The sequence below is a fragment of the Pteronotus mesoamericanus genome, unplaced genomic scaffold (assembly GCF_021234165.1).
Source record: "Pteronotus mesoamericanus isolate MK-2021 breed Mesoamerican mustached bat unplaced genomic scaffold, CSHL_Meso_final contig_169, whole genome shotgun sequence".
Taxonomy (NCBI): Eukaryota; Metazoa; Chordata; class Mammalia; order Chiroptera; family Mormoopidae; genus Pteronotus; species Pteronotus mesoamericanus.
In genome coordinates, this window is record NW_026555068.1 from 2,580,164 (window position 1) to 3,495,361 (window position 915,198).

The 915,198-nt window shown below is 40.5% G+C and overlaps 6 protein-coding genes and 2 long non-coding RNA genes across 24 annotated transcripts; 7 read left to right on the forward strand and 1 right to left on the reverse strand.

The window, feature by feature from the left end:
• Window positions 1-1,261: 1,261 nt before the first annotated feature.
• On the forward strand, window positions 1,262-22,592 carry CFAP97D2 (CFAP97 domain containing 2). The gene is made up of 5 exons (XM_054565763.1): window positions 1,262-1,303; window positions 12,706-12,786; window positions 13,747-13,865; window positions 20,420-20,569; window positions 22,403-22,592. Exons 1-5 carry the CDS (start codon window positions 1,262-1,264, stop codon window positions 22,590-22,592), a joined length of 582 nt encoding a protein of 193 aa, XP_054421738.1.
• Window positions 22,593-45,149: 22,557 nt separating this feature from the next.
• CDC16 (cell division cycle 16) lies at window positions 45,150-82,058 on the forward strand. Its single transcript, XM_054565901.1, has 18 exons — window positions 45,150-45,333; window positions 48,592-48,646; window positions 48,748-48,845; window positions 50,002-50,040; window positions 50,576-50,716; window positions 52,474-52,633; window positions 53,656-53,747; window positions 54,465-54,598; window positions 55,490-55,569; window positions 56,613-56,662; window positions 57,583-57,656; window positions 59,274-59,399; window positions 70,773-70,925; window positions 72,398-72,461; window positions 74,930-74,991; window positions 76,004-76,139; window positions 77,759-77,849; window positions 81,566-82,058. Exons 1-18 carry the CDS (start codon window positions 45,286-45,288, stop codon window positions 81,823-81,825), a joined length of 1,863 nt encoding a protein of 620 aa, XP_054421876.1. The 5' UTR covers window positions 45,150-45,285; the 3' UTR covers window positions 81,826-82,058.
• Window positions 82,059-92,705: 10,647 nt separating this feature from the next.
• UPF3A (UPF3A regulator of nonsense mediated mRNA decay) lies at window positions 92,706-113,232 on the forward strand. 7 transcript variants are annotated; one of them, XM_054565902.1, is made up of 12 exons: window positions 92,706-92,931; window positions 94,191-94,297; window positions 96,373-96,479; window positions 98,017-98,115; window positions 98,230-98,340; window positions 102,712-102,767; window positions 102,858-103,016; window positions 105,572-105,615; window positions 106,644-106,713; window positions 107,643-107,803; window positions 109,571-109,865; window positions 112,206-113,232. In XM_054565902.1, exons 1-12 carry the CDS (start codon window positions 92,731-92,733, stop codon window positions 112,356-112,358), a joined length of 1,563 nt encoding a protein of 520 aa, XP_054421877.1. In that variant the 5' UTR covers window positions 92,706-92,730; the 3' UTR covers window positions 112,359-113,232. The 7 variants fall into 7 exon arrangements, with proteins under 7 accessions (XP_054421877.1, XP_054421880.1, XP_054421878.1 ...); XM_054565905.1 differs by lacking the exon at window positions 109,571-109,865 and having other exon boundaries at window positions 112,206-112,385; XM_054565903.1 differs by lacking the exons at window positions 105,572-105,615; window positions 106,644-106,713.
• A 2,684-nt stretch (window positions 113,233-115,916) lies between these two features.
• CHAMP1 (chromosome alignment maintaining phosphoprotein 1) lies at window positions 115,917-129,256 on the forward strand. 3 transcript variants are annotated; one of them, XM_054565909.1, is made up of 3 exons: window positions 115,917-116,059; window positions 119,369-119,484; window positions 125,758-129,256. In XM_054565909.1, exon 3 carries the CDS (start codon window positions 125,810-125,812, stop codon window positions 128,276-128,278), a length of 2,469 nt encoding a protein of 822 aa, XP_054421884.1. In that variant the 5' UTR covers window positions 115,917-116,059; window positions 119,369-119,484; window positions 125,758-125,809; the 3' UTR covers window positions 128,279-129,256. The 3 variants fall into 3 exon arrangements, with proteins under 3 accessions (XP_054421884.1, XP_054421885.1, XP_054421886.1); XM_054565910.1 differs by having other exon boundaries at window positions 119,401-119,484; XM_054565911.1 differs by lacking the exon at window positions 119,369-119,484.
• A 100,857-nt stretch (window positions 129,257-230,113) lies between these two features.
• On the forward strand, window positions 230,114-241,029 carry LOC129064672 (arylamine N-acetyltransferase 1-like). The gene is made up of 2 exons (XM_054565781.1): window positions 230,114-230,189; window positions 238,646-241,029. The coding sequence occupies exon 2, from the start codon at window positions 238,652-238,654 to the stop codon at window positions 239,522-239,524; it is 873 nt and encodes a 290-aa protein (XP_054421756.1). The 5' UTR covers window positions 230,114-230,189; window positions 238,646-238,651; the 3' UTR covers window positions 239,525-241,029.
• An 82,573-nt stretch (window positions 241,030-323,602) lies between these two features.
• On the reverse strand, window positions 323,603-817,225 carry PSD3 (pleckstrin and Sec7 domain containing 3). 8 transcript variants are annotated; one of them, XM_054565912.1, is made up of 16 exons: window positions 775,892-776,440; window positions 656,969-657,077; window positions 607,068-608,133; window positions 603,983-604,378; window positions 546,689-546,892; window positions 546,489-546,569; window positions 544,084-544,196; window positions 541,091-541,149; window positions 527,261-527,350; window positions 415,476-415,519; window positions 396,752-396,945; window positions 373,690-373,760; window positions 356,327-356,484; window positions 353,679-353,823; window positions 342,263-342,406; window positions 323,603-324,449 (listed from the first exon to the last, which is right to left on the reverse strand). In XM_054565912.1, the coding sequence occupies exons 1-16, from the start codon at window positions 776,216-776,218 to the stop codon at window positions 324,234-324,236; spliced, it is 3,417 nt and encodes a 1,138-aa protein (XP_054421887.1). In that variant the 5' UTR covers window positions 776,219-776,440; the 3' UTR covers window positions 323,603-324,233. The 8 variants fall into 8 exon arrangements, with proteins under 8 accessions (XP_054421887.1, XP_054421889.1, XP_054421890.1 ...); XM_054565914.1 differs by lacking the exon at window positions 775,892-776,440 and adding an exon at window positions 715,118-715,218; XM_054565915.1 differs by lacking the exons at window positions 656,969-657,077; window positions 775,892-776,440 and adding an exon at window positions 622,184-622,287.
• Window positions 599,016-600,301, forward strand: LOC129064773 (uncharacterized). The gene is made up of 3 exons (XR_008528520.1): window positions 599,016-599,131; window positions 599,318-599,413; window positions 600,063-600,301. It is a non-coding gene; the product is annotated as an uncharacterized LOC129064773 (long non-coding RNA).
• On the forward strand, window positions 786,739-797,225 carry LOC129064772 (uncharacterized). 2 transcript variants are annotated; one of them, XR_008528519.1, is made up of 4 exons: window positions 786,739-786,858; window positions 787,023-787,092; window positions 794,657-794,911; window positions 796,972-797,225. It is a non-coding gene; the product is annotated as an uncharacterized LOC129064772 (long non-coding RNA). The 2 variants fall into 2 exon arrangements; XR_008528518.1 differs by lacking the exon at window positions 796,972-797,225 and having other exon boundaries at window positions 794,657-796,140.
• Window positions 817,226-915,198: the final 97,973 nt, after the last annotated feature.

Here is a 915,198-nt window from a genome sequence, read left to right on the forward strand (position 1 = left end):
GCCTCTTGGTGCCGCTTCTCTGCCTGCCTCTTGACGCCTCTCAGTCTTCTCCCCTCTGAAGGCCGTTTCTGCCTGCTCCTGTGTCTACTGGATGGAAGACGGCTCCCTTGTCTCCCAAGGTTTTGTGGGTGTCTTGGTGCCAGAACGTGCCCAGATGAACTAGCTGAATTAAAAAATTCTAATTCCAATTTCTAAAGAGATCACTTTATTGATTCAATCAACTGGAGCCCAGGTCAAGGGCAGGGGTAGGGGCATCGTATGGTAAAAACATGGCAGCTAGGGACCTAGAGGGCCAGGCTGTCATGGGAGCGAGGCAGGCACCCCAAAGGGCACCTGCAACACCATTTATAATAAGAATGTAATTGGAAGAGAGCAGAGATGATGAGATCTCGTCACAATTGGGGGACTTTATAAAAACAGAAGTTAAGAACTGTATATCTTAACAATCTCAGGCCTGGGGAGCTGTGTTCCCCAGGCAGGCCCCATCAACCTCCCTGAGACACAGTTTCCTTATTGAAAATATGAGACCGGACTAGGACAATATATCCAGGCTACTTGACCATTTTTTTCTTGCACCCCACATGACCAACCACTTCCACTGATAGGCATGTTCTTTCCATACTGACAGGGGTGAATTCCAAATGGCCATGTGGGGAAAGGGAGATGAGAGATGGCACTTAGAGGGAACCACCAGGGTGAAGAGGGTTTATCAGCATCTTCTGGGGCAGGGGTCGGGTGCACGGTCTGAACTCTACCCACCAGATTCTGTTCCACACAGGGGACTTCTCCATACCCTCCACTCTCGCCTGTGAATAGCTGTTCTGAGGAATCCTCATTCATTGTTTAAAGAATAATTAATGGAATTGAAAAAGCTTAGCCTAAGGAAGGGGTATAGAGGGGAGAGGGATACATATTACAGACACTTCAAATACTGAAAGGACTGTCATATACAGGAGGACATCTGTTTCTTCAATGTGACTTCTATTGGCAGAATTAGAATCAAAAGTTAAAGGTTATGAAAAGACAAGTTTCAGACCATTTCAATTATTTTCTCTGAATTCACATTGTCCTAAATTGAATGTGTTTCTCCTGGAAGTCTGAGTTCCCCATCCCTGTGGTTATTCCTGCATCAAAAATCTGTAAATTGAGGAAGATCGAAGTAGAGAACACAAAGTTCAACCCTGAGATTTGGGGAGCATTTTTTTTTCAAAGTGTTTCTATCTGTGGTCTTACTTTCCTCTTATATCAAGTCTAAGGTATCATGTCCCTGTGTCTCACTTTTAAGGACATTGAGGACAAGAAGGTGAGTGACATGCCTAAAAACAGCATCAAGATAGCAGACTTGGGATTCGACTCTATGTTTTGGACTCCTGGCCCAGGGCTTCTGCCACTTGTCTTGTTTCTAGAACATAAGTTCTTAATTGCTATCAGGGGTGCACTCCTCAGCACACACTTTGCTTCCACACATGCTTACTGGCCCAAATTTCCAAAAGCACAGTTTCTGTGAACTATTACTCTTTCCATGATTTCTGTCCTATCTTCCTACCTCCAGGGCCCTTCATCTCTGCTGCTGTGTCCATAAATGCTTCCTCTGTTTGGTCTTGAACTAGCAGGCACACACTGTGATTTCCCACAAAGAAATTCACTCGCATTTTTGTTTTGAGAGCTTAGTGACTTTACTGAGGACTTGACGGTTGTGGGGAGAAATTGCACTTCGTACCACACAACTGCCTACCAGCCTCCTGGCTTACGCCTCCTGTTCTCCGTCTCCCGTAACTCCACCCATCCTCACAACCCCTCGCAAGACCCCTCACGAGAAGCACAGACCCTTCTGAAGGGCGGGCAGCATTTCACTCTACCTGCCTGTCTCATGAGTCCACACTCTTCAGGCCAGTCTGTCCTTCCTGCTTGCCTGCAATTAATAATAATCCATTAACAGATTCCCTTTTAGCACACATGAAAGGCAACTCTCTGTTCTGATTTCACGGATCTCCCTCAAAATTAACCTAGTTACCATGCCTGAAGCCTCACAGATTAGACCTATTAATGGTTCTCCGCTGGGGGAGGCTAGCCCTCAGCTCTCCCCCAGGGTATAGCTGGCAACATCTGGAGACAATTTTGGTGTCACTCTGGCAGGGAGGGGTTACCGCTGGCATTGAGAATCTTTCGGCCACAAAGACCCGTTCAGCCCGAAATGTCAATAGTGCTGACGTTAAGAAACCCTGAATTAGACCATTTTTCTAGTTGCCTTGCTTGAAGTTCTTCCAATTAGGCAACAGGCAATCTTATTAAAGCGTGGGAAGGGGTGGGGAGCATAACTCTAATCAGATTGCTTTCCACCCAAAGCCCCAAGTGGAAGTCACTGTCTCCGAAATAATAGGAATTCTGATGGGCAATTGTGGGGAAGGAAGAGAAAGAGAAGGGGTGGAGGAGGTTGTGGTGGGACAGGCTCAGGAGCCACAGGGACTAGCTTTGCCAGAGAGAAGGCTCCACAGTCATCAAGCTGGACGGAGATGAAGCCTCCCATTCACGGCGTCCTCCTGGTCCCTTGAAAATGTGCCAGAACAGCACCCCGCAGTCACCAGTCACAGGTGAGACACAAAACCACAGGAGCAATTCCTGTCCAGAACTGCTATCCCGCTGGAAGGTCGGGGCACTTCATTACTATTTGGGTGGATATTAAACTCTTCTCACATTTTATTTTCCTTCTAAATCGGAGGAGAGGGGGTAGTTTGTTTTTCAGTTTCATTTTCTCCTTTTTCTTGAAGGGAAGGCTACGTTGCCAAAAATACTTATGAACTACTTCCTTGTTTTTACGACGAGAAAATGGTTTATTTATTTTACAGTTACATCTGCATTAAAATGGCAGCCAGGGACAGTGGGGTTGAGAGCCTGGGGCCCTGTTCCCTCCCTGGGTGCCTGAAGTGCTCACGGGCATCTGGAGTGTCGGACCTACAAGGCCCCCCGGGGGCTAAGAACACACACATCCTGTTTAGTTTGTGCCCCTGCAGAGCCCAAACTTCAAGAGCAATGAAGACAGTGTCCAATCAAAGGCGGCTCCCAGCAGCCTTCCTGGCAGGCAGGGCCTGTGGGTTCCCCTCCAGGAACTGGCTGCTCCGCGGACTCCTCTGTTCCACCAGCAGCCGCTTCCCTGCCCCCTCACCCCCAGGGAGCCACCCTCCTCTGCTGATGGCTTGAGCTTCATTCACCAAAGGCCAGACTTGAGGACCAGTAACTGGTGACCAAAAACAGCTGCTTTAAGGCTCTGAAGGTCTCACTGCCTTCTATAGCCAGACAAAAACCCCCCAAAAAACTTGGGGTGGAGATCCTGGGAAAGAGCTCCCCAGCTCTGCACCCATTCTGATCATGGTGGGTCCTGTGCCCTTGCTTTCTTCACACTGGGAGCCCTTGGCAAGACTGCCAGTGGGGTCAGCTTTGCCCTGGTTTCCCAGTAAAAGCAGACTGAAAATTCAAATCAGCTCTCCACTCAGGCTGGCTTGGAAGAGGAGGAAGGAAAAAGGAGGAATAGTGCCCTTAAAATCCCTTCCAGATGTCCTTTTCAGGAATATTTTGTGGCCCTGAAACGTTCACTGTTTAGTGTTTTCTCGATACATAGTCTCCCCTCGGCAGATGCCCTAGGACAGTCAGACGCCATGAAAACGGCGTGGGGCTGATTAAGCAAAGATGCATTCACTGACCGCATGACCAGAAAATGTGAGGACCCAGGAATGCACTGTTTCGACATCAGAGGCCAAGGAGATTCTTGTTTGCTTTAGAAGAGACTTGGTCTTGTGAGGGGGTGAGTGGGGGTTTTAAGGGGCGTGTTATGTGTTAGTTGAATTCTCAAAGCTCTTTGGATAAGAGAAGTGGTGTCAGGGAGAAGGGGGTGGGTTGTAAATGGTGTGATCAAGGCCTAATTTGCACATCAAATAAATTTTTAAAAAATCAACCACACAAAGAAGATAAAACCTATTTTCAAAATTAAAATCTTTTCATTCCTATCTTTAACAAAGTAACTTTGTTTTCTAGGCCCTGTGAACACTCTGGAATCTTATATAAGAGAAACAACTTGTTTTTTGTTTTATTGAGTTTATAATCTTTCCAATTGTAATAGTATCAGCTGCACTATATGCCATCATGTTAATATACACAGGTGTCCCCTGTAGCAGTAAATAAATGACACTGGAATCCATTGTTTGTGTAGATAGTTTTTTCTCTCTTGTGGATTAATTCCCTAGACATCCTCAGTGTAGGATTAATAGACTTCACTGAATCTTTTCAGGACTAACATTTTTTTTTTTCTTTTTAAGTGTATTTTATTGATTATGCTGTTACAGTTGTCCTAATTTTTTTCCCTTTGTCCCCCTCTGCCTGGTACCCCCTTCCCTCCAGCAATCCCCCTGCCTTCTGTTAGTTCATGTGGGACACCCCTATCATGTTCTTGACCTTAAAACGGCATCGTTTCATCTCCAAATACATGGGATTCCAAGTTATCATTTGCTGTTAATTCCTAGCTCAATCCCACTGCCAACATTATCTGTGTGATTGCAGGCCTTTGAAACTTGACTTTACTGCTCAGCATATGGCTAAATTTTGTAAATGTTCCTCCTGTATTAAAATTTTTGTGATTTCCTGTACCCTGTAGGTATTTCCAACATCATCATTTTTTTTTTCTCCTTAAAACACAGCAAGTATAGTTGTCCTATAATCTGTGTCTTGTGTTTTCAGTATCTGTTATCTCAAGGAGTCTGTTCTGAGGTCTCTGCTGGTTCTGGTTGTGGTTGATGTTCGTGCCACACAGGCACTGGGTAAGTCTGACGCTCTGGAGGCAGCGCTATCACTGCCCGCCCCACCCCCCAGCCCCGCCCCTGGCACCTTGGACAACCATCGGGCCAGAGCTACTTTAGCCACTTTCACTATCTGAGGGTGTTTTGGCTGTCTAGGCATTGCACATATGGGCTGCAGGAACTTTCCCCCATTTTGCCCTTGCTCTGCAATAACCTGGCAGTTGCTTTTAGGGAGAGAATTATTTCTGATTCCCTTCCTCCTGAGTGTGCAGCCTTTGTCCCCTATTAGTCTCCCCACCTGTCTTTCTCACCTGCCAAGACTCCAACTCTCAGGACCACAAGCACCCCCAGGAAGAGCCCTCTGTGTGCCGGCTCAGGGCTCTGATTTCCTTGACCATAGCTTGTAAATTCCTGACACTTCTGCCAGCTCCTTAATGCACTTAAGACAACGTCCAGGATTTTCAGTTGTTTTCAGTGGAAGGAAAGTAGCTTGGCCCATCCTACTGGAAGTAGGCATCCTGGTTCTTTAGTTAAGGTTCTTGAGTTAGTTACCCATACAACAGAGCGCACTGGACACACAATTTTTTTTCCTGTGATACAATACTATGAGCGCATTTGCCCTCCAAAAGTTGAATGAATCTTAAGTAATTTGAGTTTGTTTTTAAACTACTCTGTCCTGTGGAAAAAGAATGAAGCCTGAGCCTGGGCTGGACAGCTCAGTTGGTTGGAGCATCATCCCAATACACCAAGGTTGTTGGATTCAATCTCTGGTCAGGTCACATACAAGAATCAACCACTAAGTGCATAAACAAGTGGAACAAGAAATTGATGTTTTTTTCTCTCTCGTCTTCTCTCTCTTAAAACAAATCCATTAAAAAAGTAAAAGAATGAAGTCTGTTGCTTTGTTTTGATTTCATTGTTCATGTGGGAGAGTAGGGGGACATAAAAACCGAAGCTCGAGCATGAAGTTATAGTTGTGGGACACATAAAAAGAATTATGAACACTAAGGATTTAATTAATATATCACAAAGCCTTTATGCAATATATTTTATTATAAACAATACAATAATCAATTGTATGCAATGGCATTCACATATTCAGGATACGTATCACTTGGCAACATTTCAAGGCATTTTTAATAAAGTCAATTCAAGTCAAAACTAGGCCAAAGCACCGATGAAGGCCAAAGCCAAACATACAGTTATTATCTGAATAATCAAATTAAAGATAGGCTTTTGTGTTTATTTCCTGCAGGGCGTGAATAGAAACTGTGTGATAGTAAATATTCAAACCAAGCTCAATATTAAAAAAAAGTAGTTTCTACTTAAAAACTTACAAAATGCAAAGTGGTGTCAGGGATTAGATCTTAGAACAAGAACATTAGTGGAAACTAACATTGATACTTTCTATTAATTAAACTCCAGACATTTCAATTTTCCACTTTTATGAATAATTCTTTAATGTGTATGAATCTGTATCAGTGTCTCAGATTATTTCCTCAGGATAGATTCCAAGGAGCTACTGGTTAACTGACTTTTCTGGTCTGATCTTGTTAAGACATGGTAAGGACCAATATTTAGTGTGAGCCTGTGTGGGTGGGTGCACTGAAATGCGGATCACGCGATTGATGGGAGGCATGTTGAATACCCCAGGTCCTTTGTGTTGTGCTGTACCATTGAGTCTAATCAAATAGCAAATGTTAATTGAGTGGTTAGTCAGTTAAGAATAAACATACATGGCTTGGACTCTTACTTGAGGGCTCTCATTTGAAAGGGGGCATTGAAAACAATATGTGTATCAAAACATTATGAGTGCTCCCATTATTAAAAACCCCCTCCAATTTCTACTTTGCCCTCAATCCGTGATCTGTCCACACGAATGTGAACAAACTAGACAGAACACGGCCTCCACCCTGCAATTGACTGGCAGCAACACTAAGTATTGTTAGAAATTTCTCAGCATGTGTGGCATAAAGGCTTCAGGAAAAGGGAAAGATAAGAATCATGCAGAACCAGCCCTACAGTCTGAACAACAACAACAAAAAACTCAGATGGGGAATCATTCATTAATATTATCATTATTTCCATCGCCATTAATAGCAGATATTTATTGAACAAGTATTAATATTGGGCTTGACCAAAGACAATTATTCGGTAAAGGAAATTATTTTAATAGAATTCCTCTGAATATGACATAGAGATTCTTTAGGCTAAGAAATCCTAATGAAGTCTTATGTCTTAAAGTGTTGGCTGTATTTTTTAAACAGTAATTCTTACATCTATCTTCTTGTAGTTTTTTTCCTTTTTTAAAAAAGATTTATTTTTCAGAGAGAGGGTGAAGGAGAAAGAGAAGGAGAGAGACATTGATGTGCTAGAGAAACATCAATTGGTTACTTTTCACACACCCCCTACTGGGGATCTGACCCACAGCCCAGGCATGTGTCCTGACCAGGAATCAAACCGGCGACCTTTCAGATTGCAGGTCAGCATTCAATCTATTGACTCACACCAGCCAGGGCATAGTTTTCTAAAGTTAATACTTATGGGCAGTTCTGAACTAAAAAGATAAGAAAGTTCTATGAAAAACCCAGACAACTTTTTAACTGTCAGCACAGAAACCATTTTACCAGTCTGCAAAATTTTTACCATAATTTTGAAGATCATAAGAACCAGCACAATACATGTAACTCAGCTGTGTAAAGCAAGAAAAAGGACAATCATATTCTGATTTTATCCACATCTTATTTTTCCCAAATCTGACTCAATTTAAGCTTGGTTAATTCTCTTTCAGACTGACAGGCACTGAATCATGCTAATAGGCAGAACATGATTTCTCATAAAATGCCCCTTTTCTTTATTTACACACAGCTGAACAATGAGTTCCCATTCACTAATTTGGCACTACAACATTTTCTGTAATGCATACTGTAATGTCATGAAGACTAGAATTCTGAAATGAAAATAATATTGCTATTTTGTTGTTAACCAATTCTAATCATGTCATCTCCAAAATGATATATATGACTTCAACAAAGATGAACATATGACTCAACAGATATGCCAATATGACTTCTGCTTCATTTGTCTCATGGAAAAAGCCATTCCAACCACATAAAAGCCACTGAGCAGGAAACGGCTTAAAATAGCTAAAACTTTCTATAACTAATCCTCAAATAAATTGAAAACAAAATTTAATGAAGATATGCCACCTAAATAGCAAATAAAAATTAGAAATTATTATAAATTATTAAAAGATAAGAAAGAAAGAAGATGAGAAAGGGAGGAAGGAAGGAGAAAACATGAGAAAGAAGGGAAGGAAAAGACCAGGGGAGAGGGAAAGAAGAAAGAAAGGAAAGAGGGATGGAGAGAAAGGAGAAAAACTTAGTTGGAGGAAAAATTCTTTGACCTAGTCGTGAGTATGGGGGAGGCTAGGGGCAGTCAGCACTAAGCCATTCAAGAGCTCCTGCGAAAATACTCATTGGAATGGAAGATTATTCAATTCTTTGTTAAGCACACACAGGCGATTCTCCAGCCCTCTCTCTTTTCTGCTTAGCTTGGATGCCATGACGACTGTCACGTGACCTAGCAAACACAGCCCTCTCCAGGGTTGCACCTCAGCCTGAGCCAGTCTCTCTCCGAAGGGAGCAGGTTGGTGGTGGTGTCTGAGATGCGCAGTGCACCCAGACTGATGCTTCCGTGCAGAAGTGCCTGCCTGCAGAGCACATGGGAGAAAGCCTACCAGGATCACAGGAAAAAGGTAGGAAAGGCCGATGCCAGGCCCTGATAGCTCACGGTGAGGCCCCCAAAACAGTAACCATGAAATGCCAGGGCTCTCCCTGGAAACCAAAAGCTAATTTTCTTTTCAGAGATGGAATGGTTGAAATGACATTTCCTTAAAAAGTTGGTCATGTATGTTGCTATGCAATAAACATTCCATTAAACAGGTTATGTTTTTCATGTGTCATGTTTTAGGACCACCCTTTTCTCAATTAAGGCATATGATTATAAAGTACTTAATTTTTCATAAATTACTCAAAAGTATGTTAAGACAAAAAGATCTGAAGGACCCTTTCCCCTATGAAAACAGCATACTCCAGCAGGGACAAAAAGCCAACTTTCATCTCTGTGAAGAGATTCATTATAATTTCCATTTTATTTGATGCCAGTGTGGATGTCTTTTGAGAAGGTCACCATGTGGTTTGAAAATGGCCTACCATGGTCTTCTGCCTGTGAGATCTCAACGGAGCCATCCAGCTGCTTAGTGCTTGGCTGGTCATGCTTCTACATCTGTGTTCATCCAGGCTGAGAAATGCTCTAAGGGGATATTCTGGAAAAGGCTGTTGCTCTCTGATCCTCTGGAACGATCCCTCTGAAGTGATCCCCCTAGGCAGCAGACCAAGGTTTTGCAGGATGACCAGACCCAGGCGAGCTTATCAATTCCTTGAAGGTTCTGCCTGTCTGGCTTAAGATGTGACACGGTGGCCTCAGAGAGGCTCAGGTGGCATCTGCTGCAAGGCTGGCCCGGTGCCTACATGCACAACTGGGCCCTGAACCCACTGACCTCTTGAGAGTCCCAGTGAGTACTCTTTGGCCAGCTGTTCCAGGGTTCATCTCACTTCCTTTTAGGGAGGCCTCTGGTCTCCTACAGTCTTGTCTGTGCCCTCTCTAAGAAGCACACCTCCTCATCACTCTGTAGTCCCTTGTTCTGCCGTCTCCTGTCTCTTCATGATTGATGTAACACCACTCAGCCTGTGAGGGTGGTGGCTATTTCCTGTCACCAAGATATTCTCAGCACCTAGAGCACACAGCATGCTCTTAGTAAATAGTTGTTGCTAGGGGAAGACTAAAAAGAGTACGCATGATAGTAACAAGTATAAATCAATTAGCACCGCCTCTTTGAATTGTCCCTGATAAGGGGTAGATGGTCAATAAGCACTCCAAGTTTAAGGAAGATTCAAAACAGTCACTGTAGAAAGTGAAGAGATGATGGAATCAGTGTACTGACAGTGGGCACGGGCCCCAGGTGTGGTTGGGGAGCCTAATTCACACAGCACCGATGCATGCAGTTGTGCGACGTCCCAGAAACACCTGGTTGCTGGGTCTAACAATGGAGTGCTGGCACACCCCAATCTGGCTTGTGGCCAGCAGCAGGGCCTGGGGCCAGGAAACCAATGATTCTGGCACAAGGTGTTAAAAGGAGGGCCACAGATCTTACCTGGAAAGGGATGAAGTAAAGACAGAGAGCCAGTCAGGAGAGATGCTGGGAGCCACATAAGGTCAAGGAGTCACTCTTGGGCAGTCAACTAAGAAACTGAAAAGAAAGGGACTGAAAGATGAGGAATGGGACAACTGAAGCACAGCTTCCCAAAGGGCCGGTTCCATGTGAGCACGATGCCTGGAGTCCTGACACAGCTGTCTCCCTGGTGCAGAACTCACTTAGGGGAAGACAAAACTGTGGTCCGGATGCTAAAGGCTCCAGTGAATGAGAAACATGGGCTTGCAGCAGAAAGAAGGGCGAGGAGGAGCAAGGGCTTCGGGTGTGGGAGCCACCCTGCTCTCCTGGAAGCAGCAGTAAAGAAGCAGCAAGACTCCCCTGCCACTCCAAACCTCACCTGTTCGCATTAAAACTTGGCTTAGAAGAAATTTCTTTCATATGAACAGTAGGGGAAATTCGGGTCTTAAGAGTAAGTTTGTTTCTTATTGCTTGGCTGGGAACCCTGGGAATATAAGAAACATTGACACAGGAGAGGGGAGAAAACAGACTTGAAGGAGACTGTTGTGTCCGAAGTCATCTCTAGAATCCAGCACGTCATCCTCAGCCTGGCATCTCAACAGGGCCTTCTACCTTACACTTGAACACATATTTATGCTGAAATAAAATCAAAATAACCTTATTAAAATACAAATTGTTATTGATATTTCTCTAACCTAATAGAACATAAGTGTCTCATCCTTAAGCCAGTATCTTAATAGAGAAGCATTAAAAGTGTTCCTTATAAAGTAAGAAATAAGACAAGGATACCTACAATCTCTTAAATGCTTTTAAATTGTGTTGGAGGTATTAGCCAATGCAAGTAGACAAAATAAATCCATTAGGCAAGAAAATTGATATTTTTTCCTACTTGGGGATGAAATGATTAAATTAACTGATTAACCCAAAAGAATTAGTGGGAAAAAATATATAAATTGGGCAAAATAATTACAACTCATATCACAGACAAAGCGTTAATATCCTTATATAAAGAACTTCTAAAAAGAAAAAGAAAAATATAAATAAGCCCACATGAAAATAGGCAAGTGGTATGAACAGAAGTTCACATAAAAAGAATTGCAAATAGCTCTTAACCTATAAAACGATTATCAACTTCACTTATAACAGAGAAATGCAAATTAACCTTGCACTCTAATACCATTTCTCAACTATCAGATTGGCAAATATCTCCAAACTTGTTGGCAGGGCTCTGGTGGGCAAAAGGGCACAGCCCTGTGCCTGTGTTCAGGGGCAGGGGGTGGTTTAGCAATGTTTAACAGAATGATACACGCTTTTTTCCTTTACCCAGAAATCCCATTTCTAAGTATCCAATCCAGATGCACATTGGCAAAGAAACAAACAAACAAAAAATTGCAAAAGATTCTAATTGCAGCATTATTTGTAATAGCAAAAGTGGAACTAACCAAAATGACCATCAAAAGTGAGCTGGGTGAATAAATTAGGATGCTTTCACACAGCAAAGTACTATGCAGCTATAAAAATGAATGAGAAACATCTGTATGTATTACTATAAAGTTATCTCAAGACTGTATTTTGAAATGAAAAAAAAACAATGGGGTGAAAATGTGTAAAATGTGATGCTTACCTAAAAAAGAGGTGGTAAAAAAGTATATATTTATACGTACACATGCATAGATATATTTACACATATACACATATTATATATCTTTATATTTTCAGAAATGAAAGGAGTAACTGTAAAGTTAGATTTGTCAATAAGGAATAGGGCAAAAATGACAGGTATGGGGCTTAGGCCACTTTGAAAAAGTTTCACAGATTTGACTTCGGAGCCATGTAAACATTTCTGCACATTATAAAACAAAATAAAATTTTAAAAGCATTCCAAAGTGAGTGTGTTACTCAAACCTTTTCATCATCTAGCCCTTTCCCCATCTCCTGGCTCTCCCGACACGTGCGCTGTTGCATGAGCACACACTCCGTGGGTCTGATTCCTAGAATGCATGATGCTCACGCTAGCATTTTAGACAGACTCAGCTGGTGGAGCTTCCCACTGCTGTAGCTTTCAGATTACCAGCTAATAGGTCCCACTAGTTAGTGAAATCTATAAGGAAGTATCTATATAGAATCTGGGGGGGGATTCCTTTTTATTGCAAATGGTAAAAGTCCTCGTGCATGTAGTCCATCACATTTTAAAATAAAAATTTTTCCTCATTTGTACATTTTTTCTGACAGGTTACTCTGCAGGGATCATTTTGCATTAATCAATGTTTAAGGTGCTCATCCTGAAAATACTGCTGGAGGCTCAGAGATTAGAATGAGGTGGATACAGGGACATGATTCACTGCCTTAAAGGCCTTTGGCAGGACAGTGCAGGACAGAAATGTCAGCTGGGGGTATGGTTAATGAATCCTCACTCTGTACCTATTTAATTCTCCACTTGAATATGACATTATAGGCTCATTTTTGAGGGCAGCCTGGTTCTTTCAGGGGATAGTCGGATTCTGAATCAAGTCCTGAGCCTCATTCAGAACTTTCTGCCACAGGCTGACCTGGAAGCTTTGGTGGCAAGAATAATGATCTATACACATCCCTAGTGCCAGCAACCCAGAAACTGCGCAATCTAAGTCCACATTAATGATTTACTACAAGTGTGCCTGGGGTCACACCACTCCTTCTGTGCCGCAGGTCCAGGATGCCCAGCCACTCGTGGACACCCGTGCCCCACTGTCTCTCAGCCACCACCACCTGAACCTCAAGAAGCTCAAGGTGTGTTTCAGTTTTACCTCTCAGCTACCGTCATAGTTAACTGGAAAATGTTGGCTTTAAGACCCAAGAAAATGGAAAAGGCAGGCTCAGTGAGAAATAAACAAGTTATTATCAAAGTAAAATGCCATTTAGGCAACCAATTAACTTTGTCACTGCTCCAAATGGAGCTGCTGGGTAATTGCACCAGAGATCTTTCTCTTGTCTTCCTGTTGATCCATCGTGTCTTGAGGAAAAGAGGGAGAGGGAGGAGAGGAAATTCACAGTGGTAATTTCTTTAATGCAGTTCTATAGCAATTGATTAATCGGTATCATTTATTTATATCAGGCCATTTCATGGCCATCTCAGAATATTTATTTCTTGAAGCTTAAACCATCTAATGAAAATAAGAATCACACGATTATGCTAACAGTAATGTCTCCAAAGGCAAAATGCTGTGGGGGTTTTTTGTGTGCCTAGTAAGTAATAATAGCCTAAGTGAGCAGAACAAAAACTAAGTAACCAGTTCTGAGCCAATCAGAGTATCAATCAATTTAAAAACCTAAAGCCGGAAAATTATTGTTTCCTCTTGGCTTAAATCTTTTTTTCTTCTGAACAGTATAAAATATCTTTCTTAAAATGCAGTGACTTCCTCATTATCGTCACTGTCACAGTCAGAGTTTTAGAGGATGATCTAATTTTACAAAGAATCATGTCATCCTTGCTGTTATTTTCACTCCAGCTTAGGAGATTTGGCTCCATCCTAATGTCTTCCAATTCATAGACAAAGGAGTCCACGCACATCGCACTCATTGCTAAAGCTCACCACAGCTGCATTTGCTGATATCTGGGGAAGCAAGGAAAAACCCACAGGGCACTCGAGGCAAAGTGTGGGGTGGAAAGATTCCTCTGAAGAAATCAGTGCACAGTAGAGCACAGATGCAGCGGGTGCTTCTAAAGGTTCCTTGTGTGTCTCTCCACAGCTGGAGGAGGAAAGGCTTTCTGTCATAGACAGGGACAATCGCCTGCTGCTGCAGAAGCTATCCTGCATCATGAGGACCAGGGGACAGACTGACAGTAGAAACAACTACACACACAGGAGGTAACAGGGGTGCCAGCACCAAACTTGGAGGGACACTGAGCGCTTGGCTCCTGGGCCTGAGCAGGGGCATTGCCCATGAGCCAGAGTGAAGCATTTCTGTCCTCTCTCAAGACAGCCATATGCCAGGGAATTGCATTTTTCTCTGTGGTCCATGAATTAAAGTTTTACCTGAGACTCGGCTTCACTCTGGAGGGTTTGGGGCAGGTGGAGTTGGCCTGGGTGTCAGGAACATCCTGGGCTTCCTGGCTGCACTCACTGTCTAATCACAGTCATTAAAACCTGGAGTTATGGTTCAACCTCCATTTTCCTGGGACAGCTTACATTAAACCTAGCATCGCTTTCTGCTTTAAAGACAGATATTTAACCTGATTATAAAATCGTTTTTCAGTGTTGCTTACCTTAAAGCTGCAATGAAGGGGCCTAGGATAACAGTTAATCCAAAGTGTCACTTGGAGAGAAGCTTACCATCATCCCCACTCCCAGCTCCAGAGCTCCGGGGCAGTTTTACCCGCAAGGACAGGCAGACCATAAAACAGACTGCTGCTGATCTCTCCTCAAGAGGAACTGACTTCATTTTCATCAGAGGGTGGGGAAGTCCAAGTCTCACTGGACGTGAAATAAAAGGCATCCAAATTGGGAGGAAAGAAGTTAAGCAGTCTCTACTCACAGATGATATGATCTTGCATATGAAAAATCCTAAGGAAACTCTAAAAAAAAGCTATTTGTACTAATACACAAGTTCAACAATGCAGCAAGACACAAGATCAATATACGAAAGTTAACTAATTGTATTTTCATATATTTGCAATGAACAATCTGAAAATGAAATTATTAAAAGTAATTCTCTTCACAAAAATATCAAAGTGCCCATCGGTAGATGGATAGATGAAAAAACTGTGGTACATTTACACAATGGAGTACTACACAGCAGAAAGAAAGAAGGAACTCCTACCTTTTGTGACAGCATCGTTGGAACTGGAGACTATTATGCTAAGTGAAACAAGCCAGTCCATGAAAGACAAATACCATGTGATCTCATTTATAAGAGGAATCTAATGAACAAAGTTAGTTAATGACCGAAACAAAACTTAGAGACACGGAAACATGGAACAGACCGGCAGCTGCCAAAGGGGAGGCAGGGGAGGGTAATGGTGGGAATAAGGGGAAGGGACTAGTTAAAGAGTATGTATGAATGGCTTGTGGACATGGACAACAGGGTGGGCATGGGGGCGGGCTGGGCGAAGGGGGGCCAAGTGGGGAAAGATGAGCAACGGTAATAGAATAAACAAGAATGATTAAAAAATAAAAAAGGAACAAATTATCAAAAGGAATAAAATACTTGTGAATAAGTTTAACAAAGTGAATGCAAAACATTCTGAAAACTACAAAACACTGTTGAAATAATTTAAAGAAGACCTAAATAAATGGGAAAAAAATCCAATGTTCATGGTTTAGAAGACTTTCTGTTAAGATACCAATATTCCCCAAACTGATCTACAGATTCAGTGCAACACCTATCAGAATCCCAGCTATATCTTTGTAGAAATTGACAAGCTGGTTCTAATGATATGGAATTGAAAGAGACACCAAGTAATCAAAACAATCCTGAAAATTAAGAAGAATAAAGAAGGATGACTCATATGTCCTGATTTCAAAACTTATTACAAAGCAATGGTAATCAAAACAATGTGGTGCTTGCATAAGGGCAGATATTTAGGTCAATTGAATAGAATTAAGTGCAGAAATAAGCCCATTTGTCTATAGTCCATTTATTTTCAACAAAGGTGCCATGACCACTCAGTAGGGTAAAGAATAACATTCTCAACAAATGGGGCTGAGACAACTCTATATTCACATGTAAAAGAGTAAAGTTGGACTCTTACCTCCTACCATATGCATGAATTAACTCAAAATAGATCAAAGACCTACATGTAAAAGGTGAAACTATAAAACTTTTAGAAAAAAACATAGAGGTTAATCTTCCTGACCTCATATTTGGCAATAATATTAGATATGACACCAAAAGCATGAACAACAAAAGAGAAGATATTTAAACTTAATCAAAATTTAAAACTTTTGTTCTTCAGAGAACACTATCAAGAAAGTGAAAAGACAACTCACAAAATGGAAGAAAATATTTGCAAATCATGTGTCTGATAAAAGAATTGTATCTAGAATATATGAAGAACTGTTACAGGCTATGATAAAAAGATAAATACCCCACTTTTAAAAACTGGTAAAGTGCTCTGGCTGATGTGGTCCAGTGGACTGAGGGCTGGCCTGTGAACTCTAAAGTTGCTGGTTCGATTCCCAGTCAGGGCACATGCCTGGGTTGTGGGCCAGGTCCCTGGCTGCAGCTGTGCAAGAGACAGCAGACTGATGTTTCTCTTACACCATGATGTTTCTCTCCCTCTCTGTTTCTCTCCCTTATCCTCTCTCTAAAAATAAATAAATAAAATCTTTTTAAAAATGGGTAAAGGATATCAATAGATATTTCCTCAAGGAAGATATACAGAAGACCAATAAGCGCATGCAAAAATGCTCAATATCATTAGTCATCAGGAAAATGCAAGTCAAAACCACAATGTGATACCAATTTACACCCATTGGGTTGGCTAGAATCAAAAAGGCAGATAATAGCAAGTGTTGGTTAAGATGTGGAGAAATCAAAACCCTCGTCTATTGGTGGTGGGAATATAAAATGGTACAGTCACTTTGGAAAGCAGTCTAGAAGTTCTTCAAATGATTAAACATAGAGTTGCCATATGATTCAGCAATTCCACTCCTAGTTACATACACAAGAGAAATGAAAACATGGTCACAAGTACATAAATGTTTATAGTATGAAGGGCTACTGGGTTAATAGTTAAAGGGTACAGGGCTTCTTTTTGAGGGTGATGAAAATGTTCTCATTGTGCTGATGGTTGCACCTATCCAAGACACTTGTATGAGATCAGGAAAGAGTTTTCATCTTAAAAGAACAGGTCTTAAAAGGGTAATTAAGGTTCCCTGCTGGGAAGATTTTGGAGTAGGAAGCACCGGCAATATCTGTCTTTCCACTTAGACTACAATTGACAGCAGACTCTGTATGAAGTAACTATTATGGAACTCTGGAGTCTGTTAAGATTTGGATGGCAAATTCTGGTTAATTTCAGTCAATTTCCGCTCTTAGCAAAGTAACAAATACCCACCCCCTACTTCCAGCCTTGGGACAAGCAGCTGTGCACCTGATCCTAGAGCAGCTTGTGGGAGCCAAAGCAGAGAAAAAAGGACCAATTTCCAAATATCAGGTCAGTTCTGCGATCATGGATTGCTGTTTCTAATCCTCAACATGCCGGTGAAAAGGTGGCAGCCCTTCTTGTTGTACCCACCCTCATTGCTGCAAGACCATTGTAACTCCAGCTGAAGTGACTTGACATCCAGGGAATTAAAAGGATTGGTGTCCTTTCCCTACCCTACCTTCATTTTTCTTTCTCCCCTTTTGAGAGTCAGATATTAAAGACTAGGATATTCAAGCAGAACTTCATCTGCATGGAAAATTAGAAAGTTACTGCGCATGACCAAGGAAAGGCTCAGAAAAGAAATAAGACATAAAGTTTATATGTCAGGTTGATCTTTGGCACAGAGACAGCTTACAGCAATCAAAAAAAAAAACAACAAAACAACAAAAAACCAAACCAACAACAAACAAACAAACCAGCAGACCTTAAGACGGGGGAGAATCTGGTTTCCAGAGTTACCGTATTATTAGATTCAAATGTCCAGTTTTCAACCCCAAATCACAAAGCATGCAAAGAAACAGGACAATAAGGCTCACTCAAAGGAACATCAACAAGAAAATGAATAAACATAAACTGTCCCTAAAAATGCCAGATTTACTAGACTAAGACTTTCAAACAACCCTCTTAAAGATGCTCAAAAACCGAAAGGAAGATGTGGAGAAAGTCAAGAAAATGATGTGTGAACAAAATGGAAGTTATCAATAAAGGCATGGAAATCCTAAATAGGAATGAAAAAGAAATTATGGAGCTGAAAGGTATAATGACGGAAATGAAAAAAATTTCACTAGAGGTATTCAAAGACAGATTTGAGTAGGCAGAAGATGACAGTGTCTTGATGACAGATCAATGCATATTATCAAATCTGAGGAACAGAATTAAAAAGGTTGAAAAAAAAGAGAGCAAAAACTAAGGGACCTATGGGACACCATAAAATGGACCAACGTACACACTGTGGGAGCCCTGGAAGGAGAAGAGAGAGAAGGAGCAGAGAGAATATTTGAAGAAACAATGTCTGAAAACCCCCCAAGGTTGATCCAAGAAGCATAATGAACTTCAAAAAACATAAACTCAAAGATACACATGCCAAGACACATTATAATCATGCTTTGCAAAGAAAAAGAATTTTGAAGGCAGCAAGAAAGAAACAAAATTATCACATATAGGAATCATCAGTAAGATAATGAGCAGATTTCTCATCAGAAACTTTGGAGGCTACAGGCAGTGGTCTGATACATTTAGAATGCTAATAGAAAAAAGCTGTCAACCAAGAATCCTGTATCTGGCAAACCTGTCCTTCAAAATGAGAGAAATTAAGATACTTCCGTGTGAACAAAAGTTGAGAAGGTTTATAACCATTAGAACTTCCATGCAGGAAATGTTCAAGGGAGCCCTGTAGGGCAAAATGAAAGGACATTATACAATACTTCAAGCCATATGGAGAAATAAAGATCTCAGTAAAGGTAAATACATGGGCAGATATCAAAGCTTGTATTATTGGAACTTTGGTTTGTAATTTCAAATCTTGTTTTCTGTATAATTTAGAGACTAACTCATTTAAAAGAATTATCATTTTATGTTTTGGGGCACATGAAGTATAAAGATATAATTTAGTGACACCAATAACCAAAAAAAAAAGAAGACAGCTGTAAAGGAACAGTTTTTGTATATGAATGAAGTTAAGTTGGTATAAATTCAGTTAAGAGTGTTATAACTTTAGGGTGTTAATTGAAATCCCCATGGCAAACACAAATCAAATAGCTATAGAATATACACAAAAGGAAATAAAGAACTTAAATGTCTCACTACAAAAAAAAAAAAATCCATTAAACACAAAAGCAGCCAGTAATACAGGAAATGAGGAACAAAAAACTATAGATCATATGAAAAATGTCAAAAAGTTCCTCCCTATCAGTAAATGCTGGTGCCCCTTCCCTACCCCTGCCTTCCCTCCAACACACTCTGATGCTGCAGATTTCTTCATACATCTGCATCTTTAGCTCTGTTGTTACCACAAACATCAGCTAAACAGGTGATTTCACAATGACTCAAATCCACATGAAGCCATGTGCTCAAGTTCCAGCTCCTCCACTAATTCATTCTGCAACTTTGGGCAAGTTTTAACGTCATTAAGGCTAGTAATAACCTCTAAGGATTAAATGAGATAATTCTATTTCCTAGATTCTAAGATATACCCCCTTCTAAAACATGCACGCGCACGAGCGCACACATGCACTTTAATGGCTCTGAAGTGGAAATGCATCCTACCACGCATGGTGTGGTGTGGTTTTGCTGGCAGCAATTTTTCTTTCTTGGTGGTATATCAAACAATGGATGGCAATCTGTTATCAATGAAGGAGAGAATGTATAAAGTATTTAGAACGGTGCTCAATAAATGTTCTGATGGTGGATGATGCTCCATTGTTATTCCCTATTTCAGCAACTCTCCCAATATTCACCCAGTCACTTGACCCTAAAACCTGTGCTTCATTTTTCTCTCCTTGTTCCTTTGAGCTCCCACAGCTGATGGAGAGACAGCTGTTCTCGGATATTCCTCTCTCACAGTTCCCTTCCTCATTTGAATGCAGCCACCTACCTCAGGCTTTCGTCACCTCTCACCTGGATCACTGCAGAGGACTCCTAATCGATACCCCATCCAGCCTCATGCTCTCCGATCCTTTCTCCACATTGATCAAAAATACACATTTGAATGTGGTTTAAAGCCATTCGATGACTCCTCATTGCCTTCAAGATAAGTCAGAACTCCCTGAGCTGCACACAGGCCTCTGTCGACCTCCCACTGCATGCTTCCCAGATGTGCCATGCCATCAGGGATGTCCTTCCTCTCCTTGCTTGCCTGGTGACATCCACTAATCTTTCAAGCCTCTGTCGCAGCATTACTTCCCCTGATTGCCACATCTAACTGCCCTCAGGAAGCCCTGAGTATTACCAACTCTATGTCCCCACTTGCATCTACAACACTGCATCACATTTTCTCCTCTACATGCCATCTTCTCTAATTGGGCCATAAGGTCCCTGAGTTCAGGGCTGTGTTCACCTCTGAGGCCCAGCACCCCCAATTGGGGCACCTGGAGACGCATGGGCTACTAATTGTGAAACAAGTGAACGAGAGCAAACACTGCCTCTCTGGGAGCCCTTCTTGTCCTGCTGGCACTCAGGCGCTTTCTCTTGAATGCAGAACGGGAACTCTGTCACTGGCTTTAACTTTCTCAGTACTTCAAGAAATATCTATGGTGTTTTTGTTTTGTTTTTTAGTCTAAACAGGGGGAAACGAGAACAGGAACTTCGCAGAATTCAAAGGAAAAGTAATGTGCCGCAAAGAGAAAACAAAATCATTCCGGGAAGGATCACAGACTCAGAACCATTTTATAGAACGCAAAGGTGGCAGGAAGACTCATGCCAAAGGTGGGCAAGGACTGAGAAGTACCAGCATGCCCTTGCAAAGTATCCTGGGAGTTGGCAGACAAGCCAAGGGAAAAAGTACCTGTGGTTTCTTTTTCATTTTAAATCCATAGCTATCTCAAATTTCCATTTACTTTCTCAGATTTATCAAACATAAGGGCTCACTGATTCTTAGCTATTTTAGGGTATTCTATCATCAACAAACATATGCCAAATGGTCATACCCTAATAATAGAAGACACAGAACAATGACTCAACTGATAAATTCATCCACATACACATAAAAAACCACCAAAAAAAAAAAAAAAAAAACCTATGAGGAGATAAAATGAGCTCAGTTGATTGATTATAGGTTGTGGGAGAAAGATTTGGTGAAAAATAATAACTTAGCAGGATATTATGCATAAAACCTCATTGGGAAATCATGTGACAATTCTGAATTAGCTGCCACACTGCATCCAGAAAAGCAAAGAAACTCAGTGATTGAAAGTTTGCCAGATAATTTAAACTCTAAACTCTAAACTCTCCTTCTTCAACTTAACCTCTTGGCTAGCACAACCATAATCCTGAATGAAGAAAAATGAAATTTGGTCATTAATTATTCTGCTTATGAATGTCCCAGTAAATTAACTGAAAGAGTTGTAAAATCTTCACTCACTCTCTTTACCTGAATATATAGCCATTATGTGGTGGAACATTTTGACACACTGCTTTCCCTCAAAATCTAGTCCATCAGAGAGAAAAATGCATGATAGCAAAGTTTAAATAAACACTCCTGTCCCCAAGACCTACCTCCCTGAGCATACTCTGGGACGCATCCCCACAGGCTCCCATCCTGTGCTCCTCCTCTCCCAAAGGGTCCTGCTCCTTGAGGTCCTTGATGACCCCAAAGGCACTGGAGTTGACGTTGGCTCTACTAGCCCTCTTTCCCTTACCTTGTAGGCACATTAAAAGTCCCCAGCCTTCCTGGCTGCTTGCCTTGGACATTTCTTACAAAATCTTGAGGCACGGAGAAAACTAATATCTTTTGCAAAGATGCTTAACTAACAAGCAATTACTAATTACAAAGGCATTTGGAAAATTTAGTTTGTTTTGCAATTTACATTTAAAATGAACATTTTGTTTCAAATCTTTATTTTTAATTATAAAACTAATATTTATTGTAAAAAATAAAATATCAAACAGTACAGAATGTCTAAGTAAAAGGTAGGGCTTCTCTTGACCTGTAAGTAACCACTATTAACAACTTGTTTATGAACACTGACTTCATTATTATTTATTTGATTAGACAAAAAAGGAATCATTATATGTAGTTTTCTGTAAATTGCTTCTTTCATTCAATAACACAGCAATTTTCAACCTTTTTTCATATCATAGCACTCCTAATTACTAAAATTCTGCAGCACACCAAAAAATATATTTGTTGCCAATCTGACAAAAACAAAGACGTATAATTTTGACAGCAAACAGCTGTTGTGTTGGCTGTTGTAGGTTGTTTGTTTTTTTTTTGACAATCTAAGGGAAAAGAGGTCAATGCCCCTGACTAAATAACCAGGTACTGAATGTTTTAAGAATTCTTGCAGCACACCAGCGTGCCTCTTGCTGCACACCTGTTGAAAATGGCTGCAATAACATATCCTAGAAATAGTTTCATGTCAGTACAAAAAGATCTTCTCCATTCTTTTTGAGATGTTAGAAATTATTTTTGTACAGATGTGCCCTAACTTAAATTATTTCCCTAACTATGGAAATTTACATTGTTTCCAGTTTTTCACTATTCCAATGAAACTATGACAATCATCCTACCTTCATGTGTATCTTTACTCTATGTTACAGGAGAAACTCCCAGAAACTCAGTTCTTCTCACCGATGCAGTAAAGAATTACAGATCAGCAAGTCCATCAGTGTGCAAGCTGGGTTGATTGGTGATGGGTTCTCAGGGAAGAGAATGGGCCTTGCTGGGGTGGGGGCGAACAGCAAGAGCAAGGGTAGCAAGGGCAAGAGAGGGCAAGGTCCTTTGTTCTGAGGACTTAGGTAGTTGGCAGGACGGGGATGAAGAAGTTACATATTGATTGACAGGTAAAGGTGGTGCCAGCCTTGGTGAGGGGCATGAGTACCCAAAATGTGTTAATGGGCTTCCCCCTTTGGGGGCTATGGGCCCTTTTTGGCCTTTCAGGCCTTGGAATGAAAGCAGTTTGAAAAGCTTTCTCTCCCAGATAGCAGAGAAGATTCATAGAATTTCAAGCAGTGCCCTCCTCCTGTGTTAGCATGTTGTTTTCTATGATGTTGGAACACTTGGCAAGATTATTGGACTAGGCTCAGGACTGCTGTCAGTGGGTGAGACATGCTCCCTCCTTCTCCTTGCCTTGGTTTGCTATTTAGCCTACCTAACAACAAAATATTTCTGTAATTTATATTCCTAGAAGTAAAACTGTTAAACTAAAAGGTAGGCACATTTAATTTTCTGATACTGCCAAACTGCTCTCCAAAAGCTCAAGCAATCTGCACGTCCATGTGCAGTGGCAACAAATTGTCTGCGTTCTTACAGTCTTCCCAACCCCGGGTATTGTACATATTTTAGAATTTCATCCCATCTGATTTCTTCTTCTATGGATTGTCTGTTCATACCCTTTGATCATTTTCCTACTGAACGTGTCTTTTGTTATTAGTAAGTAGTAACTATTTACCAGTAATGACTTTTTCTATTAACACTGTCATAAATGTTTTCCCCACATTATTACTTATCATTTCACCTATATTAGGTAGTCATATCTGTCACTATTTTTCTGTATGGCACTGGGTTCTTGTGCCATACACAGACAGGGCTCTCTCAAGCTAAGAGTGGAAAAACATTCTCCTAATGCTTTTACAGTTTTCTTGATTAACTTTAAATCTTTAATTAATATAGAATTAAATAAATGTGGAATTTTTATACATTGTGTCAGAGATCAAAATTCATTTTTTACAAATTCAGTGCAAGTTAAAGTTTGCATTATCAGAAACTTTTCATATTCTTCATACTTCATACAAACTGGTTTCCAGAGGTTTCCAGGGGCTCACCAGACCCCAGGAGGACACAGGGCATTTCCTGGGTCCCGACTGGCATAGAAGCAGGAATGGCCGCCTTGATTGCCAGGGAAGCTGTCTCCTCGAGAGAGTTCTCTGAGTCCTGGGGCCCTATTCCATTGGGATCTTGGTCTTATTTGTATGGCTACCTCTGTTGCCCTCCTTTGGTTTATATCTGTCTAATTTGGTTTTTGATATCATTTTCTTTTGAAGTATTTGTGTCACTTTATTTAAGGTTTGTGTCTTCTAAGCCGAACACTGGTTTTGCTTTTTGTTCTGATCTAAGAGGCTTTTATCCCCTCCATTTTATCGCTCATTTCTGATTTTTTTTTGTTTTCATTTCCTTAGTTTTTTCCCCATTTACATTTTCTTTAGTATATGTCAAAAAAAAAAAAAAAACAAAACCCAACAAACCCCACTTGGAATCTGTGCTTCAAATCTATCCTTCATTCATTTACTTTGACTCTCTTGAAACTCTCCTTTTACAAAACAGGAAACAGATAAGGCCCAAGAGATGTTAAGATAAAGCAAAACAAAGAAAGGGAAAACAGAAGCCTCTAGAAACTGGGTTTCCTGCAGCCAGCCCCGAGACTGCACTTTATTTGACGTGTCACCGGCCTTGCTGGGTGTCTTAGGCTCGACCCCTGTGATGCAGCTGAGGAATGGGGCCTTGACAAAGAGCAGTGGAGAAGCACTCCGCTCTGACAAAGGCCAGAGGCAGGCAGCCGGCGGGGCGGGGGCAGGCGTCCCAGTGCAGGCCTCCTGGTGAGATTATCACTGCTCTGCCTTTCCTTCCTCGTGAGAAGACAAGCATGGAAAGCATAAGGAAACAACTGCCAACTCACTGCCTCTGGATCCAAGTCTGAATTGTGATCTGAGTGTCCCAGATCCACAGGCAGCTCTGTCACGAGGGGCTGTCACACCCTATTTACAAGTTTCCGGGGCCTTCTGCTTCAGTGTGTCCCTGAGGGAGGAAGGTGGTGACAGGCACCAAGGCATGGGGGGCGGGCTAAGGAATCCTCCGTAGAAAACCCACTTCCCTGCCGTCAGGTCTGAGGGCTTTGGACTATAGCAGGGCTTGTTCTTTTCCTCCAGGAGTCTCCTGCATCCCAGCCTTGCAAACTTCAGGGACTCAGTCACCACTGAGTGGGGAGAGGGGAACAGGACGTTTTTGGTAGCGCTGTTCCCTTTAGAAAGAAAAACAAAATCAGCTATTTGAAAACTGCAGGTTTAGGGAGGAAAGAACTCGGTTTTACAGGATAAGAAAGTTAGAAAGTGGCCTAAAAAAATCCCCTTGACCGGCTATCTGAAGACCAGATGCCACCTCCCAGGTGTCTAGTTGGCTGGGTCTGGGACCTTTGCTGGTCTAGTACAGAGAGGGTCTACCAAAGTTACCTTAAAATTTCCAGAAAATATGCCTCTTTCATTGACTTGCCCTTCTTCCCTAGAGCCCAGATTCCTTCTCCCCTCCCCAAGAGGTATCTCCCATGGGAACCCTGTAAATGTCTTAATTTGCTGAAGGGCTTAATTTGCCAGCTCCCCTGAATGTCTCCTAGAAATCCTTTTCTTTTTCTTTCTAGTTTACATGTTTTTAAAAGAGTATTGTACATTTTATTATCATTTGTAAATTATGTGCTATGTAACCTTTATATGCATAAAATTTATAATAAACAAAGACAAGTGCAAACTTTTTTTCTCAAATAGCAGGTTGTTCAAGCTTTAACAGCACATTGCTAGTGATCATCCATGGCATGGTATAAAAATAAATATTGTGTTTTGCTTTTTAAAAAATTTTTATTGTTGACACTATACAGATGTCCTGCATTCCCTCCCTCCTTTGCCCACCTCCACTCAGCCCCTATGCCATGCTAGTTTAAATATTAACTTGAAAAATATGTTACATATTTTAAAGGAAGAATTTCAATTTTCTATCACCCTCACCCTTTTCAAATCATCCTAATTTACCCCTAATTCCAAAGTAAGAAATTACTTAATTTGGTAACTGTGTTTACCAAGGGAAGATGAGATTTCTACAAAATCATCCAATAAAATCCATTAGCCATCCTGGAATTTACTAGAGCCCTCAGTTAACTGGAAGTATGTATTACTCTAATCTAGTGACTTAACTCCAAATATCTCACATACATGAGAAGGAAACAAAAATAAAACACAAGTGATCTTGAGGAGCAACAGTTAAATGTTTACATGATCAATGCAGAGTGGCATGGTGGAGATGCAGGGGACCTGACGTTGACTCCAAGCTCACTCAGCCCCTTTGAAATCCTTTTCTAGTGTGTAAAGAAAGGATTCGAACCCCATCCCAGAACTCCTGTCAGGGTTAAATAAGTAGCATATTAAAAAAATGCTATAAAATTGCCTGGTATTTACTTGGCAAGCAATGAACTTCTTTTTTTCCTCCTTTACTGTATACATTGGCCACACAGTAAAAAACATGAATTAAAAAAACACTAACTCAAAAGGATATCTGCACCCCATGTTGACTGCAGCACTATGTACAACAGCCAAGACATGAAAACAACCTAGCTCTCCATTGAGGATAAATAGATAAAGAAATTATGATGTATATCATATACATAGTGGAATATTTTCAGCCATAAAAAGAATGAAGTCTTGCCATTTGAGACAATATGTATGGACCACGACGGCATTATGCTTAACAAAATAATTCAGACAGAGAAAGACAAATACAGTCACTTCTCTCATATATGTTAAACTTAAAGACAAACAAACAAACAAGCTCATAGATACAAAAAATATATTAGTGATTGCCAATAAAAGAGGGTGGGTGGGTGAAATAGGTGAAGAAGTTCAAAAAGTTAAAATAAAAATGTAAGGGCAGAGCCTTTAACATGTATGCAAATCCTAAATTCTATTTATCAAAATCATTTATTAAGAACATGTGGGCAAGTGGTATCTTAAGACATTTAGCTACCTCAAGGATTTAGTGTATATGGGGGTGTGTGTGTGTGTGTGTGTGTGTGTACTGAAGAATTGAGTGTGGAAATGAATGGAATAATGAAAAAGTAGAGATTGCTGTTAAAGTTATTTCAATTATTTTATGAGAGTACAGAACTAGGAATAAGGTGACATTTTTACATAGGTAGTTGAAATAAAAAATTTAATTTTTAAAATATTCCTGTATCATCAGTCAACAAATGCTCACTGAGAGCCTACCTAATATCAATTACTCAGCACAGCTCCCAGCAGGGATTTGTTGTTTTAGACTTATAGTTAGAGCTAAAGAGAACCCAATTGATTCTATTAAAAGGTTTTAACCATTTAAGATAATAGAAAAAAAACTTTAATGTGGCTAATTTTAAGCCACAGGAATTCATCACTGTGTCTATTAAAGTGGCTTTTCAATTTATCCCTTGAGTTATTTATAAGCTTTGGGAATATTTTGTGATTCTATTGACCAGACCTTGATGGGTTGTTTGCCCAATTATATCTTAACTATGTTGTGCAAATAAAAGAAACCTCTAAGAATTCAACTAGAATTTTAGATGAAACACTGATATGTGCATTGTAGCTCCACACACTACAGAAGGTCAGGGTAAGTGAACACTCTCCAGTGGAGGAGATGGTACTGAGCCTTAGGTTCCCCCTTTTCCAAGTCCAAATGATTCCACAGCAGAGAAAGAAACCCTGTTCTACCTCTTTCCCTGAGAAGGCTGCACAACCAGTTCCCACTACTCTAGGCTTTATGCACAGACGGTTCCCACAACAGCCTTTAGAGAGGAATGAGGGAAAATAAAAGAAAGAAACACTCTGGGGTTTGGACAGAATCCTGAAGGCCCTGTACATCCAACACCTATAGGCAGACAATGTTCAAAATGTAATAAGAGTAGTAAAACTGGTTTAGTGTAAAAGTACTTCGATGCATTTTAGAAAGATTTTCAACAACAAAATTGTAATAATAAGGGATTATCTGATTATTTAAATAAACATTTCTCCAGATAAGATGTATAAATGGTCAATAAGCCAAGGAGAAGATGCCCAATATTATCAGGGAAATGTAACTCAAAACCATAAGACCTTACTTTACACCCACTAGTTGACTTGAATCAAAAGACAGAAAATAACAAGTGTTGATGAGAGATGTGGAGAAACTGGAACTCTCATCCTCTGCTGGTGGGAATGTAAAATGATGCAGCCACTTTGTAAAACAGTCTAGCTGCTCCTCAAAAAGTTAAACATAAAGTTACCATAAATCCTAACAATTCCACTCCTAGGTATATATCCAAGAGAACTAAAAACATATGACCACTCGCAAATTTGTACAAGAATGTGTATAGCAGCATTATATATAATAATCACATAGTAGGAACAACCCAAATATCCATCAACTGAATAAAAAAAACAGTATGTGATATAACCATGTCATGCAATATTATGAAACCAAAAAAAGGAATAAAATTTGGACATAGCCCTAGCTGGTGTGGCTCAGTGGATTGAGTGCTGGCCTGAGAACCAAGGTGTCACCGGTTCGATTCCCAGGGTAGGGCACATGCCTGGGTTGCAGACCAGGTCCCCAGCAGGAGGCATGTGAAATGCAGCCACACATTGATGTTTCTCTCCCTCTCTCTCTCTTCCTCTCTCTAAAAATAAATAAAAATTTTTTTTTTTTAAATTTGGACATAGGCTGTATTGGGTAAAATAAACCTTGAAGACATTATGCTGAGTGAAAGAAACTGGATATGAAAGGCCACATATTGTGTGATTCCATATACATGAAATGCCCAGAACAGGCAAATCCACAGAGACACAAAGTAGATTAGTGGTTGCCAGGGGCAATGGGAAGGAAAACTGGGGAATGATAGCTACGGAGAATGGGTTTTTTTGGGGGGAGGGGTGATAAAATTCATCTAAAAGTGGATTTGGTGATGATTCACAATGCTGAATATACCAAAACCACTGAAATATTCACTTTAAAGGGGACAATTTTATGGTACAGAATTATTTCTCAATGAAGCTGTTATTTAAGAAAAAAAGATTATACAGTTAATTCTAAAGTAGAATTGTCAATGAATTGAAATACTCCATTTCCCATGCATTACACTATGGTGGTATTTTACTGTTTTTGCCTAAGGAAGGTGTTTAATTGCAATACGTACTTTTTAAAGTATTTTATTTATTTATTTTTAGAGAGAGGGGAAGGGAAGGAGAGAGGGAGAGAAACATCAATGTGTGGTTGCCTCTCGCACGCCCTTCACTGGGGACTTGGCCCGCAACCCAGGCACGTGCCCTGACTGTGAACCGATCCAGTGACTCTTTTGTTTGGAGGTTGCTGCTCAGTCCACTGAGCCACACCCACCAGGGCCCCAATATGTATTTTTAATCCAGTAGGAACTGAAACTAAACTTGAAGCAATGCTACATCCAAGCCTGTACCCAAAATGTGAAGTAGAAAGGGAGGACTCAGACACAAATTGGGAAGACAAGTATGAGAAGTGGTGGTGGGGAAATAGCAAGGCCGCCCTGGACTTCCGAATTCCCAAGCCACCACTGGTCCTCCGTGGGGCTGACCAGGTCCTCTCCACTGTTATCACACCAAGGACAGCTGTAAATATGCATGAGGCAGCACTCTAAAATGGTGTGCATTTACACAATATACTTGACCAGATGATGCAGCAAAACTATTTTTTGTGCTTCTTAGACTGATAGCTGAAAACAAATTATGCAGACTAATATTGAGAATTCAAGGGTTTTGAATTAGATTTTTTTTTCTCTAACTATTAATACTTTCTCTGGTACCATATTTTGTGCTGTTGTATATCTGTTTATGATTCCCAGGTGAATGTGTATAACTTATCTTAAAAACCTGTGATTGTCAACTTAACAAATATTTAAATAAATCAGATGAAAACTCAATGTGATGAAACTGCAACATGACTCCAGAATTCATAACCTCATGAAAAGGGAACTGGTGGGCCTTGGTTAGAGTAATAAAGCATAGCTGAGAGTGTCTCAGAAACTGGTTTTTTTTGTCATGCCCAGGTAAGATCATGCTTCAACTGTTCCACAACAAAGAATATCTATCTTATAGTAAGTGCTTCAAAAAAGCACATGATTAAGACTCATACCCACATGCATTCATTTATTCAAACTCTGTGTATGTACCAGGCACTAGGGCAGTTTGGGACTCAAGGTGAAGAAGACAGATGTGGTCCCCACCTCACAGAGCTAGACCCCTAGTTACCTAGTCATAGTACCTAGTTACTTTTTGCTATATTTAATTTGGGTTGAATCATCTACTTAAAACAAAAAAAAAAAAAGGAGAACAAGAAGGTCCTTTCATTCCTTTATGCACAAACCCTTTAAAGCATACCTGATGATCATAGCGAGCCTTGTTTCAGGTTTCTGTACGCAAATGGAATCATCACAGGTCCTGTACTGTTCCTTGCAGGCAGGCCTGTCAATCACTGGTGTTTAAAATCATGGACCTGGAGTCAGAAAGGCCTGGACGTGAATTTTGACTTCATCTCACTTACTGAGTGACTTTGAACAGATTACTCAATCTCTCTGAATCTCTCACCCGAAGAGCAAAGTTCTGTTAGAAAGTGGCTCACAACTCTGCGCTTGTGCTTCAGTGCGTAGTAGGGGCCATCTTCAAAACCTCTCCTGGTTGTCCAAGCCCTTTCTGTTGTGAAACCTGAAACTAGGCACAATACTGTGTTAAAAGTCTAGATCAGTGCCAAATTTGGTCAAGAAATGGCCTTTGAGTAGTGGCTGCATACTTGATTTACAAGCCCTCATATTTGCCCCCCTCCCTTTTTAATGGTAGCAATTTAGGGCTGACATCAGCAGCACTTTCTGATGACAGTCAGTGTTTTTCATGCTTCGATCCTTACCCCAATGAGCACATTACTCCCAGAGCTGTGTTTTAGTAGCTTGGTCTCTGCAGCCTTGTTCTGAAAAAACCCCAATACTATGAAATTTTAAAAATCTATCACAGAACTGAAAATGTTACTATTTAATCATGAGAACATAATCCTTGTTTTCTATCTGCCACTTCCCAGAAAGCTGATAGTTTATATAGACTGTCAAATTACTCCATAGGGTCAAGAAGTGGCTCTCTCTAGTGGAAAACAGACTTTGTACAAGTCTTCCAGATACAGGGTGACTTCAGCACTTTCCTCTCTGAACCTTGCTCAGAGAGTCTTTCATTGGCAAATGGGCCTGTCTTACTCCATACGCCACCCCTTAGGGTGAAAACTGGTCACCCAGGAGCTCTGATTTTGAAAATAACCTGAAAACGTAAAGTACATATTGGATATGTTTTCAGGTGAGGAAATGTGTTTGTCCCACATTACACTGTGCATCGAATCATTTTAAATGTGCAGAATCTCAAAATACTTTTAAATCACCATAAATATAACAAACAGAAAGAGTGAGAGGGATAGGAGGAGAAACGGGGAAGAGAAGGAGGTGGGGGAGGAAAAGGGGGAGCCATGCCTGGAAGAGCCATGCCCAAGGCAGGCATGAGTGAGGGAAGGAGAGGCCTCGTGCAGAATGGAGAAGGCACTCCCCTAAGGGTATACAGCACCTGACCCTACTCTTGGGGGCCTGAGCATGAGCGCCCTTTCCATCTTGACCCCGGGCCCCTCCTCTGTACCACCCAGCCCCCAAAGAGAGCTCCACAATGCAGTGGCCACTCTCCCTTTTCTCAAGGACGGTGAGATATGGACCTATTTTGTCAAGTTTTACATTACTCACCCTCTTGCTTGCTCTTAAATCAGCTAAAGTTGCCTGAAAGGACCAAATCAGGCTGCCCTTGGGGCTCCTATATCTCCAGCATCCCAAACAGAGAAGAAGGAGCTCACTAACAAAGGGCTGTCTCCCTTCTTTTGGCTGTGGAGTCTTCAACACGAAGACTACTCTAGTTGCCAAGTAGATAGAGCCTGGAGTATGAGAGAATATTCTGGAAATGCAGCTGTGGGTGGCTGGAGAGATGATGCAGGCCCTTCCTGTGCTGAAGGTCTCTAACTTCTTTCTTCCAGAAATGGTTGTCTGCCCTGAAGGTCAGACTTGCGCAGCAGACAAAGCAAATTCCTGGGAGCTAAAGTGGGCTCTACAAATCGAGTTGTGTAGAACAGCAAGGGTAAGTGCAGAACCAGAATTGAAACTGGAAATTGTAACATGGGCTTAATCCACCAGGAAATGAGGGCAGCCAATTTTGAAGATAACTTGGAAAAAAACGGCAAATTGCACTGTTACCAGGTTCACAGATGAGCCTGTCCTGGGTCACACTGAGTTTGATCAGTGAGGCCTCATTTTCCTCAAAAAACTGCCCATAGCTCCTAGTATTTATCAACTTGGTCTGTTGTATAGCATCTTCTCCCCTCAACATTCATTATCATGTCCTAAAACACTGTGGACAATAATACATTTTTAAGGACCACATCAACTTTTATGTAACCCTTAGTAAATTAGGGAAAACCACAGATAGGACCGACGCTGAAAACAGTGGCTAATACAGCAAGGACCCTGTGTGTTTCATGTCATTGAGTCATCTCTGGCTCCTAGAGACCATATGAATGTGATGTCCGTCATGCTCTGTCTTCAACAGCTCCTGGAGACTCATGCCTGTGGCTTTTTCTACAGAGTCCATTCATCTCAAATTTGGTCTCCCTCTTATCCTACTGTCTTCTGTTTTTCCCAGCATTATTGTCTTTTCCCAAGAACCCTACTTTCTTATAATGTGCCCAAAGTAGGTTAGCTTCAGTTTTGTCTTTTTTTTTTTTTCCTCCAGAGAGGTTTCCAGCTTAATTTGCTCCAGGACTCACTTGTTCATCATTCTGATGGTCCAGGTCTCCGCAGAACTCTCCTCTAACACCAAATTTCATATGAATCAATTTTTTTCCCATCAGCTTTCTTCATTGTCCAACTTTTGCATCCCTATATAGTAACTGGGAATAGGAAGACGGGCGTGATCTTTGTCCTGTTCTCTAATAGACATGTCTGTACTCCTGGCAATCTTTCTAATTCTTTCATTGCTGCCCTTCTGAGTCTCAGCCTTCTCTTGATTTCTTGGCTGCAGTTTCCATTGCAACTGATGACTGAACCAAGTTCATCAAAATATTTAATAATTTTGATTCAAATTCAAAAGAACCCTAGAAGTCCTCATTGATTCTCAGGCAATGTTCCTATCCTGACCAAGCACCTGTCTGGCCAGGGACTTGCACAAAAATTAAATGCCCCAGACCAGCCACGGTCCCCTACAGACCTTAGGGAAAAGCCAATGGATGTATGGACAAGTGGTGCCCACTAGTGGTGTTTTCTGAAACTGCAGCTCCAACTTGAAGGAAGATGCCAAGATTGGTATGAGAGGCAAACCATGAAGCACTTCCAAATTACTCAAGGACAATTTAAAGTTTTCTCATTTTCTACAAGTTTGATGAGAAATTTTAAGGAGCCCATGCTTCAACTCCCCTAATTAAAATTTTTCTCATATTTTCTCAATATCTTCATGAACTTGTAAATTGTAGCAACAAAATCAATTATTCTCAACCAATCTGTTAAGTAGCCCAGACGACTGAGAACTGATCAAGACTGTATCCAATCACCAAGTGCTATTTTCATCGAACTCAGCAATTCTTCAGCACTTTTATGTGCTGTTGTTTTATAATAAGATTCTTCAAATTATGAAATTCAATTTGGAAAAAATATCAGATGCCTCAAGAATCTTAAAATTGTGTTTAAGAAGCAGTAGGAGGAAGAAGAGGGTAACACTTCCTTTTACCCTGCTAGATTCTGTGGCTGGTCTAAGTGTTCAGCTGACATAAAACAGATTAACAGGAGAAAAGTATACACATTTATTTAGTATTTTCATGTGCACATGGCAGTCTTCAAAAGGAAAAATGAAAATGTGAGGAAACCATTAGCCCAAAGGGTTATACACATTTTTGAACAAAGAACAATAAATCATGGGGATGTGACAAGAAAGACAAAGGGGCCCGAGTTAGAGTCAGTAAACTGTGGGACATTGACTAGGAAATGTATGTGGAAAATTAATGGAAGTAAGGATTATTTGAGGAGGGGTGTTTGTAGAGATTCACTTTGCATTGCCTCCCCTATCTGGTGATAATAATTTCTTCTTGGTGCAAGGAAGGCACCTTTCTCATGGGAATTTATGCCCATACCTCCCTTCTCCTCACAGTCCATGGCCCTTCCAGACACACTGGGCCTAGTTGTCAGGGCCCACTGTGATTCCTTTATGAGGCTCAATGCTAAGGTGCTTCTTTCACTGCCTCTTTCTGCTGGTTTTGCAGCTCCATCTCTCTCTTTGAGATCCCACTTCCTGGCACAATAGCCAGCACATGAGACTAAAATATATATGTGATCGAATCAATGAGAAAAATACTTTCTATTAAAAGGTGCTTTCCTGAATTTGAAATTCAACCTGAGACTGATGACCACTCCTCAGCATATGAGGTTCGTGTTTGCTTAACACATTGGAGCTTTATTCACCTAATTTAATACATTTAGGCAGATAATCGGGTAACCAGCTAGAGAAGACATTTGTGAATTGGATATTTATCCTGATGAAAAGGCCTATCAGGCTTACCTCCTTTGCATGACCAGCTGCCCGTGTTCACAGACTGCAAAGCTGCAGTGGGGCACTGGTCTTTGTTAAGTTCTGCAGACAGTGTGGCAGTATGTGCTGGTTGCTAGGAAGAACTAGATGCTATGCCCACGTGACATGACTTTCTGCAGGCATATTAATGCTGCACGCTCAGGAGGTGAGAGTTGGAACACAGAGACATGGCAAAGCCTCTCCAGGCATCCCTTTACCTAGCTGAACTTTACCTGAAGGTACAGTAAGATCACTCCCCACCCCGACCCGTGGGCATTTCCCCTGGAGAAACTGCCCCTGCACAGAGCAAACACCATGCTGATGCATCAGGGTGCTCATTTTCCCAAGCCTCAAACCCAGTTCCCCTGCAAGATGACTCCCCGGCAAGAGACTTGGTAACTCTCAGTGTGGAAGAAGGAGCCAAATACTAAACCTGAAAAGCCCGGAGAAGGCCTGCACGGCCAGCCTTACAAACTCAGAAACTGAAAGTAACCACACAGGATGGTCTGAACACAAAAATTTATAACTAATATATGTGGGATATAAAACGGAAACTCATAAACACAGACCACAGTATGGTGGTTACTGTTGGGGATGCAGGAATTATAAAGGGTAAAGGGGCCAAATATATGGTGATGGAAGATGATTTAATTTTGGGTGTGGGCACACAATGCAATATACGGTTCATGTATCATAGAAATGTATACTTGAAAACCTATTGATCCTATTAACCAATGTCACCCCAATAAATTTAATTTTTAAAAAATTTCTAACTAAAATGTAGGTCATGGTGGGTAGTCATGTCCTAGGCCTATAGCTTCCTCAACAAAAGTCAATCTTTACTTTAAGTGAGCCGGTCTATTGTCTTTTTGTGTCTAAGATATCTCTGAAATGTCAGACAATAATCTTTTCCAGACCTCTCAAGCCACAACTACTAGCACCAGAGTACAGATCGCAGAACCCCTCATTGTTACCTTGCCCTTGCATATCGTCTCTATGTGCTGTAAATGTTAACTATCCTGGATCCACCAACATAAAAGCTGTAGGCCTTTACTATTTTGCTGTGTATCCAATCCCAGAGATCCTCCGCCCCACTTTGCTTTCTCCCATTCCCTTAATCTACCACCAATGAATTTCATGCAATCGTCTCCACATCTCCTCCTTTGATTGTAATGTATAAAATACGCTGCAAAACTGCCATTCTCTGGAGCATTTTCTCAATCCATTGAGATTTTGCTCCCCAGCAATTGTCATCAATTCAGCTCAAATAAACTCATAAAAATCCTTTACAGGTTTGGATATTTCCTGACATTAATGCTGGTGTTTCTATAAAGTCCCACAGGAATGCATCAACTATGACTCCGACTGACATGGAAGTGCCCCCAATCACATGCCTACCTTTGACCAACTGAATAAATCAATAAAGAAACCAACAGTATTCCATAATGGAAATATGCTCAAAACGATATACCAGTTACACCCAACTGTGAGAGGCCAGGCAAAACAAAGAAGTAATCCATTTTCCAGTACTCTAGTGAACACAGGATCACAGGAGCAAGCAATTGGCAATGCTCTGAAGATTCAGAGATGATCATTTGCCCCAAAATATCTCCCCCAGAACTTGCACTTGCCTTAAAACCCCACAGTTAGAGTCGCTAATGAGTAAGACAACAGAAGTCATTGTTGGTTTAACATCCACGTTTCAGCTGTGTTTGGTATTGATTGGCTCTGACACTGCCCAGGTAAGTTATCCTTGGAGGGTCTCATTGTCCATAAGAGTAAGTATCACAAGCTACACATTTATAAACCAACAGACAGCTCCCATTTAAATTAACAAACACTTATTTATCAAACATTATTTACCTGGTTAGAGGTTAATTCGGAGGAGAGTTATTAATCAAGGAGATACTGTTTTCTCCTTAAGGGCCTCCGTTTCTTGCATTATCAGAGCCTTCTTGCAGTGCTGGTGTCCAAACAGGTTGAAGGGCTTGCACACTGAGCTTCCACTGCCTGCCTCTCCTGGAGACACTGATAGCCCATGAGAGCCCATAGGGATCCAGCTGACCAGTTTTTAGGTAGGTCTTTGGTTCAGACCCTTAGTCGCATGCCTACAGCAAGCACATCAAGACATGGAGAAATGCACAGTAAACCGAAGTTTAATGTTTGGATAGAAGTTATTGCCAAATGTGTAGAATTGTCATTGTTAAATGACAACAGACATGTTGGCAAATCACTGACTTCTTAATAATTATTTCAAAGCCTCAATATTTTTTCAATTTCAGCCAACAGGAGTCTATCAATTCTTAAATTATACTCCCGTGGTAACAATATCACATTCTCAATTCAATGAGCAACAGTATTGTTCTCTCTTCATTTTGAAGTTTAAATTCTTGAGAAACTACTTGATGTTTAATATTCTGGTCATATTAAAAATCTATGCCTTGTTTTCCAGACTATATTTCATGGACTAGTTTAAGGAAGGAATAACTTTTTTAAAAAACAGAAAAACAGAGATTTAGACATATGCAATTTCACAAAATTTAGTATTGGGTAAGAATATCTATTTGCAGCTGTTTTTTAGTATTTGGCTGACTTCAGACTTGTTAACACACTGAAAAAATCATGGGTAAGAGTTTAGAACTCCTTGGATGATAATTTATTATTGTCTAATATAAATTGTGACATGACTGATATCAGTGTCCTATTCTTTTTCTATAAATGATTCTTCATTGTTCCATTTTGAAGGCAGTGGAAATTTCTCCTGCAGAAAAACAGGAAATTTAAGCATAAAGTAGGCCACCTTGCCCATTGCCCCACGTCACCCTGCTGGGCCTTGCAAGCGGTCTCTAGCAGACACCTGAGTGGTGGCATCTCATTGGTATATTCAGATCAGGAGTATAGGTGCAAGGGAGCAAGAAGAAGGGATGTCACGCCCCCCCCCCCCATACCCACCATGGCTGTACATCGTAAATTCATGCTGCCTAAAAAATGCAACTATCCCTGCACCTGGTGAATCTGATGAGCTTCATGGGCACTAGCTATTGTTTTACTTCACGTTCTTGGTTAGAACCCTGAAGATGAATGTGCAGCTAGGTACACGGATGGTGACCACATGAACCGTGAAAGGCAGGGGAAGAATTCATATCCAGATTAAGTTGTTATTCCAGAAAGGTAAATGCACTGCTCCTTCCATAGTAGGAGTCCAATGTAGTCAACTGGCCAAGCAGTAGCTGGATGGCCTTCATACTCAGGACCTGTGAAGGCTCAGGACTGCATGGCTGGCTGCGAAGCAATGCAGCATCCGAGGTAAGAGGAGGTCATGCCACCCTCTCACCGCCACCATGGCCATTGAAGAAGAAGGAGTGACTCTGGATAGACGACAAGTTGGCTGTTTGGCCTGGCTGAGGCTGGCCTGGAGTTGCTGGGCAAACAACAGGTCATCTCCCAGAGGGCACGTCAGGAGCAGGCATTAGTAATATCTAATTCTTTGTTAGGCTCCAACATATGAATTTGGGAGGGGGGAGCACAAACATTCAGTGCATAGCAGCCACCTAATTTATTCTTGTGCTTTTCCCCCTTTCTATATCTCTATAACCTACTGCCACATCATCACCACTAATCTTAGAATCATGCTCCTCAGATTAAACCTCCTCATTATTATATTTCTTCCACCACACTTACTAACTCGTTAAAGTAAACCGATGTAGCTTATAAATATTTCCAGCCACAACATTTGAAACAAGAAGTGATTATTAACTAGAACATTCTAGGATCCATTAATAGAAATTTTACTATAGCCAAGGACGCTGCACACCCCTTCAGTGGGGTGACCTGAAAAAATACAAGATTCAGAGTGATTCAGGCCCCAGGTGCTGTGTCTCAGTAAATCTCTGAGACTGAGGCCCATCCCACCCAATACAGCTCATGCCACCACAACACAGGAAAATGTGAGGTGTGTGACGTGTGACATGGGGAGGTACTTTGAAAAGGGGAAGTCTTACATGGATATTGGTTACTACTTAAAGATTCTTGGGACTTTGAAATAAAACATTTCAAGGTTTAGACTCTTCAGAGAGCCAAATGTCACGGCAATCGTCTTGATTTGAGTGCAGTGGAGATGATAATGGAGCTGCCATCGAGAGCAGAATAGAACAAACTGAAAAAAAGTGATAAATTGTGCCCTCAAGGGTATGTGTTTATTAAATCCTTTTGCAACAAAGCTTTTAAGACATGAAGGCATTTGGAGAGCTTGGCTGCACAGAACAAAATAAAAGATGTATGAACTTCAAAACAGCTGGGTAATGTCAACACGATTCAGTTACTAAGGGCTTGTAATTCAAACAAAATTCACTACTTCATTTTGCCTTTCAAAAAGTGAGTTTGATGGAAAGAAAATTTTAGGCTATTATTTGTGATTTCACTAATTACTTATCTGATATACATAATATAACTCTAACTAGGACATACAGGTTAGTAAAAAAAATGTTCAGTAAAAACTCTAAGCATGAAATCGGGTATCACAGATTGCCTGGCAAGCCTTACTACTATAGAAACTCCAGGCCTATCTCAAGTCCCAGAAACTTTGTCTGGCAACCTGCTTTTTAGTCTCATAGAGTTGAGCAGGCCAGAAAGTAAATAAGAACTTTCTTGGCACAGATACCTCAAATGGAACTGGTACAAACTGTAACTTTGAGACAGACTCTGAGGTATAGCTAAGACAGATTTCCATGTTGCTAGTTTGTGTCTCTCAGACTTGTTATCAAAACTTCTAGCACTACTATCACTGCTAATAAATGCCATTAATACTGTAATGTAGGGACTTCTGGTCAAGCTGGCCTCATATGTAGGGGGCTGCTTTGAGTGGTATTGGGGACTGTAGTCCCGTGCAAGCTGGGGCCTGGGAGAGGACCCGTTAAGACTTGGCCAGAACACAGGTAATGCGGTTGATAGGCAGGACCTGATATAACTCTGAGGGCGCCCAGGTGAAATCAGGCCTAGAAGTAAATTACACTCCTTGAAGCATGCTTTGTTTCTCCCGCAAGCTCTGTTAATCTTACACCAGATAACCAGCTCAAGGCTGGGAAAGAAATTTATAAAATTCCTGGACCCGGACCCAAATCCCACCTGGCACCATAATGTTTGCTTATCTTGGACCCAAGCAATTCGGTGTGTTCTGCCACTGAACACACCTATTCTCTGTAAGCTCAAGTTACTGATGTAACTAGATTACCTATACATTCCTGCTACCTATCCCCCGCTTGTAACCCTCTCAATAAAAGCTATTGAGCACGTGGGCTTGGGGCATTCTCCTTTAGAGAGAATCACCTTCCCCTTTCCTTGACAGGCAAACGGTGTTTGGAACGACTCTTTCTTTCATCCATGGCAAATCGGGGGACTCCGCAGGCTGGAGTCTGCCGTACTCATAGGTAAATGTGGTACTCACATCCTCCCACAACCACATCAGAATTATAACTAAACTACAGAACAATCATCATTCAGAACCACCTGAAATGTAGCTGAATGGAAGTCCCATACTAAGGATTTAAAGAAGTCATAACAAGACCGGTAGGAAGGGCTGATATGCAGAACAGACTGGTCCCACACCCATGTGTGGTGTATGAAAAATCGGGTGGGATATCTCAGCTGTGGAGGTTTCCCCTGAGAAGCAGGGAGTACTTGCCCCACACCAGGATGCCCAGCACAGGGTTCCAGTGCCAGGAAAAGGATTTCCTATAACTTCTGTCTGTAAAAACCAGCAGGGATTGTGGCTGCATGAGGTGGAGGACTTCTGGATTCCCAAGCAGTTCCTCCTGAAGGACCTGAGCACAAACTTACTTGGACTTACTCCCTCTGAGCTCTAGAGCTGGGACAGCATCTTGAAAGGCACCAGGGACATGTGGGGAAGTGAATTGTCTGGCATCAGGGCAAGAGCTGTGTTTGGGCAGTTTTCTTCCAGACAAAAGTGCTGGCAGAGGCCATTGTTCCTTTTCTGAGGCCCGATTCCACAGAGCTAGCAAGGCTCTGAGTCTCCTTCAACATGGCTCACACTTTATTCTCTTGCTGATTCCCTGAGGCCCTCCCACCCAACCTGCAGGCTGACCCAAGCTGTTTCCAGTGGTTTTTCCATACAAATGGCTTGTCTTGGCTCATGCTTCAGACTCTCTTAAAATCTCTCAAACAAGCAGCATCTGGCCTTAGTATGTCCTGTACCTCATGATAGGTGGCTTCAGGCCTGGCATTATCAGGAGCCAGCCTTGGTTCACAGCTTGGCCTTACCTGAGCACTCCCAAGAAGCAGACATCTGCAGAGTGCTTTGTAGCGCATGCCAGCTGGCCCTGGGCAGAACATAGGTGGTGGCTGACCTTGGCCTGTACCTCCCAGGAGGCCCCAGAGCCAGCACACCCAGTGGACAGCTTCAAGCCTCATCCAAGCACCACCCAACCACCTTCACAAGTGACACACTCAAGAGGTAGACTGAGCAGGCACCAGAGTTCTGCTGAAGTCCTGTTCTGTGGGGTGGGCCCCTGCATAGCTGATCCTCCACAGTGGTCATTGGTTGCAGCCAGTCCTTACTAATGATCAACCTGAGGGTAAAACCCTCCCATTGACATACCAACAACAGTCAAGGCTCAACTGCAACAAGAGGGGTGTACACAGCCTACATGTGTTCAGGGGTGCACCTGGAATGCCTAGCTTGGATGATTGGAGAAACTGTACCACTGGACCCTACAGAACACCTGCTACATTAGGCCACTCTACCAAGCCCAGGAGATGCAGCAGTTCTACTTAATACATGAAAACAAAAACAGGCTTCCTAATGAAGAAACAAAAAAATATGTCCCAAATGAAAGAACAGAACAAAACTCTAGAAAAAGAACTAAACAAAATGGAGACAAGCAATCTACCAGATGCAGAGTTCAAAACACTGGTTATAAGGATGTTCAATGAACTTAGTGAGAATTTCAACAGCATAAAATAGAACATGGAAACCATAACAAAGAACCAGTCAGAAATGAAGGCTACACTAACTTAAATAAAGAATAACTTATAGAGATTCAATATTACAGTAGATGAAGCTGAGAATCAAATCAGTGATCTGGAATATAAGGAAGCAAAAAACATCCTATCAGAAAAGAAGAAAGAATCCAAAAAAATGAGGACAGTGTAAGGAGCCTCTGGGACAACTTCAAGTGTACCAACAGTCACATCATGGGGTGCCAGAAGGAGAAGAGAGAGAGCAAGAATCCTATTTGAAAAAATAATGACAGAAAACTTCCTTAACCTGGTGAAAGAAATAGACATACAGGAAGTGTGGAAAGTCCCAAACAAGACTAACCTAAAGAGACCCACATCAAAACACATCATAATTAAATTGCAAAAGGTTAAAGACAAAGAGAGAATCTTTAAAGCAGCAAGAAAAAAGCAGTTAACTACAAGGGGGCTCCCAAAAGACTGTCAGCTGATTTCTCAACAGAAATTTTGCAGGCCTAAGGGATAGGCAAGAAATATTCAAAGTGATGAAAAGCAAGGACCTACAACTAAGATTACTCTACCCAACAAAGTTATCATTTAGAATCAAAGGACATACAAAGAGCTTCCTAAACAAGAAAGAGCTAAAGGAGTTCATCACTACCAAACCAGAATTACATAAAATACTAAAGGGTCTGCTTTAAGAAGAAAAATTTAAAAAAAGAGAAAAAATATAAATGATAAAATGACCATAAATACACATCTATCAACAATTGAATCTGAAAAACAAAGTGAGTGAACAAGTAGAACAGAAGCAGCCTCATAGATACATAGAACATTTTGGTAGTTGCCAGATAGAAGGGGGGTATAGGGGGATGGGTGAAAAAGGTGAGGGGGTTAAGAAGTACAAATTGGTTGCTACAAAACAGTCATGGGATGCAAAGTATAACTAGGGAATACAGTCAATAATATTTTAATAACTATGTTGTCTGGTGGGTATGAGATTTATCAGGATGATCACTTAGTAAGTAATATAATGTCTAATTGTACACCTGAAACTAATATAATATTGTATGTCAACTATAATTGAAAAATAGAAATGATTTAAATTGAAAATATAATGTAATGCAATTCAGTATCTACTGATATACATAGTGTGGAACAAAAGTAGGTTTATAGTTGTTCATATAAAAAATAATACAATAATTAAATAGTAATATAACAAGCTCTCTTTCATGTACTCACAACTGTAAACCTACTTTTGCCCCACCCTGTATTATATATAATTATAAAAATATGTTCAGCATTATTCTGAGCACTTTACATGAATTATTTCACTGAATCCTTACACACATGAACCCTATGGTGTATGGGCTATTATCATTCCCATTTTACAGATGAGGAAAATGACACACAGAGAGGTTGAAAAACTTCCCCCAAATTGGGACCAAGTCAGTCTAACTCCAGTGCCCCACTTCTCACCCAACAGCGCACTTGTCTCTCCACAATGTGCTCCTGCAAGATGGTTCTGAGTTTTTTCCTAGGGCTTCCTTGGCCTTCACTTTCATTACTCTTCTGCCACTGGCCGCATGTTAGAGGTCTGCCCGCCTTCCCCATGCCTACCCTCCAATAAGGAGTGGGTAAATCACTTATCTACAGTGTTGGAAAGAAGAGATAGCCTTGGAAAAGGTAGTCCATGTCAATGTACTTTGAGTAGGTTTCCAGTAGGAAGGGTGAATTTTCTCTGAGCCATCTATATTTTTTTACCTTGTCATAGTAAAAGCAGATTTTGGGTGGCTGACTTGGTTAGGTAATGTGGTAGGCAGATTAATAGCCCTCAAGGTACCTAAGCCTAATTCCTGAATTTATGAATATGTTACTTCAAATGGCAAAAAGGACTTTGCTGATGTGATTAAGTTAACGATTTTATTTTTTTTAATTTCTATTTTGCAATTTATTCATGGCTCCACAAGTTGGTAGATTCTAGTTTTTGGTTAAGTTAACCTTTTTCTGGGTTAAGCGAATTCCATTGGTTATTTTCGAAGGATAAAACAAATTTTTCTGTTCATTCTCTCACATTTAATAAATTTTTCCTGCCAGAAAAGAGAAGAATATATGGTTTTATTATGTTTAATCGGGGGTTTTTTTTTTGTATTTTTTTCTATTATCATTTATCTCTCTTACATCCTCTTCTACCTTCTTATTATTTTTTTATCCTCATCCAAGGATATTTTTTCATTGCTTTTAGAGAGAGGAAGGGATAGAGAGAAACACTGATTTGAAAGAGAAATACTGATTGGTTGCCTCCTATACATACCCTGGACCGGGGATCCAATTCATGGACTACACAAATGTCCTCACTGAGAATTGAACCTGCAACCCTTGGTTACTGTAAGACACTCCAACCAATTGAGCCACACTGGCCAGGGCAAAAGAGGTACATAGTTTTAGAAAGGGCATATAGATAATACTTTTTTAGAAAACTAAAGTCAGGATTTAAAAAATTTTTTTGACTTCATGTAAAGTCCTAGAATCTCGGTTTCCCTAATACCTAATCAGAACTATGCAGGTGGTAATAAGGGACAGATGAATCCATGAGCCATAAAAAGTCCTGTTATCAGATCCCAAAAGCTATGTACAAAAATGTTTCAAGATCAGACGCTAGAAAAGATTTGTAGTCACAAGGCCCTTATAAGTGAAAGAGAGAGGCAGGAGGGAGAGTCAGAGAGAGATTTGAAGATGCTACTGGCACTGAAGATGAAGAAGCCATGAGCCAAGGAATGCTGGTGGCCTCTAGAAGCTGGAAAAGACAAGGAATTGTATTCTTCCCTAGAACCTCTAGAAGGAAAACAGCCCTGCCAACACCTTGACATGAGCCTGGTGAGACCCATTTTAGGTAGTGATTGGAGAGTAGGACACAAAATTAAAACTCTGCCAAATGTTTACAAACTCAAATGTGATTTGACTGATAGAGGAAATTCTATGTTTTCTTCTTCTCACATTCTCCCCCAGTATTTGCTCTCAGATTCTGTCTGCCAGGCCAAGATGATCAGACATCTCCTAGCAGATGATTGGGGATGAGGAATTAGATCATATATGGGAGACGGAATGTGGCTAAACTGACAGAATTCTTCTAAAATTGGACAACATACAAAGGAACATGAAGTCCAAAAGTAAGGCCTAGTTGAAAAAAAGAGTTCAGCACTTTTCCTGATTAGGGAGCCTGAGTAGGGTTTGGTGGATGAGAGAGCCTTTGTCAGTGGAGTCATACAATATGTGGTCATTTGTGACTGGCTTCTTTCACTAAGCATATTGCATGTGGCGGCAGGTGTCAACATTTAATTCAGTTTTATTGCTGAATAATATTCCATTGTATGGATTCAAAGTTTTACAAGATCAGTTTTTTTGGTTTTCTTAAAACGTATTCTTGTTCAGCATTCTTTACCTCAGGTTGAGGAATGAGCCTTTTGGGTTTGCTTGCAAAAAGACAACCTGAGACACTGGGTATGATTACAATGGTAAAAGTTTATACATCCCGTGCCAAGACTTGGCATGTGTGCCCTTTTAACACTCACAACCTGCCTCTGAGGCGGGTATTGTTATTTTTACACATGAGAAAATAAGAGGGACATTTGGAAGCAAGGAACTCACCCAAAACGAGGTACATGGGGCTGAACTAGAACCAGGCCCGGACTCTGGGTGCCTGCGCCCTGCCGAGAACAAGTTAATAAGTAAGTGAACGATGCAAGGACAGTAAATGGGTTACGCGTAGTAGGCGAAAAGAAAAAGGAACCCAGCCCTCCAATTTATCCCGCCCACCGAAGAGCATAGACTGCGCCTCGGAACCAATGGCGCAACGCCCATTTCCGGCGCCGGAGGGGACACGTTTGCGGAGGACTTCCGGGGCGAGGCGTGGCCGGGAGCGGAAGAACCCCGGCGGCTGCAGCACGGCACGGACAGTTCTGCTGGGCTCGGGGCGTTTGCAGTGCGGCGTTGGTTGGAGCTACGGTCCGCTCCGCAGGCAGCGGGAAGGAGGGTACGCGTCGGGACGGCGGAGGGCGCTCGGCCGGACTCCTGGCCACTTGGCCATGAACCTGGAGCGGTTGCGGAAGCGCGTCCGGCAGTACCTGGACCAGGTGGGCGGCCCGCGTCGGGGAGCGCGGGCCCCGAGACTGCTGAGGGGAGCCCGCCCTGAGCTTTTCGCGGGGGTGACTGCGGTCTGGGGTTTGGTGGTGCATGGCCGGGCCTGGGCTTCTAGGGTAAAACACCCGAAGGGTGGGATCCAGTGCCCCAGCCCTCTTTGCAGCTGAGAGGACGAGTAACACTGAAGATGAAAGCCATCTAAACTCAGTGTGAGCCTTGCAGGTGCTTAACTTAAGGTCCTGCTCTGCAGCCGGCCTAACTCCTGGCCCACAGTAGGTGTTGAGTACAGACTTGCCGCTAAGTGAAAGTTGAAGAATTATTTTAGGAGGAAAGTTGTAGGGTGGCCTTTGAATTTAGTTAGCTAATAGAAAATTTTCGAAAATTTGTAATTGTCATTTAGCCGAATTTAAGTGGTCTCAATCAGTATTTTAAACTACATCTGTGTTCCTGCACTGCCCTTCAGTGAACAGCAGTGTTTAAAGGAAGAAGTCTCTCCAAAATTAGCATCAATCTACGATGTCACTTAAGTTTTTTTTTTTAAAGATTTTTATTTTTAGGGAGAGGGGAAAGGAGGGAGAAAGGGAGAGAAACGTTGTGTGAGAAACACCGATGGATCGATTGCTTCTCGCATGCACTCTGGGAACCGGTGGCAACCCAAGCGTGTTCCTCTGACCGGAATCAACCTGTGACCCTTAGCTTTGCGGTACCACGCTCAACCAACGCTGGTCAGGGCTGATGTCACTTAAGTTTTACTAAAATGTATGCTCTCCCAATAAATTGGAAACCAAGGAAGGGAGAGAAAAGCATGTTCAATGTGAGATGTTTGGAATCGGTTGTGAAATGATGTTACCAAATGTTTCCAGTACTTTGCCAGGCTGTATTTTGTTTTACCATTAAGTCCGTTTCTTTGGCACTAAGGATGCAGTGAGGAATGACACAGGCCTTGTTTCCACCCTTTGGACACTTATTACATTGAACTTATTTGTAACCATCTCATAAACACTTCTCCGCTCAGATTGACAACTGAGTTCCTAGTTTGCATCCAGGAGGATTGAAGCAAAGATTGTAGAAAAATTGAGAACCATTGCTAAAGACTGAATATTGCAAAATAATCATTTAAGTTATCTACTGTTGTAGATACCCACAGATAAATTTTTTTCTGTTTTTGGAACTTCTTTCCTATCTCCTCACTCCTTTGGCAGCTGTCAGCTTGTTCTGTGTATCTGTGGGTCTGTTTCTGTTTTGTTTATTCATTTTTTAGACTCCTTTTATAAGTAAAATAATCTGGTATTTCCCCGTCTCTGTCTGACTTATTTCACCTAGCATCGTACGCTGTAGGTCCATACATTTTGCAAATGGTGAGATTTCATTCTTTTTTATTGCTGAGTTATATTATAAACACACACACACCCCGTATCTTATTTGTTCATTCATCTACTGAGGGACACTGGGTTGCTTCTGTATCTTGGCTCTTGTAAGTAATCCTGAAGTGATTATAGGGGTGCAACTATCTTTTTGAATTAGAGTTTTGGCTTTCTTCAGATAAAGACTCAGAAGTGGAATGCCTGGGTAATAAGGTAGTTCTATTTTTAATCTTTTTGGGAAAACTCCATAGTGTTTTTCACAGTGACTGCACCAATTCGCAATCCCACCAACAGTGTATGAGCGTTCCCCGTCTTTTCCACATTCTTACCAGCACTTCTTTGTTAATTTATTGATGATAACCTTTCTGACAGGTGGGAGGTGATATCTCATTTTGATTTTAATTTGCATTCCCCTGATGATTAGTTATGCTGCGCATCTTTTCCTACATCTTTTCCTATGTGTATTGGGCATCTGTATGTCCTCTTTGGAGAAGTGTCTATTCAACTCCTTTGACCATTTTTTGAATTGGGTTGTTGATGTTTTTGGTGTTAAGCTGTATGAGTTCCTTAGATTTATTTTGGATATTAACCCCTTATCAGATGTTTTGGGTTGGCAAAAAAGTCCATATGGTTTTTTTCTGTAAAGTAAAAGACAGGTTTTTCATTTTCATCAATAACTTTATTGATTTGTATACTTTGAGTATGTCAGCTCTCACCCGCATGTTGTAATGTTGATCTCAATTAGCGTCTTGATTTGAGCACTATCAACTTCAACTGATCTATCGGATATGGGTCATTGTCGCGCAAGAAATTGCCAGGACGAAACTTCGTAAACCCCTTGACACATTCACTCAGTCACAGCACGTTTTCCATTTACTGCACAAATCTTTTGGTGTTTCAGTTGTGTTTTTACTCTTGAAATAATAGAGCATAATATGCTGAAAGTGTTGCTTATTTTCTCTCATCTTCAGTATTAAAATTGCTACATAAGAGTTCACCAATTGTGATAAGTTTTTGGTAAATGCACTGCTGATATGACAGCTGTCACAATACAACCTAACAAAATTGTTTCGAGTGAAGTTAAAGACAACTAAGTGCTACTAGAGCTATCTTATGGGGAAAAAAACCAAATGATCTTTTTGACCAACCCAGTAACATTTGTGAATATCTTATGCTATTCAGTAGGTTGTCTTTTTGTTTTTGTTGGTTTCCTTCGTTGTGCAAAATCTTTATTTTGTTGTAGCCTTATTTTATTTTTCCTTTTTTGCCCTTGTCCAAGACATATCCAAAAAAAAAAAAAAAAAAATACTGCTAAGAGTGATATCAAAGAGTTTACTGACTACGTTTTCTTCTAGGAATTTCATGGTTTTAGGTCTTACATTTAAGTTTTCAATCCATTTTGAGTTTATTTTTGTATATGGTCTGATTTCATTATTTTTGCACATATCTGTTCATTTTTCCAAGTACTACTTATTGAAGAGACCATCTTTACCCCACTGTACATCCTTGCCTCTCTTGTCATAGGTTAATTGACCATATAAGTGAGGATTTATTTCTAGGTTCTATATTTCCATTGATCTATATCTCTGTTTTTATGCTAGTACCTGCTGATAAATTTTGCAGTGTATAAGTTTATTTTTTTAAAAACCGCCTTTTTCAATTATATATGTCAATGATCATACAATAGTTTTTTTTATTGTATCATTGAACTAAAAGTCACTTAACTGAGATGTGAAATAAAGATTTGATTAATAGACCGTCTACTACATGTAAAAAGATTGTACTGAGGTGTCAACCTATTATACAGCATTCTAATATTAGATATCCGTTTAAAAGTTGCAGTTACAGGGCAATCACTTTTTTTTTTTTTTTTTTTTTTTAATACAGCAACAGTATCAAAGTGCTCTGTTTTGGGCAGACAAAGTAGCTTCACTCTCTCATGGTAAGTGACAGATTCTAATTTTTTTTCTTGATTTCTCTGTCTTTAAACATCATTCTATTTTACCTTGCACCTCTGACCATTTATGTAATTTTTCCCTCCAGAGGAACCCCAGGACATTTATTGGTTGGCTCAATGTCTTTACCTGACAGCACAGTATCATAGAGCAGCTCATGCGCTTCGGTCACGAAAACTGGACAAAGTAAGTGATTGTGTGAACTTTAAAGCTTTTCAGAGCTTTAAAAAAATGTCATTAGTATTGTAGGTGTATGTTTTATTTGTGTCAAAATTATTTCAAAGGATTCAAGTTTTCTATTCCTAATTTCAGTCACCTTGTTTTTTCCTATACCTGTAGTTATCAAGTTTAGAAAATTCTGTTTTCTAAATAGCTCTGAAATTATGGATAGTACTTTGTATCTCATCACCACTTATACATGTCAGGCCTTTAATTTGTCTGTTTTGTTGTTTTTTTCCCTCTCTTCCTGTCTCTTTTCTCCAGTAACATCTTTCCCACTTCTCATTTCCTACCTTCCCTGACTCCAGTTCATCATTTAAACAATCACAGGGGTGGTCTTCCTAAAACACAGATCTGATTTTGTCACTCATAATTTCACTCAGTGATTTCCCATTTCCTATAGGATAGAATCAGATGCATTAGCATTAATAGACTCCCAGGGTCCTGTACAATTTCTCGCCAGTCTAATTCTAACCTTCCACTATTATCAGTACATGTAGCAAGTACTCCAGTCACACTGACTACTTATATGTCTTTAGACTCGTGGCAGTTATTCAGGCTCATTTCCTGGAATGCTGACCTGCTCTCATTTACCCTCTTCCCCTACAGATATTTCTTTTGTCATGTGGCTGGTACTTTTTATGCCCTTCTTTCATAGTTTGTGAAAGAAACTATGTGCTGTGTTTGTCTCTCTTGCTGTAACCTCCTAGAAGGCAGGTCCTTACTCCTTTTTGAATCCTCAGTGTCTAGTAAAGCATTAGGTTTATGATGACACTGGGTTAAAAAGACTGGGTTTGGCCCTGGCTGCTATGGCTCAGTGGATTGAGCACTGGCTTGTGAACCAAAGGGCTGGCTTGCGGGCCAAATGCCCAGTAGGGGGTGCGCAAGAGGCAACCATACATTGATGTTTCTCTCCCTCTTTTCCCCCTCCCTTACCCTCTCTCTAAAAAGAAAGAAATAAAATGATAAAACAAAAAAAAAAGAGAGAGACTGGGTTTTTTTCTCTGCCAGAGTAAAAGGAGAAATTATGAAAACAGCTTTATTTCATCCTCATACTTTTCTTGTTAGAGGAAAGATGCATATTATCTTGATCACTATTTTAATAGATTAATTTCTTTCCTAGTTTTATGAATCATGCCGTTACCTTGCAGCTAGATGCCATGTAAGTATGCTGTCAGTTTCCTTTTTTATGTGCTAAAAGTTTATATGTATGTTGTTATATATCCCTCACATATGTGTGAGAATTCTAACAGTGGAATTTTGCAAATTAATATTTTGTGAGGGAATATTCTTTTCTTTAATATTATTTGCTATAAAATATTGATTCTCAGATTACATGCGTGAATTCTGCTTTAGACATTTTAAATTTAAGTAATGATGCTGTGACTGGTGTGGCTCAGTAGATTGAGGGCCAGCCTGCGAACCAAAGGGTCTCTGGTTCAATTCCCAGTCAGGGCACATGCCTAGGTTGTGGGCCAGGTCCCCAGTTGGGGGCGTGTGAGAGGCAACCACACATTGATGTTTTTCTCCCTTTCTCCTACCCTTCCCCTCTCTCTCAAAAAAAAAAAAAAGTAAATAAAATCTTTAAGTAATGAATGGGTATAACATTTATTATCCTTTTAAAATCTACAGTATTTATGTGTATATCTAGTGTTAGAAGTCATCGCTGATGAACAGTGTTTCTGTTTTTTACATAGTATGCTGCGAAAGAACATCAGCAGGCTCTTGATATTCTTGACATGGAGGAGCCAATCAACAAACGATTATTTGAGAAGTACTCAAAGGATGAAAGTGGCTTGAAAGACCCCTCCAATGACTGGGAAATGTCACAGTCCTCAGTAAGTAATACTGTAATAAGCATGCTTCAGTACCATCAGTAATAATTATCCACACGGTATAGCAAGCATAAATCATTTTTTTCTGTTTGAGTATAACCATGTTAAAATAGTTTGGTTGCCAACTTATTTAATTTGCCCATCGAAACCCAAAAGATTCTGAGACATTTCTGAGCTGTCAGTTGGAAGCTATAATTATGTTCTCAGATGCTTAAATCTGAATTAGGCTGACTTGAGATCTTCCTTTTTATATTTGATGCCTTAAACTACTCTCCACAAGTGGAATAATTTTTATCCTTCCTGTGATTCAGCAGTGTTTATACCTGCCTCCAAGAAACTTTGATTACCTTAGATTGTTACTTTCTAGAGAGTGGTTTGGTGTTTCTTTATATGGTAGTTTGTATATTTAGGTTTGTATACTTCCTGTGTGCATGAAATTGCAAATTCCCTCCTGGCAGAGATTATATAATAATAAGTGACATCGCAGTCAGATTACTAATCTGGACTGTTAATCTTTTTTTTTTTTTTTTTTCTTTTTTAACAGCTTTCCTGAGAAATAATCCATATACCATGCAATTCATTCACTTAGAATGTCCAATTGCTTGGCTTTTGGTATATTCCCAGAGCTGTACAACCCTCACCACAGTCAGTTTTAGAACACTGTTGTTACTGTACTTCAGAAAGAAACCTTGGACTCTAGCTGTTACCCATCAATTCTCCCATTTTTCCAGTTATTTTTTAATATCATTAACAAAGTTGGTTACTATTCGCCTGAAAAATATAGGAACACTATACTTTTTAGGTGTTTTCTTTTTCTCTTACCTTTTTTTTTGGACTGTTTATTTATGTTCTAGGAAGTGCACATTCATTTTTCTGCAATGAAAAGCATTTATGAGAGAGCTTGGTATTACTATTTTTTGGACCTCTTATCCATTAATTTATCTGCTAAGAAATCCATGATTTATTTGTAATGTATTATTATTTATTTTATAAAATTTTTTTTATAGCTCAGTGGATATTGCATAGGTCTATAATTCTCTTACAAGATACTCCAGTATTTTTTAAATTTTGATTTTATGATGAATCTTCTTCATCCTTTACCAATTTTAGCTTCCCCTCTCTGGATCATCATTATGCTCAGTTATGTGTTTCTTGAGGTTCAGAGTCTGGAACATCAATCAGATTTCTGCTCTCTCTGGTTAATGATTATAGTGAGGTAACCTTACCATATGCTAGCTCTATGGAGGGTATTACCTCTACTCCTCACAGAGCCCTGTAAGTTAGATGAGAAAAGGAAACTGAGGCCAAGGGTGGTTATATCACTTATCCAAGGTCACTAGTATGTGCTGAAGCTGGGATTTGTACTCAATTCCAGAAAGTCATGCTCCTAAACACTATGCTATATTGCTGTCAGATCCTTTATTGAGATCTACCTATCAAATTGTACTAAAGTTTGATTTAATATATTTGTGCTGTTTGCTGTCTCTAAATCATTACCCCATTTGAGACAGAACAAGTAATGAAGAAAGTAGCAGTGACATGTACAGTACAAAGATGGGTTGAAGTGAGGAGACCCTAGGGACGATAAATTAGAGAAGCTTTATTTGCCTTCATGTTTCTGTTTATACTATGTCTGATAGTGTGTTGGAAAAATCCTTTTAGGTATAAAAAAGTCTTAGCCTTCAGATTGTATAAAATTTTTGATAAATTCAGTTTAAAAGTATTGACTTAGTATGTGACTCATCATATTTTTCCAACAGATAAAGAGTTCTATTTGTCTTTTACGAGGGAAAATCTATGACGCTCTAGATAACCGAACCCTAGCCACCTATAGCTATAAAGAAGCTTTGAAGCTCGATGTCTACTGTTTTGAAGCATTTGATCTTTTGACGTCACACCACATGTTGACAGCCCAAGAAGGTTTGGAAACTCAGGTGTTTTTATAATTAGCACAATTGATTTTTTTTTTTATTTTTTATTTTTTTCCTCTGAAATCTGTAGAATCAAAAGCAGGCTCTGTACAGATTTAGATTTAATAGACCTATTAACTTCCTTAATGTCTTCAAATATGAAGCGCATTACGGAATACAATATTGTGCAGTGCCTGTTGTAGTCAGAATTTGTAGGGATTGTGATGTGACGAGGCCACGTTTTTGAGAAGTGATTTGAAGTCATGTAAACCAAGATTTGAATGTCTGATTACGTGGTTCTTAACCTGACTGCACTTTAAACCCCCAAGGACCTTTAACAACATCAGTGTGCAGGTCCCATCTCCAGACCAGTTGAATCAGAATCTGGTTGGGAGACTCTGGCATGGTTTAAAGCCCCCAGATTATCCTAAGGTACAAAAAATGGCTGAGAACCATTGACCTAGAGCATCAGCAGTGATGTGAGGTGGATAAACAAGAGAAACAGAAAATGGAGATGTTATTTTAATGGAATTCAAACGTATTTTAGCCTAGTACAGTTGTTCTCAAACGGGGATTTTACCTCCCAGTAGACATTGAGCAATATCTGTAGACATTTTTGATTGACATAACTTGGGGATAGGGTGAGAGGGTAGGACTGATTGCTAGCAGGTAGAGGCCAAAGATCCTGCTAAATACCCTGTAGTGCCTAGGATAGCTGACACACAGCAGAGAATTATTCACACGAGATGCAACAGTGCTGAGGCTGGGGAGCTGGCCTGGTGGTCCACCAGTCTGGTGCTGACCAGAGTCATCTGGGAGGCTTCGTGGCAGGACCCTCCAGGGAGTTCTCATCACCAGGGCCTGGAACCACTGTTCTGGCTTTCTCTAGTGCATTTCGGTCTTGTCATTTTATCTTTTGGGTTTGGTTTACATAGACCAAGAACTATAGAAGAATATTTTTCAATGCTGCCTTTTTTTTCCTCCATCAATATTGTGAAGACATTCTTTTTTTTTTTCCTCAATATTTTTAAGAAAAAGAACTTCTTGAATCACTACCTCTTAGCAAGCTCTGTACCGAAGAACAAGAATTGCTGCGCTTTCTATTTGAGAACAAATTAAAAAAGGTAAGTAAAACACAGTATTTGCATTAGGTAAGGATCTTACTTCACTCAATTTGGCCTCTATTCTTTTACTAGTTTAATTTTTAGAAATTAATTTTTATTAATTTAGCACTTTTGGAACAATAGATTTATATTATTTAAAACATATGTTATGGCCCTGGCCAGGTAGCTCAGTGGGTTGGAGCATTGTCCTGACATGTCAAAGTTGCTGGTTTGATCCCTAGTCCAGGCACATAGAAGAAGCAACCAATGAATGCATAAAATGAATGGAGTAACAAATCGATGTTTCTTTCTCTCTCTCTCTCTCTCTCCCTCCCCCCTTCTCCCCCCCCTTCTCTAAAATCTAAATAAAAATTCAGAAAAAGAAATAGGATACGATTCCTTACAAACTTCCCAAAAATATCTGTCTTCCTCCCAGGGACTGCTTATACTAAAATACTGAACTGTGAGATAAATGGAATGACAGTGCATGAAAGTGAGGATTTTTGTCTTGTGTGTCCTGAACTTCTGTTTAGTAAAATACTTCCTACTGTGGAATTCTGTGATAAAATAGAGAAGCGAATTAAGTTCATTAAGAGGAATACTGATGAGTCTTGAAGTTGAAAATGTTTCCAGAGGCTCACCTAGGTCCTTATGTGAATCCTTTAAACACTTGGGTCAAATTGAGTCTGCCTTTTGATTTGGTATAACTGAGTTTATGTTTACTTTCCTCTATTTCAGTATAATAAACCGAGTGAAACTGTCATCCCTGAGTCTGTAGATGGTTTACAAGAGAATCTGGATGTGGTAGTATCTTTAGCTGAAAGACATTATTATAACTGTGACTTTAAAATGTGCTACAAGCTTACTTCTGTGTAAGTATGCCTGCTTATTTTTGTGTAGAAACATAGAGTTCAACTCATTTTACCTAAGAAATGCATGGGACATGCTTTCTGAGTAAACTGGAACTAATTGGTGATAATTTAAGTTGCCTTTACTACTTTGCAGAGTACCAAAGGGGGTGCTGTTTTAAAAGAGCATTTAGAGACATAGGTTTATACACATTTGTAGGGTTATTCCATTAATTTGGGAGTATACATGTCTTACTTTAGTCTGATAATTTGCAAATTTGAAAATACCATTCAGGCACATAGTTTTATAAAACCCCTTCTTTGTTAGAGACTAATAAAATCCCGTAGATACTGGTGCTGAGTCACTGGCTAGCCAGGTCATCCTACCCCACACCAATTTTCCAGTGTATGTAGCTCACACCTGTCCTTTAGCTAAATTACGTATATTATTTTAAAAAATCTTTTGGGTTGCTTAAATCCTTGAACTCACAAAAATATTAATTGATACATATTTGTAATCTCTTTTACATATTACACATTGTTTTTGACCCTTTTAAATAATTGGACTACTTTTATGTTACAGTTCTATTGATTTAAAGTAAACGTATGTGATTTTTTAAAATTTATTTTTTATTGTATTTTTTCCAATCCCATTTATGTCCCATATACCCTCCTATCACCATGATGTTTATTTTTATTCCTTCCAAATTAACGAGAATTTTCCTTTTATTTATAACCTAATCATGGCCTTAACTGAACCAACCTGAAGATAGTGGCGTTAAGAAAGTAAACAAGTATTACAACCCACAATATTGTTCACAGTGCCTACTGTAATGACTACTTAAATGTAGCTAATTATAATGAGTGCTGTTATGTACTGACTCTGGGGTAGTAATGTGTTGCTTTAACTTTCAGTGTAATGGAGAAAGACCCTTTCCATGCAAATTGTTTACCTGTACATATAGGGACACTTGTGGAGCTGAATAAAGCAAATGGTAAGAATTTTTCTGTTAACTTTTGAAATTTTGTCTCACAAGTCCTGGATAATTGAGATTGTAGGTAACAACATAATGAAGTTCTACAATAAAAGTAACAACTGGGAGAAGAAATGCTTATCAGAGTGACCAATGATCTATTCTGTTATCTCAACAAAACACTATATTTCCTCATCCCTGCTTCCTTGTCTCAAATGTAATTTGAGGTCTAAGTGTTGGGTGGCAGTTTTGCTTTCTTTCTCTTTTTCTGTAATCTCCTAAAGCAAACTGATATGATAGAAGTCGGTAACTTTTTAGAAGTTGGAAGGGGGCAAATTTTTTGCTCATGTTTTCTATATTTTAACATTTTAGAAACAGTTGTGTTTGGACCGTATTCACCCTTAAATCTTTAAAACTGTATAGTGAGTTCTGTCAAATGGAAAAAAAGCCTGCCACTACTCCAGATGCAGAGCTCTGCTGTTCAGAGTGTGGTCCATGACCAGCAGCATCATCTCTCCTGGCAGCTTGTTGGAGATTCAGAGTTTCCAGCTGCCTTGGTCTAATGAATTTGAGCCTGCATGTAGTCACATGCCTAGGACTCACACAGTACTTAAGAGGAAATCATCTGGCTGACTTGATAAACTTGAGAGTTTGGTCAATCGAATTGTTGTGGGTGACTGTGATGGTCCATATAGGCCCCTGGAGTAAAAGACATGAGTTTTTAAGATACGTGAGGTGCTTAGAAATAATCTCCTAAGAACCGTAAAGTGCTTTATCTCCAGTCACTCAGCAAGTGCTCTGTGCCCATTTACAGGGTTGGGCACTGGGTAAGAAATTGATTTTTGGGAGCGGGGGGATTTGAGTGATTCAGCTACAGTATCTGCCTTCTGGAGTTTCTGTATTTCATTAGGTAAATGAATTTTGTATCTAGAAAGAAAGAAAAGAATGCAATCATTGCTGTGAGAACACCATTTTACATGATTGTGAAGAGTTATAACTGGGGGAAAGTCATATCTTAAAATTCATTTCATGTGAATAATTTTATTCTTTTTTTCCTAATGTAGAACTTTTCTATCTTTCTCATAAATTGGTGGATTTATATCCTAGCAACCCTGTAAGTAAATATAAACTGTTTTTTTCTTACGGTGTCTTTTTTCTTACTTGAACCTAAAGAAAATGCTTAACTAGTATTTAGATAGCTTATATTTAAGTTTAAGCAAATATGTTCTGTTTTAGGGTGTTGGAGCAGAATCTCCTAGTGCTTATGATAATTAGAAGCAGCATTAACTTTCTCGTTCATGAAGGTATTTTTTAGTGTATTGAAACATAACTTAAAATTTTTCATTTTTTTCTGATTATAGAAATTCTATATACTTATTGTTAAAAATACTTAATATACAGAAAAATGAAATACTGAAAGTCAAACTCACATTCCCACTTCTTATAAGTAATGCTAATAATTGCTTGGTAGCTTTCTCACATTGCATATATAAGGTAACTTACTGGTTTGTGCACTGATATTTCCAAACTTCCATGGATCAGAACTAAGACCTAGAAATTGAAAATGGAATCAGAAACTGTGTCCTTAAAGACAGAAATCAGGAATCAGAGTCTGAGTTTCATGTGAGAATCTACACCCTAGAGCAGTGTGAAAATAATTTTTAAAGAGGTGAAACTAGTGCAAGGGACAACAGCTAGTGACGTAGAACCTGGCAGAATCAGGGTCAAGCCAGGGAAGACTCACAGTGCACGTGGGAGGCCAGGATTTAGGCTGGATTTGAAATAGGATGTGTTCAGGAGCTTGGTCTTGCGTTCAGTGCTGTAGGGAAGTGGGTGTAGGCACCTTGAGGAAATGCTGTAGAGATTTGGTTGTCCTTTCATCTAGAACCCATAGTAGACCGCCTGTCTCAGAGAAGTTTTTAACTTGAACTAGAATGTGGGATGAAACACCTAGTCTACCCTCTGGCCTAATTTGTTAGATATTATTAACTCAAAGTTCAGATCTTTGGTCATAGTAAATTTTGAACTTTGTAGGTGTCTTGGTTTGCAGTGGGATGCTATTATCTCATGGTTGGTCATAAGAATGAACATGCCAGAAGATATCTCAGGTATGAATTTATTGTCTTCCTCACTCTCTAGTGAACCTGTAGGAAGAGATTTCTTGCTCATCTGCTTTAATGCAATAAATAGTTTTTTAAAAGCAGTGTAAAAGAACACATGTTTTATTTGGCAGATTCAGTTCAGCTGCATCAGTTATGCACCTTGCTTTTTATGAGATGTCATGAAGAAGAGAAAGATAATCAGTGGTGTAGACCTTGTTCTCAAGGCAGTTACATTTAAGTTTTTATTTATAAATGAGTAATATGAAATTATAAAGAACAATATAGTTTGAAAGGTTCTTTTATTTATAGAGATGCTATTAACTGCTTACTTTTAGGACTTCTTTTGTTAATAGTGGTGAAATTTAGATAAAACTTTATATGAGATTAGGGTCATTAAATGTGACTGTAAAATAGAATTCTTGACATAGTGAACTAGCTTATACAAGGATCTGCTGTGGTTTTGGTTTAAGGAATTCAGTGCAGCCCAATCAAGCTACTTAACCAGTATTGTTCAGTTATTCAAGTATAGGAAAATGTCAATATGTGAAGAATTAATTACTAAAGATTTAAAATATAATAATACTTGTGATTTACTCCATGTGAACAAAATAGAAAATGAGTCTAAAGGAAAGTGCATCAACTTTGAACACAAACTTGAATTCCAATCCAAGTTTTGCTGCTTACTTTTACTAGCTATAATTTCTTGGGAAAGTTAATTTCTCTATAATTTTTTCTAAAAATGGGAATTACATAATATTTGTATACCAGGGTTGTTAGGAAAATTGATAAGATGACAAAAGGATCCCACATGGGAAGAAAATAGGTAGAGTCTCTGGTTAGTTGTGTTAAGCATTTTACAAAACCTAGTTTGTGCTTTTCCTGGAGAAGGAAGATGATGTGTGTTTTAATTGTTTTTTGAGCTGTGTTTCTTTGAGTTAGTATGCTTATTCACTGATGGATTCCAGGTGGAACAGGGAACATTTGGGTGAAAGAAAACTTAGAAAATAAAATCCTAGGAAGTGTGAATTTCACCCTTTATATTTTCCATGTTGTCTTTATTTTCTGTTGCGGGTCACCGGCGGGCCACTGATTGAAGACTGACTACTTCAGCCTATGTAGTCCCGTTCATGGAACCAGAGCGAATCTCTCACCACGTTTTGTAGGATGTCAGTCTTTCCAGCCTCAGTATACTTATCTTTAAAATATAAATAATAATTTATCTTGCAAGTTATTAGGATTAGATAGTGCATATAAGGCATCTAACATGGTGCCTGGCACAAAACAGGCCCTAAATGGTTGCTGCTACCACCATTTACCTACTAAGTTGTGAAATGAAGCTCCTGGACTAAAGTAAAATTTGTAAATTCTATACGGAATGCTAACGGGTTGAACTAAAGTGCCTAAAAAGTTGTGGAGCTCTCCTAAAATATCTTGACATTTTGCTTATACCATTAAATATTCTTTTTATTTCAAATGAATTAACACAAATATTATATTAGTTAACACAATTGTTTAATATATTGACAGCTCATTTATTTAATTTTAATGTGTTCAAAACCATCAGCTTACATAAAATTAATAATTTAAGATTAACTATTAATTGAATGAAATTTCTTTTTTTAGTAAAGCCACAACGCTTGAGAAGACCTACGGGCCTGCGTGGATAGCGTACGGCCATTCATTTGCGGTTGAGAGTGAACATGACCAGGCGATGGCTGCTTACTTCACAGCAGCACAGCTCATGAAAGGGTACGGCAGAGTAAACTGGTTAAACTCCGTAAAAGGGTTTTTTGGGTTTTTTTTTTTGGCTAACAAAATGAAATTCGTATTATTATTATTGCTGTCGTTTGGTTGGTTAAACTAAAGAAAAATATCTTACTTGTATGTTGTTACTAGCTTATGATTATCAAATAGCTAGGGAAATTTAGTGAGAAAGAACTGGTATAGTGATTTTTGCCTTGCAGTTTATCTTAACCACTACACAAGGGAACTAGGAAATTAGGCTAAGAGAACAAATGAGGATGGAAGCTCTCTTTCACATGCTCATCTAAGAGCGAAAGTAATTCATAAGTAAAATTATTTATATGATGTTTATGTCCAGAGGTATTTGATGTGGCTTAATGGTAGTACAGGACTGTATCTGCCAATGTTCTAGATTGATAAAAATATTAAGTTTATTTTATTTTGAGAGCTTCTTAAGAGTTGTGAAATTACATAAAACTTTACATGAGCCCTGGCTATGTGGCTCAGTGGAATGGGTGCCGGCCTGAGAACCAAAGGGTCGCCAGTTCAATTCCCAGTCAGGGCTCATGCCTGGGTTGTGGGCCAGATCCCCAGTAGGGGGCACACTAGAGGCAACCACGCGTTGATATTTCTCTCCCTCTTTCTCCTTCCCTTCCCCTCTCTCTAAAAATAAATAAATAAAATCTTACAAAAAAACCACATGAGTTAGGGTCACTAAATAAGTATACTCCTTTGGAGAAAGAGGGTTGCTGTTATTTCTCCTGACTCTTTGGACTCAGCATTAGTTACACTTTGCAGTGTTCTTTCTGGGGGGCTGCTGCCACTGACTGCTGCTTCCATCTCTGTGGAGGTAATGGGAGTGCAGTAGTTCAGAGGACTGCTCTGGAGTCAGACTGCTTGGGGGTCTTGGCAAATTATGTACCCTCTTGAAAAATAGGACTAATAGCAGTATTTACTCTTACATTTACAGTGAGGAGTACTTGAGATAACACCAGTTAAAGACTTTGAACAATGTCTGCCCTGTAGAGAGCACTCAGTAAAAGTTAGCTATCTTAATTTGTTTGCTTGTAGCTTTCAGGAGTAGGATCACACATTTATCTGTGTTGAATTTCATCTTGTTAGGTTTGATTTTCCTTTTCAGGCTATCAGGTTCATTTGGCATCCAGTTCTGTATCAGAACTATTTATGATCTCAGTTTTGTTTTGTTTTTTAAATTACATTAAATTTAATACATGACTTTTTAAGTAGTCATTCATAAAAAAAAGTGTAAAAGATATAGCTCCCTAATCGTATTAGTTTGCTCAGGCTGTCAAAACAATATATCATAGACTGGGTGATCTAAACAGCAGAAATTTATTTTCTCACAGTTCTGGAGGCTGGGAAATATAAGGGCAAAGTGCTTGTAAGAGTTCTTTTCCTAATTTGTAGATGGTCACCATCTCACTATACTTTGACATAGTGGAGAGAGCTTTGGTGTCTTTTCCTTTTGTAAGGATGCCAGCATTATGATCTTATTTAACCTTTATTATTTCCTCACAGGATCTCCAAGTGCAGTCACATTGGGGAGGTTTGGTCTTAATGTATGAATTTTGGGAGGAACATGTATATTCAGTCCATAATACTAATTTATTACTAGAAATAATCCCTCAGGTTAAAATTGTTATTTATTGATCCACCTAAATGGGCCTGATACCTAGTCCAAGTTGCTCCATCCTACCCACCAAGATAAGTGAGTCCTTTTCCTATGCTTTGCTGAAGCTGGGCTCCAGTGTCTGCATATACCCCTAATCTATCAATATGTTACACTGTGAGAAAAAAATATCTCAGTAATTTATTGGGAGTTGTTTCTTACCAGCACATGCTAGGTCCTGCTGAGTTGTTACTTGCTAGCTACCAATAAAAACTAATGATAACTAATGACATGATTAATACTTAAAGTGTTCCCAATCTTTATTTAATTAAATTTCCAAGTCAGCTTATCAAGCAAGGTAAACATTCCTTTCAGTTTTACTTCCCTATCAGAACAGCTTTGCATTTTCTTAACTTGCCCTGAGCTTAGGTAAATTGTGTGAATATTTTAAAATTTCCTTTATAATTTCTTCTTTGAGCCATTAGTTATTTAAGGGTGTGGTGTTTAATTTCCACATATTTGCAAATTTCTTAAGTTTCCTTCTGTTGTGATTTCTAATTTAATTTCATTGTGGTTGGAGAACATACTTTATGTGATTTCATTCCTTTTAAATTTATTGAGGCTTGTGTCATGACCTAACACCTAGAGAATGTTTTAGGTGCACTTGAAACTTTTGTCGTTGTTGGGTGCAGTGTTCTGTAGCTATCCCTTAGGTCTGATTGGGTTATAGTGTTGTTCAGATCTTCAGCTTCCATGTTGATTGTCTGCTTCATTATTCTGTCCAGCATTGCAAGGAATTGTATATTTCCCCCTCCAATTCTTGCAGTTTTTGCTCCATGTTTATTGGGTCTTTGTTAGAACTTTGATGCATTGAGCTTTTTATCATTATTAAAATGTACTCCATTGTCTCTATTAACAAATTTTGTTTTAAGTCTATTTTGATGTTAGTATAGTCACGTCAGCTCTCCTTTGTTACTGTTTGCATGGTATATTTCTTTGCATCTTCTTCCTTTTACCTTGTTTGTATCTTTGAACATAAATTTTGTCTCTCGTGAGCAACATATACTTGGATTGTGGTTTTTATTATCTATTTTGCAAATTTGTCTTGATGGAGTTTTATCCATTTATGTATGATATAACTACCAATAAGATTGGATTTGTTTACCATTTTGCTATTTTTTTAATGTCTTGTCTTTTTTTCTTCTGTTCTTCGCTTTTGCCTTCTTTTGTGTTAGATATTTTGTAATGTACCCTTTTAATTCCATGGTTTTTTCCATGTAGTATATTTTTTAGGGGGCGTGTGTGTGTGTGTGTGTGTGTGTGTGTGTGTGTATGAGATTATCTTTGAGATTATAATTAACATTTTAGACTTCCAGCCAAGATGGAGGCATAGGAAGGTACGCTTTGCCTCCTTGCACAACCAAAAGAAGGGCAACAACAAATTTAAAAACAAAAAGTAACCAGAACTGCCAGAAAATCAAACTGTATGGAAGTCAGACAACCAAGGAGCTAAAGAAGAAACATTCATCCAGACCAGAAGGAGGGGTGGAGACGGGCATCTGGGGTGGAGACGATGCGCAGCAAGGCGGTGGCTGGAGGACCAGGTGGCTGAGGCAGCAGCTGGAGAACTGGAAGGTCCCACATTTGCATGCAGATAAACTGTGAAGAACAGCTGGGGAGCAAGACAGACCATGCAGTCCAGGGTTCTAGTGTGGGAAAAGAACGTCTCAAAACGTCTGGGTGTAAAAATCTGTGGGGGTTGCAGCGGCAGGAGAAACTCCTAGCCTCACAGGAGAGTCCATTGGAGAGATCCACGGGGTCCTAGAACGTACACAAACCCACCCACGTGGGAATCAGCACTAGAAGGGCCCAACTGGATGGCAGGGGAAGTGACTGAAAGCTTCTGAGAGACAAGCAAGTGGCATTGTTCCCTCTTGGATCCCTCCCCAACATACAGCTTCACAACTCAGTGACCTGGGTTGCCCCTCCCTGGCGAACACCTAAGGCTCTGCCCTTCCCAACGTAACAGGCACACTGAGACAAAGAAATGCCCATATGAAAGAACAGATCAAAGCCCACAAAACAGAATTAAGCGATGAACAAATAACTAACCTATCAGATGCACAATTCAAAACACTGGTAATCTGGATGCTCACTGAATTGGTTGAATATGGTCGCAAAATGGAGGAAAAAGTGAAAGCCACACAAAGTGAAATGAAAAATATACAGGGAACCAACAGTAAAGGGAAGGAAACCAAAGGGAAGGACTCAAATCAATGATTGGGAGCAGAAGGAAGAGGTAAACATTCAACTAGAACAGAATGACGAAACAAGAATTCAAGAAAATGAGGGGAAGCTTAGGAACGTCTGTGATAACTTTAAATGTTCCAGTATCCAAATCATAGTGGTGCCAGAAAGAGAAGAGGAAGAGCAAGAAATTGAAAACTTACTTGAAAAAATAATGAAGGAGAACTTCCCCAATCTGGTGAGGGAAATAGATTTCCAGGAGATCCAGGAAGCTCAGAGAGTCCCACAGAAGTTGGACCCAAGGAAGCACACACCAAGGCACATCATCATTGTATTACCCAAGATTAAAGATAAGAGGAGAATCTTAAAAGCAGCAAGAGAAGAAAGTTACCTGCAAAGGAGTTCCCATAAGACTATCAGCTGATTTCTCAAAAGAAACCCTGCAGGAAAGAAGGGGCTGGAAAGAAGTATTCAAAGTGATGAAAAGCAAGGACCTACATCCAGCTACAAGATTCCTCTATCAAGCAAAGCTATCCATTAGAATGGAAGGGCAGATAAAGTGCTTCCCAGATAACATAAAGTTAAAGAGTTCACCATTACCAAGCCCTTATTATATGAAATGTTAAAGGGCTTATTTAAGAAAAAGATAAAAAATAACAGTAAAATGATGACAAACTCACAACTATCAACAACTGAACCTAAAAACAAAAACAAACTAAGCAAACGACTAGAATAGAAACACAATCATAGGAATGGAGATCAGAAGGGAAGGGGAGGGGGAAGAATGGGGGGAAGGTACAGGGAATAAACAGCATAAATAGTAGGTACAAAATAGGCAGGGGGAGGTCAGGAATAGTATAGGAAATTGAGATGCCAAAGAACTTATATGTACGACCCACGGACATGAACTAAGGGAGAAGGGATACTGGGGGGAGGGATGGTGCAGGGTGGAGGGGAATAACGAGGAGGAAAAAAAAGAAAAAAGATTATAATTAACATTTTAAAGAATCTAGTTTGGATTAATACCAACTAGGGTGCTTTCCAACACCAACAATCAATCTTCTGATTCTCCAGACACCAACTGGATCCTACAAGTCAATTCATTTCTCAACTGACTAACTGAAGATATTGCAGACTGCCCCTCCCCACTTCAGATGCCAACCACAAGTCCCAGACCTTTGGTACTTCTGACTGACTGGCTATAAATCAAACACATATCTCAGTATGTTCCCCTACAGACATCTCATTCCCAGATATTCTTTATAGTTTTTGGCCAGCCCCTTGTCTGTCTGAAGTGGTATAGCTACCTCAGGTTGGTATTAAACAGTTACCACTGATTGTTTTCAACAAATGCACTGGGGAAAGAGCTTATCTCACTACGTGAGCTGTGAGTAAGGTAAAGGAAAATCAAAGTATGAATGGGGATTTGCCAGATACGTCAAATAGAGACGTATTCACTCTTGGGTGTCTCAGGATATCCAGTGGTGCTGGGCTGCTGATTTTCTTTTTTATTGTATTTTTCCCCACTAATTTTTTTTATATTTAAATTAAATTTAATTAAACACAAACACCACTACTTCCACCTTCCCAGAAATGGTCACTTCATTTTAATTAAGGAAATGGGAACTATTATGACTTAAATCTTCATTCTGTGATAACTCTGTTTGGGCAAGTTTAGGCAAACAGCAAAGATTTAGAATTCCTACCACCAAACCAACATCATTTTGCAAATGCTAAAATTAACTTGATTCTCTGTCTGGCAGTTCAGTATGAGTTGCCAAAATTTAGTCCAATTAGGCCTTCAACTCTGGATAATCTAGGTTCCTTGTTGTCTATGACCTTGGGGTCATTACAGCCTTCCCTTGAGAGCTGTCTGGGATACACGAGCTCTTCCTTCCGAGTCCTTCAGTTAGCTTGGACACCTCTACTTACAGGAATCATTTAGCCCCCTTATATACTCCTCCCCTGCAATTACCACACTGTTGTCCATGTGCATGAGTCCCTTTTCTTTTTTGCTGTATACCTCAACCCCCAAACCTCTACTCCCCCTTTGCTGTTATCCTGCTCTCCATCTATGAGTCTGTCTCTGTTTTGCTTGTTAGCTCAGTTTGTTCATTAGAGTCCACTATGAGTGGAATCATACGGTATTTGTCTTTTTCTGACTGGCTTATTTCACTTAACGTAATGTTCTCCAGGTCCATACATAGTGTTGCAAAGGGTAAAATTTTCTTCTTCTTCTTCTTCTTTTTTTTTTACGGCTGAGTAGCATTCCATTGTATAAATGTCCAACAGTTGTTTTATCCAGTCATCCACTGATGGACACTTAGACTGCTAACATATCTTGGCAATTGTAAGTGATACTATAATGAACATAGGGGTGCTTATGTTTTCTCTAATTAGTGTTTTAGGTTTCTTTGGACATATTCCCAAAAGTGGGATCACTGGGTCAGAGCCAGATCCATTTTTTTAAAAGATTTTATTTATTTTTAGGGAGAGGGGAAGGGAGGGAGAAACAGGGAGAGAAACATCAATGTGTGGTTGCCCCCTACTGGGGACCTGGCTGGCAACACAGGCATGTACCTAACTGGGAACTGAACCAGCGATCCTTCGGTTCACAGGCTGGCACTCATTCCACTGAGCCACACCAGCCAGGGCTGAATTTTTTGCAGTAGTTTGAGAAGGAGAGATAATAGTTCCTATCAGAATGATTGGTAAAATTCATCTGTGAAGCTATCCAGTCCAGGGCTTTTTGTTTGTTGGGAGTTTTTTTTATTATTGCTTCAGCTTCATTAGTATAACCCGACTATTCTGATTTCTTCCTGATTTAGTTTTGGAAGGCTGTATGTTTCTAGGACTTTATCCATTTCATCCACATTGCCCAATTCATTGGCATATACTTGTTCATATCTTACAATCCTTTGTATTTCTTTGGTGTCAGTTGTTATTTCTCATCTTTATTTCTGATTTTATTTGGGTCCTCTCTATTTTTCTCTTGATGAGTCTGGTTAAAGGTTTCTCAATCTTATTTATCTTTTCAAAAAACTAGCTCTTGGATTCATTGATCTTTTGTATTATTATTATTTTTTACTCTATTTCATTTATTTCTGCTCTGATCTTTATTGTTTCCTTCCTTCTACTCACTTTGGACTTTGTTCTTTTCCAGCTTCCTTTAAGTATAAAGTTAGATTGTTTATTTGATCATCTTCTTGTTTTTTTGAGATAGACCTGTAATGCTATGAATTTCCCTCTTAGGATTGCTTTTCCCCGTCCCACAGATTTTTGTATTGTTGTGTTTTCATTTTCATTTGTTTCAAGGTATCTTTTGATTTCTTCCTTGATCTTGTTGTTTACCCATTCATTGTTTAATAACATGTTATTTAGTTTCTGTGTCTTTGTACATTTTTCATTGTTCTTCTTGTGATTGATTTCTGGTTTCATAGCATTGTGGTCACAGAAGATGCTTGGCATGATTTCAGTCCTCTTAAATTTACTGAGACTTTGTTTCATGTCATAATATGTGGTCTTTCCTAGAAAATGTTCTGTGTGCACTTGAAAAGTATGTGTATTCTGCAGATTTGGGGTGAAATTCTCTGAAGAGATCAATTAAATCTATTTGATCTACTGTGTTGTTTAAGTTCGCTATCTCCTTGTTGATCTTATGTCTGGAAGATGTATCCATTGAAATCAGTGGGGTATTAAAATCCCATATTGTGACTGTAATTTTGTCAATCTCTCCCTTTAAGTCCATCAAGATTTGCTTTATATACTCAGGCGCTCCTATGTTGGGTGCATCAATGTGTAATAGGGTTATATACTCTTGTCGGGTTATTCCCTTTGTCATTATGTAGTGCCCTTTTTTGTCTCTTACTATAGCCTTGTTTTTAAAGTATTTTGTCGAATATAATTATTGTTACTCCAGCTTTTTTTCCCTTTTCTATTTGCATGAAATATCTTTTTCCATCCCTTTACTTTTAGTCTTAGTGTATCTTTCAATCTGAGGTGGGTCTCTTGGAGACAGCATATATATGTGTCTTGTTTTTTTATCCATTTAGCTACCCTATGTCTTTTGGTTAGAGCATTTAGGCCGTTTACATTTAAGGTGATTATTGATAGATACATAGTTATTGCCTTTTTTAAAAACTATTTTCTTCTGTTTTTCTCATTTTCTTTTTCTTCTTCTGCTTACAACAAACTCTTTAACATTTGTTGTAGCACTGGTTTGGTGTTAAAACTCCTTTAGCTTTTTCTAGTCTGGGAAGCTCTTTATTTGTTCTTCGGTTTTAAATGATAACCTTGCTGGGTAAAGTACCCTTGGTTGTAGGTCCTTGCTTTTCATCACCTTGAATATTTCATGCCAATCCCTTTGGCCTGAAGTGTCCTGTTTACCCATGTCCTGTCCTGTTGAGAAATTAGATGACAGTCTATTTGGTGTTCCCTTGTAGGTAACTCCCTGCTTTTCTCTTGCGGCTTTTAGGATTTTGTCCTTGTCTTTAAGCCTTGCCATTTGCTATGTGTCTGGTATAGGCCTCTTTGGGCCCTACTTGTTTGGGATTCTTTGAGCTTCCTGGACTTCTATGTCTTTTTCCTTCACCACTCTAGGGAGGTTTTCCGTCAATATTTCTTCAAATAGGTTATTGATCCCTTGGCCACTTTTCTCTTTCTGGTATTCACATGATGCAGATGTTGTTATGCTTCATGTTATCCCAAAGGTTCCCTAGGCCCTCCTCAGTTTTTAAATTTTTTTTTTCTTTTTGCTGCTAGCTTTGGTGTTTTTTTCTACTTTGTCTTCCAAATTGCTGATTTTTATCTTCTACTTCATTTAACCATTTATTTTTTCCAGTGTATTCTTTATTTCAGATATTGCAATCTTTATTTCTGACTGGTCTTTTTTTTATTGTTTCTCTATGTTTTTTCATGCTCTTGAGTATCCTTATAATCATTATTCTAAACTCTGTATCTCATAAATTGTTTGCCTCCATTTCATTTAGTTCTTCTTCTGGAGAATTCTCTTGTTTCATTTGGGGCCTATTTCTTTACTTTCCCATTTTGGCTGCTTCTTTGTATTTGTTTCTGTGTATTAGTTAGATCTGCAGAGTCTCTAGAGCAGACCTATGTCAGACACTGCCTATGGCAGGCCCTGGGCAACCTGTTAGGAGCCATCAGCAATCCACAGCTTGTGGCTCCCTCTGCTGGGTCTAGGTGTGTGCCGAAAGAATGAGGCTGCACACCACAGCTGTCTTTTACCAGCACTGGGTCTAGGGAGGGGTGTTACTATCTCAGAGCTCTCAGTGATCTGCCTTTTTTGTTATAGTTAATCACTGAGATAGCCTCCATCTGTACCCAGTAGCCTGGCTTGAGCTCCATAAGGTGGGGCAAGTGTGATTGCTGTAGGTGGGGCTATTGCTTCTATAGCTTCATGCCTTTAGGAGGGGAGTGCTCTGCTGAGAAAGATGGTTTCTGTAGTATGGGAAATGATCAGCACAGGGATCCTGAGGGCTGTTTCTTCAGATCTCTCCCCAGAGTCACTGGCCTCAGGCTCTCCTCAAGCATCTAGTCAACTCTGCTCTCCCCCCACCAGAGCCCAGAGTAAGTGGCTGCAAACTAGATTTTGTTCGTTGGCCCGTTAAGAGGCTCTCTGCATCTGTAGCCATCTCCCCCTGGTAGACAGTAGACCTGCTGCTTTTCACAGCTAGATGTTATTTGGGTTGCTTTTCTGGCTCTGGTGCTATAGGCTGGGGAGCCCAGCTTGGGATTTAGACCCCCACACTTCTCAGGTGGAATCCCTTGGCCACTGAAATACCCCTCCAGAAATTCGTATGCTGCCTGTTGGAGCCCAGTCAGCCCTCTTGCACCTGTTCCCTACTTACTACCAGTCTTGTGGTGGTGATGTGGTTTCTTCTGTCTGTCCTTGATTATCAAAGCTTCTCTACATGTAATGTTCAGTTGGTTATTCAGGATTTTTCTTTAATTTAGTTGTAATTCCAGTGTGGGGTTAGTTCCAGTGTGGGGTCCTGGGAGGGGTTAGCGTAGTTTCCACTTACTTCTCCGCCATCTTATAAAATCTGTGGCTGCTGATTTTCCAGGCTAGTGTGGAGCTGGGAAAGGGCTATGGGAATGGGACAAGTTAAAACATCACAAAATGTTCTTGCCGGGGCTGTGCTGTTTTTCTAGAATAAACACTCCTCCCATTGTTGTAAGTCTTGGGTTAACTTCCAAAGTTCTGAAAAATTTTATTTTGATAATTTTGACAATGCTCTTGTTGCTTTATGGAGGAGTGGATTTTACTCTACCATTTCTGAAATACTTCTCCCAGGTAAACACTTTTAAGAGCAGCTCTGCATGTAGCTAATTAAATTGGTTGGAGTGTTGTCTGATGTGTCAAGGTTGCAGGTTCAGTTCTCAGTTGGCGCAAATACAGGAGTCAACCAGTGGCCCTGACTAGTGTGACTCAGTGGATTGGGTGTTGTCCTGCAAAACATAAGGTCTCTGGTTTGATTCCCAGTCACAGCACATGCCTGCCTGGCAAACTAGTTCCCTTGTTGGGGGTGTGCAGAGGGAGTGGATCGGTGTTTCTCTCACACATGGATGTTTCTCTCGTTCTCTTTCTCCCTCCCTTCCCCTCTCTCTGAAAATAAATTTAATACAATCTTTAAAACAAAACAAAATAAAATATTGCCTCTGTTCTTAAAAAAAGAGAGTCAACCTGCGAATGCATAGATGGGTGGAGCAACAAATCAATATTTCTTTCCCTCTCACTTTTTCCCTCTCAAATCAATATCTAAAATTTTTTTAAAAAGCATTATTTGTGACCTCTCTGTAGAGCATGAGAATGTAAAGTCACAATTCTAGACTAGAACCAAAGCACATACCAACCAGTCATTATGTATTGACATTCTTAGATCCATCTTCAAAGAAAAATTGTATTTGCTTTCATTTTATCACTGGTCTGACATAGTGCTTACTTTGTGTCTAAAACTGTCTCAGAGGTTATGAAAATGGAATAAAAGTGACATAATTCAGAACGCTTTGGTGTGGAACTGATACAATGGGAGTCCACACAAGGGAGAGCCATTTAAGTTAGAAAGTCAGAATCTGCTTCATAAAGGGAAGTGGAACTTAAACACCATCATAAAGGATTCATGGTACTGAATCTGTAAAGGAGAACGAGGAGGGTGGTCCAGAATGGGGCTGTGCCTTTAGCATAGTGGAGGCAAACAGGCAGCATATACCTGCTTTTCTGCTTTACCGGATTTTTGGATTTTACTGTAGAATAATGAAAAACAAAGGGTAGGTTTCTGCTAGGTTCTAGAAGTAGAAGCTGATTTAGTCTAAAAAACCCATTTGACAGTCATTAAATATAAGTATATGAAGTTTTAGAAAAGCAACTCTGTTTTTTGGCTATGTTTAAATTATTTTGCAGACAGGATTTAAAGTAAAAAATAATTTCTTCTGAGTTACAAAGATTTTTGTGTTGAATATGTGAAATTTTCCAATATTTTTAGGTGTCATTTGCCAATGCTCTATATTGGATTAGAATATGGATTGACCAATAACTCAAAATTGGCTGAAAGATTCTTTGGCCAAGCTCTAAGCATCGCCCCAGAAGATCCTTTTGTTATGCATGAAGTTGGTGTGGTTGCATTTCAAAATGGAGAGTAAGTACTGACGGGCCCAAAGCCCTTCTTGCTTCCTTTTTATAAATATAATAAAACCTCAATCACTAGAGTTTAACTGATCAGAATTACTCTTTAGTAGATTTTTGTTTTTAAATGTGTACTCTTTTAGGAAAAGGAGGTAGACAATTAAAAAGAAAAAAAGAAAGTGTTATCTTGGATTTCTTTAAATATGCTCGACCTTGGGTTTTGGTCCCCTTTGATGTGGGCTCTCACAAGCTCTTAAGTTCCCAGACTGGACAATTGTTGCTAACCTTGCCAAGTCACCAAGCCCCACAGGTTGGCTCGGGGTACTGCAGAATGCTCAGTCACCTACCCCCTTGTTGATTAGGAGTTGGATTCATGCATTTGAGAAAGATTTTTGACAATTTTGAAATGAAAATGTTTTCTGTTTAGTTACCAGTTAATCCAAAAATTAAACTAATTATAATGGCCTAATCTGAGTTTCCTGGTCAATTGAGCTGCTACTGCTGTAGTCTTGGATGTTTAAAGAATAAGTAATGCAATGTCATACTTAAAGAGAAAAATATCTGTAGCCCTTTGTGCTAAATTACACATGAATTTAAAACAGTAAGTTAGTACTGCTGTAGTGGTTTGTTGTGGCATGTGTGTGTATTCTAAAAGCTGGGTTATCTAGTATTTATAAAAGAAAGTTTGGAGCTCTTAAAATAATGTATAGTAATAATTTAATATACAGTTAAGTTATTTTTAACCCCAAAGTCAATCAGGGTGCTTTCCCATATGCAGACATGTGGCTGTGTCCCAGCTTAGGTCAAACAAATGATGTTCTGCCTTTTTATTTTTACTTTCCTACTGTAAACATGTTCTGTTTTACATTCTATTTTGTGCCACATTTTTATGCTTTTTACTGATAAGTTCACTGTTTAAAAGGGACCCCCAGTGCAGAGCTGAAATGCTGTCTACTGTTTCTCAGCACAAGAAGGCTATGTTATGTCCAGAGAAAGTTTGTGAGATAAACTTTGTTAAGGCATGAATTACAGTGCCTTGTGTTCAGTGTTAATGAATCAACAATATATGTTAAATTAGGCACCACTAAACACAAGTTGCTATAAAGCAGATTATGGGTTGAACAGGTAGGTGATGAAGAATATGAGCAGGGATAATAGGAACCTAAGCCCTGTATGTTCACTGGGAGCAGTGGTTCAGTATATAGTCACTGTGTACACTAAAGCAGTGTTACATAGCAGTATAGAACATAGTTACTGAGAATAACCAGAATTGACTATATCGCCTAAAATCTTGAACTTCTGTGATATTAGTGCCATAAACTGATCATTGATCATCCGACTTAAAAGTTGAATTGTAATAAGCTATCTACAGAGGTTTACCTCACTTCTTTTTCATATTACTAGAAAGAGATATTCAAATTTTTCTTAAAATGTTTCTAGTTCCTAACTTGGATCAACCTGCAATCTTTTTTCCTTCTATTTTAGATGGAAAACAGCAGAAAAATGGTTTCTCGATGCTTTGGAAAAAATTAAAGCAATTGGGAATGAGGTATTTTATGTAATATCTGTAAATACACACATACTCCTAAATATGTTTACTATTGAATGAGGAAAATAGTACAGACAAGCTGTCTTGCTTAAAAAAAAGTAACCTAATATTTATCATAACAATGTCAGGCACTTAAATCTTTTGCCACGTGGTACAAAATAAGTTTGTTTCTAGTTGAGAAGAGAGCAGATATTGGCTGTTTGCTTCTTAAGAGGCTATAGTTTTGATATATGGGAATAATCAAAATATATTTGATACGGGGAGTGAGTGATGGGTTAGTGGAAACTGATGAGTACTGTAGCATGTAACATAGTACGCCCTTCTGTAGCACCCCAAGGGGCCTCCCCTTTGATTAATGGGCAGATATAGCAGCTGACACCCCGTTTGCTGAAATAGGGCGATGTGTCATTCAAATTTAGACCTATTGTTTTTCTTTACCTTGTACTTAGTATATATTTAAACTGTTCAGTGTTTGGAAAATTTGCTAGGTTTTATCATATGAAAGATGTACCCCATGATTTTGTACTTATGAATTACACTTCCAGCTAGCATGGATATATATGCACTATATTATTTTAAAATCATAATAGTTATAGATATTATAAACTTCTGTAGGTAAAGGATTTGCATGTTGCTACTCTTTTGGTTCCTGATTCTTATTTATACCTATTTGGTTTTATTCTGTTCTGATTATCACTTACCAGTTACATTCTGTTTCTGTGTAGGCATATTTGCGCACAGCCCACATTTTCTTTGGCTGTAGTTCTTCTTTACTGAGACAGACACAGCTCCCTTGGGCTTCCTTCCAGGTGGCATTTTGCCTTTCCCTTTAGACACAGCTTTGCTTATTTTGGTCTCTTCTTACTTGCCATATGAAGTTAAAAACACTATATTTCTGTGTGCTTGCACATGTATGTGTATAAACAGGTTCTTTTACAGCTCAGTCTTGGGTGGTTTGGGTAATACATGTGTTTTTGTTAATGAAGGGCTGCTACTTAGCACCTTGCCAATTTACCGTAGGACCTTGCCACTCAAACTGGACCAGCCGCATCAGCATTACCTGGGAGCTCTTTAGAAGGGCAGAATCTCAGATCTCCTGAATCAATATCTGCAGTTTTAGCCAGATCCCCATGTGATTCTCATGCACAGAAAAGCTTGACATGCACTGTCATAAATGACACTTAAAATTGAAACTATTCTTTGATGATCAGAAGGTGCTTTGAGTATCATATAGAAATTTAAAGTAATGATTTTAAGTATAAAAGCACAATGCTATTAAACTGTCAGAATGTCCATTAAAAAGTTATATGAATAGGGGAAAATACTGTTTGGCTTTAGTTATTAACTGCAGAAAATGTCAAAATAACCATGGGAAAGCAGTCATGCCTAAAAATCATAAAGGGTTTGTTTTTCACCTGGGCTGTGCCTCCCAGAGCCGGGCTCAGGAGAGTTAGACAGTGTAGCTCAGGTCTGCTTATTCATTTAGTTAAGAATTATTTAATGCATGTTGGCTGTGTCCTGATCTCTGAGCTAGGCATTGGGAGTCAGTAGGGAATTGGTTTGATATTTCCTGCCCTCAGATCTGTCAAGGAATGCAGATACATAAATTGGCAATAATATAGTGTACAAAAAGGGCTGTAATTGAGGAAGTAAAGGAACCCACATCGAGGGGCAGCTAACCCAGACTTGGGAGTGGTTCAAGAAGGTCTGGATACAGCATCATGAACCACAGCCCTAAAGAATGATTGATGTTAACCAGGCAGAAGTGAGGGAAAGGATATTTTAGCTATAGGGAATGGTGTGTGCAAAGTTGGAGCTGTTCAGTATGGCTTGGATTTTGGGTTCAGAGAATGTCATGAAATGGAGCAGGAGCTTTTAAGGGCCTTGAAGGTGATCTTAAAGTCTGCACCTTACCCTGAAGGAGCAGAACAACAAAGGGTTTAAGAAGATCAGAATGGTCAGACCAGTTGGATTGGGGCCTAGACAAGACTTGTTAATGGGCAGTTGTAGTTTTACCAGGGAAGCTGATAAACAAGCCTTGGTGATTCCTGGAGGTGTCAGGGATGACATGGGTGCCGTGTACTGATGACAGGAGGAGGAGAGGTTAGGGAGCGGGTGGCAGGAGAGAGAAGATGAGTTTAGCCTGTGGCATGGTGAATTCGAAGTGCCTGTGAGATCTCTAAGCAGAAATATTTAGTAGGTAGAATAAAAACTCTGGGCCATAGACAAACAGAATTTGAACTTCAACGTAGATGCACTCTTTGACGAAATTGTGCTAATAAAATAATGTCCTCAAGAAGTCTCATTAGTAGTAAAGAAAGATGGAAGAACCAACAAACACTCCTGCTTAGTGCTGTGCAAGCTTCAGCAGAGTCAAGTTTGCACAGATATGTGAAATAATGCAGTGCAAACAAGCCAAGCTGAAAAATTACGTCTGGATTCACGGGTTTGATGTTGCTGTGTTTCAGGTAACTGTTGACAAATGGGAGCCTTTGTTGAACAACTTGGGACATGTTTGCAGAAAACTGAAGTAAGTGAAATAGAGCATTTTCAGAAATATTCTTTGTAACTAAAAGTTTACTTAATTTTGTGTAACCTTTTCCATATTTTTACTTTATGAGACCCTCCATCTCTCTTGTATTTGGCTGCTCAGATAGAACAAGCATTAAAATAGTTAGTATTATTTTTGTTGGTATAATTTTTTAGTAATATATTGAGGATTATAGTAACTTATTTTTTTTTAGTTGGAAAAAAATTTAGTGTTTGAAATTAATTTAGAAGAATTAGAACAGTAGGATCTAATTAAAACCCAATCTATATTTTAACTCACTGTTTTCCTCTTGATAACACTTTTGTGGTATGAGAAACAGATGGCAGTTGAAAAATAGATTCTTTGGGTGAGTGAGTTCGGTAAACTCCAGGTTACTCAAAGTTTTTAACAGGCTTTTCTATTTCTGGATTCCTTGAAGTTTTTAGCAGGCATATGAGCTACAGCATATTCCAAACTTTATTAAGCACAAAACCTTTTTTTCACAAAAGATTTTTCAAGGAAAGTATTCCAGAGAACTTTGGGAAATGCTGTTCCAAGTAACTCCTTTGGACCTTAAAGCAAACTCTTTAGTTGTTTTTCATCACCCCTGCTGTGAGAGGTTTGACTTCCTTGACATAAAGAGGCCTTGCCATGTGATAGATAGAGCACAGGCCCAAGAGTCAAGTGTTAGGTTCCAGTTCCAATCTCCTGCTAAGCATCCAAAGGAATGCAGCTGATATCCCTGCAGGAGTACCCTCAGCTGGCCCAGTGAGCAAGGCAGGGAAGTACCTGTCAAGGAGGTGTTAAGATATATTAAGATACACAAAAGTGAATATGAAGTACTGTTGCCAGTCTAGAATGTTATTCTGATATAGGATAAAGTTGATGTTTTAAATACTCTTTTTAAACTTTGGAATTTAGTACTGTTACTGTACCCACTAATTGTTTTCTCTCTCTCTCCCGTTCTCTCTCCCTCCCCCTCACCCGATCCCTTCTCTCTCTTCTCTCACAGAAAGTATGCTGAGGCATTGGATTATCACCGTCAGGCATTGGTGTTAATTCCACAAAATGCATCCACCTATTCTGCCATAGGGTATATCCATAGTCTGATGGGCAACTTTGAAAATGCTGTGGACTATTTCCATACAGTACGTCTGCTGTTTGTACCTAACTTTAAATCTGGTTGACATTTGCCACTGTAATTAAAAAAAAAAAACACCCTGATCTTTTCCAGGCAATGTTTTGTTACTTTACAATTTTAAAATTCATTAGGCAACCTTGTATTTTATTGTTCTCTTTGCAGAGAAAACCATGTGCATGCTGTGCAATATTGATCAAATTAGAAACAAACGTGAGACTCGTTTTATGTGCGCAGTAAGACATAGCAGTGTCCAGTGATGTCTGTCAGCCCGGTCTGAGTTGGGCGTTAGTCTAGGCAGGGAGTACAGAAATTCATGTTGCACAGTGAGAGCCTTTTGGGAATTCTAGTGTCTTTATTTATGACTTATAGTTCCCTTAGATCACTTTCATAGATGAACAAAACAATCTGCATTTATTACAAGGAAAGAATCTCTCCCTGATCCATATGCTATATTTCATCAAATGTAAGACACCATCAATAAGCAAGATGACCACAGAAAACAAACAAACAAGGAAAACCACTGTCACTTAAATTTTAACATAATTCTTTCCTTTAACTTACTTTTTTGTCCTTAGAAAAACATGCTGCATTGGAAATATTAGGAAAGATATCAGCAATCACACTAGTACCTTCATAAAAATATACAAGTGAAATCAATAGTTAAGATATTCAGTTCTTCACATTCAGAGTTTTGTTCTTCTAAATCACTTTGGTACCAGGTGATCAATACCTTGGTTTTCCCAAAGTGGTGTCCTGGGGCCAGCACAACCTGTTGTTGACTCAGGTTCCTTCTAGCCAAAGACATTGGCTCTGCAAATGTTATGCTGCCAGAAAGTGTCAACAGAAAGTTTTTAGACAGCAACCACAAATCATGAACCTTCTGTGGCTCTCTCACATGATTTGTAGCCTGGTCTGTGCCATTAGCGTGGCCACCGAGTCTGTGCTGCTGTCACAGGACACCCTCCTCACAGCTGTGGCCAGTCAGCAACAGTAGTGAGAAACAGCAGGTGTAGCAAATCCCACGTTCAGGAAAGCTAGAATTTGAAAAAATGTGGGTCTTAGAATTGGTGAAATAATCCTATTTAAAGAATGAGAAAATGTAGTATTTCAAAGATAAATTCATGAGGGATAGATTTATAACTGATTTTAAAGGGTTGGTTAAAGATTTTCAGTTGAGATGATGTCCTGAAGGTGCCACTGTAATGACCAGAATACTGCGCTCTCAGAAGCGGGGACTAAGCAAGTTTTCTTGTTTGCGTGATTTTCAAATATGTATATTTGAATGTTACATAATTATTTTTCTGTGATTTAAATAACACAGAGGGTTGGAGGGTTCTATCTATATGGAGAGAGTTTTTAAAATCTTTCTGGAGGAGGGGGGTTTTAAATATAAAAATTAGAATAGAATAGTGTAATGACCCTCCATGTACCCATCACACAACTTCCACAGTCATTAATTCATGGCTTTTCTTGTTTCAGCTGTATCCCCAATAACAGCCTCCCTCTTTGCACCTTAGATTCCATGGAGTATATTGAATTGAGTTGAGGAGGAATCTTTTGAAACAAAAAAGAAGTAAATACATTTTCTTGTAATAACCATCTTTTCTGCTGAATCTTTTCTGGCAGGCCCTTGGTCTTAGGCGAGATGATACATTTTCTGTTACAATGCTTGGTCATTGCATTGAAATGTACATTGGTGATTCTGAAGCTTATATTGGTAAGATTATAATTCTCATTAATACTATATTCTATTTTTAGATTGCTTTATATCTCTATTTAGGTTTCTCAAATTTTTGTGTTAAGGTCCTAAGTTTATCTTTTTAAGCATTCTAGCCAGATTAATATCAAGAAACTGCGTTTATTTTGTTGGAACAATGCTATGAGAATTAATGACTCATTAACTATTCAGTTTAAAGTTGGGTATTTGCAATACGCAAAATACTATTATAGAACATAGGCAGAACATTGTGATATACAAAAAATAATTTAATTGCATTATGGAAAAATCTTGGAGATATTTTACTAATAAATAAAGTGCTCCAGCCTTAATATTTTTTAATGCAGGGTATAGCATATTAATTTACATTTCAGTGGAATATTAAGTTGGCTTATATTCACATTACAGTGCTCTATAATTCTTTAAATTATTTAATATCAAGTAAGTCATAAGTGTGGATGGAATTGGTATATTTAGACACTCATTTAGTTATAAACATTGTAAGATAAAAAGGATACAGTGAGGTTAAATCTTGGGATGTGGACTTTGGAGTAGACAAAGATTTCTTTCATGGGACATAAATTCATAGGGGGGGGAAAGTGTTTTATTAGGAGTCAAAAATTAAGAACTGTTAATCAAAAACACTAATATTAAGAGAGTAAAAAGGCACATGGTACACTGGGAGAAGTTACGCATACTACATAGATGTGTCTAGAATACAAAAAAAAAAAAAAAAATCCTACAAATCAGCAAGAAAAAGTTCAATAAAAAATGAGTCAAGCTCTGGCCGGGTAGCTTAGTTGGTTAGTGTGTCTTCCCGATACGCCAAGGTTGCAGGTTTGAACTCTGGTCAGGACACACACAAAAATCAATCAATGAATGCATAAATAAGGGGAACAACAAATCAATGTCTCTGTCTCTCTCAAATTAAAAAAAAAAAGTTAAAAACAGGCAAAACACTTGAACAGGAGCTTCACCAAAGAGGATATCCATATAGTAACAAAGCAACTGAAGGTGCTAATATTGTTACTTATTAGGGAAATGAAATTAAAACCATAATGAGATACCACTGCACACTTGCCAGAATGGCTAAAATTTAGAAATACTGGTATTACCTAGTCTTGGTGATGATATGGAGCAACTGAATTGCTTGTACATAGTCGATTATCAGTAGGGCTATGAAAAAATCAGTGATCAGTTGCTGCTTAACAAACCACTGCAACAAATATATACTATTTCTCAAAGATCTTTGGGTTGATTGTTGGCTCTTGATGGTCTCATTCAGTTATGCATCTGTGGTCAGCAGGCAGTTGACAGGGTTTGTAATCTGAGATGGCCTCACACATAGGTGGGGACCTCAGTTGACACAGATGGGCCTCTCCATGGGTCTTTTATCCCAGGGTTCTAAAGGACAAGAAGTAAAGTTCAAGACTTCTTGAAAGCTCAAAGTTACACTAAATCACTTCCACCACATTTTATTCATCAAAATAAGTCATGTGAGTAAGTGCAAAGTCAACCTGGAAAGGGGTTATCCAAAAGTGGCAGAGGTGCCAGTGACTCATTGAGAGGGAGCAGTTCTTAGGGTAGTGATCTACCGTACTGACTTTATGATGTAGCAGTTTTACTCCTAAGTATATGCCCAACAGAAACAAGGGCCTCAGTAAGCCGAAGTTCCCACGCAAGATTGTTCATAGCAGCTTTATTTTTTTAAAGATTTTATTTATTTATTTTTAGAGAGAGGGAAAGGGAGGGAGAAAGAGAGGGAGAGAAACATCAGTGTTTGGTTGCCTCTCAGGTGCCCCCCTAATGGGGACCTGGCCTGCAACCCAGGCATGTGCCCGGTCTGGGAATTGAACCGGCAACCCTTTGGTTCACACACTGGCACTCAATCCACTGAGCCACACCAGCCAGGGTGTAGCTCTATTCTTAATAGCATCTAACTGGAAATAACCAAAGGTCCACCAATAGGAGAATGGAGAAATACATTTTGGTATACTCATACAATAGAATACTACACAATTAAAGTTAAAAGGACTAACTACTGAATCGTGTTGTAACATAATGAAGCTCACAAATTTTGACCCCAAAAAAGAATATATACTGATTAATTTCATATATATGCACATTAATAATAAGCAAAACTAATTAATAGTAATAGAAAAATCAGAGCAGTGATTAGCTCTGGCTTGGAAAAGGAAAGTATTCACTAGAAGCAGCATGATGTGGTTTTCTGGGAGCTGGAAGAATTCTGTTTTGGTTTGGTGGTGGTTGTGTGGGTTTATACATGCATGAGAATTCATCCAGCTGTGCACACTTTATGGTTTGTAGGTTATGACTCAGCTTTTTAAAGTTAAGAAATGAAAAAAGAAGCTTAAGCTCTGGCATCCTGAAGACCCTAGGTTGAAATCTCAGCTCTGCCACTCAGTAGCCCTGTGGCTTTAGGGGCACGTCTGAGCCTCAGTTTCCTGATTTGGTTGGGTTGTGGGGCTTAAACGCAAAATTTCTCTACAGCTATGTAAGGTGTGGAGATACAATACTGAGTAAGACATTTTTCCTGTCCTCACAGAGGTGATGCTTTTACAGAGAAGGTTCCCAAGTGTGTCAGTCACTACACATGATCTATGATTTTATGTTCTGTACTACTTTTTATTGAGGCATAACTGACATAACATATAAGTTACACCAATACAACATAATGATCTGATATTTGTATATATTGCAAAATGAGCACCACAGTAAGTCTGGTTAATATTTGTCACCATACTGTTACAGGTTTTTTTTAATGTTGAAACTTTTAAGATCTACTTTCTTAGCAACTTTCAAATGTGTGATATAGTATTAACTGTAGTCACTCTGTGTACTATTTTTATTTTTAGAACGCTTGTATGTCGTTGTCTGTCAAAACACCTGTTAGTTTGAACTGTGTAAAATTGTCATTTTGTTTGTGTCAGAAATGTTTGAACCTAATATATCTGTTGAAAATCTTTTTTTCCATTCGAAAGATTTTGATATGTGGAAAATACATACCTTCACTGTGGTTTTTATATGCATAAGACTTGTGACTATACCAATGCCAAAAGGCCAACAGTTCTTGTCTGTAACAGCCGAGAAAGTTTCTCACAGGTTCCTATCAGTATTACAGGGGCTTTTGGAAAGGGGTGGCAATTGAGAATTTGAAACTGCACGCACTGTATTTTGCCGTGTATAACGTGCTCTCGTGTATAACACACACCCAGGTTTCTGGCCCAAACTTTGAGGGAAAAAAAATTCTTGTTTGAAATTTTTAATTCAATTTTTTAATTAATTTATATTTTGATACCTGTCTTTTGTATTATAGTTTTAGCATTTATTTTTGAACATATTACAGTACAAGAAATTTTATGTAACAAATAATTATAAAACACAAGAACAGATACAAGGTATTTCATATATTACCCATATGTAATTTACATCCTTATTTTTCCCTCAAAAATCTGGGCAAAAATGTGCACATTATACACAGCAAAATACAATACTTCTAGAAGTCTTCCCAATTGTCTTCGTAGATAATAAAAAGAGGAGGAGGAAAATGATGGGAACATTTTTTTCCTTCTGAGCTATACGTGTGCTTTTAAAAGTACCATTTGACTTAAATGATCGAGGCAGTATTATGTAATAATGGAAATGACAGTGAAATAATGGAATTTCTTATTCTTATTATGGTGTTTCTTTTTTAGGAGCAGACATTAAAGACAAATTGAAATGTTATGACTTTGATGTACATACAATGAAGACACTAAAAAACATTATTTCACCTCCGTGGGATTTCAGGGAATTTGAAGTAGAAAAACAGACTACAGAAGAAACGGGGCTTACACCACTGGAAACCTCAAGGAAAACTCCAGATTCCAGACCTTCTTTGGAAGAAACCTTTGAAATAGAAATGAATGAAAGTGACATGATGTTAGAGACATCTATGTCAGACCACAGTACGTGATTCCCAAATGGGTCCTGATTTTGTTTTGTCCTAGAGTAGAGTAGGTCAGTGTTCCTCATATTCTTGTCATGTCTTAAGAATTTCCCATTTCTTCACATGAATCCAGACTATACCTCTACATTTAGGAACGGAGACCTGCCTTAAGAGACTGAACAAACAGCACACCTTTGCAACAGGTATTTTCTGATCCCACAAAATAGTTATATGTAGTAGAATAAAGAAAGTAAAGCATCTATTATGTCTTTTTTCTTTTTCAGTAAACATATATTTTGGACTGATTTTTCATTTACAGAAAAACTGAGAGTTTCTATATACCCCTCAGTAGTTTCCTCCCATTGTTAACATCTTAATTACCATGAAACCTTTGTCATAACTAAGAAACCTACATTTTTTATGTTACTAGTAACTAAACTCCAGACGTTACGTGGATTTCACTAGTTTTTGCATTATTGTCCCCCTTCTGCCCTAGCATCCCATCCAGGGGCCACACTGCACTTAGCTGTCCTGTCTCATTAGCTTCCTCTTGGCTGAGGCACTATTTCAGACTTCTCGTGTCTTTCCTGATGCGGATGGTGTGAGGAGGACTGGTCAGATACTTTGTAGAATATCCCTCAGTTTGAGTTTGTGTCATACATTTCTCATGATTTGACTGGAGTTGTGAGTACTTCAGGGTTTTGGGGAAAAAAAAATACTTCAAATATGAAGTACCTCTCTCATCCCATCATGTCAGAGCACAGGATGGCAGCTTATCACAGGTGATGCTACCCTTGATCACTGGGTTACGGTGCTGTCTGCCAAGTTTCTCCACTGTAAAGTGACTGTGTTTTCCCTGTCCATATTCTGTCCTTTAGAAGGAATCGCTAAGCCCAGGTGGCCTTAAGTGGGACCAGGGGGTTTCAGTTCCACCACCTGAAAGAGGGTCTATCTGCACATATTATTTGGAGTTCTCCTGTGATGGAAATTTGTCTCTTCTCATTTATTCAGTCCTTTATTATTATAGACTCATGTATGTTTTATAGTTTAGGTTATAAATCCTATGCAATATTACTTATTATGCGGCTTTAATTATTTCAACTTTGGCCATTGGGAGCTCTTTCAGCTAGGCTCCTGTAACATGGCCAACCCATTTTTTTTTGTTTTGTTTTGTTTTTCCTTTACTGTAGTAAGTAAATAAATATATATACCACACCAGTTCAAGATGGGGCTGTGGGAGAAGTAGGGAGGCAGACAGTATATGGGAACTTTGTGCTTTCTATTCATTTTTCTGTAAGCCTTAAGTGCTCTGAGAGAGAAGGTGTGAGTATGTGTGAATATGGCTATAGCTAGATAGACCTTTTAAACAGTTTCAGGTGTGCAAGTCAGTGGCATTTATTTTCAATTCTTTTTCATCATTCCCAAACAGAAACATTGTACTCATTAAGCAGTAAATCTCCGCTGATACGTCCTCTGAGCCCCTGGTGACCTCTAACCTCCTTTCTGTTTCTCTGAATTTGCCCATTCTAGGTAATTTCATGTAACTGGAATCACAGTATTGGTTGTTTTTTGTCTGGTTTATTTTACTTAGCATAATATTTATAAGGTGAGGATAATACAAAAATAAAAAAGAACTTCCTTTTTGTGGCTGAATTATATTCCATTTGTACTAGGTGGAAGTGGTATCACATATTGGGTAAATTTATCTTTTCCAAATGACTAGTGATGTTGAGCATCTTATCCCTGTGCTTACTGATCATTTGTATATCTTCTTTGGAGAAATACCTGTTTTAGTCCTTTGCCCATTTTAAAATTGGGTGGTTTATTTTTTTTGTTGTTGTAGGTGTTCATTACAGATTTTGGATATTAAACTCTTACCAGATATATGACTTACACTTATTTTCTCCCATTCTTTAGATTGTCTTTTCATGCTCTTGATAGTGCTCTTTGATACACAAAAGTGTTTTATTCATTGAAGTCCAATTTTTTTTTCTTGTTTGTGCTTTCGTGTCATGTTTAAGAAACTATTGCCAAATCCAAGGTTATGCACATTTTCAGTTATGTTTTCTTCTAAGGTTTTAATAGTTTTAGCTCTTAGATATAGGTCCTTGACCCATTTTAAGTTACATTTTGTAAATGTTGTAAGTTAAGGATCCACCATTTTCTTGTTGATCTCCCTACTTACTCCATCTATGATTTAAAGTGGATGTTGAAGTTTTCAACTACTATTGTAAAACTACCTATTTCTCCATTCAATTCTGTCCATTTTTTGCTTCATAAATTTTGGGGTTTTCTCCATGGATGCATATATGTTTATGCTTATTATAGTTACTTGATCAATTGACTCTTTTATCTGTATATGATATCCTTTATTGCCAGTTTAATAGTTTTGACTTTTTAATTTGATTATTAGTATAGCCAGCCAAGCTCTTTGTTACTGTTTACATGGAATATTTATTCTATCATTTTGCACTCACCTCTTTGTGTCTTTATATCTAAATAAAGCAAGTCTCTTCTAGACAGCATACAAGTAGATCATATTTTTATTAACTGGAGAATTTAATACATTTACATTTAAAGTAATTACTGGTAAGGAAAGACCTACTTCTGCAATTTTGCTATTAGCTTTTTATAGGTATTGCATGTTTTTTGTTCTTCATCTCCTCTTCTACTGCATTATTTTGTATTTAGTTAATTTTTTGTGTATGCTGTGCCATTTTAATACTCTACTTTAATACTCTACGATGTGAGAGAGAAACATCGATTGGCTGCCTCTCATACATGCCCCAACTGGGGACTAAACCCACAATGAGGCATGTGCCCTGATTGGAAATTGACCCTGCAACCTTTCAGTTTACTGGATGACGCTCCAACCATCTAAGCGACACCAAATGGAGCTGCATTCAGTTTTAATAGTGTAAAAACTGATGCTGTACACCTGCGCCCCTCTCCCTTTAATATTGTTATTGTCACATTGTATTCCCAATAACATTTATTTATAATTATTGTTTTACTCATTTGAATTTGAAATCATAGGAAAAGAGGAGTTACAACCAAAAATATACCAATACTGGCTGTCATACTTACCTGTGTAGTTATCTTTACAATTTTTCTTTATATGATTTCAAGTTACTGTTAAACATCTTTTCACTTCAGCCTCAAGGGCTCCCTCTGACATTTATTGTAGGGCATGTCTACCAGTATCAGACTTCCTTAATTTCTGTTTATTGAGAGTGTCTTAATTTCTCTCTCATTCTTGAAGGATAGTTTTACCAGATATGAATTGTTGGTTGACAGTGTTTTTTTTCAAAGCTTTAACTATGTGCTCCTACTGCCTTCTGATACCCATTGTTTCTGATGAAAAATCAACTCTGAATTATCTTGAGGCTCACTTGTACCTGATGAGTAGCTTCTTTAGCTACTTTCAAGATCTATCTTTGTCTTTTGACAATTTAACTATTTTTTTTAAAGATTTTATTTATTTATATTTAGAGAAGGGAAGAGAGGGAGAAGGAGAGGGAAAGAAACATCAGTGTGTGGTTGCAATTTGTGCACCCCCTGCTGGGGACCTGGCCTGCAACACAGGCATGTGTCCTGACTGGGAATCGAACCAGCAATCCTTTGGTTTGCAGGCTGGCGCTCAATCTACTGAGCCACACCAGCTAGGGTGACAATTTAACTATAATGTACCTTAGTGTAAATCTCTTTTGATTTTCTTGGATGTGTAGTAGATTCATGTCTTTCATCAGATTTGGGGATTTCCAGTCATTATTTATTCAAATATTCTTTTCTGCCACTTTCTCCTCTCTTTCAATTATTATAATATGTGTTTTGGTATGTTTGATGACTTGCTGTGGGTCTTTTAGGTTCTGTTCATTTTTCTTCATTCTTTTTTCACTGAGTTTTTTCTTCTGCTTTCCCGTCTGTTTTTGAACTTCTCTAGTGAATTCTTTTATTTTAGCTGTTGTACTTTCTAGTTCGAGAATTTCTATTTGGTCCCTTTTTATAATTTCCACTTCTTCATTGTTATTTTCTACCTACTCATAATTTCCATCTCATTATTGATATTTTCTTTATTGATATTTCTGTTTGGTTCCTTTTTATAATTTCCATCTCTATTGATATTTTCTACCATTGTCCTAGCTCCTTTAGTTCATTACCCATGGGTCTTTTAGCCCTGTGAACATATTTAATATGGATGATTAACATCTTTGATTAATAATTTCAATACCTGGGCTTTCTCTGAGATAATTTCTGTCAATTATTTTTCTTTTACTGTGAAAGAGCCATTTTTTTCTAGTTTATTTGTATGCTTTGTAGTTTTTGTTGAGAACAAGACATTTTGAGTATCATAACAACTCTGGAATTCAGATTTTACCCTCTCTAGGGATTGGTTTTGTTGTTGAGGGTTTCAGTTGTCCATTTGTCTAGTGAGTTTTCCAAAGTCTGTCTTCCTTGCTCTGTGCAATTACTGAAGTTCCTTTTCTGTTGTCTCTAGTTAGCCTATGGCTGACAGATTTTTTAAAAATGTCTTTATCTTTTTTTAAAAAAAGCATGTATGTGTCTAAATTTTCTGATTGATGCTGCCAAGGAAACTACTGCAGCCTGAGGGGGTCAAAGCAAGATCAAATCAAGTCAAGCATTTATGCTGATCCCTTAGAACCAATAGACAACCATATATACAACTCCAAATTCTTAGAGGATTCAAGCTCCTTTCTGTGAGCCTTTGAAACAAGCTCTTCTCCCATGGCAGGGAACAGTTGGTGGTCCATAAAGGACTGTTATCTAATAGCCAGTTTCTTTGTTTTTTGTTTTCTTGTCATGAGATATTTCTCTGGTACCCGTAGTACCTGATCAGTTTCGAAAAATTAGCTCTGATAATTTTTCTTGTTTTAATGGTTTTGGTGGGGGGACAGACCCCTGGAGCTTCCTCCTCTACCATTCTCTTGATGTCACTCCAATGTCTTAAAACTGTAACTAGATCTTTTCCTATTACTGTGATAAATGTTGGGAGTCATATAAAATTGTTTACAGCACGTATATGAAATTAAAACAAAGGTCATAATTGTATTCAAGAGAATTCAACTAACTAGTTAGCACATTTTTGTGACACTTTAAAAAAGCCAAAAGAATTGAACAGATTTTGTCACTAATAATTTTGTTTTACAAAATAAATGTGACTCACTGTTCTTTATAATTGTCTACATCCTTTTGTGTGGAAGATGAGATTTTTATGTACTTTCTCTCATACTACCTTGATGGTATTCCTCTTAACTGTCAGTAAATGTGAGCTCTCTTAGCCTGTTTTTATTCAACTGTTTTAGCATCATTTGTACTTTTCACACATAGGGATAAGACTGAAAACTGATTTCATGTCAAGTAAGTAGGGTGGTGGTCACTAATGACATGTAATTTTTAATACATCATAGCTAGGTAACTAGTGAAAGCCATCTGGAGTCAGCTATGGTTGAGCTGATTGAAATCATATGCCCCATTGGGGTGAAGAAAGGAAAGTTCTCATATAGTTTTGCACATTTGCAAGTGATTTATTTTGTGAAAAATGTGTTAAATTTTTTTAGAAAATTTACATTCTTCAAAGTCTTAGTAAATTATGTAAAAAATTTACTAAGTCTTTGATCTTTACATATTTTTTTTACCTCTTTACTGAGATCAGCACAAGAAACAAAGATCTTGCTGTGATTTCATAGATAACTGCATAAGCAAACATCTCTTTCATTAGCCATTTTAATAAGTATGTATGCTTCATTTATAGAAATTCTTTCAAGCTCTAATCCTGACTTATCAGGAATATTCTAGTTTTTCATAGAACATGCTGTATTCTAAAACATTTATTCACAGCTTCGTTAATAAATAAGGTATTGCACAGAAATTAATTTTTCAGGCACCTGAAATGCTCTTTTAAACACCAAAACTTATCTTAACCTAAAGTGCATCCTAGATATTTCTACCTTCTTAATGTAGAAATAAAATGGCTAAGGTGGAAAAAATGTATATACTGGTAATAAACAAAGCAGAAAAATAGTAGCTGTTATGTAGAGCTCCTGTTAGTAAGGCTTTCTACAGATGAGGAATCAGCACTGCTAATGAGGCAGCCAGCTCCTATTCCCCGTCTTAGCTTATCACCGGGAATGTCAGTTTCAGGCAATGATGCACTTAGAGATGATGACCTACCTACTATTTAGACTCAAATAGTATGTTTTGAGTGTTTTTCTTTTAAATGGTTTTTCTATCTCTTCTGTCATCATTTTTTTAATTCTTACCTGAGAACATGTGTATTGACTTAGGAGAGTGGGGAAGGGAAGGAGAGAGAGAGAAGCATCGATGTGGGAAACACTGATTGCTTCCTACATGTGCCCTGACCAGGGACTGAACCTGTTACCCAGGTATGAGCCCTGTCTGGTTTGAACCTGTGACCTTCCAGTTTTTGGGACAATGCTCTATCCAACTGAGCCACACCAGCCAGGATATATTTGCCTCATCTTATGCCTCCCCTTCTTTTTAGCTGGGACTAGAAATTCAAATGACTGAATTTAAAATTTCATTTTAAAAATAAAAAGGGATGTACCTTTTTAACATTATGCCTACCATAATATTTCTTCATTTAGTTTCTTCATTGATTATCTGATTTTTTTAGGTTTCTGGAAAAGCAAACTCCTGATAGAGAGCCATTACCTTATTGACAGTACTTTAAGACAGAAGGCAAAATCTTCAAGGCATTTGACTAAGCTTCTTTTCAGATCAGCAGTTTTAATACCAATGTTTAGACTTCAGGGTGTATCAAGAGGGTAATGTGTAATACTGCCAAGTATTTTTTTGTTACTACCAATTTCTCTAGTACCTCCTAATGATGTATAGTTTTCTAAAAGTATCCTTTTGCCCACTTTAAAGTGAACGTGCTGTGCTGTCATCTGCAAAGGAAAATGGGAGTGTTGTGTTCACCAGCTGATTTTAAGTCACTGTCACCTACCAATTAGACCTATGCTCTCAAGTAAAACATCGCCTTTCCTATGACTCACATTTAGCCCAGGGCCACATTTATGTGTGGAGTGTTAAGCAAAAGCAGAGTTACTGTATTCACGCTGACGTTTCAAGATGATTTATTACTGGTTTGTTTTGGCTGTAGTTTTATATGTATATAAAATAGAACATTTTAACAGGCTGGGTGATGTATAGGAAGCTACATTTTTCTAATGATATATTTATTTTTTCATATAAAATCATAAGCTACTTTGCTTGTGTATTTCATTTACTATATCTTGACATTTGCATTATATGATTTTATTTAAAGAATTATTTCAGCAGACAAACCTGAATTCTAAAATTCTGTCATTTTTGAGAATCTGTTACTCTCAACTTTATTTATGATAACAGGCAGTACAGAATCAGAGAGTCTTTAAAAATATACAGTGGTGTCTGTTACTTAGGGAGAAAAACATTTAGACATTTTGCTGGTTGATTGTCAAGAAATACAAGGTCTGTCCAGAAAAAATCCAGCCACTGTTAATATGAGAACAGTTTGCATGGTATCAATGTAACCTGGCAGCTAAGGAAAGTGGACTGGAACACACATGTGTGAACAATGACAACTTCACTGCACTAGTCAGTGGGGGTGGTAGATGCCATTGAGTGAGCATGTGTATCGTGTGGCTGTCACATTCAAAATGACTGCGCAGGTGGAGCAACAAATATGCATCAAATTTTGCATTATGCTTGCACATCCCTCCACAGAAACTGTTCAGATGATTCTGAAGGCTTAGGGGGTCAACGCAATGAGTGGAGCACAAATACGAGTATGGCACAAACGCTTCAAAAATGGTTGAGAACCTGTTGAAAGTGACCCATGTCTTGGAAGGCCTGCAACAAGCAGAATAACACCTGAGAATGTTGAAGTGCACGGGCTGCAGTCAACAAAGATCAGCAACTGAGAGTGCAAGAACTAGAAGCTGATCTGGGAGTTCCAAAAACTGGGATTTTGACATAGAATCTTGGCATGAAACTTGGCAAAATTCATCCCACAAATTCTGCTACCAGAGCAAAAGGAACATTGTGCTGCAGTTGCTAATGACTTGATTCAAACTACTACCAATGAACCAGATTTCCTCAAGAATGTCACAACCAGAGATAAATGGTGGGTCTACAGCTATGACCCGGAAACCAAGGCCCGGTCATACCAATGGAAGTCACCTGGTTCTCCGTGACCAAAGGCGGCTTGGCAAAGTCGCAGCAAGATTAAGACCATGTTAACTGTTTTTTGATTGGGAAAGTGTTGTCCAGAGTACACCCCTCCAGCTCACATAATTAATGAGTGTTCGGTGTTCTTCATTGGTTGAGCAATGCAACATGACGAAAACCGCCACAGCTATGGGCAACTGGTTATTGGCAGCTTCATCACGGCAATGTGCCCACCTACACGTCACGTCTCATGCAGAGTTTTTTGGTGAAACATCAAATCACCCTGGTGACTCAGCTCCCTTACACCCCAGTTGCAGGTGCCCTGCAACTTCTGGCTTTTCCCAAAACTAAAATTACCTTTAAAGGGGAAGAGATTTCAGACTGTCAGTGAGATTCAGGAAAATATGATAGGGCAGTTGATGTGATTCCAACAAAAGATTTTGCTGACTGTTTTGAATGGTGGAAGAGATGCTGGGAGAACTCTGTGAGGTCCCAAGGTGCCTACTTTGAAGGAGCCTGAGGTGTCATTGTCCTATGTACAATGTTTCTTCTATATTGTATCTTCTTCAATAAATGTCTATTTTCATAGTACATAGCTGGATACTTTCTGGACAGGCCCGTACACATCCAACAAACACACGAGTGCCTGAAAGTGCCAGCTGCAGGCCTGAGCTGGGCACACCAAGTTGAATAATGACATACTTCCTGCTTAAGTGAAGGCACAGTTTTGGGTTGTAGGGCACATCTTTCAAACACTGAGGACGATGTAGTAACTAGTTAATGGAGGTGTGCTCAAGATTTTGGGGCATCTCAAATGAAGCCACCTTGTATAAAAGGTGTTTGGATGGGCTGACAGGGCTTCGTAGCATAAGCCTTGGCTTCATAGTGCTGGGGTTAAAATATGGACGTGAGAAACATCATGAGGCATTGCGTATGATTGGGTTTATTGAGAAGCTCAGGACAGGAGTTAATTTTCTCTGTTTGATAATTTTGGTGTTAACTGGTTGAGTAATAATAAAAGGCTTTTGGAGCAAGAGTGCTTTGATAAGAAATGAGGTGTGAGACTTAGGATCCTTTTTATTACCCTTATCTAGAAACATCACTAAAGAGCTAAAATAAGGTACTGTTAGATTATTGTTTAATCTGAATTATATTTAGAAATTAGAGCGAAGACCTAAAAATATATGGAGAGCAGTTTTTTATAAAGTCCAAATATATGCTCTGTATTCCAAGACTGCTGAAATACATTTTTCAAATGACTGGTTTTCATATTTTTCACCATCAGCCCATTTTGTCCTACTTCTCACTCACTATGTATCAAAAGATTTTTGTCCGGCAACCACATTTTCCTTCTTTTTATCACAGATAAGACCATGAGAGCTTAGGATTAGCATAACTAGGCTTACTATACCGACCTTATTTGAGACAAAAAAAGGACACTGGATCTACTATAGTTTGTGCCACTTTATCGCAAGGCATGTTTGTAGTAGGACACCTTCAGACTTACGGTGTGTTCACAGATATTTGGTGGTTCAAGGATAAAGGACTGGATTGTGGTAAGCCTAGGTTTACGTCCATTATCAGCCAGTGGCTCTTGTGATCTCTTAATGCCTCAGTTCTCTATTCTCTAGTTTCCATTCTCTAGTTTCTTTTTTTGTTTGTACTTGAAGTTCGTGGGAAAAGGTGCTATGAATGAAAAGTATCCCAATGTACATAAAGAAAAAATATGAAATTATGAAAAAACATGACTTTAAAAGATGAAGAACTTCTGTATGTAAATTATACTAACCTACAGCGTTACTGCCTGTATATTTGTAAACGAAAAATAAATGTGAACCTGGGTTGGTTGCTGCCCCTTTGAGAGTCCCCCAAAAGTTGAGTAAAAATGACATTTGAAAACCTTAAGTCCTATTTTGTGAATGTGGTGGGTCTGAGCTTCTAGTTACACTAATTCAGCCTGAACCACTATCCAGACTGTAGTCAACGTTCACAAGTGAATTCCTAAGGACAACAAAAATGGACCTTCTATATCAGCCAATTTATGCTCTCAACACTGGTGCATTTATTTTATTCAAGGGAGTCGATTTGTACTGTTTGTCCGTCACTTGACTTTTCGTAAATGGAATTGCTATTGTCTGGAGAAACGTTCAGATTTCCTTGAAAAAGAATAAATAGCTGTAAATAATTTATTAAGCACAGGTATGTAACTAGCCAAAGGGCTTGCTTTCCTCCGTGGGAAACAGATCCAGCCCTCCAGAGCCTTATTAAAGGTTCCTGCTGGAGCCAAACCTCCTCTAGTCCTGTATTTCCTTGTGACTGTTGACAAGTAGGGAGGGGCCTTCGATGCCTTTTCTACCCCGAAACCCGAAGTCCGGGCAACAGGAGGGTGTGAGCAGTCTGACATCTCACGCCCTCCTCCCCTGCCCCAGACCGCTGCCTCCCGGTGACCGTACGTCTCGGCAGTGGCGGGATCAGGCGCCGGTGGAGGTGTGGATGTCCAGGCCGCGGGGCTCCCAGACTCTGCGCTCCTGGTCCCGGCCCCGCCGCAAGCCTACTAACCTCCGGTGTCTCCAACCCGATGTGCAAGTGCGGCTTCGGAGGTCTTGAACCCAGAGTGGGAGGGCGGCGGGCAGCGTCTGAACCGAGGGGGCGGGAGCGAATGTGGGGGCGTCGGCGTTCCAGTTCTCGCGAAGTTTAGGCCCAGGCGAGAGGCGCTGGTGGATCCGCAGCGGGTGGGGAATGCGCTCGGAAAAGGAGGGGCCCGGAGGCCCCAGGGCGGCAGTTGCTATGCGGGGCCAGAGCGGGAGGGAGAGGACGTCAGCTGTGGGGACTCCACAGGAGTCTCCACGGAGAGAGGCAGGAGCACCGCCAGCCTTGTCCTCCAGCTGTGGGGGCAGCGCAGGCAAACCTCGCGAGGAGAAGAGGACTGTCCTGAGCAAGGTGGGTGTGAGACCAGAAACGGGGCGGGGTAAGGCCGGAGCGACGCCGGCAAAATTCGCGAGAGGAAGAAGGTCCTTCCCGGAGTGGAGCGGGGCGAAAACGGGTGGTGCCTGCAAACTCCAGAGGATGGTAAAAGTCCGGAACATGGAAGGACGCCAGGTGGGCGGAGCAGTGCAGGCAACCCTCACTAGAGGAGGAGGAGAAGAGCTAGATAGGGTGGTGCGAGCCAGCAGCCAGAGGACTTATCAAGGCGGAGGCGGAGCGAGGAAAGAGGGCGGGGTGAGTATAGGAGATGCTCGCCTACGTCTCAAGGAAGATGATCCAGACCAAGGTGGAGGCGGGGCGAGGCGAAGGGGTGGCTAGGAGATGGAGGGGCGGGCCTCAGTGATGCAAGCACGGGCCAGTGGGCGCGGCCGAGGAGCTGCACTGGTGGACGGGAGCGGGGGCGGGGCCACTAGCGGCGGGGCCGTATCAGCACCGCGGACAGTGGCCTGGCAGCGCTGTCCTAAGCACCTCATGACGCCAGAGACAGTTTCTGGCGCACTCTGACATTTTCTTTTCGGATTTGGGGAGAAAGAAAATTCTTTTTAGCCTCCAGAGGTGGACTTTGGGGCAGAAACGCTAGGCTTACCAGCTAGGGGTAGTAGTTGTCCACACTGTCGAGGACCTGGACCTGAGGGTGCACGAAAGGGAGGTGGTGCGGTTAGGCGAAGATCCTTTAAGGTCCAGAGAAGCTGGGAAGGTAGAGAGCCTAGAAAGCCTGATGGTGCAGTGGGACAGAGCCAGCAGTGCAGACGCTGTGGACTTGAGGCGAAAGGTGTCCACCGCAGGCGGAGTTACTCTTGGCAGTAAGAACAAATGCTGTTGGTTTGTTTGGTAAAAACACTCCAACACACACACATTCCTTGCATGGGTCTTAACCTTCTAATGTGGCCTAACATGCAGAGAGTTATTTTTCAACTGGAGCACAGACATGCTAACAGTTGTCTGGTAGTAATGAAATGCTTACATGAAAAAGAGCTGCTATGCACAGGCTTTTGTGACCTCAAAGAACCCTTTTCAATTATTCAGCCTTCATGATCCGTTTGACAGCCATGTTCTCATGTATGTTTTTCTGAACCTTTTCTAAAATGTGTGTTTCTGCTGGACTCCTGGTTTAAGTTTTCCTCTCAGTATAAATACAGGTCACCAAGCATTGAAATAAGTAAAGCTTAACATAGCAATAGTGAAACAAAACCCAGCCAGCGTCCTTTCTCCAGGTGGTTATCCGGCGCCTTCCTCCCAGCCTCACCAAGGAGCAGCTGGAAGAGCACCTGCACCCGCTACCTGCACATGATTACTTTGAGTTCTTTACTGCGGATCTCAGGTGAGAAGTTGTTTACCAACACTAAGAATCTGAGAGGTGTTGTCACTTTCTGGCAAAGTATTATAGATAATAGAAGGTATCTCTATTTCCATCTTCTTTCCCACATGTTCCCAGAAATCAGTGCAGTCCTTTATTTCTGCAAGTTGTTTCTAAGTAGGCAGATCATTAAATCCCTCTAAAATAGATTCTAAATATGCTTCTACTGACACCACCATAGTCTAAGAAAAAAAAAAAACAACTCACTAGATCAACTGACAACCTACTACTTAATTTTTGTTTTTGGATATCAACAAACCATATCTCATGTAGCTTTTTAATGTAAATTGTATTAAGTATAACAGAATAAATTGAATAAATAATACATGTGTAGCCTGATGAATTTTCACAACTGAACATGCCCATGTAACTAACAACAGATAAAGAAACAGAATATTCCAGACCCCAGAAGTGGTCTTGTGGTCCCTTCTATCACTAGCACCCAGTCCCCACCCCACCCCTCTCAAATTGTATCTTTTTCAATTCCTTGTACAACTTGGGTACATAGTTGACTCTGACAACACTTTTTACTTTCAAATCTCCCTTTTATTAACAAAGAGAGCACTGACTTTGGGTGACATCTTCAACTGGTGACAGTTCAGCTGTGATTTAGTGATTTTTCACTATTTTTTATGATTATCTTCATTATTACCCTTTTTATCTTCAATTTCATAAGTTCCCAATATGGTAGCCATAAAACTTTCCTTTTGAATAAATGCATTGAAGTAAAAAATGTTAATCTATTCAACAAAAATACCACTAATAGGTAAATGTAGGTATGGTTAAAAAAAATAAAGATGATTTTCAAATGATTAAAATTAATAGGTAAATGTAGGTATGGTTAAAAAAATAAAGATGATTTTCAAATAGTTAAAAAAATAAAGATGATTTTCAAATGATTAAAAAAAAAGATGATTTTCAAATTATTAAAATTTCAAATGATTAAAACTCTGCCCCCTCTGGTGGGCTGCGGACCTCTCCTTCCGGGAGTCCAGGGACCTGGAAGGCCTGGTTGTCAGAGGGCAACTTGGAGGAGCTCCTTACCAGGGTGGGCTCCACTTGGTCTGGCATCCCATGCCAGTTCTCATTGGCGTCCTTTGCACTCGCCATGAAGTTGGAGTTGCTGTCTCCTTGGACCTCAGGCGGACACACTCCAGGAGACGGGCCTCCCAGGAATTGGCCCCCCTCAGCTACCCCCGGCTGGATGGCGAACATGGCCTGGAGGCGCCCGCCCCAGCGGTGGCTCCACGGGCCTCACGCCGGGACCTCGGCCCTCGGGGATGAGTGAGGGGTCCCTTGGCCTGGGTGTCCGCGCGGGTCCTGGCATGGGATGCATGGACCCCGAGCTGATCGCCAGCCCCGGTACAGTTGAAGGAAGATTGACACTGGACCCAGAGTGACTCAGCTGGGAATCCTAGTCCCACCTTTTCACTAACTGCACCCTTTGCAATTATGTAGTTTCTCTGAGCCTCAGTGTTCTCATCTGTGAAATGGGGTTAAAAAAAAAGTCCATACCTGTGAAGGAAATTGGTAGCTGTGAGATAGCAGAGAAAGGCTTAGCTTTTCTATAGACTCTATACAATGTGCTACAATAAATACTTGTCTTTACAGTTAATACTTTTCTAAGTGTTCTCTAAATCAATAATATTTTTTACAATATAACATTTTCTACTATGAAGGAATTATAATTAGCTGTATTGCAGCCATGATACATGAGGAGGCATGACATTTGAATAACCTTGCCTTTGGTTTTCAACCCCTGAGAACCAATGTTGTAACTCTGGCTCCATGCAACAGAGAAACTAACCTACAGGATCTCTCCCAAGTCATTAAAGAGATTTTAGTTAATGCTTTGTTTGTTTCTTGTCTGTTTGTCTTTGCTAAAGAATATGCAGATTGTTGTTACTTACTGAGAGAGAAATCTTTGCCATAGAGGTTTTATCTGAAGTAGTTTGTTGTATCCAGGCAAGGGGAAAAAAGGCAAAATTAAAGAAGTCATATATTTTACTAACCGCTTTCACTGTTATTTCTTATTTCAGTCTTTATCCTCATCTCTACTCAAGAGCATACATTAATTTTAGAAATCCTGACGACATTCTTCTTTTTAGAGATCGTTTTGATGGATATATCTTCATTGACAATAAAGGTTGGGTTATTAGCTTTTTAAACTCCTTGTTACATTCTTATGTACATTAAGCTTTGCTGGAATATTTGAGAGTTTAAGCTTTCATATACTAATCTACAGCGATGTGTAAATTTACATCATGTTGTTATGATTGTATTGTGTGCTTTTGTTAAAAATTAAAATTATATATAAATGAAAGAATCCTAGCAATTATGTGATAGTGACAACCTATTTATATATTATCATTGGAGATTGAAATATTTTATATAAATGAGTAAATGAGTTTTCTAGATAAGTGAACTTTACTTTTTTATGTCTCCAAACTAAATTATTTTACCCATGGTTAATAAAAATTGTATTATTAACCATGGGTTAATAGTATGAATATGAATAATATGAAAATATTACTCATTTATATTATTGTTTCCCTAAACAGAGTATTATTCAAAATTATATCATTTCTGGATAATGTCATGGGAGTAGGTGATTATAATATTAAACATCAGTTTTTGACCATGTTTAATATCGTTGTCTACTGATACCAGGTAATTTACCTCTATCTAAATGGTTCCAATCCTCTGCACATTTTGGGTCCTGCTTTTGATATTCTTTTTTCCTTTTCCTCCTTTCCTGTCAGACTGTTAGCCATTGTGTTTGCTGCTATCATGTCTGTACATTTTTAACAGCATATTGTTTTCTATACATTCCTCATCAACCAGCTTCTTTCCACTTCACCTCACTCCCATACTGACAGGCGTTTTTTTCCCCTCCACTGAGGGGTCACAAACTGGAAAAGATGGTTAAAGGGTGACTAGGCTGGGGCCACGAGATTTTTGCTCAAGCAAAACAAGCAAATTTAATTCTTGAACCATTTGATATTTGTGTTAAGTGCTCATTTATGCAGTAATTCATTCATTAGCCTTTTTTCTTTTCTTTTTAAAAATTGTGGTAAAATACACATTACATGATTTTACCGTCCTATTTTTTAAGTGTACAGTTCAGTAGTGTTAAGTATGTTTGTATTGTTGTACAGCCAGTTTCCAGAACTTTTTTCATCTTGCAGATGAAAAAATTCTGTACTCATTAAACAACAACTTTCACCATTTCTCCCTGTCCATAGCCCTTGGCAACCATGCTTCTAATTTCTGTTTCTATGAATTTAAATAATCTGGATTCCTCATAGAATTGGAATCATACAGTATTTGCCTTTTTCTGACTGGATTATTACACTTAGCAAAATGTTTCATGGTCCACTAATGTTTTAGCATGTGTCTTCCAGGTAATGGGGGAATAACAATATCATAGTCACCTGGTCATTCCTGGCAAGTATAAAAGTGATTATTTGGTGGGTTTAGCACTACAGAGGTAGAGTGTTCCATTTGTTGATTAAGCATATAGCAGATTCTCTTAGTGATCATTTCTTTTTTATGTTTCCTCCACCCCACATAACAACAAAACAAATTTCTAATGACTTTCATTCTGAACACTAGATAATTCTTTTCTAAAATGAATATAGTAGAATTTTAGAGTGATTTTTGGAATTTGTTTCTGGTTAAAGGCCTAGAGTATCCTGCAGTGGTAGAGTTTGCTCCATTCCAGAAGATAGCCAAAAAGAAGCTAAAGAAAAAAGATGCCAAAACTGGAAGCATTGACAATGGTGAGTCCTTTTTCAAAGACTGGATGATGAAACTACCCAATTAAATACACTGATCAAATATAATTTCTTTCCTTTATATGAAGGAGTGTATTTATTTTCTTTTTCAATTTACAGATCCAGAATATAAGAAGTTTTTAGAAACTTATTTCTTGGAGGAAGAGAAAGTTAGTGCCAATCCTGAAACTCTTCTGGGAGACATAGAGGCAAAGACAAGAGAACTTATTGGTCTGTTTTGCTAATTTCTTCCCTTTACTTTACTGAGATATGTATTTATAGGGTATGTACTTATTTCTTGTTTTTCATGATTTTCATAAAAAATTGGCACTTGTGACAGGTTTGGTAGAAACAAAGAATATTTCCTAGTTTTGATAAAATAATAACAAGACGGCAGCTTAGGGAAATACTCAGAGTCTGTGGATGGGGGAGCCTGAGTTTTCAGGTACACTCATCTTCCTTCAAAGTTGTGATGAATTAACAGTAGAAAAGACATTCGAGTGTTCTGTTCTTGGCTGTATTGGGGAAAGAGTGTTATATCTCAGGGTTGAGGTCAGTATCTTTTCAAAGACCAATCACAGAAATAAGATACTTGGCTTCCGTATGAGGTCATCTTGCTGCTGTTTAAAAACATATCAAGTCTCCTGAACAAGCCAAACAAATGAGTGGATAAACCCAGCCAGAGAATTGAATCTGGTTTGAATCAGACCTTCTGCTCTTCGCCTGCAAGTGGTGTCTTTTAGAAGTGGTTATCTCCAAGGAGCAGTCCCAAAAAACTCAAGAGTAGACACGAAACACCTTTTACTGTGATCTGGCACTCTGCTTGTAGCTCCCAAACATGCCTAATGTGTTCCCTTTTCTGCCTGTCTCTCTAATCAGTTCCAGGCTGCCCCTCAAGGCCCAGCTCCCCATCCTCCCCCTCCCCATGTCTACCTCCTGCCCACTCACTAAGAATTGCAGAATAGGATATTATGCTGCTTATAATTTACCTTCTTCTTCTTTCTAAAATATATTTCATTGTTTATTATATTATAGTTGTCTCAATTTTTCCCTCTTTGCCCCCCTCCACCCAATATTGCCCTTCCCTCCAGCTATCTCCCCTTAGTTCATGTCCATGGGTCATGCATATAAGTTCTTTGGCTTCTCATTTCCTATACTATACTTAACATCCCCCTGTCTATTTTGTACCTACCAATTATGCTTCTTAATCCCTGCACCTTTCCCCCATGCTCTCCCTTCCCTCACCCAGCTGATAAACCTCCATGTGATCTCCATATTTATGATTCTGTTCCTGTTCTGGTAGTTTGTTTAGTTTGTTTTTTTAGATTTCAGTTGTTGATAGTTGTGAATTTGTTGCCATTTTAATGTTCATAGTTTTGATCTTCTTTTTTTTCTTAAATAAGTTCCTTTAACATTTCTTGTAATAATGGCTTGGTGATGATGAGCTCTTTTAGCTTTTCCTTGCCTGGGAAGCACTTTATCTGCCCTTCCACTCTACATGACAGCTTTGCTAGATAGAGTAATCTAGGTTTTAGGCCCTTGTTTTTCATCATTTTGAATACTTCTTGCCAGTCCCTTCTTGCCTGCAAAGTTTCTTTTGAGAAATCAGCTGATAGTCTTATGGGAACTCCTTTGAAGGTAACTCTCTGCTTTTCTGTTGCTGCTTTTAAGATTCTCTCTTTATCTTTAACTTCTGGCATTTTAGTTATGATATGTCTTGGTGTGTTCCTCTTTGGGTCCAACTTGTTTGGGACTCTTAGTGCTTCCTGGCCTTGTGTGTCTATTTCCTTTGCCAAATCAAGGAAGTTTTCTTTCATTATTTTTTTCAAATAAGTTTTCAATTTCTTGCTCTTCCTCTTCTCCTTCTGGCACCCCTATGATTTGGATATTGGTACATTTGGAGATGTCCCAGAGGCTCCTTGTACTGTCCTTGTTTTTTTAAATTCCTGTTTTTTCTTGCCTAGAACCATTGTGTAGAGAGCCAGTTGAATGTTTATTTCTTTCTTATGTTCCGAATAGTTGATTTGAATCCTGGCTTCCTCCCCTCCACTGATAGTTCCCTATAAATTTTTTTTTCACTTAGTGTAACCTTCATTTCTTCCTTTTTGTTGTTGTCATACTCAGTGAATTCTTTGAGCATCCTGACCAGTGTTTTGAACTCTGTATCAGATAGGTTGGTTATGTCTATTTCATTTAGTTCTTTTTCTGTGGTTTTGTTCTGTTCTTTCATTTGGCAGTATTTCTTTATCTCCTCAATTTGGCAGTCTCCCTGTGTTTGTTTCTGTGTATTAGATAGAGCTCCTTTGACTCCATGTCTTAGTAGGATGGCCTATTTTAGAAAAGGCACCTGTAAATTGTGTGGGGCGGAGATTTAGGTAATCACCAGAGCAGGGAAACCTGCTTCACCACTTTGTGGCTCTGTGTAGGGAGAGGGCTCAGAGAGTGGACAATGCCTCTGCCGGGCTTCTGAAGGTTTGTCCGTTACCCCATTTCTAGTCACTTCAATGACTTCTTGTGTGCAACTGGCCCCCTTCCATCTGTTACCCTGGTGCTGAATCACAGAGTGGATGGGTTTGCATGTGTTCTGAGTCCATGAGGATCCTGTAAATGGAGTCTCCTGAAAATCCAGCCATTTCTTCCGCCACCCCAACCCCCACTGCTTTTTATAACCAGAAGTTATGGGGTTTTATCTTCCTGGTGCTGGAACCCTAGGCTGTGCCATCTGGCCTGGGGCTGGGGTTGCTTGCTCCCAAGGTATTCCTCCCAATTTTTTAAAAAAGATTTTACTATTTATTTTTAGAGAGAGGGGAAAGGAGGGAGAAAGAAACTTCAACATGTGAGAGATACGTTGATTGGCTGCCTCTCACATGCCCCCAACTTGGGTCCTGGTCTGCAAAGACTATGGTGATGGTGTCTTCTGTGCATTGGCTGTCTGTAGGTGGTAACAGTTATACTATTGGTTAAATTAGTATATTACATGGTCATATATATATCCTCTATTTAATAAATAATACACTTCTGTGGTTTGCAAAGTACTTTCTTGTACATGGTCTCATTTTCCTTTCACATTGATTCTTCAGGGGTAACATGGCAGGTATTTTGTTGGAGAAGAAGGAAGGCAGGTACGGTCTCAGTTCAGCTCTTTCATGCACCAAAGTAGGTCTTGGCCCTTGCCTTGGCAAAACTTCCATGGCACAGAGCAGAGTCCTCCCTAATTTGGGGTAACCTGCTTATTATGAAGTGCATCAGCTGTGCTAACTAATCTTAGACCAGAGTTTGTTGTGAAAACCGGGGCCTCACAGGGGGTGGGGTTCTCTTCTTGGCTCCCCTTGCCTGTGATGAAAGGTGAGCATGTGCACCGTGTCAGCTCTTTACTGTGGCCGGGAACCTGCCACAGTAAGTTTGATAGGTAACGTCAGGATATTCAGGAGTCCTCAATTCCAAGTTAGGAACCCCTGGCCAGGGGCTCTCTAATAATTTCTGATTCATTCCCCATCCTCAAATTCTGGAAATGTCATGTCAGTCTTCAAGTGCATCCAAGGATTCTTCCTTCCTTCCTTCATTTAATCTGAGGTCTCAAAGACTTTTACTATAGACCCAAGCTGTCTTCCACCCCTCACCTAAGTCTTCAACCACTGCCACAGGGAGCACATACCTCTTGGAGCCAGTCCCTCGGGGGTAGCACCTGGAGGTCTGCCACATGTTTGGGCACCCAACATCTAGGTCAGGTCAGACAGGTCAGGGGCATGAAAGTTGAGGATCCACTGAGAATTTGTGGAGACCTTTATTCCTGAGTACTTAGTAATTTTTAGGTCAGCAGTGCCATATGGAATTATTTTCTAAGCTTTTACTTCTGGTTATTCTGATTTATGGAGCATATATTGTAAGAAAGTATAAGAGCCCTAAGAGCCTACCTGGTGTGACTCAGTGGACTGAGTGCCAGCCTGCAAACTGAAAGGTCGCTGGTTCAATTCACTGTCAGAGCACATGCCTGGGTTGCGGGCCAGGTCCCTAGGTGGGGGCATGTGAGAGGCAACCAATCGATGTTTCTCTCACACATTGCCATTTCTCTCCTCCCTTTCCCTTTTTCTCTTAAAAAAGTAATTAAATAAAATCTCTAAAACACACCTATCCTTTAAAAAAAAAGAAGAAGAAAATATAAAAATTCACAATGCCTAGAACCATTGTGTAGAGAGCCGAAAAAGAAGAAATTGCCAGAATATGTGTTGAATCAAAGTGAATATATATATGTGTTATGTAATGATTTAAAATATCTGCAAAATTGTGCATATATAACATTTGGGAAGTTTAATGCATTGTACTCATTTTGCTTTTTTGCTTTTATACCATCTCTGTGAGTAACCTATGACTCCTTTAACAATCAGGAATTAAATGCCTACTATCTGTGAAATTGTCAGTGCTTCCAAATTACTTGACTTTATAGTGATGGAATAAGAACCCACCACAATCCAATGTCAAACTGTAAAAATGATAATATTCTTACCTTAATTATCTTAAGTATTATATTAAAAACAAGTATTTAAGACAAAGAAAAATTTTATTTTTGAGCTAAATACTCCATTACAATTTTTTAAATTTTAGCTAGAAGAACCACACCTCTTTTGGAATACATTAAAAATAGAAAATTAGAAAAGCAGGTATGTCTCATCTTTTACTTGATGAATATCCTGCCTGTTTCTACCACATCCATGCAGATAATTCATACACATGCTTTTCCACCTCATTAGAGAATTCGAGAAGAGAAGCGAGAAGAGCGAAGACGAAGGGAGTTGGAAAAGAAACGCATACGAGAAGAAGAAAAAAGAAAGAGAAGAGAAGAAGAAAAATGTAAGAGAAAAGAAATAGACAAACAAAAGAAAATTGCTGAGAAAGAAGTAAGGATTAAGGTAATTTGGAGGAGACTTTTTATTTTTTTTTTTCCAAAAATAGTTCTGTTTTCCTAATTATGTCTTCTAAGTATTTTAGCTCTCTAGAAGTAAAAGAATATTTTCAGTTTGTCTGGTCTTTTTTTTTTTTTAATTTAGTTCCCTTTTTCTATTCTACAGTAGTAGTTCTCAAACTGTGTTCTCTGAGCCCTCATGTTTCCTTGGGCTTTCTGTGTTTGGGAGGACTGGGCGGATAGAAGGGTGGAGGAGGACCAGCCTTCTGGGTCTGAGGGGAGCACTTCACCCCAAGGAGCCCCACATTTAAGTACTGATATTATAGTTTGGGCTCCTGCTTACATTTTCCTCTAACAAAAAGATTTCCTGACGAAAAAATACATATTTGAAAACCACTGGCTAGTGCCTTGCTATGTGAAGGCTGACTCATAGAACTGGGTTTCTCATAGAGATGGTGTCTGCATCTCTTGCCCAATTTCTCCTTTGCCTGATGCAGTAGTTTAGGGGGATGGTTTCATTCATTGAGGAACTTTTCTCCATGTAAAATATTGTTGCCCCAAATTGGAGTCAGCCCTTGCCTTCTTAGTATTTTGCTCAAATGACCTTATTAAACATAGGTTTCAACCTAATGTGCTTCTTACCTCATTCCATAAAGGGCATAAAGTGCCCTATTGGGATTCATTAAAATTGTGTGATATAAAGGAAAAAAAATCAAAGGTCAGTACTTGGGGGAAGATAGAGAATAGAAAGGGAAAAGATGGGGAAGAGATCATAGTTGCCATCCTTGTGCCATAGATTAGTTTCTGATATTTTTGGTAGTCAGACACCTTAGATTATGCTGCAGTAACAAATAGTCTCAAAATCTTACTGGCTTTGTAAAATTCAAGTTCTATCCTTGTTCACGTCACTTGTCCATTACTTGTCATAGCCATCTAATGACCCAGGCAGGCTCAGAGGCTCCATTTTAGCATTTGTTTCTAAAATATTTATGACAGGGAAGGGAATGTGTAATATGGCAAATTGCACACTAGTTCTTAAACCTTCCACATAGAAGTGACTGACCTCTCTGCCCACATTTCACTGGCCAAAGCCACATGACCCCACCTAACCTCAAATAACAAATAAAATGAAACCTTAGTATTATAGGAAATATCTTTGTACATTGTAGAAATTCAGCTCTGTCATGACCAGAGACAATGTAGGTATACATTTAATGCAAATTTTATGGTCACAGATGTGTGAATATTGCCTAACATTTTCATTTTACTTTTTAGACAAAGAGCGTAGCTCTCTCCGTGCCTAATGCTCTTACATTCTCAAAAGCACTTTCATCAACAGCTTTGAAAGTTTTTTTGGGAAGAATAGCACTGAAACTTGTAACTTACAATTTCAACCATAATTTTAAGTAAGACCTCAAGTGTTTGGAGTATAGCATTTTACTTTTTCAGTTTGGAGAATGAAATTAAAATCCAAAATAAGTCAAAGAAATAAAAATAAATTTAAGTCAGTAAAGGTAGGATCCTTCATATAGAAAAAAAGAAATTAAAACTTAAACACAACAAGAGAAAGAGTCTTGTCCAAATCTGGTGGAACCAAATCTTGGTGGCAGGTCAGACCCCGGGGAGTGAGAAGTCCATAGCTTCTGTCCTTAGCAGTGTCTGGTGTTCTGACCTGCCAATACACATCTGACCCAAGTTTAAAGAGTAGCCTTTAATAAGCACCTTTGCTCAGTTTGGGGATCTCTGACTTATGAATCATCTCTGACTTTGGATAATTTAAATTTAAGAAAAAAACCCCTGAAAAACAAAGTCTGTGAAGAAATGCCAAAAGAATTTGTATTAATGGCCTAAAAATAGAAAGTCAGAGAGATTTCCTCACAGCTATTTTTAGCAAAAAAGACAAATGTGATACAACAGCGTGAAACAGGAGAGCAACCCAGCAGTTTTTTATTTTCCTGTTAGGACTAAAACTAAGCAGTAAGCTTAAGTTGAAGGAGGAACTTAGGCTACCAAAGTTACAAATAAAATTCCAGAATATATAATTTATATAGTATGGATTATATTATCTACAAAATGTTGTGTGATATTTTTCATGAAACTCTTTAAAAACAGATGTGTGTCTCTGACAGCTGGTTACAGGCAGGTAGAAGGAGCGCAGACGAGGGCTGGACAGAACCACACCAGAATGGGCATCTGCTTCTACCGCCTCCTGTGTCATGTGCCCCTGGCTTGCCCCTCACTCCCTTCCTTTCTTCCTTCTTTCCTTCCTTCCTTTCTTCCACCCTTTGCCAGGCTAATTGTACCTGAGGCCTCTGCTTGCTTTTTCTCCATGGTGAGCTCTTCCCCAAGGCGTATGCCTTCTCATAAGTGACTCCTTCTCATCATCTGGTCCCTGTTCACGTCTTATTTTCACAGGGAGGCCTTCCCTAACCCTTTTGAGAAACCATTCCTCCTCCTCCTCTCACCTGATATCTTTCTGTCCTTTTATTCTGTTTGTAGCATTTCATACCACCTGAGGTTATCTTGTTCACGGTATTCTGTTTTTGTCATTGCATATGCCAGTCTTCCACCCCACGGCCACCACTGTCACAGCTAGAGTATCAAGGGTGAGTTCACTAATGGTGGGCACTTGTCTCTTATTCACAGCTATATTCTTAGCATGTAGCACAGGGTCTTTTTCCCTGGTTCCTGGCACATACCCTTACAACCCTTGTAATCTCTGGAGTGATGAGATGTCTTCTTTATAATAATGTGGTGATGGTGGCTGATACCCTGGATAGCTTCAGGGTAGGAGCTGGTCACCAGAAGGACAAGACATGATTAGAGGGTTGGAACTTGCAGCTCTACCCCCTGACCTCCAGAGAGGGGAGTGGTGCTGAGAACAAGTTCAGTCTCCAATGGCCAGTGACTTACTCAGTCCTGTGTAGTGGAACCTCTGTGAAAGCCTGTTCTATGGGGTTTGGAGAGTATCCAATCTGGTAAACAGATTTAGGTGCCAGGAAGGTGGTATCCCTGCAAAGGGAGTGGAAACTCTGAACCATTCACTGTACCTTGCCCTATGCATTTCTCCCATTTGGCTGTTCTGGAGTTGAATTCTTTATAACAGACCAGTAATAGTGAGTGAAACACTCCTGAGTTCCATGAGTCAGTCTCATTCAAGAACCCCCTGAATTTATAGCTATTCAGTCAGGAGTACCAGTGGCATCTGAAGTGGGGACAGTCTTGTGGGATCTGACATTAATTCCAGATAGATAGGGTCAGAACTGAATTGAATCGTAGGACACCAGCCTGTGTTGGAAGTTGCGGAAGTGGTGTTTGAAACAATACCACACACTTGGTTTCAGAAGTATTGCGAGTGAAAACAGTGCACAGGTGCACAAATTATTTGTTGGATGGATGGATGGATGGATGGAGGGATGGATGGATGGAGACACATGCTACTGTACTTCCAGACCTCCTTCAATTGCATTTATTAGAAGCATGTGTTATTTTTGTAATTAAAAAAAGGTTGATAATTATCTGAAAGAAATGTTTAAATTCACATATCCCACATAGGCAGAATGAGAGCATATACACAGGTAACATAATGCATACCTTTGATGAGAAGTGGCTTCAGTGTTTTGCCTTACATCAGGGGTTCCCAGCCTCCGCGTCATGAACCAGTACCAATCCTGGCCTGTAGGAACCGGGCCGCACAGCAGGAGGTGAGCTTGAATGCAACGTGCTTCAATCATCCTGAAACCATCCCCCACCCCCGCCCCCATCTGTGGAAAAATTATCTTCCACGAAACCAGCTCCTGGTGCCAAAAAGATTGGGGATCATTGCCTTACATTATATCTGTTTCTTTTTTAAATGGGCTAATTTAGTCTAAATGTACCTGTTTATAATTTTGCTATACTTTGCAATTTAAAATACGTTTACTTTTGTGAGTGAAAACAAAATTCTCAGAAGTAGATCTTCCATTTATGTTCTGCAAGCTGACTACCTGTGGTACTTAAACTTTGAAGAGTAGGAAGTTCTATGGGGAACTAACATGGCGGAAGGCCCAAAGAAAGGAGCACTAATGTGTCATAGCAACCTGCTAAGTCTGTTTTAAGAAGGGGAATGATAAGGGTTTTGAAAACTCTAAAACTGTCCTAAAAGTCATTAATATAAAGCAACCATTTTAAAAATGTCTTTTTCCTTATTACAAAAGTAATAGTTTTTTATTTTAGAAAAACTAGAACCTGTAGGTGAAAGGAAAGAAAATTGTTTCAGTTCTGCCACTTAAAAATAATCACTATTAACACAGTGTTGCAAGACTTCTAGACATTTTTCTGTGTGTGTATCAGCAGAAATAGAAATAGGAATCAAATCATTCTTTTTTTTGTAACATTCCTACATTCATTAATACAAGCATTGAGTCATCACATTAACTATCCTAAATCATTTTTCATAAATACAGAATGTTTCATTGACTGAATGTTGCCCTAAGTGTTGAACTGAAAACCTGTTCATTGGACCTTTATCTTACATTTTTTGCTGTTCAAACATTTGGGCTCAATATTGGTATATATTTGTAATTATTTATTAAGTGACCTCTTTTATAATATACTCTTAAAGTGGTATTTTACTAACATCATAATTTCTTAGCTTCTTAAGAAACCAGAAAAGGGAGAGGAAGCAGCCACCGAGAAACCAAAAGAACCAGGAGAGGAAATTGATACTGGAGATGGACAATGGGAAGCCTGTCCTGGCTGTGCTGTCGTGAAGGCCAAGCCCTGGGACAACCTGCCAGAGGAGCGCAGGGAAAAGTGAGCCCCGCACTTCTATTTCTTTGACCACATTAAGCCTCATAGGATTGTCATCAAGTCGTAGTCGTATATCCTTTGTCAGTTTGAGTGCATATATTTCATAACATTCTTGGAATTCTTGAATGCTTGTCCACATTTTTGTTTCTCTTTGGTTGTTCTAGAAACTTGGTAAGCCCATTAGTCTGCAGCCGCAAGCCTATCTTTGAACAAAGGAAATGTCCTTCTCTTATTCCCTTTGGGTTTCTGTTATTGCACTCTATGTCTTCAGGGTCTTCTTCTCAGTCTCTTTTCCTTGTAATTTTTATCAGTTTGTGATTTTCCTGTGTGTTTTGAGATATTTTGCCTATTTGATATTCCGGACCTCCTTCCATTTGTCTGTGGAATTATAAATTTGAGAACTTAGTCTTTAGGCGCTGAAAGTCTTTTGTGCTAAAGAGAATTCTAAGTGCTCTAATTCCTTTGCTGGAGTTGTTTCCCCTCTGGTCCCACGAAATTTGACCCATAGCTCTAGATCCTGGTGTTCTCCCATCCCTGCCTCCCTCCCTCTGGGGGTCCTTTGGTACATAGGCATTTGCGTGCTTATGACAGGAGGCTATTGAAAGGAGCTTGGGCAGGACTTCTCTGGGGACAAGACAGACATAGCACTCTCAGCACATGGTCCAGGGAAAGTCCAGTGAGATGTCTGTCAAAAGGTAGACCCCTCATCTTGTCCCTGGCCCTGGGTTTGGTCATCTCCTCCCAGTCAGTGGGGCCACATGCAGCTGGGTTTCTTGCCCCCTGACCCAGGGCTCCTACTCATGCACTGCATTTGGACACTCGCAGAACTTCCCCGAGGCTAGAGTTGCTCTGCTCACAGGAGTGGCTGGAAGTGGATTCGAGTTCAGAGGGCAAGGTTGTGGGTTAGGCTGCTGTTTGCCCAGGACCACAGTAATCTGGAAGACTTAGTACTGCCTTCTTTGCACACTAAGTTATGTAGACCTTCCTTTTCCTCTTTTTGGGGGTTCTGGTTTATTGGTTTGCATATAAAGTTAACTTATACATGATATCAGTTCTGATTTGTTAGCATTGTGGTTTGTGTTGCAGATATTTGTATTATTGCTTGTGATACAACAATGCCTTTTGTCACGTTTCTGGCACCAATTCACACTTGACTTATAGATCTTTTCATCCCCACCAGTCCTGCTCCTTCTGTATGTACAGCATCCAGAGATGGTATATGAGGACTTTTGCTTGTGGTTCATGAGGGAAAGACTTTTAAGAACCATATAAGTTAACCAGCCACTTACTTGTTTACTATTGATTTAATAGTTTGACATATACAAAAGTATTGTTAAATTTCAGTTATAGTTAGAGCAGAAACTAAGCTGTCAGTATCAGCTCTCATGATTGATATGCATTTGGGCTACTGGGAAAGTCTCTTGACCATGTGAAGTCTCATTTACTTTACAGGGGGAATAAGGGGGAAATGTATTTACTCTGGGGGGTTACTAAGAATTTAAAAAATATGTGTATCTGGTACATTAGCATAGGACTTAATACATACGTGTTACTCAAGTGTAACAGTGAATAGTGTTAACACAATATTCATCTTTTCAATAGCATTTTAATTTAATGCCTGTGGAATGCCCATCATGTGCAAACTGGGCATAAAGCAATGGGCAGGCTGACATATTCCCTGCCTTTTCTGGAACTTTTACCCTGGAAGGAAAGATAGGTAATTGACAAGCAGTTTACATAAGGTTACTGATAATTTGTATTAAATCATAGGTCACACAATGACAGTGATAAAGAGCAAAAGGAAATGGAGAGGAAATTTCGAGAAAAAGAACTTGAAACACAAAAATACCACTTGGATGACAGCAGAAAGCTTAGAGCTCACTATGAGTTTGACAAGTTCTCCAGAAGAAACGAAGAGATGAACTTGGGGAAAGCATTCACCCCAGACAGAGGGAAGGCAGGGAGCCAGGACCGTGGCATCCCTGTGGAAGCAACAGAGAGACCAGGGAGGGAACAGAAGAGTGAGGATGGCCTGGCACCCAGAAAGGCGAACGTGCGAAACAAGGTTCTTTTCTTTATTTGGCATAATCCCTTATTCATGTGTTTGTGCTAAAGTATGAACTGTACTTCTGCAGGCTTAGGACTGCTTTTCCAAACAGAAATTCTTTCATTTCACCAGAAAAGGAAAATCTACATAGGGTCTGAGGGACAGGATCGCACCCTCCGACCCTGAGAGGCCCGTCTACACTGGATCCTGCGTTATCTTAGGGATGCACTGCCCTGAGGGTCTCTATTTGCTAGAGCAGTGATTCTTGTCCACTTAGTGGGTGCCAAGTGCTGAATGACAGATTGACAAATAGAACTAGCTATCATCTTTTCACCAGGGAAAAAATAGGCTTTTATTTAGTATAAAACTATCCCATTCATACCATTTGATTGAGAATAAATAAGAGTATTTTATGATATTTACCTCTAATACAGAAAAGAAAATATTAATGATATTTAATGGAGCTTTCTTTTTCATTATTAACAATGTCTGATGGTTAATGGACAATCAAATGGCTCATAAACACCCAGAAGTTAGATCTGCAGTATCAGCAGAGGATTGAGATTACCCACTTCGTCAAACAAACAGGTTTTCTTCTAGAAATTTGAGGTTAATTTGTATTCAAATCACATTGTCACAGAGAAGCACTATAAATAGGGTGATCTCCCTTCCAGGGCCAGGCCCCATGATGCTGTCCGTCCCGCCCCCCAAAGCCCGCCCTCGGGGAGAGCAAATGGGACTGCGGCTGCCCAGGCTGCAGGGCACACCCACCTCCAGCTCTTTCCTGACCCTGGCGGCCACTCTCTGTGCTCTGTCTCTGACTTTGTCATTTCAGGAACTCTATATAAATGGAAAGAAACATAAGAATATGCAACCTTTTGAGATTGGCTTTTTCACTCAGTATGGCTCCCGTCAGATCCATCCAAGTTCTATGTGGTATTAGTGATATCGATTTTCTAAATGTTTCCAGTAAAAGGCAAGGGAGATCTTCAGAAAAGCCTGACCCTTCTAGCTTCACCCTTGACTGATCAAGCCTGTATTGGAAAGGGTTTCTAAAGTTGCCCTAACCTTGGGTACACCGAGTACAGGCATGGGTCTCATTGGTGGGGGTTATTCCTATGAACACTTGTTTTTCAACTGCCTTTTTATTTAACAGGAGTGAGTGGTTTCGGCATTTGCACAGCTATAGGTGTGGGAACTCATGATGACTCCTTTCAATTAAGTCTCCAGTGCCGTAGCAGTGATAACGTGCTTTATGTGTAATAGCTCCTTTCTTATCAGGCCTGGCAGGGTATGACATGCTTTTACAATCAGTTTTGAACTCTATACACAATCGATGTTACCCTGGTGGAAAGCAGAGCCATGCATGTTGGCCTGAGATGGTGGTCTGTGAAGCCTGCATCTTGGCCTCCGCAGGGATTCAGATCCATGGGGCCTACTGAGCCCTTTCCCATCTTCTCATTGGCCAGGCTTATATTCAGAACAATCTGATAAACCCAGGTGGTGACTGTGAGGCCTCCGCCAGGAACGGGTAAGGGTGCAAGAAACAGCAGTGGGACATGCCCACTCTAGTTGCACTGTCCTTGCGCTCCAGGTGGCTGTGGAAAGGCTGAGGCTGCTGCTGCTCCATCATACACGAAGGCGAGGAAGGAGCACTGAGGACAGGTGTGTCCTCCCTGGGCTCTAAGCTCCGCTGAGCTGGGATGGGATTGCTCCCTCCCTGTCCTTGAGTGCTGGCTTCCCTGAGAGGAGCAATTGTTCCCACTGGGATTACCAGTCCCAACCTTCAGAACTGTACTGTCCTTCTCTAGTTTCATGGTCCTCATGCCTGGAAACTATTTGATTGCATTTTGTGTACTTTATTCAGTCTTTGTTTCTATTCCACTACATCTACAAGTTTAATAAGATGATGGGTTAGTATTTTCTATAAAGGGGACAGTTCAGAAATAATCCACTCAGAAACTGCTTATTATGAATGTTGTTAACTGTTTAGCACTCTAAAAGCCCTCCCTGTAAGGGGCCATGCCTCATTTTGCTTCAGACCTCAGGTTCACTGCCTGGCAAATTTGAGGCACTGAGCTGTGTGTGAGACCTGTCAGCTCTCAAACTGGGAGGAGAATGCCATGTTATACAATTTCCACAGTGTTCTATGTTTGAGCAATAACACATTAACTCTATTTTCATGGCTTTTTTTTTTTTCCTCGAAATGCTTCATTTTTGAAATAGTGCTGTGAAAAAGGCTGATTTGTAGCTGCAAGAGTATCATAATTAAGATTCTCAGTCCCTAAAAATAATAGACGTTGTTCGCTCCTGAACTGCCAGCTCTTGGAACAGTGACCCATCCTTTTGTCCTGGCAGGACCGGCCGTCCTTGCCGCTGTACCAGCCAGGAGCTCGCATGAGAGCACGTGAATGTGGTGGAAGATTCTCTGAGGAGGGCCGTGCTGGGCGGAGGGCTGAGGCAGAAGATTCAACAGGGGCTGGTTCCAGGAAGAGCAAAGAGGCAGAATGAGTCAACACGCATGCCACAGTTGTGACAAGGGTGAGCTCGCATTCCAAATTCCATGGATTAGAAATGTGTAAAATTAGTCTGGAATATAACCTGCAAGGTGAATTGACTCCTTAAAAAGAAACTAGAAACTGGTGGCATAGAAACAATCTTTTTAAAAACTCAACAGAGTTTTCTTTGATTTTACCATTTCTAGTGTAAATTACCATGTATCATTTAGCCAAAACAGAGAAAATGATCTCCTTTGGAAAGTAGAAAATATGACCAAAACAGTATTAATTCTGAAGCACTTTAAACGTATTGTCGGAATAATTTACACTTTGCATTTTACACATTTGTGAGCAAATAATCTATTGGGATCTGTACCTCATTATGCTCCTTGTTGGTTTTCAGGGAGCCATAGTCGCTGGGAAGTGAGCAGCTCTCATTCCAGTACAGCCTTGTTAATTCACTTATGCACCTTGTCATGAGATTCCAGGAAGTCTGTTGTGCAGTAGCCCCTCTGATAGGAACCTCAACACTGTGTAAAGCCCAACTTTAATTATGGCCCTTTTAACAATTTGGCCACTGACTTGATGAAAATGGTTTGTCTTTGTATGGATGTGCTTGTGGTTTATAACCATGAAGGTTTAAGAATTGCTAACATAAATGGTGTTATTTTGGGACATGGACAACAACCTACGTACACTATGTAGGATTTTTTTTTGCAGTCTAATTTTAAAGTGACTTTTTATAGCTTTCTGCAACTATGCATTCTATAGTATCTTTTCCTTTTAGTGAAATTTAAAATGTCCGTGTATTTTTGGCACTGTGATTTGAACCATAAAAATTAGTTGCTATAGGTTTGAAGTTGTTACTGTACTTTTCCTATATAGAATTTTACACAATAAAATTTTGCTTTTAAAAATGTTGCCTTACCTGAATATTTTGTTGATTATATCCCTTAATAAATATGAAATGTTTGTCAAAAAACTACGATTTAGTCACTTATCCTTAAAAACATCTATAACTTTTGGACAGTTTTATAGCATTGCTCTTCCTTGCTCTTTACTCCTGAGCTCCCAGAATTTGGGGACAGGCTTTGCTGTGGACTCAGCAAGGTCCATGTGATCCAGAGGAGCACTTTGTAGGCTTTATGGGCTCTGTCTCATCTACTAAACTGCTGTGGTGGTGAGAAAGCAGCCTTAGACAATACACAAATGAATGGACAGGGCTGTGGTTCCAGTAAAACTTTATAAAAGCAGGCAGCAGGCCATATTTAACTTGTGGCCCCTGCTTAGAGGATGGATCAAATTGGATCTCCTGAACAGTGAGCAGCCATGGTCCTTGCTGTTCATTTGTGCTCTGATCTGGAGATTTCCAGACCTGAAATCCAGGACATGGTAAATCTCATTTCTAAGGCCCCCATCTTGCTGGCTTGTTTGTATTTGGTGACCAAAGACCTAGAGGTTTTTGATGCTCATTTCAAAATTTTTGGTTTAAAACAATGAACAATAACTAAACTGGAAATTTCAGCAGAGGGGGTTTTAATAGCAGACTACAAAAAGTGGAAGGATGGATCGGCAAACACAAGGGCATGGCAGTAGAATTCATTCAATCAGAGGAGCAAGAAGAAAAAAGAATGCGAAAAGAATGAAGATAGCTTATGGGACTTAGAGAACAGGATCAAGTGGGTCAATGTATACATTGTGGGGGTCCCAGAAGGAGAAGAGAGAGGCAAAGGGGCAGATTTTCCATTCAAAATAATGGCAGAGGGTGCTACGGTTTTTTAAAATTTATTGATAGAGAAAACAATGAAAAAGACCCAGAGTTTGTTCCCCATCACAATCTAGATTTCGGCCTCCAAGAATTGTCCTATGCTAGAGGTTTGTTGAAAATTCAGTTGGGATAATCAGCTCAATCTAACACATAACAACAAAAAAAACCAAAACAAGTAAAGCAGCCTTACAAATGATGGCTTGCAGTCACAATGAACCTTGTTTCTAAAAGTGGATCTCACAACAGAATGTAAAAAGGCTCCAAAGAAGCTCCTTAAAGAAAAGAAAGCTAGAACTCCAATGCTCCAGAAGCTCCCCTCTCTCCACAACCACTCCTAGACCCAAGGGATTCCTTCTGCAGACAACAAAGCACAAAACACTGGCGGGATGAGTACCCATCTGCATATTGATATTTCATTTACAAATCACCCCAGGACAGCTCAACTTCACCAACTGCAGGAAAACTGATGTATGGCTACTAGTCTCTGGGCTCCAACCAGCTAACTGGAAACTAGGTGATATGAATGACAAATTAAAACTACCTTCCATGAGGTGGTTTTAAGAGTAACAACTACAATAATAAAGGGTTGCAAGTTATTTTGGTAATGCTGCTATAGCAGCAACACTTCCACTAAGACTATTACAAGACTTTTACAATATAGACTTAAAATAAGAAAACATGCTGTATATCCCTATACTGAATTTTACAACATATTAAAGATAAACACAAAAGTTAATATGTAGAACTTGATGTTCAGAGAAAACATTCTCTTGTTTCTGCATTTAAAATTTGCAGCTTCTAAAGTGTTTATTTGCCCTTTATTATTAAGGCTGAAGATTATTTTTACTATTTATTGGACATTTGTCTCTTTGGTAAATAAGCTGTGTCTTCTGCCTGTATTTTCTAGTGAGGTGTTCAACTTTTCCTTCTTATAAAGAATTTTTTGTTAGGAGATTAGTGTTCATTTTAAAGTTGCCCCTTGAAGGATGGGAAGGGTGTAAATGATGTTCAATTTTCTGAGGTCCCCCGACCCCCTCCCAGCAGATTAAATCTAATCAAAATGAATAGATCACTCTGGTGCAAAAACAAAAATCTGAAAACTTCCTAAAATGCACCCCAAGTTACTGTATAAATATTAAAAGTCTGACTATATCCAGAAATTAAAGAACGCAGGATCTTAAATTCGGCATGGGAGACTAAAACAAAGAACAGTAGAACAGACTGGAGATGCCAGGAATTGAGGTCCAGTGGATGCCTTTTGCTCACATAAGTGCACCTTGCGGGGTGTCCTTTGGTCGCACTGGCGAACCCGGCGGCGATGCATTTGCTCACACAGGTCAATCTGGGCAACGACGCCGTTTGCTCCCACAGGGGAACCCGCTCTGACCCGAGGGGCGGGAACCGCGGGTGAGGATCAGTTTGTTTTACCCTAACAGGTTCTACCCCCGCCTTCGGCGAGCGATTCTGAAACGCCAGGCCTCTTCCTTGCACAGCACCTTCTCGGTTGGATGTCCCCAGGCCAGGGCTCGATGTCTCGACCTAACACGGAGGACGATCGTCAGCGTGGCCTGCCTGAGTCACGACAGCGAAGACCCTCCCCGATCCCCCGCCAACTTGCGGGAACTTCCAGAGGCTTGGCAGGGTACGTCATTTCCGATATCTGGGCGGGCCGTTCCACGCGCCCGAGGGCTCTCGGGGAAGACGCGACCCGCGATCAGCGCTGTGATTGGTCCGCGCGGAAGGGCGCGCGTCGCCAAACTCGATTCCCGTCAGCCCTAGTCTACACGCCCCACGGCCGCGCGCACGCTCGCGCGTCTGGAGCCCGCGACTGCGCCTCGCCGCCATTCGGAAGGCCGCCGCTTTGCAGGGCCTCGCGGTGCAACCCGAGACCGCAAGCCCGGCCTCCCATCGACATTTGCCTACTTGGACGCCGCCGCGGCCCAGCGGTGAGAAGCGGGGCGGGCAGGGAGGGGCGTCGTCCGAACCCGCACACCCCGAGGCCTGCACCCCGAGGAAGCCTGGGGCGTCCCCCGAGGAGGGGCCTGCACCCCTTCCGTTCCCGCCCGCCTGGCGGAAGGACCCGCTTTCCAGAAGCCGGGGGCGGGGTGGACTTGACGGGACTTAAGGGGGGGAGTCAGGTAACGTTTTATTTAAAACCCGGCTGGGAAGTCGGTTCTGGCTCTCAAGGAATGCATTCTTTTCGCTTCAGTCCCAGATGCAGTTTTCTCCATCGGGCACTGCGTGGGCTTTTGTCATTGTTTCAAAATCAGCTAGGCATCCCACAGAATGAGAGTAAAGTATCAGATAAGCGATTAGTGTGCGGACAATGTAAAGAACTCCCGTTACTCAGCAACACAAAGCAGTCCAGTTCAAAAAAGGGGAAAGGACATAAGTAGGTATTTCTCCAAAGAAAATATACAGATGGCCAATGAACACATCAAAGGATGCTCGTGAGGCATCAAAGTTATGAAAATGAAAACCAGGATGAAATAAAATATCACACCCATTGGGATGGCTATACAATAAAAACCACAAGCGATGGTGAGGATGTGGAGAAACTGGAACACTTGTGCATCGCTGGCGGGGATGTAAAATGGTGCAGCCAGGAGCTGTGGCAAAGGATTTAGCAGTGGTTCCCCAGAAACTTAAACACAGAGTTATTACATGATCCAGCAATTTCACCCCAAGGTATAAACTCCGAAGAATTGAAAGCAGGGACGCAAATAGAAGTGTTACACCAGTGTTGATTTAAATAAGCAGCCTTATTTAAAATAGCCCAAAGAGGAGACAATCCAGTGTCTACCAACAGATGAATGCTATTTATCCCTTTTTTTGAATTTGTTGATTTTAGAGAGAGACACATCGGGTTTTTGTTTTTTCTTTTTGTTCCACTTTATATATTCAATGATTGATTCTTGTGTCCAGACTAGGTATTGAACCCTCAACCTTGTCATATGGGATGACGCTCTAACCAAATGAGCACCCGGCCAGGGCTATTTATCCTTAAAAAGGACTAAAATCCTGTTACATGCTATAGTATAGATGTGCTGAGGGAACTAAGCCAGACACAAAAGGATAAAGATTGTATGATTTCACTCAGAGACAGAAAATGGAAGGGAGATTTTCCCGGGTGGGGGTGGGGTGGGGGTGGGAAGCTGGCCTTCAGTGGGGACAGAGTTTCTGTGGGCCGTGATGAAAATTCTGGGAATGAATAATTGTGGTGGTTTTTCAATATTGTGAATGTACTTAATGCCATTGTACTCTTAAAATAGTATGGTAAGTTTTATATTTACCAGAGTCTTTAAAGATGGGACTCCAGTCCTCTGAGGATTCTTCCACTCCAGTCCTGATCATTCATTTCGTTATAGAGGGCTCCTGCCTGACAAAGTAACTTATTCAGGTCTGAGTAGGTCATAAAACTTTGTATGTTGAGCTGACATCTGTTTTCCTGCTGGCTTCCACTTGTTGCTTCAGGGACAACTGACATATTATCCATAATTCTTCTCTTTTTGAAGATAAGTGCCTGTACTCAAAAATGACATGTTTTCAAAGACTGCTGGCAGTCTTGGTTGCTTTCTTTTGCAAGTTCCTCTTGTTAGGGAACTGCCCACAGCTGGAAATAGGGATAGTTTGTCCAATGCGGAAGATGCAATGCAGTTCTCTATAATGCTATATTCTGCAATTGATAGTTGGATTCTAAATGTTTGATAAATTTCATCTTGTTGATTTTAGCCCATTTTTTAGCTTTTCAAGATCTTACTAATTCTACTGTATTTGGTTGGTCAGGATATACTAGAAAGTACCTGGATGGATAGCAGAACTTTATCCTGGTCACACGCTGATTGTTTACATGATCTGGAGCAAGTTAATGTTTAGCTTTGAGTTTCCTTAAATATAAATTGAAGTTTTAAAGTAGATGGTTCCTGAGGTCTTCTCTTATCCTAAAATCTAGTGGCTCCAAGACTAGGTGGTAGCTCAGGTCTTTTCTAGTTTTAAAATCCTGTGAATCTAAGATTAGGTCTCTAGTCTTTATGAGAGAATGTTTGAGATTGAACAGATACTTTTTGAGCATATATCACGTGCCAGGGATGTGCAGTGGTTACAGAGGTGAACGGGCAGCCCCTGCCTTCCGAGAGCCCACGGCCTGTCATGGAATCAGGCGGTAGTGCGAGAGGATGACCGCCACTTTAGTAGAGATGTATATACAGCAGGGTTCAAGGAAGATTGGAGAGGGTGAGGAATTGGCCAGTATTTAAGAAGCAGTCCTGCCTGAAGTATGGAGTAACTTGCCTGATAACTGGGTGTCAAGATGTGGAGTGTAAATGAGAGGAGATACCTTGTGCCAAGGACCAGGAGCTTGAGCTCTCAGGGAATCACAGGTGAGTCAGTATTTTGAGAATGCAGCATAGTCAGGGGGCAGATTATGAAGAACTTTATATGCCAGGCTCAGATTTTGTACCATAGGTGTTGGAATTACCTTGAGAAATTGGGAGCAGGTAAATCACATTAGTTTTTTATGTTTGGAAGATGACCGCTAGCAGTACGAGGAGTGGATTGGAAGGAAGTGAGACCAGTGGCAGGGAGATAAGATAGCAGAATTAAAGCAGTTGACAAGGCGTAGGGAATAGAGGGAATGGTAGATAAATGTGCTGGAACTTAATCAGAAGAGTATTGTGAGCTGTTATCTAGCTTGTTCACAGCCAGTTCATCCCATTCTGTTCAAGTCAACAACTCGCCAGGATCTTGTTTTCTCTTTGAAATTAGTGCAGGAAAAAGCAGTCACTAAAGCACCACCCTTCTTCCTTTCCCCAGAGGCCTCCTCTTTGCCTCTCGGTCCTGTTGATTATGTTGTTCCTTCCTCACTGCCTGTTAACTTGCTGTCCTGCTGTGGAGTAGGAAATGGACAAAATGCCAGCTGCACCTGTAGTCACTGGAGCAGTCAGTCTCCCCAGTGCTTGTCAGAGCTGAAGTTAGATGGTAGGTTTGAGAAAGGTTTGGTTCTGTACGTGGACAGTAGTTCCATAGTGGGTTATTAAAGTGGAATTAGACAGTGATGATGTCATGGATAGTATCTACTGTATTCGGTGTCATTTCATTAAAGTAAGTGTCCAGGCTGATTGGATTGGACCCCTCTCACTGTTGGGGATGGGGCAGGATAGTGAGAGAAATAGGCAGAATTCTATTTTAGGGGTTACAAGATATCACAGAAGTAGAATTTTGATTGCCCTTTTTTATCATTATTATTATTTTTTTAGGTTCAACTTCTTTGTCCTTCTTCATACTCCAGGCTATTTTCTGTGGTTTAGTCAAAAAGCCATGTGAACTTGCTGCCCTTTGAGGACTACTTTTAAGACTTCTAGTAAGACAGCTGGTAAGTCTACTAGGGAAAAGCATGTTGGTCTTTTCTTTCCCACTGAAAAAGTACTCCTCTTGGATTTATAAAGTGTTACACTACCAGCATTTCTTTATATTTTTTAAAATTTTATTTTGCTTTTAACATTTTTTGCTTTTTAATGTGTATGAGAATATTTTGTGATAAGAATATTTTTGAAAAGTTCATGAAGTTCTTAAGGTAAAAGTATAAAATATTCGTAGCCATATATATATATATAATATGTATGAATATGTGATGATGTTCATAGATATGCTAGAATCTAGGATTTGAGAGGTAAATTCTGTAATATTCTTTTAAAGAGGTTATTGGAGTATGATAACGAGGCTTAATAGTAGGCAGGTATGGGTAATAGAAACTTTGAGATTGGCCACTCAAAGACTGAAACTGAGTTTTTGGTAGGAAGAGGAAAGAGGAAGGATCATTTGGGAGAGAGAGGGAATGATTCAGAAGTCTAAGGAGCCACCCGCGTTTCAGACAGACAGAAAGGGAATGGATGATGTATTTACTGAGTGGCTCTACATGAAGGGTGGGCGGGCTGGTGAATGGACAGATTTGGTAGGCAGCAGTTGAAGACAAAAGTAGTCAGTCCGTTCCAAGACGCTGCGGTGTCTGGGGACTCCTTAAGGCAAGAGCAGTGGGAATTAGGCTAAGTGGTATTCATTAAAAAGAGGGACTAAATCCTTGGCTATGTGGCTCAGTTGGCAGGAACATTGTCCCATACACCAAAAGGCTGCAGGTTCCATTGGTCAGGACACATACCTAGGTTGAGGGTTCAATCTACAGTCAGGGCTGGGAGGCAAACGATTGATGTTTCTCTCTTACATCAATGTCTGTCTGTCTCTCAAGTCAATAAATGTATCCTTGGGTGAGGATTAAAAAAAGCAAAACAGAGACTATATTACAGGAGCAGCTGTAAAATGTAGGGTTAGTATAAAATTTCGAAAGAGGCAAGAAAGGGAGAAATCTAGTCAATGGAAAATATTGGGTTGGCCAAAAAGACCATACGATTTTTTTCATAAAATACAAGAAACATTTTTTTATTTTCACCAGTAACTATTGATTTGGATATTTTGAGTATGCCAGCTATCACCTGTGTGGTGTAATGTTGATTGCTCTCAATGAGTGTCTCGATTTGATAGCTCTAAACTTCAACTGGCCTACCCCACTGTGGAGCACTGTCCAGCGAGAAATCTTCAGCACAAAACTTCGCAAACCGCTTTTGACGCGTTTGATCAGTCACAGCACCTTCTCCATTCATTCCATACACTGCACAAACCTTTTTTTGTGTTTCTTACTTCTCTTGAAATAATAAAGCATAATATGCCAAAAATGTTGCTTATTTTCTTCCATCTTCAGTACTAAAATAGCTACACAAATGTAAACCAATTTTGATACGTTTTTAAAAAATGCATGCTGGTATGACAGCTGTCACAATAAAATCTAACAAAATTATTTTAAATGAAGTTAAAAACAACTGAGCTCTACTAGAGCCATCTTATGGAAAAAACTGAACAAACTTTTGACCAACCCAATAGAAATAAGGAAAAGAGGTTGTAGAGCTTTGCCTACTGTAAGGGACCAGAAGACTGGGGTAGCAGTTGGGAAAGAGTGTGTGGCTAAAATGGGAACCATATTTCTACTGTGGTATTGTGTTAGAGATGTCCAGTGTTGAGGTGTGGTTTTGTTTCATTCTGTTTTTCATTTGGTAAGTTTGCAAGCCTTTCTAAAAATCTTCCTGACTATAGAATAGTGTGCTCAGACATGTCTGTGGGAATAGAAGAAAAAAATGCTTTACCCTTAAAGTTTATAATCAAATTCCTGTATTATATTCTTACTGGGTTTTTTGATGACCTCTGTTCTGTGAGTTATAATTGGTATCTGTCATGAGGCAGTGTATGGGAAAGGAAGGAAATTGTTTTGTTAATGCAGAGGGGTGTGGCTAAGTGTGTGCTACATTGAAATGAGAAAACAGAAGCTCTCATACTGTGTATGAATTACTGCTTGAGAAGGTGGGAAAAGTTTCTGTTGTTAAGTTTATTTAATTAAGCTTAAGAAACTTGGACAAAAAAATCAAGCAAGTAATGCCTTTCTTTGTTATAAGCAGGACTTGAGTATCTTTTGGATGAGCCACTGCCTGTTGGTCAGCCATATCTTTACCAAATTGACTTGGGACTATTTAATTACCAGAAACTGAAGGATTACATATTTTAGAGACTACTTTGTAGTTTCTAATATTACAATAATAGCTAACACTGAGTGCTGGCTATGCATCAGATACTGTTCTGAACATGCTATAAAATATTACATCCATTTTACAGTCAGGGAAATTGAAGCATAGAAGTGTTTAGTCACTTGATAAAAACCACATAGTGGATCCAGGACTCAAACCAAGCAAACCTGAGCTTTTAACCTCTATGTCATAATATATATATGGTGTATGGCATGATATATCATAAAGATATTTTTTACACAAACACACACATACCCCAACCCTTTAATATGAGCATCCCTTTACTATTGCCATTTTATTATTTTTATTGCCATTTATGGCCAGATGGGGTTATTGATATAATGTAGTCTTTTTACATGTTTTATTTTGTTATATTAAGTTAAAAATTCTTTTCAGAGATTTTTTCCAGAACTAAGTGGTTATATATTTTTTTGTAGTCCTTGTAGCCCTAAAAACAATTTTCTAAAAGACAGGATAATTGCTAATACTTTCTGTAGCACTGGTTTGTTTCCTCAGTTATCACTTTTCTAACTTCAGACACCCCTAAAAAATGCAAGTGATATACCACTGATATAGGTGATAGAAAACAATATTGTCAGTAATAACATTTTAAAAGCAAGTTATCAAAATCAGAAATATTAAAGTTTTAAATTGTTTTTTAAGTTAATAAAGGGAGATCCTGTGATTATCAGTAAGTGTTTCTAATCTGTACTGGCTTTTTGAGGAGCAGTAACATAGAAAAAGTATATTTTGACCCTGTTTATCATTAACACAGAGCTCACTTTATACTCTTAGTAGTGGCTGGTACTTTTGGTAAATGATGGGGCATAATTAAATGAGAAGAGATTTTTTAGGCCACTTGGTGAATAAATGAATTGTATATGTAAGTTATAGAATCTGTTTTAGCAGTTGGATTCCCGTGCTGAGAAGAGCATACCAGATGGAACTGGTTGGAGAACAGAATAGAGTCCAGAATAGAATCATATGCATGAAATTTAGTAAATACTAAGTGGAAAATTACACATAAATGAGGAAAAGGGTTGTGTAATCAATGTTGTTGACATAACTGGACTATTCATTTGGGGTGAAAAAATAAGCTGATTCCCTAGTCCACATCCTTATTAAAGACACAAATGTAAAAAAGAACTAAATTATCACCATCACTGGTGTGGCTTATTTAGTGGGGCATAGTCCTGCAAAGTGAAAGACTGTCAGTTCAGTTCTCAGTGAGGGCACATGTCTGGGTTGTGGGTTCAGTCCTTAGTTGGGGCGGAAGCAACCAATCAATGTTTCTCTCCTTCTCTTCCCCTCTCTCTAAAAATAAATAAATAAAAATTAAAAAACATTAAAGTGTCAAAATCATAGGAAAAATATTGATAAAAATAATGAAATGGGAAAGCATGATTTAAAACAGTCATAAAGGAAAAGACTTTAATTTTTATATAAATCGTGTGTGGTTAAAAAAAAGTCCTAATAAAGTTAAGAAATTGAATGATAAACAAATATTTTCATTATAAGAGTTGATTTCTTTTATGTATAAGGATGATTTACAGATAACTAAGAAAATGGACAAAGCATATCCTAGAAAAAGAAATACACATGGCTAAGAAGCAAGGAAAAATGTTCAGTTTCTCATTAAAGAAAAACACATTAATTTAATGAATGGAAAATTGTTGGCTATTTTGAATTAGACTAGATTATCCCACATTATTTGAAAAATGAAATAGGCTAATCTTCCTCCTACCCTAATAGTATGCATTAGTATATAGAAGAAAATAAGGGGGAGTAAACAAATGTTTATTTATTGCCTAATGTGTTTGACTTACCTTATTATATGTCATTTGACTCCAATAACTCTATTGTTAATAACAACTTTATAGAATAGGATATTGAGAGTGGGAGTTTTAATGTAACTTATGGTCCCACCCTGGAAGTACTAGACTGTCTTAACCCTTGTTTTTTTTCCCATTTGATTTAATAGACCATAGAATTTTTAAAAAATAATTTGGTATATTTTCCAAAATTGGTGTCAGTACATGTGTAATTCCTCTGATAGTCAGGAAGATGCAATATTGACTTTAAAGGCTGTGGCGAGGGGCAGAGGGAGAGAATCTATTTACCCATTGATTAGAAAGGCACTGTTGCTGTTTCTGTGACATTACGGCTAATATATTCTTTGAGAAAGAGAAGAAACAACCTAACATTTCTTGTAAAAAAAATTCTGTTGTGACAGTTCAATCAAGCAAGCATTAAAATTAATACCACAATTTTTTATAGGTTGTTTTGATTTTTGACTTTATGAGAAAACTAATGTTATAATGAGTTTAGATGTTACATTTTCAAGTGAGTAAAGGCTTTTATTTACAAGTACATCTTTGCCAAATGTTATGATCTTGAAAATACAATCATAGTTATCAAAAAGTATTGCTATTGCTTCATGTGAACTAGAAATAAAGATTGTTTTCTGTTTTGGACACTCAAAAGAAAAGAAAAGGACATTAAAGCAATAGTGAGATAGTAGTTTTTGTGTAAGAAATAGCAAAGATTAGAAATTTAATGACACTCAGTGTTGATGAGGAATTTGGGGAATTGTTCCTCATGTGATAGTGCTGTAGCTTCTTGAGAGTTTGGTAAAATGTATCAATTTTAATTACAAATAGCCAGATAGTAACATTTCTAGGAATTCTCCCTTCAGAAATACCCTCACATTCAAAGATATGAACAAAGAAATTCTGTGCTTACTCTGTATGTAAAAATGTCCTAGAAAATGCCCTCTAATTTAGCAGAGCTCCTGAGCCTAATACCTGCCCTTTCCATAGAAACTCAGGAAATGGGTGCAGTTTTGTTTCCAGAATCATAAAACCTATTCCTCTTTCTTCTGTGGAGCCTCAGAAGCCTGGCCCCGTTATTTCTCTTGAGCCAGAGAGACACCTCCTTTTCCTTAAGTGAAAACAGATTGCAGAACAATATGTTAATACCCAGTTTGTGTAGAATGTGTGTATGTATTTGTGTATACATAGAACATTTCGTCAGTGACATGTAAGGACAGGGTGACCCCTGGGGAATGATGCTGTGTGAGTATCTTCTACTGCATGAATATGTACTTAACCGGGCTTCTGTTACTTTTACCACCTAAGAAGACTCACTTAAAATTTTAAAAAATTACATTTTCTGGCAAGAAGTACCTACCTCAAGGCTGCCCTCTATCTAAACTGCCCTTTGCTTGGCAATGGCATTGTCTCTGTTCAAGTAATAATCTTAAGCTTAGGATGGCATGTCATTCAAAACCTCTGCTGGCGTGTCTCCCCGACAGCTTTCTCTATGTTGCCCTCCACACTTACTCCCTGTCAGTGTAAGCATCATAGTGCAAGACACCCCTTAAATCCTGAGGGCTTAGAAAAGCAAGGTACACAAAATAATTTATTAACTAAATTAATAAAATACATTAGGATGATAAAATACAAGATATGGGTTTGTTGTTGTTTTTTTTTAACACGTTTTCATAGTTAGACTTAATATAACAAGTGTTTTCTGAAATGGATTTAAAGTTTTTTTGCTCAGCCTTAAGTAGCCTAGCTTGAATTTTGGTATTTAGCTTTGTGCACTGACAGCGTTTTGCTGTTTGGGGTTCTAAAGTCAAGGTGTAAGGCGCATGCAGTAGATAATTCTGGGGTCAGACTTGGGTCACTGATAGTTTCATAACCTGGTTAAGTCACTTCTCTGAACCTCAGGGTTTTTGTTTTGTTTTTTTTTAATGTGTAAATGAGAAAAATAATACTTGATTCTTATTGTTAGGAAGATTAGAGGAGGTGATGTGTGTGAACCTACCAGAGTTCCTGGAACTTAGTTAAAAGTTAGTTCCATTTCTTCTTTCTCTTCAAAATCTTTTATAGAAATATTTTTGAATAATATGCATGTGCCATCCTAGGCTTAAAATTATGCAGTTTTAGAATGAGCTAGAATGGCACTTCATTCAAGATTATTTTCCCTGAAAATAATTTATTTTTACTTTATTGCAGCACTGTTGAAAGTTTTTAAAGAATATAATTGTGTGTTGTAACAGAAAGAAAAATGGAAGTATTTCAGGAACTTCGTAAACCATCAGTACGTTTGGAGTGTGACCACTGCAATTTCAGAGGCACAGATTATGAAAATGTACAAATCCACATGGGCACCATCCATCCAGAATTTTGTGATGAAATGGATGCTGGTGGACTAGGTAAAATGATATTTTACCAGAAAAGTGCAAAGCTATTTCATTGCCATAAATGCTTCTTCACCAGCAAGATGTACTCTAATGTGTACTATCATATCACATCCAAACATGCAGCCCCAGAGAAATGGAATGACAAACCAAAAAATCAGTCAAACAAAGAAACAGATTCCGTGAAAAGCCCTCCTCTTCCTGAACACCAGAAAATGCCCTCTAATTCAGCAGAACTCCAGAAACCTGTACCTGCCCTTTCCATTGAAACACAGAAACTTGGCTCAGTTTTGTCTCCAGAGTCACCCAAACCTACTCTTACTTCCCTGGAGCCTCAGAAGCCTGGCCCTGTTGTTTCTCCTGAGCCACAGACACCTTCTCTTCCTTCTCCTGAGCCACTAAAAACTACCCCTATTTCTTCTCCTGAACTTCCAAAACCAGTCCCTATTGTTTCTGAATCTCAGAAACCAGCCTCAATTCCTTCTCCAGAACCACAGAAACTTGCTTCTGTATCTCCTGAGCCAGTAAAACCTACTCTTACTAATCCCAAACCTCAGAAACACTCCCATTTCCCAGAAACATTGGGGCCACCTTCAGCCTCCTCTCCAGAGTCACCAGTTCTAGCCGCTTCCCCTGAACCTTGGGGGCCATCCCCTACTGCGTCTCCAGAGTCTCGGAAGCCAGCACGGACAGTGTCCCCTGAGCCAAGGAAGCCATCCCCGTCAGAATCTCCTGAACCTTGGAAGCCATTCCCTGCTGTCTCTCCAGAGCCTAGGAGACCAGCTCCAGCTGTGTCGCCAGGTTCTTGGAAGCCAGGGCCACCCGGGTCCCCCAGGTCTTGGAAATCCAGTCCTTCAGCATCAGGACCCTGGAAGCCAGCTAAACCTGCTCCATCTGTGTCTCCTGGACCTTGGAAACCAATTCCTTCTATATCACCTGGACCTTGGAAACCAACTCCATCTGTGTCCCCTGCATCCTGGAAGTCTTCATCAGTCTCACCTGGTTCCTGGAAAACTCCTCCTGCATCTCCTGAGTCGTGGAAGGCAGGTCCACCAGAACTTCGAAAGACAACTCCTACTTTGTCACCTGAACATTGGAAGGCAGTTCCCCCAGTGTCTCCTGAGCTCCGTAAAGCAGGGCCTCCCTTGTCTCCTGAGCTTCGCAAACCAGGCCCACCATTGTCTCCAGACATTCGTAGTCCAGCGGGATCTCCAGAGCTCAGAAAACCCTCAGGGTCTCCAGAGCTTTGGAAGCTTTCTCCCGATCAGCGGAAGACTCCTCCTGCTTCACTTGATTTTCCTGAGTTCCAGAAAAGTTCCCGTGCTGGTTCCCCTGATCTCTGGAAATCTTCCTTTTTTATTGAACCTCAGAAACCTGTCTTCCCTGAGACCCGGAAAACTTCTGGGCCACCTGAGTCCCCTAAAGCGGCCTCTGATATCTGGAAGCCTGTTCTCTCTATTGATACAGAGCCTAGAAAGCCTGCCCTCTTTTCTGAGCCTATCAAATCAGCCCTTCCTGCTTCCCCTGAACCACGGAAACGTGCTCTTTTTCCAGAGCCGCGGAAACATGCCCTTTTCCCTGAACTTTCTAAATCTGCTGCGTTCTCAGAATCTCAAAAGGCAGTTGAACTAGGTGATGAACTACAGACAGATGCCATAGATGATCAAAAGTGTGATATTTTAGGTCAGGAAGAACTGCTAGCTACACCTAAGAAACTCTTAGAAGACACTTTATTTCCTGCCTCAAAGAAGTTCAAGAAAGACAACCAAGAGAACTCTGATGCTGAGCTTAGTAGTAGTGAGTACATAAAAACAGATTTGGAAGCAATAGATAGTAAGGGCCAAGAATCAAGCAGTGATCAAGAGCAGGTTGATGTGGAATCTATTGATTTTAGTAAAGAGAACAAAATGGACATGACTAGTCCAGAGCAGTCCAAAAATGTACTCCAATTTACTGAAGAAAAAGAGGCTTTCATCTCTGAAGAAGAGATTGCAAAATATATGAAGCGTGGAAAAGGAAAGTATTACTGCAAAATTTGTTGCTGTCGTGCTATGAAGAAAGGTGCTGTTTTGCATCATTTGGTTAATAAGCATAATGTCCATAGCCCTTACAAATGCACAATTTGTGGAAAGGCTTTTCTCTTGGAATCTCTCCTTAAAAATCATGTAGCTGCCCATGGGCAAAGTTTACTTAAGTGTCCACGTTGTAATTTTGAATCGAATTTCCCAAGAGGCTTTAAGAAACATTTAACTCATTGTCAAAGCCGGCATAATGAAGAGGCAAATAAAAAGCTAATGGAAGCTCTTGAGCCGCCACTGGAGGAGCAACAGATTTGATTTTTAAAAACTGTGGATATGTGCTCTACAAAGGTGTTGGTTGAAACCTTTTGTTGAAAATATAGTTAAATAGCTTAGTTGGATCAGTAGATGTTGATGTGTATGGTGTACTGTGTTTAGTTGTCTCAGTAGTGTTACACAGAATAGGCATTTGGTTATTTTTTCATGGTCTCCGTTTATGTCACTATCACGTAAGGCAATTCAGACTGTATATTCCAGATGGATAAAATATCTAATTTCTTTTAAGTATATTTGAATAATATGAAATGTAGGCGTTCATTTAACAAGCAAGAGCAAGTTGTACTCAATTTAAAATATCTAGTTAAAGTGTATCTTTTTTGTGAAACTAATTTCAGACAATGGAAATTGGTTGGAATGCTTAAGAATTAGGCATGAAAATTTTGAGAAATGTTCTTTTTTTAAAAGTATTTTTCAGATCATAAAGGTTATTTTGAAGTTTCTATTTGATCATTTTTATAAATCTTGAACAGTTTCTAGATGTTTATTAACTTTTATGTCATGGAAACTTGGAGTCTCAGGGTTGCTGATTTTGTGCTAAAAGTGGGGAAATTGAGTAAGTATAAAAAATTGTTTGCAGCCATGTCCTATAGGAAACTGAGAAAGGTGAGTATGATTTTAGATTTTGTCCTTAGTTGCTTGCTTTGGAGTCTTCCATTCTGTATCTTATCCGAAGATCTGTCCCTTCATTTTCCCGTGAGCTCACACCAATAGATGATCCTTAATTGCCAAATGTTAGAGATGTACCTCCTACTCCTGGGCCTTGTGTGTCACCTGTTGGGGTTTCAGATTAGATGGATGAGTAGGAACTGAAAGTCTTCCAGATTGACCATAGTAAATTTTATAAGCAGATATTTCTGTTTGAGAATGTGTCATTTTTTTGTTCTAAAGTTGTTAACTGTAAATACCTTGAGCCCATTCATGGATTATTTTATTCTAAAATATTTTGTCAAATGTGTATCAACCAAATTAAAAACAAAAGGCTTTCATGTCACCAACATCTTCATGTGTGTGTTTTATTTTTCATTGTTTGATATCCAGTATCTGGTGTTCTTTCCTATTTTGCCTTGTTTTCAGCATACTAATTTTTTCATATCTGGAACAGTATTTTTTCAGCTCTGTTTTCTCAAAGCTCTGTGGTCAGGTAAGTTAGGGCATTGCTATACTAGGTGCTTCTACTGAAAAATCTCACCAGTGCACATTACCTTATTAAAGGTGGTTTAGTTCCAGCAGTTAACAATCCTGGCTGCTTCATTTAAACAATGTGAAACATTTAATGCTATCAGGATTCTGATGTATAGCCAGGATTGAGATATCCTCCTGGCTTTAATTAAGGTGTTCCTGGACATTTATGAACAAAGAGTGCTTTTTTTTTTTTTTTTAAATGGTATCCAAATTAATATTCCAGTTGGGAAGACAGTGTTTAGATAATACTGGTAAGGTCTTAAAGCTTCACATCTGTAATTTTGGTGAGCACAATCAGACAGGGAAAGCACTGAGTATTTATCAGTTTACAGCAGACACCTCCAGAACAAGCTTGCAAGTTCTGGAGTTCTCTTCTAGGCATGATGCCAACAAGTAGGATATGTAAGATATTTTGGATACAATTGTGTATTTCGCAAGGCATCAGTAGGGTTGCATTCTTTCCTGGAGGCTCTAGAAGAGACTCCATTCTCTTTTTCAGCTTCTAGAAGCCACCTGCACTGTCTTGGCTTATGGTTCCCTTCCTGCATCTTTGAGCAAGTGCGTAGTACCTGTTTTGAGCCTGCTTCTGTTGTCAGGTCTCTTTTCACTGACTATGTTTCCCTCTTTTACTTATGGACCCTTGTGATTACATTAGGCCATCCAGATAATCTAGGATGATCTCCCTATTTTAAAGTTAGCTAATTAGCAACCTTAAATCTCCTTTGCTATAAATTACCATATTCACAGGGTCTGGCAGTTGGGACTTGGACATCTTTGGGAGCCGTTCCACCTACTACACATGGGCTGGTTTGATTGCTTTTCCTATATATCTGTTTCTAGGGCTTCACTGGTAGAGACCCTTGTTGTGTGCAGATTGGTGTGGTAGAGACTGTTCATAGTCTGGAGCCTCCCAACCCAGCAAAAAATTAAAGGTCTCTACAAGACTGATTTTATGCTGCATTCTCAATACAAAATGATCCCTAAAGATTTAGTTACTTAAGGCTTTGGCAAGTGAGATGCCCTAAAGAACCTTCCCATCACACCTTACTCATCGCCTTTTCTTCCCTGACCGATAATGCTTACTCTTTTTTCCCCTAAAAGTTCTACCCTCGCTAAGCCTGGCACAGTACTCTCCACCTGCCAAGACTGCTCTTGCTAAACTGCCTTTTATGAGCTGGGGGGAAAAAATCCTATAGGACCGAATTAGGCCTCATTTACTTTTGATTCAGTGCAAGAATGCTACTTTTTTCCTTAGAAATTCCCCAGACTGGACACTATGTTCAATCCTAAAACAAAATACTGTTGGAAAAAAATGATGTTTTAACACCTTTGATTCTGATCAATTAGTGGCTAGCTTAGCTGGCTCGAACCTAATGTCAATTAACTTTAGATTCTACCACCAGCCAGTCTCTTGCCATAGGCCACAAGGAGGATTAGATGAAATATATGGGAAGCTCACTAAATTCTTAGTTGATTTATTTGAACACAAGAGTTTTAGGTCAAGTGAACAAAAATCTAATTTACAAAAAGTCATGGCCCCTCAGCGAGTTCACAGTATTGAACCAGCTTACAGACCCAAAGCCCCTTGAATGAAAGGGAATCTAGGCCCCCTTTAGCAAGGACTCCAGTACACGGCCAGAAATGTCTATGCTGTTAACTGTTTCCCAGCCTTCCACAAAGGGAACTATGGCCATTTATCTGAGTGACTCTACTTTGGGGAAAAGGAAATAATGAGGCCCAGTAGGAATGCCTGGATTCTGGCTCTGAACTGACCTGACTACAGGAGACCTCAAGCATCCTGTGGCCCTACAATCAGAGTAGGGTATGGAGGTCAGGTAATTAACAGTTTCAGCTTATACCCATATCACAGTGGGTTCTGTGGGCCCCCACACCATTCAGTGGTTATTCCCCCAGTTATACAAGGCATAATTAGTAGATGCACTCAGCAACTGATGACATCCTGCAGTTGGTTCCCTGTTCTGTGGGGTGAGGGCCATTGTGGGAAGGGCTGGTTGGAAGCCACTAGAATTGCCTCTTAGGTTGGAAAATTGTAAATCAAAAATAATCAGGTGGCAAGAATTCTGGAAAGGTGGTGGAGGAGGAGACAGGAATCTGTCCCCCAACCTAGACAATTCAGTGGCAGAATCGATGTAATTGTTTTGGAACTCTGGAGTCAGTTGAAGGTTTGCAACTTCCAGGAGAAGGCTTGTACAGAAAGGTGTTGAATTTTCAGCTTCACACAGTGGCAGCTACCCATCCCCCACCCCCAGCCACATAAGCATCTTGCATACAACTTGTGGGAGTTAGGGTGGCTGTCTTCCAAATAGTGGGGATCTGGCCTCTGACTGCTAATTTCTGATCTCGATCACGGTTGCAAAGAGGCAGGCAGCCGTTCTTACTGCACCTCCCCCCATTGCTGAAACGCCTTACCCCTCAGCAGAAGTGACCTTCACGACAGTTAATGATCAATGGAAATTATCAAGGCTAAGGAATGGGATTAAAAATGATTGAAAATAAGGGAGCAGAACCTAAGGGAACTGTGGGACATCATAAAGTGGACCATAATGTGTATTGTGGGAGTCCCAGAAAGAAGATAGGGGCAGAGAGAACATTTAAAGAAACAATCGCTGAAAATATTCCGAATTTGCTCTATGTTCTACATGGTATAAGGTATACAGAAAACAAATGGCATAATGTCTCATCTAGTGGCTGAAGCAGAGGCTTTCCAGTTCAGCAAAACCAGGTGACCAACCATGGCCTAAGGACCACTCATGAATCCATATAAGAAGGAGCAGGGCCTTTGCTGGAGAGAATGGGTCTCTTTCTCTGCTACCAGGCAGAACTGGCTCTGCTGAATGACCACCTAATGTCCACACAGCTGGCCATGTTGACGCAGGTGGGAGCTGACAGGATCTACTGACTTCCCAGTGCCTGGTACATTGTAGGCACTCAATAAATAGACACAAGTGTATGAGCTTTTCCCACATGTGCCAGTGAAAGGCTACCAGGAACTTGATGCCGGCCAGGTGAATTACTCTGTACAACCAATATATTGTGATGGTGCGAAGCCAAGTCTCTTTTAAACGGTCTTGTTCCTGTGAAAAGGGGTGGCAGAGGGCACTTTGCTTCAAGCAGGCTGCCCCAACGGCGAAGGTCACCTGCTCTTGCTGGTGAGAAACAACAGGAGCAGTGAGCACAGAAACTGGCCAGGCTTTGGGTGCTGTTTGAGGCTGCTGGATACCGGAGCTGCACCAGGAGCAGCCCCTGTTTTCTCTCCTGCCCGATGTTCTTCATGAGATTGGACGCCAGCCCCCTCTCTGAGCAAGGACTTCCATCACCTGGTCATCACCAAAAGGGAGGTAAGGCACTGACAAAGCTAAGGACATGCTTTCTTGGATGTTACAGCTTTGATGCTTGACAAGCACACTTGCTCTCATGCTGGAAATAACAAGCACAGTGGTTGAGAGCTTGGGGGGTGAAGCCAGACAAACCGATGTGTGAGCCTGCCTTCTCCACTTAGTGTGTGGGGTGGTGGTGAAGGTGAACTTGGGTGAGGTAGTATCCTCCTATGCAAAAAGGGGTAGGCTTCTAGGACCTACCTAGTCATGGTTGTTACAGCCTAAGACAGCATGAAGCACTCAGAACGCTTAGTAGAGTACCTGATACACTGAATGCACTTGATAAATGCTAGATAACATTGCAAGAGCATGGGCCACAGGTAGGGAAAATAAGTTCATGTTGAAAATTCAGGTTTTTAATGGCTATTTCTTTTCCTGGCAATGAATTAGGGTCTTTGGGAATTTCATACTGTCAAACATCGGAGTTATGAATAGCCAACTTGTAACCCTAGAAGTCCTAGAAGTATCCATGGTGGACTCCCACCCTGCTGTTGGAGCTCCAGTGGGCAAGAAGTCCTATTTGATTTCCCATGCACCCTTCCTGCTGTCACTGCAGAAGGGAGGCCTCAGGTCCTGGGTAAAATAGCATAGGCGCCACTTCCTCACCCAGACTTTGCTGCCTCCTGGGCTGGCTAAGGCACTCAGACACTTAGCACTGTATTATTACTGACTTATTGGAGTGTCCCTCCCTCCTTGAATGCAGAGACCTGCGTGCCTTATTCCTGGGACATAGGATTGCTCAAATATTTGTTGAATGAGAAGAGGATGGAGCATTCTTTGCTACCCAGCATTTCCCCATAGTCACAATGTTACCTATCTGGAGATTGCATCCCTGGCTACACGTTAGAATCATCTAGAAAGCTTAAAAACCGGTTCCTGAGTCCCACCCCAGACCAGTGACATCTTTCTGGGGGCCAAGCACAGGCCTAGGTGTTTTCTAGAGTCTCACATGCTTCCAAACAGCCAAGGTGGAGAGCCATGGTTATAGACCATACTGTGGTAAGAAAAACTCCCCGTGTGGGAAGGAGACCTGCCTGCAAGTAAGGGGGTAATTTATCTCTCTTTACCTCAGTTGTCATTGAAAAGAATTTGACATCTACTTCATGGGGCTGTTAGAAACAAAGTGATTAAGAGAAAGTGGCTGTGCATATTGTAACCTCATTGAGTCACATTTGTGACTGAAGCAGCAACGTCCTATTACACTGTATTTGTAGTTATAAAACTCAATATTCAAGTAAACAGCAGAGAGGCCAAATGAGTTCAGTTTTTCTGTTATGATCTCTCCACACTCGGGAGGAAAAAGAGTAGAAACAAAGCCAGACAGTCATGTGGGTGCCAAGTACGGTTAATAGGTTGGTTCCCCTTCAAGCTAATAGTGTTTAAATATTTGTTCAACATTCATTCAGAAGAGGCTCAGTGCCAGCTTGACGAGGACACAGGCTCTCTGCTGTCCCAAGCAATTCAGCTCTAGTCTCTCAAACTCTCAGAAGGCAGAGTTTGTTTAGTGACCAATCACTGGTCCTGTGGGAAGCCCACAGGGAATCTCACCCTCCCCAAGCGTTTCTGCCAAGTATTTCCTTCTACCACATGGTGTTCTCTCCTCCAGAGGAGTTCTAGTGAATAGAATTTTTACTATGTTGGTGCATCTCAAGTATAGCCAGTACTTATCTTTATCTAGCTTTGCAAAGTGGAGGCCTGGTGGTCTCCTTGGGGGCTAATGAGAGGTTGCTTGCTCAAAAAATTCGTGTTTGTTCCCAGTGGGAATCTACTGCCCTTGTCTCACTTGTGGGGTTTCTGTCATTTGTGAAGCCACGCTCCTTGCAAGAGAAGCACAGACGTGGGAACGGGCCTGCCTGGGGCTCCCAGTTTGGTGGGAAGGTGGCGGCCTCCAGTCTCCTCACCTCCCTCCAAAGAGAGAGTGGTGGAATTCACACTAGACAGAATTCAAAGCAGGCAGAAACTATCATGAGACTATGGATCTATCCAAATGGTTTAGACATTTTTTGTTTTTAAGGAGTCTAAATTTTCCTCTATTATTGCTTTAAATAGTAAGCTGGGGGTGGGATGGCATTTAAGGCTTGGGGGTATATAAACAAATGGGAAGGAAAAGCAAAGCCTTTGATGCAAAGCAATGATTAGGAACAACAAGGCCTGGGGGAGATGTTTACTTACAAGTCTGCTGGTATTTGACATTAACTGGTTTGTCACTAACACGTACCTGAGGTGATAATCCCTGCTTCATAAATTGAATTTGAGTACAATTTGAGTACACAATAGGAATAAGATTTGAGGATGGAAAATAGTTAAGGGTGTGAACTTGAGGTCAAAGTATGATTTCCGGAAAGCGAAACCAGAATGGATACCTTTCAGAGTTAATCAGCTTGTGTGTGCCGATTGGGCAAATGAGCTAGTTCAAAGAAGAATCTGGGTAACAGTGGTTTATATGGCTTAGGAAGGCAAGCCGAAATACCTGCTAAGTTACAGAAAACTGGTTAATGGGACTACAGTCCTGCATGGCATAAAAACATTTCAGTCAACAATGGACCACATAAACAAGGGTGGCCCCATAAGATTATAATGGAGCTGAAAAATTCCTATCAACTAGGGACATCATAGCTGTCATAACATCAAAGCATAACACATTGCTCGTGTTTGTCATGATGCTGGTGTAACCAAACCTGCTGTACCGCCATTATGTATAGCAGTACAATTATGTACAGTACATAATACTTGATAATAAATATCTATGTTTATCACATTTTTTACTGGTTTATGCATTTACTATACTATGACTTTTATCCTTATTTTAGAGTGCACTGATTCTACTTATTTAAAAAACAAGTTTGCTGTGTAACATGGTGAAACACTGTACCATGTTACATATGGCAGCCTCACCTATCTTGTGTTTACCGTTCCTCTTGATTGCATCATTTTCTCTTGTGCTTGATTTAATCTCATGTTGTTTTTAAAATTTAGTGTAGCCTAAGTGTACAGTGTTGATCAAGTCCACAGTAGTGTACTGTAATGTCTTAGGCCTTTAAATTCACTCACTACTCACTCACTGACTCCCCCAGAGCAATTTTCAGTCTTGCAGGTTCCATTCATGGTAAGTACACTATATAGGTGTACCATTCCTTTTTTATGTTTTATACCATATTTTTACGGTACCTTTTCTATATTCAGCTATGTTTAGATACACAAATATCATTGCGTTGTGGTTGCCTACAGTATTCAGTACAGCAACATGCTGTACAGGTCTATAGCCTGGGAGCAATAGCCTGTACCATCTAGCCCAGGTGTGTAGCGGACTAGACTATTTAGATTTATGTAAGTGGACTTAATGATGTTCACACAAAGAGGAAATCACCTAACAATGTGTTTCTCAAAACATATCCCCGTTGTTAAGCAGAGCATAACAGTATTTCCAAAATACATTTTATAAAACCTATAGTATAAAAGGTATGCAATAATCTTTAAGATAGTTAAAACTGGTTTTTTGTAAAGTATACTTCCTAATTATAGTCCTTCTATATCCAATTAAATATTTTTTATTTCTACCTCCTATTAACTTAAAAATACTTATATATGCTAGTTGCCAAACAGAATAGTTTTTAGCAGTATATATATATATTACTGTTATATTAAATACATATAAAATGTTTGATAATGGTATAAAACAAAATTAAAGGATTTATTTATGAGTTTTAAAGTAAATTCTAATTATTCCCACAAGCCCAAAAACTAGATTTAATATACTCATGTACACATATTTACTGAAGAAATAGAATTCCCATTGGCACATTATTTTTGCTTCATAGTTTCAGTATTACTTTGTTTTAAATTAAGTAATAAACAGATTATTAACTCTATATAACTTTAATCTTGACTTTAGTAATATCCTGCATTTAGTAATCTCTTACAAGATGTATTTCTAATTTTTTAGAATAAGTCCTCATTTTGAGATATAAACTTCACATTTATTTGAACTGAAAAATGAAGTTCTCTCCTGAGAAAATAAGACTGAATTATCTGATTGATTTGATAATAAGGACTACTAATTGGCAAAGTTTACCTGGTTACTATTTTCCATAAATTGGATTAATTATATCAGCAATCCAAGGGTTAGCAAACTCTGTAAAAATATTGTATGGGTAAAAATGTACTGAAATTACTGCCTTGCTTTTTAATTTCTCAAGCCTGTTTGATTACATCAGATTGAACTCTTTGCCTCCAAGAATAAAAGCAGTGGGTATCAAATAACTATAATTAATAGTCATTTGATAAGTCTTGGAAAAGCCTTTTCTGCTGACTTCCCAGAAATTGAGAACTAAGTAACTCTCATGCCTGAATAGCAAATCCTTTTAAAAGTCAGATGATTTCTAATTCCATAAAATTGAAAGAATTATTAGATTGTAGACTATTAGTAGTAATTTTTGATTATAGATAACTGAACATTTGGCATATTACTTGAAAAATTTTTTTAACAAATTAAGTGGTATTACTATAACAAAACTCCTCCGCTCCTATTTCAACTAGGTTTCTCAGCAATTAGATCACTAAAAAGGAAAAACTGGAATAGAATCGTCAAACATTGCCTTATTCTATTAGTAAAAAGTATGTTTTCAATTCATCTGTCGATATGTGAACCAACTGGAAAAAAATATCCATCTATCTGAGATGAATTTTTTTAACACTTTATTATTGAAAAATTTAAACGTAAACTAAAATAGTGTAGTAAAATGCACCCTCACCAGCTCCAACCATTACCAATAGCCTGCTGTTTCTAATTTAAGGAAGAGTATTTCTGACCTATATTATACTTTTATGATTATGTTTTAGTTTAGGCTGCTCTAGCAAACTACCATAGACTGGGTGGCTTATAAATTACAGGAATTTTTTTCTTATAATTCTTGAGGTTAGGAAGTCCAAGATCAAGGGGCAGCAGATTTGGTGACGGGTGAGAGCCTGTTTTCTGGTTCATAGATGGACTTCTCTGTGTTTTCACAAGGTGGAAGGGGTGTGGGAACTCTCTGGGGTCTCTCTCGTAATGGCACTGATCCTGTGCTTGAGAGCTGCCCCCTCATGACCTAAGCAGCTTCCAAAGGCCCTGCCTCCAAATACCATCACATTGGGGGTTAGGTTTCAACATAGGAATTTGGGGGATGTGCAGGCACAAACATTCAGATTATAGCAGTTTATATATCAACTATTTTAATATTGAAATAGATATTTTTAATACTTATGTCTTTATGATAGGAAATCCAGACTTTTAGTGCATATTTTTATTGCAGGGAATTATATCCTCATTAGCATAAAATGTGAAACAAATATGAAAATTCTTTTAGAAAATATAGGAGCAAAAGTTTTGTGGATCACTTGTTAAGGAAAAAAACAGTTGTCTAAAGTGTAAAAATTTACAAGTTTCAAACTGGGACAAGTCTTCCCCAGTTCCTCAGCCTTGTTTTGTGCTTTTCTGGGGCATGCAAACCCTACACGTTGTTTATCAGCCAGTCTGGTAGGGACAGGAGAAGGTGAGAGAGTCTGACATAGCTTATAAAGTATCCCTTGGGTATCCAGTAACTGCAGACTGTGATTCAGCAGGCATGGGGTGGAGCCCAGCAGCTTTACTTGTTGGTTAATCCTGATGAAAAGGTGCCAGCGCAGATGACTGATCCACCTCAGACAAACCCTTCCCAGGCTGGAGCCCCAAGAGTCAACACTTACGCTGGCCAGAGGGGATGGCCAGATCCTGTCTTTATTTAAAACATTTATACAATATGTACAAAATCATCATGGATTTTTCACATTAACTTAGATTTTAAAAAATACTGCACTGAAATAATACTTAGATCAACTACTGAGGGTGTTTTCTCTTTCTCTTTTTTATTTTGAATGCCTCGCTCCCCTCACCAGTTTCTGAACTTGCTTTGAGAGCTATTTCTAAAAAACCTCCCTGGTAGGCAGCACCTATGCCAGACTGTGTGTGTGTGCTTCCTGCTTTTGGTAGGTTATCTGGAAGTCATGGATGGTTTCTCTCCCTCCGAAATGAGAAAAACCCTCCCAAGAATGGTGAGGAAGCCCCACGAGATTTCGTGCTGAACAAATGGCTGCACGGTAAGTATCAGGCTGCAGCAGAGGGGTGCTGTGATGCCGTGCCCTGCCTCCCTCATGTCCCCCACCCAGACCCCCCGCCCCACAACTTCAAGTTGTCCTGGGCATACCTGGCCGTCCCTTCTTCCCTCATTAAAGAAGCCCTTTGTTCCTGGCACTAGAGGGGCTGCCCCAGCTTGGCTGAACTGCAGGTAGGCAGATGAGGTTTGCAGCAGCTCAGGGCAGAGCTGAAGTGCAGCCCACAGAGCCCGTCTGGTGGCTGCCCAGGGGTCTTCCATAGAGCACATGGTCAGCTGCTCTCGTTCTATTCAGGGAGTGTCACATGAGTGGGACCAATGAAGGGCACACTGATTATTTACTCAGTAGGCATTTTTAAGTGCCTACTAGGTGTCAGGAACAGCTAGCTTTTAGCTCTAGGGCATGAAATGAATGAAGCAGCCTCCTGTGATGCTCAGAGGCAGAGAAGAGTGGTACTAGAAAAACCAGTGCCTCTGTTACCGCACAGCTACTGGCCTGGAGCAGGTCTGCCTCAGGCCAGACTGCAGTGTGTTTTTGACTTCATGCAGGAAAGATTTCACAGCATGAGTCCAGGTGATTTTGAGATGTCTATTAAGGCTGGGGACAGTGAGACAAAGGAAGGACTAAGGGTGCAAGAAGTAACAGGAGAGAGAGAAAGCCTGCGCGGTGCTCTACTTTGGCTCCTAGAAAAGTTACAGGGACCGAGTGAGCCAACGCGCGGCTGCTGTCCGCTCCCCAGGAAGTCAGAGAAACAGGGCCCTGGAGACAGGGTCAGGGGAAGCCCAGGCGGAGCTGCCACTGCCCACTGCTCCCCTGGCTGCAAGTCTCCTCATGACCCTGAGAGCTTAGGAGGAAATAAAAGGTTCATGCCTGGGAAGAGGCATGGGAATGCTCTCAATCGGTGGTCCCCGGCCTTTTTGGTACCAGGGATTGGTTTTGTGGAAGACAGTTTTTCCACAGACAGGCAGGGGCGGGGGAAGGGGGAGGTATGCAGACAAGAGCCTTAGAGTTTAGGAGGAAATAAAAAGTTGGTGTCTGTGAAGGAGCATGCGCATGCTCTAGGCTAGAATGAGCCCACCCTGAGTCTTTGTCCTGAGAGTTTTTAATCTTTTTATCTGCAGGTGAGAATCTTAGGGAGTTTAGAGCAGAATATTCATCAGCTTTCCAGGTACATTTTTAATATGCTGATGCATCAAAATGAGTGTGTGGGGGTGGGGGCTGGGAATATTCTTTGGTCTGCTATACAGTTTTATTTTGGGTCTGTCAGGCTTTTAATGGGGTTTTTGTTATTTGTTCCCCTGACTTCATCGGTCCTTGGGTTTAGCTGGCACAAATGGCATTAATTGGATCTCTGTTCTCTGTCTCCCGACCAGGGAGATTTAAACTATGTATTCTCTGGTTAGGGAGGAGAGGTATAAACCATTCATTCTCAAGTGTCCTCGGTTAGGGGTTGGTCTTGTGATCAACCAGCTGGCTGTAAGTTGCTCAAATAGTTTGGCCTTGTTTAAATTCTTATCTCAGTTTCCCCATTCCATCTGTTCAGGAGTTTTCTCAGCTTCTTACTATCCTGTCACACTATGAGGGGCAATGGGACACTGAACTGAGTCTACAATGAGTAGTGTTTCCCACTAAGTCCTGGGCCCTGGGGGCAGTGAGAAGGCTGTGGTCCAGAGCCTCCTGCTCACACCCACAGGTGCACATGAGGCTGCAGAGCCTTTTGGGGTCAGGAAGTCTGGACGGGGCTCAAGATGCTGCACCTCAAATAAGCTCTTGCGTGAGGAGGCAAGGGAGGGACATCTCAGGAGCTGTGAGGACGGCCAGATCAGTAGAAGATGAGAGCACAAAGAGGCGGAGGCGGAGGTTGAGGTGGAGTCAGCCTCCACGTGTTGGGTGCAGAAAGGGCGGGGGGAGCACCAAGGAAACATCGAATGTTTCCAAGGCACAGATCATCTCAGAGCCCAACTCTCCTAGTTCATAGCAGTGCCATCCCTAAACTGGCCCCTCCTGTTGCCTCCCATGCTGGTCCTCATGCCCTTTACTTGAGAAAGTCTACTCCACAGTTGCTTACAAGGTGTCAGTGAACTGAGGTCCTGGCCTGCATTCTTGTCTCTGCATCTCTCCAATGGAGGCACAGCCTTGCCAGCATAGTATATTGTCAAGCTTACGGATTTTTGCTAATCTGAGATAAATATCCACAGGAAGAAAAGTCATAGAACAAACTTGTAAGTTCTTACGAGTTTCTTCAAGTGTAGCTATCTCTGTCAATAGCTGAGGACCTCTGGGTCTGTGAATTTATTCTAGTCTAGAAGCTGGTTGAAGGGCTCTATCTTCATGGTTACTCAAGTCAGACCCACGTCCACATGATCTGAAATAGGTTTCAGCTCTGCAAACCAGGCAGAAGTATAGTGGGCAGTTCATCCATTTCAGCCTAGGCACTCCATAATCACTTGCCCACGGAGTTAGGGTCAGGGTCATTCTGATGTTATGACCATCTTCCTCGCTTTGACTCTAAACTCCTTTCCCTTTAATTCGGGGAGCCTGTATTAGTTTCCTGTTGCTGTTGTAACAAATTACCACAAGTTTAGTGACTCAAAAGAACAGAAATTTATTCTCTCACAGTTCTGGCGGTCAGAAGTCTGAAATCAATGTTGGGGGCACACTCCCTCGGGAAGCTCTGGGGGAGAACCTGTTCCCTTGCCTCCTGCAGCTTCTTTGTATGAAATCTTTCCTTTTCTTCTTTTTAAAAAAATCCTCACCTGAGGATAGGTTTCCATTGATTTTTTTTTTCTTTTTAAGAAAGAGAGAGAAACATCAATTGGTTGCCTCCCTACATGCCTGGACCAGGGATCAAACAGCAACCTAGTCATGGGCCCTGCCTGGAAATTGAACTGGCAACCTTTCGGTGCTTGGAATGATGCTCCAATCCACTGAGCTACATGGCTAGGTTTAAAGAGGAATATTTTAATAATATTAACCTTTCTCATGAATTTACTCAACAAACATTTATGAATACCTAAACTTGTCCAAGCAACATACTATGTGCTGGTCTACAAAGACAAAAATGCAGTTCCGCTGGGAGGGGGGATGGAGAGACAAATGAGAGTTTATGTGGAAGGAAATGGGCAAATAAGAAGATAAATTACAAGCAGTGTAATATCCTATTTTGTAATTCTTAGTGAGTGAGCAGGAGGTAGACATGGGGAGGGGGAGTGTAGAAGAGGTGAGAGAAGAGAGCTGGGCCTTGGGGTGAGGCCTGCCACTGAAAGTAGACAGACAGGGAGGCAGACGCTACAAGTGTTTCGGAGCAAACTCAGAGTGCTTGATGACAGAGAAAGGGGTTTGGGGACCTGCTACTAGGAGAGAACCACCTCGAAAATACACCACTGTGGGTTTAGGACCGAAGGTTTATCCAGACTGGATTCAGCGCTCTGGCTGGATTTATCCACCTGCTTGTTTGGCTTGCTCAGGGGGCTTAATATTTTTTTGAACAGCAGCATAATGACCTCATAATGAAGCCAGGCATCTCATTTGTGTGACAGTCCTTGGCAAAGATGACTGACTTAAACTTGGAGATATAACACTTTTTCCCTGGTGAAGCCAGACACAGAGAAGTCAGTCTTCTCTACTGTTCATTCATCGTAACTCTAAAACAAACTAACTGTAACTGAAAACTCAGGTTATCTCCATCAACAGGTGCTTCAAACATTTTCCCAAGCTGCCATATAGCTATTTATTCTTTTGTTGAAACTGGGAAATACTATACATTTCTGCCAAGACTGTCACAAGTGTCAATTTTTTTTATATCATGAAAAACAAGGAACAAATATATAGGCTATAAATACATACTCAATAAAGAGAAGAAATGAGCAAAACAGAGTAAGTTCTGTCTTTGCTTCGATGCCTCCCAGAAGAGGATTAGCACTAGTTTTCCTCCATGCAGTAAGTTCCTAAAAACTTCTTATATTCTAGATCTTTAAATTTAAAAGGGAAAAAAAGTAATCCTATCCACATGTAGAAGAAAAATTATATTTGACCAGTGTATTTAATCCAGCTTTTGAAAAAGAACTCACCATTGCCAATGCTTTTAGTTTTGGCATCTTTTTCCTTTGTTTCTTTAGTTCCCTTTTGGCTATCTTCTGGAATGAAGCAGATTCTACCACTGCAGGATATTCAAGGCCTTTACCTGGAAACAAATTCCAAAAATCATTCTGAAATTCTATTATATTCATTTTGAAAAATAATGATCTAGTTTCCTTAAGGATTGAACTTATCAATGAAAATGTCATTGCTTACCCTGGCTGGTGTGGTAGTGCATTGAGTGCCAGCATGCCAGCCAAAGGGTCACTGGTTCAATTCCCAGTTAGGTCCCCAGTGTGAGGAACACAAGAGGAAACCACATGTTGATGTTTCTCTCCCTCTTTCTCCTTCCCTTCCCCCTCTTTAAAAATATTTGGAAGAAAATAAAATGTTATTGTTTAAACTATAATTATACTTTCAAGTAACTGCATCTTAGCATGTCAAACTCCAGATTTATTTTTATTTTTTAAAAAATTTTATTTATTTTTAGAGAGAGAAAAAGAGGGAGAGAAAGATCGATGTGTGAGAGAAACATCAATCGGTTGCCTCTTGCATGGCCCAGTTGGGAACCTGGCCTACAACCCAAGCATGTGCCCTGACAGGGAATCGAACGGCCAACCTTTCACTTTTGCAGGATGATGCCCAACCCACTGAGCCATACCAGTCAGGGCAAACTCCAGATTTAAAAAGGAGGAGGAGCAATTATCTATTAAACAGAATGATTCCTCATGTTGTAGTGGTGGTTACATGACTGAATACATTCAAAATTCATCAAACTATATGCCTTAAAATGGTGAATTTTACCATATGCAACTTATACCTCAATAAACCAGATATCTCCCAACCAAAGAGTTTATGATGGAATATCTTTAAATAGATGTCTTGGTCAAATTTAAAATTTTTAAATTTTTAAAGGTTAATTCAATTTTCCATCTGTTATATATAAGTTCAAGGAAATTACTTGGCTAAAAATTGTACATAGTATTCATATAAGATTTACTTCAAATATAAAAGTTAGAATGAAAGTCTCTAGAAACTCATTTTGTTGTTGTTGTTGTGTGTGTGTGTGTTTGTGAGAATATACATACAGTGACATTCACTAAGAAAGTCTTCTATATGCTTAACCAACAAATGGAACACTCTGCCCACTGAATAATCTCTTATGGCCTTGTCAGGAATGACTATGTGACTATATCACAACTCTCATTTACTTGGAAAACACATTCTACAATATTGTTGAACCCTGAGAACACCATGCTCAGTGAAATAAGTAAGTCACGAAATGACAAATAGCATATGATTGTACTTCTTTGAGGTATTTAGAGCATTCAAATTCATAGAAACAGAAATTAGAAGGGTAGTGGCCAGGGTCTGGGGAGAGGGAGAAATGGGGAGTTGTTTAGTGAGTACAGTTTCAGTTTTGTAACATGAGAAGAGCTCTGGAGATTGTTTCCACAATAATGTGATTATACTTCACACTGCTGAACTATACGCTGAAAAGGGAATAAGACAGTCATTTTATGTTATGTCTATTTTACCACATTTTTAAAAAAAGGAATGAAAAACACTTGAATGAATTACTGAAAAAAAAATGAGCATTCAATACAGTAGTTTAAGCATTCAAACAGTTCAAGCATTAAACTTGCTTTTACTCACAGCAAAAACCTCGTGGTTTCAGCCTAGTCAGCCTTTATCCATCTTTTTTGTGACCTCTCAACAGAGGAGGAGAGACTTATCAGTAGTAGGAGGTGGGGTGGAGTGGGAAGAGGTTGTGTAAAGGAAACAATATGCCGTTAAAAGTGTACAGACATAACAGCTGAACACACTGACAGTCTGATAGGAAAGGAGGAAAAAGATATCAAAAGCAGATCCCCCAGAATACAGCAAACTGGAAACATTTAGAGGTAAATTACATTGTCACAGTAGACAGCACTGTTAAATAGGGTCAAAAACTGATGTTCAGTATTGCAATCCTCTCCCCCCATGACATCATCCAGAAATGGTATACTTATGAGGACTACTCTGTGTAGGAAGACACTGATATAAGTGAATAATATATTTTAGAAATTTTTAATGAAACATTGGTAAAATTATTTAGTTTTGGGACATAAAAAATTAAAGTTCACTTACCCAGAAAACTCATTTATATGAAAAACTTTAATCTCCAATGATAATATATGAAGTTTTTCACTATATACAGAATTGCTGGAATTCTTTGGTTTATATACTATTTTTAACATAAGCACACAAATCTAAATTTACAAAATTATTTTAGATTAGTATCTGAGAATTTCTTAATTAAAGCGAACAAGTACAGGGTCTGGCACAAATAACACCCCTTTTTTCTTACGAAATCTTTTATTATAAAATCATAAGCATGTAGTTCTGTAACTATCAATCAAGCGCTCCATATGACATTTTGGGTGAAATGTTCAAATTAAAACTATAAATTATTACATCCATATTATTACCCTACCAACTATGCTCAAGAAGGCCTTACTTCTGACAGACATTGTACTCCAGCAAAACTCAATGGATGTACTTAGAGATTGTAAAAAGGAGTTTAAAAAGCCAGTGACCTAACATTTACTGTCAACGAAGATGTATTCATGAAAACAATCTCTAAAAAGAAGGATGTCCAAAGGATTTCTGAAATTAATGTAGATGAGCATGAAGACTGAAATAAGAGATAACAGTAAAAGTGGTTAGTAAAAAATGACTTCTTTAATTTTGTCATTTTCCCCCTGTCTGGATACAGCAAACTACTTCAGTTAAAATGTTAATGCCAAAGAATTCTCTCTCAGTAAATTACAGCAAATTCTGGATATTCTTTAGCAAAACAAAACAAAACAACCAAAACCCAACAACACAAAAACCCCCAAAATAAACAAAAACATGAACTGAGATCTTTTTAATGACTTGAGAAAAACACTTTAGGTTCATTTCTCTACTGCACAAGTCAGAGTTAAAATATTGGTTCTCAGGGGTTGAAAACCAAAGGCAAGGTTATTCAAAGATCATGCCTCTTCATGCATCATGGCTGCAATACAACCTAGTTATAATTCCTTCGTAGAAGAAAATACTATATTGTAAAAAAGATTCTTTTACTGATTTAGAAACATTTTTAGGTATTAAAAAAGTACCAGAGCACATTGCACACCCATGTACAGAAGAACTAAGCCATTCTCTGCTTTATCACAGCTATCACTTTCCTTTATAGGCAGGAACTTTCAACCCCATTTTGTAGATGAGAACACTGAGGCTCATAGAAAATAGGTATTTGCAAAAGGTGGGACTAGGATTTCCCTATGAGCCACTCTGGGTCCATTGTCAGTCCTCCTTTAACTTATCAGTTTTCCTAAATTTTATTCATTTGAAAATCATCTTTTAAAAAAACTATATTTACCTGTTAGTGGTATTTTTCATTGAATGGACTGACATTTTTAACAAATATTATTTAACTAAAAATAAGCATTATATGGCTACCATAATTGAGAACCCATAATATTTAAGGTAAAAAGGATAGAAATGATAATAAATGTAATATATAGTAAAAATCACTAAATCACAGCTGAACTGTCACCTCTTGAAGGTCTAACCTGAGGTCAGCTTTCTCTTTTTTAATAAGATGGAGATTTAGAAGTAAAAAGTGTTGTCAGAGTCATCTTTTTCAACTTGTAAAATGAAATTGAAAAAGATACAACTTAAGAGGGACAGGGTAGCAGTGTTAGTATGGGAAGCAAGCACAGGGCAGCTTCTGGGGTCTGGAATATTCTGTTTCTTTTCCTGTTAATTACATGGGGTGTTCACTTGTGAAAATTCATCAGGTTATATACACCTATCATTTATTCACTTTTCCTGTTATATCTTACTTTAAAACTATAGGAAATAAGATTATTGTCAGCCAATGATCGTGGGCACCAATTCAATGCCAACAGGAATCCCCAATTTGGGATGTAGTGAAGGAAGGTTTGTTTATTCAGTGCTGAACAGCTCAGTTGTGATACAAAACAGATGTAAAAGAAGCCCAGCTGTCAGGCAGCCCCGGGGCCAGGCCCATTTCAAAGGAAACGGTTCTGCTCTGCTTTGCTGTGTTCCGCTCTGAGCCAGCCTGCCTTGTCCTTCGCGGGTCTGCTTTGCTTGGTGCCTATCTGCTCTGACCTGCACTGGTCTGCTTCACTCTGCACGGGGGAAACTCAGCTCAACTGGGTAACCAAAGTAATCCAGACGCGGAAGGCGTATTCTCAGTGCCAGAAGGGATCTGGCTGGTATGGACGGAAGTCCCTGCCGCTGGTCCCTGATTGGTCGTACTCATGCAAATGAGGACTTCCAAATCTTCGCAGTTCGATTGGTCCGAAAGGCATGCCTTGAAGCGCAGTTTACCTGAGAGGCCTCTGTGTAGAAATGGCTGTTAGCCCTCTTTCTAAAAACTTTAGCCCAATTTGCTATCAGGAGCCCTTCTTCGTAGATGTTTTCTCTCTCAGGGTTCACCGTTTTTTGTTATCCAAAATATAAAAATTAGTAATATGTTAATTGCTGGCGCTAGTAGAGGCGTATTTCAAATCTATTTTAGAGGCATTTAATGATCTGCCTACTTAGAAATAACTTGCAGAGATAAAGGTCTGTGTCTGTTCTTATTGCCAAGAGGAACTCGGCCCGCGGTGGACACCTTTTGCCTCCAGTCCAGTGTCCGCACCGCGGGTCCTCTCCCACCACGCCAGCAAGTTTTCCAGGCTCTCTATCTTCCAGACTTCCCTGGGCCTGATCTGACTTTCGCTGAGGAGCCGCCCCCATCTCGTGTTGCCTCACGCCCCGGCCCTCGGCACTGTTGGCAGCTACTACCCAACGATGGTGAGCCCAGCGTCTGTGCCCCAACTGGACATCTCCACCTCCAGAGGCTGAAAAGATTTTTCTTCCTCTCCCAACGAGGAAAGAACTCCGAGCACTGCTCCGGGAAGCTCTTCGCGCGACTAGCACCTCCCACCCCTGGGACGCTGTCCTTGGTGCTGAAAGCAATCGCCCTCCTGTGCCCACTACCCCCCGGCCCCGAGATCGCACCACTGTTAGCCCCGCCCCTCCTATCTCCGTCCCACCCCTTGGCCCTGCCCCACTCTCCCATCCGCCCACCGCGCCCAGCTGAGGGCGATCCACTTCGGGTGCGTCTTGACTGAACCACCCCCCACCTGCTGAGGACCCTCCTCCTCTATCCAGGTTTGCCAGCACAGCTCCGCCCACCCCACCTCCGGCTGGCTCAGGGGCTTCCGCTTCCTCTCGCGAGGTTTGCCTGCGGAGCCAAGATGCGCTTGCGGCAGATATCCCGGCGGAACTTGATTGGCAGAGACCACGGTTACTCCCTCTCCTATGGTCCCGCGTGCAGTATCCGCCACCCGGTGGCCTCCGGTCCCCTCCTCTGAGTACGTCCAGTACCCGCGCGGCCGGGCACCTCCCTCCCGAGCCTAAATTTCGCGAGAAGTTGGCCCCCCTCTCCTGCCGTCACGCCCGCCATGCTCGCCCCTCCTCTTTGTTCACTCACTGCTCCTCTTGGTCAGTGGTGCTCCAAGACCTGCGCACCCCTCTCCATCCTGCGACCTCACATGCTGCCCCTTTTCACGGCGCGGGTGACACGCGAGGTCAGGGTGTTTGCAGCGGGGCCCGCAGCCTTTAGAGGCCGGGGACCCGGCTGCCCGGGCTGGGCTGCGGACCTGCATGTCCGACCAGCGCCCACTTGCGCGGTCAGGGTAGCTGAAATGTCGATGGTGCCTGCACTTTATGTAGCACGGATTTTGGAGGGTTTAAGGGCGGACAAGGGGTCGAAGGACTCTCCCTTTAAAGGGTCAGGGGTCAGCGGGAAATTCCGGACCACAAGACGTTTGGATCCAGCGGGGCTGAATCTTTTTCCCGTGAAGAGCGGGCGGGCTCTTTGGCTAAACATTGCTGAGAGTTACATACATGTGCTTAATAAACTTTAGTTACTTTATTCTTGTCTAGAGGTATCTGAAAATTTCAACAGAGAATAGCAGCTGTATTTAAGAAAAAAAAAATCAAGGGATCACAAATAGGTACATGGCTTTCCTAAATGGAATAGAATAAATGCAGCGCAGTTAGCGTAAATTGGCTGATATATAAGGTTTATTTCGGCTACCCTTAGGAGCTCAGGTGTGAATGCTGACCTCTATCTGGAAGGTGGTTCAAGCTGGAGTAGAGTAAGTAATAGCTCGGACCCACGACATTCACAAAACAGGACTTAAGGTTTTCAAATGTAGTTTTTAACTCAACTTTTGGGGGTCTCAATAGAACAGCAACCAAGCCAGGTTCACATTTTTATATTTTTCTCTTACAAACACAGGCAGTAACACTTTTGATTAGAATAATTTATATATGGAAGTTCTTTATTTTTAAATGCCACGTTTTAAAATATTTCCTCATATTTTCCTTTATCCATGTTGGCTATACTTTCACTCACAGCAGCTTTTCCCAAGAATGTCAAATACAAACAAAAGAGGAAACTAGAGAATGGAGTAACTGAGGCTGTTAGGAATTGATGGTAGATGCTGGAAGTAAATCTAAACTTAACTCAATCCAGTACTTTATCCTTGAGCCACTAAATATCTGGGAACACAATGGAAATGTGACATTAATGGACAAAAGGATTCCAAAGGAAGTCTGAAAACTGAGTTCTCTAAACCCCTGCAAAGGGGCCAGAAGCTCTTTTCAATCTATCATAAAATCTAAAGGAATCCTATTAGGAACACACCGATGATAAAGTTGCACGCACTAGACCTACAGTTTCCTTTTTTGTCTTGAAATGAACTCAGTATAGAAAGTTATGCTAATCAGAAGCTCTGATGGTCTTATCTGAGGTAAAAAGAAGGAAACTGGTTGTCAGAGAAAATCTTCATACATGGAGTAGGAGGTGGGGCAGAGTGGGCTGATGGTGAAAAACATGGAAACCATTCATTTGAAAAACTTGAATGTTTCAGCAGTCTTTAAATAGAGTATATATTTGGACTATCTTAAAAAATAACTTCTCAGTCTATTTACAGTTCTTCTCTATTTCCTAAATATTCAGGTTAAACAGTCATCTGACTTAGTATATAATATAAGCTCTTTAGTGATCTCTTTAGATAGGGGTAATAAAAAGGATTCTAAATTTAACACCTCACATCTATTCTTCTGAAGCAGCCTTGCTCCAAGGGAAGTCTTTTATTACACAACCGAAAAACACCAAAATTACCAAGTGAAGAGAAAATATATTGTCCTCAGTTTCTCAATAGGGCCAATCATATACAATGCCTTGTGATATTTCTTGTATCCACATTCTGCCCCAACACTACGAAGCTACGGCTTATGCTACAAAGCCCTCTTGGTCCAACCAAACACCCTCCCAGCCAAGGCAGCTTCATTTGAGATGCCCCAGAACCTGGAGCACACCTCGTTACTACTTACATTTACTAGTTCCTACTACTTACATTGTACTCGGTGCTCAATGACATGCCCTACAACCCTAAACTGTACCCTCACTTAAGCAGGAAGTATGTCTTTATCCAACTCTGTGTGCCCAGCCCAGGCCTGCACCTGGTACTTAACAGGCACTCACGTGTTTGTTGGATGTGTATTGTCAATCCAGTCAGCAAAATGTCCGAATGCTTTTCCTCCAAGTAACAGACACTGTTGTCAATTTTATTTTTTAAAGAAGCAACTAAAGTTTATTAGTGGGGGGAAAACATACATATGTTCCAGTTCCATTGTGTTGACTATATAATAGTGTGAGTTTGTGGAATGGAGCCTATTAAATTTCAGCTTCTAAGTGGATGAGTTCAGGATTAGACTACACGTCAGCATTTAAGACAGTAGTTTTTGGAAGCAGACACACCTTGATTCAGTCTTGACCCTGCCTCTCATATAAAGACTATATCCTTGGACAAGTCACTTTATTTCTCTAAGCCTATATGCCTCATCTGAAGCAATAATAGCTAACTCATAGGGATATTGTGTAGACTAAATTAAGTGAAATATTACATGTAAATAACAGCACAGTGATGGTACTTTAGTTTGGACTTTCCTTTTTATAAAAAAATAATCATTTTAATCACAGTAATATAGCACACAGCTTAAAAAGTCAAATAGCAACAAAATGCATATATACCAAAAACCAGTAGCCCCTTTCCCCTCTCCATACTCTTGCCAGCCTATCCAGCATCAACCACTTGCAACCTGCCTTATTATGTCTCCTGGCATTCATCTCCACATTACATACATTTTATGTGTACAGCTTTCTCCTGATACATCAAATTTAGATGTTACCTATTTACTTATTATGTAGATGATAATATAGTCAAATTCAGTGTGACCCCCAAATTAAAACACCAGGATCGTTATAAAATGATGTCTGTTAAAATCATACATTGGGAAGAACATGCAGAAGAAACAGTCTCTCTCTTAGGAACCAATGTATATAATCCAAATCAGTTGGAACCTGTTGATTCTGGGGTCTCTACTCCTCAGAGTATAAATATGAAATGATTTAATTTTTTCCAATAACTATGCTTAATTCTCCTGTGTGGAATCTCCTTTTCCACCTGGTAAATGTGGCAGACTGATTGCATTAATGACCCTGATTTTTCACCCTTCCCTGTACCCTTGCCCTCTGGTAGTATCTTCCCACACTGGCTCTGAGCTTGGCCCCCAAGAAAACCTCAAGTGGAGGTCCAAAACAGTGCCTGAGTGTTTCTACTTTCTTCTCTTGGACCCTTAGTGCCACCATGAGAACAAGCGCAGGCTAGCCTGTTGGAACGTGGCACCAAGCTAAATCATCCTGAGGGCATCTTAGTTGAGCCAGCGCCCCGATGATACTGAGCTGAAGTCAAAACAGTTGATCTGAAAAGCAGGTTAGTCAAATATATTAAAGCTTTTGCCTTTTAAAGTACTGTCAATAAGGTAATGGCTCGCTATCAGGAGTTTGCTGTTCCAGAAACCTAAAAGAATCACAGGTGATCAATGAAGAAACTAAATGAAGAAATATTTTGGTCTGGTGGGCAAAATAAATGCAAAAAAAAATTAATACAATACCTTCATTTTTATTTATTTTAAAAATGATTAGAGTTCAGTCATTTGATTTTCTAGCCTCAGCTAAAGAGAAAGGGAGGCATAAACAAGGCAGATGTGGTGACTGACAGAGGAGAGATGGGAAAGCCATTTAAAAAGAAAAAGGAGACTAAAAACTCACTGCTTGGATCCAAATAGCAGTACGCAGCGCGTGCTCTCTACGTGCATCATTGCATCAAACTGACATTCTCTGTGAAGAGCTGAAATAGAGAATTGGGGCCTGGATGCTTGATTAGTGGTGCTCAGATTCCTCATCTGTAGAAAGCTTTACGATCGGGGGCCTCACAAAAATAGATCTAGCATTTTCCTGCTCTGTGTGTGTGTGTGTGTGTGTGTGTGTGTGTGTGTGTTCTGTCACAGGTTTTATAGGTAGAAATATACAGGATACATTTTAGGTTAGCATAATAAGTTTTTGTGTTTTAAAGAACATTTCAGGTGTGTGGAAAGTTCACTTCTGTACAATACCTTATATGGTAATGATGCTGTGAAATAAAATATGTTGGCATACAGCATTTTCTAAGAAAAAGTAGCAGTATGGGCCTGCTGAAGTCAGGATGGTTCATGATGGAAAAAGAAGATTTCAGCAAATGAAGCATGTAATGCTGTATACTTATTAGGATGACTAAGAAAAGAGGCGTTCTTTCCTTTGGCAGTTATTGCCTATGAATCACAGCAAGATTCTTTCTTGTGCCAATTTCAGTGATGAGGTTAAAAAATTTTTAAATATCAGAGATTTAATACAACTTCTGTATAAACTTTGAACAATATAAACCTTTTTAAGACAAAAATTTGACATGTCTTTCACAAAATATATCACTTGCCAATACTGTATGAGCACTTTTCTTTCGTTACCCCAATAAATGTGGCATATCATTTCAATCAGTTCTGCCATGGCTGATTCCAGATAGTTCCCTAGCTATGACATATTAAAAATTACATGTCATTAATGATCATCACCAACTTATTTCCCATGAAATCAGTTTTCAATCTCATCCTTATGTGAGAAAAGTGCAAATGATGCTAGAGTGATTGAATAAAAGCAGCCAAGAGAGCTTATAGCATTTACCAAGTTAAAAAGATATATCAAGTTAGTATGTGAAAAGCGAGGTAAAACCCAACTTACTTCATGTGCTCCACACAAGGATGTAGACATTATAGAGAATAGTGGTTCACATTAATTTTATAGGACAAAATTACAAGCTGGTGCCAAAATCTGTTAAATTTTTTTAACTCTTTTAAAATGTCATAAAATGTACTTTCTAGTCAGTTGAGTTTGTTAGCTTAAGTACTATTATGAACTTTGAATGTTTTAACTAGTTTTGATAAATGCTGTAGACAATTTTATATGACTGCCAACATTTATCACAATATTAACCAAAGATCTAGCTATCGTTTTAAGACATAGGAGTGACATCACAGAAAATGGCAAAAGAAGGTAGCTCCAGAGGAACAGTTTACCCAAGGTCACTAACACTGAGCAACCATGTCGCAAATGGCCTTGTGGAGAGGCCTGTGTGGGAAAGAATCGAAGTGTCCTGCGAAGGGCCACAAGGGTGAGCTTGGAAGCAGCGCTTCCAGGCCATGCCTTCTGAGACTGCTACCCTGGCTGACGACTTGCCTGCAGCCTCAAGGAGAACTGAACAAGATTCTGGACACTAAAAAGATGTATGAGATAATAAACATTTATTGTTTTAATCTGAAAAAAAAGCACATTTAATTAAAATGTTTCCCAAAAGCTACTTGAAACATGCATTCAAAATAGTGTTATTTTACTGTTGGTGGGAATGCAGACTGGTGCAGCCACTGTGGAAAGCAGTGTGGAATTTCCTCAAAAAGCTGAAAAGGGAACTGCCTTTTGATCCAGTGATTCCCTTGCTGGGACTATACCCTAAGAACACCAAAACGCCAATACAAAAGAACCTATGCACCCCAATGTTCATAGCAGCACAATTTACAATAGCCAAGTGTTGGAAGCAACCTAAATGCCCATCAGTAGATGACTGGATCAAAAAATTATGGTACATTTACACAATGGAATACTACGCACAGAAAGGAAAAAAGAACTACTAAACTTCGCGACAGCATGGATGGAACTGGAGAGCATTATGCTAAGCGAAATAAGCCAGGGGGCGAAAGACAAATGCCATACGATCTCACCTATAAGCGGAACCTAACCAACAATACAAAGATGCAAGGAAAATAAGACCAGCAACACTGAAAGGAAAAGAAATCAACAGAGTCAAGAGGGAAGGAAGGAGGGGGGGGCGCGGGGAAAAGGAAGGGAAGGGGAAAGTCAAGGAACGTATAGCAAGGACTCATGGACAAAACCAAAGGGGAAGAGCTGAGGGAGGGAAGGAGGGAGGGGGTAAGGGAAAGTGGTGGGGGGGAGGCAGAGACAAATGTATTTGAAAAAATAAATTAAAATAAAATTAAAAAAAACAAAAAACAAAAACAAAAGTGTTATTTTAATTGTTTTAATCCTCACCTGAGGATATGTTTATTGATTTTTAAAGAGAGGAAGAGGGGAGGGATGGAGGGGGAGAGAGAGAGAGAGAGAAACAGACATCAAAGTGAGAGAGAAACACCAATAGTTTGCCTCAGGTACATGCCCTGACCGGTAATCCAACCTGCAGCCTTTCAATGCAATGATACTCCAATCAACTGAGCTGGCTGGCCAGGGCAAAGCAGTGCTATTTTATTGAATGAAAGTGACACTCTTTAATACATGTAGTAATGCATTAAGCATACATTTTATAAAGATGTTTAAAAAATACATTTGCAAGATGCATTCAGAACAGTGTTATTTGAGTGAAGGGAAGTAATAGCTACTCTGCAATGCTGATAATAAAGTATTTAAGAACACATTTAGTATAAATGTTTCTAATAAGCTACCAGCAAGTGGTGTTCAGCATACTGTTATTTCAGGGAGTGGAAGTATTACAAACTCATCAATGTAGGTAGTAAAGTGGTTAATAACACATCTAATAAGGTGTTTCTAACAATGTACTTGGAGGAGGGGTTCAGCACATAATTATTTCAGTGAATGAAAGTGATACCCATCTGTAATGCGTGTAGTGAATTTTTAAAGAACATTTAACATGTTTCTAACAATCTACTTCACAATGCATTTAACAGTTATTTCAGTGAATTGATGTAACAGACATTCTGTAAGGCATGTAGTGAAATGGTTAAGCACACTTTTTATGAAAGTGTTTTTTTTAAGCAGTCTGTTTGCAGTATGTATTTGGTACAGAAATTTTCAGTGAATGGAAGCATATAAGTGAAGTGTTTCAAAAGACTTCTTGTAATGATGTTTCTAACAATCTACTTACAGGGGCATCCACAATATTATTAATTTGATGAATAAAAGTGATACTCATTTTATATGCATGTAGTACATTAAGAACATATTTAATTAAGATATTTCTAACAAATTACTTGCAAGATGTGTCAAAAAGCCTGTTATTTTATGAATGGAAGTGATAAACACTGTGTAACGCATGCAATAAAATGTTTAAGCATACATTTACTAAAGAGATTTCTAATATGCTGCTTAAGAGATGCATTCACCACATTGTTATCTAAGTGATGGGAATAGATACCCATTCCAAGAGAAATGTAGTGAATTGTTTAATAATATTTCTTGCGAGATGTTTTTAACAAGCTACTTGAAAGATGCATTCAGGAAAGTGTTATTTCAATGAATAAACCTGATACCCATCTGTAATGCACTTACTGAGTGTTTAAGAACCTTTTTTGTATAGGTATTCCTAGAAACTACTTGCAAGATGCATTCAGCACAATGTTATTTTGGCATATGAAAGTGACCCACTCTCTAAAGCATGTAGTGAACTTTTTAAGAGCTTATTTAAGATGTTTTAATGAGCTAGTTGAAAGATACATTAGGTACAAAGCTATTTCTTTGACTGGAAGTTTGCAATACATATAGTGATATGTTTAAGAACGCATTTATAAAGCTGTTTCTAACAAGGGACTTGGAGTTGCATTTTGAAGTGTTACTTAGAGAATGAAAGTGGTACCCTCTCTGTAGTACATGTAGTGAGGTTTTTAAATGACACTTGTTATTAAGATGTATCTACCAAGCTGTGTAGAGATGCATTCAGCATGGTTTTATTTCAGTGTCTATAATGTATGACAGGAAGTGTTTAAGAACAATTCCTATTAAGTTGTTTCTAACAAGGAACTTAAAAGATGTAATCAGCGAGTGTTATTTCAGTGAGTGGAAATACCATAAAGTTTTTTTTCTTAATCCTTACCAGAGGATATATATTTATTGATGAGAGAGAGAGAGAGAAACATTGATGTATTTATGTGAGAGAGAAACATCAATCAGTTGCCTCCCATGCATGCCCCAGCCGGGGGGTGAAACCTGCAACCTAGGTATGTGCCCTGATTGGGAATCAAACCTGTGACCTTTTGGTGTATGGGACAATGTTCAAACCAACTGAATCATCCTTCCAGGGTGCCATGAAGTTTTTAAGAACACATTTAATAAAGATGTTTCAGAGGCGTTCAGCAGAGTGTTAAGTCAGTGAATCCAAGTAATAAGATATTCAGTAATTCATCTAATGAGGTGTTTAAGGACACATTTAATAAGGGTGTTTAACAAGTTATTTGCAAGATAAATTCAGCATAGTGTTATTTCAGGGAATGGAAGTGATATCCACTTTGTAATACTTGCAGTGAAATGTTTAACAACACATTTAATAAAGATGTTTCTAATAAGATACTCAATAGGTCCATTCAGCAGAGAGTTATTTCGGAGAATGGAAGTCATATTTACTCTATAGTGTATATAGTGAAGTGTTGAAGAATGCATTTAATAAAGTTTTTTTTAACAAACTACTTGAAAGTTGCATTCAGCACAGTGTTCTTTCACTGAATTGAGGAGACGAGCTTTCTGTAGTGTATGTATTAACGTTTTAAGAACACGTAAAAATGCCCTTGAGAATGAATTCAGCACAGTGCAAATTCAGGATATATAAATGATACCCATTCTGTAATGCATGTAGTAAACTATTTAAAAAAATAATTAAGATGTTTCTAACAAGTGACTTGCAAAATGCATTCAAAACTATTTTAGTGAATGAAAGTGATACCCACTCTTTAATGTGTATAGTGAAGTGTTTAAGAACACTTCTTTTAAAGATATTTTTAAAAGCTATTTGCAAGATTGGTTCAGCGCACGCCATTTCAGTGAGTGAAAGTAGTGTCACTCTGAATACATGTGATAAAGTGTTTACAAACACATTCATAAAGGAGTTTTTAATTACCTGCTTGCAAGATGCGTTTAGCGTTACTTCCGTGAGAGGACATGATACCCATCCTGCAATACGTAGTGAAGTTCCCCCCGCCCCCTTTTGCTCTAGAACCCCAATTAATTCTAATCGTGTTTTTTTTCCTGATCAAATCCAAGAGTTCTCATAGGCTTTCTTCACTCTTTTAAAACCTTAGGCCCCCCTCTTCCTTCAAGTGTGTCTTTTCTATTTTCCCGCCCCCCAGATCATGAACTCCTCCTTCCACCTGGTCTTCCCTGCCACAGCTGCTCTCTGTGGCAGACTCCATCTCACTCATCGAGCGCTGCAGCTCCAGACTATCTGTTGGATTCTTTTTAATCATCTTATTCTCTTGGGCAAAGAACTCCCTTCTGTTCACCAGTTTTATTAAATTTGTTGAGTACATTAAATTTCATTTCTGAATTTTCTTGTAGCTCACTGAATTTGTTCATAACAGCTATTCTGAATTCTTTATTATTTAGATTTCAGTTTTCTGTGCCTTTTAGTCTGATTGCTGAAGAATTGCCATTTTAAAAAACTATATTTTATTGATTTTTTTTAATACTGTTTGCAGCTAAGTGCTCTGCTTTCACATTTAGTAGCATACACCACCTTAACTGAGTTTTTTTGTGTCTTTGGTTCTTAAAATTTACCAGGCTGGCGATTAGAAACTTTCTTATATATTCCAGCAGGTGGCACTATAGCTCCAGTGCATGCTTTTCCCTTTGCCCACTGGCCTTGGACAATTTCCTGGCACACTCCCTTCCTCCTTGGGCATGTCCCGGAGCTTGCTTTTACTTACACAGTAGAGTCGCGTGCATGCACAAGTAGTCAACCTCAGAGGAGGGGAAGGCTGGGTTTAGCACTTGGGGCTTGGGCCAAGTGGGTAGATCCTCCAGTGGGATACTCCCAGAGGCCTGTGGGCAGACTTCCTGCTGAAGTTCTGAAGCAAACATTTGAAGTTCTGAAGCACATTCTTTAATATTTAATATTTTTATCTGCCTCCTTTCCTCCCTCCCCTCCTCCCCCACCTCCCGTCATGGAGGTCCCTCCTCAGAAATTCAGGCACTGCCTGAGAAAAATAGGTTTCTCTACTTGCAACCTGAATACATGGAAGCAGGGCAGTCTCTCACAATTTCACTTTCCACCTGTTCAGAACAAGGGGTTGCCGCTGTTGCCACCAAACAGCTTAGCCTGTTGCAGTGTTTCCCTGGGGTGGGTGCAGCTCTGGCAAGTTTCCCCTCACCTCCATCTCCAAACTGCTCTGTACCGCACTCGGATGGCAAGCTCGAATCTCCCCTCAGGCAAACTGCACTTCTAAAAATTCTCTCTCACCTCTGGTATCTGCACAGGTTTGCGCGCTCCAGGTATTCCCCTCATCACAGCACGTGGGGGCAGAGAGGTGCATGACTCCCTTGGATCCTCAGCCCTTACTGGATCTTGGTTATTATTTTCTGATGCACAGATGTACAGCAATCCTTCCAGGTCCCTCAGGGTAAGGTGTGATAAGCACTTTTGTTTGGTTATTGATATCTAATTAGTGGTTTTTAAAAATATTCTGTTTAGTAATTTTTAGAGAGAAGGGAAGGGAGGGAGAGAAACATCAATCAGTTGGCTCTTGCATGCCCCCAACTAGGGATCTCGTCTGGAACCCAGACATGTGCCCTGACCAGGAATTAAACTGGTGACCTTTTGGTTTTCAGGACAGCGCTCAATCCACTGAGCCACACCAGTCAGGGTTATATAGTGATTTTAAAAAAAAATGAAGAAAAAATGAGGAAGGGCTTATGCCTCCATGATGCTGATATCACTTTTTTATTTTATTTTTTATTGATTTTAAGAAAGAGGAAGGGAGAAAGGTGAGAGAGAAACACTGATTTGTGTTCCATTTATTTATTGTGCTCCATTGGTTGATTCTTCTGTGTGTCCTGACTGAGGAGCAGACCTACAATTTTGTCATCTCTGGATGATGTCCTAACCCACTGAGCTACCTGGCCAGGGTTTCTTTTTTTTTTTCCCCTTAATGTAGGCATTAATATCTATAAACTTAGAATTTAAATATTAGAACTGCTTTTGCTGCATCCAATAAGTTTTGGTTAGCTGTGTTTCCACTTTCTTTTTGTAAAGATGTTTTTGATTTTGCTTTTGCTTCCTTTTTTGACCCATTGGTTATTCAGGAATATGGTTAATTGTCATGCATTTGTGCATTTTCCAGCTTTTGTCCTATTATTGATATCTAGTTTTATACAGTTGTGGTAAAAAAAAAGTGGTAAAAATTTATCAAGACAATATGCTATAAACTGGATAAGACTTGTTTTGTGGCCCAACATGTGATCTATCATGGAGAATGATTTGTGTGTGCTTGAGAGGAATGTATACTCTGCTGCTTTTGGATGGAATGGTGTGTACACGAGGTCTGTCAGGAAAAAGTGCAGCCATTGTTAATACAACAAGAACAGTATGTGTGACATCAGTGTAACCTGGCAGCCAAGGAGAGGGGACTAGAATGCACATATGTGAACAACGACAACTTCACTGAACTAGTCAGTGGGGGCAATAGAAGATGCTGAGCGAGCATGTGCACTGTGTGGCCTCAAACTCAAAATGAGTGAGTAGAGCAATGACTCTGCATCAAATTTTGTGTTAAGCTTGAACATTCCTCCACAGAAACTAGTCAGATAATTCAGAAGGCCGCAGCTATGGGTGACTGGTGATTGCCAGCTTCATCACCACAATGCACCTGCTCATGCATCACGTCTTGTGCAGTGTTTTTTTTTGTGAAACATCAAATCACCCAGGTGACTCAGCCTCTCTGCAGCCCAGATTTGGTTCCCTGCTACTTCCAGCTTTTTCCAAAACTAAAATCACCTTTGAAAGGGAAGAGATTTAAGGCCACTGATGACATTCAGGAAAATATGGCGGGGCAGCTGATGGTGACTGAGAGAACTGTGTGAGGTCCCAAGGTGCCTAATATGAAGGGGACTGAGGTGTCACTGTCCTATGTACAATGTTTCTTGTATCTTCTATCTTCTTCAATAAATGTCTCTCTTTTTCATGTTACATGGCTGGATACCTTCTGGACAGATCTCATATATATCTTTTTTAGGTCTAGTTGGTGGGGAGTATTATATATAATATATAATATTTATATATTATATGTATTTGCAGTATTATGTAAGACTTGTGTATGCTTACTGAGTTTCTGTTTTAATAATCTATCCATTGCTCAAAGAGGGGTATTGAAGGCCCCTACTATTTTTGTATTGCTGTCTATTTTCCTTTGGTTTTGTTAATATTTGTTTTATATATTTAGGTGCTCCAATTTGGTAATGATACTTTGCTTTTGCAGGATCACTGGAATATAACAGACAAATAGTAGCCACCCTCTCATCCCTCCTACATGCACACAAACATGCATAAAAGGAAGATGAGCTGATTGATTGTACTCTTAAATAAGTCAGTCCCAAATGGCATCATCTAATGCCATTTTCTGTTGCCCAAGATGAGAATTTATGAAAATCCAGCATTTCAACTGCTGTTCCTGTCTGGTTCTAAATTATAGATGCATTGAGAGCTAAAGTACCTTACTACTTTCAGGAGAACAAATGAAAATGTTTCCTGTTCCATAATTTTTTAAGAACCAGGGTTCCAGGTTGTGTGCTCTGGTTGTGGTTGGAGTGGTTATTTTTTCTTTGCTTGTTTGTTTCAAAATGTCAGCTCTGCTGTGCTTAGTCATATTTCCTTATGTAAGGCCAAGTAGCTTTTGTGTTCTAGCTAAAATTGTTCTCCATAAACCTTGGAGACTTAGCTCTTTAGTTTTGCATTAATCTTCCTTCATGAAATCCTCATCAGTTTGACCATTGCCTAGCTTTGTGTCCACCTGTCCAGACAGCCCAGCATTCCAGGTCTAGTTCAAGGTCTTGGTGGTGTTTGGGAAGACACAACTCTCTGAAGCCACCTTAAGTCTCACTTCTGAACACCTATAACATTTATCCTCTATACTTCTCATTGGAGAAGTTTCATTTTCAGCCTTTTATTACTACATGTCCATGTCTTACATTTCAACTAGACTGAAAGTTCCTTAAGAGTAAGAATCACAGCTTATATTTACTTCTCTGCATCCTCCACAGTACTCACTTACTGTAGAATCATTATCAGTCTGTGTTATTTATTGTCTAATTGCATAGCTTATGAAACTGACAGCCTTGTGGGAACCTTCTTCCCAACTTTAAGGCTCTCAAATGTCCACCAATTAAATTACTTGATTAACACTAGAAAAATGGATTTGGTTAGAGCCTTGGGAGATGCAGTATTGCTAAATGGGCAATGGGTCCTTAGAGTGAAAGGAGAGATAACCACCAAATCAATCTTTACCAATTTCATGATTGTGTTGATTCCCCACTTCTTACCTGTGCCTCAGAACTTGGAATGGCAAAGGCCATAATGAACTTGTTCCAGAAATATTATAGATGCCTGCTTTAAATTGTAAGCCTCTCTTGGTCACTCAACTACCTAATCCAAATGAGATTATACACATGAAAAATACAAATTATAAAGGACCATGTGAGTAAATCCCAGTGTTTTTAATTCCTTTGGCTTTGCAACCATCAGCCCATGAAGAAAGGTCCTCACCCAATCTCCTGAAACATCTTGATTCTTAATTAAGATTTCATAGGAAATGGTGAGCTGTCATTCAATTGATCTTATTGATATTTAGAGAATATAGCTTTTCCTTTTGATCTGGGTTTGAGGAGTAGAAGACCAGAGAAAGAAAAATACAATGAAAACCTTAATGTTATTTAGAACCCTGAAGTCTCAAACCTAGAAGAATTGGGCAGTTTTCCACATGGTGTTTTGGCTTCTGTTAACACTCAAAAAATTGAATATTGCCAGGAAAAAAAATGCCAGAGCATAAATATAGATATAACAAAAGCTTGAGCAGCAGAATAAAAAAATTAAGAACACATTGCTAACTCTGGGGCTGATGCACTTACCAGTGATATTTCAAGGGCTCCTCTAATTACTTCCTGTGGGTAATGAACAACATGCCAATTAATTGTTCCTTAGTTATATTGCCTCAGGACTATTTGTGGTAAGGCTTGTCATGTGGTGGTACGTTAGATGTGAGTTCAAGAGCACTATGTGATTCTCAGCTTGTTATGTTGCTCTTTTAATCACAGTGCTCATTTTACCCAAGGGCACCATTTCACAGGAAAGATGCAGAGTCAGGAATAAACTTGTCACAGGTCACAAGTAGGTTAGAAGCAGAGAAGAACTTGCACTAGATCTTCTTTTGATGCTTAATTCAGTCAGGAGTCATTGTTTCATTTCAATTCAGTAAAAATCAATAGACATTTGTTTAAGTCTACAGTGTGCAAGGTATAGAGCTAGGTATCAGGTGATTCAAAGATGAAAGAGACATTCTCACTCACACGTGCACATGGTCTATCTGCCGTCCCTCCCTATCCTCAGCCTAATTTACAACGACCGCCACCCTCAGTCTGGCCATGTTCTCCCCTCCATCTTCCACTCTTCCCTTTTTTCTCTTGCTGCTGGAAATCCAGCTCCAGTGATGCACCTCCATCTTCTCTTAATTTTAATTCACTCTTCAAGTCTTATTTCCATTTTCATCTCTTTGAAACCTTCCCAGCCCATCCCTGTCACCACTGAGTTCCCAATTCTCTTACTCTAAATGAGGCTCACTGCACTTACAACACACTGTCTTATAAGTTTGCCCAACTTTTCCTTCATATGACGCCTATCCACCTCACCTAGTGCTATGAAGTGCCCACAGTATGATGGGCATTGCCAAGGGCTGATCCCAAAAGATGCAATGCTAAATGCCGAAGCTCTGGATGGGCAAGTTTGGTACTCCAGTGAGTAGCAGAAAGTAGTGTCTCTTTAATTTTCTGCCATCCTTCTGTTGGTTTACTCTGGGTGTCTTAGTTTCTAAAATGAGGATTAAAGACATAAAAGTTGGGCTTTCTTTCATCATCAAAGGAAGGAAAGGTATAAAGGAGGGATGGTGATTAGTCTTACTTTGGTCTTATATGGTCAGTACTTCCAGTTTGAGTGTTAATTTCTCTGCTTCATGAGTGATATTACACAGTAATTTCTTTACTCATTCCAAGAAAAAGAGCTTTCCCCCCCTAAAACAAACCTGTCCAATTTGAAGGAAAAGGGGCACAAATAGTTGCTTCCCTTTTTAATGAGATTAGACACTGAAGGAACATAGGAATACATTTTGCCTGTTGTGAATGTTGGTTTTTTTTTTTTTTTTTTTTTTTTTTTTTTTGCCGGATGTGAATTATTGTAGGCAGGAGGGCGAACTGTTGTAGGTAGCCTTCTAAAATATCCTCCTGTGATCCTTGCCTCCTGAAATCCATACGCCTCCTCTTGAGTGTGGGCTGGACCTAGTGTATTGCTTCTAATGAATAGAATACAAGCAAAAATGATGGAACATTCCGTCCAAGATTAGATTATAAAAGACTGACTGTCTTGCTCTGTCCTCTCTTGCCCTCTTGCCTGTTCACACTGATGAAGCCTGCTGTCAGGTGTGAGCTGCTCTGTGCACAGGCTCATATGGTAAGGAATTGAGGGAAGCCTCCAGGCAAAGGTCCTCCAGAACTGGGGTCCTCGCTTCAACCACCTGCCAGGAACTCAGTATTGACAACAGCCACAGGTCTGAGTGTGGGAGCGGGTCCTTCCCCAGTTGAGCCTGTGATGACGGCAGCAACAGCCGACTCTTAGGTTGCAGACTGTGAGAGACCCTGCAGGGGACCCAGCCACATCTGAATTCCTGATACACAGTTAGTTGGGAGATAGTACTTTGTTATTTTAAGCCACTAAGTTTTGGGGTAATTGGTTAAACAGCAAAACATATCTAAAACACCATGAAGGACATGCTTTTCCTATGCACAGAAATTGAATGGGAAGACTCCATTTTTTCACAGCCTGATATTTTCACTTTAATAATCAACAATCTTAAAAGTAAAAGGCGTGATTTAGATATGTTTTTAGAATCTGCACAAAACCCCTTCTGCCTAAGCAGCCATGGACTGCACTGCAAGGATACAGCCCCTCCCTGGATTCCCTTGCCAAGGGTGCCTGCAGCTTGACTTGAAAAGATAATCCTGATTTCTTGTATTTTTATCATGGACATTTGGACTTGGTAAACAAAAACACACAGGATCAATTCACTGTAGAAACTAAAGCGAAGAGATTATGATATGAGAAAGGGAGAGAGGAGGTGAGAGGGAGGGAGGGGAGAGAGAGGCAATAAACATCTACAGTCATTATAAAGTAGAGGCAGTAAAATTTAAGGATAAACAGAAGAAACCAGCTGGTATATACATAGAAGAATGCAGCAGATGAACAAAGAGAAGCATATGGTCTGTGAGAGAGAAAAGTTGAAATGCTAAACTGCCTTGGTTTCTGATGGCTATCGATTAGATCAGCTGTACAATTGTTTGTTATCAATGGGCTCACCTTTATGTTTAAGTCTGTCTCTGTTACTTGCGATCCAGAGAACAGTGATTATGATAGGTAGCTGCCCACATACAAAAATTCCTATTCTCCTTTGGGATTTTAAATCTCTATTAAGATGCGCAAACATTAAATAAGTAAATTTAAATCTCTGTTAAAATGAACAGATAGCTAGTGAGTTGATCATCCAGAATTCAAACTTAAGCTAGGCCTAAAATGACAAGGATTTAATGCTAAGTCCTGTGTTAGTAAGAGGGCCCTGGTTCAGGACCAAGGAGTGCCTGCATCCTGCCATCCACCCGGCTTCTCTAGCAAAGTTCCGAGGGAGCTCTGTGTAAAGAATAGCGGAGTGGGAACCAAAGTATTTTTCTATTAATAACTGGATAAGGGGCTGGTATAAGCGTTATGGCAAAAGCTGAAAATACAATAAAAATAAAATTTAAAAACCTGGAAAGACAACAACAACAAAAACCCACAGAGTTTATTCTCAAGCCCTAATAGCTATAATTTTCTCCCAAAGAACCTAAATGATGGATTCAGCATAAATAACGTTGGTAAGGAAGAAGAGAGAAATAAATGACCAGACCTCCATGGCATCCTTGAGTCACTGCTTGGACTGGCACAGGAGAAATGGCCCACGGGTCCAAGAAGCAGGTCTGGCCCAGGTTTGCTCACCTATGGGTGCAGGTAGTGCGAAACTGGGGGCAAGGAGTGGTCAGCATTATGGGAGCATAAACCATCTCTCATTTTGGCCCCCTTTGAACAACTGAAATCTGACATCCATCCACAAAGTGCCTCGGTGGAAGTTGTAGAACCCAGCACTGAATGCCAAGGGGCATGGGAGGAGTCCTGCTCACCTCTGCAGCAGGTGATAGGCGGACAGACATTAATCCGGGAGGTGGAAAGGAAGGAGCCTGGGGCCCCAGCCTCGCCCCTGTGCACTGCAGTCTGGGAGCACCCAGAGAGCGCGGAGTTGGGCAGCGCCCACAGGAAAGAGAGCCTCTGTAGAAGTCCAGGCTTCCCGAGGAGAGTCCAACGTTTTGTTGGAGAACAGAACAAAACAAAAAACCAAACAGGTTTGGATGCATTGGAGACGATAAGAGCAACATCACCCACATCACACTCTGCCAAGGCAGCAGACGTGCGGCTGACCCAGCTGAGGGAAGCCTCTGAGCGCGAGGCTTTGCCCGTGCTCAGATGTTGCAAAGAAACCCATCTCTCTCCTGCAGCGGTCAGGTGTCGAGGCAGGAATTCTTAGGCTAGGGGTGAGGCAGAACTTAATAAAAGTCCAGTTAGCTTGAGGGGAGACTCCAGTAGCCATTGGAACATGCAAGTGCTCAGTTTGGGTGCTGAGGAAGGGGAGGAGCTCCACCAGGCCACCCCCCCCACCCAAGCCGACAGTGCACAGGGCCAAGGTGTCCAGCAGCAGCGACCTCTCCTGCAGAGGAGGTGGAATGCTGCGACCTCTCCTTCGGGGATAGAAAGCAGTGGGTGAATGCCTGACTACTCCAGCTGTGCACATCATGGCTGGAGACACCGTCAGGTATCACCCTGAGGAGTGAGGTGGGACCTCCAGGGACTTGGGCGGGGGGGCAGGGCGGTTGTAGCGGGACAGGGGTTGTAGGGCGGAGAAAATGAAGGAAGCAGATAAGAAAATCAAATGCAGTGCCTGCTGTGTGCTGCAGGACTTTGGCTCGAGGTCCGCACACAAGGCTCTGGGGGTAGCCACTACAGGATCTCCCCACTGGGCCCTTGGCACCCTCAACACCTGCGTAAATGCTCAACTCTCACCTCCCGCCCTCTGCAGCCAGCTCCAGTGCTCATTCCTGGGCACGGCGGTGGGAGGAGGCCAGGCCATAGAAAAGCCACAAACTGGAGCCACAGCGTCAGCTTCTGGAAAACAAAAGAAGTTCCTAGCATCCAGCCTAGAGAGGTATAACAAGAGAACATACAAAAGCTTAAAAATTCTGCCACAAGAGGGCACAAAAAGAATGAAGCACGCCTATCCAAAGTAAACCTAGGAAACGCCAAAGAAACAACACCACGTCACAGTACCCCATGTCAAGATCACCACCAAAGACACCTCAACTGTGGTGTGGGCTGGGTAGCTCAGGTGGTTAGCTCCTTGTCCCTCTACACCAAGGTTGAGGGTCTGATCCCCCATCAGGGCTCATAGAAGAAGCAACCAATGAATGGATAAATAAGTTGAACAACAAATCCATGTTTCTTTCCCTCTCAAATGAATGAATTAAAAAAAAAAACAACCCTGCATATATGAATGCAGTAACAACACAAAAATTCAAGCTTAAAGTATCAAGGAAATATGCCATCTCCAAATTATAGCAATAATCCTCCAACAGCTGGCTCAACCCATAAAATACAACAATCTGCCATGGCTGGTGTGACTCAGTGGATTGAACACTGGCCTGAGAACCAGGAGGTCACTGTTCTGATTCCCAGTCTGGGCATATGCCTGGGTTGTGGGCCAGGTCTCCAGTTGCGGGTGTATGAGAGGCAACTGATCAATGTTTCTCTCCCTCCTTTTCTCCTTCCCTTCCCCTCTCTCTGAAAGTAAATAAAGTCTTTTAAAAAACACGGCAATCTAACTGATAAAGAATTCAAAATAGCTGTATTGAAGAAACTCAACGAGCTCTAAATAAATTCAGAAGAACAGTTCAATGATATTAGGAAAAAGATGAATGAACAAAATAAAACTGTTTACAAAAGAGACAAACCATAAAAAAGAGCACAACAGAAATTTTAGAACTGAAGAGTTTAAAGAATGAGATGGAGACTACAACGAGAGCCCTGTAGAAGGGTATAGCAGATGGAAGAGAGAGGTGATGTAGAGAATAACAATTTTGAAATAAACCAGAAAAGAACAAAATGAAAATGAAAATGACAAAGGGAGCCTACATGATCTATGGGATTCAATTAAAAAAAATCAGAATAATCAGGATTCCAGAAGAAGACGAGAGGGAGAAGGAGGCAGAAAATTTAGTTAAAGAGATACTGTCTAAAAATTCCCAAGCCTTGAGGAAAGACTTGGGCATCCATGTTCAAGAATCTATTAGGTCACTTTATTTATTATTTCAAAGCCAAAAGTCCTTTTAGAAACACAGTATAATAAAACTATCAAAAAATCAAAGATAAGGAAAAGAATGATAAAGAAAGCCAGGGGAAAAATAAGTGTGACCTGCAAAAGAACCTCCATTAAGCTCTTGGCAAATTTCTTAGCAGAAACTCTACAGGCTTAAAGAGAATGAAGTGACATATCCAAGCGCTGAAATATACAAATTATCTAAGAATACTCTGGCAAATTTACCCTTCAGCTATGAAGAAAAAATAGAGCCTTCCTGACAAACAACAGCTGAGGGAGCCCGTCACCACTAGACCTGCCTTGCAAGAAATGTTGAAAGGAGCCCTTAAAAAATGAATAACCTAAAATGAGGCAGGGTGATGTCAGCATCGTAGCAGCACAAGTCCTTCTTCTTTTCCCTTCCCTTTGATCAACAGCTAGTGGGCCATCCATAACTGAACAAAAGTGCCCTGCACATTACACCAGGATACTGGGAGTTTCTTAACCATCTGTGCACCTGAAAGTGGGTGGATAGGACCTCAGTCAGAGCTGCAAATCCAAGGCTACTCTGTGAGCCTGACCCCCTGCCCACAGAAACCAAAAGAGAGCAGGGGTAGCTCTACCTATATCAGATAAGACAGACTTTAAGACAAATGATAACAACATATAAAGAAGATCATTATATAATGATAAATGGGTCAACAAATCAAGAAGACAGAGGAATTGTAAGTATACACAACCCAAAATGGGAGCACCTATATATATTAAGCAAGTACTAACAGATCTAAAGGGAAAAACCGATGAGACAATAATAGTAGGGGTCCTCAATATCCCACTGTCAATAGTGAATAGTTCAACCAGGCAGAAAACCAGCAAGGAAAGTTTGAATTGAACTGTACCTTTGCCCTCGTGAACTTCACAGACATATATTGTATAAGACATTGCATCCAACAATAGCAGAATGCATATTCTTCTCAAGGGTACAGGGAATATTCTCCAGAATAGAGCATATCATGGGGCAAAAAATAAATTTTAGCAAATTTAACAAGAGAGAAATTATACCAACTATCTTTTCTGTACATAATTGAGTAAAACTAGAAATCAACAACCGAGGAGAGCTGGAAAATCCACAAGTGTGTGGCAACTAAACAACACACTTCTGACTGATCATTGGGTCATAAAAGAGATTAAAGACAAATTTAAAATTTGTCACAAGTTACTCAACTCACTGAGCTTCCTTCTCTTGCACAAGAAGGAGCAAATGATAACATGTTATGGAGGATGCTATGTGGTTTAAATGAATTAATAAATGCAAAGTTCTAAAAACAGTAACTAAGCAAATTGGAAGCACTTAATACATTTTAGTGCTGTTAGAGGATAGCATGTGAGACATACCTCATACCTTTTAATACAAAGTGACTCTGATCACTTCTTAAAATTCTGCTAATATGACTAGTCATAAACAATTAGGAAAAAAGGCGACAGATGTGGTCTGACAGGAGTGCCATGACCGCCACGGGCTGACGTAGGGCGATGTGCTGGCTCAGAAGGCAGTGAGTGGCTGCGGCAATAAAGGGGAAGAGGAGAAGGGAACTCATGGTACCAAACCCAAAGGGAGTCTTCAAATGCATTCTAGACCTGCTGGGAAATGATGATCCTCAATAAGTCCCCAAAAGGACCTCGATCCTTTTCTTGTAGGTGAACAAAAAAAAAAAATAAATAAAAAAAAATAACCCCCCCTCCAAAAAAAAGAAAAGAGGCTGCTGAGAAACTCAGAGAAATGTTCTAAAGCAAAAATAACATTTAAGAATTTTAAACAAATCTTGTCTCTAAAGAGAACCTTCTTTATAAATAACAGCTGTCCTTTTCCAAAGCATCCTATACATCAAAACAGCATGCACATTAAAGAGAACATCATCTTCTGGGTAAAAATATGCCCCACCCCCCACATTTCTCTTATTTGGGAGTGAGTGGGAAGGTCCGTTCTGGAAGAAAATGCAAAAAGAAAAACAAATCCACTTTCCTTCTTAAACACACAAAGCTACCCAAACAGGCAGAATTACAGTAGCCCCTATTTTACTACATTCTCATGACTTGGTAGAAGTGGTAAGCAAGAATTAACCAAAAAAAAAAAAAAAAAAAAAAAAGGAAACCCTACATTCTGTTATACAAAAGTATGGCACGGTTAATATCAGTTAAGATAAAATTTCTAAGTGAAGGAATTAACAGCTTACTCTGATATTCCTCTCTTCAGTTGCCATATCCCTTAGTTATGTTTCACTAAACACATTTCTAACCACGAGAGAGGGAGGGAGGGGTGTGTGTGTGTTCATTCTTTGGGCTGGATCTGCCTCTTTCTTTGAGAATCACGGTCTGGGATGCCAAGGAGCTATCCCGCTATTGATTTTTTGCAAGAATGTTGGGGTGAGCAATGACTCAGACCAGTCTTTTTAAATAAATTGATATTACAGGGTGTTTGTTTCTGTTTTAGTTGTTTGCCATTGAGTTGGATTAAGGATCAGGCCAGTCCCCTAAAATCCTAATCTAATCTATGATATACTTTTAAAAATCACTAGAAATATGTTAAAAATGAAGAAAACTACATTTACCCAAACTCCTCTCAGGGAAAAAAATATGTAATTGGAAGAGATAGTTTGACATTCAAGAGGAGGGAGGGAGTTTGGGGTGAATGTTGAAAAACCTCAAAGGGCAAATCGCTTCTAAGACAGTGGTCTGGGTAATTCCAGGGCTTTTCCTGACGCAGGACAGGACATGGGTGGGAGGCACTGCCACTCCATAGAGCAGCTTCTCAGATCAGAGACTGAGCGCCCCCCCCCCAGGCTTCTCCTTTCCACCCTTCTCCCAAGTCTGTCTTCTAATAAATCATCAATAAACATTTGAAGGCATCCAAAAATTATTAGCCTGCTCAGTTGCCTATGTCTCAACTGTCCTAAAACATCTCCATCATTTTCAAGGGGTGTAGAAAAATGCCTCACAGGTCCAAAACATCAGGTTAAATTTACTAATTAAAACAAAAACATGTGTTCTTTCACAGTGCTTTTAGGAGAAGAGAGAAAATTATGAAATTTGACAAGCCATATGAATCTCCCGGGAAGTGGGCTGGGTAAGAATACAAGCTGACCTTTTCAACCTTAACAATAGAGAGAAATCTTTGCCTCCCACACATCTGTTTTCTAGAGCGTGTGGATGTGTCTTCAATCAACACTGTAGAAAGCCAGCTTTTCGGGTGGGCACTCTCCAGAGAACTCAACTGTGGATTCAGGCTGAGCCAGCCCTTCCCAAAGGCTTGCTCGACACATCAGTATGTCAGAGAGGCAGTAGCACTGGCATTCACTGTCTGTTCCTGAACGCTAACCTTTTCCTTTATAGTAAAATATCAGGAAGCAACACAGCAACATCAATAGACTTCATGTAGAATTTGATTATGGAAAGTTTGTTAAAAATATCAAAAGGTTTTAAAATATTGGTCAAATAAGATTGTAGTCACTGTGAAACAATACTTAGTTAACTCCTTAACCCCAGTGAAGACTTTACAGGCAAATACAGAAAGTTAAATAGTTGTTAGTAAAACTTAGCTCTTTTAATGTTAGTACACTCAATTTTAAGCAATCAAAGACCTGATGAAGACAGCATGAAGCACAGTTGTTAAGATATCTTTGTTTCCTAGGAAGATTAATTCAAAAGGTAAAGATATACCTTTTACAATCCATTATCAAAAGCAGACCAAAGTACAAGGAAACTGGTATTTTAGCAGATAAGAGAAAATTAAATTTTAGTTTTACATTAGTATACCATTTGTATAAAAGCTTATTTTTAAAACCCTTATAATAAATTCTATCTAGCTTGATCACACATAAAATTTCTTTCTTAGGATTTTTTTTTTTCTCCTGCGACCTGGGAGTCATCCCTTTGACATGTCCCCATCAAGGAAGCGAGCCCCTTTGCCTTCCCGTTCCGTGGGAGAGGAGGAGTCTGACTTAGTGGATGCCTTGCTCCAAGTTGTGAAAGTGCCTCCTGTTGCAGAAAGGACATGAGTTTGTTTTTTCTCTGGATAGAGCCAATGAGCTAACACAGGTGGCTACCCCAATTACCAGGTGAATCGGAGATGAGCTATGTGTGACAAATGGTGCCGCCAAGTCCTCTTACTTGAGAGCTAGTTGCTGTTTATCTTGGAAATGTGTGGAAGAGGGTGCATCTTCTTTGCTATATTGAAGGGTAAGATTTCTTCCTGCCTTTTCAACCTCTTAGCAGGATGCCTGTGATGTAACCAAGTCTCCCTCCTGACTCCAAAACACCCATAAACAGAACATCCAATGTTATGAGCACATTTTTCTCAATCAAAACTTATATGTCCTAATCTCAAAAAGTGTTTACTTGACTCATGGCACACTGATAAACTGTTTCTCAACATGGTGTTAGAAGTAGTTAAGTCTGATGTGCTGGTGTGAGAAGCTGTGTAACCCTAAAGCCGTGTTTATAATCACTTAAACAAGAGCCATATGACTTACCACTGTATGTTCCATGGAGTTGAATAAAATACTCTAACGCCATACTAAAGCCTTAGTGACACTTATCCTTACCAAATACCTCAGCCTGAGTATCATCAAATTAGTAGGATATCCTTTTCATCGATAATAGGAGCATTTCATGGAGGGCTTTCTAGGCACAACTTGAAATTATTTGTTTTTAGTGCATTTCTGCCATTGGCAACCAAATATCTGATACCTGCCAGTTCAATGTTATTATTTCCAAAACTATAAATACTGTGGTACTTATTTATTGTCACCTCCTGAAATTCATAGGAAGATACAGATAAAAGAGCCTGTTTAATAGTAGGACCCAACAAGCAATGCTCCAATCTGGAATGTGTCCTTGACGCAAAGTCACAGGGGGAACACAGGTTTAGTGGGGGTGGGGCTGCTCTAAGGAGGGCGAGGCAAGAATCCAGAAAGAGACTTGACCTCTGTTAACTAAAGGAGTTTGTCATCACCTAGCCACTATTATGTGAAATGTTAAAAGGACTTACATAAGAAAAAGAAGATCAAAACTATGAACAGTAAAATGGCAATAAATATATATCCATCAACAATTAAATCTAAAAACAAACTAAGCAAACAAGAACAGAGACAGAATCATGGATTCAGAGAGTGTTTTGATGGTTGCCAGATGGGAAGGGGGTGTGGGGAGTAGATGAAGAGGTGAGAGGATTAAGAAGTACAAATAGGTAGTTACAGAATGGCCATGGGGATGTAAAGTATAGGAAATGGACTAGCCAAAGAACTTATACACAGGACCCATGGACATAAACAATGGTGGGGGGATTGCCATCAACAATGGTGGGAGAGAGTGAGGGGTGCTGGGTGGAGGGGGCCAAAGGGGGAACATTAGGACAACTGTAATAGCATCATCAATAAAATACAATAAAAAAAACCAAGGAGTTTTATTGATAAATCACAAAAATAAAAAGAACCCAGAAAGGGACTTAACCTCTGTTTCTTTCCTTTACATTATAATTATGCCACATTTTGAGTAATGTCCATACAGCCGCATATGCAAAACTTAATTATAAGCCAGATGTATGGGAATAACAGCTTAATTGGAGTTAAATATTTGCATGTAATTAGACTTCTACAAAGCAAACTGTGATATTTCTGGCATGACATCATTGGCTGTTGCAAGAACACATGACTGATCTTCCCAAATAAAGCTGACAGGTGGGTATGATCTAGCTCTAAACTGAGGATCATTAATCTGGAGTCTATGAGCCCTAGGATTCTATGGATAATCATCAAGAAATCTATGGTTGTTATTCTAAGGGAAAGACCCATAATTTCATCAGATTATGAAGCAAACCGAGACACAATAAAACCTTAAAATCATTTCCTAGGTGTTATACAGACACAGAGTAGGAGACTTACTCTCTACAGTGATTTAAAGGCCATTGTATTCATCTAAATTCTCCAGAGAAACTGAACCAATAGAAGATAGAGATTTAGATCTCAAGAGATTTATTTAAGTATATTTTATTGATTATGCTATTACAGTTGTCCCATTTTTCCTCCCCTTTATCGCCCCCTGCCTTGTACCCTCTTTCCCTTCAGTATGCTCCCCACCTTAGTTCATGTCTATGGGTTGTACATATAAGTTCTTTAGCTTTTCCATTTCCTATATTATTCTTAATCTTCTCCTGTCTAATTTGTACCTATCAATTATGTTTCTTATTCCCTGTACACTTCCCCCCACTCTCTCCCCTCCCTGCTGATATCTTTCCATGTGATCTCCATTTCTGTGATTCTGTTCCCGTTCTAGTGGTTTGCTTTTGCTTTTGTTTTTTTTTAGGTTAGTTTTGATAGTTGTGAATTTGTAGAGAATTTGGCTTCTCTATTTTCCTATACTATTCTTAACTGCCCCTTGCCTATTTTGTACCTACTATTTATGCTGCTTATTCCTTGTACCTTTTCCCCCATTCTTCCCCCTTTCCTTCCCCTCTATTTTACTGTTCATCGTTTTGATCTTTTTCTTAGATAAGTTCCTTTAACATTTCATATAATAAGGGCTTGGTCATGGTGAACTCTTTAACTTTACCTTATCTGGGAAGCACTTTATCTGTCCTTCCATTCTAATCGATAGCTTTGCTGGATAGAAGAATCTTGAATGTAGGTCCTTGCTTTTCACCACTTTGAATACTTCTTTCCAGCCCCTTCTTTCCTGCAGGGTTTCTTTTGAGAAATCAGCTGATAGTCTTATGGGAACTCTTTGGTAGGTAACTCTCTTCTTTTCTCTTGCTGCTTTTAAGATTCTCTCCTTATCTTTAATCTTTGGGAACTTAATTATGATGTGTCTTGGTGTGGCTTTCTTTGGGTCCAACTTGTTTGGGGCTCTCTGAGCTTCCTAGATTTGTATGTCTATTTCCTCCCCCAGATTAGGGAAGCTTTGTTTCTTTATTTTTTCAAATAAGTTTTCAATTTCTTGCTCCTCCTCTTCTCCTTCTGGCACCTCTATGATTTGGATGTTGGAACATTTAAAGTTGTCCCAGAGGTTCCTAAGCCCCTCTTGTGTGTGTGTGTGTGATTTTTAAATTCTTTTTTCTTCATTCTGTTCTGGTTGAATGCTTATTTCTTCCTTTTGTTCCAAATCATTGATTTCAGCCCCTGTTTCCTTCCCTTCACAGTTGGTTCCCTGTGTATTTTTCTTTATTTCACTTTGTACAGACTTCACTTATTCCTTTATTTTGCACCCATACGTGATCATTTCTGTGAGCATCCTCATTACCAGTGTCTTGAATTCTGCATCTAATATGTTGATTATCTCCTTGTTGCTTAGTTCTTTTTCTAGAGTTTTGATCTGTTCTTTCATTTGGGCCATATTTCTTTGTCTCGGAGCACCTGTTACACTGTAAGAGGCAGAGCCTTAGGTATTTGCCAGGGTAGGGCAACCCACTTCACCATGTTGTGGTGCTGTATATGGGGGAGGGGTCAGAGAGGGAACAATGCTGCATGCTCAGCTCTCACTCCACTTTCAGTCACTTCCCCCAATACCCACAAGCGAATTGTGTCCTTCTGGTGCTGGTTCCCAGGTGGGTGGACTTGTGTATGTTCTAGGACCCCACGGGCCCCTCCAACAGACTCTCCTGGGAGACTTGCAGTTTTTCTTGCTGCCACAACTCCCACAGGATTTTACAGCCTGAGGTTTGATGCTTTCTTATCCTGTGCTGGAACCCTGGGTTGTGCAATCTGTCTTGCTCCCCAGTTGTTCCTCCTGGTTTATCTGACTCAAATGTGGGACTACCCAGTCTTCCAGCCACCTCCTTGCCCACCTGGTCCACCAGCCAGCACCTTGCTATGTGTCCTCTCCAACTTAGCTGTCCATATCTACCCTCTCCTACCAGTCTGGATGGATGTTTTTCTTGGTTGTTGGACTTCCATACAGTTTTACTTTCTGGCAGTTCCGATTTTTTTTTAATTGGTTGTTATCCTTCTTTTAGTTGTGTGAAGAAGTGTATCTACCCATGTCTTCATCTTGGCTGGAAGCCCCCTCAAGAGATTTATTAAAGGAGAATTGGCTCATATGACTACAGAGACTGAGAAGTCTCAATATTTGTAGTTGGAAAGCCAGACACCCATGAGAGCTGATAGTATAGTTCTAGTCTGAGTCAATAGGCCTGAGAACTAGGATAGCCAGTCCAAGTCCAAGTAAATTCCAGTCCAAGCCCACAGCAGAAGAGTGATATCCAAGCTCAAAGAAGAGAGAAAATTCTCTCACTCTCCTGCTTTATTTTTAGGCCAACAATGGATTGGATGAGACCCACTCACATTGGGGCAGCTCTTCTTAGCTCACCAATTCAAATGTTAATCTCATCCTGAAACACCCTCAAAGACACACCCATAATAATATATGGGCACCCCATGATCCAGTCAAGTTGACACATGAAATTAACCATCACAGGTCCACTCCTTGTCAACTAGGCAGCCATACTCCTCTCCTGAAACCATGCTTAATCCCAAATAATGACAATAACAAAGTCATAATTCCACCTGACATAATAAAAGTTTTCTGGGTACAGAATAAAAAGAAATAACACCTTCCTCAGACAAGAAGGTAAAATCCTTGAGTGATGTTTACTCTTCTCTTTAATATCCCATAACTTAAATACTATGATGTAAAATTAATGATACTTAAATACCATGGTATAACATCAATACCTCTTATGAACATGACAAGGGAATATGAGAAGAAAATAAATATATTTACCTAATATGTATACACATATGTTCATAAGAAAATAAAGAGGACTATTTGTGACAAATACAATTCTCATTTTTATAACTGGTCGGACGGTCAAATGGATATTTGTAACTACTTTCTTTCACTATCCATACTACATTACCTTTGCCCTAAGCAAGCATCTCAGCTGATCATGGTTCTTCACCTACGGGGAGGCCAAATCTTCATTCCTGAAGGATCTGGGCCAATAGTAGCCCTGTTTGGATTGGTTTATTGTAGTTTCCCATTGACCTTCATCACAGAGCATAGTAATACTAAAAGAAGCCCTAAGGAATCTCATGTATTTAAGACATATTTTTTCTTATCTCCACTGTGTAGTAGCAGCCCACTTTTCCTGTAGAAGTCAGGATCAATCACCCCACCTAGCACCACAGCTCTCTTCTTTGCCCAGTGTTCTATACGCATGAGGAGTCCAAAGTAGTTGAGCTGCAGTTTTTAACTGCTCATTCATTAATTGGATTATTGTTGTAGCTCCTGGTGGAAGAATTCCTCACTTTGTACCTAAGATTTCTAGGCTAGCAGAGCCAAAGGTCATGGGAACAGAAAGCAAACATTTTGCTACTGGGTCACAAGTAATAATAGTGAGGGGTGCAACTCCCATTTTCACCCTTTGATTCCTGGACCCATACATCTTGGTTTTGGTAGAAAAAGCATCATATGATGAACACTGATTCAGAGAATATGCAGCCTGTTAGACCTTTGGCCAGTCCTGCAAGGTACTGCCTCCAGATGGCACTGTAACGAAATCTTCAAAAGCCCAACCTACCATCTTACCAAACCAGCTGATTAGAATGATGGAGAACATGGTAATAACAGTGAGTTTTCATAAGTATAGGTCTACTGCCACACTTTTTTTTTTTTTTTTTTGCAGTGAAATCCCTTAATCAGAAGCAATGTTACCATGATGGTAGATGCAGGATTTTGTAAGTTTACAGATGGTAGTTTTGACAGAAGCATTGTGTGCAGGGAAAGCAAACCCATATGCAGAGTAAGCATCTATTCCAGTAAGAACAAAATGCTGCCACTTCCAGGATGGCAGCTGTCCAGTGTAATCAACCTGCCACCAGGCAGCTGGCTAATCACACTGGGGAATGGTGTGCTATTTGTAACTCAAGTGTTGGTCTTGGTTGCAGGCAAATTGGACACTGAATAATGGCCCTAGATGGGTCAGCCTTTGTGAGTGGAAGTCCATGTTGCTGAACTCATATATAATCTCTAACCCTGCTGCCATGGCTGCTTTGTTCAGTAGCCCAGTGGGCAATGACACGGGTGGCTAGGAAAAGACTGACTGGTATCCACAGAATGGCTCATTCTATCCCCTTGATTATTAAAATCCTGCTCTGCTTGGGTCACTCTTTGGTGAACATTCACATGGCACATAAATATAGTATTTACATTTTTTTTGCCTTCTCAGAAAGTCCTACCCACATACTTCTCCCCCAGACCTCCTTGTCACCAATTTTCCAGTTATGTTCCTTCCATTTCCCTGACCATCCAGCCAAGCCATTGATCACAGCCAATGATTCTGTGTCTAAATTGTACATCTGGCCATTTTTTCCTTTCAAGCCAGTGAATAGCATGGTGTATTGATTGAAGTTCCACCCACTGGGAGAATTTCCCTTTACCACTGCCCCTTGGAGATGTCACAGAAGGGGTGGTGGTGCTGCAGCTTTCCACTTTGGAGCTGTCATCTGAAAACCAGGTACAAGGCTCCTCTTTCTCTCCCAACTGATCCTAGGGTGCCCCCACTGGTGCAGTCGAGAAGAGATTTGGGCCACTTCACATAACTTACTTGTTACTTCAGGACTAGTTCAGGCCTGATCATGGACGTGTTACTTCCTCTGGATGATGGAGTACACAGCCAACTTCATGGGTTGGTGGGTCACATAACACCCAGTTCATCATGGATGGCTCAGTTCACATAGCAACTTGGTCATTCACGATTAAGCCTCAGTCTCCTTTAAGGCCCAGTAGCAGGCCAAGAGATGTTAATCAAAAGCTGAGTAGTTATCCTCAGAGGATGTCGGGGCTCTGCTCCAAACCCTAGGGGACTTTGCTGTGATTTGCCCACAGGGGCTGCCAAAGTTACAGGCAGCACCCTACCTGCCTCTGACACTTCAGGCACCAGTGAATCTACTGGATTATATGGCCCAAGTGACAGAGCAGCTTGCCCAGTAATGCAAACTGTTGCAGAGTCTTCTCTTGTTGTGGACACTGCTCAATGCCAGCAGCTTCAGATCACTCAATAAGTGGGTCAGAGTAGAACAACAAAATGAGAAATATATTGCCTCCATAATTCAGGGAAGCATGCTAGATATTATGTCTCTTTATGGTAATATTAGGGGACAGATGCGACAACTTATCCTGAACCTTAGAAGGGATTTTGCAACATTCCCCTCATCACTCAAACCCTAGAAATTTCACTGAGATCACAGGTCCCTAAATTTTTGTCAGATTTATCTCACGACATTTTACATGCAAATATCTTACCGATAAGTCGGGAAGAGTTGCTCCTTCTTGCTCACAAGTTTAAATCAGCATAATGCCATCAATTCAATGTAGCAGTGTAATATCTTGTGGAAGGGAAAGGATGTCAAGATTCCTGGACATTGAATTATGACAGAGAGTGGGAGAGTTGATATATTCCTAAGGTAGAATAGTGAAGATACATTTCTGGTCTTGCCACATTAAATAAAACTGCTTCTGGTGGTAAGAATCAAGAAAACTCATAATTAAAGTTCTGTTCTCCTGGGTATATATTCATGCAATTATGAAGACAGAAAAGTCCTAAGATCTGTAGTCAGCAAGCTGGAGACCTAGGTGAGCCAATGGTATCATTCTAGTCCAGGTCCAAAGACTCAATATCAGGAAGGTTGATGGTAGAAGTTCCAGTTCAAGGCTGAGTTCAAAGGCAGGAGAAGACCAATATCCAGTCAGGCAGAGAGAAAATGATCTCTCGCTCTGCCTTTTTTGTTCTATGCAGGTTTACATAAATGGGATGAGACCGATCCACCTTGGAAAGGACCACCACTTTCCTCAGTCTGCCAATTCAAATGTTTATCTTCTTCAGAAGCACCCTCACAGAAACACCTAGGATAATGTTTAACCAAACATCTGGGAACCATGTGGCCCAGTCAAGTTGGCACATAAAATTAACATCACAGGCACCAACAGAGTGGCCTGACCAAGTCCTCTCCTTGACCAAGGGGCCTGGCACTGCCTGCTCCTACCTCAGGTCTTAGAATTCTTACCACTGGAATAATTCTTTTTTGGTTAATAATAGATGACACAATCTTGCATCTTGAAATATATATGGGATGAAGTAATTTTAGTAATTTAGTAATTTTCTAGGACTACTGTAAAAAAAAGTTCCACAAACTAGGTGGCTTAAACAGCAAAAATTTACTGTCCCACGGTTCTGGAGGCTGGATGTCCTCTGAAATGAAGGTGTCAGCAGGACTGGCTCTTTCTGAGGCTGTGAGAAAGAATCCGTTCCATGCCCCTTTCCTGGCTTCTGGGGGTTGGCTGGTGGCTTACCCAAGCATCACCCAGATCTCTGCCTTTGTCTTCACATGGTGTTCTCCCTGTGTCTGTCTCTAACTCTCCTATTTTTATAAGGACACCAGACATATAGAATTACATCTTTAAAGGCACTCTTTCCAAATAAGGTCACCTTCTAAGGTACTAGGGATTAGCACATCGATACATAAATGGGTGTAGGGCGCAATGCAATCCATGACAAGGTCTCAGTCATTTTTGAATGTTAGATGGTGTGTATGGGACTGTGAGTGTGTGTGTGTATGTGTGTGTTTCAGATCTCTCAGTGTGATAGGAATTTGGTGTAGCACAGAGGACACACTAGTTTAAAATCCCTGCCAGAGGGTCCAGAGGGCGAATTTGAAAACTAATGTTAAAGCAGCAACAAATCCAGAAAACTCTAGTCATACTAGTCTGAAAATATCCTTGGCAGCCATTGCCCACTGTTGAGAGATTTTGCTTCTTTTGCCTATAGGGAAGTTCAGCTCTATTCTGCCTGGATACTACCACTGATTTTAAAGGCCCATCACTCACTTTAACAGGACTGCCTGGGTGTTGCAGAGATGGCCAGAGATGGATTAAGGGGGTCATAGTGATATTTCAGATGCCTCAAGGTTCAATAGTTGCTCACTATTACTGTTTCTCCAAGGTTACGCTTTGGTCATATGATAAGAATGGAGTATGAGAAAGCCATACTTCTTATATAGTCTTCATTGAGCAGACATTGGGTACGGATTTGTGTACTTTAAACTGATGCTGAATTTAAGATGATGTCTGTCTGCCAGCCAGTTCTCACATAGAAAAAAAACAAATGAAAGTCTGGTAATCAAGGGAGACATGGGTAAAATCCCAAGAGACCTTATACATATTATTTTTCTTTTTTGTATTTGGTAGGTTGAATTCTACCAAATACAATAAGGAAATAATAATCTTATATTTAATAATATAAGCAAAAATAATCTTATAAGAGTACTTTTCTTTAGGAAGAAAGAGAGAATGATCAAGAAAGATTTTTTTCCCCAGAAATTAATACTTGGTGTTCTCTCAAGATCTGCAAATATTAGAGCCCTGAAGGATTAAAAGTGTTGAAGTAGTTTTCATTTCATTACTCTAAGGTAGTATTTCTCCCATCTGGTTTAGGATATTTTTTATTATCATTATTTTCCAGTAAAAGATGTTGTGAGACAGTTTGCAGCCTTTGAAATCACAGAAACAACCGTTCAGGATATTTTGCTGCATTTAATATTGGTTAAGCATCTTTTTTATAAAATTCTGTTTTTCGTCCTTAAAAAAACCCCTTAGATCTCTTTCCCATCTGCTTCTACAGAAGGAGGCAGAGTTTTTATGAGTATAGTCGTTGACTGCAGCTCAAGTGGAAGAAATTAAGTGCTCCGAATTTCATTTGCTTTTGCAGAGTTATACTTTGCTTAGCAACCTGTCTTCAGTGCTGTGCTCCAGGATTCTCGCATAAAGGAATCAAGTTGCCACAATGATTTAGTGCTTCTAAGAGGCAGAGGCACTGAGGATCCAGATCAGACCAGATTAACTACCCTACCTTTGGCCAATCTTGGGCTGCTATATTACACAAGGAAAAGAAGTTCAATGAGGTTTTGCACACTCATGGAATCAAGGAAGGAGAATTTGGATTTATAAGCAAGAGCATTGGACTGTGATGTGAGGGTCCCTGGAACAACCCACAGCTGAGATTATCTACATCTTAATTTCCCTGTGAGTAGACAGGGAGAGTGTCGACTTCTAAACATCGACTTACACATGAAGTGCTTTGAGCATCATTTATCTTGATTATTCTAGGGATTATTTTTCAACTTGTTGTACACAGACCAACTGAATAAACATCTCCTGGGGTGCTGATTAAAAGTGCAGACTTGAGGCCCCTCTCCAACACCTACTGGGTCAGAGTCTCTGGAGAGTGTATGACTTTTAACAAAAATCTCAGTGGTTTTAAACACACTGAAGTTTATAAGCCACTGACCCAGGGCCTCTCTTCTCATTGGCCAGGTCCTGGGACAAGACTTGATGCAAAAGCATTTAGGTAATTGCTGCTGTCAACCCTGGACCCTGGACACGCCAGCTCTCCTAGAGCCAGGACATCACCGCTACCTCATAACCAACAGGAGAGGCAGCTCCATTTCCTTGCCTGTTAGCCTGAGACTCTTTCTAGCCAGCTCTCCTGTCTTTTCCCTTTGCTTTCATAGGGGTCAGCCCTGCGTCATGGTCTGAAGGCTTTCCCTGCTTTCTCCTGCTTCTTCTCCTCCTTTCTTTTCAAAGATATTTCCTTCCAATCTGCCTTAAAAGTGGATTTGACCACTGTACCAGTAGCAGCTACCATGTGACTCTGAAAAAAAATGACAAGATTAGCCAAGATACTTAATCTGTTGAGTTACTGGACCAATGCCAGAAACTGCCTACTGTCAGATGCCCTATGACATGGATGAAGTGCTAGAGTAAGTAAGGTCAGGAGATATCCCTGGCACACACATTCCATGGGATGGAAAAGTGCTTGTGGTCAAAGATCAAAGAGACCAGTACATAGGAGCCCTGGGCAAGGGATGATTACCAAAAGAAAGTGGAGTCAGACAAGAGAAAGACAGAGCATCAGATTACATGTGACTTTATCACTCACAGTGAGAACTCTGAATTTCCATGTAAACATAATGGGAAGCCAATGGAAAAAAATGAATAGATGAGTGACATATTTGGAAATGTGGGGACTTGATTCCAGGGGAGCTAGAAGTGAAGTAATTTGAAGTAAGGAGGTAAGACATACCCCAGATGAATGGTAACTCTCTGAGATGATGGAAGTGTTAATTAACCTGATCATGGCAATCATTTCAAAATATGTAGGTAAATCAAATCATCTTGTTGTACACTATATATATGACATTATTTGTCAATTATACCTCACAAAAATTGGAGGGGAAAAGCTAATGATTTTAAAATTCTAAATGTTTATGTTAATTTAATTTGATCAAGTTCTTGTTTTTTAAAAAAAAATTATGCTGGAATAATAGGGGTTGTGAAATACTTAAATTGTTTTCTTTTTGTAAATGATTTTGAAGTTATATAGATGCTGTAATTTACTTTTATTATTCATGTTAGCATTCTGGAGGATTTTCACCCCTCTAAAACAGTGATTTTTGATTCTGCAGCACACCAAAAAAAGATATTTTTGATGATCTGACAGAAAAAGTATAATTTTGATTCATTCAAGTTGGGCGGCTATTGCTGTGTTGGCTATTGTCATTTTTTCTTTTGAAAATCTAAGGGAAAAAGAGGTCAGTGCCCCTGACTAAGCAGTCAGGTATGGCATGTTTTAAAAATTCTTGTGGCACACGAGTTAAAAATTGCTGCTCTTATAGCATACAGATTTTACCTTAGCCATTATTTCCAGAAAGTGATGGATTAACTGGTTTAATGTAATCTTAATTATCCAAAGATCATGAATTTGACATGAACCAATTAGTTTATTTTGTTTTACTTTTTGCCATATCAGATTAAAAAATAATTTACAAATTAAAAAGGTAATAGTGTTCATTATATAAAACTGAGAGAATTCAGAGACATAGGTAGATAAATCACAATTCTATACCTATTAGAGACAGTTAAGGTTAACATTGTGGGCATATCAATGGTCTGCTAATAAATATTAACAACCATGTTGTGATTCCAATGTGAATTCCAATTTGTAACATGAGTGTTGGTTGGTATTTTTGTTTATATTCATGAATAAAATGAAAGCAAAATAACTGGAACACATGTTAGAGTTTCTACTCATTTGTCAATGACACAAGCAACTTCTTTGTTGATTCAGATAATAGTTTTCAAATAATGGAAGAACATTTCCCTAGTTTTTTGTGCTATTCATAATGTAAGAGTTATAAGCACAACAAACTCTTAAGTTGAATCTGCATAATTAACATATTTTCTTCATCACTTTCTTTAATCTAGACAATCAATAAAACAATAATTTCAAAGAAAGGACGTAACTCAGATGAGGCAAGATCAGGATATGCGTGCTGGCCCAGTAGCTCAGTTGGCTAGAGTGTCAAACCAATACGCCAAGGTTGTGGGTTTGATCCCCTACCAGGGCACATACAAGAATCAACCAGTGAATGCATTGGTAAGTGGAACAACAAATTGGTGTGTTTTTTTCCTCTCTCTCTTTCTCAAATCAATTTAAAAAAAAAAAAGGTGTTTTTTTTTTTTCTTTTTTTTAAGATCTGGATGTAAAAACAAGAAAGTGTTCCAAGTCTGGATATAATTTGAAGGTAAAGCCTATATGGTTTACTAATGGTGTATAAGTGGGATGTGAGAGAGAAAGAAGTGAAAATGATTCCCCAGGTTTTTGGTGCAAGCAGCTGAGTATATGGTGATATGAAGATAGGTAACACTGGAAAAGGAGCCAATTTGAGGGAGGAAAACAACATGTGCTGCTTTTAGACACACTTAGTTGAAATTTCCAAGATGAGGTGATTGGCAGGCCATTGACTGTGTCTGCAGTTCATAGGAGGGTGTAGGGCTGCAGATAGAATTTTGGGAGTAATCAGTTACGAAGGGCACTGGAGGCCATGAGGTTGGATGAGAGCAACAAGAGAGTAAGTATAATTAGAAACAAGAAGAGATCCTAGAACTGAGATAGGGGAGATGAGGATGAATCAGCAAAGGAGACTGGGAAGAAGGTGCTACTGAGGCAGGAGGAGAACCAGGAGAGTGAGTTATCCCCGCAGCCAAGTGGGAGGGTGCTTGTGAAGGAGAGAATATTTGGAGCAGACCCACTTTCCCTCAGCTCTCATAAGCAAAGAAGGCACAAAAATAAATAGATGCTTGGAAAGAACACAATACTACTGACATGGCAATGGTCGCAAGGATATTATGAGAGTGTAGTGAAAAATAATGCCAATAAATTTGAAAACTCCTTAATAAAGTGCATATGTTCTGAAAATATAAATTAACAAAATTAAAGCAAAAAGTTTGGGAAGTTTGACAGTTCCTATAACTATAACATTGTAGTCATTAGTTGAAATCTTCTCTCGCATATAAAGCAAAGAAAAAGGCCCAGATGGTTCAGCCTGCCAGGACTAATAAACTTCCCACCACCAGATACTTTCAATCTTAAAAAAGTTTTCCAGAGAACAGAAGAAAGAAAATATTCCTCATTCTATAAAGGTAGTGGCTCTTTCTTCCCAAAAATCAAATGAGGAGAGTATAAGAAAGGGGAATTGTAAGAGGAGAAGGAATCACTGTCAGAGGGTTAAGCATGAAAACATCGTTGTCTTGGAAGGCATTTATGAAAGCCTGGGTTACTTGTACTTGGTCCCCTATCACCTGCTGGGGTGGCCATCAATGAAAAGACAAGAGATTAGTGTTGGAGAAGACATGGAGAAAAGGGAACGCTGGTGTACCGCAAGATGGGGAGCTAGAGGAGAAGAGCTGGTTATGGTATAACTCAGTCTAAGTCTGAAGGCCCAAGGATCAGGAGCTCGCACGTGTTAGGGCAGGAAAACATGGATATGCCAGCTTAGAAAAAGAGAGAGAAAGAGAGAGAGAGACTCCACCCTTCCTTTGCCTTTTTTGGTCCACTGGGGCCCTCAGTGAACTGGATTATGATGCCTCACCTTGATGAGGGCAGTTCCCTTAACTCATTCTACTGAATCAAATGCTAATTGATCTCTTCCAAAAACAACCTGGGAGACACCCTTGGAAATCATGTTTTACCAGCTAACTGGGCGCTCAGTCAAGGTGACAAATTCAGTTAACTACCACATGTCTGAACCATTTATTTGGCAATTAGTCACATACTTTCTAGTGAAATTTTTTTTTTTAATACACATATAAATTAAAAGTTAGAAAATAAACCTACTGCTACCTTCTGTAAATGTTTGTTGGACAATCACACTGTTTCTTTATGATTCTCCCACAATGCCTTGTATTGTGCTTTATTCTCAAGAAATGGTAGATTTAGTGATTATAAAAATTATTAAGCAGATTCAAATTTAATGATAGAAATTGTCAGAAGAATTATTTAAAGAATGACAACTGACCAGTTCTTCAGAGGACTACATAACATAAATGTGTGTACCTTTATGCATATATGTGTGTATGTATATAAATAGATATGTATATATACTTGTATGTATATATAACTGAACTAAGTTTTGGAGTAGCAGATTATCTTCTATTAGTATACTGAATTTCATACCCATATAACATTCTTCATTCTCTTTGCCTTTTAAAGAAAAATTACTTTCCATTGTGAACCAAACGGAATCTTGGTTCTAACTGAGTGGCCCAGTCCAGGCTGGTCACTCACTCCTTTCTGACCTGAAGCAGATGCTCCGTGACTGCTCACTTACGGCCAAGGTTGCTCTGGGAGGGATTTTCCACCCTCTCTTTGGCAGGCTGTTGAACACAATGGCTTTCATTTCCTGTGCTTTTTATATTTTTTCAAACATCTTCATGCCTTTTGGTTTCATTTTTGACAAGGGTAAGACATTGTTAATTTACTGGACTTTTGCTTATTTCTTAGAAATCCTTATTCAAATTCCTATCAATGGCTGCATGACCAGCTTTAAAGAAAAGAAGGTTTTTTTCAACCTACTAGTTGGATTAAAAAATACAAGCTGCTACCAGTGTATTTCTTAGAGGACCTTCGTGTAATTTCACAGACAGAAGCTCTCATGTCAGAAAAACTACTTAGGTTTTCAAACTCTTAGAAATACTTCTTATACTGATGCTAAGCTCATGTAGAGAGGCAAATATAATATGCAAATGTGACCACATATAATTTTAAAGGTCCTTAATGATCACTCTATCTACTTCTTGAAATACTCTTCTTTAATATTCATTGTAAGTCATGACAGGTAATACCCAGACTATTTATCAACACTCTCAGTGTCCATTTATTTACCCTTCCCTGAAGTCTGAGAAAAGAATAAAGAGGCTTGTTCTACAATAATTCCTACATTGTTCTATAAATGTACTGTCTCATCCTGCTCTTTTTCCCCAACTCAGTTGGGAGCAACTCAACATCAAGGGCTGTGCCTCTTTCCTGGAGGTCTCCTCAGGTAGAGCAGCGTCCCTGCAAAGCTTCTAACTGACTGAAGAGAGGAAGCACCGAGGCGGCCTGGGACAGAGTGCTGTTTGTGATTCAGTAAGACAGAAGGTTTAGCCTGGTGCACAGCACATATTTTGAAGCATTTTCTCAGATGGACCTGGGTAAGAAATATCTATGCAGTACAAAGGCACATTTAATATGTTTCCAAAACTTCTGTTTTCTCCCATGCAAGCAGATGTCCACGATGCCTGGGGCACATGGCTTGAACTTCCCCAAACCTCCAAGCTGCTTTGTGGCATCCAAATCACAAAATGCTCACCTGCCCTACCAGGAAGTTGAGAGGGGAGTTCAGGGAGTACTTTTAAGATTAGATTCTTTCCAGAGCCATGGAGAATGTATCTCGCTGATGCTGTGAATTGATTTACTTGTCTTACTTTGGGCTAGTGATAGAATTAATTCTAGTGATAGAATTAAAATTTCCCAAGACCTGCGTAATGAATTTGCTGCGAGCAAGGGACTTGTGCACGGTTCCTGTGAGAACTCGGCCTGGGCAGTGATTATTTTTGCTTTATTCATTTATTGCGCTTTGGTCCAGAGTCCATTTTCCTTATTGGTGTTTGAAAAATATGAAGCTTACATTGTAATCTCTTAATAGCTATGGGATGGCTTCTTTCCTTTATGAACCATAGCTTGAGATCTGGCCAGTCCTGGGGAATACAGAGAAGTGGGCAAAGTTGTCTGTAGTGTGAAGCCTCCGCATTTTTCCCTCCACTGTGTAAAATATTCACCAGTGAAGGAAACCACGGTTTTCATACACGCCTCCCTTATAAAGCTTAGTGCCAAGAAAGGATCCAGTATGTTAATTCTCCCAGGGGGCAAGTAAACACTTGGTAGAGTAGAAAGCACATTGGCTGATGGAGTTAGGCCGCCATTGCTCCAAACCCGGCTGCAGTATTTGTGAGCTGGGTTAGCTGGGGCCTGTTACTAAACTTGCCCCAGATGACTGCCTGAGCAAACTTGTTAAGGTTTCTGATCTGAATCAATTTAGATGACAAATTAGGATGCAGAAAAAAAGAGTGTCATGATTCAACTCAAAACGACCTCTGTAGATTTTAGATACTGACCTGAAAAGATGTATTATGCTATGTGGGGGAAAAAAGCATGCTGCAGAATAACATGTATAGTGTAATCAAATTTGTATAAGGAAGGAGGGAAGGGAGGAGAAAAGAAGGAAGAAGGTAAGTTAGGAAAGAATGAAACTTTAACTTTCTACTTTGTTTTTAGAAAGTCCAAATAACATAGAAGTGTATAAATAGCATATGTTGCTGTTTTTTTTTAAAACTTCCCAGAGCAATGGTAAATAAACTATTTCTTGCAGTTATGTGTTCCACTTACAGGATGCATTACCCCATAATCAGTATTGGTTTGGTGTGAACGCACTTGTATTTATGTGGCCATATCCGTTCCAGAGGAAACCTATATTTTCCTGTGCAAGAGTCTAGGGCGGCTTCGTGATTCAATTTTTTGGGTCTACTATTCATAGCATTTCATCTACTGTACTCACATCTATCCAGCTACAACATAACTCTATAGTTTAAGTGAAGTTAATCTTTGTTTTGCCTGATTGTCCTGCTTTAAACCACCCCTTCTTGGGAATAATTTCCTACCACCTCTCCATTGATTTCTCTCCATCAAAACTATCTTTCTAGGCCGCATGTAGGTCTATTTTCTTAAATATTAATTAGAAAATATATTTATTGAGAATATTCAGAAAATAGGGTCTAAAGAAAAAAATTAAAATAACTTGTTACCTTTTTCCACTAACATTTTAGTATGATCATCAGTCTTTTATCCATTTTTCCCATAATATTTCATTAAGAAACTTTGGGATGTAACTTAACAGACTTTGTGTAAGCTGTCTTAAACTTAAAATAACCTGGGAATTGTTTGGAAATTCCTGGATTCAAATACAGACCCTCTGTTCCATAGCTTTGCAGAGGTCAGGAATATTGGTTGGGGTCCTTAATTTTCATAACAAAATGTTAAACTTGTCATCTGATACCAGAGATTAAACTTAAGGAGATGACTTTAATCAGCAGGAGAGGTCATCTACCTACCAAGCCCTCATCAGATAGTACAGCCTCAAACATTGTTCTGCCACTCATGCTGAAGGACCAGCTGAAGAAATTTATTACCAAGGATACTGCTTTAAGGAACACACTATTTATCCCCTTCGGGAAGAGTTCTAAGTTCTATCCTTGTGTGCATCAGTACAATATAAAAAAATTCCATTCCTCAAGTATGTTGCATTTGAGCCTGAAAATTAGACCTTGTTGGATTATGTTTTAATGCTATACCCTCACATTTTAAGGCTAATCACAACAAATGAAGACCTGATCAATTTTAAATCCCTAATGTGTTGGTAAACAGAGTTTGAGGCTATAGTCCAATGTCCCATCTGCAGTGCGTGATGTGAGTGAGAGGGACAGAGCAGATGTAATTATGTTCATTTTCCAGATGATAAAATCACTCAGGCCCACAGCCAGAGAGACCGGGGTTATAAGTGAGATCTGAATCCTTCCCGGGGGTGTTGTCTAATGCCATATTATTACTTCCTCTCTTCCCCTTCTTTCCGTTAAATCCCATCTGAGGACTAATTGAACATTTTAGCACATTTATGGTGTTTTCTATAAAAATAAGAGATAATGGAATCTGAGTTTTATTGGCGACGATCTCATAGACTCATTCCAGACAATATATGCCGACTATAATTTAGGGTTAGCAATTCACACATCATCCCGTTTTGCTCCTTTCCCTGCTCTTACCCATCTTTCTAAACCACATGCACTAGACTTGGTGAAGACTCCGCAAACGGTCCCCTGTTCAGATCCTTTCTTTCTGGTTGCCCACAAAGCCTCAGCATGGACTAGCAGGAAGAGATCAGGATACTAGCAGACCCCGCACAGAAGACATAGTCTCACGACCCAGTGGCCATTAGCCAGGCAGACCTGGAGCGATGTAGAAGCTGTGGAACACGGATGGGGGGGCCCCGAACCCAGAAAACAGCATTCTCATGCAGCCAGCTTTGTCTTTACATTATTTAGCCAGCATTCTAAACCTCAAAGCTATGATTTTCACAGTAAATAACTGTGGTCTCTTTCCTGGGTACAACCGGGAAACTACTGTTTTATTGGTAAGTGCTGCTTCTCTGGATTGCCAACAATAAGCCAATTGAAGGATGAAAGTAGAGGGGGAGGCAGCAGACCAATGGGAAGAGGCCTTGTTTGTGGCACAGACTGTGAACAACAGGGTGAATCAGAAGTGCATTTAAGAAATGGTGAAGTTTTCCTGAAAGTCAAGTGTTATCAACAGGTATATAATTTTGCTTCTATCCTTGGCTGCCCTCCAGTATGTTGATTCTGGTTTAGGGATATAGTAGAATCAACTAAATAATGTATTGAAATCATAAACTGAATTAGCATTGAACCACATATCATTTATGGTGTCTTTGTTTGCATGTGAAAAAATTCAACCCAATTGGCTCAAATGATAAGGAAAATGTATTATCTTATATAATAAGTCCAATGTTGTTTAATTCAGTAGTTCAACAAAATAAGGAACCCATTTTCTTTCCATCTTTTTGTTTTTCCTTCCTTGGCAGGTTTGTCCTGAACTCTACAGGTTAGGTTTATCTTCAGATGGTCCCTTTTCATGACTAGAAGACAATGTAGCAGTTCCAGATACTACAGCCAGAATGATGTCCAGGAGGTCAGCAAGGCGATCTCTCTTTTTTTTTGTTTAATCTTCACTGAGGATATGTTTATTGATTTGAGAGAGAGAGAGACAGAGAGAAAGGGTTGGGGAGGGAGGGAGGGATAGAGAGAGAGGAGCATTGATGTGAGAGAGAAACACGGATTGGTTCCCTCCCTTGCACTCCCTGGCCAAGGATCAAACCCGCAATCTTTTGGTGAACAGGATGACATTTGAACCAACTGAGCCATCTGGCCAGTGTACCAGGGCATCTCTTTAAGTATGTGTGTGTGTCTCTCTTTTTTACTGGACATCTCTCATCTTGCATTGGCCAAAATTTATGTCATGCTTATGCCTGAGCTAGGCACTGGTAAGAGGAATGAGTCCCCCATGGTTAGCTTAGAAAAAACACGATTCACCCCCCTGAGACTGACGATATGACCAGCTTCCTCTCAAAAGCCCAATTCCACAGAGGGGAGTGGATACTGAAACAAAATTGGGGTCCTGAAAGAAAGAAATAATCAGTGTAGTGACAAAAGGAGAAGATGAACTTTGGTTGGTCAATCAAGAGTGTCTGTTATAAAAAACATTCATATTACCTGTAAATGATTATAGTTTGAGAGGGAGAGGAGGAACTTCCAGAGCTATGTAAAGTTTTAGATGTCAAAGAAAATGGCAGGTCTGGATTCACAAAGCAGTAGATACCAGCCCCATTTCAACTCAGTGCCCTGGAAAGAAGAATCTCTCTCTGCAAAGGTTGAGAGTAAATCTAATATTAGTGTTGGAAGCTCAGTCCTGTTTGCTTGCTCAATCTAACCTTGGAGAGCTACAGATGACCAAGACAGATCACATTGCCTTTGGACAAGTACTTGCCGCGACTTTGAGAATATGCCTCAATTCAGCTGCAAGGACTGAAATTGACCAAGGGCCCCAGTTGCTGCACTCTGAAATCTACCTAAAATCCATTATGTTTTCACTGAGGTCACACTTCCCTTGGGATACCGCAAGCCCTTGACTGCACAAGGGAGGGCTATGGAGGCAACCCCATTCCTAGGGACATCAAACTCCCTTCCAGCAACTTTCTTGAGGACTCCCTGAAGGCTTGGCTACGTTTTCCTTCACACAGTCTCGGACACTTCTACACAGACTTCTTTTTCATTTTCCCTCACCTGGGGCCAGATTTGCATTGTGGTATGACAGCTTTTTGTGTCTTCCCAGATTTCCTCCTATTCTTTCTCCCTGGCTTTTCTCCTAATAAAATCCCTGTGCATTTAACCTCTTCTTGGCACTTGTATTAACAAAGAACCTGAGTTAACACAAGTGGTATCAGTAGTCAGAGAACCAAATGGTAAAATAAGGATTTGGTCACAGCTCACGCACTGCCAGTGAAGAAAATGCTTTCTTAGAGGTAGATGGGCCACAGATAATCCCTGGCACCCAGCGGAGGATAAGGTGTTAAGGATGTCCCTGGTGATGATCTTGGAAAACATGGAAGGTGCGATGACCCAGACATTTGGAACATATAGGGGGAGTGATGCTTACAAAGAGAGGGGAGTTGGCTGGTGTGTTTCAGATACAAGCATAGGCATCAAGGAAAATGAATAATCAGGAAAATATGTTCCAAACAAAGGAATAAGATAAACCTCCAGAACTGACCCTAATAGAACAGAATAGTATGACTTACTAGATGGAAAATTCAAAATAACTCAAAGATTTTCACCAAGATCAAGAGAACAATGCATAAACAAAGTGAGAATTTCAACAGAGATAGAAAAGTATTTTAAAAGTACCAGAAAAGAAATTATGACAATGAAAAACATAATAATGGAACTAAAAAATTCACTAAAGAGTTCAACAGCAGAAGAGAGTAAGCAGAAGCATCAGTAAACTTTAAGAAAGGTCATTATAATTCAGTCAGAGAGCAAAGAAGAAAAAAAGGATGAAAATAGAGAAGAACGACCAAGGAATCTATGGGGCACAATAAAATGAACCATTGCATGCATTATGAAATCTCAGAAGAAGAGAGAGAGAAAAGATAGAAAGCTTACTCAAAGAGATAAAAAAATAAAATAAAAATTAAAAAAAACAATACAACTCTTAATTAAGGGTTGGTTTTTTAAAAGAATACAAAGTTGACAGATGTTTAACTAACTATTAAAAAAAGAAAGAAGACTCAAATAAATAAAATCAGAAATAAAAGATCTTTAGTACAATGGACACTGCAGGGGGAGAAAGGAGGACAGTGAAAGACTACTATGAACAACCGCACACCAACAGACCGGGTGGCCTTGGAGAAAAGGGTGAATTCCTAGAAACACAAGACCTGTCATGACTAAATCATGAAGAAATATAAAGTCTGAAAAGGCTTAAAAATAGTATGGAAATTGAATTATTAATCAAAAATCTCCCCAAAAAGAAAAGTTTAGGATCAGATGGCTCACTTGTGAATTCCGCCAAACACTTAAAGAAGAATTAATATTAATCTTACTCAAACTATCCTAAAAAAATTGAATAGGAGAGACATTTCCAAACTCATTTTATGAAGCCAGCATTACCCTGACACCAGAGCCCAGCAAAGACACCACCGGTAAAGAAAACAACAGGCCAATATTCCTGATAAATAATAGATGTAAAATTCCCTAGCAAAGTAAATCCAATATCACATTAAAAGGAACATAAACCATGATCAAGTGAGCTATATCTCTGGGATCTCAGGGCAAATGCTCTTACAATAGTAATAATAATAAAATCCCAAATCTTGGCACATCAGTATGCCCTGGAGAGACCTGGACACTTGATATCAGGTGACCATATACTGCATTCCCTATCGTCCACAAAGTTACACAATTGCATGAGCTAAGCAGCTGTCATGGCAAAGTGGTATATTTTGGATGGAGCCCCAGGAGGACAAGAAGACATGTATAAGTAGCATGAGCAGGTAGCCTGGATCTTTATGCTGCGCACCACAAATGCACCCCTGCCTCTCTTGGCCTGGAAATGGGTCTGAGCTTGTTCTACCAATCATTCTTCTCAGCACACTGGTGCAGGTGGAAATGAGAATGGCTGTATTAGAGGTTTATTCATGGGAGGCCTTGAAAGAGTGTAGAGGGGAAAATCTTCCTAAAGCGGGGAGTTGCAAGGAATGCATGTGGTCGTTTACTTGATGTTGACAGAGAAGTGGCCTGAAGTGAGAGCAGACGGAGATTCCTGGGCAGTGGCAAATGGCCTGGATGTCTGGTCAGGGGCCTGAAGAAAAAGGATTGAAAAATTAGAGACAAGAAGGTCAGGGTAAAGCATGTGGATGAGCATATGAGAGTGAGCATGGAGCATGAAAATTTTGGTATCGCATGTTAAAATCTACCAGAAAGCATCTGCTATCTACAGAAAAACCAAGGTGACGAAATTACTTCAACCTCTTAGAAGACCCAGATTAACACATGAAGGGTTTTGTACGAGAACAACAACAATAACAACAAACGACAAAGAATTAGCTCTGGTTAACCTAAGCAGAAAAAAAAATTAATTTGAAGGCTAACAGGAAAGTTAAAGAACCAGTTTCAGAAAAATGGCAGGAACAACAGAAAGTCTGGGCAGAAAGCTATTCCCCGCAAGGTGGGCCTTGGAAGCCCTGCCGGCCCCGGGTGCTGCACCTGGCCACCTCCTCCACCACCAGAACAATTTCTAAACTGCTCCGGATTCTTTGTGTTTCTAACTCCTAACTTAACTTCCTGGGCTAGAACATTCAGTAGGCCAAACTTAGGTGATACTGCAGGGTCATTTCCCCAGAAAGCCACTCCACAATTGATATCAGCATGCAGGGGGCTTATTAGGCAGAGCTTTGGGGATCAATGCCTGTAAAAAGAAAGTAGAGAAATGAGAATTGGGCAGAAGGGAAATTGAGCTGAGAAGCAGTTCCAACAGAAGAGTTAGCCAAACCTGTGGGGCGTTCTGAGGCTGGGATAGCCCTTGAGAACTATCCAGGTAAGGATGAGAGGGCCAGACATTTACACCCGTGTCTTGATCATTCACTGGCTATGTAGTCACCCAGAACAGGGAGCATGACCTTGGCCAAGGCAGCTCTGTTCAGTTATATCCTTGAGGGAGACTGACAGCCAAGGGCTGTCTGCTGGCAGCACCCTCAGTAGCTACGGTAATGTCTTTATTCCTGAGGAGGGACTTGGAACACGCGCCACAGAGGTCACCACGGGGAAAGTATTCTTGCCTCAGCTGCCATGAGTCAAGAGACAAAGCATCTGAACTTTTTGGATTTTGAGGAAGAGATGAGATTCTACTCCCACCAAGACTTGCACAGAGATGAATCCCTAAAACAGAAGGGAGTTCAGGGGCCAGACAGGTAGAAACAGTACATGTCCACTGCACCCTTGGACACGGTGGTAGGAAGGTCTACCAACCTGCAGAGAACAGGCCTGACTTTGAGCTAGAGTAGTGAGGTGGTAGCAACCAGGATCACCTTGCACCCCACCAATGGGAAGAGCATCTTTCATTTGCAAGAGCTTTAGCTGCCTTTAACTTTGGTGCCAGGCCTAATGAAGATGCAGTTGAAGAATTTTGAGGAATCCACTGGTTCTGTGGGGGAAATCTTAGTTTCAGCTGCAGGAGCAAGATAGAGGTGACCAGAACTGACCTGGATTTGAGTTGCTATCTGGTGACTTGGGAGTTTTTAGAATTATCTGGGGAAAATTGATCCCCAGAATGAATGAATACACTTTCAAGATTCATCTCGATTCAAGTTTTAATTTGAATAAATTGAAAAAATGACTTGGTATCACAAGTGGTTGTTTGAACTGCAGGTATATTTTTAAACACACCATGAGACCCAATCATTGTCTGTATCTGTAGAATGGAAGTCAGTATAAGATAATCCATGTCGAACTCCACTTTAAGAGAATGCGTCTAAATTTTTAAAATTTCATCATAAAGCCATTTATTTGTAGTAGGCTCCTGTGACAAGCACAATATGCAGTGATCCTTTAAGTTCTACCTGTGACTCCCTGACGCCATCTTCCCTGCTGCTCTTTTCCCTTTGCCCACAGAATCCACTGTGTCTCACTGTGTTTATATTGAACTACTGTTTTACAGTTTACATCCTCTGCAGCCCTTCTGACGCCTTGTTGCATGCCTCTCCCTTCTGCTGGACTGAGCCTCCTTGAAAGATAGTCGTATTTATATTTGCTTATTTGCTTCTCATAAATGCTGGCCTAAGATAGGTGAGTACGCATGAATTCAGAGGTTTGAGGACAGCATTATAGGGCAACAATTACTTCAACCATCAATGTCTTTCCAGAAGCCCAGTTTTCTTTCTTTGGTACCTAAGCTGATGGTTTGTGCATGTTTTGGTACGATGGAGTCTAAAGCTTGGTTAGATTAGGCAGACTTCAGAGACACCCGTCACAGTGAGCCTGAGGCTAGATAATGAGCAGGAGGCCACTGGGGGAGGCTAGAGGTCATTGTCCCAGGAGGACAGCATGAAGTGGAAATGACAAGTCACGGTCATGACTATGGAAAAGAGGGCAGCAGAAGCTGAGACTGGGGTCTGAGACAAGCTAGACTTGCTTCCATGGGCTCTGGGGGCCCATTCGAAGCCTGTCTTCTCCCCCTAAAACTCCCTCAGGAGGTCACCGTCCCCTCGGAGCACAGCCTGGCCCATCAGGGGCGGGGGTGCAATGCCCCAATGGATTGCGGTGGCAGCGCTGAATCAGAAGGTGGGGTTAGCCTGCCTTATCACAGAGGGGGCTCCCCCTCATTTCAGGAAACATTGACATCATTTATTGACTCATAGTCATTCATTCAATTCATTTAGCAAACTATACCCAAAACCCAGATCTGAACATTTTCCAACTGGAGAGTAAATAAACTAAAATCTGTAAGTACCTACCCATTCCTCACCCAGTATCTTCTCTCCTTGTATCTCTGAATCCCCTCCACACGGAAGGACATTCATTCGTGCAATGCTCTGCATGGTCTTCTATTCTGAGTGTGTATGAAAGGCCTGCCTCAATGGGAGACAACGAGTGACCCCCTGAGTAAAGCTTTCTAAAGGTGGGGTGCAGTAGTAGAAATGATTTGCTACCAGTATACATCACAATTTCCTTTCTCAGCTTACCCTTTGTAAAGCTGATAATTTGGTCTCCTCTAAAACCTAACACTATTGTTTTGTTTTTCAGTTGATTTCTAAAACTGGATGGGGAATATGAATACTATACACTGAGCCCTATCGACCAACCAACAGCAGTCATTGTATCAACCCTATGTGTTTTTAGACTTTTAGTCGTCCTCGATCCCTCTCTTCAACAACTACCAGATCAGAGATCATATTGGGTTTTCACCCTTTCTTTAGCAATCTGAAAGGTACATTTATATTTTGTTGTGGAAAAGTTGGCAAGTAGTTTTTTCCCACAACTTCACATTACTTACAAACCAGAGACGTCTTGTTATACTCCCAAAGTTATTAAATCTGAAAAACATGTGTCAACATGTTCCTAGAGACACTTTAAACTTCAGAAAAGCATGTAAACTTCATTCATTTCAAAGCATTTGAATATACTATGCTGCACTTTATTTTTGTTTTGGATTGCAAAATTTTCTTTATAGCTTAAGCAAATGATAAAATAATTATTTTAAAAAATAATTTATGACAATGAGAAACATTATTATGTTTAAGTATCCATCAAATTAGACATATCATTTACATTAAACCATGCTCATTTGTATGTATTAAAGTAGATTGGACTTTCTGAAGATAGCAATCAACTTTATCAGCAGAAAAACTTCATGTTGTACTATCGATTTGACTGACCTCCTCTTTGATTAGTTTGAATTACTGAGGTTTAGTTTAGTATTTCAATTCTGAAAACTGTAATGATGTTCCAGAAAGATCACCATATAAACATAAATTCACATTCTACTTAAGCGTTATGTGCCAAGTACAATGATTGACATTTTCTCAAAGTTTTACTCTGAAGACTCAAGTCTATTTTTTATTTATTGTTGTTCAGGTACAGTTGTCCCTCCTTTTTCCCCATAGCTTAACCCTACCCTGACCCCCCAACTCTCACAGTCAATCTCCCCCACTCCATTATCTGTGCCCATGAATCCGAATCTATTTTTTTTTAGGACATAACTCTAGTAATTAAACCTGATTGGCAGCTAGCAGTAGTAGGGGGAGGCGAGGTGGTGGAGGGATGGAGCAAAGAGGAAAAAGGACTCATGGACAACACTGTGGTGACTGCTGGCGGGAAGGGAGGATAAGGGGACTAAAAGGCAATGTAAAAAAATACGATAAAGATTAAATTTAAAAAAAGAAAAATAATTCACTCTGCCACATATTCTGGGTTACTGAAAATAACATCTTTTTCTTAGAAGTAGTAGAAAGAGCCTCAGAAAATAAAAAGGATCTAGAATATTGAGCTCCAAATTCATTTAATAAAACTTGAGAAAAAATTGCTGAGAAAAATGCTGACAAGTAAATAAAATACAAAGAAAACTTTTCTTTGAATAAAGCATAAGTTACTACAGTTCATGGGTCAAATGTGACCGCCACCTGTTCTTGTGTACATGTCAAGCTAACAACGGCTTTTACATTTTTAGATTTAAAAAAGTAAGATGCCTAATAGTTCATGGTACATGAAAATTATATGAAGTTCAAAGTTCAGTGTTTGTGAATTTTTATTGGAAAACAGCCGTGATCACTCATTTAATGCAATGTCTCTGCAGAGTTAAGTGGTTGCAAAAGGGACTATATGGATCTGAAAACCAAAGTATTTACTATGTAGCTTTTTATAGAAAAGTTTGTCTACCTTGTTATAGAGCATAATGGGAAAGAAATCTCATTATGTAATCCTACTGCTCCTACAACAGGTGGCTAAGTAATTTGAAACTGCATGATTCTAATGTGACATATCCTTTATTTAAACAGTTTCTGATCTTCCAAAATTAGTGAGCCCCTCTATGACACTGAGGCAGGGAAACAAAGACACATGCAGTGAGCTCTACAGTGAAATATTAGAGAATATGCTGTGACAATATGTTTGCTGTTGTATATTATTTCTTTGTTCTAAATTTAAAAAAATGAGAATGCAGTATATGTGGTCAAGAAAAAGGGAAAAATAAATTCTAGCTTTAAGAAGACTACTGGCAAAATTATCTGTACATTCTGGAATTAAATATAGGAAACTCATGCTCCAAAATTACTTTCACTCTCCTTGTTTAAAACAATAAATAAATAACTTATTTCCCTATATCTTTGTGTTTCTTTCTCTCTTTTTCATGCTTATACTCTCCCTCATATAATTGTCATAATTTTGTTTTTTATCACACTCATAATTTCTTCTAAAAAGGGAGACAGGATGCTGTTCTTCTTACTCTATAGATGTGACTTCTACATCCTCATTTTTCTTGTTCTTTTTTAGCCCGTTTAAGTATCATCTACCACTTCCATATTCCACATTTAGACCTTCTGCTTTTCGGACTTTCTATCAGTTCTTTTGTACCCTCCCCAGTCCCATTCCACCTCCACAATTTTCATTTTCTGGTGGATTTCCTTCTCCATGACTCAGTCTAATTTCCCTTCTTTTAGCATTGAACCTCACTAGCACCTGCTCATCTGATCTCTAGTTTCCGCCCTCAGATCTAGGATCCTATCCAAATGCAAATTTTTCTCCCACACCCAAACACACCTGCCAACTGCTCATCCCCACTTCACGCCATCAGAACGCCTCTCCACTGTCCCTGCTCCAATTAAGCCACCATCACTTCTGTGAGCATATGGTTCTACACTGTGCCCTGCTCCTTGTATCCGGGAAGACATGTCCTGCCAAGGACACATGATGATCAGACCTGGAAACTCTCACATACTGGCACTGCTACTTTGTTTTATTTTATGTGAAACCACAATATATTAGAAGGCAATTTAAAGAGATTCTTTTGCTTATTATTAGATTCAACCTGCTGTAGAGCAGACAAAACTTGCCAAAAAAAGTCAGATTAGTAATTGAGTCTGAAAGGCAAAGAAAAAAAGCAAGGAAGAGAATAGAAGAAGTAAACATATATAGGGTGGGGCAAAAGTAGGTTTTTAGTTGTGAGTACACAAAACAGAATTTATTCTTTTATTAACTATTGTGTTATTTTCCATATGGGCAACTGTAAACCTACTTTTGCCCATTTCTATATATCACACATACACAAACACATACATCTGTGCTTATTAATACAAATATTTGTATTTCCTTTATCATATAATGTTTGGCATAGCCATCCTTTTTTTAAAAACAAGATTTTATTTATTTTTAGAGAGAGGGGAAGGGAGGGAGAGAAGCATCAATGTGTGAGAGAAACATCGATCATTGGTTGATTCTCACACACCCCTAGTTGGGGACCCAGCCCATAACCCAGGCATGTGCCCTCAAGGCAGGAGAGAGAATAGAAATGAGGAAATCCTGAAACAGTCCAGCTGTTGTCAGCGGACATCCTGATTTCTAAGAATCGCCTCGTAACACCTGCTAAGGAACCATGCTTGTGTACTAGAGTTTCAGTTGCACTTTTTCCTCATTAATAAATTAGCATTGAGATTTCCTTCCCAAGGGGGCAATCAAGGAGGATTGTGGGAAATCGCATGCACAGAAACTGAAGTAAAAAGCCTATAGAGCCTGTAACTGTTCAATAGAAGGGGTCCATTCTCTGGTCAGAAATGGTCCACTCCCATATCTTGGGCTTAGTAAATCTCACTTTGCTTCTTCAGTTCTCTTTCTTTGTCTAGTCTGTTCAATTCTTTGTTCGTGACCACCAAGACCCTGGATGCAGTCTCCATCTGTAACACCCTGACCGGGAATTTGAACCAGCAGCCTTTCATTCTGCTGGATGACGTCAAATCCACTGAGCCACGCCATCAGGCATAGCCATCCTTTTCTAGTTACCCCAGTCTTATGATTCCTACTTATATCTACCTATCTGGTCTTCACAGAAATTCAGCTAAAAATGTGGTTGGTCTGTACTTCACTAGATCAATATTATTCCATTCATATGTGGTTATCACTGTATATTTTTCAAGTTTCTTTCATAAAAATATCTCATTTAATCATTACCATTGTTAGTTACCAGCAGCCTAGGACCTACCTCATTTAGTATTTGTGGCTCATTTGTTGTTATCAACAGAATACACTTTAAAGTCAGACAAATCTAACTTGCAAGATCTCAGGTAACTTCACTGCCCTTGGGAAGCTTGTCCTTATAGGAGACCTCGGTGTAATATCTGAGCCCAACTCAAAGTCACCAACCACCTCAAAAGGTGATAGTTGTTAAACATGATGTACAAAAATTAATTCAAAATGGATCAAAGACCTAAATGTAAAACCTGTTACTGTAAAACTATTAGGAGAAAATGTAGAGGAAAAGCTTCATGACAGTGGATCTGGAAGTACAATATTTTTTAGATTTTATATGACACCAAGAACACAGGTAACAAAAGTAAAAATTGATGAATTGGACTTCATCAAAATGAAAAACTTTTGTGCATTGAAGGACAATCAACAGAGTGAGAATGAGTCTTAGGAAATGGGAGAAAAATATTTGCAAATACTGTATCCAATAAAGATTAATATTCAAATATATAAAGAATTTCCACATCAACAGTAATAAAAATATATACCAAATTAAAAGCTGAATGAAAAATTTGAACGTATATCTCTGCAGAGATTATATACAAATGGCCAAGAAGCATGTGAAAAGATGCTCAACATCACTAATCATTAGGGAAATAAAAATGAAAACTACAAGAATATTGTCATCTTATACCCATTAGGATGACTATTACAAAAAATAACTATTAGAGTTCTGGTCAGGATGGCAGCGTAGGCAGACATGGCTCACCTCTTTGCACAACCACAACAAAATTACAACTAAAATAAAGAACCATCACTCAGTAATGTCAAAAATTGAGCTGAATGGATGTCTGAAAACTACGAAATCAAGTTGAATGGAAGTCTAACAACTATGGGATTAAAGAAACCACATCCATCCAGACTGGTAGGAGGGGCACAGGTGCAGAATAGGTTGGTCCCGCACCCACATGGATAAAAGTTTGGGAGGGATATCTTGGAAGTGAGGATTCCCAGACCCACACCAGGCCCTCCAGTTCAGGATTCCAGTGCCAGGAAGATAAGTCCCCACAATTTCTGGCTGCACAAACCAGCAGGGATTGAGTTGGTGGAAGAAACTGTTAGAGCCCCAAGCAGATCCCCTTAAAGAACCCGCACATGGACTTACCTACTCAGACTCACTCCTTCTGAGCTCCAGCACCGGGGCAGCAGCTTGAAAGGCATCAGTAGTTTATAGGAAGAGTCTGGCATCAAGGTGAGGAGAGACCAGTGTCCCTTTGCTAAACCCTGCAAGCTGGTGCCATATCTGAGAATCCATCAGCCTGGCTAACACTGTTTGACCCATCTTGGAGATCCACAAACACTCTGACCCACCCAACTTATGGGCCTACCCACACTGCTTTTTCATAAGAATGGCTGGTCTTGGCTCCAAAATCCTACCAAAAAAGCAACAGCTGGTTTCAGTGAGCTTTAGAGGCAGCCAGATTAGATTCACAGATTGGCTTCACCTGGGAATCTCCAAGCCCAGCACAAGTAACAGCCATCTCACATTACTTTACAGCTCAGGCAGGGTGCCCTGGGCAAAACACAGGTTGGGGCTGACCTTGGCCTTCACCACCCAGGAAACCTCAGGGCCAGCACACCAGGTGGACAGCTACAGACCATGTCAGAGAACCATGATCCTGCCCCTGCACAGCTGATCCTCCACAGAGGGCAGAGATTGGTGGTCAGTGGTCACATCCAGTCCTTGCAGCTGACTGGCCTGTGTAAATTTCTCCCATAGATCTGCCAACAGCAATCAAAGCTCAACTACAAGAGGAGGGTGTACTCAGCCCACACACAGGGTGCACCTCAAATACCCAGGTTGGGTGATAGGGGAGGCTGTGCCACTGGACCCTACAGGACACCTACTACATTAGGCCACCCTTCCAAGACACGGAGTCACAGCAGCTCTACCTAATACATAGAAACAAACACAGGGTGGCTGCCAAAATGAGGAGACAAAGAACCATGGCCCAAATGAAAGAACAGATCAAAACTCCAGAAAAAGAGCTAAACAAAATGGAGATGATCAATCTATCAGATGCAGAGTTCAAAACTTTATAAGGATGCTCAAGGAATTTACTAAGGAACTCAGCAGCATAAAAAAGACCCAGTCATAAAAGGATACACTAATTGAAATAAAGAACAATTTATAGGGAAACAATAGTAGAGTGGATGAAGCTGAGAATCAAATAAATGATTTTGAATATAAGGAAGCAAAAAACCACCGATCAGAACAAGAAGAAAAAAAGAATCCAAAAAAATGAGGATAGCATATGCAGCCTCTGGGACAACTTCAACAGGTTCAATATTTGCATCATAGAGGTACCAGAAGGAGAAGAGAAAGAGGAAGAAATTGAAAATCTGTTTGAAGAAATAGGGGAAGAAAACTTCTCTAATTTGGTGAGGGAAATAAAAATGCAAGTCCAGGAAGCTCAGAGAGTCCCAATTATGATGGATGCAAAGGGGCCCACTCCAAAACACATTATAATTAAAAGGCCAAAGGTTAAAGATAAAGAGAGACTCTTAACAGCAACTGGAGAAAAGAAGTTAGTTACCAGATGGTTGCCAGGTGGGAGGCCAGAGGGGGAGAATGGGTGACGAGGTGAGTGGATTAAGAAGTACAAATAGGTAGCTACAGAACAGCCATGGGATGTAAGTTTTATGTGTATTTTAGCATATTTTTAAAAAGTTTATAGAGGCTAAGACCCTCTGATTTTGTACAGTATAGGAAATGGAGTAGTCAAAGAACTTATACGCATGACCCATGGACATGAACAATGGTGGGGGGACTGCTGGAGGGAGCGAGGGGTACTGGGTGGAGGGGACAAACTGGGAAAAATCAGGACAACTGTAATAGCATAATCAATAAAATATAATAAAAATAAGTAAAAACATGGCAAAAGAGTTGGCAAAAACATGGAGAAATTGGAAGTCTTGTGCATTGTTGGTGGGGATGTAAATAGATCTGCTAAGGATAACAATATGGAGGCTCCTCAATAAATGAGAAATAAAATAGAATATGATCTAGCAATTCCACTTCTGGGTATATACTCAAAAAGAATTGAAAGCAGGGCCTAGAAGACGTAGTTGCATACCCACGTTTATAACAGAAGTATTCTAAGTGTCTATCACTGGATGAATGGATAAACAAAATAAGTCATATACATAGAATGAAATATTAATCAGCCTCGAGAAGGAATGAAATTCTGACACATGCTAGCTCATGGACAAACTTTGAAGTGAAATAAGTTGCTCACATATGCAAGTGCGCACGCGCACGCACACACACAAACCAAACACTTGTATGATTCTCCTTAAATGAAGTATCTGAAGTAGTAAAATTTATAACAATAGAAGGTAGGATGGCAGTTACATGGGTTTGGAGGTGAAGGAAATGGGGAGTTTTTTTGTTCAATGTGTATCATCTTTCAGTTTTGTAAGATGCAAAACTTCTGGAGATTTGTGGTACAACAATGTGAATATATTTAACACTACTGAACTGTACACTTAAAATAGTTAAGATGGTAAACTTTAAGTTTTATGTGTATTTTAAGTTTTATGTGTATTTTAGCATATTTTTAGAAAGTTTATAGAGGCTAAGACCCTCTGATTTTGTAACACATTTTACATTCTGCTCCCATGCAGAACCCTTCCTTACCTTAATACCCCTCATCCTTTTATAACAAGTAGAGAGCAATCTTCATGAAAGGGAGCACAGTGGGCTTTGGTGTTTGGCTGCAGAGCTTATCCAGTGATCTCGAGAGCCCTTGGCTGGATAAAGTGTGCAGTAAGGTCCAATCTCAATGGCCCAGAGCCATAACTAGCCCTGAAATATAGAGATTATAAAAATTCCATATGAGCATATTTAGGAAAGGTGTAGGACCCAGTTCTAATTATATTCTAGTCAAAGAGAAACGGTGAAACTTTCAAAAGTTCAGTCCAGAATGCACGCTGTCATTTGGTGGAGTATGCCCATCCACAAAAGCACTTCACATCAGTAGTAAAAGTCTTAGCAACAAAAAGAAAATGAATAACTTCCATGTCCACTGCCAGACCTTTGCCCATGGAACTGAAGACTCATATAAGCTCCTAAATGTGTCTGAATGTGTCCCCTCCTAACCTCATCTCCTGTTAGTCCCCACAACAACAATTTTCCTATGTTACTACTACATGAGCAAATATAGTACTAAGTTCAAGGTCAACTAGTTATTGTCAGAGCCAGGACTGAAGGTCCACAGACTTGGGAAGGGTGAATGACACCACCTGGAGGGCCTTGAACAAATTCCTTCCAATCATCGTCCCATGGAAGGTATACACGGCAACCACCTACCCTCAGAAGAACGCCTTGTCAGACACGAGAATAGAGAATTAATATAGTGGGCACGAGAACTGTGCAGAATTGATGCTCACTTTGAAGAACCAGTTTGTGACCATGAAAACTACAGCAGCTGCTACAGTGAAAAATGCTGGAAACTGGAACCATGCATGAGCAACTTCAGAGAGTCACTGGAAACTTCAAATGGTGGTGAGGGGTAGGTAAGTAAATACAATGGTATGAGACCAATGTCCTGAAGCGTCTATGTCCAACATTTCTACTCTGGAGTAACTGATTATCTTAACATTTGGGGGACAGTTTGATGCTTGCTTTTTTTCATTTTGATTTGTGGGGTCTTTAAGTTTTTTTTTTTTGTTTGTTTTACTTTGTTTTGCACAGACCAAAACCAGAGTTTAATGATAACATTGAAATCAAGACACTTGGGACACGTGTCTTACTTATTTTTTATTATATTTTATTGATTATGCTATTACAGTTGTCCTTGAACATATCTAAGGCCTTAAACATATGACTTGCCCTGAGCTGCCTGTGACACACTCAATGAGAGACAACCTAAGTGTCAGCCATGGTGACGCTGTTCAGACACAGCCAAGAAGGGCTGTGAGAAAACCCATCCAGGGCACACCGATCATGCAAAGGTCCAGGCATTCGGGCTGCATTTTAGTCAAATCACACAGCGGCCAGGAGGTTTCCGCCTTGCCCTGGGATCTTCAAAGGGATGAAGGGAAGCTTGCCCTCTGGCTGGGATGCTGATGTGATGCACCTTGGCCCTGGATGCACAGAGGTCTTTCAGGACTTTTCCAATTGCTCCTCTTAGTTCCCTCCAGTCCAGCCACAGAAGGAAGGGTGCCAATGCAGCTACTTGCCCAAACGTTCACACTCTCTCTGCCCTTCTACAGCCATGAGCCTCAAGTCTGGCTGTGTATTAAGACTTTTGAGGAGCATTGAAAATATATCAGTGCCACCTGAAAGCAAGAGGGTGGCAACAGAGCCATCATTTTTGAGTCTGTCTGAATCCCCTCACGCTCCCTCAAGAAAAAAGAAAACTAGAACAAACAACTAGGATAGCAAAAAAATTTTTTTTAATTCATCAACAACATCTTTAACAAAGTGACAAGATATTCCAAATAACCCAAAATATGAGTACATGGGGTCAAACAACTGGCAGCAACAACATCCACATAGCATAAGTAACAGTGCAGCAGGAAGAAAAGGCAAAAGAAATTCAGACAGCTCTGAGAACTTGGAAAACAAGAGATTAATAATAAGCATTTACCCCCAAAAAGACGGGGTCCAAATCAGAATACAAGGTTGACAGCCAATTTAAAAACAACAGCCAAATTTGAGAGGGAGCCTAACTGGCTTGAATTATGGGATAGGTGCAAGGGGACTTCAGGAAGGTTGGATGGAGTGAGTTGAGTCATGAGAATTCTCAAACACCATTGTCCGGGGAACAGCTGGTCGCCTGGTGACAAATTGGCTACGATAGAATGGGCAGCACTTTGTTCTCACTGGAATAGACACTTACTCTGAATATGGATTTCTCTTCCCTACCTGCAAAGTTTCTGCTCAAACCACCATCCATTGACTGCCTTATACATCTTTATGCTATTATACATAGAATTACTTCTTACCAAGAAACTCTTTTTACAACAAATAAAGTGCAGTTATTGGCTCATGCTCACAGAATTTACTGATCTTATCAAGTTCTCTGTTGTCCTGAAGCATATGACCTGATGGGTTTGTAGAATAGACCTTTAAAGCTATAGCACCAACTGAGGGAATCACCTTCATGGTTGTGGTATATCCTCTAAATCAACAACCAATACGTGGTGCTACTTTTATTACTAGGATTCACAGATCCAAGAACCAAGAGATGGCTTCCACGACAGTGGCTCCTCTCACTACCATCTCTAAAATCCATTAGCATCTTTCCCGACTCCATGACCTTGGGCTATGCATGCTGACAAATTAATTCACAGGGGAGAAGTGCTTCCTGCAGGGGACACAGAGGTGGCAGTTGAGACTACCAGAAGCTCCAGGGTTTGAAATGGACAGAAAACAGATAATTACAAACAGAAGAGTTATAAAAAGAAAAGTATCAAGTATTTAATTAGATCACGTAATTCCATATCTGATGGAGGCTTGGGTCCTGAAGGGAGAGAAGCATGATGGAGAATACTGAACTGTCCCTATCCAGGGGGCAGACTAGGGGAGGGGCTTGCCACGGGGACCAGATGGATTTTAGGGATTGATTACTGGAACTGTGGCAAGATGGAGGAAGTTAAAACAACTAGAACTCCTTGAGGGAGCTGAAAAGAATCACTTGATAAACTGCTTAGGATGGGCACCAGGCTGGAAACCTCCAAGGGGAATGCTCAGAAATGCCAACTTCTATTTAAGGAGGGTGGCTCTGATTAACAGCAGGCATCTTGTTTGCTGGATAGGTGTCCATGTTGGGGGCCAGAGGAGAACAGTGAGGGACAGCAGACGAGAGGCTGGTGGGACCCCGATGGCTCTCCTCTACCCTTCCCCTGCAGCACAGTAGGGCTCTCTGATAGATGAACATCGGACGACTACCCCCCACCATGTAAACACACTCGCGTGGTGCACGCATGCTTTAAAGTGTCCGAAATTATTGGTCTGGTCTGGATATGAACTTGTCTCAATCTGATTCTATCTGGAAAACAGGGACATCCAAAGAGAGAAGGTATAGACAGGGAAGTGAGGTGGGTCAATAATTTCAATGACTAACAGTGCCCCCAATTTTTGCATAAAGCAGTTATGGGTCAGTGGAATTTTCAGAGGAACCAACAATCTTCCTGATCAGTAATTGTACGGAAATCCCTGGGGGACTAAATTTGAAGATAATTTTTCAATAAATGTGTGAATGACTAAACAGGTGGAATATCCTCACTGAAGAAATGCCAATGCTGATACGGAAAACAAGTTGTAAATTTCAGAAACTTATTCCATTAATCGCAAAGAAAATTTAAAGAGTTTTTAGAAAAGTGTAAATAGCACTTAAGGGAACACAAAAGGATAAACAAAACATACAACAAGCAACTTACATTCTTTGGTAATTGCTCAATATAAAGAAATTATAAGTTTGCTCTGATAAGATCTTGGGCAAGTGACCTAACACCTCCAGGCCTCCCCTGCAGGAGTGAAATGAAGTGTGGATTCCTGGAGTCAGCGTTGGCTGTGAAATCCATGGAGCTGTGATTGTTTCATTAGTTAAAGGTCAATTTTAAATTCACTGTTCACATTCTTTTTTTCTCTTTGATACTGTTTATGCTCTTTCCTGCTGTGGGTCATTTCAGCAAGGAATAGGAAATTTTGCCATCCTCATGACCTTCTCTTCTTTTCCATGTTCCAGACGGTCCTGCAATTCAGTCCCAGGCTTCCAGCCCAGACTCGCTCCTGCCCCCGGGGCCCTGTCTCGGCCTCCCACTCTCAGACACCTGGCCTCCATCCTGACTACCCTCCCTCCCTCCCTTGTCACCCAATCAGGACGTTTTGTAGATGTTTTCAAACTGGCTCCCTATATCAACAGCCACTACATACAAAACATGATTATCATCAAAGAAAAAAAGTATAAACAATTTTGGGAAAAATTTTACTTTCATTGCAAGGGAGCCAAACTTTCAGAAAAAGTGGCTTCCTGAGTAGAGAAAAGAAGCTGTATTCGCAGCTCAGTTCTTGTATGGTAGTCTACAATTCTGTTTGTATAACAATTGTGCGAGTTTTAATAAAATTTGCCTTGAGATGTAGAAATTGTAAGCTACGACGCATGGTGTTCATTACCCAAAGTGGTGAAGGAGGTTAGTCTAAGGGCAAGTTGTCAGTTTTTCTTTTATCATAACTTTTTACTCGGGTGATTATAATGGTCTCCTGACTGGATTCCCAGCATCCATTTTGGTCTCTTGCAATCTGTTCTCCATTCTCCGGGCAGAATAAGCTGGATAACATTGTGCACCAGGCCATATAATGGTCCCAGAATGCCCTCTGCCTAGAACACTCCGCCCTCATCCCATTTCATCTTTAAACACCATTTATTCTTTTCCGGGAAGCAGCTTAGTCATTTCTCCATCCACCCTCCCCCCCAAGCCTTCCCTGACCTCTGCCCTCCCATCCACCCACATACACTTAGAGCCCCTCTTCCAGCTTCAGTCACATCCTCTTATTTAACCCTTTTGTAGTTCATACTTGTTTACTTCAGTTTTTCTTCCTTGCTTCTTGTCTTTCCCACTAAACTGTGAGTCCCGTGGGAGCAAGGATTAGGTCTGTCTTATTCATCGCTGTGTTCCTAGCAACTAGCACGGTCTCTGCCTGTCTCCAACGGAGATGCTGCTGCTGAAAGTGATGGACGTGGAATGACGCTGAGAACTGTCCTCACAGCCCTCCCACAGTCCCCTGTTCCTTCCACCCCCAGGAAGCTCAGGCTCCTTCTGTCTCTCATCCCACAAGGGGCTTCTGGGTGCAACAGCATTCATGTCTGGGTATTGATCATTCTTTCCTTGATGAAGGCTTCTCTTCCTCTGACACCCACTCAGCAATTTTAATCACCCCTCCAGGCTGCTTTCTCCCTGTGACCGGGTGTCCCCACCTTCCAGTACTGGGCTCACCGTCTTCCCATAGAACAGTCCGGGGCAGCTAAGCGCTGCCAAGGGAGATTGGACCTCAATGAACTGCATTCCTTCTTTTCACATGTTGTTGTTTCTGTTTTTCATTATTAATAGAGTAATTTCTACTCATCAATATTTCAGAGATTTCATTTACCTGGTACCTGAAGACAGAGATGAGGCAGGGGACCTTCCTCCAGGGCAATTACGGACCTGTTGCAGAGAGTGGCTTTTATACATATGGCTCAGTGCAGGCCCCAGAAGACTGAGGAGGGCAGAACTTGGGAGCACTGGGAAATACGCAACCCACTCCTCCCACCCCAGTGTCAACAACCTGATTTAGATTGGCTGAAAATCTAGGTAAGTGTTTACAAAGCCATTTCCCACAAGTGTCAGGGGACCACACAAATAAAAACTACCTACCTCCACCTTATCCTTATTCCTTAATAATCTTTAAAGCTTCTCAATCAAATACATTTGACATTTACTTTTGCTCAGTATGGAATTTTTAATGTTCCTCCTGGCAAAGAGAAACCAGAGGTGGACAGTATTAAAGCAGTAAAAACAGATTTCATTCAGGACTATTGCAATAGGAGAAAGAGATGTCAGTACAGAACCAAGCGCAGTCCTGAGTACAGCCTGAGTAAGTGGGAATTTGCAGTGGGGGAGCAGGGTGGGGATTAGAAAATAGGCAAGCACTGAGAGGGGATATCAAGGGTAAGGGAGATCCCGGCTAAGCTGGCCTCACGGTGTCTCTGCTGAAGACAGGCAAGGGTGACCCCACTTCCCCTGCGAGGTGGTGAAGGATGAAGAGCCCGGTTAGACACTGAGGGTGATCAGATATGGATGGGAGATTGGCTAAACCGACATAGCAGGGTTCTGGCTAAAGCTGAATTTTACAAGGCAGCACACAGACCGGCCTGGGAGGAGGTCCAGGAACCTGACTATGGCTTGGTCAAGCAACAAAGAACATTTTGTCATGCTCTACCCTCTTCTGCCCATTCCAGGCAAGATCTTTGAATGCCTATTAATGACTCACGTGCTATTCCTCCTCCTGGCCTCCTGGGTCATTGTGGACAGAGTGACGCTGCCTCACTTGTCCCTCTTGCCCACTATTTGCACTTTACAGGATAGTATATGAAATTACCTGTGTGTATAACTGACTGAAAGTCAGCAGGCGGTACCCACGATGTTTACTTACCTTGTGTCCATACCCACAGTGCATGGCACATAGGGAGTGCTTAGTAAGTGTCAATAAGTTGGATTTCATTGAACTCGTTTAGATTTGTGGACCAGGAGTTTATGGTGCCCAAAACTTATTCTGGACCTGGCTTTCTGCTTCCTAATTCTTTACGATTTACCCATTACCCTGCCTTTCCCTGAGAACCTGGAGTCTGTAGAGAGGTATATCTTCCTTGTTGAAAATGAGAGTACCAGAATATGTATGTTTCCAGCATAAGTATCAGTGTCTATTTTATTTTAATTATTATTTTTTATGTTGCCCCAGAGGTCCCCCCATTTTTAAATTTATTTTTATTGTATTTTTTCCCATTACCATTTATCTCCCTTATACCAGTGTCTATTTTAAAGGATAGTTGTGTGTGTGTGTGTGTGTGTGTGTGTGTGTGTGTGTGTGTGTGTTTAAAGGATTGTGCCCAGAGATGAGATTTAAAACTTGCAGCTACAGAAACTCTGTTTACAAATCATTTTGAAGTGAATCTTTTCATTTGGAACAAATAACCTTTCCTAAAATAATTCCTCTTGTTGCTAATTCCCCAAAGTCTTCTATTTGTAGGAAGAGCGAAGTGAAGGCTCGCCAATGTGTGTCCCATTAGCAGAGGGACTTGCACACCGTTAAGTGATGGCAGCTTTATATCCGTGCCATCAGATGCTTCAAAGAGAAAATCAGCTAAGTTAATTCCAGTGTAATTCAGATTGTTCATCCATATCAAAGGAACCAACGTAAAAGTTTATTCCTTCAAAGGTTAAACATCTGACATTGTTATGAATTCTGTAAATTCAATTAAAATTTTAAGACTGAAAACAAAATTGCGTGCTTATGTATTTCTGTTGATTGTATTAGTTTCTGTTTCAGTGGCACAAAATCTTAGAAAAAATATTCTTACTAAATTAAATAATCTATGGAGCTGATTTATACTTACAATTGGTTATGATGCACATATATTTCATAGCTGTGTTCAGGTAAGCTATGATATTTTATTAATCAAAAGAGAAGTTATACTTTCCAATTATTTACATAAATTTGCCCAGAGTTAGAATTACTGAACTACAAAATTATGATCGAAAACTGATGTTGGATGAAGGAAACAAAAACCAGCTGCACGGAACTATGCACTTTCTCTCTTGGCTTTCCTCCAGCATCCACATTTTAGAAATAATGAGCCTCCAAAGAACAATTTTTTTTTTGTTTGAAATCAGTTGGAAATTTTAAATTAAATGTAATTCAACAAATAAAGCACCCCTAGAACTTTTAGCTTTTAAAGCACTTCATCAATTTCAATTTTTGAAAACAAAAACCAATAAAAGGAAGATATTGAAATGTATCTTTACAAAAGACAGAAAAAATTAAACAAATTAAATGAGAACTAAAAGAACAAGATTTAATTTAAAATTTCTGTAATTGTAATTTTAATATCATAACTTGTAGAAAAAAATCTTAATGAATATTCTATTTTAATTGAATAAATTTACATTCTATACCAGAATTGAGTGAAATTGAGAAGGCCTATGATTTTCCAGCATCTAAATTTGGCAAAACATTCAATAGAGTTCACTTAAATAAACTTAAATAAAAATATTTAAATAAAAAGCATGAGGAATCAAGATGGCGGAGGAGTGAGTGGAAGTCACACTGACCTCCTCCCAGGACCAACCTGGAATTACAACTAAACTGTGGGGAAATCACCTGGAACAAACAACTGAACAATAACGGGAGAGGAGCCTTGTAACCTAGGAGACAGAAGAATCGGCTTTAGCGCAATCTTCCTGGTAACGAGTGTGGTACAGACCTGAGAAGGTGGGCGGGGTGCCCATGGGCAGCAGCACCAGAAGGATATTGAATCGACCAGCTGGATCCCCGTGAGAAGAGCAGGGTCTAAACCAAAAGCAGGGGTCTCTAGTCCACAGCACCAGAGCCCAAAAAGTACACAGAAAACAGCCAGCTGCGAAAAGCGGCAGGGCTGCTCTCTGCCAGAGACAGGCGGATGGAGATGTAAAGAACCTTCTATAGGGCCAACGCAAAATTTTTATTTGCAGCCACTTACCCTGGTCTCCGGCAAAGGCAGGGCAGAGTGGGCTAGAGATGCCTGAGGAGAGACTGGGGAAGGAGGCTTTGGGGAGAGAACTAAGAGAGTAGCCGGTGGGATCTCGATGCTGACTCATCCCTCATGTGGCAGCAGTGGCCATCTTGGTCAGGAAGAGACCACTCCCTCTGAGCAGCAGCAGCGTCAGAGTTCATGCAAACTATATCAGCATGAAAAAGGACATAGAAACTACCAATAAGACACAGAGTACAATTTCTGAATTGAAGAACACAGTAGAAAGAATCAAAAGCAGGCTAGATGAAGCTGAGGACCAAATCGGCGAGCTGGAGGACAAGGTAGGAAAAAGCTCCCAGAAAGAGCAAGAAAATGAAAAAAGACTCAAAAAGAATGAAGAGGCATTTAGGGAAATGCAGGACAACCTGAAACATAATAATATCCGTATAATAGGGATACCAGAAGGAGAAGAGGATGAGGAAGGGATAGAGAACCTGTTTGAAAAAGTCATGATGGAAAACTTCCGTAATTGGAGGAGAGAAAAAGTCACACAAGTCTAGGAAGCACAGAGGGTCGCATTCAAGAGGAACCCAATGAGGCCCACTCCAAGACACACAGACACATCATCATTAAAATGGCAAATAGCAAAGACAAACAGGGGATCCTAAGGGAAGCAAGGGAGAAAGAAGTAGTAACATATAAGGGAGCCCCAATACAGCTAGCATCTGACTTCTCAACAGAAACACTGCAAGCTAGAAGAGAATGGCAAGAAATATTCCAAGTCATGAACAGCAAAGGCCTGCAACCAAGACTGCTCTACCCAGCAAGGCTCTCAATTAAAATGGAAGGTAAAATAAGGAGTTTCCCAGACAAAAGAAGGCTAAAAGAATACACCTCCACCAAACCAGCACTGCAAAATATGCTAATGGAACTGCTTTAAGATGAAGAACAAGTTTCTATGAATACCCAGTTCTTTTCAGAGTTGCCAATACTTGATATTACCAGTATTTTTAATACTCATTAATCTGATTGTGACAATGATGTTATTTTAATTGTTTCTTACTATTTGTTGAAACTAAACCTGTTTTAGTATATTTCTTGCCTATTTCTATTATTTTTTTTAAAAAAGCTTTAAATGACTTTTTGGTATTCTTTATCCATTTATTGATTAAAGGTTTGTAGAACTTTTTTTCTTAAAAAGAAACAAAAAAACAAGAAACAAAAAACCTATTAACTATGTTTTAGATGTGTTGCAAATACTTCTCTATTCCTTGTCCTTTAACTTTTTTTATATGTATATTACTATATAGTTAAATGTTTAATATAGTCATATTGTCAATATTTACTTTATAGCTTCTGGGGTTGAATATTTTACTTCAGGTCATGAAAAATATTAGTTCTATTTTCTTCTAAAACTCCTTAGATTCTACCTATTGATTTTTAACTCACCTGAGGATTTCTTGTATGTGTGAAATAGGGCTCTATATTTGTTTTATTTCAAGTAATAGTGGTCCATGCACCTTATTTGTTGAATAAGCCTTATTTTCCCCATTGATTTGAAATATCAACTTAATCATACATATATTAATCAGATATATGTTTGTCTCTAGAATGTTCATTATATTTCATTGATCTACTTGATTATTTCTGTGCTGGTGCCATGTTGGTTTAATTGCTGAGACTTTATAATGGTTTTAAATTTTTTAAATATTTTAACAGTAACTTTGACATTTAAAAAAATAAATAAAATCAACCTACATTTAAGAAAGAAAGAAAGAGAGATGGAACTCTTACTTTTTGCGACAACATGGATGGAAGTGGAGAATATTAAGCTAAGTGAAATAAGCCAGTTGATGAAAGACAGTTACCATATGATCTCACCTATAAGTGGACTTTATTCAACAAAATAACCTAATGAACAAAATATACCACAGGCACGGAAACATGGAGCAGATTGAAAGTGACCAGAGGGGATGGAGAAGGAGGACAATGGTGGAAAGAAGGGGAAGGGATTAGACAAAGAACATGTATGAATGACCCATGGACATGGACAACAGAGTGGGAATCGACTGTGGGAGCGGGGAATGGTGGTGGGAGGGGTGGAGGGGAGTAAAGGGGGAAAAATTGAGTCAACTGTAATAGAATTAACCGGATTTATAAATAAAAAATAATAATAAAAAACAAAACACAACTAGGGTACATATTTAAGTTTTATTTCATGAAATTATTAAAAATTACTCTGAGTGAAGGTGAAATTACAAGACCTATAAAAATATTTGAACCAAAATATTTATGCACTGAGAGAGAGAGAGAGAGAGAGAATATCTTCTACTCAGCAACATACCAGCTTGACTTACAACTTTTATCATTTATGTATAACAGACTATAGCATGTTCCAGCATCCCCAACCCCGACTTCTTGCCCCAGCTCCTGCAAATGTTACAAATACTCTGTCATCAATCCAGAGAACAAGCTACAACAGATTTCCTGAAAGGCTGAGTTGTTTGGCCTCTAGTGGCTGCTTCAACTGAATTCCACTTCTATATTACGCCATACTCTTACATGGAATGATAGAAGATGGAGCTCTATGAAGGAGAGGGTTGTAATTACTGGGCAGCATTAGGAAGGCTCCGGGTCACTCTGTTACGAACTAGCCATTGAGTGCTAGTTTATGGGAGGAGTTCTTACAGCCCACTAGCAACAAGAGCTACGTATCACCTGATTTTGTGCTAATAGGTATCTTATGGCCTCTAAGAGACATGACACTGATTTTTGCATTGGCTGCCAGAGGGTTAGAGCCTCATATGTTGCCCACTTCTCCAAAATATGCTAGAGCTCAATATGCTATGTGTCCGAGTGTCTGACTTTCTCTTCTCTTTCTTAGTCTCGTTTTGCTTTTGTCCTCTTCCTTCTCCACTCATTATTTTATTTTATTTTATTTTACTTTATTTTATTTTATTTTATTTTATTTTATTTTATTTTATTTTATTTCATGTGTATTTATATAAAGCAAATTGAAACTTTTTGGAACAAAGTTAATGTATAAGTAAATAAATAAATATAATAAACAATCTCAATTTTTTAGTGGCAAAAAAAATATCATAGACTCTCGTATATTCACCAAATGTTGAAAGTAGCTGTCCTGAATAGTGAGATTATGGGTCATTATATTTTCTATATTTTTTTCTACATTGTCTACAACAGGAAGGACATTAACTTTATAATTAAAAAAAACCTTTACACCAGTTTAATAAGGAATTTAGACAATTCCTTAGCATGATATATAAATAAGATTAGCAGGAATAAATATCAGCATTGTGGCAGAATAAGATGTCCCTTCCTCCCTCCCTCTCCTCAACGCTATAATCTGGTATCCTACCACAGACAAAGTGCCTTGCGGGAGCCATATGCCAAGGGGCCCAGAAAGACCCTGATGAACTGGTGAGAATTTATTTGGAATATATCTCACCCGCCTGTGCGTCAGGTGATATGCAGACCTGGGTCCCGGTGGTGGCCTGGAAACCAGCTCCAATGCCTCTTGGCTGCAGTGCAGGAGCCCTGGGAAAGGCTGTTGTGGACAATCACCCTGGGCTTTGTGGAAGTCTGGGTTTTCAGGGAAGTTTAACACACTGTTGGGAGGTGGTGGGGGGAGAGAGAGAGAACGTTAGGCCCGTTAGAGGGTAAAAAGACCGGCTCAATGTTACCCACATCATCTCTCCCTCAAAGCAGCACAGCTCACGGTCAAGAACCTACATTTATCACATTGTTAGGAATACTGATTGCAAACACACATTATAAGAAGAATTATGGCACTCTGAACACTTTATTGGTGTTTGAAAATTTTAACAGTAATTTCTTAAAAATTACATAATTAGAAAAAAGATTTGTGAAATGCTGATTCTGGAGGTCTTCCCCTGGAAATGCCGTAACCTATTCTGTGTTCTTTAGAATTAGTGTGGTAACGTGGTACCGTAGCCAATTCTGTAAGCATTGTATGCATAGTGGTAGAGAGACCCTGTGTTGCCCGCATGCCGAGGGAACAGATACTCCCTTTCTCTCTTTTGATTCTCATCTGTCTGGACAGGTTGACACAGACACCTTGAAAACAGAAATGCAAGACCAGCTTCTCACCTCAGACCAGTAAACAGAGCTGTTCCTGGCCGCTCCCTTCCCCCAAGACTGGGCTGCACCGAGACTCCTCCCAGGAGACTGAGAGAATGCAGGCACCTCTGAGGCCAAGCGCTCAGAAGCTCTCTTTTGAAATTAAAAAGCTCTCCTTCCACATGTCTAGAAAACTAGAAATAAAATTATACTGTTAGTGTGTGCGCATGTCTTTTAAACTTACATAAATGGACCTCATTCTGTTTCATGCTCTTTCACGTCACAATAGTTTTTTGAATTCTACTCTGTATGCCTTCTGGACATTTACTGTTACTGCTAACTCTGTGGTATGCAGGCATCGATTTTATCCACCTACTCTCCTTGGTTGCTTCCAACTCTGTCACTGCAAGCATTACTGTAAATGAATGTCTTCAGAATCCTTTATGGACCTGGTGAGAATTTATTTGGAATACATCTCAGAAGCAGCATCTATATCCATTATAATTTGATACACTGCTCAGAAGTTTGCTTCTGAAATATATTGGAAATGAATTCTCACCCAGGCCCGTGCATGTGTGTATGTGCACACACACATAAATATATTTGATCAGTACCTCCAGCTCACTTTCCAGAACAGTTGCCCAATCGAGCTGCCCACATTTATCTAAAGATAAGTAGATAATGGCTCTTATGACTTTATCCACCTTCTTAGTATCTTGCCAGTCTTATAGCTATGAATATCTTACTGCTGTTGTAATGAGCAATTCTCTGATTACTGATGAATTAGAGCATCTCTTTATTTGCTTGTGCTATTTGGAATTTCTCTTCAGTAAACTGTCGTTCATATTCTTGCCATTTTCTATTAAGACTCCTGTCTTATTCTTGGTGACGTGAAGGAGCATCTTACATATTACACAAAACAGTCCCCTATCAGTTTTGGATATTGTAGGTATTACCTCCTATTCCATCATTTCTCTGTCATCTTTGTCCATGATGTCCTTAACGAAACAGGTATCCAGATATCTTTAGTTTTAAAGAAACCAAATTCTTCAAGTGTTCTGCTTTGTGTTGTAGGGTGAGGACATCATGGGTTTTGATCTGGAGCTAAATCTCCTTTAAGAGGATGTTGCCGCGAAGCTCAAGAGGCTTGCCCCAGATCTTCCAACTAGTCAAGGCGTCTCCATTCCCTGTGGCCCAGTGAGTGAAGGCGAAGAAGGTGGGGTAGGACTAGGTGCCTGCTACCAAAGGCAGTCTGAGACAATGCTCTCTAGAAGACTGTGCGTGTACTTGCGGGGAGAAAGTCCCACCATGAACAAAGAGGTAGCTGTCTGAGAGCAGTTGAAATCGTAACCCTGTGGTTCTTATTCTTTTATTCTATGATTTCATTTTCTCCTGTCTTGATTCAGGTACTTCATTGCTCCTTCCCTTTGTCTCTCCCATTTCCCCCCTTTTCTGTTTTTTTAAAAAAATTCCCCCTTCAACATTATTCTGGAAGTTCTGGGTAATGCAAAACCTGGGGAAAAGAAAAATAAAGACAGAGGTATAAACATCACAATTCCCCTCCAGTGAGAGACACATTTATATACATGGAGCTGTGGACAAAGCGGGGGCCCTGTAATAAGTCTCCTGGAAAGTAACATCACAGAGCGATCTGATCATAGGCTCCTAACCAGGCAGGCCATGGTGGGTAGTCAACACCCCAGGCCTATAACTTCTTCAGTGAAAGTTTTGATCTTTGCTTTAAACAAACCCTGCACACTCTTTCTGTGCCTCTAGGTTAATACACCTTGGAAATGGCTCTTTTCAGACCCCTCCGAAGTGAAAATACCCTCAGGAGAACACATAATCCCTACCCCCATTTCTCCCACCTTCATGCAATCTTCTTTATGTTCCTCCTTAATTCTAAATGCGTACACGGAGCTGCAAACTGCCATTCCGAGAAGCATTTTCTCAGTCTGTTGAGATCTTGCTTCCAGGCACATCCTCTGTTTGGCTCAAATAAATTCCTATAAAAACTCTCTACAGGTTTGGATGGTCTTACTTTGACAGAATACAGTTAATTTTTATTACCTATCCTCTAAAGGGAGAAATAAAAGGATTTTGTATAATAAACATCTGACAGGAAACTTTCTAAATATCCATTTTAGACATTGTTTCCTGTCCCCAATGTTCCACGCTCAAGGTAGCTAATAAAAATTTCCCCTGCTCTGTCGTCTGCTGATGTTCTGCCCCAGCTCGCCGCTCTCCTCACTGAGCTCCTCTTTCATCTGTGCATCCTCTGTCTGTTGATGCGACCACATCTGTTGCCGCCTCCCAGGCAGAAGTGAGCCCTGACTTCCACTCCTATCTACTGGGTGCACCAAATTCCCTAAAGTGGTTGAGGCCCATGAGACTCCTTTTCACAAAGAAACTTTTGGAAAGAGTAGTTCTTTTCTCACCCTGAAATCACCTACAGGATGAAACTATCAGTAAAGATTCATTTCTCACATTTATTAAAATTAACTGTTAGAAACTAATTTGGCATTTATTACTATATTTCTTGGTATTTTTTCCATTTTTTTTTTTACCTTCACTTGAGGACATTTTTTCATTGCTTTTAGAGAGACAGGAAGGGAGAAAGAAAGGGAGAGAGAGAAACATTGATGTGAGAGAAAAGTATCAATTGGTTGCCTCCCATACATGTCTGGATCAAAGATCATACTCAACACTGACTAGGAATCAAACCTGCAACCTTTGGTTACAGGATGATGCTCCAACCAACTGAGCCACACCAGCCAAAGCTATATTTATTGATATTCTAATAGGTGCTTAGAGACATAAACATGCTGGCTCTTTCACATACCAGCACACACAGCTTCTGCGTGAACTGCCAGCATCCGTTGTTTCTTGGTTAATAGCATGAGAGCCGCTATGCAGGTACACAGGACTGAGACTGTAGATACACTCAACTATCCAAATCGGACAGGATAGGCTTATGAATCACTTCCTCCAAACATTTAACCATCAGTGCTCTGAGATTTAGGGAGGAAAGAATGTGAAATAATACCATCATCCCTTGAAGTTGTGTGTGTCTGTGGGCATATACATTCTTTTTTTAAAAAAAATCCTCACCTGAGGATATGTTTATTGATGAGAGAGAGGGGGGATGGGGTTGGGGCCTCCCCTACGTGCCCCAACTGGGAATCAAACCTACAAAATTTTGGTGGATGGGATGATGCTCCAAAAAACTGAGCCACCCAGCCTGGGCACATGTACATTCTGACACATGTGTTCTATGTCCTTCTGAATGAAATATAATGATGAGAATTGACTACTCATGTGGAAAGTTAATTTACAATACCCCCAAGTATGTCCCTTTATCTCATATAATTTTCCAAATAATGAATGTTAATTTCTTCCCCTTTAAAATAGCTTTTACATTTTAAACTAAAGACATTAATTTTGAAACCCCACTGTATGACAGACATTGGGCCTGGTGTTTTAGCTTTGTCTTTTCCAGGACACAAGAAAAGTCCATGAAATGAAGCAAATAATTCAAAGGACATTACAGTATGGCTTATGTAATATTTAGGGCTGATTTCTATGGTCTATAATTCTATCTAACTCAGATTGGAAAAAAATAGGTGATTTTATTTGACTCCCTATGTAAAACTGAAAAGCTCAAATATATGAAAAAGGGAAGAACTATTTCAGAATCCATAAATCTATTCTCTTTATGACTGAGAGCCCACTTATCAAATATCCAGATGGATCTCAACTATTGATCAGTTAAAAAGAAGACCTTCATTTTATAAAACCAATGAATACAGACTAGAATACAAACATCTATCCTTACTGGGTTTGAAAAAATATATGAAATCACTTTTCCTTTAAAATGATATATGCTATCTACATGTCCCATTGGTTTCTTAAAATTTTTATTAGTTTTAGAATACCTTAAATCATTCATTCCCAGATGCTATGGTTATAGTGGGTTACATAATAGTGGGTTACATAATAGTGGGTTATTATGTCAAAATGTTTTATAATTAATACTTAAATACTGAGTGATTAAATTGTTGGTTAAAGAATACAAGATGAGACAAAATTGTTGGTAAACTAAAAAACAATTATTTTTGAAAAATGGGTATTTGAAAATAACCTGGTGAGCACTTCTTGAACTTGATCCTCTAGTTTAATGTTTGCTATTCACCATTTTAGTCTCACAATGATGATCTTCCTTTAACATTCTAAGCCGATAATCCAGACCCAAGAATTAATAAAATATGTAAAGCAAAACTAAAGGTATATTCTTCAGTTTAACAGAAAAAATAACCTTTGATGAAGATCAATTTCATCACGAATAAAAGGGTAACATCAGCCAAAAGCCCAGCGGGGAGGGAACCACAGCCTGACTGCGGTGACAAGGCTCACGAGCCCTTCGCCTCGCTGGGGGCGCCCGCCCTCGCGTCCTGTTTGTGAGGCAGTGTGTGTAGGGGCCAGGACATGGGATGTGTTTGAGATAATGTATGTGTAAATAGAATTCTCTCTCACCATATGGGAGAAACACCTTTCTCAATTTAAATATCAAAAAGGTAACATGTTCCATTAGCTAATTCTTCCAAACCAGCAAGCTCCAGTCTACTCAGGTTTTAACAGCAGTCCCCACATGCAAGAGTTTGCCGTTGAACTGATTTAGAGTGATTTATTATCACAGTTCTGTTAATTCCCAAGTGATCCATAGGTTATCAGTCTAAGCAAGGATAATAATTTGAATCGTAAGTGCTGGCAATGTCCATATTGAGGCTAAGATTATTCCTACTACCAGAAATACATGTAAACATGTCTCCTACTGTCTTGCTCAATTGGATGAGTTTGTTGGCCTCCCTTTGGGTATTGCTTAGTGAACCCTCTGATTTCATCCTAGAAGTCCTACAGGGTTCAGAAAGTCCACTTGTTCAAAACATAAATCAAAACTAGCCTGCCACATATTAAAACTTGTTATAAAGCTAAATAACTAAGATAACATGGTGCTGGGGCAGGAAGAGAAGTATATCAATGAAATACAAGAAAAATATACCCAAACACATGTGAGAATTTACAACAGAATAAAAACCACATTTCAGTTCAATGGGGAGAAGACAGATGATGCAATAAATGGTCTTGGGCAACTGACTAACTATTTGGGAAGTGGGATGAGATGGATCTCTAACAAGAGCCGAAATAAATTCCCAGATAGATTAAAAAATTACTTGCAAAAATGAAATCATAAAGGAATTTTTAAAATATATAAATGAATATGTTGACAATCATAAGATAAAGGAAACAATCAAAGATCTTATAAACATCATTGATCTGTGGAAAACGTCATTGGTGATCTCTGGTCAAGATGGACGTATAGATAAACACACTTTGCCTCCTTATACAACTACAGCAAAAATTACAACTGGACTACAAAACAAACATCACCCAGAACTGTCAAAAAATTGAGCTATATGGAAGTCCAACAACCAAGGATTTAAAGAAGCCACATTCATCCAGGAGGGTAGGAGGGGCAGAGACACGGAGATACAGAGAGAGGTAGAGAGGTGGAGAGGTGGAGAGGTGTGGAGACATGGAACTGGTGATCCTACATCTGCCTGTGGTAGATAAAAATTGGCAGGGATACCTTGTGAGTGAGGGATCCCAGCCCCAGACCAGACCACCCAGCCCAGGGTTCCAGCGCCAGGAAGATAAGTCCCCATAACTTCTGGCTGTAGAAACCAGTGGGGGTTGGGGTGGTGAAAGGAACTGTGGGATTCTCAAGAAACTCCTCTTAAAGGGCCCACAACAGACTTAGGACTCACAGAAACCCAACCCCTCTGGGATTCAGCATCAGGACACCAGCTGGAAGGGCACCAGTGGCATATGGGAGAAAGTGAAGTGACTGGCCACAGGCCGAGTGCTGGAGACACCTTCTTTCTGGGCAAAACTCCGGAGGCCAGGCAGCAAGCATTGTCCCCTCTCTGAGCCTTCCCCCACAGAGAGCCACAGAGGGGTGACATGGGTTGCCCCACCCTGGAGATTCCCTAAGGCTCTACCCCACATAACTTACATGTGTGCTGTTCTACAATAGGCCACACTACTAAGACAGGGAGTCAGAGAATTTATACTTAATACTCAGAAACAAACACAGGGAGCCTGCCAAAATGAGACAAAGAAATATGCCCCAAATGAAAGAAAAGATCAAAACTCTAGAAAAAGAACTAAATGGAATAGACATAAGCAACCAATCAGATGCAGAGTTCAAAACACTGGTTATCAGGATGCTCCAGACACTTACTGGGTACTTCAAAAGCATAAAAAAGACCCAGCCAGAAATGAAGGTTACATTAAGTGAAATAAGGAAAAATCTGTAGGGAACTAACAGTGGAAGAGATGAAGCCCTGAGTCAAATCAACAATTTGTAACACAAGGAAGAAAAAAGCATTCAATCAGAACAGCAAGAAGAAAAAGGAATTCAAAAATAACCAGGATAGGCTAAGAAAGCCTCTGGGACATCTCTAAATGTACTAACATCTGAATCATAGGGCTGCCAGAAGGAGAAAAGGGAGAGCAAGAAACTGAAAACTTATTTGAAAAAATAATGAAAGGAAACTTCCCTAACCTGATGAGGGAAATAGACATATAAGCTCAGGAAGCACAGAGGGTCCCAAACAGGATGGACCCAAGGAGGAACACACCAAGGCACATCATAATTAAATGCCAAAGATTAAAGATAAAGAGAACATCTTTATGGCAGAAAACAGAAAGACAATAGCAGATAGTTACCTACAAAGGAGTTCCCATAAGACTGTCAGCTGATTTCTCAAAAAAAACTTTGCAGGCTAGAAGGGGCTGGCAAGAAGTATTCAAAGTGATGAAAAGCAAGAACCTACAACCTAGATTACTCTATCCAGGAAATCTACCGTTTAGAATTGAGGGGCAGATAAAGTGCTTCTCAGACAAGGTAAAACTAAAGGAGTTCATCATCACCAAGCCATTATTATATGAAATGCTAAAGGGAATTATATAACAGAAAGAAGACAAAAACAGTGAACATTAAAATGGCAATAAATTCACAACAATCAATAATTGAATCTAAATAACAAACTAAGCAAACAACCAGGACAGGAACAGAATCATAGATATGGAGATCATTTGGAGGGTTATCAGTGGGAGGGGGTAGGGGGAGAATGGGAAAAAGGTATAGGGATTAAAAAGCGTAATTGGTAGGTACAACAAAGACAGGGGGATGTTAAGATTAGTATAGGAAATGGAGTAGCCAAAGAATTTAATGCATGACCCATGGACATGAACGAAGGGGGGCTACTGCTGGAGTGAATGGGGTACAGGGTGGAGAGGGGTAAAGGGGGAAAAATTGGGGAACTGTAATAGTATAATCAATAAAATTTATTTAAAAAAGAAAATGCCATTAGTATTTTGATAGGGATTGCACTGAACCTGTAGGTTGCTTTGAGTAATATGGACATTTTCACATTTCACTTGTGAAGCCATCTTGGTCCAGAACTTTTGTTTGTTGGCAGTTTTTTGATTACTGATACAATTTCCTTTCTAGTAATTGGTGTGTTCAGATTTTTTGTTTCTTTCTTATTCAGTCTTGGAAGATTGCATGTCTTTTAATTAGCATAGTTATACCATTCACATTTAAGTGATTATTCATATTGTTGAGTTAATATCTGCTATATTTTTAACTGTTTTGTTTGTTGCATTTGTTTTTTTAATTATTATCTTCCTGTCTTTTCTGCCTTCTTAGTTTAATAGAACATCTTATAGGATTCCACGTCTCTCCTCTCTTAGCATATCAATTATCCTTATTATAAAAATAAGTATACTTGATCAAAGGTTTGCAGCATACATTCACAACTAATCTGCGTCCACTTTCAATAGTCCCGTAGTGCTTCCTATGTAATGCAGGTGCTTCATAATGTAGTATTCCAATTCTTCCCTCACATCCATCGGCATGTTTTTCATTCATTACCCATAAGCCATAATCACACAATACATTGTTGCTATTATTATTTTGAACAAACTATTATCTAGTAGATAAATTAAAAAATAAGAAAAGTGAAAGCCTTTTACACCTTCTTTTATTTTTTTAAGTAAAAGCCTTTTTAACTTTATTTTTTCCTTTCTTTATGTACATTCGAGTTTCTGACCCATGTCGTCCTTTTCTTTGAAGAACTTCTTTTAATATTTCTTGAAAAACATGTCTACTGGTGACAAATATATTAGGTTTTGGTTTGTCTGGAAACATCTTTATTTTCCTCCACCTTTGAAGGATAATTTTGTTGGATACAGAATTCTAGATTGGTTCATTCCTTCAACATTTCAATATTTCACTCCTTGCTTGCATGGTTTCTGAAAAGAAACTTAATATATTACTTGTTGTTCCTCTTTATGAAAGATGTCTTTTTTCCTCTAGATTCTTTCTACATTTTCTCTTTGATTTTGCTTGTCTGCAATTTTAATATGATATTCCTAGGTGTCTCTTTTTGGATATTTATCCAGTGTTCTGGTGTTCTCTGAGATACCCAGATCTGTAGTTTAGTGTCTGTCATTAATTTTGGAAAATAAATATTCAGCCGTTATTAATTTAAATTTTTTATGATTTTTTCCTCTCTTTTCCTTATGGTATCCCATGACATGTATTTTATACCTTTTATAATTGTCCCAAAGTTCATGCATATTTTCTCTTTTGTTTTATTTTCTCTTTGCATTTCAGTTTCTTGTTGACATATCTTCAAGCACAGTGCATCATTCTTTAGCCACGTTCAAGCTAATGAGGAGATGTCAAAACATTCTTTATTCTTGTTACGGTACTTATTGCTAACATTTCCTTTTGATTATTTCTTAGAGTTTTAAGCTCTATGCTTACAATGCTTACAATACCCATCTATTTTAATACGTAATCTACATTTTCATCAGAGATCTTAGCATATTAATAAATGACAGATCTTTTAAATTCCCAGTCAGGAAACTCCAAAATCTCTGCCATATATGAATCTTACCCTGATGCTTGGTTTGTATCTTCAGACCGTGTTTCTTCATATGTTACCATCCCTTACAATTATCATGGTGGAAGCTAGACATGATCATTGAGGTGGGTAATATGAACTGAGGTATGGAGGCCTTTAGTGTGAGGGCTTATGTTTGTCTGGCTAGGAGTCTGCTGCATTTACTGTTTTCTGTAGTTTTGGATGTCCAAGGTTTCAATTTCTTTTAGAGTTCTTGTTTTTGTCTCCCCTTTTATTTCTAGGATTGCCTAGAAATTCCCCATTAAATAGAAATGGAAACTTGTAGTTCTTCAGCTGAAATTCTCTGTTACATACAGTAGACTTATTGTTGTGGTTATAAGGCATGACGACAAGAGAAGTGTTCTACAGTCCTACAGGATTAGTCTCAAACTTTAAGTAAGGCTGGGCTGTGTACCAAAGTGTCACCTTCAGAAGCACTTCTCAACTTTTTCTCCCTTAAGTAAGAAAGGGAAGCTACAGAATGTTGGATCAGGGTATGCTCCTTTCCTCATTTTAACTAGGCTCTTATAATTTTCCTTGAGGGAAAAAGGAGAACAGGATGCTCAGGACTTACTTCACAATGATTACATGTCCTCTTTCTGTCAAAAGCACAAGGAGATTTCTCTGTGATCTTCACAGGGAACACCTGGTGGGTTTCTGGAGGTGATGCTCAAAAAAGGGAGGAGGCCTCCCTGAGACTGAGCCCCTAGATTTCTAACTTTCACACTAGTCTACACTGAGTCTCCAGGGATTAATCAAATGACATTTTTAAGTGTTCCAGGGATTAATCAAATGACATTTTTAAGTGAATTACAAGCTTCAGCCGGTAATCCTGCGCATCAGTTAGTTGCCAGTAATTTGTGGTTCTATATATGCACCAGTCTTTCCGCTTTAACAGTTTGCTTCAGGACCTTGACACTCTGACGGATATGTTTTATTTCCATGAGTTGTTGATTTTCTGCGAAACAGGGAGAGTTGACTCCAAACATTTTGCCTGTTAGAACAGAAACCAGAAGTCTTGGTAACCGATGTTAAAAGCAATGTACTAAACATCAACAACAAAAATATCTTGAATTAGGGGCCAGCGTCTTCCATGGATTCCCAAATCAAAAGGAGAGATTTTACTTCAATCTTTCTATGTAAAAATAAAAGTCTCCTAAAAGATTTTTTGGCAAGAAAATAAAAATGATCTTGCATGTTTTAATATTTAAAATAAAAAGAGCACACATTAGAATTAAACTAAACTGATAGAACTAAAGTATAACATTAGAAGTGTTATACTTTATTAACTAATTTGATTATTTTTTTAAAAAGCATCTATGCTTATGAATTTTACAACTTCCACATATTGGAACTGAGAGAGATGACCTCCATATCATCACTATTCCTCCTCCCACTTCTCTCTCTCTGTCCCTCCTGTGGTGAGGAGGGTGCTCTGTGGCAGTTCCAGAGTCCCCAGTTCTGCTCTCCTCCCACAGGAAGCAGTCAGCTTTTAGCCGGAACGTCAAAGGGACATTCTGCTGCAGACTGTAGTCCTCAAGCCCACTGAAATCCCAGCCGTATGATCTCAGCTTCTATAGCCCCCAGACGCCAGGATCCATGACTCAGGTCTGACTCTCCCTTAACCTTAAGACACATGATCTCAGATTCCTGTGACAGTTTTTTTCCTGGAGATTCTTGCGGGCCTCTCTTCCTTGAGCGAAAACAATAGTAGTATTCTCAAAATCATGAATTTGTCATAGATTTTATTGCCAAGCATGACATTGCCATGAATCAAGAGGACAATGCCCATATTCCATTGAACAATTCCATTCCCATAGTTTGCTCCAAAATGGTCCAGCCCCAAAGCTGCATCCTGGGATTATCTCCCCGGCAATGTTTTTCTAGCAAGATCTGCTCTGCCATCCAAGCTTGATCCCGGCTGTGTCCGGGTGACTGTGGCAGCGGAGTGCCTCCTCAGCGCCTTGTCGTTTCCTTCACAAACAAGAAACTGAAAGGGTCAATGGGAATGTGAGCAGCTGCTCAAAGTTACTGGTGATTCAAGAAGTGAAAATTAAAACAGCACTGAGCCATCGCCTTAGACACACGAGGTGGGGGTACATCTGAAGGATGCTAACAGAGTGTCAATCAGGATACGAGGAAAACGGGAATCTTTCCACACAAGAGGACAGTGAGGCTCAGTGAAATTGAGCACCCCCGAGCCCTGTCCCCCAGCATGTCCCGCTTCTGGTGTGCGTGCACGTGAAGTTCTCATGTCCATGCACAGGGCACCTGCAGGAAAGTGTTCATCACATCGATGTGTGTAGTAACCGGCAGCTCAGGGCACTTAAGTGTCCTTCACCAGTGGTTCTGGTAAGTGGAATGGTCCCAGGTTGGTTTCCTCTCGAAGCCTGAGATGAGGATTTGCCATTGTGTAAGCAGCTTATTTGGGACGTGATTAAGAAAGCCCAGCACGGGAGTGGGAAAGGCAGAGGCGGGGAAGGCTCGAGAGTCAATAAAGGGCTCCTAGGGGCAGGTGACCTCAGTGGGTCTGGGGGCCAAATCCCACTGGAGGACACCGGCAGGCAGTGTCGTCCGTGGCACAAGGGAGTCCCCCCTGATCTTTCACCTCCCATCACACTGGGCTGGTTCGGCGTCACAGGGCCTAGCCTGCCCTAAAACAGGCCAAGAGAAAGCACCCCCATATTCCTGCAGCAGGGCCCCAGAGGTGCGAACCAGAACAGTCGGTGTCAAAGGGAGAGTACGGCTGTGTAATGGAGATAGATTTTAAACATGTGGTGTAGAGGGAAATGCATAAGAAACAGCAAGAGTTACAAAGCAACATCGTTAACGTGAATTAAAAACACAAGCAGAAACAGCACACATTTCTCTAGAACATGTCACATTCATCCCATATATGGGGAGTCATGGCACCAACATTACACAGGGGCTCTGGGGAGGGTGGGTGGTGAGTGGTCTGACGTGGGGCATAAAAGGGAAAGACGAGACCGAGGGGCCTCGCAGAAACAGATGAAGGAGGAATGTTACAATCTGGAGTGAGTTATTTTAAACATCCATCTTCTGCCTCCCCTTGCTTAGGGGATGTGCTTTTCCTGGACCCCCTCAGAAGTCCCACCTCCATGTTATGCATAGGACATCTGGCTTCAGGCCCCCTAAGGCAAGGACTGTGTCAAATACTGTGCCATACCACTCACAGCCTGTGACGTGGGCTCTTCAGATAACAGAGTTCTCCACTTTGCACCATGGAATAGATTTGAGTAGGAGAAGCACAAGGACAACCTTGGGCCCCACAACTACATTTCCCAGAGATCCCTGGGCGATTTTAAGTAGACTTCTGGGAAGTGCGGTTTGGAAAGCCAGAGAGGACACTTCCTGTGTTGGTCTTGATGGGGAGGAGTGAAGTCAGTCTAGTTCCTGGTGTGAGTCCCAGCTGAACTTGGTAAGTGACTCTTTTAGGCTTTGAAATTGGGCTTATTCCTACCTCAGATGTGAGTCCAGGAGGCTAGATACTTCACTGTGTGTGAGTTGCAAGTCCAAAGGCGGTTCAGAAAGTTTGTCTGCCACCTGCTTTGAATCCTTAGCTGTAAAGGCTGTACAGTGTAATGTGAACACAATGGACCCTCGATTCAAACTGCCTGGGTCTGAGTGTCAGCCACACCACACCCGAGCTATGAGGACCTAGGCAGGCCACTCGGCTTCTCTAATGGTCAGTCTCTCTGTCAGTGAAATGGAGCTAATTAGAGAGCCTCCTTAAAAGGGTTGGAGTGAGGATTACAGAGGTGTCTACAAAACAGCTATGTGCATAATGTGTGTTTCAGGGACCTGGGTTTCCTTGTGGGACAATTGAAACAGCAATGTCCACTTCCTCTGTCCCCCAGTGAGCATGTCTCAAGGGCCCGGTTCGTCCTGGCGGCAACAGGTTCATCACCATCCCTGCGCCCCCTGTATCAGCTGCTCGCAGCTTCTTCAATAACCCCAAACGGAGGCTGGGGCCCGTGGTCTGCACCATCTGAGGGAATTCCTGCGGGAAGCGCCTGTAGGTGCCATCAGTGACCAGAATCAACGGCTTTACTGTCAGTCAGGCCAAGGACGCCAGTCCCTGAGCAGAGCTGTGCGCAATTCCCCAGGGGAAGACACCCAGCAGCAAGGGCCCAGGGACGCTATATTCTTGGCCTTGCTCCCAAGGGCCAACAGGTGCCCGCAACAGCCCCCTGGTGGGCTCTTTTTTGAGAAACCGCTCTTTCCTTTCCCCAGGCCTCTGAATTTAGTTTTATGCTCACAAAACAGCTGACTGCATCCTCTCTCGCTTAAAAGAAATTAACAACTTCCTGTCAACTACCTAGTTCATCTTGCCCGGAGACGTACTTTGTTAGCCCTTCATGGGTTTTAAAAGTTCAGAGCCAACCTTAAATATGCTCACAAATCACCTGCACATCTGCGCTTGTCTCAGTTTCTGCTTCTCTTGAAGGGGGGAAAAATTAAGTTTCCAGAAACAAAAACCACTCGGAAGTCCTCTGCAGCTGTAACAGCAGATTTCCATGCTAGGGGCTTTCTGGGCCGGCTCCACAGGCCTTCAGGGCACGAAGCACTGTTGACAGGGTCTATGGGTGAGGCCTGCCTGACAACCTCTTTCCCATCCAGAAGATGGCCGGGCTGACCACTTGTCCCTGTGACTGAGCTTACTGTGGGCCACAAAGCCAAAAATAAAGGAAAGAGATGGGAAGGAAAGGGGACAGGAGGGAAGGGGAGAGGAGAAGAAAATAACAGCACACAGAAAGCAAAGCCACTCAGAAACACTCCTGAAAGTTCTTCTATTCAACTCAGCACTTCTCTTCCTAGGTATAAATGAAAAATAATTGGAAACATAGAGTGAAGTATATTTAACACAAATGTTCACAGCAGCACTATTCCCAACAGACGGAGGTGAAACAACCTAGATGCCATCAAGGAAGGCAGAGAGAAACAGAAATGGTGTTCGTGCCATGGAGTGTTACTCATTCATAAAAGAAATGAAATACTGATACGTGTTACATAACAAATGAACCTTGAACACATCATGGTAAATGAAAGAGAGCCAGCCACAAAAGGCCCATGTCCTATGGTTATGTTTATATTAAATGTCCACAATAGATAAACCTGCAGAGAGAAGTAGAGTGGTGGTGGCCAGGGGCTGACGGGAACAGGGAGTAACTGCTTTATGGGTATGAGGTTATAATTCATGCTAGTGAGATGTTTTGGAACTAGATAGAAGCCGTGATGCACAGGATCGTGAATGTACTACATAGCACTGAATTGTTCACTTAAACATGGTTAGCGTTATGTTATGTGAATTTCACATCAGTTATTTAAAAATCTATTCAGGAATGCCAGAAATCCCAGAAGGAGGGGTTGACAATTTCACCTCAGGCCAGAGTGTACTTGTGGTGCTTGTCCCCTGGGGGTGACAGCAGCATTTCACTCCCTTCCCCAGAGCCCTCATTTTAGATCCTCAAGCACAAAACAGGGACTCCACTCTCCCCTCAAGAGGAAGTTTTCAGCTGCCAGCTGCCTCTTGTCCTAGGGTCTTGTTTTGCCTGGCCTTGGCCACCGTCAGCTGAGCTGCTGTTTCCCTAGGCTGGCTCCTGGGCCTGCGCGTGGGCCGGCCCAACCTCTGCGGGACTTTGCTCCCGGCGGGGCTCACATCAGGCCTTCTCCACGCTAAGGCCCGCAGAACAATTGCCTTAGAGCAGGGCTCACCTACCAGCTTCCTTTGCATCCAGAAAGTCAAACAGCTGGCCACCTGTCCCTGGAGAGGGGCTAGGTTGTAGTGTCAATCCAGTGGAATGCCATGGCTTTCGCTAGGACAGAGAAGAGAAAAGGAAAATGATTAAAAAGAGAAAAAGCACTCACAGAGAAAGCCACTCACAACCACTCCTCAAAATCCTTCTACTCCGCAATGCCAGAAATTGGGCAATAGGTATAGAAGATTCCATTCCAGTCCATGACTGTTCTTGTGCTGCCTGTAGCCTTGAGGCATGAGAGCACCATCTCAGGAGCTGACTAGCTCTGGATCAATATGTTTTTAATTCCTTTATTTTAGGCTCTTGCCAACACTTTCATTTGGGGAAGGATTACAGGTTTCCTTAGGGGGAAAGAAAATGGAAGCCACTGTTGTCCATGAAAGATGTAGAGATCCTAGAGGACTGGGAGCTGATCAATGAATTCGACCTATTTCCCAAGGCTTCGTTCAAAGAGGTAGTTTTAATTGAAGTTCCACATTGCTAAGGACAAATTAACAGCAGTTGGTTCAACAAATGAATATTGACCATTCGACAAAACACCAAGGATACACTTGACCCACAGAAAAAGGCAAGTCTTTTTCATCTGATATTCCAGGCCTTCTGGAAATTGCCTGTGCTTCTTACCTTCATTTTGCACAGCCCTCCAGAAGACCACCAATAGGTCGTAAGTGAGGCTCCTCAGAATCTGACACTGAGACACAGATGCAGATCCATGTGCAAGTGATTTATGAAGGCAGTGTCCCTGGAAGGTACCCAGTTTCAGCCTGGTTGTGAACTCTAACTCAAAGTGCCTCCAGACTCCAGGCGTAGCAGCTGGACTTCCAAAACCTCCCAAAAGGCAGTCATTGACTCAAAGCCGCCCTGGCAGGAAATGAGTTCCCTGGCTTGCCCAGCTCTCTGCAGAGGAAGGCAAAGCAGCTCTAGGAGCCCTCAAGGGGTCCTCCAAAGAGAGTCGAGGGTACAGGTCCTTAAGCATAAGAACATAGAATCCAGGCCAGGAACATGGCAGATCTCATATTTGCATTCTGTATTTTCATTATATTCCATAGCCAACTGGTAAAAGACATCTAAAGGGATCTGGGTGGTATAGACAGTGTTCTCCCCATAGTAGCCTCTGTCCGGAGTCCTCACCAGTTCCACGCACCCTCTCTGGGTACACTGAGCATGCTCTATTCCGTACCTCTCTGTTCTTATGGTAGAGGCCAGTAGGTCTAATGGGTTTCATTTGAGTCGCTCTTTTTTTAACTTTTAAAAAAATTTACTTTGTTATTCTCATAAGCTTTCTACTCTTTCTTCTATAATAAAAGGAGCCAGTGTTGACCATGAATCCTTTTTGTGGCCTCTCTCTCTCATCTTTTTTTCACTTTGGTTTACATATTGACTGTCCAGTTAGGAGGTAACACTTTATCAGGGTCGCTCATCGTTTACGCATTCCTCAAGTTCTTCCATGTTTGAGATTATATTTATGATGCCTTTGTGATTAAATTAAATGCTAGGTGAGAATAGCATTTGGAGATTAGACTTCCCTCTTAACCTAGTAGACATATTACTGTGGAGCACTCTCCTTTTCTCCCTTATGAAGTGTTTGCTTTTCTGCCAAATACACAACTAGTTTTCTTCAATTTTGAATTTCAATAATTTGACCAGAATATATTTCAGTGTTGAATACTGAATCACACTTTTCCAGAATCTTGCTGTTTTTTAGATTTAATTTTTGCTTCAGTTCAGGAATGTTTTCGTTATTTTTATGTACATTTTCTATTGCATTTTTTGAGTTTTCTTCTTTGGAAGCACGAATTGTTTTCCTATAGGCCTCTGTCTGATTGTTTAATGGCTTTATCTTTTCATTAACTTTTACTATGTGTATCAAATTTTTCTTCTACATATGTAATTTGATATTATGCTGTATCTATGTTGTCTGTCTCCATTTATAATTAATTACATATTAGCTTTGTTTTTGTTCTTAGTTTCCTAAGTTCTAAGATAAAATAATAAAACTATTATTATATCACTTCATTGTTCGGCTCTTTGTTATTGATCCATTGTGAATGTTCTTTTACTCCAAGTACCTGTGAAGAATTTCTTTCCATTGCTCAGTTTAGTTTTCTTCTTGAGCTGGTTGTCTTTTTCTTTTTTTTAAATCTGTCTTTTGCACGCTATGTCCCTTAATTCCCAATCTCATATTTGCATCCTGCATTTTCATTATATTCCAGCATGTACAGCATTGTCTCTACCTTTTCCTTGTTTCTTGAATCTAATGTGACTTGTGAGATGTCTGGCTGGAGTGGGGCTTGGACTCCTTAATCTTTCCAGTGGAGATGAAGGAAGATGAATATAACAGGAAATCCTTTGATGGCTGATCTTCCCTATGTGGATGGTTCTTCCTTTCTGGTGACATTATACATGGATAATATTGTGCCTTATTTTTTTTTGTCCCAATATCCCCAATTATACTTTATACCTAAAGGAAGAACAGCTGCTAGTATTACATACTGGTCTTTGCTGTGTTTGTTAAATCCCTTTCTTTCTTCTTTTTTTTAAAAGATTTCATTTATTTATTTTTAGAGAAAGGGAGGGAGAAAGAGAGAGAGAGAAACATCAATGTGTGGTTGCCTCTCATGCGCCCCTACAGGGGACCTGGCCCGCTATCCAGGCACGTGTCCTGACTGGGAATCGAACCCGCGACCCTCTGATTCGCAGGCTGGGGCTCAATCCACTGAGCCACACAAGGCAGGATTGTGTTTGTTCAATCCTGTAGTAATACTTGGGGGAAAGAACGAGGCTCACCCCTCCTTGCTGATTCCGTGGCAACTGGTCATCTGGTTGTTGGCTTCTAAGGCCCCTCCTGGGGGCTCCACACCCTCCAGCCCCACCAGCGCTGCTCCCGTCTCCTGTGGCTGCACGTTCTACACATCCCCCAGCCCCACCCCATGCAACTCAGATGTTCATGTTACTCCTCAGCCCTGTCATTTTGTTTTGTGATTTTTAGCGGTTTTTCATAATTCATGGTCCACCAAACTACCTTTTTGTTTTTGCAGGAGGTCACATTGTGTATTTTACTGTCTTTTCCATTATTTTTAGAGTTTGGGCCAGATAGGAGAAATTTCTGAGTCTTCTGAATTAAAACTGAAAATCGCCCAACTTCCAGTTTACTTAGAAAGGTATTAGTGCCTTTCTCTGAGTTCTCAGTAGGCTCTCAGAGTGTGTTCACTCTGTCTCCCTTAAGTCTTTTCTAATATTTATCATCCACCTGAAATGAGAGGGTATTCCCTGCACAGAAATGCTACGAGTCAGTATATAAAGTTAGTAATGTTTTCAGTCATCTCCTTCCCTGGCGGCTGCTTTCTAAGCGCTTCCAGCATTTTGCCTGGAATCACAGCTTGAGTAAATCACAGCCTCTTACGTGTAGTCACAGAATACTCAAGGCCTATTTGCTTATGACATGTTGCATCTGGACCCATAACAGAAATGCGCTGCTTTTGGATGGACCTGTAGTTACTAACTTCTAACTCAACATTGTATCTTTAAAAAAAAAAAAAAAAGGGAAGAAGAGAAAGAAAAAGAAGAGGAAAACACTTGAAAACAAATTATAACATTTAAAACACACTAATTTTTTTTTTCTAGTAGAGGAAATAATGGTTTAACCTAGAATATAATAGCCAGATTATAAACCACCTGATTCATTTTTTCAGGCTTCACCTCTTTTTCCTACACACTCATGGCAATATCTGGATTAGAGGCCAGAACCTGTGCAGGGCAGTCAGGCTAAATACCAGCTGTTCTCTCTGTGCTTACAGAGGAGGGTATTAGAGCGCATCCAAATGTTGAGAAAGATGCTGGTGAAATGAGAGGAAATGCAATGAATCTAATAGGTTTAAGGAACAGAACATTAACAGAGGAAATGAGGAAAATGAGGAAAAGAAAATTTGGAAGCACTGACAAAATGTAAATGATGGCTGGGTGAAAAGAGAGAGAGTAGAAGAATCTGAAAGAAATAATATGAGGAGAGAAAAGAGAGATGCTTAGCCTATCAACATGAAACCTATGGATCAGGGCCCTTTGTATTGCACCGTGTCGCCTCGGGCTGTGCCACATCCCAGAGCGGTTAGTTTTGATGTCTGTGTACTCCTGTTGCAACCAAAGTCTCAGCAGGTTCAGACTGTTTGGTAGCAGGAGGAAAAAAACACTTTCTGAAAAGGTCAGGTATGTCTAAACCCTCTTCCTCTGGTTCCACATCACCTGCCTCTCTTACTTAATATTGCTTCTGGCAGTATTGGCAGGAGAGGGTTTGGGATGACCTGGTTAAATGAGTTGTTCTCTCCGTATCTTAGTGGTTGAGTTTTAGAGCACGTGCAGGTGTTGAGAAAGGATACCAATGCAAGTTAAGATGAAAGGAAATAAAGCGAAGTTCAAAGATTTGTGGGAAAGAATTTTACAGACATCAAGAATAGAGAAAGCTGAAACACTGGCAGAATGGGTGTTCTGCTAGTACAGAATGATCGAGAAAGACGAAAAGGAGAATCCAGAAGAAAGGAGGTTATGAAGGGCAATAGAAACACACAGTTTAATGCCATTAATCAGGGTTAGGGCGCCTTGTCCCATGTCACCTCAGGCCATGTCATATCACCAGTGCATGCGGCACTGGTATAATCAGGGTACATACTGGGTTAGGCCACTTAGAAGCAGGGGACGGAAACCTTTTCTACATGGGATTTAATAAAATAGGGGCTTCCTTTTTTCTTTTCTTTTTCCTTTTGGCTTACTTTACCAGAAAGTCAAGAGGTAACTTGAGATGAGATGTAGGTCTCTTTTTTTTTTGTCTTCCCTCCTCTGTTTCATTCCTCAGCTAATAAATTTTTGTTGATATTACTCTTCAGCAAGTAGTCCCCATGGCTTTGCCCCAATATCCTACCAGCTGCTAGCCCTGCAGCAGAAAGTGTCTGCTTAGGTTTCAGCAAAAGTCCCTCATAAGGTCTCATTGACCTGAGTTGGGTCATGTGTCATCCACCAGCAACGCAATGGTCTTGGGGCATGTATGCTGTGAATCAGTCCAACCTGGATCAGGGTCTATTTGTTCAACTTAGAAAGAATGAGGAGTATGGCTCATTCTCCATACAATAGCCAGAAATACCAATTTGGTCATTGTACACTTTGCCCAAACTGCAACCTTTTCATAATGATTTCTTATCCCAGAGTAAAAGCCAACAGAATATGTTTGAAGACCACCATTACCTGATTTCATCTCAGCCCACACTCCGTCTCCCTCACTCTGCTCTGATCACTGGTTTCCTCCTTAAGGCTTTTTGAACTTCACATAGTTTCTGCCTGAACGGTCTTTCCCTCATGCGCGGGCATGGTGCATTTCCCCTGACCCTTCAGGTGCTAGTGAGGGCTCTTTGGACCGCTTTATTTGAAATTAAATTTCACTGTGTGCACATCTTCTTTCTTTGCTGTCGTCTTCTCCAGGGCACTTACCTCAATCTAAGAAATAGCAGGTTTATTTCTCTATTCAATTGGCAATTTGTGCCATCCCAGCCCACACTAAAATGTAAGGTTTCTGAGGGCAAGCAAGTATTAGATCATTAGTAAATACATAATAGATTTTCAGAAGCTCTTTATTGAATGAATCAATAAATCAGTGTGGGGATGAATATAAATTTTGAGTGTGGAACTTTGAGCAATTTCAGCTAAAGGTGAAATTGAGTGTGTCAGGTACCCAGAATACAATGTACTCTATAATCTGTTTGTGCTGGAACTATTTGTAAACCCTATTTTAATTGGTGCCAATTTGAACCTCTTTTAATTTATTATCAACAAAACTACATACAAGCTGTTTATCATTGCACTCATCACTTAATCTGGATTTACAACTTCTCATGTTTAAAGCCAGGAACCAGTGATATTACTTGTCTTACGGGGACACTGAGGCTATCAAGTGAACTTAAGCATGTGAGAGCAATTAATACAGTGACAGTAGTAAACAAAAGGCTTATGATTGCAGATATCCATAACCACTGTTTGTATTTACATATTTAAAATTATAAATAATGAATTATATAGAAATCCAAGTGCAAAAGTAACACGACGTGCTCTTGCTTTATGTTCCTTGCCTTAGGGGATCATGGACATTGAAGCATATTTTGAAAGAATTGGATATAAGAACTTTAGGAACAAGTTGGACCTGGAAACGTTAACTGACGTCCTTCAGCACCAGATCTGGACCGTTCCCTTTGAGAACCTTAACATCCATTGCGGGAAGCCCATGGAACTGGGCCTGGAGGCCGTTTTTGATCAAGTTGTGAGGAGGAACCGGGGTGGGTGGTGCCTCCAGGTCAATCACCTTCTGTACTGGGCTCTGACCACCATGGGTTTCGAGACCACAATGTTGGGAGGCTATGTGTACAACTCTGTAGCCAACAAGTACAGCGGTGCTATGATTCACCTTCTGCTGAAGGTGACCATGGGTGGCAGGAACTACATAGTTGATGCTGGGTTTGGACGCTCTTACCAGATGTGGCAGCCTCTGGAATTAATTTCTGGGAAGGATCAGCCTCAGGTGCCTTGCATCTTCCGCTTGACTGAAGAGAGAGGAGTCTGGCACCTGGACCAAATCAGAAGAGAGCAGCACATCCCAAACCAAGAGTTTCTTAATTCGGATCTCCTGGAGAAGAGGAAGTACCGAAAGATCTATTCCTTTACTCTTGAACCTCAAACGATTGAAGATTTTGAGTCTGTTAATGAACACCTTCAAACGTCTCCAGAATCTCTGTTTACAAGCAAGTCGTTTTGTTCCTTGCAGACCCCAGATGGGGTTTACTGTTTAGTGGGCTTCACCCTCACGTTTAGAAAATTCAATTATAAGGACAATATGGATTTGGTGGAGTTTAAGACACTGAATGAAGAAGAAATAGGAGAGGAGCTGAAAAATATATTTAATATTTCCTTGGAGGGAAAGCTTATGCCCAAACACGGTGAAAAATTTTTTACCATTTAGAGTAAGCACTAGACATGGTCTTCAGTAATATTGTATTATTATAGTTAGTATTATATACTGAAACTTTCTATTATAAAAAACCAAATATATATATAAGTAGAGAGTAAAATAATAAACCTCTATTTATCACTCATTTTACCAACTATCAACTGGCAGCCTATATCTTATATTTCCTCAATGACCCCATAAGTATTAAAGAAAATTCTAGGCATGAAATCATTTCAACCTTAAAAAAGTCAGTATTTGTATTTAGATAACTTTTTTTTCTTTTTTTCTGAGAACAACTCTCTTCCATGACTTGCAGGTCAAGTTTAGAGACAAATTTATTGATGATCAATGTATGAAGTCTAAAATCCTCTGTATATTTAAGAGGTATTCTCTGATTTTTAGTTAGATACTATTAAAAAAAGCAGAACCACATGTCTTTTCAAAATTAATAATAGTAAAGGTATTTTAAAGATTGCCTATGGGGTTTTTTCTTTTTGAAGAAAATAGTGATTTTTGCTAGAAAAATTTCCATACTGGCTTAATGTTGAATTCATAAAAAAAAATGTTTACCTGTGGATCAGTAAATGGAAAACTGAGGAAACAGTTTTTATTAAATTCAGCCAGCATGCGTCTAATGTCCATTATCCCATTTTTACAAAAAGCGCACATGTACAATTAAGGACTAGAATTCAACAAGGAAGAATGAGACATGACATTGCTTCCTAATAGTTCTCAAGACAAGGCTTAACCCAGCAGATAGGAACATGTGATTAAGTACCAAGAGAATTACACAGCTAATCATTTGTTGCGCGGTTCATTTTGCAACCACAGTTTTTTATGTAGCATTTCCTTAATATAGAAATGCTGGTATTTAGAGTTTTTGAAATTCCAGAAATAAGTCATTTTGTCTAAAAGTAATAATTCTTGTGAATTTTAAAATACTTATTATTTATAAAAATTTTCATGCCTAAAATGCATGTTAAAACATATTTGGCTAATACAATGTCAGTCACAAAGTATTTGTTCAGCAGAGTTAGGATATTATGGGGCTAGGTCTTCCTCACATCCTCTTTCTTATCTCCAAGTTCTTTTCTTTTACTTCCTCTCATACTTGTCCTAAGAGAAGGAGAACGAGCTTCAAAGTGTGCAGGTCTGAGTTCAAATCCTGTGGACATGGGGCGAATTCCTGGATCCATCTGTGGCTCTGATTTCGCAGAGGTAAAACGGGGATAATACTTATAGAATTAGATGCCAGACCAGGAGTAAATTCTCAATAAATATTTGTTATATGGATGAACGAATAATGTCCATAATGTTTTTGATACTGAGTCAGCATTTGATGAAAGTTCTTCCATCTTGCTTCATTTCCCTAGCTGAAATGTGGTCCTAAATCTGCCTGATTCTCCCTTGGTTAAATATGACTTTGATATCAGACGGTCCAGATCTACTGCGGCTTTGTGCTTCAGAATTGGAATCTTTGCTTATCTATAGCTCACATTTTCTGTCGGTGAATGCCAGAAACAGGGCTGTAATTTCAACTGCAGACTTGTTCTTACATTACTCTCCCTCTTCAACTTGTGAGGATCATAATGATAATGCAAAAATAAAATAAAATGGTATCAGCATTGCTAAAGAGGCCCTTAAAATAGAGGCAGGAGGCTGTTAAGGAAGTGGGGCCTTTGTGGCCTGTGCACATCTTTTCTTTTGTGTATTTTTCCATTGCCATTCAGCCCTCTAGCCCCCCTGCCCCACCCCGCACTCACCACACTGTTGTCCATGTCTGTGAGTCCTCTTTCTTTATTTCTCAATCCCTCCACCCCTCACCTTCCCCCACCCCTACCCCATAGCTGTCATCCTGCTCTCTGTCCGTGAGTCTCTCTATTTTGCTCCTTGGTTCAGGTTGTTCATTAGATTCTACATATGAGTGAAATCATATGGTATTTGTCTTTCTCTGACTGGTTTATTTCACTTAGCAGTTCTCAGAGCTGCTGTTAAGCTGCTATCATGTTGCTGAACTCAGGTCAAGGCTGAGCCATAGACATCCTGGAACAGCTGCTCTATGGACACGTGCGGACTTGAGTTCCTTCTCGTAGTTTGTGTCTCCCCCCTTTGCATATTGGTGCTAATCAGTCCCTGATAACCTCGTCAGCAATCAATCCTTCATTTACTTGAAAGAATTACACTTTTTGGGTTTTGCCTTTATAAACCCTGTCTTTCTCTATTCTCCCTGGGGTACAGTTTGGGTTGCTTCCTGAATTTGCATCTCTTCTATTGGAATCCTTTTTGCTTAAATAAATGTCTTCCTCCCTCCCTCCCTCCCTCCCTCTTCCTTCCTTCCTTCCTCCCTCCCTCCCTCCCTCTTCCTTCCTTCCCTTCCCGTCCCTTCCCTTCCCTTCCCGTCCCTTCCCTTCCCTTTCTTTTCTTTTCCTTCCTTCCTTCCTTTCCTTTCTCTCTCTCTTTCTCTTTTTCTCCCTTTCTCTCTCTCTTTCTCTCTTTCAGTTAGCAATACATGTAAGAGAAGAACAGTGGCTAGAATGGAGAAACATTACTTAAAAGAATGAGTTACTTTGGATGATGAGTACTTCATGCAGTGATGGAACAGGTAGGAGGTACAGCTCAGGGTGGAAATCCTTGGGAGATGTGGACGGAGACCTGGCCTGCGTGGGAAGGAAGGATGAAGGGTACATTTGAGTGAGTATTTGACAGCTTGCTATCTTCCTTCCCTTACGTGATTGGCTTTGTTCGGCTCTGCTGCTGTCTCGCAGGAATGTCTGGCCCCCTCTGGTACTCTTGGGCAGACGGTATTCTCACAGTCTGACAAAGATCATGTCAATGGAAGAGATGCTGTCAAGAGATGGGAACCAGATTGAAAGGTGGCTCAAGGAAAGACAGAACCAGAGGCATAGAAACTTGGAATAGACATCTGTAAGGGGAGGGAGGAGAGGAGCTGGTTGACAGAAGGGGATAGGATTACCCACGGGACATGAATGCAGGACCCATGGACATGGACAAGGGCGTGGGGACTGCCGGCGGGGGTGGGGGGCTGGATGAAGTAGGGCAGAGAGGGAGAAATTGGAACAACTGCAATAGCATAACCAATAAAATACAATTTAAAATAAAAAGTTACCTTAAATAAAAGTAAACAATGTAAATATACTTATAACTACTAAACTGTACACTTAAAATGGTTAAGATGGTAAATTTTATTTATGTTTTTTTACCACAATTAATAAAAATAAATAAATAAATATGATTCAAGGAGGAAGGTGCAGCTTTGTACAAATGAGCTAAGGAAATCTTAGTGTATGATGAGTATTTTGAAGCCCAGTGCAATTGTTTTTCTCTAAATGCATCTACCATTTATAGAAAAAAGGCCAAAATATGTTGAAAGACTCAGGGATATACAATTTAGATGCCAGATTGAAGTGTTGTGCCTCACTGTGCAATGCTAACTTTTCTCCAATAAAATCTAAATGAGCGGTCTCTGTGGGTGAATGACAATTTATCCAGTTACTGCATCTGCTTAACAAATTGCCGTGAACCTTAGTAGTTTAAAACAACTCTTTTGTTGTGCTCACAGATCCTGTGGGTCTGCAGTTTAGGAAGGACACTGTAGAATGTCCGTTTTCTCCTGTCCAATGCCCAGCCTCACCCGGAGGACTCGGTGAGTGGCAGTTATTAGTAGTCCCTAGCTTTTTCAACTCTTGGAGGCAAGAAGCAGAAAACTGTTTTGGCTTTGGGTTTGTTCCTTATTCGCTTTCTGTGCTTTCTGCCATGACCAGGACAGGGAGCCAAACAACCTTTCTGAGGAACCGGGAGCAGCTGTATTTGTGGCAGCAGAGCGTTAGCATTATCGCCCTGTTGGTGCCAATCCTGAAGAAGGGGACGGGAGAGCAACCTGCCAGCGCGGCCACTCTGGTTGATGCTGCCGAGGCCAGGAAGGGAGTTGTCCTGGGCAGGAGGAAAGGCCACACAGACACCAGCAGGCAGGTATTAGCAGCACCCTGGCCTTCAGGAGGTCGCAGCAGCCGTGGCCCAGGGGAAGCCAGGGTGACCTCGGCCACAGGGCACCGAGAGCTCAGGTCCGACCACACTGACTGTCCTGGGGTCCTCTCCTCCCCCTCCTCCAACCCAGCGCCCAGCGGGCAGACCTTCTCTTTCGCTTGTTTGTCTGCACCACTGAACTACGAGGTCCTGTAGGAAAAAATATCCAGGCGCTTAATACATGTATCCCAGTATGTAAATAGTTTTGGTAATTAGACAAATAAATAACATTTTAATTGTGCATTAATGCTTCGTGGTGGTTTAGTACACAAGCCAAGTCCTAACTTCTGGGATCACTCATTCTGGTTGGAGGTGAATTTCAATCGCCACGAAGAAAGCTTATTATCCAACACTTTCTAAGAGTGAAAGGATATTGTGCAGCCCAGATGGGTGTAATAATAATAACAATAATAATAATAATAATAATAACCTTTGATCTACCAATTTTTGTCCTAGTCTAATACTCAAGTTTCGTTTCCAAGTGACGTTAACACTCAGCATTCCCTTTGCACCAGGATTTAAGGTATGTTAATAAATGTCTTCTAAAAAATTCAATTCTTATTTTGCCCTCACCCAGGCAGGATTTTAGAAATGAAGTGAGTAGTTGTGGCTCCTTGGCTCTTGTTATTTTCTTTCTTCCTGACTCTAGTTCTGACCTCCATCAATCTGCTGACACCAATGTCCACCTGAAAACTGAGCTCTCAGCAAGGAATCCATTTACATGCAGGGTAGGTCTAGTGCCTTTCCCCAGCTCTTGTCCTTCCGTCACCCTCCCCGCTTACGGGCAGGGAAACCATTCCCTCTGCCTCCATCCAAAACTGACATACGTGCTGGAAATTCATGTTGTTTGGGAAAAGGACACATTAAACCAGTTAGAATCAAGATGGAGCAGGCTTTACATACTTTAATCCTCTTTCCCCTTAGCTGTGCTTTCCTTCTGAGAGGTAGATATTCTGCTCTGCCCTTATTCTTAGATAAAGATAATCTTTGGCTGAGTTTTCGCCAGACAGGTCTCTGAGCAGGACTCACCTCGTGCCCCTCTGCCTGGCTCACACCCAGCCCTTGGCTCAGCTTTGGGTGTGGTATAGCCAGAAAGGGAATCATCTGGGTCTCTAACAATGGGCTGAATTTAGTTATAAACACTGTCACTAATTTTCCTGCAAATTCTGCAAAACATGTTTCATTATCTCTATTTATAGTGAGCATATTGAGACTCATAGATACTAAATGTGCCTAAGGTTAAACAGCCACTAAATATCACAGTCTCTTTTGTCAGCTGGTGTCATGAGTTCAGGCCAGGGTTAGGCTTAGGCCTAGGTTGAGGGCCTGCACTCCTAGGCTCACCTGCAGCTAGTCCCTCCAGCCATGCATGCACCTGGATGACTCCCTTCCCTGGCCTAAACTGCCATGCATGCCCCTGTGGGGACACCCTGTAGCCACAGGAGTGCATGCCAACAGCCAGGGCCTCTGCAGGTGCAGGCGTTCCCACAGTGGTCCCTGGCCCTTGTGCTGGCCCAGGCCCCTAGCGTTACGTATGTATCCGTACCAGCCCCTGTAAAGAGCCCACTACAGAGGCACCTGCAGCTAGGTGTGTGCACACTACTGGCTCTGGTCAACACTTTTGCCTGCAAAAATGGAAAGTACCACTAAGGACTCCAGTAGTCCTGGCAGTCATTACAGACTACTGGGCAATGCTTACCAATGCCCCTGCAGTGATTGGCCCAGGGCACCTCAGCGGCCAGAGCCAACAAGACATCACAACACGCCCAGACACGGAGCTGCCACATCCTTGTGCACTTGGCACCCTCTCTACTAGATATGGGATCACAACACATCCCAGCACCACCCCTACCCCACCAGCAGATGAAGGTATTTCCTTATCAAAGTCAGTCCATAAATTCTGGAAGAGGTGAATACTTCTTCAAATGCACAGGCACCTGTGCAAGCCTGCAGGAATCACAGAGAACTGGGGAAACATGACACCCTGAAGGGACACAATAAATTTTTACACTGAACAACAAAGAAGTGGAGATACATGTGTTGCTTGGCAAAAAATAAAAATAACTTTTCAAAAGATGCTCAGAGAGCTATGAGAACACGTAAACAATTTAATGAAATCTGACAGACAATACAAGAACAAACTGAGAAGTTCAACAAAGAGATTCTACAAAACATAAGGGACCCCAGGAATTTTGGAGATGAAGAATACAAAAGTGAACTAGAGAGTTCAATAGAGAGCTTCAACAGCAGACTAAAACAACATAAGACAGAATCAATGGGCTCAACAATAAATCATTTGAAATTATTTCTTCAGAAAAGCAAAGAGAAAAAAGGAATGAGGAAAGCCCATGGGACATACTGGGCACCATCAAAAGAGATAATCTACACTTCACTGGAGTCCCAGAAAGAAAAAGAGGAGGGAAAGAGGCAGAAACTTTACTTGAAGAAATAATGGTAGAGAATGTCCCACACCTGAAAAGGAACTTGAACATCCAAGTTCATGAAGTTAATGGGTCACCCAATTTCAATCCCAAACAATTTTCTCCAAGATTCATTATAATAAAATGGTCAAAAATCAAAAACAAAGAGAATTTTTAAAGGAGCAAGAGAATAAAAACTTATACAAAGGGACCCTCATAAAGTAATCAATAGATTTGTTGGCAGAAACCTTGCAGGCCAGGAGAGAATGGGGTGATACATTTAAAGCACTGAAAGCAGAAATGATGCCAGCAAATAACCCTTTAACCAGAAATGTTGTCCTTCAGAAATGGAGAGAGGGAAACTTTCCCAGAAAAACAAAAGTGAAGAGGGTTTATCATCACTAGACTTGCCTTACAAGAAATGTTGAAAAGAGCTTTACAAGCTGAAAAGAAACATGAAAACATATAAAGATATTCAACACATCAATACAGGTAAGTATGTAATTAGATTCATAGTACTTTAAGACCATTACATGGTAGTGTGTTAACCACTTAACTCTAGTATAAAGGTTAAAGAACAAAAGTATTAAAAATAGCTATAGCCACATGATTGGTTAGTAGATACACAAGATAAAAAGATGTACATCGTGACATCAAAAACACAGAATGTGTGTGTGGGTAGAAGAATAGTATGTGATCAAGTTATACTGTCATTATTTTAAAACTGACTGTTATAAGATGCTTTAAGTAAACCTCAGGTTAACCACAAATAAAAACATATAGTAGTTACAAGATCAAAAGAAGGAAATTAAAGTATATCTAAATGGAAAATCATCAATTCACAAATGGCAGAAGAAAGAAACTATGAACAATTAGAAAACAACAAAATGGCAATAATAAATAATTATCTCTCAATAATTACTTAAATGTAGTGAATTAAATTCTCCAAACAAAAGATATAGAATGTCTGGATGGATATAAAAATCAAGACTCAACTATGATATACTGCTTACAAGAGACTCACTTCAGGTTTAAGGACACATATGGGCTTAAAGTAAAGGGATAGAAAAAGATATTTTATACCAAGAGGAACCAAAAGAGGACAAGAGTAATTATACTTATATCAGACAAAACAGACTTTAGGCCAAATGGTAACAAGAGATAAAAAGTCATTATATAATAATGAAAGATTTAATTCATCAAGAGGATATAACAATTGTAAATACATATGCTCCCAACATCATAGTACCTAAATATGTTAAACAAATATTAACAGATCTGGCAGGAGAAATAGACACTATACAATAATAATAGGGGATTTCTATAACCTATTCAATAGTGGACAGGTCATCAAACAGAAAATTAATAAGGAAACCTTGAACTTCAACTATACTTTAGAACAAATAAACCTAACAGACATATGCAGAACAATCCTTCCAACAGCAGCAGAACATACATTCTTCTCATGTGCATATCTAATAGAATATATCATACATTATGTCACAAAACATATCCTATATAATTTAAAAAGATTGAAAGTATACCAACTGTCTTTTCCAACTATCCTGGTATAAAAAAGAAAGATCTTGAATAAACAACGTAGTTTTACACCTCAGGAAGTAGAAAAAGAATAAGTTAAACCCAAAGTTAACAGAGGGAAGGAAATAATTAAGATCAGAGCAGAAAAATGAAATAAAGAATAGAAAAAATAGAAAATATCAACAAAACTAAGAGTTGGTTTTCTTAAAAGATAAACAAAATTGACAAACATTTAGCTACACTTACCAGAAAACAGTGAGTACTCTAATATATAAAAATATAAATAAGAGACATTACAACACATGTCATGGATTACAAAGGATCATGAGACTACTATGAACAATTATTCAGCAACATATTGAACAACCTAGAAAAAAATGAATATTTCTAGGAAAAAAACCTACAAAGACTAAATCATTAAGAAATAAAAACTCTGGACAAGTCAATAACAAGTAAGGAGATTAGGTCAGAAATCCAAAACCTTCCAAATAAGAAAAACCCAGGACCAGATGGCTTCCTTGTGAATTCTACCAAATATTTACTTGAAGAGGAGAGAATACCTCCAAGATCATTTTACAAGGCCAGCATTGTCCTGAAATGAAAGCCAGATAGGAATACTATAAGAAGAGAAAACTATGGATCAATATAACTGATGAATATAGATGTAAAAATTCTCAACAAAATATTAGCACACCAAATTCAGCACTATATTAAAAGGATCATACCCTATGACCAAGTGGGGTTTATCCCTGAGATACAAAGATGATTCAGCACATACAAATCAATTAATGTGGTACACCACATTCATGGAATCAAAGACAAAAATCATATCATCTCAAGAGATGCAGGAAAAATGTCAAAATTCAACATTTTTTAATGATACAAATGCTCAACAGATTGAGTATATAAAGAAGATACTTCAACATAATGAAGGCTATATATGACAAATCCACAGCTAACATCATGCTTAATGGTGGAAATTGGAAAGCTTTGTCTTTAAATTCAGGAAATAGGCAAGAATGCCCACTCTCACCCCTCCTATTCAACATAGTACTAGAAGTCCTAACCAGAGCAATGAAAAAATAAAAATAAAAGGCATCCAAGTTGAAAAAGAAGTGAAATTGTCTGTTATCAACATGATTTTATACATAGAATTTCTAAAGACTTCACAAAAAACTGTTAGCACCAATAAACATATTCAATAACAACGGAATATCTGAAAAAGAATTTCACAGGAGCATCAAAAACAATAAAATACGTAGGAATAAATTTAAGGAAGGAAAGCTTTATACACTGAAAACTATAAGACATGGATGAAACATTAAAGAAGACACAAGTAAATGAAAAGATAAATTGTGTTCATGGATCAGAAAAAGTAGTATTGTTAAAATGTCCTTACTATTCAAGACCATCTATAGATTTTCAATGGAATGCCTATAAAAATTTCAATGACATTTTACACAGAAATAAAAAATTCAAAAGTTTGTATGAAATCACCAAAGACCCTGAAATAACAAAGCAATACCAACAAAGAAGAACAAAGCTGAAGGCATCATACTTCCTGATTTAGATTATACTACAAAGCTATAGTGATCAAAACAGTGTGGTACTCGCATAAAAATAGACACAGAGGCCAATGAAACAGAATCAAGAGCCCAGAAATAAACTCATGCACATAAGGTTAACTAGTATTTGACAAAGCAACCAAGAGTACTTCTTGGGGAAAGGACAGTCTCCTCAGTATATGGTGTAGGGAAAACTGACTATTCATATGCAAAAAAATAAAACTGGATCCCTATCTTACACCCTTCACTAAAATTAACTCAAGATAGGTTAAGGACTTAAACTTAAGACCTGAAGTCATAAAGCAACCAGGAGAAAACATAGGGGAAAGCTCCTTGACTTCATTGTCAGATGTAACACCAAAGGCACAGCCACAAAAGCAAAAACCAACAAGTAGGGCTAGAGCTTCCACATAGCAAAAGAAACAATCAGCAAAGTGAAAAAGAGAACCCACAGAATGGGACAAAATACTTTCAGACCGTATATTTGACAAAGGGGTCAATATCCAAAACATAGGGAGCTCATACAATTCAATAGTAAAAGAACAAAAAACCTGATTTAAAAAATGGCAAAGGATCTGAAGAGACATTTTTCCAAAGCAGTGTCCAACAAAGATATGAAAACATGTTCAACATCACTAGTCATCAGGGCCGCGCAAATCAAAACCACAATGAGATATCACCTCACACCTGTTAGAACACCTAATATAAAAAACACAAGAAATAACAAGTGTTGGGGAGGATGTGGACAAAACAGATCCCTTTTGCACTGTTGGTGGGAATTTAAATTGGTGCAGCCATTATGGAAAAACAATGTGGAGGTTTCTTAAAAAAAAAAAAAAATTAAGAACAGAATTACCACAAGTATAGTAATTCTACTTCTGGGTATATATCCAAAGGCAATAAAATCACTCCCTCAAAGAGATATCTGTACTCTGATGTTCACTGAAGTATTATTTACAATAGCCAAGACATGGAAACAACCCAAGTGTCTATCAACAGATGAAGAGAACAAGAAAATGTTTTATATATATATATCATATATCATATATAAATTCTATATTTTATAATATATAAATTCTATGTTATATCGCCATAAAAATGAGAAATCCTAACATTTTCAACAAAATGAATGGACATTTAGGGTATTATGATAAGTGAAATGAGTCAGAGAAAAAAAGGCAAATACTCTCTGATCTCAGTTATATACAAAATCTAAAAATATTGAACTCATAGAAATAGAGAATAGACTGGTGGTCCCCAGTGGCTGAAAGCTGGGGGACATGGAGAGCTATTGATCAAAAAGCACAAACATTCCGTTATAAGGTGATTAAATTCTGAGGATCTTATAGCATGGTGCCTATAGTTAATGTACTGAATTGTAAGTTGCTATGAGACTAAAGATAATGTTCTCATCATAACAGCACCATAACACCATTAACAACAAAATGGTAATTAGGTAAGGTAACTAGAGGTAAACATTTTGTAATATTTGTGTTTCAAGTTATCATATTGTACACCTGAAACTTACACAATACTAAGCATATTGCAACAAAGGTGGAAAAAAGATACAAATTTGTTGCAGATTCCACCCATCGCATTTCCAGTCTAGGAAGGGACAGGAAAAGGCAGAGGGACACGCTTCCTAGATCAATCACACTAAAAAGACTTTCCAGAAGCCCCAGCTTTTGATCAGCTGACAGAGAAGAAATGAGGGCCTGGCCTTAGGTGGTGGCCACGGGGTAGAACAAAGGGAAATGTGTGAGAGAGATTTGGGCAGTAAAGACTAATTGGCTCTAGGAGATGAGGGCAAAGAAGTCAGCAAGAACCCTGGTGTTTGCAATGTATCGCTGCTTTGCAACGGGCGCCATGAGGTAGGATACCTGAGACAGGTGTGTGGGTGAAGAACACCTTGCCGCGGAAGGAGCCACATTTAGTTTGGGGCAGGCAGGGAAAATAAAAGCAAAGATAATTCAAATTCAGGATAACCAGCCCCCAATTCACAGGCCATAAGCAGGCAGCTCTAGCACACTTTTTCACAAAGACCCGGGGAGCTCAAAAGATGAAATGCACTGAAAAGGAGCCAGCGCAGGGGCTGTCATCGGAGCGTGTGGCCTGGGGCAGTGCTGCTCACAGACCGTCCCCGCCCCTCTGCCCTGCCTTCGGAACCTGGCCACCTGCAAAGTAGCGACACTGACCTGGGGAGAGGCTTGACCTCTCCGCGTGGCCTCCAGCCCCTGCCGCTCTCGCCCCCGCAGTGTTCCGCGCAGGCTGAGGGGGAAGTGGGCACGTGCACTTGGCGCCTGGTGGACGGAAATCCGTTTTGGGGGAGGGAACCAGTGATAAAAGTCACTTGGAAAGGCACCAGTCATAAAACACTTGTTTGCCTGAATCCGCACAAAAACTTGTATAGGGGTTCATAGCAGTATTATTCATAATAGACAAAAAGTGGAAACAATTTATATATCCATCAATTAGTGAATGGATAAAATATGTGTAATACTCATACAATGGTCTAGTTGTCAATAAAAAGAAACAGTATCCTTGCTACCACCTGGATGAACTTCGAAACATGCTAAGTGAAAGAAACTAGACACAAAAGCACATATTATATGATTTCATTTACATGAAATATCTAGAAAAGCTGAATCTATAGAGATTTAAAGTAGATTAGTGATTACATGTGCTCGAGGGTGGGAACAAGGAGTATCTCTTGAGGAGACAGAAGTTTGTTTGTGGTACTAGATGCACAACTCTGTAAATAATTCTCTAGAACTCATTGATTTGTACACTTAAAACAAGTGGGAGGTTCTATGTCTATATAAGCTATTTTAAAATTTTGTATATCTCAATAAGCTATTTTTGAGTTTTAAATGATGGCTATTTTTAAATTTTCAAAAAAATTATCTGTATACAGTGATAGATACTTTAGATGATAGTCCAGGTCCGTTTTAACATCAGGCAATGGATGCTCACATGAAGGGTTTACACAGAGGCTGATTCTTACTCTAGTGTTGACTGGGTATTTAGTTGTCATTTAGTAGGAGGGCCAAGAAGATTTTCATAGGGGAGGAAAGAGTTTGGGCAACCAACTAAAAAATTATGCAGTCAGTTATGTCCTAAATATTTTATTTTCAATGCAATTATTAGATCACTAAGTCTGTAATATCGCGAGCGAACATTAAGTCCATCCTGCCAGGGGTGAATGAGGGAAGCCGAGCTGGTGTGTGTGGGGGGTGGGGGTGGGACCTGAGAGGCTTCAGCGGTGGCAGTGCCTTGGCTGAGAGTGGGGGGCGGACTTTGAGTGACTTACTGGCCAAGTTGAACAATAACTAAGGACTTAGAGCCCTGGCTGGGTGACCCATTCACCATGATGTTGTGAGTTTGATCCCCGGTGAGGGCATGTGTGGGAGGCAGCTAATCAATGTTTCTCATATCGATGTTTCTGTCTCTCTCTCTGTCATCAGTAAACATATCCCTGGGTCAGGAATAAATAAAAGAGAACTTTGAGTTTTCCCCTTATGTTTGAACCTCACTGGATCTGAGCCTGAAGGACAAGAGACCCAGGTTCTGAGAAAACAATGCTGACAGGGCCAATGGATGTCTAATGACCCGAGGACTCTCTCCTTTCCTGTCGTGCACGGACACCTTATCCTGCGTGCACCTCTGAAGGTGCAGTACAAAACAGAGGGGAAGCTGAGCGCCAACTGCCACGATGCTCACCTTTCCTACTGGCCAGACTACATGCTGAGTGTAAATGAATAACTTTTCATTGGCAGCATCCATTGCTTAGGAGATACTAAAATGAATGTTGTTTTATGAGAGCTCATTCTAACAAACCAACATTGAAAACCAACTGTTCACTCTAGCCAAAGCTGAAGACCAATTAAGACCTTTGATCTAGCCACACTCGAGCCTCGCCAGACCTCAGGAACTTGTTTTAACCATCAAGATAAAAAAACTTCTACAACTATTTGGCTCTATCCAACCAGGAAGGGCTAAAATAGTCACTGCCAAATTCCCCTCCTGAGACATACAATTTCCTGACTTGTCCCCTTCAGGCTGCCACTGGGTTGATGACTCACCTGTGTGTGTTCCTTTGTCTGGTAAGTAAATAAGCTCAGTGCTTGCCTGCTTTCTACTCTTTGGACTTTGTTCTCTGTTACAGAAAATAAAGAGATGCTGTATTTTTCTTGTACATTGGAGTCTGGGGACTGAAATTCATCTGCCTCATTGCCTGGCCCATCAGGCCATGAGGTGCCTCTGCGTCAGTGACCAAATACCTATTCAAAACTCATACAAAGTCTCTGTTGATGAAAGGAATGGCTTGCATTCTTAATGCCAACTCTTAGTTGTTTTTCTGCCTCCCAACCATCTTCCTAAATGCTCATGTCAGTTCTCCCTTGGGGTAACTTTATTCTTTGATCTGAGAAATCCCTAAATAGGGACCTTTTAGTTTTGCAAATGTGAGGCTATGCTGTTTTCCAGAAAGGAGATGTTCCAGATATAGCAGTTCCCTAAGAAGAACAGCTTTGGGGATGACAATGGAAAAGTGGGAGGTCACCAAAGAGCACTGAGTCTCTCTTGGGAGAGAAGCAGAGATCAAAAGCTGATGGATTATCCTCATGAATAATTCGGACATAACACTAGCTCCAGGGCCCAGGTGGCCATGTGAGGCCCCAAATTGAGTAGAGGCCATGTCCTCTGCTTTCAAGACTGTTTCTCTGACAGTCTATAGTAGTGTCTAGTGTAAATGGTAGCTTCTCATTCTATTTTCTAACTGGCATATATTGGTTTCTAACTAATTTGCTAGGGCAGAATATCACAGACTGGGTGGCTCAGACAACAGAAATTTGTCTCACAAGTGGGGCTAAAATTTCTCACAGTTCTCAGATCAAAATGTCAGCAGGTTTGGTTTCTTGTGAGGCCCATCTCCTTGGCTGGCAGATGGCCCGCATCTTCCGGTGTCCTCACATGGCCTATTGTATTGTCTGTGTCCTGATCTCTTCCTCCTCTTCTTTTTATATTGTTGACACTGTCACAGATGTCCCCCATGGGCCCCTCCACCCAGGGCCCCCAGCCCCGGCCTTCACCACATTGTTGTCTGTGTCCATGGGCTATGCATATATGCATGTATGTTTTTTGGTTAATCTTGTCCACTTCCTCCTATCCCCTTCCCCTCTGAGATCTGTCAGTCTGTTCCACATATCCATGCCTCTGGTCCTGTCTTGTTCGTCACTTTATTTTGTTCATTGGTTTCCACGTAGAAGTGAGATCATATGGTATTTGTCTTTCTCTGACTGGTTTACTTTGCTTAGCATAATAACCTCCGGGTCTTTCCATGCTGTTGCAAATCTCCTCTTCTTATAATGATAGCATTCATATTGGACTAGAGTCTACCCGTGTAATTTCATTTTACTTTACCTCTTTAAAAGCCCTATCTCCAGATAGAGTCACATTCTGGGATACTATTGTTCAAGACTTCAGAATATGAATTCTGAGGGGTCACAATCCAGCCCATAATAGTCTGCCCTCTGGCCCCCCAAATTCATGTCCTTGTCTGCAAAATATACCCACCAATCCCTATCGCCCCGAAAGTTCTAATTCGTTCTCACAACTTTAAATCCAAATTCTCCTCTTCATATCATCTAAGTCAGGTGTGAGTGACCTTGGAGGTATGATTCATCCTGAGTCCAAACTCCTCTCCAGCTATGAACTTGTGAAATCAAAGTTATCTGCTTCCAAATGATAGGACAGGCAACGGATAGACATCCCCATTCTAAAAGAGAAATTTAGAAAGTAGATAAGGTTCCCATGCAAGTCTAAAACCCAGCAAGGCAAATCTTATTAGATTTCAAGATTGGAGAATGGTCCTTTTTGACTCCATTTTCTGTCCTCTGGGCACACCAACCGAATCCCAGCAGCCTGACCGACAGCCGTATTTCCGGCCCGGCCCTCGCCCTCTGCCCCTTCCGTCCAGTCCACGCTGGCCGCGTTCCTGCTCAGTCGGTCGATTAGATCCATGAGTCACAGAGGATCTCTTTATGGGACGCCTGTCCAGGCACACCTTAGGTGTTCACTCCAGAACACACTTCCTTGTTTTTTGAGATATAGGTAGGCTGAGAATTTTCCAGATCTTCAAGCCTGGTTCCTTTTTGCCCAACAATTCCTTCCATTTATTTCTCTTCTCTCACATTTTACTACCAGCACTCAGGATAAACAAAAACAAAAAGAAAAAAACCAGGCCATGCCTTCAACACTTTACTTGGGAATCTCCTCAGCCAAATAACCTGATCACTCATATGTTCTGCCTTCCACCAAACCCTGTAGCACGACCCAACCACATTCTTTTCCACTTGACAACAAAGATTCCCTTCCCTCCACTGTTTGAGGTCTTACCAGAAGCACTTTTAATGCCCATATTTCTACCAAGAGTCTTTGCAGAACAGTCTAGGCTTTTTCTAACATGCACCTCTAAACTCTTCCAGCCTCTACTCATTACCTAGTTCCAAAGCCACTTAGACTTTTTTTTTTTTTTTTAAAGATATTGGAGGTTAGCACTTCAACATGTGAATTTGGTGGCAGGGAACACAAGTCAGATCCATAACACTTGTTATTACTGAAATGTAAGAAAATGTTTGAATTTTTGAGATTTAATTTGGATTTAATTATTTCACTAATCTCACTTATTACTTCTAATGATTTTTCCGGTGTTTACAGGTGTTTCAGGTATATAACCATATATGTAGTAATGCTTTTCCTCCTTTATTCAAGTAATAATGTGCTCTAGGCACCATTCTGACAGCTTCATGTAGAAATTCATTGAACCCTTACAAAAACTTGATGAAGCCCTCAGGAAGGTATAGGACCCTTTGCCTGAAAAAAAAATGTTAAAAAATAGTATGAGGCAAGTACTATTAATATCTTCACCTGCCACAGGTGAGGAAATAGAGACACCAGTAGGCTAAGTGCCTTGTCCAAGGTCAAAGTGAGTGAGGTTAGGACTGGGATTCTAAAGGAGTCACTGTAATTAATGTGCAATCCTCTCTTTCCTCCCTTTTATATATATTTCCTCTTCTTTTTTATATTGTCTCTAATAGTGACTCTTTTACAGCTGAAATGATGAAAATAGACCAAGTCTGTGAGGAATTAAAAAAGATGGGAGAGATTTAGAGGACATATTTCCTTATCTCCTGTCAGTTATGAAATTATAACACCTTCCACTCCTGGTTTAGGAGTCTTATAGAAATACTGTCTGTGAACATCCTATTTCAATATTATAAAATAGGAAGAAATTTCATAAAACAGATTCAGAGTAGTTCAAGTAAGTAAATATACATTTATACAAATAATAAATATATACTTATGATATGAATTAGCTTAAACAGAGGGACAAAAGCAGAAAAAGCAGAAAAAGTGTTCAGTCAGAAGTTGGAGCATAAACTAAGGGCTGAGAAAATATTCAGAACACAAAGACAGTCTGTGGGGTCCCAGAGGGCAGCCTAGAGTGGACAGTGCAGAGCCCTCTGCCCTGGGCGGACAGACTAGATTGTGGTACCACCACCCTCCAGCCTCTGGTTAGGTGTCGTGAGTTTCCCATAGTCTGGACAGGGGAACTGAGCAAAAGCATGGCTTAGTTACTAAGTGGAGGGCTGGGGTCTGAAACCAGGAGGTCCAGTTCCAGGGGTGCAACCCCAACCTCTGCAGTGCACCACCGTCCAGACTTCAGTACAAATGCCACCCAAAGGAGCCCAGGAAATTCCCGCCAGTCTACTCACTGTGGGCTAGGGGTATCTACAGGTAACCGTACACAATGCAGAATTACCTATCCATGTGACCCAGGTGCACCAGCCAGCCCGGAGCCGCATCCCTTTTGGATGGTCAGCACATACCCTTGGCAAACCGTGCAGTGTCTCCCTTGTCATCCATGGGCATCCTGGTCCTTTCTGCTTCTACCTTCCCTGTGAAGTGCCTCTGTAAAGCCTCCCTAAGACACAGATGCCCATTGTTCGATCTTCCCAACACATCAGCCAAGCGAAGAGACTCATATGGTGGCTCATAGCAGCAAATATCTTTAAGGCAGTGGTTCTCTACCTGGGTTGATTTTGCCACAGATGGGCCATTTGGCAGGAATGCTGTTAACATCCTACAGTGCACAGGTCAGCCCCCAACTCATAACAAAACTTCAATACAGTCATGCGCCACTTATTAATGGGGACATGTTCTAAGCAATGTGTTATTAGGAGATTTCATCCTTGTGCAAACATCTCAGTGCACACTTATGGAAACCTAGATGGTACAGCCTGCTACACCCAGACTATACAGTACAGCCTATGGCTCCTGGGCTACGTGCCTGTACAGCATGCTCCTGAAGAACACATTGCTAGCTTAAGTCAAGCACAAGAGAAAGTGATGCCATCGAGAGATGCAGTAACCGCGAGGCGAGGCTGCTGCAGCTGTAACACGGCATGCTGTTTTACAACAAGCTTTTTTTTTTTTTTTAATAAGTAGAAACAACACATTCTAAGATAACAATAAAATATAGTATAGTAAATATATAAAGCAGTAACACAATTGTTTATTATCACTTGCTGGTATTATGTACTGTATGTAATTGTGTGTGCTATATTTTCACCCAACTGGCAGGGCAGTAGGTCTGTTGAAACCAACGTCACCACAAACACTGAGTAACGCGACACTAAAATGTCACTGGGTGATGAGTATTTTTCAGCTTCCTTGTAAGCTTATGGGACCATCATCGCCTACGTGGTCCATCGTTAACTGAAATGTTACATGGCACGTGACTGACTGTAGCGCCACCGTTGAGAAGCCCTGCTAAAAAGGAGGTCATGTGTTCAGTAAATGGTAGAACTTCGCATCATTTCCTCTTGTGCTTGACTTAAACAGTCGTTAAGTAACTGGCTGTGCAGGCTTGTGGCCCAGGAGCCAGAGGCTGTACTTTATAGTCTAGGTGTGAAGTAAATGAGGTGGGGGTGAGGGGAGGGTCTTAGGCTCTACATTTTGCTACTTCTATGCAGATGTTGCTGTGCAGATGACTGTAGCCATGTACCTGGCTCTATACTTGGCTGATAAAACAGAAATGCTGTCTTGATTTTTTTTCTTCTGAGTAAATAGATTTTTGGAGAGGGCCCATCTAACTTTTTATAAAATTCAAATTCCTGGCATTGGTTGGGTTTTCCTTGTATGTGCACAAAGGAAGGATGTTTTCAATTTCTAAAAATATCACTGAGCCATGTAATTACTACTTTTAATGTCATCATGTAAAAATGTGATCTAACTTTGTATGGTTAATTGGTACAAAGTTAAGTGTGCAGAGTTCTAACAATTATCCAGGTGTTATTATTATTTTTAGAATCATTGTAGACCAAGGAGAACAAATATTCTTGTTCATTTTAATGCCAAATGTGAAACCGGTAGACCGTATGATCTTAATTTCATGCTGTACAGATAAAGCCTTCACAACTACTTCCCCCAGACTACTGTTCCTAGAAATAACTTCCCTCTGCCCTATAATGGACTTTGTATTCAACCACCTTATTCTTTCCCAGAACTTAAACAATTGTTTCCAGGCAGATAGACCTCAAGTCTATATCTCAAGCTTCAAACATTCCCCTAATTTCTGAAACTTCTTTTACAACTGTCTACCAGACACCCACACCTGGGTATCTATCTGGCCAAGCATCGTAAACTCGACATGCCTCAGACCCAACTCTTTGTTATCCTGCCCTCAGCCAGCTCCTCTTCCCAAATGAACTTTTTCCCTACTCACCCGTCATCGGAACTCCTACAGGCACCTTTAAATTCTGCCTTTCCCCCTCTTACTTCCTTACCGAATCCATCAGCAGGTACTGACATTCAACTGCTGCAGTGTTTCTGGCATTGCTTCCTGCCTCCCAATTCTGCCACCACCCAGGTTCGGACCCTGTTTTTAACTACGCTGGGCTGTGTGGGGAGACTCCTCACTGGCCCCTCTGTTCCAGCATCTTCCTGCTGCCTCCTGCCTCTTTGCAGGTCTGATCACGTCCCGTCTCCGCCCTTACGCCTTCACTGACACCTGTGGCTAAGGGCTTCACCCTGCTTCCCAAGGATGCATCGAATATGATATTAAAATTGCCTGTACAAATTAAAGAATCTTTTAAAATGTAATTTACTGAAACATTGCTTATTTTTTATTGTTTTGTTTTTCATAAAAATCCAGATGGCCCTTTGGAGAAATGGACCTCACAGAATTGATTCCTCAAGTGACTGTAGACAGCCCAAGGGTGCCCCAGGAGATGCGGGGATGGAGGGTCAGCCTGTAGCCATGGGCTGGGGGAAAAAGTGCAGAAAAGGAGGAAATTGACCAAGACACAATCTGTAATCATGGCGAGGGTCCAAATAAAACCATGGCTGGCACTGGTTTTCTGGTGTGATGTCTGGGTGGTTTGGGGCCTGCTAAAATTTAGGGGTTGCTCTTCCAGACCAGACCCTTAAACTGAGACTTTAGAAAGGAAGGAATTGTTTGAAAATAATAGAAACCTATTAGTGATAAATTATCTATAGCTTCACTAAACAGTTACAGTTGACATTTTAACCTATTACAATGAGTACGGATAGTCCTCTCTCAGGAGGAAAATGGACTAATAATTAAGTGAACCTGTGTGCTAGTTCATCCTCACTTGCTGACCCTTTCACCCCAGCCCAAGAGCTGGAAGCAATGAAAGCAGATGAGCGAGCCCAGCAACGAGATACCACCGGAAGCAAGCACCACCCCTGGGCTGCGGAACCTAGGAAAGACCCGCTGCCTCAGAAACAGAGTCTGGGGGAGATGTGTCCAGAAAAAGAGGAAAAGAAGACAGAGGTTCAAGAAAGAGAGCAACGGCAAGAAAAAAACAATTTCTCCCCATCTCTTGTCTGCTAATCAACCGGTATCTCTACTAGTGAAACTCAGTAGAGAACCACTGACAAAGAGTCTGAGAACTACCTTTTGTTAATTTCTACCCCAGATTCCCCAAAGTGCCTAAAAGCAGAGTTGTGGGACTGAAAGGGAACAGGTGGGTATCCAGCACCCCTCCCCAAAGGGCCCCAAAGAAGTCACCCCCTCTTTGTGGTGTCTCCAATCCCCCCATCTAACACTTTCTTCCTTTCACAGCTACAAGGCAGTGATCAAAGGGACACCTTTCATCGCTTACAGCAAATGTCACTGTCCCAGAAGGAATCCTTTTAGTTTAATGACCCTCGATCCTTCTCCTGCCCATCACATTTGGATTATCTATTATCCTACGTGCAATCAAAAATAATTTTATAAACCACAGAGGGCATAAGGACTAGAGGCATCTATTTTTATACTATAAAGCAAATATGTATGCATTTTTTCTTTCTTTTTCTTTCCTTTTCTTTTTCTTTCTCATGTTTATCAAATATATAAGCACACAGAGGAGTAGCTAGAGGAATTGGGGAAAAAGATTCTGACCTTGGCTCCACCCTAGCAAACCCATCCTCCTATATTTTTAAAAATTTCACTGGGGGCTCCACCATTGAGCAAGGTGGAAACCTGGGAATCATACTTAACTTCACCCTCATAGCTCTTCAGGCATCAAATCCCATGGAATTTTCTTCCTGAATATTCCTCAACCATGATTCTTCACACGTAAAGCTTTCATCCCATCTTGCCTAGATAAATGCAACAGTCCTCTCATGTTGGAGGCCAACAGGAACCCATGCTCTACTGGGAAGAGACATGTGACGAAGTCTTTAGAATGGGGATGGCCTTATTTTCTTAAGTGTGCTGAGCCCCTAAGACAGTGCCTAACACCTAGGTTATTGCTAAGGGATTTTGTGAATAAATGGATCTGTCCTCTCCATCCATGGGAGAAAGGTTTAGCTGAGGCATTTGAATGACTGAAATAGCTTTGTATATTTTGCCAGCCAATGCCCTTTGGGATAGTCTTTTGCGAATGTAGTATTCATTCCTTCTTTGTCCTTCCTAATAGAAATTTGACTTTGTTTTCTTATCTTCCTCACTCCCGCTTCCAAAGGGGAGCCTGATTCTTTGATTCAACCAGTTGGTGAGGCATTTCCTCAGCCACTGTTACTGGTCTGCGGGTGGGCACCCGCCTGAAATGAACCAGACTCTCCCCTGGGCTTGGACCACTTCAATTTTTGATGTGAATAAGAAAGCATGTCAGCCCATTGACTTTGGAAAGTAACTTTATCATACAATCAGGAGGATGCCCCACATTAGAATACAACTAATGATTTGGAGAGAATATTGAAGAAACAAAATAAATTGATGTCTACCTTTGAACTAGTGGCTCCATCCACCCTGAAGACTTCGCCATGTCTACCTTTCCTGTTTTGTGAGAGAGTAAACTTTCTCATTAAATGAATCAGTTTTCTATTACTTATAACCAAGAGACTCCTAAGTAGTTTATTTGCCATCCTCTAATATTTCCTAAATGTTCATTTTCACCTCTAAAGACTGTTTTTACCACTTCTAATCTGAAAGGTCTCTGCTGAATAAAAATATCTGTTGTTGTCGGTGTTGGGGATTCAGGCCTGCATGGTGTGGGGGAGGGGAGGGCGAGGCTGAGGCGTGAAGGCCCTGCCGAAGCGGAGCGGTGGTGGCCAGGAGAGAACTGTTGGTGGACATTGCTCACAGGTAAGGAAATCGGCATCCAAACAAATGCAAATATACTAGGTAACATGATACACTGTTGGGAAAGTTTCTTGGGTTCTTTCCAACCTACAATTTTGCCTGGGCCACTAGGAACTATAGTTGTGCACTGCTTAACGATGGGAGAGATGTTCTGAGAAAAGCATCGTAAGCAACTTCCTCTTTGTGCAAACACTATAGAGAGAACTCATACAAACCTAGCTGGTGTAGTCTAAGCACTCCTAGCCTACATGGTATAGACTATTGCTCCTAGGTACAAGCCAGCACAGGACGTTGTTGTACAAAACTACGTAAGATTAAATCAAGCACAAGAGAAAATGATGCAATCAAAAAACCAGTTAAATACGAGATGTATGAGGCTGCTGCCAGGGTAACAGGGCAGTGTTTTACAGCAAACTTTTTTTATAAGTAGAAAGAGTACACTCTAAAAAAATGATAAAACTACTTAAGCCAGTAACTTAGTCATTATTATCATTATCAAGTATTATGTGCTGTACAAATTGTATTGCTATGGTTTTACATGACTGGCAATGCAGTAGGTTTGTTTGCACCAGCATCACCACAAACACAGGAGCAATGTTCCTGTTCGTAAAAGTCCTATAACATTACTGTAACATCGTGTAACATTATGATGTCACTTGGTGATAGGAATTTTTCAGCTGCATTATGATCTTATGGGACTACTGTTGTATATGTGGCCTATCATTGACCAAAAGGTCATTTCACAGGGATGTCTGTATAACATCCCGGCAAATTCTGGAGTCATAGAGCTGAGTGAAGTTAATATGATGATGGGAAATCAATTATTTGTCTCATGAAATTAGCAGCGTCTTATGAGATACTAAGATAACTTGTCCATAACTAGAATTCTACCATTCACACAGGGTGGGGCAAAAGTAGTTTTACAGTTGTTCTCATGGAAAATAATACAATAATTAATAAATAACAATACAAGAATAAACTCTGTGTTTCATGTACTCACAATTGTAAACTTGCCCCACCCTGTAAAAGATTTAATCTCCAGAATCAAGATGGCGGAGGAGTGAGTGGAAGTCACACTGACTTCCTCCCAGGACCAACCTGGAATTACAGCTAAATTGTGGAGAAATCACCTGGAACAAACAACTGAACAATAGCGAGAGAGGAGCCTTGTTACCTTGGAGAGAGAAGAATTGGTTTTAGTGCAATCCAACCGCTAAGGAGTGTGATAGAGACTCAAGAAGGTGGGTGGGGCAACCACGGGTGGCAGCACCAGAAGGATATTGAATCGACCAGCTGGATCCCCGTGAGAAGAGTGGGGTCTAAACCAAAAGCAGGGATCTCTAGTCCACAGCACCAGAGCCCAAAAAGTACACAGAAAACAGCCAGCTGCAAAAAGTGGCAGGGTTGCTCTCTGCCAGAGACAGGTGGTGGAGACGTGAACCACAGTTTAAAGGGCCAATGCAAAATTTTTATTTGCAGCCACTTACCCTGGTCTCCGGCAAAGGCAGGGCAGAGTGGGCTAGAGATGCCTGAGGAGAGAGTGGGGAGGAGGCTTTGGGGAGAGAACTGAGAGAGTAGCCGGCGGGATCTCGAAGCTGACTCATCCCCCATGTGGCAGCAGCCATCTTGCTCAGTCAGAGACCACTCTTCCTGAGCAGCAGCAATGTCAGAGGACCCAATAGCCCCGCCCCCCAGGTGGGATTCCACCCCACCCTGTGCTGTCTATGCCTCCTGCTGAGTGCAGAGTGGCAGCCACAGACAGTAGATCCCTGGCTAAAGGGGATGCAGAGAGGTCTGGAGACACCTAAGGAGAGATGGGGGATGGAGGCTTTGGGGAGAGAACAGAAAGAGTAGCTGGTGGGATCTCGGTGCTGACTTCTTCCCCATACGGCAGCAGCATGAGAGGACCCAATAACCCTGCCCCCAGGAGGGACTCCGCCCTTCCCTGAGCTGTCTAAGGTGGTCTGCTGAGTGCAGAGTGACTAGATTAACAGCTAGAGGAGACAGCCACAAACAATAGATTACCGGAAGTCTTGAACAGACTGCCTAAAGTCAGACAAGGATGACATCTGACATCATCAGAGGCAGATCCAGAAAGTAAACACAGCAGTTCCAACCATAGAAATTCACACCACAAAGTCAGGAAATCAAGACAGATCAATTTAAGAAGCAGACACAAAAAAGAAGAGTCTCACAAGTAATGGGAAGACAAAGAAATACCCCTCACTCGAAGGGAAAGGAGGAATCCCCACAAAGAGGACTAAATGAAATAGAGGAAAGTAAACTATCAGATACTGAGTTCCAAACAACAGTTCTAAGAAAGCTCAATGAGCTTGGTGAGCTAAGAGAGAATTACAAAAAACTACAGGAAAACCACGGGGAACTTACTGCAAACTCTATCAACATGAAAAAGAACATGGAAACTATCAATAAGAGACAAGAGGAAATAAAGAATACAATTTCTGAATTGAAGAACACAGTAGAAAGAATCAAAAGCAGGCTAGATGAAGGTGAGGATCAAATCAGTGAGCTGGAGGACAAGGTAGGAAAAAGCTCCCAGAAAGAGCAAGAAAATGAAAAAAGACTCAAAAAGAATGAAGAGGCATTTAGGGAAATGCAGGACAACCTGAAACATAGTAATATCCATATAATAGGGATACCAGAAGGAGAAGAGGATGAGGAAGGGATAGAGAACCTGTTTGAAAAAGTCATGATGGAAAACTTCCGTAATTGGAGGAGAGAAAAAGTCACACAAGTCCAGGAAGCACAGAGGGTCCCATTCAAGAGGAACCCAATGAGGCCCACTCCAAGACACACAGACACATCATCATTAAAATGGCAAATAGCAAAGACAAACAGGGGATCCTAAGGGAAGCAAGGGAGAAAGAGGTAGTAACATATAAGTTAGTCCCAAACAGCTAGCAACTGACCTCTCAACAGAAACACTGCAAGCTAGAAGAGAATGGCAAGAACTATTCCAAGTCATGAACAGCAAAGGCCTGCAACCAAGACTGCTCTACCCAGCAAGGCTCTCAATTAAAATGGAAGGCGAAATAATGAGTTTCCCAGACAAAAGAAGGCTAAAAGAATACATCTCTACCAAACCAGCACTGCAAAATATGCTAAAGGGACTGCTTTAAGAAAATGAAGATAAAGAGTCTATGAATACCCAGTTCCTTTCAGAGTTGCCAATACTTGATATTACCACTATTTTTTAATATGTATTAATCTGATTGTGACTATGATGTGCTATTGTAACTATTCCTTTATTATTTGTTGAAACAAAAGCTGCTTTTGTATATTTCTTGCCTATTTCTATTATTTTTAAAGAGCTTTAAGTGACTTTTTGGTATTCTTTATCCATTTATTGATTAAATGTTTGTAGAAATCTTTCCCTATAAAAACAAACAAAACAAATCATTAACCCTTTTTTAGATGTGTTGCAAATACTTTCCCATTCTATTACTTGTCCTTTAACTTTTTTTGTATGCATATTACTGTACGGTCTTAAATGTTTAATATAGTCATATTGTCAATATTTTATTTTATAACTTCTGGGTTTGAATATTTTACTTCAGGGTAAGAAAAATATTAGTTTGTATTTTCTCTTAAAACTCCATAGAGTCTACATATTGATTTTTAACTCACCTGAATATTTCTTATATAATGTGTGAAATAGGCCTCTATATTTGTTTTATTTCAAGTAATAGTGGTCCATGCACCTTATTTGTTGAATAAGGCTTATTTTACCCATTGATCTGAAATATCAACTTAACCATGTATTACATTGTTAGACAGATATATACATTTGTCTCTAGAATGTTCATTATATTTCATTGATCTACTTGATTATTTCTGTGCTGGTGTCATGTTGGTTTAATTGCTGAGACTTTATAATGGTTTTAAATTTTTAAGTATTTTATAATTAACTTTGACATTTATAAAATAAATAAAATCAATCTGCATTTAAGAAAGAAAGAAAGAAAAAGAGAGAGAGAGAAAGATGGATCTCCTACATTTTGGAACAACATGGATGGAACTGGAGAATATTAGACTAATAGAAATAAGCCAATTGATGAAAGGCAAATACCATAGAACCTCACCTATAAGTGGACTCTATTCAACAAAATAAACTAACAAATAAAATAAACCACAGGCACAGAAACATGGAGCAGACTGAAAGGGACCAGAGGGGATGGGGAAAGAGGACAATGGTGGAAAGAAGGGGAAGGGACTAGACAAAGAACACATATGAATGACCCATGGACACGGGCAACAGAGTGGGAATTGACTGTGGGAGCACGAAGTGGGGGTGGATGGGTGGAGGGGGTAAAGGGGGAAAATTGAGACAACTATAATAGAATTAACAGGATTTATAAATTAAAAAAAAAAAAGATTTAATCTCTGAGCCAGACTAACTTCTGATCACAGGAAAGGACTGAATAACATAAAACAAATGAAAACATTTTAACTCTTTTTCATCTGATTTCCACATTCCAGTACTATTTTAACTTATTTTTTTCCCCCCGACTACGACATGCTCTTCTCCCAATACAGGAACGTAGTTATATAAACATGATCCACCCTGAGAGATTGACTCAGTGTGATGTGTAAGACCTTTCTATCCCTTGTTTTGAATAAAGGCTAGACAAGGTGGCAAGGACCTCTAGAGATTTTTTATACAACAATATGTCTTCTGTGTATTCTGTCACTTAAATAAATCAGTAGTCAAATTTCATCCTTTAATATTCTTTGACATTTTCCCTTCAGAAAGTAATTACTCTAGAACTAAAAAAGGAACAAATAAAGACACTTCTAAGAGCAAGGCAAATGGCAGGATCATAAGCTGTGACTCAGATCACAGAGAACGTTGCCCCTTCTCCTGGGCACATCAGCAGGCAGCCAGAACACACCAGCCTTTAAACACCATTTCAGCTGCCCTGATCCCCAACAGTTTCCCTCAGTGTTTTATTCTATTTTCACCCAATACTGGTGGAAAGTTTGCAATAACTTTTAGACAACTATTTTCCTAGATGATTTAGCAATTCAATTTTTGACCCTCAACTTTTTAAATACTGCACAGTTTCCCTGAGGGACTAATCACTGTCTTGAGGAGCGTGAGGCCCAGGAAAGTTAGATGAGTTTCACACTTCCCAGTGAAACCCTGGCTTCCCTTCTTCGTTTATTCTTGTTCCACTATGTCACTTTGGGGTCCAGTCCTGGAATACTGACATGACATGGCTGACATTACAGAAAGTTAGTCCTCGTTCTGTAGTGGGGATTTAAGTTCCTGAGGACGGGTACAGCATGAATCTAGTTGTATGCCCCATGTGATCCGGGTCAGGACACACTTCATCAGCATTTTAGGCAAGGCCATTTTGACAGGAAGAAAAGCCTCAGAACCCACAGGTGACTGGCCGTGCCCGGCTCCTTCCCTGAGACCTCACAGGCCTCCTACGTCTTTACCCAAAGTGAGTTTCCGGTTGTTTCCTCATTTTAGTCCTTTTTTGATCCTGCTCATCCATTTTTCTAACACATCCAAAGCAATGAGAAAGGAAGTGATTTTCAAGTTTTATATTTTCATCTTCACATTCCAAAATGGGCCTGACTGAAGACGCGTTTTGGTCAAATAGGTGTCTCTCCCACAAAGCAGCGGTGTCGAAACGCAGAGCGTTCCAGGGAGTGCTCCACATTCATTCATCATAGTCCAAACGTCAGGTAGAGAGGGTACTATTAAAATGGAAATTGTGCAAGTGTGCATGCTCCGGTACCTTGTTTTATGAAATTAAATATATTTCCAGAAGCAGTAAAGCACTGGGGATATGTAGTTATAGTTTAAACCTGAGATAAAAAGACGCCCACTTCCAAAAAGGAAAGAACTCTGAACAAATCCCTGTATCTTAGAAGATGACTATGAATCAGCAGAGTGAGACAATCTCATCCCTGAGGGGGAGGAAAGGGCTTTTCCTTTCAGATCGGAGATGAAACATTTAAAAATAAGAATTCAAAGCTTCAACCCTCTGGCGGTGCTTTGTGACTCAGAATTGAATTTATTAGTCTGACAAATTGGTTTTTACAGACGCCTTGATTTGAAAACCAAATATACTGTTCGGCTGGTAACCTCACAGAGGCCACACGTCTTGCTGAAAGGCCTGAGAGTGACGTCCACTGGGTTTGTTTATGTGGGCGATGCAGGACACGGACCCGGCACCCCCTCTTGTCTCCTAACCAAAAGCAGGAAGCGAAAGGAACAAGGCAGGACAGAGATTGTGCAATGGAGTCCAAGCCAGACCCAGAAGCCAGAACCCAAAATCTGGATCTATGGCCCACACAATTCCAGAGCTATCCCTTTCCTTATGCCTTACTTTCTCATGAGGCGGAAGAGGAAAGAGGGCAAGTGTCAAGGCTCTGAAGTTAGACACATCTGGACTTGAGTCCTGTCTGTCGCATGCTGTTTGTGTCCTCCCTGACCTGCAGCCTCTCTGTCTTTGAAATAAGGATAAAAATACTACCTCATTGTATTAGTCAGCGTTCCCCTGGGAAACACAATCAATAGAATGTGTGTATGTACCTAGAGAGAGAGAAAGAGAGAGAGAGAGAGAGAGAGAGAGAGAGAGAGAGATACTATAAGGAATTAGCTCATGTGATTATGGAGGCCAGCAAGTCCAAGTCTTTAGCATGGGAGCCAATGTTTCAGCTTGAGTCTGAAAGCACCTGGCCCTAGAACCAGGAAGAGCAGGTGAAGTTGAGGTCAAAGGCAGTCTGCTGGAGGCTTCCTTTCTGCTTAGAGGACACTTTTTTTCTATTCAGGCCTTAAACTGATTGAATGAAGCCCTAACATTATGTAAACAATCTGTTTTCTACAATGACCACCAATTTATATCCCGATCTCATTTAAAACCACCTCACAGAAACATCCAGAATAACGTCTGACCACACATTGGGGCACCCGTGTGGCTCAGACAAGTTGACACAAACAATGAACCACAATGCTCCTGTACTCTGCACAACAGCCCTCTAAAATGAGTGTTATTTGTGAAGCACATTTCCCAAACTCATACAACAGTCATTTTGACTCCTTCATGTATCAGTGACAAAGTCAGGAGTCACTGCAGCTCTCTCTTGCTCTCAAGACATTTCCAAATGAACTCCTTCTCTTCCATGCTCCCTCCATAGATGCTCATTCACTGCTTCTTCATGAGAAAGCTAAACACAGTCCATCTGGGGACTTGAGAGTACATGGTATCTCACGTTCTGACAGTTTTACCACAATGTCACTTCTGAGGTACAGGGACCTATAAAAGTGGGTACTAAATCCCTGCTCCCCAAACCTTTCTGCCCGAATTATACTCTCTCACCCATTCTCTGCTTTGGAAGAGCCCTCCTGTCCACTGGACTGAGAAGTAGAAAAGAGGAGAGAGCAAGGTATGGTGGAGAGAAGAGGGGAAAGAGAGGAAGAACTTGAAAACAAAATAAATATATAACCAAGACAACTGTGTCAAAAACAAACAAACAAACAAAACAGACAGACAAGACCATGAGTTTTCCTTGGCTTAATCCTAAAACCCAGAACCAGGAGTCTGGTTGCTGGGTCACAATCCTAACAATTTGTTTTGAACAGCCAGGCTAACTTTTGCTTGTAGTTGTTGACAGAATAGACATTTGGATGTTAGAATAAGAGCCAGAAACAATTATACCCTCTGGTCATTATGGAGACCGCAGAGAACCAGTCCGGTCCTTCACACCCACAGCTTGCTCCGACCGCGGAGGGTGAGCCTGGCGATTCTCCGCAGGCTTCCTGAGGCCTGGGACTCCAGGGCTGCCCTCTGGGGTGATAGGGCCGCCATCGAGTGGTCCTCAAACATTCCATCCCCTGTGTGCAGCCATTGAGATCCAATTGCCATCTGTGGTCACCCCTCTGTATCCCTTCTCATTTGAAGAAGAATCTATGGTCTTGGTAAGACATTTTTATAATCCAGTTCCAAAATGGAGCTTTCATTGACTCAATACTAGAAGAAGCCTCGAAGATCTAGGAGCCCAAACTCCGTGCCTCGTGTAGAAAATGCTACTACGGAGTCCCAGACAGATCATCATTGAATACATCTCCCCAGGCTCTCCTGCTGGCTGTGATCCAATCCACTGGCCGCCCCAAAATGAAAAACCGTGAGGGGCTCAGGGTGTAAGCAAATCTTTCCCTTTGTGTAAATGATGAGACAGTGATAAGAACTCTAGATTTTCTATTATTGAAAAGAATCATGAAAAAGATTTTGAAGCTTTCAGATCTGGTCTTACTCTGAAGCAGGATAATCTGTTCATTATTTAAAAGAAACTAACTTCTAGACCTATCTAGATGTATCTGAATTTTGGAAACAATGAGAATCCAAGAGCTTTTTCTTCATACTGGGCTGACTGGGCATTACGTAATCGAGATCTAAAGACTGTTTCCTGTCATCTAAGCTGGGGTGTTTTGACTAAGTTACAATGCGTCGGATGGAAACAGTCGCTGCGCCAGGATGTAGGAGAAACCGGGAGGAAGAGGCCACGGGAAATGCACTCCACCACGTTCCTCAGGCCGCTGAGACCCAGCCACTCTAACAGGTTTTGTTTGCTAAGAACCCAGAAGAATTAGAATAACTGGTGGGACACACAATGAAGAAGTAAAGCTTATTACACAACAAAATGAAAATAAAGGCTGTTATGATTAATGACATTCAAAAGAAAACCTTTAACATGCTTTGCTCTATGGATTAAAAAAAAAAATAAAAAGCTTTCACCTTTAAGTGACAAATGTCAGTTTTCAATGCGTTTCCCATGAGGTTAGGAACTCTGTTGTCCCCCTGCAATTGGCATTCTTTTTCACAACACACGTCAAGGGCGTCCCAGCACAAACAGCCTGCAGTTCGGAGAGCTATCATTAGAGATTCCGGGGCAGTAGGAGCACCGTGCGTGCAGCAGGAAGCTTAAACACCAGATTCAATTCAGCTAATATTTTATAGGCATTATTTCAGATTTGTTTTTATCCAGTGTAAAAATCAATTGCACAAGCTCGGAATGTTTGCAGCTACCAACTTTGCCAAAGAACTAATTTTAAGAGTAAAGGGACTCATGGGGAAATTGCTGCTTGTGATTTAATTCTGATGGGGGGAAAAAAAAAAGCTTTGAGTTGTATGGAGAAACTGAAGAGAAAGGAATCACTTTTTGAAAGTCTCACGTTGAATTAATTATACTTATTTCCTGGCTTATGAACATCTTCAGTCCATGCAAGGCTCCGCAATTGAATATTGTTTCCTTTTTTTGGCATTTGTTTTCTCATTCTATTCTGAGTTAGAAAAACTCAGTTCAGTCTTCCCGTGTGTTTCTCCGTCACTCTCTCACTGCTGCCCGACCCATGCCCTTCTGCCACCAGATGTGTGGGGATCATCCCCGACCCAGGAATTTTTCTGTGACCCTAGCTGCACGCCTACAGTTTAATGCAGTTCGGACGCTGCCTACCTGGAGATGCGTCAGATTCCACAGGCCGAGGGTTCAGACCCACAGATTGTCTGCACTTCGGAGGCCAACCGCAAGCCCAGGTTGTCACCTGTGCCTTTGGCCTGTGAATCAGAGGTACCCATGACTTCCTCCTTGCTTTTGATTAATTTGAGAGAGCTGCTCACAGAACTGAAAAGAATAGTTTACATACGTTTACCACTTTATTATAAAAGGATACGGTAAGGAATATAGGTGAACGTCCACATGGAAGAGATGCGTAGGGCGAGGCACACATGGAAGAGGCATAGAGCTTCCAGGCCTGCTCCAGGCTCACCGCTCGCCCAGCACCGCCGCAAGCTCACTGGTCCAGAGGCTCTCTGGACCCCCTACTTTTGGGATTTTATGGGGGCTTGGTCATGTAGGCACACTCAATCATGACTCCATTCCAGCCTTTCTCTCTTCTCAACAGAATGGGAAGGGCCTGCGCAAATGTCAAGCTTCTGATCATGGCTTGTTCTTTGCAGTGACTAGGCCTCACCCAGGAGCCCACTTAGTTACCCCATTAAAAATAAGACACTCCTACTACCCAGAAAATTGCAAGGGTTTCAGGAACCCTGTGTCCGGAACCGGGAGCAGAGAAGTGGAAGTCCTTCAGTACATTGTTGCTAAGAATGTAAAATGATGCAGTCGGAAAAAAGATTTTAGAAGTTTCTTATTAATTTAAACATGCAACTACTATTCAACTCAGCCATTGGAATCTTGACTTTTATCCCAAAGAAGTGAAACACACAAAAACCTGGATGTGAATGTCCATAAAAGCTTTATTCATAATAAGCAAAAGCTGGAAATAACCCAGATGTCCAAGATCAAAATATAAAAATGGAAACGAGAAGAAAGCTGGGAGTTTATGGAGGATGGCAGCTAGTAAATGGTGAAGGGTTATGTGTGAGTGGTTAAAAAAAAACTGATACATCTTCACCACTTACTACTATTCTGCAGTACAAAAGAACCAACTACTGATACATGCAACAACTTGATCAATCTCCAAGTAATTATGGTGTGTGAGAAAAGCCAACTCCCAATAATTATATACTGTATGGTTCCATTTATACAAAGTCCCTAAAATGACAAAAGTATAGAAATGGCCCCTCGGTCTCTCAGGATCCTGACTTCACCCAAAGCAGCTTCTCGGGCACTTTCCTAAGCAACCCTAATCCATGTGTTGGCCTCCACAGGCCTCCTGTTTTTACTCTGTTGCATTCAACGTAAATATTTGCCTTGAGCGCTAATTAATAACAAATGTTTGAATAAAATTTTAAAGGAAACAAGGGGAATGTTCAGTGTAAACTTCAAGAATCCATACTAGTCGTCTCTTACTAACTCTCTTTCCTCATCTTTAAAATCTCCAGGTCTCTTCTCTTTTCCACTTCTGACCGAAAAGGTCAGCCTGCTCTCTCTCAGCCTCCGACCGCCTCTCCCTGGTGAGCAACCCCATCTTTGTCCCCGTTATCCCACCCCCCTGCCTGATCCCTTCAACATTTGTCTGCAGAACAATTCGACTTGCTTGCAGTTTCTACCTACAAATTTACAAAGCTATACCCCTCATCTTGCTCAGTAATAAGGGGCCTTCCTCGTATCTGGACCTCATCCTCCTTAGAAAGCAGGCAGAGATTTATAAACATTTACATTTTTTTCTCTCACAAAATTTCTTTTCCTGTGAGTAAATAACAATATTTAAGAATTTACAATGTACACTTTAGTTTTAAAAACCTGATTTAAATAATTTTCACTTTACCACACAAACAACCATATTTCTAAAATTCTCATGAAATAATGGACAAGGCCTGATGGATAGAAGCTATCTCAAGTGTGTCTGGATAATTTCAGCACCTTGACCATAAGCTCAGCCTGCAGAGTCATGGGAATCACTATTGCAATGCACCTGTGTTGCCCAGATACTTCTAGAACACTATATCTCACTGTAGCCAATCAACTGAATGAAAGGTAAAGCTGATGAGTACAACTAGAATGTCAAAGAATTTAGGGATTGAAGACATTTATTCTCTTTTAAAGAAGACTTAGGAGTGGCAAAGCTAACATCAAACTTATTTTGCCTTGCTTGAGGGGAAGAATTAAATAAAAATTAGTGATGGCCAGATTTTGACTTAGTAAAGAGGGTATGTTCTAAGAAATATTGCTATCCGACAATGGGGTAATCTACCTCTTGAGATAGTGGGCATTCTTTCACTCAAAGTCTGTAACCAAAGATTAAAAATATAGTTAAGATGATGGTGGGAAGATGAATTACTGGAGAATGAAATTGTCAAGGATCCAAAAAGATGATTTAAATATAACCTTGGTGTCACTGAACGAGGACAAAAGGAGGGGAATAAAAGCATCAGCTAGCATTTATGAAGTGCTTACTATATGCTAGGCACAGTGTTAGTGTCATTGTTACTCTTGTTATTAAATGATTGCGTGTTGAATAGGCTTTGCCGGTAGGCATGTACCATGTGTAAGTAATGTACCTCACCAAATACTGAGTTCTCCAGATGATGAAGTGGTTATGAATTAAGTCAGGGTAACTGTGGGAATACAAAAGAACTTCTTGGCCCTCTGTCTCCTGCACATTGCTGTTATTTCACGAAGTTAGTGTCAGTTGAATTTTCAAAACAATGGTAGTGAGAGTGTCAAAATTAAGAAGTGTAGATCCTATTTATAATTTTTAATTGTCCAGTGTTTTTGACTTCTGAAATGTAATTAGATAAAAAAAGAACATCTTTTTTATCATTTAATTTCCTTTCAGATAATTTAGTGTATATGGTATTGAGAGAGAGCTTATCTGTTTTGAAACTTCCATAAAAGGAAAATATTTTTGGTTTAATTAGAAATCTCTTCGTAAGCAAAGATTTGAAATGTGCCCCACACCCCCGCCGAACTCCTCCTGCCTTTTATCGCCAGAGGAGTTTGCTTTAATTTGTCCAAGAAGGAAGAGGGTCACCAAGAGTCCACCTGGATTTAACTCATAGCCTCAACTCACAGCTGAATCCAACCTGTATCAGTAGAGTCCCGCCGTCCCCTAGATGCATGAGCAAGAAATAAATGCCTATTGTTGAATGCCATTGGAAAGTAATAATAAATAAATATATTTGTTATGCCTTGCTGCATTTAGGCCTTTGATACATTTAGAGTTCATTTTTTGTATATGTTGTAAGGTAAGACTCCAACTTCATTCTTTAGCCTGTGGATATTAAATTGTTTTTTGTTTCTTTGTTTGGATTGTTGACGGTCGAATATTATGTACCAGGCTTAATGCCTTAAATAAATTATCTCATTTAAAATTCACAATACGGACTTCCAGTCAAGAGGGCCGCGTAAGTAAACATAGCACAGGCTCACCTCCTTGTACAACCACATCAAAACTACAACTAAATTATGGGAAAACTATCACTCAGAACCATCAGAAATCTAGTTGAATGGAAGTCTGACAACTACAGAATTAAAGAAACCACATCCATCCAGACTGGTAGAAAGCATGGAGATGTGGAATAGGCTGGTTCCACGGCCACATGTGGTGGATAAAAAATTGGGAGGAATATCTCTGGAGTGAGAAATCCTAGCCTCTCATCAGACCCCACAGCTCAGGGTTCCAGTGTCAGAAAGATAAGTCCCCATAACTTCTGGCTGCAAAAACCAGTGGGGATTGAGTCAGTGAAAGAAAATTCTGGAGTTCCAAGAAATTCCTCTTAAAGAATCCACACACAAATTTACTCAGACTCACTCCCTCTAAGCTCTAGCACGAGGGTGCCAGCTTGAAAGGCACCAGTGGCATACAGGGAGGAACTGAAGTGTCTGGCCTCCAAGTGAGAGCTCAGGGCCAGCTTTCTCCCAGACAGAAAGGTGGGCAGAAGCCATTGTCCCTTTTCTGAACCTTCCCCACACAGAGCCATAGAGCCAGCAGGCGAGTGCCACATATGAGACTCCATCAACCTAACACTGTTTGCCCTGCTCTGGAGATCCCCTGAGATCCTGTCCCACCCAACTTATGGGCTGATGTAAGAGATTAATAGAAACTTTTCTATATGAATGCCTGGTCTTGGCTCATGTTTCACAACTTCCTAAATCTTCTCAAATAAGCAATAGCCAGCTTTGGTGAACCCTCAACCCCTGTCCTTCAGGCCCAGCACTAGCAGCAGCCAGCCTAGATTCACGGTTTGGCTTTACCTGGGAATCTCCAAACCCAGTACAAGAAGCAGCCATTTCTTATTGTTTTATAGCTTAGGCAGGGTGGCCCCAGGCAGAACACAGGTGGGGGCTGACCTTGGTCTGTACCACCTGGGAAACCCCAGAGCCTGTGCACTCAGTGGACAGCTACAGACCACAGTGGAGCACCACTACCCTGCCCCTGCATAGCTGATCCTCCATGGAGGGCAGAGGTTGGTGGTCAGTGGTCACAGCCAGTCCTTGCAGACTGGCCTGGGTAAATCCCTCCCATTGACCTGCCAATAGCAATCAAAGCTCAACTAAAAGAGAAGGGTGTACTCAGCCCACACGAAGGGCACACCTCGAGTACCCAGTTTGGGTGATAGGGGAGGATGTGCTACTGGACCTTATAGGACACCTACTACATTAGGCCAAATTACCAAGACAGAGGGTCATAGCAGTTTCACATAATACACAGAAACAAATACAGGGAGGCTGACAAAATGTGGGGACGAAGAAACATGGCCCAAATGAAAGAACAGATCAAAACTTTAGAAAAAGAACTAAACAAAATGGAGATAATCAACCTGTCCGATGCAGAGCTCAAAACACTCATTATAAGGATGCTCAAGAAAGTTAGTGAGAACCTCGACAGCACAAAAAAGATCTAGTCAGAAAATAAGAATACACTAATTGAAATAAACAAAAATTTACAGAGAAACAACAGTAGAGTGGATGAAGCCAAGAATCAAATCAATGATTTCGAACATAAGGAGGCAAAAAACCACCAATCAGAACAATAAGAAGGGAAAAGAATCCAAAAAAATGATGATAGTGTAAGCAGCCGCTGGGACAACTTCAAATGTTTCAACATGTACATCATAGGGTGTCGGAAGGGAAAGAGAAAGAGAAGGAGATCGGAAATCTATTTGAAAAAATAATGAAATAAAACTTCCCAAATTTGGTGAAAGAAATAGGCATGCAAATCCAGGAAGCACAGAGAGTCCCTAACAAGCGAGATAGATGCAAAGAGGCCCACATCATGATATATCATAATTAAAATGCCAAAGGTGAAAGATAAAGAATGTTAAAAGCAGTTAACTACAGGGTAGTTCCCATAAGATTGTCAGCTGATTTCTCAAAAGAAACTTTTCAGGCTAGAAGGGATTGACAAGAAATATTCAAAGTCATGAAAATCAGGGACCCACAGCCAAGATTGCTCTACCCAGCAAAGCTATCATTTAGAATCCAAGGGCAGATAAAGAACTTCCCAAATAAAAAAAACCAAAAACAAACCAACAGTAAAGGAGTTCATCTTCACCAAACCATTATTACAATGTTAAAGGGACTTATTTAAGAAAAAGAAGATCAAAACTATGAACAATAAAATGACAATAAGTACATATCTATCAACAAATGAATCTACGAAACAACCTAAACAAACAAGAACAGAGACAGAATCATGGATACAGAGAGAGTTTTGATTATTGCCAGATGGGAGGGGGGTGTAGGGGAATGAGTGAAGAGGTGGGGGGATTAAGAAGTACAAATGGGGAAAAAAAAAGAAGTACAAATAGGTAGTTACAGAATAGCCACGGGGAGGTAAAGTACAGTATAGAAAATGGAGTAGCCAAAAACTTATATGCATGACCCATACCTATAATCAATAGTTTGGGGATTGCCTGAGGGAGAGAGGGGTGCTGGGTGGATGGGTGCAAATGGGGAAAAATTGGGACAACTGCAATAGCATAATCAATAAAATATAACAAAAAATAAAATTTACAATAAGATAGCAAGAGAGGGATTAGAAAATCAAATAAAGAATTAGGTCTCAGAGATAGGCACACTTGCACGAGATAGCAACACCGGAATCTGAACCCATGTCAGTTTAACAGCCAACGGATCCTCTTCCCATGACACTGTGCTGTCTCTCCAAGCCTTTATGGCTGCTCTTTAAAGCTTTACACTACTTATCAAAAGCCTGCTTCCCATACTTCACCTTTAGCTACTGCTATTTCCCTACCTGAGTGCTTATCTCTGAAATGCATGTTGTTCCCTAAACATATTATGAAAATATTCATTTTGGAAAACTCTAGAGAATAGTGGCACAGCTTAAGGAGACAATATTTCTTTCATTTATTTTAACCCTACTTACCCTTTTTAACCATATTTAGGAAAGAGTTCTTCATGAAACCTGATCACAGTGATCTCTTTTGTTCCCCAATTTCTAGAGCACTTGGGATGCATAGTTATACAGACTGAGTTTCAATGATAGAGACTAGTCCACAACATTCTTTCTTTTCTGTTTCCATACACTTAGAAATTTTATTTTCCAATCTTTCTTGCAGCTCTATGGAGCCATGTGACTAAATTCCAGCCAATAAGATATATGAGAAAATAGAGTGTGGGATCTGTAGTGATGTCTCCTCTTTCATTTCTGATAGTAATTTGGGTCTTTTCTCCTTTTTTCTTATTTAGCTTGGCTGGAGGATTATCAATTTCATTGACTTTTTCCAATAACCAGCTTTTGGTTTCATTGTTTTTCTCTATTGATTTCTTATTTTTATTTTCATCAACTTATGCTTTGATTTAATTTCATTGATTTATGCTTTGATTTAATTACTATTTCTTCTCCTTACTTTGTATTTAATTTGCTCTTCTCTTTGTAGTTTCCTAAGATGAACAATTAGATTATCGATTTTAGATCTTTCTTCTTTTTTAATATATGCATTAACTGCTATAAATTTCTTCTAAATACTGTTTCAGCTGCATCCTATAAATTTTGAAAAGTTATACTTTTATTTTAGTTTAGTTCAAAAAATTTTTATTTCTCTTGAAATTTTTTCTTTGGCCATGTATCATTTAGAAATGTGTTGTTTAGACTCCATACATTTGGTGATTTTCCAGCTACCTTTCTGTTATTGATTTCAAGTTTACTTTTATTGCTGTCTGAGAGCAGACATTATATGATTTCTATTGTTTTAAATTTGTTAACATGTGTCCTACGGCCCAGAAAGTGGTCTAACTTGATGGACGTTTTATATAAACATGAGAAGAACGTATATTCTGTTGTTGGATAAATTAGTCTGTAGACGTCCATTTTCATCATTTGATTGATAGTATTACTGCATTTTTGTCTCCTGGATCTGTCGATTTGTGATAGAGGGGTGTTGAGGTCTCTAACCATGTAGTGGATTAATCTATTCCTCTTTGCTGTTCTATCAGTTTTTGCTTCACATATTTTGATGCTCTGTTGTTATGTACTTACATGCAAGGACCAGTATGATTCCTTTATCATTATGTAATGCCGCTCTTTATTCTGGATATTTTCTCTGAAGACTCCTCTGCCTGAAAATAAGACAGCTTCTCCAGCTTCTTTATGGTTAGTTTTAGCATGGTATATATTTCTTCATCCATTTACTTTTAATCTATATGTGGCTATATATTGAAGATGGGTTTCCTGCAGACAACATATGCTTGGGTCTTGCTTTTTGATATACCGACAATCTCTATCTTTTAATTATTGTATTTAGAGCATTGACAGTTAGTGATTATTGATACAGTTGGATCAGTATCTGCCATATTGTTTTCTATTCATTGCTTCTGTACTCTGTTTCTATTTTTATATTCTAGTCTTTGTCTGCCTGTTGTGGTTTTAAATGAACATTTTATGATTTTTCTTTCCTTTCCTTGCTTAGTAAAGCAACTATGCTTCTTTTTTCACTTTTACTTTTTACTTTTTTTAGTGGTTGTCCTAGAGTTTGCAATAAACATTTAGACCTAATCCAGGTCTGCCTTAGAATAGTACTATGCTATTTCACAGGCAACACAAGTACCAAGTAACAAAATAATCCTAATTCTTCCTTCCCAACCCTTGTATAATTGCTGTCATTCATTTTACTTATACATAAATATATACAAGCATATATAAACATACCTAATTGAATACTTTATTGCTATTATTATTTTAAACAAACTGTTATCTGTTAGATCACTTAAGAATTAAAAATATACATGTTTTTATTTTCATTTCACTGATTCCATCTCTAATGTTCTTCCTCTCTATGTGGAGATCTGACTTTCTGACCTATATGATTTTTCATCTTTCTAAAGAATGTCTGTTAACATTTCTTGCAAGGCAAATCTACTGACAAAACCCTTCCTCTGTTTTTGCTTGTCTAAGAAATTCTAAATTTCTCATGGCGTGCAGAATTCTATGTTGGCTTTTTTTCCCTCTCTCAATAATTTTAAGTACTTTATTGTCTTCTTGCTTACATGGTTTCTGACATGAGGAGAAATTGGATATAATTCTTATCTTTGTTTTGCTACAAGTAAGGTGTTTTTTATAAACCTTCAATAGAAGATATTTTTAATATTACTCAGGGTTTAGTTAGGAGACACAAACCACATCAAAAATTTAAACAGGAAATTTTAACATAAAGAGTCATTAACTAGCAACGGAAGGATTAACTACTAAGAAGAAATAAAAGAAGACTTTAAAGACCAGCCAGGTCACAACCTGACCTTAGCAGCTCTGTGACCTAGTAGGTATGTGATCTCAGATAAGCCGTTTAGGTTGTTGGCAATGTCCTCCTGCCACGACTCCCAGCGACACCCCTGAGTTACTCGCCGCAGCAGGGGAGGCTGCGCCCACCCTGCAGTTCGCTAAGACCATGTTAGAATGGACTTAGGGGATTAGGGCTTGTGCTGGGTGACTCAGCAAGGGCTTAAGAGAGTGGGGCTGTCCTCAGGGGTAGATGTTGTCAGGCTCTGTGCTGGAGGAGAGATGAAGGGAGGCTACACTTCTGATTGGTCAAGCAGCAGCCACCATAGCTGGGAGAGATCTTTGGTCAATTTGACAGGTCTGGACAATATTCTTGTTTTGTCTGGGCTCAGACATGGTGGCAGAGGGGTCTTGATTTTGTCTTGACCCACCCTGCTCACAGAGTGGCCTTGCGTGATATTGGAGTCTTGTGAAATTGTTAATGTTCAGCCGGTGAGGGAGCGCTAGCTGTGAGGACACAGGGGCGCCTTTTCCTTCCTCCCTCTCTGTGCCTTAGCTTCCTCCACTGTAAGGCAGGGAATATGGGAAGTTGCTACCTGTTGGGTTTGGGGCTAGGGAAGAGTATTTAAGAAAAAACAAACATGGAAGGGGACCTCTCTCTCCAAGGCTCAGGGTGGGCAGGTGTGAAGGCAAATCACTGGGGAGGGTGGGTCTGTGGATAGTGGCCAAGTTCACTGGGTTGTACTGGGCCAGAGCCAGTTCCGCAGCTGGAAAATCAAAGCTGGGCTGGTGAGCAGGAAACCACAGGCCAGAAATGAAAGGCAAAACTTGCTCGTGGATGAGCTCCACTGTGACACTGCAAATAAAACAAACAGCTGTGCCCCAAAGCAAGAAGGGTGGAAGGAAGCGCCCTCCTCTTGCCATGGGCCTCCGGTGCCCTCTATAGACAAAACCAGGTGGATGATGAAAACTGTTGACAGGGTTCAGCTCCAGTAACACAAAGAAGGGAAAAGAATGGTGTGCTTGGAGCTGGAAGACAACAAATTGGTAACTGGAACAACCAACATCCATTCATTCCTCTTCTGATAATTGTGCCCCAATTTTCCACATCGCTTTATTTGTCCATATACTCCAAACAGAGCTCCACAACTCCCTGCCCGTAACAGTTAGTGCACAGATGACATGGGACCCAGGCAGGGATTATCTATCATCTATCTATGTATCTATGTTTCTGTGTATATATGTATGTATGTATCATCTATGTACCCATCCATCCATCCATCCCATTTCTATGTCCCCTGTATGTCTACCTAGGCTGGTACTGAATCTACAGACTGAGTCATTTGTTCTTTTCAGCTGGTTGAACAAGGGAGAATGTGAGTCTTTCATTGCTGGGTGCAGCACGTAGAGCCTTAAACTGCAATCTTTGCAACAGAAAGCATTACTCAGAGATGTAGAACCATCATTTCCTGACGATCTTGTTTAAGCCTTAAAGTCAGCCATCCTTAAACTTCTCAGTTACGTGAATAAATTTCCACTGTTTTTTTTCTTAAACCCAGTTGAATTGTGGTTACTGTTTTCTGTTACTGGCAACAGAAACTGTCTTGAATGATACAGTTCTTCAAATTTCACCCTCATTGGGTGTTTTTAAAAATCTTAATGTATCTAGTCATAATTTTTCCCAACAATATTTGGACATGGCCTTTTCAATAGGTCTTTGTCATAGATATAGTTATATTAAATCATTCCTTATTTGATAACACATGAGTCAATTCAGAAAATACTTGCGTGACTGATATATATCACATAATCTGCTGGGCACTGAGAATTAATACATGAACAAGATAGGCACATTCCTTATATTTTTGGAGCTTATGGTCCAGTGAGGGTTATGGAGAAGCAAATAGCCAGTAACAAACGTGATGTTGAGGGAGCAGCACAGAGGTAAGGCACCTGACCCAGACTTCAGGGTGAGGGTGGGAAAGAAGTTGCAAAAATACTTCCCAGAAAAGCTAATCACTACCCCATGTTGCTTCAACAATGAGGATGAGAAGTATTTAACAGGGAGGTGGAGAGAGAAACAGCAAGCACAAAGGCCTGATGAGAACAGAGATGAGGACAAGGCCTAGAAAGCTAGGGAAAAGCAACGAGGCGGGACCGAGAGTATGGCAGGAGGGACCGGAGGGTGGGCAGGTGTGAAGGCAAATTATCTGCAGCCTCGTAAGTACAGTAGAGAGTGCGGACTTGACCTACGTGTGAGATGCCAGGAAGAAGAACGGTGTGAGGAGGCCCGTGGTGAAGATCAGCCTCACTCATGTGGAAGGAAAGGCAGTGCCCCAGGAGGAGGCAACAGGGATGACCCAGGTGACCTGAAGCAGGGTCCAGTGACCCAAAGGAGGGTCTCTTGGGCAATGGGGATGAGGTGACATGGACGGATTGGAGCCATAGTTAGGACGTAAACCTGACAGGATGCAGGAATGGCTTGATGCCTTCCCAAGGGACAGAGAGAATGAGGCCACCAAGGTTGGTTAGGCACCATGCAGGGAGAAGGAACAGAGGAGGACAAGCAGCTTAATGACTCCTGCTTGGGGCCTGTTGGATGTGGAGAGCGCGTGAAAGAAGTTCTAATAAGGAGGGCAGTACTGTCTCCCGAGGTTGGGAATGTCCTGGCGGGAAATAAAACCGTGAGGCTATAAACAGATGGTAACTTTATCAATGAAAGAGCAGGAAGTCAAGTGTGAAATTACTACAGAATAAACAAAGAAAAGGGCCAGAGGCAACAATAAAAATGGTTAAGGGATGGCTCCATAAAGGAGAGCCTGCAAAAGAGGCTCAACAAACAGGGATCGAGGCGGGAAGCCAGGGCTGAGTGGGAGGGCGGGGGCAGCAGCGCCAGCTCACACTGGAACACAGTGAACTTAGGACTGAGAATCAGTTGTTCATTTAACAACAGCAAGGTCATTGGTGACTTCAGCAAGAGCGGTGTCAGCAGCGAGTAGTAGGCAGGGGTTATGATACAAATTCATCTGTAAGAGTGAATAAGGGTGAGTGAGGAAGGAGAAACAAAAATTTTCAAGAAATTTCCTGTGCAATATGGAAAGAAATAGCTAAAGGAAGGAGAGGTGTTTCTTTTCTTTTCTTTTTTTTTTTTTAAGACTAGTGTTGAACATGATTATAAGTTAATAGGAAAGAGCCAGTAAAAAGGAAAGGCTGGGATTAGAACAGAAAAATGAGACCACCAATTGACAAAATCCCTAAGAGACGGGGCCAGTCGGGACCCCGAGTGCGCTGAACGGTGGACCTGGAACAGGAGACGGATTATGTCCTGCAATATTGCAGGAGGAGAAGGGAGTGAGTAGGGAAAGAAATAAGCCTGTAATTTGGGGGACAGGAGATCGATGCCCTCTGATGGCTTCTGTGTTCTCTGCGACAATGGAGGCGAGCTCACCTGCTGGGAGTCGTGGGACAAGGATTGGAGGCCTGCGGCGAAGTCCTGAAATGGTCCCTGTGGAAAACGAGCAAGGATCGATTAGAGCAACACAGGAGGGGCCACATGGAGGCCAGGCTGGAGTGAGGACCACAGTCACAAAGTGACGCAGCGCCTCGCCTTAAATTGCTGCATTTTCTGCAGTGGCCGTTGCCAGCTTGGGGACACCTGTGGAGAAAACATATGAAGCGTGGCTAGTGCCTTCGATGTACAGCTTCTTGGTCAATGTGACAATTTGTTTTCTTTCTAAAAACTCAATCATCCATTTCACTGAGATTTTAAAGCTTAATTCGCATTAACCCTGCATAGTTATTCATTATGAATTGACAACGCTATCCTTTGCAGAATTTTCATTTCCTGAAAACTAGGATGATGTGTGCATTAGTTTCCTTTGGCTGTTGTAACAAATGACTACAAACTTGGTGATTTAAAACAACACACATTTATACATTTCTTACAGTTACGGAGGTCAGGAGTCTGAAGTCACTTGGCAGGTGGGAGGGTGAGCTTGAGAGATGGGAGACTGAGACACAAGAAGAACACAGTGGCCCGCATCCAGCAGAGAAAGACGCCCCAACTTTCTCCTCCCCGGTGCCTCTACCCCGTCACTTATGCTGTACTTGCCTAGGCTTCGCTCACTATTAACTCCAACAGGCCTAAGGGATTCATTAATTTTAACAAAAGATTGTTATACTTGTACATTTCATTCCCTTTGATTTTTCCTTATGAAACTAGCAATTTTCTGGAACAAAGAAGGTCCTTGGCCAGCAAGCATCAGCACACAATGCCTGTAAACTACCTGCAGGTGCCTCCCATGTCGCAGAGCTCCGCTCTGTTCCGGGTAAGTCAGGAGTATGCTGGTGAAGCTGTGCCAACACAAAGCATTACCAAAAATCCATTCGGAGCCTAAGGAGGGCTACAGATTTAGGAACGCTGATGTCATTCTTATAGAAGGATCTGCTCTCTGTGAAATGATTTACATAACAGGGAGAACTGGAGAATTACCGGAACTGGTATTTCTTCCTACAGTTTGCATTCTTAGACTAAGGAAACCCCAACATCTTGAATTTATATCAAAAAATTTAAGTGGAATAATCAAGAAACCTAATGAAGAGAGTAACTTTTACATATCAATTAACAGCTTTCCAAAAATTACAAGTGACACATGCTTATGTCATATAAAAGTATAACCATGTATTTTCATACATGTAAGAGTCATAGGAGCCAGGAGGCCTGCGTTCGGGGCCAGCCCGAGCACTACATTTTACCACCTGACAAACATTATCCACATCAGGGCCTCACTTTCTGCCGTTGTGTGATTTTATCCATGAGTCAAAAGACATTAGATAAGGACAATGATTTAAGAGTCTATAATTTTTTTAGCTGAGATTAACAGAGAAAAAGGTAGCTTTCACTCAGATACAGCCACACAGATATCTGATTCCTACATACATTTTATTTATGTTAGTCAATGTGAGCATTATAGTATTTTCACAGCCACTGCCTAAGCATATTCCTCTTTCACAAGTCCTTCTATATCAAAAGCTCCTAAATCTTTGCTAGGTTTGCTATCCAGAGCATTTTGGGGGAGGTCACACCATTTCAAAAGTGCTCAAATGCTTAAGACAAGCCAACATACCTATTAAAGTAAAGGCAATGTTGTTTCTATAAATGGAATGTTATCTCTTTGGAATTAAAAAAGTTATCTTGAAGACAAAGGCAAAAAAGAATATGTAATATATTTAGCTTTGAAAAATGTCTTATAGAACTTCACCTCAAGGGCTATTTAAACATTAAAATTACTATAGGATTTGCAAGTTTTGTCAAGGATGAGAAATGGCTAAAATGAGCGGTTGGAAATTACAGTTCAGATCTGCCTGCAGATATTTTAGTTTAGCCCACAGAGAACCCTAGACATTCAAAAATCGTATTTGAAAAAACCAAATTTGGGCTGCCCCAGAAAACCGGAAGAACCAGGTTCTCTATTCCCACCCATCACTGCATTGCGTTCAACCACAGGACTTCCTGCCCCACAAGGGGTTCAAGTTCACTCCGCAGGCCCGAGCAAATGAATAAAGACTAAAAATAAACACTGTTTTAATGAAAGTGATGTAGGGGAGAGAACATAGGGATTTCTCCCCTTCCACCGCTTACGGCGGGCTCTTTCAGTTGAGAAATGCCACACTGACAGGAACAAGCTGTAGCAAGACCTCCCAGGCAGCGTGGGTAGGAAGAAAAGTGGCAGAAAAGCCTCAGAGTGGGCAAGTGTAAAAGGCTGCGTTTAGGAGAAAAATGTTAACTGGAATCCTAACAGGAGCGTCCTGAGCCGCACATTGTAACTCAGGAGTGGCTGCTGATCCTTTAGTGTCTTCAGCTGAATGGGCCGCGTTCACGATGCAGCTACTGATATCAGCCCATCCTTCCGGGAAATTCTGTGGACATGCGCCACAGGGGATGCAAAGTAGGTCTGCGAGTGCCTGTAATTCCCAAGTAGAAGTTAAAATAATTCTAGAAACATAGACTCTCATGTGTCTGAAAATACATGGTTTGACATGAAACTTGCCCAAAATGCAAATTCTAAAGCAAGTATAAATTACATCTCCACATTTTCTTTATAACTTGGAAACCATTTGGCATAGATACTTTCATTTAATTTTATGAAGAGTTAATACATTTACATCATTCAAACACCAAAAATTATTTTAAAAAATGGTTATCTCCCTCCCACTCCTCAACATATGCCCCAGTTTTCTCCGCCCCCTTATACAAACACACACACAGGGTTCTTGTTTTTTTCCTTTTAGAGAACCATTATGTGTATAGGATCTGATGTATTTTTTCTTCCCCCTCATTTTAAAAATAATACCATACTATATACATCCCTGTACTTACTTTTCACTTAGCAATACACTCCAGAGATTGTTCCTCATCAATACATAAAGAGCCTACTTATTTCTGTTTATAGATATAAAATAACCATTATGTGTATGCACCATAATTTTTTAGCCAGTATATTGCTTGACATGTGGATTGCTTTCAATATTGTGCTATTATAAAAAAAGCTTCAATGAAAAACCATCAATACATGTTTATATATATTATATACATAATATATCTTAGTATTATTACAGAAAAAAATTCTAGAATTGGGATTGTTGGGGGCCAAGATATGTACATTTGTAACTATCAGAGCCGAATGGCCCTTTGTGAAGCCAGCACCAATTTACCCTCTAACCACTAATGTTTAAAGATACCTGTTTCCCCATAGCCTCACCATGCATATAAGGTCTGTCCCGTAAAAGTCCAGCCATTGTTAATATAATGAGAAGGTTTTGCACAACGTTGATGTAACCTGGCCGCCAAGGAGAGTGGACTGGAATGCGCAGGCATGAACAATGACTGTACTAGTCAGTGGGGCAGTAGATGCCACTGAGTGAGCACGTGTACTGCGTGGCCATCGCATTCCAAATGACTGAGCAAGTAGAGCAATGAATCTGCATCAAATTTTGTGTTAAGCTTGAATATTCCAAAAAGTATCAAATGATTCAGAAGACCACAGCTATGGGCAACTGGTGACTGGCAGCTTCATTGCGACAATGTGCTTGCTCATACATCACGTCTTCAGAGTTTTTTGCCGAAACATAAACTCACCCAGGTGACTCAGCCCTCCTACAGCCCAGATTTGGTGCCCTGACACTTCTGGTTTTTCCCCAAAACTAAAATCACCTTTGAAAGGGAAGAGATTTCAGAACACTGATGAGATTCAGGAAAACACGAGGGAGCAGCTGATAGTGCTTGGGAGAACTGTGTGAGGTCCCAAGGTGCTTACTTTAAAGGGGACTGAGGTGTCATTGTCCTATGTACAATGTTTCTTATATCTTGTATCTTCTTCAATAAATGGCTCTCTTTTTCATATTACATGGCTGGATACCTTCTGGATAGACCTTGTATGATAACAATCTTTTGGAACTATTATGTTATAGCAGTGTGTTCTATGGGCTCATGAATGGTACTTAGTGGTTTCAGCCATCAAGATTTGAGAAAAAAAAGTAGGTGTATTTGGTAGGGCCAGTCCCCACTCACTGCTCTGCTTTTAGAGAACTTTTGGGCAATTCTCACTTTTTTTTCTTCTCTCCATACAAAGCTAGGAATCACCTGGGCCAGCTCTTCTGGTCTGGTGGGTTCCTCACTTTGTGCAAGCTGTGTTGAAATCCAACCCACATCAGACATAGATCCATGAGGCAGGGGAGGGCTACATCAGCTCCCCTGTGTCCTTCATCTATGGAGGATTCCACTGCTTGTTTATGAGTTTGCTCTAAATCACGGAAAAGCAACCTAGCACCCACCTCCAAACCTTGGCCAACTTTTGTGGAGCAGCCTAACTTAAGTGGGAGGGGAGTAGGGGTGGATGTCTAAAGGAAAAGTCAGGATGCTATTCTAAAAAAAAAAAAAGGAGAAAAGGGGTGCTAAGAGACAAATTTTACCACAAACATAGTAGCTTACAACAATTATTATCACAAGTTCCCGTGGGTCGGGACTCTGGGCCCTCCGCGAGGCTGCCCTGAACGTCTGACGTGGGCGTGGTCTCCTCTGCGCCTCCCTAGGGAAGGTTCTGCTTCCACACCCTTGGGATTGTTGGCAGAACTCAGTCCTTCGCAGCTGGAGGACTGAGGGCCTCAGCTTTCCGCTGGCTGTCACCTAGCGGCCATTGCAGGCTGTCTGCCAGAAGCCGCCCTCCCCTCCTGGAGGCCATTCCCAGTTCTTAAGGTTCCCTCACACGGCTATACTTGCTTCTTCAAAGAAGCAACGCGGGGGGTGCAGAGGGTGCCGTGGAGAGCGAGCAAGACCAGCAAGACAGGTGTTTCCATCTTCTGAACATAATACATAATCCCATACATCCCACCACCTTTACTATATTCTATCGATTAGAAGCAAGTCAGAAGTCACATCCACGTTCAAGGGCATGAGACTGCAAGGGTATGAACACCAAAAGCAGGGGTCCATGGGATTCACTTTTAAAGCAGCCTATAAGCCTTGGCTTTTCTTTTTTTCTGTATTAATTTCAACATCCAGAGCCATGTCCTCTGAGAAAACTCTAGGAATGGATGATGTGATAATAAGTCCTTATATCCTCTTTCATTGGAGGAAGGGAGAATGGGTGTGGCTCCATCGAGGTGATTTTGCCCAGGAGAGAAGTGGGGCAGTGGAGGGGAGTCTGTTAACGGATCGCGGGTCTGGGAGTTTATGGGACATTTGTTTTTTCTGCCTGTCTTGTCCATTTCGTCATCGGTTACCAGGTCCCTGATCCTTCTTTGGAAACCATCCGTTTCATTCTCAACCCATGTCATTCGAGTGGGGAGGACCTCCACCCACAGCCCAAGACTGACCAACAGGAGCTGTAGTGCTGGGTTTGGTAATAAGCATGTATCCCAAACCACAGCGATCAGAATCAGGTCTGGAACTTTTGCAGGCATTACTGAGAAAGATGCTCTCAGTTCTCTGGGGTAGTTGAGCTTGAAAAATAAGACCAGTCCTGCTGGTAGCCATTCTTCTCACAAGCTGGAGTGAGGGAGCAAAAACAGCTATTAGGTGGAGAGAGGAATAATCCTGATAACATCATCTGAGTACCTGTGTCACCTGTGTCTGAAGTAATACACACCTCGTCTTATACATTCCATAAACCAACCAGTCCTTTACTGCTTTGCTTGGGCTAATTTAATTTGGGCTTTTATCATTTGCAACTGAGATATAGAAGAGATGACTTTCTCTAGATAAAAATGGCAATTGTATGGGGCAAGGAGATTGTCCTATTGGAGATGCCCACTTCTCACCATTTTTGTTTGCTCCTTATAGTCTGAACCACCTTTCCATCCATTTCAGGGTCAAGTCTAAGTGGCTGGTTCAGGCCTACATGGCCTCCTCCCTAAGAGCTCTCACTGCAGCTCTTGGTGCCAGGTATTAGCACCTGTCTGGACCCAGTCTGTAAATTAAAAGTGATAGACAACAAACTCCATGAGGTAGGAGAGGATGCAAAAACCAGAGACTCAGAGGAAAAGAGTATGTTTAACAGCGTGAAGTGCTTTGGATAAGATAAATAAGAACTGAAAATCACTCCATCCATGATGATTAAGAGGGTGTTTGTCAAGGTTGATAGCATATTTTCACTGGAACAGCACGGAGTCTACAGCAGGCACCAAGGCATCGATGAGCGGTACTAAGTGTATACTTCTCTTTTGCTTTGGCACACAAAGGAACAAACAGAGGGGGGACAATAGCTCAGGAGAAGCCAGATGAGGGAGGGAGTTTTTGCCTGGGGAAGGATGAGGGAGCTTGGATATCAGAAGAACAAGGTCCTCCATGAGGAAGAGGGGAAGGGCTCCCCTCAGACCAGTGTTCTCTGCCCTGGCTGCACACAGACTCACCCGGAGAGCTCATATGAAATACCAAAGTCTAAGCCTCATTAATCAATGCAATCAGATTCTCTGTGGGAGCAACCCAAGCTTTGGGGTGTTTTCATGAGCATCCAGGGTTAAGAGCCACTCCCTTAGACAAATACTTTGTTCCCTGGATCAATGGGAATGGGTGAAGTTCGAGACATTTAGAAACTGGGAGATTTCAAGACAGCATCGATCTCTTCAATAAAGAAGAAGACAAGGTCATCTGTTAAGAACAAGTAGGATAATGGTTGGTTTGGGGCCAAAAAAAAAAAAAAGTGCAAAAGGTTTTGAACAGCCATTAGGTTCAAGACAAATGTCCGGGAAAACAAATGTCTCTGCAGTGCTCCTGCTTACGTGCAATTAGGTCACGTAATGAATAGTGCTCCAAATGAACTACAGCCACTGCGATTGGAAAACAGTTCAATAACTCACCAAGATCGTGGAATTTAAAGCTGAAAGGCAAGGAAAGTAAAATGGTTAAATAAACTCTGGAGAATAAATCACACAGAGGGTGTCATTAGCTGTGAGGATTAAACAGTAGGAACATGTAATGTCGGCTCAAGTGGTTATTTAAATACGAGGCTTCCTTCTTTTCAGCTCTGTGGATGAAATTACATTTCTATGTTACATACTTATGAGAAGGCTTTGATGATTTCTTTTTCCATTTATGAAAAGACTGGTGGGTGGGCGGATGGGTGCAGAAAATATGAGTTAACTTCGCCCAGGCTCGAAAGAAAGAAAAACATAATTCTAGACATTCACTTTCAAAATTTTCAGGGCTTACGAAAAGAAGGAGATATAGCACTTGACCGTAGAAAGCATCCACTCCAGTAGAGGCTTAATTTATAACTGCAGAGTCTGATGAAAGCCGTGAGACAGGGACAAAGTGCTACGAGAAACTCTCAAACAACTCAAAAGACAGTGTAAGTTTCATGTATATGATGAAAACTTAGCGAGGCTGTTAAAGGTGGGTACACATCCAAGAACCCATGTGAGGGGCTACGTGGAGTGTGAAGGGAGGCGGGAGGGGTAGCTAAGACTATAAAGTATGTTACTGTGAGGTTAATTTAAGGAGGACCTGGAGAGCTACATCAAGGACTCTGAACGATGAGAGTCACTGAAGACGATGAACACACAAGTCAGGAGACTGGCATTGTGCCTCTGAAAGATTACACTTGCAGGAAAGCTAACAGGAAATCATTGTGATGTTTGGATGACAGATAAAGGAGAACATGGGTAAATTTTTTCTCTATATATTTGTTTTAAAATATTTTTATTGAAGTTATGCAGGCATAAATAAAAGTGCATACATCCCAAGGTGTAGTTCAAGGAACACAACCTTGTCCCTACCACTGAGATTAGGAAAAAGAATATTAAGAGTCCCTTAATATTAAGGGACTCTTAATATTCCCAAAAGAAGTCTCTCTAAGCCTGCTAAGCACCCTCCCAACCACCACAACCTCCTCCTCCTCCTCCTCCAAGTTAACCACTGCCTTGACTACAACATTTGTGTTTGAATTTTATGTAAGTGGAATCATACACTATCATTCTTACGTCATTGGCTTCTTTTTCTCGGTATTATTGATGTGAAATTTAGCAATGATTTTGTGTGTAACTGTCGTTTAATCATTTTGTTTTCTGTAGTATTCCATTATATAAATATAGCACAACTCTATTCTTCATTCTCTTATTGATGAACAGTTGAGTTGTTTCCAGTCTTCGGCTACTATGAATAACTCCATCTGCCCCGGAACATGTCTTTAGAGCACAAGCACATGGATTTTTTTGAGTATAATTTAGGTGACATTGCTGTTCAGAGTGTATTTGCATGTTCATCTTCAGTACATGCTAACAGTTTTCTGGGGTGGTTGTACTGCTCTACTCTCTCAGCAGGGCGTGAGAACTTCGTTATTCCACATCCTCCTTCACACCTGGGAGTGTCAGTCTTCAATTTTGTGCTGTAGTGGTAAGTCTATCATGGTACTTATTGTAGTTCTAATTTCCATTTGATTTCTTACTAATAAAGTGAGCATTTTTCAAGTACTTATTGGCTATTGGGTTATTTTCTTTTGTAAATGTTCTGCTCACATCTCTGGCCACTTTTCCATTAGACTGCCTCCTGCAATTGATTTGGAGGGAATCTTTATGTATTCTGGATATTTGCCCATTGTCAGTTCAATGTGTTGTAAAAATCTCCCACTTTTTGGCTTGCTTTTTTATTCTTTTCATTTTTCTTTAATGAAAAGAGTATCTTGATTTTAAATTCTGTCCGATATATTGCCCTTCTCCTTTATGTTAAGCAGTCTTCAGGTCTTGTTTAAGAAAGCTTTGCCTATCCCAAAGTTAAATTAAAGTGTTCTAGAAATCTCTGGCGCTGTAAAAATGAAATCATTAATCTTCCTGAATAGAGTTTCCTCTGGCAAGGCACCATAAGCTGGTAGGTTTAGTTTTAAGCAAATGCTGACACACTGCACTAGTGTTTTGGTTGAGTTTTTAATGTTTCAAATAGTAATCAAAGCTAAGGAAAAAAATTCCACCTGAATTTTGGGATAAACAGTATGGGTCAAGAAAGAAATTACTTGTATTAAGAAAATAGAGAAGGCAAACAAAAAACAATCAAATAAAACCCTAAAAGAAGTATTGTAGGAGAATTCACCCTGACAACATGACCCACTGGCTCTGAACTTGAATTAAGAAAGAGAAGGCCACGAGTCTTTCATATGTGCTTTTTCTTTCTTGAGTTATGAGCTATTAATAAACTGATATGTCTCCAAGTATATATTTTTTTCAAGTGGCATATTCTCTTATGCCTTGCATGTTTGAGAATGTCCTTTGATTACCTTTACATATCAACAAGACTAAGTAATAAATTCTTAGGTATATCTATTTTTTTTTCAGGTGCTAAGTGTTGTAAAGATGCCTGAAGACAGGGTGATTTTTTTTTTCATTTATTTGTAAACTTTTTTTTTCTGCTTGGATGTGTTTAAAGAATTTTTTCATCTGACATTATAATGGAAAGATTTCTGCCATGCTGTGGCCACACATGGGACATTCTTTGTTGATTTTCACTGGGAACATCGCATAAAATAATAACTTCAACTGAGTGAATTTTAAAGATTTAATTGGTTTTATTAAGTGATTCACAAATTGGGCGGCAGCCCATCTAGCAAGTAGAAAGGTGCTCTGAGGAACTGTATGAAATGGAAGATTTTACAGGCAGAAGGTAGAAGGGGGCGGATTACCTCATCTTTCCCTGGGGGATATAAAAGGAGTTACACGGTAGATGACCTCATGGGTGGCGACCAGAAAACTCCAGACTGACCGGCTCAGACTTCATTCCCGGAGGAGGTTGTAACTGCAGGGGGTTAGGTGTTAGGTCTTGGTTTCGTGATGTGGGATTTAGGGCAAGTGACTCCATGTGGGGCCTGCTGTCTCTTTTTTAACAATAATGAACACTTTGGATTTATATATAGTTTGTTTCCATTTTTTCAACTGTGGAACTTGTTTTCAACTCAGCCTTAATTACTTTTTCTTTCCAATTAGTTTGGCCTTTTCATCCTGGATACCCAGTTATTTGGTTGACCCTGTTACTAATTCTCTTTATTTGCCACTATTGCTCTCATGATTTTAATTATTGGGCCCTTTTGCTCTGTGTTCTGATCTGCAGGTACATCCTTCACATTGACTCAAACTTCCACCAGCGTCAGTTCTGTAGTCTTCTGTCTTTACTGAGAACTTTAATTTTATTTATGTTTTTGTTTCTTTACAGACTTAAATGCCAATCTTACATTGTGCCTCATCCTGCTGGGTTTTTTCCATCTCAACCTGTTTCATAGAAGCTATATATTCATATATCTTATTAGGGATGTCATACAACTTCTATAAGTTTCTTTTGACTCTTATAGTCAATCTCCTAAAAAGAGACTTCCTCAAGATAATTCCCCTTTTCCTGCTCTAATGGCCTTCTCATAAATTCCGGGTTGTCGTTTCCCCTCAGTGTCCTCATCCTAGAACAAAGAGCAACTTTCATTGGGTTTGACACTAAGAAAACTTTATTCAAATTTCAGAGATATAAGCAAGCCATGGGCAAACCTAACCTCAAGAAAATTACATGAATTATAATAGACTGGAACAAAACTGTCTAACTGATTCCATCTAAAGAGTTATGATCTCAGAGCAATGAAAGTTGTGGGGAGTAGTGTGTTAAATAATTTCAGTGCTGATATGTACTGAAATTCTCCACCACAGTATAATTATAAGTAACTTTTGTGTAAGGTATGGCAAGTGAAAAAATTCTTTAAATATTTTGCTTAATTGCACCTTCAACTCATCTTTGAGGTAGATATTAGGATTTGAATTTGATGAATACAGATGTAAACTCAAGGAAATAATATGATTTGCTTAATATCACAGAGCTAGCAAGGCAGAGAGTCAGGATTCAAATCCAGTTTTTGGGACTTCCAAAACCCTTGTCATTTCTCATATGATTCAGTTATTGCTTCATGAATGAGATCTGCAAGTTCTATAACTGTAATAAAAATGATTTATCTTTAAAATAGCAACTGGGTGAAAAGCTAGGCTGTTTAGGTCATAAGCATATAGTCTGGGCCTCTTCTGGGGGAGGTGCCCCAGAGCAGTGGGCCCAGGGCCTGAGAGGCAGCGGCCCGCGCGCCCGCCCTGCAGACCCAGGCAGCATGGCAAGGCTGCTGCCTTGGAAACCAGCCATTTCAGGGGCTCCAGGCTAAGGCATCGTAATTCATCTTGAAGGTTTGGGGTAATCAAACACTCCCATCTCCCACCCTCAATAGAGTCTCCCAAAATGTCTAATCAAGAAAAATTGAGATAGCAAATAAATAGTTTACAACCTTAAAGACTATGTTTGCCAGAAATGGTGAACAAGCAGGAAAAGAGACTGTGGTATTTCCTAACCATTCTCACAGATTCTTCCAGAAGCTTTTCACTGGCTGCCTGTCTCCATTCAATGTTTTATCTAAATGTTCCTGAACCAGGCAAACAGTGCCCCACTGTCTAAGGAGGGGCCACCCAGGCCCTGTGCCCCCACCCCTGACCTTTTCTTCCCTGGCATGTTGCTAGTCATGTGGGTTAAACCCTCTTAAAGGGAGAGTGTACAAGGAGGCTGCATAGTAGCCCTTAAGCATTAAGCCCCAGGACAATGAGGTTCTGACCCACATCAAATATACATAGTCTTTAGCTGTGTTTTAGCTCCAGGCCCAGAAAAGCAGCAAAACCAGACAAGTGATGCCATGACTGACAACAGGACCAGCTGCATTGACTCATGACCCCCTGCCCTGGAACCAACCAATCAGTGGAGACTACGGATGAATATTCTATTGGGATTCTCCCCTGAGACCTCCAGACAAAGACCCTCAAGAGGAAGGAGCTAGCACGGTTCTCTCTATGGAGCACACCCACGCCCTCCCCCACACTCTTCCCCAGGCACGTTTTCCTCACCTCCCTCTCCCAAGCTCCAAGGGCCAATCCTCTGCCTCTGTAACTTGTTTTCTGAGCCCATTTCTTCTAGGCTCACTTCTTCTACCTCTGTGACATTCTAAATAAACTTTCTCGTATAGTTTGAGCCTTGGCTCTGAATTCTTTCTTAGCCAGAACTCAAGTACCATGGTTACTGAACCAAGGTCTGGTCTAACTTCACTGGTCTAACATCTGGTGCCATTTTGCAGCCAACAAAAGAATCATGATGTCTAAACTGAGGCCACTCTTCTTATTGGATATAAACTTTTCATTTCTATGTTCATTTGCAACATTAAAATTATTAGAGGTCAGTTTCAATATACTATAAACAAATATACCAGATTATTTAACGTATGTCATCACCGGTATGCACAGTAAAAATTTTAAGGTGACAAAAATTATAAATGTTTAATGCTTATAGGAATACATGTTGCCAAGTTTTATGTTACTGATTATTTTTCTTTAAATTCATATCTCTCCCACCACTGACAGGAACACACTGAACTATTTGCAGCTTCCCATGTGCTAAGAAGGTAGTAGGTGAAAATAGGATCTTTGTTCCAGGTGGTAATTTCAACCAATTGAATTTCAAGATATAAATGGTTAGGCTCTGACGGCAAAGCAGAAGTTCTGTTTCCAGGCAACACAGAGGCCGGCCACATTGTTTCAGCCGCAGCCTCAGCACTGCCACGCGGACTGCGGGGGGGCCCGGCGGCAGCGGACGGCCAGTCATAAGGGTGGCTGGGCGGGGGTGGGGGACTTAAGCAAAGAAAAGGGATTGGAGTAGCCAATAGCCAGCATTTATAATTGCTTTCCGTCCTGAGATTATAGGATCCCAGGGGCATCAAAGGCTCTTGTGCCCCCAGGACACACACGGGGTTTGGCTGGCTTCACTAGCCCTGTGCTTCCCCTCCCTGCTCTCAGGAGTTCCCTGCAGCGAAGGCCTCAGGTGCAGAGCCGAACACACCTGAGCACTTCGCCTGGCCTTCTCCGTGGGCAGAGGCAGGAGCAAAGTGGGATTCTCCCCTGTGTTTCCGTAGGCGTGCCTCATGGCAACACTGAGACTGGGAGATCCCCCCGCCCCGCCCACCTTGGAACAGGCACCTGGAAGGATGACATGGGGAATGAGTGATAGAAGACTGAGGAATTTCAGAATGGAAAAATGAAGAGCTGGGTCTTATATAACAAGAAAGCAAAATAAGCTTGTGTATCAGGGCAATGGAGATGACCATGTTGGCGGAGTACTCTGCCAGGCTTTGCTACAACGCAGGCTTAGGACCGAGCCAGAATGGAGCTTTCGCTGTTATCATCTGACCTTAACTCTGACATTCACTGGGCATCTGCTACATGCTGGGCCTGGGCTGAACCTTCCCACCGTGAGTCCTGCGTTCCTCCCTTGCCCGAGGTCACCCAGGAAATGGGGGATGAGGGACCCAGCACAGGCGTGTCTGACTCCAGAGCAGACGCGCCTGCACCTGACTCAGGAGCACGCTCCATCCCGCACTGGAAGCACCTCAGGCGCCGGTCACAAGTGGACACTTCCCTGCAGTTCCTGGATACATGCCTTCCTCAGGGTACATATCACACATCCCAGAGCAGGGACAGCCCTCTCAGTCACCTCTGTAAGCCCACTGATGGGAAAAGCCCAGGAAGTGTTCAGTAAATATGGATTCAGCAGAGGGGAGAATTAATAGAAGTCTGGGAGGCTGCCAGAACCGGGCATGCGAATAGAGAGGCAAGTTTAGACTTCAGAAGAGACGAGCAAGGCTGATACAAACATGGGGAGGCAAATAAATGCAACAATTTTAAAACAGGATCTTATAGATAGAACCAAACCAAAAAAAAAAAAAAAAAAACAACCAAACAAACCAAAACCAAAAACCACAAACAAACACCCCCCCCAAACCCACATCCCTTCACCACCGAAGGGATACCCCCCGAGCCCTGCGTGTCCTTTTCTCGGCCCCTGGGGAGGATCCCAGCCACAGTTGCCCCTCCTTATTTAGTGCAATCTTCATTAGCAGCAAATTTTGAAGTCCACTTCGAATTGATATTGGAACTGCAGAGTTCTGAAAAGTGAATTGATAATAAGGCTAAATTTACGTCTCTGTAGTTTCTTCAGAGTCTCCAATATCCTGAGAGGAGAAATGCACTTGCTGATAGAGACGAGAGCCAGACTCCCTGACTGCCAGGTTCTCTTCCTGTCAAAACGTGCACCCTAGGCCAGGGGTCCCCAACCCCCGGGTTGTGAACCAGTACCTGGCCGTGGCCTTTTAGGAACTGGGCCGCACAGCAGGAGATGAGCTGCGATCGAGTGAAAAGTCCTCTGTATTGATGCCTGCTCCCCGTCACTCACCTTACTACCCGAGCTCGGCCTCCTCTCAGATCAGGGAGGTGTTAGATTCTCATAGGAGCACAAACCCTACTAGGAACTGTGCAAGCGAGGGATCTGGGTTGCGTGTGCCTTATGAGAATCTAATGCCTGATGATCTGAGGTGGAGCTGAGGCGGGGGGAGCAGCTGCAAATACAGATGATCATTAGCAGAGAGGTTGGACTGCACAGAGACCATAATGAATCCACTGCTTGCGGACTCATATCAAAACCCTCTCAATGAGTGGTAAGTGACGATTAAGTTGCCCTTGGCGGCAGGCTATAAAGCCATCTACCCCTACCCCCAGTCCGTGGAAAAATTGTCTTCCACAAAACTGTCCCTGGTACCAAAAAGGTTGGGGACCACTGCCCTAGGCCATGGTCTCTCTGTTCCGATGGCTTCCCGATACTGCTCTGGAAAATACTAGTTGTTATTGGGTGAATTATTCAATCACTCTAAGCTTTATTACCCACCCTTTACAATTGCAGAAAATAGTATCACATCATGGAGTTGTTCAAGAGATTAGACAATGTAAGAGCACTGAGCACGCAATTCTTTCATGGATAACTTTTAATTAAAAACTAATATTGGAATTTTGTCTTAATATTGTCCTTTGGGTCCCTTCTGTGGAATGGCCTTAGATAAAACTGCTCTATCATTAACAACTTATGGAATGTAAACAAGGAACTAAATAATCTTTTAATGGAGCCAAGAAAGACTCACTCTCTACGTAATTTTACCGACAGCACCATAACAAGAGTTCCAGTTTAAAATGGTACCTGGCTGGCATTAAATAGCACTAACATGAGAAAAAGAGGGGAAAAAACCCATCACAATACTAAAAATTAAGATGATGTATTTCCAGATTCTAGGAAGAAAATCTACCAACTATTATCAGCTAGACGTTGACAAGAAGGTTTGTGTCATGAAATGGCGGCTGGGGGGAGGGCACTGCTGGGGGAGCCGAAAGGAAACAGGATTAACTGTCCCGCCAACCCTGGGCGCTGCTTTCAGAGGTGGTCAGAACAGGGTTTCCCACTCTGCCCCCACATCTGTCCACTTCTTATAGATGGTGACCCTAAGGGTGGGAGGAGAGGGGTTGTGTAACAACATAGGTCGCCCCAGGAAGTTTAGTTCTGAAGAGCACAGCCCAGAGGATGGACAGACAGACAGGAAGTGCAGCAGACGAGATGCGCGGGAAGCTGGGGCTTCGGGCAGGAATATCAGAGAAGCAGGAAAAGGGGCAAAGAGGACGCCACCTTGGAACAGCAGCGACGCACAGGGTGAACGCCACCAGAAAGGGGCACGGGAACCCAATTGAAAAGACCATTGATGTAGAACAGCTTTAAATGCCCATTTAATTTTATTCGAGAAGGGCAAAATACATCAAAATGTCGAAAAGCTCCGCAAACACCGCTGTGATATGAAAGACTGCAAAGCTGCTGAAATGGAAGTGCTCAGTTAGCAGGCAGGCTTCACATAGAAGCTTCAATATTTGATTTTCTAAAGCCCAAATTCAGAGAATGGAAGGTGGTTTAAGGATATAACTGCAGGAAGCAAAACAATACAAGCTGTTTTAAAAAACAGTAAGAGAGAAGATGACTTTGGGTCCATTTCTTAAAATTATAACTTGAAGACAAGCATCACTCCATGAAATGATCAAGTCAATGAGACAATCATATAATAAATAAGCAGGTAGTGAGAACTGATGGCAGATATACATGCAATCAATTAAATAATTACAAGAAATATGGTTTCAAAACTGAAAAGCAGAATCAGATGTTCCTCAGAAGAGATGATGTAAAGTGCAAAGTGTACCGTTAACAGCTGGGGCTTTGAGCCCAGAATCGGTGAGTTCGGCCGGGTGGGGGGCGCGGCGGGTTGCTGCTGAGGTCCACATTATAAATGAGGAAACTCAGCACAGCATCAGGCTTCCGGTCTGGCTTTGGGGGGCCCTCCAGAAATGCTCTTCATCCCAGGAAGTGGGTAAAACGGGGAGAAAGGGCCAGTCCACCTGCCCCCACCCCCTGCCCTACTTCCAACCAAGCACATTTTCAGTGTCCCCGTCAAAGCCCCAAAGGACGGAAAGTGCAAGCTCAGAGTCCAAAAGTCATTACGAATTCCTAGTAGAAGACGAAAATCTGAGCGCGTGAAGAAGTTTAATTAGCTGTATTACTTTATAAGCCCTGATGAAGTTTACTGACATTCTGGGAGTAGCAGTTTAAATAACCTCTAATTACAGAGCATGGAAACAGTAATGATGCAGAAGAAATGTCTGCACAGCCAGTTGGGACAGCTTCCTCCAGGACTTGGAGGGACAGGGTACTCGCAGGGGCCCATCCGGGCTCTGGGAAATGAATTAAGTTATAAGGGCTGGTATCCAAAGGGCAGAATTGTGTGGCCTGGCCATCGGACAGGCTGGGCAGGAGACAGGATCACCTGGCTGCATGTCAACAAGGACTCCAGGCCGCAGAGAGGGCTGCGAGCTCCGCGGAGCACTGGGTTCATGGGATGAAGGAAGTCAAGAGGTTACAAGACCGACAGGCGTGTGTGATCAAGGACACTGCAGTAGAGAAGCCCTTATGATATTCTGGCCCTGCCTGGCTTTGAGGGGAGCAAGGCAGGACAAAGAGGCTGGTCAGGGAGCTACTGAAATAACCTAAGTGAGAAATGCCTCTTAAGGGAGACCTGCATGGATAGCAAAGAAGGAATTTGAGAGAGATGCAGGAAGTAGAATTGACAGGACTTGGGATGTGGTAGGGAATGAAAGTGAGAAAACTAGTTTAACACAACTCAACATTTCTGGCTTAGATGGCATGTTATTCAGCAACACAAAGGAATCAACCCCCACGGCCCACAATAACATGGAAGACTCCCAGCTGGGCTGAGTGAAAGACACCAGGCTCAAAAGGCTGTGTTGGTACGTGATTCCATTCATATGACATCCTGGAAAAGGCAAAGTTATTGGCACAGAAACAGATGGTGGCTTTCAGGTGCCGGGCTTGGTCCCCATGTGACCAAGGGCAGAAGGGAAGTTTCAGAGGTGGAGGGGACTGTCCTGCACTCTGATTACAGAAGTGGTTACAGAGCTGTAAGCGGGCATCAAAGCTCATAGAGCAATGGCAAAGAAGGTGAATTTTACTGTATGTAAACCATACGAAATCGGACCTAAAAATAAATTTCTGTCCTGGGCAGTGGGGGAGGAAATGATGCGCTTCAGGATACAGAGAACACAGGGGTAGCAGTGCCTGGGTGGGCGGAAGAGGGTTTCTGTTTGGATGTGGGGGTTAGGTGGTCACCTGCAAGATGTGGTGTTAGGTGTTTTCCCTCCAATTCCTTCTCTGAAACACCTCCATCCAATGCCTCTGTGTCCTTAAAGTAATTCAACCTTAAATGATCCATTGGCATCTTTAAAAGTGGATGCTCCTGGGAATGGGAACACAACACAGACTGATGTGATGGTTACCTAATGCACATGGTGGAGGCCAGAGCCTCTCATGAGAGTGGTGTTAGGATTTAAGGTAGTGCCCTGAAATACTTCAAACTATAGAGCATATTTCTCAACTTTATCCATTTATCCTGATGTATTAATTTTCCCAAACATAGTTGGAAACAGGCCCCTTTCTCGCCATACTGTATTCATTAACTTCCTGCAGAGAGTTCTTCCAAACGGCAGCTTGGAAAATTCTGCCTTAGCTCAAAGGCCTCCCCAGTGGAGGAGCAGGTACCAGGAAGGGCAAGGAAGCTCCTAGGACCAGGGCGTCCTTGCCGGTGCCTGGAACTGCAAACCGGGCGACGCCTGCGGAGGGAAGGGCGCCCCGCTCTCTGCGGGGGGCTGGCCCTGGGCTTGGAGGAAGAGCGTGCAGGTCCCTGCCAGTCCCGGCTCAGGCACAAACTAGGGGCCAGGTTACCTAAGCGCAACTGCTGATTCTGGAATCCAGCACCTACCTCAAAAGATTCCTGTGAGAATTAAATAGAGTAACAACGGAGACAGTGGCTGTTTTTTCTTTTCTTCCTTTCTTAGTCGTTTTTCTCCTGGGGGACCTACAGCGACATTGGACTGAGCTAGTGGACACTGGTGGCAAGTGCTGGTGATAGTGTCGCTCAGCCATTTGTCGCCGTGAGGGCCACACGTGCTGAAGCAAACTTGTGTGAACTAACAACTGACACACTCCAGTTACTTTTCACTTTGCATTTTCCAAATAGTTATAGGCTCACAGCAAGTTGCAAGAGTAATACAGAGAGGATCCTGCATTCCCTTTACCACCCAGCTTCTCCCAATGGTAACTAGATAACTGTACTCTGTGGGTAGGATACTGACAACCAGACTATAGGCCTTGCTCAGATTTCGTGTACATTCAGTCATGTATGTGTGTGGTTCAGCACATTTGATCACATGTCTAGATTTGTGTAGTTACTGCCACTGTCAAGACACAGAACTAGCCAAACACTGGAAGGGAACTCTCTCCTGGGCACCCCAAAGCAATATGGCTCTTGCTCCAGCTGCCCTATCGTACCCAGAAAAGCAAAGGCCAGGCACTTAGCTTGCCCACCCCTTCTCTCTCCTTGGGAGCCACTTGATGAGGAACAGGGAGAGAAGGGGTGGGGTAGGGTAGAGTGGGTTTCGGTGGGTTGAGGAAGGTTTAATTTATCAAATATTCATTCTAGGGAATTGGTCTCTTCTTAGATGAGAAAATTAAAATTTTTTCCCACATTATATTGTTGAAAGCAGCTCAAAGAAAGTGTGATCAGGGAGATACAGCTACTACACCTGTGAAGAACAAAAATCATGTCCGAGCAGAATCAAATAGCCATTATGTGGATTATTCAAGGTTCAGGGTGACTTTGAGAATGGCCTCTTCGATGACAAAGGGAGATGAAGTTCAGGAAAGCTTTCGTGTGTCACGGACTGTGATGTGGGGACTGTTAAACTTTATTATGTTCAGAGCAGGGAAAATTAAAATTTGTAAGAAGAGAACAGCAAAGGTCAAACAGGAGAGAAATAAGATTGCTGTTCTGGAGGCCGTGGGGCCGTGGGGGGCCGTGGGGGGAGGTGACTGAGCCCCCAGCACCGGGCGCTCTTGCTTGCAAGGAACATGCTCAGGGAGACAGAACTGTTCTCAGTCACATGGGCCTGACTGGGGACACAAGAGACCTCAAGAAGTTGACTTTCAGTTATCCAGGCGCTAATGCGGTCGGGTGGACTTGCAAACGATCTAGACCTTGCCTTCCTCCTGGTTCGTCCTGCATTTTGGCAAACTTGCTGCTCATGAGCACTTTATCCTGATGGTGAACAACCACATGGAAAGCACATTGGCCAAACCATAGCCTCTTTGATTAAGGCTCCAGAGGGCTGGGGGAGAGTATTTAAATTTCCATCAGTGCCAGGAATTTCAACAGTTTCACAAATTAACTGCATCTAATGTAAATGTGCTACAGAACTCACACAACAGTTGGAGACCTGCAAAGTAAGTTACTTAGTCTGTGTTAGGGACTTCTAACCATCTACACAGAAGAAGATATCCAGAAAAATATGGGGGAATTAGAACTGTGCCAAGAATAGAAGGGAAAGTATAGATAGCATCTAATGATAGTAGAAGCCCTCTTTCTCAACGAGGCACCACCCTCCCCAGTACCCAAAGGAAAAGATTTTATTTAAGAAACAAAAGCCAGCGGAGCACACCCAAAAATGATCATAGCTGAAGGACCAGGCATTAAGAGAGCTCAATATTTTCATTCCTATGACTCAGATCACAGCCGAAATAACCAGTAAGAAAGCGTTGAGCCCCCAGTGTGACCTGCACAGGTATGTGGTTGAGAGAGTGAGACACACCGGCCCTCAGGAGTATGGAATCCTGTTGTCGGCTGTAAAAAAGACCAACACCCAGGAAAAGAAGAGCAGCCTGCTCAGGACAGAGGGTCACTGGGAGCTGAATTGTTTGACCCCAATCGTCCTGTGCTGCAGCTCAGGAAAGGGAGTGGCCTCTGAGGGCTTCATAAGCAGTAAAAGGCTCCGCTCTGACAGGTGAGCACGGTCAGAGCAGGCCAAGAAGGGGGGACAACACAACCGAACGGGACGTCGGGTAGGACGGGGCTCTTCTACTTCTGGACAAGAAGTCTTCACCTAGCAAGGGCGGGGGGCTGATGCTGTTCCCCATGGACACACAGAAATGGAGCATCCAAATGAGAGTCTCTCCCCAGAGCAATGTTTTTGGAAATAGAGGTTGGTGGTGGGTAGTGAGAGGAGGGTGGAAAAGGAACACCGTTCACCCGGGCTGGGCGGCTCAATTTGTTGGAGCATTGTCCTATGCACCGAAAGGTCACAGGTTTGATTCCCCGTCAGGGCACATACGTAGGTTGTGGGTCCAATCCCTGGTTGGGATGTGTACAGGAGGAAACCTATGATGTTTCTCTCTCACACTGATATTTCTCTCTCTCTCAAATCAATAAAAATGTATCCTCAGACAATGATTAAAAAGAAAAAAGAAAAAAGGATCACCTTTCTTGGCCCATCCGAGTAAAACAATCTCAGCACTTTGAGTTTCTTTTGCAAAGAAAATTATCCAGTTTGTCCACCCATCTTCAAAGGAGGAGAACAACACAGATTTGAGCAATGGTAGCTTTGTTGCAATAATAACAATTACCCCAATGAAGGTCTATCTGTCAGGTACTAATGGTAAGAGCACCTACTTCATGGGGTTATTGAGAGTGCTGGATGGAGTGCTTTCTTATCTGCAAATGAGGGTGACTGGCCGGAAACTTATCGCAGGTCAAGTGACAAGAAAGTCTTAGGGATGGAAGTCAGGTGATAAGCTTGCATGTTTCCAGAGACGGAGCAGACTCTACACTTACAATTGCTGCGGTTAGGAGCTGGCTCCGTCTGGTCCACACCGCTCTCTAGGAGGGTAAGAAGCCTGAGAGGGGAACACACTGTAGCAGCCCGTGTCTCCCAGGAATGGCCTCTGGCCTCCTCTGGGCCCGCTGTCCCTGCCACAGGGTGGTGGCCCACCGTGAAAGAGTTTTATGATTCAAGGGCTGTCTGAAGTGGGCTAGGTTCCTAGAGTTGGGGTTGGGATGGGGATAGGTTTCTCCCCAGCCGTAGCCCAGGCCTGGCCGACCACACCCTCCACTCCCGTGAGGCTGCCCCCAGCACAACAGGGAAGGCAAGAGGGCAAGGGCCAGGCCTGTGTGGCAGGCTCGGGTCCCGCGGGGCCTTCTGGGCACTGGGGTGTGGGCACGGCCCTTTCGGCCTCATCAGTCAATAAGGAAATTAAAATCGAAACCACAGTGTCATACCACTATACACTCACCAGAATGGTTAAAATAATAAGAAAGAAAATACCCAGTATCAGGATGTGGAGGAAACATACTGTCTATGAGAGTATATGTAATTGGTATAACCACCCTAGAAAACCTTTGGCAGTTCCTACTAAAACTGAACAAGCCAGGACCAAATGACCCAGAAATTCCATTCCGTTAGAAATGTGTACATATGTTCACCAAAAACATGTATGAGAAGCTCAGAGCAGCACTATTCATAATAATTCCAAACTGGGAATACCCATGAGCAGAAAAATGGTAAATACCTTGTGGTGTTTATACAGAGGAATATTACAAGGCAAAAAGAATGAACAGTCTACAACTAACTACATACAACAACATGGCTGAGTCCCATACACATAATACTGAGTAAAAGAAGCCAGACACAAAAGAGCATTATTGTATGATTTCCCATGATAACGCAACCTATTGTATTAGAACCTGTAGTATTAGGAATCAGGAGGGCAGTTACTTTTGGAGGCAGGGAGCGGATACTGGCAGGAAATAGGAGGGCTCCTGGGTACCAGCAATATTTGGTGTCTCAGCCTGGCTGCTGGTTACAAGGCTGGGTTTGGTTATAGAAATTGATTTGCACATTTATGAGATCTGCTTTTTCTGTATGCAGGTTACACTTCAAGGGACGCAAAAACACACGTTTGAGGAATGCTTATAACTTGGCAGGAGCAAGGCGTGAGGTGGAGGGTAAGAAGGGCAGCTGATACGCCACAGACATGAGTAAGGGGAGTCCAGCACCGGGGGCGGTTAGTGCACAACTGAGAGGTCAGGTGGGGCAAGGCTGAGGGCCTCCCTAACTGCCAAGGGTGGCCCTGCTTGCAAACGGGACAATAGGCATTTGTGTGTGAAGATACCCACTGCCCATCCCCATCCTGCCCAGCGATAATTTGCCATTTCCATCTGCACCTGTTTCTGCCTCCCACCAACGGGTGGGGAGGGAGAGGTGTCTCAGGAATTGCACGCGCAGGCGAGCATAAAAGAGCGTGACAGGCTCACAGGTGACCCGTCTCACAGCCGCAAGGATAAGGCTGGACAAGTAGGGAAAGGCCTGGTTCTAGAGGGAGTGCAAAGCCAAGCAGAGGCCTCTAGACATAACCAAGAGGGAAACTGCGTGCTCTCCAGAAATCTGATCCAGGAACGTTAAGACGGAAGTCGTGGAACCAGACAAAAGGGCTGTGACCTGCTGAAGGATCTCTCCAAGAGCAGCCTGCCTGCTGGGAGGTTATTAAAAAGCGCCACACATATATTAGGATTTCTAGGTTTTAAACAAGTTCCAAGATGCACCGGCTCATGACTTCAGGCCATAGTATAAAAACTTCTAAGGTTGACAGAGAAATTCTGTTTCAAAAATACTACACTTTTTAAAAGAAAAATAGAGCTTTTTTTATAAACCAAGCTGTAAAATAAGCTTTGAAACAAGCTTTTGGAAGATTTTGGCAGATTTAGAAAAGGAGGCCAGGTTCCCTACAGCTCAGGTCAACAGAAATCTATGACAAGGTTTCAAGTCACAGAGGTGAGTCTTATACAAAAAAATTCCTTTTATTTCTTTTTTATATTTATTAAGTGTATGTTCACATCACACACATACATTAGCACCAATAGCCAAACGGAGCGGCTACTATCTTTATTGACAATGACACTTTGATGAGTGTTCAGATGTGCAAGAGTTTCCAGGAAAGAGCTTTAAAGGGGAGGACACTTGGGTTACAGAGAGGAAGGGAAAATAAGTTCTTTGCGGGCACTAACCTGGGCACCAGGAACATCACTCGTGCTCATCTTCGGCTTGGGCTCACGCTCGCGATCTGTCCTCTGCAGGCTTCCGCCCAGCGCCATCAAGCGGCCTGGCGGGGCCGTGTGGGGACGCAGACAGGGCCTGCGGTTCTGGCGTCGGGGGAAGAGGGCCCTAACACCCTCACGCCCGGGCAGTGCTGCGTTCTATCTGCTATCTTGATGTAATTCTTAAAAGTGTTCCCTTTCAATCTCAAAGCCGTCCCAGTTTAAGACATTACTTAGATGATGGGGCACACTGGGAAATAACCATTCCTCTCGTACCAACATCCTCTCCAATGTGACTCTTTAGCTTCTCCAATAAAAAGTGGATCCTTCCCATCCTAGAGTCTGGACTCAACTTATGACTTGGCTTTGCCTATACAACACAATGGAAGTGACGTTCCAGTTCCAAGCCCAGGCCTCAGCAAATCTTGCCTATTGTCACCATTTCTCTTGGAGCTGTGCACTGGGAACGTGCCTGAGCAAACCCGCTGAAGGTGCAGCAGAGACAGATCCTACCTCTGAGACGCACCCCCGGACCAGCCAGGCCCCAGGTAACCTGGCAGTTGACTGCAGATGCACGGATGAGCCCAGTCAACTGCAGAAAAAACACCTTAGCTGGGCCTCGCTTAAATTTATGATCTGTAGAATTATTCTCTAAATAAATGTTCATTGTTTTAAGGAGCTGTGTTCTGGGTTATTGTTATGCATCAAAAGCTAATTGGCACAGAGTCACTTTAGTTCTAATTAACACTTTGTCTATAAGCTTCCCTGTGAATTGGGATGAGTCCCTTAACTCTGCTGAAGTTAACTGCTAAGTGCAGAGTAAATACATTCTGGAAAGAGGCAACTAACATCACCTCTGTTAGGTTCTTGTTGCTGCAGTAACAAATCATCAAAAATGTAGTAGCTTAAAACAATACATTTATTTTCTTACAGCTCTGGAAGCTAGAGGTCCCAAATCAGTTTCAATGGGCTCAAGGTAAGGTACGGCAGGGCTGACTCCTTCCGGAGGTCCTCGGGGAGAATCTATCTATCTCCTTGCTGTTTCTAGCTTCTGAAGGCTACTTGCATTCCTTGGCCCGTGACCGCTTCCTCATATCACTCCAACCCTCCTGGCTCTGTGGACACAGCCCCTGCCTCCTCTCTATCTCCTGCCCGCCTCCTATGCAGATCCCTGCGGTGACAGTGGATCCATCCAGATATTCCAGTGTTATCCCCCCGTCTCCAGATCCTAAACTTAATCACACTTGCGAAGTCCCTTTGGACATATAAGGTGGCACTCACAGGTTCCAGGGATTAGGGCCTGGGCATCCTTGGGGGCCACTGTTCAGCCTGCCACCTTGCCCAAGATCTCTCTGCATGCTAAGTACTCCGTGGAGCGCCTGGAATAAAGAGGTGCAAAGAATAGTTTCTGTCCTGGAGCTGGGAAGGTGGACTGCAATGATTTCATTGGATCCCTGAGCAATAATAATGGAGGATTCTTTATTTCTGTGCTGCCACAGTTGCCCCAGTATAGTATATGCCACGGCCTGAGGGTGATAGGAAAACTGATACTGTTCGTCAAAGGCTTGAGGTCCAAGGGCAACTGTTTCCCAGTGGCCTGTCCTAAGTGGGTCATTTACCCAGAATGCGGTGCATGTTATATAATCTGTACCAGAGGCAGCGATAGGTTAGTAAAGGCAGCTGGAAAAAAGTGGAAGCTGAATGGGAGGGCATATGCTCCCTCCAGTCTGGGAGGAGAGGTGTTCTGAACATAAGTTAGTCATTCAAACGACACTCTGTGGAGCGATTGCCTATTTGTGGTGGAGGGGACCAGAGAGGGCAGAGGGTAACAATGGGGAGAGAGCGAGAAAGAACCGGAGGAGGCATCAAGAAAAGGGAGAGGAAAATGCAACCTGGAGGAACGGAGCAACAGCTCAGTTTGGCAAAGGGAACCTCATAAAACACCAAATGGCACAGAGACCACACGCAGGCAGCGCAGGCAGAGCGCGGGTGGGCGCCACCCTCCCGCCGGGCCGCCCGCGCTGGTCTCCGTCCCCACGCCATCTGCTGCTGTGATTAATTGCTTTGAAGAAGCTTTTACCCTCAGTGGCAAAATACTGTAATATTAAAAAAGGATTTCTAGAAGTGGTAAAAATGACTCCTTGTCAAACTCACATTGAATTTGCATGGAAAACTGGGCGAGAGCTGTGCCTCTAAGAGGGTCTAGAACTAAAACGGAGCTCCTGCTGGGGGTTCAGGGCGCCGAGGGCCCGTGCGAGCCGCGGGTGCGGGAAGCCTCGGTGTGAAGCGCAGCAGCAACAACGGTAGCAGTAATAATAACTAAGGGGTGCTGAGCGCTTAAGATGCGCCACGTACTTCATCTGATCATGAAAATAACCGAGAGGTGAGTTCTGGACCTCCTTGTTTTAAGAAAAAGCATCAGTGGTACAGAGACTTTCCCGTTCTCACGGAATAATAACAGTAGTCAAAATTAGAAAATTCCACACGTCCTACAAAAACCACACACACACACACACACACACACACACACACACACACACACACACACACACACGAGTAATGTAAAATCCATAGAAACAGAATGCAGGTCGGTAGTTTCCAGGGGACCTGGGAGCGCACAATGCGGAGCAGCTCCTCCACCGGCACAGGGTTTCCTTTCAGGGAGATGGAATTTTGGGGACTGGGTAGAGGTGGCGGCCGCACATTTAAACTGTACTAAATGCTATTCAATTGTTCACTTTAAAATGGTTCATTTTATGTTAAGTGAATTTCACCTCAATTTTAAACACAACTAAAAATAATGTAAAAATGATCACAGATCACATTGAAACACAGTAAATATATAACATCATACACACAGTAAATATAACTTAAATATGACAGATTTGAGATAAAAATATTAGCCACATAAGCTAATATAAATGGAATTGATTCACTTATTAAAAACATGTTTTCAGAGTGGCTCATAAAACAAACCCAGTTCTACAGTGCACACAGGTGACATTCCCAAAACAAAGTGCTGCAGGAACACTGAAAATACATGTCAAGGCAAAGCTATACCAGGCATGTGAAAATCATAAGAAAAAAGGGCTATGATTCCTACGGCGAACAGTAGAGTTTAGGGGAAAATTATTAAGTACTTTAAAATGCTAACATTCAATTTCACAATGAAGATTCAATAGTTATGAATGTAAATATACCAATAAAATAGCAACCATGTTCACAAAAGAGAAACTACACTGACAATTAAGAAAAGCACACAAACAGTCGGAGCTTCTAATACGCCACTCACAGTCCAAGACAGATCAGGAGTGGAAAGTATCTCAACACTTAAAAAGACCACCAAAAAAGCAAAACAAGGCACAATCAACAAAGTAGAATGTATGGATAGAGACCAAACTTCATATCCTGAAATACAGAACATGCCTTCTTCTAAGGAACACACGGAACGTTCATGAAAACTGCCCCGACTGTTACACAGGGACTTAATTAGACACTAATAACATCCATTTAACAGGCTCTTGATCCTGGAAATTAAAAATGTCTCTTTTTCAAAAAAAGTTTTTTTTTTATTGATTTTTAGAGAGAGAGGAAGGGAGAGACATTGATCTGCTGTTCCACTTATTTTAAAAAAAGATTTTATTTATTAATTTTTTTAGAGAGAGGAGAAGGGAGGGAGAGAAACATCCATATGTGAGAAAACCATCCATCGGTTGCCTCTCGTGGACATCCAACGGGGGGACCTGACCTGCAACCCAGGCGTGTGCCCTGACTGGGAATCAAAGGGGCGATCTTTTGGTTTGCAGGATGAAGCCCAACCCACTGAAATACATTAGCCAGGGCTGAAAGGATAATCTTAACTGCAAAAGTTCTTTAAAATTATCAATATTACTAAATTTCACAATTAAAATTTTGATCGGAGCTACTAATAAAAATAAAGCAGGAGGAAATAAGAAAAATTAAAGCAGAAATGAACAGAAAAACAAATAACAAAACACAAAATCCCCTGGAAAAAGCTCAGAAATATGCAAACCAGCATCTAAACTAATCAAGAAAAAAATTGAGAAAACACATAAATATACAAAATAAATAGTATCAAGGGGGAAAATAGCCATCAAAATACAGGATATTAAAAACAAGCATAAGAGCTTATTTTGCACAACTTTATGCAAATAACATTTTAAATGCAGAAGGAATATATAATTTCCTAGGGAGAAGCAGTTTAATAAAATTGGCCCCAGCAGATATGGAACAGAAGCAGTCATTAAAGATTATTTCACAAAGAAGTAGTGAAGCAGGTAGTTTTATAAGGAATTTTTCAAAGTCTAGATAATTCTAATATTCTAAAATGTAAAAACGGAACTTCCAAATTCTATTTATGAAGCAAAGGTAACATTAATAAATAAACACAAATTAGAGATTCAAACCAATTTTACTTAGGAATATTGATGCAACCATTTTAAAAAAGTTAGCAAATAGAATCTATCAGCATATTTAAAAGTAATGAATCATGACCAAGTGGATTATTTACCTAGGTTTGGCCCAGAAATACAAAATGATCAATAATTAGAAAATATGTCTACATAACACACCATGTAAATACAACTAAGAAAAAAAATCATGATTCTCTCCATGCATGTATAAAAGGCTGCACAAAATTTAACATCCCTTGCTGATTAAAACAAACAAACAAACAAACAAACAAAACACTTAAGGAAAAAGAATTGCAGAAACTTCTTTAATATGATAGACAATGCATACATCAGTGTTAAAATCAGCAACCGAGTTAGCGTGAAAATGCTGGAGCCATTGCTGCTGAGGTGAGGGACAGCCAGGGATGCCTGCTGTTTTCATTGCTGTGTAATACGTACTGAAGGTACTAGTAGAGTTGGCAGATAAACATGTAAGATACCAATTAAATCCGAACCCCAGAAATATTGCATAGGACATATACTGAAAAAATTATATTATCTAAAATTCAAATTTAATGGGGCATCCTCTGTGTTTACTAGCCCTATGAGGCAACCATAGGTATTAACCAATGAAGGAAGGCAAGAGAAAACAATTAGAAGCATAACAACTGGAGAAGGATTTTTATGGATTATGTGATAGTATACTTGGAAAACCCAAGAGAATCATTGATAAAAATAATACAGTTCAGTAAGTAGCAGAATCGGAAATTTGGGGCATGCAATTGTCGTATACAAATCGATTGCTTTTTTGTCACACACAGATCAATTTCTGGCTTCAGCTTGAGATGTAGAAAGCTGAAACGAGCATAGCTCCCACTATCACCATAAGAAAAAGCCAGAAAAGTAGGCAAATTCCCGACTTTTCTTGAGCCAATCAGAGACCTGAGGCTGCCGGCCACCATCTGGCAGGAGCTGTGCCCTCGCTGGCTGCTGGCCCATGTTAGTGACGCCGTCACGGCTGAGCGCAGGGGGAACGTGGAGCGCCGCGGGCAGCGAACATCAGCGGCATTTACCCCCATGGGCAGACTCTCTGCGTGGCCCTCACAGAAGAGACTGGTAAGTCCTGGGAAAGTGTCCCAGGGAAGGAAAGAGCGGCTGCTGCGGGAAAGGCATCAACCCCCCAGATTCTTGTCCCCATGAGACAAAAGCCACAAGCTGCGGTGAGTAAAAGCACTGCACACTGTCCCCCCTCGACTACCCTGATAAAAGCCAGTCCCAGCGGGGGAAAGGGAGCCGAAGGGGGACGCAGGTCTGCAGCGGGCCAGGAATGCCACTGACCCCATGCGGCGGAAAACCCAGGTGTAACGTTTGACGGCCCCCAGCCTGGCAGTTGGGCTTCGAACCCCAGAGTTTTGCATCCGCAGATTCAACCAACCAGATCACAAACAGTATTTTAACATTCCCAGCCGTGGTTTCCCGAATACAAATAGAAAGTACTGTTTGGTACCCGCGGTTAGTCGAATCTGCACAGGCGAAACCCCAGATTGGAAGGGCTGACTATGGGAAAAAATTCTGAGTCTGCGTGGATGCACGCATTCAAACCTGTGTTGTTAAAGGGTCAACTGCCCTTGCAGGGGCCCCCGAAGAACAGCGAGGGAAGGGACGGGGCCACTGACACGGAGGGCACGCTTGCTGCCTAATGCTGAGACTCAGAACAGAGAACCCCACTCTGCACCCCCGCCCCAGGCCAGCAAGCACGGAGTGAGAATGACGATGGGTAGCTGCTGTGGGAGCCTCTCAGCTCAGGCTGCTGTTATAACAAAGTGCCAGGGGCGGAGGGCTTAGGAACCTCAGACCACAGACCACAGACCACAGACGGCAGACCTCAGACCTGAGACCTGAGAAGCCTTGGCTGGTTCTCACCTTCCCGGAGGCTGGGAGGCCGACTGGGGTTGGGGTGTGGGGAAATCCTTCTTTCAGGCTGCCGCCTGCTGACTTCTTGTTTTAGCCTCACACCCTCCAAAGGAGCCCACTCCTGAGCGCTCCACTCTCATGACTTAATCCCCCCGAAGACCCCCAGTGGCGCTGGGGATTGCATGTCAACATACGAATGTAGGGGAGACAGGAGCACTCAGCCCCTCACAGAGTGTTTGTTCCAAGAGCATGAAGCCAGACCCTGGCTGAGGTGCAGCACCAAGGGGAAGCCAAAGCTGAGACCAGAACAGACGCTGAGGAAAAGCCACCGCAGGCAGATCAGCCTCCACCCCGAGCGCAGGCAGCCCTGGAGCCTGACACCGGCTCTTCCTCCACCGTACAATGGGGGCGATAACAGTGCAACATCCCAGAATTTATTGTGCTGCTTCAGAAAGATTGAACAAGAGGCTCCAAGCTAAGTAGCAAGCAAATTGCCAGGCACCCAAGTGCTCAGTAGAGGTTTTAAATAATAATAATGTCTATTAATGTTATTCCAGTCCAACCACACACTTGAGGTTTCTCTTGTTCCTCGTTCCTGCACCCTCCCCCGCCAGCCCACGTCTGACCTGACCTGCTGGCAGAGGGCTTGCCTGCTTCTCCAGCTTTGAGTGGAAGGCTCTCTTCCCGCTGAGCTGTTGTGTTACTTCTCGTGGGTTCCAGTAACCAGTCCTAGCTAAAGCCCTTAGATTGCTACAGCACGCTTCTCGTTGCTGTCTCGCATAACACTCACTCAAAACCAGCCTCCCCTACTCCTGTCATGGGCTAACATCCCCGCCGGGCTCACATAGCGCCCCTTTTCCTCTCGTTTCATTGTTCCTATTTTTTTCATCCTGGCACTGCTCTTGCACACTCTCTGGTTTTGCATCCCAAGTCTCAAGGCCATTCATGCAGGTGCGGTGTCACCAGGGAAGGGCAATGCCTGGACCTGCCCTGTTTTAGAGACGGCGGCGCTGACCTTACAGAGAGAGCACGCCTGAGAAGGACCCACGCGCTTGGGGGCCCCATCGCTACGGCCACTTTCACCGCGCTTGCTGTGGGTTAAAGTTGGAGGCCTTCGTTCCTGTGTGCTTGCTGTACTAGGCAACACAAGGTCCTACCTTGACCGTGGTAATTGTTTTTCTTTGTAACCGAAGTGAAAAATTGTACACGTTTACATTTCACATTCTTACTTTGCCCCATTTCTCTACCTGATGAGATTTTTTTCGAATCCTGATTCTGTCATTTAGTATAATCCTTTCTCAGCTTTAAGACATACACATTTTTAACAAACTCATCTTTTGTAGCTTCAGTCAAGTTATTAAAACGTTGAACAGATGGGGCCAAAAGGCAGGCTCTGCAGCAGGACACCAGGAATGCCCTTCCAGGTTGACGTGAATCCCGTAACGAGCACCATTCAAGGGGTTACACACCCGCCAACGGCGCTCCTGTCCAGATGGTAGCTCTCTGTTTGCCCGGGTGTATTTCATTACAGACCATGTTGAAATCTTTTTCACAGCGCAGAGCGCCTATCTACTTGCATTTTCCTAATCTGTCTAATCTTACAGAGTAGGAAATGAATGTATTCTGAAATGATCTGTTCTTGGGAACCCAGGTTGGCTTCCAATAATTGCTGCTTCCCTTATCATTCACTCTAAAAGTACACCCAGAGTTACTATCAAGCCCACGGGTCTACAGCATCCAGAACTCATGCCCTCCTCTACTATGCCTGTCTCCAGTATTTCCTTCTGCATACAGTTTTTTTTCCCATTAAAAATCAAGTGACTCAGCAATTTCATTTGGTAAATCTCAGAGCACTGTGGAATACAATTAATCTACCGATGAGACATTATTTAGACCTTCTAGTTTTTTTTCATTATAATATCTTAATTTGCTCTGGGTTTTAGATGCCTCTTGTGAGTGCTCATCTCTAAAAAATGATCTCTATAGTTCCTTTGGTTGTAATATTATTAATTGTGCAACAGAATATGATAAAGTACACAAAAATCTTGGCTCTAAAGGACAACTGGACAATGGGGATTCATGTTTTGTTTTTGTTTTTCTGATCTTTTAAAAAACTGAGATATAATTGACATATAACATTGTATTAGTTTCAGGTACACAGTGATTCAATATTTGTATAAGAAAATTCATGTTTGAGATTCACATTCCAAATAGGGAACTTCTGTGGATCATAGGGGTGTCAAGACACCTCTGCTCTCCGCCCGCCCCAAGCCATTTGTTTCTGCAAGGTCTACGTGTCATGGTGGTCTTAAGCTCTTTCAGGAGTAGCTTCATGTTTAGGAGGATATAACGGGTGACCTTCCTTTAAAAAGCTCAAACCCACAAACATAAGACATGTTTTATGTTAAGTGACTAGGGTGCAATTTTTTTTCGTGTTCCAAGCAAGCACACAGATGTTACTTTCAACATTACATTCGGTTATGAGAATATGAGTGACGCGCACGGCACGGTAAAGCAGTGATCAGTGTTTGCATCTTAGGGCGACAACGAACTCCTCTGAGCCCTTTGCCTTGATGAGGGGTATCAGGAGCAAAGGGGGTACAGAGGGACTCTTGACATTATCTCAGGAAGTTTTGTGTGTCCCCTACTCAAAGCACCCGATGAAGACACTAGTCATCTTAGGTCTCACCAACATCCTCATGCAAACACAAGTTCTCACAGAAGTCAGGAGGGTCAGAATCAGCAGTTGGCCTCCCGCACCACCCCTCTCATTCACTGTGGCTGAGTCTCTCATGTAGGGCTCGTGGTTGTCTTCTTATGGAGGGGGCAAGGGGTGGGCCATGTTGCTTGTTTGGATTTTTTAAAGGTATTATTCTAGGTGCTTAACTAAGCAAATAAAGACACTCCCCAAAATGATTGAAATTTGTCGGTTTTATTTCTTTCTAAAGTTTGGGCATTTACATATATCATATACATACTTTAAGTCCTTCACTATTTCGCATGATTTCTATCACATAAAAACCATTTCAATGCAATAAATTTTGTTGTTGTGAAACAACAAATTATCCCCAACTTATAAAAACACAGGAACAGTTATATTCGTGAACATTTACACAATAGAGAAATGTACTATGTATCTCACAGCTTCTATACATATCAGGGGACTCACTTGTCTACATGGTTTAGGTTTACTTCAACAACAGTGAAATGTAATCTGTATATACAACTATTTTAATAAAAAATAAAGCAATTGTAAAATGTAAACTTAATTTTCAAAATATTTTTAAAACACTTTAACAATATCCACATAAATTACTGTTCCATTCAAAAGGTGACCACCATGAACGCCCCCGTCTCCTAGGAGGCGGCATGTCTTAGGTCTGGTGGGCGGCGCCGTGGAACAGGTTTCCAGTACATGGTTCGGTACCACTAGCTTACCCAAGTCTGCTGACGCTGACAGTTTGGCCACTGAAAAGGAGTAGGCTGCTACTCTGTCACTAATTACCTTCACAATTTGCAGGGACATATGGCACCGGGACTGCAATGAAACTGAAATGATTGGCGGAGAAAACTTTGAAGGTAAAGGAATGTTCCATGCTGCCAATTAGCTTGAGCCACAGTGAATCTACTCCAGTGAATAGGCCGAAAAGTTATAAGCTTGTTTTATATATATATACACATATTATTAAAGGATACAAACTACCTCTCTTCTGCCTATCCTACAGCAATGAAGGCTGACAGTACCTGTCCTCCACTCGTGTCAACTTCTGTTCTAGAATCGGGCTCCTACGCCTTGAGGTAGAAGAGAACGCAGGGAGGCATGTAGGCCTTTACCCAACAGCTCTCACCTGGACTGAGCAGGGTGGCTGAGCAGGAAGCTTAGTGTTCCTTGACCCTTCCCGCAGACATGAAAGGTTTTCCACTTCCAGAAATCTGGGTGCAAAGGCAAAGATATCATCTGTCCTTGGTTTGAGCTCAATGTACCAGTTTGTGTTTTGCAATGGCAAAATATATGGTCTTGGCTTCAGTCAGAGAATTATTTTTATACCATTGTCATCCTCCCAAGTGACTCAGTCACTCTGAGTTGATATCTCGCCTTAGCAGGGTCAGCCCATTGGGACAGCCAGGTTCGTAATGCCAGGGAAGCAGCGTGTGAAACCCAGGGCGCGCCTGCTGCTCAGGAGGAGCCCAAGCGGAGTGGAAGCCAGGCAAAGCCCCTCTTTGTAGAGAGGACACGTTGTTGCCCTCCGTGGGCCCCCGGGCGCCGGGGTCCGAGTGAGGAGCCTCTGGCCTGCAGTGCTGCCCTTCACTGAGCTTTGTGGCTGGGACTTTGTGTCTGAAGACTTGGTTAACCAAGGCAGGCTCAAGGGGAAGTAATATGAGAAACTCCAAAATTCTCTCCATTCACCAACATTTTCAGGAATTGAAGTTAAGGTGCTTATTTTATAACACTATGCACAAGAGGTTAGCTCTCTACCCTGCAAAGGGAAACACATTTTAGCTAGTTCTTTCCCACTGTTGTGGACGGGAAAGTGCTTAACTGTTCAGCAAGCTTCAGGCTGGGCTCTTTCACAGCAGGGCAGCGCAGAGGGGCGTGTGGACAAGCACTTCGCTGCTCCATTTGCACATGATCTCCAGAGCAGGCAGCAATGCCATCCTGGAAAATGGTGCACACCAGCCTTCTGGAACTTCCCCAGGCTACTGCGGACGCTGGCGAGTGGCTGCTTGTGAATGACAAACGAGCCCTCAGCGTGCTGGCCCACCAGAAAGGACGTGACACGCATCCCCTCTTATTTGTTAAAATGCCGTGCAGCTCAAAGTGAGACACTAGAGCTCAAACTCCACGCTGCCCTGGGAAAGCATTCCTGTCATGCACTGCCCACCCGCTCTGTTCAGCACCTCTTTAGAACACTCCGGCCTTGGGGTTTTAAGTTGGTAGGACTTAAAGCATTCACTATGCGTGCGTGCCCCTGTGAGAGGCCCAGACGTGTGAACCTTTCCCCTTATACACCTAACGGGACAGAGCAGAGGACTGATCATGTGCATTTCAACCCCCAAAGGAAAGGTGACTACAGCTCCCACACTACCCCCACCCCCCACCCAACTCTAATTTGGTCTAATTATTCTTGTTCCTATAGCTTAAAAAAGTACGCTAATGGCATTAAAAATCAATGTGCATATACACTCTCTGTAGAGTGGATATTATCATCCATGCCAAATTGTTACTTGGCTTTATAACCTACATGGCTTTATACTGAAAGTCCAAACACTTCAAATAATTAAGGCCCAAAATGAAGCTTTTCTACTGTTGCTACTCCTTTTGTATATGATTCTTGAATCAAATGGATGTTTTTTGCAAAGCACTATAATTCTTAGAAGGAAACACACTCTTGCGGAACAAAGACCCTGCTGATCAGTCACAGAGCCAGTTCACCGCACGTCAAGAACAAATTGGGAAGTACGATATATTTGCAAAAATAGTTTGCGACTGTAGAGTTAATAAAAAAAGCTCAAATGTAACTACCAGCACACTCCTGTGGCCGGGAGCCGAGGGCTAGCCTCCCTCTCCACAACCCCAGTTCTCCACGTCGGGAGCAGATACAAGAGCCCGAGCAGCATGTTAGACAGACAGGCTGCCCTGCACCACTCACTCAGAATGCACCAAACATGCTGGTTAATAAAATTCTAGTCTCTAGTCATCTATGTACATGCTGTCAGATATGCAGTAAGCTCACACAACTAAGGCCAGTGGCTCTTCTTTGGGGAGAGGCAGGAAAAGAGACCTAAGTATAAAAATATTAAATAAGGTTTTAGCCTGGTCCATAGCCTGTCCTAGAATTCTTTTACCTGTGACACTAGATGCTAGTCTGTGCAACTGCGAGCCTAGAATACAGTACCCGATCTTGGGAAGCCCTGATATGCTTTAGCGTGTGTACTATTTCTTTAAAGTAAAGAAGGAAGGATGCAACATGAGGAGAGTGGTTTGATCTACTACAAAATAGACACAGGCACATAAAGGGGATGGTGGGTACTTACTTAGTTCTTCTGAAAGCTCTATATTCCGGGGCTAATTACAACAATAAAGAAAGTGTGCTTTAAAGCATCGCATTTTGTAAAAAGCCCAACACTGTCAGCTTGACTTTATGTTTAAGTGCTCTTAATACTGAAGTTGCTAAGACTGCCTGTTTTATTTTGTTTGTTTGTTGATTCCCCCCCCGTTTCTGTAATCCCAAATTATAATGAGCTACCCCCCTTGGTATTGTACACAGTACACCAAAATAGTTTCACAAAGTTAGTTCAGAGTCATTTTTGCCCTGGTGATTCAAAGCTCAAAGATGAATTTCCTAGCATAAAATCTTATTATTACAAAAATTTAATGAAAATATCATTTGAATTTAAGTTTAATAAAACAGTACCACTATATATATATTCTCAATAACTGCATTATATACTCAATCCTATGAGGTTTATACTTGCTTTTCATATCACACTGGTTATTAAGGACAAAAATAAATTTGATGTACATATACCATATACTGATATACAACTGACACATTGATACATATACATACATACAACCATAAATATCCACAAATACAACATTGGCAGGTGACAGGAAAGCATTTTCTTTGATGCCTGACATACTACCTATATGAGTATTTTCCAAAAGCCTGAAATACTACAGATACACACATAAATTACACAGGATGAGCCAAAGAGACCGAAAGAAACCTACTGTATATACAATTACTTAACTTGCAATATTTTCTTGCTGTTGCATTCAAGTCAACAAACTGTCATGCAGATTCAAGTATTTACTGGCATTCTCCCTATGAAGACATTCTCTCTGCATGCACTGTCTTAAACAGAAGGCTGCCCCCTTGGGGTTTGGATACTTCAGGTGCAAAATGACAACGGCAATGACTTTGGACTTCGGTCCTCCTTGTGAGAGAGACATTGAGAAGGAATCTGAGAGGAGAAGCACTTGCTGGGTGAAGTCTGTGGTAAACTGATGATCTCTAACGTCCTCTGGATGTCTTAATGGTGGAAGATGGCAAGAGGCTGGGGGACAGGTCTGGCGACCTGGGGCCAACTGGCGGCCAAGCCTGGGACGAGAGGCAGCCAGAGAGCTTTGGAGCAAGGCTGGCCCAGAGGCTCATCTGCCTACAAAGGTGACTGATCTTTTTCTGTCAGAGTAAGTCAGATGCTCTGTGAGAAAAGCAGGTGCTATTTAAACCCAAAGTCACACTATCACTTATAACTAGACTCTACTTTTAACAAGTCCTAGGATGCCACTTTGGTTCTTTAACAGTGCTAATTTTACAACTGGAAACAAATCCTGTCATTTGAGAAGTGAAGGGATTATTCACTGCTGAAATTAAGGAAGGGGGCTCCCAGCCTGCTGAAAACCTGACGGGATCCGCAAGAGCTCAACGACAGAGATGTGCACCAAGAAGGCCACTGAACTCCCTGTGCACTCAGGTTTCGCAAAGCTTAACTAATGACTACAAGGGAAAATGCCGAAGGAATTCAACTTGCAAGACAACTCCTTAAACCCAAGAACGTCTTGGCAGTATGACAATGGAGAAACTTCTTTAAGGTCAATTTTCTTCCAGTCGTCTCCAATTAGGGATAAAGACAGAGAGGAGGTGAGGCTCCTGTCTCGGGCCCTGTCTCATCTAGGAACGTCTTCCAGGCTCCTTCCATGGCAGAGGGAGCCACAGGCAAGGGCCAGTGGAAGACTCTGTACCTCTGTGCTCAGGTGGCAAAGGGCCTTCTTCCCTGCTGGTTCTCTAGGTTCTTCTCCAGTCTCAGAAGCTCTGTGGTCTGGCCACAGGGTGAAATACAAACTCCAGAGGCCAGCCGTAGCTTGGCCTCAGAAAGCCAGCCAGCTTTCCTTTTCTAGGATGAATTCCCTCCAAGCACTTTAACTGGGGATCAGCCTCTGTCTTCTGAGTTAAGGTAACAGTTGGAGAAGCACATAGGGTCTCGTACAGCCGCTTCCTATCCAGGAACTACAGTGTCACCAGATGACTCTCCCACACGCTGGTGTTACTGAGATTAATTAAAATGCACAGAAGTATTGCTTGGCTTAATTAGGCATTGCTAGGAGTTAATAATATGATGTTTTTTAAAAAGCGCACTTCAATGAATAATTATGGCCTGGCAATAAAATAAGGACTCTGCATGCTAGCAATTGAGTTTTGATTGCTAACTACGAACCCCTGACACCTCCCTGTCAAAGTCAACACATGAGCTGGGGGAAAGATTCACTACATGGGCCACCTCTACAGTTAACTGTGGAACAAGACTATCATCCAAGTGTTTTGATGACTGTCAAGATTTTCTAGGCTGAAAATTAACATCAAGTGTATGTGTGTGAAGAAGGATAATGCTTTATCATACGGAGAGAAATCCCAAGGCTCCCAACGCTGAGGAGTGGGTGAGGCATGGGCTGGGGGGTGGGGGGTGGAGTACCTACAGAAGGAAAGGAGGAGGAGAGCTCAGCTGTAGGCTCGGATTAGCTGGGGAAGGAATGTTTTCAGTGTCTTCTGACTTGATACCATAGGTAAGAAATTACCGCAAAAGAAAATGTGGATGGCTGTGGGCGAGAGTTTTAAAATCAAGTCAAATTGGGGGCCATTTCTACCTCCAGGATAAACTTCTGACCCGCTAGCTGTGGCAACAGCAGACAGTAACCCCAGAGGCGCTGGGAGGAGGCGTTCACAGCCTGTCCCCTAAAGGCGGACAGCGTCATGCCAGGGCCATCTGCCATCCTGGCTCTCCAAATACCCTTGCGGTTGTTTTTAAAGATAAACTGTGCAAACACACTATACTGCAGCTTCGAAAGTGCCCTTCTCATCCAATATTCTATTAGCAACCCAGAGTTCCTGAAGATAACATTAGTGAGTCATATAACAGGGACAGTGCTGTCGTGCTGATGCTAACCAAGTGTTTCAGAACTACGGAACTCTAAATGTCAGACACGGTAGCAAGGTACCATTCTACGTTTATGAAATACTCTAAGTAAAACACACAGAGACGTCCTATGTACACAGACACATTCACACCGTGGGCCAACACATTCAAGCCAGTCGGGGATGCTTATTTTTCTTTAGTGACTGAAGCTGAGCAATGACAGGATCTGGGTACCTCTCTCTCCCCGGCTTAGGATAAATATCAAGGCAGAAAACAAACAGGCTGACTACTCAGGTCCCAGGAAGAAAGACGATTCCCTTGTGGAAATCGTGAATTCAGTCAGAAGCTACAAAGTGAATCAGGTCCATGTGCCATAGTGGTTAACTATCCTGTCTGAGACATAAATGCAGTCATTGTCTTTACCTAAACAAGACAGAGGGTTACAGTGAGTTTTTCAAAGGTGTGGCAAAGTCCTTATCTGAGAGCAAGCAGCCATAACCTTGGAGAGGGGTTTCCTCTGTCTGGGCACCAGCAAAATATGAACATTTATAGAGGTGAAGGAAGTAAAGGTGAATAAATAATCCAGTAATTAAATGCTGGCACAGCAGAACAAGGTGCTGCTGGAGACTCCCATAGTTTACCAGAGGGCTTTCTCTGATTCACTGGAACCACGCAATTCACGACAAGTCCCCGATTCTTTGGTCATAGTACCTTTAACTAATAAACTGAGTAGAACTAGAGCAAATTTCTGTGGGAGGAAAAAAGAGTATTCAAAGCGATGCCATTAGTTCTGAAGTTGTGGAGACAACAGCTTTAAGGATCACAAAGTTGCAAGGTTTCATGATCAGAAGGTTCGAACTCATAATGGGCTCAGTTTTCACTCCTATCTCTTCCTGTGCAAGACAGGGTTCTTTTTATCGCCCTGAATTTCAAAGGGACTGTCACCGAAACAAGCTCATGACTTTAAGGTCAATAGAACTATTTTGAGTAGACAGAAAGAAATGATTTAAAATAAAGTGTTTATTTTTAGGAGGAAGTTCAGTAGGAGCAGAGAGAAGTGGCTAGCAAAGAGACTAAGAATAAACTAAGTAACTCTGTAAATGCAACCAGCAAATTCTTCAGTTTTCCAACCCTCCTTCATTCAGACTATTTATTACTTTCAGATTGATTTTAAAGCATCAGTATTCCGTTGCTGGAAAACTGCAACTTCGTTTTCCTCTCTTAACTTTGTTTTGCTTAAGACCGCAGGATTCTAACAACCATGCCTCTACGTGTGTAACTCTCTGGATGGCAGGGTGTTGACAATGGAGATGATCTGGATTCCTAGTCCAGACCCTGCGGGAGTGAGGTAACAACTTCTGCAGACTGCACACATGCCTGCTGCTGCAGCTCCCGAGAGTCCCAGTTCTTCAGAAAACAAAATGAACTTGGTGTCCTCCTCCCTCAACTTTCAATGGCAAAAAGGTTCTGCTTGTCTTCCCCCGCGTGGTGAAGTGGACTCCACCCCTGAAGCAGCTGGCGTGCCCCCTGCGGTCTCCAGTCCTGCGGTCTCCAGTCCTGCGGTCCTTGCACCCCACCTCCCTGCTCCCAGTAGGGCCAGGACTCAACAGCAGCTGCTACTGAGACGTGCGCACAGCTGCACGGCCGCTGTGGAGCATCCTGAGTCCCAGGACTGCGATTCGGAACTGCCCTTCTGTGAGTGCTCAATTCCACCTCTGTGACCGGGCAAGATCTCACATAGAAAGGTTTATATTAACTCTGGCTAGAATTTACGAAGCTACAAAGTTTCGTCCAGTTAAGTTTTTCACAATGGATTAAATTTTTTAACCTTAAAAAAAAAAATGTAACAGTTGGTTTGAGAATACATAACAACTGAGCAGAGTGCAAACAAGAGAAAACCAAAGGAGAAGGATGCATAACTCACTCTGAAATCATGATCCCTTCCCCCTCCCAAAGGTGCATTAGTTATCAAGTAGCAAAAACCATCAAAGCAAAGAAATCAAGAGCAAAGAGACAATCTGTACAGAAACTAACAAAAAATATACAATAGAAAAGGTTACTAATGCACCATTTAGTCACAGACTTTTTTTTTTTTTAAATATTCACGGATTTACCAGAAAGATCTTGAAAAACTCTATTTTGCTCCATGACCAGCACTTTCCTGGTCGCAGATGGATTCTAAGTAACTTTTTGCTTAATGCTGGGTGTTTCAGGTCGGTGATCTTTCCTCTCTGACACGTTGCGCTTGACTTTGGCAGTGACCGGAGATGAATCTGGGTTCAGCGAGGGACTCGAATGCGACTTCTTCAGTCCCGCGGCCTCACTTTCGTTGTTGCTCAGGAGCTTCTTGCCTCCTTCTTTTAGAATGCTGACGTAAGTTTCATAACGGGTTTGCTGGAGGGGAAGTCAGAGAAGAATGGTAGTCAATACACTGCTCACAAACGTGTATGTGCAACACACACCTAGTGTGCTAACTACCTGGAGCGTGTGACTGGCTGACTCCATTCCCCAAAGTGGGAAACAGCTCCAGGAGACTGATGGAGTCATTCATTTAGATAAGAAATGAAGACAGAATTTCAGTCCTCATTTGTTCTGCATTCTGAAGGAATGTCAGCTTGGAATTATTGGCTATTAGATGGAGGAATCTTCCTGAAAACTCAGGGACAAGAAGGGTGTGGTTTGGAGGAGATGTAACCTCTGGTTTTTGGTGATTCGATGGCTCTTAGTGGCTCCAAGTTGCCTGTACGCACTTGAGCGTCACTCACGTGACGTAGGTGGCACTTGAACCTGGCTTGGACAAGGCTGTTTTCTCTCTCTTACTCCCTGCAGCTCTACAAAGGAGGAATCGGTCTGTGGTGATTTGACTCTACATGACCACAACACTTTCTAGAAGCTGCTCTGGGTTTCCTGCCAACCTTCAAATTACTTTCTGATGCTTTTCTCATTCTACAATTTTTTTCATCAATTATTTTTTGAGTATCCATTATATTTTAAACAGTTCCTGATTCTCTTGTCTCTGGGCATCTTTGTGTAAGAATAATTGAGAAGAACATAGCAGAGATTGTTTTTTCTCTAACCCTAAATTGGTGTGTGTGTGTGTGTGTGTGTTTTAAAGTTTCTGAGTCACTATTTAGAACTATTATGCATATTGCAAATTACAGAAGGGTCTCAGATTCTTGATTTGATAGATCCTAGTCAAAATAAGTCTCTCACCATATTGCTTCAACACATTAAGCACTTACCGAAGGCCCAAAGTGTTTTATATCTAAACAAAAGAGCATGCCAGTTATAAACTGTCCCAACAAAGGCAAGCAAATACTGTTATGACTATAAATCTTTTAGGAATTTTTCTAGTCGGATTGAGACTTTGTATATCTCAGTTTTAAGTTAGTAATTATGAAGATGAAGCTATTGGAAGCTACTCCTTCAAGTTATTTCATTCAAGATGAAAAGAAGCTTCCAGTCTTTAAGCTTGTTCTGGGGCTGGTCTATGTGGGGACACGAAGCTTTGGCGGGTGATGGAGGTAACATTTACAGAACGGCCCACATACTAAGGCCATTCATACAAGAATCACATACAATTAGTGCATTATTATCCTTCTTTTACAGGAAAGGAAATAGAGGCAGAGAGAAGTCCAGAGTTAGAGTTAGCAAACAAGTGAAGCTAGGATTTAAAATCAAGAAATCTGACTCCAAAATCTATGTTCTTAAGCTATATTTTCTCCCTGGCAATGAAAATACACACATGAATGTATGTGTTAGGATGACTACTCTGACAGACACTGTTGGTTTGGCCAATCAAAAGCCATTCTAAGCCCCCCTCTTCTCCTATGTCCCTCCTACTACAAAGGCTGCTAAATCCCAAATACTTACTTTCCCAGCCCCTCTGTAGCTAGGATGGGCCATGTGATATTGTAGCCAATCAGATGTAAGAAGAAGTCCATTGAAAGGCTTCAGGGAAAGCGATTGTGCTTCCTGGTAAAAGGGATAGGCTTCCAAGGAGAAGCCTGGTGCTAACTCTTCACCCTTATTCCTTTCTTGACGTGGAGGTGACTCCCAAAGCTGCACCCTGTGCCATGGGACAGGGGGCATGAAGACAAAAGAACAACACGCGAGGCCTGAAGAAAATGGAAAGACGGAGGAGGCTGGGTTCTTGATGCCACAGTAATACCTCCGAATGTGTACTTTGTTAAGTATGAACAATAAATAATCCTTGGGGGTAAGCCCCTGTTCATCAGGCACTGTTAACTGCAGCTGAAAGCATCACTAACCGACACATGTTCTACTTTTCATAAAGAAGTAATGAAGTAATAGAATAAAATACCAAGTTTATCTCAGAAAGCTACATAAGAGTTTATAAGGGCATTTGCTAATTAAAAAAATCAGTCCCCCGTGGTACCCATCGCTCTATGCGTCAGTGAAATCAGGGGAGTGAACTAGACAGCATTCAAAGGGTACACTGCAATAGTTCTAAAGTCCTATTCATTCTAGAAATTTATTATTTCTCTGTAAACTGGCTGTGTGACAGGATTAAATTGCAGGAAATAATTATTCCCAATATGAGCAAGATGTAGTAAAATGATTTGGAAGACCAGTGAAGGCACACTGTTTCAGGAAGCTGGGGTATTTATACAATGAAAGGGGAATGAAGGACAACTTTTTGAGATGATCTTGAAAGGAGACAAAAGCAGAGAAGGTGACAGGGCCAGTTTTCTACTAACTAGTCTGTGAAGAAACCGATATTACTGGGAAAATTCACCTGAAAACACACGAAGAAAAACCATTTCACCTACTCATTCTGCAGCTCCAACTGTGACGCTGTTGACTCAAACAAATTACATCGATTGTCAATCAACAAACAAAAGGCATAGCACAGAGGTATGGCAGGACTTGAGTCATCAGACAGAAGCAAAGCAAAGCAAATGGTCTAAGGGGCCTGAAAAATGAGGGGTGCCCAGTCACTGTGAAGAGAAATAAGAAAAAGGAAATTCAAGTGGGTTCATGAACTTCCAAATGGCTGTGCTCTATTTCTGAGTTACAAAGGCTATAGGCATAGGGGCCATGAAACCCAGTCCACAGTTTTGCTTTTCTTATTCTCTGAAAACAAACCAAATACCTCTTCAAAATATTTGAGCTAATCATACTTTAATCTGAGAACGGTTCAATGGGCATTGGTTTCAACTATGTCCTTCCTGGATTACAGACTCATCTAAATACGGAAATCCTCTATCCAGAGACTTTGACTCTGAGTAAAGGAACAGCTTTGCATGCAGCCCTGAACAGCAATGGGAATGAACATAATTTCAGAAGTTGCTTCTTTGTTGCTATCTCCTTTATTTTTGTGGGTGGGAAAGACATAGCTCTTCTGGGAGCATTTATTTCTTTTCTTCCTTTCAGAGAAGACATGATTCTTACCTTTTTTTTTTTTTAAAGACCAACTGTGAAATTTAAGTTTTAAGTTAAAGCTGGTGTGTAAAAAAAAGTAAAGCAGCAGCAGGCAGTGTATTTGTAAACCATGTTTAAAGTATCTACTATACCAGTTCAGAGACTAGAAACTTGTTAATCCTGTTTGGATTAACTTGTTAATGGTCAACCTCGGCCCAGGAGTCGGTGTATGATGTCATGGCAGTCGCTGTGGCTTCCCCACAGCCTGGCACTAATAATGAAACTGTGATTTTTATTGAGGATGTCAATGTGCCCCACCCCAGGAAAGGAGTCATGGTGTAAACCGCACACGATAACCCTTTTCCTCCTCTGCCGGTCAGCCTTGTAGCATGTGGCCTAGATTTGGCCAATGACATGTAAGAAGTCGACCAGGGTCCTTCTGTGAAAGCAGCTTTTGTGACCCTGGTTAAAAGTGGAAGAACACAAGGCGTGGAACTAAGGCAGCCATTATAAGACGATAAGCTGGTCAGCATGAAAGCAAAAGAGCCAACGTGCTGAGGAGAGCAAACCGGAAATTGAGAAAGATGATACAGCCTTGATGGCAACACTTAAGATCCCTACGTGAAATAGAGAATGTGTATGCTGTTTAAACACTTGGTCACGTTTTCTGTTATTTGCAGCCAAAAGCATTCTTAACCAATCAAATGGTCAACACTCAGTTTAGTCTCATGCATAAAAAAAAATCACAATTGAGTTGTACCTTCTACCTTCATTTTATTTAGGAAAATACACTTAATATGCTTGATTAATAGGCTTTGGTGTGGTGTACCTTTGTTGGGTTTCCTCTGAATATTTAACAAATTATTGATGAGCATTATCCACTCTAGGCTGTACTCTGGCTACATAATAAATATTAAATCAGTGGGTATATTATTATCTCCATTAATAGTTTTATATCGATTGCTGTATCTCTATGGATGACAGAGTACAAGGCTCTCTGTGCTTCCCTATAAGCCTACAGCGCGTGGGGCACCTAAGAGATTCTAAGAGTTAACCAAAACATTGCGAGTTCTATACCAGTGTTTGGAGCTAGCTAATGATCAGTATTCTAGTATGAGAGGACAGGCTAGAGATACTTCTAAGGCCCCGAGGACAAAAATTTTAACAATAAAAACTCTGCTCCTTGATTCTTCTCTTTCTCTAATATCCCACAGCCATCCTGTCAGCCACTCCTGTCCCTCCGTTTTCAGAGTATTCTCAGAATCGCACCATTTCTCACCGCCTCCACCACTTCCACTCTGGATGAGCACCATCATCGTGAGCCTGGGGCCCTGCAGCAGCCGCCCCCCAGCTCCCCCTGCTGCCCTCCGTGCCCCCCACGTGCACTCTATCAAAATGTAAGTCAGAGCGGGCCGTCTCGGCTCCAGTTGCTCCAATGGCTTCTCGCCCCTACAGATCCTTCCCAACACCGCAGCCTTAAAACAGCCGAGAAAGCCCTCCGCTGGGCCAGCTCTCTTCTGCTTCTCAGGTCTAATCTCTTAGCGCTCTCCAATGCGCACTGCATGCCAGCATGTCTGTCCCTGGCTGTCCCTGCACACGGAATGCGCTCTTGCTCCTAGGACCTGGGGTGCTGCTGTTCTCTCTGACCCACAAGCCGACTTCCGACTTCCCTGGGGAATCCAGGGGCTTAGTCCCTCCCCTCCTGTGCCTCTTTTAGTCTTGACTCAAATGTCACCTGTACACGGAGGCCCTCCCCGGTCATCTACATCTAAAATCGTAACGCCTATTCGCATTGCCGTTCACTGCTTTATTTTTCTGCTTCGCACTTCTTACCATCAGCCTTGTATTTATTAAAAAAAAATCTTGTTTATCTTCCCCTGCCACTACTAGAATGCAATTGCATGAGGGTAGGGACTTTGATTTTGTTTCCTAATAAATCCCCAGCATGAAAGAAACACAGTACACACTAAATAAGCATTTGCTGAAAGTATGACTGGAAAGAAAAAGCAAACATGAGAAAATAAAATTTCTCATATCTAGTAAAAAATGCATTTCGAACTTTCATATGGCAGATTCAAGAAAAATAAAAGTAGTGGGGATAGAGACAGACGTAAAGGTAGATGCCGATGAGTTCCTCCGTCGGTCACCTCCGGGGACGCCCTTCCGTCTCCGGTGTACCACTGCTCCCGTATTTCCCACCAGACACCAGGGTCCGGCCCGGTGTGGCAGTACGGAGGCTCAGGAGCCACGGCTCAGCAAAGGCTTGTCTGTACCCTCTTATGTCCACATGCACTTGACCGTGACTGTCACGATGCCGTGCACAGCAGGCCCTGCATCGCTGTGCTTCTCTCTTCACAGAGAAAAGAAAGTAGTTGCTACCATACTTTTGAGGTTCATAAAACACATACATGTTTTCTGATTTATCTTTTATGTAGCAGTAAAGGAAGATCAAGTTTTACTATCCATGTTCAGCTTAAAAATAAAGAGAAACTGGACTATCGAATACAGAATATTTTTTTTTGGCTCTTCTTTTGGATAGTTAGATCTCATTCATACATGAAGAAGAGCATATAAACTTACCTTATAACAAAAGCATCCATTAGAAAGATAATTTTTATGTGTAATTTACATGTAATATACTAGGATCACATTTACCTAGTGTGAATGTTTCAATACTAACCTAGGATTCTAAGGCCCCTTGGTCAGAGAGGAGTCACTCATTAGTATTAGTACAGAAAGGAATCTGCTGCTGACACCAACAAGTACTCAGTAACAATACTGAAGTTTTATACTTTGTTCTGACAATAATGAAAACCAGAAGGTAGAAAGGTAAGAAAAAACTTAAAAAACTGAATATTTTAATTCATGTAATTTCATGCCACAAAATAATCACTATGCGGGAATTAACAGAGCTGCAGAGAGGATTAAAAATGCGATGCGATGGAAAGAATGAGTCTGTGAGCAGCAAGCAGCAGCGAAACGGGGTCGGGTGGTCCGGAGTTGACGCGGCCACTAACTAATACACATGGCATTAATTCATTTTCCTAAGTTATGGATCCCTTTCAGGTGTGTCTTTTATTTAGCAAGGCAAAGAGAGTTTGAGAATCAGAGGTGCCTCAGGGACAATTTGCTGCCTTTGGTCAGATTATTAAAGATTTTGTATTAGTCTCTGCTGCTTCATTCTCAGATCAATTCTAAAAAAATTCTGAGCTGTATGCTCAGCTTTCTTCCTTAAGGTTTCTCCGACAGGAGGAATAAATTTCTGACAGTGTAACTGCACTATCAGAAAAAGAACCTTGAGATGGGATTTTACCCTCTGAGTCCAGCAACTACTCTCTGCAGATAAGTATCTGAACATTGTTTTTTGTGGTTTTGCTCTTCAGCAAACTCTCTGATTTCCTTCTTAAGATTTGCTATTTTCTGAAGCTTTCTGTGACCAAGGGCCAAAGACAGTTCAAATGTTTCATGACTTCTTTATCTATGAAAATAAAGTCCTTTATTCCTCCTCCATAACCTTCTTACATTTTTTGCTATTTAATTTAAGTTGGTTTTCAATTACTTGTAAAGATATTTCTCAAATAAGTAGAAAAATATATCCTTATTCACTAGCAGCAATGCCTACTAGGGAGGAATAAAAATACCATGTCTAAGGCCACGCAAGCTGCTGCTTAGGTTGAATGTTAATTGTCTGCTTAAAAAAAAATCACAACTATTGATGTTATTTGAAAAGAAGTTTAATCAGAGCCACATATAGATTTATATGCAACTCACTGGGCAGTTTTCTCTTCTCTTGAGCCCTGCATACCATTTTTTATTTCATTTAATAGAACACTATCTCCTTTTGACCTCTAATATGAATATGATAGCAACAACCTGAATGGAAATAAAACTGCACTGGTGACTGTAATGTAGTATAGCCATTTGCATTCAGACCTCACAGCTCTAACAATCAAATCCTGAATACATTTCCCCCTGACATTTTCCTGTCCAGAGGTAGCAGAGTAAAAGGCCATCTTAAAATGAAACGGGAAGAAAACTAATAATGTCATGTATACAGCAAAACCCTTTTTGCTCCTAGATCTTTACACTGGAAAACAAAGAAACGAAACACAAAATAAAAACAAAACAAGAAGGAGCTCTTGAAGTAAGTCCTTATTCAAATAAAGACTGCGCTTGCCTTCTACAGGGAGGGGTTGCACAGACTTTCTCCTTGGTCAGCCACTGCTACCTGCTAACTTAGAACAGTAATTACAGTCAAACAGCTTTCTGTAGCTCTGATTTGAAAGCTATGCCAGGACTTACATTTTTTTAAAGGAAATTTAAAATTTTTTTCCCCCCTATGTTCTTTCCATATCAGGCTTCAGCATGCAGTGGTAACCCACTGCCTAAACACGGCAAATACATACCATTTTTGGTTTGTATGGCTAAGATTTGTGGCTTTCTGGGAAAACCTAAGGCGTGTGGTTTCAGTTCCTTTGTGTCACTCTACCTTTTGGCTCTGTTGCTCTCTAAATAAATTTTATGGCTTTAATAAAAAAAAAAACTTTAAAATAAAAAGCTTACTTTTTTTATACTACTATAAGCAGAAGAGGTCCAGAAGCTGTGATACAGACAAAAAGGACTGGGTTTATAGAAATGTTTTGAGAGCTTGAGTGTGTCCACTGCTGCTCCGCTCCTATGTCATGCAGTCTTTGCCAAATGACAGCTCAGGCCAACTCCGCTGCCCCAGAGAGGAAGGACAGCTCAGTGAGCCCTCCCCCACCTCCGGGCTCTGCTACGGCCCGTCAGGGCCACCTGAGAACAGGACTTGGGTGCTTGAGAAGTCTTCCTGATTCCTGCTGAGAGCTAACTTTTAAAACACTGCACTCTCTGCCCTGGCTGGTGGCTCAGTTGGCTGGAGCATCATCCCCGTGCACCAAATGTTTGCGTGTTTCAGTCCCTGGTCAGGGCACGTACCTAGGTTGTGGGTTTGATCCCCAGTCAGTTGGGGTGTGTATGGGGAGGAGATATATCAATGTTTCTCCATCATGTTGATGTTTCTTTCTCTTTCAAGTCAGTAAAAACATATCCTTGAGTGAGGATAAAAAATAAGTAAATAAACAAATATATAAAACACTAACTGGAGCCACCACTAACTGGGGGCTCCAGTTAGGCCAGTTCCTGCCAGTCCCACCCAGCTTGGCCTTGTGTGAGGGTTTTGTCAACAGCCAAGTATAAAAATGATTTAAAAAAATCACCCAGATTGGATTAACTAATTAAAATAATTGCTGTTCAGTAAAATGGAAAAAAAAAAAGTCCTTTGAAACACAGGGATGTGAAGTTGTTTCCACATACCTGGATAAGTAATTTGAGTTAGAGAAGCACTACCTGCCTGGACAGAAGACTAAATTTAGCTCTTATGGGATAAAAGTTTGTCTCTCACTAAATTTTTCCTGAGGGAACTCTTGTCTGAAACAAAATTTCAGTTTGTTATGACATTTTTTTTTACCTTTTTATTTTATTTATTTTTTTTAAATACATTTGTCTCTGCCTACCCCCCACATTTTTATACAGGCCATGCTCTTACTATTTCAGTTTCTCTTTTGTTTATGCTTCTGACTGCACTGGAATTCTCTCACACCACGCAAACGTCCCTCAGAGGCACGCTCCCAAACCTCTTCATTGCAGCTTGTCTGTCACAGACTCACAGTTCCACAACGGCCAATGGCAGGCATGAGGGGACAAGGTCAATCTTTCCAGGAAATGTTTCAAGTAGGATGCCAGGAGGCTTTGAAGGACGCCTGCTCTAAGCAACCTTCCCCACCGGTCTCCCAAGACATTTCATGCCGAAGGTGTGGTAACTGCTTGTGAGCTTAAAGCACTTTTACATCTTCTGTATTCCCGGTTCGAAAGCCCCTTTCTGTGGGAAGGCCCGTAAGCAACATCTCACCAGTGGAGTCCAATTTTGTCCCATGCGGTAAAGGACCTTCCAATTCCTGGAGGCAGAACATTGAGAGCAACCAGACCTCAGCAGTCCTTGTTCCCTCGGGTCTCAGGTTCCACATGGACAGGGTGAGGGGAGGCGGCCACTTTCGACTGTGAACTTCCCAGGATTCTCTAAGTAGGCGAGAGCTCCTTGGAAGCGAGCTCTATGGGAGAAGACCCACTACTGATCCTCGGGCGGGGAAGGTGAAGCCTCAGGTGGGAATAGGGCACTGGGAGGAAATAGGAAAGCCAGCCCTGGTGCACCTCGTCTCAAATTCATCAAAGGCCAGAGCAAGTCGGGGAAGAAGGCTACTATGAGGGTGCCCTGCACATTCCTCAACATGTGCGATCCGCACGAATCTTCCCCCGCATCATGCTTCCCGCTGCACGCCCCGAGGGGGGACACAAGCGGGTGGGCTGTTGAGCGCTCTCCCGGGGGCCTCCACGCAGCTCGCGTGGAACCGCGTTTAGCCTTGCAGTGAGCGCTGCGCCAGAGCTCTTACAGCGCACCTCTCTCGGCTGGCACACGGTTACTGTTGTCTTATATTTTCAGAGAAAATATCTTTGAAAACATTTTAAGCTTTCATTGTAAGTCTATTGAATAATTTTGAACTTCATACACCTGAAGAACCTCAACAGTCTGTTCTTTACAGAAGGCCTCTTCATCTCAGATCAGGTATTAAGCAAACAAGTTTTTAAAACCCTTACATCAAAAGTATACAGATTCTTCTGGAAACAATAAGAAAACTAATGTAGTTTAGAGAGAGATGAAGTGCTCTGGGTAAACATAAAATGCCAACCAAAAAAACAGAAACAAAAAGCATACCCCTTTCCTTGTTCTGACGCCAGTGCAGCAACAGCAGACTAACAGATGGGGCAGGTCGCTGACCAAAATGTGGAAGGGTGCTGGGAGGGAGGTGATCCACACTGTTTACTGAGAACTTTCTCCTCACAATCGCACAAGTTACTGATAGGAAAAAGCTACAAGGCTGTAGGTGAGTGTATCACTCACACCAGGTGGGCCTCCTCTCTCTGCCCAGAAATAATAACCAAAACACTAACCGACGGCACAGCACAGGCAATGCTAAATCAGAATGGATACTGTCTGCAAACCACTGTAGAGCCTTATAGGTGTGCAACACCCGCATGTCCTGTCTGCTCAGCTTCTGTCTCTTAGAACCTGTGTGCAGACTGCGCTCAGGCCTCTTCATCCCTGACTAACTTTTACGCAGACTGCCTAGTGTGCACACGCACTGCCCAACCCAGTGCCACTAGCCTTGTGCGGCTGCATGGGACTCTAGTTTGCGCTGAGACATGCCATGAGTGTGAAGTGTATGCTAAATTTTGAAGCTGTAATAAGACAAAAATGAATGTAAACTATTTAGTATCTATACTGATTACATGTTGGGATGATAATATTCTGGGTATGTGGTATTGAATTTATTTTTTATTTTCTTTTGTTTTTAAATCCTCACCTGAGACTGTGTTTATAGATTTTAGAGCGAGAGGAAGGGGGAGAGAGAGAATGAGAAACATCGATTTGAGAATCATCGATGGGTTGCCTCCTGTGCATACCTCAACTGGGGATTGAACCCACAACCTAGGTATGTGCCCTGACTGGGGACTGAAACTTTTGGTGTATGGGATGGTGTTCAAACCAACTGAGCCACCTGGCCAGGGCTATACTGTAGTAAATTTAAATATCTTCTTACAATTAGTTCCACAAATTTTAAGTTTTTAAAAGTAGCTACTAGAAAATTTAAAGTTATATATGTGGTTTGCATTATATCTCTACTGGACAGTGCTGGTTTAGATCCCCTGACATCCCCAAATGGAAATGTTCTTGTTCTGTGTTTAACTTCCTTGGTGCGAGAGTGAATTACTCTACTACACCAACAGGTGTTAATATGTCATTTTTTTCCAAAAATACATGTAGAGTGGAAAGGGACCTTATAGGTTAGTTCACCCAATACTAATACCATTCTCAATTTTATACCCAAGAAACTGAGGCCCAGAGAGGACAACTATGTAATAAAGACATCAAGGTTGAGAAAAGGGCCTCCTTACTCCTGGTCGAGCCATTTTTCCAATTGCACTAATTTATTAAGTATTTGACACTCAACACAGCAGACATTTCAGGCATAAGGAGGGAATTTGGGACAGGGAGTCACTTCCAGTCACATGACTGGCTGTTTATTCTGTCTTCTGGGATATGTCTTCTAGTCCTTTTCAATCATTTATTTAAAATGCAATTCAAAGGATCCCGTTGCTAAGCTTCTTTCCCTCTCAAAAGCACATCATCATTTACAGATTAAAATTCAGAGCTTCTTAGCCCTCTTCCATCATGTCATACAAAATGCAATCCCAATGGCAACACAAGAATTATGTCTCTATTATTAGCTGGACTTGAGAGCTTAGACAACTGCTGATCTTAGGTCTCCAGCTTTTGATTTATAATTATACTATTTAGCATCCTACAAAAAAAAAAAAAAAGAAAATTTAAAACTTCCCCAAGAATGCGATTAACCTGCAATATCTTAGCTTCTCAGACCCAGACATATGATTCCCTTTGTGATGTTTTCTCTAAAGGGGAGGGCCCTGCATTCCAGGCTAGACTCAGCTGCTGCGACCAAGGCGGTCTAGTCATCTTCAGGTAGGTTAATGGATTCCTCCCCTGCTTTCATTAGGGAGAAAAATGGTAATAACTGCTATCTTTGTACTTTTTGATCAAGGCCACTTACAAATTAATAGCTAGATCATTTTGTTTCAGAGGGTGATTTGCTTTGTGAGAGGCGGCATTGTACCGAGATAAGCTCTTGCACTGGACCCGGGAGAGGAAAAGCGGTCCAGTGTGAAAATCACTTATTTCCTGTGGACAACTACAAAATGTGCAATCTGAGGAAACAGGGCTAAGTTCACAACCAGAGCATTTGCTCAAGAAGAAATACATCAGACTGAGCACTCACCCACCCAGCAGTAAATGACCCAACAATAAAACTGAGGGTGTACAACTGGAAATTTCTATCATGTGCTCTTCTAGAGAGGAGCTGTTCTGAGTTTCCTAATGGCGCTGCATGGGATGTGCTCTCATTCTCAAATGCAAGAGTTTCAGAGGGAATTATACCATTTCACATACCATCAAACATTAGAAATACAGAAAAAGAGTCATTGTGCCTCAATAATGTCCTAGATTTTCTAGATTTAAATTATTCAGCCCTATTGACATTTATGTTTTGTTGCAGTGGACATTTGCTGTTTCTAAAGTTGAGTTTCCCAGCATGTAGCTGGTGTGGGTCCTAATTGTCTTAAGCCATAACAAGCATGTAATACTCCAGCTCACAATTCAGGAGTGACGCTCAGCTGCATGTCACTCCCAAACCCACGGGACTTTACTCTGTATCTGGGTTGAGCCATCAGGGAAGTGCACTTTTTTTTTCCCCCCTTGCCAGACTGGAGCCTGCACATGCAAATATCTGACAGTATGCACTTGCTAACCACGGAGGGACAGTGAGTCCCAAGCCCAAGTTCAAAGCTCTAAGACAAAGAGCATACGCACCTGGCTCAGCCTCTGTACAGGGGTGGAAAGGCAGGTGCCCTCACCTACCTGATGCGCTATAATACGGACAGGTGGGGAGGACACCTGCCTTCCGTAAATGCATTCAGTTTACAATGATGACAAATACAGCACTGCGCTGGCAAAAAAATATGTTTACATTTGGCCTGCTGACCATATAAAACCTGCTGGCATTGTACTGGTCACCAGGTTTCCACCCGGTTCTACAATGGACCTTGGGAACCTCTGTGAACTTGACCCTCAGTGATCCCTCTTCAGTAAATGTTTTCTATAGCACAATCAACTTTTTCAAAGTTAAGATATGTACAGCACATTTTCTTATAGACATAAGGCTTCACTGCACACTTAACAGGCCACGGCACAGTGTAAACATAACTTTTACATGCAGTGGGAAACCAAAAACATCGTGTGACTTGCTTTTCTGTGATATTCTATTTATTGTGGTGGGCTGGACCCGAACCCGCGGTTCCTCTGAGGTAGCCATGCTTTTCTTTCCCATCATGTTTTTAAAAGGTTTGGGCCGCTATACAGTGTCCCTTTCCATATTGAGGTCTAAGAATTAATTAAATAAGCTGGTGAAAAAACATCTTAAATGTTACACAAAAATCATCCTGGAGTAAACAATGTCTTCATTTTCTAATTGTTATTGTTTTTAAAACTGGAAGAAACAAAGCTGAATTTCTGGGGGCCAACTGCAGTGCTACTTTGGGAACTTCTTCAGCCCAGGACTTTCCCAGAATTTTCATGTCCCATACAAACCATCCATCCATCCCACATCTGGTTACATTTCCAAATGCACCAGAAGCATGGAGATCAATTCAAACATTTTTAAGCAAAACGGGAACTGAATAAGCTAGAAATATGTTAATGGAAAAAATGAGGCTATTTCCAATCATTTATTTTTGGAAATGGGGAAATGATGGTGAGTTTAATGTAGACTTGTGGTGCCTAACAACTCTCTCAAAAGTGACATTAGATTCCAAGTGGACTCTTCGAAAAAAGTAACAGCACAGGTTGGGGGACACCAATTCAGTCACAAACAAAACAAGCCCCTTAATTAACAGTCAGTGAAGACAGGCCTGCATATAGTCAACTGCAGCCCATTGCTGCTTTTTTAATGTCTTTCTAACAGGCTCAAGATAGAGGGAAGCCTCTTGGCTCTCTGCAGACTTTGTATAGACTTAAAAACAAACCCGGAACCCAGCTATTTAGCAGAATTTCTAATTACTTACTGTCAGTCAGGGTTTGGAGAATTTCTAAGGCATGGAAAGAGCTGTGGATTTGGCCAACATGAAGAACTGCTTGTACAAAGCAACGTGGGCAATAAACAACCAAAATAAGGGCAGTTTTCCATACCAAGACCTGAAAACGGCAAGAATTGCGCTGAAGTCACAGGGGAGTCTGACTCGGGAGTAGGCGAGAGCACTAGTTGCTGCCTGTGGTTCTTCCTTGGTGACAAGGCCGCGGGCAGGTTCAAGCCCCCCGTCACTGCCCACGAGCAGCTCTCACTGACCTGCAGGCACTGCTGCCGGTCACCCCCTGCCCGTCGGGTTTGTTGTCAGGGGAGCCACTATGCGTTCTCGGAAAGCTACTTTAAGTGATGCCATCTTTTCCACATAATAATCTGTTCCTTCACTCAACAAATATGTACTGAGCACTCATTCCATGTTCCAGAAGCTGAGGATAAAGCAGTGAACTAAGTACACAAAACGGTCAATGACTCCCATGCCCCCTATTCCGGGAATGGGGCAGCCCGCTCAGGGACGGCGCTTTCAATGCGAAGTACTTGGTGCCATGCGAAGGGCCTCACCAGCACACGCCCAGCATATAATCCGGCAGCTGAAATAATAGCGAAGGGGATCCCCCACCAGGTACACTATTTCAATTTTACGTGAGTGAAAAATAATAATGCGCTTAACAAAAAACAATTATTTCTACCAAACTCTTTTTAGACTACATCTATAAAGCGAGGTACCCTTCTGCCTTCCTGGTAGACACAGGTTGATGCAGCTTGACAGACAATCCAACATGCTTGACACGTCGGCGCAGGAGTCTCATTTTAGTGAGCAGAGAGTCCTGGAATGCAATCTTCAGGCTCACTGAGGCAAGCATTTGATGAAAGCAAGACTTGTCCCCACAGAGTCTGGGGACCAGCTCACGTCAGGAGATGAAAATGCTGGCTCATGCTGGGCCACCTTTGCAGAGAAGAGTCTCCATAGTGGATTCAAAAGCAGAAGTGCTTCTAGCAGTGGCAACCTTTCCATGGTCTTACCGTGTCCCCACCTCCTGGGGACAGGCCCTCAGCCTTCAGAGTCAAGGGCGCAAAGCAAGGTGTTGAGTGCTGGAAGCCAGGGACTGAGGTGTTGGGAAATTTAATTAGCACGTGTGACACTAAAAGGGCTGGGAGCTGAAAGCCATTCTGGAAGTGTGAAGAACTGTGATGCTTTTTGCCAACTCCCACTTCCCAGGAGTGAACAAGCCTGGGAAAGGTGAGCTGTTCAGAGTTTTGGTTTGTTTTTTAAAAAAATTTTGTTCAAGCCTTTTGTTGGGAAGTCTTCCATAGGTTGTGCTAATAAACTTTTACCGTTACTAAAAGAAAGATTTACCTTCATCTGCCCAGGTCAAGGCCTTTATGGCCATGAAGAAAGCTACTACATAGATCTGCAGTGGATCTAATGCCGCATTTTATAACAAACATTTTATAACTCAGGAAGAGACTTTTTAAAGCTTCCATAAAATCCTGTTCAACTCACCAGGCAAGCAAAGAGCAAAGATTAGACATGAACTTGAGGTCCCTGTACTCCAAAGGCTCACAGTCTTGGGCCAAGGAGGTGATATGGAATCCATTATAAGTACAAAGTGAAATAATTTGAATATAAAGCAACTGTGGTAGGACTATTACAGAGCAAATCTAGCCAGTAAGTTTAGAGCAGGCTTTTCACAGGAATGCTCTGGGCTGCATCTTGAAAGATAAAGAAACTTTCAGAAATGAAGATGAGGGGAAGAGCATTTAGGGAAGAAGAAAGTAGGTAAATGGGCGTAGAAGTGTGTTTTGAGAGAGTGGGCAGAAATGTGACTAACATACGTGGAGGCTGCTGTGGAAAGACCAATGTTGTGGAGATACAGAGGGAACCCAAATCCTCTCAGATTACGAATTGGGACTTTGAAATCAACAGACAAGTGCTGGTGAGGATGGAGAAAAAGGGAACCCTCCTGTGCTGTTGGAAGGATCGTAAATTGGTGCAGCCACTATGGAAAACAACATGGAGGTTACTCAAAAAATTAAAAATAAAACTTCCATATGGTCCGGCAATTCCCTCCTGGGTATTTATCTGAAGAAATGGAAAACACTAGTTCAGAAAGACTATTTACAGCGTTACTTACAATAGCCAAGAAATAAAAGTAACCTAAGTGTCCATCAATATACGAGTGGATAAAGATGCGATACATATATACAATGGGCTATTACTACTCAGCCATAAAGAAAGAATGAAATCTTGCCATTTGAGACAACATGGATGAACCTAGGGGGTATTATGCTAAGCAGTATATGTCAGAGAAAGACACATACTGCATGATTGCACTTAGCTGCAGCATCTAAAAAGCAAAATAAATAAACAAACTCCTAGATACAGAGAACAGACTGATGGGAGGGAGACTGGGGGACAGGTGGAAAGGGTGAAGGGATTCATGAATACAAACTGCCAGTTATAAAAATAGTCAAAGGGACGTAAAGTGCAGCAGAGGGAGCACAGTCAACAACATTGTAAAAACTATGCATGATGCCAGATGGGCACTAGACTTATTGGGGGTGATCACTTCATTTGTTATGTAAATGTCTAACCACTAGTATAATACTGTTTGCCAACTATATATAATACTGTATGTCAACTACACTTGAAAAATAAATTAAAAACAAAAAGGACTGAGACATTATTGAGAAGGCAGATTCTGGAGCGAGGTGTAGGCGAAAATCAAGGGCAGCTGTGGACCAGAGGAATGCCATCATTTAGGTTGAGCTTTAGGGGGAAAAGAAACCTGTCAGAAGTATGTAGGGTGAACTGAAGAGAGCATCTGCCAGGTTCAGGTGGAAGACAAAAAGTCATGGCTTGAGCCCAGGACGTATAAAAGCAATGGTGAGGACAGAAATGACGGGTGTGAGATGCTGCAGAGGCCGTGCCCGGGCCTGGCTCCGGATTTGATCTCGGGCGACTGAAAGGGCCAGGGTGATTGATTCTAAGTTTTGAGTCCGAGGAGGAAACAGGAGGATAAGATGAATCCAGGAGATGAATGATGGGAAGTAAAATTGACTAGAGCTACAATGAAAAAGAATAGCTAAAGATGGACTCAGAAAAAAAAGGGGGAAAAAAAGTGGAAAAAAAAAAGACACTGATGTTGAGAAGCGGCATCTGAGTGGGGAAAGTCAGAGGACTGATCCTGCATTACCCGAAGCTGTTTAATCTGGGAGAAAATTCAGCCAAAGGTAACATTCACTAACTATACAGATTGCTTTCAACTTGCATTTAAATTTTCCACCCTTCCAGAGTTTATGGAAACTCCCCAATATTTTTAAGTATTTTATTTTATTTTTAGAGAGAGGGGCAGGGAGGGAGAAAGAAAGGAAGATAAACATCAATGTGTGGTTGCCTCTTGTGCGCCCCCTACTGGGGACCTGGTCCACATCCCAGGCATCTGCCCTGACTGGGAATCGAACTGGCAACCATTTGGTTTGCAGGCATTCAATCCACTGAGCCACACCAGCCAGGGCACCCAATCTTTTTAAAAACTGCACTTCCTACAGTATATGGATGTGCCACAATTTATCAGTCTCCTTCTGAAGGGTGTGAAGTGGTAAGAGGAGGAATGCATGGGTGTTGCCAACAGCAAGAAAAAGTGATGCTTCATGTCACCCTGTACCTCATTTTCTCTACTGTACTTTGTTTGGACTCACACTTTCTTGGAAGAGACAGAAACAGAAAGCAGCTGCCCACCCTCGCATGTCCATCTCTTGTTGGTGTGTTTTCTCACAGCTGGCCATTCCAACCAGGCAGCCTATGTGCTTTGAAGCCCATAAACTGACAGTTATCTTTGATGTTAGTTTGGTGCTTCAATGGAATCATAAACCTAAGGGGTCGCCGTGACCTAGACCAGGCCTGGAGCTCTCAAGTTAGAGTTGGGGGCAAGGCACACTTCCCACAGTTCCAGTAACTGTAAAAAAAACTGCCTCATGGAAAATCATAAAACAACTCAGGTATAGGCTTTTATTACATTTAGTCCAACATACCTCAAACTCCAGATAGTGATCTTTCAGTTTGTACTCATCTATCTCCTTGGCCTTCACTTTCTTGTCTGGGGGATATGAGCGGTGCTCAGCCAGCTCCGTGGTAATCTGCTTCAGCTTGCTTTCGTGAGATTTCAGCTGTTCCTCCTGCAGGAGATATTAAGCCATTTAATGTCGGAACATACATCAATAAAAATCCCTTATGATGAATGACTTTAATTCACTGAAACGGTCCAGTGTGCCTCGGCGGCCACACCTCACCAACTTTCTCAAGCCTGGTCACATGTACCTTTGCCAATAGCAACCAAGGCCTCCCTCCCTCCCCAGGCCCCAGCACAAAATCCAGTGCTCTCAGAGCCCTTTGTCAGCTCTAACTTCCCTGGAGTTGAGACAAAGCCTCCTACTCCAAGAGGTGAGGCACCCACCGAGCGGCTGAACACCTGTCCTGAGTGCCACCCAGTTTGGCTTCTCCATTTCATGGCCCCTCACCGAGACTGCTAGTTTCCCCGTCTCTCACAATGACCGAAGGGCCTGTCTGTGTATTTTTTTCCTTTTTGAAATAAGCTATGCTACTAAAAAATAATTTTCTGAAAGCTATGAGATAATATTCTAAAAACTGTAGCAGTCTATGCCCTTTCCCACCAAAGTAGTACAAGTTCTGACATCCTTCAACTTTACCGACCCAAAGTAGTTATTTAGTTAAAATGTACTTATAGAGGGATCGCCGCCTGGACAGTGTTGTTGCGGCATCAGGCACCAAGGCAGCATGGCTGACCCTGTGTCAAAGAACCGCATTCCAGGGGGGCCACTTAAATCACTTTAGCAATAAGCTACCTAGCAAGACACACTATCGAACCCTCTGGCAGTATTTTAAATAATGAAACAAGGAGATTGGAATTCTTTCGCATTCCTTTGTTTACTATTCCACTTTCACATGTAATTATCCAAATCCTTGTTGAGTATAAATTTCACATGTACAATAAGAAATGGGTGAAAACACATTAAAGGGAACTGATTAAATTAGGTGATAAATACATTTTGTATAATACCAACATAATTTCAAAATATAAACATTTTATTTTGGGTGAGTGAATTAATTAAAAAGACTACCAAAAAGGAATACTTATGGACACTAATTAAGATTATATAACATCAATGTAAATTAAAAAAGAAGATAGTCAGAAATTATGAGTCACATATAGTATCTTCGGGGTTTGTTATAATGCATATTCTGAAAGTCAAACAAGGAAAACCAATCCAATCCAAAGCCATCAAAATAGAAGAGAACGATAAAATATTTTTAAAAAGCAGAGTACATGACTGGAAAAATGAACAACAGAGGTGGTAGGAATAAGCAAAGTAATCAATGACAAGACTCATTTAAAAATACCAACTAAAACAAAATAAAACAAAACACCCCAAAAAAGTCCTAGAAAAGTACAAGGGGGAAAAAAGAAACTTATTTTGAGATTTAAGAAAGGTGTCTGTATCTCCATGCCTATCATTTGTACATTGGTAATTCTGAACACAAGAGAAAAATGCCACAGATAGCTTTTATTTACAACTTTTCATTCATCTTTCTCTCTTTTTTTTCCTTCAGAGAGACTACAGACTATGCCATGAACTGAATTGAATGTCTGTGCCCCTCCAAAATTCCTATGCTGAAGCCTAGTGTGGCTGTATTTGCAGGTGGGGCTCCTAAGGAAGTAATTAAGGTTAACTGAGGTGGCAAGAACAGGGCGCTGACACAACAGGATTAGTGTCCTCGTAGTAAGAGATACCAAGAACACACACTCAGAGTGCAAACACCAAAGAAAGGCCTTGTGAGGACACAGGAAAAAAAGCGAGCCAAGTGCAACCCACAGGGAGATCCCTCACCAGACCCCAACCCTGTGGGCATCTTGATCTGGGACTAACAGTCTCCAGAACTGTGACAAAAAAAATTCTGTCATTTATGGCACCCAGTCTGTGGTATCTTGTTCTGGCAGCCAGAGCTGACGAAAAAGAATGTATTTATGTTAACAGCTATCTTCTTTCAAAGTAATTTTCCTTTATATGTTTATTGTAACATGTAAACTAACAGAATTTTTGGCAAAAGATATTTGATGACTAGACTGTTTTGAAACAATAAAAACAGGAGTTAATCTTCTCTTTTTAATAAAATGATTCAGGCATATTAATAAGTCATATTGAATGACATAGGTCATTCAATATGACCTGAAACACTAATGTATCTAGCATCCAGTTTAACAAATAAAACATTATAAAAATAAGTTGAAACTCCCTGTATTTACCTACTCTTCTTATTCCTTTTTTATGCTATTCCTATACCAAAAGAAGAGTAGTATGTTCTATAGGTTTTTATACTTAACGAGCTTTTTTTTGGTAACTTGTTTTATCATTCAACATGTTTTTAAAATTTGTTCACATAGAAGCTCTAGTCCCTTCCTTTTAACCACTGTGTAGTACTCCAGTGCAGGACATACTACAATTTCACTGAAGGGTATTTAGGCTGTTTTCAGGCTCCTTTGGGCATTGAACATGTTGCCTAATGGATACAACCAAGAATTTTCCTGTAGTATAATCACCATGAGGCAGAATTTCTGGATTTCAGAATATGCTCATCCTTAAAATGACTCTAAACTGTGTTCCAAGCATTGCCACCTGTTTACAATTGCACAGTAGGCTTGAAAGTTCCCACTTATTTACATTCTTGCCAACATTTTATATCACACTTGCAAGTTTTTCCTAATTTTATGGGTATGAAATAATTAGCCATTAAATTTGAATTCACATTGTCCTGATTATAGGCAGGATGAACTTGTTTTCAAGTTTACTGGGTTTCCTTTTCTGTAAATTGGCTGCTAAATACTGGACCCATTTTTCCATTGTAAAGTATACTGATCTACAGTTTAAGAAAATGAATTCTTTTCTTTTTTGGTTAATAAAATAATTAAAATACAAATACTAGCTTTTTTTCCAAATAAGATTTTACATAATTTGGTAAAAGAATTTACAAAATTCTCTGTATTTTTGGATTTTGCCTCTGTGTAAATATTTGCTTAGATGTTTGCTTTTTCCAAGAGCATTAGATCTAGGCTTCTCCATCTTGAGTATTCAAATCTCTTTCTTGTTGAATAAATCCAAATTCTACTCATTTTAATGAGGAATTTATGCCAAGACAATACTATGCAAAGTGTATTATATTTGTCACTTTCCCACCAAAACCACAGTTTACTAGGATTTACTCATTGCTATGGAGCTATGGTTTATTAGCAGCATCATTTGGGCATTATTTTTATGGAGAGACTAATTGAAGAAATGTTGAAATTCAATGTGCAAGGCTTAACTCTGACTGCACTTTCCTCATGAAGCAAGAATCAAGGAAATAATCTCAAAATAAAAAATAACACGTGGCTCTTTCGGGCCTGAATTGGTAGACCATGCAAATCATTCCAATGCTAAAATCCCCCTGTAAAGGACACACACAGACTTCCCTGACAAAAACCAATGGGAAATGTGGAGGAGAAAGGCAGCAGCCCCGGAGGGGTGTTGCGTTCTCAGACTCAGGACACCTGGATTTGTAATGGACACAGTGGAGACAGACGGGGGTGGAGGGCGGGGCCTGCTGGTTTTCTCTCTTTAGTCTCCCTTTAGTATATACAGCAAATATACTTCGTTTTTTTTTAAAGTATATTTTATTGATTATGCTGTAACAGCTGTTCCATTTTTTTCCTCCTTTTTATCCCCCTCTACCCTGCATACCCCCTCCCCACAGTATCCCCCCGCCACCTTAGTTCCTGTCCATGGGTCATACATGTAAGTTCTTTGGCTTCTCCATTTCCTATACTACTCTTAAGCTCCTCCCCCGCCCCCTGTCTATTTTGTACCTACCAATTATGCTTCTTATTCTCTTTACCTTTTCCCTCATTCTCCCCTTTCCTGCTGATAACCCTCCATGTGATCTCCAAAGTATATTGTTCTTATGAGACAATATGAACAAAAGGGATTTCAGAGAAGGCAGAGAAACACATCTGACAGTTTAAAGAAAGGGAACAGAGGCAGGAAATGGCATATACTCCTGGAACCTTTCAAGTTACGAAGTGGTAACTTAAGGAGTGGCATTAAAATCACAGCTGTAAGAAAAGTTACGGTGGTTATATGTCAATACATGTAATTGGCAAAACCTTTGATAATATATACAATGAAATTTTTATATAAACAGCAAGTGTCAGATTACGTTATGTAAGATTTCTTTTTCCCCCTACTTATATAGCACTTTGAGGAAATTCTCATATTTTGCTTTAAAATACTGAACCCTAATTTCATTTCCACAAATTAAGTATTTCTAACTGATGAAGCAATGGGGTCAGACAAGTGGATGTTCAGAAGTGAGTCAAGGGCTGGGCCTTTATTCCGAGGCACAGCCCAGGGGCCCAGCCTCCAGTAGCAAGGCTCAGAAATCAGGTCTTTTACGTTTTATACCAAGCTTAAGGCTTACTTGTTACTTCTCATGGAGAACAGGATGAAGGAAAAGCTGTGGGAAGTAAGAGGGAATGACAATACAGAAATGCACACGTACGAGGAAAGGAGGAATAGCGAGGACCAGAGGGAGACGGCGGAGCTCCGAGGAGGGGAAAAGCCACCCACCCACTGCTCCCGCTGAACACCCACCGTGTGGCCGGCACTGTGCCGGGAGCTGAGAAAGCCATGGCTCCTGCCATCAATTCCGCCCCCCACCCCCCGCCCCCAACTGTGGCAGGCAGACTCCTCGGAATTCTGAGGTGGAAGAGCACCTGGCGGTCGTCCCTTCTCACCTATTCCTCTTAGAGGCGATAGTGATCCAGAGGGTTCAGGCTCAAGGCCACACAGGTAACGACAGTGGGCAGCACCCCCTTCTCCCAACGCCTAGTCATAAACTTGCCTCGGAACAACCTTCTTCAACCCAAAATACTGCTCAAAATAAGCTTGAAAACCTTCCATTTCTTCCTGTTTCAAGGCTGACCTCGGCTCTCAAAACTTGGTAAACTCCGTCGGTCCTAGCGGCCTCCCTCCTGCGGCTCTCAAACGCGCACGGTGTGCCCAGGCCCGTCCTCCGAATCCCACTCTGGACCGCACGCTCTGCCTCTCCTGCACTTAAATGTTACTCCACGTGCTCGTTACAAGACAGCCTCTGATTTATGTCTGACTTTTATCTCCTTTAATGGTGACAAGCTCTTTAAAGGCTGAAAAAGGTTCTTTTCCTCGAACCCCTCTCAGATCTTCCAGTGTCTTGTACGCTGTTGAGCAGAGGCCGCAGTCTGGAGCATAGCTTTTGGCTTATAGGTATCAGCTGCCTAACGTTAATTAACACATACCTTACGTTCTCATTAGCTGACAGTCAAGACCATCGCCTTAGCTATTTTTTTAACACCCACATAGTTCATATAGTACCCTCTGTAGAGGTCCCTCAGTAAACAGAGGCTGAATAAATGAAGTATTTTTTTTAAAGGGAAGGTAAAGAGGGGAGGGCTCACACTGTTTCCTTTGTGCTATTTTAAAGCAGACAGATGACTCAGAAGGTAATGACATTTCTAGGAATCTGCTAGGCAGTTTATAAGTCAAATTGCAAAGCACTGCAACCTTGTCAAACTCAAGTGGTATGGAACTTAGAACACAGAACATCTGCTTCTGAGTCAGTATGAGGGGGGGCTACTGCCAAAAGCACCATGAGAAAGATTTTGTTCCATCATTTCATGTTTAAAACAGCTTCAAAGACCTTAAACGGTATTTAGTGAGCTTTAGCATATCAGTGTGAATTAACTGTTTTATTAAATATTTAATATAGGTTAAACACTCTGTTGGTCCTAACGTGCCTCTAAGACATAAATATACAATTTATTTATTCTGGAAAAGTGCAGTCATGACCTAAGGCCATGGCAGAGTTTGGGCTGCATCTTACTGGCACAAGTGAGCCAGTTAAGGTTAAGTGACATAATATGAAACGTATTTTAGCCAGAACCAAGCAGGAGGGACTGGGGAGAGGCACGACTGGAGGAAGAGGGTCGAGTGGTTACCCGGGGAGTCTGCCAGAGTTTTCCAAAGTGGGGGTGTGCGCCCTAGACGGGATGATCCCTTGGGAAGAATTTTTACAATGGGCATTGAGGTATAATTCACATTCTATACAGTTCACCAATTTAAAGTATACAATTCACTGCTTTTTAATATGTTCACAGGGTTGTGTAACCATTGCCTCAGTTCAGTTTTAAAACATTTTAGTTCCCCTAAAGAGGCTCTTTGGGACTGGAATCTCACAGTATGTTTCTTTTGTGATTAGTTTCTTTCACTTAGCATGATGTTTTCACAGTTCATCCATATTGCAGGATATATCACATTTTATTCATCCAGTTATCAGCTGATGGCCATTTCCACCTTTGGCTATTATGAATAATGCTGCTATGAACATTTGCATACAAGTATGTTTTCATTCTCTTGATATCTACGTAGGAGTGAAACTGCTGGGTCATATGTTAACTCTATGTTTAATCATTCAATGAACCACCAAACTGTTTTCCAAAGTAGCTGCGTCATTTATATTCCAAATGTATAAGAGTTCTAACTTCTCCACATCCACACCAACACATTATTTTCCTTTAAAAAAAAAGGTTTTTAAAAATTATAGCCATCCTTATGAGTGTGAAGTGGTATCTCATAGTTTTGATTTGTATTATAATTCCCTAGTGACTAATGATGTTTAGCATTTTTTCATGTTGTATTGATAGTAGGACATGCAATACATTTTATGTAAAGATTACAGGAACTATAGGATATCTGCTCCAATATTTAGTATTGATAAAGTGACTAATTAAAGAAGTCAGGAGACCAGGTGAAAGGTGACAAAAGTCTGAATTAAGGGATGTGGATAGGATATGAAAGATATTTAAGTGACAAGGTTTGTGACTGAAAGTATGAAACTGGATGCGTAGGGAGGGGAGTGGTGCTGGCCGGTGAGGGATACAGACGACCTCCTAGGAAGTCCCACCAAATGTCTGCCTGTGCGAGGGGGTCGTCAAGAGGATGTGACTGCTGACTGGCCCTTGAGCTCGAGAGGCAATCAGAGGCTCCTCGTCCTCCACCGTCCTTGGAGTGTGCATTTAGCTTGTCTTCCACACACTAGAAACTGCCCCAAAGACACAGTCTTGCGAGAGTCAGGCGTTGTTGAGGCCGTGTGCATGGGGTGCGTGACTGAACCCAGTGAAGGCCTCTGTGCAAACTATTAGGTTAGGATTCTGGTGGGTGGGTGCAAAGATCTGCTTATATAAATCCTGTGCACACTAAAGTTGGAAAATGACTAGTCTGATGAGTAGAAAGGGGGGTCCTGAAGAGATTCTGGAGAGGGCCAACCACGAAATCCTGCCTGAAGTGCTACACCAGAAGGAGGAACAAACTTAACATTTCAAACTAGGCTCTCCACCCCCAATAGAAGGAAAATGAGCTCTGGCAACACGGCCTTGAAAAACAGCTAAGGAAGGCGACTCCTCCCACACAGCGGAGTTGTTCAGAGAGAGCCACGCCACACTGACAATTATTAATTTTCATAATGAAGGCTAAAATGCTTTGGATCGAAGACAAGAATCAATTAAAGGCAAGCTTGTAAATGACAGGGTGATGAACAGTGTGTCTTTAAAAGCACCAAACAATCTTAATTGAATGTTTAGTTTTTTCCTAGCACTGTTCAATTTTTTTTTCCAGCAGGGCACTGACAATGTTATACATGTATTTTGTAAATGGAAATTATCCCAGTGGTTCTGGCATCAAGGGGCATCTTAGCCAGGCTGTGGGTGTGAAGAAAAAGAAGATGGCTGGGCGGACTCAGCGGCTCCACCACTGGAGGCGGCCGGGGTGGAGGGAGAGACGTTCTGACCCCACAGGGTATTTGGCAAGGTCTGAAGACATTTTTGGTTGTCACAGCTCGAGGGTTGGCATCCAGTGGGTACAGCCTGGGGGGATTACTAAACATCCCATAATTCATCCTACAACAACGAACTATCCAGGCTAAAATGTCAGCATAGTATGGAGGCCAAGAAAGCCTGGGCTGCAGGATGAGGACCGGCCCCCGAGGCACTGAGGCACTCGCAGGCATCCAGACCCATCCCAGGACCCACTGAAGGCGTCTGCGAGCCCGGCAGACCCAGCTGCGGGAGGCGGAGGGAGCCCCAGCACCCGCACCAGGCCTTGTGCGACCCGACTCTCTCCCGCTTTCGAGCCCGTTCTTTTATCACATGTTTGTGTTTATATATTTGTTTCTAAAGTGTCCTTTTACTCTCAAAGATAAAACATCTGCTTCATTTTTAGTAAATAAACATGATGACCTGGGCAAAAACAAAGCAAAACAAACAAAGCTAGTGATAGAACCCAAAAGCATTCTAAATTGATCTCATTTTCCAGATGGAGACCTGAGGCCCACAAAGATTTGATGATTTATTGGTATGGGAGGAAATCATCTTATTATTTTACAAAGAAATTAAATTCCTGAAAGGGCTTGGTTATCTTGTCTTATGTGACACAAGAGAATACTTCTTTTTGGTTATTGCTTTTCTGTTTAAAATCTTGAATTCATCATTTTGATCACATTACATGTGCATTTTTTGCACTTCTCTGGATTTATGTTCAAAATGAGGAAATATATAAAAACTTTATGCAACCTGTTTTTCATTCCAGTACAAGATTTATTTGAATTAGAGATTCTGCCTTGATAAAGGTGCTTGCTTGCCTGGTCTTGTGGTGAAGATACACAAGTAGATGAACACATTCATTTTAATGTACAAGCAACACACTAATACAGTTCACACGTAAATAGGAAAATAGGAAAGAGAAATGTAGATTCTACAGTAAGGCAGGAGCAAGGAAAAACTCTTATGCGGCTCTATGCTTATTGATGTTCTTCCTTAACTTCAGCTTACCTTGAACCTTTCTTAGGGATAATTATGAGAAAGACCAATCTGTTGAATAAGAACAACTGGGAAATCCCTAGTGAAGTTAATAGAACAAAATCCAACTTCTGAAGGTATTTTTTGCCTCTAGTTGTTCAATTGTTTTTTTCCTCTGCTTACCTTATGTAACATGGTTTACTATTTATGTTAAATATCCAAAATAGAGTGGGGAACTAGCTGCATTTGCTTCAAGTATCCATATTTTCTTGGGTAGATGGAGAATTCTGCCAACATATTCTTTGGTCATCAATCAGAAGTAAGGCCTTCCTTTTCCTTAGAGTGAAAATTAAATGCCATTCTGCCTTGTAAAGTGAGCTGGCTGGCTTGGAACTTTCTATTTTTTACCAGCTTTCTTGGTAGCCTATGTACTACTTAACATTAGCAATGGTTTGCATGCTGAGTATCCAATTCATGTTAATAACAATTATGAATTTATAAAGACAAAAGAATCCTCCCTGAAACCATATCTCCCTTCTTCTCCCTACCAGTCTGTTTTTTAAAAAGTAAAATTATGGCAAGACTTATGCACATTGCCTTCATCCACTTCCTTACTGCCTTTCATTTCTTCCTCAAAGAAGACCTCCTATCAGTCCCTGCTCTCACCAAGGGACCCAATGACCCGCCTGCCACTTCACAGGAGAAAGTTTCTGTTTATATGACTTTTCTACCTTTTATTGGCACAACGTCCTCCCTGTTTTTTTTTCAATTTCAAAAAATTGTTAAGTGCCCGTTTTGATCTGCTTCTGGAAACCAGGCACTGCATTTGGAGTTACAGAGAGGAAAAGGACCCAGGGAAGAAGCAACAGGTGGGAAAGCCAGAGATAATGAGGTCCCACAGGCCAGGCCAGACACCACAGTCCCCAGCTGCTCCAGCCTAGATGACAGCCCTCGTTCTTCTGCTTCGGCGAGCCACTAGGATGATCTGTTCTAGACCCTCGAGATCTCTCAAATACTTAGAGGTCCATCTCTTCAGCAACTAACTCAGTTATCTTTGTTCTGCATTATTGAAACTGACTTTAAAATTAGCCTTTCCGCTTCTAGTAGTTTCCCTCCTTAATACTTTCTTTCTATTGTAACAAGAATGATTTTTAAAACACAAATTTAATCATGTTGCTTTGCTGCTTTCACATTATTATGCTAAGGATGCGAAGGAATTAGGGAAGCATCCAAATTCCACACAGGACAAACAAGGGCTTTCATTGTTTGGCCTTTGTTTACCTCTACAGGAACATTTCTTGCCTTTTCTCAACACTTTGTGCTGACATCACATTTATAACTTATGTGTGGCTCCTGCATCCCAGAGCTTTCTCCTCTGGGCCTTTTTGAGCCTCTCTTCTCTCTTCCCACACATACCCCAAACCACTGCTCATCCTTTAAGCTTCATAACAGATATCACACTGCCTCCTTCACCGCCAAGGCCAGGAGAGATATCTGTTTCTTGTACCTGCATTGCACACTGGACTTATCCCTCCTGTACCTCGAATCCAGCTGCATTGTTACAATTACTTTGCTCATTACTTGCTCAAATACCAATTTGCCAGTCTAATGTCAGCATCTGGGTTTCACTGGCTTATCTCCAGCCTAAAATAGGCTCTGAAGTACAACTGGCACATAATACATATTTATTAAATAAACGTATCACTGATAATTATGATATCAAATTTGTCGAAGAGCCGGTTAATATCAAGACCTGGTTGATCAGAGCCAGGTGAAACTATTTTCATGATTATACCAATAAGAAATTCACAGTAGACATCAAAGTAGCTTCTAAAATCCCTGACTAGTGAATGGCAACAGAGTGTTGCAGAAAGGTTTAAAGTTGGCAAACCTGGATTCAGCAGAGGTTTGAGCCAGAGGGGGAGATAATAAAATATAATCTTTACAGAGAGCAATCTGACAATAGGGGAGAAGCTTATGTGACATTTGGAAGGATGTTCTAGCACATTGCCTTGATTAGCTAGGAAAACGTACACGGTGCACTTAGCTCTCCCTGAGGGGTAAGGCAGGCTCTGCCCCATTCAACTGTGAATAGTGGGTCCCTGGGAATATTTTTACATACTTGGTGTCAAATACAGCCTTGGATATGGGAAAATCTCAATTAAAAAAAAAACAAACTGAAAGAATGCATAAAAAGCTTGTTTCCAAGCCAGGACACCTAACGTTAGCTAATTTGTTAAAAAATATGAGCTGTTAGTACAAACAAAAATTAAAAAATACCAGGTCTGTATGACTGACTGAGTAGTAAACTAATATAAATTTTAGAAATGAATTCAAAGGATGTGTCCTCCTAACCTTGACTCAATTGTATCAGCTTCCTGTATGAAGTGTAAAACCCAGTTTACTTCCCTTTGGCCGATTTAAACTACATGTCCTTTCAGGGCAAGGTCTCACCCCTGAATATTCAAATAGAAAATTTCCAAGGTCAAAGCACTATCAGAATGACTTACCTGAGACAGTTTTGTGGTGGTGGCAGGCAGAAGTGGGCGACTAAACTTCTTCTGAGACCCAATGGCTGCTGGAAACGGTGGTGCAGAAAACACAGCTGCAACGCAGTTAATCTTGTTTATCCACCCTTGCATCTCCTCCGGACTCCTATGAGAAACAGGCAGAGGCACTTACGTCAGGGTGTCTCCATATCTAAGGGCATCACACCTTGCCCATTTCTCACTGCTGATTTCAAATGGCACATAGTCATTTATTCAGGCTGTGATTATCCCTTAAGGATACAGAGGGGGGAAAAAAGCGAAATCACTTGATAGTAAATATTAAACCCAGCTTTCTGTTTGATATTAGGCTACGTAAAAAATTAATTGAAAAACGAACTCATTTCTTCCAATCACATATTTCATTTTAAAATCCAACTGAGGGATAAACTGATAAGAGGGAATGTAAAAGGGTACATCCATTTTGGAAAGCAGTTTTGACGGTTTATTAAAGAGGTATCTACTAATTATAATACAACCTAGCAATTTAACTCCTAGGTACACACTCAAGAGAAACAAAAACATAGGCACAAAAAGATTTGTATGTGAATGTTCACAATAGCATTCTTTATAAGAGGCATAAAAAAAAAAGCAATCCAAATGTCCATCAACTAGTAAATGAATAAACAAAATGTGGTATATATCGATATCCTTGTCTACTATCCAGCAACAAAGGAGTGAAGTACTGACATGCTGCAACATGGACAGACCCCCAAAACTTCATGGTAAGTAAAAGAAGACAGGCACAGAAGACCACGTACTCTATGACTGCATTTATAGGAGATGTCCAGAAACGGCAATGCTATAGGGAGACAGAAAGGAGATTAGGGGTGCCTGGGGCTGGGGTTAAAAATGGGGAGTGAATGCAAAGTGGGTGTCTGGGGATCTCTTTGGGGTGCTGGAAGGGTTCCAAAACTGAACTGTGGTGATGGGTGCACCATTCAGTAAATTTGTTAAAAATCACTGAATTGTACACCTAAAAGAGATGAAATTAATTGGTATATAAAGTATGTCTGTATATACATACATGTGTACATACAGTGTTAAAAAATCTGCCTGAGAGGATGTGGAAATCACCTGATGTCATTATTGCACTTTAACTTATATGTCACATACTCACAGTCTAGAACTGACAGCAGTTAATAAACATTTGTGATTTCATAAATGAGTGGTAGAAGCAGTTGTGGACCAGAAGAGGTTATCCACCACGCATATAGTCAAACAGAAGATGGGCAAAACGTCGGCCGATCTAAAATCGCTTCCTGTACTGCTCTCTCAGAGAAAAAGCACACTAACCTGCAACCATGTGAGTATCATGTACTCATTGCGCTTTGCCTAGTCTCTAATCTGATTTCGCCGGCTCTGTTCTTTCAATTGACTGATTCCGGCATCGGTTCTATCTTAAGTAATTAGATCTCCTTAGTTATTACATCCAGTATTTTAGATTGAAAATAAAATAATAGCGGGGGATAGAATAATTTGAAGGACTTTTATTACTAATAGCTATAATTATACATCTGACGATGGTTCCCTTTTGGGTGGTAAAACTGTCTTATTCCCACACCACAAAAATCCTGTGTAACTCAGATTTCCTTACATCTCCTCCTTACCAGATGTCTGCACTTTCATCTTTGCAAGTCCAGCATCCACAGCTCACTAGAGTGCCTATTCTTTTTCTTATTTCTTTTTTGGATCTTACATTGTTTTGGTCAATAAGCACGGAAATACTTGTGTTCACTATCTTGATGTCAAATTTTAACCCCAGTGACAAACGTGGCCCATTGGTAGTACTGTACTGAGAGTGATTCTGAAGTTAGTTTCAGGAGGTGAAACGTATACCGTGAATAATTAACACTGTCTGCCCCGACTACCGATGCTGCGCATGCTCCTATGAAAAGTCCTGTTTTAGAGGGTCAGTTTTCAAAATCCAGCTTCTCACTTCACAAATCCAGAATTCTCAATGTGGAATGTTCCATTTCTAATCTAACGGCTGTCATGGACCCCTTACTAAACCAGAAATCTATCCTATTTCCTTTCCCACAATATGATTTTATCTTTTCCTCCTAGTTTAGTCACAAATTAGAACTCAGAATGAGAGAAAAGGGAGAATGAATGGAAATCTCTACTTATTACTGAACAGTTTCTATGTACCAGGCACAGTGTGAGGTACTTTCTATACTTGATCTCATTCAATTCTTACAAGAACCTTAGGAAATACACATTATTATTTACACTCATGACAAGCTGAGTTCCCAAGAGGTTAAATTCCATGCTAGAATAAAGAGCTAGAAAATGGGGATTTGAACCCCACTTTATTTTACTCACTGTGTGATAGACCTTGTATACTAAAGCCCTTGTATTTTATTCACAAGGATATGAAGTTCTAGGGATGGTAAATGGCTAACCAAAAAAAAATCACAGAGTTATTTTGTAGCAAACAAAAGCTTGAACCCAGGCCTTCTATTTCTTATTCTAGTTTTTGCCTCTGTTATACAACCAATGACTGACTTCAATTAAAAAAATTTCCTCTATAGACTCTGATTCTCTCTCTCGGTATAAGATGATGCTATGAAAACTAAAAAACAAGAAGAAATCAAACCAACAAAACATACTGGGCTTGGAAAAGCAAGACCCTCCAGTCGGCGGTTTTCAGCTTAAGCACGTTTGGTTTCTTCTCGTAGTCTGTGGCCTTGGATGCCAGTGCATGGTGCACGCTCACTGCGTTTTTCAAATCCTCTTCAGACAGCGACTTCTCTGGCTTATATTCGTCCTGTAGGTGGATACAAAAGAAACAAAGACAAGATTCAGTTCAGATCTCTTGATAAAATGTAAAAGTACAAGGAAAAGTTTTAGAATATTCATGATGGCGTGTGAAAAACGTGAAATGAAGGGCCAGTGAAGACAACCCTTTGCTACCTTACAAATGTCATAAAACATCCTGTTCCTTGAAAAATATGCTCAGAACGAGAAAGTACACTTCATTTAAGGGGCACTTTTTAAAAAGCTGACTTATCATAATGAAGATAAATAGCTAACATAGGCCAAAGGTGAAATATCTGTCGCTGAGGTTTTGTAGTCATTTGAAATGAAGCTAGGTACACAGGGTAATGTGGTTTCTGGGAAGAATAGACAAACACAAAAGCTTTCAGACGCCCATCAACAGAATGACACGAATGGTGAAAACCGGGCCATTGTTTTCTTGGCTCTAAAGACACTATGCTGCCCTGCTACTTTCTTTTGAGGATAATATTATCCAAAAAAAAATGAACAGTAAAATGAAATGATTTCTCCAGCTGCTCTCTGAAAGACAAGAGGAAAATCAGTTCAATAATCAGGCTAAAGCTTAGCTGTATTAGCATAAATATGAAAAATGAGAAAAATTACATAAAAAGGAAGCTGTCATAGATGTAATTTTATCTTTGGGCATGACCTATATACAAAATTCATAAAATTTATAAAGGTTATTTTATATGGCTTCCCTCCAAACATACTTTAAAAACCCAACCAGTAGAATAATAAAGATTTAAAACAAATTTGTTTCTATTATTATTATTATTATTACTATTATTATTCCATCTAGTAGTTTTCCTGGGTCCATTAGAATAAAAAAGGTCTCAGAACCAATGTAAATATAGTAAACATTACAAATTGTTTTAAGAGATGTTTTCTAGTGTTTAAAGTCCTCTTTTCCCCTTTCCCATATCTTATCAGATATGATGCTAAACTTGAACCTCTGTGAGGACACACATGTACATGTACACATAGAGACACATACCACACACATGTGCACACACTTACTTTTCCAATTAGTAGTAAAAGGCTAAAGGAAGACCTTGCCTATTACCAAGGAAGTTTTATAAATTTTCAAAAAAAACTGCAGTTAGACTCTCCCTTACCTCTTCCCCTCCCCCATCCTCTCCACAAAGCAAGCAGTAATTCTAACGTACTATGGCCACCATTTCAAACCAAGTCAGGACTAAACAGCAGCTTTTCTTCCTTAATGAGCCCCGTCATGACAGTGCTAGGAGACATAGGTGGGGACGCTCTAGAACACACAGACGGTACCGACAGCAGCATGAAGACTGACTGCATTTATAATATTAACTGATGGAATTTCTATCTTAAGATGGCGACAAGTCTGTTTTATAAAGCCTCAGAGATAAAGAACTGCTCTTGACAGTTTTCTAGAGACGTATGATGAATAAAAAGAAATCTTAAAATACAAAATACAACATATTTACATGTATCTTCTGTAATTACCTTTAATGCATAAAATTATAATCTACTTATGTTTTGGGGTCCTCTCTTTTCTACATGAGATTTTTATTAGTGATTTAGCATTCCAAAGATTCACAAATCTCCTTCCAGAGGAATTGTTTTAGAGTAGGGATACCTTCTAGAAGTAGCGTGACCACAAAATTTCCCCTGCAGCCTTGCGGTTATGCTGTAACAGGACCCTGCCTAGCTGGCCCCCACTCAACCACTTGATTCTAGACAGGAATCTGAGGATGAATGACTTGGACCAAAATTATCTTCACAGAACTGAGAGGCTACAAGTACCATTTCCATACGTACTGATCTCTGACACACCTGAATTGTGAGTTCGCACAGAGACCAGCCTAGAAATTTTGAATGCACCATTTTTGATGTTCTAGGTCTGTAATTTGAGCTTTTATCTTAATTCCTTCTCACTAGTTTCTTTTGGTTAATTTTTGTTGTGGTTTGAACTTAAGATGATTACTTAGTTCTTTTGCTTTTCATATTTCTTAAGAAAATTTAAGGCTATAATTTTTTTCTCTGAGTACAGGCTACATGTAGTTTGAAAATGAAGAGTACATTTTTATTCTCTAGATAGGTTGTAGTTTTATTTTTTTATCTTTTCTTTGATCTTAGTTATGCTAAAGAATGTGTTTCTCAAATTTAAAATACCTGAAGTTTTAGCTATTTATCATTATGTATTTCCAATTGTACTGGCTTGTGACCAGAGAATATGGTCTGTAAACTCTATTTTATTTCCTTGAAATTTGTTAAGGTTAATTTGTGAAGGCTTTCCAGCTACATCTTTGATTTTTGTTGATGTTCCACAAACATACAAAGTGAGTTTGAGGGATGAGGGTATATTTATATTCAAGTTTATTGATTCAATTCCTCTGTTATATTATTTTTTTCTACTGCTTCATCCTCTTGAGACAAGTATTGGCGTACATTAATCTATTGCTTCTACTCTATTATATTTTAAGTTCTCATTGCATTTCTAATAGTTTTGTTTTACATTTTAGTTGCTATGTTGTTTGTGTATTTAGGTTTATGACTGTTATCTTCCTTACAACTATGTGCTATTTATTATTTAAAAATGTTCTTTACCAAGTTTAGAGCTTAGTTATATAAGATGGAAACTTCAAAGGCTCTCTCTCCCATCAAGGTTCTCCACTACTTGTCTCCATTAACAAGTTAAAACTTTAAAAATGATTTCAATTCCTTCCTGCTTCTTCCCATTAACCCTAAATTTTGCTGAAATAGTTTAGAATGCTTTATTCTGAAATCTTACTAAAATTATATTGTATTTTCTACTGGAATAAACATCATTTTGCACTTACATTATACATTAGATTTAATTGTGTCCATGTTTCACTGCTCACCATGTTTCACTACTTTCTATCTTTTCTCTTCCCTGAGGTCTGTTTTCTCATCCCTTTGTTATTTTCTTTCAAGTATTTTTCTCAGGTGGGGGATATATACTCTAGTTCTTATTTTCCAGTATCTTTCATTTTCTTCGACATGTATGGAACTGGGTCTTCTTAGAACTCTTTGTTGTATCCCTTTCCACTCACTGGTCTGTAGGTGTTATTCCACTGTCTTCTACCTTCCAGTTTTACAAAAGTTTAAAGCCGTTTGGGCTCCTATTTCCTTTTCTTACATTTTCTGTTAGGAATATCATAGGGTTTTCTTTTTATCCTTAGAATTCAGGAATTTTTGCTAGGTTAAGCTTTAATATTCTCATCCATCCAGTGTGGAACTAAAAAATTTCCACCCTAATTCCCCCTTATACAATCATTTATTTGGGCTGCTAACTGCTGCTAAAGATAACTCGGCTGTGCAGACATGTGCCAACACAGATTTGTGGTCTCCAGCTATGGCTGCACCCAGTGCCAACTCATGGTTTTTCTACCTGTCCACAATAATCTCTCTGTTCTATTTAACCAAATTCCCGCCATTCTTTTCAACACCCCTACCTCCTCACAACTGTGGTTAAAGACCCATGCTGCCTGGAGTTAGAACCAACTGGTTCACACGACTAATTCTGATATGATATTTAATGTGTCCATGACCTTAGGTTAATTAAACTCAACAAGCCTTGCTTTCCTTGATTAAGTATATCTTTTGCATAGTGTTGTAGGATGAAATTAAATAAGATACTGTTTTTCTTAAACTCAGTGTTTGATAGCATATAGTAAGCACTCAAATGGTTGGTGGTATAATGTCTAGCAATAATTTCTTAGTAGCATATAGCTTGACCTAGTATTTTATATGTAAGCAGGAAATTTGTACATATCAAACTTCCTGCTTACATAATCTATTAACACCTATATTTTGTGACCATCTTTATCTTTTTTCTTCCTAAAACAGTGAAATCCTGATCAAGGCTAATCCTATGTTCTCAAATCAACCTCCATCAAGCTTTCCTAGGATTTCATGTTATTGGTTATTACATTTCTCGACCTACTGGCTTTCCCCCTATGGCCTATAAATACACTCAAGGTCTCGCCTACCTTTGTAAGTGAACAATCCCTCCTGAACACTGCTCTCTCCTCTAGCTGCCAGCTCTCTCTATGCCTTCATACATGATGAGTTAGTAGTCCACATGTGAGCTGTCCTTATCCATTAATTTCCAGTTTACTCTTTAATCCACTGAGACCTGGAGTCCGTGTCTACACTTCATTGAAATTGCTGTGGCAAAAGTCAGCAGTGATCCCCTAATAACAAAACTCAACAATTTTTTTCAGTTCTCATCTCAAAGAACCTGAGGGAGTTAACAAAAATTTCTTGAAATTCTTTCTTAGCTTCTTCTTACAATAATCTCCTGGTTTTTCTCTTTTCTCTCCTATGTCTTTTGACCATGACTTTGCTATTTCCTCTTTAGGCCATCCTTCAGAAGTTAGTTCTGCCATTAGCCTTCGTCCCTCCTCATTCTGTAAGTTCCCCTTGGGATGATTACAAGTACTGTCATTAAACTCCCACGTAGATCATGATGTCTAACACACTGCTAAAGATGAATAAGAAAAACAAGACCAAATGATAGCTGTTGATACTGGGTGACTTAGATCTTCATACTTGGAGCATACCCTTTCTGCTGATATTTTTATTTAAAATCAAGCTTAAAGGATGATATTCTCAGACTTTGCTAAGAGTGCAAAGAATTTTAAAGTGCAACATTTATTATAGTCCTAAGTAAAAGCTGACTAACTTGTTGACTTGGAAGAATTCTACCATTGCTTTTGACCGTAAGGCAACTCCCCAAACTCTAAGACACTGGTAACTTACCTTACATTGGAAGGAAAATACTGCACAGGGCAGAAAGGGAAGGCCACAGCTATCTAATTAGGATGAAACCAAAGTCTAGGAATTTTAAGTTTAATAAGCTTCTGCTTTTAGTTGACAATAATATCATTTTACCATAAAAAAGGCAAAGTACAAACAAAATATGTTTGGAATTCTGAATTCCCATGTGAAAATGAAATCCCAAATCTATTAAAAAAATGAGCAAAACGCAGGGTAGATTGGAAACATTAGTGTTGACAACTGGATAAAAAGAAATGATTTCATCCTACAGAGGTCATTCTTACATCTTTATTTTTCACTGCTTAAAGTAGAAGATAGTGTTTAAATGATAAAATTGGGAGGGAAGAAATAAGGGATAAATTATTGTAATCAAAGCACTTCAAACCTAAGATTCTTAGCTGTGCAAATTAATGTGAAACAGAGAGCAAGATAAGTTCACTCAAGAAATTTTCGATAAGAAAAAAAAATGCCCCATGATATCTAATTACTATCCATCTTCTCAAACAAATGAAGGGTGAAACGATACTAAAAACACGTTACTCTCCTCTATGTTCCCCTCCATCTTTTTATCTATTATGATTCATTAGAGCATTCCACCATTCTAATAAGCACCAAGAATGCTATTTCACAAAGCTATTTATTTTAAATCCATTTAGAGCATGAAATAAAAAGCTTCCCCCCTAAACAGCTTGTTTGTTAAACCCCTTGTGAAACTGAATCATAACACACAAACACAAAACAGCCATCTACATATGTACAAATAATTGTCATCAGTCTGAAAATTTGTACTCTCATGTGAATATCAAATTCAATTCGGAAAGTAACCAAATCTCAATGAAATTCATCAACATCAATTAAGAACATGCTCTAATTCCAGTTTTCAAAGTATTATTTACTTCTAGTCTTATTAAACAGGTAAAATTGCTACATCTAATTAAGACAATTTAAAATAAAGTTGAAATGGTCTTGATTTCCACTGAGAGAATACAGACAGGAGAACTGAGAACACATTCTTGCTTGAAGCTATGAGGCTACTGATAAAAATGTCAGTAATTCAAGTAAACTGGATCCTAAACTGCCTATTAATTCCTGATTTTAAAAAGGACATTAAAAGCATTTTCATGATTTAGTATTTTTAAACATTTTAAAAAAGTATTTCTGGTTAGATATCTAACAATAATTCAGCTTCGTTTCCTTTTTGCTAGGGAGCGAAGAAAGTGCTGTATTTCCACAAATCTGAAAGCAAAGAGGATAGCAAATCAAATGATGGCATGTTTTGCCCATCACTTACCTCATCGTATATATACCTGAAAATCATTTATTTACAGAATTTAAAACTGAAGAGAACCTAAAGGATCATTGCATCTAATCTTCTCATGTTAGGTAAACAATTTTAGAGTCAGAAAAGCGTGTCCTATATTACTGTACTAAGGACAATTAAGAGAGAACAAGCAAATTAAAATAAAAGGATTCAAAATATTTACATTATTTTGCTTTATCATCGTGTGTATGGCGCCTTTCTCCCATGTTCCAGTGGCGCAGAGCTTGCCGCAGGACTTTTGTTAGCCCCGACACCCTTTGTATCATACCCTTCCTAATTCAGTGAGGCACAGGAGATTTTCTAGGATGAATCTGGTAAGTGAATCAGGAAGTTATGATTTATCTTTTCACTGATTACCCAGCTGAACCGAAAGAGTTAGAGTGGATAACTATCAGCAGCCCTTCAGAAAGATTAGAGAACTCCTTGACTCAGTATCAGAAGGAAGTTAAGTCTTAAAGTTTTTAAGCAGAAAACACATCTCAGCACCCTTCCATATTTCTCCCATATTCCTAACTAACAGAACGACCTGAGTGTTTATTGGTGAAAGGCTACTTTCTGCCTTCCTCTTGGTTGCAGGATTCTTTACAATTCTGTCAAAGGCTGCACTTGTCATTGTCTGTCACCATGCGGATGTGTCTGTCCATCAGCTACCCTACCACCGCTCAGTTCAGAGCCCCGTGAGCCCAAATTAGCATCTAATTCATGTTTCCCTCTACAACGTGCACACGGCTGGTGTGGGTATAGTATCTACTGAAGGGAAGGGAGGGAGGGGTCCGGGGAGGGAGAGGAAGCTCTGCCGAGGTACCTGAAGAGCAAACCAAAAAAGAGGCTTGATCTCTGGACCTACCTCATACCTGAGTCACTTGGAAGAAGCCACGAAGCTCTGTATCAGCTCCTTATGTGGGGACAAAAAGTTCTTTAGGAATAAACCAGTTTCTGTTTGTTAAGCATAAGAATTGCAATTGTGTTTTTAAAGCCTTCAGAGCACAGCCTGTATGTCTTAAACCCCAGAGACAAGGTATGTCTCCAGCAATAATGTCTTTTTTATAAATTTATAGTTTCTTATAATTATGTCTAAATATCCTTTATGTAATGGTTGTAACTCCTCTGTTGGACTGGTTCGTTCACCTAATTAATGACTAATGAAAACTTGGATATGATCCTTATTCTAAGAGAATATGACTTCAAAGCCTAGTTAACTTTTTCTTTCATGCATTTTCTACTGTTGTAGAGGATGACAGAGGGTCCATATGGCCTTTTCATAGAGTGAAAGGGCACGGAGCCGGCGGTTTCACAAGAGGAAATCAAAATGCCCTGAGCACGCAGGAAAGCTTTTTGCTGTCGGGCACCAGCCCAGTGATCAGCCAGCTGCTGGCACTACGCCACCTGGCACTCGGGCCTCAGGCTGGCCGCCGTCGCCGCAGTCTGGGGGCCTTGAACTGAACTTCAGCACCTTCCTTCGGCCTGGCCCGGCTCACACTCTTGATGTTGTCTATATTTCCAACAGTGCAAAACCAAAACCAAACCTCTCTTCCCAATCAGACTTTTAAAAAAACTTTACAGGCAGTTGGAAAAAAAAAACCAACTCCCTTCCAAGTAATGCAAGAAATCAAGAGATGGTTTTGTATCAAGGACAGAGTTCCCGGAATATTGTGATAACCGCCCAATTTTTAGGTAACAAACATTGTTTACTGTTGAAAGACATGGGAAAGGGAAATATATTCATTCAGGTCTGAGTAGTTGTTTTTCTAGATCCTAGAGATAAAGGATGTTAGAAAATTCTCAAGGGCCTGGTCTGGAGAAGGATACAACGATCAAGTCATTCACTCCCATGAACACACCAGCCACCTGCATCCGCTATTCTTAACCATTTGGTCAATCACCTGACAATTTATTTTAAGGTAACGTTAGCTCAGTTTTGTCATCACCAGGCCTGTAACAAGAACATCATCATAAAGCTTACAATAAAATAGTTTCAAGAAAAAAAGAAGAGACTAGAAGGATTGGACACAAAGCCCAGGACAGAAACTGACAGAGAATTTCTGAAGCTATGTGATAGCAAGGACTTGGCTAAGCATTTGGACAGCAGATGACTCACTCTCAGTGAACAAATAGATATAAAGTTAATATCCAATGTCAAAAATGATGAATCATCAGCACCAACAGGAATTTAATCATTTTATTATCAGTTCATAGCAATTTCAAAATTTTAAAGCACATATGAACTGTTACATTAAAATGATAATATTAGACTTCTTTACCACGAACAATTGATATTCCAATAATAATAGTTATCAATAAGGTAGAATTTCTTAGGCAAGAGCCTGGACTCAGGGGACTGCAGGCACAAGAACCAGGTAAGGATAGGGGTGCATTCTCACCTAGCTGGAAGACAGACAAAACCACTCTATAATAAACACCCTACTGTGCTCTAAGGGAGCCCTAAAAACTGGAATTGGTTATTCGCCCAACATTATTCCATTCACCCTATGTTTCTGCCAATCCACACCAATGCATTTGGTTTAAATCATGCCATTAGCCATTCATTGTGTAAGACTGGTCTTCTCATCTGCACCGTGAACCCAAGCTTGTTCAGGGGTTTGGCACCACGTTATTTCCCACATAGCTCCCAACGTGACCTTTTGTAAGTGGTTCTGACATTACTATTGTGATGCTTTGTGGATTTACTGCCTGCTTGAAAGTCAAAGGCACATGTGACTAAGTCACAGAAGCCAGGGGGCCAGAAAGAGCAATGAGGTGGTCATGAGAAAGAGTGGAGCCTGCAGAGCAAATGAGGGCATGGGTAATGTCAGAAACTGTCCAGGGGAAAGAAGAAAGGGGCTTATTTCACTTTAGAGAGAAATCAATAGCAGGAAAGAAAAGAGATTCAGTAGAAATGAGACAGACCCTGGGGATCTGTTATTTGCAAAAGTCACACAGAGCGGGGCAGCAGGAAAGGGGGAATGGAGGGAAGGTCCAAGAGGAAACTACAGGTCAAGCCTTCTGAAAGTAGTTTTCTGTATCCTCTGCCTCTAAGTCTTTAACTCTCATTCCACCCTGGCTTCCACCCCCAGCATTTTGCTACAGCTGCTTTATCAATATTACCTTTGTTGTTGAAATCAAGAGAAATTTTCCAACTCCTATCTTAACCTTTTCTCAACACGGCAACATTCTACCACCTCTTGATATCTGTCGTGTCTCGTCTCTCCTTCCATTTTCCCCCCTTTCTCTGGCTTCTTCCTAACACTGGTCACTGTCTCTCGTTTGTGCTCAGACTGGGGACAGAACGTGCAACCCAGACACACTCCCCAACTGGGAACTGAACCGACAACCTTTAGCTTTGTGGGATGATGCCCAATGAACTGAGCCATACCAGTCAGGGCTGAAATTACCAGTATTTTCTGAGGACTCTACAGATCTGTGTTTCTAGGCTCCATCCTCAGCTCCAGATCTGAGTATTTATAATTGCTTTTTAGACAGATCCACTTATTATTATTCTACAGACACCTTGAATACAGTGCTGCAATGCTGAGACTGTTTCTCCCTTCCTGTTACCACTACCATCGCCAAGTTACTCTGGTCTTTATGCCTCTGATGGAATTTGCCTCCAATCTACTCTCTATCCTATAACCAGAGTGATCTCTCTAGAATGTAAATCTGATTATGTCACACCCCATTAAAAACACTTCGATTGCTCCACATTGCTCCAAGATGAAACCTCACCTTCTAAACATGGCTTTCTAGGCTCTTCATAATCTCTGCCTAGGACGTGCTTTCCCTCTGCTGAACTGGCAGCTCCCTGAATATGCTGTGGTTCCCCCCATCTCGGCCTCTACACAGACTTCTCCCTGAATCCGCCCCATGACTAAGTTCTGTTTGTCCTCTCAGCGTAGGGTTAGATATCATCATTTTCTTCAAGAACTCTCCCATGATCTTCCCTTCTTTTCCCAAGGCTCAGTTACGTGTCCTTCCACATGGGTTTTCACAGCACACTGCCCTCTTTGTAGCACATATCAAACTGCACTGAGATGGCTTTTATTTGCTGATCTCGTGAGATGGAGCCTAAGCTCCTTCAGGGACGACATCTTGCTCACAATCACATCTCCAGCATTACCATTCTGAAAACCTGTCCGAGTCCCAATCTAACACATGCATTCATTACTGATTTGCTTCCTATCATGGCCCTTTGTCAGAAGAGTAGTTTGTCAGAGTTCAGCTGAGAATGGATGCTTTGGGTCACTTTTAAGTGTCAATCTGGGAGTCACTAAAGGTTGGAATGGTGGCAGAACTTCAGTGTTCTCGTGAGAACTTAAGAACAGGTGCTAGATCCTATGATCTCTGTGGCCCCACAGCTGGGACAGTCCCTCGCTATAGGATGCTGACTAAAGTCTTTGCCAAACTGACTTAAGTTACCTGGGGCTAGAGGAAAAGTGGGTCCTTTTCTCATTACCCTTGACCCAAATAAGAGACAATTGGCTAAAGGCGGGAAGAAAAGAAAGAGGTGACTACTTTTTTTTCTCAGCTGCATTCAAATCCCAGGAATGTTAGTGGCAGCATTCCAAGGGCGTGCAGGGAAGGGCAAAGTGCAGGTCGAGGGCCCACGCTGCATCCAGCAGGTTCTGTGAGAGCAGCTGCCTAGCACGGACCACGATGCTGGCTAAATCCATAGAGCACTTGGGTGTCGGTGGGAGCAACACACAACCCACACATGAAAGAATCAGAAATTCCTTCAGGGAATAAACCTGCTTCTTTTGTAAAGTGGACAGTTTATGACACTGTGACACCATCTCTTTCATTTTCATGATATACTAGTTATTTGAAATGTCATTTTTCATCATCTTCTATCACTTGCTCTCCCCCATTCATCCTATAATCCAAATGTACAACACTATTTTGCCATTCTTTGAACATGTCATATTCTCTCAAATCTGTTATTTCTCCCCTCTCTGGCTAAGTGTTTCTTTATCACCGTGCCTGCCTGCAGCGTCTGCCATCAGCACTGACAGATCAGGACTCCAGCAAGGCCGAGGATTAGCCAGCAATGGAACGGAGCAGCCTGACACAGCCTGCACCGGCACGGGCCTCCTACACACCCCGTAGCTGAGGGCTGCTTCAGGGAAGAAGTCTAACTACCTATGACCGCTGTCACTGGTGAGCAGCTCAACATCTCCAAGGTCCCTTGGAAGCACGAGTCTGTGTGGCAGCAGGCCGCAGCCTGTTAACTTTACAAGTGATTGGCATTTTCAGATGTATACATCTTCACATTTGTATTGTCCATCTGCCTTTATGCTTGTTTTTAATTTTTTTGTCAATTACTTTTTAATTGTTGTTCAAGTAGTTTCCATTTTCCTGCCACCACTTGCCCCTGCCCGCCCCCGCCAACGTGAATCCTTCCCCACTTTGGCTTTGTGCACGGGTCTTTTATACATGTTCCTTGACGACCCTTCCTCCCCCACCCCCCGTTATCCCCCTCCCCCTTCCTCTCTGGTCCCTGTCAGTTTGTTCTTCATTTCAATGTCACTGGTTATATTTTGCTTGCTTGTTTGTTTTGTTGATTAGGTTCCACTTATAGGTGAGATCATTGGTATTTGTCTTTCACCGCCTGGCTTATTTCATTTAGCATAATGTTCTCCAGTTCCATCCATGCTGTATGCTTTTTAAATTTTCCAAATCAGGGAGAAACTAATTAAAAACCCAGAGGAGACATATCCACACAAGAACCTGGCCTGCTCTGATTAAGCTTTCACTGACTGATGAGTTAGTCCCTAGGATTCGTGTGATGTTTCTGGGAATAGATACTGGTTGATTACTATGATGAGATTTCAAGCACATGTTGCATTTTGTTCAACCTCTCCTTTTCCTTTTCTTTTAACAGGCATTAACGACAATTATAATAGGAACTGGATACAAAACATGGCTGCGCCTTTTCAGACTTAACTCTCATTCTAGGTAGACATATTTCAGCAGTGCTTACACTCTTAACTGACCCAAATGGAACAGCACCCTGACAGACAGGCCACGGCTCTACTTTGCACTCTCCTGCACGAAGGTATCATCTCCTTTGTGTCCTATGTTTCACTTTGTAAAAGGAATTTCACCCAACTTTCCCTAAATCCACGCTTGTCACACTCCAGAGGTGCCATAAATATGGACACATAGCCTAATTTTGGAGCTCTAATCCAAACTGATGTTAAAGCTTCAAAGTTTACATTCTCTTGTCCATATTTAGTTCTTTCTCTCCTATATCTGGCTGAATCCATCTGGAGACTCAAGTCCCTGAGAGAGAGGACAGGGAGACAGAAAAAGCTGGTGAGTTGGAAACAGTATCTCTCTTCGCATCACTTCTGTCAAAAGTTTAATGCGAGAGTATCCTTCTCTCTCCCAGGCTCACCCTGGGATGGAGTGGGTGGAAATCCTGTGGCCAGGTGTTCAAAGGAATGGCTTTGCCAAGGACAGTCATGCCCCATAGAGAGATTTTAGAGACAATGAAAAAGCCAAAAGAACAGGATTTATGCTGGGGAAACATCTGTGAAATGTGAAGCCTAATTTCAAAGGTGGTCCCCTGCAGAGACAAAGTGAGCTGGAAGGACTAACGTGGACCCAGCATGTACACACAGGCTGCCCTGGAGGAGCCAAGCGGCATTGATTCCACAGGGAAATAAAGGGAAATACAAGGTACCTGGCCATCTAAAAGCATGGGTGTCTCTGAATATCAATAATCGTCTCCTTTTTTCCCATTGGTTTGTCCCTCAAAGTAATGTGTACATTTTAGCAGGACGCCATAAGCCATTTGTTGTTGTTGTTGTTAATCTTTGGGTTTCAGCTACCTCCATACTTTTCTATGCAAAGGTTATTTACCCATGAAAAGAGCTCTGGTCCAAGGAATCATCTCATGCTCTACTATTCCTTATCTAATATATTTCAAAAGGAATCTAAAAAAGGGGGCGGGGGTTTGTGTTAAATATGGTCCTTCCCAGTCTAGTCATCTGAATAAAGTTCCACCAAAGAGACAGAACGAAAGGCAGTTAGAGAAGTGTTCCTTACGAAGCTGCTCTGGTGACATGCCAGCTGTTGAAACAGGATATAATGCAGTGCATTCAAGGTCCTTTAAAATACTGATCTGGGTGGATTCCTAAGAAAGGCTGGTTTTTCAAAAAGAATAATTCTTTCAATTGTATTATATATGGCATTAATATTTTTTAAAAAATGAATCCAATACCTTTCCCCCCAAGAGGTATACCTCCATTTCAAAGCTGTGTGTGATCTCAGCGGTTCCAGCGGCGCAGGCTGGCTGACTCAGTGACACAGGCGCTGCCCCGAGGGACAGCTCTGGGGAAGCGCAGCATGGGAAGGCAGCTGCAGTGCATGAGGTGTGTCAGGGCATGTGCTTGTGCACTGAAAACAAAGGGCTCAAAAGTGGATGAGACCTTTTTCTTGGCTGCGGTGAGACAGATACTGTCATAAACTGTTAATGGGACTAAAAGATCTTGTTCAGCTTTTCTGGGGGTAATCTATAAATATGTCTTAATTATAGGCATACCTTGTTTTATTGTGCCTCCCAGGTACTGTTTTTACAAATTGAAGGTTTGTGGCAACTGTGCACAGAGCAAGTCTGTTGGTGCCATTCTTCTGCAGAATTTGCGCACTTCATGTCTCCGTGTTATATTTTGGTAATTCTTGCAATACTTCAAGCTTTTTCATTATTATTGTATAAGTTACAATGATCTGTGATCAGGGATCTTTGATGTTACCTGGGCAAGATGCCCTACCAGCAAAAAGATTACTACTTGCTAAAGGATGATGGCTAACATTTTCTAGCAGTAAAGTATTTTTTAATTAAGGTGTGTACATTGTTTTCTTACATAATTCCATTTTACACCTAATAGACCATAGTATAGTACGAAAGTAATTTTTATATGCATTGGGAAACCAAAAAACTTGTGTGATTTGCTTTATTACAGTGGTCTGGACCAAATTGGAAACATCTCTGAGGTATGCCTACAATTTAAACAATTCCTACCCTGTTCCTGTGACCCATGACACTATTAGTAATCTACCTTCAGGAAATAAACAGATATGTGCACAAATATATACACCGTTATATATAACAGTGCAAAACTTAAAGTGGGGACCTCTAACAATGGGAAAAATTACATTTGGTAAGTCTACTCAATGAAAAATATTATAAGCAATTAAAATGAATGCTGTTATAAACCCTATTAAGAGGGAAAAAAATAAAACCATATGGCTTACTATTTCATGGTCACCAGATACCGACTGACCAAAAAAATACACTTCTACTATTTTTTTAATTTAGAAACGTTTATAAGTAAAAAGAAAAGGATGCCAAAACTATGTCATAGTCCAAGTAGATTTAAAAGTCTTTTCCTAGGAATGACATCAGCAAGATGGCAGACTAGAAGTTCTCAGTTCTTGTTCCCCCCGAGAAACACCAATTTAACAATGATATACAAATCAAAATACCTTAATGAGAACGACAGAATGCAGTTAAGAAGTTGCAGTACTTCAGGCAAGCAAAAACCAAGAATCAGCTGCACTGGAATGGGTAAAGGGCAAAGACTGGGAGAAGGTGCCTAACCTAAGGCTTCTCTCTTGGGAGGGGCAAGAGGACAGAAAGCGTGTGTTTTGCATTCTGGCTCATCAGAGGGCTGCCCAAGAGAAACGGTGCCTGTCTCGCCTGACGCGGGGCACTGACGGGGGCCTGCAATATCCTGGATCCTGGCTGCTGCGGCTAAGAGCAGGGGAGAGCTGGGTGGCTTGCTGCTGCAGAACCAACAAATTCCCAAACCTGGGGAAGGAATGGACATCCAGATCGAGACACAAAATCAATGTCAAAAATCAAGGATGAAGAGAGAATTTTGAAAGCAGCAAGAGAAGAGAGACTTGTCATATACAAGGAAAACGCGTAAGACTATCATAGGATTTCTCAGCAGTAATCTTACAGGTCAGGAGAGAGTAGAATGATATATTCAAAATGCTGGAAATCCCCTCCCCCTTGCAAACCAAGAATAGAATAGCCAGCAAATTAGTTTTTTTTAAAAACAAAGGTGAGATAAAGACTTTCCCAGATGAGCAATAACTGATGGACTTTGTCACTGTTAGACCTGCCTTACAATAAATAACTGTAATAAAAACAAGAATATGAAAGAAAATGGAACAGCAATATGAAAATATATGAAATATAAATCTCACTGGTAAAGGTAAATATATGAATACAGAATAATGAAATACTATACAAATCACTTTTAACCATAGTATAAATATTAAAAGAGAACAGTACCAAGAATAACTATAAAAACCAAAATCTGTTAATGGGTATACAAAAAGAAGTAAATTTTGACATCAATTATCATAAATTCTGTATATGGTCGGGGGTGGGAGTAAAAGTGTAGAGTTGCTCTAAGTGATTGAAATTAAGTTGTTATTAGCTTAAAATAGACTGTTAGAACTATGAAATGTTTCACGTAAGTCTCTTGGTAACCACAAAGAAAATCCCTACAGAAAATACACAAGAGAAAATGAGAAAGCAATCAAAGCATGTTTCTACAAAATACCAACAAAACACAAAGGAAGACAGCAACAGAGAAAAAGAGGGTCAAAAAGCTACAAAAAACAAAACAAAACAAAACAAAACAACTTATATAACACCAATAGTAAATCCTTCTCTATCAATAACTACTTTAAGTATAAACAGGAGAAACTCCCCAATCAAACACTGAGTACCTTCTGTTAGCTGTGGGCTTTTCATATATAGCCTCTATTGCAGTAAGGTGAATTCCACGTATTTCTAACTGTTGAATGATTTAAATAATGAAAGGTGTTGAATTTTTACTAAATGTTTTTACGCATCTATTGAGAAGATCATGTGATTTATAACTTTTGTTCTGTTAATGGGGTTTATTATACTAATTGATTTTCATGTGTTGAACTATCCTTGTATTCCATGAATAAATCTTACTTGGTCACAGTGTATGTATGCTCCTTTTAATATGATGTTGAATTTGGTTTGCTGGCATTTTGTGTTGAGGATTTTTGCATCTATTTTCATCAGGGATATTGGACTGTATTTTTCTTGTAGTATTTTTTTATACTACAAGGAGCATTAGCATTAATTCTTTAAAAGTTTGGTAGAATTTACTTGTGAACTGGTGATTACTGATGCTATCTCCTTACTAGGTATAGGTCTGTTCTGATTTTTTATTTGTTCATTATTCAGTCTTGGCAGATTGTATGTTTCTAGGAATATATCCAATTCTTCTAGGTTGTTGGTGTGACTGTTTTAATTTCTGTGGCATCAGTTGTACCACCTCTCCTTTCATTTCTGATTTTGAGTCTTTTCTTTTTTTTTGTTTTAGTTGTCTAGCTAAAGTCTTGTCAATTTAATTGATCTTTTAAAAAATCTTAAGTTTCAATGATTTTTTCCCTATTTTTTTCTGGTCTCCATTTAATTTATTTCTGTTCTAACCTTAATGTTTCCCTCTTTATACTAACTTAGGGCTTTGTTCTTTTTCTAGCTACGTGAGGTGCAAAATTAGGTTTTTTACTGTAAATATATATATTTTTTATTGTATGTGTTTTTCTCTATAAACTCCCCTCCCAGTACTGCTTTTGCTGTATTTCATAAGTTTTGGTAGGTTCTATATCTAGATTTAGGCAGGATCTAAATGAAGATAGATAACTAAACAAAGGCATGTTAAGTTACAATAAATAAAAGTTAACTAATTTATAGTATAAATATCCATTAGAATAAGTGCTGCCATAGGTCTGTAACTACACAGACCTTATGAAGTTTAACACATCAATATACATTCAAAATTTCCAATTGAACATGAGAACATGTCTATTCCCTCTGATCACACACACACACTTACACTTTATATGTAAAGATAAAAGATTATACATATAATGTATGTATAATATTCAAAATAATTATTTAATTAGAAACAAAAAAAACATATAAAAGAATTTAGACATCAGCTAGTCTTTTGGGTGTTTGTACAAACTGAATGTTTTCGGGGTAACTTACCTATCACTGCATAGTTTTAATAAATAAATAAATAAACTTATTCGTACCTTTTGCAAGTAAAGAACTGTTCCCTTTAGCACAGCATAAAACGTTTTCCATCCTCGCTTTCCTCTTGGGGCTAGAAAGGAGAGAAAATAAAAATTTTATCAGATAGAAATGAGCATTTTAGACCTACATGATCAACATCATTGTGGTAATTGTGTTTCAAAGTTCCTGGTCTATCAGCTACCAAAACTAGTAACGAGAACTAAGATTTTCTTGGGTTTTACTGCGTAACTTAAGGCAGTATTCTAAAAATGTTTTCATGAATTAGCTCATATAATCATCACACTAATCCCAAGAGGCAGGTACTACTCCTCTTGCTTTTTACAGAACCGAAGTGCAGAGAAGTAATCTCTCATGGCCACAGGGCTAGAAGGAGAGAGGAGGGAGCTGAGGCCAGCCAGAAGGGCTCCGCGGCGGGCCTCCAGGCGAGAGGGCTTCGGCATTGCGGCAGCCGAAAGGGATACTGGAAACACACATTAACCCAAGAGAACGTTTAAAACACTCATGTACCACTGCCTTTATGGCTTTGCGGCAGTTTCTAGGAATCAAAAAAAGTCTCAGAATATGAAAGGATTCTTCTTGCCATTTCTGCCCTGCACCCCCCAACCAGATGATAACTTTTAATTATTATTACTCCTAAGACCACCTGTGGTAACTCTGCTGCAGAACCTGCTGCATGGCAACGTAACTTTTTGTTTAAATTTCTCTTTCAGGAGATTGTGAATGACCATCTTTAGAATTCACAGAACCTGGCACAGCACAAGGCAGATATTCGGCACCCTCAAAGAATTTCTCTATGAGGATTTTCTTTCAGAAGCCCTTATATCCCTTTTCTTCCTATTTTGCTGGACCACCAAGTATGTAGAAGGTCTCTACTGACTTATAGAAACTTTTACAGATTTTCCTAAAGTGAAAACACAGATTAGCAGAACAGTTTAACTATTAATTCTTAATCTTAAAAAAAAAATAAATCTGTAACTGGAAAATGATTATTTTAGAAAAATGATTGGTATTTTTCTAAACATGTCTGTCCAAATAGGTAGGGGGGCTATTTATTCTTATTTCTTTGTCAACTCTGTGGCTGCCTTTTAGACAGCCTTTATCTGGGACACCTGATTAAATTAGGAAGTACATTATTTTTAAGATTTAAATCCTTTAAATCCCCTTTAACTGAAGATTCAAGAATTCTCAGGCTTGGAACCTGGGTGAATATCCACCTACAGAACGTGGGTGCTCCTGCCAATGCCATGCTGCGCTGTCCACCTGGCAAAAAAGGACTCAAAACATCCGCTCTGCAGGTTTCCAGGGGAAATTAAAAAAAAAAGTCCCATCTGTTTCCACTACGTAAGGTTTAAAAGTGTGTATTAAAAAAAATGATCAAAAAAGTATACCATATCTTTTATAAAGAAAAAAGGGATACTAGAAAGAGAATCATAGATCCTATATATAATATATGAAAAATATCAACTATTTTTAATAGACAGTCAAATACTGACATGGTCTATGTGAGAACAGTGCACACAGAAGTGACCATGGGCGGCAGGCACTGTCGTAGAGCGGGACCGTGGGGTGGAGGAGGCGTCTGACACAAACACACACCTGTTGGAACCTGGACCTGGCCTTCAACCTGCCTCTCGCCCACCAACCCCTTAACTGCGTAACTCCCGACCAGCCCGCAAACTCTCGGGACTTCAGCTGCTTCATTTTAAAATGTGGATAATCCACATAACCTAAGGCAAAGCACTGGCTAATGCTGGAAAGAAATTTAGGAAAAAAACCCTTTTGTTTTCTACTTGAGAAATACAGGTCCTAGATTTTAAAGGCTTTCCCCAAAGCCCTAAAACTAGTTTTGCAGCACCTGGAGCTTCCTTCATTTGCAACATCTACACATTTATTTCTCTACTTTTCAAGTAGAAATCTCCTCTCTATGAATCCATGCACATGTTCACAAAAATTTTTAACAGCTCTTTGTCATTACCACACTAAACTTACCAGAAGCAGATCCCAAAGTTCAGTTGGAGAGCCAACTGAAATGTGATCTTAAGTCACCCACGGGTGACTAATACTAATGCAGTAGGATTTAACCCTGTATTGCATTCTCTACTTTTCTTTCTTTCTTTAAAAATATTTTATTCATTTATTTTTAGAGAAAGGGATGGAGAAAGAGAGGGAGAGAAACATCAATGTGTGGTTGCCTCTCAACTGTCCCCTACTGGGAACCTGGCCCACAACCCAGGCATGTGCCCTGACTGGGAATGGAACCGGTGACCCTTTGCTTCATAGGCCAGTGCTCAGTCCCCTGAGCCACACCAGCCAGGGCACACTCTCTATTTTTCCATCTCCCACAGGAGTGTAAAACTTAATCTTGTTTTTGCACAATAATAATTTAGTTGTTTAAACCTAAATGAAGCAACCCAACTCTCCTAATGAGATAAATTAGAGCCAAGTGCTCAACAGTGTATAGCTAGTGTGCTATGAAAACACTGCTCTGAGTGGTTTTACATATATTAACCCACTTAACCCACACCATAATTTTAAAGATAAGATACTATTATTACCTCCACTTTATAGATGAGGTGGTGAGGGTGCTAATGAGTTGATACAGGGAAGAAAAATCAAGTTAGATAAATTTAAAGAAACCTATACTTAGACATTGCATTTAGACTCAAGGTAAACATTCCAACAATTACGGGAGCCACAAAGATGCAGTGCGCGCTCTGCTTCTACGGCTTTTGCACCCTTGGTGAGGCTCCTCATGTGAAATGCATGGGCCAGACAACAATGAATGAGGGGCACTGTTCCTCATAATGGTGACTGAAGAGTGAGTTAAAACTGATTTCATAGCACATATTAAGCACACACAACTAAGGAAAGAGGTGTAATGCAGTTATGTAACGAACAGGATGGGAGGAATGAGGGAGATTATTGACTGGAATCCCAATGTATCCGATTCAACGACTTTCCTTACAAGGTGGAAAGGAATTGGTAGGCGGATGTATTTTAACAAATCTGGTTGACTATTGTGAAAAAGTGTTACTTTAGTTTTTTTTTAAATACTGCTAAAATAGATGTCATTATTTTTCTATCAACTGTCATTGCCTTTATATTTACTCTTGTGTTTACTACTACCCTTAATTCATTACTGCCTTCTGGACCTCAGAGTGATTTTTGGAGGCCATCTTTAACTACTTATTGAAATCTATACTTAGCAAGTTTCTTTTTAAAATTTTTTTATTGTTTATATAATTACAGATGTCCCCATTTTGAGAGACTTTTGGTGGTAAATCTTTTTCTACCTTTGTTAATATAAAAAAAGTATTTCATTAAAAATTCTAGGATGGCAGGTACTTTTTCTTATGAAGGTATTATTTCATATCTTTTTTGGCTCCCGTAATTGTTGGAATGTTTACCTTGAGTCTAAATGTAATGTCTAAGTAAGAATAGGTTTCTTTAAATTTATCTAACTTGATTTTCTTTAGGCTTCCTCTATCATTTCCATATACTTCTTGTCATTATCCTTTTGGATATCATCTCCTCCTTTGCATCCATTACTGCAACCTCTGATCCTTCTTACTCCATTCCACACCCCCTCATATTCTCCATCTTTTTGTCCTTCTGTGCCAAAAGCTGTGGCATCATATCTCCAGCATGCCTCTTTGGGAGCCCAGATCCAGAGATGCCCTGAGGGTTTTTAGCAGCCCCAGGATTAGCCTACCTCCCTAGGTTCGAAAATCTTATCATTTTCAGATGGCTTACAATGGAAGAATTTCGGAATACCTAAGCCATCATATTGCCAAAAAGAGATTCGCTAGTTCTTTTTTCTTCCTCTTTTAAAAAAAGTTAATTCACAAATTTTGTAATCCAGGGAGTATTCATTTTGAGTAGGATATAGGGGAGGGGCCTCGGGGCAGAACAAGGGAACTTAGAACAAGGAACACAGTAAGGAGAATACAATTTCCCAGATGAGAGAAAAAGCCCCAGATATGGAAAGAGGTGCAAAATATATTAAGAAATAGGAGGTAAGGGGAAGGCATTGGGTTAGCTTTATAAATGTCCACTCTTTTAGAGCCAAAGATATGTTCAGTTAGGCAATAATTTTCCTTGTTCACATTGTTTCCATTATGAATTATACTTCAGTTCTAAGAGGCGGAGTGAGCTGCTGAGGAGGCTACTGATCTAAGGATTTCAAAGCTACTGGCAGGGCAATTCAGGTGAGGGAACGTGTTCTAAGGGTACACTAAGAAGGAAAAACTTTCCAGGCGACAATCCTTTGCAAATGTCAGGCCCGCTGCGGGATCAAGGTGGATGTGGGGTGTTGGGAAAGGGGGCAACGCAGGTCAGGCATGTTCTCTTAATGTCACTGAACTGCAGGGCCGGCAAAGGTATCTCTGCTCACAGCTGTGGAGTTCAGAGCAGAGGCACAATCCCAGCGTCTGCTTCTCCGAGGCTGCCCGCCCCGCGTTTCTGCAGAGTAATCCTGCCAATAGCAATGATAATTACAGCAGAAGTAATAGCAGCAGCCAACACTTACTGAGCACAGACTGTTTTAAGCGCTGCTCCAAAACCTGACGTGTATTAACTGAAGCCCACAACTCTATGAGGGAGCCACTATATTCCGTTTTATAGATGTGGATTCCCAACTTGCAACACTTGGTTCCTCATAGCACTGACCACTTTTACTTTGCAGGTGCTGAGGCCTGGGGCAGGCTGCCCCCAATTATCCCACAATGGCACACTGATTACTCTCATTTAAAGTTATTTGATAAGCCGCCAGCGCAGATGGGCATGTCGACCCTTCCTCGTCTCCTTGAATGCAGACACTACACCTCCCGTGTGGGGGGTGCCTCCTTGCTCCGGCAGGGCTCAGAGGGACGCCTTATCATTGGAGCGACGGCATCCGGGGCCAAACACCTCGCACACACCCTTTGTCACTCCTTCATTAATGGACTACCCAAGCCCACCTTCGTTTAGGGTCCTCGCTAATGAGCACCCAAACCTAATATCTTTGTCCTGTCATTTCTCCACGAATTTATTGTTTCTTTGTTTAAAAAGCTGGCTTGTTCATCATTTCTGAGGACATCATTTATAATCTCCTGTGTGCATGTATTAAATTATTTTTTTTCTCCTCTTAATCTGGCCTTGTGTCAATTTTCCAATTAGTCCAGCCATAAGAACTCAAGAAGGGCGGAGGGGGAAATCCCCTCTCCCTAATGCAGGGAAAGAATAGGGGAGAAATTTCAAATTACTTAAGAGTTGATTCAGCATGGAACCTGACCTATCAGAAAAAACACTGCCCAATCAGGAATGAAGATATAGCCTAGCAAACAGTCTTACCAATGAACCAGAACCCATTACAAGGAAAAATAACAAACAAAAAAATGTAAGCAGTCTTCTGTGATTTACACGCACACTCAGAACATACATTTCTGCAAAAGGGAAATTGGGATTCATTCCAAAGATGAGTGATATTGGAAATATCATTAAATGTTCAATATTACACACCAGTTCTTATTATTTTTCTCATATCTTTATTACACATTTGAAGAAATCTTTTTGGAAATATAAAGTAGAATGAACAATATTGGGGCTGCAATTATTACCAATGATCTTTATAAAGTAGTTAAATGCATAACTGGGAATACAAATGGTTGTCACTCTTTTGTATAAAATATTCCTGAGTAATAAGATATTAAATAAAGGGTAATAATGAATATATGCCAAAAATAAAGTTTTGTTAATCCAAAAAAGGCATATACTTCAGGCAAAAGTCTCTATTTGCATGCTGTACTCTCCAACTTTAATTTCCTCGGAACTGAACTGCGAACAGATTGTGTTTAAGATCTTACTGTTCCAATTTTTAATTTTATTCAAAGGGAAGATAATTTTTTGTCTACATGAAGATCTCATCCTGTTTTTGACCTTCACTCTGGGTTCCTGATCATCTACCTTCCCCTTTTCATCAAGTTTAATATCAGAATGACTTAATATGCACAGAAAGATGTAGCATGTGTGTTGTGCATTTTTTTTCTTTAATATACTAACCTTTCCTGTCTGTTGGCTTAAAAAGCATTCTTCCCCTAACAAAAATACCATTTCCCCAGACCCCCAAAGTGTAGAGTAGGTCAGGCAGCCAAGCTGTGTCCACACTAATGAGAAAGAATGCTTGAGTCACGTGGGGCTGAAGCCCAACGATGCCGGCCCTGAGAGCCTGGGAAACAAGAACAGTGTGAGGGCGTGACAGATCTATGCAAGGACACCTCCAATGTCTTCATATTAATGGACAAAGACACTTAAAATATAACGCAATACCAAGGAGGGCATTCCAAAATAAACCCAACACCTTGCTGTACTTGGAAACAAAGATGTATGTGCTCAGCAAAAGCCCTTCTACACTAGTACAACTGGGATACATCTATGTTAGATTCGTAGAAGGCATAAGACACTTTTGTTTATTTTTATATGCATTTTTATTTAATATTCAAAACAGCTTTATGACTAGGTATACTCATTAAGCCCATGTTAATGATAAGTAAACTTAAGATATTGATGAGGACTGAGGTCGGGAAGTGGAAGAACTGGGACTCCAGTCTGAGACAGTCCATGTCCTGCACATTCAGAGCCCACAGGTCGCTCTCCATGAGAACCCCTGCACTGCTCGGTGAGTGCGGAATCATAAACTTGAGCACCGTGGACTAAACCTTACAGAGAATCTGATGCAGAAAATGTAGGCAGCTATTTCATCCAGTGTGTACTGAATGGTCTTATAGGAAGAGCACTGAACACATCAAGTGTTACAAAATCAAATGCCGACAGGAGCCAGGATGATGATGCTTAACACTGAGGTGAGGCTGTGCTAAGTCAACCTGGAGGCTGGAGAGCACACACCTCTGTCTACGCAAAGTCTCACTGAATGACCACACTGGGAAATAAAACCAAACCATTCTGATGTTTCAGGAGAGGTTCAAAAAAGAGGATGTTTATGGGATATATTTTATTTTTTAAAAGTTGGCAACTAATTAAAACAGTTTTAAAAAGACACTGTGGACCAAATAAGACCTGCTAGAAATGACCTACAAAAGACATTTTTATAGTTGCTATATTTCCCCAGTGACATTAACTCAAATTTGGGCAAAATTCTTGAAGCCTCTGTCTTACAGGATGAAGAGATGTGCTACACTGGTAGCACGCAAGCTCTTAAGTTCTACGTCATTGGGCAGCTGAAGGTACAACTCGGGCAGGGGGTTTGCTTTCTGGGGTTGGTTTGCAAAGGAGTTAGATAAATTCATGGATGACTTCACTTGACTTCACTTGATGAAGTTAAGGGGAAACCCTGCATATTTATCTCTAACTTACTTTCGTAAAATATCCTCAGGCACCACCATGAGACACTACTGAATCTTAATTAATAGAGTAAATCAGACACTTTCAGATTCTGCTTGAAGCCATGAAGTCCAAGCTGTGCCTAACAGATGTTGCCCTGGGAGAGGGGTCTCCCCACAGGAAGCAGCCGGCAGTGTGAGTTATCCCCAGGTTTGTAACAGAGGGGTAGGAATAAACTAGCACTAGTACTATCTTATTTCAATAAATAACATCTTTGAAATATTTAAGACAATTGACACATTTTTGAAAAATCAGTTAATCCTTGCAATCTTTCTCTTTAGGACTAAGAGTTATTACAAGTAGTCAACTTTGCTTTATAAAAGGAAAAACTGGGGGCAGCCTTAAAGGAACCGGAAGTTCAACCTATACCTATTGTTTTTCTCAGAATAAGAGTTCCTTCTTTTATGTGATAGGAACACATTTATATTATCAATAGAGAACAGACCATGAAACAAAAGAGAATTGTAAAGTATCATATCCCAGATGTTGTTCCCTGAGGGGGAATGTTCACTCTGGATATAGTTCTATTCCTTGAAGAAGTTAAGACCCTTACCCTAAGTCAATCTTTCTAGAACTGTGAAAAGTACCCTGGACTAGGAGCCGGGAGACCTGGATTTTATTCACACCCTGATGTCCACTACTGCTCTGATTTTGGATAAGTCACCTAACATCTCTGGTGATAAATCTATAAAATATGTTACACTGTATCATAGTTATCTCAGTGTTGTTACAATGTTTGTTGCATAAAGGTCATTAGGACACAGACCCTCCCCCTAAAGACTTCCCATACAGAAGCAGTCACATCAGCTATCTAACTTAGTTAAGTGGTAAGCTGTATAAACCAAATGACAGTGTGGTACTAATCTAAGAAAAATAACAATGGATTTCAAGGATGCAAAGAAAGGAAGAAGAAGCCACTAATTCTATTACTGATTAAAATTGGGAAGACAGAGAAGATTGTAAATGAGGATTTAGTTTTCAGCAGGACTTTGAAGGAAAAAAAAAAAAGGGTTTCCCCTTTTTTGACCTCCAGCATCTATACCATATATTTGGACCAAGATATTGAATCAAAATGTGAATCCCAATTATGGAAGTTTCATAACATTGCGATTTACCACCATCCTTTATCAAGATGACCTCTGACATAAGCCAACACAGTATATTTATAGAGAGCACCGGGTTTGACATTCTGGTTTCACCTGAGTGACCTTGGGCAAGTTGCCTAGCCTCTCCATGTTTCATCTCCTTTCTCTGTGAAGTAGAAACAAAATAGGCCCTACTTCATAGGGTTATTCTGAAAGTTAGATGAGTTAATATACATGAATCTTTTACAAATGTATTTTTTTTTTCAAGTTAAGGATACTGTCTACTAAAAGAAAATGCATCCAATTTTCACAGTTAAACACAAAAGCTTACTTTTTAAATTTCATTCATGTATTCAGGATTTTTTTCTTTGCTAAAGTCAATATTTCAAGAAGAAAACCTTCCTGACATTATTGATTAATTTTCAACACCTTTTACCCTCAATTTCAGGGAGGGTGGATGCAACCTATTTATTAACATATTGTTTCTATTTTGTCTCGGACTCTGTCCCGACATTGGAGAGGTCAAACATGAATGCAAACAATAGAAATAATAGAAGGGAAAAAAGCTGAAGGAGAACTTTTCATACCTGAGTAATAAGCTATAACATGCACAAACTTAACTCATAAACAAGTATCTTTCTCCACTTGGCTAGGAGATGGTGTTGCTGGTGGCCATGAGTAGATGCACAAGAACGTAACAAGAACGGGTCATCATAAGCTAAGGGTACAGGGAAAAAGTGTGCAGACAGAAAAACACAAAGTGACTCTGAATATACAATTATTTTTTCAGGAAAAACTAAAGTATTAATACTAACATCATATAAATTTGTTTAGAATTTTGACAAATAAACTATATACCTCAGCCAGAATGTTCCTTCCCTAAATATCATGACTTGTCCCTTCACTTCAGCTAGGTCTCTCACCCAAATGTCCCCTCACCCAGAGGTTTCCTGGATCACTCTACACACAACCTGCTTCCTTTACAATGTCCTCACGCGGGCTTCATTTTTCTCTGTATCATTCACACTTGTCTGAAACATCACACAGAAATTTATTATTCACCTCCCTCTGTACTAGAATGGAAACTCCAAGGATGGACATTGGGTTATTGCTGTGTCCAGAGAGCCGATTGAAACATGAAAAATTCAGATATTCTAAATAGGCATGTAAATTATGTGACTCAACAAATACTAAAGAGATTTTTTAAAAGTGTCTTCTCTATCACTTAGGTGAAACACATTAGAAAATTCAGGTTGCTCGAAGAGAAGAGAAAGCAGGATAAAATTTTGGTACAGATTATTTCAGCAAGATGATGTTGGATATGAAAAAGAGGTCATTAGTGGAAAGAAGCTCAGGCTCAAGGAACAAATATAGCCTGGCAAATTATTAAGGATTTTCAGGGGTTATTAAAGAATGAGCTTCTGTGGTGAGGGAATTCAAAGTTAGAGGAAACAATCATGATCTTGCAGTTCTTTTTAAATTGATATATAATTGACATATAATATTATGTTGGTTTCAGGTGTACAAAATGATTGGGTATTTGTATATATTGTGAAATAATTCCGAAGGTAAGTCTAGTTAGCATCTGTCACCATATACGGTTACGATTTTTTCTTTTAAGATCTACTCTCTTAGGAACTTTCAAATATGCAACACAGTATTATTGAGTATAGTCACTGCACTCATAATTATTTAAACTAAAGGAAGAAGCTGGAGACCTTGCTATTTTAAATAAACTTCTTAAAAAGTTGGACATGGCAAAATGTTACTTAAAAGTTATTATATCTGAAAGGTACGACACTAAACACCAAAAAAATAAAGCCTACTAAGGTTTTTTCCATAATTTCTTGAGTAATTTATAGAGCTCTTTATAAAATATTAGAGCAAAATGCTAAAATAAAATGTAAGTTATTACAGTTTATTTGAGAAGCGCTGGTCACTGCTGAATCAGACAAGCAGGCTTATCAAGTGACACCAAATCAGATTTCTTCAACTTCAAAAGCACCTTATGACCAAGACCAGCAGAGTCAAAGACCCTGCTGAGCACGCATTTCCACAAATAGAAATTCCAAGAAGCCACTGTAATTATAAAACAGCCCAAGGCCCATGGGGACCTGCAAATACGCTCCTGGGCGAAGCTACTGCAGGCCAAGAGAAGTAACTCCTAGTGGCAAGGGTAAGGAGCCACCAGACAAAATCTGCTCTCCTGAGGATGTGACAGCAGTCTGACGGCTTTTCCTGAAGGCAGGAGCTTCAGGAGAGACCTGCAGCTCCTGCTTCTGAGATGTGGTCCCTCAGCCAAGTCCGCTGGGGCACAAGCACCAGAAACAGCCTGCTGCCAGAGACCGTGTGCAAAGTGATGCGGCTGCACGTTTACCCCTGCTTTTCCAGTTCAGCGCTCGGGGCCGTGGCCAACGATGCTGCAACAGGGAGCCAACGATGCTGCAACCGGGAGCCGCTACACAGATCACTAAGTGCGCTACAGCAACAGGAATCCGCGTTTGTGGGCTGTCCCAGTCATGCCCATTCCCAATTTATTTATGGCAAGAACAATCCCACAACCATCATTAAACAAATTTTTAAAACAGAGGGAAAATACCCACCACCTTGCCCTAAGTCATTCTTATTTTCTAATTGGTAATCATGCTATAATAAACATTTGTTACACCTTTTTCCCTTTGTCAATTTGAAAACATTTTCCTATATTTTATAAATAACAAGTATTTAACATAAGATATTGATTCTCCCTGATAAGTTGTATTTGTCCAGTGTCAATGGCAAAAATAAGTAAAAAAAAAAAAAAAAAAAAAAAAAAAAAAAGGAAAAAATAGCAGAACAAACACACACAGAAAAAAACATAAAATCACCTAATCAGTCTAATCATAAGAGACAACCATGATGAACATTTGGTATATGACCTCCTCGTCATTTTACTATGCATACATTTGCCACACAATTGGGATATTGTACTTGTTTCTTTTAAACACTTCTACATACATATATGTGTATATATATGCATATATATCATATGTCATTTTTAAAATGATGGTAAAGGATGATACTGTATTGCTCTACCATATTTTACTCAGTGAGTCTTGTATTGGACATTAAGGTGTTTCCATGATGACAACTATGGTAGATGATGATATTCTGTATATAATAATTAGGTTCTTTCTTTGCGTCTCTGAGCTAAACACCTTAGCAGGCTTCATATTTGATCCTTCTCACTTTAAGGCTTTTGATTACCTATTCCCTCGCTGGGGTAATCTTACCCTTGATCTTTGTGTCCGAAGATTTCATAGACTAAAGGAAGTAAGTTGCATGATGACTACTCAGGTATACCCACCCCTACCGCCAATGCTCACATCTGGTACTCAAAAGTGTTCTTCTAAAAATCATAGATGGAGAGCAGGATGACAGCTAGTGTGTCGGGGGGTGGGAGGTGAGGGGGTGGAGGGACTGAGCAAAAAGGGAAAAGGACTCATGGCCATGGACAACAGTGTGGTGACTGCTGGGGGAGGGGGCATATAAGGGGACTAAATGGTAACAGAAAAAATACAATAAAGATTAAATAAAAAATGAATCAATGATCTATTTCATTTCAAAGCTCAAATTCTTAAGTATAAACAATCCAGTGGTAATCTTTTTTGTACATAAATTTCTATCACCATTATTTCCTTTAGTAAACCAGGATTGTATCTTTAATTTCAAATTTTCATCAGATTACTGAAGGACGTGAAACGCTACATTACATAATCATACAGCAGCATCAAGATCATCTTCTTCCGTCTCCTACATGTCAACTAAACTGAAAATGTACACAAAATGAGTCAACAGTTCAAAGAGAGTAATCAGATGCAGTGAAAACTGCATTTCTTTTTCAGAAAGAAGTATGTCAAAGATTCTGGACGCGGATTTGCATGTGTGTGCTGGAAGACTGCGGTTTCCATTCCCTAGGCCCTTGTCGGCAGTGCTTCTGAGGGGAATGGAGGGTAGCCCCTGTTAACCAACTGTACTCCACAGCAGGAAAGGGTGAATTTTAAAGACATGAGCCCTTAAATGGAACTTAAAAACCTAAAACTTTTCTTTTTTTTAGTCTAAATGGAGAATTGTGAGGAGGGATTCCCCACAGAAAACAGATAAAATGCCGCCCAAACTAGCCTGACCAGGGGCAAACCACCGCTGGAGAGCTCAGAGGGCTGCCTTCTCGGTGCTGCTCTTTTACCTCCTGTCAGCGGCGCCAGTCGCTTCACCGGGGACCCCGCTGCCACACAACACAAAGTGGAAAGCGGGGGGACCTGGCCTGGTTTTACAATAACTGCTTTGCCTCCGTTCAAAGAAACCTTTCTAACAGGAGGAGACAACTTTCTTCTGGGAGGAAAAACACCTATTCCACTTTTATTAAGGCTTAATTATAATGTCACCAGTCCCAGTGTTACTGAATAGCAAAGAATTCTGCCTGCATTGCTGTCAGAAACTCTATTTTCAGTATGTGTGACTCCCAGCAATGTCTACTCTCTCAAATGTGACATGTGGGACTGAATTTGTAGAAGTTTCACTGACAGGAAAGTATGTAAATTGCTCTAAAGTAAGTGAACCTCCCTGACCTCCTCAAGATGCTACTACACAACGCTACTCACATCCAGAGTATTAAAATTAGATTGAAAATATGAACCAAATATGGTCCTCACATCCTTAAAAAGCAAAGAACATTTCATTATTTCAAATTAGAAACAAATCTCAGGTGTATAGACTCACTGAAGGATCTATACTGGAAATCCAATGTGATTAAAATATTTCAAAATTATTAAAGTGGTCTGTCCACACAATTATCTCTTTGATTCACCTCCCAACTTCCCACTTCCATTTTGCAAAAGAAAACACTAACATCTGAGTGTTTTTGTGGGTAGTTAAGTTCCACCAAATCACTAAACAAGGTGCTGTATTAATAGATTGTAAAATTTTCTAGTGATTTTCTGCTGCAAGGCATGAGGAGTTAGCAAACTTAACTGCTCCACTCCATCTTCCTTACATGTTTGCATGGCCTTCTATTTGCGTCTCTCTTGGTTACCTCAGGAGAGCACGCTGCCAACATGACAAGTTTCCCCGGTTTGGCAGGCTCTCTTCACTTTCTCCCTGTGAGAGCAGCACAAGGGCACTCCCTCCCTGCTTTCCTTTGTTCCTCTCTCCAGCTTTATCTCCCCGTAACTAAAGCTTTCACATTTCTAAATGAAAAACAACCAAAATTCTATTATTGTGGTAAAATTTTAAAATATTACACCGTAGTGATAGTAAGTACTAAATTTGTGTTTTTCAGATTTTGTTATTATTCTTGCACAGATTTCAAAAAAGATTTCTCAACTGTTTCCCACTTCCCTATGCAATCAGGCATTCTATCAAGTTTCTAAAAGTTTATTAGCAAACATGAAGACAGCAAAAGGTTATCAAGAGCAATAAAGTAAACCATACACGTACTATCACCTAATTTAAAAAAAATATCAATATAGCATGGGGCAAAAGTAAGTTTACAGTTGTTCATGTGGGAATTAATATAATTAACAAATAATAACACAAGAATAAACTCTGTTTTGCGTACTCACAACTGTAAACCCCAGAACTTTTGTCCCACGCAATATAGTTGAACTACTGGGTATTCATCACTGATTGCGTGTTCTTCCCTCTGCTAGAGTTAATCATTCTTCCACAGTTAGAGCTTTCTATATGGGAATGTATTCCTACTAAAAACAGTTTTGCATGCTTTAGAATGTAACATGTGCACATTCTTCTGCAAGTTGATGTTTTTCATTCAATATTAAGTTTGTGAGATTCCTCCATGTGATTCATGGAACTCTAGCTCCTTGTTTTTCATTATTACATAGTCTTCTATTATAGGATATATAAAATCCCTCTAATTTCTTATTAAGGGCCATTTAGGTTGTTTTATTTTGAGCTATTACAATGCTGTTATGAACATTCCTATAATGTTATAAACATTATAGATACTTACCTAAGATTGGGTTAACTGAGGCATAAATGTAAATATTTTCCACTTTGCTGATTATTGCCAACTGTCTTCCAAAGTGATGATATGACTGATACATTCACAGGGCAGAAGAGTGACTGTTACTCTAAATCCTCACCACCATTTGGTGTTATCATTCTTTCAAATACTGGCCAATGTGACGTATGTGATATGATACCTCATTGTGCATTTCACCTGATTACCCTTGATTATTGGTGAGGTTGAGTCTCTCTTCATAAACTTATTGATCATCTCAATTACTTTTTCTGTGAATGGTCTGTTCAAATTATTGTCCATTTTTCTATGAGATTGTCTTTTCTAATTAATTAAAAAAATTTTTATATTGTAGATATTAATCCTTTATTAGTAATACGCTACAAGTATCTTCTCCCAATATTTGGATTGACTTTTAACTTTTTAAAGAGGATTTTAATATAAGGAAGATTTTACTTTTAATGTCATCATATGTATCAATATATTCTTTTACTGATTTTGGTTTTAATAAACCTTGAAAATCCTTCTTGATCCAAAGGTAACCAAGATATTGTTCCACATTTTCTTCTAAAAATTTTAGATTTTGTCTCTCAAATGTTTACCTCTAATCTATGAGTACATGAAACTGGTTTTCCTGGTTGACTGATAGGGGGAACACACATACACAGACAAACAACTCCCCCCTCCCCAATACTCCATCCTTATACCACACACACCCTCAGCACCATTCACTGAAGCATTTCTGCTGTCCCTAATTATCTCAGTTACCTCCTATGTCACATACCGAATTATCGTAAACACTGAACACCACTGTTTCTAGACTCTTTTCTATTCCACTGTCCTGCTGATGTCTTATTATCTGGGAGAATGTCAGCATGGTCCCAACGGCACTTTTTCCACTCCATTTTGAACATTTTATGTGGTAACTTAGCAAACAGTGTATGTACTGTGGATTCTAGATTGTAATTACTCCTTATATAGAAAAAACTAAAAGTAAGCTCCTTCGAAGACAGAGACTGTGGTTAATGTCTTTGTACACATATAGTCTTAGGTACTTGAGGAATGCTTAACTCACATAGGGGAAAAAATCATTACTTGCACTTCAGCTTATAAATTGTGGTAACAAAAACTGGGCAAGCACCTCATTTAGAGATACCTGTAAAATAAAAATACAGCATTACTTATGGACTTGTCCACTTGTCTGTCCCCATCTCTTGCGTGCTATGTCAGTCTAAATGGGGGAGGAGAGGCACAATTTCTAAAGACTTTGGGCCCAGAAAAGTGGCAATGACTGTGTGAGGAGGCCTAGTGTGATACCACAGGGGAGTGTGGAGATTACGGTCAACAGGAAAATGCGGAACTAAATTCATGCAATTCAATTTACAAAATGCACTGTGCTGGCCAAGTAAGAGCAATGTTCAGGTCTCACCAGCCCTAACTTGAGATCTACAGTCATCGAAATACATGCTTCATAGTGAGAGTCTGTCCTGACCACACAAAAAATGCTGAATTAAATACATCCTAAGCATGTATTTTCTCATGGACTGGTTTTAACAATATGCCACAATTAGTTTGCTATAATCAGATTTTTGTTTCATCAGATCCTGCTGTTCTATACTACAGCCTTGGATAAGACAGTTAAGACTAATTTCCTCCTCAGAAAAGTGAGGATGGTGAAGATGATGATGATAATAATACCTGCTTCATAGGGTGATGATTAAATGAGTTAGTGTTATGAAGTGTTCGGATAAAGCTCTATTAAGTGAGAAATCACTTAATTAGGACTATCATTATCATCAGTTAGAACATTAACATTTTGAGTGTCTTATTTCCCATCATTTCAATTTCCACAAGTATCTTCTATCATATTGGTAAAGCTAAGAGCTTATACTGAATTTTGTTTCTCATGCTACTTGAAAAAAATCCGGAACACACATTTTGTTTTCCAAATTTAACTGTTCAAAGCTTTCCCTTAATGTCAGATTTAATGGTTTTGGTAAACACATACTTTTATGAGAGATACACTGTTTGCTTTTAATCATGATTTGTCTCCTGGAGGTAGAAATTCTTAGCTGGGGATATCTTCAAAATGCTAGATAAATAACTAAACAGCTAAATAAATACCTCCAAGATTTTAAAAATATTTATATGAGCAATTATGGATGCCATCTAACAAATTGAGCTTATAGTTAATTAAAAAAATGAGAAAGATACAAAATCTTGTCAGATAGTGGTCATGTAGAGACACATTAATCAGGTTCTTAATTTCTCCCTAGAGCTTTGGCCCAAATCCTCCCTTATTAAAAACTCTTAGTAATATCTGTCATTGGAGAACCTGGTCATGTTTACTTATATGTACAAATGCCAATATAGCTCTACTGATATGGAACATGACTGATCCAAATAAATATCTATAGACTTTCAGGATTAATATGTCCAAAAGATATCATTATCCAGACTCCTCAAACATCATTTGAACCACATGTTCCAGGAAATCTCCAGTGTTGTCTTTATTTTTTAATGTATTGGAAATAAAAAATGCTGTTATTTCAGAGCACATTAAACATGAGTGATAAAAAGCATAGTTCAAATTTGCTTATGATGATCACCTTTCAAAAGAGAAAGGCAGATGCACTCAGATGCAGCTCAGGCATTCTGGTACATTTCTAAGAAGCCGCAGCAGTCTAACACTGAGACAAACCAGTTCAACCGCACGTGACTGAAGGTCCAAAATACTGGGACAGGGGAACATGGAGAAGATTAGCCGGGAAGGAAAAGAATCCCTTTCTGGTTCTCCAAATACATATCTAAAGGGTTTGATTATACTCAAAGACTTAGATTTCCTTATCAATTCCTTAAAAAATTTTTTTCTTTTTTTTAAAATTACCATTTAGTCCCCTTATACCCTCCCTCATTTCCTTATCACTTTCATAGCTCAGTAAATATGAGGTTTCTTGAGGTCTGAGGCAACAAGAAAGAAATTTCTCAGCAAAAGAGATTAGTAACCTGTTTAATTCTATTTAGGCCCATAAAAGATTAACTGCTACAGAAACTACCCTCCTATCATAACAACTGGAAAAGAGGACAACATATAAAACAAATGTTTTCAGATCTTGTACAATAGGCAATTTTGGAGATTCCAAAGAGAAAGGAACAAACTAGCCCCCGTATTATTGCTTGGAGGGAACATCTAGGATTCAGTAGTGAAAGAGAGTAAACACCTCAACAGAGCTTGAAAGTCACATGGAGTTGAAGAGCTCAAGAGGGAGTCTGGTGAGGCTGAAGTGGCTAGAATTTGTAGATAAGAATAAAACAGCGGAGAAATATACACAAAAAAATCACTCTGGAGACCTGTGGAGGAATGCCCAGATGTGAGCAGACATAAAAGCAAATTATTGAGTGCATGGGAGAGACCTACCAAAAAGCAGTGGAATGAAAAATTTCAAGGGCTCACACTGAGCTAGAAATAGTTTGTATTTTTATCAGATAGAACAGAAAGACTTCATAATACAGGGATTGGATGGAGTCTAAAGAATTGCAATAATGCTTTAGTCATGGAGCTAAATAATCCCAGAATAAAGGCTGCTCTGAATCTACCATAGAAAAGGGTAAGGCAAGCCTCTAAAGGATTCAGTTAATCTACACGTTACTTAACTGCACAATAGATTAAAATCCAATGTTCTTTAGAGAAATACAAAGAAATCCAGCCCCGAAAAATGTCACAATATCTGGCATTCAAATAACAATTACTAGGAATGCAAGAAAAAAGGAAGAAAAGTATGACATACAGCTAGCAGAAAAATCAAAGTAACATCCTAGAAATGACAGAGGGGAAAGAATTCTAAGAGGAGGACCCTAAAATAGCTATTATAAATAAGATAAATATGCTCAAGGACATTAAGAAAAATACAAACTTGATTAGGGGAGAAATGGATGATATAAAGATTCACAATTCAGTTTCAAAGATAAAAAATACTACATGTGAAATGGAAAATATTACAGCAGACTTGATAAGGATAAAAATTTATTATAATAAAGTACTGAAAATACAAAAAAGGAGTTGGAAAAATATCAACAATGCCTCAATGAACCTTAGTGTAACATCAAGTGGTCTAACATATAGGAAACTAGAGTCCCAGAAAGAGGAATGGGTGCTATAGAGATAATAGCTGAAAAATTTCCAAAACTGGTGAAAACTATAAACTGATGAATGCAAGAACAACAAAGAGCAGATAAAGAAAACATTAAAAAACACATTAAGGTATCCCATAATAAATCAAATTATGAAGATCAAACATAAAGAGAAAAATCTTGAAAGCAGCCAGAGAGGGGGAACACACTAGGTGCTGAGGAACAAAGAATGGCTTCAGACTTTCTGTCTAAAACTGTGCAGGGCAGGGAACAATGGAACAACATTTTAAAATTACTGAGAGAAAAAGAAAACACTGCTAAAGAATTGAACATAAATTTCTAAAATTAAGATGTAATATAAATTGTTTAAAAATCAATACAACATGAGAGCAATTCTTACCAGCAGGAATTTACTATAAGACATATTAGAGGAAATTGTCCGAGCAAAAAAACAAAACAAAACAAAAAGTGATACTAAATAGAAGTTTGGAACCTTCAAAAGAAATCTGGTATACCAGAAATGGTCAGTATGTATAAAAGTAAAAAACACTTCTGTTCCAAGCAAAAATAATAATGTACTATCAGTTTTATAACATATACACAATTAAAATGTATGACAATTGCACACACGCTAGGAAAAGAGAAAGAAAATAATATGTTAAAAGGATCTCATACTATACATGAAGTAGTAAAATTTGAAGATAGACTGTGACAAATTAAAGATTTTACTGTAAACATTACAGCAATCACTAAAATATTAAACAAAAGAGGCAGAGCTAATATGCCAATGGTGAAAAGAGAAACACACACACAAACCTAAACAAGGCATGAAAAGAGGAAAAACTAAAAGATGAAATAAGTAAAACAAACAAAACAAGATGGTAGATTTGAAGTAATGACCATAAATGTAAACAGTCTAAACACTTCAATTAAAAGACAGGTTGTCAGCTGAATAAAAAGCAAGACTCACCACTGTAAGACAAAAAGTTTTTAAAGACTTCATAGATAAAAATTAAAAAATTAGAAAGAATTTCTGTATATCATGCAAAAACTAAAAAGAAAACTAGAGTCACTATATTAATATTAGACAAAGTAGACTTTGAAATAAGGAAGGTGACCAGAAGGATCATCTCATGACAAAAGGATCATTTTATCAAGAGGACAAAACATACATATCTGGTAAGAATGCAAAACGGTACTGGCACTTTAGAAAAGAGTTTGGAAGTTTCTTATAAAGTTAAATATATACTTAACATACACCCCAGCAATCTCACTCCCTTACTCCTAGGTAACTTCTAAAAACATACATACGTACAAAGACTTGTATGTGAATGTGTAAAGCAGCTTTATTTATAAGAGCCAAACATGGAATGCACCCAAATGTCCAGGTGGTGAATGTGTAAAGTGTGGGGTATCCAAACTATGGAATGAACAGACCACTAAGAATAAAAGAGACAAACTATGAATTCAACCATCACATGACAAAATGGATGAAATCTGTAATGAACATTGGTAAGTCAAAGTCATAATTCCATTTACTAAAGTTCTAGAAAAGGTAAAAGTCTAGTGCTCATGGACAGATAAGTGAATGCCATGGGCTGGGAGGAAAGGGAGAAAAAATTAACTGCAAAAAGTTCACTGACACTTTTTCAGGTAATGAAAATGTTACGTATCTTGATTGTGATGGTGGTTACACAACTGTATCTATTTCTCAAAATTCAAACTATACACTTGGTAAATTTCAGCATACGTAAATTGTCACTAGAAATTATTCACTTTCTGTACCGGAAGAGTTAAATTATCTGTCCACATTAAAGATGATGGAGAACAGATGACAGTTAGTGCGGGGGGCGGTGTCGTGATGGGGGGGCGTGGATCAAGCAAAAAAGGGAAAGACTCACAGGCACAGAAAAAGGTGGTGGCGGCTGGGGGGAGGCGGGCATATGGGGACTAAGTGGTAATGGAAAAAGTATAATAAATATTATATATTTAAAAAAACATGGACAATTGGAATGGGAATACACAGGAAGAGTCCGAAGAATCAAAGGCAGCTGGCACTTTGAGGCTCCTTCCACTACCCCTCTCTCAAAGGCCGAGGGAAAAAAGCCACCAGTAATAAAGCGACGGACAGGGATGAAGCCTAGAGACGGGGGCCTAGTTAGCCCCCCGATTATGAGATCCATCCATTTTTCCATCTGTGTCTGTGTTCTGAAGCAGAAGCAGAGACACACAGAAGCAGAGGCAGGTAAAACTCTCGTTAAAGTTGTGAAAAAGACAAAAGCCTCGTGATACTTGAAACTGCCCTAATGAACCAGAGGTTCTCCAAGGAGTTAGCTAAAGCTTTAAAGGAGTTTTATCTGCAGGAAAACCTCTAGTCTGGTACAAGAGGTCTCTGCTGGCTCGACTACTGAGAAACTCCCAGGTTTTACACCTACACTCACACGCAGTGGCCTACTAAGGGCACAGATCTTCCAGCTGGGGAATTCTCTCCTGTAATCCTCAGAGGTGGCCCAGGAAAACAGGCACAGAGAAAGTTTCAGAAATAGGCTACATCTGGGGACACACTGAAATGAGTTAATCAAGTGTGCCAATCCATTCCTAGGGAAGTGAATCAATGAAATGGTGCTCATTGATGTTCTCCTGGTCCAGGAGGATGTAGTAACAGTGCCTGAATCAGTGATAGCTGTTTTGCTTTCTTGTTTCCCTTTTCTTGAACTGGTATTTTAAACCAGCATTATTCAGTTTTCTTTTTTTGCCTTTAGTACTTCACATGAAGTATGTCAGTTATTTTGGCATATTTTCATTTAGCCCATAGAATGAAGCTACATCCCCACCCGAGGGGGATGGACACCAGCCAGCAAATTTTAGCCCTGGGGATGAGAGCCACAGCTCGACACAGCATGTGGAGCAGAGCGGATATGTTTGCGACTGTGGTTATAAAGGGAAGTTTGTACTGCGTTTGGCGAAAGCATTGTCTGAACTCAATGCAGGGAGGAAGGGTGTGTGTGCAGGCTGGGAACAAAGAAATGAATGAATGCTGCTGTCTCCCAAGAACACTATTTCTCTGAGAACTGTTGCCTTACTCCTTTCTGGAGAAAATTTCCCTGTTGCCATTACAACCAAGTGGGTGTTGACAATCAAAGTATTCCATCCCCTCAGTCATACAAACAGAGTCCTGCCCCAGAATTAGACAAAATTGGAAGTTTGAGATGAAAAAGAATCCTTCTGGTGACAAAACTGAACACATGCTCTACAGTGCTGCCAATAATCATGTGTCCAGCTGTGGAACAGAGTTCTGTTTCAAAGAATAAAGCTGACATGCAAAATAATGTAGAGACAGAAATGGTTCAAGTGTCCGGGTGACAAACATTCATCTTCAGATGTGTCCTTGCCCTTTTTTCCTAGCTAGTTGGACCTATTGTCACCTGCAACTACACGAGTCCTGACACCATGCTGTTACAGAAAGTTAAGTAGTCTAGTAGGCTAGTGTGCAGACATACAGCAAATATGGTGGGGGTAATCCCAAAGAATTTGGAAATATCAAGGAACTTGCTCAGCCTCATGAGTCAGCATCAAAGCCACTCTACCACCATGTTTCTCTCGACTGTAACCTAATAGAATATGCCAGCATGTTAAGAAAAAGTGCCCAGTCACAAAAGGAAACCGGGGCACTGTCTGTCCCAGCACTGTATACCTGTGTCTGTAGGTGGGCAGGGATGCCGGGAGGTATAGTCTACTAATTTTAGCACACATACCAGCTTATCTTAGCCTGGTCAATACATCAAATTGCTGTTTCACTCTGCAAAGTTTATTCTAAACATGGAAACATGATCCATTTTTCATGAATCTCAAACACTGGATCTGTCAGTAGATATTCATGTCTTGTACTTCACAAAACTGTCCGATGGGACTCCTTCAATTCCCCAGTTACGCCAGGTTCGCCTACGTCACTCCTGTCCATCTTCCATGAGGGCCAATTCTTCCACATGTGCTCGGATCTCTCGATTCTTTCCCTCCCTGCTTTTGTCTCTTGGATTTTATTCCAATGATTTTTCCATGTGTTACAAGTTCAACTTTTGCCTTAACTACAGAAATATAAATGGCATGAAGACAGGGACCTTATCCATCCTCCTCACTACTATATTTTTTGATGACTAGAACATAGGGGGTACTCAAAAGAATTTGTTGAAAGCAAGAATAAGTGAATAAGAAGTTGGAAATGAATAATCTGTAGGAAGACTTCAATTTCTGAAGTTCTGTAATTCTACTTCAAGAAGATCAGGTACCACAGTGGATTTCTGACTTAGGGTTAGAGGTTTTATCAAACTTTAGTAACACTTTTCTAGATTTATAAATATAATTTTCCCTCATCTTTGACTTTACTTCATAAAAATTCACTTTAAATTTTGAACTTTAGTAAAGATGAAATAAATGACAACAAATGATGCTTACTCTTCTTTCCATCCATATCTGCGTGAATTTTCCGAGCCAAGAATCCACTTTTGTACACGGCAGCATTTGGGTCATGAGGAATGTCCAAGAACGGGTTGGTAGTACTCCCAATACGACTGAGGGTCTTTGGATGTGTTCCATTAGCCTTTTCATCAGTACCTTCTGATGGAGATTTTTTTTTCTCTTCATCATCTCTAAAGGGAGAAAACACAAAGACTGAGTACCTACCATAATATTCAATGAACAAAGTTATTTAGTGTAATAAACTATTGTGTTTTCCAGTGGTTTAGCAGCCTTAGGTAAAAATCATGATAGTAACAGCTGTCATTTACTAAATGAGAGTCTCCTATGTGCCAGGTATTAATGATCTTGACAATCTTGTAAGATGACATTAGTAGTAGCCTGAATTGAGATAAGGAAACAGACTCAGAGTTGAAGTAAGTACTAAAGTTAGAGATCTAATTATTAAAGGAAGACACAGTGAGGATAAGATTGTCAAATGCCTAAAGCCTCTGCTCTTTCCACCTGCTATAGTGCTTTCATGTTCATCTTCTTTCAAACGAGAGGACGTTCTTTGGCAGAGATCATGATCGGACGTTCTTTGGCAGAGATCATGATTTTGATGTTGAGTTTTGGTATCTGCATGGTTTAGCATATCAAGCATACAGAATACAACAAAAAAAATTACAGGTTAAGCCCAATGAATAGCATTGAACTATATCTACAAAATAACCAGGTTAATCTCAAATATCAAAACTACAGGTAAAGCTACCAATGAACGAGTTAGAACGGTGCGCCATGCACAATGCTTTGCCATCTAACAGCTATTGTTTTCCACACCACCACAAAAGTGCGGGGCACTCTATCAGCCATGCTTGAGATTGTAATGTGCATGAAGTATAAGGACAAAATGGGAGTGTAGAAGACAGTTAATAAGCTCTGATCTACTGCTGGAAAACAAAGCACAATAAAAAAAAAAAAAGAGCCCTTGTCTTAGCTTCTATTTTAATTTTCTGAATTAACTCCTGGTTTCATTGTTTATTAAACTTTGATTATTGAATCTTTTTTATTAAAACTTTGTGACAATAACCACCAATAAAATGTATTTAAAACAAACCACAAAGTTAACAATCATCAAAAGTGTTTATTTGGTGATTGAGAAAAATCACCTTTTTTCTCCACTGGTATTTGATAAGTAATTGTGAGATATATTGATAACATGGGACTCTTAGACATTTATATTTTACTTTTACTTTGAGATAATTTTAGATTTACAAAGATAGTACATAGAGTTCCCATATGCCCATCACCCAGTTTCCCCAATGTTAACATCGTATGTAACAACAGTAAAAATTCAAAACAAAGAAATTAACACCACAAAATGATGAATTAAACTTGACTTTATTCTGATTTTACCAGTTTTTTCACTAATATTTCTTCTGTCCCAGGATCCTAGCCATTATCCCACAGATCCTTAGTTCTCATGTCTCCCCTAGTCAGTGACAGTCCGTCAGTCTCTCCTTGTCCTTCATGACCTTGACACTGAAGAGTACTGGTTGGTTATTTTGTAGAATATCCCCAATTTAGGTCTGTTTGCTGTCTTCTCATATTTAGATTACAGCTATATATTTTTAGGAAGGATGTCATAGGTGACATACCTTCTCAGATTTTTTACTACCAGGGATATTTACCTTGATCACTTAGTTAAGGCGGTATCTGACAAGTTTCTACACTGTGAAGTTTATTATTTTTCTTTGTAAATGATTTTAGGGAGATATTTTATGCCTATGAAAATGTCCTCTTTTATTTTAAATTCTTTTTTAAAAAAACACAGTATTTATTTATTTTTAGAGAGGGGGAAGGGAACGAGAAAGAAAGGGAGAGAAACATCAATGTGTAATTAATTGCCTCTCGCATGCCCCCTACTGGGGACCGGCAGCCCAGGCATGTGCCCTGACTGGGAATCGAACCCATGGTTCGCAGGCTGGCACTCAATCCACTGAGCCACACCAGCCAGGGCAGTCTTTCTTTAAACTTCTAACACTAACTTTAGCATTATCAGTGATTCTTGCCTGTGACCATTATTGTTGTGGTGATCTAATGGTGATTTTATTTCCCTCATTTCTCCTACCTTACTAATTGGAACTTTTCTATAGGTATGGACAATGGATATTTAAGTTTTTCTTTGGGTTATAATCAAACAGTATTATTATTTAATTTGTTGCTCAAATCTTTCCAGCTTTGGCCATTGAGCATTATATCAAGTAGGCTGGCCACATAAGGTTATTGAGAACTTAAAATGTGGATAGTCCAAATTCAGATGTGCAGTAAGTGAAAAAATATACAGCAGATTTCAAAAGACTTGGCACAGAAAAATGGAAAATACTTCAGTAATTTTTTTATACTGATTACACATTGAAATGATAATATTCTGGATATACTAGGTTAAATTGAAAAATACATTATAAAATTAATTTTCCCTGTTTCTTTTTACTTTTATAATTTGCCTTCTAAAATTTTTAAATTACATGTGTGGCATGGATTACATTTCTTTTAAACAGGGCTGTCATTGGAAAGGCTTGCATGTTCTATGCCATGGAATACTAAAGCCCAAGTACAACAACAGGACAATAACTGGAGAAATGTTCAACATAGAGCTCAGTAAAACTGACAGTAAGTGAAAGTATTCAATGCTGCAAAACAAGTTTCCTGATATTGTGAAGGTTAATGAAAAGACCTTGTCAGACTCTAGAATAAAAATCTATCCTGGACAGAAATGCAGGCTGGCACCATCTGGTGATGGCTGTCTTTTGGGCTTAAACACACATGGGTGTATGACAGCTGGGACTTCCAGGACGGAAGGAATACCAGGAATAACACTGGAGGGCCTTTTCCTCCCCTGCTAGCAACCCGCCCCCCGAACCCTGCACTCACTTCACTTTTATTCCTGCCCTTCCTCCTACATTTCCTTGGTCCCCAGAACTTTTGCCTGGCTCTATTTGAGACATGGAAGTGGCAGAGGATAGGAATCAATTACATTATACCTGAAGTCAGGTTATTCTTGATGATATCATTGGGGGGTTTTATTATTTTTACAGATATCATAAATGCCAGTGCCTCCCCATCAGGAAGGCTGTTTCCATTGAATATAAAAGCAGATATAAATTAATACAAAATACTGATAAAAATAATTCCATAAATCAACTTAACTCATTTCTATAGAAAACAGTCCATTAACTAGGGCTTTCCCATGTACCCTGACCCACTGAAACATTTCTCAGAGTGACAATACAAAGGATTTTGTTAAAGTAAAATAGAGGGGATTCGAAGGGCTCTCTGTCTTGACTGTGAAAAGAAATGATTCATACATGAATATTTTGTACATTTCAAAAGATTCCTAGTGGAGTACAGCCTACTGAGGTTCCAGACATCTCAACACCTTACAACCTACGAAATTCCCCCAAATGTCCCTCGCATCAATCTGTTCTCTTGGTGATCAAGTGTATCATTCCGTGGGTAGTCCAAGTCCACTACATCATGATGCAGTTGACTTCCAGAAAGGCAAGAGCTCTGGTGCTGGCTGTGGGTAACTTTTCTTCTTCTCTGTTCTTTCTAAAGGGCAACTATAAATCACGAATTTCCCACATTCTGCCTTACTCATGACAGGTGCTTTCATTTTTAAAAGAAAAAAATTAGATAAGGAAGCATACAAATCCACTGGAATCTTATATTTCACTGAAATTCCACAAAAATGAAAAGCAACTGCCTCCTACAATTCATGACAGCTGAATACTGTTACATGACCCAGCCACTGGGCAGACTATGAAATATGCCACTTGGCAAGTCTCATTAAAGTGGGTTTTCGGCTAGCACCACACTTGCAAATTAAGTTATCTTGAAGGCCCTGTTATGTGGAATTCAACTATGGAAAATAAACTTGTGGCCTTTTGTGTGTGAGAGGTGTCAGGGTGGGAAATAACAGTTAAAAAGAAACACTGTATAGATCCGAGCTGAAATATTACTCAACCTGCAAAATCATCACTAGGAATGTGATATCAGAGTTGGACAATGAAGTTCAAGTTCAGCAGGCACTTCCAGCATTCACATTTTTATGTACATTTCCTTTTTTTTTTTACTGTAGTAAAATAACATAAAATTTATTTTAACCATTTTTAAATATGTACAGTTCTGTGGCATTAAGTACATTCACGTTGTTGTGAAATCAATACTACCAACCATCTCCAGAACTTTTCTTCATCCCGAACTAAAATTCTATACCCATTAAATACAATTTCTTATTCCCTTCTCCCTCAGCCACTGGCAATAACTATCCCACTCTGCCTCTGTGAAGTTGACTACTCTAGGTCCCTCAAATAAGCAGAATCTTACATTATCTATGATGGACCCGTTTCACTTAGCATAATGTCCTAAGGGTTCATCCATCCATCCGTTAAGGAACACTTGGGTTGCTTCCACCTTTTTGCTACTGTGACTAATGCTGCTATAAACATAGGTATACAAATCTTTTTGAGTCTTTGCTTTCAGTTCTTTTGGGGATATGCCCAGAACACATGCTAATTCTTTTTAAAACTTTTTGAGGAACCACCATGTTGTTTTTTTTTTTTTGGTAGAGTCTACAGGGTTCTCTATGTACACTATCATGTCATCTGCAAACAATGATAGTTTTACTTCCTCCTTTCCTATTTGGATGCCTTTTATCTCTTTCTCTTGTCTGACCGCTGTGGCTAGGACTTCCAATACGATGTTGAAAAGAAGCGGTGAGAGCGGACATCCTTGTCGTGTTCCCGATCTTAGTGGGAAAGCCTTTAGCTTTTGCCCGTTGAGTATGATGTTGGCTGTAGGTTTTTCATATATGGCCTTTATTACATTGAGAATTGCCCCACTTATTCCCATTTTGCTGAGTGTTTTGATCATAAATGGGTGCTGTACCTTATTGAATGTTTTTTTCTGCATCTATCGAGATGATCATGTGGTTTTTGTCTTTTCTTTTATTTATGTGATGTATTACATTTATTGACTTGCATATATTGAACCATCCCTGCATCTCTGGGATGAATCCCACTTGATTGTGGTAGATAATCTTTTTAATGTATTGCTGGATGCGGTTTGCCAATATTTTCTTGAGGATTTTAGCATCTATGTTCATCAGCGAAATTGGCCTGTAGTTTTCTTTCTTTGTAAGGTCTTTATCTGGTTTTGGGATTAGGGTGATGCTGGCCTCATAGAAAGAATTTGGGAGTCTTCCCTCTTCTTGGCTCTTTTGGAATAGTCTGAGAAGGACAGGGGTTAGCTCTTCCTTAAATGTTTTGTAAAATTCTCCTGGGAAACCGTCTGGCCCTGGGCTTTTTTGTGCCCGGAGTTTCTTGATGACTGCTTCAATTTCCCCAGCTGTTATCAGTCTGTTCAAGCTTTCTGTTTCTTCCTCCTTCAGTGCTGAAAGATTATACTTTTCTAAAAATTTGTCCATTTCTTCAAGGTTTTCAAATTTCTTGGCATATATCGTTCATAGTAGTTTCTGACGATCCTTTGTATTTATGTGGTATCAGTTGTTATTTCTCCTCTTTCATTTCTGATATTATTAATTTGGGTCCTCTCCCTTTTTTTCTTGATGAGTCTGCTTAAAGGCTTGTCAATTTTATTTATCTTTTCAAAGAACCAGTTTCTGGATTGGTTGATCCTTTGAATTGTTCTTTTCGTCTCTATGTCATTCAGTTCTGTTCTAATCTTGACTATTTCCTTCCTTCTACTTGCTCTGGGATTTATTTGTTGTTCTTTCTCCAATTCTTGAAGTTGTAGTGTTAGGTCTTTTATTTGAAATGTTTCTATCTTTTTTAGGTAAGCCTGTATTGCTATGAACTTCCCTCTCAGGACTGCCTTTGCTGTGTCCCATAAATTTTGGACTGTTGTCTGTTCATTTTCATTTATTTCCAGAAATTTTTTGATTTCTTCTCTTATCTCATTATTGACCGATTCATTGTTTAATAGTCTACTGTTCAGTCTCCATGAGTCTGCAAGTTTTTGAAGTTTCTCTTTGAGGTTGATTTCCAGTTTCAAGCCCTTGTGGTCCGAGAAAAAGTTTGGTATTATTTCAATTTTCCTGAATTTGCTGAGGTTTGCTTTGTGTCCTATCATGTGGTCTATCTTTGAAAAACTGCCATGAGTATTTGAAAAGAATGTGTATTTTCCTTCTTTGGGATGTAAGGTTCTATATATGTCAGTTAAGTCTCTTTGATTCAGTATGTCATTCAGCGCCACAATATGTTTATTAATGTTTTGTTTGGAAGATCTGTCCATTTTTTCACAGTGGGGTGTTGAAATCCCCTACTATCAGTGTGTTGCTGTCTATATCTTTTTTGAAGTCGTCCAACAATTTCCTTATATACTTGGGGGCTCCTATATTGGGTGCATATAAGTTTACAATGTTGATGTCTTCTTGATAGATTCTTCCTTTAAGTATTATAAAGTGCCCCTCTGGGTCTCTTTTTATGGCCTTTGTTTTGAAATCTACTTTGTCTGATACAAGTATGGCAACCTCGGCCTTTTTCTCTTGCCCATTTGCTTGGAATATTTTTTTCCATCCCTTTACTTTCAATCTGTGTAGGTCTCTTGCTCTGAGGTGGGTCTCTTGTAGGCAGCATATGTGTGGGTCATGTTTTCTTATCCATTCAGCTACCCTGTGTCTTTTGATTGGGGCATTTAGTCCATTCAAGTTGAGAGATATTACTGATAGAAACTTACTCATCTTTTCTCTTTGTACCTGTGTTCCCCTCTCTCTCATTCTTTTCCTTCATTTTCTTAAACCAGTCCCCTTAGCATATCTTGGAGTGCTGGTTTGGTAGAGAGGTATTCTTTTAGACTTCCCTTGTCTGGGAAGCTCCTTATTTCCCCTTCTATTTTAATTGAGAGCCTTGCTGGGTAGAGCAGCTTTGGCTGTAGGCCCTTGCTTTTCATGACTTGGAATATATGTTGCCATTCCCTTCTGGCTTGTTGTGTTTCTGTTGAGAAGTCAGCTCCTAGGCGGGGACCCCTTGTATGTTACTTTCTCCTTCTCCCTTGCTGCCTTGAGGATTCTCTCTTTGTCTTTGATAGTTGCCATTTTAATGATGATGTGTCTTGGAGTGGACCTCCTCGAGTCCCTCTTAAGTGGGGTCCTCTGTGCCTCCTGGCTCCATGAGAGTCTTTCTCTCCTCAAATTAGGGAAATTTTCCATCATTACTTTTTCGAGGAGCTTCTCTATCCCTTGCTCCTCTTCTTCTCCTTCTGGTATCCCTATTATACGGATGTTATTGCGTTTCAGGTTGTCCTGCATTTCCCTAAATGCCTCTTCCTTCTTTTTGAGTCTTTTTTCATTTCTTGTTCTTTCTGGGAGCTTTTTTCTACCTTATCCTCCATCTTACTGATTTGATCCTCAGCTTCATCCAGCCTGCTTTGGATTCCTTCCACTGTGTTCTTCAATTCAGAAATGGTATTCTTCATATCCTGTGTCTTCTTGATAGTTTCTGTGTCCTTTTCCAGGTTGATATAGTTTGTTGTAAGATCCTGAGAGTTTCTCTGCAGTTTCTCATAGTTATCTTTGAGCTGGTTGAGCTCATCAAGCTTCCTTAGAACCATTGTTTTGAATTCAGTATCTGATAGTTCCCTTGCCTCTATTTCATTTAGCTCTCTCTGTGGGGAGACCCCTTTTCCACTAATTTGGGGGGAACTTCTTTTTCTTTCCATTTTTGTGAGAGTCTGTTAAGTTCTTTCTTTATTTTCGCTTCTGCTTTAATTGGGCCATCCAGATTTCCTGACTTTGTGTATTAAACTTCTATGGTAGTAGGTGGATCTATCTATCTATCTATCTATCTATCTATCTATCTATCTATCTATTCCTTTACTTTTCTTTCTGGGCCTGCCTCTGATGATGTCAGTTGTTGACCCTATATGACCTTGGGTCGTTCGTTTGAGCCTTCCAGGAGTCTACTGTCTGTGTCTGACTCCTGCTTTGGGCAGCTCTGTGACCCCTTCGGCCAGGGATGGACTAATCACGCTGCACTTTCACGCCGGCTCCTTGAGCGCCCTCCCGGCTCAGCAGGATCCCCGGCCCGTCTGGGCTTGTGCGTGCTTGCCCCAGCCCAGGGGGCTTATTCGCGACCTCGCTTACTCGTCTGGCCCCCCTGGCTGGCGGGCACCCCGGCACTGGTCAGTTTGGGGTCTTCTATTGTGTGCTTTCCCTGCTTTTGGCTCTTTGGGTGCGTTGCTTGCCCTCGCCAAATAGAGACTACGGAAATGGGAGGAAGTCAGCTCCAGGACTCTCCGGTTTATCCTGTCTCTGGTCTCTTCTCCAGGAGCTCTGGGCAGCTCTGTGACCCCTTCCGCCGGGATCTACTAATTCTATGAGCCGCTCCACAATCGCGGTCCCCGGGGGTCAATTTATGCCTGCCCTTGCCGCTCTGCGCACTTCCTCGCAGGCCATATCAGTGCCAACCTGTGGGAGGCCTTGCCAGCCTGCGCGAGCTCTCGCCAGCCTGCGCGGGTCCACACACATGCTCGCCAACCCTTGCCAGCCACTAGGCGCAAGTGTGCGCGCCTGCACTGGGTGGTTTTGGGGTGTCTGTTGTGTGCTTTCCGGCTTTTGGCTCTTTGGGGGTGTGGCCTCTTCCCGCACAATGGAGACTACGGAAAGGAGGAGTTGGGACTCCCCCGTTCCTCCTCCCATTATTTCCCCAACACCTCCGTTTCCAGTCTCTCCTCAGGGGTCTCTGGGCAGTTCTGTGACCCCTTGGGCCAAGGATCCACCCCCTGTGCGGACTGCGTTTCAATCGCAGGCAGTCTGGTTCATGCGCGCCCCGCTTCTGCCTCTTTGGGGTCGCGCCTTTCCAGCCCACAATGGAGAGAACCGAACGGGGAGGGAGGCGGGACTCCCCTGTTCCTCCTCCTGTTCTTTCCCCAACGCCTCCGTCCCCAGTCTCTCCTCAAGGCTCCCCCAGCCAGTCTGCACTCAGCCCCGCAGCTCACATGCATGCAAGCTGTATGCGGAGGGCACAAAAGGCAGGTTAATTGATTCCCTTATGCCTGAGTGAGATGGTAGCTGCCGAGTTGGGGGTGCGTTATCACCGGGGCTTGACCGGCCGCAGTGTCAGTTCTCTTCACAAAGTTTTCCTCACCAGTCTTTTCCCAGGCACCAGCCCACCCTGCTGCCGCCTCTACCCAGAGATCAAGGAAGGCGGCTGCCACCGCAATTTTTGCGTTTGCCCTTTAAATGTCTCTTTCCATCCCCAGCCACCTGTCTCTGGCAGAGAGCGCCCCTAAGCTTTTCGGGGTTGCGTTTTGTCTGTATTTTCTTGGTTTTAGCTGCTGTAGTTTAGAGGTCCCTGTTTATGATTCAGACCCCGTTCTCGGGGGGAGCTAACTGGCCGTTTCAATGTCCCTCTAAGTGCTAGTGCCCATGGGCACCCAGCCCACCCTCTCGAGCCTCCACCACACTTCTCACCCGTTGGGATGTGTGAGAGTCAAATCCACTGTCTGTCTGTGGCTCCAAGGCTCCTCTCCCACTATCGTTCCATTGTTTTCCAGGTGATTACTCCACTATTTAGTTGCAATTCCAGTTTGGTCTTGGGGGAGGAGGTCAGCGTGACTCCCATTCACTCCTCCGCCATCTTTTTTTCTGAATGTATTTCTAATGTTTGTTTTCTATAGGTAAGGAGGTAAGGTATTTTTCTCCTCTGACTTCTTTCAGAAATTTTTTTCTTTTCTTTTTTTCAGTTTGTATATAATCTGCCTAGGTTCAGTTTTTCTTTTCTTTTCTTTTTGTAGTTTTTTGTAGTTGTTTTTTATACCTGTAGTTTTTATCCTGCTTGGTGATCTGAGTTTCTTGGGTCTGTGGTGTGATGTCTAACATTAACTTGGGGAAAATTCTGAGTCATAGTTGCTTCAAATATTTCCTTTCTCACTTCCTGATATTCTCATTATATGTATGTTACACCTTTTGTAGTTGTCCCACAGTTCTCCGGCATTTCATTCCAAATCCTCATCCCTGGCATTTTTCTTTTTGCTTTTCCATTTTTAAATTTCTATTGACATATTCTTTAAACTTTTATTTTTCAATTATAGTTTATATTAAATACTGTCTTGTATTAGTTTCAGGTATACAGCATAATGGTTAGACAATGAAATACTTTACAAAGTGTCCCCCATCCCAGTATTTCCAGTACCCACCTGGCACCATTCAAAATTATTACAATATTATCGACTATATTCCCTACACTATACTTTACATCTCTGTGACTATTTTGTAACTACCAATTTATACTTCTTAACCTCTTCACCTTTCTCACCCTGTCCCCCAAGTCCCCTCCCCTCTGGTGACCACCAGTCTGTTCTCTCTGTATCTATGAGTCTGCTTCAACTTGATTTATTCGTTTCTTTTGTTCTTTAGATTTCACATGTAAATGAAATCATATGGTATTTGTCTTTCTCTAACATATTTCACTTAATATAATCCCTTCATGGTCCATCCATGCTGTCACAAATGGTAAGATTTCGTTCTTTTTATGGCTAATACTCCACTGTATAAACGTATCACAACTTTTTTATCCATTCTATTGGTGGGTACCTGGGTTGCTTCTATTTCTTGGTTAGTGTAAATACTGCTGCAATGAACATAGGGGTGCATTTAGTATTCTTTCAAATTAGTGTTTTAGGTTCTTTGGTGTTTACCCAGCTTTATTTTTAATTTTTTGAGGAGCCTCCATACTGCAGTGGCTGCATCGGTCTGCATTCTTCCCAGCATTGTACGAGGGTTCCCTTTTCACCACATCTTCCTGACACTTGTTTGTTGATTCACTGATGATAGTCATTCTCATAGGTATAAAGCGGTATTTCATTGTGGTTTTAATTTTCATTTCTCTGATGATTAGTGAAGTTGAGCATCTTTTCATATGTCTGTTGACATATTCTTAAGCTCAAAGAGTCCCTTCTCAGATGTGTCCAGTCTACCAATGAGCCCATCAAAAGCACTCTTCACTTCTGTTACAGTGTTTTTGATCTCTAGCATTTCTTTTTTAATTCTTTCTTAGAATTTCCATTTGCTTGCTTACATTGCCCATCTGTTCTTTCATGCTGTCCACTGTATTCACTAGAGTACTTGGCATATTAATCACAGTTGTTTTAAATTTCTGGTCTGATAATTTCAAATCCATGCTATATATGTGTCTGGTTCTGATGATTGCTCTCTCTCTCCAAACCATGTTTATTACCTTTTAGTAGCCTTATAATTTTCTCTTGATAGTCAGAGACAATGTACTGAGCAGAAGGAACCGCCATAAGCAGGCTGTTAGTAATGTGGTACCAGGGCAGGGGAGGGGGTCCATTCTACAGTTCTGTGATTTGCTCTCAGTCTTTAGTGAGCCTGTGCTACCAAACTGTGAACTTCACATCAACTCAGTCCCTGCACCACCTGCCGCCCTTAGCATCAAGCAGAGTATTCTCTCCCGTCTGCTTCACTGTGGCAAACCCAGTGGGTCAGGCTTCTCTCTGCTGCTCTAATTCTGGTTTCTCAGTCCATATTCAAGTCAGGTGGGCTGAGCTCAGCAGGCTTGGCAGTCACTCAGATCCCCACTGCATTCTCCAATCTAACTTTCCTAGGGCACCTTGCACTTGGGGCTACAGAGCAAATATTTGACTTCCTTTGATTCAGTACTCTTCTAGCCAGAATATTAAAGACGGGAGTGGGGGTATGAATCAGATACCAGACTCCATCTTGAACCTCCAAATATCACCATGATCATGATAAATTCATTTCTTAATCTTACAACCACCTTAAAAAGGTAGATATCACCATCTCAATGAAAAATCAAGGTTCAGACCGGTGCACCTCTCATGGTAAGTGGCTAACAGGCCTCTTTGGGCTGTTCACAAGCTATGCTGATTCACAGGCGCAATGAATCTTTATGGAATGACAGTAAGAGGGTGATGGAATATAGGGATTGTCATGCAACTCTGTAAACTGACCAAAAACCGTGAAAATTGCACACTTATATGGGTGAATTTTGTGGTATGTAAATTATACCTCAATAAACCTGTTTGTAAAAAAAATAAACATAGTGGTTGAGTGTAGGAATAGAACACTAACTTGAATATCATTGTGATATTGTGATCAGGTGATTATTGGAAAACAAAGTGAAGAATAAACTTACTAAAAATATGCTCACTTGTCACGGGGTTTTTATTATATCATATCATATTATGCCATAAGGCAGAATTATTTTAAAATGAATCTGCCTTTGACACTTACCAAAAATAAAAAAATAAAAAGATTATGTAAATTTTAAAATTCTGGTGAAAACACATTTTCATTATAGAGTTCTGAGGAAATACATTTTATTTTCTGAAAATACCTTATTCTGACACAGGCATCTTAAGTGTAAAACACAGAATATGCTTTATGAAAAATGTCAAGTTCCATCATTAGCCATTTAACACCAAGAAGGAGGCTGCCAGATGTGAGGAGTAAACAGGCTAGTAACTTGGCTTTCTGAAATAAAGGATCTGACTGTATGTACAAGGACTGTAGCATACTTTCCAAACTAAGAAACACTTCACTGTAGATCCTAAGATATTTTAAAAGTTGTAGGAAAAGTTGTTGGGGGTGTCAAGCTAGAGATTCCATGTTTCCAAAAGATCTACTAGGGAATCTTTAATAGGCAACTAAAAATAATTTCCTCCAGTATTATTGATAGGTGAACTTTTCTTACCTCTGAAAATGCATATATGTGTATATATCACAATGTACACATAGGAAATGCTCAATGAAATCCAAACAACTACTGTCTAACATATTCAAGCTTCATTTAGAAATTATATTTATTATATTTTCTTCTTGTGTCATTCTTCAACAAAAATCAGAGGCTTAGCAATGGTTAAGATATAAAATTCTAAATCATCAGCATATTGGGAAAAACCCCCATTTTCTTATATCCCGGCCTCCATAATTCATTGCACCTCAGTGATTCTGAAGTTGTTTGGGCCCTGACTGGTGTGGCTCAGTAGGTTGGGCATCGTCCCGCAGACTGAGAGGTTGCGAGTTTGATTCCCAGTCAGGGCACATGCTGGGTTGCATGTTCAGTCCCTGGTTGGGGGTAGGCTAGGGGCAACCAACTGATGCTTCTCTTGCACATCGATGTTTCTCTCCCTTTCTTTCTCCCTCTGTGTAACAATAAGTAAACAAAACCTTTAAAAAATTGCTTTGGGACAAGTAGGCTACTAACATTGTAATTCCATCTGCTCAACCAACCTGTCTGCTCTGCATATTTTGAAGTTAAAGATAATGTGAAGCAAAGATAACATTTATGAATTATATTACTTTAATCATCATCTTTGTGGATATTAAAACTGTTATAACAATAAAATCCTTAAAAATTCTAAGGATCCATTGCAGTGTAAGCTTTGAGATGCCACTTACACGGAAAGCAGACTTTTAAAAACTTACTCTCTTAAAGCTAAGAATTGGATGGCAAATTCTTTTCAGTTACTTATATACCTGAGTTCAGTGTATTTGAGATGGCTGAGAAAAACAGGTACTTAGAGATTAAACATTAAGTGTGAGGTATGATTCAGACTCTTTTTTTTAAAAAAAAATCCTTACCCAGGGCATGATTGGGATTCTTAATAAAATTATATTTCATAAACCTATGTGAGATAATCTCCCTTAATTCTGAACCCTGAAATCTTTCTTCCTTTAGAACCCAAATCCAGGAGATGGACCCATGTTCAATATCATTTTTAGCTAACAAATTTTTAAGTGATATCAATTCTTTAGCTCAAAATCTCCTTCAAGTTAATGATCATTTTTTCATAATTAGGGAATTTCTGTTTTTCTTTCCTTATCTAATAGTCAATGCATTTCACTGAATTTAAACCAGATCAAACCAATAATATTCTTTACACATACACTACACTTATATCGAGATCTACCCTTACTTAATATTCATATAGATTGTCTCCTAAATTTGTCCTCTAAATTTGTGCATTCCATCTAATATTAACACTAGAATTATTTTACCAAGATCTACTCTACAAGTATAGCAACGACGGTGGGATTGTTAAATATTATTCTATTTTTTAAGTATTTCAATGAGGCACAATGCATACCTAGAAAACATTTTAATAAGATGAGCATCTCAAATAAAGATGAAATTTTATTAATTGTTTATAGTCAAATATTTCACAGTTTTATTAATTTTTTTCATGGCTAGTTCTTTTTTTTTAACTAATAACTCTTAACTCCAGTCCTCCTACCTCTTTGCCCACACACTAAGGTTTTTCTTTATATATTTATTGTATTTGCTATACCTACAATCATTGCTGAACTTATTAGCAATTTCTTTTTGTCATAGTTTTTTAGTAGTAATTATCAACCTACAGGTGGCTATCTGTAAGTTTAAAATGAGAATTAAAAATAATTCATTCCTGATTAAGAATTTTATATATCTAGATTCACCAGGGCATTAGGATAATAAAATTATTTAACAGAATAGCTCATTTTAAAATGAATTACCATGATTTATCTTCTTTCATGGAAATAAAGTACTTTTAGCTCAAGGTAAAAAGATATTTTAAAATAAGACAAAGCAGCACTGTTTTCTTTAGGGTACAAGTTCAAATATAAAGTATAGATAGAAAATACCAATTTTCCTTCCTGGAGGGCTCTGATGTTGGCAAATAAAAAACGAAGGAGAATTATAGCAAAGAGAATATGATGAAGAAAACTTAAAGGCAAAGCAATAAATTACATTCATAAGCTAAAGGTGGCTCATCTAAATCAGCCCAAGTTGAAAGAAAAACTTGCCTGGAACTGAAACTATCTATTGAGATGGCCATTCTCTATAGAGCAACAATTGTGACTGCATTTCAATTGATATGTACTATTACCTAAAATAAAATTAGAGTCAACTCTGAGTTATATAAAATATGAAAAAGGACTAAGTAACTAAAGTATAAGTTGTCAAGGGTTCCTTTTTTTTGGAAAAAGTTTTTTTTTTCAGAGACTGTGTAGCAAAGGGATTCTGGAAGCAGTTGTCATTTTCAGATCCAAACTGTTGGATCTGATAAAGAATTAAAGTGCCATGTGAAATAACAACTACTAGTAATTCCATTGCCTTTAATTATCATTCTCCAATAATACACAGACTACAAATACACACAGGCACACACTCTCACACCCTCAGGCAGCAATGCATAAAGTAATGATAAAGAAGAGGGAGGAAATGTTTGGAGAGCTTTCTCTACTCCCCAAAAATCAGCCAATAAATGGACAGCATTGTTTTCCTGAAAAGACCAGCCATAAGGAAAGTCTGCAACAGAAAAAAAGATAAAAGAAAATAAACAATGAACTGCTGTCATTTAAAACCACACTTTTCAAAGCTCTGGGCTTTCATAACACATGATCTGAAAGACAAAGATCCCAAAGCTCCACCTCCTCACCTAACAAACCAGGACAGTTTGATATGGGAGGGCAAACAGAAAATAATTTAATTTAGGAGTAAAGGTGATAAAGATTTTAAACTGCTCTTGTAAAATGAGTTATAGGGTAATATAAAATAGCAAAGATTATTCCATGATGCAGTGTTGTAAAAATGCTTATTCAGAGTTAAAGAGAACAACTGTGTATCAGGAGAAGCAAAGCAAATGCTGCTGTGACCCGGCCCTAGAGGGAAGCGGCAGAGTGAGGGGGGAGCCGGGACGTACCTGACTTAGAGCTGGTTTTATTGTTCTCAATCGGAGTGAGGCTGGGCACATACATTTTTAATATTTTTAAAAACCAAGGAAAGAAAGATTTATTGCAATTCCTAAATAGTGTTGTTCAATAACAGTAATAAATAAGACCATTAATTTTCCTCACAATACTGCACTTATTTTCCCTTTTCTGTTGTTATAGTCTTTGAAGATCCTCATGTAGCTCTATTTTAAACTAGATTGTTTAACGTAAGTTTTAAGCTTTATGTTAAGCTCCTATATTTACTGCCACTCACCTCACCTTGTCCTAGCCCAGTCAGAGAGAAACCACTCCTTACCTTTTATTTCATCATTTGTATTAAACTGTAGAATTTATTAAGGCCAGGGAACCTGCCTCAATGCCTTACATACTTTTGTTCTCTCCAAATTTCCAGCCAAAGTACCTCAACAGATAGATGCTTTATGAATAATGAATAACTCAGCAAAGGTCTGAGGAGGAAATGGTAATTGTCCTGCAAGAGGGAGCTGAGAAAGGTCCGCAATGCGGTTTAGCTAATTGCACTCTTCACTACAATTGTTATGTTTTATGTTTTCCTTCCCACCCACCCTCACACTGTGTCCTGCTTGGGCAGAGAGCCTGTCTTCTTCATCCTTGTATCTAGGGCACTGCACTGGGCTAGGCACAGAAGCAGCTGCTTATTTAAAGGCTGTGGAATAGTTGAATGACAGGTCTTAGTTACCTAACTTGCCTGGGGAGAGAATACTAGTAATTCTAGGAGCATTTAATGAGACTAAAAATTTAATATAAAACTCTCTTAATTCTCATCAAAAGCTGGCATAGAGACTTTCCGACATGATGGCTGCCCAGCAGACTTTGTGAGGATGTGGCTACAGAGGAGCGCGGCCACGTGTGCTGCCACGGGCTCCCGGGGAACACGCCCCGACTTTGCCACTGCACTCACTGTAGCTTTTGACCTGTTAATGCACACTTCTTGAGTTCATTTTCTTCATATAGGAAATGAGAACACTGAACTGAAGTAGTACTTTTCAAAAAAATTTTTTTAGGTACAGATACCTTTAAAAAGAGAAATATTAAGTAGGACTCCAAATACGTATTTTAAAAAGACAGCAGTGGAGCTGCTTTGGTCAGTTAAAGGTGGATGCTTGTGGGCGGCAGAAATGAGTGAGTCCCAGTGACCTTCCGCTTCCCCTTGTGCACATGGATGCCCCAGCCCTCGACTGCCTAGGGCTCCATGGACACCTGTTAGAAAACCAATGAACTAAAAACCTCTGAGGTCCCTCCAGTTACAACACTCCATGATTTTCTAATTTGATTTCTTCTAAGGTTCTAAATCAACATCAAGACATCTCCCCTGCAAGTATACATTGTCCTCCAAATTTTGTAGCATCATCTTTGTAGTTGTGCTGGAATTCAAACCCCAATCTATCTGACTTTGGGATCTGGGCTCTGGAACACGATGCTCTGTTGACTTGACAAGATGATGACAAGAAGATTCCAGCTCTTGGGTAAACTCCCACTTCCCCATGTGTGGCTAGGGCCCAACATCAAGCTTTCTTGCACCAAATTGCCACTATACAGAAATATAAATAAAGACTACTGTAACAAATTCAACAGTGTGAATGTTTATCATTATTTCATTTTTATTAATTTTCTCTAGAATAAATTCTGTATAGGTCAGGATATGTTTTTACTATTTAAGCAAGTTTCTAAGTATATTATTCAACATTATAAAATGTTTCTAGGAAACCCACTTTCATTAAAGAGAGAAAAGTCCAAAACTGATAACTTCGGATCTCAGATCATGAATTCTATTAATTTTAATGTTTTGCTTGAAATGATACATCGTCTTTAAGTGAATCTCATGTTATCTATACATACAGACACCTAAGCCATCACATCACTTGTAAATATTAAAGTCTCAACGTAATTTTTGAATCCATAATTTAAAATAGGACCATAGGACTTACAATTAGTGGAAACAATTCAAGTGGTATTGATATTTTCTATTCTTTCTAGCCTATTACATGTGAGATGTAGTCAATTGCTAAATCACCCCCAATGCGCATATGAAAGAATAGGACTCCCCCCATTATGATTCTGTAAACCAGATTGCTACATTAGGCCACACAATAGACAAGCATTTATGAATACTTAATATGAGTAAAAATCAAAAACAAAATTCACATATAGTTCTAATTTTAAAACTTATTAGACCTAACTTCTGACTTCATTAAAAATTTAGTGAAGATTCTTTCTTAATAATTTTTTAAAGATTAAATCCTTAACTTCTACATTGATCAGAGAAAATTTAACAAGAGTGGTATCATTGGTCTACATAGAGTTATGTGTAATTAATCTGGAATAGTATTTCTAAAAGTGTGTACCATGAAACACTATGTTTTATTGTCAAATAGGTTCAGAAAACATTTCAATGTATTCCTCTCTTGGAGATCAACAACTTATATTGGCATTGCACATGCCTCTAGAAGTTGGAGAGTTAAATTTTTTTAGCTTATTTTATCATTTCTCAAGCTTATCTATCAATATCCCTGTATATTTACTATCATAGGAAAATAGGATTAGAAACCATGATCTATGGTGATGGGACAGAGAGAATTAAAGTAAGTGGATAGTACCAGAATCATTTGTATTGGACTTTGGAATGTATGTACTTTTACCAGATTTTCTTCTAAACTGCTATTTTTAAAAGGATACACTAAAAAGAAAATTAATTGCCTAGAGGCATAACAACCAGATTAAAAGCAGAAAAGGAGCATGCTGTGTACCAAGAAAAAGACATGGGACACTTAAGGTTTCACACAAAGTAGGTAAGATACTAGTGTGAAATGAGAACTGTCCATGCACATTTAATCCTCCTCTAGGATAACCTCTCAGGCATCTGGGAAGACAATAAGAAAGGGCAAGTAGATCATTTATGTATTGAGAGGCTGACTTCAGCATACTTACGCGGCCCATTCAAGCTTCTCATTCTTGATTGAGTTGTATAGAGCCTGAAAAGAGAGAAAACAAGATGGAATTATTCTCTTCATTCTGTTCTACATTTTGAATTCAGACAATGACCAAAGCCAAAAGCTTGAGGGATTCAGCAGGCAACTCCCCAGCCTCGGGCTGGTCTTCCTCTGCGGAGGTGAGGAATACAAGCGTGAGGCCAGTGAGCACAGGACAAGGAGTATTTTGCAAAACAGATTTTTCACAATGTAAAAAAAAAGTCTTTTATAAGTAAAATACTACATTTTACCACAGTTAAACCTTAGTATAATACTTATATCTTATTTAGGATATGATTAAAATTAGACTATGTACTCTACTTTTCTTATGGTCTTGTAGTTTCACTAGTTTAGATATTGGTGTACTCACACCTTTTTCATTAATGGAATAAATATAACTATTTTCACAACAACTTAATAAGATAATGCAGGAGGACTAGAGACAGATTATTAAAAAAAAGGAATCTCAGAATAATTTCAGAGTTTCTATACCAATGACTGAAGCAGCTTTCATTGGCCTACCTTTATGATTCTCCTTTGCAGTTGGTGCGGCACTGGTGTGTGCAGGCTGGTGAGGGAGCAGCAAGAAGCTTCTATGGAGCTTTGGTCACAATAACAACAGAGGCGGCCTAAGACTGTCTCCCTGGGTCTCCCAGCTCTGGCATTACACAGAAGCTGCTTGTAATGAACTTTTTCTACTATGACAGCGATCTAAGAAAATGCTACTCTACATCTTGACTTTCTTAATTTTAATAAAATGTTTTAAAGAAAACACAAATGCATCTATAAGATATGAAATCACCACAGCAAATTATACTGAAGAAAAGGATAGCTTGGGGACATAATAACATAATAATGAAGTTGAAACATTTGTCTTCAGAGAAGGACTTGGGCCTATTAGACTCAGCAAAGACTTCATTTACTTTGAGATGGGAAAATGTTGGGGGAGGGGGTTACATGCCATCCAACCCCTGATCTTTCAAAAGAGGAAATGGCAGGTTCAGACAGTTTCCAGAGTAGCAAAGCAGAGGGAGAAATGTCTTGTATCCATATCTCTGCCTTTCTTTCTGTCTTGTCCAAGTGTAGGAGACAGTCTACATGTGTGTAAATAGAAGATTGCATACCAGTAGTGAATCCCCTTTTCAGCAAAAGCACTTCCAAGTTTAGTTCAAATACAGGTAGGTTACATATTACATATTATTTAAGATTCAATACATGTATACTTAGCCAGCATCTTGACAGACTCTGGGAACTCTTCAGTGTGGCTACAATAGTCAATTTAACTACTGGATAGTTATGGAAGCTCATAAAAATTGGGATGCATTTCATCATTATCAGAACATGGTAAAACGTGTCCTCAAATACAAAATGATAAAACAGCAGATTAAAACAAGGGGTAAATCAAGGCACAAAAGACCATGCTGTAAATTGTATACTCTTTCTGAAGGGCTCAAATTCCCTGAAGGACTATAACAACCTATTATACAGCTATCTCCTGGGGCTGCACTTAGAGAAGTGCATGGAGAGTAGACATCTAACTCAGGACTCAAGAGATTCCAGCTGAATCAATCCTTTTGAATGGATTCCAGGACTTGTCTGAGCTATTTTGAATCCACAAGTAATAATGGGCTGAGACACTACAATTGAAAAGAGAGAGAGCCTCATTAAAGGCTCTTTATAAACTATCATACTCAATACTACCCAGAGTAATTTAACAATGTGGTAAAGATTAAAAAAAAATCTGTTCATAAAGGAAGTTGAAAATGATAGCTAAGTTCTAATATTTTTCTAACAGACTCAATTCTGTCTTAGGACAAGTTTTTTTTACTCCTGAGAATATTTTGCTTAAAGCGATAGAGTTCTAAATTAGAAAATTCTTGTTACTCAATCAGCTGCATATGGTACAATAAAAATTGATTATGAAGTATCTTGTAAAAGTCAACAAACCTGCCATATTGTAAGTCAAGTCTTCTGTGTAGATAACAGGACAAATATAAAAGGTAGATATTATCCCTAATGTTTTCAATCACAAATTACAAATAGATTTTTATGAATCATTTTAGAAATATATAGTGATTCATTATTTTTCTCAAGAAATAAAAATTTGTTTTGCAAATACATCCAACATTCTTATACTCTCATCACAACTTCCTATCCTTTTATCTACTTAGTTAAGAATTGAACTCCCTGGATACCTCTTTGTCAAGGGAATCACTTCCTTTCCTGTGTGGTGTAGACCGCAAGCTCCGTCACCTCAACCAGTCTTGTTAATGTCTTCTGCTGTACCTATACTTATTGGCCAAACCCATTCCGACTTCTCCATATTCATATAGCGTATTGTAGCTAAGGTTTCTTTAGTTTCAATGCAAATACCCAAACTCCATCTTCAGGATAAGGGACACCTAATAGTTTAAGTAGCCAAATCATAAAAAGAAATGGATGAAGCTGGCCTCAGGGATGCAGGAATTAAAAACCCACCCCCCACTTTTAACTCTTCTCTTTCTACCCTGAACATCTCTACCCCTTGTTTCTTTACTACACAAGAAAGGTGTCTACAACAAGCAATACCACTTACATCTTTATGTGTCTCAGTAAGAGAAAACCAACAGTTCTTTCTCCTAGCTCCAGGTTGAAAAGAGACAAATTGGTGTGATTTAGGTCACCTGTCTTCTCTATGGACTAATCCATGTGGCTGGGAGATGAGAGACCACGATTGGGCCCGTCCCTGGAGTCAAGGGTGCTGAGGCTCTCTAAAAGAGACAGTGGCACTGACCTAGTCACTCCTGGAATCCTTCTGAACCTCGCAGCCTTCCCTCCTGTATGTGACCAATTCAGCACTAATAGAGTAAACAATGGTACAAATGCATGCCACTGAAGATTCATCATCACTGAAGATTCAGCAGAGCCTTCACTCATGAGCCTTCTTTAACTTTTTGCCATCCTCCCTAAAATATAAGAGGAGTGTCCCATCTCTGTAAGTCTAAGCCTCTGACACTGGTTTTGATACCTTCTCTTTCTGTGGTAACGTCTCATTTCTAACAGGTTTCAAACATGTGCATCTCTCCCAACCCAACTTCTGTGATTTAGTTCTTACCCTTTGTCTGTCAACCTCTCTTTCAATCCTCACCGGATACTTTTTCATTGTTTTTTTTTATGGAGAAAGAGATGGAGGGAAAGAGAGGGAGGAACAAAAAACACATCAATGTGAAAGAGAAATATCAATGTGAGAGAGAAACATTGATCATTTGCTTCCAATACATGCAGAATGGGGATCAAACCCACATGCTAGGTGTGTGCCCTAACCGGGAATAGAACCTGCAAACTTTTGATTTATGGGACCAGGATCCAACCAAATGAGCCACCCAGCCAGGGCGTCATTCTCTCTTTTTAAGCCAAGTTTCTTTCTTTTTCTTTCTTTCTTTCTTTTTTTTTAAATTCTTGTTTATCCTATTACAGCAGTTGTCCCAATTTTTCCCCTTTGCCCTCCTTCATCCCGCCCCATCACCCGCTCCCACAGTCCATCCCCATCCTGTTGTCCATGTCCATGGGTTGTTCATACATGTTCTCTGACTCCTCCCTTCCCTGTCTTCCCACCATCCCCGCCCCCAACCCTCTGGCAGCTGTCAGTCTGTTCCCTGTTTCCATGTCTGGTTCTGTTTTGCTCAGTTTATTTTGTTCATTAGATTCCCCTTATAAGTTAGAACATATGGTATTTGCATTTCACCAACTGGCTTATCTTACTTAGTATAATAGTCTTTGGTTCCATCCACGCTATAGCAAAAGGTAGGAATTCCTTCTTTCTTTCTGCTGTGTAGTATTCCACTGTGTAGATGAACCACAGTTTTTTAATCCATTCATCTACTGATGGGCACTTAGGCTGTTTCCAACACTTGCAAATAGTGCTGCTATAAACATCGGGGTGCATAAATTCTTTTGAATTGGTGTTTTGGGATTCTTAGAGTATATTCCTAGCAGTGGAATGCTGGGTCATAAGGCAGATCCATTTTTAATTTCTTGAGGAAATTCCACACTGTTTTCCACAGTGGCTGCACCAGCCTGCATGCCCACCAACAGTGCAATAAGGTTCCCTTTTCTCCACATCCTTGCCAGCACTTCTTCTTTATTGATTTATTAAGGATAGCCATTCTGACAGGTGTGATGTGATGTCTCGTTGTGGTTTTAATTTGCATCTTTCTGATGTCTAGCGATAGTAAGCATTTTTTCATAAGTCTATAGGCTGTATGTATGTCCTTCTTGAAGAGGTATCTATTCAGATCCTCTGCCCATTTTTTGATTGGTTTGTCTTTCTGGTGTTGTGTGAATTCTTACATATTTTGGAGATTAAACCCTTGTCCAATGTATCATTGGCAAATATGTTCTCCCAAACAGTTGGTTCCCTTTTCATTTTGATAATGGTTTATTTAGCTAGCTGTACAGGAGCTTTTTAATTTGATGTAGTCCCATTTGTTTATTTTTTCCTTTATTTCCCTTGCCCTAGGAGATATACTGTCAAATATATTTCTATGTGATTTATGAAATTTTACTGCTTATGTTTTCCTCTAGGACTTTTATGGTATCACAACTTATGTGTCTTTAAAGTATCCACTTTGAGTTTATTCTGGTGTATAGTGTAAGTTGGTGGTCTAGTTTCATTTTTTTTTGCCTGTACCAGTCCAGTTCTGCCAATACCGCGTATTGAAGAGACAATTTTTATTCCATTGAATGTTCTTGTCCTCTTTGTCAAATATTACTTCACCATAGAAATATGGGTTTATTTCTGGGTTCTCTATTCTGTTCCATTGATCTATGTGTCTGTTTTTTTGCCGGTACCAGAATATTTTTATTACACTGGCCTTGCAGTATAGTTTGATATCAGGTATTGTGGTTCCTCCTACTTTGTTCTTTTTTCTCAAGATTGCCGTGGCTATTCAGGGTCTTTTTTTAGTTCCATATAAATTTTTGAAATACTTGTTCTAGGTCTGCAAAATATGCTGTTGGTATTTTAATAGTGATTGTGTAAATCTATACAGTGCTTTGGATAGTATGGACATTTTAATGATGTCAATTCTTCCAATTCATGAACACGGTACAGGCTTTCATTTATTTGTATCTTCCTCAATTTCTTTCTTCAGTGTTCTGTAGTTTTCGGAGTACAGGTCTTTTACCTCCTTGGCTAGGTTTATTCCTAAGTACTTTTTTTTTGTTTGTTTGTTGCTATAGTAAATGAGTTTTTTTTTTCTTAGTTTCTCTTCCTGACAGTTCACTGTTGGTGTACAAAAATGCTATCGATTTCTGAACATTGACTTTGTATCTTGCTACTTCGCTGAATTTACTTATTATGTAGAGTAGTTTTTTGGTGGAGCCTATAAGGTTTTCCATGTAGACTATCATATTGGTCTGGCAAGTTATCTGCAAAAAATGACAGTTTAACTTTCTCTTTTCCAATTTGGATGCCTTTTATTTCTTCTTCTTCTTGCCTGATCGCTGTGGCTAGAACTTCCGGTACTATGTTGAATAAGAGTAGTTAGATCAGACTGCCTTGTCTTGTTCCTGATCTTAAAGGAAATACTTACAGTTTTTGCCCATTGAGTATGATGTTGGCAGTAGGTTTTTCATATATGGCCTTTATTATGTTGAGGTATGCTCCCTCTATTCCCACTTTTCTGAGTGTTTTTATCATAAATGGGTGGATTTTTATCAAATGCTTTTTCTGCATCTATTGATATGATCATGTGATTTTTGCCTTTCATTTTGTTTATGTGCTGTATCACATTTATTGATTTACAAATATTGTACCATCCTTGCATCCCTGGAATAAATCCCACTTGATCATGGTGCATGATCTGTTAATGTACTGTTGGGTTTAGTTTGCTAGTGTTTTGTTGAGGATTTTTGCATCTACCATTATGTTCATCAGAGATATCGGCCTGTAATTTTCTTTCTTTGTTGTGTCTTTACCTAGTTTTGGGATTAGGATAATACTGTCCTCATAAAAAGAGTTTGGGAGTCTTCCCTCTTCTTGAATTTTTTAGAATAGTTTGTGAAGGACTGGTTAGTTCTTTGAATGTTTGGTAAAATTCGCCTGTGAACCATTCGGTCCGGGGCTTTTGTGTGTCGGCAGTTTTTTGATTACTGCTTCAATTTCAGTGATTGTTATCAGACTATTCAAGTTTTCTGCTTTTTCCTGATTCAGTTTTGGAAGATGGTATGCTTCTAGAAATTTATCCATTTCGCCCAGGTTGTCCAATTTCTTGGCCTATACTTGCTCGTAGTAATTTCTTACAATCCTTTGTATTTCTGTGGTAGCAGTTGTTACCTCTCCTCTCTCATTTCTGATTTTATTTATTTGGATCCTCTCTTTTTCTTTTGATGAGTCTGGTTAATGTTTGTCTATTCTGTTTATCTTTTCAAAGAACCAGCTCTTGAATTCATTGAGCCTTTGAATTGCTGTTTTAGTCTCTACATCATTAAACTCTGCTCTGATTTTGATTATTTCCTTCTTTCTGCTTGCTCTCGGCTTTGTTTGTTGCTGTTCTTCCAGTTCTTTTAGATGTAAAGTTAGGTTGTTTATTTGAGACTCTTCTATCTTCTTTAGGTAGACCTGTGTTGCTATAAACTTCCCTCTCAGTACTGGCTTTCCTGAGTCCCATAGGTTTTGGGTTTTTGTGTGTTCATTTTCATTTGTTACCAGATACGTTTTTATTTCTTCCTTGATCTCATTGCTAACTCATTCACCATTTTATAATCTGTTATTCAGCCTCCATGTATTTTAATGTTTTTGAGGTTTCTTCCTTGAGGTTTGTTTCTAGTTCCAATTTGTTACGATCTGAGAAGGTGCTTGGTATGATTTTAATTTTCTTGAATTTGTTAAGGCTTGTTTTGAGTTCTACCATGTGCTCTATCTTTGAGAATGATCCATGTGCATTTGAGAAGAATGCATATTTTGCTTCTTTGGGGTGAAATATCCTATAAATATCATTTAAGTCCATTTGATCTAGAAGTGTTGTTCAATTCTGCAATATTTTTGTTGAGTTTTTGTTTGGAATATCTATCCATTGTTGACAGTGGGGTGTTAAAATCCCCTACAATGTATTGCTGTCTATCTCTTTCTTAAAGTCCTCCAATATTTTCTTTGTATATTTAGGTGCATCTATATTGGGTACATACATGTTTACAATAATTATATATATTCTTGTTGGACTACTCCCTTAAGTATTATGAAATGACCTTCTTTGTCTCTTATTGCCTTTGCTTTGAATTCTCTTTGTCTGATATAAGTATTTCTATGCCAGCTTTTTTTTTTTCATGTCTATCTGCAAAGAATATTTTTTTCCATCCCATCATTTTGAGCCTGTGTCTATCTTTTGTTCTGAGGTGGTTCTCCTGTAGATAGCATATATGTGAGTCATGTTTTCTTATCCATTTAGCTACCCTATGTCTTTTGATTGGAGTATTTAATCATTTACATTCAAGGTTATTACTGACAGGTACTTATTCATTGCCATTTTTTTCCCTTTGTGCCTGTGTTCCCCCTCTCTCCTGACCCAAACACCCTGTATTTCTTCTTTGGTCTGGGAAACTCCTTATTTCACCTTCCATTTAAATGAGAGCTTTGCTGGATAGAGTAGTCTTGGTTGCAGGTCTTTGCTTTTCACTACTTGGAATATTTCTGGCAAATCCCCTACTGGCTTGTAGTGTTTCTACTGAGAAATCAGCTGATAGCCTTATTGGAGCTCCCTTGTATGTTACTAGCTGTTCCTCCCTTGTTGCCTTTAAGATTCTCTCTTTGTCTTTAAATTTTACTATTTTGATTCGAGTATGTCTTGGAGTGGGCCTCTTTGGGTTGATCTTGACAGGGACCTTCTGTCCTTCTTAGACTCGTGTGACTTTTTCTCTCACCAAATTAGGGAAGTTTTCCATCATTGTTTTTTCAAACAGGTTTTCTATCCCTGGTTCCTTTTCTTCTCCTTCTGGTATCCCCATGGTGCAAATATTAGTATGTTTCATGTTGTCTCAAAGTTCCCTTCTACTATCCTTGTTCTTTTTGAGTCTTTTTTCATTTTGTTACTGCGACTGTGTGGTTCCCCCCCCCCCAATCTTCCAACTCGCTGATTCAATCCTCTGCTTCGTCTAGCCTGCTCTTAATTCCCTCTAGTGTATTCTTCACTTCAAATATTGCATTCTTCATTTCCATCTGGTTCTAGTTCAAGGTTTTTATGTCCTTTTTCATGCCAATGTAAGTCCCACTAAGTTCCTTGTAGTTCTCACTAAGTTCTTTGAGCATTTTTATAACCATTACTTGGAACTCTGTCTGATAAATTGCTTGCCTAAATTTCATTTAGCTTTTTTCCTGGATATTCCTCCTTTTCTTTCATTTGGGAGTTGTTTTTATGCCTCCCCATTTTAGTTATCTCTTTATGTTTTTCTTTTTATGTATTACATTGATTTGCTTTGACACTCTGTCTTGTGGAATGGCCTTGTGTGTTAGAAGTGCTGTGGGACCCAGGGGTGCAGACTCCTTGATCTCCTGATCTTTATGCTCTAAGAATGAGCTCTTTGTGGGTTCTGTAGACTCTCCTGTTGTACTTGGGTCCTGATTATCTTACTGGTCCATTCATTGGTGGGAGCTCCCTTCCATCTAGCTGGCTAACAGGCTCAACCCTGACTACGTGTTGTATGCTGTCATATAGGTGCTGGCAGAACAAAGCAAAACAACACAAACCACCACCAAAACAAGCAAACGTCCCTGCCCACCACAGCAATATCAACAACAAGAAAGCCAAGAATAATGAAAGGAAAGACAGAACTGGAATAGTAGGGAAAGGGGAATATGAGAAGACCTAAGGCATGAAAAGTGATTATGAGAGGTGAAAGGGGAAGGGAGCTACTACTTGCAATGAACTGAAAGAGGAAACCAGGGAAAAGGAACACAGTAAAGGTAAAAATAATGGAGAGAAGAAGGGAATAGTGGAGTACTCTAAGAGAAGAGTTGAATAGGAGATACGAAAGAAAAATTAGAGCACCAAAAATAAAAGAAAAAGAAAAAATAGATAAAAAGTATAAATAAAATGGCCATGAAAAAGAAAAAACAGCTAAGATAATGAAAAAAGAATGAAGCAGATTTGTCTCAGCATGGTTTAGATCTTGCCTTCTGGTGTCTCCATTTGGATACCACTCTGATGCCTGGGTCTGGTGTAAGCCAATGTCTGGTGCAAGCCAATGTCTGGTGCTGTTAACGTCTGGCCCTTGGTCACCTTTTCAAAGCTACAAGTGATCTGCAGTTTGTGGCTGATTCTCTGGGCTTGGATGCTCCCAGGTTGGGCCAGGCTGCTTTGCAAAGCTGGTTTTTATCAGTACTAGGACCAGGCATGTGTCAGCAAACGTCCCAAGTCACCATAGGATCCGCCTCTGTCAGTCTCTGCCTGCTGGCCTTCTGTCAATCTTAGCCTAGTTGCAGACTAGACTGTTTCTGGGAGGGCTTCTGGTGGAAACAGGGGCTGTGAGTCCTGGATCTCCCATGGCAGATACCTTTCAGACTTCAGGGGAGATCGAGGGATGTTTTTTCCCCTCCACTGAGCCACTAGTCTGAGTCTGTTTGGGACTACCTCCCTGTACTTGGCAGGGTGGGGCCCCTGTAGGGTTCCTGAGCCCAGATTTTGGGCCTGCCAGGATGCTGGAAGGGTGCTTCTGTGGCTCTCCTGTGAGGAGGGAGTACCAGTCTGTGTTCCAGGACTGTGTATGGATTGGCTGCACCCTACCGCCAGTCTTTGATGACCCCTGAGTCTGTTGATGTTGCTGTCTCCTCAACAAGAGTTAAGACACAGGATGGGAGAGAAGGCAGGTAAAAAAAGAAAAAAAATAAGAGAAATAGAACACCAAGACAGAGCAGCAACAACAAGCAAGCAAGCAAGCAAGCAAGCAAGCAACAAGCAAGCAAGAAAGAAAAAGCAAGCAAGGATGTGCTGAGTGGAGTGAACAGGTTTACAGAGGTTGTGGCAAGGGGATGTCCAGAGGGTGGGGGGAGTGGTATTTACAGGGTAAGGTGACTGATTTTCCCTGGGCGGGGGGGCGGTGCTAGCTCTTCTCAAGGAAGATGGCTGCTGTGTAGCCCAGGTGTACTGGGGCCTCGAAAATCCCACAGCTGTTTCCCCAGGACTCTCCTCAGTGCCTCCCACTCCAGACTCTCCTCATACAACTTTTGACCACACCACCATCCCTTCCCTGGGGCCCAAGGTGGAGTAGCCGCAAAAGACGGTGGGTTTGTCTCCGGCAGTTTTTGTCTCTCTCTGAGGCAGAGAGCCCGTTTCCTGATGGGAGCTTTCCCCAGTCTGGTGTGGGCTGAATCCCCAGTCGGGGCACGTACAGGAGGCTACCTATCCATGCTTCTCTCTCACACTCATGCCTCTTCCTCTCTCCCTCAAATTAACAGATTATATCCTGTATGCATCATCTTCTTTCAGGTCTCATATCATCCTGATGGGGTGGGGGAAGGAAGGGATGAGTCCAGCAGCTATATTATAACGCGGGCTACGGCAGGGGTGCTCACACTGCTTCCCTCCAGTGAGTCAGCCTCGAGCAGCCGCCACTGAGCTGCTGCAGCTGCACTGCTGTGCTCCTCGGGTGGTCTCTGTCCCCAGCCTCCTCAGCTAGACTCTGCCCCATTCATGGCTCCCATGGCACCCTGGGGTGAGGAGGTGACAACTCCCCACTCTGAGTAAGCTCTGCAGTCCCCGGACCCTGGCAGAAGTGGGGTGAACGGCCCTGGCTGGGGCAGAGGGCACCGAGAGAGTCTGGGCACCCAGGTGCAGGTTCTCTGGAGGCTTCTTCATGGGTAGAATATTTTAAATCCCTCAAAATGGCTCCCATCGCAAGTGTGCACTGCCAAAGCCACTGGGCTGGGCAGTGGCAGCTGCTCTGCCGAAAAAGCCTGGACCACACTTTCACATGTGCCCTCACACTCACCCACGTACACACTCACCCACGTACACACTCACTCACACATGCTCTCACACTCAGCTGCATTTTTGAGTTGATTGCTCTGTGGTTTAGCTGCAAAACTGGCGCGGGGCTGGGAGCAAGTGGATGGAGCTTCCAACTACTCTGCAGCCAACTCGGAGCCCTAAGCCAAGTTTCTGAGAGATGTTTCTGTGATTCTTATTTCCACAGAATCTCTTCTCTTCAATTCAGGCAGTCTAGCTTTTATCCCTATTCCTCTGCTAAAAGTGATCACAATAAATTCATCAGCTTCCTTCAGGGCTAAATTCAAGGCCACTTTCCAGTGTTCCTGCATCTCTTCACCTTTCAGCAGCACTTAAAAGTATACTTTTAGTCTGAGTAATCTGTATTGGTATAAAATATTTAATTTTTTGAGTACAGAAACATAACATATAAAGCACCAGGAAGTTTATTGTAATAAAAAATACTCACGTTAGGATCCTAGAATTGCCAAAATTTTTCTAGCAATTGTTCCATTTTTGTACCTACCTACTAATGGCATAAGAACAAGCTTTTTATTAACAATATTTCCCAGAAAAATTGTTAAAATGCTCTAATTTCTACTTAAGAAACAACAAAATGGAATTTTAGAGCTGAAAGGGACTTTAAAGCTCATGAAACAAATTCTTTCTTTGTAGATGAGGAAAATGAAGCCCAATGTGTTAATTAACTTCTTTCAGGGTCCTGTAGCTGGTTTTTACACACTTTGACCCAGAAATCACATTTCTTCTAGAAATCAACTAACTAAAGTCAACTAACTATGTTCTTTCCCATCTACTGACTACAACTAACTACATTCTTTCTTCCTCATACCAAACTTTACAGCATTGTAAATACACAGCTTAAGGCCTGTGTGAAAAAGTACTGGGTCCTGTATCTCTTTTAGTATAGATTCAAATAATGCTGGTCACTGTAACAGTCTATGCTTAAAACAAGCTTTCAACAAGAGCCACTGTTGCTAGGACGCATGCTGGAAATGCCTTTGCTGCTGAGGATGATAAGTTTGCCGCACGGATCCTTAACTCTCAGTGCACTTACGACCAAAGGTATTTGCTATATAAATGTCTGAAAGTGGAGGTATAGTCTACGTCTCAGGAAAATAATTTATCTCTAGCTATGTGAGTGGCTGTCTGAGCTAGTTCTAAGAGAGCAAGGCTGGTGGGTAAACACTGTCATGGAAGGCTGCCACTTCCCTGTGGTCGTGAACTGGTAGTGGGGGAAACGTGGAGAAAGGTACCGACATCAACCTTAATGGGTCACGGAAGCTCGTATAAATTATATGCAGTGAGACGACAGCCAGCTGTGATAGGCCAAATAGTAAGTCCCCCAAAGATGGCTGGGTTCTGAATCCCAGGAACCTATGAATGTTTCTGTATATAGCATAGTTCGCAAACGTGATGAAGTTAATGATCTTGAGACAGGGAGAGTATCTGGGCTGAAGTGGTTGTCTACATAAGAAGGAGGCAGAGGAAGATTTAAGACAGAAAGAAGGCACTGTGAAGATGATCCCAGAGGTGAGAGTGATTAGACACAAGCCAAGATATTCTGGCAACCAGCAGAAGATGGAAGAGGCAGGGAACAGACTCTCTCCTAGATAATCTGATTTCAGGTTTTTGGCCTCCAAAATTGTAAATGACTACATTTCTGTTCTTTTAAGATATCAGGTTTGTGGTAATTTTGTTACAACATGCCTAGAGAACTAATACACCAGAGTATAAATGGAAGACAGGTGTCTGAATAAAGAATGATCATCCCCACAAGTTGATTTTCAGAAATATTTCCAGAGTTAGTCCTTAGGTAAGACATAGTCTTTTACCACAGTGGTCTCAGCTGAAGGTATGAGGGTACACACCAGAATCGGCCAAGAAATTTTTAAAACATTGGTATTGCGCTCCATCCCAGATCTACTAAATCATATTCCCAGATGAGGAACCTGTACATGAATATTTCCAAATGCCTACATGAGACTGATGCAAACCCTTGGTCCAAAATCTCCATTTTACAAGTTTGCCAATCTTTTCTCTAACCAAAATTCCTGCCACTTAACCAGGAGCTAGACAACTGAGACTAAACAGGACAGAATGAGTCTTCAAATTCAAGTGAAAAAGCAAAGTAAATTGCTTCAATTACAGAGATCAAGGGATCTTGGTCTAAATTTACTTGCAAGTCTTTGTCCCTCACTTTTGATTGCTTCTCAAGATAATAAAATGCGATTTTATTCACGGCTTAGCAGCGTCATTGACAGCCCACGCCTGGTTCTCTGAAGTTTCCCCCATTACCATGCATTGTGTAACCATGAGTGTCTCTCTCTCTCAGCACATTTTGCAGTCTATGAAATTCATGCATTTTAGTTCAATCATCTTTAAACTCTAATGATTTTTTCCCTCTGTGCTCCCTGAGTTATTATGAAAAGCACAAAGGACAATGCAGCTCCCAATTTCCCTTAGTAGAGACTCACAGTGACCCCTGACTGACAGTGAAATCTGACACCATTAACCACTGTAATTAGCAGGTACAACACCATGGCTGTCTTTTTAAGGGCAATGCTGTTTCATGCAGATATTTACATCAGGCAGACTTTTAAGTGGAGAATTGAATATGTTGCCACTGTGGAAGTGTTATTAGAGAAGGGCTGTATCTGAAAATGATATTGATTAAAAATTAATGATAAAACCAAATGAATTTTAAATTGGTTAGAAAAACTCAAAATATCTTAAAGCAATGGTCCTCAACTTTTATATTCTTTTCTATGCCTTAAAATAATATTGAAAAACTGCATTACCCTCTCATTAAAGAAGGCTCCCCTAAAACCAGTATTTATCATTGACTTCATTTGCCCCCTCTAATCCTGCATGTTTTTACACCTGTGCAATATCAAGAAAGGATATGGGTGAGATTTATGCTTTTTTTTTTAAATGACAGGAGGCAATTATCAAACAGAAGTTAAAAAGGATAAACAGCCTGAAGCTTTGACCACAAGAGTATTCATAGGTGGATCCAATTTAGGGAGAAGCACACACCATAGTTGAGCTTCTGGAAACTGACTCCCTTTAAACTACCTGTGTTCCCGTATCCGCTGGACAGTTTTCATGTAGCCATGTTGAAAGAGGGTACATTAAATATCGCTATATTCACAAGCAACCTCATAGACGTTCAACTCTTTAGCCCTCTTTTAGGGTGACAGAGCATGCTCAATATAAAGTAACTATTTTGGTTTCGTTTTTTCCCCACATCTATAGTCAGATCTATTTTTTTTGATGTGAACAGAGTCAAAATCGATGTGCTGGACAATTAACTTAACCTTGCGTTGTGCGGCAGGTATAGACCCAGCCAGGAATGGCAGAAACATCTAACCGTGAAGTGTCTTACTCCACTGAGTTGAGGCACGAGCACAAATCCACAACAGACACTACAAAATTAATTACAAAGCCCTTACCTTATTGAAAGGGACTCTGAAGTATAATTAGCAGGTATAATTCATCTCATAATAAACAGTTTTGAGGACATTCTCTGAGCTGGAGTGGCATGATGCTAGGTGCAGGTGCATCCACCCTGCCTTCAGGGGCCTCTTATGCAAAGATAACAAACTGTGCTGCTCGGCTAAATGGAGAATTAGTCAGCTAACAGAATTGCCTAACCTTTTATTTCCTACTTACAATGTGTGAGACCCTTTCACACACAATATCTAATATGTGACATTATATTATGTGCATTTAGAGAAAAATTAAATGTAAGAGAGAACAGACCGAATTTCAGAATTTGAAGAGGGTGAGCATCTGAGTGTCACTACCAGGCCCTTTGAAGGCAAATCAGTTCATTTGCCTGGCCTTTACTTTCTAAATATGCAATATGAGAAGGCTACGTAAGAATGTCTTTTTAGGCCCCCTCCAGATCTAACATTGGATGATTCTATAGGAAAAGGATCTCAGAAATCACCTGGTCCAACTCTCGAACTAGTTCTTTCCCTTGTCTCTGCTCCCTTTCCCTGGGTGCCCCATTGTTTTGCCATTGTTGCTGATTAGTAGGATTGCTGCCTGCCCTCAAATCCCAGGTATAGCTCATATAAATTAATAAACATTTTAAAATTACACACGGACAAGAATGAAAAGAAAGACAGGGAGGGAGAAAGGGAGGGAAGGAGGAGAGAGAAATTGATCTGATTCTCTAAGGGGGAGGAGGGGACCAGGGAACTCGCCTGATGCCTTCATTATTACCAAAGGGGGAAAATACAGCCAAAGACAGTATTGAATAGGCACCCCTGAAAAAGATGTGGCGAGCTGCTCTGAGGTGCACTAAACCAAATTTGAAAGTGGATAAACATGTAACTGCTACTTGTCATTTGTACTAAGGCAATACTCCAAACTGTTATTAACATGTATATATCCATTTGCTTTTAGGGTAGCCGTGGTCAATAAGGTATCATGCATATTTATACACAGCACATGACTTCTAAAGTTCCTTATGCTTGCCTTCCATTTGACTGCCTGTTGTATCTTAGAAAAAGTTTCTTAAATATGCTAGCACAGGTAATGTTATTCTAAATGTAAGCAAAACTTAAAATGCTAAAGAGTCACTGAATGCCTTTCTTTTTACTGAAGTACAATTGACATATTATATTAGTTTTAAGTGTACAACATAATGACCCAATATTTGTACTGAGTTCCTCGTTAAGCAAAAATTTTAAATAGAAAGAATTTTTTCTCTTTTTTAAAACTGAAAATATAACCTTCAATGTAATAAAAACCAGATATGACAAGCCGACAGCTAACATCATACTCAACAGTGAAAAGCTGAAAGCTTGTCTTCTAAGATCAGGAACAAGACACGGATGCTCACTCCTGGCCATTTCTTTTCAATATAATATTGGAAGTCCTAGCCAGAGCAATTAGAAATTGCAATAAGAAAAAGAAACAAAAGGCATCCAAATAAAAAAGGTAAAAGTAAAGAAGGCCCTATTTTCAGATGACATAAAAGTACATGCAGAAAACTCTAAAGACTCCATCAAAAAACAGAGCTAATAAAAAAAAATTCCGTAAATTTGTAGAATAAGATTACAAAATCAATAAACAAAAACCTGTTGTGTTTCTATACACTAATAACAAAACTATCAGAAAGAGAAATTAAGAAAACAATCCCATTTATAATTATATCAAAAAGAATAAAATAAATTTAACTAAGGAAGTGAAAGGCTTATACACTGAAAACTCATTAATGAAAGAAACTGAAGATGATACAAATAAATGCAAAGCTGTTCAGTGCTCATGGATTACAAGAATTAATATTGTTAAAATAGCTGTAGTACCAAAAAAGCAATCTACAGATTCAATGCAATCCCTATCAAAATTCCAATGGCATTTTTTCACATTTAATATGACAACAAATTCTAAAATTTGTATGGAACTACAAAAGACCCTGAACAGCCAAAGTAATTTTGAGAAAGAAGAACAGAGCTAGAGGCATCACATTCCCTGATTTCAAACTATATTACAAAGTTAGATTAATCAAAACAATATGATATTGGCATAAAAAGAGAAACAGATCAATGTAACATAATCGAGAGCCCAGAAATAAACCCATGAGTATGTGGTCAAATTAACTTATGACAAAGTTATCAAGAATATATAGTGGGGAAAGAACAGGGTCTTCAAAAAAAATGGTGCTGGGAAAACTGAACAGCTACATACAAAAGAATAAAATTTGACCTATATCTTATACCACATCAAAAAAACCCCCTCAAAATGGATTAAAGACTTGAATATAAGACCTGAAACTATAAAACTCCAAGAAGAAAACATAGGTGGTAAGCTCCTTGACATTAGTCTTGGCAATTATTTTTTAGGTTTGACACCAAAAGCAAAAATAAATAAGTGGGACTGCATTAAATTAAAAAGCTTCTTCATAGCAAAGAAACCATCAACAAAATAAAAAGGCAACATACTGAATGGGAGAAAATATTTGTAAATCATATATCTGATCAGGGTTACAATCCAAAATAAATAAAGCAGTTACATAATTCAAGAGTAAAAAGACAAACAACCTGGTTTTAAAATGGGCAGAGGAACTGACAGATATTTTTTAAAAGAGGATCTGAATTGACGTTTTCCCAAAGAAGACATCTAGATGTCCAATAGGCACATGAAGATGCTTAACATCACTAATCTTCAGGAAAATGCAAATCAAAACCAAAATGAGATATCAATTCACACCTCCTATCAGAATGGCTATTATCAAAAAGACAGAGATAACAACTGCTGATTAGGGTGTGGAGAGAAGGGAATCCTTGTGGCACGCTGGTGGGGGTGTAAACTGGCGCAGTTACTGTAGAATACAGTATGGAGGCCCCTCAGAAAAATTAAATTAGGACTATCATGTGATCATCCAGCAATTCCACTTTTGGGTATTTATAAAAAGAAAATGAAAACACTAACTGAAAATTAGTTATGTTCACTGCAGTATTATTTACTATAGCCAAGATACGGAAACAACCAAAGTGTCCAATGATAGATGAATGAATAAAGAAGGTAGTATTTGCACATATGCACACACACACACATATATACATAAAGGAATATTATTCATCCATAAACAAATGACATTTTGCCACTTGCAATAATATGGATATACCTGGAGGGCATTGTGCTAAGTGAAATGAGACACAGGAAGACAAATAATGTATAATCTCACTTACATGTAACTCTAAAACAAACCAACCACAGAAAAACAACAACAACAACAAACCCAAACTCATACAAACAGAACAGACTGATGATTGCCAGAGGGGTAAGAGAAATGGGTGAAGGGGGTCAAAAAGTACAATTTCCAGTTATAGAATAAATAAGGCCAGGGATACAAAGTGCGGCATGGTGACTATAGTTAACAACACTGTACTGTGTACTTGAAAGTTGTTAAAGAAGTAGATCTTAAAAATCTTCGTCACAAGAAAAAAAAATTTTGTAACTATGTAAGATGATGAGTTTATAAGTAGACTTATTGTGGTGATCATTTCTCAATGTATATAAATATCAAATCATAATATGTTGAATGTCAAGTATACTTCCATTAAAAAATAAAAACTGTAGAAATATCCTGAGTTGGCTTGAATATCCAGTTCAAATGCTTGTCCAACATCAAAAAACAGACAAAGACTCAAATATCTAAGGTACCCTAAATAAGTAAAGACAGCAGGGAGGGACCCTAGGGAGTCTGAGAAAGCTCCATCTAGAGGGACAGCAAATATGCAGCTGTAGCCTGATTTCAACCAGGTGAGAACGCAGATTCCCTATTGCGAGCTCTTATTATTTTTCACAGGCAACTATTCAAGGCTTACAAATTTTCAAGTGTAGCAACAAAACAAAAACCTCTGTGGGCCAAATAAAACACATCTGTTGTCCAACAGGACACGTTTTGAAACCGAGAATCACTAAAGAGGTATGACAAACTTCTTGGTTTATGATTTAGAGATTTAAACTATTGTATATTTGATGTTTCAACAGATGAGATTTCCATGACATTGAGATGATGATCTAGCCTTTCTCAACAGCTGATATCCCGCTGATGATAATACAGCTACCCAGGAGCCCACACTATGTAAGACACTGGGCTAAGAGATTTATTTTCACTTAAGCTCACTGAATTCTCCTCACAGCAACTGTCAGAGAGAAATATTACTATCCTCACTTCAGAAATGACGTAACTGACACTTACAAAGGTTAAGTAATCTCCCGAAAGTAACCTCCTGGGGGTCTGAAGACAGGTCTATCGAAAACCAGGCAGTGCTTTAACTGCCCTACTTACGACCCCGATACCGGAATACTGCACATATGCTTTAAATTAATATAAATACAATGATAAATTTTGCAACTTTGATAAATGCTTTGCTGTTAACAAAAAACTTAACTAGAAATTAGAATTTATGAAATTAAAACAAACAATGCTCCTTCAGATATAGTCCCAGAAGTGGGACTGCTAGCTCAAAAGACAGATCCGTTTTTAATTTTTTGATCTATCTCCATACTGCTTTCCATAGTGGCTGCGCCAATCTGCATTCCCACCAACAGTGCAAAGGGGTTCCCTTTCTCCACATCCTTGCCAGGACTTGTTTGTTCATTTATTGATGATAGCTATTCTGACAGGTGTGAGATGATATCTCACTGTGGTTTTAATTTGCATTTCTCTGATGACTAGTGATGAGGAGCATCTTTTTATGTCTATTGGCCATCTATATGTCCACTTTGGAGAAGTGTCTATTTCCCCATTTTTTAATGGGGTTGTTTGTTTTTTTAGTGTTGAGTTTTGTGAGTACTTTATAAATTTTGGGTATTAACCCCTTATCAGATGTATTGGTGAATATGTTCTCCCATTCTGTGGGTTGTCTTTTTATTTTGTTGATGGTTTCCTTTGCTGTGCAAAAACTTTTTACTTTGATGTAGTCCCATCTGTTTATTTTTTCTTTTGTTTCCCTTGCCTGGGGAGGAAAATCTGATAAAACATTGCTATGAGCGGTGTCCAAGACTTTGCTGCCTATGTTTTCTTCTAGGATTTTTATGGTTTCGGGTCTAACATTTAAGTTTTTACTACATTTTGAATTTATTCTCATGTGTGGTATAAGAAGGTGGTCTAGTTTCATTTTTCTGCACATATCTGTCCAATTTTCCCAACACCATTTATTGAATAAACTATTTTTAGTTCATTGTCTATGCTGCTTCCTCTATCAAATATTGACTATAGGTGACTATAGCCAATATACGCAGGGGGAGGGTGGGGGTGGAGGAATCACAGACACGGACAACAGTGGTGTGATTGGGGGCGGGGGATGGGATAGAAGGGGACTAAATGGTCATGGACAAATACAATAAAAGAGAGAAACATATTAATGTTACCATAAAGAAACAATCTATCTATCCATATTCTTTAATTGCTTACTTTTTTAACTTTCTATTGTATCAGCTCAGGACTTGTTATTTAGTTTATTTAAAAATGATGTTTTCAGATGGAAAGAGAGGCTTGATCCTAAATTCATAGCTAAGAAAATATATGATCGTAGAGCACATGAATTGATGGTCAGTAGTTCCAATTCTCCTTTAATACAACATTGAGTCTTCATAATCTGGTCCTACATGGGATTCCTTGCTTAATTTCATATTTATTGTATTAGTCTAATGTACAATTACCACAACAAATATCTTATCATAACATGTGCTGATATATGAAGGGAAAGTATTTTTATGACTACTAAACAATAATAAAAATTTATTTTTCTTAATAGTATAGTATTATTACTATAAATATTTATATAAAATAGTATATTTTTATAGCTAGTAGAAGACTATAATTCATGTTTGTAACAAGAATAGTATAACAGTTGTAACACTTGTAACAGTAGAATATAAATAAACCTCCTAAAACTATTTACTCATTCATTCATCTATCCGGTTGACAAATGTTTACTGCCTCTCCGCTATCACACTGTCAGGTCAGGTACTGATACAGAGTATAGACTGTCCAGAGGTGAAAAACACATACACAGATCTTAGATTTAGTAGGGGTAGAAACAGACGATCAAGGAACGAGAAAACAATCAGATAAACATCTTTATCTGTCATTTGCTGGTAAGCCACCAGATCATTGTTATAAGGTCACTGAAATAAGGTAACTCAAAAGAGTAGCTTTACACTGGATGGTCAAGAAAGCCTCACAACAAGGAAATTTCAGGATGAGCGACAAGGCGTAGTAGCCATGCGATGAGAAAGGGAAAGGGTGGCGAGCAGAGCAGCTCGCTGGCCTAACTGAGCTTGGGGCGCCCGGGAAACAGAAACACGGTCAGTGCGGCTGGAGTGTGGTGGGCCCGCGCCGTGGGGTCCTGAGAGCAAACCGTTAAGCAGGTCAAATAGGGCTTTTTGACCAGAAAACAAGGGTTTATTCCATATGTTGGGACCCACTGGAGGAGTTTAAGCAGGACAGTGACCTAACAGATGTCCTTCAAAGTCGCCCAGGCTGCTGTGTGAGCAAGGACTGGAGGAGGACAAGGGAGGTAGCAGCGAGGCTGGGGGTATCTGGGTGAGAGGTCAGGTGACCTGGACTGGGGCGGTGGCGGTGGCAGATCTGGGGTACATCCGCTCTCTCCTAAATTACGGAAGAAGGGTGGCCCATTTTCACAAACCTCAAGCATAAATTAAAAATTGGGAAAGACAGTCTCAACAGTAGCGCCAGAGATATACTGCTACCTATTAGTATTTAAAGTCATTTAAGCTAAAAATGAGGTAGATACATCAGAACACATTGTTAGAAGAAAAAGGTGCAAAAAAGCGCACGTGGCACGTTCCCATGTGTGTGTGTGCCTTTACTCACACAGACATTGCTGAAGGGATACAGAAAAACCTGTTGATAGCAACTGCCTTCGGATAGGGCAACTGGGTGAATCGGGTGGGAAGGAGAATTTTCAATGTATAGTCTCTGTACTACTGGAATGTTTACCACACCAGGAGTACATTACTTTTTCAACTAAAAATCTAGATGACACTAGATTTTTAACTCCTTGCACATGTGATCAAGTCTGCTTCTCTTTACTTCCTACAATGTCTCATGAATTACCTTGATCACAGCACATGTTTTAAAACAACATTGGTTAAGAAGACCAGAACCTCACAGTTAATGATTCGAATACCCCAATTATTAGGAGAGGAAGCAAATGTAGGAAAAAACCCAATGAACTAGAAATCCATAGACTTCTATCAAACCTGCTTCATCTATCAGCTGCATGACTTTAGGTCCCTAACACTACTTTTTGATTTCTTCATCCATAAAGATGGTGTAACCACACCTACCTCATAGAATCATGAAGATGAATTAAAGCATCAATATGAAAAGTTTTCTACTCTGTAAAGCAAATGTAAGTAAAAGGTACTACTGCTGTTATATGCAGTCTACTCCTGTCCTCCTTAGACTTTACAGAACACTTGAATTTAAACATCTAGAACATATCCATTCCACTCTCCTTAGCCAATCAGTACCACATGCCAGACATATGCCAGGTGTGGGGAGAATTATTTATTTTGAATCAAATTGGCAGTTTGGCATCATGGACAAAGTAGGCCAACAGCTAACGTTTCCTGGGTAGTCACGCGCCAGACCCGTTCCTAGGGCTGTACGTGCACTACGTCATTCACTCTTCACCACAACCCACGTGTACCACCCCCATTTTAGAGATGCAGAAGATGGGGTGCACAGAGGCTAAGTGTTGCTAAGTGGCAGATCTCAAAAAAGAATTATAGGGCAGTTTGATTGCAAAGCTTTTAAATTTTTTTCCGTGACTTTTTATCTTCCTTAAAAAAACTTTCACTTCTTGGGCACACAAGCTAGGCTTTGCTGTATAATTCTCCCCCCACAATTTGGGAGGATAGGAGTACACTGCCTCTGTATACTATACAGAGTATACTCTATATACGTACTTCAACTAGTATAGCATTCTCTCAAGGATCTCAGAATTTGGCACAAAACTCCAGCGTGGACATCTCACTGTTTTTCTTTTTTCTTTCTTTTTTTTAATAGCTCAAGTCCTGTCTGTTTCAGGAAAAGTCAGGCTGGGTGTCTGACAGGTGAAGGACCAGCCTCCATACAGCTGGCATTTACTGAGTGCTACTACATACTACAGGCTGCACTCTGGGCTGAGCATGTATATGTCTCTTAAATTTTGACTTTCTAAAACCTGTGAAGTCAGTATGATTTACTCCACTGCTGTCAAAGCTGGGGACTAGGCGGACTGTTATGTGCTGCAGGTTGTAGGTTGCCAGCTCAAAGGCAGGGTGCCTAGCTCCATGTGTGAGAAGAAACGACAGCAGCGACTCCATCTTGTTGGACAAATTGCATTGACCTTGTTGACTTGCCAAAAGAAAGCATTTATTAGAACTTTTCAAGGGCTGTACAAAATAGCTGTGCTTTTCAAGGACTAGACTAAAAAGAAAATATGTTTCTTTCCTGGTAATGGAACGAGATGTTCATGAGAAACCAGTGACTTGTAGAAGATAAATTTCCCTCCAATCACAATTCTTGGTAAACAACTAATATAACCTGAATGTTCTTTTTTCCCTTTTTCTTTTAAAAGTCCCTGCATCTAATCCCTGGAGGGGACACTTTTCTGGTTGCTGCAAGAATCTATGTTCCCAAATTACAACTTAAGACCCTGAATACATGCTTTTCTTGCCTTGCTGGCTTGCCTTTTTTTCTCAGTACACAAATATGAACCTCAGATAAACCATGAGTAACTTTGTTTAAGCAAAATTATGCTCCCAAATTTTGCAAGAGACATATTTGTACTAAACAGTATTTATTATTTACCTGAAATTCAAATTAAACTGGGTGCTCTGTACTTTTATTTGCTAATTCTGGCAAAATCCTATCCCGACGATAGAGTTGTCAGTGGCAAACCTGGAACTCAAACACAGGACTATGTGACTCCAGAGCCCATGTTTTTATTCACTATTTTATACTTTCTTCTTCGTCCTTCCCAAAATGGACTTGTTATGACAATGTTAAAACCTTCCTGGGAAGAAGATGTGTATCTTAGGTAAAGTATTTTTAGTGAAGTATAGATGGAAGGATTGCAACATATATCATGAAAGGATCCTCACCTTCAAACCAATGTGGGCATTGGAAACTGGTGTCCAAAGTATGATGTAGATGTGATTTAATGTAGCAATCCTTAGAGTCTTAGAGCTTAGACCAAGTTAATGTAATTAAGTCTCAGTGAATCACCACCTTCTTCCATATGCATTAAGATTAATGTCCAAAGCATTCTTCAGCATATATAACTATTCTCTGACCTGTGCAAGCATGATGATTTTCGGATTCATTGCCTTCATAATCGCCTCCTGATTTTGTTTTTAATTCTTATACCCTAATCCTCTGGTACTGTAATTTATTGATCAAAACTGTCTGGATTTGGATAGCTAAGCCATGCTTTTGAAAGATATAATAACCACCAATATTTTCAAAGAAGACTCTGGATTGTACTTGCCATAATCCATTGTTAGTATGTCTTGCTGGTAAACTGTACTTGTTGGGATATGACAGGCACATCCCCATAATAAGGAATGCTTCACGATTTTACAACATAAGAAAAACAAATTCAAAGTGACTTTGTAAATTACATGCAGTATTTTTAAAATACCCAAGATAAATGATCAATTATATTTAATGATTATGAAGACATGATGATAAAGTTAATGTACACACAGTTTGCTGGGCAACATGCAGAGTTCTTTGTATAAGTGGCTTGTAGAAAATGCTCCCTGGGGGACTTTGACATTTAGAGAGATCACCAGGCATGGCATTTGTTCTCAGTCGTTTCCATGCATTAGACAAAGCAATGAAGACAAACCAAATGGAAACAGATTTTATCGAAAGCAATCAATACAGCAAATTAAATAATCTAATCCAGTGGCTACCAGGCTTCTGAAGTTCATAAAATGGAAAATTTTCAAAAGAGGTTTTAGGAACCAACAAAGAATAGTCAGCTTTTCATTTTGCCAAGTCAGGAAATAAATTTAAACAGAACAAAACAAATACTATCTACTATCGCCATCATTCCATAAAAATAATAAAAACAACCTCAAAACAAAGGACTGTTTCCCAAGACAGGCCAGTCTTTCACTAACACTTTCACTATAGCCTGAAAGCTTTGACAGCAACCAGCAGCAGCAGAACACAGTCTAGTACCATACCTGCTAGAGTATAGTGTTTTAGAAAAGATGTAATTTTTCAAAAGATGTCTTCCCTGTTATTTGTTACTTACTGAACAAACTTAAGATACATAAACCAGTGCAGTCATTCCAGTTTTATATGTACCTATATATGCTATTTTCCTTGCTATTTTTTATTTTTTATCAAAGCAATACATACATATTATTTTATAATAGAAATTACTAAAAGACTTATAATTAACAGAGCAGTCCCTTGATTTACCTCTGATTCTTGCTGTCCAACGGTAACCTCTTCCAACTCCCTTTGGGTTTTTCCATTTCAGTATAAACTATTGACTTTCAATGTGAAACTCTGGAAAAACAGCACTTACCTCTCTTAACACACTCATGTACACACACATGCATGTGTACACACCCCACTCACTCTTTCTCTCCCTTCTCCTCCACCCCCAATCCTTCCACAATCACAATTTGGAGGCACGTCATTTTTCAGTGCCTACATTACGATGACTCTGTAGATATAAGCTGCTCCTGAGCTATGTGTGCATTCTGCTACATTTGCTTTTTGTGAACTTTTTGTTTTCCCTGGGGTTGACCATCACCTCGTTTTGTTGTTATTTATTTCATTTTCTAAGAGTCTGTCTCTAATTCATCTCCACATTCTCCACCAGAACTGGAAATCTCTCCATATGGTGTAGCACATCTCTTATTCTCTCAGTGACATTGTTGGCAGCGTCCTTGGAACCCTCTATTGTCCCACTACCTCCAAGGCCAGAGCTGCTGTCCTAGGGCTCCCCTTTGCAATCATCCTGGGGATTCCCTCTGTCCCTGACTATTCCATTTCCTGTTTCTGCATATCATGCTTTGTCCAAGCAACTGAGGAAAGGTACAAGGGTGAGGACAGAGGGAAGAGGCTGCCTATTGTGAAAATGCATGTAAGTTTCACTCAATCCTGCTATTTTCGATGTGGGAATCTCACCATGGGCTCAGACTGCACCTGATTTGCTAAATCCAAAGTTTCTGGGGTGATCTCCCCAGAGAGGAGTTACAGAATATGTGGGGAATATGGTCGCTTAGATGTCCAAAGTAGGAGAGGACATTGGGAGGGTCCAGTTACTAATTTTAGAAGCCTTAAAGGGATCTTCCTGTTTTGACACACTAGGCCTTTCCTGTGTTCTGTGGGGGAAAATCGGCCCTTCTTTCCTTGACTTCGAGGTCTGCAGCCACTTGGGTGCCAGCTTTTCTGCGGTGCTGAAATAGCTAACAAATCTATGTGCTTTCCATCTTTCAAATTTTTTAGACATCTTGAGGGCATCCTATCTTGTTCCCTGTGTCCTTGAATATCTATGAGTTCTACTGTTGTTTGAGTGTGTTTTCGTAGGCATAGAGATAGAAGCGTACTGTTGCCTTAACCTTTGAGAGTCATGCTTCGGCAGCATCTAAATATCACTTACTCATGGTGTCAGTGGTCACAGCTGGGGGTGGATGAGGCATGCAAAAATCCCCTAAAACAACCCCCTAATCACAAGAGACGTGTTCTGGAGAGCCTTTCTAGTTTAGCTTTTTTTCTTTTTTTCTTTTTTTTATTAAGTGTTTTGAGGATGAGAGCTGTCATAAATGAGCACGCTGCTGGTACTTTACCATCCCTTTGACTGACAATAAAAAGCTTTTTTCTCTCCAAGCACTTTTCTGTATCTTTCTGCCGATAAGGTCTAGTTAGTTAACCAGACCCCAACCCTGCCAGTTTATTTATGCTGGATTAGAAGAGAACTCTAGTAAAAAGCTGATAGAAATGAACTCCCCTGTCGTGAGCTGCTGGGGCTCCAGGGTCCAGAGAAGGCCCCAATGCTTGCGGTAAACCCTCCAGCAGGCCCCAGAGGGTTTCTCAGTTGTATTGTTAAAGCTGACCATACTGAACTGTACCTCGGTGCAGGAAGGAGGTGATTACGTCTGGGACGGATTTATAAATTCATTTGATTTACAAGCACACCTCTGAGATCTTGTGGGTGTGGTTCCAGACCACCACATGAAAGCACGTTGTAACTTTTTTTGCTGGTGGTGGGTCTTGCCATCAATGTCCATCCGTAAAGCACAATAAAATGAAGTGCAAAAACATGAGGCGTGCCTGGAGTAGAATCACACCAACACCTGTCTCCTCAGATCTGAATCTGTGGATTATAAGGATACTGATGCCTCTAGCTGCCTTGGGTGCTGTTGCACATTCTAATATTTAACTGCAGGCTAAGACCAGTGTCATGTCATAAGATGAGTCAGGCTATAAAGACAAGGCCTCAGCCAGTACTTTCTTAAAAATCTGGACATGAAGCATTCCAAGTAATCTACCTAGAAAAACACATTCCCCTGAAATCAGATGATCTGTGTATAGGAACAATACATTAAATATTGTACCATCAAATGTGGCAGACTAGATTTTTATAATGTAATGAAAAGTAATCTACTTAAAGAATAAGATAATGCTCAAAAATAATAATTAAAACCAAAGCTAGAAGAGTAATTCCCATGACAAATACTGAGGGGCCACTTTTACCAGCTTTTCATGATTTCTGCATCGCTACAGATGAGTACAGAAACAAAATTCTCCAAAACTCTCCTATTAGTCCCTAAACTGAATGCAATGCCTGAAGTTCTAAACCAGGCAAGCAGACATGATCTAAAACAGACTTCAATTAAGGAAAGGCATCATCCTGGAAAATGCAAGACATCTGGTCGCCATGCCTATTTCCACACAAGACCGCAAGAGTTCCTGATGGCTGACTTCAGGTTCTCAAGATGCTAACCTCCCAGCATCTGCAACAACAACAAAAAATTCTAGTATTTTTTTCTCCCTTACCTGTCACAGATTTTTCTTCTTCCCTTTCCTTGATTCTGACAAGGGTATTATACTAGCTTGTCAGGAATGATGGCATGGACCAGCATTTCCTTTACAATGTTCAAATACTGTGTGGGAGCTCAGAAACACCTGCTTGAGGACATCACCACCGGAAGAATGTATTCAAATAAAAGGGCATGAGTGTGGCAGAGCACAAATGCAGCACCGACACTGGGAGTTCGCTCAGAGACACTCCAATCAAGCACACCATCACTGGCACTTTAATCAAGTGGAAATGGGTAAATAGTGTAACAGCGAAGGTCTGCTTTTAATACATTTAAAGGTCAACAAGTGTCATCTTGTCCGGAGCATAGTTTGTTCAACATCCTAAATAAAAAAAGTATTCATTTACATGAAAGTACTGGCAAATTCAGAAACAGACTTGGGTGAGGGGAGCAGGGGCAGCTAGGGGTTAGAGGAGAATTCAAAAAGCCAAACCCAACAGCAAAAGCCAGTATCATTTTGTTAGCTTCATAATTTAAAAATAAAACCAAAGGCAGTGAATAAACCACAGGCGCTCTATTTGGGGGCAAGGCTGACTCAAGTCTTAAGACGGGTAAACAGCTATTGATAATGATGTTGTCTACAGAGCTACCTTCCAGAAGGGGCAAGGTCTCTTAAGGTCCCCTTGGGCTAAAGATTATATTAAAAATAAAAATGGTTAATCTGGTAGAATCACACATGAGCGAAAAGCATAGCTTTGATAAAACATGGCAGAGATTTTAACTTGGACACAATCAGAGGGTCTCTGGGAGGAGCTAGGAGCCAGGATCTGCAACAACAACAAAAAATTCTAGTATTTTTTTCTCCCTTACCTGTCACAGATTTTTCTTCTTCTCTTTCCTTGATTCTGACAAGGGTATTATACTAGCTTGTCAGGAATGTTCTCGCACTCTAGAGTCAAGGTGAGAACGCTACAGGAAGAACCCTGCTTCTGCCGGAGCTCTGTGGCTGTTAACAGCCCCTCCCCTTAACTTCCTCCTCCATCTTCGTCTGGCTCAGTGTGTGCACATGGTTCACCATGTCTGTGTGCACCAGACTGCAATCCTTCCTTTTTCCCAAACACTCCTTTCAGTGATGAAATACCCAGTTGATTCTGTTTTTCTAGTGGACAACTTCTTGGAACACAAGAAGTAACTTGAGAGGGAAGACAGTAGAATCAGTAAAAGGAAAATAAAATTCTGGAGACAAAACTGTTTTTATCTTTGCATTACCAGATTTACTTTGTGAAAGACAACTCCTCCCTGCTTCTCTCATGTGCCAGAGTTATAACTAGTACAGAGAATAGTGCTTGATATTTTGACCCCAACAGTTTAAATCGACTGCCTCTCTGAAAGGCCCCCAGTAACAGGTAAATTCATGATGTTAACAGATGTCCTCCTTTAATTTAAGAATAAAGAATATATAAAAGGGCATTTGCAGGAAAATTTTCACATTATAGCTAAGGATTTTCCCGTATTATGAAGCACCATTTCTGAATAGGCAGATATACATGACCCGACCCACCAGAATCTCCTTTCCAGGCTCCAGACTTAGCCTAAAGAACATCAGGATCTAGTAAGGAAAAGAAAACAATCTGCACACCTCTCTTGGAAAACTTCAGGTCACAAAAGGGTACTGCAATGATTTAGTCACGATTCCATCGTGTATAGATTTGATTCACAGGGGGAGAAATGGTTAATATTTACCTAACAATGCTAAAGAAATAATAAGCAAAACCTACACGGGATGGAGAAAATAGAGCTGGTGGTGCCTTTCAACAGTATTGCAACATGTTTGGCAAAGCAATGAATTAGGAACTGCCGTTTTCCTTTAACATGTTTATGGTTAACATCTCCTGGCACAGGAAGAGGGTTATTCAAGATGTATATAAAATTCACCTTCTCTGAACCTAGCTCAGTTTTTAGGCTCCTTTTACAGAGGAAATAACCCCTACCAACCTCCACAAGATTTCTAAAATTAACATTTCTCAGAACAAAGATACTGTTTTGTCAACCCCTGCATTTTATGGATGAGATTCAGGGAGAAGTGACCCATCTAGGCATCCACTGCCAGTTAGTGAGCAAAACCCAGGCTCAACCACCAGGACGTGGCACCAGGGCACAGGGAGCGAAAGGCCGTGATTTCACCTTGTACCACCCAAAGGAGCACCAGGGGGTTCACCCTGAAATTTCACTGTTGGAGAAATTGATTTCTTTGAATAATAACTTTAAATAGTTTATTTGAATCCAGACGATAATCAATGAAAAAATTTTGGTGTAATCTCTAGTCTCATACGTTCCTAAAAAAATGCCTACATATTATGTTCAACCACAAGAACATAAAGAAATGAAAACACTGAGTTGAGATTTCCCCACTCTATAATGTACAGTATAGTTTGGCAAGAGACAGGGAAGGAAATAGGGATATTATTAACACGAACTTTTACAGATTTATCTTTTAAAACTGTAGTGGACTTAATCAAGTTTAAAATTAAGCCACACCAAAATAATTTATATTTGAGGTTTACCTAGATCCAGAGGAGAAATGTGGAAATCTTTGGCAGAATTGAGCCTTAATCACCATCTTATACTGCACACATCAAATTCCGGAGTATTCACCTTTTATGAAATTGATTCCAAAATGTTACTTCCATCAAAGGAGGGCGGTCGGCCGGCCCGACAGCAGGAAGGTCTGCACTGCCCCCTCATGGTCAAGAGCCTCGCTAGTGACTCTTCCAATACCAGACCCTGAACTGACAAATAACTTACTGAAGAGATCAGTCAGATTTGATTGAGACATTTTAGGAATGAATGTGTTCTCCACAAAATGCATAAATATTCTTCTAAAACATCTTGCCATTTATGTCCTGCCCATTTCATGTGCTTCAAAATTTGATGTAAACAATGTATCTAGAACAGAACAAAGCCACACTCTCTCCAGAGGTCTAAAGAGCACGATTTTAAATATCTTAAATTAAAAAAGGGCCACAGAAAATGACCTATAGACTGTGTTTTAGTAGTTTAAGTACTATTCTACATGAATGACAGCAGATTAGAAAATTCAATTTTCTGAATTTAAAATGAGAACAAGGAAAGCTTTTAAGATATTTTTGCCAAAATCAAAGACAAGAGTTATCAATCCTTTTAGAAGTCCTTTAACACTTGCTTCAAATGAAGAACAAAAAAAGAGGAATAAACCAGATAAAAAGTGAGGACTACAATGAATCAATCTTTAAACAAATCATTAGTTTTTAATGAATATAAAACAAATTAGAAAATGAAAAGCTTTCAAGGATTACAAAACATGTTCTAACTCCAATTCTCTGACAAGGGTCAACAAGTATTATACACATTCTAGAAAGAGCCAGAGTTCCAAAGAGACAAAATTAAAACCCAGGAGCATATTGCAATTTAATGGTACCTCTCCCTTTCTTTGGGGGAGGGGGACAGGTGAGGGGTAATTTCTTCTAATCATTAGACAACAGATAAACAAAAAGTGTTATTTGTATGATTAACAGGAAGAAAAACCAATTTAAGTGCTGAGAAAGTATACTAGATCTAAGGAAGGTGAATGAGAACTCTGATTATTAACCTCTGGAGTAAAATGTGTACACTGTAGATAGGAATATATTTTGATATGTATTCATCCACATCTATAATATAATTCAGGTCACTACATTCAGGGTACAAGCCTGTAGTGTTATACAGTTTACTTCATTTAGGGAACAAGAACGGCTAGTGAAAGATTAAGTTCAGTTTATCTAATCTCCTATCGGTGTCCAAAAAAAAAAAAAATCGCCTAATCTAATGATTTTCTATTAGCTATGTCTGGTGTTCAACTTTAAAAGACTACATAATCCTATAAAGATATCTCTTATGAGATATTGGATACTTTGATATATATTCTTCAATACACACTCCAGAACTTAGAGACCACATATGTCTGAAAAATATAATTGAAAAAATTGACTATAATCTCCAAAGTACTGCGTGATGACCTGTGAACTATAATTCTACCAGGAGTCTTTTATACTGTTCACACCTTACACTGTTTGCAATATGCCCCCAAAGGGCTTAGCTTTCTCTTGCATAGACACATATCAGAAAAGAGAACCTGTTCTGTGTAACAGAGAAGATAGTAGGGAGTCTTTATTTTGCATCTGTGCTAGATTCCCATATTAAAGTACACAAACAATCATAACTCTGGGTGAATAAACTAATATTACCAGCTTAAATTATCATAGTGATTGGTGGTAGTTGGAGAATGGTCTGTCAGTCCCCCAAAGCCTCTGACAGGGTATTGTGGGTGTAATCCATACTAAAACAAAATCTAAAGATGTTTCTTAGCACTCTCCACAGAAGCCCATTTCAGAGCCACATTGAGAAGCACTGCCTACCTACACTGGTTACTTAACAATGCAGGAAGCCATCCAGGTCCGCCTCAGCAGGACACAACAGCCTTCACACCCCCGGGGGTCTCGGCGCAGTTTCAGCAGAACCCCATACATCCCCAGGCAGGTCATAGTCACGGAATTGTGAAGACACGTTTCTCCCTAAAGCTACAGCTTTTATAAAATACTGAGGAGGAGAAGGCTACAGCCGAAGACATCCCAGCTAGAGAATTTGCTGATGATGGATGGGGTTAGACCCCACTGTGTCATAATCTAAGGGGGTGGACAGGAAGCCAACATGTTTCTTCAAGTCACACTAAGGTATCTTGCCCCCTTCTCCTCAACCCCCGCTATGTTTTGAGGGGAACCTATTATTAGCCAAGTCTTTTAATAATGTAAATGTCACAGAAGGGGACTGGGAGGGTTAAAAGCCTAATGCACTTTCAGTGGATCTGGATATATAACCCATGAGAAGACTGAAATGACACTGAGATCCACCTCCTGAAGCTTTTTCTGTGCATTAGCAAACCTCTGCATCTCCATCATAATCCTCTACATCTCCAGCCACAGAGTTCTGTGATCCTATGATTCTATTATTCCATTTTTAAACCTGTGGAGTGGGAGTGTTTCTGAGTACCCTGCTCACACAGATGGTGGTGGGAAGCATCGCAAGAATATGTTGCATGTAGTAAATGCCCATTTCACTACGTAATCACTCCCTTCACATTTCATATGAACAGAGATTATATTATCCTACAGGCAGGCTCAAAAAAACAAGTAATGAATGGCAACACACCACCAGTACATATACATGTAAGGAACATGAAAGAAGAAATTCTTCCCAATTACATACACCTGAGTCTGAGGGCTCTGAACGAGACAAGAATGGGATATAATAGGACCAGGTCACTACTGTATATCAGCTCCACATATTGGGAAGAGAGCAGGAAAGGGGAAGCAAGAGGAACTAACTGAACGATAGATAAAATCACAGACGATGTCTCTGTATTCCCGTTCTAAAAATACACTGCACTGACAAATCATTTGTCAAGGCAACCCTTCTGAGACTAAAAGCAAGATCAACGTGCCAACCATTACTTTCCCACAATCATCTCATTTTGAGCATCGCTTCACCCTTCTCTTCCACAAACGGGCTCTCTATGAAACTGACCCAGGCCACAGCGATCTCTCTGTCTGCAGTTCAGATAGCACCCCCTCACCTAATCTCACCTGATAATCTTAGAGCCATTTTATATGCCTTACTTTCTCCATCTGTCATTGAACATTAGACACTGGCAAAGGCTGTATCGGATTTTGTTATCTTAACATACAACTGTCACGATAGTTTAACATGGTATTTCTTTACCTTGGTCTCCTTAGCAGAAAACTCTGAGGAGTTGGAAATTTTCATAGACTTTGACCGGTGGGACTGCCGCCGGATAGAATCCTCCCGGGAGTATTTCACGGAACCTGAGGTCCTCACCCGCACCTTGCTGGCACTCTGAACACTATTCACGCCAATCATTTCGAAGGTTGACTGGGGAAGGGGTTTGGAGAAATAAAAAGGCACTTTCCAAATGCTGCAAGGCTCTAATGCTGGAGGAGCTCTGTCGGGTCGTGCCTGAGCAGCTCGGAGCGCTGTGATCTGCGCTAGCCTAACGAACACCAGGCTGCCTCCCCCAGCATCTTCAACTACCCTGTTTGCAGCCAGTCTGATTGTTCCAGGCACAGCTCACGTCACTGGCTGCGAAGGGGAAAAAAATGCAATCCCACCCCTGCTACTCGGTTCTCTTTTACACACACACTCACTCACACACACACACACACACACACACACACACACACACCCCATATTCGCACACTGGAACAAATGGCAATTGGCCAGGCGAGCGATTCATTAACATTCCAAATAGCAACACTATTTCTCTGGTGATATTGTGCTGTAAGCTCATTAACGTCAACAACAAAACAGAGATACCACAAATAAAAGTCTCAAGTAATCTGTTAGGCACCATGTGCAGTGGGATCAATGATAAATTTCTAAAAGGGAAACAAAATACCCAGGGACATCGAAAGGCTCAATCAATTACAGGCTAGTAACGGATGGTAGCCACAAAAGCATCTCAATGATCATTTATTTTCCTTTCTTTCCTGTTCCAGCCATACATTGTTTAATAATAATTCAAATTGCATTGCTTTCTGAAGAATTAAATGTTTCTTACAGCCTTAGGCTACTACAGTCAGATATTTAAACAAGAATTATGTCAGTTTGTGTGAGAAATCAAGAATAAAAATGTTATGCTACTTCCCTGACATACTGAAAAGTTAAAAAGGAAATTGGTTGGTTAGCATGTGTTAACTTTAAACATGGCTTAGAGTGAGACCGATAAAACCAATGCCGATCAAGAAGGAGCAAGAAGTTTTTCTAGGAGCTATAAAAGCTGTCAGTGTACAAGAACACACGCAACCTTCTGAGTAAGAATTACAAATCGGGGATTATTAGAAACCCAGATAATTCTAGTTCCTGACACATGGAGTTAGCTTGAGGCGTAAGACTCAGGACTACGATGCCTCACTTACCTGACACCCGAGGGGTAGACAGGGTCAGCCAGATAAGGAGGTTTCAGTTATTACATAAATCACAACATTTCAAAGTTGTCCGTAAATGCTAATCTGGGAAGAGTGTGCCAATCCCACTCCTCAAACGGGAACTTTTCTTTGATGCCTCACGAAGACAAGTTTTGTGCAGCGCATGGCGGAGTGGTGAGCACTCTCTGGGGGGCCAGGCGCGCAGGGCTGTCTGCCCCGCTGTCAGCGAGCCCGGGCACAGCGATGTTCGGACTCAGGTTTCGCTTCACCCTCGTGTTACAGGCTTCCTCCCACCCTCTCTAGCCTTCTTCACTCTCCATCTCTTTCAAGCACTTGATTCAAGCTTCAACTTCGCTATGAGCAAAACAAAGACATTAACTAATTTTGGTAGAATTTTGTCTAAAATAATAGATAATAGGTTTTGGAAGATCTTGGGGAATCTCTGCTTCTTTAAGAATGCACCGAGATTAGAGTCTATGACATTATTTTAGCTATTTTGAGGTACATTTGCCTCTCGTGGCAGATCATTTGAAGGAACTGAATAACTGTCCTTTAAAGTAAACTTAAAAAAAATTCTGTAGTGCCTTTATACTTCACAAAGCATGTAACAAAGACAGAAAAAGTGGTGGAAGTATAACATTATGATAAAAGTGATCATTTAGAATATGCATAATTCTAACTTAAGCATATGATGCTTCTATAGGCAAGTATCTCCATTTAACACAAATAAGCCTGAAGTAAAAGCCATGAAGGAACTAACAACTGAGCCAAGATAAAAATTTAAAAAGGATTATGTAAAAGACATGAGAGACCCTGCCTCCATGTGGTTATAAATACGGAGCACTGATTTAAAAGAAACATCTTTTGGTAGTCAGTCACCATAATGAGGAGTTAGACTATGTCTCTTGATGAACTTAATTTCCTTTTCCCCACCCAAAAGAATGAAAACCATGTGCTGGCATGTACAGAAATGGAATCTGATATACAACTTGATTTCTGGGGAGTTTAGGAGAAATATGCTATCTTTACCCAAATACAGCAGGTCCTCAGATAACATTGTTTCCTTATAATGTTAATGAGATGCCATAGGAATTTAACTTTTGTTTATATGAATTAGCCTGTGGTAAAACTGATTTCATTACACATTGTTTTGCTTCAAGTTGCAGAACCTACTGACAACATTCAGTGAGGACTCACTGTTTGTTATCTTTACCCAGAGACTGCCCAGCTGGCATCAGTATTCCTGTAGTGTCATTTTTAATAAAAAAGCTTCCATCTACTTAACCCTTCTACTTTACAGAAGTAGCATGTTTGATAACATGACAGTTTTCTGAGGTGCGTGAGGCAATGTAACAACCTCCTCTTTATAGATGACAAGTCACTTGGGGAGGCTACGGCAGACCACACATTCAGATCCTCACTGTAAGCCATACCACAGACTCCCCTGCCTCCCGCACGCTATGGCTGTTTGCATTGCCCGTTCCTTTTGAAACCAGAAATGAACCTTTCTGCGAGTCAGGGAGAGAAAAGTCTTCCACTGCCCCGCCCCTACAGATTCTGTTCCCATCAAATCTGTGCCTGGACAGAGTGAACGGAACAGCTGCAATGCCTCCAGTAGCCAAACAATGAACCGCAGATGACGTCTAGACCATATGTGAGTGTGTCCCCAGGAGGTATGTAAAAAGAGGGCAGGACCCCTAGCCCTCGGAGGCCCCGGCTGCTCTGGCTTCATCCTACTGACCTACACTTAATGCCCACGACTTTCCAATGACACCGTCTCCTTCAGTCAGGCCTGTCACCTCATCCCAGGTTATCACCATATTTTGCCATGTTTAACGCGCTCCAGTGCATAGTACATTTTGGGCCCAAACTTTCAGGAAAAAAACCTTTCATTTTAATCTACTAACTCAAGTGTTTATTTTTTGTATTTAGAAACAAAACCGATTATTGTATTCCAGGGTATTATTTCACATACAGACATCTCTATTGCTTCCTAGAGCTAAACTTTTAACGCATAAACATAAGTAAAAGAATTAAAAACATTTATATAGATGCAGGATTAGTACTACCCATGCATAATGCGCACCCTTATTTTTCCCTCAAAAATCTGGGCAAAAAAGTGTGCCTTATACATGGCAAAATACAGTACACTGGGCGGTCGCCTCCACTCCATCCACACAGGAAACGTGAGCCCGCCTCCTTTCTGAGTTATGCCTGTCTGCCGTCCTCCCACCTGGAACTCTTGCTCGGCCCTGACCCTCCACATCGCTGGCTTCTCATCATTTGGGATTTGGCTCAAATGTTATCTTTTCCGAGGGACTTTCTCCAGCCACCCTTTCTAAAAGAGCCTGCACTCTGGACCTCAGCCACTCTCCACTGTTACTACCACCTCCTGTCTTCACGGCACGTGCTGCTGTCTGAGTTCATCCACATCGCAGAGTCTACAGCAGTGCCTGGCAGAGAGCAAGAGCTCAAGGACAATCTGTCGTATAAACACATTCCTTAAATACACAGTAAGCTTTCCTGCCCTTCTCGATTGTAGTTTGTGTCATTAAACTTTCTTTTTAAAACAATTCACATTTTTTTTCTGAAAAATAAATAGTACATACACACTGAATTTCTTTCCATACAAGACAGTATACGAGGTTTGAAGGCATCTAGCCATGTAAAATGAAAAACAGACATTTACTGACATTTATAGGACAATGATGCCTCAGTCCCCTTCAATGCAGGCATCTTGGGACTTCACACTGCTCTCCCAATCACGATTGGCTGCCCCCTTGTATTTTCCTGAATCTCATCGATGGTCTGAAATCTCTTCCCTTTCAAAGGTGATTTTAGTTTTGGGAAAAGCCAGAAGTCACAGGGCGCCAAATCTTGGCTGCAGGGGGGCTGAGTCACCTGCATGATTTGATGTTTTGCCAAAAAACTCTGTACCAGACATGATGGATGAGCGGGCTCACTGTCATGACGAAGCTGCCAATCACCAGCTGCGGCCTTCTGCATCATCTGAAGAATTTCCGTGGAGGAATGTTCAAGCTATGCAAAATCTGATGCAGATTCATTGCTCTACTCGCTCAGTCGTTTTTAATGCGACGGCCACACAGTACACATGCTCACTCAACAGTGTCCACCACCCCAACTGACTAGTACAGTGAAGTCATCATTGTTCACACATGCACATTCCGGTTCACTCTCCTTGGCTGCTACATTATATCAACATCATGCAGACTGTTCTCATTATATTAACAATGGCTGGGTTTTTTCCAGACAAACCTTGTATAGTGAAATTTAAGCTTTATTCCCATACCAGCTTCCCAGTCCCTCTGCCCAGAAACAAGCACTATTGCGTTTCCTATTCGTCCTTTCAGAGATAATCCAGCCATGCACTGTGTGTGAGTGAGTGAACCACTACTTCTCATGGGCTATAAGTGAAAGCATGATATATAGTCTTTGTTTCTTACATCAGCACACATAAAGCTACCTCATCCTCCTTAATAGTTGCATATAGGATTCCAGTGCATAGATGAAACATGTTATCAGGGTCTTATTATTAAGTATCTGGTTTACAGCCTTTTGTTACCGTAACTAAGGATGCAGTGAATATGCCTGTAATATATCACATCTTAAATAACATTTGGCTTTCCAATTGTTCTCAGAACAAGTCTCATTTTCCTCCTCCACCATTTATTTCAAATCGCCCACAGTCGTGGTGTTAGGTACATATGGGGTTTGCAACTAGACTCGAGATGGAAAAAAAATAAATCACTTCAAAGCCATCCTGGATGGCCCTGCCTCATACTGCTCTGGGAGGGCCTGACTGGGTTTAGATGTCGGCCAGCCTGTGCATAGAAAGCCTGCTTGTTACAAAATAAAGACAGGCCTCCTGGAGAGCAGCAGCTGTTTAAGAGTACAAAAATAACTTTCCATAAAAACTTCAGGAGAAAATAAAGGTGATTTCCATGTCAAATACAAACCGTAAGAGAAATTTCATTATGCAGGTTAATTAACTGGGAGGCATTACCTTGTGATGCTTTCTCTAACTGAGGGCACTGTTTAGTACATAAGCCCTAAAAGGCTTCCATAAATTGTCCCAGTCAATAGAAAAACTCTCTAACCGATCAACAGGCAGAGTCCCAGAGAAATCAGCTTAATTTAATGCACCTTTGGTGTGTGCCTACGCGGTATTACATGCTGGGGATATGCACACCACCACCAGGATAAGGGTCCTAATTTTAGGCTGCTCACATTCAGGTGGGGGTTGAAGGTAGAAAGGACAAGAAATTCTATTGCCATAATTATAACAGTGGATGCCTTTGGGATATCAGTGAACTGAAGACTTGCAGACCCCAAATGAGAAAGACAGGGGAATGTCAATGGTATCTAGGCAGATGCTGCCTTCCTCTCAGAAAATGTCATGGAACCATTAAGCAGAAAAAGCTTCTGAGGACTGGAGAGAAGCCAAGGTGGTAATGAATTCTAAATACCAATTGTCCTGAGGTACAATTAACACCATATATCGAAGGGCTGGGGGAGGGGCGAGGCATGAGGTGAGGAGAGGAAGCCAGCTGCAGTTTATTTTCAGAACAGAATGGTGAATATAATATTCATGCAACTTAAAAGGATCTCACAGATTTCCCCGGGTTCTTTAGATCACACTGGTCTGTATGAAAAGGAAAGTGACAGAAGGCTGAGCTGAAGGTCAGAGGTCAGGTGCTCAGCGAGGCTTTCTGGCGATGGCTGTCATGTGGCTCAACATCTTCAAGAACCCGATGCTACTGTCATAAAGGCACTAACAAATGATTTCTTTTCTAGGCTGTTCATTTGGACTTAATCTCATTGGTAGAGCTACAAGGGTCCTTAGAAATAACTGCCTTCAATCTCTTCATTTTATAGAGGACAATTCCCTGAGGCCCAGAAACATGATTTCATAACAAAAAGTGACAGAACTGAGACTTGTGTCCGGGTTTCCTAATTTCCAATAGACGCTGTTTTTCTCCTATGTGCTTTGCTTCGTTGAAGGCCAAACAGTCCATGCCCACACATCTTTTCACTGCAATAAGGCTTGGAATGGTTGCCTTGAAACGGAAAACTCAATATGAAGGGACTGACTCCAGAAATGAAACGGAGGCCAGTCGCTCGTACAATAACTGCAGAAAGGAGACTGGAACAATCCGCTCTACCCACAGCTTAGGAACTAGTGTCAGGTCCAGAAAAGCGAGTGACAGCTTCCTGATCCTCACACAGCAGGAGTGAGGTATGTATCCTTTAGTGTTCTGGGCACCATTGGTTTTCATACAGCAACATGATCGCAAAATTAGTTAATCTTTTAAAGAACAATGTCTACTATAGACACTGAGAGAATATAAAAACAACAAATGATTTTAAATGTTAAAAATAGATAAATTAGATAAAGACTTACTCCCTGCTTTATTTTTCCTGTCTCCTTCCAGGCTTTCCTGGCTGATACTTTTCTAATCTGGGAACTCATTTGGAGCCCCAGCAGGTGGTGGCAGCCAGGATTTATCCAGTGCTCGCGCCCCAGGACCACCTCCCTGGTCCCCAGGGGGTGCAGGCACATGAAGCCTCATGCAGCCTCCCGGGGCTGGCCTCTGTGTTAAGAGTCTGAACTGGAACCTGTTGCCATGTGTCACCAATCTACCACTTGGACTGGACACACCTTATGAACTACTTTCTAAAACAGGACTCAGACCAGAATAGACGCTGGATCTGCTGCTCTCTGGACTCTTTATCCTTTAATCTCAGTCTCATGGGCTAATTTCATCGCCCCTCCCCTTCGTCCACTGACCCTTTTTGTAAAGGACAGATAATGCTTATTTTTATCCCTCTCAGCTAGATACAAAAGTGAAAGGTTTTGTCTAGCAGTGAGGCTATGGATTTCCTTGGTTCATAAGTCATTATCTAGAATGTCAACTAAGCCCAATTTTAATGAACAATCATTGTCTTCAGTATTTGGCAGGTGGAAGTCAAAATCTCTATGACATGTTGAACCCATGAGGACACGTTACCTCAGTCTAACAGCCCTCAATCTTGCCTGTATTATCACATGCTTTACTTCCATCTGTTCCTCAAACATACAAAGCAACAGGATGGGGAAAAAATCTTTAAATAGAACCTTCTTACATTTAAAATTAAATAACATTCTTGAGGGGGAAAAACACACTCTGTAAGCGTGAAATAGTTCCAAACTTGAAAAAACATCATTTTCCCCTCAAAAGCCAAAGCCAGTCATGTAAGATGTTTAGATGAGGGTCATACATTAGCTGTGCTATGCAGAAGCACAGGAAAATATAGGAGGAAGGCTGCATCTGTGTGTGTGTGTGTGTTCATTAGAGAATTCTTTGTAACTGACACTATCACTTTCAGCCCAGACCTTTGTAAACAATCACATGGGGGTGGGGGGACACAGAACCTTGTCTTGGAGCTATTAGGCTTTCTGGAGGTGTAGCAAAACCCATCACATATACCTGAGACACTAGAAGTTCTGCTCTCTGTGCCAAAAGAAGGTACTCTTCTTTCTATCCCAAAATATGTACAAAGTGCAAACACAGAAATGGTATCATTTCAGAGGCCCCCAGCTGTTCTTCTAGGGAGTAAACCAGTAATTACAGATGGAATGGTTAAGTGCTGAGAAAATAGTCTGTTCCATAAGCCCGCCCATATAATAATCCCTTTATATCATTTAGTGTCAGTTCAACAAACACTTCCTAAGTACTTAACACAAGCTGGGCCCCTCAAACGGTCAGAGATGGCTGCCCTTAAAGAGCTCACACTGAAGTCAAATTATTATCTAAGTAAGAAATTGCCAATCAAAACACATGACACTACTTGCAATTTAAAAGGAAAAGGTAACTTGTACAGACAGCGTGCCACATTTTGCTGCCTCGCCTTCATTCATCAGGAAGTCACCTAAAATCACAAAATTGTATTTTCCATTTCTTTGCTTAGTTCACTTGGTAGTTTGGGTCCCTTCCTTATCAGTTTCCATCAGTCCCTAATAATTTCAAGTCATATTTAATTTCACCAATAAACTGTCACCATTGTTGCTACATATGAATAACCACAAGCTGTAGAGTTCAAATGACTAACACCTGTTTAATTCTGTTCACCATTGTATTTCCCTCATTTACTCTGTTAGGTATCAGGAATAGAATAAACAAAACCAAACAGATTAACTTATATTAAGAGAGACGTTAATCAAATAATTGTTAATTAGTAAATAATCAAATAATCCACAGCAAACATAAAACAGGAATGCTGGCCCCACTATGAGGAGACGGACAAGGCGCTCCGAGTCCTCAGCAGGCTCTGACCTGGGCGTGAGTGCAGGGAGGCTGCCCTGAGGCAAGCAGGCAATGGGGCTGGGCTGGGGGCTGGGCTGGGGGCTGGACGGTGGACAGGAAAGAGAGAGGACCACAGTCTAAGCCAGCGATTTTCAACCTTTTTCATCTCATGGCACATGAAATAATTACTAAAATTCTATGGCACACCGAAAAATGTATTCTTTGCTGATCTGAAAAAAATAGGTATCATTTGGATTCATTCACACCAAATAACTATTGCTGTGTCAGCTGTTGTCATTTTTCAATTTGACAATCTAAGGGAAGAGAAGTAAGTGCTCCAACTAAGTACGGGGGTGGGAGGGCAAAAAACCCCAGAATTACCTTCTGGAGGGCAGGCCCCTTGTAGTGCAGGCTTCCCCTGCTAGGCGAGTGTTCCAGGAGCCCATCCGTATCAGTGCACCAGCTGGCATTGTTGTGAGAGGCTGCGTTTGGCCTCAGGGAATTTTTTTTTTTTTGAAGACTCTTTTCACATGTTTGACCATTTCATGATGGGTGATTTATGAGCACACCTACCCACATCACACTGACTGAGTGTTCGGCAATTTTTGACCCAAAATGGCAAGACCTCCATACCCCGCTCTCCCCATTCACCCGATCTTGCCCCGAATGACTTTTTTTTGTTTCCCCAGATGAAAAAGGTCCTCAATGTGGTAGAGGTGAAACAAAAAACAGCAGAAGCACTAAAAAGGCATCAAAGTTGATGAGTTCAAAAAATGCTTTGAGCAGTAGAAAAATGTCTCAATAGGTATATTGCATCAAGTGGAGAGTACTTTGAAGGTGTCTGAAGTTTAAACATGTAAGAACAAATAAACAATTTTTAATAAATAAATTCCACTTTTTGGGGGTCCCCCTCATGGTCAGGTATTGAATGCTTTAAAAATTCTTGTGGCACGCCAGCTCAAAATCACTAGTCTAAGCAATTGTAACACAATAGCAGTAGCTATATAGTTACTTAAACAGGGAGCTGCAAATTTGGTAATTTGGGGACATTTTCTGTTTCCAAACTTATCCTTGGCTTTCATTCTCAAAAAGACAGTACACCAAACTGCCCACACTACATGGTTGTTCTTTAGTCTTCTCAATCAGTAAGGTCTCCTCAGAATTCCAGTCGAAGAAGAGAATGAGACACAGAGTTAGAAACAATTTAAACTCTCCTAACGCCAAAGCTGAGCTTTGGGGTTCAGGTCATTTTCAGGAGAGATGGTCCAGTTGGGAGTTTGGGCTGGCACCAGCTCACCCTCCAGTAAACTGAAGGGTTCAGAAAAATCGTGGAGCAAATGCAGGAATCTAGTCCACTGTGAAATAGGTAAAAGTTAGACAATACCTATCACAAGGTATCAGATGATGAAGTTCCCAAATTGAGCCAGACTTTTCCAAGTTTGTAGGGTATAGGGCTGTTTCAAATACACACTCCCCCAACCTGTTGATTAAGTACCCAAATGAGTCCTCAACAACACCTGTAGGATTTTTATGGACCCAAACAGCTGGAAATATGCAACCTTCAAAGAAAACAAAACAGAACAAAACAAAACAACAGATTCCAATATAACACTTTCTGCCTCGTTCAAAGTTCAGTGTGGCTAGGACCATAACTGTGGCTTCTACGAGGTGGAGGTTAATAGCACAAAAGATGGCACGAAAGTACAATGGTTATGAGCCAAACAGACATGTGGTCACATCTTGGTTTCATCATTGACTGGATGTACCACTTCTGAGCAAGTTACCTAAATTCTCTAAATCTCAATGGAAAGGGGGGAAAAAACATGACTCGATGGTCACTGACTTTAGGCTACTCACAATGACTTCCTACTTTAGGGAAAACCCCCATGGATGCCAAAGGTTAGAAGATGAGTAGGACAACTAGAAGCTGAGAGCAAAGGCCATGTGACCTAAGCTTGGCCACTTCATGCTCCCAAGGGAGTGAGTGACACAAAGACACAGGGTCTGTGGCAGAGCATCCCTGTTGTAGTAGTGGTGGTAGCTGCAGGGTCATAACCACATCCTTCCCATGGAAGCAACCTGGCATTTGCCTCTGCTGTTAGCCTTCCTTGGTTGGAACCTATTTTCCTGCTATGATTCTCAAACAGCCTCCCCAACCATTTTGTAAGCAATCTGGCAGCCTTCCAATACCCTTCAGTTACTGAGGGCCAGTTTACTTTTTTTTTGGTAGCCAAGAATCCTGGCTATTACAAATGACATTACGGGTGAGGACACACGGATGAAGTACTTATCACAGCACCCGATACACAAGTGGTGTATTTGTGGTAAGTGGGTCATAAAGCTAGATGCTGAGCTCTGAAAGTCTTTGACTTTGAGATCTGATTAGACTGCTGTCCGGATTTTATGAAACAAACCATAAAGTAGGTGAAGCCAGAGCTTCACTTCAGTAGCAAAGACTAAGACTATCCCTGTACTTACTTACACCCAAGCCACCAAACAGCAAATAATCTTCAACCAAACATCCCTGTTCCTGCGCCTTAAACACCTATCGGCCTCTGTCCCCCGGGTCTCCCCTAACCCCTGCCAGCCAACCCGGCTTATCTGTCCCCCCGACTCCTTGCTCCCCAGGTCTCTGGAGCAAACATTCTACAGAACTCAAATTAACTAATTAAAAAGTAAGGTGACTTCTCCAGATGAAAGCTTCTTTCACTTCTTCCCTAGATAATCAATTAAAATTATTACTTATAACAGCCAAGCTATGGAAGCAAGCAAAGTGTCCATCAATAGAGAAATAAAGATACAATACATATACACAATAGAGTATTGCTCAGCCATAAAATAAGAATGATATCTTGCCACCTGTGACAGCATGGATGGACCCAGAGGGTATTACGCTAAGTGAAGTCAGACAGAAAAAGACAAATGTCATATGATTTTACTTATATGTGGAATCTAAGAAACAAAATAAATAAACAATACAGAAACAAACTCATACACATGAAAAACAAATTGATGGTTGCCAGATGGGAGGGGTTTGGGGGATGGACGATAAAGGGGAAGGGATTAAGATGTACAAATTGCCAAATATAAAAAGTCACGGGAATGTAAAGTACAGCATAGGGCATATAGTGAGTAGTATTATAATAACTATGTACGGTGTCAGATGGGTACTAGACTTACTGAGGTGATCACTTCCTAAGTCACAGATGTCTAATCACTGTTATGCACCTGAAACTAATATTCATGGTGGGGAAAAGGAAGGTTTACAGTTGTTCTTATGGAAAATAATACAATAATTAAGAAATAATAATACAAGAATAAACTCTGTTTCACATACAACCGTGAACCTACTTTTGCCCCACTCTGTAATACTGTATGTCAATTTTAATTCAAAATAAAAATATTTCTAAAAATTATTCTGATAAATAAAATGGTTTTCAAAATAGTGGTGCTCATTCAAGGAATCCATAGGGGTGACCAAGTATGTGGTAGAAATTTCTAGCATCCTCCTTAAAAATAATAACTCTTAGATATTAAAAACAATCCAATATGCATTTTTATGTAAGAGGAACCACTAAGTGGAAACAGAATCTAAGACAAATCACATTAAGAAGGGACCAGAGCTAGGCTGTGCAATTCTCAAATTCTCTACAGACTGCACTAATCTAAGAAGACAGAAGATCTCTAGCAGAAGGAAGAAGCTTCTTTACAAAGAACAGCAGCAACAAATGGCTGATGAGAGCTAATCTTACAGTGATACTGAGTTCACATCTTGGGCTGATTAGGTGAAGGCAGATGATCTAAATTAAATCTTAAAATCCCTCAGAGGAAGCTGCAGACACAACAGTCACTGACATCTGGCAGCCCCCAAGGAGCCCTGCAGACAGCAAAGTGCAAGCAGAGGTATAAGAGTAACCAGTTAACAGCATCTTTCATGTCTCCTGTCAAAATATGTTACAAACGCCTGTAGAAGATACCAGATACTTTAGAAACAAACGATTACTTCCATGTACTTTAGAAGACTCCTAAGTGTTTCACAGAACTAGAGACAACTTCTTTCTATTCCCTCTTATGGGGCACTTTTATTATGCAATAATTGATAAATACAAAATAAACATGTAATGTTTATGCAAGATATGAAACATAATAAAAAATAATCACTCTTCAAACCTCCAATATTTGGAGTAGAATATAACCATCATCATTAAACTTTCTAGGGGTCCCATCCTGCCTGTTCTACTCTCCTCTGTACAAATTACCTTGGAAAACAATTGGGCCTTATAAAGTTGAATTTGTCTTCCTTATGAGCTGGAAATTCTTCCCCCAGGACTATCCTCTAGATAAACCATTACACATATGCTCCAGGATATGAGTACAAAAATGTCATTGTAACATGCAACAGTTCAAATAGAGTCAAGTGAATTATGCTAACATCAGACAACACAACAGCATGTTTCCCTACGTGAGGCAGGCTTTGCACTGGGAGGAAAGGGGTAATGAACGCTCCTGGGCGGACACTGCCGGGCTGCCCAGGCGCACCTTCAGCGAAGAGGGACGCATCGGCCTCAGCAGTCAGCCCCAGTCAGCCCCTCGGAGAACTGCCCCGAGCTGAAGAAGGCTGCCTGGCCCAAGTTCTTGGTTCCTAGGGCGGGGCGCCTGCCTCCGTTGCTGAGGCAGCCGGGGCCTGTCTCCTTCATCCCCACAGCAGGCCAGCTCCGAAGAACCACCTCTTGGTTTCAGAGCTCCACAAAAGTCAGCCGGGCTCTTTGTTGAGACTGCATCACAGTCCAACTTCTCCTTTCTCCTTCACATCCCGCCCCCCACTTTGATCTGGAGACTAATCCCTAATAAACTTCCTATAAATTAATCTTTGAATCAGTACACTTCCCAGGGATCTTTACGTATGCCAGAAACTTCACTTACATTATCACTTCACTTAATCCTTTAAATCCTATGACAAACCCTATTAGGTAGATATTATTAATCTCATTTTAGAGATGAGTTTCAGAGAAGTTGGCTATATTGCCTAAAGTTGTTCAGCTAAAATAAAGACTTCAAGTCAATGTTGACTCTACTAGGATCCTAAAAGCTATGTTCTTTCTATTACTCTCTGTGGCCTATTTTGCTTAGCTTGTCTTAGTATATATTTCTAGAAGGAGATAGAAGTGCATTTCTCTGAAAATATTACTTAACTCAGATACTAATGATAATTTGCTCCCAGAATTATCAAGATTTTACTATATTAAAATAACATAGTAACACAATCACTCAAGTCATGATGAGTTTACTGGTTTGTGAATGTAAGTTTAAATAAGACATTTAATATTTATTCAGCTAGTTCTAAGAAATCTGGCTCTATCATTTTTACTTACTCTGACTAGGATAAGGGAGATGTGTTCAGAATTAAATCATACCATCATTGATTTTGGAGAAAAGTTTAGGGCAGTACTGTCCAAGAGAAACACAATGAAAAGTTACATATAAAATTTAAAATGTTCTAGCAGCTTCATTACAATAAGTAAAAAGAAAACAGATGAAATTAACTTCAATAACAAATTTTACTTAACCTGGTATATCTATAACATTATCATTTCAACATATAATCACTATAAAAATTAGTAAGATATTTTGCATCCCTTTTCCTGCACTAAGTCTTCGAAATCTGCTGTGTGTCTTACACTCTGAGAGCATTTCAATTTGGACTAGTCAAGTACCAAGTGCTCAACAGCCAGACCTGTCCAATGGCTACAGTGTTGGATAACAAAGGTAAAGAGGGAAGGGTGGAAAACAAAGGGCTAGTTACGAGATTTGAGAACTTCCAGTACTTCTACTATCCACTTCCTTTCTAGCCAACAATAAAAGAACTTGACATCGATGGTACTTATCATAAAAGATGGTCTCAGATATGAAGCCTGTCTCCTTGATGGTCTATTTAAACAAGAGCAGCTTACAGAACACTCTGAAGTAATATTTCTTTTATTTATAGTTATTGAGGCCCATGATGGGCTGAAACATCATTTCCTGGATATCAGAAGCAGATTTGGAAACATTCTGTCTTCTCTGAGTGTTGGTATTTTTTTTTTAAGCCTTAAATTGAGTTCCAAGAAAGGAGCAAGGTACCTCTCTCTTCCTTTATCTTAATAACTCCCTATGAGGTTTCCAAGCTCTGCCTCAGGGACCTGAATGGCCTCCAGCATGAGTCTCTCACGTTTTTAAGGGACCTGCATTCCTCATCTATGAGGTATGAGTGTTGGATGAGATAATCTCTACAATTTCTTCTAGATCAACATTTAGTGACTGCTGAACAAACTGTCTTCTGAAAAGCAACCAAAAATTCATTTCATTGTTGTATTGCTTTTGCCTGCGAAAAGGTTGTACATTATTTACTTAGTGTGCTTAACTTAATGCTGGCTCCCCTAAGATGTACACACCCTATTCCCCGGGTTAGGATATTTCTGTTACTCTATGAATATGTTACCCTTCATGGCAAAAGGGGGTTTTACAGTGGAAAGTAAGGATCTTGAGAGGTGAGATTATCCTGGGTTATCTCAGGAAGCACAATGAAACCACAAGGGCTCTTCTAAGAGAGAAGTAGGAGGGTCAGAGTCAGAAGAAATGTAAGGACAGAAGCAGGGCTTACTACATTTGTGTTGTTTTCAGACCATGAAGTTTATGGTAATTTGTTTTCATAGCAACAAGAAACTAGTATATATATATCATTATGTCTATGTTGCTTCTTTATCAGAAGTAGGAGTACTGATTTCTAACTAATGTTCCCATTTCATTAGTAATGACATATTTTATGTTGGTTCTTATCTAAGAGAACAGTAGCAACACATAAGTTTTCAAAAAAGTGGAAGGTGGAAGGGATTAAGAGGTAGAAATTGCAGGTTATAAAAATAGTTACGGGAGTGTAAAGTACGGCATAGGAAGTATAGTTAATACTATTGTAATAACTATTTATGGTGTCAGGTGGGTTCTAGAGACTTATTGGGGTAATCATTTTGTAGTGTACACAAACTATGCCGCACGCCGGAAACTACTATAATATTGCATGTCAACTGTAATTGAAAAATAAATTTAAAAAATAGCACTAGCTCTTTCAAGAATATACGTAAAACTATTTAGATTTAAATTCACTATTAATGCAGACAGCAAGTCTATATTAAAACCAATGCATCTGAGAGCATCTGAAGACCCAGAGTAGGAACCTCACGCAAGCAGGCTCCTCAGGGAGAGGATGAAAGGAGGACCTGGTGTGACACAGACACCCTTCTGGCAACCCAAACCTCCCTTCTCCTCCACGGTACAGGGTTGTTGCCGAGAATATCCAGACTGCTTCTCAGCCCCACTTGCAGCTGGACTCCTACCAAAGGAACGTGATAGAAGGGAACGTGTGCCACTTCCAGGCCAACCTCTTCAAGAACCAGCGTCCCTCCTGCTCTCTTTCCCCTTTTACAAGCCAGACAGAGAGAGGTTCAGATGCCCATGGGGATGATGAAGCCACACAATGGAAAGGGGCTCCTATGTTTCTGCACAGAAGAAAGCAACCTGCTCACCAGGAACATCTGCCTTGGACAGCAATAAACAAACCTCTCCTGTGTTTGAGACATTATACAATTTGGGATCATTTACTAGAGCAAGTTAGCGGACCTACATTGATATACCCATTTACAGTTAAGAAAGAAGACCAACATTTGGTTCTTCAGTTTGCTTCCATGGTGACAATTCATAATATGTGGTAAAAATTGCAGCTTTAAAAATTTATTGAGTTGACTAATCTTCTACTCAGTTGGTCAATTACTCTATATGAAGAGTTTCCTTAGAAAATTTTTGCTAGGATGTCTGTAATTCCTGGTAAAGATTTCAGGTAGTAGAACAATTATTGGGCAATATATAATAATAAAATAAAAATAAAAGGAATTCAAATGGTATAAAAATAAATAAGAAACTTTTGGATAGGCATACTGAGGTATAGAATGGGTGTGTAATAAGACAGGAAAATGCAATATGTGCAGCTTTTAATAACTTCCGTTATTTAAACCAAAATTCATTACAGTTCTTCCCAGTACATTGCACAAATTGCAATGGGGTTTTAAAAAAGAAAAACCGAGCTATAGATTCTGCTCTTATTTCTTCCTTTTCTTTACTAAGCTCACTGGAAATAAATTTTAAAAATTATTTCCAAGCATAAAATTTCTGCCACAGTAGTTAATCAATAATAAAATTCCTGGAAACTTTTGATAATGTGAGGCTTTTTCATATGCAAGGGAAGTTGATGGGATCTTTCTTTAGTCAAACCCTCTATCATTTTCCTAGGCAAGAATTACTTGAGAAATAGGACCTGAAATTAACAGTCATCATTTGGGGCTCTCAATATTAAGCATAGTATAGCTTTTAAAAACAAGAATTAGATAATAATACAGCAATTTTTCCTGTTTTGCTTTGAATATTGATTTCTTACTTTAATCATTTAATTACATATAATTGAAAAGGTACATAAAAGCCAAGAATTATATATGCTGTTGAAAGTATGAATATTCTATAGGTTCTCATGAGTGAGTTATCAAAAGGGTATATATTTATATTAATAATAGGAAATATGATGTACTTTATAGAGTATGACTGTTTTCCTTTGGATCAAGTTCTCAAAGACATAAAGCACCACTTAAACAGTGTAGACAGCGCTTAGAGGTGACACTCCAAATCTGTCATTTTAAACCTTTTTGCTACACTTCTAATTACCTGAAAACAATGTTTAACAAAATCAACAATTTGCTTTGGATGCTAAGATAAGCAGAAGCACAACCTGGTCACTGGCCTGCAGGATGGAGTAACAGCTTCTAGGCAGCTGTAGGGTCTATCATTTTATAATTGAACATAGATACCTGTTTATAAATTGAACTCTGGAGAATAAAGACTTAAAGAAACTTCCTTTTATACAAGATTCTTTAAAGGCTCATTTTTCCAACAAAAACCAAACTAAAAACAAATACAGCCCAGCTATATAAAACAATGCAGAAAAGCTAGTTTTTACTTAAGAGAAAAATGATGCTAAAGAGTCAAACAATTTTCCCAAGACTCCAAAACAAGGGCAAAAACAGGAATAGAAGCCAAGGCCCCTAGACTTAAAACCAATGGATTTTGCAACCTGTCAAAACCAATCCATAGAATATTGCACGCTCATCTCCTTTCTGCCTTTTTTTCCTTTCCCTCAGCCTGGGTCTCAAGAAACAGTAGCATAGAAAGGGTGTGGGGCTGCGATTCAGAACCCCTGGGCGAAGTGACGCGCTGTCCCCGTCCTGCCACACAACCAGGGAAGGGTCCCTGCACGTCTCCAGGCCTCGGTTGGCTCCTCGGTACAAGAAGGTGTGATTGCTAAGGTCCTTGCAGATTTAAAGTTGTAAAATTTTATAAATTAACATTAATTTTAAATACTACAAATAAAAAGACTATTTTGGTCACAGGAAATGGTGTATATTTTGAATTGGTAAAAATAATTTCAACGACAAAACAAGTTTCATTTAGCTTGCTACGAATTTTAAACCTCTATGTAGGAACCTATTTTAACAAGTCCCTGTGTGAAGACTGCACAATTTAAAACCCAGCATGTAGCAAGGAATATCTTACACAGCACAAAACAGAATCATACTGATTATCAATAAAGTATAGCTGACCATTTATAGAGCAGTTAAGTTAAACCAAATGTATGTGTACTAATGGTATATGAGTTAAATCCTTAGAAAGAAAAAAAAAAGGTGGCTTCCTAATAGTGCACAACAAATAAATTCCAAAATGTTTAAAAGGATATACACACATATCTGTCAAGGTGAATTTTCTTCAAATGCACCGATTTATTTGGTAATATTCAGTGCTGGTCTTTAAGTGATGTTTACTTTTAAAGTGAGATTATTTACCAATTGTGAGAGCTTTACAATGGTATAGCCATCAGCTTTCCCAAGGGTGTAAAACAAAGTAGATACTTATAAACAATATTTTTAATTAATATTTTTATCCTTACCAGAGGACATGCTTATTGATTTTAGAAAGAAGGTAAAGGAGGGAGAAAGAGAGGGGGAGAAACATTTATATGAGAGAGAAATGTTGATTGGTCACTTCTTATATGTACCCCAAACAGGGACCAAACCCAAAATCTAGGTATGTGCCCTGACCAGGAATCAAACCAGTGACCCTTCTGTATAGGGGACAACATTCCAATCAACTAAGCCACACCAGCCAAGGCCTTAGGGACAATAGTTCATCTCAATCTTTTTCAATCTGACCAAAAAGAAAAAAAAAAGGAAATGTCTTTGGTTTGAAATACTATGTTCAGACAAAAACCACATGATCATCTCGATAGATGCAGAAAAAGCATTCGATAAGGTACAGCACCCATTTATGATCAAAACACTCAGCAAAATGGGAATAAATGGGGCATTCCTCAACATAATAAAGGCCATATATGAAAAACCAACAGCCAACATCATACTCAACGGGCAAAAACTGAAAGCTTTCCCACTAAGATCGGGAACACGACAAGGATGTCCGCTTTCACCACTTCTTTTCAACATCGTATTGGAAGCCCTGGCCACAGCGGTCAGACAAGAAAAAGAAATAAAAGGCATCCAAATAGGAAAGGAGGAAGTAAAGCTATCATTGTTTGCAGATGACATGATAGTGTACATAGAGAACCCTGTAGACTCTACCAAAAAACTCCTCAACCTAATAAGTGAATATGTCAAAACAGCAGGATACAAAGTCAACATTCAGAAATCAAAGGCATTTTTGTACACCAGCAATGCAATAGAAGAAGAAGAAATCAGAGAAAAAATACCATTCGATATAGCAAGAAGAAAAATAAAGTACCTAGGCAGAAATTTAACCAAAGACGTAAAAGACCTGTACGCAGAAAACTATACAACATTGAAAAAAGAAATTAAGGAAGACACAAATAAATGGAAGCATATACCGTGCTCATGGACTGGAAGAATTAATATCATCAAAATGTCCATACTACCCAAAGCAATTTATAGATTCAATGCAATCCCTATTAAGATACCAATGACATATTTCACAGAAATACAACAGAGATTTCAAAAATTTATATGGAACCATAAACGACCCCGAAAAGCCTCAGCAATTTTGAGAAAGAAACACAAAGTAGGAGGGATCACAATACCGGACATCAAACTCTACTACAAAGCCACTATACTCAAAACAATCTGGTACTGGCACAAAAACAGATCCATAGACCAGTGGAACAGAATAGAAAGCCCAGAAATAAGCCCAGGTCTCTATGTGCATCTAATATTTGACAAAGGGGGCAGAACCATAAAATGGAGCCATAACAGCCTCTTCAACAAATGGTGTTGGGAGAGCTGGACAGCTACATGCAAAAAATTGAAATTGGATCATCAGCTGACACCATACACAAAAATAAACTCAAGATGGATAAAAGACTTCAATATAAGTCGCAACACCATCAAAGTCCTAGAGGAGAACATTGGCAGGAAACTCTCAGATATCCCACACAGCAATTTTTTCACTGACATGTCTCCTAAAGCAAGGGACATAAAGGAAAGAATAAACAAGTGGGACCTCATCAAAATAAGAAGCTTCTGCATGGCGAAAGAAAACATCAGCAAAATGAAAAGGGAGCCAACCCTATGGGAAAATATATTCGCTAATGATACATCAGATATAGGTTTGATCTCCAAGATATATAAAGAACTCACTCGACTCCACTTCAAGAAGACAAATGATCCAGTCAAAAAATGGGCAAAGGACCTGGGCAGACGCTTTTCCAAAGAGGAGATACAGAGGGCCCAGAGGCATTTGAAAGGATGCTCAGCATCACTAGCCATCAGAGAAATGCAGATCAAAACCACCATCAGGTACCACCTCACACTGGTCAGAATGGCCACCATAAACAGATCAACAAACAACAGGTGCTGGCAATGCTGTGGAGAAAGGGGAACCCTAGTCCACTGTTGGTGGGAATGCAGACTGGTGCAGCCACTGTGGAAAGCAGTGTGGAATTTCCTCAAAAAGCTGAAAATGGAACTGCCTTTTGATCCAGTGATTCCCCTGCTGGGACTATACCCTAAGAATACCAAAACGCCAATACAAAAGAACCTATGCACCCCAATGTTCACAGCAGCACAATTTACAATAGCCAAGTGTTGGAAGCAACCTAAATGCCCATCAGTAGATGATTGGATCAAAAAGTGATGGTACATATACACAATGGAATACTACGCAGCAGAAAGAAAAAAAGAACTACTAAACTTTGCGACAGCATGGATGGAACTGGAGAGCATTATGCTAAGTGAAATAAGCCAGGGGGCGAAAGACAAATACCATATGATCTCACCTATAAGCGGAACCTAACCAACAATACAAAGATGCAAGGAAAATATGACCAGCAACACTGAAAGGAAAAGAAATCAACAGAGACAAGAGGGAAGGGGGGGGCAGGGACAGGGAAGGGAAGGGGAAAGTCAAGGAACATATAGCAAGGACTCATGGACAAAACCAAAGGGGAAGAGCTGAGGGAGAGGAAGAGGAAGGGGGCAAGGGAAAGTGGTGGGGGGGAGGGAGAGACAAATGTATTTAAAAAAGTAAATTAAAATAAAATTAAAAAAATAGAAAAAAAAGAAATACTATGTTCACAGGACCATTTACAGCTCTTGGCAAAAAATTATGTTAAAAAACTACAAATAAAAACCAATAAAAAAACTCTTTAAGATCCCATTAGTTTTCACATTTTACTTGTCAAGGCAGAATGTTTCCCAGGAAATGTGAGGTTGACTTCCAATACTCTGAGTGATTTTATTGATGCCAGGTCTTACACTGATAACTCATCCATCTGTAGAGGAAGGATGAAATGGCCAATCTGTAATCAACAGTTCTTTCTATGTGTTTAAGATCATCCTGAAATATATGAAACTGTAACTCTAGGTGTCAGATCTACATTCTCCCCAGTGACGTCCAAACCTGGCTTGATCACAGTGAAATAAATTATACTGTGGCAACAGAGTCCAGTGGTGAAGACCAATGGGGAGGGGAGATGTGCCATTTACTACAAGGGAAAACCTTGGTTACTTATGATCTTTAAGCCTCAGTTTTCAATTCCATAAAATAGGGAAATGTTATGTGTGTAAGTATATACATGTAACCTACTTATGGATTGTTCTCAGGGTTGCATATGGAAATCACTTAAAATGTTAGCTTATTTGTAAAACATCTACATCTTAAGTGGTACTCTTTACAAGAGGCACTTTATTGTTTTGTGCAGGGCCATTTTCACATTCTCCTAAAATGTCTTTCTGTCTCTTTTCCGATGCTGTCTCGATTTTTGTGTTTTTGTGAGGACAGGAACTATGAGAAATCCTAGCAGGAGAAACTCTTCTTAATTGCCAGTGTCAAGAGCTGCATGAAGTGTCCTTTAATTTCTTACTGCTAGGACTGCACTCAAAAGAAGGTGGTGCTACCAGCAGCGCCCACCTGTTTTTCTGGTAAATCGGGGGTTGAGGGGTTTCTCCTTGATGAATTCGTAGTCTCCGAACCATAGCAGAGATTTTTCTCAGGCATATTCTGCAGCTGTAAAAGAGAGGGAAGCTCCCCGCCCAGCTCAGGAAGGGCTTACCCAGAGTTATACTGAGCTATTGTCCCCTCCAAGGCACCCAAAGGTGTTCAAACAGCCTCTTGGCAGGTTGAAATCAACTTTGCTTTCTTTCAATTTTTCAGTATCAAGAGACTTGAACTCTGAGGGGATCAAGCATTTACTTTTCAAGAAACAGTTTAAAACAAACTTTAAGAATAAAAACAATGTGCCATTTTTGTTGGTGTAAATAAGCACCCACAGAAAACAGACGCCCACATACAGAATTCCCTTGGAAGTGGGATTTGTAGTTAAAATAAACAACACGGAAATGACTTCTACAGAAGACTGGGTGATTATAGTACAATGGATGCTATTTCTAAAAGACCAGTTGCTAATCTTCAGTTTTCTTAATATAAAGTAAAATAGCATGAATTTGTTTCTAATGAGAATATATAACACTAAGCCTGAAAATTAGTAGGTAACCTGACATTTGAAAAGTACATGAATAGAAATGAATGCAGATGAAGCTCCAAGCAATCATTTTCAGAATTTGGCGTGAAGTATATTGATGAATTTCACTTTAATCAAAATGCTTTTAACCCTGAAAATACTGCAACATCATTGGGTGGCACTGATTTCAAAAAGCAGCTGACTTATCAAAAAGGAAACTTCCTGGCAGATAAGATCTAAAACAAAGATGCCAAAAAGATGAAAAAGCAAAAACCAAAGCAAAGCATAATGTACCAAAATGTTGCTCCCCAACTGAAAACAGATACATTTGTATCTTCTCTTCAAACAGAGACTTTACTGTCACTGCAATAAAGATCAGTGGCTTTATAAGACTAGAAATGAAAAGTTTCCTTTACTGAGAGGGCCAGTCCTGAGAAGATGAGCTTCAACAGTGGGAACCTTAGACGTTGAAGGCAAAGAAAAAGAAGACAGTCTTCTCCCTTTCCCTCCTCTCCCTCTCCCCACCCCTCTTTCCCTTTGGTAAGAAAAATAAGAGAATCTTGCTGCTTCTTGCTCTTTCTTTGAGTTTCTATCTCAGTCCTGACCAGTTACTGAGAAACCTCCTATCTACTCCTATTGCTTTCATTCTCTTTCTACTTCATTCCAACTTTGTACAATATAATGTTTTTGCCCTGCTTAAGACTTAAAAACTGAAAGTTTAAAAAATGTCATACATACAGTTAAAAGGCAAGCTAGAAAAGAATATAAGCGACATATATGACAGACAAGGGTAAAAAAAATCCTTAAAATACCAATTTTTGAGATCAATTAGAAAAAGATGAAAATCCCAATTTAGAAAATTGGAAAAAGTGATACTTAATTCAAAGATTCACAGAACTAAACTAATATCAATAAACATAATTAAATTAACTAATTCTAAAAAAGAAATGAGATACTATTCTCATCTATCAAGCTGGTTCAGAAACAGTACATAACAGCCTTTCTGGAAGACAATTGCGTAATACAAATATAAAGCACTAATAATATGCATTTATCTTTTGATTCAGTAACTCCTAAGGAAATAGCTGAAGAAATTTTTTAAAAGTTTAGTTTAAGCAGTTGTTTAAAATAGCAAACACTGACCCTGGCTCAGTGGATTGAACATCGGTCTGTGATCTAAATCGTCGCCGGTTCGACTGCCAGTCAGGGCACAGGCCTGGGTTGCAGGCCAGGCCCCTGGTGGGGGGTGGGGGGTGGGGGTGAGTGAGAGGCAACCACACATTGATGTTCCTCTCCCTTTCTCCTTCCCTTTCCCTCTCTCTAATAATAAATAAATAGTTTAAAAAAATAGCAAACACTAAAAACAATCAAAATAGTTACTAATGGAATCTGGTTAAATAACTTATAGCAATATATTGTAATCCAGTACAAGCATTAAAATTCCATTGAAATACATGTTGGTATGTAAAGTTTTAAGATATGAATTGAAAAAAAGCAGACCACAACCACTTAAATTTGTGTTCATTTATAGCTATATTGTAAAAATTCTAAACTTGCAGCATATGCTGTTTGGGTGACTCCTCTCGGGGGCGGGGGTGAGTGTATTTTGCCTGGGGTTGGAAGAGAGCATTCATAAACAGGAGAGTGCACTATGGTTTTTGAGTTACTGTATTCATGTGTATTTTATATGTGGAGAGAGGGAATATTTGTAACCAAAATGATCATAGATTGCTTTATTTCTCAAAAATACCCCCTATACACCCTGCTCCAAGGCTTTCCAAGGAAGCCTTCCTACTCTGCTGACGTTGGCCCTGGCCACGTAACTTGCTTTGACCAAGAGAACCTGAGTGAACGTGAGCTACGTCACATTCCAGTGGAAGCTTTCAATGCATTCATTGCGTGGCAGGGCTCCGGCCCTCCTGGCCTTTCTACCGAAAGAATGGTCTTGCACGTGGCAGGGCGGTCCTTCAGGCTGACCTCCAAATATGTATGTTCTCCAAATCCAGCCTGAAGATAAGAGCCTTGGAGCAGAGCAGAGCCCAGCCACAGCCACCCCAGAACCACCAATGCGTAACTGGAGAGGGAAGTTAGTAACTGATTTAAGACTGAGACCTTGGAGTTGTCTGTTAACATAGCAAAGCTATTTAATAAATATACAAAGCAATGCTATTCTGCAAAATGTTATTATGGAAAATTGTTTTCTCTTGTTTTGCTTACCTGTATTTCCTAATTTTTGTATTGTAACTATTACATAATCGCACAATAGTTCAAAGAAGAAGGATAGCTCAACGAACTAGGACTCACTTTAACGTCACTGAATATGTTACAGTATCTAAAGAAATACTCATTGTTGGCTATTTGTCAGCCAAAGAACAGCAGTGCCCATCCATGTACAGGCCGGGGAGAAGAGGTCTTCGCTAATGGGCGCAGATACATTGCTGATACAATTGGCAACCTCCCAGAATGGAGAAGGATACCTAAGCTGCAGCTCCAAGGTTTGTGGTCCACTGGCAAACTCATCCCCATTGGAAACGGCTACCTCACATTGCCTTAGCTCAATGACATTAAATATTCAATTCTTCTAATTTCCTTTGTCTTGATGCCATACGAGTTAAACAACCTTCTGAGTATTATATAGTTTCTTAGTAGTTTTACCTATCAGGAAAGAATTTGCTGATAAAATGGGTTCAGATAAAGTGGGTTTGCAGATAAATGGGTTCAGTTAAAGTATATAAGTTAATAATCTGGTATTTAGATTCCATTTTTAAGAGAGAGAGAGAATAGCAAGGAATCATTTCAAAAAAGCACCTCAAAATTCACTGTCCTAAACCGCCCCTCTTCCGGACTCAGAGAGGCATGCCAGTTATGTGTTCTGCTCATGGGTCAAGTGCATGAGACTTTTCCCCTACGGAGGACTATTAGCTCCCTGATAGCTTTTCCTATACTCTCCACGGCATCAGGTGAGTAGCAGACCCTTGAAATGTACTTGTGGAACTGATTTTTGACCACATTAATCTGGCAGTTTCGGGGCTGGGAGGCTTATAATTTATGGGCAGTAGCCCCACAGCAAGCACACTTACTACAGAGTCCTGTGTTCCAGATGAGACAGCAAGGCCCAGACGTGTGATAACATTCCCAAGGGCAGAAGAGGTGCAGCCGGGAGACAGAGCCCAAAGCTGAGTCTTATGTGCACTGCCTCCTGCTAAGGCTGGCTCCTTACAACACCGTGAAACTCACTGGAAATGATCACACTCCTCCCCCAAAGAGCACCCTGCGAGACTGGTAAGTTTGGGATGGGAAGTCAGAGCCCCAAGGAGCCTTGAACAAGCACAGATGGAATCCAGCCTGCCTTCCATGCAGGTCAGTGACTGTCTGCAGCTTTTGTTTGGTTGAGTAGGATGTGAAAATTTTGGGCTAGAGCTGAATTTCTAAGGACAACAGAGGACAGATGGGGCTTTGCCAGTGACGTTCTCCTTGGTTCATGGCCTAGGTAACAAACAACCTTCCTGTTGTAATGACAATTCTGTAAAGAATATTTAGGCCAGTCCTGGCAAAGATGCCCAACCTCACCCTGGAGGTAGTGGGAAGTGGGAAAGAAACCAAGAAGTCATGTCTAACTTAGAGTTTAATGCAGCTCAGTTTAATCCTCAGAATTACTTTCTTCCTCCTTTACACTTAAGGCAATAAGAAAGTAATTGTAAAAATTATAGTAAGACTCCTTTTCTCTACTTGTGAAATAGGGAGATGTCATAGCAATTCCTCCAAGTTGCACTGAAAAGCCTAAATGTGAGATTGTGGCGGAGCATTTAGCACAAGCCCACCCACGGGCGCCCACTGCTCTCGTCTCACCTCCCACCTGTGTGAACGCTGAGCAAGCTTCAGGTGTAGGCTCCAGGCCCAGGGTTTGGGAAGATAAGATATGAAGTCTCTCCACAGACAAGCCTCTAACTTTGAATCTTAGTACTTGTGGGTAGGGTTGTAGATCATACAGTTTTCTCTCCATGTCTTTCAAGAAGTTTTTACTTCAATTTTCAGTAACAGACCACATTCTCATCACGCCCCAGTGTACACAAGGCACACACACACATGTATATGAAACTAAAGTTTCAGAAATATTTACAGTTTCCATGCATATACATTCTTTTCCATTCCATTTTAATAAAAGAAATGCTAGCTACACTGGACTAGATTAAGCTGATTTAAAGAAAAAACAATTTTAGGACATGTACTTTTATTAATAAATTCATGTATGTATTTGTTTATTGGCCATCTACAAATTCTAATACTTCAAGGAAAAACGTTATTTTGCTATTCTTGGACTTACCCTAATTCAGGGTGTTCCAGAAAGGTAAGCACTCTACAAACTCTAAATTACCCAGCTTGTAAATTAACAATTTTTATTTATTTTTTATTGTTTTTTCCCATGACCATTTCTCCCCCTTATATCCCTTCCCCCTGCAATCACCACACTGTTGTCCATGTCTGTGAGTCCTTCCTCCTTTGTAGTCAATGCCTCCACCCCACAGTTGTCGGCCTGCTCCCTATCCATGTCTGGCTCTATTTTGCTTGATAGTTCGGTTTGTTCATTAGATTCCACATATGAGTGAGATCTTATGGTATTTGTCTTTCTCTGACTGGCTTATTCATTTAGCATAATGCTCTCTAGGTCCATCCATGCTGTTGCAAAGGGAAACATTTTCTTTTTTTATGACCGATAGTAGTCCATCATGTAAAATTTTAAATGAATTTCTAGAGACTAGAAGCTTTTAGACTAGTCCCATATACTAAATATAACAGATTTTTTAAAAAGGAAAATCGCTTGGAAGTCTCTCCCAGACACAGGTGTGAATGCTTTGCCTCAGTCACTCCCATGGCAGGCATGGCCTGCTGCTCTGCAGCCCAGGGCAAACGCCAGTTAGTAACAATGCTGTTCTTTTACTGAGCCCCATTGCGGTCTTCAGTTTCCATCTCAATTCTCCAGGCAGCCACCCAAAAACGAGTTGGCACGAAAGTCCATTCAACAAATATGGACTGAGACCTAGTATGTGCCAGGTGTTGTTCTGAGTATAAATAAGCACAGTGGAAAAATACAAACACCTACCCTCAGAAAACACAAATTATAGTGAGGGAAGCCCCCAGTATCATTCTAGATTGTGTAAGTGCTATGAAGAACATAAGCAGGGTAACAGGCAGAGTGTACTGGCAGGGGGGAGGCGCGGGGGGCGGGGGAAGGCTACCTGAGAAGGTAGGTTCAGCATGAATATCGGTCAGGGTACAATGGGAGAGAACAGGATCTACTTAGCTAGTTTAAGACTGTGATTATCAGACTGATTGCTGGAAAGGCTGGAGAAAAAGTCCAGACTGAGTGGCCAGAAAATACTCCCTAAGCTGCACTGTGCAAATGAGCTGAGCTGGGGGCCACGGCCCTGGCCACAAAGCACCCAGCCCCTGACACGATCGGCGCCTCACATCCTGCCCCTGGATATGCACGTAAGCGACAGACATCTAAACACCTGCCGTGGAAGCCAGAGAAAAATGAAACCCCAGCAGGAACAGCCCTTGTTCCCCTCTCACACTTCACATCGTGTGTCTGATGGCCAAACCTGAATCACACATTGAACTCCTAGCAGCAAGGGGGAAGGGAAATGTAGTTTTTACCTTTCCGGCACTGTGCTGCAGTAGAACAGATGCCTCCATGAGAAAGCGGTATTGGAGCAGGCCTCTGATCAACGAGGAAGAACCAACTAAAGGATTGTTCCAGTTGTGTGAAACCGTAAAAGGGCTGAGAATGGAAATGAGCTTGGTGTCTTTACACAGCAGCAAGTGGGGCTGAGGATTGGGCAATAAGAGAAAAACTGGTAAGAGATGAGGTGGGAGTAGAGTAAGGGGTGTCCGGAGCCAGGTCATGTGACCCTTGTAAGCCTTGATAAGGAGTCAAAATTTATTTTTCCAAGTGTAGAGGACAGTTATAAGATGGAGGATTTTAAGCAGGGGAATAACATGACCTGATTAACCTTTGTAAGAGACCACTCTAGTTCTATAAACTATTCTCCATGTCTGATACAAATCAATGGCTTAATAACACACATAGTTTTAAAGTGGCTAATTAGTATAGAAGGAGAATTTTATAAATCAGAAGAAAGGCCCACGAGGCAATATTTCACAATTTCGATCTGTCACAGACAGTGTATGTGTTAGCATGACCATTTCTACCTTCCCCAGGACCATGAGGTGGACCAATGGTGGCTGGCCCAACCCTGGGCATGTATCTCCTGCTGGGCTCTAGAGAGATGTGGTTGACTAAGGATGGATCTTCTTTTAAAAAAAAAATCAAACTTCTGAACCTAGAAAACTTGAGATGCCTTTTTTTTTTTTTTTAAGATTTATTTCTTTTTAGGGAGGGGAAGGAAGGCAGGAAGGGAGGGAGAGAAACATCAATGTGTGAATGCTTCTCACATGGCCCCTACTGGGGACCTGGCCCACAACCCAGGCATGTGCCTTGACTGGGAATCAAACCTGCGACCCTTTGGTTCACAGGCTGGCACTCAATCCACTGAGCCTCAGGAGCCAGGACAGATTCTTATTTTAATTTAACTTCATATTATTTTACATTTTATTTTATTTTATTAAGATTTTATTCATTTGTTTTTAGACAGAGGGGAAGGGAGAGAGGGAGGGACAGAAAATCAATGTGTGGTTGCCTCTCACACGCCCCCTGCTAGGGACCGGGCCCGCAACCCAGGTATGTGCCCTGACTGGGAATCAAACCCTTTGGTTCACAAGCTGGTGCTCAATCCACTGAGCCACACCAGCCAGGGCCAGGGCGGATTCTTTAAATGTGAAAAGAATATTGTTAGAAAAGAAAATAGAAATTAGCCAGCAGCCCTAAAAATCAGCCTTGTTTTAAAGGGGCTCTGGCAGTTATTAAGGCAAGTTTTTTGTCTTCTCTAATATTCAATTCAAAACCAAGGCAGCAGGACAAAATAACTCACCAAAATAAATAACATTTCTCCTAATTTTTTTTCAGAGAGTATGCATTTCACTCTAACATCCCATTTACAATGGGCCTACATTTTGTAAGGAGTGGAGCCATTTAAAAGAAAATATTTTAAACAATATTCCAAAAATATATGCGCCCCTATGTTCACTGCAGTGTCATTTACAATAGCGAAGATATGAAAGCAGCCCAAGTGCCCATCAGTGGATGAGTGAATAAAAAAGCTGTGGTACATTTACACAATGGAATACTACTTGGCTGTAAAAAAAGAAGGCAATCCTACCCTTTGCGAGAGTATGGATAGGCCTGGAGAGCATTATGCTAAGTGAAATACGCTAGTCAGAGAAAGACAAGTACCACATGATTTCACTCATATGTGGAATCTAGTGAATGAAATGAACTAATAAGCAAAATACAGACACTTGTAGATAGAGAGCAGGCTGACAGTTCTGGAGAGGGTTGGAGGGGGATGGAGGGATTGAGCAGAAGAAGAAAAAAGGAGAAAAAACTCACAGACATGGACAACAGTGTGGTGATTATCAGGGGAGGTGGACGGGTGGAGGAAGAAGAGGGTAAAGGCGGCGGCGATAAACGGTGGTGGAAGGAGACTTGACTTGGGGCGGTGAACACACAATACCGTGTGCAGATGATGTGTTGTGGAACTGTGCACCTGAAACCTGTATAATTTTGTTAACCAGTATCACTCCAAAAAATTCAATAAAAAAGGAAAACCAATGTTCCACAAAGGGAACTTGCCTTAAGTACACACTTAATTTAGCAATTGTTATGCTTCTGCCAGGAGACCCTCTTATGAGTTTGAGGTCATGCATCATAACTGTGGTTTCTGTATGTTCTAACTTGCTGTTCATTTTACAATATTAATATTTTAAGCTTTTGAGTCTAAACATACTTTATTCCAGCTTTAAAAGAAAACATGAAGCAAAATTGCACAAGTCAGTTTCAAATACATTCGATATATTACCTATTTCATGTGTTTGTATATTAGTTATCGGTATCATTTCCTCCTAAGCAGCCATAACACTGCCCTTGACGAATTCTTGCTGTTCTGACTGAACCAGAAAGATCACCAACCATTATTTCCTTTGCTCTCTTTCCATGCAGCCTGCCTTGGCGATTGTTTTCACACACAAGTGAAATCTGAACCAACACTCTCTTTCCATTTCACTGCTCCAGCCTCCCTACGTAAACTGAATTAGCTGAGGGGAGGCCCAGGAAACACAGGAACACGGAAAACGTTCCACGGGGTCAGACGAAATGCCAAAGATGACTCAGGAGGACTTGCAGTAGCCAGCCTCCGAGAAGGCACCCACGCTCTTGTGCCTCCCTGCCCACGTCTGTATCAGGGCTCCACATACTTTTTTTCAAGAACATTTGGTAGCAGGTGGGGTTTGTTTCACATCTGCTCCCATGAGCCCTTGATGTGCTTTCCACTGGGCACTGGCTTTGCGGTCCCTCCTGCCTGCTGCTGCTCCAAAGCACACATCCACCTCACTTCCTGAAAGAATACCCTCGTGAGGTGACAGTGTAGCAGTCTTTTACCCTCACATTCTTTATTTCATTCATTCATTCCTACATTCATTTGTATTCATTTCTCCAGAACCACAGAGCAATGTTTACCTGTTTTCCTTACCTGCTGTCATCTCTCTCCTGCTTACATTACCTTCTCCCCTTGCTCCCCTCCAATAAAGAATTATAAGAAGAGACCTCCAGCTTTAGCATACTGTTGTATGCGTATTTTGTTCTTTGTTTTTGTGAAAAAGTAGGCAGAGGCAGGGATTACCAAGAGGTTGGATCATTTACCTTCACAGATAAAAAAGACTAGGAAGGAATAGTCAAAAACACTAATCATCTCTGGGCTATAGAAACACTGAAAGCATTTTTAATACTTTAAAGATTTTCTATAACAAGCATTTAATTTTATAATCAGAAAAATTAACACAAAGAAAATATGACAACGGCATGAATTACTGTCTTATCTGTGTTCTTAAGCATAAACTCTTCCAAGATCTGAACCTGTCATATGATTGGAAATAAAAACCTAAGAAAGCATTTAGGAGATGAAGTATGGTGGTAAGAAAAAAAGCAGGACATGATGGTAGGAAAAAAGTAGGAAGGAGATACAATGAGTTTGAAAGTAAAGAGGTTTGGTGCCTCCCCCCCCCCCCCCCCCCAAAAAAAAACGCCACCTAAACTAAAATGGAGGAAAAAACAGGTTTTCAAAAAAAAAGGAGGCAAGTGAGGAGAGCAGAGTTTAGCACAAATGCCTAGACAATGTGCAAAAACAGACATCACAGAATTGCAGACTCCACCCAACTGCTACAGACATCTGTAAAACTGTCAGCCAGCTGATGCAGGGAGCCTGTAAGAATAAAGGATTAAGGAATGTCAGAGATAATACAGTTATCCTAGATCAGGAAAATGAGGCTAAACTAAAGAGTAAAGTCAGTGATTGAATTAGGTGGCTGTGACTTCTGATAGTCAAGCAGCCTTTTTCAGAAGCGTTCTGCCCAAGTCTAGGTGATAAACAAGTTTCTAGAAAGCACCATGGAAGAGATGTGAGTAGACTCCATTGAGACATTGAAAGGAAGAAGTTTTATGTAGAACATACATAAAGTTCCTCTTACCCAGACTGTATTGAGATATTTACCAAGAGACAAAGTCCTTAGGAAATGTTAAAAAATTTGAAATTAAGTGTCTGGCCTAAGGATACTACCAAATCCAGGCTATTCCTTATTCTGTGTTTTAGAGGACTCGAAAGAAAAAGAACGTTCTTCAGCCTCATGAGCAACCTTGGCAGAAGCTGAAGACATCTTAGTATGTACTACTAGTCATCTTGCTTTAAAACATTCATATCTGTAGTAAACTGAAACAACATACATACCTTGAAATCTCATTTGAACAAGACTTTACAAGTCATTTAGTCCAAATATTCATTTAGCTGAACCCTTTGTTCAATCTCCCGACTAACTGCCCAGTCTATGCTCGAACAGCTTTGGGTCAGAGGCCACTCTTACTGAGGTAGTACATTTTATCTATGGACTCTGCCAACTCTGAGAAAGACTGCCTGGTTTATTCCAGGATGTTTTATTTTTATTGCTAAAATTGCCACTGTCTACTATTTTATAGTCAATTGGTCAATGTCTACTATTTTACAGTCAATTCGTTTCATTGTAACCAAATAGCTTTTTAGGAATACAGCATATAAATGTAGGCAAAACTCAGTATTCTACATTTTGTTTTGCCAAAGATCTTTCGAGGTAGTAGTTAATAAAGCATTTTGTATACCATAAACTATATACTAACACACAGGATTAAAAAGTACAAATCATCTTTCTTTTCTTTATGGTGTTAAAAGTATTATGTTTCTTTCACTGGAACATAGAAAAGTAAAGATATGTAAGTTGCCTTATCCTCAATTTGGTAAAGTATAAAACAGGCAACTATGACTATTCTATTCTGACCCATCCCATTAAGTACTACTGCCACACCCAATATGGCAGAACTCACATGCACAGAGAAAACCTACAGAGGAATTCCCTGCGTAGAAGGGCATGATGAAAACTCAAAGAAGTTCAGGGCTCCTGCATATTGCAATCACTGTTACCTACCTGAACTACCAGATATTTACTGCATTATACATTTTGGAACAACTGTATTCTATGAGCCTCTTAAGAACATCCTTTGAATTGACAACATATTTTGATAAAACATTTGGAAAATAGGCCAATTTTTTAAAAGTGGAGGTCAAGCAATGTAGGAAACAAACAAAAAAAAACCTTTAAAAAAAAACCTATTCATAGTCTCAAAGTACCTGAAATTATGTGTGTTTACAGCTATTGACAACTGGCAAAAGTAGGAAGAATTAGCAGCTCTTGATTGGAACAGAAATATAAAATATTATACGCAAACTGAACAAAAAAATGAAAAAGTGAAAGATCCTTAAAGGAGTACATATTGAATCTTCCAAAAAACCTGAAAGAAAAATCCAGTCTTTAGTACAAAACCCTCCTCCCTGCCTGACACCCCCACAGTGCTCTGCAGATGGCGCGGAACGCCCATAACGCAGAGTGCAGATGTACTCATGTCATATGCTTTAAATACACAAATGATTGCAGCCCAAGTCTTCAGGAAAAGAAGGTTCAAAGGTTACTTTCTCAGCAGTAATTTATTGTTAGTAGTGGTTTAATTTTTCCTACCTGATACCACTCTCCCCTAGAATTTGGGGAAATAAAAATGAGATTTAATTTTAAAAGAAAGCATGAAGATAGAAATGTTCATATTAAGGGGGATGCCTCACCAGCCAATGTGAATTAAAGATTAAATCACAAACATTCTACTCCTTTTCTTGGGGAAAGAAGCCTTTGCCTGCTGTCCGTCCATGTTCTTCGGAGAGCAAAGTCCTTCTTGCCCCGAGAGCCCTAAGGAGCCATGTTCATTGCCATCTGACCAGCGGGACACCCCCTCAGAACACTCACTTCCGGACAGCAAAACAAGGTGAATGCACATTTCTGATATGTTTTTTTCAAGTAATCTTAATGGTTTCCTTTTAAGGATCAATTATTTCTGAATAGAATCTGCCAAAGTTCTCACGAGGCTCCCAAGGGGGTAGGGGAGGTGATAGTGTTGTTTGATATAAGATTCATGCATAAAATGTCTACCTGGATGAAATCAGCTGTGCCCTAGGTAACTAGGACCAAGTGCCTGAGCCGCCTGAGACCAAGGACTTATCCCGTACTTATCCTTTATAGTCCTCTGAGGTCCTGTAGCATAGCTAGGACCACCCAAATTTTAGAAGTTAGAAAGAATGACATGTAGTGAGATGATAATGCAACGTCTCATTCCATACACGAGGAAAGTGAAGCTGTGTCACTTGCCCAAGGCCGCGGAGCAGTGTACCAACATGGCGTAGGCAGGGCCTGGGTCTCCTGACTGCTGCTCTGGGAATCACTCTGCGTAAACAGATGATCACTCTGGAAAATGTGTTGAACTGTAACACAGAGTTATCTCAACACAGAGCAGAGGGGAGCCACTTAATTATTACACTATTTACTAAGTGGTTCCCTAGACAAAGATTCGTCACACTTCACCCAATAAACCCAGCCCAGAGAGATTCACAGTCTGCTCATATATTTATTTAACCTCTTGATGTTCAAAATATGGTTGCGATCAAAAGAGAGTTTTAAAAAAAGCCTTCAAGTCAACCAGTGTGTGCACACATATTGTTCCCACTGCAGGAGCAGCCATTGTAAGTAGGTCACAAATAGTAACGCCATGTAGTTTCGAGTGTGATGACTAACAACACATTCTAAAACGGAAGCCAATTTATTGTTATAATTTCTAAGCCAGTGCAGACATAGAGTGACTTTTGAGACTTTAAAAAAAATAAGTATAAATTATATTTCAATTCCCCTTTCTCCCAGCTGCAGTCTTGAACTTAAATGTCTACTAGATCAGTGGGTGGAAAAAAATCAAGGAACATTTAAAAATTTTTGACTTTACTACCCACAAGGATGTGGGAGTAATATGTCAGTGGGACTAAAATGTATGTGACAGAGCCTTAGAGAGTTCCCTAATTTGACAAGGAGCAGGTTGTTCCCTCTTAAAGAAGCAACACTTGCCCTTCCTTTGCTTGGTCTACTTTACAGAGCTGATAAATACAACATAAAAGTTCAACCAGAATCTAAAAATGTACATGTTCTTATATGTTATCTTCCAGCACAGTGAAAACACCAATCACAGCTGATACTCTGAGATGTCTCTCACCTAAATGGCCCTGCAAAGCTTTCCCTCCGGCTGGGTAACAAAGTGATCTGCACTAAGAATAAACTCAATCTTTAAGAAGTGAGCAAACAGGAACTCTTTCTCTCCATTTCCTCCCCCTTCATTTCCACTTGAAGGGAGTGCAGATGTGAATAAATGCATCTAAATATAATCGGTGGAGAAAGATGTCAATCTCATTTCCAAAAGCCTGAAGCCAAGAAGCAGGAAGATGCCACAGCAACTGTAGATGGGGCCAGGACAGCACATTGACCCCCTGGGTCCCCAGAGTGCTCTTCTAGTGTCTCCGACTAGCGGCGTGTCCTCTCAGTACCTGTCAGAACTGTGTGGCCCGGCCTTAGGTAGGCCACTTTCACTGCCATCCAGCACTAATACTGCGCTCCCTCCTGTCACCCAGGTCTTGCTCTTCTCTAACCCCAGAATGTTCTTTCCTCCTCGCCACACGCACCTTTTGCATCTGCCTAAATCCCACCTATCTATAAGGGCCATTCAAATTTCTTTATCCCCATAAGCTTCCCTGGAGTACCATGTACCAAAGAAGCTCTCATTTTCAGAGCTCTTACAGCACTATTATGTGAATATCCCTATAATTTGCACTAATTACAGAATATCTTGTGTCCTTTGCTGGTTGTTGCATGCACGTTACCAGTTTTGTTCCCCCACTTAAACCGTAATATTAAGGGCATACACCAGAAGCCATACTTTTAAAATGTCTTTCCACAGCACGGCATGCAAGTGCACAAGGTGTTTGGGGTAAAACCCCTCCTGCACTGAATTAACATAGACTCCGACCTCTCAGCAGTGACCCACAATATTCGCCGCTGTGGCTGTGAGCTCGGGTGCAAGTGGAAGGTGGATGGCTGTAAAGCCCACCAGTGCTCCAGCTCCTTTAGAAAGACTAGTCATAATCATCAACACTGTTGTTGTTATTCATCTTCAGAGAAAGCTAAGTGCCACAAATAACACGTAGGCATAAGTGGTCATGCAAATTCCTCAAATGCCTTTGTGAATATATGAATAATTTTTCCTTCATTTTTGGATTTCTCATTTTATAGCAAGTCATTAAAAGGATAGTTCAGTCTGCTACTTTAATGTGATCCAAATTAGTTCCATAGGCACTCCTCTCCTGAAGAGCGACTGAATGCCTAGTGCCCAGCAACACCATGAAAGAAACACAAAGAAGACATATGACAGAGTTCCCTTTCTGTTGTGTTACTTCTCAAATGTAAATGCACACATATACGTAAACCTAAACATACACACACAGTTCTCAAGGAAAGGAACAAAAACCCATTCCTTCCGTGTCTCCAACACCATTTCTCCCAGTGCTGTGCCTACAATAGTCCAGTGGCACTGTGTTGTTTATGAAATAATGAAATTTACAGGTGGCAAAGCACAGTAGTGCTTTAAAAACAACCCTATAAGAGCCACATACATAGAAACAAATTAATATACTTTAAGAACTTTTTTCTTTTGACTTAATTTATAGAGAAGAGTTGATTCTCCTACACATTGTCATTGAAAAACCATTTTGATTTTAAATCCCCTCTAAGTTCCCTGAAGCAGAAATGAATTTGAGAGGCACCTTCTGTATTTATATACTTCAGAGTAGTTGTGGAAGCCTGCTGTTGCTGTACTAATACAATACAGGACCGGAAACATACACGTATGAAGAAAGTTTCAAGAAAATTATCCTTTTGAAGGTTAATGACAATAGACATAAAAAGAATAGATATACTAAAAAGAAGACAAAAATATGAGCCTAGGGTTTGGGTGACATATTAGCAGGTGAGGATGGAAGTGTCATGTGAATTGGAGATCCTGGCAGAGAGAAAGCAGAGGGGCAATGCCTATTATCAAGGCCTATGACAGGGGTCAGTTACCAGAAGAAAAATGAGGCAACAACATACTGGGCACCAAAATAAATAGCAGTAATATTAGGCTAGAAATCTCTTTATAATTCTTTCCTGGGGATGTGTAAAAGTTAATGTTGGCATGTAATGTTTAATGTGGGAAAGGTAAAGTGCTGCTTCACAAATGATTCTAGAACAAATGAACCTGTGAATAAATGGAGGAAGGAAAAATGAATGCACGAATAAAATAATGAGTGAGGGGATAATTAACAGCATGAGCTCCTGGACACAATGGGGGAGTAAATGGACAAATGTCCAAGTCATTAGACAAGAACACTGGAAGGTCTGGAGTGGGCGGGTGCGCTTGGGCCAAGTCACCAGTTCAGGAGGGGAAAAAAGAAAACTTTGGGACAAAAGATTTTAAGACAGATAAAGGAACCTCCCATGTAGAAGATCATTGAGCAAATCCTAATTTCCTTGTTTTTTTTTTCTGCCAAAGAACTTTTCAGTAAGCTTTTGGTGTGGAAAACATGTTCTATTTATTGAATCTCAATCACGTTATTTCTTTTGTAACCCATGTCTGCAATACCCGCCCCCCCGCCCCGCGCCCCGCGCCGATCCTATCCATTCTTTAAGGGCTACCGCAACACAAGCTTCAAGAACTCTTTCTTCTTTAGGAAATGTAGAAAATACCTTTTCTTTTTTAAAGATTTTATTTATTTATTTTTAGAGAGGGGAAGGGAGGGAGGAAGAGAGAGAGAGAAACATCAACATGTGGTTGTCTTTCTCGTGCCCTCTACTGGGGGTCTGGCCTGCAACCCAGGCATGTGCCCTGACTAGGAATTGAACCGGTGGACCTTTGGGTCACGGGCCAGTACTCAATCCACTGAGCCACACCAGCCAGGGTAGAAAACAGTTTGAGAAGAGAGGGACAGAAAAGGATAAAGGGGGAAATCGAAGTAGTTTTAGAGCTGGGAAGAAGCTAACATTATACATTTCCTTGGCTGGGATCTGAAGAAGGACGAAAACAGGGTCTCTCAATCACACATTGTCTTAAGGGAGTAAAAAACCTTTACACTTCTGTCAAGATGACTAGCCTTTGATTTCCGGAGTCACTCGAGCCAAGGGAGTTGGCACTCCATGTCGCCCCCGCCATGTCCCATTTCCTCCTCCTTTTGGTGCTTTGAGGCATCTAGTGTACGGGAGACCCCTGAACAAATACCGGTTTTGAACTACACAGATATTTGAACTGCACAGTTCAAATCTGTGTTGTTTAAGGGTCAACTCTGCTGTCGGGGTCCTAGTACGCAGATGACCGCCTGTAGTTGTATGTGGATTTTCAACATCACAGGAGGTCAGTGCCCCAACCCGCGTGTTATTCAAGGGCCAACAGTCAAACTGCTTTTAGGACGTGCCCCGAAGGGAAAGACAATAGAAAAGAAAGTTGAAGATCCAGTGAGAGGGGCTTCCTCTCTGTTTCTTTTAAGAATTCTCGGGCATTGGCCCTGCAGGACGGGACGAATAGCATCTCCTAGGCTGTTGCTTGAGAACACTGTCACAGCTCCAAAGAAAACAGAGTGCAGAGCCGCTTAGCTACTCACAAGGACACAGGGTGGGGAAGGAAAGTAAAATTAGTGGCACCAGTGGCAATGACGCAAAGAGAAAGAAAAAAGGAAGAAATGCCAAGCTGTCGCCAGGCAATGCAATGCGAACCATTGCTTCATGTCCCGTCCCACTTCCACACCCACTGAGAGTGCTGTTCTCAGGGACGGAAAATTGAAAAAAAAAAAAAAACAGCTTGGGAGAGCAACAGAAGAATCGATGCCAAACCATCCTAGCTCTGATCCAAGATACTAACCTCACAGTTCACGGCCGTTAGTGAAAGGCAGAATACAAAGACAACGGGAGAAGCTATGGCTGGGGGTCTCTCCTTTCTTGTCCACCACTTTCCCAAACCCAGAGGGGCACTCACGTTAAATCTGCTTAAAAATCATATGAATTACTGACCTCTATTTCTTTCATGCATTTATTGGAGAGCAGCCTAAATTGGTATCGATGAGCTAGTGAGATATTGCCAAGTAATAAGCAGGCAGAGACATTAAGTTACTGAACTTTAATAAAATGACAGCTTAGAATTTAAAGATAAAGAAATGTCTTTTTTTCTTCCATATTTGGAAAAGGAATAAAGCTGGTTAAAAGATACACAGTAATTCCTTGATTTTTCTTTCTGATCTCTTTATTTTGATAGCAATTGCTATATAACTATTATAAATCATTATATCAAACCTTAGATTTAAAAGTTAAAACAATTACAAGATTTTCTGATACCTAGGTCCAAACCTCCATCCATTCCCAAGACTTCAAGTCATATTTACATCAACAGAAGTTTTCCAAACACTGAACTCCAAGTCTATCCTCTCAGCTGGGTGTCCAGTAGAATGTAAACTCTGTGACAGCAAAGGCCCTATTTGTCTTGCGAACCTTTATGACACCCAGACCATGATAAAGAGAGGGAGCTTAATAAGCATCAAATGAATGAACCTAAGTCTGATGAAATCTCAGATTCAGATTATGCAAATATCTTTTAATTCCATCCCAAACCACTGCCCTTTCTCAGTGCTCCTACTGCTTTTCTGGGCTCTAAATTTACAGTTGTAATTTATCTTTGTCCTTTATCTCCTCTGTCCAGATAGTCCACCATTAAGGAAATTTTCTTTAGAAACTATACTGCTGAATTAAAGAGAAATCCAAACACATACACTCCCCCCACCCTGCAAAAAAAAAAAGTCTCTTCCGTTCATCTTTACCTCTCTGCCACTACTCGATGACAAACTGGGTATTATTAACCCCTATTTTGGCAATCTTGTCTAAGTTGGCCTTTTTACTTTCTGTTTCTGCATACTAATTACAGACTAAAAAACCTCCTTTGCTCAAAAGCTATATATACTTCTCCATTACCCACCTACTTTCCAAAGTAAAATTATCCTCTTAAGGGAACCATTCAAAGTCTGAGTTTGCAACATACCCTACCCATCAAATTGGCTTCCTCAACACCCTACCAGCTTGCTAAACTAATTTCTATACTTATATTCAACCCATTTTTACCCATTTGTCCATTGGAATGTAAAATTGGAATGAAAAAACAAGGATTTTTCACTGTTTTATCTTCAGCACCTAAAATAATGCTTCAGATTAGACCCTCAAAAAATATTTGCCGGGTGAATGAATGAGTTACAAGAAAAAGAGAAAAGAGGGAGGAAGGGAAGTAGGAGAGAGTGTCCAGCTCCCCCATGAAGGAGCTTATCATTCAAGTCAAGTCCCCATTTTCACTAATCACTTCTATCTTCACTGGTTTCTCTCTTCATACAACTTATCACTTAAGCACTCCTTAAATAAGCATTCAATGAATCGCTGAGAGCCTGCTTATGTATCAAGCTCTGCAGTAGGCACTGGCGATTCAACAAGCAGCACAACAGCCACGGGCCTGGCTATCTCCAAACTTACAGCCCAGTGTGAACATTAAAGCCGATTAAAATCCAGGTGGGGCAGACGTGCATTAAAAAACACTGAACTTGGACTGCAACATGAGGGAAAACTTCTCAGAAGAAGGGACAGCTAGGGGAAGACTTGAAGGAGGGAACTGAGGAGATGAAGACCTTGAAACAAGAGAGAGTGGAAAAATGTTTGGAATTGAAAGAAGTTCAGCAGGTTTGCAGTTCCGAGCACAAACTGGGCAGGAAAAGAGCTGAAGCTGCAGAGTTGGCAGGGCTAGAGTTTGAAGGGTCTTGAAATCAACTTCAGTTGCCCCTTTCTCACAAAAAAAAAAAAAAAAAAAAAAAAAAAAAAAGGGATGAGTTTTCAAAATGAATATGAAAAGAAAGCTGGGAAGGGTCAAAGGAAAGGGAGAGGCCTTGTGTGTCAGTTCTACTCCTCAGTCTAGAGAATAAACTCCTAAGAAAAAAAACACAATATAAATTCCTTGTGGTCTTGTATTTTTCTCTGCATCTCAAAATGCCCGTTCAAAAAATGCAGTGTTCAAAACGGTGATTGAAAACTTTGATTCTTCCTTTCCTTTTCCCATCCAAAGTGTGTGTGGGGGAGCGGGGGGGGGGTGGGGGTGGGGGGGGGATGGGGATAAATTTTAAAATGTAACAATTGAACAAAGAGACTAATACATTTAAGTGCAGGATGTTTCATCAACTTTAGGAACCTTAATTCTCTAATTTTATTTTTCCTTTGAGACTCTGAACTTCCTTGGCTAGTTAGCAGAGATTTTTGAACTGGACTCCCCTCAGAATCCACAATCCTATAAAATCTTGTAATTCCTAAGCAATTTGTAAAAGCCTAAGCAATGAGCTAAGGAAACAGCTCAAACTGGCTTTGATTCCCTTTTTACTTGTGCTTCAAATTAATGGTTCCTTTAATCCACAGCAGTTCTTAACATTAGTCCACGGCCAATACAGAGTTCTATCCAAATGTGGTATCTTGTTTGGGACAAGACGGAGGCTGTATCTAGACTCACATAGTACTCCTAAGAACATGTCATCACATTAAGTATGCAACAAAGAGAAAAAGTATACCCAGAATGCAAAGCACCCAAGTTTCCTAAGTATGCATTAGAAAAGGTATGGATTTTAATGGGACAATTTTTAGTATTTAGTATTAACTGTATTAAGAAAAGCTACCCAATATCTGTCTTATACATCACCTTTAAACAGTATTCTTCCTCAAAACAGCTAGCACTTACTCTGGGTCACAAATGAAATGAGGACATTAAGAAAAACTATAAATGCTATTGTGGGGAAATACTTCCTACCCCTGTCTCTAACCTACTACACAGGACAAGGAAATAAATCGCCCGCTAAACCTTCCTATTGTGGAAATTACTGACACAATTTTTCTAGTAATGTAGCTACAATTCATTAAACAATGTCTCTACCCAGTAAAAACAACTCTCACTGTTTATCATGTTCATTTATTTCCTCTTTCATTAAAATAGCAAAGCCTACATTCCACGGGGACTAGAAAATAAAGCATTTTAAAGCAAAAAGGATTCTCCATTTCTAAAATAGGGGCATCGTCAGACATACTAGCTCTTGACTCTCAAAGGTAAGAACTACACCAAAGTATGGCTTTCTTCTAATTCATTCCATAACCACAGGACAATGAAAGGAGGACCTGCCAGTTTAGGGACGAAAGTACCAATGGCATGACACCTACGCCACCATCAATTCTCATCTGTTACTCCATCTCTCTGGCTGATATGTGGCAAGTATTTTCCAATATAAACACTTACGTATGCACCGCATTATATGTAAATAAAAAGTTATCTAGCTTTGACCTGTGTCATTGTGTGGAGGAAATGCAAAAACCCTTTATATATGCATATTAACGAGATAACCATGGGTTATATCTGAACTAGCAACCTGATCTTTAACAAGCCTACCCTCTGTACCTTTGAGGAAAAAGAAAGAACACACTATATCCATTGTTACATTCACTGATGTCTCACCCATGCATTCGATGACCACGTATTGATCATCCTGTGTGCCAGATACCATGCCCTGCAGAATGTTTAGCAGCAGCTTTAGCCCCTATCCACTGACTAGGATAGCTCCTACCCGCCTCAAGCTGAAACAACGAGAAGAGTCTCTAAATACTGCCCAATGTCCAACGGGAACCACCGTCTTAGAGGTTCAGAGTACATAGCCATCATTTATCAGGAATTTAAAATGTAACTGAAAGAAAAAATATGCATACTTGAAATATGCTTGAAAATGTTGAAAGAAAACACATAAAGAGCCTGCAATACCATTTTAGAGCTGGAGAGATGGTGACCAAGTAGAAATTCACACACAGCTAGGTAAGGTTAAAAACAGTATTTATTTTTAAATGAAACTAAGGAAAGGGTATTTGCTCCTCAAAACCACTCCCCTCTGTTCTCTCTAGGAAACTATCTCTTGTCCCCCAATAAAACCCTCTTTATCACACAGCAAAACGTTTTGCTAACTACTGATTTACCAATCTTGTGAAATTAGTGTTAATAAATAAACAGTCACTGAGGTATGCGAAACAATAAACAAATCATTAAGATGGGCTTGATATGATTTTGTCAATTAAAAAAGACAACTTAGATCCTCTAAACCCAGCCTCTTCTATCCATTTGATATGTAAACCTCACTGCCCTGGAAGAAGCATGATCCCAGTGATTGTTTTTAATCATCTGTTTAGAAGAGTTTGAGAAAAGAAATTACTAGGCAGAAAGACAACAGGAAAAACGATAAATCTTTAATTAAAGTACAAAAAACTGACAACAAAATGAGAAAAATACTACCTTGAGCTTTCAAAGGAAATTGGTTATAGAAGCTGATAAAAGAACAAGCATTCATTCCACTCAGGAAATTAAAAGTTGTACTTTTAAAAATGGCTTCAGATCCTTCCAGAAATGTAAGTTTTCCTGGGAATAATTACAATTTGAACAGAAAATGTACATTGCAAATTCTCTCTGGATTGTCTTGGCTTTTGCTTTATTTTTTAATTCCAGATCCTTCTCTTTTGTTCTTTGTCCACCAATGAATAGAACAGTCAGCTATTCATGGAGTCTGAGAGGTGAGAGTATGGTCTAATCTAGGAGCAGGAAACACTCTTTAGAGAAAATAAGACCTCTTTTTTTTTCCCTCTTCACTGTTTTTCTTTTGAGAGAGAGAAGTATTTTTTTCTCTGCCATAAACAACTGTAAAATTGGTGTCACTGTGTGCCCCAGAGAAATGACCTCTCAGAGGCGTTTCAGGTGACACATCTGCTCCAGAGAATAAAAATATAAAGCTGGTAAAAAACAAAATGAGAAACAGCCACTAATGAATGCTTAACGAATTATACCACCACAAACAAAATCCTCCTCTGTTAGCAGGCCCCTCAGAAACACAGGGTCATGGACATTCTTGGACAAACAGTAACCAGAGTGGAGGAAAGAGGGAAGATGTGGAAAATATAAAAACCCCATTGGTTATCTTTTGCTCTGTGACAAGTTACCCTGAAAGTCAGTGGCTTGTGACATCTATTTTATTTGCCTGCGTTTCTGAGGATGTGCAGTTTGGGGCAGGGCTCAGAGAGGACTGCTCATCCCTGCCCCAGTGGACAGGGTGTCCACCGGCACCCCCTCGGGGTGGAGGGTCTGAGGTGCCTCCTGCCACATGTGGGTGCGGTGCTGGCTGCAGATGGCAGAACCTCCGTGTTCCTGCAACAAGCATGCTTCCCGCTCTCTAGCAGGACAGCTTGGACTTCCTTCCTTACATGGTGGCTCAGAAGCTATCGCTTCTTAAAGTCTGCAATTGTCACAGCATTACTTCTGCCTCACTCTGTCACACTAGGCCAGGCCAGACTTCAAGGGGAGGGGGAAGAGACTCTGCCTCTGGACAGTAGGGGAGCATGCGTGTCCAGGGATGGGGAGAACTCCAGGGGACCGTCTTGCAGATAATCCACCACAAACCCCATTGCTGGAAACCAGAAGAACATAAAAGGAATCACTAGAAAGAAAATGAAAGAGGACCAGGATTAAGGGCCTTTTCTTGCCAATATACCCTATCTCCTGCCCTTGACTCTTGAGCCAAAGAAGAATGAACAGATGGAAGATGCAGTGCAGACTGTATCTTTGTAAACAGCAGCTTTGATTACAAACAACTAATTAGGATTCTTCAAAAATACAGAAAGAGAATACAAAAGAATGAGGTGACAGAACCACCACTGGGTCTCTTAGTACCTTCGGCTAACTGGACATTTTATGCCAAAAGACAAAACGGTTTGGGACCAGGTAAGAACTGTAAAAATTGTTAGAAAAAAAAAAAACGTTCTTTTTTAAAGAATGATAATTTCTACTTCTTAGGGTCATGATTTTAAAAGGTCAATATTTCCAACCTATTGTCCTGACAGAAATAAGCATCAAAATATCCACAGTTGAGAAATAAAAAAATAAACAAAGGTAGTAATACAGTCAATCCTATGCGCAGGCAGCGGCCTCTCTCCTGCACCAAGGCGCAGTGCGGAAGCGCGGCAGCGCACAGGCCCCTCCTGAATCCCCACCTCTGAGGATAGGAAACAGTGGGATTATTCATGCATGACCTTTGCCAAAAAGTGGTTGGCAGATGGGTTTACATACCAAAGAGGAGATGTGACGAGAATATCCTGAGGCCCAAGAAACGAGTCCAATGGAGCCTGGACAAAAATTTCATTGGATAAGTAGTTTGTCACTTTAAAAGAATGTGATCCATTGTGCCATGTTACAGTGGCCTCATTTTCTCATCTGTCATCATTCCTCTCCATTTTCCTTAATAAACACAAAAAGAGGCAGCGGTCTTTCTTCCAGCTAAGTTTTGATACAATTCCATCTCAGGGTATCTGTAATTTAGTAGGGAAGGCCTTGAAAGCTGAAAATCATTTAGGACCAAAAGTGAAGAAATTCAAGTTTGATTATGGGAAAGTGAGAAAAAGATAAGGGAGCAGAAAAGCCTTTCAAAATAGACCACATAGGAGGCGAAGACTGAATACACAGACGAAAGACTCTGGAAAGTAATGTTTCTTTAACCGCCTTTTAAATAAAGATCTCTAAGCTAAACCAGCACTCACTTAACAAAATTCTACAGGTATTAAGGTCTGTATCATATTTAGCACTGGCTAAAAATTTCAGTTACTTTTACTTATGAGCCTGGATAATTTTTCATATTGACAAACATTGATCCCCATATAAAAGGCAAAAGTAGAAAGATCACTAAACTTGGAGGCAGGAAAAAAGTCTCGAATTCTGGCTCTAACTCTGTATAAATTAATCTTTTGAAGTCCAAATCACCTACTAAAAATACGGATAAAAATATCTTTAGTTCATGAGTTATACTACATGGTTCAATGAAATAAGTAGTTTATATACCTGAAAAATAGTATCCAATAAATGTAAACTGTGATCCTTTATACAGATCAAGGCTGTCAAATAATTTAGACTCCCAAGTTAAAGTCTTTTTTTTTTTTTAAATCATGGAAAAGTCACAAAATTTGTAGAAGATGAAGTTTCTAGGTCAGATTTTGCTATTTACTGGCTGGAGAATATTGGGTCAATCTTTTCTCTTCCCAAATCCTGAGTTCTTTGTTTGCACAGCAAACCTAAATGAGTACCAACAGGGGCTCTGGGACACAGCAGTGAACAAAGTAAATCAAGTCCTTGCCCTCGGGGAGCTTCCCCTGTCATGGAGAGACATAAAAGAAACAAATGCACAGCTTTGGGCAGTGCCATCTATAAAATGAGGTGATTGGGTTAGACCATCCTCAGGTTCCCCCCACCCCCATCTGTCCATGAATCTAAGACTGTAACAGGAAAGTCAACAAAAAGAAAGGAAGATCACAACTTCCCATTTTGTGCTTCATAAGGTGTTAAATCATTCTTTCTACAGCTAAAATCAAAAGCTTCCAAAGAACAGCAGTGCCCTTATAAAGCCTTTCTGTGCTATAAAAGCAACAGTCCTCATCTGAGATGAAAACTTAAAATTCTGCTGTTAAAGGGAAACCTTTGCTATTTAAGGAAAAATCAGATCTATACATCAAAGACTATACTTTTCTTTAGTTTTCTTTAGGCTCTTGAAACCAATGATTTAGAGGGTAACACTGGCACATATACACAGGAACGCCCAAGCCTTAGCATACACAATCACAACTGATGGCTGAGAAGCTCACAAGACTAGCTCAGAAAAATATATTGAGCTGGCACATGGTCTGCAAAATTGAACAGAAGCATACCCAGTACCCTCCAGGCTAAGATTCACAGTGAATAGAAATATTTATCTGCAGCCTTTATGCTTTATATTGTTATCAATCATACAAACATATCTGAAGCTCAAATAACACAATCACTTGGAGAGAGTGGGTTCTACAAGGTCAATTTTTTTCTGAAATGTTTGTATTTCCCATAGCAAGTTTTTATTGGTAAAATTCAATGTATACGCCTTACACAGAAAGATTGAGCTTCCAGAATGAATCAGACAAGGACTAGGAAACAATATTTCAATACAAATTTCTCAGGCTGGTGTAACTGTGAAAACACAAAGGATTATTGGATATCACCAAGGGTTCTTTAAATAATTTTTCAATGATAGAGTCAGAAACTTTCTATTTGAGTCAGCTGAAGAAACACTCATCTGAATAATAAAATTATGTCTTAGGAAATTTATTTGGAAAAATTGAACAAAGATTGTCTAGCAGAATTCATTAAAAATCTCCTTTAAGAATAAAAATAACATAATTAGCATATAAATTGTTTTTATGGAAAGTAGCTTCTGAAATTCTTGAAGTTTTTTAAAACAGCATGTAATTATAACAAATTTGGGCACATCTCCTATAATGTAGTTTACCTAATTAGGTATAAGTATAAACCTTATACTCGCCATATAATTTCTTGTAACCACATCTTCCGCGCTTACAAACTTAGGGTAATTGACTTCCTGAGTCACAATGCTTGAAACTCTAGAGTTGTAGCATTCTATGAAATATATAAAGGTTCAGAATAGGCTCTCTCCAAACTTTCAGATGTTAGATGAATAAACAGAATCTAAATTCCTTTATATTATGAATATATGCATGCACGCATGTACACATGTATGTAGTAGTAGTAGTAGTAAAAAGAGTTGTTTGTTGTGCAAATTCAGGCAATGGTGTCTGTGATTTAGAATAAAATAAATGAGAAAATCTTGGCTTTATTACTTGAGATAGACCTATGGGGATGGAGATTGTTTTATTTGAATATACTAAGTTCAATTGATTGGTATAAACATACTACTATTAACTCACATAGAATTTTAAGAACTTGGAAAGTGGAAAGGTACTAAGAAACCAATGTTCTTTTATTACAGATGAAGAGACCTCTACTGAAAGGCTAAAGGGTTACAGGTTCTGCAGTAAAATGCCTGATTTATTCACATTCTAGCTCTTCCACTTACTGTGAAATCAGAAGCAAGCTCCTTACCTGCCCTACTTCTTGACTTATTTCTTCTTTTAATCTGTAAAATGAAGATAATAATGGTATCTACTCATAGGATTATTGCAAGAATCAAATGTGTAATATACTTGAACACTTGAACCATGCCTGGTACATACATATAGGAATTCAAAAGTACCAGGAATTATATCAACTACTTTATTTATTAGTGGCTGTATCTGTAGACCAGTGAGTGTTGTTGATAAATAACTATTTACTAAAACTAGGGTCTCTGATTAGCCCTATGCTCAGGGAAGAGTTGGAGAGGTGGATGATCACCAGAACCCCCTGGGCTCCCTCCTCTGATCATGAAGGGGTTATGTTCAGCTCCAAGAAGACACTTTGCAGAATGATGGCAGCCCAGGTTCTCTGCAGAGCAGGATTAGCAGGCTGTCGGGACATGGCAGTCCTATCACATGAACAAGGGACACAAAATTGAGAGTATTCTGCCTTTAAAGCTAAATATGTGAATCGTAAAAGTCATCTTCAAGTATAAGAAAGATCACCAAATAAATAAGAAATTAGATTTATTATCTGTTTTTCCAAAGGCAAATTCGGCTGCTTATCAGGAAAAAATTTTTAAGAATCTAAGATTTCTGATGATAATAACTATCCTTTCAACATGAATGTTAACATAAAAACAAGATGCTGCCTTTCAAATAAGGAGGGTTAATTATGTGTGGTTGGGCTAGATGACATTAAAAAAAAAAATCTCAGAATTACAGAATATTAGAACCTGAAAGGGACTTCAAAGTCATCTGGTCTGGCGGCTTACTGTCCATTAGAATAACTTGGGGAGCTTTAAAAACAAGGCCAATCAACCACCAGACTGATTAAAATCACAGCTTTCTGGGGGTGGAGGCTGCCATTATTTTGTTTGCTTTGTGCAGTCTTTATAACTCTTCCAGATGATTCTAACATGCAGCCACTACATGAGAAACACTGCCTTAGTTCACAAATGAGGAAATTAGGGCTCACTGTTAGAAAATGATGGAACAAGCATTTGAACACAGGTATTCTGCTGTGTTACTTTCAGCACACTGCATTACTCAAAGAGTCTTACGTCTTGCAGACATAGGTTTGAAAAGGACAAGAGTATGTACTTTTAAATTCCCCCCACAGTACAGATTATGCTCTAGTCCATTATACCTTTTCTAATCTTATAGCCATGATATCGTTAAACTCTAGTAAAAAAGATGCACAAAACTAATCTTGTAAAATGGGCGGCTTACTTTTCACTTTGATTCTGGCCTACTTGAGTCTGCTATCATTCCCATTGCTTGAGCAAGTGTTTCCCTGCTTAGATCCTTATCACAACACACTATTGGCTCCTTCTATTCAATTTGTGACCAAGAGGAATTGCTCATAAAGTCTTTTCTACTTACAGGTGAGAAAGATTAAAAACTAAGTCTTAATCGATTGTGAGAAAGGCAATGGAGTGGCAATCAGAAAGCCTAAATCCATGACACAGGCCACGGGCAAGGAACAGTAAACCCAGAAGTGAGTGGTAATTCTGGACCTCAGCCTCTGCACCACAATTATCACAACTTTCCAGGAACCAGTTTTGTATGTCATGTCACATCAGAGCCATCCTGGTAAGTGAAAAGCCACAGCAGTGGGAAGAAGTAGTAGCTTTACTCATCTCCATTCTCCCTTTGCCTATCCACACTCACTGGAGCCTTGAACCAGTCACAATCTCTCCCTGAAACCCATTTTCTCACTTGTCAAAGGAGAGGGGTCAGCAGGCCACCTCAAGGGTGACTTCCAACTCTAATGATCAAGATTAGGTAGCATCCACACAATCAAGTTCAACAGGGCTTGTCTGTTGTGTTTTACTGTCTATATTGCTTCTTCTGGGGACACCATCCACCAAATGGTATATCTGAATCCACATAGTAACCCATATTATAACGGGAGTCTACCATACATATTCACATTAAATTCTGAAAATTCTAATCATTATAGGAAATGTAAATTCCATCACGGTTATAATTTAACATAAGGAGGTATGAATGCCAAACTGGTCCTTTACTCTCAGCACCAAAATGAAGACTCATACTAGTCCCTAAAACAATGGCTTCATGAGAGAGATATAATGATCACACAGGTTGAAGGACTTATGATATCTTTATTGAATCAATAATTTTCCCCAAATGGCTTTCTTGGATTGCTAAAAAATGGACAAAATTAAGCTGTATTCAAAAACAGGAAATCTCCAACCATCTCCCCACACAAAAAAGTGTTATTTAAAAAAAATTCCCATCTTTTTTTCTAAAGTTGTGTCTTTTAATATATTAGAGAAAAACTACCATACAAATGATGTTTTTCCTTATAGAAGAGCCTTAGGTACCTAGGCATCACAGGTTACTCAGTACTCAAACTAAGGACTGATTTTATTCAATGAGTTAATTAATAGGTAAGTTCAATGCCTAAATATCATTGTGGAAGGCACATATGGAAAACCAGGAAAAATTCAAATGGATAAAAATTTAGCAATAAATATCATTAAGAAAACATTGAGCAACTGAAAAATTCATTTAGATTGCAAAGTTGGCTCAGTTACAATTAAGAAGAAGGAGATATATAATTCTCCCAGGAGAAATAAAGGCTTTAGGCAATAATCAAATCTTTGTGGAAGAAACAGGGCTAGGATATATAAGGAAAAAAAATGAATGTTCTTATGTTTAATTATTAGTTACAGGCTCTCTTTTAAAATACCAAGAGCATTTCATGAAACAAAGGACTGGGCAAACTTAGAAAACATCAAATGTAAATAAATACACTGCATTTGTTTGAATTCTATGATGAATCATAAAATGTCCTGAAACATGTTTTATTATAGGATTGAAAATGAGGAAGAGGATTATATACTTCAATTTTTTTAAAACTTTCATTTTTCAAGTGCCTAATTAGTCTATAGATAAGAGGTCCATTTTATAAACCCTGTATATATTAATAAACAGGGTTACAGGACTATATTTTTAGTAGCAAAAAACAATGTGAATATTTTTAAAGATGTCTAAAAGTTCAGGGTTATCAGGCTGGAGAGCCTTTTACAATTGCTTTAATTGTAATTGTAAAAGTAATTTTACAATTACTTTTAAAATTAAAGTAATTGTAAAGAAATAAACACTATTAACCTATTTTTTAAAAATATTTAATTTACTTGTTTTTAGAAAGAGGAGAAGGTAGGGAAAAAGAGGGACAGAAACATCAATGTGTGGTTGCCTTTTGTGTGCCCGCCACTGGGGACCTGGCCCACCACCCAAGCACGTGCCCTGACTGGGAATCAAACCAGAGACCCAGAGACCCTTTGCTTCACAGTCCAGTGGTCAATCCACTGAGCCACACCAGCCAGGGCTAGTAACCTATTTTCAGATCATAAGTTCTCTAGAAAAGAAATTTCAAGCGACCCCAAATAATGTAACATCAAATCTGGGATGAAATACGGCTTGGTAACTTTCTTCTTCATGAGAAAGCTCAGAGAAACAAAACTGAAATCAGACATCAGCCAAACGCCGAAGAGCAGCAGAGTCAGGACAGCCAGCAGGAGAGCTGTCAGGCCACCTCAACAGCTTCTGTCCGCGGAACTGCTGTGGACCAATTCCATAGCCACATTGGCTTTGCTCCCTCATCTTCTCTTCCCAGCTCTGATCCGGGACAGGCCCACAGAGCTGGACACCATCTAGGGCTCCACACCGACAGCTCTGCCATGGACACTCGGCCTAGATCATCGCACACCACTTCGACCAACGCTAGGTGTGGGCAGCCTATTCTCTGTCTCCTCCAGATCCGACCTCAGACCACTGCCCCCCGCCCCCATTCCTGCTCCTCAATTCTGACAGCTTGCAGTGACCTTCTCTTGCTACAAAGAGAGAAATGCCTTGGTGTCTCATGTGTAAAATTCTCAAGCAGAACAAACACATCAAACCTTCAGTTTCATTCTTTAGGGCCTCTTTCAGCAATCAAATGATTACGCTCCTATTAAAGCAAGGAGGGAGTTTGAGCGGCCTTGAATAAGTCCTCTCTGAGCCTATCTTAACTAGTGCCTTAGTTTCCGTGTCTTAAAGTTCAGGGTTATCAGGCTGGATAGCCTTTTACAATTACCTCTAGCTCTAATAAAAATGCTCTGGTATTCCTAGTCTCAGTGAAATCGCGCTGCCAAGCACCTCGCCCCCAGGAGTCACCTGGAAATCCTCTCTCAGTCATCCCCAAATCCAAATGAACTAGTTATTCCCTCTATCCCTGCCGCTGTCTCCTATTCTTCCTGATTTTGCTTAAATATGACTCCAACCTCCTCTGCGAAGCCACCCCTAACCCCGCCTCACCTCCTTGCTCTGCCAGATACAGCGCTGCTGCCTCCGCTGTCCCCCAGGGTCTCCTGGTTTCTCCCGAGTGTGAGCTAGTTTGCGTGCCTCCCAAGTAGCAGAGGATGTGTCTTATCCTCCAGAAAGATGTCCTGGCACACAGTCTATGATAAGTGGAGGAATGAAAGGAAGAAAGAAAACTGAAGGATTTCCAGACCCAATATCAAAAGAAGCTTTATATTTCCTGTTGCCTGCTTTTTGTAATCTTAGACAACAAAAGATTGAGCCAGGGGTGGATTAGAACAAGTCGGGGGGAGAAACAACTTATAGGCACTAGTCATTAGCCAGAGGACGTGCTGCACTTTTTGACATGTAATCTAATGTAATCCTTATGACAACTGTCCAATGAAGGAATGTCGTCTCTGTTTTACAGCTGGAGAAAGGAGCCCCAGAAAGCTTCAATAATCTGCCCAATGTCACACAAAGTCAGTTAAGTGGCAGGGCCAGAACCTTACCCAAAATGATGGAGCTCCAAGAGTCATGGCCCTTTCCCTAGGGCCCGTTGCTGTTATCCCAACTTTGCAGCAGTGGCTCACGGGAGCAGTGTCCACTCCAGCCTGCCAATTTTGTCTGATACTAAAATCCTAGCATTTAAAAACCCAAGTATTTGGAAAACATGGAATACTCTGCGTACAATGCAGCTGTGCTATTATTCATGTATAAACTCTACAATTATACATTGGCACTAGCTATGTAAACCGGTACCTTTAAAATGTAATATTCTAAAACCCAATCTGATGCTAAAATTGTTTACCAGAATCAGTGGCACACTGCATTTTGGGATGCTATCCCTCATCTATGTTCATCTGTCCAGAAGCTGCAATATCACAATATGGCTTCGTTGCATTGCATCTGATTTTATCATAAAAGAAAAATGCTCTACCATTCAGTTACCACAGATGAAACTGTGACTGTTGCCAACAGAAGGAAAACACAGGTGGAGTCCTGAAGGAGAAACTGGAACCTAAATGAAATCTAAATGATCTTAAAATAGCAGATCAACCAGTAGTTAGTGTCTATCTAAACAAGTGTTTAAGAAAGCCAGGATGAAAGATGTGTAAAAACATTACCAGAAGTCAAATGAGGAAAATTAAGCTTTAACATTTTTATTTTTTCCCTTGGAAAGCTTTGGTGATTCAATTTTGAGAAGTGTATTAGAGGGAGGATAGAAAAAGGAATTACAAATGCAAGAGAAGAGCATTTGGTCTTTTAACTTCTCAAACTGGCCTTTTAACTTTCTTGCAATGTACTACTTTTTGACATTTCATCCTATTTTCAGCCTGGGGTCTTTTGAGAAACCCAGTACAGCCCAAAACGATGAAGACAGAAGAGCTTGAAGTCTGTTGTACAGGCCTGTGCATTCTTAAACACAGCAGTCAGGCTTCGAGCCCTAGCACTAGGAATGACTTTACAACATCACAGGCAATAAAGCAAGCATGAAAAAAAGCCCCACTCCAAAACCTTTATAATCAAAAAAGTGATGTCATATCCAAAATACGAATACAAACATATTTTTAAAAAATAGGTCACGTATATGCTGCATGTAGATAGCTTTTGTTAAGATATTAGTGAATCCTAGCCCACACTGCAACGTGGGCCTCCTTCACCTAGGAATCAAAAAGCAATTGATGTCTCTCCTATTTTTTAATGATAGGTCTGCATATTACATCATTTTGGTGCTATCCTCCAGGGCTTAATCATTCCAATAAAAATTACTGGAATTACTTATTTCTGGCTAAACTCTACAATTTAGGCCTTTTGGTTCATTTTCCATGAAGACAAACAGCTGGTCACAACCATCCTCAACAATAACCTTTCACAGTCTAGGATTATAGGCGAGGGCCACTAACTTTTTCATTTTCCAAGATTAAGAACCACCTTCCTGGGGATTTCAGACACTGACAAGTTTTGAGTTTTATAGGCTGAGGGCAGAGTCAGGCCCCTTACATTTTTTCCCAATGACAGATGACAAGTCATATGATCATGGAGACTTACCTGGAATGGTTACCCAATTCCTTTGGCATTAGAGATACAGTTTTTGTTTCTTGATAATTTCTATTTAAGAATTGCTAGCAGCTTCTTTTAAAAGCTGCTATGCATATTTCTCTAACTATATGCTTGCTGTAAAACACAATGTGAAATGTGTAACTCAGTGAAAGTCCCCCCCCTTCTGTCCCCGTCTCCCAACCACCACCACCACTAACACTTTCATACCTAACCTTCGAGTCATATACATGAAGTTTTTTTTTTTTAAACAGAAATGGCATGTTTTGCTACCTACTGCTATGTTGGGGTCGTTCCCATATTTATTCCTAGAAAACAAGAAAGTACTAATATTTTATAAATATTACGTGCTAAGTCTTATCCTGAGTGCTTTGCATGGATTTTCACGTTTACTTCCCACAGCCATATATAGATACCATTATTATTATTTCCAATTTACAGATGAGGAAATTGATGAACAGAGAGAAGATGAGTATTTTGCCCAAGGTCACCTAGTTTTAAGTACTGGAGATGAGATGAGAATCCAGGCAGCTTGGATAGAAGTATATATCCTCAACCCTCTTCGTTCAGTATGACATACAATCAGTACAATATACTATGTGGTTCTTAATAACTATATTAATTATATGAATATAAAAATTTAGCTAATCGCTGAATGATGGACATTTGTGCTATTTTACAATTTCTTGTTATTGTAAACAATGCTGCAATTAATGTCTTTTCACACATATCTCTGTACATTTAAGTATCCAGTATTGCTTTTTCTTTTGAAATAATTTCACACTTCTAAAAGCATCCTTATGTTCATTGCAGTGTTATTGATAATCACCAAGATATGGAGGTAGCCCAAGTGTCCATCAGTAGATGAGTGGACAAAACTATGGGATATTTACACAATGGAATGATACCTGACTATAAAAAAGAAGAAAATTTTACCCCTTGTGACAGCATGGATGGACCTTGAGACCATTATACTGAGTGAAATAAGCCAGTCAGAGAAAGACAGATACCGTATGATTTCACTCATATGTGGAATCTAAGGAACAAAATGAGCTAACAAGCAAAACACAGACTGACTCACAGAGAGCAGGCTGACAGCTATGTAAGGGGACGGTAAGGTTCGAGGTGGAAGAACTGAGCAAAAAGGAAAAAGGACGCATGGACACGAACAAGTGTGGTGATTGTGGTGGGGGAGGGGAGGGTATAGGGGAGTTCAATGGTAATGCAAAAAAAACCAATAAAATTATTTTAAAAGTTGTACAAATAGTACAGAGAGCCACTGTATATCTTTCATCCAGCCTTCCCCTGATGTTAACATCTTACGTAATCATACTATAATTACCAAAACCAGGAAATTAACATTGGGATGGTATTATTAACTAAAATATAGACCTTATTTGAATTCTACCAGTTTTTCTATTATTGTCCTTTTTCTCCTCCAGGACACTACACTCCATTTAGTAGTTGTGTTTTCTTGTTCTCCGCCAGTTATAGTTTCTCAGTCTTTCATAACCTTGATGCTTCTGAAGGTCTGGTCAGTTATTCTGTGGCAGATTCAGTTTGAGTTTGAGTTTGTTTGATTTTTCTCATGTTTACACTGAGGTTAGGCATTCAGGGAAGGATATCACAGAAGGGACGCTGTGTCCTTCCTAGTGCGTTATATCAGATGCTTTATGACATCGATATGCCTTATCACTGTTGACGTTGACCTTGATCACTTGGTTAAGGTGGTATGAGCTGGGTGTCTGCACAGTAAATTCACTATTTTTCCCTTTGTATTAATATCTTGGGAGAGACACTTTGAGACTAGGCAAACATCCTGTTTCTCTTCAAACTTTCATCCACTAATTTTATTTTTTTTACTATATTTATTGGGGTGACGCTGGTCAATAAGGTCATATAGGTCTTGAGTGTGCACTTCTATGATATAGGATCTGTATATTCCATTGTGTGCCCAACACGCAAAGTCAAATCATCTTCTGTCCCCATATATTTGGCCCCCTTTACTCTTTACTACCCTGCTCCCCTCTTCCCCCTGGTAACCACCACACTGTTGTCTATGTCTATGAGTTTCAGTTTTATATCCCACATATGAGTGAAACCATACGGTTCTTAGCTTTCTCTGACTGATTTATTTCATTCAGCATAATATTCCCAAGGTCCATCCACGTCAGCCCTCATCAATGAATCTTGTGTGCAACAATTACTGTGACATTTGCCTCACAGTGATTTTCTGTTTCCCTCCTTGCTCTTATATTTATTAATTAAAATCCTTCTGTAAGAAAAACCTGTCCCTCCTCCACCATTTATTTAGTTATTCAATGGAAATTTATTTTGTTCTATGGGGTATAACCTAACACTATCATTTTCTTGCTCAAATTGTTCCAGCCTTGGCCATTAGGAGCTCTTCCAGGTTGGCCAGGCTGGCCTTTTGGCATGCTTCCCTCCTTTTTGAGCTCTTCCTTAATTTTCTGGCACCACAAGATGTTCTAGCCTCCTCTTGTATCTTCCCTGGCCCAGGCCTAGAATCAAATGCTTTTCTCCAAGGAACCCTGGTTGCTTTTATTGGTGAATGGTGTTTAGAAGCCAAGGTGTGGATGCTGGGTTGGTCCCTGCTACTGAGTGGCCCTGCTTCTGGATCCTCTCAGCAAGCCGAGTTAAGAAATGTCTGTGTGCATACTAACCCAAAAACAGACACCTAGCCACGCTTCGGTATCTGTCTACACATTAACAACTCAGAATTCACGCTGGCCACTTCAACTTCAATCTAATACTACATGGTTCATTTTAGCTTTCCCTCTTTTCCTAATTTGTAGTTTGTTTCTTACATAGAGAGAAACTGGCTCTTACCATCTGCAGTATATTCGCTTATTTGTTTAGTTGGAGTGTATACATAAAGCAATAGTTTCAGAATTGCTGGCTCATAGCCTCCTTTGCTCAGAGGAAATAATGTGAAGTTTAGAAACCTGTTGATTTTTTTTTAAGGCTGAAAAGGGTTTCTCAAATACAAACATTGAAAAATAATCCTCTGTGCCTAATAATGATAATGTGAAAACACACCATAAATTGGGAGTTTGGCCTTTTCATAAAAATATACCACTTACTGGAAGTTAAACAGCCCTGGAAGGGTCTTTACAGTAAGCTTTTAAGTAAATATTACAAATAAGGAAAATATAAAAAGGTGAAGAAATTACCTAAGAGAGTTTCTGCACGTTTGGTTTTATATATTTTTAATTCAATACTGTCCATAGAAAAAATATGCAAACTGATGTGGTGGACTGGTACTGTGGAAATATGAAGAGAAACAAGTAAGTGAAAGTTACAGCAATCTGCTAGAGCTGTCTGAAAACATACCTTTGTATATGAAAGCAGGGAAACCAATGGTAAAGGGTGAAATCAGAAAGTTTCCAGTATCTCGTAATATGAAAGCATGAAGCTTTAATAAACCACCGTTGGAGGCCATGGCAGGCTGGGGACAAGAAGACCGCAACCTGAGGAAGGAAGCAGCCTTCCCCTGCAGGTGCTAACTAGCTACACTAACTACTGCGGGACTTGCTTGTATACTATTTACTCAGAACACACAAAAAAACTATTTCTCCTCTCCAAGCGAGTAGCAAGCAGCACAGAAGAAGAATGGGTTTCCTTTGGCAGGCCTCTCTATCACCATGACCAACACTCCAGGTTTGGGTGGAAGATGGGAAGAAAAAGGAAAGAAAACACCCATCGGCAAGAGACAGGAAGAATGGTTTGGAAAGACTCTGGAATGAAGGCTCGAAGTGTGCACTAGAAGTTTGAAGAACAAAATGTGAGTCACACAAGGAAAGTGACATTTGTTGGTTCCCATTAAAAGACCCTTTGGCTTTTTGCCATCATACCTTCCCTTTTGAATTCTATTTCTCATATCCAGCTTTGCCAAAAAAATACCAGCTAGCTGTGTTGGTTTCATTATTTTAGCCCTTATGGACACATCCTAAGGCTGAATAAAAATCACCATTGGCAGTTACATCCTTTGTATTTTTAAAAGGTTGGCAGGAGGTATTCTACAACTTTTTTGCAGAGATGCCTGCACACCTTTTGAAATAAAAAAGGTATACACAATCCTTTTAAAAAGCTTATACAGCCCTGGCTGGGTAGCTCAGTTGGTTAGAGCATTGTCCCAATATGCCAAGGTTGTGGGTTCAATCCCCAGTTAGGGCATATAAAAAAAAAATCAACCTATGCATAAATAAGTGGAATAACAATCAATGTTTCTCTCAAATTAAAAAAAAAAAAGCTTACGAATAAATAGGTAAAAAAGAAGATAAGTGGTTTAGACTAATTAATGCATATAAAAAAGGTATTTCCTCTTTGTGGAATTACTGAAAAAAAAAAAAATCAGTTGATAAGCTGCTTTTGGCAGATGCCCCAGCACCACAGATCTCTCTGAAGAAGCTAAGGCAGTACTGATGTTACCACACACATAGAGCAGGGTACAAGACCCACTAAAATGGTCAGAGAGTCAAGTGCCACGGGGAAATACAAAGGAAGAGTGGTATACATGTAGGGAAGGCCACATTCCCTGGTTTTCATCAGTAGATATGGAGCTTTGAAAGGTTTAGCAATATGGAAATGTAACTTTTTAGACTTTCATATGGGTTCTAACAGCCAAAGAGAAGGTGATACAAAAATCACACAACAAAATTGCCCCAGTCCTTTAAAAATAATATTTCTACACATTGAGTTTGTAGCTTTTTGACACTCTATTTTTCTACTTTGAGCTAAAAAAAAAACCTGACTTCATGCTACAGTGTCCCGAATGGCTGGGTGTAAATAACAACTAGCACCCAAGGAGAGCATTCATGCGACAAAGGACTGTTCTGAGTGCAGGACGCACCGTTGCCTTGCCTTTCTACACACAGGCACTTCAACTATTACTCCCATCTATTCAGGCTCCACTGCATCCATAAGAACTGCCTTTTAAATGACAAGTAAATGCTACTGCTTCGAGGGAGGCTTCCCAGGTGCTCCCCAGTTGGAAGGCATTTATCCTTATCGAGCCTTCAGCATTTTATACATACCTCTCTTTTGTGGGCAGAATTATAAGGTGCTGGCCCCCCAAGATTCTCATCCCTGGGTTATTTAATCAAATATCTAGGCGCTGCTGGGAAGGAACTCTGAGGACAGACTTAGGATTAATCATCTGACCTTAATAAAGAAAGATTTTTCTGGATTGTGTGGGTGGCCCCAATGTAAATGTACCCTTCAAAACATAGGAGGAAGACCAAAGTGTCAGAGGAAGACCACAGTGTCACTCAGGGATGCCAGCAGAGGACAGATGAGGCAAGAGGGGGTCAGAGAGGGGTGAAGAGCGAGGACTTGCCCTATCATTGCTGGATGTGAGCACAGTGGAAGGGGACTGGAAGCCAAAGAATGTGGTGGCCTCTAGAACCTGAGAGTGACCCCTAGCCAATAGCCAACAAGGAAATGGGACCTCAGTCCTACAACCACATGGAATGGATTTCTGTCAACAACCTGAATGAGCTTGGCAGAGCTCAGAGCTTGTAGAAAGAAACATGAACCTGTCTATCCCTTGATTTTTTCTTACAAAACATAAAGCAGAAAAAGAGTCCAGGCCAACCCAAACCTCTGACCTGCAAAATGGTGAGATAATCAATCTGTGCTATTTAAGCCACTGAGTTTGTGGTAATTTGTCACAACAGTAATAGAAAACTAATATGCTTTCTTTTGTGCTTTTTTTTTATCTGATAGTTCAAATCTCAGTGGACATCAGAATCACTTGAGGAGCTTTTTAAAATGCCTATGGGTCCCCTCCCAGAGATACAAAATTGATGTGGGGGAGGAGGGCAGAGCAGGAAGAGGACTTCAAGTTGTTGTTGTTTTTTTTTAATTTAAAAATCAGATCTTCTCAGGGCAATTTTTTTTCAAGTTTTTGTTTATAGCTCTGACAGTGACATTTCCCTCAACATTTCAAAATATTAGATGACTTGACTTTGGATGGTGAGCATACAGTGCAACAGATCATGTATCATAGAAACATACACTTAAAACCTAGATACTCTTAATAATGTCACCCCAATAAATTTAATGAAAAATAAAATTAAGGCCAGGTCTGCGCTCTCGGGACAGCTGGGCCAGTGATGGAAGCATATGTGCGTGTGTCTGCGTGCGCCCATTCTTAGGGTATCCCAACCCTCGCATCCTCAGAGCAAACCACTGTTGACTCCCCCCGCCCCCATCACAGCTGAGTTTAGCCTATACTAGAATTTCATGTAACAAAATCATGCACTGCACAGGTTGGTATAAAGCTGCTTTCATTGATGTTGCACGTACTGGAGTCCATTCCTTTTTATCATAACATGGTATGAATATACCATAGTTCACCCATTCATCTGCAGGTGGCATTTGGGTTCTTTCTAGTTTTGGACTATGATGAATAAAGCTGTTAGGAATATTTTTGTGACATATGCTTTCATTTTCCTAGAACGCTGGATCACAGGGTAAGTAGATGTTTAATTTTATAAGAAAGTTCAAGACCTTTCTCTGTAGTGTCTACCATTTTAGCAGTTTCCATCTGAGTGAGAATATGGCAGTTGCCTACTTTTTCTCTTCTCATCTCAAATGATTTTAATGTGTAGCCATAGCTGCAAACCACTATACTAGATTAAATAATTCCTTCAGGGCAGGATGCATGCTTTACTCATCTTTACTTTCCCCAATATATTTAGCAGTGTCTTTACCAGAACAAGAATTCTTGAATCCTATCAAATTTCATCCTGATCCATCTTCTGACTTTTGCCATACAAGGCAGATCTATTGATACGCCTTCTATACCTAAACACAATTAGTATATAATTTTGAATAAAACGTTTCATAATCTGTGTCAACATGGGTCCTGTATTTGTTTTCCCTGCCGAATTCTGGACTCCCTGAGGGCATGGCCTGTATCTTCTTATTAAGGGTCGCACCCCAGAATCCAGCACAGAGCCTGGCACATAGCAAGGCTTCAATGAATGAATGTATTTTGGCGAAAGACAAATCCTTTCTCCTAAGTTTTTTGTTTATTGTAATTGAAATAACGATGCACAAGCCTCCACCCTGGGAAAGTCACAGGTATACAGCTCTCAATATTTTGAGGGCATGGAGCCCTCTAAAAACCTGATTAAAGCTATGGATCCCTCTCTTTTTCTCTCTGAAAGAGAGAAAGGAAGGAAGGAAGGAAGGAAGGAAGGAAGGAAGGAAGGAGAAAGAAAGAAAGAAAGAAAGAAAGAAAGAAAGAAAGAAAGAAAGAAAGAAAGAAAGAAAGAAAAGAAAGAAAAGAAAGAAAGGAAAGAAAGAAAGGAAGAAAAGAAAGGAAAAAAGAGAAAGAAAATATACATTCTCGTACATTCAGAATTCTACATATAATACCAAGTTATTCACATGAGCTCACAAAGCCTACCCAATAGTCAGAAATCACTGCACTGTGTTTTCTATAAAACTACAATAATTTTTCCCATAAGTATTTACAGAATCCTTGATTTGTCCTGGAATTGCACTATGTGTAAGGGATACTGTGACCAACAGGACACATCTCTGCCCTTAAGAATAGGGGTGGAGAGGAGAAACATGCAGAAGTGACAAGCAATATTATTTAATCAAAATTCATATAGTCTCAAAATACATAACTCTTTTCTTTCTTTTTTTTTAAAGCAAGCAATCAGGTATTTATTAAGGGGTATATCTATGAAAACAGAAGAAAAAAAGGTTAATGATCAGAGGAAATTATAAATCTGTTTCTGATTCTGTAAAGCTGTCATTTGAGATTTCTGGATGTAAGGCTCAAGGTCTCTCTCGCTGGAATGAAGGCAGGCAGTGACTATGTGACAGACCCTCCATGTCTTCCACGTGACCATCTCTGACGATGCCATCAGGTGTTCCAGTCAATTCTGATGGCTTACAATCCATCATCATTGAGATGGGTTAAGTGTGAGCTCTTGTGATTTTTCTGGAGTTTAGAGTACATCCTTTAGCTGCAATTTGCAACTGCAAGGCTCAGGAAAATTTTAATTCTTAGTAATTCCAAGTCAAAGGATGGGAGAAAAATGAAACATTAGTTCAGAGGGTTATAGCCAAATATTTCAGGAAACTAGAAAAATTCAGGATCCAGTCCAGTTTACAGGTGAAAAATAAAATTTGTAGATAAGTAACTGAATGAGAGTTTAATAGCCACAAACACATATTATAGATTCTATAGAAACACAATTTCTCTCCCTAAAATTGTCCTCATTTTTCTCAAAGATAATCGAACTAAGACTACTTATTGCATACGTCTAGTTTCAGTAAGCTTGGCTTGAGTATACATAAATACAATAAGAATAACAATTGATCATATTGGCACTCTTAAATCTGCTTTGCTGGAGTCTCATAAGGAATCTCCAAATTAAACTTTAATGAACCCCTCAGGGCAAAGAAGCCAAGCCACCTAGTTGCCACCAGATTTGCCTGCAATATCCACAGATTTGGGTGAATTCCTCAAGTTCTCAAGGTTCCCCCAAAATGTCTTGAGGTTCTTTCTTTGCCATCTCCGAGGAAAGCAATCTTCATTCCTTACCTGGAAAGACTGCCATGAATCATGTAAACAAGCAAGGTACCAGACAATTTTTCCAGGGCGCTTTTATTGGCTTCCAAACTCGATCTTCATTTCTTAAAGCCTTCTGGTAACATACAGAGTGTATGCATGCCTCTCAAACATGACATGCCACTGAAAGTCTTGGTTAATAAACCAGTTTCCAACTGTGTCCTGTTATAAAGGGAACTGATTCTCATTGAATTCATGCAAACAACCATATTACCATGAAAATTAAATAATAATCACTAGGAGTTTACAAATTCTAGAAGGATCAGATAGAGAAAAATATAAATGCCTCAGTATTGTTTACAAAGGTATAATTTACCAAACTGCTCTGAGAAAAAAACAAGTTTCCTTACATCTGGAAAACAAAAAATCTTTTAAAAATCAGCAACACTTTGAAAAAAGTAATAAAAATAATTATTATTCTCCCTTCATTCGGTCCCACATGATCAAGTCTTCTTTATCCAGATCACCTGCCTGTATTCCCGTAAATCCAGTTATTCCTGAAGATTACGTAAATCTGCATCCAGTTTAAAGGTGTGACCTAAAAATTCTCAGAGAGCTCTTTTAGAGTTAAGTCAGAGTCCTTTCCATGGATCTTTAAGATGAAAACTATTTGCAAATGCATTAGAGTAAAACAATGTCTGTAAATGACAAAATTATAATACATGGTCATAGATCTGATTATAATGTGACTGACAAAGAACTTTGCTTTTTAGTCTTGATGGCTTCTTCTTTAAATCCCTAGTTGCAGGACTTCTATTCAGATAGGTTTCAGGTTGTTCTGAATGATGGCTGTTCTGTAGTTTTGTTGTAATTTTGATGTGGTTGTGGGAGTATGCAGGTTCTACATTTACCTATCTGTAACTCTTTTCAAAGATGTCTTTATTGCCTAAGTCTACAACATATGAATGATTAGCACTGGAAATGCAAATAATAGCCCTTCAAGGTTATATGTTGGGTACGCAGATTTACCCTGATTTACGTTTCTGGAAATGAAATAAAAAAGAGGAAAAGAAGAGCAATAACTTATCTATGTTGCATTCTCAAGGAATAATTATTTCTAGAGTTAAGAATCTCCTGGTGAAATTACTTACAGCAGGAGTAAGCACTGACATTGTTTGATGGTCTTCTTCAAATGGCAGCGTGTTGAAATGAACAAAGTATGTGAAGGTAGGGGTATTCTCAATAGGTAGTCTGGCAAGATGAGGAAGAACCACCACAGGAATATGTGTCTACACTGACATGAAGCATAGTGCCAACAGGAAGGTTCAAGAATCTACAGCATCCTTGTGATGTCTGGGAAGATGTGTTTCCTGGTGTTTCTGAGAAGGCAACATTAAAGCATAAAACTACGCTGCTATTTGTGGAAAGTCTGAGAGAAGGGTAAATGTAAAAACAACTAAAAGAAATATAAAGCTAGAAAATAACAACACAACAAAAACAACGACAGGGAACAGAGTTCAAGAATGATTTGGGGTATAGAGATGAATTATTCTATATTAGTTTCTGATTGAAGCTAATTTTGTTAAATGCCAAAATCTTTATAAAATAGTTTTGTTGGCAATCTTTCCAAATCTATTTCACACTTCTTAATCAAACTAAGTAAACATAATGTAACATTTTTGATGACTCATTAAGTTCATCCATTACTCTGCTGTGTTATAATACAGCCATTCTCTGAGAAGCTACTGACTACACAGATTTGTCTGCCCTTTGTCAAAACAAGTCCAGCTGCTGGATTTGGAGACCAGTGTTTGCTTAAGGTCCATTTTCTCTACATCTCATTATCAAATCACTTCTTGTCATAGAGCAGACTAACAGCACTCCCCCTACCGCATCCTAATTCATGACTAAATGGGAAAAAAAATTGTTTCTTCAAAATAATTGATTAAAATAGTTAGGTTTCAAAATTTAGTAACATCCTAAATTCTTGTTTTTAATTAAATTGTTTTAGAAAAATCAATTGGATATGGCTATTGCCTTGTTAATGAAGATCTGACTCAGACAGGATCCGTGGCAGGTTCCTGCCCCAGGCCCCAGGTTTAAGACGTTGGGGGTGTATTGGTATTTCACCCATGTCTCTGTGGTCATTTGCCTAGAACACTCCAAGAAAAAAAGACTCGGCCAAAATTTTGAAGTAAAAATTATGGTTATTATTAAAAATAGGCCATAAATGAGGGTTGGAATAAAATTTGTAAGGTTTATCATACAAACTCTGTAATACCCACTTACTCTGGCTGTTCAGTTATTTTATTTTTGTGTTTTCAACTTTTCAGTCTTTTTTAGACAACTGACCCCTACAAAAATGAAGCACTAACACAACGACAAAGTATATTGTTTTACGTTATAGATTTTTTTCACCATATAGCTATACACAAATGCCCTTAAGTTAAAATTTGTTTCTGTGTATCCTTAATGGGTAGGTAAACACTGTGTTTAGGAAGAAACAGTTGCTGTGACAGTTCATTTGCCATTGGATTGTAGGCCTGTTAAAAGAAGGGCATTGATCCTGAGGACCCCCTCCCGCACCGTTCTCACTCACTGGTATAACCTACCTAAAAGGAGGATGATTTAAATTCACAATGGGACCCATTCTTTAGCTTCGTATCAATATTATATGTTCATGCTTGACTGACAGCAGCAGCAACCTTGATGGATTATAGTATGACATTTAAAAAATGGTCCTAACACACAACATTCCCATTGCTATGGATGCATCTGAGTATGAAATTCTGTAGCACTTTTTAATGATCAAATTAAAAACAGAATCTATCTAGGAATTATTAATATTCCATTACAGTACCTTTAATGATTATTACCTCCCTATGTCAAACTCTTTTTCTTTTTTCTCTTGGTTAAAAATCTGTTTGTACTCGTTAAGCAGCATCTGTTCTGTCAAAATGTTCTAACAGACTTCTTTTTGATATTTTTTTTTTAAAACATGAACATGATTTGTGGATCTTTGGCTGCTTCAAAGTATTATCTTCATTATCATCACCGTTTTTCACTCAGGGTCTGAACCACACCAAAGGGAGCATCATTATTCTGTCCAGGACCAGCACGTCCCTGGAAGCGGGAGTGTGCTCCCAGGTCTCCACGGGGAAAGTAGAAGCAGAAACACACCAGGAACCTTTTATCACAACTCAGCTTGATTCACTTCACCGAAAAAAGCAATCTTCCATATTTTAAGCCAGAACCTTTAAAGCTTTTCTCTTAAAAAGCTTGCTAACATCGCTTTTCTCTTTAGAGGCTCTCCTGCTTATATTAGGATAAGCATCCAAGCCCTTTCCTCCCTAGATACTGTTGCTACCAGGTTTCCATGACCTTCTCAGAGAGCTCACCTACTCTAGGCAACGGCTGATGCTCTTTTTTTTTTTTTTTTTAGCTACACTTAAATACCACCCATAAGTTCCTATTTTCAACTACATATTCTGAATATAGCTCAGATAAAGTATTTTTGAGAATTCACTGAGGTCTTTCATTTATAAGGAGTTCAGACGTGCCCTGGCCAGGTAGCTCAGTTGGGTAGAGTGTCATCCAGACACACCAAGGTTGTGGGTTCGAGCCCCAGTCAAGTCACATACAAGAATCAACCGATGAATGCTTAAATAAGTGCAACAACAAATTGAGGTTTCCCTCTCTGTCTCTTTCTCTCTCTCCACCCGCCGCCTCTCTCTCAAATCAATAAAATAATAATAATAATGAAGTTCGGACTTTTTTCAGACTGCATCTGCTTCTTCCTCACATAATTCTTTAGTAGTAATCCTTTGAGAATACTGCTACAATCAAGGTAATTTTCTTGAACTTTAAGCTGAACTTTCACTATTAAGTATATAATTCTTTGTTTAAACCAATATATAAAATGTGAAAGTTAAAACTTGAGAGATATAAAAAAGTTGAGATATGACTTGAGTTTACAAAGAAATAAATGATGTTTAGATTGAAAAGATCCTTAAAGATCATGTATAGAGTTTTTGCAGCTTCTCCTTTGCCTGAGAATATTTTGCTCAAAAGACACTGCATGAGCAAGCCTGAGCACAAGGGAAAACCAAACGAGAAGCGCTGGCCCAGGTGGGGAGCCTGACAGGGAAGGGCTGGGCACGAGCTGCTGTGGACCACAGAGGCCAGAACTGAGAACCTGAAAAGTATGGCCACGGCCCAGGTATCTTATTTTGCAAAGAAACTAAGGCACCAAGAGGTGGAATTATCACCCTGGCCTCTAGTGCCTGTCACTAGCAGTGCCAAGACTGCCCCAGAGCCCCATCACAGAAACGAGCAGGGCTAAGAAAACAAAGACACTCATGTTAGGTACACCTGAACGTGTTCTAGACGACACAATGCTAACCACTGAACACACATCATATTAATCTTCAAAATCACTCGTGGAGAGAGGTCTTAGTAATCGTGTTATACATGAGAAAACTGAAAACAGTTAAGGTGGCTGGCCAAGGTCAAACACTGGGCTGACTTTCCAGATCTGACACTACACATTGCACACTGCCAGGCAGGCTCCCGTCACATCTGGCCTCACAGATCCAACAGTAACTCCTAAAAAACAATGAGTTCTATTTTTTATTGCTCTTGCACTCCACATAGTTTAGAATACAGGTGATAGAGAGGAGGGGCCAGAGGGGCAATCTGGGAAAACTATTTTGCAAAAGAACTTTAATAACAAGCACAAAATAATTCCACAGGGAATGTATTTCCCTCAGTAGGGTCGCCACCCACATCCAAGCCACCATTCCTGTTCCCGTGGACAATTGCAACCATTTCTTTACCATCTTTTCCATTTCTACTCCCACTTTCTTCCAAACAATTCTCCACAAAATCCAGAGTAATAGGAATAAGTATATTTTTCTTTTTAAAAAACTTTTATTTATTTATTTTAAATTTATAAATCATGTTTATTCTATTGCAGTTGTCTCAATTTTTCCCCCTTTACTCCCCTCCAGCCTTCCCCCACCCCCCGCTCCCACAGTCAATCCCCACCCTGTTGTTCATGTCCGTGGGTCATTCCTACATGATCTTTGTCTAGTCCCTTCCCCTTCTTTCCACCATTGTCCTCTTTCCCCCTCCCTTCTGGTCACTTTCAGTCTGCTCCATGTTTCCCTGCCTGTGGTTTATTTTGTTTGTTAGTTTATTTTGCTGAATAGAGTCTATTTATAGGTGAGATCATATGGTATTTGTCTTTTATCAACTGGCTTATTTCACTTAGCTTAATATTCTCCAGTTCTAACCATGTTGTCACAAAAGGTAGGAGGATCCATCTCTCTCTTTCTTTCTTAAATGCTGATTTTATTTATTTATTTATTTTTAAATGTCAACGTTACTATTAAAATATTAAAAAAATTTAAAACCATTATAAAGTCTCAGTTATTAAACCAACATGACACCAGTATAGAAATAATCAAGTAGATCAATGAAATATAATGAACATTGTAGAGACAAACATATATATCTGTTTAACAATATAATATATGAGTAAGTTGTTATTTCAAATCAATGGGTAAAATAAGGCTCATTCAACAAATAAGGTGTACTGCACGGACCACTATTACTTGAAATAAAACAAATATAGGGCCGTATTTCACCTATTATACAAGAAATATTCAGGTGAGTTAAAAATCAATATGTAGAATCTAAGGAGTTTTAAAAGAAAATAGGACTAATATTTTCCATCACTTGAAGTAAAATATTCAAACCCAGAAACTGTAAAGTAAATATTGACAATATGACTATATTTAAACATTTAACTATATAGTAATATACATATAAAAAAGTTAAAGGGCAAGGAATAGAAAAGTATTTGCAACACATCTAAAACATGGTTAATAGGTTTTTTTTGTTTGTATTTTAAGGAAAAAAGTTCTATAAACCTTTAATCAATAAATGGATAAAGAACATGAAAAAGTCATTTAAAGCTTTTTTTAAAAAAATAATAGAAATAGGCAAGAAATATACTAAAACAGGTTTAGTTTCAACAAATAGTAATGGAACAATTAACATCGTCACAATCAGATTAATACGCATTAAAAAATATTGGTAATATCAAGTATTGGCAATTCTGAAAGGAACTGGGTATTCACAGAAACTTTATTTTCACCTTAAAAGTAGTCCCTTTAGCATGTTTTGCAGTGCTGGTTTGGTTAAGGTGTATCCTTTTAGCCTTCTTTTGTCTGGGAAGCTCCTTATTTCGCCTTCCATTTTAATTGAGAGCCTTGCTGGGTAGAGCAGTCTTGGTTGCAGGCCTTTGCTTTTCATTCCTTGGAATATTTCTTGCCATTCCTTTCTGGCTTGTAGTGTTTCTGTTGAGAAGTCAGCTGCTAGCCATATTGGGGCTCCCTTATATGTTACTACCACTTTCTCCCTTGCTTGCTTTAGGATTTTCTGTTCGTCTTTGCTATTTGCCATTTTAATGATGATGTGTCTTGAAGTGGGCCCCATTGGGTTCCTCTTGAATGGGACCCTCTGTGCTTCCTGGACTTGTGTGACTTTTTCTCTCCTCCATTTAGGGAAGTTTTCCATCACGACTTTTTCAAACAGGTTCTCTATCCCTTCCTCATCCTCTTCTCCTTCTGGTATCCCTATTATATGGACATTATTATGTTTCAGGTTGTCCTGCATTTCCCTCAATGCCTCTTCATTCTTTTTGAGTCCTTTTTCATTTTCTTGCTCTTTCTGAGAGCTTTTTTCTACCTTGTCCTTCAGCTCGCTGACTCGGTCCTCAGCTTCATCTAGCCTGCTTTTGATTCCTTCTACTGTGTTCTTCAATTCAGAAATGGTATTCTTCATTTCCTCTTGTCTCTTATTGATAGTTTCTATGTCCTTTTTCATGATGATATAGTTTTCAGTAAGTTCCTCGCAGTTACCCTGTAGTTTTTTGTAATTCTCTCTGAGCTCACTGAGCTCATTGAGCTTCCTTAGAACCATTGTTTGGAACTCAATATCTGATAGTTTACCTGTCTCTTTTCGTTTAGTTCTCTTTGTGGGATTCCTCCTTTCCCTTCAACTGGGGCATATTTCTGTGTCTTCCCATTATTTGTGAGACTCTTCTCTTTTGCTTCTGCTTCTTAAGTTGATCTGTCTTGAGTTCCTGACTTTGTGGTGTGAACTTCTATGGTTGGAGACTGCTGTTTTTACTCTCTGGATCTGCCTCTGATGATGCCAGATGTTGTCCCTGTCTGACCTTAGTCAGTCTGTTGGAGACTTCCACTAATCTACTGTTTGTGGCTGTCTCCTTCAGTTGTTAATCTATTCACTCTGCACTCAGCAGACCACCTTAGACAGCTCAGGGCAGGGCGGAGTCCCTCCTGAGGGCAGGGTTATTGGGTCCTCTCATGCCACTGCCTTGTCGGGGAAGAGTCTGCACTGGGATCCTGCCGGCTACTTTCTCCGTTCTCTCCCCAAAGCCTCTGTCCCCAGTCTCTCCTCAAGTGTTGCCAGACCTCTCTGTACCCCCTTTAGCCAGGGATCTACTGTCTGTAGCTGCCACTCTGCACTCAGCAGGCAGCTTAGACAGCACAGGGCGGGTGGAATCCCACCTGTGGGTAGGGCTATTGGGTCCTTTGACACTGGTGTCGCTCAGGGGGAGTGACTTCTGCCCGAGCAAGATGGCTGCTGCTGCATGGGGAATGAGCCAGCACCGAGATCCCGCTGGCTACTCTCTCAGTTCTCTCCCCAAAGCCTCCTTCCCCAGTCTCTCTTCAGGCATCTCTAGCCCATTCTGCCCCTACCTTTGCCAGAGACCAGGGTAAGTGGCTGCAAATAAAAATTTTGCGTTGGCCATTTAGAAGGCTCTTTGCGTCTCCTGCTGCCTGTCTCTGGCAGAGAGCAACCCTGCCACTTTCCGCAGCTGGCTGTTTGCTGTGTACTTTTTGTGCTCTGGTGCTATAGGCTAGAGATCCCTGCTTTTGGATTAGACACCACTCTTCTCAGGGGGATCCAACTGGCTGTTTCAATATCCTTCTGGTGCTGCCGCCTGTGGGTGCCCTGCCAGCCTTCTCAGGTCTGTACCGCACTCCTTAGCAGTTAGATTGTGCTAAAGCCGATTCTTCTGTCTCCGAGGCTACAAAGCTCCTGTCCTGCTATTGTTCAGTTGTTTGTTCCAGGGGATTTCTCCACAATTTAGTTGTAATTTCAGGTTGGTCCTGGGAGGAGGTCAGTGTGACTTCCTCTCACTCCTCCACCATTCTCCAGGAATTTTTTTAAAGAATAGATTCATATGACTTTCCAAATTTCAACTCTTGAAAATAATCCCCATTACCTTTTTCTCAATACCATTGCCTGTAATGCCGCTACACACTCAGTTCCCTGAAAGAAAGGCCAAGAGCGGGAAAGTTTCATTGTGCTAATTTTTACAGTATACATAAGTCCGTGGCTGAATGGAAAGAAACAGTTCCATTTGCCTTTTATTTTTTAGTGGACCTTTTTTTTCATTCAAAATTTTATTGAGATAATTGTAGATTGACATGCAGTTTGTCAGAATATGTCTCTTGCACCTTTTACCCAGTTTACTCCAGCGGTAACATTTGCAAAACTATAGTACAGTATGACAACCAAAATACTGATACTGCTAAAACCCATTCTTATTCAGATTTCTCCTTGTCCTCACTGATAATACTGGAAACAAAGATGAAAGAAGAGAGCAAAAATAGAGAAGAATGTTGCTTAAGGTCAGCCTTTTGGTAGAAAGGAAGAAAAGCAGGGGAAATATTGTCATTGTTAATCTTCCAGTCTCCTCCCTGGCTGAAGGGGTCAAACTAGACAAGTAAATGAAGTCTGTTAGCTGAGCTGGCTTTGCTGTCTCTTTTTTAGAAAAATCCTTACAGCTCTTGCTGTTATTGTGTAAACAAGTCTTTTTGGTTTTGGGAGTTGGAGCTTACAAAAAATTGCTTATCTCTAAATCTTTAATGGCTGATTGATTTTTTTTTTTTTTTTACTTATCCTTATATCCAACTATAATACATTTAAAAAGACTAATGGTTATGAACCTGCATAGTAAAATGTTATGTTTCCTAGTTATGTTCTTCCTTGTCTAAGAAGACACATTAATCTTTATTTAAAATAATGTTTTCCTTTGTTGACCTTTTGAGTCTGTTTAAATGCTACCATCCTGGCTAATGTTGTCTCCATCGTTTTCACAAATTATTTTTCCCTAAAAATACCAAACGGAAAAACTGCATTTAAAACAAAACATATAATACTTTCAGCCAAGTAAATATATTATGGAATGTATACAGGTAATATATATATTCTTAGAAGCTTCTTTTAAAAGAGCTTTACCTAAATTCTGTTTTTTGGAAAAGCAAAGGCAAACATACACATCAGAATAAGAACTTTTATTGGGATTCTACCCAATAGAATAGGTAACAATTTAATTCATTGTTATTTGCCATTCTATTAATGGAATGAAGCAGGCAAATTCCACTAAGCCAGGCATACTGATTTATGTTTTTTCATTTTATTTGCCACTCTCCCCTCCTACCCTGCTCTCTCTCTCTCTTTCTCTACCCACCCCCAACATTAACTACAGACCTGAGAGAGTGAAAAAAATTTGATTTTCCCTTGACTGCAAGCTAACTTCAAAGTTAATAAATTCCCAAGTAAAGGAGATATAAGCAAACAATTCCTACCAAAAAAATTAAATTTATGAACAGTATTGTAAAGTCAAACATCTAATCATAAGCCTGAAAAGGTGGCATGTTATTGACTTGCCCAAGCAAGATTTATTTACCTTGTTCTTTAATGATTTCTAGTGAGACTGCATTTAAACTGGAATTATTCTTAAAGCTATTTGTGTACTCACACAGGCTTAGGAGAAGGTATGTTTTAAAATACTCTGTACATTGCATTCAGTTTTGTTTTTCAGTTATATTAGAATCATTTTTGGAAGACTTGCGTGTTTTGTTGTTTCTGTCCTCTCTATCATTAAGATAATATAAATATTCTTAAATTAGAGATTATTTTAGCCTTTTTTTCTAGTTCCCCTTTGCACCTACTGAATTCAATTGCTGCTCAAGAAAAAAAAAAAATAAAGACCTAACTATGAGTAGGATGAAAATATTGAGGACATTATTTGAGTATGAAATGATAGGTGGCAGTAAGAAAACTGAGATCATAAATAATTAGGGTTTCATGTTTCATTGTCAAAATCTTCAGTCTGGATGTCTCCTCAAAATGTAATTATTGTGCAGCCAGTAATTGACCTTCCACCTTATATGTTGCTATGCCACTTTTCACTGGCTCCTTTTCTCTTATTTCATATTGATTCTTCCCTTGTTCCATGTAAATATATTTTGAAATGACTATTTTTCCCTTACATATCTAAATAACTGGTGGCCATTACCTGAAGTCTCTCCCTATATGTAATAAGAAAGGGAGGATTATCAACCACCGGAGTTAGACATGGAAAACTGACTGAAGATAAAAATGTAGCTTTTCTGTCAAAACCAAGGATAGAGGTTCATAGGAAATAAAACTTAGGGAAAAGGAAGGCGAAAAAGTAAGGTGCTACATTTTGAGCATGAGACAGAGGAACATTCAGGTCCATTTTTAAGCTTATTCTACAAAGAGCTTCTGAAACATCCATATGATGTCATGCGAACAATCTCACTAGTTCCTCGGTATTAGCCCCCGGCAGGACTGGGAGGAAGAGATCCCCGGGCCAACATAGTCAAGAGTCTGCAAAAACTGCTGAGGCAACAATGTGGCGCCCTGAGCTTTCTGACCTCGAGCTCTCTTTCTAGAGAAAACACAGGAAAGCAGGTAGATATCAAGCAATGCTTCTCTTTCCTGGGGATTTTTAGTCACTTCAAGTAGTTTACATCTCTATTAATATCCCAGGATCATCTTGGGGTCTTTAAAGAGTACAAGGATCAATTTGCTTCTTTAAAGGTTCTTCAAGAGTCCAAGACCAGTTTAAAACCAAACTCTTCATAGTACCTCCACTTTTGCAGCATCAAAGACCCGAACTAAATAAAAGATATAAAAACATAGCAAGAGCGATAGACTCAGGAGAAAGAGGCTGTTGTTAACAAGAGAAAAGGCAAGGAAAATACAGGGGTAGCCAAGCTTCATTTTTCAGGTGCCTATGCAATGTTAAGACAGACCTTATGAAACAAATGCCTCTATTGGAGATTTTGATGGCTCTTCTTTGGAACCAACTAGTCTTTGGGAAAAATGGAAGCATCAATGATGAGGAATAAAAATCTTACTACAAAAAGAAGAAATACTCAAGGTCAAGGACTCAGACAGTTCCTTTTAATGAGCAAGAGGATGTGTGTGCATAGGTTAAATAAGGATGGGGGTCAGAGGCCTTGTCTATTGACACTGATCATACTTGACCCTAGGAGCTGTAGAACATCTTAGGTTCACATACCTTCAGGAAGGGATGGAGTCCCTTTCTAGCTCACTTTGTGCAAGGTAAAAAATAAAATAATATTACATAAAAAGCTGTAATTATTAAAACAAGTAGGTGGGGTAAGGACTAATAAAATATCCCATTTCACAGATGGGGAAATTGAGACCCAAAGTTTAAATGAATTTGCTCACATCCCTCAGCTAATATGAGAGGGGAGGTCGGATTAGAGCCCAGGCAGTATAGCTCCCAAACACACAAGCACAACCATCTATCTTTTGGAAAGTTCGGTCTTCAATCCAGAACTGGCCCACATTTTATATTCCCATCCCTCTACATTCGTGTCCTTAGGAGTTTTACTACATATTACAAAGTCTTAGGAGTGTCTTATTAAATCTGTCATAATCAAAAGCAGAACATCCCCTTTACCCTCCTTCTCCAATGATGCTTGAAGGCAAATTACATCCAAGTGTTGGGATGGGCAGGCCCTGTAGAGCCATGACACAGGCCAGATGTTTTGGCATATTTTACCGAATGAGTTACTGTCTTAATGTGGTGAGGTCACAGGGATAGCTACTTATGAGAAAGAAAATTAATGTTTATGGGTGGGAGATGAAACAGAATAATAACTTAAATAAAAATCAAAACAAGTCTCATACTGAAATTATGCCTATGTTTCAAAGGTCTATGTCAAACATCACATACTCCTAGCAAGATTTCTGCTTTAAAGAACCTGAATAATATTCCATTGATGGTTGTCCTTTTATACCCAACTCATTCCATTTTATACTAAGACACCAATAACTTATACTTTAAGCAACTTGTGGGGAAAATTCTTACTTGCACAAAGCACTCATGTTATCTTTTTAGGTCCTTTGACTGAAGGGGGCAACTGTAGTGGGACTGTAAATTGCAAAAGGGCTCAACATATCTATCCCTTCAGTGTAGTCTAAGGCAAATGTAGAGCAAAATATTAACTCAAGTCTCTGAATTAAAAGTTAAAACAAGTTTCTCATTTAAGTGTTTTTTTTTTTAACCAATTCTGTTGAGAACAAGCAGAATTCAGTTTATACTTTCATTTTAATATGGAATCATTGTATATTTTAAGGGAGAAAGAACCCTCCATCCTTCTTAGTAGTTTGTGATCTCTGAGGAGAGGAACCCATTTGGTTCCAGCATGTTCTCCAAGTCCAAAACACCTGATGAATCTAGTGGACCTTCAATAAATATAACAGGACACACAAAAACAATGAACAGACAGACATGAGTTGAAATGTTACTTCCAAGCCACAGAAATCTAAAAGTAATAAGGTCAATACGTAACAGTAAAAGCCTCCGTTCAATCTATGTAACAATAAGCATCTTACCTCATGAGTTGAACTAGTACATGTACATAATTTTTTAAGTTGGCAAGAGGGTGCTGTAAGATTGTAAGATGATACCATTTTGTGTTTATCTGTATGCATGTATGTGTCTGTGTGGCATGTGCATAATTTCCCCTCAAAATTCAAATTAATATTGCACCCAATAATTAATTTCAGTAGGGAATTGAGAGAGAGAGAGAGAGAGAGGGAGAGAGAGAGGGAGAGAGAGAGAGGGAAAACATAAGGGAAAAGAGACATACAGAGAAAGAGGGAGAAAGGGAGGAGGAGGGGAGGGAAGGGAAAAGGAATAGCCACACGAGAGTGAAATAAAACAAAAATGGTTTAAAGAAAACCTTTCTTTGCTGAAATTTGCAGTAAAATCCAGATTCCTACTGAAATGAAAAACTCATGTTGGGTCAGTGATCGGCTGGGCTGTGCTGTGCTGTGACAGAAAATCAATATTTTACTTGATAATTTCCATGCTAAACACCGCTGTCACTTCGTGCCATTTCACTGTCATCTTCCCACATAAGTAAAGAGTCGTATCATACATATTTTCTCCCCCGAGGTTTGTGAACATGATCTCAATTGTACAACGGCAACAAATCACCCAGCAAATTCTCGGCAGAGTAAGTCAAAGAACATGTGCTGACTCGAGGTGAACGGTGGCCACTGGACTGGACAGTAACTACCTCCGGTTTCAGACAACACCATCCAACATGCTCTAAAGCTGCTCCACAATTTACTCACAGTCACGCAAGATACCATACCTTTACCACTAAAATCTAAAAGCCCCACCATGAAAAATGCTCCTGTCAATTTTCCTTTCTGATAACTGGATAAAAGCCTCACAAATCCTCTCATAGAAAGACTCCATTGTTTTCCATGTTAATATGGCTAGGCTGAAAACAGACTTGTTCACTTGTATTTACAGTATAGCTTCAATGAATGTACAGAACACATTAAACATATCACAATCCAACACCTTTTCTTTTCCATTCCCATTTGGAATTATAGCTTCACACATGGCAGCATTTTCTCTATAAAGAAACAACTTAAAAAATAACATATTGATGGTTGCCAGTGGCAGGGGTAGGGAAGTAGGCAAAACAGGTAAAGAGAGTCAAAATTACAAACTTCCAGTCATCGGGATGCAATGTACAGCGTGGCAAACTGCACTGCACATTTAAATGTTGCTGAGAGAGCATATCTCAAAAGTTCTCACCACAGGAAAACAAATTCTGTAACTATATATGGTGACAGGTGTTTAACTAGATTTATTGTAACCATTTTGCAACATATAGCAAATCATTATGTTATACACCTGAAACAAATATATGTTTTATGTCAATTATACCTCAATAAAAAGTTATATTAAGAATTATATAATTATATAATTATGCGAATTATATAATAAAATTATATAATTATACCTTATATAGTAAGCTGAAGCTATTTTTTTTGCTATTTTTTCATAATGTAATTTTTTTAACAAGCTGCAATTAAAGTCAGAAAGACTAACAATCTCATTGCACCATATTTTCATAACTCTTCATTTTCCACAGTATATATGTCATTCCAAAGTTTGCAGAGCTCTATTTTATAAATTTTATATAGTTTGAAAGTCACATAAGACATAATATAGGACTTAATCTTTTAACTGGTACATTTCCACGTTATGCATGGTTCAAATGTGTCACCTTTCTTTGTAAATTCATTTAAAAGAATTCTTTTCAAAAGAAATCTACACATGTACAAAGGTTCTAAAAAGAATGCTAGAAACAAACAGAACTCTGTAAAAATCACATTCTCAACATACACATCTTATCCTGAACTTCTAAAATATTCACATCCATCATCAACCACTACTCTGTATTTGATCACAGACACATCTCATTTATGCTGCTGTAGACTGTTACGAATTTCAAACTGTCTCCTTGAAAACAATTTGATGATAAGGAAAATCATGCTGACTGTTACCAATAAAAAAGCCGAATGCAAACAATTCAGGCATTCTACAATTACTCAGATTTAATTTATTCTATTTCCAGAGACAACCTGAGTGGCTCAGTGACTAGTGACTGAATATAGTCTGAACTGCTTCCAATATTAGTTTGCAAGTGCTTTTTTGTTTCCATAGCAGATATACCTTTGTGACCACTCTCAAGTTCTGATGGTCTGCTTACAAATAAATAAAATACTGCCCACTAACTATTTGTATCAGCAATTATTCCAAGTCTACTCACTATCTCTGTATTATTAATTATAATGTGGACTTTAAGGAGCAACTAACTGAAGGTTACTTTGTAGTCTGACGCACCAAGGACAAGGCCTAATCAAAACATCAGCAATAAAACCAAAAGCAAGAAACAAAACAGCTATGTGATCCTTAGCCTGTCTATTTTAGGCAGGAATATATACGGAAGAAAATATAAACACAAGTATATTTTAGAAACCAATATTCAATGCTTACTTTCAGTAGATCCTTGGGGAAATCACCACCCTCATTGACACCTTGGAGGTTTGCAATGAACTCCTGGCATGTCATCTTCTTTCCAATATTCTGGAATAGAGGCACATAATATAGCCCAATGATACAAATGGAATTAAGATTGTTAAAAATGTGATTAAGAATGCAAAATTGATTGGTTTTTCAAAAATATGAATACACACACATATCCCAATATATGCATATATAATACATACATACTTACAATACAAATTTATACGCATAAGAAAAACAGATGATTTTTACACTTTTTAAATTGTCATTAAAATAAACAGCAAAATCCTGCCAAACCTTCAGTTTGACCTAAGGAAAATATCTATGCTACATTTATATAAATAATATATAATTTAGTTTTTAATGAAAAACATGGATAAAAATGACATTTCCGATTTGAACTCTGAAAGCTATTTATTTTCCTTTTTATTTGTATTTGGCACATATTGTCAAGAACTGTGAAGCATCTGAGGTTTTTAGCCTGTCACAATCTCGTGAATGCCAGCAGACCCCTGGGGCAGAGGTGCACGGATTTATTATGATAGGAGGAGCATCTCCTTGCTCCAGGGCAACTTGAGAAGAGCCGGCAGACTGGCTGCACAGGCAGATGGCTGAGACGCAGGAAAGGATCCTGAGCTCTGGGAACCTGGATCTTTGCAATGGGCAGAAAGCCTGTCTACCCCTTTGCTTAAAGGGAGAAACCAACTAGTCCAAAGCTATACCCAAACCCATCCACTGGCTCTGGAGTCTCTATATCCTCCATAGCTGCTCACTACAGAAATAATCTTGAAAAAATAGACCAGAAAGAAAGCAGCCAAAGCTTCTGTTCACAAAAAGAAAAGTAAGAGTTTCATGGAGAATTGTCTCCAAACACATATTTAAGGATAAGTTTAACCAAAAAACAGAAAAAAAGAATCACATTAATAAACAAAATGTAATTAGAAAGTATAAACTATAAAAAGAGAAAAGATACAAATAGATTGAGAAAACTAACAAAAATGGTACAACAGAGAATCACCTCCAATACCAGCTCCAATCAGCTGGTGAAAGCTGCCAGTTGTGGAGGATTCAGAGGTTCTACCTGGACACCAAGAGAAAATCTCACTGAGTGCAGGACAGGGATGTAGAATAGAAACAAACAGCACAGGCATGGGATCTCTGGCAAAACATGGTCCAAGTGAACCTGAGTGTACAAACATCATAGGATCCCAGCACACAGTATGCATACAAATAAAATAGATGCTATGCAAGGCTATTTTATTCATAAAAGACTAAGAGTAGGGTAGAGGAATAGTTCTCAAGCTGGGGCAGTGCATTCCTGAAGATAAAAGGCTTTAAAAGGGATGCAAAGCCATGGATGGTTTAATGGCAGAACGTATACAGAACCTTAACTCCAAAAACACAGGTCTGCCTCAGAACAGACACACTTATATGTCTTAAAAGCAATTGCTTTTCACTTCTCCTTTCACAATAGCTCTTCTAATTTATAAAATGGAACAATCTGTCCATCCCATGCTATTTAATTAATTACAGTGAAAGTGCAAAATAAACTGTAGTTTAAAAACCTTGTCTCTTCCATCAGCAGAAAGGGCATAGTCAGACTTCACATGAAAGATGGATGAATGTTTTAACAATGACAACTGGCTCTGCCAATTAACTTATTTGGCAGATATTTCCCATAATTTGAATAGCTAATTCTGCAGTTCTAAATTCTCATTTAGCACAGAAAGAAGCTTTAATGAAAAAGACTGTTTTGCAACATTATATTAAAAAGACATTTACAATTTTCCCCATCTTTCTCAAGTGTATCAAATCAGATTAGGTGCTTCAAGGTGGCTAATCTAGGTCCTTTGCATTTTGGAATGAATTTCAGGATTGGTGAATCAGTTTCTGGTGAGCGGAGGAGGTGGGGGGAGCCAGCTGGGATTTCGATAGTGAATGCACTGAATCATAAGATCGCCCTGGAGATGCTTTAATACTGTATTCCAATCCATGACCATGGGATAACTTTCCACGTGGTTCTTTCAATAATGTGTAGTTTTCAATGTCAATGTATTGACCTAATTTTGTTAAACTTATTCTTAAGTCTTAGCTTGGTATTTCTGATGTTCTTGTAAATGAAATTAATTTCATTTTTATACTGTCCATTGTTAGTACAAAAATACAATTGATCTTGTATATTTAATTCTATAGCCTTGCTGAATTTGCCTTTTAGATTCTAGTTTTTTCTTTTGTAAATTCCTTAAAAAATCGGGTCTTCCAAAAATAGAGATCATTTCACTTATTCCTTTCTAATCCTGATACATTTTCTTTCTTTTTCTTTTCTAATTATCCTAGCTAAAATCTTCAACAATTATATAAAAGTGGCAAGAGCAGACATTCTTGTCTTGTTCCTAATTTGAAGAACAGTTTTCTGTTTATCACCATCAAGTATTGTATGTTAGCTCTGAGTTTTTCATAAATGCTCATTTTCAGATTAAGAAAATTTCCTTTTATTCCTAGCTCATTATGTTTTCTCTTTAAATCATAAAATGGCATTGAAATTTGGAAAGTGCTTTATCTATGTTTACTGAGACAACCACATGGCTTTTCTCTTTTATTCCACTAATATAGTACATTAGATTGCTTTTTATCTGTTGAACCAATCTTGCACTACTTAAATAAATCTCAAATGATTATGGTGTATTGTATAATGCTTTATATATGTTGTTGTATTAGGTGCGTTTTTAAAAAATTTTGTGTGTGTCTATATTCACATGAGATATTCATAAGGGATGTTATTTTTGTGATAGCTTTGTCTGGTTTTGTAATCAAGGTAATACTGTCTTCATAGAATGCTTTTTGAAGTGTTCCCTCACACCTTTTTTTCTGAATATTTTGAGAAGGATATATATTAAAACTTCCTTAAATGTCTGATAGAATTCACAAGTAAAGCTTTCTTGTCTTGGGCTTTTCTTTGTGGGAAGTTATTTTAAATTTACTAATTCAATCATTTTACTTGTTATAGGTCTATTCAGAATTTATACAGGGGTTGGCAAAAGTAGGTTTACAATTGTAATACAAATAAATAATACAATAATTAATAAATAATACAAGAATTAACTCTCTCACATACTCACAACTATAAACCTACTTTCCCCTACCCCTGTAATTCTTCTTGAGTCAGTTTCAGTAGTTTTTATCTTTCTAGAAATTTGTTCATTTCACATAGGTGATCTAATTTGTGAGTATACAACTATTGATGGTATTCACTTACAATCCTTTTCATTTTTATAAGGTAATAGTAAAGTGCCCTCTTTCATTACTAATGTTAGTAATTCGAATCTTCTTTTTTTCATAAGCAGGCTAGCTACACATTTGTCAATGTTGATCTTTTCAAAGAATAAACTTCCGGGATCATTAAAATGTGTCTCTTTTGTTTTTCAATTTTCTAGCTTATTTCTGCTCTACAATTATTTCCTTCCTTCTGCTTTCTTTCAGTTCAGTTTGCTCTATTTTTCTTTCACTGAAAGGTTAACTCATTGCTTTGAGATCATTCTTCTTTTACAATATAGGCATTAACAGCAATAAATTTGCCTATTAGCACTGCCTTAGCTGCATCTTATATATTTTATGTTGTGTTTTCATTTTCATTTACCTCCCAGTATTTTTAGTTCTCCTTGTGATTTTCCCCTTTGACCCATAGGTTATTTAGAAATGTGTTTGTTTCCACAAACTTCATTCTACTAATGATTTGTAATTTCATTTCATTTTCATTTCATTTCAGTGAATATATTTGGCTTATTTTCATACCTTTTCAATTTATTAAGACTTGTTTTATGTCCCTCCTGGAGAATATTCCATTTGTACTTTAAAAGAATACACACTCTGCTGTTATTGGTCAGTGTGTGCTATAGATGTCTCTGTCAGATCAAGTTGATTTACAGTATTATTCAAATCTTCTATTACTTTGTCAATATTCTGGTAGTTATTCTAAACATAATTGGAAGTGGGCTATTGAAGTCTCTAACTATTGTTGTTGACTTGTCTATTTCTCCCTTCAACTCTCATAAGCTTCAAACTGCCAACTTCAGTGGATGTTAGGCTTCTGGTTTGCATAGCTACTGTGATTGTGAGGCTATTGGTTTTCAAGACCATTGTGGAGCTGGAGCAGGGAATGGCAGGTAACAGGGCAAGTGAAAACACCACAAAGCTTACTGTTCTTATGGAAATTCAGCTCTTTGAGGTTTTTTTCCCCTTCAATAAACACCCTTTAGATTGTTATAAGCCTTTGGTTAATTTCCAGTCTGGCCAATGCAAGGAATAAAGATAACCAAGACACATGACTTTCTATGGGTCAAAGATGCCCAACAACTTTTTGAATAATTTATTAATTGAGGCTGTTGACATCTGCCATTTAGTACCCTTCTCTGACTCACTGGCAATTTTCCTAGGTAAGCTTTAGCAGCAAAAGAGCAAAGGGTCAGATTAGTTCATTTTGTGTCTTACTGACATATATGTTTAAATGCTCTCTGAATTTTTATATCATTTTTATCAGAGAGTAAAACTAAATGAAGTCTTTGTCATTAGGAAACACTCCTTATGATGGGCTGGATTGTTTTCTGCAATTATGCCAAACTGCTCCAGTTATTATGAAATGCTATTATTCAAACAAATACTGTCCACTGAACAAAGCTAACTCTAATCATCATCTTTGTATTTCAATGATTCATAGGTACCACAGAGACGCTCACACACTGTCAGGTCCTATTCATTCTCTTCCCAAACAGATTCATGACTTGCGCAAAAGTAGGCCTGCTCTGAAATAAATGCTGGCCTGCTGCCTGCCAAGGCAGTGCTTTCACAGCACACTCTTATATTCTAAATCCCTTCCTATTAAAAGAATAAAGCATGGAGATTTAGAAAGGCCCTCCTGTGCATTGAGAGGCACAGAAATCATCCCTCAAAATCACTACAACATTTCTACTCAATTCTCAGATGCTCAATGAAAACGAATCTCTGGATCATTAAAATCAAACCTAAAAAGATAATACATAAACAGAAAATCCACAAGAAGAATTTTATTTTAAATCTCAAAATACTAATCAGGCCCAAGTTTTGAATATTTAGCCAAGTAAGGTACCATCTTTAATGACTGATAATATTAATTAAAAAGTAGAAAAAAAAATACCCTAGTCTAGGAGTTTACATCCCCAGACAAATTTAAAACTATTCTCCAAAATAATTATATTGCCATTATCAAACTTATTTTCTATATGAAAGAGAGAGAGAGCTATTTCCTCCATTTTTCTTTTAAAGATACATTAAATGTGTTTTAGAAACTCTTTGATGAATTTATCATTTCTGAAAAACTTAAGATTTTTTAACCTGTTCCCATTTTGAATAGTAAGTAAAAGGATCATCCTCAACCATACCCTACCATGTCTAGGGGAGGAACAGAGAGGGCTTTATGGACTAAGGGCAGGAGTCTGGAAGAGACAAATTCTATACATTTCTGTAATGACCAATAGGAAATATTTTAGGTTTCAAAAGCCATGAGGTCCCTGTTAAAACTACTCAACACGGTCATTTTAGTCTGAAGGTGTAAACAAACAGGTGCGGCTGTGTTCCAATAGAACTTTATTTGCTTGATTTTGCCTGTGTGTCACACTTAACCAGCCCCTGGTCTAAAAGAAAACTGGAAGGAAGTGGCATTGTTATTGAGGAAAACACCATGAGCAATGCAAACAGACTAGGCATCCTGATGTGCTCTGTGCCATAACTTCTGATTTTTCCTTTCTTAAAGTTAGGACATTTCCCCCACCTCAGCAGATAATCAGCTCCCAACTTGAGCGGTGACAATGAGCAAAGGGAGAAAGTTAAGATGGAGAGTTTCATTCTGAATAGAGTCACCTAGAAATCACACAGGCTACCGTCCAAAATCAGCCAGGGTGCCCAAGTCTTTGCTTTGAGCAGGCCTTTCCTGGCAACTGGGGGAATGGAACCTCCTCCAAAGCTCCAGTCAAGGCCTAACCTAAACTCAGTCCTAAGGGAGACCTGCTAATAGGTTGGCTATCAAGTGTTCGCCAGGAAAGCCGACCACAGCGTATATTCTTATTTAGGTGTTAAAGAATTAGGCAAAATGATCCTAGAATTTCTCATTTTTAATAGAATAAAGTCCAGAAGCTCTACAGAAAAGAATACTTTTGGAGACACAAAAAGCTCTCATGATCCATTGGTAAAATCTGGCTTCTTCAGTCTTGGGATATTAAAAACACAGCAGGCATACTCTCCCACATGACAATTCCACCTCCTCCAACATGTTACAATAAATGGTGAAAAAGCATACTACTGATCTGATAATTAAGTTCTGAAGCTCTGCGAAAGCTCCTATTTTTCTTTTGGAGGTTTCTCTATCAAACAGGTTGAACAGTGTTATACTGCCCTCAGGTGTCCATTTTTTTATATGCATGATTAGCAGGATCCTTCGTATTTCCAAACTGGAAGCTATAGCTGTTATATTCATAGTATTCTTTCATAGACCCCAACCACAAAGCTAATGTAAGTTAAAAGTACACCCTTTAGGGGTATCTGAAATAGTACTGGGATTTTTTCCTTGTGTAATACCACTTGTGCAATACATTGCTATTGAAAAAGGAACCGGAACAGGTAGCAAGAAAAATTCGGCAACTGAAAATAATATGACGATACAGTGGTTCTCAAAGTATGGTTCAGGGATCCTGTTTAAGGCATCCATGAGGTCAAACTTATTCTTATAATACTAAAAACATTTCTCTCCTTTCTCTCCCCCTCCCCACACACACAAGTTAAAGTTTTCTAGAAGCTACATAACTTGTGCTACATTGCAACAGACTAAATGCAGAAGCAGAAAAATCTAGCTGTCTTCTATTAAACCAAAGTTAAAAGATATGCAAAAAATCTTAAATGGCATTTTCTCCACTAAATTTTTTGTTCTTATAATTACTGTTCACAAAAAGTTATTCACTTAATGGGTGGTATTAACTAAAAGGGTGTTATTTTAAACTAATTTAATAAATATTTTAAAATCATCCATTTTAGTTTCTAATACAAATTATTTTTAAAATATTAAAAAAAGCTCTTCAGGGTCCTCAAAAACTTTTAAGAGTAGAAAGGAATGCTGATATTGTGAGGTTTGAGGAGCATGGTAGTAGCAGATTCTATCACTGCTTCATAGAAAGTATTTCCTGTAAAATTTGAGAAGATAAAGGAAAGACACTGACCTCATTACCAAATTACAGGCTGACTAAACTCTACTAATTTCTTATTGAATTTACTGGTGTGACACTGGTTAATAAAATTATACAGGCCTCAGGTGCACAATTCTACAATACATCATCTGTGTATTGTATTGAGTGTTTACCACCTCAGGTCAAACCTCCTGCCATCACCATTTATCCTGCTTTATCTTCTACCCTCCCCCAACCCCCTTTCCCTCTGGAATTATCATACTGTCTGTGTCCATGAGTCCTTTTTTTTTCTTTGCTTAATCCCTTCACCCTTCTCACCCAGGCCCCAGCCACCTCCCCTCAGAAACCTGCAAGTCTGTTCCCTGTATTCATAAACTTGTCTCCACCTGGTTAGTTTATTTTGTTCATTAGATTCCACATTTTAAGTGAAATCATATGGTACTTGTCTTTCTCTGGCTGACTTATTTCATTTAGCATAACACTCTCCAGGTCCATCTATGCTGTGATGAAAGGTAAAGATTTCCTCCTTTTATACAGCTAAGTAGTATTCCCTTGTGCAAATGTACCACAGTTTTTCCATCCACTCATCTACTGATGGACACTTGGTCTGCTTTCAAATAATGGCTATTGTAATAGCACTGCAATGAGCATAGGGGTTCATATATTCTTTCAAATTAGTATTTCATGTTTCTTTGGATATATTCCAATAAGTGAAATTGCTGGGCCATAAGGCAGGTCCATTTTTAATTTTCTGAAGTAACTCAATACTGTTTTCCACAGCAGCTGCACTGGTCTGCATTCCCGTCAACATTGCAAAAGGGTTCCCTTTTCTCTACATCCTTGCCAGCACTTGTTGTTTGCTGATTTATTGATGATAGCTGTTCAGACATGTGCGAGGTGATATCCCATTGTGGCTTTAGTTTCCATTTCTCTGATGATTAGTAACACGCATCTTTTCATACGTCTACTGGCCCTCTGTATGTCCTCTTTGGAGAAGTGGCTATGCAGGTTGTTTACCCCTTTCTTAATTGGGTTGTTTTTTTGGTGTTGAGTTTTTAAATTCCTTATAAATTTTGGATATTAAGCCCCTATCAGATGTATCGGCAATTATAGGCTGTCTTTTCATTTTGCTGAGAGATTCCTTTGCTGTGCAAAAACTTTTGACTTTTATGTAGATGCATTTATTTTTTCTTTTGTTTCCTTTGCCTGAGGCAATATTTCAGGCAAATCTGGAGGAAGTCCCTCTGGCTAGGGAGTCCCAATCAGGTGGGAAGACTTGGTACCAAGGAGGTGGGAAAGAGGACTCCAAGGGAAGGAGTCAGCACTGACTCAATGAAAATTAAGACCAAAGATGGAAGTAACAACAGGGTAAAGCCCAGAGAGAGAAAGAAATGAATCCCAGGGATGCCTTTACAGGCAGAGGGCATTGAGGAGGTGGGATAGCACAGACAGGAAGAGGGATCCACCCAGAAGACAGCTCTGCGGGAGGAAGGGAGGGCAGCAAGCAAAATGCACTTATGGCAGCTGCCAGTTACAATGGTGATAATCACAGATACACAGCTTTCCTGAGGATATTAATTATTTATCAACCTCATGGAGGTTTGTGGTACTTTTGAGGGCGGACCTATAAAATATGAAAAATAAAAGAATTAAAATTCTTTAATAACAGTTATAATACTCATTTTCCACTTCTGATAACAAACCAAATATTTCACACATTATATAAAATTCTAGGCTACTAGAAAGACAACCTAAGAATCAAAAACTCACAATTATCAATGCAGTTTACAGATTAAAAATAATGAATTCTTATGACCTATCTCAAACTGAACTACACATATCTATTAACGTTGTTCTGTTACAAAACCTACAAAAAAAGTAATTCCTTGACTTTTTTCCGCTCTATATGTATGATGCCCTACTGTTGGTTTTACCCCTTACCCAACCTTCAACATACAAACAAAAGCCAGTAAGGTCCTGCCTGCTACATTAAACTCAGAACATTCAGCCTCTCTGAGCATCCCCAAGATAAAGTATCTGCAGGATGCCCAGCCTGAGGCAGAGAGACCTGCCACTCCAGGAAAACCACACTCCCACCCCCTTATATCCATTGCAGGGTGGGATGGCTCCAGTCAATACAGAAAAGCAGAGACTCTGGTTAGAAGAGCTACTAAAAGTCCCAAGATACAATACTAACGGGTAGATTTTGTCACAAATCTTGATTAAAAGCAATGTCCTGGCTACTGCCTTTGACCATGGCCTGACTCGGGCAGCCACTGTCTTGTGGGTATCTTTTACCTTTTAGTTGTGAACTTGGTGAACTGACTATGCACCTATCTATCCCACTCGTCAGTGCAACCCAGTTGTATATCTAAAGCTTCCTCCTTCCTCCTCGGTGAGAAATCCCTGCCTATTGTCCTACTCTGCCACCTGTCTTCAGCCTCAGCAAGGATCCTGCCAGGAAGGCTGGGTCGAAGTACAAGAGAGCTAGCTGTAGTCAACAGAGTGAGCCCATCTGAAGATTAGTCCAGAAAAGGAATAGGTTTGAATTTATTCTAACATGATAGATTTTTATTTATATCATTTGCAATAAAATATAGACTTTAATAGAAAGATTTAGAAAAATAAACTCGAGTTTGTTTTAATAGAAATTTACCTGTATGTGCAAGCTTAATTTACATATATATTTCAAGATGAAGAGGCATTTTAAAAATAAGAGGCTACTTAGCAAATTAAGCATGTGGCCGCAATCATAAAATATTTAAGAAAATAAACCACTTGCAGACAAGTAAAAGCAAGTCAATACTATTGCTAAGATAACGATAAATCATTCATATTTTTAAAAAATAGGTACTGAAGGGAATTGCTATTCTTAGTCCCAATGAAATAATTATAACGGCTGAATGAATTTCTTCCCAAAATATTGTATACACTTCAGACTGGGTTTTTCCTAGCCTTCTTGGTGCAGTTTACCTCTAATTCAGTGTATAACAAAAATCTCTCTCCAGTGCTTTTCCACCAAGCACCTCAGCTACCTGGCGCCATTTCTTCAGTTAAACCTGACTATGGTGGTTGGCCTAGCCAATGCTACTGGAGGTGAGAACTGACTTCCATGGACATGACTCATTCATTCCTGATCCTTACCCAAATGGCAGAGAACTTGGAATGGAGTAGACAAACTCTAAGTATTTGTTGAATGAGAGAATAAGTTAGAAAAATAAAGATACTAAGGCATTCATCATGTAATGTTATTAGATTTATTACATTAGTATACATTCCATCATTTTATTAGTAAAATAATTAGCAGGAAGAACAAAAGACCGATACCAATGCATCATTCCTTCAAGTAAATGAAACCCACATGAAAGGTTCACAAAGAACAGGCCAAAGAAGTTCAACTCCCCTGCTATACCTCCCCCACTGAAAAGCATGAGGACAGGCTTGACTCGGCAATTCTAAGAAAGGTCATGCTGGTGTATTCCTACCACGACATGATACAGGGAAGAAAAGCAAAATGGAGTATTAGTTCATTCCCCAGGAGGATTACTGTGGCATTGGAGTAAGCAATGAGAGATGATGGTCTAGGCAGTGAAGAATAAGGAAAAAGGTGAACAGGGACGGAAGTTAGAAATAATTCACTTTATATTCTGAAAGATTCACTTTCATAGGGGTCATGCTAATGAGTCAAACAGACACTCTAACAATAAATCAGGCATTCATGATGCAAGAGAAGCTACATCCAGAATGATGGATAAAAACTTACCACCTAGAAGGGAAATTTATTTTTAAAATGAATCCAGGGGAGGAAGATAAGAGAAACACATTTTCATAGAGTTAGTTCTTATGATATCCTACTGTACGTTCAACAGACTTATAACAGTATGCATTATAAATAAGGATTTAAAGACTTTAATTATAAAAACCTAAACAGACAATCTTAAGTATATAGAACACACTTATGAAAACATATTTGAGAACTAATAATCACCCAAAACAAGATTTTGAAGATGATAGAGATTTACTTGTATTTATGATTTTCTCCCTCTTTATATGTAATTCTGTCACTTGAGCCAATTGTTAATTATGTAGCATTGGCATAACTCCAGCTAATATTTAAATGTTCATTTAAATAAACTCTCTCATATTGTAGCTGCCAAAAAGAAGAGTGATGCTTCATTTAATCTCCTTTCAATCCCGAAAAAAAAAAAAATGGTCTAAAGAGAAAGCCAGAGCAAACCTGAGATCTGTGGTTATGAACCTGGGGTGCCCATGGCTTGTTTGAACATCAAGCACCTGAGTTATCTGAATAAATAATAAACCTCACATCTTTATTTCTTGCTATTTCAAATTATTGTGATTAATAAGATACATGTTAATTTGAAAGCATTAAAGCAATATGCTTTTAATAGAAAAAAAATCTCCCTAAATCTAGCACCTTCCATAGATGTTCTATTAGATCCTCAACCTTTAAGAAAGAATTGAACTGTTATTGATTTCTTTTTTCTTCATTACACATTTTTTCAGTCAACAGACACTAAATGCACAATATTGATATGTAGCTGAGACCTCAAAATATCTGATGCGAAAAAGTTTCCTCATTCTGGGAATCAATGGCTTGGATCAATGTTACACGTGATTGAGCCCAGCATTCCCCAACCTTTTTGGCACCAGGGATCGGTTTCATGGAAGACATGTTTCTATGGACTGGGGGACATGGTGAATGGCTTTATAGCCTGCCACCAAATGCAACTTAATTGTCACTTGTCACTTACTGATAGGATTTTGATATGAGTCTGCAAACAGTTTATTTATTATGGTCTCTGTGCAGTCAAACCTCTCTGCTAATGACAATCTGTATTTGCAGCTGCTCCCCAGTGGCAGCATCACTGCCAGCTCCACCTCAGATGATCAGGCATTAAATTCCCATAAGGAGCACGCAACCCAGATCCCTCAGATGCGCAGTCACTGTAGGGTTCATGCTCCTATGAGAATCTAATGACAGCGTTGGGCTGACAGGAGGTGGAGCTCAGGTGGTGATGTGAGGGATGGGGAACGCCTGTAAACACAGATGGAGCTTCCCTCCTCTCCTGCCACTCACCTCCTGCTGTGCATCCTGGTTCCTAACAGGCCACAGACCACTACTGGTCCATCGTGGCCCAGGGGTTGGGGACCCCTGGTCAAGCCTACTCAAAACTGCCTCCTTTGGCTAAAAGTTAGTTTGAGAAATTGAGTGGGAGGGAATGAAGGAAATAGCGTTGCAACTGTTACCATAAGACAGCAGAAAGCAGTAAAAACTTGCTTCTCTGGTAACAAGAAAACAGAGGTCAAGACAGTCCACTGACTGGACATCCCTGTAACAAGCTGGATAAATATTAGACTCTAATACTTACTGCAGGCTCGAATAATCAGAATCCCGGTACTTTCATTTCCACAAGACATATTACAACTCTATTGCCCAAGAATGTCCCCTCAGAGTACTGGGGTATCTACACTTTTAGACTCTATAACCTCTGCACACATGTTACATACATCTGCAAGTCACTAAGCTATTCTAAATTCACCTCTTGTAAATTACAAAGGGAACTTCCTAGTAAAGTATTGTAAGATTTGTGAAGATGGTGTTAAAATTATGATTCTATCACTATACTCTTCACTTTTCAGGTGGTAGAATCCCCACTCCCTCCCAATCCATCGTAATGGCCCCATACAGTGCCTTTCTGTCTTTCTTAAAGAGGAGCACCATAGTTTTAAATAAAGGGATTATATGTCCTTGGAAGAGTATAACAAATTTGGACTAATATTTAAGTTTCAATTCCTTTAAAGTGATTTTTTTTAAGTTGTAAGGTAAATCATATAACAAATCAAGGGATAAAGTTGACTCTTTAATGATAAGAAACCTGATTTTTCTCTTCAAAATAAGTGAGCCTGGGATGATGAATTAATTATTATGCAATGGAAGTATACATTGATTCATATTTAACTAAAACATTCTCATTTTCTCTAACATAAAGAGTTTAAGTAAATGCTAAAATTCTGCATCTATGAAAGGCAAAAGTTTATACATATACTTATAGATTTAAGTTCATCCTATATTTTAAATATAAGATGAGAAGATAATTATGTTACTTTGATATTTCAACTAGTAAAACATCAGGTGAGCTGAGTATAGGAAGTGTAGAAAGGACAGAGTTAAGACTTACTACTGTTTTTAGTGAAAACATACCCAACATTTTCAGATATAACTTATATCCTCTCTTCCCATATAAAACATCAACCCTAATAACTAACTGAAAAACAAAACAAAAAATTAGAGTAAAAATTCTGCCTCTGCCATCTAGTGGAGAAAGAAGAGAGAGCACACACATTACAGATAGAACTCCAGACATGTGGACAATATGGCATTCACTTAAAATTATGCTCTATGTTAGCATGTGAAATAAGTTATTTCTTTTTCCAAAGATTTATGTTTACTTACCTGCCATGAAGAGAATGAGAGAAAGGAAGGCAGACAATAAATGGGTATGAACATAAAAGCAAAGACAGGCCCAAGATACTTTGGATTTCTGCAGTCAGTTCACAACCTCACACTTACATGGCCATGGAGATCTGTGTTAAGCAGCATCATTGCACAGGTGAGGCAATGGACTCCGTCTAAGGAAAGAGACAAGGACAGAAAGCACGAACTCACTATTTCCTGTTCAACTCCGATTATCATTAAAATAGCCTACATTAAGAACCTAGGTAAGCACAAAACTGTAGCTAGGCACAAGTCATCCTATTTGTTTGGGGAGACAGAAATTAGATTAGAATAAATCTTTAAGAAGACCTCAGAGGTGGACTCTAATGGATAAAGTAAATTATTCCTACCTCTTAGGAGGACAATTTGATAGTACATATCTACAAAAAGAAACAATGTCCTTTGACACAGCAAATGTACTTCTAGGGCTTTATACTAAGTAACTAAAATCTACACAAAATATAAGGATATTCAAAGAAACATTGCTTCCAATAAAACACAAATAAATATGATCCCCCCAAACATAATTCTTTTAAGTAATTAAAAATGTCCAAGTAGACATATAGAAGTGGAAAGTATTTCACAATAAATTATTACATGAAAAACATATCTGCAGTATGGTTCCTTTTAAATATAAGCACATCTAGAATAATATGTAAGGTAATATTTTAAAATATTATCTCTGGAAAGTGAGATTATAATTTTTATTTTTCATTTATGTCTTCTCAATTTTCTTTAACACAAGACATGAAAATAATATATTATTTAATACTGTTACTTTTTTTACTTTCTGGGAGGAAAGTGAATTAGGAAAGAAGCAAAAGTTAAAGAAAGCCACAGTCTGCATCTTCCACAGTTTACTGTTTGGATTCCAGTTCTCTGGCTAAAAATATATAGGCAGGAATAGTTATTCTCTTTCTTGCTCTTCTTCTTCTTTTTTTAAATGAATCTTGCCATTATTTAAAGAAAACATTTAGGTTGAATAGTCCAAGATACTATGAATCAGATAAAAGTAGAATACTAAAATAATCTGTGAAAATTAAAAAATTAAATATTTAAGGGGAAAAAGTTGCTCAAGCCAGAAGGATTTCACAGTTATATAGAAACATCACTCTTCTTATTTTATATAAAAAAAGAAAAAGCACTGAATTAAGCTTCTCATTTCCAGGCTTTAGAATTAGTTTGCCTCAGTACTCTCTCCCCTCAATTCTCAATCCAGGTACAGTAGACCAGAGCAGCTGCAGATTCAGAAAAACCTTATTAATTATGCTAACTTTACAGAAAGGCCTGTCCATTTATAGAATTCAGGAATTGAAGACAGCGTATTTTTTAACAGTATGCTTTTTAGTAGGAGACTTCTCTTATTAATGGCTCTTGACAGATGTTACCAGCTTAAAAGTATATTTATTCCAGTTTCAGTTATTATCACAAATTCTAAATACACATTTAAAGTATATTTGTGAAAGTATGTGTTAAACTCAGCAACCAGTTCTCAAATTTCCTTATCAACAGCCAACTGAATGCACAAATCCGTATTCTTTATTTCACTCAGGAGTGTCAACATCTTAGATTTGAAAAAGGTTCTAATAAAAACATCCTTTATATCCCTTGCATTTGCTACTCAATGTTGACAGTGATAGAGACAATGAATAAATGGTCTAAATATAGTCAAAGAAAGGAACAGAGAAAGGTAAGTTTCCATCTTACAGACAGGAATGTGACTTTAACAATCAGGCAGTTAGTTAGGGCCTGCAAGACAAAGGGGTAGGGACCACTCACTCCCCTCAACATCAAGGACACATATATTTTAGTTAATTGGTAATACTAAAGCTGAGAGATCATTACTTATTTCTAGTGTCTCTGGTCTCAGTGATTTATTCCATAGTTTGTATCTTTATGGAGAGTTCTCCAATTTTAAGTAAACGCACTTGACTTCAAACCCTGAAAACTTGGCTTTATTGTAAGAATTGAAATGGAGAAGAAACCACTCTTCATAAGGCATATTAACAATTAAAGCTGCATTTCAAAAATAGCCGAAGAACTTATCCGCATGACCCATGGACATGAACAAAGGTGTGAGGACTGCCTGAGGGAGTGGGGGTGCTGGGTGGAGGGGGGCAAAGAGCAAAAAATTGGGACAACAGTAATAGCATCATCAATAAAATATAATTGAAAAAATAAAAGTAGTACAATAAACATAAACTCATGGTTCATTAAAATCATAAACCAAAGTCAGTGGTTACGGTTGTTTTGATGAATATCAAACAAAAGCACCAGACATACCATAAACTCTAGTGAGAGTTGTAAATATTTCCAAAACTAAGCACACATGCACTTCATCAAGAAATTTAGAGACCAGATGTTTAGGAAAAGAAAATAAGAAAAATGAAATTTCATTTATTACAATCCATTTTGCATGTAAAATCTCAGAGTGGCAAAGCCTAAGCAATTTAGAGAATGTTGTCATACTATGGAACTGGGAAACAGAGAAAAATAACTGAAAGGAGAGTAAAGAATATCATGCATCAGTAAATATGCTTTTTAAAGAATATTTGATGGCATGAGAAAATGCTCACAATGAAAGGGAAAGACAGTAGGAAACAACTCTCTAATGAGTCCAACTTGACATTAAATAAATATTGTACTAATAGACTAGAAAGAAGTAAATCTATTAATAATAGTTATCTTTAGATAGAAAATTTAGATTATTTTAATTTCCTTTTGTATAATTTTCTATAATTTGTATATATTTTCCACAATAAAATGTAACTTTCATAATGAGGAAAATAACCCTTAGTATAAAAAAGAAATTCAAGTCCCGGCCAGTGTGGCTCAGTTGGTTGGAACACTGTCCCGTAAACTGAAAGGTTGCGTTCAGTTCCCAGTCAGGACTCCTGCCTCCTGGGTTGTGGGTGTGATCCCAGTTGAGAGGCAACTAATTGCTGTTTATCTCTCACACTGATGTTTTGCTTTCTCTCTCCCCCGCTGCATTCCCCCTCTCTAAAATTAATAAGTGTGTCCTCGGGCGAGGACAAAAAAAAAACAATCAAGCATGTCCACCACATTACCTTGTGTAGCAATGGTATCCGGGTTACAATGGAAATATCTATTGGAGAAGTGTATTAAAACTCTCTCTCGTTCTTGAGTTTCTCCCACAAGAGAAAATGCTTTAAAGAAATACCTAAAAAAAAGAATTAGGGGGGAAAAAGTAAAATTTTAGAAAATGTTACCATACCCTTTATGTATGACAGTTACAGTTGATTCATAGAAACAAGAAAATAATTACTTAAAGTAAAATATTCTGTAGTTATTAAAAAAAAAATCACTTACTAGATTGCCATTCAGTATAAATTTATATTGACATTTAAATTCTCTTAAATGTTCATGTAAAATATGACAGGGCAATCACATCAAGAAAAACCTTGGAAAGGTAGGTAATTTCACTCTATAACTGCATCTCAAGTTGCCATTTAAAAAGCCCAGTTGGGCATTGGCTGATGTGGCTCAGTGGACTGAGTGCCAGCCTGTGAACCAAAGGGTTGCTGGTTCGATTCCCAGTCAGGGCACCTGCCTAGGTTGTGTGTGGCCCAGATCCCCACTAGGGGGTGTGAGAGAGGCAACCACACATTGATGTTTCTCTTTCTCCTTCCCTTCCCTTCTATAAATAAGTAAGTAAGTAAGTAAATAACAGACCAGTTGGATAAACACTGAAGCACACAGGACTAAACACATAACCATGTAGGCTATATCTGAAAACTCTACATGGATCACAGTTTTTTTTGTTATGTTGTTACCATGACTGTAATCGCCACTGAACCAGTGTTAAAGTTGCAATTTTATGTTCTTGTATAGAGATTTCTGTTAATTTTACTTTACCTCTATCTCCACATTATTAAATTGTTACATGAGGAGGAAACTGAGAGATAAAACTCACTTTATTACATAAATTAGGAATAAATCAATCTGCGTATAAAACTTCTTTGAACAACAAGAAAATATGCCCAGAACCACACATTATTCTAAATCAGAGCCACTGAGAGTACTGTCTAGTGTAGATAAACCCAGTTGTTCCTCACTTGACAAAGTAGATGTATACCCCAAAGCATGAGATAGGAACAAAAAAAAATCATTTAAAATGCTCTAAGAAATCTTATTGAAAGAAACATACAATAAACCTTATTTCTATTATGAAAATATTGCTGTTTTGCTTATAGTTTGTTAATCTAAATTACACTGACCAAACTTCAATTCTTTCCAATTTTTTAAAAAATAAACCACGTAAAGAATATTGTGCTAAGTGAAAAAAGCCAGTTGGTGACAGACAAATACCATATGCTCTCCCCTATAAGTGGAATATATCTATTCAACAAAATAAACTAATGAACAAAATAAACCACAGGCATGGAAACATGGAACAGATTGAAAGTGACCAGAGGGGATGGGGAAGGAGCACAATAGTGGAAAGAAGGGGGAGGGACTAGACAAAGAACATGTATGAATGACCCATGGACATGGACAACAAAGTGGGAATTGACTGTGGGAGCGGGGGGGCGGTGGAGGAGAGCAAAGGGGAAAAAATTGAGACAACTGTAATAGAATAAATGTGATTTAAAAAAATAAAATTAAATTAAAAAAAAGAAAAAAGATACCACATAAGAGTGCGAAACAAAAATATATATTTCTCCCCCACCCTTACCTGTTTCATTGCAAAACCTGTGAGTATCCTTGATTCATGCAAAGAGCCACAGGATAAGTCACTATGTGCTTTATAATCCAAACATTCTCACTTCCCCTCCCAGGCCTCAGTATCCTGATTTGTAAAACTAGACAATTACGCAGATGATCTCAGAATTCCTCCAGGCTCTGAGGTTATAAACTTCATAAGCTGCTGACTGGGTTTTACCTTCAACTACTCTTAGAAAAGAACAGTACAATATGGCATAAAGGATCAGTTTGTTTAAGACACTTATGTTAGAACAGGTCAGCAAAGAGTACTACTGCCTGATCACTTCTATAGATACTTTCTGCTGGTTATTATCTTGATATTCATTTTTATTCCATTCATGAGTTAATTCTAAAGTACTGTCTTAAAAGTTTAATTGGTATTATAAACAAATGCTTAGGAAAAATATCTAAAATTTTACAATCCATAAACTGCCCTTTTTTAAAAAAAACTGATCACCCAAAAACCAAATTCCCACAGATTCCATTTCTCGTCAAGACTTCCTCTGCCACCATTGTTTACTATGTCACTTAGTAGATGCAGAATATGAGTTCATGTGATTTCTTAAACCCAATATATTTTTCTCACTTTCTACTATGTTTAATATCTTTAGTACAATCTGGACTAAATTCATAAAGTAACTGTGGGTTTAAAAAAATAAAAATCAGATTTTAGCTTCAGCACATTACTTCTCTTCTTTGGACAAATCCTATGGAGGCAAAAAAGAACAAAAGTGATGTTTAATCCTACCTGAGAGACTGATCCAGCGTCATTCCTGTAAAATCAAAAAACTTCAGATACTCTTCTGCAACTAGTTTGCTAAATTCATTGCTACAAGAAAACAGAATAGACTTGGTTATTAATATCAAAGCTGATATTAACACACACACACACACACACCCCCCGCCCCCGCCCCCCACCCCCGCCCCCGGTATTGGGATAGAACATACTTCTTGCCTAGGTGCTTTGCGACATCTGATCTTTTGAATCTGTCCAGCTGATAAAGGCGTTTGGCCAGCCTTTTGGCAGCTTCTACGTTGCTGCTGGTGCCATTACTGAGATTTTCTGAGGGCTCCCTTTCCAGAATTTCAGTGTTCCCCATTTCAGAATGAACCTCCAGCAGAGCTGTTTTCACCCCAGCATGGCTGCGAGAACTGAAAAAGGGGGGGCAAAAATTGAAAAGATTCTTCTTGTGCTGCAGAAAGCAAAATAGCTGATGAAATTATCATGATATTGTAGAACCAACTAAACAGAAAGGCTATTTTAAATGAGATCATTGAATTGCTTAATTATTCATAAAAATATTTTCAATTAGTAATTAAAATAGAAAAATTTCAAATATTAATTCATTTAAAAACAATCCATTCCATGAATACAAGAAATACATTTTTATTAAAGATAACTATATTTTCCAAAACAATATAAAGTTTAGTGAGACAAGCAATCATGATTTACATTTTTTACAAATTCTTTAATGGCTGGCTTACTAGAGGACAGCTGGATTCTCATAGCCACTTCAACATTTAATTTGTAAATATATGTTGTTTTGGTTGAAAAAAATTAAGAAAATACAGCATCACACAGATATTTAGTTATTTTTAATATCCTTTTCAGATAATTGTAGATATTCTATTCTGATTATGACACCAACATAAAACAAGTGGTAATTTCGTAAAGGTTAGTTGCAATATACATTCTAAAATTCTATCAATGAAATTTTGTACTCATATTAAAATCTGTCTTACATTTTGAATGAATCTTTTACCCAGGCATGATTCTGCAGCATGCAATGGTCATTTGAAAAATAGTTATTGATACATTTCATTACACTATATTAAAAAATTACATTCATTATTGTCACTACTACTATCTTCAGAAAAGACTAAGAACTGGGAAGCCGTCAAACTTTTGGTACAGATATAAGTTTTCCAAACTTCTAATTTTTGATTGAAAGCTCAGATTTTATCACTGGCAACAAAAATTGTCAGTTGTTTTCCTTAAAGTAATAGGCTCACTCTATTAATTTCCAAGAGAATGTTTGCCAATAACCAGTTTTCCAGTCATACTTTGAAGGACAAATGGCATTCCATGAGAAAAGGGAGTATTTTACAGCTCACAAATCTAATTATATACAAGTGCTTTTCCTGGAGGCTACCATCAGGAGCAGAAGTGCTTTATGCATATTTTCATCACGTGAGAAATTAAAAAGGCATCTTAGTCAAGAGTTGAAATGCAATTAATTTGCACTGCTTTATCAAGGCCTTTGTCTTCATTTCAAGTGCATGGCTGTAAAGTGCAACACGGCAACAACTAGAACAGTTTGGTGCCACTCCCTTGATTTGTGCTAAGATCCCCCACTGCCACCTCATTCTTTTGTACCATCAGTGCAACTGTCAACGTAGCGAAACAGGAAAATAATGCTGTACTGTTACTATAAAATAAATTTGACCTCACAAACCTACTGAAAGGATCTCAGGAAGCCCCACTGACTGCACCGTGGACCTCTGTTCCAGAAAGGGGTCACAATCTACTGCCTTGGGGCTGGCTGTAGAATGCCACCTCGCGCATTTATAACACCAGAACCAATGAGAGCACAGTGATTTCCAAATCTTCATTTTAACTTAGTAACAAGACAAAGCTATATTCATGATAAACTACTGTGTGTGAGTAGCCATCCAGCACACTTACCACAGACTCTAGACACTCAGAATGTTTCTGTCATGGACCAGATAGATAGTAAATATTTCGAACTTGGCAGGCCCCATAAGGCCCCTGCTACACATGCTTCTTTGTTTGTCCCCCCCCCCCCAACCTTTAAAAACATAAAAGCCATTCCAGGCAAGGCTGAATGGGGCTCATAGGCTGGGTTGCGTGTCCTTGCTCTGTCCCATACTTCTTTAACCTGGCCTGAGTTAAAAGTACAGTGAGCATGTATTGTCTAAACCAGGACACTCTGAAGAGGGAACAGGGATGATCAAATCATTAAATAAGTAATTATAATTGTTACAAGTGAAAAAAGAAAAGCACTACCAATAGAAAAAATTAGTGGTAAGCTTAAATCATGTAATAACTAACAAAAATCATTTTGGCAAAAATGAGTATTTTGAAAACTGCTCAATCTATTTTGTCATTTATTCTACCTAAATTACAGTTTCCCATTTCCCACTCATCCACCAACTAAGCGTTAGCCTGGCAGCTTCACTATCACGCCAATGTAGCTGGGCTACTGCCCAACCCGCTGGCATACCAAGTGACTCCTCAGGGCTGCCCCAACCACTGCCGGACTCGAAGGAGTTAACCATCCCTAGCATCCTCCCCAAGCTCACAGTTTCAGCAAGCACGCCACCTGTCCCTGAAAGGAGGCTATCAGGAAGGAAAACAAGGGTATACCACATTGTCTTTGAGACTCAACTATGTGAAAATTCTGTTCAATGCACATGTCAATTCACACCTTCCAGGAGAGGCTGCTAGACGTGGAAACACAAGGTGGAGGTTTATCAAACCCACGCTGACTTATTTTATTGCAACTTTTAATAATATTGCTTCATTTTCTTTCTTTTTTATTGTTGACACTCTTACAGATGTCCCCCATTTCCCCCTCTTTACCCCCAGTTGCCCCCACCCCTGCCTTCGCCACACTGTTGTCTGTGTCCATGGGGTATACAAAGTCAAAGCCAAAATCAAATGCTTAAGTGTAGTCAATTCTAGGACAACAGACAAACTGGAAGTGACCGGGGAAACTAGGATGTTTGGTAACCCTCCTTAAACAATCAACCACCTTAAACAATTTTCCAGCAGAAATATCCTCCAATTACAATAAATTGCTTCATCATGATGAAATCTTCAAGCAAATACATTTAAATATTTTTTTTCATGCTAAACCTTCCTTTAGAGAGTTCACATTACCAGCCAGTTTTGTGAAATTTATCCTATCAGAAAACTTAATAATTATTATATGTGGCAAATCTATAGTAAGTAAACTCATCAAAGGAATTTCTTTTAAAGACAACTCTGTGTTTTCCCACATAAGTGACAGAAATGTAAAATATTTACTCCAGGAACTATTTTAGTTAAAATCAAGTAATTTTTACAAATTAAAAAAAAAAATACCTGGAGTTGTGTTCCCATGCATCCCCTTACTCTGTATATTAGCTCTCATGTCAAAAAAATAAATGTCAAAGAAAGGATTTTCTTCTTCTCTGTTAAAGGAGTACTTATTGTTCACTTCTCGGGGCAAATTCACCTCATACACTGAATCACTTCAGGCAACCATGTAATTATACCATATACATCATACTGGAAAGATTTTATTCACATACAAGAGACTTATCCTAATGAGCAAATATTTTTTTAAAATGTAGTGGCCAAAATGATTTCTATTGCTCATGTTTCTCATTCCTCCTATTTGCCTCCTCTACTATCTTGCCCTGCCCACTTTATTTCTCAGTTTCCTCACATTCACCAGAAGGAAGTAATAATAAAATCTGTAGACATCAGACTTCTCAGGAGTTTCAGTAAAAAAGAAAATTAGGAATAAAGCAAGGTTAAATATCTCCATTCCTGATGGTGTCATTGTCCCGTTTCACAACTGGAGATTCCCCGAATAAGAACAGAGATTTCTCCTTTTAAATCAGAAAGTCTGATAAATGATGGCAGTACAAACTCACCAGCAATCAGACAGACACCAGGACATGATGGAGGCCAGGGTGAGACTGGGCCATGCTTCCTCTTCCAAGCCCCTTCCCAATATCCATTCACCCCACATCTCCAGTGTCTGCTGGTTTTCTAGGGATTCCAAAGCACCGGCTCCCAGTGAGGTCACATTACTATGACCTCACATTCTCAGCAGAGTGTTTATTGTTGGGGGTTTTGTAATGTTTTTAGAGCCTCAATAAAAGCAGGAGCCAGAACACAGGGGCCACTGTATGGCATGAGCATAAACAACAACGGCACCCAGCCTTGTTCGCATTCGACCCAGCAACATGGACGATCCCTCTTGGTGAGGATGGCGCCTCATTTTGCTTCCTGGAATACACAAGACACTGTCCGTCTAGTCTGTTTAGTATTAGAAGCTTTCAATGGTTTGAATGCTCCCTTTTCCATAGTTCCATTTTTCTTAACAGTCTCACAAGGTGAAATCCTTTAATGTAGAAAACACTTCCCCAAAAATTCTCCCTGTGTTTGATCAAATGCTTCAGTGGGGCCTGTATCTCAAACCTCTAAACAAATGTGGTTGACACTCTTTCATTTAAAAAAAAAAAATTGAGTCTAACCACCAGGCCTTTTCATGACCTCTTATTTTTTTTTAATCCCACTAGGATTACCAGTTTCCAAATAAAAATAATAGGAAATCCAGTTAAATCTGAGTTTCAGATTAACAACAAAAAAAGTTTTTAGTATATTTTAAGTGTTGCACGGGCATACTAACACTAAAGTTCCTCCTTGTTTATCTAGAAATTCAAATTAACTGGGCATCCTATATTTTTTCTGGTAACACTATCTCCTGAAATGTTTGTCCTAAACTTTATTTGGAGAATTCCAAGAATGGGATTCCCTGACTGTGAACTGGGCATGTGTTTCACAATCACGCTACCTTCTGGGTTTGATCTGACTTGCTTCTGTGATTAAATTTTTATCTACTGTTATTTTATTTTATTTACCTACTGTTTTTCTACAGTTTTAGCAAGAGCTTCTCTCAGTTGCCCAGGATCCACCGATTTTTCTCTAAACACAAAAGGAAAACCCTCTTTTCTCTGTATGCTCACGCTTTTGTCCCAGCCTGCATATTGTCACCAGAGATGTGATAACGGCCTCCTTTACAGACACTTCATACAAGATAAAAATGCACACTCTGCGGCGTCTCATAAGGCCATTCACAAGCTGATCCCAAATGCTCTTTAAGATTTACCACCTGCCATCGTCCTCCTGATGGGCAAACACAGAAATATGACTCATGCTCTCGTTCTCCTTCACGCGGTGTTCCCTTTGTACTCCTGTTACTCAAATCCAAAAATTCTGGGGTAACCAAAATCCTGTAAATTCTTACTGATCCTGCAAGAGCCCAGGTGAAATAACTACTTTTCTCAGCATCATACTCCAAATCTCACCCCACCCCCGTGGCATTTTCAGAGCACAAAATACTTTCATTATAGCTCTGCCTTTTAAAAATCCTGTCTCACATCTACCACCCCCTTGAATTTCATTGTGTACCCATATCACAGAGTAGACCGAAGTTACTCAATATCTGTCAAATGAATGCAAGGATTGGGCCACGAGCTGCGTCCCTGTCCTCTCTTGTCTTCTATGCTCTGCTATCAGTTGACCCATGGCATGAACTTCTGATTCATCATAACTAACCCTGGAAAAATTTCACAGAGACCGACTTCAGCAGAGGGTACTAGAAATATTGTCTTATTTCACATGGACTTTGAATTTAAATTTTGAAAGAAAAAAATCTTTAAATTTTAACTTAATTGTAGTGCTAAAATTAGAAGCTTCCCCCCTCTCCCCGCATTTATAAAATATGCCCTGCGACCACTTCTGGGACTTTATCCAAAGAAACCCAAAACACAAATTCAAAAGAATGTAAACACCCCTATGTTCATAGCAGCGTTATTTACAATTGCCAAGATATGGAAGCAGCCCAAGTGTCTGTCAATAGAAGAGTGGATAGAACAACTATGGGATATTTACCCAATGGAATACTACTGGACCGTAAAAAAAGAGAAAATTTTACCCTTTGTGACAGCATGGATGGACCTGGAGAACATTATGCTAAGTGAAATAAACCAGTCAGAGAAAGACAAATACCATATGATTTCACTCGTATGTGGAATCTAATGAACAAACTGAACTAACATGCAAAATAGAGACTGATTGATAGGTAGAGAGCAGGCTGAGAGCTATAGTGGCAGGGCGGAGGGGGTGCTTAGCGGGTAGAGAGGCTGAGCAAAAAGGAAAAAGGACTCATGGACATGGACAACATTGTAGTAATCACGGTGGGGGAGGAGGGTATAAGGGGGACAAATGGTAATGAAAAAATACAATAAAAAATACATTTAAAAAATAAAATGTCCTGGGAATTGTGCATAGAAAACAACAATGAACAGCACCTAGTTCAATTTTATATACAGGGTATGTAGTAGGGCAAAAGTAGGTTTACAGTTGTATGTATGCAAAACAGTTTATTTTTGTATATATTATATATTATTGTATTATTTTCCATACAAACAACTGTAAACTTACTTTCTCTGTACCCAGTATAAGCTAGGCAAAGGCAATTCAGAGGAATCCCCAAGAGTGGGAAGAAATGACTCCAGTTGCAAGTAGAATAAAAGGACCAGAGGGAGCAATATGCCCCTGTTGTCATTCTTCAGACTGAAGGTACAAACACAGAGCCTCAAACGAACAGATTCAGAGAAACCAGCACAAATGTACAGCTTTCATGGCCAGAATGAAAGTCAGTCAAGAAGAAGTCTAAGCACATCATAAGCGAGACATACAACCTCAAAGCATAAATTGTCACTTAGAAAGGAAATCTTGTTGGCCATCATCTATGGCGTTCATCTCTCAGGCACTGCAGAGACAGTATATCATCTAATCTGGAAGGAAATGCCAATGAGAAATGATTCAGAACCACTAGAGCATCTCCAGTGGTACCATTCACCTGACAGCTTGTAACATAATTCAGTCACTAGGTGCCAGCCACTGGATACGTGCTTCCTAGGCATTGACTCATCTGGTCCTCAGTCCCATGGAATGGAGAATGTTATACACATTTCACAGATGGAAGCTGAGGCACAGTGCTGGCCATGGGCAGGGGGACTCCAGTGCCCAAGTCCTTTACACCCTCTACTACTTTTATTTTGCTATTGCTAGTCATCTTCTGGTCTGTTTCTGCTGGTTCAGCAAATATTAACAAACTCCCTACCATGTGCCAGGCAATGCTTTAGGTATTTGGAATACTTCAGTGAACAAAACAAAACAACAGAAGAAAACTCTTCTATCCAGGGGAGCTAAAAATAAACCACAAACATAATAAATGAGTAGATAACATGCTAGAAGGTGAATTGCTATAAGTAGAACAAAGAAAGAAATCAGGAATCCCAGTTTTGAGATGGGCATACATTTATTTTTTTATATAAAGTGGCCAGGGAAGGTCTGAGCAAAATGAAGGGCACAGCTGCCATCAGCTCAGATAGGGAAGGTCAAAGTTGGCACAGGTTATGAAGGAAAGAAGTTCCATTTTAGACATGTTAACTCTGAGATGACTATTATATATCCAAGTAGACAGGCTGATATGAGGATATGGGAACTTTCCAGAAAAGACACATGCCAGGCCCCGCTCCAGGGAATTCTCACTCTGTTGGCCTAAAGTGGCCCCAGCACTTTTCTTTCTTTCTTTTTTTTTCCCCTCTCCTGAGGACATGCTTATTGATTTTAGAGAGTAGAGAAGGAAGGGAGAGAGAGAGAGAGACATAGATGTGAGAGAGAAACATTGATTGGTTTCCTCGCCTATGTGCTCGGACCAGGGACTGAATCTGCATCCTAGGCATGTGCCCTGACTGGGAATCAAACCTGCAGTCTTTCAGTTTATGGGACAAGGCTCCAACCAACTGAGCCACCCCAGCCAGGGCAGCACTTTTCTTTTTAAGGTCCGAGATGATTCTGACGTGATGTCAGGACTTTGAGCCACCACCACAACCCAAGAGGAACCACCTTGGGTCTCTGCTGGGGCTAAGGTAATGGGTCAGACTTGGATTTTGGTAAATCCCTTCTGCTTGTAGCATGGAGGGAAAATGGCAGGGAGGCAAAATTGAAGGCAGAGAAGTCAGCTAGGAAAGCTCTCAAAATAGTCTGATCAAAAGTCAAGAATCTGAGTTGAAAGATAGTTCATGCAATTATAATGGAAGAGCCTGCTCCAAAAGATATTTAGAAACTAAAAGGAAAGAATGTAATAGGTGATTTGAAATGTGTGGGGAGTGATATTTACAGAGAGGGCAGGTTGACTCTGACTCAGAAGCTGGGCAGAATGTGATGTCCCCACCAAGGTAAAGAGTACAAGAAGAGAAGTGTGTATAACAGAATGTGTGTGTACTTCTGGAGAGAAACAGGAGACTGAAGGAGAAAAGACCGTGAGTTTGGCTCAAAGTATAAGGTGTCCACAGGACATCCAGGTGAGCTGTCTCGTAGTCACACCAACCATCCCTGATCTGTGGGAACTCAGTGCAGGAATAGCAGCCAAACTGGAGGACAGGATCACCGGTGAGAGGCTGCAGTGTGCACTATGACCAAGGAGCCCTGGAATGTGTCTGGCAGTGCATTCATCTGAACATGATTCCATTACAGGAAAAAGTTAGGTCTGTCATCATTTATTAGTGGGATTCTACTTACAAGTGCTCAGTTTGCCAACAAGTAACAATTATTAATTTAGAAGATGCTCAAAGCAAGTTCCATCCAGGTAAACTGCCAAGATTCAAACACTGGTTCGTCTAGTCACCAACTGTGGGACTTTGGGTGAGTTCATTTCTCTGTCAGCCTCAGTTTTTTCATCTATAGAATGGATCTAATAGATCCATTTCCCATGCTTTTGAAAGGTTAAGTGAGAAGATCCACGTAGATGCCTAGTGCATGGTCAGCTCCCATCACCAGCCCCATTCTCATCACTATTCCTACCCCTGCATCATTAAGATTCAAATTGCTTGGATATTTGCATGATCACATGAGATAATTACATATGACAGTATTTTAGTAAATGTAAATTGCTATTTGTATTTTATACAAATGTTAGTTAACTCCCAGCAGAAATTAATACTGACTTAAATTGCCCCAAATGAACCTATTTTTGACAATTACAGAGAATACATTTTCTCTAGAAGCTACTTCATCTTTTTTATAAATGATTCCAGGGCCGTTAAAAGAGAGCCGTAAACAAAACCTAATGGTCAAAACTCCTAATAGCTATTTCTCTGTTTAGCACACAGGCCAAAACTCAGCCCTTGCTGATGATGAATTTTCATTAAGTGTCACCTAGAGGTCCCACCTCTTCAGTCAACCTTCTAAACCTCATTTTGCCCAGCCCTGCATTCAGTGTTCCAGCAGAGGGCACCTGCATGCAGGCAGTGGCGTGCGGCCGACCACGTTCGCCCAGGGAAGGAGGTGGGCTGCATCTGCCTTAGAGGCACGGATTCCCAATAGATGAGCGGGCTCTTTGCTCTTAAAGAGTTTCACACTCCCCTGGGGGTGTGAGCCCCGTGATGCGGGCTTTTACTTTTTTGCTTTTTGGGCTTGTTTTTCTATACTAAGCAGCAGCCTTTCTGAGCCAGCTCTCAAATGAGAATGTGGTATCTGCAATATTACCAAGTCAACTTCAGTTAAAAATTTGATAAAAATTGGAGATGCATCTTTTGCAAAGCAAGTACTACTAGACGTCCAGCCTGCAAAATAAAGAGGAAAATGATGTGAAAACAAGTACATGTTTGCTATTTGCACAGAAGCTTCTTTGTGCAAACTGGGATCAGTGAATTCCAATTCAATGGACAAGAAAGGAAGAGTGAATCATTTGCATGGACTAACTTGTTTTCCTGAAATGCTCTTAAAATGTCAGTGGATATTCTGAGTTTACATCTTCCATGAGAAACAACTTTTGACTGTGCTACTTCACTGCCTTTATATAGCATTATAGATCTCTCATGACACCATAACACTCTCCACCTTGGCAAAAGGAAATAAAGTGAGCGGGCAACTGCATGCTATTTCCTTGCAAATTAATGAGCAGACAGTCTGAGGTTGACCATGTCCTTTAATGACTATGATTAAAACACACTGCACACACTGCTGGAGACAGTGGTCTGGATTTAGACAACACACCCACATCTCAACACAGAAAAACACTTGCTTATCCAGGTCAAGATAGCACAGACCTTCCTGTTTCTCTAAATTCATATGATCTAAGTTTTAAAAAATCATTTAAATAAAGCTTATTAACAGTCTCAAAAAATACAAACAACATAAACTTATACCAAAAAACAAACAACCCCCCCCCAAAACTCCTCCCTCCTTTGAAGAAGGAGGAAGAAAGTACTTCTTGTTCCCCCCGCCCTTAACACATGAGAAAAGTAAAGGGACTATCTAAATTGCCAGAGCCCAGAAACTCCCCTCATAGGATTTAGTAAGGATGCCCTCATTAATTACAAACAAGAATGTTTATTACCCATAGGTAGAATATTAACTATAATAAGGAGTGAATCAAGTCTATCATTCTAAAGAAAATTTATAAAAAGAAATGTCAAATTTTTAAAAGTCAGAAATTGCCTGGACCAGCTCCTCTGCTTTTTTCCTCCCTGAAAGTTTTACCATCTAAAAAGAGACAGGCAAAAAATAGTCACATACACTTCTTCCATAATAAAGAAATTAATGACAATAGCTGCTTTTGTGTAATGCTTAAAACATTATTCCTTAGTGAGTCCCTCCACAGAAGCCCATTCAATGATACAATGATTAAACAAAAGAGTCAATTCAAAAGCAATAAATTCCCAGCCAGCCATCTGAAAACCCAATAGATGCTTGATCATTAGCTAAATTATCAATCTAAATTTTTTCTGGTTTCTCTTTTATGTAATTATCTAATACTTCAAAATGATTAGTTTTCTATCACTGATTGGTTATATATTAAAGAAAAGTTCTGATTGAAAAATAATGGTTTTAAAGTGCCATATTCTGCCCCTTCCTCCCCTAAGCGGGAGAAAATTGTCGATTTCAATTTAAAAAACTATAAAGTACTGAACTACTTTCAATTGGATCTTAAACCATCTTCTAATTATTCATATTGATGGATGTTCCACACATTTTAGAATGCAATGAATAATTTTGTGCAAAAATTTCTGTGTACATTTTTGCTGGGTTGACTTAGTATTAGTATATATTCACTGGCCATGGAGCCTGGGCAGCAAAAGAAAGTATAAAGAAAGCGGACAACAGAGGTAGGTTCAGGATTGGCCAGTGAGGGAACGCATGAACTCTGACCAACCTAACCAGCAATAGATACTTTAAAAATTCAGTGATACTCACACGGTTAATGACTACAATTTTAATACTGTACACAGTTTCTTAAACAGACCTACTAAGGGTTGTCCTGTGAATCCCTCTTTCCTGCTCAGCACACAGCTCAAGATGCCAGTCAGGGGCAGAAGAGCCCCTATCTACCTTGCAAGCAATGGCCAGAGTTCAAAGATGTGCCCTAATTCAAGTTGAGTGGGTTTCTTTAGTCAATCCCTGCTAGAGGTCTCTCTGTAGAACTTAATTCTTTTTAATGTAATTTACAACATTAGGGGTAAGGAACTAAAAGTTAACTTACTGTACAAAAGTATGCTATCCCTAAATGAAACATTACAACCACTCAACAGCATACTTGTAAATACTAATAGCACTTGATCAAATACCTGCTCTCGCACGTGGAGGTACTAAATTAATATTATCTAGTGAGACGATCGTAGATTGGTTATGCTCTCCTCTGTTCTCTCTTCCTTTTCTAACTCTTCCATCTTCTAAAGAACAAGAGGCTTTATGAGTGCTTTGTGGCTATTATGCAATTTTACTACCTCTACTAGTGTGCTTTCGGCCCTCTCTCCAAATTCTTACAAATACTTGTCTTTCAATGTCCTGTACCATGGCTCTGTCTCACTTCTCTGATGTGCTTGTAACTGCACATCTGCCAGTAGGGCCTCTCTCCTGCTGCCACGTTCACTATACGGCTGTGCAGGCTCACCCTGCGAATACCTTCTGCAGGCTGCAGGCTCCGGGCAGCTCTTCCTCCAGCGGCTGCCAGAATATCCTCTCCGCCCTGAGCTTCCCCCAGGTGCCACTTATTGCAATTATACTGAAAGCCACTGTCATCTGATATATGGAGGGTTTCTCAGATTCACTTAAAAATTTTGTGTGCAATTTTAAAGAGAAAGAATTAGCTCCCTGACTAGAGTGCACAGACATCAGCAGGAAGAAGTCAGGAAGGTAACCCCCCTAAAGAAAGAAAATCCTACCTGTCACTTTCTGCTTTCATCTCCTTACAAGTATCCAGTTCATCTGGGGACAGAACAAAGGGGCCAACCTCATCTGAGGCTATGGGAATAATAAGGGACTTTTCCACTCTTTATTGCCTATGATGAATGAATTAGCAGGAATATCCATACACACTTTCGTCTTAACAAATTTTTAAAATGCATCTAGAATGATTACTGTGCTCTGTACACTATTCTAAGCACTTTATGTTAATTAACAACCTTGTGAAATTTTACAAAGGAGGGAACACACATGGAGACATTAAGTAACTTCACATGGTGACACTGCTAGTAGATGGCAAAGCTGGGACTGGAACGCAAGGGGGCAGTTATCCTTGCAGAATTCAAGCTCTTAACCAACGTGCTGTGTGGCCTTTCTTCTGTGCTACATTACCACAGTTATACTTCAGGTGTAACACTGGTATAGAGGAACAAAAATGTCTACTTCTCAAAGAATATCCGCACGACTAAGCTAACAGGCTTAGTATAGTAATGTAATTAAATATACACAAATACATTTGCATAAATTATCTCTGCGATTACTTATTAAAGCACCTACAATGCACTGGGCATACTTCTAAGTACTAGAAGTACAGCAATGATCATAACAAAGCCCTGTCCTTGTGCAGTTTTACCTTCTAATAAGAGGAGACAGACAACACACCAAATGAAGGTCCCCCTCTTTCTGTTCCCCCCTTTATCTTTCCACAAATACTTGCTAAATATCTGTTATGAGTCGCACGCTGTTCTAGATAAATACTAAGTGTTCCATAAAGCATCGACCAGAGGGAGGCCTTGCTTTCATGGAGCTAACATTCAGACAGTGACAGAGGTTAGTACCTCAAAGGTAAATACAGCCCGAAAAAGGGGCAGGGAGGCTGGGGGTGCTATTTTATTCATGGCACCAAATACATTAACTCCATCTACAGTTCATCTTTCCTCTAAAATGAAGAAACATATGTCAGATGATTAAGTTCAGATACTTTATAAGTTTAGGGAGCAAGACTCTTTGCTTGCCCACCCTGCTCTAAGATCCTGGCACCACTTAACTCCTATCCTGGCATGCATAGGGTCCGGCACAAATAACGCCCCCTTTTTATTACAAAATCTTTTATTATAAAATCATAAACATGTAATTCTATAGCATAACAATATCACACTCAAGTGTCACACTGTATGACACTTAGGCGAAATATTCAAATTAAAACTATAAATTATTATACCTACATTATTACCCTGCCAACCACGCTCAAGCAGGCGTTACTTCTGCCATACCCTGTCTATGCACTCGAAAATAATGAATCAACCCAGTCAATCAGCTCTATGAAGTTTTTATTTAAGCTTTATTCTTTAATTTTATTTCTGAAGTGTACTGTAATGTCACTCTGGTTTTACAAAGCAATAAGGAAAGGAGAGAGGGGGAAGAAGAGAGGGGAATAAAAAGAAAAAACTAACTAAGCCAGTAACTAGAAAAATACCCAAGAAGGTAAAAAAAAAAAAAAAAAGCCAAAAAAACCTACCAATCTGGGACTTCCACTCGGAGGATATACTCCTTCCTTCGGGGTCTGTAGAAAACAGATTTCACTTTGCCACCGTTCTTGAAATTCATTTTCAAATTTCTCCTTCAACTATAGTCAAATCACCAGACAGTCTTACTTTCACAATCTGAATTTCTATCCTTGGAACTAGAACTAATCAAATAAAGTCTAAATATACTTTTAAATCAATTTCATCAGTCCTATGAAAGGATTTTTACCGCAGCCACTTAAAAAGAAGACCTACAACACGTCAAGTAGCAATAATAGCAAAGGTGTGAATTCTCCCCTCCCCTTTACCCACCAGAGGTGCTAAAAGTCCTGTCCTCCTGGACCTTGGGCTGGCATTTTGGTGCCCCAAAAGATTTTAAATTCTACAGTTTGCTGTAATGCCACCAGTTTCCGAGTCACCCAAGAGATGACGTTTCTGCACCTTGTCACAGTGTTGTCACATGCTAGTCACTTCACAGCAACCAAAATACTTACTGAAGTAACTCCCATTGATACCATTTAAAAATTGCCTAAGTTTGGGGAAGCTCATTATTACAAACGAGGATACCACTACGTGCTCACTCTCCTTACAGTTGCCGGTGAAGCTTTATACTAAATACACATCCATACCCATGTCCACAAATGTTTCCTAACTCTCCCGGGATAAGGCCTGGAAAGCACTATAAACCTAACGGAAGAAAAAAGTGAGGCTCAGAGAGACTGACTTTCCCCAAGACACACCGCTATTTAGATAGAAAGCTGGCACTGACCCACATCTGTCTACAGCCCTCCAGGACTTCCCATAGTAAACAATCTACTGTGCTAACGGAGACCTCAAATAAAACTGAAAGGCAAAAGACACTGAGGAAAAAAAAAGTATGGGTTAGGAGACTCAAACGGACCTGGGCTCAGGCCTCAGCCTCACCAGGTTATGTCGCCTCTCTCAATTCTCAGTCTCCTCATCTGAAAGGAATAACCATAACCTGCATGAAAGGGTTACTGTGAAGATTAGATAAAATTAGTCATTCAAAAATACTGATTACTATTAACATTTTAAAAACAGTTTTAATGGTTTCTCTTTCCCAGAACTGTCAATTTTACAAAATTGAAATAGAAAAAATAGTTCTCTGCCAACCCCCTAGAATAGACTCAGGACCCACGTACCAATGCCTAAAACCCACAGTGAGGTGTAAAAACACATGCTTGCTCAAAGCAGTGCGAGAGGCCAGTGCAACCAGGTTACGGGGCGCAGAGGAAGCCGCTGGGGAGTGTGAATACTTGGGCAAGGGAGCCGAAGAGAGACTTTAAGTGGGTAAGAAAAATGGCCAGAAGTCAGAGAAATCGCTAGATGGCATTATGGAAGGTGACTGAATTATACGGACAGATTAAATGAACTGGGATTTATAAAGTGCTTAAAACAGCACCTGGACCATAATTAGAGGTCATAGAGGTGTTCGTTAGGAATGAGAGACTGAAGATAGGGGTCCCGTTAGTGAACTACTGCCAAAGGTCCAGGTGACAGAGCGGATGAGCAGAATTGAGAGAAAAGCAGTAAAACTGGTAGAATGTTAGGGCCCATCATATACAGGAAATGATGGAAAGGGAAGAACTGAGACAGACTTCTAGACTTCTGGCTTTGACCACACAAGGGTGTTGGGTGAACCACAGAGAATTCAGCGAAGGAAAAAAATGTCAGTCAGACTGTTTTAAGAGGGATATAGACAATGTGTTTGATTTTTTTTATATCAGAAATAAAATCTGATGTTTTTCATACTGAAATCACTTGGGTCTCATAAGCAACTTGTGACAGTTTTTACTTATTTAAAAAAAAAAGACTTAGGTTAACCAGACATTTCCTGAGTTATGTATTTTTAAAGCTGCAGGGAGCCGAACTATAAGACCAGTCCTCTGGCTCTTTGGTTCAGGGTAGTTTCACGTCACAAATTTCCCCAGAGGAAAGAGATCACCCTGATACTCTAGTTTTCTACTTTTCCCTAAACTAATTGTAGAAAGCAGCCAAAATCACCAAAATAATTGACTCTAGTCTTATAGCTGCTGATTTTTCCACTGAAGGCTTTGTGGTATCTATTTAGTAATGAGAAATGCCCAACACTTATCATTAATATTAAAGACTCAAGTCTTTACAAGTTACAGCGACAATCAAGTTACCACATTCAAGCTTTGATAACAGAAAAGAACTTTCTTATTCATGATAAAAGTTTTCTTAGTCCCTCCATAAAGGTGTTCTCCTTTATAATGACAGGCAAGGTACTCAACATTTAAATTTTCAAAAATCAGCACATAGCCTATACTATAGAAAAACTGGAAAATGTATTCAAAAATACATAAGCAAAAAAAGTTTTAAGGTTAAACAGTAACCCAGAAAACATTAGATACTCTCAGTCACCAATGGGCCTTTATTCTTTCTTCTAATCAACCTCCATTCTTCCAGAGTTCTCCTACACTGATAAATGTGTTTTATTCTCTTTCTCAGAAACATTCCTGTGCCTACGAAATAATGTCCCATGTCCTAGTATGTTCACCTCACTGCTCCTAAGATGCTGTTCTTAGTATTGGCTGGTCAAGTCTCCAGCCTCCCTTCCACTGTATCTTTCTCCGTCCACCAGGCAGCCCCGTTGCTCAGCTTTTTGCTCCCTTAGCCTCAAGCGCCCTCCCTCCTTTCTGGCATACAGAAATCTACTCATTCCTTCAGGCCCATTTCAAATGCCTCTATAAGGCCGACCTAAACCCATAACTGACTTGACTTTACAGTCCCACAGCACTTTTGTTGTTCCTCTAAGGGGGTACTTTAATTCTGTCTTGAAATAAAATAATGCATGTGAAATGAATTAAAACATGCTCTAAAGTTTGAGAGAAATGTTTATTATAATTTTGAAACAAATTTTAAAGACTACCTTTTCACAGAACCATGATGGGTAAAAAAAAGTACAATTTTTTCCCCCTCACAAAAGCTCTGGAGACACCAAACCCTAGTAATTTTCTATTGGATGAATGAGCCCTCTGGTCCCCACAAACTCCAGATTCCACAAATGCTAAAGGTAAAAAAAATGTGTTCAAGTTCTACTTTGTCTCCCCAATTATAAACTTCAAGGAACCATAGCTAAAACATTCATTTTGGCTGAATCTAGCCATACAGCTCTTGGGATTTCTCTTAGCTATTTCCCAGGAGAACACAGAAAATGCATATTGCAACTCATTTAGAAGAATAATAATGGAAATTCTCTTCTGTGAACAATACCAGAGAAATAGATATTTAATAATTATCAAAGTATCTTTGGCCATTATAACATCAACCAATTTCATTTGTTGGTTTTTTAGCCAACTTAAAAAAGAAATCATTTTTCAACCATAGTTGTAAAAGGAAATAATAGACTACAGCATAACCCAAACCATGCCCCTGCAGGAGCTGTAGTTGCCTCTGCAGGTAACGGCTCCCACTGATTACAGGCCTGTAAGTATGCTTCCTGCTTCAGGGTTCCTAACTCACAGACTAGATGCATTCAATCTGAACCACCCCTGAAGCCACATACTGAATATATATGTATATATTCATACTGAAGCCACAGTATGATATATTGGGGGAAAACTAGTACCATTTTCATGAGTGGAAAACACCTACAGAAACCAGCTACTGGGGAGGCATCTATGCTGACTGTTCCAGGTGATAGCAAGGTAACAGGCAGAGAAGGCTGAACTGGGGGAGAAACAAAACAACTCACTGCTTTAAAAGCAAGGACTTGAGGCCCAGACCTTGGTTCACGTCCTGGCTCTGGTATGTGCTAGCTGTGTGCAGTTGGGCAAGTTACTTCTCTATGCCTCAGTTTCCTCAGCCATGAAATAGGTAAGAGTGTTACCTGTATCACGTGTATACAATAGTGCAGCTATCATTATTAGTCTGGCCCTGAAGCTAAAATGCTGGATGACCTCAAGGAGTCCCTTCACATCGCAGCTTCCCCATCTGGGGAAGGGAAAGGGTCAAACCCGAGCCGTGGCCCAGCTCTAGAACTGCTGTCCACTTCAATACAGCACCTCCCCAACCCTATCTGCCAAACTGGCAGTCTCGCCTTGCTTCATAGTCATACAGGAATTTCACACAAAATCAGCTCAATTCCTAATTTTAATCCCTAATTCAATCCCTAATCCCTAATGTTTCAACATTACATCAAAAGGCAGGTTTTGTCAGGAAGACACAGTACAAATAAATACAATATAGAAAATAACCAAAAAAAAAAGCATTTGGTCTTCCAATTTATATTCAGTTCTGAGTCTATAATTAATAATATATAGAATTAATAACATAAGATAAAAATAGAAGTGTAGAAAGATGAGTTTCCTCTAACTTGAGGAACACTACAACTATACGCTAATATTTTATTCACTGCTGGAAATATTTTCATTAACTTTCTCTGTCCAGGCTCACAAAAGCAAACCTTTGTTTCTTTCACCAATGAAAGAGAAACAACTACTACTTTTGTACACACTCCTGATCCTTTTCCTCCTGCTGCCTTTTTTCACTCCAGCTGTTTAAACCTGGTCTTTATTGCAGGCGGGGTTCCTACACGCCGCGCTAGCCTGCCATTCCGCGTGCGGTAGAAGCCCAGGGGCTGCCCTTCCCCAACCCTGAAGAGCAAGAAATTAAAGGGAGAAGCATATTAAGTATAGGGTTCTATTTTCCCTTGTGTCCCAGAGTGCGGAGTTGGTCCATGTATGAAACGACCTTTCAGCCCCCTCAAAACTCTTTATTCAACTCCAGGAACAGAAGGCAGTCCTTGCCTTCAGTTCTCTGCAGGATCGGGTCCAGGTAAAACTAAATGATTCTGGCACAGACACATAGTATCCCCGCCCCTTTCAACTCTTCAACTTTTCTCTTGCCGGCTGCTGTTTTTGCTCATCAAAGCAGCTCCCTCACTCAGGCTCACTAATCCACATGCCTAACACCATCCTCCGTTCCCCTTTTAATCATAATTTAGGGAGCATTTATTGAGTGACTATGTATGTATCAGACACAACGGTCAATAAGGCAGATACACTCCCTAGTGGTGTGCTGTTTGAGATTATAGGTGAATAGCTATAATTTTTAAAAGAATTTAAAAAAGGAATTATAAGAATATTATTTTAAAAACATCAAAAATGTTTTATGAGGACAAGTTAAAAGTGGAACAGCTACTTACTAAATTGTGTTTTATGTATATCTTTTATGATACATGCCCAGTTTATTTTTATAATAGCTATATTGAGATACAGTTCACATATCACACAACTCACATTTAAAATGATCAATTCAGCCCTGGCCAGTGTGTGTCAGTTTGTTGGACCTCGTCCCACAAAGCAAAAGGTTGCTGGTTTGATTCCAGGTCAGGGCACATGCCTGGGTTGCGGGTTTGGTCTCCGACTGGGATGTGTACAAGAGGCAACCAGTCAATGTTTCTCACAATGATGTTTCTCACAATGATGTTTCTCTTCCTCTCTTTTTCCCTCCCGCCCCTCCTCTAAGAATTAATACTTTAAAAAAGAATATTATTTAAAGAAAATACAGGGTGCATTAGAAGTACATGGTTGGAGACATAACTAGACTAAGGAAGTCCGCCTTCCTAGAGTAAGTGGCTCTGAAGTTGACCCTGAGCTCCAGAATGCTAACAGTGGGGGGTGAGAACAGGAGAGCCCAGGCAGGAGAACAAGATATATTTCAAAAAAGCAACAGAAGTTTTCCATGGCTGACATTTAGGGGTAAGGGTGGGAGGTGTGCAGAATGCAGAGCAGGCATATGATGCCCCTGCTGCATTAGGAAGGGCTCTTGCTGATATCACTTTCAAAACACATCCTATTCCATTTGTTTAAGGTCCGTTTCTTAATTTTCCTTAACAGTAGGCCATTGTCAATTAGCAGAAAATCAGAAAACTAAATCTGTGACGTGCTATATTAGCAAGTACAATGTTAATGGGCAAGATCAATTGTGCATATTAACAGGGACTTCCTAGAGGCAATGATTTGACCAGAAAGAGTGTAACAAGTAAAATATATTCAGGTTCCAAGACTAGCCAGTAGAGAAAATCTTTTGAGTCAAGACCGGTTTCCCACTAGTTTTGTTTACCTGTATCTTCCCAGAGCACTTTGACTATCCAAAGAGAAAAATTATCCCTAACAAAACACTGTACAACAGTGTAAGATATGCCTTATATTGCATTACAATTATCATCTTCATTCTAAAAGATCTACCAAAATAAATTGAGAATAAGAAATAAAGAGATAGAGGAAGCTAGCAATATTTGCAGATGTTGTATCTACTTGTAAAGCCCAAAAGTTATCAAATAAAAAAAGCTATTACACTAGAACTAGTAAGGTGGACAGTTAAAAAATAAAAATATAAAAACAATACCTTTAATAAACCATGAAGGACCACTTAGAAAACATAACTGGAAAAAAAGTCTACTCATAATAACATTTATAAAGTAGCTAGGAATAAACATTTTAAAAGTATAAAATTAAAATAAAGAAAGCTACGAAATCTTGCTGAAAGAAATCAGTAATAAACAAAAACAATACTTCTGTAATGAATATGGCAGAGATATTATTTCTCCAATTCCTCTAAAATTTATCACAATTCAAGGGACACATAAAAATTAAAACCATAAAGAACTAGGGAAAAAATACAGCTGAATGTATAACTTCTTCACAGAAAAGGTATTTCTAAACTTTACACTAGTAGATAGATCTCATTACATGGCAAAACACCAAGCAAAATTAAAATGATACTTGGACAGAAAAACCCCCATGAGACAAAAGGCCACACTAACCTTCGTATGTGAAGGACTTCCTTGTACCCATAAGAGAAAGATGAATACATTGAGTCAAAAAAATGGGCAAAAGACACTGTACTGTACATTCTAGTCACTGTGTCCATCCTATAGAAGTTGCTTCCTTCACAGCCCCGGCTGCCTCAATCCCCTATCCTGATCTCAGCTGACCAAACCAGGAGTGACCACCTAGGGAAGCCAACTGATTGCTCACTCCTAGAAATCTGGGACACAAGGACCCATGGTACCTTAGATGATGACAGGTACCTGAACTGAAAGGTCATGTTAAAGTAGAGCCAAACTAAGTGGCTTGGCAAGCTAAATACATGTGGAGTAAAGAGTTGCAGGAGGGCAGAGAGACCTGGAGAGAAGGAAGAAAGGGGAAATCCAGTTTGCAAAAAGAAGCAGGGGAGTGAAGCTGATAAAGGGAAGCAGATCCTCCAGCTGTTATCTCTGGGAGGTCTGGCTGTCCTCTGCATTCTGCTGTTGGCTACAAACTGGAGTGCCTGTGATATCCATCCAATAAAACCAGTCCATGTAGTTTTCAGTCCACTGCAACCGGAACCCCAGGCCAAAACGAACATGAGCAAGCAGTTCACAAAAAAGAATAAAAAGACCAGAGTTAAAGATGTGGAAAAGAATGTTCATACATACAAGTTATCAAAGAAATATGCAAGAGAAGGTACTCAGCATTTTCAGCTATCAAGTGGGCAAAGGTAAAAACACACTGAGATAATAGTAATAGTGAGCTCTGGGAAGAAATACAGGTACTCATATTGGACAGGAGTGTAAGCTGATAAATTTCCTAGTTTTAGTGAGTTATATCTTGAGTATCAGCAATTATAGTTTTAAGCATTTATTTTAAGACAATAATCATAAATAAACAAAAGAAAATTAAGAATATTTACTGCAGTGCTATTTATTTATACGAACATAAAACAAACTCAAAGATTACTTAAATCAGTATGTGTCAAACATCATTCATGTATCACTTCATTTCTTGTGCATACCCCTGTACCACATGTATTGATTTACTTACTATTCTTTAAATCAGCTCATGCTTTTATTTAACGTACTCTTCCAATAAGTTTTTCCTGAGTGCCTACAAAGTGACCGAGGCTGTTCTAGGTGCTGGAGATTTAGCAAGGACTAAAACAGAAATCCCAGCCTTGGTGGGGCTTACGTTTCAGGGAGAAAACAGGTAAGTAAAATATATAGCATGTTCATGACTTGGTTAGGGAGAAAAATTAAAGCAGGCAACAGGAATATGAAGCTTTAGGGGGAAAGGAGTTAGTATTTTAGCCAAGGGAGGCAGGAACCTTAAAGACTTGAAGTGGGGGAGCTGGCCGTGGGGTTCTGGGGATAAGCATTCTGGGAAGACGAAAGAGCAAGGGCAAAGGGCTGAGGCAGAAGCATGCCAGGCGTGTTTGAAGAAAAGGCAGAAAAGCCAATGGGACTAAAGCAGAGTGAGCAAGGAGAGTGGGAGGAGATGAGGTCATAGAGGTATGGAGCGTAGACGGGGCAGATCGAGTAGGGACTTGCAGGGGATGGTGAGGGCTCTGGATTTTACTCTGAGAAAGTGAGCAGAGACTGAGAAGAGACTGAAGTAGGGCACTAATTAAAAGGCTGTTGTCATAAACCATGGTGACTTGGATTATGTGGCCATGGCAGCACTATGAGTGGTTTAAGAGTTGAATTATGACTACATTTTTAAGGGAGAGCTGACTAAGTTGCTGATGTGCTGGACACTGAAGACCTAGTGAAATCATATAATGACTGAGGTGCTCGAAAAAGTCCTGAGGACTCTTAGCATCTAAAGGTACCTAACCATGAAATCATGGGTTTGATGTACTAGCTGTTACTTTATAATACATTTTAGAGTATATAGCTATTAACTAAACATGCTTATTCATGTACTTCCTACAATAACCTCATCAACTACCAACAGTGTCTGCCCCAGACTTGGGGAAGCACTCATTTAAATACATTCTGTGTACATGCACACTCACACACACACAAACACACAAACACACACGCTGACAATACAAATGCCAAAATGGCAATAGTACTAATTTCTTGGAGGTGGAATAGTAGAAGATAATTTTCTTTGCATTTTTCAAATTGTCTTCAACAAATATGTACTTTGTATTTGCAAAAAATACACATGCAAGTCTTGTATATTTTAGGAGGGAAAGAGGTAGAATTTTAAACAAGGTAGTCGGGAACCTTTAAAAATCACATTCGTTGTTTCTGGTTTGATATGAGAAGGCTTTTAATATACATTCAGGAGGAAAGAGAAGAAACTACCAGCAGGGGTGAGAAATGCTTAGAAATTAAAGAGAGAATCCCAGACAGCAGTGACACTGGTAGGATGTGTAACCTTAAAAACTCAGTGCATGGCATACCACGCACGGAAACATCCAGATCCAGAAAGCAGAAGTCAGAGAACAAATGTGACATAGTCTTGCACCAGCCATGAGCAAGCTCTTGGGCACTCATTGGACCAGGGGCCAGCAATCCAGAGACTTCACTGCTTTGTGGTCAACCAATCTTCCTGGCACATGCAAATATCATTACACTGTATTTTAATAAACTGTTCAAATGCTTCTATGTAAACATCACCAAGGAAAAATAAACATTAATATGCATACACAGAGTTCAAGAGGAGTAAAAACAAGTTCCATAAAAATCAGAGTGGGCTCTAAATAAAAATGGAATGTTTCCCTTCTCTGCCTTAATGGTGTAATTTTTAAAAAGATTTTATTTAATTATTTTTAGTGAGAGAGAAGAAGGGAGGAAGAAAGAGAGGGAGAGAAACACTAATGTGTGGTTGCCTCTCATTCACCCCCTACCAGGGTCCTGGCCTGACCGGGAATTGAACTGGTGACCCTTTGCTTCACAGTCCAGTGCTAAATCCACTGATCCACACCAGCCAGGGTTAATGGTGTAATTTTTATAGGTAACTAGGATTAAGTAGGAGGATTTTAGGTCAACCACTTAGGTTATCAAGATGTCACTGTTCTTGATGCTTTATTAGTAACTGACAAAAGACCATAAATATGCATAGTAAATGAAATGAGAGACTAAATTCTAAAAGCACTCTGGTCAGCTCTGAGGTTTTCAAGTAATTCTCCACCTTGCTTAAGAACCAGGATGATTCTTCTCACTTCAATCAGATCAACAACTCATTTTATCTTCAAGAGATCGTGTTGCACATCAGGCAGACAGCTACTAGGTAATGGAGAGCCACTCTGGGAATGAAATGATAGGGGACTGTTCTAAAAGCCTGTTGTGTATAGATAGCTCTCTCGAATCTCTCTAATAAAGAGCACAATTATGAATCGTTTTAAGTGGTCTCATTTATCAAATGAACCATATGGCTTAACTACTGTACTTAATCATGTAATGCCATCTGACAAAGCTGACCCCTGAATTTATCTTTTTAAAAAATTATATTTTATTGATTATGCTATTACAGTTGTCCCAATTTTTCTCCCTTTGCCCTCCCTCAACCCAGCGTGCCCCACTCCCTCAGCAATCCCCCCACCATTGTTCATGTCCATGGGTCATACATATAAGATCTTTGGCTACTTCATTTCCTATACTGTACTTTACATCCCAACGGCTATTCTGTTAACTACCTATTTGTATTTCTTAATCCACTCACCTCTTCACCCATTCCCCCACACCCCACCTCCCATCTGGTAACTTTCAAAACACTCTCTGTATCCATGGTTCTGTCTCTGTTCTTGTTTGCTTACTTTGTTTTTAGATTCAATTGTTGATAGATTTCTATTTTTGCCATTTTATTCTTCATAGTTTCAACCTTCTTTTTCTTAAGTAAGTCCCTTTTACATTCCATATAATAATGGTTTGGTGATGATGAACTCCTTTAGTTTACTCTTGTCTGGGAAGCTCCTTAGCTGCCCTTTGATCGGAAATGATAGCTTTGCTGGGTAGAGCAATCTTGGCTATAGCTCCCTGCTTTTCATGACTTTGAACATTTCTTGTCAATTCCTTCTAGCCTGCAAAGTTTCTTTTGAGAAATCAGCTGTTGGTCTTATGGAAACTCCCCTGTAGCTAACTAACTGCTTTTCTCTTGCTGCTTTTAAGAGTCTTTCTTTATCTTTAACCTTTGGCATTTTAATTATGATGTGCCTTGGAGTAGGCCTCTTTGTATCCATCTTGTTTGAGACTCTCTGTGCTTCCTGGACTTGCATGTCTACTACCTTCACCAAATTACAGAAGCCTTCTTTCACTATTTTTTCAAATAGATTTCTAATGTCTTGCTCTTTCTCTTTTCCTTCTGGCACCTCTATGATGCAAATGTTGAACAGTCCTCTTGAAGTTGCTGCTTATACTATCCTCATTTTTTTTGCATTCTTTTTTCTTCTTGTTGTTCTGTATGGTTGTTTTTTGCTTCCTTACGTTCCAAATCATTGATTTGATTCTTGGCTTCATCTACTTTACTGTTGTTTCCCTGTAAATTGTTCTTTATTTCAGTAAGTACATCCTTCCTTTCTGACTGGATCTTTTTTATGCTACTGAGGTCCTCACTAAGTTCCTTGAGCATCATTATAAACCAGTGCTTTAAACTGTGCATCTGTTAGGTTGCTTATGTCTATTTCATTTAGCTCTTTTTCTGGAGTTTTGATCTATTCTTTCATTTGGGTCATGTTTCTTTGTCTCCTCATTTTGGCAGCCTCCCTGTGTTTACTTCTATGTATTAGGTAGAGCTGCTTTGACTCTGCGTCTCAGTAGTGCGGTCTAATGTAGAAGGTGTCCTGTAGGGTCCAGTGGCACAGCCTCCCCTATCACCCAAGCTGGGTATTTGAGTTGCGCCCTATGTGTGAGCTGAGTACTCTCTCCTCTTATAGTTTGGCCTCGGTTGCTGTCGGCATATCAATGGGAGGGATTTACCCAGCCAGTCAACTGCAAGGATTGGCTGTGACCACTTACCTCCATCCTCCATGGAGGATAAGCTCTGCAGGGGCAGGGTGGTGGTGCTCTGATGTGGTTTGTAGCTGTCCACTGGGTGTGCTGGCCCTGGGATTTCCTGGGTGGTGCAGGCCAAGGTCAGCCCTCACCTGTGTTTTCACCTGGGCTATCCTGCCTGTGCTATAAAGCAATCTGAGATGGCTGCTACTTGTGCTGGGCTTGGAGATTCCCAGGTGAAGCCAAACTGTGAATTTAGGCTGGCTGCTGTTAGTGCTGGGCCTGGGGCTCACTGAGGCCAGCTGTTGCTTGTTTGAGAGGATTTAGGAGGTTGTGAAGCATGAGCTAAGACCAGTCATTCATATGGAAAAGCAGCTTAGGAGGTCCTGTAAATTGGGTGGGGCAGAGTCTCTGGGGATCTACATGCTGGGTCAAACAGTGTTAGGTTAATGGAGTCTCAGATATGGCACCAGCTTGCCAGCTCTGTGGCTCTGTGCTGTGAGGGTTTAAAAAAGGGACAATGGTCTCTGCTTGCCTTGATGTCAGACACTTCAGTTTTTCCCAGTATGCCACTGGTACATTTCAAGCTGCCACCCTGGCACTGGAGCTCAGAAGGAGTGAGTTTGAGTAGGTGAGTCCACGAGTGGGTTCTTTAAGAGGAACTGCTTGGGGATCCAGAAGTTTCTTTCACTAACTCAATCTCCACCGGTTTTTGCGGCCAGAAGTTGTGGGGACTTATCTTCCTGGAGCTGGAACCATGGGCTGGGGGGTCTTGTATGGGGCCGGGACACCTTGCTCCAGAGATATCCCTCCTGAATATTTATCTACCACACATGGGTGTGGGACTAGTCCATTCCACATCTCCACCCCTCCTACCAGTCTGGATGGATGTGGTTTCTTTAATTCTGTAGTTGTCATACTTCCAATGAACTCGATTTCTGACAGTTCTGAGTATTGATTGTTCTATATTTTAGTTTTAATTTTGATATAGTTGTGCAAAGAGGCGAGCCATGTCTGCCTATGCCACAACCTTGACTGGAAGATTGCTCCCCTGAATTCACCTTGCAGCCCTGACCTAAAACAATCTTCTGCCAATAACAGTAGATGTTTAGTTTTGATTTTCTGTAGGGCTATGGCTTTATGATGTGATCAAGAACATTAAGTATAAAAAATTACCTAATGGTCAGCACTGTCTTACCACTGGACAAGTTAAAGAACATGGGTTTCCTGGAAAGGAAATAGCTGACTCTCCCTTCCTCATCTTTTCTGCTCTCTAAAAGCACTTTAGTCATTAGTAAATCATTCTTCATTAAATATGTCCTGTCCTCTTAAAAAAAAAAAAAAGTAAATGGAGTTGGGGAAACTTTAAATACATGCAAACCAAAGTTCAATTTTTTGAAATAATGTTCAATAAAACAAATGTAAGCCTTCAGTGGCTGACAACCTATTTCAGTTAACTGCATTTCAAAAATGTTTTATTAACTCTGCCTGTTTGTTTTTCAGTAATCTCAATGGGTCTCTGAATACTCTAAAAAGGACCTGAAAGGAAATGGGCTTATCATACAAATAAAAGTGGCAGACAACTCAAAACCAATGTTAAAACAAACAGAAGGGAGAGGTCCTTGAAAAGGAAGTAAATCGCCAAACACGACTTCCTGAGTGCCATTCTCTCAGAGTGTCAGGCTTCTGCTCCTCGTTTCAACCACAAGAAGAACCACGAAAGCGTGCAGTATCCTAACGGGAGGATAGACCATTTACAAGTGTTCTGGTTGGTTCGTTCTTGGGGTTCCGGCATTATTTCATCAGATCACAGACAGAAAAGACATCCCCAATCCACGTTTTCCCCACTGAACTTTTATACACAAATCTAACTGTACTTTTAAAGGAAAATCTTTTCTTAAGCATGAAAGAGGAAAAAGACCAAAATGGTAGAGCAAAGCTTTCCTTTGAAAAGATCCTTGTCAAAAGGTAAATTTCCCTGGTTGGTCTAGCAACATTCTCGCAGAATTCTCTCTCCACCAAAGCACCTTGGGTTTGCTTATCCTCATGCAACTCCTGGCCCTTAAAGGTAGAGCTTCTGTTCATTACAGCAAAGCGAAGGGAGTGACAGGCTCAGGCCAGCCACCGCAGAGGCCTCCAGTGAGGAGGAACACTTCTGCAAACGTAAGCAGGAACCGGGATTACTCACCCAGAGAAAAACAAGTTTGCTAGGAAGGTTCTGCAGCTCCAAGAGTTCTAGACACACCCCTCGCCACAGGTATCACCCCTGTTAAGTCAATACAGCGCTGTGCTGAAAGTACCAACGGAGGTGGCCTCCCAAAATCTCAGCACACAAAGCAAGACTTGAGCGAGGCTGTCGCTCTCCCAGGACACACTGATGACACAATGAGCTCCACACAATCTCTCTCTACCTCCCACACAGCCCGTGGCAGTGGGCTGGCAGATGTGGCAGTTAGTAACTACTTAGCAATACTTTGTGGTTATCGCGCCCACGTCATTCACAGAGACAGACAAAGCAGTGCCATCCTTTCATAAAAACTTTTCTCTCTGCCCACCTCCTGCTAAACTCAACATTATACATGGAGGAACAAAATACTGGCTAGTGCTTAGTACAAAGTAGTCATCCAATGCGCCTTTGAAGACTCTACTGCTTATCCCTTTGTCGTCTGAGTTGAACAAAATGACTCTTCAGTATTTAAAAGGAATGCAATTGCTAAGGGAATAGGCGGGAAGGGGTTATGAGAACCACCTTCTACCTGAGAATGTCCCACGTGTCAAGTGAAGCAGCTAAGCCGCCTGTCACAATCATTCCCAAGTACTGGGTTGGCCAAAAAGCTGCAATGGTTTCTTCCACAATATAAAGGACACATTGTTCATTTTCACCAATAACTTTATTTAGAGATTTTGAGTATGTTGGCCATCTCCTGCATGGAATAACAGATTGTTCTTAGTTAATGTCTCAACTTGATCGTTATCAACTTCAACTGGTCTACTTGATCATGGAGGAGCACAAAACTTCGCAAACCACTTTTGACATGTTCCATCAGTCACAGCACCTTCTTCATACACTGCACAAATCTTTTTTTGTGTTTCAGTTGCACTTACAGCTTTCTTGAAATAATAAAGCATAATATGTCAAAATTGTTGCATATTTTCTTCCATCTTTGGCACTAAAATGACTACACAAAAATTCACCAATTTTGACAAGTTTTTTTTAAATGCATCCTGATATGACAGCTGTTATAATACAATGTAATAAAATTATTTTAAATGGAATTAAAGACAACTACTACTAGACAACTACTAAATGAAAGTAAAGACAACTACTACTAGATGGCTTACTAGAGCTATCTTACGGAAAAAATGAAACAAACTTCTTGGCTGCCCAATAATAGGCAAGTGTTAGAGGGGAGGCCTGAGCCATAAAGTTTCAATACACTTGTGACAAACATGGGGGGTTGGCATATATTTTGCTAATGCTAATGAACTAAGTGAACCCTAGTTGATTCAGCCAGGCTGAGGTAAACATTTCAGTTGGATCCATAATGGACTCTACTCCATTGCCATTCAAAATATTCAGGCAAAAACAAGGGTGAATACTCATTAATTAGTTTAAATGTTCCAGGCACTGTTCTGAGACTTTTAAGTCCAGAACAGTTAGCCCATTTAATCTGCAGAGAGTATGTGCACTTGACAGACGGGGCAATTGAGGCACGAGTGAGCGGTATGGCAGAGCTGCCATGTGTCCCCAGGCAGTCTGACTGCAGACGCCCCACTGAACTGCTCATCGTGCGCTCCTGGGCGAGGTCCTTGGTGCCAGTGCCATATGGCAGATCGCACACAGTGGTCAGTGTGGAAGGCACATGGCAATAACTTATTCTGGAACAGCAGGACATCTGCGGGAGTCAGGAGAGTTGAGATATTGTTTCAACTTCACCATTCGGTGTGAAACTTGAGACAAGTTTCACCTCAGTTCCTTGGCCTCCATGTATACATTCATCTGCACAATTCGTGTGTCTGTGTGTGTAGAGGGACAAAATAAATGTCCCTCCTAAAACTCTACTACATTGCCCTATGCCTGGTAAGGTTATTAAAATACTATGTGCTACTTAAAAATTCCTAAAACAAGAACCTAAGAGAGGATAGAAAGCAAAAGAAGTGTCCTAATTTCTGTTGGATAAAAATCAAGTTTACAACCTAAACTGCCTGGTGAACCACTGACCAGCAGTGACAACTCATGTGGAAGGCAGTTAGGTAGTGCCCACACTAATCAGATGGCTTAGTACACTGTCCTATGTGTTCCAGTTTGCTCATGTGTGCATCTGTGTCTATGCATGCTCATGTACAGCAAAGAAAAGGAAAGAGAATATGTTGTGTATTCTTAGTGGGGACGACTCACTGAAGTAGCACCTTTGGAGTGTTAGGGATACCCAGAGTAGAGCTCAGTGTCTCCCCATTCAAGCTTCTGACAAAGCAGCTGTACTTTCAACCATCTGACAAGACAGAATTCTTTGTAATATTTTAAAATGTCTGTCTATTTAAACACACACGTGCACGTGCGTGCATACACACACACAGAGTTTTGAAACCCACTAGCATGGAGGAATTGCCCTTACTTTCCATGAAGAGAAAGGGCCCCCCAGATCCCATGTGGAAATGGAGAGAGGAAGTGTGAGCATTGTTTGAACTGTGTAAAAGGAAGGATGCTGGTGAGTGGGTGGCCTTTTCTGGGTTGCACCCAGCCAGCTGGTATCAACTAGTCATCCTGGGTGACTCACTAATGATGAAGACAGCCAAAATTCTTTGAGGTTTTCAAGAGACCCTTGTCTTTAGCTAACAGGACTGAACCACTCTCAGGAAGTGTCAGAAGGAGCGGGGTAGGAAGACTCTTCTACATTGAACCACACCATCCAGAGAGAAACTGTCTGCCTCAGTATGCAAGGGTGACAGGATGAACTGAAGAGCATCAACTAATGAAGGGTACTTGGTCTCTTCCTCTGTTGAATGAGAACCTACCCTATTTGTAAGCAGAATAGTCAAGACCAGTGGAGGTGTGGGGAAGGTAGAGGTGACAAAGGAACCTACCTACTAGTCATAGAAGCAAAACGACAGCAGAGGGCCCATCCTTTGCTGTTCTCAAGGCCAACAATTAGATATTACCATCCTCCCACTTTAGCCAGTATTTCAAATGTTTTAGAATCCCAGGAAGTAAAAGTACCCAGAGCCTATTGCTGGATGCACTATGAGACCTGAGCCTGCTGACCACACCAACCTGCATTTAGCTCTCAACCAGAGCTCCTTGGAACAAACCACAGTGACTCTATGCAGTATCACTGTGAATTCCCACAAACCCAAAGCAGCTCAAGGCCTCACAGTTCCAAAATGTACTTGCCCCTTTAGAAGCCCTCTAGGTTTCAGAAACTGCTTAGAAGTAGCTCATTTTTTAACTAAAATGCCTCACTGGGGTTTAAGTGGAAACTACTTTTTTGGTTCTCCTGCATAGCACTCTGGATGTTTTGCTTAGTTTTGTTTTAAGATGAGTTAGATCTCGCAAATACTGCATGGTTTTACCAATATTCATTTGATGACAGTTCTTCAGTGAAGGTTTTAGGCATAAATATATATCAGAGTATGAGTGCACAGACTAAAGACAGCCTGGCACAATGGCAAGGCACAGCAAGAAGCCTTCCTCTAATGCTCCCTTTTGTCAGGACATATGGAACGAGGAGTGGATTTTTCTTGAGCAGAGACCTCTAAATTTTCCTATCATTCTAACATTTTAAAAGGAGATACTCGATTTCCATGTTGTTTTTCCCACTCTCAACGCACCATTTTAGAAGACTGTGTCTCTGCTGTGATTGTTAATAAAAAAATCATCAGAAGGACTCTGGGGACCCATTACTGAAAGTTGTTCATACAGACCAGTTCCAATGTGAGGAATTAGAATTGCGATACCTGAAAATATGTGCAAGAGGTCAGATGTTACTTGAATGTGTTTTTCTTTTCTCCCCTTTGTGAAATAAAGTAGTATAAGAAGGAAATACCTTCTCCCTGTGAAGATACCTTCAGAGAACGCTGTGTCCTAGATGTTTAGTCCTTTCTGCTTTTCTAAAAATAGCTTTGAGATACAACTTCAGTCCTCACCTAGGACCCTGACTGAAGGTACAGAATGTAGAGAAGTAGAAGGAAGAAATGTCCCTTATTGCTAATCTGAGATTTATGATCAATGGGACTAATAGGAAAAAAGCACGGTGAAACAGAGGCATATTCCAGTACATGGAATTACCTGATGACGGTAACAAAGATGGCGACGACAGTGAACATTTCCTGTGTACTTCCTAGTTCCAGGCACTGCGTTAAGCACATCATAGGCATTATCTCAACTGCCACTGGTAACACCTCTAGGAGTAGATATTACTGTGACCAGTTCAGAAATGACAGAAGAGAGGTTCTTTTGCCCAAGGCAATAATACCATCAGGAAATGGCCAGGTTGGGCCACGAAGACAAATCCCCTGGTAGAGAACCATGTTCCCAAGCCTACACACAATCCCACCTATTGCCTAAAGTTCTGGCCTGAAAGAGTCCAGCAGTCAGCTTGATGTGATTACAAATTTGGACATAATTATGGGACAACCTGCATCAATACCCTCCATACCACAGAAACTGTCCATAGTAATCTGAGAGCTGTATCTTCCCAGGAAAAAACAATGTGAGTTCTGAAAATGAGTCTTCAAAAATGAAGATATCATAGAAAGCTCCCCCCTTCAGTCCCTTGAGAATTTTAAAGAGGGTGGAATTTTCTACAAAGTCAATCTCTCCTCTATCTTTTTCATACACATATAAATAATTTGAGTTTGAGACATATATCTTTCATTAGAAACTTGAAAATTGTATGAATGTCTCCTAGGAAATCTAAGAAATTTCCTCTAATTCAAGGCCTTATATGTAAATAACTTAAGTACATCTTATTTTGGCTAAATATAATAACGATTCTTCTTTCCACCATATTTATAGTTCTTACTATTCTGTACCCTTGAACCCAAACCACATTGAAATTGAATCACTTCCACTGAAAAGACACTCTGAAGCTAGAAAATCAAAATAGAACAGACTGGATGTTTGCAATTTCAACCACAATCTCTACTCCACCTTAAATAGAATAAACTGTCTTTTCATGGAAAAATAAGATCTATTACCCAAAGAGTTATAAGCACAAAAACAATAACTTATAAGGATACTGTTCACTAGCAGAGCTCTTTTGCAACAGAAGATTTTAATCAGGAGAAAAACAGAGCAAATTCCAGAATCATCTAGTCTGCAAAGCATTTACTTTGGGTATAAAGAAAATGACGTTGTTACAGGGCTGGGATCAGAAACAACTGTTCCATACAAAACTGGTTACAATGACCGGTTCATTCCAAATTGGTGGGAAAAAAACTGCATTCAAATCTAGGAATGTACAGCCATGCACGGCTCACAGCATCTCACAGCATATCGTATGAGTGAGTTCACAAACTGGCCTAGATTTTCTCAAATCTTGTTATTTATGTAGATTAAAGTTTTAACTTGAGGGTAAGTTTGTCCTAAAGGGAAAAAATTCATGAGATAAAAATATGACATTTAATAAGGTAGAATATTGCCTCAGAAGTAAATTACCACTCTGATGTGCAATTCTATTACCCGTAGAAGCTTGGCACATCTACCCAGATACTATATTGAAGAGGACAGGGAGAGAGAGGCTGTCACACAGCAGTAGGAAGCTGCAGAAACCTTGTGATCTCCTGGAGGAACTGCCCCCTGGGCCTTTGGCAGCTGCACCGCCCCACTGACGTGGTCTTGTTTGTGGTCCCAGAGTTAGTGACATAAGCAGGATGACAACTCCCTCTTCATTTGTCACTTCCAGGGATACGGGACAGGGTGTTAGGAGACAGGTCCTTCTGTTACTGGACAGGGGACTTGGCCCGGAGCAGGTCTGTCAAGGGCCAGCCTGGAGCATGCGGGTTCTTGACTTGGTGCAGCAGATTTCACAACGTGAATCCGGCTGACTTCGAGAGTAAGTCTATTAAAGCCAGGACAGGAAAACAAGGAAGGGATTAGCACAGAAAAGCAACAGGAGAGCCCAGGCGGGGCTGCCTTAGCTCACTGGGAAGTCAGGAAAAAAGGGGACCTTTGAGGTAGGTTCAGGGGTTAGCTCAGGATGAGCTGCTGCTGCCCTAGTTGCAAGTCTCACAGGGTCCCTTAAAGTTTAGGAGATGCTGCCTGACAGGGAAGAAGAGGGGGAAGGGCAAAGTGTGGGTGTGCTCCCTGAGGAAGAACGCAAGCTGGGTCCTTTGTCTGAAGGCTCCTCCCTCTCTCCGGCAGGTGGGAATCTTAGGGGAGGTTTCTGGAGAAGGGTTCAGCATAATAGTCATCAGTTTTGCAGGTGTGCTCTTTTGGAGTCGTGGTCTCCACGGATCGGTCAGTGACAGGGCAGGGGACAGTGCAGGGGCTGGTTCTGGTGTCACCCACCTGGTTTTGCTGCTTTTCTGGGCCTGGAGCTGAAATACAACTGAGGCCTAGATGTTATCTCTAGGGAGGTGACCTGCTATAAATAACTATGTCTCAGTCTCCCCATTCCATTTGTCAAGGAATTTTTCTAGCTTTTTACTATCTTGCCTCACTTCCCAATTGAGACTGTTCTGGATCCACCAGATCAACACTCAGTTGTACAGGTGGATCCAGATCTCTCTCCCTCTCCCTCCCAGCTGCCCACAGGTGAAGTTTCCCAGATCTCATCAACATCACAGGGCTGAAGAGAGAAATTCAAGTTCAATTGTAACAATCAACACTGTATTTAATCCTTCACGTAAGTCAGTGGGACAGGCCCAAACAAAAGCCTTCTCCAGCCTGAGCAGAGCAGTATCCTTCACTGAGACAGGGTGTATCTCAAACTCAAGGCGACCTGCCAAGTCTGATGTCATTCTGTGGTACCAAAAGGAGAAAGGATAGAAAAAGGGGCTTTTCAGACCCCATCATGACCAGAAAGTATCCTCAATAAGCCATTCAATGCATGTGCTCTGCCTTATCAGTTGGAATAAAAATGTTTTGATTGGCACTATTATCAAGAATACATACATGAGTAATTCCCTAGAAAATCACTGATGGTCCCTGTTAATCCTCACCTCGATGTTCAAAAGCACCATCGGGTCCTTCAACTGAAATGCCAAGAGATATTTCACACAGGCTGCGGAACAACAAGCATCCTTGAGGAAAGGCTAAAGAAAAAAACCCAAAGAAACAGAAAGGCAGATGGATAGAAAAGTTTCTCCTTCCCCCTGAAGGGAGACACTTTCCTTGTGAAGGCGCAGCTAGTTCTGAATTTCTACCCCCATGATGGGAAACACTCAGCTGCTAAAGTTTCTGGGAGGCTGTACTCCCAACAGAAAGTGCCTCAGACTGCTGACGCCTTGATAAATAAATGTCAAATCAGTACACTGACCACAAGGAACAATAAATTTTAAGATGTTCTGTGGGAAGCTGGACTTATTGCTGCACAGAAGTTTAAAAACAGCCTCTGCCTTCACGGATGACGTTACAGGGTCCACACCAGGTGCCAGCAGAAGCCGGCTGCTCTGACTCGCCTCCTCCCTCGCCGACACTCCTCTCTCACGGTCTTGCGAATGAGGAGGGAAGCCGCAGGTTGCTGGCATGCTGGCCCTGGAAAAAACCCTACACATTGCCTAGCCCAACTGCCTCATTCTGAAGATCAGCTCAGCTCGGAAATGGGTGACACGCCCAGTAACACTGAGTTAAGGTAATGTACCCTAGGCTGCCAATTCCACACTTCAGCTCCAAAGGGAGAGTAGTTTTCTCCTCCATGTGGGGCCTACAATATCCACACACTGGACAGCTAAAAATCAAGAACGAATCATGTGGACTTCGATCTCCTATGTCCTGGTTTTGTTTCAGTTGCAGGGCTCCCACTTCTGCTTTGAAGTGAGAAACACGGACACACTGAGAAGGGATGGAGAGGACGCAACCATCAGCCAGTCACTTCAGCCAGGAGAAGGAGAATTACCATCTCCCACCGTTTCTGCACTCACCTGCCCAGAAGAGGTGCATGAGGGGTTTCTAGATGTATTTCTTATCAGTCAACTTGGACTGAGGAAACGTAACCAGTGGAGGTTGCTTCCATCAGAGAACAATACAAAGAGTTAAGCTGTGTAAGGAGCCCAAGGAAGGCAGCCAAGGAATGGAAAATGCTCCCCGCAACTTGCTCTCCACCTCATCACTGGTCAAGCTATGAGCACTATTGCTAAATTTTGATGTCACTCTACCTGCTCCAATTCCAAAGCTTCCTCATTGTTTTGTCTTCTTATATAGAAGACCCTACATGGTCACAAAGATCTAATCTAAGGAGCTAGAATTAGTATGATTTCAGAGTCAAGTCATGGATTTTTAGAGTTGGAAATATCTGCTGTGAATTGTTTAATCTAATCTCATTTTCCAGATGAGTAAATGGAGGCTTCAAAGAGAGGTTACAAATTTAGACAGGGACAGAACTGGAGCCAAAGCCCAAGAATCCCAACTGCCAGCACAATGCTCTTCCTCTGAGAGACCACCTGTATCGCCAGCAGCTCCTGGACTCCCGCAGATGCCCGCCTTCCACAGAAGGGCCTGGAGGCAGCCCCTGGGCGCCTCGGACCCACACTGGCCTTAGGTGTGCAGCAGCTACAACAACATAACCACTTAAAGTGCCAGCCCACAAGTGGCCATGGAGGCTCAGTAAGAAAGAATGTGGACTGGACAAACAGTGGGGGGACAGAGGCATGCTTAAGTGTTCAGGGGAAGGAAAAGATCCCTAACAACCTGAATAACTGAAGATGGGACAGGCAAGGCAGGGAAAGGCGAGCAGGAAGGAGAAAACATGCCATCAGTTAAGCAAGTCGAAAGAGTGCCATCAGAGGACAAAAGAATAGCTTATTTTAAGAGAAAAAAATAATCCCTAAATCTTGTTTGTTCCTTCAGTGACACTTTCTCGAAAAGCGCTTCAAGAAGGTCTAATTCAATTTTTAACCAAGTTGGTGTACAGTTACAGCAGACTGCTGTCTTCAGATATGTTTTCATAAAACTGAGTGCAATACAAGATAAATATTACTTCTACACTAGCCAACCAAGGGTGGATTTTGATACTCAACACACACTGGGGTGGGGCAACTCCACCCTTGGCCCACAGTCTAGCTTCAGCAAATGACTCTCTCAGCCTCTTGCCAAAGCTGGCCTCATGGCTGTGTGGCCCTGAGGCCTCCCAAGAAGATCTGGGTGCCACAGAAAAAGATACTGCTGACTCAGGAGGTGGCCAGCCCCCACTCTGAGGCGGCCAAGTGAAGCCAGCATGGAACTGAGAAGCAGCATGGAGCAGTGCTGACATTTCAAACACTTATTGACTGGCTCAAATGTTAGTGCTGTGAGAGAACTCACAGCGTTTCTGGAAATGGGGGGTGGGGAGGTGGGGGGGTGGGTGTGTGTGTGTGTGGCGGCGGCAGATGCCTGTTTTGTTCACTGTAATTTCCCAGTAAAATCTGTTGTTAGAAAATTTCTTTTTTTAAAAAAAGAAGTTACTTTCAAAGGACTGGGTTGTGAAATCGCTATTACCTATTAACTGGGGAGGCCCAGGATGACCAGTGAATTTACTAGGATCCCACCCAGAAAGTGAGGTCTGTGGACTGGGTAGTTTATTGCTACAGTAAAATGTGGCACTGACATTCTTTAGCTGTGTTTCAGGTAGCTCCATCTTGGTTCCCTCATTTGTAAGCAGTAGGAAATGCTCAGCTACGTGAGTGCCATTGTGAATACAAACTCATAGCCAAGGATGGGACTTAGCGGCTTCCAAAAGTCAAGATGCCAGAAAATGCAATTATTTTACTCCTTAGGTTTACTCTTAATTACCTTCTAAACCTGTCTGCCATATCCCCATCTCCAAGTCAAAAGCAGCACTTATACACCTGGCATTTTAATAGGTACTGGTGTACTTGTTTCAAAGTTTGTGCAAAATTAATATCTGAGACCTGACCCTTTGGCATTAGCAAGTGTAAAATTGATAGGGGAACTCAAGAGTTAAAGATTTTACCTGTAGTTATAGTTGATAGGCTTCAGTGATTAATGCATGTGGAAAGCTGTCATATGAGGAACTGGAATACACAACCCATGTAACTCCAGGAGGTTGACAGACAACTCAACCTTTGCGCCTCAGGGGCTCTGCAGGCAAGAAAGATGGTATCTGAGCCACTGAATTCTAGTGGGGAAACATGGTGACACAGATAAAGAATTGTTGATCAACAGGCAAAGAAATATTAGGGCCCTGACTGGCATGGCTCAGTTGGCTGACTGTCATCCTGCAAAATAAAAGATCACTGGTTTGATTCCCAGTCATGGCACAGGTCTGGGTTGAGGGCCAGTCCCGGGTTGGGGTGTGCGAGGGGCAACTGATCAACGTTTCTCTCACACATCAATGCTTCTCTCCCTCTCCTTCTCCCTCTCTTTCCCTCTTGCTAAAAGTAAATAAATAAAATCTTTAAAAAAATAAAAAAAGAAGAAATAATAGGAAAAGTGCCACTGGACGGCAACTCTTATCTGATTAACCTTTTCCCCAAACTCCTTACCTACCCTTTTCTCCTCCTTATAAAAAGGTCAGCTTGAGATAAAATGCTCAGACAGATTTTAGGGCACATAATCCACTGTCTTCTCAAATCGCTGGCATCTGAAGAAAGGGCCCATAAAGATTCAATCCTTGACTCTACTTATTCGTTCTGGTAGTGACAGGCAGTACAAACAATGACTTTTTAGGTTTCATTTTCTGGTGACTCTGGTGGGATTCCTTTGGGACTCTCCAGTAACTCTGGGTATTTGGCAGGGAGTCCTGTTGGCTGCCAGGACTGGGTGGCCCTGGGGCATGGATTTGGAGACTCCATAGCAGCTGCCGAGTGATTTCACTTGGGGACTCACCTTCTCCAATTCTTGGCCGTCCCCATCACCTTCATTTCTGATTGAATCACTGTGCTTTTTCGTTCAGGATGACAGTCCTCAGTTATGACTTAGAATATGGTAGGAATTAAGGTGCATTCTGATTTGTATGACATTACAGAGCTCTGTCTGGGAGAATGAGCAGGGAAGCCTCCATTCTGAGAAACAGCCCTTTGGGGTGAATTCTGGCTAATTGGTCGACCTACGCTTATGAAACTAAGAAAACTGTTTTTATTGCAGTACTGCTTGGCTTATGTATAATCTCGACTCAGGAGAACACTGGCAGCTGGATGGGTCTTTAACCTACTATACTAACTGCAATTAGAGTTGTTTTGTCAAAGATCTAGGAAATGGGACAAAATACTTTATGTACAGGCTTTTATGACTTTACATAACAAAGATGCATAATTAAAAGGAAATAGATTGATGGTCCAGAGAAAAGGGAATCTGCCTGCGGCAGATAGCAGAAACTCAGAAGAGAAGGACCAGGAAGAGCAGGATGGCTGCTGTGAGTATGGTCAGTGCTCCCACAGTCCCTCCAGCCCTGGGCGATCCTCTGACTTGGTTGAAGGAGCTGAAGGAGGTGAGCCTGAACTGGTCCCTCCGTCCCAAACCCATTAAGGAACCAAATTTGGTGGAGAAAAAGCCCCTATTGGAACAGGGGGCAATTATATTGCAAGGGAAAAGGGCTTTGGAAAAATGAGTGCCCCAAACAAGGGGAAGGAAGTCAGAGACTGTGAACCCGAGTTATTTTGGGGAAAGGAACAGCTTTGATGATGAATGACAACCTATAAAGTCACCTCGGACTTTATAGGAATCTTGGGTAAAACTAACAGTGAGGGGATAAACTGTAGACTTTTTTTGATTGACACCAAAGCGACATATTCTGTGGTCAACAGACCTCTAACTGAATTGTAACTGAAATTTCTGGAAGCCCTGACAGTCAGTTTTTCATAAAACCATTAGAATACGCTGTGGTAGATATGATTTTCCTTTTTTGGGAAAGGATTTGTTGTCAAAACTCTGTGCCCAAACCACTTTTCTCTCCAGAACAGCTCCACTGACAGGTCCCTCCAGAGTGTGCCCGTTAGTTCCTTATGAAACTATAGGAAGTAGAGATGAGACCCTGGCCAGATGAAATTGAGAATAAGGTAAATCCCATTGTGTGGGCTTCTGGAAGGCCAGGGAGGGTTAAGTGAGCCTTCCTTATTAAAGCTGACCTCAAACCAGGGCAGGGGACGCCTAATGGGAATACACCCAATTATTCAGAAGTTTCAGGAATATAGACTCATTTAGTCCTGACGCTCCCCACACAACACAAGGTCTAAGAGTCATAAATGACATTGTACAGAACAGTATACCTGGGGACAGCCTCTGGTATTTAGTATTGGACTTAAAAGATGCTTTTTTTTTTGCATTCTGGTTCACCGAAACTCTCAACCGTTGTTTGCTTTTAAATGGCAGGACCCAGAATCGTGGGTCAAGACAGGCTCAGTACTGCAGGAGTCTTAACACAAGGGTTAAAGAACTCACTCACAATTTTTGGGGGGATCCTGAGCCAGGACTTAAATATTTACCTTGAACCATTTTGCACCTTGTGTCTATAAAGCGTCAGCACTAAGGTTTGTCAACAAGCAATAAGGTTTCTTGGGTTCCTGCTTGAACCTGGCAAAAGGAATCACATTGGACTTGTCAAAGAAATGAGATCACAGTGCCCGGGGGGGTCAGTCTGCTTGAGATCTGAGGCAGCCACCTGTGAGCTTTTACAGAAGCTGAAAAGATTTCCTTGGGACAGCCTACCACCACTTATGCACCCCACCAACAGCCGAGCCTGCTAGAGCAAAAAGGAAATTTGTGGCTCACTGCTGGAAGAATGAGCAGATACCAAGCAATTCAAAACTATAAGTTATATCCTATCTCCCTTCTGGAGCCTGACACAGCCACGCTAATGCATGACTGTGCTGAAATAATTGATGAAGTTTACTCAACAGAATTGATTTAAAAGAGACTGAATGTGTATCTGGAAGGGAAGAGGGCTACTAGCCTCCAATAAAAAGGAAATTAAATATTCAACAGAAATTTTAAATTATTACAGGTTGTTCAGGTACATTTACAGGTGGCAGTTATGCACTACCCTGGGCATCAGAAAGAGGACAATGAAGTGACTGAAAGAAAAAATCTGGCCAATGAAGCAGTTAAGAGGCTGCTAAAGGAACATTTATAATGGCTTTGGTGCCTGTTCTAGACTTGTCACAATTCGACCCTGAATATTTGACTGCAGACTTAGAGAAAGCTAAGAGCTGGGGTTTTGACCCACCTATATTAAACCATGGTTCATAGGTCCTGAAATTTCTAAAGTCATGTGTGCCAGTAGAACACTCTTAAAAAAGATCCCCAGCAGAAAAAAAGAAAGGAAACAATACCAAGGACTGTGCCTGTTTGAAGACTGGTAAATAGACTGAGGATGTCAAGGGTCTGAGGATGGAAATGTTTGTCTTTCTGATACCTTTGAGGATGGGTCTATTCTACTGGAGCTGAGAAATCCTCAGAGGTAATTAAAGACCTACGGAAGGAAACAACCCCTCACTTTGGCCTATCTGACAGCATCCAGAGTGATGATGGACCTGCTTTTGTTTCAGAAATTACACGGAAAGTTGGTAAATTTTTCGGAATCAATGGGTACTCCTACAGCACGGAGCCCTCAGGCTTCTGGGAAGGTAAAGAAGATGAATTACACCTTCAAGAAAAATGTAGCCAAACTGTGCCAAGAAACTCATCTCCATTGGGACTAAGTTTTACCTGTTGCCCTGCTCAGGATAAGGGTTGCTCCTTGAAAGAGAATTCAGTTGAGTCCTTATGAATCTGAGTATGGGCGACCATTTCAGACTATGACTGGGATGGGAGACATGCAAGTAGATGAAGAAGTGAAGGTAAAGAACTATATACAATATCTAAGTTAGACCTTAGCTGTGATTAATGACTTTGCTTGTATTAGGGATCTCCCCCACAACAGGTTCACTACAGTATTTTGCACCTGGAGATAAAGTATCATTCCAGACTTGGAAAATAGGATTCCCAGAAAGCCAACTAGAAGAAAAGTGGACTGGTCCTTGGGACGTCTGATATATATAATTGGGGTCCTAAGGTAACTCTAAAGGACAGGGAAATATTTTTAAAAATCACTACAGTAGCCCTACCTGGAGAGTGTGCAACTTTTGTCAGCTATATTGAAAACTGTTTTATTGCTTTCAGCAGACATGAGGATGAATTGCAATACCACCACTAATGTATCTTATGCCTTTAGTCACGTCAAATTGCCTGCAGGATAGTTTCTGATATGTGTAAGGGCTGTTTGTTCAACAGCAAAATGATTACTTTCACATGAAACTAATCTCACAGAAATGAGAAAATTAAAAACTAACAGTGGGGAATAAGGGAACTCAAAGAGTTAAAGATTTTAGCTGTAGTTATAGCTGATAGGCTTAATTGATTAATGTATGTAGAAAGCTGTTATTCCAGGAACTGGAATGCAGGACCTACGGAACTCCAAGAGGTCAACAAAAAATTCAACCTTTGTACCCCAGGGGGTCTGCAAGCAAAAGAAATAGTGTCTGAGCCATTGTGTTCCAGGTAGGGCCATCAGTGAGGCAGATAAAGAACAGTTGATCAGCAGATTAAAAAAAGAAAATAGTGGGAAAATTGCTGTGGGACTCTCACTCCTATCTGATTAACCTTTTTTCCAAATCCCTCACCCACCCTTCTCTTCTTACAAAAAGGTCAGCTTGAGATGAGATGTTAAGATGGATTTTAGGGTACACAACTCATCATCTTCTCAGATCTCTGGCATCTGGATAAAATGTCCATAAAGATTCAATCCTTGTCTCTACTTATTGGTTCTGGCAGTGACAGGCAGCACAAATCCTGACTTTTCTGGTTTCAAAATCTTGATCAATAGAATCTCCATTTACATTGCTACTGGAAAGGTCTACAACAGAGATAGCTTCTACAACACATGACCATACACTTGGGCTATTCAACACATACAAATTTGTGTTCTTCTTACCAACCATTGCCTTTTGAAGCCGTAAGTCCTGGTTCTTTAGATGATATTGTTTCAATGAAAAGGACATCATCTTCCATTGGTCTCTAACTGCTGGCCCAGTTGATGAGTCCCCCAAGGTACTCACTAGACAGACAAGTTCCAGCAGCCAGAGACTCTCTCATAATTCAGGCCAGTCCTGAGCCTTCTGATTTGCAAGCTGCAGAGATAGTTCTTAACTGTGTTTTTGTTTAACTTTTAGCAGCCAAATACTGAAGAAGTACAAATGTTTCCCTGTCGTTCTGTCATATAGCAATGCAGTCTAACCTGGGAAAGCCACAGGAAAAGTCCACACAAGATAGATGTGCTTCTGTTGTCAACAAGATTTAGATAAAGAACTTAAGAAAGCAGAACCCATGATTAGTACAGAGAACCAAACCACAGCAATGCAAACATCTCCCACACATTCTGGAAAAAGACCCCACCCCTGCCCTGCAGGGATCACTGCCTCCAGCTAGAATATTAATTCTTTTTTTCTCAGGCTGGCACCTCTAGCTGCCAGGGCACCCTTTTCTTTCTCCTTTCAGGTACTCACAGCTCCCATAGCAGAGCTGAGACATGAAACCCTGATCAAAGATGATTAGTTACGGCTGATGATGAAACAAAAGCAATGTCAAAGTCAGTAGATTATAGGCAGGACAATTTGATACTCATCCTTAACACTCTGTCACGCTTAAAAGGTTTTTTATTACCTTTAAGTGTCAGAAGTCAACACAGCAGCCCTTAAGTTGATGTTCAGCCTCATGACTCACTTGTCTTATTTGTTTAATATAACTGCCCTAAGTTGTTTAAAAGGGGAAGGAAAAATTGGCCATTAAGATGACGAATATAGCAAAGTAGAAGAAAGATAGAAAAATGACAGTCACCACCTCCACTCCAATATAAAAAGGCCTTTGAGTCCAACCCTTTTGTTGTACAGATGAGGAAACTGAGGGATCGCAGGACAATCAGTAGCACGGCTGGGCCCATGGGGTGGCGGCTCAGGGCTTCAGTTCTCGGTGCTTCTCCTGCTGAAAAGCAGGTCCTCAATAAGGGGCCAGCTGAATCAACAAAAGGGAGTGAAGGGTATTCTGAGCCCAGAAATTAGACTGTCCTCCTCCCTTCTGAATACAGGCTGTAGGCGTGCCGCGAGCATTCAAGAGCAGAGGGGCCAAATGGCCTGCCCAGAGAGGTGGGATAAGGTCCAATGACACCAAACACCAGACAGCCACACTGTTCCTCCTCCTCCTCCTCCCCCAAAGCAGAAGTATTTTAATCTGCCTAAACCACGTCAGAGGAATAAGCCAGTCCTTTAAGAAAAACTAAATTTAAAAACCCATAGAACATTTTGCAGTCTTTCTAGCACTTCTACATGTATTATATATTTTATTATTCAATTTATTGAGGTAACGTTGGTTAAAAACATTATATAAGTTGCAGGTATAAACTTTATAACACAACATCTGTATGTTCTATTCTGTGCTCCTCACCCGAAGTCCGTTATTCTCCTTCCGTCACCTCGTACTTGACCCTCTCTCATCCTTCCCCCACCCCCTTCTCCATTCTGTTGTCTGTACCTATGAGTTTGGTTTTTTGTTGATTTTTGTTTACTCATTTTATTTCACCCTCACAATGGTCCCATTTTCCAAGTAAAAAAACTGAGGACCAAAGCAGCTCTGCGCAAGCTCTGCCGGAAGCTGAGGCTGGCTGGAAGGCTGGAAGCTGAACCTGCATCTTCCAACTCCATAGTCTGGGGCCCTTCTACACCCCCTCCACCCAGTGTTATGATGACCAAAAGCCAAACACAACAGGAGGCCAAAGGGCTGACTGAACTACACCCTCGGGCCAGCTAAACAATGACTAAAATCCTTGCTGGAACCTAACACAGGCTCCGTCTCCCCAGAATTTCAGAGCTGAGCATTTTAGAGTATATGCACCCCTGGGCAGCTGAGAGAACCCCTGTGCCTCGCTAGCCTGGAGGGCTCTGGCCTGATCTCATGAACCACAACAGTGTGGCTGAGGCTGGACTGGTCAAGTGCATTCAGCTCCTGGTGACACACCCAGCTGTGCAGGCAGGTTCCTTCCAAGGCAGCTCCCGAACACTCAGACAGGGCTGTGGGACTGCGGAGGCCGAGCTGCGCGGGGAGCTGGCCAGTCTGACGGCACTTTCCCTGCCACATCTGCCCTTCTGCACCACCAAGGGAGTTTAAAATTGGGTCCCAGTGAGCTGCATAGACCATGCATTGCACAGATGCACTAGAAAACATCAGGAGGTTCCTCCTAGGAGTGACACCAGAGGAGCTTCTACATGAATTTTTACCATTGGCACATATTCCCTTCACATTTTTGAAAACTAGTTTAAAATTAAATTGAAAAGCTGTAAGGATTACAGACTGCAACTAGAAAGTCACAGAGGCAAACAGAAACTGGCACTGGATGAAGTAAACTAATAATATAAGCAAATTATTTTAAGGTGAAAGCTTTAGAAACACTGACCTAGACATGAGACCTTTATAAAGCAAAACGAGAGACTCATTCACATGTTGTATAAATTTTCCCTTCACAGTAACAGAAGGAATGGAGCAATTTTGGGAAGAGCAAAATGTTTGTTAGTACTTACTCTGTGCTGGGCATTGTCACATATGTTATCTGTTCAATAACCATGGAAAAAGATATTCTCCATAAGTTATAGTCAGGAAATGGAAGCGAAGCAGCTTTACACAGCTGCACAGCTAGTAATTCTTGGAACATAAAGGCGCAAAGGGCCAAGCTAGAAATACAGGTAAACCCTCCAAGAGCAGCCACCACTGCGTGGCCAAGGGGACTCTGCACCTAGGGAAGGAACCCAGAAAGATGGTCAGGTTCTGACCATCGTTTCACTGTTCTCCCTGGTGTGGATCACATGCCACCGATGAGGTACATGTGTGGCAATGTCTTCTCCATATTCAAAGATGATGAAACTGACACACTAATGACAGGACAGAATATGAACCTGAAGATGTTTCCACAAAGTGTTGACGGATTTGCACTAATCTAGACACGTTTTCCCCTCAGCCCACCTTGCACCGAAAGTTACATTTGAGCGATGACTGATTTCTAGGGAGGAGGGGACCCCTGTGTGGTACACTGCACTTCAAAGGTGCTACCTGGAGCCCTGCCACAAAGAAATATGACATGTTTCCGGTGTCGACATGCCTGCAACTCCAAGTTCATGACCACCTTGCTGTACGATCTAAATCCCCCTCACATGCCTCATTTAAGGAAGAACAATTTAAACATAACAGTAGCCACGGTTTATTCATATGTATCTAGCTTTTATTAATGTGGAGAAATTTTACTAAATGCTTCCCATGCATTGCACCTCAGTTAATCCTCACACCACACACTTCCCATGTTAGCATCTCGCTTTACATATGAATAAACCAATCAAGTGTAATTAAGTAACTTACTAGAGGTCAACTGTAAGAAGTTGAGGTAAAACTTAGACCAATGGGCCTATAACCCAAAGGAAGTCCTCTATGCTTTATGCCTCTCACAAAATATGTCTTAGGTCCTTTTTTCCCCCAACTACACTTTGTCCTTTATTATTAAAGCTATGAAACAAAATAACCTATTAGAAAGAGGCAAACATTTTATATTGATGGGCTACATAAGACAGATGATATTATATAATACTGAAAAGTTGAACTTAAAATTATGAACTTAAAACCTTTGATCAAGGCAAGAAATGCCAACTTAACCAATCCATACCCACAACCACCTGCTATAATCTCAGCTGACTACCCCGCACAGTCAAGCCCTGGGGCTCTCACAGGTTCTTGGGTGTTTACCAATCCTTTAACCCCAAGCATCTCAAAAATGGACGTTATGTTAATGCACTGGACCGGTGCTCCCTTCTTCACCATCACTGATGCTGCTGCTGCCCTGCACTTGTCTGTACCTGCTGAACACAGAAACAGAGACCGTCTCAGAGATAAACTGTGGAGCTGAAGTTCCCTCAGCTCCGGGGGCAGGGGGCGGGGCTGGGGGGGACTCTGACATTTTTCTTTAGATGACGGGCTAGCCTTTGAAGTTTCAAACCAAATGCCGAATTCTAAGACAAATCATGTTTCTATCCCAACAGCACAGTCCCTTTAGAGCAGTGGCACACCAAAGTAAGAATGACAGCCTTGTGCTGTAGTCAGAATGGACCCCACTGAAGGACCGAGCTCAAATTGGTGACCTTCCAATGCCTGAATGAAGTCTCACAAAAGGCAGCTGAAAGCACACTGCAGTCTAGGAGCTAGCTCCGAGCTACGTCTAGCTACCTCAAAGGCAGCGCACGATTAGAAGGGGAAAAATCTCATCTGGACCAAACGTTAGAAACCCTGTAACAAATACGCCCTTTTCATTTTTGTCACCCTTATTTAGAAAACAATCTATATGAACAATCAATCATTCTCCTAACTTTCTAAGACTTTCTGATAATGATTTTCATTGGAAAGAAAACAGCTTCAAATCCAAGGCATTTTCTGTAACTACCAGCATATATAATCCAGCACTGCCTAGGACCAAACAAAGAAAATAAACTGGATTCCAGTTACCCAGTCTGCCCATAACTTTGTCCTGGATACAAAGAGCATTCTCCCGGTCCATCTGTTCAGCAAACCTGCATCTTCTGCAAGGATTCTTTTAATGGACTTCCACAGCTGCTTCTGTTGTGCATGCTCACTGCCACACACCAACTCTGCGGTGACATTCTCCCAGAATGCCACTACATCCCTCCAGGGGCTGAGGGATGAGAACTTGAGAAAAGTTGAAGTACTTCCCCCTCTGCCCAGCCTCCCCTCTCACAGAAACAGGCAGCTTCCCTCCAAGAGATCTGCTTTAAAAGTCCAGATCCCGTGAAGTCACACATGACCTCACAAACCTCCGGCTTAACCCTTTGGGAGCCAGGCAGCAAGCTGACAACAGGGAGGAAGAATACTGCCTTAGTTTATTTAGAGCAGTTGCGGCTTACGGGAGAAAGTGAAGTTTGTCCAACACCGTTAAAAAGAAAGTAAATTCAGCATTGTTTTTCTCTTATAGCACTAAAGTTTCTGAAGTACTGTTTTTAAAGACTATAATTTCCTATAGCACACTCATTCCTGGACCTAAAGGAATGACTGAAATAGGCAACAATATGGATCTAATTCAATTAAATTCTAGAAAACTCAGCTGTGTTAAATTCACACGTATTCGTATGTGATTTGTTCTTCAACTTCCATTTCTAGTTTTGTGCCTGTTTTTCTGCTATGGTTGATGTGAAAATATTCCTGTGTCCTGTTGTTCAAATACTGTTTCAGACAACCAGAAGTGGACAGACAAAACTCACAGCTGTCAGACACAGGCAGCAGCTGCCACAGGCAAGGCGGAGAATCTCTGAGCTCCTGGAGTTGGCCACCAGATCGGCAGGGCAGCCATCAGACCTAACTAATGGATAACAGAATCTGCACCAGTGCACCTAAAGGGAAAGGAGGCTGGTTTCACTTCGTTTTCTTTCCCAGGCTTTTTCTTTGGGATCCTGCTATTTTTGTTGGGATAGGGGAATTATGAGGATCAGGAGATAAAATAACTCAAAATTATTTTATAGACAGAAGTAGATAAAATTACATACTCTCAAAGAAAATGTAATATGCCCTTTCAACAATGCCCTCGTTCACCCAGAAAATAATTATAACTTACAGTCCAGCAATTTATTTCTAAATATATACCTAGCCTAGAGAAATTCCCCCATTCTGATTCGTGGCATGAGAGGCCACGAATTAGAATATCCACTGCCAAGCCCTTTGAGATTAACAAAAATACAAGGCAGCCAAAATGTTCATAAACAGGAAAGTTAGAGTATATGTTCATATAATGAATTCTATACAGCAAATAAATTAATAAATTTGGGCTTTATGAATCAATAAGAATGGGTTTAAAATGTTGAGCAAAAACAAGCAAGTTACAAAAGGAAACAAGAAGATAGCATTTACATGAGGTTCAAAAATATGTGAAAGGATGCTATGTATTGTTTATGGATGCACACTTCTCTAGAAACAGTAAACACCCACAGGTAACAGCTACATTCAGGAAAAGAAAGAAGGGAGCGGGACCAGGGAGGCATCCGCAGGAATTTGCAATTCACCCATAATGTTTCATTTCTGATGCTGGTTGGTGAGAGCACAGGTCTTGGTTATTCTCTACACTTTTGGAACATCTAACATGTTTCAGGAGTTGTAAAATGTCAACTGCATAATGGCTACCTTTCTGAGGCTAGCTGCCTGCGTTCAGTCCAGCAGATGAATAGAACAGAACCAGAGTTTAGTAATCCCCTCAACTCCCAACTCTCGAGGCCCCAAATCCAAGCAGCTGTTAACATTTCTGCCTCAGCTTGGTTCCATCTGGTAAGCCACCTGCCCCACCCCAGCCCACAGCCATTTACACATGCCCATCTCGTCCTTCAAAGCCCACTGCGAAAAGGGAGCCTTCGGCCAGGGCCTCCACGGGGCTGCAAGCTAAGGAGCCCCAGGCAGGGAGCCTTGCTGCCTGGCTCTCTGGGCCCTCCGGCACCAGAGTTGTATGGGAAGTCATCTGCCTCCTCTCTGGGAGACACCTACTACTTCATATAACACAGCTGCTAATTAAGTTCCCCATTCAATAAAAACAGTGCCCAGTATGTGCTGTCCTAAGTTCTGTGAGTCTCAAGACTAAAGACTTGAGAAGTTCACTGCCTAATGGGACAGGCCCCTACCTGACTATGTATAATATTATATGATGGGTCCAAAAATAGTGGTTACATGAATACTGAGTGTGAATAATGAACTTTTATGATTTTGTTTCACAATAATAATTACTCAATACCTCTTATTTTCTCTATACTAAAGACTTTATATTACTACTCTTGACTAGAAAATGTCAGCTTCCTCATGTTAAGGAGCTGCTAAATAGAGTAATTATAAACACAATAAAATAAATTATCATTAAATCTCCTCACCTCCAAGTAACCTAAGGCTCTTAGGATTATTATTGCAGATATACAACATCCTAAATTAATCTGAACACAATCCATTCATACTAGCTGACTTTGAAAAAGTTTTGAATAGTTCAAGCAGCGCTATTACTGATATTAACAGCCAACATTTATTGAGTGATCATCAAATGGTGTAAATTATTGTCCCGTTTCCCAGATAAAGACATTCAGGTTTAGAGAGATAATTCACTAAACGTTGCACCAAAGCAGTGTGACTTAAGACCAGGAACTGAACCGGCCACCTTTTGCTTTGCAGGACGACGCCCAGCCCAGTGAGCCACAGTGGTCAGAGCTGCAAACCATGGATCAGCGGAGAACTTTCCCATCCAGTATTGCAAATCTTGTGTTAAGTAACCTCTGCTGAGAGAAAATGTTATTGCTTCCTTTAAAAGCAAAATATTGCACTGACATATGCATAAAAAGACTGCTGTACCATCCTGACCAGTTAAAATATGAACTACAACTCCAGATTTTATTTAGAGCTATGGTTCTCTTTGTAACAACAGCGCCAAAGCCCTTAATCATTTGAAGTCTTTCAGTACATTCTGCAATACAAGACCGTCCACTTAACCAGCAGTCCACAGCACCCTTCACACCGGTATCCTCCCACCCCCCAATATCTAGGGCACTGACATGTTTGCTTTAAGTTTAAACTACAAAATTAGACCCTATTTCCGATCCAGGGGCCACTTCATGAAGTCATCCTCAATTTATAGGAGGCACCCAACAAACAGGGAGAGCCCAAAAGCACCAGAGCCAGGGCCAGGCCCGCCTGAAAGGAACCCAAAGGACAGCAATGACCAGAAGACACAACTTCCACGCCACGCTCCCTGAAAGCCAAGCCCACGTGAGAGAAGGAAGGCAAGCGCAGAAGAGCTACCAGGAAATTCACCTTAGAGAGCACATTTTCTACAAGGATGGAATCAGAAAGATACGCAAACACCACTCAAGCCTTCCTGCAGGTGCACCCCTCAGGCCTCAGCCTCTCCTAAGCCTCCAGGAGGTCGCTCACACCCACAGCGGCAAGCCTCACCTCTAAACAAGGACTTCAAGTCTCTCCAGCTGACCTTCAATCCCACACTCCCACTAGCGTTTGCACATGAAGGACCCTCCCTCTCCTCAAGCTTAACTGCTTCAACTGCCCCCACCAGTGGGTGCTCTCCGACGAACCCTGCCGCTCTCCCCAGCTCCTGCTGATCTTTGCTTGATTTCTTGTCATCCACGCTTGAAATCTCTCAATCGTTTTGACTCAGCCCACATGCCCTATATTCAAACATCCACCGAATCCTTACGGTTTTTCATCGCTACCAGGCTTTTTCTTATCTGTTTTCTTATATTCCTGTTATTCAAACTGTTGCAAAACTCATGATAGGTTTAAAATGAATATCCACAAGATAAAACTTAGCAAATTCTTACAACAAAACTGTAAGTTGAGCCTTGGCTGATGTGGCTCAGTGTACTGAATGCCAGTCTGGGAACCAAAAGGTCACCAGTTCGATTCCCAGTCAGGGCACACACCTGGGTAGTGGGCCAGGTCTCCAGTTGGGGGTGTGCAAGAGGCAACTGATAGATGTTTCTCTTGTACATCGATTTTTTTCCTCTCTCTTTTGCCCTCCCTTTCCCTCTATCTAAAAATAAATAAATAAAATCTTTAAAAACAAAACCCTGTCAATTGAGTGGTACGTTATCTCTGTTTTACCAGTGAGGAATAAGAGGTTCCTTGAAGTAAAACAACCTACCCCAAATGAGGCAGCCAATAAAGAGGATGACTTGACTTTCTGTTGTCCAGTACCAAAACCCCTTATTTTTGCCACCATACCACGGTGCACTGTACCCTTACAAAAAGAAGTGATATTTCAGGAAATCCAGTAATTGGTGTTTCAGATAAGCTTAGAGCTTGGGGGACGGCTCTGGGCTCAGAGGCTGGGGTAGTTCCTGAATCCATGGCACAGTGGCATGACGGCAGCTGTCAGGTACTACTGCTATTAGTCTTATTATTAATTTTCATTTATTTCTCTCCTACTGTGTACCAGGCCTGTTAAGCCACTTGATCTTCTTTTCTTGATTTTTTCCACTTGATTATTATCTCATCTGAGTCTCCCTCCCATAACAGTTGGGTATTACTCATTCTGATTTATCCTGGGAAAGGTCCCCAAATTGTAATTTACTCAAGATCATATACCTAGTAAGTAACTGTGGCCAGGTGCAAACCCAGGTATGTCTGGATCTGAAACCTAAGTAGAGCCCCTAGCCCTCATCACTGAGCAAGAATTCCTTTGTGGCAAAAAAAAAAAAAAAAAAATCATCATTACAACTCCTTCAGGAAGGTAGGAAGGGAAACATGAGACTCTATTTTCAACAGAACAGGTTTTTAAAATGTAAAAGAAAAAGACTGAAGAAATTAGGAGAGCCACAGCAGCCCAATAATGAACCTACAGGGCAGAGAGCTTCCTGCTCCTAAGGACCAAAGAGCCGTGAGCTCTATGGTCCATCTGCTCTCCTTCTGCCTCCAGCTTAACTAATATCACATTATATTAATATTTACACAGTCTATTAAAATGCCTTCAGGTTTTAAATTGGGATGTCAAAAAAATGTTGAAATCACATGTCAACAAATTTCTGTATTAATCTTGTTTCATGTGACTTCTTTCCTAGAGAGAAAGACACGAAAGAGAGAAGCTAGCTGATGAAGAAAGAAGATATTCTAAATGCCAGCATTCCATCTGAGAAGGGGGGAAGGGCCAGAAGAAGGCACAAAACCACAACTATCAAATTCCGAGCGGACCCAAGTCCGACTGAAGCTCTCCTCTCAGGCTTATCAGCTGCACAGAGATATAATTCACCCCCTCTCTGCTGTACTCGGAATCCTGAGTGCTCCGTATCCTGAGCCACAGCTGAAAGAAAAACTAGGAAGCTGAGACACAAAATATACCTACTATACTAAAAAGGTACTTTTAAAAACGACTTTGATATATTTTGATACATTTCAGAGAATCAAAAGAGAAGCTCCTGACATATTACTGTATTTGCAGTCTCTCTTCTCTTAACTGTCCAAACCTGAGCTCAATAGAAATGGACAATATTAAGCTCTGTTCATGGTCACAATGCCAACATTTGTGCCTTACAATCTCCAGGTCAGAACTTACTGATTGGAGTTGCAGTCATCAGCTGATGGGCCGGCGAGGGAGAAGCACCCAGACACAAAGGAACCCATTGGAACATGTATTACTGTAAGTCTCTAATTATCCTTTCTAATTTTGGAGCCATGTGACTGGACTTCACACAGCACCGCTGACCCACTAGCCTGAGTGCTCTGGAGCTGGACCACAAAGGGAGGGGATGCTACCCTTTGCTCCTTCATTAAAATATTGTATTACATTCACAGGGCAAGCTATTGCCTGATGGACATGCGGTTCCCTGGTTAACACTGCTCAGAGCACTCAGGGCACCTGAGAGAACTTAACTCTTCCTGTCTAGATTTACTCCAGGATCTTAAAAGACTTTTTTAAAGGATTTTTTAATTGTTAATTCTATTACAGGTTTCCCAGTTTTTCCCCCTTTGCCCTCCTCCGCCCAGCCCACCCCCGGCTCCCACAGTCAATCCCCACAGTGTTGCCCATGTCCACGGGTCATTTGTACATGTTCTCTGACCCCTCCCCTTCTTTCCATCATTATCCCCCTCCCCTCTCCCTTCTGGCCACTGTCAGTCTGTTAAAAGACGTTTTCAACTTACAAAGAGCAATCCATTTGGTATCACCAAGGTAAGGTATATAATCCTTTAAAAGACTAACAGTGAACACACATACTCTTTAAAAATGTCCTTTCTAACCTGATATGAGACTACAACAGATTTGAAATTATTTCCTTCTTTGACTTCAGTGGAGACAGTAACATGGAAGAACAATCCCCCTCTAGCCTGCAAAGCATGGCTAACTCCAGGACTGGATGGCGTTCCTGAGACGGGGAGTTAGATTCGCTCAAGTGCTACAACAGCCTCGTCACCTTCCCCAACCACCCCTACCTTCCTTTAAAGGAGCAGCGATGGAGAACAGTGTCATCCTGAGCTCAGAAGAAATCAGTCAAATATTGCCACTGAAATAACTTTCAACAACTAACTAAAGGCACATACTGAAACAGAAAAGGATTAAAAACATATATATAGGCAATGCCAAACAAATATATTTTTGTTTTGAAACCAACATTATATTTGAAGCCTGACTGCCTGGGTTCAAATTCTGCGTATGTCACTTACTATCTGACTGACTTTGAGCACATTACTCAACTGCTCGGTGCCTCAGTTTCCTTCTGGAAAGTGAAAATGTTAATAGTTCTTTTCTCCCAGCTTATTATGAGAATTAAGCACAATGTATTTACTAAATAATAAAACCTACTGGGTGCATAGGATATAAAACTATGTTTAGAGACTACCTAAAGTAGTCTTATCATATTTTCTACTGGCTGTCAACTAACATTAAAATCAATGCCTCAACAGGGCTGGACTTAATTCTCTTGGTTCACGTCTAGTTAGAATCACAGAAGCATTATAGGGAGAGAGACATCAGCCCCTTTGCTGCTTGTCTTCCTCAGAGCTCACTTTATCCAACACAGTCAGGACCCCTCCTGGCCACCCCCTGGCCAGTCCACTTCCAAGAAAACAGGAGAGGTTAGTGAATAGATATGGAATGCTAGGCACGTGTACTCATTTTATTTACTGTTTTTCTTGTGCAAATATCACACTTATTAATACAGTTGAAACTGACTGCTTTCTTGAATCCTGACACTTCGGCTCGGAGCGCTCGGCTGCGGCCAGCCAGTCGTTGTCGGCTGCTGTGCAGTCAGCATTCCCATCTGGATCGCCTTGACAGGCTCAATATCTGGGCCTGCTCCCTTACCTCTGCAGGAGAATGTTTTAATGCAGAAGAAATTTTTAAAAGCCTGCTCATTGATTCCTTTAAAAATTTATAGAGACATGATTATTAAAGATTTGGTAAATTTTTTTCTCAAATTGAAAACATATGACTACCACCACCAAGTAATTCTACAATCACCAACTTAGACTTCAGGCCCTACAGACATCACATGCTGAGAGAAATTAAATTAAAAGAAAGAGTAAATACAGGAGATCAGACAGCCTAGAATAGTGACTGTTCCTGCTATAGAAGTCAGGCAATTAGAGTTCTGGTACAGAATCTGTCACCATGCAAATCCAGCCCACCAAACTGGGACTCATATTCTTTACCATAAAGCAAGGCTATGTAAGGCCCCTCTTCAAGCGGGAAAATGACATAATTCTTCAACCTACAACTCCTCTGGTGCTGTAACTTCTCCAAAGTACCAAGAGGCAGAAAGGGCAAAAAAAAAAAAAAAAGAAAGAAAAAGAAAAAGAAAAAGAAAACAGCCTAATAGTTATACCAGTTTCTTTAAAAGTTTTTAGGATCGCTGAGACTGCCCTTTTTAAAGATTTTATTTATATTTTTAGAGAGAGGGGGAAGGAGGGAGAAAAAGAGGGAGAGAAACATCTTTGTGAGAGAGATATAACAATGAGTTGTCCCTCACACACCCCCAACTGGGGACCTGGCCTGCAACCCAGGCACGTGCTCTGACTGGGCATCGAACCTGTGACCTTTAAGTTCACGAGCCAGCACTCAACACACTGAGCCACACCAACTAGGGCTGCCCTATTTTTTTTTTAACCCTGAATAGACACATATACACGTGGGAAAAGTGCCCAGAGCTGGGTGAGAAGTTCGTCTGGCTCATCTCTAAGATGCTTCTCATCCCGTATTAGAATTCAGTCTTATCTTTGGGCAAGATCTCATGGTTCAACAATGCAGGTGACGCAGCTGAAACCTTATCTCAAGAAGGCCTGAAGCATACCACTGTCTCGATCTGAGGTGCTAAAATACTATAACCTACTCCAATACTCTCTCTTAACTATCTAACTCTGCCCTACTAATGACTGGCACTCAAGCTGCCCCCAATGATGACCACTTCCTATTCTAAGGGAGCAGACTATACATTTGATAAACCATTCACCCAGTTCTTTCCTGTTCTGACTCCTTGATTTTAATTTCCTCTTTATTGACTTACCCTCCCTATGGCTTCTGCAGCAAAGCCTCTCAGCCCAAAAGGCTCAGCTCCCCAGAAAGCTGCACTGGAATTTTAATGAAAATTTCTGCATTATCTATGCGATAGCATTTTACCACAATTTACAGTTACTGGAGATACTGATGGAAAAAGGAGGACTGAAGTGGCATCCTCCACTCAGGGATGGCCCCTCTCAGAGCCGTCCCCTCTCAGGGACCCTGCCTCCGAGATGCGCTCCTGCGCAGGAACAACCCCCTCTCTGGGATGCCTGCTCTCAGGAACTCCTTCTCGGGGACACACTCCCAGTCAGAGAGCCAGGAAGTCCAAATGCAGGCTTATCAACCATCCAATTCTGACTCACGCATTTACTCAAGCCCTTACTTTGTACCGGCATTCTGCTGGGTCCTTTAATCTAACTCTTTAAACTGCAGTCACACAGTGTACCGGGTATCATTAACTCTATTTTGCAAATATATAAAGCAAGTTTCAGAGGATATAATTGGTTCATCCAAGTAATTCAGACCAAGGTCTTATGCTTTTGAAATCTGTGTTCTTTTCATTATCTCACTGAGACCCTAGAAGACAGCCAATAAGCATGGTCCATTTCACATGGAAACACACGGCCTACAATGTTATAATGTCCCAGTCAGTCTTGAATGTGCTCATCCAATGAACTGTAAACCTATAAACAAACTAGGTATAGAAAATGTTTAATATAGGATGAATTGCTCATAAAAAGAGGTTCCTTGGAAAACTGTACTTTAAATGCTGACTTTTAAAAAAAGCACCAGCATTTTTTTCATACAGCTTTACAACAGTTTATCCCCACTTCGCCTCCCCACCGTCTCCACCCACACACACTTTAAATAAGGAAAACTACATCCAAACTAACACACTTTAATTAAGCAAAACTACATCCAAACTAAATTCATAACATCTTTAGGAAGTTTATCAGGCTCTGCCCACCAGTGGAGATACTAAAGGACAGGCGAACGACCCAAGGGCAATGCGCAGGAGGGAATGGAATGCTGGGTAATCCATATATAGGGAATCACTAAATGACAGCTATGGTGCATACAACCTATAGAATTTGTCATTTTACCTCCCAGGTAGACAAATCCTACAATAGAGAGAGAATAAATGCGCATAGTCTTGACCAAGGTATCAGCTCTGTTGCGCCCCCAGATAGCCAGGTCATTCCCCTGCCACTGCAGGACCAGGAAGGCTGCCTGGCCACAGGACCCGACAGGGCAAAGGCCGGAAGAGACTTTGGTGCCCATCTAATCCCTATCCTCGATTTACGATTAAGGAATCTCTGGCCCAATCAAACAATCTGCTCCACGTCATCAACCAATGTCAGTGTCAACACAAAAGCCAAGGCCTGTCAGGGTCCTTTACACAGCACCATGCCACTGCCACCGAAGCTGCACCATCAGAGCTAATGCCTACTCATCACTCACAGATATGTGTTCAGATACGTGGCCAACTTCTAGATGGTTGTCCAGGAAATACCACCAGAGAGAGTGACCACAGCCTGCCAATTTGGCAAACGACTAAAGTGTATTCTACTTGCCTCTGAAACCCAAATTACATTCACTTATATGCATAGAAAATGACCAAATGTTTTTCAGATATATTCCACACTCTGATTTCCCAAAGAGAAAATGCAACAAAACCCACCAGCACAAAATTAATGAGAATGGGACTAGTACCTTCCCCACAAGGCAATTTCTGGGGCGCCTTTCACGTGGATGGAGTCCCCAGCATCACTGAGCCCGTTGGCGATCCCACCAGAATAGCCCATCACTATTCCGCCATCTGCCGAGACGCTCAGGATGTCCTGCTGTCCTCCCACTGACGTTCTCTCCAGGAACTGACTGCCTTCTTTAATGCGCTGCTGTATCATTGGAGTGAGGGGCATTTCAAAGCTAAAATAGCTATCAGGCTCTGAGTATAATGTCTCCAAGGACTCAGCACTGTAGTATAGAGAAGTGTTGTCCAAAATGGTTTCAAATTGGGAGCTGTACACATCGGTGGAGTCTTCCGTGTACCCAGGCCCCAGGACGTCATCCTCTCCTCCTGTAAGGAGCTCCTCTTGCTCCAGAAGCCTGCAGAGGAAATAAGAGTGAAGAATTTCAACAGTAGGTTAATTTTTTTCTTTTTATTTTTTTCTCTTCAACCACATAAAAAAAAGATAATGTTCTGTAGAGCTAACAGTTGTTGTATTCACTGGGTTTATGCCTTAATATACTTGGGAAGGAAGAGATCACAGACATGTATTCAGGTGGAAAAAAACCTCTTAGCATACATGTGCTATGCTGCCCTCAGATTAATTGAACACAGTTTCAAACTAGTTTCCAAGTATGTGAATATATCTAGTCCAATGAATATTTTAATAAAATATTCTTATTTTAGCCAAGTAAACTCCACAAATTCAAATTATTAACAGCTACTGGCATGCTTAATTTTAACAGAAGCAGACAAATATATTGTGTAAACTTAATGGAGTAAAAATACACTAAGCTTTCATCAGTCTATTAATACTTTCTGATTTAAGTAAGACCAAACACCCTCCAGCAGGTGACTTCATTAGAATCCAAGGGCTGCCCCCTGCTGACAATAAAGCAGCACTGCAGGGAGATTTCAGGTCCAAAATTAGACAGTAAAGGAACTTTAAAAATAAACAAACAAAAACCAACAGACATGTTTATTTCAAGGCTAAGAACACAGTGAAACCCTAAAACAATTTATAAGTGAATATACAGGGGTCGGCTTTAATTAATATGTAGCATGTTCTTCAAATATTAAATATGAACATAGGATAACTAAGTAAAACTTTAAAAACTCCATTAAGTACAAGAGGTCAAGAGTTAGAAAAACCTGGCGCTGAACTCGGATGTGCTCACTACTAGTTATGTCACTCAGGCAACTTGACCTAACTCCTCTGAGTCTCAGATTCCGATAGAAAGGAAATAGAAATATGAATAAAAGCACCTCATAGGGAATCTACATTCCTCTTAGGTACTGGAAGGATTCACCTTCAACAAAACAGCTGTCTTGCTTGTTTTTAAATTACTGAAGGCCTACCATGTGCCAAACACAATTCTGGGTTTATACCCCTTAATGGCTTCTCACTGTAGTTGGAATGAAAAGTTTCTATAATAAAGCTCTTCCCAGCACACTGATTTCCCACCACTCTCCCCAGCTCCTTTATGGTCCTGCTGCCCTGGTGGAGTGTCTGATCTTAAACTTGGCATAAGGCCTTTGCTTCACACAACTCCAGGCAATCCAGCAGCTCTCCTTTGCACATGCTGTTCCCTCTGCCTGGAATAGTCTTGCTCTCCATTCTCCGCCTGGCTAACAGATTGTCCCTCCTCAAGTCTCAAACTAATGATCATTTCCAAAGAAAGGCCTGGCCTAAGTCATCAAATGAATTAGCCTCTCCTGCATTCAAGTGATTATTTCTAGTATGTCTCTCTCCTTTTCTTTCACGGAACCTAGCACAGCTTGTGATCCTGTAATTATTAACATGTTTCTATGGTCAGTGTTTATCTGCAGCAGTAAACTACATGAAAGCAGTGGCCATGCGCCATGTCTATTTTAAATATCCCTTTAGGCCCAGCATGTAGCACCGTCAAGGACACAGAAGACAATCAAGGGATACTGGTGGAAGAAGAAGAGGAGAGGAGATGGCAGGGAGGAAAGGAGAAATGAATTAATAATGTACGCAATAGCAAAAGTACATATTCCAGTGGGAATATAATTACTGAGCCATGTGCCAGACACATTCCCTTTGGAGGGAAGTGTGGAGACTTTATGTGCTGGGGGCAGGGAGGGAGGGTGCAGAGGAGGAGCCCTGGCAGCCAGCCTGAAGGAGCAGCACTCCCTGTGGATTTGTTCATTAATTATGGGGAGAGGCATTTCCGTATACCAATCCAACAAACAAAAAAAGTCCTTCAGCCTTGACAGAGGCATTCTCCCATAAAAACAATGAAATGTGGTATCCTGAAGACAGTGAAGAAAAGATGGTACAAATTAGAAATGACAGGACAAATGGTGGCCAAAAGGAGCACTCCGTGGCCAGACTCTAAGCAAACGAAGTGAAGAAAGATGGGTCACGTCTCCCACTTATCCAGGCTCCGTGCTGGTGCGGATGCGATGTCCAGAATGCATGGAAAGGCCAGGAAATACCAGATGATGCTGAGTTTACTTATCAGGGACATAACCCAAACATTCTGTTCCTGTGAGAAGGGACTCCCATATGAATGCCATGGGACAACTGAATTACACAGTCTGCTTCTGACTTCTTGACCGCCTCTCTCAACCTAAAACTCTGAGTCAGCCCAAACCCAGGGCCTGTCTTCCTACACGTGTGGGGGCTGTACGTAGGCACTGGGGTTGTACCAGGAAAAAATGCCTAAGTTAGGATAAAATGATGACAGAATATGCCAAGGGTCCAGATCTTTTCACATTATTAAAGATAATTGTGGGGTGTTGTAGTTTCCTGTATGTTTCCTTGAAACGTAACAAAATGTCGGAAGTGGATTCACACAGTTTTAGTGTTCACAGCCTCTCCATCGCTCTGCTTCCCCGGCCTACGGCTAAGGGACAACTTTGTAACAAGATCGCCTGGAGAGCTCAGGAACTTAGAAGGAACCTAGCTTTCAGTCACCTCTCTTCCGTTCTATGATAAAAAGGACTCAGATTATTGTGCGTTAAGCTGTCATTGCCAAGCAAAGGTGACAGTTTCCTAGTACATGTCCCAGGCATCGCAGAGAGCAGGGCTATGGGACTCACCTCTCCTTGTCTCTCTCCAGGTCAGGTTTCTTCTCAAGATGTTCTTTGCTGTCCTTTAGGAAGACTTCATCCTCTCCACTCTCAACCAGAGGCACAGGGGAAAATGTCCCCGAGCTCAGGTCAGGCCTCCCTGACGGGAAACCAGCTGAATTACACAAACCAGAAGACGGGATGACATGGCTTGGCACTTTGGAAAACCCCTTGCTTTCAGGAGAGGTAGATTTTGTCTCCAACTCCACAGGCTGCCGTACCTCTCTTTTCTCCCCTCCTGTCCACAGTACTTCTACCCCTTCAAATTCCACGTGTTTGACCCGGCCTGGGCGGCCTGTGGAGCTGCCTCGATCACATCCCCATGGGTGCTCTCTCCCCAGATCAGACCTCCACTCTCTCAAAACACCCGCATGGCCCACAGAGTTGTGGGGCACTGCTGGGCTCCCCGCAGAGACCGCTGGACAAGCTGGCTCCTCCACACGGTAAGCCCCTTTCCTCCCAGGATCTGTTATGTGGGAGGGCTCTGCTTGATTCTCTCCAGTTAATAGCACTGTCAGATCCTTCTGGATGCTCAAATGAAAACTGTCCTCCGTCGTAACTTCAGCTGGAAGAGGTATATATGGCGGTTGTTCGTGGCCAGCAGGGAACAGTTTGCTGGCCCTCTGTGTGTGATGACTGGCAGCGTCCAGCTCTTTTTCCACCCGCTGAACTGAAAAACTAGAAACAGCATCTTTGTCCAGTACCGTTGTAGCCTGTAATGTTCCTGAAGCTATTCTGGCTTCTGTAGCTTTCAGAGCTGAAATCAAAGAGTCTATGGGTTGTAAACTTTGTTCCTTGAGGTGACTGTGAGAGGAGGCCTTGCCAACATCTTTTGGTCCTTCTGTAACACTGTTGAGCCCAGAGTGGGGGCTAGCGAGAAGCCGGACCCCCTCCTGCCCCTGTGGGCCGCACGGCAGAGACTCTGCATCAAACTCAAGAGAAGTTCTTAGGCCTTCTCCACTTTCCTCCATGGTCCCATATTCTGGAAATTCATTTGTGACATTTGGTGGGAGTAAAGTGCTTCCTCCATGATCACCTAGGAACAGAACAGAATGGACACATGACTTGTTTTGAACAACAGTTCCAATGCTTATTCATAAATAGGCACACATATTAGGCACTCAGTAATCTGTATTTGATTCTTTTGCTGTCTCCTTCCCCTCACTATTTCTTAAGTCTCTTGCCAGTGGTTGCCTTCACTGAGCTCACATGAGTGCCATCGCACAGGTTTGGGAGAGAAGGAGACATCTAATGTCACAGGCCATATTTAACCCTGCTTCTGACGAAGTCCCACACAGGCAACTCAGTCGCTGCATATGCAAAAAGAGATTAAAATAAGGATACATATCACTTTCCAAATACCATTCATGAAACAGCAACTAAAATATTTATATTGGGCATAACAACAATAGCCTTGTGGTCCAGCCAACAAAATCTGTGCAGTACAATCTCTGAGATGGAGCCTCAGAAAAAAGACGTGAGCTATTTAAAGTCAGTAAATATTTTTTCAGCAGGAAGCCTCCCTGTTTCACTGTTTAATTTGTGTGGGGGAGGAGGGAAAGCTTTCAGAACTTCCCTGAAAAATAAGAAGGAAGTCAAAATGGAATAGGAAATTTAATATGTGGAGGAAAAAAACTTCCAGGATCCTAATGCATAAAATTGTACTGTTATTTTATGCAGAATCCCAATATATAAAGCAGTGAAAACAACTATTAATATATATTTATTGGATCAAACATACATTTTCTCATTCAAATCGCAGTTAGTGAGAACAAGAAAGACATTCTCATGAACAAAAATTTAAATTGGGAGTTTATGGTTAACAGTTACAGTCATATTAGCCCAGTATCCAATTTCCTTCAGAACTTGGTTTTGGTTACTCTGTATCAAGAAAATCCTAGTATACTAGAAATGCAGTGCATTTACTTTGGCAACTTAGGAAAGAAGGAATCTATTGATTTTAAAGCACGGTGAACTACCTCCTTCTTATTGAGTGAAATATTTTACAAATATCTGATACTACAATTGAAACAACATGAAAGACTTGATTCCAAGACCTGTACAGAATGAGGTAACTTGGAAACATGAGATAACATACGTTGTCCAGCACCATGCAAAATGGGGTGAATAGTAACACATCTGAGAGTATATACTGTTTCATATTCCATTTTAAAACTCATTTGAAATAGATTTTAAAAATTAAATTTGAATTAAGTGTTGATGGAATCCAAGAAACAGTCCTCTGTGATGGCAGTATTTATAATACTTTCATGAGACAGAGCCAAGAAGATGTGGCTTGCTGGAATCTGAAGAGGGAGAAACTTTTCAAACTCTGATTTTAAAAAGGAAGACAGTGAAAAACAGCAAAGGTCCCTCTTCCTTTTAATTTGTTCCCTTTTTAAGATTCAATGGTTTTTAACATAGTCATAACATCGTGCACCCATCCTCCCCCCCAAAAAAGAAATGTGTACCCATTAGCTGTCACTCCCCATTGCCCTGTCTTCTCAGTCACTGGTTACTACCAATCCATTTTCTGTCTCTATGGATTTGCATAAGTCAGAACACTTCACAGAAAGGGAATCATACAATGTGGCATTTTGTGCCTGTCTTTTTTCACTAACACAATGTTTTTTCTTTCTTTTTTTTTTTTTCTTTTTCCTTTTTTTAAGAGAGAAGGGAAGGGAGGGAAAAAGCGAAGGGGAGAAATATCCATGCGAGAAAAATCGATTGGTTGCCTTTCACAGGTACCCTGAACGGCGGCTGAACCTGCAACTGAGGCATGTGCCCTGACAGGGAATCCAACCCACGACTTTCACTTTGTGAATGACAACCAACCAACTAAGCCACACGCACCAGGGCAACACAGTTTTCAAGATTTATCCACATTGTAGCATGTACTAGAACTTCATTCCTTTTTATTGCCAAATAATATTCTATTGTATGGATATACCAGTTCCTTTAGTGATTCATCAGCTGACAAATATTTGTGCTGTTTCCATTTTTTTTCTATTATGAATAATGAACATTTGTATACAAGTTTTTACACCTACGTTTATTTTCAATTCTTTTGCGTATACACCTATGAGTGAAATTTCTGGGTTATGTCTAATGTTATGAGATATGGCCAGTTTCCCACAGACACTACACCATTTTACATTCCTACCAACAGCATGTGAGGGGTCCATCATTGTCCATCTTTTCTATCATATCCATCACAGTGGGTGTGAAATGGTGTCACTGTGGTTTTGATTTGCATTTGTTTCCCTAGTGACTAAATTTATTCTCCTAAGTATTTTATTCTTTTTGATACTATGGAAAGTGGAATTGTTTTTTAATTTCATTACAGGTTATTCATTGCTACCATATAGAAATACAATTTGTTAGTGTATATGGCACTTATATATCCTGTGATCTTGCTGAATTTATTAGTTCTTATAGCCTGATGGTAGATTCCTTAAGATTTATATATATGACCTGTGAGTAGAGAGCGTTTCATTTTTTTCTTTCCTATCTGGGTGCTTTTTATTTCTTCTTGTTGCCTAACTTCCCTGGCTAGACCCTCCAGTAGGGTACTGAATAGAAATATTAAGAGCAGAAATCCTTGTCTTGTGCCTGATCTTAGGAGAAAGCTTTTAGTCTTTCACCACTAAGTATGATGTTAGTTGTGGGTTTTTCACAAACACCCTATATATCAAGATGAAGAAGTTCCCTTCTACTTCTAGTTTGTCAAGTGTTTTATAATGAAAGTGTGCCGAATTTTATCAAATGCTTTTTCTCTGTTATTTGAGATGGGTTTTGATTTTATGTGGGTTTTGTCTTTTACTCTAGTAACATGATGCACTACATTAATTGATCTTTATATACTGAACCAACTTCACATTCCTGGAATGAATCTCATTTGGTCATGGTATATAATCCTTTTTATATCTTGCTAAAATTCAGCTTTCTAGTGTTTCTGCACCTATATTCATAAGCAATATTGGTCTGCAGTTGTATTATCTTTTTCCGGTTTTGGTATTAGGGTAATGCTGACTTCACAAAATGAATTGGGAAGTATTCTATATGGCATTTGTTTACATCTTTTTACACTTTTTTAAGGCTTTTAAGAGCTTTTTCTCCTTTAATTACTCAGAGGACTTCAATTTCTTCAGCACATTAAAGCTACAAATTTATTGTTAATATGCAATGGAAGGGGAAAAAGTGAACAATCCAAATACACGTTTTTTCTTTCTTTAACCCAGTTAAATAGTTTAAACTGATCAGAAAAGGACTTAGTTCATAGCGGGAAACATTTCCTTTAAATTTCATAATGCTTTTCATTATTTCACTAACCTAGAGTACAGCTTTACAAAAAGTCAAGGATTACAGAGTATAACATTCCAAAGGCTGAAGGAATCTAAGAATTCACAGACCTAACGAAACTAAATGAGAAAGCGGGCTCGGAAGAATGGCGCACTTACCACAGGACACAGGAATCAGCACCAGAGCCCGCCTCCCCCGCCTCTGCTAGGCTTGCGACCCTCCCGGCCCCTCCGTCTCTGTCGGCAGTGAGAGGCCCTAGGGTGTGTCGTCAGTCTTTTCCCTGAAGTGAAAGCTATCTTCAGAAACGGTTATCCAATGTCCTGCCTCATTTTCCCATTTCATCTTGGACACCACAATCTTCCTAAAACAAAAATTTCAGTTGCTTTTGCAGTTCCCCATTGCCTACAGAATAAGGTTTAAAGTACAAACTCCTTGACCCATAATCCAGTCCCAACCTATCTTTTCCAACCTCCTCTCTCTCTCTCTCTCTCTCTCTCTCTCCTCCCTTTCAAATGTTATATCCTGGTTCTCCAACTGAAGGAGGGGGGCGCTGCATGGCCACCTGGAAAAGGTTCTCTCCAATATATACTGGAAATAAAGTTAACTCTATGTATACTCTGAGCTCTATACTCCTTTGCCTTTGCTCACCCTCTTTTCTCCACATGGCATAATTTTTCCTCCTGTCTCTACAGGATCAGATTATTTTCACCTTTCAAGAACCAGTCAAATTCTCTCTTCTGAATTAAGACTTCCCATAATCACCAGCCTTGAGAGAAGTCACCTCTCCTCCTACAAACATCAAGAAAATTTTAGCTGTACATTGCATATAGTTGCATATACGTGAAATAAACATGTCACCTCATATTTTAAAGCTTCGAAAGACTATAATTTTTAACCTACCATGAAGTGTTTTGACAAAAGTCTCTGTGGTGACCACTGAAGCCATGTGTAAGTTTAACACCAGAACACACTAGAGTGAAATCTATTCAACAAAATGAAGGAAAATTAAACTTTATGATTTGGGAGCCCACTGTGTTCAAACAGTTTTCACTACCACCTATACAACAACCACTGAAACACTGACACACTGGCTCAAAAAAGACCGATCACAAAGAAATCAAGAAAAAGGGCCTCAAGAAATGAATTCCTCCATCCATTTTTAATACTCTTCATTAACATGTAACAACTTTTAAAGGAGACAGCAAATGCGTCAATTGTGGGCAAATGCTTGCGACAGCTCCATACAGCACCTTGACAACTGGCCAAACAAAGGAGAGGAAAGGGCGCAGGGCAAACGCAAAGCCTGTGTGACAAACAGCTGCTCTGCTATGCTAATCAGTCCTTCTGTTCTGAGTTTGCTGTTCTAACAAATTGTGTTTACCGTTTCACTAAGTAAGGACTGGCACATACCTGGGGAATTAAATGTTCCAAGACGCTAAGTGACTTGACCAAGGTAAATGAAACACTGTTCAATAAAGTGCTTTATGAAAACTAAGTCAGGACTAGGTTCCTGGTCTTTTGTTTCTGAAGAGTCAATGCCTGGGAAAGACTAAGCAGCCTCTCCGTTTCTAAGAACAGTACTGTAACATTACCAAACATAATACAGAATGAAAAAAGTCTCCTACTTGTAGCTTCTGGGTAGAAATAGCCTTAAACCTCATGAGACTCTCAGTCAGAGCACAGACAGTGGCTTCTCTTCCAGTAAGGCACCTTTGTTAGCAGGCAAGAGCTGTTTATGTTTGCCGTTTGCTTTTCCTGTCAACACCTGAACTGTCTTTAACAACAAAGGAAACTTCATAAGATATTAATCCTGACCTTTTTATTTAGATTTTTCTTTCTTTCTTTATTTTTAAATACATTTGTCTCTGCCTCCCCCCCACCACTTTCCCTTGCCCCCTCCCTCCTTCCCTCCCTCAGCTCTTCCCCTTTGGTTTCCTTTATGTTTAAAAAATCAGGACTATTTATGTCAGGGTGATTTTTTAAAAAATTCTTCTTTAAGATTTTAGTTCTGCTCCTTTTAAAACAGGGCCATACCTTCTGGTAAATGCCCATCATTTTCAAATTCCATTCGCTCATTCAGCAAACACTTATCAATTACCTGCTGTGTACTGAATATCGGGGATTCAAAGCTGAATATTGCCAAGACATGAAAAGTCTGCTTGGCACGTTCGAAAGCTCACCTGCAGCACGTGAAGGATGCACAGGGGAGAAAGTTCAAGGGTAAATAGGCTCAAGAGTAACAACACGGGCTGCGGGCAGTAGCGCAGTTGAGATGGTGAGTGAGGCAGGACGAAGGGGGGATGGGTGGTGCGAAGGTGCAAGAGCTGCCCCCTCTCCCATGCCAGCCCGTATGCACACCCACTCTCACCTCCCGCCTCTGCCCTGGCCCTCTCTCATTTCGTGTGCAGCCGCAAAGCCACTGCCCCAGCCTATGCTGACTACTGGGGACTCTGAGAGCTAACTTGTTAGAGCTTTGCCTTGCCTCTCTCAGTCTGCATCAGTCACTAATGTAAGAACCCAGCTGAAAACTGAAATAACTGTTCCTCCTCCAGAAAGTCTTACTGAATTAGTCCTGACCAAATTTGGTCTGATATATGTGACAAAGGGATTTGCTAAATATAAAAAGAGGAACTTTAGCACGTACCTAAATATAACCACATACTAGTAGAATCTGAATTAATGAAAGTTCATAGCTTTACTGCATTTATTTTTCCCCTTTAAGGAATAGAAATGTAGTTTAAAATGTGTAGGAGGGAAGGGAGGAGAAAGAAGGAGAGCTTTTTACCCTCATGTGAAATACATATACTTTTCAGGGTGTCTATTTATAGTCCTTTAGGAGTCATCCTTCTCTAACAGGAATCTTATCCATGGCTTTCGTATTTGGTCAGATTCCTAACAAATTATTTCCTGTTGTTTAGTAAAAATGCTTTTTTCCTATGAGAAACTAAAACCACTGACTTAATTTTTTTGTTTGTATGTTTAATATACTGAGAAAGAAATAGAATACTTTCGAATGCTAACAAGTTAAATGTTAGGCCCTCGCTGGTGTGGCTCAGCGGACTGAGCGTTGGCCTGTGAATCAAAGGGTTGCCAGTTCGATTCCCAGTCTAGGGCACATACCTGGGTTGCAACAGTGGCCACGTCCCCAGTAGGGGGCATGTGAGAGGCGGCCACGCATTGATGTTTCTCTCCCTCTTTCTGCCTCCTTTCCCCTCTCTGAAAATAAACAAAATCTTAAAAAAAAATAAAATAAAATTTAAAGAAGATCAATATCAGGAGAGCTTACGGTTGTATGTTAACTAATCCTCTACTTCAGGAACACAGGGACAGGATTGTAATAAAATAGAATAGAATAGAAAAAAATTCAACATCAAACTAAAAAGCTTCTGTATAGCAAAGAGAATGATCAATCAAATGACAGGCAACATATTGAATGAAAAAAATACTGTAATTCTATATCTGATAAAGAGTTAATATTCAAAATATATGAAGAACTCATACAACTCAATATCAAAAAAAGCAAACAATCTGGGCAAAAGATCTGCATAGATATTTTTCCAAAGAAGACATACAAATGGACAACAAGTATAGTAGTTGACCCCTGAACAATACGGGTTTGAACTGCATGGTCCACTCCTATGCAATTTAAAAAAAATAAATACTGTAAATGTGCTTTCTCTTCCTTATGATTTTCTTAATAAAATTTTCTTTTCTCTGGCTTACCTTTCTTATTGAAAGACTACAGGTCACAATACATGTAACATAATGCATTAATCAAAATTTTTGTTATCGGTCAGGCTTCTGATCAACAGCAGGCTATGAGTAGTTAGCAGATTTATATGCAGATTTCGATAGTGCAGACGTCAGTGCTCCAACCCCCGCTTATTCAAGAGTCAACTGTGCATGAAAAAAATGCTCAACATCACTAATCACCATCAGAGCCACAATGAGCTATCACCTCATACCCGTTAGGATAGCTATTGTCAAAAACACGAGAAACGACAAGTGTAAGTGAGGATGTGGAGAAAGGAAACCTTGTGCACTGTTGGTGGAAATGTCAATTAGTGAAACCACTGTAAAAAAAAAAACAGTTGGAGGTTCCTCAAAACACTAGAATTAGAACTACCATATGATCCAGAATTCCCCTTCTGTGTGTATATCTGAAGAAATGGAAACAATGACTTGAAAAGATATGTGCACTCCCGTGTTCATTACAGCACGGCCTAGAATAGCCAAGATATGGGAGAAACCTGTGCCCTTCGATCGGTGAATGGATAAAGGAAATATGCTGTGTTTATACAACAGGGTATTATTATTTAACCCTAAAAAAAAAAGGAAATCACACCATTTGCCACACCATGGATGGACCTTGAGGCCATTATGCTAAGTGAAATAAGTCAGAGAAATACAAACACCATACCATATGATCTCACGTGTATCTGGAATAAAAAAAAAAAAACATACACCAGCTCATAGATACACAGAACATACTGGGGGTTGCCATAGGCTGATGGTGGGGTGGGCAAATGCACAGAGGGTCAAAAGGTACAAACTTCCAGATATAAAATATCTGAGCCATGAGGAGGTAATATGCAACATGGTGACTATAACTAATGATACTGTATTACATCTTTGAAAGTTGCTGAGAGAGTAGATCTTCAAGTCCTCATCATAAGAAAAAAAATTTGTAACTATATACAGTGATGTTAACTAGACTTATTGTGGTGATCATTTCATAATATAAATATTGAATCATTATGTTGTACATCTGAAACTAATGTAATTTTGTATGCAAACTGTATCCCAATTTTTAAAAAACTCTTCAGATCATGGAGAAATGATCCTGCTCCATAAGATGGACTTCAGAAAGACCGTGCCCTTCTAAGAATAATCCTGTTTGAGGACCAGTATATGAAATGGATTTTCTTCTACTCTGGCTAGCAACCTCCTTAAAAGAAAGTGGTTAAAGAAAATAATGATATTCAGCCCTGACTGATGTGGATCAGTTGGTTCGGCATCATCCCACAAAGCGAAACGTTGCCAGTCCGATCCCCAGTCAGGGCGTGTGCCTGGGTTGCAGGTTCTGTCCATGGTATGAGAGGCAGCTGATCAATGTTTCTCTCTCACACTGCTGCTTCTCTCTGTCTCTTTCTCCCTCCCTTCTCCTCTCTTTAAAATAAATAAATAAAATCTTTTAAAAAAATAATATTCATAACAAAAACTGTTTGGCAAATCTACTACATACTTGGTCACAGGAAGCTGAAATGTAAAGCAAGTAAAAAAAGTTTATCATGAGAGATTCTGAGCAATGGGATGTAAGATTCCCAAGAGGATATGACTGTCATGTCTAGGCCTAGAGCCTTAAGGAGAACCACAATTATGAATTCTCTAAATATACACATTCCCTAGAAATTGGGCCCCATTATTTTTAGGCAAAGGGTTTTGGTTTGTTTGTTTTGTTGCTATACTAGAAACTCTAAAAGACAAGAACTTTGTCTACTTTCTTCACCACTGTGTCCCCAGAGCCTAGAATAACAATACCTAGCAAAATGAACATATTCATTGAATCAATGAATAAATGAAGAACATCCTATAATCAACAGGACACCATTTAATAGAAACTAAAAACAAACAAAAAGCTTCCCAAACACAGGCAAAATACTACATGTCAGAGCCACCCAAGTTCTGTCCCCTACTCCCAAGGATGGTCTTGAAGAGAATGGTGGAAACCCGGGGGTCCTTCCTAACTTTAGAGCTAGCTGATTCTCCCATTTGCTCAGCCAGTAATCACTGAACACGAAACCAAATACATACAGAGCACTGGAATACAGCAACAAGCAAGGCCAGCATGGCTCTGCCATCAGGGAGCCTGCAACGCAGCAACTCCATCTGTATTACTTGTCTACCATGGACAAATTCAGGCAGTGGTAAAGTTAAGTAGAGACAACATCGGCCACAGTTCTAGAATTCAACATGATCTTACATAGGCTATTACCATTAGGCATAATTTTTTTCAATTGATTATCTTAGTCCCTAAATGCTGAGCTGTACAATATGGTAGCTGCAGCCACTTACGGTTATGTAAATTTCAATTAGTTAAAATGAAAGAAAATTGAAAATCCAGTACTCAATACTATTTGTAGCTAGATGTAGCCACCACATTGCATTACATAAATATGTAACATTTTTCCATGATCACAGAAAATTCTATTTGAAAGTGCTTCCCTAGAACCTTCCTACTCAAAGTGTGGCCTTGGCTCAGTAGCACAGGTATCACCATGGAGTTTGTTAAAAATGCAGACTCAGGTACCACCCCAGACCTTCCTAATCATAAGCTGTATTTCTAAAGAGAATCCCAGAAAATTTGTCTACATGTTTAAGTATGACAGGCACTTCTCCAGAGAACTACAACAATATTTAGAAATTGTTCTGACTACATTTAAATGGCTGTGTTTTTATTCTAAAAGATAATCTCAAGAGTTCCTACCTCTTAATGGAAAGGTTCAACTATTTATATCAAATAGAAGTACTAAAGAAAGCAAACAGTCTCTCCTTCCTACCAAGAGAAAGGCCTTGCTCTGCTTTGCCCTCCAATCACCCTGGGATCATTTCCAAGAGAGGAAGAGACTGTCTCTACAGCAATATGACCTCTTCTTTATTTCATAGCTCATAGCTAATTTCCATCACAATGAATGGTCCATGACTCTACACTTCTGTAAAAAGCCCATAAAATCCTAAAATAACTGCAAATGTAAACTTGAACATTAGTAAATACACAGCCTTAAAGAAATTACATTGGAGGCATTGGCTGGGGAAGCTCACTTGGTTAGAGCACTGTCCCGATATACCAAAATTGTAGGTTCGATCTCCAGTCAGGGTACATACAAAAAGATTACATTGGCACTGCAAGAAAAAGAACTGAAGGAAAGGTAAGGTTTTTCAATTTTTAAAAACATGTATAGCTCTGGCTGATGTGGCTCAGTGCATTGAGTGCCAGCCTGTGAACCAAGAGGTTGTGGGTTTGATTCTCAGTCAGAGCACAAGCCTGGGTTGCGGGCCAGGTCCCCAGTTGGTGTTGCACAAGAGGCAACCACACATTGATGTTTCTCTCTCTTTTTCTCTCCCTTCCTCTCTCTCTAAAAATAAAAAAAATTTTCTTAAAAGATAAAATAAAAACAGGGATATTTTCCCAGATTTTTAATATTCATGATATTGGATATATTACTTGTAAAATAAAAATTCATGGGTAAATTTACTCTGATGAGGCACTTTCAAGAATGTGCTAAGGGTCTCTGATCTATTTTCTATGAGTATAATTCAAAAGATTGTCAATCCTTTACATTATGGCTAACGTAGCCACTTAAAAGGCTATTTTCTCTCCTCTCTTTGTAGGTTGTTCATAAACCCAATAATGTCCTTGGTTTTCACTGTGCCCTAATGACAATCAGTCGGCAAACACATTAAAACTTACATAACCAGTCAATAAAATAAAAGGACTAAAAATTCTTATTTTAATACTGGAAAATTTGCAAAAACAGGCTGACAGACCCACTCCCTTTGACGTGTCAGGAAAGAATTCAATCCCATACACAGAAGGGTGACTGTTTGTCACCTTTATAGTCTGAAATTTCTTAAAATCAATAAAATTTGGAAGACAAAGGTCCAATTTACAAAACAAATATAAAAAGTAAGCTTTGCAGAGCTAAAAAAAAACCCTCAAAAAAATCTCAAATGCATTTCTGTGAGTATAAGTAACTCTAATCTTTAACTGTGAATAATGATATATGTTTTTGTGTCTAATAATCAAGAAGCCCCTCCAGTAACACAGTGGTGCATACATGCTTCAGATTTGCAATGCAACAGAAAAGGCTACATTAAAACACACGCACGCACACACACACACACACACACGCACGAGAATAATCTAATCCATTTTTTTCCTAAGCAATGGGCAACATATTTAGTATGATAAAAATAACAGAAAATGAGTATGAGTAATGAGATTTTACTAAATGAGTAATCTAAGTACATTATATTTTGGCACATGCCCTTTACCGTAATAAAAGTCACATTTTGGAGAAGGCTACTGTGTATAGTGAAGGATGCTGGCTGCCTATAGTCTGGTCACTAATAATTCTCCAAAAGCACAGGAATTTAAGGTGTTTATATGCTGCAAAACCAGGAAAAGGCCTGCCAACCACTACACAAGCTATTAGCATGTGCACACAAATAGAGTGGTTCCATTATTTGGATGCTCTTTCCCAAGTGATTAATGGTTAGAGCTGTGCTTTCCTCAAACTAAATTTCACATGCTAATGATTCAGAACCTTTTTTTCCTCACTCAGTTCCAATCCCCAGGGAAGTGACTCTAGCTTACCATTCCAGCCAAGTTCCGAGGAAGCTCTGCAAGCTGAGGGGCAAGAGCACCACACACAGCACAGAGAAGGCAAACCGAGCGAGACAGGAACAGCCCACTAATTTTAAACCAGAGTCTCCGCGGCGCAGTTACTCACCATAGAGAGGGAATGCTCAGCTGTGAGAGCTGAGTTTAAGCCTGTCTCTAAAATCATTGGTTCGTAAAGCTGCTTTCCTTTTTTTCAAATAGGTTTTTTCACTTTTATCTATCATCCACCCCTCTGAATTTTTTTTTCTCTCTACACCTTGTGCTTCTCTTTTCAGCTTTACTGCTTCTGATCAGAGTTGCTCCTCTGATTTCATCCATTCTATCCATTTTCTACTACTTCCTCCTGTTTAGGAATCCACACTTTTAAAAACCCAATTAAATTTTTTCTGGCTTTACTGAGATATAACTGACATACAGAGTAGTATAAGTTTAAGGTTTACAATATGTTAATTCTATACGTACAGACTTCAAAATGATTACCACTGTAGCTTTAGCTAACATCTCCATAATGTTATATAATTTTTTTTTTGTGGTAAGAACATTTAAAATCAACTCTCTCAGCTGAGAGGAAGTATATAATACAAGATTACTAATTATAATCACTCTGCTGGACATTAGATCCCCAGAACATACTCATCTTATAACTGGAAGTTTATGCTCTTTGATCAGCATTAACATGTCCCTATTTCCTTCACTCCAGTCCCTGGTAACCACCATTCTACTCTCTGAAAAACCCAATTTTGAAAATTCTCTCATTTTCACTTTTTCTTTTTATTTGAAAAAGCAAAAAAATTGTAAACCTTTAAATAACACCACAATCTTGTTTATGGTAGGTTCTCCTGCTAAAGTTAATGTGGACATAGTAGAATTAAAAAAAAACTTATATTTTAATATTCTAAAAAATAAAATTGATGTTAAAGTACTATACAATCTTTTAAAAGTCATGAATGCCAAACAGCTGGAGTTCTAGGCAGTGATGATTAACTACAGCTGCAGACTCCTCGAAACTGCTGTGTGTCAAGACAGGTGTTAGGTGCAGTGGTAAACAACCACCTCGCTCAGCCTCTGGTCTGTCACAAGCCTCAGCTGATCCACATTTGCATTCAGTAGTTTTCATGTTCAATAAGAAATCCACAGTTTTGCTAAGGATTCAGGCTGCAACCTGACATGAGCAATAATTTCAAGTATACCTGAAAATGCAAATTTTATAGAAAGCTTAAAGTCAAGTTGCCTGGTGGGAGAAATCTGGAGTTACGCTAAAAGTGACACTTTCAATAGACAGGAAACACATACCCTATATGTAAACCGAGGAGTTAAAATACCCATCACAAGCTTCCAGTAGAGACATCCTCAGGCTACAGATTCACAGAACATTTTTGATGCTACCCTAGAGCTAACCTGTTGTCTTCTAGGTTATTCAGGCAGAGCGATACTTCAGGCATGCAGATGGAAAAGAATTTGAGCTCTTTAAGAGAAACTCCCCCCAATTCCCATCAAGTGCCACAATATGTCTTTCTAAAACTATAGAGGTAACCCGCTTTCTTCTTTCTTTCTATGTAATACTGAAAACAGGGAACAGAAATAGTATGATAGAATCCTGCATTGCCAGGAAAGCTGGCTGAACCAAAAAAAAAAAAAAAAAAAAAAAAAAAGACTGAAAGGAAATAAAATTACAGGTAAATAATATTCTGCTTTCTGCTTAAAAATAAAAATTTGGGAAAATCCAAAGTCAGATGCTAAAATAAACGTTCCAGGTTAAAGCCAGGTGAGGCACTGGGCAAGAGCATTCGGAGGGCAGGTGGCACCGTTCTGATGACTGGGGAATTAAAAGAACAGTTGGCGTGGGCAGCCCTGAACAAATGCAGGACGCTCTTCTCTGTGTCGGGATTCAGCAAAACCTGGTGTAGCCCCAGGAGTCTCCTACTGGGACGGTCAAAAGACAAGACTAGTAAGCAAAAGCAGTCAATAAAACAGACGGATCATTTCACAGCAGCATTTTACAAGAGAGAGAGATATAAAAATAGATTTGCCTGCATAGACCTACAAAGAGGTTACTCACAGAGATTACTGTAGCTCCAGCAGTTACCCATTGATCATAGAAAATGCCCAGTTCATCAGCTTAACACTTGAGAAAAGTTAGCTAGAAAAAGCCAGCTAATTCAAAATCTGCTGTTCTAGTCAACTGGAAGCAAATTAGTTTCAAATTTCCTGGCAGCCCCTTTTGCCCTGCACTGCACGCGGTGATGTCAGTGGAAGCACTCTGAGCACCGGGAGCCCTGGGAGAGGAGCTGCCGCTTCAGTCCCTCTCACAAAGGCTAAGCAGCCGGTCTCGCTCGCCCTCTCTCTGCCTCTGTCACTGCGCTCTACCTTGGTCGCTTACCGAAAAAACCACCGTGGGGCTTTTCTATATTTGTGAAAACTACTTCCAAGGAGATAATTGAGATGATGGGAGTGAGCTTTAATGTAACCATTTCCCAGTGCAGCAGCAGGAGCCCCAGCACAGGCTCCGAGAGGACTGTACCATCCTCGGTGACATCAGAGGTGGGGCTGTCATCTAAGTATTATGCAGCATTTTCTGTGATGCGAGAATGATCCACGTGAAAGGAGACGGATGGTTTCCCTTTAAAAGCATTTAACTCTCGGGTTACTTAAAGCAGAAAAGGCAAAAGTAAATATAATGTTGAAAAACTGCTGTGGGAGAATAAAAATCCTGATTTGCCTGTCCTTATCTCACTGCTGAATGATGCTGCCATCCAAAGTCACTTTAGCGATGATTACATTACCGTTCCTGTCATTAGATTAATATTTAATGGGTGACTGATGTTACTTGGAAACTGTGTCATGAAAAGATTCACAGTCATTAACGTCTACTTTAAAATATGATGGCATAAACTTTTACATCACTAATAGTTCCTTGGATGTATGCAGTGCCTTTCAACACAATCTCAATAAAAATACTAAATGTAAAAACTAATGGTTTTGGAGATGAGAAAAGTGAGGTAAAGAATAGCACAAGATGAAGAGCATAATGTAATATTGGTCCTTAATCTTGGTAATGGAGGTTAATACAAACATTAAAAATAACTCATCTTCTATAACCCAAATATTCTAACCAGTATAGAATGCAGAGGCTAACAACACAAAGCAATTGATATTTATTTTCATTCATTCCATATACATTTACCAAGTGCTTAGTAGCAGCTAGAAAATGTGTTGTGTTTAATTTAAAATGCACATTTCTGATAAATAATATAATCAGAATACAAAGTTATTTATATAGTGCTTATTATGTGCCAGGCCCTGCACTAAGCAACTTCATTGTATTAACTTGCTATTTCTACCTGCAGCCCTCTGGGATAGCTACCTTAATTAACCCATTTTACAGATAAGATCACTAAAACACAAGAGGTATGCCGCTTGTCTGAGATCATGTGGCTAAAACTGGCACAGACAGGATTCAAACACAAGCAGTAAGGCTACGAAGTCCGCCCCCTGGGCCACTAAACTATATTGCCTTTTAGAGCTTCCTTGTGAAGTAGGAGAATTCTAAAGGAATAAAATTTTCAGGATTTAGAACCACCGCAAGCCAAAAATAGCCACGTCTGAAGAAGATATGCCCAAATAGAAGAGGATTAAAGTAGAGAAGAGGATTAAGGTAGAGATGCACCGGCACCTAGAGAAAGCTTAATGAGGGTGAAAATAATACGAATAGAAGTTCAGTGCTCACTGCTCGAGTGACCCTGGGCCAATGGCTTAAAATCTTTCGACGTTAGTTTCCTTATTTCTGAGCTTTTAAAATTATAGACAGTATAAAAATGTGGCTAAAGCATATGATCTAGACTTGTCATCTGGACTGTATCACTTTCTAATTATGTCACCATAAGCAAGTTATTTAACCTCTGAGGGGCTCAATTTCTTCATCTGAAAAAAAAAAAAGACAACAATGGGGTTGTTCTGAGGGTTAAATGAATGATGCAAATAAATATATAAAGCCCTCAGACTAGCAACTAGTATATAACAAAAGCTCAATAACAATAAATTTTATTATTAATATAATCATTGCTTTTAGTATTATCATTACTACTTAGTGTTATTTTTAAATTAAAACTGCTAGCTTCCTCCCTTTTCAAAAACCTGTCCAAGGAGAACTGCTATTTTCCAGAGTTGGTTGGAAAGCAGAAAGGATAATCTCTGTTGGCTTCATATGAACATTCACCAATCCATGCATCACCAATTCCCTAAGAGACATAAGCTGTAATTGCTGGCCCTGCCTTCCAAGAAAGCTCCTTACAAGGGGAAAAACAGGGGCACAGAATGGACCTGTCGCCAACCTCAACCTCTTCCTTCCTCTACCTGAATTATGGACAGTGGTTAGAGCTGACACAACCATCCTTAACTCTAGGCACCCCATTAGCTAGGAAGGCAAAACAGAGAGAGTCCCAAACCCACCATAGACCTCTTACTCTATTAGGCTCAAGGATTTAATTCAAGTTTTCTAATATATGCAACTCTTCTTGATCCTGATACACGAGGGCCACGATTTCCCTATAATTTCAAAGGCAAATTTGATGGATGGATGATTTAGCACGACTTTTGTGTTAAGTCCTCTGTGCATGCCTCCTGTCCAATGACAAGTCAAAGTCAATGGATGACCCCGTGGGAAACAAGAAAAAGAAATACACCGTTTCCCAATACTTGGTAGCTATGTTGTCTTATTATAAACAGAACAAGGGAGGATAGAGTAGGTGACAGGCTGGCAGGCGAAAGGCTACTCCTCCATCTGACTTTCTTCCAGTCTCTGAATGGGTTCAGGTTTCCAATCTGCATGCTCTTAGGTTAATATTAAAAGGAGGACAAAAACACTCAAATACATGGGGGAGGGTACTTAATAAAATTAGGGTTTTTATACAGGTTATATACCTAAGATGGTCACCCTTAACTACAACTACTAGTAACCTTCCAGAAATAAATATGTCTCAACTATACAAATGTCTCATTTTCAAGTGTCTAGCAAGTCACATTGGGTTTTAATTAACACTGTCTTTGACTGATACCCTAAAACTCACCATTTCAAAAAGTGAAATTCAAAAATAAATTTGTTACATACTTTCTAATCTCTCATGGGCACTACCTCTAAAAAATATACATACAGAAACAGCATGTGAGTCCATAACTGGTTGAGCAGTGCCATCCTGAGGTTCCTGATTATTTTGTTTTGTTTTTGAAACATAATCCAATAAAGCCACCATTATCCTTGACAGATAGATAATATCAATAACATTCAGAGGAGAAAACTACTGGAAAATTCACAAACCAATATTCTGTTTACACCTTTTCTGTAATATACAATAAATTGTTTTCCTAGAAATATCATTGACAGATTGAAATAATTAAAAAAACTCGATTTATAAAATGTACTTTTGCATTAAAATTTAACCCTCTGTGACAGCACAGATGGACTTGGAGAACATTATGCTACATGAAATAAGCCAGTCAGAGAAAGACAAATACCATATGATTTCACTCATATGGGAAATCTAATGCACAAACTGAGCAAGTGAAACAGAGACACACTCATAGATAAGAGAGCGGATTTGCAGCTATTGGTGGCAGTGTGAAGGGATCAAGCAGAAAAGAACTCAAGGACGTGGACAATAGTGTGGTGATTGTGGGGACATGGGTGGGTGGAGGTAGGAGAGAGTATAAGGGGGATAAATGGCAATGGGAAAAAATGCAATAAAAAATAAACTATGAAAAGCATTTGAAGAAAAATTTTTAAAGATTTTATTTATTTATTTTTAGAGCGAGGGGAAGAGAAGGAGAAAGAAAGGGAGAGAAACATTGGTGTGAGAGAGAAACACTGATCAGTTGCCTCTCACATGCCCCCCAACTGGGGACCTGGCCTGTCACCCAGGCATGTGCCCTGACCAGGAACTGAACAAGTGACCTTTTGGCTCCCAGGCTGACAGTCAATCCACTGAGCCACACCAGCCAGGGCTAAAGAAATATCTTTATAAATAAAAGTATGCCCACTGACTGCAACCAATGTTTTTCAATAAAGAGTGTGCGAAATTTAAATTATAAAATATTTTGAATGTTAACATATGAAGTCTGTATTGACTATATCTTCTTATTTCTGTAGTGATGCTCTGGCATTTGGGGCCTTGATATTGGAGAAGCAGCCCTTCCCAGTGCTAGCAGTTTCCTGGAGGTAGCAAAGAACTCCCCTGAGAGTGCACTTTTGCCATACAAACCAACCAGTCCAGAGCCACACCCCACTATCCCTTCCATCAACCTCTCTCACACTAATCCGAAATAGTCTGGGGCTCTAAGTCACTCCAGGGCCTGGCAATGGACATCTAGGAACCACCCTCAATAGACCAGAACCCATGAAATTATTCAAACTATCCAGTCCTAAACTTAATCCACCTGCCTTACTCATTCCCTTCCCACAAAAACACCCCCGAAGGCTGGGCCAGCTCTCCCCGGTCTCCTCCGCTTCATCCTCAGTGGCCCGGCAGGTGCACCATGCCTCCTGCTTCTCGGGATCCTTGGGAACAAACTTCTTCCTTCATGGCAATTATTTCTGTCTGTGGGTCCTACTGTACCTAATTAAAACAAGTCTCAGGTACAAATTTTGTAAAGCTTTAAGAGAAATGAGAAATTATTCATTAAGAACAAAATTTCAAATCTGTAACATATTTCTAGACTTTAGTGTCACTAGCACTGTCTCTTCAGTTTAGAAATGACAAGCTGTAGGTAGTAAATTTTTATTTGACATAATGTGTTATTTCTCAAAAAAGTCAAAGTAATACAAACAGGCAATTTAGTATGAGACATTAGATTTACACATTTATAAACATGTATCTTTTTAGGAAGTAGGCCAAATAATCAAGTAACTTATAATAACTCCTTTATTAGGTTAATTTTGCACATACATAAAATCACATGCTACATAAAACAGTGAAAAACACTTGCTTTTATTCACTTACATTTCAGGGAGTTATTTCATTCAAGCTTTTCACATGCAATTTGTCACTAGCATCTTTGCTACCACTAGAGTCTCATTTTCAGCTCTATGACATCTTCAGCTTGGTCTTAAGCTGAGACACAGCAATTTTTAAATCTGCATGATGCTGTAACTGGGAATTGTATCCTAATCCAAAGTATCCACTCACTTCAGGTGACCTCCACAATGTACCCACTTTCTGTATGACCTTTAAGTCATCTTTAAAAAAGATGGTTTACAGTGCCCACTCTAGAATCACTTACAACTCTAGGATCATTTCCCCAGGACTAATTACTAAAAGTGTGTTGAATTTGTTCTCTTCCCCCCTTTTTAGCCCATTTTAGTGATTGCTATAAACATCCCCACTGGCATTGTCTGTAGTTAGTTCAACTTAACATGTTTTCTCCAAAAAGTTCTTGCTTATTCAAAATAATCAAAACATCCCTAATACAAAATAAGTAAGAACTTGAACACAAAACCATCCTCCTTTTCTGATAACTTTGAGGAAGACATCCTTGCCCTAATTTGAGGGATAGGGGTGTCCTAACCACGGCCTGCAGGCCACATGCAGCCCAGGATGGCTATGAATGTGGCCCAACACAAAATCGTAAATTTACTTAAAACCTTTTTCTTGTTCATCAGTTTTTATTCGTGTTTGTGTATTTAATTTGTGGCCCAAGACAACTCTTCTTCTTCCAGTGTGGCCCAGGGACACCAAAAGGTTGAACATCCCTGGATAGAGGTTATTAATTCCTATCCACAGGTGAAGAGCACAGGGAGTTTAAGCCTCCAGAGCCAACACACAATTAGAAGATAAGGAGAGTGAGAAATATCCCTCAGACCAAAGTTTAAAAAAAAGAAGAGAAGAGAAGAGAAAGGAAGCTGTCTTCCCGGAGGATGCCTGGATGACCCTGCTGCAGCTGCCTGCGTCTCCCAAAGAATGACCTTTGCCTCTGCAGTTTTGCCTAGAGGGTGGGGGCAGGCAGCAGGACTCCCCTTGCTGTTCGGTAACAGTTCCGTAAGACTAGAAAGGAAAGTGAAACAGGGAAGTGTATTACCTATGGGGTCCTGGCACAGTACAGATAGGCAAGATGGAAGTCACACTGACCTCCTCCCAGGACCAATTTGGAACTGCAACTAGTTGTGGAGAGATCACCCAGAAAAAAACAACTGAACAATAGTGAGAGAAGCTTTATAACCTCGGACAGACAGAAGAATCAGCTTTAGCACAACCTAACTGTTCTGGCAACACCTGCACAAAAACACACAAGATGTGATGGGCAGAGTGACTGTCAGTCAACCAGGTGGAAGGAAAGAACCACAGAAGGATGACCAAACAATCAAAACTCAATTACTTCCAGAGAGCTGGCATAAAAGGCTTCCAAAGAGCATCAAGTTCAGAAGATCAAGGAGACTGCCCCACTGAATCTCACAGGTCTCCTACCATGAAAGTTTACACCACAACATCAGGAAGTCAGGACAGATCAATTTAAGAAGCAGAAGCTAAAAAAGGAGAGTCTCACAAATAACGGGAAGACAAAGTAATCTGCCCCAATCAAAAGTAAAGGAGGAATCCCCACAAAGAGAAGTAAATGAAAGAGAGTCAAGTAAACTACTGGATACTGAATTCAAAACAATGGTTCTAAGGAAGCTCAATGAGCTCAGTGAGCTCAGAAAGAATTACCAAAAACTATAGGGAAACTATGAGGAACTTACTGAAAACTATATCAGCATGAAAAAGGACACAGAAACTATCAATAAGAGGTAAGAGGAAATGAAAAATACAATTTCTGAATTGAAGAACACAGTATAAGAAATCAAAAGCAGGCTAGAGTGAAGCAGAGGATCGAATCAGCAAGCTGGAGGATAAGGTAGAAAAAAGCTCCCAGAAAGAGCAAGAAAATGAAAAAAGACTAAAAAAGAATGAAGAGGCATTTAGGGAAATGCAGGACAACCTGAAATGTAATAATATCCGTATAATAGGGATACCAGAAGGAGAAAAAGAGGAGGGAGAGAAAACCTGTTTGAAAAAGTAATGATGGCAAACTTCCCTAATTTGAGGAGAGAAAAAGACACACAAGTTCAGAAAACACAGAGGGTCCAATTCAAGAGGAACCCAATGAGGCCCACTCCAAGACACATCATAATTAAAATGCCAAATGTCAAAGACAGAGAATCCTAAAGGCAACAAGAGAGAAACAAGTAGTAACATACAAGGGAGTCCCAACACAGCTAGCAGCTGAATTCTGAACAGAAACACTACAAGCCAGAAGGGCATGGAAGGAAATATTCCAAGTCATGAAAAGCAAAGGCCTGCAACCATGACTACCCTACCCAGCAAAGCTCTCAATTAAAATGGAAGGTGAAATAAGGAGTTTCTCAGACAAAAGGAGGCTAAAAGAAAACATCTCCACCAAACCAGCACTGCAAGATATGTTATAGGGCTGCATTAAGAAGATGAAAAAAAAGAGTGAGAAAGGGAGGAACATAGGTACAAAGAGAAAAAAATGAATAAGTACCTATTAATAACTTCAAGTGTAAATGGATTAAATGCTTCACTCAAAAGACATAGCGTAGCTGAATGGATAAGAAAACATGACCTGCACATATGCTGCCTACAAGAGACCCACCTCAGAACAAAGGACCTACACAGACTGAAAGTAAAGGGATGGAAAAAAATATTCCAAGCAAATGGACAGGGGAAAAAAGAAGGGATAGCAACATTTATATCAGACAAAATAGATTTCAAAACAAAAGCCATAAAAAGAGACACAGAAGGACACTTCATAATACCCAAAGAAAGAATCCATCAAGAAGACAGAAACACTGTAAACCTATATGCACCCAATATAGGAGCACCCAAATATATAAGGAAAATCTTGGAGGACTTCAAGAAAGATACAGACAGCAATACCTTGATAGTAAGGGATTTTAACACCTCACTGTCAACAATGGATAGATCTTCCAAACAAAATATCAACATGGATATCATGGAACTGAACGATGCATTAGATCAAATGGACTTAACTGATATATATAGAACCTTTCATCCCAAAGAAGCAAAATACACATTCTTTTGAAATGCACATGGAACATTTTCAAAGACAGACCACAATATAGAACACAAAACAAGCCTCAACAAATTCAAGAAAAATGAAATCGTAACAAGCATTTTCTAGGACCACAAGGGCTTGAAGCTAGAAACCAACCTCAAGGAAAAAAATTCAAAAACATTCCAACTCATGGAGGTTGAATAGCATGCTATTAAACAATGATCGGGTCAATAATGAGATCAAAGAAGAAATCAAAACGTTTATGGAAACAAATGAAAACAAACACACAACAGTCCAAAACCTATGAAACACAGCAAAGGCTCAAAGCAAAGTCCTAAGAGGGAAGTTCACAGTAATACAGGCCTACCTAAAAAAGAGAGAAACATTTCCTAATCCTACATTTTCAAGAATTGGAGAAACAACAACAAAACCCAGAAAAAGTAGAAGGAAGGAAATAATCAAGAGCAGAGCAGAACTGAATGACATAGAGACTAAAAGAACAATTCAAAGGATCAATAAATCCAGGAGCTGGTTCTATGAAAAGATAAACAAAAGTGACAAGGCCATATATGGAAAACCTACAGCCAACATCATACTCAACAGGCGAAAACTAAAAGCTTTCCCACTAAGATCGGGAACAAGACAAGGATGTCCGCTTTCACCACTTCCATTCAACATAGTATTGGAAGTCCTAGCCACAGCAATCAGACAAGGAAAGGAAATAAAAGGTATCCAAATTGGAAAAGAAGAAGTAAAACTGTCACTGTTTGCAGATGACATGATAGTGTACATAGAAAACCCTACAGACTCCACCAAAAAACTACTCGACCTACTAAGAGAATTTGGCAAAAGAGCAGAATACAAAGTTGATATTCAGAAATCGAAGGCATTTTTGTACACCAACAATGAAATATCAGAATCAGAAATCAGGAAAAAAATCTCATTTGCTATAGCAACAAGAAAAATAAAGTACCTAGGAATAAATTTAACCAAGGAGGTAAAAGGCCTGTACATAGAAAACTACACAACACTAAGGAAGGAAATTAAGGAAGACACAAATAAATGGAAGCATATACCATGCTCATGGATTGGAAGAAATATCATCATCAAAATGTCCATACTACCCAAAGCAATTTATAGATTTAACGCAATCCCTATTAAAATACCAACGACATATTTCACAGATCTAGAAGAAACATTTCAAAAATTTATATGGAACCATAACCCCGAATAGCTGCAGCAATTTTGAGGAAGATGAACAAAGTAGGAGAGATCACAATACCTAACCTCAAACTATATTACAAGGTCACTGTAATCAAAACAGTCTGGTACTGGCATAAGAACAGACACATAGATCAATGGAAGAGAACAGACAGCCCAGAAATAAACCCAGGTCTCTACAGTCAATTAATATTTGAAAAAGGAGGCAGGAGCATAAAATGGAGTAAAAATAGCCTCTTCAACAAATGGTGTTGGGAGATCTGGACAGCTACATGGAAAAAAAATGAAACTCGACCACCATCTTACACTACACACAAAAATGAATTCAAAATGGAGAAAAGACTTAAATATAAGTAGCAACACCATAAAAGTCCTACAGGAGAACATAGGCAGGAAACTCTCAGATGTTCCACACAGCAGTATTTTCACCATTATGTCCCTGAGAGCAAGAGATGGAAAGGAAAGAATAAACAAATGGGGCTTCATCAAAATAAGAAGCTTCTGCACACAACTAAAGAAGACATTAGCAAAATGAAGAGGGAACCGATGGTATGGGAAAATATATTTGCCAAAGATATCTCAGACAGGGGTTTGATCTCCAAAATATATAAAGTACTCACACAACTTCACTGCAGGAAGACAAACAATCCAATTAAAAAATGGGCAAAGGACCTGAACAGACACTTCTCCAAGGAGGACATACAGAAGCTCCAAAGACATATGAAAGTATGCTCATCATCATCACTAGCCATCAGAGAAATACAAATTAAAACCACAATGAGATACCACTTCACACTGGTGAGAATGGCCATCATAAACAAATCAACAAACAAGTGCTGGCGAGGTTGTGGAGAAAATGGAAGTGTAGTACACCACAGGTGGGAATACAGACTGGTGCAGCCACTTTGGAAAACAGCTTGGAATTTCCTCAAAAAGCTAAAAATGGAACTGCCTTTTGACCCAGTGATTCCACTGCTGGGACTATACCCTAAGAATCCCAAAACACTGATTCAAAAGAATCTATGGACCCCAATGTTTATAGCAGCACAATCTACAACAGCCAAGTGTTGGAAGCAACCTAACCAATAAATGAGTGGGTCAAAAAACTATTGTACATTTACACAATGGAATACTACGCAACAGAAAGAAGGAAGGAACTCCTACCCTTTGTGACAGCATGGATGGAACTGGAGAGCATTATGCTAAGTGAAATAAGCCGGAAGGTGAAAGACAAATACCATATGATCTCACCTGTAAGTGGAACCTATTCAACAAAACAAACAAGCAAGAAAAATAAAACCTCATTTCTTTCAGCATCACTGAAAGGAATAACAAACTGACACTAACCAGAGGGGAGAAGGGGGGTGGTAACAGGGAAAAGAATGGGAACGGTCAAGTCAAGGAACAAGTATAAAGGACCCATGGACAAAGCCAAAGTGGGGAAGGATTGAGGTGGGGGTGCGTGGGGCAAGGGAATGTGGGTTAAAATGGAGACAAATATACTGAACAATAAAAAAATTTTAAAATTAAAAAATAAAAAAAGAGCCCTGGTGTGGCTCAGTGGATTGAGCACTGGACTGAGAAGCAAAGGGTTGCCAATTCAGTTCCCAGTCAGGGCACAAGCCTGGGTTGCAGGCCAGGTCCCTAGTAGGGGGCGCATGAGAGGCAACCACACACTGATGTTTCTTTCCCTTTCTTTCTCCCTCCCTTCCCCTCTCTCTAAAAATAAATAAATAAAGTCTTTTTTTAAAAAAAAAGAAAAAGGAATAGAAAAGTAATTGGAATGTAGTTGGCAGCCCAATTGTGAGGATAGGAAGAAGAGAAGAATGGAAGGAGCAAACAAAACCAGCATTTCACACTGCATTGTGAAATAAGTACTTAACTCCTGTCTTTTATTCTAGTGTAGTTTGGGACCTTAAACTTTTTTCTCCTTTGATGTTTGTATTAACTTATTTACAATAGTACTCATTTTTATTAATAGGACTCATATAAACATTTTTAATAAAAACATAATATGTCACTTATACATTATGTTTACTAATAACTTAATAAAATAATTTAGTTATTTTTGAATAGTCTGGTTTATTTCCAATATTATCCTAAGTAGATTCTTAAAATGACAACTGGCTAATTAGTATTATGCAGAATGTAATCAAAATATAAGCCCCGATGACCCCAATGAAACCTGGAACTGGCATCTGTTTTGTTCACTGCTGCATCCCCATGTCACTGAGATACCCAGGAAGCATAAACCTTGGGGTGCAAGGAATGGACAAGGAGGATGGTGACGGTCCCTGGGAGACTGTCTTTCTCACATGTGGGGCCCAGGTCAGAACCAGAACCCACGGGCACCGCACGGGTACAGAAGGTAAGCAGAGTTTGGGGCTAACAGAGTAACCTGAGGGGCTCCTTATCTATACCCAAAGGTAAAACTTGAAAGGAAATTCTTGGAGGAACTGAACCTTCCTAAAAGTAGACTAGTCAGTAAGTGTCCAGAGCCATTTAACTGAAGTCAGCCAGAAAGGCCCTATAAGCTACACTCACCAAGCTGACTCCTGGCTGCACTTTAAATTGTATTAGAATTCTTTACTCTATAAACTCCTTTATTCATTTGCTGTTTCTATTTTTTTTCTTTCAGTAAGGGATTCTGTTTTAAAAAAAACTCTCTTCTTGTAGCAACAATGTGAGAGAACAACGTAATGGCCCAGCTCTCCGCAGGGGTGAGTACGCGCATCATGTGCCAGATGGCGGGGAAGCGGGCCCAGAACGACGCTTGACCCAGCCCGTCAGCAGAGCACAATCTGGGATGGGAGGGTGAAGAATGTCCTCAGCAGCTCTCTCCCCCATTGGCTCCTGTGACAATATGCTGTCCTGTTGTGTGTCCCCCCCTTCTGTCATTCTGCTGTTTCCCTGGCTTGTGGCACTTCTTTGCTCTTTAATTAGCAGGAATGATTAATTCTCAACCCATTGCTCTTCTCACTTAGTATTGTTCGTCTTCTAAAATGCAAGCTTAATTATCAAACAGACAGACTGGTGTGGTGGCAAATGTATTCTAAATGAGTTAATACACATAAGGTGTTTAAAACAATGCTCAGCACATGGGAAATATTTAGTAAGAACTACCTGATACACTTTTCTGATGGCACTGCTGCTATCGCTGTCCACTCTGTGCCTCCCCTCCCCTCCCCACGAATGAAATCAGCCTTTACTGGATTACTTACCCGGTCATTTTGGGCAAGTAATTTTGCCTCTGTGAGCCTCAGCTTTTGCCTACTACTTTTGAAATCTCATTAAAAGTCAACTTTTTCAAGTCTTTTGTACTCGCCAAAATAAAAACTTGCAATTAATTTTGATTTATGATTTAAATGATGATAACTGTAGGCAAACAAGATGTTTATCTCACAAGTTGTTAAGATTAAAATTAGGAAGATCCTATGAAAAAGTAACTGAAAACTACCAAATGGTATCTGAAAGTAAGGCTCGAACCTGGCTGGTGTGGCTCAATGGATTGAGCACCGGCCTGAGAACCAAAGTGTTGCCAGTTCAATTCCCAGTCTAGGGCATATGCCTGGGGTGCAGGCCAGGTTCCCAGTAGGGGGCATGCAAGAGGCAACCACATACTGATGTTCCTCTCCCTCTCCCCTCTCTAAAAATAAATAAAAATTAAAAAGCTTTAGTAAAACTTACTTTAAAAAAAGTAAGTAAGGTTCAACACTGGTAATTCCAGATCTCCAGACCTGATATCTCTCTGAGTTTCAGTGCACCTCACACTTCTGTTGAGTGGGAAGTGCTCATGGGGCGGAGACTACTCTGTGTGAAAAGGGAAGATGTCCATGATTTAGTGAATTCAGAAGAAACTGTGTATCTACCAGACCACACATCTGGGACAGGGGTTAGAGGTAGATTGCTATTAACAGAACAAGGAGAGAAAACAAGATTAACTCGAGACCAGTTTGCATCCTATTAATTACAAGAGTGAAGGAAGCCACACACACACACACACACACACACACACACACACACACACACACAAATTCTCACCAAGTACAGTTATAGCTCTCAAGGCTACATTCTTACCAGTCTTGGCAAAAGGACCCCTCAATTTATTATAATGGCAACTTACGACAATGACAACACATGATAAATATAATATGACAATATAATGAGTAACTAACAATAATAAGAAAAAAACACAAAGTAAACCCCAGCTAGAAGCAGCTCACATAAAATGTAGTTAGCTGGCACTGGGGAGAAGACTCCAGAGGAGTCCAGAAGGGATATGTGTCTCATGCTAAGAATGGCAGAGAAGAATCTGCATTTTCCATGACAAGCTAACTTCGGCCTATATGCTTAAGGGAGCCCTTGGGTCCTCTACCTTGTGTTTCTCCCACAGACAGTGGTCGGGTCACTGCTGGTAATAACCATGCATTACATACCCACAGTATTTCACTGTGCCAACCCACTGCCTTCACTCTCTGAAAGGCACTACCAGGTGAAGAATCTGAAGAAACAGATACTCCCTTTCCTGGGATTGTGTATGGGATCTGAGAAACTACAGGTCTCTCTGAACTATGCCTACCTACCATCCCTAAAAGGCAGATCTGTCCAGAGAAGCAGAGAAAAAGAAGAATCAGCACTTTCTAACCATCTGACAGATGTCTCATGCTACACATTCAACATGTCAAAACCATGTTGATTAACTTCCCTGAAAACCAGCTCCTGGGAGAGAATTCCTATTTCAGATGCATTGTTACCCTCTCCTGTCAGTTCAGTGCCATGTTTTAGAGTTCCCATATCTCACCATATCTTTAGCCTCCAAGACTTACTGTTTTCTTAAAGTCATGCACCTATTCTTCATTTATATTTTTATTACTATCTTTTCTCTAGAGCAGGTACCATTACTATAGAAATTAATAATTTGTCCTAAAGAGCCTGCCTATCTCAACACACATTCATGTCTTCCAACGCACCCTAAGCAACTATGAGATTTATCACAACACGCTTTTCTGATGGCACCATTGCTATCGCTGTCCACTATGTGCTTCCCCTCCCCACACATGAAACAAAAATTTTAAATGGATCCCCAATGTAACTAAATTAAAGCTGTGATTCTTTAATTCAGGAGTCAGCAAACGACTTCCCTAAAACAAAATGGTAAACACTTTTAGCTTTGTAGGCCCAGAGGTCTCTGTGCAAATATGCAAAAACAGCCACAGGCAACAGTAAATTATGCCACACTGTGCTCCAATAAAACATTACCTAGAAACAAAAGATAGCAGGATTTGGCCCTGAGGCCATAGCTTGCCAACCCCTGTTTCAGCTCATCCCTTGAGACCCTTAGCAATCTGGCCACTAAGTCTTACCTCGATGGCACCATGTGTTAGGATCTTCTTTTTAAATGTAACAAACACATACCATGTAAGAGAATGCTGTAAGAAAAGTCCTAGTTTTATAAATTAAAAAACTGAGGATGGAGTGGTTAAGCAGCTTCTAGCTAGGACTGGAAGCCAGGGAAACAGCCACCACCAAATGCTGCCTCTCTGCTGATCAATTCAGTGTCCCCCCAAGTGACATGATCCCCTTTGGACCTTTGCTCATAGAGTTACTTGCTCCTTTCCAACCACATCTTAGTCATCTCTGATGTCTCCGCTCAAATGCACTTCTCATGGAGTTGTTCATGCCAGACCCAACTCAGAATGACCTGTATCTCCCTTTTACTCTTAAAATCCAGGGTCTGGCACAAATAACGCCCCTTTTTTATTGCAAAATCTTTTATTACAAATTCATAAGCATGTAATTCTGTAACATAACAATATCACACTCAAGCACACCATATGACATTTTGGGTGAAATGTTCAAATTAAAACTATAAATTAGTACACCCATATTATTACCCTACCAAACACACTCAAGTGGGCATTACTTCTTCCTGACCCTGTATATACTATCTGTGCTTCTCTTTGGGTCCTTCCCTAAATTCATGACTTCAGACTGCCAACCCTACTTACTTTCTAGCTCACATTTTCTATATCCTAAATAACTACCATTGTGTTCAGAAATTAAAAGGTATTCATTAATTCTTTATTAGGAGGAAGAGGTTCACTTACAATGCAATCCAGGGATATGTACACTTAAAACAATTTCCACCACCCTCTGTATTTATGAAGATCATAGCAAGTGGTCTCTGTACAGTAAATACATCCATTCTTTAAATGGGTAGAAAGAAACTCAGCACACAAATCGATCCCTTTGGCCTTTCCGGTATGACATACATCTTGGAAAAACAATTATGACACTATAGATTCAGTAATTGAACTACTTACAAAGAGTTATTTTATCATAAACATCTTATCAACGTAGTTGATTTAGGGTAACAGTTGTATTTGCAGGACTAGGAAAATATCCTTAAACTGATTTCTTTTTCTGTCACCCAAATCTAAGAGAAGGGCTTCTTTAAGTCTTCTGGCACCAAGGACCTCTATGAGAAAGCTCTGGACTCTCTCCCAACAAGGACATCCAGATGGACATTTATAAAACCCTGCATAAAATTTCCTGGGGCTCACAGACCCTGTAAAGTTTAAAAAACCTCCCACAGAGGGTCTCATGTTAGGCACTTACAGCTCTCACTCGCTGAAGAAATTTTCCTTTTAATTCAAGTCATTCAAGGATGTTTCAATCTACTAAAAGTATATGGCAGTAATTTTTTTTAACATTTTCGTAGAATAAACTATTGCACACAAATTAGACGTCGAAGATCATAAACAGTAGAAATAGAGTTTAGTTAAGAGTCAATGAGTGGAAGAGGAGAAGGGAAATATCACCAATGACTCACAGATTTCAATTTCATGTCACCGCTTGACATGAAAGCTCAGATGCCTTTGACATACGTCCATGTGTGAGAAGCACAGGTTTTCTATAGGCAACATATGTTACTGCTAAACTTTGAACATCAGAAGTAGCAGCTTCATATTCTAGAAAAAAACAACTCAGGCTAACAAAAATCAGCAGGAGCAACTAATTGTAAAAATCTCCCTTTAAAACTCAAATTTGGAGATAAATGTAGATTCTTAAGCTGAGTACCAGTGGACTGACACACTGTGACTACAATAGTCGATAAATGACAAACAATAATATTACTGATACATAGTTGTGGAATTTTAATTTCGCTCAATCCTTTTTATAAGATTTATTTGTTAAATGCATTGCTAAACAGAATTTAATTTTATGCATTTTGTAGTCAGCATGAGAATGAGAGCAAGAGATCACAAAAATCTCAATTTTAAGATTCAACATAAAATGGTTGAAAACAGCCCTGGCCGGTGTGGTTCAGGTGGCTGGAGCACCGTCCAGTAAACCACAAGGCAGCAGATTTGATTCTGTCAGGGCACATGCCCGGGTTGTGATTGGGTCCCCAGTTGGTATGGATTCAAGTGGCAACCAATCGAAGTTTCTCTCTCACATCGATGTTTCTCTCCCTCCCTCCCTTTCCCTCTCTCTAAAATCAATAAGCATGTCCTCAGGTGAGAATAAAAAAATAAAATAAAATAAAATGGTTAAAATCAAACTATCTGTAGAAGTAACCCACCCTAAACATAATAGGTAAATTGATAAGTGAATTCAAAAGCAGCCAAATTCTAATCAAGGTACCAGGTGTAAACTCAGTCTAATTTAGTGAAAGAAAAAAACTGTAAATATATTAGCACCTTTCAGAGTGACTTGTTCAGTAACAGCGGCGGACTCCATGGTACGGGGCTGGGGGCGGGGGGGACCACCAAAGAAAGGGGTAGCCAATCAAACTGAGAGAAATGAAATAAGGCTTCTCAGGACATACGTTTCAAATCGCAACTTTCTGAACTAATATTTAAGGCCTTCCATGATCCTACCTTAAAATTCACTCCTCCACCTGAGTCAATACTCTACTGTCCTCCACAACATCACTCTCTTCTTCTCCCAGAAAAGAATACTCTCCCCACTCTCTCCATACATTCAAACACTACCTGTCCCTCCAGGGCACAGCAAAGGCCGCTGCATCCCTCTAAGAAGCCCCTGACTGCTGCCTCACACCCTGCTGTGTCCCCTCCTCTGCTGTGCATAGGACGGTGACCACAAAGCCTGATTTCCCTTCTGCTCCTATTTCAACAGTCTGTATCCTGAGGAGAGCAGATGTCTGTCTCTATGAGGGACCTTTAACATGGAATCGGTCGTCTGTTCGTGAGATTTATACCAATTATCTGGCCCTTAATTACATATCATCTTCTATTTAATGGCTCCTGGTAGGAATTCTGTCTTGCTTGTAAGTTTATTAGCTTCTTATAAGCGGTGATTAGCAGTATTGGATACATAGCAAATACCTGTAAATAAACATTTGTAGAAACTAAATGTATTAGACAAACTAATGAATAATTTCCTGCCCCTCTTTTTTAAATTTTTCCTAATAGTTTTATGGCTTTTTAATTAAATTTATTAGGGTAACATTGGTTAATAAGACTATACAGATTTCAAGTGTACATTTCAATGATACATGGTCTGTATATTGCATTGTGTGTTCATCCAAAGTCAAATCATCGTCCCTCACCATACAGTTGACCCTCTTTATCCCCTTAAAAAAAAAAAAATCTAGATATAAGAACCAAAACTAGACAAATCTTAGTTTCAACAAATTCTGGGGAACCTGCTACCAAAAAAAAATCTTTAGTCATTTTTCCTTTAAACTGAAAATTAGAACATGGCCTCAATCTTCTTTTTAAAATTCCATTTGTTTTAACAAGTAGTAACTCAAAAGTTCACTGGACCAAAGTTCACTGGTTCCAAGGACAACCAAATGGGCCATATTTTAGAAATTTAACAATCTATCACTTGGGGTGGGCTCTCTGAATTACTTTTTCCTAGTATAGGTAGATTTTGAGTTGCGTCATCCCTGCTCATTTGTTGGGGCCCCCCTTGAACCAACAGAAACATTTTTGTAAAGTAGCTTGCAGCGTTTCTGAGGCACTGAAATAAAAGTTATCTATACCTTAAGAACTGACCCAAACTTATTAACATCGCTGCCTCATCAAGGGAACATGGACTGGATACTTCAGCATGTGAACAGCACAGACACAAGAAGGGAAAGGAGTTGTTGGGGGAAGGCACCGCTGAAGTAGCTGTAGAGGAAAGGATGCTTGGTTTTGCTTTCTGTTACTTTGTTTTGCCAAGAAATCTTCTCTACTTCTACAATGTTGAAACAAGTAAGAATTTTAGTTTATGTTTCAGTATTTTAACGTATTTTTTTACTATTGCCATATTCCTGGCACTATAATTTCCTCTGCTGGGACAGGGAAGGTTGGGCTGCTGGAATTTACACTGCAAAGAAAACGGGGCAGGCTGGGTGCTCCAATTAAACAGATAAAGAATTCAGACACTTCAGTTTCCTGGGACACAGGGGACTTCCCCACCACAGGGCAGACCCCTTTAATTCAATGGCCCTGTCATCGCACCCTAATGCTGCCAGGGAAAGGGAGCTGTACTTAACCTGGCGCCTCAGGCCACACTTTCTTCCCCTTCCAAAGGAAAAATACAAGGAGCTATTGTGCTGCTTCAACACTCCTCAAGAAATAATGAGCGACAGGGAACCTAGGAAATCACACAGAGCAAGCAGACATTTTTGAGCAGAGAAATTGTGCGTTCACATGATGTCTGGTACAGAAGTCCAATATGTAAAACGGAACGGGGGTGTCTGTGGTTGATGGCTGGGGCATGGACTCATGCCACGATCTCCTCTTCCCATCTCTCAGGGAGACACAAACACGTAAAGGTTTAAAGAAGTGAAGCCAGAAAAGTTAAACCATTTATTCCGTGTCATACTACCAATTAATGACAACATCAGGATTACAGCCCACTGTCATGTGACATTAGGAGACTGGCAATTGGGTATAGTGGGACCTCCCTCTGATTCTCTGTAAGACTGTAGGATACGGTGGGAAGACTTAGGCTCTGAAGTCGCACTTGAGTTGGCAGGCCAGCTCCATGACTTACTTGCTGTGTAATCTGAGGTTAAATTATTTAAACCTCAGTGAGTTTCATCTATGAAGTAAAGGAGGGAAAAGAGTATCAGAGAATTCTCCTGAGACTTAAAGAATAACTAATATAAAAATTCCCTAGTAGAGTATATGTTACGTAAGTGTATAACAATGTTGTCCTCTGTTTGCATGATCTGATAGAAAATAAAATCTTTATTCTTGCTCTCCAAATAGCATTTGAATTTTTTTTACAATTCATGTCTCAAGGAATAGCGAGATACAGATATAAAGATAAATACACATACATACACATATGTACACATAAACACACATATATGTATCACCAGTTAATATTATTATTACAATTAAGCAGAGAACCCAGGATTAAACAAAAAAATTAAGAAAAACAGCCTACTCACTTTGTAACCGTAATTTAATACAGAGTGAAACAAATACAACAACTGAAAAACTTTCAGTAAAGGAACAGCCAATTCAGTACCTTCCACATTAATCTTCCAATGATTACATCTCCAATAATATTGATTTCTTCATAACTTTTTGCAAAATTTATAAATGGGAAGAAATACTCTGTACTAGCCTTCATATATTATTTTAATGCATCCTGTATTCAAGCATTATTATCAGGGGCCTATTAAAATTTTCATCTGAGAATATTAGTTAACATTTCAATTTCAAAAACTAAAGTGTTTTGTCATGAAAATTCCAAATCTTTAATTTCATAACATCATGAGATTAAGATACAACAGATTTAAGGCATATTTGTAGACCACTTAAATGTTCATAAACTTCCAGATTAAACAGAAAGAACAAAAGCATACCAACTGACCTCCAAAACAAATCTGAAAGAAATCTACCAGCAGGAAAAGCAAAGAGCACTTGACCATTTGAGAACTGCTACTAAAAAGTGTTATGATTCTGTCCACCAGAGGGAAGTGTTGTTTAACTATTAACAAATGAGTGAATTAAAACTCAGGAATAAAATTTTGTACTTTTAAAAGAAACACACATACACACACACATTGAAGGAAAACCTAGAAATACATCATTAGATATCTGTATTCAGGTTAAAATACCATAAAACATGGTCCACTTTTCAGAATCATTTTGTGCCTGTGTAGGGTTATCCTCAAAGGAAGAAAGACTAGTGTGCCGTTTCACCGGACCAAGGCCACTGCAGTTCTAACCGGACCTTCATCCTCACAGCCTGATGCTAAAGCTCAAAGAAACCCTGGCTAGTGTGGCTCAGTTGGTTGAGTGTCATCCCACAAACTGAAAGGTCGCCTGTTCTATTCCCTGTCAGGGCACATACCTGGGTTGCACACCAGTCCCCGGTTGGGGCGCCTGAGAGAGGCAATGATGTTTCTCTCTCACACCGATTTTTCTCTCCCTCTCTTTCTCCCTCCCTTCCCTTCTCCCTAAAAGTAAATAAATAAAATCTTTAAAAATATACAGCATAGAGCTCAAAGACAGCAGTGGACAGTGGCAGTTAGAATCTAACTTTTTATCACATAGTTTAAACCATTTGATGATGCTTAGGGCAAGCTTGTATTAAATATCCATCCCACTATGCCTGTAAAAACATTCTCACTTAGCAGTAAATATATCCAGAATTTTAGCTTCAACGGTATAGTCACTATCCTGTCACAGTGACAAAAGCCCCAAAATACCAAGGGGTGAGGGGCACAGGGTGTGTAGCCTCCACCCTTAGACCTCACCTCAGGGAAACAGCAACTGTCTACCCCAGTTAATGGTCATATAATCATATTTAGGTTTAATCTAAACAACTTTATACACAAACACACACACACTCTTCTCTCTCATTACATTTAATTACCTCCTAATTGCCAGGTGGTTGGGGCTTTATCTTACTGGTCTCACTTACGGCATGTCTCTGCAATTACTCCCTTCTTGAAATCCTTCTCTCTCGTTTCCCAGGTATTTTCTGTTCTGATTTTCCTCCTGCCTCTCTGCTGATCCTGCTGAATTTCTTTTAATCGCTCCTCTTTCGGCCTACCCTTTAAATATTTTTCTTCTTCCAGGTGCCATCTTTAGTCCTCTTTTTCATCTTGCACATGCTTCCTGGGCAATCATAGCCACTTCCAAAATCTCTTCGTCCTGGCCCAGACCTGTACGCCCACCTGCCACTGGACATCTCCATCTGAGCGTGCCACGGGCATCTCCAATGCCATAGGTCCAATGTGCCGTCCCTCTTCTTCCTGCCCCCACCCCCGCTCTTCCTTCAGGCCTGTACTTTGTTGCAAGGCACCTCCATCCACCCAGCTGCCCAAGGCTGACACCAGCCTCAGCCTCTCTGCCTGCTTCCACATCCACTCAGTGGCCCAGGGCCGCGCCTCAGCCTCCTCAGTGTGGCTCTCCCCCACCTCCGCACCGCAGTCCCGCCCTCGTTCCTCTCAGTGGCAGAGACGTAGGTGGTTTAAACCCGCTGTCCACTCCTCCTCTTCTCTCAGTAAAAGAACACTAAGTTTTTAGCTGGGTACAGGGCCACTCGGAATAAAGATGACATTTCTGGCATTTCCCTTGCAGCTAACTGTGGCCATGGCGCCATGGCACCCAAGGGTGTCCAACCTTTTGGCGTCTTTGGGCCACACTGGAAGAGCTGTCTTGGGCCACATATTAAACACACTGTGACACGTAATCACACAAAGAATCTCATAACGTTTTAAGTACACTTACGATTTTGTTGAGCCACAGTCAGCCATCCTGGGCTGCGTGAGGCCCCAGGGCTGCAGGCTGGACACCCTTCGATGAGCTGAAACTGAAAGTGCTCTACAGCAGTTCCTCCAGAAATATCCTTAACTGATAGATAGCACAAGCCCCTCTGCCCTTCTGCTCCTCCTTTTCCTCCTCCTTGCTCTCAGGAACATGGCTAGAGCTCCAGCAGGCAGATCAAAAGGTGAGAAATGTTCAAAGGCCGGCAGAGCAAGCTGCCCAGACGAGGTAGGATTACCCAGCACAGTGGGACCACCAGCTGAACGCGGAATCACCCGGACTCCTTTCAGGCAAGTGGAGAGAGAACTTTCATTTTGTCTAAATCACTGCTGTGTGTGTACCTTCCTAACAAGGCGCACTGCCTCCAATCTCACCTTTCTGCAACTGCCTCCCGTCCCATTTCTACCCTGCTTTGGGCTGATTTCCCAAATCCCAAATGTGGAGTCGGCGCATTAATATTTTTTTTGAAGTCATGAAAATGCATACTCCCTAGCATGGCATATATGACTGTAACCTGGGTCTTGCCTGGCTTGCGCCTCCTTCCTCATTCCTGCCCTGGTGACACCAGCTGCTCAGAACACACCACGGTTTTCATAGCACCACATCTTTACCTGTCGCTTCCCAGTACCCGTCCACCTTGCCCTTGGAAACGCTGCTCAGGAAATCACCTCTTCCAGGAAGACTTCCCTCCTGTCTATCTCAGGCGTGCCTTCAATAGTCTCCCAAAACTCCCTATTCTCATTTCCACTACTGCAGGCATCCTATTGTGTTGCAATCATCATATTACTTGCCCTTTTCCCCACCAGGCTCCAGAGCCAGACTGTGTGCTTTATCCTTCTCTCTCCAGCCTGGCAACTACTGCTCTTCCTGTATCCTGAAAAGGCAAACACCCTCAGGAGTGGCTTCACTTGTCTTGAAGAAAGTTTTTGGCATCTGGTACCTGACGCAAATGAAAACGCAGACCTCTTGATTCTCTGCCCAGGCCTGTTTCCAGTACAGGAGCATTTACCAACTGTGTTCCAATAACATCCATTTAGGGAATGTTAATAATGTTAATAACGTGTGGGTTTCCAGCCACCCCAGGCAGCTTCCAGTTCCACTAACCTGTCAAACTCCCGCCCTCCAAGTACGCCCCACCCTGTTGGGCATCTTCAATTTCAGCCTCTGGTTCCCACTATTTCTCCTTTGAACCTCAGCGCCAGCTCATATCTGGGAGGACTCCCTACTCGCCCAACACTTTCAATAATCCTCTACAATTTGGCTGAAGATGACCTTAAACTCACCAGTCTCTATGATCTCCCTTATTCTCCTTTCTAAAATGAGGTTTTGCCTCTTAAAATTTTTTAGCACTTGTCTCTTCATGATTTTCAAAGAAAACCCGTAGTGGCTCTATACCTTATCTATAAAGGTGCTCAGCTTCTTAGGACATAATCCAGCAGAGGCCAAGTTCACAAAACAGGAGCAAGGTGAGCTCTCCTTGGGTTTCAGTTTCTCAGCAGTTTTCTTTATCAATACAAGACAACTGCTCTCCATGAAAGGCAAACCCCAACCAAGCAGGAGTTTCCACTCTATCTCAGAAATCTGTTAACGTTACCTCACACACCCTTAGGAAGGGGCCTGATCTTTCCTTGTTCAAAGACTCTGTCTGACACCGCATCGTTGCTGCACATGACCTTGAGGAGCAGGGCGGACTGCTCAGTGCTATCCAAGAACTGCCTGGCTCTGAATCATCGGGAAGCTCACTACAGTAGGAGCTTTTTGGGTCACACACCAAAATCAGAATTACTGCAGTGAGGGTCAAGGATCTAGGGTTTTTTCACCTATATTGAGGTATAAATGACAAATAAAACTGTAAGACTTTAAAGGGTACAAGGTGATGATTTGATATATGTATACACTGTGAAAAGAAGAATACAAATGTTTAATGTGCATCCCAAGCATGTGTCACTACTGCACTGCCAGCGAGGCAGGGCAGGACAGGGGGTACCAGAACTCCCAGGAACTGTCACCTGCAGCTTGATGCAGCTGCCTTCACTCACCCTTGGTGTGCAACACAGAGAATACCGTTTTCTCAGTATGCTGTGGTGTGGAAAAGGTCGCTGAGTTCCTCGAAGTTCCTAGAGCACTATTAAATCAGTATTTCTAGGGGAGGTTCATAGCAGTCATTTCTAAAACTTCTGTGGGTCAATCTAATATGCTTTAAAATATCAACTTTCAACTCTTTAGGAGCAAAAATACCTTTTTATAACAAGTATTTTGCAATGCCTCCTTTACTATTCTTAAGTAAAACTCATAATAACATAACCTGCCTAAATATGAAATTCAGAACGATCAATATAATGATTTACTATATGTGGTACATTCAGTGGTTTACTAACATTAAATGCTCAAGTCAATACCTAAACGGAGAATCACCTGAAGGCCAGGATCAAGTGCAGACTGGCACAGGTGTGCTGAGCTGCTGACTCATAAGCAGGAGCACTGCCCTGCGGGACACAATATTTAGAAATGGTCAACGATTTTCAGTAAATTTCTAAATACAACAAAATACAGCAGTTCCACCTTATCAGCGGTTTCACCTTGTGTGGTTTCAGTTACCCACAGTCAACAATGATCCGAATATACTAAATGGAAAATCCCAGAAATAAACAATCCGTAAGTTTTCAGGGCGCACTGTTCTGAGTGGCGCGATGAAACCCTGCTCTGCCCCACTTCGCTCAGCCTGGGGTGGCAATCGTCCCTTTACCCCGCGCGTCCGTGCTCTACACGCTACCTGCCGTCAGTCACTTAGCGGTCTTCTCGGCTATCCGATCAGCTGAGAAGCTACCCCAGTGCTTGTGTTTTTCATTAATAGTGTCTCCTTCACCTACTTTATCTCATCACGTAGGCATTTTATCATGCCACACCATCACAAGACAATGAAGGTAAGTACTGTAACATGAGATATTTTGAGGGTGACTACATTCACATTAACTTTCATTACAATATACTGTTATAATGTTCTACTTTATTATTAGTAATCGTTGTTAACCTCCTGCTGTGCCTAATTTATAAATCAAACTGTCATAGATATGTATGTATAGGAAGAAACATAGTATACATAGTGTTCAGTATATCTTCAGCTTCAGGTATCCTCTGGGGGTCATGGAAGGTATCCCCCATGGATAAGGGGGTACGACTATATAATCTTCCCTTGACTCACATGGCAGTTATAGTCCTTGAAAAGTCACTAATTCAAAAACCATGCAAAAAAGATATGTTTATATATCCTAAGTCCAGATTGTTAGAAACATGTGTTTCCCCTACATAAGTGTCCAGTGGACATTCAAACACAAGTAGCACATGAAATAATTCTTCCTGGACGGCACTACCCTCACACTCCTAGCATCCCTGGCCTCACCCATTTATGGCCAGTAGCCAACCCTCACCCCCAATTACTGTGACATTTAACAACATCCCCACAGATTTCCAAAACCACTGCTTTAAGACAACCATTCAACCTCCCAAAGCAGTCAGAACAGAGGCACTTGTATCGGGCTGCAGTATTACTTCTGCCCTGTGCTGCATCTCATATTATAATGACTCCAGAAGCTCTGTCTGACACCACCTATACAAAACCTTTCCAAAGCAAATATTTACACAAATACGAGCATAACAGAAATGGCTGGTGAAATTCCACATGAATGCACAACCTTCACAGATATGAGAAACCCTCTTCATAAATTCCGGAAAAAATGATGCACACTATTCTTTTACATTCAAAGCACGTTTTCCTGTTGACATTACATTTCAGTTTCAGAGATGTCCTCTCACTTATCTGATTGCTCTTCAGTTGGCAGTGGTACCCAAGCACTTCAGCTCTGAATATCAGTCAAATATATCACTCGATAGTTCAAAGGTATTAAAGAATTCCACCATGAGTCCTTTTAATACTAAGATGGTTTATAAACAGCTCAAGTAATTACCTTTTAAACACAGACATTCTTAAGCCTGTGTGTCCATCACAGTCACGCCTGGGGAACTGTCTAAAAACTGAGAGGTGCCTGGGGCCCTTGCCCACTGGGGCCCTTGTCTGCTGGGTCCCCTGACCAAAGATTCTGACTGCACAGACCTGGAGAGGACAGGGACCAAGAATCTTATTCTTCTTCAAAGGTCTATAAATTCTCTTGCTGGCAGGGGTAGATCCAGTTTTGTGGCTCCTGAATGTTATACAATTCGGATGCTCTTTTTAGAGAAAGAAGAAAAATTGCTAGGTCTCCCAAAGTCCTGGTGGGTGCTATTCAGGGTGTGGCGAAACAGGACACAACGAGAATCATGATTGGGAGCCGTGACTAAAAGTGTAAAGTGATATGCCAGCGTGACTTTAAAGCAGAGACCAGCAGCCCGAGCACCTGGGAGGAACATAAACGTATAAAGCAAGAGACAACACAGGAAGGGCGCCCACTGGCAAACTGGAGGGCAGGGGCGGGGGCTGAGCTCCCAAGGCGCCACCTGCTGTGGAGCACCAGTGACAGCGCTCGCTCAGTGCTGCGGTCTCAGATTTTTCAACGGAAGCTGGAAACCTGGGATTTCACAAAAAACCTCCCAATTTTTAAATGTTAGCTCAATTTTTTTTACAACACACTGGCTAGACCAAACAAAACATGAAAGAAGCCAGTATTTGGTGACCTTTGCTTTACAAAATGAAAGAGAAAAGATACCTCTTCTTAAAAACAAAAGGAAACTTAAGATTAGACAGCAGATTTAAGGAACAATGAAGGAAGACACTACTAAAAGCTTACTTTGTAAAACAGTTTGTACACCTGACAATAAAAAATTTTATTCAGGGACCCATCTCACGGACTCATATTTATTCTAAAACATCCTAATAGCACCCAAGGACTTCTGTAAATCAAGAGAAGACTAGCTCTCCCATATAAAACACACGTAGAGGAAAACCTATAAAAATGAATCCTTAATGGGTAATAAGTACATGTACAAACTTTGACCTCAATTACATTTGGTGCTGCGAGTTTCTGGAGATAAAAGCTCTCTGTTCTAAAAGCGATGCGCTATTCCAATGCTGTACAAAAAGTTGATCTGACCCCACTCTCAAAAAAGTCAAATCCTGCTCCTCAGCTTTGCAATAGCTGCTTTAAAAAAAAAACAACTATAATGAACTCTAGTTCAAAAAATAATGAATCTCCTAGATAAAATTAAAGTACGTTCTGAAGAGACAACAGGAATAAGCTTCTCAACATGCCCTCCAGATTATTTTTTGGCAACACTCCTTAGCTATCGCAGTATATGAAACACCAGGCTGTTCCAATGAGGGAGCTCAGTGTACAAACGTGTGGGCCAAGGTGGGATAAGATGAAAGCGCTGACTTCTTAAAGAGAACATTTGCCCTCCCTCCCTGGCCCATTCTGCCAAGCCCAAACTGACCACTAAGAACTACTGCTGATCAAGCAGGGTCTGTGGAATAGCTAAAATAATAGAGGACATCTGGCCAACTTAATAAAGGCCAAGGAATGGTGAGCTAGGCTAATACATACTTGTGTATCATACTGTATAATCATTTTTTTGCTTTCCATAATGGGTGGAAAGGAGGCTGGGAAGTAGGAAGGAGGGAGCAAGCTAAAGAATATGCGCCAAAAACAGAGTATTTACTGAAGGGGTAGGCATAAAATTATAAACCAACTTGTATCTGAGGTGGCGACAAGAAAATAACTCAACAGAAGTAGTAGATTTGTCCTTGCTTTCCTTTGTATATTTGTAGTTTTCTACACCAACCCACACTCTTCCTAGGGCACGGACTCCTAGCTTTCCTGGGTCCTCTGACCCTTTGCAAGATTAGTGCAGGAGCGTGATTACAGTTAAGCAGCAGTGCTACTTCTTTTGTATCTTGCTCCCCAGAAATTCTGTGTGTATGGAGAGGTGTCCACCCAAATCAGAAATACACTCTACGTTTACCCAACACATTCTATCTATCTTTAAGAGTTATTCAGCTTCCTCTTCATACAGTAAAAAGCAAAAAGTAACTCAAAATGGATCCCAAACCTAAATGTGAGAGAACTATAAAACTTAAAAGAAACTGTAGGAGTAAATCCTGACCTTCGACTAGGCAATAATTTCATCCAGATGTCAAAGGAGCAAGCAACAAGAGAAGAAATAGGTAAATTAGACTTGATCAAAATTAAAAATATTTGTGCTGCAAATGATACTATCAAGAAAGTGAAGAAAATCCACACAATGGGAGAAAATATTTGCAAATAATGTCTCTGATAAGAGATGTGTATACAGAATATATAAAGAACTTTTACAATCCAATCATAAAAAGGCAAACCAATTCAAAACTGGGCAAAGGATCTTAATGGGCATTTCTCCAAAGAAGCTATAAGTAGGCCAATAAGCACAGGGAAAGATTCTCATTTGTCATTCACAGATTGCAAATCAAAACCACAATGAGATACCACTTCAGGGCCACAAAGATGGTTAACATTGGTTATAATAAAAATGATAATAAGTTTTGGTGAGAATGTGGAGAAACAGGAACCCACACAGACTACTGGTGGGAATGTAAAATGCTGTAGCCACTGTGGGAAACAATTTAGAAGATCCTCCAAAGGTTTAAAATACAGTCACCATATGATCCCACAATTGATCATAAGAGCCTAAAAGTGGAAGCAATCAAATATCCATCAAATGATGAGTAGATAAATAAAATGGAGACCATATAATGGAATATTATTCCACAATTTTTTATTGTGGAATAAAGTAGTGATATATGCTATAGCATGGACGAAAACAATAGAAGTGAAAAAAGGTAGTCACAAAAGACCACATACTATGTGATGCCATTTACATGAAATATCCAGAATAACCAATTCTGTATAGACAAAAATAAATTAGTGGTTGCCTAGTGGAGGAAGGGGCTAGCGAATGACTGCTAGTGAGTGCAGTCTTTTCTCTTTGGGGTGATAAAAATGTTCTAAAGTTAACTGTGGCAATGGACACACAACTCTGTGAACATACTAAAAACCACTAAGTTTATACTTTAAATGGGTTAATTGTATGGCATATACGGTTATCTCAATAAAGCTATTAAAAAGCAATCTCACTTCTGGGTATATATCTAAAGGAAATAAAATCAGTATATCAAAATGATATCATCCTCTTCATGTTCATTGCAGCATTATTTACAATAGCCAAGACATGAAAAGAACCAAAATGTTCATCAGCAGATGAATGAATAAATAAGATGCGGAGGGGGTGTGCATGTGTGTTTATATAACAGAGTATCAGCCATAAGAAAGAAGAAATACTTGCCATTTGCAAGAGCACGGATGAACTTTGAGGGCATTATGCTAAGTGAGACTGAGAAAGACAAATACCAGATGATCTCACTTACATGTGGAATCTAAAAAAGACAAACTGATAGAAACAGAGTGCATTAGTGGTTGCCAGGGGCTGGGATGAGGGAGAAATAGGGAGATGTTGGTCGAAGGGTATTAACCTCAGTTACAAGATGAATAAAGTCTGGAGATATAAAGTACAGCATGCTGGCTACAGTTAAAAATATTGTATTGTATACTTGAAATTTGTTAAGAGAGTATATCTCAAATGTTGGTTATATAAGAGAGTTGGCTATTTTGGACATTTCATAAAAATGGAATCATAAATGGAATCAAAAGCTCAGAAATGGACTTCTGTGTGGTATGTTCAAAATTACATTATCTTCTAAATGTGCTCACCACAAAAAAAAAAAAAAAGCAACCCTGTGAAGCAAGGGATATGCTAACTGGCCTTAATACAGTAATCATTTCACAACGTACACTGTATCAAATCAGTACACTGTACACCTTACACTTGTACAATGTTATCTGTCCACTATAATAAAACGGAAGAAAATAAAGAATTATTCGGGCTTCTGGGTCACTATGGCAGTGGGACACAAGTTTGCCTCCTCTCCTCTAAGTCCTATTTCAAATTTCAAAAGAAAATAAATTCCTAACAGTGCTGACAGAAAGAGAAACGTGATCAAGCTAGAGGTTTTAATGAGTCTGTCATACTAAAAGGGATAGGATTATAACCACGAACAAGATACAGCAGAAGTCAACCCAGGCTAACCCAGAAAGCCTCAGTCATCCTAACAGCAGAGCCACAGAGAAGCTACAAGCCCCAAGTTGGCAGGTATCCCATACCTGGAATGGGAAGAAGAACAGATGCCAACTGTAATTAACTGGAGACTTAAGAGAATTGCCTATAGGTCAGCTCCCCACATCGGCCCCCTCCCCTCTTCCTTTCTTACCCAGGTTCTTGCTGGTACCAGACACTCAGCCTGGGTGTAATACAATGGGCCGCACACCCGCCTGCCCCTGCACAGCTTCCCGACCTCACCCGGAGTCTCCTCAGCCCCCTCCGCATGCAGCGAAGAGGCCTGCTGGGGACACACAATCCGCACAACAGAGAAACCCAGCTATCTGTTTGGGAGCCTGGTTTTTCATTCACGCATAGGAATGGAAAAATAAATTCCGACAGACATTTGAGGAAAAGCAGTGGCTTTCAAGAGAAGTTCTAAGACTTAGTGAAACAGAACTGACCCTGGATGAAGCAGAATTTGAGAAACAGAAGATAAACTTAGAAAACAAATTCTAATTAATTCTTCAGAGAGATTCAAAATTGTAATGAATTCATAAAAGAACAGAGTGCAATGAAAACTGAGTGATCAGAGCATGGGAACAGACTCTTGAAATTATAAATATAATGATCAAAATAAGAAATTTCCTAGAAAGAACAGAAGGTGATATTTTAAAACAGGAGAAAAAAATTAAGAGACACAAGCTTAATCCAATCCAGGAGAACCAACATCCATCTATAGGCATTTCAGAAGGAAAAATCATTAAAAAAATAGAGGGGGAATAATTTTAAAAAATAATAACACACATGTTTCCAGATGTCACGCCTCCTGACATGTCAGAGGGCTGGTAAAGAGAACCCTTCAGAGTGTCCGGAGAGAAGGAGCACGTAACACACAAAAGAGCAGGCGTCAGCCCAGTGCCAACAGATGCCCACAGAGAGCAAAACAGCGCTCCGGAGTTCTCAAGGGAAAGGAGCTGAACCTGGACTTCAGTTCCAGGGAAATCAGCAATGAAGCATAAAAACAAAATAGTCATTTTCAGACATACAAAGCTTTAAGAATGTTACCCATCCCAGAACCTCTCTGGAAATATTAAGAGATATACTCCAGAGGGAAAAAAAAATAAGATTCCAAAAATGCAGCGTGGAATCCAAGGAGCAGTATATCTAATTAAGAATGCAGTAAAGAATTCTGTCAAAGTGTAAGGAGAATAGTGTTATAAAGGCCTAGAAAACTTTTGGCACAATTTAGAACAAGTTGTCAGAAGGTTCTAAGAAGAACGTCTTCAAGGTGAAAACGAATTGCCAGCTACAAATACTACAGCCACATCTAGTAATAAAGTAAAGACCTAACAATCAAACAGCAAACTGTAACAATTTTCTACCCCCGCCCCTTACTCTTTCTCCTCTCTGCTCAGATTGGCTGTACTGTCCCTTGAGCAGAAGAGGTTAGGGACACAAGATCTACTTCTTCACTTCAGGTCTAACCACACTACTCGGAGGCTGCATCTTGTACATGCTGATGCTAGATTTTAAATGGTTTGAGTGAACCTGAAGTGAAAGCACAAAAGATTTTGTTAGAGTTTTGGAACAGAACGTAAATGCCATAAGCCTTGTAAAAGAAAAGGTAAGACAAAAACCCTGGCCGGCTAGCTCAGCTGGTTAAAGCATTGTGCCAATATGCCAAGGTTGCAGGTTCAATTCCTGGTCAGGGCACATACAAGAATCAACCAAAGAACACATAAGTAAGTGGAACAACAAATCAATGTCTCTCTCCCTCTCTCTCTCAAGGGAAAGAAAAAAAGCAATAAAAAAGTTGATAAATCAGTACAGAACATAGAAGAAAGATTTTGTAAGCTTTTAAGAGTTAATATAAGAAGTTAGTTGATGCCCCTTCTTAGCACCCCACCGACTTTGTCGCTGCCTCACACACCTCCAAGTCAGTCACCTGTTCTCCCTACAAGCCAAGGAAGTCCTAGTCTCCCTCAGAGGCTCTCAAGCATTTCTTCCTCCTGGCCTTTGACCAAGAGAGAGAGACCAATGACTTTGGCCATCTGACTCTGCCTTAGGAACACTTCAAAGAACATCCTTTCCCACAATGAAGCCACCCTCCGTTCGAGTGTACTCTCCCTGAACAGTACAGAAAAGCCACGCTGGTCCCCTAAGAGCAGTAATCTCAAGGGGACGGGCGTGCTGAGCGGCAAGTCCGGGAGGCACTATCACCCATCTGCTGATGGATACAGGCCTTGTGGTTAGCCCCGGGGGAGGCTCCACGGTCCCTCTTTTTTCACTTTGCAGCTCCCCAAATATTGGAAGAGGCAAACCTGCCACCAGTAACTTGCTGCCTCCTCATAAGTCACAGCACACCTGGTGTCACACACAGCTCAGAGCCTCACAGCAACTACCAACTACTGCTCTGGCCCTTGAAAAGCTCCTGAAAGCTGTGGCAGCTCCCAGAAAGGAGCAGAGAGGAGAGAAACCAGACAAGCATGGTCCCCTCTTTCCTTTACCTATATTGATGGACAGATAATGAGAATCTAGATTTTAAATCCCAACCCCTGGATTCTTCCCACTGTTCACATGTCCTTCCACACTCCATCCAACGCCCTAAACACTGGTCGCTGATTGAAGATCCCTGCTATAAGCAACAGCTTGCAAATAATCTTGACTCATCTTCCCTAGAACCTCCCACCTGCAACCCATGTTAAGTCCCTGCTCAGTGGCCAAGTCTAAGCCTCTCTTCCTAGAGCAGCAACACCTTCCTTGGGCCTAAGTGGGGATCATGACCCAACGGACCTCACTGATCTCAGGTGATGCCCCCTGGGTATTACACAAGATGCATTCAAAAGTCACTGTCGGCATTTCCATTTTTCCAGCAGGCTATTTCTGGAGCATTAAGACAGTTTAAGTCATTTACTTAACCCATTTTTAAAAAGTCCTGGGTGAAAAGAGGCATGTCTATCAATCAAATTCAAAAGGAAACACGACCCTACTCTCTCTACTACCTTTGCCTGTGGTCTCCTGAGTTTGGGCAGTGTTTTGATGACAGATGAATGGCTTATATAAATAAACTTCAAGAGTATTTTTGAAATGATAAAAATATACCATCACGTCTTTGTGAAGCTAGGAAAAGAGGACTTTTTCAAAAGTCAATAAAAACCTGCATCTTTTACCTTCCTACAGTAAGAAACAAAACCTGCTGCCCCGTTCCAATGTGCTGATCAATCCACGTTGATTCATGTATCTAAAACAGAACTTGGCACTTCCTTTTTGCATACCTGGATAAAGTGCAAATTCTTCACCCTGCCTTAGAAAGCCCAGCAAGATTCTGCCCCTTACGTAATGGTTATCGTTCTAAACTTAGCTCCCACTGATACGCTTTACAAACCAACCAGGCCAGTCCCCTCCCTGTTCCTCAAACAATTTATATTTTCTGCTACCACACTTTGCTCATACCATGTCCTGTCCCAAAACTCTAGGAATCAGAATCCTAGTTATTAAGAACAAGTTCATCTTCCCCCTCCTCTGTGAGGTCACCAGACCACAGCTGAAAGGGGTCATTCCCTTCCTTCAATCACTCACAGGCACATTTCTCCCTGACCAAAAAATAAGCTACTAAAAGTCAAGACCTGCATCTTCTACTTCTTTCCGCCCTCACAGTGCCAAGCACACAGTAAGAACCCATTAAAAATATTTGCTCAATAAATGCACACATACATTCACACTTGCAGAATAACATCACTAAATAAATAATACCAACTGTTTTTTACCACGGCAAATAAGGAACGGAAGGTTTAAAATATCACTTTGATTTATCTCAGATATACAGGGGAAACTACTCAAAACCTATGAGCAAAGAAGAACCAAACCCAAACACCAATAAGTCAGGTAACTATGCAGACATTTGATTTACAAAGCAAAGTAAAAATCATGTTTTATCAAAGTCCAAATAAGCTTAATCAGCACAAAATCACAATTAGGTATTCAAGTTAAGGTTATGTCAGGGAGGAGTCTGGAGTGCCTACAATCAGTCCCTCTCTGAAAATAATGACTAAGTGCCACAAACCTAGGGCCCAGAATACTTAGGTATTTGTGTGACATGATAAAGAGCAAATTGGGACCTGTTATAAAGACAGAATGATGTTTTAAAAGTAACTTTGCACTTTTAAACTTTATTAATAGTCCCCAACTACTGAAATATCTAATAAGTATTCATTATTAAGGTAAAAAGGAATTATTAAATGGCTGCATATACACTGCATTCTTGATATACCCAAATATCATGGGATTCACTAAATAATCCCATCTAACACATGTCAAAAATGTATAGTAATTATTTGACTTTTTCAACTGACGACAACTACACTAGGTCAGATTCCTTGTCTACTCAAAACAGAAACAGGTCTCAGGGAAGAAAGTCAGGTCTGTACTTCCAAATGCCAACTTCAAAGCTCAGGGATGCGACGGTGATGATGGTAACAGCAGCAAACACTTTTACAGCAGTTCCTACTACGGAGCATGGCTGTGAGGTCCTTACATATGTCAATGTTCTTAATCCTCAAAACAATTCTGAAACATGTATCCCTATAATCTCATTTTCCAGATAGAAAACTAGGCCACAAATAGATTCGGTAACTTACTCAAGGTCACACACCTTAGAAGTTACAAGGCCAGATTTCAAATTCAGGACGTACAGATTCCGGGGCCTAAGCCCCGAACCACATGCAACGTGCCTTTCCTAATTCCCAAGACATGCTAATATTTCCTTTATCATCTACGTTTTCTCCCGCATTTTACCCGCATTGCTGCCTTTTTACTTCCATGAAACATGTTTGCTTCAATTATTCATCAAAAGTCTTCCTAAGATGTAGAATTCGGAAATATACGATGTGATTCTTGTAGGTGATTTCAAGTAGGTTTGTAGTTTGAAGAATTCTCAGCTCCTGAGATTGAAATTTCAGTAGTGTTTTATATCTGTGACCTGAAGGAGAAGCGCAGGATAAAGAAACACTTACTAGTATCTGGAGTTTTCTCTTCAGATCTGCCAAATAAAAATTCGTATTTTGCCTTGGCAACACTCTGGGAATGTGCTGATGCATTGTTACCCCAAACAAATGTCTCTGCCTGCAAAATTAGAACAAAACAAAGGCATAATTAAAAATACATCACACAGCAAACCAACCAAGAAGTTGGCTAAGTAATTATGACTCGACAGAGTGCTATACAGCCATTAAAAAAGAAATGTGAAAAACATACCCTGACAAAAATCAGAATACAAGATGACGACTGCAAGATTACAACTATACAGGGCCTGGCCCCTTCTTTTATTACAAAATTATGTGACATAATTCTATAGCATAATAATATCACACTCCAACATACCATATGGCATTTTAGGTCAAATGTTCAAATTAAAATGATAAATTATTACACTCATATTATTACCCTACCAATCACACTCAAGCAGGCCTTACTTCTGATGGACCCTGTATTTAAAAAGATAAACACATGAACATGTGTAGGGAAATAAGAAAAATATGAGGAAGTTGGCTGGATTGGAAGGCAGAATTATGGTAGAATTTTTAAAAATTAGGTTTACATTATTTTTTTACAATGGGGAAACTATTTGATTTTAGACACATCATTTTCCAAATGATTACCATTACCCACAGCCCACAGCAGGAGCGTTTCTGCTGTGTGTAGGGGTCTGCTAAACCAACAGAAAAGAATCTTGCCCCCAAAGTGAATACATTTTTATTTAATCAGGAACCCCATTCAGTCACACAAGGCACAGAAGAGCTGGGCATCCCATTTATACCAATTGTCCTAAATTTGAGCATCTGTCCCAGTGTCTTATGGAATTCTTAAAAGTCCTTTTATTTGAAAGAAAACCCACAAAGGTGACCGTGAAAGTGGTTCACATCATGATCGTGAATTCCTACAACCTTCTTCTTCACTGCTTTAGGCAACTGACAAAAATCAGAAGTGTCCCCCTTCTCTTGCCTAGGATTAATTAAAAATAAGTAATGAAATAAAAATTTCAAAACACAAAGGTGACCTCGTCCAATCAAGGAGTCATTGGGACCCCGACATTACTCACACTAGTTCCCACCCTCTAATTTAATGAGACATCTTTCCCATGTCTGAGCAGCAAATGACCATTCTCTTTGGGAGAGAGGAATACGAAGAGTTTCTTCAGCAACCAGACAACTATCTCAAAGACGGAAACTTTATGACATCTTTTATTTCCTTTGGAACAGAAATGACTGGCAGTCGTAGAAGGCCCATGACTGGGTTATGATGAACTCCATCTCCGAACCCCAGGCAGACTCGTGGCCAGGCCTCTCTCTGTTCTTATACACGGATGTCAAAGACCTAGCTTGTACAATTTTGAGGTTAGCAATTTCTTGAAATAGCTCTATAATCACTTCATGTTCCTACTGTGTAAAATTTATATTTCTGGAAAAGGTGACATTCTTCTTGGTGTCACATGCTTGATGATCACAGGTCATTAATTATCCTTTTCCCCAATAGAGAAGACATGTTAATTTTCTGATGTGTTTAGGGAGCTCCAGGCTGGTGAAAGAGGAACCTGGTGCCCTAACTGAGGTAGGGTAGGGAAGGCTCTCTGAGGAACCAATACCTGCAGAGCCAAGAAGGATGACAGGCTGGGGACAGAAACATCCATCTTAGCAGAAGGAGGGTCATATGTGATGCCCTTAAAGTATGAAAGAACTCCGCTACCCTAATAACTGAGCGAAGGCCAATGTGGTCACAGAATAGGGGTAAACGGGCAAGTGTAAGGCCGACCCGGAGCACAGGACAGCAGGATGTAACACTGGAGGGCAGGCAGGGGCCAAACACACAGGGCATCCAGGTCAAGGAAAGGTCTCATGCAAAGACCCAAAGGGTTTTAAACATACAGTGGTTCCTTAACATTTTTTTAAAGATCATTTACACTTCAAAAGATTACAAGCATTGGAGTGAATCAAGAGGAAGCAGAGACATCAGTTAGGAGTCCAAATGAGAGAGTATGGAAGCTCAGAGTAGGGTAATAGAAGTGGATGAATTTGGAATATATTTTGTAGAGAGAATCTACATTAATTTTCTGATACAGTGAATTTAAGGAATGAAGGAAAGGAAGAAATGAAGGACAATTATAGGAAATAACAATTACTAACCACTTATTCCAGGCCAGGCACTGTTCTAATGAGATACATGGGATCTCTCATATAATGCACGGAACAATCCTCTCAGGTGGGCAATACTAACATCCCATTCTCACAGGTGGAGAAAAGGAGGCAACAAGCAGGTAAATAATTTATCCAAAATTACACAGCCAGTAAATTGTGGGTCCCAGATTCAAATCCTGAATCCAGAACCCATGACCCAGAGAATGACTCCCAGGAATCTGGCTTGAGCAACTGGGAACCTGAATAACGAAAGGGGAGAGAAAAAAGGAAAATTAACGATAGCATGAATCTGGACTTCAGGTGATTTCCCAATGGCTCAGTAAAAGAGAAAAAACATTTAAAGAAAAATCCATTACGATGGTGCTAGGGAGCGGGGAACATGCCATTGACAAAGCACCAGTTTTAAGAAATTTCAGAAAGGTAATTTTCTGGTGTACAGTCTCAACCTAAAGCATGAGAAGTATTCTCTAGAGAAAGGTTCCCCTTGAGCAAAGGTTTTTAACCTCAGTTCCATGGGTGTCTGCCAACAGAACTCTGGAATTCTGAAGTTAGATGAGGGCGGGGGTGGGAGGGGAATTCATCTTTACTTTCACTTACCTTAAGCTGAAACTTAGCATTTTTTTCCCAAATATAAATGTACACAACAAACCACAGTATTATCATGAGTAACTAACTTTGTCACCAATAGAAATCATAGCCACTCTCACACCACAAAAGTTGCTGCAGGTATTTTGAACTATCATTTACAATCATGCCTACTTTGAAATGACAGTAGTTACTAGACCCATCACTAAACCTTATTATTGAATAAAAAAATACAATATCTTGCCACATCACAAATTTGTGAAATATTTTGGTAGCCAACATAGTTTGTTTCTTTTGCAGCTCCATGTATATTATTGCATGCACTTAAAGAGCATTATTCTAACAAGAGATGCAGAGCTTTACCAAGCTATCAAAAGGGGCCACGGCACAAATGTAGATTAAGAGACTCTATTCAAGAGCATCAGGCCTCAAACTGTAGGTCATGACCCACTAGTGGCTTCTGTAATCAGCTGTGTGGGTCATGACCAGATTTTTATATAAGTTTACACACACACACACACACACACACACACACACCCCAGAATAAAACTGAAAAGATCAGAATAAATAGCACATAGTAAGATAAGCAGTTTTATAAAACTCATAAGTTTGTGTATGTGTATTTGTGTGTGTGTACTGGGTCATGATATAAAATGTATTTCTCCTTGTGAGTCATGATCAAAACTGTTGGAAATACCCTGCTCTAGAGTGGCTCTCAAAGTTTAGCATGAACGGACATCACCTATAGGGCTTGTTAAAACACATGCAGCGGGGCTGACCCAGAGTTTCTGATACAGTGGGTATGGGATGTTTGGCCTGAGAATTTGCATCTTCTAGCAATTTTGCAGGTGATGCGAATGCTGCTGGTTCAGAGACCAAATTCTGTGACCCCCAGCTCTAGACCAGTATATTCCATACTTTACTGTATATATGAATCACCTAGGAATCTTGTTAAACTATAGATGGAGCAGGTCTGGGTGGGGCCAGAGACTCTGCATTCCTAAAAAGTTTCAAGGAGATGCTAGTCCATAGAGCATACTTGTGCTGAGGCTTGGAAGTGAAGCAGTGTCCAAAGCATATTCAGACTCTCATAAAAGAGAAACTTTTAGGGGCTGCTCTAACCAGGTGTAAAATATACTAAAGGGCTCCACTCTAATAAGTACTCCATACTCTGGCAATCGTGGGAGACTCTAATTGTGATTCAGGACCAATCAAAGCATTAATATTCTCTGACTTGCCTAGTGAAAGAAAATGCATTCTGCTCAAGCGCATTACTCTGAAAGCTGAGAACCCCACTGATGTATCCTGTCCCCATGCCAAGGGCTATAAATCTTCACCCATCTCTAAGATTTTTGCAGGCCTTTGCAAAATCGTATTTGAAAAGCTTGATAGAAGACCCATATAATTCAGCACTACTTTTTCCTTCTGTATTACTAATTGAATAAAACATTCTTTGGTTTTATCACAGTCATTTTAAAAACATAAATATCATTAATAAATATGGGACATGAAGTAACGTTAGCAAGTGGACTGTCAGATGATCCAGATTTAAATCCCAGCTGCGACTTCCACTTAATCACACACTAATGTTTAGCCTTTGGACTTTAGCTTCCCTATTGATAAATAGTGCTATTCAAATTTATCTGTAAGGTCCTTTCTAATTCTGAAAGCACAAAAGATTCTTCATATTTCTGAACCACCTGCACAGGTATTTCATTAAGGAAGAATAACACAAATCTTTTCCTTGTGGTAAAATTACAATGACATGATTTGCCAAAACATGCCTGCTCTTAAAGAGCAAGTCTACCATTAAATGGACAGGACAGCCCTGGCCGGAGAGCTCAGTGGGTTGGAGCATGATCCTCTATACCAAAGGGTGTGGGTTCAATTCCTGGTCAGGGCATATGCCTAGGTTGTGGGCTCGATCCCCAATCAGGGTGCATGTGGGAGGTCACTGATCAATATTTCTATCTCACATCAATGTTTCTCTCTCTCTCACTTCCTCTTTCTCTAAAATCAATAAATATATCCTTGGGTGAGGATTTTTAAAAAATTAGACAAATAAAATCTCACCCTTACATTTTATATGGCTTTTCAAATATACAAAGAATTTGCACTTGCATTATCCAACCCTCAACATGTTATTGATGATAATTACCAATTTTAGACACACAAAAAATACTATTGATGTAAAATAACTCTTTCTAGCTACAAAAAATCAAGAGAAAGCAGAATGCTGCAAGGAAATATTAAAAGAAATAAAGTAGATTGGGGGGGGAATAATAGGGTCAGAGGAGGCTGTGGTAGAGACAGGGGTTGAGAGCAGAGTTTGAGGAGGGTGGATGCTCCCTCGTTTCCCTTTTCATTTCAATTTCAGTATGATGTTCAGAGGATGTGAGAGCCTCCTACTCAGTCAGAGTTGAGTATTATAAGGTGCTTTAGGCCAGGGAAGATTAAAAGCTAAATGAAAAACTATAAAAACATTTCACAACTCACTCAAAACCAACACTTGGTTCCAACGTTCACACTCCACATCCTGTTTAACCCCATCTGCTCCTACTATCCAGGCCAATGGAAACAGGGCACTGCACATGTCAACTTAAGTACAGGCAGGGACTTGCAGCTTAGTGCTAATGCTACAAAAGGCCATGGTGTTACGGGCTGAAATATGTCCCCCAAAATTCATATGTTGAAGTCCTAATCCTCTGCACCTTCAATGTGACTCGCTATCTGGAGACAGGGTCTATAGGCTCATTGGGATGGGCCCTAATGCAACGTGATCAGTGTTCTTATAAGACAAAGAGATTAGGACACAGACACACAGGAAGACCATTTGAAGGAACAGGGAGAAGGCTGCCATTGGCAAGCCAAGGAGAGAAGCTTTGGAAGAAACAAGCGCTGCTTGACACCTTGATCTTGGACTTCTAGCCTCCAAACCTGTGAGAAAGTTATGTCTGCTCTGGCTGTCTAAGTTACCCAGTCTGGTGGTAGTTTACTACGGCAGTCTAGCACAGTAATACGTTAGGGAAGGCTGAAGGAGTTGGGCACAAAGGTAAAGTTATTTAAAATGACAGGTAATTTAAGTCCTGTAAAAAGGCAACAGAACCAATCCAAGTCACACCAAGGAATACTCAAAGACCAGGAAAGGGGGAAGGTGGGGAGAGGAGTGGCTAAAACAAGTAGGATTGGTGAAAAGAAACGGTTATCAAGCAGTCAGATCCCTAGAACCCTACCTCTGCTTCATTAGGTAACTGTGCCTCCCCAACCCAGGCACAAAAATAAAACTTAATTCACTGGGGAGATTTTTCAAAGAACACCTCTGGCCTGGGGGACACCAGGCACAATTGACAGAGGATGCCATAGTGAACATGGGGATTTGCTGTCTGGATGTTGAGATGCTTAGACTTCCCTCACCTGGCCTACGGACTGCACCCTAGACTATACCCTGCCAGCAGGAGATCTGAAGAGCTTTCTCTGCAGAATGCAGCCAGCCCAAGAAGACCTAAATAATTAAATCAGGGACCCCCTAATAAACAGCCTAACCAGATCCTCCTGCAGTGAAGCTCAGAACTTCCGACTGACTATGTAGGTCCCACTATGACATTATTTTCCTTAACTTTCATGACTATGGTGTATTTTGAAAATTACGGGCCAGTTACTTAGTAGAATGTTCTTCAATTTAGGTTTGTCATTACATTTCCGCATGATTAAATTCAGATTATGAATCTTCGACAGGTCTATCACAGAAGTGATGCTGTTCTCTTTTCATCCTATTTAGAAGCACAGGACTACAGCTTTGTCCCATTATTAATCATAGTCATTTCGACTTGCTGGGCTTCTCCAGTGTCAACTTAAACTTCTTCTCTTTGTCATTAACTTGTATGTTGTGGAAAGACACTTAGAAATTGTAAACATCCTCTTCTTCATCGAACTTTCAGATTATAAATTTATTTTATCAGCGTGGACTGAATTTACTATTTTATTCAATGAGGTATAATCCACTGCTTTTATTATTTATTTTGATGTCCAAAGTGCCCAATTTTGGCCAGTGGAAGCTCTTTCTAACTGGCTTCTGTGTCTTTTTGATATGTCCCCATTATTTTCTGACCACTTCTTTACTTTCTGGTACAGTATGATGTTCCATGCTGCTTCTCTCTGAAGTCAGCTATTTCTTTAAAATAAAATGTAAAATTAAATTGAATTAAGATAAAATAAAATCTTAGTTCCTTTTAGTAATATTATTTAGAATTTAGATACAAAAACTAGGCATTGGGTGGTTAAGTATGCTCATTTTTATTTGTTGGAGGGAGAAAGGGAGAAAACTGCTCATAGACCAATTCAAGGGACAAAGCTAGAGGATTTAAAAAGACGACACATGCACACGCGCTGTTGTTTTACGCCACCAAGTGTGTGATGCTTTGTTATAGCAGCCCTAGGAAACTAACAGACACACGGAGAAATTTATGTTTAAATTTATAAATTTTTATATCTATGTTTACTTCTACATCTATCTAGTAAGAACTCCATGCGTTCACACAAGTATCTTTTCCATAAGGATGCTTCAGTTTCTTTCAAGTATAAACAAGTGAGCTGTTAGTGAAATAATCACAGGATTTAATGATTGGTTGTTACTCAACCTGTACTGTTCCTTGTTATTGCAGTTCATCTAAATATACTTTGCTCTAAAAAATTTTTTTCAAAGAAATACACTTTGCTCTTCCCCTATAATTTAAAAAATTGTATTGCTGAGAATCAAACAAAACCATTTATTCCTTCAGGCTATAAAAAGAGAAACTCAAATCCTGTCATGTGCAGCATTTTTCCCTTTAAAAATATATTTGACATTTGCCTGCATATAAACAAGAGGAAAGAACACCGGTGTTTGAGAAGAAGGGCTTGGCCCATGTAATTTACAATCCCCTACAGCCAGCCCCTACTCCCTTGACAGGCTAACTAGATAGATACTCCAAAAGCCAGTAACAGCCCCAAGTACAGTTGGGACAGAGAGCCTCTCAAGAGTAGAAAGAGGCCAAAAACAGCCAGACGACAAATGGGGTAACAGAAAGACCAAATCCTTGACTTTTAAAGGTTAGTAACAGCATGGAAACCAAAGGGCAGAGCATGAATTGGGACGACAAGGCCAAGGAAAAGGCAGCAGGAAACAGTCTCTCAACTCAGCTCCTCTCTGTTCACTAACCAGCCCTGCTGCCAGCCCGCTTCACCAGTGTGAGCACAGAGACAAGAGCAGAATTCATGGCCTTTTTAGAAGCCCCTGGAGGTCCATTCTCATCTTCCTACCCGACGCTGTCATTTCACTCAGCCCATTTCCTGAAAGCGCTCTCCCCTGGGACAGGGCAAGCGAGGGCTCAGCGGGGCCTCCAGGCAAGGAGTCGGGGAGCCAGCCCCATGGGGGCGGCAGGGGCTCCAGAGCAGAGGCCCAGTTCCAGCTGCCTCCCAGTGCCATGCATGTGAAGTTAGGGGGAAGGACATACAAGCAAGACTTTGGCTGACTCCAAGGTAACCTGCATCTTGGAGACACTTTCGTTGTCTTCTGATCAAATGAGAAGATTTTATCTCCCTTCTAGGAACTGTGCCTGCTGCCCTGGGCAAGGCTCTGAATTCACAATGCAATATGACTAATTATAAATAGTGAGAGCAGCTTTATTTTTTTTGGAGATTGATGTAGAAAGTTAGGGGCTCAGAATCAAGGACAATAAACATTCCTTTGTAACAAAGCCTCCCTTAAAACAAATGTAAGACAAAAGGATTCAGTTTTCCTCACAGCTCCTTCACTATGGAACCAAGTCACTAAAATGTTGGAGAGCTTCAAAGAAAGTATTTAAAAGAAAATTAGCAACCAGCCCTGACTGGTATGGCTCAATGGGTTGGGCGTCATCCCTCAAGGCGAAAGGTTGTGGGTTCAATTCCCATTCAGGGCACTTGCTTGGGTTGTGGGTTTGGTCCCCAGTTGGGGTTCGTGCAACAGGCAACCCATCCATGTTTCTCTCCCTTTCTTTCTCCCTCCCTTCCCTTCTCTCTAAATATATACAAAATCTTTAAAAAATTTATTAAATAAAAAGAAAATTGCCAACCAAATAGTATTCGTTCACAACATATCCTCTGCCTTGCCCCTATTTCACTGTCAGTAATAACAGATGGGTGGGCCCCGAGGCAGTGACTGCACAGTCTCAGGGCTTTAGGTCTGATTTAAGCCCGTCTACTGCCTGCCTTTTCGCCTTCCTCGGGCTTTGGATCTATGTGCTTCTGATAATGTTAAACTCATAAATGAAGTGGACAATATAAAGACTCTGATTTTAAAAAGAAAAGCACACATTTTTTTAAGCCTTTGAACATATCTTCCTTGCTAAGGACTCTGAGTTCTTACTCAGAAGGCTGGGGCTTTCCACACGCAGAGCCCGCTGGGGATTTAGATCAGGCAACACGAAGGAAGACAAATGCCACAGAGAACCTGAAGAGCCAGCCCAGCATAATCAGGGTCCCTCTGAGGAAATCAACCTGACTTTGAATCAGTAACATTCACAAGTGCTCCCCTATGGATTCAGGAAAAAGGAGGAAAGTTAGGTACTAAGGAAACTTCAAAACAAGTACCACGCAAAGCAGAGACCACGGGCTCACAGTAAGTGTTCAGAAGTATTTTTGCTGAGTCCTTATAAACGCAGCAACCTCAAAAAAGCCTTAAAACTTTGGCAGAAATATCACAAAGAAATTACATAAACTATCAGCCTGATTCATCTAAATCTAAGCTTTGCAAAATGCAAAAGCATCTTTAGTTATTTCAAAGGTTCCAGTAACTTCTGAAAAAAAAAATTAAACCCACTCTCATTTTTTAAACCCACGTCCTTCGGCACTTTGACCAGAAGAACAGGAGTTAAATGTGAATTCAAGGTGGATCTCATGAAAGCTAAGTGTCCTCTCATCTTAGTCAGCTACACCTTCATTTCCCTTAATTTGAAAGTCAGCTCTATGTGGCTGCAATGTATTTCAGTGACATATGTAATACCTAGGACTGGCTCTTACAAATAAGACATGCTAAAGATTTTTCTTAATTAAGGTTAAGAAAATCAGCCTTAATTTTCTTCTCCTCCAAGGAGGTATGTGAGTGATTAAATAAATTAACCCAACATTCTTTTCTACTTATAAAGTACTGACCCAGCCTGCCTGTTGGGAGAAAAAAGTGCCTCCGGACTAGCACGACCATCCTGAAAGTCATAAAATCCAGGCTGTAAGTTAAGCTAAAATAGCACACGAAATATCAGCCCACTAATTTCTACAAGAAAATATACAATCCACCTAAATCATGCCAAAACAAATTATCTCCACCCAAGCATGTGCCCCTTTGAAAAACACCCAATGATTGTGAGTTTGGTATCACAAAGATAATCAGAAGAGTCCATCACCCCCTGGGAAGCATCTGGTTCTGCCCACAGGACATAAATCCCGACCAGATAATACCAAGCACCGCATCCCTGGCTGTTAGCAGATGCCCATTATGAAAAAGTGTGCATGCGCTGAGGTAGAAGGATCTATAAAACACACATCTGTCATGGGAAGGCAAAAAAGGACACCAAAGAGAACATAAGGTCCTGGAAATAGAAATTTAACAAAAGATTCCAAGTCAATTCTCGGACAAATTAACACTACCGATGGTCTGGACGAAATTTTTTATTTTAATTTAAAATGATACAGAAAAGCAGAATATATGATGCAGGTCCTTAATACCCTTGTTAATAACCAATAAAGTCATTTCTTCAAAACATCCTAACAAGGCAAAATGTATTAATTGCCTGATTTTTCACTGATAATTTCTCAGCATCTAGCTTCAAAAAGTCTTGAAGAAAGTCTACAGGTAAAAGACATACAAAAACTGACAAAGTAATCTGGATTTTGATTTTCCAAAGATCTCCATTCTTGAAACACAAGCACTGTTAGGACACTCACACAGCTGCAATATTAAAAGGTTCCCATTTTACATGTTTAGCTTTTACATAGACACGAACTAGTGACTTGTCAGCCAAAATAAGTACACTCGTTGGAAACCAACCGCCTCCATAAGCATGTTAAAAGTAAATAATTCTTTCAGGACTTGCACGTCCTATTTGGTCAATTACCTCATCAGGGACCTCATGTTATCGGCTGGTGCCTGACAGAGTTGTCAGCCTCACCCACAGAAGCAGGTGATCCAAGGCTTGTCTTGTTCTGACTCATACTTGAGAAAGATAACACAGGAGTGAAACATTCTAGAGCCGTATTTCTTTTTTTTTTTTTTAATCCTCAGCTGAGGACGTTTTTTTCATTGCTTTTAGAGAGAGAAAGAGGAAGGAAGAGAAGAGAAACATTGCCCTGACTCAGTGGATTGAGTGCCGGACTGGTTCGATTCCCAGTCAGGGCACATGCGTGGATTGCAGGCCAGGTCCCCGATAGGGGGCGCATGCGAGGCAACCACACATTGACATTTCTCTCCTCTTTCTCCCTCCCTTCCCCTCTCTAAAATAAATAAGTAAATAAAATCTTTTTTTTTTTAAAAAGAAAGAGAAACATTGATGAGAGAGAGAAACATCAACTGGTTGCCTTGTATACGCCCCAACTGGGGAATCGAATCTTCAATCTGGGCATGTGCCCTGATTGGGAATGAAACCCCCAACCCTTTGGTCTATAAAACGATGCTCCAACTCACTGAGTTACACCAAGGCTGGAACAGGTGGTCCAGGCACAGCCTGCAACAGGGTAGCCAGCTTGTGGATAAACTACAGCTTGCTGAGCTACTTAGGTGCAATGAATCTGATTCCGAGAAGCAGTGCCGGAGAACCTAAATTTTCACCGAACGCCCCTCGCTGGTCCTTAGACACACTGAAGCTACCACCCTGGAGCTCTGTGAGGGACACGGCTGACTCCTCAGAAGGCACTGGGGAACAGCAGAGCAGCTGGCAGCAAGGAGTAAGGAGCCCACTCCGCTTAGGCCATCTCCGCAATCCCTACAACACAAACTACAACCACAAAACATCCGGGAAAATATACTAGTAGGCTTTCTGGCTTACTGTGGATATTTTCTTACAACTGATATTAAAGTTGTTAGTTGCTATTAACAATGGCCTTATATCTCTGCAGTGAGTGAGACAATGCTGTTAGCTTCAAAGTTGCTTTTGAGGGCAAGTCATCCTCACAGATGCTGGATTCCAGCAGATAATGCACAAGCTAAAGAATAATGAGTGAATGAAAATTACCTTTGTTCTTGAATACAGAACACTGAAGAATAAATAATTCACCAAGAGATTTCTCCACTTTCATAGTTTTAATGACATTTACACACATCTACACACTACAGTCTCTGAGCACCAGAGCTTCTGAGGATCAGAGGCATGTTCTATTTTTACATCTATAATTGGAATATAAAAATAATACGATGAACTATATTTTTAGGTTGAGTTCAAATCATTCTTAGAGTTTTACTAAGCATTATTAATAGTTAATTCTAAGAATGCTTGTTCAGGCTTGCTGGAAACCTAGAAAATGACTTGTTTCTGTGGAAAAATAAGAGCAGAGTTCCAAATAATAAAATTACAATTTAATGCCTCGGATTCACATGTGAAAGGCGGAGGCTGCCCATGCATTTTACTTAAACATTTGCTAAAACCTTGTTAACTGAGGCTGACAGCTCACATCAATTCATGAACAAAGACCACTGATATGAGTTTGATTGCAGATTCCTAATTTTGCTTGGGGGGAACGGAGAACAAATCATCTGTACAAGAGAAAATGAGTTGAAAATACAAGGAGGTGGTGGTATTATTAGTGTAATACTCCCCTTATTTGGAACACAAATCCAACAAACACATATTCAGAACATAGAAGATAGATTCTCAGAGTGGACAAAGTAGGCAACGTTTAAAAGTTCATGCAATTGAATATAGATATTTCATTCAGGACAGCCCCTTGGGGTTCTTACAGATGGAGAGTTTTGGTAAATTTTATTATTTCCTAATTCTTGTAAAACTCCAGTTTATTAGGGAGAAGGGCCAAGGGCAAACAGACACGATCAAAAATCAAGAATAATAAGCACAAGTCTAACAGTATAAACAAATGATAAAAGACAACATAAACAAAGATGAAAGACAAGTATAGATGCAGAGTGTTTGCAACATATTTAAGTATCCAAGATATAACAAATTCCAATAGATCAATGAGAAAAAGATAAATCAAAAGAAAAATAATCTGTGAAATGTCAATACAAATGACCATTTGTATGTCGATGTTCAACATCAGGAACCATCAGTGAAATACACATTAAAACAAAAGTTACCATTTTTACCCCATCATATGGGCAACGATTAAAATATAAGGAAATAATATAATTTTCTCATCTGGAAGAAATAAAAGCGTGACTTCGAAAGGTTTTTGAGAGGATAAAAGAAGATAAGACAGGGCCCAGAACATAATGAATGTCCTACAGATGTCAGCTGCGGCTGTCGTCGTTGTCGTCGTCATCATCATCATCATCATCATCACACTTGTGTTTCTAGAGGGGCGGGCCAAAGCAGGGTTACAGTGGTTACAAATAAACAATACAATGATTAATAAATGATAATACAAGAATAAACTGTGTTTCACATACTCACAGCTGTAAACCTACTTTCACTCACCCTGTATATTATTCCGTTTACATCTCTCTCTCATTCAACTATAAGCCTCTGAAGGACAGGAATTGAGTGTATATTTTAAAATACTTTTTATTCAATAATATTATTGGCATATTTTCATATCAGTAGTCTATATATAGTAGTCTACTGTATGAATGTAATTTAAATTGATCAATTTCTTACTACTACAAATAATGTTGTAGTGGTTAATTTTCTACACATTTCTTTACATTCCTTTCTGACAAATGGATTAGCAAAATCTCCTAGAAGTGGGATTTGGGGGCAAAGGAAATGCACACTTAAAACTCTTGATAGGTGCTGCTGAGCTGTCATTGGAGAGCCTGTACCAGCAGGGGGCAAGGGCTATGTCTCCAATCACGTCGGAACCCCTGCCCAAATCACAGCTCTTAGCACATCTTAGACATGTAATAAATTGGATGAATGAAAGAAAGTCAGAAAGAAGAAGAAAACGGCATCATATGAGGAAAGGCAGGCCACTGGGGACACGCACAACAGGTCGGAATGTGACACCTAGTCCCGCTAAGCCGATGGTAGGACAGAAGGGGAGGCTGAGAAGAGTGAAACAGGCGAGTGCTTCTCACCCTGCAGTGGGCATACGGAGGCTCAAGATCTTACTAAATTCTAGTTCATGTTGGGTAGATCTGGGGTGGGGCCTGACACTCTGCATTTCTTAAAAAGCTCCCAGAAGATGCTGATGATGTTGGTCCATGGACTGTACTTTAAATAGTAAGGAAGCAGATGATTACAGGAGAGGCAGAGTAGCACTGAAGAGTTTCAAATGTCAGGCTAAAGAGTTTGAACTTTGGTATTTAATTATTCCAGTAGTCAATTTAATGGAGGGGGTATATTAGAAGTTTCTGAGCAAGGGAGACCTAATCACTAGAGAAAAAATATCAGCTAAGAAAAATCCGTATGCCACATTCCCAACCAAGTTTTTCTTGGGGGATGGTTTATTTTGTTTGTCATTTCAGTATTTTTCTCAGCCTTGGTTAATATTGTGTACAAACTTGCAGTTATTTTGGCAAAGTATCAGTGCATTACATATATTCCTCTCTAGACTAAAGATGATTGTTAATAATGGAAGAGACAATTAACAGATAAAAACAAAAGGATTAAAAGTTTTGTACTTCCTTATTTATCTCTCTTGATCTCCTCTGGTCCATTCAACTGAGGCCATACCCCAAAGCTCCTGGTCACTGCTTTATCACTGTTTGTGGGGGCAACCAAGGGTCCGGTTAGAAGTCCTTTTATAAAAATGACACAGGGGTAACCAAGTGCTAAGTCTCCCCCACCACATGCCCCACCCCCACTGCCATGACCACAACCACTACAACCACTTCAGATTTAGCACGAGATGAGTGCCAGTTCTTGGAGCACATGTCAATCACCCCAACACACCTAAGCTTCCAACTCAAGAAGTGAACCCAACTCACAGAAAGACAGTCCAAGCTAAGAATGGCCTAGCCAGAGCCCAAATCCCCAAGAGCTAACTCCAAGTCATCCATTCATCTCTGTTCTCTCCATTCATCATCAGCACTGGAAAGCTGACAGAGGCAGACAGCAGCATTTACTGAATTTCTCTCTGCTATTCCATTACAGCCTGGAATGGGAGGGATGTAAAGAAGAGACAGGAGTAAGTTGGAAAGGCTAAACTCAGTACACAGCCTTGGCATTTCTGAGAACATCCTCTCATCTGTACAGTCAGAGTTCAGAATGCAGCAGTTCCAAAGCTCTCCTGAAGTTCTCTGGCAGGAAATCACTGCTTGCCAAAGCTTACGAGATCACAGAGTTAATAATGAAAGCACTTGTACGTGGGGAGAAGTGTGGGTGCAACTAGAATGACCAAGGAACCGAACAACCTGTGCTGAGTCTTAGGTAAACGAGTCTTAGGCCAACACATTTCAGACCATGGCCTGGTGCACTCACACAGTGCTGGAGTATAGAGATGTAACCCATTTGGAAAATAACGGGGCTATTTTTATTAAAATTTGAAAGGTGTGTACCCTTTTAACACTCTATTTGTAGGAATTTATTCCACAAAAGAACTGCATGCCAAAGAGGGTGGTAAAATGATGTTCAGCAAAATATGAGGAACAGCTTAAATGTCTATCAACAGGGGTCTGGTTACCTATACTGGAATATAATGCTACACAATAGAGATATCAAGAAAAGAAGGAGGAAGACTTTATGTGCTATTCTAGAACTATCTCCAAGATACACTAATAAGCAAAAAAAGTAAAGTAGAAAACAGTTTGTAGAATATGCGATTATTTATGGAAGAGGGGGAATGTGATAGACCATCTCTGGGAACAGACTGCGACGGGAACTGGGTTTCTGAGATTAGAGAAAGGCTTTCATTTTATAGCTCCACCTTTTTGTTTGTTTGTATATATATTTGTATCACCCACGATGTATTATTATTTCCAGTTTTGGGAGTGATTTGGTTTTGTTTTTTTCTTGAAAAAGTTTCCCAGTGCAGGAGCATTCAAGGAGTTACAGAAAACCATTTACACACTTTCCCATGAAGGAAAATTGCAGGTCAATCTCACAAAACTAAATGTAAAAATCCTTAACAAGAAATTAGCAAAGCGAATTCAACAATATGTTAAAAAGATAATCCATCATGACCAAGCTGGCTTTATCCCAAGAATGTAAAGCTGTTTTAATTTTAGAGCTCAATTAACAGAATTTACCGCTTTGACAAATGACAGGAGAAAACCTAAAAACCTATGTGATTATCAGAATATATGCAGAAAAATATTTGATAAAATTCAACTTCAATATATTATTTTTAAAAGAAGACTTAGCAAACTAGGTATAGACAGAAACTTCTAGAATCTGATAAAGGCACTGCAAAACAATCCACAGCAAGGGTGAAATTCTCCCACATGTCCTATAAGCAAAAAATACAAAGGAGTTTAGTGGTTGCTTTTATCCCCTTTATGGAGGAGAAACCCTAAAATATCCTGCATATGATTTCAGGGTATTTCATGACATAATACACTTCAGCACTTCCAAAGCCAGAAGTTTCATGAATCCCAAGTGAAGAAGCCTTGAAGTAAGTACTGTATATATATTGATAGTATTATATTCTATAGTACTATCAGATTCATGGTACTAAAATAAGACTCTATACACTGAAGTGTTCAAAAAAAGTTGAATGGGTCCTCAGCCGACAAAATAAAGTCCACTCTGCAGCCCTGATCAATCTGGCTCCAGTCTCCTTTTCCAGCTTTTCTCTCTCACTGTGCCACTAGGCTAACCAACAGTATTCCTCTACTCAGTGGTTAATGCTGATGACTCCACCAGCCTTGTCCTCCACCATCTTCTCCAAGCTCACAGGCAACCAAGAGAGAAATGAGCCAAGTCATCAACTTTATGACTGATAGATCTGCAAGGAAAAAACAGCTATAGATCTATGTCAAGAATCGACAGACTTCCTCAGCCAGACCCCGGCAGAGCTAGGCAACCCGAGGCCACCCTGACAGGGCATGATTCCGAACAGAGGCCCAGCAGGCACTGAGCTGAGGATCATCGTTCTGTCTCCCCGGGTCACCATCAGACAGGTCGTTCCTCTTCCCATGGCGGCCACTCTGACTGGAAACATGAGGCCAGGCAAACAGAGCCTGCCTCACGAACAGTCATCTCTTTAATCTTCAAGACACAGTACAAGCCCCACCCCGACCGGAAACCATCCCATCCCAGACAATACTCATCACATTATCCTTTCCTCGGAATTCCAATAGCACTTGATGCCTGTGCTGCACAGTATCTCTTGTACACACTGATGGGGAGTCTATCAAGATAAAATAAACAGTAAGTCCTCTGATCCTACGACCGTTTCATCTTTCTTTGAATTTTCATCGTTTAGATGCATGTCCTGAAAAAAGACAACACTCAACTATCCACTGATTTTTGAGACATTAATAATGTCAGAATGTGGAGGGTAGTCTTTCATAGGTAAGAAGGAATCCTAATAAAGAGGGAAATATGATCAAGAGGTGTTTTCTGAAGATTAATAGTAAATGGCATATCTGGTTAGAATATAAGATACAAAAAAGACACATGAGGAAAGATAAAAGAGAAGAGAGAAAACTACAGTTATTCAATGTAATTTGGGAAAGAGTTCTTTCAATGTCAGAGTAATAAATTACAGAAGAAATCATTTTTAAAAATGGAAAGCTGTCCAACAAAGACAACTGAATAAAAATCATGAAAACACATTAGGAAATGTATAAAGGTTGCCATTGGTCAACAGGTGATGATAAACTGACACTTCTGTGACATTGCTATAACATAATTGGGCTGTTATAAATAGGAGGTACTAAGTCATTTCTATCCTCTTCTATTGGTAACCAACAAACTCCAATTAGGTCCTTATGAGAGTTCCAAACCTACCTAAAGAGAATAATGAAGATGACTCAAGGAACTGAAAATAAAATTTCTACAAGGAGCAAAAAGTTTAGGGCAAATATAAAAAAAAATTTCTTCTGAGGGGAAATCATACTCTTGAAAGACTAGAAGTTAAAGAGAATATAGCAGACATTTTACAACTCCACTGAAAAATGGAGAAATTCAACAACAGAGAAATTTTAGCTAAACATGAAGGAGAAACTCTGTAAATATAAGCATTGTTAATGGAGCAATGGCAGAAAAAAAAATTATCTTTTTTAATTAGTTAACTCATTACCTGGGAGTCCACACAGCTGTCAGCACAATGGGACAGCAATACATAACAGAGCTTAAAATTTAAGCTATCTAAAGACAAAAGAAGACAAAGACAACAACAAAAGAAGATCCATAAAAATTTAATATATATACAAGGTATTTGTGGATATAAACACTCCTCTACAGAGGTCTTTAAAATTGCCATTGAAATATTTTATTTGTCCTGAGTCAAGTAGCATGATAAATCCGAAATCTGTCTATCAAATACATTTCTAAGTCCCGGTGGAGGGTATATATGCTGCCTTCACTGCTCAGGGCTTACTCTTTCAAGCCCATAACAGACATCATTGCATTCTGGACGAAACCATGTAAAATCTACAACACTTTCATTTTGCAGAAATCTTATATTAGTCTCAAAGTGAAGATATGTCAACTGTGATCCTTAAAACTATGTAATAATGCCTATCAAGAATGCCCTTAACAATTTCTCCAACATTAAAAAATTTAGAAATCTTTGATTTGCTTTACAGTTAGTGATATATGACAATATAGACACAAAGAAAAAAGAAATTTGGAGCGGGGGGAGGATGATGTTATTTTGGAAAAAATGACAAACCACATTGCTAAACAATCTCCAGTGAAATGCCTTTTTTTACCGGGTAAAAAGGTTCGTCTTAGGTTGAGATACCCCAGTTATTCCAGCTGACGCCTGAATCCTTGAGCAGCACTCTCAGCTGCCTCCTGATGCTGAAGAACTGACTAGCCTAGACTAGCAAGAGCCTCAACTGGCTCTTGACAGTTTCTTAAAATTTTTTTTCTTACTCTTGCATATGATTACAAACTATGAGCCAGGCACTGTGCTAAGAACGTTATATATCTTATAACCTTCTTCCTTCCAAGCACTTGAGATCTAGGTTCAGTTGTCCAGTCCTAGTTGACAACAGAAGACACAGAAAAGCAAGGTCACATCAAGCAACCGGTGGAGCCAAGATGTGCCATCGTTTCTGGAAGAATTCTGCTTGGATACCATACATATTCCCATACATTACACACCACAAAGAAGTTGACCCTGTTAATTTCGACTTCGAAAATGAAAACTTTCTTTCAAAACTTTCCTCATGCCCATACCAGATTCTCTAAGGTCTCTGTGTCTATAGATTCCCAGTTTGTGAACTTTAGGATTTTTCTCCCTCACTTTACACATACTTAACTAGCAATAACTAAAATTCAAAGCATCAAGACAAATTAAATTCTCTTTCTTCAAAATTACTCAAAAGGGCAGGCTGAAACCACCAAAACATTTAAAAATTAGAACCAACGATTAGTTCTTCATATTTATCCTGCCCGGGAACTTCTGTTACATAACATAGCTGGGGCCAAATAAGAATAGGGGGTGAGAGAAAAGGAATGAACAGTAAGAGTGTTTCAGGAATAAACAATTTATTAAGTGTACTAGGAATTTAATGAAATAGCAATATTTTAAGGCTTTGTTTATAGCTAAAGAGGCCATATTATTGTTACATGGAGCAAATATGTTACTGAAAAAACTAGGAGGTATCAAGCTGGTCCATGAGATAGGTCCATACATCCTAAGTGTTCCCTGCAGGTACTACTTGCACATTACGTCTCTGTGAATGTTAGTACCTGCTTCTCATGATTTAACATCAGTAAGCAGGCCTACTTCACATACCGTGAAAAGTTACCAAAAAATATGGAATTGATGCAGTTCAGCACTTTCTACAAAAAAATGTAATAACTCGGAAGACAGCACATATATATATGCATAGTATCTACCTATATGTGCCTATATTTACAGGCAAAATAGCTCAAATAAAATAAGCCCTAAGAAATACTATTTTCTAATTCAGGTTAATAACTCTTGTTACACTGCACGAGACTAATACCTTACTCCCTAAAACCTGCAGCACTAGGCTGCCTCAGAACTAATCCACAGTCCGGGCACTGCCTGCCCCTTACGGTGGCACCTCGTGAGCAACCCGCCACTCTCAACTTCTCTGTGTGCAGCAAGGCCTCCTTGATCGCAAAGCAGCTGAACTGCCGAGTGGTTCAGAACCGGCTGTTTTTGCCCAGAGAGGCACAAAAGACTCCTGTGTCTACAAATACTCTCAGCTCAGCGCCAGTGGTCTCCATTTTACATCCAAGCCACCCCTTTTGCATATTTTGAAATTCAAAGAAAACATAACATTATAAACAAAGTGACATAGAATTCTGCATTGGGCAATCGGACGGAGCTATTATTATAACTAGTGTTGCTTTTAGGTCGGACTTTTTTTCAGCCCTAATATGTTTTTTAAAAATCCCAGCCCTAAAGTGTTTAAAACAGACCACTAAAAAACAATTTGCATGACCAACTTATTCTTCATTGAAGCTCAGCTTGTAAAAAGGTTCATTCATGTCAAAAAGCTATTTTTAAGTGTGCCTTACTCACTGCTTTGAGTCCCCTAACAAGTAAGCATTATACTTTAGAGGAATTTTAAAAGTTTAAAATTATATTTCTCCCAGCTCATTTCCACCTCCCCCAATTCTGCCATCCTGAATATCAACATTATTTTAAACTTTGCTGTTTTCTGTTAACAGTAGCTACATTCATTGGTCACTCCAATAAGCCTTCTGAACGCTCTGCCATCTGACTTGGAACTCAGCTATACCAGTCAGGTTTTGGCTACCTCGAGATATGTGAGCACATCCTGCCAAAGCCCAACTGAAATCAGAGGGAGATCGACCTATGGACGGGAGGCTACGCCCTCTGGGAACTGGCATTCCTCATGGTCCATTCACGAAAGGACGGCAGGATTTACTGGCCAGGCTTTGTTCTCTCCCATCCCATCACCCCCTCCTCAGAGGGTGACAGATGCGTCCTATCTCCTGGTGAACATGCACCTCATGTTGCCAGAATGACAATTTAGTACTCAACTGGGGCATAGGGTTTAGACTATGCTCCGAAAACTGACAGCCCTGTGTCAGTTGCAGACTTGCGGCTACAAAATGCAGTTAAGAGGCCTACAGGAAAGGCGTCCAGCCCAACAGGCAGGGGTCGACTCGCAGGGTTCCTGAGATGGGTGACGCCTCAAACATGCGAAGCCAACAGGCCTACTCTTCATTCTGACATACGGATATCATCACACCTGCTAAAGGGACCTTGGTGTTTTCTGTGCCAATTTCTTCCACTAAGTTTAAGGCGTATTAGTAGCGTGATATCATTAATCCTCACAAAACCCATGAGGGAAGTAAGCAGCAAGTATTTTAATCTCCCTTTTAAAAATGAAAAAAAAATACACGCTGTGCAACTTTTCCCAGGGTTACAGCTGGCACACTGTCCCGCAGTCGGGGAAACAGTTGACGTGACAGAGTAAAAAGTGGAATACTCTGGGCTATTTTAAAGGAAGTCTTCTCATTGAGATAAGATGGATTTAATTAAGCAGCTGTATATTACGTACTTTCCAAAGGGACTGCCAGTCTACTTCTCACAAAGTTTCACACTTGACACTAGACTGTCAAAGTAGCTTTTAGGAAGGCATACTTCCCCAGGTGCCTTAACTTTCCGCTGTGCTCTCGGGTGTGCTTCTCAAAGGCGGGGAGCCCCAAATCCGCAGAGCTCCTCAGCACTGCACCAAGGGGTACACCAAGTCTCAGAACCAACAGGCACATTTTTTTGGAGCTCAGTTTGGATATTTAAAATCATAAAAACTTGATTTTTACATTAAAGTAAATATATTTTTTGAAATGGAATGCAAAATTGGCATGAATTTTCAAATGAGTAATAAAAGAAATAAGGCTGACACGGCCCACTGTCCAGGGGACGCACGCCCTCAAACAGGACAGGGAAGCGGTAGAAGAGATAGATGTTACTGGTATTTTGCTTTTAGGTGGTTCAGGAAAAATGTTTGAGAAGCTCTGAGAAACAGAACTAAGACGTTAAGAGATGAAAAAATTACTCCAATCTACTTGCCTGGCCCAAACCATCCCAGGCAGATGAGAATACATCTTTCCATAGAGGCTTTTCTTTGGCTATTTTTTCCACTTAGGCTCTGAAAACTTAAGAGTGGGATTCTACTTCAGATCTTCTACAAAAGTATTATAAGATTACTAGTGGTAAAATGTCATGTCCATGTTAAACCTAGACAACATCAAAAGCTACTCAATTTGTTCATTTAACTTTTTCAGAATGCCTAACACATGCCAGGTTCACCCTGCTGACGTCCTTTAATAAAAGGCTCCATATGCCTTTGACCCTCAAGACAGCCTTCTCTTTGCTATTTCAATTGGAAAATTAGAAAACAAAGGAAAGGCAAGTGACCACATATGTTGGGAGTGACTCCCTTTCACTTACTAAAAATATCCACTCACATCGCCAAGTGAGTAAGCAGACGAGGGCACGAAAAAGGAACATGCAGGTAGGTTATCAGGAAAACCAAGAGCCTGGGCAAACACAGGCTTCTCCCAACGCTTACTTCTGAATGTACACAATTAGGGTTCAGTATTGAGGGTCCGTTCATATATTCCCAGAAGCTATGAGGGGAACTGCTTTCAACATCCAAGAAGCTCAGCAAGAGGCTAGTGAAAGATCTAAACCTAAAGCACCTAAACCTAAAGCGGAACTGAACAGGTAACCCCAACGAGCAACTGACTGAGCACCTATGACCATGGGAGACATTCTCTTCCACCCCTTAGGATGGCTCTAGATTTATGAAAGAACCAGGGGGCGGAAATGCATTCCACGTCCCTGTAGCTCCTGAAATTGCCACAGAAGGAAAATCTTGGGTCTCAATTGTTTTAGGGTCCCAGGCCCCTGCAGCTGTGAACACACTGTACCTTTTCCCCCAGGGGAAGCAAAAGCACTCCCGCATACCCACACCGCTCGGCACACTGCTTCAGGGTGGCCTTCTGTTTCCACCCAATAACTGAAGTTCCACAGCTTATAAAAACAGTCCCCCAATCCAATTATGACTAATTAGGATGCTCAGACATTGAGGAAGGTTTCACAAGCAGATCATAAAGTACATTAAGCTTTATTTTTAAGAACAGAATCTGTATCTCTAAATGAATTGTCCTCCTTTAAAGAGGTAACCTAGGAAATAACACCTTATTTCAAGGAACCTTAAGCAGATCACTTTAAATTCCTATTCTGAAATAACCTCCAAAATCAGTTTTCATATCATACAAAACAGGTTTCATGTAAAAAAAAAAAAAAAAAAAAAAAAATAACTGTTCCCAGTTTGCTATCAGCTGGCTTACAGAGCAAGCTTGAAGAGTTGTGGCTTGACTCAAAAATAAAAGCCACCCACAAAAAAATAAAGGTCTGTTACCACTGAGAATAATTTTTATAATGCAAAGGAGGATATAAATGCAACTCTGAAGAAGATCCAACAACATGCTGAGCTCCTATAACATCACAGAAATAAGTGTATAGCTTTCCAAAATATCTACTCTTAAAAGGTAACATTCTTTTAAATCCTTAAGTTCGATACAGAACTTACTTATTTAATAAACATAAGGGGGTGGCTAATGTTCAACAATGTCTTCCAGAATGACTTCTCATAACTTGGATCGATTTTAGTAGCAGCTCTAAGGTGCCAAATAAAGTTACATCATAGTCATACAATCTTAAAAATCTCTTTCCCTCAAATATGTTTGGACTGTTCAAGCATCCCACAAAGTATACTACGTATTTTAATTAACCCTGAAAACAAAACAGCTGAATTTAGATACAAAAGACAGAAAAAAAAATGACTCCTGTATGATTACCTTGGCTTTCACCTGTATAGAAATCCACAGTACAATGTGAATTTGTGGAATGACCAGAAAACATTAGCAATTCCTGGTGGGGAGAGCAGACTCAGGAATGAAATACACAGTATACATCTATTAGGCCCTGTTAAAAACTATTTGATACAAACAGCCTTTTATTAGTGGCCATTTCTAAAGAGAGGTTCCACTATACCTTACTTGTTCAATACATGGTATTCACAGAAATGTACCAGCAAACAAGAAAATTCTCCCTGACAGTTTCTAGCAAGATGGTGGAGGATCACATTAATCAAATGCCCTTGATAACTTGAACGTTCACCTGCAGGAAAATTCAATATCCAAATTGTTATAAGGGAGCTCTCATTACTATTACCCTTGGCTATACATGAATTTTTGTAACGTACCTATACTTTTAAATAAATGGGTGTAATCTTAAGTAAACCCAAGGACCTTTCAAAATCTGAAAATTCTAGTCACAAAGAGTAAATATTCAGGGGGAAAGGATGGATTATATTATGAATCTGCAGAAACCATACACATGGTCTCCATATGAATGGTCCAGGGAAATTTTATTTAAACCCTCCAAATTGCATATAGCTTTAAGAATTCAAAAGTTTATTCCTGCTAATAATGTACATATACATTATTATATTTTATATAATGTTATATGTGCTGATAACATTATTTCTTCACTATCTAGCTTTCTGAAATGAGAAATACATGCTTAAAAGAAAGACAAGACAGATAATTCATTTACCTCATTATATCTGATCACTGATAAAGCAACTCGCCTCATTTTCTTATGTCTGCGATTAGAGCCCTTCCACGGACCTTGATTAAAGCCTTCAGGGCTCCTAATTAGACTGCCACCTTTCTATAAGCCCATCAGACGTAGCTTTACCTTTTTATAACACTTTCCATGTCCTAAGTTCCAGCATCCTGGCATGTTCCTTGCCTGACCTCTTCTTAACAGTACCTGCTTTGAAAGGGTCAAAAAAATTAAACCTTTCCTAGAAGACTACAAAATTAATCAGGTAAGAGTGAGAAGTAACTCCCCACTGCAACATGAACAGCAATTATCCACCCTAGGGAGCGCATGCCTTCACTAGCGCACGAAAACCTCAGCGGTGCTTAGGCAGGGATGACTGGACACCAGGATCCTACACCAGGACTTGAAAACAGTAAATTAAGTATGTACCTGTCTAGTTCCTGGTTAAAAACAAACTGACTCAGATCAGGTTAGGTGAAAAAAGTATCTGTTTATTGGCAAGGTTTTGGGTAGCCCACGATCAGTAGGAGGGCTGCAGATTCAGGCTCGGGCTGTGACCGAGTGGGACCAAGCAGAGCCAAGGTCCTGCCACAGAACAGCCTTCCCTGCTGGAAGGCCACTGCTTTTCCACAGGGGACAGTCCCCTCCATTCACAGGGCTCTGGACCCTTGATACTCCCGGCAGGATACTGGCCATCAACCCCAGTCTTCACAGGCAAGGAGTTCAGAACCACTCTCCTGAGACGCGAACTCAATGCCAGAGGAGATGACGTGCCCAACATGATGACCAGGGACGGGCCAGCAGAGGTCTGTCTGCCTCGGGCTTCACACAAGGGCTGAGCCGGGCTTCCCATCTGCTCTGCTTCCCCCAAAAAGGCAGGGAACCAGGCACAAAAGAGATACTGGGTTGGCCAAAAAGTCCACTTAGTTTTTTCCATAAAATAAAAAGCACATTTTACATTTTCACCAATATCTTTATTGATTTGGATATTTTGAGTATGTCGGTTGTCTCCCGTCGGTTGGCTTCTAATGGGTACAGGCCAGGGGTGCTGCTGAACACCTTCCAATGCATAAGACAGCCCCGCAGCAAGTGATTATTTGGCCAAAATGTCAAAGTACCAAGAAACTTCACAAACCACTTTTGATGCATTCCATCAGTCACAGCACCTTTTCCCTACACTGAGCAAAATTTTTTTTGCTTTTCAGTTGCATTTTTACCTTTCTTGAAATAATAAAGCATAATATGCCAAAAATGTTGCTTATTTTCTTCCATTTTCACTATTAAAATGGCTACACAAAAAACTCACCAATTTTAGTAAGTTTATTTTTAAAAGTATGCTGTCACATACAATTTAACAAAATTGTTTCAAATGAAGTTAAAAACAATTAAGCATTAAATGAACTTTTTGGCTAACCCAATAGATGTGAGCCACAGAAGAGTCTAGAAGAAATGATTGTAGGGTACCTTCCAGGTCTAAATTACTATGAAGAGTTCATATAAAGATTTAATGCTTATCACCCTAATCAGAGAAGATATCAACCTTACCGATTCAAATAATAAGGAATGAAGAGCCTATATCCTCAATCTATTTTGACAGAGAATGATCTGATGGAAGCTACTCATTCAAACAAACCAAACACAGTGTCCCTCTGTCAACTTATCTAGTTATGGATTCATTTATCTGTTTAACTTTGGCTTGTGAAAACAAAATGGAATTGCTTTCCCCCAGTGATACTTACTAAAATATTGTTAGAATGTTCAGAGCAAATAACAGAAAAGAGAAACTGTCATGCTTAGGAAGAAGACATTTTCTGCTAACTCTAGAGAACACAGGCGTGATTACAGAAGCTTCAGAGTAGCGGGGAGACTGAACAAACTTCTAATATTTAACAGGTCAAGTTCAAAAAAAAAAATCCAGTGAAGGGGCAGGAAGGCAAGGGGTGCTATTTTAGAACAGGCGGGCAGGGGAAGCTCCAGTATGAAGGAGGCAAAGGAGCCCAGCAGGCCTGCTAGCTATTACATCCAGCCATCCCGTAGTCCTGACTACAGGCAGGTACTTCCCTGCTAGTCACTGGAGAAAAGGCTGCACTGCAGTGCTAATTGCAAACAACAGCTTGAAGAAAAAGAAAAGCATGCAGTCTTCTTCCTTGACCGCCAGGAGGGCAGTTGCCAGATACTGTTGCCATGGCATTGGGGAACTAGAGAAAGCAGGTGCCAACACCCGAGTATGAAGAGGAACACTAGCAAGGAGAGGACAAAAGGCGAGGAGACCCACAGGCGGGGGCGGGGGCGGGGGGTAGGCACGAAGGGAAGCTTTCAAAAGTGGCAAGAGCAGATGTGGGGGAGGGGAGGGGTCAGCGCTTTTCCGGAAAAGGTCTTCACCTAATAAAGCTGAAAACACACCAAGTTTTTGAAGTACTCTACATCAAACTGGATATTCTCTAAAAATTTCATCTTTTTACTAACTGTCTTATTATGTAGCAGTCACTGTTGGATGAAACTTCGCATAGTACCTGATTTTATCACTTAATAAATATTTGTATTAGTATGAGCATATTATTGCTGCACTGCATAATGGCAAATATCTGGAAACAACCGTCTGTACTTGGCAGTGGACTAGATAACTAAACCAAGGTACACAAAGGATGCCTATGTGGCTGTTCCAGAGAACGAGATCGCTCTGCACATGCTGATCAAGATTTCCACATTTACTTTCTTTAAAGATGTAGAAAAATGTGTATGATCCTTTTTGTGTAAACAGAGACGGATGGATGGTGAATGCATGGGTGCTAAAGTTGACAGATAAGCATATTTTTAAGTTTCACAGTAGTTAAGAAATGGGCTCTGGGTCCACACTGCCTGGGTCATAATCCAGACTCATCTTTTTTTCTTTTATGGAATTTATTGGGGTGACACTGGTTAATAAAATTATATAGGCTTCAGGTTTACAACGTTATAATACCTCCTCTGGGCATCGCATTGTTTGTGCGCCGCCCCAAGTCACGTCTCCTTCCCTCTGCATTTGTCCCATCTCCCCTTTCTCCCTCTTGCACATCCCTCCCCTCGCCGCTTTCCCTCTGGAAGTCACCACACTGTTGTCTGTACCAATGAGGTTTTTCTGTTTTCTGGGGTTTTTTTGTATTTTGTTTTTTGCTTAATCCCCTCCCCTTTCCACCCAGCCCCGCAGGCCTCCCCCCGGCCCCCGACAGCACTCAGCCTGCTCTCCGTCTATGAGTCTGTTTCTATTTTGTTTGTTAGTTTATTTTGTTCATCGGATTCCACAAATGAGTGAAATCACATGGTACTTGTCTCCCTCCGCCTGGCTTATTTCACTGAGCATGATGCTCCCCAGGTCCACCCATGCTGTTGCAAAGGGTAAGATTTCCTGCTTTTTTACACCTGACTAGTAGCTTTTTTCCAACTCATCTATTGATGGGCACTTGGACTGCACCCACATCATGGATACTGTAAACAATGCTGCTCACTTCTTAGCCTCGGTATTCTCATTTGTAAAACAGGACTAATAATAGTACTTACTTGTAACAGCTTTTGTGAGGATTAAAGAAACAAACAGATAAAATGGCCTCTGTCATCTAGTAAGCAACCAGTTAATGTTAGCTGTTTTACTAATCATTAAAATATGTCAACATGGGTTGTGAGGTTATGGGCCTTTTTTGTTTTCTTTGTACTTACCTATAGTTAAACAATAGAGACAAAGAAATTTGTCCATTGAAAATACGAAATTATATTTATGGACATGAGAGATATATAGAATACTGTCGAATGAACAATACTAGTACAACGCAGTATATACAGCAAAACTCATTTTTATTAAAATATTTAATATGATGCAAATAAACATACATAGGAAACATTTAGGTATGCTCTAACATGTTACCAGTAGTTTCTCTAAGAGGTGGATTATAGATTATTTCTATCTTCTTTTGCTTTCCTTATTTTCTGGTTTTCCCAAAATAAACTTACATTACTTGTGTAATAAGAGAATTTCACCTGACAGAATTTATTTCGAACTACAGAGCCTACAAAGGAAGAAGTTATATTGATAAACCTCCAATGCTGTAACCAGAAATGGACTTTAGCGTTAACGCAAGTGAACAACAGGTGTTTTCTTGAGACATCACGATGATACCGAAGAACCAATTGATAATCAATAGCGAAGACTGCTCTCCTCGATTGGGCCAGGCTCCCTCCTGACTTCCAGGAGGAATGCTGGGATTTCAAAACCTGAATGAGGCTCCAGGTAAATGCCACAGGCTTGATGAAAGCCCAGAGGGCGCTGTGGGCAACGTTTTAGAGCAGCACCGCAGCCCAGCAACAGTGCTCCAGCATGTGTCATGGCAGCAAACCCACAACAGACTCTGAGAGGCTGGGCGAGGGTAACTAAAATATGCAATATGCCTTCTGAAAATTAATTTACATTATTCATTAGTTTACATTACTTCTCCTAAAAAGTCAAACCCTGATTAAGCACGGAGGGTCATGGGATTTCACTCAGATTTCAAGTAGAAAGGGAAATGTGAGGGAATATTCTTTTTCTAAGACTTAAAAAGAATCTGAAAACGGACAAATTGTCAGTTATGCAAATTTCAATTTGCCTCTTCTCTCAACATCTCTCCATAACCTGAGACAGCTAACTGTATTGGTTTCACTGAATTTTAGAGCCAACAGGCCTATAAACACAGCAAGTCCAAGATGGGGTTTTATACTGCAAGTGCGTATGGGATGCCCCCAGAGAGAGTCCAAGCGCCTACCCAGCTCCTCTGGAGTTAGCTACGCGACCTCCATGCAATCCTTTTGCCACTGTCGTGACTCCACAACAACTAAGTGAGGCCACTACACAGGAGGACCAGCAGGACATTGGAGGGAAGCCGCATGTAACTAACTTTGATCTTATTAGGCAGCACACTCTCGGTTAACAAGTAACTTTAGGCATTTGGACTAATAAAACAAAAAAAAAATGCTATTTTGGTGTGCTCTGCCTAATATTTTTTCCAAGAAAAATACTTTTTATTATTTTACTACTAGCATTTTATCACAGCTTTTATATGAGTAGAGCATTTGTTTTGATATTAAATAAACCATGCTTTTCAAAGTACAAAAGAATAATCTTCAAGCTATAACATGTATTTATGAAAAAGTAGGTCCTTTATTGTACATAGAAGTGCTTTCGTTTTTTTCCTCTGCTGTGAAAACAAACCTCCAAGGCCTAGAGAGATAGAATAGTATCCTTACACATGTCAGATTTTTTCCTAAAAGCCAATTAAATTTTTCCTAATTAGTTTAATTTTAAAAGAAACCTTGTGACTCTAAATTAATAACACTACATTATAATCATATTTTATCAAGCTTTGCTGTTGATAATCTAATTTATTTTATTCCCCAAGGTTTTATTTAAAGACTAAGATTCCAGTTGTGCCTTAAATTCCTAACATGTAGGGTACCACAGCAAACAAGTCTTACAATACTCAAATGTTAACAATGTAATGAAGGCTCATTAATTCAGACTAACTGCGAAAGGTCATCCCATATTGGGAAGTTTGTTTATTTAATAATTTTTTTATTTTTCAAGTACAGTTGATGTACATTATTGTATTAGTTTCAGGTGTACATCCAGTGATTAGACATCACATAACTTACTAAATGATCATTTTGACAGATCCCGCACCCATCCAGCACCACACAGTTATTAGAATATTATTGACAATATTCTCTATGGTGTACTTTACATCCTTGTGGCTATTCTGTAACAACCAATTTGTACTTCTTAAACTCTTAGCTTTTTCATTCATCCCTCCATTTTAACTTTAAAAATAAAATAATTTTGACCCTTTCATACACATGGAATGACTGAAATTAGGTTAAACAATAGAGGTCCTTGAAGAAACTACATTAATAGATAAAAATTATTGTGGTTAGAAATTGAATTTTAAAGTATACACAAGCACCTGAAAATAGTTTTATTTTCCCCTATAATGTTTAGGTTTCCATTTGTCACTGTCTTATTTTGCTTTTTCTATCAAACATTGAGTACCACTAGGCTTATATGGTCCCTCATTTAATCCTCGGAACACTCCTGCGGGGTTGGTACTGTTCCCTAATTACATATTATAAAACACACCCAGGGGCCGAGGTGCTCAGAGAGGCCTGTCTGACTCTGGACCTCACCACGCATTTTCATGGAGCCCATCAGCTCTTACACCTGAGACGAGGAGCGTGGTCAAACCAGCACAAAATGTTCAATGTTTGAAAAAAGTCTCACCAGCTTTGATTAACAGTGCTATATTTCGCTTATCTCATTAGTATGTATATCACTAATGATGTTTCTGAAGAGTTAGACACCTCACTTCTCACTGAATGCCCCTGAATACCCCTTTAAGCAAGCCATTTGCGCGCTGGGCACAGGAGAGCGCGTCCTCTGGAAGAGAAGACTGAAAGGAGCGGGAGGGTGAGGGCTGCCCTGCTCCGCTGTGTGTGAGCTGTGCCCCCTTGAGGAGAATCAACTTCTCTGAGCCCCACGCAAGGTGCCCGCTCCGAGGGGCCATCGCCTGACAGTAAAGCTTGTCCTGCCGACCGCGGCGCTGACGGCAGGGCCAAACACTATAGCACACAGCACACGTAAAAGCACTTGGTAAGTTATACCTAGTACCACATTAAAACCTGGAAAAACATTTTCCCTTCGTAGTTTTATTCTTAAAAGAGCTACAGCATTCCTGCTATTATTATTTTTTTTAGAGGCAAATTCTTTGAAGAGATTTAGCCTAAATCTTAAAACTACAGGAAAATCAATGGGATTACACTTACAAAAATCTGGGTTTTTGTTTAATGTTTGCAAACTGAGCTACAATTGCATGAGCTAATTCTGAGCATATACCCAAAATACAAAACAGGGGCTTAACCTTTAACTCCCTGGTTGTTTCAAAAAATATTTACCTAGTATCTGCCATGTGCCAACCAGTAAGGCAATAACACTGAACAGTCTTTATCTGCTAGATATCTTGGTATCCTTTATATCTAATAGCCCTGGAACACCGTGGGCACCAAGGAATGTTAGATAAGTAAATAAACATGTAAAACTTTACTGTATGAAAATGGCCAGAGGACAATGACCCACGCTTCTAAGGCTGGTTGTGCGGGCAGCTGGTTGGTGCTCAGACCCCTGCCAGAGCGGCAGGTGCCTCCACACACTTTCTGCGGGGACATGGAGCTAGAGGCATTGAGGACCGAGAGGAATGTGGAATGTTCAGGTGCATCTGCTCAGGAGAGTGGCCCATGCAGCTAGATGTGCCGCGGGCGATCACTCTTGGATTCGGCTGCAGCCCCAGGGTTGGGGAGCACTGGTATTGGCAGCAGAGAGGGAAATGCAGTACCAACAGCCAGAACACGCAAGGGAATGGGCCTTATAAATCATGCCTTTACTGAAGACAATGTGAAGAGATTATATAGCTCAAATCTTGGAATTGGACACACAGGGTACACAACCACAGGAAACTGTGCATTAGAAAACTGTCAGCTCTTTGTTGTTGAAACACTTCACAGGAAACCAATGTGGCACAGAGTGGGGAACTGGTAAATGCTGCTCCATTAAAGAAACGCTTGGTGTCAACAAGTTCTGAAAGCGAAATGATTATCCAATTACTTGATATTATACCAAAGTCTGAAGGAAACCCAATGGCTTTTTGCATCTTTGAATATGTTTACTTTGCAAAACCAGATAGTCTATTTGAAGACCAAACGGTTGACTCTAAGATACTGGTGTGGTCCATAGCTGGCAACTGAAGCCCCTGTGGATGCAGACTGGTTAGCACTGATCCAGAATCTGCTGCACACCCGCTGCTCTTGGGTACGCAGCAAAGTGTGGGCTTCTGCATGTGGAGGTGCTGGTAGAACCATGCGGAGGGAGAACCGTCATTCAGCCAAGTACAAGGTTAACGCAACTTAGTACTGGAAAAAAACCAGGGTATTGTCAGGCAACTTTAAAGGCAAAAGAACTGTTCTATAGATGATTCAATTATAAAGCAATACCATCTGACTCATAGTCAATTCAGTCACTCAAAGAATCTGGTGCAAAAGGGGTACACATTCAAATAGCTTCACTGACAATTAGATAACGTTGTTTCACGGGAATAAACACACCAACGAAAAAAGAGCTTATTGCCACCAAACCAGAATTTGAGCATCTTGCAGAAAGGAGAAAACTGTATCTGTTAGGAGGACTGGTTTCCACTGGACAAGAAGGGATAACGTTTAAAAAACACAACATGAAAAAGCAAGATACTATGATTCAAGAAAATGGGAATGGTCTGGAATGTTTTGAAAAGAAGAGCCATGGTATGTACAGCTTGTCTCATTGCAAAGTATCCTGTGGAATCAGACTGGTAACTGATAGGGGCAGATACAAGGTTTCAAGATATAAAGTTGGTCAACAGGTTATAGTGGTTACACCTTATCCATTTCCCATTACTCAGCTGGTACAATGTAAAATGCCACATGCTTATGTTTACCGTTATAATTTTGATTTTTTGTTCTGAAAATAGTATCAAAGTGCTATATCTTCTTTAACAATCCTAGATAAATATTTTGGTATTGTCTAGGAACCTAAATGATCCTTTCCATTTTATTTAGTAGTTTAGTACTTTGATCCTATCAATTATGAGATCATCAATAATAAAGCAAAGGATAGGTAAGTTTTCTATTTTAGAGGGGACTGCCAGGTACTATACCTGTCCACAAATTCTCACAGGACTTTGCGGATGTTCCTTGAGAGTCACTGAAATTCAGTTACGCAATATTTTCACCTTGCCCACCGTCTATTACACATCACTGTGGGCCGTCCTTTTTTTTATGCAGGCACTGGCTAGCCTTTGGTACCTGGTCAGGGATGGTAGGTACCATCTGCCAGGTCCATGCTTTAAAGAGTTTGCAAGAGGTTAGACTGAAATGGTGTGAGGCAAACAGAAAAAGTGAGATAAATATAACATTTCATGCAAATCTTGAATCCATTATATCCCAAAGGTGTCAAACCCCTAGAGTTCTGATTGTTTATGACCTTAGCTTTGTTAACTATAGCAAAACTTTTTTTAAAAATGCATTTCTGTGCCTCACTTTCCCCGCCTGTGCAACAGGATACTTATATTACTAAATTAAATAATTAATAGGAATGTGAATACTTTCCTATCAAGGTCATACTTTTTTGGTGGTTAGAGCCATCATTTCACCTCTCAGTTTTAAGAGGGCATGTGATTATACCTTTTGAAATGTTGGCTGTTCACCTGCAGGTGAGATTTCATTATGACAGAGGGAGACACAGCTTAACAGTGCTTTGCCACTTGTCTTTGAGAGGTCCTTAGAATGACTGAAAAAACATGTCTGTGGGAAAAGTTTTCCTACATTTGACTAGAAGGTGTGATCCATACCACTTAGTGCCTTCATGGTATAAGCCCAGTAAGTAACCTAGTACTTTTAAAATAAAAAATAATTTTAGATTCTAATAAGCCTTTGATCCTACATGGAACAGACTGACAGCTGTCAGAGGGGAGGGGATTCGGGGAACTGGGTAAAAGAGGTGAAGGGATTAAGCAAAAAAAAAACCCAACCATATACATAGCACATAGACACCAACAACAGTGTGGTGATAGACAGAAAGGGGAGCAGGGGGTAGGTGGAGGAGGGAAAAGGGGGGAAATGGGGACAGAAAGAGACTTTGCTGGGACTGATGGGCACATAATACAGTGTGCAGATGGTGCTTTGTTGAGTTGCACACTTGAAACTTGTATGGTTTTGCAAACCAATGTCACCCCAATAAACTCAATAAAAACAAATATAAAAATAAAATAAAATCTCCACCTCTAAAAATAAGCTGATACATTGTTTTAATAAAGATAAACTTTTTATCCTTAATCTGATTAATCATATGCTTTTTAATGAAGTGATCACTTGCAAGCATATATACATACATGTATATACACATACATATTGCAATTAACTGATCAAGTAGAAACACTGTAGGAGTCAATTTTGTTAAAAGATCAAGGAAATAACTCTATTTTTGGAATTAGCATACCCATCTAATTCCGAGCATTAACTTACACTTTTTTCTACTTAGCTTTATTGGGACTGACTGGTTTGATTTTTTTTTCCTGAAGTTTTTTTCTCTAACATCTGAGATTTAAAATTTTCGAGACAGTCTGCACCCAATTCCTGTTTACCTAAAATTTTTTAAACATACAAGGATTTGTTTCTGTGTTATTCAGTTAACATAATCTGATGAGCATAATTTCAAAATCCACTTGGAAATGTAACACTTAGGAATTACTGAAGTCCCCTGACTTCATTCGGTATGTGGTCTCACCTGCCATATGAGGACAGGCCGAGATAAAACCCTGGTGGCTCCTCAAGCCCAGGCTCCAGGGGGCCAGGTCACCTGCTGGCCTTGACACAAGCAAACCGGCCTTTGTATAAAGCCCAGGGACCAGGAGAGTGTGTAACCTCCTGTCTCAAATGTATTTCTTACAGTAGCATGGCGGGGGCAAGACTTACGAGTCAATTTTGAATGGCTTTACTTGCACTTGATGTTTAAAAATGAGAAACTCAGGGGAAGTACTAAACCAAATCTCTTGTTTTCCGTAGTTTTTTTAATAGTTTTTATTTTGTTTTATGGAAATGCCTTTATGAAGGAATATGGTATTGTGACAGTTTGGTACTTGTAAAAATTTCTTAATGTTGCTCCATCATGGCCTTTTATTTCACAAGCTTCTGAAGTCTGAATTTTTTCATCTATTTAATCTGAAATGTTGTTGAACTGCTTTGAATTTGTATATAAATAGAGCACTGTGAACTGCAGAAAAGGTAAAACATGTGTTTTCACAAAATCTATATTGTTGTAAACTAAACCAAGCCTACTTTTTTGTTACTTCATTGTGATGTGTTGGTGACAAATATACATAATTAAGTATTTTTTAAAAAAATGATCAGAAAGATACCTGTCAGGTTGCTTGTACACCAACCAAATAAAACACTCTAGTCCTTTGCAAAGCCTTGAGTAAAGGGGCCCCATTCTGTCTGCTTCACCAGAACAGTGTGGTGAAGGAGACAGAAACGAAAGCAGGAAAGCCCTATCCCTAAACTCCAAAATAAGATGTTCTCATCTCTGTTAATCAGAGGAATAAAACTGAAACAGATGAAAGCCAACAAATAAATCTCTAATTTTAAAAATAAGTAAACCCCCAAGTGTGAAACCTGTTTTTCATCAATCAAACAAATCAGGTAAGGTGGCATTTCTAGGCCATTACCCTTGGGTCCACACGGCACTTACAAAATGGCTTAACTAATTAGTCTAATCATCGCTTCTGTTCCACATGGTTGTAGCTGCCTAATCACCCAACTCAAACATGTTCACCCAACCCCCCACCCACCAAACCTCTCCACAGCTCTATTTCCTACACGACTGTTTTGCCACATGTTAAAAACAAGTCCTGATACGGGAGTACAGAAGAGACCACAAAGTTCTGGGACATTTTTTTCCTTAGAAACACTTAAGGAACAGAACTAAAAGTACTGACAGTCCTTCAGGAGTGTGAAAATAAGAGTGGGGACAATAATTTTGGTTTTTGAAATGCTCTTAATCATCAGTTTAAAAATCTGTAGCAAATGGAGAAATGACGGAACAAAAAAGCATGTCTTCACCCCAGGAGGTGACTGCCTGTGGGGCTGGAGCCTGGCACTTGGCCTAAAGGCCTCACACTCAGCTGCAGCCTGGGCCAGGCAAACCCCGGGCCTGTCACCATGGTCTCCCGGGGTGTCCCACCCGCGGCCCGCGTGCCACCAACAGCCCAGGACGGCTGTGAATGTGGCCCAACCCAAAATCGTAAATTTACTTAAAACATTATGAGATTTTTTTGTGATCATGTGTTGTAATGTATTGAATGTGTGGCCCAAGACAACTCTTCTTCTCCCAGTGCGGCCCAGAGATGCCCAAAGGCTGGGCAGCCCTGGAAGAGCAGCCTGCACGGCGAGGACTCCAGGAGAGGGCAGCCTGGGTTCTGTAGGCTTTTTTTTTTTTTAACACACTTCCTCTGTTCAAGACCTCCTGCTTTAACATTTTTCTTGGGTGGAAAAAAAAGCATGCCAGAGACAGCAGTAGCCATGAACAAAACAAACCAACGGAGTGGGTAAGCTGGAGAGAGGAGCGCTGAGTATCTCCTGAGACCTCGCCAGGCACGCGGCTTCCAGGTTCAAAGCCATTCTGTGAACAGGTTTAGTTTGCCCTGTAACCTCAGGGAGCTGTTGCTGGGCCACTGGACTGATTTCTTCTGGTTTTGGCCTCTTTGCACAGGTACTTCTGAATGAGCTTCTTGGTAAAGGAGAAAAAAAAAAGAGATCCAAAAGAAGTGGGACAATCTAAGGAGCATGAAAGGTACAGAGACCCTTGCAAAGTATCTTGTCACTTGTGTTTTGTTGTACTTTTAATTTTGGGGAGACCAAATGGAAAAAAAAAATGAAACATTATTTTCAGGCAAAAAAAAAATTACCCAAAAGAACAAGAATAGCATAGATGATTAAATGAGAATATCGGGGATTAGAAAATGTTACAGTTCTATCAATAAATTATCTAGGGCAGATTTCTTTAACTCTGAGGTCTTATTCCATTTTCTGTAAAGTGTAGCACATGGTACCTTCTTCCCACATAATTTATATTAAACAATTTTAAAACCAACAACAGCAAATATCTTAACAAATAGGGTTTGGTTTTATTCTTTTACACTTCCTATCAAAACCCACCCTGGGAATGGGCTTTAGGATCAACTACGCTCCTGATGTAGTCCAGCCAAGGGCGTATTATGTGCCTGCCCCAGCACTGTGCTAGAATCAATGGTGAAGAAAGGGGAGAGGATAGATATCCTTGTGCTCAAGAAGTTTCCAGTCTAAGTGGAGAAACGGCGTAGAACACACAAAAAAATCCACGAGTGCTCCATCTCAGTAACGCCGAGGCCATCCATTTGCTCATCAAGCCAGAAATCTATGTTATTCTTCCTCTGCTTACATCCCATCAATCATCGGCTTCTGCTGATCCACATAAAATGCAGGGCATTCATCTTCCCCCTTGTCTGTATCACAATGGCCACCTTCCCTGTCCAAGAAACCTTCATCTCGCACCTACAAACACCTAACTGATCTCCTACTTCCTTTCCGCAGTGTTAACAATAGACTCGAGAGTGATCTTTTTAAAAGGCTGGCCTGCTTAAACCCCTTCATGACTTCTCATTTTCAAAGGACACGATCCAGCCACCCTACTTTAACTATAAGGTCCTGCCCAGTCTGGCTTCAGCCCACCTTTCCAATTCCCTTCCCTCCATTCCCCATCTCTCCAACCCCCACACCTCCTTCCTCACTTGGTAAGGCCGCTGGCCTTCTTTCAGCCCTTCACATGCTAGGCTTTGGCTGCCCCTGGCCTCTCTGCTTGCTATTCCTCTGTTTGGCATATGCTTCCTCTAGCCAGCTCCATTTCATCTGCCATGGACATCTGTTGTGTCTGCCTGCCCGGCACGCTTCCTTCTGATAACAGAACACCTCTTTTCTTCTTTATCTTCTTCTCTAAGTCATTTCTCTCCTATTCTCACTCCCTGTAGCTAGGCTTAGGCCGGCGGCTTTGCCTCACCTCCAGCCAGGGCCATGCAATAGAAGTATGTAAGTTAGGCTTTCCATCCCCTTGGCCACAGGTGTAGACACGTAACTCAAGTCAGGCCTGTCAAAGTTAAGCCCAGGGGTTTCACTGAAAATACAGGCATGCCATGGGGCCAGATGATGGGTAAGGGTAATATACGCCTAGCAGAGGCTAGGCCATGGCCAAAAAAAAAAAAAAAAGAAAGAAAGAAAGAAAAAGCCTTGGCCATTAGGTTCTATTCCCCTCTAATTCAGTCCTGGAGCACAACTGTCTTCGGTGCATCAGGATTAAGGAAGAAGATGCAGAGAGCAAGGAGTGAAGTCTCCAATGCTGGCTCAGCCAATTACTAGTTATATGATGATGGGTAAATCAATGAATTAACTGTTGTAGTTCTCAGTTTTCTTATCTATAAAATACCAAGGTAGGACTAGATCTTTTTTAGACCTAAAGATTTTAGTTCTGTTATTCCACAACCTCCTTTTAAAGGTGTCAACGTAGATAATGGCTCCAACAAAGCCAACTCTAACCTGCACCACTTAAAAACAACAAATGTTTCTTTGTGACTCTGCACTAAAGTGGGAGAATGAAAATGTAAATGGTACCACCTTTTCAGAAAGGAATATGGACTTGGGGGCCTTATTTTAGTTCATACCTTTCATTTTCAAACTCCTTTTAAAGGAAAATACTCTATGGCAATAATCAGAGATACAGATAAACATGCATATATATAAAGTTTTATAGATAAAGTGTACATATACACATGTGTGTCATCACAAGGAAACACCAGAAATACCCTAAAAATCAAACAATAGGGAACTGGATAAATGAGTTACAGAAAAGCCCTAAGAATAAATAGTAACTGGCTATTTAAACAAACAAATTTGTAAATAGTTTTAATGACATAAGGAAATGTTTACAATATAATATTAAGTGAAGTAGAATAACATGTAAAACTGTGTCTACTGTATGGACACACACACACGCACACACTCAAAACTAGAGAAGAGAAACGCATCGAACAAGTTAACAGTGTTTTATCTCTGAGCAGAGGGATAATAATTGATTTTGTTTTCTTCTTTAAATATCTCTATATATCCTAATCTCTCTAATTACCAGGCCTGCTCAGAATCAGAAAAAAAGATTAAAATTAAAAATTTTATGTTTCAAAATGGAATTTTAAAAATTAATTACACAATCTAGAAAAAGGTTGCAGAAGCCCCATATCTTCACCGGAGACCTGCCATGCACCTGCCTTCTCCATGATCTAGAATTCTCTTGATTACATTCACTGACGGATCAATTGAAGACAATGCTGAAACATTACACTTTAACACAGTGGTCTTAGTTTTGCCAAACTACTTTCAAGTAACTGAAGGGAAAGCGAAACAAAATATTGCCTCCAAAGACAAAATATCCACAGGGTCCTCTAACCCTCTCCCTCTGACCCAGATGAATTTATCAGCTCAGCTGAGTGACACCTAAAGCCCTGGAAAATAAGATGCACAACTGGGCAGAAGAAGCTGCAGAAAAGGAAGACACCACAAAGACAGGTTTTGCGGAGGTCCAATTCAGTTTCAATGGCGCTCTCTCCAGTACCACTTGGAGACTGGCAAGTCAAAGTGGTAGTGTCTTTAACCAGACACTGCTATAGATATAATAGTAAACTAAAAGTCAGACTAAATTTCCAGGTGTAAAAATGTGCAAACAAAAAACATTACTACCTACCTAATTTTATGAATCAATGTCACCCCAATAAATTTAATAAAAGAAAAAAACATTACAGAGGTACATTTGTCCATAGAATCATAAGGTGCTGTGTTTATTCTCTGGGAAAACAAAGATCCCTGGTAACAATATACACGTATATACACACACACCTGAAACCCAAGGAGGCGTCACAGTGAACCAGTTCCCTGGCTAGAGGTCAAATGGGACCTACAGGCAAAACCTCTCTGCCTGCTTAATCAATAGCCAAACCTCCAGAACTGATCCAGAACGGATAATTGCCTGTGCAATGTGGAGGAGAGTTCTAGAATTTGCCGAATTGTGACACCACAAAAACAGCTACTGACATTTAAAAGGATTAATTCATACACGTGGAAAACAAAAAGTGTTGAGTTAGAGGTATTATTTTAAGCATTGTTTCAGTGTCAGGACTTTTAGACAAAGGCATTTAAGACATTTAGTCTAAACTAAAAATAAATTAAGGTTCTGAGTTAGCACTCTATTCTATCTTTCAAATAACTTTTACCCATTCTTAAAATTCCCTTGGCTAAATAATCACAATAACTTCGCTTTCATTAAACTCTTACAATGTACCAGGCAGTGAGCTTAGCATTTAACATAGGGAATCATTTAATCATCAAAAAGACCTCATGAAACAGGTTTTACCCCATTTTACCAAAGAGGAAACTGAAGCACAGAGAATTAATGCATTTGCTCAAAATCAGACCACCACTGAGAGGTGGGATTCAGACCCAGGTCTCTCAGATTCCATCATGAAGTTATGATGTTTTTCAAACTGGTATATGGTAGAATATTTGCAAGAACTTTACAGCTGTTTTATTGTTAGCTTATTTATGTAACTAACAAGGATCAAAGCTTTAGCTGCACTAATTCCAATCCTGTGCCAACTGGTCAAAAGGTGTGTCTCATTAAATCAAGGCAGACTACACCTGGCCACAACTCCCAAGGAATCCTTTTAAGTTGTTAGCGATACAGAAAAGAAAAAAAGAAAAGGAGAAAAGAAAAAAGAAAAGAGAGGAAAGAAAAAAGAAAAAGAAAGATCTCGTCTTCTGCTATGGGGGGTGAGGGGGTGAGGGGAAGAACACTTAGCCATGGCCGGCTAGCTCAGTTGGTAAGAGTGTCATCCAGATATGCCAAGGTTGCAAGTTCAATCCCCGGTCAGGGCACATACAAGAATCAACCAATGAATCCATAAAGAAGTGGAACAACAAATTGATGTCTGCCTCTCTCTCTCCCCCACTTCCTCCCCCCAACTTCCTCTTTCCCCTTCCTTTCCTCTCTTTCTAAAATCAATATATAAAAAATTTAAAAAACTGTAAAGGCTTCCCATCTCAGAATAAAAGCCAATGATACTACAACTGTCTGCAATTGTGCTTGGAAAGTGTTTGGCACACAGCAGGTCCTCAACAAATGTTTGTTGAGTAAATGATAAATTATCAGGGTCACTGCAGCCTTTCTGCTTTGAATGTGAAGATGCTTATGTTTCCAGGGAAATAAAACACTGTGGCATTAAATAAATTGAAAAAATGGAAAGCTTGTCTTTAGGAAAATCACTGAGCTCCAAGGTCAGATGAGATTTTTTTAAAAAGGACTGAAGTGTGCCCCAATTAAAACAGAATAAACTAAAACTGCTTCATTATGTTAGCTCTGGAGAACATTAAAAAGAACCTTTAAAAATGTGCTGTAAGTGGTTTAGTCTATTTCCCCTACACATGAGTAATTGTAATATTAAAAATAAAAATAAAAAGCTGAACAGAGCTGAAGTTGATACCTGAATAGTTGTCCAACTGGATCTTTATTTTCTCTCTCTTTCTCAGTTTCCTCATTTGCAAAATGAGGTTAGACCGCAAGATTCCTAAGGTCCTTCTTAGCTCTGACATTCTATTATTGAAGAACAATCTCCAACTTAATTTACAAAAGCACTGAGATAGTAACTATTTGTATTAGAACAAGAACGTGCTTTTAGAATACAACTTATGACAAAACCCCCAGACTGGAAAGAACTTAAAGGGTCCTCCTTCATTTGAGCAGTTTACACATCACACCTGATGGCCAAGTCCTATGACCCAAATCTTCCAAATACGAGCATTTAACTTAAATTATCCAAGTAGACACAAAGTCTCTGTCCAAACAACAGCTAAATGGACAGTTGGTTAGTTTCTGAAACAACTCTGTGAGAAAGTACTTTCTTATTTTGAAGTAAAAATCTGCTATTCTATAAATTTCTCTTCTACATTCTTTGGAGAAAAAAAAAATAATGTAATCCTTTTCCATTGTCAGGTCTCTCTTTAGATCATATTTCTTGTTTCAAATAATTAAAGGCAACTATTCCACACACTAACTCTTCTTTCCTTAAGTTAAAGGTTAGTTTCTACAATCTCTCCTAGCATCATATGACTTTCTTACCACTCAGCTACCTAACTGCCCTTTCATGGTTAATGTCTTTCTTAAAATGTGACACCCAGAATTAAATACAATAATTGTCTCAGAATCTAGTGTTTCAGAGAACAGTGGCACTGCTTTTGACACTTACATAAAACCAACAATACAGCATCATTTTAATGATTAAATAAGACAATGAGTGCAAGTCTTAGCACAATGCTAGGCATATAGTACTCAATAAATGTAGCTGATGTGTTTGCTGTTAATAGTAAGTTATAATGATATTTTATTAGTAATAGTGCCTTATCTCCCTAATCAAGCTGTAAGCTCTAGTTCTCTGTGACACTGAAGGTTTGCCTTACAATTAGCTATTTTTCTCCCAAGTCGGGGCTGGGCAGAGAAATAAAGTATTGAGGCTTCAATTTAAATTGAGAATCAATCAAAAATCAGGATAAAGCAACTCTGAAATTAAGGAAAATTTATGACAGGATGTGATTTACTTGAAGAGTTAATTTACACAAGTTTCCAGGACACACAAGCAACCTACACTCCTTACTCTGTAGTCACACAATGCAGAGACACACGGCTGAGTATGCTGAGGAAATCAGCCGGCACAGACTTCACGAGAGTAAGCTCTGGAACTGCAGTGTCTGGAGTTCAAATCCTACACCCATAGTTTACCCACGATGTGACTGGGGACCCCTTACTAAACCTCTCTGGTCCCTCAGGTTCTCCATCTGTAAAATGTGAGCCATGACACTACCTCCCTCCCTTATGGCAATTTGTGGGAATCAAACGACAATAGGTGTGAAGTATGTTTGGGTTGGTGCTTCTCACCTTTCAGAACTCTTAGTGAAGTTACAGTGATAACTACCATGCAGAAGTTATCTAAAGAGCAAATTATCCTAAAAAATTTGTGCTACAACTTATTACTTGAAAGTCTCGGCCATTTCTAATTTATAAAGACAGTCACCTCTGAGAGCCATTGCTAAAGTCAATCAGCAGCTTATTGTATTTTTATAACTGTCTGTTTTCCATACATTCATCTATTCATTTTTAGGGTAGATTGTTAAAGTAACACAAAAAATTCTAACCTAATTTTAATCAACTAACCATACATGCTATCTCTAAAGCAAACAGTGTATTGATATTTGCAGACAATAATGAAATTAAGGTACAAACAGTGCTTATTACGCCTGCAATTGCTTGGCACACAGATCTGAACTGTCCAATACGGCAGCCACATGGGGCCCTTTGGCACCTGAAAAACGGCAGATGTGCTGTGAGTTTAACATACACGCCAGATTTCTAAGAATCAGTATGAAAAAATACACATAACCTCATTAATAATTTTTATACCAATTACATATTGAAATGACAGTATCTTGGATATATTCAATTAAATATTATTTAAATTAATTTCACCTGTTTCTTTTTACTTTAAAATGGCTACTAGAAATTTTAAAACTGCATACATAGCTCACATATTTCTACTGGACAGCACTGATACAGGTGATCCTAAAAACTGTGCCTCATGAAAATTAAATTCAGGACAACAGTTTAAGAGATCTAAGTTATGGCGGAAACTAAAGGAAGAACTTAAATGATTTTCAGAGTTCATATATACAATGTGGATGCATCAATTATAAAAAATGTACCACTCTGAAAAGGGACAATAATAATGGGAGAGGCTAAGAATGTGTGAGGGTGGAGGGTGAGTGGGAAATCTCTGTCCCTTCTTCTCAATTTTGCTGTGAACCTAAAACTATTCTTAAAAAATAAAGTCTTAAAAAAAAAAGAAAATCATCAATTATTGTAAGTGTATATTGATGCAGAACGAGGGAGTGCCTTAGGTGGAATAAGATGAACAGAAATTATCCATACTAAATAATCACTTATTTAAAAGCTCATACAAAAGATAAAGCTTTATTTTTTTTATGGAAATGGGAAGATAAAATCATTGTTGAAAATGCAGAATGCATTAATAAAAAAATTAGTGTTCATAATAGTAAGCTCAATGATTTTAGCCGTTCTAAACTAAATCAGATTTCTTCTACATGGGAATTATGCTACTATATGAAGGGTCGTTTCTTTTTTCCTCTTCACTGTCTTTCCTGTCAGCAAACAGGCTGTTATGTTCCCCATTTCAAAACTCCTCTTGACCTCGCTTTCCCTTCAGCTATGTTTCTCATCGTCCCTTTAGAGCAAAAATCTCCCAAATACAGGGTCTGGCACAAATAATATCCCATTTCTATCACAAAATCCTTTATTACAAAATCATAAGTATGTAATTCTGTAATGTAACAATATCATGCTCAAGCATATCACATGACATTTTAGGTGAAATGTTCAAATTGCTGTCCTCTCGTGCGAGACATTCACATACCTTACCAACCACACTCCAGCATGAGTTACTTCTGCCGGACCCTATATTTGCCCACATTTGCTGTTTTCATTTCTCTATTCCTGTTCTCTCTTGAATCACCACCAATCAATCTGTGGTCTCCACTACTCCACCAAAACTGTTGTCGCCAAGCTCACCAATGACCTCGCCATTGCTAAATCCCCATGTCGATTCTTGACCCTTGGCTCCCAAGACACGACACTCCTGGTTTTCCTCCTGCCTCCTTAGCTGCCTTTTCTCATTGTCCTCTACTGGTTCCATCTCATCTCCTCAACGTCGGTGTGGAAGTAGCCCAGCTTCTTGGTCCTGAAACTTTTTTTCCCATGTACACTCACTCCCTTGTGGATTTCATCCAGTCTCTATATTTTGACAACTCCCAAATGCTTATCTACAGCCCAGACCTCTCCTCTGAAATCCAGGCTGGTATATCCAATTGCCTACTGGACATCTCCCAACTGAGCCCCTGACCTTTCCCACCAAATCGACTTTTCCCTACATTATCAGTAGTTAATGCAACTCCATCCTTCAAGCTGCAGAGGCTGAAGCCCTTGCAATTCACCAGTGTCCTCCCTCATTCCCATCTCACATTCGGTCAATCAGGAAATCTTTCCCACTTTTCCTTCATAACATACCCCTCTGATTACTACTGGCGCTTCCTAACTGGTTTCCCTACTTCTGCCCTTCCCCACTAAAGTCTGGTCTCATGAGACAGAGTAGTAATGTGTCCTCTTAAAACATGAGCAGGATCATGACAGATCTTTTTTTAAAACTCTACATCCCTGGCCGGTGTGGCTCAATTGGTTGGGCATCGTCCTGCAAAGTGAAAGGTCACTGGTTCAGTTCCAGGTCGGCGTGTGTGCCTGGGTTGCAGGTTCGGCCCTGACGCGGTGGGTAAGAAAAGCACCCGATCAATGCTTCTCTCACATCAGTGCTTTTCTCTGGCATCAATGTCTCTCTCTTTCTCCCCTCCTTCCCCTCTCTCTAAAAATAAATAAATAAAATCTTTTAGAAAAACAACAACAAAAAATGTCTCCATCTGCTTCTCTGCTCACTCTAGAGACACACCAAAGCCCTTGCAATGGCCCACAAGACCAGAGGCCTTGCAGGAGCGGGCGCCTGCGCTCCCCCTGCTCACCATACTCCAGGCACCCTGCTCACGCAGCTCCTGGAAGGCGGGAAGCCTGCCTCAGCCTCAGGACTTTGCGCCTGCTGTGCCTGCCTCTGGGGGCACCCTTCGCAGCACAGCACATGACTCCCTTCAGCTTCTTCCTGCCTTTCGTCAGAAGTCATCTCAGCGAGGCCACCCTTAACCAGCCTATTTATAACAGCAACCCTCCCCGCCATCCCTATCCTCCCCCCTCTCTCCTCTGCTTTGCTTTTCCCTAAAGTACTTCACAAACACAAATACACACACAGTCTCTTCTCACCTTGCAAGAGTAAGATTTTTTTTGTCAATTTTGTTGACCATTGTATCCCCGATACCTAAAATAATGCCTGGTATACAGGAGGCACTCAGTAAATATATGTTTAATAAATATGTTAAGTAAATGTGAGAGGACAGGGACACAGAGCTGCATGTGACCGATGACAGTATATTGTGTAGTCTTTTTAAAGGGTTATATTTTACCAGGGCACTTTTTATGCATATATGAATTCACATTATTGCAGGGGAAAAAAGTTGCTCCCATTTTATAATTAAATTGACATCATACAAAACCTGAATAAATTATAAAGAAATAGTTCTCTAAACTGAGAGGTGCTCTAAAACACTCCAAGGTACTAGGATTTCTCAAAACCGTGGATCTTGCTTCACCAGAGCACATTGAAAAGATGGGGTCGATAGGCCCACCCTACCCGAAGCAGGGGAACGTTGCCAGGCCAATACTGTGGACTTTGAGTCCCTCAAATAATAGAGAAATTATGACACAAAGTACAGTGCACTTACTGGTTTAATGATGTATAAATTCCGGGTGTAACCTACTTCCAGTGAACCTCCAGACCCAAGTGTGAGAGAGGAAAACGCGGAGTGGTGGTTAGGCTTCAGTAATGCATTCACTCAATGGATAAACATGGGTGGCTCCTATTTTTATAAACCACATTTTAAAAGAACTTAAAATTATCTTCCAGGTAAAAGCCAAATGATTTCAAAACAAAAAACCATTTAGATGCAGAAATAAATTATTCAGGAGGGAAGTAACTCTGTACACAAATAGACGTGATGTGAGGCAGATAAAAGCCAAGCGTGACTTTAAATCAAAAATGGAAAGAGTGTCATAGTTTCTCTGTTTGGTAATATTGCTTTTGCTTCTGAAGTTATACATCTAGTAGAAGCTCTTACCCAGCCTCCAATTAGCTGACTCCAGGATGAGCAGTCACCTTATAAAACATCCCAGCTAGTGCCCATTATGATTTGGCGCTCACAGCTCGTAATCAAGACTCGGGCAAACTCATGGAATTCTGCTCCTATCCTTGTACAGATATTTACCAAGAATCACTTGAGATTGCTCCCACACTCATTTGTGCCAGTTATTTGCCTCTGAAATTAATATATTTAATTAATTTCATTAAATATTATGTAAAATAATATGAGTATAAGAAAGAGTTGTTACCATGAAAGCTAAATGTAATGCTTGAGAAACAAGACATGAAATGGTCATCAGAGAAATCTACCAACAATGGTTTATTTTTACACCATTTTTACTAAATAGAGGCAAATGTAAATTATAAATTATTTGTCACATATGAAGATTTGTGATGCAAATATCCCTATATAAATCAAGAAATTACCATGACCCTTTTAACTTCCCTGTGAAACTTGTTATATAATGATTTCATAAATTAAAATATTATCTCACTGAATCACAGATACATTTATTTTAGCAGTGCTTCTAAAACTTTGGCTTTAATTACTCTGAGCCTATCTAGCTCTTTTAAATACATAAACTGTTTTATATATAAATAAAATAAAAATATATTTGAAGTAAATAGACCTTTACTTAAGCTCCAGATTTAGAATATTATGCTGTGTTTTATTACTTTTTTCCCCCAAATAGGACCCATCAACACAAGAGACAATCAACTGACATACAAACCATACAAGAAAGGTATGAAGAAATGAATTAGGAATGAAAAAAATAAGATAAAATCAAAGGGAGAAAATGAAACATTTCTGTAAAACCGTTACATCCAGCAAACAAAGCCCAAGCCTTTATCTGCTCTATCAGATGGCTCTGCCAGAAGGGAGAGACCTTGTGAGGAAATTCACAGGAATGCATTACTCTTATCTTTTGTGCCTTAGGTCGTCTTTTACAAGCTCTAATGAAAGTCACACACCTGAAGCTCCACAAGCAACCCATGAACACTACCCACAAAGCAAGGAGAATTCTACATTGCCAAAACAGGAGATACAACAAACCCCACATTGAAGCCAATAATAAAAAATGATTAGGTTAGGAATCCTGCTGACTCTGGAAATGCTACTCCACCATGACAAGGCTAAATGTCAGAGCACCTACTCTGTCCATACGTTCTTAGAAGGGCTCCTGGGATGAGCTATAAAATAGCGTGGGATCTCTAACTCATTCATTGAATAAACATTTATGGTACCAAAGCACCACATAAAATAGTAGAATTTTCCTCTTGGCTTCTACACTGCATAGCTATAGGCAATCACAGTATAGGGTACAAGACCAGTTTTGCCATTTAATAAAGCTGTGTGACTTTAAGAATAGAAATAATCCTGCCTCCTTCCCAGGCAAGTATAACCTACCACCCAGGCCACATTTACTGTTCACTTACTAGGCTACTGCTTCTTTACTGCAGGCAGTATTCTAGCCCTTCCCCACCGGGAAGCATTAGTGAGGCATTCCTCGGGGCAATGAGGCAGAGCAGCACAGAGACATCGAATGCCTTACCCAAGGTGCCCCCAGAAGGTGGCAGGGCCCGGCAGGGTGCCAATCAGACCCTCGGATTCAAGGCCACACTCTAACCACTGCCCTGCACTGCTGCTCCCTTGGTGACACAGAATGTTCTGTCAGAGAAGGACAGGCAAATGAGTCTCTCCCTCCTCCGTTAAAGAGCTGGCCCAATCTCACATTTATCAAATCCTTTAGGAGACCCTGACAAACAACCTTAAACAAGAAATGTAAGGATTACATAAAGTGCCGTCCATCTATTTTGCTTCCACGCCTTCTGCTCCCCATAGGCTTTCATGGAGATCTGTGTGGCTCTGGGAGGCCTCCAAGGATTCAGCAATGGTAAAAACAAACCAAACCACCAAAAAGCATGAACGCATCTTAAAGGGAGAAAAAGAAAAAGGAGAGCTACTCTCAAGAGGGTGTTGGCAACCTTATGACTTGAAAATGTTTGTGAACCTGGTTTAATTTTTTTCAATTTAACCTTTTCAATTACAGTTTACTTTCAGTGTTATTTTGTATTGCTTTCAGGTGTACAGCATAGTGGTTAGACTTTTGTATAACTTATGAAGTGACTCCCCATAAGTCTAGTCCCCATCTGGCACCACATCTAATTACTGCATTAATATTGACTATATTCTCTATGCTGTGCTTTACATCCCTGTGACTATTTTGTAACTACCAATTTGTAATTCTTAATCTCTTCACCTCTTTTGCTCTGAATGCACCAGATCCCATCTGGTTTAAGTTATTTTAGGGGAACCATCTCTACTACGTGAGGGGTGCAGAAGAACACTGGGTTGCCTTGGATCAAGATCAGTAGCTGCTGTAAGCAAAGCAGCCAGACTGGCTGGATCAGCTCTTTGTAATCACCTTCTGTGAGGGCTGTTTGTCACCTGGAGACCACACCCACTAAAGAGGTCTAATTAAGTTCTAGGGGCAGCTGTGAAAAGATCATTATTATCACTAGTTGAAATCAGAGTTTCCCAGGTTCCTGATCTGAATCAAATGGGGGTGATTATGAAAACTGTCACTTCAGAACTTCTGAACCTGAATCTTCCGGCAGCGCTAGAAATCTAAAAGTGGGTGATCCCTGTGATAGACAAGTTTGGGAACCACTATTTACATCATAAAATTATGAGACTTAAAAAGTTGAAGAAGGGTCTTCTAGGTAGGTGTCCTCTTCCTTGTAAGCAGTTCTCTGTTTCGTCCAGGAGGAAAGCACTATCTCCTACACATAAAAATCTCCAGGGAAACGACTTCCCAAGTTTCCTTTCAATACACGGGAGGTCTCAAATCCTCAGAGTTCTGCAATGCCCCGAAGTAGCTTAGCTTAGGCAAAGGTTAAATCTGTTCTTCCTTTCAACCAAAAACAAAAATAATGATATTCATTACACAAATCATTCTGTTGACTGTTGACTGACTTCGGCAAATATGTGAGGCCCTAGAAAGTGTGTTAAGACCGCTCATGTTTTGCTTAAGATACAGAACCTCACTTTCTTCAAAGCACAGGGACAAGAAAGTGACAAGACAACCCACAGAATAGAAGATATCTGCAAAGCATATATCTGATAATAGGCTTGTATCCAGAATATATAAAGAACTGTTACAATTCAATAATGAAAAGCCAACCCAATTTTTTAAAAGGGCCAAGGGTCTAAAAAGATTTCTCCAAAGAAGGTATACAAATGGTCAATGAGCATAAGAAGAGAAGCTCAACATCATTAGGAAAATGCAAAACCACAATGAGATATCACTTCACACCCACTGGTGGCTAAAATCAAGAACAGAGAAAACAACAAGTGTAGATGAGGAGGTGGAGAAATAAGAACTCTCACACATTGCTGATGGGAATGTAAAACGGTGCAGCCCCTGTGTAAAAGTCTGGCAATTCAGCCAAGTGTTAAGCACAGAGTTACAATTATGACCCAGAAATTCTACTCTTTGGTATATACCCAAGAGAAATGAAAGCATATGTCCCACAAAAACTTGTATGTGAATGTTCATAGCAGCATTATTCCTAGTAGCCAAAAAGTGGCAACAACCCATCATCTGATGAGTGAATAAGTAAAATGTGGTCTGTCTATTCAATTGAATGTTATTTAGCAACAAAAAGGAGTGAAGTACTAATGCACACTACAACATGGATGAGCACTGGAAATGTGCTAAATGGAAGAAGCCAGTCATAAAAGGCCACACATTGTATGATTCCACTTATATGCTATGTGCAGAACAGGCAAACCCACAGAGACAGGAAATAGCTGAAGGACCGCCTGGGTTAGAGGATGGGAGCAATAGTGGGGTTAGAGAGTGACAACTAAGGTGTCCGAAGTTTGTTTAGGGTGATGAGTGTGCTCGAAAGTTGGCTGTGATAATGCATGCACAACTCTGTGAAAAATCACTGAATGTGTACTTTCAATGGACGAGTTGTATGGTATGTAAATTTTATCTCAATAAAGTTGTTTTAAAAAAGAATCCCCCCCCAAAAGTAACCCATTTCACTTCCATAAGCCTCAATTTCATCCTCCAAAAAATGAAGATACCATCTATCCTACAATATTGCAAAGAACAATGCTTCATGTAGAGTGTCTGACACATCATAAGTACAGAATACGTGCTATTCTTTGAGCTCTCCCTATCCCCACAGTTTTGCATTGTTATGTTTTGACATCACTGAGTCTTCACCACAAGTCTCCCAAAACTGGAATGCATTCCAATAGAGGCCTAAACACGAGAACTCTCTCATGATTTCACAGGTGCTAACCTCAAGACTATTCCTCTATGTCTGGCCCCGGAGAAGCCCTGGAGAAACCCTGGAGCCTGCAAATGTGGCTGTCTTTCTCCAAGACTTGCCACTAAAAAGTTTTTGGAGATAAAAAATAAGATTGTTTTTCTCCGCTCCTTGGTGTTCGTGCATCCTCTATCTCTAACCGTGCAGCAGAAGCACCTCTACAAGCGTGTAGTTCTAAAACCAGGTAGAGCCCCTGCCAATATCTATGCTATTCAGGCATCTTTCCCAGTCAGCTTCACCTACACTGAAAATGTGTTGGGCCTCCAAGACAGCTTTGAAGGGGTCCCGGGAAAGACTTTAGCCCTTGGATATCCAGCACTACCCACCCAGATACTGTTTGTGATGCTATGCAGATTCAGAGGGGCTGGAAGCTATGGAACTATCACATAGGTGGCAACAAAAAAAGGTTGACTCTATAGCATTCTTACCGTCTTCATAAATTCTCAAACAATTCACAGCCATCTTTTGCTATCTGTTTCAAATACTTTTTTTTAGAAGAATTCCTACAGTTCAATACATTTTATTTATTTTTAATTGATTTTAGAGAGAGGAAGTGGGAGAGAGGAAAAAAATATCAATCTGTTGTTCCACCTATCTGTGCATTCATTGGTTGAGTCTTGTATTTGCCCTGATGGGGGATTGAACCTGCAAACCTGGCATATAGGGACGAAGCTCTAAACAACTGAGCTACTGGCTCAAGGCGAATAACATTTTCTTTTTCTCTTCACTTTCGATCATTTTACTTGCACTTTCATTTCCATGAAAATTCCATGTCTCCATACACTCTGCTTTTGTATTTATCAGACATCATAGAGTAAATGTGTGCAAAACTCGAAACTTAGCAAAGTGCGGTTGGTAAACACACGATAAGCAACTAGATAGTCAAGGGGGAAATGACCACCCAGGACAGCCAATGCTATCTATTAAAGTATATTTGCTCTAGAACTGTGCTGCGCAATATATTAGCTGCTGATATTCATTGAAATTAAATAACATTTAAAACTCAGTTCTTAAATCTCCCTACCCACTAAATGTGCTTCCAGTAGCTACCTGAGCCTACTAACTACCACTTTGGACAGCACAGACATACAGTACTTCCATCAGACTATGAAGTTCCATTGAATAATACTGATTTAGAGAGTAGCTTCATTGGTTCTGTGATTGTCTGTAAGTTCTGAGTTCTTAGATATAGTAGCTTTAGTGTTTACAGATCGTGAGGTTTGTCTCTCAGATGTATGATCCGAGTGCCTATGAACATTCTTGGCAGATTTTCTTAGTGGTTAGTGGACAAGGTTTTTTGGAGCTTAACACTGAGCTTGGCACATGTTAATCACTTAATATTTGCTGAACAAATGAATGAAGAGCATATTAATCTCTGTATTTCAGCTTCTGCATCAGCAGGTAGGGTAGGAAGCTCTTGAACCATTTAGAGCCTCAAGAAATGAAGCTGAAAAACATAAACATATGCCCCAAAGGAACTCATATTCAAATGAAAAGTTTTGGACCCAAGGAAACATCTTGCTTCTTCGAATACCCACTACATGTAGCTTTTGAGACATGAAGGGAAGGTCAGAGGGGGGTGCTACAGAAGATCGAAGAGCTGCTGCCATTTCTCAGTATTTCCCTGCACAACTTTCCTAGAGCATAACGGAATCACACAGAGTCAGCAATCATCTAACAGCACTGCCTCACACCTAGGTCTCCCATTGCTTCAGTGCCCTATGATTCAATCTATACTGTGCCTATCAAATAACTTCTTGGAAAATAAGTGTTGTTGAAACTGAAAATTAAAAAAGGGTGTCAGTTTTCATATACGGAGAAAAGCAGTTCTACAAGCCCTTAACCAATAATCTCCTGGAGGCCCAACAAAAGCTACAGCTGCTTCTATTGAAATTTTTCTACATCCCTTGTTCACAGACCAAACAGCCATAGGAAGAACCAAGCTGCTCCATTTCTATAATTGACACTTCCTTAGCAAAAGTCTGGGGACAGAAGGCAGGAGAAACAGGGAGCAGCTGCCGCCTGATCTTCCTATGAATGCCCCCCCACCCCAGGCGCATTCCCCATTCTTCTCCTTATTGTTCCAGACTCCTTTTCGCAACAACCAAAGTCCAGCCCTTAGGTGGAAAACACACACACACACACACACACACACACACACACACGCAACTTCTTTGTGTCAACAACCACAGTTGCTGAAAAGTCTTCTGTGAGGTGATATAACTAGAAGTTAAAATAGAGGAGTCTTACATTCAATTTTAAATTGTTAATCTGCTCTATTCTGAATTCCAATTAATTATTTGTAACTGTATAGAAGTCCTTCCCTGCAGTCCTACAGTGATCCCTTTAGGCACTATGTGTATTTTCAAAAGAATATTATACAATCTCTATCTCTTGAGCCAAATAACAATACTTGTCCCACTTATATGTATAAATAACCGTTGATGATGAATTAGTCATTCAATTTCAGATTCCAAGACCCACAAAATCTAAATATTAGAACCCAAAAGCTCAGTTTCTGCAACACACAACTTTGAGGGCATAAAAACAGAGTGGTGATTAAGGACACTGGACTGCCTGGGCTTAAATCTCAGCTCTGCCACTTACTCATTATATTCCTTAACCTCTCCAGTCTTCAGAATGGGTTTGATGGTACTGACCTCACTGGATTGTCATGGGGAATAGAGGGACGTCATCTGTGTTAAGGCATGTAATAAGATCTCAATAAGTATTAGCTGTGCTGGTAACAATGCATCATACCTGAAAACATCACTTCAACATTTTCCAAAAGTTAGGACTTAAGATGAAACTTAAAGGAAAATGCTTCCCAGACAGCCTATGTGAAAATACTGTAAAACAAAGCCCCAGGCTCAGGTCAAAATGTTCACCTTCCTATAAATCCAAAACTCCAATAATGAACTTTTAAAAATATCCATGAACATGTACAAATTATTCATCTCACTGATTTATGACCAGAGAAAAGGAGTTTCAAACTAGATGGTTCATACTTAAGCAAGCCCCAAGAAAAGGGCGTTGTGCCCTGGCCAAGACCTGGCTCCATGTGGAGGAGGGGAGAGGAGAGCTGACTCCCTCACACCATGGCTGTCCCCAGGAGAGAAAATGCTCCACACCTCTGTGCCCTGAAGTGTCAACAAAGTCCCCGCCCACCTGGCACCAATAGGCCCCAGTTTGTTGACCTTCTGGGCCCAATGAAAAACAAAGGTCGCAGGGACATGTGCTATTTTCATATAAATAAGATAACATAAGCAAAGATTCTTTATTAATGATATGAGCCTCACCTTTTTTGTTCCTGAACAAGGCATAGAAACTTGTTAATTTGGATTTAAGAATAACTTGTTAATAACTACATGCTGCCAATTATCCTTGTTCTCCACCATTATCTGCAACAGTGGTTGGCAATGCCACTTGTCACTACAGCTAACACAACCCAATTTGGAGTGTGTGAAAAATGTCCCTGAAGATAGTCTTGTAACTCAGAAACACAGGAAAGGTACAAAGGGACACACTCTCAAGAAAATAATGCCACCGCTGAAATTCTCTCCAGCAAATCTGAGTCTGCATACAGTATCAAAAACAATACAAGCTGTCTAGTCGTGGATCACCGAACAAATGCTCTGGAGAATTTCACCTGGATCCTGTACTCCCCTACAACACAGTTAGACTGGTTTAACTGTGGAAGAACCCAAGCAGAACGGAGAGACAGTATTCAATGTGAAAATACCTTCCCTCGTAGCAAAGGGAAGCCAAGGGCAGCTGTGCTTGGCCCAGACGGCAAGGGAACCCTTGAGTGTTGAGAACCCTTGAATCAGCAATGATTTGAAGTTAGACTGGACCCCCAACTTCTGTGACCTTGAGTCACATCCTCGAGTAAACAGACTTGGGTCATCTATTGATCACCAGATTATTTCTCACAACTGACGACTTAAACCTCAATCACATCTGAATTCATTTCTAAACACTGAGAAGGATCACTATCCATTACTCACCTCCTAATCCAACCCAAGCCCAGAGATATGCTCTTTTCATAACTGCCAAATGGCAACATTACCTCAGATAAACCTCAAACAAACCAGTCTGAAGGCCAAAGCACACACACATAGTCATGTTCACACGGTTTTTGCCTCAGCGCTTCCTAACCTAGACTGAGATCAGCCCATTGCCACAATGGCGTCTTAGTTTATGAATAATACGTGACAGATGACTCCAGAATTTCTAAAAGAAAAATAAATCACCTCTAAAAGTAGCAATGTCTTCTATGTATTTTTTAATGTAATGCCAGGCTAAATCCCACTCGCATATTTTCCATCAGGGCTTGCAAACAAATACATCAAGGCTTTATAAAGCAAATAGAACCATTCATGGAAAGCATCTCTAAATTTTCCTTTTTCAATGAGCTGATTTTCTGTCTTATGTCACTTTTATTTCCAAATCCCCAAGATTTACTAGCCTATAAGGATTTCCAAGGTATCCTATGTATTTAATTGCTAGTATTTAAGCAAAATTGAACCTCTTGAGTACCCTGTGCATCATAAAGTATGTATTATTCTTTGGCCACAAATGAAGTGAACAGTGCCAACAAAACTTTTCTTAAAGCCAACACACATTCAGATTTGCAAATCAACCTTCTTATGCTTCCATTTAAAAAAAACACTCAACTGTGGAATTTCACCTTAAAATAAGGTTATTTTAGCTTTGCAGCTTTAATCACTCTCCCGCATCCAATGGCCAGGAGAAGAGCACTGATCTGTTCACAGAACACACAGAGATATTCAGAATGTGAAGTTAAGAGTACATCACTGAATAAGTAATGCATATACATGTTTAGGCATGAAACCATAAAATGCTAGAGCTAGAAGGCTCTGAGAGAACATCAACCCTTCTCATCCTATAGAGAAGAACATTTTAGCTACAGAAATTAAGTGATTTGCCCTGGACTGTGGCAAGAACTCACCCAGTCAGTGACAAAACCTATTAAGCCAGGTGTCCCACTTACTAGTCCAAGAGCTTTCCATGGTACCACTTTGCTTCTTTTAGCACAAAAAGCATATCTTAATGAAATATCTAACACACAAGACAAAAATCATACAACGTGGGGCAAAAGTAGGTTTACAGTTGTTCTTACAGAAAATACAATAATTAATAAATGATAATACAAGAATAAACTGTTTCACATACTCATAGCTGTAAGCTTACTTTTGCCTCACCTTGTATATTTGTAACATGACTCATGGACGGATATAAGAAAATTGTAGAAGGACACGCATGGAGACACTAAAAATTGGTTGGGGAGGTGTAAATTTATTTGCACTGTTTTGCTGGTTGAGTATGTTGCATTTTTAAGTGCCAAAGAGACATTTACTTTTAAAAAGTATCTCTTGATTTGTAAACACTCTAAGAAAATAAAAGATAAGTATTTCTTGTAAGAGGAGAGTGCATTTCCTTTCCTTCGGCAGGGAACATCCACCCCTCACTCCCTGAAAGCCAGCCAAACCCTCCCCTTCAGGGTCCAGCTCAACTGCCAGCTCCTCGCAGAGGACTTCCAAGCTCTTAGGCCAGAACCTCTTCTTCTCTGGGTTCCTCCATCGTAAGCTTTGCAGAAGTCTCTTCTACTAGAAAGCAAGCTCCCTGACAGCAGAAATCCTGTCTTACTCACCTGGGAAGTGGGCTTTGCAGAGTCCTTTGCATATACTGCATTCAATCACAGTTAATGAACTGCAACATTTGTTCCCAGAATCCCACTTAGAGTAATTTTCCAGATCTCCCTCTTCCCCACACCAACACCTGGACCTACTCAAAAGTTATTCCGGAGTGGAAATCCTGGATCCCACTGTCGGGCAAACCAGTCTCTGGAAAATGAAATCGTAATGCCCATTACATCCCCTGCCTACCTACCGTGTGTTTCACATCCCTCAACATCAGGGGGAACGGTAAAACTAAACATTTATCATTTAGGTCGCCGGCAACATTCTAAAACCACGTTCTCTAAGTGTTAATCTCATTGTTTTAAAAATCTCAGAACATCATTTATTAGGACAGAGAGATGAAAACAGCGGATAACGCTAAATGAATGTGAAACAGAATGAAACGTGTTTAAAAGCTACTGGGAATATTAAACCGAATAATCTTCCGTTGTCGCTCAATGCAAGTTTGTAGATTTTTTTCTTTCTGACAGAGAAACGTGATAGTCCCTAAATACAAGAGCTGACCTGGTAGAGTAAAATCGGCACATCGGGTCCTCTTTAACACTATCCTCCTTTTGATCATTGAGCAAGAATGAGTACTCAGGCTTCTCCCCCAAGTCTCAGGTTTTCAAAGCGGAGGATTGAATTAAAACCCCTAAATATTAACACCACAAAGTTGACCCTTCTGGGCTCCTAACAAACACAAAGAAAGAAAGAGCAAAGGGAAAATCGATACCAGATCCTGATGTTAAGGCACAAACACAAGTGGCCCGGAGAGCCTGGAGAACTGAAGGGCGACAAAGCCAATCAACCCCGACCCCGACCGGACGGTGAGGACCGGCGCGACCCCACAAGCCCTCGACCCCGCGAGTCCCGAGCCTCACCGCGGCGCTTCTTCCTTCCATCTTCCATCGCCCGCGCCGAGCCTGCCGCCGCGCCGGGAGCCTCAGGGCGGGCGGCCGGCGCTGAGCGCTCCGGGTCGGGCTCCCGGGACTGCCGAGGGGCGGTGGCAGGAGCCCCACGGCGGCGGCGGCGGCGGCGGCGGCGCGCACCCTAGTGGAGGCAGCCCGCGCGGCCCCCAGCGGTGTCAAAGCGAAGGCGGCGAGCGGGCGAGGGCGGGACGGCGCCCGGGGGCGGGAAGGGGGCGGAGTGGCTGGGGGCGGTGCCCCGGCGGGATAGGGGGGCGGGGGCGTAGCTGAGGGTGGGGGTGAAGGAGGAGGGCTGGTAGAGGGAAGGAGGAGGGCTGGTGGGGGGAAGGAGGAGAGCTAGTGGGGAGGGACACAGAAGCGGGGAAATGGGGTGAGAGGGAGCTCGGGAGGTGGGGGGGCGGGGTGGGGGTGGCAGAAGAGACAGTGCCATAGGGCAGGGGCTGGAGGGCGGAGTGGCGGAGAGGGTAGGAAGGATAGGAATTGGGGAGGAGGGGGTGGAGCTCGAGGGGGAGGGGGCGAAGGTGAGAGGGTGGAGGGGGCGGTGCCGACGGGAGAAGGGGCACGGAGGGGAGTGGGAAGGGGAAGGGAGGGGTTGGAGAGAGGTAGAGAGGGCGGAGCCCGGAGCTGGAAGGGGACGAGGCTCCCGTGGGGGAGGGGGTTGGGGGCAGCGTGCCGGGCAAGGGTGGGAGGTGCACGGTAGGCAGAGGGGGCTTTCGGCCGCCTCCGGGCGCCGTGCACTCACTCTCCGCTCGAGGGAAACCTGCCTGTTGCTTTGTCTCGCTCCATAACAGTTTTCCCACCCCGAGAAAAGTGAGAGGCGCTTTGGACGGTGTTTCCTCTGAGGAAAGGCCAAGGGAGGGAAGCGGCGAGTTGGGCGCTGTCCTGCTTGGTCCCGCGGGGAGCGCCTAGACGTCCCCTCGGGGGTCTGGGGCAGTGAGGTGGGGCTAACCCTCCTGGGTCCGTGTTCTGCTTTGCCTCTTTGAGGGAGCTCCATGGGCGACCCATATTAAGATCCTTTGCCCTTCAGGACGAGTCTCGCCTGGGTCCTGCAATCTTGCCTCGATGCTGTCCTACACCGAATATGCGTACCGGAGCAGTAATTCGCTTCGAAACTGCATTTTCAATCGAAAGTGCCGAAAACCCGTGCCTTTTCTTCCTCCTCCGGACTTTGTGGTGCAGGGCCAGGGTCTAGAAGGGCGCCCTCCCCTGGCAAATGGATCAGGAGGCCTAAAAACCGCCCTTGGTAAGTAAGGTCTATTAGAATGAAAGAGCGGTTCACCTTCAAGTTCAATGTTTGCCAGATCCAAGCACCTGGAGGTCGAACCCCATGTGGCCACTTGCAGGGGGCTTGCGGTATGTTTGTGCTACAGCTTTAATACCACAAAGATTAATCTTACTTCTTTTGACCAGTAGAAGATTCCCAAATAAAACGAAGTGACCAAAAAGGCCAAGCTTTGAGTGAGGATGGAGGGCCAAGTTCCTTAATGGCCCAGGGAACCAGCCCACCGGGACAGGGTGCAGCCAGGCACGAGACTCCCCGACTTTTGTTTTGCTGCCCCATTTACATCTATCAGTCAGCCAGAGGAACCAGAATGAGGGTGTGGGTGCATTTATACAAATCCATTCCCACTTCTGAAAAGTGATCTCAATCCATGCACCCCTGCTAAACAGCATCCATGCAATCCATGCACATCTGACCAAAACAACAGTTTGGTCAGATGCGTAGATTTTAAACCCCCCAGTTATTTGGGTCTATTTGTCCTTTATGGATCCTACCTTCACCCTTACAGAAATACCCCAAGAAGTCAATCCTTGTGTGCCTATTCCCAATAAACTTAAGCTTCTTTGAACCTTGGGGTCTCATGATTTTGTTGGCAGGGAATCAGAAGTAAGAACGAGGAGGAAATAGAGTCGCTACCTGGGGCCTGACCGCTAGCCCAGTGGTCTTTAACTGGAAAAGTGACCACATTTTACAAAGGGAGGAAGAAGGTAAAGGATTTTAAGCTGAATCTAAAACTATACCAACTATTCCCACACAAAGCTATTTATACAGGAGGAAGGGTGGACCTAGATTTACATGAGTTTACTAGTTAAGGGACCTGGGAATATATACTTGTAATCTGAGCCTCCGTTTCCTTAATTATAAAATGAGGATAATGATACCTTGTGGAATTGTTATTAGCATGACAAATTATGTAGAGCTCCTGGCCCATAGTAAAGGTTCAATAAAGGGACATTTCAAAACTTAAGCAAGCAACAGAATATGTTTCCCATTTTCATCACAAAGAAATTTTTTTCTTCCTGAATCCAAAATGCCTCAAGGTCTTACTTGCAAAGGTGATTACATCTATTAAATAATCACTCATTTTTCCCACCTTGAATAATCAAAGGTATAAATGTTGGAAATTCTGATCAGCATAAATGAACCAGTGTTACCACTTGCGAGTTGATGAAACACAAAGAAAACCAAATAAAGGTTGACATTTCATTTTGCCAGCACTACTTTGTGTGTAAATATTTTGTTAGACATTTTAAAATATTGAAAATAGAGGAAGAATCCCTATTTCTGCTACTCCAGCCTCCAGAGATTCCAGGCACCCAGCTCAAAAGATCACAATTGTGCTCAAGCTCAGTGTCAGAATAGGCAGACCTCCACCTTGGTAAAAGGAGGGAGGGGGCACACAGGCCAGCTGAGCAGCAGCCTCTAAAAGAGGCCTGGTCTGATCAATACTTACACATTCCTCCCCACACGCTGCCCATGAGCCTAATGTACGTGATATGGAAAGAAAGAGAAACTATAAAGTAGGCAAGATGTTAGATACTGGAGGTCAAAACAAGAAATGAAAACAAAGTTAAAATTCTCTCATGTATTAGTCATGCATACAATTAATCCTTACTATTTCTGAAGACCAGTTTAAAATACCAGATTGTGGAATTTGCGGGGGGAGGGATGGTACAAACTAAATATTTATTTATAATGGAGAAAAAATTAAAATACAAATTCACAAAAGCTGACAAATTCCATATACATTACCAATTCCAGAAAAACCACACACTTGTGTAAACTGCCTTCATAATATTTTTACTAATTAACCTCCTAAAATACCTCTACAATACTTTCCCCCATGTGTTTTGGCTGCATGCTCTTGATCATTCTTTAGGAATACTTTTTTGAAACAGCTCTTTTGAGATATAATTCACATACCACACAACTCACCCATTTGAAGGGAACAATTCAATGGTTTTTGAGCAATTATTGCCACAGTCACTTGTAGAAAATTTGGATAGCCCCACAAAAGAAACCCTAGACTCAGCAGTCACTCCTCTTTTCCTTCCAACCCTCTAAGCCCCTGGCAACCACTAGTCTACTTTCTGTCTTTACGGATTTCTCTATTCCTCACATTTCATACAAATGCAATCATGCAATATATGGTCTTTTTGGGCCTGGTTTCTTTTATTTACCATAATGTTTTCAATGCTCATCCATGTGCAGCATGTAACAAAACTTTATTTTTTTAATTGCCAAATAATGCTCTACCATATGGATAGGCCACATTTTATTGATTTGTTCATCAGTTGATGGACATTTGGGTTCTTTCCACTTTTTGGCTTTTATGAATAATGCTGCTATAAATGTTCACGTACAAGTTTTTGCATGGATGTTATATTTCCATTGCTCTTGGGTATATACTTATAGCAGCATCTGTGGTCATAAGTAACTCTGTTTAACTTCACTGCCAAACTGTGTTCCACAGTGACTGCACCATTTTATATTCCCATCAATAATAGGTTTCAATTTCTCCACGTGATAACCAGCACTTTTTATTGTCTATATTTTTATTATAGCCATCCCAGTTGGTGTGAAATAGTAGAATGATTCTGTAATATAAATTTCTGTGGGTACAGAGAGTCCAGTCTTTTCTCTAGCATGGTTGATCAAAGGTTATTTTTTTATTATTGACATTCTAGAAAAGTTCTGCCTCACATTCATTATTGAAAATAGCATGTACAATTTCAGTGTGTTGTCAAATTTGGGAAGACTTCTTAAGTTTCTTCCATATGTGAACTGTAGGATGAGACATTTCAAGGTTTTCTGTGCAATGATTAATATTCAGTGCTCAAAATTGAAACTCATTAACTCATTTTTATCACTATCATGAGTTTTGTCCCGTCATAGATGTCAGTTACTTCATGTCAAAAAAACAAAGAGAAAATGTTTTTTTCATTTTGTTCTACAGTTCATGCCTTATTTAAATTCTCAGATAACCCAGAGTCTTAGAATATGCATTTTTAATTTTTTTTATTTGATATACACAAAGAACTCTAAACTTTATAGTATTTTCAATTAGAAAGGCTCTTATGCATGCTTCATTGCATAAATAGGATGATTTATAAATCATATTCCAACTACATACAAACAATTAATATACTAGAGTAGAGAACATTAAGTCTTATTGTTGTACTCCTTGCTTCTAGCACTGTGCCTGGTCTATAGACGGGGCTCAATAAATAAATTTTGGATTGAAAGTTGCCATTATTTAAGGTATAAACATTCAACTTAAATGTACAACAAATTTTCAGCTCATATATACAACAACCTAAAATCGGGTCGTACTTGAATTTCAGAAGCCCAAGAAGAAACTATGAGGGCAGGTGTTAGACAAAATTCACTATGGTGTCTGACTCTGCTGAATACGGAGTGGATGCTGGATGAATAAGACGATTGGGAGAGAAAAATGTGGTGAAGGTGCTTAGATGATTTAAGATGCTTAGAGAAGTGGGGAAAGAGAGAGGAGGAAGTAGAGACCACCCGCCTGGAAGCAAGTGCACAGGAAGTATTAGATCAGAGGATGGTCTGTGGCACAGGGTGAACTCAGCTCACCTTTTCCCCACCCAAATAAGGTGGGTTAGGTCTGGTAAGGATGATAAGAATAATATATACAAATAATAAAAGTTTCAGCTTATTTTTTATTACTTTTCTTATTTTTTATTTACTCATGTGACAAATATTTATTGAACATTTACTATGTGCAATGTATAGTTTACTGACTGCATCGGTAAACAAAACATCTCAGTCCTCATGGAGCTGAAAGTCTAATGAACTTGGGGAGACTGAAAATAAGCAACATAGTATATATGACATTTTGTGGTAATAAGTTTTTTAGAGAATTAAAAAAGAGGATAAGGAATAAGGAGTGTGGGATGGGTGGGAGTCGATGGTTGCAAAGGGTATTCGGAAGAAGGCTGCACTGAGAAGGTGAAATTTGAGTAAAGACCTAAAGGATTAAATAAATTAATAAATAAATAAAGTAAAAAAATAAAAAATAAAAAGACCTAAAGGAGGTGAGGGAGGTAAGCCATGCAGATCCATGAGGAACTGGAAATGCAAAGGCGCCGAGGGCTTGCCTGGTGGGCTCTGGCCAAGCAAAGAGGTCAGTGTGCCTAGGACTGAGCGGGTGTGAGGAATGGGTAGGAGGAGATGTGTGGCGTCTGAGAGGCCACTGCAGGAACCTGGGCCTTTAACTGACTGGAAGATTTTGAGCAGAGGAGTTATACAATCTGATTTATGTTTTACCAGGATCACTCTGTAAGGTGTATCAGAAGCAGGGAAGTGAATTAGGAGGCTAACGCAACAATCTAAGCAGGAGATGATGGTGGCTTAGGCCAGGTTGTAGCAAAGGAAGTGGTAAGAAACGTTCAGATTCTGGTTATATATTGAAGGTTGAACTCACAGGCTTTGCCGATCAATAAAGGGTATAAGAGAAAGAGAGTCAAGGATGACAGCAGGGCTTTGGGGTGAAATATTAGAAAGATGGAGTTGCATTACTGATCTGGGAAAAGAAATGGATGGACCAGGATTGAGCTGGGAGATGAGGCCCTCCGTTCTGTATGTGTTCAGTTACAGGTGTGTTTTACATGTCCCTCTGTACTGTGCAGTGAACAGTTGGAGATGTGAGATCAGAATTCAGGGAAGAGGCTAGCTGGAGCTATAAATTTAGGAGTCAGAGTAGAGATGGTATTTATACCGATGAAGCTAACTGAGATTACCAAGGGAGTGATGGTAAAGAGAAAAGAGGAGAGTCCGACACACTCCAACGCAACACTGTGAAGTTAGGGAGATGAGTAAGCACCAGCAGAGGAGACTAAAAAGGAACAGCCAGGAAAGTAGGAGGAAAACAAATAGATGTTCTTTAATGGAATATTGTCAGGTTATTCTTCCATGAAAATTTTCCCTCTCTAAAGTTTTCAATTAGCAGCTTCTCCATACTGTTCTTTCCCTATATCCTGTAATCATCACTTCTCTTTTCATCCACATATTCTAATATTTTCAAGAAGAATGGGAGAGAGTGTGGCATGCCTGTAACTATAGCAATTTTTCACTTTGTCTCAATCTATTTTTATGCCTGACCCAGTTATTAATAGTTGTTCACTAATTTTTTGCAAAAGTAATTGCTTCTAGAATTAACCCAAAAGATACCTAATTAATGTATGTTTCCAGGATGATATAAATTAACTTTAATTAATTAATTTGTAACTAGGGGTTTTTTTGTGTGTGTTACCAAAGAAATTAACTACCAAACATAGCATCTTCAATTTTAACAAGAAAAATATAATGAAGTCAATATAGGTTCTAAAATCAGGGTTTTGAATAAACTCCATTCCTGGTGTAACCAAAGCCGTCTTCATGACCACTACATTCAGTGGAAAAACTTTTCCGTGACATTGAATGACAATTTGACAGGCTCAGAAGCTGTTCAGCTCACTCTTCAGTGCTCTCAACACAGTGTCAATTCAGTAATTAAATTAGCCAGTCCAAACTTGACCTGGCATTAAATCTTCTTCCCTGCCTAGCTGGGAGTGTGCAGTGGGAAAGCGAGAGTGAACGGAGTCCTCTGCTCTTGTTCCTCAGCCCTGTGTGTCCTGCAGGACACCCGCTCCTCCTGATGTTTCTTTCTCTCCAGCCCACTTTGCTGGATAGACCCCAGAAGATAGACTACAGTCCGCTCTCTGGCCCATGGCTCACATCTAGTCCACAAGACACACTCATGTGTCCCTTGCTTCAGGCACTCATGAAGCGCAGGCTAACCCCAGCCACACAGCAGGGGCTAACCACCCCCTGCTTTGCCCAGAAGCGCTGACAACTCTGAGTGAGTTTCCTGGGAAGGAGGGTCTCCATTCCCTTTCTGGGACAGGAACGAGGCCACCAGCCTCAGTGTTTTCCAGCTACAGGGAACAATTTCAAATGCCTCTAAGTGGTCACTTTGAAGTTCCTTCTCTAGGCATGGGGTTGGGCAGTAACACCTGCCCCTGCCCCTAGCGGGGCGTGGAGCCAGGCCACAGCTTTCATCCCCCTCCCCTCCCCCTCTCCTCATATTCTCACATCTTTTTATAGCTTTGATCTGACTGTAGGCGCCACGATTGTGGAATAGGGTCTCAGGACTATGTCCTTAAAAATCTGTGCATGGGATGGAGGTCTGTCCCGCATTCACTTTATATCCTTTGATAGCTATTCTATTGACACCTTAGAAGAATCTGAGACAGGAAGTTCTCCGATTCTAACATCCTCTTACATTTCCTAGCTTGAATGGTAGAATTTTGTTTTCTCACTGTAAATAATGTGTACATGTATTAACATGGACATATAAGTATATGCATTATATATTATACCTCTGCATATAGACTTAATCACCTCCATGTAGATGAATATGTTTGGAGGTGACGATTCTGAATGTTTGGTACCCTTGTGCTCAGATATCACTGAAAAAAAAATCCTACTTCTACATCTAGCCCAGTTGACCACAGCCACACTATGAGTATTGAGACACTGCATATTACCTATTCCTCATACCTGTCCCATCCAATTCAATAACTTCTGGTCATATATAGCCATTTAAATTTAAAGTTAAATGAATTAAAATTAAATTAAATTAAAAAATTCAGTGTCCCAGTCACACTATCCCCATTTCAGAGGTGGCTAATGACTACTGTATTTAGACAACGCAGATAACGAACATTTCCATCATCACAGAGTTCTGATGGGCAGCAGCGCCTCACATGAGGCTCGGCACACAGGGGGCCCTGAGAAAATGACAAGTGAAAGTTTGGTCCAAAGGTATCATATGATTGCACCGGTTTATTTTTTCTGAGAATATAAGGCTTTTACAGGACTATATATCAACAACTATTAAAAACTAAGCCCCAAATTTTTGCCTACACATAGGTTCATAGATAGCTGCAGTCTCTTCTATTTCACACTTGAAAGCCTATCTGCATTCTCCTGTGGCACCAGAATGTTCTTTACAATCAAAATAATTGCTGAAAATATTTTAGGAAAAGTCCCTATTTCCCTCAAAAAACAAATCACTTTTTCAGTATTATTCAACAAATGAAAAGGAATTGTTTCAAAAGTGGTAGTGAAGGGGGATTCCATCTAAAAACATTTCTTTGCTGAAATAAGCATTTCACTTATAATATTTTTTCCAGAATAGAATTGACCTATGGAAATTACCGATGACTGGGAGTGTTTGAACTGTAAATATACCCTGGCTTCTCTCCAAGACGACATTCTAGGATAGTAACTGCACTGTTCTGCAGTGCGTGGTGATGGGAAACAATGGAGAGGATTCCAAGGGCTGCCCGAATGTCGACCAGCAGTCAGGAAAGAGGTAGAGTCCCAGCTCACTCACTGTCTAACCGTGAAATGGGACCTGCTTGTTCTTAGGCCTCCCTTTCCTTTTCTGTGAATGGGAAAGACTGGCCTTACCACTTGCATAATTCCAGTATTCAGTGATTCAAAGAACTTTCCATTAAAAGCAGTCTTTATTTTCACAATCCTCATAGTTTTTTCTGGCAAGTCTTTAGTGACAATGGCAACTCCCAGAAGCTGAGTCTCTCAATGTTCTGAACTGGGACCCCAAGAAACTCAGTCTAGTCAGCACACTCCAGGGGACAAAGACCACACCTTATTTATTTACTTACTTTCGGTCTCTAGCACAGGGTGTATTGCCCAACACAGAAGAAATTTATTTATGAAATGAGAGAAATCTATCAGTTCTCTCCCCATTTCCCATTGCGCTCTCATTCCGAACATAACTACTGAATTACCTGCAAGAGGTGACAAGTTCCTAGGGCTGAATTCTGACAGAGTGATGCCTTTTGATTTACTTCCCTTCTAAGTTCTGTGAACACAGGTATTTTGGTTTATTGATTTATATATATCCGCCTTAAGGACCCTAGAGAAAAGGATTTCTTTTTCCTTCTAAATCAGTTTTATTCAGATATACATACTGTGAAATGTAAAGCTCACTAAAGTTAAGTGTTGTAATATTGTGATTTATAATAAATATATATTTGGTCTTTGTCCCCATTTCTGGCACAGAGCTCTTAAACCCTTGAAATTTCCTGAAAGATGAGAGCTTAAATTGGTCTTTTGTTATGTTAATGAGGTGACTTTTGGTCAGCACCTGAGGATGGAGGCTAGTTGCCAGGTGAGCCAGCAGCGGGTTTAAAGGGTTGGAACTTTCATCCTTACCCCCAGGACCTCCAGGAAGGCGACAGGGGCTGGAGGCCAAGGATTTAATCATTTGTTCCTGTGTAATGTCACCTCCATAAAACCTCAAAAGGACGGGGTTCAGAGAGCTTCTGGGCTGGAGAACTAGTGAAGATTCAGGGGGACTGGCGCGCTCAGAGAGGGCAAGGGAGGTTCTTGCCCTTTCCTCCGCATCTCTTCCATCTGGCTATCCCTGAGTTAATCCTTTTATGATAAACCAACAATCTAGTAAATTAACTGTTTCTTTGAGTTCTGTGAGCTGCTCTCACAAATTAATTGAACCTGAGGAGGGCCTGTGGCAAGGCCCAAATTATAGCCTGTCAGTTAGAAGCCTAGGTGACAACCTGGACTTGCGATCTCAGAAGTGGGTGGATTGAGGCTGGGGCTGTCTTGTCCTTAATCCCTTAAAGACTGAGTCTTTAACCTGTGGAATCTGATGCTACTTCCAGGGAGGCAGTGTCAGGATTGATTTGAACTGTAAGACAACTTGCTGGTGTCAAATGCTTTTCTGCATCTACTGAGGTATTTATATGATTTTTCTTTCTTATGTTAAACTTTTGGTGAATTACAATGATTGATTCTTAAATGTTAAACAAACCTTATATTTCAGAGAAAAATTCATTTGATCATGATATATGATTGTATTGGTCTGTTAAAGCAGCCATTACAGAGTTCTACAGGTTTTGTGGCTTAAACAACAAAAATTTATTTTCTCAAGTTCTGGAGGCTAGGAGTCCATTAAGGTGCCAGTAGAGTTGGTTTCTAATGAGACCTCCCTTCCTGACTTGCAGTCACTGTCTTCCTGTGATCTCATGTGGGCTTTCCTCATGTGCACACTCCTAGTGTCTCTTCATCTCTTATAAGGACACCCACCAGTCCTGTTGGAATAGGGCCCCACCCTTATGACCTCATTTAACCTTAATAACCTCCTTAAAGTCCCTATATCCAAATACAGTCACATTGGGGTTTAGGGCTTCTAAACATGGTTTGTTTTGGAGGGGAGGTAGACTCAGTTCATAAAATTTGTACCTTTTATATGTTGCTGGATTCAATTTACTAATTGTTTTCACTATTATTGCATCTATGTTTATGAAAGGTATTGGTCTGTAGTTTTCTTTCTTGTAATGTTATTTTCTGGAGTATCAAAATAATGCTGGCCTCGTAAAACAAGTTGGGAAGTTGTTTTCTCTTCTCCTACTTTCTAAAAAACTTTGTGTAGAATCAGTATTATTTCTTAAGTGTTTGGTATAATTTACCTGTGATGCCACCTGGACTTGGCGTTTTCTTGTGAGAACATTTTTAATTACAAATTCAATTTATTTAAAAAAACATATTATATGTAATAATAACATAAAAATATATACATATATATGTAATTATTCAGGTTATCTATTTCTCCTTGGGTGAGCATCTAAAGAATTTGTTCATTTCATCTGTGTCATCAAAATTATTGGCATAAAGTTTTTCATATTATTTTCTTATTATCCTTTTAATGTGTTTATGATCTCTAGTAATGTTTTGTCTTGCATTCCTGATATTGTTCATTTGTGTCTTCTCTATTTTTTTCCTCATTAGTTTAGCTGGAGGCTTGCTCGTTTTATTGATCACGAAGAATCAACTTTTTGTTTTATTGATTGTCCATAATTGTTTTTGTTTCCTGTTTTATTGATTTCTGTTTTTATTGTTTCCATCCTTCTTTTTACTTTGTATTTAATCTGTTTTTATTTTTTTAGCTTCTTAAGGTTGCAGCTTAGAAGGAGCTTAAGCTTAAACCAATGGCAAAGTAAATAGGGTAGATTATAGGGAAGTTTAGACTGTAGGAGGGTGGGAGGTGGGCACCCTAACCAAAATATGAAGCCACCATGTGACAGAGAGTATCTCTAGATTCTGTAAATACTCCCCAGCACACACACGCTCATGTACACACTGCAAAATAATGCACTTCTTCTCTACGTAGCATTTGTCCTCTGCATCCCCATTTCAACTTAGTTTCTTTTTTAAAAAAATGTATTGACTGATTTGAGAGAGAGAGAAACATTGATTTGTTGTTCCACTTGTTTATGCCTCCATTAGTTGATTCTTGTATGCGACCTGACCAGGTATTGAACCCGCAACCTTGGAATATCAGGACAACACTTTAACCAACTGAGCGACCAGAGCTCTACTTAGTTTCTAACCTTCCACCACTCTTTCATTTCCAAATCACCCCAAGAAGAAGAAACTCAGCTTCATAATTGTCACAGCCTTCCAATGGTCACCCTACTTTTGGTTGTGGAAAGTGTACTTGGATAAACTGCTTTCTCCTTCAGGTCCCTTTTCTTCAGTTCATTGCTAACACTAGCTCTTGGCTATAGAATGCTGTAGCAGCAACAACCCTATGTGTTTACCATGCCATTCCAGTGTCCTTCTAGGCACATTAGGACTACATTTCTTAGTCAGTTATATCTAGGTGGGGCTGTGTTTCTAGTTCTGGCTGATGCAATGTCATCAGAAATAGTATATGCCACTTCAAGGCCTGGCATCTAAAATCTCCACGAGATCCTTCACGTTCTCTTTTCTGTTACTGGAGAATCGCCAGTGCCCAGAGCAAGCAGAAATTCACCAACACACACGCTGTGAAGCAAGCAAAAAATAAACTTCTATTGTGTTAACTTACTGACATGTATGTGTTTTTCTATTGGAGCAAGAACATTATATCATTGACTAATACCTATCACAAACTACAGACAATCAAGCACCAACACTAAGCATACTATTTTGAAAGATCTAACACAATTCTGTTGTTCAAAAATGTGTGAATCATGTATTCTTATTATCATTATTCACATATGCCACAGTTTATTCACATTTGCCACACCACTTTCTGGAGAAAAATAACAGCAGGGAACAGAGTAGTAATATAACAAATTTAAAGTCACTCTTCTATCTATTCTGCTGAATTGAACTTTTTGTTTTTTTGTGTGTGTGCTTTTTAAACGATTTTATTTATTTCTTTTCAGAGAGGGGAAGGGAGGGAGAAAAAGGGAGAGAAACACTGACGTGTGGTTGCCCCTCGTGTGGCCCTTACTGGGGACCTGGCCCACAACCCAAACTTGTGCCCTAGACCGGGAATTGAATTGGCAACCCTTTGGTTTACAGGCCAGCACTCAGTCCACTGAGCCACACCAGCCAGGACTTGACCTTTCTTTCTTGACACAATGAAGTCAAGAACAATCTGACAAAGTATTAAGTGCATATGTAAGTGAGGATTTTCCCCTCCCCCAAAAAAGTGAACTAAAAAGCTTTCCAACAAGGGGATTTAGGATAAAGGTTTATAATAACAAGTATGTTATCCACATCATAGTACGTGGGTGCTACTTATGAGGAGAGTGGGTGACATTCTGATGATAGATTTGTTTCTGTCTGTTAACTAAATAGGAGTGGAAAAATAAAACTACAAACAAAAGACTCAGCTTTGTAGATAGAACTCAAAGGGACATAAGAGATTGTCTAACTCAATCTATTTTACGCATGAGAAAACCCTTTTGTAGACTCTTGGCGCAGGCTGCAAGATAATGGAGTAAAGTCATAATATTTTACTTTAAAAGGGTTCTAATTGGACACATCCCATGATCTGCTTTATTGTGGAGAAATGATCATCTTCCTAGAGGGGCCCCTCCTGCCACTCAGCATGACCTGGCAGTGGGATGCTCAGGCCATGTGGCGGGAGGGGACCAACAAAGGACACGACCAGAAGCCAACATCTATCTGGTCATTTTACTCAATCATTGGCTTTATTTGTGTAATGAGTTACAAATAAAAATGCTTTTACTTTTTATAAAAGACATTAATATTTGTGGATCAATTTTTATTTTTTTAAAGTCAACATTTAATCCTCTTAGACTAACCCCAAACACACACACACATACACACACACACAATTATAAGTGAGATGTGATTTATTCATCCCCTGTGTTTATATGTTAAACATAAGATTTAGAAACAAAATTAAACACACGTTAATTTTGTAATTTAAGCTATATTTATCTGATACTGACTTTCTTCAGATAAAAAATGTTTCCATGAAAGTATTAGTCACTTGTAGTTAATGGTTATTCAACATTAATGTTAGAGTATAGAACTTGCCTCTTTTTTGTGAATATAAGTTGAATATGTCCATATTTTGCTAAAGAATGTCAGAAACTGTTAACACTAAGAAGGAAGGTTACTTAATGCTCTAAAATTTGTCATTTGGTGAAAATGTCACACACACACACACACACATACACACAAAATAGTTACATATCTTCAAATCTATTTTGTTCCTCCAAAAGATATTTTGTGTGATTAAAAAATTATTTAATAGGTAAATATACACAATCTTCCTACTTTTGGGTATGAGATTGTTTTCTCCTTTCATTTTTTTTTCATTTGTGGTTTACTATGGAAAGTGCCCATACCAGATATACTAGTTTATACTGCCAATGTTGTTATGGTGCTTCTAATAAATGATTGATTTTAGAATGGCAATCTGTGAAAGGACATTTTCCTTTTCTCTTTTACTGCCTGTTTTGTTCTGAAAACTTTAATTTTTATTCTCTCTAAGGAATAGTATTTCTATTGCAGTTGAAGGATCACAGTTCATGTAAGGCTTAAAAGTAGAAATAGGGACAGATTGTAAACCTCCCTTCCTTCTTTCTCCACTTAGTGCTCTTTCTTAACTTCTGTTTCCTTTCTGGCCTTGAACTGTTTACATCCAGCCCTTTACCTTCACCTTGGTTACCTCCCTGGGATTCATTTTCTCATTTCCTTTTCCCTTGGCTCCCTCTCAGCCTCCTTCAGGGTTCTTAGTCAGTTCCCTGTTATTCTCAGCCTATTGTCATAGTGACAGCCACCCTCCCAGGGCCAGCTGTCTCCTGAGCAGTCGGGATGGACCAGACAGACACCAGTCCCACAAACCAGCCTGTCACTATGTGAATTTCAGCAGCTCTGTGCAGACATTGAGCAACTGGGCCAGAGCTGCCACCCTGCCGCGCTGTCAGAGAGAAACACACGTGAGAAACACGTTTATTTTTCTCATGAGAAAGAAGACCACATTATTTAAATCCTGGATTGGTTCATTGCTCACTGACAGAGAAGTTAAGTGACAAGGTAAAGATGGATGTAAATATTTAGGGAAATGTTACTATAGACAGAGAACATTCAGGATGTTAAAGGAATAATTTGTAACTTTAGAACACCGTGAGCCGCAGGCTTATGGAAACCAGTTGGAAAAAACCTCCATTTGAAAAGGATCTAGGTGGCCTTAGAGAAAAACCTGGCAGAGACTAGGTAGCCAAAATTAGTGGGTATGTCCCCCCAGTTAAGGTTAGTTCCAGGCAAAAGTCTCAAAGGGAAAAGTTTGCTCCATATAATAAAATTTACCCAATAATACTATGTCATAAACATAGGTCCCCCAAATGTTACATTAACGGCAATAATCCAGTGTAGAAAAGGTTGAAAGATGAAAACAGAAGTCCTTTCTCCTCTCCCCCACCAAAAAAAAAAAATTTATGGCATCATATAGACCTGGAAATCATCTATTTCAACCTCACCATCAAAGCAGGAAGCCCTTATACAATATTTTTAATAGGTGACCATCCAGTTTCTGCTTCATTACTTCCGGTGACAGAGCAGTGAGTCATTGCCTCACAAAGCAGCCCATTCTGTTTTTAACAACCATTTAAAGGAAAATCCTCCACTAATAGAGAACTAACAGCCATGCACTATTTACTGTGTGCTCGGCAGAGGCCTGAACGCTTTCTCAGTGCACTCGTTTGGTAGCCCCCTCATGACCCCACGGAACAGGCTTAGAGCAGGAGGCCCGACCTACAGAAGGGATGGAGTCTGAATTCAGACCCCGTCTGTTTGACTCCAGAGCATTTCCCATACCCTCTGTGTCATAAGGCCTCGGACCACACTTGTAGCCTCCTCCTCGTTGTAGCTTCCACCTTTCACTCTGGTCTGGACCCCAGAGGACGAATGACTTCAATTCATCTTCTACTCCAAAAACCCTTCAGACACTTGAAGACGGTCACTGTGCCACCCCCCACGCTTCCCCCACAACTCCTCTCCTCACTGTTCAGTCAATGGAAATGATGAGAAACCTCTCTAATTCTGACGACCCTCTTCTTAGGTGGCGTCCCAGGGACAAACGCAATAAATAGGTAAGATACAAACAGTAATAGTTACTAATGAAATTTTCATAATTATCAGATTCAATAAAGGAAAATATTTTACGAGTAACAAAAATTTATACAAGTATTTGCTACTGCATGCATACATTTATGTATACTTGCAAATTTTTTCATTACTAACACAGTAATTATTATTCTAAACACATTATAGTGCTACATAATGATGATTTATTGCCCAAACTGAATTATGTTTCAGGCGCTAAGAACGAATTTGATGGATGCAACCATTTCTGTTTATCTCTATTTACTACCATGGCAACCAATTAAAATAGGTTTGTTGGTAAAGCAGTATGAAAATGAAAACTGCTATTAATAGATGCACAGTGTTTAGTATTACTGCTAATATTATTATCATAATTGGTAACGTGTTTATGGCCAGAAGAGAGCAATTCATCTTCCATTAGCAGTAATAATTTCATTGTTAAATTAGGAAGAGGATTTTTAAAAACTTCTATTGCCTTTAAAAAAAAAAAAGCAACTTGTCTAATCTTTCTTTTATGCTTCTCTTGGCCAAATCTCTACCAACTCACATTATATACTCAGGCAGAAGAGAAAGTTAATGCATATAACAATGAAGAGTATCTTCTGATGGTCAAATACCACCAAGTCTTTTCGTTTCCTAAAGCTGAACAAAGATATGGAGATTGCCAAGAGTGCGGAGCTGGAGGAATTACTACACCATGTACCAGGAACTATTTCCAGGAATGGCACGAGGGGTTGCTTGTGGGGAACCTTAGATCCCCCCAAATCTTATTAACCTGCCCTTACTCTCCCAGTGCTTAGGCAATCAAAGTAAAAACAGCTGCATGCCAGGCACATGCAGCTCCATGACAAGCTCCCCAGCCTTTCCCTCCAAACAGATGGGCCCTGGGTCTGTCCTAGGTTGAAATTCTGGAGCTGTCACTGCCCTCTTCCTATGCGCCACTGGCCATGACCTTTCAAGTCTGCAGGAAGATCTGGTAGCTGAGCTTCTGCCATGGAATTTAGAAGTGAGAAAACCTCCCAGAGGCCCTCTAATCCGACTCCCTGTGTTCTGACAGGTAACGTATTTTACAGATGAGGAAACGCAAAGTTCAGTGGTAGCTGAACTCAGAGACGGCTGGGCTGCGCTGAACTGGGCTGGGTGGGACTCCATCTGAGCTGTGTGGTAGACTTATGCAGCTGGAGTTGGGAGTCGTATCCAGAGAGACTAAGAATACCTTTCACTACCTTCTCTTAGACCAGCTCCAAGAACCTCTGGCTGGGTTCATTTAAATGGATTAAACAGATGATCTCATTGGTAGCAATCGGATGTCTTCCCTTACACGATGGCAATGAGTGAATGCTAGGCCTTGGCTCCTCTTTAATTATTATTTTTTTTAATTTATTGATTTTAGAGATAGAGGGAGAAACATTGATTTATTGTTCCACTTATTTCTGCATTCATGGGCTGATTCTTTTCTGTGCCCCAACTGGGGACTGAACCGGTAAACTTGGTGTATCAGAACAGTGCTCTAACCAACTGAGCTATCCTGCCAGGGCATGGCTCCTCTTTAGATAGTACAATAGCTCCCCTCAATACCTGCCTAGGGCCAGAACAAACCAATGGTGTAAAGAAGGATGAATATGACTTTAATAAATTCCCTTCCTCTAAATACCCTGTGCTTTTATGTTGCAAGTCTCTCGGACTGACCTTTTTAGCAGCATCTTATGCTCTTTAATTTCCCCTGTGCTCCATTCCCTCCCACTCCATATTAGAATTTACCTACCCTATGTGACTACCAAAGGTCCCTATAGATGCGGCATTGCCAGTGTTTCCATGCCCAGATTTCATATTTTTGTGTAAAAGAATCCTTTAGTCCCATAACCCAAGGAGTGATTGAAAGTGGCAACTTCAAGGCCTATGGTGAATCTGTGGGAGAACTTCCTGTGCTGAAGAATCTAACCTGAGGAAGAAAGGTCTGGCTTGAAAGATACCAAATGGAAGGCTGTTCAAATACAGTTTATATACAACTGCCCGCTGGAGATGCCGTAGAAGAAATTCAGGTGTCCCTGGACCAGATGGCTTTCAGAGACATTCCTGTCCTGAGATTCTAAAAAGGCTGTGTTGAATCAATGATAATTTGGAGAGCCTGTCCGATGGCATGCTGCAGGAACCTAGCCTTAAGCCGTGACATGTTCACCGAACTGCAGTACTCCAGAATGCTGGCATTATCAGCCTACCTGCGGCATTGCACGAAAGAGGGACTCAAAAGCTCTCGACAAGCTGCCCTGTGGATCTAACCAGGTGACCTTGGGATAGTTTCTCTTTATCAAAATTTCCATATCGCTTCTCTATAATCCATTTTCTGCTTCTATCTAAAACTATCCTCTCTTCCCTAAAACTAAGCCCTGTGCCTAAATTTGCAAGTCTTTTTTTTCTATACAAGATTTTGTTCACTCCAGAGAAGCCTTCCTTTGACCCTGTTAACCTCCCAGATTTGTATCTTTTCTTTTTTCTTCCTTTATATTCCAAGATTGTTCTGAGAAAAATAATATTTAAATTTATTGAGCAGTTCCTAAGCATCAGGTACTGGGCTAAGCAACTTAAATGGAGTATTTCATTTATTTCTCATAACACTTTTATGTGATGGATATTAATTCTATCCCTATTTAATAAATGAAGCAATAAGACAGACTAAAAGTCTTGCCCAAGGACATACAAGAAGTGCTGAAGTCTGGATCCAAATCCAGGCAGTTTAATTCCAGAGCTCTTAACCATGAAGCACCTCATCCTCAAAAATCTCAGTCCCAGCACTTTGACCTTTTACCCCACACTCTCCTCCTGCCTAGTCTTTATCTTACTTGACCCTTCCTCAGTTGACCTTCTTTCTTCCTTGATTTTATGACACCACATGTATCCTTTCTTCTCTGCAAACTTGTTCCATATACAAAGGTTGTGGCCTTTGCCTCGCCCCAACCCTGACTTTTTTTCTCTTCCTTTTCTTATTTTTTGCTCTTTATCTACCCTGGGCAATCTCATCCTTTTCCACAGTTTGTTGTAAAATCAATGCAGGTACCTGAGCTCATTTCTGAATATTATATCAAAATAATGCATGGCACCTGAAACTGAATGTCCTCAGTGATGCTTCAGCTCAGCATGTCCAAGGCTGAATTTTTCACCTTTCCTTTACCATTTCCTCTCTGCCCCAACCTCATCTCCTTCTGCTGACTCCAATGAGATGGTGCCATGTCATGGAAAGAACAGAAGCCAGGGAAATCAGAAGACATGAATCTGGTTTTTGACATACTGGCTGCGTGACCTTGAGGTCATCATCATTCAACCCTATCTCCGGCGTAAGGGGGTGGACTGAATTGTATTAGATGACTTCCAAGTCTATATTTCTAAACTGATGCCTCATTTCCATCATTCTTTCAATTACCCATGAACGAAATCTTGGAGTAATCTCTCACTCTACATTAATTCACTCTAGAAATGGAAAGAAAATTTTTCTAATCATTTGTTCATCTATTACCATATTTGCAGAATACCTACTATGGGACAACACTGGAAAGCATAGTAGAGAATGAAAGAGACAAAGTCCCTACCTCATGGAGATTATAGTTGAGTGGGGGAGACCAACAATAAACATCTGCCCATATATACATATTAAATAATAGAAAGGAGCAATAGAGCTACAAAGAAAAAATCAGGCAGGTCAACGGTTTGTGAGTGACTTGGTGGGAAGATCTCTTTTAGGTACAGTGGTTTGAGGAGGTGATATTTGAGTGTTGAGCTGACTGAATGAGGGAATGTGCCACACAAACTGCCGGGGAAGAGCCTTCAGGCACAGGTAGCAGTATGCAGAGGCCATGAAATAGAAACAGCAAGAAATCACGTGGTCAGGAGAGCACTTAAGGAGATGGGTAGGAGATACTGTCAGGAAGCCGGGCCATAGGACCTCAAGGCCATGGTGAGAGTTTGGATTTACATTTCAAGTGCAATGGGAATACCTTAGAGGGTTTTAAGCTTAAGAATAATTGGGCCTGATTACACTTTTAAAAGATCACTTGCTGTTGAGTGCAGAATAGATCATGGGGGTTGGGGGAGACCAAGAGTGATGGCAGGAAAACCTGCTAAGACTCAGTCAGCCAGGTAAGAGATTATGGTGGCTTGGGCTAGAATATTGATGCAGGCGATGAGCTTGCTGAATAAGTTACCTTGTGAGTTGCTGTGTCCCTTATGTTTGGAAGTGTCCTAGAAAAGGCAGGGCAGGGGGGAATCAGGGAAGTTGCCTGTAAGTTGTACTTTGACCACATGATATGTTAGATTTCTTTAACTCTAATATTCTACTCACTATAGGACTTCATCCCATTTTATGTAGAACCTACCTCATGTCCGTCATAGATGGCCCTCTACATCCTGTAAGTCAGAAGCCACGTGGGAAAGGCACTGACTCAGCGAAGGACAAAGCTAACTGTAGCTGGCCTAGCCGGTTATCCTTTAGTAGCTCATGTGACCCTGGTGAGGGCGGGTGCACTGCCATAGTGAACGGGTCCCACTGCATAACATTCCTTTAGTCGTCTGTGAAGAGTCAGGATCCCCTAAACCTTATATGCACCATAAAAAGAGTATCAATTTGCAAAGAGTAAAAGAGAATGTATGTGAAAACAATAAAGCTATAAAGTTTTATAGAAATCTAAGTTACTGTCTTTCTTTAAATGAATTCCAGTGCAAAAGGTGCAATCAAGTATTTTCTAATGTGCTATGTCACCTTGTAAAGCTGTAATTGCTAGAAATGCTGCACCTCTTGAATTTCCCGGGCCATACATGAAGACAACGAGAAGCTGTAAGTCAATATGTGCCAGATAAACACACTGGACTATATGGCCAGACAGCTCTCAAATAGGAGGGACAAGAGTAAGGTATATCCCAAAGTGCTCTGAAAAACCAGTACTCCTCTCACTCTTGGTCTTGTCAGCAAAAACTTTTTGCCATTTTATCTTTTCTCATTAAAAAAAAAAAAACCCCAAAACCTTGATTGCTAGTAATATTTCAAAATTGTGCTTGTATAGAGAATTAGAGTAACGGAACATATTTGAAAATGGGAGACAAGACAAAAGAGACAATTGAAACTACATTTTCTTTTAAATTCTTTTCAATTCTTTAGCTTGTACATTTTTGTAATGCAAATCTTCATGTGAATTCCATCATCAAAGAAACTTTAAGGGAAAAAAAAGTTTCTTTTTTCATTAAAATTGTTTTATGTTATGTGCATGTGTTTATATGGGAACAAAACAGAAATGATGAGAAACATCTGGATGAACATGTGGTTTTAAAAACATTACATAACAAAAGAGAAGAAAACGATTCAGATTCCCACATTGCACCTAACATATGGTATTTCATCCCTGTAGGTTTCTTGTTTTTTAAGAAGAGGATATCAAATTCCAGGGTGATTTCTCAGGTGACCCAGCTTCTAGGATTACATTCTGCGAAGTATTTCCCTTCTGTATACTTAGTGAAATGTGGAGTGAAGCTCCCATATAAGTCCACAGCATGTATTCCAGGCAAACCCAAGCACATACTTAAAAGCAAAATATTAGACAAGATAAATCTAGGTTTATAACATTATAAAGTGAAGAAAGTCATATGTAACAGCAGAACATCAGTGATAGAAATATCAAAAACCTTCAAGTCTGTGCTGGCAGAGTAGGTGTCTATAAACTTGACTACGTCTAGACACCAACGGACTTTCTGCAGTTTTCTTAAAAAAAAAAGTCTGAGACATAAACAAAAGACACCTCATGATGGTGCTTTTTCCATGGGTCACTAAAACTCAAAATAATTGAATTCATGAGAGCTGAAAAGAGTGTCATAAATCTACCTAATGCTCTTGAGAATAGGTTTGGGCATTTTAATTTCATTCATAATGCTGGCATTTGTTGCCAAAAGTTCAATTTCTCTCTCTTTTTTAATTGAATTAAATGCCTATGAAAGAATCATACTTTCTAAAAAGGAAGTAGAACTTTGCAAGAATAATTGCTCTCATCTCCAGTTAAATACAATCTCCATGTTGGTAAGAGGAAATAAAGGAATGTTCTACCAGTGAGTAGATAATGCACATAGGAGGGATTTGCTCACAAAAAAGATACAGTCCGTAGCTTGTCCAACTTCCTCTCCCCCAAAATCTGGTTTTCGTCCATATACTACTCTGACCTTACAGAAACAAAAAGTCTATTTAAAAAAGACAAATGTACACTTGAAATCTATATGATACTAGTAACTAAAATTACCCCAACAAATTTAACTTAAAAAATGGGTAGAATAGGAAAAAACAGAGAAGAGTAAAGACCTAAGGCTTAAAGCATATTAACCAGGAGGTCAATTCCTGTATTCAGTGTCAGATCACAGGTTTTTGTCAAATACTATAGACTGGCAAATAGCATTTTTGGCCAAAGTGGCTGTGGTAAAAATTCATATGTCGCATGGAATCATGCTACATAAACAAGATTTCAAAACAGTTTTAGTGGTAGTTCAGGGTCAAAAGCCTTTCCATATACTGTGACATTCAGCCAAACAGAGTTCACAAACAACCTCTCATCTGTGATTGCTTTTGTGGGGCTGAGGCACCACGTTTTCTGTGTGGTGGCTGATATACCCTGTGGACTTGACAAATCCCAGCTGGGAGAGTCATGGCATCCAATATATTATTTCTGTAGGCTGCTTTTTGGTTTACAGTTAAGGGTAAAATACAGTGACAACATATTTTGACAAATTTCAAATACTCTCGCAGGCATTCATCACATTACGATTTTTCTGCAGGACCTGAGACTTTTTTGCTTCCTGCTCTCCAGGGACCGGAGAGCTACTTCTGGGGATCCGGGCTCAGGACTGTGTTCAGCCCCTAACTACAGACCCAATCCCTGCTCCCCCGCTCCATTTGGGACCAGGTATGATGCGCTGCTGCGTTGCTGATCTCTAAAACTCTGCTTCTCATTCACTGTTCTCGGTTGGCTCCTTCTTGTCAATGTCTATCACACTGATTGATTACTACGTATTACTCTTATCCGGGTCTTCATTACTTCATAATTGAATTATTCTACTAGTCTCCTAGTTGCTTTTCTTCCCCTTTCAAATTCATACTGTTCACTAAGGCCGGCCTTTAGCACCGATCATGGCACTTGCCTCCGCGGAGCCAGGCTGGTGTAAGGCAGAGCCTGGGCTTTGGAGCATCACAGGGGATTCACATCCAGACTCCACCCTTAGTCCAAACAAATCACTACAGCCTTAAACCCACTTACTAATCTGTAAATGTGTTAATCCTCACATGGTTGTTGAACAGATTAAATAAGATTATATCAATCATAGCCAAGAAAGCATCTAGCACAGTTCCCAGTTTACAGAAGATGTTAAGTGAATGTAAATTATCCTCTGGCCCTTTTCACTATATTTACTGTTCTTTATCGACTCATTCCATAGTTTTTAATCATCACCAAGATAGTACCTAGGTCTTGGTTTTTAGGAGTTTGCAGTCCAGTGAAGACAGGGCCTAAAAATAATTACAATAAAACATGAAAAGTGCTAGGAGATCTAAAAAATTATGAAAGCACTATGTGAACCTTGCTCTGCAGTGCACCGTAAAGCTTCACAAAGGAGATTCTTCAAAGATCAATAAAATTTTGGTGGAGGGATTGGGAAAGCAATATAGAAAAAATGTGAAGACTTAGGTATATACTGGGGAGAGAGAGATGAGATTTTTAAAGAAAATTTTCAAGTTATGGAAGTCCTTGAATATCACTATAAGAGGTTTGGACCTTATTTCTTACAGGCAGTAGGGAGAACATTTTAAGCAGAGGATATGAAACCAAAAGATTTACTGTTCCAAAGGGCCTGGATATTCCTTTCATATCTTTTATTTTGAATATATCAGAAGTGTTAAGGGAGTTGAGCCTGACAGTAGCCAAACACCCTTGAACACAGCCAAGCATCTTTCCTGGAAAAAATAATAAGCATTTCTAGCAGTAACATGAAGCTCTTGAAATAGCAGTTCCTAGTAACTGTTTTCTAGGACTGATTCTACCAACTTCACCTAAGTGATTAGAAAACTTTCTGTTCTTGCAACGCTGAGGTCTTTTTATAGAACGAGAGAAAAGTAGTAATTCCTTACCTTGATAATATCTTTGCCATGAAAGGGAAAGGAAATCTTAGAAATGGAAGGAAGTAAAAGAACCTAGCCATCTCATTCAGCCAAAAATCAGCTAGTGTTGGGAGGGTTGAGAAGAAGCTATTAACAATTGCTGGGCAACTTCTAGGTACCAGCATTCTGCGAGGTGCTTTTTACACATTATCAGCTTTAACCGTCACAATAACCTGCCAGGTACATGTTTTCATCGCCAGCTGAACTCAGGACTTACATCAGTCTAATCATCAATAGATCTTAAATGCTTCTCTTTAAATCTTCTTTTTGGCCATAACTATCATCCCTTATGCTCTGTCTTTAATAAATGGTTACCAAGGACAGTTGATATCAATTTCAAGTTTAGTTTGGGGAACCAAACTTTTACTGGGATTATCCAATAGGAGACAAGAGAATGTTGTGTAGAACAAGGATGAAATAACTACATTTTAACTGATGGGGATTCTGATTTCTCTATCATTTTAGTGTTGACCAGCTTTCTTTCTTGGGCTACCACTTATACATTGAACAAAAATGAGCTAAGTTCCCAGGACCATGCATCTGACTGAAGTCAGACTTAACAAAGGTCATGCCTACTCCTTCACACTCAGTCCTGGCAATATGCACTTATCATTTCCTCTGCCTTTTGAAACGCCCCAGTGTAACCTTGTCTTGGATTTCCAAGGCAAGCCAAATCTCTTTTTTTTTTTTCCCCAAGTTTGATGCAATGTTGGATTACTCAAATAAAACGCCAGATGCTAATCCTTTTAGTAAGATCTGATGAGGTTTTGTTAAAGCTGACAAAAGAAGTTTCAGAAAAATACTGTTGACATTGCTAAACAGTATTTAACACTGAAATTTGTATCATTCAAGTCTTGGCAAGGGAAATCATTGGTTGTCCTGTAATAGAAGGAAAGGCACTAAACCGGGTAGGGACAGGGACAGAGTTCTCAGGTGTGAGCTTCAGGTGTACACTTGTCTTTGATCAAGAGTGGTTTTTACCTGACTTCAGCTCACATAGTACCTGGGGAGTCAGGGGTTAACTCTTGTAGCTGGCAGCTATGGGACCAACAGCTGCCAGCAATTACATTTGTCAGCATATTCTGTGCAAACCCCACTACCTTCTTGGGGCTCACAGCCAGCAGGCCTCTTATTCCTGTGTATGTGGGGACATAAATCTGTTTGCAGGAAGCAGGAACTAAGCTAGGTGCTTGAGTAGACGAATTACTTAAGAGCCTCAGCAGAGAAATGCAGTGCCACTCAGCTGTTTATTTGCTAATGACAAAACACACTGCGGATTTGCAAGCCTGGAGGTCTTTAACTACAGTTCTTGGCATTCTGGGGCAGCCCCCATGTGCCTCCATGTGGCCTCCAGGTTATAGGAGTGTGAGTACATTGCGCAGATTACATCACAAGCAACGGATTCAGAATCACGTATTTGGAGGGGCCACAAGATGCTCATTCATTGTAAAGTATCTCTGAGCCCGATAATAAAGTCCTGCCCTTACGGATTCATGCCCAGGATGAACATCACTCTTCCTGCAGCCTTCTTTCTGATATGCAAACCTCTGGGATTAGGAGTGCGCATGGCACAGGTAATTGGAAGAAAGGACAAAAAAGAGGGAAATAGAGAGTGTGGGTAAAGGAAGGAAACACACTGTTGAGACCAAAGGACAGGGACCATACCTGTCTACTCACTGCTCTTCTCCCACATCTTGAGTAATACCTGGCATAAAGCAGGCATTCTACAGGGATGTGTTAAATGATGTGAATTAACAAGGCAGAGAACCAGCCCTTGCTTTCCTAGGAATGGGAACTCATTAGGACAAGGATCCTAAAGCGCCCCTGCTCCAGGAGAAGCTGGTCCTCGGGGCTGATGCATGCTCTGAAGTTTCTGTATCTGCTCACAGCATGGTTTAGCCACTGAGTGTCCTTTTTTTTTTTTTTTTTTTGTGCAGAGAGAGAGAGGGGAAGGGACAGGGAAGGGGAGGGAGAAGGAAAGGAAGAGAAGCATCGATATGAGAGAGAAACATTGATTGGTTGTCTCTTGTACATGTCCAAACATGCAACCTAGGCATGCGCCCTGATTGGGAACTGAACCTGCGACATTTTGGTCTATGAGATGATGCCTAATCAACTGAGCAACACTGACCAGGGCTCCATTGAGTGTCCTGTGGTTAGATATTTTTCTTCCTTTCTTCTTTTTTTTTTTTTTTAAATGAAGCATCATGCAAAATCACCTTCTGTCATTGGTTATGCAGCAGCTCTGCTGACTGGCCTGCCAGCATCCTTGGCTTGCCCAAACCAGAAACAACAGTATGTACACATCCAAAGACTTCAAAGAACAGGAAGACAACTTCTAGTTCATTCTCCTGAAGCCTCTGCTAGAAGCACCAGTCAGCTACAGTGAGACCAAACCAAATGTCTGCCCCCTGGGACTCAATGTAACCAAAATGCCAGTGAGTCTGGTGAGACAGTGGAGCCAACCTCTTTGGCTCTTCAAAGAGAAGTGGCCCCACCCTCTCCTGCAGGACACGGAGTGCTGATAGACCTATCACCTTGGAGGCAAGAACAGCTAGAGAGGTGTTTTATGGGATCCATTTATGAGGGCAAGGTGTACTTTGTCTCCCTAGTTAGAGCCCACACCTTTAAAAGTCAGATTCTTGAAGAAATGGTTTACAGCCCTCAGCATGGCAGAAGCCATTTAGCTTGCAAAGATATATGGATAAGATAGTGAAAGGTGCTCAGCTGCTAAATGAATATTTTATGTAGTTCAAGCAATTTAAATGCCAAAGAGCTAACTTATATATCTTTATAAGAGAAATGAGAGAGGATAAACAGAGGAGACTCCAAATCATCAACGTGGTCAATAAACATGAGACCTGTGAAATGTTGAGTTGAAAGATGTAGAGATGTAATTGGCTTATGAATCAGCAAGCAGCTTCATTCACAAACTAGAGAAACCATCACCTGTAGAGTTAGCTTCATTCCTTATGACTAAGGAAGCAAGAAAATCTCGTCAGCTCTTCTCATTCTACATAGATTTTGTAGCACTACATTAGGCTCTGTATTAGTTTGCTGAGACTGTTTTTACAACATACCGCAGACTGGGGAGCTTAAATAACAGAAGTTTATTTTTCATAGCTCTGGAAGCTCGAAATCCAACATCAAAGTGTCAGCAGGTTTGGTTTCTGCTGAGGCCTCTCTTCCTTGGCTTACAAGTGGCCACGTTCTTCTTGTCTGCACATAGTCTGTGTGTTGTCTATGTCCTACTCTCTTCTTGCAAGGGCACGGGTCAAACAGGATTAAGGCCCGCCCACATGTTCTCGTTTTACCTTAATTACCTTTTTAAACTCCCTATGTCAAAATACAGTCATATTCTGAGGTACTAGGAGATATGACTTCAACATATGAATTTGGGGTGAGGGAGTCACAGTTCAGCCATAATAATCTCTAAAGGAGATAAAACTGTTGAAGGAAGAGGGAGGAAAATATCTCCCATCATTCAGTCCTGCACAAGCAGGAGGTCAGGGATCCCTTAAACCTAGATCACATGTGAGGATGAGTTTCCTGTGCCTTTCAGATCTGAGAGAGAATGATGATGAAAAAGGCTTCATTTTCTCACTTAATTAAAAAGTGAACACCTGGGTATTTTCTCTCCTTGGGTCCTGATGATGCATTGACTAGTGAGACAGCAGTCCCTGGCAAAATCCAGAGACTGAAGCCAGTCTCCCTGCAATTGAATCCTATCCCTGCCACTTTTTAGCTTTACCTCTGACTTGACTAACCCAGTAATGAAAAAAAAAAAAAATCATGACAAGGGAAGGAATGGAACAATGAAAATTCTTAGTTCTAGCCAGTATCTAGCAGAAAGTTGAAAGTCTTGGAGAAGTCAGGACTTTGAAAACATTACACTGTTGTTCAAAGACACGAGCCAATTTATGATGGAGATTGCAATGATTTTTAGATCAAGAGCTCATTACTACAATACAGGTCAAGGAGGTCCTGTCAACCTGGCTAAGTGAGTCTTTGAGATCCGCAATTTGCAAATTAGAAAAAAGAAAGTCTTATAATTTAAGAGCATCCACCACTCCTGGGCCTGTGAGGTGTGCCTGAATGTGCTCCTTGAACTAGCCACAAAAATGCAGTGGATTCCACAGTATACACCCATCACCCCCATGACTTCCTGTCAGACAAATCATGGCTATGAGACTTAGAAAAGAAAGAAAAAATATATAGGACTAAACAAGAGAGCTGAAAACCTTCTGTGGACCAGGACCTAGTCATATATCCTCTCCCAGCTGTCCCAGCATCCAGAGGAGAAAACCAAGCCTCAAGAAGAAAAGAGAGTTTACCCAAGGTCTTTGGGCTCAGAAGACTTGGAGATAGAACCTATCATTCCCAATTCCAAATCCACTGCTCTTTCCATTTCACCAGAGTTATCCCCAAATCCCCACCCTGTTCTCCCACACTTCAGCTAGAGTGTCCATTTATTCATCTGTCTGATTATGTCCCATCTTTGCCTAAAGATCTTTGACAGCTCCATGGCTTTTCAAGTAAATATCCAGATTCTTGTCCTGGTCTGTGAGAACCTCCCCCCTGGTGTCTTCCCACCTTACACACACAACCCCAGCCTTCTATGGCACCCCCATCCCAACACACATACCCTCATACATGCACACATACCTTTCCTCTTGACAGGAAGAATGGGAGAACATGAGGTCCTTAGGAGAGAGAATACTGGGACAGTTTTCTAGAGAAAGGCATGTTTTTAATAAAATGAGGAGATAAAATAAGGATATAAAAAATTTACAGTGAAATGGTAAACATGCAGAGGACAAGCAAGATAGAACATAACACATAATATTCTGTGATGAGGCCATGCTACTAAGAAGCACCTTGGACTAGAGATCATCTTATCCTATTCTAGTCTAGGTCTACATGCCTAGAGCTGGAGCTGGTGAGCTGGCATTTGCTCACAAATTTACCTCGCATCACCTGGCGTATGTTGTCCTAGGCTCAAGGAGAAGGACTCATCGTTCTAGTGGTGAGCACAGTTATATGATAGAGATCAGAGTCAAACTTTTGCAGTTGAAAAAGCTTTTCTGATACAAGAATTAGCCTGCTCAGTCAAGGTGACTCAGGCGGTCTGGCATCTGCCCAGAGGAAAGATATATTATTCCAAGGAGCTGAGCATGGTGAAATGAAGTCATAGTACATGCAATGCAACTGTTAAAGTTGCAAAAGTTGAGTTTGTTGAACTCTCTTGAAAATAATAAAATGAACAAGGTCCCTCCCATTAGAAGAGCTATAGAAGCAACCAGGGTCCCGGATTCTGGAAGACAAACGCATCAAAGACCTTTTTGGTTGCAGTCTTTGCAAAGACAGACATGTGGTGTAACCTGCCATGACCCTGTCCTCCCTATCACTCCCTCCTCACCGGGAAGTCTAACACCCGTGCCCTGCTCCTCCTCCCTTCCCATGGCAGCCTTTCTGCAGTGCCTCAGCTGCCTAAGAACTAGAAGGGAAAATGTCTCTCCTTGTCAGGGCCGATAGTTGAGATGTAGGATGTTTGGGAAGAGAATAGGAGGAAATGAGTCTAGTTAAAAAGGGTATGGAAAACAGTTCAAATGTAATAACAGAAATAGATAATATGCTGAACTCATGCTTATGTCCAGCTTTATCCAATCTAAGCATTATGCTGTATTTGCTTCAGATTTTTCTAAGAGAAATTATACAATAGATACCCCTGAGGCCCTCAGTTTGACGTCGCTTAACTAGTACAACAGCTGAAGAGGCAGTTCATTACCAGTAACTAATGGCACCTTACCTCCTAAGTGACTTGTAGTGTTTTTCATTTACATCTCTAGTCCTGGGGTGAAAAGACTAAGTTATGTATTTCAATCTCAACATAGCAAAAAAGGTAAAAGGTTCCAAAAGGTTAAGTGTAGTTGGTGCTCAGGATAAAGGGCATTGACAAAGCAAAACAACACCATTAGGACCAGTATGTTGAAATCCTAGACCCAATGGAATCCACACCCCATTCTGTGACCTGTGCCACAGAGATTTAATCTCAGTGGTTCCTCTTCCTGTATTCAGATTATATTAAACATGACTGGAAAATCATTCTATTAAACAAAGATAGAAACAGAATTCAGTACAATTCGACCTCAGTTCCCATGCAGATGCGAAAGCAACAGAACACGCTGCTCCTCAGAATTATCTGCTCTCCTACTAAGCCTGCTGCTACATACGGTATTAGAGATACACCCTACTTTCCTCCATGTTAAATGCTGTGTCCCTTGTTGCTCTTCTTTGAATTTTAATCTCATTTAAGTGTGATCATTTATAGCAAATTTCTCACGGGGCAATTTCCTTCCTTTCATCTTTTTCAAATACAAGCAGACAAAAGATATTATTTCAATGCAAATGAGCATTCAGAAGCTGCAAAATAAATCTATTGTGTCCTCCGGGAAGTTTGTTATGGTAGAGCTTTGCAAATAAAACAAGTTGACCCTCCTAATTACTACCCTAATTACTCAGGTCAGGCAGAATCTGGATGTTTGAATATTTGTGTTAAATCTAAAATGTGCCTTGGAACTGTTCCTCTCGGCAAAAGAGAAGCAAGCCAGATTTTTGACTCACTGTACAATTACAAGGTGAAGAGAAGGCTCCTGATGGAAAGATTGGACAGGTTCCACGTGTGCAGCCTCACAGTGCAGAAAAATGCACAGGCAAACCAAGATATGGCTAAGGGGAGTCCATGTTAGCAAGGCAGTTGCTATCATTTGCAGATTTCAACAGAGAGCAAACATTCCATTCAGACTCCAAAATACATATCATGTTTGTACACTTTTCCCATTAGCAGTCTGGCTTTCTCACCAGCTGTTCCAAATCCCTTCCCTTGTTTTCTAGATTCCATATTCTAAAGCTAAGTGAACACTGATATCTATCTGGTATAAATATACCTGACTATCCCTTGCTGACCTCTTCCTCGCTTGCAGAGACTCAAAATAAATGAACAAAGACAAAAATAAAACAGAAATATGAAAATGTAAGGAAGAGATTCACTGTCTGAAAATTTATAAAAAGCAGTTGGGTAGAAGCTTATTTTGCTCCCCAGATTCCACCCGGTCTCCCAGGCTGTTGGTGATGACCTAGGCTTGCTCTTTATTAAGGAAAATATAACCTCTCATCCACTGATGGGTGGATAAAAAAGCTGTGGTACATTTACACAATGGAATACTATGCAGCAGTAAAAAAAAAAAGGAACTCATACCTTTTGCCACAGCATGGATGGAGCTGGAGACTATTATGCTCAGTGAAATAATCCAGTCAGTGAAAGACTAATACCAGATGATCTCACCTATAAGTGGAATCTAATAAAATAAACCGATGAACAAAATAGAATCAGAGGCATAGATACATGGCAGAGATTGACACCTGTTGGAGAGGAGAGGGGAGGGGGACTAGAAGAAAGAAGGTGAAGGGATTAGCCAAGGGACACATATGTATGACCCATGGACATGGACAACGGTGTGGGGACTGCCTGAGGGCGTGGGGGGCTGGGTGAAGGTGGGCAAATGGGGAAAAGGTGGAGACAACCGTAATAACATAAACAATAAAATATAATTTAAAAAATTAAAGTTCAAAATATATATATATAAAAAAACTCTCAGACAAGGCTAGGATCTTTCATCGTGCTGCTACCAAACCAGCAGGCCAGCCTGCCTCTGCACTCATCTCTTGCTAACTTTCGATAAGCTCCTGGTGCTATTTCATCTCTCTCCTCAAAACTGTGTCCCCCTTGTTCTACCTTCGACTCTGCGTCCCCAGTACCCACTTTCCTGTATTGCTCTCCCTGGCACACGAACATGCTTTACTCTGTCTTTAAGCATCTCCCCCACTCCCGCCATTTACTGCCTCAATTATCTTCTCTGTTTCACAGCAAAACTTCTCACAGTGTGGTGTGTGCCCCCTGCTCTTCATTGTCTCTTTAATCCACTGGAATTTGACTTCACTCCCATCTTTCCACTGAAATTTCTCTTGTCAGGGTTTCCATGTTGCCTTAGCTCAGCAGCTTTAGGCACAATTAATTCTTCAAGCTTCTGTAACACCAAAATTTACCTGCCGCTCTACTGATTCCTTCTGTGTTCTTTTCCCGGGTCTAGGACTGATATTCAACCGGTCTGTACCGGTTTGGCTGTCCCAGTTGCTAAAATATCAAAATGCTTTATACCACTTGTAAACAGCTATTGTCCTGAGCCACTCTTGCCCCAGCACCGCCCCCCCGACCCCTGTTTCGGCCCCTCCTCTGGCCCCTGATAAAACTTCACTTAATCCAGCATGGCAGGGGGCCTCCAGGCCCCTGTTGTAGAACTGTCACTGGTGCCTATTCGGATTGGCCAGTGTCTGTGCCTGGCCCTTGTGACTCCTCTGCTGCCTGATCTAAACGTCTTACAGGCCCAGTGCTTTGTCCTGAACTTAGGTTCTTCATCCCCTGCATTCTCTCCGTGAGTGAGCTCATTTCTATCTGTTACTTTAAATATCTCTACTATGCTGATGATTCCTAAACTTTTATCTTCAGCGCCAGTCTCTCCCCAGAGTTCAATATCTTCCCTGACATTTCCTTTTGGATGAACTCTGAGACATCTCAGGCTTTAAACATCCCAGCTGAGCTGTAATTCATCACCCCGGGCCCTGACATACCAGCTTATTAGAAAGAAGTCTTTGCCGCAGCCCAATTGCTCAGGCTTCCCCCTTCGCCCTCATTCAAACCTTCCATTTCATTTCCATCTTCTGTGAGTTCTACTCCCCGATATACTTCATGCTCATTTCCCTATTGTTTTTCTCCTGAACCACTGAATAGCCTCCAAACTGTGTTCCTTGCTTCCATTCTCATACCCAGTCTGTTGTCCTCACAGTGGTCAGAGTGATCTAAAAATATATATCCCATTAGAGTGTTCTCCTGCCTCAAACTCTTCAGTGACTTCCCATAGCACTTGGAATAAAACAAAATACCTAAGTATAAGTAAGTAAGCATGTTACTGCCTGTTTTTTTTCTGGGGTACCATTACATTGGTCTTCTTTCAATTCCTTAGATTCACCAAGCCTCTTTCCACCTCAGGACCTTTGTATCCCTGCATGAAATGCTCTTTGTTTCTACTCTTTTGGTGAAATTGTTCCCAACTGTCAGATCTCAGCCATAAATCTTTTCACTTCAGGGTGATCTTTCATAGACACTGAATGTGAAATATTACCTCCTCCCTCCTCCCATTATTTTCACCCACAGTTCTCTGTTCTTTTTTTAATCCTCACCCAAGGACATGCTCACTGATTTTAGAGAGAGGAAGGGAGGGGGAGAGAGAGAGGGAGAGAAACATCAATGTGATTGGTTGCCTCATGCATGCGCCCCAACCGGGTACTGAACCTGCAACTTAAGTATCTGCCCTGACCAAGAATTGAACCCGTGACCTTTCAGTTTATGGGACAATGCTCCAACCAACTGAGCCACACTGGCCCAGGCCTCTATTCTTTTTCTTTATAGTACTTTCCTCAATTTGTAATTCTATCTTTTGTTTGTTTTATTTGTGGTCTTTCTCTCTCATTAGACCACGAACCATGAGAGGATAGAAAGCCTATCTCTTTTATTCACTGTTATATACCAAGAGATCAATGCCACCACAAAGACAAAAGCTTTCCTTGGATTTCCAGGCCAGCAGAACTCTTATTTAGCCTTACATCCATCTGCCCTACTGGAATATGTTCTTCTATAGAAAAGGGCTCTAAGTAACCCCACCATAGAATAAATAGAAGCCCTTTACTCTCAGTATTATAAAAGCAGAATGTGTATGATTTCACTGGTAGAAGTCAGTGAAAGCTTATATTTAGAATATAACACCTTGTTAAAGCACATTTATTTCTAATTTGAGATTTTTCAGCTGCTGGTCAGTGGGAAGGTATAGGGAAGTGCCCATTTGTAATATGGTAGTATAGGACAGGCAACATTTATGTGCCAGCCAATGGGTCAGGCATTCACATACAACATCTGATCTCTGCTTCACAACAACTTTCTAAAACAGGGGGTCTCAACATTGACCAGATGTTTTAATCACCTAGAAATCTTTAAAATACCAATGCCCATGTCTTACCTCAAAGATTCTGATATATTTTTATAGCTATGTACTTACTCTAACATGTATTAGAAAACATGTAATTAGAACATTAAATCTTGACTTCTGGTATATTTACTTATGAAATAAATCACAAAGGCAGTATATAAATGTCTGAAGTTTTCTGAAAATGCTATTAGGCCAGGCAATCTCCCTATGGAAGTCAGACAACTCTCATTACTTATGAAAGTGTCTAATCCAAACTGTAGAAATCCTGAAGGCTTCCCTCAAGGCAGGGCTAGGCATCAGTCAGTGATTTGAATGGACAGGATGTGCAGCATTGGGCAAGTGGACTGAGAGCCACTAGTTAGCATCCATCGTTTCTTATAAAAGGCCACCTTCTCATTTGTCACCCCTAACGCATTGACTAGTATCTAATATGCCTCTCTTTTTTCTCATACTCCAAAGTTGCAAGGAGAAAAAAAATCAAGTTGAGGGGCAGGCAAGCGGACTGTAGAGGAACCCATTGGAAGGGAGATTTGGGGACTCCAGACCACAGCCCTGGAGGTCATCCCTGTAAGCCCAGATTGCATTGTAATTGTCACTGCTCCCCAGAGACTGGGAGATAAAGGATGTACTCAGTGCCCTCTGCTCCCACAGCATGAGGAAGACGGATTCCACTGTTCAGAGATTGCCCAGTGTACTGTCGGCCTTTTCTCAACCCATTCCCACTGGCGTGAGGGAAGACAGACTACAGGAGATCGGAAAGCTGCTCCCTTTTAGCAGTGAAGGTCCAGGTTGGGGATGACCGCTGAGGGCAGGGAGCGGGCCTCAGATGAGATAGTATAGAAGTAGGAGGGTTTAGAGAGACTGCTTCTTGCAGATGGACAGCAAGCACAAGAAGCTATTGTAGTCATTTTTCCAGTATTTGTATAATTCAAGCAGACACAATTTTCAGACTTGAGTTAATTTTATTTTCATTTTAAAAAAATATTACTAAGGGGAAATAGGATTGGACCATGTTGACATTACAGAGACATAAAGTAAGTTAAAGAATGATGTCAGTTGATCGAGCTAAAGGCTGGCCAGTGTTCCGTGGGTGGCAGCAGTGACAACAGTGCCCAAAATGTGAAACCTACAACTATAAAAATTTGAGAAGAAAACAAGTGAAAATCTTGGGATGTAGGATTAGGTAAAGAGTTGTTTTTACATGACCTTCTATAAGCATGATCTATAAAAGAAAAAAGTGATAAATTGTAGTTCATCAAAAATTAAAACACTTGAGGACGGGTTCCGGAGAGCATTCGGGTTGGTGAACACGCAGGGACTCAGGGAGACGGTGCACGTGGTGAGGGCACGGAAGCTCTGTGCCCTTTCTCGTACCTGTGCATCCCTTCCATTTAGCTATTCCTGAGTCATATCCTTATACAGTAAACTTGTGATCTATAAGTTCTGCGACAACTTTGCTACCTGCTGCGAGAGGGCTTTTCTCCCAGAGTGTCCCCCTACCATTGGTCCTACAACGTCACAGACACTGCAGATGCAGCAGCTGCACGAGTAAAGACTGACTGACTGGAAGAGTTCTCTCAGCTGCAGGCACAGGGGATCTTCTAATGACGGTGTCAGAAGCGGCCGGTTCCTGAGCTGAAGCTGAGACCCTGGCTGTGAGTGATGAACCCTTCCCCGCCTGCAGGAAAGCTCTGGAGTTGCACCCAGTGTTCGGGCATCTACCTTACACAAGCCGCCAGGGAGGGGTGGAAAGATGGATAAAGCACAGGCTTGACTTTGAGGGCAACCACAGATGTACACAAAGAAACTGCACTTCCGAACAGGACACAAGTCGCTGCCACAATGGGCCCATCTACCATCTGTCTGAGTAAATAACTGCCAAAAATCAGGGGCCGAAGCTCTTAGCAGAGTGAGGACACTCTAGTCTCGGCAGTTGGCTTAAGCCTCCTCATGTAGAACACAGCAATTAAGGGGACTATTAGGCTTCCATTAGATCCCAGCAGGATTCATTAGAAGGGAATCTTGTAGAATAGTTCATCCTAGAACACATATTTGGGTAACCCAGAAGAGTGATTTAATCACAGGATTAAAAGCTCATTTAAGTAGAAAAAAATATTTTTTAAATATATTAAAAAAACTTTTATTGCATGAAAGACACTGTTAAGAAAATGAAAAGACAATCTATTCTACAGACCAATAAAATGTTTACAAACCACACATCAAAGAAAAGGACTTGTATCTAGAATAAAGGACATGCACAACTGAACAAAAAGTGGGGAAAAACAATAAATGGGCAAAGAAAAAGAGTGGGCCAAGGACTTAAACAAGTACTTCACTGATGAGGATAGCTGTTAGGGAGGCACGTACTGAAACCATGAGTCGGTGCCCCTGTACACATATTGCAATGGGGAGTATAAAGAACAGGGAAAATACTGACTGCTGGCAAGGACAGGGAGAAACACCATCTCTCATACACTGCTGGTGGGAGTGCAAAATGGTAGAGCCATTCTACAAAAATAGCTTGGCAGCTTTTTAAATAAAATTAAACATACACTTATCATATGACCTAGTAATCTTCCTTGTAAGCATTTTCTCTAAGAAATGAAAACGTAGGTCCACACGAAAGCTGTATGTGAATGTCCACAGAAGCTCTATTCATAATCACCAAAACTCTGGAACAATGCAACTGTCTTTCAAAGAGCAAGTGGATAATAAGAATCTATGGAACATCCCTACAGTGAAATATTCATCAATACAGGAAACAAGCTCTTCATACATGCAATACCTAATAACTTGGTTTTATCTCAAAACCATTGAGATTTGCTGGGTGGAGAGACACAAGACTCAAAAGGTTATGTACCTTATGATTTCATTTTAATGACATTCCTGAAGAGACAAAGCTATTGTGTTGAAGAACAATAGATCAGTAGTTTCCAGGGAGTATGGTTGGGGGAAAGATATAATTGTAAAGGGATAACATAGTGACTTTGTTGGGGTGATGTAAGTAATATATTTCCTGATTATGGTGGTGGTTGGCTGGACAAATATGTGTGTATGTTAAAATTCATAGAACTCAGTGCTCATAGAACTTATAGAACACACACAGAGGTCACTTTTACTCTGTGATATTTTTTAAACGTGTCTACCAGCGAGGCCCAAATGAAACACCAACAGTATCCCTTCCCTTTCCCTGAATGGGAATGGTTAAACACATTGCAAAAAAGTCCGCTGAAGTTAGGAGATGTTTCTGAAATTTAGGGAACCAGCTCCTTATCTAAGTATTTTTGATGGCGAGGGGCTCATCAATACCTAGGCCAGCAGGTGAGAGGGGACCCTCGTGGGGAGCACGCCTAGAAGAACGTGAGTTCATTGCCATCTCTGTTCTCCATGGCTTTGGGGATGGACCCAAAACCCCAGCTGGTTTCTGTTACCCAAGTGAGGCTAATTGAGGGATGGGAGCCAACAGCTTGCCCTGTGATCTCTCTGCAAAGTCAAGTTGCCCAGCCCGCAGGAATATGGCGTGTTCTGTTGGCAAGAGCCACAGGAAAGTTTGACTATCCTCCAACGATCTTTTGGGCTGGGTAACTGTACTGGAGCTCAATGAGGTCTATGAAAATTCTGTGCTTGTATGTCACCTACATGAAATCTCCATTTTAGCGGAGATCATGAAAAACAGAATGACCGAAGTCTCGGCCATGGGCACTTCCCCCACCCAAATAGCACCCAGCTGTGGCTCAATCTGCATCACCACACCAGGAACCAGACAGGGAATGGCCCCCCAGAGAGGCCAGTGAAGGAGGGACCATACCCAGGCTTCTGGATTTGGCAGACTGCCTTCACCCTTCTGGGGAGACACCCCCCTCCTTTCCAGCTCCATTGCTGCTCCTACAGAGGGTGAAGCTTGAAGAGAGAAGGGGGCAGGTAATGAGGAGGCCAGGAAAGCAGGGCAAGACCAAGCTCTGCAACTCAGCATTCCCAGCAGCAGCGGCACCAGCAGCTCCTGAACAAGGCCCAGGCTGAGGAGGCCGTGAGAGGCTTAAGCATTTCAAAAAATCTAAGATGTAAACAGTATCAGATGGGACTGAGATATGTTATTTTATGAGACCAAATAGATCCCCCTTCCTCTTCCTACCCCAGTACGTTGGTAGGGAAATTATGAGAGCAAGTTTATTATCAGTTATTTTTAAAAAAGTAAAAAATTTTCTATGTGTGTTGAGTGGTGAGTTGAGACCTCCAATAACTCTCATAACAGAAAGAAGAGAGGTTAGGGACTAGATTATGGAGATAATAAAAGGAGAGAGATCGAAAAGAAACAACAATTCATAGAAAGTTCAAGGCTTTACTTTCTCTTCCATCATTTTCCTTTTTTTGGCCTGCCAGGTCCCCTTCAGCCGTCCGCGGCTAGCCTCCGGTCCAGGGCACCGGCGGCCCAGCTCCTGTCCTCTACAGCCCTGAGAACTCCTGGTGTTGCTGGTCCCAGCGCTGCCCCCAAGCAACGGTGCAAGGACCAGTGGATTCGCAAGTCTGCACGGGCTGCCCTCAGATCCGTGCCTGAGACGAGTGCTTTTGACCCAGGGCAGCCCCAGATGTCACTGACATTTTAAATGACAGATGTCCTATTGCTATGGTGTTTAGAGGGTCCTAACTCCCTAAAACATGAGATTTTGTTGAGATGGTGTTTGTTTTCTTCCTTATTTGTGACTAATGGCAGCTGAAGGAATTAAATGCATTTTGAAGTTTGGGGATTTGAGCAGTATATGGTTTTAGATGACTAGAGGAAATTTTTTTAAAAACACACTTTTAAAATTTAATCAAGTTTCCAAGAAGCAGCTTTAGGGATTCCTATATAGAGATTTTGTTATCAGTACCTCTTATTTGTCAAATATAGATATCTAAAGCTTCACTTTTAGGATTATTGATTCCCATGTATCTATAGTCACAGAGATCTATAAATCTTACCCATGGGTCAATATTAACATATTAACATGGCAATTGATCTTATTAGTATAAAACATGCTTCCACGATGAAGCCCAACTGGTGTTTCACTGTTATACTTATTTTTCGTTGATATGACAGAATTTTTCCTTCTGATTCCCTCAGTTATAAAGTTAGCTGAAGGATAAAAGAGGGAAATGAAAGATGATACACGGGAACAACCAGTCACGCAAGAGCATGAGGCTTAAGAATGGCAAGAGGCACAGAAGGGCCTGTCCCCGGTTATCCAGAGATCTTCCTTGGCAAGGTAACAAAAGCCCCTTGTTGAAGGCTCCTGGCTTCTACCTACCATGACTGGCCCTTTCTTTGGCCCCTTTCAACCAGCCACAAAACACAGTAGGGCACATTCATTAACCCGGGCTTCCTTCATAGCCTGGCACACTCTGCAGGCAGCAGGCAGGTGCCAGCCTCCAGCACAGCATCACGCCTCCTTTATCCTCACCCCTTCCCATTTTCCTATAACAGCAGAGGATGTCTTTAAAAAACTAAGTGAAATCATACTTGGCAGTCCTTATAAATAAATACACACACAATGACACTGGCAAGACAAATAAGCAAAAGAGATAAAGTACTCCAGTTGGTTGAGTTCCTTATAGTTAGAGAATATTTTAGGAAATAGAGAACATGGTCAGTAATTCAATCATTGGTGGCTAGATGAAATTAACAAAATGGACTCAACCAACGAGTATGTTCGATCGCAAATACTGTGCTTGAATCAGGGGTAGAGAGATATTACTATTTTTCTTGTTTTCTCATGAATTTGTTAAATTATGCACAGAAACACCACTTCCCAGATGTTACACTCATGGGTAACCCAGCTTAGAAAGTTCTCTTCTCCTTCCATCTTATTTTATATTCTTCCTTCAAGGTTGCGTCCGATCTTCTCCCCAAATTGTTGACAACTTTCCCCTCCCCATCCTGGGAAAAGTCTGCCACATCCAATTATACTTGCTTGTGCCTAACTTGCAAGTTATTATACCTAACTTGCCCTCTAAGTGTCTTCCCAATGGACCTGTAAACTCCTTGAGGACAGTCACATTTCTGACACTTTTCTCACTCCCTTCATTGCACCTGGCATGCTGGGGGCTCAAATGAACTCAATCATTTAAATATTCAGGTTGTGGCTACACGATGTATCAAGATAAGTGGGCAACTGAAAAAATGCTAATTGCTATTGACTTAGAGGGCCCCTGATATGGTAGAATTGGAGGGGTATCGGTTAAATGAAACTTACAGTCAGACACTGAGCTGCACAGCAGTGTTCCTCACACTATGTTGGGGTTTGGGAAAGAAAGATGAGTGAAATGTCATGTGCAAGCCCAAGATGCTTTCAGTCGATGGGTGACCATCAGGTCTACTCCTTGTTTTGTAGTTGAGGAAACCGAGGCTAAAAAAGTAAAGTGACTTGCCAAGTCACGCAGCGAAAAGCAGCCATATGCACTGTTTCTCCAGCTTCACCTTGACATCATCTGCCTAATTTTTTTGCATATGAAGAATATCTGTTCGAGTCCTAATTTTTTTACTTAAATAATCTATAAAGGAATCTTTACAATTATAAATTAAAAACAAATGGCAAACCAGTATTATTTTCTATAAGTAGAAGGTATGTGCAAATATTCTTTAAAATATATAACTTTTACAGTAAAAATAATAAAAGTTGTGTTACTACCTAAAGTCCACTTTTTGGGAAAACATTACTTTACATCAAAATCCATATTGACCAATCAGATGGATTACTGTGTATTTCACATAGATGTTACTATATCCATACGTTATGATCCACATGCAAAAAAAAAAAAAATTCAGAACCATTCGAAACCAGTCAAGAAAAAAAGTCTATCAGCCATCCAAAAGTGAAGGTGCTAAAAGGTATTCAGCAAAAAACAAACAAAAAAAGAAATTAATTATAATGCATGTGTGAGACAGTGAGACGTGAATAATTCAGAATTAGTTTAAAATGGCAGAGGAAAAATGGCCCTAATTTCTACCTAGCAGTTTATTTAAACTTCACTAAAATCAGAGTTGACAATTCTATTGATTCTGATTTTTCTATTTCTCTGTAGATAAAACAGTATAGTCTGAATATAGGAAAAATTATGTCTTTATTAACCTGAATATTTCCTAAGTTGATCACTCTAGTTAGCCAATTTTAATTAGAATTTGTCAAGGGTTAACAAGAAAATATTTTCATTTTAACTGTCATTGTTAAAAATACCTTTTGAAAAAATGAAGGCATAATTTTGTCAGAGTTAGTACAGAATACCAAACATAATGTCGCTTCTTTTTAAACCGAATTCATTGGGGTAACATTGGTTAATAAAATTATATAGGTTTCAGGTACCCAATTCTTCAGTAATGTCATGTTAGATTATTTGTAACAGTGTGGCGGCCCAGGCTAAGCCTTGATTGTAAATATTTCCGTTTCCTGAGCACCTGTCATGAGCAGCCTCTCTGCTTTGCTTATGCAATCCCATGTGATTCTCTCCACATTTCAGCAGGACAGGTATTATTATTTCCTTTGTGCAGATGAGTGAGCTGAACTATCGAGAAATTAAATGACGTTCCTGAAGACAAATAGTGAGTATGATGAGGACTTCCAGCCACGCCCGACTCAGTCCCCAGTTGATGCGTTTAATCCCAGTGGAGCAGAACTGAGGTTCACAGTCAGCATGACAGGGCTTAGTTTTAAAATAGGAGCTGGGTTTTTAAAATAACACTTTATAATTTCCCTTAAACTTTAGATACAATATGAAAATAAATTCAAGGTAATTGAAAACTCCAGGTAGCTGAATTCCAGTTCATTAAGCTCGAATAGCATGTAATTCCTAATAATTAAAGATGCTTTCGGTGTACACCTACATAAGGTAATGATGCATATGGGCATGCTTAAATCGCTTCTTTGGAAATTAAGGTGGAAACATTCTAATAGAACTGAACGAATCTAACGGCTGCCCAGCAAGCCTGTCTCCTAGTTGTTACGTCATCACTAGCCACGAAGTGTTCGAGTGAAAACTTTTAGAGCTCTGCTTAAAGTGTCAGCAATAAAATTCCTCCCTCCCACCATTATAATATTTCCTTATTTTCCCTACATTTCCCTAAACATGTAATTCCAAGAATTGAGAAAAGAACTTTTGGAATCAAAGCCTTTGTGACTTTAGCTAGGATTATTCTACTATTAAAACGGTGAACATCTACTACTGTCACCAGCTGATAGATACAAGGTGGAATTTCATTAAAATCATTATAGAATTTTATTATTCAAGGCTTATTAGAAAATTAGATTATGCATAGATTAGTTTGAGAAAATTTTACTTTAAGGAAATTTTCTCATGAACGCTAATACCTCTGGCTGCTTATAAACCATTCCATCTCCCTCTTTTCTGACTTAGAAAGCAGCAGGTTTTTCTTTCATAAATACACTACTACCTTAAGGAACAAGGGGACAACAAGAAAACGCCCTTCCAAGTTCATGGGCAACCAGCTGGTGCTTTCTCCCAGTATAGTTTCATACAGTCCATCGAGCCCTGCCGGCCTGGACGCTGCCTTGCCTGCGGGCCTGTTCAGCCACTCCCCCTCCCCCAACAGAGTCGGTGCGGAGCCTGGGTTACGACTACCTCCCCACCTGGGCAGGCGCTCGGCCCACCTGGCTGTGAGCCTCAGCATGCTTTTTACCTCTGGTGCTTGGTATCTTTTGTCTGTAAGTAGAAGCAGTAATAGGTCCTACCTGATGGGCTTCTTGTGGAGATTAAATGACATAATGCACATAATACGATGACAGACAATTGTTATTAATCTGGATAGTTAGTTACTCCTGGCAGGAAGCTTTCCCTTCAATTTAAACCAGACTAGGTAACCCTCTACCCCATTACACAGATCTTTTCCTTGCTTGTAACACTCATCATACTTTTAACTATGTATTCAATGTCTGTCTTCTCAGCTCTATTATACACACTTCAAGAAAAGGTCTATCTTTAAAAAACATATAGATCTCTAGTGTTTAGCCCTGAGCCTGAAAATGAGTATTTGTTAAATGAGTGAAAGTTAATTGCAGAAGCTTTAAGACATATGAGTTCTTTGGACATACATTCAGTTATCATTTTTTAAAACTGGTCAATTTCCAGGAATTATGAATTGAGAGAAATCAGTATTGTGTTCTGCCTTAGTTTATGATATAATTAAGAAGAAAACCTAATAATAGTAATTACAGTAGTGCTTCCCTAAGGCTTCCTTACCCTCTTGTGCCTTACAGTATGTTCCTAACTTATTCTATCTCAGAGGCTCACAAGATATGAGAGCTGGAAGAAACTCCAGAGTCATTTCATCCAAGCTTCATTTCAGACATACGAAATGAAAACTGAAACTGAAAGCTGTCGCTGCATTCGCCACATGCATCCCACACAGAGGGCAAGAGAAAAGCCCTAGGACTCTAACCATGTGATCTACGGGCTCCACAGTCTGAAGCGTAACTTTCCTGAGCATAACTCACATAGCTCATGAAAGGATAGGAAATCCCACAAAAACGGGCAGCTAGAACTAGGAGGCGGAGCTACACCCTGGTGGCCCCCGACAGAGTCTTCCCTGGGGTTTCACGAGCCCGCAGCAAGGGGGGCACTCAAGGCTCAGGACGGGTAGAAAGCGGCCTGCTTATCTTACGAACTGAAGTGACCCACAGCAGGGCCAGGAGAAACGGGCAGGGGTGGCTCCTCAGAGACCCACAGCAGTCGCCTCTGCATGACTCACGTCCTCCCGCTGGAGCCAGCTGGGTGGCTGCTGGGCTGATGAACGCAGCCCTCTGGTTTCTGGCCAGCTGGGAGGGACGTCCCTGGCCTCTGCCTCTGCTTCTGTCCCTTGTGCCGACCGCAGCTCTCTGCCTCGAGCTTTCCAACATGGAACACCTGCAGTCGGCAGGGAACCCCTCCATCAGTCAGGCACATGGGAAATGCTTTCTGTTCATGAGGGAGAAGAGAATGATCTGCCACGTGCCCAAAGGTTCAGTTAAGTTCATCCCTTCATGTTTCAGGCCCACGTTTTGGAACCGCAGGACTGACTGCCCAGATCCCCTGATTGTGGCTCCTCCGCAGCCTGCTTAGGGGAGACACCTGTCAGAGCCCCCGGAACACCTGAGGAGAGTGGGTGGTCCAGGGTATACTTAGTAATAGCAGAGTTGATAAGGGGGGAAGCTAAGGGCAGGGAGTTTCTTTTAAATAGAGTCAGGCTCAGATAGTCTTTAGTTATTACTTTTATATCCCTTCCTTTTTTTAATTTTTAAAATTTATGTTATTAAGAGAGAGAAACATTAACTTGTCGTTCTACTTACTTATGCATTCACTGGTTGATTCTTGTATGTGCCATGACCCGGAATCAAACCCGTGACCTTGGTGTATCAGGACAATGCCCTAAGCAACTGACCTACCCAGCCAGGGCTAAGCTTCCTTCTTCCTTCTTGATAACAAGTTGGGTTGGAACAAAGAGCTGACGTGGAAGGAGGGCGCAGTGCTTGGTGCAGGGACACACAGACCGTCCGGAGGTGGGCTCGCTGTGACTGGGAGAATAATGCTTACTACTGGGCACCTTCGCTTCCTTCTCAAGGGTAGTCTGGACAGCTGAGTGTTCCAGCAAGTCCTTCCCACCGCCTCCTGTCCCTGTCCTTGGTCCCCTCACCCAAAGCCTTGTTACGCTTCATAAAAAATGTCTAAGTTTCCATCATCTTCCGCCCACAGTTTGGATGGAGACTATTCACACACCCTGAATTAATGCCAAGCTAACACAGAGCTGGTTCTTTAAAACTGTCCAGACTCAACAGAAGAATAGCCACCCAGCATCATAATTATTTATTTTCAGCTGCTTTAATGCAAATGTCATTAAATCTTTACAACAGTTCAAAGAATTACACAGGGGAGCTTTTTACTTTAATATGAATGATAAATCTTATACATACTGTGGAATCTACTGGCCTATAAAAACTGAGTGAAGCAGCTTCCACAGGGCTTAGCTTGCTTGAAATAACTTAAGAACAAAGCTTCATTCTTCCTATGGGGGAAGGGGAATGAAAGGGAATAGGAGATTTGGAAGAAGGGCCAGCCAAGTGGCCAGCCAGCTAGACTCAACAGAAGTGCTTGGGCAGAAGCTGTACTTCTGCAAAATTCAACAAATTATGCCCCATTCTGTGTGCGTGTCGATCCCACCTTCCAGTAAAGGAGAACCAAAAGCAAACAAAGGTTGGTAGTCCATCCTTAAAAAAGAAAAAAAGACACAAATACTGGTATGAACCAAGCAAACTTGAATCCAGGGACCCAATGTCGTTTATTAATACATCGTTGTAAAATCCAACTTTTCTTTAACTCTTTCCGGCTAGGTGGACCTGGTCTTGGTGTTTTATTTGTGGAATGTAGTCTAATGATTAGAAACCTCTCCAAATCATTCTTGAGAGGCAGGATGATTTATTAACATGAATTTGTGGCTTTCCTCCGATTCCTTTTCAGCTTCCATCCCTCTAAGCCAAGCCCTTTGCTGTGCCCTGGGGAGGCTTTTGTGTCAAGAGCACAAGGTCCCCTCAAGCCATGTTCCTTCTGTTAGAAGATACTGAAGATGCTATAACAAGTGTCTGGGGAGAGGAGGGTATTGGCGTGAATCTGGAAAGGGGTAGAGAGCAAATCCTGGGGGCTGCTCAGAGGCAGTTCCTAGGGGAAGTTTTACGCAGGGGAGCGGCAGAAGTTAAGGGAAGGGTGGGTGTGTTTGTGAAATGACTTGCACGCGGTTAGCTAGGATTTTACAGGCTTCGAAATTCCTGCCTCCCAATTTCTAGCCTTGTCTTAGGACCCTGAGGCCCATGCCTTTACTCTCCCACTTTGGTTGACCCAAGACGTCTAAGCTTCCATAATTTTCTTTTTCTCGAGGACCCATCGTTCTGCATTGTAGTGGATGATGGCTTCAAAGAGAAATCAGATGGGAGGTATATATAGCACAGGATTTATGATTAAACAAAGAAAACAATAACTTTTGTCTTCGTATTTGGAGACGGGGAAGGGAAGAAAAAGTCAGCTCTCCTCAGGCATAGTGGAGAGAGAAGGCCCTTACCTGCCCCTCCTCCTCTCCTCACTTGGATGCTTCTTAGGTGCTACTCTTGCAGAAGCGCACGGGCGGTCCAGACTCTAGAATCCCGGGAGCCATCAGACCAGAAGGCACGCAGCCCAGGATGGGAGGCAGCCTGGCAAAGGTTAGGGCGATGCAGGGCTCACTGATGATCCCAACGGAAGGCTCCCCAGCACCTGCATACTCTGCGCCCGGCGCGGTTCCAAGTACTTTACCTATTAGAACTCACTTGATCCTTATTTTCTGCAGGGTAGGTACTCATCTAATCTCCATTTTACAGATGGGGAGACTGAGGTCCAGAGAGATTCAGTAACTGGGGGCAGGCAGAGCCAGGACTCCCACCTGGAGTCTGGCTCCAGGGTCTGTACTCTTCAACATGGTGCTATGCTGACACGTACGAAAGGAACAAGCAAATTTAGGATTTCATGGGTGCTCTCATATCGTGGAAATTTCTTGACCTTTGGCCCACTTTAGTGGACAAGGAGCCCTGAGAATAGCTGAAGCTGCATTTCTTGCTAGTCCAGTAGAATGGGAGTTTGGAACTAGATTTTAATGTAATTTCATTACAAATAACAAAATGGCTCTTTCTTTAAGCACGTTGATGGATTTTGATATCCACTACATAGTTCATGAATAATTTATTTTGTTCTTCGCCCTGTTCTTAATAAATAAGAACCCATTTTTTGATAAGGCAAAGACTCTCCCACCTGCAGCATAGACAGGCAAGCCTGCAAAAGGAGGGAAATTAATGTTAAAAACTCCTTGGCCAGTATCTGTGACTAAGATGCTTAATAATCATGTAGTCTGAGAGAGAAAGAGGCAGAAAAGCCAGTCTATGCATTGCTGTTACCAAAGAGGGGTTCACTGCTTGGGGTGCTCGATTCAAAAATGAGACTGCGGTTGTTATTAGGTAGTTTTATCTATTGTACTTGAAGCAAGGAAGACACACAGGGGACTCACATCCAAAGTTCTGTCCCCCTGCAAGGGAGGCTTAGCCATTGCTTATATACACTATTTGCTTAATTACTTGTCGATTTCTTTTTTGCACTTGGCTACATTTATCCATTTGGGTTCCTGTCAAGCTCATCTTGTTTATAGCTGTGCCTGGAAAATGCTGGGCTGCATTTTAAGAGTTAGCAAGAAAAGCATTTGGTAAGAACTGCCCAGACCTTGAGACCCTTTTCCTATCTAACATCAATGTTGTGAATTGATGTATTGTTAGAGTGTCACAAATCACTAAGCCCCATTTTTGTTTAGAGGTCACGCTCTACTTGCTCCCAACCTGGATTACCTGCTCTGATTTACTGTTCGAGCAGCAGAATCCTTCCTGTGCAATGGCAAAGTCACAGGCCTTGCACAAGGACCTCATTCAAAAACCGTCCCAAGCTCAGCCTCCGCTCCCCACCTCCCTGCACCCTCTGACCAGGAAATAGCTTCAGATTCACTGACTTTGATCAAGCTTACAGGACCCATTCCTGTGTTTCTGCTGTCTCTTAGCAACACCTTACAGTGTGGCTTTATTCAGGTGCCACCACTGCCTGCCACCTGAGAAAGGAAATCTTCCAGGATAAGGTAAAATCTTCTACGTCTAGTAGTTTGCTACCACTCTAGTGCGTAGACATGGCGCTCTGGGTCCAGATTTTAGAGGGCTGATATTGAATTCTCCAATGTTGTATTAAATGATGTATTTTTTGTTTGCTAAAACAAACAAAAATTTCATTCATATTTTTTGTTGTCTGTAGTTTGTGCTTTTTAATGATATTTTATTCTTTGTAATAAGTATAATTGACTTTTTAACTTTTTAAAATACTTTTGAATAAAAGGTATAAATTTATAAGCCAGAAATCTTAATTTTCAGTCCGGAAAACACTCATTGTATATATATATAGAATCACATAGGTGATATGCTCCTTCAGAGTAAATAATGTAAATCACATATAATCTCAGGAAAAAATCCAAACTGAAACCCTCATTACATTCTGTTAACCCATCGAGCCTTCCTTCCTTCACTCACATGACCCCTGAAGCTCATCCCCATTAAGAACCTTCCCCTAACTAAATGGAACAGAGACAGTGACTTTTCTCAAACTAGGATGCACAGATAGTTACTTGCACAACTTGCCTATTCAACCGTCAGCCTACGGCAGGCCTACTCCAATTATCACATGAACCAGTAAACCTTTGTCCTCACTCTGCTGAAATTTCTTGTATATGTCTAAAAATGTCTCTTTGCATACAGGTGTGCCTGCCTCAGTCTTCAAGCTTATACAAAGCCGAAAAAGAGGCTTCCATCTATCTTGTGCTTTATAAAGGACCTACAGAAACATTTAATAAATTATTTTAATAATGCTTAAAGTCACTTACTGGTAGTCAAGAACATAATTCCTGCAATTCTTCTTGGATTTAGGCTACAAACCGCAAGACAACATAATAAATGAACAAAAATCAGCCAGCCGTAAGTGTTTCACAAATAGCGTAAAAAGGTGGTGGAAGGGCAATTGGCAGAGAACTATAAGAAAAAAATTCACTTACTAAAACAGATTAAGGATGTGAAAGGATTTTGCCTTAGCTTTTTTAAATGGCATGAAAAGAAGGAATGATTTAAGTTGAAAACATTTATTTTATATGTAGTTGAAGGCAGGGAGTAAGCTGGTTCCTTAGGAGAATAGTTATCACTGTTGGAAGGACATTAGTCGCAAGAATTATTCATAGAGTAGATTAAAAAAAACTAGGTCAACAGGCTCAGCCAAAGAGAAATATTACCGTAATTCCTTGGCCACAGGCCTACTCAAGAACTGCTTAAACATTAGTCACACAAGAGAAATACACTTTCATAAAACACCATTATTTATGACCCCAAAGATACCTTGAAACGTTATTCTACTTGGGATTGACTCCAACAGCGCCAACCACCCCTTGCTTGACAAGTGACCAGCCTAGATGGCCTCACAGTTCAATGCCTTGTGAATGTGAAATGGAGGGACTAAAGTCTGTGAGGAAAGAGCAGAAGGAATTAGTAAAAGAGGAGTTCATTTAGAGTGGCTTTGCTATAGGTGACCTAGAAGGTAAGAAATATTTATGGAGCACCTATTATATGTACTGCATTTGTTGTTGTTTTAGTTTGAGAGTACATTTATTAAAGCTGGGGACAGTGAAACAAGGAAGGGCTTAGCACAGGAGCAGCAACAGGAGAGCCCAGGTGGGGTTGTTTTGGCTCCCTGGGAAGTCAGAGCAAAGGGGGCCTGGAGACAGGTTTGCAGGCTTAGCCCAAGACGAGCTGCCATTGCCCATTGCTTTCCTGGTTGCAAGTCTCACGGGGACCCTTAGAGTTTAAGAGATGTGTGCCTGAGAGGGAAGAAGGGTATGGGTGTGCTCCGTAGAGAGAGAGTGCACTGTAACGCATTTTGTAATGATAAAAAATAAAGTTTTTCTATTTAAATTCTAAACCTTATGCACTGTGGTAAATTATACTTTTAGGTTATAAATATTCAAAGGATCTGCTCTATTGTCTATCATTAGAGTGAAGGTTCATTGGGGAAATCTCAAATCCTTGAGTAACTGGAGTTTTCTCCCTCCTTCACCTATCTTAATCCTTCATGAATTTATCATACCTTTAGTTTAGAACCAAAGGACTTCTGGGAAAAAATTAGAGCTCCCTACGTTCAGAGGGATTTCAGTGGTGTGCCTCAAGGGCTCTTCAGGGAGTGGGAGGCAGAGATACTAAGTGTTTTGGTCTGCAGGATAACTTTAGGGAAGTCACTTCCTAAGTGCATCCCCCCTTTCCTTGATTTCTGTGTTTCGCTCACGCTTAAAACTCTCCAAAGACCCCCCATTGTACTTGGAATAAAATTCACACTCCTTATCTGAGACTCTGAGGCCCTGTGTCATCTGGCCCTTCTTATGGCCCTGGCCTTTCCAGTATCGTGTGCTCACTAATAATCCCACATGGGACTCTCCTGCTAGCCTCTACCAGGAACCCTCCCCTCCCTGAACAAGGATGGCTGTTGCCGGGCATTCAAGTCCCATTCAACTCAGTCACCTTCCCCGGGAGGCCTTCTCTCATTGCATAAACTAAACTATCCACTCTAGCACCCCTCACCTCATCATTTTCTTGTGTTTTATTTTCTTTTAAGCACTTGTCACAATTTGAAGTTTGATGTTTGGGCTTTATTTACTTGTTTATCATTTCTTGCTCCTACCAGGGCCTTCGTTCACCCTACTCACTGCTGAATCCCCCGTGCCCTGAACAGTGCCTGCCACACAGCTGCTGGTCAAGAAATATTTAGGGACTGAATGAATCCAGAATTTTATTTGTTTAGCAACTTTCTTTATCCATAGTGTGACCATGGTCACCGAAAGAAAAAGCATCATCTCTGAATGCACAAGATCAGAAGATAAAACAATTTGTAGTAAACCTCAGAAGACTTGATGCTAGATGAGCCACTTGCCCCTGTTTTACTTTTGCTTACATAGTTAACACATTTGCCTCACAACATAAATAAATGTGTTGTCTAGTTTCCTGGCCTGTGGTGGATTAAAAGAAGTACATTAGAGGTATGCATGCTAATAACAGCAAGAAAGGACAGGCCAGCATGGAGAAAACTTAAAAATTACTAAAAGCCAAAAGGAACTCAGAGAGCTGAATATCTGGAGGGATTGAGTGTGGAAGCAAATACTGTCACTGATCTAAGATTATTAGCAAACAATACCACTATTACAATGATTACTTAAATTATCCAGAAAATCAAATTATGTTGTATATATGTCTAAGGAAACAGGGAAGTAGTAAATATTAGCTGTCCCTTAGAAAAAGATTTTATCCAATATGTAATTTTTTTATTGTTATTTTAAAGGGAAAGCAAAATTCAGGGTTTTTTTTTTTAAAGGAAATTCATTTCTGTGGAACATGTTAAAGGCAACACTCTCCTTCCTTCCTACTCTCCTTTCATCCCTCCCTCCCTTTCTCCTTCCCATTCTCTATCCATCCTTCCTTCCCTCGCTCTCTCCTGTACTTCTCACAATCAGAAATCCGTAGCTAATTATGTCTCTTTAAGCTGGGGCATCTAGAAAGCACATGACTAACTTTGACTTTTAAACATACCAGTTCGATATGGCATGTTTTGGGGGGTTCTTTTCTGATCTTGACCTGATCTTTTCTTTATCTTGACCCCTATTTATATTTTCTTAGAACTGAATCTTTATTACTACTATAGTAACCTTTACCATTATTTTAATTTATTATTTGTGCTATAGTTGTGGGGCACTTGAAATCTTTTATGGAGAAAGATGGAGTATATATCAACAAACTCTCCTAAGAGCTCTCTGCTTAGGGCATGGGATAAATAGGGCATCAATTTAATTGTTTCTTCATCATACAATCCGGTTGACCACTCACTGAAGAGTAACCAAGCTCCTTGCAGATGAAATAGGATAACTACTTTAATAATGCCCTAGAGCACAATTGGTAATGGAAAGGTTAATACAAAAATCATACATCCTGAAAATTGAAAGTTAAATTCCAAAAAGTTAACATTGACTAAATATAATCACAGGAAATATGCACAACACAAAGGGCAGCCAAAAAAGAGCCACAGCTGCTGACTCCTTCAGAGAGAAGGAAAGTAGACTTCCTAAAAAAGCAGACCTGCTACAGCCTGGCAATGTGAACGATATGGGGCTATCATTCTTTCTCTTGCCCGTGTTTTGTTTTTTGTTGATATGGTTTAGTTTAAGAAATCAGTATAAACCAGCTCAAGGAACGTGGCTTGTCAACTTCTTTGTTGTTGCTCTGACCTTCAATATGGGGTCAGGAGCCCGGTGAGTTGCTATAAAGTTGAAAAGGTTGCATGCAGAATCCAAGATGGCAATCTGCTAACTGCAGAACCCCACATTAACCTAAGGACTTACATTTGTGTGAACCTTGCAGCATTTATAGTCTTGAAAAGTCTACAAGGAAAAAAATATTTGAAAGAGAAAATTTACCATAGCATAACCAGTAGCAGATTCTGGAAGCAAATCTTTTTATAAACCACATATAGGCAATAATTTGATTGTAATATATTGCTTTGTTTAGGGATGGTCTTTTTAAAACTTTCCCCAAAGGCCATTATAAACTGGTTCCCTTAAAATCTGAGAGGACTCAGGACATTTAAACAAAGCAATCAGCTTATAAATTTTAGTTGACCACGCTCTGAAAGTGTTTTTGGTCACTCATTGGGTTGGCTGCCCATCCTTGCTCCCCTCCTCTCCATGTCTCTTCAATTTCTAGAAACTTCCCCTTCCCAAGATTTGCGTGGTTGTAACCATCTTTGGGCTCTCAACAGGCCTGAGAGTACCATGTGAGCTGCATTCAGCCCCAGCCCCAGCCCCAGCCCCACCATAGTAGATTGGGTGGACACCCAACCCACACTGGACCAAGGGGCCTCTTCCCAGGGGGGTTGGGAAGTGTGCCTAAGGTACTCCAGTATTGTCTGAGTTGTCTCTAAAGAGAGGAAGTAATAAATTCGGGAATTGCAGGTGGCCATATTCCTCCCAGTGGAGAAGGGAATGGAGGGAGCCAATGTGCAGAGAAAGAAAGATCCAGAGAAGACTGCAGAGAAGGGCAGAGGGCAATAGAGAGAAGACATGAATAGAGAGATCCAAATGATTTGGAGCCCTCAGTCCAGTGCGTCTTGGGGCCCATTTGCACGTCTGCCCTTGGGTTCTGCAAGACCCTGCATTTACGCACATGTGTTCTCCTTCTAATGAATTCCTCTCATTTGGGATTAAGTAGACTTGAAAGTCTCTATTACACATAACCAAGAATCCAAACTAAATCTACAAGTGATAGAGGACACTCTTGTTCAAGGGTACAAAACTTCAACGTTAAAGTGAGGCAATTTGTTGGAACTGACTGAAACTAGCTGGGTGAAGTTAGTTCCTGAGTGGAACTGATTTTCAGTATTCCCTTTGCTGAATAATTAATTCATGAGACTAAAAACATAGAACAAACCCTTTAAGCAAATTCATTTCTTTTTAATGTGGGAGAATAACAAAACACAACTCCTTTTTGCATAGTTATAAAAAACTCAAATTAGTCTTTTTGTCCAAATATCTCAGATGAAACTTAACACTTGACTAATGCTACCAATATTTTGTAAAAAAAAAAAAAAATAAACACTTGAGATTAGAAAATTGGGTATATAATAGCATAAAATTTTTAAAGTGTATTTTAGCTCCTATTTATCCTCTGGGTACTGGAGGAGGATCTAGTTTTATGAATAAGGGAGTTTCCCAACAGTAGTAGTGACTTCTAAATAGAATGGACTTCTGGAGATTTGTCATCTAACACTGTAGTTTCAGCCCTGGCTGGTATGGCTCAGTGGACTGAGCACTGGCCTGCCAACCAGAGGGTTGTCGGTTTGATTGCCAGTCAGGGCACATGCCTGGGTTGCGGGCCAGGTCCCCTGTAGGGGGCACGCTAGTGACAACCACACATTGTTTCTCTGCCTCTCTTTCTCCCTACTTTCCCCTATGTCTAAAAATAAAATAAATAACATCTTTAAAAACTGTAGTTTCAGTTGCAGTCTCACAAATACAGGCGCAAATGATTTGGCAAGATTTTAGAATCATGGCGCTAGAAGGGAGGAAACCACAGTCTATTCTTTTCATGCCACAGAAAAGGAATTACAATCCAGAATAAAGAGACTTGCCCTTAGCTAACTTGAATCAGAGAAAAGGCTAGAACCCCTGTGTCCCAGCTCCCACACCAATTGCCTATCATGTGGCACAGGGACACACAACTTAAAGTGGTCCATGAGCTAGCTTTCTGCTCTCTTCTTCCAATCAAGACGCTGAGGTGCATGTAGTTCCATGAGGGTTGCACCTGTACAAGGATCTAGAAGACTTTTGTGTGTGAATGTCAAAGGGAATGGTAAGGAGAGAAAGAGACTGAGGATGTTGTCATGGGAACACCAAGGCAAATCACAAGATGAAAAAGAACTGAAACCTATTCTGCTATCTCAGGCTTTATTTACTCAAGTAGTAAATCAGGACATCTGTGTCAAAACCAATGCAGTGTAAAATAGACTAAAGATAAGCTTTTCAATGTAATCAATACTGTCTCCTAAATACCAAAATCTTTTAAAGAGACACCATTGTACAGCAATTTATCTATTTTGCTGTTAAAATTACTATATGGGCATTTGTGCAAGCTCTATCTTTGTTCTAGGTTTGTTGTTTTGTTTTTTTTTTAAATGCCAAATTGCTCACCAAGAAGGATTAATGTAAAGAGAGAATTATGTAGAATACCATTTTATGAGCAGAACAGTTTCTAAACTTATCACAGGCCTGAAAAGTGAAACAGGCTTGGTGATATAATTGTTTTCCTTCCATGAAATAAATGACCTCTTCCTAAGGGTTAAGTATACCCGGGGACCAGTCTTCAACTCCAGAAAGGCAATTTAATTAAACTAGAATCTGGCCAGAAGGAGATATCAATCACTAGGGGACAGACAGATTGTAATTCTGGCCCTAAAATTCTGTGGTGGGGATTTTGTGTTGTTGATCAGAGAAAGTATTTTTTCATATCACTGAAGTTAATCACTTTTTCAAAGGTTCATTTATTTGTTTATTGTGCTATTTCACATAGGGAACCATTCTAGCTCCCGCTGAAATCCCAGATCTCCCTCAGAGAGCCAAGCCCATTGTACAGAGTGAGGCAGAAGTATGTTTACAGTTGTTCATATGGAAAATGATACAATAATTAATAAATAATAATACAAGAATAAAGTCTGTGTTTCACATACTCATAACTGTAAACCTACTTTTGCCCCACCATGTATGTAGCTTCCCTGCAGTGAAGTCAGTTAGCAAAATAATTAATCTTTAGAAACGAGCTGAGGTGGATAAAATTAAATTAGTTTAAAACTTTTATTTCATTAAACAGTTTTATTTCCTTTCTGGATTCACAGACTCACACTTAATCATGGAATGTCAGAACTGTAAAGACCTCAGAGAACAAAGAAGACAGTCTAGCTCCGCTCAGTGAGTTGTCAGGGGCCAGTTTGCGTGTTAGTTGGCAGAAGCAGAGCTTCATTTTTTCCTCTTAAATCCCAGAGCCAGTGACCTTTACTCTAAATGAAAACTTTATATCATAAATTTAACATACTTTACAGACATAGTTCATTTTAAGGCAAAACAATCCAAGACACAGTGAAGTAAAGCCATTTTCTGCGGTTAGACGGGCCTTTCTGTTAGACAGGGCCTACTTTAGGAAAAGAGACTACACTGCATTCCAATTCATTACCTAAGGCAGCAATTTTCAACCAATGTGTTTAGTCAGAGGCACTGACCCCTTTTCCCTTACATTGTCAAATAAAAAAATGACAACAGCCAATATAGCAATAGCTGTCCTATGTGAAGGAATCAAAATTATACCTATCTTTTTGTTAGACTGGCAAAAAAATATAGTATATTTTTGCGTGTGCTGCAGAATTTCAGTAAGTAGTTTATGTGTGCCAGGCAAGGAAAAGGTTGCAAATGGCTGCCTTCGGGAATAACGTCCCCATCCCTGTCTCCCTCCCACTCCAAGCCTCTTGCAGACTCCTTGTCTGTCTTACTCACTCTTACCCTGCCTTCTAAACCCTGAACACTCCTAGAAGCTGGTGATGAAAACTCACAAAATGCATTGTGTTTCAGGCAAGAGGAAGAGAAAAAGTAAGACCAAAACAGAGAGGAAAAATTCTCTTGAAATTTAAAGCTACAGGTGAAAATTTCGTGGGGCTTGTAAAAATGGAAATTGTAGGGAAATTTTTAAAATATTTTTTGGCTAATTTTCTAATGTTATTTACATACCAAAAGCCATTGTTATCTCAAAATATAAAATATGTTAAAATATGAAACCTAGTAAAGAAAAAGTTGTCAATTTCCCAAAACGATTGTAGAGAAAGCCTTTTCCCTCTCTTTCCAGTTGCACCTGTTTTCTGCGTCTTCATATAGACTTCTTAAATTTAGCCCCAAACTCAAGTGCCACCTAGTCAGTTCCTCGCGTTCCCACAGAAAAGGCAGCAGAATGTGGCGTCCAAGAAATCGTGAGGCCAGGCTGCGGCCTCAGCCGCGGAACATTTTCTGGTTCACACCGACAGACTCACCATGGAAACACTACAACCCTCAGTCAGCATTGCCCGCAGCTGGGACTCCACGTCCTCCTACCCCAGGCCTTTGCCGCTGCTAGAAGGCAGCGCTTGCTCACGCGGAGCCGAGCTGCTTAGACCCGGTGCCCCTGCGGGTCCTTCTCCCACTCTCTCCACCAGAGAAAGCAGGAGTGCAGTAGAGGCAATTTCCTACCAGGTGGGGAAGTGGTAGATTGCCTTGCAAGGACTTATTGTCTCAGGAGTCCAGGAAAGAAGGCGGAAAGAACTCTGCCTTGAGTTGCCATGTCTCAGTGTTGGGTTTCAGTAACTTACTGACCACCCTCAAGCATCTGTCTCCTCATCTGTGAAGTACGGATGATAACAGTGTACATCCTCATGGGGTTTTGAGGTTTTTGAATCTTTAGTAAGGAACCAAAGCCCAGACATAGTATAAATTAAGAACCAAGTGATTTAATTCACAGCAATCGCTCTACTCCTTAAGCTATTTGGAAAGATGTAAGTCAACAATTTTCACTTAGGAGTCCATTTGTTTCAACAGTGAGAGTATAAATTAGGCCATTTGGAGAAGAGAATTTACACTTAAGATCCAGATTTTTCTGCTAGGAAAGTATCAGTCCTACAATCCCATGATAGATGTATAGGAACAGACTTGCTTCCATGTAACCAATATTTCACTTTAATAAATATAATTGACTATATTATTCCCGAGTATATCACATGAAAGTTCCCACTATGGGTAATCAAGGGCCTCACCATTCATAGTTGACCTAAAGACATTTTTCATCAGCCTTCTCCCACTTTGCTGTGACTCATAAAGCTAAATTCCAACATGTGAGAGGATTGGGTAATTCTCATACACTAATCTATCAAATCCAGAGGACAACTTCATCTGTTCAGATGGAAAAACTACCTCTGTTGATTTTGCTAATTTCTCTGACACCCAAGACCAGGCAGGGGTCACCTGGTTAATAAGAGTAACAGGCATTTAGAGGACTTCTAGTTCTGAAGGTGCTAATTTCCCATCTCCCCTCCTTCCCATGGCAGAAGGAATCACAACATCTAGCCAGCAAGGTTAAGAGTAAGTTTATGCATTCCCACCAACAGTACAAAAGGGTTCCCCCTTCTCCACATCCTCACCAGCACTTGTTGTTTGTTGATTTATTGATGACAGCCATTCTGACAGGTGTGAGATGATATCTCATTGTGGTTTTAATTTGCATTTCTCTGATGATTAGTGACATTAAGCATCTTTTCATGTCTATTGGCCATCTGTATATTTTCTTTTCAGAAAAGTGTCTATTAAAGTCCTTTGCCTATTTTTTAATTGGGTTGTTTGGGTTTTTTGGTGTCAAGTATTGTAAGTGCTTTATAAATTTTGGATATTAACCCCTTTTCAGATGTGTTTTCCCATTCTGTGGATTGTCTTTTTATTTTTTTTGATGGTTTCTTTTGCTATGCAAAAACTTTTTAGTTTGATGTAGTCCCATTTGTTTATTTTTCCTTTTGTTTCCTTTGCCTGGGTGAGAAATATCTGATAAAATATTTCTACGAGCTATGTCCAAAATTTTGCTGCCTATGTTTTCTTCTGGGATTTTTATGATTTCTGGTCTTATATTTAAGTCTTTAATCCATTTTTGAATGTATTCTTGTATGTGGTGTAAGAAAATGGTCTAGTTTCAATTTTCTGCACGTATCTCTCCAATTTTCCCAACACCATCTATTGAGTAAACTATCTTTAGCCCATTGTATGTGCTTGCTTCCTCTGTCAAATATTAATTGACTATAAAGATGTGGGTTTATTTCTGGGCTCTCTGTTCTGTTCCTTTGATCTAGCTATGTGTCTGTTTTTATGTCAGTACCATGCTGTTTTGAGTAGTATGGCTCATAGTATAGTTTGATACTAGGTAGCGTGATTCCTCTAACTTTGTTCTTCTTTTATAGATTGGTGCAGCCACTGTGGAAAGCAGTATGGAGATACCTCAAAAAAAATTAAAGATGGATCTGCCTTTTGACCCAGCAATCCCTCTTCTGGTAATATATCTGAAGAAACCCAAAACACTAATTTGAAAGAACAAAAGCACCCCTATGTTCATTGTAGTTATTTACAACTGCCAAGATATGGAAGCAGTTCAAGTGTCCATCAGTAGATGAGTGGATAAAACAACTATGGGACATTTACACAATGGAATACTACTCAGCTGTAAAAGAGAAGAAAATTTTACCTTTTGCAACAGTATGGATGGACCTGGAGACATTATGCTAAGTGAAATAAGCCAGTCAGAGAAAGACAAATACCATATGATCTCACTCATATGTGGAATCTCATGAACAAACTGAACTAACAAGCAAAGTAGAGACAGACTCATAGATAGAGAGCAGGCTGACAGGTAAGGGAGGGGGGTTAGGGGGTGGAGGAATTGAGGAAAAAGGACTCATGGACATGGACAACAGGGTGGAGATTGCGGTGGTGGAAGAGGGAGTATACAGGGACTAAATAGTAATGGAAAAAATACAATAAAAATAAAACTAAAAAAATAAAGAGTAAGTTTTTGTAGCTCTCCTTCCTTATTAGACTCACCCTACATTTATACCTTTAACTTCCTGAATTTCCTGGTCCTGCCTGGTGTCCCAGTGGTTTTTCTTCACCTCTTCTCCCCCTTAAGATAGGGCTGCTGAGGGTTCCTTTCAGTTGCTCAACACTTTTTCTCCTTAGCAATTGTGAGGCAGGTTTTCCAGGTGAGAAAACTGAGCTCTGGGGGGTTGCTCAGGGTTAGACTTGAACTTGGGGTTTCTAAGTTTTTATAAGGAATCTTGCAATCCTTACTTTCAGATGTCTGGGGACGCATTAGATTTCTGCAGACAAGGCAGAAACATAGCCACTTGAACCAATTCCCAAAGCACCTCTCTGCAAAGAAATGGCAACCTGAAGCTTGGCTTATACTCAGAAAGCAGGAAGGGAGAGTGGAGGAAGATCGTGTTTTCAAGTCATGAGAGCAGCATTAAAGTACACAAACAACCACCATGTGACCCCACAGACAGAGACTGGTCTCTGACGCATGGGTATGTCATTTGTCCTAAATCTCTGTAGGAAATGAGTGATAGAAGAACCGGGATGGAATGTAAACTGTAAACTACTTCTTAAGCATCTTTCTTCTTCTAAGAGTTCCCTTCCAAAGAGAACTCAGGCTCATCCTTTCTCCCTGATTGTTAACCGTAGATGTACAGGCTCCCTGTTGACAGGAGAAAGAGGAAGGAGGGGCGGGGTGAAGAAACGCAAAGGAGAGCCACAGAATCCAGATGAAACAGCTTCGCTTCCAAGCCCAGGGAAAGCCCTTTTCTGATATTGTGAATTTCCTCCATTTCTCCTGTGTCTTCCCTGAGAGTTCCCTCCATGTCAACTTTCCACACACTCCAACAAGAGCCCCCCTGCTCTCTCGCACCCCACAAACCCCAGTATACACAGTCTCCCTTGCCCTCACCTCCCCCATCACCTAGAAATGTGCCAAGTACAGTAAGATGTCCATGCTATTGGGAAATGGGAAATAAAAGCATCACTTTTTAATTGTGTCCACCGATTGTGGGAGCGGTACACCCGAGCAGGATGGAGAAGGCAGGATGGAGAAGGCAGGCTGGCCTCGAGCCTCAGCACGATGAGGAGGCTGAGTCAGAGAGTAAGATGTTAGTAACAAAGAGCAGGCCTGGCCATGATCACAGGTAGGGCCCATATGAGCTGGAAGAGACCCTGGAGACCACGCAACGTTACCCTTTCCTTTCCTGGTGGAAAATGGAGGGTAGGAGGCTGATGCAGGGCTATATACCCCCCCAGGGGCGGGGCTAGGAGATAGAGGTGATCCTTAGAAGGTCAAGGATGCAAGGATATGGCTGAATTCCAAGGCTGTGCTCCAGTTCTGGAATCCTCCACAAAAAGTCCCAAAGTCCCTAGCACCCTTTCTAGTGTGCCTTTTTGGAAGGGTGGGGAGGATTTTTGCTGAACCATTTCTCAGTTCCCTCATCTGCAATTGGGGATGTGAGCCTCTATTTATCAGGTGGTTATGAAGATAAATGAGAAGTAAGAAACCATCTAGCAGAATGGCTGGCATGTCACAGGGCTCAATAAATGTCTGTGCACCTTTTTGCCTTTTCCTCTGGTTGTCCCCTATAGAGTACGCACTTCTTCGCCTGAATTTTCTTCTGTCTTTGGCAGAAATCTTGGGAAACAGTTATTCACTCTCTGTGTCCAAGCGAAATGTTGCTAGTGGCTGGGAGGGTGTCCAGAGCTCAGAGGAGCACGGAGGAGGGGCCAGGCCCAGGGGGACCGTGGCCGGCAGCCTCTCTGCTACTGAGGTATAGCCCACCCAGAGTGGAGGGGAACCCAAGTGTGAGGAGCTGGGTGCCCTCGTGGGCGCCTCCGTCCCCTCTCTCCATTCTCTCTTCCAGTGGGAACAGCTGGGGTCTAGGCGATTCAGCCACACACACTTTCTTACCTTGAGAAGCAGAGCGGTCAGCGGGGCCGGGTAGCTCCTGCTGGTCTGAACGGGTGGACAGTATCGGTAGAGCCTGGCCCTCCTGGCCTGCACGGTGGTACCTGGGCCCTCTTTACAGCTCTTTGGAAGTACTTTGCAGGTGGCAGCACCTCTCCTCATTACGGCCTCTTCACCCTGGTCGGCAGCTTGGGCCAGGGTGGTCTGCGGAATTGAGCATTCCCAACCATTCCAAGACCGAGGGTCTGTGCCTCCTGGGTCCTGGGGGGCAGTAACGACTGGCCTTTGCTTCCAGTGCGTGGAGGGATTGCTGCTTCCATCGCTCATCATGACATCTGGGCTAGGAGGTCTGCATGACAGGGGCCGGAGCCGGCCAAGTTTCCTGGAGGCAGGGGCCAGGGGAAGCCCGGAATGCGGGGATCCGCAAAGGCTACCCCTCCATACATCCAGGTCCTGGGGATTTTCCTCTCCCTCCTTCTCCTCCTGCCGAGCAGAGCAGCTGAAAGCAGCTGGTTGCTCTGTCCCACGGCCCTCCTTCGGCAGCAGGCGCGAGGGAGGAGCAGCCGAGCCCTGTGTGCGCCCGAGGTCCTGGCCTGCCAAGAAGCCTGTCCTGGGACTTGGGAAAATGTGTCCCTCCTCCGGGCCTCCTGGGGCTGCTGTCCGGGCAGTAGCTGCTGGAGACAGGGCGGGGAGAGTTCGGGCAGGGGGGGCCTGCAGCTGGATGAAGAGGAAGGAAGTTTTCATCTGCTGTTGCTTAGGCTGCTCAGCCATTTCCTCCAAGGGGGTAGGGCTGGTCCTTGCCAGGGTCGCGGTTCAGACCTCAGTGCCCAGGGATGCGAGCGCCAGCAGCTGTGGGCAGATGTGACTCGGCAGCCCCATGGTTCCACCAAGAGCCTGAGGAAGCAAATGACACATCTTCAGCACCCAGGGGGAGTCTTCGAGAAGCGAGGATCAGGGGATGACCTTGGGAAGCCACAGGACTAGATCCCACACTCACTTCACAGAACCACCACAACAGACAGACTGGCGGGGAACAATCTCGGAGGGAGGGGTGGTCAGGGGCAGTCAAAGCTTGGCTTCTGTCACCTTAGTGTGACCCATGCAATTCCTTTTTCTTAACTGTTCCCTTCCCCATATTTGAAATGAAAATGCTAAAGTTATTTGTCTCATTTTTTAATCCTAAACTGTCTATTAGGTACTCCTGCTGAATATCCGACCTGTAGACACTGTGGTTTGTAGGTGAGGCCTCCGGCACACTTCGAAGTGTGCTTGTCATCTACCTTACTCCCACTAATAACACACGGTGGTAAAAAGCATTATGTTTTCATAAACTTCCACTTTAAATCCTGAGGTTTAGGAATTCCCAAGGGGTGGTCCCGCAGTCATACATCAAAATACTTGTCATCACATACGCGTGCGTAATTTTTAAAAAGGAGACAAATGTGAAAAAGGAAAATAGGGGAAAAAGGGGGGAAGAAGAAATAAAAGAGAAATTCAGTTAACAAATTATGGGTTTAGCCAGGAGGGTGTTCTGTTTGTTTTAAAAAATACTTCAGCCTTCTTAACTTGTGAGAACAATAGCAAGTCACCTGAAAACTTACTGAGTCGTTCACAGTGAGTGTTACCGTGGGCTCACCGTCTCTCACAATGGAAAAGAAGCTTTGAGCCCTGCTGACCTTGTTCCTGGGGAGGAAGAGGATGGGGTGGGCGTAGAGAGTGGGGAGTGAAAAAGCTCTTTTTTAAAAAAAAAAAATCAATTTGAACTTGACTGAAAGGGAACCGTCTTCTGAGGTAAACTGAGCATATGGCCACCTGAGGTGGCCGCTCTGCAGCACAGGGGCCTGGGGTGTCCCTCTCCCTGACACATGGCCATTGCCTCACGTCGGCAGCACGTGGGAAGTAACGAGGACCTCGGCCCTGGCTGACCACTGCTTGCCACAGTGCATCTCAGGAAATTCCCACGACGGGTACTTGGGGCCCTATGTTGGTTTTCTTTTTAAACATCTTTACACAGATTTTCACCCAAGATTATGGGAGCTTCGCCCACATTTCTAGACAGGTGACATCTTATGGGCCCCTACAGTCCCTTTATAATAAACACCATTACAGAGGAAAATTCAGCAGAACAATATTATGCCCAACTCATAGATTCATTGGTTGAAATAATGATGTTTATCTGATAACACTAATTTTCAACAACAATCCTGTGTGAGTGCTATCTAGTCCTCTTTTTGTAAGTTTCCCACTCTCCTATAAAAGAATTTGTTTGAACTTCGTAATGACTCTGCAGACAGTAGTTTGTTGACGGATTAACTGCTAATAAGGCGAGGAGCTCCGTCCTCGTGTAGAACAGGGGCTCTCCCTCCCGGGAGCGCTCCCAAACCTTTCTTCCCTACCAGGCACGCATCTCCTACACTCTCATGGGCCCCACAAGACGTACAACCAGGGGAGCAACGGGCAGTGGCAGCTCATCCAGGGCTAAGCCCCTGAACCTGTCCCCAAGGCCCCTTTTCTCTTACTTTCTGGTGAGCCGACAGTAGCCCCACCTTTGCTCACTTCTGTCACTGTGACTTTTATTTCTCAGTGAGCCAAAGAAGCCCAGCCTAGACTCTCTCCTCTTGCCTCTCTTATCCTAAGCTCTTTCTCATTTCACTGTCCCCAGCTTTAATAAGCCTACTCTCAAAGAAAAGGGTAAGGGGAGGATTTAGGTGAGAAGGAACCATCTTATTGTCTGGGCTTCTAGAGACATCAAGCCTTACACAGGGTGCTTTATATGCCTCATGATATTCAAGGCACAATACAACCTTGTGAAGCAGTTGAGGAGTGTGTAGCCCAGAGACCTGAGGTAACTGCCTAAAGCCTTTTTACCAAAACTGCTCCGGATGGGCAAGCACTTCAAAGAGCTATTGGATGAGAAGTGTCACTTAAACTCCAGTCTCCAAATAAAACAACATACAAAAATAAAACAACAACAACAAAACTGTGGTGGTATGTTCAGGACACTTTTCTAACTTTCTATTTGCAAGCCTATCACAGAGGTGATTACTGCCAAATATTTCACTTTTTCTTTGCATGCGCTAAAATAGAAGAGAAAAGAAATGGCGGGTGTCCCTGGAGACTTGACACAAGGGTTGACTTGTATGACACAGGTAAGACAACTCCATAAATATTTGGGTGCACCTTTACAAGGCCGAGGTTCTGTATGGGAAGTAGGGACAAGGGCCAGAGAAACAAGGGTTTCTGTTGTGATGGAGATGGCACAGCTCTGAGTCCACTGCGTGACCTTGGGCAAGTTAGTCTACCTCTCTGATAATTAGTTTCCTCTTCTGTAAAATGAGATAATGATACCTAATTCATAGCGTTGTTGAGAGGATTAAATGGAAGCGTCTGTGAAAGGCTGTAATAGTATCTGGCACATAATGGTTTCTTAGTAGGTGTTAGCAACTCTTAGAATTTATATCCACACATGGCGAGGCCTAGAGAAAATTGTTTGACCCAAGGGAACAATTTGCCTGAAATATATCTTTTCTTTTTGAAGCTGCAATGGGCATCACATGCATGGTGTCATACTTCCTACCTGAAGGGTAAGTATCTAAGAGCTGAGGAATTAATTGGGATGAAGGATGGGTCAGTAGTAAATTTGGGGTCTGGAGATATGTTTGAGTGCTGCTGTGATCGTTTATTAGCTGTGACTCACAGCAAGTTTATGAACTTACCTGAATAAATTAAATTTTTGCTCATCTTGTTCTATAGAACTATTTTGAAGGTCAAATGGAATAATCTATGTAAGAGCACTTTGTAAACAGAAAATTTATATATTAATTCCTTAAGTCAGTATGGGTGTTGTTATGATCATTAATAATTGCTCTAAATCATCATATCTGATTTCTCTGAAGACTCGAGTCCTTTGTATGAAAGGATTATAAGTTGACTTCATATTTCTCCACCACCACTGACCTTCAAGATCCATAAGGTATGAATGCAAACAACGGACAATTTAAACTACACTCCATTTCTACTAATGATGTTTTCTTATTGCATCTAGAGAGAAAAAGAACTTTCTAGAATCTTAGCAGGGGTGGAGGTGGGCACTGAGGAGGGATACCAGAGCACTCACTTCTCTCAGACAACCTGCTGCATTAGGAGCACAATGCCCCCTTTAGAAATGCAGAGAGAGAGAGAGAATAGGGGGAGATAAAGCAACTTGCTTAAAATACCACTTAGGGAGGGCAGCAGCAGAGATTTTCATCCAGGTCTGACTCCTTCCACTCCTCTCTACACCTGGGGGACCTAACGCATATACCATGCCCAGCCTGTCTGTATTCCCTGTCTCCCAAAACTGGATTTCCAGGAAAGGTCCTCCCCTCCCCGTGACAAACACACACGTGTTACCTTTGCTACTCAGGGAGCTCCACCCTTTCTAAAGTGGTTTCCTTAGTGTTTTTAACAGTTTAAATGATTCAAGATTGTACAAAAATGGCACCTTATCAAGATCTGCTGTCTGATTGAAGAAAATAATTCTCCTTAGAGTGGGAATTCCAGAGAACAAGTACTAGAGGCCTGTGTCCCAGGAAACTCCAGAGAATATTCCATTCAGAATTTTTAGTCAGAGAAGTCACAGTCTGCTCCTCAAAATTCATTCACTCTCTCAGAAGGTGAAGTCCAGAGCAGTCTGTCCCTGGCAATTAAACTGGGAACCTTCTGGAGCCATTGTCCCCGATTTGGTTGTGACCTGTGGGCATTCACAGCCTGATAGGAGGAAAACAAGGCAGCAACTATAGCCCTCTCCTCCTCTGAGGATGAGCTTAGAAAACGTGCTCCAGAGTCATGAGAGAATGAGAGAAGAGGCTGAGGGGAGGAAGGGGCATGGAATTGAAGGAGAGCTGGCAGAAAGGAGACAGGAATGGCTAGGGAGACATGAAGAGCCTCCCTAGGAGAGGGAGCATCAAGGGCATGGGCACAGGGACTAAACTGAAGGAAATGGACTGGGAGAGTCAGAGCAATGTCAACAATAAGCATCTGGACAAGGAAAAACACCAAATATTATCTGGCCTTACTGGATTCTAAATTTCTCCCTTCTTATTGCATAAGGGATCACATCTTGCCTTTCTTGGGACAGAATTTGTGTTTAACACTGATCCAGGTGACTGGTTCTTGACTTATGGATCATTCTGCCCCTGCAGGAATTAGGGGATAGAGCAAAAGACAAAACTGCCCAAGAAGGAATGAGGATCATGGTGATTTACCTTTGAAACCTCATTCATGGCCATTACTGGAGGATAATCCTACTGCAGGGGGAAAGGTATATACTCAGTATGTGTTTAATAATTGTTTCTAGTAAGACCTGATAAAAACCTATTTCACTTCTATTTAAACAGTACCGCATTGTGCAAATTGGTATATCATGCACATAGATTGCCAACCTCACTGCTGAATAGTCATGTTTTGATTGTATTTTAGTGAATTTTGTTGTCTGATAAAAATAGTTAAAAATTACCAATATGTAGTTCTGACCTGAGTTTACCGTTGAGCCAAATGAGATGCAACACTGACATATTTGAAATGGCTTTTGAAACTGACTCTAAATATTTTTTGAAAATGTCTTTCTTTTCTGTTTTTTTCTTTCACCGTAAAGAACAATATGTGATTGGCATCAGAATAAATGTTATTGGTAGAAAGTGCTAGAAAGGAAAGTATTACTGGTAGCCAGAGTGTCTGACGTAGACGTCAACAAGCTGGTGGAATCTGCACAGGACCCTGTACAGAGGCCGTAGCATTTGCACAGGTGGGGAAGACAGAAGGGAAGGGGCTCCAGCAAGGGCCCGAGTGGGGCCCTGCTCAGACGGCCAGGGAGCACGTCCTGTCTGAGCGGAATCATAGGGAGCAGTGGGAGGAAAGTCAGACCACTGGCTGCCCAGCTGATCTTTACGCCAGAGACACTGGCAACCACAGGCCCTCAGCGCGGCAGACACGGGGCTTACCAACCAGCGCGGCAGCAGCTAGTCCGTGGCTGGAGGGGGACAGAGTGTGCACTGGGAGGACTCGCCAGGCGTGGGCTGGGGGTGAGGACGGGGGCTTGCTTCTTCTCTCTGGGCCTTAGTTCTTTATCCTTATGGCTTCTTGAAGACAATATTGGAAAGCAAATGGAAAGGGCATGGTACATGGTGGCAGGAGATAAAATTACAACCATTATCAAGTTTAATAGAAAAAGGCCAATATGTCTGATTGCCTATAAAATATGCACTTAGAAATAATCCCTATTCGGCTAAGAGAGCTTTTCAAAGGCTGCGTCCAGTAAACTCACAACACTGAGGATGGCCTCACTGAGGCCCAGTCTGGAGCAATTAGAGACTGAGTGAAGGAGGTGCAGCCTCTGGCTCTGAACTAAGCCTCAATCACAAACACCTCAAACCATGCCCACCCCATCCCCCTTCCCCAACGCCTCTGTGAAGTGAAACCTGACCCCCACCTGGCTGTGAGGACCTCCACCTCCATCTGCCCAGCACTTCTGTAATGGAAAGGGCTGCAGAACCCGTGAATGAGAGATGGCCAGCCGGGCAGGACACAAGGCAGAGCACTTCAGTTCCTTATGGCCGGTGCTCTGGTCTGTTCAAGAAGTTTTTTCCATTTACTTCACAAACAGTCAGCCTGTGTGGTCAGATGCCAGAGTAGGCACATCCCAACTGAGAATACAAAGAATGGTTCAAAACATACCCATGTGTGGATGCTGTCGGGGTGGTGGGCAGCAAAGAAAACAGAAACAGGATGGAAATGAAGGACTTTCTAATTAGAATATTTTTCAAGTGTTTCATCTGGTTCTTCCATAAATAATCACCTCAAGGGGAACTATCTGGCACAGGGTCACCTCCTGAAAAAATAAGCTGGGCTTTCTTTTTTGGAAGAGGCAAAAGATGGCCACAGGGTAGTTAGTTAGGAGAACATAGGAGAGTACTGTGTACTCCTGGTACTTGGAGACAGTGTAAGAAAAGTTTTCTTTTTTTTTATTCTTTTTTTTTACCTCTCCAAATATCAAGTCCTTGCCTATAAAACAGAAGATAAACTTGTCCCTAAATACATACATTGGGAAGCAGTGCAGCGTCATGTCAAGAGCATAGACTTTGGAGATCGAAAGATCTGGATCTGTACCCACTTAATTGCTATGTTGCTTTGGGAAAATAGCTTAACTTATGCAGACTTCAGTGTCCATGTCTTTGAGACAGAGGATCTAATATTTACCTCGTTCTGACGATTAGAAGTAATATACAAAAAATGGCCATGGTAGTGTCAGGCATATACAAGACATTTGGCAGCTCTTCATTATCATCGGTATCAAGCTCACTATTATACAAATCTTCTTATAATAATGGAGGAAAGTGTGCTACTACTGTGAAGGTGTATTTCCCAACCAGTAAATAGAATAGCCTGGACAACCCCGAAGCGTTATTTGATACGTCATGGGTAGCAATGCTCAGATTGGGGAGAGTCAATAGAATATTGACATTTTGGACTGAATGTTTGGTTCCCCCCAAATTCATATATTTAAACTAGTCCCAGCCTGATGGTATTTGGAGGTGGGACCTTTGAAAGGTAATCTGGTCATGGGAGTGAGCGCCTTTGGTAGAATCAGTGTCCTTACAAGAAGAGGCCAGAGGAGAGTTCACTCTCTCTCTGCCATGTGAGGACACAGAAAGAAGTCAGCACTGCGCAACCAGAAGGACAGCTCTCATGAGACGCCAACTCGGCCAGCACCTTGTACTTGCATTTCCCGCCTCCAGAACTGTGAGAAATGTTTCTGTTGTTGATAAGCCACTCAGTTTATGGACTTTTATGATAGCAGCCCAAACTAAGACAGAAATTGCTACCAAGAAATGGAGTGCTGCTATAACAAACACCTAAAAATGTGGAAGCAGCTTTGAAAGTGGGTAATGGGTAGAAGCTGGAAGACTTCTAAGTACATGCTAGAAGAAGTTGAGATGATCATAACTGGACTTTTAAATGCAATTCTGGTGAGAGCTCAGAAAGGAAAGGAGAGAAAGTTTCCATCTTAGAGAATACACAAATAATCATGTACAGGATGTTGGTAAAAATATGGACAGTAAAGGCCATTCTGATGATGTCTCAGGTGGAAATGGGAATGTGTTAGTGGACCATGGAGAAAAAGAAATCCTTGTTATAAAGTGGCAAAGAACTTGGCTGAATCATGTTCATGTCCTAGCATTTTGTGGAAGGTAGAAGTGGGTCAGTGATGAAACCGAATATTTAGCTGAGAAAATGTTTAGTGGTGTTGAAGGAGTGGCTGAGTAGCTTCAGACTTCATATAGTAAAATATGAGAAGAGATAAATGGTTTTAAAATGCAGTTATTCAACAAAAGGAGATAGAATCAAAACATTTGGAAAATGCTCCTATTGTAGAAATGAGAACACATGCTTGGAAGAGAGCCCTTAGGGTGTAGGCAAGGGACCGTTTGATAAGGAGATTAGTATCGGTGTGAACCACCATATAAGAAACATCATAAATATTTTACTTTTGAAGATCAAGCTAAGATGAGAGTAGAGGAGAGAGGGCAATTTAGCAAACATTTACTTACTTGTGGGTGAGTCTGCAATAGAAAGGTTTTATAGCCCGTATCACAATGAGTCATTACAGGGCTATTTGCTTGCTTAATTGTTTGAAATCCTGTTTCCCTGACACAAAGGCAGGCACTTTGTGTTTTTGTTGTCCACTCTATACTCAGTCCCTAGCATGGAGCTAAGCAAACAGTAATTGCTCAATAATCATCTATTAAATGAAAAAATGGTGTATAAATGGCTAGGTTCTTGCCTTTAATAAGCTTGTAATTTAATGTGTAAGACAGAAAACATATAGCTTTAATACAAGATAGAATGCAATAAATGCTGAATAGAGGGTACAAGGAGAGAGAAATTCTGATGGATCTGTCAGGGAAGACTCATGGAAGGAATGTCATATGCGGCGAGCTTTACAGGTCAGCCTTTCAGCAGGCAAACATCAGGGAGTAGCGCATCCAAGGCTGAGGAAACTAGAGGAAAGGCAGAGCAATGGGAAACACACAGCGAGTTCAGGGCATGGCGGGTGGCTTAGAGCGATGGAGCACCCGCAGAGAGCACGGGGGGCTTGGAGGGGACACGAGGCTGGAGGGGGTCATTCCAGATCACAGAGGGCCTTTAAAACCAAGGTACAGCATGGGGCAGGGAGCGGGGAGGGTGTCCTGTAAGGCTTCGCAGGAGGATGTGACTTCGAGTCTGTGAAAGACAGTTCGCTAGTGTATTCAGTTCAGCCCTTCATCCCAACAAATCTTACTTGGGCATCTGGCCAAAGCTACTTTTCCGCACTGCTGGGCATGAGGGAAGTGCATTAAAGGTGGCTGCGACCCCGCCATGTGCCAACACCTCCTAAACAGCATTTCCTCAGTCCCTGGAGCAGCCTCCAGCTCCCCCATTTTTAGCTAAGTAACCAGAGGCTATGAAGGTAAAGCGACCGAGCAGCAGCCTTAGTAAGTGGTGGACTTACTAAGTGGCCAGACTTCAAAGCCATTCTCCGCAGCGCTCCAGCTGTCCCTGTCAGGAAGCTGCCCGTGAAACACAATGTATCCTTTCTGCTGGAAAAGGATGGAGCCCGCATGGAGCGCTGAGGCTCATAGGCACGAAGCCGTGCCCAGGCGGCCTGCTGCAGACAGACAAGGGCTTGCCGATCCTTCACCTTTGCCTGGCAGGCCCGACGGCGACAACATCGCCTGGAGACGAGTGGAGGTGCTGCTCACACACGCTCTGTGCCTTTCAGAAGGGAATCTTGCAATAGTAGAAAACAGGCCTTATTTATCTTGAAATGCCACATGAAGTCAAAGAAGAGTGAGGGGCAGAGGGCAGAAAGCAACACTTAAAAGTACAACTGTTTGAAAACAGAATGCTCTTCATTAGGTCTGTGCAGCTGTTTAAATAATGGAAAATGACTTTATTGCATTTAACACACTTATGCATCAGAACCTCTTTCTCAGTTCAGCAGCACTGATCTCCCCCTCATAGTCAGGATGGTCTTATAAGTGGGAGAGGAAAAGCTTCGTTCATAGGAGGCAACTTGAAACAGGCCAGGGAGGCCTACTTGCCTAAAAGCTATGCTTATCGGAATGACAAAGACCCTGACGTCCTACCCTTATAGATTAATATCTCTGGGTTAATCATTGCCCTGGGCATGAGGATGGATTCTCTTTTAAGAATACTAATGACCCTGGGAGGAGCAAACCCAACACACCACTAAGATCTTGGTGCCAGTGGTTTTCTTAGGCTGCTTCCTTATAGATGGTCCAGGTTCATTGGCTCCCGGAGACGGGGGAGGGGTGGTAGGAGGAAAGAATGGGTTGTGAGCAGGGTGCGGACAAACCTACCAGCGCTCACCCTCCCAAGTGAACACCACACAAGCCAAGGGCGTGGGGCAGTTAATGAAGGTCAAGTCCTGAAACTACGCAGGTTTATCGGGTTCAGTGTTTACAACTGTAGCTGGAGAATTTTTTCCTAGTCTTTTCTACTTTTAAATTATGGTAAGTGATGTAAAAGTTTTTTAAAGGTATGTTTTATTCTTTCTATCTTCTGCTATTACAAATATTCTCTTCTAAAGGAAATGTATACTAGCATGTGTTACACACGTGACTGTGCTTTTTATTTGTTTTGCATTTGGCAATAGAAAAAGAGAACAGTTAATACTAAGAAAAAAGAAAAAATCCAGCCAAGCAGAACACTGGGAAGAGCAGCAGCTGTAAGGAGAGACGTGTGCACCGCGTACAAATCAGCTTTCCTCCACCCCAGACTCTTCCTCCTTCTCGGTCACCAGAGGCCCATCTGAGAGGCAGGCACCTTGGTGCTGGCAGTGACCATGTTCGAGAGAGACTGGAAGGAGAGTAGTTAGGTGATTTGTTTGAGAGGAAACTCCTCAAATGCTTTGAGTCTTTCTATTCAAGGTGAGTCACACACCCACTACGTGGGCAGGCCTGGGCTTTGAAGTGAGAGCGCCCTGCCTCTACCATCTCTGGACCTGGTGGGTGATCTTGGACAAGTCGGCTGGACTTTCTGATCCTCATTCTCTCACCTGCAAAATGATGATAATATAATGCCTCCTTTGCAGAATGGAAGCAAGAACTCAGTGGAATAATATTTCAAAAAGCAACTTATAGAATGGATATTGCTGTGCACAGGTGAGTTATTTTTTTGAAAAGATGGTTCCACGCAAGGTTATAAAATATCCCTGACAAACATGTCCTCCCAGATGATTCTAACACAAATCTTAAGAGATGAATAAGAATTAGCCAGTCAAAGAGGAGGGAGAGCCCTTGAGAGCAAAGAGAGCACTTGTGTTCAGTGAGCAGGAGGCACGCAGTTGGCAGGACAGGCCGGGGCCTGCAGCGGGTGGCGGGGCAGAGGTGGGCAGATACAGGCCCGGTGGCTGGGCTCGGCAGCATGAAACAGGAAGGTGGAGGCAGGTGGGGGCAGGCGCTCCATCCTGCAGGGCATCACATGCCTTGTTAGGAAGCTTGGATTTTATACCTTAGAACAAAGTTGTATCTACTGTGTTCAGTGAAATTTCAACAAGCGTGTTTTGTAAAGTTTCTATAGCCAAACAAGTTCAAGATTAAATAGTTAATCCTATTTCTTTGCTGCAGGACTTCTCAGAGGCTTTAATATGCTAATATGTGTCATGAATTTTCAACAAGGGAATGTACTCTGCAGCGCGTCTTCACATTTGACCTTTTTCTGACCCCCCCCCCCCCCCACACACACACTCTCTTACACTCTCACCTTCCATTTTGTAGCTCTGCCCTCAAGAAATGCTAGAACCCACTGTAAGGAGCCTTGTCAGGCTCAGAACACGCCTACGCTTGTCAGTGTTACCGTGGCTTTGCCAGCGTTTCCTGATCTCTGTCTGCTCCCCCAGACACCCCTCCAAACCTCCTCTTCATAGGAGCCCCTGCTTCTCCCCCAGGGGGTGAGCTCCCTTCTTACTCCACAGAAAGGATGAAGTCCAAGCTAGAGACCGGCTGTCCTCTCTACCCTTTTACCACGTCCACATCCACAGACTGTCCTAGCTACCCCCGGAGATGTCGCTCCCCCTTCCGAATGAGGACAGAGCAGGAAAGAATTGTCAGAGAAGGGAGGCTGCTCTTTGGGATCAGGGAGTTAGTCAGAGGCGGGGACCTGGTTAGAAGTCCCCTGATGCCCCGGTGAGGGCCCTTTCCCCAGGCCATGCTGCCATCTAAATGCCTCCTAGGAGGTAGTCCTAGTCCGCGAGGCCCACAAAGGACAGACACATGCCATAATACATTGCTTATGCTGGCATAAAATTACCCATTCACATGGTGAATATGTATTGGTAGTATCCTGTCAAGTTTCATTTACTAGAACTATTTTGTTTCTTTCCTTTTCTTTTAAAAAATTTTTTATTTCCAATGTATTTTTTAAATGTAAGCTAAAGCATAGGGAATGTTGTTAACAACATGCACAGTGCCAGGTAGGCCCTTGAATTATTGGAGGGAACACTTTATAACCTATATGAATGTCTATCCGCTGTGCTGTATACTTGAAACTAATAAAAAGTAGTGTTAAAGGCAAAATGTAATCAAAACGGAACACCGATATTTAAATTTACTTGTACACTATAGTTGGCATACAATATTACACTAGTTTCAGTTGTACAACATAGTGATTAGATATTTATACACCTTACAAAGTCATCACCACAATAAGCCCAGCACCCACCTGATGCCACGCATAGTCATTACAATATTATTGACTGTGTTCCCTAGACTGTACTTTACATCCTTGTGACTTATTTTATAACTGGCAGTTTGTATCTGTTTCCTTCCTTTTTCACTGCATGTTTCTTCAAGATAAACCATTCTAGTCCTAAAACTACCCAGGGATTAATGTAATGCTTTCTGTCCTAACAGTCAAAGCTAAAACTAATTTATTCAGCTGCCTTTCAGAGGAGCTCCACCTTCTTCCCTAGCATTTCCTCTGGGTGCCCCCCGGGCTGAGGATGCTCCAGCAGGTGACCACAGCGGAGGGCCCACACCACAGAGCCCACACAGGGGACCGCTTGAGCCGGACCCTCACTTCGGCAGGGAACAAACCCTCCTTCCATCATCTTAGCCCCTCCTGTGTCACCACCACAGAAACAAGCACATCCAGGGTGGTGGCTCCACGTAAACAGTTTGGATTTAGAGACAACCTATGAAATAAATAGGCAGTGAAAGCCCTTTGCCAAAAGCTGGCCACTTGGCTTCAGTTCAACACCTCCCTTTCTACATCGTCCACTTCGCTTGTTATTTACAGTAGAGCTGTTCTTGACCTCTTTCTTTTTCCAGGTACGTTGGATAGAATTAGTTTTGTTTATTTGTTTCTAAATACATCTTTAAAATCTCGATGACTATTTTGGATGTTTTCAAAACTCACAGCTACTTGAATCACTTTTTCCAGGCACCATTTCAATCCAGATACTGTAACGGGACAGGGCCTACCACTTCAGAGCTGGCACACACGTGTCTTAAAGAAGAGTTCCTGTTCTCCGAGTTTAAGGCCATCTGATTTGGAAAGAGTGAGAGGTCGCCTGTGTTTAAAAATAGTCAGCTAACTATGGGAGGCTTTTTCTAATTACCGTGGAAAGATACTTCCGGGTTCGATTAGCCCCCACACCTCAAGCTATAAATATTTTACAGCTTGTGGGCATAAATATATTCTGTGATAATCTGGGACATTCATTCCAAAACCATTTGATCAAGTCAAGTATTGTGGATTCTTAATGAAGAATATAATTATTATATGTAACTTAGTGCAAGAATAACATTTATACAGTTCATTTACCTTTTCAAAGAATATATATGAGGGCACATCTGTTGAATCATTTTGTCATCCCAGAAGCATTGCCTCCGATTTCTTTCTAACTTAATCTGCCCTTCATACTGCTTTTAGGATATTTGCCCACAACACACTCACGCAGCAGTGACAGGTAAAGGAATTTATGGCATTTGTAAAAATAATTAGAATGTTGGGGTAAGGACTAAACAGGGAGGCATTATGAGGATATTGATGGATAGTGAGAAAGTGCGAGGACCCATGAAGTGGAAGCCATGAGGAGATTGAAGGACTTCTCTAGCAGAAATAGTTGAACAATTGAACCAGAAGGATATGGGTAGTCTGGGAGCGCGGCATTGGCATTTAAGATTTTAGAGGTGGCACAGCTGCCCAGGGTGCAACCACTGGAGCGGATGATTGAAGTAGAAAGGAGGGACAGACCGTTGAGATAAGGAGGTGAAGAAACTACGATGCCAGAGAATTAAAATGGTCCTTCCTGGGAATGTAGCAGTTACAAAGAGTGACAGAGTCTGGAGTGCAGGGGAGGCCTGGGAGCCAGTGAACGAGGAGGAGTGCCTGGGAAATGACAGAAACAAGGAAGGTCGTGTGTCCAAACCGCACGAGTGTCAAAGGGCAGAGGTTTTGCAGGAAAAGGGGAAACAATGGTCTGAAGGTGGCCGGGGGAAGCAAGGAGGACACCCACCTTACCTCTGGGCCCCCGGTCACATGGAGCACAGAAGGAAAACAGCCTTTGATGGCCGTGTGTAAAGGGTCCTCAGAGAACCTCCGTACTTCAGAGGAGGGATCGTGACATGGAAGAGCTTCAGGAGGCGACAGCAGGTGGACTGGTGAAAGCAGGGCTTGTAGGAGGAGGGAGGATGAGAGCTCAGGTGATGGCGGAGGCTGGGCATGCCGGGGCCTCCGGAGGGAATTGGAAATGAATGGAATGCCTTAATACATTTTTTTCCCCTCTCAGCCAAAAACCTTTTAATATGTGTATCCTTGAGGGAGGGTGAGGTATCTTAAAGGGAGGACCCCACGCTTCCTTTCCAGGAAGAGAAACAAGTTTTGTGTTGCCCAGGGTTGGGGATGGCGTATGATGGACCGCGGAGCCCCTGCCTAGGAAGAGTAGAGAATGAGACTTTGGTGAAGGAGGGCAAAGAAGGGTGTGGTGGGAATCGGGGAGGGAGCCTGGGAAGAAAAGGACAAGGTGGTATCCCCGCCAGGCTCAGATCCCTGTGTCCACCCTGAGGACCGTGGGACCCTCCTGTAAGAGAGTGCTAGGTTGCCAGCAACAGGGCCGGGACCGTACAGGACCGGATGCAACCATTGGGGCATCAGCTCATCTGTACCAGAGCCCTCACCTGTTCACTGCCCAGGTAGCTATAGTTGCAGGCACAGCCCCTAGTAAGGGACCTTGCGCATGTGTGGTAGGTGCTCAGTATCTGCTTGCTGAGTCAATAAAACACCCTGTGAGGTAGGTGGAATAAGTATCATCTTCTGTTCTTTCCTCTGGGCGATTCTAGGGCATACCAAGGTGAGGATGCTATCCGTACGCTTACTTAAACAGTAAGTGACAGAGAGGGAGCAAGAATCCAGGTTCCTGGTGGACTGGCATCATCACTTCTTTGTTTAAGCTCAGCCATACATCCTCCCTGAAGAAGCGGAATGGGGTATGCCAGCAGAGAAAGGCAGAATTTTATGATTCTGTATCAAAATTATCCTTTTTGTAAAGAGTCAATTTTCTGTAAACCTTATCCCTTTTGTCTGTGTAAACAAAAGGTCACCTTAAAGATAATTTCCTGATACAAACCCTACAACAACAACGGTATAAAAACTGGAGTGGACAGCACCTAGGAGATGCTGTGCAAAATTAAGGTAGTTGTAGAATTAGGTTGGGATTATAAGTAATGCACCCTGACTTTTCTTCAATGTTTAATTTACTATTTTTATTTTGTATTTTCAATAAAGATGCTCAAGAAAATCTCAACTTTATAATAAGGCAAGAACTGATAGCATTTATTGAATTGCTGTTGAAAAGAGTCAGAGATGAAAAATATTTCTTATCTCTTCTCCTAGAAGACAGGAAGAATGTTCTTCAGGTCAGAGCAGCAAAAGGCCACTTGGGTGTAAGCCGGGGACTCTGAGGGTTGAACACCACAGTGGTAGGTGCCTTTTGTGACTTTGTTCCTGGAAATGCAATTGAGTAGGAAGCAGAAGAAAGTAAGGAGCTGGGATGGGGAAAATGGGAGGGTGGCCAAGTTGCATATTTTAGCTTCACATCACTATCTTTGAACACTACACAGTGCCCTGGCGCCCTGCCCAACCTGCATCAGCTGTCGCCCTGGCATCTCCAGCTGACAGTTCCCGGGCGAATTCTGATTAAGGCAGATGATATCTCAGGACATTCAGTTCCACGAGTAGAGGGACCCAAATGAGACTCAGTGGCCTTGGCTGTAAGGCCTTGGGGCCCAAGGCATCCTTGTGCCCCACAAGTCAGTGTCTTCCCCTGAGTCCTGAATGGAGGAAAGGGTTAGTAAAAGTTATGCCTTACCAAATTAAGTCCTGCTTGTAGAAGGTGGAACGGTGGTCACCTCTGGGGCATGTGGGTAAGTGCCTGGAAGGGAGCAAGGAGGAATTTCTGGGTCCAGTCAGGTTCTCTTTCTTAATCTGGGTATTTATTTCCTGAGTGTGTGCGGTTTGCGAAAATCCACTGAGGTATTGTACGCTATGCACTCTTCTGTATGTGTATTATAATTCAATAAAAAGTCGAAAGGAAAGAAGAAAATGAAGGGAGGGAAGGTGAAGAACATGAAGGGAGGGAAGAAAGGAAGGGAGGAAGGAAAGGGAAGCTGGTGAAGCCACACCGAGGAGCTTGAGCGCGGTGCGGTACGCAGTTGTGAGCCCCTCTCAGTGGGTCAGGCGTGGCGGGGCGTGACAGGGGCATCATCATAGGAAGATTGGTTTGACTGTGCAGAGCAGTTGAAAAGGGATTAGGCTAAGGCAAAAAAATGTTTAAAAAGCTACAGTAACTTCAGATGGGAGGGTGAAGGCTTAGATTAGATTGCTGTCAACAGTGATGATGCCTAAGGGGGTAGCAGGCCGGTTTCAAGGAGCCAGTTGTAAGGTGAGCTATTACATAAATGAACCAATAGGCAGCACATGCTGCAGGTTGCTTTCCGATATTGCAGAACATTAAAACTCGCTTTATTTAGTAATTGTGATTCTTACAAGGCCCAAGACAGCTAGCTCACCTAGGTGTGCTCAGTTCCACAGCTGAGCTCCAGAGCGCTGGGCCTGGCTAGCCTCTATTCCCAGGTACGTGCCATTTGTCAGGAGGTACTGGCTGAGGACCTACTAGGGACGCTAGCACAGACCAATTATGTGATAAACAGCGTAGACCTTGGTTTTTTTTGTTTTGTTTTGTTTGGGTTTGTTTTTAAATACATGATGACAGATAAAACTACTACTTTTTTAGGACCTATTCAAAAGATTAATTTAATAGCTGAATATTTGAAATTAAAAAGAATGTTGCCTTCCAAAGTACAATATATAATGAAAATTTTAAAGATTACTTGAACAAATCAAGTCTTGTTCTTCAGAGAAATAATATGAACATGTTAGCACAGGGTCCTTAGCAGAATTTAGATTTATGCAAATCTTCAATTTTCCATAATCCAAAATTAACAAACTCAGAATGACAGAAATTTGTTGAAAAGTAATGCAAACTAAACATTTTCGTACATCTTTCTAGAATTTAACAGAATGTTGACATCTAATTTCACATTATGCATCTCATTTAATTTCTGCATTATGAACCAACAGGCAGAAATAGATGAAATGCTGACACATTGGCTTTTTCCAAGCACCAGAAGAAAAACAAAGGTTCCCAGTGAGAGATGAGGGAGGAGTTCATTTGGTTCATTAGTTTGCCTAAATCCATAATTATGTACGCAACTTATTTATATGTACTGTGCTAACTGAATTATTATTATTTAGCTTTGCTGTGGTGCCAGTCATTGAAACATACTCTAATTTTATTAAGTTCCTCAAAGTCTTGGAGAGTCTTAGTTATAAGCTGGTTCTCTCCTCATTAGCATTGACATTTATGGTTTGTTTATGTGGATTTTTTTGGCCTCCTGCCCCCAAGTTAACACCCCTTTGTTTCATAATCCATACTGTCATTGTGCCCTCTTGACCCAGAAGAGAGGCAAATGAATGAAAGTATTGATGCCAACTTTACAGCTTCTGTGAACAGGCAAGAGGCTGGGACGCTTAGTCAGTTGGCGCTGGCTTCTTTGGAAACAAAGAAGGAAAGGGAAGAACTGAACAAGTATTCAAGGCCTTCATGGACTCATCATTAAGCGCTGTCGTATGTTATGTGATTAAACAGTACATGGCACACAGGGTTCAAATTTTGACTTCTACCAACAAAGAATGACATGCAATTCTTAGCATGAACCCAGTGTATTTCATTAATTTACTGGGGACTGCTAGAAATTACTTTCCCTAGTTGATGGTCTTCATAATACATAGTAGAATAAATGTGAAAGGAAACTCAAAGGACGAGCCATTATGTTCCCCCAGAAGAATCACAAATTGCCGAGGCTTAGAGCGCCAGCCCAGCTTTCCCCACTTCCCATTCGCTGTGCTGTCCCAGCACAGGCCCTAATGGTCCTCTGAGCCTGCTGCGCCCTTGAAATGTGGCTATCGTGCGAATCGCAATGTTTTTTAATATAAAATATAGACAAGATTTCAAAGACGTGGTGTGAAAAAAGGATGTATAATGGTTTGTGTTTAATTTTTATATTATTACATAGCAGAAAAGTAATGTTTTTAATATATTGGCTTAAATGAAATGTATTCTTAAAATTAATTTCACTTGTTTCTTTTCACTTTTTTACATACTAGAAAATTTTACATGACAAGTGTGGCCCACATTCAGTTTCTATTGGACAGCACCAGTCTACGCAGATGCAGCAAACCTTTCCTGACCCAGCCCCGAGTCCTCCCAGCTAAGACTCTTCCTTCACTGCAAAAGTCTGAAGACCAAGAAGTCGGCATTTTCAGTTCCTAAGCTGACAGCTCTGCCAGTTCAAACTTGGCTTACGGCCAGAAAGATGGCCTTGTTCCACATTGACTATATTTGCTATGCTTGTGAACAAGGTGCTATACTTATCTCAACACCCACCGTAAGGTTTTTCAGGATGTACTTACTTTTAATTCCATTTAACTTGGATTGGGGGAAGACAGTTTAGTTGGGGTGGGGGGAAGGGAGCAGATAGAAGGGGAATGGACAGGGATACCTTAATTATTTAAATTCACCAGGAAACAAAATGTTCTTTTAAATCATCTGATTATCTTGGACTGCTTAGATAGGTAAGACACATAACTTAAGTAAAGGTGAGTGATAGAGTGAAAGATTCCTCAAGGTAATTACTTGGATACACACAGATTCACCATGATTCACCAAATCCAACAATCACAAAATCTTTTTCTTGGTAGTATAGCTCACAAGGATCTGTGACTTTGAACATCAGATTCAACCCTTACCAGACACGCTGACCGGTCAGAGCCAGGTCACACACTAGGGTGAGTCTATTGTGAAGGGTCAAGAGACAGACAGAGGGCAAAGAAGACATTGCTTTTTCACTGACAACCCAGAAAAGCATTTCCCTTCACGCAGAAAAGAAGAGGGTATAGTCTCTTATATTTAATTAGGGATTCACAGTCTTATGTTCACAAGTTTTAAAACATTTCTGAAAACCAACAACTTTTCCAAATTGATTTGAAGGCAAAACCTGACCTGAACTGACATGAGGCTATTTGCAGTCTTTATCCCACTTAGTCTGAAGTTCATACATTAAACTGCAGACATGCTGGTATGTCTGGTTTTGAGCTACTTCCCAAGCCACCTGGGGGTGTCACAACATACGCAACATAACTGGAATAGTTTACCTTCTAATTCCAAAACGTTTGGAATTTTGAAACCCACCTAACCCCACGAACTTCAGGTAATGAACCTACTTATGGAATATCACAGCTCAGAAGGCATGGGAGTAACAGCTCTCCACCTACTTGTGTTTTCTCTTAACTCAGCCGATGTTCTAAAAGTTACTTTTCCCTCCTGTGCTCTGTCTAGTTCCTCATCCACACAATCCTGCCCTAACTCGAAGGTAGTTGAGTGGTTGATTTAGTGGTTGCCAGGTTCTGTTTCAGACACACTGTGATAATGCGCATGCTGTCTCTTTTTGATGTCAGCTAGTCATTGTTGGCAAGCCTGCATGAAATTACAGTAATTAAATTTACCTTTTCGAAACTTGCTAAAACAGAAAACGGTTATATAAGATCGTTTTAGCATAGCTACAAAAGAAAAAGAATGCCATGAGTTATGAGAAGGGAGTAAAGTGTGAAGATGTATTCTTATTAAGATTATAAATTACTTTGAGAAACTAGGCAACATTCTACTTTGTTGAGAGGGTTTGATTTTTCTCCAACTTCCTATTAAGGATTATAGTTTTCATTCACTCTCATAAAAGATTTCAAGGACAACTGAAATATAATTAGGTCTGATTTACCTTAACTAGGAATTTTTTTTTAAAAAAATCTACACTGTTTCTTTAACATCACTTCTAATTATCTGCTTTGGTGAAAGCAGTTATAGTTTCTTTCTTGGAAATATTTCCTTAGTGACTATTCATACACCATTCCAGATGGATGCTGCATATTTGTTACTGCTCACCGCCCTTTGGACCTAAATTTCATTTTGTATGATGATAGAACATGAGAAAACTAATCAAAAGAATGTATACTTTTCTTGTCTAAAAATAAGAATAAAAAAATTAAAAAAAAGAACTTTCCATCTGTCTCTCTCCCTGAGAGTGAGTTAAATATGTAACTCTATATATAGCTTATGATATGCAGTGATTATAGTCAAATATCTGTCAAATTACTATTTGTTTGCTTTGAGTACTATTGCTTTAGTATAAATTCAGAACTCTAGTATAAGCAGCCTACATAGCACACCAGGAATTGTGTACCCTTCAACCTTGTGTATAAACTCAGCTCAACACCAAGTTATTTGGGACCTCCTTTTCCCACCTGCCTGGATGGGGTCCCTGTAATCATGATTTGAAAATCCAAAAAATTACATCTTTATATAGATTGTTTATTCATTAGCATAGATTTATAACTATTTTTATGCTTTTGTCTTTTAAATTTTGTAGACTATAAAACATGAAACTATCAATGAAAAAAAAAAAAAGGAAAAAGAAAAGAAAAATGGAAATCCAGACAAGGTTACCTGTTGATCAGGGACCCTGTGCAACCTCCGGTCCCCTAAGAAAGTCAACACCTGAAGACGCTTTACTTATAGTAGGTTGTATCCCATTACTTGGCACGTTGAGATCCGCCCTTGCATTCCTTTTCTGACAGTTCCTCTGTGCACTGGCAGCGTTGTCTGGTTATCCCCCACAATACCACCTGGAGGCGGCGTCTTGCCCTGCTTCTCCCGTCTCTCTTCTGGTTCCTACTCCAGCTGAAACCCAGGCAGTCACTCCAAGGAAAGGGTCGTCAGACCATTGCCTCTCAAGACTTACACCATCTTACAACGTCAGATGTGTTTCTAGGTAATGAGCTTTTAACTGGCTCATATTTTTTTAAAAATTTTTGTCTTTTGCCATTAAACTCAATTCTTATACCTTTGTGTTCTTCTTTTGGGAATGAATTTAAATGAAAAAAATGAAAAAATGAAAGGAGGAGAGTAAAAAAGGCAAATAATAATGTCTTAAAATTATTGTGAGAATAGTTTTAACCTCACAGCGCCTTGAATCTTGAGGATCCCTAGTGATCTTCAAGAGGCAGCATTTTGAAAATTGCTCTTCGAGACTGTAGTTTCTACATCTACATAATGGGGCATTGGACTAGATAATCTTTAATATTCTCTTTACTGATTGTCTGTGATCTCTGATTTCCATTTTATCTGCCCCTTTTAGTTCACAGAACACTTTCCCACATTGACTTATTTTCTTCCCCAGTGATTTACAGTAGAGCAAATCATGTTTTATGTAGAGCACCAGGAAAGATTATGAGTGAAAAACTGATATTTAGAATCAGTCCTAAAGGCTTTCATAACCTTACCAGATGTTAATTTTTTAAAAAAGGGCTCTCTAGGCATAAGCAAACAAATACACACACACATATGTATGTAGAACCTCATCAAAATTAAAACTTTTTGTGGGTCAAAAAACACAATCAAGAATTGAACAGGAGAAAATATTTACAAATCATATATCTGATAAGAGTCTTGTATCCAGAATATATAAAGAACTCATCAACTCAATAATGAAAAGATAAATAATACAATTTTTAAAATGGACAGAGAATCTAAATAGACATTTCTCCAAAAAAAGATATACAAATGGCTAACAGCACATAAAAAGATGCTCAGCATAATTAGTCACTAGAGAAATGCAAATCAAAACCACAGTGAGCTACCACCTCACACCCACTAGGATGGCTAAAATTAAAAGGAGGTTGTGGCAAGTGCTGATGAGGCTGTGGAGGAATTGGAACCCTCACACACTGATTGCCGCTGGTGTTGTAAAATGGTGCAGCTGTGGAGACATGGTAATGCATTTGTTCAAAAAGTTAAACATGCATTACCATGTCATTCAGCAAATTGATTTCTAGGTGTATATCTAAGAGAATTAAGGACATGTTCACAAAGTAAATGTTCGTAGCACAATGTTTCAAAATAACCCAAAGTGAAAACAACCCAAATGTCCATCAACTGATAAACGGATAAACAATAGATGGTATATCCATACAGTGGAATATTATTCAGCCTTAACGGAATAATCATGGATGAGCCTTAAAAACATTATGCTAAGTGAAAAAGCCAAACACAAAAGGTCACATAGTATATGACTCTATTTATATGAAACGTCCAGAATGAACAAAGTCATACAGAGAGAAAGTAGACCAGTGGTTGCTAGGAGATGGGGAGAGGACAGAATGGCGAGTGACTGCTACCAGGTACAGAGGTTCTGTTTGGAGCAATGAAATGATCTGGGATTGTATAGTGGGGACAATTGCACAACATTGTGAAGATACCGAAAACCACTGGATATACTAAAACACCGGTTTAACATGGTGAATTTTATGTTATATGAACTATATCCCAAATAAACACTGCAAAAGCAATGGGTGTCCTCCAGAAGTTATTGTCAGCAGCTTTAGAGACAACCGTGTGACCCAAAGAACAAACAAGCTGTGACAGGAGACTGTACCGTAGATTTCTGTCGAAGAGGAATGTGTGAGGGCTCTTGCTCCCGGGCTGAGGGCGCCTCTGGGGTAAGCAGAGCTGGGCTGAGCGCTCAGGGCCCCACACTCCCAGGGCCCCGGCTGCGGTGCCCGAAGTTCGAAAATGCGGTTGTTCGAGCTGAGTGAGCTCAGTGCTGCTGAGGCACAGAACATCACAAGAAAGTGCAGATAGGTTAAGGGCTGCTCACCTTCAGGCTCTCGGCCTGAATAAGGGCAGAACTTTCATATGTTCTTCTAAAACCTGGGCAGAAATAAAACTATTAGAAAGAAGGAAACAAGAACAAAAGCAACAACACCACCGTAACCGTAAAAGCACAAGGGTTTCATATGTTATGGGAAAATAATCTGTGCAGGGAGTGCCTTTTCTTTGGTCACCTGTGGAGTTTAGGATAAGTGACCCAGTCAAACCACACTCATTTAAATTCATTTCCAAAAGAAGAACATGATAGGTTTCCATGATGTTATTATGCTAATAGCTAATGTGCACCAGTGTGTTCTCAGGCTTTATAACTTTCTCAGATTTAATTTATACTATATATCTAATATATATATATCTTACCTATCTATCTATCTTCCTACCTACCTATCTCTCACATAAACCCCAGTGTTATAATTGATTCAAGGAAAGCTGAAGAAAAACATATCTACATGGTCTCAAAGAATCATTTTACAAATTAATTACAAAGGAAAAAATGTGCCTTTTTATGGAGACTTCTGTTGGTCACCACCTTAATCAAGTTATCAAAATTAGCATCACTAATAATGCAGGATCCTCATATTAGGTACCTCCTGATACAATGCCATAAAAAACACATTACCTACATGGTATTATTAGAAACATTTAACCTAAATCTGATCATGAGGAAATAATCAGAAGAAACCCATACTATGGGACATTTTTAAAACAAACCAACAAACAAACTCACTGGAACTCTTCCAGAAAGTTAATACTATGAAAAACAAGAAAAATAAAAACTAAACCAAAGTGATACAACATAAATGAACATTGATTGAATTATGATTTTTTCAAAGGACATATATAAAAGACATTTTTTAGACATTGGAGAAATTTGAATATGGGTCAAATATTAGATGGGTTAATATTAATTTTGTTAGCTGTCTTAATGGTGTTGTAGTTGGGGAAGGGAATGTCCTATGTTGCATATTTAGGGAATAAATGTCAGAATGTCTGCAACTAACAAATGATTCAGTTAAAAAAAGTTAATTAAAAATATATAGGGAGAGAAATAAAGTATGCAGCAAAATTTTAACCCCTGGTGAATCTAGGTAAACATTATATGGGTGTTCACATTCAGAAAAATATAAAAACTTTGAAAATCTTTAGGGAGAAAAATAAAGTATGGAAACATATCACTGCTAATGAATCTAGGTGAAGATTGTGTGATGTTTATTTTATTATTCTTTTAACTTTTCTGTAGGTTTGAAATTTTGTAAATAAAAAATTAAGGGAAAAGTTAATCACTCCATAACTGAGGGATCAAGGAGTGAAATAGGTGCAAACATCTCTGGCTTATTACTTCTGTGCAGTGGCCTGACAGGTCCTTTGTAAGAAAACCAATAGGCCCGTTTAAAAGAAATAAGTCAAAAGTGCCTGTGCAAAAGAAAACATCAGCAAAATGAAAAGGGAGCCAACCATATGAGAAAATATATTCGCTAATGATACATCAGCTAGAGGTGTGATCTCCAAGATATATAAAGAACTCACTCGACTCCACTCCAAGAAGACAAATGATCCAATCAAAAAATGGGCAAAGGACCTGGGCAGACACTTTCCCAAGGAGGAGATACAGAGGGCCCAGACGCATTTGAAAGGATGCTCAGCATCACTAGCCATCAGAGAAATGCAGATCAATACCACCATGAGGTACCACCTCACACCGGTCAGAATGGCCATCATAAACAGATCAACAAACAGTAGGTGCTGGCGAGGCCGTGGAGAAAAGGGAACCCTAGTCCACTGTTGGTGGGAATGCAGACTGGTGCAGCCATTGTGGAAAGCAGTGTGGAATTTCCTCAAAAAGCTGAAAATGGAACTGCCTTTTGATCCAGTGATTCCCCTGCTGGGACTATACCCTAAGAACACCAAAACGCCAATACAAAAGAACCTATGCACCCCAATGTTCACAGCAGCACAATTTACAATAGCCAAGTGTTGGAAGCAACCTAAATGCCCATCAGTAGATGATTGGATCAAAAAGTGATGGTACATATACACAATGGAATACTACGCAGCAGAAAGAAAAAAAGAACTACTAAACTTCGCGACAGCATGGATGGAACTGGAGAGCATTATGCTAAGCGAAATAAGCCAGGGGGCAAAAGACAAATACCATATGATCTCACCTATAAGTGGAACCTAACCAACAATACACAGATGCAAGGAAAATAAGACCAGCAACACTGAAAGGAAAAGAAATCAACAGAGACAAGAGGGAAGGAGGGAGGAGGGGCGGAGAAAAGGAAGAGAAGGGGAAAGTCAAGGAACATATAGCAAGGACTCATGGACAGGACCAATGGGGAGGAGCTGAGGGTGGGAGGGAGAGAGGGAGGGGGCAAGGGAAAGTGGTGGGGGGTAGGCAGAGACAAATGTATTTGAAAAAATAAATTAAAATAAAATTTAAAAAAAAAGTGCCTGTTGACACAGGCATTCACTTGTCCCCTGACCAGAGACAAAAAAAGATCTCTCTAGAGGCACGAAGAACCTTTTAACTCTTTATGCTAAGAAAATTATTGAGAAATAATAAGGTGAATGGGAACTAGGTGAAACATTTTTGTTTGAAATATCTTGAATACATAGAAAAGTAAAGGGCATGATATAACCAATACCTATCACTCACTACCCAACTTTAAGAAAGCTTAATATTTGGTCAGATTCGCTATAGCTTTTCTGTATTTACTTTTATCATAATATGCATGCCATTCTGCAATTTGCTTTTCTCACTTAGGATAATTTTAGGGATGTATTCATGCTGATATCAACAGCTCCCTTTTTAAAATAATCACTATCATAATGTTTTATCATGTGAATATAACTCAGTTTATCTATGCATTGCCTTATGGAGGAACATTTAGGCTGCTCATCAGCCTATTCTTTTTATAATTGCAAATAATCTTGCAATAAACACCCTTGTCCATGTTTTCTTGTTCTTATGTGTAAAAGCTTCTCTGAAAGTGAAAACTAAATTTAAGGCTATATTAAATTTATGCCTTCCTTCGTGTAGGAGAGGTTCCTTTTCTGTGCAATCTGTCTGTGGTGCTCCGGGCCAGCTTCACTGAGTATGAGAACCAATTGCTGATATTTCAGAAATTTACAAGTCACTTGTTTAACATAGCCATTATTAAAAATCAAATTATATAAACTTATAATTATATTAAAAATAAAACTTATCACCTTCAGATTATTTTACAACAGTTTACATCATCTATGCTCTCAAGGTGACTTACATCCATTGTCTTTACATGGTGAAAGTACTATATGAAGAACGGTGTGCTATTTCACACATCACCGCTCCGTGTTCACGGACAGCCTGTCGATAGTATTAAATCAGTCAAGAAAATTGGCGAACACTAATAACCAGTGTTTGATTTATTGTTTTGTTGATTGCTTAGACTTAAGAAAACAAATGGTGAAAACATTAATAGTGTAGACTAAATTTAAATGTGCATTATTTTTGTAGTTGTTATACTATGAACAACACAAAATATTGAGAAAATGCTTCTCCAGTATTTGAAATCTACTATCTAATGCAGCAAAGAATTAGTTCACATGAATGACAAATAAGTGCACTTCTTACATACATCTTTATCATTTCACTTTGCCTTACTTGTTAATATAAATTAAATATCAACTAACATTTATATCAGAGCTACACTCATTTGTCAGCTGTAAGTCTGGGTTGCGTATGGATTCAGGAATTTAGCAAAAATCAGCAGAAAGCTAATTTTTTGTTATATTGATAATAAAGAGTGTTGCGTATTTTATTATTTCCAATTTTTGTGCTTTATATTCTTTACGTCAATAAAATTTAAAATAACATATTTACACATACATACCTACAAACATCTGTTTTTCAGAGCTCAGTGCTAAGTATTTACTGGCACACTACTGCTTGTGACAGTATTATCAGACATTAAATTTTCCAACTAAAAAGTTTGGTGGACATCTGGATAGTAACTGCTATATTTTTATTGTTTTAATCTACATTTCTATGAATACTGTACTTGTTTCTTTTGTCTCTTGTAATGAAGTACCACAAACTGGGTCGCTTGAAACGATGGAAAGTCACTGTTTCACAGTCCTGGAGGTTAGAAGTTCGAGATCAAAGTTCAGCAGGGCCATGCACCCGTCGAAGCTCCAGGTAGAATCGTCCTCTACTTCTTCCCGGCTTCTGGAGGTGACCGTTGATTCTTGGCGTTCCTTAGCTTGCAGCTGCACCTCCCCATCTTTGCCTCTGCCATCACATGGCATTGTCTCCTCATGTCTTCATGTCAACGTCTTTTGAGGACACTAATCATATTGGATTAAGGGCCATCCCACTCCAGTATGACTTCATCTTAATTAATTGCATCTGCAACGACCTTATTCCAAAAAAGGTCATACACTGGGGGCCAGGACTTCAACACCTCTTTTTCAGGGGACACAATTCAACTCATAACAATTACTAACAAAGAATGGGTTTTCATAAGATCTTACTTAAGGAATTCTGTTTATCTTTGATTTTAATTAGGAAAAAAACATAGGAAACATTACCTATACTCCCTTTCCCTTCTATTCTTCCTGTTTTTCCCAGCACAATGTGATTTTTAGAGTATTGAGGTGATCATTGCATAATAATTGTTTGGATTCATAATTCTATTCGAGGGCAAAAGTACTTCCAATGTGGATATTAGAATAGAGGTGGTATGTAGGCTTTATGACCAGATTTGAATTCAAGTTCCAGATCTTATTAATTTTGCGACGTTGAGAATATTAGTTCAACTTCTTAAACCTTCAGTTTCCTCATTTGTAAAATGGGGATACTAATAATCTATTTAATAATGTGACAATTTTATGAGATAATAGACTATAACTGACCCGTAGTAAGGGGTCATTTAAAGTAGCCATGTCATTATTATTGGTTTTTGTTGTTCTTTTGTTATCTGATGCATTCTATTATTTCTTAGTATTTGAAAAATTTAATATAAAATGTCATAAATTTTACTGATAAATCCCCGATCAAGAGTCCTAATTGTTTTTCACATGTTGGAGTGTATCTGCTTCAGGTCAGTTACCCTGGAAGCCAACCCTTAAGATTCACATGCAAGACATTTCCTGGGATTACCCTCTGAGTTACCACCACAGGGTAGTGAGAGCACCATGCAGTCGCAGCTGAAGTCTCACAGACCCTGTGGGGAACTCTGGAGCTAGTATTGTCCACGTGGGAGCAAGGGGTCTGGCCTTTTATGCTCCCACATCAATTAGTCATTGAGTACGGCTGCCTCCAGGCAGGGGGTGTGAACTTGGACAAAGCTGCTCCCTTCAGTGGCTGGCACTCCAGGAGAGGGACTCAGGTGATGGCACTTCCAGCAACTGAAGGAATGAGTTTTTCATTCCAAAACAGTGGGGTGGGGTGGGCTGGGCAGGCCTGGTGGGGTGGTGACCGGGCAGCGTGCCACAGTGCCCCTGGCCGTACCCTACAGATTTGGGATTTAATGCCTGTACCCAAAGGAGCAGCCTGCTTCAATAATTTTCACAATCACATCTATTAATCTTTCTTCATAAACCCAAAGTAGTGAATTCTCAGTTCCTTTCTCCACACTTGTTCACTTGAGGTGAATGGGCTTTTACGGACGGCTGACCTTGTCACAGAGGCAGTTAGGCTTATCTCACCAGTCACCAATGTGCCAAAGTCTCCCCAGTTTTCCCCCAGAGAAGAATGCACAGGCCTTCACCTTCTCCTCTGCATGAAGGCTGTAGTAGTCGGTGTGACGTGTTCCGCCTGGACACAGGACGCAAGAACAATCGTATGAGCTCAGCAGTTCCACTCTCCTCCTCTCCATAATTCCACTGATCCTTGACCCGTACCTTCATCCAGAAAGTTTCAGCTCCCAAGTTTGCCATGATCACTTTAGTTTATACGCTACATACTAAAAAGAACTAAAAATAATTTAAGACCTGAGAGAAAACCAACCTTGTCTTGCTCTAGTATCTGACTTACCCCAGCCCCACTGCTAGCTCCTGGGCTCAGCTCACCAGCTGGCATCCATCTGGCCATTTTTCTTTCTTGCCTGATGACACATGTCGGTCTCCTTTCTTAGCATGATCCTCTTCTTTCTTGATCTCTGGCCAGCTTGTGGCTGGCAATTCCACAGACCGCCATCCTTAGCTTGGAACCCTTGGTTTCCAGTGTCTGTCTGGTTTTGATTATTGATAACCCAGTGTTTTAAGTTGCTGCCTTATTCTTTTGGATCATAGTCACTAGATCTCTTCTGACCTGTAGCAATGGTTGCCATGTTTAGGGCAGTGGCTCTGTTTGGTCAGAGATACCACAGTTCTCCTAATAGAGTAAGAGCGTGTCAGATTAGAGCGCAGAAGGCAGGACAGAGTGGTGGAAAGAGTGATGGACTAGGAGTCAGAGGCCTGGGGACTGGTCATTAAACCCAGGAATGTCCATGCTGCAAGGGACTTAGAAATAATATAGTTAAAACCCATTATTTCATTTAAAAAGGGGACAAATGCGCAGAGAAATGTGTCTTGCTTACATCACAGAGCTATGTAGAGGCAAGTTTGTGTGAAAATCTAATCCTTGATACTAATCTTAAGGTATCAAGGTCATAAACAGTATGACCTTGAGCAAGTAGATCTTTTCATGTTTCTGAGCCACAATTTCCTCATCTCCCAGAAGTTATGAGAATCAAATAATATCACATATGTAGAAAGCATTTATAAAGGCTTATTTTATTAAGGTATAATTAACATGTAACTATAAAGTCTTAAATGATATGTAAATGCAATGTAACACAAAATCTCTCAGCAGCATTCTTGACAGGCTATAGGTATTTAGTTATAGACCTTATTTTTCTTGTGTTTATTTTTTGAGCTATAGTATTTACATGTTAAAAGAAGAGACAAATAGATGTCACCCAGCTAAATTCAGACTTAAGTAATGTTTTTGATGAATAAACTTTGCTGCATTTTTCATGATTACTCTATTTTTTCCTCTTAATATATAAGGTGACTTCAATTAAATTACATATACATAATTAATGTTTGTATATTTATTCTGATCTCAAATAATTTGTGTAATCTGCAGGAAAAGGAAAGTAACCAGTATCTAAAAGTTTGTCTCAATCTTCTGTTTTAAAAACAACAATAAGGAATGGAGGAAAGGGCATAAGATTTGGGTCAACAGACTCAGACTTGCGAGGGCTTGGGTTTATGTGACTTGGGTAGGCCTCGCATCCTCTCTCAGGTCCCTACCATATCAGAAAAGGAAAATGGAACCATTCCTCTCTCACCAGGTTGTTATGAAGTCAAGAGGGAGAATGTACCTAGAAGAGTTCTGTAGACTCTAGAGTTCAAACTTCTACTTGAGCTAGCAGATAGGTTTAGTTTTTGTGTATACTAGTGGCCCACACAGTGCTTTAACATTTTTTTTTAACTCACTTGCTAACCTTTTTAAAAAGGGAATTTCATATGGAAACCTGGAAATCTGGCTCCTCTTGTCTGTCCTGGATCGACATCCCTGGGAACACAACCATCAGGACTACCAACCTGCCGTGGAGAGCAGGAGGCAGCTGAAGCTGACCTCTGGGCCGGCCTCTGGGCTTTTTCCTTGTAGGAGAGTGAAGAGGACAGTGAAGCATTTCTTAGATTCATTGTCTTTATACAAAGTTAGATCATTAAAGCTAGATCGAGAGACTCACACGTGGCTCAGAAAAAACAACAGAAAGTATGTTTCTTAGGAGATGCTAAGAATATGATCATATATTTAATATGCAAATGAAGTATATTTGTGTTCAAAGCATGTCCTAAGGTGCCTTTATTAAAAAAAAAAACAACAAAACCCGGCCTAAATATTTCTGATGCCTATTCTAACATGTTATACAATGTTAGCATGTATTTTGTCAGCATCCACTCATCTATTATTCATTTTTCTTCTTCTCTTCTATTTAGCAGAATATGAATTGGTTTTATGTTCATTAAATTCCTCCATGACCTTGAAGCACTCTCTCATAAAATTTTGCAGTCTTATCTAATACATTTTAAGTGTCTACAAGCTCAGTATGAATTGCTTATTTTAAATATCCCCATATTTCCAACCTTAGGTTCAAATTCATATTAGGAAATATAAATTTAAAGAACAGAAAGACAGGCCATAGCGCAGTAGGTTCACCATCTGCTGCAGGAAATCACTTGCACAAGATGTAAAAACGGACTCATAGCACGAGACTGTGAAGTCCAGAAGCCAGCCAGTTTGCATTTCCTCCTAGAAGACACTGCTATTGGATTTTATAAACTTCCCTGTGCGTCTTTCTAACTTTGTATAATGGCATTTAAACACATGTCCAAACCGCCAGATGAGAGCCTCAGAGTTACTTTTGGGTGATCCAAGTGGTATAACCACCTCTCTTGTTCCTGTGGCCTTCTGTTACCTGATGAGGTTCAGGGTTCTTAATCTTACCATGGCACCTTCAAGAGTTGGGCTTTTGTGTATCCCTTTAATCTCAACTTTGATCACTTTGTATCCCATTCACACCCCACTAGTTTATTCATGAATTTCACAAATAATTAATGAATGTCTATAATATTCTGAGTGTTATCTGGGTTCTAAGGATACAGCAGAAACAAAACAGGCAAAAATCTGTAACCACTTGCATTTTGAGGATGGGTTGTAGGTGGCAGATAATAACCTAAATATGTAAAATATAGAGTGTGTTTGATAGTTACATGTGGCATAAAAAGATTAAAAAGAAGAGGATAGGGTCTAAGAGGAGAGATTGTGATTTTGTGCAGGGGACCAGGAAAACTTGCTGAGAAGGGTCACTGAATAAAAACCGCAGGGGCAGAGGAAGCATGTCTGAGGGAGGCTGGAGGAGGAGCTAGGATCCTTTGAGTAAAGAAGAGTGGGCCAGAAGGAGGAGAAGAGGGAAGGTAGGCAGGATGAGCAGAGGGGAGGCGTCAGGTCCTCAAGAGCCCTGGTCGGCCACAGTGAGGACTTTAGCTTTTACACAGAGTGAAATGGGGGTCACTGGGGGTTTTGAGCTGGAGAATTACATGATCTGTCTTACCACATAAAGAGACCACTCTGTCTGTTACGCTGAGAATAGGTTGAAGTGGGGCAACCCTGAGAGAGATGATGGCGGCTCGGAGCAGGGTGGAAGCCATAGAGCCAGGGAGGCATGATCAGGTTCTGGGTCCTTTCTGTGAAGCCAGAAAGATTTGCTGACACTCTGGGTATGGGGTAGAGAAAGGATTCAATAGTGAGTCCTAGGCATTTGGCTTGAGCACCTGAAGGATGAGGTTGCCATGGACTAGGAAGAGGAAGACCATGAAGGAGGTGATGAAGGCTGTGTGTGTGAAAAAGAAGCTCAATTTGGGGTGTATTCAGTTTGAGATGCTTACTCGATAGGCAGGTGGACATGGTAAGTAGGCAGAGGCAGCCTGAGATAATAACTCTCCATACCCAGGAATAAGAGCATTCTTGTCTTTCCCTCAATACCTGATTCTTTCAGGTTTATATGCTGTTTGAACTTGCTCAAATGTACTTTGTTCTTGGCCTATATTTTACCACTTATTGCATTGCATTGTAATTACTATTTTAACTTATCTGTTCCTTTCACTAACTGCCCTGCTATTCACCCTCAGCATAATGTCTGATACAAAATGAATAGTTTTAAAAAGCTCATTGAATAATTGAAACCTATGAGGGCCATAATCTCCTATATTCAATTGTTAGATTTCTTGATAGATGTTACTACTTTTTCTTTCCAACAAAAAGAGCTATTTGGCACATATTGTTTTAATCAATGTGAATTAAATTCTATTTTTGTTGATGTGCTTTTTTCTTATTCCCTTGGGCATGCAATTTATCAAGCATGAGTAATATCTGGCACACAGAGTCCCTAATAGCTTCCTTTTATTACTAGATCAATGATTGTCTGACTTATTGAGAAAGGAAATATCTAGAAAGAGAATGCCCCAATTCCTTGAAAATGGTGCTAAACAGAAGACATGACATTATAAAACCATTAACAATGAAATTGCTTTGGGTGCACTTGATTCCTTCTCATGGTAACGTGGAATAATTTATAAAGCATATTTTCAGCCAGTGACTAGTAATGATAGTTCGGTTTCTGAATATTAGATGCATTTATTGTGTCTTTATTTAAATGTTTAGCCCAGACCGGTGTTGTTCAGTTGGTTGGGTGTTGTCGCGTGTGAGGCAAAGAGTTGCCAGTTTGACTCCCGGATGGGGCACATGCCTGGGTTGCGGGTTCTGCTCCCAGTCGGGCCCTGTGCAGGGAGGCAGCCAATCGATCTTTCTCTTGCACATTGATGTTTCTCCCCCTCTCCCTGCCTCCCTCCTTTCACCCTCCCTAAAAATAAGTCAGTAGCATCTTTAAAAAATAAATGTTTCACGTATTTTAAAAGACACATTACAAAAAAAAATTCATTTTAACAAATTTTCCCTCACACTTCTCTACCTTTCCCAGCCCTTTCCACATCCTAACCCAGTTGACAGCTATTTCCTCATTTTTTTCATAGACTGTCTAAGCCTTAATATACATTTATACTTATGTCTATCCTCTTTTTCTATATAAATAGAACCCTACTGCATAGTTTTTTCTATCACATAATTTTCTTTCACTTAACATATCTTCATCACTTTAAAAAATAATAGGATGCAATAATAGCATGTATGCCAATACTATTAATATACTTTTTTCTTGTCAATAGCTCTATAACAACTCACTGTATATATGGGCCATAATCTAATTAAAATATCTTACTGTTGGGCATTGAGTGTTAGATGTTTATTTTTACAACAAAAAAATGCTACACTTAACAACTTTGTGTACATATACATATATATACCTATATACATAGATAGATACATAAGTATTAAGTACCTATTATATATGTGGGTATATATATATGTATATATGTGTGTATGTATATAAAGTTGTTAATATATATAAAGTGAAAATTATCTGTGGGGTACTTTTTGAAAGGATATTTGCTGTTATACTTTTTGACATATATGTGACAACTCTGAGAAACCCAACAAGGTAGATATCCTGTTGTCCATAAACACATGCTGCACAAAATGTAATCAGGACCCAGATTTCTCTTACAGAAGCCTCATTAACTTAAGCCATCTTCGCTCATTTTCGAGATTGCTAGCTGGCCAAAAAGCAAGCAGCAGATGTTGAGCTTGCAAAGGTTAACTTAACAGAGTTGAGTTCGATTCAGATTCAATCGCTGCTTCCACAGCCGTTCTGGGGGCCAGAGGAGGTGACATCATGGTGCTTCGCTGCAGGGGTTGGTGCTCAAGCATGACTCACACCTGGGCCCTGAAAGGCTCTGTTGTTGTTCGCCTCCTGAGCGGAGTGGGGATTTGTCTCCCTCACTGACTCAGTCCTCCAGCGACCCTCCACCACGCTGATGGCACTACCACGTGGGGACGTTAACTCCATCACACCCTCCTCTCCAGCAAGTAGGTATAGGTACAGGGAATGCTAATCCAGGATGGTTTTGCTGTGCAGAATGCAGCTCATTCTTTTTAAAAGAGATTTTATTTATTTAGTTTTAGCGAGAAGGGGGAGGGAAAAAGGGAGGGAGCGAAACACTGATTGGTTGCCTCTTGTACTCCCTGAACTGGGCACCTGGCCCGCAATCCAGGCATGTGCTCTGGCCAGAAAGCAAATCACCAGCCTTTTCGTCTGTGGAACAGCTCCCAGCCCAGTGCGCTACACCAGTCTGGGCAGAATACAGCTGATTTTGAGGTTCTCCATCATCTCCACCCTCCTCCTCTACCCCGCTCCCAGTACCCGTCTCTCTAATGACACTTTAAATGCAAAATGGTCATTTACCTTTAATTCAACAGGCATGGCATGAATAATATTGTGATTAAATATTTCAGTTAAATCTATGTATGCGCTCAGTTATAGCTATATAACTTATCTGTAAATAAATTCATTCCAGGGAAAGTACAGCTTGAACCTCAATCTCTCCTTACTCGGGAGATGGCGTTCCACAGCTTGGGTGAGCAGGATTCATGTTTCCACTGGGCTCCTGATCTTCTGCTAAAGCTCCGTGTTTTCGTTATTGCTCCCAGAGTCACTTCTTCGCTGCTCTGGTTGACATGGTAATGAATGTTACGAGATAAATTCCTTGCTGCCTATTCATGATCTTTTAATTCACTCCTTTCCCTTCTCCTTCCTTTCAAGAAATGCCACTGTTTCTTCCCAAATATTCTTTTCTCTCCTCATTTTTCTTGGGGTGTCAGCCTCTGCGTTAAATCAACATCTTGTCTATGTTCAGATTGTCCTGTCTTGCCCGAGATTTTTTGGGGACCAGCTCTTTAACTAGTGGGAGAGGCTATTGCGTCGCTGTTTAGGAAACCTCATTAGGGGGTTAGAGGGGATTGGCTCTCAGGGAGAGTGATCAGGAGGACTGCTCCCCTCACAACACACACACATACGCACCCGCACCCACACACACACGCATGCACGCACGCTTCTGCATTATGAAAACCACTTGCAGCTGGCAGAAAGGTCTCTCAGCATCTCCCCTCTTTAATCCTGCGCTGCACCCTCAAGCTTCCCTGAGGTTTGGCATGTTAGCAGATGGGAGGGATGGAGTGGGCATGCTTGAGTGGAAGAGGAGAAGCAGGAGGGAGGTATGTTTGTTTCATTATCTGGTAGAATGTTATTACAGGTGGGGCTGGATAAGAAGGCTGTGCTTCTCTTCCGTGGTGAGGTGCTTATCCTGAGCCACGTTCTTCAGTTTCGGCTTCTTTGCCTAAATTCTTCCAAACTGGCGAGTTAGAAGCACAATATTCCATCTGCAGGAACCATGTTTTAGTCCACCCCCACGTCTTCATTCTACACTTTGAAAGTGCAACTTCCCGGGGAGAAACAACGGTACAGATGCGCTATATCCCAACACTCACTGACACTTACCCTCACACGGAAGCTCAGTGTGGGAGAAGGAGATCTTACAAGGAGACAGGATCTTACTACGACACCTGGATGGTGGCATTGGTTCTCCCATTTTCTAGCTGGCTGGCCTTGAGGAGGAGATTTAACCTCCCTTGCTCTCCCGTGCACAGCTGTCTGAAGGCAGAAAGCTAGCTCAGGCCTCTCAAGCTCCCTTCTAATCTCTAATGTCTAGGAACCAAGCCTTTAGTTTAATTTGTTGCTGCCCTCATCCTCCCAAGAAAAGAAAGGAAAGTACAAGTAAGTGATTACCCGAGTCCCTTGAGGTAAAGAAGGTTACGTTACTGGAAAAGCTGCTGCAGGTCAGACCAGATGACCCTCTGACCCTGCAATTTCTTAAGTATATTACTCTTACTTAGAAACAATGGCATAATAGAGGGGACGTGAGATCATGCAGCATGTGCTTGGTGCATGCCTGGAGCACACATACAAGTGCTTCTTATGAAAATAATAATGGTTTTGCTGTTACCTTTTCATAGAAATTTCCTCATGTGATATATATAGTCAGATATATTATCTATTTATATAATTTCCACCAAGCAGACAGATACATACATTTTAACTTATCTTTCTGTGAAATGTGCCTCTTTCATTTTTCTTTTCTTTTTTTTTTAATATTAAAAGTATTTTGGCTTTTATTTAGGAGCCTGATGATTTTTTAAAAAATTTTTTATTGTTCAAATACATTGGTCTCCATTTTCCCAGCACCACTTCCCCTTGGCCCCGACCCCCAGCTCCCACCCTCAATCCTTCCCCACTTTGGCTTTGTCCGTGGGTCCTTCATACATGTTCCTTGACTTGGCCCTTTTCAATTCCCCATATTATGGACTAATTTTACTCCAATAAGAAGTACAGGGACACACTTACTCAGGAGACAAGATGATCTAGTAAGAAAAGTATGGGCGTTGGGGCTGTCTGGAGATTTTCCTGGCGACAAAATGAAGGACCTTGTGGTTAGACAAGGTGCCACCTTTGGAGCAGGAACACTTTCCGCTGTCCTGAGGTATTACTTGGCACTTATAACCTCAGCTTGTGCCCGGCCTCCTTCAGGGCACATCTGCTGGCAGAATGCGTTATCAAGTCTTGCTCATGACCAACTCTCACCTTTGTTCCTTTACCAGGTAGCTCACTTACAAAGTCAAAAAACGTGAAAGGTTTGGCTTGCTTGGTGCCCAGATTCAAAGGGACAGGACACTGAATTTGAGCATAACCGTCAAAAACAAGATTCTCCCCATCTAGGTTGTCACTCTCAGTCTGCTCCGGCACCGTCTCTGAGCTGCCGCCTCCGGCCGAAACGACCCATCCGCTGCAGGCTCGGCCCAGCTGAGGATAGAATCAGCTCCTGCTGCGCACTCAGCGCTCCCACACACTAGCATGTGGGTTTGGGAGCTGGTTTCATGCCCCAGGTCTGTGGTATGGGATGTGAGGGGCTGAACAAACGCTTATGTGATGTTCGTGTGACTTGATGGCCTCCGTATATACCCACTCTGTCTTCACCCAGAGAGCCTGTCTGTCGGTCCTACCTCATTCTGGGGTTTTACTTCCATCCACTTAGATCATCACCAGCTCACGCAACACCTGCTAGTCAATTCCTCCAGGTGGGATACCATTCCTGTAATGACCCTTAACTCCCCAATGTCTGCCCTTTACTCCCAAAGACTGGCCCCTGAGCCAACCCAGAGAAACTCCCTGCATCTGGAATTCACCTATTCTGAGAACCATGGCTTTCTCAGTGGCCCAGAAGCTCTCCAAGGTGGACTCCATTCGGACAAAACCCTGAACTTGTGAGCGGGCCCTGCCTGGCAGAGCCTCTCGTGATCTGGCCTCAGCCCACCCCTGCCCATGCGCCTCCCTGTTATCTGCGCTTGTCACCCCACGGGTCCTTCTTCCTGGTCCCTCAGACCTGTTATCCTGGGCCCACCTTTAGCCCTTTGTGCTGGCTAAGCCCTCTGCCCTATGTGTTTTTCCCATCTAATTTTATATGATTTGCTCCTTCTTACCATTTATTTTTCAACTTTTATGTCACTTTTTCAGAGGGACCGTCCCTGATGTCCCCAATCTCTTTTATCTCACTTTTTTAAAATACTTCCATATCATTTACCACTGACATGTTTGTATTTATTTTAATAATCATGTGTCTCTGTTGTTCTCTTGCCCCTTAACCTCCTCTGTATCCTACCAGTTTAAGCTCCGTGAGAGCAGGACCTCACCTGAGTCAGCCTCTGCTATATCCCAGTATCTAGGATACCTCGTGGTATATAGAAGTTGTCCAACAGATCTTATTAAGTGAAGGAATATTAGCCCCATCCTGGGTAAATGGGAGGACAGAGACCCTCACTCTGCTAACTCCCCCATCTTGGCCACTAGACATCATCTCAGCTCATGCCATCTTGGCCATCGGGCATACCTAACATCCGCAGGTTTAGGGCCCACGGCATAAAGTAACGGTCCTGCCATTTCTCACAAGAACACTGCTGTTTTCATTTTTAAAATGAAATTCAAATATAGCGATAAACTAACAGAACTTTTACTATATACTCGCTTCTTCAACAACATTGTTAAAATTCTAACTTTTTAAAGTTTGTTTAGCACTAACAAAGCACAAATCACATTCCAGGGCATTCTTGCCCCTCCCCATCTCTGTCCCCAGCAGCCATCTCTTTCCTCGGCCAAGCCCGAGGACGGCCATGCTGGCTGGTGCTGGAGCAGAGATGCTGGGGAGCGGGGCTGATGGGCTGAGGCAGGGAGACGCCATTCCCACCCAACTCTAATGGGCTTCCACTGGTGGGACAAGCCAGATGCAAAACTCCAGTGCACTGGAAATTGCCCGTGGTGAAGGCAGGGACAAATGATGAGTTGAGTTGGCCTGGTTCAGCGATAGAAAGAAACTCCAGGTTCAACTTGAGGTGATGAAGCTCAGCTGAAAACTGCTTGAAAACAGGCTGAAAGGCCAGTCTCCCAGGTTGCCATAGGGAAGGAGCAGCTCTGGATAAATCAACTCACAGGACAGCCTTGTCCCACACAGCTGTGGTTGAGCCCACGGCTCTTACTCCATCTACACCCAGATGGTGTGTGGCAGTGACTGTCAAAAGTCAGACGCCGACATGGAGTATGGAATATCTGTGTAGTTAGTATATAGAGGGTGTCAGTGGAGCTGATGACAAGATCTAGGAGATTTCAAATGAAATCTAATGCATGCTACTGAAATCCTATTTGTGATTCTGATTCCTAATGATTACATGAACTTTGAATTCTACAGAGCATTTTCTCTACAATATCTTGCTTGATCTTTGTAACAATTTCATATACTAGGCAGAGCAATAATATCATCTTTACAGTTAAAAAAATGGAAACTTAAAGTGGTTAAGAAAACTACCACAATGCCCTACCTGTTTTCAGATTCCCTTATAGGTTCAGTGGTTTCAACTGAAGCTAAGAAACCACATTTTTCTAAGTTTTAACTTTGAGTAACTATATTGGCTTAAAGAACTTTCCATAAAACTAGAATGTTTAAGAAGTCAATAGAGTATATAGGTTTATCTTATTTTAATAAACTAAGTAAGATTGTATATTTCTAGTAACAAGAAAATTGGGTTTGGTGTTAATTATTCATTTTATAAAAGTAATGTTAATTTATAAAAAAATAGACTTGTTTTAAAAAAAACTCCTTTAAATGAAAACTAAAATATTTTAAAATACTTCCATTGATGCATGTACAGTGGTACATTTTAAATAGTTAAATTTATTGTATAAATTAGATGGGCAAACTAGAACATATAAAGAATTTCTATAACTTGATAAGAAAAATGAATAAGTAAAAGGGGACAAAACATATCACCAGCTGAGTCATAGAAAGGGAGATCCAGAAGGCCAACAAACACTTGCATAAGAAGGAATGCTAGTCTCCCGCCCCCCTTCCCTCCCCCCCGGGCACATGGTTGTTCGGCCAGAGACTATATTTCCCAGCCTCCTCCTAAGAATGCACTTATGTATCCATAAGACCAAGTTTTGCCAGTGGAATGTATCTGGAAGAGATGTGTGCAACTTATGCCTTATTGCCTATAAGAAGATTGCTGTGTCAGAACTTTTCTAATCTTTTTTCAAAAGTTGGTATGTGGCAAAAATCCAAGACTGCAGTCATGATGACAAGGACAATGACCTAAGAGACAGCAGTTTAACCAATGGAAGAATTCCTGAAAAACTATGTGAATCAGAGCCACCTTACCAGTCTAGACTGTTGAAAGTAGGATTGTTATACAAAAGAGAAATGTCTTCCTTATTTAAAGTGCTCTATCTGGGAGTCTATTTGTTGTAGCAGCTTACCTTTATCCTAACTAACAACCTAACCAGGAAGTCTGAGAAGTGGAAGTTAAAACTAGATACATTTCATACCCTAAGGTGGGAGACATTTTAAAAATCTGATGCTATCAAGAATTTGGGAAATGATGATATGCTTCTGTTGGAAGCATAAATTGATACCACTGGAGAAAAATTTGTCGAAATTACTAAAGCAGAAAATAAACATCCTCTACATCTCACTCATTTCACTTCTAGGTATAGTAACTTTACATACTGAGATAACCCTACAGGGCAGTTATAATATCACTTGTATTAGCAAAAATTGGAAACAACCTGAAAAACCATGAATAAGAGGATGGATACATAAATTATGATATTTTCGTGTAATTGAACCCAAAATGGATTAACTGGATCTATAACATATCAATATGAATAAATTTCAAAAACATAATTTTGAAGAGGACAGGAAGTGGAAGAATATGTATGATATGATAGCATAAGGTAAAATTCAAAATATGTAAAGCATAACTATGTATTATTTTTATTACATATGTGTGGGGAAAGTATAAAAATAAAAATGTAGTCTGGAAAAATACATACCAGATTCTTGAAAGCAGTTGTCTCTGAGGAAGGAAGGTAAAGAGAAAGATCTGCGGAGAGAAACAAGGCAGACTTCAATATTATTCATAATATTTTACTTCTTTTGTGAAAAAATGTCATTAAACATCGTTAATATTTGTTAATTATGGCTACTGGGTGCCATCAGTGGCGTGCTGGGTCTGGGTCACCTGAGGACAGTGGATTGTGCACATCTCTTCCCAACACGCCATCCAATGATGTCGCCGTGATAACTTGAAATCAGTGGTGGAAGTACTTATACCACAGAGAGCAGCAAATGCTACACATCAGAGCCTTTTTTCCCTCTGGAGAGTCTGGTGTTCACACTGACCAGCACACTGATGGGTACAATGTATATATTAAATTAATCTTCATACTTCTTAATGATTTTTAAACTTCTCAAAAGAAAAACAATAAAATTTTATCTTTATTTAATCTCTCAGGATTACACTTTTTGCACAAAGCATGCAGCATGCTTATCTTGGTGGTGATGAGGAAAAGTAAAGCATCTCTCTGAAAGAGCTAAGCAAAGATCAGGTTGTACTTGGCTTCCGAGAAAACTTTGGTTCATTTGGGTTGGGGAAACATTTTGGACCCCCTACTTATTATGCAATTTCAGCATCAAGTGTCTTTGAATTATATATGACACCCCTATGCAATAAGGGGCTTCCTGCACCTTCTCAAAGAAGACAACATCTCTCATAGCTGCTGGAATGCCTAGATTTACCTTACTAAATTCCAGTTGTTGAACCACAATTTGCATTCCTACTTGTATAAAAATAAATCAGCAATAAAAGAGCTTATGACATGGCCCCGAAGTCCTTATGGTTTGAGCAGTCCTCTGCCCCCATAACCTAGGGGTGCAGTCGTCACAGGTTGTGAACCCCCAACCAGGAAGTGTGTCCGCGTAAGTGTGGAGGACTTCGGGGAAGGAGGTTTGCCTTCTGTGCTGCCCCGTCATTAACTTTCTGGGCTTTTGGTCCTTCTGACCATACTACCAGGTAACAAAGAGGACTTATTCCTTATTAATCACACTTGAAATGAGTATTTTAAAATAATATTTTTTGTTGTTAAAAAGCAAAACATAAATGTATAAATAGGAAAAGAAGATCATCCACCCATAATTTCATGACCCAGAGATAACAACTAATAGTTCAATAAATAACCCTTCAACTTATTTTGTATCTGTTTTTATTTTTTCAAAATATTAAACTATACATACTGCTTAAACCAGTTTTTTAAGACTCTATAACTAACTTATTTCCATGTCATTAAATTTTCTTCACATGTATTTTTTGTAGTTATATAGCATTATATCAATATAATCAAATTTATTTCCCCTATTATCCCATTGTTAAATAATCGGATTGCCTGCAATTCCCCCGTCAGCCCAGGATCATCATCACGGATCTTTGCATATATCTCCGTTCCTTTCTGTGGGATTGATCTTAGTGGTATAATTCTTGAGTCAAAAATCATGAAGATTCTTCAAAATTTTTGCTGGTTATCTTTATGGAAATTGGTTATTCATGTGGTAAACTTTGTATCATATACAAAAATACATTTCAAGTATATTAAAGACATATAAAAAACAAAACTTTTGAACTTTGGAATTGAATTTATGAAAATATTTTTATGATGTCAACTTAGGGAAGAGATAAAAATACAATCAAAGAAGGAAAGATAGATAATTTTGAATATATTAAAGTGTAAAAATTTTGTATAACAAAAGGGAGTATAAAAGGCAAAAAACAGACTGGAAAAACATATTTGCAACCTAAGACAAAAAGAGGATTCAGAACAGAAGAACACTAGAAAGCAACAAGAAAAATATAAAGCAATGTAATAGAAAAACAGGAAGAGACTATGAAAGGCAATTCACAAAAATGGAATCTGAATGGTTAAAGAAAAGGATTATGTGCTCAAGTTTACTAGTAATAGGAGAAATGTAAATAAAACAAACCAGATCACATCCATCAGATTAGCAAAAATTAAGAAGTCTGACATCGAATTTGACAAGCAAGTAACATAACTGGGACTCTCAAACATTGCTGATGAGAATGGAAATCAGCTCAAGTGTGCGGAGGAGCAATTTGGTGATATTTATAGAAGTTGAGAAGTGTGCTCTTCCGCGTTAACCTGGGTGCGTCAGCCAGGCGCCCAGGGCCGGCGGGAGTGGCCAGGCGTCCAGCGCGGGGCGGCCCCTGAGAGTGGGCCCCTGGGAGGCTGTGCTCCTGCTGCTTCACTTGCCTCACCCTGGTCCTGGTCCCGGTGCACATGTTCTAAAAGCTGCCAACTCCATTTCTCAATATACCCAGAAGTTCACTCACATGTGTACAAAGAGACAGAAGCAAGCATTTCATTGAATCATTGTCCATAAAAGTGAAAACTGGAAACAACCCAAGTGTCCATCAATACATACAGTATATTCATAGGATAGGTATTATAAAATAGTTTAGGCGAATAGGGTTATATGTATCAACCTAGCTAAATCTTACAATATAGCTCAAAAACATAATTTTGAGTGAACAAAGCAAGTTACAAGTGATACACTTGGAATGATTTATTTTCATAAAACCTAAAATGTGCAACATAATACTATATACTATATTTTTTCTTTTTTTAATTGTTGTTCAATTACAGCTGTCCCCATTTTTCTCCCATTACTCTCCCCTTCCCTACCCATCCCATATTCAATCCACCCCCGTTGATTTGTCCCCGGGTCCTTTATACAGGTTCCTTGACTTGACCCTTCCCCTTCTTTCTCCCACTATCTATATACTATTTATGGATACATTCATAGGTAGTGCAAAAAAATCATGGGAATGATAAACAACAAATTTATTGTATTAATTCTTTCTATTAAAAAAAGGGAGAGAACTAAAGTCAGTAATAATGTGAAAGAATTTTTTTAACTGTTAAAGTTTTTTTAAGTAAAGTGTCTGAAGCAAATACAACAAAATGTTAAGACTTATTAAAGTTGTGTAGTTTGAGCACTTGGGGGTTAAGTTATTCTCCATACTTTTATGTACGTTTGAGTATTTCATAATTTTTTATAAACAAGTAAAAAAGAAAAATTAAAAAAATTGATATTTATTTCCATAGCTTGATTACTTAGGTAACTTTTTTCTGAATATTAGCTTATTTTCCTCTAAAATAATAACATTAATACCTAAGTCCTTGAGCGAAAGCTGCTGCATTTTCTAACTCTGTAGAGGTTTTCCTGCTGCGTGTTCAAAGTGTCCCCCTCAGGTCCTGCCCCCACCCCACCTCTTGAGCCCTTGTCCTATAACTAGGGTTACACTCCAGCATCCGATGCCGAGGATGCAGCATGAGCCTGCATCCCTTCCTCACTTACAGAAGTGGTTCCTGAGAGCCCTCCCCATAAGCCTCCTGGGAGCCAATCTCTGTCTCAGGACCTGTTCCTGGAAACCCTGCCTAAGACAGGAAGTGTTGCCGTCATCCCAGGGAGTCTGGCTATTTGCATACAACTTCACATTTCTAAATGTTTTAATGTACTTAAAAAGACAGGAAACAGGAGTGGTGAAACTAATATCCATAAATCTGTCCACAGCAGATCCAACAGCACTGAGAGCTCTATAAATGGCTCCTCAATTCTCTGTGCTTCCAGTCAGCTTTTTATTAATGAATTTAGAATCACCTGACCTGTAATAGTTTCGTGTAAGCTTACAATTTGCTAATTGAAAGACTGCCTGAAACTCAAAGCAAGCTTTGCACGTACCAAAGTCTGTTTGCGTTTTGGATACAAAGAGCTCTCAAGAGAATTCAGGTTTATAAAAACACATTCATACGTGGAAGTTTATGGGGATAGCATATTCATTTAGGTCATTTCATATCTTTAGAGTTTAGATCTGAAGGCTGAGAATATGCAGGTATGATCAATCACGGAACACTAACTGGAAAAAATGAAGCTGTCTCAAGTACCCCTAAACCATCCCAAAAGAGACACTTGATTTAAAGTCTGTACAATGTGCACTGTGCCTTCCATAATTAGATTATCTGGGACTAAATTTGAAGAGTTAAATAATTTCTTAACATGATAGAAAACAAATTTTCATGGTGGTGTGACCCAGAGAACAACTGGCAGTGATACATGTATTTTAGGCTGAAAGGCTCTGGTGACATTGAATTTCAATTAAGGCAGAAAGGGCTCTATTTAAGTGAGAGCAGACATTCCTCCTGGGGCTGCTGGTCAAGCCACAGATGAGTTGACTGGTTGTTCAGGGATCTTCCAGCATAGCTGATGGTGTTGAGGTCCTCACTATGTACCTCGAGCATCCTTATAACTAGTGTTTTGAACTCTCCATCTGATAGATTACTTTATTCCATTTTTGTTTAGCTCCTTTTCTGGAGGTTTGTTCTGTTTTGTTTTTTTTTCATTTGGGCCATGTTTATTTGTCTTCTCATTTTGGCAGCCTGTGTGTTTGCTTTTATGTATTAGGTAGAGCTACTACATCTCCCAGGCTTGATAAAGTGGCTTAATGTAGTAGGTGTCCTGTAGGGTCCAGTGGCACAGCCTCTGCTATTACCAAAGCTCAGTACTCAAGGTGTGTCCACTGTGTGGGTTGCGTACACCCTCCTCTTGTAGATGAGCCTTGATTGCTGTTGGCACGTCCAAAGTGAGCCACTGCCTGTGTTTGTCCAGAGTCACACAGCATAAGCTACAAAGTAACCTGCAGATGGCTGCTACTTGTGCTGGCCTTGGAGGTGCCCAGGAGAGACCAAGCTGTGAACCAAGGCTGGTTGCTGCTAGTGCTGGGCCTGGGGCAACACAGTGGGAAGTATGGAGCTTGCTGAAGCCAGATGCTGCTTGTCTGAGAGAATTTAGGAAAATCTGAAGCATGGGCCAAGACAAAGCCATTCATATGGAAAAGCCATTGAAAAAGCTTGGGCGGGCCTTGAAGTTGGGTGAGGAAGGGCCTCAGGGAATCACCAGGGTGAGGCAAACAGTGTAAGCCAGGTTGATGGAGTCTCAGATAGGGTACCCACCTGATGGCTCTGTGGGGGTACAGCTCAGAAAAGGAACAATAGCTCTGCCAGCACTTCTGTCTGGGAGAGAGCTGCCCCCAAGCTCTCACCCTGATGCTGGACAATTCAGTTCCTCCCTGTACATCTCTGATGTCTTTCAATCTGCTGCCCCAGCACTGGAGCTCAGAGGGAGTGAGTCCAAGTAAGTCTATACAGGCCATTCAAGAGCAACTGCCTGGGATTTCAGGAGTTTCTGTCTTCCACAGCCTCAATCTCCACTGGTTTTTACAGCCAGAAGTTGTAGAGACTTTTCTTCCTGGCACTGGAACCCTGGGCTGGGAGGCCTGGTGTGGGGCTAGGACCCCTCACTCCTGAGATATCCCTCCCAATTTTTATCTGCCACGTGGGTGTGAGACCAGTCCATTCCATGTCTCCACCCCCCTACCAGTCTCGATGTGGTTTCTTCTTTAATTCCATAGTTGTAGCTCTTCCATTCAGCTCGATTCTGATGGTTCTGAATGATGGTTTTTCTATATTTTAGTCATAATTTTGATGTGGTTGTGCAAGGACATGAGCTGTGTTTACCTATGCTGCCATCTTGACTGGACCAACATGACTTTTTTTGGTTCATGTTTTCCATGCAGGCTACAATTATGTGTATGACAACTTCCCACTGAGAAAATTTACAAGGATGGAAAATTAATGTGAAAGAGCTTTTTCAGGGCAGGTACTTAGTTTGGTGGTACCTTTGCTACAGCACGGAAGCTTCCCTGTGGATCTGCTTCTATATTCTTCATTGTCCCTGTGTGGATTATATTCTTTTTCAGCAACTATTCCCTCACACCTCTGAATTTGTATGATCTCACCCCTCGCCCACCCTGAGGAGAGAAGACTATTTCCCAATGAAGTTGGGTTTGGCTGCGTGACTTGCTTTGGCTGAGTAGTGAGGGAGGTAGCAACTTCAGTTAGTTCCAAGTAGACTCTTGAAGAGCCTTTGAGAGTCCCTGCCAATCTTCTTATAATTATCACTGTGGGAAGTAAGAATTCCAGATAGAAATGTCTCCTTCAGCCTTAGTCCCAGACAGGGGACATGTGGCGCAGCACTGAATTCAACCTCAGTCTGGAGAAGAGCTACGCCAGACTGCCTGTCCATAATCTCCAAGGAAAGCCTATGTGTTTATAAGACACAGATTTTTTTTTTATACTGCATTATCACAGTGAAAGCTGACTAATACAACCATTATTTTATTCATTCAGAAAACATATTTAGAGCACTACCAAGTGTTAAATTCTATGGCTATTCTTTAATAAGAAAGATTACTCTCTTTTATTCTTGGGTACCTTACAATCTAGAAGGTAAATTAGAAAAGGTTGCAAATAAACAAAATACAAAATATGTGGTAAGTAACATGAGAGATATAAAGTGTAAAAAGAAGTGTAGAGGAGAAAGAGATTATTTCTGACTCAGAGGAATCATAGAGCTTCTTGAAAAAGGTGGCATTTCCATAATCAATCATTTTAGGAGATGAAAACTCAACTGTATATGGATTGAAAGCAAAATATATAATTTAACATAATATATCCAGTTATCAGCATAGATAAGTATAAAGGTACAATACAATGTAGAATAGGATGGGAATAGAGTGAACAGTGTAGATTTAAAAACAAAGAAATAGGAACGTGTGCTGAGAGAAAAGCCAGCGGTCTGATTTGTGGAAGTCTGAAGAGCATCTCTTGGCCAAGATAAGGGGGTGCATGTCACAGCCCGCGGGAAGATGGGGATGGACTTACTCCAGCAGGCGCCAGCGTGCAGGGAAGCCCACACCCAAGGCCAAGGCAGGATCGCTCCCCTCACTGGACGCCACTGTTGAATAGAGAGCAGCCAGTGATCTCGTGCTTTCTCATGGGCCACCTCTGCCCTGGCTGTGTGGCTAGGCAAACCTCTAGAATCTACATCCTCCGTCTGAGCAGGAGAAGGGGCCAGGGGAAATATGAAAATGTCTGGAAAAAGCCTTGTGGTAACAGTTTAATGGGAGCTGACTACATTTCCTACCTTCAGGAAGCATGGGGGCTCAAGGTACACTTTAGGTTTTGTTATAGGACAATACAGGCTGTCAGATTTTGGGGCACCTGAATCTGTACCTATGAAAGTCACACTCCCTGCACACGCAGGAGAGAGCGGGCATTCCAAATGAGGTTCTGTATCTTAGAAGGCCAGGTGCTTGGGCTCTTGCCCAGATATCTTGCTCCTTTGGATAACTGTTCCATTTTATTCCGTTCATTAAAATAAAGTCCTATGTGTTTTCCGTATATTGTGCTATGACTAAGACCTACACAGAAACATCAAACCCAAAAGAAAAATCAACACATTTGCTTTTTTCTGCATTGAAGACATGCTTTGGAAATGTGGAATTTCCTCCCCAATGTTCCTGTCAAAACATCCCTACCTGCAAACTCCAGCTTGTTTAAAAATACATTTATAACAAGAGAAACCTGAATGTAGGTTGCTGCAACAAACTACAGCCGACCACTAGTACACCGAAAAGACTCAAAACCATGTTAAAATTATACAAACATTTTTGACAGTCTGAATTTTAATGTTTACTTAAGTACACTTTTATGGAAGCAAAACTATAGGAAAATATATCCTCTGATTTCTTTCAGTGAATTTTAGGATAATCGCTGCATCTCTAGAAGGTTTTAGTATAATCAATTGCAGCAATGGCTTTTAAGAGGCTGATTTTGGCATCTCCAACAAACTGCAGTGGGCACATTGGAGCGTGTCTGGTTCTATCCCTGGTTCTACCGGTTGTTCCCCATGGGGCTTGGGCAAGCCCCATCCTGCCCCTGGACCTAGCTTCCTTGTCCTTAAAATGAGTGGTGAAGAATGAGTGGCTCCTAGGTGATGATCTCTAGGCCTTTTTCAACTTTCACTTTCTTTGATTCTACCTTTTTCTTTTTCATGAAACTTTTAGATCCACAGCTTAACAGTTGAATCTTTTAGGATTTAATTTTTTTTCTCCTAATAACATATGTTTTGACCAAATTCTATTGAAACTAATTTTATTCATCTTAAAGGTTTATGGAATTTATCTTTATACTTGGACAGATGAAGGAGGTATCAGTGCTGAAGGAAATGTGCCATCCTTTGCAGGCTTCCTCTCAGATCAATTAACTCTCCTTTGCTGATGCCAAGATATCTTGAGAAAGTTAGAGAAAGTATTACCCCGTGAAAAGAGAAAACCTGCTTTTCCGTTAGGAAGAGAAGCAGTAATATTCCAGCAGGGACTGTGCAGAATAAACAATTGTCTAATCTCTGTATTTCCTTAGAGCTTTATTGGCTGACTTAAAGGTAGCAGTGTCTTTGGGGGGAAGTTAGCAGTATTTGTAATCTGTCTTCAAGCATAATTTTGCTAAATATAAAGCTCAGAAACAATTGCAATGAATGTTATTCTGTAAAAAGTATGAAATGCCAGCAAGTAGCACCATAAGATTACAGAGAAGAAAGGGAAAACCAGGAAGAAAAGTAAGATGATTTAAAAAAAATTTTTTAAAGAAATTTAACAGCATGTAATGTCTGAATGGAGAAAGGTATTCAATTTGCAGTAGAATATAATATAAAAACAAGAAGTAAATAGAAGATAAGAAGAAAGGGATGATTTGGAGAAGTGGAAGTAAGCAAAAGAAAGTGAAAAATTTCTATTCTGAATGAAGAACTAGTACTCCTGAAAAGTGAGGTGAAAATAATTTGTAAGTGCTAATATTCTTATTATCAGCATAATTGACTGATGTCTATACTATGTTGTTTTTCATCTTGGGGGTTATTTAACAGTGACTATGTTTTTATCAGTTATTTAAATATGTTGTTAATATACTCTTAAATGGAAGACAGGTAAATAACAAATGAACGGCCGTTGGAAAACATACATGTATAAGTCAATTACCAGAAGATTAAGATAATTGAAGTGACTCTAAAGACAATTCTTTGACTTTTCTCCAAAATATTGCTTTTCTTAGAACCATTCAAAAAAAGTATGCAATTAAACAATTTCTTATGCAAATCATATCACAGTTTAGCTATCAGCATTTATACCTATAAAATAATTTTAAAGTGATAGTTAATTATGCCAAGATCTTACAGCATTACAACCCAGACTACACTAAATATTTTGAAGCTAATTTGAGAAGCGTAACTAGAAATATCTTCATGATGGTGGGTGGAGAGAGTAACAAAAATAAATCCAATGAGTGACGTATGCGCCCCACTGTACAGATGGGAAAACTGATATTTAGAGAGGTGGCAGTACTTGTGCAGAGACGCCCAGTAAATGGGAGGTGAAATTGGACACCACTTCACCTGTGCCCTTATCAATTATACCCATCTACATGGAATGTTATCATTTTATTCCTTTACTAGATTGTCAATTAAGTTCTGCTAGGGTTTTATTGGTGGTGTTTGCAGCCATCATCAAACATGAGAATGTTGTGCAGTTTTCCTTGCAGACGTGTTGCCTAACCTTGGTGTTTAAACTTCCTCTTGGCTCTGGCTGGTTTCCAGAGCCTCTGACGTCTCCTAAGGTCTTAGCTACCGTATTCGACTGGTCCGTTTCAAACACACCACGGAATGCCCGGGCTTGGCACACAGTCCCTCTAGCAGGATGTACAAAGGCAGGGGGCCAGAGAGAGAAAAGAGTAGGCTTTCTGCTTAATTTCTAGCTCTTGATATGTTTTTTTTTCTGTCAGGAATGAAATCAATGTACTGTAAGCAGGTGCTAAGAAGATTCCACTCCCCCAGTGTTGCTTAAAGCAAGAACTGTCTGGAGATGGTGTGGGATCAGTTCAGAGTATATTTTGAAGTTTTCATTTCATTTGATTAGAAACAGCTGAGGAATCAGAATGACCATGGACTCTCTCAGTGACACAGAGGGAAAGAACGTTCAGTGGCATAACCACCAGTTACCATCCTGACTTGATTCAGAAAATAATTTGTGTCAGTTCAATTATAAGCACCAAACTTCTTGTCCTTTCAGCGTTTGTCTTTATGTCCGTTCAAATTTCTATCCTCCTCCACAGGCCTCTGTGCTGCTAACTCCTGTCACGATGCTAATGATCACATCCTTTTGGTCTTTACAGGGATTTTTTTTTAAGTATTCATATCAATATGAGACTCTTAACAATCAAAAGTAATTGTTTTCATTATTCCATCGCAGGCAGAGGGGAGAGAAAGTTCTCTAGATGGGTGAAGGACTTAGATGCCGACCGGGCCGTAAGACTGCAAGCCTGGGGGCAGCGCCGGGATCTGCCCCTCGTGGCTCCGCCTCCGCCCTGCCGCTGCGAGTGGGCCTGCTGCCCCGGTACCGTGGCCAGGCTCCGTCCCCTTCCCTGGAGACCCTCTTCCCAGGCAGGTGCCCAAACTCTGTCCTCAGATCCTTGATTTAGTCTGCTACCTATTTCACAGAGAAGTTGAGAGAAATCTTTGCTCATCTTTTCTCTTCTTTACTTGCATGTTGTGAAAATCAAATCAATATCTTCTGTCACCTTCACAAAGTTATTGTCAGAATAAGTGGTAAACTTTCCATATTGGGTTTTGTTTTTTTAATTTATATCCTCACCTGAGGACATGTTTATTGATATTAGAGAGAAGGGAAGGGGGGGGAGAGAGAGAGAGAGAGAGAGAGAGAGAGAAGCATGGATCTCAGAGAGAAAAATCAATCAGTTGCCTCTTGCACGCACCCCAGCAGAGGACAAAACCCACAACCTAGGCACGTGCCCTGACCAGGAATCGAACCCATGGCCTTTCTTTCGGTTTATGGGACAATGCTTCTGCCAACTGAGCCACACTGGCCCAGGCCATATTGCGTTTTAAATAAAACAAGTTGCCTTTAAATGATGAAAACTAATAATATTTACTTTTGAAATGTGAAAAGGCAGAAAAGAAAGAAGGTAAAAGAAAAGATAATCCATAATGTCACTACCTCCAAATAACCACTGTTCATGTACCGTTATGTTTTTTTCCCCAGTATGAGGTATTTTGTTCTTTCCCTCTCCCTCCTCCCTCTCCGTCCTTTTCTTTCCCCCTCTCATCCACAGGTTGCCCCGTTTATGCCCCCTCACAGGCAGCACAGACAGGGGAAGAGGGAAATGATTGCAAAGGCACCCACATTCCTGAAAAGCCTCTGGGGTTGAAACCTCACGGTGTCCCCCCAACCCCCCACAGACCTAGACGTTTCATTGATTTAACTTCTCCATTATCCACAGCTCTCTCAGTAGAGCCGACAATCACCTGTGAGTAGAGGCTGACTAAAGAGAAGCAGCGTGCAGACAGCTACAGAAGGACCATTTTTTCCGTGGCTAGTTGGCCCTGGCTGAGCACTGCCACGCCCTAGGTGCTATACTTGGCCCCACTCTCATCTGTCCAATGGCTCTAATGTTGCCCTATCTAGAGAGTTTTAAAATTCTTTTTCTACTGGCATGGCAGAGACTCCCCAGACAGGGGTTCATCAAATACTCCATTTCTCATAAGAATCCCAGCCCTTCTACAGCCAGGCAAGGCTGGGTGACTAATTCTCTCCTTGCCCCAAATGGTGCAACTAACTACAAGATGGAATATTGAGGGATTATGTGTTGCAAAACCCTTGCTGGCCCATGTGGAACATGTCATGTGGGAGACAGAAATAAATACATTTTTTAAGCCTTTAAAGTTTGGGGTGTTTTTTTTTTAAAAAAAAAAAAGCTATTGCAGCACAATCTAGCATATTCTGACTAATACAATTGGAGAGGCTCTCTCAGTTGGCATTATACTTTGATCTTTTTACATCCTGAAAATAAGGACTCAATCATAGAATTTCTTTGTTTAAAAATGACCAGAAGCCTGTCATTACCTAAACGATGGGGTCCAAATGCTTTCCCCTGGCAGACTACCTGGTCCAACCCACCCTTGGGCTAACCTCCTGGTATCCTCCTAACTCCCAGCCTAGACCCTAATTGCAGCCTGCCTCCTAGGCCACTCTCCAAGTTGCCATTTCCTGAATATCCCGGTTCTTTAAGTGCTACCAGGCCTTTATGCACGCCATTTTCTTTGCTTAGCTTGGTCCTTGCATTTCTCCACTTGGAATATCGTTACGGATCCTACAAGACCCAGCTCAAATACAATGTCTGTGATGTTGAACCCAACTCTGCAAAGCAATGTCACCTCCCTTCTCCAAGCTTCCATGGTGCTTGGTGAGGTCTCTCCTTCAGGAAGACTCTTACCATGTCATTTACTTACATGTGTCCTTGTTCAACAAGATGGTTAGGTTCTTAAAGGTGGTGCTATACCATGTTCTTTGCTAGCACAATGGCAGGTGCTTAGGAGTGTGCATGCACCCTCTGTAGTACCAACAGAGGGGCAGTTAGAAGCGTGTTACCCCTCCATTGTTTTGCCAGTCTACCCTCCCTAGTAGTTGCTGTGTAAAATTGATGTTTCTGATGCAGAGCGTTATGCAAAGCAGCTTTAATCCAAGTTCTCTTTTCCCTCTAAACAGAGTGCGGCCCCTGAACCTCTCCTACAGCAAATTTTAGAGCCAACACTGAGTACCACTGAACAAGCCATAACAGGTGCGCCACAAAAATGTGTTGATGATGAAAAGAATAATACTTAAAGGTTATAGAGCTCTTGCTATGTACTAGTCAATAAGCTAAATATTTACATCCACTGTTCTGCTCATTATGCCCAAGTTAATGTAGCTGGTAAATGGCAGAGCTAAAATTTGAATGACCATTTAATTAAAATTAAATGGCAGGTTCTCCAACTCCACAGCCTTTGTATTGATTAATTAAAGAGTGCTCAGAGTTGATTTTTATTATCCCAAACAATGGCACTTGAGTATGAAAATCACCTCCCAGGAAAAAGTCTGCTTGCAAGTCAGGTCTCTAGGTCTCTGCGGATGGAGGGACTGTTTTAGTGCTTGACTCCTGAGACCCGCGGCATAGTTTTGGGAATGCCATTCTTCCTGCAAGGGCGCATGGCACCGCGAGGAATGCAAAGGCTTTGAAGCAGCACAGGCCCGGGTTCAAAATCTGCTTCCACTCCCTGCTGTGTGAAGGCAGACAAACTGCTCACCCGTCTCAGCTGTCCCGGTGTTGGCTGTAAATGCAGGAGAATAATGCCTCACTAACTGCACGTTGTCCTGTGGCGCACGAGTCGCCCTGTCCATGCAGAGCCTCCAGGCCCTGACAACCCTCACTGGCACTCCAGAGTGCAAATCGCCGGCTCCTCCCCCGGCACCCCTCCTTGCCCCCATGAGCCCCCGGCATCTTCTCCACAGCCTCGTGCGCTTTGCCCAAGGTGCCCCTGAGGACCGGTGGTTCAGCTGCTTTGTCGCCATCTTTCACTGGGGGCTCCACTGTTGCTGCCCTTGCCCGGCCACCCCGCTGAGGGCCCCCGCTGATCTGTGCGTGTTTATTTTCACCGCCCCGAAGAGGGTCAGCCCCAGCCCTATGGGAACTTAGCTTGTTATTAACTTGCAACACTTTAAGGCTTGAACACTTTATAATAGGCAAATTGTTTAATGGCATTTAGACCCTTTAAAGAAAAATCTGATTTGTCCGGTGTGTTTAAAACACACCGACTACAATACACACTGTCCACTATGGTCACCAACCATGAGCCACATGTTCCTCTCGAACACGCGAAATGTGGCCAGTCAGAATGGAGCGCGCAGTGAAGTAAATAAACTGCAGGCCAGATTTCTGAGGCCAAGTACAAAAATAAAAGAATTTTAAAAGTTTAATATTTTTATTGATTACAGGCTAAGATCCATGGGGTTAAATAGAATATATCATTAAAATAAATTTTTAACTGTTGCTTTTTACTTGTTTTAATGTAACTCTTAGAAAATTTTAATATGGCTTACCTTATATTTCTATTAGGAAGCACTGGACTAGACAAACCTGAAATTGCAGAAATATTGCAGAAATCAACAAGTTCAGTACGACTGGGGCAGCTTTATATCTGAAGAGATGAGGGAATAAGCTGTTTGTCATATACTCTAATTCATTATTAATATTTTCAAAGGATGCCTATAGCCCTTTGTATTCACCTTTCATCTGTTGTCACATGACTGAACATTTCTTTTATTTTACTGAACAAAGTCACGGATAAATGGTTTTCAATTGGCAAAAAAGTTAAAAACCATGCTTAGAATTTTCCATTATAAGAACAACGCATAATGAAGTGATTCATCACAGGTGATGAAGCACTTGTTGTAGCCAATGGAGAATTAACAGTAAAGGAGTTGTGTTTGTTTCTGGTTTATTTATTTGATTGTCTAACATTGTTTACATTTTCCAGTTATTTTGATTAATATTTTGTAAACTATTTTGGGTAAGCAAGTCTCTTTTTTAAAATTGCCAGTTACTCACTCAAAAATAAATCAAATTTAAGAATTAGCTCAATGATTCCCATGAAATTTTCATTATTTGAAGAAAGCCACTCTTCACTGCCATGTCAGAAGAATAAAGTTTTCATTAGGGAAAAAACAAAACTCTTTTTAGAAATCCAAATAACACTGTATTTCTTTGTCTGCTCTTTGAGACATAGTACATTTTTATTTGCTCCACACGTGAGCCAACTGAACATAGTCTTCTGCTTAGTAGAATCTTATGACTTTCGAAGCTTCTCAACATATTCATGGAGTCTAAAAACTGCTCTGGCACAAGGAATGTCTGTCTCTGGGAGTGGTTTACAAGCAAAAGGACACACGCAGTTTTTGGAATAGGCCAACCAGAACCTCGTGACAGTTTTGATCATTTAAATTTTTTCCAGAATGTCTATTTTCAAAACATCATTTTCTGTGTGTGTACTGTTTGGTTTTCTGTAAAAGTTAATGGGATGATGATTTTGAAAAAAAGGAGAAATAAAACAACTATATTTTCCCATTAAATGGTATTGAATAAAATTGTCGGTCTCTGTAACAATCTGTAAAGAGAGATCACAGTATATGTCAGTGAATTCATCAAAATGAAGCTGGTTTTACTTCATTCTTATTTTAATCCTCCTTCTGTTTTCTCTTTCTCATTTAAAAGTGGCCTGATCTTCATAATCTTCTAAAATTCTTCTTTGTGATTTCCATTATCTGTATTTTCTTGGCTTTATTAACTCATTTTATCCTTATCTTCACGAGTGTTAACCACCAGAGTTTCTTTTTAAGTTTTTGTTGTGCTATGTAGATTTTTTGTCATTTTAAACTCTATCAGTCTTTCATAAGAGCCTCGACTCTTATGTCAGGACACGGCCCAGGTACCCAGTTCTCTGCTATGTCAGGGTACATTCCATGCCCATACCCTGTGTTCATCAGACATGGGCTCCTTTTGACTCTCTTTTATTCAGAAGCATTCATCAGAGTGGAGAAGCCCTATGATCAAGCCCTTCGGTGTTCTCAATTTCTCCCAGGTGCTCTGTTGTGTCTTAATGCAAACATGTCTCCTGGCTTCTTCTGATAACCCAGGCTGCCTCAGCTGAGCTCCCGGTCCTCACTATGAGTTATGGCAGAAATTATCACTGTCACTGAGTGAGTGAAGAATATAAAAAGCGAAACACGAGCTCTCTCAGACAAAATTCGAAGAACCTACACAAACTTTGTATGGTAACAATGAGAGAAAAAACATTCCCAAGTATCTGATGCTATTGGCCATAACATAGGTAACTTAGAAATGTTTCTGGGAAGAGCTTCAAACATCAGAGAAGATCATGCAAGGCAAGCCCAAAAGCATTTTTAACCCAGCTGTGATATTTGGGAAAGGATACGATAGCTGCCTTCCAATAATTGCTGTGTGTATTTACAAGGGAAGGGATGGATAACTTAGCTTGGTGCAAAGCAGCCTAAATTAAATCAAATGAATTAAATTAATTTAAAGAGAATTAGAGCCAAATGTGAAACTCCATTAGGTTATAAAACTCTCCCAAAGGAGTCGAACGTAACACCATTACTCAGAACTGAGAAAAACCATTATCACCAAACGTTATGAGTAAGTGCACTGTGCCTCTTCCAGGGAGTAAAGGGCTGTCCTGGCACATGTTTACTGTCTCTCTTCGCCACATGCCATGATTCTGCAGTAACTGCATCATTGTTTCCCAGTGCTAAATTATGAGAGCAGATTTATTCATTTATATAATACTTTAAAAACAAAACGTGTTACCTAAAGAGTCCAATTACTTAAAGCCCTAATTAAAATGTGGTGATCTCATACAATAGCTGAATTTTCCATGCAAGCTAATTCATCTTGATGCTACTCAATAAAGAACGCCACGCTGGAAAGAAAGAGAGGAGAGCAAACACGTTTTATCTAGCAAGCCTTCCCTAATTCATCAGTGGTGTTGGCCTAAAGCTCCAGGTTGAGAGCAGTTTGGGGAAAACAATGTGATCCATTAGTGATATCTGCCGTGGCACAGGCTAAACTAGCGACAGCTTGTCTGCCATTTGCAAAGCTCTCTCAGGCCACAGCTAGAAGTCAGAATCCAAGACGCTCCAGACAGCACAGAAGTCCTACACCAGGGCTCTGGAGCTGAACCTCTCGCTCCTCCCTTAAAGGACACCAGCAGCAGCCAAGGGACGGGGAACCCATGTTTTCGGTGCCACCAACTTAGGCCCTGGAAGTCACGTGTGTAATCTGAGCCATACCTCCTACAGGGAAAGTTCTTAGAAGCCTTTTTGGCATAACTGTATCATTTTAATTATGAGGACACAGAGGCTGGAGAAGCTTTTTCACTATGAGACATAAAACAAGTTAGGGGCTGAGTCGGGACCAGAGTCCAAGACCCCTGGCTCCCATACCTGTGACCTGAAACTCTGTGAAAACAAACACGCTGATCCCACCCATGTTGCTGGTCCCAGGTCCTGAGGAGCCATGTCACGCTCACCTTAAAGCTCTGTGTGTACTTATAATCTCTGGGCTGTTGGCCAGTGGCATTCACAGGTTCTGTTCCTGTTTCATTTTGGTGCCACAGGATTGACCTTCCCTTGTTCTTCAGAATCCAGAGGCTAAGTGAGCACTTTAGTTCAGGATATAGCAATAATGGTGGCTTCTAATGTGCCCAGATAAAACTCAAGCCCTAATATAGTGTCCTTTGTTTATAAGGAACAGATTGTGAGCAACAAAACTGGAAGTTCCTGACCTGCATCTGAAGACCCCTGAACAAGCCCCAAAGTTCCTCCCCAGTGTGCAGGCGGCGACAGCCAGCTGAGCGCAGGGCAGTCAGGCTTGGTGTCAGGCTGGCTTTCAGCACGCTGTGCATAGCAGAGGCCTAGTGACAGGGAGCAGGAGCTTTTCCTGCCTTGCCATGGACACGATCTCTTTGTATAGAATGATCTGATCCATCGCTCTCAATGTCCTTTCACTTAGGCTGTCTTCTCTTCCTATCATGGGACCCAGGGATCTCTGATAGCATGACGACCACCACCTTCCTTCTGCCAAAGGTGGGACAAGACACAGCTCAAACAGGTAGAATTAGAATTTTACCTCAGTAGATAACTGAGCGCCTCCTCGCTCCTTTCCAGGATAGCAAATATTTAATGATATACTCTTCTGAGCTGTCTTCTTTGTTTTACTCACTTTTTAGGTGTGGCCATGGGCCAGAGCCACCAGAGATAGTCAGCAGGGCACCGAACTGCCCTCCGGCAAGGACTGAAACCCTTCTGGGGCAGGGCTTTGGGCATTTGTTTTGTTTACGCATGCAGTGGCTTTGGCTTGACCGCACGGCCCATACTGCTCTGGCAATAACTGGGGTTGAATTGAATGAATGTGAAACCCAAAGTGGCAGCTCCCCAATCCTTAGAGCCTCCCATTTGCAGAGCACCTGAGCAGACTGCAGTTACGCCCCCAGGAGCCTGCTGGATTTGCGCATATTCACCTAAGTCTCCGTGAAGGGATCCACCTTTCTTCCTCTTATCTAATATTTAAAAAGGAAATACCCAATTTCTCATGAAAAGCAATTAGTATAGTGTCTGGCACAGGGTAAGTGCTAGGTACCATTAACTGTTAATATAATTATTATAATTCTGTATACATTTCCAATCCCCTCAAGGTAGTAATATCTTCGTTATTAGTTTTTGGGAGGCTGAACAATCTTTGCTGATTCCTCTAACTAAGCACACACCCCTGTACATAATCTATCAGCCAAGTCTCTTCATTTGAACATTTTGGGGCAAATGTTGTTTCCTCCTATAGGCCTCCTACAGAAATATTAAAATCTTTTCCTCCACTTTGTAATTGTAAAAATATATATATATATATTTACTACTGAAATTTTAGAAAATAAAGAAAATAAAAACTAACTAGAATTCTGCCAAAAGGAAATCATCATTATTGATTAATAGTTAATTTACTATTGGTATATGTGAGGAATGGAGTACTAGATAGCTTGTCCCATTTATTTAAATATTCTTCAATTATAATTTTTAATGGTTGCCTATTATTCTATGGTATTTATCTTTCTTGTGACTTGGATTATAAGTTATTTTCTATACATAGTAGAAACTCACAGAGGTCAATTTATTGTGTCATTTAAATAGCTTGGTACCTTGCACATTAATGTTATTCATTAATTGACACATCATTCACCCAGTCCTATCTAAGGTGCAAAATCATTTACAGAGATAAATAAAATATAGCAAGAGAAGGCATGTGTTAAACATATGAGACTAAAAGAGAAAATAACCATAGTAAAATAAGATGAAGTCAGGAGTGAGGTTAGAATCCAACAACGCATGCCAAGAATCTTACACTGTTATTAGAATTTGGCCACAAACTTGGCTCTAAGCTTTCTACCAGTCCATTCAAAGAAGAGAAATAGTAGTTACTCAATTCAGAGTTTTCATAAAAGAAAAATAATCCAGTTGCTCAGGAACAGTACTGACAGGCATAATGTCGTCTTCAACATATCTTTACAGTAAAGGGAGCGAGGGGTTTCACAAAGTTGTTTCTTATAAAAATGATCCCTTCTACAAACACATAAACTATAACAAAAAGTTGTAAACACTCAGCCAAGATTGTACGAGCAAATGGACATTCTGCCGTTGCCAGCAAGAGCAAGAAAGGTCGGGCGGAGTGGTCGTCTTACCCGCTGCCTCTAGTGGTCCAGGGAGACCTCCAACCTGAATATAGGCTCACAAGGGTGAGGTTTTCATGCCCCAAGAAGGGCATTTTGATAGGTCTTAGGTCCCTGCAAAATGGGGAGTTAAAACTGGGAAATGCTTTATGCAGCTAAGTCTCTGGAAAGAAGTTCTAGAAGAACTCTACTTACTAGTTTGGTTCTGGAGAGGGCTTCGATTTAAAAATGAAAATCAAATAAATGAAAAAAATCCTCCTTGGAGAAATAAAATCCCAATCCTGAGCCAAATGCAAGTATAGAGTCTCAATTTATGGGATCATAAATTGCACACTTCACACAAAAATGGTTTCCAGACCAGCAAAATCCATGGAACGCTTGGCAAAAGAAAATGCCAAACAAGTCTGTAGGGACAATTCCCTACCAAGGCTCATAGGACACCCACAGAAACAAACAACTTCAGTTAAAGATGAGCTCACAGTAAAAATTTACAAACCACAAAAGAAAATGAGTCACCATAAGGGAAAGTCAGCAGATATAAATATACAGGCAAATATGTGCTCTCCACCAAATTGAAATATTAGGAAGGGTGTATATAATCACAATGTTTAAATAATTAAAAAGTTAAAAGCCATAATAGAAGCCATATGAAAGATCAGGACACTGTCTTTATTTATTTTTATTTTTTAAATATGTACTTCTTTTATTATTCAGTAAAAGGTAAAAAAATATTTAGAAAGGACACTATCTTTAAAAAGGAGAACCTAAATAGAACTAAAAATTAAATATATAGATGAAGTTAAAAACTCAAAATATAGGTTAAATGACAAATCAAATATAACTAAGGAGAAGAAAGACCTAAGAAAATTCTTCCAGAAGTCAGAGCTAAAACAGTTCTATGATATTAAATGACAATGAGTTTAACATCATATTTAATTTTACACTTACATGGTGCTTACTTTGGGCAGGCACTGTAATGTGTTGTTTATAATTATCATCTCACTTAATCCTTGTAGCAATCCTGTTTTTCAAGTGAGTTAGCTGAAGTCCAGAGTTGGATTTACTCACGGATGTCACACCGCTAGTGAGCGGCAGAGCGCGGCCCGGAACCCAGCGGCCGTGCCTCCGGACGGGAGGACAGCTCCGCCCCCAACCCCCGCCCCGAGCCTGCGCAGCTTCTTTTGGCCCCTCCTGCTGCATCATCCCTACTACCAGGTCACAATGTTCTTATATTTTCCAACACTTAAAAAAAATCCTTTCTTGACATTATATTCTCTGTCAGCTACCAAACCTATCATTTGCTCTTTCTCACACCATTTATAAAAGATTTCTACAAAGGCTCTTGATTTGCTTATTTTTTCTTTCCAATCCACTCCGTCTATCGTCTATATTGTACCACACTCACGATCTCGAGCCCTTCTCTGAGCTTCATATTCATACATGTGACTGCCTATTTGATACCCCAGATTTAACTTACCTGAAATGGAACTCTTGTTTCCTCATTTTTATCATAACAGTGTAAAACATGTATGAAAGTAAATTCACAATATGCTTATTAATGACAAAGAGTAAATGTTACTTTTCTGGCATAAATTACCTTAACCAAGTAAAGTTGCACAGCAATAATGGGACAAACACATATGGTATGACTCTTAATATGATGCGCTAAGAAGAACACAACTTCTATGATACTTCTGCCAAAACTGTATAATCTGAATCTAATCACAAGGAAACACTGGACAAACCTAAATTAAGGGACATTTTACAAATAAATGGCCTGTGTATTTTTTAAAGGTGAGGTCATGAAAGATGAGGAAAGACTTAGGAATTGTTCCAGTTTTCAGGCGACTAAAGAGATTAAACAGCTACTAAATGTAATCTGCGGTCCTGGATTGGATTCTGGACCAGAAAAAAAATTATATTTTTAGCAATAAAGGATATTAGCGAGACACTTGGTGACATCTGAGTGAGCTATGTAGATTAGATATTGTAATAGTACTCTATCAGTGTTAATTTCTTGAATTTGACCATTGCACTATGGTTATGTAAGAGAATGAACTCGTTTATAGGAACAATAGAGGTAACGGACATCATGTCTACAACATTCTCGAGTTGTCCAGCAGAGTCACAATACACACACAGAGAAATGCATCCATATACATATACAGAAAGTGATGAGGCAGAAAGTGGTGCTATCAACATTGGAGGAATCTGACTAAAAGGCGCACAGGAATTTCTTGCATTTTTTGCAACTTTTCTGTAGGTCAGTTGTTTCAAACATTTTGCGCGCGCGCGCGCGCACACACACACACACACACACACACACCCGCCCCGCCCCCCCGCCCCCGCCCCCGCCGCTTCAAGCAGAGCAAACAGTATAATGATGGCTGATGTGTCTATCACCTAGCTTCAATTATGATCAACTCATGTCTAATCTCATTTCATGTTTCCTTACGCCTACATGTTCCCCATTGGTACAGTGTTTTAGTCCTGTAATATTTTTACAAACACTATTTCATTTTGAGCCTCACAGGAATCCTCCAAGAGAAAAGGTAGGGATTATCCTCTCCATTAGGTAGACAAGGCAGTTGAGGCTGGGAAAAAAAAGCTAGGAAACTTGCTTATGTCCACACAGTTAGTTAGCAACAACTTTAGGACTCAAATGGCTTTTTGACTAGGCTTCATTGCTCATTTCACCACATTATATTATTCTAACATAGCATCAGGGACCTTTTGGATTTTCCTCTTTCTTCCTGAGTTGGTGCCACGATCTTTGCCTGACCAGCCCAAGATCTCCGAGGTTGAGGCCTTAAAGTCTAAAGATGCAAGGGACTCCCACACCCTGGAGCCCCAACAGCCCAGATGCTACCTCTGGGTGAAGACTGCTCTGTCTCTCTGCACCTATGTCCTCCCGGGGAAGATTTCGTCATTCTTTCCTTGGTGCTCCGACAGCCCTTTGCACAGGACTTTCGGGACATAAAGTTTTCACTTTATGTTACAGTTAGCTGTTTATATGTCTGTTTCTCCAGCTTGAATGTGAGTTCCTTGATGGTAAGTCTGTGTCTTCATTTATTAAGGCCCTAGCCCTTTAAATTAGTCACTCTGAGTGAGTTTAACAAAGGGACTATTTACAAAGATGTGAGCAGAGTTGAGGAAAATGAATGAGATCACAGAGTATCCTTCTTCTCCTTCTCTTACTTTCTCTCCTCCCCTCATATCTACCACCTCTAGACCTGATCAATTACTGACACCCTTCTAGGAGCAGAGGAAGCCATGTGAACAGAGCTGCTGACAGTCTTCACAGAGGCAGCTGACCCTAGCCAGAAGCCAGAGGCAAGGGAGCCATTGGTGGAGGTCAGAGCCCCAAGGCCCCGGGCAGGGAGGAGTGGGCAGAGAGTGGACGGATGGAGCGCATGCTCACACTTTTGCATCCGCAGCACTAACAGTGACCAGCACATAGTCAGCGTATAGAAATATTTGTAATTGAATTGCTGAGTCTTAGATATTCCTCATTAATATACCCTTGAAACATAGAAAACAATTTTTAGCCTTGCTACAGCATATTTAACACCATTTAAACCGGAGAAATATAAACACTTAAAGTGTTTTGTTGTTGTAATGAACTCAGATTTCTAAACCAAAACAGAAAACTAATTGTTCTGTTTAACAATGTCATAGTCCAAGTATATGGTATTATATGATTATGAAGTTATAATTCCTTCCTACCAAATAGATTGAGACAAGGATCTTGTATACTCCTCATTAATAGAAAATATATTTTTGTTCTACTTTTCTTGCCCAAATGTTGAAGCTCCTAAAGCTATTTAATAATTAAAACACCATGAGGCTTAGACAGAATGGCAAATGTTGCAGCTAATGACAAACATGCACAAATGTATCAGTTACACCCTGTTTGAAGGAACTGGAGAGTTGGCCCAGGAACTCGCTGCAGTGCCTGCCAAAGTTCCAAAACAGGCACTGCTGGTCCTCCAGGTTTCCAAAGTTCTTCTTCCCCAGCAGTCAGAGTCTCTGTTTTTTATAAATGTCTGCTTGGTGATTTCTGCAACACAAAATCCTCGCTTCAAAGGCCACCGTACTCATTTCTCTAATTGATCTGTTTAACAGAAATGCCCTGCAGCATTTTCATCGCACGCTCAGATTCCTTGAACAACTATTATTAATACACTGAGATTGTGGCTCCAAAAACAGACTCACCAGTGGCCACTAATTTTCTACAAAGTAATAGCTTAAGCCATAATCACACAGGTCATTTGGTCCAGGATTTATGCCAGTCGTCCAGGTGTAACCACTGGTAGTGTCCCCTTCTCTCCAAAAAAGCTTTCTAATTTAGTCAATAAATTGTATAATCATCCTACTGAGGGCCCACTGTCGGAGCAAGCTTCAAGACTCTTACATAAATGATAACACTCCTTGAGCAGCCCCTTTACTAACATTAAAATCTCAGTATCTTTGCTATTATTTGTCGATTCATTGCCATATTGTGTTAATTTCCTGTGGCTGCTGTAACAAATTACCACAAACTTGGTGGTTTAACACAGGAGAAATTTATTTGCTCACAGTTCAGGGGCTAGAAATCCAAAGTCAAGGTGCAAGTCAGTCTGTACTCCTTCTAAGGCTCTGGGGGAAAATATTCTTCCAGCTTCTAATATGCTGTTGGCATTCATTCCTTTGTGTTTCCTGGCCTGTAGCCACAGCACTCCAATACCTGCCTCTTCTCATGGCGTTCTCCTCTTCTGTCTGTGAAATCTACCTCGTTTCACCTTTGTAAGGACATTGTCATTGGATTTAGGTCCCACTAGGATAACACAAGATGATCTCTTCATCTCAAGATTCTTAATTACAACTGCAAAGACTTATTTTTCTAATAAGGTCATAGTCACAGGTTCCAGAGATTAGGACAGGGACAGATCTCTTGGAGACCACTATGCAATCTACTACACAAACTGAAGTTAAGCTTACATTTTCTAGTTGGCTTTCTGGAAGTATGCATCTGGATTTCTGCATCACATTTTCAAAGATCCTGTTGAATCACTTGTCCATTTTCAAAGGTTCCACTGAGTCACTTATACTTGACATAATTATACCCCAAATCTCCCCATTCTAAGCCAAAACCCAACTGAGACAGCCTCCCTGGCCCCTGGCCTGAGAACTCGGCTTTCTATAAGCCTGTTTACAGCAGATTAATCCAATTCTTTAAAGAGCCCAGCAATGGCAAGGGGGGTGAGGCACTTGCCTAGGGCACAAAATTTAAACTGTGCACCTAAAACAAGTGCCTCACTTGCCTCACCCTGGCGTCTACATCCTCCGTTGCTTTTCTCTGTAAGATCAGGTGTCATAGCTCCTACGTCTGGGGCATTCTCTAATAATGAGCATGTAAAATATGCTCTTTCCTTTCCATCCTCAGTATTTCTCTGTACCATAATCTACATCATCAGTAAATAAAAACAGAACGTAAAGGTTTCAGAGGATTAAGCTTTCCTCAATCTTTTCCCTGCCTCCATACCACAGTCTCTTCTTATCCCAGAACCCAGAGGAAAAAACAACAGGCTTTCTCGTTTTTCTTTTTGGAGTGACCATCAAACCAGCAAACACCAGGACTTTGTCTGGATTGAAAAGATGCATTTCAATCAATCAATCAAGTAGTTATTTAACATCTGTAAATGCCACCCCTCCCCCCCACAAAAAAAAACACTCAAGATCTCATGCTGCTCTTATTTTTCTTTCTATTGGAAAACACACACACATATATATACTATATATATACACACACACAACATATATACAACATAGATACATATCTATATATCTATATATAATGGTGGAGATTATGTGTAATAATGTAATATTATTATAATATAATATATAAAATATATTATATATAGTTATATAATATATATATATATAATCTCCACCATTCTATCTCATTCTGACAAGTCATATTCAAAGCTATGACTACCACAAGCCACCATTCCAAAAGGCTAACATGACAAGCAATATCTTCCAAGGTAAGCCAGCAGGATCTGAGGAAGTCTGGCCTCTGAGTTCTCATGTGAATCCAGTTCTCCAAAATATTTCTTCTAAAGAATTCCAGCCTATTCCAACATTGCCCTCCTTCACCTTTGAGAACTCCTAAGACTTATGGGATCTTTCCCCAGAGTCTTGATCTGAATCGCTGTGCCTAAATCAGAGCTCTTTGTCCACAAAAGTGAAAGTAATGTCCTCTCAAAGTGGGGACTGCACAGCGTGGATCTCAATGGCCCAAGGGGAGCCCCACACAGCTCTGCAGTGAGTCTCAGGAGCGACATTCTCTTTCTCAGGGTTCATTCACTCAGCTTCATTTTCAGAACAAGATAGAACATCATGGTGGGGCTCCTTCCTGAGCAATTACTTCTTCTAAGTCACTATTTAGGCCTGATGTCAAGCCAGAACAAGGTAATAAAATGTGTGGAGACAAATTGAATCTGTTATGGGATGTTTACTTGGTGCTTAAGGAGAGAATTTCTTGCCTTGCCTTTTTAACCTCAGGCCCAAACATATGAGTCTGGTACTATTAACTACCCAACAATAGCTTTTTAGTAGATTGAATCTATGTTATTTTTTTTGTTTGTTTTCAGTTTGATCTGTTTACTGGCAGTTAGTCTTAGCACCCTCAAAGGATATTATTTTTAAATAACTAAAGAAAAATAATTTATCTTTGGTCAAGCTCAAGAAATTTTGTTATAATATGGTTTATTAAATAAGCCATTGGGTCGAGAAAAAATTTTTAAAAATAGACTTACAATCATTCACTTTTTGCATCATTAAACTAGTAGGACAGATGGACAATCAATCAACAATTTAATGCCTAAGCATGGCAAGAGGGTGGTGGAGTACGTAAAAGTTACACTCACTTCCTCCCAGGATCAACCAAAATTGTAGCTAAATTATAGAACATTCAATCCAAATAACCAACTGAAGACTAGATGAACAGAAGTCTTATAACCAAAGATTTTCATAAGCCACATCAAGGAGGAAGGGCGGAGAAATGAAAAGGGCTGGCCCTGTACCTATATGCAGTGATTGAAAATTGGCAGGGATATCTAGCTGCAAAGTCCCCGATGGGAAGTAAGGTATCTCAACCCTATGCCAGGCTCCAGAAAGAACCAGAGCCAGGAAGAGGGGTCCCTATAGCATCTGGCTGTGAAAATCAGCAGAGATTCTGTCCACCAAGGAGAGTCAGGAGTCTGTTAGAAACCCAAGTGCTCTCCTAAAGAGCCAACATGCAAAATCTCAGTCATGGCCACTCACCCTGGGCTCTAGCAGAGGGAAGATGGCTCAGAGGGAACTGTAGAGTCTTAAAGGGGAAGTCTGGGTTGTGTGGCTTTGGGAAGAGGGCTAAAGGGACAGCAGCCAAGGTCCCTGTGCTGAGTCCCTTTCCCATAGACACGACCTTTCCTAGGTTGAGCACTCCCCTCCTTAGGGCATCACCGGGGGGTGCACTAGCCCCACCCTCCTGACTCCCAGTGTCTGTGCCCTGCCAAGCTCGTGCCCTAGAGAGGAGTCAGCTGGCCACAGCCAGCCTGAACCTGTGGTGCAGACTTTCTCGGAAGGTTCTCCAAGAGCTCCAGGAAGACTCAGGGGGCGGTGGAGATGCACAGGCAGAGACTAAGTTGTGTGGCACTACAGTGAGGGCCATTTTTCTCTCTCATGCTTGATGGATGCCACTGTTGCTGCACGCAGCCAAATCATGGTCTCTGTTAGCCTAATGAAATCTATTGGCCTCTCCCTGATAACTCCTTGAGATGCCACCCCACCACAAAAATCTGCAGGCCCGGGCTGGTAGTGGCTGTCCTTGGTATACACTGAGACTTTTGCTAAGTGGCCTCAGACCAAACACTGACACTGAGTTTTAATCTGTATAAACCCGGCAATACCACCTGCCCTACCTGGTAACTCACTGAGAACCTACCTCATGCATTCATGTACAACCAGAGACTTTTTCAGGGACTAAGACTAACAGAGAGTCAACAGACAGAGGCAGATTTCAGGGTGAACTTGGGACTTCTGTTGACCTGGCATGGGCTTGGTGCTGGTAGAAGACAGCCTCAGTACACAGTTTGGCCTCTCCCACATTTACCCAGGCCCAGGAGATACAGCTAAAACCTGTGGATTACTTTGTACCTCCTAACAGGCAGCCTTGGATGGTCACAGGCAGCATCTGACATTGGCCTTCACTGGAGTCCCTTCCAAGAGGCACCAGCAACAACACACAATGTAGAAGACTTCAGACCACATCATAGAATGGCCTAATTGGCTCCACAAGTGGCAAATCCAGTGAAAGATCTAGGCAGTCAGCAGACCCTGCAGGGGGTGAATTCTGCTTCATAGAGTCAGTCCCCACCCCCACACAACAGCTCGTATAACTGTGATCAGAGGCAACCCTCACAGTCAGCCAGCCAGAGCGTCAACCCCACCCATAGATGCGCCAAAAGCAACCAAGACCCAACTACAACAGGAGAACTCACACAACATAACCCACACAAAGGACAAGCCTGTTTGATACACCTAGTTCAGGTGATTAGGGAGACAGTGTTACTGACCCCATAGGACAACAACTATATAAGGTGACTATATAAAAACTGAGAGATATATCAAGTTCACCTAATACACAGAAACAAATACAGAGAAGCAGCCAAACTGGGGAGACAAAGAAATGTGCCCCAAATGAAAGAATAGGAGCAATCCCTAGAAAAAGAACTAAGTAAAATGTAGGCAAGCAATCTACCAGATACAGAGTTCAAAACACTGGTTATAAGGATGCTCAAGGAACTTAGGGGGAAAATGAATGAACTTAGTGAGAACCTTAACAAAGAGGTCACAAGCACAAATAAGGATATAGAGACCATAGAAAAGAACCAGTCAGAAACAAAGAACACAATATCTGAAATGAAGAATACACTAAAAAGAATCAACAGCAAATTAGATGAAGCAGAGGATCAAATCAGTGATTTGGAAGATGATGTCATAGAAAATACCCAGTCACAGCAGCAAAAAGAATTTTTTTAATGAGAATATTTTAAGGGACCTCTGGGATGATATTAAGCACAACAAGATCTGCATCACGGGGAAACCAGAAGGAGAAAAAAAAGAGAGCAAGGGATTGAGGACCTATTTGAAGAAATAATGACTGAGAACTTTCATAACCTGGTGAAGGAAAAAGACATACAAGTCCAGGAAGAACAGAGAGTCCCAAACAAGATGAACCAAAGAGGCTCACATCACAATTAAAATTCCAAAGGTTAAAGACAAAGGGAGAATCTAAAAATCAGCAGAAGAAACTACAAGGAAGCTCCCATGACTGTCAGCTGATTTCTCAATGAAAAACATTTCAGGACAAAGAGATTGGCATGAAATATTCAAAATGATAAAAAACAAGGACCTACAACCAAGACTACTCTACTCAGTAAGGCTATCATTTAAAATTAAAAGAGAAATAAATAGCTTCCAGGACAAAAAAAAGCTAAAGGAGTTCATCACCATGAAACTAGTATTGCAAGAAATGTTAAAGGGATTTCTTTAATAAGAAAGAAAAAAAGAGAAATACAGTTATAAAAAATGAAATTGCAATAAATACATACTTATCAATAATAACTTTAAATGTAAATGACTTAAATGCTCCAATCAAAAGACATAGGGTAGCTGAGGGGATAAAAAAACAAGACCCATATATGTGCTGTCTACAAGGGACCCACTTCAAAATGAAAGACGCATACAAACTGAAAGTAAAGGGATGGAAAAAATATTCCATGCAAATGGAAACAAGAAAATCTGGGATAGAAATACTTATATCAGACAAAATAGACTTGAAAACAAAGACTATAATTAGAATCAAAAAAGGACATTACATAATGACAAGGGAACAATCCAACAGGAGAATATAACCCTTGTAAACACTTGTACACCCAATATAGAGATACCTAAATATAAAAAGCAAATCTTGATGGACATAAAAGGAGATATCTAAAATAATACAATCATAGTAGGGGACTACAACACCCAATTGACATCAACGGATAGACCTTCCAGAAAGAAAATTAACAAGGAAACAGTGGCCTTAAATGACACTCTAGATGAGTTTGATTTAATTGATATTGTCAGAGAATTTCAGTCCAAAGCAGCAGAATATACATTCTTTTCAAGTGCACATGGAATATTTTCCAGGATAGACCACATGTTAGGACACAAAACAAGTCAATAAATTTAAGAAGATTAAAATCATATCAAGCATCTTTTCTTACCACAATGACAAGAAACTAAAAATCAACTGTAAGAAAAACACTGAAAAACACATAAACACATGGAGGTTAAATAATATGTTACTGAAAAATGAAAGGGTTAACAATGAGATCAAGGAAGAAATCAAAAGATACCTTGAGATCAATGAAAATGGAAACGCAACAACCCAAAATCTATGGGACATAGCAAAAGCAGTCTTAGAAGGAAAATTCATAGCATTACAGGCTTATCTCAAGAAACAAGAAAAAAATCTCAAATAAACCATCCAACTTTACACCTAAAGGAACTAGATAAAGAACAACAAGAAAAAGACCAATGTGAGTAAAAAAGGGAACTAATAAAGACCAGAGCAGAAATAAACAGTCTAAAAAAATTTTTAAAAATCAATGAAACCAAGATCTGGCTCTTTGAAAAGATAAACAAAATTGATGAACCTTTAACCAAACTCATCAAGAAAAAGAGAGAGAGGATCTAAATTAATAAAATTATAAATGAAATAGGAAAAGTACCAATGACACAACAGAAATACAAAGGATTATTAAAAATACTATGAACAACTATATGCCAACAAATTAGACTAGAAGAAATGAATAAACTCCTAGAAACATAAAATTTTCCAGAAGTGAATCAAGAAGAAACAAAATATCTGAACAAACTAGTTACAACTAATAAAATCAAAACAGTAATCAAAACACTTCCAACAAAAAACAAAGTCCTTGACCAGATGGCCTCACAGGTTGTTTTTACAAAAAAATCAAAGAAGAACCAACACCTACCCTTCTGAAACTATTCTGAAAATTTCAAGAGGAAGAAATACTTCCAAACTCAGTTTTTGAGACCAGCATTATCCTGACTCTAAAACCAGATAAAGACACTACAAAGAAAGAAAATTACAGGTCAATATTCCTGATGAACGCAGATGCAAAAATCCTCAACAAAATGTTAGCAAATGAAAATTTAGCAATACATTAAAAAGATCGTATACTATAATCAAGTGGGATTTATTCCTAGGATGCAAGGTTGGCATAATATACACCAATAAATTAACATGATACATCAAATAAACAAAATAAAAGACAAAAATCATATGATTATATCAATGTATGCAGAAAAAGCATTTGACAAAATCCAGCACCTTTTTAATAATAAAACTTCTCAGCAAAATGTGAATAAACATACCTCAACACAATAAAGTCTGTACATGACAAATGCACAGCCAACATAACACTGAACAAGGAAAAACTAAAGCATTTCCTCTAAGATCACAAACAAGGCAAGGATGTCTGCTTTCACCATTCTTACTCAATATAGTACTAGAAGTTGTAGGCACAGCAATCAGGCAAGGAAAAAAAGGTGTCCAAATTGGAAAGAAAGTAGTAAAACTGTCATTAGCTGATGACATGATGCTGTATATAGAGAAACCCAAAGATTCCACACAAAAAAAATTCCTAAAACTGATAAATGAATTCAGTAAGGAAGTGGGATACTAAATAAATATTCAGAAATTGGTTGCACTTTTACTACTAATAATGAACTATCAGAAATGGAAACTAGGAAAATAATCTCATTTACAATTGCTTCAAAAAATACCTAAAAATAAATTTACTAAAGAGGTAAAATATCTGTACTCAAAAAATTATAAGACATTGTAGAAAAAAGTGGGAAATAAAAATAAATAAAAGAATATACCATGGATAGGAATAACTAACATCATTAAAATGTCCATACTACTCAAAACAATCTATAGATTCTATGTAACACAATTTCTATCAAGGTACCAATGGCATATTTCACAGAACTTAAATAAATATTCCAAAAATTTATATGGAACTGCAAAAGACCCTGAATAGCCACAGCAATCTTGTGAAAGAACAATGTTGGAGGAATCATGCTACCTGATATTAAACTATATTACAAGGCCATAGCAATCAAAACAGCATGGAACTGGCATAAAAACAGCCATATAGATCAATGGAACAGAATAGAGAGCCCAGAAATAAACCCATGTCTATAATTAATATTTGACAAAGAGGAAAGAACATACTGTGGGGTAAAAACAGTCTATTCAATAAGTCGTGTTGGGTAAATTGGACAGATACATGCAAAAAATGACACTAAACTACCTTCTTACATTACATATAAGAATAAACTCAAAATGATTAAGGACTTAAATATAATTCACACCATAAAACTTGTAGAAGAAAGCACAGGTAGTAAAATCTCTGACATTTGTCTTAGCAATATTTTTTTTCTGATATATCTCCATGGGCAACAGAAAAAAAAATAAAAAATAAACATATGGGACTACACTGAAGTAAAAAGGTTTTGCACAGCAAAGGAACACATCAACAAAACAAAAATACAACCTATTGAATAGAAGATATTTGCCAATGATACATCTAATAAGGGGTTAATATCCAAAATTTATAAAGAGCTTATATAGTTCAATGCCAAAAAACCCAAACAATCCAATTTAAAAATGGGCAGAGGACCTGAAGAAACACTTCTCTAAAGAGGACATACAGATGAACAATAGACATGAAAAGATGCTCAGCATCACTAATCACCAGAGAAGTGCAAATTGAAACCACAATGAGATATAACCTCACGTCTGTCAGAATGGCCATCATCAGTAAATCAACAAGCAACAGTGTTGGCAAGGATGTGGAAAAAAGGGAACTCTTGTTGGAATGCAGACTGGTTTAGCCACTATGGAAAACGGTGTGGAGGGTCCTCAAAAAATTAAAAAGGAACAGCCTGATGACTCAGCAATTCCACTTCTGGACATATATCAACGGAAACCCAAAACACTAATTTGAAAGAACATATTCACCCCTATGCTTACTCCAGTATTATTTACAATAGCCAAGATACAGAAGCAATCTGTGTGGGTAAAAAGTATGGTACATAAATACAATGGAATGTTACTCAACCATAAAAAAGAATAAAATCTTAACATTTGCCACAGTATGGATGGACTTACAGTATATCATGCTAAGTTCAATAACTTAGACAAAGACAAATACCATAGATTTCACTTATATGTGGAATGTAAAGAACAAAACAAACAAAATAGAAACAGACCCGTAGATAGAGAGAAACGACCGGTGGTTAGCAGAGGGGATGGAAGCTGGGGGGCTGGGGGTAAAGGTGAAGGAACTGAGAAGTACAAATTGGTCATTACCAAAGAGTCATGGGGATGTAAAGTACAGCATAGGGAATACAGTCAATAATATTGTATTAACTATGTACAGAGCCAGGGAGCTACTGGAAATACCAGGGGGAACAATTTGTAAATTACACGATTATCTAACCCAACAATTTTCAACCTTTTCCACCTCATGGTACACACAAACTAATTACTAAAATTCTGCAACACACCAAAAATTACATTTTATTTGTTGCTGATCTGACAAAAATGGGTATAATTTTGATTCATTCACATCGGACAGCTACTATTGTTTTGGCTGCTGTCATTTTTTTATTTGAGAATCTACAGAAAAAGAGGGCAGTGATCCCAACTACATAGTTAGGTATTGCTTGCTTTAAAAATTCGTGCATCACACTGGTTGAAAATCACTTGTCTAACCACTATGCTGTACACCTAAAATTAATACAAAATACTATGAAATATAAACTAATTAAAAAAACAAAATTAAGAAATATTTTAACGCTCACTAAAAATGAGGCAATATACTGTGTTATCTATTATCATAATCTAAAATCATAAATATCATTAAAATGATATTGATTGGCCTTGCATGTGGTGTTTGTAGATCATTATTTTTTAGTATTTTGGAGAGGCTTATATTAAGAGTTACATTACTTGAGCACACAGAGTCAAACAATAAAGTAATTTGAGAGTTGGAAAACCAGAGACTTCAGTGTGAAACTGAGAAAAAAACAGAATAAAGAAAAATTGAAAAACAAGTGATATTGAATAACCCGGAAAATATAATTGAGAATAGATCTATTCTACTCATAGCTATAAAAATACAAGGACTGTTTCTCATGTACAACTTGAATAACCAGTATATGACTTTACAGTGATTTTATATTAGAAGAAGGGAATGGTGAAAGGGAGAATTAGGAAGTAGAACCAAAGAGACCAAAAACGAAGAGAAGGGAAGAGGCAAAGGCTGAAAGGACTTCTTGGCTTTCTTTGTCTCTTCCTGGTGACAGTTGATACCTCTGCTCTCAATCCCTACTTGGAAAGTGAAAGGAAGCTATCCAGATGAGGCAGGGCAAGGAAAACACGTGCTTGACAATCACAACCCAATGTAATATTGTTGATTTGTTCCCCCAAGTTTTCTCTAAGATTACTTTTCTAATATACTCGTAGACCCAGGTCTAAACAAGAGGGATTGCACAGTTCATTGGATTCAAACATCCGGATTAAAAAAATATGTAGGCACTTCCACTGCTGTGTGTGTTTAATGCTCAAACCAGCCTCAGTGTTTTTCATTAGCTTTTGTACAGCAAGTGCCAGAGCAACGGTCCCACAAGAGCACAGTCTCCAGGGCCTCGAGGCTCCCCTCCGCCTGCAGCCCGAGCCCGTGAGCCTCTGCGGCCCGGCGTCCGCAGACACACCGCGGCTCAGCTACGGCGGCACCGCCTTCGCTCACGGTCACAGGGTTCATGCTCGAGCTCAGGCAGCACCTCTGTCTCTTACCTCTTTCAACGCGTGAGATCTGTAAAGAGCTGAAATACCATATGGAGAATATAAAAGAGGAGGCTGGTACTCTAAGGGCACTTCAAAAGCCACAAACTACCATATGTAAAAAATAAATAGAGTGAGGTCAAACCAAGAAAAGCACTTCTGGGGTGCTCTTGCACCGTTTCTTTGAATAATGAAGCAGGGAACTTGAGTTGTGTTTGAATTCCAAAGGTAAAATTTCCAGAGAAAGACACTAAGTGCCCTATGACTTGTAGGAGCATGTCTGGATTTAACCTGTCAGTTGGGTGGATGGCAGATAATTAAATATTCTGATATCTAATCGGCCAACCAGGTTAAAGATGCAACTGGACTGCCGATTGGATAAGTGTATATACAAATAGATCCAGCCTCAGCAATAGCAGTCTGACACCAAACCCTGTGATCCACTTGCAAAGGCAAAACCAGAGACAGGTGTGCCATAGCAGCCAATCACTGAGAAAAAGATGATTTTACTTCTTCTTCTCAGACCCAGGTCTAGAACCAGGTCTTCATACGCTGTGTTACATTTTGAGGTCATAGGAGAGAGTAGGTTTTTTAAAATATAATTTTTCTCGGTATGTGTTCTTCCTCAAAAATTCCCACATTAATTTTTTAGTGTCTCTTCCATATACAGAGGGTGAAAACAGAAGCAGATTTAAGGTCTCTGTATAATGCTCACGCTGTAACAGCGTCACTTAGAGCAGCAGTTCTCAAAGTGTAGTCCTGAACAAGCAGCCGCTGAATCGCCCAGCGAGCTGCTGGGCGTCCCCAGAGCCACGGAATCAAAAGCTGGCAGGTGAGCTCCAGCAACAGTCTGTACGCAACAGCTCTCCCGCCGATTCTGACGCAAGGCAAAGTTTGAGAGAAACATTGTCATTCTTTTTTTTACTGATCACAGGGATTCATTATTATAAATTAAGCAAAAGGAAATGGCTGAATTTCTCATTTTTTGTTCTTCTCATATCTGCTATTTAGCAAGATAGATAATTTGGAAATTGCTGTGTTCTCATGTATCTAAAACATAAATCCACTGAAAAAGGGAATTCTGAAAAGATAGCTTCCTTGTCATCTGCCATTCAATTTCTGAAGAAACATTACATCCTGAAGGAAAAAGAAAACATAACACACAACTTGGCAACTGAGTTGCTGACAGTGTAGGTTATTCTAAAAGATGCGATGATGATGCAAAGTTTCAGACTCTGGGTGGCATCTGATTAGACTGGGCAACTTAAACTCCCAGAGTAATTAGTGAGTGCTCTGACTCGAAAAAGAACTGTGATGCAAATCTAAACACAAAGGAATAAACAACTTTTTGTTTAGATATAAGTGGATGGAAACATTTGGGAAACCAAAGGAAAGAACAAACAATATATAATATCATTAGCATGATCAATTCCTTCCCACCCAAGTCACTTTCATTTTAAATTAAAGCTGTGTAAACCCTTGAAATGATCTAGAATATACAAATGTAGAATAGAAAGTAAAGAAAAAGAAGGGTCTTCTTATAAATCTTTGCAACTTAAAAGCATGACTGTAAACAAATGCTCCTTGGAAAGTTATTGAGGGTTCACATCCTCTAAAAATTAAGTCTAAAAAGAAGAAAACCAAGGGACTGTTTGTATCTGATAAAATCTGTATCTTTACTTCCTCAAAACAAAACAAAACAAAAATACAGTACACTGGGCTTTTAATGAGTGTTGGAAATGAACTTTATTAAGACATGGAAGAGTGCACCATTAAGTGAATTTTGAAACTCAAAAACTCTCAGCTACCTCTGTGGGGGTCAGGTTTCCTTCTTTGCTGGTCCTGTGGGGGCAGGAAGGGCCTTGGAATTCCTAGAGCTTCTCTGACATGTTTTCTGCTTTCTTTCTCCCTCAGGCTCACAAGATGCACACAAGTCTCACATCTTATTTCAGCCTTCTTTGCTACAATACTTTTCAAGAAGTCTTTCCCTTTCAGTTTAGTATTTGTGTGACTTCTGTCACCTGTGTCTTCTGTTCTTTAGAAGAAAGGTGAAAGTACAATTTTTCGGGGGTTATTAATGGTTTCCAGAAAAACAGTCCCATGAGCAAAAAGGAAGGAAGGGCAGAAAAGAAAAAAAAAACTGGAAGAGGAAGGAAGACTTAGTTAAAATGAGAAGTAGGCAAGTAACTACAGTCTACACATAAATCTGCAACATAAATGAATAATCTGATTCTGGAGAAGCCTTTACGGGAATATACCCAGAAGCTACAGGAAGGCTTCACAGGGTGATTTCCTGGATATTTCCCAATGCTGTGGGAAAGAGGTATTATGTGCCTTTTAATACGCACTGCAGTTTTCTAAATAAGATACAGTACTTGTGCCTCAAAAATATTTTATGCAATGGCTCTCCACTTAGAATGGAATGTGCTGCCACGTCTTCTACTGGAAGAGAGGACTCAGGAGGGCTCAAAGGCTCCGTGTAGGAAAATGTCACGTCAACATTCACTTTGAGTTAATTTAAAGGGCACAGAGGCAAAAACTGCTCCAAGGTTTTACATATCCTCATAAAACCCTCTTTTGTTCTGGTCCTTTTCAATAGCCAACACATTACAAAGGCCTTTGTCACCGAAAGCAACTTCCTTCCTCTATTAGGGCAGGGCAAGAAGGGAAACAAAAATGTCAACTTCTAGATTTGAGTGTCCGATAATTTGAAGCATTCTAAGGTCTGTAATGCCTTAGGGAAGAAGTGAAAATGGAAACCATGGGATGATTCATGCCTAGAAGTGTTGCTAGAAAGAACACGGTAGGAGCCATTGCCAAGTCCAAACCATTGGCCCCAATTAAAACTGACCCCAGGAAAGAACCACAGGTGACATTCAAGGGTGAAATTGGGTGGAGAGAGAAGAGGGCTGCTTCACAGACCCAAGGGAGGAGTTTTCAGAAGGGAGCTTGTAGTGAGGTCTAGGAACACGACCGCTCACAAGGACCCTGGACTTGAGATCATGGATGACCTGTCCATTTCAGTCGAGTGGTGAGGACAGGAACCAGGTTTCAAGGGACTGAGAAGTACATGAGAGAAGAGAAGACAGTGACTGAAGGAAATGCTATCAAGAAGCGTGGCAGCGAAACAGGGGAGGGGGAAAGGGAGGTACCTGGACAGGACAGTGTGACATTAGGGAAGGAACATGCTTGTATACGTGTATGGGCAGGGACAAGGGAATAAACAGAAGAGAGAAATGCTACAGGAAAACTAATGAACTAAATCTCCAGAGATGGTGGGAGAAGAGGAAGATCGTTAGCAAAGACGAAAAAATTGGTTTTGTAATGTGTTGGCACCACTTTTGTCTGAAAGAAAAACCGCAGGCGATTGTGACCTCAGCTCGGAATGGGAGATACATGGTTGTCATCTCAGTTGCTCTCACAGGGGACACGGATAACATTAACCCCAGGCAAGCTGATGACCGCCTTCCCCCTTGGACAGTTAGCCACTCAGTTAGGACTGAGGACACTTGTCATCACCTCGCTTCTGGTGTCTCTGGCCTGCTTTCTCAGCTCTAAACAGCTCAAAACAGGGAGGCAGAATGCAACCCCAAGTACTGCATTTACATCTCCTTTGAGGTTCTGATGTCCGGCTTCTGCGGAGGCCAGAGGAACAGAGCACCAAACTGAGCGCAGAGCCGGAGGAAGTAAGTCTCAGGAGAGCAGCAGGTGACACTGCTTTCTGCTGCTTTCTAAAGAGCTCAGAAAACAGTGAGCTCTAAGAAGCTAAGTTTTATTAGAAATGGGAAAATACTCAGCTTACCATAAAGACACTGAGTTAATATATATAATAATCCTTTATAAAATATGAAACTTAAAAGTGTGCGATCACAAAATGTTTTAAGTATACCAATACTAGCCTGAACATTGATTATGCAATAATAATACTAGCCTGAATATTGATTATCCAATAGATAAACTACCACCAGGTAAAAACTGGTGTTTTGAAGTCTGGATATGCAGGTGAGCTGTGCATTCTTTCAAGCCAAGAAATAACATACTTAGTCACAATTCATCCAATCATTCTTTTCTAAAAATATAGTAAGAGAGGAAAAACATTTACTAATACTTGCATAACCAACGTAAGCCGATACAGAACAAGATTTAAAGAAACTCAAATATCCAGGTGTATTTTGGTACTGAATAAACTAGAATTCAAGTTTAATACTTCTGAATTTAATACTCACTGAGCCTTTTCTTAAGATCAGAAATTACCTAAGACTTTTATGTTATATATACAGGACAATCTTACTTGACAAGAAAGCCTATTGCTTTAGCTATCAGGCCTTTAATTACTTCCTTACTTTAATTACTAAGAATTTATCTGTATCTTTCTCCTAATTATAGGAATCTGACTTCTCTGAATCTTCTTTTGTAAGAGAGAGTTACTTCCTCCCTTCTCCAAACGCCTAAGTGTTCTCTTCCTTATGACTAGCAGGCGAAAAAAAAGAAAAGAAAACAGCCATGGCACACACTGTATTTTCCTGTGCCTCCCTCTTGTTCCGTCATGAAAGGGTTCTCTGGCAACCAAGTTACTAACTTCCTTTGAATGCCTCCCTTCCTTATTTTCAAATTGTACATTGCATTGAATAATTCCTTTCTTGAGACTGTTAGTCCTAAGAGACTTCTTGTATTCTTTTCTAGTTTTATTGAGATATAATTGACACGGAGCATTGTACAAGTTTAAGGTGAACAGAAGCATAGTGATTTGACTTAAATATATTGTGAAGTGATTAAGACACTTTTTAATGGGTCAAACCTTTTTTTCCTGAACATTTTAAGATCAAACTGCACCCCAAAAAGTGTTTTTGGCCAACCTACTCAGTAGTTTCTTAAAATATCTGTCTAGAAAAAATAATTTAAACCATTTTATTACATAATCCATTATTTTCCCACCATCAAATTTGTTGACTGTATCCATTTTACACATAGTATATTAAGGCAAATTTATTTATTTATTGAGGCAATTTTATTTTTATCTACAATCATTGAAGTCTTTACCTTATAAGGTACTTGTGAAAATTATGATTAATGTAAATTAACTACAGGTAATATACACCACTTAGGAAAGTGCCTACAAGTAAGCAAGTGTTAAAAAAAATGCTAGCTGCTATTATCATTTCAGAATTAAGAAAATATTGATTATGTATTCTGATAGTTGGCCTATATTTTCTGCCTACAAAACCTAAGAGGTTGTTTTTCCCCCAAGAAGTCACTTGAATGTCAAATTTTCAAAAGACATTAAACTCCTTGTTTAAAAAGTAAGCAGGAATTGTGGTTAACCAAAAATCTCCTATTAAATCTTCAGACATGTGTATAGAATATAACAAACTGCAAGGTTAAACATGAGATGTAAACTAAAAAGAAAGTTTATGTTTGTTATCTTTCCCTGAGCAGATCTCTCAAACTCTAAATTATCAGCTCCTGCTGATGCTTCATCCAACAAAATGCTGTTGAGGTCATTTTATTCATGAATTTTCCTGAAGCGTGGCTCCAGGAAAACTGTGTGAGTCATAGTCTGCTCTTTTGTAACTGTTACAAGATATGAAACACTTAAAAATTGCAAAAAAACATTGCAGCATTTTACCACACTGTGGTAGATTATATAGTCTTCGGAATGTGGGGAATAGGGAATGAAACTTTCCATAAATGGGGGTGGTATGTTTTAGCATAAAAGTACACGTTTTAGTCAAGCTTCAGGCTGTTTCCAAGAGTACCAAACAGGTTACAGGAGCCCAAGTATGCGATCTGTCATTTTAATGGTGAGAAATTATTTTTTTCCTGTGAAGGTCTACTGACTATACTCAGCTAGAGACTTCATATCAATTCAAGGCAATGCAAGTTTTGAGAGAATAATGAAATAATTCAATCACTTTGTTAATTAAGAACAGATGGTGTCGGACCTTAACTAAAAACAACAATAATCTAAGATATATTTAGAAAGGCAGAGAGGATGAAGGGCGGACAAAGGAGACAGAAAGGCGGGGACCAAGAAAGAAAAGGAAAAAGAAGAGAGAACAAGTAATATCAGAACGGAAATATTTCACATAAAAAGAAAGAGAAAAACTTTAGAAAAGTTATAACAGAGGCAAAGTGATACAGGAGAACTACGAAAAAAGCTCCTTTTGTATGAAAGAAAAAGAAGAAAAAGATTTTGCTAGATAGCACAACATGCCCCTCCGTGGGGCTTTTACCCATTCGCATGCTCACTGGCATCGTACATGAGTGCCGGCGTCCCCGTGCCTTCTCTGGAGACTATATTGTCTGACTTGGAACTGTTTGCCTATCAGATACATGAGATGTGGCATCTTGAGATGTGTAGTTTGCTTTTTAACTTCTTATTGAAGTATAGTATACATACGGAAAAATGTACAGGTCCTAAGTACACAGGTGGTGAATTTTTGCACACTGGTAAGGAAACAGAAAATTCCTAGCACTCCAGAAGACCCCTTTAGTTCTCTTCGTGATTTTTAATTTGCATTTTTCTTACTTTCAGCAAAAATATGCTTTTTTTCATATGTTTAAGAGCCATTTGCATCTTTGTGATTTTATATTTAAATATTTCACCATTTTTCTACTGAATGAACTATGGTTGGATTTATAGGAATGCCACAAGGCTTTTAGGAGAATTGTACTAGTAGAAACAACAACAACTGGGACAGAAAAGGATAAAAACATTATAAAATAAAAAGTATTCTAGACCCCAAAACTTCTACAGACAAGAAGCAGAATAGGAAAAGTACTCAGCTACAAGCACGGGCTACATTTTATTCAAAGGGAGGAATTAAGAGCTCAGAGGGCAGAGTCAGGAGCCGTAGAGAACAGTTCCTAGAGTCGTAGGCCTGAGCTCTAATCAAGGACCTGGCTATCGGTGCCTGACAGGTTTTCAGAATTGCTGTATTCTTCCTGTTTTCCCCCTCTTTATATGAGAGCATCTACAGCAGTTATTCTGTGCTGTCCCACTATTGTAGGACGCACATCCAGAGACCAGATAAGTTGTCTCTTTAGTCTTTAGATAGAGAGGAATGTTATTAAAGTCACTGCACATAAAAAAAACTGCACTTGAGAGACCTTAGTCGCACCCATACTTGATTTAAATAACTTGATCTTGAGCCTTAGGCCAAAGCCTAGTGCCTTAATGCACAATATTTGGGGGTCTTACAAGATGGAATGAATGCATTTTGCTTATGGTTGGGATGTGGATTATTGTAGCCAGAGAAATGTTTCCAAAAATGGACAACATTTCTGACCCCACATACTCTCTTGAGCACTTTTCCGTTCTCCCATTAAGAGACAGAGCCTACGTCTCCTCCTCTTGAACTTGATTGTGATTTGATGACTGTCTCAGTGAACAGAATATGGCAGAAGTGACACAAATGGCTTCCAAAGCAAGGTCATGATAAAGAATACAATTTCCTCCTGGCGCTCGCTCGCTCTCTTTCTCTCTCTCTCAAGACACTAGACTTGGGAGCCCTGAACCGCCCCCATGTAAGAAGTCTGAGGCTGCTGTGCTGTGAGGAAGCACAAAGCAGTCCTGAGGGGAGACCACACGCACAGAGAGGCGCCCGCCAGCCCCAGGCGCTCCAGCACGCCACTGACCCCAGGGCAGCCACCGTCGGACGGCACCGCATTAGACGCTGTGAGCCAGGACTGCCCAGCTGAGCTACCCCCAAATTCCTGGTCCACAAAAAAAAAAAGAGAAATAATATGTGAGTCCTTATTCTGAGACATTAAGTTTTGGGGTTCTTTGTTATGCAGCACTAGATAACTCAAATAGATACTGATCCTTGCTCACATAATAAGATAATTCTAATTCTCTACTGAGTTTAAACTCCACAAGAAACTCAGGAATAGTGTGTGAAAAACAGCTCAAGTTTTAGAAACTCATTCTGGAATGCAAGAGATGTTGGTTAATTTCATACATATCATCAATAATTTAGTTATCTGAGTGACTTTAATTTGCAAGAATAAGATATAATGCCTGAATTTCTAGCCAACATTTATCTAATTGGTATGAAATTTTAATTGTTCCCACAGAATAAAGCTAAGTTTAAAAAAAATTTAGTCAGCACAAATTAGAATAATAAATAATAAAAACAATACCACCAAAAGCACACACAGGCAAGGAATAAAATTGGAAATACTGTTCTCAGATCTTCAGCAGTTTTTATAAGCTTTGCTCTGAACGAAAATGTTAAAGAAGCCGTTTGGTAGAAATTATTCTCTGAGTCAAAATAATATTCCTTTTAAGCATAACGGGGCCAATCAAATTTATCTAAAGAAAGTTGGGACTTGATAGCTTTGAAAACCCTAATTCCATCAATTGATATTGCCAAGGGCCAAAACATAGTCACTGGATATCATTTCTAATACTTTTATTCTATCACACTTAAAAATAGCATCAAACTCTTGCCTTGACTAATATAGTAAGCACCAATATAAATATTGGTTTATATAATTTCAATACAGAAGAAATGTCTGAGCTGACTCGAGAGCATAGAAATGGCATTGAATTACTGAGGCGATAAGGTGTCACTGCTGTTCTAATTCAATTATTAAAAAAATTTGTGTTTGACTAACTTTTTAAGTGATTAATGAGATTTTCTCCTGAAATCTTTTGGAGTCTCAGCACATTTTATGATATTCAATGTGTGTTTCCTCTTCCTCATGAATGGATTTTATCATTAATTTTAACAGGAGATTGGGATGTGACTTGTTTTGTTTCGGTTTTCCCCCAAAGACTGAAAAATAACAGGTTCCAGCTACTGCCAAATTTCAAAGGCCACCTCGACAAGGTGTGCAAGGGCTGAAACCTGCTTTTATAAAACTTAACCCATCGCCCCCAGGGAAGCTGTAAGAAGACTGGACGTGAGGAGGAAGAGAGCGATTTCTTTGGGAGGAGTTGTGGTGTGCTGCGCTTCCTCCAGCAGCCTCACCCTGCCGTGGGGGCAGAAGGGGAGGGGAGGCTTTGCCCAACCACAGTCCAAGTGGGAGAGGAGCCTCAGGAGGACCACGTGGAGAGCTTGGCACACGCTTCAAGGGTGGCTGAGATGTGTTGCTAGATCCGCCTGAGGTGGTGGAGAAAAAGGGCTGCTTTGGGAGGACACCGCCCTCCAGCAACAAACAGCTGGACACAGGTGCACATTTCTTCCCTTGGGTCAGTGGGGCAGCCCAGAAATGAGAGCCAGACAGGGTCATCTACACAAGGGGACGTTTCCCCAAGGCCTTCTCCTGGGGACAAGCCTAGCTCACCTCAGCAGAATGAAACTGGAGGCAAGCCTCAGTCAGAGGGGCTGAGGGTTAGAAGCAGATAACGACCAGCCAGGCAAGTCAGGATCTACCTCATCAGAATTCAGGCAGAAGTACCCAGAGGGATTCTTTAAAAACTCCTGAAAGCTCCCGCATCCCCCAGAACATGAATCAGCTGTGGGAATCCGCCACACTTCAAGAGCACTCACAGCATGTCAGCTTGGAGATGGACCATCAAGAGCTTCCCTGGGCCTCACCTCCCCTTCCTGGGTGGTCAGGCTAGCTGTCTGTGGGTGGTGGTCCAGGCAGAGATCAAGCAGGAGAGCAAGATGGGAACAGAGAGCGGAAGTACATTAATCATGCCTTTTTATTTTCTGTATTCCTCATGCTTTGACATCTTGGACCTTGCTGACCCTAGAGACACTGTCCCTCCCAAGGCTAAATAATTCCTAGAGACTTTTCCTGGGAGTGCACCTTTCATAGGCAAACCAGCCAATCCAAAGCCCATACCCATCACACGCTGAGCCATTACCTGCCTGCCCTAATCACCCCAGGACCAAGTACCAGAAAACTAGAGACAACCCTTACACCCAGAGCCTGCTGAAGTTATTCAAAGCAGACAGTCCTAAACCCAGTCAGCTGCCTTGCTCATTCCCTTGGAAACCACAATAGGAGCACTTGCCCAATCTTTCCCTTGTTCCTTTTACTTCCAACCGACCTTGGCTCTTCCACTTGTGCCTCCGTGTGCCACGCGACACTTCTTACTTCTAGGGAACCGTGAGTAAACACGTCTCCCTTCGTGACAGTCATCTCTCTGTCTGCATGACCTACCATACCTGAGTAAAATAAAGTTCCAGCACCCCACTGGAGGCCTCCCAGCATGAGACAGGCCTCAGAGAGGGAGAAGCCTCTCTTTTAAATGAGGCTGGACACTTGATTATTTCACTAGATTGGACATTTAAATACAGACATGAGACTCCTCTTGAAACTAATAGTGACAGAAGATGCTTTGTTCTCAAGGGGTAAGATGGCCCAGAAAAGCTATGGGATCCACCTGGGAGTCTGCAAGCTTCTGGGAAGAAATTAAGTTTTTTACAAAAGATTCCTTAAGGTAACCTTTAGTCTGTAATCTAAGATTTGAGTTAGAGTTTGCCCAGCCACAGTATTTAGAAAACAGTGCACCTGATCCGTTGCAGCGCCTTTCGGCCACCGTGGCCACCCATGCCCAGCTCCGCCAGCACATCCGTGTGTGCTCCTTGTTAGCAGAAACAATTCAGAATCATTCGCCATGGTCCCTCCCTTTCAACCTGCCCCATTCTGCTCTCAACTCATCACCAACTTTAGCTTCCGACTTTTCTCCTTGCCTTGACCCTCAGATCCACACGCCTCTCTCCCTTACTGCAATCTTAACGCTCTAGCGTTCTGGCTGTTCACTTGAGTCTTCATCTCACCCCTCCAGGATCAAATTCAGAGCCACCCCATCAAGTCTCAGTTTCTCTCATGGCCAAGACTCTACCACTGCTTGGGCAAGACTGACCCAATTACAGTCATATGTTGCTTCATGATGGGGCTATGTTCTGAGAAATCTATTGTTAGGAGATTTTGTCATTGTGTTAACATCATCGAGTGCACATACACAAACTACTGAAATAGATGATGGAGCCTACTACACAATGAGGCTCTACGGCACAGCCTATTGCTCCCAGGCTATGGACCTATACAGCATGTTACTGTACTGAATGCTGCATGCACTGCGACACAACGGTAAGTTTTTGTGTGTCTAAACATATCAAAACATAGAAAGGGTACAGCAAAAATACAGGATAAAAGATAAGAAATGGTACATTGTGTATATAGTGTATACATCATGAAAAGAACTGGCAGGATTGGCAGTTGCTCTGGGTGAGCCACTGAGTGAGTGGTGAGTGACTGTGAAGGCCAAAGATACTAGTGCGCCCTGCTGTAAACTTTGTAAACACTTAGGCTACACTAAATTTATGAAACAACACTAGGTTAAATCAAGCACAAGAGAAAATTATGCAAACAAAAGACACCGTAAATCTGAGATGTATGAGGCTGCTGCTGAAATAACAGCACACTATTTTATAGAAAGTCTTTTTTTTCATAAGTAGAAAGAGTACACTCTAAAATAACAATATAAAGGATGGTATAGTAAATACATAAGTCAATAGCATAGTTGTTTTTTGTCATTATAGAGTATTATGTACCGTACATAACTGTACTTCTACACTCTTACATGGCTGGCAGCGCATAGGTTTACACCAGAATCACCTCAACCGTGTGGTCCCTGTGTCATCGCACTAGGATGCTATCTATGATGGCTGTGATGGCTATGATGTCACGAGGCAATCGGAGTTGTCAGCTCCTTTAAAATCATATGGGACTACTGCCATATATGGGATCCATCATTGACCAAAACATCATCATGTGGCAATGACTATACAGTGTCCTTAAATTTCACCGGCTGACCTGTATTTGTTTACAAAGAACAGGAGGCCTTCTCTCTTCTTTTTCTCCATACAGAGCAGTTCTGCATACGATTGCAGGGGGTTCATAGTCCTCTCAGGTTCACCCAAGGATGAACCATCTAGGATCCCATAGATCCACTCAGGGTTTCTCTAACTTGGTCAGGACCCCTTTCTGAAAATTCCATTTCCTCCTTTTCAAAGACAAAGAGAGAGCATCTAGAAAAAGAGACTGAGAGGGCTCCTTTCCTTCCCTCATCTCAGGAAAGCAAAATTCCCAGGATAGAGAAGGGGGAAATCACATCCTGTGACTGAAAGAGTTCTTCCTGAGAAATTTGCCTTTTCAGTGCATATTGCAAAGTACATGCCGGGACACTCCTCTCCTCCCCCAACACCTGTCCCTGAAATCTCACTCCTATACTTGTAGCCTGCTCATTTACCTAACTGAAATTATGAGATTAGGCTGAGATGTAGTCTACTTCCATAGCTTTTAACACAATGATACTTAATCATTATTATTAACAACACTAATTATAATACCTACTCTTCTTAGATACATATAGCATTACACTATTGGCATACTTTCTAAAAATTTTCTAGTTATTTATAAACTGTGAATTTTGTGTAGTCATCATTTTATCTTTAAAGGGAATTCTGACACTTCCTGTGCTTGCAAACTGCCCTGCTTGGCAATTGGTTATCTGACATACTGGGTTAACAAGTTTCTCATTGACATGTAATAAACTGCAATGATTTCACATTTAGGCATTTCCCCACTTGCTTGATGAGGGCAAAGGACCACATAAAGGCCAGCTTTGTAGGTATGATTACAAAAGTAAATGCAATTTTTATGCATAAGCAGAAAGTGAAAAGTTGTCTTTTCTATATCTGTTTTTTTAAGTTTAAATGTCTAGCTTTTCTTTGATAATCCATGAAATATCATCCTGTTATTGTTACTGTTCACAGATTTCCTTTATGATGTATTTGTCATCGACTTAATGCTTTGGTTAGAGTTTTATCTATTTAACACTGAATATATTATTAAATAAAGAGCAAAAAGCAACATTTATTTAAAATGGAACTACATCTCCTTATATCAGAATAGAATAGACTTGAGTTTTCCAATAAAATCATCCCTCAGTTATATTTACAAAAATTCTACATATCCAACCAGTCAATATATCAGAATACATTGAAAGAAAAGCATAATTCACAGGTCATCAACCTGCCTGGATCCTCAAATACCAAGCCACTGGCCATTTGATATTATGCTACAGTAGATTTAGATGGTAAAATAAGAATACTTTTCTTAGCCCAGCAAGATACCCCAAGTCATTTCTCTTACTGTTTGAGAATTCTTACCTTTACACAGTCATGATTATAGAAAGGGAAGTATTTTTTAGGACCCAAACATTTTTCCCTAAAATATATTCTTGTTAGAGTTTTCCTTCAAGTGAAAATTTCAGTGCCAAGCAGTGACTTACCAGGCTTGTATCTGGTCAAGTTCTTGGAGAGGTTCCGCTTTGGTTTGAGGCTGTGTCTGAAACTTGAAATACCAAATGCATTCAGTTAAGCTGCCTGGTGCTCGTGACGGTTGATCCCAGAGAACTCCCCAACAGAGTGCAAACGTCACTCTCTTCTTTCTGTAAACTCTTCAAATGATTTTCTTCCTCATTCTTTTTCTCTTCTACACTTTGGGCCACGATTAAAAACCACACAATCTTAGCTGACTTGTCAGAGAAAAGGTGTAAAATGTACATATGTCAAGCAAATTAGGAATCATCAATTGCAAAATGATGTACAAGATTCTTCAAGTAGTTGTAGAATCTTGTACATGGTTTTACAACCCCATGAGCTCTCTGCTTGTATTTGTCAAAAGAGAAAGTTTTTTTTTTTTTTCAATGCTGTAATGATCTAAGTGCAGGAAGGGACACTTCTGTTAGCCGAGAGTGAAAGGGAGAGTGATTCTAAAACAAGCCGGAGGGTAATCGGACCCTTTGGCTTTGATAATTAATCCAAAGCCTGTTGCAGGAAGTGCACTGGTTAGCTAAAGTTAGAGAAACAGTGGCCTCTTATGGAGTCCCAGATGTCACGCTGATTACATACGGTGTGGGAGCTTGTAGTCTCTCTTGACACTTGTTCAAGGGAAAATACAGGAGGAAAAGGCTACAAGAGAAAAGCCCTCTTCGACCTAATTATTTCATTTTTATAAATAACATCAAAAAGCTCCCATTCTATTACTATTGCATACCCCTTCTTCCCAGCAGTGTTTACCTTCCTCATCCAGACATTTTAAAGATGCAAACATACTCTAATGAGGCTCAACTTCTAAAATGTTCGTATCGACCTGTGAATTTTGAGTTTCCTAATGTCTCTGGCATCCTCTGTGGTGATATCATAAGCAAACAATCTTACAGTGTTTACTTTAACAACCTAAGATATTGAAACACATTGTATAACTGGGGAAAATCTTCTAATTCTATATGGAGCAGTTTTGCCCACTTCACATATAAAATATAGGCAAGAATCACAAACACTGGGGGATGGCGAGAGTTGGTGAGAAATTCATAATTTTCTTTTATGCTGCTTTACTAATGCAAGCACAGCCAAGAAAATTAGCACACGTGGGTCTGTCCAAAGTCTAATAACAAGCTGATCCTAAAGTAAACCAGACAGAGAGGCTGCACCCTGACCCTTCTCAGATTTGGTATTTACTGGTGTTTGGGGAACTTTGTATTTAGGCAGCTCCAAAGATCTGCCAGGCAGACCGCAGTGTTCCACCTGGGATATGGTGGAGGGCTATCCAGAACAGACGATGATGGTAAATATGAGCAAGACCAATGAACTTACCCTGGGAGGAAACAAAATATCTGAAGAGAGGTCCCTAAAGTTTGAACAGCATGTATTTGGTGGAAAACAATACACAGGTAAAAGCAAAATAAATTCAAAACCAAGCCAAAAGAGGCACTCCATTGATCAGAAACTTATCTGTCAAAGGTAATTCCCATGGCGTTCCATTTAAGTGATAGCACAAGGTTATGTGAAATGACCTTGTATTTAGCAAAAAAACTTGGAGTCTGACCATTTTACCACTCCATATTGTCTCAAATAAGTAGCCCTGTCATACCATATGTTTCTGTTTACTAAGCACAAAGCCAGCATTATCATGGATCAATATCAGATTCTAAGATAAATTATTTTATTGGTTTTCAATTATTATTTTCTTCAAGGGCACACTGTGGTCTTATTTCCTAGAAATATTTTATTTAGTTCAATACAAATTCATAAAAAATTCTCAGCACATAAATGTTTCATCATGGCACTGGATGGTCAATTCTCATTATTCCTGAATGCCCATCCATTGAAAGCATTTTGCAGTCCTAGTGGCAAACCAAGAGAAATTGTGGCAAAGGTCTCCTTAAAGTGAGCAAACCTAATGAAATACATTGTACGATGAAGCATTGTTTACAATTGTGGCACAGCTGCATTCTTTTCTACTTCCGGAGTTGCTTTTGTCTTTATCTGAGCTGTAAACAGCTTCCAAAGATCAGACTACCCTACAGAGGGGTACACGGATTTCCTTTCGGTCAAGGCGTATATCCCTGCTCTGCCTTTGCAGCATTTCGTCTCCTTTGGCTCTCGCCCCTCTCTCCGATGGACGTCACCTCTCCCTCGACGCCATGCCTCAGTGCCCGGTCCACTCCACTGGTATTGTCTAAGGCAGATAGAGAAGGATGCTACCTCTCTGCCTATTTTGTGCAATTTTATACACAACACATCTAAAGATTTTACACAGTAGTAGTTAATTTCATTTCTTTTTCTCTTTTGCTAAATATTTGTTCTCTTTATAAAAGTAATAAAGGTTCATTGTACAAAGTTAGTAAATTCTAGAAAAGTACAAAAGTGATAATAAAAGTCAGTCACATACCATTCGCCAGAGATAATCACTCTTAAAAGTTCTCTTCCAGTCCCTTTTCCAATTCATATATTTATTTTAAATATTCAGATAGCATTGCAACGTGTTTTCTCCATCAACCTTTATATTTTGAATATTTGTGTCCCAATGTTCTTGAAATGTGATTATAATTTCTACATAATTTTCATAACTTATTTATTTCTTCCCCCATGGTAGAGCATTTAGATATTTACCAATTTTTTATTATTTTAAATATTATTACTTGTAATATCTTTCTAGGTTTTTAAAATTGTCTCTCTTCATTAAAACAACATACGTGCGTCACAAGTTCAGTTACCGGTGAGACGAGGGCTGCCCTTGCATTTTCTTCACACTACGGCCCGAGAGATTCTGCCACGTGCCCAAGGCCACGTACCTACGCTCAGGTGCCGCACAATGACATTTTGGGCAATGATAGAGCGCGCCTAGGAACGTGGTCCAGTAAGATTACAATGTAGCTGAAAAGCTATTGCCTAGAGACCTCGTAGCTGTCGTAAAGTCATGTAACTCTTGTGTCGAAACTCGTAACTTCTAGAGCATCGCATTACTCACATGACTGTGGTGATGCTGGTGCAAACAAACCTCCTGCGCTGCCAGTTGTATAAAGGCACAGCACAATCTCATAGTCGCTATGTCTTCTAGGGTTGTGCGAGTGTGCTCCATGATACGTTCCCACAACGACGAAATCACCTAACAAGCAAATTTTTCAGACTGTATCTCCTCCTTAAGTGGAGCACGACTGTATTTGAAATTCGGGATTCTTTGCTTTTTCTTTCACTTTCTTCATCGCTCATGCTTAATCACTTAGAATAAACATTTGAATTGTCTTTTTAACCCATTTATTTCTGTTTTATACTACTGCCACCCTATTTCAGACCCTTGCTCGTAGCCACACCATGAAGCCCCTTGGAGGGTCTTCCTGCCTCTGGGACCTCCTTGCTTGGTCCCTTCCTACACGCTACTGTCAGATGGATCTTTTTTTATGCCACTATCCCGTTCAAACACTTCTTTGACTTCTTAGCAAAACCCTAGATGAAATATAAACACTTGTGCCTGGCTCTCGATGCCCCATTTTTTCCCATCCAGTCTTAACCTCACCCACCTCGCTTTCTGTCTGCTTGCTATCCTGTTCCTGGCTTCATGCCTTCTCCTTATAGTATTTACCCCATTCAGAATACTCTTCTGTTTCACTCAGCTCTTCAAATTTTACTCAATCCTCTAAGGCCCAATTAAAGTTTCATTTACTCCTTGAAATAGAGTGAGCTCTCCATTGCATTTGAAGGTGGCCAACTTGAGTTCAAAGCTCTGCTTTTCTTCTTTTGTTTGGGATGGTTGGGGAGAAATAATTAATTCCTCTGAGCCTATTTCTGCATATGCAACTATAAATTATTATACTAATATCTGCCCTATATCAACCTCCCAACATCCCAGGAAGGACTGAATGTATGTTACAAAACTTTGATAAGCTGCTAAGTGCTAGACAAATGAAGAAAATATTTCCTACACTTTGAACCACTTCAGTATCCCAGTCTGCACCACATAATGAATTGTGTTCTGCGCTATCAAACACTCTCATGTTTTATGGATGTTGCTCATTTTCCTCAGCTTGGTTGTAAAGTCTCTGAATACAATACAGAATCTTATATGATTTCTATAACCCCCAGAGCCTAACACTGCACATTGTCTTCATGAGTGCTAGCCTAATCTGGATCAGTTCTAGCTGGTAAGGTCTCGATTCGGTCACATTGGGATTTAGATATAAATGGAAGAGCCCCAGCCTACTGTGCATCTTCTGGAGCATGAAGGTCTTATATTTTGGAGAGTCCTAGAAGCCTAAGGTTAAAGTTAGCATACGCCTTTGTGAAGTCTATGAAAATGTAACCTCAGTTTGGATCTTGCCTCTCAGAGACATTCACTGAATTTTCACAGCAACCCTTACGAGGCACACTTACTGTCCTTCAGAGAGCAGAAGCAAGCAGGTTCTGTGGACATCCAGGAATAATACCCCGACCTCTGTATATCTTTATCAGAAAAGTCAGGCTACCTAATCACGTTGTTAAAGATGATCTGCTGATATCTTATTATAAGTTACCCACTTAATCTGAAATTCATTTCTGAGTTTTGTTTATCTAGTTAAAAGAGACCTAAGGAAGATTTTCCTCCTGATAGGTATACCCCTAAAAAAGCTTCTAGGGTTAAGATTAGTGTTAGTGACAAAAAATAGGGTTAAGTCTAGTGTTAGGGTTAGTGCTACATTTAAGTTTAGAGTAAGGGTTACAATTAGATTTGTGATGAATGTTAGAGTTAAAACGAGGTATAGATTTGGGTGTGTGGATGTAGATTTATGCTGGAATTAGAGATAGTGTTATGCTTAGGTTTAGGGTTGGTGCTGGAGTTGGGGTTAAAAGGCTACAATGTAGGGTTAAAATTAAGGTTGGGGTTAGGTTCCATTTCTGGTTACAAAGCTCACTTTTACAAAAAGTTGTAAGTATTTAAAAAAAATGTCCTTAAAAATTCCCCTTTGTATATAGTAAAAGACAACAGGCCTTCCACTTTCTTCCTCACTTCCCGGGATTAGCAAAGCCCTGTTGGGGAAGAAGCTTCATCTACAGCTTCCTGAGACAACATGCAACTATGCAGTTCCCCATAGTTTATCTGAGTGTCTTTTAAATCTCTTAATTCTGAACAGGCAAGTAACACTTTCAATGTTGATGTTAACACCCTAAAGTTCAGTTTGTAGGTTGTTTTTAATTTGTACTGCTTTCTTCCCCTGCCGACGTGCCCAACACTTGACGTAAAAGCTGACACCATTAAAGAAACAAACCATGATCTGAGTTTCACTTACATTTTACTTGAAAACTATATTTTAAAATAAACACTATATCCTTTGGAAGCAGTGGTCATTGGTCAAGCACCATAAACAGGAAAAAACCTGTTTTAATAGAATAACACTTCCAGATTGTTAGACATCGCTCACACCTGCATTTCCAGCCCAGACCTCGTTCTCAGACTCCAAACGTGGATCGTCAGTGAACAAATGGTGTCCCCATGTAGCATCTGAATTTCAACAGGTCCAACAGTAAACCCATTGTCTCCATAGGCCTCACCCAACATACCGGCTTCTTCCTCTTTTCCATTTTCTCTAATGGTAACACCACTTACCAAGAACTCCAAAGCAAAAACCTTCTCCCAACTCTTTTTTTTCCACACCTCCCACTGTCTCATCTTATTCTAAAAATTCTTTCAAGTCTCCTCTGCAGCACCCCCCACGGTCTTCAATTAGGCCCTTATCACCTCTTGCCTAAAACATTGCAACAACCTCTTCAAATAATATTCCTACTTTCAAGCTCTTCCTTATTCAATCTGTCCTTCTATGGTGTGACATCGATGTCTCCCCACACTATGACCTCTATGTCATGTCATCCACCCACCGAAAATCTTTCCTAAATTTCATTCCAGAGCCTCCTCTGTGAACACTTTCTCACCCCTCTTTTCCCCTGGAATTTTCCAGTTCCTCCTTTGCATCTTGTCGCACGAAGTGTGTCTATGGTTGCACTTACCACACTTTATTGCACTGCTGTCCCTGGAGCAGACGGTAAACTGGACGTTGAGACCCTCACTCGTTGCCACACCACTGATGGGCTGAATGGTGCCCGGTGCGCAGTGAGTGCCCACAAAATTTTGCTGAAGAACTAAGTAACTTTCACAGATCCTCTTTATATAGTAGTACACCCAGTCCCAAAATAAAGCGTATGCTGTGTAAGGTTTCTTTAAAAAGCACACCCTGCATCTTAACAGGAAGTTTCAGATTAATAAACAGCTGGCAGAACAAACTAAATAGTATCTAGTGAATCACCAGTTGACCAGTCATTGCTGCTAACTAGACACAGGGAGAGAATAAAGATGGAGACAAAACATTATTCTTCATTGATGGAAGATTTTTCAAGATGCTTAGAAGCTCTGGGTATCAGGGCATTGCATATCTCCATACACCAGGGTTAAATTTCAGGCACAGAAAAAGACTAGGACGAAAATGAATACAGAAACTGGATCAATACCAATTTGTGGCCACAGGATGTCCACCACCTACTTTGTCTGCTTGTGTAACATAGAGCTTTGCACGTAGTGTATACTCAGTTATTACTTGCTCTTCATGAGAATGTGATGAAAACATAGATAACATATGATTGTTTTGTGTAACCACTGGCTAGCTGATAAACGTCATTGGCTACGACACTGTCACCGTGCAAAGCTACCACTGGCCAGCTGTACTGCAACAAAACTAAGCAGAGGGGAGGCAGAGGGGGAGCTGTCATAACTTTAAAACCAAAGACCTCAGCTGCCCGTCTGCAATACAGTGCTGAAGACCTAAGAGGCACAGCCATCGTCACTGGCGGCCTACACCAGGTGCTAGCACTTGAAGCCTTTTTTTCTCAGGAAAAAAAAAAAATGCTAAATCACAGCATGCCGAGAAGTTAGATCCTACTGAGAACTTGGAAAGGTGCATATGGTCAGAGGAACCAGGAGGGAATGAGGGGTGGGGACTTGGGATCCTGGCCAGGCTGTACATAAAAATAGAACTAGGACCCACAATCCCTGTAGTAACCAGTCCAAAACAGCCAATATGTCATTAATAAATGCAAGCTTCCTCATCTTTGCCCTGCCACCCACTGTGCTTCCAACTCAGGACCAGCCAGAGAAAGCCAGACAGGCTTTCCAAATCCATCACACGGGACGCTCGCCTCCACTTTCCCCAGGTCAGCAGCCTCCAGGCAGCGCAACCTGACGCCTTCTTCCCAGTTTTCCAGTATGGAGCTTTCCCATTCCCTGCCTGCCTCGGAGTCTCTGTCCAACACAAGTGCTGTTGGCTGAAACCTGTCCCATAGTAAGTTCTGAATAAATAGCCTCTACTTGTTCTCATTGGGTGGTCTCCCTGGATTTTTATCCTCAGTGTCTTTGAAACTCTCTGAGAGCCTGCTGCGTGTGATGGGAGGAGGACTCGGCTTGCAGGGCAGACTGGAGGGGTGGGGCATTTGGCCTTAACTGGCAAACACACCTCATTGTATCTTTGCTGACTTCTGAAACAAAGAGCAAAGACAGTATAAAGGAAAGAGATTGTCATGGGACAAGAGGGGACAAAACAGCCTGAGATTGAAAGCAAAATGTGGCTGATGCAGACACTATTAAAGCCAGAGAATGGTGGGTTCTACAAGACGCAATTATCCATAATGATGGCAAGTGCACTTTGCCAATGGCTCTCCTCGCTTGTCTTCTTGGCAAACTCTTCGCACTCTGTATCCCCTAACTCCATCAGTTGTTGGTTCAGGGCCGATCCCCAGAGGCATTAACTCCTCCAACATTTAGGCCTAACCTCCTGCAGGTCAGTTATGCTCCAGCAGCCGGAGAAAGCCCTCAGGCTTGCTGTTCAAAGCCCTGCAGTCATGGAAAATCTGGATAGTGGATGCCTAAGATATAGGAGTGGATCACCCACAGTATCTATTACAGTGTATCCCTTGAGCCTCTCAGATTCATTGTGCCCCACATTAGGTCCACTCTGTTCTATCATTGTAGGGGCAAGTCGCAATATGTAAATACATAAATGAATAGATTTTCTTTAAAGTACAATGGGAAGGTTCCTGGGACGTGATACAGAAGTTGGTGCTAAAACCATAAGTTGTATTTGATTCTTTCCTCTAACACCTACTCTAGACTCTCACTCTTGGCCAGCAGATCCCCCAGGTTGCTCGGGGTCTAGGTTGCTTGCCCAGTAGGGTAGCCTAGACATCCATCCCTGAGGGGTCCGAGACGCTGGCTAGCAGGCCATTGTCATGGTATGGCTGCTGTGGTTGCCCATTCATTGTTGGTTTAGAACACTAGGCATACAGAGATCGATATAAATCCAAGTTAATACTTTAGTTTCAAATGTACTTCTTCCTGCCTCCTAACACAGTAGCTGTTCTATCTCCTCATGATGATCACTATGTAATTCCTTTCTTTGTCAGGTGGTCTACTGGCATGAGGATCTGAAATAATTAGGGTTACTGTACAGCTTAAGTCCAAAAGAACTTTACATTGTCCCATGTTAGAAGTATCTCACCATCTTATACCTCCTTTCAGGCAACAAGGACCTCTATCCCAGCAGAGATACACATTCTAGGGATACGGTGCACAAATTTCCCAAGCTGGTCACTGGGAGTGATGGTGAGAGGGGCTATGGCTACTTCTGCCTCTTGGTTCTCAGATGCATGCATTCCAGCTAACTATGAGGAAATAATATGCTATAATGGCCTTTGGTTCAAAATCTATCACACCTCATCTAGGAGGACAGCTCTCCAACCTCGAGCTATTGCCTTTGGTGTACCTTTACATCCCAATATTCTATCAAGCTGGCAGGTTCTACGTGGTGTGGTACAGGACAAATCCAGCAGATCCCGTAGTCATGTACACATCGCTACAACCCATTTGCCATAAAGTGGTCCCCTTGGTCTGAGGCAGTGTTACGCGGCACCTATTGTATGATTGATATCAGACCTTCTGTGAGAACTCAGAGAGTGGTGCTGGCCAAGATACTGATGTAGTACTGTTTTGCTCTTACTTCTAAGGGAACACTTCTTTTCTTAGAGTGTATTCCTTATTCCAGGAAAGGGAAACTCACCAGTGGAAAACATATCAATGACCATAAGGATGAATTAAGGAGGACGAGAGAGTCCAATATAATCATCTGCTGTCCAATGGCCGATTAATCACCTTGAGGGATGAAAGTGTATGCTATGTGCACTGCGGTATAAGCCTATGGAGATGTGATTGGTGCACCGGAATTTGAGCAGTGGTGGTAGCTAATCAGCCTTGATGAGAGGGACTCCATGCTGTTGGTCTTGTGCAGAGCCTTCATCTCTGCAACAATACCTATTGCTTTTACGGGTCAAGCTCATTAGCATATATTCATTCACAACAATCTTTAAAAAAATTTTGTGTCTTCAGTCACTTCCCTTTTTGTTATGTATGTTATATATTTGCTGTTTCTCTTTTTTCCCTTTCACATACCTTTTGTTTCTTTTTTTTATTGTTCAAATACATTTGTCTCCATTTTCCGGCCACCACTTTCCCCTGCCTCACCCACCCCACCTCCCACCCTCAATCCTTCCCCACTTTGGCTTTGTCCGTGGGTCCTTTATACATGTTCCTTGTTTTAACCCTTCCCCTTCTTTTCACCTTACCTGCCCCCCTCCTTCCCTCTCATTACTATTGGTTTGTTATTTTTCTTTCAATGTTGCTGGTTATATTTTTCTTGTTTGTTTTGTTCATTAGGTTCTACTTATAGGTGAGATCATATGGTATTTGTCTTTCACCCCCGGCTTATTTCACTTAGTATAATGCTCTCCAGTTCCATCCATGCTGTCACGAAGGGTAGTAGCTCTTTCTTTCTTTCTGCTGCACAGTATTCCATTGTGTAAATGTACCATACTTTTTTGATCCACTCATTTATTCATGGGCACTTAGGTTGCTTCCAGCACTTGGCTATTGCAAATTGTGCTGCTGTGAACATTGGGGTGCATAAGTTCTTTTGAATTGGTGTTTTGGGATTCTTAGGGTACAATCCCAGCAGTGGATTTGCTGAGTCAAAAGGCAGTTTCATTTTTAGCTTTTTGAGGAAATTCCAAACTGTTTTCCACAAGTGGCTGCACCAGTCTGCATTCCCACCAACAGTGGAATAGGGTTCCCCTTTATCCACAACCTTGTCAGCACTTGTTTGTTGATTTGTTTATGACGGCCATTCTGACTGGTGTGAATTAGTATCGGTTTGTGGTTTTGGCATTTTCTCTGATGGCTAGTGATGCTGAGCATCCTGTCATATGTATCTGGACCCTGTGTATGTCCTCCTTGGAGAAGTGTTTATTTAGGTCCTTTGCCCATTTTTTATCTTCCTGGAGTGGAGTTATGTGAGTTCTTTATATATTTTGGAGATCAAACTCTTGTCCAAGGTATCATTGGCAAATATATTTTCCCATATGGTTGGTTCCCTTTTCATTTTACTGATGATTTCTTTAGCTGTGTAGAAGCTTCTTATTTTGATGAAGTCCCATTTGTTTATTCTTTCCTTTATGTCCCTTGCTCTAGGGAACATACCGGTGAAAATATTGCTGTGTGGGACATCTAAGAGTTTTTTGCCTATGTTCTCCTCTAGGACTTTTATGATGTCATAACTTATAGGTCATTGTTTGCAGATGACATGATAGTGTACATAGAAAACCCTAGAGACTCCACCAAAAAACTACTTGACCTAATAAGTGAATTTGGCCAAACAGCAGGACACAAAGTCAGTATTCAGAAACTGAAGGCATTTTGGTACACCAACAATGAAATATCAAAATCAGAAATCAGGAAAAAAGATCCCATTTGCAATAACAACAAAAAAATAAAGTACCCAGGAATAAACTTAACCAAGGAGGTAAAAGACCTGTACTCAGAAAACTATGCAACACTGAAGGAAGAAATTAAGGAAGACATAAATAAATGGAAGCATATTCCATGTTTATGGACTGGTAGAATTAACATCATCAAAATGTCCATAATACCCAAAGCAATTTATAGATTCAACACAATCCCTATTAAAATACCAAAGACATATTTCACAGATATAGAACAAACATTTAAAAAAATTATATGGAACCATAAACAACCCCGAATAGTTGCAGCAATTCTAAGAAAGAAGAACAAAGTATGAGGGATCACAATACCTGACATCAAACTATATTACAAGGCCACTATAATCAAAACAGTTTGGTGCTGGCATAAGAACAGACACATAGATCAATGGAACAGAATACACAGCCCAGAAATAAACCTATGTTTCTATGGTCAATTAATATCCTCCAAAGGAGGCAAAAGCTTAAAATGGAGTAAAAATAGCCTCTTCAACAAATGGTGTTGGGAGAGCTGGACAGCTACATGCAAAAAAATTGAAATTCAACCACCAATTTACTACCTTCACATACCTTCCTAATTAATCTTTTTTTTTTAAACCAACTGCTGATTTTGTTAATCTCTATTGGTAGTTTTCCTCTCGTATCTCATTAGTTTCTGTCCTTATTTTTGTTTCCCTTTCTGATGTTTTTTTTGTGTTTGTTCCATTGTTCTTTTCCCAGACTCTTGAGTTGGACAGTGAGTTCATGATCTTTAGTTTTTCTATTTCCTTTTATACATATTTAAGGTTATAATTTTACCTAAAAGTACTTCTTCCCCTTTTCCACCCATTTGAACATGCAGTGTTTCATTCTCCTCTAATTATAAGCATTTATTAATTTGTTATTTCCTCTTAAACAAAGGCTAACTTAGTAAATTTTCAAACATAATTTTAAGTTATAATTTTGATATTCATTTCTAATTTTACTGAATAAACTACAATTTCTACCTCAATAAAGCCTCAGTTGCAGGTGCTCGGGGCTACTTCCTATCCCGGTACTCAGCCGATATGGCAGCATTCCCTTCTTCTCTCCCTGTGGGGGGCCAGCTTCTCGGCCCGGACGGTGTGAGGGGCTCACTCAGGCCTCTGTAGACTGTGGGGCAGAAGCTCCATGGCCTGTCTCCTAGGGCAGCGCGGCATCAGGCAACCCTTTCATTCCTAGCACCTGCCCATTTCCCCTTCTCTACAAGCTCATCCTGTTATAAAAGGGTCCTTTGCAACACAGCATTGTAGATTTTGAAGGAGGAAGATTTTCAGGTAGTTTAGTCTTCTGTGTTGCTTATAACTGGAACAAGTTCAAACAACACAGATGGGTATAAAATGAAAGTCCATGTTGGTAGTCTCAGTCTTTAGAGCTAACCACTGTGGACAGTGTGGTCTCTTTCCCACAAGACTTTTCTCTAAGCTGAGACAGTCCTCTGTGGTTGGGAGAATGATGACAGAGAACCTGGATTCCTAGGCTCAGCTCTGTCACAAACTAACTACCTGTATGACTTTCAGAAAAACCTTTAACATCCATAGGTCTGGTTTTCTCCTTTGGGAAACAAGGGGCCAAGGAGATGCTAAGATGTAGCATTAGTGAGGTCATTTTTTCTCTGACTTCTTCCTTAGTCTGCCCTTTTTTTGGCTTCTGGGTTTTTTTTCATGGAAGTAGACAGTTGTTAGTAATGTATAACTTTTCTATAATTAAAAAGAATCAGAGGATTCATGCTCTAAGTTCCTTTAAGCAGACACACAGGGGGAAAAAAAAAACCCTCTATGCTTATCTATATAAACAGTTCCAATAACCAAAGACAGATAACAGCTCCCTAACCTGCTGTGCATCTGAGAGCATTTATGAAAAATGCAGGTTCATGTTAAAAATATTGTCCCTTGGTTTGGAAAAAAGCCCTGGGGAATTCCAAGGAGCGGCCGGTAGAATGCGGATCAAAGCCCTGGCACCGGGAATGTGGCCTCGCGGGCCACACGGGGACTGTACAAGGGCACTGCTTACATCACTACTGAGACTGTTTGTCATGTTGACGTGAGGGCCCCATGCTGGCCTTGGACAAGGTCTTTTCTCTCCCTGGGCCTCAGCTGCTGCTTCTGTGAAATGAAGGTTTGGATATTCTTGTAACTTGGACATTCTACTCATTCATAATCCAGCTGCAATTCTCCCTGGTATGAAAACCTGTCCTTCTGGACATCCCATGGTCCAGAGCTGGTCCTCTGTACAATCCTGAGGTGACGCTTGTCTCTCAAATGCTGTGCTTCGGGGGTGTGGCTCCATGGGCCACCCTCAACCCTCCCTCCTGCCTGAGAGGAAAAGATTTTGTAATCACACATATTCCAGGGAGGTGGTCTGTCCTTCCGAGGGGTGTTTAGATTTTCGAAGAAGTCCTCAAGTGTGGGCAAAGTTTAACCCAAAAAAATAAATTATTTGTAAAATTAAATATGGGCTCGGTGAGTATATGGGATACGGGAAGTTTGAGGTGTTGCTTCTCTTTATTTCAGGGTACCTCTTAAATGACCATGTGTATTTTCTGCAGATAAGGAAAAGCCCACTTGTCCATTAATCTTGCATCATTAATTAATTCATTCTACTTTGAATGAGCCACGGTCCCCACTCTCAGCACGTTTAAGTTAGGCTGCACTAAGCTACAATGTTCTGTAGGTTAAGTGTATTAGGTGCATTTTCAGCTTACAATAGCCTCATCAGGATGTCACCCAAATCAAAAGTCAAGGAGCATCTGTATTACTTTCTTCCTCCTGTGAACATAATTAATTATTCCTTTGAGAAGTCTCTGAGTCCCAAATGATTAAATAATTAGTGACCCGAATGAGCAATGTTTTAAGACTCATTTGCTACTTCTTAGATTAGAAAATGAAAGAGGCTCAATTTCCAAGTTAATCCTGTTAATGACATCACTATAATCGACTACGCAAGAAGACAAGAATGTCAACAGTGACCTATGTCTCTGCATTCAGCACATTCCCAGTGCTTTTTTGCAATGGGGGTGGGGTTTGGTGGGGTGGGAGGATAGGAAGAGGCTTGGGCTGAAGTCTGGATTCTGGGTTTAAGGGGCCCAGTCCATCTTACAGATGATCAAAATGATTCAGAAATGTGAAAGCTCACTGGATGTGACCTTTCCTTCCCATTCTATCATGGTAGCTGTTGGGTCCAGAATAATACAATGACCTCTGAAGTGTTGTCCCAAATGCTAAAAGTGTGCATTAAAATCATCTATGGGACTCAAGAAAACACATATGCCCGGATCCCACCCAGACTGATCAATCAGGACATTCAGGGGCACAGTCAAGGAATGTTTATTTTGTTTCAAGCTCTAAGGGTGCTTCTGATGAGTGCCCTTGATTAAGAACCATTGCATTATCACATGCTTTATTCAGAGTTAAGTTGTTTTATTTACTTGGTTCATGTGTTTGTATCCCCCTTGAAGTCAGTCCAGTTTCTGTTGACACAGCATATCTGAGCCAGCAGTTTTGTGCTTCACCAGGATTATTCTCAATGCTTACTTTGGCCAACTCCCCTCTATTTCTTCAGGACTGCAGCGTTAGGAAGGCTGCAGGCACTGATTTCCCACATGGCCTCTATTGATTGCCTTGTCTGTAAAAGGATCACGTGGCAGCGCTGTTGGATTCCAGGATGAAATCCTGGGCATGCAACTCTGTCCTTGAACAAACTCAGAACGTAAGTTTTCTTTTCGCACTACAGGACAGGCACCTGGTCCTGGAGCCAGCAGCGCCCAGAGCCTCTGAAAGCCTACAGTGCCACCTGCTGGAAGAGCTTTTTATTTCATGCAATATTAGTAAGCTAAATTGCATACTGGATGGTGGTTAACCTGTAAAAACACAAAAATACAAAAGCAGTCAGCCAACCCCTTTCAAACATGAAAGTTTTTGCCTTTCATGTAGGCAAAGAGGGTCAGTTTATAAAGGAAAATTCTGCCACAAGGATATAAGGATGAGAGGGGTGGAGAGAGGGTAGTAGGAAAAAAAGAAAATGGGAAAGGAAAATGGATTATTGCACTTCAGTTAGGCAATCACTACGTTAACTATCCTACGCATGCTATCTTGAAAGCCAATGCACAGTTCGACAGCTTTATGAGATGCCTAGGAGTGGCAGTAGCAATAGCATACCAAAATATATGCCCATTAAACAAAAAAGGAAAAGCAAGATATTAAAGCCCGTGGACCTGCTCCACAATCAATAAATACTATATTTTATGCCAAAAAGAGGCTCTAAGCCAATCAAAACAGCTCTGTGCTCAATAAGTCATGCTTAAAATAACTACAAGGAAATTATACAGCCCTAGGAGCTACTCCAGCTAGAAGCAAAAATGACGGGTTCTGACAGGTTTAGGGGAGGGAAAAAGAAAGGCACTATTTCAAGAGGAGTCATCTGGCAAGCGATGAAAACAGCTATTTTACACCTAGGAAAATTTTAATCTTGGAATGAGCCAAAAAGCTTGAATAAGACACCAATAAATATCCTGGGGAGTTTAACCTGGGATTTTTCCGTCCTGTGGCTGCACGTGGTCGATGCCGCCCCCAGGGTGGGGTGCCATCATCGCCACCGTTGTCAGGGATGCTGCTGTGTCCTGTGTCGAGGGTTAGGTGTAGGAGTGCAAAACCTGGCTTTGAAAACTGAAAATGTTTTACTTCCTCATTCCACATCTGGTAAAGTCACTCATTCTGATTATTCTTTTTAATGGCATAGATTTCCTAAGTACAACAACAACAACAGGACTACTAAAGACAAGTCCCATAATGCCATTGAGAACAGAGTGGGTTGAGGAAGGAAAAATGTCAGAGCTTTTTATTAAGAATTTTTGGCTCTTTAATGCAGACCAGGAAATTCTAAGCTTTAGACTTTCTATGGTTATTTTTAATTTCTACAGAGCCCCTATTCTCTCTATAGCTTTCCTTGCTTCTCAGTCTGGGCCACTTCAGTTGTTCAGAAGGATCTGGAACCTTCCTCAGGTTCTTCAGCATCACTTGGCACCCTAGCATGTGTGCTATTGCTACTGGCCCAGCAATTCTAACCTTGAAAGAAAAAGCAAGGCCAGGCTATTGGAAAACTTTAAAGGTTGAATCAATGTATAATTGTGGGTTTTTTCCTTCACCTGCCACTCATAGCCTAAATGGTACTAAATGTCAGTGAGAAGTAATATAAAGAACATGAGCTCCGAAGTCAGAGAGGCTTGGGACCAAATCCCAGCTCTGTCACTTATTAGCTGAGTGACGTAGGAAAATGTAGTTCACCTTTCTGAACAGATTTGTTCCTCCCCAGGTAAAGTGGGAATGACATGCTGCCTACCTCATGGGTTCTGCCTAACAAATTACAAAAAGTGAACAAGAAAATACATGTTATGCTTAGCCTGGTGCCAGGCTCATAGAAGGAGCCCAAAGACTGAGGAGGACAAGGGTCCTGAGGACAAGGAGAGGGGGAAGGAAATTGGCAATGCTCTTCTGCAAGGTTGCAGGGCAAGGAACCAAGAGACGACCAAAGGACACACTGGGACCGGAAGACCTACACAGACCTACAACGCCAATCACTCTTGGAAGCTGCTCAGAGAGAGGTGAGGCAGGGTGGCTATTTTGGCATTCACACGGTCCCCCTCTAGTTCTGACCCTGAGGCTCCTCAAGGTGCCTTCCTGGAGGTGACAGCTCTGCACCTTGCCCTGACTCAGGAGGTGAAAGGAAAAACTGAAGTTTCCCCCCAAAAAGGCTTGAAAGGCCCAGGATGCAAAGGAAGGATGAGGTCTCAGCCACCTGCAGGGGAGCCTGCTTCCTCACAGTCCCTTCAGGCACCTGCCACAACGCGTGGGACACAGGAGACATTCAGTGTGTGTTTGTGCGATAGAGTCTGTGGTCAGGGCCCAAAGGTGAGCAGAGAGGCAGGCCTTGGGCAACTCTGATGCTTCTCTTTGGTTTGGCCACTCAGGATGGTGGCTCAGGATGGCAACGGCTTCTGAAGCAGATAATCTGTGTCCTGACTCAGCCACTTACCAGCCCTGGGACCCTAGACAGATTACTTATACCCTTAGGATCAATTTGCTCATCTGTAAACTGGGAATAACACCCCCGCCCCCCGCCGGCCCCCACACACACACCAGCAAGAAGACCAAGATTCTTTCCAGGCACTATGTGACACACTCACTTCAGACATTCCACACTTCTCACCACCATACAATGTGCTATGAATCTGAAGCTCCCGCCATGTAATCGAAGGGGTGACCTAATCAACACCTGTGTGATCAGTAGAGAACTTGGCCTCTAGCATTGAGCTTTACCATGCCAGACTACAGTAGGTATCTCTGCCACTGGATTATTGAGTTTTAATCCTTGCTTTTGTCAAGTGTTATTGGTGTGCATGCGGAGGAGGTACGCAACGTGTGTTGAACACAAAGAAGACAAGGATGGTAAGGGAGCATACAGGAAGCAAGGAGAAAGGAAACAGTGCTTGGCCCACAGTACCCCCTTATTGCCTCCAGCTGATCATATATGTTTGTCTAGGTGGGAGGACCCAGGCCCGATCAAACAGGCCCAGAGGGGACTACGGCCAGACTGAACTCCATGAACGTGTTCGGTGGAGCCCGGCACGCAGTCTCCCTGCGATCTGTCCCTGAGTGTGGGTAGAGATAAGCCAGAGGACAGGCACGGGGACTCTGCGGGCCACATCACACCGCCAAGGTCCAGCCTGCTCCAAAACAGAGATGCCAGTTCCCCGGAATGTGTATTTTGCGGGAGCTTGAGCCACTCTGTGTCACGCCAGCAAGAGGGAAGAGTCAGCACTGGGGAGGGAGGAAGCTTTGGCCATTGGAGGGACGCCGGTTCCCAGTCAGCAGGGCCGCCCGCCGTCTGGCTGGGAGGCCCGTTCCGTGCTCTGCATCAGCAGCTCCGTGGGGGGGCCAGGCCCCAGGGAGGTGGCCTGCTAGGCAGCGTGAGCCCTATCCCTGCAGTCCTAGAGGGCCAGGCTACCTGAGGGCGGGGGGCACACAGAAAGCAAACCGTGTATGTGCTGCCAACTGTGATTTAGGATCCGGGCTCCCTGGGATGGGTCCCCAAATCTGGACCACAGATGGGGATTTATGGGGAACGCCCTGGGCTGCCAGGGTCCACCCTGCTCTTAACAGAGTTCTAATGCTTCCAATGTCAGATATTGAGATATTTCCAAACCAGGTCTCCCAAGATCTAAGAAGCCTCTCTGTGCCTGACCAGGGCTACCTGGGATGGGGGACACCTGGAAATTATGACTGCCAGGCAGGCCCCTAGTCCTATTATGACAGCAGGGACATATGGGGTTTGACACTAGTCACCATTCAAACGTCCTCACCCAAGGTGCAGCTCTGGGAAAGGCTTGTTAACTGAGCAGAAGTGAATGAGGAGCCTTCACAGGGATGAAATGATGGCGTTTTATCCAAGGGTCTTAAGATTTGCAAATCAAAATACAACCGGGTAACACCCACAGTGCTCTGAAGAAAGCAGAACAGTTGAGAGTTCTTACAGCACAAAAGTACTCTCCTGAGCAGAATCGGTCCTGCATCACTAGCCTCCCGGTCGGTCAGAGACAGTGATCTTCCAGGTGTCCAGTGGCCTGGATTATGGGGGTCAGGTGGTCTGGACACATGAACATTCCTTCCTAAGGTCTTCAGAGGGTTATCTGTATCTCCAGGCATTGAGGCATAACTGAAATTTTCAGTAGTTTAAGTTCTCAGGCTTGTTAAAGTAAAAATAAAACCTACTCCTCATGTTTCTGCCCATTCTAGTTTGAGTAATTCTGTTACCTTGGTTACAGTGATCCCATAACCAAGTGGTAAATCCATTTCACTTCTTCACTCTTTCCTCAGGTGGATTCAAAACCGAGGGCAGGCCCCACCCACAGGGGAAGGGCCCAACGCCTGGGGCAGATACGGGGCAGTGAACCGGGTGAGCTTCCAGGTGCCCTGGGATCCGCCTTCTGGCTTGGCACTTAAGGGGATGGGCCAGCTGGTAAGGACTTCGGGGGGACTCACAGCGATGCCAAGGTCCCCCCTAGTTCCAGAACAGTGGCCTGTTTCCCTGGAGCCAAATATCAAGGGAACTCCTTAGCATGGCCAGGAAGTCCGCTGGTGAGGGGCACCTGGGAGACACATTGGAGGCCCTGTTCTCCTCCACGGGCCCACGGGGTCTGCCCCAAACCACCTGCCCCACTCCCCGCCAGAGTGCAATGCAGGGAAGCCCTAAGTCCAAGAAGACGGCCTGCGGGACGGGACAGCCCCTACTCACACGGGTCCCGGCAAGGGCAGTGCGGGACTGGAGCCCGGGCGGAAGCTTGCGCGGGACCCACCTGGCTGCCAGGGTCCAAGCCAAAGTGCTTAATCCCCCTGATGCCAGATGAGGGTGGCAATCATATACACCACATATCATTTCTGATTATTCTTTTACTCCACAATTTTTATATACAGTTGATCCTTGAATAACATGGGGGGTTAGGGGTACCAATCCCCTGCAGTCAAAAATCAAAGATACCTTTTATTTGTCCCTCGGTATCTGCAGGGGATTGGTTTCTGGACCTTCTGAGGCATAATTCAGTGCATCTGCAGACTCCCATCCACCAACTGAAAACAGAACAGGTATTTACTGAAAAAAAAATGTGCATATAAGTGGACCACAGTTCAAACCTGTGTTGTTCAAAGGTCAACTGTCTATGGAAATAAGAAGTGCGCAATACCAAATATAGCAATAGATATACATATGTCTTACAACACAATTTAATAACATGTTTTTCTCCCCTAGTTAATTTACAGATTAAGTACCTAATTCCAGGGCTGGCAGAGTGCTAGGAAGCTGACTGGCTCCTATATCAACGATGGCTTTGTAAAGCAGTATGATCCTTTGGAAAGCAATTTGGCAATATGTATAAAGAATCATAAAACATATTAAAGTTCTTTGGCCCATAATTCTACCTCTGGGAATGTATCCTAAGGAAATAATCCAAGCTATAAGAAAAACCATATGCTCATAGATGCTCACTGCAGTACTTATAGTGAAAAATTGGAAACAATTTAAATGCTAACTAATGGAGAATGATTATGGTACACCATAGAAGGAATATTATGCAGATATTAACATTACTGCACAGGAAATAATGTTAAGGAACAAAGCACAACACAGGCTCTATTGTTACAACTAGTAAAAAGCTTAGAAACAGATGTTTAAAAAATTATACTTTATGATTTAAGAGAACATTCTGACTTTCTCCTTACTAAATGTTCTATAATTTTCCTGCTATAATAGAAGAAAAGTAAAATTAGAGTATAATTGAGGTAGAAAAGTACTTTGTTCTTTTGTGATTTAACTAGCCACATCAAAATGAAAGAAGGCAAGAAGTTTTGGCCTGCCAAACAACACTACTCACTTGTTAGTTGTTGTTGTTTTTTCCCCTTAATTGCAGACACTGTGCCAAAGAGTAAAAAACATTTTGAATGTCTCTGGAATGTCTTGGAAACCAGATTGATTAAATGATAACAAACATTCTCTCTCCAAGTGGCCGCTGCGCAGAGCAGGCACGCCGCACACCCACTCCGCCTACGTCAATCCGCAGAGCTGTGTGTCTGCCGCCTGGGGGTGGGTCTGGGGTGGGGCAATAGGGCAATCTTCAGGGGACCTGTCTTCTGGGGTCTGAGGCTTTGTTGTATCACAAGAGCTATGGGAAGGACCCAAAGAATTACGAAGGGATAAAGACCAGTGTTCTTAATCTCTCTGCAAAGTCCTCGTCAAAAAATACCATACTGAACTGTGCACATTTCTATAAGCCATTTCAAATTCCTACTGGAATAAGATGATTATCTACATAACTGAGACATTTGGATTAAAAAAAAAAAAGATAACAAGAATTTACTCTATGTCCAGCACTGTCAAAAACATCCTGGTGGCAGGCGGGGCGGTAGGACCCGAAGGCAAGGTGCCCACCGTCACAGGGGCCTAGCATCTGGTAGGGAAGATGGGGCAGCAGGGAAGGCGCAGAGTGGGGACGTGGCAGTGAACCAAGAGATGAGCAAACGAAAACCAAAATTCGAGTAGATAAAGGGTAAGAGGAGAGAAAGGACAGGGAACTGTAGGACTGGAGAGATACTGAAATTAAAAAAATTCACACTGGGAAGACAGGCTACCTGTGAACCACAGAACACGTGAGACAGGACAGTGCCATTATCAAATAAATGGAGCTTTGGTTTGGCTTCATATTCCTGCTTTCTATTTGAGGTCCTAGGAAACACCATTCCAATCAAGTTCAAACACTCCTTTTTCATTTTGATGTATCTGAGAAATTTCAATCAAGCCTCTTAGCACAGCACAGGGCTCAGGTTGTCATGCCTACAAGAGAGACAGGTGATGGATGAGCACAGCTGACTCAGGCCTTCTGCATGCTGGGTTCCCGGCCGCCCTGCCAGCGCGTGAGCCCATCAATCTTGCGTGGCGTTGGCTGGCACGTTCAGCCTCTATTGTTAGGTTGCCGAATATGGCTTTGGTCCCAGTCAAAAGATTATTTGAAAGCTTAACCAGTCACTGAAATTATTCTGCTACTTCATTGCTTGAATGATGAACTAAGATATCATTTCTGAAGGATATGGCCTGGGTTTTTATTACTATGCAGATAAGATAAGGTTATTTCATTCTGCTGTCAAATTTAAAAACTGTGCTCTCTTTTCCAAGAGTTCATGTGATGCTCAGACAAGGACATCACTGAATTTTTTTGCAGCAAATTGAAGACCATGTGGGAATTTCTGCATCAGTCAATCAGCATCCGGTGAGCATCAGCCTGATGCAAGGCACTATGCTGGACAAGGCAAGTCCAATTTGTTATTTAATATAACAGAAGCCCTGCTTTCAGGACGCTCAGATTAAGCATCTTAGATTAGACAGAACATTAAGTAAGAACAAAAGAGTTGAGAACAGTGAAAGTCACTAATGCAGATGGACTGTAAGGCCCACAGGATTCTCCACCTACCTCCCAGCACCCGGCCTCCCCAGTTCTCCCTTGCCCGCCCTCTGCCCCATCATTCTGGCCAGCTCCCTGTTCCCTGAGCATGTCAGGGGACCCTCCCGCCAAAGGACCCTGGACAGGCTCTCTTCAGCCTCTGAAATGCCCTTCCCAATGTTTACACGGTTTCTCCTTCACATTCCTTAGGCTTCGCCCACCTTTCACACTCTGAGGAAGCCCTTCCCTGGCCATTCTATCTGTACTTGCAAACTCTTTTCTTATATCGCCAATACCTTCCTTTATTTTTGTCCTTATCACTTACTTTGGTCTAACATATGATTTTTTTAAAAATCTGTCCTGGTTATTATCTTTCTCCTCCACTAAAGTGTATGCTCCATGAGGGCAGGAAATTTTGTGTTTTGTTACTGCTACAGCCTCAGAGTTTAAAGTAGTTCCCACCACATGGCAGGCTCTTGTAAGTAGGTATCAAATATGCATGAAATGAATGAACAAATGGCCTCTTGTGTTCCTTGCTCTCTGTGTCACATACACACATATTGAAAACCTCTCAGCAATGCCATGAGGCAGAAGCTATCTGTAGGAATCAAAACGCTTGTCCTTCAGCCTGTGGCGGTGTTTTGGGGTCCTCCTGAAAGACTTCACAAGGCAGTATGAGATTTATGCTGCTCGAAGGCCTCTGGTCTTTCAAGCTCAGAAATACTTGGCCAAGTTTTCCAAACTTCCAATACATTCACATACAATGAGAGAGAAAACTGCCCCATGAACAGACCTGTGCACCATACATGGTGGATATTCTTTCCTCTGCGTTCAAACACGCATGAGAACACAACCATCTACCCATTACTACATCCTCCCACATCTAACTCCACATCGGAACTGCCCCAGCTGAAGCCCCACTGAAGCCCCACCCAAAGCTCGCGCCCTCTCAGAGGGGTCAAAGCTCCGCCTTCCCTGGACAGCACTTGGGGGAGGGCTGACCCTTTCCTTTGCCTGTTGTTGGCAGCCTGCACCCCAGGTTCACTTGCCCTCGGGCTTCCAGTCTGATGTCAGTGAGAGGCACCAGCAAGACACCTGAAGGTCAGGAGGAGAATGAGTCAGGGTATTTCCTGAAATTGTCCACAGAAGAGCCATCAATTTGGCAGTGGCCACGAGGCACAGTGATGGTGCCCGCCCCCCAGCCTTCTGTCTCCGGGTGGTGGCAGCTCCCCACTGTGCACAGTGTCTAGGTGCTACACCATCTCTTGCCGGTTCACTTAGCCCTATCCATACCTTTATAAAAAAATCTGTTTATTAAATTATCTTCAATTAACCCCCTTAAGTGTGCCATCTGTTTTCTCCTAGGACCCAGACTGATGCTCACTGCCAAGGTTTGACTTGTCTGAACTTCAGAGGTTAATCAACTGACCAGCTCTTCTACCAGTGAATGGGAGGAGCTTTGCCAGGTCAGCACTGTCCAACTGAGCGTTCTGGGATGATGGGGAGCATGACCTCAATGTGCACTGTCCAACACAATAGACGCCATATTGTCTATTGAGCTCTTGGAATGTGACTAGTGGGGAACTGAATTTTAATTACTATATTTTATTTTAATTACTATATTTAATTTTAATTAATTTAAATTTAAACAGCCATATGTGGCACGAGATCTAGCCACTTAGTCAATAACTGCTGGTCTGGAAGTTAGTTATATGTCCTTCAAATGGCATATCCGTGTCTCATCTTTTATGATAAGAATTTCCCAAATCTCTAATCTTCCTAATCTTCCTATAGTGGTGGAAGACTCACTATAGCTCCCAGAACTTACAACAATACTATGTAAAGCAGTTAGACAACTTGCCAAAGTGGGTTGTGCACTAGTAGTTATAGGAGGGAACCCTGGACCCCTTGAAGCCTGGGGGAAATGTAAGTGTGAGTTGTTTCATGGGGTCTCTGTGTCTGCCCTGTTTCTGTTGGAGAGTGGAACAAAAATTTCTCCCTTTATCTTTAGAGAAAAACATTCAGCAAATAGACAAAAATATACCAGTAGTGAGTACGTACAGAGAGAAGTGACTTACTGACTGAATTGGGGAGAGGAACTGGATGTGCCTAAGCTGGGCTCCGTCCTCCTGGGAATGAGCGGCCTGTAGGAAGCACTCGTTCTGCTCTTTGCTCCGTCCCGAAACCACACAAGCCAGGACCAGGTGGAGAGGCTGAACTGACCCACCAGGTATACATGTGTCTAATTCAGGAGGCTGGTGTCAGAAAGCCTTCTTCGCAGCAGATGTAAACTCTACCCTAGCCTCTATCAGTAACGAAGGAGTCATTTGGGTTTCCCACCTGTCTTGCTCCTATCTTATTTCCTAAGTGGTTCAGAACTTAAAAAAGAAAGAGTGGTGTTCTTTATGCAACTCTTCAAACACTCCAGTTTAAGAGTCTGGTAAATGTTTTGTGATGACGATAAGCCATCAGACAGGGCAAGGAGAGCAAGCAAAGGACCAACGAAGCCCCGAGAAGGAGCTCCATGAAAGAAAGTGTGCACAGGAAACACAGGAGCAAGAAGACAAGGTGAGACTTAGCATCACTATGTGTCTGCATCAGACACTGTTTTGATTGTTATTTTATCAATTAGGCATGTAGCTCCATGAGGGAAGGCACTTTCTTTTGATCATTGTTGGACCTTCACCATGTAGCTTCTGCCTGGCACATAGTAGTTGCTCAACAAATATTTTTTGAATGAATTGCCAGTGGCAGAATCATAAGCTTCTTTTACAGGTGAATACACTAAGGCCGAGGGAACTTGATTACCCAAGGAGAAGCTGCTAATTCCTGACAAAACCCAGGCTCCCTGGCTCCCATGTTCCTTCCGTGACAACATGTTGTTTTCCTCCTCTCCAAGCTGCCTCCCAACTCCAGGATCTTGACAAATTACCTCACCTTTAACTTGATTTACTTTAATGCTGTTTAAATCTCTGGCTTTATTTTTTTGGACTAGCCAAGCAAAGCAATTCCTCTCCCCCAAATGCGGCTTGTTTACCCTTGCCTCTGGGCCTCTGGGCACGCTCTTCTCACTCTCTGAAGCAGTCTGGGTCTCGCCAAACCAGGTCCCTTTAAATCCCCACACAGCCAGACCTTCTCCCCTCTAAAAACTCCTTTCTGATCAACTCTGCCTAGTTTTACTTATACCATTAAAGCATTTATTTTACCTACTGAGAGAAATATCCTTGTGAGCTATGTTGTTTAAGGAGAACTTCAGGTAGAACTGGAAGATATTAGGATGGTCATCATACATGGGAACAGAAAGTGTCCTCTTCATAAAAGTAATAAAATAAAATCAGATAAACTAAAAGCTCTGACTCATTTATTTATCTTAAATTCTGTTGTGAGGAAAGCTAGTATATTGGTTTATGGAATTTAATGTCTTTCTTAAATTAACATTATTCTTTGATTTTTTTAAAAAAAGATGGCTTTTATATAACTACTACATTATATTCACAAAGATGGACCATTTAATTCTAACTTTACACAGAAATGAAAAAGAAGATTTACAGTCACTTGGGGAGTAAAAGGGAATATTTGTTTAAAAATTAACTCTGAATTTTTGCTTATCATTTAAGGCTTAGTCTTTGGTACATAATAATAATTTAGTACCTATATATTTCCTACTCGATTTTGCAATAATATTTATTAGGTACTGCATTTATTGTCTTGAAGTGCCTTTAGGAATTTAAAACCTAGTGTAGAGACAAGACTTGCACATATTAAACAATGAAACAATTAAATAACAACCTAAGACAGAATGAATTTATATCCCATGTAGATTGAGAAGCAGATGATTATATAAACATGTTTATAATTTTCAGAATGGTTTCCCTTTCTAAAGCATTATATTGGTTGACCATTCAGCAATCCAAATTATAAAGCACACTTAATGAGGCAAAGCATTATACAATGACTCTAAAAACTAATATGCCTCATTAACTATATCTTTTTGGCAGGGGGTGCTATTAAATGTTGTCAATTGCCAGGTCTTTTATTCCCTTGACTCTTTAATTTTTTAAGCTTATTTTTCAATTATAGTTGACATACAATATTATATTAGTTTTAGGTATACAACATAGTGATTAGACATTCATAATCCTTACAAAGCGGTTGCCTCGATAAGTCTAGTAACCACCTGGCACCGTACATATTTATTATAACATTACTGACTATATCCTCTATGCTGTACTTTACATATGCATAACTTTTTATAACTAAATTTGTACTTCTCAATCTCTTTCACTTTTTTTGCCCATCATCCAACCCCCTTCTCATCTGACAACCCTCACTTTGTTCTCTGCATCTGAGTTTGTTGGTTTATTCTGTTTTCTGGATTTCACATGTAAGTAAAATCATACTGCACTTGCCTTCCTCTACTTATTTCACTTAGCATAATGCCCTGTTATTGCAAATGGCAATATTTCATTCTTCTAGATCAGTAATACTCCATTTTATATACACACTACATTTTTATCCATTTATTTATCAATAGGTATCTAGGCTCCCTCCGTATCATACCTATTAAATGATGCTGCAATAACATGGGTGTGCATATATCTTTTCAAATTAGTGTTTTAGATTTCTTTGGATACATACCCAAAATTAGAATTTCTGGGTCATAGGGGAGTTTTATCCTTAATTTTTCAACAAATCATCATACTGTTTCATTTATTTATTTTTTTCATTCTCACCCGAGGATATATGTTCATTGATTTTAGAAAGAGAGGAAGGGAGAGACCAGAGAGAGAGAGAGAAAGAGAGAGAGAGACATCAATGAGAGAGAGAAACATGGATAGGTTGCCTCCCACATGTACCTCCCAGGAGATCAAACCACAACCTAGGTATGCGCCCTGTCTGGGAATTGAACCTGCAAGCTTTTGGTGTACAGGACAACACTACAACCAACTGAGCCACCGGGCCTGGGTCCTCCATACTGTTTCCATAGTTGTTGTACCAATTTACAATCCCACCAACAGTGTACAAAGATTCCCTTTTCTCCATATCCTTGCCGACACTTGTTGTTTGTTGAATTTTTGATAATAACCATTCTGGCAGGTATGAGGTGATATCTCATCATGGCTTTGATTTGTAAATCAATTATATCTTTAAGTATTTAAATCAAAGAGAATAACTTTCAAGCTCTGTTTCACAACCACTTAAATAAGACCATTATTTAAGGAAGTTAAACAAGACCATTATTTAAGAGAAGTACAGAGGTGCCTTAAAAAATTAGTTCCCTGAGTGATGTCAGTTGAAAAGCCAGTTAGACAGCTTCACTTCCAGACAGGCAAGCTGGCTCGGAAAGGGTGAGCTCCAGCCAGACGCCCGCATCATGAGTGACTCAGGTGATACCTGTTGTTTCATGGCAGGAAGGCCAGCACTGGAGATAGATCAGTGAGGCTGAGCATACTTTGAGATTGCAACTTGGTTGACGCAAATTCAAGAGGAATGCACAATGTGACAGAGAAGACTCCCAATGTACTTTTCACTCCAGGGTGACTGAATGTATAATGGTTAAGGACACAGACTTGGCAGTCCAATGGCCCGGGCTGGTACCCTGGCTCTCCCGCTCTTTAGCTCTGTGATCTTGGGCAAGTAATTTCTCTGCCTCTGTTTCCTCATCTGTAACATGAAGATAACAAAAGGTTTACTATGAAGGTTAAATAAATGTAACATGTAAGACATGCGGTGCCTGGCACACAGTAACCATTTGGCCAATGTAAGCTATTTTTTCACTGAAAGCTATGTGAATTGTTTCTTAAAGGAGACACGAGTCCACACAGGGCAGTGGCCTCCGGTCCTCTTTCCTCAGGACTATATCCAGTTCTATAAATCAGCAAGAGAAAAGGAAAGGTGAGAGATGACAATGTCCATGTGACTGTTTGCTGCATCCTCTGTGCGTATCATTTTTGCCTTTGCATGTACCTACACTCTGTTGCCCATCCATGCTGTGTGAGCCAGGACCTCACAGCTGTCAAGGGAGATAACCGCCAGGATGGAGGAAAGAAACTATAGTTATTGAGTCAGTTTTTTTTCTATTACAAAGTATATGGTAAGCATAGGACCAAACTAGAGCCAGGCAAGGAGAAAAATGGGGGGCATAGAAGCCTGAGTGAGACGAGTCTCTTAGAAAGATGAGGAAAGATACTACCTCACCAGTGTTTTGAGTAATTAAATCAATCCTGTGACATTTCTGTGGCCAATGGGCCTATGAGGAAAGTAGGTGATCAGGACATTTAAAGTGTGAGGGACCTTGTGCCCAAATAATCCTGGTCCCCTGTTATAAGGACCTAGAAGAAATCTTTGCTATGTCAATCTGAGGAAAGCTTTTTAACATATTCCCCTACCTACCGCTGTGCTGAGAACACACGAACAATTCATACATATTTTTTGACAGCTGGATCAGATCCTGGAAACTCATAACTGAGAAAAACTCAAATACTTCAGTATCACATGGGTGTCCAGGCATTTGGACCGCTCCCTTTGGAAGGGTGGGGGACAGGCCGGGGAACGTGCAATGGGTTTAGAAAGGCTATCCACGTGTTGGAAAAATACCAAGCATTTTAGTCTCCACAGCCTCATACATCACCAGCCTCTGGCTAATCACCACTGCATGATAAGACCTGGACCTGACGTCTTTTGAGCTTTGGCAGATGGCAGAGAAGTTTTGAAATTCATCTGGGTACATCACACTGAGAAACACCAAAAGGACCTCTGTGTCCCCCTAGATCCTTGTTCTTAGTGAGGCTTCAGCAAACTGCCATCCCTGATCAGTGTTTATTTGACATATGAATGCTAAATATGACTGGCTTGCCTTTGAATTTTAGACTGATCCTTAAGAATGGAAAAAAAAAAAAAGGTTAGTCCTACTGACACAACCAGAATTTCTAGTCTTGAATATAATTTCACACTTAAACCTCTAACCATTAAGTGTCTGGTTTATGAAAGGAAAAAGAAATAGACCAACAACGGGATACATCTCGTCGTGGATTAGAAATAACAGACTATTGGCATTTTCAAAATCTTCCCCATTTATTCTTTTGTATAAATAGGTATAGAATATTTGTTGGAGCATAGAAATTTATTGCATATGCCTTTAATTGCATTTAACTCACAATCTCAGGTTAATTCATTGTTTCTGAACATTCATGAAACTGTAGAAATTTAGACCTTTAGTCTCCTTTCTGTTAAAGTCTTTAATTATATAGACAAAGCAAGTGGGGTGGGAGAAAGGGGACTGAGCTCTGGTCCCCTGTTTGTCCTGTCAGAGCCAAGATAAGCCTCCAGGTGCCCCCTGCCTTTCCATTCTCCAACTGGCCTTTATTCTGTTCCGAACTGCCATCTCTCTTTCAATCACGGGCCATTTCTACAAGAGAATAACATTCAGCTGGTAAGGACTCATTTCTGGAAGCGCAGGCGTTTTCGTAAATTTAGTAAAATTTCGTTAATGACTGACTCACCACTTCCAAAAGTGGAGCGACAGGACGATTCCTTTGTTCTCTAACGAAGTTAGTTGCCTGCCAAAGAACACAACCACACCAGATGTGGGAAGACAGACGCCGGTCCCCGCGCGGCCCACGGTCACACTGACATCCGCTCGGGGAGGAAGGGGAGGCTCCTAGCCAAAACGAATACCGCTCCCGCCGTGCGGGGCAGGGGCAGCACAGGATGGCAGTGCAGGTGGGAGGGGCTGGTGGCCTCGTGCCGACAGCTGTCATGTCCCCAGGGAGGGGAAGGAAGTGTTTCCACTGGGGCTTCCAACGAGGTCAACAGAAGAGGGGGAACCAGAGTGCACCTCATTCTATGGGCCGAGAACCAAAGGACTCCCGCCACCATGGGACTGCTCGTCCTGGCTCTTATGGAGAGAGGCCAGCTAAGCATGAGCCACACGGCTCAGAGATAAAACTAACCCGCCAATTCTTCCAAGTTACTGTGGTGAAAGCCAAATAATTCTATGCTTGCAATTCAAACATAAAATTTGTGCCCAAAGTCTTTATATTACAGCACTGTAAAATATGTTTGTCATCTTCATCACACTATAATATTTACAGGCTGTAGCCTGTAGAAGGGGAAAGTTTATTAAATAAAGAATAAAAGTCTTTTTACCTGGCGCATTTGCTCTGAGAACCCAGGTTCTACCAATAGAGGGAGCTCCTTTAGGAACCTGTACTAATCAGACATTTAATGAGAATAAAGAACTTCTCTGGAATTGCTAGAATCAGAGGAGTCGTGGACTTAGGAACCGCAGCGGGGAAAGAGGAAGTGGGAGAAAACAGCCTGGGAAGGAGAAGAGAAGGACTGGCTCGAAAGGTAATAGGACCAGGAGAGTGGGCATTCACAGAGGACAAAGAAGTAGTGCATTTCAAGAAGGAGATATCTCCGGGGTCAAAAGCAGCAGCAAGGTCCTGTGAGTTAGGGATTGATCTGTGTCCATTAGATTTGACAAGTTCATCAAGGACATTCATTTGGCAGAACGAGCCTTTTCAGTGGGAAGACAGCAGTGTGAGCGTTGAGTGGAGTGAGCCAGAGCCTGAGAGCAATAGGTTTGCTGAACAGTCGATGAAGAAATGCATATGATTAATTTACTTTATTATTTCAAGAACTTAGCTTGAGCTCTGGCAGGGTGGTTTAGTTGGTTGGAGTGTTGTCTTCTACACCGAAAGGTCACGAGTTCAAGTCCCAGTCAGGGCACATACCTAGGTTGCGGGCTTGATCCCCAGTTGGGGAAAGTATGAGAGGCAACCAATGGATGTTTCTCTCTCTCTCTCTCTCTCTCTCTCTCTCTCTCTCTCGTCCCCACCTCTCTAACATCAGTAAACATGCCCTTGAGTGAGGATTTTTTTGAGTTAGCTTGAGAGGCAGGGGAAAGCAAATTGAGGGAGTCTATCAAGGGAGAAACTTGAATGTATTAATTGACTAATTGTCGAAACAGAGAAAAATTCAGAATATGGAAAGGAGAGGCTATGATTGAGGACACAGAAGAAGCAGAAAGGGGTGGAATTAAGTATAGAAATAAAGAAGATGATCTTCAAAAGTAGAAGGCACGGGGATTGAGAGCCAAAAGACGTGAATGGCTATGGAGGTAGATAAATTTTTAGGTAGGGGGTTGAGGAACTGAAAACAGATTATAGGAGATGTTCGCCATGTGTGTAACTGCCAAGTGCCTTTTGATCATGTTATGAACTTTTCCCATGTGTATCCTGCCTCCACAAGGTAGACACCAGAGCTCCGGCTCCTGGCATCCCTTGCTGCAAAGGTGCAGGCATGTGATCCATCTCCCACCAGTCAGATGTTCCTGCATGAGACACTGACTTGGAAGGAGCAAGGAAGGAGGTAGGCACGTGCAGACTCTGTATTTTGGCAAGCGAGGTGAAATGTTTCTCTCTTCAGCTGTCATCAGAACAAAACTTCTGTCGTCCCGTTCTGAGAATCACCAGTGTCCGGTGCAGGCTAAAGTCTGGATTCCGACACGGGTGTTTGTTACAACAGCCCCGATGGCATCGTTGGGGCCAGGTAGCGTCTGAGCTGGCTCTCTGGTCCTTCCGGAGAATCTCAGAACTACAAAATAACTTTTAACAAACGTGGCATTTAACCGGTGGATTGGATGCTGCTGTTTGTAACAAAGCACCTTGACTAATACACTCAGCATGTCTAAAACCATCGATTTTCCCAAGAGAAGATTGAGAGGCGAGGGCCTGAAGAGTCAGACAGTGGTTCAGAGGCGTTGATGAAACACCTGGAGAAGAAGCTGATTCAAGACTTGCAGAGGAATTGATGGGAAGCCTGAGGGTCTGGCTAATGTTCGGGCCATGGGTCATGGTAGCCCTTATCCTCATTTACTGGCTCATTTTATTTCTCCAGAAGAAGAGGGGAGAGAGTAAGGCAACTGAAAGCCTGGGGAGAGAAGGAAAGGGCAGAAGGTGGCTGATAAACCAATTGGATTGGGGGAATTAAGGGAATTAAAGTTCCTTTGAGCTAAAAGAGCAGCATACAGTGAGGCCATGAGAACACTGGGAGAATAGTAGGTTGTGGCCAGAAGTTGCAAGGTTCCAATATTAGACTTTAGAGCCAGAGAAGAGCCAGGTCATGGATTGACGCAAAGGAGCAGAGGATGTCTCTGGAATGAAAGAGACCCAGGAATGTGTGAGCTATGTGGCAGAACGGGTTATCTACCTCTGTAGAAAGACAAATTTCCCGGGATAGTGGCAGGATTTGAAGTGAAGAGAAACACTTTGTATCATGTCTCAGGCTTTGTGTGAAGTACTTAGATGCTGTGTAGGTGACCTTGGTCAAAGGGATGAAATAGTATAGCCCAATGGAACAGTCTAAAACTGTGGAATGAGCTTTAATACAAGAAATGTCGTGGACTGGAAATAGCATGGGGGAGGGGGTGAAAATATTTAGAAAGGAGACACAGCCAGAACTAAGGATTATGAAACTGGGAAAAGCTGACACAAGTGCAACCATTTTTAAATGGAGCCAGAGCAGCCACTGCAGGAGAACTGCGTGCACGTCTTGCCCCCTGAACCTTTGGAAAGTTCCAACTGGGAAAAGTAAGCTTAGGAGTGGGCCACAGCAACAAAGTAACATTGTCTTACAAACGATTATAGGCACTCTTTCTGAAGATAGAATCAGTATTCCACTTGTTAGCATCAATGGAAATGTCTTTCTCCTATTTAGGTAATCATTTCCCTTTCTTTTCTTATAAAGCCCTGTGCTTTTACCCTGTAATTGGGACACCATTTGGGTTTCTGCCCAAATCTGTGCCCCTGAATTGCATTTCTGTGATTGCAAATAAATCCTTGTTGCCTCCCACTTTGGTCTTGTATTTTTAGGTTAACAAAACCCAGTGTAGCCATAAATAATGAAATGGAACAAGAAAGGGCGGAGGTGGTGGTAAGGTTCTGGTTGTCCTGCATTTGGTAACTGATAGTACCAGAAAAGATGAGATGCATGGTGAGTAATAACTGATTTCAAATTTCAAATATCCTAATTTTGTCCAAAGTATTTCTAGGACCAGCACTAACCAAGCCACGCCTGAGACCACACAACACCCCTTCATATATTTGAAGATGTTCCCACGTCCCTCAAGCCTTCTTTGCTCAGGCCAACCATCCCCAATCCTTTAACTATCCTTCCCTTAACCTAGCCACTCCTCCCTGGAAAAACTGCTCCTGGGTTGTGATCGATGTCACCTTAAAATGTGGTGAACAAAAATCAAACCAAGTATTGACGGAGGGAAAATATGGTGCCACCATGTCAGCTTCCCCTCCCACAGACCGAGATTGCTGCACGGAGCCAGAACGAAGACCCCGGCTCGCATCTCCTGTGATGTCCCCCTTCTTCTCTCCATTTCCTTCAAGTGTATTGGCGCCTGAACAATAACTTGCTTATTGATGACAGGTGAGAACAACATGAGTGGTGACAATGATGACGATGATGATGATGATGGTGATGATGATGAAGCTCAAAGCAACCCATGGGTGACAAATACCATACAGAATTTACATTAGCATTCATGAGGTAGGTCATGAATATTCAGGTTTTGTTTGTTTATTTAACCTGAATCTTACACATAAAACAAGGAACATGTGATTTCTCAGGGACCTGTTATCCCAATGCCCAAGTCACTTCCGGGTTTAAATCAGGTCGGGCGAGCTGAGGACATTAATGTGGCTTCCTCAAAGTGCCTAACTTATCTCCACATAGCAGCTTACATACTGGAAAATCCTGATTTGTGCAAAAGGCACAACTGAAAGAAGTACTCAATGTCCTGCTCCCATGTGGCACTCTAGTGTTTATTAAATTATACCCTTGGGCTTAAAGAAAAAATCTACTAAAAATCGACTTTTTTTAATTGTTCAAATACATTTGTCTCCATTTTCCAGCAACCACTTTCCCCTGCCTCCCCACCCCCACCTCCTGCTCTCAATCCTTCCCCACTTGGGCTTTGTCCATGGGTCCTTCATATATGTTCCTTGATTGGACCCTTCCTCCTCTTTTCCCCGTTACCCCCCTCCCACCTTCCCTCCTGTTATTGTCAGTTATTTTTCTTTCAATGTTACTGGTTATAGTTTTCTTGCTTGTTTGTTTTGTTGATTGCATTCCACTTATAGGTGAGATCATATGGTATTTGTCTTTCACCCCCTGACTTAGTTCACTGCGTATAATGCTCTCTAGTTCCATCCATGCTGTCACGAAGGGTAGTAGCTCGTCCTTCCTTCCTTCCTTCCTTCCTTCCTTCCTTCCTTCCTTCCTTCCTTCCTTCCTTCCTTCTGCATAGTATTCCATTTTGTAAGTGTGCCATAGTTTTCAAATCCACTCATTTACTGATGGGCACTTAGGTTGCTTCCAGCACTTGGCTATTATGAATTGTGCTACTATAAACATTGGGGTGCATAGGTTCTTTTGAATTGGTGTTTTGGGATTCTTAGGGTATAATCACAGCAGTGGAATTGCTGGATCAAAAGACAGTTCCATTTTTAGCTTTTTGAGGAAATTTCAAACTGTTTTCCACAGTGGCTACACCAGTCTGCATTCCCACCAACAGTGGACTGGGGTTCCATTTTCTACACAGCCTCGCCAGCACATGTTGTTTGTTGATTTCTTTATGGTGACTATTCTGACTGGTGTGATGTGGCACCTCACTGTGGTTTCAATTTGCATTTCTCTGATGGCTAGTGATGCCAATCATCCTTCCATATGTCTCTAGGCCCTGTGTATGTCCTCCTTGGAGGAGTGTCTGTTCATGTCCTTTGCCCATTTTTTAATTGGATTGTTTGTCTTCCTGGAGTGGAGTCATATGAGTTCTTTACATATTTTGGAGATCAAACCTTTGTCCGAGGTATCATTGGCAAATATATTTTCCCATACGGTTGGTTCCCTTTTCATTTTGCTGATGATTTCTTTAGCCGTGCAGAAGCTTCTTATTTTGATGAAGTCCCATTTGTTTATTCTTTCCTTTATGTCCCTTGCTCTAGGGGACATATCGGTGGAAATTTTGCTGCGTGGAATACCTGAGAGTTTCTTGCCTATATTCTCCGCTAGGACTTTTGTTGTGTCGCAACTTGTATTTAAGTTTTTTACCTATCTTGGTTTATTTTTGTGTATGGTGTAAGTTGGTGGTCAAATTTCAATTTTTTGCATGTAGCTGTCCAGCTCTCCCAACACCATTTGTTGAAGAGGCTATTTTTACTCCATTTTAAGCTTCTGCCTCCTTTGGAGAATATTAATTGACCATAGAGACATGGGTTTATTTGTGGGCTCTCTATTTTGTTCCATTGATCTATGTGTCTGTTCTTATGCCAGCACCAAACTGTTTTGATTACAGTGACCTTGTAATATAGTTTGATGTCAGGTATTGTGATCCCTCCTACTTTGTTCTTCTTTCTCAGAATTGCCGCAGCTATTTGGGGCCGTTTATGGTTCTGTATAATTTTTTTAAATGTTTGTTCTATATCTATGAAATACATCATTGGTATTTTAATAGGGATTTCATTGAATCTATAAATATTGCTTTGGGTAGTATGGGAATTTTGATGATGTTAATTCTTCCAATCCACAAACATAGAATATGCTTCCATTTATTTGTGGCTTCCTTAATTTCTTTCTTCAATGTTGTATAGTTTTCTGAGTACAGATCTTTTACCTCCTTGGTTAAGTTTATTCTTAGGTACTGTATTTTTCTTGTAGTTATAGCAAATGGGATTTTTTCCTGATTTCTGATTCTGATATTTCATTGTTGGTATACCAAAATGCCTTCAATTTCTGAATATTGACTTTGTTACCAGCTATGTGGCCAAATTCACTTATTAGGTTGAGTAGTTTTTTGGTGGAGTCTACAGGGTTTTCTATATACACTACCATGTCATCTGCAAACAATGACAGTTTTACTTCCTCCTTTCCAATGTGGATATCTTTGATTTCTTTTTCTTGTCTGGTCACTGTGGCTAGGACTTCCAATACTATGGTGAATAGAAGTGAAAGCAGGCAACCTTGTCTTGTTCCCGATCTTAGTGGGAAAGCTTTTAATTTCTGCCTGTTGAGTATGATGTTGGCTGTAGGTTTTTCATGTATGGCCTTTATTATGTTGAGGTATGCTCCCTCTACTCCCACTTTGCTGAGTGTTTTTATTATAAACGGATGTTGTACCTTATCAAATGCTTTTTTAGCATGTATTGATATGATCATGTGGTTTTTGTCTTTCCTTTTGCTTATGTGATGTGCTACATCTATTGATTTGCAAATATTGAACCATCCTCGCATCCTGGGATGAATCCCACTTGATCGTGCTGGATGGTCTTTCTAATATATTGCTGGATGCAGTTTGCCAATATTTTATTGAGGGTTTTAGCATCTATGTTCATCAGAGATATTGGCCTGCAGTTTTCTTTCTTTGTCATGTCTTTATCTGGTTTTGGGATTAGGATGATGCTGGCCTCATAAAAAGAGTTTGGGAGTCTTCCCTTTTCCTGGATTTTTTGGAATAGTCTGAGAAGGACAGGGGTTAGCTCTTCCTTAAATGTTTTGTAAAAGTCTCCTGTGAAAACGTCCTTTCCAGGGCTTTTGCATGCCAGGAGTTTTTTAATTACTGCTTCAATATCCCCAGCTGTTATCAGTCTTTTCAGGCTTTCTGCTTCTTCTTCTTCATTTAGTGTTGGAAGGTTATATTTTTCTATAAATTTGTCCATTTCATCAAGGTTTTCAAATTTCTTGGCATATAATTGTTCATAGTAATTTCTTGGAATCCTTTGTATTTCTGTGGTATAAGTTGTTATTTCTCCTCTTTCATTTCTGATATTATTTATTTGGGTCCTCTCCCTTTTTTTCTCGATGAGTCTGCTTAAAGGCTTGTCAATTTTGTTTCTCTTTTCAAAGAACCAGCTCCTGGACTGGGTGATCCTTTGAAATGTTCTTTTAGTCTCTATGTCATTCAGTTCCGCTCCGATCTTGATTATTTCCTTCCTTCTACTTGCTCTGAGATTTACTTGTTGTTGTTTCTCCAGTTCTTGAAGTTGTAGTGTTGGGTCACTTACTTGAAATGTTTCTACCTTTTTTAGGTAGGCCTGCATTGCTATGAACTTCTCTCTCAGGACTGCCTTCACTGTGTCCCATAAGCTTAATGTGTTCATCGTCAGTTGTTTCCAGAAATTTTTTTATTTTTTCTTTGATCTCATTATTGACCCATTCATTGTTTAATAGCATGTTATTCTGTCTCCATGAGTTTAAATGTTTTTGAGTTTTTTCCTTGAGATTGGTTTCTAGTTTCAAGCCCCTGTAGTCCGAGAAAATGCTTGTTATGATTTGAATTTTCTTGAAATTGTTGAGGCTTGTTTTGTGTCCTATCATGTGGTTTATCTTTGAAAATGTTCCAGATGCATTTGAAAAGAATGCATATTTTGCTTCTTTGGGATGAAAGGTTCCATATACATCATTTAAGTCCATTTGATCTAATGCGTCATTCAATTCCACAATATCCTTGTTGATATTTTGTTTGATCCATCCATTGTTGACAGTGGGGTGTTAAAATCCCCTGCTGTCAGTGTGTTGCTGTTTATATCCTTCTTGAAGCCCCCCAAGATTTTCCTTATATATTTGAGTGCTCCTATATTGGGTGCATATAGGTTTACAATGTTTATGTCTTTGATGGATTTTTCCTTTGAGTATTATGCAGTGTCCTCCTGGGTCTCTTTTTATGGCTTTTATTTTGAAATCTGTTTTGTCTGATGTAAGAATTGCTACCCCAGCTTTTTTTCCCTGTCCATTTGCTTGGAATATTTTTTTCCATCCCTTTATTTTCAGTCTGTGTAGTCCCTTTGGTCTGAGGTGTGGCTCTTGTAGGCAGCATATGTGCAGGACATGTTTTCCTATCCATTCAGCTGCCCTATGTCTTTTGATTGGAGCATTTAATCCATTTACATTTAAAGTTATTATTGATAGGTACTTATTCATTTTTCCCTTTGTTCCTGTGTTTCTCTCTCACTCTTTTTCTTCATCTTCTTAAGCAGTCCCTTTAGCATATTTTGCAGAGCTGGTTTGATGGATGTGTATTTTAGCTTTCTTTTGTCTGAGAACTTCCTTATTTCACCTTCCATTTTAATTGAGAGCCTTTCTGGGTAGGATAGTCTTAGTTGTAGGCTTTTGCTTTTCATTACTTGGAATATTTCTTGCCATTTCCTTTTGGCTTGTAGTGTTTCTGTTGAGAAGTCAGCTGCTAGCCATATCGGGGTTCCCTTGTATGTTACTACCTGTTTCTCCCTTGCTACCTTTGAGATTCTCTCTTTGATATTTGGCATTTTAATTATGATGTGTCTTGGAGTGGGCCCCATTGGGTTCCTCTTGAATGGGACCCTCTGTGCTTCCTGGACTTGTGCAACTTTTTCTCTCCTCCGATTAGGGAAGTTTTCCATCATTACTTTTTCAAACAGGTTCTCTATCCATTCCTCCTCATCTTTTCCTGGTATCCCTATTATATGAGTATTATTACATTTCGGGTTTTCCTGCATGTCCCTAAACACCTCTTTGTTCTTTTTGAGTCTTTTTTTCATTTTCTTGCGCTTTCTGGGAACTTTTTTCTACCTTGTCCTCCAGCTCACTGATACCATCATCTGTTTAATCTAGCCTGCTTTTGATTCCTTTTACTGTGTTCTTCAATTCAGAAATTGTATTCTTCATTTTTTCTTGCCTCTTATTGATAGTTTATATGTCCTTTTTCATGCTGATATAGTTTGCAGTAAGTTCCTCGTAGTTTCCCTGTAATTCTCTCTGAGCTCACTGAGCTCATCGCTTCCTTAGAACCATTGTTTTGGACTCAGTATCTGATAGGTTACTTGCCTCTATTTCATTTAGTTCTCTTTGTGGTAATTCCTCCTTTCCCTTCAATTGAGGGGTGTTTCTTTGTTTTCCCGTTATTTGTGAGACTCCTCTTTTTTTGCTTCTGCTTCTTAAATTTATCTCTCTTGACTTCCTGACTTTGTGGTGTGAACTTCTATGGTAGGAGACCCCTGTTTATTCTTTCTGGATCTGCCTGTGATGATGACAGATGCTGACCCTGTCTGACCTTAGGCACACTGTTCAAGACTTCCAGAAATCTACTGTCTGTGGCTGTCTCCTTCAGTTGTTAATCTAGTCACTCTTCACTCAGCAGTCAGGCTTAGGCACCACAGGGTGGGGAAGAATCTCTCCTGGGGGCAGGGTTATTGTGTCTCTTATGCTGCTGCCACTCAGGGGAGTGGTCTGCCTGAGCCAGGTGGCTGCTGCTGTATGGGGAGGAGTCAGCACTGGGATCCCACCGGCCGCTCCCTCAGTTCTCTCCCCAAAGCCTCTGTCTCCAGTCTCTCCTTAAGTGTCTCTAGATCATGCTGTGCCCTCTTTCACCAGGATCTACTATCTGTGGCGGCCACTCGGCACTCAGCCATCAGGCTTAGTCACCACCAGTTGGGGCCGAGTTCCTCCTGGGGGCAGGGCTACTGTGTCCTCTCATGCTGCTGCCACTCAGGGGAGTGGTCTGCCTGAGCAAGATGGCTGCTGCCATATGGGGGATGAGTCAGCACCAGGATCTCACTGGCTATTCCCTCAGTTCTGTCCCCAAAGCCTCCATCCCCAGTCTCTCCTCAGGCATCTCTAGCCCACTCTTTTCCTGCCTTTGCCGGACCCCAGGGTAAGTGGCTGCAAATAAAAAATTATGTGTTGGCCCTTTAAATGACTCTTTGCATCTCCAGCTACCTGTCTCTGGCAGAGAGCAATCCTACCGCTTTTTGCAGCTAGCTGTTATCTGTGTACTTTTTGGGCTCTGGTGCTGAAGGGTGGAGATCTCTGCTTATGGTTTAGACCCCACTCCTCTCAGGGGAATCCAACTGCCCATTTAAATATCCCTCTGGCACTGACACCCATGGGCACCCAGCTTGTCTTCTCAAGTCTCCACCACACTCCTTACCAGTCAGGTTGTGTTAAAGTTGATTCTACTGTCTGTCCAAGGTTATAAGGCTCCTCTCTCACTACTGTTCTGTTGTTTGTTCTAGGTGATTTCTCCACAATTTAGTTATAATTCCATATTGGTCCTGGGAGGAGGTCAGTGTGACTTCCATTCACTCCTCCACCATCTTGCTCTCCCCTAAAAATACACTTTGAATTCACTTATAGTTACAAGTTGAGGTTTGTTTGATGTGTAATCATCACCTCTTTTCTAAAAAACCACCCATGTTACTATATATCAGAATTTAGTCTCATAGAATACCAGATAAAACAAGATAAACTGAAGTTAATAATAAGTGGAAACATAGTTTTGGGAATGTAACTCCACTGCTGCAAGATCTGATTTGAGTCCATTCCTCTTTAGTGTCTGTATTAGTTAATGTCAAATAAAATGAAAAGAAAATCAATGAGAAATTCTAAAGGTGGGGGGGGGGGTCATTCATAGCTTTGGAAAGTAAAGGAAATATTAAATAAGCTAATTATAAACATTAAACATAACATGAAGTGTTAGCTGGAAAGCTGTCAAATCTATGATTTAAAACATATCCACAGGGGATGAAGAGAAAGGTTGTTTGCGCAAAAATCATTAGATTGAGATCTGAATTCTAGCCTTTAATACTCTTTAAGTTAGGAAGGGTAAGCCATTGTCTCTCTTGGAAGGAAGGGAGGAAAGAAAGGAGTGAAAGAGGGAGGGAGGAGGGAGGGATGGAGGAAGGAGAGAGAGGGAAAGAAAGGAAGGAAGGAAGGAAGGAAGGAAGGAAGGAAGGAAGGAAGGAAGGAAGGAAGGAAGGAAGGAAGGAAGAAAGAAAGAAAGAAAGAAAGAAAGAAAGAAAGAAAGAAAGAAAGAAAGAAAGAAAGAAAGAAAGAAAGAAAGAAAGAAAGAAAGAGAGAGGGAGGGAGGGAGGGAGGGAGGGAGGGAGGGAGGGAGGGAGGGAGGAAGGAATGGAGAAAGAAAAAAGAAAGGTCCTTGTAAGAAGTACCATAGTGGTCTGTTCTAATTTGAGTTGTCCAGACACTCCACATGAGATATCTGCAGAAACAAGCCACGCCAGGTCACAGAGAAATAAATCCTTATACAAATCTGAGCTTCCTTGGGCACAGTGTTCATATTCTAGAGAGTTTTATATTAGACTGTGTGGTAGATCGTTACACTAATGGTTCCCAATGAGTCACACCTTCCAATATTCACATAATTGTGTAGCCCCCCCTACTTTGACTCTGGGCTCAGCCACGTGGTTTACTTCAACCATCAGAACATGAGCACAGGTGTAGCAACACATCAAGACTTGTCCTCTTGGGATGCTGCTACTGCTATGTGGTCTAGACAACTTTAGAGTGGAAGGCCACATGCATGGAGAAGCCCAGCTATTCCAGCCCGTCCCAGGTTCCATCTGACCCACAGGAATGAGTGGCAAGACCAGCAGAATAACCATCTAGCTGACCCATAGACTCATGAGAAATATTAAAGTGTTATTGTTTAATGTCTTTAAGTTTTGGGGTATTTATTATGCAGCAAAAGATAACTGATACAAATGGGAAAGATCAGACCAGAGGACTAAAAATTTCTAATTAAGAAAATATTCCTAAAATCCTAGAGCCATAAAATCCTATTATGTTTCTAGCTTCACTGATAACACTGACTGCCTCTATGACTGTCCCATGAATTTCTACCATTTCCTTACCAATAATTATAGGAAGAAGGAATATTATCATAATCATTAGAGCTTGCCGTACATAGGATGCAGGTCCCTGCGAGGTGATATAATGTGTCTTCTCCTGAATGCTCTCGGCTATGTCTGGTACTTTCACCCCTTTGTTAAAATGATTTCTATGGTTTTTACTTATAACATTTCCCCCTTTTAGATAATATGTTTAGTGCCATCAAGAACTGTTTCTTTTTGTTACCCCCTCCCCCTGCAATAACAAGCATTTATTACATGTTTGATAAACAAGCAATCATTCATTTCCCTTTCACTTCAACAATGGAAACCACACACCTGTAGATTTTAAGCATGTTATTTCAGTAGCAAGAGGAGGAAAAACAGGAAGAAAGAGGAGAGCCACATGTGGCTTCTCTTCTTAACTCAAATATGCTAGAAGTAGCTCCCTTAATTCTATGTTTTTTGTTTGACCAACAAAAATTTTATGATAAAAATATATCATTCTTATGAAATATTATGAGGAATTTAATAAAACAGAATTCCATTTCAACTACAATATCTTCAAGTGGGATCAAGATGAACACTTAAAAAACAAATATTCTCACAACCACAGAAAGCCACCGAGGGAGTGCTCCAGTATTTGCCTTGACTTGCCTATCAGACACCCACCTTTGTGCAGTTAGTCCTTCATCAGGCATGAGGGGGATGTAAAATAAATAAAATGCACAAGTCGATCTGAAGGAATCTATGATCTACTTGGAGAACAAAGAACAAAGAAACTGTTGAATTATAATTTGGGATGACACTATGAAAATTGTAAGACCAATCAGGTAAATAATAATCCTTCTGTGTCAGGGTTCTAGAAATGCTATGTATTTCCAAACAATAGTTACTTAGGGTGTGTCACTCACATTCTAGGGATAAAGGATTTATATCGTTGCATATAATGAATGATAATTTAAAAATTAATAAAACTTCAAGAGAACATAAAAATAGAGGCATATTATTCTGTGGCGAGATAATAGTGTAAATCCCCATGAGGCTCTCCAGTTCTTCTGCACAGAACAGCATCTCATTTTAGTACACTCAAGCTACACGAGCCATTCCTGAGGCTGAGATAATTCCACAAAGCACACTGATTATTTCTTAGGTTACAAAGCTACTTGACCTTAATTTTAAAAAATAAGCTTACCCACACTATTCAGGCAGGCACCGATTCTCTCTGGGCAAGCCTGAATTTAGATTCATTTATTTCTTCAACAAACATGCATTAAGTACCTATTCTGTATCAGGCATTGGGCTAGGCTCTGGGGATACACACATAACGAGACAAAGTTCCAGCCTTCCTATGCAAGGAGGAGCAGCGACAGAGTGCCAGAGGGAAGAGGCTTGATCTGGATGTCATAACTCCCAAGGCCCAGCCCTAGTCCCACCACTGCCCAAACTATTGCGTAAATTAAGCAAAGGTCCTCACTTGTCAGTTAAGATCAAAACACCTGCCTCGCCAAATATGTTGTGAAGGCTGAATGAAACGATAGCTTAAAAATGCTCTGAAATGTTCATCTGTACAGATCTACAGTGTCATGATCACTTACAGCACATTCAGAAAACTAGACACTATTTCTATCCGACCATTCAGTGGTATCTCTTTAGTGACATACACTATTTTCACGGAGTCTAACTGGGAAACGGTATTTTTTTAAAAACATTAAGATTAGAGTCTTTTGTTCCTAGCCTTTTTACTTAGCCAATTTAGAAGGGCTGTTCACCATGTAGCAAAACTAACCGTAAAATGTAAGCTTTTAAGCCAGTATTGACCAGAGAAATTCCTCCTCTTTCATTTCAAAATCAGTTTCCGGACACCAGGTACATTTTTCCTCTCATGTGAACCACTTTCCTATAGGAAAGGGGTGTGGATTCGAGGCTTCAGAGGAAAGTAAAGCTCATTTAAGAAAGCAACTGGGTTATGTATTCATTTTAAAAGTCACCTCCAATCCTGACCAGAGTAGCTCAGTTGATTGGACGTCTTCTTGCAAAATGAAAGGTCACCAGTTCAATTCCCGGTTGGGCCACATGCCTGGGTTGCAGCCCCGTCCCTGGTTGGGGCATGTGCAAGAGGCAATGGATCATCCTATTTCTCTCCCTCTTTTTCTCCCTCTCTTCTCCTCTCTCTAAAAATAAATAAATGAAGTCTTTTAAACAAATAACTAAATAAAAATCACCTCCATTTTCATTATTCTTCTGGTATTGATCGCTCTGTTCCATCTGATTCCCCCACTTCTTCTACTTATGCTTCCCCTTTTGGTTAGAATTTGACCTAAGGAAACATTCAGAACTGATTGCTTGTTCTGTCAATACCTGCTTATTATACTTAAGAGGATCACAGCCTCAGCCTTTCTCCAGAGAAGGATTGAAAGCTTCATGTGGTCCCTGCAGGTCATCTACAGTGAGCCCAGTGCTGTGAGTAAACTGGAGCAGAGCCCTGTACACACCACAGCTGGCCTCAAACTAGCACAGCTGTTCACCAAGAGACAGAGGAGCTTCACATTAGGAGAGGAATGCAGGTTGCCTTCTCTCTTCCTCCTGGATTCAGTCAGGCAAGTGATCTAGTTCATTTAATGGAGTATAATAGCTGTGAGGATTATGGGTCAGAAACTCTTTGTTTTAATTCTGGATATGCCACTAACGAGCTCTGTGATGGTTAAGCTTGCTCCCCTGACCCCTTTTTTTCAGCTGCAAGTGAGGTCCAAATAATGTTCAGATTCCTTCTAAATATTGTGTGATTTACTGCCTTTTAATGAGGACTTCTAAACATGCAGAATTCATTCCCAATGAGGGGCAAGTAGGAAGGGCTATATAGATTCTAAATGGATATCAACTTTTTTCTCCAAAGGGTCTCTACCCTCATTCATATTTCTCTATTGGTATAGCATGATCTGTCACTTATTGGCCATAACCTTCACTATACCTGATGCTATACAAATTTCTCTGTCATTGAAATACTAAAATGCCAATAAACCAACTCTCTGTCTCAAACTTAATAACATGTGCTGTTGAGGTCATAGATTGGCTCTTATTTAAACATACACTTAGAGGAAGAGATAAAGTGTCTTCCTTTGCCCAAGGGCAGAATGAACTTCAACTTCAGTTAGAGACAATCTTCAGGCAAACAGAATACAACTGAGGGAAATGGTTCAGTGGGGAGAAGAGGAGTTCTAGGGAGCAGAAATAAAGCCACCTCCAGGAAAGACAAGGAAGTGACTGAGAACACCTGGGACCATGGAGTGTGGGTAAGGAGTCTTTGGTCCAGAAAGGGGAGTGCTTTCCTCACCTAAAAGACCAGAGGCAGCAACTGGGTTTCATAACCAGGTAACAGTAAAAGGAATGAAATGAGCAAGTCTTAGGTATATGGGGCAGCCATGGTGAGCCAGACACTGTTATCTCGTGCATTGCATTTAATTCCCACCCCATTAAATGATACGCTGAATTTGGTGGATCATCCATCCCCAAACAAGATTATGGGACTTACTTCAAGACTAAAACCAAAAGGGTGAACATCTAGCTTCATGTTTATTTTAGTAAAGTCTAGGGGCTACTGTTACTACACCTTCAAAATCTCCCATAACCAGTTAATTTTGTTTCCACATATTTTAGTGGTTCCTAATCTTGGCCACACATTAGAACCTCCTGGGACGCTCTGAAAAAAATGGTGATGTCTGTGCTCTGTCCTATCCCAATCAAATAAGAACCCCTTGAAGGGAAGAGACAAAGGGCCAAACATTACATCTCCCTAGGCTATTGTCACATGTGCTTGAGAACCACTTCTATGCTCTCTGGCAGTAAGCCCTCATAAAACTGAAATGAATTTGTGTACCTTTTGCAAAGATCGCACACCAGAGAGAAGTTAGGAAATCAAAACCTGCTTCTGAATCTGGTCTAAGGGAGGGATGAGACCTTGGTTTTATTAGCCCTGGGAGATGTACTTGAAGCTGCCCAGGAAAAACCCAAGGAAAGCCAGCACACTAGCAAGAGCTTGCCTCCGCTCTTGTTCTGGCCTTAAGGTCAGGCAGGCGCATTGGTCACCACAAGCCCTTCACAGATGCCCCTTATCACTCGGGGCAGAAGTTATTCTGTTCCGTACACTAGCCTCAGGTCAGTGGTTCCTTGGGCCACAGGCTGCTTCCAGCTGTGTTATAGAAACTCAAAAAGGAAAAATGTCTTTTCAGAAACAAGTCCATAAAGGTAATTCAAGGAAAAACATTAAAAATCAGAGTAATCTAATTAATTAAAAAGGTCAACAATTTAGCTTGATATTTCTAAAGATAAAAACAATAAAGCCCACCTATATTCATAAACCAATGAAAATGGTTCATAATCAAATCTGTTGAAAGCTGAAAATACAGAAGACCTTCAGTAATTTTTTTATGGTTGATGACTGAGAGGTATTTTGAAATTTGATCAATTTTTTAATAAAGTTGAATGTGTAGTCTTTTTCTTTCACATTTACTTCATATTCACTGTGGGACAAAGGTATAACTTACTTCTTTAAAAATTAAAAAAAGTGGTTGCAGATGATAAAGCATGACAGGGAAAATATTATTGTTTATCCTATTTTTTCCCTAAAGAAAAAATCAGAAGGTAACTTCCGCTTTCTGGGGAACTCAAACACAGGCTGACCTCACGTTAGTGGGCAGTGGCTCCTCTAGTCTTTCTGGCAGCAGTGGGGCTGCGGTGCCACATAGCCCCGGGGGGCCTTACGGTTCATCGGCTCTGCTTAGCACCCCTCCAACAGGCAGCGCCATGGCTGGTAGCTGTACACCCAGCCCATTCCTTCCAAAAGGAATTCCAGAGAGCATGTCAATTAAAATGTGGACTCTCTGTTTCCTGGCGTCCATCGCTGGAAATAAATGACCAATTTAAAAAATTAGTATATACAATAATAAATGGATATTAGCTTTTCCCTTGGAATGCTGGCCCTGGGTGGGCACTGGGGCGCCCCTGAACAACTCACCTGGTGACAGCCCTCATGCATGTACCAACTCGCCAGTGGCCAGCCAGCAGTAGGTGCTCAGCTGGTGACCCGGACCTCACATTCGATCAGGAGTGTTGCCAGCTCATGAAGACCACAGCCCTCCCCACACGCGCCCTAGATCATGGGTGGGAAGTGTTTCCTGCTGAGAACCCTGGCCCACAGGGAGGGAAGCAGTAATCGAGAGCCTCATAAATAAGTAACAGAGCTGCTTGATTTTTTTTTAAGCAATAGAAAACATTTTGTCTACTTCTAAAATGGGGAAGAAATATATTTTTGGTTCTAGATTATGCCAATTGATAGAGGAAACCCCAGGAGATGGGAGAGAGGAAAGAAAAAGGGGAAGGTGGTAGAGGAGAGGGGAGACAAAGTAAAGAGGATGGAGAAAGAACTACAGAAATTAAGAGGAGGAGAAGAAGGGAGATACTTACAAATACAGGAAACAGATCCATGGCAAGAAGGATGGAAAGAAGACAAACAGAGAAAAGGAAGGAGACACTGGGTTCCGAGTTGAGTGAACGATTGTACTATGTGTATACAGCCTGCATTTATTCGGGCTGTTAACATCCATTCAACTGACATGCACTGCATACCTATCGTGTGCCTGGGTGTTGGGTAGGACTCAAATTTGCATAGGATAGTTCTTGCTGTCATAACACTTACGCTTTCAAAGAGGTAGAAAACATACACACAGCTACCGTGCAAGGCAGAGCTGCAGCGAAGTGGCAGCAGGGGCCCTGGCTCTCTGCCATCCCCCAGTGTCACCACAGGGCCTGGCACCTAACAGGTGTTCATTAAATGGTTCTTGATGTGTTAAATGCTAACTTGTGATACATACATAAACATGAAGAGGCATGGACTCTTTCCTGCTGGGACGGAGGGTAGGCAAGAAGTGTTCCCTAAAGATTGGTGTTGGAAGGTGGGATTTTCATGAGCCAAGCTTTGGGACAAGACATTTTAGACAAACCCCGCAGTGTGACAATAAAGAGCCTGTGTAGGTTTTGAGCCTGAAAATGCCAGATTATCTGAATGTAGGGTTTGTATTAAGAGGATGATAAAGTTGAAAGACATTAGTGTTGGGTTGTTCTGGTTTTTGAAAGTTGGTAAGAGGTTGAGTCTTACTTTGGACAAGAAGGAAGGATGAACATCAAAGATTTTTTAGCAACCAAATGAAAGATTAGAATTAATGTTTAAAATGATGAATTTGACAACTGCATTCAGAAATGTCTGGCCTGGTGCACCCGGAGCAGAGTTTCTGCCAGCATGATCTGTAATCCCAGCTTTGACCCAATCATAGGGAGTGCTTGTTCAAAATGCAGAGAGTATATTTCTTAGCTCTGGGGTAAGGTTGAAGATCTGTGTTTAAATAAGCTACCCAGTACATGAAATTTCCTATACATAAAACTAGCTAAAACTGGCCTAGAAACAAGACCAGTGAGGAGGTGTATTTGTTATCTATCACCATGTAACATATTTTCCCCCAATTTAGTGGCTTAATACAACACAAATTTACCATCTCAGTGTAGTAGGTCTGGAATTCAAGAGTGGCTTGATTGGGTGATCTCATGAATTTGCATTGGAGCTATAAGCCAAGCTGCAGTCAGCCGAAGGTTTGACTGGGGCTGCAGAAACCATGTCCAAGTTTATTCTTTGGCTGTTGGCAGGAGCCCTCAGTTCCTCCCCACATGAGCATCTCCACAGGGCTGATCATAACATAGCAGTTGGCTTTCCTAGGAGAAAATCATCCAAGAGAGGGAGACGCACATAGACCAAGACAAGCTATAAACTCTTTTATAAACAACAAAATGTAGCCCCCCTCCCCTTATCTGTGGTTGGTCAACAGTGCTCTGAAAATATTAAGTGGTAAATTCCAGGGAAAAAAAAAACAACTCATATGTTTTCTTCTTTATTTTTTAAAAAAGGTTTTTATTTATTTATTTTTAGAGAGAGGCAAAGAGAGGGAGAGAAACATCAATGTGAGAGAGAAACACTGATTGGTTGTCTCTTGCACGCCCCCAAATAGGCACCTGGCCTACAACCCAGGCATGTGCCCTGGCTGGGAATCGAACCAGCAACCTTCCTGCTCGCAGGCTGGCACTCAATCCACTGAGTAACACCAGCCAGGGCTCTTCTTTTTTATTGAATTATTGGGGTGACATTGGTTAATAAAATCATATAGGTTTCAGGCGTAGTTCTATAATACATCATCTGTATATTGTATTATGTGTTCACCACTCCAAGTCAGGTCTCCTTCCTTTACCATTAGCCAACCTGCATAGCTGTCTCCTACCTCCCCCACCCCCTTCCCCTCTGTTAATCACCATACTGTTGCCTGTGTCTAAGCAAGTCATAAGTTTTAAATTGTGTGCCACTCTAATGAAATCTTCCCTGCTCTGCCCTGCCCTAGACATAAATCATCCCTTGTCCAGCATATGCACACTGCATACGCTACCCACTCCTTAGTCCCTTTGTAGCCATATCGGTTATCAGATCAACTGTCACGGGATTGTGGTGCTTTTGCCCAAGTAACCCTTATTTTACTTAATAATGACCCAAAGCCATTCACATAACTTTTATTACAGTATATTGTTATAATTCTTCTATTTTATGATTATTCTTATTAATCTCTTCTTGTGCCTAATTCATAAATTAAACTTTATCATAGATATGCAAAAATAGGAAAAAACATAGTATATATAGGGGTTGGTACTAACCATGGTTTTAGTCAGCCACTGATGGTCTTAGCCATGCACTTGTGGTCTTGGAATGTATCCCCCACAGCTAAGGAAACAACTACTGCACTATGAGGTGGAGATCGCGGAGGCCACCTTGGTCCCATAGGAGGCAAAATCCATAACCTAGGTGTGAAGTGATAACTTGAAATTATAGTCTGTGATGTGAAATAAGAGGAGATAATGTGTTTGAACACTTGCCACTTTCAGAAACTATTGTAAGCATTTTACATGTTTCACCTCATTTAACCCTTGCCACAAGTTAATGAGTTAGGTAGGCACTGCTACTATTCAGAGGGAGAAGCCAAAGGACGGAGAGGTCAGTAGCAACGGGCGAGTACTGTTATAAAGGACACGGAAAGAGATGGAGTGGAGAGGAGGGCCATTGGCTGTTACCAGTGTCCTATGAGATTTTTACTGGCTAACGAACCACACTTCCCAGTTCACCAACTGTTTAACCCACAAGGTGTTAGGATTTGTTGTGAGCTGGCCACAGGGACAAACGGCACTCCAGCCAAAAAACGCCCCACAGGCCGTTCATTTAATAAGCAGTGGGAACCGAACCTAAACCAGAACCCGCCCCAGAGCCTCACCTTAGGGTGCCTAGAATGGTTCCTAAATAGCTAGGGCTCCAGGGCTGAGCTCTGCCCCAAGGCTCTTTCTAACCTTGGGTATCTTGTGCAGTTTGGAGAGGCTGGAAAGGAGCCAGGTTCGTGTCTGAACAGGGCGAGTCAGGCTCCTGAATTTACTAGGCCGGCTGTGGAGAGGAGGACTGAATTCTCACTCTTTCATTACATCTTTCCCCAACAGATGCAGTCTGGGTGGGGTTCACCAAATCAAGCCGTTTTCCTCCAATTTTGGATGTTCCTCCTCAGTGGAACGCAACCTCCAATGTCTCTGTTTCTGCTCCAGTTTCCTCCAAGATTTCCTTTTCCTGTCCTCAGTCAGCTTCTCCTGTCATGCACCACCCCAACCTGTTCTGGCAGAAATTCACAAGATTCTCGACTTTAAGATTTCTTTTATGTTACTCTTCGTGTCACTGTTGTTTTCAGTCTCCATCTTTCCAGCCTTTCTCCTTCTTGAGCCAGTCCTACAAAACCACACCGGTAACTGGCGAGGGCCTGAGAGTTTTGATCATTTACTTAATGACAACAAAAGAGAGAGAGAGAGAGAGAGAGAGAGAGAGAGAGAGAGAGAGAGAGAGAAGTAAGCTCCAAGAGACACAGGAGCAGAACCGAGAGGTGAGCCGACGCGGCCCGGGGGACTCAGTGTAGTTGAGAATGGCCTGCCGGCCCCGCAGACTCCACTTTGCAAGAAACCCTGAGCTCCGGGGTGGAGAAGGGGCCGGGCCGCTGATGCAAGTTGC

Bases quoted from the DNA above. Each gene is read 5' to 3' on its own strand.
- CFAP97D2 (XM_054565763.1), top strand. From the start codon at position 1,262: ATGTCCCTGTGTCTCACTTTTAAGGACATTGAGGACAAGAAG. The intron at 12,787-13,746 runs GTGTGTTTCAGT...GTCTCTCCACAG, and splicing joins TGAACCTCAAGAAGCTCAAG to CTGGAGGAGGAAAGGCTTTC. The intron at 20,570-22,402 runs GTGGGCAAGGAC...TCTATGTTACAG, and splicing joins CAGGAAGACTCATGCCAAAG to GAGAAACTCCCAGAAACTCA.
- CDC16 (XM_054565901.1), top strand. From the start codon at position 45,286: ATGAACCTGGAGCGGTTGCGGAAGCGCGTCCGGCAGTACCTGGACCAG. The intron at 50,041-50,575 runs GTAAGTATGCTG...TTTTTTACATAG, and splicing joins ACCTTGCAGCTAGATGCCAT to TATGCTGCGAAAGAACATCA. The intron at 52,634-53,655 runs GTTTGGAAACTC...AATATTTTTAAG, and splicing joins CATGTTGACAGCCCAAGAAG to AAAAAGAACTTCTTGAATCA.
- UPF3A (XM_054565902.1), top strand. From the start codon at position 92,731: ATGCGCTCGGAAAAGGAGGGGCCCGGAGGCCCCAGGGCGGCAGTTGCT. The intron at 98,116-98,229 runs GTGAGTCCTTTT...TTCAATTTACAG, and splicing joins AACTGGAAGCATTGACAATG to ATCCAGAATATAAGAAGTTT. The intron at 106,714-107,642 runs GTGAGCTTGAAT...ATAATTTCTTAG, and splicing joins ACCGGGCCGCACAGCAGGAG to CTTCTTAAGAAACCAGAAAA.
- CHAMP1 (XM_054565909.1), top strand. From the start codon at position 125,810: ATGGAAGTATTTCAGGAACTTCGTAAACCATCAGTACGTTTGGAGTGT.
- LOC129064672 (XM_054565781.1), top strand. From the start codon at position 238,652: ATGGACATTGAAGCATATTTTGAAAGAATTGGATATAAGAACTTTAGG.
- PSD3 (XM_054565912.1), bottom strand. From the start codon at position 776,218: ATGATGAGCGATGGAAGCAGCAATCCCTCCACGCACTGGAAGCAAAGG. The intron at 546,893-603,982 runs GTACTAGTCCCA...CCCCTTTTTCAG, and splicing joins GAAATTGCCTTGTGGGGAAG to TTCTCGCAGCCATGCTGGGG. The intron at 353,824-356,326 runs GTATGTTTTGTT...TGTTTCTCATAG, and splicing joins GTCTTGCTTTTCCAAGCCCA to GAGTCCGGAGGAGATGCAAG.